The sequence below is a fragment of the Dermacentor variabilis genome, chromosome 4 (genome assembly GCF_050947875.1).
Source record: "Dermacentor variabilis isolate Ectoservices chromosome 4, ASM5094787v1, whole genome shotgun sequence".
Classification (NCBI taxonomy): Eukaryota; Metazoa; Arthropoda; class Arachnida; order Ixodida; family Ixodidae; genus Dermacentor; species Dermacentor variabilis.
The window spans coordinates 42782627-43936059 of NC_134571.1; the positions used below are offsets into that span (position 1 = coordinate 42782627).

At 46.8% G+C, this 1153433-nt stretch overlaps 22 protein-coding genes across 47 annotated transcripts; 7 read left to right on the plus strand and 15 right to left on the minus strand.

Annotated features, from left to right (window-relative positions):
• Nucleotides 1-13904: 13904 nt before the first annotated feature.
• LOC142579014 (uncharacterized) lies at nucleotides 13905-34839 on the plus strand. 2 transcript variants are annotated; one of them, XM_075688788.1, is made up of 6 exons: nucleotides 13905-14727; nucleotides 24909-25220; nucleotides 27967-28115; nucleotides 30688-30924; nucleotides 31443-32190; nucleotides 34401-34839. In XM_075688788.1, exons 1-6 carry the CDS (start codon nucleotides 14272-14274, stop codon nucleotides 34605-34607), a joined length of 2109 nt encoding a protein of 702 aa, XP_075544903.1. In that variant the 5' UTR covers nucleotides 13905-14271; the 3' UTR covers nucleotides 34608-34839. The 2 variants fall into 2 exon arrangements, with proteins under 2 accessions (XP_075544903.1, XP_075544904.1); XM_075688789.1 differs by lacking the exon at nucleotides 30688-30924.
• Nucleotides 34840-42895: 8056 nt separating this feature from the next.
• LOC142579017 (membrane-associated progesterone receptor component 1-like) lies at nucleotides 42896-54710 on the minus strand. The gene is made up of 3 exons (XM_075688794.1): nucleotides 54328-54710; nucleotides 51922-52071; nucleotides 42896-44565 (listed from the first exon to the last, which is right to left on the minus strand). The coding sequence occupies exons 1-3, from the start codon at nucleotides 54656-54658 to the stop codon at nucleotides 44405-44407; spliced, it is 642 nt and encodes a 213-aa protein (XP_075544909.1). The 5' UTR covers nucleotides 54659-54710; the 3' UTR covers nucleotides 42896-44404.
• mIF3 (mitochondrial translation initiation factor 3) lies at nucleotides 50241-61048 on the plus strand. 2 transcript variants are annotated; one of them, XM_075688793.1, is made up of 3 exons: nucleotides 50241-50340; nucleotides 58675-58963; nucleotides 60766-61048. In XM_075688793.1, the coding sequence occupies exons 1-3, from the start codon at nucleotides 50321-50323 to the stop codon at nucleotides 60925-60927; spliced, it is 471 nt and encodes a 156-aa protein (XP_075544908.1). In that variant the 5' UTR covers nucleotides 50241-50320; the 3' UTR covers nucleotides 60928-61048. The 2 variants fall into 2 exon arrangements, with proteins under 2 accessions (XP_075544908.1, XP_075544907.1); XM_075688792.1 differs by lacking the exon at nucleotides 50241-50340 and adding an exon at nucleotides 55173-55555.
• Nucleotides 61049-62167: 1119 nt separating this feature from the next.
• On the minus strand, nucleotides 62168-90845 carry LOC142579015 (uncharacterized). Of its 2 annotated transcripts, XM_075688790.1 has the most exons (9): nucleotides 90582-90845; nucleotides 89463-89578; nucleotides 89304-89394; nucleotides 89095-89177; nucleotides 87019-87092; nucleotides 86065-86151; nucleotides 80945-81168; nucleotides 66521-66577; nucleotides 62168-64028 (listed from the first exon to the last, which is right to left on the minus strand). In XM_075688790.1, exons 1-9 carry the CDS (start codon nucleotides 90711-90713, stop codon nucleotides 63402-63404), a joined length of 1491 nt encoding a protein of 496 aa, XP_075544905.1. In that variant the 5' UTR covers nucleotides 90714-90845; the 3' UTR covers nucleotides 62168-63401. The 2 variants fall into 2 exon arrangements, with proteins under 2 accessions (XP_075544905.1, XP_075544906.1); XM_075688791.1 differs by lacking the exon at nucleotides 89463-89578 and having other exon boundaries at nucleotides 90582-90703.
• An 80-nt stretch (nucleotides 90846-90925) lies between these two features.
• Nucleotides 90926-91602, plus strand: LOC142579018 (cytochrome c oxidase assembly factor 5). The gene is made up of 3 exons (XM_075688795.1): nucleotides 90926-91139; nucleotides 91266-91367; nucleotides 91472-91602. Exons 1-3 carry the CDS (start codon nucleotides 91032-91034, stop codon nucleotides 91511-91513), a joined length of 252 nt encoding a protein of 83 aa, XP_075544910.1. The 5' UTR covers nucleotides 90926-91031; the 3' UTR covers nucleotides 91514-91602.
• Nucleotides 91603-94430: 2828 nt separating this feature from the next.
• On the minus strand, nucleotides 94431-108789 carry LOC142579024 (uncharacterized). Of its 3 annotated transcripts, none has more exons than XM_075688809.1 (5): nucleotides 108635-108789; nucleotides 106281-106356; nucleotides 105040-105144; nucleotides 101623-101709; nucleotides 94431-98748 (listed from the first exon to the last, which is right to left on the minus strand). In XM_075688809.1, the coding sequence occupies exons 2-5, from the start codon at nucleotides 106354-106356 to the stop codon at nucleotides 98606-98608; spliced, it is 411 nt and encodes a 136-aa protein (XP_075544924.1). In that variant the 5' UTR covers nucleotides 108635-108789; the 3' UTR covers nucleotides 94431-98605. The 3 variants fall into 3 exon arrangements, with proteins under 3 accessions (XP_075544924.1, XP_075544923.1, XP_075544925.1); XM_075688808.1 differs by lacking the exon at nucleotides 108635-108789 and adding an exon at nucleotides 106617-106715; XM_075688810.1 differs by lacking the exon at nucleotides 108635-108789 and adding an exon at nucleotides 106448-106581.
• Nucleotides 107456-552735, plus strand: LOC142579020 (uncharacterized). Of its 3 annotated transcripts, XM_075688799.1 has the most exons (22): nucleotides 107456-107626; nucleotides 170502-170544; nucleotides 220879-220955; nucleotides 306584-306827; nucleotides 516546-516665; nucleotides 522047-522207; nucleotides 523248-523350; nucleotides 525170-525221; nucleotides 526542-526655; nucleotides 527933-528040; nucleotides 530256-530387; nucleotides 532150-532269; nucleotides 535350-535486; nucleotides 536338-536560; nucleotides 537378-537461; nucleotides 537543-537650; nucleotides 538386-538518; nucleotides 541083-541216; nucleotides 542232-542546; nucleotides 543647-544292; nucleotides 545378-546234; nucleotides 548453-552735. In XM_075688799.1, exons 4-22 carry the CDS (start codon nucleotides 306694-306696, stop codon nucleotides 549248-549250), a joined length of 4479 nt encoding a protein of 1492 aa, XP_075544914.1. In that variant the 5' UTR covers nucleotides 107456-107626; nucleotides 170502-170544; nucleotides 220879-220955; nucleotides 306584-306693; the 3' UTR covers nucleotides 549251-552735. The 3 variants fall into 3 exon arrangements, with proteins under 3 accessions (XP_075544914.1, XP_075544913.1, XP_075544915.1); XM_075688798.1 differs by lacking the exon at nucleotides 220879-220955; XM_075688800.1 differs by lacking the exons at nucleotides 107456-107626; nucleotides 170502-170544; nucleotides 220879-220955; nucleotides 306584-306827 and adding an exon at nucleotides 491584-491655.
• LOC142579019 (uncharacterized) lies at nucleotides 275073-277237 on the minus strand. The gene is made up of 3 exons (XM_075688797.1): nucleotides 276641-277237; nucleotides 275753-275915; nucleotides 275073-275393 (listed from the first exon to the last, which is right to left on the minus strand). Exons 1-3 carry the CDS (start codon nucleotides 276883-276885, stop codon nucleotides 275088-275090), a joined length of 714 nt encoding a protein of 237 aa, XP_075544912.1. The 5' UTR covers nucleotides 276886-277237; the 3' UTR covers nucleotides 275073-275087.
• LOC142577640 (uncharacterized) lies at nucleotides 367741-446345 on the minus strand. The gene is made up of 2 exons (XM_075687117.1): nucleotides 446162-446345; nucleotides 367741-368681 (listed from the first exon to the last, which is right to left on the minus strand). Exons 1-2 carry the CDS (start codon nucleotides 446343-446345, stop codon nucleotides 367741-367743), a joined length of 1125 nt encoding a protein of 374 aa, XP_075543232.1.
• On the minus strand, nucleotides 552684-562385 carry LOC142579023 (AN1-type zinc finger protein 2A-like). The gene is made up of 7 exons (XM_075688807.1): nucleotides 562069-562385; nucleotides 561829-561871; nucleotides 561193-561376; nucleotides 560358-560503; nucleotides 556004-556186; nucleotides 554492-554528; nucleotides 552684-553175 (listed from the first exon to the last, which is right to left on the minus strand). The coding sequence occupies exons 1-7, from the start codon at nucleotides 562121-562123 to the stop codon at nucleotides 553143-553145; spliced, it is 681 nt and encodes a 226-aa protein (XP_075544922.1). The 5' UTR covers nucleotides 562124-562385; the 3' UTR covers nucleotides 552684-553142.
• A 208-nt stretch (nucleotides 562386-562593) lies between these two features.
• On the plus strand, nucleotides 562594-591434 carry LOC142579022 (peptidyl-prolyl cis-trans isomerase D-like). The gene is made up of 11 exons (XM_075688806.1): nucleotides 562594-562703; nucleotides 563273-563410; nucleotides 565508-565614; nucleotides 567587-567778; nucleotides 568487-568609; nucleotides 570459-570565; nucleotides 575902-575991; nucleotides 578988-579045; nucleotides 583583-583669; nucleotides 585494-585536; nucleotides 586628-591434. The coding sequence occupies exons 1-11, from the start codon at nucleotides 562637-562639 to the stop codon at nucleotides 586714-586716; spliced, it is 1101 nt and encodes a 366-aa protein (XP_075544921.1). The 5' UTR covers nucleotides 562594-562636; the 3' UTR covers nucleotides 586717-591434.
• A 5414-nt stretch (nucleotides 591435-596848) lies between these two features.
• On the minus strand, nucleotides 596849-616406 carry HisRS (histidine--tRNA ligase). 4 transcript variants are annotated; one of them, XM_075688803.1, is made up of 14 exons: nucleotides 616211-616367; nucleotides 615025-615203; nucleotides 613397-613483; nucleotides 612292-612411; nucleotides 609791-610012; nucleotides 604521-604628; nucleotides 603735-603833; nucleotides 603382-603475; nucleotides 602573-602697; nucleotides 601793-601865; nucleotides 600824-600981; nucleotides 599188-599304; nucleotides 598953-599099; nucleotides 596849-597051 (listed from the first exon to the last, which is right to left on the minus strand). In XM_075688803.1, exons 2-14 carry the CDS (start codon nucleotides 615121-615123, stop codon nucleotides 596971-596973), a joined length of 1530 nt encoding a protein of 509 aa, XP_075544918.1. In that variant the 5' UTR covers nucleotides 615124-615203; nucleotides 616211-616367; the 3' UTR covers nucleotides 596849-596970. The 4 variants fall into 4 exon arrangements, with proteins under 4 accessions (XP_075544918.1, XP_075544916.1, XP_075544917.1 ...); XM_075688801.1 differs by having other exon boundaries at nucleotides 609779-610012; XM_075688802.1 differs by lacking the exon at nucleotides 615025-615203 and having other exon boundaries at nucleotides 609779-610012; nucleotides 616211-616406.
• Nucleotides 616407-631663: 15257 nt separating this feature from the next.
• LOC142579031 (uncharacterized) lies at nucleotides 631664-767566 on the minus strand. 3 transcript variants are annotated; one of them, XM_075688823.1, is made up of 8 exons: nucleotides 767432-767566; nucleotides 725917-725997; nucleotides 703439-703598; nucleotides 683744-683833; nucleotides 672454-672526; nucleotides 655549-655754; nucleotides 634607-634790; nucleotides 631664-631800 (listed from the first exon to the last, which is right to left on the minus strand). In XM_075688823.1, the coding sequence occupies exons 1-7, from the start codon at nucleotides 767438-767440 to the stop codon at nucleotides 634618-634620; spliced, it is 792 nt and encodes a 263-aa protein (XP_075544938.1). In that variant the 5' UTR covers nucleotides 767441-767566; the 3' UTR covers nucleotides 631664-631800; nucleotides 634607-634617. The 3 variants fall into 3 exon arrangements, with proteins under 3 accessions (XP_075544938.1, XP_075544940.1, XP_075544939.1); XM_075688825.1 differs by lacking the exon at nucleotides 683744-683833; XM_075688824.1 differs by lacking the exon at nucleotides 725917-725997 and having other exon boundaries at nucleotides 767432-767556.
• KFase (kynurenine formamidase) lies at nucleotides 767414-789733 on the plus strand. The gene is made up of 6 exons (XM_075688822.1): nucleotides 767414-767916; nucleotides 768911-768975; nucleotides 781199-781357; nucleotides 783287-783618; nucleotides 787407-787570; nucleotides 789364-789733. The coding sequence occupies exons 1-6, from the start codon at nucleotides 767644-767646 to the stop codon at nucleotides 789583-789585; spliced, it is 1215 nt and encodes a 404-aa protein (XP_075544937.1). The 5' UTR covers nucleotides 767414-767643; the 3' UTR covers nucleotides 789586-789733.
• A 28490-nt stretch (nucleotides 789734-818223) lies between these two features.
• Nucleotides 818224-879852, minus strand: LOC142579025 (TBC1 domain family member 1-like). 2 transcript variants are annotated; one of them, XM_075688811.1, is made up of 19 exons: nucleotides 878784-879852; nucleotides 874457-874723; nucleotides 866537-866777; nucleotides 862578-862954; nucleotides 860359-860503; nucleotides 858342-858433; nucleotides 857820-857927; nucleotides 853743-853838; nucleotides 849197-849256; nucleotides 845070-845221; nucleotides 843636-843775; nucleotides 839667-839804; nucleotides 836147-836308; nucleotides 831621-831776; nucleotides 830045-830196; nucleotides 828791-828883; nucleotides 827028-827187; nucleotides 825176-825513; nucleotides 818224-821951 (listed from the first exon to the last, which is right to left on the minus strand). In XM_075688811.1, the coding sequence occupies exons 1-19, from the start codon at nucleotides 879234-879236 to the stop codon at nucleotides 821637-821639; spliced, it is 3645 nt and encodes a 1214-aa protein (XP_075544926.1). In that variant the 5' UTR covers nucleotides 879237-879852; the 3' UTR covers nucleotides 818224-821636. The 2 variants fall into 2 exon arrangements, with proteins under 2 accessions (XP_075544926.1, XP_075544927.1); XM_075688812.1 differs by lacking the exon at nucleotides 849197-849256.
• An 8349-nt stretch (nucleotides 879853-888201) lies between these two features.
• On the minus strand, nucleotides 888202-899844 carry UBL3 (ubiquitin like 3). 3 transcript variants are annotated; one of them, XM_075688819.1, is made up of 6 exons: nucleotides 899493-899844; nucleotides 895643-895693; nucleotides 895461-895569; nucleotides 893180-893266; nucleotides 888920-888997; nucleotides 888202-888861 (listed from the first exon to the last, which is right to left on the minus strand). In XM_075688819.1, exons 1-6 carry the CDS (start codon nucleotides 899517-899519, stop codon nucleotides 888797-888799), a joined length of 417 nt encoding a protein of 138 aa, XP_075544934.1. In that variant the 5' UTR covers nucleotides 899520-899844; the 3' UTR covers nucleotides 888202-888796. The 3 variants fall into 3 exon arrangements, with proteins under 3 accessions (XP_075544934.1, XP_075544933.1, XP_075544935.1); XM_075688818.1 differs by lacking the exon at nucleotides 899493-899844 and adding an exon at nucleotides 898223-898743; XM_075688820.1 differs by lacking the exon at nucleotides 895643-895693 and having other exon boundaries at nucleotides 899493-899835.
• Nucleotides 899845-910209: 10365 nt separating this feature from the next.
• Nucleotides 910210-937162, minus strand: LOC142579026 (fatty acid hydroxylase domain-containing protein 2). 2 transcript variants are annotated; one of them, XM_075688815.1, is made up of 8 exons: nucleotides 936920-937162; nucleotides 932525-932636; nucleotides 927671-927774; nucleotides 926523-926644; nucleotides 923738-923943; nucleotides 922803-923075; nucleotides 919687-919860; nucleotides 910210-911008 (listed from the first exon to the last, which is right to left on the minus strand). In XM_075688815.1, exons 1-7 carry the CDS (start codon nucleotides 936936-936938, stop codon nucleotides 919701-919703), a joined length of 996 nt encoding a protein of 331 aa, XP_075544930.1. In that variant the 5' UTR covers nucleotides 936939-937162; the 3' UTR covers nucleotides 910210-911008; nucleotides 919687-919700. The 2 variants fall into 2 exon arrangements, with proteins under 2 accessions (XP_075544930.1, XP_075544929.1); XM_075688814.1 differs by having other exon boundaries at nucleotides 932525-932639; nucleotides 936920-937161.
• A 126-nt stretch (nucleotides 937163-937288) lies between these two features.
• On the plus strand, nucleotides 937289-943912 carry MCTS1 (malignant T-cell-amplified sequence 1 homolog). Its single transcript, XM_075688817.1, has 5 exons — nucleotides 937289-937462; nucleotides 937756-937908; nucleotides 939773-940007; nucleotides 943413-943480; nucleotides 943803-943912. The coding sequence occupies exons 1-5, from the start codon at nucleotides 937452-937454 to the stop codon at nucleotides 943882-943884; spliced, it is 549 nt and encodes a 182-aa protein (XP_075544932.1). The 5' UTR covers nucleotides 937289-937451; the 3' UTR covers nucleotides 943885-943912.
• On the minus strand, nucleotides 943635-944830 carry LOC142579027 (NIF3-like protein 1). The gene has a single exon (XM_075688816.1). It carries the CDS (start codon nucleotides 944814-944816, stop codon nucleotides 943899-943901), a length of 918 nt encoding a protein of 305 aa, XP_075544931.1. The 5' UTR covers nucleotides 944817-944830; the 3' UTR covers nucleotides 943635-943898.
• Nucleotides 944831-953402: 8572 nt separating this feature from the next.
• On the minus strand, nucleotides 953403-978873 carry LOC142579032 (protein Fe65 homolog). The gene is made up of 11 exons (XM_075688826.1): nucleotides 978709-978873; nucleotides 977919-977975; nucleotides 977028-977181; nucleotides 976217-976430; nucleotides 972550-972860; nucleotides 970915-970920; nucleotides 968452-968681; nucleotides 964404-964576; nucleotides 963547-963668; nucleotides 962507-962690; nucleotides 953403-956156 (listed from the first exon to the last, which is right to left on the minus strand). Exons 2-11 carry the CDS (start codon nucleotides 977965-977967, stop codon nucleotides 956082-956084), a joined length of 1518 nt encoding a protein of 505 aa, XP_075544941.1. The 5' UTR covers nucleotides 977968-977975; nucleotides 978709-978873; the 3' UTR covers nucleotides 953403-956081.
• A 9653-nt stretch (nucleotides 978874-988526) lies between these two features.
• gol (ring finger protein goliath) lies at nucleotides 988527-1000186 on the minus strand. Its single transcript, XM_075688838.1, has 4 exons — nucleotides 999167-1000186; nucleotides 992460-992713; nucleotides 990731-990970; nucleotides 988527-988671 (listed from the first exon to the last, which is right to left on the minus strand). Exons 1-4 carry the CDS (start codon nucleotides 999600-999602, stop codon nucleotides 988618-988620), a joined length of 984 nt encoding a protein of 327 aa, XP_075544953.1. The 5' UTR covers nucleotides 999603-1000186; the 3' UTR covers nucleotides 988527-988617.
• A 1138-nt stretch (nucleotides 1000187-1001324) lies between these two features.
• pds5 (cohesin associated factor B pds5) lies at nucleotides 1001325-1083469 on the minus strand. Of its 10 annotated transcripts, XM_075688833.1 has the most exons (29): nucleotides 1083245-1083469; nucleotides 1080991-1081165; nucleotides 1077259-1077456; nucleotides 1076400-1076584; nucleotides 1073465-1073591; nucleotides 1070635-1070715; nucleotides 1070415-1070555; nucleotides 1066820-1066935; nucleotides 1064487-1064581; nucleotides 1062692-1062951; nucleotides 1056794-1057216; nucleotides 1050529-1050744; nucleotides 1047542-1047702; nucleotides 1046570-1046693; nucleotides 1042278-1042433; nucleotides 1042138-1042206; nucleotides 1039621-1039754; nucleotides 1038660-1038783; nucleotides 1033791-1034110; nucleotides 1033159-1033291; nucleotides 1032963-1033085; nucleotides 1031760-1031819; nucleotides 1027471-1027655; nucleotides 1025555-1025695; nucleotides 1016019-1016075; nucleotides 1011521-1011568; nucleotides 1011369-1011453; nucleotides 1010524-1010562; nucleotides 1001325-1001594 (listed from the first exon to the last, which is right to left on the minus strand). In XM_075688833.1, exons 2-28 carry the CDS (start codon nucleotides 1081081-1081083, stop codon nucleotides 1010533-1010535), a joined length of 3885 nt encoding a protein of 1294 aa, XP_075544948.1. In that variant the 5' UTR covers nucleotides 1081084-1081165; nucleotides 1083245-1083469; the 3' UTR covers nucleotides 1001325-1001594; nucleotides 1010524-1010532. The 10 variants fall into 10 exon arrangements, with proteins under 10 accessions (XP_075544948.1, XP_075544947.1, XP_075544943.1 ...); XM_075688832.1 differs by lacking the exon at nucleotides 1001325-1001594 and having other exon boundaries at nucleotides 1010476-1010562; XM_075688828.1 differs by lacking the exon at nucleotides 1001325-1001594 and having other exon boundaries at nucleotides 1010476-1010696.
• Nucleotides 1083470-1153433: the final 69964 nt, after the last annotated feature.

Genomic DNA, 1153433 nt, shown 5'->3' on the forward strand with positions numbered 1-1153433 from the left:
CTCTGAAAGGCTTGAAAATAAGTAACGTTCTAAAAAAGGCTGTAAGTAAGCTACAGAGATGAAACGCTTAAAATTCGTCATGCACAACACGCGTCTTAGTTTTACGAAATGTAAGCTCAATACTTTGCATAGTTTACCAAGGAGACCAAGGAAAAGCAACTACATGCCACGTATAAAGCACAAAAATAGGGAGAAGAGTATTTAGTAATTATTATTAAAGTACATAATTTCCTTATACATTTCAAACCTTCGGCACACGTCAACCATAAAATGGCACTCATTTGATCGAAATATGGAATCTTTTCCATTTATAGTCTGCCCACAAAAAAGTGAAAACGTTTGAAGCGTTTCATATAATGTTTCTATATGGGCCAAAAACGAGGGTTTAACATTTTTCATTTAACCCCTAATTGACATTTCAAAATTTACCTGATTATTGTACTTAACAGTCCCCGCATTTCCTCAGAATAAGGACTTCGTGAGTGATTAAGTTTTTTTTTTTTTCGTAAAACCATGAAAACTGTCATATAACGTTTTTGAGTGGTTCTAGACGCAATAAAGAACAAATCGGTTATGGGAGACAGACCACCGAGGTTTCCGCAAAAGCTTTTTGTTGAGAAATTTTCATTCCTCATTCTTCTCGTACACAAGGCGCTTGGCGCACCGATGGGCAGCCGAGAAAAAATGACGCGTCGAATACAGGAGTCGTGATATTCTTCGATCGCATACGTTGCCATGATCTGTCTTTCAGGTGTTCCGGGGTGTTTCCGCACTACGACACAGCGTGTCTCCCAAGCAGCATACAGCGCACCAACTATACTCGGTCTAATTATATACATCTTGCCCCATTTCTTCGAGACCGGTATATATACCGTAACGGAACGACTATGTCCCAGTTTCAGTACGTTCAGCCTTTGTTGTACGTCGCCACAAGCGGCACCCCGGCTACGTTGATACAAGAACTGGGAGATCGGTCGAATAATTTTTCCCCTAATCGGTAAGAGTGGCAGTCTCGGTTTATTTTTAATCGAGTTTATTCGACTTTTCCCACCCCCTGGATCCACTGGTGGCGCAGATTCTTATGGCCTCCGTGCGTTTACAAAAAAAAAAAAAAAAATGCGATTGCTTTGAAATTCAGGCCAATAAATGCAGATAAAGCGCAATAATTTAAGCCACAAGAACGTGTGAAGCAAGCACGGAGGTTAGACAAGTCCGTGCATTGCCCATCATTCCACGGCGAATACATTGCGCATGCGCAGATGACGGCAGAGGCAACAGCAGAACGGTAACGCTATGCTGAAGTACTTTACTGACTGACTACTCTGCCACTTGCCTCTACAAGTACGTTTTTTGTGCGTTGTGCGAGTGTGCGTTTGTTTTGAGTGTATATGCGTCACTTGACGCGCCATTCCCTTCATATTAAAATACATAGCTTCCCTGACCATCCCACACTGCGGCGGCCAGATACTTACGCCGCTTATCTTCAGCTGAAACGGACTTGCAAGAAAGACGTCATTGCCTACGTAGTATCCGGTTGCCAAGGCGCACTATGGTCCGCTGCATGTAACGTCTTGACGTTGCCGTGAACAAATGTTTCATATTGTTCTCTCAGAGTGTGCCAACGCAATTGCCTTCCTATGTGCATTCCTATGTGCATTCCTATGTGCAAGGCACATGTGCAACGACATGCCTGGACTGACTCGGGTTTGAGTGTGGCTACGGACGTGGAAGGGAATGCTGGACATGTCCCTCCGTGCCATGTAAGGGAATCGCAATAATCCACAGCAACTTGTTGTTGTCGCCTTTAACATATAGCACGTAACCACGGGGAAGGACTGGTCAAGGTTCGCAGTGGAAACATTAAAGAACAGACGGTCTTTGCGTATTCTTCTTATGCTTCTTCTTCATTATTTTCTTTTATTTCTTGCGTATTGACCAAAGTTATCGTTGCTGTTGTCCATCGAACATGGTGCTCATAACCACTCGGGGGGGTTGGCCAAGATACGTTAGGATTATTTCCAAGTTGTAATCGGAAATAAATTTCCAGGACTGCTATATAGTAAGTGCTCATGAAAGCTTAGATTAGATGCTAAAGTGAAAACAATAATAATAGGAAGCATCAATAATCATTCATCGACAAGTACACAAACAAACAAACAAATAAACAAACGAACGAACGAACGAACAAAAAGGATGAGAGATATACAACTGAGTAAACCATTCGGCAGGATTCACTAAGAAATTCCTGGACAGCGGAACAAAAATCCCAGTGGCTCAATCCCAGAGGTCCCAAGCGAGAGAATAACGTTCACAGCTTACTTTCAAGACCATGGGTGACCAATGGACGGAGAGAAGAGACAATCGACACTTAACTCAGCGCTCGTGGCGTTTGTTTCTTCGTCCTAAGGTCGCCTGCGCACTATAGAAAATAGACAACCCTTCTGCATTCTCTGTTACTGCGGTAAAATTGTGCCGGAGCTTGCAGTGAACTCAAACCTCTCTACGCGTTTCACACACGTGATTTGCCACATACAGTGCACCCGCCGATGTGAGCATAGGAATCAGGATGGACCGTAAAATAATTTACGCGCTCAAACGTGAAGCGGGTTTTGTAAAAAACTTGTCTGCAACTTCATATCCTAACAACTGAAAAAGAGGGGCGTAATTGTTCGAGTTACAGACATATGTCTACTCCCCCGTTCACTTTTGAGGGTGTAAACTGTTTCGCAGTGATAGAACGGGGAGCGAGTTCCCGAATCCGCGCGCGCGACGCGGTAACACGAAACGCACTCACCGGCTGAGGACGACCACTTCCGCCGAGAGACGATCCGTGGCAAGGACTGCGGCAGCCGCGTGCTCTCCGGAGCGTCGTCGTCGACGCCAGCCGAGAGATGCCACACCCGCCAACACGTGCGCGCCACGCGCTATAGCTGGCGCCGTGCGCCTCGGCCAACTCGGCGACCGGGCCGTTGGCCGATGAAGCTACCGACGTGACGGTGCGTGTACCGGGCGTCCGAGTTAACGTGGACAAAGATTTTTAAAAAAAGAAAACCCGAAGTTCTCTAGAGAAATCGTACGGACTGCGTATAGCAGCGGCAGTCGTGTGTGTACTTAAAGCCAGCATTTTTTTTTTCATCACGAAGTAGTAATTAATTAATCGCTTTTAATTAGTGAACCTTTTAATTCTTGCTTGAATCGCAAACATGCGAATTACAAAGTTGTAGGGCACCTCCGATGCAAGCATCTATTTCCTGGTGAAGTGGCGTTCGTGTTGTCCACTTCTCTACTCTTGTGTCCTGTCTGCACGCCTCACTTCTATTTTGCATAATGAATCCTTACCAACTAGCTCAGCTTTCTGTCGTTCTAAGTGTGCCTTGTTGTTTTTCCGAGAAAAAACGAAAGCCCGCGAAACACGCGAAATATGAAATAGATACGCGCTCGCGCACCGCTACTCAAGCGCCTCCAAGCAACTTTTGAAAGTTATACCATAGAGAAAGGATATACGGCTACATTCGTTCATCGCCGCATCGTTAAAGCTTCGTCATGTAGGATGGCTCGAGGGGTTTCGCGACCTAACTAGCGTGGTGCGATAAGCGTCAGCATTCGCAGACGCAAAAACATTGTGCTCGGTCATGGGGCACTCGGGATAGCTTTAACCTTCGCGTATCGAGAAACAAAGCTACAAAAGAAGCTCAACCAAGTTTTAAAAAACAGTGCGCTGAAGAGCACGAAAAAAAAAAAAAGCAGCTCTCGGAGGAACAGAAAAGAGCTACTCAGCAGTTTACTTGAATGAAAAATAAAGCAAAAGCGCGTAAGGCGTCTCAGCCGCCCACAATGAAACAACTAAAGGCGCAACTGGTTTAGCCATTTGCCCTTTGTCTCTTGAACTTCGGAAAAGGGGCAAAACAAAGCAGTTTTTTACCTTTTATCTTTGACGCAAGCAATTTTTTTTTATGTAAGGATAGAGTGACATCATGAAGGTGCGCTATGCAGTCACGTTTTACACCAGTTTTGAGCGGCTATTTTCCACTGCCACTTATGGCACGCGCTCAAACAGGTTACCGTCTGAAGCAAACAGTATTTGCTTCTTTACGACACTTGTGCTGTTGCAGCTTTGAACAATGACGTTGGAATCTCGCGGCAGACACTGCTTATTTTTGCGTCCGGTGTGGTAGTTTCGCTGATATACACGCGATCTTTCACTTAGTCCAACAAGAAGTCCAGCGGTGTCATGTCCGGCGACCTTGCAGGCCAAGGTACAGGTCCGTGCCTGCTAATCCACTATCCAGGAAAAAGATTGCCGAGCCACGCTCGAGACTGACTATTATGCAGCAGGAGCACCATCGTGTTGAAACCAGGTGGGCAAGTGGAACGTCGCAACAGACGTCGTTCACGGAGCCCTCGAAAATGTCGTGGCGTCGTTAGTGCGTTGTCAGACAAGATGGGTCCGATGATGTCGCCATCACAAATACACCCTTAAAACAGTTGCACCCTTTGGGGTGTATATTTGTCCCACAACAACAATCGCCATCTCCTGCTTGCGTTTCCTTTCTTGAAAACGCTGCGCCGGCTACTTTCTTGTCGAAGATGCTCTGTCATGCTGACAACGCGCGTGCCGTTGATGACTGGGAAGTACCGGGCTCTCAGCGTTAACATCTCACACACTACAATAGTAGACGGACTACGAGATGTCGGGTGTGGAGAAAGAGTATTTCATTACGTTCAAGACTTCCTGAGCAGCCGCTCCGCGAAAATAGGACTGGGTTCAGCACGTTCTCCTCTGTATCGCCTACCAGATAGGGGCACTACTCAAGGATCCATATTGTCACCACTTCTCTTTAACATCGGCTTAGATAGAATGGCCCTGGACTTACAGAAGAACCAGGACTTTGGCTGCGCCATATATACAGACGACACTACACTCTGGGCCTGCAAAGGGTCCTACGGAAACCGACAGGACACGCTTCAACAGGCCATCAACACCATTTAAAGCTATACAAGACGAGCAGGCATGAGGTGCGCTCCAGCGAAATCGGAGTACATTCATATTAGACCTAGACATACCCAAGCGACCAGGGCTCCGGATCTGCAGCTCACCTTGGAGGGAGAGCTTATCAAGAGGGCATCCCACCTGCGCGTACTGGGAATGTGCACTCAAGAAACGGGCAGCGTTAGCATAGTGCTCTCCAATCTCAGACGCACTGTTCGGAGCGTAACCGGGCTTATTAGCAGAGTTGCATGCAGCCGAGAAGGCATGACCGAAGCAGACACCATGCAACTAATAAACGCCTTCGTAATTAGTCGTCTAACGTACGCCCTGCCTTTCCAAACCACGCGGCGTAACGACATCGAACATGCGGATAAGCTCGTAAGAATCGCCTGTAAAGCAGCACTCGGCCTGCCTGAAAGCACAAGCACGATCCGACTGAACGAATTGGGAATGATGAACACTTTCGAGGAATATGCAGCGGCCACACTAATGGCGCAGCGTGAACGGCTAAACACAACACCTCAGGGACGCTCGGTTTTGCAAAGACTTCACTATCCACTGACACGACAATATTGTGGCGACGAAACAATACTACTGCCATCTGAAATCCAAGAGCGGATCCACGTGGCGCCAATTCCCCGTCACATGCACCCAGTACATCATGCGGCACGGAGACGCGCGCGGGCAGCCGCCTTACTCAGGCGGCGAAGCGATCTGGATACACACTTTACAGACGCGAGTTCGTATCGCAGGAATGCAGGCACCCTCAATACATTTGCAGCAGTCGTGACTAGCCAAGGACGAACAACCGCAGCAGCATCCATACACACGAAATCAGTTGCAATGGCCGAAACTGTGGCCCTGGCCATACGCGCCGCGGAAGCTAAGGGCCAATCGGCCTATACGTGCTGACAGACTCGCAGGACGCCTGCCGCCTCTTCCTTGGGGGGGCTTTACCGGGCTGCGTCTACCGCATCCTAGGAACGGAACTCACCGTGGATCACTGCGCGTGACCTGGTGCCCGGCGCACATAGGGATGGCAGGGAACGAACGGGCGGACCGCTTGGCTCGAGGCATGACAGGCCGAGCCGCGGGCCACACCGTCAAAGAGAACACCTCGAAACCCGGTGCGCCAAGAGAAATCCTTGAATTACAACGGCTAAGTAGGCGAACCAAAGCCCTTCCTAACCCAGACCTAGACAGGAGGCAAGCACGGGACTGGCGCTGCCTGCAAACAGACACTTTCCCACATTTATACCGGCTACACTAAATGTACCCAGACAAATACAGCAACAAATGCCCGTGGTGCGAAGGAACACTGTAGGAGTTGTAGAGGTCGATTCCACCGCTGCCATCCAGTTGTAAGGGTTGAAGGTCGTAGAGAGGAACTTGGGAGGAACTAGGCGTACAGGGTTTATTTACAGTATTTACATTCTAAACAAGAGAGACATTCGACAGTCTAGCGTGACTCCCACATGGAGCACGCAAGACGAAGTATACAACATACGAGCACGAAGCTCCAAACACACTGACGAGCACGCAGCTCACGAGCACGATCACAGAGCACGATGACGAGCACACATCACAGAGCACCCCCTAGCAGCCGACAAACAGCCGCTTATAAACACTCCGTGTTCCCTAGATCCCTAGGTGAGGGAGAACGGCAGTTCAACCTGCTACACACTCGGAGCGTTGAAAGTCCTCGCAGCGGGCCCGCCTTTGAGGGAAGGGGGAGGGGGTTTACACACACACGTACGCACTGTGGATTCCCAGAACCCGAGTTGAGCGCGTCCTCGTAGCCAGGTGGTCACTCCTGACCCCAGCCGGCGCCTCTAAATTCCAGAGCTGCCTTTCTCCTGTAGTCGCCACGAGTGTCAGCAGACTGTGACGAATCCTGGGGCCCTCGTACCGCAAAGCACCCTTTAGTTAGGGAAGCTTTTCTTGCTGCAGAGTGACCATGAAGACCCGGCAAATCAACCAACAATACACGGGACGCCAAACGTGGCCAGCCCTGCAGCCGTAGTCTCCAGTTTTTCGAAGGAAGTTCATGGTTGGTTAGCGCTGTCGTCCTCGCTGGTTCTCTAAGGGCGTCACCACTGCCGATCGATCGAAGCACCTGCAGCGGGCTGAGATAGTTTTGCAGAGCACTACCCCTGCAGGCCGATCCTAACAACACCGACATTGGAACGCATAACATTCCAGTGTGCGTTACGTCCTGGGGCTGCCACCTCGCCGCTGCTTGACGACACTCTCCATAACTGGTCGTGGGAGGCGCGACTCGCGGAAGTGGAATTGGGAAGCCAACTGGCGACCCTTCACCAGGCCCGGCGAGCAGTTGTAACCAGTGGGGCCCTGGAAGGGGGGCTCCACCCACCATAACCAAACAACCTATACTACAATAAACGTTTACTCTCTCTCTCTCTCTCTCTCTCAGCGTTAACGAAAAGAAGTGCGGGCAGGACAGATGGCGATTATTGTTGTGGGACAAGATACTCCCCAAATAGTGTGAACTTTTTTAAGAGTGTACCACACCATGCATTAAGCGACCACTGATATTGGTGTCGTGTTTGCGCCAGCCAGTGGGGATTCGTATTACTCCAGTAGTGCGCGTTATGAATATTGTGTATTTCTGGAGAAATTAGCCTCATCCGTCTAAAGCACGCGAGTAAGAAAGTCCGGTTCTTCTACGCATTTTGTGAAAATCCAATGCGCAAAGACATGTCTGTTTTCAATATCTCGGTCTTCGAGTTTTTGATGAAGATGTACGTGGTACAGGTGCATATGACCTTTTTTCTTTTTTTAATCCTCCAGACTGATGACCTTGCGAGTCCGGTCCCCGCACTGTCGTGCAGCAAAGAATGACGAAACATCCGTTCCTCTTCTTGAGCTACCGTCGCAGTCTTGCGTCGCTTTCTTGTGAAGCTAATCTTCTCGCAAAGGACTTCGTACGTTTTAAGTATTATTAAGTTATAGCTCAGCGGGCCAGTGCGCATGCGCGGTACAAGATGCGCAGTGGCGTCTACGCTGGCCCGCTGCGCCCACTGGCTCGCTGAGCTATAACTCTATTGTTGACGGACTAGGGCTTCCTCCATAATGCCACGTCCGGAATAGCTTGGCTGCCTTCCTCTTGTCGCCGTGGGCCACCCACAGAGCCAGGATAATTTGAGCCTTCTGATCATCCGTGAAGGGCATGACTGTCTTCATGAAGATCAGGTCACAGGCGTGGTACCGTTGAGATCGCCCGTTAATTATCTACGCACTGGCACGTCCAACAAAAATGATTTACGTAATCGACAACAGCATATGCTGGCCGTACAGATAAGCCAAAACGCATTAGATTAACTTACGGGGTCTTACGCGCCAAAACCACTTGCTGATTATGAGGCACGCTTTAGTAGAGTACTACGTAAATTTTGACCACCTGGGGTTCTTTACGTGCACCTAAATTTAAGTACCACGGGTGTTTTCGCATTTCGCCCCCATCGAAATGCGGCCGCCGTGGCCGGGATTCGATCCCGCGACCTCGTGCTCACCAGCCCAACACCATAGCCACTGAGCAACCACGGCGGGCCACGCATTAGACGGACATAGCCTGCGCAAGGTTTGTTTCTATTGCTAAAGGGAACAAAAGGAGCATACGTTCCGGGCGCGCCTATCTACAGAACAAGATGCGTGCGTAAAATTAGTCCTAAGAGCGCCGTCATGGTTTCCCGGCTTCGAAATCCCACCCCTCTCCATCTACGGCTCCTCTACGCTTATCAATGCGTCAGCCGCATGTTCTCTATGATGCCGCGACCATCACATAGCGTGAAGATTCACTGTATCGAGTTGCCGCCGCTAGCAGAGTCGTGTATCCGTGGCTATTCACTTGGGCGCGCTCGAGTAGCGGAGCACGAGCACTTATCTATTTCGTATTTTGGATGTTTCGCGCGTTTTTGTTTTTTCTCGGAAAAACCAACGAGGCAAAGCTGAGCACGAAACAAATGCTTGATTTGGAGGTTATTTGAGGTGCCCTACAACTTTGTAATTGATATGTTTGCGATTCAAGCAATAATTAAAACGTTCAGTAATTAAAGCAATTAATTAATGCTTCATTAGGGAAAAACACTGAATGTAAGTATGCACGCCTACGGCTGCTATGCAGTTGGTACGATTTCTCTAGAGCTCTTGGTGTGTTTTTTTTTTTTTTGTTTAATTTTAGTCCAAGTTAACTGGGACACCCGCTGTATGTGTAAGCAGTAGAAAGTGCGAGGAATTGGCGGGAGTGACAACCAAACTAACTAGGGGCATGCCTACTAATATTGCAGTGAATAACCGTTCGTGTTTTGCTACCCTGCGTTTCGGTCTCGCGATGAGAGAATCTCGCATGTGCTCTTTGCACCAGGTAAAAAAAAAAAAAATGTTGACTGGTGTCGTGGTGCAGTACAGTACAGAAGATATAGATTTTCGATCTGGCCAAATGCGGCAGGTTCAAAATGTCCTCCAACGTGTTTCCGTAAGGGAGTACGGCAGTTGTATAAACTCTCTGTTAACTACATTAGGCTTTTCTTTTTTTTGCGCAATCAAGGAAACAAAATCAAGGAACAGACGCGGACAGAAGCGAGAGCTAACTTCAATTGATTTATTTCGGTAACAGAGCAAAGCAAGAAGACAACCAAATGCGCATGCGTGCAGCGCTTACGTCATCAACGCAACGTTATGTAAAAAACTGGAATTCACTACCGAAAAGATAAACTTAAGATCTTAAAGGGACTGAGAACCAATTTTAATGGTGCCTTTCTTTTATTGCAATGGAAGCTTGCCGCTCAGAGTGTTTGGTCATGAAGTGATAACGCAGAAAACATGGTGGAACATTTTTGTCGGAACTTTTTCGATCTGGAGTGAGGATGTAGTCGTTCACTGGCAGCATGCTGAAAACAGTGATAGGTGAGCACGATAGCGATTATACGCCGGTGTTGTTGGGAGGCAGACAGACAAGATATTATTTTGCTTATCAAGACGATGTTCCGGCGATTCTTGTTTCCCGAAGTGTTAAATTATTTCTACAGTGATAGCTATGCGTTTTCGTGCTTTCCTGTCCAACTGATTTGGTCATTAAACAGTCAAGGATGTTTTTTTTTAGTCAAGCCAATCCAAGTTCTCGAAAGCGAAACGACTCTTTAACGAGTGATACAAATTTCAGCATATTGCCATAGCAACGCCTGTGCTAAGACTGTAGTCATGCTGTAGTGCTGGCACTACAGCATGACTACAGTGGCAAATAGATGAGATTTTGAAACTCGCAGGTAGATCACACAAATCTGCGTACTTACCCGGAAACTACTCACGCGCGTACAAAAGCACGTGCCCATCACGTATTGTGGGATGCGTGTGCCGCTCGTTAGCGTGGACTTTCTTTACCTCGTTATGCACATAGAATAGAGCGGAAGCGTCTAATAACATACGAACTCCAGATTTACACATCAAGTATGCTTTACTTCATAACGGCTAACTTACGTACAGTAATGTCACTGCTACATCCGAAGTATCAATATTTCGCCTGCAGGCCGCGCCACTTACTGGTATTTTAGAATTTATTTGCGAATTTAAAATTATAATTCCTACTTAAACAACGAACAGTGTGCTGGATTCTATGGCTATAAACCATGGTAATTTCATTTAAATCAACGTCTCACTACACATTCTGGCCAGTTGTCAGTCTCATTAATCTCCTGAAGCCGCGGCTGAAATTTGCAAGCGTCGCAATGAGCGGGTTATATACACTACCTTTTTTCTTCGTGGACAATGTCGGAATTTGTGGAATTTTTTTCCCCCTTTTGTTACCTTGACTGCCTAAACATTTCTTACGTCGACTATAACCAACTTGCCCAACAGCCAGTTGTCGAAAGTAAAAAAAAAAAAAGAGAGAAATACTCCCGTCTCCAACCAAATGGAACACTGCAGAAAGCTACGCGACAATCCTCGCCGTTGTTGACTGATACAACTCAAATCCAGGCACGTAGAAGCGAAACGCATTGATATCTCTTATCATCGCTGAAAAAAAATGAAGTGCACATTAGTGTCACCTGGAGCATCAGCCCACTTTACCACAGAATTTGACGACGTATATTTCTCGAGCCTGATGCTTAATTGGCAGCGGATTTATTCCGAGTGGATATGTTTCTATGATTGGACAAGTCACCTATACAGTGAGTAATATGTACGCTAGTAAATAAAACTTTATTAATCATCTAACACCACGCTGTGGCTTGTCGTGCAATTGCAAACGTCCACAAGTAATCACCGCATCCGCATTGCGGTCATTATTAGCGAAGGCAATAACGTCGTTATTCATGGCAACGTATTATTGGCGGCTGCGTACAGAAGATTGAGATAATTCCGTGTTACTACGTACAAAGTTCTGGCTGAACCCTTCTCACGATGCGTTCACGCAACGCGGCGACACGCCGTATTGCCCCCGCCAAGACGCGTCATGCGTGAGCCGCGTGCTGCAGCTGGGCTCCTTTCGCGCTTCCTTCTGGACCCGCTGCGCCGTCTAGCGGCGTGCGCGCGATCCCCTTCCTTTCGCGCACGGCATCCGAAATTGCACCGGGGGTGCGCCGGTGCGTGCTATCTCTCGCTCAGCGCTGGCATTCGTGGCGCGTTCGTGCTAATCTCTGGAAAAGTAGGATGTGTGATAGACATGCAGGAACTAGGAAGGAACAGCCCCAACTAAGACGATCACGAGAGGGCGAAAGACAGGACAAGCGCCATCCTGTGGCGTCTGTACATAAATCTTATAGCTTTTGGTGAGCTACTGTATTTTTTCCAAGCAGTAAATTAAGGGGGAAAGAAAGCATCCGTGGCACCGCAATAAGCACTAAAGGTCGGAAGAACATTCACTTGGGCTAGATGGTGCATACTTGAACTAGGAAAACAACAGCGCCAACTAAGACAATCACGAGCGGGAGACCGACACAGCTAGGATGGCGCTTGTCATGTGTTGGCGCTGTTCTTTTCCTAGTTCAAGCACTAAAGCGTCGGGCTGTTGTGCTTGAGGAACCCGTGTGACACGGGTTCAATTCCGCCGTGCAGCGAGGAAATGTCAAACTTATTTCTTTATTGAAAAGTGATGTATAGAGGTGGTAGATAGATATACATAAAGTCGTCGAAACGTGGTGAGAATGCCAATCACAATTATAATCGCTTATTTTAATTATTTATACTATAGTACATGTTTCAATCACGGGAGTGAAGCTGCGCGTAGGGCTCATTTAATGCTTATTGACCTCCCACAGGAGTTTCGGTACTAGCACCAGCTTCGAGATATCCATCCCAACGTTTGTAGACAAACGCATGTCGCCGTTGCTCGTATCGTTTTTCCATAAAACCGTCCTTGCGTGCTGTGGGACGAACTGCGCGAACCATCGATGTACTTCGAGAGAGATTTTGGGTGTGGCTATGGTGTTAGCTAGGCTGCTGAGCAGGAAGTCGCGCGATCGAATCCCGGCCACGGCGGCCGCATTTCGATGGGGGCGAAATGCGAAAACACCCGTGTACTTAGATTTAGGTGCACGTTAAAGAACCCCAGGTGGTCAAAATTTCCGGAGTCTTCCACTATGGCGTGCCTCATAATCAGAAAGTGGTTTTGGCACGTAAAACCACATAATTTCATTCATACAGAGATTTTGGGGATGGTTATTTGGGAGACTGTCGTGGTGCGATAGCCAACAGTGCTTCCTGAATGCTGGCCGCATTTTACTGGGGTTAATAATTGCTCTATGACGAACTCCACTAAAAGCCGGATCGCTAAAATAGTGGCTAAACCAAACTCTTTAACCTATAAGTGTTGAGACGCACGTTTAATCTTTGTTCATAATAGGCGCGTGCCCTGCGTGCAAGCGGTGGCAACGGGAAGACGAACAATGCGCTTGCGAGCATGCGTTCGCGTGTTGCCACTGCTACATTGTACAAGTGGAGCGCACTCAGTGACGAGAAGTGATTCTAAAATGAAGATGGGCTGCGACGAGCCCAAACGATTTATTACAGCGAAGCTGTTAAGGACTACTTTCCCCAGGATTGTGTCCGTGTGTAGACACAAAACTCCCCATACGTGGGCTGATTCCGAAGATAGTGAAATGCCGGGCCGACCCGCGGCGGAGGTGCAGTTCGCCATTAACTATTTCCGCACGGCGCCCATTGGGCATCGTTAGCCAGCTAACGACGGTATATAACGTCGCTTTCGAGACCTTCCGAGTCCCCCACGGACACACTGCACTGTAGGCCGTGAACACGGGCCGTGAAGGACGATAACAAAATTTTTACTTGCTAAGCAGTTCGCTTTTTCCCCGCCAGGCGTTAATTTCTGAACGATTCCAAAGTATTGCGATCATCAAAGTAGAAATCAAAAATGGCCCCCTCCAGAACCAGCGCGCACGCTTCGAAAGATCGCAGATCTCGCGATTGTGCTGCGCCTGCGGCTGATTTTATCGATGGATCGAGCAGCAGCGAATCTGAGGATGTCACCCTTTCGTCGGACTTTCACTCGGAGAGCGACGACGACTTAAGCCAGCCTGGAATATCGGTGGCCACGTGCCTTTACAAACTTTGTTCAACTTTATCCTATAATCTTGATGTATGTATGTAAAATCTAGTGTATGTAAAAAAAAGCCCTATTATTGTCTGTACGCGCGGGACATCATGCTTATTTTAATTAGTAAGGGAATGTTTACTGTAATCTATAACACCGATAACCTTAATTTGTGTAGTTGTAATACTCTGTTATCGCTATCAATGCTTCGCCTTTCGAGTGAAACTGAGACATGTTTATATTCACGACCGAACTTCCTCCATGAGGTTCAACAGACCAGCCGATGCCAACGCGCGCTGTGCTCGCGCTGTGATTTAGCGGCGTAACGCTGAGTGAGCAAGCAACATTCACACAGCACGAAATTTACTGCTAACATGGCGGCGCTCCTAGTGCGAAGTGTTGCTCGCGTAGCTGTGTGTTCCGTTTTCATGTTCTCGTTTCGTTGAAACACAATTTCCTGCATTCATCGTGCAAACATCGAAGCTGAGACGAAGAGGGGTAGAAGTAGTTTTAATTGAACCGTTCATTACTCCGCGCATACATGTAGGCTGTGCAGGTCGGGAAAACTTCGGCTTGCTGTTGGCAGCGTCTGCGGCCAACGCGACCGACGCTTTGCAGCTAGCGATCGCAGCTTTAGGCTGGCGTCCTTACTCGCCCTCGCTGTTTTCATTGGTGCGAAAGCCTTCGCACAACACTCGCAGTTCCTGCAAGAATGTCCTCAATACAGACGTGCCGTGACACTTCGGACGCAGTGGAAATGTGCGCCCCTTTGGGACTGTACTTGAAAGCGATCGCCCGCTTAAACGTCAGCATACAGCTGCCTCAAATGAAGACGCCGGGGAGAAGCATCTCAAGCTGGGAAGTGATGGAAAAGCTACGACAAGCCATTAAACCCGACGAATTCACGACGCTTAAGATCAGCAAAACGACTCTCGAGTTTATACGTTTCGAAGGCGAAGTGGAGAACCGCAGCGCTCTTAAAGCCGTCGTCGCTCGGCTCGACAACAGTACGTTCAAGTTGAGCGGCTTCCCCGATAACCTGCGGGTGCGTGCGGCCGAAGCTAAGGTTCCGTTCCCGACGCGGCACGATTGGGATTCGTACTTCCGCGACGCCAAAGGTATGGACGAGATGAAGCCAGGCGAACGACCGGACACAATTTACGTGCAGGTGAGATGCGAAAGCGTGGAACGGGGGAAAAAATTATAATAATTATAAATTGTTGAATTGTGTGTTTGTGAAGTCTGGACGCGGTGGATTGCAGTGCACCTACTGTCCTTGTTACCCAGTTCATCTTTGTTGTGGGTCGTCATGAGTGTAAAGCCGAAGAATGGAACGCACCTGACACTTGCGTGACACACGGGCTCCACAGACGTCAGAATATTTTTTTTCAACGACCGAATATGAGCAACAAGAACTAAAGCACCGATTGTCGTCGCCTGACGAGATTTTTTCATTTCAGAAGGTTTAACATAGATCAAGTGTGGAAAAAAAATTGTTGCCCGTGGACGAGGTCACGGGCTGGATATAGTTAGAACAGTAAGGCTTTGACTGAAACTGTTTTGATTTACGCAGTAGACTGTAATAATATTGTGCTGGGCGATTCAGTACAGTGGTTATAAGTAGGGGGAAAAGAAATAATCCAACGCATGAAGCAATGCAGAAATTTTTACAGAAGCATCGCCTCTTTTTTCTGCTTACCAATTATAAGTGATTCCAGGCTCCACAACTATCACCATGCACATCTTTCAGATTGGCATTTTGGCACAACCATTGAAAAAATGCTGCCGACGCAACATGCTACCACTATGAAAATCTAATGAATGATTGGAGATAGAAGTCGCAACATGCAGAGCTCATTATTTCAGCTGGCATGTGGCCAACCACATTGCAGTTTTAAACCGAAGACAAAGCAATTGCCTAAATGTCCATGTAGGCAGTCGTGTACAAACAAGGGCCTATTAATTATTACAGGAGTACTGCCGCCCTCTCACATGATGCCTTAGCCAGGAGTGGGTCGTAGAAAAAATAGACAAAAAGAGAAAAAACAGATATGGTAATGCAACAGTAAAACTTGCACAAGGCAAGTCTACAAATGCAGCTGTTACAAAAAAATCATCACTGCATACAGTGCATCAAACTTAACATTTTGCATCTTTAGAACAATTGTAACTAAAACGCTAGTACTTATACATTTTATAAGTCTTTTGCGTATACATAAATAATAAAAAAAGGAACATCAGAATATGAACAATAACAAACATTTCTTAGTGGAGCAATATCAATAACCTTTCAAAATACAAAGCCTTGTAAATATGCAATAATGCAATGGACACCAATGAAATCTTCCAGGCTTACATGAAAGCCCAAGAAAGTGAAACATAAAATGGAGTGTAGGACGCATGTGCTATGTGATAAATCATGGAAGGAAAAAAGAATTTAAAAAAGAGGGAAATCAAGTTTATTTTTGTTGTTGCAGTTCTGCCATGAATGGTTGAACATTTGTGCAGTTTACCAGGTCTGCAGACAGAGCATTCCAATCACTGACGGTGCACGGAAAAAATGAATTTTTGAAAGCTTGTGTTTTGCAGGAATACTCCCCCAATTTTTCTGGATGCTCAGATGGTGTTAGTCAGCGATGAAATGATTCTACGTACACGTTCTTATTTATGTGCAGCTTATCATGGTACAGTAAGAACATCAATTTCAATCGATCGTGCTGTCATCTTCTCTGCGATGTATCCTAGCCAGCATTCTTTAGAAGTATATTGGGTGATGTAAAGGAACTGTAGTGATTATAAACAAATCATGTTGCTTTTCTTTGAATCATTTCAAGTGTCTTAATATTTACTTGGCTGTGGGGATCCCGTAACACCGATAAGTATTTGAGGATTGGACGCATAAAAGTTTTATATGCAATTAACTTCAATTTTCGGGTGGATCTACGCAAGGACCTTCTTAAGAATCCCAGTTTCTGCATAGCTCTCTTTTCAATGTAGGCAGCATGATCATTCCACTTAAAATCTGCCCAGAGTACAACACCTAATTATTTATAGGTATTAATGAATGATAGTTTATGGCCATTGATTGAGTATTCATACCGTAAAAGGAGTCATGTATGTGTTATACTCATAGCCACCGCTTTCGTTAAGCTTCATTTGCCTGGTTGCACACCAAGGATATATTTTCGTTAATGCTGTGTTTAAAAGAGGCTAGTCGCACAAACTACATACTTCTAGGTAAGGAATGAAGTCATCTACAAATAACCTTGTAGTAACTGGAATGTCATGGGTGATGTCACCAATAAAAATTAAGAAGAGTGGCCAAAGCACTGAAGTTTGAGGAATTCTGGACTTCAGCGGTTGTGGATAGGAGCATACATTATCGATAGTAACTATCTGATTTCGGTAAGAAAGGTAGGCCTCAACCCATGAAATTAAAGTATAATTTTTCAGTATAGCTTTAAGTTTTACAGGAAGTTTCGGATGCGATACGCCATCACATGCTTTTTCAAAGTCTAGAAATATTGTGTCAATTTGGCCTTGCTTATCTAGAGCAGCTGCAATATCATGAACAGTTTCCAGAAGTTGTGTAACATTAGAGAATTATTTACGGAACCCATGCTACCGGTCGTTGATTAAATTATGTTCCTTGAGAAAATTTAGAAAGTGCTTGAATATGTGTTCTAGTATTTTTGCGCTTGAGCACAATAGGAAAATGGGTCTCTATGAAGAAATGAGGGAAGAGTTAGATGTTTTTGTTATAGAAATAATTTTTGCAAACTTCCAATCATTTGGAAGCTCGCCCTGTGACAATGATTTCTTAAAAGTAATGCACAAGAACTTCGAGCACCATTCAGCATACCTCAGTAGAAATGTGTTTGGTATGCCATCAATAACAGACCACTATTTTGGATCAATATTGGTAGTTGGTAAAAAATGTCTTTTCTGTGACCAGTTACCTCAATTCGAGATACTGCCTTTGCTTTGTGTTGTATTTTTTTGCAAATGTAGAAAATAGAAGCTTTTTGTATTCTTAAGTTAACCCAAAAATTAGCGAAAAATTTTATGTTTTCTAATGGCAGTAAAAAATGAGGTCAGCTGAGGTAGAGGTGGCAAGACAGGCATTGGTGATTGATAAGGCAAAGTAAAAAAAATTGTCGAAAACACAGTGGCGTTATTGTAGAAAGGTTGCATGAAAAAAATGCAGCAGCCATCATTGTTGGCCTCTTTTGAAGGCTACTGCGGGACTCCAGTGTACTCCCACAGATTTCAGGACACGCCTGTTTTGCATCAAGCAAACCAAACCTTTTGTCTGCTAATTTCCTAATCTCATCAATGCACAGTTCAAATTTAGGCTTGTGACACCAATCAGAATGCTCATCACTGCATCTCATCTGCAACTCAAATGCTTTTCTTTCCACGCAAACAACTTGTCACAAATGTGCTGCTACATGTACCATTCACAAACAACTTAATTTGATCACAGGTTTCACAACCTGTCCTTAGGCCTCAAGCAACTGTCAGAGTCGGTTTGTTTGACCTAGGTGATCCCCTGAAGGTTCTGCTGACCTACGTCTTTTAAAAGTGTCCAAAGCATTTATAAAGAATCTCTGTCTCCCATTAAAGGCCGAGTGCAGTAATGTTTTGGACAGCATAAATGCCTAGTTTCAAATGGGGCAGATAGGAGCCACCGTGCATAATTTTACATTTGAAATAAGAGTGAATGCATCACGAAAAGCTGACAAAAACAGACGCTTTTGATACAGAAACTGAAAAAAAAAAAAACCATTATTACTGCTTGTAAGAAAAAACACAGATCCCGGAACGTTGAGAACCAACATAGTGTCTGGACATAACCTCCGAGATAACCTCTTAGTGAATGCAAAGAAAGAATGCTTGGGTTTTCTAATAAATATGATACAACACTGAACATCATTTATTCAAAGGTAAACATTTGGCAATGATCGTCCGGAGGTGCCTGCAGGGTGCTGAATATCTTGAAGGCAATGTGCTAGAATCTGTGTCATGTTTGCTAACTACCAGGTGACAGTGTCATATGCTAAGGTGCAGCATAGAGGCTGTTAATAAAAATTATGGAATTACCAGCTCTGAAGCTTTGCTGAGGTTGCCTTCAATAGTATTTACTGCTGATTTATAACCAATTTAGCCAAAATGAAATTCATTGCAATTTGTCTTTAGATGCCACAGTGCTGCCAGCAACAAGTCGGCTGTCATGTAAACACCAATGACATGAACCTGACAAAAGCAGCTCAAGTTGATTTGGGTTAGATGAGATTTGCTTGTTGCGCTCATGTAAACGTTAGCTGATTGGCACAGCTGCACAGGGTTGGATGAGTGAACCTCACCTGCTTGAAAGGTGCACGTAAATTATAAAGATGGGATGGGCTGGTAATTCGCCAACCAACAAATAAGAACTGGACTCTCCATCCACATGCACATTTATCTTGTACAAGTTACTGCTGCCGTTTGGCCCCCTGAGAACAAGTTCATGTAAGTGCTGCCATGTTCAAGTGTCTCAACTCAATTTCCGAATTGACTCACTTGTGTTGGATTGCTGATGAAGGCCATGTCTCCCATACCAAACTTGAGCTTGCATCCTCTGCAATAAATTATTCTCATCAGTGACACCATGGTCCCTGCAGACCTGCATGGAGCCTCTGAAAGCTGTTGGGATGCTTGCACGCTGTGGTTATAGAAGCACCGCTGTACAGTTCTTGTTGCAAGTGTCTTATTACTGAACAAAAGAAGTTACTTGCCTTTATTTTTGCGCAGGTGTACTAGGCAAACAAAAGAAATGGAATTCTAATAGCTTAACTACAGGCCACAGTGAAGCAAGGGGGGACCATGCTGAAAGTAGGGCTCAGTGTGGGTAAAAAGAAAACTTGTCGAGAAATTTAATTCTCTATGCAGCCTCAGCAAGGTAAGTATGGAAAGCTAGCCAGTGCATCAAGCGAGCTGTGTTAAACTTTGTTCTGTAGTTGGCTCATCACCAGAAATAATAATCTTTATTGTTTTCATTTATCACAAGAATCACTTAATTAGGGTGGTAAAAAAAGGAATGAAGGCATACACTTCAAGAAAGATAGCATAAAAAATTTCTTTGCACGTTTGTGATTGTCACAAGAGGTAGTTGTGGCCTACCTGACAATCCCTCATTTGTGGTCTTTAGTTGCTGAGGTGCCATTGGCAGCAACTTGTTGCCATCTGCCCTACTAATTCATTTTGCATGCTTGTTTCGTAATTCTACCCTTTGTGTGACACATACATGCTTATACAGGCAAGTATGACATTTGTTTTATGATACTTAAACTCCATGAGCACATTTTCACTATACTAACAGTGATTGCTAGGTGCCAGAATAAGTAGCACAAACGCTAGCCACATTGTGTGTTGCTAAGTCCAGATGTCACACATTACGTCACACATTACCATAAAGAGCAAAATCATTACAACCGTTCACTGAAAAGAGTGTTCCTTTCTTAGTGAACGCAAAGAAAGAATGCTTGGGTTTTCTAATAAATATGATACAACACTGGACATCATTTATTCAAAGGTAAACATTTGGCAATGATCGTCCGGGTTGGGACAGCTATAACTCAATTGAAGCGAATAAAACTCTAACCAAGATATTTATTTAACAACCCAATATTTTGGAGCCGGTCTGGCCTCTTTTCTCAGGGGTGAGATTTCGAGCGGCGCAGTGGCACTTGTAAGAGCTTGTGAAGTGTTTTGACAAAACTCTTAAAAGCACTGTTGCACCTCTCACAAATGTCACTTTGAAGGAGGAGTCAGACCATCTCCAAAATGTCAGGTTGCTAAAAAAACATGTGGGTTGAAGTTCCATTAGTTTATTATGTTCACTGCGGCAGCACTTTTTGAAGTCTTGATTTCTGTGCATGATGACTCACCTGTGAGTGACCAGGGAGTTGCGCTTTTTTGAGACTTCTTCAAAGTGGAGAGAGATGGCACTGTGATGTGCAGATTAGAAGCAGCAAGAATTTTTCCTCTCTGTTGATCTATAGCAAAGATGTTGCTTGCAAACTATGGGAAAACCCTGAACAGCCATGCAGTGAAAATGACTGTTGTGATACACCCATGACTCGTGTCGCAGTGAATGTGTGAATTCTGAACATTATTTTTTGTGGTTGTTCTTTAATGCATGCCGGTGCTCTTAATCATGCATTTTGGCACAGCACACAGTGGTGGCCAACAGTGCAAATAATCACTTTTGGCAACTACTGCAGACTGCCACAGACGCTAAGTGTCTCACTCCAGATGGTCACTTGAACTATTCTATAACAGAATAGAAGCCTACTGTAGCGTGCAGCCTTAATTTATGGACAAAACATAAAGAAGGCAATAGGAAGCATGACTGTGTCATGTTGCCTCCTTTATATCCTGTCCTTAAATTAAGGCAGTACACCGGGATAATCATGAACCAACTAGTTCAGATTAAACCATTGCTGAAGACGAGTCGTCTGCTGTGTTCCCAGGTGGTCTCCCACCAAAGACCAACTGAGCCTAACACCACTTAGCTTTAGTGATATGACAAGAACTAGCATATTTGGTGGTGGTGTGCTCGGTGAAATCACGCAAAGAACAAATTTCACCGACGATTACGATACTCCATAGTTCGAATTTTGAGTGCAGCTGTTTTGGTCTTTTGAATTCGCAATGTATTATGGCAAAGAATTCGATTCTGAAGGACAAGCTGCACTCGGCAGTGATGCTGAGCCTCCGCTCGGGCAGCTCGTTTAGCAGCAGCGGCAGGCGAAGCATTTCCACTGGTTGTGTCGCTCATTGTTCAGACAGAATGCATGAACACGGGAACGCGTGGCTTGCCCAGAGCGCATTCTCTACGGCGGCGGCGCCACAGGCAAAGTAGTGCAAGCACAGTGGGTCCAAAGCCCGCGCCAATGCTTTGTTTCCGTGCTTGCCGCATGCCTGGTCATGCCAGCACTCCGCTTTCCTCCTCATCCTTTTTGCCATACCCTCCTCCGCTTTCCTCATCCTGGTTGTGCTGCACCCTCCCCTCCACTTTATTTCTTGCCTCTTTCATTGCCCCACTGCACTCCTCGCTTTCATCTTTCACTGTGCCTGTTCGATGGGTTACGCTGACACTGAGGCCAACGTCGACGCTCGCCACAGGAATGCATGCCTAGGAGCTGCACTCTAAAAGAATGGTGAAGGCACTGATGTGCTATGCAGACTTAGCCACACCCCAAACATTTGAGCGAAAGATCCTCTTTGTAACTTGGCTTATCGGTGAGTGCTTTGCTTTCTTGATGAACCCTATTTGTTACAAATCCTGAATAATTATTATTAAAAGGTCATTATGCCTGGGTTAGCTTGCGACATTCCTGGAAGAAGACTAGCCTGGTGGCATGCATCTCAATGGAGGGCAGCCGACTGCACAACATGCGTTTGGCATCCATCTTGTGTATACGTACGAGGGTCGGTCAAATGATGACTGCAAATATTTTTTCACTTCTTGCCACCCAGGGCTTCTTTCAGTGGTCCGAAAATATGGAAGTTGCTCGTGATAAGGTCTGGTGAGTATGGTGGATGTGGAAGACACTCAAACTTAAGTCTGTTATTGTTGCCACTGTTGCACTGGCCATATAGAGCCATGAATTTCATGTTGTAACAGAACACCTGCAGACAGCAATCCATGACATTTCGATTTGATTGCAGGCCGATTCTTTTGGATTGCAGGATGATATTTTAGGAGGTCAGAGTGTCTGAGTCTCACTAGTAACAGTGGTCCCTCGCGAAATGTCCTCAATGTGTAATCATGTAATAATGCAATCAGTGACGTGTCAGCGATGCACTAGTGATACTGGTCCCTTGTGATGTGTATTGCTCCAAGGTGACGCCCTTTTCGTATCAAAAGAGTGTCAGGTGTAACCTTCCCTGGTAATGGCAGTGTTCAGAACTTCTTTGGTTTGGGTGATGAGGAATAATGCCATTCCTTACTCGCTCTCTTCATTTCTGGTTGGTGGTAGCAAACCCAAGTTTCATCCCATGTGACAGTTCTTACAAGGAAGGCATCCCCTTCTTGTTCAACTAGCTGCAGAAGTTGTTCAATTGCATCAACACATCGCTGTTTCAATTCAGGAGTCAGCTGACAGGGCACCCATCTTGCAGACACGTTGTGAAATCCGAGCACATCATGCACTGTGTGGTATGGTTCTGAACCATGACTGATGTTTACACTTGCTGCATTGTCATCTCATGTCACCCAGCAGTTTTCTATCACAATGGTTTTAATGACTGCAATGTTTTATGGAGTCACAAAGGGGTGTGCTTGACCCAAATAGGCAGCACCAGCCATGGAAGCCACACTGTTTTCGAATTTGTCTCTCCATTTATTGAGTTGCTGCTGCGACATACATGCATCACCATACTGGACTTTCATTCTGCGATGAATTTCGATCGGTTTCACACCTTCACTATGCAAAAGCCAAATAACATAATGCTTTTCCTCCCTGGTGCAAGTTGCTAGTGGGGCAGCCATTTTTACACCGTTCCTGTGCCGGTGTTCCACACCTGCACGATGCTGCCACCTAGTGAACATCCAGCACATTGTTAAGAACATGTCTTCCAACATACATGCTACTTGTGCTATCGATAACTTTTTTGTTACACATTTGCTGTTTTCATTTGATTGACCCCCATATATAGCTTTTAAATGCTAGGTTTTTTATTAGTCCTATGTAACTTTTTTACTTATCTTTATTTGATGTATCATATTTTAATGTGTTAGCATTAGAGCACTCCTGTGAACGAAAATCTGCCTGTCAAGTTTTATACAGTAAAAGAGGGGAGTGGAAGGGAAAGTAGAGGAGGCCGACACATGTGGAAAAGGAGGAGGCACCTGATGTCACAAGAGAGGAAGTGTGCCGCGGGGAGGGGAGCATAGGTGCAACATGGCTGGAGGGGAGAGGAGGAAGCCTACGCCATACATCATCTGCTCCAGACCCAGGGTAGCGCCATGCCACATGGGCTGGAGCCAATAAAAGAGAAGAGGCAGTGGCGGCGCAGCACACTGGAATGCAGTAGAATGCAGTGCTACACAGTTGATGCTCAGCCGTCAGCAGATGCACTTTGTGTTCCAATAGTTGCGTTAGTGGGAGCGTTTCTGTGCTGTATAGCTAAAGGTAACGATGGATGCCATGCCTTCTAGGAATGGTATGAGTAGTCCTGTACAAGAGCATCGATGGAAAAATACCGAAGCTATGCAATAAAGAGTCTAGCACGTCTCATCATTACATGCAAAAAGGGCAAAATGGGTGGGAAATAATCCTCACGCATTACTGTCGCATGAATCCCTTTAATTTCCCTCCTTAATTTCCGTGTTCCTCACCAGTGGAGTTCGGCATTGTTTGTGCGGACGGCTGCATGCAAGGGTCGCGCGGGGCGGTCAAAAGAGACGCGTGGTTCGACACCAAGACGGCGGCGATTTATAGCCATCGGGGGTGGGGGACCCGCGGTCAACGAAGAGCGCGTAGGCGGGGTGACTGTGTGTCGGGCTTCCGCCAGTCGGTTCGCGGAAGCAGTGCCCTGGCCTTGAAGTCAACCCCTCGTCGCTGAACCGCACTATGCCGAGACATTCGCAAACTGTCCAGATGCCCCAACAGAGTGTGGAAGTGCTTTCTTCGGGGAAGTGTGTCTGTTGCGAGGTTGTGAGACAAAAGGGGACTCGTTGCACTGCAGAGGATTTGTGGCAACGGCCTGGACGTATTGGAACTCCCGATAGTGTCACCTTGGAGCCCCGTTGTGTGCACACTGTGCACACCGCAGTGTGATTGGACGAACGATGGGGCGAGGGGGTTGCTGGGGATGCTTTTAGGTGCGTGCGGGGCCGTTGGAGAGGATTCGGTGGAGATTCGGCTAAGAAAGAAGACCAAAATTCTGACATGTTACTCGTAGTGATGTCCGTGTAAATACTTTTCTTTCTATCGCTTGCCTATTTTATGTTATTAACAGTTAACCCCATTCCAATCAGCGTCACTGGCTTGCCCACTGTAATGTGACTTCGTGACATCCATAATATCTTCCAAGTTTTCCTCACTGACATCGAGGCGAACATCAACTCTCACCATTTAGTATTGTCCTTCTTTCTTTCTTTCCTTTTTTCCTAATCACTTTTTATTTTCTTGGGCCGTGAGACAACTTGGGTGTCCTCCTATAGGTGCGGCACGAGTCCTATCCTCCTGTGTTGCTTCTCTCTAGCCAGAAAAACAAATGCAACAACAGCGTTGAACTAGAATTGATTTCACTTGTGGTTCATTGCAAGCAGATTCAACTGCACATGCTTCTATGCAGGGTTTGCCATGCAAGTGGTTTGCTGACAAACGGCGCGATGCTGACCGGCCGAACGAACAACTAGTCTGTCAGGCGTTTGGCGGGCCGGGTTTGGTGCGGCGGCTGGACATTCCCTTGCTTGACCCATACCAAAAGGATGCAGAGGCCTCCGTTGGGCGCATCTCTACCTTCTCCTTCAGCCAGGAGCTGACCTTTGATGTGTATGTCCAGTACATGGAGTACATGGGCTTTGTCAAAGCCATGGACTCTCTGCGTGGCATGAAGCTCATGCTCAAGACGCCTGAAGGACGTGCCTTCACAGCAAACATCAAAGTGCGTACTGTGCTGCATGGGCTGACAGTACCACAGGACAGTGGCTGGATTTTGGTTGTTCTTGGTGCACGAAGTAATTAACATTACAGCCTTAAGAGCGAGACACTTGCGTGCATGTGGAAAAAAAATAACTTAAATATTATTGCCTTTTGGCATCCCACTTTATTGAGTGTATGAATTGAAAGGAAAAAGACACTAGCACTTGTGTTGAAAAAATACTTGGACTTTACTGTGTGAATGGGCGCATTTTAGCGAGTTGTTGCTGCCACGCCAAGATATTCTAACCAATAACTAAACAATTTCACATTCTTTAGACATCCCATTTTAGTGAGTTAACAAACTGAAGCCATTGCTCTGAAGCCACTAACCCTACAGACAGTAGGACTTAGTTAGCAATGTTCCAATGAAGATCAGCGCATATGTCACTTCGAATCAGTAAAGGTTCAGGATTTCTATATATATACCCACTGCTACTTTGTTTTGCTTTTTTTCTCTCCATCTGCACAAAAAATGAAGGCAGAACTTATTTAAGAATTAATTTGTGCACTACGCCATTGTACACTTAGTTCTTTTAAAGGGCTGCTACAGCGCACTAAATACATTGGATTAAACTTGTTTACCTTTGCTGGCTGTGAGCATAGGCGTATCTGTGGACAAGTGGAGCGCGAAGCGGTTGGCACAGTGAACTATGACACAAACAGCAGCCATGTTTGACTTTGCTGAAATTGGAGAGCATGCCTGTTTCTGTGAAGATGCTTGTGTCACATGAGAGAAGTGTGAAGACTAGTTTTCTAGTGCATGGCGCTAGTGTTGTAAAAACACAAGATTGTGTGACATTTATTCTTGGCTTTGTAGTTTATGACAGCCTATGTTGTGGCTACAGGTAATAGAAGTCTGGCCACAAGTGCAGTTAAACTACAGCCACCCCAATGCTGTCTTTCCTTAAAAAAAAAAAGAAAAGTGCGAGCAGCCTCTTGCCATGTTATAATTCAAATAAACATATTCAATTAATGCTTAGCCAAGTACTGGAACAATCTTGCTACCTACATCACTTTGATAACTCCCTATTTCAATATTTACCCTTCAATATAATCACTGATGAGTCACCCCAGATTTAGTATATGTGCCACTTCAATGCCCACTTCTCCTTTAATGCTCTGTGAAAGGCTCTCGAAGTGTGCAGTGCACCGGCTTGTGCCCTTCAACATTTTGTGATGTCAACATTTTTTATGTTAAATAATGGAGCCAATTACCATTTCTCTACACACAGCTGGAAGTTCACAATATCACCCTGATCATAATCTGTCCTTCCCTGCAACATTTTGGACTCGTGGTTCCTTGATGTCACGGCTACATGCTGGCTGTTGGTTGGGTTGGCTGCACTTCCCCGAGTGGCAGTTCGGGTTCCCATCTTTGCTGATGACAGAGAGCATTTATATGTGTCTGAAGTTTGGCTTTCATGTGCCTTCACTACAATGTGGAGCGCATATGGCTTGTAGTAAAAAAGGGGGGGGGGAAGCGAACGAAAAGAGAAAAATATGCCAGAAATGGGGTGCACTAGGGGCTTAGCAACTTAACACCCTCTCTCTCTTCACTTACCTATGCCTTGTAACATCTACAACTGCAAATCAGATTCAACTAATGAACATTACATATAACTTGCTTTTCTTTTTTCCTTTAAATTTATTGAAATTTTGGGGTGGCTTGTACATAGACATGTGTTTTTCTCTTAAAGGGACACTAAAGGCAAATACTAAGTCAAGCTAAAATGATAGATTAGTGCTCGAGAATCTCAAAGGCTTCAATATTATTGTGAACGGAGCCTTAATAATCGAGAAATTGAGGTAAATGCAAGACATAATTAGAGACTCCCCCGAGACATTCAAGCACCTGCCCGATGACGAAAGCACTCATCAATTAAATTCTGTCACTAGTACTCAACTACTCACTTCAAAAAAACATCCTTGGGTTGTATTATAAGATGAAATAAAATGCTACTTGTCCAATTTTATTTCATTTTTAGAAAAAGAACTCATTGAAATTGCCGTTGACAATGACGCGGACAGTCGAACGGTTTCGTTTGCGCTCGACTCTGTGCCACCCAAGCTTTCGTGTTTCAGTACTTCTCTGATCACGTAGTGCTGCGCTGGTTTTGCTGGCTCACGAAACTCGCACAAACTGCAAGTAGCAGAGAATTCAACTTCCATGTGATGTTGTGGGATGCCCGAATGGTCCACTCCACTTGATCAAAAAGCAGCTGCTCTGTCTTGAGTCGGTACTGCCGTCTGTTGGGCACCGTTTTACTCACCGACGGTAAGCAGCAAAGGGAGGTACCGGTGTGTGCAACGTCACCACTCCCTTGTTTTGGTGGCGGGAGATTTGAATTTTTAAAAAGGCATTCACACCCTACATATGCAATTTCCTCGTAAACTAAGTCTTTTCTTGGTACGAAACAAGCGTTGCGAGGTTTCTGGGATGGTATTTAAACAGTCCACGTCAACTTGGTATTTGCCTTTAGTGTCCCTTTAAGATCATAGAAAAATGACTGCGCTTACTGCTGCTTTGTTCTTACTGAAGTTTTGCAGAAAGATTGTGTTATATGATCCAGATCATTCAATGCAACACTTGGCGCAGTTAACTTGCCTGTTCTTTTAAGAAAAAAAAAATGCAAGGTTGGCCTTCATCAACGGAGAAGCTAGTTGCTGCCAAGGCTTCAGTGGCTTCAGCGTAAATGATTTTCACGCAGGTAGATTTTGACCGGTCGAGGCACCTGAGCGAGGAGAGCATCCAGAGACGTCAGCAGGAGCGACTCAAAATTGAGGCCCTGGAACGGGAACGTGAGGAACGGGTGCTACGTGAACGTTTGGAAGAAGAGCAAATGCGGGAGGCTGAAAGGTGATTACAGTCACTGCTGGTGTTCAAGCGCACTCAAGTCTCCTCAACTGCAATATTTCCCAGTGCAATTCGGCTTATTGCACAAATGTGTGATCCATTGCAGGCCTTCATTTATGTCCTGTATGCATTAAATGATAGTTATATGAAAATTAACAAGTACTAACAATCAATGAACGACATATACTGGATCGACATTTGGGCGAGTTGGTACTGGTTCAACATCTTGAAGGGGCAGCGCGAAAAAACGACGACAGAAGGCAGGAACACACATCAGCGCTGTCCTGTGTGTTCCTGCCTTCTGTCGTCGTTTTTTCGCGCTGCCCCTTCAAGAAATGAACGACATGTAGCTAATAATGATAAATAATCATGTTCACAAAAGACATGAGGACTACATTTTCTCTCTGTACAGAAGGAGGAACGAAGGAGAATAACAATAACAAAACAAAAATTATGTGTTATCATAAGGTATAATAGTTATTTGCAAACTACAACCCTCTGCACAGTAGGGTCTAAAATGTGTCTGACGGTAATGTTAGCCAGACCGCTGCAACAACACTTGACAATAAACAATTTGTTGCCGGTAATGTGTGTCACAACATATAGTGGCTCTGTCTGAAACTGTCATGTGCAAGTGCCTTGGTGAACACTCGTCAAATAGTGGCAAAGCCGCATGCATGCACAGTCAGTTCTGTTCATTCAACTGCTCCTTTAATTGACCATATGCATTGACCATGTTTAATTGGCCGTGAAACATAAAGATGGTAAGGTGTGCTGAGGCTGTATCAGCTAAATTTCACCACAGTGAAGCAAAACATCTGTGCTAAAGCATTTAACATGCAACTTTATAATAATCTCTGCTATGTTGATAGGAACATTAATGCATTATTTGGCACATGCGGCGGCTGTTCAAGAAGGAGTTGGACTGTTTACTATAACTTTAGTTCAATTATTATTACTTGAACGTTTGATTTCACTATGCTCAAAAGTCACAATGACTTGGAAGGCACCTATGTTTTTGTGGTAGAAAAAGGAAGTATCTTTCAAAATTTAAGTATTATACCGAGTGTTATATTTTATTATTAATAATTTTTAAAAATCATACATGGCATGTAGCATAGCACAATTCTACTTCTTGAGCTACATTATCCTTAAAGGCACACATTATTTGCAGAAAAAACATAATTATTGTTTCGGTAATTAACATTTCACTAATTAGCTTCTTAATTAATTTATTTATAACACATATTGCAATCTACAATTTCTAGCTGGCGACCTTAAAAATAATATCCACTTGGAATTATGAGGATGACACCAGTTCTGATATTTGCCTTTGCCGAAATTTGCAAGGAAATGCATTGGTGTTCCAGTAACCTTTGAGCTTCAATGTTTAAAACAGTTTTTTTTTTTAATATAAGTGGAACGGCAGTGCATTTTTACAGCAAGTTTCACTGCATTTATCTCAAAATAGGTGCTGGCTTCAAAATTCGTTCCAAGTGAATCTGCCTTGTGACATCACTGGCTTAAATTTATGCATTGCAGTTTGTGCACTAAAGTAATTAGTTAAAAGTTGATTATGCTAAATTTGTTAATTTGCCAATTAGTATATTGAGTTACAGTGTTGGGAATGTCTGCCTCTTTGGGTAATCCAGTTCAGTGAGTAGATTTCTGTTATATGCCACAGGCAATTCTTTAATATACTGCTACTGCTAAAATGAAACACCCGGTATTTCTGATGGCTCAAAATAAAACAGGTTGTCAGCAGTATAGTACATTACAAGCACTGTCAGTCTCAAACCTGTCATTCAAAAGTGTGTGTGGCAGCAAAAGACACCATTTCGAGAAGCCTGTTGTTACCATGGAGCAAGTGCATGGAAGAGCAGTTTGTTTTAAAAAGTGCACACCGAACTGCAAAAGTTTTCAGAACATTGAAGTCGTCCAAAGTTTCTTCCATATGTTTGCCCCTCGACCTGGAATTTGCAGGTGCAATAGGGCACGCAAGCACTAACATGGCAATATATTCACTGAGCTTTTATTTTCTAGTTTGGATGCAGGGATGAATTTCTTCCTTTCCTTTCTTTTCCTCCCTTACTCTGTTAGTAATGCATGTCTGTGGTCATCTGAACATATGTCTCATAATGCCGTGCATTGTGGTGCTGCAAGTCATATAAGCCAATTAAAGGTGGGAACTGGTCTGCCATTATCCACTGCTGGTCCTAGTGTTTTCTTCGCAGTGAGCGAATCCAAGGCCATAGCCTGATTAATAGCTTTTGTCCCAGAGCATACAGCTACTTCTTATTCCTGTCATGCTGACAGGACCTGTGGCTTTCTCTTCAGTGCACCGAATTAGGCACAGCATTGGGCTAGCACAGTACAATTGTTCTCTTTGGAAATTGTAGTGTCCTATTCATTTGGCAGTGGTCGATTGTGGCAATAGTTTATGTAGAGTGCCACTTAAGCCAATAGAGAAACACGAAAAGAAATAGCATTCGTGTAGGATAATTATTACGTTACTCTAGCTTAGGGCTGGGCCTCTGTGGCTTAATCAAAGTCTATATGGTCATTTCGGTTGCAGGCGGCGTCAACGTGAGGAAGAGGATCAACGAGAACGCAAGCGGGAAGAGAGGCAGCGCCGGCGTGAAGAGCGCAAGAGGCGTGAGGAGGAGGAGGAGGCAAAAAAGAGGAAGGAGGAGGAGGAAGTAAAGAGAAAAAAGGAAGAGGTGTCCAGGAAAAAGAAGGATGAAGAAGAGGCTAAGAGGAAGAAAGATGAAGAATTCAAGAAGAGAAAGGACGAAGAAGAGGCCATGAAAAGGTGGTGCATGGTTTGTGGGTGAACAAAGAGCCGTGAAAGAATACTGCTAATTCTGGTCCATTGTAGCTGTGACAGCTGCTGCATACACAAAAATACAGAGATAATTAGTCTAAGTGCACTGGTGTTCAAGAGCCGGAGAAATATTTCGGTAGTTAAGGCCTTAAAGAGACACTGCAGAGCAACAATAGGTCAATTTAATATGGTAGGTTACTGTTTCGAAGTGTAGTTGCAATTATGTGGTGAAAAAGGTATGGTTAACAGCTGGGAAAACAAGCTTGTCTCTTTTTTTGAAGTTCACATTCGTGCTGCAATGCACATGCACCATTGTGACAACACATATTTGAAAGTGTTTTCGCATGTTTGGGTAGGTTTTGTGCAGAGAAATGTCTTGCAACTTGCTTTGTTGAATCTTTAGTTCCTTTAGAATGCAATGTAATCTATGCTTTTTGTATAATAGTTCTGGGGTGCGCAGCTCTTCCCTGGTGCGCTCTTTACATACCATTCCTTCTTATCGCTAGGTATCAAGAGGAGCTGAGAAAGAAGTGGGAAGAGGAAGAGGCAAGGCGTAAGAGGGAAGAAGAGATGAGGAAGAAAGAGGAAGAAGAAAGCCTTAGGCGGAAGAAGGTTGAAGCCGAGTGCAAGCGACACAAAGGGAGCAACCGCAAGCGCAGTGGTGAACGGAAGAAGTCCAAGCGCAAGCGAAGAAAGAAAGAGGAAAACTCTTCCCCCGGTCTGGAAGAGTCCAGGAGGCGGTCGGACGAGCAGCGGCTCCCCGAGCAGAAACGACTTGCTGAACGGCAGCGCATTGTGGAGGATCAACGACTCGCCGAAAAGCAGCGCCTTGCAGAACAACAGCACATCACTGAGCAGCAACGCCTGGCTGAGCAGAAGCGACACACAGAGCAGCAACGCATTATCGAACAGCAAAGACTCGCCGAGCAGAGGTGTCTTGCTGAACAGCAACGCATCGTGGAGCAGCAGAGGCTTGTAGAGCTGCAGCAAATAGCTGAACAAGAGCGTATCACTGAACAGGAGCGAATAGCTCAACAGCAGCTAATTTCTGAACAGGAGCGAATTGCTGAGAGGGAGTGTATTGCGGAAGAGCCATGTATCACTGACCAGGAGCGCATTACGGAGCAAGAATGTATTGCAGAACAGCATCGTCAGCAAGTAGAGTCTGAAGAAAGACAGCAGGAGTGTGCTGCTGAGGCAACACGAAAGCTCCAGGCAACTCACCTGCTTCAGGAACTTTTTGATCTTGTTCGGGTGAGTACATTCAATGTGGTTCGACGTTTATTGGAGTTGAATCTTATTTGTGGCTGAAGATGTGACAGGGCATAAATAAGTGGAGAGAAAGAGAGTGTTAAATTGCTAAGCCCCAAATATAACCCATTTGTAACAAATGTAACAAATGTAACCCAATTATTTTTTCCTGCCCCCCCCCCCCCACTTGCTTGACTACAAGCCATATTCTGAACAGAATCGAAACTCTTAGCTTACACAAGGATATTGTAAGGAGATTGTATGAGTACCCTTAGAAAGGTGTCTCTTATTAGATGAAGCAATATGAGCAAGCACTAGATATGAGTTTCTTTGGGCTACCTGCTGTAAAAGGCTCTTGATGCTATGGCAAAAGCAGTTATTTGGCTGCGTTGAGATGTGCTTTTGCATTTGTTACATAGCCCGGAAACTAGAAGCTGATCTACAATGACTGCTGTTAATTGATGGTGAGTGAGGTTTGAAAGTATAAACGCTCAAGAATTGTGGCATCGTTTCCACTATCAAATTGTTTCTTCAGCAATGACAAGCTTGGTAAAAATGTTTGCATGTTCTGGTTTCTGCTGCTGAATGCCTATTGCTTTCGTTCGTCACCATAATTACTTTCTTTTGAAATGACTGACCCAGGTGGTTGGTAAAATGTTCTTTCAAAGTCACTGTTGTAGGCATGGTTTGCAGCCATTTCGTATGTTCAGAAGGAGCCAAGTGTGTACTTTGAGCGCCCAGTAAGGACTGCTGAACGCTACAAATCAATGCCTGTGTCGAATACGTCAGTGCTTTTTCCAAACTATTGCATGTAATGAGTGCGCTGTTAGTCAGCGTTGGTGATGCTCTATTGTGATTATTCTACTAGCTTTGCTGGCAGCGTACATTTACTAATATAAGATATTGGACTAGTTGGTTCTGCATAACGCAAAATATAAGAGCGTGACTTGGGACAAAGACAAAAAATAAGGAGCAGACAAAGATAAGCGCTGACTTTCAGAATCAATAAGTTTCAAACACAAACATGCATAGAGCATGACTTCGTGCTGTGTGTGTGTGTCTCTCTTTCTCTCATTGTCGTACATTGCAAGTTATTGATCATGAGCTAATGAACCCAGAGTCCTTTATTGTGACTTAAAAAAAAGAAAACCTTTGCAGATGCATGCCAGCCCGAGCAACTTATACGTCAAAGACAGCAAAGCTGTGTAAGGGTGTTCCCACACCCTTTGGAAGTCCCAGACATCTGTTTTGCTACGGCCCAAAATCTATGCAGTACTTCGTAAATGCTTCACTTTATCTGCTGCAGTTCTTTTGCTATACCTGAGCCTTTTCAAATGCTTCACTGTATCTGGGCTTAGTACTTTTGTACTCTCTGTTATATCCTACTTATGTTCCCGTATAGTGTAATGGCTCTACTGACACCGGTGTCTGGCTGCGCATTCCAATGGCATGGCTGCATTACTGGATATTTTTTGCATAGCCAGCTGCATGTTTTCACTGACCTCCTGGTCATACGGTCACTGCAGGACTCCGACATAGGCTGCATTGCTGGCTACTGTTTAACTGACATTTGATAACAACCACGCCGTCACACATGAACTGTTGTGGAACTCCCCATGACAGCTTCGCAGCACAAGTCGCACTTGTCTAGAAAATGTAATGTTGCCCTTGTCTGCGCCTCCTGTGGTGTCCATATTGCATCCATTGTGACGGTTCCTTTAGAGTAATGGAAACCATTCTTGGAAGGCCATGCTTTGCCATACTGCTGGTGCCAAAAGTGACCAATGATGTCATGGCTGCCATTTTTTGGGCACCACTTATGGCATGGTTGTAGGTTAATCAAACATCAGATATTTTTCTCACCAGTAGTGAATGGTCCGGACCATAAAGTGTGATCTTGCTGAGAAATTCTAGCAAAAGCAGAGCAATGGTAAACGCAGTAACCTTGCTTTTTTTAAACTTTATAGATAGAATGCAGGTGCATAATTACATAAACTGTGAGCTTGGGCACCGTTAGAGTGCACTTCCCTCTTGAGGAAATGGTGCTGTAATGAAGTCTATGTTTCTATCCCAATGATGATATTGTTATGGTGAGGGTTTACTTGTACTCTTCTTTTCAAGACTAATGACTGACACTTGGGGAAAGTTATTGTGGAGTAGCGATATGATACTCGACTTGAGTGATCTTTCCGCCTCATTTATTTGTTCTGCAGACACAGAAACGTAAAGAGGAGGAGGAGAAGAATGCTGAAGCTGAAGAAGAGGAGAACAAGCTTCGCGAGCACCTTCTGCGGCAAGAGCAGCTGCTGCGAGAAAAGTTGCTGCGAAACCTGGAAGCCAAAAAGCGTCAGAAGGCGCTCGAGGCCAAAGTGCAGTCTGGCAAGAATTCCACTGTCCTCATACGGGCGAGCCAAAGCTGACAGGCCGATTTGTCTCAAGACACTGGTCTGCTTTGTAAATACATGTGCACGTGTACATGAGCCGGTGGAGCTGTTGTCAAGTACTCTGTGATCTCAGCAGTCGTGTGGTCCATGGCCTTATTTTATGATGGACGGTGTGGAACAATGTTGTGGGTCGGAAGAAAGAAGAAGGCTTGACAACACAACAAACTGACGGAATCATGCAATCCATTAAAAAAAAAGTTCATACCAAGTTGCCGACACTTCACTTCTGCTGTAGTTTGCATGCTTGATTCATCTAGAATAGCAGCTTGGGCTTGTTGGTTTTCCGTCCCGGAGTTAACAGCACAAAACGTAGAAGGGAGACGAGAAGACGACGTGACAAGCGCCGTGTCGTCTTCTCATCTCGTGTCCCTTCTACGTTTTGCGCTGTTAACACCAGGTTTGATTCATCTGCCAAGGAAAGTGTGATACATGTGATACACTGCCTGGTGATGTCGCAACATGTGAGACTGGTCGAAAGCTTGCATAACTGGCAGTTATAACTCTGGGGCCTTATGAAACAAACAGCAAACTGACAAAATCACTTCACTTTGCAATGGTCCGTGTGTTCTCCTGCTTATCTACCAAGGAAATAGCTCTAGCACTCCCAGAACATGCAAGTGAAAATACAAGTTTTAGTTGAAACTGTTCTTGTATTCCGAACAGAGCCTTGCGTTTTCACCCAACACACGCGTGCACGCACACACACACACACGATTTGACATGCTAGGTGGCAGACTCTTATCTTATTCTGTCCAGTCAATGCAACTATAGTTTGCAAATTGCATGCCTAGGCATGAAAGTATCTGCTAAAAGATGTATTGCTCAAGGTGGCAAACTGCTGGCCTGTCTTCTTTCAATTTTCGCATGAAGGTAACGGGAAACAGGTTGTTTCAGCGCATTACCTGTCCATTTGATCCAGAATGCACTGGAGGCATGCATCGTCTTACTAAGTCTTCTCACTTCATTTATCAACGGTGGCACAATCTGCAACAACAAAAAAGATGCCTGCTGCCGAGATGATGGAGCACGAGGCAGTTATGTCCTTGTAAATGCAGGTAGTGCCATCTTTCTATTCATGGATAAAATTAACCTTTCTTTTGCCATGAATCGCCACAAACTGTGGCTTGCGATTCATTCTGCACAAAAAGGGGGCAAGCTGTGCATCCATGCATGGCTTCGCAAGGCAAAAAGGCATAGAAAAATATGCCAGCTCTGTGTGAAATTTAGGTTGCAAAGAAGCGGCTGTCTAGCCAGTACAACAATTTACAGCCGTCTTCCTATGTGATAGAGCATTTGTTAAGCAGAGGGGTATCAAATGGGAGGAACGGAGAGTAAAAGATCCCGAATATGATAACTCGCTGCACAGCACAGAAAGTGCAGGGCTAAAGCAGAGGATCTGACAGTGCTGAATGTCATCCCTGCTGGTTTTGTCCCTCTTTTTTTTTTTTTTCCCACACTGGACAGTGAACAATGCTACACCGACCAGTCAACATTCTCTACAGTCGCCGAGTGTGCAGGAGCGCAACTCCTCCATTGACAAGTGCCCTGCAGATGGTCAGGTTGTTTCATACAACACCAATATCCCCCACCTAGATTTAGATTGCATGTTGCAAATATCTGTTGCTGCTTGGGCTAGTTTGTAGGTTTGTAGCACAAAACTACAGAAGTGGAAATGAGGGACAGGGCATTTCACTAATGTAGTATCTTGCCTTCAACTTCACGATACAAGCCTATGAAACCCTTGTACCATCAAGGCTGACCCTCCAGTCCAACTTTATCAAGTGCATGTTATATAAACCAGGAAATGCAAAACAGTAGGTTAAAGTGTAGACAGGAGTATCGTTCAATGGAATATTTTTGCGTAGACAGAGGACGGAGGTGGAGCAAAACAAACGCTACTCTTTAATAGTAGAGCGTTATATAAATGGTGCATCCAGGTCTTTATGTACCCAAATTCCCACGGCCTGCTTGTATTCTTTTGTATATCCAGCAGTTTGTATCCCCTAACTTTGAGTGCGCGAAACCTAAATCTCTTAACGTTGGACTGGAGAAGGACGTGCTGCACGTGCACATGGTCTTCGATAGACGAGAGGGAGTGCCCGATCTTCTGTGGAGTAAAAGTCAATATTCTTGGGCATGCATAAATCTACAGAATCGATTTTGAAGTTTCAGTCTTGCATTATTTATACTGACTGTACTTTTTACTTCTCAAGGCCGCTGTGATTCACATTTCCTAAGGTTTTATTACCATGCAGTATGCAGTTTTTTTTTTTTTTTGTGCCATCAGCTAGATATGAAAATAAATGGAAACACTGACCAGAAACCACTAAGAAGAGATGATGTCCAGCCAAAGATGTAGTCTGTAGTGCTTTTGAGACTTCAGGGGGTAATAAACAATGATCATAATGGTGCATTGTAGTTAGCGTATCCAAAGCTGTCATTAAATTGGAGATCACTCGTCTACCAATGCCTTGGAAGATGCGCATGTTGAGTATTATGAAATGCAGGACCTATACTGGACTACCCTGGACTACCCAAAGAGTACTTTCACAGGAAGCCAAAATGATGACCAATCGACAAAATTTCACTAATAAACTTTTTAACTAATTACTTTAGCGTGCATATTACAATGCACAAACTGAAGCCAGTGATTTCACAAGGCACATTCACTTTGAAACAATATTGAAACTATCATGAATTCTGAAATAGGCAGCTTGAAACTTGCATTAAATATGCACTGTTGTTCTGCTTACCTTTTTATCAAAATGCATTTTCGTACATTCAAACTCAAAAGTACATGAACACCATCGCATTTCGTTGCAAACTTTGGGAAGTCATATCTCGAATTTGGCGTCATCCTCAGAATTCGTTCCAAGTGAATATGACTTCTAAAGCCCACCGCTACAATTTGTAAATTTCAATATGTGCTGTAAAGTAATCAGTTCATATTTACCCATAACAAATTCATCAGTCAGATATTCAATTTGATTTGTAGTGAAAATAATGTCGCGTTCTCATAGTTATCTAGTTCACGATGTAGGATTATGCTACATGCCATTAGTGATACTCAAAAATTCTGTAAACAATAAAATGATACACCCCATATAATATCCTCAGACACTCATTTCAGTCAAATGATCGAAAACGGAAGGTTGTAATAGTGCCATTGTTCAATCTCCTCATAAGAATAATTACTGTCTATCATAAACTATTGTTATTTATTTTTCGTTTTTCTGTGATTCTGCAGTGTTACAAGGACAAGCAACTACTTATGCTGCATAAAATAGCAGCTGCTAGCACCATTGCTTGGCACCTAGAACGTCTGATTTTACAATCAAACTGGCAACAATGGTCACAGTGGAGTTTGCTACATCCCAAGGCTAAGCCTTGGTAATAAGGGATGTTATACTCTGGATTGATTTTGAATGTCTCAGGTTCTGTAATGTATGCAAATACCTTGGCACACAAGCATTTTACAAGAATAGGCATTTCTCGTGCATTTATAGTGTCGTTATATATTGCTGCAGAAGGTCACTGTAGCAGCTCCCTGATAGTCATTTTCTAATCATGTTAACAATGAAGGACTGAAGAAATAAAATCAACTCACTTCAGCAAACAAACTTAGAATTTTTACGAAATATTGGTGCTCTGACCAACTGCATCACAAAACAACATCCAATGAAATGCAAGTGCCATACATAAGCTGGTTAAACAGATGTTGACATATGTTGGCTCATGGAAGATTAATTCTACAAGCAACTATAAATCTTGCGAGAGCAGGGTCTCCATGCCTTGTTTAAACGTCTGCATATGCCACAGGGCAAGTTGTTCGAATAAAAATGAGGAAGGAAAAAGTGCCAAGGGCAGCTTGGCTTACGAGGCAGTGGTTGCAGAATGTGCTTCAATGCATGAAACACAATGGACCAACCAGCAACAGTGTTATGGGAGTTAATCGGCACATAGTTGAATGCAAGATAGAAAAAAAGACTAAGCAAAAACTATGGAACTCTAAAGCTTTCTGTTCATGCACCTCTTTTTGTGCACTCAATATTATGTGAAACAGTCGAAACATTGTGGTACTACATTAAATGGTGCACTAACTAAATCCATCATAGTCTGATAGACTGGTGGAGTCCTTAAACCGAAAGCGTTACGAGCCCCAAGTCGCAGAAAATCTGGCGTTGGCAGTGTTTTCCGCGAGAGAAAAATAGTCCTGTAGCATGCAGGTCCTCTGGATGGCACATAGGCATTGCAGAATTGAATTTCTCAAAGTGCGGTGTGGGGGAAGAGAGGAGAAGTGCTTGGCTCAGCATCACTCGGGGAAACAGTCGAGAGTTGTTCTACCACAGCCACACAGTCACTGCTCGCGTGCTGCCATTCCAGTACAATTTAAAAATTTTCGCGCTGCTCCTGTCAAACTCTTGAAAACGATCAATCGAACTGGTCTAATTGATAAAGTTGATTAAATGAAAGGTGGACATCAATGAAGATTATTTGTTCTGTGGGATAAATTTAATAGATTAATCACTCATCGATATTACCAACCATACCTGCCAGGAAGTGTGAGAAGCAGTCCGAGATCTTCGAATGCTATCGCATTGCACTCTTAAAGGCGAAGCTTAAGAGTCCAACTTATTTAAGGATTGGTACAGCCTTTAAGAAGGGCAAAATCTTGGCAAGCACATATACCATGAATAATGGAACAACTAAAATTGTCATTTTCCCTCTAAAACTGTTTAACAGCACAGGCCATGACCAAGATTGATGTGCTGTGTAACCATAGAGTTTCCTAAAACGAAATTCTAGCAGAACCCATCTCATGATAATGTGATTAGCATTGAAGCAACGTGGCAACACACAGTGCTGCTGCAGATGCCTTTATTTAGAATTTGCAGTGGTCATTATGACATTTTTATTGCTTTGGCTATATGCAACATACACTGTTTCCAGTATCGACCTACTTTGCTACGACACTCACTGGCCATAATCTGCCATGACCATGATGCCATCACAATGACAGCATTAGACCGATGGAATGATAAAAACGAATGATGTCAATGGAACAGCGAAGTAGGAATGACGTTGATGGCATGACAATTAGCACAGCAACAATGGCATGACTATTATGAAATGATGATTGTATAACAATGATAGCTAGACAACAATGGCACGAGGACAATGCAACAATCATTGTGACACCGATGCTTGCCAGTCACATCTTGAAGGTATCCTGGTTCTCCAAGAACAACGCCAATCTGAAGTCACAATATACCGGCACTCCCATGCATGCCACATTGCAGCAGCGCCAGATTTCCCTCTAGGTAATATAGTGAGAACCTGTATGCCTAAACCGTACAAGCAACTGCGGATTAAGAACTTGAGACCTATATCTACCACTTCTTGCATGGGGAAACTCGTAGAACACCTGGTCCTAGCGAGGGCAACCACCTACCACGAGGACTGGGATGCCCTCCCAGCCATGATGATAGGATGCAGGAGAAACCTCTCAGTGCAGGACACTATGTTACAATTAAAACATCAGATCATAGAAGATTTGGGCAGATGGACAAAAGCAATTTTCGAGTTGGACCTAAGAAAGGCCTTCGATAACGTAATGCAGGCAAAAAAAGAAGATAGAGTAGGTAAACTAGGACTGAGAAAACAGACGTATATTTACGTACGCAATTTCCTAACGGGCAGAAAGGCAACAATCACGATAGCGGACCTAGTTTCGGAGGAGGTCGAGATAGGCAGTGCAGGTACGCCACAGAGCGTGGTATTATCACCGATGATATTCAATCTGGTGCTAATCGGGCTGCCAGCCAAGCTAAAAGAAATCGAGGGACTCAATCATATCTTATATGCACACGACACCACCCTATGGGTGAGAAATTGAAGTGACAGGCAAACAGAACAAACGCTTCAAACAGTGGTAGAAACAGTCGAACGATACCTAGAGGGGAGAGGGCTAACCTGCTCGGCGAAATCTGAGTTGTTGCTGTACAGACCAACTCACAGAGGTCGCAAACCAGGCAACTACAGACATCTCACTTATAGAGAGAAGATACAGTTGAAGACGGCCGATGGGAAACCCATACCCAAGGTTGACAGGATCAGGGTTTTGGGGCTCCTCATCGAAGCAAAGGGCAACGGAGAAACCCTCAGAAGACAGGAGGGAACTGTAGCGCAAATCATGAGGCTAATCAAAAATCAAAAGGACAGCAAACAAACACAGCGAGATGAGAGAGGAAAACACTATCAGGTTAATACAGGCCTTCGTCATAAGTAGGATAGTGTACGTAACGCCGTACTTGAAATGGCAGGTTGCGTAAAAAATCAAACCAGAATGCCTCATTTGGAAAATATAGAAACTAGCCATAGGGCTACCGATGAGCACCAGCACGGACAAGATGTACAATTAGGCCTACACAACATGATAGACGAGCTCATTGAAGTGCAATGTACGGCACAATACAAACGCCTCCTGAATACTAGAGCAGGCAGACACATCCATAGAGACTAGGCTTAGGTTACCACACACAGCACGGTGTCAAGGCAGACATCCCAAGAGAGATGAAGGAAATAATGGTAATATCCTCCATACCAAAGAACATGCACCCAGAACACAATAAGGACAGATGAGAGAACAGAGCAAAGCATGTACAGAAGAAATTCGGCAGCGACAAGGACTTCAGTCTTCGTAGATGCGGCTCGGTACAATCGCAGGCGGGGGTTTACGGCAGCCGTAATCGATAACAATAAACAGTGCAAGACGTGCGCGACAATAGGCACCACAAGTAACGAGACAGTGGAAGAAGTAGCCATAGCACTTGCAGTAGTTCAGACTAACACAACTGTGACAGTCAGCGACTTCCAGACGGCAGTAAGAAGCTTTACCAGCAGCCGAATCTCCCCGGAGGCACTAAGCCTTCTTCTTGCAGGAGGTCAAGATTGCAAAAGAAAGATATACATGACATGAACCCACTCATGCCCTCATGGAGGACAGCAACAATGAGGCAGCACAGGACGCAGCTCGAGGGCTTACGGACCGAGCTGTGGTTGCAAGTGACGCCCCGGCACCCTCCGGACGTAACGGTGCAGCAGATGAGTGGGAGGACAGAATGACCAGATATAATGACATCACAAAACACTACCGGTTACAGAGGGGCATATTCTCGCAACCTCACCCAAAATTGACAAAAAAGCAGTCTGTCGCATGGCAGCAGTTACAAACTAGGACGTATCCAAATCCTGCGCTCTCGCACATCATATATCCAGATATATATCAAATGGACAAATGCAACAAATGTGAATCCAGAGCCACTCTGGAGCACATATTATGGGAATGCCAAGGGAGAAGTAACAATAACATGAATGTGGCCTCGAGCAACAGCCTTTGCACGCGTTGGGAGGCCGCACTGCTCAGCCCCGCCGCCCTCAAGGATCAACTGCGGCCCGTCCAGTGGGCCGAGGATGCCGCCAGGACCCACGAACTCCTGGCCGTCACCTAGGTGGGGCCTTTGACCCTCCCCACCAGCTCGCAGGACACACGATGAGGTTCTTTCCTCCTCCTCCCCCTAATAAAATGACGAACTGCAAGAAAAGCGTCCCCTCTGGATGAATACTACTACCTGAATCTGACTAAACTTCATCCTTCTGGCTTCAAGTGGTTTTGCAATTCTGCAAATCATTCATTTCCGAAAAAATAATGATACAAATGCAACAAGTTGAAATGATTGTGCACACGGAGAGTCCTTGTTGCATTCAGAGTTTAGAAATACAGTATTGCTAAAGCATAGCAAGTAAGGCTGCAAGAATGTCATGTACCCCACATGCATGAGGATTGTAGAAATCGATGTTACTAACAATCGTTCCTGTGCTAGTTGAACAATCGCAGTGCCAGAGTTCTCACTGCTAACTTTAGTAGGTAGCTATACCAGCCTGCCCACTAAGCTTATGCAAGATCATGATTTGCATTTTTGCTCCCCCTGCAAGTGTGTTTACGAGGCCCTGACCAAGGGCCTTAATGCAAAGTTTTACTCTCTCTGCGAGACGTAAGGCGTGCGAGCATTTGACGAACATAGGGGATGCACTTAAGGGGACCTGTTGATAATTTCTTGCAAGAGGCCTGTGAATAGTATAATTACACACGAGTTAGCAAATGCTCCAACACGCAGCGAGACACTCAAATGTACAACAGCGGTATTTTTTGTTTGTGAACATTCAGGTCAGAAGAAGCGCAAAGAAAAAGAAGTAACGCAGTCTTTTGAATATCCCACATTTCTTTTTAATCACACAGACACCCACCATGCACACAAGTAGCTTTTCTATACACACACTGCAGATAATAGCCACAGTTGCGTCCATTGTCATCTAAAATAAAGAGAAAGAATTCAGAACTGAGGACATGCCCATGAGGAAATTAATAATTATGTACAAGTCTGTGCGTGGAAATGGGAAGACAAGATACAAAAACAATCAGTTCTCACTCTTCGTATGCAAGACCAAACTGACACTTGATAAGGTACCGACGCAGGGTTAACCCAGTGCTGCGCTGGTGCAACACTGCAGAAACGGGAAAACCAAGGAAGCTGCCGTGTTGTACGGGCACTCTTGCATCAAGTGCAGCAGGGCGGCGGCAGCGTCCCAGCATTCTTGGCAAGTTTTCCCCTGCTTGTACAATAAAGCTTCAATGCGGTGGGGTGAGGGAAGAGGCAGCTCAAAAAAATAGAGATGCATTCACTTAAAACACTCGCAATGAGACCTCAAAAGGTGCCACATTGGTGCTGCTGCACTAGCAATTATCAACACAGTGGCAGGTCAGAGTGCTGCATTACCAAACTGCAAGTCCATCATGAATTTTTTGCTGGCTGTAGTGCACCCAGGAACAACAAATTATGCACTCCTGTTCACAGTGGCCTGAACATACAACTGCAGTCCATGGAGATTGTAAGGCGTAAAATATGATCCCAAGTGCTTGGTGGTAGGTAGTAGGCCATGGCGAGTGTAGAAATGTTTGCACCTATGCGTCTGTAATGATCATTAGCTTTTAAACCATTGACTAACACGTTAGTCTGCGCCTTACCGTACCACTCTGTCCTGCTCGCTGTATCAAAAATCACAGCGGCACCACATGCAAACTTCGCCAAAAGAGGCAGATGAGAGCCAACCATAAGTGGCACAGAGCTTCCTCAAGCTGTAGCTAAAGAAAGGCACAGCTGCTCAAGACGTGGAATCAACTCAACGGCTACATCCGCTTAAAATCAGCAGAGATTACGCCCTTCTGGAAGTGCCAATGGAAAGCACAGAATGACACCACAGTGCAGACGTCTGCACAAGGAAAGTGGCATATATGTACACACACCACCGATTTCAAGCAGAGCAAGAGTGCAGTGGCACCTTGCTATCGTGTTGGACCATCTTGTAAAGTCTACTCCATCTGCAACCATTATCTACATCAAATTACCAAAATATACCCGCCTTCGTTTGCACTTTAGAAATGCAGAATAGTCGAGCAAACATCAGTTCCGACAGTCCCTGCCATGGTACATCGATTCTCTCATAATTTTGCGTGATGAAGATGGGATGCCCACACAGGGCATTCAGAGTTGACAAATTCTAGCAGCATGAGCTCCTCTAGGCACGCTGTAAGAAACCTGGCCACACATATACACACATGTTGGAGAAGCAAACAAACAGTGACAAAATGAAAACATGTTCCCATGGCAGTTGGGCGACAGCAGAGGCAGCAACGTGTGTATGTATGGGGTCTCTCAGTCCGCGTGCGCCTTAGCGTCACCCCCTGAGGCAGCAGCTGACGGATCACCAGCATCTTTCTTGGCAGGGCTGTCAGCAGCAGACGACTCCTCTTCATCAGAGTAATCAGTTGGCTCTTCACCCGGTTTTAGCAGGCGTCCCACATAGTGATACTTCTCTGCAGGGAGGTCAAAGTAGAAACAGATAAGTTGCTGAAAACTTCCATCAACTGAGCACATTTTCATGGTGAGCAGTAAGTACTCCTTAAACCACTCATATCATAACCGCTTGCAGTGTAGGATCAAATATAATGTGCCGTTTTCTAAATCTAAGAGGCCATGTTCTGCTCCGACCACTTCTCGGCCAGCAAGCAGTCGATGATAAATGCCTTGTCACTCCTTGGCTTTTCAGTTTGTATGGGGAAAGTAAAAACTCTTCTTTTGCATTTCTTTCTGTGTTATTGTCTGCTTCATGCAAAGATGTCTGTAAGGGCCAGTCAGTGCTCACACGTGATAGTTTGTAGTGTATACAAATTTAAAAGGATGTAAACATCCTTGTGGTATGGTTCAATCGTTGGATACATGGCACCGCTTTATCTACATGTTCTACATGTGTGAAGGCTCTGAAAATGGTTTTTGTTCTAGTGGGGTACTACTTGCGAATTTTGCGACTCCAGCAAATTATGCTATAGGTGGTCTATGCTGCATATATCAGTTAGGTGCACAAACGGGCTTTCTCCATTCAACATCGTGTTGATGAACATGCATTTATATTAGCATAGAAATCGCTAATTGCTATGGAGCAAATTTGGGTTCACATTTTTCAAAGCAAATAAAGAAAGTTGTAGTTAGCATCATTTCAACCACTGCAATGACATTGTACACAGGCAGTGACGCTAAATTTCCTTCCGTAATTCTTGGGATGAAACTAAGTCTATTGTTTGCTACAGCCATTTGTGCAAGGCTTGCAGATCGTCCCCACGCAAGTGTGCCACATGTGCTGCAGGATGTCTGACAGCTGCATGCAACGAGAGCAGCACAGCTGCTCCAGCTGGTTTGGGAGAACAAACACGAGAGTCGGCTACCTCCCTAACATGCGAGGAGTGTTTCCATGATGGAAGTCTGCACAAAAGGTTCAGGTAATATGGCAACTTGGGCCAGTATGGAGTACTGTTTCCTTCTGCTAGTTTCTATTCCTTTATTATCATCCCCAGTTCGTGGCTGGATGATCCGAGGAATCGGGTGGGCGGTGCACCACTCGAACCACTGACGAAGTGTGAAATAAGAATCGGCTAGGAATTGTCACATTATCATGGCCTAGACTTTACACTTCTTTTTCTTGTATCAGCGAAATAAGTTTCCTTTCCTTTTTCTCTGTGCTTTTTGTTTTGCCATGTATAGGATGGCTTCTCTTATACAAAAACACAGAAATAACTTTTAACTCCACATTAAAAGTGGAACAAGATCAGACAGTGCAGAGAACAGTTTCTCAGGATTTTGCTCATGGTGACAGTGGTGACATTACAGCAGGCATGCGCCAGAAACAGGAACTCTAGTAGTGATATTTATATAGACAATGCATTCAATTACAACAAACTCTAAACAGCTAAATGTCGATGACACCATGCCTGGCATTTCAAGGCCAACATTAGTATAAATTTTTTCAATGCTTCCCAACTTTCATGCCCGCTAAGTGTTATCCTTTCACGTGCGAGAAGTGGGTAATAGAGCTTCTACAACTTAGAATATATCTTGTCAGTAATCTTATGCAAGCTGAGCAACCAGCAATTGCTTTGGTAAAGAGAGGAACACCAGTTTTATGGGCCTACATATCTGTCACACATCGGAAGTCATATCCCATAGTGAAACTGCATGTGTTGAACTTTTCTCAGCCAGTACTTTCACATAAAAAGCAATCCTTTTTTTTCTTTTTTGTCCTTCGATTTGAAAAAGCCTGATGTCGCTGCACAGGAAACAGTTTCGAAAGAAAGAACACAGGATGCACACACAGACCGCTGGCACTAGTCAGGACGGCAGTAAAGCGACTTTAGTGTGCAAGCTACAGGATATCATGTCCGGTCACTAAGCACAGTGGTTATTTGCACCATCATGAACACCCACAGCAGCCAATACAGTAGGGGTGTGCAGTGGTGGAACAAGGCCTTTAGGAGCAGGTTCTGTAGCAGGAAAAAGATCTGCATTTGTAGCAGACCTAGGTTTTGTAACCCATACATTTAGGTTGTTGCACAAGGTACAAAAACAATCTAGGGCCCCACACATTTTCAGTTGATGCTAAAACACTTCTTTCAATCAAAAGATGAAACGCCAACAGAGACAGCACACTAAGAAATAACAAAGGCAGGACAAGTCGCTACTTTCAACTGTTTATTGAGGTCAAAAGCGACTGAATATATAGCCATGGGGAGAGGGAAAAGAAAAAAGAGGGAGCACTGTAGCTATATATATTCAGCCGTTTTTGACCTCAAACAGTTACAAGTAGCACCTTGTCCTGTCTTTTTTTCTTTCTTAGTGTGCTGTCTCTGCTGGCGCTTCATTTTTTGAAAGCTATGAACCAACTAGCCCCACAACATGTTCTACTCTAAAACACTACAAAAAGCAAAATCATTCAGTCTAGGAGCTGGCAGAACTAATTTACACATACACCCTGGTAAGTTCCCAAGTGTGCCACATCAGCAGACAATAATAGCTGATGCCTTTATCAAGCTAGCGCAGCCTCAAAATTTTCGCATTTTTCCAACTGCCTCCTGGTTTTCAAGACCCTATGACAGCTTCTGTCTGTCCTGGAAGGGGGCTTCCCTCTTTATCATTTTGTTTGTGTGTCATTTACTTTACCGAGTGTAGTTGGGCATTGCTTAGCATCTTCTTGGCTGAATTAATTTCCATTTGCCATCTTTTTTTCTGCTACTAAAGTGCAAAGTTCACCAAAAACATCACATGCTAATTATTTTTGCATGTTACAACACCAAAGCCTCTTTTTCCAGGCGTTCAAGCTGTCATTTGCACAAATTCTTCACTGCTTTGTGAACATCCTAGGTAAGAGGAATTTCTAAATCTTGCCCAAACCTTTCTGAAAATGACAACAGAGCGAAGTCCATTAATGAGTGAAGTCCATTAATGCTAACTATTGAAAGGCTGGCTCGCTCTAGCATCATGCATTTATTTTCACTGAATTCCCTTTTTACATCCATATTTCCATCTGATAGGCTCATAAGAGCTTTCATAAATACGCACATGAAAGGGTACTTCCCTGCCCCATCAGGCAACCTTAGCTAAAAAGGTCATTCAGGCTTTTCCATCAGGGAGAACACTCTATACAAGTGTCCTTCCTGATGAATATTTAAGCTTCCCGATGAAGTGCGGTCACTGCCCTGGTAAAAAGCCAGAGTGACTTCTAGCAGACTTTTTAAGCTACAAGTTAGAATGACCAGAGACATTCTGCCATGTCCCCTAGTAAGGCTACCAAACTTTCATCTTGCAAAAAAGAGAAAAGGCAACTCAACAGCAGCTGACATCAAGGGAGACGAGGCTTTCCAGGTTGCATCAGTGTTACCATGTTGACACGTGTACTTGTCTATCTTTATCAGGCAACCACGTTTCATTGCCTAACATATGTTATCACACAGTGCAGGACGCGCCTGCATGCATCGGAAGTTTCTGGAATGTTATAGATGTTTCCATCTGCTGTCTGTGACTGAACATTGTGTAATCTGATTGCATGTGCGCGTGATGCAAATAATGTTGAACTTTGTGGAAGGCAGGCAGGTCCCAGCAATTACTATGGAACATTCGATGACTAATGTATAAAAGCAAACGTGCTTGACCCGCTGATCAGATTTTGGCGATCACCCATTGTGTTCGCCGTTCTTTATGTATAGCCCGTTATTGTGGGCACAGGTACGCCTAATAAAAGTTAGTTTCGTCTTTCACAGTATTGCTACTGTGTTCTTCATACGTCACTCCACGTGACAATGTGATTTGGTGTTCCATGTTAATTATTCAGGAGTGAAAAGAGGCTCCCCCAGAAGACCTTGTCTTTCTTCGATGTCAACCGATGTTGAGGCACCTTAACTTCACCTATGCCACCTTACCCAGCTTTATTACCATCTCACACCTACATATGGTCCTTACTGTATTTCCTTTTTAGACTGCACTATCTCCAAGATTGGCTCGCATTTTCTGTTGAGTAAAGCCACACGTCCTGTTCCAGTTTACCACGAGCATAACTGGGTGTCATATAGGCTTATTTTATGCTAATTAGGTATGATTACTGCTTTGCCCATAGCTCTATGCTACATTTTCTTTTTGTCTTACATGCACAGAATATCCTCAAATCGTTTAACAATACGAAAGTGGTTAGGTGCTCAGGTCCCACGAACCCCAAGTTTATCCAAACTTGCAAAAGAAGACCTTGTCTTCAAAAACATGGGCGAAGACACCGAAGGTCCGAGTACTGTGTTACCAAGCAAAAGTCTATCAGCACGTACCAAGCATCATATACATTAAACCTTGTAGTGACAAACCGAATTTCTTTTCTTAAACAAACAAACAAAGCAACAGCCCATTGTGTTTGTTTAGGCGAACCAGGACCAGCAAACATAACAGATGCCGATTCCCAACTGGATGTAGAGACGCACTGCCATACATGCTCGAACGTGGAACACAAGTTGCGATTTCGTTTTAACAATTGCTACTGCCAGACCTATATAGAGCCCTCCGGCATCTCTTCTGGAGTAGACATGGAGCAATTTTCGCCAAATTGGGCTTTTGTAGCAACATGTACCAGATATTGCAATTTGTAGCAAATTTGTAGCATTGTAACAGCAGTTCCACCACTAGGTGTGTAAGCACGAATGTAATTATGAATATCAATAGAGCACTTCTGTCTCAAATCAAGTAATTGATTGGAGAATCCAATATTCAATTTCGCTGACTATTCCATTATGGGGGAATGCAGTGTTATGATGAGTTGTTGAGCCCTGCTTGACATGGATGCAGGACCCATGCTTATTAGGCCCAGCTGCCCCCCCCCCCCCCCCCCCCACACTACGAGCCCGCCTGCAAGAAAAAAAAAAAAAAAAACCTGTAACTTAACTTTTTAGTCCAATTACAGACTGCCCATTTTAATATACCTTTGAACAGCAGTGTGCATATTAGAGGAAATAATTTAACCACCTTCCCTCTGTTTCTTTCAAAATAACAGGTTAATTATAATTGATGGCTTTAAAGGGACTGACAAGTGGCCAGAATGTGTTGCGAAATTTTGATGAAAATGAAATGACCGCCATTTATAGCGATAGAATCCAGCATGCGGTTTGCGATCTAAGTAGGAATTATAATTTTAAATTAGCAAAGAAAGCCTCAAAAGCCAGTAAGTGGCGAAGCCTGGCAGTGAAATCTTGGTACTTCAGATGTAGTCTATGAGATTACTGTATGTAAGCTGGCTGTTATCAAGTACAACATAATTACTACTTAAAGTTGTAGTCGCTATATATGCTATGATATGCGCTATGCTTTGGAAATCAAAAACGCACGCATGGCTACGGCAACACGCTGAACTGTGTATCACATGTAAAAGCGTCGTTTCATTTTAGATACAATTGCTTTCATTTTGACTGGTTAAATACCAAATCAGTTGGACAGGAAACCACAAAAGAACACTGAGCTATTATTGCAGAAATACTTTAACACTTCGGCAAACATGAATCGCAGGAACATTGACTTAATAAACAAAATAATACTTTCTCACAGTTAGGACTGCACTTGTCATCTGCCTTCCACTAATGCCAGCTATAATCGCTATTGCGCTCATCTATCACCATTTTCCGCAGGCTTCCAGTGAGTGACTGCATTCTCACTGGAGATGGAAAATTCCTGATTAAAAATTTTCCACGGTGTTTTCTGCATTACCACTTCATGATTAGACACTCAGACCGGTAAGCTTTCCATTGCATTAAATATATAGGTACCATGAAAATTGGTTGTCAGTCCCTTTAAAGAGCAACATGATAAAAGTATCCTGCAAAAGCACGATTTTCATTATCTGGCGGTCGTAACTCACTACTTTTGACTGAACAGGTTAAGAAACGATGAAACTACCCGCGCCATCAAATTCAGACAAATGTCGACAAGCAAAACAACACAATGTGTGAAGGTGGCATATTGCAACATGTTAATGTTTCGAGTGCGTGTTTCTGCACGCTTGAAGAGCTGCATTACATTGCAAGTGATAGCGACGCCAACTTTTATGGTGAGCACTGAAAAAAAGGTATTTATTGACAATGATAAACTAAAATAGAGCTGTCCCTTCTTTTCTCGTCATGCGCATATAAAATTGATTAGTAATTTTATTTTCCTTGAATTAATCTGTGTCTTGCTTAATTTTAAAAAGTGTGTCTTTCCCAATGTTTGTTCCCGCCTCATACAGCCACGCTTCAATCGTTCCCATAACCACCCTTGCTAATGTCAGTGACAATTTGTTCCGAACCGCTTTTCACCTAAACTTCACAACCTATTTGGATCGACCTTCAGAGAAGTCTCTGGTGCATTTAGAATGCAATGTAGTCGTCCTTTACTGGCCCGTGTTAGGTACTGTCAAAATCTGCATTGTCAGGGCAAGCTAGTGCTGGAATTTCAGGACGACATTGTCACCAGCCTTTCGTTTTTGGTTTCTTTTCTGGCTTAGCAAGCCTCTTTTTATTGTAAGAGTGGCTGTTTCATTATTGCAGAAACATAATTTACTATACTGCAGTTTAGCATAACACTATTTCTCATTAGTGCTCCTTTAGCATCCCAGACCATCAAAAAAGCTACGAGGAACACCATAGTGGAAAGCTTCAGGTTGGTTTTAATGACCTCAGATAACTTAATGTGCATCCAAAGTTTGTCAAGAACATAATCCATTTAGCATTCTGCCCCTGGTTTCATGTACAGGCAGATAGCCCTATACGTAGGTGCCACTGAACAGGTCACACTTGTGGCTCCAATATCACAGATGTGCACATGCTAGGGTTCTTGTTCTGGGCCATAAATGCCATCTGTGGACAGTTTCCAGGCCTTGCACATTGTTTCGAGCACATTATCTGCCCATACAATATCTCAATTCTGTTGTTGGCCATCAACCACGCCATTCTGAATAGCCCAGTTATTAACAGATCCCAGAAGCTAAGTAGCATTGTACTCACAGTGTCACTGGGAAGGAGACCATCCAGGAAAACGTAGCAACAATGGCTCGCCTACTGTTGCATAATAGTAGGTGTCTGATTTGATGTGTGGCACTCACGATGTTCCCCTTCCCCCAACCCTTAACAAGCAATTTTCGTATGCGCATTTTATCACTTGACTTGATAATTCAAACAAAATTTGTGGTCACCAGCAATTTAAATTATTTTGAGTAGACTACAATTGTGTACATCAAAGATTAACATAAACATGTTTCCAGAGCCGCTCCATATGAAAACCAGTCCAGATATCCCTTCGAAATGTCAGACCCAATGTATTATCAATGTATGGCTTGCCTGTGAACTGCATCTCCCACTCTCGCACACTCTCCATCTCCATTGGGTTCAGGTCAGAGAGGTCATCGTAGCCGTCCTTGGGTCGCTCCACAGAGAAAGTGGCCAGACCACGGGAGGCGTCATAGCCCGCAAAGGCATGGTAGGGCCCACCTGAAATGCCGCAACATTAATCAAACAAGCCGCAAGTCAAGGCGTACGATCAACATAGGATGTGCACAAACCTGCCGATGCTAGTGTAGCACAGACCTCATTCAGCTTATATTATAGTTAACATTAAAGCACCCGTGCTGTCACACTGCTAGCTTTTGTTTCACTGATAAAGGCAGTGTTGCAGGCATGAACACACAATGTAGAGAGGAAGAAGGACACAAACATTGCACTACCGACAATAGAATTGATGATGACAACTGACATGATACTTTCATATAATGGTGGATCCAGGGCCACCCCTTCCCTATGTTTGCCGAATTTTTCGGTGAGGTCACACTCCTAGAGGCTGCCCCAGATCCGTCACTGCTTCCATACCAAGAAAAGACAAGATGGGCTATAGTAGTAAACAAATGGTATTAGTCTGCTATTGGGTAACATGTCTGGAACAGCACAGTCACTAGACAGTTCAACCAGTACAACAACAGGCTGCCCAGACAATTATTTGTGGTAGTTGGTAGCAAAGGTACAATGAAATTTACTCAGCACCCATGTCATTATCTTATAATAATAACATTTATAAGTCCTCTTAGGCATTACATCGAATGTATTTACACATTACTGCCACTGTTCTTATAAGAAGTCAAATTAATAAAAGTATAGGCAAAACTAACAACAGACCAACTGCACTGTTACACTGCACTGTTACTGGTCTGCACTGTTACAAAAGATCTGGCTTGTACTTGGGACATTTACTTCTAAATTTTTTTTTTTTAGATCTGAGCCACATACACTCTCCATCCAAGGCCTTCAGTTATAGCCAAGTGCAAATTATTACTAATAGTTCGTCCTTAATGTCCGCACAACCAAAACGGGAGTTGCGTTTGAAAAAAATAAAAGGGTATCACACAGATTAACCATGGTCCTCGAATAACCATGTGTCACAAGCCATGTTTTCATGCAGTTTTTTTTTTTTTAACGCTCTGACAAAAAAACATATCATTAGACATCTTGTTGAAATGCTGCAAGTCATGTTGAACCCCCACATTAAGCAGCACGTGTTATAAATAAAAAAAAATAGGACCACTTAAAATCTGTTGGCAACGCTTCAATTTAGGCCGACCAGGAAAGAGCACACTATCAACAGGTGCAAAGAAAACTGTTTTTGATTTGTAGCGAGTTACACGGCTACCCTGCGTCAAGTTCTTGCAATTACTGTTTCGAAAGTTGCACACCAAGCACTCCATGCTTTTCTAGAGCATCATTAGCCTCTGTAATAAGGGCAATTTTATGCCCCACCCCTCACGATGTCCGATAAAAACAACCAAGCACAGGAAACCAGAAAGCTGTTTCTCTACACAACCTTAAACATGGCAAGCGGGAGTAAGAGTACGTAACCAATCTATTTCATAAAAATAGGCAGTAAACGTGTAAGACGAAAGGGAGAGTGGATATGCGCAGGAACAAGCTTTCCTTATTCAAGTTCAAGATACGAGGAAGGTTAGCTATAAGAATATATCGTCCGAAAGTATTAAAACAAGAATGGTATGACGCGCGCGTTCAATGGTCTGTTTACTTTGGTTTGTTTTAGCGATCAGAGGAAAATAACGATAGGCAAAAGGAATCGCGCTGTCAGCTTGTTTGGCAATGCGAACGCTCCATTTAGGGCTTGTAATCAGTGCTGTGAATGACAGACGTTCCGCCAAGCCTGCTCCCGATAAAGTCGCGACGGACACTTACTGCTACTGCTATTGTACAGCGCGATTAGAGTACAAACGTACTAGACATCTTATTTAATACCACACTCAGTACACTGATATGCGGGGTCAAAGATCGCGATAATGCGCGATGTGAACCAAATACAAACGAACGATCTTTCTATCCCTGCTAGGCGTCTCCTAAGCGGTGGGGACGATGTGTTATTTAATGTGACGGGCTCAGCTCCAGAGCCTAGTTTTAGCTCTGTGTTGGTTCTATTGTCAACATTCTGCGAGCTACCTTTGTCGTTTCCTTGTAGAGACAATAGCAGTTTTTAAGCGACAAAAAAGCCGGGTCTGATGGAGGAAAAAGGCGACACTGCAAAAGCGAACGTTTCGCCTTACGATTAGCGAGTCGGTCAGTAATTGTAGTAAACATGCAGAAAGAAAATACGCTGCACGCAGATAAATCCTTGAAGTCGGTACGCATCACACAAAACTACAGCCGATGAACAGCAGCAGCTGCTTACGTGTCTTAATCTGGTCGAAAACAATCGCTTACCTGGACCGTAGAAGTGCCGTCCTTTTGTGACATCGAAAACCTTTCCGTTTACGGCTACGAGGACCCTGCCGTCTTCGCTAGTGCCGTCGTATTTACGAATTTCCTCGAGAGTCATGTCCCGCTTCTTCATACGAGGAAGCTCGGGCTCACGCTTCACTTCGGAGCTCCGGCTATGTTGTCTGCTGAAGAATATCTTGTATATCAAGTAAATGCATATGGAGGCAAGGACCAAGTTCAATGGGCTCAGGAAGACCTCTGACAAAAGGCCGCTCCACGACGCCTCCTCTGCGTTTGAAGCGTCGGCCGCTTTCGCCGCCTTGTGCTCCGCCATGACTGTACGGCCTAGCCGCCGCTCCGTTCGCCGCTTTTACGCTTTTGTCAACTTTCTGCGAGGAGATGGCGAGGAGGGCAGTCGAAAGGCATCATGGGCAAGCGCTCATGCAGTCTCGGTTTCGTTTTTCAGAAAGAACCATCGAAAGAGCTTACAGCGTCGTTCGCCCGAAACGATACCATCCGAATACATATAAAGGTACAAAATTACTAAGAACAATAACTGACGCTTACTATAACACAGTATTTTATACTTAACAAGGCAGAAGTTTACTGGAAGATGGAAACTTACAGGAAAATGCTCTCTCCATGCAGTTTGCATTCCAATGTGCTCAAGCGCACCAAAATGCACAAGCCATATGAATGATTCGTGATCCGTACGTCTTGTCAAGTTGCACGCGTTCGCAAAGGCATTTCGTTTCTATAATGAAGAAAATAACTTCGAAGCACGGCGCGTGAAAAATGAAGTCGCTTTGCGATTGTACCACTGGTTGCCACGTAGGGGCGCGAAGTCGCGTTCGTCGATCTCGGAGGCCATGACCATCTCTTCCTCGGCAGTTGTGCCCGTGTTTGAATTCTGTGGTGCACCGGAATGCTTAACGTTCGTGATGTTCTTGGCAAGATGTCTAGCTCTGCGACTGCACAGTTTTACTGCTTATGCTGTGAAGACGGCAAACGTATGCGTTGTGCAGGCGGCTTTTGAATCGACGACAAATGCCCCGCATTTGACGAGAGTTGCTGCTAGTAGCCATGTGCTCGTGCGCCGTTATTGCCAAGATTCTAAAAAGCCAGATAAACAGAAACTAGAATTCGTCTTGCTGATTAACACCGATGACAAAGTGCTTGGAACAAGAACAATGGACGAAGCACTCGCGTTTGCCAAGAAACACGATTCGCAGTGAGTGTCGCCTTATTGTCGCGCTCGTGTAGCGTGCATCAAGTGCGCATCGCGAGCTCCTATTTGAGCACTCGACACGTGAATTCCGCACGCACATGGATGTGTTCTGATGATATCTCCTGTGCCCTCCGGCGACGGAGGGCAAAGCATGGCCTCACTGGTTACATAAGTTTCCTGTAAGAATGGTTGCATTAAATTAAGAGCAAATAACCCCGCCCTCACTCCCCTCGCCTATTTGTATTTACGGCCACATCAAATAGCCAAACATAAAGCAGCAGGCCAGTAATGCCAAATGACTCTAGGAATATTTAACAGCATTGACTTACAGGCTATACCGTCAATTATTCGAAATGTTCTAGCACTATGAATGCCTGTTCTTGGGCCATTTGAGCAGCTTTTAATCTTGAAAAATGCTGACCATTCTGCTAGCCACGCACCTTGAGTGCATGTAAAGATCTTTCCGTATGCATGTTGCTGTAATGAACGTTAAACTGTTGAAAATGCGTACTTAATTGCTTGATATATGCTGCAGTGCCAGCTGCCTCGTGTGCGTTTGCAAAATAGTTACATTTTCTGTGTCGGCACCAAATGTGAACAATGCTGGTTCTTACACGCTTTTGAGAAATTTTGCTGTCACTTCGTACAAAATGTCAAAATTTCATACATTGTAAAAGAAATTGATAAACTCTGGTAATGTAGACGTGCCTTGCACAAGTTAGGTTGAGAGGCAAGGAAGTGTACAAGTGAAAACACCCGGGAGGGTGCTGATGCAGTTGATTAAAAGCTCAACATTATCCATTGGAAAGTGTGGAATCTGGAAAGCATACAATATCTGCTGTTGCAGTGTTCATCCAAGTGATAAGATGATTGCATGCACAGTTAATCGAAAGTAAACGCAAAATCGAAAGTGGACACAGTTGGTGTTCAGTTATAGCCTTGTTGGTACAACACGATCTGGTAGTGCAAGAAATCTTGAGATAAGGATAAGAGAAAGGCAGACTCACAATCAGTAACTTTCAACAAGTCTTACAACTTACGTCTCCATCTTTCTTTGTCCTTGTCTCAAGAGAGAGAGAGGTAAATAATGTTTATTTGTACCTGCAAAAAGAGCCCCGAGGAGTCGAGAGTTTTCCTGTCTCTTCGGCTTGCTCCTCCCTTTTCAGCTGGCTGATGCTCCTTAGAGCTCAGCGGTGTCCTGGGCCATGCGGATGACTTCTCTTTGATCATCTTCCTTCGAGCTGGTCATTAAAGTCTCCCAGGATGTTCTATCCCTATCTGGTTTATTGTATCTAGGACATGTCCATATTATGTGAATCATGTCCGCCTGTGCCCCGCAGTGTTTGGAATTCATGTTCTCAGTGTTATCGTGCAATCTCTTCAGAATGTAGGGGTTGCAGATCACCCCCGCTTGGAGTTGCCTCCATGTTATCTCTTCTTGCTTACTTAAGTTTCTTATGCGCCTCTGGCAGTGTTTTCCTTCCCATTCTATAATAAGTGAGAATTTCGCTGTGAGTGTTTATGCCTTCTTTTCGTTGGGGCTCCCTGGCTGTAGAGGCTGCATTGGTGTACCGGTAAATAAGCTCTCGGGCCAATGCGTGCGCTTTCTCGTTGCCGGGCAAGCCTTCGTGGGCAGCAGACCATATAAGGTTTACTAATTCTTCTGGAATTGGTCCTTTCTCCAATATGTTGAGCACCTCTTTGGAGATTCTCCCTGCAGTATAATTCCTGATGGCTGTTTTTAAATCTGACACTATGATTTTGACCCCTTTTTGGGTCAAAGCTATGGCTATGGCCACCTCCTCTGCAACCTCCACTCTGTTTTGCGTGGTACTGAAGCTCTTTGAGTTCTCACCGCTAGCCTGTGTCGTCACTAAGACAAAACCTGGTCTGCTTTCATATTCTGCTGCATCCGTGTAGAACACCCCTTGCTTTTTATCTAGCGATTTTTGTAATGCTTTAACCCTGTCCTTCCTCCTATCCTGGTGGTGTCTGGGATGCATAATCTTCGGGAGTGGTGGTATGCGTATCCTGTCTCTGATTTGTGATGGAATGGCTCCCGTGTTTCTTACTTTGTTGTGGGTTTTGTATCCTAGTTTCTCTAGAATTCTCAGACCACCTCTGCTTCTCATTAGTCTCTGTTGCTGGGAGACTAGTGTGGCTTTGATCAACTCTTCTAGGGTGTTTAAAATGCCCATGTTTAGTATCCTCTGTGTAGATGTGCATGGTGGCAGGTTTAGGGCTGTTCTGACTCCTTTCCTAATGAGGATTTCTATTTTGTTTTTTCGGCCCTTATTAGTTTAAGGTACGGTGTTGCATATATGATCTTGCTGATCACGAAGGAATGTACTATCCTTAATAGGTTAGCATCCCTCATGTTTGGCTTACACTCATTTCAAGCTTTCTAATCGTTTCTGTATTTCTTTCATTGGCCTGAATGTGCAGGCCCAGCACTCGCATAGCTTTTACATTTGGAATCGCGTCCCCATTAACCATGAGTTTTATCTCGTGGTTAGGGATTTTCCTTCGCATTTTCTGTGGACTGGTGAAGAGAGCCTCCGACTTTGCAGCTGAACATTTAAGTACGGCTTTTTTTAAGGGCTCTTCAATTCTATTGATGGCCTTCTGCAGCCTTTCTTCTATGTGGGCGTCACTGCCTCTATTTATTCAGAGGGTGATGTCGCGTGCATAGATCGTACATTCTAGACCCTGTAAGTCCTTAAGTCCTTAACCATGCAACTTTTGCCAATTCTCTATAGCCTAAACAGAGCTATGTCAGAACAGGCAGTCTATCAGAAGGGTTTCAAGACTGCTGCATGTAATTGGAGTTGATGCCTCTGTCTGACCTTTATTGCTGAAAGATAGAGAAGGTGAAAGCTCCTCAGTCACTGAAGCTTGAGAGCACCAGACAAACCAAGCCCTGCTACAGGGCGTAATGGCAGTCTCATTGTTGCATATGGAGTGGCTTCAAAACTTTAGAGAAAGGCTGTACCTTGAAATGGTGTGCCTACTGCAGTGTGCCACGAACAGTCCTGAACAAATATATATATATATATATATATATATATATATATATATATATATATATATATATATTTTTTTTTTTGCACAACTACTTGTAGCTTGGTCAAGCTACAAGATGATAAACATGCTGAAGCCAAGAAAAGGAAAACATACAAGGTCATGACAACACAGCAGATGGTTGCATATGAAGAAAAGCTAGCAAATGCTGCTGGAGTAACGAGTGCTTCAGGTGCAGCAAAGCAGCGGACTGTTAAGCATGTGACTGCAACCAGCAAGATCACTGAAAATGACCTCAACACCAAGCTCAAGAGCATAGGAAAGTGGTTGGAAAAGAAATGTGAAATCCGCGTTGGCATAACTGGAACTCCAGATTCGACAAAACAGTTGGTGAGTTGGCACAATGCATTATAGACTCTTTGTACAAGCACTACATGCTTAAACCACAACTTTAGCTCATGATCAAGTCAGATATTCCGGTTAAAATACATATAAAATGTAGAATGGTCCCAGAAGAAATATTAAGCTAGTTTGTTGCATACAAAAAAATAGGTTGAAGTTTAGCTACCATTCAGAGCAGATTTGCATTTCAGGCCCTCGTGTATGTTTCAGAAATGGTCGAAAGAACAAATTAAAAAAAAAATTAAGCACACACACACACACACACAGATGACAGGCATTTCATTCTGTCTCTACTAGTGCACCTAAAAGCACACAATTTTAAGATGTACAGTTGAACCTTGAGATAATAAACACGGATATAACAAAGTAAAGGTTTCTAGATAGACCGACCGAAGTGCTCTGTACGTAGCCTATAACATATTTTGTGAGAATCGGACCGTTGGTCGCCGATAAGCAGTAAGCCCTCCATTCACTGTCTTTCCATGGTGTGCACTACCATGTCCATAAATAATGAGGCACATTGAGCAGCAAGCTCATCTACACGAACCTCCTTGTTTTATAAGGAGCAGCCAGCTTTTGTGAATTCATTTAATGCCTAGGCCCCAAGACCATAAATTTATTTTCTCATTCCTCAGTTGTCTTTCTTTTATTCATTTAGTTGTGATAAAGACATGTAATCACTCACTCCTGCTGATATTGGCATGTAATGAATACATGCTTATAATGAATATCAATGTTTTCATGTTAAATGCAACCTCATTAAAACAAGGTTCAACTGCATGGTGCCAGCTCATAAATAGTACAGCAAAGCAGAGTTGGAGGTCGGCACTTGTTTTTCTTGCCTTCTGTGTTATTCACATCTCACTGGGGTCAAGTACCAATTTGTCCTAACACCAGTATTTCTACATACTATTTCATAGTTTGAGTTATTTGCTTTTTCAGCGTGGTGAAAGGGTTCACATCATTGCTGTTGCATAGCTTTAGTAATTTTGGCATTATGCTTAATGAGTTCACTTTTACATAGTTTCATGTTAAATGCAGTTGATTGATGACGATGATCATTTGGCGCCAAGCCAATGGTATTGAGTTTTCAATAGAGCAATGAATTGCGATGGGTAGGTGTAATATGGCTGTATAGATGTCTAAACTACAGTTGCTGTAAAGTGTGTTAAATATGCCAGTAGCACATTGCAAAGTTGAGTGTCGGCCTTTGCCATTTATATAAATTATTTGCAAATTTTAGAGTGATGTATAATGTAAGAATTCTGTCTGCTTTTGGATAGATGCAGTTTACAGAATTGTGATTTAGGTTGTTGCAAAGTGAAAGCTTTCATTTTGTAAAACTAATTTGTTACTTTAATTACTTTTGTTAAAAAATCGCCAAGTGAAAAAAACATTTACTCCTAAAGGTCTCTAAAATTCACCTTTTTCTTTTAATTGCAAGGAATTTAAACCACTTCATTGGTCAGCCAAGTTATTTCTGCATTCTACATTTATTTGATTAGGACAAGAGCTAGTCCTCCACACCACATAGGTTTAATTATAGTATAGCACATAGGTTTAATTTTGGTATAGTTTTGCTACCTAAATTATACCTACAAGCAGCAAAAATCACAGTAACAAATAATGCCATGATGAAAATGTCAGTCTTTACCAACCAGCAATATACAAAGGGCCCATCTCCAACGCTGAACTTATTTTGCAAAGGAACCCTTTGGTTCAGTAATGTGCAAGAAATGTAAATTGTGTTCTTTCTACCAAACGCACTCCCACTTTCTTCTTATTTTCAGGAAAATATATACCAGAAGTTTGAGACTTTCCTCGCTGGCGAAGCAAGGTTTCTGCAGAAGAGGATTAACAACGGAGTGCTGAAATTTGTGATTATGCCACCTTCAGAGAAAAAGAACTCTCAGAAGCCTCATTCATCTGAAAAAGAAGTCTCTGAACAGTGACTGTGTGTTTCAGGTCCCCCTTTTTTCTTGCATAGTGCGCAACATTGTGCAGCCATCTTGAAGTATAAGTGGCAAGGTAAGGTGTGGTATTTACTGTTAATAAACAAACCCTTTTACTTATGGACTGATATCACAGTTTCCTCCTCCACATAAATCTAATGAAAGAACAGGACTGTTGCTACTAGTCCAGGTGCCAACTCAGTTAAAATGTTCACTGTTATTTACATGCAAGCTTGCAATTGAACAGCACTTGATTACCCATCGTGGTGGTGGTTCATTGGCTATGGCCTTGTGCTACTGAGCCCCATGTTACAGGTTCAATTTCCAGCTGTGGTGGACGCAGCCTGTTGGAGTGGAATGCAAAGAACTCTTGCATATTTAGATTTAGATGGACATGTGCTCTGCACACTCTCACTCGAGAGATTCACGCACATGTCTTAGGCCCTAAAGGAAAACATTAAGTTGAGCTAGATTGTAGCATTAGGCTTCTGGAAATTAATCACTTGTAGCGAGAACGGAGCTTTTGTAAGTGAGAAAAACGATGAAAATGAAAAATCAGTGGTGCCCCATGTCACGGAGTATGGTACCTATCTTGAGTGATGCGCGACTGCCTGCTAGCCGGAGCCGAGGTGGGAGGCGGGCGGCCTGAGCAATGCTGCCGACGCAGTCGAGAGGGGAGTGGCTGATGTGCATATAGCGGCAGAAGTGGTGATGTGGAAATTACATTATGGCCTCAGTTTTGGTGCGGGCGATTGAAATTGAGTAGCGGCAGTTGTGGCAGTTTTCTGTGCAACTAAGTTGTATATCGACACCCAAAAATGATAATAGACTCCTAGACAAGTTAAGATATCAAATTAACGCAATTTAATATTTTCCTTTAGTGGTACCTTAAGTATTGCCTGTTTGTGTTGCATTGCAGGGAAGCTATCTCATCAATTTAGAAAGAAAAAGAGCCAGAAAGAACTAAAGGTAATAAGTGCTTGCATAATGTGCATGATAAGTACATAATATAGTGGACTTATTTTAGTATGACCATCAAGAGATTTGAGAAATCTGTTGGTCTTATCAAAAGTTCAACTTATCAGAAGTGCACCAAATCTTCGAGAAGTTATGGAGAGGTCCAGAATTGCACGTATAGTTGAGTCCGCCGTTTAGCTGGAGAATGTAAAAACAACTACAAGGGTCTGATGTTCAGGGTTGATAAGCTGCACAAGTAAGCACTGCAGCAAGCATACTGAAAAAAGTGACAAAGCAATACCTAGGGATTTTATTACATTTCACACTTTCCTCGTATGCTATCAACAATAAAGAGCAGTCTGAGACTGCAACAGAGTCATCATTAAATTATTAACATACATTCCATAGCAGCATTAGAAACGAATAAAAAATGTTTACTTAGTTCTATAAACTGTTGCCTCTCTTCATGAGATATGTCGCCACCTTTGGAATGAGTTTTTTCTTTCCCCTTGAAAACAGTTTCTATTTTTTATAATTGGCATTTTAATCACCCCAAGACATTATGAAATGTACCGCAGGAAGAATTTTGTTTCCTGCTTAATTCAAATGTTGTAGGCAATTTTCAAATTGCCAGCGAATGCATCTGTATGGTGTTTGAAACACAATTTCTCAATACGTAATTTTCTGTTATTTCATGTTATTAAATAGCAATAAATTTGTTCATTTGTTTGCTCAACCTTTCCGTGCTCATTCCCTATACATTAGGCTGTGAAATGAACTAGAATAACTGAAAAAATTAACTTGCACTGTTATGGTGCTTGTTTGATCAACACCCTCCTACAGAACAGGCTACTGAACCATCCCTACATGGTAAAGCGTACTGTTTATGGTGCTAAGGGACACAAAGACCACAAGCGATGTAAAAAAGACGCGGACAAAACGAAGCATAAACGTAGTTTCAAGAGAGAAATAAAAAAATCACCTGAAAAGTGGTGGCATATCTTAAAACTAAAACCAAATCTAAGGGGAAAGTCAAAACGTTCAACGCATATTAAAGGTAATCATTGGTCAAGCAGGCTCCATCCATGTTACATGTAAGGCTCTATGGCTAGGTATTTGCATACCGCTAAGTGCGAAGCTATTGCCAACTGTAAACTTAAGGTGTGCCCACAAAAGCCGCTGACATAAAATGCTGCTGCTACCTCTTCAAAAGAGTGACCGCTCAAGAAAACTTGCAAATCTGTTTCCAATAACATCAAACCAAGCCTCATTTTGGCATGATAACAATGTTAAGCCTGGCACAAACATTAAGCATTTTTATAATGAGCATTGTGCAAGACAACTCTTAGGAGAGTTAGTAGTGAAACATATGTGGCTAAAAGAAATTCATTGCACCATGGCACAGGCAATTTGTACAAATGTTTTTGCCCCGATCTAAACACTGGTATGTCGTCTTAAAGCTGTCCTAGCTGTGCATGTAACAATTCAGTTCCAAGCACCTTTCGCCTGCTTATATGTTAAACGGTTACACGCTGCACTGTTGCTACAGGCACCATGAAACTGTTCTCATGCCCGACTTCAAATTCACCCACGATACCATTGCACTCGGAAGCCAGTTCACCATTGACAAGACCTCCTCGAGCTGAGCCTTCGTCACATATGCCCATCACCGGCAGTGTTGCCTTGATGTGCACACACAATTCTTGGCCGGACAACTGTGATCCATCTTGTGCGAGATGAGCATCTCCTGGCACTGCATGCAGCACTGCCACCTGCAACAGTTCTCTCTGTGCAGATGGCTTATCTAGTCTGTCGGGTAGGCCGTTGGCAAGTGATGGAGGCATGCAGGCATGCTGAGTGCAATCCTCGGGGAGTGACATAGCTTCAGTGACTTCGTTTATGCTGGAGGTTGGGTCTAGGCATGTTGTTAATACACCCTGGCTGGATGCAGGATTTCGAAACTGCGAAGTGCTCTGTTTGTCTTCCTGCCCTTGCACCAACTCCACTTCATCAGTCGCTGTGATGCACGGTGACAGAAGTCTCTGCTCACTTTCAGCTGGCGGCGTATGCCCTGACAAGATTGCTGCTGCACTCTTGCTAGGGAAGTTTTTTCTGCGGCATGTCATTGTTGCCTTGTTGGGCTTCTGCAATTAAACAGAACACACTTTTGTAATGGGTTGTACGACATTCTCTTTTCTTTTAGAGGAAGCTTAGTGATGGAACGTGTGTCCTCTAATATTTCAGAACAGTTATTCAAGTTCACTTTGTTTTACCAGAAATGGTCTGGATCATTGCGTAGGCTAAAAAGCTGTCATCAGACATTCCAAGAACTACAAGGAAGCTTCCAAAGAAATGTTTTTCTTTGTTTTCGGCAACAGCATACTTGCATAGCCTTAACTCTCCGTACCACGCCCGCTAACGATGGTTTGAAAAGCCGGTTTCGAGACTTTCCATGTCACCCACTGAGACACGCACTATCGGAAATGAAGGAGGAGAACTATTCTTTTGTTTCCTAAGCAGTTCGCTTTTTCCTACCAGGCAGTGACTTTTGAACGCGCTCCGATGTTCTCAAGATCGTCAAAGTAGCAAGCAAAAATGGCCGCCCACTATTGATGGTTTGAAACGCCGCTTTCGAGAACTTCCGCGCTGCTCACGGACACTCTGCGCCATAGTATGTGAAGGAGGATAACTATATTTTTGTTTTCTAAGCAGTTTGTTTTTCACCCGCAAGCTTTTAATTTTTAACGTACTCCAAAGTTTCGCGACCGTCAAAGTAGAAACAAAAATGGCTGCTTCGGGGAGCTGTGCGTGCGCTTTGAAAGATTGTAGATTTTGTGATTCTGCTGCGTTTGCGGCTGATTTTATCAGCGGATCGGGCAGCAGCGAGTCTGATGATGCTGTCTTTTCGTCGGACTTCGGCTCTGAGAGCGACCACGACACAAGCCAGCCTGGAATATCGGCGGCTGCAGCCTGGCATGCCAAACTGTAGTGCTTGCACTTCAAATTTTTCTAGTGGAAAACCTGTTGAATGAGAAATCTTGAGTTTTTAGGATATAGTGCTTATTAGACGGCAATATATTTTGTATATCTCATAATATTTGTTACATTTTTTTTTCTTAGTAGATACAAGTATGTATTTACAAACTTTGTTCAATTTTATACCACAATCTTGATTCTGGCAATTTATATCTTTTTTATTACATATACCTCGTTACTAAAGCTTCTATGCATGAAAAGTGCATTAATTCTGCTTGTTGTTTATGTATTACATTAAATATTTAGTGCAGTAGCTCCTCTAGAAAAAAATATTTGGCGTAACCTGCAAAAGACACCTATTTTCCCCATGGGTACGGAAAGAGTTAATGCCCTTGCCACCCGCCGTAAGCCTACTCATTGTGGATCTGTTATTGTGTACAGGTAGAAGACGGAAAAAAAAAAAAAAAGACCTGTAGAAACTACCCAACAGACTTAACAGCAGCAAAGAAGGTTTAGGCTGCTGTGCTTCTAACAGTCACATTGACATTTAGACTAGCTTGTAGCCAGTGACATAGACAGAAAAAGGGGGGAGGGGCGAACAGGGGCAAAATATTTCTGCCAAATGCCAAAATTGTGGCCAGACGTATGTGGCCCATAGTAAAAATTAAAAGAAAAAAAAAACATGGCATGCCACATAGTCCTCGATAGAAGTTTTCAAGTATGGAAGAACAACTGCGCAGCATTTTCTAGTTTTCCTTCTTATTTTGAGCAGTATACAGTAAAAAATCATGCAGATCCCACGCACTGTGTGAATCGCTGTAAGTGAAGATTTAATGAGCCTGTAAGGCAAAACTGCATAATGTGCAGCAGACATCGGCAAGGAATGCACTCGACAACCGTTGGCCAAGGCAGCAGAGAAATGCAAGACACTGTCAACATTGACCACATCATCTGAACCTTCAGATGCCACAAAAGTGACCACACAAAAGCATGTGCGTCTCAAAGAGCTAGCTGGTGGCGGCATGGAAGAAGTATGGCTGTCGCCTAACGCAGAAGTATGCCACATTGGGCTACAGCCTAGTGATTTGAGCATAGGGCTGTTAGATTGAGGTCCAACCCCATATTGAAAGGTGCTTCACTCGTTTTTAGCTGCACAACTCCCTACACCTAATTTTGATTGGGTGTTGCACTGTCACCGCAGTGGAGAGCATCCATTTTTTTATGAGAGATGGCTGTTGGTAGCATGCACTACCACCATCAGCTGGAGTGAAGGAACTGGGAAACTAAAACATGCCCATTCATTCATGGGACTGCATGAGACTAAAGTTGAGGGGTGTAACTTATTATGAGGGGGAAAAAAACTAATTTTGAAGAGCAAAGATGCGGTGTGTTTATTATGCGAGGGTGCTAACTGCGCAGGTAAATATAGCCTGTGTAAAGCTGCGTGACCATGTCGTCTAGGTGTGGCGCACAAGTTGTAAGACAGGTAATGTTTCATCGTAGCTTGTCAAACCAGAAATTCTTTTGAGTTCATTTTGATGTGACAGCCATACAGCCTTTCCTAGTGCCTGTGTGCACACCTGCTCACCCTGCTACCTTTCAGTTTGCCCACCCAGCAATCAAACCATGTGCATTAAACATTTTGAGCATGCACACATACCTTTTGAGGCAGAGGTTTATTTGGATCATGGCTTGCTTTGTGCTTCTTCAGTGATTGCTAGAAACAAGAACGAGAAGGTAATGGGAGACTACATAGGTAGTTAACAAAGAAAATATACAGGCTGATCCAAAAGTCACAGAAAAGTAGAAATTCAATCAATTGAAGAGCATGGACAATAAGCACAATGCACTTTGCACAGAAGACTGTCGTTTTTTTTTTTTTTTTAATGACAAAACAGTTTACTGCAAGAACATAGTTACATTCACCACCAACAGGTGCCACTTCAATTGTGCCAATAGCTTGACCACGTGTCGGTGGTACCACGTGTCGGTGGTAAATAAAGTCTATTCAGGCAACAAAAACGTTCCTTATTAAAAATAAAATTTTCCCATATCTCTGAATATTGCTGCATAAACAGCATCATGCTTATGCTTTTCAAATTACAGAATATTTATTTTTTCTGTTATGGATCACCCTGTACATGAGGCTAGAGCTTCTTAAATGACACCTACCGATTTTGCATAACATCAATTGAACTAAATGGTTACCTGTTAAATTCTAGGAAGCTTCAGTGGAGCGTTAGATGAAAGCATGAAAGTTCCAAATTTTCTGTGCACTGTACTAACATCAATGTTTGCACAAATTGAAATTGCACTTGTATTGCTTTTCTCTGGTCCAATGATTCACTTTGCAAGACAGCCGATGGGGAGTTGTTGGAGAACCATACCTTTATGATGGTCTATCCAAGCAGATGTCAAGAGCAATTGGTTAAAAATATTTGCTCAGGCACTGCTGTGCTGTGCCATTAATGCACAGTGACTACTTTCCACAAGGGTTGGCCCCGCCATCCACTTTGTTGAATCGAGGTGTAGTGTACGAGTGGTGGAATGTTATAGAATTGAAGGCAACATCATTGTCACAGATAACTGCATTGAGATGTCCAAAGCATCAATTTCACTGAGAACATAGCTTTCACAAACACAAAACAGATGTAAACGTAAGACAGGACTGATGCTACCATTGGCATAAACAGCAGTAGCTACTCTGATTCGAACCAGACAAATAGGTTGCATAGAGCTGAAAATTTGAAGTGATCCATAAAGATCAAAGGAGAGAAGCCTCAACCTGGAGCCAGCATTTTGACAAGTGGACATGTCTTCATTGGAACTACAATTTACCACTATTTAAAACAAGTCCACTTCTTTGTTTTTGCACCATGTACAGCACAAACCAATGGCGATGAAATGAGCACTGACTAGAAAGGAAAAAACAAATGGACAAGAAGAAGTGCAACTGCGTACTTCGTGTTGACGATTGTTGACGCTGGTTGCCACGCAGGGGCGCAAAGTTGTGTTAGTCAGTCTCGGAGAGTACAAAAAGGGCACACCTTGCAAAGCTGTCACAGGTCAGTGATGCCTACATGTCTCGTAGAGTCATAATCTAAAGTTATATAAAGACTGCACATATAATTCTTTCCCCTACTTTTCCTGTTCTCCTTTCTAAAGAGTTCCAATCAGTCGGCCGAAGTGAATGGACATGTCGTCGGCGTGGTCCAAAACCACCGAGACGATGCAACCTTCACTGACTGTCCTTGCTCGGGCCTCTTTCGCCAGTCATACGGGAAGCGGCCTTCTCGCTGTGTCCCACGGATCATCTTTTTCCCGCTAACCCGAACGCCATCGAGATGTTCCAGCAACGCCTGTGTCGATGGTGCGGGATCCGAGTCAGAGCTGACTACAGAAGCAACTTGAGATTTCATGAGCACCGGAACGCTACACCGGTAAGCACTGAACGACAAAGCCGGAATAGACCTCACCGGGCCCGGCACGTCGATAGGGTACCCAAACAACCACACAGAGGTGAGCAGACCTAATCTGCCTTCTGCCAACCCCCCTGATACCGATGCAGACTGGCAAACGGTGTTAACGCTACGCCAACGGAAGCAACAAGCGTTGGAACGAAAATGAGGCAAAGCACCAGCCAAAGACAAGCTGGAAACGAACATGGGCCCCAAGACACTGCCCTCTCCGAAAGGAAGGAAACAAGCCAAACTCCCCTCTACCAAAGGACGACTTCAAGATCGTTATACGACCACATCATGGCTTACCCCTACGCAACATCATCACACCAGCAATGGTAACAGCTCTCATTCAAGTTGCACCCATAAATTTTCTGGGGAACAATTTTTCCTGCGAATCAAGCCGGGCTCTAACATAGCAATCCTCTCTACTCCGCCCCAAGAAGTCGCCATGGAAGCCAAGGACTTCGCCTCCTGACCAACAACGGCACAGATCATGCTGTGAAAGCATAGCCACCGGGGAAGACGCACGAGAGGGGTGAATACCGTGATACACTCCATCAGAGATCCTGCTTGCCAACATGCAGATTCGCAAGCAAGGAGTCGATCGGCCCGCATGATCGGCAGTACCCAAAGTGTCACGTTCAGCGGGCCCATACTACCAAGAACCGTATACTGTTATGGAGAACTTTTGTGTCACCCCTTCTATGCTACTGTCCAAGGCTGCAAAATCTGCTGCGGCAAAGGACACCGCATGGACATTTGCCCAAATCCTAAGCGATGAATCTGCAAGGTGGGTGGACTCGAGAACCCAAGCGAAGGACACCCTTGTGAATCGATCTGTGCCTCGTGCTGGGGGGGGGGGGGGGGCATCTTATCGGGGACAAGAACGGCACCAAGCGCTTAAAGCAACCGGAACAGCCATGAGCATCGTGGACACCATGTCCGCAGGCCACCAGACAACTAAGCTGGTTCTCCTCCTCCGGACAGGACTGCAGGGCGGGTTGAAGCCAGAGAGGCAGAAGTGCCAGCACAGAAAGATCCTGCTCCAGATCCACGCAGCACACTGCCACCTTCATCCCGCCAACAAGTATGTAGAAATAAAGATCCCGATCCCAGAACCCAACGGGGAACAACTACCATCAGGGATCAAAGATCAAGTCAAAGAATACACCAGCACAGGTAAGCTGGGTGAGGGTCACGTTTGGTCTTCCACGACCAAACTTGTCGTGCACAGTGAGGAATACAAGCAAGCCATCTCAGTGAGCAGACAACTTAAGGCCACCTTAGACAGTAAAATGCAAGCGGTAGAAACAATCAAGCAACAGGTAACTGTGCTCCAGCACAAATGGAGACACTAAAACCCAAACCACTCACTCCGTTGCCGTAACAGCAACCACAAACTCGCGACACAATTCGAACAGCCAACACAGCAATCACTGTCACAGCACAAACACAACCCTCGCCACAAGAAACGACACCACAAGTGACACTACAGCAAGTCAAACACATGTTTATGTTGCAGCAGCAACAAATCCAACAATAATTTAAGCAAATGCATGAGCAATTGCAAGAGCAATCAGAAGTGCAAATGCAGCAGATGTTTACAGAATTCCAGGAAATAAAACGATACATAGACGATTCCGTTCAGAAGTTTCAACGACCCCGCAAACGATGACACAGCCTCTCCTCGGACAAGCTGAGCGCAAAGATCATGGTCACATGGACACCTGGGATACCACAACCTCTGGAACTCGTTATCATGGCTAACAACACAACCATTCAGCAAGCAAATCTCATTATATGGTAGTGGAACTGCCAATCGCTATGCAACAAACATGCGACAATAACACAATGTGTCAAGACGGTGCTAGTTCCTCCTGACCTCACCTGCTTGCAAGAGGTGGTGAAGCAACCAATAGCGATACTATAGGGTTACTGCCTATGCACAGACCCGGACCACCCAATGGTAGCAACGCTGGCTCAAGAGACCTTGCCATCACGGGCGCCATGGCACCGGCAATAGAAATTCAGCTCCAAATTTTAACAATCTGGCCGGTAAAGAAGGGACAACCAAAGTGCATCTTGGCTAACATCTACAGTCCACCCAGAGGCCAAAAATCTGACTTCTCACCATTACTGACCCATGTATCCACCATACTCGTGCACCATGATAGGTTAATTCTCCTCGGAGACTTAAATGCCTTGCATTCAGAGTGGGGATACAAGAGAAACACAGTGAAGGGCTCCAACCTTCTCAGGACGACACATACGTATGAACTCTTGCTGATCACGCTGCCAGGCATCCCCGCCAGTGTAGGCCACAGTGTGAATCGTGATACCACACCTGACCTGACTTTTGTCAATAACGACAGAGGAGTCGCATGGAGCAACCTGGACGACATGCCAGGCAGTGACCATTATATTATAAATGTAACCTGCGACACGGCAAAAGTACGCCAATCCTTGGGGACGACCAAACTCACTGATTGCAAAAAGTACAGAGAGAAAGTGCAGACAGCCCATTCAACACCAAACGCTGCAGAATGGCGCACTTTTCGTAAAGAAATATACAATGCCACCACCAAAGAGTATCAGACCAGACCGGAAATGCCAGCGGTGAGAAACCACTTGACACACCTCTGGGAGGCCCGCAGAAGCCTATCAAAGCATTGGAAGCAACAAAGACACAACCGTAAGCTCGAACGCAGAAGAAGCCAACACCTACGCCAGAGTACTCGATAGCAACAACTGGTGAAGTTTTGCGAGTCCCTTCAAGACACCCTGAGCACCAAGAAAACATGCACTATCTTCTGTTGCATGCTGGACCCATCTAGCATGTGTATGCGAGCGAATAACATCATGTGGAAACTCGTCGCAGAATACCCAGGCACAGAAGACGAGCTCCTCCAACTACTAAAGGACACTTACACCGTAGAAGCACAGACACCATCACCTAGCCCCAGAAACTGTCACAGCCAAGATAACAGAGATATGGATGCCCCTATCAGCTTCGCAGAACTCTACGTCACTTCTCAGGCATTTAAGAACACAGCACTGGGCCCAGATCGAATTACCAATGCGATGCTGAGAAACCTGACCGACTCGGCCATCCAACAGCTAACCGATTTCTTTAATGACATGGTATAGAAACCCCACTGTAGCAAGCATGTGACGCCCCCTCAGGCATAATGTTTGTTCGCTGCCAGGCTCGGTGGCCTGCCAAGCTCGGCAGGCAACATTGGTCACCGCATCGCAATAAACACTGACGAGCACGGCTGCTCGGCCATCAGTCATCGTTCAGCACCACCACGCTTCAGAGCGTCCGGCTAACGGAGGGTGCCTCGAGCCCTCCCTTGTTCATGAACCCGGGTGGATCGTGACACCCACGGCTGACTACACTCGGAATGGCAAACATTATTCTAATACCGAAGCCGGGGAAACCGCGCGAACTAGGCCAACTATAACCCATCTCGCTCACTTCCCGTCTTTTCGAACGTGTCGTCCTCACTATACTCAAGAGACATAAAGAGCAAAACGACCTGCTTCCGGCGTCAATGTTTAGCTTCAGGAGAAGGGTATCGGCCCAAAACGTCTTCCTACTACTGAATGACAAAGTCCTGAATGCCCTATCAGGAAGTCCAGACATGATCTAGCCCTCCCTCGACATTCAAAAAGCATTTGACACCATCTCGCACTCCACGATCCTTGAAGGGCTCGAGGCCATAAGATGTGGTGATAGAATATATTGCTACGTGAAAGACTTCTTGAGCAACCATACCGCCCATATTGAGATAAATACGACATGTTCACTCCCCCGTATGACCTACCGGGCCAAGGCACCCCTCAAGGCTCTACACTATCACCGCTCCTATTCAACATCGGCCGACGTAAACTGGCACTACAACTGGAGGAGCACCGAGGTCTTGGGTGTGCCATATATGCAGATGACATCACGCTATGGGCCAGTCGAGGCTCATACGGCAACCGGCAAGACATCCTCCACAGAGCCATTGGCATGGTCCACACCTTCACGAAACAAGCAGGCATGAAATGTGCCCCGGCCAAGTAGGCATACCTACACATTAGACCCAAGAATACACAAATTAACAGAACACCGGCCCTACAACTCTTTCTCGATGGGGAACCCATGAAAAGGACAGCAAAAATGCAGGTTCTAGGGATGCACATATAAGAAACGGGCAGCGTCTCCATCGTGCTCTCCAAACTCAAACGCATGGTAAGCAGTATAACCGGACTTATTACAGAATCGCGTACAGCAAAGAGGGAATTACAAAGGTGGAGACCTTGTGATTGGTGCAAGCCTTCGTCATTAGCCGCATCGCGCCCTTCCAAGCCATGTGCCACAGCGAGACCGGCTACGTGGACAAATTGATTCGAATTGCCTGTAAGGCGGCGCTCGGCCTTCTGGTGAGCACTAGCACAGAGCACCTCCGGGAGCTATGGCTGACTAACACACATGAAATGCTCACCGCTGCCACGATCATCGCCCAGCAAGAGTGCCTTAACAGAACGCCTCAGGGACGTTGACGATTAGGATGCCTGTACTACCCCCTGGCGTCGCAATTCTGCGGGGACGAGACTCAAGTGATGCTACTTGCGCTTCGAACACGGCTGCATGTGGATCCATTCCACGCAACATGCACCCGGCATACCACGCACGATGAAGACGAGCTAGGGCAAGAGCCCTGCTACAAAGGCAGGGCCACTCAGACACGTATTTTGCGGACGCAAGTCTGTACCCCCACACAACAACACAGACTACCACTTTCATGGCGGTCGCAACAAACAGGACATGCATGGTCGTGGCGGCGTCCTTGCACACCTCGTCCAGCGCAACGGCGGAGGCCATCGTCATTGCCCTTGCAGTACGAGCCGCCGAAGCGAACTGCCGATCAGCTCACATACTAACAGACTCTCAGGACGCATGCAGACCATACCTGCGGGGAGTTTTGCCGGCTAGCGTCATGCGCATCCTGGGACCAAGACTCGCACAAGACCATGGGATCACCTGGTGCCCCGGCACATGCCGGAGTGGACGGCAACGAAAGGGTGGGCCGCCTGGCTCAAGATATGACAGGCCGAGCCGCAGATCATTCCACCCTAACGGACCGCCCCCACACCCGGCACACCACAAGAAATGCTGCAGATGCAAAGACTCTGCCGATGCACAAAAGCTCGTCCCCATCCCAAGCTCGACAGGGCGCAGGCAGGGGACTGGCGCTGACTACAGACAAACACCTTTAATCACTTGCATAAACTATACAAGATGTACCCCAACAGAAACAAAGCCAATTATCCCTGCTGAAAAGACACACCAACACTCCAGCATATCACATACGAATGCCCAAGGTGCCTGGCACATGCCGTCTCGCTGCTAATTACGGACTCACTCGCTAACTGGTCGTGGGAGGTGTGACTCACTGAATTAGACTTAGGAAGCCAGCTAGCGACCCTCGACCAGGCCCGGCTAGCAGCAGAAGCCAGTGGGGCCCTGGAATAGGGACTCAACCCATATACACCACTCAGATTTATGACTCAATAAAGTTGTTGTTCTTCTCCTTTCTCAAATGTGAAGAATAAAATGTAACAGTTTAAAATAAAGAAAGGAATATGTTGATGAAAAATGCAGAATACCAATGTATAAATGAGTCCCCAGCTTTTAAAGGGGCCCTGAAACAAATTTTTTAACTAATCATAGAATGGCCTGAACATTAAAGGTGCCCTGAACCACTTTTTATCGAAGTGGAGAAAGGCATTTGAAGTGAAAATAGGCTATTTCAGAAATACTTTTCAGCAAAAAGTACTTCAATGCATTCAGCAGACAATCAAACACAGCCCCCACTGTGCTCCCATCCCTTCTTCAATGCCTCGCACTGCAAAGGCTACAGCGCGGTGAGGTGTGCCCACAACGTTCCGCCTTCTAAGTCACCGTGACGTGCAGTTCAAATTTCATTCTGGAGATGCTACAACTTCTGCCTTTGGTACCTACTATGCATTAAACATCAGCCAAACGTGGTTGTCTTCAGCGAGCCACAGTGCGCTTAGCGAGTGGACTTGCGGAAGCACCCAGCGGCGGCCACCTTATCTACGCCATGTAACTGACCGCAACTTGATGTCAGCCATCAGCCAATAGCAGCCATCTAAGGGAATGATGATATAGTGCGTCTAGAAAAGAGTGAGGACAGGGCCTTCTGTTGAAAAGAGAGTGTTTGGGAGAAAGATGACACCGTGCTCCACTTGCGAGCTCCACGCACTGCAGACAGCAAAACTTGGCTGAGATGTTCACAGCTGTGTATGCTACCCACGGACTATGTTATTTCACCAAGCCCAAGGGGTGATTCAGGGCCCGGTTAAAGGACATCATCTCACAAATCTCAGTGCTGCAAAATTTTTTTGAGTCCTTCAACTACTACAGATGGAGTTATCGCAGTGATACCTGGCTTTCTCTCTCTTTTCGTCTCCGCTAGTGAGCTGGAAGCTAGACAGCGAAGCAAAGAAAGCAAAGCTCCAGCCAAAAGTTGAGTGTTGTAGTGGCAAAAGGGTTCACTGCAGCACTCCGTGGTGACCATGGTAGACTACACTATGCAACATGCCAGCGCCACCTCGGGAGGCCACGCACAGCTGATGCAGCTACACACAGTGCAAAGATGAAATTACTTTTGTCGTTAGGAGATCACAGACACTTATACTTTTCATTTATTTAACTCAAAATTAGTAATTATGTATAACTGAGAATGCTCTCACTATCACGATGTCAGCCAATAGCGTTGGTCAGCCAGCTGATTTTAATGAGATGGTATCGGGGGAAGCAAGGGCAAGCGATTGTTCGCTGTGTTTGACACAAGATCATAAATTCCCTGATATATACAGTGCAGTATTATTTGGCCTGTATGTTCACAACGACTCTACAACAGATCTGCAAGATCTTACTATGTTCAAAAAGTGTTTCGGGCCCCTCAAATGTTGCTTATGCAAGGATTCGGTAGTTTGGGCAGATATTTGAGCTTAAGACAAAGCTTTAGCTTGGGCCCAACTCTGACTCTGCTTATTCAAATACACATAAAACGCAAAAACATTTTTCTAAGATAACCACTGGACCGATTTTAATGAAATTTGTTGCATTTGAGAAAGTTAAATTCTAGTGACTGTTGGAAGCAGAATTTCGATTTAGTGCTTGAATTTTGTTAAAAAGACCTTCAAAAATTCGAAAGTTCGAAAAAAAATAGAAGCAGGAAGTTTACAATTTAATAGCTCTGCATTAAGAACAGATATTACGGTTCTGTAAATGGCACCCATTAGATCATTCAAAGCAGACAAATTGGATATGTCATTTTATATCTTACGTGAATTTATCGTGTTGCGTACAAGGGTTCTGCAAAAGCTGTATTTCCCTATTACTCAATTTTTTTTAGATTCATGTGAAACATATCAATTTTGTCCGCTTTAGATGTGCTATTCGATGAAATTCACAGAATTGTGATATAATGTTTCATTGCTGAGTTACACAGCTGTAAACTCGATAGTTTCATTTCCTAAAATTTTCTATTTTTGCCAATTAAAAAAAATATTCACAACCTAAATCGAAAATTTGAAACCAACAGTCACTAGATTTTAAGTCTGTCTTTTAAATGCAACAAACCTTGTCAAATTTAGTGCAGTAGTTGCCGAGAAAAACGAATTCTCCTTTTACATGTATTTAGATAGGAGCAGCTGAGCTAAAGCTTTCTCTTAAGTAGTGGAGCAACCATCTGACAAGGGACGAAGTCAGCAAGCAGAGCGAAAGCTATGCCGGCTCCTAAATTGCAGTTAGCATGAGAACTTGACACCTTGCAGATCCGTTGGATGTCCTTTACAAGCACACTACTACTGAAGCCAGCACAGATGATGTTACGTCTTACCAAAAACGGCTCATTCTCTCTATGTCACGGGTCAAGAAGCAGTTCAGTGACAACACAGTGGGCTATTTATACAGCTCCTTTTGAGTTTATGTGATGGGATGTTTCAAGTGGCTTATCTTTACAGCCAAGCATTGTTATACAGCAGATCCTGGTGTATGTGTGCCTGCCTCGGCTTTCCGAGCCTCGCTTAAGTGCTCATAACCCAACAAGTGCTTGCAAGCCCTGCAAGATTACTTTCGTTTTAGTGCTGCAAGCTTGTCACATCTAAAGGAGCACACATGTTCACCATGTGGTGATGGAAACAACTAGCCAAGTAGAGAGTGGATCATTACTGTGCGTCCCGATCTGTTCTTGCGTGTTCCTTATTCTTAAATATTGTGCCAATATAAAAATTTTCTTTCACGCTGCACAAGGTTGGTTAAGTGTAAAAACCATTTTCTCCATTGCAAGGTTCCCCTGTGTACCAGGAATTGTAGAAGACAGCATTAAACAGGTCCCGAACCACCACTTGGTCTTGGTAAAAAAACAGTCCGCAGATACCATACGCTTTAGTGAACCTGAGCCTAATTTTGCAGTGATGCTCGACATGTGAAGCTCACAAGAGGAGTGCTAAGTCACTTTTTTCAATCGAGGTCTTCTCCTCGTTCGTTCCGTAGCTAGCTTGCATATGTTGTCACATGCAAGAATCCCATAGACGGCTGCTGTTGGCAAATAGCTGACAACAATCAAGAAGGATGTTTGGATCAGTACGCTTCTTCCAACTGTTACTGAGTATATTTATTGACGCAGTTGAATTAAGAGGCTGAAGTGAGCGAATATCTCAGTTTCGAATTAAGATAATTGTGTACTTCTGGAAGACGCCAACTATTGTCTGCTAAAGCTTGGCTGCGGCCACTCACATAGATTAAGCTTTGGCTACACGTCTTATCGCTGTAGTAGCCATTGGGTCTCGCAAATTTTGATTAGATTTGAGCACTCAGCTAGCCTCGTACCACGCGAAACATAAAGGGCCCCTTACCAGGCTGCATATAAAATTTTGGTCATACACTGGAATTTGTTAAGTGTCCTCTACGGAGTGTTCTACCACAAGAATTTTCAAATTAGTTCATTAATATCAGAAATAGAAATAGTTGAAGTGGCGCAAACCCATAATTTCAGAAGGCGAGCATCAGAATCAGAATCAGAATTTATTGTTAGAATTTGGGTCAAATTACATGTATTTAGTATGCAGGAGGAGGTCCCATAGTCAAAGACTGTATCGGGACCTCCTGTACAAGAATAGTTATGATAATTGACATCGCAAAGCAATAGTAGCATATAATAAGGTATTATATAAGCAACAGGAAATGGACGTTAATAGAGCAAAATACGGAATTCATTACAAATAATAACAAGGTTTAGCTTATCTCACAGTAACATAAAATTTGCATGTGAAAAATATACCAGTAGTTTATTTACAAGAACAAAAACAATCAAAAAAGGCAAAAAAAGTGAGAAAGAACGAAAAAAAAAAACGGTTACAGTAAATTTTCTGATTAGTTTGTCAATAATAAATGCATTTTGAGTTCCCTTTTGAATTGGTGTAAAGATCTATTTTTCATAATGAGAGGAAGAGTGTTCCATACAGATATGGAAGTGAATTCCATGGTTTGTTTGCCATAGTTAGTGCGGATTCGTGGTAAAAGAAAATTGTCATTTAACGCGAATCTGGTGGTACTATTAGTTGTCAGGTTAGATGGTGAAAATGTGATCGACGGTAGCTCATTATGTAGAAGTCTGTAGAAAAAAATACCTAGGTTGTATGTAGTGAGCCCGGAAATAGTAAGGATGTTATTCTCGTGTAGTAGGGAAGTGGCATTAGAAAACCATGAACTATATGTAATTATTCTGATGGCTCGGTTCTGAATTGTTTGTAAAGACTTAATATGAGTATTATAGGTGTTTCCCCAACATATGATCCCATAAGTAATGTGAGAGTGGACGAAAGAGTGGTAAAGTGAGAGCAACGTGGTACGTGTGAAGTAAGGGCGTGCTTTAATTAAGACATGGACACTCTCTCCACTTGCCCCACCCAGGTTCCATAAGTGAAATTCCTTCCCTGTTTTCTCCCATACCGGAGCCAGACGATCGCATGAGGGGTACGTCATGAGCACTGCCTCTTTAGCTCTCTCCCTCTCTCACGTTTTTGCTGAGCAGTGCACTTCCGATAACAACCTCGCATTTGAGCTGTTGCATTTTGCCTAGTTCTGCGCAGCAGACAATTATGTATGCTCTGCACGAGAACACCTGATTAGCAGTATAAGTCAGTGCCACAATCACGAGCACTGAAGCAGGCACAAGGGGATGAAAGGGCATGATTGTGCCGCTGGAACACGGTACAAAATGACAGTTTCATTGTCTGCGCACACGAGTGCACAACGTGGGAACAAGCAGATGAAACGGAACATCTATCTTGCTGAGGTGCAAAATAAAAGAAAAAACATGCAGGCACATGGTTTGTATGTTTCATCATTTTTCTAAACTTTAATTTGTCTATTGAAGCAACAGATTAAACAAATAACTGATGTTGCCTTGAATAATTCTCGAAGTCAAGCATGGCCATGTATGTGGGCGCACAGAACCCACGAAGAGAAGGGCAAACAGCATTTCATTGGAAATTTAAACTCTTTCCATGGCGTGTAGGGATGTAATACTTAGCAGACACAATCTATAGCATGCATTGTATGCATTGCGCTTGTCAGTTCAACATGGCCAGACATGGTGAGGGGCCCTTTAAAGGGACACTAAAGGCAAATATTAAGTCAAGCTATAGTGATAGATTAGTGCTCGAGAATCTCAAAGGTGTCAATATTATTGCGAAAGGAGCCTTAATAATTGAGAAATTGAGGTAAATGCAGGTCATGGTTAGACTTCCCCAGGACATTCAAGTACTTGCCCGATGACGAAAGCACTCCTCACTTGAATTCTGTCACTAGTACTGAACCGCTCTTTGCAAAAAAACATCCTTGTATTGCATTATAAGGCAGAATAAAATTCTACTTGTCCACTTCTATTTCATTTTTAGAAAAAAGAACTCATTGAAATTACCCTTGACAACGATGTGGGTAGTCGAAAAGTTCCATTTTCGCTCAACTATGCCCACACTTTCACATTCGAGTAGTTTCGTTATTGTGTAGTGGTGCGCTGGTTTTGCTGCCTTGCAGAACATGCACAAACTGCAAGTAGCACAGAATTCAACCTCTATGTGATGTCGCGGGATGCCCGAATGGTTTATGCCACTTGACCAAAAAGCAGCTGCTACAGCGAATCCACCGCTCTGCCTTAGCTCGGTACCGCTGTCTGTTGGGTGCTGTTTTACTAACCGATGGTAGCAAAGGGTGGTGACGGCATAAGCAATGTCACCATTCCGCCTGTTAGGCGGCGGGAGATCTAAATTTTGAAAAAGGTGTTCGGACCCTTCAGATGCAATTTTCTCGTAAACTAAGTCTTTTCTTGGCATGAAGCAAGCATTGCGAGGTTTCTGGAATGGTATTTATACATCCCACATCAACTTGGTATTTGCCTTTAGTGTCCCTTTAAGGTTAGCCCACATGTATGCTTGCCAGCACATGCTCACTGCTGGTCACTCTTGGCTATACACCTTGGCAGACATCGCTTCATATTGAGCTTCAAAATGTGCTTCAAAATGACAGTGCTTCAAAATGAGCAGCCTGGATTTGGCTACTACACGTCCATCAAGCTTGTGCAGGAAAAAGCCACTCCGTACCATATAGCACACCTAGACTGGAGCACATGAACTTGAGCTCCAGCCTGGTTGTGGACATAGCAAACACTGCACATACGCGCTACGGTTGCATGTCGCTGCATCCGCTAAGTAGCCTAGGTACCACAGTTGCTGCGGGCTGCTGCGACGATGCCGCTCACTGAGCTCGCTGCAGCTCGCTGGAAATAACTGCGTTTGGCGTGTTGTAGGTGCCAAAATAGGAACTGCAGTGGAATCTGGAGAAACGAAACTCGGTTAAATAGAAATGTTCGATAAATGGAACGAGGGTATCAACCTTGGTTGGCCACTACAGGAACGACATTAACAAACTTTGTTTACACGAAATGCTTGTTTTGTGAACTCCGGTTAAACAGAACTGGAACCGAAAGTGCACCTACCTCACTGGCCGTCATACTCGTATGAAACAGGAGTTGGTCCACAAAGCTGCTTTATACACCCGACGCTTTTGAAGTAGAACCATTTTTTTTTTTAATTTTTGAGCCCTTCCCATAAACGGAACAATTCTTTCCTGTCCCTTCGATTTTTGTTTAAACGGAGTCTACTGTAGTGGCATCTACATGAACATAGCAAATCAAATTTGTAGTGTGCGCCACAGTGACGTTTAGTAGGTGTAGTGTTGTGGGTGCGCACTGCTTCGTTGTAGCCTTTGCAGAGCAAGGCTATGACAGAAGCTGGCAGCATAGACAGAAACTGGCAGTAGAAAAGCTATTATATTAAGCTATTTATAGCACTGTGAGGCTTAAGAGTATTTCCTCTGGTAGTTTAGAGGTACCTGACCTTCATTTAAACTAAAAAGAGAAAGAAGAGGTGAAAATATTGCATCAGTATTTCCTTAATGCTTTGTATGATTCACTTGTTTCACACCTTGCACTACAAAAAGCACAAGAGGTGTGGGAGCAACTTCACGAACGCTGGCTTACCTTGGCAAAAAATGTCCTTGTGCACCCTGGAGCATCACAGGAGAACCGTTTGTTTTCGTGGGCACTGGAAATGTGTTGCCTGAGGTTTTTCTCCTGGAAGTAGAAACGGCTGCAGCCCTCATGGGGGCAGCAGAAGCTCTCGCGGCCAGTGCTGTGCGTCTCCGCGTGAGTGGTGAGGTTCCACTTGGTAAAGAACACTCGGCCACATGCGGGACAGGGAAACTCTGCACACACAAAAAGTACAGGGCAACATCATGGGACCACAGCAAGTGTTACAGATAATTGCAACACAGGGAACAGAGATGCAACCAAACACACTCAAACCACGCTCTCCATATGGCTAGCGCCTACACACAAAGCCCATGTGTATGACAAGGCTGGCTCCCACTACTCAGCTGCCACAAAATTAAGGTCCTTCGTTTCTGGGTAAAGCTTGACAATAACTGCTTTTTGCACTGCAAACAAGTTTTATGAAAATCGGGTTAAACCCAAGTTGTCCCTAGATTTTCGCCCTATTAGGTAAAAGGTAAGACGGAATGCAGGTGTCATGGAATGAATGACCACTGCCTGCCTTGTGTTAGCAAGTAGGCAAGATATATCATAATAGTATTAAAGAGGCCCTGAAACACTTTTTGAACATAGTAAGAAAACATTGCCAATCTGTACAAGAGGCTCCTGTGAACATGCGAGCCAAATATTATTGCACTGCACGCAGCAGAGAATTTAGAAACTTGTGTGAAAAGCAGTAAAAAACCCCTTGCTCTCGCTTCCGCAATGTCGTCATGCAGCGTCATCGAAAGCAGCTGACCCACAAGAGCTATTGGCTGATTTCGCGATCGCCAAACATTCTCAGTAATACAACTATTGTTCATTTGAAATGAATAAATGAAAAATATACAGGGTGCCCCAGCTTCCTTTAGCCAGAGTTTAAAGATATACAAATGCCACGTAGCTGGGCAGAACAAAGGTAATGTTTGCCATCCACTTGGAGATACTCAAACTATCTTTTTTTTTCATTTGGCTAATTAGATCATTAGTTTTCATTAATTAATAAACTTCTCAAGTATAATAGTTAGATTAAACGTTTCACCGAGAAAATTGTAGAGCGACATGAAAAACTCCCGATACAGTTTTCTGTTCCTCAATACATGCTACATAAAAGTGTTTTTCTGAACGTAAAAGAAGCCAGTGTTACACGCAGAGTGCCTCGAGCAGCCAGTCGCGTGTCAATTTTGGGTGCATTTGCGGGCTTCTTTCACAATCTGAAAAACACTTTTATGTAGCACGTATTGAGGAACAGAAAGCTGTATCGGGAGTTTTTCGTGTCGCTCTACAATTTTTCATTGACCCTTTTCATCTAATTATAATATTTGATAAGCAGATTATTTAATTAAGACACAAGCCCTTGTGTCTCGTCCTTATCTTTTGTGGATGCATGTGTTAGCGCTGTTATAATTTTCAAATCTTGCAGATGTTTACACTATTGAAAGAAACCACATAAGAAAAAGTAACAAATGGAAACATTCTTGACGATTCCATGTTTACAGTGGAATCTCGCTAAATGGAAATCGCTTAAACGGATGCATGTGTTAGCGCTGTTATAATTTTCAAATCAAGTATGCACCAACTCGCCCAGAAATAAGTTTTAATGAAACATCTGAAAGGCAGACTGTATAAATATAAACTTGTCACAAGACACGTGGGCAGCTCTCTTTGTCATTATATGCTCTTGTGAGTGATTTTGCTTCTTGAAATGAAATGTTTGTGTCCAAAAGGGGGCCTAGCAGAACAATCCTGTACTTTGGGCTACCAGATGACAAAAAAACCCGATCTCTCTCAGGTTTACCTTTCTAAGTATAACACCCAATTTTTACCTCCTGAATTTTAAAGAATTAAACCCCAAAACAAAGAATCCTACATATAAGTGGCGACCATGCGTAGCATGTATAGGTAGGGCCAATGAGCCAGCATCCCCTCCGGCCAGCACATAAGTCTCCTCGAGGATCCACAGCAACCTGGTTAGCAACAAGATTTTTTCTTGGAGAGCCTAGACCTCCTCAACATAAACAGCAACTCTCAACGAGGCAGCTACACTTCCCACACGTGCATAGGTCACCTCGATGATCCACAGCAGCAGGATCACCAACAAGATATTTTCTCGGAAAGTCTAGAGCTCCAAAATATAAACAACTTGGAATGAACCGAAATGGTCAGTGTAAATGGACACAACGTCAACTTCAAGCTAGACACTGCCTCTGGCGTAAATATAGTTCCTAAGAATCAACTCAGCACATGGCCAATGCAACCTGCATTCAAGCCAACAACTGCGCGAGTGACTATGTATACAAGACAGACACTTCCCATCGACGCTAAATAAGGGTTGCGCTGCTCAACAGAAGAAAATGAGTGCACATTAAAGTTCTTTGTCGTTAGCTAACCACTGAAACAGATTTTGGGTGCCAACCCATGCGAAGCCTTGAATCTCATCCCAAGAAGATAGCTGCGGCGAACACATGTAGCTGTGTGCACAGCAACGCAAGGACTCAGAAAACTGCCCGTGGTATATTTCACACAGCTAAAGGAAGGAGTAATTAGCATGGTGTCAGATCCACGCTGTGTACCCAGCACATTAGAGCACAAACCCAAGGCAGAACTGCTACGAATGGCACAGAATGGAATCGCCTCGGAAGCCACAGAACCTTCCGATTGGGTCCATCCAATTGTCGCCATCAATAAAAAAGATGGCAGCATCCGACTGTCTCCTGAGCTCTTCCAGCAAGCCAGTAAGAGGGTCTTCGAACGGCAACTCACCATCAAGCCGTATTCGATGACGTTCTAGTGGCATCACAAAACCTTGGACAGGCAGCAGACTTCCAAAAGGTGCTCATGGTAGCACAAGCCAACAACTTTAATTTCAATAAGGACAAGCTCCAGCTATCTTTGCCAGGAACCATGCACCTGGGTCATCAACTTGCATCATAGGAGACTGCTCCAGATCCAGAAAAAGCAAAGACCACTGAAACCACTTCCGTCAAACGAGAATGGTCAATCAGGAAGGACCACCGAAAAGCGAATTTTAATGAAGAGGAAGGCAAGGACCCCGCAGTAGTGCTACTTAATTATTGCACAATGCAACCGCAGGAGGACAACTGCCAGCTGAGCTCTCAATGGGTAGAAAGCTGCACACATTTCAACCTACCCTACCAAGAGTGCTTAAAGCCAGCTTCCCAACCGCGTCCCATCATACGTTCCACCAGCACAGGGAAAAGTAGCAGCACAAACATGGTGACTGCTACACAACAAACACTGCCGCCACTAATTCTTGGTCAGCCTGTGCGATTCCACCATAACCAAAACTTGCAAAAAGCCACAGTGGTCAACGTCGGTCCAGAACCTCACCGGTAAGCCGTAAAGACAGACACCGGAGGCATCTTCAGAAACCGCATCCATCTACGATCAATAGCTGTGGAACAGAATGTTACTGAAGCTTCACCAGAGGACCACAACACAGCTAAGCCAAGTACAACAGCAAACAGCCAAGGGTATCCACCAGTTCCAGCTCAGCAGATTCAACTGTGGCCAGGTCCACCTCAGTCTACTCATTACAGAAGAAGGATCAAGCATTCTGCGCAATAACCCAGCTTGAGAAGAGACTTCACGTAACTAGAGTAAGCATCACTTATTATTTTTCTAACTTGCAATAAGTATCAAATTGGCTTTTGTAAATGGCACATTTGTTAGCTAGAATGCCGAAAGAAAGGTGTGTTATATATGTGCACTGCTTCCTCTTCTCCTGCCATCTGTGCGACGTCTTTCAATTTAACCGACAGCTCGTACCACCTATGTAAACTATGTAACTGTGTGGCCAGTCTATATATGGCATCATGCGTTGTGGCTCTGCCAATAGCTGCGGGGCCGGTCCAATGCCTCAATATATTGCGAAATGGAAACACATACACAGTTGTGCTCAAATTTTGCGTCAGAAAGCATTATAATATCACACAAGTGAATTAATTGTGGGCACAATTCAGGGGTGACGCCCTTGATGTACCTCTAGGTTCCAGAGTGTGCGGAGCAATACGTATCATGTGACCTTCAACTGTTTCAATGCAGATGACACAGCGGTGGCCCCTTATTTCTTGATGATGCACAGACCATGCCAAAATTGTAGTCACTGTTGATGTGAGGAGTTGAGGCAGCGGCTTCAAATTTAAATTTTGAGTTAAAATGTGTATTCAGAGCCAAGTTCTTTTGTGTATAGTTTAAGCATATTGGGCCCTCTACTCTCAGGTATACTTATAAACTTGAGAATAGTCAGATGACCGTGTCAAAGTCCCTTTAGTTTTTTGGCACACCCATACAGCACTGAGGAGACATCGTGCAATCTCTATCAACTGCTCAACCTTCTTAAGGATCTCCTCGCCACACCTAATTATCTTCACCATCAGATCCCGGAACTTTGCCCTGCGCCAACATTACAGGACCAGTGTTCCAGGTAAATCCCTCTATGTGTGCTTTTCCTGTTCTGTCCTGTCCACTTTCTGGCACCCAACACTTAGTACATACTGCGATGCCGGCGCTCTCAAGTCCCCTCTCGAAGAGCTCGTTTTTTATTGGCAACCAGCAGCATATACCCGCACTTGTGCTTGCCACTGTCACAGCATGCACTCTCACCAAGTTGCGTACATCCCTGGTCAAAGCACCAAAAATGCCATAGCCGTTAGCAATGCCTTCGTAGCTGGCAACACACACGCTAGTTCCCCTTTTCCTAGTAGCATCGCCTGGCACGTTACTCATGGTATCATGCTATCATGCTATCACATGGTATACGTAACTGGTCCACCAGCAGTGACATCACCTCATCTATTTGCCACAGCAATCTCCTCCCAGTGCTGCCCTTGCCGTTTGAACCCATTCCACAATGCATGTGCTGCCTCTCAGCTTGTCTACCTCGAAGAAACTGTCTTGAAATTCACCAGAAGAGCTGTGGCCACTTGCCGTTGTGCCACCTCCTGCACAACTCTTTCACAGATGCTGCTACTATGTGCTTTGCAAGTGTCTATTAGATCTATCATAACATAATGATAAAAATTTAAGGTTAGATATTTTGAAAAACTTACGCTTCTGGTGATCTATTTTTCTGTGTTTCTGGAGAAGAGTCCACTTAGCGAACACTGCTTCGCAGCCTTCCACATCACACAGGTACCCTAGAATACAAATAAGAAGTATTGGATTGCAATAATGTCGTGGTTGTCCTTTTCTAATTTATTTAACCTACACTAACAGAAAAATGTTTCTAGGCACTGTAGTTCTTGGAACCGTAAAGTGCACATTTCAGTAAAAGATAATATATTGGTGGCATAGCATTCAACACTTATTCTTGTTCATATTTAGACAAAGAATACACAAAGCGTGTGTGGCAAGTGGAGGTATTTGAGCACTTTCCTTTTTGATGACATCAAAATCCCCATCTTTATATGTAAGAATGGCTTCTCAAGTTTTGACTACAGTATGGAGCAAATAATGAAGCTCACTTGTTTTTTCCTCTGTGCAGCTATGTGGAATGATCACATACCTTTTGCTGGAAAACTTGGCAAGATACCGTATTTACTTGCAGAATAAATGCACTCCTTTAATTGGTTATTACAAAATTACACATTCCCCCGCATGATTGCACCATCAATTCGACCCCGCAAGCTGTGGCCTGGTTTCAGTTTTGACTGATGATGATGGCTGACCAGGGATGCTGCGTGTTCCCTTAGCGCTGCCTAGGCTCAGTGGTGGCCACATACATTAGACTTAGTGGTGACATAAAAAAATTCCCTTAAAACTTTACCATGCATAAATAAATGTAGAACTTAAAATAGGACTTGTGTAAATTTGTGTAAAATAAAACTTGCGTAAACTTCATGGGAAAAAAGAAGGTGCTTATTACTGAGTAAATACAGTGAATGCTTCAGTGGCCAAAGAGGCTTCTTCAAATGAGTGTGGCATCAACAACGAAACAAGCAACAATGTGAACAATTTGAGCTCGGTAATGACATCTGTGACTACATGTGTGGCTTTCCACTCACCTTTATGTGTATTTTGATGTGCTCTGAGCTTGCTTGGCAGCAAGAAAGCTTTGTCACATCCTGGTTCTGGGCAGCTGAAAACAGTGAATTGTGTTATGTAATGTTATTAATGCCTTTACAGCAGCTTTCAAAATGTGTTACATAATACTGTTTGAAAAAAATCAGCAATAATTATTCACCGATGAAGGGAAAAGATGTCCCACTTGCTACGAAATTATGGCTCGTGGGCTCTCTTTAGGTCTGCAGTCAGTGACAATGTAAATATACAGCAGCAAATACACTATTGTCCATTAGAAGTTGTATGGATGTGCCAGCAAATTAAGCTTGCCCATTTCTGGGACATCAAGGCAGAGATGAACTTCCTTCAATATCGGCTTCTCTAGGTAACTATGTTTCAAATTACCGAGGCAGAAAGGGCAGGTGTGATTTTGTGGGTTTAGCTCGTACAGATTTTTTATTAGCTCGTGCCCAAGTATATAGTTGTGACTTGGCTGGCTACTCAGTCAAGCAGTCACCGTCAACTACATTATAAATCTGTGGAGCATTGAAATTTAAAATTTAAACTTGATTCCAATATCTGAAATGCTGAGCATCATGGTAAAAAAAAAAGCACTACACAGGCTTGAGTAGGACCTATTGTGCTAGGTCTTGATGAAGTGGGCAGTTTAGCAAACTCCAGCGCAGCTGCCATGTTCGGAAACTAAACCAGTGCCACTTATCGAAGAGAACAGCAGTCATAAGGCAGCCAATGGCATTACAGTCTGAAACTTCTGAGCTTTTCTGTGCCTTTTGAACAACACAGTGCACTCATCTTTGGTTCTTTGTCTCGCCGCAACTGCAATAAACTCAATGAAAAAGTCATTCCAACACCGTGTTGGCATTTCACTTTCATTGTTTCTCTGAGTGGATACCAGAGTAGATTTATTTTACTGAATCTGCATGGAGCATGATCTGCTGCTTCCTGCCAGTGTGCTCTCTGCAAAATAGCCAGAAGAGTGGCCTACAGGCTCTTCATAATCGCACTCCCTGGAGGCATTAAACTTTCTTTTGTGGTGTCCACAATGTGACTTAAGATCTCTGCAAACTTTGACTACCAGATGAGCCTGGCCCAATTTTACTACACCTCCACGCGCCTTCGTTTACATTAGGCATCCTTCCATTCCCAGGGAAATCTGTCTATGCCCATCGACGATTGAGATGCATAATTAACCTTTCCATGATTAATCTTTCCATTCCCTTCCTCCTGCTCTTCTTTACTGTCCTCTTTGAATTTTCCATTTATTATTTACAAACACATTGTGAACATCATGGAATGAGTGCATAACTAATCACAATTATCTCCTTTTGTGGCATTGTGCACATTGGGCCCATACATATAAATTTTTTGGCAGTGTGGGAAAACATCAAGAATAATTAAATTATGGGGTTTAACGTCTCAAAGCAACTCATAGGCTATGAGAGATGCCAAAGTGTAGGGCTGCAGAACAATTTTGACCATCAAGAGTTCTTGTAACTCGCATCTAAAGCATGGCACATGAGAATTTTTGTATTCCACCCTTATGAGAATGTTGCTAGGAATTGAACCTGCAACCTTGTACTAAGCAGCAGAACACTGTAGCCACTGTGGCTGTTAACGTGTTAAATGGAACAGCAATGTGCTTTGCCATGCAACTTGTGTAGGCATTTCCAGAAAGTGGCGATAGCCACAGCACAGAGCTTCCAGCGAATGATTATGCTTTATGTACTGGCTGACTTGGATTCTGCTATTACAATGTGTCTCTTAATGACACCACATAAGGCTATTTATTCATGAAACTAATAATTGGTAATATTGGCAGTTATTAATGAATCCTGATGCCTTACACATGTGAATCTTGGACAGCCAATAAAATTATTATGCCTCGTATCCCGGTTTTAATGACAAGATAGTCATCACTGAAATATTTGGTATGCTCATCCAACCCACATTTTACATGCGGAACTGCAGCATAATAATCAGCTCTCCAGACGAATTGTGGCTGCCAATGCATGCTTGGAACAAATGTTACAGGGATTCAAAAAGAAATTCATACTCACGGATAGGGCAACACCTTCGTGTGTTCAAAGCTGTGGACTTTCAGGTGCTGATGTTTCACAAATGCCTTTGGACAATGTTCACACTAACAGTAGAAAATAATAATAATAAAAAAAAACTTTATTAGAATTTCATTTTGCAGAAGCCCTTTCCAAATGATCATGGAAAGTGTGATCAGATAGCGACAAATGGCTTAGCTCACATCACTTACCTGGAATTTCCGCTTCTCGTGAGAATACTTCATGTGCTTGTATAGTGCGTTTTCACAAGAGAACACCTTTTCACAGTTGTCATGTACACATCTGTGCAGAAAATAACACACATTATGACTTTGCACCTTCAAAAGGGAGGATCTGGCTTGCACACTCACTTGAATGATTTTACTTTATCCTTATTGCTTTCATGTGATTTCTTCATGTGTCGGGTCAGGTGAAACTGCCTTGTGTACTTCTTGTTGCAACCTGAATATGTGCACTCATAGGGTCGCTGCATAATAATGCAAACGGAAGAAAAGTTGGGGAGCACCATTTCGGCCGCATGAAATCACAGGCATAAAATACTTCAGCTTTCCCATGGTTCTGGATTAAATAATATCCCCAGACTCCGTGGACTAGCCTGCTGCCACAACCACACCTAAGCATGAAGCAAGGTACCAAAAACATGGATTCTATTACAGAGGACGGAAGTAAAAGCTTCAGAATGCTAAATTGTTGACTTTGTAGATAACCAAACACAAAAATGTTAACTTTAAGCCTTCTGTTCAGTGCATTGGCCTCTTAAATTACCAGGAACAACCAGAGTAACTGTTCGATCACTGATTGCCCGCACATATAGGCTATGTACTATCTATGCGTGTTATATTTTAGAAGTCCTGGCACTCAGGTTAGTTGCATGCTCACAGGTGTCACGACTGTCATGAAGATGTGTTGAAAAAGCTTTGCCTCAAGTGTACACTGTGCGCTGAAGTCACGTGATGTAATGCAAACACATTTCACGTGGTCTGCTCTCCGGACGCTAAAACTGACGATCCCTTTGCCAGCTGTCCCGTTGGGTGCCCTGAAGGTACTGCGCCGCCTCATTTATTTATAATACCACGCTCTCTAGTGAGGCTTCCGTTTGCTGGTATATAGAACTCGGAGTCTAGCAAGAGTTCTGCAACACCAGTCAAAACCTTCAGTCCATTTCCCCACACACTACTCTAACTCCCCCCCCCCCTTTTTTTTTATCTTTCCTTAAACACCTTTTTTTGTTAAATCATACACGCGGTAATTTCATACTCCTCTACCACAACAGCTGCGTTTCAACGTCCCCCTCTTCGAGCCTAATGCCACTTCTACACGCTATGTGCTGTCTGTAACACCTCACACGTTTTAAAATTAAATTTATATGACAGCCTTTCAAGTTCTATGCAAACGTTCTGAGAAAACCTTGCACCAAACGCCAATAAAATGGCGCGTTTTCTTCTTGGCAAAATATGTCAGCAACTCACATCACCGTCGTGTACCCGCATGTGCCATTTCAGTTTCTTCCCGTTCGGAAAACTTGCAGAACAGCCATCAAAACAACACACGAAGATTGTTTCGTTACTCGTAGAAGGGCTCTTTCCATTAATGCTGGCCATTGCTACTGATCAGCATCAGTAACGAGATCACTGAGCTCACTGTTGACACTGTACCATCGTCTGTACGTGGCCTGAACCATAGCCACCGCAAATGTACTACCGTACTACCGTGCACACAAACGGCAGCATGGCCAGCACGGCCGGCAGCATAAACTGAACTGATGATGCTTGCGGATTACACTTCGGATTCGATTATCACTAGAAGCCAGAGCCTTGTCCAAGCCATCAGCAGCCGCATGCGAGTTTTGGTTGTGAGCAGTCGCCGCTGCATGTGGATCACTATTGTAAAGATCTAGAGTGCCTGCGAATGTAAAGAAAATGCCGGTGTACACGGAGGAAGACAGTGCACTAGCACCGCACAAATCGTGTGAAGGAGTTCGGGACGATCTGAAGCGCTGCTTACTTGCTACAGATTGTGTCCGAAAGGCAAGTTTAAACTTCAAATCAAACTTGTGGCTGGGTTATGGATTCTCCCAAATTATACCATATTTGCTGAAAAGACGTTCATTCATGTTATAAATACGTTGCTGATGCATTATTTTGCTTTAACAGGAACAACTAACGCCAAAGGAATGCTTGCGCGCAAACCATCCGTCGATTCCGACGGAGTGTCACAATTTGAAAACTCTCTTCTTTGAATGCAAGCGTTCGATGGTGAGCTTCGCTCCTGCTTTTGATAAAAGCGAATTGCTATTTTGACACTTGCGCACTTCGCTTATGGGCGACTTCACTTTCCTTCTTTTTTTTTTTTTTTTCAGCTAGACAACAGACAGAGGTTCCGAGCAAGGAAAGGCTACTGACTGTCACGGGTTCAAGTCGCAGGATAGCTGAATGATAAGCCGTTATCACAGTGTATGTATGTTATGAATAAACTGTATTTTGCTTTGCAGCCGTCTATTTTAATTGCTGATGAGTACCATAAGTGCGTTACATGGATCAAAGTGTAAATGCGATGTGGTTAAACTTTCGGTTTTGGGATTTCATATAGCAATACGGTTGTTACGCCGCACCCTTGGGATCGCAATCGAGGCCGATTGGCACCGAATTGCTAAGTTACGATTGGCTTCTTCGTGCAAGATGCGGAAAGGAGCCAATCGCGGTCGAGAATTTCGATCCGGATCTCGCTCGTTTGCGGTCTAAAGTGTCCGTGTGACAGTAGAAGCCATAAAGAGTTCTTGGTATGAGACGTGGTCTAATAAGGAAAAATATATCGAATGGGGCGTCATCTACACGGCGTGCAGTCAAATATTGATTGACTGCTGATTCAATATAAAGACTTTCTTCAGAGTCCTTTGTTGCACATCCTAAATGTGCAGCCTAAGTTTCAACTAGTCTGATACCACGTCTTGGTTGGTTGCCTGTTGCCTCTTTTAGCTGCAAGAAAGCCTCTATTTTTTTGTGTGTGTGTGTGTTGCAAAGTGCACACATTTTACTTTTTAGGTCCTTTTTAAGCCGTGAATGTATGGTGCGTTGGTCAAGTTCTCGCTTACAGTGTTGCACTTAATAACATAAACAGCACACTAAAATAAAAAAGAAAAGTTGTGGCCTAATAGTTTGAGCGTCAAGGTGCAGTGCAGCAGAGCAGGGGCTCAATCTCACTTTTGGGCATGTATTAATTTTTGTGCAAGCTTTTCGGCAGGACAGTAGCAGTAACCACCGTGGTCAGCAAAGTCCAGGGAGGCTCGCCTTAAAAGGTAGTGCAATTCTTTCACTTTGCTGCCATCCTCTTTTCCCATCTGTTCTTTCAATGCTTTTTCTTTCTTTCATGAATGGGCAGGTCGATAAAATGGTCTAAAGCACCGATTTGCTGTATTTGGAACTGTCCATGTCACTAGCCAACGCAGGTGGCAAGAATACTGGAAAAGGAAACAACCAGAAAAGGGGTTATTACACAACTCTGGAACCTTAATAGTACTGCACATAATCCACATTTGCCTTGTCGGTTTCTGCAAAATGCATTTTACCAAACAAATCTACAAGGAGAGAGATAAAGAAATTCTTTATTAAGTGCTGGAACCTCAATAGTAGTGCACATGACCTATGTTCACCGAGACACGGGGCTCATCGACACCTGGTAACACACCCCTGATCTCAACTCGGAGGAGGATCAGGCGGAACAATTGCCAGCTATGTATGCCAGGCTAACCCCGCCTGCTTCAACATCACCACCACCACCACCTATGTTCGCCTTGCGAGTTTCTACAAAATGCATTTCACTAAACTCGGATTCTAACAAGGAGAAAGACATTCTTTAAAGAGTGCTGGAACCTTAATAGTACTACACATCTTCTAGCTTTGCCTTATAGGTTTCTGCAAAATGCATTTCACCAAACTCAAATCCTAACAAGTAGAGAGACAAAGAGAGTCTTTGATGAGTGCTAGAACCTTAATAATAGTACTGCGCGTGGTCTACCTTTGCCTTGTGGATTTTCGAGAAATGCATTTTGCCAAACTAACAAGGAGAGAGAGAAACTGATTCTTTAACAAGTGCTGGAGGCATTTTCCTGGTCACTCACCTTGCATGCTACTATGTCGCTCCAGATGAGATTGGGAATGCATAAAATGACTCACTCAAACACAGACTGTACAAACTCGCACACAATGTGCACAATTAACAAGCACAAGCATGCACAGCTTACAGAAGTGTACAATGTATACTGCTTTTAATCGGGCAGAGTGTCAGATTCAAAGCAGTTGCCTAGAGATAGACCAACAGCACCTTCATTGTGCAAAAGCAGGAGCAGCACTGCTCCAAGGTCCAATATGGTGCAGCTCCAGAGAGCTGCCATGTAAATTTAAAGCAGATTTTAGGACTACTCTTGTGGCCGCAAAAGCATGTGCAGACACATACAACCTGGTGCAAGTCTTCACGCACATTGCATGGCACCGCATGCTATGTCCCGACAAGGTGTCCCCCCGCACATGTCAGAGCTGGCAGCCGTACATAGCAAATGCCTCTTCTGCCTCCAAATCTTGCGAAACTGATGCTTATCTGTTAAAGTAGCCCAAGTGCTGCGTTATTATGCTGCCAAGCACAAGGCTGTGGGTTACATTCCTGGCTGCATTTTGACGCAGACCGAATCTGCAAACACTCGTGTACCACACTCTGGGTGCCCATTAAAAAAAAAACTAGGTAGCCTGAATTCGGATCCCTCCACTATAGTGTCCCTCATTGCCTGCTGTGCAGATTTGGGACGTTAAACTCAATTCTTAAACTGAAGCCATCTTATAGACACGCTGCTATTTGTAAGCAAACAGGCACAGTAAAAATAAAAAATGAGCAGACAACTGTGTCGAGACTTCACTGATTACTGCTTCAAACAACAATCTTTGCAAGGTTACTTTTGTAAATCTTGCTTGCCAAAGGAATTCACGCCAGTAGAGTGTATGAAAACTTTCTTTGCCTGCACAGAATGTGATGGCAGCAGTGCTGAATATTCGCAACATCATGCTCAGTAGCTTCTCTAGTATAGAAAAAAAACACATCTTGTCTGGCTGCGTGGGGGAGCTGAAGGTACTCCAATATGCTCTTGTAAAAAACACCGCTCTTCCTTCCCTAGCATTACAAGATTGGCAAAAAATTTGATTCCTGGGATGCACATGCAATCTCATATTTTCCCACCTGTATTGGCCTCATTTGGTTACACATGCATGAAGGACCTAGACACTGCGCAACGAAACTGTAACAGCTGTTCATTTAAAGATTAACACAAACCATTGCAGCATGTAGTGGTTTTTATTGAGATCACACAGGCAACAATACCAAAAAATGCAGAGGTCTGCAAAATGAAGCAGTTTTTATATGACTAGAATTATGTTTTGCACAAAACACAAAGCTCACTGTTAGTTCCAGTGAAGCAGGAGTGGCATAGCCCTTGATGCCAAGCTAAAAAGATTCAGCCAATTGGGAGTCAAACCTGAAGTACATTTTCTTCATGCTTGCCAATTTGCAGTCAACAGGCACAAAAACAAAGATCTTCACGTAACACTGTGGAAAAGAACACTGCAAAGAACTGAAGACATATGCCCAACAGCGGACCTATAAAACAATTGTTGAGAACAAAACTAGAGACCATGGAAGTAGCAGTGAAACTTCACTGCTGTGCTGAAAGTGTGCTACCTGCATTCAGGACATGCACACGCACATTCTTCTTTTTAATCTAGCAGCATGCTTGTTAAGTTGGTTTACCCATGTGCAAGTGGGAATGACTGAGAGACTGCCATCAAAAGTTAAAACAAAATGCATTGCATGCCATGTTACTGTAAAGAAATGTGCAATTTGCATAATTTTATGCAACAAGCTTTGCCGTTCTCCTAGTAGGCTAAATAACCTCCAGACTAACATGGCACTGGATGAACATTTTACTGCAGGACGGTGAGTGCAGTTGTCAACAGGATGCTTTGTCACTGTAAGAATCACCCTTAAGAAGCATATCGGCAACAAAAGTTGAACTTTGAACAGCACTCTTTCATTGCGTGTTACCCTACTTGGGTTCACTTGGCCATGAATGTTTGTCCAGTAGGCTTCGATATTCATGATCAATGCTATTTGTGCACCACTTGGAACTAGGACTGGGGAACGACAGACACAAGCGCAACCAACTAGCCCAAACCTGTACCCTTCTTCGATATTCAATTGAGACACAGAACAGGCCCGTATGCCAGCCATCTGTTTTAGTTTTGTCTGTTCAAAGCATTCAACACTATCCACAATGGTTACCGCACAAAGCTGAAAGGGCAATGAAGAAGCACACATGGTTACCGCACTAAGCCGAAAGGGGAACGAAGAAGCACGCATAGTCTAGTTTGAGAAAGCACACTAACTGTGCTTGAACTCAGAAGCAAAGCATGTTAATTGGCAACACCACAAGAGACCTTTAAACAGCTGCAGGTGCCTGAATAATCAATTCATACTGGTCATAATAATGAGAAAGAGCTTCATATGAAAATTAGTAGAGAGAAATTTGGCACTAGTGTCTTAGCAAGCTGTTGGTACAGCATTGCATCCAGCATAGGAATGATAGTACATAAATTTGTGCAAATTTAGTCCCCTTGGCTTCGAGCAACCTTCCACGTCCTTGTTTTAATCTAATATTGTTGCTTCAAATTTGCCATGCAGTTACCCTCTACTTTCTTCCATTGTTTTCAGAATATTACAAATAAAAATTGCTCTTTAAAATTTTAACACTGTTACCAAAAGCGAGTGTCACTGCACCAGTAGTCCAGACCTAGTGGCGTGCGTAATGCAGAGACTTGCTTATACATTAGAAATTACATTACAGAATGGAGTTTTCAATGTGACATTGCTGTAAAAAACTGTTTTTCTACTTCAGCCAAAAACACAATGAAGGAAGCCACAGTTTGCTTAAGGTGTGTCAAATGGTAAAAAAAAAATCTGCACTACCCATCATTGCTATGGTGGTTGAATGACTGCAGCGCCTGCAGAATTGTTCACAATTATTACAATGGCAGCTATCATATTTACTGAGTATAGGTTGACCTTTCTTTTTCCTTGCAAAAATTTTACTCAAAATGAGCTATCGACCTACACTCGTGATCGCAGAATCTCGACCTATATTCATAAACAAAGCTAGCAAAAGTACCGAGATGACGAAGTTTCAGCATTGCACCTGCAGTAAAACCAGTCTGGAAATTATCCAGACTGGCTTTAAGAAATGCCACATATCCACTGTCATTTGAGGTGCTGAAGACGCCCGAGAAACACCAGGCGAGGACAATTTCTCTGCCAGTTCCAACCTGGGTTAAGCTTGCAGCATAGACTAGAGATTTAGTAGCCGAGCTTTCGGTAAATAAAGGTGTGTCATGTTGAAAGTTTTTCACCTTCCTCAAAAGGTATTGGTCGACCAGTATTAGTGTTTGACCTATCTTCTAGTAAATATAGTACTAACTTTTGTGGGATATACCATGATAGTAATCACATCTATACAACAGCCAGTGCCAGATTTCCCTCTAGTAACTTTAGTTGGACACAATGATAGTAATCACCTCAAATGGTGCACTGTCTTCACTTGCTTAGAGTTTTCTCAAGTTGTAGAACAGGATGCCTTTGAATGGCAACACTATGCTTCAGCCAGCGAGAGAGTAATGTATTAAGCAACATAACAAGAAAAACACAATAACATCTCAATAACCTCTCCAGCTGCTCAAACTATGTGGATTTCTGCAATGTAGTGAGCCTGTAGCAAGTAGACAGTTCATGTGTGCTCTGCACAACACTGACACTGCTACTCCAGTCAGATTGCAGCCTTCTTTCCTCCACCGATTGTTCTGGCCTTTAATTAAAGAATAAATATGAATTCTGCCTCTTGACCATTCTTGTCTTTGGCCCGTCACTTAAGGTGTGCCGAAGAAAAACGCCCAAACAGAACCTTCCCTCTCCACTGATTCTTGCTGGTCCTTGTAAGTTGAATCGCATCAGCAATTGTCATCCTCTGCTGGCTGCCCCCTATGCAGCATTTACCACTATCTCTTCCTCAATAATGCCTGTTAACAATGAATATGTCAATGGGGCAAGACTGCCGTTTACTCGCCATATAAAATTTGCTATAAAGTTTCAGTTATGAAGGACAATGTCAGACTTTTGCTTTGCTTCTGCAAGCCCGCATGAACAGTCTCAAGAGTATGCTAAGAACTGAAACGAGAAGTTAACAAGTCGTGCCACGAGCAAATACATAGGCACACATTCACTTCCACTGAACTTACTTGCAAGCTCCATTATTCTCAAAGGTGCAAAAATTGCCTATCTTGTGCACTGTCCACACCCTGTGTCACATGGTACATTACATCATAATAGCAGTACCTTAATTACTTTCCAATTTTCTGTGAAAGGTTGTGTAGCTATTGCACACATACTCATGCTCGCAGAGGTTCTTTTCTGAAAGTGTGCACATTTTTAGAAGATCACATTGCCCTGCATGCTCGCATAGTCTGGGATGGATAACACTGGCTACTAGAAAATGTACGTTCATAATAATAATATTTGGGGTTTTACGTGCCAAAACCACTTTCTGATTATGAGGCACGCCGTAGTGGAGGACTCCGGAAATTTTGACCACCTGGGGTTCTTTAACGTGCACCTAAATCTAAGCACACGGGTGTTTTCGCATTTCGCCCCAAAATGTACGTTCATACAACTATGGCTGTGGCTTAACAGAGCCAAGCAAGGTTCCTTTTTTTTTTACTGGAAGATGGCTTCTTTCATCTCTCTAGGTATGTTGTGCACTTTATAGGTAGATAAAACTAAACCACTCTTCCTTGAAGTTTTTGCCTCAGTTACAGGTGCAGCATTCACATGAGTCTATACAGTAATTGAAGCAAAATGCCTAGCAAGAACACTTTTTTACCTGTAACTGGCTTTCTCAGGTTTTACCCTATTAAGTAAAAATTTAATGAATGATAAGGTGGCGAACTATAGGAGACCCCCTTCATCAGTAGAAAATCCCTTTTTTAATTATCGTCCAGCAATTCAGATCTGATACATTACCAAATGTGAGGGAAACACCATTCACAATTCAGAAAGCCTTGTGGGGTATCAGGCACACCAAACATTGAACATGATTCATTTCACCAAGTCATCCTTCCTTATTTCAAGATTTCTGGAGGTCCTCAAAAATTTTTTTTCCAGGTTGCTACACATTGATGAATTGTCCACACTAATGACGCAAGACATTGTAATTGACAGCAATAACACTAGAACATTAGGACTCAAAAAGGCAACACCAAAGCATATTTCAAATGGCCACTGTGCGGAGTCAGCACTGGTTTCCCAGTGTGCACTATGTGTCCTCATTTATGCGTCAGTAAGCAGCAACAATAGCAGCAGTGCCCCCCCCCCTTTTTTTTAGCATACGCAGCAATCCTGCATACAGTGTTCACTTCTTCTTGGTCTTTGGTGAAGTGGACTGGAACACACTGGAGGCAGACATGAGGTTCTCAATGTACTGCCCCAAAACTTGGTTCTCAGACTTGAGCTTCAAATTCTCTTCCTTCACACTATCCACACGCTGGGAGAGGTCTGTGGAAAGGTATGCAACAGGTTTTTAGAATCACAAGTCAACTGGTTAACAAAACTTTCCATCCAAGCTTAGTTAAAGGGACATTGAACTAAAGTTGAGCAATGCTGGTACGTTACGCTTCTGCTGTACACAAAGCATGCCAGTCCTGCTGTGAGAGGAGGCTTGATGAGCCAGAAAAGGTGCAAAAATGAAAGACAGATGGGCACACCACCTTGCAGTTTACATGCACTGGCTCTCTGGCGAAGTCGCAGACTCTGACAGCATTGCTTTGGGGCTAGTCATTGGTTTGTCACTGAAGAAGAATTAGAAGGATTTTGAAATAAGCCAAGGGGCAACCTGGAAGCCTCGGGGTGCTTTTCTTCCACAAGAAATGTTCAAATTATTCTAAAGTACAGGATAGCCATAATGTCACGGACTACGTCGGCACCGCAGTTTGGGCATTAACTTCAATAAAGACCAACTGCAAATAAATTTTTGTTGATGCTGAAGGCCTAGCCTTGGGTAGTGTAAGTATAGAGCAACCTCTATGCAAAATTTTATGTTTGGAAAGACGAGTGGAACATTACAAGAAGCTCATTAGTATACACTATTCACATATAACCAATTCAGCATTGCAGTTTACCTAAAAGTCAAGTTTAACTTTTCGTTTTTCTAGTTGCCACACGAAAATACTATACAATTTGGAAAGCTACCCTTCCAGTCTAAGATGACTGTTTCTCCTTTATGTCCCTTTAAAGGGCAACGAATGCCAAGGCCGTCTCCAAGTAAACTTGAATGGCCATTTAATTCACGAAAGCTTCCCCTAACATCTGTGTACTGCACTGCCACTAAGGAAGCCAACATGCCCTTATTCCTTAAAATGAGGAGCATGATGGTGACCATGCAAGAATAAAGCTTGTGAAATGAAACAGTGGTGCATGCTCCCTGCACTTCCTCTGCTTCAAATGACAGGTACTGCAGCTCAGCAGACACGTAGATATACGCTAGAAAAGTGTCGGTCCATGCACAAGATCCATAAAATCCACACGTTCACTTTTTCACGCAGTTCGCAAGCTTGGCTATCGCAGAAGATTTTTTACAAAATGCACTCATCATCTGCAAACACAGTTTAAAGAAAGCATGGCACAGCGTTTTAAGTGGCAAGATGCAAGACTTGTGACATATTTGTGAAAATATGGAAGACTACTCTCTAACGACGTAACAGTAAAGTTGTGCCTCACAATAAACCGTTAGCTGAATTGCAGAAAACGAGACAATACACTAGAATGCGATACACATAGCTGCAGTGTGTCTCATATGCTTGTATTTGTCTGGTCTTCCGCAATTCAGCTGGTCTATTGTGACTGCATACGAACTGGCTGAGATGCACACTCGTGCAGCTGCAGCTCAACTTGACCAAATTTTCAACTAAACAGCTTTTCCTTTCTGTTTTGATTTCATGCATTGGTTTAAAGTTGTGCTTTTGATTGGCCTTGCAAAGTGATTTAGCAGTGCCAATCTCGAAATGAACAAAGCTCTTGCACAACACAAACACCCACTCACCAAAGGTTTTAAACATGCTGCCTACAGACCTCAGAAATGCAGCTTGCAAGGATGCTCCTTAAATAGACAACTAGTCTCACTGTCCAAGTGTTAAGCAACCTTACCACTCCTCTGGCCCTAAATCTGCTACTGCACTACCTGTAGAGAAGCATGTAGGTGTGTCCTATGTGACCCAATATATGATATAGTTTGACACATCTAGCATATGCATGCCTGTTAGCTCTGCTGAAAGCAAACGGAAATGGACAGCTATAGGCTTGATGCATTACTATACCTGCCAACCTGAGGGCACTGAAATTAAGGAGATTTGCCAAAGGCAATGCCTGAAACGGCGGTGAATGGCTGCCAGTATAGTTATTAGATGTCTTGGTGCTCCTACTATGAACAGAGATGTGTGGGCACGTGCATAATTAAGAAACAGATACTACGTCCAGTGACAGTGATTCCACTCTTAATATGCTTCACCACCGAATTAAACTTTATAACGACGAAGTTGACTCAAGGGAACTGGCCATAATGCAACACATACTGAGCCTTTTTCTCAAGCGCACTCCTCAATGCATGCCTTGATCTGAAGTGAACTGAGTTAGGCCTACACTGCCTGCACACAAATAGCTTGGATTTAAATTAGACTTCGGCTAGGTACCCAGCGCATAACATCAATTATGATGTGGATGTGCTGCATGGCGCTTTCTTCAGCACCACCCCCCCTCCCCCGGTGGGGCAGGTACAGATTTTTGGAAGATTTATGGCTGTTCATAGAGTCAGGTAGAATTAGGGAGTTTTCTAGACAAATCGGGAAAGTTGGCAGGTAAGCATTACTATTGCAAAAGTGTCGAGCAAAATGCATCTGCCGGACAGGCACATGGCAGATGTATTTCTCACAGGGATTGCCATGAAAAGCTTCAAGCTGGCCACATTGGCTGAATCTAACATACATGTCAGTTTCATTAATTTATGTAATCAATATAATGCTCACCGTCACAAAGCAATATTTAGTAAGTATGGGGCAAGTTCCTTGGAAGCAAATTTACACATATCAACGTTCACTTCCTGGATAGTGGACAGTCATTCTGCCTTCTCCAGCAATCCTTTCTTATGCATCACATCATGCTACGTGTAACCAAAGAATGATAAACAGATGAACACATAAACAAACAAGACTAGTTCATTCCCTAGTCCACGACTGCAGTCTGCTGTAAATGGCAGTGCTTGAGTGGCCACAGTTACCAGTTTTGAGGCCTCTCACAGGCCACTACCAAGGAGTCCACTGATTCATTGTCCCTTGAAACTCTGTTGAGAGAGAAAACTAACTGAAAGCTGCAACTCACCATCGAGAGTGTTCTGGAGTTCTAGTACTTGTGAAATCAGCCTAGCTTTCTCTTCAGCTTCATCAGGACTCATGTCTGGATCCAGGGCTGTAGGCAAGAGTTTTCTCAATTAGGCCATGTATAGTAGCACATAAACAATAACACAGAAATATATTATAAACAAGATCACAAAATAGGCCAGTTAAAGCATTAAGCAGGCACTTAAGGGCCATCTCAGAGTCACACTGCACTTTTTTTCAGGGCTCCCGGAGGTTGCTTGGTAGGATAATGTGACTATGCCATTTTCACACGAAGAGCTTCTGTACCGGATATGCGAACTTTGCACTCGCCTTCTGAATACAGATCTCGGTGGCCACGACTTTTGCATTTGCGGCAGATGCAATGCAAGATGTGTTTGATGAGCAGTGCTATTGCTTGACCCAATTTGAGCTGCACAAGCTATTTCAGTGAGAAATTGTACGCCACTGCACATTAAAGAATGCCACGTGTGAAGGAGTTGACAGCATATCTTTTGCATCTGCAACACTACTTGTGCAATATCACAATCAAAATCACATGTGAAATACGCTCATCTAGCAAACAAATAAAAACCACCTCTTTTTTTGCTGCAGATTGTGCCTTTCCATTCCTCATACCAGGCCATGATGCTAAATGACATCAGTGCACAACATAATTTGCAATGTTTTCTTAAATTTGAGCCATTTTTGCATGTAAAAAATCTATAAGCATTGCTGGAGTGAGTGATCACTGAATTTTAGTTGCAATCTAACTTTTCTTTATTTATCAAGAATTAACTAGCCTTTGCCAGCCATTGCCACAATTTCTCATGTCAAAGGTAATAGCTTCCAAAATTTGAACGTGGCGGTGGTAGAAATTTCAGTTTCGTGGCGTCATTAAACATACAAAACTTCACATAAGTATAGCAACAATAAGCTTTTACTGATGTACATGCTGCGTTATTAACTTATCCACCTTCATGGTTTTTGTAGATCTGCATTCCTTCTTTTGCTTATGAGTAACGTAGATAACCGTGATTTCCGATGTTCAGCTATGATACCAAGTACTGTCCTGCTTTTAGCATGTGCACATGGTAGGCACCAGCTAACGTCTACCAGGAATTTTCAAAGAAATGAGATGGAAATGCTGCCCAACCCAACTCCTCCAAGTTCCCTAAATTCCTGGAGCCATTTCATTTTGCCCCACAACAATAACCGTAATTAATCCTGTGTACTGTATGGCTAATTGTTATGTATGGCAATGCAAGTGCAGCATCTCGTCCAACTCTATCTGGAAAAAGTTACTGATATGATGTCTTGGGCAGGCCATCATGTCACATCTCGGCTGTAATCAATGGCAGGATACTAATTAGACATTTCCCCAAAGACTGGATTGTACTGCACATTTGCTTAAAGGCATAAACAGCTTAGTTTCCAGTAGTTTCATAATCATCAGCAGCATCAGCTTTTTCATGTCCACCGCAGGACGAAGGCCTCTCCCTGCGATCTCCAATTACACCTGTCCTGTGCCAACCGATTCCAACTAGCACCAGTAAATTTCCTAATTTCGTCGCCCCATCTATTCTTCTGCCGTCCTCTACTGCGCTTCCCTTCTCTTGGTACCCATTCTGTAACCTTAATGGTCCAACGGTTATCTAGTCTGCGCATTACATGACCTGCACAGTGCCATTTTTTATTCTTGATGTCTATTAGAATATTGTCTATACCTGTTTGCTCTCTGATCCAAACCACTCTCTTACTGTCCCTAAAGTTATGCCTAGCATTCTTCGTTCCATCGCTCTTTGTGCAGTCCTTAACTTGTTCTCAAGCTTCTTTGTCAGCCTCCAAGTCTCTGCGCCGTATGTCCGCACCGGTAAAATGCACTGATTGTATACTTTCCTTTTCAATGATATTAGCAGCCTTCATGTAAAACTTCAAGTTTCAAATACAAGTGGATAGGTTGTTAAAAGCTAGCAAAAATAGCTTCTGGATAACAAAACTGTAAAAAAAAGAAAAGTAAGAAAAAGAAAAGCTGCTGCCATTGTTGATCACTGGAAGTGACGCACCACCCAGAATGCGCAGCTTTGTGGCATGGCCTTAAAGACAGAGCGGCATGCTGGAATATCTCGAAGGCGACATGCTGGGACTTGCATCCCATCCTCTAAGCACCAATTGCAAGCGTCGTCTGCTTAAGGCGCTGTTTAAAGGCTGCTTCATTAGTATAGACTACTTACCTATAAACAATATAGCACAAGTGAAATCTTGTTGCAGGTGGCTTTGAATGGGTCTCAGTGTGCGTAATACTGGTCGAACGAAGGTCAATAGAGCCAATGTCTTGACAAGGGGACTTGTAACTGGCCTTGACCAAGACAAGTACCCATCTCCAGACATTGGCCCCAGCCACAAACCACTGTGGCACACACTGAGATACACATGACAGTTTTGACAGACATGTACCAGGTGTACAGTGTTAAAGAAAGAAAATGCATGCAAGATTGATGATGGCTATCATCAACTCTAAGAAAAGGTGGCACCTTTTGGGCTTATATTGTATCCAAACAATTATCATCACATACCTTGTGTGCTGTTCTTTTTCTTTTGAACGCTGTGCACTCTATACATTTAGATCATGAATGGTACAAGCGTTTTTGTGTAACAAAGCGTTTGTGACAGAAAAGCAGTGAACGCAGAGTTTTAAAGGAAACGCAAGCGAAACAGATGATGATTGTTTGCGAACAAGATAGACACCAAAGGGTGTAAAATTTCATTTCAAGAGTGCACTCGCTACATATCTTTAGAGTGCTCACTGCTTTCTTGTTGAGAATGCCGTGCCACGCTGATAACACACATGCAATTTATGACCTGAAAGTGCCAGGCGCCCAGTGTTTAAGGGAAATGCGCTCAAGATAGATTACGATTATTGTTGTGGGACAAGATAAGCCCAAAGGGGGGCAAACCTTTCTTCAGGCGTGTTGCTGTGCAAAATTGCACCCGGAACAGTTAGCTTTTAACCATGTGTTGCCCACATGAAGGAAAATCAGAACAACTTGTTCAGTCACCTTTATTTCTGGCCAAGGAGAGCACATTCGTGCAAAAAAAGAATTTTAAAAATGAAATGTAATTTCAGTATACACTTAACTAGTGCAGCAATTAATTAGCAATTGTCTTGCCTAACCTAACCTTAACTCACTCCAGCGTATGAGAAATGCTACTATAGGCTATGCATTAAGTTTCATGTGCTTACATAAGTATTTTAGCTTATGAAACCCAGCATAACAAAAATGATGTGTTTGGTATCACGGGACATTACTTTTAACCTCGCGTAAAGAGCAGCTTTGTGTGACACAGCAGTGTTAGATTTTACACTACTCATTCGGTCAGACAGATGCACTCCAGTCAAGGGTTGTCCTACACAACTTACAGGTTAGCGCAGGGCTGCTGCTGCCATTGGTGTATGTGGATGGGATAGACTCTATACTCTGAGTTCCCATTGCACTGCCAGCCGAAATAGATGTGTCGCTTTCATCTGCACAATGGAAAAGGCAACATTCTGCAGCAGATGCAACAATGTATAACTGCATACACACGGCAAGTCAACGAAGAAGCATGAGGCTAAGAAGTGGTTTAATGCCATGGCATTGAAAGGGAAATAAGCACAGTGATTTCACAGCATGACTGCATCACTTGGTCCATGGTCCTTACTGTTTTTCAGGTGGTTTAGTAACTCCAGTAACACACGACACCTTGATACATACTTGTACAATACAGCACGTGTAAAAGAAATAGGACAGGATTTTATTCGCGATGAGTCCGCATTTCTTTTCTGCAATGAATTCTAGTTACTTAAAATTTTGTTGCAATGGGTGCTGAAGAGCCGAGAGCATGCACATGTCTTTCAATGCATGTCAGATTTTCTCTTGCAAGAAGTTAGGGCCTGTCCTGTCTCATATCTGTTGTCTTTTATTGTGCTAATGTGCATCAGGTCAATTGTAAACAATTAGCCCAGCAACAACGTACGAGTCATTTTCCGAGCAAATCAGGCAATGTTATAACCTTGAGAAAAACTGCAATGGTCATTAACAACTAGCGTGGCTTATGCTGATAGATTCAACCAACTTTACATTGCTGCACCATTGTTTAAAACGCACTTTACTGCAACAATAGTTGTAAATTGCTTTCGCCTGAGTGGTAGTTGCGAGCTGTGACAGTGGCTCTGAGAACTAAAATACTACAACGCATGCGCGTTTCATAAAGCACGAGTGTAATCCAGCTAAGAAGATGAAGGTTCCGAGAATGCGCGGGTCAGTGTATAGAAGTCAATAAGTAAAGATCAAGAAGGCCATTTTAGTTAACTAAATATACGTTACAAGCCAACACATCTAGGTTTATCTATAAATTCCAAGTCATTCGCTTGTAAGTACAAATACAGGTCACCGTTATGTCTGAGTGCTTGATTGTATTTTGACGACAGAAGCATGGCAATGGTATGGCCGATGTGTCGACAACACACAGCTACCACAAACAACTGGATATGTATTTTTTTTTTTTCAAATGTGAACCATTTCTACCAGCAACATGCAAGAAAACTGGAGAAACTCCGCGTGGGCTCCACAAGGAAGCACCTGCTCAAAGAAAATGCCGTAAATCCACAACGTTTATTACCTTGAGCATCTTCGTCAGCGAGAGGGATGGTGTTCATCTCATCCTCAAACCTTGCGCTGTTCATAATGGCAGACATCTGCGTAAAACATAACGTTGAAGTGAATCAAGAACAAACTTAACGGTTACATCAAGGAGGAGTCCGCACTGCGTCTTTCAAAATCGCACACCGTGGGAGGGAGTTTCGGCGTCACCTACGTAGGCCTAGAAGCCGCACAAAGCTAAAGAAAATTTGCAATGGCGAGCTTGCTGCGAATGTCACAGAAACATCTGGTACGATGTTCAATGTGAAGATAAAATCTAGTCCTCAAGGCAAGGCAAACAGAAAAGCTAGCTTACTTCGCTATCTTGATCGCCGCCAGCAGCTCCTACAGCAGCTGATGAGAGCGTCTCAAAACGTGAAACAAGCATGCGCTAGCGCGCATGAACACGAGTGTGTCAAATGTTTTTTTCAACTTTATTTGTTCACACGTGTAAAATAATGATTAGGTTGAAATATAAAAATTTTGAAAGTACAATTAAGACGTGCAAAATAACAAGTGCGCGGCGTTTGGGTGGAACTGTATTAGCTAGCGGGGCTTCGCACGAAGCCTGCAGTAAAAAAATTACAACACATACATGCAACGTTCGATAAATTAAAAAAAATAATGTAGCGTGGAATGCTCAGCATTGAGGCGTGAACATACCGATATTTCGTTATCATTTGTTTGCGCTTTAGATTTACGGATTAAGATCGCCAACGTACGAACTTCATATTTCGCCAGACCTCCTTACCGCACGTCGATGCTGTCAGTCACTTTCAGTGCACATATTAGCATGATAAATGCCCACTCTTCATCTTAAGGAACAGTGTTACGTGAGGCAAAAGTTTGTGCAATAACTTCGCACTTAGTGCACGGTCGCCGCTAGCTGACACCAATACATTTTAATAGCGGCGTCCCATTTGACTGACCACAGGGGCATAGGTGCGTTGACATCGGCGTGCCTTTGAGGTTTGTTGCGTAGTTAGCGAAAGCTTTAACTCTGATAAACCCCTGAGGCACGATAAATGAAACGTGCAGAGCCGCTGATTCGCTGTCGAAGCTGCGCTGAGGCGCACAGCGCCGTCCGCCAAAAACGAAACTAGCACAAAAGCCGCGGGCGGACGGAATAGAGCGTCTCGGGTTTTCGCTGGCTAGCCATCCCCAGGAAACTGTTGGTTGGCCGTGCTCTCGGCTGGTTGTTCGCTAGTTCGCTGGCCATCCGTTTGTGCGTGTCCGTGTGTGTATGTGTGTGAGTGCGCGTGTGACTTGTCATGTTGAGGTGTCCATTTGCCAGCAGGAAAAAGTTTACCCCCGCGAGGCATTACGGTAAGTTACAAGATATCTTCGTATCTCTCGGCCCGCGCAAATTTCATTGGTTGCGCGACGAGTGGAAGCCTCAGACACTTTGCCGTCAGCCAGCGAGCACATTACAGCAAGCGTGCGCCACTTAAAAAGAAAAAAACAAAATAAAAATTAAGCCTCTCTACCTCTAGATTCGGGACGCCGAAAGAACTTGGCAATAGCATGAACGCTTTCCCTGATCTTCAGGAATATGTGACACCAGTGCTACGAGATGTGGGGATACCGATGCGTTCCATGTACGGGCCGCCTGGCACGGAAACAACCTGTCGATTTTCTGTCAGGTGTCGGGTGTGCGCTAGCGAGCGCCCCCCTCACTCCCCTCCTCCCTACCCCCCTTTTACTCGGGACGCTTCGACCGGGGGTTTCTGTGTGTGTGGTTCGGTCATATCTCTTAATTGCTCCGTTTATTGCACCGGCTGAAAACTGGCGGGGTCCGAGTAAGCGAACCGTCCTTCTCTGTCGAGAACGAACTCCTTCGACCACGGACGCTCGGCGACGATTGCTTCTTTTTTGCTCCCGTCTCGTATGCAGCTGCGACGTCGTCGCATTGGATGCTCGGCTTTTGTAGTGGTTAGACGCTTCGGCAAGTCCGGTAAGAATAAAAGAAACTTTCTACCGCGGACAGTGATGCACCACTGTCCAAGCAACAAGAGACATTCCGGCGGGCTGCGGCGCGCGATCTGTCGGAGCAGCGCTTGGGTTTTTTCGCCGATCGGAACCGAAGTGGGAAAAACACGCTTCAGAAACTTGTCCTATGCTTCGTGCGCAACATTTCGTGTTGTTTCTTTCTTCTCCCTCTCGATCTCCGTAGAAGCGAGTCTCTTTACGCGCGAGCTGTGGCGGAAAGCAGCGTAGACCGCAGTGTGTGTGTCGTCGCGTACGCGTAGGCACGAGCCGCTTTCATCGAGGCATGCGGCCCTGCGTAAGCTGGCTCAGCAGTCGCGAAAGGGCAAAACAACGCCGTACACTCACCGGTCATTTTTGCGGTTGCGCCAACGACTGCGTTCCCGTTGTGTGTCGTCTCGCTTTCACGCACGCCAGCAACTTCGGACAACCGGCTGACTGTGACGCCGTCGTTGGGAAGTCGAAAGCAGCGATAGGGTTTGGGAAAGCCAGCAACCGGCGACTTGGTCAACTGTTAAGTGTTCATAGAAAAACAAAAACATTTCGAATCAACGGTTGAACAACGCTGTCAATGACGTTCCTAGAGGTGGCACGCGCTTGCGCAAAGTTGAAGCCTTGTGTCAAGGCCAGTCACGCGTAAGGGGCGGGGTATCACCGATTGCATAGGTAGGACATTCGTTCGGCTGAGCAGAGGGGGCATGTTTTCAGGAAAGTCTGCCGGTTGGTTCATCAATATTCAGTCCCGAAAAAGAAAACCGCGTCGCTCGTGCTTAGTGTCAGCCAAGAAGCCTTCATGCGCACTTGTTTGGACCTGCCATTTCCGCGTGTGAACTAATCAACACTATCTGGCCAGTTCTGGGAACTCGGGTGTCAAACGGCACGACTACAGCTGGCGAGACCAAACAAACAGCTCGCCCCTACGAGATATTTATCATATGAGGGGGATGTGTAACTACTGGCACGTTATCGTTGTCTGTTTCCGACCAGTGTGACCGACAACTGGAGATGGAAGTGGAATGCCAGTGGAATGCTGAGTGTCTAATGCAAATTGGAAGCCGCTGCCTGTACGATGCGGAGCGAGTTTGACACTGTGAAGAACATCGCCGGTCTGATACCAAAATTGCGAGACACCGAGGTTTCGTATTTTTTTCCTCTGTCTTTTCTTTTAAATGAGAGGTTAGCCAAATTGGTGCGACTGTAGCATTACGTCATCATTCAGTAATCGATGTGTGGTCTCTCATAGAGAATCGAGCCTTCGACATAAATGCCACCAACGGCTTTACCACCCCGACTTGCTGCGTCAGTGTGAGCAAGGTTCTCCAGAGAGAGAGAGAGAGAGAGAGATTTTATTTACAGGAGCGGCACAGGTTAGTGAGCTGACGCGCGCTAGCATGCTGCCCTGCATTGGGATAGAGTGCAGGGGGGGGGGGGGGGAGTATAAGGATGAATTATGATGAGGAGAAGGGAAGGTAGGCTCTAGAAGGATCGACATTTGGGCGAGTTGGTACTGGTTGAACATCTTGAAGGGGCAGCGCAAAAAAACGACGACAGAAGGCAGGAACACACAGGACAGCGCTGTCCTGTGTGTTCCTGCCTTCTGTCGTCGTTTTTTTGCGCTGCCCCTTCAAGATGTTCAAGGTAGGCTCTGTAGCGTTTTGTCGTGGATACCTCCAGTAACAACACAGAAACCTATTGGCGAACGCTGCCTACTTGGGTGACGGTTGTAGTTGTTCACGTTACTGGGGCTGTAAGGCTAGTAGTGTTCCTCTCGCAATGGCCAAGCACGTGCTCCGCCCAAGTTACACTAACAAACCTGAACCAGTTATACTAGCATTATTGAAGAGGTTCGCGGAATCGTTCTTTCGAGAACATTCGTGATGTCTGTATTAATGGTATCAGTAGAGACACCTTCTTCAGAAACGTCTTCAGAGCTCGTCTTAACTGCCCTTATTTCGTAACATTCGGTGGAGATCGGCAAGAAGTCATGGTGTCTAGAGCGTGGGTTGACCCTTATAACGGTTGTTCAACCTCGCGTATGTAAGTATGTATGTATGTTGCATAAACACCGAAGATGACATCTCTTCCCTTCTTCGTTACGATATTTCCAAAGCTGGCTGTTGCCATACATAAGTGGCCTCTACGACCAATAAAATTGAATGCAGGCCTGTGTTAATTTAGACAAGCCGCCATATTTGTAAACACACATTGCACGCAAAAAGAGCACACGACTATGATACCTTCATCTTTCTTTGCTGTTGGGCGCTTTGAAAAGTAACTTTTTGAAACTGAGACACGTTTATTATAAATTTGCCTACCAAGGAAACGCGCGCCCGTAGAATTAGCGTGGACGTGCGTATCAACGCTTTCTACACACTGAATGGGACGGCAGTATACCGCGGCATTTTCGTAAAATCACGCTCCGAAGCCTTGTGATCAGCGAATACGTGGGATCTTGTATCCCGGCAGCAGTGCGTCTGTTAGCCGCCTCCCTGTGTCGTCTGTATCTTCATGGCGCACCTACAGACCCTTCTCAAAGCCGTCTCGTGGGCGCTGCCATGTTTGATCACGTGGTGACTATTGCTTGCATCAGTTGCTTCCGTTTCCTCTGTGTTTACAATGGACGTACGTGACGCCGGTGCGGCTTTTCAAACCTCATGTTCGGCGGATATCGTAGAGTGTCACTGGGTGGACGACACACAAAGCTTTGCCTATAGCTTCAAAGCACATGTAAGCGCTTTCGGAGCGCTTTACGGTTTGTCTAAATGGCGCGAGCAGTGTATATGGTGCTTGTAATAAAAGCGGTGCTTAAAATGTATCCTAAGCTATCCTAACTTTCCGCTTATGAATTCAATCATTATCAATGTGTTTGGCTCTTTGTTCTTTATTAAGCAAAATGTTTAAGCAGCGGCTTTCCACGTTTGCGACTCAGTAATTCCCGGGGTGGTGCTTTTATTTTGCCTGATCTCTCGCGCGTGTACTCCGTTGCGATAGATTTGTTCTTGCTGGGCACAAGGCTTGTATCATAGATGTTCTGGACGTTGTAACAGACTGTAGAAAAAGCGTACTATCGCTAGTCACTCGCTTACTGCTTAGACTGTTACGAAACGTTCAGCTTCTAAAGCTATGTTCACACTACGGTAACGCGCGTAACAGCTCTTTCGGCGTATCGAACGTAACGGCTCTAAAAAACGTTATACGGCAGTTAAGCCGGCACCTTTGTTCACATTTACTGCTGCGTAAATTACGGCTTTTACAACAGGCCAATCAAATTTGGAGCTGCAGAATCGACGTCACCAGCGGTCCAATATGACTCCTGTCAACATGCGAGCGCTGGCCGAGATCGAAGAAATTCACGCTCAAAACAAACTTAGTCATGTATTCAATCGCCCAAGGACGATGAAGGCGACGCAGAAGGGTTTGTGTGCGGCAAGTATTTCTCGATAGGGCCGTGGACGGCGATTTTCACAACCTTTTCCCCAAGCTCCGAGTTGGTGACGCTGCGATGTTTCATAACTTCATGCGCATGTCGCCCCGGCAGTTCCGCTTCCTTTAAAACCTAGTGAGACCACTCATCGAAGTTCGGAGCATGCACCTGCGGCCGTCGATTTCCTCGGCGGATAAACCACATGAACTGAAAACATTCTCGCAAGGCGCACTGCACAAACTTTCACGAACACAGCCAAGCTAATCGTGCGGACGGAATGGCGGAATGGCACTTCCCGCGCCCGGAGCTGTCTGCAGACGGGAGGACGGAAGTGTCGTCACCGGTTGTTGAAAACCGAAAGCTTATCGGTCATTGGCTGTGTCGCAACGGTCGTATTATCACAGTCGTAAATGTTGCCGGCCCTTTAACGCTCTCACCCACGATTTTCGCGTGAATTTCGCACGTTGGTACCTTTACGTTCGCAGTCTGAACTAGACGCATACGCTTGTTGCGCTTCCGCTTCCGCATGTTACGAAAAATCGGCGCCTTACGAACGTAGTCTGAACATAGCATAACATTATTGTGCTGTCGGTGTAGTCGCCGTCTTCAGCGCATGCTTTAGCGTATTGATTGGAGTGTGCGCCCGTTCACTTATCCTTGATAGGTTGATGATAGAATGGCCGTAAGTTTGGCCTGAGTTGGGGTGGATAAGTTTAGGTGACGTGCGAGAAACTTACTATATGCCAAGAAGCGGCGCTACTCCCTTTGTCGCCGTATAACGAGCGGTACTCGCTCGTGTAGGTCCGGGCTTGAAGTCCTTCCCTTCAAGGGTAGAACTACAAATCTGGCGGATTAGTGAGCGTTTCTTTTTATCCTCGAGAGAAGCCGTGCATCGCGAAGAGCCTACAACACAGGCAGTCCTTGTAGCAGCAGTCCCTGAACTTGGACGCACAGGTTAATTCCATTCCATAATATTTTGCAGCCGACAACTGCACACGCCTTCACTCCACCGTTCCATATTTTTGCTGTATGAATGGAGCACAGTGCGTTAGCGAAAACGCAGTTGCATTTCCGACAGCTGATCGCACAGAAGCAGGGTAGAAGAGGTAATGGTTTCGTATTCGTGCGCTTTCGCTGAGGCAACATGCGGCGCGCCGCCGAAAGCGCCATCTCGTTTCTTTAGAGCAAACTGCTTTGCGAAAAGGGTCAATATCAGATTTCTCTCAAAGTAACAGACTCATTACCGTTTAATCAAGAGTTCGACGGAATACTGTCGCTTAGTTAAAATCACTGTTAGGCATGAAGCGGCTAGGTCACTGACCATAGTAAAAACAAAGTAAGAGAGAGACACAGAGAGGATAAACTTTTATTTAGAAAACTAGCAGGAAATTCTTCCTAGATCAGCGGGGCCCTCAGTCCAAGGCCCCATTGCCATGCGCGACTTCGAGAGTCCGCTGGATCAGCTATTGCTGTTCCTCCCGACATGAGCTGAGCACCGCAGACTCCTAAGAGGAAAGGGAAGCGTTGCAAATATGAGGAACACCCAAAGGAATACTTACGTTACACCCGCCGCGGTAACTAAGTTGCTATGGCTGCTGATCGCGAAGTCCCGTGTTCGATCCCGCCGCGGCATTCGCATTCTAATGGGGGCGGAATGCATAAACGCTTGAAATGCAGGTGCACGTTAAAGCCCAGGTGGTCAAAATTAATCTGGAGTCTCCCACTACGGCGTGCCTCATAATCAGATAGTACTTCTGGCAGGTAAAATCTCGGGATTTTCTTTTTCTTTTCTCTCTTTTCTCGTTTTTTTCCCCGGTGTGACGTTTCTAACTCCGTGGTCAACCATTGTTTCAATTATTTAATCTGACTCACTCGGCTGCACCGTTCCGTCGAAGACGTTGAAGGGATGAGGCTCTACCGAGTGATCATTTTCATGTTTTCCGGAATTTTTAGAAATCGCTTATGGCAGATAGCATAATTCTCCTTGAGCTGGATTATTCGAAGAGGTGTACATTACTAGCAATAGTAATTGAAACGCATTCAAATAATTCATAAAGATCACTATTTCCTAATTGATTACATTACGGCACATTTTTCAATTTACGAATTTCAGCCGGTCAGTTTGCAAGACGGGTCCACTTGAAATGAATCTCCAAGACGATACCAGTTTCTAGATATTATTTCCTAATGTGTGGGACGAAATGTATAGACGTTCCAGTTACTTTTGTGCTGCAGTGCATAAAAGAGCGTTTTGTTAAAGCAAGTCGAACAACGGTGCAGTTTTACGGCGAGTTTGATGGCACATATCTCGAAACTGGCGTCATCCTGGAAATTCGTTCCAAGTGGATCCGCCTTGCGAACTCACCAGCTACATTTCATAAACTGAAATATGCGCCGTAAGGCAAATATTTAAGACGTTAATTAGGGATTTCTTAAGAATATTATACGAGTATGTGTTCATATGTCCCGTGCTAGTGATGTCCGCCTCTCTATATAATTAGGTTCAAGGACTAGAATTATGTTGCCTGCAACAGGCGATTTCTAAATGTACTGAAAAATTGTCACCCCGTATAGTCACATAACCGTGGTTATACGTATAAAGCAGGCGTTCAAATGAAACAACCGGGATACTATAGTACGCAGATATCGGACGCGCATTCTGGAGAGGGGGTCGTGGCCTCGTCGCGTGGACAAGCGCAGCTACCGTGCCTCAATGACAGCCCACACTTAAAAAAAGAAGAAAAAGAAAGATAAGGAAAAGTTCGTAACCGCGGCAGTTACTACCTCGGACGGACTTTTACTAACGTTTTACTGCCTATTTACTAACATAAGTGATCCATTCTAGTCCATAAAGGTCAAGTTTGTAACTCTACTACCTCGATCGCCTTGCCGTTGTCCACTATACCTTACAGCGACAGTTATTTGCAAAATATAGATAAGCTATAGTTTCTTTCACTGTGTTCGGTTAGTGTTATGTTCTGCGTCGTCGCGCACGTACATGCGGACAGTAAGCTATAAAATGTTATGTCCGTGACTTTTATTATTTATTCTTATACATAGGAGTTCACCAGTACTAGCTTTGCCCCCCCCCCCCCTAGTACCGCTATAGTGCTCCTGAAACCTTTTATAAAGTACGTGTCGCGTAGTACCTTTGTTATTCATCCATGTGTATACGTGGTTTTGTTGTTTACCGTTCTTTCACGAATTTCTGTGCATAGTTGGCAGAGTAGAGCACCGCCCGTGCCCGTCACCATATGAACGGGCCCTGTCCGGGCTTGCCGGAAAAACTTAGTCTATATATGCCTTAAAACTGTCCTTTCCTCGGCGGTGTGTTCTAAGGCATTACAATCAAACCACATGCAGTGGCAATGAAACATTGCGAACGACCTTTTCGTACAAAGCACGTGTGGAGCTAACATGAAAAGGCCGACAGAGGCGGATCCTGGGCTAAAATTTTTTTGACAAGGCATTTTGTTGTATGCACAAGTTTGCAGGACTCCCGTGTACACTTTATGCTGCAAACCTCCAATAGTTACGCACACTAGTAAATTTGTGACAGTTTCGCCAGAAGGCGAAGCATTGACAGCGGCAGCGAAGTTTAGCGTTGCGCCCGATAGCTTCCCCGCACTCTTGTAACTATACGCCGAGGCGACATGGCGATACGCTCCATGCGAGGCCACTACATGTTTGCAGAGCAGGAACAGTGACCTCCGACAGACACATGCCGTGTAGCTTGAATGTTGGCCATGGTGTTGCCTGGGCGTCGCACCTCGGTGGTGCACGAGATGAGAGAGACGGAAGACTGGTAACACTTTTAGGACTTTGGCAGCGCTCGACGTTTTTAAGCTGTTCTTTCCAGTGTGTGCACCGTGGTGCTGGTAAGCACATGCACGGCTTCCTAGTGGTAATGCTATTCTGCGAGCGCACGAGGCTAACGGCAGCTTCAGAAGGCCAGCAACGTGAAGCCTTTAAGGTTTACTAAATGATGATGATGATGATAAATGCGTGCTGCGGTGACCATAAAGCAGTTGTCATTGTTCTGCAATAAATAAAAGAGCGGCAAATTGACTTAATTGGAATAATTGTCGAGAGCGATGAAATAGTGCAATTTCAAAAAGCGGTAAGAGCTGTAGATCGTATCAGGTTGCCGTATCAAGAACGTTTGTAATATATGTATATATATATGTGTGTGTGTGTGTGTGTGTGTGTGTGTGTGTGTGTGTGTGTGTGTGTGTGTGTGTGTGTGTGTGTGTGTGTGTGTGTGTGTGTGTTTGTGTGTGTGTGTTCTAATTCGCGTGAACAAAGCTTCTTTTTAGCAACAAATAAATAAAAATATGATACTTCTCACACGAGTAAATCAAGCAAAATAAAATTAAATGTATTTGATTTTGTTTGCTAGGGTAATCAACCGCCAGTTTTTTTCGAATTTGTCACTTTAACTTTGCACAGAATACCTCGGATATATGCAGAGCGCCCGCATCAGTTCGAAAGTCCGAACCATAGGCTCATCACTGAACGGGCTCGGGCCTGGCCCCGGCCCGTGGCTTGAAGCCTGAGCCCGGCCCAGGCCCGAAGGCTTCCAAGTCCGAGCCCGGCCCGGGCCTGCCAGAAACTGCTTTACCCGGCCCTGGCCGTCCCACGGGCCGGCCTGGGCCCGTCGTGGAGTGCTCTATGCCAGAGGCTCTAACATAAGTTGCCCCTGGTAACCTTGATCAACTAGGTACCATGGCGAATGAGTGTGACGAAGAGGGTCTCCATTTGTTTTCTCTTGTTATGCTTTTACAATGGCATCGATATGATAATCGAAATGGCGCTTATAAATAATCTACCAGTAAAGAGTGCGTGGCCGCACAGGAGTTGACGAGCCGGGAGCCCAATTGTGCGAAAGCACGTGACCGCACTGCGCGCCTGAGCGCCTGCGCCGTTTATTGCTCTTTGGATGCGCGGCGAGGTCTCCTGTGAATGAGCGGGTTTCTGCTCGCGTCTCACGTGAACAACGTCGTGTGCTGTCTTTCGGAGCGCGTTCGTGGAACGGGTTAAACAGTTTCCCCTTTCTCATCGCGAGCGCGTTGAGGGACAAAGCGAGCGCAGTGTTTTACTTCAGCAACCCTCGGTGGGATACTCCGTCATCTGTCGTCAAAGCGGCATCGTGTTCGTCTGGTTGCTTTGGCTTCGGAGGTGGTCCCACGGTATACGAAGGGATTTATGCCGTACGAGAGAGAGCCATAGCGTTAGGCGCAAGTCCTGTGATGGCGGGGACGGGTGACTCAGCTCCAATTACAGTGGACGGATGGAGTGTGCGGCTGTGGATACGGATTCGCGAGAGCGCGAGGGGCATGGGATAGTGCCCTCGTGAGCTGCAGGCGTGAGGGTTTTCCTGGGCGCGATGTTCAAACGGGACGAGTAGTGGCATCGTCTGTGTAGCAGAATTGGGGCTTGCGCCCGTCAAATGCGATATGTTGCGGTACGTTGGAATCGCGCGGCAGCGGCGACGCCACAATAGCCAGCGGGAGCCGATTGATGAAGCAGGCTCCATAGCTTATGCCGGTTTCACATGGCCACTTTCCATCGCGATCAAGCCAGATGCGGATCGAAATTCCCTACCGCGATTGGCTTCGTCGCGCAGCTTGCGCAAATAAACCAATCGCGACCGAGAAATTCGATCCCGATCGGGCTTGATCGCGATCGAAAGTGTGCCCTGTGACGTCCTTATTAGGAATCGGTCGATGTTGCGCGCGGGAAAGCGCGAGTCCTGAGAAGAATTGACGCATCCGCTGAACTTGGTCCTTCTTTCGCCAAAGTGTTTCCTGCGCGCGCTCCAACTTGGTAGCCAGAAAATAGGGTCTTTTAGCGGTGCTACGGAAAGTACGGTATACGGTATGGTAAGTGCGTAATACCGTGTCGGTTGAGGACTGCGCATGCGCTAGCTTTACCGTACCGAATGACTTTCCATACGGCATACTAGACGGTAAGGAGTCGGTAAGGCTCGGCTGGCACCGTGTGGCACCGCGCTGCACCAAGAGAAAACAGTGAGAAGCTGATGTCGGCCACAGAGTCCACGTCTCGCGTGCTTTTTTTACCATGATAATACCAAGGCAATAAGTTACTTTAAATTACCTTCTGCGGAGCGACGAAGTGGCAACAAGTAAACAGTGAAAAAAAAAAAAAAAGCCAGGTAGGTGTCACCATCTAGTGATGCAGAGTTTACTTAGAGGGGACGTAGACTTTTTATTGCAGTAACTAACTATATTCTACTTATCTGCTGATGTAAAGTGTCAGCAGTGGTGCAGTTTACAAGAAACAAACCTTTTTTTATGTATTGATCAGATAAAAACACCTATGTAACAAAAAGTTTCACGTGTTGCAAGACGAAGTGTCACAAGATGTAGCTACCGGTCTTGTGACTGGTGTCTACGTTTGCCGTAGCCGGGAACTTCTGTATAATGCGTCTATGGACAAGCTAAAGCTTTCTAGTATTCGTCAAAATGAATATTTCGCGCTCAGCGCATAGTTATTGTATTCTGCAAAGCCCCAATGTTAGCCGCTATCATCATTATCACATTACCGTACGCCTCGAGCGGCACAAGCAGCTAAAACGTCTTCGGTCATCGCGGTAAATTAGTACGGAACGGTAATACCGTACCGTATACCGCACTTACCGTACCGTAATACGGCACTGCTAAAGGTCTCTAATATCTGCCCCGACGGGATACGCATTCCCGGATCCCCCCTTGTGTCTGCGCTCTTCCTGGTTATACCTGACTCCGGAAGGAGAAGTCTACCTCCGGAGGCTCACGGCTGGGGCGGCCGTTACCTCTTCCGTAACTTAGCCTAGGGGCTCAGCATCTCTAAACGCCTTGTGAAGGGCCGAAACTTCGGAGCCTGCACTGGATATCTACACAGGCTACAAGAGAGGAAATGCTTACAGGTGCCGGTATAAGGACAGACCAGCCCGCGGGCTACTGTAACAGTTCATTACGGACAAGTTCCCCTGGCTACTTGTTCAGCTTCATCACGAAGAACCGCTGCAGCGCGCATTCATATGACTGTAATGCCGTGTGACAGACCGTGTAGTCAAAGCTTTTCTTTTTTTCTTCTTCTTTCTTACGTTTAACAAGGCACGCATGCCCGTTTAATTAACTACGTTTCGGATTTGACTGCCTCTGAGAAGCGCTTTTCGCCGTGCACACGAAAAATATTTTAGCGGCACTGGTTGCGCTTTAGGCGAGCAAGCAGTGTGTTCTCGTCAGAATTGCAATTCGAGGCTAACCGGCACCACCGGCGTTGTGCGCAACTGTCGTAGTCGCGCCATTTGATGGCGACGCACGATCAGAACTACGAACAACCGAAAAAAAGAGGGCAAGTGGGTCGTCTCTCTGATTTCCTGTCCGTCGCCGATTTACCAGCGCGATAGGTATTTGACCTCGAAGCTAAAACGCGCAGAAAGACGATGACGACATCTTCTTCACGTACGAGCACGCACGAACTCAAAACTTGCCTCTCAAGTTTTGCCGCACATTTTTTTAGCACGCCCAAAACTATACGACTGCCTTGAATAGGCAGTGATACGAAACGCTAAATGAGGCTGTAATGTCAGATTCGCTTTTCGGAACTCTCAGTTGTGGCAAAAAAAAAGAAATAATAATAATAATACCAACACGCCCTAACCTACGCTCTTTCATAATAAAAAACTCGGCAGAACGAACCTTGGCGTTGACGTCTTTGTAACTTGTGCATTACGGCAAGAGACGCGCCGCATATTTCAGTGACGAACGCGTCCAGCAGCCACGGTAGTGGACCTTATGCAGAGAAAGCGGAACCTTTAGTCAGCGTTAAAAGGTGTCGAATCACAAGACACGATGTGCGTGCGTGACTTTGCAGAAAAACGCCGCAGCGGCGGAGTATACGACGAAAGACGCGCAGTGAATGTCGCAGCGAACCTCGCTTTGACACTCGTTCGGTCGCATCCCATGTGCTTGCTGCCCGTTGTGAAGGCCGATGTAGCAACACTTCAAGGCAACCGAGGGAGCCGGAGCGACTGTCGAAACGTCGCGATGTCCTGTTCCCACGTGACCACAAACTGTGTCAGGGCATGACGCCATGGCAGCGTATCCTCGTGGGTAACGGAATAGAAACTGACTGTAGAAAAGTCATTTTTAATTATTAAGAGCGCTCTGAAGCTTGTCGGTATTTTTTATAGGGTTCAGGGGAGGTCTATGACCTTCGTTCAGTTTTTTAAAAATATGAATAGTCGAGAATGTTGTGTCAGTAGTCCTTTTAAAAACATCGGGGCAGCGTGAAATCGTTATCGAATTACTTTCCTCGGATCTGTGAGGACCGATTCCGTCCCCGTGCGTCTCTTTCATTTTGTGTATACGTTTTTAGGGGTGTTCGAATAGTGGTTTTTTGAGACCTAATCGAATAGTTTTCGAATTGTTTTCGAATAATTAACTGCCGTTATCACAATTATATGAAACGATCTTTAGGTCCTAGTGTTCCTGAAGTTCACAAGCTTCTGTCATTACATAGTATATTATGAAGCGTTGTTTATTAAAAGCGCAAATAGAGCATTCGAAGCAAAAAAGCACTTTCTTCGCATGCACAGGACTCTTCAGGGAGGGCGAATGATCGTTGTGTAGCCTGTAAAGTATGGCTACCTACGCGGCATGGCCTGCTCCACTACGCAAGTTCCGATGTTTTATGTCTATAACGTTCGTGGGGGTGAACATTTACCGTAGTTTTGCTCCACTTTTATGTTTAATTGTGTGCAGTTGACGTTTCGACATATTCGAAAAGTATTCGCATTTACGAATAACGACTGTTCGATTTGACAATCCAAACGGACAGTGGACACTGTTCGATTGGTTATTCGAAAGTTTCAAATGTTCGCACACCCCTATATGTTTTAGTTCGCGCTGCTATGACCTCAAGATTGTTTTCTTGTCGTCACTTCTTTTCGCCTCTCATCTTTTCTTTCATTAATTCATTTCATCCCCCTCCCCCCTCCATTCGCGTGTAAGATGAGAGACGCCGTTTTCGCGAGCTGGCTCAAATGAACGCATCAAACTGTCGTAAAATAATCACTTGCCGAACTGTTCCGAACTGTTCTCAATGTTGAACGCAACGCCACAAAAGTCACGCTTTCTTTTGGATGTCATTTGGTAGACTGCTTTTTCGAAAGTGTCATTTGTACGATAATTGACTGCGTTTTTGGCGCTGAGTAATTGTGACCGATTCTTTCTTTTTTTTTTTTTTCGGTAACGAGTCAGAGTCTGCTTGCTCAGGGCTTGACGTCGGATGCCACGGTAGCTGTGACATTATCAAATAACATAAGTTTGGTGGTCATTGCAAGGATCATTACGCGCGGTATTGCCTCCCCATCTGCTTCTCTCAGTTTTTTTTATCTTTTCTTTTTTGCATGCTTAGGAAAGCATGCGCATGTTGCGATAATGATTTCTTGACTGTATACAAGATGGTTTCTCTGTATGCGACATTTTTGATCAAAAAACTGTCATATCTAAGCCTCTGCCGCATATGTGCTAATGGCTAGACGCACATTAGCATCAAGAAAATACTTCAGTGGTTGTTGCGCTAATTAACTAAAATATGCTAAGTAACATTTTCATACAATCGTAGTGCACGTCTTGTTATTGCAAAATTGAAGTCGAGGACTAGTGAAGTCGTGTCTTTCTAGCAGAAATTCTAAGACTATAGCACCGCTCTCGAGATATCCACCTCCCCAATATCTGCTAAAAAAAAAGAAAAAAGAAAGCCTTGGCGATCCAGTTATGACCGTCCCGAACTATAAAAGGCACGATTTTGGAATACTGTTAACTGGACCGCCAAATTATTTCGTTGCACGTTTAAAGTCGCGTATTTCGAAAGTGGTGCTACTTAGCCGATACGACTTTACTGATCTTGTTCAACATGTGTCCTAAAGTTAGTTCATAACCGTTTAATTAGCATATCTTAGTTAATTAGGAAATTATAGCTCAACATTTTCTTGCTCCTGATGTCCGCCTAGACACGATAGGGGCTCCGATATGACAGCTTCCTTAAAAAAGAAAGGTATTCCGCCTAAATAGAAACAGCTCGTATTCGAATGCGCGGACTGTGTTGGCATCGCTGCGGGCACCTCGAGTACAATGCGACACTCGCGTTTGTGCTTGCTGTTGTGCATCTAGAACTTGTGCTTGCTATTTGTGGAGTTCGACAGAGTTACTCAAGCTTGCGGTAGGGTCGATTTCGTTTTATAGTTACTTTGCCCGCACGCATGGCATGTGGCCGCGGATACCACTTCCCTCCACGCTTGGAGCAAACTTGGCGTATCTGGATTTCAGACTGAAACGTTGAGCCTACACGAGTATTTTCGCTACTTGTATTTTTTTTTCTTTTTTTCTTTTGGAAGAGCTGCGTCGCTGGTTAGCCGCCATTGCTGCATCTTGCGGCGCTCGATGGGGCTGTGCACGTCGACATGACGAGACGCTCATTTCATTGTCTGTGAGATGTGGACATTTTACGAAGAATAGCGCAGTTATGAGACTCAATGGCAGAAGTCATATCAGCGTTGTCTCCGATATACCGCAGCGTTTGACGAGCTTGGAAGCCGCGTCGATCCAGCTGGCAGGCGGGCGCGCGATTTGGAAATTCACTGCTGATTTCGTCTCCGTGACGAAACTACGTCCGACGTCGCGCGCGTGCGACGGCGATCGCTTGTCCCACGTGATCCCCACCTTTATTGTATACGATCCTGCAATCTTCTCCAGCCTTATCCTCCATAAAACTGCACGGTTTTAGTAAGATAGAACTGTGTACACTCTTGACGTGTTTGCGAGCATGCGCGATAAATTCATAGAGGACAGATAGAAAGGTAGGAAAGTACTTCCATACGAGTAGGACATATTGTGAGCCGCGCGGCGCGATGACGCAATTTCTTTGAAGCGCCTTGCTTACTCTTTAGCAACGTCATGTGTTGAGCAACATTTCAAACGAGAATGAGACGGGCTCCGCGCGCCCTTATTGAACTATAGTTGGGTTTGGCCTAGCAGTTGCGGACAGTGAAGGGCTCGTAGCTTAAGTGCTTCTCCGCGAATTCGGAAACTGTAGGGCTTAAACTTGGGTGACGCGGCACATTCCTTTGATCCCTTTACGCCGTCGAGAAGAAGTAAAAAGTAAACTCGGAGAAGCCGGACCTACATTTAGAAAGATACCCGATGGGCTAAAGGAACTTGTAAGAGAAATGGTACGGAACTTAAATAAAGAAGAAACAAAAAGAAAAAAATGGGGGGAGAAACTTCGGCGAGGGTTTGAGGTTCGAGAGAAACTAGTCAGCCGCTATAGAACAAGAGCAAGCGTAGATCAAATCGTCCCTCCAGTGGATTTCATCTTAATTGAATTGTGAGCTTTTACGTGCCATAACCGCGATCTGCATGGTCATGACACACGCCGTATTGCGGAGGGAGTCCGCATAAATTTTGGCCGCCTATGGGGGTTATTTAACGTGCACCCAATGCACGGTAAACCGGCGTTTTTGAATTTCGCTCTCATCGAAATGCGGCCGCCGAGGCCGGGATTTGGCCCCACGATCTCGTGCTTAGCAGCGCAATGCCAAAGCCACTAAGCGACCACGGCGGGTCGGAAGTGGATTGGTGACTGGTCGATATGGAGAACGTCGCAATGACGTTGCGCTGGTGAGGTCGTGGGTTCAGTCTCACTAGCGGCGACCGCGTTTCGGTGGAGACGAAATGCGAGAAACGCTCGTGTACTTAGGTTTAGGCACACTTTATTGACCCTGTTCGTGGAGCAGTTTGTTCTAGAGAAACGAGATTCTAGAGATTCGAGGTTCTAGAGAAACGTAGCCTCAGCGACAGTGCACGAATGCGAAACGATTACCGCTTCTACCTTGCTTCTGTGCGATCGGCTGTCACCCTGTCACCAAGCGTCACCACGTGATGAAACGGCAGCACCCACGGGATCGTCGCGAAAAGGGTTAGTAATGCACCTCAGGTGGTCAGAATTGATACGGAGTCTCCCACTATGGTGCGCCTCAAAATCATGTCGTTGTTCTGGCGCTTGATAACGCTCAGAATTTAAATAATATTAATTACTGGTCGATTGGGAGAGAGAGAGAGAGAGAGAGAGAGAGAGAGAGAGAGAGAGAGAGAGAGAGAGAGAGAGAGAGAGAGAGAGAGAGAGAGAGAGAGAGAGAGAGAGAGGGGAAGGGAAAACATAAACGGCAACTATATATATAGTCGGGTACAACATTAGAAAAAAAGAAAAGGCCCCGCCCAGATGACTTAAGCGCGACAGCCGACTGCCTCCGCGACTAAAATAGTCCCGCTCAAAAAAACCGTGCTTCTAAAGCGCGCAGTTCTCGGCATAAACGCGGACTTTCGTATTTTGGTGACTGGTTTGGTAGAGCTCTTGTGATTTGAATGCTACAGCACGTCGGATCGCGAGAGAAAAATAACCCCGCGTCTTCTACAACGCTGCGCGTCGTCTGCTTTTTAGATTCATTACGAGGGACAAAGGAAGAAAGAGCAGCTCTGCATGGCTTTTGCGTTGGTTTGCATGTACACGACGCATACTACTCGTTTCCCGAGCATAAAAAAGCAGTTGCTATTTAACAAGTGCTTAAAAACACCATGGAATAGACATCCAGGATGTTTGTTTGTAGCGGTATGCCGCCGCGGGATCCTGTTTTCAGACGAAGCGTAGCGCAGCGTCAGCGATGCTCGCTGCAATCTTTCGTCGCTAGATTACGGCTTAGAATAAACGCATGCAGCACGAACGGTGCATCGTAAGCTCGCGATAATATTTCCGGCTTGGTAGACCACCACGAACAGTTTGGGAATTCGCTCTGACCAGGGACAGACGCACACGACTGACGCGATTCGGCCCAGCTCGAAGCGCCGGCGGCCATCATGTCCATCGGCGGGGTCACCGGCCGTCCGGCTCATGACGTCAGTCTAGAGCGCACGCCCATTGGTGGAAGCTCGTGTGCATCCGCCTTAGAGGAGTAAACTCCCCTTTTTTCTGAATTTGTACGCGACTATAGACTATCGATATTGCAACCCCAAGAAAAGAAAGCGGGAGAGAAAACGCAGAGTGTAGCTCATTCATTGGCACGCAAGGTGTTGCGTGTCTACAGTCTCGGGCACTGGGACGTTGTCGCCTTCACGTATACTGCAGAAGAGCTCGTCTGACTTTCTGTGCTGGTGAGCTGTGAGGCCAGGCTTCCAAGACTTTTCTACTGTAAAAGGCCGATCGTACAGTCTACTCAAGGCACACTGGAAAGTCTGGCGTTGTTTGTCGAAGCGGGAACAGCGGCACATGATATGATAAATGGTCACTTCACATTGTTGGAGTTGAAGGACAATCCCAATTGCTGTCCCCCAGATATTTGGACCTTGCCGTTGGGTGCGGGAGTTGGCAGAAGTTGAGGAGGACTTTGAGATGGAAAACTGGAGGTTTATTTGCATTATTTACAGTGAGACGACCGAGAAATTAAGTCATAGCAGTCATTACGGGCCGGCAGCAACTCGGACGCTGCGGCCCGTGGCAAGAAGCTCGAAAGAGATGAATCAAGGAATGCTCTCTTGCTGCTCCCGGTCTCTAGCTTTTAAGCCCTTCCGTGTCTCGAAGTCACGTCACGTTCGGCCAATCGGCGAGCCCGCTCAAGTGACGCCATTTTCGGCCAATCGGCGAGCCCGCTCAGGTGTCGTCATTTTCGGCTAATGGTAGGCGCCCGTGCGATTGCGTCACACCCGGCGGAGAGGGTCGCTCCTTGGTCCCAAATTTTCCGAGTGCTTACTTCTCTCTGTGGTCTTGCGTTCCCGGTCTGCAACTACCATGACAAAGGCGGACGGGTGGGATTGCTGCCAGGGCTTCACGGTGCATTACACCCGTCTTGCCTCTTGGACCCACGTTACCGGGAAGAGTCAAGCAGTGAATAGCTCCAGATGCGGCGTACGAGGTGTGGGCCGCCAACTTGTTTGCGCGTGCCGCGCCTCGGGAATGTGGTATACGTGCTTCTGCGCTACTTAGTTAGCTGTGGCGCGATTCGATGTGGTCTGGTGAACTTGAAGGAGGCTCAGGAAAAAGGTCCCGTATCTAACAACATCTGTACTTAGCGCACATAGGTGAGTCAGCCATTCCAGGGCGATAACTACTGCATGAGTTAGTGTGGGCTACTCTGACCCACAGCCGACACGGCAGTGTTGCATCACGTCGTCAAAGATTTGTTTGTAATTTCAGTTGTAATGATGGATCTAGGCTGTAGAAGCGACGGTTGGAGTCTGCCGAGTATTCCACTGACACAACGTTATGTTATGCGCGAGATGGCGAAGCTCTCTTGTAGCGTCTATACTCTTGACAACGGTATGATGAGTGTCGGTGCTCCAGCGCGGGCACATCGGGCAGCGTCGTCGGCGTGGTGGTTATCAGCGAGCCTGTGAGAGTATGTCATGTCCTCTATGAGCAACGCAATGCCAAATTTCGTTTATTTGAGACACCGATGGGTGGTAATTTCCACGTCGTATTCTTCGCACGCTTTGAACGGCTGCCTTAGAGTAGCAGAATATTGCCCATTTGCAAGGTGGTTCTTTTTTCTTTTTTCAGTATATTCAACAGCGGCTCGGAGAGCGACAAGTTCAGAATCCGTAGATGTCGTGAAGCGTGGAGCCGTGAACTTGACGACGGCCGATCGACATTGAATAACAAAGGCTCCCGTCGAACTTCCCATAACCGAAACCGTCCGTGCAACATGAATTCGCGGTTCTCGCGCGAATTATGTAAAAGCTGCAATGTAATCTGCTTGAGAGCTGCAGAGCACAGGATAGTTTTCTTCGCAATTCCTGGATCTGCAGGGTACACAGGAGGAGTATAACTAGAAGCAGCACGAAGACGACGAGGACAGGAATCGAAAAACAAACACAACAGGACGAGCACTGTTGTGTTTGTTTTCGATTGCCGTCCTCGTTTTCTTCGCGCTTCTTCAAGTTATACTCAAGATCAACCAACTAGCCCAAATGAAATTGTTGCTACACGGGAGGCTCTTTTTTAGGCACCATGAAGGAGATGGAATGTCAATGACATAGAGTGCTGCATGGTTAGCCGCAACTACACTCTTGAAAACGCGGCCTTGGATCTATTCTCTGGCAAGCGAGCAAGATGGTGGTGAGCAAGTCTAGATATGTGGCGAACATAGGCGGGGAATGCGTCGGCAGCTACAGATGTCGTTAGTAGGTGATCTCCATGCCGGTGGCAATCGTTGCTGCGGTTGAAGCGCACCGAGGTGGCCTTAGACACATGTTCTAAGGGCATTACCTTAACTGCTCTGTAGGATGCGGATGTTAGTTTTGCCATCATGGAATAGCACTGGTGCCCTATATATAGCAAGTGTACTGTATAGGTTACTTGGGAAGAACGTCCCGCATTGTTGGGGCACGGCTTTTTTTTTTTTTTTCCAGCGGCCGTGGTTGAGGCATATATTTCAAGGAGTGCCCCACGTTTTGCCGGCGAGAAACCTTATAGTATGCGGGCAATAAATGCAAGCACCTCCTCTGATTATGAGATCTCGAGGGGGGGGGGGGGGGTCTCTACGAAAGTTCTCTGTCGATAGTAACGCCTAGGAATCGGTTACATTTTGCATTTAAAATCTTTTTGTGGTCAGTGTAAACGGCGCACCAAGTTGTGGGCTTGCCGGTAAAAGAAAGCGCACATTCCCGCCGATATGCTGAGGTCTTGAGCGCAGAGGTACGTCGATGTCAGGGTCGCTGCTTTTTCGAGCCATGCGCGCGACTCGGAATGTATTACAGCCGAGGCCCAGCTCTCAAGTTTCAGACCAGGGAACGCGAGAGTCGGCGCCTGAACGCTCGGACTTCGCCGAGAAAGCGATCCCGGCCTGCGACTGCTCGAAAACTCCCAGCGTCAAGCCCGCCGAGACAACAACTTAGCCCCCCCCCCCCCCCCAAATACCTAGCATAACCTCGCAAAACCTAGAAACGACTTAGCCAAGCCTACCAACAACTTAGCAAAACCTAGCATCAGCTCGCCAAACCTTCAAACACTTAGGCAAGCCACGTAAAAGCTAGGTGATCACTAGCTCCGCTGTTGACTCCAGCCTTGCACCACTAGTGCAAACTGAGCAAGATTTTTTTTCCTTTTCTTTCGTATACGAATCACAATGTCTTCCACTCTTGAGGATGGGGGAGACACTTCGTTCGTATTCAAGCGCTTATCCCAGCTTAAATTACGGACGAAGGAGCGGCCTGCATGCGGATTGATTTTTCATTAATGGTCACCCGTGTTGGACGTCACGTCGACCACTTTATTTCGCATAATGTATCCGAGAACCGTTGAAGCTACACGCTCTTGAATAATAACGAGGTGGCATCTATACTTCATCCAAAGTTTGCTAGCACCGTAGCTTTCAAAGCTGGCAAGGCACGAAAGTGATTGGATATTAATTGTGAAAATGCGAACCTGTAGGCCTCGGCTGTTCATGGGCAGTTTCAGGAATGAATGAAAGAATGAATGAATTCACGACTGAATGCAGAGTGACCGGCCACATTATTTTCCTTTAGCCGCATTCTTTTCCATCACAAGTATGTGATGGTAAAAAAAAAAAAAAACAGTGCTAAATACGGGACAAACAGGAAAACAAGATAGTACTCTGCAATTTGCAAACATGTATTCTTTTTTATAGCGCACAATGGATCTAGATTACGTTCAACGCGGTCATGTCTATGCCTAGAACTAGCGGCTTTTTTTTCTTACTTTGATCTGCAGCTTTTGTGTGTGGTCAAGAGGACAACAGCGTAGTGTGTGTCCTTGTGTTGCGTAAAAACATCTCTTGCTGGTGCATACGACTGTGACCGTGCTACTGCTGTGAGGAACGGCCTGCAGAGATGCCGACATGCAACGTTTTCTTAGCGAGCTGCGGCTGCGAGCGTGGCGAGCTTCCCCGAAGAGACCATGGAAGCCTTCAACACCCGCTGCGGTGACTCGTTTCGTAGGGACCTCGAGGTGCCGCGTCAACACCCCCTCGGCGCCGCTATGACTAAACGCGATCGGCGGACCAACTATTGTTAGTGGACTCGCCACCACCGACCCGGTCTTTCGGGAGCGAGGGAGTTCCCGAGGGAATGTATCTGGCGGCAACGTCCCACGCGCCTTTCAGGACGCAAGACAATGGAGAACCGGCGGCTACGCTGCGGGGGTCAACTCGGGGAATAAGAGGCGCCTCCTTTAGACAAGACACAGTTCTGCGAAGACCGTCTCACCTCGGTGGGGGCAGTGAAACCAGTGCGTACGTGTGTGTGAGCCCTCCTCCTCCAAAAATGCGAGTCATCTGCGATGACGTTGGACGCTACAAATTGGCGGTGAACTGCCGTTTTCCCTCACCTAGGGATCTAGGGAGGACGGAGTGTTTATAAGCGGCGGTTTGTCGGCTGCTAAGTGTGCTCTGTGATCGTGCTCGTGAGTTGTGTGCTCGTGCTCGACAAGCAGTGTGTTTGGAGCGTCGTGCCCGCATGCTGTATGCTTCGTCTTGCGTGCTCCATTTGGGAGTCACGCTAGACTGTTGAATGTATCCCTTGTTCTAATGTAAATATCTGTAGATAAATCCTGTACGCCTAGTTCCTCCCAAGTTTCTCCCTACGACCTACAACCCCTACACTGCTAAGATAGCTGGCGCGATGCTATCATCCGAACATCAACTTTGCAAAAACGCCCGTGTCCCGTGCGTTATAGGGGCTCGTTAAAGATTGCCTGCTGGTCAAAAAAAAAAAAAAACTGTGTGTCTCGTAATCAAATCGTGGTTTTGGCACCTAAAACCCCAGAATTCAATACAGTTGGCATGCCGTGTGTGTGTGTGTGTGTGTGTGTGTGTGTGTGTGCGTGTGCGTGTGTGTGTGTGCGTGCGCGCGCGTGTGTGTGTGTCTGTCTCTCGGTGTGTGTTTATAGTACCGGTGCTTCGCTTCTATAGCGTGGACATAGAACTAGATTCACCCATCGAATTATTCGTGTAGCGTTCCAGTATCAGTTCCGTAAGTATTTGGTCTCGCTGCGCCCCTTGCTCAATATGTGCACCAACAAACGCGGGGCATTTTGCCACATGTTCCGGCAGTGCCGTTTTCTTATCTTTCTTCTTTCTTCTTCCACTGCTCTTGTAGACCCCCGTGTGTTTGAATATTCCACCCGCATGTGTGACGAAACGGTCGTTTTTGTCGCATGTCCTAACAGATATACCCTTCGAAATGTAAGCATGCCTTAACGTTATAGTTTGTCCAAGTAACGTGTTTGCGCGACCATCCGAAACTCTTCTGGAACAAATTGTTATGGGGCAGTGTTATTCGGGCTATAGATTTTGTTTGAAGGATCGCTGTCCCTGTGTTTTCTCGGCTGTATCACGTTATTCGGTGGAAGCGCACGTGGGGCAAATGCCATGAATTGTCATTTCTTTTCCCTTAAAGGTGGTGATTTCGGGGAATTAATGAATTCCTCAGCGGGGATTTTCTCACGCGGGCAGTATTGCAATTGTGTCGCTTGAAGCCACCAGCTCGAGGTATCGCATTCTGCTGTCCCAGTCAGCTTCATCTCTGCTCTGCACATGCCACGACTTTGTTTGCATGCTAAAAATAATATGGACGCTGAAGTTAAAATAAATAAAGCTGTATTAGTAGGTTAGGATTCCACAATACCCTCCCCAGATAAAAAAAGAGGGAGAAAGAAAAAGCAGAGATGTGCGAATTTTTACTGTTTTGAATACCAGTCTTGATGCTTGATTCGGAGGTTATTTAAGGTGCCCTGCAACTTTGTAATTGATATATGTTTGCGATTCAAGCAATAATTAGAAAGTCCACTAATTAAAAGTAATTAAGTATTACTTCGTGATGAAAAAAATACTGGTCGAAAGTACATACGACTACGGCTACTATGCAACCGGTACGATTTTTCTAGAGCTCTTGGGTATTCTAGAAATCTTGGTCCAAGTTAGCTGGGACACCATATATATATATATACATATATATATATACATATATATATATACATATATATATATATAAGTGTGTGTGTGTGTGTGTGTGTGTGTGTGTGTGTGTGTGTGTGTGTGTAGATAACGATGAGATTGCATCGCACTCTAAAGGCGCTATGTGACAGATAACTTTTACTGCGTCACACCCGTGGTCCAAGTATATGAGAAAATACTTTGAACTCCTTGACGTCACACTGATGCAGTGGCGCTGATGCTTTCCGCGGGAAATTCGTTAAATCGAAGTTTCCCCTTCACATCCGCTACTCTAGTAATCGGCTCGTTTTCGCGAAATGAGCGAAAATAGAATTATCGGTGCAACTGATTCTTTTTCTTCCTTCCAAGTTGTTGCGTCTCCGTTGGTACTGGCACATCATTCACAGCATTATTAGTAACTTGATTTTAATGGTGTAGTTTCGCAGGTTCCGTCGCAGCACAGCACCGTTGCGGCGACGTGCGTAGCGTATCGGTAGTTGTGATTAGTAATAAAAAAAATAAGCCGGTTTCAGATGTTAGGTGACTCTTTCTTTTTAGTGCCATGGGGGCAGGCCGACTTTCACTGGTTGGAGCTCATTCCTTGCAGCGGCCACGATCCGGTCGTGCCCTAAGGGTCCCGGTGTTGACTGGAAAGTGGTTTGGATGTAACACTGATTCAGTGCCCCGGTTCGCGCTGGCCAGCAGCGGCGGGCGATGCAACCGCGAGGAATCACGTCCGAGCTGGTTGCATCCAAACACGGCACATCCGGGGCGGCGGCGTCTCAACGCCAACGAGGATTTGCAAGAAAAATCCACGGTGACACACGCGTCACGTTCGGCTCTCGTAGCAGGCTTGTTCGCCGGTGGCACGAAAGGGTGCGGTCGACTCGCTGATGGGGAGCGACGGGGGCACATCTGCGAGCGCGTGATGCGTGTAATGCGCACACAAGAGCAAGTGTAGGCCTCTTGTACCAGCAGTTCCTAACCGTATAGTGATCTGGAAGCCTGTACGCTACTGCTACTTGTTTTTGCCACCGCTGCCCATCGGGAACGAGGACGAAAAGGAAAAGAAACCCGCGGATATTGCGCTCGGGCGTAAATTCGACACCCTATATACTCTCTCCCCCAATGTTGCCCTCGTGTGACCTCAGAGTGCTGTGTATCGCTACAAACGACCACTTCGCTGTACTATGGCCGCTCGATGCAAGGGCAACACTGTGTGCCTTTTCACTGAGCGCCCATGTCACGGCCGTGTTTGACGGGGACGTTGGTCGTGTCCCTTTCCGCCGCCATGCATGCAGTGACGAAATCTTAGTTTTCCATATCTCGATCGTTATGTTGGTATATCCAATAAATGCGCGCGTGCTTTTTTTTTTTTTAACCGGTGTCGAAATATATATTTTAGGAAACGTGGCACGACTCACTGCGCAATAGGTAGGCCATCTGATTATTCCTTAGTTACGGTGACTCACGACTCGCCACGGTAGCCCCAGTGGCTATGGCGATGTGCCGCACTATGAAAATAATCACACCCTTAAAAGGCGTGTCAGCGTGTGAGTTGTAGACCGATTCGGGCAAAGTGCATTCGCTTTTCAGGGTTTAAATTATTTTACGGTGTGCCGCGTTCCAGGCCGCGAGCTCGATCCCTACCGCTGCGGCCGCGTTGCGATGGAGGTCGATATGCAGGAAAACGCTCGTGCACTTAGATTTGGTTGCACGCTAAAGAACGCCAGGTGGTTAAAATGAATCCAGTGGCCACTACGGCGTGTCTCATAATTAGACCGTTGTTAAGAACGGCCAACTGCAGTGCAAGTTTGCCAGCCATTTACGCCAGCGGTGGCAACCTCATCTTGGAATGCCGCCGCCAACCTCTAGACACGGCGTGACCAAGTCGACTTTGTGTCAGGAACAATACGAACGTCCTCCACTCTCCGTCGCTTCAGCTAGGATGCGTTTGACGAAGCAGGCTTTGTGCTGAAACCGCCACCGTTACGCTCTAGCCTCGTCGCCGTTGTGACTGAAGGACTTCGACGAAGCAGTCTTTGTGCGCAACACGACAACGCGGACCTGATCTGCTACGGGTGGGGGAATTGCCGCGGGAACGTCGTCGTGGGCTCCTTCCCACGCGCCGACCAAGACGCAAGACAATGTGCTACTCGGGCGCGCTACGCGGGACGGCTCCGAGTTCAACGAAATTCGTATGGTGTCACTTTCGGACCGCGAACACGTGTGTGTGCATGTGTGTGTGTAAACCGTCCCCCGAAGAGGCGGCTAGTTTACGAGGCCAAACGAACGTTCGCGTCACCTTGTATCGCGGGAGGACCGAGTGTTTAAAAACTGCTGTTGTGCGGATGCTCGACACACTTTCTTAAGCAGTCATGTTAGACTGAGACACTCTCTCAAGCAGTCGTGTTAGACTGACGTACTTTCTCTCGCAGTCATGCTAGACTGATGAACTGCATGTAAATGCTGTAAATAAACCCATATTCCTCGTTCTCGACGAGAAGCAGTCCTTCCCTTCATCAACGTCCTCAGCGTGGTTAAGTTGGACGACGGCATGGGCCAGCTACCTTCGAATTCATGCCAACCTCCAATCTTGACAACGGATCACGAGCGATGGGATTGAGCCCCCAATCCTGACACCGTGGTTTCGGCGCTCTTAAACCCTTCACTCCTCCCCGCCTCCTCCAAAAAAGACATTTCTTTAATCTATGCATGACTCACTAGCTAATGCACAAAGCATCCTACCGCCTTGACTTGCTTTCGAGGCAGTCTCCAGCATCTTGGGATTAAATAAATTCGACACGTTTGTCAGTTGTCCATCGTAATTCGTGACTGCTGTAGATTACGCTTGTATGCGACAGCAAAACGTCCATTTGTGTCGTAATACGAGCGTTGGCGTGCCAGGAAAGAACGCACGTAAACTATAGGACTGGGGAATTGATCGGATAGCCTTCCTATTAATCGATCTAAAGTTTCACTCGCGACTTATTCTTTTGATCGCGATTAATCGCTTCACCTCACACGACCTCTCAAAATCACCGGACATAACGCTGTTATTCTAAAGACGGTGACGCCTGCCCCGGCAACATCAACGTTAGTCGAGCACATCATATTCTGTGCAGACGGCAGGACTTAATTAATAAGCAATTAATGGAACTCTCCACTCCCAGGGCGGCTCTTTGCCTCCGATGATGGACCTGTGATTGCGTTTGACTGAGTTCGACACCGTTGCATGTCCATTTGTGCGTAGTCTTGTCGGTGTAATTAAAGACAACTGTCTGTTCAAATTGCAGTTTCCTTTTTTTTTCTTTCTTTCATTCTTCAAAGCGCATGTATCGTGACCTATCACCGGCTTTGATCTTTTTCCTCGCTCATGTAGCTAAGTTCACAAATCGGATTGATCGAATAATTAGGCGATTAAGAGCTTCCGCTTAATCGAATTCGTATTTTTTTTAATCGACGCCCAGCCCTACTATAAACGAAAGGTGGGCGGTGACGCCACCCTGATGCTCTCGCACTGGCTCGCGTCCTGACGTCATGTATTTTTGTTAGCCTCGCCTGCACGGATCTGTAACTAATTGGTCACCGGTGGAAACTAAAATTGCACTGTAATAGAACCACTAAACCTTGCATGTCTCGATAACGTTTTTTGCGCACGCACGCACGCGCACACACACATGCTCGAAGTGGGTGAAAATGATCTGAAATTCCCGACGTACTCTCTAGCGTTGAGGCGTTGGTTTCTGGCGCTTATGTTTCGATGCGAGATTAAAAGAAATAAAGAAGGAAAAAAAAATTGTGCTTTCATTTTCTCATCGTCAACCTTTTTCTCCCGCCAAATGAATGAGAATGCCGTTCCGAAGAATACATTAACAGCGTAGACTTGGGATTTAGTTTATAGCGCTTTATATTGTCTCTTTATTTGTACATTTACTCGAGTCTTTCGTAAACAGGTATACATTTGAGTTAGCCGCGTAGAGGCTTGTGAATATTGCCCAGGGAAGCTTAAAGCCAGGAATGTCTGCTGCGCTGTCCTCTTTGTCGCTACAACCCGGAGAGCAGCAGCTGTCTGTTAACGAAATCTGTACTAAAGGAGGATTTACTCTCTAAAAAAAAAGTTTGCATCATTTGGGGCTTATCTTGTCACCAAACAATAATCGTCATTTACCTTGCTTGCGTTTCACCCGCCGTGGTTGCTCAGTGGCTATGGTGTTGGGCTGCTGAGCACGAGGTCGCGGGATCGAATCCCGGCCACGGCGGCCGCATTTCGATGGGGGCGAAATGCGAAAACACCCGTGTGCTTAGATTTAGGTGCACGTTAAAGAACCCCAGGTGGTCAAAATTTCCGGAGTCCTCCACTACGGCGTGCCTCATAATCAGAAAGTGGTTTTGGCACGTAAAACCCCAAATATTATTATTATTATTGCTTGCGTTTCCTCTCTTGAAAACTCGGCGCTCGCTACTTTCTTGTCGAAAATGCTCCGTCATGCTGATGACGCGCAAACCGTTCGTGACTAGAAAGTATCGGGCTCCCACTGTTAGAGAAAGGAAACGTGGGCAAGACAGACGACGATTATTGTTTGGGGACAAAGAGCAACCCAAGGGGCGTAAACTTTTTTTCAGAGTGTACGCTCAAGCCGCGCACCGCCCGCTTCACCGCTCGCGTGCGGTCGTGCGAGAAACTGCACATGTTGTGCACACATTGGCGCACAAATTTTGGTTTACACTGTAATGCGGGCACAGTGCAAACCTGAATTCGTGCGCAAGCATTCGACACGTGCGATTTTCTTTTTTCACGCGACCGCACTCGTGCGGTATATACGTGCGGCCTGCGGCGCTCGGTGGCTCGACATTCGCGTTTGTGTGCGGGCCCCCCCTCCTCGCCTCCCCCCCCCCCCCCCGCAGTGCCATCGCGTGCAGACACTCGATTCGACGCTGACGTGCCGGGCTCCAGTCAAAAAGCGACTGCTGTCGCTTTCCTGGCATTACGCAAGCACGCGCCCTCGCACGTCGAGCCGCACCGGTTTGCCTGAAGTTTGCATCACGAGCTGCTCTTGTAGTGCCGCCCTGTTTCAGCCGAATATCGATCGAAACGAGATTGGCCAGGTCAGCGTTGCCTGCAGCGTTTTCAAATTTTACGTGATATCCGTAGGAAAATTTTATGCTCTTATGTAATTTGTGATTGTTAAAATGGGCCACTGAAGGGCCGGTTATCCAAAACATCAAAAATATACCCCTTTGTCCCTGAAATGACGATGGAGAAAAAGGAGAGATAGAAAAAGAAATAGTCTGAAAAAAGAAAGCAACGTGGGAAAGGAAAAAAAATGTCGCAGAAATAAAATCGCAGTCTTTGGCTGTTCCATCGACATAGTTAGGGTGCTATGAATCGCCAAGAAGTAAATGTTTTTATTATCTTTTTTATTCGTCAGTGGATTTTTATTCTTTTTCTTGTCTTTGTCCTCCTTGACTACTCCGCGTAGATAAACGCACTCATGCACTTTTTCAAGAGACTGACATACCATTCGCGAACTCCTCTTGACTTTCCAGGCTATTGAGCTACACTAAAGGCGGCAAGACACCAAATTTTCGAGCTTGAATTATGCACTACAAACCGCACGCGTCCCATGGCAAGTTGGCAAAATTTGAACCCGTTCGGTGCAGCAAAAAACTTCTATGAACCCGTTCGGTGCAGCAAAAAACTTCTATCTGTATTTTCTTTTAATGTTGCAGTGGAGCCGTAAAACAGTCTGCCGAGACTCAGTAGTGATGCAACAAACCCCCGGAAACGGCTCCTTCTGGTAACAGAAGCCGATCTCGAAGGCCGTGCGTTCGTGAATGGCACACACCGAAAGTGATTGCAGAAGCTGGAAATACGTCAAGGCCGCCACGCGTCGTGTTGTTTTTGCACCTGAGTCTCGGCGGTTTTTGCTGGTGCTTCTTTATCGCGCGAGTTAAGGAATTACGAGCATATTTCTACGGCGACACCTTTGCTGCGTCGCTAGGTGCCAGAGTATGTGAAGCAGGACGTCCTATGTGGCCTCGAACTGCTTCGGAACAAACTACACAGCGATGGCCTCCTCATTTCCTGGCCTCACGCAGTCCATGTAGAATTGGCGGTCGCTGTCTTCGCGAGAGGTTCTGAGGTAGCGATTTCCGATTGAAATTTCCTGTTAAAAAATGCGATTTGAGAGCTCAGTCTTCTTGTGTTGTATAATCATATTAATTGTGCCCTCTACTCTCAGTTACAAGGGTAAACTGGGAACAATCAGACGACAGTGCCATGTGGCACCTTTAAGTTTTTCAAACTGTTGTGCTTTTCACTGAAGGCGTCCCTTTCAAGTTTTATGTCGCTGGCCCTGAGGGTACATATTAAATAATTAAGAGTGCACTTCCGCTGGCGGTGCCGCGCGCGAGCTGTTGCGTGTATCTCGTTTCGCGCAGTGCACGATTTTGCGCGCTGTGCGCGAAAACACCTGTCTAGCTGTATACGTCAGTGCTGCACGAACACTGAGGCAGGCGCAAGCGGATCACAGAGCATGATCGCGCGCTGGAACACCGTAGAAAACTACATAGTTTCGGTTTCCGCGCGCGCGCGACTGTACGACGTGGGAACAAGCATACCAAGCGGGAGTACTGCGGCGCACAGTAAGACAGAAACACGCAGACATTCGGTTTGTGTGTTTTATTATTTCTGTAAACTTTAATTCGCCTATTGAAGCAACAGATTGCACAAATGATAGGCGTTGACTAGACTAGTTCTCGAAGACACTTGTCACTATGAGCGACGTCACTGCAAAGACACACGTATACATAGGCGCACTTGCACATATGTGCAAGGGTTGACGTATATAGGTTGACGTATAGTAACGGAGGGTTGACGTATATATATACGTCAACCCTCCGGCTTGGAGCGCGGCGCCCGCGAGGAGAAGGGCAAGCGGCGTTCCGTTTGAAATTTCGGGTCTTTCCGCGGCGCGTAGCGACGTAATGCTTAGCATACACGATCGTTGGCGCGCATTGTATGCACGGTGCTCGTCATCTCAAAATGGCCAGACCTGGTGAGGGGCCCTGATATGATATGAGAAGACGACGAGAAGTAGACGTGAAACACAAGAGTGCTGACTTGCAACAACGTGCTTCAAAATAAACTCTTGTAAGGTTAGCGCTCGCGAGTGCCACGCCTACTTCGCGTTCTCGTCTTGTTGTGCGCTAAACACTTCAATAGTGTCATGCCAACATGCCCAAACAGCCACGCTATATTGAGTTACTCCAGCTCTCCACGGGAACACTCCAGTTTTTTTTAATAGACAACAGGATCACTCATTTACTAGGTAGAATATATAGCCTGTACGAGATATTTCGCAGACTGTATAGGCGGTTTAAGCGAAGTAAGTGTTCCAAAGACGTGTGTGTGTGTGTGTGTGTGTGTGTGTGTGTGTGTGTGTGTGTGTGTGTGTGTGTGTGTGTGTGTGTTTGTGTGTGTGTGTGTGTGTGTGTGTGTGTGTGTGTGTGTGTGTGTGTGTGTGTGTGTGTGTGTGTGTGTGTGTGTGTGTGTGTGTGTGTGTGTGTGTGTGTGTGTGTGTGTGGCGGCGGCGGCGGCGGCGGCGGCGCAGCGTTAACTGGCGTGTCCGACGAGGAAGCTCTAGTGCGACGCAGCGTCGTCCGGGTTGTCGCAAGGCATGTCGCGCCTTCTCATTGTGGATCCCGGAAGTGGCGCAACGACGCAGCGGATGTCGCCGTAAGGACATCGCTGCAGCGGACCGCGGCGTTCGTAACTGCGTCGCACTGTTCTTGTTTTTGTTGTTGTTGCCTGCCCGACCCAGCACTCTTTGCTTTGTTCGAAGGGAAGGCACGGACTCGCAAGTCACGCTCGACTGTGAACTTTTGTGACGTGAGCCGGAGAGCACCTACATGCTCCCTGCTTGGCAACCAGGTGCTTATCGCATTCTTTTTTTGTGGCCTTCGAAGGTTTTTTTTTTTTTAAAATGCCTGCGGTAGGTTAAAGGGCAATTGTAGTCCTTGAACTGGAGTGCTCGAAGAGACAGGCACTAATTGCACAGTAAATCGAAATTAGGAACCGACTAACTGACATAATTTAACGTATTAGTTTTTACAGCCTAAGCCGTTATGCACTCGTTACAATAGCCGTTCTAATGTCAATGACGCCGCCGGTGTCCGTCGCAGCTATTGCCAGACTCCTCCTACCCGCTTTGCCGGGTTGGCCAAGAAATGGTTACATTGTCTGGAGGAAGAAATAGAAGATTAAGGAGATGTACAAAAATTGCTAGAATGAAAAACATCTATGACATACCTGAATAAATCGAGAAGGCAAGGTGAGTGTCACCGCACCGTTTCGAAGGGGATGCCAATAAATCACCATTATCATCTAGCATTGCGTCGTGCAACTTGTCACGCCGTGTGAGATGCGCGCCCCGTAGTGTAGATATGCGCGCACTTTGCATTGCAGTTGCATATTATCGCACCAGGTCGCATGCCTTATAGCAGTTGCATAGGTAGCGGTACAGGGTAGTCTGCGTTTCCTATCACGTATGTGGCTGATACCCTTTACGGGGATTGGCCAAGAAATAGGTCGATTGTCTTGAGGCAGAAAAAGAAAAAAGACTAAGGACATCTATACAAAAATGCTAGCATAATAAACGTGTATAGCACACCTGATTAGATAAAGCAGGCTAGGCGACTGTCACCTCTTTGTTTCAAAGGGAATGCCAGTAACTCGCCATTGTCATTATCGACAGCATCGTAGCGGGCCACGGGTCAATGGGTGTTAGTTACATGTGCGCCGCGCAGTCTCGATATCTATGTCTACACCTGGGTACACTTTATGGCGCCTCCTCGCAAGGTACGAACCGCTGCTGAGGAAGCGAATCGTATAGTATACGCGCAAGGCTGCAACCAGGCTACGTCGGGCTCAGCAGACCGCTGTGCAGAGAGCAACACAAGCCGTTGCTCGCCGTCGATTTCGGGTGGACAGTTCAAATCGCTTAAGTGAAAACGACGCGCATATAGACAGCCGCGGAGACCCTCTAATACGTGCTACCGAAAATGGAGCGCCAGCCGCTCGTGCACCTTACGCTGTGACTGAGCTGGATGTGCCGCGCAGGCCTGTGACTTTTTTTATCTAATTACATCGCGGCACACACTGCAATTTACATATTGTAGCCGATGAGATTGCTAGGCATGTCCAGGTGGAACGAATTCTCAGGATGGCACCGTTATCGAGAAATGAGTTGTCAAACTTGGGGCAAGAATGCTCTTTGCAGTGTTAGATACGGGACCGTTTCCTGAGCCTACTTCGAGTACACCGGACCACATCAAATCGCGCCACAGCTAATTAAGAAGTGCAGAAGCACGGATACCACATTCCCGAGGCGCGGCACGTGCAAACAAGTTGGCGGCCCCCACCTCGTGTGCCGCAGGTGGAGCTATTCACTGCTTGACTCTTCCCGAAAGTGAAGCGAGAGCCTGGCACTGTTCCAGGTAACTTGGGTCCAAGAGGCAAGACGTGTGTAATGCACCGTGAAACCCTGGCAGCGTCGCCCCCATCCGCCTATTGTGACGACGCATTGCAAGTCAGCAAGGCAAGACCGCAGGGAGAAGTAAACCCTCGGACAATTGGGGACCAAGCAGCGACCATCTCCGCCGAGTGTGACACCATCGCACGGGCGCCTACCATTGGCCGAAAATGACGACACCTGAGCGGGCTCGCCGATAGGCCGAAAATGGCGTCACCTGAGCGGGCTCTCCCATTGGCCGAACGTGACGTGTCTTCGAGACACCGAAGGGCTTAAAAAGACACAGACCGGAAGCAGCAGAAGAGCATTCCTAGAGCATTCCTTGATTCTTCGCTTTGGAGCTTCTTGCCGCGGGCCGCAGCGTCCGAGTTGCTGCCGGCCCGTAATTACTTTAAGACTGTTAATTGACTCTTGCTGTAAATAATGTAAATAAACCTTCCAAGTTTTTCATCTCGAAGTCCTCCTCAACTCTTACAGCAGTCTGTGCACTTTTTTTCTCTCTCTGCATTCAAGAATGCGCCACTCTCTCTGTCGTCTGATTAGGAACAAACAAACCAAAGAAACAAACTCTTCGTTTATCATTGACGCTATCTCCAGACTTGCCCCGTGGTTATCAGTGTTCTTTCGTGCAGCTCTGTGCCTTCTCTCGCCCGTGTAATAACGACCACTCTTACAAGTCCCGCTCATTTCGGGCTGCGGAAAGCCCCCAGCCGCCCGATGGTCTACCCGCTTGGTTCTTTTACATTACGGCAGCTTCGGCTCGCACGGTGCCCGGGTCGCGGCCGTTATACCCCCGCTCTACCTCCCTTGGTGTTTCTGCTATAGTGTATACCGTCGGAAACGTGCGACCTCTGGAACTCATTAGGGCGGCTGAAGAGATGGGTTCTCGCTTTTATCCCTCCTTTAGGAGCCGTAATCCGGCCGCTGGCAGATCGGCCTCGGGAGAAGATGAGAAGGCGTGTGTACGGTATGCCTTATCAGTTGGTCGTGATTGTATACTTATTGTTGCGCCGAGTCGAGAGAGGCACAGCCTGCCTGTCCGATATATACTGGACGTTACACCCGAGCGCGCGGCAGAGGTTGTGCGTGCTCGGATTTGGCCTAGGGGCGACTCTCGTTGCGGTTCTTCTCACGTGCATGCTTTTGGCCTTCCATGGAGAAAATGGGGGGTGAAGGGGGAGGGGGGAGGAAGCAGGCTATGGACGGCGGAACGGGCAGTGAATGGAGGAGCAACAGCAGCACCGCAATCTCAATGCCAACGTTTCGGTGCATAATTTGTGTTGCGTGCAGTGTGCGGCCGCGTTAGACAACGCGCAAAGATAAACGGCAAATATTAGGGAATTGGCAGGCTGCAATGTTCATCCAATTCTTCCAGCTCCTGGCACCTTTTATTCACGCTGAAAGCGAAACTAAGGAAGTACGTTAAGATAGGCTATATTAGTAGATTTCGCTTGTACTATGGTATACGTATCGCTCAAGGATAATGGTAAGCTTTAATAATAATAATAATAATAATAATAATAATAATAATAATTTGTAAAATGGAGGCGTTATCTTGATGTTCCCGAACCAGGTCACTCGTGCCACCATTAAGTCTGGTTAATTGTTTAGCGATAAAGAATAATTACTTTCTGTTCTAAGTGAACGAACGACTCGATAGATCCAAGTTTCGAGAACATTTCTGTGCTTGCGCTGCCCAAATACTGAAAGGTACCTCGAAATCGGCGACGTCACATTTACTTCACCGACGCTGCGTTTATGTCGCGAAATTTGAGAAACTGAAGAGCGGCCTCCTTTTTCTCTTCCGGAATCTACCACATTCCGACAGAAGAATGAAGGAAGAGGTTGAAAAGAGAGAGAGAGAGAAAACACCTCCAGTCTAAATTGATTTAGTGCTGCTGTTTAGCGTCCTCAGGTCATCGCAATACAGAAATAAAGCTAATAAGTTTCGCTGCATAATACGTAAGCAAGTGCCCATGCGTCAGCACATATAGAAGGCAACGCAATATCGCGAGCAGGTTCGCGTGTGAGCTTCACCCCCAAATTTTCAGACTGGCCTCGACTGGACGCTTTTTCTCGGCTCCATGACGATGGTGATGACGTATTTTTCCTGGCATCCCCCTTGAATTGAGGTTGCGAGAAACGGTCACCTAGCCTGTGCGAGCTGTGCCTACGTGCTCGCCCCGTCACGATCTACCACTGTGCCTGTCTGCTTTGAAAGCTACCTATGCGTATGACGATCCCGCCTTCATCCCTTGCCTGCTTTTCCACCATCAGCACTCTAACGTGTCTTACTGATCTCCACCGCTTATCGGTTAACGCTTCCGTAAGCTTTGGATTCCATCGCTTCTGCAAGGTGAACGTTCCCTAAGTGCGGTTCTTTGCTGGGTGAATATCTTGGCAGTCCATTACAAATGTGCTGAATGGAGCACCGAAAGGAGGAACGAGTGGGATGACTTGGCGACCTCTCTGCTGAGGAGAGGGAGACATCGAGGCACCCTAGCAACGCCGAGTTGAGATTCCGTATATGTAAATCCAGCACCGAGTGGGCCATAGCGCCGTGCCCCTCTAGTGAAGAACGCACGCAGCTTCAATAACGCTCCTTGCCGCGGATGCCCATGACGCGAAAAGAAGTCGCTCGGGAAACGCACCTTCACTGCAGTGCCCTAGTGTACGCACCAAGAGCCCGCCCCGGTCACAAAATTCGCTCGAGGAATCACCCTGGAAGTTCGCTGAAGCGCTGCGACAATTTCAGTCGAGGGGGCTACGCTGCCTTTCACTTTCTCGGAATGCGCATCCGAGTGTGGATAAACACGAAGTCGGTCTCCGTGAAGTCCCAAGGTTTAAAGGCAGTGGTGAGAGGGCAAATGTTGGTGCAGTTAACCTTAGCAAGACATGTTTGGACTACTTGTGGTGCATAAGCAGGGAAGAACCGGCGTCATGTCTAATAGAGATTGCTACGTCGCCTCGAGAAGTTCGCCGTTACAGTAAGCGTGTGGTTAGTCCAGGCAGCAGACGGTGGAATAAAAACACATTTCATTACGTTAAAGTTGCGTATGAACTTTAAAAAATGCATGCTTCAGCATGGTGGCACACGGCAACGCCCAGTTAAAATTAATTAAATTATGCGGTTTAACGTGCCAAAACCACTTTCTGATTATGAGGCACGCCGTAGTGGAGGACTCTGGAAATTTCGACCACCTGGGGTTCTTTAACGTGCACCTAAATCTAAGTACACGGGTGTTTTCGCATTTCGCCCCCATCGAAATGCGGCCGCCGCGGCCGGGATCTGAAACTGGCCGGCAACGCCCAGTTTCAAAAGGGAAAGGGGAGATAATAATAATAATAATAATAATAACCGTCGTACTTTCTCGAGTCTGATTAGAGTCTCGAGTAGAGAAACGTTCTAAAACAAGTGAGGACAAGTGCTTTGAAAATAAAAAAAATATTTGATCCGCCTCATCCTCACTTGCGAATCGTCATAAACCCGTGTAGACGGTGCAGTTCTCATTTCCTGTAGGGCTTCTTTCCTTCGGCGCCAAAGGGATCTCAGAGAATGAAAGAAATAAAGAAAGGAGGAAGCATGAAAGAAAGAATTTAAAGAAACACACGCACACTACACGCACGCATGCACGAAAGAAATGTGTCTTTTCGCTACGTGTTATTGGCTCTATAAGTACGGCATTTCAGTAGTTTAAACTGCGTTTTTTTTTTCTTTTTTTTTCGTTGCACCTGGCTTTGCTACTTCCGGCACCGTTAAACCCTTGAAATTAATCATCTGAAGCGTAAAATTGATTAAGTAGAAAAGCGGGTGTGACGTAACCACTGTAAAATCCTAAACAGGCTTCAGTCCGGTCGTAATGTGAATAGATTGCAGTGAGAAAAACTCTATTAGTATGTAAAAGTACGATTAGTATGTAAGAAATGTATGTATATAGAAAAGCTTGGAAGAACCAGAAGAAAGGAAATTTGGTAGGAAATAAAGCAGATTGCCACGAGGTTTGAGTTTCCCAGGAAGGACAGCCGGACCCGTTTAAATGGACAGAAGTAAAGAAAGAAAAAGGAATCGTGGATTAATGCCGGAGCATCATATATCCTTTTCTTTCAAATCGTTACTCCAGAGTCTTATTTTTTCTCGAGTTACATCGAATTTCAGTAAGCCTTGTCTTTTGAAAGCCTGATTAGGCACATGCCTGAACTAGAGAGAGAGAGAGAGAAGTTTAATGATATGAAATGCTGAGAGGTCGGCCTGAGGTATATTCCTCTAGCCAGCTACTCGGCATTGGGGGAAGGGGAAGAGGGAAAGAAAGAGGGAAGAGGTGCATGATGGGTGACGATGACGATAGAAGGAAGGAGTAGAACATATCGCAAGCAATTTGGCATGCTCAAAGTCTGCAATCCAAGCCCGTTGTTTTTAAAAAGTTCAGTAATGCCTGAATGGCCTTGAAACTCGATTGAGGATCTGGCCAAGGGCCTAAAATAACGTCCTCCGACAACGGTGCGCTGTCGAGACACGTAAGGTCGTTGTCCAACCTTTCACGCTCTTCCACGTACTTAGGGCAGTCACAAAGCACATGACCTATAGTCTCAGTCACATTGCACACCTCACAGTGTGGAGACTCGGTGCGTCGCATGAGGTGCACGTATCCGCGCGTAAACGCTACACCCAGCCTTAGTCTGTGCAGAAGACTGGCACAGCTTCGTTGAAGTTTCGGTGGTAGCCTAAAAGTCATGGCAGGGTCCAATCTCTGGAGTCGTCTGTGGCGATTATCCGGATGGTCCCAGTGCTGTGCTGTCAATTTTCGGATGACACTGGAGAGGAGACAGTTGGCGTCCGCTCTTGAAAAAGGAATTGAAAGCAGTGACTCTCGTTCTTCGAGCGCTTTCTTCGCTTCGGCGTCGGCCAGTTCGTTGCCCTGTATACCACAGTGACTGGGAATCCACTGAAATGTGATGTGGTGGCCGTTTTCTTGTGCTAAAGTGTAGAGCTCGGCAGTTTGAAGAGCCAACACTCTGTAAGCGCTTTCTTTCAACACCGCACTAAGTAGTTGAAGAGCCGATTTTGCGTCGCTGAAGACTGTCCATATTTGAGGAGGCTGTCGCGAAATATATTGAACGGCCTCTCTGATTGCCACTAGTTCCGTAGATGTTGAAGTCGTCTTGTTATGGAGACGAAACCGTCGAATGACTTGATGCGCAGGCACGACGTAAGCCGCACCAGACGCATACGATGATACCGATCCGTCTGTATACACGCTCACCGAGGAGTCATATTCTTTCGATATATATTCAAGTGTTAAATGTCTGAGGCCGACGGTAGGTATTCGCGATTTTTTAGAAATTCCCGGAATAGATAGACGCACCGGCATTTTGGACATGACCCATGGGGGCATATGTGGAAGGTCAGCCGGGGCAAAGTATGCTGGTATGGCAGATTCTTGCCATTTAACGGCTCTTGAAAAAGTGGAGTCCGGCCGTATATCGGGTAATGTCGATAAGGGATGGTGGCCATGACGACAAAGCAGCCGCAGGAATACTCGCAGAGGTTCGCATCGTAGATAGACAGGTAAAGGGGTGACGCGAGCCTCCTCAATTGTTCCGTGGTTTGAAGTGCAACGTGGAACACCGAGACATGTTTTCAGTATCTGTGCCTGGGCACTTTCCAGCGTGCGTAAACATGACGGGCTCATACCTGACAAAACTGGCAGGCTATACCTAATGTATCCGACGTAGAGAGTCTGGTACAGCCGGAGGAGTGAACGCTCAGATGGACCCCACTTCATACCGGCCAGAAAGCGAAAAACTTGAGCAAGCCCAGTTAATTTTAACTAGGCACATGCACCTTGCCTGTGCCATTACGCGTTCTAGTTTGATTTATATATTTCTTAGGAATCGTTCATTACTATAATAACTTTGCCTCTGCCTTTCATTTCGCCCTCTTATAGCCTGCTTTTTTGGTCTGTAGTTGGTAAGAAGTAGCATTAAGTGGGAGGCAGACACACGGATTATGTAACAATATATATGAACGAGAAGAAATGACACTGAGGGCCTCGATTTTTATGTCATACCGTAAGGGACCAACAAACAGACATCAAGGACAGCATAGCGGAACTTACTTGCACTTATTTATTGAACTAACGAAATAATAAATTAGTTGAAGTTAAAGTTGATGAAGAAAACAACCGGCTGCAGATGGGAAACGCACGCACGTCTTAGCATTACGCGTGCGATACATTTACCAGTTGAGCTTCCGCGGCGGCGTTTTCCCATCTTAATATTTTGTATGAAAGAAAAAAAAATATCGGACTTTTCACGTGTAATCTGTTCATTGCGCATTGGTAAAACAGCCGTTTTACATAATTCGGGCCTGCATTAAGTGCTACAGTATAGCGCGCTAATTGCGAATGTACACACACTGTTTTTTCGCCGCTGCTCGTCGAAGTAACGGTCTTGCGGCAGTATCAGAACATACTTTTTTTTAAACTTTCCTCATCGTCGCTCGTGTTTTCATTTTTTTTTTTTTTGCGCTCTTATCCACAGCGGAGTGAAAACACTGAATTTTTTTTTGCGCGCATTGGGTGCACGCAAATTACTCCCTCTTGGCTCCACGCTTCGCTGCTGTTCTTTTTTTCCTGCATATCTTGAGAGTACGCCGATGAAGCTAGCCGCACAGGAAAAGAAGAGAGTCGTGTTTGCAAACCGATCTTGTGATTAGCGCTGAGTGAAACATGCAGAGAGACGTGCATTAACTCCTCAGTGAACTATAACACTCCTAGTTAAGCATTTTTGTAACTGTTGATACGTCTGAAGCATATAGTAGAATTTCTGCCCTGCACCGCAGCCGGCGATCCAAGGCAGCTTTTGAGATTTCACCGTTCGCGTTATCGCACAAGCGCGGATTGCAGCTAATTGCTTACACAGCATTCCCATTTCATTTAGGCCGGTTGATTCTTTTTTTTTTTTCAAACGTACTGTACTTTCAACGTACGTATTCATTTTTTTCTCCTTCTCGCTCTCTCTTTTGGTCATCCATTAATTTGTCTAACCCGTGTTCGGAGATGACCATAAAAAAAGGTACTCGGATTTTCATAGTTCTTGTGGCAGAACGAAATTTTGCGACATTGTTAAAGAACAATTTTTTTTTTACCGAGACATTTGTATGCGCAACAGAAACGCACCGTGCTATCTTCCAACGATAGTTTTCAGTAACGAACATCTGGGCACTTCTGTGTTAATGAATTACTATATACTGCATTGTCGCAGTTAATCTTTGCGCCCTTCAGTCCGACCTCATTCGGCTGTGCTCTGTGTAACACTTAACTCTTGAAAGGGCATAAGAGGTAAATACAGTTATGTTAATAAATTACCATATTAAAAAAAGGCCTTTCTTACGCGGAGAATAAACTTGGATGAGCCAGAAAAAAAAAAAAAAACGTGTGAACGAGGCACGTGTGGCGACTAAATTGTATCCTAAAAGAGCCGAAGATTGAACCTGGGGAGTTTGAAGAGCATTCGGTGAGTCCACTGTAGCTCAAATACCACAATGTAAGCTTTGAAATCCGTCACGTCGCCCTGACGCGCAAGCATGCTGGGGTATCGTTGCGAAATAGAAAATGTGCAAATTTGACCTCGATCTTTTTCTTCTTCTAATAATCAGCTCATATTGCCGCGAAAGATAACGAAAATTGAGTTTTCAATGAATACTTTATCGGCTGAAAAAACTGATTTAGTGTTTCTTTAGGAAGAAATCCTTTCCGAACACTGCTGGCGCGCGAAGCGCATGAATGCACAGCAAATTAGAGAGAAATGTTCAATGCGACGGATTTTTTTTAGTTGCCCACGATACAGCTTTTTCTGCCTTCTATTTCTTCCGAAACTACAAATCTATGAGGGTGCTCGTTTAGCTAACCGAAGAAGTATATTTGGAGCAAGATTGAGGCGAGCTAGAAACACGGAGCACAAGGACGTCCGCGCCTCGTCCGTATTCTCTTCGTTGTGGTCACGTGCCTAGCGCTTCAACATTTTCTAACTACGAATTTATGCGCTTAATTACGTGCTAACAATTTTCTTTAATGGTCAAACTTCCTGAATGTGTTGAAAGGGAGAGATAGAAGCTTCGATGGCTGTAAGGGCGGTGACGTAGGAGGAAGGGGAGGGACAGTGAGGAAGTGGAGATACGTCATCGACTCGCTCCTTCACGGTCACGTGAGCTTGGTGGCCAGAGACAAAGGGATCGCATCTCCTGTGATTGCATTACCGTTCAATCAGCCGAGCTGCGAGACGCGCGCATGTGCGTTCACGCAGATTTCTCTCTCTCTCTCTCTCTCTCTCTCTCTCTCAATAACTGACGTACGCATGAAGGCACGCGCGCATTGCTTTAGGCGTGTTGCTGCCACCGACAATAAGAAATTAAAATTTATTATCTTAGAAGCCGTTCGTTAAGCTTGAGCGCTTTACTCTTGGCTACTGTATAGGTATGCATTCAAGGGGTCGCTCTGGCAACCGGACGCGCTTGATGCAGCCGATGTGCAGAGGGGGAAAAGAGCCGAGCACTTTCATTGCTTTCGATTGTCGTCGAAGGACAATCGAAGATCGTGTAGCCGACGCGTGTCCGGGCCTCCGTCGCTGTGGTTAGCTCGGAATCCGTGCGAATGCTCGCGCATTCTTCGGAACATCGAGGAACGCTTACCTGGCAGAGCACTGGCTTGGAGGCGGCCATCTTAACTCGTTTTGTTGCGATCGAAGCAGTTGCGCATACATCTGGCCCCTCGTGTCGCGTGTTGATGACAGCGGCCCCGAGCTTGGCTCTCGCGCGCTCGATCTGCACGCTGGTGCGCCGATCGAAGCCCTTCGAGCGTTTCGATGCGCGCAGCCCCGTGAATGACCGTCCTATATATCGACGGCCGTCGAGCCGCCGGTGCAACCGTAGCTTCAGACAAAATACGGCCCTCTGTAGTCAGTGTGGCCGGTGTGTTCGAAGGAATTCGTGAACGCTCGTGGCTTTGCGGGTATTGATTAAGTACAGCTTTTGTTTTCCCGCTCGAAATATGTTACAGTGGGTGCTGTTTCAACGAAGACGCAGAGATTGTTCGAGTATTGTAATCCTATAAGCCTCACTCCCGTAATTCTTAAAGACCACTACAGTAAATGTAACTGGGTTACATTTCTGGCGAAGCGCATTATCGCGCCGGCGGACGTCGCCAGTCGTTGGATAATGTTTGTTCCCTTGGATAACTAAAATCAACGAATTTTTTTTGATCATTTGCTTCTAGAAGCATGCTGTAATTGCGCAAGCAGAGCTCGTGTGTAGACGCGTCCCCATTGACGGGGTTTGACATGGCAAAGCAACGCACAGCTATGAGAGACGACGCGCTGTATTTGATGGCGCCGGATTAATTTTGGCCACCTGGGAACTAGCTAGGCCCTCAGCAAGTTCTTTTATGTTTCTTCTTATTCTATAATATCTTTTTTATTTTTAACATCATATGAAAAGGAATAGCCGTAACCGTTATAAGGTTACTACATCTTTTTTATTTTCATTTCAATAGAATCAGAAATTTGTCTTGGAAGCAACTGAAACCCCATGTTGCCATAATAATAATAATAATAATAATAATAATAATAATAATAATAATAATAATAATAATAATAATAATAATAATCTTTTATTTCGCCTTCAAATATACAAATTGTTCTTAGCGGGTCGACCCAATTAAAGAACGAAACTAGTCGGGCAGTACCCCACAGCCAGTAACAAAAGGCGCGAATAATAATACTATCCGTTTGTTCGGTTTCGACCACAATGAAAGTGCAGTTTGAGGCAGTGAACTAAAAATTCACTCGTGCTAGTTCGAAATGATCCCTATAGTACAGCGCGGACTAAACGGCGAGAGCTACTTAAAACGCAACAGGGCCTTCGCAGTTGCGCACTCGCCCTGAACTTGGTCGGGGTCGATGTCTCTACGTAGTCGGGATCGTATACATGGCGGCTCGCCTGGTTGCGGCGGTGCAGTCAAGGAAGGGCAGGGCGCGTCATCGAAGTTGCGGCGGCGTCTTCTTTGTCCACGGGCAGCGCGCGGTCGCGTTGCGCTGCTCTGCGGTCCTCCGCCGGTGGGTGCCCCGTGTGGCCTCCTGACAAAATCGCACCCTTGTTCGAGCGCCCCTTTAGCGTCCCGATGCTCAGCGTGCCCAGGGGTTAGCGATACGCGCAGAGCAGCTGCGGCGGCGAGCCCAACGCAAGCTTTCGGCCGTTATGCGTGGCTTCCCCGCTGGACTTTTGTCCGGGAAGCTCTTTTGCATAGTCACGGCTGAAGAGGCCACGTGTTCTTAGCGCTATCTCAATCTTCTCCCCTTCTCCCCCTTTTTTTTTTTTAACCGAGTCTGTACGCAGTTTAGTTGGCATTGTTTGAGGTCGTCCATTCAGCTACTGCGCTGGATGGTTAGGCATGTACGCTGTTAAGGAAGTCTTGCATTGACCCAGCAGGAGCAAGTTCTTGTCCTTATTTACCGGGAAGAAGCTGACGATGATGTCGGAGCAATAAAGATGCTCTGAAATTTGTTAAATTCTGGATCGCTCGTTGACTGATGGCGCAGCCGAACCTTTCGGTTTGGTTTGATTTCGCCCTCCGTCGTCTCTTTATTCATCTGTTGTCCTTCGCTTACTGTGCAATATAGACTGGTACGTTATCGCTAAAGAAGATAATAATACACGTGTTTCTCGAGTCGTCTTCGTTAATTGTTACCCTGACGAAGGCCAATGCCCTCGTTGAAACGTCGGCTTCTGTGACATTCTTTGTTCTGCCACTGTTAATCGATTATCTCCGTTAGCTGTTCTCGCTTACATAGAAAATGTATTCTCACATTGAGAGGGAGATAGAATAGTGGGAAAAAAAAAAAAAGCTTTCAAAGAGGAAAGAGACGCTATTTCAGCTTCCCTGCAGGAAGCACGGCTCAACGCCTGATGTCACAGTGGGCGAACGCTAGCGCCGTGGGCTGTCAGACGCGCACCTTACCTCAACATCCGCTGCCGCGCGCGGATTTTCCTTTGATGCACGCGCGACTCAAATTGACCGGGCAGCTGCGCTATTCCGGCCGCGTTCTGTGACACCGTTCGCACACCGGCTCAACGACGCGAAGGCAAGGAGTTAAGACGCCCTTTCACTTCACAGTATTCTCGCTGGATTCTACGACACACTTTTTAGTAAGAAAAGCAAAAGTGATTCAGTAATACTCTCTAGAGGGTATCTGACTAAGGTGTCTGCAAGGAGATCCGGAGATTAAAAAATTGGAGGACGCTTAAGCTTCGCCTTCAAGAGTGGAACGCGACAGCGTTCTCGTCGACCCGCCAAGGGGTGTAAGACAATGGGCTACGGCGCAGCGACTACGCGCCCCGCATCGGACGCGGTGAGCGTCGAGCAACGCAGCGTTCGGCGCGACAACGAAATGTGCGCCTGAGCAAGCGACGCACGCCTGAGCCTTAGAAACAGCTCGTTTCTAAGGCAACACCGCGTTCACTAGAGGCGCTTTTGTACCGCTTTGAAGCATCGAACTCGTGGCTCAGTGGTAACGTCTCCGTCTCACACTCCGGAGACCCTGGTTCGATTCCCACCCAGCCCATCTTGGAAGTTGCTTTTTATTTATGAAGTGCCTGCCGTGATTTATCGCTCACGGCCAACGCCGCGGACACCGACGCCGACACCGACACCGACGCCGACGACACCGGCTTTTCTGCGACACGAGCTCCTTAACGCTATCGCGTTAAAAGGGATGAACAAACTTGGGTCACTGCGTCCCGATATCGTTTGTTTGCTCCTTCGCTCTCTGTCAGACGCATTGGCCAGCAAACGTCCTCGATGTGGCCCGTCATGGTGCCCTGCTCTGTGTTCAGCTGGTTACCTTCGTACCTAATAAAGTAATAGCGGTTAAAGCTATGTTTGTCCTGTCGTCACAGTCTTTTCGCCTTTGCGCTTCAAGTTTATTAGTTGCGGAATACCAACTAGTCCTCTAACTCTGAAGGCTACCTAAGCACTGATGTTGATTTAATCAGATTGAGCGAAATTCGTACTTTTTTTTATTTGTATTACACACCGGAACTGCATGCCCGACTGCATTTCGCGCATGACATCAATGGTTATATCCCAGCACAGTCGCGTATTTATCTGCATGGCTATCTTTCTGGGGTTTGCCCAAGCGTGCCATTGCGTTCTGTCTTGGTGCTCGTTTCCTCCTTGGCGGCCTCTCAAAGATGGAATTTTGCGTTATTGTGGGGGGTTCCTCATCCATCGTAAAATACGTAAGTGCCACGTCGAGGCACTCTTATAACAGTGCTGCTGCAGTTCGGGAAGCTTCGAAGCACCCTTAGTCAGTTGGCTACTTGCTCGTCTCGGCTATGCGTCGTGCACTGGAATTCATTGATTCTGAAAGACCTAGAAAATGTGCTGTGTTCTGTGATCCAAAACTGGCATTACAGTGCACGCAGTCAGCTCTCTGACGCGGATGTCATGACCAGTTGACATACGAAATCGTGAAACTTCACCATCACGTCCAACAAAAAGGTCACGAGGTTGTTTTTCAATGCGTGCCTGGCCATTGTGGAATCAGTGACAATGATTCCGCCGATAACGCTGTTCGCGCAGCACATAAAGAAGAGCACAGCGTTCTGATTCCCCTTTCGAGGACAGACGCCGCAAGGCAGCTTCGACACCTGGCACGCAGTCTCTCACTGACCGAGTGGAACTCGCCAAACTTACACGATTGCATCGATTAAACCTTTCGCCACAACTCCGACCTTTACCCGGACTTCCTCGACGTGAAGCTACGCTTCTCTGTCGCCTTTGATTAGGAGTTGCCTTCACAAAGGCATACTCTACGTTAATTGGAGTCGCCGACAGTGCAGCATGCGAAGTCAGCGGCACCGAAGAAAATATCGACCACCTGTTGTGCCACTGTCCACGATATGCCCCAGAAAGACAACAGCTTGCGAAAGCTCTCCAAAAACTGGACAATCGACCGCTTTCTGTGCAGGTGCTACCGGAACACCGCCCCCATCGCTCGTCGGCTCATAAAGCGGTGAAGGCGCTTTTGCGCTTCTTGAGGACGACGGGCTTGTGTGAACATCTGTGACTATTCATGCAATTTCTATAAGACCACACGCGTCAGCGAACTCACCATAATTTTCTTCTTTCCTTTCCTCCTCTCTCTCCCTGTCATCTTTGTTTTTACCCCTTTCCCTGTTTTCTCATTCGCCCGGTGTAGGCTAGCCAACCGGACGTTATTCTGGTTAACCTCCCTGCCTTCTGCTTTTCTCTTTCCCTCCCTCCTACTAGTCTAGAAAATTCCTAGCATTTTTTAAAAGTATGTTGTTTTGTATATTTAGGTGTCCCCAAAACCCCTCAGCCCCTTTATGTTAGTCGTAAAGTAGCGGAGAAGCTCGCGATGCTTTTCTTCTTTATGTTGACCACTTATTACGTTTTGTAAGGTGCAGCTTTCTTATGGTCTCTCTCTCGTGGCGTTTAGTTTTCTCTACAGGCGCGTGCCTGATTCTGCTTGTTTGTTTGTCCGAGGCTAGCAGTCTGGAATGGCGTATCGACCGCTTTATGACGACAGAGAATGCAAAATATTATAGATGTATTTGCCCGCTACTGTCTGCATGCCGTCATGCTGGCTAACTACATTCATTCATTCATTCATTCATTCATTCATTCATTCATTCATTCATTCATTCATTCGTTCATTCATTCATTCAAATAACTTTATTCAGTGCCCTGGGATTTGGTGGGGTGGGCCTGGACCCGCCTAGGTTTCGGCCAAGGGTTGTTGGCCCTTGGCGGCTTCCTCGGTTCGCTGGACGGCCCAGAGTTGGTGCTGCAGGTCCGAGCTGAGCAACGCAGACTCCCAGCGCGCGCGGAGGCTGTTGCTGTTTGAGGCTGCATCATCGTTATGCTGTATTACAGCCGTACATTCCCATAGGATATGCTCCAGGGTGGCTGTAGAGTTGCAATGTCTGCACTTGTCCGTCGTGTATAAATCTGGGTGTATTAGGTGCATAATAGCTGTACTCGGATAGGATCTGGTCTGTAACTGACGCCATTGTTGCGACTGGCTGGCAAAACTTGCACCTCAGCGGGCCGTTCTTAACAACAGGCGTTCATATTGTGCTATTCGTTGTGCCTCGATTAGCTCATCCAGTGTATTGTGGAGACCTAGCTGCAGTAGTCTATCATTGCTGGTGGGCATGGAGAGTCCGATTCCTTGCTTGCAGATTTTTTTGATTAAGCAGTCTAATTTGTATTTTTCTGGCGAGTACCATCGTAGGTACGGTGCCACGTATACTGTTCTGCTTATTACGAACGCTTGGACTAGTTGAATCACATTGCCTTCTTTCGTTCTACTATGTTTGTTGGCTATTCGTTTAAGTGGTCGCATGATTTGAGATGTTATATTGTCTAGTTTGCGTATGATCTCTCCATTGTTGCCGTTACTTTCAATGATGAAGTCCAATACTCTGATCGTGTCAACCTTGGGTATGGGCGTACCTTCTGCCGTAGTTAGGTGAATTTGCGGATTGGTTCGTTCCTCGTTGTTGCGTGTTTTTCGGCCACGTCGCGATGGTACATAAATGAGGAGGCTACCTTGAAAAAAAAAATGCCTGCTGCCGTGCTTTCACAAAAGACGGGAGCGGAACTGACGCAATGCAATAGCACTTTCCTTGCAACCAAACCAATGAGTGTCAAAATCCAATTACAGAATAGACCTTCTTTTTTTTTTTTTTTTTCTCGCGACGCACTAGAAGCGCGCCATGTACACGTTTCTCCTTATGCACCAACATTTCCATTCGGCACCGCCTGAGCTCATTTCGTGGCTCCGCGTCTAAGTTGTGCGTGCCTCTGCACGCATTTCTATCTCTCTCCCTCACCTGCCGGTGATAACAGTATATGTATATGGCTCTCCTTTGGCAGCCTTTATGTCCGCAGCCGCGTTTCCGTGTTGCCGAGTGCGATCTTATTTATTCATGGATTCCCCTCCTCTACGCGTGCCTCGTGCGGTGCTCCCGGGACCGGAATTACGTAAGCACAGCCGGGGGTAACGTATCAGAAGCTATAGCTCGCCGCGCAAGACGGTAGAAACGAGGGAAGCACGTAACGGCGTACGTTTATTGGGAGTGAGAAGGAACAATTATGGGGGAGCAAGGTTGGCGGGAGAAGGAGCAATCGGCCAAGAAGGAAACGAGCTGTGTTACGCGCATTGACGCGCACTTCTGTGCAGGGTAGGGGGGGGGGTGAGTGAGAGGGGGTTGTGTTTAGAGAAGAATGGCGAACGTGCTGGCTATCGCGCTCTGCGCTTGCATTTGTCAATCGGGGAGCTCGCGTGTAATACCGGTGCATTGTTTATCTATGGACCGCGACCACGACGTCTGCTCTCGAAAACAGGTGTACGGACGACGTGTCCTATGGTATGCTATGTATATTACTGTTGTCTCGTATAGTCTGCTCTCGAAAACAGGGCGTACGATAGTACTACCTCGGCCGCGTGGTCAGCCATCGAAAACAGGAAACAGACTACGCGGACGACGTACACTAAACAGTTTACCGTTCTACCGTCGAGCGGATATTTGTAGTACGTTCCAGAAGGATCCTTCTCTTTCTTCGGTCTACTCGTGCCTCTACTTTCTTTCGCGCTTCTTTCTGGAGGAAGGAATTTACGCTTGCTGTGTGACTTGTTCCTATGAGATCATTTAGCGTGCAAAATAAAAATAATACCGGCCGATGGATAACTTCAGGGCCCGTATTCACAAAAAGTTCTTAGCTAGAAATTGTTATCGTATGAGAAAATTTCACCTAATCCTGGACATATTATTAGCGAAGGCGGCTGGCCATGGACAAACAGCACTTGAGAATGGAAAGCTTTCTGAATTCGGCCTATAGTATATAGCACCTGAGATTATAAATGGTCTTTTCTGATAGGCCGCGAGGGAAGTGATAATCTGGGCAAGTACTAAATGTAATAAACGTCATTAGTACATATACTTTGGTGCCGCCTCCAGTACACCAAGGGGGAATCGGGGACGCCAAGGTTCTCTGTGGTTCGGGGGCTCGCCGAGACCTACACGTGCAGTTGTTGTATAAGATCGGCTGACAGCGGCTCTCGTATATGCGTAAGCTCTAGCTCATAGGGCTTCGCACAATAATTTCCAGACGGAACTCTGGCGCTATAGTGCCTACGGGAAGTGCAGTTGGGGTCGGTTAATCAGCCAGCATGTGAATGATGGATAATGCATGGATTCGCCTAAACTTCGTCCTTCAAACGGCTTCTCGGCTCTGTATATAAGCTCGTCATGTTCAACGAAGTACTGTGAAATAAATAGTTAAGCAAACATCATTGAAGTTGTCCGACGGCAGGATTCGAACACAGGACCTCTAGCACAGAAGCCCAGTATTGAAAGCGTTGCGCCGCGGACGCCTGCAACGGCACGGAAAACACCTTCATAAATTTATTGCTGCCACGTGGAAAAGTATAGATTGCTCTGAAATGTAAGACAGTGAATGCAGATAAAGCGTAATAGAAAAAGACACAAGAATGTCTGAATCCACAAGCACGAAGAGCGGACAAATCCATGTACTACTCATCATTCCTATGCTGGCTAATAAAGCAGTAAGTGCCAGAGTTTCCTCTAGAAATTCTATGGCTTTAATCCCTCCGCTGCCCCTTGCATGTCTCGGAGACCCTGCGCCTCCTGCTTCGTTATAATCTCATGTGCTCCCCTGAGGCATGTTCTTCCTGCCTGCGTCATTTTTATTTTCGCATGATAAATAGTATCATAGGACCAAGTGACGCAGCATACGAAAATTCCTCACCGGAGAAAGAAGCGCGAGGGAGGAAAGAGGCGGGCCCTTAGGAAAGATATGCTGCAAATAACTGCTGCGGGAGTATACCGTGTTTCTCTGTGGTGTTTCACCGCATCGGCCACGTATACATCGCCCACTCTCGAAAACAGTGATAACAGATGAGGATGCAGGGGACAGTGGGCACGTTACGTTGCAGCGACCCGTCGTACTCCTGTCTGGACATTCAGTGGACTGCTTTCGAAAGCGCCGGTTTGTAGCTTAGTTTAACGGCTTTCTGTGATAGCCCAAGTCACCGAGGCCGCCGTCTTCCGTGGCATGCGGGAGCTTTTGCCGCGTCGGACCCGGCTGTTTCGAACATAACAGCGCTTCACACGTAGCTTTGAAGGAGTACTGACGGGACATCTTATGTTTTGGGATTGCTCTTACGCTTGCTTCAAACTGATACAAAGGGTAAACATTGCTACATGAGGCTACGAAAGCGTCATTTCGGCAAGAATTGTCACTGTCCGCTCCAAATACACGTATCTGTGTTACGATGTCACGATTATTTCCGTCACGCCAGGTCCGACGCTTCGAGGCCAATTTTAGTATATATCAAATTAACATATGCTAGTGAACGTTCGTAGTTGCTGTCATCCTTCTTACGTTCGAGAAACGTGTGGCAGAGCCTCTGCGACAACATTGAAAACATGTGTCGACGCCTCGGGCGGGTGTCGAACCTGCGACTTCACATTGTTGCAGGTTTACAAATAAGTAGAGCTAACTAGGTTTACCGACAATTAGAGCGCACGTACTTTTCTGTACGTGTGCTCTAGTTGACGGCAGCGTCGCAAGATGGCGTCAAGCGGTGCTGCGTACTTCGGTGTCTTCCGTCTTCCGACAACTGCAATGTGTTTAGGGACTGGCTAAGGCTTGTGGTTCCTCGTGAACTTCTTGCCGTTTACGGATGATCAGGCTACCGCAGCCGTAAACAGTTGTAGCGTAGCTGGTAGCGACATTTTGTGACGTTTTGTCTAGCTGCAACACGTTTGAACAGTATTGGTGTTGCAAGAGAGTTCTCGTCGAATAACATTTAAAAAGAAAGGACAGTGTACAATTATGTGTCTATACCGACGACAGCAGTTAGGCAGAATATGGTAGGCCACTTCAGTGGTAGCTCCGTGTCCGCCTTGGTTATAGTCCGCGCCACAAGATGGCGTCACTGGCGCGGCTGCTCACGTGTCTGTGGTATTTCCACAGTGTAATACGTTTACGAACAAGCCGAAGCTCTCTCTATTTTCTTAAGGAAATTGTGGAAACGCGCTGCTGCTGCTGCTGCTGCGGAGGAATGCATGCACCCTATTCAAGACTGACGGTGAACGCTGGCGAGGAGATTGGTTGCAGCTGTGGAGCACATATAGGCGCGCGCAGAGGCTTTAGGGTCCATGTATGAAAGACTGCACAGCCGCACGCACGCCCTGTTAGGCGGCGGGCGCCCATGTGATGCAGGAGTCGGCGCGATTTCTTGCACGACACCACGTTGCACGTCTACGTGCAAGCTGTACATTACAAGATCGACGAGCCCATTGGACAACGAGTGCACGCGTAGACAAAGGTACAGAAGAAACATGGAGTGCAGGATAATTCGCCGCCGCACGTGAGGAGGTGGTAGGAAGGGGGGTGAGAGCGGTGCTTGTGCGTCAGTAGCATTTTGTAGGAGCTGCTGGGTCGAGTATTTCCGCGTCTACACGACTAACGGACGACTGCTCGCATGAACATGAGCAGTCGGAGCTTGTACACTGGTCCCGTTCGATGGCTATAGGGGTTAGGAGAGGGGGAATGCATGTGATATTACTAATGGATATAGCGGAGGCTTTCGCCGGTCACGTCTTTGCAGCGGCGGCGAAAGGACGTCAACAGTCTATATAAGTCATATCTTTCTTTCTTTTCTTTCTTTCTTTCTTTCTTTCTTTCTTTCTTTCTTTCTTTCTTTCTTTCTTTCTTTCTTTGTTTTACCTCGACGGCAACATATTTTCTGGTCATCCGATCTTCGGATGCGCGGGTATACATCGGCTGAGCAGGTAATCGCTGCTGAGAAAAACAGAGAGGGAGAGAAAGAGAGATAAATACATGTTGCTCGTGCGTGTGCTCTGCAGTGCTCTCCGTGCCAACAGCAACGTAATACGTGTTAATTTTAACGCGATACCGTTAAGGGCCCCGTGTAGCAGAAAATCCGGTGTCGGCGACGGCGGCGTTGTCCGCGAGCGAAAATTGCCGTATATGCTTAGGTATACGTATATACCACGTCCTTGCAATATGGCATGCGGTATATGCGGGTTATATTACCACGCCATTCTATCACTAAAGTTGCTCATACCTTGTCTCACATTCTACAGAGTTATTCCTCGGAACTTTGAGAATGACAGCCACCAAGCAAACGTCATGAAACGAAACACCGGCAGTGCATGCCCTTAATGTTAAATCTTATCAGACTGACATATTAAACCTGCAAATGTCATTTTTCCGGCGCTGCTTCTACTACCTCCGGGATCGGCCGACGCAAGAGGCCGGGTTTCTACCTCAAAGCTTGCCTTCGTGCATAGCGTTCGCCGCCAGCGTTTCCCAGTAAACCTTACGGCTACATAAGCTGCAGTTGCCGGGAAGCGTGAGATACAGTCGGGGATCTTTGAATGCTCTCGCGTTCCACTCTTGAAGTCAAACTTAGAAGCGTCGTCCAAATTTTTTGTGTATAAGAATGGAAAGCTCAACTAGTCAAGTTGCTCTTCTGTAACTTTTTTTCTTATATCCTCCATAAACTTGCATATTTATGGAAATAAATTCATTCATTCATTCATTCATTCATTCATTCAAGTACTGATTTCGGTGTTAGCGCTTGGACTGCTCCAACCATCTCCCTATGAGTGCTTGGACGAACGTACATGTATGCCCCACCCGCCAACGATAAGCACCCAGCTATCGCTTCCGAAAACTGCGCCCTGTATTCTGTTTCCTCGCACTGCTCCCACTCTCAGCACGCCCGCTGTAGATTCCGCAGTGGTGCGCCGTATTAGCGTTGCTGTACGTGTAGGGGACTCGCCGAACGGAAAAGCTATTATCGAACCGCGATAAGAACAGACGATGCCCCATCGTCGGCAAGATAGAAATCATTAATATTCCCGCTCGCAGCTCTGGAGGCAGCTCCGACGTCGGGAAGTGAAGGCGCTCGCTGCTGCAGGCCAATAAAAATTTCTCGCATTGCCAGCATAAAAACGAAAAGCCAAAGTGGAGAGTTGGGTGCGTGTGTGGAACGGATTTGTTCGTTATTTTCTTTCCCCTACATTTATAGCCAGCCTGGCAGTTGCCGCGGTGGCGTATTTGTCACGTTTCCCCGCCCACGGAGCCCGGAGCTCTTATGTTTTAGCTTAATCGTGGCGGTGTGGTCGCTCTTATTTTTCCCGAAATTTCCCCGCCAGCCGGTTTCCGCTAGAGTTCGCGGTGTTGGAAGGAACGGTGGACACCGCTTTGGCCGCAGGAGAGCGCCACACCGTCATGATTAAACGCCCTCCCTCCTTCTTTGTTGATTTTTTTTCTTTTTCGACCATAAAAATCGTTACCCGTGCGATTTGCTGAACTGCTAAAACGGAGTTCCGAAATAAGAAAAATAAATAAGTAAAAGAAGTACTCGCATTCGCGATCAAAGTAAACGCTGAAGGTACGCGCTCGTCGATTAGAGCGTGAGCGATCTTAGGACAATCTTGGGTTGATTCGAGCGTAACCAATATGCGCTTAAAGGAGCGCGACGATGCAGATGAGTTTCAGGGGTGATCAACGATCCGTGGCTAAATTTTGTTGACGGCGAGTTGGAGGGGGGAGGAAGGGTAATGCCCGTAGCCAGCGAAACTTATTATTTTCTTTTTTCTTTTTTGCGTTGTAAGGAGACCTGAAAGACCAAGCCGCGCCAATAATGGAGCGGCGAAGACGAATCATGCTAGCAAAAGCAAGTGCATACTAAAGGGCGAGCTGTTGTTTAAGATATCGCATCGCGAGAGACGCTCTCTCGCGCGAGGAGCCACGTGCGAAAATCGGCGACAAAACGGACACCGAATCACGTCTCGAGCGCGACGAAGTGCATGCGTTGCCGCCCGCCAACTCTCACGAGACGATGCGCTAAAGCTCGCCTGGTAACTTCTCGCAGGTTTTTTTCATGATTCATGGTTAGCACAGGTATTTCTTACACCTATCCAATAAACAAGAACAACAAAAAAAAAAAACCGCCCCTTCCAGTCCGGGAAGATATGCGAACAGCGAACCTGTGTTAGTTACACCGAGTGTTATGCCATGCAAGTCAAACTCTTCTCAATCAGTCTGTATTGTAGGTCTTTTGTTTCACCAATCTTTCACCTCATTTTCGGTTTTATGTGTTCGCGTGGTGAGCATGCTTTAGGAGTGTTTTTTTTTTCTTGCGATTCTCCGAGTGCTCTTCTTTTTTTTTTTTTTTTTTTTTGAGCGTGTGGTTTCCATCTGTGTTTTGCCGTGTTTTTATTTTTTCACGTGCAAGTTCCTCCGCCCCTTTTTCTACGCGCCAGTAATGAGAGCAAGGTTTGGCGTTCTATTCCTGAGAGCATTTGCCAATTCCGGATCTCCTATAGAATATCTCCGTCTTCGGCCATGTTTGTGATGACGTCCGCCGAGCCGTCCCTGCGTAGAGCACTCCGCGGCTCTTGCTCGCCCGACTGCCCGTCGCAGACCTCGCAACTCTGTCCAAAATCTCGATCCAGGAATTCCCGCTTGAAGCGAGCAGTCGCTCCACCGTTCAGGATCGTTGCTTCACTACGTTGACGCCGTTCTAGAGCTTCTCGTTCGCGGAGCCCAGGTTCTTCGTTCCGACGCCGCCGATGTGTTTCCGCGTGTCGGGCGCGCACTTCGGCATCGTCCTCCCGGCGCTGCCTTTTAAACTCGGCATCTCTGGCGCGCAGCCCGTGGTCGCCTTTACGACGACGAGCCCGTTCACGAGCCAACTCTCGCTGATATTCCCGTGCAGGCGGCTTCTTCCCCAAGAGTACGCATTACTCGTATAGTATTCCCATAGTTGTGGCGTGGTTAGCAGCATCCGCCCGGCACTGCCGCTTGCGATTCTTCAAAATTAAATTGCTTCAAAATTGCTCATACCCCCTTGAGCAATGGACCGTACCCCCGAAAACGCAGCCTCCCCATTACGACGACAGAAGCGAAATTCTACGCTCGAATGGCGAGCGGCAACGGAGTCAGTGGTGGAAGAAGACAGCGACGACGAACCCGTTCACGAGCCAACTCTCGCTGATATTCCCGTGTAGGCGGCTTCTTCCCCAAGAGTACGCGTTACTCGTAGTCTTCCCATAGTTGTGGCGTGGTTAGCAGCATCCGCCCGGCACATGCCGCTTGCGATTCTTCAAAATTAAATTGCTTCAAAATTGCTCGTACCCCCTTGAGCAATGGACCATACCCCGGAAAAACGCAGCCTCCCCATTACGACGACAGAAGTGAAATTCTACGCTCGTATGACGAGCGGCCACGGAGTCAGTGGTGGAGGAAGACAGCGACGACGAACGCGTCAGCAGTGGCGCGTAGCGCGTTCGCGCTGTAGCGCCGAGGGGCGCCAACGAGACAGCTGTGGGAGACGACGACGACGCTCGAGCCGATCCTGATGGTGATAGTTTTCGGGAAGTCCGACAAGGACGGCACAGGTTCCGCATAAACAGCCTCGGTGTAAAAAAAAAAAAAGAAGAATGCACACGCGACAAGCGTAGACAGTATGTTAGGTGGGCAAGTGTTAGGTGGACGTGTGGGTATGCGAAAGCATTAGAGTACCTTTGCTGAAATGTATTCAAATGATGTTTTCGACATGCATTAAAGTTTTTTTTTTTCTGCTGGGCCGTGTAACGGTAAAGCTGTTCCAATCGGGGGCGCTATAACGTAAAGGTGATCCAATTTTTTTTCTATTCCAGTTCTGCAATCAGCCCTCCCCGATTGATCAAAAACTTTTTTTTTGGATCACCCCCACTTCGCCTGCCTGTCACGCGACGTCACCAAAATTACGATAGCTCGATCCCCACCTGGTATGACGTGTACACACTGATTATTCATGATTGGCCCGAACAAAGGAAAAAGTTATTTCTCATTCGACGCCTTTCCGCCATTAGCTCTCGGCTATTGGTCAAAAGTTTTCGGGCTGCAACCACTTCACCTGCCTGTCACGCGACGTGACAAAACCGCGAAAGCTCACCGCGTCGAAGTGACGTGTACCCGTTAAAGATGCATTAATATGCCGAACAAAACTGAATTTTTTTTTCTTAATATGCGCAGGTTGCCCCGTTCCGAAAGGAAAAAAAAGATCACTGCCGCCGATCGCTCAGGCACTGGCTTCGCACCTGCCGGAGAGCATGGGTTTATTTGCGTGCAATAAAACTCTGCGTGGCCGTGTAACGTTTTCTAGCGCTTTCGGCACGTTTACGACCGTGCCCTGCCGACTAATTTTTGCTGAGGATACGTTTTAGCGGCATTCTTAAGTTCCGTTGCACGCCGCCGCGATTTTAGGCCAGCCACCGCAAGGTAATGTTGAATTCCGTTGGCGGAGTCGGAGCAAGTTTTCCTCCTTGTTACGGAGCAAGTTTGTTCCAATGGCACAGTGAGGGCGGGAGTAAGGTGTTCCAGTGAGAGAGTCGGAGGGGATTCAGAGCGGGAGTCACTCCGCGGAGCAGAAAAAGATGCTCCGCCAAAATCGGCGGAGTGGACCGAAACCCTGCGTGACGTATTTCCTTCACCACGTTTGTCTGCTGGGAGGCGCTGCCGGTCACGACTCGCGAGGAAGCAAAAGCTGCTGAGAAGGGTACCGAGGATCCGGTGCTGCATGTCTGCGACCCGCCATCGTAGGCCTAGGGGACCCGGGTTCTCCGCAGAAACTGCTTTGCGGAGAGAACCCAACCAGAAGTCACCTCGTAGCGTCATGAGAACTGGAATACATAGCTGTGTGTGGGTGTAGGCCAGCTGGTGCTTCATGATTTGGGAAGTCCGCAAAGAACACGTGAGACGAAGAAAGGGACTGCACGAAGCAGAATACAGATGCGCAGATTTCGCGATGACGCCTGTTGTGTCGAAATATACCAACAAACAGGGTGAGCTAGACATCGAGTGCTCCAACTTCGCCGTTCAGCCACTCTTTTTTTGGGCACGTGTTGGACCCCGGACGGGAAGTAAATAACAGAACGGAATCACTAGACGAAGGAGAAGCTTTCTGATGTGGCTGTAGCGGACGCACTGTTTTTTTCTTTTGTCTGAGAGGAGCAGGCGACTTCCGGCTATACGGAAACAGCTGCTCCTTCCGTTTCCGATGCTCTGGAGCGCTGCCTCCGCTTTACTTATTCATCCATTCGCTCGCCGATATCTCTTCGCCCTATAGCGAGGCGCTGTCAGTTGAACGTAAGACGCATTCAAGTTTCAAAAACCGAACAAGAAAGCCGCGTGCGTGTCGGATGTTGTTCACGTGTCGAGTCTGCTCCCGGAAAGGGTTAAGAGATCAAAGCTTGTGCGAGTGCGTTTTATCTTGTTGGTCGGAGTTGCCAGCCTTCCTTCATTTCGTTTTCCTTTCTTTCATTATTTCTTTCTTTCTTATCATGTCCACTGCATGACGAAATCCTCTCGTAGCGATTTCCGATCCCCTAATCTTGTTCCTGCCAACTCCAACTGTGTTAACTCTTTTGCAGCCGTGCCTATAGAAATCGATCAATTTGATCTACTCTTTTGCTTCGCGTTGTTAAACATTTCCGCTGGAATTATTCTACTGGCAACATGAGACACCGTCTGAAATGACGACTGAACTTAAACTATTTGACCTTTTGGCAGATTGGGGAGTCTGAAAAAAATAAAACTTTGACTTGAGGTATCGTCGAAACTAGCCTCCAGTGCTCCTTGCACTTCTTTAATAAAGGGACGCGGAATTTGAGCTTAAGTTTTGTTCGGATCGTCAAAGTAACTTTTAAATGCAGAGCGCAGCAGTGAAGACAGCAGCAGCATCTCTCGGGCTGTTAACTTTCCGATGCGATGATAGGCTGTTTAATCGACGTCTCTAACAATGGTAGATGCTCATGAGTGCTTGTTATGTTTATAATAGGGTTTGACTAATATCAAGTGCTACTTCATTTTCCTCACCGTGGCTTAATTTGTTCTTACTCTCTTGCTCATTCGAGGTTCGGCAGCGTATGTACAAATTATTACGAGCAATCATTGCCGTCGTGAGGGGGGGGGGGGGGGGTTCACTCTCGCAAGAGCAAGCAGTCTATTTCAGACCGACCGTCGACCGAAGCTTGAATATCTGTCTAATTTCCTTCATCTTGAACAGCGCATGTGCAAGTGCCCTTATCGGTTACCGTTCAGTATTGTGCAGTACTCCATATTACTTTGCCGCACTGCACAGCGACTGAGCAAAGCATGTGGAGGCTCCAGCGTCAATCGTACGCCCACTAAACCAGCCTATCTGCATAGGAAAGCTGATCAAACGCAATAATCAAGTATGAGGAGTGATCTGATAAACATTGCTTCGCGAGCCTAAAGAACGGAGAGAAATATAGACTCCGTTGCTGAAATGTAGACTCTGCTGAAAGGAGTAAGAACAAGTAAGAACAACTTACCCGCTTTCACATTTGAGAAGCAACTGCTTTCCCGCATAGCTGTGGTTAGTATTGACGACAAAAAATCTGCATAATAATTTTTTTGCTTTATCTGACTTATAAATGTTGGAACTCTAATAAGCAGGTGCATATTATGTATAAGTCAGCTTTTTTTTTTTTACTTTCAGTATTCATACTAAAAATAGCAAATTATGACTTTTATTTCTGTTCCTTGAGGTGTTCCTAAACGTTTCACACAAGAATTTTGAAGAAATAGTCTGAGCAATTGTGATTTCTATACGCCCGCTCAAGATACCAGTGATGAAGGTATAACCTTATGCATCGCAGTAGACTTTCCAACTACTACGTCTTGAAATGACACGTTAAAACATAAAGGCACCGACAGTGAACACATTTCTAGCGGTAACGAAAGAGTTAAGGCTAAAAAAGAAAAAAAGCCATGAGAGCACAAGAGTTCACACTGGATACACACCGTGGCTTCTTGTGCCCTTGTGCTTTCTATTTTCGCTAACTCGCCTTCATAGGATGAGACATGCCCACATGGCAACCGTAATCCAGTTGTGTTGCCTGCCGCAAGCGACAGAGTTCATTTATGTAAAACAGAATCACCTGGTGTTCTGTCGGATGGAACATCACCACAAATAAGGACCAGTGTCTTTTTCGTGTACGGTAAACTGGGCTGGCTCAACAACCTCTAGGCTAGCTAGTCTGGAGGGTGTTGCCTGGGCCGCCGTTTCGCGGCCTTTTCGGCCATCACGTGACCAGGCAGCGAGCTTTCGCTCGGGACCGAAGCCCGGCGATGGGGGCGTGAGAGGCGTGATGACGGGTGTGTATATACCCCTCGGGTCTCGTAAACGTCGTCGCCGTCAGGCGAGAACAACAGGCACGCGTTCTTCCAGCCACGACTTCAACGACCGCTACGGTGGTCGCCGTTCCTTAGGCGCTGGTGCTCATCGCGGTGGCGCCTGGCACTGACTGTAACGTTTCGAGGATTCTTCGAGCCCGCGCGGGTGCTGTTACGTAACGGCGCCTGCGACATCACCGTTGGACGCAACCGAATGCACGTAGTAGATTTTTGCGCGGATATTTCGACGTATACAGGGAAGGAGGAGGAGAGGAACTGCGCAAGCGATATATTTTCAAGTATATTCGGTCATTCATCTGGTCTCGCTTCTCAGTTACACAGCGCTCTTTTATTGGCGATTTCAACTTGGCGAGCTGATTTCATGTTTTTTCCGAAATAATTAGCTGTCCGTGCAACCACCGGTTTCTTGGCCCATTCACCCTATATAGTAGGTACGAGCCATGTTTTGGAGGCGTCATCACCATCGGTAATCGATTTACCACAGCTTTCCTTTTATTGTGTCTTAATCTTACTTTGTACGTTATTCTTGATGATGTGTTAGCACCTGCCATCTACAGTGCTTCCTGTATGCTCCGGGGGAGAATAACTGAATAACTGAAATACTGACGCGCGTGTTGGAGAAACGTTATACCGCATGGTTCTCACACGGAAAAGGACGGAACTTTGCAAGTACTGCAGCTTGTGAAAACAATTTCAACGACCTTAATTAATTTGATCCTGAAATCGATCTGACGAACTCAGCGTCGCCGACGTTATCGGGACGTCATGGCGCATCTGACGTCGTGTAGTAATTCGTTGACTGGACTGCAGTGGAAAACTTTATTGTGGTTGTGCAGGACGCGCTTAGCGCGTAAACGTCGTGCAGCAGCTATAGGCTATAGGTACAGCGATGTTGCTTAAACAAGAATGTTGCGCGCCTTTCTCCTCACTGGGGCGCTCGCGTGTGCCACAGGATTGCAGGAACGAAGCTAGCTGAGCTGTTGTCACATGACGTCACGACGCATCCAAGAGCTGGGTGTCGAAAGTGGTCCGCTGAAACAAGAATTATCGCAAAATACTATAAAGGCCATAGCTAACGCTTCTCAGTCTTATGTATATATATAGCATTTCGGGGGTTGGGACCTTCATACAGCGCAAAAATAAAAAAAATAAATGAGTAAATTGAAGTGACGAGTCGATAATGTGACGTCAATGCTCTTGTAATACTTTGAACGGATAACCGTAGGCCGACTGCAGCTGCAGGATGGCCGCCGAAGGGAGGCCTGGGAGCCGCCGTTGAGGGCAGCGGAGGATTAGTTGGAATGATAGGATTTATGGATTTGCGGCCGTATAGATGGATTTGGTGACGCATGACGGGAGTAATTAAGGGTCTCTCGGAGAGGAGGCCGTCTACCTGCTTTTGGCCAGCTTATATCGGCAGGGGACGATGATGAGTAAAACCATAAATGCGCCATAACACACGCGAACCACGTATGCGTGCGCACGATTTCTGATATTTTTGTGTCTGTGTGTGTGGTTTTCTCTGTCTGCGCGCGCGTGCGCGCAGTCTCGTACGTGTTGCATTTCTAACATGAATGCGTACGTGTCCTGCTGATTTCAAGAGGCAATTCTAGTTTCACGTACATAGACTCTCTGCGTACGTAGAGATCTCGCGCACCGAAATGCGCATGCGCAAAGCGTAGCTGCCACTCTTGAGTATCAAATACGCACGCTAAATCTAAGTGTTGGTGGCAAGAGCAGACTCACTGAACAGCTGCAGTGTTGCGCTTCTCTCCGCCTTATCGAATGATTGCGCGCGCAATTCACATAAATTTCGAGCGTGTACACATCTCTCAGTTCGCTCAGATTGTGGTGCACTGACGAAATCACTGTATTATTATTCGTTTCGTTCTCTGTGTCCGTATGGCAGTTTTCTTTATTCCCCTTAATTCAAACACACATTTGATTTCACCCGCATCAGCTGGCAATCATCGTATTTCGTGCTCTCCCTCGTTTCATTTATTGAACTTTGAAAGACTGTTGTAATGACTCATAACGACTGCGTCGCCTGGTTCGCGGTCTGTCCCCCTTAGTAGTAGTAGTAGTAGTAGTAGTAGTAGTAGTAGTAATAATAAAATTTATCAAACGAGCAGGCGACGCCTTCACGCTAGGCGGGCGGCGTCCTGAGACCAGGACGCCACGCGCCCTGGCCGTCTGCCGCGTCCTGTCCACTATAGGCTCGCCTTGTCGTCAGGGTCGGGGATGGCCAGCCGGGATAACCATTGCTCGACGGTTGGTTCCTTGATGGGTTGTACATTTAGTGTTGTTTTAGAGAGCAGCACTTAAATGCCCGTTACTGCGGCGAACGTCGGCGCCACTTGTATCCCAGCGAACAGGCACAGCAAGAGATGAGAGCGAACGCGGAGGGAAGCGGCGATGAAAAAAGCGGCAATATTACAAGTGGCAAGAGAGGCACGAGGAGGAAAGCGGAGAGGAGGGTGCAGCGGAACCTTTAGGCCGAAAGCGAAGGAAGGTGTGGCGAAAGGGTTAAGAGGAAAGCGGAGTTGCCGGCGGCAACCAAGCATGCGGCGAGCGCGGAAACAGCGCTGGCGTAGGCTTCGGACCCACTGCGCATGCGCTACTTCGCCTGCGGCGGCGCGCCAGTATAGAGAATGCGCTCTGCACGAGCCACGCGTTCCCGTGTTCCCTTTCTTTCTGAACAATGAGCGACGCAACCGGTGAAAATGCTTCGTCTGCCGCTGCTGCTAAACGTGCTGCCCGAGCAGAGGCTCAACACCGCCACCGAGATAACCGAGTTCAGAATCAAATCCTTTGCCACAATATATCGCGAGTTCAAAACACCTAAGCACCTGCGCTCAAAACTCGCATTACGGAGTATGGTAATTGTCGGTGAAATTTTTTTAGAGCGCGGCTTTTAGGCGCTCGTTATTGCGGCGAGCGTCGGTGTCGTACCTCATAACCGAGCGAACGAGCATACAGAAAGCAGAGAGCCAACGCGGAGGGCAGCGGGCGATGAAAGACGGTGAGAGCGAAAATAGCGCGAGGAGGAAAGCGGAGGAGGAGGGCGCAGCGATACCGTGAGGCGGAAAGCGGAGGAGGGTGACTGAAGCGTGAGAACAAAAGCGTATAATGCTGCGCAAGACGGACTATGGCTGCGAAGGCTACGGGATAGCGCCAGGGCAGCGCTTGTCGTTAGGGTGCCTCGATGCGGTCGCTTGCTTCCGCTCCGTTCGCGGGGGCGCGCGTCGGGGCACTCTACGCGTCATCGGTTTACCAAAGCGCTGCATATGCGGATGTCTGTCTGCGGCGGCTGCGTTGAATCGCGTCTACGCGTCAGCCACGCGCTGCCTTTCACAATCTCCCTATTAGCTAGGCAGTCGCGCTACACTTCCCTCCGTTTGGAACATGCCGCACGAGAAATCGTTTGTATGAGCGAATATATCGCGAAATGAAAACACGTATAGAGCTGCGCTCAAATTTCGCATTAGGGAGCATCGTAATCGTTGGTGAAGTTTTCTTTTCTTTTTGTATGTGCCACAGTCTTCGAGGTCGGTGTCGTCGTCGTCGTCGTTGTCATCATCATCATCATCATCATCAAAGTTACTACGATAAGGTGCACGTTTTCATGGCGTTCCGTTGCCGCGACATGTGTCTGTAGATATTACTTCTCGATGAGCTACCCGACGAAAGGTTAGAAATAACTCGAACAGGCTCAGGGCAGGGAAGTGGGCTGACAGCGTCGGGTGCTTGTTTTCATTATTCGCCCTGCGAAAGAGCGGTCAGGGGAAAGTGGCTCCCTAATGAAACTCGCTGTGTTTTCTCGCCTCTCTCTGTGTGCGCGGGATGTCAGTGATCGAGCGTGGCGCCGTTGTTTCCTCTCCCCTGTGTGCAGGCTTCCCGATTGCGTGAAGGAACGGGTGCGCCCCCTTCTGCCGGTGAGTGGAATTTTTTTGTTTCGTTTTCTTTCGCGCATCGTACGCGCGTGTCTGCTGCTCTCGGCGGCGACTTGCGTGATCCGGGTGGAGTCTGGGGCCGCGGCTACAGGTTGCCGCAGCGAGCGAAGCCCTCGACCTGCTGGTGTTGCTTTTGTAACGACCCTCGAAACGGAACAGTCGAGGCTGGAATTCTTTTTCTACGCAAAGGTTACTGGAAATTACTGGAAGGGAACCGTTCGCATGAAAGTACAAAGGACACGACCAAGTTAGTTGTGTGTTGTTGCATTAAAGTCCTGCGCCAACAGTAGTTAAGACGCATCTAGTAGTGCGCGACCTTTCGAGTTTCTATGGTTGCTTGCAGTTTCTGTCCAGCTAACTTGGCGTAACCGTTAATAAACACGCTCCTCAAGTCTTGGAGCCCCGTGGCGTGACTATATTGTGAAGTGTGAGAGAAAAAAAATATAATAGAAAAAGCACATTGGTGAGTTGGGGACGGGAAATAACGTGGTCTGACCTCTTCACGTTTCATTCTGGCGGGCGCACGTGTACAGGCTCATATACGACGAGCTGTAGCATGACTTTGTATATTTGCGCGCGTGCTTCACGACGCACCCGCAGAGTAAACGCTGAGCGGGCCCATCAATGTCTCAGTCTGCGTTGCGCAGTTCGCTTAATTCACTGCAGATTTTTGTGAACACGCTCTTAAGAGGGCTCGTGCGCTTAATGTGCTTTGTTGGTTTATAATGAACTTCTAGTTTATAGCCGAACGTTCGTCCCATCTTGCTGTATACTGTTGTGCATGCGTGACTCAGCGAGTGCAAACGCACGTACACGGATCTGGAGGAATTTCGTTTGCTTACTGAAAGCGAGAGTCAAGCTCGACCAAAAAAAAAAAAAAAAAAAAAAGCCCTTCGCTCCTAAAAGCGCGAACAGCGGGTCCCTTGTTTTGTGTTTACAGAAAGGAGGGGTTTACGCGAGTGTGTGTAACACGGCGTTTCGGAGCCCAAGGTAAGTTTTTTTGTGCCACGGGTGGTTTGCGTCGGACGAACTTCGGGCTGAAAAAGAGAGCTCCTCCGCCTCCCGGGGGGGCCCCGCCACGCTTTGTATTCCCTGTGGCCCTCCCCTCTGGGCCCTTCCCTGACGGTGTCTTCAGTAGTAAACGGATTTATCGCCGGGAACTCGGCGCGCCTCTGGTCTTATATAGAGGGCCCTTATGTCAGTGGTGACTTTGCGCCCGCGCTCTATACTTGGTTGCCTGGGAGACGGCGAAGATAAAGAATAAAAGGTACAGAGGATGTATGTGTGCCTTATCGTTTCCCTTTGCTCAAGTATTAGCGAGCCGCTATGCCGATGGCTTCGGTTGTTACAGCCTCCCGCAGCATCTTCTCGACCAGAACAGTTATGTGGACACTGGAGGGAAGCACTTAAGTTCAGACTGATAAGGTATTCTTTCAGAACACTGCACTTTCGTCAGTTTCGCGTTAATGGGTCGAATACTAGAAGGTGTAAAATGAAGGCGAAACTTCCATTACCGTAACCCGTTGTCCGTACGTCAGTGCCACGTCACGAATTTGGAAGTATTTCATTTCATTTGAATCGTTATGGTGCCGTAAATGTTATTGAAACATGCCAGTTCCGCTTTTCGGCTTCTTTAGAATGCAGTTTAGTCCGTACTACTTTGCGATAATGTTACCTAGACCCGAGCAGACGTCATCGAAATCTGTGACGTCACGCTGTGCTGGTGCGGGAACTTCGAGATGGCGTCGCCACCCGTATTGCGTCCCCGCGTCCTTTCTTTTTTTTTTTTTTTCTTGTAAAGCATCATCTCGTGGCAAGAGTGGACGTTGAACGCTGAACCTATTTCTTTCGCGTCAGTTTCCGTTAAATGATGCTCGCAATGGGCGACAAACTGGGAGGGGGGGAGGGGGGGGGGCTTTAAAACTATAGGTACTCAGCTGTAAAATGATCGCTCGTAGGGCATCCGCATGCTTATTATATTTTTAATTTCCATATACTGTTGACCGTAAAAGGACGTACAAGAAATTTGCACACTATGTTCAATACTGAAGTAAAATTAAATAGGAAATGAATTGTCACTATGACAGTGATGATGAGCGTAACAAGGTATACATAAGCACCTCCGGATACAGTTTAGAACATTATACGAATGCCCGCATGATATTTACGAAATGCATATTTTATAAAAGTATTTCATCACACTGTCATCAAACTTGTCTATGCAACAGGAATCTAAGACAGTGGTAGACAATTCCATTCTTTGCTCATTCTCGAAAAACAAAAAAAGCGTAGTCAAGTTGTTCATTGTAGGAAGTAGCGTACCCTGGCTGAACAAAGCGGCGCACACGAACGGTATATACGGAAAGCAGGCGCACGCCGCACTGCCTGGCCATTCCCTCACAATTGTTCCAAATACTTTCACAGAAGGAGATGATAATGGCGAAGAAGAAGAAGAAGAAGAAGAAGAAGAAGAAGAAGAAAAAGAAGAAAAAGAAGAAAAAGAAGAAGAAGAAGAAGAAGAAGAAGAAGATGATGATGATGATGATGATGATGATGATGATGATGATGATGATGATGAAGTGAGCCTTCAAAACAAATGGCACGCCCCTATAGTGGGTGACGGACCAAGAATCCGGTGATTGTGCGCCTAGATAATTGCAGGAAAGTATGAAGAACTGGAAAAGGTAAAACGGAACAAACGACTAATGTGTAATTGAGAAGTCAGACCAGACGGATGGATAAATGCATCTCCGAGTGTCCGAATGAAATTATTTAAAAAGAGGCGGAAATATAATGAAAGATAGGTTCCCTGATTGCTGTAGACTCGAATGAATTTGAAGTTATAATAACGATAGTAAGGAAAACAGGGATCAGCACGGTAGAATATCTTGGTCTCTTCTTAGTCAATCGAAAGTATTGGCACAGCGTCCGTCGTCGATGCCGCCGAATGCTCGAAAAAGACCCGCCCGGCTCGCCAGCCTCATGTCTCACTGGTGCACCGTCTATACAACTGTATATAGGTGCAGTGGTTTCTCATGGATCACGCGAGTCGATCGCGTAATCTTGACATGATTATCATTGTCTGCTGGTAAATATTGTTACGGCGCGATCCGTACATGGACGAACGCGGTGCTTCGCAGAGCGACGAAGACGACGATGATGGCGCTTGCCACGTGGGCCGGTTCAGAGATCTCTTGCCGTAGCTTTCTCTATCACTGTTCTGTAAGTATATCCTTCGCCTGCATCTCGCCTCCGTCACAATATCGAACCAATGCAAGAAATGCAATGCAATGCAATGTGCGCGCACACACGCACGCACACACACACGCGCGCGCGTTCAGAAGAAAGACGGTAAAAATGAAAAAGAAAGACGAAGTGAAGAAGACAGTGAAAAGGTGTTTTGGCTTTTCCTGTCGTCATCCTTGTTTTTATGCTAACGTCTAATGTCAAATAAGTAAGAACCCGATGTAGGTGTTGTATAGCTTTCGCACTAACATGCGTGCAGAATTGTGTATTGATTCGCGAAAGCATGGTCTACGTAACAGCTGCAAGTAAATAATAGCCGGAGCATGACATAACGAGCCTCCCGTGTTGAGCTGTCTAGGTTTTTTTTCTCTCTCTCTCTCTCGCTCGATTATACCTTTCATTCCTCTCTCCTCTCTTTACAACCGCGACCTTGTGGTCGACATGTGCCGTGGTTGGCAAGCACGACCGCTGCTATAGCCGTCCCTCCCTCTTGCTGCCGCGTGCATGGGGAGTGCATATACGAGCGCGTGTTTTCTCAGGCGGCGGCCGCCGCCGTCTCTGCGCATGCCTGCGCTTTCACAGCTCCGAAGTGCTGCGCCATTCGAGTCCCATTAGGTGTCGCAAACGCTATGGACGGGCAGTTGGCGGCGCCGGAACTCTTCTCGCAGCCGTGGCTGCCTCTGCAGGAGGCGGGCGGGCAGAGCTGCGCGCATGCATGGACGCTCGCCGCCGATGCACGAGGCGCACACACCACGACCGCCACGCGTACGCGCTGCTGGCCCCCTCGTCGTCTTCATCGTTGTGTATAGGGGCGGGTAGAGGCGCCGTGTCCTTGGGACGCTGCCCGGGCCGACTTTCGCCCGATCTCGATGTGCCGCCTTCTCGCCTTTCCATTCGCGTCGGACAATCAGTGCCGCCAGACCTGACGAGGGGGACCGCGAGCTTTGGCTTTTTCAAAGCTCTGACCTTCCGGCAGCGTGTCGCGACGAGCGTTTACAATAAAGACGAATCCCGAGAGCTGTTGCGACGTTCGCGTATGCTACATATCTGCGGTGGGAGCAGGCGAGTGGGCGCAGGAGCAGTTTGCGCGTGTGCGCGCGCCGCGCGCCTCGAAAGCTTCATTTAGCCCCGTGAACGTTCGCTCAAGGGCAAGATTAGTGGCACGGTACACTTTTAACGCGAGAGCGTTAAAACTGAGATTTGGGAGACAGAAACGAAACAGAAAATCCGACGTCAGCGTCGCGCGTCCGCCGTCCAGCGTCGGACGTTGCTTCGACAAAGTAATTTCGATGCGAATTCCAGACCGCGTATACACAACCACTAGTCTACTGCACAAGTTGCTCATACCTTGTCTTTCGTTCTGTACAATGTTATTCCCCGGAATTTCGAGAACGGCAGCCCACAAACAAATGTAATGAAAAAAAAGCACCGACTGCGCATATCGTTTATGTTAAGTTATCTCAGACTGAAATATTAAAGGTGCGAAACAAAAGTGCGAAAGCTTAAGGCGAAACTATACACTGTGGTGTTCTCACTCATGCTCTTGGGCAAAGGAACGACAACACAGTAGTGCAAACAATCACAAGGTCATTTATTGCACCTTTCATAGACTGATGCCTGCTAGCCGAGTTGCTATCCACAAAATATGCCGATGGGCACGCGACAAATCGCGGAAGTTCGACTCGCCGCGACCGGATAACGAGCGAATATGTTCGCCCCATGCTGGACGCCAAAGCCTGGTCGTTCGCGCGTACGGTCACGCGAACGGTTGCGCATTCGAACGATCGTGTTCGTCCATTCCGGGGTAGGCCTCGCGAGACGGTCTCGCAGAAGCATGGATCGGCGCACGCGCAGAACGTTCGCGTCGCTTGCCGATCCAGGGACAAGAAGAGCCTGCTCCCTTTTGCGCCCAAATAACCCCGCCATTAGGTGGCGTTAGCAGAGCAGCAATCACGCCATCTCTCGCACTACCCTGCAAGCATACCGACCGCCGCAGTAAAGCCACGCGGCGAAGCCGAATTACAAGAGACGGGAACTATGCGAGAAAACAACATATCAGTGGACGCGTGAGAGTCGCGCATCCCCACAACACGTACGCGTACTGGCGCACGGAAGCGCGCCCGCACATGCCTTACGCATGCGCAGATGGTGCAAGACAGATCACGGGCATCGAAGCGCGGCGAGAGCACAGATACCTTCTTCAGACAAGTATGGGTGCTCTGGCTGGCTTACAAAAATACGAAACGATGTCTATACCAAGGCGAAAACAGCAAGCCAAGTGGGCGCGCGCTGGCGCGCATCCTGCTGGTTCAAACGGCGCATTTCTCGCGAGACACGGCAAACGCAAGGTGCGCAGGCGCGAACTTTCGCTCGCGGGTGAGCGTACTACGTGCAGTTTGGGCTTCACGAGCTCAGCGCGGCTGTCCGACAGAGCCGGTGACGCTTTACGACTATACAAACGTATTTCGATTGCTGCTCAATCGGCTATAATTTGTGGGCCTAAAAGTGACTTGAAAAGATGGTTGGCATTAAGTTTCAATATACCTTCGTCTCCATGTGTCGTTTGCGGCCGTGTCCTGGCATGAGAGTAATTCTGCCCTGTAGCAAGAATCGCATGCGACGCGGACGCTCCCTGTTGTCGAGGGGATGCACCCTGTGCGAAACGCGCGCTTTTTTTTATGCCTTAGCTATCGCCTAAGAGGCGCGAAGGTGAAAGCCTTGTAAAGCCTACTGTAATCCAACTTAATCACCCTAATCCCCCTTAGTCCTTATCAATCCGCCTTAATCCACCCAATCCACCCTGATCCGCCTTAATCATGATTAGTCCGCCTTAACCTACCCTGCCCCACCTTCATCCGCGCTAATCGACCTTAATACACCTTAATCAAATCACTAATCAATCATTAACTTTGCTAGTCATTAACCATCCTTTGTACACGGCTGGACATGCTTTGGTTCGCTTCTGGCTTTGTTGGGTCACGTGATATTTTCTATAACTCGCAAGGCGACCTTGAAACATAAGAGATTTAAAAATGCTGCAGATTGAACGAGTTGGAACCTATGTCTAGCGAAGCTTTGTGTGAGTTGATAAACAGTCGAAACACGAGTAACATACACACACGCACATACGCACACACCCAAATGGACAGACACAGTAAGCGCGGGCGCATGCAAATTATATTGGGCCTTTTGTTAAGCGGAGTTGCTGACTACTTGCGGGCACGACGAACGCCTTGAATGCCTCATGGATTCAGAGGCAGCATGCGCGTACGTACGTAGCTCAAGCGTTTGCTTCCTCATTACCACACGCGAAGGGGACCTATCTGTTTTTTTTTTTCGCATGGCCAGCGCTGCCGCGGATGGATGGATGGATGTATGTTATGAGCGTCCCCTTTGGAACGGGGCGGTGGTTTGCGCCACCAAGCTCTTACTATTATACTGCCTAATATCCTACCTAGGTTAAACAATAAAAAAGAAGAAAAAACACTGTGAACTACGATACCCAAATTTTCTGATCCCCCATTTCAAGCTGTGCTTTTGTACGTCTCCGTTTTTTGTCGTTTCCCTACTTTTCTTCCACCAATCATCCAATCGCCTCTTACTAATGCCTACTGCGGACAAGTTTACTTTTCCCCTGCTCTCGCTGAACCCAAGGGCTTCAAGGAGGCCAGTGGTGCCTAAATCGACCGCTGGGTAGACGTCTTCACATTCTAATAAAACACGCTCCATAGTCTCCTTAGCTTTACCGCAGCAAGCACATGCTTCTTCTTCCGTCTTATATCTCGCTTTATAGGTGCGTGTTCTAAGGCATTCCGATCTCGCTTCGAAAAGTAATGAGCTTCCCTTTGAGTTATCATAAATTGTTTCTTTCCTGATTTCGTTTTTTCCCGCGGATGCACGCGGCGAGCGCCATCTGGTGGTGCTGCAACGAACCAAGCGGCGCTCGTGCTCCGCTGTGATTGGTTGGCCTATTCGGCAAGGGAACAGCCAGGCCGCAGCCCCCACGGTCACGAAGCCCGGCGGCGACTTTGCAATTGCTATAGGCAGTACAGCGGTTGTAGCATTTCAGGAGTCGTCCGACGTTTGTGCGCAGGCGCGAGTAATGTGGGCTGCTAGAGAGAACATGTGGAGGCTTTTGCTCCTTGAATATCTGACTTTGCCTAGGTAACAGACGGAGGCGAAGTTTCTTTGCTCGTTTTGTATGCGTTTGCCCGTAGGCGTGCCGGCATTGCGATGAGGTCGCGCGGTGGCCATGCCCACGTGCCAGTTCTCTTGCGCTCCGACGTTAGCTGCGCCGCCGCGGTGAACCAGGTGAAGCAGTGGGCACTCACGCCCCATTTGGGGATGGCTGTCGCTAAAGGTACATCGGACAGAGAGGGAGAGAGAAATAGAAGAGAGGAAACGCAGGGAGGTTAACAGACGCACGTCCGGTTTGCTACTCTGCACTGTGGGAAGGGCTATAGGGACGAAGAGAGAGGATATAGAGAGGGCACAATTTCGCGCACATTTTGAAGGTACGCACCGAGTCTACACATGGTTGCCAAGACCTGTTGAGTTGAGGTACTTCAACGCTATCGTGGCTTTCTGTGCCATCGACGCGTACGTCGGACAGAGAATGCCAAGCGCACTATATGACAATTCCCCAGTGGGGAGTTTCTGCCTTAATTTCTTTTGTTTTTCCTTTCTGAGCACGAATTCATATTTAATACGCCCTGTTGTCGCAGTCGACCCATTGCTTCTTGCCGGTTCTGGCGCTTGCTTCTGTGGGTCCAACGCGCCCGCGTTCTAATCCGTTAGTACCCGGTGTGTACAATCCCCAGGGTTTATATGCGAGGCCTCCCTCCGTCCCTGATCTTCTCCCTTTTTTTTTTTCGATGGTGCACTTCTGTGAGCAGCCAGGTAAACAGCGCTGTAGTTTGCTCATGGGTCTATGTTCTTTATCATCCTTCTGCGGCCTTCTGCGGTCTTCCCTTGTGCCGTCTTTCTTTCTTTCTTTCTTTCTTTCTTTCTTTCTTTCTTTCTTTCTTTCTTTCTTTCTTTCTTTCTTTCTTTCTCTTTTGTTTTGTGTTTGTTTCTTTTTGTGCTGAGATGGCGGCTATGATCACGACATGGTTTTTCTTCGCCGAATATCGACCCCATTCTGCCTGGCCAACAAACTGCAGACCAGTATGCTGCAAGATGACGCCATTTTGATCTGCAGTTCGAGCGCAACTGAAGCGGCATTTGCCACCAATAAACTGCGACAACAAGGACCATTATACGCTGGGACGCGGATACCACGAGGTGTATATACGTTGTTTCTGTGGCGGAATGTGGGCTCAGATCTGACTGCCTATATAGTATGAATGGATCAGAAGAGACGCAAAGGAATCCTCATAAAATTCTTGCGTTGGGCCTTTTTGCCAACGGCCAATGTTAGATCACGGCTTCCTTGGTGAAAACACGGTTTCTGTTCGCTTCTATTACGCATGATTCTATATGGATTACAGCGCCCTTATTTGACTCATGGTAGGCCCCCGAGCTACCGACTGTCTCTATGACCTTCTGGTTAGCTCAGTTTATGTAAAAACGCTTGTACAGCGCGGCTTCCCTGCCTGGTGGTTGTCGTAATTGGATTCCAATAGCGACAGTTAAGTTTGGTAACCTATGCGAATTATTTAACCACTCTAGGCGTACGCGACCATTGCTTTGTAGCGTCATGATAACGATCAGCTGAACTGCAGCAACTCATCCTGTCAAGGTTCTATTACCTCCACCTTAGCGATTTCCGCAAAATTTGATAAAAATTTTGTTAATAGGGAGGTTTAGCTTGTCTGGTATTCCGGTAAAACGCAGGCGGAGGCGTTGGGGCGTTGGCGTAAATGTGAGCGGTCTGCATGGCGCAGCCACCTGGTGGCGGAGTGCTCAAACAGACAGAAACAGCTAATATTGCATTAACCAAGTGTGTTTTAATTTGTTGCGGGTTTAAATTTTTGGCAGCAACACGATCACGACAGTGCCGAAAATTTACACCAGCAGCGAAGAAGAATAAGCTCGGTTAACGCAATATTAGCTGTTTCTGTCTGTTTGAGCACTGCGCCACCAGGTGACTGCGCCATGCAGACCGCTCACGTTTGCACCTCCGCCCCAACGCCCACCCGTCCGCCTGCGTTTTACCGGAATACCGGACAAGCTGAACCTCTCTAATGTTTTGTCGCCACTGTGCAAGCAATTTCCGAAGGAGAACTATGCGCAGCGCGAATTGCGACGAATTAAGGCTGATGCATGTCGTTCGTTTTAACGAAATGGCGAAGTATGAAATGGGGCTCAATATGGATATATAGTCTTAGCTTCTGTCCGTATACGTAATACGGGGACACCGGAAACGTGGATGGCAACGACATTTTTTGGCGGCTTGTTCAACTACAAATAAGCGCCGGAAACACACTTCATAATCTATTTATTAGCATAAATGTAACGGTACAGTTGCAGATCTTTTTACAGACTATAGGGTCGACCCCATAGCCGGATGACTGTAGGGGGACCCATGATGAAAAACACTAGTTTAAAGATGTACAGGTTAGGGACAAGAAAGCCAAAGCAAGGCTTACGTGAAAAATTTTACTAATTAGGTTTTAATCATTACATATATTTGTTTATTTATTTTTGTAACGCGGCCAATGTTTGAGAATAATACCCGCCTGCCACAAAGGAAAAGCACCATCCCACCACCCCCACCGCCGCCGTCGCCACCTCCTCCACCGGTGGCATGGTCCACTTCTCTGACGGTGACGGTACAAGTGCATACGGGATGTTTTGCTTTTGTGTTCAGGTCATATGAATAATAAATATTTTAAAATTGTAGTCGTGGAGTTAGATTACCTCAGTCGACGCACGTTACTCGCACGAGAAATGGAGATGCTAATCGATTATTAACAAAAGTTCACTCAACGTTTTTTTTAATCATCAGTGTACGGCACATGTTGTGATTTCGGAATTATAGCCGCTTAGTTTTCAAGACATATCCACTTGGAACGGATCGTAAGGATCCAACGTTTCTCGAGATATGCGCCGTGAAACTTGTGGTAAAAATGCTGTTGTTCCACTTAATCTTTAACTAACTCCAGTTTTATGCATTGAAACACAAAAGTAACTGGAACGCCTATGTATTTCGTCGCACACTTTAGGATTGATTATGTTGAAATTGGTGTCACCCTGAACGTTCGTACCAAGTGGATACCCCTTGCAACTCACTGGCTACAATTCGTAAATTGCAATATCTACCGTAGAGTATTTAATTAAAAGTGAATTACTGAATTTTTAAACTTCGTCGATTAGGCATTTTACTTTCTCGTGCAATTAATTTCCGCCTCATTGAGCAATAATCCAGCTCAGTGACTAGAATTATGCTATCTGCCTTCTGGCACGTTTGTAAATATTACGGTTATGTGATTGTGCTTAAAAATGTAACATGGGAAATGCGTAGCTACTTCTCGCGATTCCGCGTGCACGACGTTGCCACACACACCGCGTGGCAGGATCCGCCAGTCATGTTGTTTGTCGCTGTCGCTTGAAGATAGCATGCACGTGGTTGCCTCTTAAAAGGCCCCTCACCAGGCCCCATAGTAAACTTTAGTTATACGATGGAAGTTGTTACGTGTCCTCTAGGCAGCGTTCTGCCGCAAAAATTTTTCATATCGGCTAATTAATAGCCGAGGTAGAAATATTTCAGTGCCGCGAACCCATGATTTCTGGAGGCGAGGTCCGCTGCCAAGCGAAGCCCTCTCTCTACTTGCCCCGTATAGCCTGCGCAAGCGAAATTCCTTCCCTGCGTTCTCCCATACCAAACTTTGAGGATCGCGTGACGCATATGTGACGGGCCCCGCCTTGATTTCAATTTCTCCTACCTTTTTTGCGGCGCGGCGAACTTCCGCTGACGGCGTCGCGCACGAGCTGTAGCGATTGTCTCGTTTCGCGCACCGCCCCATCTTGCTCGCTGCGTACGAGCAGACCTGACGCGGTATAAGTCAGTGCTAGAGGAATACTGAGGCAGACACAAGCGGATCACAGAGCATGATTCCGCTGTTACGTTCGACCTGTGGGGGCTGGCGATCTTCGGGGAATCGACAGGATGGATGGATGGATGGATGGATGGATGATTGAGGCTCAACCCTTTGAATCGGGCGGTGGCGGCGCGCGCCACCTAGCCTTTAGTGGTTCTATATGCATGCATACCTATGTATTTACTCCTTTACTTTTGCGTTGATATTATCCACCAATCAGATAGTCTCCGTTTAGTTATTTCTACCTGTCCAAAGTCTATTCTACTTTCACTGTCTTTAAAACCGAAAGCTTTGAATAGTTCTCCGTTAGATTCAACTGCAGGGTGAAGTTGTTTACAAGCAAGTATCAGATGTTCAGCCGTTTCCTCCTCCTCTCCACACGCCTCGCACACCAAATCTATCTCCTGGTATCTGGCTCGGTACATTTTAGTCCGCAGTACACCTGTCCTGGCTTCAAACAACAATGAGCTTCCCTTAGAGTTATCGTAAATATTTTTTTTTGCTATTTCTTGCTTAAACGTTTTGTATGTCTCCAATGCCGATTTGGTTTGCATCTCTGTACTCCACATACCCCTCTCTGTCTCCTTAACCTTTTTCTTGACAGATGATTCCTTACTTGTCCCCCCGCTACTGCCCAAGTATTTGCTTGTCAATTTTCTAGTTCGCTTCCTCCACCTCGTGTCAACATTCCTCGTGTATAAGTAACTGAAAACCTTCCTAGCCCACCGAATTTCCCCCATTTTTCTCAATCGCTCCTCAAATGCTATCTTGCTACTAGCCTCTCTGCCCTCGAAAGAAGACCATCCCAGATCCCCCTGCACTCCAAGATTTGGTGTCTTGCCATGTGCTCCCAGAGCGAGCCTACCCACACCACGTTGCCTAATTTCCAACTGTTGCCGGGTCTCTGTTCTAATACATAGAACTGCATTGGCAAAAGTCAGGCCTGGTACCATTACCCCCTTCCATATACCTCGTACTACCTCGTACCTATTGTAGTTCCACAGTGCCCTACTCTTCATAATCGCTGCACTTCTGTTACCTTTAGTCGTTAGATATTTTTCGTACTCTGTCAGATACTCAATGCCATTATTTATCCACACCCCAAGGTACTTGTATTTATCGGCTATCTCCAGCGTGGCCTCCTGTATCTTATGCTCGCCGCAAATGTTATCATTAAAAATCATGACTGCTGATTTTTCTTTGCTAAACTTCAAGCCTAATCTGTCTCCTTCTGTACCACATATGTCCATTAATTCCTGCAGATCTCCTGCATTGTCAGCCATTAATACAATATCATCCGCGTACATCAGTCCTGGTAATGACTGTTCAATCAATTTTCCTTGTTTGAAAAATGATAAGTTGAAGCCGAGTACGCTTTGCTGTATTTTGGCCTCTAAACCTTGTAGGTACAGCATAAACATCAGAGGTGACAACGGGCACCCCTGCCTAAGCCCCCGCCGAATCATTACAGGCTCCGAAACCTGCTTTTCCCATTGTATAATCACCCGGTTACCTTTATAGATATCTTTTAAGAAATTGGTTACTCCATCTTGCACTCCTAAAGTTTCCAGAATGCCCCACAAGCCCTCTTGAAGTACACTGTCATAGGCTCCCTTGATGTCCAAAAAAGCCAGCCATAGGGGTCTGTGTTCCTTTTCAGCTATTTCAATGCACTGTGTTAGCGAGAACAGATTGTCTTCTAGCCTCCTATGCTTCCGGAACCCATTTTGTAGCTCTCCAAGTACCCCCTCGTTCTCTACCCATGCCTGCAGTCTGTCCTTTATAATCTGCATAACCACCCTGTAAACCACTGACGTCACCAGGAATCGGCAAAAAGTCTGAACTGTCGTCGCCTGTCCTCAAACAACTGTCTCTGCTTCTTCTGCACGAGAGGTATGCGGACAGTGAACACATTTATACTGATGGTTCCACAAACATCCAGTGTTCGTCCGGTGCTGTGGTTGTCCCAGCAAAAGCTATTACCATCAGCTTTAGGACTGACCACCCGACAACATCGACATCTGCTGAACTAGCTGCTCTTCGCGCTGCACTCCGTTTCGTCAGTCGGGAGCCACCTCGACAATGGTCCATCTTCAGCGACTCAAAGGCAGCCCTACAATCTGTACTATCAGCTCTGCGTCGCGGGCCATTCGAACAGCTCGTATTCGATATTAGATGCCTACTCCATACATCACAGGAGAAAGGACACCACGTGACGTTTCAGTGGCTGCCAAGTCACTGCGGCGTCACTGGAAACGAAGACGCCGATAATGCAGCTCGGGCAGCTCTTGAAGACGCACAAGAAGAGGCCATACCGCTTTCACGATCCGACGCAGCTAGCAGACTTCGAGTGCTTGCACAGGAGATGACGCTCTCTTCATGGTGCACACCAAACAGCCAGACCAACCAGAGCAACCGTCAATACCACCTGCCCTCTTTGATGCATCTCTATATGCCAACTGGACTCCGCCGAAGCGAGGCGACTCTGCTTTATCGCTTATGGTTAGGGGTGGCTTTCACGAAATCTTACTCATTCCGCATTGGAATGGCCGACAACGCTCTCTGCAATGCCTGTCTTTGCGAGGAGACGCTGCAACACATTCTGTGCGACTGTCCTGAATATAATGTTCAGCGACAGTCCCTGGCATCCGTTCTCGCGCACCTTGACACTAGACCATTGTCCCTCGACACGATTTTCACATGCCGCCGACAGAAGACATCGCAGGTGAAGGCGACGAAGGGACTACTTCAGTTTTTGAAAGAGACGGGATTGGACAAGCGGCTCTGACAGTGTTATCACGTACAATGCCAGATTGATAGACTCTACCGGACGATGTTTGTGTGCTGTGCTATGTGCTCTCTCTCTCTCTCCCCCTTCCCCATCTTTCATCGCACCCATCCCTCTCCCATGTGTAGGGTAGCAAGCCGGTTACGCTAAACTGGTTAACCTCCCTGCCTTTCCTTCTCTACTTTTTCCTTCCTTCCTTCCTTCCGTTATAGGCCGGTAGTTATTTATGTCAGCTTTGTCCCCCTTTCCCTTATATATCATTCTCATCCTACTTAGCCTCCATTCGTCAGGTACTTTACCATCCACTAGCATTTTGCTCACCACCTCCCTCAATGCGTTCTTAGATTTCGGGCCCAATTTCTTTATTAACGTAATTGGGATACCATCGGGGCCTGCCGAGGTGCTACTTGTCCCCAACCGAACGGCGCCACCTTGTCTACTGCGGCGACTCTCTTTGTAGGGACTACAATACGCCGAGTCAACAGCCCGTCGGCGCCACCATGTCTAGGCGCAATCGGCGGACGAAGTATTGTTAGTGTGTTCGCCGTCACCGTCATGGTCTGTTTGATGCAGGGAGCTCCTGGAAGGTGTTTTGCGTTGCCGTCTCACGGGTCTTGGAAGTCGTCAGTCAATGGGCAGACGCGGCGGCCACTGTCTGCGGAGTCGACTCTGGGATAAAGAGGCGCCTGCTCGGGGCAGCACTGTGTCTGCGAGAACCCTCTGGCCTCGGTGTGGTTAGTAAAAACCTGTGCGGAAGTGAGTGTGTAAACGCTCCCTCGCAAAGGCGGGTCGGCGACGATGACTTTGGAAGCTCCCATTTTCCCTCACCTAGTGATCTGGGGAGGACAGTGTGTTTATAAGCAGCCGTCGTCGGCTGTTCAGTGTGCATTCTCTTTCAGTCATGCTAGACTGATGAACTGTAACGTTCTCCAGTAGATACTCTAAATAAATCCCACATTCCTCGTTCTTGATGAGAACAAGTCCCTCCTTTCAACAACGTCTTCAGCGTGGATGAGTTATACGACCATGCCCGACCACAACCCTTACACCGCGCTGGAACACGGTAGAAAATGACATAGTTTGGTATCTGCGCACGCGACGGCACGATTTGGGAACAAGCAGACCAAGTGGAAGTACATCTCTCTTGCTGCTGTGCGAAGTAAAACAAAAACGTGCAGACATTCGGTTTGTGTGTTTTATCCTTTCTCTAAAATTTAATTCGTCTATTCAAGCAACAGATTACTGAGATAAGAGATATTGCCTTCAATAATTATCGAGGTCTTGTGTTACTACGAGCGACGTCACAGCGCAACACGTGTACCTCGTACGTGTACGTCATCCTTCCGCTTGGGGCGCGGCGGCCGCGAGGAGAAGGGGAAACGGCATTCGGTTTGAAATATCATATGTTTCCGCGGCGCACAGCGATGCAATACTTAGCACACACGATCGCCATTGCGCATTGTATGCTCTCGCTTGTCAGCTCAGAATGGCCAGACCTGGTGAGGGGCCCTTTAAGAAGTATATAGGCGACTAATAGCTATTAAAACCGTGTCTCCATGAGCTTCTGGCCGATGTTGCGGCTGCTTCGAAACAGCTCAACGACCTCCGCGTTTTCTCCGCAATTTTGTCCTTCGTTCCCTCCCATCTCTCTTTTTTTTTTCTCTCTCTCTCTCTTTCTTGCCTTCTTCCCTGGCCTCTTGCTCACGCTATGCTTGCTCTCCTTGGTAAATACTCTAGAAAAGGGTGGGGTGGGGACGGCATAATTATGTGCCATGTTTCTCGTCTAAACCCTAGGAAGAAGGCCGCTTGCGATCGCACTGGTTGTCCCAACACATCCCGTTAATGGAGTCGCCCTCTTCGGTTCCGCGGGACCGCTCCCCATTCTCGCCTAGGGGTGTCGAGCGATGTGTTTGGACAAGCGACGCGTGTCCACGTGCCCTTCCTCTCACGCCGCCGCTGTTTCCCGACCAAAAAGAAAAAAAAAAAGAGAGAGAGAGATAGAGAGCAAGAAAGAAAGAAAAAAAGAAAACAGCGCCTCCTTGCCCACAACACAGCCGCCCCCTTTCGCCAGCTTCGCTTAGCGGCGGGGGGCGCGAGCCGGCCATTACCGCGCGAGCTTTCTGGGCCGCGGCAAATCGATGGCCGGAGGGATCAAGAACGCGGGACTGTTTCGGCGCCGTCAAATTGGCTTCGCGCGCTGAAAGGAAGAGGCCGTCAGGTTGTGGAGGGTTCAAACGAGCCCTATATGTTCTCCTTCGAAGAGCACCTAATGGTAGTTCATCACCGCCCGCCGCCGACGCTGGCGGCGACCCTTTATTCTTCTTAGCCTTCAGCGGTGCGGGCGCTCTGAGCTTTCACCGCGCGCACAGTCCTGCAGGCTCTGGCAAGGAATATATATATATATATATATATATATATATATATATATATATATATATATATATACATGTATGTATGTATGTATGTATATATTGCACACGCGCTTGGCCCCGACTGATGTCCATAGCGGTATCGGTAGAAGCTGGAAGAAAAAAAAAAACTGTACCGATGTATGCAAATCCGGACAGCTCATACATCAAAGCAGCGAAACTGTACAAGCGTTTCTTTTTTCACGTCGTATACGTATTGCGCGTGTTCCTGTAAGCCCCGCCTGGCTAAATGTTGCGACCGCCTGGAGTGTTGTATTCTGGACGCTGTTAGGTTCCACCATGCTGGCGTCTTAAGCCAATAAGAGAGGATGATAGATGAATAAATAAGACAGAATAAATAGATGATTTTACTAATGATATCACAAGCTGTGGTACAAATATACATACTGACGTAGTTCTTTTTTTTCCTCCGCGGCAACAAGGTGATATATAAACTTAATTGCAATATTAATTTTTGTACGACTGACGACCACGAAAGCTGGAGAAAGTCTACACTTATCGCCTCTTATCGCTGCGAAATATACCAGACTATTTGATTTCCGAACCAAAGTATACATAAGCTATCACGGAAGCTGCTCGTACGTGATTACTGCATTAATAAGGCGTTGTAGAATTTGTTTGTCCACGCTGCGTTCAGCCATACTGGGCAGTTTCTTCAAACACTGCGTTACCGTCGTCGTTGTCGTTTTAGAGTGACATATCACGCAAACCCAAAAACGCGCTATCGCGTTACCATTACTGCCTTGACCGGTGCTAAGTAGGCGTGGGCGTCGCAGAACAGTTGCGCGCGTAACTGGTACTTGGAGTGGGCAGTAACGATGACGCTAAGCTGCGGTAACGCCGCGCTTAACTTTTCGTTGTCGCAGTATTACGACGTTTCACGTCATGCAGTCTCGAAAATTCTCTGTAGTCTGTGGAGTCATCTCGGAAACGGCAAGTCGGCTTTTCTGCAAAGTTTGGTCGTCTCGAACGTGTCTGGCAGCGCTGTGAGTGCCTGTATTGCTGAAAACACAGCGGAAGAGGAATTAATCGTGTGGTGCAGCGGTTGTGTTTCGCCGGACGGAAATTCCCTTTCGGATAGGGACTTTTCTGAATGCGGTGAAACGGCATTGCTAAAACTGTTCAAATAACGAATGTTTTTAGCGGTACGCCCCCCCCCCCCCCAACCCGTTCATTTTTGTCTTCTTTTTACTCTACTTAAATATACACTATGTCCGCTTGCTTGCTTGAGCTCGACACCACTCGGCACTTAACCAATCGCAGTAGCAGTGAGCAGCGTCGCCCTGATCTTCGTGCAGAGCACTCTGCGGTAAAGTCACGTTACTGATTGTTGACGAGCGAGCAGGATTGTCGGCGGCTGTGCTGCAAGCACTCGTTTGACGCTTGATTGGCTGACCATATACCTCTGCTCTTTCAGGCAGGCTGTTGTTGTGTCTGTCTTGGAATCTTTTGTTTACGTTTACACGTAGTCGTGTTCGTGTTGGTAGCAGTAGTAGTATATTATTATTATTATTGTTATTATTATTATTATTATTATTATTATTATTAGTAGTAGTAGTAGTAGTAGTAGTAGTAGTAGTAGTAGTAGTAGTAGTAGAAGAAGCAGTAATGTTGGTAGGCGTCACGTTTCATTTGCAGTCATGGTGCGAGTCACCCCGCACCCATTTCCGCCCCGGAGAAGGCAGTACAAGGCGATGACAAACATTTGCACATAACTATGAAATTCTCGCAGCAACAACAACAACAACAACAACAGCGTAATGCGCCAACAGCGACGACGACATTTCACGTTTTTGCGCTCTCCGTTCTTATCGCGTGTCACGGCCAATATGCGAGAAAAGATTGCGGACGTTTTGTGGGCGGTATATATTTCTATATACGAAAGACGGCGAGGAAGAGATACATTTCGAGCAGGCGAAAGAATAAGCGCGGCTCCTTAATTATGAGCCACCGCCCGTGACCAGCTAGCTGTAAGCATGCACACTTTCAGCCTGTCACGCGTTCAGTGTTCCCGCCTCGCTGTTTGCATAAAAGCGAGCGAAGACGGCGTCGTGCCGCCGCCGTCTTTTATGCAACAAGTGTCAAGTCTCTACAGGTCCTTCGGGACTGGTACATCCGTGAGGCATGCATCTTTAAAGAGCCTACGCGAAAGGCGGCGAAGAGATTAGGGTGCGAGAGCCGGAGAGGCTAACGAGAAGTGAATTCGGCTGGCGCTACGTGTGCTATACTTTGGGCGCCCTATAACGCGATGAAAGTGAAGGCCGGGATAACAGCGTACATAGTGCTTTACATACGCCGCTCTGTGTGCAGAAGGCGGCCTTTGAGAGAAGCCACGTGGCGAGAATCGATTTGCGCAACCGTGCAGTGAGTGCGCGGACTGCCGAAGCTAAAGTGCCGCAGCTTGTTAGCTAACCGAAGACGGAGCGCGCGCGTGCCTTTGGAGTATACGCTTTCCGCCGTGGCCGCCGGTGAATCGAATGCGGACGGGGGTGCCTTATTCTTGCCACCGGAGGCGAGGAGCTTCATCGGAGGCGTCTTGAGAACCGGGGTGGCTAATTAGCAAGGCTAAGCCGGCTTGCAGGATTAGGCGCGATCTTCGGCGAAAGCCAATCCGTGTTGCGCTTGTCTGCGAGAAAGAGGAGCGTGACCGCTACACACTGTGCAAGCGTTGTCGGCGCCTTTGTTCGCAAATTGCTGGTCAGCGAGAATAGGCGGGAGCAGAATGTGCCTCGTTGGGAGCGTTCTGAAAGCGACCCGATCTGACCCGCCCGATATGTGTGAGCGGGAGGTGCACAGGGGCAACAGATAAGGTGACTACGTGTCTTTCTTTTATTTTCATTTCAATAAAGAAAGAAGAACGTGCCGGCTTTGAGTGCTGGTTCGTGCGGCGTGCATCGCAAATGAATGAATGAATGAATGAACATTTGTGAAAGTTGAACAGTTGACGTACGCTGTCGACACGTACACTACTGTTTCTAAGGGCATACTCTAGAAAGGCCCCGCGGAAGAACTGTCAAGAGAACGGCGCCAAAAAAAGAAAAAAGAAAAGCGACACATTGTATGTCGGCGCTTTCGTTTCCTTGCCGCTCCTTTGTAATCCTTGCGACCGAACGGCGCGGCTACTGAACTTCGAGAAGTACTGCGAGATAAAAGCAAGCGCACAAAAGTGCCTCCTCAAAAGGGTCAGGCGGTGGAACAAAAGAAACCTTGCTTCGGACGGTTTTGGTTTCTCTAGCCTCGAGAAAGGGGGTTGCCTTTCGTAAGTGGAAAGCGCACCCTAGTTTCCCTTAGTGACTCCCCTCCCTCCCCCTTTTTCTCTCACTCATTGCTGGCCGAATCTTTCAGAGCACGGTCCGGCTGACCAGCGTCTTTGTACAAGGCGCACGATATGCGGAGCAGAATGTGTGTGGTATGCGCCTCAGACTTGACCGGACTCGGTCGACCATTCCGAGAAAGATACCGAGAGAGAAAGAGAGAGAGAGGTAGTGAAAGGGGGTAACACTGAAGTGATCGGTTTTGGAGTAATCGTTTCGCCTTCAGCGCGAAAGGGACATAGTCACACGAGAATCATGCATTCCAGTGCCACTCCCTTTTTCAAGTTTCGTCAGTGGTCTGAGCGGCGCTCTGCCTACGGTATCACTGAGATAGTTTGACTGTGGACAGCACGTTCATGATGAAAAACGAAAGAGAGAAAGAAAAAGTAGAATAGAATCGAGATAAAGGAATAACTACATTATGCCGCCCGTGCTTTACTTCACATTCAGAATTTGATAGGCGGGTCTCCGAGATACGCGAGCGACCACCAGCTTTCAAGTCAGCTTGTCTGCAGCTCAGCAAGAGAGAGAGAGAGAGAGAGAGAGAGAGAGAGAGAGGCAGAAGGATAGACAGGGAGGTTAACTCAAGAAAAAAATCCCCACTGGACACGCCGTCTCGATCCGTGCAGTCAGCTCGGCAGCAGAGCCAGTACAGCATTCTCTGCCTTCCTCGGCCGGAATGAGCTCTGGGCGCACTCGCGCAAGCATTCTCAATGAGAAGTTGTCTTCAAATGGTTAGCGTTTAGCTAAATTTATCGAATATAAAAGGTCAACCTGTGGCGCATACACTCCGTCCAAGGCATGTTCTAAGCAATCAATCAATCAATCAATCAATCAATCAATCAATCAATCAATCAATCAATCAATCAATAAGCCGAGACACGCGTTTTGAATGCTTGTGCGGTGCGCGAAACGGAACGAGGCAGGACTAATGTGACCGGCTCGCATGTTGACGTCGTAATTACGATTCTAGCCTGAGGTCCACCATCGTACAGTTAGGCTAAACGAGCTGCTTGGAAAAAACACTTGAGTGTATTGCATACCGTCTAGCAAAATGTGGACATAAAGGACGTGAAAAGGGCGACGGCGGCACTAGGGACGTTTCCCGGCGACGTTCTGCACGTGGTTCTGTACTTGAAAACTTTGAACAAATAAGTCGCGAGAAACGGTCTCGTTAGGGAAACTCGTTCGAAATTCACGTTAAAAACTTCTCTTTAGCTCTACTTATACGTTCAGCCGCCGTCGTACCTAACCCGATCGATGAAGACTTCTATAGTTGATTCGCTTTTATTAAACACCAGCTCTAAGCAACATACGCCAAAATGCTTCGGAATGAAGATGCATTAAGCCAGCGAATTCGAAGCACTTCAACTAGAAATTTCCAGCATCCTTTGCGGGAGGAACAAAAAGGTTATTTAAGTATGACTGCGGTTTTACGTAGCTACAGCGGTATTACTTCTCTGCGCTGATAAGAGAGACCGCTGCCTCTGTCGTTTTGCCATCTGGTAATAAAAATTAAATGATCGTGTGTGTTTAATTGGCCAAAGCAGCTCGCGGCTTCCGAGATACGCCGTAGTGTTGGGATTCCGAATTTATTTGGCCACCCACCCGGCGTTATTTGCGTGTACCCAAAGCGGGGTGCACGAACGTGTTTACTTTTCTTTTTAAATCGGTCTCCATCGGAATGCATTGGCTGCGTCGTGGAAAACTTAGGTTAGTTGGCAATTTTACTTAACACAAGGACGTAGGACAAGCGACGAGGACAAGGGCCGACTATTTGCTACTTCGTCGCGCGACCTACAGTCGCGCTCTTACGCTGTACACGCCGTGGGAGTCGAACTCGCGACCTCGCGCACTCAGAACGCCGTAGCGCTGTCACTGAGATTCAGCTGGGGTTGGAGCAGACCTGTCGGCGCCGCGCGGTCTCCTGCGTCAGGGCGGTGCTTTTCCGCGAGGCAGCCGAGTGCGGCGGCGGAGAAGACGAGAAACTCGGTGCGGCGCGTGCCTCGCTAGCTGTTGCGGCAAGTGGGAAAAAAAAAAAAAGAACTGCGGCGGTTTGCGAGCACAACAGCAACAGCGGTGGCAGCAGCACAGCGGAACGCTAGTGGTGGAGTGCTTTTCCAAGCGCTGTTGCCGCCCAGACGGAGCGAGGCCGGGAGAGCGAAAAGTCAATTTGCCGCGGCCAGAATGTGGACAGGAAACGCTTGCGGGCTATCCGAGCCATTGACCACGGTAGCGAAGGTATGCCGTCTAAAGGGAAGGGGTGATGAAGATGAAAGAGTGGAGGGGCGGGGGTGGAGGGCGGTTGTTGCGGCGAACGCAAGTTTTTGAACCGCGGCTAAGCACCCGTTGGGCCGCAGCAGGTTTTAGATCCATACCTCTGTGAAGGCTTTGAAGGTGCCGCCTGTGGTCCTGGGGCCTTGCACTTAAAGGCAAGTACTGGAGGCATCTCAGCCGTGGCCACCTCTTAACACGAAAAGTATTGCGACTGGGTAGATCTTGGGCTCGCGTGTATCTCCAGATAGCACTAGGTGTCTAACGTATTTGATATTGCACTTCTGGGTTAGGAGTAAGCATTCTTTTGTCTATAATACGTCTACGGAGTGGCTAGAACTCTCTAATCATATTTTACGGGGAGCATTGTGGAATATCCCGAGGAATGCTGTAGGTGGTGCCGCAAGAACTTTCACCCGCCTGGAATAATTAACGGGCGAAAGAGCTTCCCGGTAATCCGCTTTAATATCAAGTTGTAAGTCGTTTTTATTGTGGGATTTTCGTTATATTAGGTGTCAGCTTAAGCCGGAAGTAAGTTTATTTTGCGTCTGTCTTTGACGAGCTACATATTCGTCCAATAAAGGGCTAAGAAAAAAAAATTGAAACGAGCCAGCTCAAAGGTCGTCGCCGCCGTGGTTGAAAAAAAAAGAAGAAAACGTGCACAAGACAGTGGGGATTATCATTCTTTTTCTTGCTGCCCTGCGCTTTAGCGGGCGCCGTTTCGGGCTTTGGCCGCACTGACCTTTCTGATTTCAACAGTAAGGATGGCAGTCTGTCCTCTCATGAAATTAATGTCTGATGGCCCTGCATTTAGCGCTCTCAACAGTCGTCCTTTTCTACCCGCCGTGGTTGCTCAGTGGCTATGGTGTTGGGCTGCTGAGCACGAGGTCGCGGGATCGAATCCCGGCCACGGCGGCCGCATCTCGATGGGGGCGAAATGCGAAAACACCCGTGTGCTTAGATTTAGGTGCACGTTAAAGAACCCCAGGTGGTCAAAATTTCCGGAGTCCTCCACTACGGCGTGCCTCATAATCAGAAAGTGGTTTTGGCACGTAAAACCCCAAATATTATTATTATTATAATCGTCCTTTTCTGCTTTGCGGAGGCGTTCGCACGTGCCCGCGTGTGACGAAGTCCTCAGCGGTCTCTAATCTTCTCATACGCGGCGGTTAGACGATAAGCCGTGCCATATTAATTTATTATAGCCCTCTCCCAGTTGTCTCGTCGTACAAATACCTTGGACTAAACGTCACCAGCAACCTTTCCTGGCACATGCATGTCGACATTATATGTAGCAATGCCAATCGCATGTTGGGCTATTTGCGCCGAAACATCTCATCCGCACCATCTTCACTGAAACTAATTCTCTGCAAAACATTAGTTCGCTCCAAACTAGAATACGCTTGCGCCATTTGGGACCCGGCTAACATTACACTCATAAACAGCATAGAAGCCATTCAAAATCGTGCAGCGCGTTTCATCTTATCAAACTACTCCCGACATGCTAGCGTTACCTCAATGAAGACAACACTTAACTTGCCAGAACTTTCTTTCCGTCGTAGATGCTTCCGCCTTTCGCTATTCCATGAAATCTACCACCACAACCCTTTGTTGAAAGAACAGCTTATCACCCAACCGTCATACATATCATCTCGCTCTGACCATAGTTTCAAAGTTGGTGTGCCGTCTTCACGTACTAAACTTTGTAGTACTGCATTCATCCCTAGCACAAGCAAAGATTGGAACCACCTTCCCGCCACCGTTGCAGCCATCCTGGATACCGACACCTTCAAAACCAGCATTCATGAAACGCCACGTTGAATCTGTCTTTGTCTATTGCACAAATGTTTTGTTATGTTCACCCACTCCTTTCTGTAATGCCTTCGGGCCCTGAAAGTATCTTAAATAAATAAATAAATATCTTCCTTCCTCGTTGGTTTATCGGCAGTGTCAACGCAGGCAAGATTTTCTGGAGGCTCGTGGTGCGAGTCTTTATGCGATACGCAAAGAAAAAAAGTTCTGTCAGCGGTCATCTCACGACGGATGTTGGCGCTAGTGCATTAAAATTGAAGCAGTGCAGCGAGACATTGTAATATGAACGCCGAAACGCGTCTTATATGAGGCATGCGTGCAGCCGAGCTCCTCCCTCATGCTTGCGAGGATGATGATGATAATTATGATGATGATGATTTATTGGCATCCACTTTGAAGCGGAGCGGTGACAATTAAATAGTCACCTAGCCTGCTTGGTTAAATCAGGTGCGCTATGAACGTTTCTTCATTTGGAATTTTTGTAAATATCTCCTTAACTTTTTTTTCTCTCTCAAAACTTCCCTACCTACCTTTTAGTCGTATCTTATGTATTCCCTGCTTATCTTCCACCAATACTCTAAACCTCTCTTGCTTGTCTCGACGGCTGACTGGTTGATGCTTCCGTCCATTTTAAATCCGAGCACTTCTGGAAGGTTTGCGTTACCTACGAATCTCACTGGGTGAATGCCTTATGCATGCCATTATGAATGTGCTGAGTGGTCTTCGGATTTTTGCTGCAGCTAATACATGCCTCATGTTGCTACGAATATTTGCTCCGATATGTTTTTCTCCTTAGGCAACCTGCTCGAGCCTCAGATAGCAAGGCACTCCCGTTTGTGTTATCTTACAGGTTCTCCCTTCTAATGTCTTCTCATTCTTGTAAACCTCCGTGGTCTCTTTTTGCTTCCATTCGTTGCATCTAATTCGCTGTCTCTGTTCCTCTCACTTTCTTTGCGGTGAATCCTGGTTGTCTATTTACGCTTTCGATTACCCTCTACTTGGTTGCCAGCTTTCTTCACTGGACGCGCTGCGCCATCTACCGTCGCCGCCGCGAAGTGCGTGCGTGGCGCATGTGTTAATATATATGCGGACAAGATATATGACACGTGTTCGATTCCGCCCAGCACATATACCCCAGTGGCACTTACGTAATGGAAAATCTGGAAGTTGGCGGAAAAGCCACTACTCGCGCTTGCGAGAGCCAGGCTAAGCGGGTGTCAAAACAACCTTCGGCGCTTTATTGTCCATCGCTACGGTTATAGCGAGGCTGGGATAAAATTACTGATTGCGCACGTGGATTTCACCTTCTTAAAGAAACCTACCAGTAAATAAATTGGCGCTACTACCGTTTGTTGTTGCGGATCAGTGGTGCTTTTTTGCTGTTGTACATACATTTACGTTGAACAGAACAAATAAACACCGTAATTAATCGTAAATGATTTAGTGGAAGCGTGCCTGCGATTGTCATCTCTGTGCTAAATTTCCATGGAAACGAGGCAGGGTGCAGTATAGAAGCATTTGTATGCGCGTCCCCGGTAGCCACGCAAAGAACTGGCACAGTTTCAATTTCGCACAACACCGACGGTGATTCTTTGTATCTAGAATGCTGCGAGCTCCAAGGCATTCAACATCATTGTGCGGCATAAGTCAATACGAGCAACAAGTGCTGGTGCTCTCATCAGCGCTGAAGCCAGCGCTTGAATGGGCAGTGCAGTTTTTGAGTTGCCTTCTCTGATGGGTATTGGAGTTCCAGGTGACAGCGCTTGGCAAACGGCTGCGCTTGCGGCGCGTGGAAAATCGACATCGTTGTATGTCGTGGCGTGTCGTTCTTTGCATAGCGTTGTCCGTATATTTGCAGATGAAGTGCATAAATTAGTAGCGCCTGTCGGCTGAGCCAGTTGAAGTCGTTAACGAGTAGCGGGAACACGAGCGTAGTTTTTTTTATTTTTCTGAATTAACACGGAAAACAGAGGCAGTGACAGATTAATTAACAACTAACGAGTTCGCATGTCGTGGTTTCGCAACATTGTAGGCGCTGCATGGAAACTGGGCCCAGTCGAGATGCGCACTGGTGACCGTTTACTGTGCGAATCTATAGAAAGTATGTACGTATTTCTTTAACTATTATACTCGCAGGAGATCTGCGGACAATTTCTTTAGACCGTCTGCAGCTCATGTAGACCTCGCGCAGGACGCCTGCAGCTTACGTTAGGTTAATAAATAGAAAAATAAAACGGATAAAGTTTGCATCGCAGCGAGGCAAACAAGTCTATATGATGTCTGCAGACCGCCTCAACCTAATTAATGTCGAAACCGCCGCGGTGGCCGGCGCGACGTTGTGGGAACTCCAGGCAACATCCGTTAATGAGGGGACTAGTTACGAATGCCTAGGCTTTTGTTGGCAGTTCGCTCTTTCTTTCGTTCCTATGACGTTTATTTTTTGTTTCCTAGGTTCTATATACATCGCTCGTTTTCCGGTGAGAGAGGGTTTATATGGGAGGAAGGAAGAAAGGGATGACTAGGCGAGGTCGGAGGGAGGGGCTGAACTGGCTCGCTGACCACAGCCTGCTACTCCTCTTGCGAAACGCACACAGACACACTGTACTTCTCCCGCGTCAAGCCGCGGCAGCGGATTGCCGTATTAGAAGCACGACCGAAAAGCTTCCCTTGCACCGACTAATGGCGCCGCCCGAATAATCGCGTGCCGTCCTCAAGCGGTATACTGCATCTTTGGAAACTCGGCTGACGCATTCTAATAGAGCATGTCGGCTCATGCATCATGCCACCGCGCGTGTCCCAGTTTTGTAGTCTGCACGCCGCATAATCCGCCCTCGCGTCCGTCTCCGAATCACGTGCCCCCTCGATCCACACCCGCGCTCGCACGAATTTAGGCCCGCGGCACTCTGTCGCCTTCCCCTAGATTCTCATCGACTGCGACGCCATCGATTTAGGCTCGTCCACGACGAAAATTTTCAGCCCAGCTGCACCGCTGCGCACTCGGCCTATCGCGATGGCAAACGGGAAGCCTCGTCTTGTTTTGTTTTGTTCCACGCGGTTTAGTCACCAGGTAAGCGCCAATGTGCTCCGATTAAGTCACAGCGTGCGCCAGCTAGTACGCTGCGTATATGTACTTCCTATTGTGCACCCGTGCTCAGGGTTGCTGTCGTATCTTTTGTGTAACGCATATGAGGCATACGCGGACGTGTGGTTGAGTGCCTGCACCAATCCGTGCGCGTTGTGACGGTTGGTCGATGCTTGTGCGCGCACTGTCTAGGAATAACCGTCCGCAGTAGAATATATGAACTTCCGGTGTATGGTTAGTCCAGAGAAAAATACAGCACGAACAAAATACGCAAGCACAAGCGCGAACACGCGCGCCCTCACTCACTCGCAGACGCCCTCAACCACACGCATCATACACACATCCTATAGTATACTATAGAAGAAAGAAATACGTACATGCAAGACGAAAGTGGTCCTGTCAGTGCCTATTCTGCGGCACTGTAGCGTATACGCGGTCAATGGGCTCGCTCTATATTGTTCCGGCACTGCGTGCGATATTTCACTGAGATTGGAAGGCTCCCTTGCAACGACCGCATGTTGGGCGTCCAATGTCTAGCGTTCAGTCTAACCTTTCTATGCGACTTCCTTGGAGGAGGCCTTGTTATCCGAGAACTATACACTAGGTCGTTCCGTGAAAGCGAATAGCTATAACTATATCTTGTGATCTTGTTTGTTTGGCGTGCAGATATCCGTTGCTAAGAGACACGTGGTTATTATGGTATAAGGATATAAAGTATGCACCAAACTTCGCGTGACTGCATTCAAATATGCCAGCTCAAGCGTATATACTATGATTGAGCCGCGGCGCGCCACGGTAAAACGGCGCTGTGTGAGCTGCCGCTATAACATGCATTGCAAGGAAGAAAAGCATTCGCTCCAAGATGGATCACCGGCGAATGCCCCAGCGCTGCGGGTATTCTGGCCATTGCAGCTTGCTTGTTTCTGTGCGTATCGGGCTTTAGAATTTCTTAGCAGAAAAAAGAAAGACATATCATTAGGGAACGCCTTTTCTTTTTTAATTGCGTATTTCCGAATGAAAGTGGCTGTGGATTACTTAGGTACTTAGCGAATTAGAGGCGGCATTGAGTGTTGGCTTCGCAATGGTTTTGAAGGAAAGAAGGAAACACCGGCTGGCTGGCTTTGTGTCGGGTGACCTTGGACGTCAACTATAGACGAAATGTTCAAAGACGACATCCTAAATTCTTTCGTGTCCTTCTCGCTGTGGCCTTGCATGGTCTTGACGCATGGGACACGATCGTGAATCGGAGCGTATATTTACTGACTCCGCATAATGCAGGAGGCAGACAAAATTGATAGACTCCATCGGTTCCGCGTGCGCTGGCATCTTTAGAGAAGCCTCATGCGTTATGCCTTTTTCACGTGTTCTCTATCTCCCTACCTTTCTTCCTTTGTAATTTCGCGTTCATCGATCCACATTACCTTCCAGTGTACTAAGTTTCTTTCGCTCACTGTGGCGAAGTTCGTTACATTCTTGCGCTAAGCTCGTTACGATACATTGCTCTACGTTGGTATCGACGGTGCAGGCGAGCGCAAGCACCGAGGCGCGTTAGACGTGATGATGCGACGCGGCGTAATTCGGCGCTGCTCGCCACGCGCTCGCATGGGGTCAGTTTCTTTTGCTCACAACTGTGCTGGGTATTCGCGGAAGAAATTCTGCGACGCTTGGTTTCATTACCACTTTGCTTTCCTGGTGGCGTATGTGTTCTTTTAGTCCACGTATACGAGGAAGTTAGTGCATTGTCGCGCAGGAGTGACGAAACCGCTCCCATAAAGAGCGGTGAAGTACATCCCATAGATCGGGCCGATCCGCGCTCAGCGACAGCCGCGGCGGTCGGGCGACCGCCTCGCTGTACATGAAGGCTGTCGTACGCTGACAGCTTTCTTTCCCAGCCACGACGCGAAGCGGCAACACCGGCCTCGTCCATCCATCAGTGAAATCGGCTGTACTCGCCAGAGCGCGCCTGACCCCCCCGCCGCCCGTTCGAGGCAGGCGGATGGGGGCAACCGGGGGAACGCGATGGTGACCGGCGTGTGTTATGCGCTTCTCCGCGGGGCGAACCTGACGTGCGTGCGTGCGTGCTTTCACGCGCTCACAGGCCGCCGTGTCGCGCGTGTGCGCACGCAGCTGCACGCAGGGCGAGATCGATGTCCGGCGGTCGCTCATTAGGTCGCGGCGCGCCCGTCCGGACGGACCCGCGCTGATTCGATCAGCCGGTCGGCGAAGACGGGCGGCGGCGTCTCCCTCCCTTCTCGCCCCGTTCGGTAATGCGCACCGGGGTCGTCCCGCGCGCGTGTAGTACTGGCGTTTCGCGCTCTCCGTGCGCTCTGATGCGCGAGAGCGCGCGCGACCCGAATGATTTCATCCGGCCGCACTCGAACCACGGTTCTCGCCCGAGGGAGAGAGAGAGAGGGTGAAGAGACGGCCTGAGCGCCGCCGCGGGTCGCACCGCTTGACGAGCGACGGTTATCCTCCCTCCGCCGCTGGCGTTCGTTGGCGCTTCTTGGAAGCGCGGGCGTCTGGTTGCGAACGAGGAGCGAATGCGAGAGATCCTGTCGTCGACGGCATTGCCCCCCGTCTGACGAATCTGTGGTAGTTGGGCGAAGGGTGAAAGCAGACCGGGGATTTGACGCAAACTGGGCCAGCGTTCTCAATCGATCACTTTCGCGGACGCTTTTGAAACCTTTGTGCGCATTTCTCGTAGCAGGTCGCTGTGACGTTGCTTATTTTGATGGCGACATATATATATATATATATAAATAATATTCAAGCAAATTGTTTATCGGTAAAAATGGCTCGCATTGCATTGCGATAACGACACACTGTGGAAACAGCGCTGGAGTTTCAGCGCTACATTAAAAAAAAAAAAGAAAATCAGTCTGCAGTCGTTTTATCTCGTAATAGTCAAGCTGTCATTGTAAAATGAACGGATATCGATTTAAGGAAGTGGTGACCGCGCACGAATTGTTTCGTTAAATCGGGAAGTTCGTAAAATCGAGAAGAGAAATTTACGGTATTTCGAAATCTAAAATTGTGACGTAGCGACATGCACAGGCTACCGCGGCATTGTATTTGCCGCTAATCCAGCCATCTGTCGCGTAAACTATGAAATAACGAACGTAACCACCGCCGCCGCTACCGAGGCGGTCCGCTGTTCCGCGCGTGGGTGCAGCGCACAGCATCGTCAAAATAAAGCTACGGCCGTGACCGTGGCGCCAGATGTCTTAACGCGATAGCTTTAAAGCGCACGCTCGAAGAAAAACCCGTCTGTGTCAAAATTAGAAAGAAATCCCCACTTTTTTCACTCAATTATTTCAGGAAGAACTTCGTTAAATCGAGTTCGGCCAAGTTAGTTTCGTTAATTCGGGTAGATGACAACATGGAAATTTCTTCTTAGATCGGGAACTTCGTAAAATCGTGTTTCGTTAGATCGAGTTTGAACTGTAATTGTTTTAAAATAATAATTGGCCAATATAAACAGATTTCCGGTTTCTCTTTAATGTCCTTTGTCGGCATAGTTATAGTCCCGTATCGGCATAGTTACGTGCCCGTATAGTTATATGCCTCAAATAAGAACAGCTACACCTTTGTTAGGTGACGCGAAAAGTAGAGGTCAAAACTGGGAAAGTTGCGGGAGAGTAGAAGTTGGTTACTTTCGCATACTCTAGGGTGCGCATGTGTCTGCCTTTGTGCTGTAACCGTCCCCAGGAGTTTTGTGACTATACAGCATCGCGTTACCTGCCGATGTGCTGTCTGGCTTTATCGTGCTTGGTATGCTGATATATATAGTTATCTATATTGCGTCATTTCTGAAAGCAATCCTTCGCGAATCCGGATAAGTATTCAGTGTAAGTAATAATCGGGAGTGGGCCTGCAAACATGCTCGTTGCACTGTATAATTGGCTCGCATGACACTGCGGACACCGCGGCATCCCTACGTTGGCATGACGACGGCTGCTGTCTGCTTTTTCACGGCCGTTTACGGGCTTGTCTTAAGTGCGCACACTTCCGCCGAGGTGGCGTGATGGCTTTGCCCTTGCGCTGCATGCTATAAGCCTGATCGGAGGCTCGGCATCAAAATACTGGCCGCGGCAGTTGCCCACCTCGATGGCGGGGACGAAATGCTGGTTCGCCAGCGCACCTTGGGTGCGGATAAAGAGCGCCAGGTGGTCAAAATTAATACGAAGTCCACCACTATACGGCGTGGCTCGTAATCAGAACGTTGTTTTTTGGCACGTGAAAACCCCAGAATTCAAATAATTTTGTTTAGGGCGCGTTCCTTTCAGCAGTGTGAATAGCTTCTCGAAACTTGTTTCGCGACACGGGTGATCATTTGCTGTTCTTCAGGGAAAACTATATAAAGTCGAAAACTCGTTGCTCGCTTTGGTACAACGCTACACGTCGCGCGGCTGTAACAAAGTCCGTCCGCAAAGCTAGTGCTGTTAATTGTGCACATCTGCGCGGCCCATCAACGGAGGTGATACTCGGGGATTTCGGCGGGCGGAACTCGTTTAGGTGCGACGACGACACTCCGGGTCTGCGCCGAGGGGTCGCCGCTGTAATTATAATGCCACTTCCGACTCTGTATACTGCTGCTTTCGTATACGTGCACGCGATAGGGGCCTGGTGATGAGACGCAAGCGAAGCGCGACTAATGAGGGCGTGTTGAGTGTGTGGCACGCGCTCTCTCTCTCCCCCCCTCCACTCCTCGTCCAGAGCCCACGCGAGGAGGTTATAGAAATTAATTGCTGCAGTTGCACTCCTAACAGCCCTGGGCCCCAGAGAAATACGCGGACCTTCTGGCTAGGGCGTGTGTATATATAATGTCTGTGTGTGTGTGCTCGCGTTGTGTGTGGAAGAGGGGAAGATAATGGCTGTCCGCAAAATTTACTTTTTGCATTATTGCGGGAACGCCGTGCTGCATTCCACCGGTCATTGAAACAATTCGCAGCGGAACGCCTGCCAGAGTGGCGTGGCCAGATGGGATGCGGCGGAGGAGGAGTGGTGAGGGAGGGTTGACATATCGGCTTTCATCTACGTAAGCCTTATTTGCGGAGCAGCCGGCAACATAGTAGTTGCCGACGTTTCCAATTTCGTCCAAATCAATCGCTCACTCGCGAGGGCCGTTTCTCACGGTGCGAGTCCGTACACGGCTGCAGATCGCTTTTCGCTCTTGCGTAAGTGTCTCCTGTGGGTTAAAGAGAATACGAATGTGGAGCTGAGTAAGCTGACGCGTGCTGTAGAAGTATAGCAGAAGGTCCCCACCGCAAGCTTCTCGCCTTTAAAAGATGGCATGTGGTATATTATCTTAAAGGGACGCTAAATGATACAGTCAGCTTACACTGACAACGTACAGTCTTTCGAAACTCTACCTTCGTTAGTTTCGAGGTAATAGATCGAATTAACGGGACGGCGGTAAGCTCGCCCCGGGTCGCATAAGACCCGGTGTCGGGGCTGGATGTCGTTTTGCGGAAAAATCATTCCGCACCACAACCACGCAGGCCCTCCGCGTGGCGCAGAGACATGACTGAACTAATTGAATTCCTCACAGTGAAGTGCGTCCGATAAATCTCAAAGCGCGACCTAAACACTACCTACAGGCACGATAGCGTGGGATTGTAATTTGGATATACCAGAAAACGTAATGCTGTTACGCGGAAACCCGAAAAGCAAACCCCTTCTCCAGCGTTCCTATTCATGGAGCGGCGCGTCCCGCTCGGTTCCTTGCAACAACACCGTCGCGCTCGATCTCCAAGAAAGCTGTGGTTACCGGGAAGCGTGACAAGCAGTAAGGGATCTTCGAATGCTGTCGCGTTACACTCTTATACGCGAAGCTTAAGCTCCCTCCAAATTTTCTGACGAGAAAAGTGGGACCAAACTTCAGTTTTCTAGAATTTCGCTCCGCAATCCCAGCGCCGGTATAGGGACATGTGAGTGTGACGTCGCGGATTTCAGTGTGTTTCCTCCTCTCATTTCAGTCGCTCTTGCGCTGTAAAAACTGGCGGAACTTGCTAAGTTCACTCTTTGACTCCTACAGAGTACAATGTTGGCCGATCTTTACCGATAGGAATTTAACTGTAGGTCCGAGCATTCCCAGTCAAAATATATGGCCTCACGGCGCGCGCAATATTCCCGGCGTTTCGGCGAGTGCGAAATTCAAAAGTGCCTGGTACTTGGATTTAGGTGCACGTTGCAGAACTCCATGGGGGCCAAATTAATCCGGATTTCCACACTACGACTAACGTCACGATGAGATTTGGCACGTAATACCGCACAAATTAGCTTAACGATTGAGTGCTAAATTTAATGATAAACATCGCGGAGAATAAGCGCTTTGGAAGAGTCACACGAATTGAAGGTTGCTTCGAATAAGCTTGTCTTTCAAGTTTCTGATATAACGATATTTCGTTATCACGAAATTTCGAAAAGCTCCGGTTTCTGTACATTGCTAAAACCGCTTCACAATAGCTTCGCTTCACTTGATTCCAACACGCGCTTTGTATATGTATAATAAATAAGTAAGTAAATAAATAAATAAATAAATAAATAAATAACTAGCACTAGGTTCCAAACTATCTAAGGAGACGCGCAAGTGGAGGCTTCCTGCGGTTGGCTGGACTCTGCGTCGGCCATCGTGAGGCCACGTGTCCTTCATGTCGGCTTGCGGGACGTCGCCATCATTTCCGGAGGCACATTTTGATAAGACCTCGTTGAGGGCGCTTGTCGTGAGGACGCCACAAAAGCGTCGCCCCCCTTGAGGCTCCGTACGAAACGTCGCCGCGCGCGTCCCGTTCTGTACTCGAGGGCTTTCATCGCGGAAGTCGGAGTGTGTTTGCGCCAGATCTTCCGGACACACGGGAAGCCGCCAGTGGACGTCGTTCCTGGCCGCTGGCGTTGCGCAGGTCTGCACACCCCCTTCCCCCGGTGCACTCAGTCACGCTCATTCGATGTCGGCTGCTCCGTAGAGAATCTGAAGAATTTACATAATTACACACAATGCGCACTTCGTGCAAACACGGACAAAGAAGGGAGACGATGCAGGAGCTGCACAATTTAAGCTGTAAAAATGAGTAATTTTGGGTTTAAATTAAATTGTCGGGTTTAACGTCCCCAAGGAAACTTGCCTGCTTGCTATACGAGAAGGCGTAATGCGCGCGCGCGCGCGCGCGTGTGTTTGTGTGTGTGTGTGTGTGTGTGTGTGTGGTTATGGAGCCTCCAGATTAGTTTCGACCACCTGGTGTGCACTCAAAGCCCGGCACCCAAGGACCCTAGTATTTCTCCAGCTTCGGAATGTGATCCTCGAATCGACTCCGCGACCTTATTCTCAGCAGCACAATGCCATAGCCACTTCGTTATATTGAGGGCGGGACTTAGGAAGTCGCAATCTACCGGAAGCGCCTCGCTTGCGTAGTATGAGGGATAAGGCGGCGCCCTCCTCATCAGTTTTGCTGTCAACGCTTAATGAAAACTCTGTGGGAACCCTACTGTACATTTCTGTATGTACTCTGGAAACGAGGGAATTTTTCACTTTCAGAATAATAATTTTGGCAAACAGAAAGCAGAGAGTGGTTTACAGACGCTATCTCTTTACTGAATATGTACAGTGAACGCTGTTACGATTGGCCTGCAGGGGTACCGGCCTGCAAAATTTTCCCGGCCCGCTGCGACGACTTGCTTTGTAACGACAACAATGCGCCGCTTCAACAGCCCGTCGGCGCCGGGATGTCTAGCCGCATTCGGCGGACCGTGTATCGTTGGTCGATTCGCCATCGCCTTCACGGTTTGCTTGTAGCGGGGGAACTCCTGGAAGGGGGTGTTCTGCGGTGCTTTCCCACGGGTCCGAGAGGTCGTCACAGTCAATGGACAGACGCAGCGGCTAGTAACTACGGGGTCAGCTCTGGGATCAAGAGGCGCCTACTCGGGTCAAGACCTCTGTCGACAAGAACCCTCTCACTTCGATGTGTTCAGTGAAACCAAAATGTGCGGAAGTGAGTGTGTGGACCCTTTCCCTCAAAGGCGGGTCGACAACGATGACTTTGGACGCTCCCATTGGTCGAAGGTTGAACGGCAGTTTTCTCTCACCTAGGGATCTAGGGAGGACAGAGTGTTTTTAAGCAGCCGGCTGTTCAGTGTGCATTCTCTTTCACTCATGCTAGACTGATAAAATGTAACTTTCTCCACCTTTCATGTAGATATTGTAAATAACTCCCATATTCCTCGTTCTCGATGAGAACAAGTCCCTCCCTTCAACAACGTCGTTAGCGTGGAGGAGTCGGACGACGGCATGGGCTAGCTACCATCCATTTCATGCCCGACCCCAACTCTTACAACGCCTATACTGCGCGCGGTCGCCGCACCGGCTTAATGGGTGAAACGTCGGCAATCGCTGAGAGCAAACTATGTGAAATGTGTGCATATGGTAAGCTGCCTCTATAACCTAATGGAGCCTAATGCAGTGATCGCACGGGTTCGCAGTGGCCGGCTGCGCTTCTCTATACATGTCCGCGCACAATGTCTTGCTTTCGCTGCCAGCCCATTTCCGAACCGTGCTGTGAGTTTAGGCCGCGGAATACGGGCATCTGATTGTACATAAGCAACCATTGTTGCGTGGGCGCTGTCAGAGCTGTTCAAAAATAATTTCGTTATAACTATAGGGACTTCAACGCCTACGGCGACTTGTGATGTGCCGTCGGGACGATTCAACCTTTTTTTTTTTTTCTTGCAAGTTCTTGGACGTTCATTGTTGTTGCGATAGCAATTATACGGGCACTCCGGGCGCATTTCTGCCGTCGGCGTCGCCGCGAGGTTCCGTATTACTGAAAGCTTGTGAGGGTGAGCCGGCGAACGCGGTTCAACCGCGCATGCGCGAACGAGGAACGCGGCCAGGATCCGTGTCCTAGCTCTCTCCTGTGGCGCTCGACGCAGGGGGGGTCAGGCGAGGCAGGAGGGTCGTTCTTCTCCCGCGGCTGCCAGAGTCCTCCTCGCGCCGCCGCTCCGTACAGAGCGGTGACATTGCGGCGTCTACTACGGCGTCTACTACGGCCACGCGAATCGCGGACGCCGTAGTAGACGCCTTTGGCGGACGCCGTAGGGACGTGTTGTCGGCGCTCGTGTGTGTTGAAAGCAATCTGCGAAATGGCCAAAGTGCGCGCCCGAGCGGGCCCGATCTTCAAAGCGATCTTTGATGCTTGCAGAGTGCGCGTAGTGCCGGTAGCTTTGTATGCGCTGTGCTTTCGGCGTTTCATTCGCGTTGAAACGACAGATGCACGAAGGTCAACTGGTTCGCGGCTGCTGCCGCGATTCCTAACTCCTACGTTTTCACAGGCAGTTTCCGCGGTTATCGAGCGAGATGTGTTCATGTTTACCTGTGCGCGCGTGACACCGTGCTGGTTAATTTACTTAAAACACGTTGACGGGCTAGTTGGTTTGAATCCATGATAGAATGGTTAAGCGCGACTGATCAATGACGTAGAAAGAAGCAGAAACGCAAAGACAGCGCTGTCTCTCTGTGTCTGTTTCTTTCTATGTCCCCGTGGAGTCGCGCTTAAATATTCTATCATTGTTAACTTAGTTACTAAGCGAATGTTTACTGGTTTACACGGCCGATAAAACTACTATCCTAACTTCGTACAGCTATATACTAAATTGCTATCGCAATCGGTGCTTCGCCTTTCGGGCGAACTACGAATTTTATCTCAAGTTGCGTCGCCCTGTATGTTTATCGGTGTTCTCGGCGTTCAATTTCCCCCTGCTTCTTCTTCTTAATCCAGTACATTCATTGTTTGGTGCTAACACAAACATGAGCATATGCCATGCCTTTTTTTAATGTGCTTCTTACCTTTCCCTTTCCATTCCAGTAAACTTTCCAGTATCTAGCATCAACAAGACCACAGACCAGAACTTTATGACACTAGCCATGCAGCGCGCGCGTGCGAGCGTCTTAGTGCACGCTTTCTGCTACTCATCGCCAATATCGCAGCCCCGACGCCGTAGCACAAATCTTAATCGTGGAAGCGCTTGCTGCACAACCGAGTTGTAACCGATGGCTACTTGCCGGTTTTAAGTTTCGCGGTCCAAGTTTCACGTAGCTTTCACCGGGCTCCGTTGTGTACGTCCGGCACTGCGGCACCGAGCAGTAGCCCACCATGTTGGTTGCCTTCAAAGACAGCCAATACATATTGTAGTGCTTTCAAGTGTTGTCAAGCAGACACCCGAAGCGGGAAAACCTACCCACTTAATCAGAACCGCAGCGCAAATGGGACTTTCAGCTTGCTTCGGCGCTTCCGAAGCAGCCGATCGACGCGGCCGCTGTGTCCACGTGATCCCTATACCAAGTCACGCCGACGGCAGGCCAGATTTTCCTGTCGTGAAGCTCTCCCACCATACCTATTGCGGTGAGTTCCAGCACAAGTTGGAGCATAGCCATGAATTCAGGACATCGGGGTTACTTCGCGTGACTCAAACATTTTTTTTTTCGTGGCGTTTGGAGTAGTCATTGTTTCTCTTTAGTATCTCCTGTGGGGAGATTGGTCTTCCATTGATTTCATTATATGCCGATAAACTGATTTCACCTTGATCGTCCGCAACTACATCTTATGTGCTGCTTTCACTGCTACGCGCAAGTGCTTTGCGGTTCGTTGGATGAGAAATTTCTGAGAAAGCGAATCTCACTCGAAAGAAGTTTTGTATCCCGTGGGGATTTCACGATATGTTTTCACGTTCCACTAATGTTAATTAACATAAAAGCGCTGCAAATTTCATCTGTTTCGGGAGTCTGATGTTGTCATAAAAAAAAAAGAAAAGTACGTGAGCTTGTGAGGTGGCTTCACTGCAGTGCCGTTTGTGAAAGTGATTTTCTGAACACGGAAGCCTTGCGGGAATAAGCCGGACTTCACGCTCATGACAAGTGAGTCATAATGATTACGTTACTGAAAGTGCTTTTCGCTGGCCTGCATGTCTAAACACATCGCTGTGGAGTATCAACCGGTACAGCAAAGTGGCCGTCGCACCCAGGAAAGTTACCGCACTAAAGCCAAACTTTACTCACTGTGAGAGGATGCTATAGATAACTAATAACTACATGTTATTTAACTTGATGGACTTGGGTGTATAAAGAAGCGTTACTCTGTAGTCAACAAGCAGCCAAGCCGAAGCAAACATGGTGAGGAAATGAAATGTTTGGCTTTATTCTTTTTGATTTCATTACAACTTCTTAGGCAGGCACTTCCTTTCCCCCATGCTTTCCTTGTATTCATAAGGTTACTACTGGAAATCGAAACCCTCGGTCAACCTGACTCTTCTCATTCATGATTCGTAGTGCGGGTATGTTCCAATTCTGGCCTATACATTTAGCCGTTCACAGCTAAGACGACAGCTTCAAGCCCGAGCAATGGAACGTCATTTGAACCGTTTGGAAGACGTTCCTGCGACGTGACGCCACCTCGCGTCGACAAAAAACAGCTATGAAAAGCACATATCATCGCTGTATTTTAACGCTTTGCGTATAAGGAAGCGTGGCGTCGCTCACATTAAGCGCATAAAAAAGCGTGACGGCATTTTCCTGGGAACAGACGACCGTCCCGTCGAGTTTGCAAGCCTTCTGCTCAGCCGTCATATATCTTGTTTGGACGGCACGGTATCGTTATTAGACTTTGGTGCTGTCTTCGCGAAACTCTTTTTTACCGGCTTCGTCAGAATTGCAACGAGACTTAAGATGGTCCGCTTGTCCGCGTAGCTATATATTTAGCCGTCTTCGGTGAGTATTGGAACACAGTTGTCTAAGTAGCGCATGATAAGCGAGGAGAAAACGAAAGACAGGGGCATACATATGGCGTGAGCGGACGCATCTGCAATCCCTTACAAATGCCCGCCACGCCTTATTATGTTAAAGTATATCATTGTGGCGGCGAACAATTGTCCCAGAAGCCATCAGAATGCATACATTTGACCCACCAGCGCTGTCGCTATGGGACCTTCTATGCGTGTCTCCGGTTGGCCGCGTATGATCGCACGGGGTCGACGTTATGGCATAGCGGTTCCCGCTGCCTTATGCATCAACCCGTCGTCGGGACACTTGAGTCTTTTCGGACATCAGCCGTCGCGGCCCAGTCGTCGACAGCGCCGACTGAAATGAACGTCCGCGCGGCTGCGGGCATATATGATCGAGCGGCTCATCCAGAGAGTGCGCCTGCGGTATTATAACACGGAGACGCCCAACTGCTGGTGTCTTTCCGACCGACGAGACGACACGGCCTCGTTCGTCATCGGCGCGAGCACTCAGAAGACGCCGACGACTTGTGCGTGTGTTTGTGTGTGTGTGGTCCGCTTTCGGCCAGTCCGTGTGCATTCGACGGTGACTGCATGGCGCTGTCCGCTTTCTGTTCTTTTGTGCCCACTCGTAAAACGACACTCAAGGGACGGAAATCGGTCCCTTTTATGCCCCTTCTGTGTGTCCATTTGTCCCGTTCATTCGGCTTATATGTTCGTTCGGCTTATACCCGTAGCAGTCAGCCAGCCGCAGGGACCTCGTATGCACGTGCTTTTGATTCCGGTTTGCACGCTTGCTTGTTTGTTTGTTTGTGTGTTGCTTGCTGTTGTCATCGTCGGTATCGTTTCTTCTTTCTTTTTGACGTATAGTATGGTGGTCGTCGCTGTTGTTGCGCATTTCTCAGTTTATGAATGCCCTGCACGCATCTCTAAGCTTCTCCGCAGCGACGCCGCGCGTGTTATATATACATCGCAACGGGCTTCCCGCGCGTCATCCAACGTGCCGGTATACCGCGAGCACCTCGTTCTCCGCAGTCGACGACGATGGGGCAATGCGATCCTCAGTCGCCCCCTTCGGTGCACACGTCTCTCGTCCTCGTGCCTCGCAGTATAGCGGCGCTCGCTGGCGCGGCGCGCGATGCATTCAGGCGCGGGACGACGCTTTAATCTGCGTCTCCTCTGCGGCTTAATTGGGGGCGCAGCGTTTCTTTTTTCCAGACGCAGCGCGCGGACGAGAGACGGGGCCAGGAGAGCGAGCGAATCGTCAAAAAAAGAGTTTTTTTTTAACGGCCTCGCGGTCGTCATTGTGGTGCGCGGGCTTGACGAACGATGCAAAATGAAAGAAAGAAAAGAAAAAAGAAAAAAAAAACGAAATTTCGTTCCTGGCTATAACGCGAACTTAACGAGGGACTGAGTGTGTTGCTGTTTCCCTTTCTATTTCTTTCCTCGTTTTATATTATTTTGAGCGCCGCTCTTCTTTCCTTCAAGATTGTTTTCCAGCTCGTTAAATTCCGCGGTGCGTCCCCGTTCTGTTTTGTATATCGCGAGGAACCGCGCACTGGTGCCGATAAGGAGCAGCCGGGCTTCTTTCTTCGGGCGTTCAAGGGGCTCGTGGTTAATGACGGCACCTCGGCTATATATCAGACACCCTCCGCGACTGTGGCGGGTTCCCGCATATTTTGTAACTATACATTTCCCCATTCACCGTATCACGTGTCGCGCCGGCTGGTCGATCGTATATATGGATAACGGCGGTTTCCAAACCACGTGCTACCGGGCCAACGTGCAAAGAATGTGGGAGGGAATGGGATCGTTAGGAAAACACGACCCCAAGGACCTTCCCCTATACGTCTCTTTTCTGTAGGCGTCGTCCAGCACCCTGCTCTCGTACGGCGGCTTCCAACCAGCCACGCTAACCTTTTCTATGCGCTATGGGCCGTGACCACAACAATTGTTGCCGCGAACTTCAGCTCGCGCGCTTCTGGAGTTCTTGAATGGTGTCACCCCTGAGTGACCGACCGCGTATTGCCTTCACGTGCGTCTTATTGCTTGCGCGAAGGGTTCACTCTCACCCTCTTTTCCGCACTCAAGCCCTTAGTAGAACCGGGCGAGTCAGATTAATGCACACGGCGCTTGTGTCGTCCCTTGTTTTAGTGTCCGTTCTCGGCGCCGCCACATGAGGATATCATTAGGTGAATGGCCAGGCGTATGGCCTCCGAAATCGGACAAGCTGCGTGAATTTTCCCGCACGCGCAGAAGGTCTCGGAGGCCATCATCCTTCGAAGCGGCGGCAATGCGGTTTAGCAACCTGGGAAATGGCGTTGCTGCAGGTGAGCAGACACTGTTAGGGGGCGCGCGTCTGGCGCGCTTTATCAACGTACCTATAGATTCGGGCGTTCGAACAACAACAACAACAACGAAGTGAGTGCTTATATCTCTAAAGCATATTCTCATTTCTCTATGAAGGCCTAAAAGAGCTAAGCGTGGTAAATTTGCTGCGAGCTTGACGTCCGTGTCGATATAGGGCACTAAACTAACGAACACGAGTTTCTTGTTTATAGAAACTGTGAAGAAGCTTTTGGTTTGCATGACACGCAAGACCTTCCTTTCGAAATGAAGGTCATAAATTCTATAGCGACACGGATGTGAAGCTTGCAGAGAATTATATACAGGGTGTCCCAGCTAAAAGGAACCAATGTTTCATATAACGACAGTGGGCTAAGCGGTTGATAACCGAAAAAGGAAAAGAAAGAAGAACGCGATTACAGCATGCGGCAAATGACACAGAACCCTGAAGGGTCAGCGAATCAACTCGATTTCTTGCCGCGCGGCTTGCTGAATATCTTGGGAGGCGATGTGCTTGTATTTGCGTTACAGCCCTTAACCAATAGGCGAATTCGTCGTTTGCGAAGGCGCTATTATTTAAACGCTGGTAATAGGAAGAATGTCAAGTACGTACGATGCCCCCTACCCCATCCTCCTGTGCAGAGTATAGCCGGACACTTAAGATGGCTAACCTCTAGCTCTGGCTAGCCTTTCACCTCTTGCTTTTCTTGCTGGTAACAGGAAAATTGTATAACTAGCAGCTTTACAGCAGCTCTTATACGATTGCATACACAATATATATATATATATATATATATATATATATATATATATATATATATATATATATATATATATATATATAGACCCTTTATTGTCTTCACACAAAAATAAAAGGACAGAGGTGGCCACAATAAGCTGCTATCATGAGCAGCTTGATGGGGCAGCTACCCCCACGACCACGATTCATAACTCATTCATGACCAATTTAATCTAAGTGAAATTTCGTTGCGCAGTCGAGCTTCTAAGCACACCTCCTCCTGCATTTCTACATCCGACATCTACATTCCTACATCTGTTTCTTTTCTCTCCGTTCTTTCCCGTCTTCCTTTTCTTTTTTTTTCTTTTCATGAGGCTAGACTATACACACGCACCAGTGTACAGTAGTGAGATTAGCGTTGCAGTTCTCCGTTTGATGAGCCTCTGTGTGGCGCTCCGAAAATGACCCAACGCCTTCCGCGTGCCCCAGTTTGTCTTGCCGTTTTCTTTTTGCAGGGAAGGGCATTTGGACACACGAGCGAGGAGAAGAATATGTGTCTGGCGTGGGCGTTGGCTCGCCGTGTACGTTGTACCGTATTCACGCGAGCGCATCCTTATCTCTCGCGCGGAGGTTCGACTCGCGCAGGCGTTTACGGACTTTCGTTTTCGCTTTCCTAATTTTTCTTTCTTTTTCTTACAATGTGTGTGCGTGTGCTTCAAGAGAGCTTGCTTTCGGGCTAGTCTGCGCATGGTATTTAGAGGTAATTAACATAGCGCAAGAAACTGGACAAGAAAGAGAGAGACAGGCACGCCTCCAAGGTGTGCGTGTGGATGTGGACTAGGAGCCACTGTCTGTTTCGTGGTTATTTAGTAATCAGCAAAAAAGCGAGCAATTCACAAGGAAGGAAAGAATGCGACGAGACAGACGCGACGTTTCGTGATGCTAACAGCTGACCCATCTCAGAATTTATTTATTTATTTATTTATTTATTTATTTATTTATTTATTTCAATGGGTAGCTTTAGTACAATCTTTCGAACTGTCGCCGTTGGTGATATCAGTTATCTTGTCCCGTACCGCGCTGCCACGATAACGGCGCGAATTTCCGCTGTGACTGACTGCGTGTACGTGTGTGTGTGTGGGGGGGGGGGGGGGGGGGGCATTTGCTTTGAACAAAAAAAAAAAAAGAATAAATGAGAGGAATGGACTTTAGTCAGGTCTGAGCCGGTTTTGCTACCATACACTGGGGGTTGGGGAAAGTTTGGGGATAACTGCACTAGTCCACGCGTGCCATTTCCCAGCTGCGTTCTTACAAACCTTTTCAAGTACAGCTGCATTTTTTTCGCGAGCCCCTTGCTATTCCCAAGAGTAACTGAATAAACTCCGAAAGACACCCGGCGTATCCTGGTGAGATCCGTACAAGAAACGTAAGAACGCATACCATCGTAAAAAACGTAAAAGTCAGCTGCAAGATAAAAAGGAGAAGTCGCAGTAAAATCCCAATGCCACTTCGTCCGGATCTTTGATGTGGGCCCCGTCGAGGGAGCTTCGGGATTCCAGATGCAGCAGCGGCGTGTGCGTGCGTGCGTACCTGTGACCGAGAGAAAAGTGTGTGGCCTCTTCCCCTTCTCTCCCTTTCGGAAGTTGTCGCGCCGTAAACGTTTTTGACTCGGTGTGCGCGCGGCGGATCGAGACCCCGAAGAAGCCTCGTGCTCTCGGTTGGCGACTGCGCGCACCGCCCGCCCGCGGTCGTTCGAGTCACGTCGCCAAGCGGCACTAACCCGATTTCAACTCGCGCGCGCACCCCGTTCTGAGTGCGCTCCCGGGGAACGGGCGGCATGCCGGATTTGCGCGCCTTTAACGCGGCGGGCACTTTCACGGTGCGACCCGCGTACAAGGGGTGCGACGAGCATAGACGCAGCGAAGGCGCTTTTTAACCTTCCTTAGAGACACTGCCCTCAGTGAGGTAATTTAGTTTGTTGCTCATTGAAGTGTGTTTTTTTGTGTGTTTATCTGTGACCTTTCGGCGTCGCCGCGTCGTTTCATTTTTTCACAGTTCCCATTCGGAGTAGCGTGCTAGGCATGCCGCCACCAAACATCTCCAAAATTCATTATAATGAGTGTCCTCTCTCTCTCTCTCTCTCTCTCTCTCTCTCTCTCTCTCTCTCTCTCTCTCTCTCTCTCTCTCTCTCTCTCTCTCTCTCTCTCTCTCTCTCTCTCTCTCTCTCTCTCTGTCACAGGGCTATGCGGCGATGAAGATTCCTAGACCGATTTCATCGCGAATTATCGGACTAATAATGGATTACTCGGCAACGTAGTTGTTGTTTTATATACCTCGCGCACAACAAATAGCAAATATTTGAAATAAGATACTGCATATCAGTAGGATGCCTATTGGCCTCCTCCCAGACAACACATCGAATGCTGTGGATGTATTCACATACGGAAAAGTGGGAACTCGCGAGTATAACCATGCAGAAAAACAGACCGAGGGCTGGAAACTATTTGCCGACAATTGCAGGCGGCGTTTTACTTCCGCACGCTGTCATCATTGGGCTGAGTGGTCCTGAACCGAATAGTCCGACTAAAATTTCTGGCCATCAATCCAGTCGTCGATTAATTAAAAGGTAAATTTATCAATGAACTCGGCTCTAGTAACTACGCGGTTGTACGTCTTCAACTCCTGCTTGTAACCATGGTTTGACATGCTTCGGAAGACGATATTGATTAGGCCCAGATAGGCACAGGAGCTTTTTGCGGCAACATCATCAAAGAGTTCCGCTGGCGCTGTAGTTATACCAACAGTGGGAATAACCCAGCGGTTCAAGGCTTCCCGTATCGCTACGTGTACAGCTGCAGAACTCGCGGCTCTCCGCGACGCGCTTCGTGTGATAAATGCTGAAAGTCCTCGAAAGCGGGCAGTCTTCTGCGATTCAGGACCGGCCTTGCAATGTGTGCAGTCGTTTCTCCGACACGAAACTCACGATCAGCTCACGTGTGAAATCGTGCAAGTTGTCCACCACTTGAACAAACAAATAAAACCTCTGCATCCCCATTTCTCTATCAAGGACCGACGCTGCGAGACAACGCATTCTAGCACACACGCTCTCCTTAGCAGAGTGGAATACCGCACATACAAGGCGCACTAGACTGCACAGACTAAACCATTCACTGCAGCTCAGACCTCCGGCCGGACTGCACCGACGCGAAGCGTCTCTTCTGTGTCGGTTGTGGCTGGGAGTTGCCTTCATGAAAGCTTGCTCAGCACTGATTGGGATGGCCGATAGTCCTGCATGTGATGTTTGCGGATGCGAGGAGAACATTGAACTTATTGTGCTACTGTCCTCAATTTCAAGCACAAAAACAATCTTCGTCCAACACATTGAGGAAACTAGATGATCGTCCTCTGAGTGAACAGGCAGTACTAGAGCACCGTCCCCACAGATCATTGGCTCAGAACCCGCCGTGGTTGCTCAGTGGCTATGGTGTTAGGCTGCTGAGCACAAGGTCGCGGGATCGAATCCCGGCCACGGCGGCCGCATTTCGATGGGGGCGAAACGCGAAAACACCCGTGTACTTAGATTTAGGTGCACGTTAAAGAACCCGAAGTGGTCGAAATTTCTGGACTCCTCCACTACGGCGTGCCTCATAATCAGAAAGGGGTTTTGGCACGTAAAACCTCATAATTTTTTTTAATTGGCTCAGAAAGCAGTGAAGGCACTTTTGTGCTTTCTGGGAACGTCTGGTTTGCACGAGCTGCTTTGACCCAATGACTGTCTGTGCACGTCTCTATACCCTCCGTCTCTCACTTCTCTCTCTTTCCATTCTACCTTCCTCCAGCGTAAGGTACGTAGCCAACCAGACTCTTGACTGGTTAACATCCCTGCCTTCGTTATATCCCTCCCTCTCTGTCTCTTTTGCTGCAATCTGCAAGGTGAAAAAGTCTCGTGAAAGAGAAGGTTTTCGAGGCGCACTTAAAAGAGAGGGACAAGGCGGTGAACCAGTCCCAACTCTCTCAGTTTGCTGTACTATTATCAGCTTCATGTTTCATTATTTACCGAAGTGCACTGTAACGTGTCCTTCTTAAGAGCCTTTGTTTCGAATTAAAACAATGCAGTTTTCCACGGTCTATCTACAGTGCGTGCGCAGCCCTTTCTCGCCGTCTCTAAGGGCTCAGGTCCCGTAGGTTAGTGCAAGCAGAGACGCCGCCGGTGTCAAACTGTCAGGGATATTGTACGTGTGAACAGGATTTCGGGAAGTATCCTGTCAGTGAGCGAGATTGGAAGCCCTCTAATCCAGTACGGTCTGTCGCCTGCCAAAGTCGTCGGCAGAAAGTTGACATGCCAAGACCACCATTTCGGCGATCTTTCTTTCTTTCTTTCTTTCTTTCTTTCTTTCTTTCTTTCTTTCTTTCTTTCTTTCTTTCTTTCTTTCTTTCTTTCTTTCTTTCTTTTGTCGCATAATTAAATTCATTATGTTCCTAAAAACGGTCGCAAATGAGATGCTTACAACACGGTTCACCGAATGTATTCATGTCGACTACATTCCGGCTTTCAGTGGTGCCAGGAGTCCTGCAGTGCCTGCCCATCGTGGCAACACTGCCACGGAGTCCGCGTTCTATGAAATGCTCGCTTAAAAAAAAAAAAAAGTCATTACGTTCAGAAGTATATCACCACGTAGCTGATAATATTGGTTTTATATCTGATGCACGAAGTAAAATTATTGTTCTGCACCGTATTCGTGGCGCCAACGTGAAAAGCAGCAGAGTGCGCTCCAAATGGCCGAATAAAGCCGACACTGCGTCGGTGTATACGCGCAGTTACGGTACCGTGACTTGGAAACGCCGAGGGCGTCCGCGTTGCCGGCGCTTTTTGCGCGCTCGGTCGGCGGCGCAAAGTGGCGGAGCTGCACAGCGTCGCTCGCGAGCTGCGGCCGACGGGCACGATGCTGAGAAGTCGGCGGAAGCCGTGCGCTGCACGATCCTGTGAGATTCATTCGCCGCTTACTGAACGGCAGCCCGGCGCAAGGCACGTAACTTTTTGCAAGTATTGTCAGAGGGAACTTTGGCGCTGCACGGGAGCTGCATGCGGATGCGGTGAATCGGCCATCGTGGAAATGGTTATGGTACGTGGGTTTGGCTCACTTCGTCTTTTTTGGCCTCGAACGGCGCGGCATGGAGACTTTCAAATTGATTATTTTCGACGAAGTAGTGACTTGTAAAGGCCTCGTTTCGCATTGGTTATACACGTGCACAGAGACTTCCAAACTATGAGTGCTCGGAAATTTAGAAGGATAACGCGTTATCAAAAAAAAAGTCGCAGTTTCACCCGAAAGGCGTAGCTTCGATGGCGGTAGCAAACTAGTAGACATCCATGCGAAGTAAGGATATTAGCTTTATTGGCCCTATAAACTTGGAAACATTCGCTTTCCAACTGAATTAGCAAGCATTAGTTTCAACCGCATTAGTCGCGTTCGAGTACCCCCTCGCGGAGCATTTCATTGAGCGTGTTGTGCAGATTCCGTATAGCTGCATCTGCGGCTAATGAGGGGCACTGTTCCTTCGATGCTACCCGACGCTCCAGCTGAAGAAACCTGCCGCAGGAAGAACGAGCGAGACTTGGACGGGATGCCGGTTGCTAAACATAATCGAGAGTGAGCCAAGCTTGCATACTTGCACGGTGCAATCATAATATGATGCGAATGAAAATGAAGTGCGTGTTTAACAAGTGAATCACTATCTCGTGCGCATTCATTACGGCGGGGACCTTCTGTTGCACCTTTTGTCCATTACGCGTGTACGATAAATCAAGTCCTGATTGACTGTTTTTTCAGTTGTCTTTCATGCCCTTAGCATAAAGCGTGAACAACAGTGGAGACAGAGGGCATCCTTGCTTCAGTACTTGGTGAATTTCCACCACTTCATTACAATTTCGGCATTCCCGTACAATTTTTACTTGGTTGTCTCTATATATCCCCCTCGACAGCTCCATCCGATCGTTATCTGTGCTTTCTGGCTCGAGAATATCCCATATAACAGCTCCCTGTCTACGTTTTCGTAGGCTTCCTTAATATACGGAAATGCTATCCATAAATGTCTATTCTGAGCAGCTATTCTATGCACTGACTCGGAACAAACATATTATCCTGTAAACAGTGGCCTAGTCTGAACCCACTGTGTAGTTCCCCCAGTACATCTTGTTCTTTTTGACCCACTTCGACAGTTCAAATTTTATGGCTTGCATTGCCATTCTATATATCACCGACGTTACTGCAACTGGCCTGTACGAGCTCGTCCTATCTTTATCACCTTAGCCTTTGTAGATGAGGTTCATCTTGCTTTCACGCAACCCTACCGGAATTTTCCTCGCTTTGATCACTTGCTCAATGGCATTAGTCAGCAGGGCTTTGCTCTTCGGGCCGTGATTTTTGATTAGCTCTATTGGGATTTCATCGGGTCTTGCGGCGGTGTTACTAGGCGCATTTTGTTCTGTGTTCTTTTTTTTTTCAGTAAAAGATTTCTATGCTAAAATTTGATCTCTCAGGCTTCTCTGTTGTTGCTGGATCTGTTTGGTTGTGAACTACCGTGAATCAGTGAAATACTGTGAATCTTTTATGCCGAAGTTATCCCTAATAACGCCTCTGATGTACCGCAGCGCATCTTCTCCTTCGAAGATGTTACCTTCTTCATCCCTTATAGCCGTTTGCGAATCATAAGTTGAAACTCTTAGTGCTCCTACGTGGCTCAAGAATTTTTTTCGAATCGTTTTGTTTAAACTTCTCTCGCCGGCGCCGCTCCGCTGGTGGTGCAGTTGTGAATGTAGGTGGCGTATAGGGAGCCCAAACTGTCTGTCTGCGGACAGATACATGCAGGCGCAAATAGGGGAATATTCGCTACAGGGTGGTGATGTGTTTATTCTACATGCAGAAGAAGTCTGAAAATGGTTCGGCACGATGCGAATGCGCATATATTCACCGAGCCAGAACTGTAGACATCGTTGACCTCTCTCGAAACGTCGGCTTTTACAGCTCATGGGAGTGTAAACTGACGAAAGCTGGAGATCAGATTACTGCAGTCTTAGTACTCATAAAAAAAGGGGGGGCGGGAGGGAGTGGGGTTAGAGAGCATTGGACCTTGATCGTCACACACATAAGGAGCTTTACAAGATAAAGCAGCGATAGGCAGCATGCTAGATTACAGCAGATGTGTCAATAACCAATCAGCTCACGCAGGCCGCGCCTGACTATTGGTCGCCACCTCAACTCAAAGGGGGTGCCATTAGCAATAATCTTCACGGTTAACCCCGGTTACGATCGGCCAGCGGGGGTAGTAACCTTCTGGCCTCTCCGGCTCCACTGCAATGAATCGCTTCTTGAAGCCAACAATGCGCCCCCTTCGGACAGCCCTACGGCGCCAGTAAGGCTACACACGTTTCGCGGACCGAGTAAATTTAGCTGGTTCGCTGTCGCTTTCTCGGGCCAATTGGAGCAAGCAAACGCCTGGAAAAGAGTGTTCTACGGCGTTCCCCCATGGACTCCGGTAATCGTCATGGTCGTTGGACGGACGTGGCGGTTAACTGCGGAGTCAGCTCAGGAACCAGGACGTGCCAGCGTATTAAGTCAAGCGTGACAACCCCTGCCTACGAGGCCCCCTTCCTTTTGTCTGTCTGTTCAGTGAAACAAAAGTGCGGGAGTGAGTGTGTAATCCCTCGCACTCAAAGGCGGATCCTTCGACTGCTTTGGGCGCTCCGATTGGACAAAGCTTGAACGGAAGTTTCCCTGGCCTAGGGATATATGGAGGACATAGGGTGTTTCAACCAGCCGTTTTCGGCTCTTCAGTGTGCTTCGTTTTCAGTCATGCTAAACTGATGAAATGTAAAGTTCTCCACGTCTTTCATACGTAGATATTGTAAATAAAAAATCCCGTACGCCTCGTTCTCGAAGAGAACAAGTTTCTCCCTTCAACAGCGTCCTTAGCGTAGATGAGTCGGATGACGGCACGGGCCAGCCACCTCCTTTGACATTCCCGTCCCCAACTCTTATACACCCCATATGAAGATATCTAGGAGTCCTTCCTACAAAAAATTACTGGAGGGTTACCGCGGCGGCATTGTCCGCGGAACTGCAAGTGTGGTATAGTTCAGGGAGCACGGGGAACGATTGGTTGTACACGGTTTCACCTCAGCATTGTCCTTCTGACTTCAAAAGACTCTTCGCGACATTGCCAATCGATAATTTTCAGCAAAATATTGCGCTGCAGTGAGTACCACAATTCGCAAGGGCAGGTTGTGCGTGTGCGCAGAGGCGTATTTTCCTCTTGCGTTTAGAAAGACGCGATTGCTTGGAAAATTGAAAAGATCAAGCTTAATAACTAAACATACAAAAGAGCAAAAGAGCGCACTAAGCCGCAAGTACGAAGATTAGATGAAACCAGTGTTATCCGAACGATTCTCAGCGCCAAATTTCCCTTTTGTTGTTTTAGTGGGAAAACCTGCGGCACCCAGGGCATGCCTGGAATCTGAAAAGGACTTTCGGAACTGCTTCGATTACAGAACTCTGGTATGCAAACGTCCCTGTGCCGAACGCGTCGTTTCCGTGTTCACGCAGCGCGTCGCCTGCTCAGTTTCTGGCGCCCTTCGTAGGCACGCCTTGATCTTTGAATTCTCTGGGATCTTGCGTGCCAGAACCGCGATTGTATTATGATCCCAGGCACGCCGATATAGTGGAGAACTCCGGATTAATTTTGACTACCGCGGGATCTTTAAGGTGCCCCCCGTGCGCAGGACACGGGCGTGTTTTTGCATTTGTTCCCATCGAAATGCGGCTTCCGTAGCCGGGACCTCATCGCGCGACCTCGTGCTTAGCTGCGCAACAGCAGAGCCGCTAAGCCCACCGCGGCACCGCTGCCTTGTTCTTTTCATTGCGGCTGCGGCGTTATTTTCAAAACCCCTCGACCGCCTCGTTTTGTTTCGTTTAAAACTTTCGTCTCCTCTCGCTCTCGCGATGGCTCGTGAATTCCCTTCGTCTTAAGTTCCTTCTCCCAGAGAAAAAAAAAAGTAAAAAAAAAATGTCCCGCATGTAGCGCACACGCCTCGAGAATCGCTGTATATTACAGCGCGGCCGCTGCGACCGTGGCACGGGAATCAATAACCTGGATATGTTTGTTCAAGCCGCGCTTATATTAAACGGAATTTATTCGATTCACTTCGTATTTGCGCAATGCTTTCTTGCCGCTTACGTTCCATCCCTTCCCTTGCCTTATTTCTGTATTTTTTTTTCTTTCTTTTAATGGCATGCAGCGAATAAATGGCCTTCGTTCCCTATAGGCGCCGACAAATGACTATGCTGTCATTATACCTTTTCTTTTTCTTTTTTTTCAAACTCACGAACGCGCTCGCGCACGTAGCGTCCGACGGCATGAAGCTGTTTTGCCGCCAGAGTGTGTACGGGCAAAAAAGTCAGAGGCCCTCTGGAACATTTGTTTATGTTTGCGCTTTTCAATGTTGTGAATAACCTTGACCGTTTCTTGTATATAGGTGCCCGTTATTTTCCTTTTTCGTGATCTCTTAGGTTTCCGTGCTGTTGTAATTGTCGTTGTTCCTCAGTCACCTGGCGCAACCCAATCTTGATGATCGGCCGTGAATCGTGAGTTGCAAGAGTTACAAAAAAGAAACGATACTGATTTTCAAGAATATGACTTCGATAAAGAAAACTGGTAATTTGAACTTTTGTGAATTTAAATTTATGTGATAGAGATGTAAGCTCTGTCGTGTCTTCACATTACACAATTCAAAATTTGGATTGCAGATAAAAAAAGTATGACGCGGAAAAAATTTTAGCATTGTTTTTTTTGTCTGGCAGCACAGAAAATTGCAGAGGGCATCACCCAGTTCGGTAAATACTAAAGAAAAGAACCACCGACATAGGCAACGTCAAGTGAAGTTTACGTAACGGTTTTTCCAACAATCTTTTTCTTTGAACCTTAAAATGGCGACACGCTTAAAAAAAAGAACTAGATGTTCATTGCAGAAATGATACAATTATGATATCGCGTGACCATGCAGATCAGTGAAGGTATTGGTATTACTCGACAACGAAGTTTCGTAAGCGATGCTTCAGCCGTTCTAGTGGAGCGACATCTATTGCTCCAAGAATAATTGTGAAAATTCAGAGGTGGACGATGCATTCTCGGGGGTGAATTTTCTAAATCGAGCCACTGTTACAAACTCATATGATGGTAAAATAGGGATTACTTTGCCACCATGTTAATGCGAGTTGATCAGCAGATTCATTTAGTATTATGCCTTTGTGTCCTGGCACCCACACCAAACGGACGAGCCGTAAATGTAGTGAGACGAAGGAAATGAAGGCTTCTAATGCGTTTGACAAAGTAGTAGTGCTTAGGCAAGAACAAACAGAGAGACAACCTGTTAAAATTACGGCCGCTGTCAAAGATGAAGGTAACTTACGTAAAGCTTAAAACAATTACCAATAATTAAGGCCGAAAAATAAGTGTGAAGTCGAGTAGTCGGATTAAAAAGACCAATTAAAAGAGGACGATATACAGTTCCCACACCCGCCTTCTCTTCACCGACGGAAGCGTCACCCGCTGTCAGTTTGTATTTCTACTTGTGCAAGATGATTTTCTAAAATACCATTTAGGAGTGGATAGGGCAAATATTTAGCATTATTTGGAAAAGTGTCATCGAACTCAATCTAGCTATCGGAGCTGCTTAATAAGTATATCTCGCAAAGGTGAACTTGTAATGGATCTAATAGAGTTTGCACAAAAACAACTTGATTGCACCGTAAATGAGGACACTGATGGTTTGAAAAATGAGTCCGGCTCGTTAATGAAAGCGTGCTGTCTCCTCTGTGGGGATGCATTGATCTGTAGAAATGTTTGCAGTAATGGGATATGAAACCGAATGAGAAGAGAAGGCAAGCGTGATGCTTGATATGATATATTAGTCGTGATAAATTTAGGGAGACCAAGACATACAGGCAGTGCTTCTGAACGTGAATGACCTCAGAATATTGAAAGGAAACTCCGCATCGGCACTATGCTGCGCACACACTATGCATTCCCTGTGTATTCTCTTTTGAGAGTTTCGCTAAGCGATTGCAGTCGTGCATGTCCTCAGCCAGTGACGACAGGCTTGCTTAAATCGTCATTACCATCGCGGCGCTATCGACGAAGCCAGATTAAGCGACCAAGCAGTACCACCATTTTTTATTGTTTTTTGCTAGTTCATTGACATTGCAGTCATCATGGAAAATAAGCTTTAGCTCTGTGGCTTTAACGTGATGAGTATTTTTGGGTGAAGCCGGACACTGGTAAACCCTCATTGATCGGAGCGTGACGTACCACGAGGTGATTAACATCGTTAACAGTTGCAAAGTTAATCTTGAAAACCCGCCTGAAGAGCTAAAACCATGTGTGCACTTCAGTGATTGCTTAGCTGTAGAGCATTGCAGCTAAGAAGCAGGAAATATGAAAATTTGCTGGGTAATGTGTATGACTGAAGTTGGTTGCAACCTCCTTGAATTTTGCCATTAACAACCTGGAAATTCTTGAAATTTGGAATTTTTTGTCGGATGCTCTGTACGAATCCTCAGTGGAATGCCGTGGCCATAAGTTACCGCAGCAGCTCGACATGCTGCTGGGGTGGCTTATGGGTTAATTAGCTCAAGGTGCATCCGATTCATTCTGCACTTCGTGAACTTGTTCCCACCAGTTCAGTGCCATTTCTTGATTGTGCGGCGGACCAGCATGGAATCACCTACACGCTGACGCTGACAAGTGCAAGCAATGCAGTGAACTCGTCCTGCACCAAGGCTGCTGGAGTGAAACGAATGGCGACGTGCAGACGCCGCCATGTTGAACTGCTGGTAAAACGGATAGTGAATTACAAACTAGTTCTGAAAGTGCAGGCTAATCGAATGGGATCTTCAATTGGCTGAGGCTGCGTGTCGGTTCTGTGACGTTCCATTGCCTCCAGGACCGACTTGCATTACAAACCACGTTGATACCCCTGCGGATACGCATATCGTGCTCGAGTAACAGTATCAGCCCACTGTTACGATCGGCCAGCGGCGGTAGTGACCTTCTAGCCTCTCCTGCCCCACTGCGACGTATCGCTTCGTGAAGCTAACAGTGGGTCACCCTCGTACAGGCCTGCGGCGCCTGCTAGGCGAGACGCGTTTGGCGGACCGAGTAGTGTTTGTTGGTTCACTGTCGCCAATGGGAGCAACGGATGTTTTAAGGCGTCCCCTCACGGACTCCGGTAACGGCCACGGTCGTCTGACAGACGTTCCAGCTAACTGCTGGGTCATCCCAGGAACCAAGACGCGCCAGCTTCTGTCGAGCGTGGTAATCCCCGTCTACGAAGCTTCCCTCCTTTCTGTGTCTTCAGTGAAAAAAAGGTGCGGGAGTGAGTATGTGAGCCCTCGCCCTCAACGCGGGTCCTTCGACGAATTTCAACGCTCCGACTGGACGAAGCGGAACGGTAGTTTTCCCTGGCCTAGGGATCTAGGGAAGACAGAGGGGGTTTAAGCGAACTTTTTTCGGCTCCTCGGTGTGTTTCACTTCAGTTATGCTAGAGTGATAAGATGTAATATTATCCGCTCTTCATGTAGATGTCGTAAATAAACCCAGTACTCCGCGTTCTCGTTGAGAACACGTTCCTCCCTTCAACAACGTCCTTAGCGTGGATGAGTCGGACGACGGCATGGGTCAGCTGCCCCTTTTGACATGCCCGACCCCAACTCTTACACCACCTAGTAACCTCACTTGAATGTGCGGTCTCTCCTGGACAGGCCCAATTTACTCGGGGAGCCAGTCCTCATTGCTGAGTAGGAAAGAAATCCAAAGAAAGCTTCGCGATCAGGCCCGCAAATTTTAGCAGAATACAGACAACGTCGCCATATTGAGCTGTCGATAAGAAAGTAGTTCGATCATATATCGCCTAACCGTTGAGCGTTGTGGCAGCTTTTCCAGTTCAAGGCGTGGTCGCGGAAGCGCGTTAAGCTCTCCATAAGTTTAGTGCTTTAAATTGCACGCCGTAGTCCGCACAGGCGTCGCCTGAAAGTAAAGTGGTGTATGTATATATTTGGGCCGTCTGCTTCCAGAACATAAGCAGACGGCGTTGCAGAAACGCTCCATCGCGCACAGGGAGCGGGTATAGGGGTAAGGATACGATTAAGTTCGGAAGTGGTTGCCCTAATTACTGTAATGGCATAAATGTGAGGAAGAGGTGGGGGGAGGGGGGGTAAGCCATCGTGGCTGTTAGCGCATCCATTTTCAGACCATAATGACCAGTGCATGCGGTATATAGTAGCGCGTATTTTTAACTCTCCAGCTAATGGAAATTTAAGGAAACGCGATGTTTTGTCATGACGCCCGGAGAAGTACCTTTTATTATAGGCTTCTCGTGGCGGCTATCCGTGTGCGAAAAGTAATTTGCTCTACGGAATGTTGCGGCGACGAGGGAGCGTTTGTAAAGCCTTCTAAACGGCTGGTTTGTTTGGTGTTAAAGATTTCCTGCACACTTGGTTGGCATTCTGTCGTGAATTTTGTTTGCGACTAGCGTGTCTATGTGCGGTCCTGCCAATTTTCGGCGAGTTGCATCGCCCGCAAGGGTGACGGTCGGATAATGTAGATTTACTTAATGAAAGTTACAGTCGCGTCGTCTTTCACTGGAGGGCGAAGTACAGTTCTTTCCATTCTGCCTTGGGCCGTCCAGCAGGTCCGCGCAGCGGCCGCCAGGTGCTCCTGGTCGGTCCCTGCGTGGGAGACGCCCACTGCACGCTGACGTGCGTCCTGCAGGACATTTACTAAAGTTTATCCAATCCAGTCTGCAATCCAGTTTTGTATGGAGGGTGTTTCGCCGCCATTCGGTACAGAGTGCGCTATGCCGTTCCTTTCACCGAGGAAATTGCCTTATCGCGTCGGCGTCGCTGCAGGAGACTTGTTCTTATCTGTATATCCTTGACTAAACAGACAAGGGCCGCGTTTAAACAAGGTGTTCAGCAAAATGCACCGGAAAAATTACACCGCACCTTACGAAAATTTGTGCGCAGGCGAGTAAGCGGTTTAGCCAGTAGATCCATTTATGTAACGGGGCGCCCTTATAGGCACAACATTCGGCGGGAGGGAGCCCTCGATGGAGCTGGCAATCTAGTACGCTGCCTCTAGGAAGTGGCGGCCCGCAAGCTGGAAAAGGGCTTCAAGGGATACTAAACAGTAGCACTAAATCGGCGTGTATTGATAACGATTTCCTCCATAGCTTCCATTCTCGTTAATCTAACTGTAATGGGTTGATTATTAGAACTGCATTAATAATTATTATTATTAGAATTGATTTCGTGCCGACACCTCTCGGCGGTATTCAATGTGTGATGTCACATTAAACAGTTGTGAGTAGCGCTTGTCCCTGTCTGTCTTCCTTGTGTCCGTGGTTTTACTCGCGCTAAGCTACTACTTCAAATATGTGACGTCACACACGCCTTTTTTTTTTTTCCCCCTCTTTGTGTTTCGGCTGTTGTGGCTCGGTAAAAGTTCTTGTTACTTGTCATGTTCCGTCTTGTGGTCATTTAGAATTCAATGTAGTCCATCCTACGTGATAAAGAATTAACTATGTCCGACTAGGAGGCGCCCTCGAAGTCCATCACGTTACGTCGACGTTCTGATGTGGGAACTTCAAGATGGGTTGCCACCGGCACTGTTTCTGCACCTTTTCTGCCTCGCTACCAAGTCTCGTCTTACTTTAAGACTAGATTTCTTTTTTTTTTTTTTTTGCTATTGCAGCAGTGTAATTTACAAATACAGCTCAAATAGCTTTTTTTTTCTTTAGGGTCCTTTTAACAAACAAAGAGAAATGGAACAGATACATCCGACTTCCTTCGCAGCTATTATCGCAGGCGAAAGGCATGCACAGCCGAGTTGAAATATAGGGGAACTGGCAGTTAACTTTCGCGTAGCTATTCTAGCATTTCCTATATAGTATAAAGATATCTCCAAAATCGCAGAAACGAGGAAGGACGCAGGACGGGCGCTAATTTCCAGCAGACGTTTATTTCACGCCTTTTCGTGGACAGTTCAAATAAATATTTGTCGGCACCTTGCCTAGCGCTAACCGTCCTATAGCCGTTGTTGGTTAGTCACTTCCGTATAACGGTGCACTGATGTACGGCATCTTCAGAGAGACTCCGTACAAGTCTTGTGCGGCGGGCGCAGATCGAACGCCTTCATCTTGCCTAGTGTTTCGATCGTTGCTTTGCAGATATCTTTCTTTTGTTCGCGGGCGCTTCGAAACTAAGGTACTTTCCGTAATGTCCTCTGACTTCTGCTGTCGTCTTTCTTGCGTCAACGGTGAAGTAGAGAAAGAAAGACAAGAACGGGGATCCGTACGTTGTTGTTCGAAAGCGAGGCGGATATTGTTCGGTGCGCCTGGCTCGGCGTTATACTGCTCGAGAACAAGCTCAGAGCCGCGGTCCCTCCGGGCAAGCTTTCTTTGCTTTCTCTCTTTATTTACATCGCTGTTCTTCTTTCTCTTTTCTTTCCCTCTTTTCGTTTTCTTCTTAACGAGTTTGCAGGGCATGTGCATTTCACGCAAATGCCGCAAGTTTTTTTTTATTATTTTCCGCTTTCCTTTGTATGACGGGAAAGCTTGAATGTCGCGGCGTGGAGAATGTCGAAACGCTGCTTGTTGCTTCGAAGCCTTTCCGACTGGGAAGTCCTCGGTGCGTTCGGCGCAGTCCTGCTTTGCTGCCTATGGTATCTCCCGGCGTTCGTCCCCAAGCACGCGACTTGCACTGCGAGTGGCGGACGGAACGAGGGCTCGGAGTTTTGTTGCTTCCGTGTTCGCGGCACTACTTTCACGGCGCTATACTGTATTGCGGAGAGCAGGAGGGATTGTACTGTGTGTTGAGAGCTCGACACCAACGGAACCATATCTTTTTGAAGCAGCGCACACGTAATGAGGACAGTGTGGCTCCCGCTCAGGCACACTTTACATAAGAAGCAAAGGTTGCTTCATTTAAAATTGTAATTGATTACAGTGAATCCGCTAAAGTAGTAAACTAATTACTAAAAAAAAAGATCGATTTCATTTGCGTTACTTTCCTTCCAGCTATTATTGTTAACATTGCGCAAACGCAGTAAGTAGAACAAGCTGACCTGGCTCTTACGGAGCGATCTTGTCAGCGCTTTACATGTTGTTTACCTTCATTAACGATTGCTGTCTAAAATTTTCGTCGGTCATCTTTCGTAATTTTCTTATGGGAGACATCTTAAAGCTCGGAGGAGCATTGGAATTTGAACTGGTGCATTACGACGACATTTGGGAAAAGCGCGAAGTCTTTTCTACTACAGTTCCCGCCAAATTCGAGCGCTCAAGAGTGCCGATCGCCTGTCACTACGGCTTGTGTGGTCAATAAGGTAACTGGTTACTTGTAGTTGGTTACTCAAAAAAGAGTAATTGAATTACAGGGAACGTTACCGAGTAAAAAATTATTGAACTACAAGGCTACAAAAATGTAATTGATTGCAAACAATAATTACAGGTGATTCGCCACGTACAACTCTGGTTCGGCTCCCACCTTCGGGAAGTCCAAATATCAGGTTGATTTGTAATGACATTCTTTGAACCGCGGCGACAGCCATTTAACCTTTGTGACAGCTTCGCTTGTGCGATGCAATGATGATGATGATGATGACATCTAATGGCATTCCTTTTAAACGGGGCAGGCACAATTAGTCGCCCTGCCTACTCGAGATAATGAGCTTTTACATCTATTGGAATCTAGCGTTGTGCCTGCATCTAACTTATTTTTCACCCTCTTTCTCTACATTCTACAGTTACCTTTACCTATGTCTGCAACGACCCCGACTCCACTCCTTCCTGATTTTTTTCACCAATACTTTAAACGCCCCTTGCTGCAAGGTGGACGTTCCCTACGGTGCTGCCTGGGCGAATATCTTGGAATTACGCATTACAATTTGCTGAATCGTCTCCGAACTTTTGCTGCAGCAGACACATCTAGTTGCGAATGTTTTCTTCGGTAGATTTTTGTCCTCAGGGAGTCAGTTCGGGCCTCAAATAGCGAAGCACAGCCCTTTTTGTTATCGTATTTTTTTGTCCTGATTTATTGCTTGTCGTCTGGGTAAATCTGCACGTTTTTTTTTTATTTCCCTCCTTTTCACCTGACATACCGTCTCGGTTTCCTCATTTTCTTTATAATTACGTCCGGATTGTATAAATTTGCAAGCGGTTACGACGACGATGACGATGATGATGATGGTGATGATGAGGGTGGTGGTGGTGGTGGTGTGATGATGATGATGATCGATGCCTTTCTATTTGTAGCTGGGCGTCACGCGGGAAAAAATCCGGATCTAGTAAAAGGTAATTCTCTCTAAGTCACTGGGGCGAGGTATTTATACTTCCAATTACCCTGTACTCGGCTCCCTGTCCGAGCTTTTGAGGTACCGATACTTTTTATCCAGTCAACTACTGATGACTGAAGCGCCACCTGTTAGTGTCAAATGTGACTATTGTTATTGTTTTCAAATCCAGGCTATGGTATGAAACGCACGCACGCACAAGATGTCTACGTGTTCTTGTCTGTGGTTTTAGAATTGTTCACTTTTGCTTCACTTTTTTATGTTATTCTTGGATCACCAGGTACGTGTGCCGGTGAGGCACGCCTCGCATAGATTTCACAATGGTGCCCAGCTGTATTTGTGATTCTGTGCATATACCCGCGACGGCGCGCGCCTTTCTGTTGGCGCTGTGCTCTGGCTCACGTCGTCGTGCCCAGGTGCTGCCGTTTCCAGCTATACCCCTGGGGAGTCCTCTGCACGTCACGTCTATACGAGGCGGAAACCTCTCAACGGCGTCGCTATACAGCGGCTCGCTCCGCTCTCGTGCTGCCATTGTCGCGCGTGTCTTTGGGGTCTCGCGTTACGCGGAAGGCACTCTCGCTCCGGCGGCGAGGCTTCGATTGCCCAGAGGGATCGGCTCGTGTTAGAAGACGCCGTTGGCGTGGAATGCATTCTATTGGTCTCACAATCGCGCCGTGGCAGCGAACGGCGAGGCCCTTCGCACCTAAAGCTTGTCCGCGATAGGCTGCATTCCGTGCGTGATTAGCGACAACTTCATCCGCGATTGAATAAACTAAACGGGGCACAGCGCGGACGAAAAAGGCAGGAAGGTATTCGCTATGATATTGACTGGATGCTTTTTTTTTAACAGTGGACCTCGCCGTACACTGAAAGGCTCGGCGGAACCGCAGGCGAGCTCGGCGTTTTGACGGATGGGCGGAGGCGTGGAGCCCCTCCATGCTACTATTGCTGTGATGAAGGAACTCTAGCGGTAGGCGTACGCAAGCGGCCTGATCAGTCTGCAGTGCATGGTCCAACTACCTGGTGGCGCAGAGCTTAATAAACAAAACAGAGCTAGTATTGATCTAATAGAGTGTAAAACATTTTAAACATTTAGCAAAAGAATTTGATCGCGATTGCGCTCCTGCCAAAAATTTACACCAGTAGCAAAGTAGAATGCACTTCGTTACTGCTATATTATATACTTATGCGTTTGGTTGGGCTCTGTAAGGAAGAACCGTGAGGAAGAACGCTATCACCGAGAGGCTGTGAGCAACTATATAGTTTCCAAGGGCTTGGATTTCCCCTGAGTGTGTCGAGAAAGACGGCTGCCATATACTAAAACCTTTCCAGGCCACATATAAAATTTTGCTTATACGCTGGAAATTGTTACGTGCCATCTAGGGAGCGTTCTACCGCAAGGATTTTTTAAAATGGTTCATTTTTAGCAGAGGTAGAAACATTTGAAGTGTCGCGAACCCGTGATTTCAAGAGGCGAGCTTCACTGCTAACATCGATACTCTTGCCACTTGCTCCGTCTAGCTTCTGCAGGCAAAATTTATTCCCTGCGTTTCCCGTGACGGAGCCGGAAGATCGCGTAACGTATACGTCACGGTCCCCGTCCTCTTCTACTTATTTTTCTTTTCGCGTTTTTCCTGAGCGACGCACTTCCTGTGACAGTCTCGCGCGCGAGCTGTTGCGTTTGTTTCACTCTTTTTCACTATCTTGGGAGCTGTGCGCGAGAACCACTTGCATTGTTCTCTGGCTGCTTCTGCGAAATGGATCCCTCCCTACTAAGCGCACGTTCGGAGAGGCTGGTCGGGCTCATGGATCCACACCGCGTCAGTCTCGTTGTGCCGCTGGCGCCAGATTAGCGGCGGTGTCACATGAACACTGAGGTAGTCTCGAGTGGGTCAAAGAACATGGTCGTGGCGCAGGAACACGGTTGAAAATGACATAGTTTCGTTCAACAAGCAGACGGAGCGGAAGTGCATCTCTCTTGCTATGGTACTAAGTAAAACAGAAACGCGCAGACATTCGGTTTGTATGTTTTATCATTTCTCTAAACTTTCATTCTCCTATTGAAGTAACAGATTAAACGGCTAACTATTGTCTCGAATAATTCTAAAAGTCAGGTGCCACTTTGAGTGACGTCGCAGCACTGCAAAGTGCGTAGGCGCACTTGTGCAACTGACGTCTGCTCCGGCAGGGAGCGTGGCGCCCGCGAGCAGGCGCGGCGTTTGGTTTGAAATTTCTTTAGCGCGCATTGTATGCACTGCTCTTGTCAGCTCAAAATGGACAGATCTGGTGAGTGGCCCCTCAATAGAAAAGGGTTTGAGGCTCATCATATCGTCTATCCAGTCGCGACAGCAAGTTCTAAAGGTTTGTGATTTTGAGTAATGCCGCATTTTTCTTGCCTTTGTTTACTTTACAATGTGTGTCGTCACTTGTAATATTAAAAATTATGTTGTAGTTTATAAGTGCGCTTTCTTCCTCCTGAGAAACAAATGATCGCGTACCCGGCGAGAAAAGTTATTCAACCGAAATACAGCGTTCCCCACGATAGAAACAGCGTATGACTGGTCAAGGCGAGTATAAGGTGATGCAGGCACTGCGTTGCCGAGCACCACCGCAACCGACCACAACACCCAAGCTCCTTCGGACGCCACAAAGAAAGCTTCGATTTAGTAGTCACCCCAGCAGTAGCGCCAGTGGTGTGGAAAGTAACCTCCTCCTCAAATCAGTCCTAACCGCCGACCACAGCATCAAAGCCCATCCGACTACACAAAGATGGCTTTGCTTTCAAGTCGGTGGCAGTTGGAGAAAGTTTGGGCGCGGAACTTCCGCAGTGAGGATTGAAAACGCATTACCTTCCCCGGCAAACTTCGCTCTTTTAAAGATAAGCGGCTGCAAAAGTTTTTTCGCGTCGCAGACTCACCGATTCCAGTGCGCGGGCTTAAAGGGTCTAAAGCAGGGCAGTTTGTCGAGATTTCTCAAGGGAACTCGCTGCAGCAGTTCTCATAAGAGCTCGTCTTATGTGGTCTCTCTCTCTCTCTATCTCCTTAGGGTCTCGGGAACGAGAAACAGCGGTGTAGTCTCTCGCGTGTAGCGTCTGCTTCGTGCGGGCACTGTGCTTCATCCTAATTCTTTCCAGGCTGGTCGTGAGAAAGGCGCACGCCATCGGTATACGCCTCGCTGCCCGGGCGGCCGTGAAATACGCGTACGATACTACACAGCGTCGCGTTCGGTTCGGCGCGGGTCTGGGCGAGCGTCTTTCGGATACGCACGCTTGCTTTTGGTTGCAGCGGTTGCGCGCGAACGCGAGGTTGACGACGCTTTTCCGCTCTGCATGCACGCCGTGAAACGCGCCGGAATTTGGGAGCGCGTTGCATAAGGCGCTTCCGCGTGCATTCAGCGGATCGAATCGCCGATTCTTAGTTCCGCGGTCAGCAGAGCAGTGCGCCACGTTATATGTCAGGCGGCGCGGAGTCACGCCGTGCGCATATAGGACGATCGACGCCATATAAACGCTGTGTACGGCTCTGTCTTTTCGGGGGCGCAATGTCCTTAGGCGCCGCTGTGTTACGTGACGTCCTGGCCATTGTCTCGGCGATTCGATCCGTCGTGTGAAAGCGCCGACGCGGGAACGTTCGACGTTGTGCTTTGGTTGGGTTGTGGTTTCATTACGAGGTCAATTATAAGGGCGCTCGAGGCGCGTTCACGTGGTCGGAGCCGTCGCCGTCGTTCTGTCCCTCTAACGACGCATGCGTGACTCGCGCGGGGAGATGGGGAGGCGGGTTTAGAGGGTTTTCAGACACGCGGAGTGCGTTTGGTTGCAACAACGACGAATTAAGCGATGATGATGTACCGTGCATACGTTCAATCGCCTCGGTGGCGGCCCTGCTGGTATGAGTATTTTGCGCACGCGCACAATGAGCACATTAGCGTTTCTGCATGCCGACGCTGTGGTGGTTATGGACCACTCCTGAGTAGAAAGCGTAGCAGACGTCAAGCCAACGTGATCTAACATTTCACAGGGCGCTGACTAACCCAATGGTTTCCGCCCGTCGGTCTCGTCTTGTGCGCACCATCGAGTTGCCAATGGCTGCAACGCTACTGGCGACGCTCTTCATCGCGCCTGCGTTGTGAGACGCCTGGTAGCTGCCAGGACGACGTTGTTCCTTCTATACCCACCTAGAGGAGCCTTGCGTGAGGTTTGCGTCGTGCCGTATCGTGCCCGCGTACAATTAGAACATTGTCAGAGGAGTTCAAGCCCAGCGCTAAAGCTTGCTATCGCTGTCAATGCTACGCCCTGCGGGGGAAACTGCCAAGATTATTATTTTTTTGTGTGTGACGAAACGCTTGTAACGAAATTCAGCGCTTTTTTGTCGTTCCTCTTGTTACTCTTGTTTAGCTCCCCCCTACTCCTTCTCCCCCTCCTTTCTTCTTCTTGCTAAGTTATTTGGCTTTCTTTTTTCGAAGCCGTCTTTGCGCCCCGGTAAAGTTTGCCGCGCGGCAAAGCGTGATGTCACGTTGACGGTCGTGGAGCTGAGTGACTATCGAGCCGAGAGAAATGAGGACGGTGCATTGGGACCGAAACAGCTGTAGTCTTTAAAGAAGTAAATGTAACGATCTCTACAGTTATGAACGAACGGTGCTGTGTCAGTGCAACAACGTTCCACTATATGTCGTGTCAATAAAGAATGCAAAAAATGGCTGCAAAGGGATATTTATATAGGAGAGTAGCAATGTCTGAAGATTTGGCTTAATTAGCTAAACCGTTCAATGTTTGCAAATATTTTATGTACGAGTGGCTATTTACGTTTAACTACACTTTTGAGAGTAAACGTGCATTTATGGGGGATTGGGTGAGGGAACAAACGCGAGTTAATGACATCTTAGTTGCAATCAAGAAAATGAAATGGGGGGCATGGACAGGACATGTAATGAGGAGGGAAGATAACCGATGCTCATTAAGGGTTACGGACTGGATTCCAAGGTAAGGGAAGCGTAGCAGGGGGCGTCAGAAAGTTAGATGGGCGGATGAGATTAAGAAGTTTGCAGGGACGACATGGCCACAATTAGTACATGACCGGGGTAGTTGGAGAAGTATGGGAGAGGCCTTTGCCCTGCAGTGGGCGTAACCAGGCTGATGATGATGATGGAAAATTACCGGAAAGGTAGCTAAATATGACTCTAAGAGTTATTGTGCGAGACATGTTAGAGGAGACGCTGTTCTTTTAGGATGTGGTGGACGTACTGATGTAGCTTAATTCGATATCATTGTCTGATGCGCTTATATTTGAAGAAGGTAGGATATAGCGCCACTGCTGTTTAATAAACTAGAAAAATTGCTTTGTTTGTTCTTCATTGCTCTTTCTCTCTCTCTTGATACGTGTGTGTGCGCATGTGCGTGCGTGGGTTTCAGCACATGGAAGGACTTGCACCTCGTCCTCACGATCAATCATTACGTATTAGTTATATCACCGCCAAGGCTTAGCCGTCTTCATGAGCATAGACAAGAAATCAAACAGTTAGCTACATACGCATGGGTTTCGTGGTGCAACCGGACGCTGTATGTAGAGCCAACTACACAGACGTTCCAATGTGTCCTTATGACGCGCTACGTGCACATGCATGTAAAGTTCCAATCTCAAATTCCAGTATTTCATCATGTTTTCGGCCTAAACGTTTGCGAGGAATCCCCGTGACTTTCTCGAGCCGCAGATTGGTATGTTAAGCAAAATCAGTACAGTTACTTCTGTAAATTCTGTAAATCTGTACATGATTGTCCAAAATAATCATTCTTCTTCTTCTTCCTCTTTTTCTTCTTCGACTCCCGAGACCGGAACCCGACAGTGCAAGCACCGTGAGCCTTTGTATGTAGGCTGGTCTTCGGTCAGTTGCAAATTGCTGCCCCCGTGCCGCGAACTCTTCGCGCAGATGGCGAAATATCTCTCGTCGCTGCGAGACGATCGCCGGGGCGCTAACGACTCCCAGACCTGCTCGAAACTCCCGGTATCCGTTATGTGCACGCGCGTAGGGACGGCGACCGCCTTCGCTGCAACTTCGGCCCCGCGCTCTCCCCGTCGCTTCGGGATGCACGGCTCGAGCACGGCTGGCCGGGCGGGCATCTCAGCGTCGCCACATACCCCGGGGCTATCGAGCGAGCGCCGAGTCGACGGCTATGGACGGCACGAAACGACATGCATTTCGTTTTATTTCTTCTTCTTTCTTCTTTTTTTTTTATTAACGCTTGCTTAAGCCCTTTTGCGGTCCCGGAATTCCTCGTTTGGACGACGACATTGCCACTTTGCACCGGATAACGCCGATGTCGATGCGTAAAATGGAAAACCCGGGTCGTTTGTGGGAGGAAAGACGCCATGGTCGAGCGGTAAATTTTACTCCCCTTCCCTCCTCCCATTCCCGCTCCCCTTTTCTAGGTCTTTTCTGGAGCGTCTTTACGCGGCAAGACGGCCGTATAGTGTACGCGTAGGCACTGCTGAAAGTGACGCCTCGACTTCGCTGCTCGTGTTGGACAGCGGTAAGACCTAAGGTGGCGGCCATCCTTGTATCATTGCTGCACGAGTGGGGTTGCAGGCGCAATTAGTGGAATCACGACTAGCTCCACTTTTGTGATTGGCGTATAAAAGTTACGTGCAATGAAATGCTGGTGTTCTTTAATATTAATGTCATAGGAGGCTCAAGAGATGTCGCCTTTAGTAATAAAGTCCACAGACATCAAAAACGACATCTAAGCCACTAAAACTGAAAGTCAACTGCTGAGCGCATTAACACAAAGTCCGGCCACATACGTACACTATAGCCTCACTAAATCTGGAAGTCAGCTCAGAAACGCAGCAACACAAAGTCGAGTAACATAATCACTCTAAAGTCAACACGACGCCCGGTCATAAACTACACTGAATGAAGTCAGGGCACATAAGAAAACGCGGGATAGATTCACACGAAGGCACGTGAATGCAGGCATTGAACGAAACAAAGTCGTGTCCAATTAAGAACATAGAGTGACCTTACCATGGATGAATACTCTACTGAGTAGTTTCCGAGAATATCTCTAGCTTCTTTGAAGAGCCACTAACGCTCGTATTTATAATGAATATGTTGACTATACTCCTAAGATCTTCCTGAGGCTGACGGGCCGGTGGTCCAATGCGATTAGATACCGTGTTAAACGTTACCTCTGTGTTGTAACGATCGGCCAGCGGGGGGTAGTGACCTTCTAGCCTCTCCTAGCCCGCTGCGACGAATCACTTCGTGAAGCCAACAATGCGTCTCCCTCGGACAGACAACCGGCACCGCTAGGCGAGGCACGTTTGGCGGACTGCGTATTGTTAGCTGGTTCTCTGTCGCTTGACGAACCAATTGGAGCAAGAAAACTCCTGTAGAAGGGTGTTCTACGGCTTTCGCCCACGGACTGCGGTAATCGTCATGGTCGTTTGACAGATGCGGCGGCTAACTGCGGAGTCAGCTCTGGAATCAAGACGCGCCAGCTTGAGTCAAGCGTGACAACCCTTGTCTACGAGGCCCCCTCTCCTTTCTGTGTGTTCAGGGAAACAAAAGTGCGGGAGTGAGTGTGTGAACCCTCTCCCTCAAAGGCGGGTCGACGACTTTGGACGCTCCCATTGGACAAAGCTCGAACGGCAGTTTCCCTGGCCTAGGGATATAGGGAGGACATAAGGTGTTTCAACCAGCCGTTTTCGGCTCTTCGGTGTGCTTCGTTTTCAGTTATGCAAGGCTGATGAAATGTAAAGTTCTCCACCCTTCAGGTAGACATTATGAATAAATCCCTTGCCCCTGGTTCTCGACGAGAACAAGTTCCTCCCTTCAACAACGTCCTTAGCGTGAATGAATCGGACGACGGCATGGGCCAGCTACCCCTTATTACATGCCCGACCCCAACTCTTACATTGTGTACGTCGTGTCGCGGGCATTCTTGCTGAAGACGTTGTATATCATTATCCACGCAGCCACAAGTGCATTGCGGACTATCAGCTCTTGATTTTTTTTTTTTTCAGACAGTGTTAAGCATAAGTGGTACCATGCCGGAAGACGGCGAACCAGTATTTCAAACGGTTCAGCTTGTATCCATTATAGGATGGAGAGTCGCAGCTGCGCTGGTCGTGTCACAAAAGGCTGCCTTTTAAGTAACAGAGGGCTTCGAGGAATTTGGTCGAGTGATTATATAAAGAAATCTGCTCGCATGTGGGCTGAGTTCCGTTGATGCAGCACAGAGGTAATCGGAGATATCTGGGGCTGGTCTTTGTCCTCCAACAGACTTCATTAGGCTAATGATTATGACCATATATAGCGAAAGCCAGATGACTCGCCTCCTACATGCGCGTCCTAATGTCTGGTTGCTGACGCGTAATGCGCTCGTAGTGGTGTGGCGTAGGAGCATTCGTGCTAGCGGCGCGATAGTTCCCTGACGCCGCTAGGATCCTTTTACACGATGTCCCGGTTTGAGCGAAAACATAACCTCCCAGGTCAGCAGCGCGTACTACAGATCTCGGAGGCGATGACGACAGCCACACATAGCGTATTTGTGACGAATTTCCTGCGCCACTTCGCTCGATGGGGACGCGTCCGTTTCGAGCCGAGCGATAACCGTGATAATTCTGAGGTAAAGCGAAGCTTGTTATGTGTGTATGGGCTGTAATCGATCTCTCTAATCGGTTGAAATTGCTGAATAGCTAGGGGGACATTCTTGGCCAAAAAGAGCAGGTTAAGCGTTGAAGATCGTCCACACTTTCGTCCAACCCGCTGGGGTGGCGATCTGTCTATGGCTTGTGCAGCGAACGCGAGGTCGTCGGTTGATCTGCGCGTGCGCCAACCACGCAATCCGGTGGAGGTGCATTGCAGAAACGCTCGTGTATAGTGTGTTGGGTGTGTGCTGAAGATCATGGTAAAAAAATATAGCCCGAATGTGTCCGACACGTTGTGTCTGATAGCCCATTCGCTGATCTTGGACGAATTAACAAATCAATAACTTACTCATTTGATTCATCACTCTGTCAGCCAATTAAGTAATGCTATTATATTAGTGGAATGTGTAAGTTCAGTTATCCAATCAACAAATCAGTCAGTCATTGATTCGGTAACGGCCAATTCCTGAGGGACAACAAAGGGCAACTGAACGAACAAACAAACGCAAAGTGGAACCTCTGGGAAAGGAATCCAGAAGACTTGCATGGCAAGTAAGGAAAACTCTTCACGTGCTGTGAGATGATGAGCAAGGTTTCGCCTCACTAGGCCCGCATACGCCAACAAAACCATGGCGAAAACAGCGCGGCGCGCAAACAGAGCGGTGCACACCGGTCTGTTTGCACCGGTCTCGCCGAGTGCCAAGAAAGAACGCGGCTCTCCCGTTTCGTACGGCTGTCGCCAGGTGCAGCAGCGCCCTGCTTGCCGGCTGGCAGTGGATCCGGGCTGCGAGGCCTATGGCTCGCCGAAGCGCACAGAAAAGCTACAGAAGTGAGCGGCTTGTTTTCTTCAGGCTTCAAAAGGAACATCAGAAAAACCGCGAGTAGCATTAGCCGCACCGCGTGAAACTCGATACTGTATGCGTCGTGTAATTCGGTTGTCACGTGGTGCGTTTTACATCGCGATCAAGCCCGATCGGGATCGAATTTCTCTACGGGGATTTCTCCCATTTCGCAGCTTGCGCTGGAAAGCCAATCGCAATCGAAAACATTCGCTCTCGATTGGGCTCGATCGCGATCGAAAATGCACCGTGTGACATCCACAAAACAAATGTAAGAAGGAAAAATGCTCATGCACTCGTTTAATCTTGCGGGAATCGTCTAGGCTCTTCCTTTCTTTTCTGCTTGGCGAACTTTCTTTTCTGCTTTTCTGCTTGGCATGTATCGCGACAGCCCACCAAAACAGTTGATTTATGAACGCTAGTTATACACTTACGCATTCATAATACCCTCAGGACGTTCAGCATTTTAGGGGTTCGGCTGCGCACCAACGCACTATCGCGGGAAAGCTTCCATCTGGGAACGTGAAGGAAATGAATGGGAAAATAACGTGAACTGGAAAGAGACCTTACACTAGAAAGCAGCTACCCACAGGAAAGTGATGCAGCTGGTGCAAGATTTATTATAGTGTCAGGCTCCGAACAGTTAAGGAATGGAGTGGTTCAGAAAGCAGCTAACAAAAAGAAAACAAGAAAAAGCAGCATACAGTGGAACTCGGTTTCGGGCTGACCACATCAAATGAAGCAGCTGGCATCGTTTGCGTACCTAGTGTGGGACGATGCTGCGCATGCAACGACATGCTTATAATTTATTAATACAATTTTGGCTGAAGCCTTATCTGGCTTTAATATTACGGGTGAAGCGAACCCCCCCCCCCCCCGTGAAAACGACATTCCGAAGGGACTTCTCGGGAAAACTAAGTTGGTGCTTAGATTTCCTTGGTACACCTAAATGTGTCGCGAAATTCATTTCGTGGAAAGGGAAAATAGATTTCACTGTACTTTTTTTTCCGTCCCTTGTCACGAAATGTATTTCGCGCCAAATTCGAGTATGCCTAGGAAAATGACATTGTTTCACATGAATCGATTCGCCTACCTTGCAGGCAGAAAAAGCGAAATTTTCTTCGGAGTGAAAAAAATACAAATAAAACAAATAATAATACAAGAAAAATGACACTTTTAGCCAGTTTAGCGAGCATTGAGTTTACCTTGCTTACCTTGCAGGCAGAAAAAGCGAAATTTTCTTCGGAGTAAAAAATAAATAAATAAAACGAATAATAATAGAAGAAAAATGACACTTTTAGCCAGTTTAGCGAGCATTGAGTTTACCTTGCTTACCTTGCAGGCAGAAAAAGCGAAATTTTCTTCGGAGTAAAAAATAAAACAATAAAACAAATAATAATAGAAGAAAAATGACACTTTTAGCCAGTTTAGCGAGCATTCAGTTTTAACGCATGCGCAGTTATGGAGAACGCGCGTTCATGTAGCTCAGATACATTCGTTGAGGCCACACGCCCTTTATTTTATACGCGCATCGCGGGTCAAAATACTTATGAATCCACTACGACTGTTTGCTCGACTGTGCGCAGTAAACCTTCACGTTTACTTAATGCCTAATCCATACGAAAGGCGCCTTCATTACTCTGCCGTCTGAATAAGTGCGAGTAGATGTAGTTGTATGACCTGCTGTTACGATTATTCAATAAAGTTACCATGCACCAAGATGCAGAGAGCGGGTCAGGGGCCAAGTAGGAGCAAAAATACGCCATTTAAATGTATTTATTCTTATTTATTTATTTATTTATTTATTTATTTATTTATTTATTTATTTATTTATTTATACATACTGCAACCATAAGAGGGTTATCGCATGAGTGGGTTACAAAATTAAAGGAAATTATTGGCGCACGGGCGGGTAAAAATAGAGTAAAAGGGTCACGAACAAATGTATATCGAGGACTATACATATATAAAAGACTACAAGACCTGGAGTAAAAATGAAGGACTGAATAGTGCGTCATATTTGGTCTTCACGTTCTTCAATTATTGAAACTGTGGCTCTTTGAAAGCCTTTGCGCTACTTTGCATCAATCTAACGTGGCTTATCCTCTCTTTTTAGTGTCCCTGTAATCATAGTTTTTTACAGCTATGACTGGAGAGAAACTGTACACTTCGATCAACTAGCTGCTACAGGAATGATGGACGTTGCGTAGATCTTTGTATATTCTTTGTGATTTTGGCTTCAGGTGTTCCTGTGGCATTAGTTATTGCATATTATCTGCCTAGATTTCCAAGCAATCATAGTTCTCTCAACGCATGAATTAAGGCAATAAGTTTCTTCGCGCTAGCGTTACCTTTGCTAATTGTTTTATTTATAAAACAAGATTTAATGAGAGTGATCACATTGTACAGTGACAAAGCCGTTTGAAGCCAGAAGGATGATGTGTGGGCAAAGCTGAGCACTGTACCCATTATTCCCAAACTGACCGAACACCGATACTTGCACCTACCGTAGGCATGCAGCAGCGCCAGAGTTCTCTCCGTATATTTTTTTTTTTCTTAGGAAATCCTCTGCTTTTTGTCGAAAAACTGTATCTTGCGCAATTTAAATCCGGAGTCCGATGCGCTTCCGAACCATGATTTAATTATGAGGCACCCCGCAGTGGGCGACTACATATTAATTTTGAACACCGGGACTTCTTCTCAACGTGCGCCCAATGCACTATGCAGGGTGCGTTTCTGCACCCCGCCCCCGTCGGAACGCGGCCGCGAGCGAAACCGGGACATCGTGCTCGGCAGCACAACGCCGTAGCCGCTGGGCTACAGCGGCGGGTACGTCCGTCGGCTACGATCGCTCGGTGCTGCTATAGCTTCCTAGGCCCCGTTCCCTCGTAGACAGCGTACGCGCTGAGGTGGCAGGGGCCACCACCACCTGGTCCTCTCGATCGACTTCGCTCCTCTTGGGTGGCCCCTTCAATTAATGACGCGCTCGTGCGTTCCCGCCAGCACAGAACGATGCAGCTTTGCCGTGGCGGCCACTCTAGCGTGAGGGAGTCGGTTAGCCGCGCGTTGCTGCGCAGTTGGCGACCTTGATCGCGTGGCGATTCGACCTTGGGGTCTGCTTCCTTGATGTGCGGCAGCCGCCTTCTGTCTGCTGCGCGCTTCGGCCAAGCGGAGCTGCCCTGTTCGTCCGGGGCTTGCGGTCTCGCGCTGTTGACTCCCCCCCCCCCCTCCTCCTCCCGCCAATTCCCCCTCCGATTCCGTTGTTAAGTGTGCATTCTCAGAGTGCGAGGTGTACTGCAAGCTATAACAACACTTTTTTTACAGCCAACGGGAGAATATCTGGGACCGCTGAATTTGTGTACCCGTACTGCGTGCCGTTACCCGTTAAGCGCCCAACGTGTGTGCACACGCGCCAACTTTAACACGGTTTTACTGTAATTGTTGATTTCATCAACTGACGTCACAGAGGCCGCCATGTTTTTGCACCGCTAGCACGGTTAAAAGCTACGCGTTATCTCGATTCGCTTGCACCCTGCAGCACAGTTGGAAGCCGGGAATATAGGACAACAATATGGCGTGAGTGACATAGCGTGCTAATACACCCTATACTGAGACGCGGCTGCATTATGACGCGCGTACTGGCATATTATTCCGCGAAGCTTTCGCGTTGGCGCCATGTCTCGGGTCTTCTCGCATCGCGCTTGCTTTACCAACGGAGGTGAGCTAGCGGACGAAACTGTATTCAGCATCAGCCAACTCCGTGCATTGCTGCGTAGGCTACGGCTCGGGTGATTCAATAAGTAACGAACGTTGGCTTCGTGTTCCAGACGAAGTTCGCGTGTCAGTAGCTTGCGCTAGACAGTCACAGTGCTGTTAGCAGTAAATTTCGTTTCCTTGCTTCCCTGTGTATTTAGTTGTTTAGTATTTATATCTACGTTAAGTAAACAACCAAAGACTGCTATTCTACTTCCTGACATAGCAAGTGAAGGGCTCGGCAATTGTACGCTTCTAATCCTTCCATGAAGCTTCGATTCAGTCACTGTCACGCGAAGGGATACGAGTGACGTACAATGGAGGGGCCCTTCTTCTGTTTCCCTATTCTGGCTGGCTGACGCTACCCGTGGGTTTCGATGCGCTGCACGGAATCGTACGGAATCGGAAGTGCGTGGGTGTATACGTTTTTCGAAGTGTAACAACAAGATTCTCGGTCCGAGCAAAATAAAATTGTTGTCGACCAGATGAATGGACGTTCGTTGTTGACGGCGAGGAAGCAGGTACGCTCGGAGGTATTTTCTCTTTCCCGCAGCCGTCGCCAACGGCGACGAAAACTTCCACTTGAGTGCCGGCACTAAAATCGTGCGCCGCCGTTTCGGTAACCGTAGATTGGGTAATGTCTCAGCTATTCTCAGCTTCCGAATTCACGCAGGCGTTCGTCGCACTTGCAACAACCTCCCCTGCCCTAATGGCCGGCTATAGTATAATAGTGCATCACACGAAACATTAGTCAGTGACGTGCAGTTCCTATACGAGCGATAATATTTGTGAATATTTGGCAGGAAATTGATCTCACCCTCTCTCATTTCCTTGTAATACATTGTCTGGCGAAATTAAGTCTATAGCGTAGCTGCGACCGTAAAGGCTCCAGTAATTTGACAAATTGAGCATAGGCATATAGCCCGCTCTTCAAATTATTGTGGAGTTACATCAGCGGGCTACGTCGCTAATGCTCCCTCCTCCCCCCGCCTTTACACACACACGCACGGAGACCAGTGTAGTAGACTTGCCTTCCTCTCCCTTCTCCAACTAACTGTACGGATTTGGAATTGTTGACCATGTCGTGAACTTGAAGGTGGTGATTGGTGTCCTTCGTAATTTTCCCGCGTTTTCTCTCTCTCTTCAATATATATATTGTTAATATAGTGTTAATATATAATATATAGGTTAATATATTAACATTTATGTTTATTTGTGTGCGATATATATGGTTTTACTTGATATCGAAATGAGTAAATCAGTCTGCGACGATTAGTTGGCGCCGTCGCGTTGCTCCCACAGTGCTCAGCGCATTCGCCGAGACGGGAGTGCAGCCTTGAAAGTGGGCGCCATAATGCGCGCCGCCGTTCAGCCTTTTCAAACGATGGCTGAGCTACTTATCGCCTCGCGCGAGTGGCTTTGTCTGTGCGAAGGCAGCCTTGTCCGCGGGGAGTTCCTGTGCCGGCCTCTCTTCGCCATTTTGACGACGGTGCGCTGCTGCCTGCGCTTTGTCGCGGGACTCGCGCTCACGACACCCCGACGCCCTCACGACACTGCTTTGCGACAGTGTATTCGCTCCGTGGCCTCTGCTTTCTTCCTGTAGAAGGCAGAAATAAGCAACACCGTGCTTTCATGCCTTCCTGGAAGCACTGTACAACGGCCAGCTTGTATTGCTTGTCAATAGCCAGCTTGTATTGCTTGTCGTTGTAAGATTCGTCGGACGATCTCGCCGCTGCCACCATTTGTTAGAGTTGTCGGACGATCTGCGAGCTGTAGGCCGATCTCACCGCTGCCATTCAGATGTAAGATTTGGCAGTCGTAGCTGTAGGAAGGAGCTTGACTCTTCGTCGGTACTTGGGAGAGCAGGATTTATTTACATGTTATTTACAGTTGAACATGAGATGCATCGACAGTCTAGCGGGACTCCCAAATGCAGCCCGCAAGACGAGCATACAGCAAACAGCTTACGAGCACACAGCTCAAGAGTACATTGACGAGCACGACAACAAGCACCCACTAGCAGCCGACAATCGCTGCTTATATGCACTCCGCTCGACGTCATAGTTCGACGTCATTGTAGATGACCCGCCCTTTTGGAGGAGGCGGGCTCTCGACTTGGAGGAGGATGAGGGCTCACACACACGCACACACACACACATGTTCACGGTCCGAAATCGACACCACACGAATTTCGTAGAACTCGGAGCCGTTCCGGGTAGCGCGTCCGGGTAGCACATTGTCTTGCGTCTTGGTCGGCGCGTGGGAAGGAGCCTTCGTCGGCTTTCCTGCGGTAACTCCCCCACCCGCAGCAGATCAAGTCCGCGTTGTCGTGTTGCGCACAAAGCCTGCTTCGTCGAACTCCTTCAGTCACAACGGCTACGAGGCCAGAGCGTAATGGTGGTGGTTTCAGCACAAAGCCTGCTTCGTCAAACGTATCCTAGTTGAAGCGACGGAGAGTGGAGGATGCGCGCATTGTTCCCGACACAAAGTCGACTTAGTCACGCCGTGGCTAGAGGTTGGCGGCGGCGTTCCAAGATGAGGTTGCCACCGCTGGCGTAAATGGCTGGCAAACTTGCACTGCATCTGGCCGTTCTTAACATCGTCCTTATGCCAACGAGCACGATGCCTGTTGACTGACTGTGTTGGCTTGGTTTGGGTTTTCTGGCTGGCTGGCTGGCTGATCTGGTCTAGTATGCTCTATTGATTTATTGTCTGACTGAACTTTTGATTAACTGGCTGACTGACCTCCTGATGGACTATATAGATTGACTATCTGACTGACTGACGCGCATATTGATTGGTTGGCAGATTGATTGATTGATTTTCAAAATGTTCGTTATTCATAGTCCTGCCTATCTAGAGTTTCTTGCGCGACGTCAACAAATACATTTACTTCTGTTTATAAAACGCGATGGGGACGCGTATTTTGGCAGAAAATATATTTGGTGCAAATGTGCTCTGCATGCGTCAACATTGATCCATGCCACTTCTCCCCTTCCTTACGCTTATTCTGCAGCCGGCGAGTCCATATCGGTGCCGTTTAAAAGCGCAGTATAAGCTGTCTGATGGCGCTGGAAGGAATCACCATGGCGAATAATAATTCAATATTCGATCTAAGCTAAAATCTCGTGAACTTTGAGGAAGTTCCGTTCCTGCATATTGCGTGCATGGTTTCTTGCCATCACAACGTGGTATCTAAATGTGTCACTGTTTGGCCTTAACTACAAAAACGAAATACAATAAATAAGGAAAAGAACGTCGTTTTCTATCTCAGAGATCACGGTGTACGAATACACTGAGGTGTTGACACTGCGCCCGCCGGCGCGTCCATAGTATGTTCGGCCGCGGCGGGGCGCACCCTGTAGTTCTACTGCGCGACGACAGATGGCGCCGCGACCAGCGGGCTCAGATCAGTGGTCTGGCGCCTCGAGATTCTATTGCCCACGCTCGATTTTCGCGTTTAGTAGCGTGAGTACAACTGAAAGCGCTAAGAAAATGGTTTACATGTAATAAAATCATGCGTGTGTCAGGCCTAATGCTTTACTGATACGAAAGTATCTGCTGTACAGCAGTTAATGATGTCATGCGGATCGCGAAGCACTTGATGTCCATTTCCCAAGACGCGGTGTCGCTTGTTGCCTGTGTCAGGCCGTGGGAACGGGCGAAGAAGCACAGCGATTTCGCATCTAAGTTCTGTAGCGCAGCAGCGTGGCAGCAGCTGAAGTGCACGGGGTTTTGGTCTCTTCGAAAACACTTTGGGCATGTCCGGCGCCGAGGGCACCGGCTGCACACAGCGGCACCCCTCGCTACTATTGAATTGGCTCTTAACGGACAGCTGCAAGAAAGTAGGCATTGACGGGTGGTCATTCTGGCTTCCAGCCAGTCTTACCTTACCAAAGAAACGTTCAATTGGATCTTTATTCATCTTGCTTGTCAAGACATATTTAAATTTGTAGTCGTGCAGGAGAGCATTGCAAAGTTCTTTTGTGGATTTTGATGAGACTCGAAGGTCTTCATTTTTGCTCTTGGTGAGGAACATGTCTTTTGATATCAAGCCACACTGAAGTTCCTTCTTCCAGCATATTGAAGATGATGTCGCTTAGCTGCTGGCATCAAGGCTATTTCCGAGTCCACAGGTGTCGCAGCGGGCAAAGAAGCTTGCAGATGCTGCGTCGCACACTTCTCGTCGACTTTCGGCCGACGTCGCTTGGGTGCTCGCCCAGGAGGTTCCCTCTTAAAAGGCTGCTTTCGAGGTCTGTTTGGCCGTGTGAGGTACTTTGGGCTATTTGGAAATAAGGTGGGAACTGCGTCTTTCGACAGTACATACCTTTTTTCGGCGTTAAGCAGCACTTTTCCATTGAGCTTCGCGTGATACATCCGGGATACCACGTCCTCCGAAAAACGCTTGGCGCAGACATGGTCGGTGGGTGTCAAAGCACACGCTCGTGCAAGTCCGGTAGCGCGAATTGCAGTTCGGGACGGAACACTTTCTTCCCATTGCAAACACGTCTCAAAAAAAAAAAAGCGCTGCTACTTTCGTCTGCGTAATGCCCACCATCGCTACTCTCTGGCGATGAAAGCTAAGCACAAGGCCATCAAACACGGGAATAAAAAAACGTGTTCAAAACACCGAGGAAGTGCAGCCGCACCAGCAAAACTGCGAGGTAGCGCAGCACGCGCGTGGCAACTCGCCACGATTTGAAACCGCATTTCACAGCACCATCTACGTTGGTTGTGACCACGCCCCCTCTCCTGGCTCGCTACCCCCGAACATACTGTGGCCGCGAGCGGGCAGCGCTCTGGCACGCTGCGAGGGGAGAGTGTCAACACCTGTCTGTATACTTCTTACACCGCGCTCAGAGATAGAAAAGAACCTCTCCCCCTCTCCCTCTCTCTCTCTCTCTCTCTCTCTCTCTCTCTGCACGTGTGTGTGTGTTTTCGGCTGCGTCATATGGCTTAAAAAAAAAGAATTGATGTGATCATTTCGTGGTGGTTTGTTTTGCTTGCTCCTTCTCTCGTCGAGCGCGTGGATATCGTTGCGCGAAGCAGGGCGAAAGAGGAATCGACCGCCCCGTTGTGGCCGGCATATTTCGCTAAACTCTTGGTCGTATCGACGTCGTCGCGCATATCGATAAGGTTCACCGGAAGCGTTTCGCCGGAAGTGCTTTGTGCGCTGAGTGGTGCTGTCTGTGCTGGCTTTTGTTATCAGCGGATGGTGTGGTGAACTCTGTGCGTGCAAAGGTGGGAGGGGGGAGGGGGGAGACAGACAGAGCTGTTGAATTTTGTATGCTTGCTCTTCCGCGCGCGTCACCCCTTCATCCAAAAACGCCCGACTTACGTTTTTTCTTTTGTTCTTTTTTTCTCGAATGCGTTACTCTACACTTCAGGCTTTGGCACTGACAGCTATTTTTTTCCCTCTTTCTTTCTCTGCTTTTAGCGTGGGCTGCGAGCGTCTATATTGGCATCGATTATCGATACCTGACTATGCAGCGGGCTACCGCGCGTCGCATACTGAAGTAGAGAGAGCCGGGAGTGGGGGGGGGGGGGGGGGGGGGGGGGGGGGGGGAGATATGAGCTTGGGTAAGTAGCGGTCATGGTGGGAGGTATATAATATTGGCTCTCAAGCTCCGTCTTTTCATCATACTGGTTGCGGTCGCCTGAAGTGCGTAGGAGATTTCTTCCAGCCACAGCTGTTTTGAAACTCTTCTATAGGCTCTTCACGCTTCTTGCTTGTGAAAAAAAAAAAAAAAAAGAAAAGATGAAGACGAAGTTCAAAGCGTTGATGTCTGCGCAGCGCCCAGGGTGCACCCGATTTCCTATTCATCGCTTGCCCGGTTTTCCTCAATTCTATTTCGTGGTTGTCGCTGGAGTGGAGGTTATCGTCTACTCGTCTTAACATTGTGACTCGGTCGGTTATTTCTTGTTTAATAAAAGGTGGGTGGGACTCGGGGGTGGCGATAAGAGGAGTCGGGAAGGAAAAACATTTATGGGGCGTCGCTTGTACTTTGTGCTTTAGTAAGGAGTTTTAGAAATAGTGCACCCAGGTCCCCATAGTCGTCCCGAAAATTTTGCTTAACCTTGGCTTGGGTTCTTTTGTGTATTCCCGGCCGATAGCGGAGCCTATATCTTGGCTTCGACTGCTTCTGAAACTTTTTTGTGCATCTCGAGCTCGAATGACAGCACGACGAAGTAAATGGGGTGGCATTTCCGCCTTTGATTATTTCCCTGTTATCGGGTGGCTTAGTTTCCGCACGATACCCGCCCTCTTCTTTCCTGAATCCGGGTTTTTCCAGAACAGCTGTGTCTTGTGCTGCTCGCGGAGTTGGACCTCCGGCATCTTTGCTTTCAAGTTTCGTGAGTCGGTACCGGAGTGCGCCAAGAAAGCTTTTGAGGTGGTGTTGAAGCACGAAAACTGTTCTTTGAGCGTTTTCCTTTCTTCTTCTTTTTTTTTACCCGTACTAACTTCAGTCTTTGTTTTCTCGCAGAGTTTCTTGAGTGTGATGTTAGAGTTCTCGAGATCGCTCGACGGGACTTCCTTTTAATTGCGTAATGTAACTTCGATGCTGACCTGAGGAAGAGTGTTACACCCTCGAAATTGCTGGCATAATAATTTTAAGTTTTCATTTACGACAACGCTTTCATTGTTCCCTGATATATAACACGTTCCTTACTATCCAAATTTTAGGCCGGTGAGCCAGGTTTCATCAGTGACCACTACTATATATATATATATATATATATATATATATATATATATATATATACACACGCGAGAAGAAAGGGGGTTAACCGAGGGGCCTGATTTTTATTAGTCCTATCATAAGAAGCCAGCAAACACTGACACCAAGGACAACATAGGGGAAATTACTTGTGCTTAATAAATGATATAAATAAACGATAAATTAATGGAACTGAAAGTGGGTGAGAAAACAGCTTGCCGCGAGTGGGGACGATCCCACAACCTTCGCATTTCCCCTATTTCCCCTATGTCTTCCTTGGTATCAGTGTTGGTTGACTTCGTATTATATATATATATATATATATATATATATATATATATATATATATATATATATATATAATGCTGCTTTGCTGATTATCTAGAGCACAAAAGCCTTAAGTAGAGACGGAAGGTAGTGAGCCTCCTCTGTTTCTACTATGTCTGCCGAGTCGCTGCATTGATGGGAACCAGTGCTCCACTGCAGCATATTATTCCCGTTGTTGCTGGAGCATAAGACAGCTCTGGCACTGCGCTGCTGCAGCCCATTTGCTTTCACCTGACACGCGACGAGAGAGAGCCGACGAAACTATGACCAACTGCTTCGAATGTTTGGATGCTTGGAACCCGCTTTTGGCGTCACTGTGCGGACATGAAAGAAAAAGGAAACAGTGCTGTGGTGGAGCACAAATACTGCAGGCTTCTTTATGTGCGCCATGTTACATATGACACGCGTGTGTGTGTGTGTGTGTGTGTGTGTGTGTGTGTGTGTGTGTGTGTGTGTGTGTGTGTGTGTGTGTGTGTGTGTGTGTGTGTGTGTGTGTGTGTGTGTGTGTGTGTGTGTGTGTGTGTGTGTGTGCGCGTAGCTGAAGCTCCATTCAAGAATAATTCGGTAAGTGTCAGTCCTGTGCCCTCGTCTCGTCCTTGTTTTTTTTTTCTTCGCGCTTCAGTTTTCCTTCTCCACGCAACTGTTGTGTGTTTGCTAACACGCTCGTACACAAGAGCGTACGCGCGGAGAAATAACGAACGAAAAAGCTCAAAAAGGTTCACGCTGTATAATCAGACAAAACTGAGACGTATAGACGTGTGCGGAGTCTTCTTGACGATCGCCGCTGTCCATTGATTGTGTTAGACGGGAAAGAGAAAAGTCAACCGAAGAAGCGAATAACGAGCTCGCCTGCTGTCCCCCGGGGGCGTTGCCGGAAGGACGAAGTTCTGAGATGGGGAGCAGCACTCCGCGTCGTCTATTTGATTTCCTCGACGGTTGTTTCCGTAGGAGAAACACGCGACACACGGTGCGCGCTCGCCTCGCCACGTATATACAGCCGCGGCATTTCGGGCTTGCAGTGTGAGTGCAGTAAAAACGGAGGCAGCACGAGAGCGGAGTTGACATATAGGCGCGGCCTCTTGGGGTGCTCCATCTATGGAGAGAGTCTGAAATCGCGAGTCACCGTAGGAATGTTTTGTGTGAACTGCAGTTCGACGGGACACCGTCTTGAGAGGTGAAAGCGTCATTAACGGAGGTCGAAATTGCAAAGGTTTTCGTTCGTAAGTGATCTTGGTCATTGGTCAACCACGTCTGCTAATATGTTCAGTGTCGGGATTGTACGGCTCAAATTTTTTTTTCTTGCGAACAACGCTAGCGTAAAACCTTCTCTTTCTGTCATCTCTTTTTATGGTATGATATTATATGGTATGATGTGGTATGATGAGATATGGTAGCACACTAAGGTTAAAAAAAGAAAAGAAAGAAAGAAATTTACTCGCCATCTCGACCCAGCGAAAGTCGATGGCCAGCGAAGCTGTCAGAAAAGTACTCAAATGCGGTCGATAGGGATATGAAATGTTTTATTGTTCTGTCTAGTCTTAGAACAACACCGTTGAGCATTACGGTTTTGCACCCTTCGACGCTCATCGTATTCACGCTGCTCTTCGAGAGTCCCAACTTTGCGTGGACTTCCCATGGCGTCTTGCAATGAATTAACTGAATGAGTTGCTAAGCAGGTCTCCCTTTTATATATGAAGTTTGGTGACATCTCTCTCTGATTCGTGTGCTCGTGTTACCCTTTTCCCACCGGAGCAGCTTATTCAACCGTAATTTTTACCGGGCAACACACGCGGGGAGAAGGAACGTGCCTCGCATTGTTCACTGGCGCCTTATCATCCATCATGCGGTTTCGACGCTTTTGTTCTTTTCTTTATTGAAATGGATACTGAGCTGTGTGTTGTATGCCTGGTTCATTCCAAAGGAGATATGCACTTTTCTTACGGTTCTTTCTTTTTTATGCTTACGGACGCAAAAAATCCCGACCAACCAGAAGCTAACAACTTCCTGTAAAAAGAAGTTTGACGTTTCGGAATGTTTGCAGATTCCTCCTTCACAATCAATTGAATACATACTATATGGTTTGTACACTATCGTCTACGCAACTGATTACGTCAGCATATGACATCACCGTGTTTTACGAGGTTCGGTGCGGGTCCCGAAACGTCAAGTGTTTCTTCTGTTTTTCCCTCTCTCTTTTCGTCATCAGTCAGTGACTTCCTCTTCCAATCATGCTATTACACGGTGTTCCGTCAAATTATTGTTTACCCCAGCATGCGAAATAAACAGGGGGATCGACTGTGAACTGGGGTTGTTTTTTTACATATCCCAGAACGTAAAGTTTAGTTGTTGTTTTTTTACATCGGTCGGTGACTTATCCGGTAATGAAGGGCGTCTTCGGCATCCGTGTCTCTTATGCCACTGTATGAAACAGTTGCCAAAGTCGTGAGAAATCTGGCGGTGCTGTCAGAAGCATTATAGGTTTCGCCACGTACTGCTAAAGTTTTGTTCAGAAGTTTCCCTGGAAACAGCATAATGAATAGATAGGTTGGTTAAGCAAGGGTTAGTTTCGTTTTATTTTATTTCGTTTTCTTTTATTTATTTTGTTACCTTAGGAAAAAGGGGTGGGTATTACAAAAGGGGTGGGTCACAGAAATATGAAAAAAAAAATCATCACATGGTTTTGTCGTGAAAGATGAATAGCTACATTTGCTTTGAAGGTCAAAGAGCAGGTGATAAAAACGATGTCGGAAGGGCTGTTCCTGTCTCTGGCTGTTACGTGAAAGATGCAGCGAATGGTTTTAGTGCGGGCACGTGGACCATGAATCTGTAATGCTTGGCGAGTGCTACATGATGTGTAAACACGGCAAGGATGATGTAAGGCACGCGATTAAGTCTAGAATTAAAGAACTAATGGAAAAGGGCGAGGGTGGCAACGCGGCTGCGGAAAGAGAGAGAGAGAGAGCTCACATTGTGATATCAATGCAGGGAAGCTGACATAGGATTTTAAAAAGTTAATTAACCTTTCGGCGTGGTTTTGAATTGATTCAAGATGGTGAGTGAGACCAACTTCAGGGGGATTCCAGATGGGTGATGCGTATTCTAGGTTTGATCGGACTTATTATTTATACGCAAAAAGTTTTACATGTGGTGCGCTGCGCAGATGACAAAGAAACCCGATGTTTTGTGTACCTCTTTAGATGACATTAATCGCAGTTAGTTGCGTTCCACAACCGACCATCAGATAAGGTATCCTCAAGGTATGTGCAAGTAGATACCGATTCAAGTTGTGGGTTGGTGTTGTCTTAGTTGAAATAGAATATGTTACAGCGGTGTTTGAAGGATAAATTTACGCTTAGTAGTGTTCAGTTAGGTTATTAGGTAGCCATCGCACCTTCGGATGCGGTCGCGATTAAGTACAATTTGATCTGATGAGCTAGTAATTTGGTCCCGTGAACCACAAAACCGTCAGCGAACATGCAATATAGGTCCTTAATACATAGTGATTATAAGAGGGGACCGAGCTCAAAACCTTGAGGTGCACCAGAAGTTACTGAAATGGGCGTAGATAAATTGTTGCATAAAAGTTCGGATTAGAAATGATTATATAATAATTCCTTGATCCACGCTAGTATGTTAGGGTGTAAGCTTAAACAGGATAACTTTAACATTAGGCCTTTAACGGCTTAGCGGAACATTGAATCAAGCTGAAATAGAGTGAAGGGATTATCATTTGTATTATTCAATGTTAAAACTTGTATTCAGTTGACAGAGATGAGAGGGGCAGAAGCCGGCTGGCAACTGCCACCGGAAGATGCACAACCGATGTCTACTCTTAAAAAAGTATAGGGCGATAGAAACATAGAAAATTGAAGATCGGGAGGATTGAAGAGCAAAGAAAGAGCAAGGCGGCAGATCACAAATATTAAAGTGCAATCAATGCAAGAGATGCAAAAAAACAACAAAAAAACAAATCGTCACAAATTGCACTAACTAGGAAAGGATGCTTTACAAGAAAATGAAGTCCGAGGTTTCATCACTCGTAAAAGAAAAGTTCGCTACACGCGAGAAGTAGCTAATTTCTTTTTCTATAGAAAAGTAAAGAAGGCGCGGTGAGCCTGGTCACGTGAGGGTGCCTTGATGACAACGCAGCCTCGGCATCGTGCGGCATCAAGGCACCCTAGGTCACGTCGAGGCGCAAGCTCAATCGCGCTCAACCTGCTGAAGCTGGCTGACTTTAACCACAGTAGAACACTTCTAGCTATATGCGTATGCATTCAACATGCGGAACTACGGTCCTGAGTGGATTTTCTCCAAGCGGTACTTTTTTGATGAGCTTGGGGGAAAAAGCCTTTCAATGTCGCAGTAGCGACATTCTAGTAAGAGGTTGGCTTGCGGCGTCCGTGGAGCCACGAGAATTTTAGTCTGCGCTTACCCTCCCCCCTCCCCCTCCTCACTCGACAAGAAATACCGGACAGTTAGTAAATGCATACAGACATGTAATCAGTGTTGAGCAATGCCGTTTTCACGAGAAAAAGCGAACTTCTGTCTCATCAAAGGTATAATGAACACGCAGCATATGAAGGACTTTCAATACTTTTGCAAACCGCTTGCATTACAAACGCACGCTGTTTCTGCTCGGCATGATCATGCCATTGATTCCGATAGGGCATGCTTAGTACATATACTATGCTGTACATATCGTGCTGTCTTTCTTTCGATACCAGAATGTTGTCTTTGCATTCTGCTTTGAGCCAGCGTATCGACAGAGCGTTCACGGCAATAATTGGAAACGCTGATTCGACCGTTTCCCGCGCGAAAGGCGACCCAGGTCCCTGCGTCACTTTCTTACAGGCAACTGGCCTCTGCGGGAGACTTTGAGTGCCAGGGGAAGACCGTGGTAATTGTGTGCGCGCACATAGCTTGTTATTCCTTTGCTTCTCTGTTTTCTATCCCTTTTATTCGTGCTTCCCTTTCTCTAATGTAGGATAGCAAATCAGGCTCAACTTTGTAACGTTCTTTTTTTATTCTCTCTCTCTCTCTCTCTCTCTCTCTCTCTCTCTCTCTCTCTCTCTCTCTCTCTCTCTCTCTCTCTCTCTCTCTCTCTCTCAACAGTCAATATCGCTAAAGTCCGAGAACCCCTAGAGTGTAAAGTTTCTGTGAGGGGGTCCAATGTGTCGCTTCCCCCGTTGGGGGGCGAAGGCGTCGGCAACGACGTGCTCTGACTATAGATCCTTGTGTCCTCCTTGTCCCCAGGAGGGCGGACCAACGCTTTTAACTCAGTTTAGTTGAGCACAACCTCACCAGTCTGTCGCGTCCCAGAGGTCCGCTTTCCGGCTCCCGGCAGCGTCGTGACGGTGGCGTATCGGTAAAGCGTTCGCGTCACACCAACACACTCCGAGTAGGAAGCCTTGAATTGAAAAGAGCAAAAAAGAAAGAAAGAAAGAAAGAAAGAAAGAAAGAAAGAAAGAAACTGATTGATTCGCGCTGGTCGTATAGAGACCCGTAGAGGCCCGGCCGGGAAGCTCCTCCGAGAGATCGAAGGGGACGAAGACACCCGCCTGCCCTTCCGGGCAAGAGATCGCATTGCGCCTTCCTCTGATCGCGACGTGTAGACCTTCGGTCGCGGAAACCGATTTGCACCGAACGGCCATTCTCGTGACCGGAGTTAAATCCCCGGCTAGCACTGCTGCGGGGTCCGTGGCTGCGCGCATTCAGCGTTGATTCAGAGCACGCCGGCGAACGTCGGCCGCTCTCTTGGGACACAGCCTGGAGGGCTCGCAGAAAGGCGCCTCCTATATAAGCCGCGTGTTCCACGGGTGCTGGTGAAAAGCGAAGACAGCGGATGCGCCCCCTCCCCCCAGTCCACCATACCCCTTGTGAAAGTATTTTGTGGTGCCATCTCTATCAAACTTTGCTGTTGGAGATTTAAGTTTTCCTTTTTGTCTCTCTTAACTTGCCTCTGGTCTTGAAAGTATGGACGGGGTTCCTTTTGGTGGCGGTTGCTGAGTGGCTTTGGTTTTCTGTCGGAGAGCACGACGTTGTTGGTTCCATTCGCGCCTGCTGCAGCCGCCTTTCGCGGAATGCAGAAACGCCCGTATTGTATAAATAATGTGTTGCACCTCGGTATTAGAGAGCGTTAGAATAGGGGCCCCGAAGAAATAGTGTCGAAGCCACTGCAAACCCAAACGCAAATTGCACGTTTGGGTTTTGCGTCAGGCACGCTATTTCACTGATTTAGCGGGAGCCCCAAAAGTTGCCTCAAGAGATTTGCGTAAACAAACATGGCGGCACCCATCGAAGCGACGGCTCTAACCTAGCGCCACACTGGGCTCGATTCGTGGTAACGCGTGGAGTTCACAAGCTAGGAGCAGTGACTGCCGATATCGCTTTCTCTCAACTAGCGTGGGTAACGAAGGTTGATTCATTACACGCCGCTGATTGCGAATTGGTTTGTGGATTTCGTGGCTCGTAGACTTAACACGGCTTAGCTTGGCTTGTGAAGGCAGGTAAAGTTGTTTACTCAAAACTAGGCGCAACTAATTGTTTGCTGCTTGCAGGATAACATGTAAATTGTAACTAAACGCGAAAACACGAAAGTCGAAATTACTGTTCTTATTATAATATGGTACATTTAATTTAATTATTTCTAACAGCTTTTCTTTGACGCGTAGTGGCTCTTTCAGCGCAAGACGCTATCCGCAAACGCAAAGCCCTATTCTAAACCTCTTTACTCCTGCGTGCTCCAACGCTAACACCCGCAAAGCTTTTTGGGGCCCCAAACTATTGAGGCCCCTATTCTTAAACTCTATATTAGCGCGATAGCGTTAAGCGTCCCGCGTCGCAGAAAATCCGGTGTCGACGTCCGGCGTCGGAAACGCCGGCCCTCCGTGTAATTTAAGGCGGAAAGCTGGGCTAGTTGGTGGTCATTCGTATAAGGAGACCATTGCACTATAGCGCGTAAAAAGTACACGGACAGGAACATGAAAAAGACACACCGAACGCTAGTGTGTCTTTTCGTTCGATGCGTCATTGTGTAAGGTGTCCCTCCCACACGTACTCAGTACTTACTCTCTCCCCTTCTTCCTCTTTCTATTCCCCTTTCTCCCACCCCTAGTGTAGGGTAGCAAACCGGATGCTGTTCTGGTTGACCTCCCTGCCTTTCCTACCCTTGTTTTCTCTCTCTCTCTCTCTCGTTCGGTGCGTCTTTTTTCATGTTCCTGTCCGTCTCCTTTTTTAACGCGCTAGTGCAATGTCCCGTCCGTGTAATGCAAAGAAGTTACTGAACTAATTGAATTTCTTACAGTAAAATGCGTCAGAAAAAAGTGTGTGCAGCTGGCAAGCTTGCACTAGTGTTGCAAGGCATGATGTCAACAGCGGAGCTAGTCATCGCCTAGCTTTTACGTGGCTTGCCTAAGTTGTTTGCAGGTTTGGGGCCTCAATCCCATCGCTCGTAACCCGTGGTCAAGATTCGAGTCCGGCATGAATTAGAAGGTAGCTGGCCCATGCCGTCGTCCAACTTATCCACGCTGAGGACGTTGATGAAGGGAAGGACTGCTTCTCATCGAGAAAGAGGAATAAGGGTTTATTTACATTATTTACATGCAGTTCATCAGTCTAGCATGACTGCGAGAGAAAGTACGTCAGTCTAACATGACTGCTTGAGAGAGTGTATCAGTCTAACATGACTGCTAGAGAGAGTGTGTATCAGTCTAACATGACTGCTAGAGAGAGTGTCGAGCATCCGCACAACAGCGTTTTATAAACACTCGGTCCCCCCCCCTCGATTCCAAGGTGGCGGAAACGTTCGTCCAGTCATCGTAAACACGCCGCCTCTCCGCGGGACGACTTACACACACACACACACACACACACACACACACACACACACACACACACACACACACACACACACACACACACACACACACACACACACACACACACACACACACACACACACACACACACACACACACACACACACGGGTTCATAGTCCGGAACCGACGTCACACGGACTTCGTAGAACTCGGGGCTTACCCCCGCAGCGCGGCCGGTGTTAGGATCGGCCTGCAGCTATTTCAGCCCTTTGCAGGTGTGTCGGCCGATCCGGGGTGGTGGCGCCCTTCAGAAAACCAGTGAGGACAGCGCTAACCAACCATGAACCTACTTCAGAGCACTGTGGACAACCGGCAGCCACGCGGCGGCGGTCAGCTCAGGAGAGTTCTCGAGGGGAGGTAATTGGCGGAACCTCCCCATGCGCTTTTAGAGACACCAGACAATGTGCAGCGGCGGAGGCTGCTGTGCGAGGTTCGCCCTGGAATTTAGAGACGCCGACTGGGGTCGGGCGTGACCACCTGCCTACGGGGACGCGGGACAATGGATACCACGACGACCGCGCTGCAAACGTCGTCTGCCCTCGGAGAGAGCACTGGAACCCGTGCGGCATGTGTGTGGGTAAAATCCCTACCCCCATCTCCCAAAGGCGACCACGGGGACTTTCTACGATGACGTCGAACGCTGACGTCGAACGCTGACGTCGAACGCTGACGTCGAACGATGACTTCGAATGGAGTGGTTATAAGTGGCGGTTGTCGGCTGCTAGTGTGTGCTCGTTGTCGTGCTCGAAATGTACTCGTGAGCTGTGTGCTCGATTGCTGTATGCTTCGTCTTGCGGGCTCCATTTGGGAGTCACGCTAGACTGTGTAAATGTATCCATGTTCAACTGTAAATACTGTAAATAAATCCTGCTCGCCTAGTCCTGTAGCCCCAAGTTCCTCTGATCGTCCTACAAGCCCGACTTCCAAATCTTACAAATGGCGGCAGCGGCGAGATCGTCCGAGGAATCTAATACCGGGTAGCCATTGTCTTGCGTATTTGTCGGCGCGTGGGAAGGGGCCTCCGTCCACGTTCCCGCGGCAAGTCACCCACTCATAGCAGAACAGGGCGGCGTTGGTGGGTTCGGTAACAATAGTTGGCCCGCCGAACGCATTCAGTCACAACAGCGATGAGGCTAGAGCGTAACGGTGGCGTTCCTTCAAAGTTGACGCCGCCGTCGTCGCAACTGGCTGGCAACACTTGCACTTCAGCTGGGCCGTTCTTAACAGTGCAGAGCGTTCACCGCCAGTGTTTCCCGGTAAACATTACGGTCACATAAGCTGCAGTTGCCGGGAAACGTGAGAAGCACGCAGGGATCTTTGAATGCTGTCGCGTTCCACCTTTACAGGTGAAGCTTAAGTGTCCTCCCCCCCTTTTTTTTTCTTCATAGGACAAGTTTATTTGCAGCTTGTGTGCGGCATCTGAAGGTAAATTGTCTTCAATACACAACGTATGTGTCCCTGAACAAGGTGCGTTTTTAGGGCAAATAAACGAAATCAAAAGGATGAGTGCCAACACGTCGTCACGCTACTGGTGAGCAAAATGTCGACACAGCAACCAGACGGACGCTACGCAGTACACAGGAAACGAAGACTGAAACATTGAATCACATCCATGCATTGTGCGGCCGAATGCGTCGCATTAACATATACTCCTGGATGGCTTGGGATCTGCATTGTCTTTCTTTTTTTTGTTCGCGCGCGCAAGGTATTAAGATACAGCGATTGATCGTCACCGTATTTTTTTTTTTCACTTTTTTTCTTTCCTTTTTTCGTTTTTAGGCAAGTTTTATTCACGCGAGACAGTGCCAAATAACAGATATACCTTCCGTTTTCGTTCCACGCTGTACTCAGATTCTGACGCTGTTCTCGTAGCCGTCAAAGTAGACTGGTTTCAGTGCTGGCGAGAATTGAAACACACCCCTACTGTGTTTCGGTCTTTCTATTACTGCGCCAGTGCGCAAACTCGGTGGAAACGTAAAACGCACTCCGTGTATATGCATGGAGAAAAGTTCGGTAGTGAAAGGTTCGGCTTGAACTGAGTAATTTCCACTGAATAAGCTCAAAGAAAAAAAAAAGGGGGGGGAGGAGAAAACAAACAAAAGATCTGCAATAAAGATGGAAATGGAAAGGGGGAATTGCGCTGAATCTTTGTCCCGCCAGTAACGCCACCCTGCACGTTCCCTATTTACCCCCAGCGAGAATTCTGTGCCGCATAACGTTTTATATTCAGCAGTGGGAACCTGGAGCGAGAATATTTCGGTGGTCGTGTGATGGGAGTGAGGTCGCGGTCGTCTCGGATTTTGCGTGCCTGGCCTCCGGCGTCCTCAGCCAGCGAGCATGCGTGCGCGCGTGCGTATAGTTTGGGCTGTACATACTGTATGTACTGTACAGAAAATATTTGGGCCCTGTTTCAGGCGGTGAGCACGCGCTCTTTCAGAATAAACTCAGCTAGAGCGAAGCTTTGGCCTAATTTCTGACTGTTTTTTTAATGCTTTCACTTTTTTTTAACACACACACACACACACACACACACCATATATATATATATATATATATATATATATATATATATATATATATATATATATATATATATATGTATATGTATTACAGTTCTTGTGCTCTCCGCTCGTATATTTTGATGATTTACAAGAGGGGCACCCCTTGCACGACAGTTTTGCTTTTGGATCTCCTTTGTTAACACTTGCATTCTTTTTTTCTTGCGCTAATGTATTCGAACATCGGGAAACCACTCAATAACTCCGTACTTTATCGCTTTTGCTCTCTAGTTTTGCTCAAATGTAGTGTTTGACTGCGCACAGTTGAAGACACGGAAACGTCCGAAAACATTTCCGAAAGTATTCGTACTTACGAATGGTGGCTGTTTCGTTCGTTATATTTCGAAAGTTACGAACACTCGTGCAGCCCTAACGAATTCGCGAGCGCATGCACGCATTTCGCTGCCGTTAATTCGCTCACGGAAACCGCACTCTTGGACGGTGGCGCGGAGACGAGTCTTTTGTGACCTCAGCGGGGCGCCGGTCGGACGGCGGCCATCGTGGCCCGTGGACTCGTCCCCCCCCCCTTCCGCTAACACGCCCCCCCCCCCTTCCTGCGCCAAGAGTTCTCGCGTTGGTTGCGCAAACCCGGCGGCGTTGGGCCAGCTCGCCAGTACGGCCCGATGCCTTTTTCTTCCTCATGTTCGGCCCGGGGATAAACAAGTTGCGCGTGCGCTCCACGCGGCCGGCCTCTCTCTGGCCGAGGTGCGATAAGCCGGCCAGCGAGGCGGCCTCTTGGTCAGGTTTACTTGTATGGTTGTTGCGCTCGTACGTGTGCACAGTACTCGCGCGGAAGATCTCTGCTGCGCCTCGCCAACTGTATACCGAGCAGCGTGCCGAAGGCCGCAGGGCTTGTGCCACTACAGCCCGTCTGGTGAAACGGAAATTCGGGCTGGTTGGCCTGGCTTAATTGTAGTTGCATTACGGTGTACTCGAAGAGGGACACCGCAAAAAAAGTAAGAATCTAGGTCGCAGAACTCTTACGCACCGTCTGCCACGAAAGGTTGCGGACCACGGTATCTGAAAAAAAAAAAAAAGAAAGAAGAAAGCTGCATGTCTCCGCAGCCTCACAGCGCAGCCTCGTATTTGCAGCCTCTTCCAGTGCTTGCGAACGACTTTGCGCTGAGTGGTTTTACTGGCTACTGTTACAGGCTGCCCGAAAATTGAAACGTTTTCTCAGATCCCGTGGTTCCTAAAGTTTTGTGGCTGACTGTATACGCTCGTACTTTGCGTGCATGTGTGCGTGCGTGCGTGCGTGGGTTGTTTCTGCGGGCGTCCCTTGTTTAACGAACTGTGAAATTCACCTACATTAGCGAATCAGCACCGAGAGCTGACTGCTGGTTTCGGGGAAAAGAAGCGAAAGGCTCTCGCGATTGGGCGCTGCACATTAAGTACTTTTTTAGAGTGTTCGGTTCGTTCCCATGGCTAACACCCTTACAGTTAAAGTGGTAAGATGCAATCGATGATGGGGACAAATGAAGTTTTCTCTCTTGGCGACATAGTGTGATGGAGCAAAACAAGAAGGACTACGTGAAAACGGCGTGAAATAAACTTTACTAACGTATAGCTGCCCAAATTTCGTGACGAATACTTCGGTGCGCACCACGTGGTATTAAGAACAGCCAGCTGTAGTGCAAGTTTTGCCAACCAGTTGCGACTGTGGAGGCAACATTCCGGGAGCGTCGCCGCGCACCTCTAGCCACGGCGTGACTAAGTCGACTATGTGTGAACAACAAGTGCGTCCTCGACTCTCCGTCACTGGAGCCGAGTTTGACGAAATCGCCATTGTAACTAAACGGGCTCGGCGGACCAACTATTGTTAGTGAGCCGCGGGAACGTCTACTGACACCCCTTCCCACGCGCCGACCAAGACGCCAGACAATGGGCGGCCGGCGGGCTCGCTGCAGTTCGGGGAATAAATCCCCCTACGGTGCCGGGTCGTCTCCCCTACGGTGCTTCGTCTCCCCTACGGTGCCTGGTCAACTCGCCTATGGTGTTTGGACGGCCGTTTCCGTCACCTGGATATCGGGGGAGGACCGAGTGTTTAAAAACCGCTGTTGTGCGGCTGCTCAGGACACTCTCTCTCAAGCAGTCATGTTAGACTGATGTACTTTCTGAAACAGTCATGTTAGACTGATATAAATAGTGTAAATAAACCCATATTCCTCGTTCTCGATGAGAAGCAGTCCTTCCCTTCATCAACGTCCTCAGCGTGGATAATTTGGACGACGGCATGGGCCAGCTACTTTCTAATTTATGCCCGACTCCAATCTTGACAACGGATCACGAGCGATGGGATTGAACCCCCAATCATAACAGTGGTCAGAATTAATACGCATATTTGAACCATGAGGCTTCTTCTCTATTAGCTCTACTTCGAGCTCGTTGTTGCGTACAATAAGAATTTCATCATTATTTGTTTATTTATTTATTGCAGCCGAGAGAGTGAAAGCGTTAGCCGTGGGGCAACGGCAACATAAACGTTTGTTATTTTTGTGCTGAATATCTCCGAGTACTGTGCTGGGGTGTGCTTAGAAGATAAGAGTGGAATCGGGCACACTAAGACACATGCTAACAAGGTGTGCCCTACTCTGTCCTTGTCTTCTTAAGCGCATCTGAGCACAGTGTGAATTACCATCTCGCCCAAGTAGCGGCAATCTTAGAAGGCAGAGAAAGAATAAGTTTAGCTGTAATAATAACTAACCCTTGTACGATACCAAGAAGAAAATGTCACCTTTGCGTCGGGTGTCGTTCTTTGTTCTTAAGTCCAAAGAGATTCTAGAACAAAAGACTCTTGGCGACGCCGCCTTCAAGTTCCCGCACCAGTGTCGCCGTCGCGCCGTGGATTTTGTTAAAACGCGGTCTGCTCAAGCCTAGGTAACTCTTTATCGGCAAAGGTGGGCTACATTGTGTTCTAAGGGAGCTAGAAGCTGAACTCACGATAGGCAGCGAATGCCGTCAGCACCAGCCTTCTGCAGGAAAAAAAAGGGGAAAGAAAAGACAGGCGACTTAAAGCCATTCTGGAGACAGTCCCGCAAGGACTTTTCGTATGCCTGCAGCCCCGCCCCCCTCCTCTTTCGCAGGTCCGACCCCTTTGCTGACCGCAGGCGTTTTTCTCTGCTTCGAACCCCGTGTTTTGCGACATTGTGTACTGTGTTCAGTCAGAGTAAAAGTGTAATAAAACTGCGTTTCGAAAAGCGCGCTTGTCTCTCTCTCTGCTTCCTGGAGTTCACGAGGCGCCCTTTGCGTGGGAGCCGCCTGGGGTGACCGTGCACGCGTGTCATCTGAGTGTCTGAGTACGCGCGTCAGAACTGAGTCATCGGTCGGGGTAGTTTTACACTTGGCAACTTTCGAGAATATTTACTTAGCCACAAGGGCTCAACCACGCACACGCGCACTAGCTTGAAGTCCGCGACATGGTATTTACGTAAAGGGCGGGGATTCCGGCGCTAACCTGTTACCGGTAAATTAACGAAAATATGAAACTATATTTTATTAGTCCACACTAAATGAGTGTTCGTCTCTAGTGCCCATTTGAAGTATATCTGTGAGGCTTGCACTCAGTCGGCGTCGTGCATGCGGTGATCAGGAGAGGGCCGTTAAGAAGCCCCCTCTCCCCCTTCCCCCCTCCCCCTTCCTGTTTTGTACCATTTTAGTTTGGTGGCTGATGCGCGTCCCGTGTGTTTTTCTGCGCGGCACGGCGTTGGTGCGGGGAAGCATCCGTTAGCGGCGGGAGAGTTATGGCGGGATTGCGAGGTCGGCGTAATTTCGTGCTCCGTTCCTCTGCCCCGGAGCGGTTTCCGTCGGCTTGTTTGTTCGGAAGCGGTATGGCCTGGCTTGGGCACATTTGCCAGGAGTGGCGGAAAGTTCCGGCCTGTCTAGCTTCGCGTCGGCCCTGTTCTCTCGCCACCGCGCCGCTGTTGTTCCTGGAGAGAGAGAGAAAGAGACTAATGAGAGCTAGAGAAGTTAGCCCAAGCCTAACGCCCGGCAAGCTATAGCTCTGGTTATTAGCGTCAAAGGCGAAAGCAATGAAAAAAAGGGGAACACCAGGGAGCAACGAGGAATATTCGGCAAAAGCTGTATGGTTCAAGGAGAATGAACCTTACACAGGCAGGTGCACTATGTCGGCAGAAAGAAAGACGAGGAAGAAAGATCGCGTAAACAAAGCAGTGCGCGTATGACCTAGTGGCTAACAAGAACTTCTCCAACAACAACGACAACTTTGTGCCACGATAACGTTTCGAAATACTTTGGCTCTCAGTGTGTTACACGTTCCTATGGTTAAAGATTACCTACTGCAAGAATTTGTACTTTATTTTTTATAGCATGTTATGGATCAAACTAAAGTGAGTAACCACCGCCAGCAGACGGCGACTACTCTTCCGTAAATTTTTATCTCTATGAAACAACAACGGCAAACTTCTTAGTGCGTGTTTCCTTCTTTAATTATTGTTATTCTTGTTTCAGTAACGTATTTCACATTCTTTGGACAGCCGGCCGTATACAGATGCCTTCCTGTCCATATTTTGTACGTTTTATGAAAGAAAAAAAAAACATGAGTCGACTGCTTTGTGCCGTCTATAAAACCACCATTCGAGGCCTCTCGGTGCTTCTCAGCCACTTTCGCCGAGGCTGCATTTTTTTTTTTTTTTACCCTCCGCGTGTCTCGTGCCGCCGCTTAGACATACGAGTGTCGCGGTCGAGGCCCTGCGACCCACGCGTTCAGTAGCCCCGGTCCTCCTCCTCCTCCTCCTCTTCCACTTGTGCGCCGCAACAGGCCGCGATGATGTGGTGAACCGCCTTGGTGCAGCACGGTGGCTTCTCGTCCGTGTCCCCCCCCCCCCCCCCTTTTCTTTTTTCTCGCTGTGGTGGGGGCGGCCGCGGCTCCGGTCCGGCGGTTGTCGGCCTCTATGGCGCACGTGACCCGAATGCGGCGATCTCTGCGCACAGCGCCCGTGCACGCTAATACCGCGCAGCGTGTGTGAGCGCTTGCGAGGCTGTCGGCCGCCTTAAACCTTGGCCCCCGAGAGCGCAGCAGTGCACCTTTGCTCGGTTCGATATTGGAGGCTACGCTTTGCCTAAAAAAAAAAAATTACTAGAGGGAACTTCGGCGCTTCAATTGTTCAGCTACCATGGGAATGATGGCTAGGACATGGATTTGTCTAATCTTCGTTCTTGTGGCTTGATACTTTTTTTTTATATTTCTCTAGTACTCTTTATCGTTCCGATTTTTTAAGCAATAGATTATTTGTGAAATACAGCGGTCATGACATGTTTCCCGCTCCGCAATGACTTTCGGCCCGTGAACTTCGCGAAATGATAGCCTTCGGCATTTGTTTTTTTACCCGGAGGCAGCCGTCACTGGGGCGTGGATTTGGACACTGTTACGTCTGACCTGCGGGGGCTGGCAATTTTCGGGGAAGCGACCGTCGAACTCTGCCCGGCCCGCTGCGATGACTCGCTTTGTAAAAACAAGAATGCGCCTTGTCAACAACCCAATGGCGCCGGCATGTCTGCTGCGGCGACTCGCTTTGTAAGGACGACACTACGTCGCGTCCCCAAGCGAGCGGCGCCGGGATGTCTAGACGCAGTCGGTGGACCAAGTATTGTTAGTGGGTTCGCCGTCACCGTCACGGTTTGTTTGGAGCAGGGGAACTCCTCGAAGGAGGTGTTTTGCGGCGCCGTCTCACGGGTCTTTGAAGTCGTCAGTCAATGGACAGACGTGGCGGCCACTGTCTGCGGGTCAACTCTGCGACCAAGAGGCGCCTGCTCAGGGCAAGAGCCGTGTCTGCGAAGACCCTCTCATCTTGGTGTGGTCAGTGAAACCTGTGCGGAATCGAGTGTGTAAAACCTCCCCCTCAAAGGCCGGTCGGCTACGATGACTTTGGACGCTCCGAATCGGTCGGCGGTTCAACGGCCTTTTCCCTGACCTAGGGATCTAGGGAGGACAGAGTGTTTATAAGCAACCGTGGCGTGGCTGCTGGGTGTGCATTCTCTTTCAGTCATGCTAGGCTGATGAACTGCAACGTTCTCATATAGATAATGTAAATACCGTATTCCTCGTTCTCGATGAGAACAAGTCCTTCCCTTCAACAACGTCATCAGCGTGGATGAGTTGGACGATGGCATGGGCCAGCTGCTAGCTATTTCATGCCCGACCCCCAACCCTTACAACAAATCTCTATAAGCACAATAACAGCACGATGGCAATGCGTTTCTGCTTACATGCGTAATCCGTTCGGACTTTTGCATTTATAACGCATTACTTCTCATAGTCTTTGTACTAAACCTGAAGCTTTTAACATGTCTTGTGCAGAATTTACGAATCACCTTTATAGCGACAGTCGGTAAGGGCGTACTTGAGCCACATTTCGTGCAAGAATTCGCAATAGCCATTATTATCATGTTGCTTTCGTAGAAGTAATTGAAAAAAAATATTTTAGACCCACGACTGATTTGAACCGGGGTCTGCTGCGACTGTGATGCTCCGTGACGAAGGCGCGCATAAATGAGGTCTCTTGGAATACATTTTTCTTCCTGCACCTTAGTTTCAATACGTTCTTGTCGGAAGTAAAGTCGGGTAGGTTTTACCCAGTGTATGATGGGAAGAGAAGCTGCAATTAATTTCACTTGACGGTTTCAGGAAAGTAAGGGAGTAATCATGTAGACTTTGAACGCGAAGGAACGAATGAACAGTGTGAGGAACGAACGCTATCGTGAATGAATCAAATGAATGAACTGTCAGGGAGGCACGATTCACGATACAATATAAGTTGAACCCAAGTCATCCGAACCGAAATTGAACACTACACGGGTCTGCCGCTGTCGTCCTCGAACCGTCCTCAAGACCGCGCCGAGTGTTTCCCTGATTTGACTTCTGCTACTGAGCCGAAGCTATAGCTGTAACTCTTCCGAGGGTCTGCAAGGTTTTTCGCTGACGACGAGAGAATAACAGGGAGCGCTGTCTCCACCTGGCTGCTGTCACTGGAGAAGGATAATTGCAGGCGGGGTTCAGAACGCTGCCGCCTGCCAGCAAATAAAGCTCGGCAGCGGTGTGTAGCCTCGCGCAATGCAGTGCACGCGAGGGGGGGGGGGCGATTGCCGACGTGACGACGTCGCCAATAACGGGCTCAGCCAGCGCAGCGTTAGCCGGCGTGGAAGAGCGGCTGGAGCGGCGCGCGGCATCAGCGGCGGTGCGGATATGTGGCTGGATAAACAGCGCCCCATGCCCTCTCCCCGGCCTCGTCCGTCTGCTCTCCGCCTGACATATTTGCGGAGAGGCGCGCGCCGCTATTCGTCGTCTCCGCGGGCCGCCGACGAGAGTGTGTTTGTGCTCGGGCTGCCGCGCGACCGTGCGAGACCACCGGTGAGCCCGGGTGCTCGCTCCTCTTCGTGTTCTCGGGAGTGCGCCCGGTACCCGCGCTATCGCCGCTCTCTCGGGTGGCGTCCGTAAGCTTTTGCGCAAAGCTACACTGCACCGAGATTTGCCGCGCCGCCGGCCTCCGGATTGTGCGTCCCTCCCCCACCCCCGCCCCCCGCCTTTGGCGGTCGCAGTGTTAGTCCAGTGAGGCATTTTTTGTGCGGTTCTGCACGCCAGAGTTGCACTCGTTTCCCTCTCCCACCCCCTCTCTATCTCTGTCTCTCTTTCCTCTCTGCACGCGTGCTAGAGTGCGCGCACGTGTTTTGTTCGTGTGGCGCTGTCGCTGGCGGTGGATAAATGAAAAAAAAAGAAAGCAAAGAAAAATGAGATAGGCGAGCGGTTTTGCTGTAATTTACGTGCGCTGGAGCGCGGCGTCATAGAGAAGCTACTCGAGCAGAACCGCGACACCGGCGTGCTCGAGCGTGGGCGCAGCGCGGTCGCGCTTAAACTTCGAATCGGGTGGCTGAGCAAATTGCCCCGAAAGCGGTGTTACGTACGAATTACGTGCGAAGGCTGTGCACGTGCCATCACGGTATTCAATTTCTCGTTTTCTATTTCTCTCGCCCAACTCTCTCTTTTTATTGGGAATGGCATTCTGGGCATACTTTAACCACGTTGGGTGTATCTATATAGCCTCCTAACGCCGCTCTTTAGTAGAAAAAGAAAAACATTTCCAATTCGTCAGGTTCTGGGCGAAATCGCGTCACCGTAACACGGTTTCCTCAAGAGGAGCAGCAGCCCGGCGTTTCAGCGCTGCGCCGCGAGGGATTGGTTGAATCGAATAAACGAATATGAATCGAAAAATATGAATCGAATTTATTCGATTCATAAATAAGCTTATTAGGTTTGTTCGATGCAGCCCAGTTTCTCTGCACCTTCGGCACATACTATTAACGGTGCGCTGCACCTAGACCTTCGATTCCCCGAGGTGCAACGGTGCACCCTGCAGCCCCGTGCTCCATTGAACAAGGCAGGGTGGACACCGCGGGAAATTGCGCACTTGAACCTTGCAGTGAGTGGGTGCGGCCCGGCACCCCGAACTGGCACCACCTACATCTTTTCGTCTGTAGTGCCGTGCACCTTTTCTGTATCTAACAGGCCCATTTAAACCTCAGGATAACGACGCAAAGGCCGGTCACGCATCTCGAAGGCCACGAAAGAGTAGACAAGACTTTGCGCGGTTTCGCTCGCGCCACTACGTGGTGCAGCGTGTCCTGAGGGAAAAAAAAAAGAGTGAGAGAGGAGTCCGACTGCGGTACACTGCTCAGGCGCAACGGCCTGCCACGAATGCACTCTCGAAGGTCATGCAAAAAGAGGCAGACCTCGCGCGCGCGCCACCGGATGGCGTTGCATGTCCAGCGGCTGGATCCGTTACAGGCTAAAGCCCCTGCAAACCCTGCAAACCCGGTTAGCGGAAACGTGTATGGAGGGGCTTTATTACAGGCATGGGTAACGAGTACGGGGTAGCGGTACAAGGTAGATAGAAAAGCTTTGAGGCAGAAAGAAAAGATTAAGGAGATGTATAGAAAAATGCTAGAATGAAAAGCATGTTTAGCATATGGGATTAAATCAAGCAGGCTAGGTGACTGTCACCGCCCCGTGTTAAAGGGGATTCCAATAAATCAGCATCATCATCAAGCTCGAGAGAGAGAAAAAAGCCCGGCTGCGGGACACGGCACATAACGTGTCACGTTTTGGCGACTGCAATACCTTGTGTCGCTATATTGCTCGAATGCTAGTCGCGTTAACGTCGACAGTCATTGCGAGAGGGATTCTGACCGAATTTTTCATCTCTCTCGCTATCTTGTAAGGACGTAGGCTATATATGTCGTGGTCAAAATGTGGAGGTTTGCGAGAACGGACCCGGCCTCACTGTTCCTGTGCGCGGTCCCTGACTTGTGCCCCGAAAGCACCGGCGTTGCAGGTCTGCGCTGTTTTAGGTGGAGCTGTGGCGTGTTGCCCCGGTACCTCACGACGGGATGCGCCCGTTTGCTCGTGTGCCTTGCTGGATGTGTTCTGGCTCAGAAAGGCACAATTTGCTCTGACGTGGACGGGCGTGACGGACAGCACGCACCGGCAGGGCGCGAGTAAAATATTTGACGGGCTCAGGCTGCCCTTGCTTTATGTGAAAGCGAGGACGACGCCCGCCCTTTAAACACGGAAGGCGGATGCTTGCGCGCAAGATCACGTTATCTATACCCGAAGGACAGTTTTCTTCGGATATATATATATATATATATATATATATATATATATATATATATATTCCTTTATTTATATGATTACTCTCCTTCAGTAATGTGAAAAGTTGGGCTAGTTGCTGATTAACCATCATACCTTGCTGGTGAAGCAGCGCACTGACACGGACACAGTGAAAACACACAAGAAAGACGAAAGTGTCGTCTTTTCTTGTGTGTCGTCACTGTGTCCCTGTCAGTGCGCTGCTTCACCAGCAAGGTGTGATGATTACTCTCCTGTCTCGTCCCATTCTTCATTTGCTTTCTTCATTTATTTGTTGCTTTCTGTTTCGTTTTCTGATTTAATTAGGGAGTGTGCCGTTGACAATCGGTGAATGTCAGCTTGAGGGTAGGTGCATGCAGGTCTTAGGAATGGAAGTGGTTCTGGGTTTTCTTGGAATATTTGCGCCACTGTAGCCGCCGTCATAGGTGACTATAATATAATACGGTGTTGTTGCGTAAGCTAGATAGAACTGTCTCGAATAAATGTCATAGGCGGGCTCTTCCTTTTACGAACGAACTCTAGGGCCGACTAGGAGCCAATGCTGGGCCGTAACTTTTGTTAACGCACGCGAGAGAAATACTACAAATTCGTGTATGCGTGCGCTCCAGTATATATAGTGGTGAGAGAGTGATTGCGCGTTCCTGTCATCCCATTTTCTCGAGCTGCATGTCGATATAGCCAGAGGCCCCATTCCGAGGTCGTTGGTGGTGTTCGCTGACGTCACCTTCAGCGTGCGCCGATGATTGAAACCACCGGTTATAGCGACCGCTTCGAACAAATCTTCTGAGCTTCTCAGTCTTTTCTGGTGGCGATGTATCGACGCCGCGTTTCCACGGGCTCCTTCGGCCGGATGGTCAGCTGGGACCTCGTGACGTCATCTGTCGTCGGTGCATTTCGTCTTCGAGCTGTGAATTGCGACACGCCAAAGTATTACTCGAAGAAGACACTCTTGAACGTCAAGAATGTACATCAGTTTAGACTGGTCAAGTATACTTTGAACCAATATTTTAATTCAGTTATCTCCGTGGCGCACATTTATCATTTAGTTTCCCGTAATTGCCGCGAGATATTCCGACAGAGACATAATCAGGAGCGCACGGATATTTACGTGCCCCGTGTATATCAGCCCGAAAACCTTGCTTCATCCTTGTCATGCCTTCATTCGCAGTCACTTAACCTATACTGCATTGTGTCATTGCGTCATATCCAACCCATTCAGCTGTACTGTAATACGTTCAACTCCAGCCGGTCCGCGTTATTACATTCTGTTCGCCTGCAGATACAGCGCGTTGTCACTCTTGCGAAAACGTCGCGTTCTCACAATTCGTATGCTATTTAAAGTAAATATAGCGATCTTTGCTTCGAAATCCTTTCAGTGAAACGTTCCTTCAGTAATTTTTATTCGACAACTATGTTTTTTTTAAATTACAGTGCAACTCTGCATCTGCGAATAATTTCCTCTTGCTGGTTACGGAACTTCTAATTACGGAAAATTCATTTATTCCTTCTCGACGCTCCTGGAGCTCCGTATCGGCTAACGTAAGATTGTTGCTTAGTATGTGGGCAGTTTAAAAAATAAAGTATTTCCATTGTTGCCTTACTCGGAATTATTACGGCAATGTCACTTTATGTGCTCTGCATGTTTATCACATTTACGATCTGTTCCATATCAAGTTATATTTTCTTACTGCATCTGTTTTTCGTTTTAGTTATGTTAGTTCTTGATACTAGCCTTACTTTTTAGCTTCATTTTCTTTAACGTGTTACTTCATTAAATTTGAATAGGAGGTCCCTGTTCCGCGTATATACTAGAGGTCCTCCAGTGTGTATATATATATATATATATATATATATATATATATATATATATATATATATATATATATATTACTATGTTTATTCCGCGTGAACAATAAACGAATAGGATGCTCATAATTTTGATATCAAATATTTATTTATTTATGCGGCAGCTGCTGTCATGCTTATCGCCTGGGTGACCCCCAACTGTTATGCCGGAAATAAAACCATTTTATTGATTGATTGATTGATTGATTGATTGATTGATTGATTGATTGATTGATTGATTGATTGATTGATTGATTGATTGATTGATTGATTGATGCGCCCACTTTACTCAGTTGCAGAGAGCGCGGTAACGTAAAAGACGTCGCTTTGCCTACATGAGTTTGCTCGCACACAACTCGTGACGCCGTATCGCTGCAGCGAAGCCGCTGCTGTGTCGTCGCGAATCGCGTTCGGACGAGCTCTGCAAAAAAGGCGTGCACGATGCAAGCGCAGCACGCTTCGGTGCTCGCTAATTATCTTAGAGCAATCGAATTAAGAGGCAGGTCACGATTCAAGGGCGTTAAGTCGGCGCAGTTTAATGAGACCGCTCAGCCAGGCGCCACCTTGCCGCTGTCGGCATCCGTGCGCGGGCCGGAATGGACTATAGAGAAACGAAAGAAGTCGAGACAGGACGAGCTCGTAGCCGGATAGGCCGAGCAGCTTCGCCGGTAGTGAGGCCGCTGAAGTTCACTGTTTGCATTGCATGCGTAGGAATCTTTAATCATTAGCTTCAAAGCTCACTGATCCACGTCTTCGCTATTTTTATTTTTTTTACAGTTAGCCAAGAGTCCTACGCTACGTCACAGCACGGAAATTAATTAGCTGTCGGGATTCTTCCTATCGCACCTAGACGGTTACGATAATATGATTACGATTTTTCAATGCGAGGGTTACGATAATATGATTACGATTTTTCAATGCGATTATTCGTTTCTCCACTTCTGAAGAAATAGAATGTAGGTTTATACCTCTGTCACACAAGCACGCAAAAACTCTTTTACCTAAGCGGTCCTTTACCGAGTTGAAAGACCTCTAATTAAAAGGAGTTGCGCTGCAGACACACGGCGCGGGCGATCTCCTTTTATCGTTTCCTTCCGAACACGCTATGGAAAGCATGGCGCTAGATTCTGAAACAAAACCAGTTAGAATAAACCAACGTATTTCAATATAGAAATTAGAAACGTACTATAATATGCTTGTTTTAGTGAATTTAGATACAGTTTATTCGAAAAGGTTAAATTAAAGAAGATTTAATAAGGTAGCTTCAAGAGTCTTCGCAGAAGTAGCAAATTTTACATGTTCGTCTAGCAACCTTGGGCCACTGTTTACATCGGAGTCAACATGGAGGTCGAGAATATGGGGGACTGCACGGACACGAAGGAAAAAGTCGAAATAGCATGCATTTTGGCAAGGATTCTTGCTGCAGAGAGCGAAGCAGACGCCGCAAAGGCAGTCAAAGACCGTATTAAGCGGCAGTTGCTACTCAACGGGTGTACATTTTATGCCTTGGCGCTTCCCACGAGAGTCTGCAACCGATCGACGTGGGCTTTCATCCGCCACGAAAAGTGGTTCGAGGAGACTGTGCCTCACCTCGGTGGCCACAACTTCAAGCAGTCGTTTCGAGTGAACCCCTCAACGTTCCGGTTTCTCGTGGAAAGTCTGCGCCATGTGCTCGAAAAACAAGTTACCAACATGCGTGACCCGATCACTGCGGAAAAGCGTGTCGCCATTGGCCTCTACAAATTGTGCTCTTCTGCCGAAGATAGAACTGTGGCAAACCTCTTCGGCGTTGGGCGCTCATCCGTCAACGTCATTTACAGAGAGTTTTGCGCAGCTGTTGTCTCTGTGCTCGAAAGTGACTGGATCAGAATGATTACTGAAGAGGAAATGCCTAGGCACATCCAAGAGTTCGAAGCCGTGTGCGATTTCCCTCAAGCTGTCGGTGCCCTTGATGGCTGCCATTTCCCTATTTCGCCTCCAAAGAAGTACGCCACCGACTACTACAACTACAAGGGTTGGTAAGTGGCCACGATTTAACTTATTTCATGTAAGTGTTCTGTTTGGGCCCATTTTTATAGTAGTAAAAAAAAGTAACTGACTGACCCATATTTTATTGCTAAGTAAAATGTTATTCAATTTTACCAGCAGCTCTTAAGAAAACGCGTAATTTGGTTCGCAGTCTTGCAGTGTTTAGCAGCGACAATTTTAATGCGACGACGAAAAGAGTTCTCCGCAGGACTGCAACTCCTATACGATGTAGAGTACGCTAACAGCGACCGGTTGTGGCATTATGTGAAATAATGTAATCCGAGCTGCACTCACAGCTATTAATAAAAGCAAACTGTAAAATCGCATCACAGTAACTAAAGGCAGTGAACTCAGCAGTGCCATGCTGCACTAACCTTTATTCACTTTGCACTTTGTTTTTTCTTGCAGGCACAGTATTATCCTACTAGCATTGGTCGACCACAAGTATCGATTCAGATACTGCAATGTCGGTGCCCCAGGACGCTGCCACGACGCACATGTGTTTGGTGTTTCACGGCTGTCGAAGATTGTCAACAGTCCCCTTTTCAAAGCACCTGTTGCCGCAGTGGGTACCACAGCAGTCCCACCGATAATATTATGCGATCAAGCATTTCCACTAACCCCAAACCTCATGAAGCCATTTGGACACCGAACTGTCATCAGTGAAGCTGAAAGGAATTTCAACTGTCATTTATCTGGAGCAAGGAGGATAGTTGAAAACGCATTCGGAAGGCTAAAGGCCCGGTTCCGTTTCATTGCGAAAAGAATGGAGTGTTCTGTTGGCAATGCCCGTTTGGCTATACGAGCATGCTGCGTGCTCAATAACATTTGCGAGCACTTCAACGACAGTGTCCACCCACAGTGGTTAAGTGAGGTGCAGCAGTCCAATGCTACATTTCCACAGCCATCACGCAGAACAGAAGCTGAAATTGGAAATGCATCCGCCATCAGGACAGCACTTGTGGAATATTACAAGCGAAGGAACTGAACGCAAGAGTCCCAAGAATCAGCAACAATTGTGGAACACCATGTCAGTTTTTACTAAAAAACTTCAACATTGCATCTACAAGTTTCTCTTGCAACTTGAGCCCCTCTTTACGGAGATCCATTTCCATTTTGTGCGCATCAGCAAACTGCTCTCTCTGCCGTCGCTGCTCCTCAAGCATCCTTTCTTGAAAGTCGCCAGCCGGTTGCCTTCTCTTCCTGCGGGCACATTCGGAACTGCCACTTGCGAGGTTCCTGGATTCAACCTGTTGTACTGGCGACTCGGAAGGTGAACAATCTTCGGCGACGTCTTCACAAGAAGCAGAGCCGGAATCAAGCATGTCGAAGATCAGCTGCGTTTGAAGAAGGGATCCGAAATACATTGACCACATTAGTTGATGTGTGAAGCGGTAAACAATTAGTTCAGGGTTTTTACTTGCAAGAGAGCTGCCTCTCCTTGCGTGTATGTATTCACGTTTTTTTATTTTAGAGTCTGCATTTTTTTTATTCTCCAAACAGCGCACTGCCAAGCTTGCAAAATGAACAGCGCGTGAGCACAAGCAGAAATGAACCACAGTATTAACAAGAGCAGTCCGCTACACTGCAGGGTTGTGCAGATTATGGGCTTGGCAGCACAGCTGATGCTACATTATGTCTTGAAATTTAGTTGACTGTAATAAAGCATATATAGTCTCCACTATGCATTTCTTACTTCTTCGACGGAGGCAGTGCTGCTTGTTGTGCTCTCGCTGCACCCAGCCTCTTCCATTAAAGATGTATCGTGAACAGGCAGGGATCCTAGAAACCTATGGACTTCGGAGAAGAATGGCCAGCTCGGCGGTGATGACCCTGTTGTCATGTGTTTCAGGCAGCTCCTGGATAAGAAAACGAAAGAACTAAAATTTTATATACTCAAAATGTAAAGATATACACAGAGCAAAACGTTTGCCGATAGATACAAACGCGACTTGATGGTACAGAAAGCCTGAGAAGCGAAGGTAACCCTTTTTACTCGAAAAAATTTAAAGTTTCTCATGTTTTCTTGTCTGAGAACAACGCTTGCGCATGGTCCGAGAAAAATGCAAACCGTAGTCACATCTGCAGAAATGAAAACATGCAGACGACTTCCTGCTTCGTATTATATGTTGCCGTGAGAAGGCGTACAATATAATGTGAAATGCGCCTGTCCATAAGTTAAGGTTCCCGTTATCTTGTGACGAACGAAATCATGCTATTGACGACCTGCGCGGGTTGTCATTCTTCGCCGCATGTGAAGGCGAATTTGCGTTTACTCAGACCGACTCGCACTGTAAAGGAATTGCAGAAACAGCCTTTAGCGCGTCGTCGACTTTCGTGTGTGCAGGGCGCAGTTCAGCCCTGCAAAATTCGACGCTAGCTGAAATGAAGGGTCTCTGCCTTAAAACCTTCGTTACTACGGCTCCGTCCGCTAGATTAGGGTTCCGTCGCTGCCTACTACGGAAACAACGTTCGATGCTGAGGTCGCGACACCACAAACGAGAGCTTGCAGCTTGCGACCACAGCCTGAAGCCGCTTCAAGGTAAATTTAGCGCTCACAGCTTACTGCTGTGCTTTGTCTTACCTGTAGGTCTGTCCCAGGTTCTCTATCTTGCTGTGCACTTGCGCCTTTGTGCGAGGTACACCCATGCTCGTCAATGCTTGTGCAATGCCATCGTAAACGCCTCCGTTGTGCTTCTGCGCACGCAGCGAGGGCAGGTTGTCTTCCCATAACTTGATTAACGCCCAGGTGTCTCTCTCCGACCACTGTACCCGCGGTTTTCTTTGGCGTGCCGGAGGCTGTTCGTCGGTACCGCTCGCCGTAGCCATGGTCGCAGAAAATGGCGCGAATTTGCATCGTCTGTTAGCGTCACGTGATATTTTCGAACTGCTTACGAGAGTGCCGTGCAAAAAGTGCAAAACTGCGCCTACTTAAGGTTCAACGAAAGACAAAACCCTTTTTTGTGATGTGTACACTTGAAATAAAAATGCACTTTTGCTTCGTTTCTTTATTGCATGATAATTACTGGTGCCCACTGCGTTGGAGGCTACGCCTTTCCAGCCGTAAAAGAGATCGGTGATCTCCGGTTTCGGAAAAGACCGCTTCTGAAAAAGAGATTAAACTTTGGCGTGTGTCTGCGGATGCAACTCCTTTGTGTGAGATGTCTTTTTCTTCAAATGCCTTTAAAGTGCTCGTGTGACAGGGGTATTAGCGTAACTAAGTAGGTAGAACCTTTTTTGTTCAGTTACTTAACCAACCGTAAAGCAATATTTAGTTTATTTTGAGAACCCTTAACGCCTCGTATATATGTATATATATCTGTATATACATGTAGTCTAGAGTGATCATTTGTTTTTCGCAAGAAGAGGTGTTCGGAATGTCCTTGTTTTCCCATTTTTTAAAGATCTACATCAATCCCCTCGGCGTTCATTTTGGACAAAGCTATAATATGCCCTGGTGATACTGCGCTTGCTTTCGTTGGGTAATCTTTTCGTAAAAGTGAACGCGCTGTGAATACTGAACTTTAGGGAATACCGTCTCTTGGTTTCAGAGCAAAGATATTAACTATTGAATAGAGCTGAAACAGAAGACTAGCTTGTTTCATATCAGAGACAGACGTGTTAGACTATACAGCGCCGCCTGTCTATCTTGGCGGCGGTGCTGTATAGAAAGACTAGATGCAATTCACTAGCTGGGCGTGAATTTTGATAACTTGGAACCAGAGACCGCACATCCCGAATATATCTTCTGATCATCTGCTTCTGTACGACTGAATGATACTTATTGTATGGGCTGGCTCACAAGCCTATACGTGGGGAAGATATTCAGATTTTTCTTTTCCCTTTTTCTCCCGTTCTCGCCCTGCTCACAAGTTACTATTTTGCCTGTTGCCTGACATATAATGTAAGCGCGAAGTACTGGAATATAGAGTGTAGAGTTACTGCGCGAAGGAAGTTTCTCTTTGGTGCGTGTGTGTGTGTGTGTGTGTGTGTGTGTGTGCACGCGCGCGCGCTGAAGTATCTTTAGTTGATAGGCTGACAGTAAGCGCTTCTCGTCTTTTCTTCACTCGTCTGTGTACGTTCGAGCTTTCCAAACCATGCTGTTCCGCATCATTTCCCCCAATTCACCATTCTGTCGCCTGCAAGGCCCACGGGCTTTGCGAGCTCCCAGCCGATGTCAGCATTGGCGTTCATGCGTGTTGGCGGCCAGATACGGGACCCGTTGGGTGACTCGACCTGCGTATGCTTATGTTTCCGACGCTGTCCCTTCAAGGCCCGGCCCGTCCTACATGAGATGGCTTATGTCCGGCATTGGTCCTTTATCGAAGAAGCGGGGCGCGTTCTTCTCCGCTCTAATCGTGCCCGCTTCCTGTCTCATTTTTATTCCGCCAACATTCCAGGATGTCTGCCGTTACCGCAGCCACGCAGCTTGCGTTCTAGCGATGAGAATTTGGGCTCCTCTGGGGGTTCGCCTTCGGGTTCTGGTACTGAGTAATCTGGACCGTAGCACCTTATTTTGTTGTCTTGTTTCGCTTCTGCATGCTCTGTACTCTAGAAAAGCAAGAAAATATGTTTTTTTTTCTATCTTTCGGCTCTGTGAATGACCTGTTCACCTTTCAGTGACCTGTAGCTTACTGACGTCAGCCATTCGCGTTTATGTTTAGGAACTCATACTGTAATCTCCTCCCAGAAACCGACTTAGCGAATAGTTGCATTCTAAATTCTCTTTTGCTTTAGTAAATCTTTTTTACCACCCAACCCATCTTGTTTTACTTTAGGTTAGCGAACGTTGATCTCTACTTTAAAGAAAAATATGCTTCTAGTCAATACAGCTGTTTATCTGTCGATGTGCTTGACTTACCAACTCGTAATACTCTGGAAACACACCACATAAGAGAAAGCATTTATGGTTCATTTACCCGGAAATCGCCGCACGAGTCTTCCATTTGTATTTTCTTGCTTTTTAAAAGCTTCCACCTACGGTAAGGCGGGCTTTCTCTCTCTCTTTCTCGCTTTCTCTCTTTTTGGAGTCCCTTTAATGTGCGTCATGCCTCACTAGCGGCTGAAACTGCGGCAGTTCGGGCTGCATTTTTAAGCAGCGCGCCAGGACGGAGTGCTTAAGGAAACTTTCAATGCTCCTACCGTAATTGCAACTTCGCGGCAATCACTCGAAAGAGTACGGGTCCACTCCTTAACGATTCCAGGACAGATTGCTGTATGCGCGCCGATTTTCTAGATGAACCGGGCCTTCGTAGCGTCACTTACCATAAGTAGCATAAAGCACGGCTCTAAGCTGCTGCCGTCTGAAGCGTCCCCGCAGCATTTAAGGTGTGAGTTTAAGGGGGCGCGATTAATGCTTTTGTGATCAAGAATGTTTGTGTTTGCTTTGTTAACAGGATTATGAGCTTTTCTTTCTTTTCTTTTTTTTCTTCTGATGATTTATTCTCTCGTAGACCTTTGTCGTGTCCAGCGTAAGGTTATGCAAATCTTTCTGTACTTCTTTTTCGTGCGCGCATTTGTAATAGGAGCACATTTAAACTAGTCAGTCGCCTCATTAATCAGAAGGTTTTTGCCTTACGAAGTATCCGTAATGATCCCGGACCTCGTTCGCACGCTCTGTACTCCCGTCATTTCGCGAACAGAAGCAGATGCCGTGATTACAAAGATCAGAAGGGCTAAATAAGTAGCCGAATACAGTTTATAAACTAATGAATGAATGAATGAATGAATGAATGAATGAATGAATGAATGAATGAATGAATGAATGAATGAATGAATTACTTTTTTCATTCCTCGTGAAGGTCGGGAGGCGAGGAAGCGATACATAGTTGAGAAAAATGAAGTAAGGAGGTTTATTGCAGCAGGTTCCATTAGTCATGTGGTTTCAAAGGTCCTGGGTTGGATCCCTAGATGCGGTGCTGGTCGCATCGCGATCAGAGCGGAATCCATGAATGGGTGGTCCTGTAGTCAGCGTAGAGTGTATGTATACACAGGGTCGGACACTTTTAGGTCAAACGCTTCGTTGGTATTCATGAGCTCATAGCCGCTTATGTTTGCCATAAAATCGAGAAAACTATTATTACGGACATCAGCATTAGGCGAATAAGGGAAATCTTCTCGTGAAGTAGAACAAATGTCGAAGTTATGCCGGCTATATGAATCGCGGCGCTTCCCATAAAAGTGGGCGATCTGTGTAGTCAAAATAAATTGAAAAGATCTGTAAGAGTGTAAAATTATCTCAGAGACCTTCGTTGTGGTGTCTCCCATATCCAGATCTAGTGTTGATTATTTACGTTGGCTGCTATATCAATAAAAAATATTAATTTTTATAGTTATTTCATCACTCAGTCAGCCAAGCGTACTAGATCCGTCAAACGTACTCTTGTATTGATGTGCCCTTATGCAACCCTAGGAGCGGTATTTTGTAACGATCCATTCGAATTTTTTTCATTGTTCGTGACGATGATAAAGATGATATTTTGGCATCTCCTTTGAAAGGGGGCTTTTCATTCTAGCATTTTCGTAAGCATTTCCTTAAACTTCTTTCTCTTCCTCAAAACTTCTTTATCTTGTACCGCTAGCTATGCCTGTAACGGATCCGGTCGTATCAATCATTTCCCCTGATTTTTTAAAATATTTTTTTCTACCAATGCTCTAAGCATCTCTTGCTCATCTCGACTGTTGACCGGTTGGTGCTTCCTTCCACTTTAAATCCAATCGCTTCTGGAAAGTGTACGTTACCTATGGGTTTCACTGGGTGGGATACCTTCGCCATTCAATTAGGATGTGTTGAGCGCTCTCCGGAATTCTGCTGCATCGTGCACACGCCTCATCTTGTTGCGAGTATTTGCTCCGGTACGTGTTTGTCCTTCGGAAACCGGTTCGAGTCCCAAATAGCGAGGCACTGCCCTTTGCGTTAACGCACAGGAATTTCCCTTCTAATCTCTTTCTTGCCATTCTGGTAAATCTCCATCGTCTTTTGTATGAACTGGATGGTGGAAATCGTAAATCTCCATTGCTGTCATCCGTCGCGCCGCCAAGCGGCCAGTCGCGGCGATAAACGGATAACGCCCGCGCAGCGGTTTCCGCGGTCAGATAGAGCGCGCGAAGTATCATAAACGAAACTGATTGCCGCGTTAAGGTGCGGCACCGGTGGTGGTCAAGTGTTATAACCTCCGTCCCGGCTCCACAAACGCCGTTTCTCAAAACCCGCAGTGCAGCTGCCGTGTGTTTGAGCCCCAGTTTCAATAATTATACGCCTTAATTAGGAGGATTAAGGAACGGAACACCGAAGCGCACAGGAGAGAGAGAGAGAAAAAAAAAGGGAATGACACGGGGAAGCATGCAACAATCGTCGCTGCCGTTTCCCGCCTCTTATTCTGCTGTACATTCCTCGACAGAAATCAGAGTCTTGAGGTGAAAGCCGTCTCGTTTGCAGCCGCATCCGCGCAGCCGCAGTGCAGCCGGCGCTGCGTATGCGGCCATCGCCGGCGAGCTGGGCTTTCTTCTCTGCGAGCCGCGGCCCGTGTGCCGCATGGCCGCGGCGGACTGCCGCGTATAACCCGGCCGGCCTCGCAACACTGGAGAGGCGGGCGGTCGGCTGCAGTAAAGAAGGCGCGGGTGAATTCTAGCGGACGGACCTCGCGCGTCCGAGCGCGAAAGGACGGGGACGCGAAGGCGACGGGTCGTGAACGCTCGTCGCTGCAGCAGATGAGAAACGGAAAGAAGCGTCGCGCCAGCGTGCGTTTCGGCGGCCCGGCGCTGCAGCACGTTCGCACGCCGTGTACGCCTCGTCGTGTCACGTTCACCGTTCCGCCTAATTCGTACGGATAAAAAAAAATATTCCCGAAATAAAGAAAGAAGCACAATTTCTTCTCTATTTCTTTAAAAAAGAAGCAAAGATGCTAAACCCCTAGAACTGAGCGGAGCTGCCGGTCGACAATGTCCCGAGCGCGGCTGCAGCTTGTACTCGGGGTTCTCTAGCTCCGAGCGGGCCCGTTCGCGCGCTCTGGCGACTGCTCGGGGCGCGGCTAATTGGAAAAGAGCCGCGCTCTGACGACGCTAACCGAATTAGCCCGTCTCTGCCGTCCAGCGGCCCTTTGATCGCGTGCTCCTACGCTTGCCGACTGCGTGGGAAAGAGACGGGGGCAGGGGACCAACGGGAGGAGGGGGCGGGGGGAAGGAAGGCTCCCATGGCTTCGCGAGCTGCAGGGTGCGCGGGGCTTCTGCAGCTGCTGATACTTAGCGTGGTTGACCCGGGTCACTGGCGCGTGTAAAAAAATTGTCTCGCAGCACGCGGGCGAGCCGGTAGAGGTAGCTACTACGTACGGGGTATAGCAGACGGTGCCAGAGACGTTATAACAGCATCCGCGGCTCCAACTCGCCAACGCAATAAGCACTACCGCGAAATTCACGGGTCGCGTCAGCGAACCATGAAAGAAAACCAGAAAACCTGTGATCGCCCTCCGGGCGACGCCGATGCGGAAGGACTAGTCGCTCATAGCGGTTGAGCCTTTCTCAATTTTATTTATCATATGGACACTGTGGGCGAATTTTAGTGGTCGCCGTCGCCGTACTGTTCCGTATATATTTAAGTGTATGTATGCTATATGTTCGCCTATATAGTCATATATATGCAAGTTAAATGCTGTAATATTCAACCACGAATGTTGCTCGGAGCAGGTATTACCTTCCTGATTGAATTACTCCTGATATATATATATATATATATATTCGTACGCACGCGCTGCCAGGGGGCTCTCGTTCTTTGAATGGCCCGCACGAACGCTAACCTTCGCTGTAATGTGCGGAGTCGGTTTCTTCGAAGGCTCCGAGGCTTCGGCTTGTTTCTGTTGTCACGAGTTCTTATCTGGGCTCCCAGCCGCGATGATTGCACGAGGGGCGAGTGCTAAAACACTGTTGTAACTTGCTGGGATGGCGGATGAGCTTGTGCGGTCAAAGCCTCTCCGGAGGGTGCCGTATACGGCGTCACTCGCCGTTCGAGTCAATAAATAAATAAATAATCAATCAATCAATCAATCAATCAATTAGGATTTTTCGATACGGTAGTGAGGAACAGACCTCGTAGATGACCTACTGTAAGAGAGGAGGGCACGGGAGTTGATGCTGATGGCCCATGCCGCATCGATGTGGCATCATATGGAATACACTTTTCCTGCGTTGTTTCGTTAAACAGAAAGCAGGCGCTGCGCAACAGCGGAGCGACACCTTTCCGCGACCACAGCGCTCGCGGACAACACACATTTAGTGCGGGACACACTGGGAGCACAGAGATGCACAAATGAAGCGTGATTTGACGTAGCCCTGCTTGTACAAATTGTATTTTTACTGCGTTAAGTGGTTATTCCACATAGAAAGCATCGCTGAACATAAAAAAAAAAAAGTAACTGCACGGCGAAAAGCGCGGAAGTGTTTTTCCTATGACCGCGTACTCCACTGTACGTGCATACTTGCGCAGCTTCTGCTGTACTGCCGGATGAGTATGAAACGTAGCGTAGTTCAAGTGAGGACACTAAAATTCCACCCCCGTTTTTTTTTTTCTGTTTCCGCAAATGCACCTTAAGTAGAGAAAGAACCCTCGCTCGACTCGATTTAATTGACGCCTGTCGTGAACGCACCGGAGGAAACGCAACGAGCGTCTTGCGCACGATCGTGCCAGGCGTCGTACAAATCGAGTCAAGCGTGCACGCTTCAAGTTAAGATGCATTTGTGAATACAGAAACCCCGCATTCTAGGACGTCCCCTTCGCTCGATGCTCTCCGCCTCGACTCGAGAGTGTTTGTGAAAGCGCCGCTGCTTCGACAGCTGGCAGTATCGCTACTCTTCATTGCGCGCTTCGTTGAATACCGGGGAGTTGTATGGCGTACACTTGGATTTACTTTTATCATCTGCGATAGAGAAAATGAACGACGATATGGCGCTTACGTGAAGGACGAGAACATTACCGTCTAGATATTTCACATTCTGTATACTGCTACTTCATATGCGCCGGATTCATTCTTATATGTGGCGTGCCACTGCCAGTGGACTATAGCATTAGTTCGTTTTTATCGCTCTCTGGTGTAGCGTTTGCTATGCTTTGAACGTTCGCCCGCTCAAGAACCTAGCCAAAGTTCGTCCTCTGCTCTTTTTTTTCTTCTTCTTCTTGTAGAGTTCAATATCGCCGAAAAACAAATTAAAAAGAAACGTCAACAGCAGCAACAGCAGAAACCGAACGTACTCATGTAGCTGTGCTTGCGTTATAAATTTTCGGTCACGTACTATATGGAAACGGATATCTGCACTTCCTCGCTCTTATTTCTCGCTCGTGAAACTTGTCGTTTCCAGTGATCAGCAAGCAGTGTGCTGTATACGCTCCGCGCGGTATTCCGACCTCTTCCAAGCCGTGTCGGACAGCGAGCGCAATTTGTCTCGTTTTCGCAAATTTGTCGTATAATTTGGCTCGTTTCCTCGAGCCGCCGCACAGGCGCCGACAGCCTGCCGGATCTTGCTAATTCAAGTAATATATATATAGTGTATGTGAGTGTGTGTACTGTACTCGGAAAGGTTCGCTTCACGTGTCTTTTTTTTTTCCTTTTCTTTCTTTTACCACTTTGCCCTGCGAACGCTAACAGCTGCGAATATTATTCCTAATATTTATGCACTTATTTACTATGATGTCTTTTTCTGTACGGCCGGGCAGAGGACGACCTCGTCTGAAGTGAAAGACGCCCGATATTTAATAAACGTCCGTCGAAGCGGTAATTTATACAAGGAACCTAGTTTTTCGTGTGCTTTCCGATCTTTTTCAGCCCTTCGTTTCTAGCGCTGGGAGGACAGCTTTTCCCATAATTGCTCGGCATAACCGATTCGAACCGATGTTCTGGAGAAGCGCAGAAAGAAAAAAAGAATGAGAGTATGTGTAGGAGAGAGAGAGAGCGAGAAAGACTGTGCGCACGAAATTGAAAAGAAGAAAAAAAAAGAAGAAGAAAAGAAAAAGTGCGAAGGCAAGTCCCGTTTGTGTGTATCTACGTTCGTCGAGGAAAATTCATTGGACCCGATGTCCCGAAGTTCCGCATTATAATGCCTCGCGCCGCGCTCCGAACGCCAGCGGGAAGCGCGCGCTGGGAGAGGGTGCGTCCACCTCGCTTCGCGTGGCCAGCGCACTGGCGAAGCTTCGTGTTGCTGCTGCCGCTGCCGGGGATCCTAATGGAAATTTATGGACGGTGCGCAGGGAGGCGGCCGCCGGGCGGCTCGGTTGTCCGAGGTCTGCGGCCGTGGCAAATAAGGAACTGTGTGCATCGGTGGTCTCTCCCGCGCGTCGCGAGGATGGTGCTGCTGAGTTTTGCCTCGGTATAGGGCTCCGATGACCTACACTTCCGCTAGCGCTTGCATTGTTTCAGTTTACTCGATTTATATTCCTCTTTTTATCGAGTGATCGCGTTAGGCAAGTGCAGGCTACAATGTTCCATAAGCGCTACGCACGCTCTGTTATGCCTCAGCTGCAAGCAACGCTGAACCACCTGTTCACCATGCCATGGGCTATATAGACGGAAAGCACAAGTGCATTTGTCGCTTCAATAACTTCTCCACTTGAACTCGGCTCGCGCTGTGTTCTGTTCTAAATTTCTTGTCCGGTCCTTTATGGTGTTTTTGTGTCATGGATGCCGCTTGACTCGCTTGATCGACGCTCGCTCACTCGCTCACTCCTCGGCCATGATGTCAGCTTTGAAACTGCGCGACGCAGAATATACCCAGGGCGTCGCACACCTTTTTGTTTTATGCGGATGTAGGTGTTAAGCCGGTGAGTTCGCCCCCTGCTTTCCCAAAGCAAAGGAGAAAAAAAATTTAAAAAATATGCAGGACGCTGTGCTCCTCTTTGGCGGTGCGTTCCGACGCTGTAGTCGGGATTTTTCCTAGTGCCGGCAGTCCGGCTCAGTGATTTTTTCATCAGCCCGTCCGCATCGTCTCATCCTGAGAAGCCCGACACCGCGTGGAAGCGGTGTCGGGGCGCCCCGTATTTTGGGAGCTTTTAACGCTCCAGGGAATCCCGGGGCCGACCGTCCAGGTTAATCCCTCGGCTGAGACCACGCTCGTAAATACTGCCGTGCCTTGGAAATGGGATCGCGCATGTTCTTGCGTGTTCGCTTACCTATAGAGGCGTCTTGCAAAACTATGGCTTAGCTAGCGGGGATGCGCGGCGGTTTTTGTAGGAACGCGACGCCAGTTTATTGCAACGACAGTTATGGCTCCAGAAGTCTAGACGTCGGTTACCAGAATACTGCGGCTTGAAGGCTTTGCAGATCGCTCGTGCGCTGTAAGCGGCGCTCATGGTATGTTGTTCAGGTTCTTAAGCATGTAAAATTTAGCTATTGCGCAACATCCTGCCCTAGCATGTTTGCGTTTTTGTCCTCCTTCTCTCAGGCGTGAGTGTGCGTGTGCGTCCGTAAGCGATGGCGGCATCAACGCGACGGCGTCAAGGAGCCCGCATAGAGTTTCTCACTATAACACCTACAGGGAAATATGGCGCCACCTTCTATGCGAGTTTCCTAAGGGGCACTGTGCCGTCATGGGAATGACGGTATACATGTGTCTGCGAGGCTTGTGTTGGCTGGTGTTGTAAGAGGCTTCGTCTAAAACGTGGATATGGCTACACAAATAACGCGTTTGGAAAGTAAAGTCTTCATAAAATGGTTCCATTCACGCGTATCACATCTTTACTCACAATGCATGACCAAGCGAAGGAAAGCAAGAACAGACGACAAACTGTTTCAAAGCGAGCGCGAATCTTGTCGTCTGTCCTCCAACTTTAGCGGCCCGCTGATACTTCTTATGTATCATGTAATTGTACATGCGATAGCAAGTTCTCATAGTTAAACAAAACATGTTTTTGTGTAATAATAAAGCTAAAACAGCCTTTTACGTGCTGTTTTAGTAGAAAATGAATCATTGTGACAGACGGAATGGTACTTGCCAGGCGCATATTGAAGGTGTTCTGGCTCTCCGAGAACGATGCCAATCCGAAGTCGCATTATACCGGCAGTTGCGTGCACACCACAGCGCAGCAGCGCGAGATTTCCCTCTAGGTAATATGGTGAGAAACTCTATGGGAGCCCTTGTCGCAGAAAATCCGGTGACGGCGTCCCGCGTCGGCGTAGTACGTCGCTTCGACAAAAAGAATTTCGTAGAAATTCTGAACCACGCATACCCAACCACTTCTCTACCATCAAAGTTGCCCATACTTTGTTTGTCATTCTTTACAAAGTTATTCTTTGGAATTTTGAGAACGGCAGCCCACAGACAAATGTAATGTAAAAGAACACCGACAGCGCATGTCCTCTATGTTAGCTCTTCTGAGACTGAAATATTAAAGTGCCAAACAATAACAGGAGATCGACCCATGCAAGAGGCCGCGTTTGTACCAGAAATCACGCCTTCGTGCATAGCGCTCGCAGCCAGCGTTTCCCGGTAAACGTTACGGTTACATAAGCTGCAGCTGCCGGGAAGCATGAAAAGGAGTAAGGGGTCTTTGAACTCTATCGCTTTCCACTCTTAAAGGCGCATCTTAAGCGTCCTCCAATTTTTTCGTATTCTCTGATTCCGTGCATGTACCTGCCTTCCAGTGGTGGGGAATTAGGTAGCTGGGCGAGGAGTGAAATTGCTTGCTCTATGAGAAACCTGTTACAAACTGTGAATGCCTTATTCTAAGGATCCCCCTAACCGGGATGGGGCATTGCAAGCTATCGCGATGCATGGATCACTCTCACGCTGACAACGGCGTCTGCAAAGTACCCTCCCACCGTCCTTCCCATATGTAACGTCGATAAAGCAGCTGCCGTCCTCATTCGTCACGGAGGTACTTCTTGCGACCAGTGCTACCTGCTTTTCGTAATTACAACTGATAAACTGAATTGAATCACTCCTAGCCTCAACATATGTTTCCGACGATACCTGCCCGTCGGCGACCACACAGATCAATAAACTCGACGGGGCGCGCTTTGCCATGGCTGTGGCCTGATCGCTGTTTGCTGGGCTCACGTCTGGTCACTGTCGAAAAGAACCAGGTGACTCCAATACGACGAACTTGCGCAAAAACCGCAGTAGCGGCTGTAGCCGTTGCTGGTACCTTCGTGCATAAAGTCGGGTGGATGACAATATATTTCTAATCGCAAACCTTGCTCCGCCATGCGGAGCTTCCGCAGATCTCCTTTGCCACGTTCAGTGTCCCCGTGCTTCTAGTTGTCGATTGATTCGGAGTCGATCTGCCGTAGCCTTTCGATTAGCTCGGAGGGTATAGAGCGACCGCCCCGGCAAGCGAGGCGTTGGTCCCTGGTTCGAGTGCCGGACCAGGACGGACTTTAGCTTCGAAGTTTGCCTTCTGTCTGAGAAACCCGTACGGGTTTCCTTTGCATAGCGTTCGTGCTATGCGGCCGAGTGGATGAGTTCTCCCCTTCTTTACGTAATGCTAAACAGCCAGTCTCAGCGTGCTTCGCCGTTTTCTTTCGACTGCTTTATTTATTCGTACAACCAATCTTCTATTGATCTCGTGCTCCTGTTCGCAAGAAGCGTGTACTCGCCCACGTGCAGCAAGTCGCCCGGTTTCTCTCGCATTGGGCGTCCTTTCGTCTGGAGTTTCTCGTAACTGACTGCGCAAGATATCTTCCCATACACAGCTTACGCCGCAAACAAAAAAAAGGGACCGAGGAGTACCGCCCCCATAGAAGAACTTTGAGGTTCGTGGAAGAAAAAAAAAAAACTTTTTTTTTCGTGCTGAAATGGCCGTTTTTACAGTGACGTAGTGAACTCATGTCGAAACGCGGGTTCCTAGAGCGCGGCTCCAACGTTCGTTCGCTTCTTACGGCTCCACTGGCCTGGAAGATGTTCAACCTTGGGCCACCGTTTCGCGTCCGAGTGCACAAATGGCGCGATAAGGCAACGTACGAGCTCTGTATTTTGTTCCTTGCCGTTTAGGGTGCAGGCAAGCCTTGTGGCTCCTTTTACGACCGCCGTTGTGGACGAAGCATTCAGGCCCGTTTATCGCGCAACGAACGGGCTTCCGAGGAAGCAAAAAGAAAGCGAAAATATAACGAAGTGTGTCCGGCGTTGGGTGGAACTTGCCTGCCCTGTGAGGACCCGTTTTCATGTGCCCCCCTGCGTCGAGGTCGTCACAAACCACTGTTGACACTGTAGTGGGTTTCGTTTCTCATATGGTCGCCATTTCGTGAGAGGCCGTCTTGCTTCTCTCGCGCCGTGGTTGCATGCCGCGCGTTCGCGCTCGTTTTTTTGTTTTTCCTACCTCTTTGTACACTTGTTCGCTTTCGTTCGTTATCTTGTACGAGCGAGGTCTGTCCTGTCTGATTAGTTTTTCGAAGCAGCTTTCGGCGGCCCAGGGGCAGCAAACTCATTTTCCCCGCGACGACGGCGCGTTAATGGTGATTCCGCTCTTTCGGAGAAACAAAAGACGCAGTTTGCATGGTAGCGCTGCAAGCGCTTCGGCAGTAATGAACGTACGGCCCTATAAAGTGGAATGTTAAGGGAGTGTTTGCTTACGCGTAAATTGAGCGCTTCCCCGGCCGCGCCTCTACCGACTGAAAGTGGTGGTCACGAGGCAATCAAAGAAGGACCTCAAGCAGACCCGGGACAGCGCCGCGGGACACGCATGCCGTCTGTGAGGGCTGTTCGATCTTTGCGTTAGCGCGACTCTTTTAAGTAGTGTGCAGTGCGTGCACTTACAGCCACGGGGCGATGACGAGAGAGAAGCCTGTCTGTACACGTACTGAAGTACGTTTACGGAATAGCGGAACGCCAGAGACGCTAGCAGCAACAGCATTAACAACAGCGGCGCTCACATATCGACGTATTGTGGCGGTTGCTTCAACAACGAAGTGTCAGAAACGTTATTTATCGTTTGTTCGTTTGTTTCGGATTCTTTTTTCTTCCTTTCATGTTGTTCTCGTAGAAGGAAAACGCTAATAAAGAACCGCTACACATTCATGATTATGCTGATTTCAGCGCTTTTGCACCAGTATCTGAGAAGCACATCGCCCGCCTTTTGTAATAAGTTGCTTTGTTTGACCTCGGCGCCGCCAGATGCCGCCTCCACTGCTCCTGACATATCCTGCCACACATCTACGTCCCTTGAATTGCGATATTCCGTAACGGCCGTTTACGGAGACGCCAATTTTACGGGCAGACGTTTATGTAATACGTTTACAGAGAACCTGAACTATCTCGCAAAAAAAGTAGTCACGCGTCTTTGTGCTTCATCGCCCGCGGATGCATCGCCACATAACGCATGGCTCGCGTGTAGCACGCTCTCGCTATCCTTGATAAATTATATTAGCCCTGGTGCATTTGTTTTAGAAGCATTGCATTTTAGATATGAATTAACTATGATGATCTAAATACGATACGTTATGCAGCTTGCATGCTTGCGCGAAGCCTGTTGCCAGTGAAAACCCAGTTTCCTAACTGACAAGCACTGGCGCGTTACTCCTCAGCCTGTAGTTTTTTCTGTGCTGCAAGATGTTGGTGGATGCGATTTGCCTCGTCGACTCTGCGCAATGCACCGGGAAGGTATACGGTTACCGTCAATAACCACACGTTTCTCTCTCTCTCTCTCTCTCTCTCTCTCAGCGGGGGTCGGGGAGAGTTTGCCCCTCAAAGAACCTTCCGTGGCGCTTTTGTTAAACCGGACGTCTCGGGAGGATTTGTGCCAGACAGCCGGAGGAGTCCCTCTTTTGTTCTCGTTCTATACGAGCGTCTATGGACCTGTAACACCAGCTGCAGTGCGCGGATACGACTTGCATAGATTGTTGTGGCTTCGACTCGGTTTATTCTTTCTTTTTTTTTTTTCCTTTCCCCAACTTGCGGGGATCTTCAGCGTCCTAAGATGTAGACATGGCCTCCGAGGTCGCGCTGGCGCGCCTTTCGCTTAGGTGCGCTCCTGTGATCTCGGAAGCTGTGGTGCAGCCACGGCCACCTCCGTGCGCGCGTGATTGAGGCGGCCGTGGTGCAGCAAACGTTTTTCTTAGTCCGGTCGCCATGCGGCGCCGTCCGCATGGCGACCGGACTTGGAGCCGGCAGCCATCTTTTGCCAGGGCCTGCGGGTAAAGATGCAACTAACTGCCTCGATAGTGACCAGCTTGTTCTTACCGCGTGCTTGCAGCCAATGTTCGGTCACAACCAGCTGCGCGTCACCACACCCGCAGTTCTTGCGGGAGCGGCTCCTACTGACGGTGACTGTGACAGGTTGTTTACGCTCGCTGTAAGCGGGTTTGTAACAGTAAATAAAAAAAAAAGATCCACCAAAGTGAAGTATGGCGCTAGTGTCTACTGGAGCTGCAAGTCTGACAGTTTAGCCACCACGTGAATCATGGGTAGTCTGTGGATTTGCCTATGAACTTCGTGCATCTGGCGTCAGAGGGCTTATAACTGGGTCATATTTCACCAACATATTCCTTGCCAAGCGAAGTCATTCGAAACTTACTGCCCTCGCGCGGTTAGAAAAATGATTGGTTAGAACTTTGGAAAGATGAAAGCGTAATAAATAACGCCAGAAGAACGTCCGCGGCCGCATGCATGAAGACCAGACAAACACATTTAGTGCCCGTCGTTCCCACTGTATAGCTGAACGATTGCAACGCCATGTTTCCCTTCTAGTAGTTTTTGTGGGAGAAACTCTCTCGTGCGCGGATCTCGCGTTCTGCCCTAATCTGCTTTGCGAAAGAGCCCTGAAAGCGGTGAGGGGGGGAGGAGGGGGGTTCTTCGAGTGTTTACGTTGTAGGCTGCGCGGCGAGAGTCTAGCACATTTCCCTTGTTCGTAACTGTCCGCTAATTGCAGCGATGGGAACGACAGCTGGCGGGATAACGATCCTAGGAGGATATTAATGTGCCGAGTTTCACTTCCTCGAGGGAAAGACAAAGGAAAGAAAAATCGAAAAGTCGAGTGTGTTTCCATCTGCGACATTTCAGCTAACTCGCGAGGGGAAGCGTTCTTTCTTTTTCTTTTTGTCTTCTTTCGTTATTTTTGGTTACGTCATATTAAGTTAGTGAGGACATGGCCGCTCGCTGTGCAACTATCCTGTCCATGCATTAGTTTGAGGTGTTCGCAGTGGGATCACTTATCCCCTTCGTAATTCGACCGTAAGGATGAGTTTCGCGTAGTGTCACACCCATATGTTAATACGGGAATAAATTTTCCACGCCTTCGTTCTCGGTGGGGGTAGAATATTTTCAAGAATATATGCTGAACTTCACGTTTATGTATACGAATAAATCCTACATCTGGCCTTTGTCTTTCTGAATGCTGCGATTGTTGTTGTTGTTGCTGTTGTTGCGGTGCTGGTGGTGGTGCTGGTCGCCGCCCTCCTCGTGTTCGTATTTTGCGGTTGTAACTTTTATTAGGCATCGTTCTGACTACCGTTCTTGGCGTAGGAACGTCCGCGCAGAAAGCGGGGCGGAAGCAGGCGGAGCTGATTTTGATTCATTTCCCCGGCACAAGTGTGAGTCTAGGAGCGACACAAGAATAACAGCGGCACAGTTCAGCGCTTCTCTTTTTCCTGTTGTAACGCCGATGTCAGTTTACGCTTGCGGCGGGTACTGCGCGTCTCCGCTTCGCTAGATTTCTTTGTATTTCTGAACCAGTCTGCCGCTGCATCGTTCTCTTGTCAACGCTCAGCTGTTCTCTGTAAAATTAGTTTAAATATGCTTGAAGCCCGAGAGAAAGCAGTGAAGATGTAGATGCTTAAACATTGGTTTAAAGAATATTGTGGTTTCGCCAGAAAGGCGAAGCATCGATTGCGATAGCAAATTAGTAGACGGCAGGAGTTACGCCGCCTGGGGCTCCCATTTTCACAACAGGAAGATATCCTCTTCCCCTGTCGTAATCAGCTACCAGCCTTCCTAAGTGTCGTCGAGTGCCTCGACTCGTCGAGGCTGTCGGCGAGACTATAGGAAATTTCTACAAAAATTTCTAACGGCCATCCCACCACCTCGGGCTTCCTGATCCGCCACAACTTCGCTTCTGCTGGGCCACCTCCTACACGGTCTATCACCAGCCTATTCTTCCGGTCGAACCCACTGGGCCCTGCCGGCCGGGCTGCTCTGATGCTGCTAGGACGACCCCTGCTGCTAGGATCTACCTTTCCCCCTCCTACCCTCTATCTCATTTACTCCCAACTCCCCACCCTGCTGGCGCTGAGCCGTGCTTCCGCATAGGTTGCAGAAGATAGTGCCAGCCTTTCCACCTTTCCCCACAAAGAACCACTTCTCTCTCTCTGTACGAAGTAAGGATAGTAGTTTTATCGGCTGTATACACTTGTAAACATTCGCTTACTAACTAAATTAACAAGCATGGTGTCGTGCAGCCTTTCGCTTCTGCGCGAATAAAGCGGCGAAAAGACACAGCACACGAAGCTATCAGCACTCGGCGCACTCTGGCCCCATCGCAGATCACTTTCAAGATGGGGCCCGCGCGGCCGCGCCATACGCAGCAGTCGCCGGAGTAGAACAACCCCTGCCTCCTCGCCACACGGTGCCTTGCGCGCGATGGAAGAGTGCGCGCTAGCTTCCCGCTTTCCTCCCTTGCGCGCGCGAGATTGAGCCACCATCATCGACTCGCCCCCGCTCGCTTTCGCTCGCACATAAAGGATACGGCGCGCGGTGACGATGTTATCGCACTTGGTCTTTATACGGAACATCGCGGCGACGCCGACGGTGGTAATGCTCCTGGGGTGTTCATATAATTGCTATCGCAAAAAAATTGAACCGTGCATCAGTGCTAACACGTGACCGCCGCACTTCTCTGGATGCCTGCTTTCTCGCATCACTTATTGGTCATGCGGGAAATCCCGCCTCTTTATGTACGGTCGTCCGTCTTTCTTTCTTTCTTTCTTTCTTTCTTCCTTTCTTTCTTTCTTTCTTTCTTTCTTTCTTTCTTTCTTTCTAGTTATGAACTGCAGCCTGTTTATTCTGTACTGCGCAGCTCAGAATTGCTTGCTATGTTTGCTGGAACACCCCACTCGAGGGACGACATTGCGCGACAATTTATCGGTGGGCATGTGGCGAAAAGATCCTTCCAGACATTTACGTTCATTCATCGGTGTCCCGATGCAACATAGCGCTTTTTTCCTGTCATCTGCATAATGCTAAAGCAAACCCTTCCTGGCCGCAGCGACGCGGTAATAATACGCACCTTGGCAGACCGAAAACAGCTTGTATGCGCTATTTGAACGAGCGTTGCTAGCGCCAAATGGCACTCCACATTGGAGAGCGGTATTCAGAGGACACAATAGCAAACAGTGCGCTTGATCTGCTGTCGCATTTTGTAGCGCTCTGCAGTATTTACTTTTTTCCTATTTCTTACTCCTGAGTGAGTGAGTGAGTGAGTGAGTGAGTGAGTGAGTGAGTGTTCTTAATTCTTAAACGTGCTCCTAAATGTAAAGGTTCCGCATACGGGCGCTTTTGAATTCTTGCTCCATCGGTATGCAGCATTTCTTATTTCCTAGTTGACAAAGACTGGAAGTGCCCAGTAATGCAACGATATGTCCTGTCCAAAGCTTGTCGCGACGAGAAAGCTCTCAGTCGTCACCACAAAAAACTGCTGTCTTTACAGAATCATCTCTCTAGCTGCGATGGCAGAATGGCACACATTTCTACAAAGGCCTCTGTCGTTAGAGCAGGAATTTCTGTTCCGATTGTGACGCGTTAGCTGTACTGTGTGCGTCCCGAAAGAAACATGACAGAAATATGCGCCGTTATGCGACAACGAATCTCCCGTTGCGCTGTTCGACATTGATGGCGCCGCATTGTTTGCTAATGAAAGCGCTCTCTCGCAAACCAGGCTGCTAGACTCAGCAGCAGTTATCATTTTTGTGCGGGCGCTATATAATCATGAGGTCCGCCTTCCTTCCTTCCGATGCTTTCGCATGCGTGCTGAGCAAAGACGGCGCCGATTCGTTGGATTATGTTTAACTTCTGCTCGAAATGAGCTGATCAGCGCATTCGTAATGTACCGTTCTGAACGACAATCTTCTGGTAGAAAACTTATACTGGCGTGCTCACCTTTTCTACAAAACTCATTCGAATGTGGGCCGTCGCAATTCGTTTGTTTGCTTCTAGAGCCGTTCTTGTATTTCTGAAAGGAGTGGGAGACTGCGAGCAAAGTGAAAAATGACACACGCTAACAGCGTATTATAACGCAAAAGGTTCTATGTTGATGGTTTTGTGATTATGATCACCAAATTTGATTTAAAAGAGGTGAGTTGCCGGGGTTGAGGGGGGAGGAAGTTAGGATGGCTCATTTGCAGACTTGAACATGCATGTTTACATACCGAATGGAGATGATGGAGGTGAGCAGGTGGTTGCAGTCATTGTTATCGTAACTAAAGAAATGTTCAAAATATATTGACACACACATAGAGAGAGAGTGGTGTATGAGACCGTCAGTCCTAAAACACTAGCGTTTTCTTTTTAATTCTTTCGTTAACACCGATCGAGCTCCCAGAACTTAGCTCGGCATCTCACGTGCGATGGTTTCGTCTATATTTTCCCCCTTTATCGGAAAAGCACAAACATGTGCATTTCAAATCGGTATTTCATGAAGTCTCTTGCTTAGCAAACACAAATAAGCACGTGTCTCGGAGGTGAATATAGAGCTCTGAGCTCGCTGTAAGTTATGAGATGCTCTAAAGACGGGAAGGGCGGGAGGCGTTTGCATAAGAGGAGAGGGGGGGATTAGGACGCCAATTTATGCCGCTTAGCTCAGCGCACTTCTTATGCGCATACAAATTGCCTGAATCACTTGCCATTCGAGCTCTTGCAGACCGTGCTTTCTGTTTAAGTTCGAGCAGTGGAGAAGAAGCGAACACGTAAATCGAGCAGGCGGCCGAGCAGGAAACGCGAAATGATGTCGACTAGCTCGATTAGCGTTCATTATTGATAACTATCAACACTGGCGGAGGACACTCTAGAAAATGGCCGAAATAGACTCTCCCGAGTTCCTTATCGGATTGCGCCGTTCAAGTGCTATTTATACATTCATTTATTTACTTTCGGCACGTGATGCATAATTCGGTCTCGAAACAAGATAGTGTTTTATGAACGAAACAATTCGCAGGGATTATGCATGCGCACATTATCAACCTGTAGCCTTTATAAAAGTAAATTATTGCTTCGCAATTTGCGCGAGTAAAGGCTCAGCAAGAAAAGCAACAAGTGGAACGTCTGAAGCCACAAGCAATCAGCCGAATTTATCTACTATAGCAATCATATACGCACGGTATGCCGGAGCCTCCGAGATAGGACGCCGCCGCCCGATAGATTTGTACATATGCCAACAATTTCTTCAGTGAAGTTTCTTTTTTTCTTTCTTTTTTTCCCCGTTAAGCATAATTTTGCAGGTGTTTCAAACTGCCCGCAGTTTGAAATTCAAGCAATTTGTATGGAGCGCATGTACTTTAATAATGAGGCGGGGGGGGGGGGGAATATCTGCAAGACTGCAGTTTCCTTTAAACTTCTTGTGCCTCATTACAGTTCTCTCTAGCTTTCCGCGCAGTGTGACTTCCTGTAACGCTCCCTGGCTCCTTATATTTATATTATGACGTCTCTGTTGGAGCGACGTTTATTTGGCCCGAGTGCTCGGCATCGAACCAGCAAAGGCACACACACCCGATGATGATGATCACACGGAACTGAAGATGAGGATCGATCAACGCAGGACGGTGATGATAATATGCAGATAAAGACGACGAGCGTAATAAACGCCCACAATACATAATTTCTGTTTTCACCTTTCAATTGCGGTAACTACCGGAAGCATTTGAAGTGGCGCTGTGCAAGCAGCTTTTGAAAGAAAGTTATCTAATGTTGAACTTACTGCCGCATTGGAAGGCAGTAGGAAAAGCTCGACTTGTGTCGAAAAAAAAATGTAAGTGCGATGCGGCGCCGCATAGCCGAGGTAATCGCGGAACCAAAAAAAGAAAATCACGTTTGGTTATTGTATAAGCGACGCGGTAGACGCCGACGTTCCGCGGCTGTTCTGTGCTCCCACCTAAAAGCGATTCCGTGCACTACAGCCAAAGCTACGGCCAACCAGAAGAGAGACATGGAAGAAGTGCTCCCCCGTTGTCCGCCTGTGATCGCATTCCGCGCAACGCCGACTGCGTGCAAGGTTCACGGGAGGATTAGGAGCAGCAGGCAGTGGGCCAGCCTAATTACTCTCTTAACTGGAATTGCGTAACCAAATCTCGTTCCCGATTGGCTAAGACGGGCTCTCGCGTTACCTGCGCTGCACGGACCTGACGGCGACGCTTCTGTCAAGGCGATATCCGTGGGTCGATTTGAAACCGATTTTGGCATATCTCTCTGTATATCGCTCTTCTTGGTTGTCGAGGTGGCGGGTATACGCACGTACTTTTGCTATTCGTGCGCTGCGCCGTGCTTTCGCTCGAGCCGCAGAGCATAGTTCCACTTTCGTCCAATAGAATGTCTTTCTGTTTCGCTGCTTGACGCTGTGCAGGATTGCGGGCACGCGTGGCTGGCGCGCGGCTCGCGTTCGCAGCCGCTTGCACCGAATCTACCGGCGAGCTCTGGAATCTCTCACTGAAGCACGTGCACTGAACTGACCAAATTATGGTGCGCTCCAAACCGAAAGCCTAAAAAAAAAAAAAAAAAAAAAAGCTGGAAACATGAAACGAAAGCAAAGCCTGCGGCGAATTGGACCGACCGGATCTGCCATTAGGTTTCACCCTCCTCCCCACCCCGTAATTTAATAATTTTGTTTTAATAAGAGGAACCTGTTCTGAGTGGCTCCCGGTGCACACATGCTTCTTCTGTTTCTGCCGTGTGAAATTTTATTCACCGCTATTTCGACCTCTTAGCTACCGCTAGAAACCAAATTAGTTCTGTGGAAGCCCAAAAGGTGGGCGTTCGCGCAGAGAGGAAATTATGGTCTCCCCTGGGTGCAGCGCGAAAGTATCGAAAATGTCCATGCGTGCTTCTTGTGATAAAGGCTTCGCAGTAGAAGAGAAAGAAAAATCGTCCTGGTGTGGGGTTCGAACTGCAAGGCAGTCGGTCTAGACCCGTTGCGCGGCCAGGCTGGTGATGTGTTGCTCGGGCGTGTAAGCTTATTCTGCGATTTCTGCGCAAGAACGGTCATTGAATCAGGTTTATAGCGGGTAGAATACAAAGCTTCTGGAATACGCCTTGTCCAAGTCCACGCCCCAGCTACGGCTCCCGCCGAGTAAGAGAAACCAATCTCTGAGGGTATGCGTTTGCTGACTGCGTGCTCCGGAAGCCATCCCAGAGCTGGAAACAAGTCATGAACGCCCTGTTGTGGACGTCACTTATGGACTATCACCATCGTCATGACAATCAATGTTAAGGTTCAGCATGGTTTCATTTCCCTTTGACGCCCATTCCTTTAAGCTAAGAGAGCATCGACCGGCTGTCTGTCCTATGCTTTATATGACCTGCCCAAATCAACTTCTACGGGTGTCCACGTGACGTCATGGCTCCTGACTAGTTTTACCGGGGGCTATATAAGTAAAAGTTTAAAGAAATATTGCATTCTTTACTTTCTTGCTTCCGTGGTGTATCTCGTCCTCTTTGGTTTTCAATCATTTCAGGGTAGTTTAGCTGAGATGTGGGGGGATATAGCCGGCTCTTGAAAAGCCTACCTTCACCCATTTCTTTTTTTTTATCGTCATATGGTATAATAACGTAGGACGCGATGTAGTGCAATGCAACTAACTCATAATTGAAGATTAATCTGCGAGCATTCGGCACAGATGTAATCTCATTTTAGGAATTGTATACTGGTCGAGCGCTTCTCCTAAAAGCGGTCAGCCCCTCTATACGAGCATCGTCAGCCAGTTCTTTTCAGCGGCGTCTTTCTCTTTCTTCCTGTTTGCCAACCTTTTCATCCCGCGTGCTCGTCCCCGTAAAACCAGGCTACTGCGGCCTCATTAGGGAGAGCCCTGCTATACATCGTTCATTCATTATAGCGAAGTAACCAGAAATGTTGGCATGGACGTCAAGTCCTTTCAGCCGCTTCATTGAAAGCGGATGCTGCGCGATCATGTTTGCTTCGTATGCTGCGTTGCTCTTTTCTTTTTCTTCTTCTTCTCCTTTCAGATTGGTGTCTTGTTCTTCTTATCGTTAATCTTTGTGCGCTTCTGACGGTCGTTTGTCTTGTTCCTGGGCCCATATACGGTCAAGATCGGCCGCTAATGAGAGCACTCCGCTGCCTCTTCGCTAAAGACCGGGCAGGCAGTAACCCACGATGCAGATGCCAAGCGATTGCGACCCCCTTGCTTCTGAGTGCAACGCTCTCCGACAGGAGGTGCCGTACATCGTGTGTCTGTATATGCTACATACGTACCCCTTCAAAGAGATGTCAGCGTACGTGTGGGGGTCAAAAGTTGTCGGAGGCCTTGTAAAAATCCACAGCGCAGCTTTAGGGCGTGGTAAGATCGTTGTTATGTCGTCGTCTTCTTCTCCAACAGCGGAGAAAAAGGACCCTCCTTAGGGCTGTCTTTATCTAATCTGAATCACTACCCGTGAGAGGAAAAAACAAAAACGGAGAAACAAGCCAGAAATAAACACAATGCACGCATAATTAGGCATGTCACAATTACACAAGTATACAGATGCTTCAGCGAAAACTTTCAGAAATTCTTAAGCGTTGTCCGTGGCAGATAGCTCAGTTCTGGTTCATGAGGTGGTCTACTCGAAGAGGCGAACATGACTTGCGTAAAAAATTACAATGCATAATCGACTAATTAACAGAAACAATAATTAACTTTTTAACTAATTACCTGGTGGCCCATATTGCAACTTAGAAATTCTAGCCGTAGAGTCCGCAAGGCGAATAGATCCACTTGGAACGAATTCTTAGGATGTCACCAGTTTCGAGATATTAATTCCCCAGCTTTGCTGAGAAATGCATTGCCGTTCCAGTTACTTTTGTGCTTGAATGCATAAAGAACGACGCTTGTTTGAGAAAGTAACTGGAACGCCAATGCATTTCTCCGCAAAGCTAGTGAATTAATATCTCGAAACTGGTGGCATCCTGAAAATATGCTCCAAGTGGATTCATCCCCCTTGCGAATTCCACGGCTAGAATTTGTAAATTCCAATACAGGCCACAACGCAATTAGTTAAGAACTTAATAAACGAAGTTGTGCTAATTTGTCGATGGTGCATTTAAATTTTACGTGCAACTAGTGTACACCGCTTCGAGTAGAGACCACCTCGTGAACCATAATTGCGCTATCTGCCACAGACAATCTTTAAGAATTTCTGAAAGTGTTCGCTGAAACACCCGGTATAGGGTCAACACTGGCACCCTCCGCGGTAGCTTAGGGATTACGATGTCGCGGTTTCGATTCCGGCCGCGGCGCCCTAATTTCGATGAGGCCGGATACAGCAAGAACACTCGTGTATTCTTGTCGGCACATTTGCTCAAAATATTGAACCGGAGTCCACCATTACAGCGTCTGCCGTAGCCCCAGAGTTGCTTTGGCACGTTGAACCTCACGATTCAATCATACGGCGAATATCTATGCTACTCATATGCGACCCTCACACTGTGGGCGTCTATATGCATTGATATGTCTCTGTGAAAGCGCAGCCCCCGCAGGTAGTTATATATTGTTCACCCTTACCTTCTCGTTCTTGCTTATTTTCTTTCGTCTTTCGTGCCCCTTTTCCCCTTCCCTAGTGCAGGGTGTTTTTCCCCGCAGAGTTCCGATGCACTCCGCCAGGTTTCGCGGAGCAGCCTCGACTGCTGTGCTTGAAATTGAAGTGTAGACCAGCGCCACTCAGAGCCATGACGGGTTGGTCTGGGCAGAACCTGCCAGCCACGGCACACACGCGAAAGCTTTATTGTTCTTGTAGCCTTGAAAGCAAGCACAAAATGTAATGAGTTCGCAAGAATCTACAAATCAAAGCAAAGAGCCCTTAATGCTGGACAGTTGCAAGGCTTCCAACGGCGATTTCCTCTTTTCTCTATTTCCGCTTTCAACGAAGCAACTCCTCCAATTCTTGAGGAGGGTAGCAGCTTCACTTGCCCTGTCACTACGGATATTATAGCCTACCATACTATACTATCTGGGCCATCATTCCGTTGTCGCCGTTGCCCGCTTCGTTAAGACGTCCGCCTTTTCGTTGTCATCATCGTTGTCAAGCCAGATATCTGTCTTGGGCGGCATTTAACGTTCTCCCTTGTGTCTGCGGGGGGTCTATACGCTTTCTCTGTTTTATTATTTTTTTTTACAGACTTTCCATTTCGGCGTGCCTTCTCGTTTCATTGTTCTCTTTCTATTTCCATTCTATCACCATTAATACTTTTTTTTTTCTTTTTCGGGTTATTGTAGACCCGTATGTTTTCCGGTTGACCAATTTATAATCTTTTTTTCCATATTGTCCTTCCCCATCCTAAGTTTCCGTCGCGTACGCAGCGTAGTCTTGGTCGCTTTCGCTTCTTAAAACAAACGAACAAACAAGCAAGCAAACATTGTAATATGCGTATTTCGTTGCAAATTAGAGGACTATAACTGTCGCTGGAGCTCTTGTCTCGAGGGCGCTCTGCAAGTATAATGCGGTCTGGGCGCAATGAATCCGCAATCGATCACCGCCGTGTGCGCATTCCGTCTTGTCCCCTGCCCACCGTGTTGCCCCTCTCTCCCTCAAGCTTCGGGAGTAACTTCCATTCCTTCTCTCTCTCTCTCTCTCTCTCTCTCTCTCTCTCTCTCTCTCTCTGTCTCTATCTCTCTCTCAATTATCCTCACCAGCTTCTTCCCTTCCCTCGAGTATAGTGATGTTCCTTGCGCCGAGTAATATCCTGCACTGCTGCAGTTCTTGCACGATGCAGAGTTGGAAGCTTTTACTTTATTTTATTTTTTATGCCTTGCGGCAAATACCCCTCGAATCACAAAAGAATAACGTTCGAGGGCCCAATCAGGAGCTCCCGGCCAAATTTCGCTTCCCTCTCAAGAGAGCGTCGTACTTCCCAGCAAGTTGTCCGGCACATCGCCGATGGTCTAACGCTAGCGAGTCGGCTACCCGGAAGGCCTCTCGGATCTCCACTAGTTCCGGATCGCCATGCAGTGTCCCACTCGCCGTCTCCATGGTGACCAAAGGGGGCTCGAGCTTCGGAAACTCTGACCGTGCGCGCTAGCGCGTGCCTCGCGTAGGTACGCTTTGCACTCCCCGCCTCTCCGCAGAGCGGACAAGAATGCGCGACATGCTTATGCCATTAGCGCGCGATCGGGCTGCCCGTGCTCCAACGGCCGTCTCTGCCTATGAAGTCCGATCGCTGGTACACGGGGGAGCAAACGGCGCGACGAGCAGCGGTGCGGTTGCAAGTGCTCGCTTGTTTGCGCGCAGGCTGCCTCTCTTTCCGTGTTCTTTTTAAAGGGAAGAATATCTGCCTTACAATTCACCTGGCGCATTATTTCAACGAGCGCGCGCCCGCGTGTGCGAGCGTAGATGTAATGATATTCCTCATTTCTTTTCTGTAGCTAATAGCCCTATTGGGTCTCTCTCTCTCTCTCTCTCTCTCTCTCTCTCTCTCTCTCTCTCTCTCTCTCTCATTTTACTTAAAGTTGCATGAACACGACAATGGCCGAGTCGAGTTGGCTTGCCGATCCGAAATCTGGTCGTCGCGTTCGGACCAAGCATTTAGCGTCGAAGCGAGTTTTGTCAATCCGCCTGCGAGGGGTCGGTAGACTCGCCCAGTCCGCTTTGTCGGGTGTATGTAAACGCGACCGGGTCGGGTTGGGTCAGCTCGATTTCCGAATCGACCCGCTCGCGTGGCGTTCATGTAGGCGAAGCTTGTGACAGCACTTCAAAGATCGAAACTGGTGCGTTGTATGCAGGGTGTTTCACGTGACTTTAACTGGGGATTTAAAGAAAGTGGTTCGCCGCAGCTGAATGAAACCGACGGCATATCGTTAGCCATCAGGCATGTGGCGATCCTTATAGTATTTTTTTATGTTCCGCTTAATTAGTTAATGAGCTAAGATGAATTATGCAAAAATTTTAATGTTCACTTCAGGGCCAAGTGTGTTGCGTTTTGTAGAGGGGATTCAGAAACGACCGATCCAATTATTTGTGCAACGTACGTGCTGCGCGGTGATTTTTTTCGGTGTGGAGAGAAAGCCCGCGAAATATGAAATAAGACCACGTGACTGCGCTTCGGCGCAATCGTATTGCAGCGTTCTCAGTCATGCGTCGAGCCTATCGCTTGTCAGGGACGACGGCGCCTCCTTTCCGTGTGCCACCGCCAAAGATGCTGACGCGGTGTGCAGCCGATGCCTAGAGCCGCGGCCTCTCACTTCGCCACGGTCTGCGCGCACACGGTCCTTTCGCACGAAGCGCGGTTGAGAGCGCTGCAATACTGTAGCGCATGAGCGCAGTCACGATGTTTTATTTCATATTTCGCGGGCTTTCTTTAAATGTCCCCCTCAAAATTACCACGTCGCATGTACATTGCCACACACACACAAAAAAAAAATGGATCAGTCGTTTCTGAATCCCCTGTACAACGAAACGAAACGCACTAAAGTATATAAAGTATATAGACGAGCCTAAAGGCGACCCTAATGTATATAGACGAGCCAAGCCGACTCATCGAAAAGGCGAAGGCAGAGCCACTTTTCTGCTCACATGCATACGGAGGCCTATCTGTGCATTAAAAGTTACAAAAAGTTATAACAGAAAACGTGTACTGCATTTCAATAATAATAAAAAGACCAAGAACCGGCCTTGTACACTGATAGGTCACGTGATGGACCTCTTAGGCATCTTTATGTTTTTGCTGCGTGGGGCGCCAAAGGTCATTTGTCGCGACTTTTAGTAAATAATTAAAACTATATATCCACGTTTGGTGAAAGAAGCATGGCTCGTTTTAGCCAATATGATAGGCAATTTTTGCATCAGCGGGATTATCTCGATTCATGTCATAAGCGGTTGTTTGTCGCTTTACACAGTATAATACAGAAGCCGAACATGACGGGCCCTCCGGCTAAATTACTAAAGTCCCAGTTACTGCACAACTTGGGATAGAATGCACACGTCTTTTATGTCCGTTCACCGTAATTTAGAGTATTATTGCGATCAGGGTAGAAAACCGGAAGTTTTAACTCTGGTTAACTTTCCTGCCTTTCTCTCATTTGCATCTATCTCTATTATTGCGATAGAAATTATATAAGCGCTCCAGGCGCAGTTCTGCCGTCGCCGTCGCCGTGAGGTTCCGTATAAGTCCAAGGGCGATAAAATCGTCGCCTCGCCGTATGCTGTATGTGCGAGTTAAGCCGTTAGACGTTGATCCGGCGATCGCGGCCACATCTCGCGCACGCAACGGAGGGACGCGGGGAGGAATCGCGCCGTCTTATAAGCAGTGGTTGTCGGCTGCTGGCGTGCTCGTCGTCGTGCTGGTGGCCGTCGTCGTGCTCTGTGCTCGAAATGTACTCGTGAGCTGTGTGCTCGTTTGCTGTAGGCTTCGTCTTTCGGGCTCCATTTGGGAGTCACGCTAGACTGTGTAAATGTATCCCATGTTCAAATGTAAATAATGTAAATAAATCCTACTCGCCTAGTCCTGTCGCCCCAAGTTCCTCTCTACGACCTTCAACCCTTACAAATGGTGGCAGCGGCGAGATCGTCCGACAACTCCTACAACTGGTAACAGCGATGGGATCGTCCGACGAATCTAATAACCTATACTGAGTTCATCTGGCACGCCAACGTTTATATCGCTAGAAATGTTTTCTGTTCTAAGGGCTGTAATCGTGTTTTGTGTGTCACGCGCGATCGTTTAGCGCATGCATGTTGCCGTCTATAGGTGCGCTTCTTCTCTAGCGAAAAATTGTAGTAGTCTTAGTGGATGTCCGGACGTTTTGTCCGGACATCCACTCATCCCGTTTTGTCCGTTTTGTCCGGTTTTTTCCGGACGGGAGTAAATGCCTGTGCATTTTACCCTCATCCATATGCAGCCGGAATGCAATCTCGTGCTTAGCAGCGCAACATGATAGCCGCCAGGCCACCACGATGGGTTAAAATGGCAGTTTTGCTTATCGCTATCGCAGTCTTAGGTACAGGACGTCCGCCTTTTCCATTAGTACCGCAAGGAAACGCGCCTTGAGCAGAAACAGGGTTGTGTGGACGACAAACATCGACGACGTTCGACATGCACTTAACGGTGCGTGTTGTCCAAGCCAGTGATCCAGCTACCGTGCGTCTTGCGTTTCCGCTTAGCGCGCTATCTGTTTGTCGTGCACTTTCCGTGCTCGTGTTGGAGTGACGAATGACTGGTGGCGTGCTTTATATGACACTTGTTGTGGTCGGACTCGCTGGTACGAGTTGTTGGGAACTCGGCGCTGACGCCCGTGGTTGCACCTGGGTCGCAAGCCCCAAGGGTAGCGTTGGCCTGGCGGCCTGGGGTACAACTGGAAGCATCCGAAGGTCCCGGCAAAGCATGAGTCGACTGGTAACAACAAAACAACTTGTTTATTCTAACATCGCAAAGAGTTGGCGGTCAGGTTGACCGAAGTAGAGAGACGGGAGTGCACTTTACTCAACAGAAGAAATCGGAGCCCTCCCTTTGGCGTCCGGGGGCAGCTGTTTTTATACTCTCGCAGTTGAGGGCAAGAAGGAACCCCTCTATAGACGAGCACGTGACTGTACAATGGGATAAGGTGACGCATACTGTCGTGTCGCCGCCGGTCGGGCACAATGGGGAGGAGAAGGTGGCTCACACTGTCGTGTCGCCGCCGGTCGGGCACAATGGGGAGGAGCAGGTGGCTCACACTGTCGTGTCGCCGCCGGTCGGGCACAATGGGGAGGAGAAGGTGACTCCTACTGTCGTGTCGCCGCCGGTCGGGCACAATGGCACATACACTCACACACGCACATGAAGACACGTGGCATCGGAACATGCCTGGACGCGCTTGGCGGGGAGGCGTAGCGGCGACGCCGAACGGGCCAAAATGTCTGCCGCTTTGTTGCAGTCGCGCCGGCTAAACCGCGCGTCGTAGGCGAAACGTAACACACTGGATTGGCTCGCTGTCGTATCCATGAATCGCGAATGAATGATTTATTCGGGCGTAGTCGGGAATATTGGCAACGGTTGTGTGTAATTTTATGTGTAATGTGTCGAATGTTACCTGTTTGCCATATGCCGTGCGAATGCTCCTGCGCGTGCCGTCTCCCACTGACGGTTGGAGTACAGCGGCTTCTTCTTCTCTCTCTTTCTTTTTTTTTTTTTTGTCCAGGAGTAACGCCAGTATTTGCGCGTACCAGTAGTTCGCGCTAATACTATGTTCCCAGACCCTCCATGATTGGAGATTTTTTTTTCATTTCTGAGTCTATATATGGCGCTGGCATCTACCAATGGCGATGGTGGTTTCTTACTAGATGCGTATGTAAATGTTCTGGCAAACCGAGTGTGGTTAACATTCTACCGACATTTGACAACGTCTCCTGTCCTTGCACTGCGAATGACGGCGGCTCCCTCTTCTCTTTCCAGATGGCGCGCGCGAGGTCTTGTCGGTGAGCAGCGTTCGTCGAGTATGAAGGGTCCCTTGGTGCCGCGTTGATGGTGCGACGGGGCATCTGCTCCGGTGCGGCGGTGACGTCATGAATGACGCCGCGGACGACGAAGGGGGCGCCGCCGTTGACGCCATCGCCCTCTACCTGGCCCAGCTGAACCAGCGCATCCGGCGAGGATGCACGGCCCACGTGGACCCGGCGGGACGCATTTACTACATGAAGTGAGTACCCGTCACCGCGTTACCGCGTCATCGATCAATTTGATCGACGGTGCGTCGTTGATGCATGAAACAGAGGCACTCGTATGCGTCGCGAAAGTGCGGTCGCGAATGTGCCGCTCTACATTGACGAAGATGATCCTCCAGACTTCTCCGTCGCTGATGGATTCGAGCCCACGTCACAAGGATTCTTCAAGCACAGCAGCCCGACGCTTTAGCAGGCTGCGCCGCGAATGCACTTGGGTCTACGTGCGGCTTTTCAACAAACTCCTGTTTCGCGCCAACGTTTTAGCCGGCTTTGCTATGAATGCACCGGATATGTGCCGCTCTTCGGTAAACTTCTCGCCAACTTGGGTCTCTGAGTTCGCGTCGCTTAGTGTGCGGCAAGCGAGGGAACAATTTTCAGCGTTCGCAGGCACCGGCGAGCCACGCATTTCATTTAAGAGGCCACGTGTGGACGTCATCCGGCAACGCCACTAGATGGCGCAGTGTGTCCTGAAAGAACCGTGAGAGAGGAGCCCGGCTGCCGCATTAAGGCTGTTCCACATGTAGCGACTGGAGCGAAAAAAATTAGTCGCTGCCGCTACACGTGGTTAAACGATTTCGCTGCCAGCTTTCACACGCGTCAGCGACGACGCGATTTCCATCAGAGCGACACTTAAGATTGAACCTTGCTCTCAATGTGTTCACGCATCTATTCTTACAATAAAAGAACACAGAAACAGGTAATACGTTTGAATGTTGTTTCTCACTTAAATATAGAGTAAGTAGTATGTTTTGTGGTCGTTAATAGTTCTACATTTACGATTGCGTTCTACTCAGCTGCGGAGACGCCGGCACAACGCGTCGTGGCGTAGACGTCAGCTCAGCAAAAAGCCCAATTTCGATGGCGCTTGCTTTCGGTCCATCCAAAATCGCGCCGATCGGTGTGACTCCGAGAAGGCGCGACCAATCTGGCGGAACCCAGTCGTAGAAGGCTGCGACTATCGCGGCAGTCGCGGAGCGACGCAAATCGCGGTGTCGCTGGGTCAAAGCCGCGCCATGTGAAACAGCCTTTACGCGTTCGTCAGCGTTCGCACGCACCGGCGCGCCATACATTTCGAAGGCCACACGCAGGCTTTGTGGCGGCCCCCTTAGATGGCGCTGAGTGTTCTTAGGGAAGCGCACAAGACAGGTCCCACTGCAGCACACGCCTCATAGATAAGTTGTTTCGACATTGGCAATACGTCGCGTCGCTAAATATAGCCAATGCTAAACGCTTTACCGTTGGCAGTCGTCGTGAGATGGATTGTGCCGGTCTTTTTCCTGCATACGAGGGGTGGTTGGGGAGCAGTCGTGCTTTTTCTCGTTTGCTGCAACGATATAGTTGCAGGAATGCTTTAGCTGTCACTAGCCACCATTCGCCGAACTGCGTCGACATGCTTTACGGTAAGGATAGGCAGCAATGTTGCTGGTTTCCTCGTCCCTGCGTTTCTTATGAAGAGCTTTGTTCGGAGGAGGATCAGTTGTCGCGACGTTGTTCAAGCCGCATCTACCGCATTACACGCCTACTGGCTGTCACTTGGTACTGACGTACAATCTTCCAGTGCTAGGAGGCAGAAAAATCTTGGAATAGGCTAGTTGGTTCATAATGAACCGAAGCAGAAGGTCACGCTAAGCGCTGGTCCTGTTTTATGTGTGGTTCGTTCTGTGCTCCTCTTGTTAGCGCTGAGAAACAAAAACCTTCATTCCCGGAAGCACGTTGCTCGCGCTAGGTCCGCGGCTCACGAAGCCCCGATGTGCGACCGAGTAACGCTATCCAGCAACATCTCTCCGCTCTACGTTTGCCCCGTTGGGGAGCTCTTACACTGTTTGCAACTATTCCAGTAGTGCAGTGACCCGCCATTCAAGCTGCCAACCGCCGCGCTAAACGCGGGGTAACTCGCCTCGGTGAAAGCCTCGACGAACGAACGGCTTCGGGCGCGTGCATACGATAAGTGGTTGCGAGGTCAAGATAGCGCCATTCATCGCCGCCGGACCCCCCCCCCCTCCCCCCTCCCCGTGTGTGTGTATGTGTGTGCACCTCGTGAGACGCGGCGCGTGTCGTGGGAGGAGGGGCGGCTACGGACGCCCGCTTCAGGCGCGCGCGGGCCTGTGGTGCCTCTGCGCAGCCCTTTGACGCAGTGCAGGACGACGACGAGCAACTCGCTCGCGCTGTTGTACGCCGCGGCCGGTACGTGTATCGATCCTGCCTGTTGGAAGGCCCGAGCCATGCCGGCGCGCGAGCCGAACCTGACCGCGCGCGGGTTCGCTCACGGAGTCGAGCGCGTGGGCAGCGGCCGGGTTCCGCCGCTTGTAAATGCGTGCAGCGCCTCCGCAACTTGGGCGAGCCGCGCTCGAGCGGGCTCGAACGGTGCTTCGTGGCAGAGCTCGCTGCGAGCGGCACTGATGGACCCTGGCTTACGTAACACGGCGGACGTAAGGAACGCACAGAAAACTTTAGCTTCGCGTGCGCAGGAGGCTTGCGCATAAACGTAAAGATCTTGCGTGATATAGATGTTCTTGCTCAAAAGGTATAGAATACGTTATCGCATCTCACGTATGCGCATGCTAACTCTGTGCGCGATTTCGTTCCACGCCCTATATATACATGCGTGAAGGCCTTTAAGAACTTCTAACATTCCACGTTTCCTTTATGTCGTAAACAGTGAACACATTACATCTTTGTCCGTCCAAGTGCGCGATCTCCCATGTGAGTGGTGATCATGTAATCCTCGGTGCCCAATTAAACCAGCGCGCTTTGCTATTAACTATCACCGCTTAGTCTTGCTATATAGGTGTCCGAACTGGACGACGTAGCGGTTGTCAAAACTATTCCTGCGGTAAATTTCATGGGATTGCGCATGGACGACACACGACATGCTTCCACAAAATGACCCGGCACTAACTCGCCCAGCCTCTTCGTTTTGCTTTTTAGGAAGAAGTTCAGTACACATTTGTTGGCCAATCCCCAAGTGTGGGTATGAGCCATAATATGAAGCCGTCATCATCAGAGAAGACTACATTTGTCTGTAACGATGCTAGGATACGCGGAGCGTGTTTATATATATATATATATATATATATATATATATATATATATATATATATATATATATATATATATATATATATATATATATATATATATATATAATGTGCGTTTGTGCCTATACATGCTTGCCTTGCGGAAACTTGCGAGCAAAGAGACGTTGTCTCGACCCCATTTGAGAAACGGCTGCGGTGGCAGACGTCGCAGCCCACAATGGATCGGTCACGCAACGATTATACATCGGCGCAGAGGCGATGAATGTTAAACTTGGAAGTAGAGAGAGGCGATAAGTCCTATTTATGCCGCAGTAAAGAAAATGTGATGAGACACCTGGTTCAATCGATCACCTCTAAAGCCAAGAAGTAAGGGCACTTCTAGTCGATGATTAATTCAGTGAATATACATGCGCTCATAGCGTAGCACTTATGTGTGTATTTATTTTTATTGTTGTGGCTATGCCAGCTCTTGTGGCGGACATTGGAGCGTATTTCGTTCAGAGTCCTCGGCGCCGGCAGACGACGCGAATGCCGATGCGGCCGGTGCGTCGGAGCCCCAGGCACATGAGCGCCCGCGTCGACTTCGTTTTGCTGGCGCCCCACTGTGGCTCGGAAAACAGCGCGTAGTTTACTGCAGTGAGAAAAGGTACACAATAGTGCGTGCGTGCCTGCGTGCGTGTGTGCGCGCGCGCATATGTATGTCGACTCGGTGATGAAAACCCTCGCTGACGCGGGACGTTCAGAAACCGAGCGTCTTGCCCACCGGGCTAAACACCTACGCTTGCATAAGGCGAGTATATCTCAACGATATGAATGTGTTGTACCGCGTTGTCTATGTTGTCACGCAACACAGACAGATAAGCAGTTAATAGTTTCAGAAGGAGTTCTATGGGTCTTATCGCAGTTGATAAAGGTTCGACGCGGATGGATAAGGCGCTAACGAGCGATAAGGGATTGTAATGGGCGAAACAACTCTGATAAAGTTGATAAGGGTCGGATCGTGTCCGATAAGGGTTGATAAGGGTCTAATGATGTCCGATGAGGTTGATAAGGGCCAGAGCGATTCCGATAAGGTTGATAACGACCGATAAGTGTTGGTGGTCGATAAGGGTTGAATCGACTCCTATCAGGTTGATAACGACCGATAAGGACTGAGAAGTGTTTATACTGGTCGGATCAAGAGCCAAAAAAGATAAGGCGGTCGATAAAGCATACGTTTAACTAACCGTCTACTGCTACGTCAATCGCGTTAAACAACATACGATACGTCGTATGCGTAGAGAAGAGCAAGTGGCACGATGCTTACGCATTCTTAGACGGCTCCAGTAAGTTTCTGCATAATTTTGCTCATTGTGCTGAATCCCCAATCTTTAATTATTGTTTTGACCTACAGCCCGTTCACTTACGCCGGAACAGTAATTTCGACGAGTTTACACGGTAACTGCATAGCTTGATCACGAGTGCGTCGAGGATGTTCCATGTGTACACATGCTTTCGTCATATAGTCCTTTGAATTGAAAACAGCTTTCTCGCGTCTTTGTTTGTTCTCTTTCTCTCTCTGAGCTTGTGGTGCCGTTGTTTTCCGAGCTGCATGGGCCGGGCGTTCTACCTGTCTTTTATGGTATCATTCTGTAATAATAAAAAAAAAACGAAATAATGAGAAATCTCGCTTGCGCAGCTTCTGTTGCACCGTTGTGTGTTACAGCTACTTGTTTTTCGGGTGTCTCGTGTATCCAACGTGCGACCTATGTAGTATATTGAAAGCTTGGCTTACATAATTTTCTTTGAGATACATATATATAATGTTTACGTGAGCAGCTTGGAAGAACGTAAATCTTTGAAAATAGAAGAAATAAAAAGAAAGCGACACGTGTTTGTTCTCTCACGTCAAAGCACTTGAATACTGAGGCGACTACGCATCACCACCGAGTATGAACAAACGGTTTACTGGCGCACGTGTATAGCTTAGTTCTTTAAGTGTCGTCTCTGGATGCTTTATATAGCATGTGGAAGTTCTTTTCTCTCGCCACGCGCGCGCTTTCTTGTATGCGTTCTTGTATGCGCGCTTGTGTGTGTGTGTGTGTGTGTGTGTGTGTGTGTGTGTGTGTGTGTGTGTGTGTGTGTGTGTGCGTGTGTGCGTGTGCGTGCGTGCGTGCGTGTGCGTGCGTGCGTGCGTGCGTGCGTGCGTGCGTGTGTGATCACTACATGACGCCTCAACGGAATCGTTTCTTGTCGCTGCAGTTTAATATATAACAGCACGTGCGATCTGGACGACAGGCGAACCCTGCGTTGCCATAGCGGTGTGTCGTGCGCTGATGTAAGCAGCCCACTGCTTTCAATTTTTCGTACGGTAGGATTCGCGGGGTTCTGTTCTCGCCATCCGGCGTCACACCGAGGGTTGCTCTCTATAGCCTCCGCCGCCTGTGCGTTTCGAAACGGGCAGGTGGTCTACGCTACTGGGCCGCCCCGTCATGCGGAGGACGGGAGGGCCCACGCCGTCGTCCGAACTTTCACGACGAGAGTTGCCAACTTGGTGATGAAATCGAGGTCGGCAAGCTGAAGGATTGCGACAGGGGGTTTATGCACATGAGGGGGGGGGGGAGGAGAGGAGGAAGGGAAGGGCAAACTTATTTACAGGAGAAGGCATACTCGTTCTGGTCGGAGCGTGGAGCGCAGTACAGTACGCCTATGACTGGGACACCACCAACTCCCCCGTTGATCACGACCACCTTAACGTTTCAGTAAGGCAGTTCTGCGCGTGGTGCGGTTCATGCAGACGGAGATTAACTTTAGCAAAACCGTTTTCATGACGTGTTCTAATCGAGCTTCACCTTCCATGTTTATTTACTCCTCTAACAGAGTATATTGCAATAACACCGGTTGAATACAAGTTCGTGGGTGTTACTGTCACCAATAATGATCAGAGCACATTGATTCAATCTGCAATAAAGCACTGAGGGAGCTCGGTTACTTACGGCGAACATTTAAGGGAACACCCGGTCACATTACGTTGTTATTATTTAAGACTCTGATACAGCCACTGTCGGAGTATGCTTTTGTTGTTTGATGTCCTCGCAAGCATCACAAAATTAACCTTTTCTGACCAATTGACACGAAGGCAACGCGCTTTATCTCTCACCACACCGACCGCGACTTTTCTCCTTCCACAGTGTCGCTGAATCTAACCCTTTCTCTCAGCATCGGGATAACGAGACCTTAAAGAAACATTATACTGCGTCGTCAAGTCTTCCTGCCGCCTGTCAAACACCTCTAAGACGTTCGCCAACGAATCGTCAACTCGTAGGGACCATGAACTAAACATTACACCTACATAACATTTGCACCAACTAAAATCTTCCAATTCAGCTCCTTTCCCTGCACAATTGTCTGCCGCAAGATAAGTCTGTCTTCACACATAGTGAGATGTAGCCACATTTTAGAAAATATTTATTGCAGTTCCTTCAACCTTGCTTGATTTGTTTGCGATTGCATCGCTCTTTTCATTTTTGCCCATCGTTTATCACCACTCCCACTCTCGCGATAGCCCTGGCTCTACTGCAGTACGCAAAAATAAAATAAAAACAAATAAACCATAGCAAACATTAGCTCCCGTCCCAGCGGGCCTGTGTTGTATATGCATACATAACGCTGTTACATGTTGTAGCAACGCTTCCTCCTCTTGCTCGCGTTCTGAGCGCCGCTTGTGCGTACAGCGTTGCCGGCGCGTAGACGGTGGCGGCTTTCCGTGCCCTCGCTCTGCCGCACGCGCACTCAGGAAGCGAGCGGTCGGCGCGTCGTACACGTATAGACGCGCGACACGTTTCCTGCATTACAGCCGGCGTCGGCTGCAGGGTCTCCGTCGCTTCGCGCTCGTTGCGAAAGCCAGGCGCGTGCGCGGCTGCAGTGCGGCGGCGATTCGAACAGGCCACGAGCCGCCGAGGCGACCGAGTTTGCGCCGGAAAACCGGCCTGTCTATCGTCTATGGCTCTGTGCACGCTGCTCAATTACTAAGAGAATCTGGCTTCTCCGCACTGCGCGCATTCTCCGTCGATGTGTGCTATGTCGCGGGGATACTGGGCACGTGTGCTCACGTCTTTTCCTTCTCGCTCTGTCCGTCGAGTAGGTCCTATAGATGCGTGGTTTGCGATCGCCCTCTTTCAACACTGCACCTTACTCTGCTGCCTCCGCTCTTATACCCTTGCAAGTCTTATTTCACTGTATAACTGTATTTCAGGAGTAGCCGGTGGCCTTTCTTTCTTTTGGCGATGCTTACCTCCGTCATGCTCTTTCTGCGATTATTTATATGGTGTAGGGTTCGTCGGACGATCTCGCCGCTGCCACCATTTGTTAGAGTTGTCGGATGATCTACGAGCTGTAGGCCGATCTCACCGCTGCCATTCATATGTAAGATTTGGCAGTCGTAGCTGTAGGAAGGAGCTTGACTCTTCGTCGGGACTTAGGAGAGCAGGATTTATTTACATGTTATTTACAGTTGAACATGAGATATATCGACAGTCTAGCGTGACTCCCAAATGGAGCCCGCAAGACGAGCATACAGCAAACAGCTTACGAGCACACAGCTCACGAGTACATTTCGAGCACGATGACGAGCACACTCTAGCAGCCGACAATCGCTGCTTATAAACACTCCGCTCGACGTCATAGTTCGACGTCATTGACGATGACCCGCCCTTTTGGAGGAGGAGGGCTCACATACATGTGCCGCACACACACACAGGTGTAATGGTCCGGAGCCGACGTCAGAGGGGCTTCGTAGAACTCTGAGCCGGCCCGGGTAGCTCGACCGGGTAGCCCATTGTCTTGTATCTTGGTCGGCGCATGGGAAGGAGCCTTCGTCGGTGTTCCCGCGGCAACTCCCCCACTCATAGCAGAACAGGGCGGCGTTGTCGTGTTGCGCACAAAGCCTGCTTCGTCGAACTCGGAGCCGTCCCGGGTGGCGTGGCCGGGTAGCATATTGTCTGGTGTCTCGAAAAGCGCATGGGGAGGTTCCGCCAATTACTTCCCCTCGAGAACTCCCCTGAGCTGACCCCTCGCCACGTGGCTGCCGGTTATCCGCAGTTCTCTGAAGTGCGCCACCGTCCCGGTTAGATCGGAACACGTGCAGCGGGCTGAAATAGCCGCAGGCCGATCCGAACAATGGGATCCAAGAAAGAGAGAGAGAGAAATATGGCTGCCGCTGATCGCTCAGGCACTGGGCTCGCACCTGCCGGAGAGCACGGGTTTATTTGCGTGTAATAAAGGTTTTAGCGTATCCGTGTAACGTTTTCGAGCACTTTCGGCACGTTTACGACCTTGTTCTGCCTACTATTCTTTGCTGACGATCCGTTTTAGCGTCATTGTTAGGCATCCGTTGCATGCCGCCGCTATTGTCGACGAGCCACCGCAAGCTAAGTAAGGGAAAGCGGAGCAATCGCAGATGTCGGCACCACCCTCTTCTCCGGTTATCAATTTTAAGTGCAGTGGCTCGGCCCTATCGAATCCCTCTCCACTTGAGCGTGCTCCTCGCCTCTTGTGAGCCAATTAGATAAGTCAACCTGCTCGATGTAGGCAATGTTATTCGTTTTTCCAACAAAGAAAAGTGACCTCCTATGAACGAAGAGAGTGTTTGATTGGTCTGTTCTGACGACCCTGTAGGTGACTGCCCGATGCTTGCGTCGACGGTTACGCAAATTTGACGTCAGGAAATTGGAATAAAAACATTACAAGGCCCTCGTCATAAACATATGACGCCAAAGGTGCATTGACTTTTCTAAAGTCGTACATCGGACTATACAACGAGACAAGCGAAATCAGCACACTATCAGACAAGCTGACGAAGCACTGTAAGGTTTGGAGGACAATCCCAATTGCTGTCCCCCAGATTTTGGACCTTGCCGTTGAGTGCGGGAGTTGGCCGAGGTTGAGGAGGACGTTGAGATGAAAACTGGAGGTTTATTTACATTAGTTACAGTGAGAGTACCAAGAAATTAACAGTCATAAAGTCATTACGGGCCGACAGCAACTAGGACGCTGCGGCCCGTGGCAAGAAGCTCGAAAGAGATGAATGAAGGAATGCTCTGTTTCTGCTCCCGGTCTCTGGCTTTTAACCCTTTCGGTGTCTCGAAGCCAATCGGCGAGCCCGCTCAGGTGGCGTCATTTTTGGCCAATGGTAGGCGCCCGTGCGATTGTGTCACACCCGGCGCACAGGGTCGCTCCTTGGGCCCCAATTGTCCGAAGGCTCACTTCTCTCTGCGGTATTGCCTTCCCGGTCTGCAACTGCCTTCACAAAGGCAGATGGGGGGATTGCTGCCAGGGCTTCACGGAGCATTACAGCCGTCTTGCCTAGGGACCCACGTTACCTGGAACAGTGCCAGGCTCTCGCTACACTTTCGGGAAGAGTCAATCAGTGAATAGCTCCACCTGCGGCGCACGAGGTGGGGGCCGCCAACTTGTTTGCACGTGCCGCGCCTCGGAAACGGGGTAGATCTGCTTCTGCGTTCCTTACTTAGGCGTGGCGCGATTCGATGTGGTCTGGTGAACTCGAAGGAGGCTCAGGGAAAGGTCCCGTATCAACAGTACTGGGCGAGGTCCGATGAGATGAAGCGTTGTGGTGGTTAGCTTGTGCGGTCATGCCACAGAAAAGACTGCCAACATTTCTTTTCATATGCGCCAAAGCATCCATGTCAAGACACTAAAGCCAGCAAAGGTAACTACGTTCGTACTTATTTTTCTGCCTGGACTTTTATTCGCGAGGATACACTACGCTTCTTCAATTTTCTTGTTCTCGCTACGCGCGTGCTGCCAGAGCCAGCCAGAGCGCATGCGTTTTTCTTGTGTTACCCCGACCACCAGCAACATGTGTATTTGCCTTGTTTGACGCTTCATACATAGTGACTTTTTCTTAGATACGTATATTTATTTGAGCCTTATACGTATATTTGAATATCTTGTTGAGAGGTTTTGTGTATATGTGCAGTGAACTTTGTTTACAGTGACATTTTTTCCCTTTATCAAGCTGTTACTTCGCATTTGTATATTCCATTGTATCTTCGCATTTCTAATGTACGAAGGCGAGCCAAATGAAAGTGAGCCCACCCACCCTGCGCAATAATGGCGCGGTTCATTATCTGCGAGGCATGCACGTGGCACAGAGGAATCTCTTATTTACAAAAGGGACACGCAGGTGTGAGGATCAAGGTTCTTTAATGCTCTCGTACACTGGGTTGAACATGTTTGTGTGACAAAATGGACACTCCAAAAGTTGAACAGCGTGGTGTCATGAGGTTTTTGACAGACGATGTTTCTCAAAAAGAAATTAGTCGCCATATGGCTGCAGTGTACTCTGAACATTGCATTTCATTGGCCACTGTGAAGCATTGGAGCAAACAGTTCAAAGAAGGACGTGAAAGTTGAAAAGGTGATCCAAGACCATGCAGGTCATCGCCACCGTGCAACCACCCGCAACACAATTGCAAAAGCTGGCTAGACAAGAACGGAGGATAAGCATCGATGAATTGGTAGGGCTTGTGAACATCATTCACGATTCGGGTCAAACCATAATTCATGAACATCTCGGTTATCGGCTCTCGTGTGCGCAATGGATTCCCAAGACTTTGAACTGCCGCCAGAAGGCGGAGAGATTCGGCGCTCTTGACTCATCCAATCCGGTACCACTTTGAGGGTGAGCACTTTTTGTCTGCGATTGTGACCGGAGACGAATCATGGTGCCACTACTACGAGCCTAAAACACGACATCAAAGCTGTCGTGTTTAAATTTCAAAGTAATGAATTCACCGTTTTTATTAAGGGCGCCGCCATTTTGAGATAACAGCGCCGTCTGTCGTCCGGCGTCATGCTGGTTTGTGGGATCGCGCTGGAGAGTTCACGGCGCACGTGCTGTTGACGACAAGGGGCAAGTTTTCATGGTTTCCCGAGAGGTGTCAACAAGTTGTTTGGATTGAGAAACTTCATAGCGTGTCGTCACTGAGCTTTCAGCTTCGATATAGCCGCAATATCAAACGGCGACAGGCTTAGAGGCGCTCCCGCGCCTTTAGTAATACTTAATTTTAGTAACACTTAATTTCTGATAGCGCGGCACCTTGTTAAAAATGATCAGCTGGCAAATTCACGAAGCCGCTCAAAGCCAGAAGGACGAAGTTTAGCCAAATCCGTATACTACCCTACTGTAACTACCCATCATTCCCGGACCACGCATGATGGCAGAATCGTCCTGCTTGCTGCTCTCGTAGTTTCTATAGCGCCACAGTTCCCTCTGGTAATGGCGTGAAACTCGGTGCTCTGTCGTAGATCTATGTGCCTGCCGAGAGGGAGCACTAAAACGTACCGCGCGCTCTGACGTGACGATCGTGTGTTGGGCATATTCGTTTGGCCTCAGTTGTGTTGCGCCAGTGCTCCCTATATAGTTATCTCTGTCCACTATGCCTCTTCCACATGTTCTTATGAGAAAGCCTAGAAAGCCTAATTGGCGTTGTTCACCCCCCCCCCCCTTGGTTTTATTGTTGTTGTTGCTGTCTGTTGTCGCTATTCTATTTGCACGAGAGATTACCCGCGTTCCGCATTGAATATTTGCATAGCTCGTTGGCGTATAGTTCCCGTTATTATATACTTAACACAGCGTTATGTGACGACTGATTCGGCAGTTAGTTCTCGCCCTGCTCATAAAAGTGTACACAAAGCATCGTCTTGGGGGTTGCACCGTCATTACGATTTATATGTTCCAGAGCCCGCCCCGCTTACGAAACCACGTTCATGTGACTTATAGTGCCTTGCGATAAGTGTGGCGAGGGGTTAAGCAGATGCTAAAAAAAAAAAAAAAAGAAAGCAATCTCGGTGCTTTTAGTAGACGCGTGAAAATAACATTTGACCACGAGTGCTACAGGTGCGACCGGCAGGTTTTTTGAGTGGGAAGTAAATTACTTTCATTTAATTTTCGCCCTCACCGGAAATGTTATTCTGAGAAAAACCATCGCGAGTGCTGTTTCCATTCTTTAGTCATTGACGATTACCGTCAAGCCTGCGCCAATTCTACGGCGCTTAAGCGCTATAAAACGTCTAATTTACGTAATTTCTGTGGGAACTGACTTTATGCTTCGATATTATTTTTCCTGGTGCGTGGCGTTCCAAGCTGCCTTCAAATACTAGACTATGTTATAGGAAGAAACCCAATTTCGCCAAGTAGGTTAGGAGCGCGCCTATTTTTCTCTTACATATCTGTCTCTTTTTTTCTTTTCTCTCTCTCTCTGTCTCTCTCCTTGCAATGCTTGCCGGAAACGCTGGACCCTCTCACGTAATTTGCGTACGGTGGACGCAGCGCGTTGCTGGGGCCTCTGTACGAAGGAACGGACTCAGCTCCCGCACGCGTGGCTTCTGAATGATGTAGAGGATGCATATAGACCATTTTCTTCGGAAAGAAGGATCTCCGCCATGTTTCGACGTCGAGCCACTCTCGTTGAGCCACGTCGGCCCATTAATGTTGCAAGTTCAATTACTCGGAGTGGCGGCTTTAAATTTGCTCTGGTTTGGGCGTCAGAGAGAGAGAGAGAGAGAGAGAGAGAGACGGCAAGGAAGTTTCGAAGCGCCGAGCAAAACATTTAGTAAAGTGGCCAGCACGATATTTCCTCGAAGGGGGCGCTGGAGCTTGAAAAATAATAAGGGAAGAAAACGAAACTTTTTTTTCTTTTTCAGCAGCACTTGGCCGGCAGCTTTCGTTACCTCAGCCGTCCCTGTTCCTTGTTCTTACTGTTTTCGTTTCGGGAGTGTTTTAATTTCCGATGGCGTAGCTTCTGTCGAGCGGGACACGTGAGGTACCACTGCGTATGCAAAGCCGACATTCCCGATTCCTCCCCTTCCCCCTTCCCCCTGTTTTTATTTTCCGTTCTCGTTTCTTTCCTTAACTTAAAGCACCAGAGCGCTCTCGGAATGTCGGAAGGAACCAAATGCGCGCAGGATCACGGGCTTAAAAAAGAAATGAAAGAGTAAGAACGAGGCAATACAACAAAATCTTTGCGCTGGTCGCGCAAGTTCGTCAGCAACGCGTACAACATGCCTCGGAATTCCAAATCAATCAGAGCTCGGGAGAGCTTTGGAACTCCGTACTTTTGCATTGTTTCGCCCTGAATAACATTTTCTCTGATTTCTTCTTACATTTCTTTTGTCTTTACTGTTTTTCTCCGCTGGACAGTATTTCACAGCTTGCTTTGTTCAGGCGGTAAATGCTGGAGAGAAGTTAGGGAAAGGGAGAGGGGGAAAGTAAAGCACGAGGGGGGAGGGCGGAGGGGTTCGGTTAGTGGCTGTGGGCGATGGTCACGCCATTACGGAACCGCCGCTGAATACGCGGGCACCGACAGACGCCAGGGCGGCAGTGGCAGCTTGCAACTTAATCGACGCTTTTCTGGTGCATTAATTAGTTGCCTCCGCCGGTATTTTCGGAGGAAACGTGGCAGAGGGCGCTCGGTTTTGCCTCACTGGCCCTCATTGTCCCTCATTGTCTTGTGTTTGCTCGTTTCGCGTTGTAATACTTGTTGCTGTACGCTATCTCCCGGCCTTCTAATTTTGCGCTCCGCATTGCATCGTGTAGCGCGCCCATAACTCGCCGTGCAGTTCATCCAGGGGGGCTGCGAGAAAGACAATGGCGCCGGATGACGCTATTTATTTTGCTGTCTCCCTCTCTCTCTCTTCCTTCAACTGCTTGCGCGAGTGCCACGGTCTGCATCTTTTTGTTTATTCAATGATTTCTGTTTTCGTTTGCAAATTGGCTGCTTGAATCTCGACTCTAGAGAACGTGCAGAACGTCGATGAACGTTCCGTGCTTTTCTGGCGTTCGATGAGAGCGTGCTGCTGCATCTCCTGAGGCTGAAGATTCCTTTCCTTCTGACAAAAGTATCGAAGGACATTTCAGTGGCATGCCGCGCCTGATTACCATTTTCCCTTCTTAACAAAAAAGAAATAATAATTTTAAAAAATACGCAAGAAAAAAGAAAAGAAGAAAAGGAAACGTGGCCTGACGCGCTCAGCGCTGCTGAGGCAGAAGTCGACTTACAGGGCGAGACGCCCAATTTGCGTCGACGTTTCGCCCCCCCTCACCGTGCTTGTTTTACAGCGACGCTGTGAACCTCTAGTTGGTCGGGATGTTTCGTGTCCCGCGGGCGCGGGGCTCACGCAAAAACAAACGGCAGCTCGAAGCGGTTGCGTTTGATTTGACATGTGACAGAATTATGTTTTCTGGTACTTTGGGAATTTTTCTGACGCGTTTTATCTTGGGGAAATTCGTTTAGCTCAGCGTCGCACTTGCGCTTAGGTGGAGGGCCTACAAGAGTCGGAATGTACGCTGTGCTAACGGTACCGCCACCTAACGAATGCGGCCACAAAGGCGGACCCGAGACGACGGCTGAAACGGCAGGCGAAAAAAAGGGCTTTGTCTTTCGGTTGCCGCGTAACAGATATACGTTTTCTCGAACATTCGAATAGCACTCCGAAGCTATTGTGTCTGCATGCTTGTGTGTTAAGTAGGACTTTATACGATCTTTTTTTTCTGCCGGAATTTACTTTTAAACATTTACTTAGTTTAGTAATGCAGTTACGCTTGGCGGGGGGCCTGGAAGATGCATGCTGCACTTTCGCACCCGTGCGTGCGCTCCAGACGTGCGTCGCTTGGGGTGCTTACGTGACGTCGGCAACAACTTCGCTGCGGAACATCCACTATCACAGGGTAGAATGGAGGCGGGTTTTTCTTTTTTGCAAGTGCCGTAGCGCGACACGCGTAAAATGCTTACGCACTTCTCGTGCCGTGTGCGAAATAAAGTAAGTGTCGCTAGTGCCTTTCCAGGAGCGCCTTAGTACTGTGTAGTGTTGTCGTTAGGACGCTCGATGGCGACATGAAACGGATTGTCTTCGAGTGCTGATGTAGGAGCATGCGGACCGCAGAACACGGTACACGGTCGAGAGTAATTAATCTTGCTTTATAGATAAGGTGCCGGCGAGGTGGAGCTCGATCGAGGATGGCGAAGAAGCTTGATAAGTATATAGGCAAGGAGCGCGCATGGGGGGCGATTCAACGAGAAACGATATGAATAACGTGGGAGATAGGAAGCGTGTATATAGAGGGAATGGTTGTGCAGCCGATATTTCAGTTATTAAAATAAGAAATTTGGACTTGGGCATGTCTTGTAGTGCGTCGAGCAGATAACCCGTAGTTTATACGAGAGAAACACGGCGGAGGCCAAAGGAGACGCAACGCAGCATGCCGCAGATTTACGAAATTACAGGCATACGATGGAGTCAGCTTACGCTAAGCAGGAGTAACGCAGTATTGTTACGCTCCTGCGGCGGGCAGGAATATTGTGAGTACGCAGTGCGGGTACTTTAGGCTAGATATATATATGCCCTTGCTTAGGCGGCGAACATCGTATTCCCAACCGCGCGAAGGCTTTCAGCGCACAGAAGTCTACAGGAGAGAAAAGCAATGATAACAACGTCGCATGGGGGCAACACATCCGTACTTGAATCGATAGGCGCAAGGGGTACTACCACGCACGACCAACCCCACCTTCCGTACCAATTCTGGTGTTGGCAAGTGTGGCGTGGTCGCCCAAGACATACAAAACTTTCGCCAGCTTCCGAGCGCCAAAAAGCTTTTCTGTACACGTTGCACACGTTGCTAACGTGCTGCTTGCTAACTACAATGGCACGCTGCGACGAAAGCCCGCACTGCACCGCGACGTCGCAATCACGTCTCTCAAAGACCAGCGCGCAGAATAAGTTCGTGCGTCTGATTGGGCGTATACGTCTTTTTCCTTTGGCAATCTGTGCGCGCCGCTGTGTGAACCGCGGGTCGCACGCGGCTGCGCGGGACGTTCATTGGCGGCCCCGCGGGAGCTGCTGCACATTGCTGCAGAGAGAAGCGTGCCGTGTGAACCGCGCTCAGGGCTCGCGTCACGATCAGGCCTTCGACTCTCTCTCTCTCTCTCTCTCTCTCTCTCTCTCTCTCTCTCCGAACTCGCGCTTTGTACGTCGGCGTCATCCGCACGCGCCCGAGGGCGCAGGCGGTGCCGGAAGTGGAGTGTGCGGGCGACTGGCGCGTCGTTGTTGCGATTCAAACACTGCAGAAAGCTGTCGTGTTGGAGCGCTGAAAGGAAACGCTTGCTGGCTCTAGAATGATCAGCGGCGATTGTTGTTTTGGTCTTGCAGTCATGGGGGTACTTCGCCGATTTCAAACGGCCTACTTGGCCGCAAAAGCTTTCCGGAACGCAGTGGCTTCGTGATTCTGTCGGAGAAGAATACAGTCTGTTAGAAATCTTGCGTCACTTCATAAGTTTGGAATGTGTGCTGTGAAACGGTAAAATTAAGACTTTTCTTTGGCCTAAGATTATATGCATCCAGCAGATGTGGTCATTATTAAATATAAGCTCGTGATTTAGAAATTGCGTTTTATTCCCTGTGTGGAGTATATGCGACTGGTAAACTGAAGGCCTTTTTTTTCTTTCAAAATTTGAAGAATTGTTCTACAGCCCCGTCAAAACATGGGAACGGAACGACCAGAGTGTTTTAAGAGTACCAGATAATAATCTACATATCTGTACACCTTCGTGACATTCGTCTCGGATAGGCTGCTTTCTATCTCTCTGTCCACTTGGGAAATGACTGTCACAAAGCGCTGGCGCTACCGTAGAGCCAATATATATGTATATGTACCAGATTTTCGGACAAAGAAGTCTCCATTATGCACGTGCTTTATGGCAGTTAATTGAACCGAAAATTTTTGTATTTTACTAGTCATTCCGCCTAAGTATCGCGAGTCGCGCATTGGTAAAGTCTTCGACAATGGATCTCTCTTATTAAAACTTCAATCTCTGTCGGCTTCTTCTAAGAGTAGGAATTGAACCCGTCATCCTTAATGTTTCGCCGTCGCCTTCTCCTATACCGTCTTGCCACCGGCGTCTTTGCTTCCTTGCTAGCCACACGCGCATGGCGGGACAGCCGCCAAGTTCTTCAGTCCCGGACAGCATCGGCCTCAGCGCGAGCGGAAAGACGTTAGAAAACGGTCCTAAGCGTCCACCGTGCATCCCCGACCGGGGTACGACGTGCCTTTCTGCGCCCACACCGCGTGCTGTAATACGGAAAAAATGCCCCAGCCGCAAACAGTCGGAACGCTGTTGTGCCCGCTATCATCGACGGTAGCGGTCGCTGGCTTGCCCGCGGACCGAGCGCGTCCCGCACCATTGTGCCAAACCCCGAGCTTCATCGATCGAGGTCGGGATGTCACACGGCGGAGCGATTTTCGGGAGTTCTAGGAGCTCGCGTCCCGGAGAGTGTTGTGTTGTGACTGCGCGACCACGAAGCTGGCTCGCGCGCGCGCGCGATCGAGCGTCTTGCTGTCGTTTTTTTTTTCCTCTGCCTGGCGCCGGTTCCCGTGCGCGAGCAGCTGATGAATGGGCGCATCCTCTTCGCTGTCGTTCCCAGCGGCCGCCGCCGGTTGTTCCCGCCCCTTTCCTGCTTCGCTCGATGTCGCCCCCCCCCCCCCCCCAACCCCCTATCACTTCTATACGGTTTTGCCTTCCCCGAGAGATGCGCCAGCCCCGGGACGGCGCTAGCTGGAGCAGAAGTGTAGATCGTTGGGCGTGTGCAGGGTTGCGTTGCTAGCAGTATTTGACATATAGATGAAAGGAAGGGGAAAGAAATTGTTTCTTGTTTTACTGTCGGTTCTTCTTCGTCCTTTCTTCGTGTTCTTCTGTTTTTATTATTGTTATTTTGCTTTACGTCAGTTGCTCTGTTAAGTTTGTAGCGCGGCGCAGTTCACTGGGCTGGCCCACTGGTATTGTCTGTTCAAGTCGGCGTGAGCGCAGACAGTCTCCCAAAAGGAAGGCCGGGATGCGGAGAGGACGGGACGACGCAGATGAAAATATGGGGAGCGTGTGGATGGCGTTTCTCCTGGTTGACTCTCGCTCGACGTAGAAAAACCGCTGTACGGTGGCGTCGCGTGTTTCTTGTTCGTGTCTTTCTTTCTTTCTTGTTCGTGTCTTTCTTTCTTTCTTTCTTTCTTTCTTTCTTTCTTTCTTTCTCCCAGATGTAGTCATCACGTGTAGTATATCGCTATTGTGTGAGATCTTTCTTAACAGGTTAGAATGCACGCTAGGCCAGAGAGGCCTTTAAAGAAGGCCAAGGAAAGGACAGTAGTCGACGAAGCATGTAAAAAGTACGGGCACTGTGCGGGTGACGTTGTTGTAAGCCGTAATTTCAGTTATTCAGGAGCTTTGCATATCTACATGCTGTGTGGCTTGGTGTGTTGGGCTCGTTGAGAGGAAGGTGTTGCGCGCGTACAATGTTGGAAAATCACTTAGTGCCGATAAGAAAGTTAGTTACTAGAAACCTCGCTACTTTTTTGTCAGTTACTCATTTTAACTCATCAGAAAAGGGGAGTGGGGCTATTCTGTCCATATGTCCACATGTCCGTATCTTCTGCTGCTGGAGCGCTGATTGGCTGGGGGCGCCCGGATTCCTGCTGACGCGCACCTGAGCCCAGCCAATCGCAACTTCAACAGCAGACGAAATGAGCGACGTTTAAAGCATACCTCCCCAGTTGTGTTTCGGAGTCTTTTTTTTCTTTTTCCCAGAGTGTAGATCGGTGCAGTATTGTTTCGATTAAACTTCGCTGTTAGAATGGACATTAACATGGACGGCGCGAACGATCAGGGCGGCTCACATGATGTGTTCGCCATACTACTTCAATTTCTGTTCGTATGCAGTCCGTACGCTCCGTTATGCGTTGTAACGTTTACACGAGCCGCGAGCGTTTAGTGCGGTTTGCTTTTCGAAAAGCCTTATCCCATCTCGTTTCATTTCTTGGGGAGAAGTGCTACTAAGGTTGGCACGCGTACGTTATACGAACTCGCATATCGGAGCAGTGGACCTGTGAGGTTGTCCGCCCGTGCAGCCATTAGAAGAACCAGGTGGGTCGCGAGTAGCGCTCATTTACAGCAAAAGGCGAGAATTCGGACGGCGCCGAGTCATTTGCACCTGATGGCTGCGCGCATGTTTATGTAACAGGTTCACCTTTCCATGAGAGTTCTGAAGGGTAGATTTACCCTAGAAACGAGCGCGTCAGGTGGCCGTCTCTGACGTGCAGGCTAACTTCAGATTTCCATGTTTCAACGAATCCTGCTGTGAGATTTCAATGAATTTGCCATTTGCTTTCTATATTCCTGCCGTGGCAGCGAGTTCCCTTCTCGCCTATTTCATGTCGCGCACTCATATATGCGCCTTTGGCGACGAGAAACACCTTGGGGCGTATGGATATCTTATCGATCGCCTGTTGTCTCGGCCGTTAGCAGTTCGTTTTTTTTTATTTTTATTAATTTTTTTAAAACAGCATGCAGCAAAGGATATAGCCCTCTGCTGACATTTTACTCGCTGTTTGATAAAAAAGAAATTGTAATAGAGAAGTGTTTCTTCGCACGCATTGCCCCTTCATTTTCGCGAAGCCTCCGAGGTGTTAAATCTTCTCACAGAGCGAGGCGATAACGAGCCATCATATCGCTGTCGGGTTGTAACACCTCGATCCACGCGCCGTCGAGGCGATTCGGCGGCACCGTTCGGAGCGGGAGTCATGAATGACCGACCCAGCCGTTAATGGGCGCGTGCTCATCGGAGGTCGGGAGGCGAGACTCTGTAATCGTTAATCAATGGCCGTTCGGCGCCCTGATGCTCCATTATAGCGCGTCGCGTATGCCCTGGCGCCGAGCAGGCCAGCCGTCGTCGTCTGCTTCGCGAGCTCGTTTTGTGAGCGACAGACGGCGACGTTTCGGGTGAAGTCTGCTCATCTCTGTGCGGGCTGACGAGCATTGCTCGTCTGTACGTCTGTGTACGGGCAGTCGAGTTGTGCTCTTATGGTCATCTGGGGACGTGTTCTCGGACGATCACTTTCGGCGATACTATCGCTTCCGCGTGACGTAGTGCCCAACCAGCCAATCGGCGCATTCGGTTTTGCTAAACGAGCCAATACGCGCGCACTGAAAGCGATATCGCCGAACGCGACCGTTCGAGAGTCCGTCCCCTGCGCAAGGGCAGACGAGTGCGTGTCCGTGTGCACGTCTGCACGTGGTAAGACGAGTTGTGTTTTCATTTTTTTAGATTTGATTTTGCCAGTGGCACGTACCCATTTTTAAGGGATTTGCAAATGACTAGTCGGTGCAAAAAATAAACACATGACTAAATAAGTAAATTACGTCAGTTTGTTCACGAAAGAGGCACAATTTGAATGTAGGCAGGCGGATATCAAAAGGAAAGGAATTGGCTAATGTAAAGCACTGAGTTAGCGAAGTGACCGTTTGAGCCATGACGGAACCCTTAGACGTAGCTCAACAATTGTTACTGCGGTTGCGCTCTTGAGCTGAGTTACCCAGGGAGAGGAGAACACGCACATTCACATCGAAGAAGAGCTCGCAAAGCTGTGTTTGCGAATTGCTTCTCCGTAGTTTTCTTCAGTAGGCAATTGTCCTGGAATGCGCACTGATTGTGCGCATTGCAAGGAATGTCTTTTTTTTTTTTTTTTTGCGTGTCCGCTACATTAGCCTTCGATTCAGGCACGTCGGCGCTAGATGCTCGTCAATTGTTTTTTTTTCTTCTTTTTCATTTCTCTCAATTTCTCATGTCATTTCTGCCGTCTGTTCATTGAGGATAGAGAAATAAATGTTATGAAGAAGCTCGTCACGAAAGCCTCCGACATTTCAATTTTCTTGGACTAAATAAATAAATAAATAAATAAATAAATATTTTCCTTAAAGAAGAAAAAGACATCGCCGATAATAAAAGGGGTACAGAGAAAGCGGGAGTGTCAAATGTGTGGCTCCCTCTTCGCCGCCAAGATTAGCATAGCGGAAAGGGCTCCACTACGGTTCTTCGCGCGTAAGACATTATCCCGGTGTGTGTACCCCCCTTTTTTTTTTTGTCTTTTCTGGTTTACATATACACTAGACGACTGTTCATCTCTTCCTTCGGCCTCGCCTCGTCTATTTCCTGCTGTCTCCTTTGTGTATTCGCGCAGCAGGATGACCGTCACACATCCATTCGGGCACTCTTCGCTCCACTGGTGTTGAGGAAGGAATTCATTTGGAGCAGACGAAAAAAAGCAAAAGCGCCATGCGGGATTCGTTTCGTGTTCCGTCCGTTTCGCGCGACGTTCACTGTGCCCGTCCGATAATGAAAGGCCAGCCATCCACCCTTGGCTATCGACATAAATCTCAACTCTTTTCGGTCTACTCCTCCCGTTTTAGTTACATTCTCGAACTTTTTTAAAAGCGGAGTTTCGACAGATTGATTAGATTCCACCATCTCTTGGTGCGAATAGACCTATAGTTTTATTGTCCTTCACTCTCTCGTTGTCGCTCAGTCTGCTCTTCTTTCTTTTCTTTTATCTTGTGCAAGAAAGAAAGACAGGAGCTGTTTGTGGCCTATTGCACATTTATTTTGTCAATGTTTCTTTTTTTTTTTCCTCTTTCTTTAGAAGCGGGGAAACAATGGGAGAACTGCAGTTTTTTGTGTTGGTTCCCAACAGGGCAATAAGTTCCTCTCCGATCGGATTCCGAACTGCACTGAAATACTTTCCGCGAAGAATATGCTCTACGGGAAGTCTAGGACCGCGATGCCTTTGTCCAGGAGCGTCTAGACAGCGGCGCTCCGTCGTGAAAAAGACATCGGCTGCCAATAGCGCATGCAAAAAGCTCGGCCCTAATTTCCTCTAATTGCGGAAGCAGTACGCGTAGCAAAAAGGGACTGCATGACTGAGACGATGTGGGCAGATTAAACTGGGCGCTTGACAGGGAAAGGATGTAAGAGCGGCTGCTTTACCGCTGCTTGGACGCAGACTATAGGCTCTTCCGCGCGCTATATATATATATATATATATATATATATATATATATATATATATATATCCTTGCATCAAACAATATTTCGTGTTTGTAGTGCTTCTTGAAGCTTCTTGTTTTCAGCCTTTTGTCTGACGCAGGTGCCTCCGAGATGCTTAGTCAGGCAGAGTTTTGCTCGCGGTAGCAAGTTATACTGCACTTGTTCATGCTGTTTTGTTTCAAGCCTCTTGTATGTCATATACCTAAGCATGCAAAAAAAAAAAATCGCGAACGCGCTCGCCGCAACCTCGGAGGCAACAGCTGTCATTCGTCGAGCTCATGATAGATGATGCCGCAGTGCCGCTCCGTATCCAACACAGATCAGATGTTTTACCAATGCGTGTGGTCTATGCGCCTTTATGTAGCTACGTGTCGCGCGATCTGTGAGCCCCTTGTGGCGGCGATTCGGTTAGTGAACAAAAGCGTGCAACTCTGCGGCGTCTTGTGATAGAATTAACGCGTCGTCGTAGTTCCTTTCGATTATGTGGAGCCTTTCGTTACCCGTCGCGGTGGCGTGTGTTTAGACTGAACTGCTCGTTCAAGAACCTAAACCAGTAGAAATTACGTAGCTTTAGGTTAAAAGACGCAATTGAGCGTTCGCGTGCCTTATAATTGAAGGCTGTATTTTAATCCGGAGCCTTATAACTTGTGTTGCTTTGGGACGTTAAATGAAACCAAGTCAGTGAATCAGTGATTATCCATTCGTGGTTCTTTATTATAACTTGTGTTGCTTTAGGACGTTAGATCAAACCAAGTCAGTCAATCAGTGATTATCCATGCGTGGTTCTTTATTTTTTCCCTCTTTCTGCTTTTTTATCGAGAACATCCAGTGGTTCGGAAAGGGAGATAGATAGAGAGAGGGAGAGAGCGAAGAAATCGTTGAAGGCAGTGAAAATGGAATCCACATGTAAGTTTCGGTTTAAAATGAGTTAAGCCGAACCACAATTTCGCTTGAGTGAGTGAGTGAGTGAGTTAGGAATGGCACAAAGGTTGGTCCTGATATGAATCTCCTACCCTGCTACTCAACGGAATGCGAATATTAAGGTATTGTTTTTTTAAAAAGATTATTCCTCGGGTGTTAATTGTCTGCAGCGGGCATTCTCTCTTTCCCGCTGGACATGCGTGCAAACACACACACACTGAGTGAAACGCGTCTCGTTCGCGCTCACTTGCACGAAGCTGTCCCGGGTGGTCACACCCATAGCTTTCCGTGGACTCGACCCAAGAAGAGAACTGCGAAAGCACGAACCAGTCCTACTGCGCATGTTCCGGCACCCTTTGTGCGGTTTATCGGGAGGCCGTCAGCGTTCCCAAATGCACTTCGTGCTATGACACCTCGCGATTTTCACTCCTCTTTGATCTTGGTGCGTCCTCCTCGTGCTCTTCTTTGTCGCCGAGGCAACATCAAAAGACGCTCAGAAACGACGCTCCTCTACGCTGCCTCGCGATCCCAGTTGAGCGACGGCTCTCGTCGCTTCTGTGCTTATCTTTCCGCAGTCTCCTTCGCTTGATGAAGACAAAGCGTATCATGCCAGAAAAAGATGCGCTCGAAGCACCGCCAGCGCGCCGTCTGTGTTTCAAGCTATTCGTACCCAGAACGAAGCAGCTTCCGCTCCTTTCTTTGTTTTATGTATTTCTTTATTGCCGTTTTCTTGCTCTATGTATTCCCGTGTCCGTTTTATCGCGCTGGCTGCTCGAATGCGTCGTGTGAAAAGCATTCCGTCTTCGTCCGAGCCTATATGCCAATTTTTTTCCCCCTCCCCTTTTTGTTTCTTTTTCTTTCTCTGTCTCTTTAGCCGACAGGCTTCGCGTGGCCCGCGCGCGCGCGGAATTGCGTCCGGGCGCAAAGGTAGAAAGCGAATCGTGAGATGCGCCCGGGTGCAGTCATATTCAAAAATGCACACAGACGACCGAATAGCCCGGGAAAGTGTGCTATCGATTGAGTACAGCGCGTTGGCATTCCGCGATATATATATATATATATATATATATATATATATATATATATATATATAATTTCTGCAGAGCTCTCGAAAGAGAGCTAGCCGCAGGGTGTCTCATTGGATGAAGCTTCCAGTTTCGGTATGTTTCCGCGTGCATTGTTTTTTGCACTCGATTCCTCCTCTGCGAACGAGCGACGCTCGCTCGGAAGTTTCGTCGCAGTGGGAATCGCGCTGCACGGTGTTGTCTGTTGCCAGCCGCTGTACCCACGTTTTGTAATCGGCGTCCTGCTGCCGTGATAGGATCACCCGCACCTGTCGGCTAGTTTCGGAGCTGCGTGCCGACCCCATCGGCGCAGATTGAAAACGCTGATGTCCCGCTACATGTCACGGCGAGACCAGGCGCGCGCGTCATCCGCAGTCCCGAAACGCGGTGACACCGGTATAACGTGTGTGTGTGTGTGTGTGTGTGTGTGTGTGTGTGTGTGTGTGTGTTTGTGTGTGTTTCAATCTGTGTGAGCTTAGATTGAAACGCGAACGCGAAGGAAAAGGAAAGGCTGATAGGAATGCCTTCTTTTTCCTCTTTTTTTTTGCAATAAGTGCGACTGACAGTCGGTGTGTACCCGGTTTCGGAGCATGGTGTAGATTGCGGGGTATCTGTGTTGTAGCTTAAATTTATGTACTGTTACAAGTGCATACATGAAGACGCAGCAACGCATTCTGTGGTTTTTGTTGAAATGTTTTCATTTATTTCGGTAGTTGTCTCCCCTAGTCGTTTTCGCGTCTAGGTATGTTGCAGCTATACGCGCGGTGATGTTTGCGTATGTTTAATTGTGCCTGGGTGCGGCGCTTGCTTGGCGGTATAGTGCCGAAACCAGTGCACCTATGTAACAAGGTGGGAAACTACGCGACATGGTCAGTGTTTACATTTTAGTTGAGAAGGTGGTACAAAACACAGCAGTGAAAGAACTGTAGAAGTAGTGCCGTCAAACGGAGCTGCAATTGTTTGCGAGATTCTCGATTCATGTTACGCCAGTGCGATTGAAACGGGACACAAGTAGGAATCGCAGAGACCAGAAGCGCTGAACTACAACCGATATTTACGCAGCACAAGGGTACCCCAAGCAAATAGCCGTAAAACGCACCGCATTATTATTTCGCATGCTTGCCACTCATCTTCTGATTGAGATGCACCTCGCAGTTCTTTCTTAATGTCACCAGAAGGGGTGCTAGTGCTGCTATCGCATTCTTTTTCGATGCTACAGATGCCTTTTGTTAGGTGACACGTGTGCGACCAAAATGTGGGCAGCGCTGACTTGCTCTCTCTCTCTCTTTCCCTCACTCACTCACTCACTCACTCACTCACTCACTCACTCACTCACCCACCCACCCACCCACACACACACACACACACTGCCTTTTCTTTCTCTTTGTATCCGTCTATCATGTCTGCAGCTTTCTGATTGCCGCTTCGTGCAGAAAACAAAAAAAATGTAAGATTTTGAACAATCCCAGGTCCACTGACGAAACAATTTGAGGAGCGTGGGGCCGGGCTCTTGCGCAACTTCTCACGGGGATGTCGCGGCGCCCGGGAGTATTTTCGCAACAGCCACGTGGTGTCTACCTCGACGTGCCTTTCGACGTGCTAGCCGTGTGGGCGCTTCGCCGGCATGCATCCGTCCGTGCTTCTCAATCCGCGCTCCTCTTCGGACTTCCGCAGGGATTTCTTGCAAAACTGTAAAGTCGGCTTTTCGGCCCATCCGGCGGGCGTGATGTGTGACGGTGAAGCCGAAACTATAATATTATTGCGTGTCTGCCTTGTGATCCTCGCGTTCGTTACGTCGTTGGCCGTGGGTGTTGTCCACTTCCATGTCCCAGCGACGGCTTCTTCAGAGCTACGAACGCAGATCTCGAAGGCTATGTTTTCGCTGACTGAATGCGCCGGAAGCGATTGTTGGAAAAGGAAACACGTTCGGATACTATGTGTTGACGCCACCTAACGCCATAGTGCGTATGCTCCGGCCAGAATGCTGGGTTCTCGCAGTCTTCTGTGTTCGTGCAGAGCGTTGCACCGGTTACTGGCTTTTAAAGGAGCACTGACGGGACAATTTTTACTTGCTATGCTTTGTAGTGAAATGAAGGTCGGAAGTGTTGCGGCTCGGCCAGGAATCCTTCATGCACAGTGATAAGTATGTCCGGGAGTAGGGAGTGAAAGTTAAAGGGCTTATTTTACATTATTTACACTGGCTTCATATATGGAAGCCCACTCCATGTAGGACTTCAAATGTCTGTGCTCGCTACATGTCTGAGCACACGTCACGGCACGTCAGGATACGTCAGGGGACGCTTACTGCACCAGAGGTGTCCGCTTTTAAAGCAGTTCATTTCCCTAGATGACTATACTAGAGAATCCGATGACGGCGTCCCGATCAATAATAATCGTCGAACCGTACGCAGAATCCCACCCATGACGTCGCACCGTTGCGCCGGAGTCTGCCTCCTGTGTTACGAGGTTGCCCCCGCATACGAGGCGACCACAGGAGAGGAGAGTGGGCGCGATATACTCCGGGCGTCCAGGGCGGCCGCGCGCACCCCTCCGGGCCGCGGTATCTTGAAAGCTATTTGCGACGGGTACAGAGTCCGTGCTGCGCTGTGCTTTCGCGACTTACTTCGCATTGATGCTATAGCGGCTGCACGAAAGTTGATTCGCTCGCTGCTGCTGCCGCGTTATCTCACTGCAGCGTTTTGACAGCGAGTTTGCGCGGTCATCGAGTGAGTTATGTTCACGCTTGCTTGTGCGCACGGGACACCATGTTTATTAATTTACTTAGTATACCTATGTTTAGAAGTTTATACGGCCGAAAGAACTACTATCCTTCCTTCGTACTTCCTTCCTATACTTCCTTCCTTCCTTCACCAGCTGTCTGCCTGGTGAGGGGCCTTTTGAAAGGAGCACCTCGTTATTTGTCGACTGTACACTGTCTTCGATATTTCATTTCCAGTTTATAATTTCCTTAATATACATTCAGTTAGATACCGATGATATACAGACAAGCGTCCTAAATTAATATAGGTAAAACTAGCTGGGGTGGTCTGTTTTCGTTTTGACTGGTTGGTCTTCGTCTCCGAGTACTCTTCACACTTGCCTCCATCACCAAAAGGAAAAAAAAATAAGAGAAAGGAATGAGAGAGAGAGAGAGAGAGAGAGAGAGGTCAGAAGCTCCCTAGTGCGCATGCGTCGTGCTGTGTATATGCAGCTTTCTGACAACGCATTCAGTTTGCCGTATCTGTCACGCAGCCACTCTTTCCTTTTTACTGGAGCGTCAAGCAGCTCCTCCCTCGCCTCCCACGGGGCCAGAATCCATTTGGCAAACTGCGGAAAGCAAATCTCGCCGCTGTTCCGTGGCCCGCGCGGAAGCAGCGTATACATACGTACACACGTACACAGCGGAGGGGTTGTAGACACGCGTTCTCGTGCTTTTGCGCGGAGCTCAGCAGAGCGGCATGCATGTTCGCGCGGCGCAGATGGATGGCGCGCCGCTACACGTTAGCCCCGCGTCGCATAGCTTTCGCCGACCGTGCTTTTCGCACGGAGGACAGCGCGGGCACGGGCGTATGTGTACACCGTCCATAATATATGGTCGCATACCGTGGCGGTGGCGGCGGCTGTTGGGCTCATGTATTTATATACGCGAAACGGCCGTGGCCCCGCGTGTTTAGCGGGGCGCGTCGAGGAGACGATGATGGCGAGCAGTTCGCCCTGTGTTTGGAGCCGCGTCGTGCCTTTGATTTTGAATGGCCAGGCCGCGGCGATTCGACGGCGTGAATGAGTGAATAAATTTTATTGAATTTGGGGTGGGGGGTTCACGGGTAATGTATACGGCCATGGCTGCAGGGTGTTCAGGTGGGACGTACAGTGTAACCGCCGCCCCTCTCTCTCTCTCTCTCTCTCTCTCTCTCTCTCTCTCTCTCTCTCTCTCTCTCTCTCTCTCTCTCTCTCTCTCTCTCTCTCTCATGAGTGAAATGAGAGGCTGTAGAAGTCCCCCGTTAACGAAGAAAAGGGCGCTTTAAGGCAGCTTTTTCGCATTAGGGACCTCGTGAGATAGTGCTTGCCGCGGCCCAACACTGTTTGCGGTTTAATGAAGCGTTCTAGTCTTATAAAGCGCTCTCGCAACTATACTCAAACTCGGGTAACGAATCGTTCTCTATGTGGAACACATCGAACGACCTCGGATAAATCAAGTTATTCTCTATATCTAACGTGCTACTTACTGACCGATATGTATGTAAAATAATTCCCTCCTAATTAACTGGGCATCAGATATATCAAACTGGGCGCGTTCTCTGCCAGCGCTACAATGTCGCTTGCATGTAGGAGCGCAGAGTTCAGGAAAATTATTTTTCCGGTGACCGATAGGTGGCAACAGCATCGAGAATGGCTTTCTACAGCGAATCTGAGCAACAGTCCCATGACCCAAGACAGCGTTATTGCATGGGTAAGGAAAAAGGCAATAACTGTTGCCTATATACCAGTACTAGGCCTAGTTTAGTTTTCAATAAATAAATTATCTTGCTTCCTTTCGCAAATGGTGATAAATCTGTATACATCGAACACATCACAAAACTTCGTTTAAGCTCGTTGTATTCGTTCTAGTTGTTCATTTGGTATTTCGAATTATTTGATGTATCGGAACTATATTAGCGCATATAAACGTGTTCTGTGTCACCGGTTTGGGTTGTATTGAGACCGTATGGTAAATTCGATGACCGTATGGGGATGATTCTGACGCAGCTGCTTCCTGTACTAGGACCAAAAATGTGTTCAAATTTGGACTGGCCATTCTTCGCTCCTTGCTCTCTTTCCCAAGCACACATCCTATTTTCAAAATTATAAGCGTTTATGGTGACTCCCTATGTTGCTGTCCCCTTTCCTCGTTAATGACCATTGCTCTCAACTTATCAAAAATATTAGTAGCTGGGTCGATGGCGCCAACTAGTGGCGCAGAGTTTAACCAGAGAGGAAACCGAGCTGTTATTGCCGTAACGAAGCATGGTTACTCAGCTACTGGTCAGGGCGACAGCTTCGTAGTCGTCCACATACCGGCTTTTGCTTAATTTTTTTATTCGACAAGAACGCCCTTGCAACACGCTAACTTGACTAACGCGCTTTTGGTTGAACAGAGCGTCAGAAGATTGGGCTACTAGCGTTGTTGCTGCCATCCACATATCCAGTGCTAATACGTTTCTTGTCAAGCTGAAACTCTCCCGATGTTAAAGGGAAAGGAGTTAGGTCGTAATTTTGCTATTCTCGCGTCTATCGAAATCGGAGCTGAACGAACCGACATGTTGTACGCGGGGGACTACTAGAATGAAATTCTTAGGTCCGACCAAGCGGCTGTTCTTGCCGTTATGCGCCTAATTTGCCCAACTTCTGAGCGCCGAGGCACGTAAAAAATGCCGGAATACAGGCGCTGAAGCGCTTGTGTTTTGTTTGCGTTGTCGTCTTGTTTTTTACTCACGTAGCGCGTTGCGGCTCACGGCGCAGTCACATAGTTTTCTTGTGACGAAGCAGATCGAAAAGGAACCGCCGAGGATTGCGCGCTTGCAGAAAAGCGGCAAGAAAAGAAAACACGCACGACTGAAAGGGAAGCGACGCATTGCGGTACATTGCGCTTGCATTCGCGCGTCGCCCTGGCGAGACGTGAGCGCGCATCTAAGTGACGTCTTAAGTGACGTCGTGGCGTTGCGCGCACCTGGAGGAAATTGCGCAACGTGATCGGCGTCGCTGACGTCGCCGGCGTGGTCCAGAGCCGGCGGCCTTGCCTTCGCACCTCGGCGAAAAATGCCCCAAGTGAAATGGTGTGTGTGGCGTTTATTTCTTCGCCGCCTTTGCGGCGCGTGGTGTTGCATCGCGAGGAGGAGGCTCCCGAGCCACCCACTGTGGCTCGCCCCGTGGTGTGACGTCACGTTGCTTGCCAGCCAATCGCGGAAACCGTGGGTCGGACTTTTCTGCGCGCTGGTTATACGCCGTGTCACGCCTGTCGATTCCATAATCTCGAGGTAGGTTGGAACATAACAGTTTCTTACAATTGCTAGAGGGAGCTCGATCTGGCACTGCGATCGTTCAGGCACCATGGGAACGATGGCTAGTATACATGGATTTGTCTGGTCTTCGTGCTTGAGGCTTTAGACGTTCTTGTGACGTCGTTTGTTACGCTTTATCTGGGCCTATCTTGGCCTAAATTTCAAAGCACTTTATACTTTTATAAAGTAGTTAGTAACTAGACTGCTCAAGCACGCACAATCGCTCCAAACTGCAGTTACAGTGGTTACGCTTGTTCATGCGTCCGTGGCGTGATGGCTTTAATATCGGCATTCTGTGCGCTAGTGGACCTGTGTTCGAATCCTGCCGTCGGACAAGTTCAATACTGTTTATTTAATTATATATAATGCAGGTACCTAAACATGATCACTTTGCAAGGTCACGAAGCCACTTAAAGCCAGAAGGACGAAATTTAGACATATCCATGTACTGTACCCATCATTCCCATGCTGATAGAACTGCCTGCTTGCAGCTCCCGCGGTCACTAGCGCCACAGTTCTCTCTAGTGATTGTATGAAACCATATGCACTGGAACACGTCAGGTAGACTCACGTAGGCAACTGCGAAAGCCAACTGGTAGGGCGACCTGTGAATGAGATCAAACAACGGAATTGTGATCCCTAAGCTAGTATGCTCAAATACGCGGCATGGCTTAGCCAGAGATAAACCAAAACGAAGATATGTTTCAGCGAGAGAACCTAAGTGTACCGCTTCATCGAGTTGAAATTGAGTTAGCGCGCTGCGTTCCATAAATTGGCCTAAAGAAAGGGCCTTGCGCTTCAAGAACGTTCGGTTGCGAAGCAGCGAACCGCCGATCTTTAAGATCGATGAGAACGCTATCATTGACTTTTAAGTCGTGAGCGATGAGAAATCCAATGTAAGCTATAAGCCGTCAGGATCATAGTTTTTCGGTTGCTCCACTCTGTTTGGACTAGAGTTAACGCAAATGACCCAGTCCAGGCCGCGTGGAAGTTTCACTTAGCAAAAGAGCTGATGAATGTGATGTGTACGCTATATTTGCATGAATAAACGCTTGAACGTCTTTAGCAAGGCCAAGAATCGATGAAATGATATCCTCAAACTTTGCAAGCGACTTGGCGAAAGAAACTATTGCCCAAGTCTGCCACAAGTGTCCTGGAAGGCGCTTGTCGTCAGCGCGGTGGAAATTCTTCATCTCAACATCGAGGAAGTTGGGCTTTCATAAGATTACTTCCTCGAGGTACAATGTGGAGGTGTTCTCATTGTGATCAACACATTTAGTAGACACCGGGGGCGCTAGTCGCATCTTGTAGCGAGCTTACCCGTAACCGTTTTACCGTTTACGTAACACCGCATTCGTAGACGTGAGCCGCGTAGTGTTCCTGTATATGCTAGAGCCGCGGTGACGTTAGCGCCATCTGGTGACGTTTAATGCAGTCAGAGCGCACAAAGCATTTTTTTTTTCTTATGGTCCGCCATGTTCTGTTTGTTGATTTCCTGCTGTAATCGCGTCCGTAGCAGCATAATAGTGAATGCGTTTAGTGGCTTTTATGTTTTCTGTTGGTTCTTTGGAGGAGAACACAATGAAATAAATATTTAAAAAAAGGCTTCCGCTAGTTCTGTGGTTGAACACACCCCCCACCCCCATCCCCCCCACCCCCACCCCGAGATGTCGCTAGCAGCGCTGTCTCTTCTGCGGCTTTGTGGTAGCCCCCTAAAATGCAGTGCACGTAGAGGTGCAGGCTAAAACCGTTTTCGCTTCTACGCATTTAATTTAACATAAGACCGGTGCCCTCCCCCCGCTCCCCCCCTTTTTTTTCTTCTTCATCCTTGAACCCGTCCTTGGAAAAAATACAAAAATTTGTTTTATTTATTATACACAGCTGACGCCCACGCTCAACTGTAACCGCTAGGGAGGAAATCTAGAGTTGACCCGTCAACATTGCGAATAGAGAGGTCGTGTTCGTGCGATTTTTCATTGCACTTTGGGAGACGAGTGACTTCGGTCGTACCATACACGCGAGGAAAGCTATTGGGGCGCCTATCCTGCAGTGTAGATTTTGCTGCGTAAGTGATCGGCGCGCTGTACTGTATTTTATCTAAGCAAGCCGAGGTGCACTTGTGCAAGCCGTTTTTCTTCCTGTGCCCGTGCCACACGTGCGAGGTTATTGCCGTGAAATGTGTAGGACGTCATGTTTCTTTAACCTATACCCGAAGTAGCTGCACGCGCACACACATTTAATGACACGTAATGTTGCGACAATAATAGCTGCGGTGAATGTAGTAACTGTTCGATAATCTTAATATAGAACAGACATTAAGGAAAATATTCATCTATTAGGAGTTCAAGAAGAAACTAAATACATTAATATGCTTATTTTCTGTAGCTTTATTTCAGTTTATTTCAGAAATGTATCTTTAGTGTGCAGACGCTACTACTAACATTGGGAGTGAGATTACGTATTTTACTCTCGAATGGGTTGGAAGGACGCACTACGCCTTAGGTGGCGTTAAGTATGTTGCCATTAATTACGTCCGTGTGGCACCCGCGTGAATGGCGCTAAAATTTGAGGCATTCAGCAGCTGATGTAAGTTTTATGTGCCCGTATTACGACATGGTTACTATGCTGTGAGATGCTCACCACTCACTCATTACACAATGCCTCCTTGACTGCTGGTATCACTACGGAATCAAATGCCTTTTCGTAATCTATGAAAGCCATATAAAGAGGTTCATTGTGCTCCGCAAATTTCTCTATTACCTGATTGATGACATGGAAGTGATCCAGTGTAGGATATATCTTTGTGAAGCCAGCCTGTTCTATCGGTTGATTGAAGTCATGTCTGGCCCTGATTTTATTGGAGATTGTCTTGGTCAAGAACTTATACAACACTGAAAGCACTAATGGGCCTATACTTCTTCACTCCTTTAATGTGTCCCTTCTTATGGACACAATGTTGGCATTGTTCGAGTTCTCTGGCGCACATTAAGTCGGGAGGCATTGCGTACAAAGGGTTGTTAGCGTTTCAAGCATAATATATCCACCCGCTTTGATTAAACCGACCGTTATTCCGTTTTCTCTTGCCGCTTTTCCCCGGAACACGTCTTGCAAGGGCCCTTTTTACTTGATCGCTGGGTATATAAGGAGTCTTTGTATCCCATTAATCACTACTTCGAATGAAGGTAGCGTGGCTGCTCTGCGTACTGTGCAGCTCATTGTAGAAATATTCTGCTGTCTTTACTATATCACCAGAATCGCCGATCACATTACCATGCTTATCTTTCACTGCACAAATATTGCCGTGTCCAATGCCAAGTTTTCCTCTCACTGATTTCATGCTGCGGCTATTTTTCACTGCTTCTTGAATCTTTCCGACGTTGTAACTTCGAGTATATATCTTAGTTTATTTGTGTTTATCAGCTATGACAGTTCATTGAAATCTGTCTTATTTCTTGAATTAGACACACTCATGCTTTGTCGTTTCTTGATCAGGTCATGTGTTACTTGACATTGCGTAATGAAGGAGTACAGGAGGCATGCGTGAAATCTTAGGAAATATCTACAAAGATTTCACAGCTACCTTGCTTCTCTACAGGTAGAGTATAAAATTACCTATCAAGAAAGAAGTCCGGCAAAGAGACAAAGTCTCTCTAGTGCTATGGACCGCATGCTTAGAAGTATCCAAGCTAATATACTGTGAAGGCTTACGAGTGAGAAACAACGGTGAATAATTCAGCAACCTTCGGTTTGCTGGTAACTTTGTCCACTTAAGCAGCACTGGGGACGAATTGCAACAAATGATTGAGGACCTTAACAAAGAAAGTGCAAGAGCGGGGTTGACGATTAATATGCAGAAGACAAAGATAATGCTCAATAGCCTGGCAAGGGAACAAGAGTTCAAGATCGCCAGTCAATAACTGGAGTCTATACAGGAGTACGTCTATCTAGGTCAATTACTCACAGAGGGCCCTGATCATGAGAAGGAAACTTACAGAATAATTAAAATAGGCTGGAGTGCGTACGGCAGGTATTACCAAAATCTGACTGGAAGCGTACCACTGTCGCTGAAAAGAACAGTGTACAATCATTGCATTGTACCGGTGCTAACATATGGGACAGAAGCGTGGAGGTTAACAAAGAAGCTTCAGAGCCATTTAAGGATTGCGCAAAGAGCGATGGAACGAAAATTTTCAAGCGCAACATGAAGAGATAGCAAGAAAGCGGTGTGGAACGGAAAGCAAACGGGGATAGCCGATGTTCTAGTTCACATTAGGAGGAAGAAAGTGGAGCTTGGCTGGCCATGTAATGGGTAGGACAGCTAACCGGCGGTGTTAGATATGGAGCTGTTTCCTGAGCCTACTTCAAATTCCCCAGACCGCTTCGAATCGCGCCACTTCTAAGTAAGGGATGCAGAAACACGGATGACACATTCCAGAGGATCGCTCGAGCCAACAAGTTCACGTGCCAACAAGTTCGTACGCCGCGGTAGCTATTCAATGCTTGAGTTTTCCAGAAAACGAAGGGATCGCCCGGCATTGTTGCAAGGAAAGTGGGTCCCGAAACAAGACGGCTGCGATGTTCCGGGAAGGCCTGGCGGCGTCGCACCGGTCACCTTTGAAGAAGGCATTTGCCACCTCGGCGGGGCTGTACCACCGGGAGCAGGTGAGCCTCGGACAATGGGGCCCAATCATGCCCCTTCTCCGCCTTTGAAGAGAGCATTGCACCAGAGCAAGGCAAGACTGCGGGGAGCCGCCGGGTGTGACATCACCGCACGGGTGCCTACCATTGGCCGAAGGTGGCGTCATCTGAGCGGGCTCTCCCATTGGCCGAACTTGACGCGACTTCCAGTCCTCGAAGGGTTTAAAAGAAGCATTCCAGAGAGACCAGAGGATTCCCTGATTCCCTGATTAACCTCTCTCGAACTTCTTGCCGCGGGCCGCAGCGTCCGAGTTGCTGCCGGCCCGTAATGACTGTACAACTGTTACTTGACTCTCACCTCTCTGTATATAATGTAAAATAAATCCTCCAAGTTTGTTTTTTCATCCCGAAGTCCGTCCTCCAACCCCTACAACTGGTAGGCAGCGGTGAGATCGCCTCCGAATGCATCAGCTGGTGGCAGCGCTACAGATCAACCTTCGTCGAGAGAGATCCTAAGGAACCGGGAAGAGCGAAGAAGAGAGAGCCTTCGTTTAAAGAGGTCCGAAGAAACTGGGAGTAGCGAAGAAGAGCGAGCCTTCGACCCAGGGAGTCCGGAGGAACCGGGAGCAGCGGACAAATGAACCGGATGGCAGGGTGCTGCAACCGTAAGTGAGCGCGTGGTTTTTTTCCTTTTGATTCGCCAGACTCGAATGTTGTGTGTTCATTTTGATAGTTCTGGGAATCGGGAGTTTGTTGCATTGTGTGTTTGCACAAATTAAGGAAAACAGTTCTAACCACCAGTCGGGGCAGCTGCCATGGATCTTAGAAGGTTGACGAGGTTAGACTTGTTGTTGGTGTGCGACGATTTGGGAGTTGAGGCGGACGAACGGATGAAAACGCCAGCTATCATAAAGGCGATTAACGATAGTGGCAATGAGGACAAAAGCATTGAGCTTGCTTGGGAGGTGATACAGGAACCACGGGAGCGTGAGCGTCGTGAACGTGTGCGTGAGCGTCGTGAACGTAAGAGTGAGCGTAAGCGTGAAGAACGCGAGAATGAACGGAAGCGTGAACTTCAAGAACTTACTCTTAGGCGTGAGCGTCAAGAACGCGAGAATGAACGCGAACGTGAGCGTGAGCAAAAGTATGAGAGAGAGAAGGCAGCACTGATCAAAGAGATACAGTATTGTGATCAGTTATTGGCACAGAGACAACGGCTGTCTGAGAATTCTGTAGGTAGTACAGAGCGAAAGAATGAGGAAGTGTCTAGCGGATTTTCGCCAAAAGCCGACGAGAAGAGTAGTGCCTGTGAGATTGGCTGCCGATTGATAAGTGAAGGGAAAATGCTAGCCGCTAACGATGCCTTAGTGGCAACAGAGGCCGTTAAAGGCCAGAGTGAGAGCGACGAGGTGCTGTGCCAACAGATGACTGTAGAGACAGCTAGGCCAGCTGCGAACAAATTGGCACAGTTACCGAGCGTGTGCGTCGCTGGTAATGTTAGCGAGGTTGCTAGCGAAGAAAAGGGTACTGTTGACGCGACAGACGCGAGCACCCATGTCAGGTCAGATCTGCGTGCAGAAGTGAAGTGCGAACTGAGCGATGCAGTTGAGACTAGTTCTCGGGATGGCGAGCTCCGTAGTCCACGAGAGAACAACTGCATTGTTCAGGGATCGGTGCGGCTCTCCGCCAGTCTAGATGGCCTAGATAGGGATGATTCAGTTGTTAATCATTCGGACTGTGCGCGTGAGACAGCGATCGATACCGACGGGCTGTGTGCCGATGCACAGCGTGAGCTGGGCAATGTAGTAGAGGGCAGTTCGCAAGAGTGCGAGTTGTCTAACTCGAGTAAAGCCTGCTGCATTGTTCCAGAGTCGGTTGGTCTGTCCACCAGTCGAGGCAAAGTGAGAGTAGATTTAAATGTAAATCACTCAGACTGTGCGGGTAAGAGACCGATCCGGGCCGACGAAATGTGTACCGGCCAGCATGAGGCACGAGGCGACATGAAAGCGAGTGCAAAGAGAAAGCGCCGTAAAAAGGAGCGCGGTAAAGACCGAAAGTCGGTAACTAATGTAGCGCCGCCAAAGATGGCGAGAAACCCAAATGGGCAGGGCGCGAGGAGAAGAAAGGTGCGGTCGTCATTGACGATGTTGACGCACCCAAAATGTTCAAACCACCGGTCCAAGTGGGACCGCGAAGCATGTTCTGCACGGACGCGGACAAAGGGCACGAGGTTGTTAAACTCCTCGTCGTTCCGTAGTTCTTTTCAAAGCTCAGCGTGCAGTTCGAAGAAACGCAAGGTGGCAGGACGAGACCAGGTGGGGAGTAGCGACGCGGTCAATCGAGTTTGTGAGGAAAGCGGGGCGCGAGGACGCAAATTGGCAGGAGACCGTAACGTCTTGGGGGAGCTGATAGTTAGTCAGCCCTTTTGTTGTTCCCCGGTAGCCAGAGTAGCTTTCAAACCGCGCCCACCTCGAGTCCGACTGAAGGTATGAGTCAGTCGAAAACGTTTGGAAAGGGAGGCCAAGAGCGCTTCCGTAGAAATGAAGTGTTTTGTTTTATTTTTGAACATCGGAAAGTTTTCGCGAATTGAGACTAGGATTTCTTTCAATGTGTAAGGTTTGAGCTTTGTTTGTTTTCGTTTGAGAAGCTCCGAAATTTGAAAGATGCGTTTTATGTAAACCTGTAGTCTCGCGAGATGTTCATTAATAAGTATATAGGCTTTCTTTGTGTGTATGTGTGTGAGTAACCTGAAGGTCAAGGTTATCGTCGAAAGGCCTATGGTAAAGCGCGTGTGTTATTTAACCTTCTTTCTTTTTAAGTGTTGTTGAATTTTCTAAGGTTAAGCGCGTAGATTTTCAGTGAGTGCATGATTTGCACTGAGAAGCGTTCTTAGTTCCATTAGCGCATGTCCTGTGTGGACAGAAGGAAGCAGATTTATGACTGGGTTGCTCGTGTGTGTTGAGGGCAGCCGTATTCTGACTTCTCTGATAAGTATGCGTGGAACAAGTTATTAAAAGACGCATTATTTTAAGGGTTCTGCGGAGTGTGTAGGTCCCGCAAGTTTAATTGTTCGCTTAAATCACGTGTCCTGTAGGACTTTCAGGGAAGAAACGTGAGTAAGCGTAAATGAAAAGTTTGCCTACAAGACAAGTACGCATTCTGTTTAGTGACCACAAGGCTAGTGCGCTTGTGATTACGTACTTGTGAGGTTGACCAGATTGTTCAGTGGCACCAATACGTGCGATAAGTACGCCACTGCGATAGATTGGAAACAGGCTGTTCGTGTAGTTAGGCCACTTAAGTTATGTTCGGCTGTTTTCATTTGTTGTTTGCATCGTCAACGACCCTTTTGTTTTGCAACAACAATAGTACTCTGGTCTTGTCGGCAATCGAGGAGAAATGGATAGCTGTTTGGAAGGGTGGTTGGAACTGTTTTGTCAAAATTGGGGAAATAAAAGATCAGGGTTCATTTTGACTCAGTAATAGCCTGGCGAGTCAGGGGTGAAGAGCCTGCGCTTACACGTGGGGCAGCGCTGTGTTGTTTTGTTTGTTTGACGTATGTTCTCCAGGGCCCAGGATCCCGAAGTTCGTCAAACGAGGCTCGACACCAATACCCTGCAGGTTCTTTCAGCATTCCTCATGGCCAGCGAATTGAGTTCACCGGCCATTCAGAACAACCGGGGCGAGGACGAGCTGTTAGATATGGAGCTGTTTCCTGAGCCTACTTCAAATTCCCCAGACCGCTTCGAATCGCGCCACTTCTAAGTAAGGGATGCAGAAACACGGATGACACATTCCAGAGGATCGCTCGAGCCAACAAGTTCACGTGCCAACAAGTTCGTACGCCGCGGTAGCTATTCAATGCTTGAGTTTTCCAGAAAACGAAGGGATCGCCCGGCATTGTTGCAAGGAAAGTGGGTCCCGAAACAAGACGGCTGCGATGTTCCGGGAAGGCCTGGCGGCGTCGCACCGGTCACCTTTGAAGAAGGCATTTGCCACCTCGGCGGGGCTGTACCACCGGGAGCAGGTGAGCCTCGGACAATGGGGCCCAATCATGCCCCTTCTCCGCCTATGAAGAGAGCATTGCACCAGAGCAAGGCAAGACTGCGGGGAGCCGCCGGGTGTGACATCACCGCACGGGTGCCTACCATTGGCCGAAGGTGGCGTCATCTGAGCGGGCTCTCCCATTGGCCGAACTTGACGCGACTTCCAGTCCTCGAAGGGTTTAAAAGAAGCATTCCAGAGAGACCAGAGGATTCCCTGATTCCCTGATTAACCTCTCTCGAACTTCTTGCCGCGGGCCGCAGCGTCCGAGTTGCTGCCGGCCCGTAATGACTGTACAACTGTTACTTGACTCTCACCTCTCTGTATATAATGTAAAATAAATCCTCCAAGTTTGTTTTTTCATCCCGAAGTCCGTCCTCCAACCCCTACAGCGGACCGTTATACTTAGCGAATGGGTGCCAAGGGAAGGGAGGCGCAGTCGAGGACGGCAGAAAATTAGCTGGCGTTATGAAATTAAGAAACTTGTAGGCACTAGTCGTAATCAGCGAGCGCAAGACGGGGGTAATTGAAGATCGCTGATAACAACTGAAGATAGCGGACGCGGAGAACAAAAATGCACAGAACCCTAGCCACATACAGCTTAGCTGTATATGCGACGGCGCAATTTGTGTCGCCGCCTGCCGTCAGCTGCAGAAAGCAGCGTTTCAGGGAGTGCTCTCGCCTTTTCCAGGAGCGGGCAACACGCCGCAGCCTTACCTGAAAAGCTGGTTTCTTTCGCTGACGGCAGGCGGCGACACAAGCTTATGCTTGCGCCGGCGTGGGAGCAGCTCGCATCTCCATAAAGGGAAGCTGAAGAGTCTGTCGAATTCAATAAGACGTTCATATACGGATGCGGGAACCTTATAAACCATGCAGGTAAAATTTGGGGGGGGGGGATTTTTCACTTAGGAGCGACGCAATCGTCGGTTAAAATTGCGCTGTAGCTCCGCCCCCCGTCGAGCGCCGCGCGCTGCTGCTGACGATGCGAGTGGAGACCGGAAACCGCGGCCTAGTGACGTCAGCACTGGTGTTCCGTTCCTTCGCAGTCTCCGCGACCGTGCCTGACCGGGCTTATTTCTGCGTGCGTGCCGTCCTAATCTGCTTCGCTCGACCCTACATTCCTTTGTTTGTGTGTATATAGGAGTGGTAGTGGCGTGCGCAGCATCAATTGAATTGAACTTGTAGGCTCATCATGCCGGCGTTCTGTGCAGCCTACGCTTGCACGAACACCAGAGGCCGCGACGATGTTCCGATGTTCCATTAGTCCCTGCAAGACAAGAAGCTTTCAGCTTAGTGGGAGGCTGCTGTGAAGCGAAGCAACTTCAAGCGCTCAAGAACAACAGTGTTGTGCTCTAACCACTTCCGTGACGATTACTACCACAGTTTATCAATAATGCGTGCTTTGGGTTCTCCTTCGTGTTAGCACGCTGAACGGAACGTGCATGTTTATCTCCCATCCTTGACGCAGGTTTCATCGCCAAGCGCCGCGAATTTTCTATTCGCACGTGTGTTGTGAAACAGCCTGCATGCAGCTACCATAACGCAGTGCAAGCGTAAAGTTTGCATGTAGTGGAAAGCCTGCTCACGCCAGGACGCTGCGCTACCCCTTCTCTCGCACACATAGAGAAACCGACCGTCTCACGTAGCCGACGGAATTCGCCGGTTACGAGTAGCGTGCGGATGGCGCGCTGATGAAGGTTCTATACTACACGTGCTACAACAGCCCGTAAACTTTCCCGCGTTTAAACCGTCTGTGTAGATTGCCGACAGCTTTGGGGCAGCGCACAAATGCCGAAGATCGCATCACCGCTTACGTTCTACGAGGAGGCATGCAGGAACATAACACTACAGTTGTTTGCCCGGAAACGTACTCACTGGAACGCTGAATGCAGCTTAGCAAAAAACATACTCGCGAAAGAACATGTCCAACACAAGGAGATGCTAACACTTTGCCTTCGCTCGCGTGGAAAGCAGTGCTTGCACCAGCATTTTTTGCTTCTTGGAGAGGCCGACTCTTCGCAATCGGCTCGTACTTGTAGGGAGTAAAGTATAAACCCCTTACAAGTGATCTTGCACGCGACAGCGACAGCGCGACAAGCGAGGCGAAGCCTGTCGCGTTCACTCGTCGCCTGCAAGCCGAACTCCACGCGAGCGACGGCTTTGAGCGACGACTTCCCGGTATGAGGGCAGCAATATAGGCGCCGAAACTAGCGTGACGCATGCTTTATCAATTTAAGTTGATGTATTTTACTGAAAAAGGAGCATAAAATATTTCTGAAGGTCTTGCACTAGGTTCTTAGTCTTGCACGTGTAAAATTCAATAGTTTGCTCGTTCCGTGCGACAAACAGTAGTATTTGAGTTATGTACATCGAGTTCCGGCTTCGCGCTATTGGCTAGTCGCTCATAGCACTTCCGGGCGACAAGCGATGAGTTCTTGATTTCTAGAAACGAGCGATCGAGCGACAACACCGAGCGATCTGTTCAAGCGACGGCCCGTTTTGTCGCTCGAAGCCGTCGCCCGTCACCGTCGCGCGCAAGATCGCTCTCGTGGAGTTTGGACTTAACACCGAACTTCTCAGAGAAATGCAAGCTCTCGAAAATTTTCCATGACCGTCTCAGCAAAAACAGCAACAAACTACCTTGCACCGTGCTTCATGCGTAGCGGCAGCAGTCGGTCCGGACGAACACCATTGTTTACGTCACGAGGCGCCCGACCAATCACAGGCGGAAACGAGGCGCGCGAGTTGGCGTGTCTGCTGCTGCACTTTTCGTCGAAATAAAAATATGTTTGCGCTTTCTTTCGCTCAATTTCCATGCGATATTCGAATTCAGAGGGTTGAAAACCACGACGTATTGCTCTTCACTCATTTTTTCAATTTCGATGCGATATTCGAATTCAGAGGGTTGAAAACCACGACGTATTGCTCTTCACTCATTTTTTCTAGAAAAGCTTTCAGCTTCCCTATAAGCGCCGGCAAATGCGCGCTTTTTTTCTTAAGAAACCACGTAGTTAACTGTGCCAAGTGTTATACTAAACGAAGTCGACGCCAAAATGCGACCGTTCTGCAAAATTTGAGCAAGAACAGTGCAGCGGTGAGCGCAGAACCTTTTTTTTTTTTCGAACTCGCGCTGCGATATATTCGGGACCCTGTGGTTGAAACGCAGGCGAGAGCTTGCGCGGGCAAGGAACGCGCAGAAAAAGAACTTAGCAGCAGGACTCTGGTGCGAGTTAGTTGGTTCATGATCTTGTAGCAAACTTTGACCTGCTCGAAGAAAACAAGACGAGAGGCGAGAAAGACGAAGAAATACAAACGAGCGCTCGACACAGCGCTCGTCTGTTTCTTCGTGTTCCTCGTCTTTCGTCTCGTTTTCTTTACGCGCTGCTCAAATTTGCTTCAAGAAAAAAAAAACATTTCACCAGGACTATAGTGCTTTCGTATTCCTACACGTAAGCATGCACTCTTGAGTGTTTCTGCTGGATTATTATTATTATTATTATTATTATTATTATTATTATTATTTGAGCAACGTCATCACAGCTACCATCATTGCTACAAAACGTCGGCAAAATTTTGCTCTGTGTGGCAATCATGACGCCACTATAATGGCGGCGTCAGGTGTGGCATTTCCAGATCAAGTTAAATGTCTAAATCTCAACGTGATCATTATTTAATTATAGCATGTACGTCTCCCAGCCTTCGTACTTACTAAGCGCCATCATTTTACGTGCCTGATCCTTGTGGTAGAGCTTCTACAAGTTGAAAAATATGCGTTGGGTCGCCGTTAGGACAATTTGCGTGCGCTCAAATCCTTCCCCCCCCCCTTACTCTCTCTCTCTCGCTCTCTCTGCGCATGTGCGCGTATCCACGCAGTCAGTGATTAAATGGTTGTTCCATACCGAGCGAACTCGCCGTTTGCGGTATCCTCATGTATACCTCTCTAGTATAGTCTTTGTACGCCCACGAGCATACCACAAAGAAGACCGGGGGATTGCAAACGTTGACGCGGGTGGCCGGTAATAAGCTGAAGTCTCGAGGTAGGTGAACTCCGCCGTTACAATAAGGGGGGTAGGGGGGATTCGTTTGGCGGGGGACCGCGGTAATTACGTATCTCTGATAGAAGCACCTTTGCCGGCGGCGAACTTTACTAGGCTGGCGATGACGACTGCGTGCGGCTCTCGAAGAAATATTACGCTATAGAACAACTCTGTTGAGTCGACTCGGCGCGTTGCTCAGCTAATGCCATAGCCCTACACCGTCAACGCAAATGCCGTCAAACTCTTTGATTGTGTCATCTTAATTTGCGGGCATGACGGTAATAATAAGATTAAAACAGCCAAGTATTTCGAATACAGCGTATGGAGCCCGCATATACAGTATTGTTGTTATTGTTTTTGTTTTCGACCGCAATAGCCAAACATAAGGTTGGGATTAATACACGTAATGAACCGCTTGACAGCGACATCATTGTATAAGAAAGACCATTGATTTCGATTAGTAATCTATTAAATGTCACTAACGCAACTGTGAGTGGCTAAAAGGAGCTCACGCTAAAGCCTGCTTGACTCCTGCGACAACGTCAAATGCTCGACACCTGCTTTCGGTGTGTCCTGGAGCGCGGGCGATCAGAATTCAGAACTTAAGAAAGGCTGGACTGAAGCTCGACGTACCTGAAAACTGTGATCGTTGGGTGCTGGACAACAATTTACAAAAACACTGGTGCAGTTCTTGCACGATGCAGAATTGGTCGCCTTCATCTAATCTTTTTTCTTTTATTCTTTGTGCCTCGCTGCAAAACCTACCGAATAAAAAAAAAATGTGTACTTGAAATTGCGCGGCAAGAACAGCCGGGTTCAGTATGGGAAATAACGCTGTAAGATTTGCGTAGGTACACTGAGAACTCACGATAACGTGATAGCGAATTTGTCGGTCCTCTCTCCTTCACCCCGTTTGTTTCTAGTGTACTGAGTGTTGCATAAGTAGTAGCGCCAGGTGCGCACGAGTCTTCCAGCCAAACAGCTTGCCCATTGGCGCTCAGGTGGCGCACGCCGATAAGAAATTTGCTGTCGGCGCACATTAATACCACGTTTGCGAGAATTGCCTGTTTCGTTCGCAACAAAGGCGAAGTGCGCGTCTGCGGCGGCGCCACTGATAGAAATGACAAAGTCGATTTTGCTGCAGTGGAGCGGTGGCGCCATCTGTCAGTGCTATGGTAGGACGCGCCTTTTACGGTAGCAGTTACAGATGGCGGTGTCGTTTAAAACTCTTACAATGCGTCGTGTATATCGACAGCGAACTTTCTCTTTCTCTTCTAATATTTCCCTTCCTTTTCCCCAGTGTAGGGTAGCCAACAGTGCACAGTCAAGATCCCTCCCTTAATTTCATTTATCAATTTTCCCTCTCTCTCCCTCTCTCGATTTATTTTTCATTCATTCATTTATTCATGTGTTTAGTTATATGGCAATACTTCTAGCTACTCTTTGGCAGCCAAAGCAAGGGTGCTACATAAAATAAAGGACTCTTTGACAAAGCAAATTATTGTAAATGTTAAATTCCACGCAGCAAGAATGATAACAATATTAATATAAAAGGAAAGGAAGATCCGAGCAATAAGGGCATGTAAGATATAATAAGATCACCGGTACATATCTTACAATCAGTACACACGCACGAAAAGTAAAGAAAACGAAAGTTAAAGCAGCAGACTTCGCTGCAATATCGGCATTTCTTTAAACTCCACGGTGTTGTCGCAGACGACACGCTCTTCGGCATTGTTGTGAGCCAAATAGGCAAGCACTGCCCGTAAACACGGTATTAAACTGACTCCATTAAGAAACTCTGCTGCGTCGCAAAACTTTAGCGCATATCAGCCAGCGGCTTTAGAGTCTCGCACATACCTGGCACGCACGCTATTCATGCAACACTTTGAACAGCTTGAACATCGAACTGCCAGGTTTTTCTCGCCCAATTCGAGCACTATATATATACAGCGTACCGTGAACGTGCCAGACTTTGTTCGGCGAACGTGCCGGCATAAGCCACAAATCGCCCTACACGGCCGTGTGCGTCTATATAAGCCATGCCTGGTGCGTTGGTGTTGACCGCCGCGTACCTTAATTGGCGATACGGTCGGACTTGCACTCCAGCTCGGAGAAGACACGGTATACAGCGCGCGACTGCGATTCCTCGCCGATATGCGCTGGCCGTGGGTTTCGGCGCAACCTTTGTACCCCCTTTCTTTCTTTCACTTCGTAAACGTGCTGCCGGTCGAGATTTAAAATAAAGGCGCTGCGGCGCTTATTTTCGACGTCGCGTAGTGTGCATGCTCGTTTCCGTTGCTGTGGAACGCGCGCGGGTCCCGCTGTCGTGGAAGGAAACCGGGAAACAAACAATAAAAAAAGAAGCGGTGGGATTGAGAAAGAAGTTTCCGCGCGCAGTTTCCACATAAATTTGCATAAACTTGCGCACCGTTGCTTCGCTTCTTCTTTGTTGTGCTGTTATAAGCCCGAGGTCGGGAGAGCAAATCCCGACCGCGGCGACCATGTTTCGATGGGGGCGAAACGAAAAAAGAAGGGAAGAAACCGTGTACTGTGCATAGGTGCACGCTTAAAGAATCCCAGGTGGAAAAGATTATTCCGGAGTGCCCCCTAACGGCGGGCCTCACAATCGTATTGTGGTTTTGGCACGTAAAACGCCAGAATTTGATTAATTTTTTCGTTCTAGGGCTACCTTTCTATTTCTTTTCACTCGAAGGATTCAAACTCGGGACTTATAAGCTTTGTAAGCATTCTCAGGACACGTCGCGGTAAATCGAACTGTGCGTAACCGTAAAAAAGTAAAACGATCAATTACGTACCAGCGTTGACGTTGGCTATATGCTGCTCCTTTTGAGTTTCCTTTGAGCGATTTCTTTTGAGGTTTCGAGCGAAAGCCGTTGTGAACTCTTTAACTTACAATGGTATATGCCACCAATTTATGTCACCATTTGTCTACGTCACTACGAATGTCAGCCAATGCCAGCCGACAAGCGTGCAGGACTATCTCGTCGGTGCGTGTTCTTCACCGGCAGTTTCAAGCACGCGTTAACGCGAAACCGTTCTGAAGACTTGCGCCGTAACTCACCGTTGTAAGATTTGGCGGACGATCTCGCCGCTGCCACCATTTGTAAGATTCGGAGTCGGGCTTGTAGGACGATCGGAGGAACTTGGGGGACAGGACTAGGCGAGCAGGGTTTATTTACATATTAACATATTGAACAAGAGATACATTTACACAGTCTATGCGTGACTCCCAAATGGAGCCCGCAAGACGACCATACAACATACACCTTACGAGCACACAGCTGATGAGTACATTTCGAGCACAGAGCACGACGACGAGCACACTCTAGCAGCCGACAATCGCTGCTTATAAGCACTCCGTTCGACGTCATCGATCGACGTCATCGTTCGACGTCACCGTAGAAAGTCCTCGTGGTCGCCTTTGTGAGAAGATGGTAGGGGTTTTACACACACACACATGCCGCACAGGTTTCAGTGCTCTCTCCGAGGGCCGGCGACCTTTGCAGCGCGGTCGTCGTGCTATCCATTGTCCCGCGTCCCCGTAGGCAGGTGGCCACGCCCGACCCCAGTCGGTGTCTCTAATGTTGAATTCCAATGGCGCAGTCGGAGCAAGTTTTTCTGGTCGTTTCGGAGCAAGTTTGTTCCAATGAAAGAGTGAGAGCGGGAGTAAGGTGTTCCAATGAGAGAGTCGGAGGTGATTCAGAGCGGGAGTCACTCTGTGGAGCAGAAAAAGATGCTCCGCCAAAATCGGCGGAGTGGACCGTAACTCTGCGTGACGTATTTCCTTTACCACGTTTGTCTGCTGGCAGGCGCCACCGGTCATGATTCGCGAGGAAGCAAAAGCTGCTGCACGCTTGGCGAGATAACCATTCCGTACTTTAAACAAAAAAACAACAGGTGAACGGCGCTGAAGAGACAAGTGACCGGTGCGGCGGTGCTGGGAGCAGACAGCGGAAGGAAATGACAAGACGCAAGGTATCCTGGGTAACTCGGTGGTAGAACTTCCGCTTCCGCCTTGCTCCGGCGGCGCAGGTTGTGTTCCACTCGCGGATCTGGAGGCGTTGCTCTATGCCAGAGTCGAGTGCTCGCTCGCGGAGTCCGTCGGCTGCTCCGACTCCGCCATTGGAATTCAACATAAATTCCAGAGCGGACCTCGCACATTGTCTGGTGTCTCGAAAAGCGCATGGGGAGGTTTCGCGAATTACCTCCCCTCGAGAAGTCCTTTGAGCTGAACCCTTGCCGCGTGGCTGCCGGTTATCTGCAGTTCTCTGAAGTGCGCCACCACCCCGTTTGAATCGAAACACGTGCAGAGGGCTGAAGTAACTTGCACTTTGCCACTCTAGCAGGCCATTCCTAACACCGTGTCCCAAAATTTTGCGCGTCTCCTAGTGCGCAGAAGTGTATACCAGAACGTGGCTTCAGAGATTCGCGCGCGATCTCGGAGGTCATGAGCGTGTGACACATTGTTCGTGTTGACGTGCGAGCGGTACGTCTCGCCGTTTTTCTGAAGCATGACGGTGGAGGGCGAACTGTAATAGAAATATTGCAAGGAAGAACGGATAAAAAAATTTAGAAGCAGTAAAGCCAGTGTATGTCATCGAAAAACAGAAAATACGTGAGAGAGAAAGAAATAAGTAAATGACGCACAGTCAAGGGAGGGAGGAGTTGGAAAAGAAGAAACACGGCGACCTGCCGACTTGTTTTCTTAACGCTAATCTTGAATGAACGTGAAAGATGGATTTTTGTAGTTGATTTCTCGGTCATCGAAATACCCTGTGCTTGTGCCCTTTGATTGAAAGTGACGTCTTTTTCTTTATTTTTCCTCTCTCTCTGCCGAAATGTCCTTTGGAATCAAATTCAACTTCCACTGAGTGCACTCTTGTAACGAACCCCACGTCTTCTCGGTCGGACCTCTGGCTGATGCTTTCTCGGTGGGTACGCCGTGTGGACGACTGTTGTTTGTGATGTTTAACTGCGTTTCTCGTTAGCTTGACAGAACCCCCGGAGGACCGCCAAAGATACGTTCTTGTCGGAAACTTTGCACATTGAGCGCAACACGCCTATATCGTAAAACAGCTTATCCATTGCTTCCTATACAACGTGATATACTTCTTTTTCCTGCACGAATGTCCAATTTCTTTGCATCTTACTTTCCGTGAGCTTTCCACAATTCCCCGTTGCTTGCTTGGTCTGCCATTTTATATAGGCGACAAATACGCACTGCGCGGTATTGGGTAAACGATGGAAAGAAAGTCTCAACAATTTCGCGTATATACCTGCGCCGCAGTGCTGAATACTTTAATGGCGAGGGTGTCCCGTGTCCGCAAGTGCTGCAAGGTGGGCCTGGGTGTTCTAGCGCGCATTTCTATTTGGATTCTCACCGCCCAGCATCCTTAGAAATAGTACAGAAACAAGAGCGTGCTCACGGGGTGATTAATCACGGTCGCGGTGCTCCTCCGGCAATTCTCTGCGCCGACCCTCTTTGTCGTGTTACCTTGTCGGATTCGCAAATCGACGAAGACTTCGTTGCCTTGGGTGCGGCGGACCGATAATGGAGCGCGCGTCTCGGATAGGAGTGCCAGCAATTTAAATGGCTCATCGCACACGAGTTCGCAAACTACCTTTCTCGAGTTTTGTGCTGTGCAACTAATATGTGAGCTGGTTGCAAAACACTGCAACTAAGTGAAGATTACCCCCCCCCCTCTCTCTCTCTCTCTCAGGCACGTAGCTACACTGCAGCTTTCCTGTAGTTCGGCGTCTTGGAACCGTGCAACTGTCCGCTATGCAAATTAGCAATCGTTGGAAACCGTTCGCTAAATCTAAACGTGGTGATTGGCCTTCCCTGCGCGCTGTCGCAGTACCAGACTTCAGTCGTGCAGTTTGGCTGTTGTCAGTTTTCTAAGCATATTTTTGTTGGTGTACGCACTCGCTCGAAGGGTCACTAAATTTGCCCGTCTCACTGGTATATAAGACGAAAAAAAAATTAATACAGGGGCATGGGAAGGAAAACTCACTACACCCAATTGACACACGATGCGGTTTCTCCGAATACTCGTAAGTATTGGGAGGTCAATCCCACCATTCGTAACCAGTTGTCGAGATTGGAGTCGGGCATGAATTAGATGGCAGCTGGCCCATGCCGTCGTTTAACTTCTCCACGCTGATGACGTTGTTGAAGGGAAGGACTGCTTATCATCGAGAACGAGGAATATGGGTTTATTTACAGTATCTGCATAAGGACGTTGCAGTTCATCAGTCTAGCATGACTGCGAGAGAAAGCACACTGAGCAGCCGCACAACAGCAGTTTATAAACACTGGGTCCTCCCTCGATCCCATGGTGAGGGAAACGTTCGACCAGGCACCGTAGACGAGGGCTTACACACACACCTCTTTGCGCGAGGTTCACGGTCCCTAACCGAGGTCAGACGGCCTTCGCAGAACTCGATCGGAGCTGACGTCTTCGAGCTGACCCGCGAAGCGCGGCCGCCGTTTGTCCATTGTCTTGCGTCTTGAACGGCGCGTGAAAAAGGGCCTCCGGAGACGTTCCCTCGGCAACTGCCCCGCTCATAGAAGATCAGGTCGGCGGTGGCAGGTTCAGTAACAATAGTTGGTCCGCCGATCGCGTTTAGTCACAATGGCGCCGAGGCTAGAGCGTAACGGTGGCTTTCCAAGAAAAGTTGACGCCGCTGTCGCAACTGGCTGGGAAAACTTGCACCTCCGCGGGCTGTTCTTAACAATGCGTAGACGCATATATACACCAGAAGGCGAGGCACCTGTCGTAAGATCTCTGAACGTGGAGAAATAGAGCAAAATAAAAAGCGGTACAAGAGGGCGGTAGTAAAATGGGTACGTGTCGCATATTTCGATAGCAGTGTGAAAATTTTCGTTTATTTTTATTTTCGTCATTTCGTCCTTCATTGCTTTCTTCTTTTCGTTCTTTCATTCCTCCCTTTAATCTCTACTTGGTTCTTCTCTCTTTGTTATCGCTCCTTCCTTCCTTCCTTTCTTTCTTCGTTTCTTCCTTTCTTTCTTTCCTTCTTTCTTTCTTTCTTTAGTAGGTGTTTTATATTCGCTGTTCTCATTTCCACGTGTTCTGCAGACAACGGGCTCATTCATGTGTACGCCCCTGGCAGTCTCGCTGAGAATTTCCCATTCCATGACGACAGCGCTGTTCTTTCCGTATTCCGTTTGACACGAGGAAGATCCGGAGCGTTCTTCGCGAAGAAATACGATCACTTTCAGCCCGGGCCGCTCGCATAAATGTGATCAGAATATAAACAACTCGAGAAAGAGAGCAGAATCCTATGATGGTTGATCCCCGAGTCTGTACATAGGGCGCGCTCGGGGGGGGGGGGGGGGGGGATTTGAGACCCGCTGTGTCTGCTCGCCGAGCTTAGTAAAGGGAGTCTCTTTCGAGTGTTGTACCTCATCTCTCTCTCTCTCTCTCTCTCTCTCTCTCTCTCTCTCTCTCTCTCTCTCTCTCTCTCTCTCTCTCTTGATGTATAGTCCGAATCACACTTGTCCACAGTCTTCGAGCGGCCGCCGGCGGGCTGCGCCAGCGTCCGTAGCCGCTACCTCGCGGTAGAGCTGCTAGGTTCCGCATCTGTTTGACCTATATCGAATGAACCTGTCATACGGCATTATCGTGCGTGGAATGCGGAACGCAGAAGCGCGATCAGTACGAGTAAATGGAACTTTCAAACTTCTTATTGTGCTAACCTTGTTATGATTGGGGGCTCAATTCCATCGCTCGTAACCCGTTGTCAAGATTGGAGTCCGGCATGAATTAGAAGGTAGCTGGCCCATGCCGTTGTCCAACTTATGCACGCTGAGGACGTTGATGAAGGGAAGGACTGCTTCTCATCGAGAACGAGGAATAGGGGTTTATTTACAGTATTTATATCAGTCTAACATGACTGCTTGAGAAAGTACATCAGTCTAACACGACTGCTTGAGAGAGTGTCAGTCTAACATGACTGCTAGAGAGAGTGTATCAGTCTAACATGACTGCTAGAGGGAGTACCTCAGCCTAGCATGACTGCTTGAGAGAGAGTGCCAGTCTAACATGACTGCTTGAGAGAGAGTGTGTATCGAGCATCCGCACAACAGTGGTTTATTAACACTCGGTCCTCCCTTGAGTCCAAGGGGACGCAAACGTTCGCCCAGTCATTCTAAACACGCCTTCTCTCCCCGTTACGGCTTACACACACACACACACACACACACACACACACACACACACACACACACACACACACACACACACACACACACACACACACACACACACACACACACACACACACACTTCTTTGCGCGAGATTCACGATACGGAGCCGACGGCAGCCGGACTTCGTAAAACTCGGGGCTGACCCGCGCAGCGCGGCTGGGTGCCCCTTTGTCTTGCGTCTCGGACGACGCGTGGGAAGGGGCATCAGTAGACGATCCCGCGGCATCTTCCCCGCCCGCGGCCGACCCGGGTAGGCGGTGTCGTGTTGCGCACAAAGCCTGATTCGTCGAACTCATTCAGTCACAACGGCGACGAGGCTGGAGTGTAACGCCAAGGAAAGTTGCCGCCCCTGTAGCAAGTGGCTGGGAAAACTTGCACTTCACCTGGCGGTTCTTAACAACGTTTACTCACAATGCAAAGCAACGTTTAACCTACCGTTGTCTTTCTTTCTTTCTTTCTTTTCACTGCGGCGTCGGCCTATGCTTCGTTCTTTTTTTTTTTTTTTCGCTACAGATGCCGGCCAAATTTGACGCTTGACCACTGTAAACAAGTGTGACCCCGACTGTACATCAGAGGAATGTTTTCTGGCGTAAGATATCGCTGGTTGTATGCGTACACGGGCAGTGTGTATTACAGAACCCTTGGAGTGTGTTTGTGACCCGAAGCGAGTTCCGATATCGCCTTTTATAGGCTGCGAGGTTTCACAGAGAAAAAAAAAAAAATCTGTTCCGTACTCAACTCACGATGCCCACATTTGCGGACGCGATTTATTTTTGCCAATTCTGTCCAGTACTGGCAGCAACAACAACAACAACAAAAAAGGCCTCCGAAACTGAGGTGGGAGTCATTTGATCCTTTTGCTTAACCAACGTTACTGCAGTTCGCGTCAGACTGCAGGCAGCTGGTACGCGTGACTACTGTACTAAGGGCACTACCACGGATTGTTTGACGTGACGTTTTCCATCAGCAGTGGTGAAGTAGTGTAACTTTTTTGGTTTGTTCGTGGTCGTGCCTGCAGCCAATAATTGAATTGTACGCGTGCTTTGGACCGGTGTTTCAAATAATTTATTTGTGCACACACACACACACGAGAAAAAGCCACATAATGACTGCACACTAAGTAGAAATTTTATTACTCTGTAATTACGACTACTCCATCACCATATAAAATGCATAAAGGTTCTTCCTACCATCTTTTTTTATTTCAAGAGAATCTGGAAATATTGTGACTGTGACACATTGTTGACAGTGCGCCGTAATCTCTGACTGAAGGGGGCTGGCACATATTCTTTATACATTATAAAAGTAAGAGACACGCCTTGTGTGTCAAGTTCATGTATAGGTTCTTTGCTTGTGCATCTCACAGTAAAATTGATTTATCATTGAACATTCTTTCCCCAACTCCGTAGCCACCTGACGTAGACACGGTAACCCGTACGTTTGGGTCTGCGGACGCGCAGTAGCGTCGCCCCTAGTTCTTGCTTACGCAAGCCGCTTGCGTCCCTTAAACTAAATCTCTCTAATGTCCCGCGTTTTTTAGGGGGTCGGAAGGGCTCCCCCATGTCGCGTTCTTCGTTTTCCATTCCCGCCCCGCTTCCTTTCTGCATTGCGGAATAGTAACTTGCATACTCGTTCGGTATCTACCGAGTGAACACTGTGCAATTTATAACCGGTTCAGGTATACTTGAGTTAGGACACCGCGTAACGCTGCATGCGTCATATTGAAGGTCCTGAAAAAAAAAAAAACTTACAAGGCGTACGTAAGCAAATTAATGAGTAGGCGCCGTACGCCCACTCCCAAAAATTCGAGAAGCTGCACCGTTTCATGGCAGAACAGTTGAGCTTTGGGTGGGTCATGATTAGGGAGTTTTAGAAATCGGGAACCCGCAGTTAGGGGCCGCAAACCTCCGCGCATACAAAATAAATAAATAAATAAATAAGATCGCAAGAAAGGTGTACCACCTGGGGTTCTCCAACGTACACCCAAAGCGTTGCCAAAGCACATTATACGCGAGCGTTTCTTGCATTCCGCCTCCATCAGAATGCAGCCGTCATGGCCCCAAATCGAACCCGCTGCCTCGCGCTCGGCGGCGCAACACCATGTCCACTGAGCCACCGCTGCGTTTAAAACTTATAACGGACGAGAAGTGGTGGAGTTGTCTTCATCCTTAAGGGGCCCTGAAACGCTTTTTTGTATAATCATAGAACGGCCTCGCTACTATGAGGATGTTGTCTCGCGAGTCTCATGCTTCAAGAAGTTTTCGAATCCTTCAACTGTAAGTGGAGTCATCTCACCGATACCCGGCTTTCTCTCTCTCTCTCTCTCTCTTCGTCTCCGCTAACGCGCTGGAAGCTACAGAGGGCAAGGCCCCGGCCAAAAGTCGATGGTTGTGGCGGGGTTGCCTTTCACCAGATCACTCCTACCGGACTGCCCAGGCGCTGCCATGGCGACACTTTAACCCTCTACTCTCCTATCTCATTTGATCCCACTATCCCCCCTCCCCCACCCCTGTTGACGCTGAGCCGTGCTCCCGCAAAGGCTGCAGAAAACAGCGTCAACCTTTCCTTATCCCTTCAAGAACCACTTCTCTCTCGTGGCGGGGAAAAAGGGCTCGTTGCGGCTCCCCATGGCGGCCCTGGTATACGCAGCAGGCCGCTGCCGTCTCGGGAGGTCACGTGCAGCTGACTCAGCTATATATACGCGCAGTCCAAAGCTGAAATGATTTTTACATCTTTTTTCAGGTCGCAGACGTGTGCATTTTTATTTATTCAACTCAAAATTAGCAATTTTCTGTTGCTGAGCGTGCCCTCGCGATCACAAATCCAACTAATGAAAGTTGGTGGGTCCAGCTGCTTTCGCTGACGCGGCATGACGGCGTTGCGGAAGCGATCTTTCGCCGTGTTTGCCACGAGATTGTAATTTTCTCGCTGCATGCGGTGCAGCAGTATTTGGTTCACATATTCACATTAGCCTCTGCAACACATCGACAATGCTTTCTTACTGTGTTCAAAACGTGTTTGAAGGCCCCTTCAATACCGCTGTGAGTCACTCTATGGCATCATGTCTTGGTCGCCATGTGTTTTTTTTTTAAATTATTAATATTATTTACGGAGACGATGGTAAGCAATGGAGCCAATGTCACCGTATGCTGACGACGTCTGCTCCCTTTTTTGGTCACCTTACTACGAGCTACTTAACGTCTGCTGTTGAAAGACCGGAACGTTCTTTTCTCGGCCTTACAGTAGCAAGTCTCGAATCCAAATCGTTGGTGTCAATGTTGCTAATCGAAATAACCTTGACTGAAGTTTTCTCCCGATACGCCGCAGTGCGAGCCAATATTTGTCATGGCTGTAAAGTAACCAGGGCACGTCAAACGAAAGCATCGTTTCGAATGCGCTACCGGCTGTCTCCGGTCATTCTATAGAAACGCACGCGTGTTCGACTCAGTTAGACGCCGCGCAAATAGCGTTGTCTGGCAGGTATACATTCAGTGGTTGTGCGCCTTTATCTGCTCCAAAGTAATCCTACGCTCCCGCCGCCTTTTTTTTCTTTCGTGCGTTTGACGCCGCCAACTGTTTTGTAATATGTATCGTCTTTGAAGCGAAAACAGTGGTCTCTCCCATCATATATGGCCGCGCTATGATTGGAGCAACAGAACACGGTGAAAATTCTTGAGCACCATGGTTTAAACTCGGCCACGGGCTGCTGTGAGTCTGCTCCCGTTTCCCATTGGGTGACGCTGCCTCCGTTTTATTAACGAACGTCCTGGAAGCAGCCTCGCCCTTCCCCTTTTGCAATAATACCCCCTCCCTTTCCACCGCAGCGCCCTCGGCGCATTCTAATGTCTAATAAGCGTGGTTTCATTCATTCATTCGTTTCCCATGCTGCAGCTTGACTGTAAGCACAGGATTTTACATTGTTCCCGAGGGCTGTCGGCACGCATATTTAACTGGCTTACAGTGGTAGAAGGGAACAGTGTATTCAACCTTTAAACGGAACTGACTGTTAATGAGGCCTAACTGGAACATTTTGTTGTCGTAAAACGGAGGCTCATCTGACCGCCTATCGAAATACACTTAAAACACTTTTCTCAAATAACCCCTGGTCCGATTCTAATGAAATTTGTAGCATTTGAGAGAGAAGTTTAAACTCTAGTGACTGTTGGAAGCGGAATTTTGATTTAGGGTCTGAATGGTTTGAAAGGAATTTTGAAGATATTGTAAGGTAAAAGAAAGAAAAATAGAAGTTTACAAATTCGTAGTTCAGCACCAAGAATAGATATCGCATTTCTGTAAACTGCATCCGGATATTTGAGCATCCAAGGTGGTCAAATTTGATATGTCAATTTAAATTTTACGTGAATTTGTTACAGTGTTTACAAGTGTTTTGCGAAAGGTCTATTCACTTATTACTCATTTTTTAGCCATGTGTAAGATATGGGTTTTGTCCGCTTTAGAACTATTAGATGCAATTAATAGAACTGTGATATCGTCTTTTATTGCTGAGTTACAAAGTTGTAAACATTATAATTTCGTTTTCTGAGAATTTGCAATTTTTGCCCATTTTTATTAATAAGTTGCTTTCAGGACATAAATAAAACATTCGCAACGAACAGACGCTAGGTTTTAACTTTTTCTTTTAGTGCAACAAGCCTCATCAAATTTGCTCATAAAAGTACGAGAAATACGATTTCGCCTTTCCCACGTATTTAGATAGGAGTCCCCGAACTAAAGCTTCCTCTTAAAATTTTCGACGCGAAGCTGTCGTCAAAATTTGATCGTATTGCAATGATTTGGTTTATTCCACGTCTGAGAAGTACAACTTCGAAGAACAATAACCTACAGGAACGACATGCGGTGGCATATTATTTCAGTTAACTCGTTGAAGTGAAATCCGTGCGGGCTTTCCACCGATCGCATAGTTGTTGCGAGAATACTCCTTCTTGTAGCCATGAATCGGTCACCTACTAATCGGCGCGGTGAAGCTAAGCAGGTTGAACGACGTGTCTGAAAGGACGCTTCACCTCTCGGTACTTCAAATGCCGCGCCATACGAAGCGGGACGCTAGGAAGACGGGGCGTACTCCCTCTTGCCCGCTGAGGGAGCTGGCGCCACCTGTGATCAGCAGACGCCACCAACCTACCTCCTTCTCTTCCAGCTTTTATTATTATTTTTTTCCCCAGTCTGAATTGCCTTCACGTCTCCACAGATGGCGCCTCATACCCTGCATTGGCGAGAAAAAGAAGGTCGATCGTAGAATATTTTGAAACCACAATAACTTATTAGGAAGGAAGTCTGGATCAATACAACATATCCTAGACGAAGATGGAAACAAACTGGATGGGGACGCAGCATTAAATTACATCCGAAAAATCACTGCCGAATAAAAGTATTGGCGAGGTGGTTTCTGAGGGGAAAAAAAAAAAAAATACTAGAGAGCATGAAGAGAACCAAATGGAAAAGGAGCTGGTGCTGACAAATTTCAACTGGAAGAAAGCCAAAGGGCACATTCGTAAGCGCACATCGACGGGGTTAGACGGGGTTCCCGTTAGGCTGACTAATGAACTACGACCAAAACGTAAGCAAGCTCTGTTGAAATCAGTAGAAGAAAGCTTACAAGATAGGTGAGTACCAAGCAGTTGGCGATAACATAGAATTAGGTAAGGGGAAAACATGGAATTCAGAGATATAGACTGTTGACCATTGCGTTGGTAATGCATAGGTCAACAAAGCAGGCGATTAAATTAAAGCTACAAGCGTGGGCAGAACACAATGGTATATTGGGAAAATTCAATGGTTGCTTGAACGAACATTTCACAAAGAAAATAACAACGAATTTAACGAGATTCTATTAAACGTTCCCTAGAATACTCGAACTTAGTACCTAGGCTAGAGGGATCGAGGGAGCCTCCAACTGCACGCAGCTGTCTCTAGCTTAGCGGCCACTTGTATGTAGACCGGTGGTGCGACATCTCGATCAAAATGCAGGTGGAATGCTCCGTGTGCATATCTCTTCTGACTAAGCCGCTGGCTTGTTCGCAGTCATATTTCGCAGTGAACACGTTCTATTACCGCAGTCGAGTGCGTTATTTGCCGGTAGGCGACCGCTTACTGCAGCGCCCATGTAGCACAACGTTTAGAATTTGCTGTAACAGAACAGTGACGCCTTCTGACACTGTGAAGGGGAAACAAGACAGGTGCCGTGTTTTGCCATTGTAACGACAGAGGGCACTGTGGTTCCGTCGCCGCAGTTCCTGCACTTTCTATTTGACGAACGAGGCGACTTGTATTCCGATTTAATGCGAACAAGACAAGCAAAAGAGCATACAAATGTGGCTTTAAAATGCATGCACAAAAAACAAATGCTTTCTTTCTTTGTCATTTGACCGCTAACGAGCAATTCAGCAGAAAGACCAGGCGCACGTTTAAGCAACATAGTGCGTCATCTCCGCAGTGCCACCTTGATTTCGCAGCAAACGACGCAGGCAGGCATGCCGGGAACAAACGTTTTTATTTAGAGCAATACATGCGGTCTAATTACGCTTAGGCATTCTTTTACACGAACATTACGAACGTAAACGTAAATGGTCCGAATCGTTAGAAAACGTTCTACGTTTCCGACATCAAACACTTATGCAATAGACTACGCGGGTACATGTACTTACGTGCACCGTGCTTGCGTGAAAGTGATGGTTTCGGCAACACGAGTTTCCGGGACTGAGCGGCAGCGCATCGACGCTCACCACATCACAATGTCCGGTAATCAACAATTAGCGCATTGCTGCTGCTCGTGCAGGCAACTACGTCACATGCAATTTATCCACAGCCGGCACGGTCGTTCTGAACCAATCGGCTGCTTTAGGCGCAAGTTGGCCTATCGCTATCCACTGAAACGTTGGGCCGTTTCATCGGTGCTCTTCAACCCAAACACGCTTCACGCCGCGGTCAGAGCAGTGCGACAAGCGTATGAACACACCACTGCGATTTTCGTACTCGCAGGCCATGACACAACGGCATAACGAGGCTTGGAATCGCGCACAGAGAATCCATGTCTAGCTCGCGTCAACACTGTTTACATTCGGCGACCGCGACGATTGTGCTGGATGGATTAGCTCCTTCGCTCCTGAATATTTTTTGTGAAGGAGAAGATGGCGTACGAAATCATCCCGACGTCCTTGCTAATGCAAAGAAGAAAAAAAAAACGTCTAGTTGGCGTGAGTTTGGAGAACGGACACAGAGGCACGGAACAGATTTCAATTTTCAACGATTGACTGCCATGTTCACGAGGCCAGTTGTTCCCCAGCATCCCTATCCTCGGCAAGAACCTTACTGTTTGATTAGTCGAAAGATGTCGCACAAACTCATAGCAGCCTAAACAACTTCGCTTCTTTAATTGAACAATTAGAACGCACCATGTGTCTACACCTCTTGCTAAAACGAGTTAACAAAACCTTGCTAAAATATTCTTTCTGTCTTTTTATTTTTGAAGTCCGAAAATATGCCTTATTTCTTAATTCCGACACGGCGATATCGCTGGTTCATTCTAAGAAACTTGTCCCCCGAATTACGCAATAAAATATTGCCTAACTCAGACGACAAACTTATTAAGAGGCACTAAGAGGCGGCCTTCTCGAGTGAAATTTCGTGACCAGTATTTTTAATATCTAGGGTGATCTAGGGAGCGTTTAATGAGGCGTTATTGAAGTCGTTAAATAATTGTTCAATGCCTGCGCAAGCTACACCAGAATGGCTTCAGAATCGGCAGGAATCTGACTGATAACTGATTTGTTCTTACTCAGTGTTCAGTATTGAAATATCCAGAGGAGAAAGGAGTCAGTTATATGCGGCTGTTTTAGACATTGTTGGAGGGTGTGACAACGTAGATGGAAGGGGAAGCCTCGGGTAACGACTCTATACAGCTTCTGAGGGATATTTACCTAGAAAATGTACCGTTTCCTTTGAATGGGAAGGGATGAGGAGTGAGGAGGAAGTTGATATCACCAAAGGACTGAGACAGGGCCGTTAATCCCCGCTGCTGTTTATGGTGTACACGGTAAGGATGGTAAGGGCGCTAGAGGGAACCAATATCAGGCTTAATCCCTCATACAAATAGACGGGCATGATAGTAGACCAACAGCTCCCAGGCTTGTTTTGTGCGGACGACGTTCTATTGCTGCTTAACAGGCAAAGTGATGTGCAACGTCTGGCTAATGTCTGTGGACAGGAAGGTGAAAATTTAGGATTGAAATTTTGCGTTAAAACATCGGATATTACAGTATTCAATGAAAACAATGAACAGAAAGTGTCAATATTGGTGCAAGGAAATACCTCCGATAAAAGAACAGAAACACTTTGGGGTATGGATAAACGAAGGCATTAGATATATGGAAACAGGAAAGAACAATAATAGGAAAGGGGAACAGAAATCCGGCTTTAATGAAACTCGGAGCGCCATGGCGATACATGATGTGCTCCGGGGTATGTGGAAAAGTGTAATTGTATACCGGACCGGTATACCATTTGCAAATGCGGTTGTTTGCTTAAGTTTGGGGTACAATAAGAGCTCGATGGCAACCAAAGGTCAGTGGGACGCCTCGCATTGTACGCTCATGGGAAGACTACAAATGAAGGTGTGTAGGTCGTTATGGGCTGGACAAGTTTTGAAGGGAGGGAACCTGAAAGTAAAATTGACTTCGAAGAACGACTGAGTGTGTTTAGGTATTGGTGCAGGATGAAGATAGATTCACAGTGAAGGAAAAGAACTAGGAAGCTTACCAGCTAGTGTGCGACCGGTCTAGAGCGAGTAACATGCAACAAAGTGTCAAACGCAAACTAATTGAGGCGGAGACAATCTCGTGGTTGGCGGCATTGGAAGAGAAACCTGCTATGAGTATGCACCTAAGAGGAGAACACGAAATTGCGAAAGAAAGAGTTTAGGATAACTCAAAGGGAAGCTCCTTACTTTTTGAAGCAAGATCTGGATGCTTTAGAACGCCCGGTTTTAAAGCGAGGTACACCAATGAAGAAACATGTGTCTGCTGGGGTAATGCTAGGGAAGCGATGGAACATGTTTGTTTAGAATGTGAAGGCCCCTCGCTTTGGTCTCTATTTTGGTCTTCTCCGCCGGAGATCCTGTGAAAGACTTCAGAACAGTGAGAATACCATTACCCGTCTCGGAGACCGCAGAGATATTGGCGGTAAACAGATTTGACTGTGGTTCTCTTGGCTTAGTCATGAACTTGAGTGGGCGTGCATGCATGCCGTACTGGTAGGTGCCTTTAGAGAGATCGAGAACGATTCCTGCTTTGGCTATGAAGTTACGGCCCAAAATCACAAGACAAGAAAGTCCTGGAAGGTGTAGGAAGCGTTGCCGGAATTTTTTATCATTAATGGTAACCGTTAACCGGGCTGCTGACGTAGCGGACGCAACGTGAGCGGATGCCATGCGAAGGGTCATGTTTACACTTCGTAACTGTAGACGTTGCGTCTCGCAGGCGCTTTTGACACGATCGCCGAAAACGGAAACAGCAGAGCCGGTCTCTAAAATAGCAGGTACTTCTATTCCGGCCATTCTGACCACCACCGATGGTGCTTTCTCAAGGTGGGCGTCAAGAAGACTGAACGTGGACGGCAAAGCCCTCACCATTTGTCAGAGATCCTGGGCTCTCGATCTGGGGGGGGGTGACACCTTTCCGGTTCAGCTACTACCGTTGATGCCGGTGGCGATTCGAGTGCGGGGAGCAGTTTCTTTCCCCCTCTACGGTGCCGAGGTTGTCCGTGGCTCAGCGCCGTGGCAGCAGGATGGTGAGACGACCAAAACACCCGGCTTTTCGTAGTCTTGGAAATGCCTGCCCCCGCTCGGTGCTTGTAGTCTGCATGTTCCGAGGGGACGTCGGGGCGTGGTAGGTCGTTGGCCGGCGACTGGGAGCTGCTCACCACCGCCGGCCCTCGTCGTTTCCCTGCTGGCGGGAGCCAGGGGGGCTTGGGTACTGGCTCTTGTAGTGGCCTCGTCCTCCACACTGGAAGCAGACTGGAATGCTCCTGCGTGTATCTGCTGCGCCTGATTGGGCGGCAGCCACTACAGGCCTGCTGCGGCCCCGAGTGTCTGGCAACGTTGTGGCAGGTTCCGGGACCGGAGGCCGGAAAGGTGCCTGGGTGGCAAAGGTGCGGTGAGTGAATGGGTCAAGCGCCCTTGGAGGCGGTACCATATTCCCCGGGCTTGCAGTTTGAGAACAGTGCCACGCGCAAGACGGCTCGAGGGAGGCTTGAGGCGGGGGTGGAGGCTGGTAAGTGAGCTCTGCCAACATCGCCGCCTGAATATCCGACGCCGCTTTAGCGAGATCGTCAAGCGAAGAGAAGGTGCGGCCCCTTAGATAAGCCTGGAAGCGTGGGTGAGATTGCCGGATCGCCCGGGTGACTCTTTCTGTTTCGGGTGCTGAAGGGTCTGCGCGCTCGTAAAGCTCCTGAAAGGACCATATGTATTCTTGGAGGCTTTCCTCCTCCGCCTGACTACGGGCGCGAAGCTCGTCTTTCATGCGGACAGCGTAGTCGGGGGGGAGGAATTCTGCTCGCAGTAGCTGCTCAAAGTGCGCCCAACTTTGGAATGACTGGCGACGACGCCAGCGGGCGGCGGACCCAGTCAGGGCGACGGGCAAGACGCGCTGAAGAAAGTCATCCGTAATGGCTTCCGCATCGCGGTAATCTTGCATTTCCTGAAGGAAGTCTGCCACCGATTTCTTATCTGTGTGGCCTTCATATGTAGGCACAGAGAGCTGCAAACGGAAACTGGCTGCTGGAGTTATGTTTGATGCTCGAGCAGCGCGGTCAGCCGGGCAATAATGCTGGACATGTCTTGGGCTGGCGCGCCCTAGTCCTTTTTATCAGGCATGGTACTAGTGGTATCGCGAGTATGATTTTCAACCTCGCCCTGCTTTACTTTACCCGAACGTAGGTGCATTAAAATGCCGGCGGTGCATCTTTCGTGTTGAAATTGGATGGGCAAAGCGGTCCGACGGAATGGTCAAGCGGTTCTGCGGAGGCAGGATGGCGCCGAATAGCGGGGCGCAAGGAGAGCGAGAGATAGTATAAAAACGTTCAGTGAGCTTACGCGGGTCAGAGGGGTTGGGTACAGATGCGTGAGCTGTGGGACCCGATGTCGGAGCGAAACAAGTAGGCCTAGGGGGGATTGCCAGCTGCCTCGAGATGGGGGCGGTTCCCTTGTTCCCGTGCTCGTGGTCCCTGTGGTGCTGAAGCGTACTCCAGAACAAACAGAAAAACAACGAGAAAGAAGAAAACCACGTTGGGCGCCAGATGAAGGCCCCTCGCCTTCGCTCAGGGGGTCCGCGAGCCGCGACCAGCACGACAAAGGACCAAAGGGGCAAGGAACAAAAACCGCTTTAATTTACGATAGAATATAACGCTCAAAATTACCGCAGCCTCGCGGCCAATAGCAGAAAAGACCAAGGCAAAGAAGCAAGTAGCAAAGAAGCAAAGCAGCAAAAAGCAGCAAAAGCAAAGAAGCAAGCAGCAGAACAGCGGGGCAACAAAATATACAGGCCAAAGGGAGCGACGAAAGAACGGCCGCTACAAACCATCAACCAACACAATCTTTCGGGCGATAACAGAATGCATAAAGCGCAGAAAGCAAGCAAGCACTGAACCAGGCGCGCAGATAGTACCAAAAGCGAACAACAAGAGCACTCTTTCATGCAGACACAATACAAAGACGCTTTTCCCCTGCCCTGCAGCACGCTCGGAAAGAAGCCTAGACGGGCCACGCCCCACCAGCGCCTCCCCAGGCCCGCGCCCCGCAAAAAGCCCCGAGTGCCGTCTTCGCTGCCTTCTTATCGGGCAGCTCCCTTCCCGGCAGTCCCCGCGCGAGTTCTTACGATAACGCGATCGGTGCACATGCTCCATGCGACGAGTGCCGTTGTGGCGCGCGTTTCAAAGGCTTCCCCCGTGCGCGTTACAGAGAGGACCTAAGGGCCCGACAAATGTGAAGATGTCTATCAGCTGTGAGTTTAGGCTCCTCCGGCCTCCTTGCAGAGGGACAGCAGGGGGAAAGTAAACATGACCGAAATAGAGATTAGTGAAAAGCGATTGGAGTTTTGGTGGCAGAAAAGGAGGGAGACCACGAACTGAACTACGCAGAAGTACAAGAACAAAGTTCCCCATAGTGGCTCGGAAAGTTTGATGCTAGAAATGCGGTGTGTGTGTGTGTGTGTGTGTGTGTGTGTGTGTGTGTGTGTGTGTGTGTGTGTGTGTGTGTGTGTGTGTGTGTGTGTGTGTGTGTGTGTGTGTGTGTGTGTGTGTTCTAGAAGAATAGGTAGGACACTAGGAAAAATTAGAACAAGAACTTGGTGGCGCAACCTACCACCCCGTTTCAAAGGGGAGCTGCAGCGTCCCTTCGTGGCCTGCGGGCACACAATAACGTGAAGGCAGGGAACAAACGACGAAACAACGTTAGTCTTTATGACAACAAATTTCTTTGAGGTTAAATGTTGGTAAATAATACCATCTGTGGTAACCTGCTTGCTGGGCGAGTTCTTATTTCTTAATGACAGCCTGAAAGGCGCGAACACATGCACGTGCAATTTATACCGTTAGACAGGCTGGTTGCCTGTCTCCCATTTTTCTTCGCTGTACACGGTGTGTGCAAGTGTTTGTGCCTTTCACGCTGTCATGATTTATGGAATGGATCATAAAGGCCGCTAATACTCGCAGCATAAAAGTCTAAACAATGAGCTTAGACACGTCAACGACCACCTCGTTAATATATATATATATATATATATATATATATATATATATATATATATATTCTAATGAAGAAGAGCACAAGAACAAGGCCAGCCAGATCGTCTCTTCCATGCCTGCTGTGCAACCAGTGGGCCAGCCGAATCGCCAGTGCTTGGCACTGTCGATATATATATATATATATATATATATATATATATATATATATATATATATATATATATATATATATATATATATGATGTGCTTGCTAATATTCTTTTAAGCGAATTGAGAAGTATATCGTGAATAAGAGGTGTAGAGCGAAGTCCTTTCAACCGAGGTTGCAATTTTTTGTTTATTTAGCCTCGAACTTTGCTTATTGTATCTATATCTCAATGCACTGCGATTTCGTGTCTGATTTACCCTTTTTAGAGCTCTTTGAAGCTGCCAGGAGAAAGGCTGTTTTATTGGATTTTATTAACTGTCGTGTTTTACATGTACCCTTCACCGAACGTCCATATGCTGCTCGGTTTGTCAGGTAGCCAGGGCTCAAGCTGTCCTAAACTATCTTCCTGGTCACACGCAGCACTGCTATTGTTGCTATTTGCTCCAAATGAAGTAAAAGTTCAAAAATTCAGAAATGGATGTTTCTCGAACCCGTTCGTTCCTCTGTCCATCCTTTTCTGGGCACACGCATCGAAAGTTGCTTCCGTTCTCGTAGCGAAAGTTGTTGCTGGGACTGTGGTTAGCGTGACTTAGAAACGCAACAACGTGTTACCATCACGGCAATAACGAGATAGCCTCATCAAGCTTCGTCCTGATATTATCGCGAGCTTTTTTTTTTTTTTTGCAAGTTTTGCTTGGTATTGAGATTTACGAATAACCTTGAACTCCCTAATCTCGTCGGGATTATTGTCTGGTTTCGGGGATGCTTTCTTTTGGGACATCTAGTGAAGCTCTGTAATGTCGTCTCGACTAGCGTGTGGTTTCGGGGCTGCTTTAATTTAGGGACATCTGGAAATAAAGCGAATACATGTACTTGACGCCTGTCCAGTATAGCTTCTGTAAACGCAGCACGCTTTTTGATGAGAGTCGGCCGTTCCTCGCGATTCAGGCGCGCAAGGCAACATGCGCGCGTGTCTATGCAAATGAAGGCCCGCTCCCTCCTTGTTCGTTTCGTTTCGCACCGACAGTTCGTGTTTTGTTCCTTCCGTTGCAACAGCGTCCCTTCGGGGCCTGCGGGGATACTTTTTGCGAATTAGTGATGTTTCGTAGACACGGTCCATAGCACTTTTCGTACTTTTTATTCTTTTCCTACTTCTTCCCTTCTCTTTAAAACAAAACAAAGTGGTCCTGATGTAATTTTTCTAAAGAAGTGTCGGAAACGCGTAGGGGTGTGATTTACATAAACAATGACAGTGTGCATTTAATCAAAGCGCGAACTCCGCTGTACACATTCGGATGACAAAAGAGGGAAAAATAAATAAAATAAATTTGCAACGATGTTGTGACGCCTCGTGCCCGAGACTCGAAAAGAAAAAGGAAGGAACCATGAACTCCTCGGGAACTTTTTCACCAAACATTTATATGCGTGCGCATAAGCAATGCAGCGATTTGTCGTTATTATTGTGCGTGTGTGTGTGTGTGTGTGTGTGTGTGTGTGTGTGTGTGTGTGTGTGTGTGTGTGTGTGTGTGTGTGTGTGTGTGTGTGTGTGTGTGTGTGTGTTTCGCGCGTCGCGGAAATGTTTTTTATAGCTTAAATTATGAAGCTCGCGCGTTCACTTTCTTCGCGCCCTGAGTTTGTAGTGGCTCGTCACTGAGGATTGAGTTCCGGTGTGCTTACACGGTTGCGCTGCGTGTTTCCTTTTCCGCACTGTTGTTTGAAAGCGGTTTCACAAAATAACATATTTCGTATTTTTTTGCGCTGACGTAGGTGCTCGTTGCCGCAAAAGAAGCAGAAGTTTGTTGGAGACATTGTATTTTTTATTTTTTTCATGGTCAGTTGAAAAAGCGCCTATGTCACCACAAAAATTTTTACAAGAGAGATACTTCGGTCTCGAAGGCAATGGATGGCGGGCTTGCACTGATTTCGCCGTGGACCGGCATGGAAAGGACCAGGACAACAACGCCCTCCCGACTGTCAACGCGCTGCCTCACCCATTTTTCTTTTTTCTGTCCCACACGCAAAGCTTGGCGAATAGTTAAAATCACTTACGCGCACCAAGCGTGTGAAACTTAAAGCGTGATTGTATAGCCTCCCGCACGTAAACTACGTTATCACGCTATACTAAAACTCGCTTTCTGCAAAGTTCGTTTGCGGAAGGGTAACGCTCTTTTCTTTAACCCCGCTTTTACGCTGAAGTTAAACGAAAACTGTCTATTACTACTCTGTTTCTTTGCGTACAGAGAGCACCCCTTGCGATAAAGAAGGAAACAAAAACCAGGTTTACTTCGTACCGATGTGCTGCAGCACGCTTGGCTACAATTCGCAAAACTGGGGGGAAAAAAGAAAGAAAAGGGAAGAGTCGTGGCGGGGCCACCTTAGTATAGAATTCCCAAACCGTTCTTTCTGGCGTCAAAACGTAAACTGTCGCGCAACCACTGGCAGGAGCTGTTGTTGATTGGTACGTGCGGAGAAAGTTTCCTGGTGTCGCGGTCACGTGCGAAAGCAGCTGTGCAGGCACCATGTGCACACGTGATCGCGTGAGGTCACGATGTCCTCATCATTCTTGTCACGTGGCGGTTAGCCAAAGAAGAAAAAAAATTAGGCGCAAATGAGTAGTTGGCTAATAAGTGGATTTTTTTTTTCCACTCGAACAAACTGTGATAATGAGAGAGCCTAGACTTCCTTTCTTCTTTCTTCCTTTCTTTCTTTCTTTATTTGTATCGCTGTAATTTGTAGCTTTGACGTCAGCGTTTCTAAATTGTTGTTCGCTTTTCTCGATCTTTCTTTTCACGCATGCGTGCTCAGGGAATAACTGCTCATTTTTACCTCGCTGTAGCTGTTCACGTTATATCGTATGCTGCGCATGACAGGCCGTCCTGCGCCTCACTTCTCGTCTTTTCCACCTGCAGGCTCTATGAGTTGTGCGCTGAGGGTATATATATATATATATATATATATATATATATATATATATATATATATATATATGCGGCTACGCGCACTTTCTTCCCGTCGCGTCTGTTCACGCGTCGTGGCGCATCAGGCTCGCGTGTCGCATAGCGCATGTCTTCCTTTCATTTCTTTGTTGTTGTTTTTTTTCATGCGATATTGAAGCCTTAATCGCGCCTTTCTATGGCGCAGTGGTTAAACCGCTTAACCGGGCTGCGCTTTCGAGCGAAGTGCAGTTTATGTGACTTATCTACGCGTGGAGCACAACCAAAAACATTACGGCGCAGTTGATCCCTGTATCCCCAAAATAATAGTGATACAAAAAGAAAACCGCCAAAGCTCACATTTCGTGGGCAGGCGTGTAAAATGAGCGCACTGATATACCAAAGTTAATGAACGACCATCGGGAAAATTCGCTTTTTTTAGGAGCCCCGGTGAAGCGGCTTATTCTGACTTTCTGCTACTTTAGGACGCACTCGCTGTATTAGAGAACGTGAGCAAAGCGTCGATACGACCTCGTCATATATCCTGCAGAGCCCTAGCATCAGTGTGGAGAAAAAGAAATGAAACGTATAGTTAGAGAAAGTGTCAGCTGTTATTGGCGGCCACAACAGCAACAGATTTACCTGGCGGATCGCGAAAAAAAAAATGATCAAGACGACTGCGAAGGTCTTAACGCAATGTATGGAAAATGTGGAGACGTCAAAAATGTTAAATGTTTTTGGAGTTCACCTCTAAAAAAGAAAGGTTGCACCTTTTGCACCTTGTCCAGAAACAATGATCGTCATCTACGTTTACTGCCTTTCCTTTCTTTAACCCTTTGCATCCGGCATACTTCCACTTGCGAACGGTATGCGCGTTATCAGCGTGTCTCAGCATTTTTGACAGGAAAGTAGCGAATGCGCAGTTTTTAAGAAAGTGAATTCACAATCCAGCCAGATGGCAAGTATTCGTTTGTAGGCAATATCGGGCCTAAAGGGTGTAAATTTCCTTTCTTATCATTATTTTTTATAATGTTCTAATATCGGTGTATTCGCTAAATTTCCGGTTTCAACCTGAGACGTACATACGTGTATACGTATTGGCAGGATGTCTACCGACCGGGAACACCAGGAATTCCCAGGCATCTTGAATAGTCTGAACATACTTGGGGAAAACGTCGGGAATTTGTTCCTCTATCAGGGAAAATGAACAGTAGTTTTGTTAAAAAGGGAACGAAAGTCGCGGTAATGCTGGCTCGAATAAAAGAGAGCAATCGTAACGAATCGTCTTTGACGCCCTGTCGTCGGCTGGAGGACTTGACAGTGTACCGTCCACGACCGACTTTCCGTACGCCCGATAATTCGGACGGCATCGCGGCACTACCACGTACTCCATATGGTCACTGTATAAGAACGTTTGAAATTTCGGACGCGAGAACCCTTCGCCGTCCGATTTTCGGGACTCTTTGCCGTGACTCCAGGTCCGAAACGGCATCAATCAAAGCCACCACCGCCGCCTCCATTTTGATTACCTTGCCGCCTAGCTCGAACCGGCCCTCTCGCACGCAAATCCGCTGGCAGCCGTAGCCACCACCGCGGCAACGCTGGGCCTAGCTGCTTCGACGTCCGCTATTAAGCTTCTTGCCGTTCTATGCCGTGTTTTTCATTGAAAGATATCGCCGCTGTCAGCAATGGCACCGACTCAGCCTTTGTGGTCCTCGCTATTGGGTTCGAGGCTTGAAAAGCACGGCGCGTTGCATAATGCTGGTTTTCGAAAGTCAGCTTCGCCTCATTACGGCAACGTTGCGCGGTGAAGCGCAACAAGCGTGGGAAGGCGCAATTGTCACTGCACATAGTGTGCATTCCTTAATTATACACGCATGCACTCGCCATCTCCTGTCACAGTACGAGCATCTATATGCCTAATACGTGTACTGGCAGACCTTCAGAGCTTTTCCGGGTGTTCGTGTGGCGATTTGAGCCTTTAAAAGCAGTAAGAGACGTGGATGCATTTTTTTTTCGAACTGCCCTATTTTTCGGACGTTTTCGCGGCCCCTAGGGAGTTCGAAAAATTAAACGTTGACTGTTCAAGTGAATAAGAGGATGCTTCAAACGGTCAGTGGGGCGAAGGTGCGGCAGGAGGAGTACGAGAATACAAACGACTTACGCATTCAGGAAAGATCGGGAAAGTAAGCTTGCTTCCGCTGAAATAGCTTGAGCTCAAAAAGCAAAGTGTTGGCTGACGCCGAGATGTAAGTGTCCCTCATCCAAACTAAAATAAACTCTCTAAAGCAGTGAAACATAACACTGAGTCGTTCTGCGCGGGCTAGGAGTATGTCAGGACTGTTGAGATTGACTTACCAAATCTTGAGAGAGAATCTCACTTGTGGCAAAGTTCAGGCCTCATACCAATGAGCTTGCTATCAGTTGATTGAAATAGCTCATATTCGAAAAATATTTGCTTCTATATGCATCTTCTTTTTATTCGTATTTGAGAATGTTCGACTCGATTTGCAATGGGTTTTACCATTTTTTTTTCGAATATATTTTTATTCGTCGTGCATTTTACTAAGTCCGCCTTTTCTTTTTTGAATAAAACACTACTCCTTACTATTCAAACTGGGTTAAGTCGCCTTTTCTTATTTTTTTAAACATGTTTACTAGAGCGTGACAGCATCGGGCAACATGGTGTGAACCTGCCTTGACATAAAACGAAGTTCTGTGTCACTAAGGGAATTTCAAAAATGCACTCACGGAAAAGCTGGGAAACTCGGGGAATTTGGAAATGTCAACTTTGGTAGACACCCTGATCAGGAATTCAGTAATGAAAAACCGCAAATTGCAAACGAGTTTTCTAGAATTTCGCCTGTTTGCGACAATTTTTGCGTAGAATAATTTCTTTTTCTACGGCGCGATCATGAAAGTTGTGGCAGGTAATTTACGAGGTATCAATCGTCACGCAGCTCTGCTCCTTCTGTTATGCCGTTGAGAGACCCCAGGTGGACGCCTGACTGTGTTTAACTGTCAAACTTTTAACAGCACACATATAACTGACTGAACCACTTCCTCGGTGAGTTCCGCAGCAGCTGAACAAGGGAAGATTCAACCTGGAGCTAACGTTGCGACTAGGGAGACTTGTCTTTCGCAGGACAACAGCTGGTCATACTCGCTGAAAAACATTTAACAACACTGCAATGAACGCAAATCTTTATGGCCAAACAAACGAAGTGCTGAAGGAACAGGTTTGAGTAGTGCTTGACGCATTACAGCCTATATTAAAAAGCGATACTTTTTAGGGTCCTTACGCCACAGTCAAAACGCCGTCCGGGTCGTTTTGACTGTGGCGTCAATAAATTCAAACTGTCGTTGTCATCATTATAATTATCAGTTCGATTCTCGATCTGCCTGTGATCATTTTTTCTTGCTTTGATTCCTCAATGTGTTGGTTGCACTCTCGAAATTTGAATAGTTGGTATTGCATGCAAACGCTGTTGAAGCAGCGAACCTGCGGTCTAAGAAACTTTCCGTCCTGTGTCCTGTCAGTCGTCTGTAAAAAAAAAGTAATAAAGAAGACGTGCATGTGCAACTTCCTTCAATTATCATTGTCCCCCAAAACCGCCTGTATTCTCAGATTTTAATCGAACTCCAAAGAACACCAGGCCTGCGGACCCAAATTGAGGCTGCGTATCAGGATGCATATTGTGATTGAGACGTAGTTTGGACTGCGCCGTCTCGCCCATCGAAGACCTAACCTTGAGACGTCAAAATTCGATCACATTATCGCCAATAAAAACGGCATCGCGTGTTTGCAACGGACGTTTATTTCCTGGTGATCGAAGTGCATCGCCTTTGTTTTCGGTTCCAGCGTGGTGAATGCCAATAAGACTGTTTGTCATAAAGTTACATCGACCCGCGCATCCGCGCTGGCCCAGTGGCTGTGTGACTTTCGGCATCTGAACCCGATATTAGCGAGTTGGATAACCATCGCCGCAGCTGCGGCCGCAGTCGCACGGGGGCGGAATGCGAGGGCATATTGTGCGCTCAGATTTGTGCGCGCGTTGAGGAAGCGTTGGAGGTCGACATTAGCATCTCATTTTGCTCTGTCATTCGACACTAATCTGTGTCTAAAGCAATGTTGCAAATAAGTAAATAAATAAAATAATTAATTAATCCGAACTACTCCATACTACTGCGTGTCAGCCCTTGTGTGTTTCATATCAGAGTGTGGGTGTAGGCCAGTTGGTGATTCATGATTTTGGGAAGTTATTGCAAGCAATACACGAGACTTGAAACGTGTGTATGATCTATAGAAGCTTGGAGTTCGTTTTATTAAATCATCAGTTGTCAGCACCGCTCCGTGTTGTCCCTTTCTTCAAGTCTCGTGTTCTGCTTGCGGCAACTTCCCAAAATCAAAAACCTTGTGTGGTGCTTTCGGAGGTGGCGCTAAAACAAGGTGCCACGTGTCATCATTGGACACTTCGAGCCAGCTGGTTGCGAATTAGCATCGCTGCGCGTGACAAATGTCGTCAATCGAATTATTGTATTGTTACGGGCCATATTTACGAATGGCGACTGTATACTTGGTTACAACAGCCAGAAGCGGCCGTGACCGACGCAAGGCTCTCGCGTGCCTCAGTCCTCTTCGTCACTATCGTCGTCGTCTGACTGACAGTACCAGCCCCCCTCAGTCTCGTGTCAATACATATCACTAAAAGGGCGAGGTTATAAGAAGGCAAAGCAGTGTATATGAAGACTTTGGACTGTCTGCGAACTGCCTGTGAACTAAATTTCGAGTCATGCGATATCGCCATTAGTGTAACGCTGTTTCTGTCTGTCTGAACACTATCTATCTATCTATCTATCTATCTATCTATCTATCTATCTATCTATCTATCTATCTATCTATCTATCTATCTATCTATCTATCTATCTATCTATCTATCTATCTATCTATCTATCTAATCTGTCTATCTAATCTATCTATCTATCTATCTATCTATCTATCTATCTATCTATCTATCTATCTATCTATCTATCTAATCTGTCTATCTAATCTAATCTGTCTATCTAATCTATCTATCTAATCTATCTATCTATATGTTCTTGGTAAAGAACCGCTTTTTAAGACCAAAGCATTCCTCGCTTTCTTGAATGATGTTGTCCTACATGTTATAAGCCGATTCAATTGGTAGCGTATCCTCTTTCCAAAGGAGGCCGCTGTGATAGTTGTTTTGTATAGCACATGCCTTCAGGCCCTTGTGTTTCAAGGGCTCTGGTCAGACAGTACTTCTCTAGCCAATTTTAGCATCTGACACGTTTTGTATATCGCATCATTGTTTCGCAATGCATCTTAATGCTCATGGTACACGACATTAGTCATTGCCACAATCTAATTTCACGTAGATTTGACGTAATCTACAGCGACTATCTTAGGCCCCGTTACAGTCACGTCACATCAACTTCATAAACTCCACTGCGAGCTCATTGACACTGGCATGGCGCTCTTTGACCATACCTGGCTCTTGCGCCACTAAACACCACACATTCATTAATATATCTATCTAAACTAACTAACTAACTAACTAACTAACTAACTAACTAACTAACTAACTAACTAACTAACTAACTAACTAACTAACTAACTAACCCTTAATTTGAGGGGAAGTGGCAGCAGGGGAACTACAGTTGTGTGCGCATTTCGACAGCGCCTCAGCGCGTCCCGTACAGTTCTAGCTTGGCTGCGCGGTCTCCCCGAGACGAAGTGTTGAGTAGACGTATACTTTTCGATCCCGCCCGCACTGGACGTGCCAGGAATGCGGTAGAGCCTCTCGACGCTCGCTTCATTTTCTATTCTACCTCTTCCTCCCCCTCCTCTTTAGTCCACGCGAAAAATAAAGGTGCGAGAGCGATCTCCTCCCGGGCGCGATCTTCGATACTTTCAGCTGAAGCCGCCTCCTTCCTCCCGCGCCGGCGCCCGTCTCGTATGGGTGGCCAATTTCTCATTTCGCACGAGGCTGCGTTTTGATAAGTACGCACCACCGGGTTTCTGTTGCTACTGTGTACGCAACCCCTTCCCCACCGCGCACTCACCGCCCCACCCCTTCGTGTTCTGCGCTCTCTCGAAGTCTTTTGTTCGCTCACACTGCTTCCTCTGGCCCAGCCGCGCGCGCCAATGTCTCGCTCTCTTTCTCAGGTCTCTCCGTTTCCATTATTCCTATTCGACTGGCACGTTCATTAGGTCTGGAGCCCCCAGCGCAGCGCACAAAGGGAAATCCAATTCATTACATCATTGCCCTTCTATGGCGCCTTCTACGTAAGCGAGCCGGGCCCCTCGCTATATTCGGGTTCACGAACGATGAGTTCCCTTCCTAAAGAGAGGGGGAGATAAATAAATAAATAAAAGACCCCGAACGACGCCTATGCCAATGTTTTTTCTTTCTCCGCGGGATAATATTGTGTTCGATTTTACACAGTCCTTTCTTCCTTGTTTCTTCGCCTCCATCCCCCCCCCCTTCCTTTTTCGCCCACGTACAAAAGCAAAGGTCGAGTAAAGTCTTTTTCGCGCCGCCTCTGTGATACTGTTCGAGAAACAAGCCTGCGATAAAGAAATATTAACGACGCAAGACGTTTGCGCAGACGATAGGACAGGGACCTCAGCTTTTTCTTTTGTCCCTGCTCTCTGTGCTTGTCCTTAAAACGAGGGCCGCTAATGCGCTCAGTTTACTCTCTCTTTCCCTCTACAACGTTTGAGCTTGCTTCTCTTTCCAGAAGGGCAGCCGCCGAGACTCTGTTCTTGCTTTTTTATTATTTGCGTAGCGATATGTTTTCGTCGCCTCTTCGTTTCTTGTGTTGAGTTTTCTTCGGGAGAGTGCAAGTCTGTCTGCTGCTGCTCTTGGGAGGCTTGGGGCCGCGGGGTTTCTGTCCACTAAAGCAGCACTTAGGGGCGCTTTCCTGCAATGATCCGCGTGTGCTATCCTCGCCGTTTGGGGTCCTTTCTTGGATGTTGTTGAAATAGAGAGAGAGAGAGAGAGAGGTAGAAGAGAACCCAGTCACTTTCAAAGCGAAATCGCAATGAACGTTGTCGTGCGAAGCGGAGGAGGACCGTGGAACTTCTTTAAGATCTCAGGAGAACTGGCGATGATGGTTTTGGTCAGCTCTCTCTCTCTCTCTCTCTCTCCACACACACACACACACACACACACACACACACACACACATATATATATATTTATATATATATGAACAGCATGATGGTAGCGATGATGGCTGCGGGCCCTCTGTTGTTCTGGCGTCGTGGCGTTTGTTCAAGCGCAATGAAATATATACGAGCCCGCGTCTCCTCTGCTCGGTAGTTTCCGCTTGTTTGTTTGACGCGTGTCTCTACTCATATACACGGCAAGGAAACCGTACAAGGACGAACTTTAAAGCCGCGACTGATCGACAGTTATTACTATCTTTTTCTTTTCTTTTTCCCAGGAAATTCCGCCGCGCCTTGCGTGGCGTTATAGTTGTGTGGCCAAGACCGTTGCGTCCAGACGGCCGCAGATTTGTTCGAGAAAAAAAAAAGAAATTGTAATCAGAAAACGGAGAAGCCTTCTCATCTTGCGCTACAAGAGCGGGCTGATTGCGTTTTGCAATGTCGTATGTGTCTCTGTATTGGGTACCGTACGATCCGCGGGAGCTTGCGCTGCTCCGCAAACATTGTCGGCCGGCCAGCGATATGTGGGAATGAATGATTGCGTGCGTCGACCTTCTGTAATTCAAGCCTTTCTTTCTTTCTTTCTTTCTTTCTTTCTTTCTTTCTTTCTTTCTTTCTTTCTTTCTTTCTTTCTTTCTTTCTTTCTTTCTTTCTTTCACGAGTGGGGTCGGATGTGGCAGCGAAATGCGCAGGCAATGTTTTGCCTGATAAAGTCATCAATAATCTTACTTGTGTAGTGATCAAAGCGGCAACTCTGAAAAAGAAGTAACTAAAAGAGATAAGGTTTTTTGAGGGCGAAAGGTTAGTTTTCTCCTTTGTAAGGCACACATTCTGTATACACTTATAAGTACGCTAACTTTAGTAAAAGTCAAATTTTTTTAGTTGTCGGCCTTCTTCGCCTGAAATCATGATTATAAGCTGGGTGATGGTATAGTTGAATGTTTTTGAAGTTAACCGACAGAGCTTACGCTTCAAGCGCCAAGCGTTGTATTACACCTATGCTTAACCAAGGAAGCTTTAAAGTAAATTTTGCTTTAGAACTAACTCTTTGGTTGTGACATGACACCTGGCGGCACAGATACCTTTATTATTCGCTCCTACGTATAATACTAGCATTGATGTCAACGTTAAGCCCCCCATAAAACAAATTTTCCATAAATCCAGAATATTTCGGACGTTATTGTTTCTGAAGGTAAACAGAGAGCTCCGAATACCTTTTTACATGTGTTAATGAGCACCTTTATAAAAGCTGCCGCGTTTAACCTTCGACTGCCACAGAAGTTTATAGAGCAGGGGTTCTGTGAGAAATACTGTTATCGCATAGCGTTTCTAATTTGCGAAAATTACTGCAGATCCAAAATATGAATTCTAGGCTATATGACCAGACTTCGCTGGAATTGAGCTTTCGTGCAAACCATGCGTCCCCTAAACTTCTGTGGCCGACTACACGATTCCGAGAACACAGCGCACACGAAGCCATCAGCTATATCCGGTCGGCTAGCCTTCGAACCCAGCGCAGATTGCCCGCAAGCTAGGAAGCTCGCGGCACGCGTTCAACCACTGCAGCTGGAGTTAGAAGAGGAGATGCGCACAAACCAGCCCTCTCCTCCCTCGCCCTCTCTTAACGCGCGCATCTTCGCACTCCTGCCCTTGCGAGTGCGAGAAGCCGCCGACGCATCAAGTCACCATACTTCTCGGCTCGCCCTTGCAAGAAAGATTTCGCTCGCACCTACGGCATACGGCGCGCGACCGCGATGTTATTGTACTTGGACTTTGTACATTAAATCACGGCGACGGCGGAAATTCGCCTGGAGTTTTCATATAACCGCTATCGCGATAAAATGGGCGGGAGATGACGTGACGCAAACTTCATAAAGACGCGCTCTCGCTGCAGGAGAGGAAGGACACGAGCAAATACTAGGGAACTGTGTCGAGTCATATCTCCATTCTTAAATAAAAAAAAAAAGATGAAATAAAATTATAGGGTTTTACGTGCCATACTACTTTCTGATTACGAGGCACGCCGTAGTGGAGGACTCCGGAAATTTCGACCACGTGGTTTTTTTTTTTTTTACGAGATTTCTCTTAAAAGCACCAAAAGCTCCTCCGTCGGATACAACTCAGAGGCAGAGTTCTGTCCTTGAATCGAATTTTTTTTTTTTGTCTTGAAAGGGTTACAGCGACCAAAAAAGAACTAGCATGAGAAATAGCGATGTTACAGCGCTCTTTTGACTCCTCCGTTTTTTTAAAATAATATTTGGGGTTTTACGTGCCAAAACCCCTTTCTGATTATGAGGCACGCCGTAGTGGAGGACTCCGGAAATTTTGACCACCTGGGGTTCTTTAACGTGCACCTAAATCTAAGCACACGGGTGTTTTCGCATTTCGCCTCCATCGAAATGCGGCCGCCGTGGCCGGGATTCGATCCCGCGTCCTCGTGCTCAGCAGCTCAACACCATAGCCACTGAGCAACCACGGCGGGTCCTTTTTTTTTTTTTTTTCCCTCGTTTTCTTATAGGTCGGTGCGATTTTTGTTCTTTTCCCGCTGACCGTCTTTGTCCATCCATGTACAGCCAAGTCGCGCAACTTTTGTCGTTCTTGTTTATCTTGCTTGGCATGGTCCCTCATTTTCTAACACGTCCCCCCTCCTCCTCAAGGAAAGAAGAAAAAAAGGAAAAGACGGCAAGAAAAAAAAAACCCTCGAAGCGTGTCGGCTGCATCCAGCATTGTAGTAAACACATGCCGTGTGAGCACCGGCACCCCCACGTCCCTTTATAGCCGATCGGGCATCACCGAACTCAGTAAACGCGCTCGGAGTCGGCTGCATGCAATGTTCCCTTCCGTGTACAACGACGCTTCCGCCGCCGCTACCGCGTGCTTACTTCGCAAAGATTGAATCCTCCCTGCCAGTCAGTACAGGGACAGGTGTTGCCCCAACGACTCGCTCTGGAGGCTGTTCTCGTTCCCGTAGATTGGGGCGCAATAAAGCGCGCTCTCTTCACTTCCCATTTTCGCACGCGTGCCGCCTGTTTACGATGTGCGCCCAGTCGACCAGCCGCCCATACCGCCGCGTTTTTGGCCTGCCGACGCGCGCTTATCGCTTCTTCGGCGTGATCGAAGTTTCCCCCACCGCGGAAGCCTTTCATGCCGCCGAACGCCGGTGTCTGACGGCGCAGCGAGTGATTCTCTCCGGATAGTGCGGCTTGCCATGTGCGGCGGGAAATTTCCCCTTCCGCGTGGCCGTCACGTTGCTGGCTAAGGCGGGAGGGGAAGCGAATGAGATTTCACTCCCGTATGCTTTATTTACTATCGCTCTCTGTTTCGCGCGGTGATTTTGTTGTTCCCCGGTCCGTACATCGTTACATCCCTTATCACACGCGTTTCGATCCCTCTCGTACCTAATGCCCGTTGGGCTTTCACCGCATCCAAGATTAAATAGAAGTGAAAAACTTCTTTTTTTTTTCTTTTTTTTTTTGCCTCGTGATTGCTGTTGCCGGCTTTCCCGGAAGTCGAACTTTGCGGATTCGCGCGCGGAAAGGAGTTTGTATCTCGTGTTGCGCGGGTTAAGCCGCCGCTCCTCAACTGCTGTCAAAGCGGAGGCGAGAGTGCCACGTGACAGAGAACGTGAAAGGGAAGGGAGCGGTTGGACTCTATACGAGTGCCGGAAGGAGAGGGACTTTGTTTTAATCATGCGGAAGGTGACGTGTCGCCGGGCCCTGTTTATACAGCGAGCGATCGCTGACAAGTCGCCGAGAAATATGCCCCGCCTTTATGCTTTATACACTCTCTCTTTTCTTCTTCTTCTTCTTCTCTCCTGTTTTTTTTTATTTTGCTCTCTCGTTGTCCTTTCGTACGTGCTAGTGCAACTCCAAAGGGAAAGCGCGAGGCTTCTCTCTTTTTTTACTTTTTTTAAATGGCCGTTGTCAACGGCAGCCGTATTCGCATAATTTTTCAAGAACCAGTCGCGTGCTGGCCGCGCCGCTGTGCGACGATTCTGTTACCGCGCCGATCGTTGTTACGAGTCGCGGGCGCATCAATCCCGACGGGATACAGGATCGAAGAAATCCTTTTTCACAGCAACCACAGCACCGATATCGGTGTGGATTGTTGAAATTAAAAGGAAAAAAAAGTTATAATCTAATGAGCATAGGAAATGAATTTTCAATTTGTGCCTTAATTTCGTCAGAATTTTTGGAAATTGCTAACTTTTAGTTAAACTCGAATATGAATTCTAGGACTCCCAACTCAGCAGTAACAAATAGTGGTAAGTGTTTCAAAAACAACTTAAGCGGACAAATATGATACCATATGCTACAACCCTCTGAAAACTATAACAGTAATATGTAAGTAGGACTTTTGCGAAACCCGCCTAAATGTACTGTATCAATGTCAAGCAAGCTGCAAATTAATAGAGGACATTTCTCCGCCTTCAGAGGCTCTGACGTGTGCAGTTTACAGGATTGTGGTATCTGATGTTGGCGCAGACTTACGAGTTGGTAAAGCTCGTGCTTCTGTTTTATTGAAGCGTACGGTCTTTCGGTAATCTTTTAAAAATAATCGATGTCCTATATCAATTAGGCTTCCAAAGGTCGTTAGAATTTACCTTTCTTCTCTCTCTAATTCAGCAAACTTAATTCATATGCGTCCAACAGTTGTCCCGTAAAATCATTTCTGAGTTTTACATGCATTTGAGTAGCAAAATCGTAGTTGATCCCCAGCTAAGAGAGAGAGGCAAAAGGGAAGGAAAGGCGGGGAGTTTAGGCAGTGTAAATACCGGCTGGCTACCCTGTGCTGGGGAAAGGGGTAAAGGGAATAAAAGGAGAAGGAGGAGAGAAAAAACAAGAAAAATGCACACAGTAACGCGATGTTACGCGCAACAATAGTCAAAGGCGTTCGCACAATTCACATGTCCTTACGAACTTCAGCAAAGCCCTTGAGAGCTTGAGTGCCGAAACCCGTCTGGACTAGTGTCCTAGAACTTTCTCTTCTGTGAAGGGGCGATTGTCCAGTTTTTCGAGAACCTTCTTCTTACACCTGCCATGTACTAAGAATGTGGGCACTTACTTTAAAATAGTCAACTTATACAATTGGCGCCGTCCGTGATTGGCCATCGTCTCGGCGATCGATCACTTCGTCAAGCCAATCGCTATCCTCTGTGCCGAGCGCCAGAGCGGCGGCCAACGAGAAGACGTTCTTGCGTAAGGGTACTTCAGCGAACTCGCGTCTTGCGGTTTTGCGCGAATTGGTACGACGGCAAATAATTTTAAAACGAATATGAAAAGTGCTCGGGGATGTATTGGAAGAAATTGACAAACCATAACAGCCGTTCGTATATGCGGGTTCTGGGGAGAGGGGGGGGGGGGGGGGGCTGGGGGAGGATTTTTCATTTCTAAAGATGGGGTAACACTTTGCGCAAGCGTTCATATCTCGCGTTTTTATATCCGCTGAGAGAACTTCAGGAAGGCGCGCGCACACCCACATACACCGCCGTGGTTTTGAATCGAGCGCTCTACCTCCTGCTCAGCTGAAAGGTGCATCATACACTAAGCCGTTGCAGCGGGTTGCTTGTGGCAATGAAGATGCATAACGCGCACGCTATACTTATAACTTGCTTTAGTTATGCTTTCCTGCTTTTATGTGGCGTCCCCTTTCGCACATTTCTGTTTTAGATGCCCCCCCCCCCCCCCCTTTGCAAATTTTAGGTTGCAACGATGTTCCTTCTCCCTGCGTCGCGAACTTAAAAGCCATATATATTGACGCCGTAGCGTTGACGCATGCGCCTGTTCCGGCGACATCGGAATTCTGCATGCGTTCGTTCATCTGAAGCTTCTTCTGGTTTAAAGTTTTTTTTTTTTTTTTCGTTATGTCCTTCCCCCTGCTGGTCGCACATAGCGTGTTTTTTGCTCTTCGTTCCTCATTAGGCAACTTGGCATTGCTAATTGAGAGAAACGGCGATTCGGGCAATCGGAGACGCTCTTCTCCTGGCTTTTATCAAAGGAAGCAGCCATCTCTGCACTTCTTATATTCTTCTTTGGTCGGTGCTTTTTGAATTTTTTCGTGTGGGTGATGACCAGACCAAGAATGGAGAGATTTTCGGAATCGCGACAGGCTTGCCTCTTCTCATCGTGCTCCAGCATGAGCGCCTTTGAAGCGAAGCTCTCTTTTCCCAGCTCGACAGGATTCGTCTTGACTCGCATGTATAATCAATCTCGCGGACGTGCCTGCGTATGGACAGCGCCGCGCCGACGGGCAACGGCCGCACAACGCGGCGATGCTTCGGCAAGACTAAAGAAGTGAACGCAAGGACAAGTGCGGTGTGGTTCTAAACAGCACAAGTTTCGTTTACCTTTACAGGCTGCACAAGATTTTATTGCTTCCATTAAAGGAAGGAAAACCTGGAACTTGTATAGGCCACTGTGTAGTGTTGATTGCCCAAACTCGGTCCTAATTAGTGAACAATTTATGTGGTTATGATGACTCATCCGCCCAAATGGGGAAGGAGCTTTAGAGAAAGAGAAAAAAAAACGGGAGAAAAAGGACTCGAGGGACGGCCCTGCGCCCGAGCCTGTGCCTAGTGTTTTTTTTTTTTTTAAGGCCTTACAGATTTTTTGTATGTATACGTATATATGAAGATTATGACCACAGCGAGTGCGACGTTTCAATAGAGGAGTTCTCAGGGGAAGTGGGCATACTCTGCCGCTAATACCGTGAGCTTCAGAAGACTAATTAACGAGTATTATTTAACTTTTTTATTACTGCCTTGGGGGAAGTAAGTTGTCTAAGTTGTCTAAGTGGCCTATTTGGTATTGGTTTCTCAGACAGCTTATCGACTTTTGATAAAGAAATCTGGTGCGCAGCTGCGTCCTTGGGAAAGCTCGTGCCCACGGCTTCGGAACTAATGCATGCGCTCGCACTCCCCTTCTCTGGACTGACCGGAAAAGCACATTCGCGTGCCCCCCCCCCCCTCCCCCTTCTCTCTCTCATCATTATCATCATCATAATTTTCAGTAACACGCGGCACGCCGCGGGAGGCCTGCTTTCAAAGGTCAAGTTTGTTGCGAAGGTTCGGCTCCCGCAGCGATACCCCCCCCCGCAGCGTCCTTGTCCCGGGACCCTGATATTTTATTCCATCTAGATGCTAACACACCACCGCACGGCCTCCCCACGCCCGCGGCGCCCGTCACTGTCGCCCGCTGGCCGCCGGGCGAGCCTGGAGAAGCGCGGAGCTTATACGGAACCTTGGCGGCGACGAGGCTGCAGGCTTGTCGCCTCTGATTACCGCGCGGCGTCCAAGCGACGTCGACGGGCCATTGTGCCGGGCGCGGCCCTCTGTGTACGCACGCCGAAGAGCGTTTCCCGCCTCCCCCCCCCCCCCTCCTCTCCTCGTCCCCTCTTGCAGTGGGCTCCCAGAGGAGCCCATCTACTCCAATTTTAAGGGGCAGGAGCAGCGCCGCTGTTCCCGTTGGTTTGTCGCGGGAAACGCACTTTTCTCGACACTTCGGAAGAATGTAGGGGGTGGCGGGAGGGCGACAAAAAAATACCCCTGGAAGTTTGTCGGGACATAATTTATTGCTGTGCCCGTCGTTTATAAGCGCTTGCTTTTGGTCCGTTTCGTTACTGCGAAAATGATGTAGGCAACGTAACCGAGTGCGACGTTTATTATTAGCCGTATTCCCTAGCGTCGAAGAGACGGGATTTCTCTCTCTCTCTCTCTCTATCTCGCTTCTTTTGTCGCTGTGGCTCAGCGAAGAGTTAAGTATCCGCCGCCAAACCTTTACTGTTTGATGCCCGCCGCTCGCACTTGGAGAAGTCGCTGTCCTCAGTTCTTTCGTGACTGCTTTATTTGTTTTGTTTTTTTTTCGTTTTCCATTACCTCCTAGAAATAATAGATGAGCTACGCATCGCCTCATTGCGGCGTTTGGCGCCGTACGGTTGATATTGCAGCTCGAATTACCGATATAGCAGTGTGGGACCGTGCTTCCTTGTGTCCCCTGGAGAATAACATCAGTCGCAAAAGGTTTTGCTGCAGTCGTGTAAGGTCTTTTGTTAAGCGTTAAGTGATATATATATATATATATATATATATATATATATATATATATATATATATATATATATATATATATATATGAGAGAGCGCACTTCTAGCCTAAAACTAGCTGATTCATCGAGACGTGTAGAGAGGGCGACAGATTCTTACGTGAATCAGCTTGTTTTACCGAATAGATAACGGAACAGTCGCGAGACCAACGAATCTGCTTAAATGCTAAGCTATTGGTACTTACTGGCCCATACAGGTCTGTCGTGGTGACAGGCGTTGTTCTCTGCGGAATTACGCAAGAACGAAGAAGCGGAACCTATATTGCCTCATTGCAACAGTTATCCGGCTTCAAGCGCACAACTTTTCTTTATTTTGTAATAAACCTGGAATGGGGGGGGGGGGGGCAGTTTGCTGGATTGCGTGTGCAGTTGCAGACGGAGAATACGCATGTACCAGCGAAAGATATTATGAATGCAATGAGAATGTAATGTGAAGGCAACAGAATCCTAAATATATTTAGCGGTTAAAATGGGGCGGCTCGCCATAGCGTCGGTTATTTTTGTCAATGCTCGATAAGGAGCGCGGAAACATAATCAAGATAATTGCTTTGTCGTGCCGTGAGCCGCATTTTTGTATACCGCCTCATTTTGTAAAACGGTGGCTCAATTAGAGTTTTTTCTTGTTACTTTGTTGATTGTGCGTGTGGGGGAATGTGATTGGGATATACATATGTGTGTGTCTTTTCCTCAACCAGTTCAGCTGCAGACGGCACCAGAAGTTGAAACGTACGCACGTGATGTCTATTGCTGTCGTTTCAATGCACTTAACGCTTCTGTGGCGCTGGACTTGAGTGCGGCAGACTTTTTCCACTTCGCTGCGCTATCTTCTTCCTCTTCGACTGGGAAGATCAAACTCACGAAGTAAATCTGTTCGACGTATCTCCGGCGATTTTCGTTCGAACGGACCTGCGGCAGCGGATGCGATCGCATCTTCTCCGTATCAGTATGAATGCAGGAGGCCCTCACACGGCGTCCCTTACAAATCGGTGGAAAGTTTCGCGACGGTGAACCCGACAGTTTTGACGCGCCTGCGTTGTCTGCCGCTTGCATCGCATTTCGAACTTGTTTGCATCGATTCAGACGAGCAGAGAGCGGCGGGCCTTTCCCACTAGTGTGCTGCCTCTGTGTAGCGCCACTTTTTTCGTGCCACGCAAGAGTAACGGACTGTAACTGACGATTTGTGGGCTGTGTTATGTGCTTGCTCTCCCTCTCCTCCCCCTCTCTCGTGTGTAGGGTAGCAAACCGGTTGAGCAAAACTGGTTAACATCCCTGCCTTTCCTTCTCCACTTTTTCCTTCCTTCCTTCGTGACCAGCTTGGGCGCTCGAGCGAGCGAGCACCGAAGCAGCCTATAGACTGTTCGAACTTTCCCGCGCTCGCCGGCAGAACACAGAAGCGCGCGCGCCGGGTCACGTGGGGCGGGGTGCGAGCAGGGGAGCAGGGCGATCGGCGTCGCGAGCGCCGAGTTGAAGCTCCGGCGTTCCGGTCGCCGGCGCCCAACGCTGCTGTGCGTGCGCGCTCGCGAGGGAGCGCCGTCACGTTCTACACCGTCCCGCTGACGTTCCGCAACAGCAACCGCTTCGTGTCGTGTGACCGTGCGTCGCGGGTCGCCGCGTCGTGCTTCTAGGACTCCGCGGCCCGGAGTTTGCAGTGACACACGGTGCGAGTCTGCGAGTGCGTTCCGGAGTGCAGTCCGGAGCCCGTCACCGGGAGCGCGCCCTGGATGTCCTCCGTCCGCTCCGGCCCGAAAGGCTAGGCGAACTTTGCCCGTCGAGGGCTGTCGACTTGTGACCTCTAGGCGGTGGAAGTCACACCTGGGAAGCTGACGGAGAGAGTACGGCCGCTTCGCTTCGTCGGGGCCCGGGCTTAACCGTCCCTGCACTCGTCGTTGCGAACACCTTAGTGTCGTTTTAGATCGGCCTTCTAGGCACCTCGGCTGCAATTGTCGACGAGTCGTCACTCGGCGCAGCGTCATCGCGCAGCAGTTTCTGTGCTCTGATGACCCAGCGGAATTGTGTTTCGCTCGCCGAGACTCTCAGTCCACGCCGCAGAAACTTCCTGTGAACGTCCCCCAGACTTCCGGACGTGTGGCAAGACGCAGAAAGGCGACAGTGCCTCGTTTGCGAAAAGGAACCTGGTCTCTCTCAAATTGAAAGGCGACGTTTTCCCCCCTTTGGATTGTCAAAACCCGCTCTGTTTCTCGAGAGCAGAATATATATCGCAATGTAAAAGGCATCGATCTGGCTTATTCTCTCTCGGCTTTCATCAGAGGCAGCAGGAGACAGCCGAACAGTGGCGTAGAAGGATTCTTGTATCGCCATCTCGGCATATCTTTAATGCCAAACTCATTATCTGCCTGCTCCTTTTTCTCCCGAGCAGCCGAAAATTCTTGACGGCGCTTCCTCTAACAGCCTAAAAGGCGGCCCTCGCCGTCGCACGAATGGAATTTTCTTTCCGTCGCGGCGCGCCGTCTGCTTTCGGTGCAACATTTCTACACTGTCGAGCCGCCGCATCTCCCGCCGCGATATTTCTTTTGCCCCACATCTCGAGATTCGTTCAGTTCTTCTCCAGAAGGGTTTTTCGACATCGGGGATTCGTTTATTCCCATTGAGACAGCTTGACAAATAGTTTAAAACGGCGGGGAGGGGCACGACCTCGGCCGACTTCTGGGTAGCGCGCGACTCCAATCAGGTCGGTGTCGTCGTCGTTACCTCCTGAGATTCCTTCTCAAGCGCCGTGGATGCAACGAGTAATTGTCGCTAGCCAGCGAGCCATTCTTCTTCGTTTTCGAAATCGGTGACGCTCCGTGTTCGCAGAGGCGGCGACGGCCTCTGCCATTTCCCGAATGAAAGGGTCCCGTTCCTCCTCGGGCATGCTGTCGGATAGGTCCTTTTGATCCATGAATACCTCGGGTTGCCGCCTTTCTTCTTCTTTCCTGTCTCTCGGTATCGATCTTTCTAGTATGCTCGGAAGGCTCGATTTCACGCGCGCGACAGCTGATGTCTCATGCGTTTTGTTCGTACTCGCGGCACTGGTTGGCTGATCGCCAGTCGGGAGTTCGTGAGAATAAAACTGTCACCTGTCACCAACACAGTGCTTTCAATACCCCCTTGTTCGAACCTTTAACGACATTGTTATTCACCCGTTTCCTTTTAGCCGTGGGTTTCTGCCAAATGACACAGAGGGCTGTCCGCCGTCATTACAATATAGGAGGGGAAAGAGTGAGTTTCTCCATGTGTGTGTTGCAAGGCACTTTGTTGCAAAGTCGTTAGCAACAAGTGTGTTAAAGCAGAAGGCGACAGGCCGTAGTGTTTTGGAAGCGCGCGATTCTTGCGGCAGAATTGTTGTGGCTTCTTGAAACGCGGCGCTACCAGAATGGTCCTCTGGCATTTCGGTTGAGGAAAAGTCTACGCACTTTTTTATTTATTGCATACGGCTGTTTCGGCGTTTGACGTACGACTTCGCCAATGCTACTGAAAAAGTAAGATGGCCGTGTGTTCAGGGCGCGTGGCATAAACTATTTGTCGGGCGAAAATGTCTTGCTCTGTCAGAGACAACCGTTCGACATTTGCGTTTCCTCAGTGTTCCGCGCGTATGCTCGATTATGGTTTCTACAGCACCTCAGCTTCTCTCGAATTTCATTCCTCGTGCGTGTGAGAAAGTCGTCGCAAACTTCGGTCGAGCTTATAACGAATGCCTTGCGGAAACTTTTCCAAGCATGTCCATTTCAAAGTGATTCAAGGAGGTTCCCTGCTGGACATTTGGTTCCACTCGGGCCATAACTGCGATATCGGAGACTTCGGTGCACCCTCGGCCTACTCAATAGCGTCTTGTGCGTCGTCGTATTTTCTGCATTCGCTTGCCCTTAAATAGATTCCATCAGATAGTCGGCAGCTGTCTGTGCGCGCGCGTTTTCGTCCGCATCTCGGCACTGATACGGCCGATTAATCGCAAAACAGGCAACTGACCTCTGTTGTCCATCGCAGACCTTCGTCCGCCGCCATTCATCTCCCATCCACGTTTCACTGCGTATGCCTCGTTCCTGTCACGGGGCGTTAGCGCTGTTTTATCGCCGAGCATTTTGATCACTGACGCTGGACAACCGTTCTCAGTCGTTTTACTGCGGTACACGAACAGGCTGCACGTTTGTTTGCCGGCAGCGTCAAGAAAAGGCTTTTGTTGGTTCCTTCGACTTCCAACAACCGCCATTGCGCGCAAGATACTGTGCGCCGGTGGCGACGTAAGCGTGTCAAGTCTAGCCCGTTTCGGGAAATGAACAGGGAACCGTGTTTGGGATTCTCGGGCGGGAGCCCGCCGCCCTTTTGTGTACGGGGGACAGCACTTCGCTCCTGGAGCAACTGAGTGAGGCGCCCTCGTGATCATCGGTGCCGACGGTCACCGCCGAGCGAGACTCCCGACCAAGTGCAAGGCCGAGCGCGAGGCCGAGTGCGGCTCTCGTGCGGCCCGCGTTTGTCGTACCCGCGCCAGACCGCCGTACCCGGTACGGAGAGGAGGGGCCCGTCCGAGCGCATGGGCAACGTAAGGTCCCGCTGGAGGTCCTGCTTCGGCGGCCGCCGGTCGAAGGCCTACCCGGCGCCTGGGTAAGTGCACGTTGTGTTTGCCGATCAATAGCACGCCGGCTGATCCCAACCCCCCGGCGAGAACACTTGCGCAGCTCCTGCTGATGCTGCTGTTGCTTCCTGCCGGCTCCAGAATCCGCCCGAGCGTCTTCTGTTTTCTCAGCGTCGTGCTTCGCCGATCTTCGTAAACTTACTTCGGCGAGGCGAAAATGGGTGCAACCCTTTCCCCGCTTTCTATAGGGACCGGCTTACCAGCGCGAGCACTCCCTTTGTCCCCCCTTCAGACTCCCCAGCGTCCTTACACGCTTGATTGGAACGTTCTTCTTATTGTAGAAGCTTGTTGTACTTGCCTTACGCCGCGCGAAACTATTTTCGTTTGTGTTACTCTTATAGTACTCGCAATGCTCGGCTATCGAAAGATTGAGTGGTCGCGCTCCTCTGGATGGCGTTAATGGGAACACGATGTGATTGGCCTCGGGTCTTTGCCTGCCGCCCGCTACTTCGATCGCCGCATAACCTGCGATCCTCGCGCGGTGAGTAGTTCGCGCCCGTTAACTAGACCGAGGGTCCCGTCTCACTTGTATCGTAACTCATCGTGCGTATGCACATATGCAGCCCACCGTTGAGCAGATTTGTAGCAGCGTCTTCGTCGCTTCTTGAGAAAGACAAAGAAAGAGAGAAAGAAAGAAAGCTTTTTAATGAAACGAAGGTAGTTCAACCGCCCTATATGTAAACGCCTACACACTCTATTATGCATAGGAAAGCGAATGGAGGGCAGAAAATCCTTAAGAGGAGGGAAAGGGTGAAAAAAAATGAAAAGTCAAAATAATCTGTTGTCATTGTGTGCAAAGATCAGACTTAGGTGACAGTATCGACGTAAATAGATTGGAGCTTGTTAATTAAGCCAATGTCTTGAAGGAATTAAAAAAAAAGAAGAAAATGTATTGCTTGATGTTGCTTTTAAGGGAGAAGGCATGGGAACTGGTATATTTCATAGGTCTAGTGAGCCCAAATTAACTCGTGAACTAATTCACTTGCATCTTGCGTTGGGTGTTTCCCGGAGCCCCCAACTAAGCCATAGCCCTACATGTATTATTTTGAGACTTCAGGTACTATGGATGTTCTCCTTTGTGTACAGATAGACCTCCATCGACGCTTAGCACTCAGACCACGAATGCGTTATGTCACGCGCATTGACTATAGCGCACGTGTTTTATACAGATCGTAAGCACAGATTATTATTTAGGGCGCAAAAAGTATTTGTAAGGCATAGACTGTTTTCTGGTGCTTCTTACCGGGAGACACTAAATATACTGGTTCGAGCTTGTATGTAAACATGCGTAAACGTACCTACGTACGTAGATGTACGTTCGAACTTTGTCCCAAAATGTCGTGAAGCTATGCGTTAAAAAAAAAGAAAGAAACATTCATTTCACAAGGTAAGGTTTCAGATACATCAATGTGGTCACCCTCAACATACTCCCCATAAAATGCAGTACAATGATTCTACTTCTTCTTCCATTTCTGGAAGCACCCTTTGAAGTCTTCTATTTGGCGCTTCAGCAACGATGCCGTTTCTTTATGAATTGTCACATCCCCAAAATGCCGCCCCCGGCAATTCTGTGGCAGTCAGAGAACACGATCAACAAATGACTTAGATGTTTGCTTCGTTCTTCCGCGCTTTTTGTTATTTTGTCACTGTCTAACATCATTCATTCATTCATTCATTTCACCTGTGGCTCTGCCACTCCAGCTGTCGACACGAATTTGTAATAATTCATCGGCTGTCGCCTGAGGTTTTCTTATCAGTGCAACCTTCTTTTCGTCCCAACGTTTTCTCAGCGAGCCAGCAGTTCCGGCACCATAGTGGCGCTATCGTTTTCTTTCTTTTTTCGTTAAGAGCGACTTTTCCATACCAGTTGAGAAAGTGTTACCGCTATAATTCTAACAGTCATTAGGTGATGACCAAGCAGAAAAGAGCGCTCACTATCGATGTTGTTTATCTTCGCGCAAGGCTGAGAGGCGTCCTGATCCTGTGTCGTCCTCAGGATCTTCATGGCGTTCCCGAAAACACTGTGCCCCACTTGAACAAAATTCGTTCCTTGCAGGCATCCTTTCCATGGGCCTTTTTGCAACATTTGATGAAAATTTGCAACCATTATTGCCGGATACCCCCCCCCCCCCCCTTGTGGAAATGGTGTTGCGCTGCTGAGCTCAAGGTAACTGGTTCGATCCTGACCGCCGCGGCCGTATTTCGATGGGGGCGAATTTTTAGAACACCCATGCGCTTAGATTTGGGCGCACGTTAAAGAAAAGCCCCCAGGGGGTTCAGAATTAATCCGGAATTCACCACTACGATGCGCCTCGCAATCAGATCGTGATTTTTGGCACTAAGACCCCTAAATTTAAGTAAATTGAAACATTTAATTTGGTCAAATTTCCGAAAATAATAAGTAGTGATCCTTTGTTTCGTCGGTATCGTCGATCGCGATTTCGACAAGGTAAATAGTTTGCGCGAAAAGTGCACACACAAAATTTTCAGTGACGTACAGCAGTCCGGCTCGTACTAGAGGTCAACCGGCTCCTTTATTGAGGAGAGAGCGAGAGAGCGAGAGAGCGGCGCCAATACACCATCCCCTCCTTTTTTTTTTTTTTTTTTGCGGCTCAATGTACGACCTTTCGGGATGTACTTCCTAGATGGTCTGTCATAGTGAGCCGTTCTCGAAGCCTGCGATTCGAGGCTTCGACGGACGAGGCTTCGTCGGGTTAAGCGGCGTTAACTATTCGCCGTAAAATGTGCGCCATATTGCCGGATCCGCTAACGGCGTGACTTTACTACTTCCTTGGGAGGTCACAGAGATAACCTGTTTCTCAGAGTGGATCGCGCGTGGATGCCGGTGTAGTGGTTTTCTCTTAACGTACGCAGCCCCAAGCGACTGGTCGCCTTGGCGGTGATGGGTTCGGCGCCTTAGTAACGTTAATTGCCTCGCGGATGCTGGAGGTCTGCTTCCCCCTCCCTGTCTCGGTCGCTTTCCCATGTCCAACAACGCAATCGATACGCGGTCCTCGACAGGGCCCTGCGGTCCATTAGTCGCTCCTCCGAGAAAGCCGGACGTTGGTCCGAGACAACATCATCCCCCCCCCCCCCTCTCCTCTCCTTTTCACCCTAATCTCACACCAATCTTACACCGCTGGATATAGGCTCCGCGGCTTCCAGCGCGTTTAAAAGCTTTTTCGCTGGCGCGCATCCGTGTGAAAGCGTTGGAGAAAGGCGGGAGGGGGGAAGGGGTAAACTTTCGGCAAAGTTGCGTAGGCTGTTTGATGTCGCCAGTGCCGCTACTTGGTGCCGCGTTGTGTGCGAAGTGTCAACATTTCAAGCTGCCAGACCCTTCTCGTTTCGCCACAAAATGCGCCAAGTTTGCGTTTTTTTTTTTCTTCTTCTTTTGACTGTGCCTCTGCCTGTCCGTAGTTTGCCGAGCTTGCATTCGCGTTATGTGCGCAACAAACTTTCGATAGTATATCGCTTAGTCCACATGAGATGCAGCTCTATGCATGCTTTTATGACGCTCTTAGGTGCAGCAGCCTGCTTAAACGGCGCCCTTATAGAACTTCAGTTTGCTCTTGCCTAGCTGTGTTACTGCCTTCAACGAGGAACTTTTGTCTGATACAGTGTGTGTGTGTGTGTGTGTGTGTGTGTGTGTGTGTGTGTGTGTGTTTGAGTAAGAGAGAGTGAATGTATGCTTTGAGTTTTACTTCCCTATGGTTTTAATGCCTCCCGCGCTTTTGCAGCGTGTATTTGTACGGTATCTTTAACCGTCTGCATCGCAGCTACCTACTAAGCACGGAGCCGAGTGTCTATAATGTGCATTAGTAAATACGCTTCAAGTGCATCGACATTTGAACATTAAACATGGAGAGGATATTTTTTTAAGTTCGGCTTTCTGGTATGGATGAGTTTAAAAATATATTGGCATATGCGCTCTGGTTTGTCTACGACGAGGCTATATTGTTCGGATCGACCTGCAGCTATTTCATCCCCATGATCAAAAATAACGTACAGCGCGAAGGATAAGGACAGCGACAGACGACATACACAGCGCCGACCAAAACACTAGGACTTGCTGTGGAACAGGGGAAAGACGAAGGGAAAGGCTTTGCCCATTGTACTAGAAATGAAGTGAACTAGGGTGGTTGCTTCGGCTAGTTGGTAATTCATGATCAAAAATAACGTACAGCGCGAAGGATAAGGACAGCGACAGACGACATACACAGCGCTGACCAAAACACTAGGACTTGCTGAGGAACAGGGGAAAGACGAAGGGAAAGGGCCCATTGTACTAGAAATGAAGTGAACTAGGGTGGTTGCTTGGGCTACTTGGTAATTCATGATCAAAAATAACGTACAGCGCGAAGGTTCCTTATCCTTCGCGCTGTAACCAAGCAACCCACTAACCCAAGCAACCACCCTAGTTATTTCATCCCGCTGCGCGTGTTCCGATCCAACCGGGACGGTGGCGCACTTCAGAGAACTGCAGATAACCGGCAGCCACGTGGCGAGGGGTCAGCTCGGGGGAGTTCTCGAGGGGAGGTAATTGGCAGAACCTTCCCATGGGCTTTTCGATACACCAGACAATGTGCTACCCGGTCGCGCCACCCGAGACGGCTCTGAGTTCGACGAAGCAGGCTTTGTGCGCAACACGACAACGCCGCCTTGTTCTGCTATGAGTGGGGGAGTTGCCACGGGAACGCCAACGAGGGCTCCTTGCCACGAGCCGACCAAGACGCAAGACAATGTGCTACCCGGCGCGCTACCCGGTTCGGCTCGGAGTTCTACGAAGCTCCTCTGACGTCGGCTCCGGACCATTACACCTGTGTGTGTGTGTGTGTGTGTGTGTGTGTGTGTGTGTGTGTGTGTGTGTGTGTGTGTGTGTGTGTGTGTGTGTGTGTGTGTGTGTGTGTGTGTGTGTGTGTGTGTGTGTGTGTGTGTGTGTGTGTGTGTGTGAGAGCCCTCCTCCTCCACCAGGTCGAGAGCCCGCCTCCTCCAAAAAGGCGGGTCATCTACAATGACGTCGAACTATGACGTCGAGCGGAGTGCTTATAAGCAGCGATTGTCGGCTGCTAGAGTGTGCTCGTTTTCGTGCTCGTTGTCGTGCTCGAAATGTACTCGTAAGCTGTTTACTGTATGCTCGTCTTGGCGGGCTCCATTTGGGAGTCACGCTAGACTGTCGATGTATCTCATGTTCAACTGTAAATAACATGTAAATAAATCCTGCTCTCCTAAGTCCCTACGAAGAGTCAAGCTCCTTCCTACAGCTACGACTGCCAAATCTTACATCTGAATGGCAGTGGTGAGATCGGCCTACAGCTCGTAGATCGTCCGACAACCCTAACAAATCGTGGCAGCGGCGAGATCGTCCGATGAATCTTACAATATTCGCACTACGCAAATATATCGTTCCGTTTTCGTTTCTTCTATTTCGATTTCCTTTTTTTTTTCGTCTGGACGTTGTAGCCCAATTAGGCATATTAAAGTGTAGATTACTTGAAGAGGCAGGCGTTACTTCGCAACAAATCGCAATGTTCATGTCGCTAATAGAAAAATACGCTTATTAATTTTTTTAATTATTTACATTAAGTTAAGTTTTCCAATTGAGACTTGAAGTCTAGAAGAATTGGATTTCCGTCTGCTTAGCAGAAATCCTAAGAGCAGTATAATTTTCAAGATATCCGCCTCGAAAACCTGCTAAAGAGCTGCCTTGGTGTTGCAAGCAAGGTATAACCTTGGACTGCTTGACACATGCTTTTTGTTAAACTGCCAGCTGGAGCGTCCATGTATTTCGTAGAACACTGTAAAGCCGTATATTTCGAAAGCGGTACTTATGATCTCTGTATAGGAAGCACGATTTCACCGTTGTTTGACTTAAATTTCCCATCTGCAACGTGTGCCCTAAATTGATAAATAGATGAGGCGTTATAACATCACGCTTTTTTTTATTATTCAAATGAAAGAGATGTGTTCGCCCAATAATGGCGACGGGTACTCCTTCTGTCATAACAGAAATAACAATATATATAAAAATATGTAGTAGGAAAACGAAAAGAAACAGTCGCGCGGCACTTTTGTGTGTATTCGCGGGGTTCTTTCGCGCTCGGAAAAGCACTTTTATGTAGCTCGTATTGAGTAGCATAAAACCCCCTGGGGAAATTATATGTTGCTGTACAATTTTCTCATTGACACACAGTGTATAATACCTGTCACCGTAGGTGAAACGATTCGAAGGGTTTTAGACCAAACTAAGGTCGCCTCCTAAAAAAATACGAGGAGAGCGTTTGATTGAGCTCCTAAAACATATTTGCCGGTTGCCTCCAGTTCCCGTGTTAGTGTCTATGTAAATTTGACATCAGTAGATTGGGATAAACTAAGAATTCACTAACTTTATTTTATAGCGCCCATGATATACGTTACTCCGCACATGCGTTTTTAGTCCATCAGTGCGTGCCCTGTAAAGCGTGCTCTGCCTCATGCGTAGTCAATATGCGGGAAAGCAATCTTGCTGCTGCGAAAACAAGTTACTGTTCCCGAGGCACCGCGCTCCTAAATTCACACTTTTGTAAGCCATTAAAATTAAAAAAAACAGAAAGCTCGATTATTGTGTTGTCGATAAAGCTTAACGATTACTTAATGCTAACAAATATTGTTTAGCGTAAGCTTGTAGCAGTAAAAGAAACATGACCTGCAGACTTTCCGTCCAACGCTTGCCGCTACGAATATTGCAGAGGCAGCCCTATCTTTCAACTTACTGAACTCAGTGTGCTTCTGAATTTCAGGCTCCATGCCCATAGAAGTAAATAGTAAAATATGTTGCATGCTTTGCTTGCCTCGAAAATAATTTCACGAGACGTCTTGCAGGGCTTTTGTGCAGCGTTTTTGCAGGCTGTAGCGTGCTGCGTGGGTTCCGGGTTCTTCGGTGCACGGACTCTTACTTTCTAAGGTCACGAAAACAATTTGCTCAGCCACCGGTCGTCTCTACAACTCGAGATCTTGTTGTCCTTCTTCAGACACTCCTTTCCTGCGAAAAACAAAAAAAAAAGAGCAAAAGTAACGCAGGAAAACAGCGCTTCGATCCATTCCACGAGCCACTGCTGACAAGTGTCTCGTTCCGCGTTCTTCACGGAGGGAAATGAAAATGAGTAAGGCGGGATATCAAAAGCGCGCGACTTGTTGAGAGACGCTGCGTGCGTGCAGCCGGCCAACACGGCCCGCCTCTTGAGAAAGCAGCGGCTGACACTGACGTGCACGCAAGGTTTGCACGCGTCCCCTCTTTCGTGACCCGAGACGGCCGCCCGGCCGCGGTGCGGGCGGCTTAGCTGTGCTGGGAACGTTTCCATCGCGTGTGCCACACTCCTGTCTGCACGGCCTGCGTGCGCTGATAGAAGGAGGAGCCCGCAAAGGAAATCGCGGTTCCTTCACTGAGACGGCCTTCTCCCGGCACCTCCTCCCTCGTCGCGTTATTTCTGCCCCCCCCCCCCCCCCCCGAGAGCGACCTTCTAAATGAAAGCGTGGGGCGGCGCAGAATCTTGCAGGTTGCTCCCGGTTCTCAGTGGTCCGATCCCGCGAAAGTTCTTCGCACCTGTATACCGAATGCTGGGCAAATGATCGCGAGAGATCATGCTCCCCAGGCGGGAAGATCTTAGTGACGGATTTTCGGGGATATAGTCCGCACTCCATGTAGAGACCGCAACAAAACATAGATTATGGGGTTTGCGTGCCAAAACGACGATATGATTATGAGGCACGCCGTGGTGGGGGACTCAGGAAATTTGGGTCACCTGGGGTTCTTTAACGTGCACCTAAATCTAAGTACACTAGTGTTTTCGCATTTTGCCTCCATCGAAATGCTGCCGCCGTGGCCGGGATTCGATCCCGCGACCTCCTGCTTAATAGCCCGCTACACACAAACTGTTTTATTAAGAAGTTAATCATTAAAAGACCGTTGTTGAAGTGTTCCTTTGTTTAATATGTTGATTATATTTATTTCTTTTTATTCCCCGATCGTTCAGAAGATACAGGGAGAGTTGCGACATGAAAAAAAAAAAATAACGTCTTATCTAGTTTTGAATATTTACTGCGGAAGTAGAGTTGGAGCAAGACTTGCTGGTGCGTGCCATACAGCGCCCGGGGTTATAAAAATTTGCGACGCGGTGCTCTTAATGATTTCGCTGAAAAAAGCAAAGGCGTTATAAATAATGTGGAACGCCGAATGAGGCATCCCTTGATATTTTATTTTCGTACTGTTCCATGGCGCATTTTCTTGTCGTACGTATTGTCGGTTATTCTACACATATCATCTGCTCTTTTCAGGCGGATCATCGCGACCGTGCCGCTAATGTGCGATGGCTTAGTAGTAATTTCCAGGCACATCTTGCTGTACAAGCGTAATTTTGGAACCTTAAGCACAGCAGTTCTTTCAGAAGCGCGCAGCTTCATTATCTGACTCGCCCTCACAGTCCGGCTTTTCTGCTCTCGCGTTCAGATTACTGATGGCGAATAAATGATTGTTACTATAAAAATCGTGCTTAAGTAAAAGGTGGCAGAAAATTTAAGTCCTTCATATTATACGAACCCAATAAGGACCAGTGCCGGGTCCTATATATATATATATATATATATATATATATATATATATATATATATATATATATATATATATATATATATAATATGTGTGTGTGTGTGTGTGTGTGTGTGTGTGTGCGCCCTAATTTAGTTGGAACGTTTGGTACCATGGAAAGAAGAAAAGTCCTCCAAGAACTTTGTAACCCGTGAGCATTATGTGAAATAAAAATTTGACATTCCAGAACACGAAAGGAGGGGGAGTTGAGAGTTAGCGGGGAAGAAGCAAGTACTTACAGGGCCGAATCAGAAAGTCCTTGCCTCCCCCCCCCCAATTTATCTTCCCCCCCCCCCTTTTTTTTAGCCAAATTACGGCTGTATATGCGAAGTCAACATGTCCATTCCCAGCAGTGGATCTTTCTTGGACCGGGCCGGCCTTATCTGCCGGTTGCTCCGCTGCACGGCGCTGCTGTCAGTTGTTGAAGATGCCGGTTGTGCTTCGCACGATCACGGCGTAGGAGCAACAAAGTGTGATTCGTTTTCTATGGAGCAAGGGACGAACACCAATCGAAATCCACAAGGAAATTCGGCCCACGTATTGGGAAAGGTGTCTCGCTTTGAGAAGTGTGAGGTGGTGGTGTTGTGAGTTCGTAAAAGGCCATGAAGTCTTGCTTGACAATGAGCGCTTCGGGGTTCCACAGTCAACTGGACGAATTCTACCACAGGGGTCTATCAAATGTAGTGCTGCGATGGAACAAATGTCGGAACCGCTGTGGGCACTATGTGGAAAAATAGTGTAAGGTACGTAGAATAGTACATATATTTGTAATTACCCATGTGTACGTCATTTTGGCCAAAAAAAGGGGGATTTGCCCTCGTATTATGCGCTCGATGTTATAGTGCTTCTTTTGGCTATCTCGAAGCACTATTTAAAAAAAACTTACGGCAGCAGTCTGCATTGAGAGAAACGAAGGGGGAAAGGTAGGGAGGTTAACCAAAGACGTGCCCGATTGGTTACCCTACACTTCGGGAGGGGAAAAGGGAAGAACAGATAAGGAGAGAAAAGAAAAATAAGTCACTCATTCACAGTCAGTCGCAGAGAAATCTCCCCTGTCACAACCGTTCATACGGTCCAGTGTCCCTCAAGAAACGCAGAAGGGCTTTTGTGGCCTTTCGCATGCAAGAACGCATAGGCCATGGCCCTAGAATATTTTCTTCCGAGAGCGCTCTGTTGTCTAGTAGGTTGAGTTTCGCTTGTAAAGTACGTCGTTGAGTGTCAGAGGTTGGGCAGTGACACAGAAGGTGGTGCTCTAGAGTGTCATCGCATCCGCACAATTTGCACGCCGCACTGTTAGCCATTCCTATCAGGAATGAATAGGAATTTGTAAATGCGACTCCCAACCACATGCGACACAGCAAAGTGTTTTCGCGACGGAAGAGGCCAGGTGGCAGGCGAAGTCGCAAGTTAGGGTCGAGAGAGTGCAAGCGTGAGTTGATGAAACCCGGTGAATTCCATCGTAGAAGTGTGATGTACCGAGCAAGTGATTGAAGTTGTCGCGCAGCATCAGTTCTTGAAAGTGGTATAGGAACCCGCTGATGTTTTGGTGATCCGAACGCGCAGCTTCATCTGCACTGTCCTTACCGACAATTCCCCAATGGCTCGGCAGCCATTGAAATACAATGCCGTGGCCTTTCTTGAGCGCGTGATTATGAGCGTGCCTTATTTCGTACACTAGCTGCGCGTGTAACCCATGGCGTAGGGTAAACTGCAGAGTTTGTAGGGCTGCTTTGGAATCGCAGAAAAATTCCCAACGATTTGGTTGCTGCTGGAGCAGGTACTTGAGAGCACCTTGAAATCCGCTAGTTCTGCTGCTGTCGACGTTGTATTGCGCGAGTATTTAAACTGCAAGAAGACGGCGTCTGATAGAGCGACTACTGCTCCGGTAGAGCTGTTTGAATTGGTGGAACCGTCCGTGTATATCTGTGTGCGGTCAAAATAAGACTCGTTGAGGAGAAGCTGAGACAACTGCCTCAAGGCTAGCGGTGAAAAGTCTGCCTTGTTAGCAATCCCTGGAATGGCACATGTGAATTTGCCGGAGACACCTTAATACCGATGTTGCGCGTGTCGCCGGCTTGAAGCAAGATGGTATCGAGTCATGGTGTCTCGCCTCAGTACCACAGATTGTAGCCTGTGGTCTTCGCACCGGCAAATCGGCTAAATGGTGGCATGGTAGCCGAGAAAGGTGTCGAATGTGCGCTCTTAGCGTCGCAGGAAATATTTCCGCAACCTCAAGCTTCTGACGACATTGATGTAGAGCCAGCGCTGTGAAGGGACGACGTTGTTGTGGAGGTGAGCGACAACCTTGAAGAGTTCTCCACACGGGAGATAACGGCTTGCGAGGGTACAACGATTCGCAGAGGTCTTCCATCCTTGGTCCTGAAGTTTGTTCATCTGACGCTGAACTTTCTTCTGAGTGCGTCGGGCTTCCCTCGGGTCATAAATAGACTTACTACGCCTAGGTCGTCTCTCGGCCCGCCGGTGGATCACCCGCAGCCTCTCGAATTCTTGGTCGAAATCTGTGCGTCTTGCAGATGTTGTAAACGTCCACGTAGAAGCCTACAGAGCTTGTATGATCATGTCTTCGAGGAGCTCGGGATGATCATGTCTGCACTTTTCCGCGATCGAAATTTGGTACGCTTGCCAGTCTATCTGCCTTGAGAGCACCGGGTAAAAAGAACTCTCAAGGCCTCTGATAGTCATGCACGTAGGAATATGATCGCTGCCATGAGTTTCAATGTCTGCGAACCATTGAATTTTGGAGCTTAAGCTATGCGACACTAATGTCAAGTCCAAGCGGCTGCTGTAAGTCACTCCTCGGAGATAACTCGGGATGCCATCGTTAGAAACTATTAGTTCATGCTCGGCAACGAGATCAACAAGACTCGTGCCTCGTTGATTTGTCCTGAGGCTTCCCCAGAGTGGATGGTGGGCTTTAATGTCACTCATTATTACGGGCCCGGAGTTTTTGTGAGTATGTCGTTTAGTCCCTGTCGATCAAGTCGACGTCATGGGGACATATATAGGCGCTTATCATTGTGAATGGAACTTCGTTCTTTTTAACACGGCAGCAGTCTGCATTTGAAACACGCACGATTGGTGCTCTTTACCCCACGGCCAGGATCCGTTTACCAAGTTGCGGTACTACGCATAGGCCAGCAGGGTAAAGCTTCCGAAGCATCCACTGCTCGGCTGCCCATTGCGGCCATATATTATGGGTACACGCCGAGCTGAGCAGCGCGCGTGTTGGCGTGTACGTACTTAAGCGACCCGCCGCGTAGACACACATTGTGCTTCGGGGGAAACGTTCAGCTGCAGCCACGAGCGCAACCTCTACGCGAACGAGGCTACGGAGGAGGAAGGGGTCGCCACTCTTGTTTGCTCACGTCAGTCATTTGCGGCTGACAAGGAAAGAGAGCAGGCTGGAGAACGACAAAAGACGTAGAAAAAATACGAATAAATATAAGTCAATAAGATTTTATTTCACGCTCGCGCATTGTCCCTTCTAATTGATCCTTTCCTTCATTGAAAAAGAACAAAAAAAAAACAATATGGCCGTTTTTTGTTGGTCGATTTCATGCTCCGTATTCTCGAGATCAATAAGTCGCTATAATTGCCGGTTGCTATATTGGACATGGGGAGAGGGGAGCGCAGGCTTTGTTTTCGAGAACGGTGGCCGCGGGCACTTCGATTTTTCTGAAGCGCAATCGATTGTGACGCGGTGTTTTTAGCCGGCGGTAATCTGTTTCTGGATAACGTCAGCGGTGGTCACATGCCCGCCTCCTCCCTTCTTTCCCGTCCCCTTAAACGACGTGGATTCGTCAGTAAGCGGCGTTGACCTTCGTCTTCGCCTGTTGACATGTGGCGCTTGCCGGACTTTCAAAGCTACAGGTTCTCCCGACGAGACGGATCGCTGACTGACTGCGTTCACGAGCATAACGCAACGCCGTGCATCCGAATCACGTGGCACAGCAAGACGCCGCAGACGTGCTGCTGGCGGAGCGATGTTTACTGCAGCGATTCACCCACATCCGAGGACTGAACCAGCGATCCGTCCCGCTGTAACGGAAACGCGACTGAACACGGGAAAGCTAACTAGAAAGCCGATTTTAAAACGCTTTGTGCACCTTTTAATTTTATTTTTCTTACCTCCCTGATGTTTGGCGTGTCGGCGGTCGTCTCGCCAAATCAACTAGACTGATCCCGGAGACAGTGTAATCTAACGGGGTGACTTGATGACATGCGATACTGACTAAAGAAATTGAATGGTGGGCTTTTGCGTGCCAAAAACACAATCTGATCATAAAGCACGACGTTAAGGGAGGGGGGGGGGGGGAGGTGCTCCGGAAGTTCGGACCACCTGGGGTTCTTTAACGTGCGCGAAAACCTCTTTCTCTGGGTTTAGCGTCGGTGTCTCGCCGATTAGACGCAGAAAGGTGTATTTCGCACTGTGCTGATTCTCAAAGATGGAAAGCGCGAATAGCCGGTCGTAGCGTTAGCGTACGTGACGGAGTTTGTAGAAGAAGCGCTTGTGTAGGCGGCACTGATTTAGATTTCATAAATGTTGTTCGCATAATAGTTCCCTACGACGCTGAGGGGACATCTGTACGAACTTTTCTATAGGGAAACGGATCGATGATGTTTTTCAAGGGGATTACACGTGTTAAATGTCAAGCGTTACGTTTATTACTTATCGGCACATGGACGCGTGCTTGAAATTATGCCTAATTGCGTGGCGTGACCAACACAGTCTCGGCATTTGAGAGCGTGATAAAAGCCGTCGAGAAGCATTTTTTGACTACAGCACATGCGGCGCCCTGTTTGAAATTTCAAGTAACTATAAGCCTACGGTCTGTTCTTCTTTGGTTCTGTTATCACTCGTGTTTCATTCTGGCGCGATGTACGACAACTGTGGTAGCGCGATGCGGCGTGCCTCGGCCCTGTAATTTAGTCTTTGTCGCGTTGGCTTCGAATTACGTTCCCGACATTCTTCTTACAAAAGTTTCGGCGGAATGTATGTAAGCGTAAGGGAACCGAAATGAATTCGTAGCTTACTAGCGCACGGCCGTCCCTCGAGCCATCTCGCGTTCTTTCCGCCACAATTACATTGAAGGGATACTGCACAAAGCTTTTGCCGCCGAGATTTTTAGCCCAAATGAAAACTCGGGTGCTGAAATTGGTCGACACAGCCTTGTTCTCAGGCAGACACTAGCGGAAAATAATGAATTTAACTCGTTCTCCGCAAAATACCGCGTCTAGTGGCCGCGCCGTGAACTAGAGGAAGTGACCTTTCATGTGACGCTGTGTCTGCCGGATACTGGCGTGCCAGCCATCGCCCGCGTTGCTCCACCCGCATGGACGGCGCCGGACGGCAGCGAACGACGTCGCAACTGCGCTGTTGCTCGCGGCCGCATACTTGTTTTCGCGAGCGGAGCTTGGGATCCATTCTTCAAAATCGCCGTTTGTGTTGTGTACTGCATTGTAATGTGATCAGTGAGGCACCAGGCACAACGCAGGAGAATGCCTCTACGCTGCTGCGCGCAAGGGTGTGAGAAAAATATCGGCGGGTGAGACAAGCCGTGTCATACCTTTCCGGTAGAGCCGAAGCTTCGAAGCATATGGAATCGCGCTTGTTATGATTGGGGGTTCAATCCCATCGCTCGTGATCCGTTGTCTAGATTGGAGTCGGGCATGAATTAGAAGGTAGCTGGCCCATGCCGTCGTCCAACTTATTCACGCTGAGGACGTTGATGAAGTGAAGGACTGCTTCTCATCAAGAACGAGGAATTTGGGTATATTTACAGTATTTATATCAGTCTAACATGACTGTTTGAGAAAGTACATCAGTCTAACATGACTGCTTGAGAGAGTGTGTCTTGAGCAGCCGCACAAAAGCGGTTTTTAAACACTCTGACCTCCCCCGATACCCAAGTGACGGAAACGGCCGTCCGAGCACCGTAGGCGAGTTGACCAGGCACCGTAGGGGAGACGACCCGGCACCGTAGGGGCATTTATTCCCCTAACTGCAGCGCGCCCGCCGGCCGCCCATTGTCTGGCGTCTTGGTCGGCGCGTGGAAAGAGGTGTCAGTAGACGTTTCCGCGGCTCAGTAACAATAGTTGGTCCGCCGAGCCCGTTTGGTTACAATGGCGGCTTCGTCAAACTCGGCTCCAGCGAGGGAGAGTCGAGGACGCACGTATTGTTGTTCACACACAGTCGACTTAGTCACGCCGTGGCTAGAGGTGTGCGGCGACGCTCCCGGAATGTTGCCTCCGCAGTCGCAACTGGTTGGCAAAACTTCCACTGCAGCTGGCCGTTCTTAACACGCTGTGCGCCTATCGCAGGCAACATGGGTGCGAGGAGAAAAGCGCGCGGAGGTCAGGCAAGCGCCGGCTGCCCACCTCCGTTGCTGCGAGAAAGTTTCGTGCAATAATTACTTGAGGGAGCTCCGGCGCTAGTGTCGGCGGCAGCTGCAATGGAGGCGGTTTATCAGCAAGCATGGTAATTTTGGGGAGTGCGTGAATTATAGCCTGAACCTCGTCCTTCTGGCTTCAAGCGCCTTCGTGACGGTGTAAACTAGCCCTATTTAACGAAGCACTGCGCAATAAATAATTACATAAACAATATTAAAATAGTGCAACGGGAGCACTCCAACACAGGGTCTCTAGCACAGAGGCCAGGTATTGAAACCATTACGCCAAAAATGCATGCGTCGACGAACGAATTATAACGCCCTTACGAATTCATCTCGGGTAAGCCAATGCCTTGAGACGTTTGGCGCGTTTCGATCTGGCCATTTCGATAAGCCGAATCGTCGCAATTAGTAGCGATTGTGCATGTTCGCAGCGCCTTCTGAACATCGAAAACTGCAGATTGCTCTGAAATTTACGACGGTGAAGGCATAAAGTGCGTGGTAAACAATGCCTCAAGAGCGTCTGAAACCACCAGCACGGATATCAGACAAATCCATGTACTTCTCGTAATTCCCATGGTGGCTGAACGATTGCAGCGCCAGATGTTCGCTCTAGTAGTTATTGTAGGAAACACTCTGAGTAGACAAGTGACGTCATGGCGGTGGATGTGCAGCCGCGCGCTCACAATCCTCCAAAAATGCAGCCATCCCTTTAAAAGTATGTGAAATGAACACTGCGTATCAGAACAGTTGCGTCTTCCGAGTCTAATTTCGATGCTTCCCTCATTTTGTTTTCTTATCTATACTTTCACAGTCCCTTTAAGAATTAGCCTTGTGCTCGGAAGCTTTTATGATATGCGCAGAAATGCCAACTGAGTAAGCGTGTCATGAATTGCCTCGCGGGGTTGGGACCGTTATAACGGTTGTTAGAAAAAAAAAAAGTGCTTGCTTATTTGCTACCCGCCGCGGTTGCTCAGTGGCTATGGTTTTGGGCTGCTGAGCACGAGGTCGCGGGATCGAATCCCGGCCACGGTGGCCGCATTTCGATGGGGGCGAAATGCGAAAACACCCGTGTGCTTAGATTTAGGTGCACGTTAAAGAACCCCAGGTGGTCAAAATTTCCGGAGTCCTCCACTACGGCGTGCCTCATAATCAGAAAGTGGTTTTGGCACGTAAAACCCCAAATATTATTATTGCTTATTTGCTGTCGTGCTGGCTTCGTTCGTTTATTTGTTTGTTTGTTTGTTTGTTTGTTTGCTTGTTTGTTTGTTTGTTACTCCCTGTCGTGGCCCAGTGACTATGCATTCTACAGCAGAACGTGAACTTCGATAAGGTAGAAGCTTTGTCCGGTTGGTGCATAAGCATGGTCGAGATTGTCTAGCGCCAGCGCTCAAACGAAGCACGAGCAAAAAAAAAAAGAAAAAAGAAACGAAACACGCACATTGCGCATTGCGCTTTCGTCTAAGCGCTGCTCCTGCGACATCTAACATGCGGTCGCGGGTTTGATTACCGTCTCCAGCGGTACAACTATGGGGGAGGAATGCAAATGAATTCGTCTATACTTATGCCTTTACGTCGTATTTGGAAAGCACCGGCAGGTCAAAACTTAAACGAAGCCGATCGACACGGTGCATGCCCATCACAACCTCTGGCCTTATTTTCGTGTGTTAAACCCCGTTCAACTTTTCTGCAGGGTTTATTTCTTTGTTTGCCCCAAAGTGTTTCACATTCTCTCGGTGCATTTAAACCGCTTAAGTTGTAAGCGTCGCACTCTGATTGGTTGTGGGACGACTTAGTACCTCGAACCGCGCCTGTCTGTTGCTCGTCGATCAGAGACCGCATTGCATGTAGCGCGCCTTTGGGGAATTCAAGGTTTCGTGTGTAGTTTCAGGCTGTGCACATTCCTCGGACTCGTTGTTGAAAACTCAAAGCGTTAGTAGTACAGTCGTGTCTCGACTTTCCTCGTCGTTGTGCAAGCAGCTTGGAAAGTTCGTTCTCCCGAATTGCGCAAGTTTTTTTCTCGTAGCATTCCGAGCCCAGTGCAAGCGCCTGTAGCGTAAATATTGTTCAACACTAAAATGAACGGCTTTTAGCGGCGAATCTACTCGGCGAATATACCCGCTGTTTATGAGATTTGCTTTTCCCGTATATGGGTGCTTAGCTACGTATTTTCTGTATTTCTTTGGGGGGGGGGGGGTATATTGCAGGCGTCTTTCAGTACACGCGAAGGCTGGTTTGCGGCTTTTGAAGGTTGCTAGAATCCATTACTCTCGCAGTTACGACGTGCACGCGGATTTATCGCCCTCTGTGTTAGCGTTTGTGAAAGTTCGTTCGCTGCGTCAGCGCTTTTATTGCCCCTTCGTCTGAAATATATTCCTTCCGAGTGCGCGCATTGTGTTGCGAAAATTATCAAAGCTGCCAGGGAATGAACGCCATATAGCGTAGACGACAATGTGCTTAATGTTGTGAGCCGGGGTTTCCCCTTCCCCCCCCCCTTTTTTTTTTTCTCAGGCAGTTGTTCTACGGTACAGAGACTGAAGAGTGGTCGAGACTGAGCAGGAAAAATGAGAGTGCAGTTTCTCTCAGGTTCCGTGCCGCTCCTTAGCAGCGCAGATTTTCGGTCCGCTCCGTCGGTCTCATTTATTTGGAATGGACGCGACGGGCGGGCGGGCGGGCGCCCTTTCGAAAGAAAAGAACGTGTCTTCGGAATAAAGATATTGAGATTACTTTGAATTTTTTGAAGTGTGTGGCTTCATTAAGACGTCTTTGCAGAGGAGATGAAAGCCCTGCTCTCGAGAGCCTGAACAGATTTCTAAGCCGTGCAACCGCGTACTCGAGACGTTTTAATCATACAGATACACGTTTCGTCGAGATACAGAGTGAGTCTTTTGATCAGGACGACGATGGTAGATGAGCTTCAATGCTAGAAACAACTGCGTTTCAATCTTCCAAGTTGTACTCTTCTGTTGCTGTGCTGTTCGTGGGGGAGAATTTTTCCTGAACTTTTCCTTCTCCCTTGTCGCATCGTATTTTGTACTCGTGTCTTCGTTTTGCGGTGAATCGTGAAACAATGTTTCTTCTTTTTCCTTTTTTTCTTTTTTTAACGAGGCTGCAGAGCCTGACGTCATGAAGATAAAGCGGCTGCGGCGCCATCCCGTTCATATATAGTATAGTCATTGCTCTGTACTATAACTCTGTAGTGCCCCTTTGTCAAGCGCAAGAAATCTACTCATTACCTTGTACCTACGTACTACCTGCTATACCATGTCCGAAATGAGCTGTGCCACATGTAAGAACCGCAAAAAAAATCCTTTTACGACAATATTATCTGGAAAACCAGTGGGACAACATCTAGCTGTCCCGCAGATAACTTGGGGTCATGAGCGAAGATGGGACACACGTTGTCCCTCTGCACACCTTGGGGTCCATCCTTTCAGGCACTGAGGTGATTACGTCTTCTTATGAAAGGGTTCAAAGCACGCAATGCAAAGTGGCGCTTGGCAGGCTCTACACACAAGCTTTGTGCGTGCTTCCTGCAAAGTTGTTCAGCACCATATGCACCTTTTGTGCGCGTAGTGGTGGTGCGCGGGTAGGGCCCTTGCAAATTCAACCGAACGTCTGTTGGCACCACTCTCATATATATATATATATATATATATATATATATATATATATATATATATATATATATATATATATATATATATATATATATATATATATATATATATATTCGTACTTAACTGTGCTAACCCTTGCGAAAGCTCCTCCCATTGATGCTGTCTGCCCAGTATGACCCGAAAGAACACGTATTTCATGCTGTTTCTCTAACAGTGCTGGGCGTCTTCAACCACAACGTTCAGCACATGTGCAGGTAGCTGAAAACAATGGCTCAGTCTCACGCCAAACGTATCTGCAGTTCATCTAAACGTATTACTGGAGTGTGCAAGAAGTAATTTTGACATTTACCGCACAACTATTTGTTGGCGAAAGAGAAATCAAATTCACGCGCTTGAAGAGCGACGACAGCCAAAGACAGCAACAAGAGGAGGGAAAAAAACTTTATATTAAAACGAAATGGGAGCGGGAATGAAGAAGCCAGGCTAGGTTGGGAACCACGGGGCCGCAACTCCAGCAAGCCAGCCCGCGAGCCTGGTCTGTTTATTCAAGTGTGTGCTCCTTAATGGCCTCTGCAAGAGCTCATCGGGGGGAGAGGGGGGGGGATGCTGTTGGGGCACCCCCATAATATGTGGTCTTGTCCTGTCCGTGCTAGGCCACAGTTAATACATTTATGCAACTTCTCGTTTTTCATAATTACGGCCAGCCTTCTCGGGATGACTGTGCAATGTGTTTGAGCCCTTCTCAGCGTCGTCCCCTGGGCCCGGGTTAATGACTCGTCTGGCGGCGGTGCGCAGAGCCGTCTTTGTACCCTGAGCCGGCTGAGCCGGTCTCCGTAGCTAAGCGCCAGGTCACTCGGGGTTGTTTCCTGGGGCCGCACCACCTCCCGGTTTATGTTTCCTGGGGCTGACTTGTGGGCGACCTCATTTCTCGGGTTATCGTTGTGCAGTTTTATTGCGGATTCGCTAACTGGGCCCGCAATAAAATATAGGAACAATGAAAACCAATTCGAACTACTAGTTCCACCTACCAATTTAAATAAAGACTTAAAATTATAGTTGCTTTATCTTCTAAGAGATAGCGCTACCTGTTTCTGTGGGGCTACGTATGTCCCTCTGCGCACTTGAGGCAGCTTTCGCTTGTGGTTGCTGGTGGGACATATGTGTCCCAGTGACCATCAAAGGGATAGTGCAAAAACGGAAAATGGAAAGGAAAAGGAAATGTTTTGTTCCTTCTTGTCAGGCGCCATATTCCTTTTCCGAGTGTCAAGATGCCCTCCCCGGCCCTTTCTCTCCTTCCTTCCCGCCCTTGAGCTGTGTCAACTGAGTTTGTCAACTACCTGAGGCCCGCTTTGATGTCGCAGTGTCGCCATCGCGATATAGGACCGTACCACTCGCGCCTAGCGCAAACTGGACGATGTCTGTCGGAAGAGGTCCCGGCTTCAACTGGAAGGCACTCGGCACGGTTCCAGAATGCCGGCCCCGGGTTCAATGGCCGCGTACGTGCGGCGACCCGAAAAGCACTGGACCTAAAACGTAGCCATCTTTCGAACGTTCCGTGCGGTCGCGAAACGATCCGCCTCTGGAAATCATGACTGCGGAATAGGGGCCGGGTCAGCACGCGTCTAAAAAATCGGCGCCGCATGTTCATGCACGCCGAGCGTATGTTTAAAGGAGAGGTCAAGGAGAAACAACACACGCAAATAAATGATTTTGCGCCTTAGCCACAAATCCGCGACGAATTAGGTTTTTGACGAAGTGTATTTGGGCTACAATATGACTGTAAAATAGCTATATTGGGAAGTGATCGCGGCCTTGCCCTGAATCATTCTCGCTCGTCCGGATGCTAGTTAAGCTAGCAAAACGCAGCCTTATTTCTTTATTATTTATATATTCTATTATTGCTTGCCTTGAGTTCGCTGAACACCTTATGCTGCAGTGCCCTTTTCGCTATAGTCAGGTTGTGGTATCAACACATCTTTCATAAAGGCATCGAAGCAATTTTCAGTCGCCATACGGTTCGACGTCTCATATGTGCTGATGTTCCTACCAAGTGTTGTTCATAGCGCGATGGTCGGAATTTTTTCCCCTGTCTTCTGGCATTTGTTCCGCAGTCTTGAACACAATCTTGAACATTCGCTATCGGACGAGTTTCTTTTAGGTCCTTGGCCTAATGCAACCAGCGCAGCCCTGGTAACAAGAGCCGCTGTAGCTTTTCTCCAAGCCACTGGGCTGGACGCACGCCTTTAGAGATACCACAACTCTGTGAATTTGTATATACGCATCTCTTCCTTATACCATCATCATTCATCAGCCCTTTCCCTCCCCGTCCCTTTTCACCAGAGTAGAGTAGCAGGCCAGAGCAAGTTATAGCTCAGGCCGACCTCTCTGCCTTTCTGTAAATAAATTTCTCTCTCTCTCTCTCTGAACATTCGTGTGCCCCGGACCGACGCGGCAAGTTTCCCGCTGCTTTCTTAGCATTTGATTTGTAGCGGCGGTGCGTTCTCACTTTTCCCCTGCCAGGTGGCAAAGCCTAACTGGACAGGTAACCCCCCAAAAAAAGGGGTGATTTCGTTCCTCAAGGGACTAAGTGCGGGAGTGTCGTGTGCAGATTTCGGAGATTAAATGTTTAATAAGTGAAGAGAATAAGTTTAGCGCATTGCCTGATTCGAAAGATAGCAACGCGAAGACGAATATATATATATATTCCAGTGCCGATTGAAGCGACGGAACCGCTACTGCCTGTCTAAATCGTAAATAACTTGAAGTTTGTGCACTGCTAATTGAACTACGCGCAGGACAGTACTTTGCCTCTACGCGAGAAAATTAAATGAAAATTGAAAGGTAGAATATGAAGAATCATCAGCTGCATGTGTACACTATAAATGAACGAGACACGGTTAAATGCGCAAGTCATGGATGAACTTCTTGTTGGTACCTTTCCAGGAAGATTAGAAACGGAAGTGAAGCGATGTGTAGCTCAAACGGAACATGCTAAGCGAGTAAAACTCTTACTTGGGCTAGTTGGTTCATGCTTGAATTAGTAACGAGCAAGGTGCAAAGCAAGACGGCAGTCCTGTCGTTTGTGTTCCTTTGTCCTGGTCTTTTGCGCCTTGCTCTTTAATCATTCATGCTAAGCGACTCTGTCGTCTTGTGCGACCCATTTGCGCTACACGTACATCGCGTAATGTGAATCATGCCAAACCGTCCTAAGAATAATCGGGCGGCTTTCTTTTTGCAGTCGCGTATGTTTACAAGTGCGCACAACGGTAGAATATCTCCGCGTAGCATACACGAAATGCCAAGTCTTTGTTGTATTGCCGCACCTCAGTTGACGCGGTTAACATGCTCTCGGTATTCTGTCTAGTCAGCCGAGCGCTCTTGGAGTAGTGGTTACGGTAACCAGCTTGTGAACGTGAAAACATTAATATTAATCTTACTTTGGGGCGCTCCCTTTCGTCAGTTCCTTTTGTCTCAATAATGATTTTATCCGCACATAATTGGCTAATGTCGTTAATTGCTCATTTGAGGAGCAGTGGAAGGAATGATCGGTACTCCCTTGAGGAGCATCGGTAAAGAGCAGCTATTAGTCCATGAAGGAGTAATCGCTGGGGAGTAACAGTTCATCCTCACGCTGTTACACCCCAAATGGTCCAATGGTTGTGGCGTGTCAGTTACGCCTCAAAAGAAGTAAAATAAACACCCCTTCTCGTCATTTCTTTCTTAGAGTGTGTAGCGCTGCATGCCGCTCCATAAACGGCGGTCTAATGACATTAAGAAGTGTTTAAGAGGAAGCTTTAGTTCGGGTGCTCCTATGTAAATACATGTAAAAGGAGAATTCGTTTTCCTCGGCAACCACGGCACCAAATTTAACGAGGTTTGTTGCATTTAAAAGAAAACCTTAAAATCTAGTGACCGTTGTCTTCGAATTTTTGAGGTAGGTCGTCAATTTTTTATTAAAATTTGGCAAACATCGGAAATTTTCAAAAGACGAAACTATCAAGTTTAGAACTCTGTAACTCAACAACGAAAAATGATAATACAATTCTGTGAATTGCATCTAACAGTACATCTAAAGCGGGCAAAATTGATATGTTACAATTGAATATAAAAAAGAAATAGTAATACGCAAATACACCTTTTGCAGAACCCTTGTAACCAAAGTAACAAATTTATGTAAAATGTAAAATGACACATAGAATTTGTCCGCTTTGAATGCTCCAATGAATACCGTTTACACAACCGCGATATCTGTTTTTGGCGCAGAGCTATGAATTTGCAAACTTCGTGCTTCAATTTTTTTCAAACGGTCGAATATTTTAAAATCTTTTTAACAATATTCAAGCCCTAGATCGAAATTCCGCTTCCAACAGTTTCTAGAATTTAACTTTCTCTCTCATATGCAACAAATTTCATTAAAATCCCAGAAAATCGTTTTTGCGTTTTACATGTATTTTAATAGGCCGCATCGGAGGTGGGCCGGAGCTAAAGCTTCCTCTCAAGATGTGAACGGCGAAAGCCTACTCTCCCTCCACTTATCATGCGCCTCTTTCTCTTTGCCTCTTCTCTTTCTCTTCTTACTTTTAGTCATTACTCCCCACTACTAAGCACTTTTAGTCATTTGTAATCAATTGTGGTCAATACAAGCCGTCGTTAGACACGTTGGCCATATCATAGTCATTAGTAGTCATTACAAGTAATTTCAGTCATTATTAGTCATTACAAGTCATTTCAGTCATTATTAGTCATTACCGGTCATTAATAAGCATCTTTAGTCACCTTAATGAATTTTAGTCGTTACAAGTTGTAATTAGACGTATTGGTCATTTCATAGTCATTACTACTAATTACAAGTCATTTCAGTCATTATTAGTCATTATTGCTCACTTGTAAGGGTCTTTAGTCATTTCTAATCAATTGTGGTTATTACAAGCCATCGTTAGACATATTGGTCATTTCGTATTCATTAGTAGTCATTAGAAGTCATTCGGAGTCATTTTAGTCGTTACTAATTACTATACATTTCTAGTCATTTCTAATCAATTGTGGTCACTACAAGCCCCCTCGTTAGACATATCGGTTATTTCGGAGTCATTAGTACTTTTTACAAGTCATTCGTAGTCATTATTAGTCATTACTAGTCATTATTAACCTCTACCGATCTCTATTATAACGTTATCATTCACTAACTGTCACTATCAATCAATTTTCATTCTTTAATCTGTCTTTAATTTGTCTTCATATGGTGTGGTGACGCTTCGGCGAACACTCCGGCGGTCAGTTCTGCTGACAAACTTCACCATGAGCCTAGAAAAGACGCTTTAGCTCGGGTGCTGCTATCTAAATACACGTAAAAGAGAATTCCTTTTTCTCGGCAACCACTGCACCAAATTTGAAGAGGTTTTTTTTTTTGCATTTAAAAGAAAAACTGTAAATCTAGTGACTGTTGGTTTCGAATTTCTGATTTATGTCGTCCATTTTCTATAAAAAGTTGGCAAAAATAGAAAATTTTCAGAAAACGAAACTATCAAGTTTACAACTCTCTGAGCAAGAAAAAATGATATCACAATTCTGTGAATTGCATCTCATAATACATCTAAAGCGGACAGGAATGATATGTTACACCTGAATTTTAAAAAATTTGGTAATGTGTAAATGCGGCTTTTGCAGAAGCTTTCGCAGCTTTTCCTCTTGAGGAAGCTTTAGCTCGTGCCCAACTCCGACGCGGCCTATTTGAATACATGTAAAACGCAAAAGCGCTTTTCTGAGATAACCCCTGGACCGATTTTAATGAAATTTGTTGCGCTGGGGAGAGAAAGTTAAATCTTATTCACTGCTGGAAACGGAATTTCTATTTAAGGCTAAAAATTTTTTAAAAGAATTTTCGAAAATTCGAAAGTGCGAAAGAATAGAAGCACGAAGTTTACAAATTAATAGCTGTGCATAAAGGACAGATATCGCCGTTCTGTAAACGGCATCCATTAGACCATTCAAAGCGGACAAATTAATATGTTAATTTATATCTTACGAGAATTTGTTACGTTCTGTACAAGGGTTCTGCAAAGGCTGAGTTTACAGATTACTAAATTATCTTTAGATTATAATATCAATTTTGTCCGCTTTATATATACTTTGAGATGCAATTCACAAAATTGTGATATCGTTTTTCCTTGCTGAGTTAGAGTTGTAAACTTGGTAATCTCGTTTTCCGTAAAATTCCTAACCAGCAGTCACTAGATTTTAAGAATTTCTTTTAAATGCAACAAACCTCGTCCAATTTGTTGCAGTGGTCGCCGAGAAAAACGAATTCTCCTTTTCATCATCATCAGCCTGGCTACACCCACTGCAGGGCAAAGGCCTCTCCCATACTTCTCCAACTACCCCGGTCATGTTCTAATTATGATCATGTTGTCCCTGCAAACTTCTTAATCGCATCCGCCCACCTAACTTTCTGCCGCCCCCTGCTACGCTTCCCTTCTCTTGGAATCCAGTCCGTAACCCTTAATATCCACCGGTTATCTTCCCTCCTCATTAGACGTCCTGCCAATGCCCCATTTCTTTTTGTTGATTTCAACTAAGATGTCATTAACTCGCGTTTGTTCCCTCACCCAATCTGCTCTTTTCTTATCCCTTAACGTTACACCTATCATTCTTCTTTCCACAGCTCGTTAGGTCGTCCTCAATTTAAGTCGAACCCTTTTCGTAAGCCTCCAGGTTTCTGCCCCGTAGGTGAGTACTGGTAAGACACAGCTGTTATACACTTTTCTCTTGAGGTATAATGGCAACCTGCTGTTCGTGATGTGAGAATGCCTGCCAAGCGCACCCCAGCCCATTCTTATTATTCTGATTATTTCAGTATCATGATCCGGATCCGCGGTCACTACCTGCCCTAAGTAGATGTATTCCCTTGCCGCTTCCAGTGCCTAGCTGTCTATCGTAAACTGCTGTTCTCTTCCGAGACTGTTAAACATTACTTTAGTTTTCTGCAGATTAATTTTTAGACCCACTCATCTTCTTTGCCTCTCCAGGTCAGTGAGCATCCATTGCAGTTGGTCCCCTGAGTTACTAAGCAAGGCAATATCATCAGCGAATCGCAAGTTACTAAGGTATTCTCCATTAACTCTTATCCCCAATTCTTCCCAATCCAGGTCTCTGAATACCTCCTGTAAACACGCTGTGAATAGCATTGGAGAGATCGTATCTCCCTGCCTGACGCCTTTCTTTATTGGGATTTTGTTGCTTTCTTTATGGAAGACTATGGTCCCTGTGGAGCCGCTATATATGTCTTTCAGTATTTTTACGTATGGCTCGTCTACACCCTGATTCCGTAATGTCTCCATGACTGCTGAGGTTTCGACTGAATGAAACGCTTTCTCGTAATCAATGAAAGCTATATATAAGCGTTGGTTATATTCTGAACATTTCTCTATCACCTGATTGATAGTGTGAATATGGTCTTTTGTTGAGTAGCCTTTACGAAATCCTGTCTGGTTCTTTGGTTGACAGAAGTCTAAGGTCTTCCTGATTCTATTTGCGATTACCTTAGTAAATATTTTGTAGGCAATGGACAGTAAGCTGATCGGTCTATAATTTTTCAAGTCTTTGGCGTCCCCTTTCTTATGGATTAAGATTGTGTTGATTATCCTTTTACGTGTATTTAGATAGGAGCACCCGAGCTAAAGCTTCCTCTTAAAACCAGACTAAGCTTTTACATTCGTATAATGCTTCGTCTTTAAGTTCCGCACTCACTAACTTTGTCTCGACGGCCCCGTAACGTGTTCGTTATGATTGGTTTTAGTCAGGGGATCACTTGTCCAATACTGGAGTAATATCGCACGGAGCGCGGCTGACTTTATCTATCTATCTAATCTAGTCTAATCTCCAGCTACTTTATTCTTTTTTTTTCTTTCGTTGAAAAATTCAGGCCTGAGAAACTGGGGCATTGTTTTGTTACTGTTCGGCTCTTGCTCCGTCCTTACGAGAGACGCTCTACGTAAAAAAACGATTACGACATTAAACTCGTCTCCCTTTGTTACCTCATCTGTTCTTGCTCTATTTTTTCCTTTCAAACTGTGCGGCCACCGAGGAAATCATCGTATACGCCCCCCGCCCCCTCACCCGCACACACACTCTCTCTCTCTCCGCTCAGTCTGCATGGCCTCCAGAGAACCCGCCTGGATTGATCGATTGCAGCGCCAGACCGACGCGTTCTTCTAAAAGCCTCTCAAAAGCGAACTGCTGAAGCGCTAGCGCGTGAACGTTCCTTTAAAATTGGTGAGGGAGAAGGGGGGGCGATGGGGCGAAGCAAGCGTCTCCGGGTTTGAGTTTGGGCTTGTTAGTGTCCGTATTTACGTTGACGAATTCATATTCGTTAGGGATTTGTGTGTGCTTGCGCGTGAGCACACCCTACTTGTTCGATGCTTCGAAAAAAAAAGAAAGTAGGTGGGGGGGGGGGGGGGGGTCGGGTGTAGTAGTATCTGTGCCTACGTGTCATGTCCTCTGCAACGTAGCCGCCCGCGTTGGTGTGGCGTTTCCTCGATGCTCGTCTTCCAACTTGAAATTTCCATATCAGCCACCCATTGCATTGCCTGCGTTAGCGTAATACCGTCCTATCTCCCACAGCTCCGCTTTTCTTTCTCCCCCGTTGTTTCTTTCCTGATATACCAATGCTGGCGCGCTTCTGTACAACAACAACAACAACAACAACAACAACAACAACAACAACAACAACAACAACAACAATGATAATAATAATAATAATAATAATAATAATAATAAACACAGTGTATGAGAGCTCCACGCTCAGCGTCGCCTGAAGGAACGTTTATCATCAACAGTTTAATGGTTATTTTTAGGTGCAATTAGCTTGCGAATTGTAATTCTTTGGTGAGATATGTTTTGTACATGCCCAGCGCTAAAGTTCGTCCACGTATGGTAAGGCGCGCGCATTATACTGGCTCCATTGTATATAGGGCTGAGCATGTATAGTGCGCCTTTGCCGTCTCATGGCGTTCCATCGCGAACAATTACGTATTACCCGTCATCTCAAAGTAGGGTGCACCCGCCGCCCGGAGTATGTACGCATAACGGTGGTCCTTTGTGCGACGTCCTCATTGAAAGCGCTTGCGGCGAGCTATGTAGCAGCAGAAACGTATTGCTCCCGCGGCCTAGCTCGTGAATAGAATGACGGACTACTTTCGTTTCTCTTTCTTTCGTTCTTTTTTCTCTTTCCTTTTATGTAAACGATGGCAGCCCAACATTGTTACGAAAGTATAGGCGCACCCGGAAGCATTCTTTTATACCGAGCGTCCACGCGCTTCTTCCTGAAGTACACCGTCTTTGCGATATGTTTAGTGTACATACACTATATGGCGTTGGTATTCCGTAGGCAGTGGAAGAACGTCAACGTGCGGTGTCGCTTCTCGTTTTGTGTGTCGTTTGTCTCCGTCTCTCGACTGCAGCCGTTCTCGATCAGCGCGCAGTTATTCTGCTTAGTCATTGTTGCTTTGGTTGCTGTTTGTACGGACTCAGTTTTTGGAAGGGAAGCGGGTGAACGACGAGGCAGGCGAAGGGCAGGCACGCGTGCTTTACTGTTTGTCCCTGGCAACCTTTCTGAAAGGGAAAGGGGGGAGGGGTGAACGAGAAGCCGTTTAGAATGTGGTTCGATTCTCAAAGCTTAGGTAAATGATAGCCCGTCCTAGAAAGCTTTTTGCGGTGCCTCTTTTTTCATTTCTTCTCGTAACCAGCAAAAAAAACAAACAGCACTTCTCTCTTCAGAAGAGTAGGCAGGCGTTGTGCCCCTTCCGGTGGCAGTTGCCCGCCTGCTCGTCGCTTTCCCTTTCCTGTAAACTTTGTATATGTGTTCAAAACAAACAACAACAACAACCAGCAACAACTGGTGCGGCGGGCCCGGGGGACAGTAAGAGCCGCAGGAGCCCTGTACTGAGGGCGCCTCCCCGCACAAGCAGAAAGACACCTGCTTGTTCATTTTTTGTTCTTTTGTATTTTTTCAAGAAATGTTTTTCCTCTTCCTTCTTCATTTTCCTGCTTATTCTTGTTTCTTTTTTACGTTGAAGTGCGATAGCGCTTCGCAGTTTCTCGGCGGCTGATATAAATATAAAGAAAAGGCTGGGGGGCACGGGATCGGAGCCTTTTGTGCAAATCATTGCAGCACTTCGGGAACGGACGTCGCGTTACAGATGGCGTCATGTTGACGCTTGCGCTCGTCGCACTTTTCCAGTGCGCCGATTCCTTGCATAAGCTCATTGGGTCGCGTTACTTCTAATGCTAGCCGTGCGGTAGTTGTATATTCAATGTGCATACAACCGAATTGCGATCGCGCGCGCGCGCGGCACATTAATGACCGCGATATTCTGCGAACCCGTGCCGCGTCGTGGGCTACGTAAACCGTCGGGAGCAGCGGAGGAAGACCGTTTGCGAGGGTAATTACGGATTCCCCGGGACGGTTATTCGACCCCCTTGGCGCTGCGCACCCCGCAATTAGAACTGGCGTGAACGCGTGTCTCTTAACTTTTTCTTGTTTTCTAACTTCGTGTCGCGGTTGGCGGCCAGTACTTGTATAACACTGTCGGAGAAAAGCGCCGCGGCGTTTATGCTTTATTCTTTTTTCTTTTTTTGCGCGTGCTTCATCGAGCAAGGCCTCGCAGGTTGCGCGCCAGAAGTTTGGCAGTTGCCGGTACTCCATAGGTGCCGAGGGCTTACCGCATCATTAGTTACACCGTCCGACTGCGGACGCGTAGCGCCGACGGGTTTTGGGCCATCGCTCGACCGAAGTTTGCCTCATCTTGGGGGCGTGCGAGATGCGTTCCGGTAACCTTTCTTTCTTTCTTTCTTTCTTTCTTTCTTTCTTTCTTTCTTTCCAGCGAAGGGGGCGCTTCACTTGCACCTTAACAACATGTCTTGCAGCAATCCTTTCATCTTAGATAGAGGGAAACGGGAGGCTAGAAGAAGCTAGGCGAGCGTTGGGCGATAGACCTGCTATTATACGCTTACGCGCGACGATTTCAACGGGCAGCGTTCTTATGACCGAGAGTTTTGCACCTTTGCCGCTTTTTGAAAACGCACTGTTGCGCGATTCGTGGTGGAAGCTCGGTTTTCGAGGCGTTTCACGCTGTGTCTTCTTCTGTACGCAGGCAGTTTGGAAATGCGAGAAGCGGGGCCGGAAGTGCGTGCCTTTTTTTTTTTTTTTTTTGCCTGCGACGTCGCGAACGCGAAATCTCTATTTGCGGTTGCCTTAAAACGGCCCGTGTGGTCAACGCCACCTGGTATGGCTCATAGCTTGGACGGCAGGCGCGGAATATAAAGCAGTCGACACGAGGACATGCATAACTAGGACGTGCAGACGATCGCCCCTGGTCTGCGCTTTGATTCCCTCCCGTGTCCTCCGTCCAAGTTACCGCGCGCTGGTTTGCGTTCAGAACTGCAGCTGGGTGATAGCTGTACGGTGCATATACACTTTTGAGAAATTCCTAATTGTACTTCGCAGCAGGTCCTCCTGCACCCAATCCGCTGCAGTGTTAATTTCATAATACCCCACGATAAGCCACAGTCAGCCGTATAATATACTACCTTTAGCGCCCACTCCAGTTTTATGCTCTCTCGCGCGTTTCAAACTTGCTGCGCCGTTTGGACACGGCGCGGCGGCTTCCTTGGCTGACGCGGGAACCGACTAATCGGATGATCCGCAACCAGTGGACCCATGCTCCGGCGTTCGTTCCTTCCGCGCTCTGCCAAACTTCACGTTCCCGCATTCGCCGAACATGTACACACTCGGACGAATAGTCCTAATTTCACCGGCTCGCAGACGGCGCGGAATTTCCGTAACGATCTTCCTCCTCCAGAAACGCGTGTAGGCGGCTACGGCCGTTTCGTGCGCTCCGACCGTTTGTCGGACCTCCGTACGCGGGGTGCTCGCTCATCAGTGCGGCGGCACGCTCTTGGCTAATGAGGCCGACCCGTGTGCGATCGAAACCCTGGCCCGGTGGATCGGGGCGGAAACGGAATCGTTTCGCCTGTAGCTCTGCCGCGCGCCTCCCGTCAAAGCGCCGCCGGATCTTCCTCCTTGGCATGTGTCCGTTGTGTCTCGCTTGATTGTTGACGTTCAAAAAAGTGCGGACGACGTGTGATATAGAAGAGCGCGTACGCGTTCGGTATGTTTCTTTATTTTTTCTCGGCGATTTTTCGCGACTCTCGCTGCTGCCGAAATTGAAGGTGGACTTTCGAGTGCGTAAGCGCTAGCTTCTTAGCTCGTTTGTAGCACGAGCGATAGTCATGGCTGCTTATTGTTGATGGTTACGAGGGTGGCTTTAAAATTAAGCGAGCCTTAATTATGGTGACAGTGTAAGCTTCACAAATATAAGTTTCGTTCCACTGTAGGGCTAGAAATTAAAAGGAAAAATACCGACAAACATAACGAACTATTGAAGAGGGTGGAACACCGCACTGTTGCAGATAGTTGTTTTGGCAACTTCACTTGCGATTCGCTCACGATCTTCAAATCGACAGCATGGATTCAAAACCGACGCCAACCGTTCGTGCTGTAGTGGTGCTCACCTAGATATAGTGCTGCATACAGATAGAAGCGATCGTTGTTCCGTGCGTTTAAATTCGCTCCAGCACCGAATTATGCGCCTTCCATGTCCCAGGTTAGATTCCCGTCCGAGGCTGTCGCATTCCGATGGAGGAGCAATGCGAACTCGTGCGTGTTCCAAGATGAGGCGAAACCGCCGATGGCCGATAATTAATCTGAACCTCTTCAGTATCTAGCTTTCACATAGCGCATGCGTTGCCAGGTTATGTAACCCCATCGCATAGTCAATTTCGGCGCCTTTGTCGTCAAATGTCGGAGTGCGCTTTGCACTAGCACTGTCATGATCTACAAATCCTCTCGCTTTCAGTTTTTCTGCGCTATGCTTGGAGACGCAGAAAACCCGCGATGTTTAAGTCGTCAGTTGGCTTAACCTGTCTGTCAAAAAGAAACCCTGGAGAAGATGGAAAACTCCGGCTTTCCGCTTCGACCTTCCGATCAGGGCGTACTCTTTTCACGATGTTATTTCGTATGTTTCATTTCTGGTGTTTGGACGTTTGCAATAGTTTCACGAAGCCAGTGCGTTTCTTCTTTTCTTTCTTTCTTTCTTTCTTCGATTGCCACAGCCCTCCTTTTCCTTTTATGTTATTGACTTAAGCGTCTTGGTTTAGAGCGAAGGCAAAACTGACGAGCATTTAACTTTTGAAATGCATTTCCTCTCAATATAAGTTGCGTTCAGACTTCCTTGCGTTCGGCAGCTCTCAAGCACAGCAGTCATGCGCACCGTAAGTTTGAAGAGATAGTAATCCTCTCTCTCTCTCTCTCTCTCTCTTGTTCTATAGCACGTGGCAAACTGTTACTTTTCTTTCTGAGCACAAATACGGCCAATAAATTATTAACTGTCTTTCATTTGTTATTTCTGCAAGCATTTATGTCACTGTGCTATAATAGGGTACATGCGAAATACTGTAAGTAGGCTCTCCCTCACTATTTAGTCGCACTACGCTAGATGGCCGACCTGCTGCTCACCTCCATGTCCGTGAGTGTTTCTCGCGGACTTCGATGTTTCCTGACCACGATTGTTGTATAGCAGAACAGCTCGTGCGCTCCTGCTTTCATAGGACGACGTCCGCCCTCGTGTGTAGGTTGTGAGGGTTGGGATCGGGCATGGCAACAGAGCTAGCTGGCCCATGCCGTCGTCCGACTCATCCACGCTAAGGACGTTGTTGAAGAAAGGAACTTGTTCTCATCGAGAACCAGGAATACGGGATTTATTTACAATACGATACAACGAACGCTACATTTCATCCGTCTAGCATGACTGAAAACGAAGCACACCGAAGAGCCGAAAACGGCTGCTTAAAACCCCCTCTGTCCTCCCTGCCGTCCAACCTTCGTCCAGTCGTAACGTTCAAAGTCGTCGAAGGAACCATCTTTGAGGGCGAAGGTGCACACACTCACTCCCGCACTTCTGTTTCACTGAAGACACCGAACGGAGTGAAGCTTTGTAGTCAAGGGTCTTCACGCTTGACTCGAGCTGGCACGTCCTGGTTCGCGAGCTGACTCCGCAGTTAGCCGCTACGACTGTGAAACGACAGTGAGGATTGCTGGAGTCCGTGGGGGAACGCCTAAGAACACCCTTTTTGCAGGAATTTGCTTGCTCCAATTGGTCTGTGAAGGCGACAGCGAACCAGCTAACAATACTCGGCCCGCCAGAACTGTCCCGCTTGGCGGCGCCAGTAGTCTGTCCGAGGGAGACGCATTGTTGGCTTCACGAAGCGATTCGTCGGCCTAGGAGAGGCTAGAAGGTCACTACTCCCGCTGGCCGATCGTAACAAGGTCAAACGAGATGTGTGAGGGAACGCACTTGCAGGATTTCTCGTATTCATATATAGCACTGCTTTGACAGATGCGCCTTGCGGTTGTTTTGCTGTCTCGAGGCCTTTGCCTTTGGTGTTCTCAGGCGGCACCGTTTTCTAGCCGTAATGATGTCGCCCGACTTCCCGCGACGCCGTTTTTCGCTAAGTATATATCCGCCAGATCAGTTATTAGAATTTTTTGTAAGGCTTCAATAGGGGCTGCTTGGTATGATATCGTTGCGTTTGCTGCGCTGCACTTTTAGCACAAAAGATGAAATGAAGTAAGCAGGCACACATTGCACACGTGTTTGTCCGGTTCATTTATTTTGTCCTTTGTGTGAAAAGTCCAGTTCAGCAAACACAGTGCCCTTAGATTTTGTTCTTTCGGTAGGAAGTGGGGCTAGGAAATCGCTGGCGCGGAAAGGCAGGCGTACGTACAGGGCGCGCACACAAGAAGGACCTGATGTTTCCCTGTTTTTCTTTCGTTCCTGCTTTGTACTACTCCCTTTCCGTACCATGAATCCTTATAGACACTTGCTCTGCTCTTTGTCGTTCAAACAGATCGTCGGTTTATATATTTATACATTGGCGCTCGACTTTGTTTATGCTCTAAGGCCCAATCGCTCAACTTCCAAAGTACATTGCAGCACCTGCGAGGCGAGGCTTCTCAGATGGCAGAGCGGATGGACGGACGACACAGCGGGAGAAAAAAAAATGGAGGGGATTTGTAAGGATTGGGAGGGAGGGGTAAAGACGGGAAGAAACGTAATTTCACAGAAACAGCATTTGCTCCAGCAATGCCCTCCCCTTCGTTTTCACTTACCTTTCCTCGTTAGGCCTCGAGGAAATTTTTTTCTCGCGCGGTGCCTCCGCGTCCTCCTTGCTCATCGCTTCGAGACACCCTATATACTTTCTCGGCCCTCACCCCGAAGGCGCCGGCCGTTGCGCTGGCCTCCTCGTAGCTCGGCCTGCAGCACGTTTGCTTTGCACCGGGGGGTCTTAGCTGCGCTCTCTATGGGTGTACAGTATGGGTGTGCGCCGCTTCGCTCGCTTCAAATTCTTTCCATCCGTTCCTCGGACGGAGCGAACGCGCGCGGATAAGAGATTTGAATTTAGATAGCAGCGGCGCCAGTGCCCGATGCGCTCGGCTGCAGCCGGGCATCGCCAGCGCCAAGAATGATCCGCACCGGGCGCCACTTGTATGTGCATTTGAGGCAGACATCGACATGGCTGTTCTTTAGCATTCGTGTTTCACTCTGTTTTGGATGTTCGCTGGACTGAAACGTGTACGCGCCTTATATATATACACTCCGGGGACTTTCGGGGTTTTGTGCTTGCCGCTCGGGCGGCGTTTTCTCTTCGTGGCAAATAGGGGTATATAGAGAGCGACGGCGGTATAGGTACCGGGCTGAGTACGGGACGTAGTGCAGTCGTGTGCAGTATAAGTTGGAACGTCGAAATTGTTTTCGAGCGAAGATTACTGCCGATGGCTAGATACGAACGGGGTACATTCGTATGGTAGCATGCAACTTTCTCTTTGAGCGCGCAGTCTCATCCAACGCTTTTGTGCGCGACGTGTGCGTTCAGCCACTGCAGCCTGTTGCGAAAGTGATTGGGGCCTTCACAGAGGTGATGTTTGGGCTGGCTGTCCTCCTGTTTTCCGTGTCTTCCTTCCGCCCCGTGTGTTTCGCGCTGTATACATAGTTTAACCCTTTTTGTGGGTATTCAGACCGGCATACCTATATATTCTAATAAACCGACTCGCTAATCGCGAGTAGATTGAATCGCTCCACATTCACATCGCAAGCGTTCGATATACGTTATGTAGTACGTGATGAAGGGTTTGGGTTGACGTGAGTATAGGTGGCACTGAGTTGCGGCGAATTTGAGTAGACGTGAGTCCGAAGAGAAGCGAGTGCTGTACTGATTAACGTCAGTAGGAAAGAGATGGTGACGGTGCGCCTAAGTGGGCGCGTATAGCGTCAGCTTGAGTGACTCGGCGATTGTGAGTGGACTTGAGTGTATGTGTGAGTGAGTGACGGTGAATGGGAGCTGACGCGGCTATATGTGAGCGAGAGTGGCCGCCGTGAAGTGTGAATGGAAGCGACTGTGTCGACGCCGGTGAGCGGTTGCGAGCATGAGTAGCAATACATACACGGTAAAATTTTAATAAAGAGTGGTGAAAGAACATCAACAGATGTTCCTATAAAGTATATAGTATAGACTGTCTATAGACATGTAGTGTCGTGCTTCATCACGTCTACAGACTCTGTTTTAGTGAACCGCCCGGAATTTTATGGACTGCAATGGAACTAAGGATTCTTTTTAACAGCTCTTCCGCGTAGACTGTATGTAGTGTTTATAGTTGAGGACACGCACGTAAGAAAGCGAGAAAAACAAAGTGGTCTAGAACATTTTCTTTTTTATAAAGGTATAACTTGGATCGCCTCATGTACATCCGTACGATTGCTTCCGGAAGGCTGACAGAATGAGAGGGATGGGATAGGGTGTTAGGGGCGGAGAAGGTTACGCAACCGTAACATCTCCTCTGTACAAATTGCTCGGCCACGTGCCACGAGACTCGTTTTTCTCTGATATCACCATGTACAGCCGCCCTGTCGGGCAAACGTGCCGAGACTTATCCTAAATCGTTTCTGGAGGTTCGATTTATGGCTGCCAGGCTGACTTCTTTAGGGCAAGACCGCTTTGTGCCGAGTGCACCCATCCCGTCTTATGCACATACGTCGAAACGTACCGCCGTTGGAGTAAATGACCACAATATTTGCATATTATTCTCTCGTCTTTGGTCTCATTCATTTTGTCTTTTTTCCTACATATCCTTTTGAAGGAAGCGTTGCGCGATTTAGCGCACGCCCCCCGCACCCATTATGTTCAGTTTTTCATTTCTTCTTATTTCGTTTCCGGCATGCGTTAGACGCTCGTGATCATCCAGAGATGGAGGAAAGTTTAATGGAATTCGAATGCCGGAAGTCGTTCGCAGGAACATGCCTCTTCTATGGCCTCCTCGTCAATGTGCGGTTCAAAGGGGATAGCGATAGACCGGGAAGTGCAGATCTGAGCGTGAGATGCCGAGTTCGGATAACACGATGAGTTTAAGTGTAGCCGAAGTTTAACGGATAGTTTCCGCTGTCTGTATGCGGTGCACTGATGACTCGCGCGAAATGCGGGCGTGCTAAAACGCCATATGTGTGATCCGTGCACATTGCGTGCGCGGCATCTGTTCCACCCTGCAGCCGTTGCAGGCACGCACGCCTGTCGTGACGTGAGCGGCTTCTGTAGGGCATTCGATGTCATCTTTACGCAACACAGCGGCCGTGTCGACCTCTGTGCGTCTGTGGAAGAGGTTAACTGCGTGCACCCGGCCGTCCGTGCATGCTCGCCCGCGCACCGGTGGACCTCTCGTTTGGAAATCCCGGCTGTTGCCGTCCCCCCTATAGCTTTGCCTTTCCGACAAAGTCTCGAGATATCGGCGCCCTCGGGTCCCGTATATTCACGAGAAAGTCGTTACGCTATAGAACTGTTTCGCAAGCGCACCTGTAAGCCATTCGTGACGGGAGGCATGTTATTAGTGAAGGCGGCCGGCCAATGGCAAACGACGCTTACGAACGAAAAGCCCCGCGAATTGGGCCCCTGGTTGCTCTGCATCTACGTGCTTTCGTGCTGCTGCTGCGTGGTGGATCGTCTTTCCTTGTCAAATTTCGTCGCGATCGACAGATCTTTTCTTGGAAATACCGCGCCTGCAGTCGATCGGGGAGTCTGTGTACAATATTATTTGTTATTGCCCTCTCTTTGACATTGTGTGGGCTGGCGAGTGAATTATTATGGGTCACTATACACCTGTACTGCCTCGTGCTTTCATGCTTGCGTAAATGCCCCAGCGACCTCGTTGGATGTAGTTCGCTGCGCTTCATATTTCGTCCTCCCCCTACGGAAATCGTCGTTCCTCTTTTTCTGCATTCTTCTAAAATCCCAGCGCTTGAATTTGTTGCTGCGTGCCCTGCGTGCCGTGCGTTTCCGGCTTTATCATTTTTCTTCTTTTTTTTTTCATTCATTCATCGTATCCGTATCGTTCGTGCGTTCAAATCTCCATAGTATGCGCCCCTCAGAAATCAGGCGGAACAGAGCCGTTCCGATTCCGATTCGAAACACTTGCGCAATGCACGCGCGTATGCATCTAAAATGAGCGAAGAGCGCACACGTTTCGAGAAGCTTGTTCTCTGAAAAGCAGCCGGGCGCGCGACAAACGACATCAATGCGTATTTATACCCCGCGCTCCCGGGCGGGCCGCCGGCCGTAAAACCGTTTTCATGAGCCGTCATCCAGCACACCCACCCACCGCCCCTCACCGCCCCTCTTTTTGGGCTTTCGTTTTGGCGCCGCTCGTTCGATGTTTTTGTGTCGTTTTCCTTCACAAAAAAAAAAAAAGTAAAGAAAAGGAAGAGCACGACGAAGAGAGCGAAGCCGATGAGCGAGCCTGGGTTCCTGCTGGAACTTCGTCGTGCGCTGGCGTCGTCATTGATCGCCCGCCTTGGTATAGGCTGCCGTCGGTGCGGCAACGGTGCCGAGCTGTACCGTTGCTGCTTTTCGTGTGGGTGCCGTGTGCGTCCCACACGCGCGCCCTCCTCCGCCTCGCACATACGTGGTAGGGCCTGCGTGCGATGGGTCATTTGCGCGCTGTCCCGCCTTTACATGGACGTGTCCCCTGTTAACATCCGCAGCATTGAAATTTCTAACTCCTGCGCTTGGCTCCTCTCTCCTGTCCGTTCTCTTTTCTTTGCCTGTTCGCCCACTGTCGCTTCCGACGGCGTCGTTATCATTTGGGTCAGCACGGTGTTCCGCGGTTTGATGTCTATCCCTCTCAGTCTTTTTTTTTTGTGTGTGTATGTGTGTGTGCAGAATGGTGTTGCCTAAGTCTGTCTCCCTCCGTTCCATTTTGGAAGCTGTTTGGTCGTGGTGATATTTGTCGACTGTTCCTCCGCTGCTGTATGTGGTGAGTTGGGCCGATGTGTGCTGTACAACGCTGTACTGGCTATCTCATTTCCCTTGCCGTGTGAAAATTTTCCTTTCCCTTTATTTTCTTCGTTCTGTCATTTCCTTTTTCTTTCTTTACTTATTTTGTCTATTTTCTTTTCACTTTGTCACTGAGTGTTGAGCTGTGGTTTTCTGGTAACCTCACTTGTAACCAATATCTCGAGTTGGTCACTGATCGGTGGACTACAAAACTTCTAACAACTTCCTTTTGTTACACTGTAGCTGTATCCGCAGAATTTCAGTGTGAAATGGCACTGGAATCATTTCCTTCGTCATTTGAACGCCCCACCTGGCTGCATTGCAGGATAATTAAAAGTGCGCTTTCGGGCTGCTGGGATTGTGAAAGGTCCGGGAAGGAGCAGACGGAATGAGCGATCGAGGAACAAACATCATTGCAGTTTTAATGAGAAATTAATTTAGGGGTGTGCGAATATCAAAATTTTCGAATACGAATGGAACACGGATACTTTGCATCGAATACCTTCTAAGCTATGTAACCCACCTCTGCTATGTCTCTAAATGAGATAGCAGTATTTGTAAATAAATAAATAAAATAAATAATATAGCGAATAATGATATGCACACGTATTTATTAGTGAGTTGGTTTATTTTAACATGTTCAAACATTGCGACTACATTTTCATTGGTAAAAAAAATGGAACTGTAAGATGTTATACTAAAAGATTGTGTATTTCGCTCATGTTAGCTTTGGAAAATTGAATTATTTCTGCTAGGTGTCCGTTCTCGCCAACCGGTGCCTTATTATACCGCATATATTTTCCGTAAACTCGGAAGTATTTGACCCTGTACGAGTCGTCACCCATCGCATTCGCTGTCAAGCAATAAGCTCAGGACTCGGGGTGGAACCTGCAAGAAAGTGCACCCTCGCCTTTCGCAAACCCGTGGCCCTTGAGAGGCTGGCTTTGCTGCATGGCTTTGTCATCCAGTGGGTAAGCATGCTTCACAGGCAAATTTCACCCGCACCATGAAATTATCGCAAAATTCTGCACAAAATCAGACACACTTTCTTAGGTTAGATAGAAATAAACGCTAAAAACCATTTATTGCAGGCATAACAGCAGCGCCAAAAACACTAATGTGTGTTTGTGTGTATTTTTTACTCTGCTGTTATGCCTGCAATAAGTGACCAACTCGCCAAAAAACTCGTATTACTGAAGTATACTTCTTGTACAGTGGGCCCTTCTTTTTGGGTTACTGTGTGTGTTTTTTGGCGCTGCTGTTATGCCTGCAATAAGTGACCAACTCGCTTAAGAACTCGTATTGCTAAAAACTCTGTTTGCTCCCGCACAGCCAGCAATATGCTCGGTTTGTTTCGAATATTTGTATCCAATCGAATATTCGAAAGTTATTTCGAATTCCTAGTTTTCGAATTGAATACAAATATTAAGAGATATAATATTCGATAATATTCGCGATAATATTCGAACTTTTCGAATATTCGCACGCCTCTAGAAACGATGAAAATGTGGCAACTACAATGAGAGCGCGAGGAAGGATTTTCAGCGGGATGACTACATTTTCGACGAAAATCTCCGTGGGAGCTGTCGTATTGGACGCTATAGGTACCGGGGCTGGCAAACTCCAGTTGTTCTGAAATAAGCTGAATTGAAGATGCACGCAAGGCTCCCTCACGAAGCTGCCGCAGACCAAAAATCACGTACCGGTTATGCCAAAATAGCACATACTCTACTTCTTCATTGATTCAAATAACTTAATTGAGTGCCCTGCGATCTGATACTTGACAAGAAAAAAAAAATGGAAAAAGAGAAGCACGAATAAAGTGTAAGCAAGCGCTAAGCACGCGAACACAAGTCACAATCACAAGCTGTGTATAATATAAACACCGAGTACGTTTGCGGACCGGTGCTCGATATATGTTTTGGGCCCTCCTGGTCTGGGCAGGTTTGGTCGTTTTGCGAGAGGTACGCAGGCGCAGAACAAAGGGAGGCCTCGGAAATTATTTCACGGTTATACCGCATGGTTGCCTCATTACTCGAAAATGTTCGAGAGTCATATAAGTTCCCGATTGACGCTTGTTCTGCTTGCGCTCACAGGTGTTTTAAACATGCGCCAACAACAAAACTCGGAAAAAAGAAAGAAAGAAATGTAATTTAGACGAGCAATATACTCCTCCAAAAATGAGCCTCCTCCTCTCTCGTTGCCCTCGCGAAACGGAAGGTATAGGCACCTCATTCCCGGCCCACTAGGTAAATTAGGTGAATACAGTTTCACCGCACTTACTACAGGCACATGGTATTGCCGCGTTGATTACCGATATCTGAAGCACAGTGCTGTGTGTGTGTGTGTGTGTGTGTGTGTGTGTGTGTGTCCGGACATCGTACGGAGTGCTGCGAAAAAGTTCCCTCACCACTCTTCGTCGAAGTCGCTGCTATATAGCTAAACGAACAACGGCTCGCGCCAGTGTTGCTTTGAAGCTAAACGTGAAAGCTATTGTCGCCCTGATTACACTATAGGCTGCACAAGCAGAAGTCTCGCTTCGCACTGAAGAGCAGCAGCAGCAGCCTGGCGAGCAAGCACGTCATTGCGCGCTCTGTGTTGACATTTCGCCCGAAGCGATTCCTGCGTCTTCTCCGTGGGGAACACATCGACGGCTCTATGGGATACGTTATGACGGCGTTGCGTTCTCCTATCTGCCCTGCTGTCTGCAGACGCTGGTGTATGTGTTCGCACTGCAGCGCTTTCCCCGAGGGAGTGGCGCGTGTGCGAAAACGCGTTATTGGCGCCGGAAAGCTTAGAAGCGCTACTGCTTCGTCTTTCATTTCATTTCGCCCTGTTTATTTCGCAATTTCCGCGGGCCGGAGATCGGCTGCGGTTTCTGAAGAGCGGGCGTCTCGCCATTCGATTTCCGGCTTCCCGAAACGGGACTGGGGCTTCGGGAAAGGCGTCCTTTCCGGCCGGATGTTTAGTCCCGGCGAGAATGGGCTGGAGTACGGCTTCCACCCTTTCCCCGGCAGTTTACGCTTACTGCACTCGGGGACGCCGGTGCCTCCTCCTTGGTCGCTGCAAATATGTCGTGGTGCGACGACGTCGGTATGCCGGGAGACGTCGTCCTTTCACCTGCCGTCGTGTCACGTCGCTCCTTTGTCGATCATTCTGCCCCCTCCTCCGCCTCCTTCTTCCCCTCAATCGCCCGCCTTCTCCTGCACTGGCTTTGTGTACGTAGTTCCTTGTTCCCTATCTCCGCCTGTTCTGCGCATATGAAAATGACGTTTGTGACCTTTTCTTGGTGTCGTACAAGTGTGACACAAGTGTTCGTGCGCGATGTGTTTGTTGTATTCTTCGTTCTTCTGTAGTTCGACGTCCTTGCCTGTCCTTCTAAACCTTTTGTTGGTTTCTCTTGTTGTGTTTCTCCTGTCGCAGATCGTTGTATAATTGGGCCAATAATTATAAAGAAAGAAGATTGTCGGAAGAAAGAAACACTTTATTTTATTATAAGGTGTTGGAATAAAACGAGCACTCGCCTGAGCCAGGGATACTTCTACTACCGTCGTTCTGTTAAGCCGTTGCTGCGTGATGTGCGTATGGAAGAAGATAGCACACGCAAGCCGTTATTATTTTCTGTCTCATTTTTTTTAATCAATTCCCTTCTAACAGCGAAAGCGTGACATCAAAAAAAAAGAAAAGGAGTTGGGGGGGGGGGGGCGGTAAGAGCGGCTCCGTGTAATTACGGAAGCCGCAAACAGCTGAACGTGACTCGTAGACTATGAGCATTATTCTGAGCAACTTTCCAAGAACTGGAACGCACGTTCATTTAATCCCACGCTATTGTCGACGACGGGAGCTTGCGGAAGTGTTCGACATGGAGGAATGGAAAACTCGGTGGCCTTTCGATGAGTTTTATTGTGTTTAAACAGCGAGAAACTGTAAGTGCAGATGTTCAGAGTGTGTAAACGCGACGAAAAAACTTAGAAAAATGTGAGGTAATTCCCAGCCGGGTTCCCGCACCACGGAGAAATTAAGTTTTTTTTTTTCCTTCAGCGTGTAAAAAGTTTTTTCCTGTGGTGGTCTTTCTTTTGGTCTTTGTTAAAAGCAAACGAATATTCGTCACAGAGGGGAGGAAAATGAAAGAGTGTATGATGTTTCTGGACCCGTACTTGTTCCTTGTTCACAAAGCCGAATGAAGTTCGTTCGTGCCTTATATAAGCAAATAGATGGCGCTATGGTCTGAGGTAAATTAGGATGCCTGAATAACACCTCTGCACTGCGCTGGCATCGAGGCACGGGATTGTAAGTTTCGGGCAGATTTCCACGCGTCCAATAAATCGTATTCGAATTAATTAAAAAGGATGGCAGGGATTTTCCTGCGGCGATGACAACCTTAGAATGCCAGTCAGTATTGTAACCTGTGCTAAGATGTTCAGCTAGCGCGTTAGTGACCGTGTGTCCCCTGGCTACGTCATTTCGGCGCTGTGTGATACACGGCAGGGGCTGTGGAGAGGGACGTACAAAACCTGCCCAACGAGCGCTCCCTCGGAGTCCCCACAACGCCTCCTGGACGGCTGTAATAACGAGTGAGCCAACCCCTGCTCCCCCCCCCCTCTCCACAATGGCATTGCATTGCAGAAGCTGTAACACTTACCTTTGTATTCACACGCAACAGCCCACAGAACGAATGGATGGAATGTTAGGGAGGAACTAAAGAGAGAAGAGAGAGAAAAAGGCTATAGGCCAGTGCTGCCACGAAACGGGTGAATTTTAAACAGCGTCCGTCGCCGTTCTTCGCTCGTGGTAGCCTGTATACATGGGAGGAAAACGACGCAGTCAGAAACCGCGAGAAATTTGGGGTCTCGTAATGAAGAAAACGCTACCGCGACACATGGCTATAGGGCTGTGGAAAAACAGGAAAAATTATGATTCAAGGTGCGATACGGCACGTTTCTGGTATTTCTAATAATAATAATAATAATAATAATGACACATGGCTATAGGGCTGTGGAAAAACAGGAAAAATTATGATTCAAGGTGCGATACGGCACGTTTCTGGTATTTCTAATAATAATAATAATAATAATAATAATAATAATAATAATAATAATAATAATAATAATAATAATAATAAACACAGCGCAAATCTGTCCGTGCGGACAACTGACGCATTGTCTATGAGGTGTTGATTAAAGCACCGCAACGTCAGGACGAAAATACGCAATTAAACCAACACTTCAGCCACGATGCGTTGCGCCGTGTGGGTCAATGACAGTGTTAACCTTCTCGGAGGGCTTCGAACAATGATGCACCACAGCGCCTCGAGCTATCGCGTCTCGCGGTGTGTCCTTTGTACTGCGTACGCAGACGGGAAGTTGGGCACGCAAGGTTTCATTCAACAACACCTCACGACTTTCATATGCCGTCGAAACCACGGTCAAATGTTGCCAATCAAAGTGAACAGCGCAGAAAGCTTCGCTTACATTGATTCCCACAGTGCGTAGGATCTGTGTAATTTTTTGTTCCACGTGGTCCTTCACGCGAAACAGGTGGCTTCTTAATGGCTACGTTAGTACACGGCAATAGAAGCCTTTATGTGCGACATTCGTGGTTCACTCTAAATGTCAGTGGCCTCCCCTCTTACAAATTGGCGATATGTTCAAGCACTTCCCCCTGTCTATGCGTGTTCCACACGGAGCCTTGACCTGTGTATGTCGCGCAGTATCATGATTCCTATTGCCCAGTCCCTAATTCCCTTCACCCGTGTATAGAGCAGCGAACCTCCCTTCACTCGTGTTTTGCAGGTGTCGTACTGTTTGTCTTCACATACGGTAGGATGTGCTTTACTTATGCGATAGTTTAACTGTATTTTCTGTCGCTTTTCCTTTCTGCCTTTGTTACCTGATTGCTGTCCTTCTTTTTTTAATGTGTGTAGGATACGTCACCCTTTGGTAGCATATTCGTAGGCTTGCCTCCGGCTCTGGTGGAGGACACACCAATACATAAGTGCAAGCGACTGCGCGGAGTCTCTTCCTAACTTATCAGCCTCTTTTTCGCGAGTTGTCGTTGCTTTTTCGGCTAGGTCACAGAGTGCCGCGGTGGTCCGATTCAAAAGGCAGTGGCTACTTCGACATCGAGTGTATGCGTTCTGCCTTCGAGGGAGTGCGTTCTGATGAGGAACGTTAAAGAACACGGGATCGGTTAGGCGAGACCTGACGCCAGGTGGAGAGTCGGGCGAATCGGTTGACATTCACTTGGTTTGCACATCGGGAGACACTGAACAGAAACATGAGCGCGCACAGCAGGATGCCACATTAAGCAGGAAAAAGTACGCAAGAAATACACAAAAACTAGGCAGTTTTAAAATTGGGAACCGAAAATTTTGGGTCCCTGAGCTGCGTTGGCTTGGCCGCTTTTGGTGCGAAGGATGAAGCCGTAGTGTTTGGTTGTTCGTTTCGTGCGCCGCCGTGATGAAAACGGAAGTTCTGTGAAGACAAAAGTACGAAATGCCGATTTTGAGGACTTAAACTAAAAAAAAAAAAAGAAAATAGAGAACAGATAAGAAAGGATAAACGTATAATTTCAAGAAAAAATATGTCCTAAAACTGCATTACTCGTTTATGTCAACTTCATTTAATAACGCGCAGCTGCATCACTCGTCATCCCTTATAGAACGCATCCATCTTGGTATGTCAGGATGCGGCCAGACACCGGATCGCTCGGCGCACTATAGGGAGCCTATGGATACGGTCGTATAAACTGGCAGTCGAAAGCAACTTGTATATGGATGAGCTGGTGAATGAAGGCGCGAGTATTTGGGTTCTGTCCACGAGATTCTTTAAAACCAGGGTCCACCACGCAGCTTACTCGACCGCGTTTGTGGCGTACCCTAACGCCGCTCTTTATGGTCGATCCCCCGCATACATAGCAAGCCTTTTTTGACATGGGCGCTTCGGCTTGCATTAGCCGTCATCAGTCAGACAAACGATGTTATAGGATATACTCCAGCCGAAATGTTCCTCCAAGCCTACGAACTCTCTTTCGACAACCGAGCTCAACAATGCCGGTGAGTTATCGCTCAAACTTTGTCATTTAAAGGCGATACGTGAATACGACAGCCTGAATCGTCAGCTATTTTTTGATAACCTAACGACGTATACCCAGAAATCGGGTCAGATTTGTTGCTACACAGGAGCCGTCGCTTCGATGGCTGCCACAATGTTTGCTTACGTTAAGTTTCTCGGGTAACCTATACAGAGCTGTCCTGAGGCACCACGCTTTTTGTCAGTTTCTGGGTCTTGGGTAGACTGGAACAAAAAAAAAAATAATAACACCCAAATACTACCCCGGATTCTGCGCATGCGCACTGTTAGCCCGCTATTTTCCGGGGTCCCCAAGGCGCTTGTGTCCACAATTGTAAAGCTCCCTTGTTCGAATGACCTTCTTCAGAAGCGTTGCTGATGTTCTTTTTTTTTTCGAGGAGCATAATTGTCCTTGAACTATATAACGGGCATGAAAGACAGCCGTAGTGTTTTGGATACGAACCGGTGATAACGGTAGAGCAACCGTATGGTCACAAAGCACCTCGCGACTATTTGCGTCTCGCTCTCGGAAAGCGCAATAAAACGTTCACCACGTTTATACGGCCCCTCTGCCACTCAGTACGCGCCCCACCGGCCCTGCAGTGGCCGGAAGCTACTCTCCAATCGTGCCTTTTTTTTTTTTTTTTTCTCCTCCGAAGGCCGTTGCGCCCTCATCACGTATAGATAATCCATTCCTTATAGCGCTGAGCACCCATTCTGTCATTTCAGTTACTGTGCGCGACCTTTTTTGCGTCTTGGGCTTTACTCAGGGGGGGGGGGGGGGGGGGGGGGACTTGGGGGGCTCATGACGCCCGTTGTCGATCCGTGCGAGTCTTCAGCGACGCGCAGGCCCACTTGCATGTGTGTTATTGATTCCCATTCCACAAAGAAACGCTTCTCATGCATCCTACTTATAAGTGGAACAAAGCGTCGGTGATGCTCCACATTCCTTTTACGGTGCAAAAACTCTCCTAACTTATTCGTTTCAGTTTATATTTCCGCTCCCCCTCGCCATCGTCTTGAGAAAACTGGCGCACGTCGCTTTTTTCCTGTTGCATAACCCGCTACTTGAATGCTGTGTGTTGCTCCATACTGCGGCTCTCTCTCCTCTCTTCTGTCTTGAGCGCTGCAAACTGATGGTTCTATTCCATCAAGAAATGACGCAGGCTCCATAGCGGCCCGCTCTCAATACGCTGTTTCCGTCTCCGCAAAGAATGAGGGCCCAGCAGCGGCTCCACTCGCTTTTACATAGCAGCAGTAGCGGCGGCCAGTCTAGCGCTGGTACGGTATGGGTCGAGACAGACAGCGGGGGAGAGGATGAAGAAAAATGGGGAGCGAGCCTATGAAATGGTGCGCGGCCACGACGGGTACGGAAAGGGTTTTGCGCCTGGCGCCTAGAGACCCGCGCCGCTGCTCCTGCTGCTGAGAAAGGAACGCACTTTCGATCGAGCTGGCCTGGGCTCCGGCAAGCGATGCGTCCTGTACGCCTGCTTTCGCCGCCAAACGTCATGCGGAGGTGCGAGATGCGCTAGGCAAAGCCGCCCCTATGCCCCGGCCGCCGACTGTCGGGGGCCCGAGCTATATGGGAGGGCTTCATTAGGTTTCGCGGAATACGGAGCCCGCGGCGACCGGGAGCCACTATTCGGCGTGCCGCTTATATGGCCGCGCGACGTAATTGTCCTCGGACGAGTCTATCCGACTGTTCCGCTGTGCGGAGCAAGCTCCGCTTTCTTTTTTTATTTATTTCGCCGCACTTATACCCACGGACAAATCGTCGGTCCCGTTCCTCTTTGACTCCGCGTACGCGTGGACCGACTGCACGATGGGGGCTGCTAGCGAAATTTAACGGGCGGGTGAGCATGAAGTGTGGAAGCGCGGGCGAACTTTCGTGGGCCTGCTGGGCATTAATAAACCCGGCTTCGTTAATGACCTTCGCTTTGTGAGCTGACTGCAAGCGGGATTAGATACCGCCACGAGTGCGGTTATGCGAAGCCGAGCTCGTCGCGTATACTAGCACCATATAGTGAGTTGTGTGCTATTGTTAACGCACGCGTATACCGCAGCACTCTGGTAACGGCACGAAAGACAGGAGCGCGAAATGGGACGAGCTGCTTCTGTTGCATTTGCGTTCACCGGGGTTACTCCGCTCGGTATGCAGTGTGGTTCCTAACGTAACCTAACCTAACCTACCGAAACGAAATCATGTCAGCGCCGTAACGTTGCACCGTGCACTTTTACAGCCACGAAAGGAAGCGGATACCGTCTTCCTTTTTCGATTCTCTCTCTCTTTCTTCTCTTTCTGTGTGGGCTTTTTCTACCCACTAGCCGTATATGGAAGTAAAAATTATCCTATACGCAAGTGTTGCACCAAACTATACGAAGGAAACCCGTAAGGGTTCCCGCAGGACTGTTTTGACGCACTGGAGGTTTAGTGTCGCACAGTGCATAAGCAGCACTGCAGTTGGCCTCCGCTCTCGCGCGGATTTTCGGTGTCGTGTATCTGCGCATTCTGCGCAGTATAGTGAACTACTTCAGGACGATGTTTCTGTTCTTCGCTTCGCTTTCTCGACTTGTAGCGTGCGTATGCTAATTCTCGTTGTTAATTTTTTTTTCGATACCTTTGTTATTCTTTGTCATCACTTCCAACTTCCCTCCGCGCCTGTGCGAGGACGCCTCAGGAAGTGGCCGGCCACTTTTGCCGGCTTCACGCGCGCAGTCGGCTGCAGCCACAGCCGCCGCCGCTATCACCGTCTTGTCCTGCCTGCATGTACCGCGTTGAATGCGGGAAGTTTGCCGCGGAGCGAAGCCGCACGAATTCGCGAGTCCTTCGTGCTGTCACGAAATTAAAATTACCTCGTACACTTCGTAAGCGCTCGAAAAGATATTCAGCGGGGCCTTTCTCAGCTCTCGCGCTGGCGCGCACTGCACGCGCTGTCGTTTTACATTCGCGGCGGCGTGCTTGGAGGAGGCACGCTTTGACGCAGCGCAGTGGCCGCCGCTAGACGGCGCGTATCGCTGCGTGCCCACTGTCTCCGAGCGAAGAGTCGCACTCGATCCGACACACGGTGTCACAGAAAATGTTGGCTTGACGTTTTTTCCACACTGAACGAATGTAAGCAAACGATTTGGTCTTTCTTCCTTTCTTACTTTCTTTTTTTCTTTCTTTCTTTCTTTCTTTCTTTCTTTCTTTCTTTCTTTCTTCATACCAAGGCCAGATTACGCGGATACTTTGAGACTGCATTGAACAACTTATCCCCATGTTGAAGTTTTATGCTGATACGCCATACTGCGCATTCGATCTTGTTTTTCTCATTTTCTTTTTCCTTTCTTTTCAGCGACGTCTTCTGTTACTAGGCGTTATGCTTTTGGCAAAACTGTTATGAATGAATGAATGAATGAATGAATGAATGAATGAATGAATGAATGAATGAATGAATGAATGAATGAATGAATGTGGGGTGTTTAGTGGCGCAAGGGCCAGGTATGGATAAAAGAGCACCAAGCCAGCGTTAACTGTTAGTTTGACGTCTATATATTGGAAGCAGGCTTTCTTCTTTCTCCGTGAATAACCCTATGCGCATTGTACTATATTTATCGCGATGTTGTTGCACATTTAACTCGAGACCTTTCAGAGGCTCCTTCACGCGCCTGGAACATATTTCTGTCTCGGAAAGCGTCCACTCTCTCTCTCTCTCTCTCTCTCTCTCTCTCTCTCTCTCTCTCTCTCTCTCTCTCTCTCTCAATTTTGTTTGCGTTTCATTTTTGTTTTGTTTTTCTCTTTTTGGTGAATGTAATGCTTGCAATCTGATTCAGGCGAGCAATTAACTTGGAGTGTAAAACTTGCAATCCCACTCTGACCATGTCACTTTGACTGTTAGCATGCCGGGGTATGTGATTGTAGACGGCGAAATCGTCCATAGCATGATAACTTCTTGGTGGCTGTCACGCATACGTTAACGCCTGGTACGCTTGCTTGAGCGGGCGGAAGGAACACACGAACGCAAGATGCAATACACACGTAACATTCATTCAATAGGCTATTTTAGCAACAGGAACACACGGTAAGATTCAACACATTGCACACGGCATGCGTCCTCCCTTACTAAGCTTTCCGCTTACACTACCGCGTTTACAAACGTCTGTGCGGCGATTGTCTATTCGCTGTAGTAGGAGCGCTTACAGTACCGGTACTGTTCGACGCGAGTATCGGCGTCCCCCGGTCTGTGGTCTGTCGATGCGGTCTGGTCGTCGTCAGTCGTTGTTAGTGTCCGGCGTCACCGATGCCCCAGCCGACCTGACGACGGCACGGTCGCTGCGGGTCTGTCGCGCTCCGGCAGAGCGCGGCTCGTGCCGGCTGGCGCTCCCGGTGCTCGCCGGCCCAGCGTAGTTCTCCGGACGGGACAGTGACTGGCTGTAGCCAGCCTCCGCGCGTCCACGGTCAGCGGCAGCAACGCTGACGTGTCCTAGCAGGTAGGTCCGGGCCAGCGGTCGTTCCAGGGACGTCGGACATCTGCTCGCCGAGCCTGGTACTCGGGCGGGACGTCGATGTGTCGCCTAAGATCTGGGGCAGGACCCAGACAGGCGATCTCCGGCCGTCTTCTCTTGGAACGCTGCGCCCGGTCACCACGTCCTTTCCTGCGCGCGCCCCTTCTCCAAGATGGCGGCTCCACGCGCCCGCTCCACTCCTTCTTCCTCGTCCTCTTTCTTCGTTAACGCTTGTCACTCCTGACAATGGCCCCCTTGTTTTCCGAGTTTTCGCTCCGCGAAAACTTCCTTCACTGCTCGTCACCACTTGGGTTTAAGACACTGCACTTCCACTTCACCACACCACATATAACTTCACTGCGCCACTTCTTCACCCATCACTGCATTTCACCGCGCTTCACTGTACTACACCACATGTAACTTCGCTTCGTCGTTTCTTCATTCACACATCACTACACTTCACCGCACTCCCCTACACCCACGCGCACATCACGTACATTTCTGTCAAATCTTAACGATACGTCAGTGTCAATGACAGCACCATTCACAATGCATTCTCTTCCACGAGTGTTTTTAGGAAGACTTCTCAGAAGCTCTAAACACTATATGCATGCGCCGCAAGGTGTTCCCGAGTATACGAACATATTCACACAGTACACACGTAAACGAACATATTCCGAAAAGTCAGTGATGTCCTTCGTGTCACGTTTACTCACTAAATCCGCGTACTCCTGCCTACCGGTTGTTGTTTGACATCGATAGAGCCAGACAGGAAGCTGTGCACTAGTCCTGACTCTCGACGCTGGCGTCTCATCGCGACATTGCCTCGAGTAGAATGATTTAGATGAAACCAGGAGTTTGGGCGGGACCCAGCCCTGCATGCCCGGGGCTTGTCAAAGTGGTCGGACACAGCGATGATGCGTCCATTGCTCTTCAATTCTTGAGTCCGTCTTTTCTCAAATACGCTCTGTTTAGACATCATGCTTGTTATCTTCGCTTTCTGAGGCGTAATTTCTGTTGCTGGGATGTCTGCTTGGTAGGGGCTTTCAGCAACCAACTCTGTCATGACCATTCCGGCGTCCTTTTGAAATGGTTGCTCAATAATAGGCGTAGTCCCTAGAGGTACCTTTGATATCAACCTTTTTGGTGTGTTTCTCTGACATATCTCGCAAGATCTCACAAACCGTTTCGTGTCACTTTGCATGCACGGCCAAAAGAATTGTTCTGATACTCGGCTGGTCGTCTTTCTTACTCCTTGATGGCCAGCCATTATAGTGTCATGCGCTAACTCGAGGACTGCTCTTCGTAAACTCGCTGGCACTACTAGCTGTCGTGTTTCTCTTCCCTCGTGGGTTCTGGCTATTCGATACAGTAATTCTCCAACCTTCTCAAACTTATGTACGACCCGGCTCTTCTTATTCTGAATCCATTTCCCTAAAATTTCAAAATAATGTCGAAGCGTACTGTCTGCTTCTTGCCTTTTCTTCATTTCTGTCGCGGTTATATCGATGCCGGTGCCTGAAGTCTTCTTTATACCGACATCTTTCCTATCCTGGTTCCTTGTGCTTTTCTCTACTGACAAAATGTTAGCTTCTCCGGTATATGGATCCGAGCTTCTTTCGTTATCTCTGCCCCCGGCTTTGGTGGATTCATGCTCCGTCCTACTTGTAATCTGGATACTGGGAAAACTCCAGAGGGGATCTGGATCATCCACTCTTCTAACTCCTGGCACATTCCCAAGAATGACGTCGTAAAGCGGTTCTTTGACGCACCGGGCTTCTATCCAACCGCAATAATAAGGCGTCAAAAGCAACACACGAGCCATAGGCATTCGCCTTACTGTACCATCCGCCAATCTAACTGGTGCTTCTGTACCGGTGATATCTCTGTCCGACACCATGGATCGCCTTACCATAACAATGTTGGACCCGGTGTCTCTGAGTACTGACACTTTTCGTCCTTGCAGCACTCCCACTACTACTGGCATCGAGGTTTCCGGGTCTTCTGACCTCGGAACTGTCACGACAGCGCCTGCCTTGTCGCTGTACTCCGGCTCCATTTGTGTCCTGTCACCTTCGATGTGACTTTTGCTCGCAACAACACAGGCAGTCTTATTTTCTGAATTACCTCGGCAGGTTTGTATTGTATGTCCATGCCGTCCGCATCCCTCGCACTTCAACGTCGAACTGCGAGTCCGACCCAAGGGACAATTCACAGCCCGATGCCCTATCCTGTCACACATAAAACATTTGATTGTACTTCGAGTCTGTTCTCTCTCATCTGGCGTCTTTTTATCTTCCTTCCCCTTTCCCAAATTCTTTTGGCCTTGGGCTTCTAAATAGCGGTCGGCGTGTTCAGATAGTTCCGCCACCGTCCTCAAGTTGCGTTCTTTCAGGAATATTGCCACGCCCTGATGACATGATCCTAGGAACTGTTCTGCAATCATCTTGTCCCTCAAGTCTTCAAACGTCTTCTCTATGTTAGCCATCTCCAACCAACGATCAAAGTAGTTGGAGATTCGTGCGGCGAATTGCTGACCCGTTTCATTTTCTTGTGGCTTGGAGTTTCGGAATTTATCCCTGAAACCTTCGGCCGTTAGTCTGAAGCGTTGTAGGAGAGCCTTCTTCACCTTGTCATAATCTAGTGCGTCAGTCGCTGCCATCCGACTGTACACGGCCAACGCTTCCCCCACGAGACACATACTCAACCCCGTCGCCCAGTCACTCCTCTGCCAGCCTTGTCCAGTTGCTATTCGCTCGAAACGTTGTATATAGGCATCTAGATCATCTCGCCTTTCGTCAAAGGGGGCGATAAGCTTTTGGGGACACACTGTCGCCATTCTCTGAGGTAGCACGTATGAGCTATTTCCCACCTCTTCTCCACTATTACTCATGCGCAGCTGCAATTTCTTTTCTGTAAGCTCTTTTTCCAAAATCAAATTCCTATACGCACGCTCGTCCGCATCTTTCGCTCTCTCCTCAGCGGCCTTGGCTCTCTCCTCAGCGGCCTTGGCTCTCTCCTCAGCGGCCTTGGCTCTCTCCTCATCTTCCTTCGCAGCCTCTCGCGCCTCTGCGCGTTCTTCTCTTAATCGCTTCTGTTCCTCGTGATACAGTGCTATTATGGCCTCAGCCGACATGCCCGCGGCACTCCCTGCCGTCATCAAACGTTCAAGGTCCATTCCGCTGCTCAAGACACACCGAGGCACGTGACAAAGTTAAAGGGATCCTGGCAGGCTCGCCAATGTTGTCACGCATACGTTAACGCCTGGTACGCTTGCTTGAGCGGGCGGAAGGAACACACGAACGCAAGATGCAATACACACGTAACATTCATTCAATAGGCTATTTTAGCAACAGGAACACACGGTAAGATTCAACACATTGCACACGGCATGCGTCCTCCCTTACTAAGCTTTCCGCTCACACTACCGCGTTTACAAACGTCTGTGCGGCGATTGTCTATTCGCTGTAGTAGGAGCGCTTACAGTACCGGTACTGTTCGACGCGAGTATCGGCGTCCCCCGGTCTGTGGTCTGTCGATGCGGTCTGGTCGTCGTCAGTCGTTGTTAGTGTCCGGCGTCACCGATGCCCCAGCCGACCTGACGACGGCACGGTCGCTGCGGGTCTGTCGCGCTCCGGCAGAGCGCGGCTCGTGCCGGCTGGCGCTCCCGGTGCTCGCCGGCCCAGCGTAGTTCTCCGGACGGGACAGTGACTGGCTGTAGCCAGCCTCCGCGCGTCCACGGTCAGCGGCAGCAACGCTGACGTGTCCTAGCAGGTAGGTCCGGGCCAGCGGTCGTTCCAGGGACGTCGGACATCTGCTCGCCGAGCCTGGTACTCGGGCGGGACGTCGATGTGTCGCCTAAGATCTGGGGCAGGACCCAGACAGGCGATCTCCGGCCGTCTTCTCTTGGAACGCTGCGCCCGGTCACCACGTCCTTTCCTGCGCGCGCCCCTTCTCCAAGATGGCGGCTCCACGCGCCCGCTCCACTCCTTCTTCCTCGTCCTCTTTCTTCGTTAACGCTTGTCACTCCTGACAGTGGCCTATTTAGTACTCGTTCGGTCCTGAGATTTGGCCCTAAACAACGGACGCAACAAACGCAAGCTTTGTCCTGATGGCATCGTCCCTTGCGTCTCTTGCTTTCTTTTTGCGCAGAATCTCGAGATAGACATGAGTAGGGTGCTATGGTGCCGAACTCGCCTTGAATCCTAAAGCTCTGCTGGTAAACTGGGCTTGAAAATCGGCTAGCTTGACCGCGGCATTCCCCTTTTCGTGCGCTTCGTCACCAATGGCCCGACATGCACCGCTGCCTTCTCATCTGGGCCAACAACGCAGGTGACGGTCGCATTTTCAAAAACCAAATAAACCGGAGAGAGAAATAGAGACAGAGAGAGACCACGACCAAAACACTCAGAAATGTGTGGCGACGTTCATTCGACAGACATGCGAGTGATGTCTGATTGCCGGGCATGTCGTCAGCACGCGGTTTAATACCGAGCGGCTGACAAATGTGAGTTCGCGTTGCTATTCAGCCGGTCTACTGTCATCTGACATAGCTTACTATGTTTCTTTAATTTCTTTTTCTTCTTCTTTTGGTTGCTTTCATTGTGCCGCCAGCTGATGGTATTGGGTCCGGCCCTTCAATGGGCCGTGTTCCGTTCACCGAGTACTGTGCTCGATGCTGGAGAGCGAATAGGTCAGCGCAAGGAGGCGGCGACGCAGCACGTGTCTATATATATATATATATATATATATATAGACACACACACACACACGGGACTTTATTGGTGTTTCCAGTGGAGTGCTCCGCGCTCGCAACAACGCCGCGGCCCGGCACACAAGCGGGAGGAGAGAGCGAAAGCGGGTCGTCCTCGTACGGTGGCGCGAGGAGGTCGTTGCTCTACAGCAGTGTGTATGTAGTGCTGCCTCATGGGCGCGCAATTTGGGCGCCATATACTTTGCCGGTGACTTACGCGGGCCGCTCGGCTTGGCTTGACTTGGCATGGCTATCCCGTCTTGTATGGCGCGCCTTCTTGCCTTTGGGGCGCTTTTTGTTCTTGGGAGGAAAGTGGGGGGAAGAGGGGGGGGGGGGTTCCTTCTGGCTATATGTCTCGGCCTCATCTGGAAGGATGGATGGTATGGCCCATATAGCGCGGAAGGGCTTGCGAAAAAAGGCGCAGGGAGGGTGGATTGGGGGGCGGGGAGGGGGATGCACTTTGTCCTCTCGCGAAGGGGCTCGATTTATGGCGGCAGTGACTCTCCCAGCGTCACACACAAAGCCGGCCATGCTTTTTGCGCTAGACGACGCACTTTCGTTCTGCAGCGCGGTATACCCTGTTCGCCGAGGCACCGATGGCGGCAGCGGGGGAGATTGGAATTAAGAGAAGCGAAGAATTTAAAGGGGAATGCGTTCTTTTTCGAAGCGTTTGACTGCATCAAAAAAAGAAAACGGGAAAGTTCTGTCGTCCATTCCACTGAGAGAAACCTGCGCGAAAAGGCAGTTTGAGGAATGCCGATCGGACAGTTCGGCAGTTTTCTCGGAGGTCTGCGCACGCGCTCTCTTATCTGCAAAAGTTCGTGTTGAAAGATAAACTAATATAACTAACATTAAGAGAGGAAAGGCGAAAATTCCACTTCCATACTTGCGCCCTTTGAATGTCTTGTCTCAAGGTTGGTTCGATTATAGCCGCGCGCTCTCTTACTTCAGAATATGCTAGACCTCGCTCTTTCTTTCCCCAGTACAATACATGGGGTTGGTACACTTGTTTTCTTTGTTCTTTTTTTTTCCCTCTCGGCTAAGCAGGACCGCATTTCATTTTAAACGAGTCAAGGAATCTGTGTAGAAACTTTCAAGCGTACTTATTCCGGCGCCACAATAATTCAAATACGAGATAGTATACTTGGAAATTCGTGAAATCACACTGACGTTACTGAAGCTCGGGCTTGGGCGTGAAATTCAGAAAGGGTATGTTTGACCTTCCTTTTCTCCGGTAATAAAAAAAAACATTTTCCCGCCATATTAAAATTACAGTAACGTTTAGAAACCAACAGTTTACCAGCCGTTATGTATTCAGTGTCGCTCTTTAGTGTGCACTTCTGCACTTGCGTCATCGCGACGCCAGTATTCGCTCTGTTTTTCTTTTTTTTTTTTAACGCTCTCTCTCGCCCTCTCATTCGTCCTTGTTTACGCATGTCACTTTGCACGCCAGAGACGCACCGTCGCAATCGCGCACCGTTGAGCGCCTGCAAGCCGCGCTTCGCCACAATGCCGCTTCGCTGCATCTGCAAAAAAAAGCGATGACTGTGAACACTGGCTTCGAAAAGCGCGGTCGTGGCGACCTCCGGGGAGCTGCCCGCGTGCCCTTCTAATGAGAAGTAATCGGCCACTAAACTATACGCGCTTGGTATTTGCTATACGCAGTCGCGTCTGGCCACCGTCACGCTTCCCGAGCGACGCGCGTTGTTTCTGCGAGGACCCCGAAGGGAGGCTCCGTTTCGGCTCATCGCGCGACAGTGCCCGAAGAAACGACGGTGCTGTGAAAACTCGTTTGACGAAAATGCCGCCTGCATGCGTACGCCGCCTCGACCAGGGATGCGAGCGACGTTAGGCCGCGCGCGCGTGGAAGGGCTTTCGAGGCAGTGTCTCGAGGGCCGCACCGTGGTCCCTTTTCGCGCGGGCGCACAGATTAGGCGTTTCCGCGCACGCGCGCGCTCGGGTTACGCTAACGGCGGCAATAAGGAGCAATTCCCCGCTACCCTGAACTCCCTGGGTCCCTCGGTTCGCCGTTGTGCGTGATCTGCATGCGACGAGTGAACCGAGCACACAAGGTATCGTGCTCCCCAGTGCGGCGGAAAAGGACAACAGCAGGAGCCGAAGGGAGGCAGAGTGTATGCGAAAGAATAAAAAAAATTGTGAGAGCGTGACCTAAGAGAAGCCAGCTGCCAGTTTGTTTGGTTCCTTCGTTATCTCTCTCTCTTTCTCTCTCTCTCTCTCTCCACACACACACACACACACACACACACACACACACACACACACACACACACACACACACACACACACACACACACACTTTTAACAAATGTTAAGTAGCGAACATGCAGATTGTGTTCACACACGGTGTGGGGGCATGGGGTTGCTTCGATTTCGTAGCATTTTAGATATAGCCGGCTCAAATGTAGCCTGCCTTCCCGTTGTTAAACAGTCGTTAAACAGAGACAACAATAATAAGACGAGACACGTAAATAAGAAACTGACTGATAAATTGTTTGTAACGGCACGGCAACGATGTCGACGCGATTGCTGCACTTCTTTCGTTCATCCGACAGTCTTTTGTTCACTCATCTAAGGCTGCGAGCACGTACAGTTTTCAAGATGCCGCACGGATCTTCAAAAGTATATAGAGACGTCGGGTGCTCAGTCAAAAGAGTTTTTCCGTTTCTTTCATTTTTTTCTTTTCTTAAGATTAAATAATGGGCAATTCCGACTGCTTTCCCGCGGTATGTCGTTGCCCCCTTGCCGCTTTCCCTACATATTAGGACAAAAAAAAATTATGGGGTTTTACGTGCCAAAACCACTTTCTGATTATGAGGCACGCCGTAGTGGAGGACTCCGGAAATTTCGACCACCTGGGGTTCTTTAACGTGCACCTAAATCTAAGCACACGGGCGTTTTCGCATTTCGCCCCCATCGAAATGCGGCCGCCGTGGCCGGGATTCGATACCGCGACCTCGTGTTCAGGACCCCAACACCATAGCCACTGAGCAACCACGGCGGGTTATATTAGGACAGGGTCGAAGCTGGAGAAGCGGAAAGAGCGCTGCCAGCACGTGAGCGCCTTGGCCGGGTCGCGCAGTGGGAAGCAACGAAAGAAGATTGGTTGTGGATTCACAAGCGCCATCAGGGAGGCTGTGTAGTCTCGCCTTGGCATCGTCGAAAAGTGTACGTCGCTCATCCGGAACCGCCTGCCCCGTGCGCAAAGATATCGCTCCTATTAGGCCTGAAAGCCGGAAAATATACGCGTGTGAAGGGATAACGGCAAAAAAAGAAAAACATGTCACTGATGCAGTTGCCTTATTTAAGCTGTTAAGATTTCTTTTTCTTTTCGTAGCATGGTGGACGGTACTGTACCTGATGAAAGTATGCGCCTGATTTTAATACGAAACCTTCCTGCCTCTTACAAGGCACCTTGCGATAGGTAGCTTCCTGTCTATAGCCTCACTTAGGGCCCCTTCAATAAATATTACCAATGCTATAGTAACATTGGTTATAACCGAAGTGACTCGATTTGTTGTAACGTTTCTTCGCTGTAGTGGAATAAATCAGTCTTCAAGCCTTCGTCGTCGCGCCATCGCCTTGCCGTTGTCGTCTCGCATGCAGACCTGCTCGCCCTACGCGGACATGTTGCGTGCACCATCTGATAACACTCCGGAATCACGCCGATGCTGTGGATAGTCAGATGCGTACCGGAAAACGTTTTAACCTAACCGTGTATGGTAGTGATCTGTGGCGCCTGCAGGTGGCGAAATCGCACTTAATATCGTTGATTTTTTTACACGTTTCTGCGTCCCGATTTAATAATTTTAAAAAGAGAGAAAAAAAAAAGAAAAATCGTCTGGATGTTTATGTGCGGCGTAGTCCACCGCTTGTATGTTCCTGTGGCCGCCTTGTCGATTTTTCTTTTTCCTTCGTGTCTACTGAACTCGCACAAACTAATGCTTTGCGGTCATTCTTCGCTTGAACATTACGCTTTAATATTCGAACAGTAATTGTTGATAGTTGAATTATTAATAATTTCTTTAATAATTACTGTCCTCCCACTTTGCAGGGCACTGCAAACAAATAGCGTCATTGGGGGTTCACATTTGCGACGGCGTTTGCCCGGTTCTCTTCAGTGCCCGAAAAACGAAAAACGATCACTTACGATTCACGTGTTCTCTGGTCACGCATCAAAATCGTCTCAAACGTAGTTTATCTGGACGTACTCATGCGGCTTCTCGCTTCGCAAAAACACACTCTCGCCGAAGTTGACAAGGCACCGCGTCTGCTGGTGGCGGGTTCTATCCGCCCTATATAGAATACTAGTTTGCGACCGAGCGGTGAAATTTGCTGGAGCGCTGACAGAGAGGGGTGGGGGGAAGGGTGAGGAGTGCGGATGCGGCGGGCTTTCGCAGAAAGCACGATGGGGGAGCAAGAGAAACGAAAGCGAGATGTAGATGGACCATCCCATTCGTGGTGTAGCGCTGCACTTAGGCGGCCAAGTTCTTCCTGATTTTTTTTTTTCCTCTCTTCTCTCGTCTCGCAACAGTAGCACGCTCTTCGCGGTTAGAATTTGTCATGACCGACCAAAGAGGACGATAACGGACCGTGTATGATCGCGCGAGGGGGCGAGTTTTGTCTGCGGTCGCGCGTAAGTCTCTTTCTTGTTAAAAACGCGACGGAGAGTCGGATCTGATGCCGCGATAGGGTGGCTAGCCGCGATGCAACAAGACGCGCACTGTTGTCAGCGGATGGCGGTTGTTCAACACTGCGGCTTCACTCCCTATAGATATAAACTTATTTTATGTTGTGTTTATTGTTATATTAGGCTTGATTTCACTGAGAGCCTTCTGTTTCGCAAATTGCATGTTTCATGAAAGGACCCCGGTACCTTGCCGACTCCGTGCAGCACAGCAAATGCTACGCGTAGTTTCAGCCAGTCATAAAAAGATAACCAAAAGAAGGGCTCCGCCGTTGTCCGCCACTGATCTCCCGACTGAATGGAGGCTTCGCGAAAGGATCAGCAGCGCGCAATGGGCGAGCCGTCTTCCCATCTCGGTGAACACACCGCCGACTGTCCTTATACACTGATTGGCTGACATGAGCCGTACGATCATCGCTGCACTCTCATGGAGTTTGATGAGGCGGAGTATACACACTGCCCTGAAAGTCGTTTCTCTGCGCTCTCCCCACACCGTGTCGCAACCGAGACGACCACTCACTCTTGAAGATATATTGCGGTTCCGTTGTTGCCTTTGACTTATTTTTCGAGTCGCTGGTCCGCACTTCGGTGATGAGATGGTTTGTGTGTGTGTGTGTGTGTGTGTGTGTGTGTGTGTGTGTGTGTGTGTGTGTGTGTGTGTGTGTGTGTGTGTGTGTGTGTGTGTGTGTGTGTGTGTGTGTGTGCGTGCGCGCGAGCGCGCGCGCGCCTTTCGTCTTCGTACGACTGACACAATAGCAGTAGACGGCCGCGATGGCTTTTCTTCGTATGGTTCATTTTTTCTTGTTCGTTCTCTTCTTGCCCTAACCCTCGCCTTAGTTAGCGCACTATATAGTTAGCGCACGCTTAGCACGCCCGCTCCCTTTCCCGTTGAACATGATAACTATATTTAACTCGAGCTTCTGGATTGTACGTCAAAGACACGCACGGCGGATGTTTGCAGTCTTGATGCATTTTGCCCTCGTAGCTCTCCTCTGTCCCTTACTTTGTTTTCAGGAGCGCTTTATTTTGCCGTCGCGGTGTCCTACGCACACACTCAAAGACCACGCGGTGCCTCGGGGTCTCTCGCGGATAGATGAAATTAAGCTCGCCGCGTACTTTACACGCGGCCGGCCAAATTCTCTCGGCCTCTCATCTTTTCTGTGTGATCTGTGCGCGTTCGCGAAGCATTTCTTAATATATTGGCTAAGCCGACAGCGTAAGTCCCGGCTAACGTCTTAGCTAACGAGAGGCCGCGGGCATAATCGGCTCCTTCCTTCTCGCCGAGTAATCGCGCGCGATTTGGTAAGAGCAAAAGTGGTCATTAGACGCGGATTATCCGCTTCCGGGCGAATAGTGCGGAGCCCATCGCACCGCCACCCTGCAGCATGCCCCCCTTCTCCCCCTTTAGTTGGCCGACCGGATTGGCTTGACTTGGCTTGTGGCTGCCTCGTGCCTCCTTTGACCGAGCAGTGCATCGTTCGAGGAGTAAACGGGGCCGACCTGAGAGACTGCCGCGGTGATCGCAGAGCTTCTTGTCAATTTTGAGGATAATTTTGCCCGTGTTGTCCGCCCGATAACATCAAGCTAAGTGGAAACGAAAGGTCATTGTCGAGCGAAATTGCCCTTTCCTCCACTATAATTTGCACTTCTCTTTATTAATGATGAGAAATAACGATAAAAGGGAATGGTTGACGGCGATGAATGAAGTCATCTTTCTTTGTGACTTTTTCGTGGCAGGTACGCTTGGCGATAGCCGCGCGGCACGCGATGCGAAAACCGCATGAAATACTTTTTACCAGCCATCGCTTCCAGATATTTCGACGCCCACCCAGGTGATCAGAATCAGTAGACATTCTTCAACCACTGCATCGCTCATCGTCGGTATAGATTTTGAGCTCACTGTTATGTGCAGAAATCTTTAAGGACAATCCTGTTAGCTATGAGACAAACCATCACTCTTAAAAGTGCAAATGTCGTTACTGTGTAAGCGAAAAGCTAAAAGGGTAAATGATCCTTTGTATTTGTTGGCTTCGTTATATTTATGATTCACGTTCTCGTTAAAAACTGAGCCGCTTCGGTTCGTCTTATTCTTCTGGCTATGTTTAGAATAGCTATGAAGCGAGCTAGTCGGTGTGTCTTCATTTTTCTCGCGCAGAATACTGTAAGAGGGTCGAAACAGACAGTGGAAATAGAGCAGACACGAAGTAACGCAGAGGAATGCTCCGCTGCGTCACCTCGTGTCGATCTGCTCCATTTCCAGTGTCCGTTTCGTCCCCGTTGCGTCTTACAGCACTTAGCTCGAGAAAAATGAATCGCTGTGTTTACGCCGTTTTTCTTCTTTGTGGCCAATGTTGAAAAAACTTCGAAACCGTCCGGTCCTCTTGTAATTTAATGGACATTTCGAAGATGCTGTCATTGCGAGGGTCAGATGCCGTACGCGTGGCGAGCGCTTGGCTCGTCCGCCGCCTCTGAACCCACACTTCCCAGAGTGCACTGTTCTCTGCCTGTCACGTCTTTTCTTTTTTTTTTTCTTCCTTTTGTATTGCGACAGCGTGCCTTTTGGCAAAAAGAAAATCCAAGTGTAGATTACGCACTGGATTCTCGGACGAAGACCAGCGGGGTCCGGTGGTGCTCTTCAGGACGTGTCATCTTGTTCTTCCTTTTCTCTTCACCTCCATGCTTCGTGTCTTCAATTTTCTATCTCCGACGTATCTCCACAGAGTCATTCCGTTCCTTAATACGACAGTCGCTGTTTTTCCTGCCAACCACTGCACACGCCTTCCCTCCAGCGTTCCACATTTTTTTGCAGAGGAAGGCGCCATCTCGTTTCTCCGGAACGAACTGCTCCGCGAAAAGGTTCTGTACGGTCACGGGAGAACGCTCTGCCGAAGACCAGCGTTCTCGTTCCGAGGTGGCAGCGAATTAACGCATAACCGCTCCTCGGGCTTGTGTTTTGCTCGTGCACTGAATGTGATACTTGGAAGTAGAAGCCGTGTGCAATATCAGCGCAGAGAAAAAAAGTAAAAAGTGCGATGGTTATTAAGCTTTATTTATTTTACTTTCTTTATAAGTTCGATGTTTATATGGTTCGAAGGCGCCGTTTCGAGAAAGAAGCCGCCGCACTCTGATTGGGAAGAAACATTTTTGAAAGCCTGCTATTCGCATATATGCTTTGTTTGATTAAACTGGATTCGATTATAATTTGGTTCTACTTCATCCATTGGTTCTACCGCGGCACATCTTGTGATGGCCAGGCCTAAAATTGATTAGATTGGCTCGACTTCAAGCATTCGTTCTAACACTGCCGATCTTGTGATGGCCAGGCCTCGCTGACCGAAAATAATGGAAATCGAATTTTCTTTCTTCTTCTTCTTATTTTTTTTTTGTCGGTAAGACGCACGGGTTCGCAGACGGCGCAACGTTCTTTCTAGCCCTCTCGTAGAGACAACCAGCGGATTGATAGCGGTCCGGCCTCGGCGTGGCAGCAGCGCCAGCAGTGGCAGTTGCGTCTGCGAAGCTTCTATAGCGTCGGTTTGGTGTATAGCGATCGGCACGGCGAGGGCTCCGATTTCGCATCTGCGCTCTTCTTTTAGGTGGTTGCGAAAGTTGTGATACAAAGCAGTCGCTGCTCTGAATCGATGAGCCGGACAGCGAGCTTTATCTCTCGAGCGAGCTTCTTCCGAACCGCGGTAGAGGCTTGCGAAGGTAACCGATCCCCCTGACGTCGATGTGGCTCTGGGACGGATATAATACCTGTATGCGCTTCTTCCGTTTTTGTCCTTTTTACGGTGATGGCTCTCGAAGGCTCAAATCCCTAGTCGTTTCAATGTCCGTCGGGTTCGCCGGCGCCGCATGTTACCATCGCAGAAGAGAGAGAGAGAGAGAGAGAGAAGGCAGATATGTTGCGCGCGCACACATACACACACACGTAGACATATATATATATATATATATATATATATATATATATATATATATATATATATATGTATATATATATATATATATATGTATATATATATATATATATATATATATATATATATATATATATATATATATATATATATGTATATATATATATATATATATGTATATATATATATATATATATATATATATATATATATATATATATATATATATATATATATATATATATAATGTCTAATTATGCTATGAAACTGACGGTTCCGTCCGGAAAAACTTTTACGTACCACGTATTCAGCAACAAAAAGCTATATCGGGAGTTTTTACTGTTGCTGTACTATTTTCTCATTGACACTCGTGATCTAATAATAATGTTGGAGGAGTTGATTACTCAAGATTAATTATACAATCAGGCGGAATGCAAAAAATAATCTGAGTATCCCCAAGCGTAGGCAAACAACCAATACCTTGGTTCTGTCCATCTGCGTGGCATTTGCATATCTTTAAATCTTGGTGCGCGATAGTAGCAACACCCTGTATACAAGCGTCTCAGTTTACCGGACGTCCAGTTGTAATCGGCATTACATGTATCAAGTAATTTAAGTGAACTTTTTTTTATCTGAACGACGACATCTTTGTGCCGGTTTTTCTGCATGTGAAGATGTATTCGGTAGTTGATTCGAAATTTGTTTTTCTCGCATATTTGTTTTCGAGTCAATTCGAAAATGTTATTCTAAAACCTGTACTTACGATTTCTTTTCTCTTTCGTATTTTCTTTTTTCTATTATCGCTAGTTGTCCGTTTTCGGCAGCTATGTGCATGTACAGTCGACCAAAAATGTTTACGGACCAAGAGACCTGACAAAAAGCGGAATATCTCCGCAGCCTCCAAATGCAGCCTCGTATTCCCATTTCCAGCCTTTATGGTATATGCGAACAACATTATATGATGTACGGTTTTACTGGCTACTTTTAAAGGCTGCTTGTATATTTAGCATTTTCTGAGACCCCGTGGTCCGTAAACTTTTTTGGTCGACTGTACAATAATGTGCGAGCCGCGCACCGGCCCACGCGGATAATGCCGCATTGCTTTCGTGCGTATGTGGCCGCGAGGATAAGTGGGCAGGCACCGCAGAGCAATAACCAACACGCCCCCAGGTGTGAATCTATTTATTTATTTATTTATTTATTTATTTATTTATTTATTTATTTATTTCACAATACTGCAGGCCAGATTGGCCCGAGCAGGAGGGGCATGAGAACAGAAATCATAACAGCACGTACATGCATCGCATGTGACATACAACAGAATAAAAGAGTTGACCGAGCAGAAACGAAAAGCAGTGAATATTGAAATTCCTCATAAGAAAATTGTTTCCTTAGTGCTGAAGAAACAAAGTTTGAAGGGCATGTTCCACGTCAGGAGAGCGAAAAACCGATTCAGGGATCGCGTTACAATCAGCTATTGTTTGAGGGAACTGTGCTTAAATGAGTTTGTTTTAGCAAAAAAATAGGCTGCAATGAGTGTTCCCTATTATGACGGGTCCTTCGAGTAGTGGAGTGCCTGAGAATGAGGGGGGAGCAGTCCTAAGCTTTCCTGCCAAAATTTTATGAAAGAAAGAAATTAGGTTCAGTTTTCTACGTGTACTAAGCAACGTTCTGCTACTCAGGTCTGTGGCATGCAGGGGTACTACATTAGAAAATGCTTGTGATCATATCGGATAATAGAGTACACGGTTTATCGTTCGTAGGATTGTTGTAAGGTAGTGTCGTTGTCGAAACAGTTTACCGAAATTTGGCGAGAATTTAGATGCACTGTTCTACATGCATGCATTTTCAGGTCACTTCGAGTGTGGCGACGTTCCTATTCATTCAATTACTTTATTTTTATTCTTTGTTTTCAAAGGTAGGGTGGTGTGGAGGGGGTGTCCTAGTGGATGCGCAATGCTAAAGAAATGTGCGTGTCTCTTCGCCCTTTCGCGGAATTCCTCGAACGAGCAACCAACGTCTCACTGCACCAGTAGCGCCGATAGCGTTGCTATAGAAGAGTACCTACTATGGATCAAATTCGTGCGCTTTGTGTTTGGGCGCCACGGGCCCCACATTCGGCGCCACGGACGCTGACCAAAAAACGACACCGTCCTCTTGCGCGGTATACTCGGACCGGCCGGTCGTCTGGTCATTCGCGAAGGACTAACGGGCGCGGGCGGGCCGGGCCGTCCGTTGTGTGAGGCACGCGATTTCCAACCCCCCCCCCTCCCCCTCGGGGACAGTGCGGCTTTCGGCGCGCGTATAGGTGCATCGAGGCACCGTTCTCCAAACGCCGAATTTCCTTGGTAGTTTGATTAGCGCTGCATTGAGTCGCGCGCCGGTTTGGCCGTATACCGCGACCGAAAAAGGTCAGGCCCGGGCGAGGCGTGCAGCGGGCTGGCTTCCTTTACACGAGATGGGTTCCCTTTGGAGCATAAGGATTCCGCGGCGGCGGCTATGCAGAGCTGACCTTTGGTTCCTTTGTAACTGTGGGAGCACTTACGGAGCTTCCGTTTTAACCTCGCCCGAACGTATACGCGAGACGCAATGCACCGTCTCAGAGGCAAGTCGAGTCGTGTCTGACTTGTGCCCGCTTTTATCGATGGTCTTCTTTCTTTTTTTTTTTCTTGTTCTTTTTCCTCCGAAAGTAGGGCCGTTTGATTTTAGTTTCGTTATTAGTAGTGTTCAGAAAAATCAGGGTTAGGGTTAACGTCGGTCCGCAACCGCTTTTTACTGCGAAAGTGAGCGTATATATATATGAGCTTTCGGAATAAATGTGCGCCCGGTGTTCAAATGTGGGTGCGCCGTAAAGCTTCCAGGGACGTAAAGGTTGGTCCCGTGAGAATTGGGCGGGATTTGCGGGGAGTGCACGTCTGACCGCGTGGCAATTCTTGATGTAGAGGATTGGTACGGCAGCGAAACGTTGTGGAAAAGGCACAAGATGGGGAACGAGGAAACGTCTTATGCTGCTTTCATAGACAGTAGTACAGACGCCGGCCGAGATTTATGCGTTGTCTTATTTATTTATTTATTTATTTATTTATTTATTTATATAGGAAGGTAGGAAGGAAGTGAATCTGGTTGCCCACGTTCACTGTGAATAATAGAAAAGAGGATGCGAGAGCAGGGGGGGGGGGGGGGGGGAGGGGCCTTTGCGCGCAAGAACGTGAGGATGGAGCGTTCCTCAAGGAAAAACCAAGCGAAGGGATATTAAGTCCCCTGTATACGTGTAGACATGTCGGTCGTTGTAAGAGCTTGTCTCTTTCTCTCTCTTCTAGCACTTTGGTAACAAGCACTTAAAGAGAACCAGCCTTAGGTCTTGCGCCAGAACTATAGTGGCTGTATACAACTTCCTAAAAGAAATACGGGAAGTGGCTCTCGATAAGCTACCATGCGCATTTCCTATAGGTCCACAAACTGAATCTAGCGATATGTGGTTTTTATTTCTTACAGACGACGTTCACGAAATGTGACATTATCAATGACGTAACGGAATGGACGAAAGAGGCCAGAGCGCGATGCAGAGTCGGCCTCGCTTAACATGTGAATACCAGTTCTTTAGAATTTGATTTTCCTTGCGGGCACATTGCCTTGTCGCTGTCCGTTGATTTTTCCTTGGCCGTGTCCTGGCGCGGATGCCCATATATTAAGCACGCTCCTACCGCGTGTTTCCTGTGTAGCTTTCGACGCGGCGCGTGGTCGTTTCTCCGTGATGCGACAAGCGTCCTGGTGGTGGTGTGTTTGCTTAGCGCTATCGATCGTGCTATGGCATGAGCTTTTTCTGTTCATCATTCGCGAGGGATTAGAAAGGCAAGCCTCATATAAGATAGTGGTGCATAATCATGCCCGCAACATCCGCGCGCGCGCGATCAGGGCAGATGCTGTTGTTATACAGGATGTTTCTTTTTTTTAGCTGCACCAAATTTTTAAAATTATAAAAGTATAAATCACGGTAACGTTATGTTTACCACTCGAGTGTACGCATAGGCAGCCTCTAGATACAGAGCAATTTCCGCAATTACGTGCGTAATTAGCGAAGTTACGGTAATTAACTTTCTAATTAATGCCCTCTCCTGGAGGGCCTTTAGGGGTAACGTGAATAAATAAATAAATAAATAAATAAATTACCAACAGTAAGTGGCTACAGCAAATGAGTACCTTGGGGCCCGTCCTCGACATTACCTATCCCAGCGATTAAATTTTGAATAGCGAATTTCATGTGGGAGCTACGCGAACAATTAGTTCCGCTTGGCAGGCTCCTTGAAACCGAAAGTGGCTGGAAAAAGAGCGTCTGTGTCGTCGATGTCTGCGCTCGTCTTTTCTGCGCTCGTCTGCGCGTCGTGCCAAAGCTGCAACCCGGACATAATAACAGGCTCGTGCAGCCGAGCGCAAGCAGCAACTGCGTACCGAGGATCCGGCAGCTTATACCAATCCGTCGCTTAACGAACCGTCGGGATTAACCCAGTGATAGACACCAGAGCCGCACGTTTCAGCTTCGCTGGTTACCATTTGTACGGAGCGCTTGGGCGGTTATGTATACATTTTTTCATTTGTGTCTGCTTTCACTCATTCACAAACATGAAACATTTTGCCGAGATGATGGTGTGTGCTATAACTCATGCTCTTACGACGCATACAGCGCTGACATTATGCATTAGTTAAAAATATATGTGCTATTTCTATGTTTTTTAGAGCCCAGCTCTTAGGCGCCCGTTCCTGCGGCTAGCGTCGGCGTCGTCCCTCGGCGTCCCTCGTTACCGAGCGAACGGGCACAGCGAAGGTTGAAAGCGAACGCCGAGCGCAGCGGGAGATGAAAGATGGCGATAGCGAAGGGAGCGCGAGGGGGAAAGGGTAGACGGGCGGTACGGCGAAAGCGCGATAAGAAACGCGTATATATCTGCCACGCAAGACGGCCTCTGCAGCAACGCTGGCTATGGACGACCGCACGCCAAGTTTCGTCCTAGACGTCAGCGCTCGTTTCTCCCCTGGCGGAACGATTTCATCTCCAACGGGTGTAGGTTTCCGCCGCCGCTCCTCTTAAAGAATGGAAAACACTTCTGTTGTATGCGCTAGCAGTGGCCGAAGTTCACGCGTGCCGAGAAATTGAATATGTGCACGATGCATTGAACATGACCGGCGTTCATTCCCGCTTCACCACTGCACCGATCGATCGAGTTACTGGACGATACACGCCCGCGTCTTGGTCGCGCTGGCATTGCTGAAGCAGGAATGATTACTAAGACTTTCAGCTTCCGTCTTTTGAGCACTGTTAAAAAAATGGCCAAGCTGTCTACATTGCTGCCTCTATTCCATATTGTAGGGGACGTACTAGTTAAAGTTGATGTCGTACTTGTGCTATGCAGCGATATATTTTATTTCCGCACAGTGTCGATGGAAGTCCGTTGTCGCCATCAGAGACAACACGGATTTGTAGCAAACATATTGTGAAAAACTGAAAAAAATGATTTTAGCTCGTATGTGCCGCATCGTATGTGCTTACAATTTTTCCGGCGGCACATACGATGTCGTTTCCAATTACCTGCTCAACCTCACTTACATGGTCAAACAGACGCTGCGCTTTCGCCGCATTGCAGCCATAAAAATAATTGTCAAGTGTACCGATCTTCTTAAAGGCAAATAGAAGCGTGTACAGTCTGTTTCACACTTAGGGGAAAACTCGGAACGTATTGCATCGCGATGCGGCAAGCAATGGAGTCGTGCGGCGGCAGCAGCTCGAGGAGGCGCAGACGCTCGAGGGGCGGGATCTTGAACGGCGTCGTCTGATACGGCGGCGCGCGCTGGCCGCATTGTCGGGAAACCTTCTACTGTCAGTTGCAGGGCGTCGATCTCATCGTTACTGCGTGAAATGAGCCGGTATTCTTTACTAAGCGTTGTGCAACGCCCACTGATACGCCTCGAAGGTAAGTAAGAGCTGGTGCCGCCGGCTGACTCAAGCGCTCGCCGTATCGCGATGCAATGCGCTCCGAGTTTTCCCCTAAATGTGTAACAGACTGTACATCGCCCATCGATTGAAATGTCCACGCGCACACACGTACGCACACACCGCGCGCGGCACGAAACGTGCCCAAACACGCGCAGTGCAGGAGGCAATCAAGGCGGTGCGAACGAGAGGTGGGAGAGGGGTACCACCCGCTAATAGAATTTTGCTTCGCATGCGGCGCTCTCAACGCCGGCGCAGCAGCGCCGCTCTCGGTGCCGTACTTGTCCATACGCGGGGTGACTAGCGTCATCTGTATGGGAACAAAGCGCTGCATGAGTGGAGGTCTGTCGGCGGCGGAGGCTGCTGCAAATCGCGCCCACCCGCCACCCACGCGCTGCCTCTCGCGTTCTGCCGATTAGCGAGGCGGTAGCGCCACACTTCGCTCCGTTTGCGGCGTGCCGCACGAGTCAGATTGTCGGCGCCAGCCAATATATCCCAAAATGAAAACGCGTATATTGGAGAGTATCGTAATCGTCCTTGAGTTTTTTTTTTTTTTTTTTGGTCTGTTCAGTGAAAGCCATGTGCGCCAAAATTATGCCTAGCGTACTCACGATGATCAAAAGGCGCATACGCAACGGCGTCTGGCGCACGTTGTTAATAAGCGAAATGTGCGCGTCTGTGAAATTCGGTAGGTGGCGTGACAACGCGTTTTGATGCGGAAACCGTGTTCGCGCTTACTTTTGATCCCTGCGCAGCCGCTCGTGGCTTTAATAAAGCCCGAGTGAAAGCAGAGCCTCCTCCGGCCAGAAAAAAAAAAAGAAAGAAAGTCTCGTACGCGCAATTACTTGAAAGCACGGCACGGCTTCGCCGCTCGGCCGATCGGCACGCATAGGGCAGACCCCCCCCCCCCCCAAAAAAAAAAAATAGAAACCTCAACAAAAGTAAGCCTGTTGGCGTCACGCATATTAATGACATATAATTAATTAATTTGCTTATAAGCTTCCTAGGGGGGGCAATTTCAGGAGATTGGTAAGATACAGTCCGCCGAGGCAAAAACACAGCAGCATAATTAAACCAGAGCGGTCCAAACAGAAAACAAAATGCTGAAGGTGAACAGGCGGATGCTACAAGCAAGCCGACCGTCTCTCGACAGGCAATCACGGTGCGTGGCATGAAAGCCCGTTCAAGCTGGCTTGCAAGAAATACGGCTTGACTTTGTGAACGTGCACTCCGAAGCGCACCCGGCTAATCATTGGCTATACTTGAAACTATAAACTCGTGTTCTCTTGGCACGGCACTGATCAACGGAACACATCTGTGGACACATTTCTCCTGCTGCCTTCACCATTGCGATAAAGCGTATGTGCGGTCTTCGATCTATTTTGCAGTCTTCTTGTCTTTCACTTACTCCCTGTGAATGACCGGCGGATTGACCTGTTTGTACAGATTGAACTGATATTAAAAACAAGAAAATTTTGTCGTTTTACGCGCCAGAACCACGACCTGCAGCTTATGAGGCACGCCGTAGTGTGGGACTCCGCAATAATTTGCACCGCCACCTCGGTGTTCTTTAACGTGCGCCTAATGCATGACACTCTGGTGTTTTTCGCATTTGGCGCCCGTCGGGATGCGGTGGCAGCCGCCGGGATTCGATCCCGCGACATCGGGCTTAGCAGCGCAACACAAAAGCCACTACGCTGCCACGACGGGTCGTTGAATTGATGTCGGCAGGCGGAGTCGTGTTCTGTTTGAGGTGTTTTGTAACATGTATAAGGAAGCCGTACGCACGTACAAAAGAAATGCGCTTGCCGGTACATTCGTTCGCTTGTTATGCGGAGGAATTCATAGCTTGCTTCTTGTTTAGTTTCGATGGGGGCGAAATGCGAAAACACCTGTGTGCTTAGATTTAGGTGCACGTTAAAGAACCCCAGGTGGTCAAAATTTCCGGAGTCCTCCACTACGGCGTGCCTCATAATCAGAAAGTGGTTTTGGCACGTAAAACCCCAAATATTTTCTTGTTTAGTGTTGTGCGTTTCGTTCGGGTTCAATTTCCTTTTCTGTATCGCGCAAAAAAACGACGGAAGGACGTAAAAAAAAAAATCTAGCGTAACTTTTTTTAATGGGTGAATCTGTGGAACATTTCTTCTTGAACGTTTGCCAAAGGGGTTTTTGATTTCCTTCAGCGAGATAAGAATTTAGCGCTAAATTTTCATGTTCATCGATTTTTTTCAGTAGCATCTATTTAGCTACTATTATTATCTAATTTATTAACTAGCTCTTAATTGCAAAATTTACAGTAATTAGTTTCGATTCAATTTACCATTGCTCAAAACTTTGTATATTCTTGACCGCTTCCGTGACGCCCGATTCTTTGATTGCGCCACTGAGAGTATATATAGGCTGCACCATTGCACTGTGGAATATACGTCAACGAACACATACTGCGCGCTGCCGCAGAAGTGATGATGACGCATCTCAGCTGTACAGTGTGTCCCTGCTTACGTTAGCCAAGCTGTTCAACAATAAAAGAAAGGGGGAGGGGGTTGCAAGATACAATTATAAAGCCTACAGTGTCCGATCGTTAGAGGGTTGACAACCGAACACCATATGCCTTAAAATCTATCTTATCCCGTGTTTTTTTTATTATTTCTTTTCGTTTTCGTTGAACAGCTTCGCTAAATTTAGCCAAAACACTCTATATATGGCACGTACAAATGGGAATGCGTGAAGGATCGAATAGCGCGGGAAAGCTTAAAACTAATAATTTAAAGAGAGAAGAAAAAAACAAATAGCCGCATTTTCTCCCGAAAGGCGAAGCATCGATTGCGATAGCAAATAGTGGACAGCTATACGAAGTAAGGATAGTAGTTTTATCAGCCGTATAAACTTGCTAACATAGGCATACTAACTAAATTAACAAGCATTGCGTCGCGCGCGCACAAGCAAACACGAACACATCTCGCTCGATGACCGCGGAAGCTCGCTGTCGAAACGCCGCAGTGAGGAAACGCGGCAGCAGCAGCGAGCGAATTGACCTTCGTACTGCGTCTCGCACCAACGTGTACTAAGTCCCGAAAACACAGCGCAGCGCGGACTCTGTACCCGTCGCAGATGGCTTTCTACATGCAGCGTCCCGGCTGGGCGCGCCCGACTGCCCTGGCCGCCGGAGTAGAACGCGGCCCCCCGAAGCCGTGCGCGCGACCGAAGGCGGCGCGCTTCTGCCCCGCTTTCGTCCGTTGTGTGCTCGAGATTGAGGGCCGATCGCCGGCTCAACCTCGCACGCTTTCACTCGCACATGCACCGCGCTGCGCGCGGCGACGAATCGCCCTTGGACTTTATACGGAACCTCACAGCGACGTCGACGCCAGCGGCAGAAATGCGCCTGGAGTATCCATATAATTGCTATCGCATTAAAACACGAAAAGAGAGATGCTATAAACCGAGGCTATATGGTCCATTTCTGCAGAAGTGTGTGACTGGGAACGCGTACAAAGGCGCGTACTTTTATCGTCGTCGTCGCTGTTCACGTTTGATCTTCGGAGCATTCTCTTTTCTGGGCGTTCCTTTCCGTTGCTCCCTTCCTGCATTCCCTGATGCATCGATACGCGTGGCCATGGCCCAGCACTGGGCGGGCAAACCGGGCGAAGGAGGCGGCATGAGTGGCATCGGCACTGACCGACTGGCGGGCTGTTCGGTTTCCTTCATCTACGCTTCGTTCGTTCGGAGCACTTCGCGAACAATGCGGAAAAGGGGGCGTACATTGAGCAGCTGCGCGGCGGCTCCCTGTCGCAAGCACTGGACTCCCCCGTAGGGCGTGTACGCGCAGCTCCGTCGTGCGCTCGGTGCTTTCTCTGACACACACACTCACACACTGCAGAGTGCAGAGTTCTTTCGGCGCTCGGCGTGTTGCAGCTGCTCTTTTTGTGTCTCCTATTAGTGCTTCATGGATAATGCCTTCTAACAAGACCGTTACAGACCTCATCTGCAGCTGGTCGTGTCTCCGGATAGTCCGGTGTTTTGTTCCTTAAATGAACAAAATCCGGTTCGCTTTTGTTAAGTACAATTCCTTTCTTTTTTTTTTCTTTCTTTCTTTCTTTCTTTCTTTCTTTCTTTCTTTCTTTCTTTCTTTCTTTCTTTCTCTCGGTTGCATTCAGAGCTGGAGGATTTAGCGCTTAGCTCTGAAAACGGGGCAATTTGAGCCTGACGTTCGTATGCTTTTCGGCTGCTTGCGACGAATTGCAGCGCCGGTAATTGCTGCAGCGACAGGGGCAGCTTAAGTTATGCGTTTGAGTTGTCGTCCAATTATCGTGCCACGCCGTTTTCGAGGTCGCGGTGCGTGCGACTACAAAATATCATCGGCACGACGTATATTGCAACGTCCCTGTAGTTTTCCTCACTTTGAAACTGCAGCAAGGGATAGTGCTTTTCACTGCCCCCCGATTCGTAGCGACAGCCCTGCTTCGGCAGCCCTGCAACAGGTTCCGGCATAGGATGTCGTGGCTCGCAAAGTTGCTTTTTGACGAGAGAGAGAGAGAGAGAGAGAGATAAAATGAATGCAGGGATGTTAACCAGTCATAATTCCGGTTGGCGACCCTGCGCAGGGGCAAAGTTTTTGACAAAATACCGCAAACTTCTACAGGACTAGCGTTGGCGATGACAGCGCCTCAGACGCCACTCGATGGCTTCACCGCGCAGCCAGCGTGACTGGCGGCATTCGGCGCGCTTCGGCGCGTCTAGAGTGTTCTATAGCGTGGTCGTCGCGCTGAAATAGAACATGTCTTATCTGGCGCCGCTAGATCAGAGTGCACCGCGCGTTAGCTTGGCTGGCCGGCCTACAGTTCTGGTGCAATGAAAAGATTGCGCTGAGTTTGCACCTTCGCTAATCGAAAAAGTGCTCGCTCGCCTCGGCCGTGTGCGCATGCGCTGCGGCACCAGCTTATCGCCGCGCTGCTGCGGCCCACGTGTAACGCGTTGAGCTATACAGGGGCCAAATTTCCGGCAATCCCGGCGTCACCGGCGTGACGTATCCGACTTTGCTGACCGCTGCATGCCACGCTAAACACTGCCGACTATATGCTATTCTTCGTAGTCATGTATAATCTTTCGAGTGGTATTTAAGCGCGCGCGTTTGGCGCTTAACAACGACCGGCGAGCAAGGAGAGCAGCAAAAGTGTGGAGGTTAACCAGGACGATTAACCGTACGGTGATTTTCAATCCGGTTTGCTACCTTACACCATGGGGAGGGGGAAATGTAGGGATGATAAGTAAAGCGTACAATGGACACGCAGGTCATGTGCGACTTGATTATTTATCCACACATGTCGACACCTTAAGCGACGTGAGTTTCGCTTTCGTTGTGAGCCTCCTTCCACTTTTTTGAAGAGGAAAATGATCTTATCCTCCTCCTCCTCCTCCTCTTTCTCCTCACAGCGCAGTGCAGTTCTCCGCAGAGTGCGTGCGGAGTGCGCGATAATCACACCACGCGGGCACCGGCAGGGCGTTGGTTATTGTATCGACTCCAGCGCTGCTGCTGAAAGGACCGCATTTTCGAGAGAGAAACCAGTGAACATTTATTTGGACATACATTTCGAACTGGCCGTGCTCAGAGACTAGGCGTGGTGTGGTGAAAATGTAGTGCTAATGTGCGTCTGGGGTTAATACCCAAACCCACCGTGGTTGCTCAGTGGCTATGGTGTTGGCCTGCTGAGCACGAGGTCGCGGGATCGAATCCCGGCCACGGCGGCCGCATTTCGATGGGGGCGAAATGCGAAAACACCCGTGTCCTTAGATTTAGGTGTACGTTAAAGAACCCCAGGTGGTCAAAATTTCCGGAGTCCTCCACTACGGCGTGCCTCATAATCAGAAAGGGGTTTTGGCACGTAAAACCCCAAATATTATTATTATTAATAATACCGAACGAAATTCGTGGGTGACCGTGCCCACGTTGTTTGTGCTTACGTTGTCTGTGCTTTTTTCATTCCCTTGGTGTTCACGTAGAGAGAGAGAGAGAGAGAGAGAGAGCTGTCATAGAGTGCCGATAGTTATACTTCTCTGATGCCTTCGCGCCCACAGTCTCGCTTCGACGTCGCCTTGTAGCCTGCCAAGTTTGCGTTCTCAACGAAACTGACTTGTTTACTATTCCAATACAGTAATCTGTCAGCAGAGCCGAACTTCATAGTTTCATATTTGGACATGAGAGAGTCAAGGCAGCTGGGTGAGGACGAGCGAAACGAAAAACGCAAGTGCCTTGCGTTAACAAAAAAAAATAAAGCGCACCAACGTGTGCCGCCGTCATGTCCTTTCATTTTCAATTCGGCCCTCGCACATTAGTAACAGATCTCCGTTGATAAAAAGAAGCTCACTTCTTAGGACTTTCTTGATTTCGTGAAACGGAAAGTTTGTCATCCAGCCTAGAGTAGCACGCGAAGCTAGAAAGGAAACTCATACGAGTCTCTCGGGAAGAAAGTTTCGCAGTCCAAGAAGAAAAATTACTACTTGTCCGGTTATCGAAACCGGGGCATAGTCGCCGTGCCATTTGAGCTAAACAGGATGCCGGCATGTTGCATGCGTGAGGACGATCTACTCGACGACTCGAAGCTTGTGGAAACTCTTACGAATTTCCTTTGTAACTTTGTGTTACGCTCTGGTAGATTACAGCTTTTTTTTTCTTTTTTCATTTCATGAAACTTCCTAGACATTGTGTATTTCCGCAGAACTGTATCCTTCAACAGCAAGCACAGTGCTGTTTTTAATGAGATTCTGGCGCTTCATTTCATGTCGGTCTCCCCCATACTGCAACTTCAGCGCCACCTTGTAAGAGTGCTTTACCATAATTCGCGATGGTCATTTAATTTCAGCGCAGGGAATTGCATTCCAGTCATCGTGTTGCTGCTACATTTGCGTCTTCTTTCTTTCAAGTTTTTCGCCCATTTTTCCGTACATGGAGGATGAGATCTCGGCAGCCGCACCTTCCGGTTGTCATGCTTCTTTGAATGTGTCGTGCAAAAGATAAGAGAGAGGGGGGGAAGGGGGGAAAGAAAAGTGCGCCTCACTTAAGGCTGTCCGCGAGCGAACGTGCCCGTATTTGCACACTCGCGCAGGCATGGCGCATTGCTTCGGTGGGACTACGTCGGAATATGGAGAGAGTGTGTGCGAGTGAGACCTGGCCTCGCGGAGATGGGGCCAATGGGTAGGGCCGGCGGTGGACGATTCGAGAATTAGGCTGCTCGTCTCTCGAGAGAACAGCGCGCCACGCACCCACTGATGCAATCGCGCCGCCTAGCTGCGCGCTCATCTGCCAGGCAAATGAGCACCGACGCGCGCGAGCACGCGACGACCCCTTGTCGCTTGCTGTGGGGTGAAGCGGGCTTCGCAGGAAGCTCCTCTCCCGAGTGCTCGACCTCGGGCCATGGTGCTTCTCATTTCACGTCGCCTAGTCAGGTTATCATTCAGTCGTTGTTGTGCTTCACTCATCGTGTTGCTGAAATTTAGGCTTCTCTCTTATTTCTTTTTTTTTTCTTGTCAATGCGTAGCATTGAGACACCATGGTTCCGCGGCTGCGGAGCATTCTGATTAGGCAACGAGTCGCACTTGTTTCGTCGAGATTCGGGATTCGTATGCACCACTGTGAGGCATTATACTTTGTTGCAGCGGAGAACTCGTGTGCGCTTTGCGGTGCGGGTCATTCGATAAATTGGTGTAGAAGGGCGAATGGGCGTCTCCCTTTGCATTGTTAAGTAGCCACCAGTATGTAAATGATGTGTTAAGCAAGAGAGCAAGCGATACGCGGAGCTCTCGAAGAATCGGCAAGCACAATAGTGTTGCGACATGAAGTTTCTTTCGTTCACTAATGAGCGCCTTCGTGAAGAATTTTTCACGCTTCCACAGGGGCGTTTGTTCGAGGCGGGTTTTCACGGTGCTCGTCATTGGCCAGACGAATAGAGGCCGGTAACTGTTATTCGAACTATATGTAAACTCACAGATTACCCTGTCAAGACCCTTTCTCGCTGTCTCCTTTCTCTCTCTGCATTTCCTCGTCAGCAAAAGGGGAGAAAACGAAATTAGAAACTTTGTTCTTCAGGATGGTATGTCTGTGGCTTGGTCAGAGCATCTTGCTTCCTCTTGTCCAGACGTAACCCACAGAAAGGTGACGTTTCACTTATTTGTCAGTAAGATGCTTATGTAATAATGATAACGCTTGCCTCTATTCTTTGCTAGACCTTGCCGAAATCTCTGACGGGGGAAAAATTAGTGCAGAGATTTCAAGTTGTCTTCGATCGTCACTGACATTTCGTTATTCTGTTGTGTTTCATGAAGCCCCTTCCCGCTGACTTTCTTCTTGTTTTTTTATTTATTTTTACACTCTACCGTGAGTCTTCAAGGGTCCAAGCAAGGAAACGGCTTTCAACAACGAGAAAGCCGGGTCATATCATTTTCGTGCAGAAGGAACATGGCGATTGGTGCGAAATAAGCACGTCTGTCTTACTCGAAACGCTCTGTGTACCGCTGTTCCGTCGAAGCTACAACTTGCTTTCAGTGGTGCCGGTTCAGGCGATGCCGGCCAGGCACAGCGAAGTATCGCCAAAGCCTGCGTTCCTCTCGGCCATTAGCAAGCCTTCTCCCGCGCATCTGGCGCGGAGAGATCGTGGCCTTCGCGTGCCTCCGCCGACGACCAGAATTTGAAGATGAAGCGCCGCGTGACCACATGCAGCTGCGAACACGACCACTCGGAACCCGTCTGTGTTTGTGACCTGCTCAAAGAGGGCGCCTTGCTTGATCGAGTGTATTCGAGGCCTCGGCGTGAATGCGTCCCTCGACCATGCAGCAGGACCCCTGCGGCGCGCTTTAGCGTTGCAGGCGGTGCCGAGGCTTTTTCAAGCAGTCAATTAGCGAACACTGGTGCATGACAGGACAGGACACGCCCCGCGCCATCGCGGAGCTCGGCGCATGTGATCGGTCATCTCGCGGCCGCCGCAGTTCTGTGTTCTTCCTTTACTTCTATATTTTCCACGCTGCGCACTTTTGTGTATGCGCCTTTATATATATATATATATATATATATATATATATGCGTATTTGTTTTGGAAATTAAGCTTTCCTCACAACTGCAGTTAATAGCTGAGCAAAAGTAAGTTTTCTAAACAAATAGTTATTTCAACGTTTCCGCCCTGGACCAGCCTGACTCGTGGGTTTTATTCGTCATAGGGGTCTTTTGCCGGTCGACTTTTGAACATACTATAAATAAATAATTTAAATTAGGATATAATAATTAATTTAAATATATATATATATATATATATATATATATATATATATATATATATATATATATATAGAGAGAGAGAGAGAGAGAGAGAGAGAGTGTGTGTGTGTGTGTGTGTGTGTGTGTGTGTGTGTGTGTGTGTGTGTGTGTGTGTGTGTGTGTGTGTGTGTGTGTGTGTGTGTGTGTGTGTGTGTGTGTGTGTGTCTGCGTGCGCGCGCTAATGTTCGGGTGTCAAACTCAAGGTCGAACAGTTGCTACGGTGCGGTCAACAGTCCTTTCCTCTCTCCCTGCTCCTTCAGCTAACACTTCCCGTCATTACCAGTGCCATCAAACACTATAACGCGCCGTACTACACTGTAACGGTAAGGAAGCAATTTGTAACGCCTTCATAAGCAATATCTTTATCAAGAGAGAAGTGTGAATGAAATGCAAAAGTATCCGAGGTTAGCCTCCACAGAACGTACGCGGTTTCTTGTATACACGCAAGACGGCGTGTCAGTTGAACCCGCGCGCGTCAGTGTTAACCCCACAAAACACAATTCCGCATTAAGGAAAATTGAAACGACTTGATAGCCTTTATATCTGGCGCTGGAGAGTCCACATTTCCACAAAAGGTATTAATTAACAAACTCTTGAATAAATTGTTAGGATATGGTAAATAATTAGTGATTGGTATCCTGGCGTGTCCGCAACCTAAAAAGAGTGCTCCAGCGTTTCAAGGAAAGAAAAAAAAAACGCTATGCTATTCGTCTTACTGTACCTAAATCAGGGTTTGTAGGTGTTGTCAAATCGAGCGTATAAAAAAAATAATGCTGTGGGCTAATGTCACGTGCGCTTAAACATCAATGGCGCATCGATGGCGCCCCGTCGTATCCTCCCGCTCCCTCGTCCAAACACTCCTCCCGTATATCGTTGAAATGGCAGCCGACTTGCGTGCCGGGTCAGCGGGACCGACGTGTGTGCCCTGAATGCGGCTCACGTTCCAACCGTTCGTCTCGAGCAGCGGGAACAGCCGTTGACGCTGTCCTCTCCGCGCAAGTTCCCAAGGCTGTCCCTGGTAAAGCGTCACAAACTTCTTCTCAACACAGCCAATGAAACGGTGCCAACAACTGGGGAGAAAACACGACGACAAAACTGACCGCCAGCTTCTTTTTTCTTATTTTCCCGTCTATTTGCGCCTCCAGTTCCTATACCGTTGGTTCCTTCATGGCCCGAATAGTGTATGCCCTGATATCTACACCTTATCGGCTGTGCAGAAAGTCTGTACTGAGAGAAGTGTGATATGCCTGAGACTACGGGAAACGTGTCGTGCATCTGTCCTCGGTGTGATTTACAAAGGCAAACGCTGGCAGAGCTTGTGTCAAAGTTGAGCAGTCAACTTTGTCAAGAGAAATGTCTTTTTTTCTTTTCTTTCTTTTTAACCTTGGCCAGATTCTTGTCGAAGGCGTGACGTCTTACAGCTCGTCAACTTCCTGCGCGAGGGCGATGTGGATTTGTCACTTTAAAAGAGACTTCGCCGTTCACGTTTGTTCACAACGCGATTTAAATCCTCATCATCGCCATCGTCACTTTTTCTGTTTCATTTTATTGCCACTCCCCTTCTTTGATTCAAGGCGACCGCTCAGCTTTTCCATCACAACAGATAGTCTTTCTGAATTAGCCTGTTGTTGAACTGGTTCACGCGCATCGAAAAAGTAAGCCACGCAGTTCTCAAACACGCACATATCTGTGATTATGAGTCATATACGCTTCTACTCTGTGCGGAAGCATATTGACGTGTGATGCGATTCCTTTACTCTGTTTTCTTATCGCCGCCGATGCGACCGCTCTGTCGTTTTGTGTTACGAAACGCCAATCGTTCGTTGCACGTCGGTGCGCCAGGTCTGCGTTCTCGGACGTGCGCTGTCATCGATGGCCTACAAGTGTACTTTCAAGGCAACGCTTCCAGCTTCTTCGCGCGGACATTTGTATGTGCAGGTTATCGGGAACATTTTGCGTCATTGCTAGCTTTACAGGTATATATGAATTGCGGGCGTCGCCGCTTATGGTTGTTTTTCTAATAGGTTTGTATTTTGCAAGAGTTGTCATTTAAGCCAGTTCGTGGAGCGCATTTGACAACGGTGGAGCGCAGTACACGGGACCAAGGGAAGACGGAGGAGGAGGAGTAAATAGAGAGAGAAGGCAAAGATGTTAACCAGAAGAAATGCATCGATACGGACGGCACAGAGGAGGAGGAAGGAGTGTTGCTTCTTGCTGCGTGCAGGCCTGACCTATAGCCTTGCTTTTAAAGGTTGCCGGCGATTTGCTCCGCCTGAACGCCGCCTATCAACCGCGATATGAGGTGTGCAGCACGTCGGAGTACAACGACGACATTAGGTTCTAAAACCAAGTTGACTCGCAGCTCAATACTTTGCGCGATTTCGGAACCACGACTACCCGTGCGGCTTACCGTTCACTTCCCAACTCTGCATCGCGGAGGAACATTAGGAGGAGCCGAAGCACTTCCCTCCTAAATATCCAGTGTCCTCGCGGGAACAAGATGACGCTTGCACTTGAGTGGGGTGACGACTTGCGCTTGAGTCCATCTGTTAATATCTTACGTTCAGCTTGAGGGCACATTTAGTATATATTGTTCAGTGTCACCAAAACCTTGACAATGCACGCACGACACTGGGACAGACTGCTCATCTACCAACTGTTGTTAGTGTACCGCTTGATCCGCCCGTGTCGTATTTCCTTGATTCCGTGTATTGCGCTCCACCGTTGTCAGACTGAGTGCGTATATGTGTACAAGATTAGCCCCTGGGAGCGTTAGCCATTCATGGCCAGGGCGGCGCGCGGACGTGGACTGTGGCTTTTAAAAAAACTGCCGGCGTAATTATTTACGAATAATAGTTTCGACTCGTTAATAATTATTTCTGATGCTTTTCCGGCTTAATCGGCATCACTACACGACGCGACAGTATACGCAGCCGCGGAGTCGAACGAACGACCTCCGCGAGCCGACAGGCTGCAGTAACGCCGTTACTGCCGTAGCCACTTCATTTGTCACTTTTACCGCCTGTTCTCTTTGTTTTACGACCTCCTCGGAATGATTAACGTTTCTTCTCGAACTTCAGTTTCTCGCGGGACGGCCAACTCCCTTTTTCCCAACATTATTCTTCCCCTGCCGCCTTGCATGCAACCGGCCGCATTGGCAGCCAGCCAGCTGGGCCTCCCTCTCGTTCCCTATTTGTTCCGTCGTCACGTCGTAACTGCCACAACCACGCGCCGTTCTCGCAAGCTCGAGTGTTTCTCTTTATTTGTTTTCTTTTCTCTATCTGATATTCGGACCCTGTATACATATTATGCCTGTTTGCCGAAAAGTTGAAGAGCGGTATGGCCTCGCTACCATGACGTTCCCATGGAAACTGGCGAAGTGATTTACTTGTCTAAGCTGACCGCTTGCATCTTACAGCGATATTTCTAGCTTTCTTCTTTTTTTTTTTCGCCTTTCACCGTCCTCGCCGGGAAACCAATTTTACGGCTCACCGAGACCAGTGCAGCGTCGAATCCCTCAACGCAGCCGCGCCGTCCTGTATCTATCTTTCAAACTTTCTTTTCTGTTCTTTTTGAATGCTTCTCGCGTGCCGTTTAGCACAATCCACCCCTCTCCTCGGCAGCGGTCCTGTCCTATGCCTCGAATGGCGTGCGTTGGTCGGAAAAACGTCGTCGCGCTGCGTGCGAGTTTGTCCACACCGGACCGCTTTCCTTGGCTAGGTGCCCGGACGCGGTTTTCCGACTGCGCTCGACATCCGTGGTTGTGCGGCTCCACGTTTTTTGCATAAGACCGTGCCGCTCTTCTTCTGTTTATTCTATATTTAATTTATTATTATTAGGTGCAACCGCTTTCAAGAGACGGCACCACCTTGCAGCAGCACGTGTTGCCATTTTGCTGATTTTCACGCCAGTTTGCTGCCGCTATCTATCTATCTATCTATCTATCTATCTATCTATCTATCTATCTATCTATCTATCTATCTATCTGTCTGTCTGTCTGTCTGTCTGTCTGTCTGTCTGTCTGCCTGTCTGTCTGTCTGTCTGTCTGTCTGTCTGTCTGTCTGTCTGTCTGTCTGTCTGTCTCTCTCTCTCTCTCTCTCTCTCTCTCTCTCTGTGTGTGTGTGTGTGTGTGTGTGTGTGTGTGTGTGTGTGTGTGTGTGTGTGTGTGTGTGTGTGTGTGTGTGTGTGTGTGTGTGTGTGTGTGTGTGTGTGTGTGTGTGTGTTTGTGTGTGCATGTATGCATGTCGTTTAGCGACATTTGGTAAAGTTTACTGGCAACTGCTTTCATTTATTAAAACCGTTACTAAAGACCAGTCTAGCAGCCGATGACAGTAAGATCAGAATGAGTAAATAACACGGCATTGTCTGCAGTAACAAAAACGCGAACGCGATACGCTAAATATTTTACGAAGCCATGTGATGAGTTGTATTAGTTAGTTAGTTAGTTAGTTAGTTAGTTAGTTAGTTAGTTAGTTAGTTAGTTAGTTAGTTAGTTAGTTAGTTAGTTAGTTAGTTAGTTAGTTAGTTAGTTAGTTTAGATAGTATTTTTTAGAGAATCGTTCGTGACTCAGTATCTGGAGTAGCCACTCTGAACACGGCGAAATTCCCCCACGTTGCCAAATTCTGTAATGGCGGCATTTCGAGGCAATCACAGAGGCCATAGCAGCTCTTTGGGTCAATGAGAGCCGACAAGATGCCGAATTCGATACTAATTTGGCGGAATTTGACAGCGGTCAGAATAGCACTTCGGGTTCAAAGCGATCGGTGTCGAGACAGCAAGGATTGGGACGGGCTCTCTGCTATAGCTCTTCGGTTTCACCGTGAAAATCGTCGAGCACGGCCGTTGACCGTCTTTCTTTTTGCACCTGTCTGATTCTTTGTGCCTCAGCAGTTCAGTCGGGATCCGCGATCTCTCTGTGGTGGCCTCGATATTCTCGCCGCGTTGCACGCAATTGGCCGCACCTTTGTATTAATTTTGTTCGGCGCAACCAATATGACACACGAGGCATAGAAGAGCTCTCGACTAAAGGTTCCGGCGCAACCGCAACGAGTGATCCCCGCCAGAGCGAATTCTACTTTCGTGTTGCGCTCCCGTACAGCGCGGAGCCCCTACCTCCCCCCCCCCCCCCAATCCCTTTCTCTCTGTCTGTCTACTTGCATTCATCACCGAATTCCTTTCTCGTCTTTTGAAGTACGGTGTACCTCCGGCGAGGAAATCTGATGTGGGCGATTCATTCGTAACGATCTTGAACAAATGGAAGGAATGAATTATAAAACGGCTGCGCACCGTTTTGGCATTGAACTTTAAATTGGTCGCGAGGGGCGGATAAAGAATGTGGCTTCTCGAGGCGATCGACCGCACGGTCCCCTGTGCGCATTGAGCTTGCTACGCCACAAAAGCGGACCGATGTTTCTGCATTGATGTTTCTGCAATGAGCATTGATGGGATGTGCGGGTAGGATTGCGTATACAGAGCATATGCCCTACACTATGTGCGTCTCTCTCTCTCTCTCTCTCTCTCTCTCTCTCTCTCTCTCTCTCTCTCTCTCTGTTTGGCACAGCGTGTTGTGGAGAGCGTCAGAAAAATCAGTGTAATCAAACCCATCAAAGACAGGGAGAAAGATTTTCACTGAAAGGTAAAATAATTAACCGAAGTAGGGACCTTTACATGCTGCCCTGCAGTGAATGAGACCACGCAAAACAAAATCCTTGAAGGTGGGCAGAAGAATAGAAAAGTGCAGTTCTGGTGATTTTATCGGCAGGGTAAGTTTCCGCGGAGGCAAAGGCAAGTAAACTTATAAATCATGATAACTAATGCAAATAAATAAATAAATAAATAACGTTAGATGAAATGGGAGGGTCAGGGTTCAGGGAGCAAGCCCCCCATATTGAGTCAATAAGTAAATACAAGTAGTTCAGGGCATTGCATTCTTTCGGTGGGTAATGAGTAATTACACAAGTAGCCCCCTCAAGAACAACCCACGACAGACATTTAGAAAATTGAATTTTATATTAATTATGGGGGTTTGTACGGGAAGGGTTTGCACCTTTCGCACGTGAAGCAGCTGGAAGCAGCAGTGTGTGTGCGTAGGGGGGGGGGGGGGCGTGCGTGCGTTTGGTAAAGCGAAGCTTTCTTTGCCTTTTCCTTTGACTTTTCCACTGCTACTGCTGTTGCTTTTAACTGCGCGAGAAAACCGAAGACACGCGAAAGGAACACGCACCACACCACGAGCGCAGTGTTGCGCTATTTCGTGCGTTTCTTTCGCGTGTCTTCGTTTTTTTTTTCCCGCAGTTAAAAGAGACGTCTGAAGCTGTGAACTAACTAGCCCGCCTGAACGTCCTACTACTGCTGTTGCCGCGTCGAGGGGTGGTTCAGAGCTCACGGCGAGGGTGCGGGAGACGAGATAGGCAACGTCAAAGATGTTTCGGTGCAGCGGGGCCTCAGTATCATCTGACGCGCCCTGGGGGACGCAACGTTGCACTCTGGACGCCGTAATTAGGCGTGACCTCCCTCGAAAGCACTGCTTTAGCTGCCGCGCTTGCCTCTGTGCTACCGCGCAACAGCAACGAACGTCCAGGGAGTAGGTATTGATAATGTTTGAAAGCGAGTAGAGAGAGGGGTGGCAGGGAATGGGTACAACCGGATCCCGTGCCAACGCAGTCCGGAACAGGGTGATTAACCTCACCCCTCTGCACTCGTGGCAGTTTACCTAACAGCGCAGAAAGCTTCGTTTACATCGATTCCTACAGTTCGTGGGATCTCCTTTCCCTGTTTTTTTTTTCTTTTTTTTTCTCGTGGCCTGTACGGGTGATACTGGGCCAACCCAGCGTGCATGGACGAGCATTTGGGGCGCACAGCGAGTCTATACCGTACCGTGCGCAGCTGCGCCAAGGCTGTTGGACACGCTCGCTTGCACGCCTGTCCCGCCATATATCTCCCTATAGTCCTGCGCACCCTCCTGTCTTCTTTGTTTCCTGCGTCGCTTCTTTTCCCGCGCGCGAAGCTCCAATCAAAGATCCATTGAACGCCGTTCACCGGTGCACCCACTACTGAATAATGAAGTCCTGCGCGTGAATGGAAGAGGCTCCGCTCGGGAGGAGGAGGGGTCCGGCCGCGTTCGGCGCCGTAGAGGAACGGCGTCCCTAATTTGGTCCGAGACCGCCCCTCGCGCCCCATCGGCTTCGTAATTTTGTGCACTAACCCCCTCCGCTCCCACCCCCTCCTTCCGACTGGGCTTAAAACGACGCGGAATAGCGTGCTCGCGGACAAAGAGCAAATTCCAGGCCATACATCACGCTTCGATCGAGCCCCGAGACTAAATAACCGGCGGTGCAAACAGGTGCACTCTTCGGCGACAATGAAGCGGCCCAACAGGCCTTCGGGCATGCCAGCGACGAGCGTTTAGGCAGGCCTTCGTCGGTGAGGCACGCACTCGCGTTCGTCCGCTCGCGCGCATGAGCTGTTGCGCCACCCGCTCGAGGTGTTCGCGCGCATCTCGCTAGACGCGATCTTGTTCCCTCGTTTTCGTTCGACAGAATCTGCGCCATAAATGCAGGCATGCTTCTGCGCCGTGACACGCCAGGTTGTCAAGCTGCGTCGGTACCACGGGGATGAGACGCACGCCGCGTGAGAAAACTGTGCCCCTATGTCTGTCGCTGGATGATATTTATTTATTTATTGTCATACTGTTGGGGCGTCTCTCAAAAGCGCCGTCTGATCACTTAGTGCTGTTCTGCTGCTCCGAGAGTCGTTGCAACCACCATACGGCGTCTTGACGTAAACGGTCTAGAAGAAAGGGGCATGCTGACCTTGTAAGCTTCGTTTGCACGGCGCGGGTCGAGTCAGAAGTCGAGCTGACCGAACCTGACCCGACCGCGTTTACATGCGTCTTGCGTAGTGAGTTAGCCGGGCAAGTCTGTCCGCGTTTTTAATTGCGGGTTTGACTTGAGTCGCCTCAACGCTCGCTCGGCCCGACTTAGTCTGGCTCACGTAAACGTGTCTACAAGCAAAATGCCTGGTGTGCTGATATCTATGTGTGCGGGGGGAAATGTAAAATGACGAGCATTATAAACACGCACGCACGCAAGCACTCACTCACTCACTCACTCACTCACTCACTCAATCAATCAATCAATCAATCAATCGCGCATGAACGCGCGAACACGCACGTCTCTCTTCGTTCCATACATAGCTGTCAACGCTGTGAAGGCTAGAGAGACTTCTTGCAGTTGCTTAATCGTTCGCACTTGGATGTAGTTGCGCTTGGTATAGACGTTCGCACTTGGTATAGACGTGTTTTTTATTTGCCACCGGTCGCGAGGAGCCTCGAGTGCATGCTCGCGCGAGCGAACGCTTCTGGCACGCAGCGAAGCATGGATGGAACGCCGCGGAGCGATAACTTTTCGTCACCGAATTTCTTGCGTAGCTTCCGCAGCGTTGGCTGCTATGTATGGGAAGCAGTGTAGTTTTCCTGGCGTTCAAAACCCGGTCTTGTTCATGTTGTTGCTGCTTCGGTGCGCCACTGAAAGTCCCATTTAGTGCAATTAGGCTCGACTGAGCTGCATGTCTCGACTTCCCTGCACGTCTATGTACTCTAACCCAGTAAACAGCGCAGCCTCCCTCCTGCGTCTGTTTGTTCCGACGGATTAAATATGTTTATAGTTCGCTAAGCACATTCGATCTGTGCATATAATGCCCGTGTTTGTTCTGAGGGATTAAGTATGTGTAAAGTTCGCTAAGCAAATTTAATCCGTGCATACAATGTCCGTACCTTAATCCATCTGTTTGTCGTATTGCTACTAGAGTGTCAGAACTCGCAAACTTTTTGAACACCATCTCTCTCTCTCTCTCTCTCTCTCTCTCTCTCTCTCTCTCTCTCTCTCTCTCTCTCTCTCTCTCTCTCTCTCTCTCTCTCTCTCTCTCTCTCTCTCTTTTTTTTTTTTCTTTCTCTTTCTCTCTCTCTTTCTCTCTCTCTCTCTTTCTCTCTCTCTCAGTGCAAGCTAAACAGAAGCACTAAATCTACCTATACTTATGCTAGATTAATGTTCCACGCAGGCACGTACCCAGTGTTCATTTCTTTCGGCAGGGGGGGGCGGGGGCAAACTAAGGTACCTTATCTGTGCAAAAGAGGAGGGCGGGTACCTTTACTAGTACAAATGTGAATAATGCCCACCGTTCGCCATGAAGACGCGTAAGCCCGCAAAAGAGAAATGAAATAAGGTGTACCTCACAGGTACACGCGTGTGAGATACACCTCTTATTTGCTTGACAAACAAGGAACCACATCAAATGGACTCGCGCAGGAAAGAAGCGCAGGAAGAACACTACCAAGAACAAGTAAACACGCGGAAGTGTAAAATCATGTTTTCCAGTAGCGCTTTTCTTTAATTACATCTGGAAGAAATACTAAGAAATATATTTTTGTGGTGCAATGACAGTTCTTTTGGATCCCTCGTTTACTGCTCTACCAAGCGCCAAAACTTAGTTTCGGAGCAGGGGCCCGTACCCCCCCCCCCCCCCCGGCCCTCCTCCCTTCCTCCTGGGTACGCGTGTGCCTGCTTCCACGGGAGAAAGGGACAGACAGACAGACAAAGAACTTTATTAATGGTCCTGAGGAACCGGCGTTAGGGTACCTCCCTTTTCAGGGAGTCCCCGTAGCCGTCGCGGGCCGCACCCACGTCGGGGTCGGAAGATCGTGGTCCTCCGCCCTGTCACAGGCCCTCTGGACAGCCCGTAGTTGCTCTGAGGGGTCGTTTATCAGTTGAGCAAAAGCTCATTCCAGCGTTTTCATTTCGCCCACCAGTGAATGAATTTCTCGCATATCTCGAACTTGGCTGCCATTCTATGTTAAAACTATACAAAAGACGTGTGCGCGTTAATGTAGCGGCCGCTGTGCACCGTGTAATTCCTTTTTTACTTGACGTGCGTTATTACGACCCTGAAAACGGGGCAACTCTGCGTTCGGCACTTGTGCACAGTGCATCGCGTCACGCGTTGAGTGTTCACGCACTGAAACTATTGACAGCGCGAAACGGCACGAACTAGACATGAAACATGCACGGACGAGCGCTGACTATCAACAGGCTGCTTCATTGAAAGCACACATATAAAAAGCGATGATGCACGCGACAACAACAGAAAATGACGCAGTAAATTTAAGGCGCGCTTGGCATGAAATGACAATATCAACAACTCTCTAAAGAAAGTTATCAAGGTAATTTATCTCTGACTCCTGGAGCGGAACAGACGGACGCGCCTCCAGCCTTATCTCCAGCCTTATCAAAGAAGTAAGCGTCCACTATTTCTCCGGTCTGATCTATCCCCGTATAAAACTCGATGGTACTTTGGTTTTCGAAGGCGCTGCAGGAGCGCAGCCGCTCCCGTATTTCTTGCAGTCCATACCAAGATTTGAAGAGGGCTGTCCCCTCAAGGAAGCCGTATGTTCCCTAAGGCGTATTCACGTCACGTAGTAGGAAAAGGCCGAGAGCCCGTATGTATTTCAGTGGCGGAGCGCAGGCGACGCATAACGCGATCGCAGCTTGCAGACGTGCAGGCGTGTGTCTTCCTGAGTGACGTTACCGTGCAGAGTGCCACGAGGGTCTATTCTTTCCTATCCCGCATGGTGTTGTATGTACATGTCGAGAAACTGCGTGTTTGTAAATGAGGAGGCGTGACGATGCACACTGTAGGCAACGAGCGCAAACGACTACACTGTCATTCGATCCGCTTGCTCCTCGCCAGTTGTCGCTGGAACAACAATGATCTTCGCCATTCAGCAAATTTCCAAATCCCAAACCTGTCTGTATTTCTTTCTGTCTGTCTAGTCTAGTGTGGTCTCCAAATAGTCTAGTGTGGTCTCACCTTTCGTAATCCTGTACGCTGAAGATGACCACAACTGCGCCAAGTCTTCGTGACATGAGCGTGTCTATACCAGTATACTCCGCGCTCACAAGTCACCGCGGCCGTGCGATTTCATCCGCACGCTTCCCGCTTGCTTTTAGAAAGTCGTGCCGTATTGCCTCGAACAGGCGTCATCAGCCAAATTAAGTCCGCTGCTTTCCAATTAGCGTATTCGCGCACAATAAGCCTCGCGCACAATAAGCGCCGCCCATCTTATTATACCTGCTGGAGACCGTTCTGACTTCGTCGCTATATACATCCGATCCTACGTTCTTTATTTATTAAGGCCCTCGTCCCTGCCCTTCAGTCGACTCCCTTTGTACTCTGATAAGCTAACCGATGAGCGTCTTCTTCTCGGTCAGCTTCCACTCGGAGCAGGAATCTCGACGCTGGCTGGTTGCGTGGGCTCTCGCTCTGAGCTCTTCGTGCGGAACGAGAAAAGCGTAGACGGCGGCTCTTCGCAGCGCGAAGCTGCATGACGGACGACGGGCTCGGATTTCGGGCAGTGACGCATCCGTCCCGTCTCCATCGGAGCCGGCTTGCCTGATTACGTAATTGGATGCGTCTCCCTGTCGTATATAAAACTGGCTGCGAAATACAGCCCTGCTTTTTTCACAGGACTATATTATAATCTCGCCGCTCTTGAAGCTTTCGCGTGCGCTTTGAACGCTGCCTTCCTGTGCCCGTTACCTGATTGGCACTGGGCCATTTGACGTCCGACGTATGTTTTAACGCGAGGCTTTTCTAGGCGAACCTTTCCTGGTTTGCCTGACCTTTCTTGACAGCTGGCTTTCTCCGTACACTACCACCTCTTCGTATCTTTGGCCCTTGAAGGGTGTAGGGAGGTTGAAATTCACTCAAGTATCCTTACGTGATTTGAACACGAAAGCATGAGGACTTGTCTAAGTTACCACCTTAAATTAGAACTCCACCTTAATCCACTTTGCTCTAATTTGTACGAGCCTTAATCCACCTCAATCCAATCTTGGGACGAGGCCAGGTCGTTTCCTTTTTCTTTCCTTTCTTCTTTTTTCTTTTTTAATGAACGGCCATGGCGTCCGTCCAATTAACGCCGTGGCCGCTCACCGTGGCGTTTCGCAGTGCGAACCGCAGCAGGTCCACGTAACGTAAAGTCATCACTTGGTCACGTGGGTTTGGGTACCATCGAATGACACCACCAGACGCGGGATTTTCAGCTTCATGAGGCATATAATGATTTCGCAGTAAAATTCGAATCTCTGCTTGTGCTTCGACCAATTCTCCCGAGGGACCCTGCCATTTTGTCTTTTGATACCGTAGCGGTGTTTCGTGGCGCTATATACTAGACAAATTTCATATTCCGCTAAAACTATAAACACGTGATCGTTTTGATGCCAATTGTGTACGCCTGTTGCAAATCTATGGCATCGGTAATGCGAACTTTTCATAATGAACGCCCCCTCGTATTCCTGATGTTTGATACAGCTACCAACTTAGCTACATACACTGCGCAGCATAGAAATGGTAGTTATTCTAGGCCACTCTGGCTGTGCGGCTATATACGCGCGTCCGCGGGACACCCGCGCAGTGGTGGTCCAACTGCGCCATTTGCGCCATTCTGCTACAATTCGACTTGCCTGCTCCTGGCTGCGCCCACTCAAGTGCCATTTGCGCCAACTGCGCAAAAGCGCTGTATTTTCTCGTTTTTGCGGCAATGCAGTGTTTTCAGTGGGGTTTGCAACTACAGTCAACGAACGATTTTCCGGACGCCCGACATTTCGGACATGCCCAATGATCGGACGCCTTCGCGCCACTGCCATGGTACCGCATAGTCAATGTATAAGAATGTCTGAAATTTCTGATGCAAAAACTCTTCGCCGTCCCATTTTCCGGACCTTTTTCCATGATCGCAGATCCGAAACGGCATTAATCGAAGCCACCTCCGCCGCCATTTTTATTATTTCGCCGTTTAGAACAGGCGCTCTCGCACGCAGATCCACTGGCCGCCGCCCACTGCCGCGGCAACGCTGCGCTAGGCCACCGCAGCTAGGCCTACAGCTACTTCGACGTCCGCAACCAAGCTTTTTGCTTTTCGGTGCCTTGTTTTTCATTAAAGCAACTCGTCGCTGTTAGCAATCGCGCCGACTCCGTCTTTGTAATCCTCCCCCATGGCTTCGAAGCTCGGAAAGCACGACGCGTTTAAATAATGCCGGATTCTGAAAGTCAGCTTCTCCTTAATACAGCAGTGTTATGCGGTGAAGCGTACGCGAAGCAATGGTGCGGTGAAGCATTGCAAAAGTAGAAGGGGCAATTATCACGGGACACAGTATGTACTGTATTCCTTAATTACACATCCGTGCACTCGCTTCCCTGTCACAGTGCGAGCACCGATAAGCCTAGTAAGCGTACTTGCAGGCCTTCAGAGCTATTTCGAACGTTTATGTGGCGATTTGAGCCCTTGGGGGCAGTAAAAGGCATAGATTCGTTTTTTCGGACGTTTTCGCGGCCTCTAGAGAGTGCGAAAATCGGACGTTATGAATCAACTATACGAATAAATTTAACATTCAAATAATTCATTTCGCGACTCGATTATTTGCTACTCTGTTTTTGCATATTAAATGAAATATTCGGCTGAGGCCGATGCATTGCCCGTAGCCTAACCGGGGCACTCAGATGGTTTCGGGACAGGAACGTCCGCAACAGAAACAGTTACGTGGCTGAACCACAATCTGATTATGAGGCACGCCTGTATTGGTACAAGGGTCGTCCTGGTCATCAACTCTAATCGAAACAATTCTTATACCCGACGCCGACAAACGGAACGGCAACGAAAGCAGCGCTTATGTGCGAAGGTATAGGGCCAATTAGCCACTGGAAGGCACGGAGATCGTATCATATACGTACGTGTTCATGCATGCGGATTCATGTGTTTGCACATGCAGTTCAGAACCTTCTGCCAATCTGCAAGCGTCTATGCACGACTGCAGTAGCTGCCGGCTTCGACAGTTGTCAAAAACACGTATACATGAGCTCGGAACCGATCGCCGGTTAGCCACTCATACGAACATATTAGCGGCAAGCTTTCCATGATGACTTGTAGAAAGCTTGCCAGTCAAATCGGCTAACAGCCAATTTTCGCCATGGCACACTGCCTCGGCCTAGTTGGGTCTAATCGGTAGGGCTACGAATGGTCAGTCGGGTATAGGTGAGGAAAATTACGGTTTTACGCCGAATCGACTGGTACCTATTTGCGGATGCCACACGACACATGGGAAGGCGACAATCTGCCTCGCAACGAAAGCGAGTGTACCATCTTTGCGACATAGCGTACAACAGTACTCATTTCGGCACTGCTCATAGACGCATAGTCTTGTCAAGCTTCTAGCATTGCTTTAGGCATACTAATACACATTTTGTCCGGTGCGTTAAAGTCAATCAAAGCACATCGGTCATTTGGAATGCACATAAGACATTTGCCATCACTTTTTGTCTTGTGCACGCCTAACGGCGCAAATTGTTCTGGCGCATTCGTAATTTTATGCTGCCGTTGGCTTTGTGTCTTGCGTCACTCTTCATTTACTGATTGCACAGTAATAACAAGCTTTGCCAAATGGCTACAGATTACTGTACTACTCCAAATGCTCCAAAAAGACAAATTTTTCTGCTCCATAACTGCTCCAGAATGACATTTTTCCTGCTCCAAAAATTGCTCCAAATCCTAAACTGGCTGGACCACCACTGCCCGCGCAATCTTCGGCACTGACCACGTGATGAGGGTGGCGCTAGAAGTTCGCTCTACTATAAAAGCGTGCATGAATCGTTGCGCTTCTCTGCGACCGGTGTGTCCCTCTCCCTGACACAATTCTGAATGCATACCTCCCCTCTCCACCGCCGCGGACACACTACACCGCAAATTACGGAGCAGTCGCACCGCCCTATCGTTGCTAGAACTCGCGGATGAGTGATTGCGCAGGGAAACTCGAGCTGCCGAGTTGGGCACAGAAAAAGAAGAAGAAAAGAAATGGAAAGTGTGGGAGCTCGTGTCATCCTATAAGGAAGCGCGGGTAACCCACCCCCTTACCCCATCTCCTCCTCCTGATCACTCTTTATTGCGACGTGTTTCGCGATGCCACGCTGGGCGCGTATGTGTGCGGGCTGCAGCTCTAAAAGCTTGCAGTGTTGCTGAAAGTCTATAGAAAGCGCGAAGTTGTTTACGCACTGGTTCCGGGCTTTCTCATTCCTTTCGAAATGTGGCGGCGACAAATAGTCACTTAGCTTGCTTGAGCTAATAAGTATTATATAAATGCATAGCAGTCCAGCATGTGGCTCTCTCTCTTTGATTTTCTATCTCTTCGTTAAAAAATATATTTCTATATTATACGGTTACCTACGCTGGTAATGATCCTGGCTTTGCCAATCTCTAATTTCCTGCTTTTTATTGCGATAGCAATTATATGGACACTTCAGGCGCATTTCTGCCATCGCCATATGTGCGAGTGAAAGCATGTGAGGGGGAGCCGGCCATGGCGGCTCAGTTTCGCGCACGCAAGAGAGGAAAGCTGGGAGGAAACGCGCTGTCTTCCGTCGCGTTCAAAGCTCCTGGGGAAGAGCAGGAAGTGGGAGGGGGAAGGGGCGTTCTACTCCGGGTGGCCGCGCGCGTCCGCCCGGGCCGCTATATCTTGGAAGCCATCTGCGATGATGACAGAGACCGGCGCGTGCTGTGTTTTCGCGGCTTAGTCCGCGTAGGGGGGGGTGGTGCGAGACGCAGCACGAAGGACAATTCGCTCGCTGCTGCTGCCGCGCTTCCTCACTCCAGCGTTCTGACAGCGAGTTTCCGCGGTCATCGAGTGAGATGTGTTCATGTTTTATGGTGCACGCGTGACACCATGCTTGTTAATTTAGTTCGTATACCTGTCTTTACTAGTTTATGCGGTCGATGAAACTATCCTTACTTCGTATAGTTGTGCACTAATTTGCTACCGTAATTGATGTATAGCCTTTCGGGCGAAATTGCGACTTTCGTTTTTTTTTTTCACCAATACTTTGAACGCCTCTTGGTGATCTCTGCTGCGGACCAGTTAATATTCTAAAGAACAGCGCTAACTACAGGGCCACACGTAGACAAACACAGACCTGTGTATATATCAATTAACAAGATTTGAGGTATTCAAAGTGGATATTTGTTACCCTCCCTGGATGTTAACATGTCCTCAAATAGAATTATCGGTTGAAGGGATTATATCTAAGAGAGACATGTTCATAGTAGCCGCACAACAACTGGCACTCTTCCAAATTTACTCCTTATATCCCCAGTACATGCACGTTTACACAGATGGTTCGTGTCATAAAAATTCCTCGGCTTCAGCATTCTTCATTCCACATTTAGCGCTAGAGCAAACATTTAAATTATCCCAAGAGACATCTTCCTCCGTGGCAGAACTGTTTGCGATCCTGTGTGCTTTGTGTTTCATAACATCAGAAAAACATTCGCAAAAATGGGTTATCTTCAGCGATTCGCCAGCTGCTCTCACATTACTACAGAGCAATAAGAAAAATTCTTTGAACACTTCGCTATTGTATGAGACACTTAAAGAACTTACAAAAGCAAATACAATGAACCACGTAATTGCATTCCAGTGGATACCTGGGCACTGCAATATTCATGGTAATACTGCAGCGGACGCAGCTGCGAATCGAGCGCACAATAACGCGGAGACAACCAATCTTCCTCTGTTGCGTAGTGAAGTCCGTCTGCTCCTGAGACAGATATCTTGTCGCCTCAGCAAAACTACCTGGTTTGATCAGCAAACTAAAAACTCAGAGTTATACTTTATAGACCCATGCATAAACTTATCAATGCCGAAAAATCTAAGAGACAACAGAAAATTTGAAACATTGGTACACCGCCTGCGTCTTGGTACTGCATTTACAAAACACTTCTTGTACAGGATAAAACGTGTCTCTAATCCGCAATGTTCTTGTGGCCATCCAGACGAAGATGTGAATCATCTTCTTCCCGAGTGTACGAAATACGATCCACAAAGAAGGGTACTGCAAGCAAATTTGTTGATGTTAGGCAGAAAACCATTCACTCTAAAAAAGGTACTTAGCCCATGGCCAGCTGCGGGCCTTCAAAAAATAGCGCTTCTTGCTCTGAAAAAGTTTTTAGAGGACACCAACATTTTGGGAAAATATTAGGTATCAGATGATCCAAATACGCTAAATGAGCAACACAAGCGTTGTCCGTGGTTCATAATTGGTTTATGTGGTGATCGCAACTTTTACGCAATATGTATAATTCTGTTCTGTACTTGCAGTGCATTACATGTGTGTTTTGGCTGTACAAAATATCTGACTTTATATATTCGTACGTGGACTGAACTAATGCACAGAACTTTGCGACTGATGTACTATTGGACTGTATATTTTTTTATTCATCCAGTGTTCTACTGAGTGCCATATTTCGTGTAGCTATTCTCCCTTTTTACGCAAATTTGTTTCCTTTGCCAAGCGACAAGGAGTAGCCGGTGCCACCATAAAGGCGCCAACCTCTCCTAATATTCACTTCAATAAAAAAAAATATCTATTACGTGCGCTCTTTTAGAATGATGCCTTATCCGGTTTTCGCTGTTGCGTTTCCCCGCGGAGCGCTCGAGCGGCTATGCGCGGTTTTAGTGAGACAGCAGGTGGCTGCATTTACGTATATATACGCAGGATTGAAGAGGTCTGGGAAGGAAGCAGGTTCGAGGGGCGCGGGTACGGCTCCCTAAGGCTCTTCGCTATGGAGCTCCACAGATTGCCGCTAGCTGAGCGCGTCGCCTGCCCGCACGATCTCATTCCCCGCGTGCCACTCTGAAATTCCAATTGCGCGTCTCGACAGCGGACAGGGTGGGCGGAACGCGATGAATAAGAACAAGGTATACTTCGCACGCTTTCGCTTCGGTAGCGTCCTCCTCCTCCGCCCCCCTCCCCCCCCCCCCTCCTACTCCGTATGGAATAATTTTTCGCTTGTTAGGAGCAGTCCGCCGGTGAGGGAGCGACAAAAAAAAAAGGGGGAAGGAAAGAAAGCGAAAGAAGCAGAGGCGTGAATTGATAATCGCGAAGCAGCGCTAGCTCCCGTTGCACGGTGGTGTTCTTGTTTTGGTATTTTGCTGCGTTGTTCTTTGTGGCCCTTGCGTTATTTTTGTCCGCACGCGTGTCGCAAAACAGTCACATGTGTGTGTAGGGGCTGTGTGTATAGCGCGTTCTACAAGCTGTTCCAAGCTGCGGGTTCCGTGATTCTGAAACTAACTGGAACCCGTATCATACATTCTCTGCCTCCCCCGCTTCTATCGAGATACTTGTCTGCAGCGTATGCCTCGTTTCGTTTCCATTTGAAAGTTTTGAAAGCAGGCGAACCAAAGTTTGCGGACGGCTATATCGCCCTTGCTCATGAAAGAACCGAACCACTGCAGTGAATTCATGCGCACGTGCTTTGCCAGCGGTGTGGAATTTTTCATTTTTGGTTGGGAGACGCCATATACCGCGCGAGAAACGCGGATAACATATACCCTAACATTTAGCATACGCTGTTGGGATTGCCCGTATACCGATGAAACCATGGAGAAAGGAGAAAGTAAACGCGAAATTCAATCACGAATTCTCGAGCTCGTCGGCAAATAACGTTGCGGATTATCGAACTTGTCACGCAGAAGGCAGCAGACTACAGACAACACAGATGACAGACCGACGCAGTAGGACATATTCTAAGACCTAGAATATATCTTGATGCGGATCGTTCAAGGGTGTCGAAGTTGATGGTTATTTTTCTAGCGCGCACAAGGGCAGTTCGCGTCCTTTGTTTTTAAAATTCTGTAATAGGGTGTTGCTGAAACCGCTGGCCGAATGTTTTTGGACGTTATCGGTCCAGCGTATTAGCGGCGAGAATTAGGAGTGGCGCCCTCTCGCGAGTGACGTCACGGCCAGGACGCCGCTCGCTCCGGCTCGCTCAAATGCCGCGCGCGCTCGTTCCCTTTGTGTATGCTCGTGGTATGGGTGGCTCGAGCCGTACGTATTGAAGGATACGTCGGCTTCTTTCAACTGCCGTGCCTTAAACAGTTTCTTCTTCAAAAGCGTGTGAGTCGAGAAACTTTGCGGCTTGGATAAAGCAAGCTATGTAGCGTTAAAGGGGTCTACTGGTTTTGCAATACATATATGCGCCGTGTCTATCGGTAAATTTTGCGTAAAAAGAATGTCTGCAAATTCAACACGCGAAGTTGTGTATGATGCCTCGCTAAACACTTAACATTCCCTTAGTATTTAGCTATGAGAGGCATTGCATTTTACACGAAAGAAAAATCTTGGTAATTGGCGTCAGCATGTTATCCGATGTTAGAAAGACACTGCCCAGCGAAGCTGTCATCATGATTCTTATTACTCTGGTGTGTTGTTCTATTCAAATATGACCATTCATTAATGCGTAAAAAAATAGGCGCGAATTTCTCATGAAAAGGTTTGCTTCTACTTTCATCCGTATCTGAAACAGGCCTCCAGAAAACGAATTGCTCATGGCTGCTACCACGACGGCGCGTCATGTAGAGTATTTACATAGTTAATTCACAAACACCATAGTAGCAATCAGCTGAGAGATGCGAGATCTTCAGGCGAGGTCAGACGACAGCGGCGTGCGCGCTGCGGCCGGCGGATGCGTCCACTTCCGCTGCCTCGGGTTTTTCTCTTTCTTTTGGCTGATTTCTGAAACGGTGGCGAGGCGAGCCCGAACCTCAACTCCCTCACTCCGGGGTCCCATCTGGAGACGCAGTCACGTGGACGGGCGTATATTTTTGGCGCACCGCGGCCCGCGAGTTGGCTGAGTGCGACCGCCCCCCGGCGGCCGCGCGGCCATGGCGACCGGATGGGTCTTCGGCCGGTGAGTCTGGCGTCACCTGCGCTTGTTCGCAGGCCGCATTTTCTTGCTTCGGTCCAATCTTTTTTTCAACAGCCTTGTTGCCCCCGCGCGGCTCCTATGTTCTCTTCTTCCTCGAGATGTGGTGGAGGCAGCCTTCGTCGTGCTCCACGTTCTATTCTCCCGTCGCCTGTAGTTCCTTGCTCTAAGCTGTGGATCGTGCCCGCTCGAAGGCTCGCGAGGCTTCGCCGTGCAGGGGAGCCAGCTCGACGCGTGCGCCGCAGCCGCTACCTGCGGCCGTTCCAGCTGCGGCTAGACCTCGAGTGTACACGGAAGACGAGCCACGTCTGAAGCACGGTGCGGTATATACGCCTGTTCGCGCACGCACGCGTGAAAGTGGCCCCTCGCGAGAAGACGCCTTTTATCCGTGGCGACGCAGCGTGGGCCGAACAGGAGCCCGCATCTTTCTGGCGATCGCTTTCTCGACCACCTTCACGTGTGTGCCGCGCAGTACACGTTTAGACTTCTCTTTTGCAAACTGGACTTACAGCGCGTGCATAGACAAAAAAAAAAACGAGAGAAAGAACGAATACAAGCGCCTTTTGTGCTTTTGAATGTGTATATACTCACTGTAGGTCGAGTTTGCATTGGAACATCATCTAGCCGGAACCCAGATCCTGCTTCACTATATAGACTTCTCACACTGAAGCTACGGGCGTCCTGTCACTTCTCTGTCGATTCCTATGCAACGCTCACTAAAGTGATATCCCCGAAATTGATCCCTCGAGTGTGCCGCCGCGGATGCTGTCTCGTTGGGTGTCCCTTACTGAGCGCGGTCGATGCACGTCTCTTCTCAGGTTGACTGTATAAGTAGACGCAGCAATGCGTCGCGCGTCATGTCCGCGCATCGTCGAACTTGTTTTGCATTTTGCTTCTACAGGTAGTAAAGTCAAGCGCGGCAATATCCACGGTGCAGGTATGCACCCGATGACCGGTGCATGCCATGCTGGCGTTGTTCTTATTCTTTCTTTTTTGTCGCGCTATATACATGTCGCCACGTGGCTTGTGCGTGGGCTGTGGCACGTGGCCAACCCACGCCTTGCGAGTGGGTGTCACACAGCCAGAAAAATAAGCAGCCGTCTTTCCACGCCGAAGGTTATTTTTCGTCTGATGGCGACCGCCAGTGAGCCGCTCTTTGCGTGGGACATTTAACGTTCACAAAAGAGCTAATTTTTATTAGCTGTGCAGTGTGCTAGGTGATGGCTATCTGTATAGTTCTTGCTATACGTGCGAGGATAGTTCTCGTACACCAGTCCTTTTTGTGTAGCCCGCAGGCGTTGCCAGACGGACTATACAGGTCTTGCGCTACCATATCGCGCGAGAAACTGCCATGTCATTCACGTGTTGGTGTGTACGTGCAGACTGATGCAGCGCAATCGGGACACGCAAGACGATGACACGGCGCTGCTATGCAATTGATGACTTATTGTACGTGATGAATGCGTATCGTACAACAGGAAGCGAAGAATTAGGAAAGACAACGTAACATGAATTGCATATCCCAGCAAAAAGAACAAAAAAAAAACATGTCGCAGGCCGATACGGAGAAAGGAAGGTGAGAGTCTTTTTCTCGAACAAAGGATAATCATGACTTAATGCGACACCGACTATACCGTCAGCGTCTCCTTTCTATATTTCCCTCCAGTGATTGTCGTAGGAAAACTGCATGGCCATGCTGCGATGACTGTTACGTGCTAGCACCGCGCGAAGCAGCAGTATACCGACGCAAAAACTACCGGGAGCGTCTTTGAACACACGTTCTCCAAGTTTTCGCCGACTGGCGTAGTATGCGTCTCGATCGCACTGTGCCCGATTTGAGTGCACTGCCGCGCCAGCTAGGGTGAACTAACGTGCGCGCCGCGCTCTCAGCGTGACATAGTGCCGTGGTCCCGCGTGAGCGCCGCAGCGGCTTCACATTCCCTCCAGCTCCGCGCCCTGATCGCAAAACCGTGTTCCGCTTACTTTTGCTGTGCGTGCTGACGTGCACGGTGAAGACCAGTCAGCACTGACGCTGCTTACCGGAAGAGACACGTCTCTGGTGCGAGCCAGTGTTGTCTGACAAGGAAGGATGCACGTACCTGAAGACCAAACGTACAACAGACAAACAAACACGCAAGCCAGAAAACGAAGGACATGGCGGGAATGCGAGTGCGCGGCCGCATTAAGCCCGAAGACGGTGAGTGCTCGTCTGTACTGCGCAGCGCACAAGCCCTTCGCTACGTGAGCTTAAAGGGACACTAAAGGTTAATGTTAAGTCAACGTGGACTGTTCAAATACCATCCCAGAAACCTCGAAACGCTTGTTTCGTGCGAAGAAGAGACTTATTTTAAGAGAAAATGCGCTCTGAAGCGTCCGCGTACCTCTAGCGCAGTTCAAATATCACCCGCCCTCCTATCGAGGAGTATTGACGTCATGGTCTCATAGTGACATTGCGCCGTCGGTGAGTAAAACGGCTCCCGCAGACGGCGCTACGGCTTTTCTGCACAAAACGCAAACGCGCGGCCAGAAAGAGCCAAGACAGAGCCGACAGCAGCGCGAAAGCGGAACTATGGTGGCTAGCGGAAGGGAAAGCGCACTACGATAAGCTGGTTCTTTATTTTATGACGCCAACTTCGACGCTCGTTGCAATGGATGACCCTGACAACGACACATTAGCTTGCGATGCTGGGCTCGCGTTCAGTGATTTAAGCACTGATGAACGTGACCTGCTGTTGAGGGCTCGCGCTGCCGGCGTCGTTGCGTACTACTACGACGACGGCCTGCTTTGAAGGGCACTTCACGCGACTTCAGTAAGTCGGCGTTGAACTCGTAATCCTCTGGACGAAAGTGCAGCGAGCACACTACGTGATTTTTCGGCTCTTGGCCAGCGCGCTGTGGCAGAGGTACGGCACTTAACCTCTTCGAACGGAGAGGTTCACTCGTTGGCACACAGTGATACGTAACGTTGGATTCGCCGCTGCAACTGCCCTTGGCCAAGTTCCGCGGACCGTTCGCGCATCCCGCTACATCACATGGACGTGGAATTCTCACTGCTTGTTCCAAATGCAAGTTTCGCGAGCCAGCAGGACAACCGCAGCACGACGCGATAAGAAACAACTGAAACTCGAAAGCACGCGCGGCGCGAAGTCGAGCGAAAACGAAACCTTTCGATCACCCATACTACTCAAGGGTAACGTCAAAATGTTGTTTTCTTAAAATCGAAGTAGACAAGTAGCATTTTCTTCCGTCTTATAATCTAATGAAAGGATCTTTTTAGTACGAGTAGTTTAGTACTAGTGGCATAAATTATGATGAGGAGTGCTTTCGTCATCGGGCTAGTACCGGAATATCGCTGGGGGGTCTCAAATCGTGTCATGCATTTACCTCAATTTCTCGGTTACTAAAGCTCTGTTCGCGGTTATATTGACGCCTTAGACGTTCTAGAGCATTGCTTTATCACTTTAACTTGACTTTCCGGTAACCTTTAGTGTCCTTTTAATTACCTGCCCCCTCAGCTCTGCGGCTTTGCATGCCGGTCCCCTTCGTGTACGGGACTGAGACGGCATGCAGGAAAGCCCAAGCTCTTATAGGCCCATTCCCCAGATTCGGTCCGAGTTCGCGTAACTAAATTTCGCGATATAATAGCGTGGGCTGCATATATATATATATATATATATATATATATATATATATATATATATATATATATATATATATATATATATATATATATATATATAGTGTGCGCCTCCCTTGAAGCATAGCTTGGTTATTGTCGCGTCTAACTTTCCGTCCCTCGTAACCAACTCGCAGTTGGTTACGCAGTTGGCCAGTAAATATACCTAACTACACGAGCGTTTTTCTTTTCTTATTTCTTTCGTTTCGTTCCCACGAAAACTGCTGCGGTCGCGGCCGGGAATCGAACCTGCGACCTCCGTGCTCAGCAGCAGAACGTCGTGCACTGAACCGCTGCGGCAGGTAGGCACGGGTTGACCGGCATAAGCAAAAACACACTCACTCACTCACTCACTCACTCACTCACTCACTCACTCACTCACTCACACACACACACACACACACACACACACACACACACACACACACACACACACACACACACACACACACACACACAGTGGGGGGGGGGCTGTAATGCTAGAAAGGCGTAGAGGTCGGCCTGAATGACGTGAATGTAACTTGCTACTGCTCCACACTGGGGACGACATGCAGAGACAGGGTATGCAAATGCGGTGGTATATGGCGTAGAACATGATGGCTGCTGCGCAGGCTACTGTCCTTGTGCAACGCGGGCGTGCATGCTTTACGGCGTGTTCATCTTGACAGAGAGGGGTCCACGCTACGTGGCCAGGAGACCGTTTATGGCAAGGATGATTTGCCGCAGCCGTTCTCTCGTCGCAGGCGCATTTGATCCAAATAGCATGCCGCTGCGGCGCGTCAGTTATTTGTTCGCAGCATAACCGCCATTCGGCGCCGCCATTCACCGCTGCTATACTCGTGTCTATACTGCACGATGTGGATCTGTCGGCCTCCCGCGAGATGACATCCATATGTTTGGTCATTGAAACTTATACCGCACCGCGGAGACTGGATCTGATGTCTCTAGAACTGTCGACACTGCGTTTCGTTCATTTCGTGGCGTCGCCTATGCTCGGGAGAGTCCGAGCTTCGCCCAGACAATGGCTTTTCTCCATTGAACTAAACTGTTATTTCCTTTTCCTTTTCTTTCGCCTTCTTCTTCGGGTGCCTAATATATGCATTTCTGCTACCAAAATCACTAGAATAGGTTAATGGCTAATTTGAATTACCATAGAAAAATTATCGTTAATTTCTCTCGATCATTTGCTTTACGAGCGCCTCGTCTGCTGACCCTCGCCCGGATTGCACAAGCATAGCGCACACGAGTAATATTGCGCTCGACGAAGCGCGGAGCGAGAGAGCGAAAATGGCACTATCATTATAACTATACTTTACGCAACCGTTCTGCGAGTAGCTGAGCTCACGACCTAGGCGATTTTACGCTAATGGGCTTGCAAGGAGCAGCGTCTATTGTAATGTCATGGCCGCCAGATAGCGATCGTGTCATTTCATCGAGAGGCCGTTGTGCTGCTCTCATTTAACTAATTAACAGCTGCGCGCCCCGACAAATGAACCAGAAACATACAAGAAGATTGCAGAAGCATGGACCACGAGTGCGTTCATCACTGGCTTCCAAAATATTCACTTTCTTTCAGGTTTCGTCATAGTTGTTATACTTCATTCTAAAGCTCTACTTTAGGGTTGTATGGCGGTATTTAACAGAGAAAAGGACGCACAGAAAGGCAGGGAGGTTAACCAGAGGTACGTCCGGTTGGCTACTCTGCAAGGAGGGAAGGAGTAGGGAGAGAAAAAGAAGAGTGGAAGGGGGAGATAAAGACAGGCAGATTTACGCAATACCCTTGAACTGTTATACAAATCAGGCGTTAAGGGCTGCTATTAATGGTTTGCGAATACGTTGACTGTCATAAAATAAGTGTTCAATGTTCTCCTCGCATCCGCAAACATCACATGCAGGACTATCAGCCATTCCAATTAGTGCTGATTAGGCATTCGTGAAAGCAACTCCAAGCCATAACCGACAGAGAAGAGACTCTTCACGTCGGTGTAGACCGGCTGGAGGTCTGAGTTGAAGTGACGGGTTTAGTCTGTGCAGTCTTGTGCGCCTTGTATGTGCGGTTTTCCACTCTGCTAAGGAGATCGTGCGTGCTAAAATGCCAAGTTGCCTCGCAGCGTCGGTCCTTGAGAGAGGAACGGGGACGCAGCGGTCTTCTTGGTTTGATGTCCGAGCTGCCTTGTCGGCGTCATCATTTCCTATGATACCGCAATGACCGCAACACTTAGTGTGCCATTGTCCTAAATTTCAAGCACAAAGACAATCTTTGTCCAACACATTGAGGAAATTAGATGATCGTCCTCTGAGTGAACAGACGTTACTATATATAGATCACCGTCCCGACCAAACAGGGCGTCGCCGTTGCGAGTGAAGGAGTTCGACGAAGCAGGCTTTGTGCGCGGCACGGCAGCGCCGCCCTGTTCTGCTGTGAGTGGGGGAGTTGCCGCGGGAACGTCGACAGGGGCTCCTTCCCGCGTTCCGATCAAGGCGCAAGACAATGTTCTACCCGGAACGGCTCAGAGTTCTACGAAGCCCCTTTGACGTCGGCTCCGGACCATTACACCTGTGTGTATGTGCGGCACGTGTATGTGAGTCCTCATCCTCCTCCAAGTCGACAGCCCTCATCCTCCTCCAAAAGGGCTGGTCTACGGTGACGTCGAACGGTGACGTCGAACGATGACTGGACGAACGTTTCCGTTCGCTTGGAATCAAGGGGGACCAAGTGCTTATAAGCAGCGATTGCCGGCTGCAAGGGTGTGCTCGTTAGTGTGCTCGAAATGTACTAATGAGCTGCGTGCTCGTCGTCGTGCTCGAAATGTAATAGTGAGCTGTGTGCTCGTAAGCTGTTTGCTGTATGCGTCGTCTTGCGTGTTCCATTTGGGAGTCACGCTAGACTGTCAATGTATGTCTTGTCTAAGATGTAAATAATGTAAATAAATCCTGTTCACCGAGTTCCTCTCTACGACCGTCAACTCCTTCAAATGGTGGCCGCGGCGAGATCGTCCGACGACTCCTACATCTGGTTGACAGCGGTGGGATCGTCCGACAACTCTGACAACGGACGTTAACCTCAGACGGCCTATAAATCAATCGTGTCGAAAAAAGATGAGGGCTTTTTCTTGCGTTCTGTATGGATAGCTTCAGCAGGACCGCCATTTGCATGACCTTTTGTTCAACCTTTTGCATGACGTAACCTTCGGCGGCGGGTACCCTTTCAGTGCACTAGAAAACTACGTCTCTCTTTAAGAACATGCATGCACATGCACTTTTTTTTCTTTTTTAAATCGCATTTGGCAGATTGCACAGTTCTAGTCCTTGAGCTGGATTACTCGAAGACGCGAACGGGATGGTTCGAAAATACCGTGGGACGGTATTCGCAAAACCCATCTTGCGTAAGTGCTGCTTGAGATTGGTCGTTGCTATACCGGAGTGTTCTCGTTATTGCTCAAATCACTGCATCGTGACTGCAGCCGGCTCCCGAACGATGGCCAATGAGAAAACACGCTCTCTCCTGTATAGGAGAGGCGAGCCTTGAGTGAATCAAGCTACTGCATGGAACTCTGGCCGCTACGGTCGTTCCGCTACACCCGCCACGGTAACTTAGTGGCGGTGGCGTTGCAGTGCTAAGCCAGAGGACGCGGCATCAAATCGCGGCCACATTTCGATGGGGCCGAAATGTAAAAGCGCCCGTGTATGCGGTGCATTGGGTGCACGTTATATAAGGACCCCATCTATAGGTGGTCGCTATTGATCCGAAGACCTGCACTAAGGCTTGCCTGGTAATCAATTCGTGGTTTTGGAACGCAAGACATAATCATTCAGCTACTGCTGGATTGATGGGTCACAGCGTCGTACATGTTTTTGGCTACGCGCTTGCGGTTTCCGAAGTTCTTGTGGCGTGTTATTTTTCCCGCTTTACCTTAGTGAATTTCCGAGAAAGGGAATTTTTTCGAGTCCCATCAAGTCAATATAAGTTTCCGAGTACATGCGTAACCATTGCGAATCGTTGCATTTGTAACGCAATGTATATTGGTGGAAGCCACAAAGCCGTTTGAATACCGAGGAACGTAGTTTAGGCAAACGGCGCCTGCCTAAATTCATTTTTCATGCTGGAGTGCTATTCCATATGGACGACCTCAAATTCCGCCATATATTGTCGAATCCTTCAATGGCGGCATTTTGAGCCAATCGGAGACGCCGTAGCGACTTTCTGGGCCAATCAGAGTCGACAAGGTGGTCAGTTCCACAACTTGACAGTGTCCATAACAGTACCCCTAGCGGCCGAACGGCCACGCTTGCAGCTCCCGTATAGACGCTAGCGTCTTGCAATATTTTGGGGTAAGTACTCTTGTAATGAGCCTACAATTTTTGTCGCTGTGTTACAAGCTTTATTTCTTTAATTTCTTTCCAATTGCCGAATTCCTATAGCCTCCTCGAGCGCCATTCCCGAAAGGGAGCTTGCGCCCTCGTTACCCTCTCTTGACTATAATATACAAGCCAGCTTGATATCAGCCATTAAGGCTATATCGTGGGTGATATAGTTTTACAAGGTTCAACTTTTGATGACATCGTGCAGGCGAGGACGGGAGAATTTTTATGCCGTGTGTGAATAGCTTGCGGTCGATTCTGCATGCGTAACGGACCGCGGTGATTTGAAATAAAGTTTGGAAGGTCGTAAACGCCACGTTGAAGTTCCGTTTTGCTGCTTTTGTTTTCTTTTTTTTTTTTTGCGTATTTGGGCTGCGCGCTTCGCTTTTTCTTTTCTTCGTTTTTTTTTAACGCCGATGCGCCGGGACGCATAGTGTGCATACATAATTGGCTATGCGGAAGGGTCGTAAAAAGGAGTCTTATCTCTTCGTGTTGTTGTTTCGCGCTCTATTTATACTCGGTATACACCACTTGGTTAAGGCTGGTATCGAAAATTTGGTCTCAACGTGCTTGACCGTGGCCATCAACCACAAAATGTTTTTTTCTTATGTGTGTGTGGGTGTCTGTGTGTGTGTGTGGGGGGGGGGGGATAGCGAGAGACACAGAGAGAGAGCGCATTTGTGAGCGCGATATAGAGCTTTGTCCGGTGTAAATAATGAACGGGTGCACTTTACGACTTGAAGTATATAGGCCGGACCACAAACACGGTAATGTTCTTTCACAGAAGGAGTGTGTTTGCTTACTTTAAACCTTGCGGTATAGCATAAATTATGTCAAAATTTTTTTTGTAGAGTGTTGCCTCAACGTTTTATAAACCGCGTGAGCAGACGATAAAATGTAACTGTCTAACAGTGTTATGCGATTTTGCACAGTTTATTCCCTCTCACAGTCGCATGTTCTTAGACTTTTCTTTACTTCTTTGTTTTTTCTTTCTTTCTTTCTTTTTTGCTTTTCTTACGCATGGGATATTGATTTGGCACCCGTGTGCTTGGATCTAGTCACGCGAGGTCTCAGCAGCTACAGCGGGAAATAAAAACTGACAGGAGGGGGAAAAAAAAAGAAGTGGAGCGCGCGTGGGACATGGCCGAAGCTTCGGTTCTGACAGCCGTATTTCTGAAGAGCAAAGTCTTGCATGTGCTGGTCGACCTGTCAAGTCCACTCGCCAAGCATACGTGACTTGGAAGCTTTGACCAACCTCCATTGTTGCCGTCGTCAGTAGAGACCGCGTCTGTTTCTGCTGTGTAACTGTCAGACTGTACAAGGTGTATCGCGTGACTTGTGACAAAATTCAAAGATATGCGAGTGCCACGTAGCTGGACAGAACCGATCGAGGTAATGTTGTTTTCTGTCGCTTAGAGCAAGTCAGGCTGTCTTGCGCGTGTGCGTGCGTGTGTGTGTTTGCGTAATTGTATGATTAGTTATATTGATTAACTTCTCAAATATTATAATAATCACAGCGAAATTGTCGGTTAGGAAATTGTAGGCCATCCCGATCCATCTTTCTGTTACTCTGCATACGTGCTACACAAAAGTGGTTCTTTTTTTCCAAGCCTAAATGAAGTCCGCAAAAGCAAGCGGAAAGTGCCGCGTGACTTTTTAGTGTTTTGCGGGCTTTCTTTACCATTTGGAAAAAGAAATCGATGTAGCACGTATTCAGCAACACAAAGATTGATCGGGAAATGAGACTCAATGTAGCTGCGTATGACGTCACTTGCACCGCGTGGCGTGGCGTGCGAGTGCAAAAAAAACTTGATGGAGACTACAGCTTCAGCAGGCAGCGGTAATATGTACAGTCGAGTGCACAAGTTTATCTAAGTACACGGATGTTTTCGCATTTCGCCCCCATCGAAATGCGGACGCCGTGGCCAGGATTCGATCCCGCGACCTCGTGCTGAGCTATGGTGTTAGGCTGCTGAGCACGAGGTCGCGGGATCGAATCCCGGCCACGGCGGCGGCCGCATTTCGATGGGGGCGAAATGCGAAAACATCCGTGTACTTAGATTTAGGTGCACGTTTAAGAACCCCAGGTGGTCGAAATTTCCGGAGTCCCCTCCTACGGCGTGCCTCATAATCAGAAAGTGGTTTTGGCACGTAAAACCCCATAACTTAAGTTTAGAGACCACGTCATCAGCAGCAAATAAAAACAAAAACAACGTAAATAATAATAATAATATTAATAATAATAATAATAATAATAATAATAATTTATTCTAGCACAGCCGAGCAACGTGAAATTGTATTAATGCATGACGCTGGTCAAACAGGCGTCCCCGGATAGGCACTACCACTGGTCCTGAAACTTTGGCACTCGACTGTACGTGAACGAGGGCAACCGCGGAAGCAGAATGAACATAAGCGCTGTCGAAGCGCAATGGTGACGGACCTCGCCTTGCGCGACTTTTGCTCGCTTGCACTTGGCGCAGGACGAGTGCGCGTACTCTCTAAACTCCTGTAAATATGAATGTGAACCGGCTATAGCTTGTGTGCAGAACTCCGGCGACCGTTTCACCTTCTTACGTGCTTGTACTTCCGGTTTTATAAAGCCTCTCTTTTGTCTACAGGCAAAAATCGCCATCAAGCAAGACTGTTACCTTTACTCTGTTGTAATCTATTAGGAAATTCGCAGGCCGAGTTGAAATCAGTTGGCGCAGGACATGGGCAATTGGAGATCGCAAGGGAGAGGCCTCCGTCCCGGCAGTGGACATAAAATGATGATGATGATGGTTTGATGATGATGATGATGATTATGATGATGATGATGATGGTTGTGGTGGTGGTGGTGATTATGGTGATGATGATGATTATGATTATGATGATCCAAGGACGTCCGAGTAGGTTGTTTGCAAAGCCTCCAGGCATTAGACGACGACATGTACGACTTCATAATTCCTTCATGAACTTGAAAAGGGGGTACCAGTGAAACACAAAGGAGGTGCACACAAAGGCGTTAGACACGGAAGGACGCTGGACTTTGAACTGTGCTTTACTGGAATTCACATCGCCTCACATAACCTCCGACGCATGCGCAATTTCTATTCCTCCCAAGACCCGTGCATCAATGTCAGTTCTTCTACTCCTTCCAAGACCCGTGCATCAATGTCAGTTTTTAATCACATTTTACCTACCCGACAGGTACGCACATTCCTTGTTCATAACAAAGACATATCACTGACACAATTTTCTTTCTCATTTCAAGTGTAAGCGGCTTCCAAGATTTCCCGCTCGTATCTGGTCTTACCCCTCCCTAAAATGGTCACACGACCAAACTCTGTAACTTTTTTTGCACTCCTTGCAGCCGCGGCAATGAACTGTCAGACTGCTTCCCTTGTCCCCGCTTAAGGATGTGTTCTTTTCTTGCAGGCGCTTTTTAACACGCCTACCTGTCTGGCCCATGTAGACTTTACCACAAGCCAACGGAACGCGGCAAACAACACCAGTATTTCACTCGATGAAGGTGTCACGTATTCAATTTTACAGGTCCCTCTCTTTGTCCCCTCGTTTCCAATCCTCGCGAACGGGCTAGCCAGTTTGCAAGGTACGGAAAATACGCAAGGTGCGGTTATGCAAGGTATGGTTATGCAAGGTGCGGTTATGTAAGATGCGGCAATGTGAATTTCAATAAAGCACTGTTGAAAGCCCAGCGTCCGTCCGTGTCTAACGCCTTTTCCTTGTGTGCCCGTCCTTTGCGTTTCGCTGGTACCCAATTTTTCATGTTCTTCATGCACCAAGTGGCCCAAGAGCTTGCGCTAATGCATAATTCCTTAGACTGTGTTTATGGACGATATTTACAAAAATGCGTCCCGTAGACTTTTTCTAAATTGTCTAAATTTAACCTTCGTGTGCGTTTTCTGTTTAACTGATTGCTACTCCGCGCTTTACTGCGAGCTGTGATCGAGTTTAACGGAGCAGCGGATTGTTTCACAACATCAGCGCGCGAAATCGGTCGCGCGGCGAGCCATGGATGGATGGATGTTATGAGCGTCCCCTTTGGAACGGGGCGGTGGGTTGCGCCACCAAGCTCTTGCTATCATACTGCCTAATGTCCTACCTAGGTTAAACAAGAACAAAATGAAAAAGAGAACACCATGAACTCCCACAAGCAAATTTTTCTGATCACCTATTGCGAACTTTGCTTTTTTGCCATGTTATAGGCGAAGGGAGCGCCGACTGCAGGCACCCGGCCAGATGAAGAGGCGGCGATTAAACGACTGAATTCCGCGGAAATGCGGAATCTAGAGAAATTTTCATCAAAGCGTGTGCAGGAATAATGATAGATTCGATTCCCACACCGCATATAGTTTTTCGTCCCAACAACATAGCTTTCTTTCTGAAAAAAATCCCGAGTGGATTTCCTATAGAGCTTTTGTACCAAGTTTATCTTTCAAAAGTACAACGAGTAAACTTTAGAACCTGCTGCCTGGCCCTCCACGATTCTTATATTCTCCTTACGAAAACAAAGAAATAATTAGAAGAAAGAAAGGAGTGGGCGCGGCCGTAGTTTGGTTGAGACGCGGTACAACCGGAACCCGAGGTGATGAAGGACGTTGGGCTCACTGCGCGCCAGTTTTTGGCTCTCCGTGACGCCGCGCCTAGCTTTCAGCTTTGCGAGAACAAAGTTTGGACTTTCGTTGTGTGTGCAAGCAGGATCCCTTGGGGGGATTTAGACGAGGAGGGAAAAAAAAGAAAGGAAAGTTGCCTCGGTTTCTTGCGACGCCTCCTCATCTCGATACCCAATGCTCAACGACTTTTTTCTGTTCTCATTCTTTCTTTGTGCCTTTAATTCTCACTTTCTCATTTTCGCTCTTTTTTATTCCCCATTCGTGCATCTATATCCACGCAGCAGAGTTTGTATTCCCAGTGACGCTTGCCGCTTTCTTTTTGAGTGTGTGTGTGTGTGTATTTTGTGCCTCGACGTCAGGGTGGCATCTCTCTGTATTCCATACTCTCCAGTTCCGTGCACTGCGGCGAGGCATACGGATCCCGTCAGCCAACGCAAGAGGAGCTACGACCGCAGGGAACGCTCGTCCATTATCCGCCTCCATTATCTGTATCCATTATCTTCTGTGGGCCCGCGCCTGTTGGACGGAAGGACGGATTTATCGGTGCACAATGGGCGATACGGTTTTCTTTTTATCCTATCAGACCTACGGTGGGTTCGCGAGCGCTATAAATGAAATTTCGCGTGAGTAATAATTACCAGCGAAAGACTTTCCGCGAGACAGTTTTGCTCACCGCAGCACGGTATTGCGTTGGCGAGACCAGTTTCCGATTCGCTAACGCGTCTCGCCTACGCTTTTCTGCATTGCACGCAACTGATGAGACGGCGGTTGTAGTATGGTCGGGCGCAGCTGGCGAAGTGTCGGAGGCGCGAAGGCGTCGCCACACTGTTCGGTGCATTTCGATTTTTCTGTTTTCTCCACTGATGCTGTTCTTTGAAAGAGAGAGATATAGTGTGTGTTTGTGTGTGTGTGTGTGTGTGTGTGTGTGTGTGTGTGTGTGTGTGTGTGTGTGTGTGTGTGTGTGTGTGTGTGTGTGTGTGTGTGTGTGTGTGTGTGTGTGTGTGTGTGTGTGTGTGTGTGTGTGTGTGTGTGTGTGTGTGTGTGTGTGTGTTTCGCGCGTCGCCGCTGCTATTTGCCAGCCTATGCATCGCGTTCGGATATCTTGGCAAGCCTGTGCTTGTGATTCGCATCAATAGTCGAGTCCAGCTTGTGCGCATATAGCTGCTATGCCTGAAGCGCCCTGTTACGTAAGTTCTCTGGGAACTCGCAGTGTCGAAAACTTTCTCTTTTATACCGGTTATTGTCCTTTTTGCGCCCGCTTCGTTGGTTCGGTGCTCATTTTATAAACGTCTCCAGCTCTATGCTCATTTTTGTTGGTCTCGATCCCGCTCCCTTGATTCTTGTTCGTTCATAGCGACCACGCCTTCGCGAATGGATCTTTCCTTGTGGTCTATTGTCCGCGTAATTATATTATTCTTCCTATACTGGAGCGCGAATCGTTTTCCAGTTCACTTCTAACGTGAGTTGCACGTATGGCAGTCTTCTCCCGCCTTCTTATTTTTGTCTCTTTTTTCTCTCTATAGCGCTGAGTTCAGAAGATGCACCCTTGCTTCTGTATCTGCATTATACAAACCATGTTCCTTTCTTTTCTGTTTTTTTTTTTTACAAGTCTAGTTTAGTAATTGTTCTTGCTGTAACTTATACAAATTGAACGTCTAAAATCGCAAGCGACTTCAGTCGGCACTATACTGCTATTATTCCTGTCCTCATGGCTCATCAGTTGCTAGGCTACTGTTTGCGATTGATTATTAGTGTCGAGTAGCGGCGGTTAGCCATAATTATAGCTGTGCACTACTTGCTGCAGCTTGGAAGAGATGCAGTCGATTGCAACTTGCCGTGCTACGGTTCTTCTTTTTTTTTTTTAATATAGTTGTGTCTTGGGGACCTTCGCTTCGGTTAGCAGTGACAACCCGGTGCTCAAATTTCACTACAATATCGAAGTAAGCACAATGTTTTTTCGACCTCTCGAAATTCGGGCAGTCAGCGTTATCGGCTTTATCTGGGACTTTTGCTGCTGAGTCAGCTATACAGCGTCGTCATTGAAGTTGAAAGAGGGATAGCTTCCTAATATGGTGAGGATTTAAGCAGTGCGATGTCTATAAAGTGAAGAAAAAAGAAAGATAGGTAAAATTCAACTTCAGTAAGATTACATAAATTTAGTTAACTCTGAAGGGATCTGCCATTCATGTAAAAATGAAAATTCTGAGTTAAGGTATATGCGATAATAGTAGGATAAACAAAGTAATCTGTGAATATCCCCTCCTATTGTCCTACCCACACACACTCGTGCGCAAGTAGAAAAGCTCGCAAATATGAAAAAAAATGGAGTACGAAGAGAAGAGTAGTAATGCTAGTAGTAGTAGTAGTAGCAGTAGTAGTAGTAGTAGTAGTAGTAGTAGTAGTAGTAGTAGTAGTAGTAGTAGTAGTAGTAGTATGCGTTAATTAGAACGCCAAAGAACAGCCTTCGGGCCGGGGCGTCGGGGTTGGACATTCGCCGTGAAGCGACCACAAAATACATCTACTCAGAGAGGCGTCTAAGAAGTAAAGGTATGAAAATGCACAGGTCAGAACACGTGGCAAGAAAAGAGGAAAACGTTTCCGTGCGCGTACGTAAACCACTTATCGCTGAACTTCACCAGTTAGTGATTTATTGGCGACGCGAACTTTTAATTATGCTGATAGGTTTCACTTCAGCTGTGATCACCCTTCATCATTAATTGCTCAATTTAGCGTGTGGAGAAGCCGGCGACGTGCTGTAATTGCTGCCAGCATTTCATATGCACGATCATAAGCCGATCTGTCAAGCAGCACAACGATTGGTCATTACGCTGAGCTGGGGTATTGTATAGTTCCATCGACACAGGGCTATAATAATAATAATAATAATAATAATAATAATAATAATAATAATAATAATAATAATAATAATAATAATAATAATAATAATAATAATAATAAACATTGGTGGTGATGCCCGCCTCCAGCCATTGACACTCGCCTTGGCGTCGCACTTTCTATACCTCGCTGCGTCCACTCGAAGACCAGGAGCGTCGGCCGGCGTGCGTCTTTGTTATCCCGCACGTCGGTATGCGCGGCACGCAACAACTTCATCGCGCTGCGGGTCCGATACGCCTACTTTCGCCTTTTGTCCCATCTTTTTTTTTCGTTTTCTCCCAGTTGCCTGCAAGATGGGCTTCGCTCCGCAGTTCGTAAACGCACCGTTTGGGTGTCCCCCTTTCGCAAATTTTTCGTTTTAGCCATCTTGACTTTATTTCGCTGTCAATCGTATACGTGCGCTTAACCGTAGCGTTTCTGGCTTTCTCGCACTTAATCGGTGCTGAACGCACGCGCCGCCGACGCACAGGTGGCGCTGGCGATGGACAGTGATGAAGGGAAGACTACAAATGAAGCTGTGCAGGGTGATGTGGGCTGGACTAGTTTTGAAGTGAGGGAAGCTCGCAGTAAAATTGAGTATGAAGAACGGCTGAGGAACATGGAAGGAAGTAAATGGGCTGGAAGAGTGTTCAGGTATCTGTACAAGAAAAACATTGATTCACAGTGGAGGAAAAGAACTAGGAAGCTTACCAGCAAGTATGCGGCCTGTAGGGGGGGGGGGGGGGGGGCAACACAGCAACAAAGAAGGTCAAGCGGAAAGTCGGAGAGGCTGAAATAATCTCATGGGTAGCGGCAATCGAAAGGAAACCTGCCATGAATAACTACTTAAGAGGAAAAAACGAAATCAGGAAAGAAACCATTTATGATAACCCAAAGGGAAGCTCATTACTTTTCGAAGCGAGATCGGGATGCCTTAGAACACGCACCTATAAAGTGAGATATAAGAAGGAACAAGAAGCATGTGCTTGCTGCGGTAAAGCTAGGGAAACTATGGAGCATGTTTATTAGAATGTGAAGACGTCTACCCAGCGGTCGATTTAGGCACCACTGGCACCTTGAAGCTCTTGGGTTCAGCGGGAGCAGTGGTAAAGCAAACATGTCCGCAATAGGCATTAGTAATTGGCGATTGGAGAATTGGGGGAAGAATCGTAGGGAAACGACAAAAGACGGAGACGTACAAAAGCACAGTTCGCAATAGGGGAACAGAAATTTTGGGCGTGGTAGTTCATAGTGTCTTTTTTTTTTCATTGTTTAACCTAGGTAGGACATTAGGCAGTATAATAGCAGGAGCTTGGTGGCGCAACCCACCACCCCGTTCCAAAGGGGACGCTCATAACATCCATCCATCCATCCATCCATCCATCCATCCATCCATCCATCCATCCATCCATCCATCCATCCATGAGGCGACTGGAAGATTGGTGGAAGAAAAGTAGCGAAACGACAAAAAACGGAGACGTACAAAAGCAAAGTTCACAATAGGGGGTCAGAAAATTTAGTTGTGGGAGTTTATCGTGTTTCTTTTCTTTTTATTTTTTTTTTATTTTTTTAACCTGGGTAGGGCATTAGGCAGTATAATAGCGAAGGCTTGGTGACGCCGCCCCGTTCCACAGGAGACGCTCATAACATCCATCCATCCATCCATCCATCCATCCATCCATCCATCCACCCATCCATCCACCATTCCTGTGGGAAAGAATCCGTTATTTCAGAGGACACCGGACAACATGGCGAACAGCGCGGACAACGGGACAGGTGACGCGGACGGGACAGACGCTCAGTCCTGTTCGTATCACCTTCCTGTTCGTATCACCTTCCTGTTCGTATCACCTGTCCCGTTCTCTGCTCTGTTCACTATTTTGAACCTTGACCAAGCGGTCCCGCTCAGGAAGTCTAACAGTGCAAAGTTTAGCAGTGATAAGGTCGGGCTATTTGGGTATTTGTTGTTTCGCCTTCTGCACGGGGGGAGGAGAGGGGCACTGTAGCGTAAACACACATACGCAAGGCGTGAGACAAGCGCCTGGCGCCTAACTGAACTCCAACTAACTTTTATTACGTAGTACATGCTTTCTCTGCAGTCGCAGAATCTCGGGAAGCGACGCCAAAGCCGTAACAAACGATAGGTGACAGCCGCGTTAAATGTAATGTAACGGGCTGCACGAAGCCCAGAAAACGCAGTTCTTCGCTCAACATCGAAGAGAAACGCTGAGCTAGTGTAGGCTGATGAAGTTTTCTTTCAAAACTGTTTTCATTCCTGCGACGGGAGAAGTAAAATGTTGATTACTAGCGGATAAAATGAAGGCCAAACTTTTTTTCTCTTTTTGAATTTCGCGAATACCGCGCAGCACCAGTGCTTTGATGCGACGTCGCGGATAGCAAATCACTTTCTTTTTTTTTTGCATTTGGGCCGTATTTTCGCTGAAGAAAACGGTTCTCCAAACTTCTTGCGTTGAGTATTGAGTTCATGCATTTTAATAATTATTTTTCAATGAACAATTAACAACGAGACGGGAGCAGACGCTCCGTCACGTCATGGAAAGCTGTCGTGTGAGCCCGACGGAGAGGCCGCCACCAATATTTCGTTTCCGCGTGTTTCCTGGCTTATCAGCCTCCCTCTATTTACTCCAAGAATGAGCCGCAGTCTAGAAAAATAAGGTACTAATGCAGTTTACTATTCCTCTTTATTTGTCCGTCTAAGGCCAGCCGAGTGTTTTACCCGCCAAACAGGCCTGCGCTGCGTCTTAATTTTTTTTTTTTTTGCTTTCTTCTTTTCAGTGTGCATTAAGCAATGTCCTTCTCTCTGACATCTCTTCCTGCGACAAGTTACTCAGCTTGCTGCTGCTCCATAACTCGAGCGACCAAACTCGAGTCATGTCTCACACGTCGACCAACCTGTAAACAGAACTAAGGGCGCCTCGCACACACTTTGACTTGATCGCGTTTCAATTGATGTCGATACAGAGAAAATGGAGAAAGCGTGTCTGCTCCGGCCGTCGTTCTGGAGTCTGGAACTTCAACAGGCCGCCTACATGTTACGATCGGGAGGCTCTTCCGCTACGGCCTTAGGGCGACAAGCTCCTGTCATCTAGTTGTCAAAACAGCGAACTTCGCTCACTCTTTTTTTTTTCTCTCAATCTCTTTCTTCGTTTCTAATACTGTGTAGCCTTTTATTCACGAACTTTTAAAAACTAAGATTGTCCGGGCAGACAATTCTGATATACACGAGGTGAGGAAAACGTCGGCGACATTGTTACGTCTCCGTCGAGCACCTTATCGGAAACCGCTGTTAACGAACGGTGAAGGAAAGTCGTGCTGAAGAGGTGCTGACATGTATAGATTGGAGTGCCTGGCAAAGGAAGTAACCTCTGGGAAGCGTTAAGACGTGGGTTTTACCTTTTTGTGCGCCGATTGAAGTCCACCTTCGCGACTTCCTTCTCTGCTCCGACTTCTGTCGCGTGTTCCGTCGTTATTTCTCCTGGGAACCTGTTCCAGACTCGAGAGGCGCACATTGGTCGCTGTGTTGAAGAAGGCGGCAGGCAGTAATGAAACGCGTCGATACTGTATAGAGATGCGAACTCAGCTGTGGTCGAAAGTTTGATTTCTGAAGACTCTTTGCACACGTGACCTTTAAGAGATGGCTTACTTTCGTGTGAGTATATTTGTGTACAGCTGTCTTCTTGGGGCTCACGGCCTAGTCGGGCTGTTGATTCAGCTTTTAGCGCATACTTCTTGCCGTAGCGTAATTTTCTTTTTAATGCATTATAGCGGGTCTTCACCCGCATTGGAGGTACCTAACAGAAAACGGGGTCCGATCCTGGAGATAGTGCGATAATAAACTGGACCGCTGTCATGCTACGCTGTTCCCAGTAATCGCTGTGTTGGGAAATGTAGTGCAGAATGTGAATGATCTTATAGCATTTAAATAACCGCGCCTCGAAACCTTCGCTTCATATCGATTCCAGCACGTGTGCTGGATCTGACGTCATCGTACTTGTATAAACATATGTACTTCTCGAACTTATAAGATAGTGCGATAATAAACTGGACCGCTGTCATGCTATGCTGTTCCCAGTAATCGTTGTGTTGGGAAATGTAGTGCAGAATGTGAATGATTTTATAGCATTTAAATAACCGCGCCTCGAAACCTTCGCTTCATATCGATCCCAGCACGTGTGCTGGATCTGACGTCATCGTACCTACATAAACATATGTACTTCTCGGACTTATAAGAATGGTGCCGCATACTTTAAAAGTTATCGGTCGATAAATTCTGCCGAAAGTATCCTTTTTTTTTATTTCTTTAGCGTATAAGCATGACTTGGAATAAATTGCAAGGAAAAGAAAATGAAAACGATTAATTAACATACCTACCCGTCTTGCCCTCTGGTTACTATTTCGTGTACGTGCATTGGAATAATGTCTTAAGAATAAGCCTTAGCTCGGAATCAAATTCGATGCCTGCGTTTCAGATGCACGTAAAACGCAAAAATGTACTTGTGAAACAACCCCTGGACCGATTTGAATGAAATTTGCTGAATTTGGGAGAAAAAGAAAAATTCCAATGACAGTAGCAAGTAAAATTTCGATTTAATACCTGACCTTTCTTAGCGAGATTGGCGAAAATAAGCAACTTTTGAAAACCTATAACCACGAAGTTTACGAATTCGTAAACTCAGCACCAAAAGCAGATATCACAGTTATGTGAACTGCAGCTGTTAGAGCGTGTAAATAAAACAAATTTATATGTATTAATTTGCAGCTTACGTGAATTTGTTACCACGTTTACGAGGGTTTTGTAGAAGTCCTACTTACATATCAATAGCATATTTGAGATCGGTGTATAATACATCAATTTTGTCCGCTTTAGATCCATTATTAGGCTCAGTTTACGGAACGTTGATGTCATTTTTTTATTGCTGAGTTGCACAATTGTGAACATGATAGTTTCGTTATTTAATTCTGCGGTATTCAACAACCTTAATTTTAAAAAACGGGTTGGCCTAAATAATTCTGCTTCCTTCAATCACTGGATTTTAAATTTTTATCTTAAGTTAAACCTGAAGACTTTCTTAATTAGCGAATTCTTCGGGAAATTGTAAAATAAAACTTCGATGTAAGCATTCTTGAGGTGAAACCCGAGTTGTCACAAGTGTGTTTTGTAGTTTACTGAACCGTAAAGGGCCACAACTGAAATAGTTCTGTGAACACAGCGATTTCTTCGCAATTCTATATTCGTCAAGGTTGAGATTCTCTGTAAAACAAGCACGACGCGTCCTACTTTTCTGAACTGCAGAAAGCAAAGCGTCTGTGCGCGTGGCTTCTCTTAGACGTCACAGCGACGTCATCATTAGTGGCCTTGCCCTTCCCTCTCTCCCGTATATCGGGCCGGTCCTGGGCCATTTCTGCCGCCCCCATGAGTTCATATTAAGAGCATTTCACTCGGAAGCACTGAAATAGCACCGGACCCCGTCGCGTCACTTTTTCTCTTGCTTAGCTGCAACTTGCTCTGCCGCACTACTCGTAAGCGAAGCCGAAAAGTGCCCTTTGCAGGAGGGCGGATTCGAGGTCTGAGTCGTGGTGGGTGGGGGGGGGGGGGGGGGGGGGGCGGTGACGGTTCTTTTTCTGTCGATGACTAGTCGACAGAAGAACGAAAGAAAGAAAGAAACACGAGTAAGGCAAAAAACGAGAAAGCCGGATAAATGGCCCGAGGCGTCCCTGGCAACTGCATCACTAGTAAAACCGGTGAGAGCTAACTAGCAGCCATTGCCATTCACGGAACCAGTTCGCGCGCCAGCGCTGCCAGTGGGCCACAGCACATGTGCCGCGCTGCGTGGAGCTTAGCAGTCGCCTCTTTTTAGCAGCGCCTGTAACGGAAGGCTTTGAATGGACTTGCGCGCGGCTTCCTGCGCGGTTCCCGGAAGGCGGTAGCTCTTCATTTCCTTCTTCGGTGCGTTCGCTAAGTCCGATGTGAAACTAGTGCGGTGATAAATTATAGAGTTAGTCGGGCATCGGGTTCTCGCAGTGTACATTACAGAGCAAAAGAAAAATATAATATAAATCGGGAAGAGCGCGGGAACGTTCGGAAGTCTTCGTGTTTTCGTTGTGTTGAAAAACTGTTGTTTAACCGAACGAGCTGGGCGAAAATTCACGAGAAGTAGGAAGTTTCATGGAAGGGAAGGTTTTCTTTCTTTGTAAAAAGAAGGGGGAGGGAAAGGGGGTGGTAGGTGAACTTCCTTTTTACATTTTATAGTACGCTTGTAAAGCAAGACATCTTTAAAATCTCTTTCGTGCATTGTAACCGGGGCACATTTGTCCCATTGAACCTTTTTTTTTTTTTTTTTGTAAACACTGAACGTAAACGCTATGGTAGTGTTTTTCATTCCTCGTTGATTGTTAACACTTTTCGACTACGATTGCGGTGTGTCTGCTGTGTGTCGCAATGTTTTCCGCTGAAGATCTTTCACTTGGCGATTTAGGAGTTATGATTGAACGTTACCATCTCTCTCTCGTTTGCTATTTCTTTTTGCGCATGTTTCGGCGTATATTCTGAACTCGAACAAGGGTCGGCATTTTCCTTTTGTCTAATATAACAGCATTTCGTTTTATGCTTCCTCTTTGTATTTTTCTATACTGCGGTGGCGATCCACAGGCAGCGACGGCTTGGATTGTTTGCATGTTTCCATTGTTTACAATTGTGTGTGTGTGTGTGTGTGTGTGTGTGTGTGTGTGTGTGTGTGTGTGTGTGTGTGTGTGTGTGTGTGTGTGTGTGTGTGTGTGTGTGTGTGTGTGTGTGTGAAAATGAATGAGAAGGAGAGGTGGGGGGAGTTCGTGCTCTCCATTTTTTGCAAACACCAGGAGGTACAGCTAGTGTTCTTTTTCGAGCAGGTGCTCGCGGCCGCTCGAAACTGTCCAGCGCGGATTTTATGGGCCTGGGAGCTCTCGTTGGAAAATAGGTCCGTACACTGCGTTGCATGCATATATACTCCACTCGTTCTTATTGATAGGCTTTGTCTTTTGTTGCTTGGAAGCCAACGAGGAAGATATCGTGTCGTAACAGCGCCCACGCGGCCCAGCTCGGTGGAGCGGGCTTTCCCACCCATGTATATTGGGCTGCCCGACTCCCGGTCGTGGCGACTCCATTTGTTTCGGTCTGCGCGAAACACCGAGGCCGTCGCTGCCGTTGCGGCGCTCGTTGGGGTGGGCCTCAGGTGTCGGCTGCTATTTGCATGCGCACCATCGAACGACTCGGGCGCTGCCGCAGCGGTGCGCGTCGTAGCCTCTGCCGTACACCCTTCTATGTTGCCTGCCCAGCCATTCGAGATGCAGCGAAGCCACGTTACCACGTAACAACAACCCTGTGTACGCGAGAGCATGAACAATTCTTGAACTTCGGTCGCAGCCTCTGATTCGCCGTCCACGTTCTTCATAAGTGCAGCGGCAGCACGGTCAGAAGAATGGAAATTGGCGCCGTATGCGCCGCGTAAACAGTGGCCAACATTTGAAAATATGGCGCCCCCTGAGTGTACTTAAAGATTCGACGCGATTCAGGGGAGGCTGTGCTGCGAGAGTGCGACATTGTTCTTGATGGTATAAAATGGACCAGCGTAACTTGCCTGAACTCTAGCGCAAGTGTTGTTGTGGAGTCTTCCGCAACGTAAATGCGTTGTTTTGGTCCCAGGTGGACATGGCGTTCTAAGTACTGTGGGTAACAGTCGCTTTAGAAAAGTGGTGCCAGAGTCCTTCAAAAGCATTGAAAGACTCTGGTAGTACTTACCCCAAATCATGCGGTGCTGCGTGAGCCCACGTTGGCGACGAGCGTGAGCGCGTCCACCTTCCCGGAACTCAAATAACCACCACGCAATTAAAGCTGTGTACGTATGCTATATGCTTATGTACGTGTACGCGTAACCTACTATTTGGGTTCTGAGCTAGCGCTGCTATATAATTAGGCACCCGAGAAAGTGGGGTGTATACCAGCCGCCGCCATAATAGCTCAATTGAGCATCGTGTACGCCCCGTGTGGGTTCGGGGCGTTAACGTTGCTTAACGTTGCTTCCACTTTCTTTTTCTTCATTGTGATAATGAGGTTACACGCAAATTTTAATGCTGTACTGTTATCGGACCCATCTTGAATGCTCAAGAAAGAAAACACGAAGAGAAAGGTTTCTTCCCCTGTGATCGTCCTAGCTTTGGCATCTTGTGTGTCGGCTTTACATAGGCCTTCTCAAAACGCACCGTTTCGTGCGGGTAGGGAATGTCTCATTCCGTAGCATCCAACATCGCTCTCTTCCTCAATTCCTTCGATAATTCCTCTCGTGATGTTTCTGGCAACCTTTAGATCGCTAAGTGCAGAGGCATGTTACAGAGGTAACGAAGCAAAGTGCCCGTGTCACGGGCAAGTATAGATCGATTATTCTTACCCGCCGAGAAGGTCGCGTATAATGGCTTTGCCGTTGCCCGCGGGTGCGGGATCGAATCCCGGCCGCGGCAGCCGCATTTCGATGGGGGCGAAATGTTAAAACGACCGTTTACCGTGCGTTGGGTGTAAGTCAAAGAACTCGAAACGGTCAAAACTAATCCGGAGTCTCCCACTACGGCGTGCCCCATAATCGTATCGTCGTTTTGGCGCGTAAAACCCCGTAACTTAATTTCTTTTTAAAATCGATTACTCTTCATATCCACCCTGTATTGACCCGTCGCAATTGGCCGCGCGCGGTCGCACTGCTTAGCAGCTTGGTCACACGTGGCGGCGCTCGTTGAGGTGGGCCACAGGTATAGTGTACTAGTCTATTACACCATAGCCTAGGTGTTGGCTGTTATTTGCATGCGCACCATCGAACATTCTGGAGCGCACTGGCAACACGAGGCGGTCGAATACCGCACTTAGGCGCATCTTTTCAAACTTCGTGGCCGACTGAGTGCGAGATGGCGGATTCATTCGTGAACCCTCCCCTCGGCTACAACTGGGTGACCGCGGAGTGAGCGAAACGAGTAATTGAACGCTCGTTGCGTGTCTTACGTTCCCGGCTTCCTTTCGCGCTTCGACTCCACGCATTATGGTGTATGATAGTCACTGTGTCCCCACGAGCGTCTTACCAAGCTGAGGAGCAGGGGTCTAAACTAATGCAGAAGACAGCCCCGGCCTTGCTCTCCTGGGAACAGGGCCCGGCGCTGCTCTGGCTTGCACTTATGTCTAAATATGCTACAGTTACAGCCGGCGGTGGCGAATCTTGATAAATAAGTTAGTTTCATCACCACCGCCGTCATATGGCCTCGTGACGGTGCACTAACCTGTGTTCCCCCAATGTTTTCTGTCGCTGCAGCCACGAGACGCGGACGTCATCATGGCTGCCCCCCGTGGACTCGTGGAGCTCGGCGTGTACGGGGCTGCCCTACGGCTGGGAGGCGGCCGTCGACAAGAGCGGCAGGACGTACTTCATCAAGTGAGTGCTGCTGCTGCTGCTGCGCCCGTCATTTCTCGCGAGTGCCGTGAATTTCGGGCTCTGCGCGGCGAACCTCTTCGCCTCGTCACTGTATAGAACACATTTGTGAGCTCCACAGGTATGGTGGCTACCATAGGCGCGTATACGTGCGCAGAGCGTCAGCTGCCGAGTGAGCCAATGTCGCGCCCAATGGGCACTGGGTCCAACATACTGCGCTGTTTAAGAAGCTCACATCGGCGCGTAGTCCAACATGGCGGACAGTGCAGACTGCAGGAAGATACGCTGTCTTGTCCCGACTTCTGCGCTGTGCGCAATGTCGAACGTAAGCCAACTAAATTGCCTATCTTAGAACTCTCGCGCAGTTCTTCAACACGGGCGCCAAGCCATCCATTACAGTAATCATTGTGGACATTATAAAGAATTCCCGTTGAGTTTTTATCACCTTAAAGAAGTTTCCTTTACAAAAGCTGCTGCATTTCAGTAAACATTTTGCGATGGCCGACGATCGCCCACTAGACAAGAGAAAATTGCAGGTAAGCATACTTAAGGGATGCTATTGGCCTTGCGTACAAAATCTAAAGCAGTATTTATGTTTTGTGCATGTACAGAACTCAGTGTGATTTTAATCTAGTGGTGCGCATTACGCCGCTTGCCGGTTCCAGAACTCCCAAGATAGGCCTACGTGCTTTGAGTGGTGGCATCACTCGGTAGGGCTCAAATCCCATACATTTGAGAGCGGTACTGCGTGGGGCAAGACTTAACGCCATACTTCCATTCTTTCTTTTCTTGTTGTTCTTTTTAGTCAGAAGATTACTTTCAACGGGGCCGTCGGCCTTCCTAAATGGCGATGTACACTCCAAGCGCACCGCCTTGCAGGCCTTGTTATCAAGTAGATAGATGGCGCTACCAATGCCCAAAGTCGCTCGCCCCGGTGCAAGGGTGCGTTCGCGTCCATCTTCCACACCGAGCCGCGGGAGGTTAAGTGAGACCGAATGCAGGCTCGCGCTGATTAACACGTTGCCAGCCCGCTTCGACGCCCCTCTTCCCCCTGACTCGCTCTACATCCTTCCCTCCTCCTTTCCCCTACGGACACCACCATGGCGCCACCCCGTCGAGAGCAGGGTAAGCGTGCCCACTTTCGGTGATCCCGAGGCACGTCATTCAGTCAACCGGTCTTTGCTCGCCCAATAAGCCTAAGCGTGTCTCGGCTTGTTCCTGCGGTACGACCTTCTAATACTGTTTCTCTCTACCTATCGCTCCCCCTTTCTCGTGCCGATACTCATTACGGCGCTCCCCGCTGCTTTCATTACTCGGGCGACCGCGCTGCCACCGAGTTGGTCGCATAATCCTATTCGCGCCCCACCCCCTTTTGCCGCGTCCTCCCGTCCGTCGGCGAATGTTTACGCTCGCGCTGGACATCCATCACTGCCCTGTCGCTCTCCAAGATCCGCCACGGGAAAACAGCGAGATCCTCCTCCTCTCTCCATCTTGCTCTCCACCTCTACCCTTTCAACCCATGCGCGACACAATCGCGCCGATCGAGTCGAGGAGGCCCGGGAAAATAGGCTCCGCAGGCTCCGCCGCACATCTTTTGCCTGGGGGGCCACAAAGCGCCTTCACCTACTTCGATGCCGCCGAGATGCCAAAACGAAAGTGCCAAGCCTGATTATAGGACGGCCCCTTAACTTTGTTATTGCCGACGTATCGACCGGTCGTCACCAAGTGCAGCTGCCCTCTCGGAACTTTTCTCGACAGGGCATGCGCGCCGGCCACAGAAATCGAGCACTTTCTGTTACTTTCACCGTGCTCTATAGCCACACGGAGATTTTTTTTTTTTTCGCCACTTCTGTTTCGACAGCTCATCCCATCATCCGTAAATGTAGGTTGTTACAAGAGTTGTGGAAGCTGATAGTAGGGAAGCTAATTAGTGTTCTCATCGAGGCGTGGGCGTAATTATTATTTCAACAAGAAATGCGCTCTACCGCTAATAGGCTATAGTCGCGCAGTTTGTATGCACCTTTACTGCTTTGTTGCGACGAAATGCAATAGCCACTCGAATATTGGACAACGTACTAAAACATTTCTTGTGGGGAAAAGCATTTGATGGTAGGAAACGTTCGTTTTCATATAAAGCCAGCGTAGGCCGTGTCGACTGTAGCGAAAAAATATATTAAACTTATGCGGCTCAGCATGCGCTGCTCATAATTTGTCATTCACGTGAGGTATTTTTCATGATAGTTCGCTCAATTCTTTGTTTCTCGCTTGTGTTGCCCAATGGAAGTTCATTCTGCCGCGTAGTGATTTTTGTGTAGTTTTTCTTTGGCACTGGAGTAGTCACTTTTCGTAATGCGCAAAGAATATCCATCGGAACTAGCATTGTAGTGGCCTTGCTTATCCACACTGCTGAAAGGTAATGCGGTTAAGAAACAGTCCGTGATTTCTGGTATACTTTTCTGGTCTGAATAATGTCCCATGCTACCTAACTGGCTCTAACAGAATTCCAAGGCTGTCATAAAGCAATCCAGCATCATCTACGTTTGACTCTGTTTTATCATTTAACTGGCAATAATAATTATGATCTGGTATGAATAGAAAGGTTGCTGACTACTATTGGGATCTTGCGATTTTTTTCTATTAAAAAAAAGCAATATGCAGTTTTCTTTTTGCAAATAAATGAATATAGATTGATTGGTTGAGAACAGTCATCCTTATGGGAACACACTGCAAGCTAAACAAAACACAGTGCTGCAGGATTTCAATAAACAACAAGGAAGCCAACAAACAAGGACAACAAAGGGGAAATTTCTTGTTCTTATTAATTGAATTAAAGAAATTATAAATAAATGCAAATAAAAGTGAATGAAAGAACAACTGGCCGCTGGTGTGTTACGAACCCACGTCTTTGCATTACGCGTGCGATGCTGTTACAGGGTGTCTACCAACCGGGAAAACCGGGAATTCTCAGGGATTTTGAATAGTCTGCAAATACTCAGGGAATTTGTGCCTCTATCAGGGAAAATTAGCTGTAATTTTATTGCAAACGAACGAAAGTCGCGGTAATGCTGGCTCGAGTAACAGAGAGGGATCGTAACGAATTGTCTTTTGACGCCGTGTCGTCGGCTAGAGAAGTTGCCAGTGTACAGTCAATGACGGACTTTCCGGACGCCCGATAATTCTGACGGCTCCGCTGCACCATTACCCATAAAGTCAATGTATAAGAAAGTCTGAAATTTCGTATGGAAGAGCCTTCGCCGTCCGATTTTCCGGATTTCTAGCCGTGGCCGCAGGTCCGAAACGGCATTAATCAAAGCCACCATTGCCGCTGTTTTGATACCTCTCTCCCGTGGTAAACGCTAGGCCCAGCTGCTTCAGCGTTCGCTATTAAGCTTCTTGCCGTTCAGCGCCGTGTTTTTCATTGAAAGAATTCGCCGCTGTAAGCAATGGCACTGACTCCGTCCTTGTGGTACTCGTGATTGGCTTCGAAGCTCGAAAAAAACGGCGCGTTGCATAATTTCGGTTTTCGAAAGTAATCTTCGCCTCAATACAGAAGTGCTAAGCGGTGAAGCATACGCGAAAGTCTTGAGTTGAAGCATAACAAGCGTAGGAAGGGGCAATTGTCACGGGACACAATATCTATTCCTTAATTATACACGCGTCCATCGGCCATCTCCTATCACAGTTCGAGCACCGATATGCCAAATAAGTGTACTCGTAGGCCTTTTCGGATCTGCCAGTGGCGATTTGAGTCCTTAATGGCAGTAAAGGACACGCATTCATTTTTTTTTTTTCGAACTGCCCGATTTTACGGGCGTTCTTGCGGCCCCTAGGAAGTCCGAAAAATCGGACGTTGACTGTACAGTTGAAGAAGAGGATGCTTAAAATGGTCCGTGGGGAGAACGTGCTGTGGGAGGAGAACGAGAAAAGAAAGGACCTACGTATCGAGGAGTGAACGGGAAAGGAAGCCTGCCGCCGCTTCTTTCAAGAAGCTTGAGCTCAAAAAACAGTGTTGGCTGACGCCGAGATACAGGTGTCCCTCATCCAAAATAAACTCTTTAAAGCGGTGAAACGCAACACTGAGGTGTGTGAGAGTATGTCAGGACAGTTGAGATTGACACACCAGTTGTTGAGAATCTCACTTGTGACAAAGTTCGGGCCTCATACCAATGAGCTTGCTATCAGTTGATAAAAATAGCTCATATCCCCTGCAGTCAAGCCCACATTTGTGGACGCGACCTATATTTGCCGTTTCTGTGAAGTGGTAGCAAGGAATAGAGCACAAACATTAAGCTTAGGGTAAATGGAACATTCTGATAACCTAAATTACTTCCATTTTGCTTCTGAGTGATATGCAATGTTACAGAGTGTCGCTTTGGTGAAGGCACTACCATGTTTTACATGACGCTTGATGTGGGGCATGTCGATAGCAACCTTGAAAAATATATGTAATTTTTTCTTTTGAAATGCTTGAGGCCTAGTGAATAGCTTGTGCATGTATTCGAGTGGGGGATTTAATCCTTTTTATGAAGAAACGTAGCATGACTGACTTTACAATATTCAAATGTTTAGTTACTCTGTAATGATAATGACTCATCATAATATGCTCACAGTCATTCTATCGCCTTGATTATCTTTCAGTGGAGTCTCAATCACCACCTATGTTTCACAGAAATGCATCGACAGTCGATCATAATTAGTGACTGAAGTGGATATTTGAAAACATTTGTTTCTGTATGCATCTCCTTTTTATTCGTTTTTGAAAATGTTCGACTTGATTTGCAAAACTAAAATATTTGTTACAAGTAGTTGTTACACAATTGTTACAACTATGTTATTATAGAGTTGAGGGCCTTCTGATGCAAGAAAGAATGTCAGTTAACAGCAGTGGTACATTGAAACACGGGGAACTTCTCGCCGAACCTGGTAGCGCGCCTCTTAAATTACCTTAATTTATTTTCGATTATCATGTGTACTAAAATGACTGATGTCATTTATTGCAGCTAGTAGAGAGTTGCGCTTACATTCAGCGTCATGTTCACGATTTTTTATTGTAATCATTAGTCAGAACATTCAGAAGTATATTGCCCCTCCATGTATAGACACGGTGAATGAAATTATCGTTCTATGTGTTGATTTCGTTCGTGTGTTGAAGTCTGCATTATCACTGCTGCTTTCCAGCTGAAGATTGTGACTGCTCTCGTCGCATCATGGAATTTTCTTAGAAACCAGCCTGGAAAATAACAGTCATGTCGCCGTTTCTTTTTTTTTTTTTTTTTGCTTTCTTTGCCGTCTAAAACCAAATTTCATGCATGTCAACTCAGGATGTTCGACTTTGGCCAAAGTGTTGTAAAAACCTCAGTAACACCTTTAATGCTTCCCGGCAGTCACGTGAGCAAGACGACCACCTACGAGGATCCTCGAAAGGACTACGAGGAAGAGCCGCCCCCGTCTCCTAGAGAAGTGGAGCTCTTCCGGGACCCGCAGCTTGGCTTTGGCTTTGTGGCCGGCAGTGAGAAGCCGGTCATTGTACGCTTCGTGACGGAAGGTGTGTGTTCGACACGCTTTGTCAAATGAACGACGCGCTCGGCGGCGTACATTTGTTGTGCGGTGAAGCTACGTAGGTAGCGCGTGCTGTTTCGTTGCGTATAATCTTGTTGCGAAAAGCACCGTTATGACTAGCGCGTCTTCCACGGTAGCATGTAGGTGGCTTTACGCACAAACCGGTTCGTGTTTGCCTCCAGCGGCGCGAGTGCCGGCGCGAAAGCCGCTGGAGCCCTCTCCCGCAGCTTCCCAAAAGGGAGAGGGCGGCGAGAGAGAAGGGGAAGGCTGTCCTTCCCGAAGTGTGCGCCACGAGCGAGTTGCGAGGGGTGTTCTGCGGCGAACGCGCCCCTCTGAAAAACGTCCTAACCTTTTTGTATGCGGCTACTTGTTCAGGATACATGCGTGTTTATATTTATATTTCCTAGTGGGAGGTTTCAAACGAAAAACGCGTTTTGAGCGAATATATATCTCTCTTAGCTCAAGGTTACCCAATTGTACCCTAAGAATCTTTATTTTGTCGCAAGCTATGCGGTGGTGAAAATAAGAAAGGGCAGTTAAAATGGTGTATGAAGCGTCATAAGTCTATACTTTTGACATTGTTTTACATGGGAATGGTGATTTAAGAAACAAATATTTTTTTTTTCTTTCCACTCATGACCGCTTTGGTTTGCAAGGTTTTGGTTAGAACAGTGGCAGCAGCCGTCATTGCGAGTATTATAGAGCACCGCTTATTATCTCCGAACGAGCTTGGACCAGCATGCACTGTGGCATCTCCTCATTATCATTATTTAGTAAGTTAGTGAAATAAGAATTCGCGCCATTTCGTTCATTTGTTTGCATGAAATATTTGTACGTTCTGTAGATACTCTGTTTTGGAAGTGGGAACAGAATAATGTTTTGGCTGCTTTTTCCTTGCAGCCTTTGAAACTTCTGATGAGGTTTTCAAATGCTATATCTGCAATGGCGTTGGTAATTAGTATAGAACACGTTTTACATTTAGCGTGCAACTTTGAACAATGAAGTTTGCCCTGTCTTATCCTGAAGGTGGTCCTAGCGAACACAAGCTCCAGCCTGGGGACCAGATCCTCGGCATCAATGGCGAAGATGTCAAGAATGCACCCCGGGAGCACGTGATTGAGTTGGTTAAGTAAGTGCCAGTTCGATATAGAATGGTTCGCTGGAGATTGATATTTCTATTAATGTTGATATCAGACTGATTAGATCCCATAGCTTCAGGTAGTGCTGCAAAGAAGGACACACCACTGCGCGTCTTCGTTTCTAATTCATTCCTTCTCTGAAGAACACCTTGAATTGTTGAGTTGAAGCCAAGGTCACTAAACTCGCTTTTTTTTTCTTTTGTCAAGAACAAAAAAAAAATTTAAACTCATTCATTGGCTTGCCCTTACCACGGAAACCACAGTTTCAATCTGATTTTTTTTCTTTTTTACACATTGAAGCCAAGGCATGTTGTGGACAGGATATCGTTTTTGCGTGTTTGTACTGTAAACATTTACTATAGGGGTAAAGTACTTACGACACAAAGACGCTCAAAAACGTCCAAACTTCTGCCTAAAAGGTAACATGACGAACCCTCTTGTGAACACGCATGGCGTTACCTTCCGTTTCTTCCTTTTATTTCGACAGCAATTACATGGACATTCTAGATTAATTTTAGCCGTCGCCGTCGCTGTTATGTTCTGTCTAGAGTCCGAGTGCGATAAGATTGTGCCCTGAACGCTGAGAGTGTGAGGGAAAGCTTGCGATTGTGAGCCGAGGAGGACGCATGGTGGCTTGATGCGCGCGGTCTTCCTTTGCACTGTGTGTTGGAGGTCACGTGATCAAGCACGCGTCTATTCCTCTACCCCGACCGCGGCGCTGCACATGGCTGTCCGTGTGGCTGAGCGCATAAGCGGCCCGTGAACCGTATCTAGGAGTAATCTGCGGCGGGTTCAGTGTTTGAGGCGAGCCGAGATGGCTGGTGGCTTCACGCGCGTTGTATTCCCGCCACCTAATATTGGAGGTCGTGTAATCTGAAGTTTCCGAGATGCGGCTAAGCGAGAGGCAGCAAGCGTTCGTTCCCCGCTGCCGGCGCTCTTCATCAAGGCAGCGTTGTGACATCGAGTGTTCGTGGCCATCATGTTTGCTTTTGCGCGTGTGACACTATGCTTGTTAATTTAATCAGTAAGCAAATGTTTATTTTGCTAGGAAGAGATTTTAAGGAGGGGTGGTTGGAGCCCCCCCAGTCCAGGGCCCTACTGTCCTCTGCAGCCTGCCTTACCTGGCAAATAAATTCTCTCTATATATATTATTGCAATTTATACGGCCGAATAAATCTACGTTGCTATCGCTATCAGTTCGTCGCTTTTCGGGCAAAACTGCGAGTTGGTTCGTTGTTGTTTTTTTATCTGCGACACACTGGCGTTTTGTGTTTTGATAGCGTGCCAAGCCCATGTAGCAATATTGGCGCGTTAGAGAAATTCGCCCTATAATCGCAACCACGCCGTGAATATGACGCGATACCGCTTTATCCCCTCCCCATTTCATGCAGCACGCTCAACCACCAGACAACCTAGCTATACAGAAAAGCCAGATTTCCGGCGCCACACTGAAAATACAGACGCGCGTGAGTAGTCGGGCTAGAGCGCGTCTCCAAGAGACCGTGAGCAGATACGAAGCGGAAAGTAGAGGTTTGTTTAGGGGGCTTAGTCGGAACGCCCATTCCGCTGTAAGAACGTTTTAGCATAATGCGAGCTTGACTATCTGTGTCCGCGATACACGCCCACAGTGTATATGTGGGTGGTCCCGTGGGAGCACGCGCGATAATGCTGCACGTGGCACGCCAGGATATGCAAAAAAAACATCCAACCTTTAAGCCCATGCCTGTGGTTATATTCGTGCAAATTCAGTGTGTCGGTTAGCTTTCCGATTGAGTGTTCATTTATTTATTTATTTCTGTACCTTTTCAGATCATGCAAGCTCTCTGTTAAGTTGGTCGTCTGTCAGCCTCATGTGAACAATGTAAGTCTGCTTTTCATTCTCAATACTTTCAATATTGAAGAAAACAAGGTATTAATATCATGAACCTATCATTTTTGCTTCACTCATAACTTATTACCCAGTGCATCAATGCATCAATCCGCTTGCAATTGTTTATTGCACTAAAGGAATGACATCTGTTACAGTTGTGCCCTTGTGCGATCAAATTCAATAGGATTTCGTGTAGATGCCATGCCTTTCAGCATAGTTTCTTGAATTTGTGCAGCACTGTATGGCTTTTCTTGTTTATTGTAATATCTAAGTAAGAATAAGCAGCCGTTGCTTCCATAATGTGTCACAATCTTCTGTGTTTAACTTGATTGCAATTAAAGAGAACACATAAACACAAGAAGACATCACAAGTGTGTTCATCTTATCAGAAAGAGAACTTAAATGAAGTGCATGGGAATCTCTATGGGATTAAACATTATTGAAGTCAATTATTAAACATAATTGAAGTTAACAAAGCCTATTTAAAAATAATTAGTTATCTAAAAGAAAGAATGAAAGTAACAAAGGCCTAGATTGGCTTGTCAAGTATTTACAACCAGCGCTATCTCCCAGGAGCTTTGGTGAGGAAACTTGTGGGAGGAATCCTTCTACAAGGTTAAAAAATGTGCCTGTAGCCTATGCTTAACGTACAGGGTGTCCTTTCTTTTTTTTAGCTTCAGCAAAATTTTTAAAATCACCTGTGGCAGTGGCACAGTTATAACCCTCGAACTCAATTACTTGGTGAAGCGGACATTACTTCCACGAGTAATCAAATGTGTAATTGACTAATCAACATAATTTGCACTAATCAGCCTTAATAATTAAATTACAACACATATTGCAGTTTACTAATTGTAGCTAGCAAATTTGCAAGGCATATATGGGACAAATTCTGAGGATGCCACTGGTTTTGAGAAATGCGCCGTCAAACTTGCAGTAAAAATGCAGTGTTGTTCCACTCATTTCTATTATGAAAATGCTGTTTTATGCATTGAAGCACAATAGTAACTGGAACGAATAAACTTCATCGCGCACTTTGAAAATTATTATCTTGAAACTCGCCTTATCCTGTTAATTTGTTCTTATAGCAGTACTGCCTACTCGTTGAGTAATCTAGTTCAAAAGTTAAAATTGTGCTATCTGCCATAGCCCACTTTTAAAAATTCAGTGCAGTTAAAAAAACACCTGGTAGATTCAGGGAATTCAACAAGCTTCACACGAAGCATTCTCACCAATATAATTATGCTTGTGACCTGCACTTCCTGTGTGAGTAATCTCACAGTGCTCATGCTGTGTTCTTTTCTTTTGCAGGCAACACGAAAGTCAGCCCTCCTAACTGCAGCAAAGAAAGCAAAGTTAAAGACGAATCCATCTAGGGTTCGTTTTGCAGAAGGTGTTGTCATCAATGGTTCACCTCTTTATTGTGTAAGTTGTTCATTCTTTTAATGTTCAGGAGGCTTTACTTGGTTAGACCTCTGAGAACATCGTATGTAAAAAGTTTCTGCATTAAAGCAATACCAGGAATATTGTCATTATTTCTTAATCTAAGAACCATGATAATGACAGTAAACATGCAATAATGTAACAGTATTTACTTCAGACAAAATGTTACAAAAGTTTCACAGCATTCAAAATTCTCATTACAATTTTTCTACCAAGCAATTGAGGTTAAAGGCGATATGTCGCCTGATGAGACCTTGTTCCTGTGTGTTGCAAACAGCAGCTCACAGTGGTTTAGCAAATAAAACAAAACATGACAAGAGTTTTAGATTACATTGATGCTGCGATGCATGCTGTGATGAGACTGATATTGTAGCGGCATGACCATCGCCTCCAAAGCAAGCGTAGAAGATGGGCTCACATGCAGGTAGCGCGAGAATAGAACACGTTGGCGCGCTTGACTTGAGTGGCCGCAGTGTTGGCCGCTCCAGAGACCTCGCTGCACCATGGCTGGCCAGTCTGAATAAACCGGGGCCACGGCGGCTACCTCTTCGAGCTGCCTCCCACAATATTTATTTAGTGTAATGTAGAAATGGCCGTCAGTTGCTTGTACTTACACTGTACCGACTTGACTTTGCATTTTGTGACACATATGCTTTGCTCAAAGCAGAGCACATCTTCACCGATCAATAAACTGAAACATCTTGAAATTCTTGAGTGACATCAGTTTACTTCATCAGTAAACTTAAAACTTGCCGATAAGCAAGCATGTCGCAAATGATTTGTGTTTTTCTCTGTTAAAGGCACATTGCGCATACATATATTCAAGGACATTACGTCATTGCATTGCAGTAAACCATTTATGTGCAACATGTATGTATGTATAGCTATGTATAGCTATGTATTGCTCAGTATCCTTAGCAGCCAGTGTTGCTGCTCATTGCAATTTCAGCTCGCTGCTTTGCCCACGTCATGGAGGCGAGCTGATTTTGGTTTTGACTAGTTAAACTACAGAAGTTAGGTCAGCTACGTTCGTGTTTCAGGTTATGATTCTTATCACAATCTTATGAGGTGTTAATAATGTTAATACCATGACATGGGATAAGTAGGCAAATGGTTGATCCTCTCTCAGCCCTCATAAATTGACACACATATCTTTTCCAGCGTATTAGAGTGTTACTATAAGTGGCTATTCTTTGACCAATAACAAACATGGTGTGTAATGCACTTGCACATCTGGTTTTTCACTTTCCTCACCACAGCCATCTACGTTCGAGTCCTGCGTTCCCTTTCTGCCCAATGTTATGAAAGTGTTTCTTGAAAATGGTCAAACCAAGTCTTTCAAGTATGACAGCTCGACTACTGTGCAGGTAAGCCAGCCTTTCATGTATTTCTATGCTTTCTGAATTTTCGATACTATGTGGCACAATTCAGCAAGTCTGCGATGACAGACCTTGTTTCAAGTTTACTTTCTATCTTTAGTACAAGCTTGGAGTGTTACGTAATTTGTAATACTTTGTTCCAATGCATATAAAGGTGCAACACAACAAAGTTCGGTAATTGGGAAATGAAAGTGAACTGGCATCGTCTTGTTTACTCATTCCTGTCTCAATATTTCAAATTCATGCTCATCAACCTTCATTGTGCAGCATAAACCGACTAGCTCACACATGAGTGATCTCAATTTCAGTACATACCGTGGCATTCATGACACTTTTCTCCTGACTAGATGTACAGTCGGAGCTCGATATATCGAACAGTGCGGTGATCACGAAATAGTTCGATATAGCCAGAATTCAATATATAAAGTCACGTAAAAAATGCTTCAAAAACTTCTGCAAATCAATCAGCGAACCAAGGGCGCGATCGGGATCGTTGTTCGGAGCGCGCGTTCGGTTGCACACGCGATTGGCCTAGACCGCACCAACTTAGTCAGCCATGCAAAGTCAGCGCGGTCTAGGCCAATCGCATGCAGCGCAACCAAACACGCACTCCGAACAACGATCCCCGATCATGCCCCAATCGTGGCGCAGTAAATACTCACTTGAAGCTCCACAGAAATTATTTATTTATTTGGCTGAAAGTACTGCAGCAGTGTAGTCTGCTTCTTATTGGCAGCCGCATGCTGAAACAAGGAGACCTCAACATGGTCTAAACCACGTCTAAACGATCCAGAAGGGATAGGCTGGTGCCGGTGTAGAATGGCCAAAGCAGCTACAGCCTCAGTTGAATACGGGAGCAGGGCAACATCAGCGCTTGCAGGATGAACCTCGGCAGCATCTTCGTTTGGCTGCTACTTTTGCTGCGGTCTCCATGTCCGTCAATCGAATCATTTTGAAACACAGTCAATAACAAGGTATTAGGTGGCGTCTTCCAAGGCGTCTATGAGCAAGCCCAATGAGCGCGCGCTGAGGTGCGTCTTTGCGAATGCAAACCGCCAGTTCTTGTGAGGCGCCGCAGGCGCAGATTGCAGCAAATTCAATGCGTCCTTGACGTTGTCGAACTAGCCAAGCTGCCGCGTGTGTACGCCGCTACGTTCAAATGGCACCCTAGGCGTGATTGATGTGTGCGCAGCATTTAGTAAAGCAATGAAGGGGGCTAGTTAGTGAACGTTCATGGTTATATTGCGCTCATTTTTACAAACACGATATTAAGGAAGGACAGGACGTGGACGGACGCAGCGCAAACTACCAACTCTACCACCAACCAGTTGGTAGTTTGAGCAAACTACCAGTTGGTAGTTTGCGCTGTGTCCGTCCACGTCCTGTCCTTCCTTAATATCGTGTTTGTAAAACTGAGCGCAATATAACCATGAACGTGTGCGCAGCAGTTGGGAATGCCCATCGCGCCACCGCTATCTTCGTGGGTGTTGCGGGAAAGCTCGCCGCATGTCAACAGAGCGCATGTGGTCTGGGGTGGCAGAGTTCGATATATCCATTTTACGTCTGACCCCACTCAAAATAAAAAATAAAAAATGCATGCGATTTTACAGATGATATAGAAAGTGTTCGATATACGCAATAATTTGATATATTCGTGTTCAATATATCGAGGTTTGTCTATATCTTGCATTTGGTGTGAACAGAGGTCACACTATAAACTGCAATTTCGCCACATTGTGATTAGAGCTATGAACAACAAAAGTTTTCAAACTCAAGATCATCGATTCACGTGCTCTGAATATTGTATCAGATTGATTTGTGTTGATGAATTCTTGGGCACGAAGGATCATCTTTTTTATGATAGAAATTTTAATTATATGAAATTAAATTAAGCAGTATAGTGAAAGATAAAGCCATGATTTAGCACACACACTAGCAAGGAGTAGACAAGCTTCTCAAAAAATGTTCATTACAGTGTTGTTTTGGTTGGAGCTTGACTCCTTTCAAGGCAAGGTCCAGTTATGACTGAAGTGTTTACATTATACAGAGTACTGAATAAGCATATGGGCTCCTTATGTATAGCCTTGTGGCAATAAAGACCTTCATTTTTCAAGAAGGTTGTCTACTTTGTAGGGTACTCCCATAGGTCAGTCCACGGACTGCAGTTTGAGCTCAGTGAGGTAACCTTAGATTTATTTTTCAGGATGTCCTCAACTCTCTCCAAGAGAAACTCTCTGTGAAAGCTATGGAGCATTTTGGCCTTGTAGTGGAACACATCAAGTCAGTTCGTCGGAACAAGCTCACTCTCCTCGATCCAAAGGACTCTTTGGCAAAGGTATGCTTCCGCCATGCTTGTGTGCCATAAAATACAAGGAATAACCACATGAAGCCAAGGAAACCACAGGGGAAATCAACTATATTATTGAATTGAAATACGTATTGTCATGTGGTAGTGATGGTGAAGAAAGCAGCAGAACTGTGAGTAGCAAAACTAGTGTTTTATTGGTCAAACCTGTGCCCTTAAAAACAGGCTACACTCGAAAGTACAGCGATAGCTGCGAGCACAGTCGGCGATCGGTGAAAATTTGGTCAGCGGGTCAAGCGCGTTGGCTTTTATGCATGGGCAATCGTACGTTCCAGAATAATCGCTGGTGCCCACGTGTCTTCCAGAAAGTTCTACACCATTCGTGTTGCGCATATATGCAATCAGAATACATAAGGTTTGGTGACAACTGCGGATAGAACGATCGCCAAGATTCCAGAAACTTCTGATATGTGCAGGCGCGTCCTGCGCTGAGTGGTAACATTTGTTAGATGATGAAACGTAGTCATTCAATAAACAAGTACACGTGTCGGTATATAAATAATAATAAACCCGACGTTCCTGGTATTATTTGCTTTAGACTGTGCAATGAGCGATGGAACGAAAAATGTTAGGCATAACTTTAAGACAGGAAGACAGCCGTGTGAATTGGAGAGTATATGGGTGCAGCAGATATTCCAGTTGGCATTAAGAGGGGAACATTTGAGCTAGGCAAGGCATGTAATGCGTGGGACAGATAACCAGTGGACCATTAGAGCTACAGAATGGATGCCAAGGGAAGGGAAGAGCAGTCAAGGACGGCAGAGAATTAGGTAGTGTGATGAAATTAGGAAATTTGCAGGCCATGGGGCCAGCTGGCACAAGACAGGGGTAATTGGAGATAGCTACGAGAAGCCTTCATCCTGCGGTGGCCATAAACAGGATAATGATGCCGATGATAAATAATAATGAAAAGGGAAAATAAAGTGGGGAAAGACAACTTGCTGCTGGTGGGGACCGAACCCACAACCTTTGCATTGCATGTGCCATTACGTGTGCTATTACGTGTGTCTACCATCGAGCTGTGGCAGCAGCCGTCTTCCCATCCACTGTCTTGTGTGTTTGTGTATGTCTAGTAAACCTAGTCCTGGAAATGTTAATCGGCACAAGTTTGGCAATTGGCAATGAATATGTAACATCCTGCAAACTGAAGACGTCACATAGTATGTGAACTTAAAGGCAAGCAACTGGCCAATAAACCCTTGTATGCTATGTCAAGGCTTCGTGGCTGCCATTTTCAAGACCCTGACTGTGGAAGGAGTTCTTTATTATTGTTATTATTTAATTATTTCACAGAGAATGACCACTAAAATGTTGAGATCACTGTTGTTAGGTTTGCCATGTGTGTGTCACCATTATAGCCATTTTTGAAGTAAGCACGTTCAGCATGGGCACACTTGTTCAAAACCTTTGGCATGGAGATATTATTACCATTAATATCAGCGCAAAACCTTTCATGCATTCAAAGAAATGTTTTAAATCATTCAACATTTTACAACTGCACTGCCTTTAACACTTAAATGGCTTCTTAGATTTTACCTTTTCCGGGTTCCTGGATTATTTCTTTGCAATTATGTAAAAGCATATCAACAGAATTTTGCTGCTGCTTTTTTTTTTTTTTTTCATTCCTGGCCATCTGATGTATTGCTTGTCTGGTTCATTTTGCACAGGGTTCTCATATTTCCATGAAAAACGAAGTCATCCCAGTATCTTCATTTTTTTCTCTGTTATGCAGATTGCAGCAAGGCCTGGTGCTCACCACTTGCGGTGCTTGTTTCGAGTTGCCTTCGTGCCGCTGGATGCTTACGACTTGCTGCAAAAGGATCCTGTTGCCTTTGAGTACCTCTTCATGCAGGTGAGCATAGCCTCTTGTGATGTTGCCAATCTGTTCTGTTTCCTCACTTGCCATTAATAATGCATGTTTCTTAGCTCGCTCCCATTTCTTTATCATATGAGGCTTTGAAATGTGTTAGTGTATGGATATCTAGCAGGTCACTCTAGGGAAATGCTTAAGGTGCCATTTAGTCGAGCTGGAATATACTAAACGCGGTATTGTTTTATTGCTCACTCCTTGCATATCTTGAGAGGATCTCATGTGCTGCATCGAGCGCTGGCTGGTGTCGTCTGGTTATGTGTGCCATCTGGTTACAGCTGATGCTGGTCTTGGCACAAGCCTTCTATCGTGTTTAAAAATGGCTGTTTAAAAGCCAGCCTTTGCTTTGATAGAAAAAAAATGGCAGTCAGTCCCTGGTTCTAGTTCCAAATAGAACCAACAACAGTTCATAATGTTTCAATGTGATAGACATTTGTATGTTTGACCAGGACATCGTGATGTGGTCAGTCTGATACATTTACTGTGATACATAGTAAATATGGATGCAGAAACTTGATTCATTCAATTAAACCTGCCCTTTATAGGCTAGTCCAAGAGGCTGTTCACTTCATTGTTTGTTTCACCTGTGCAGCCTTTAAATACGTCATTATTTCTTGACATTGTGAGAGCATATTGAAATGGCATGCCAAAGTTGAAAGCACCAGCCATGATATGTGACATAGTGCATCAGTAATAAAATATCACAGCTGGTGCACACTGTGTACTTGGGTACCTATTACCTGCCACAAACATGTTGCGTAGAGCAGCCTCAATGTTCCCCTTGGAGTTGTCATTGTTGCCAAAATCGACTGTATTCCTACGGCAAATGCCTGTCAGCAGCAGTATGTTGTTCCGAGCCTTTTCAAAGCCTTCAGTGCGCATGTAATACGCATGTGTTGCACGACACCTGCCTTCTGCTAAGCCAGTGTAGGAACCAGTGTTGAGCTTCGCAATGGCAGAGTCCACAAATGCATTTTGCCCCATGCGGCTTGGATACTAAATTCAACCAATGCTCATGTATGAAATGTTTCACAGAGGATGGGACTTCAGTCGAGCACTAAAAATTTTCTCCTACAATTTTGTTTTGCAATGGACATCTTTCCAGTAAGCGAGCCCTCTAGCGGCCACCACGTCAACTAAATTTGACGGGCAAGACGCGCACTCCCGCTGCTTCTCGCCTTTATGCAGTGGCATAGCATTTCCCCAAGCAGGCTCTCACAACAGCCGTCTCTGTATTTTCTTTCTTTTTTTTTCGCTCGTGTTGTTGAAGTAGCTTCTCATTGTCCTGCTCTAGCTCGTGCATATTTGCTTACGTGTAGCAATAACACAGTTTCCCATTTACTGATGCGAAGGAAACATGCCGATGCGACGAGCAGGTCGTATGTAACCAAGATTTGAGAGATGCACCAGCCTTTATTCTTCAACAGGTTGGCCAGTACTTTGACAATTAGTGAAGACATGTATGAGCGTCAAATGCGTTGCGGCAGGACTTTCTTCAGGATAAACTCGACTGTCGTTTGGAGTGGCTCGACGTGAATGAGGCAGTCAACATGTGCATGCATGCGCGTGCTTGCCTAGAGCGGATAGTACAAACAGCTCATCATGATGAACAAACAACATGCAAAAGTTCTGCACACGTACTGCAAGTGTACTGCAGGGCAATTCTTGCTTTTATCTCGAGATATATGTATCGTACGGCATGGAACGGATGGGGGGAGCAATAGGTGAGTGGATGCAACAGATGGTTTTGTCAAGCACGTAAAATTTCATTTGCCTGCAAGAAACTGAGACTCGCGAGTTGTGCATAATGCGGCACCGCGAGTGTGTCGCTTTGGTCTCGTACGATGCACTCCGATGGGCTGTGTGGCGACATTCCTCTTATTGGTTGACCCCACGTAACCGTACAGCTAGTCCCGCCTGCAAGTGCTAATGCATTCTTCAGCCAATGCTAAAAGCCCTGCATTATACATCCAGTGGATTAAAACATTGCCAAGATTTTCTAATCAGTCGTAGGGTGGCAAGTGCAGTTCGAATGTTCAAAGTGCTGGTGTCGTGCTTTTACCAGAATGCCGGCTTGCCTCACTCAGCAAGAAAGACGGGATGACTCTCTGGTAACGTGGCGTAGTTTTTGCTTTTTTTTTAGTAAATTGACCATGCGCACCATACCAGTACCAGTACAAGGTGTTCAACATTCCATGCTGGTTTGTGCAAACGTCAGGCATGAGACTCGTCGCAGACGCTGAGCTTATTGCTCGCTTTCGTCGAAAAAACCACTTGCAATATTTTCCACGAACTGCTGAAGTGTTTCCTTTAACTAATATTCTCGCCCCGAACACGATAAAAAACATTGTATAGTCGCTCAAGCTGAGGAAATTGCTGCGGATCATGCAAGGGATGACGCACTCGCTTCGCACACCTGCCCTGCGGTAATGGTGGCACAGCTTGGAATGTAGCTAGGGTGGGGGTACGTGCATGCACATAGCAGAATTGGAAAAAGGTCCATTATAAAAATTGTAAAACAGTCCTGTTTTGTTCTGCTTCCCACTACAAAATGTTTGTGGCGATTTGAATTTGCAAACGTTTCACTGAATGCTTGTCTATTTTCTGTTGTCTTTGTTGAAAAGGAAGACAGTAGACAGTTTTATCTTGTCCCTGTACATATTACTCTTTAACGGAATACCAGGTTATGTGGAAAGTGAATGGCATTAACAATGCTGGTAGCGACATTTTATGATGCTTTGTCTAACAACAATGCGCGAAATGTTTTTTCGTTACATGGCTATTCTTGTTGAAGTGATATAAAACAAGAGGGACTGCAGGTTTATTGCTTCGCTGCTGACGCTTTGCACCAGCAGATAAGTAGAATTTGATTAGTTACTGCAACAATAGTTTTGTGTATTCTGTGGTTAAACTCTGTCCCACAACATGGCACGCCTATCCAGCTGCTCACGTTTGCGCCAACTCTCGAGTGAAGACAGTACGATTATAGTGGCATGTTGTTAAAACATGGTCTATAGGTGAAGTCTTTATGGTTTTTCTGTACCCTCTATCTTTGCATACAGTGCTGCAATGACATGGTTCAGGAGAGGTTTGCTCCCGAACTCAAATACGATGTGGCCCTCAAGCTTGCCGCCTTGCACATCCACCTGCATGCCCTCAGCAGTGGCATCCAGGGCAAGGTCACCATCAAGTCAGTCGAGTAAGCAACTCCTCCTCCTTATTCTTCTGTAACCATCTCTCTCTCTGCATGACATAATTAGTGCAACGCAGATAGTATTGCTGCTTGTTGTCTGTCTGTTCTTGTTCTTGCCTGTACCTGCCAAATGTACAAGGTCATGGTTATGCTTAAGCCTGTGTAGTGGCTTTTCCTAATAAAGTTTGATTGATTTGATCTGTTCTCATTTGGTGCTTCCTTTGTTATAGCCATGCACACATGCACTTTCAACAACCATTGAAACCTGCAAGCTCAAATGTGGCCCCGCTGTGAAAATTCATGCAATGAAACCTGTGAGGCTTGCAGATTTCAATGGTCATTTAGTACAGTGTACATTAAAGGTACAGCCAACCGCAAAAGTTTTCCGAGTACAGAAGTCGCTAAAAAGTTAAATGTCTTCGCGAATTCACCATTCATCCTGAAATGGGGGTTTAAAATGTGGTACCTAGTCATATGAAGAAAAAGTATCAACGAAACTTTCCGAGTTGGTGAAACAAACAGAATTTCACTTTTTTGCATGTTCCATGCTCCTGAAACATTCTCGGTTGTGGTTATAGGTATGACAGGCACTCTTACCTAGAGATGTACAATAAACCAATAGGCGATCGTTAGGAGCACTAACTGGCATTACTATTGTTTGCTTCTTGTTCAAAATGTAGTCTCTATTTGTGCGTAAAATTGACAGTGACAGTTGCAGGCACTTTCAGACCATGTGGGATTGTAGGAACATGTAGTATGACCATGTCTGAGTACCCCGTAGAGCGGCAGAGCAGAGAGCATGCTTGTCAAGTCTCTGTGCGGTGGGCTCACATTGCAAGATCCCTTGTTTTGTGCAGGCGGGAGAGTGGACTCAAGCGGTTTGTGCCTGGCTCGCTGCTGGAGACAATGAAGCGTAAGGAGCTGCGCAAGCTGCTGAGTCACTTCCTCAAGCAGAACCAGGCAGCACTGTGTGCCCCTGGACAGAAGCAGCTCACACCCCTGCAGGCCAAACTGCACTACCTCAAGGTCATCAGCGAGCTCTCCAGCTATGGTGCCAAGGTGTTTGCCACAAGCACCAAGGTATAGTGCACTTGCTGGGCAGTGACACTGACGGTTTATAATGAATACTTTCATAGATCTCTAAAGAAATTCCAACATTTCTCTGCATAAGCCATGCATGAAGGAAACACCGAAACTCATTTATCATAATTGAAATATGTAATAAACAAAATGAATATTTATAATCTTATTTATTGAATTTATATTTAGCAAGTCCCTAGCATGTTTGCGAATAGCCTGCAGCAGCTTTGTACTATATTGTTGCTGGCTTTCTCTTAAATGGGAAAAAAGAGGTACATTGATGGTACCACATTGCACAGAACTGAAATGAAGGCTTTCATATCTGCTATAAAAACCCTGTATTAGCATTTTGGACATTCAATTGATCATCAGAGAGATATTTAATCGCTACAAATTATTCAATTAAGCTGAAGACAAAAAAATACTCACGACTTCTTTAGGTGGCTGTTAACATAGAGTGGGTGTCGTGCACATTGAAAGATGTTTTTTTTTTTTTTTTTTTTACCCGGTACATGCTAGCTAGATCACCCTGTATGTATTACATTCCTGCCAAGTTTCTTCAAATTGGGCCCACTATGTATCAATTTATGCTGCTGCCTCCCTTTTCATTATCTTCCTTATTTTTGCTTTTTGCTTAAGGGAATGCTACTGACTTGCTTACAGCTAAATGGGGCATCATCTAACACAATACTTAGCTTCAAGGAACCATGTACCAGTCCAAATAAAGATAAATAAAAGCATTTAGCCATAAATTTTCCTTGTTAATGTACCTTGGTTATAATCGGTGATTGACAGGTGCTTGTTTCATGCTGTACAGGACTCAAACACGGAGACAGGGATAATGATAAGCCCAAAGTTCGGAATCAGCCAGATCAACAATGCACGTGGAACAGTGCCTATTGTGAGTGTTGAGACCTTCCTCTCGTTCTGAGCGGTCAAGAAACACCGTGAGAATCTCACCTGCTGCTTTCCTTTCTTTTAGCAACCTGTAACGTTGGCTCAAATAGAAGAGGTGTCCTCTGTCACAGTCACAAGGGATGACGACCTTGTCTGCAATATTGAAATCAACATCAAAGACCCAGACAAAGAGGTCAGTGCTTTTACCTCATCATTTGTTGAGAAAATTTTAGTGTTTTTGATGTGCACCAGATGGGAATTTCATTTTTATTGTCACCTGTAATTGTTTGACTTTTTGCTAATGACTGCTTTGCCGAACTGTCACTTTAATCAGTATATAGCCCTCGTGCATGATGCATTTTTTGTGTATAGAGCTTTGTAAATGTTGTTATGAATTCTATGATGAGGAAGGTCTTCAATTGAACTGCATGTATGACACGAACATTGTACATTCATGAATCTGCATGAGGACTAGCAATCGCTCTGGAATGTGCGATGATGCATGTATATATACCAGTCTGACATAAGCTGTGAGATTTGTGTTCTCACCGCTATCATTGGCATTTATGTGTTCTTTTACTTTCTGGGCATGAGTTCACCCAATAAAGTGTTAGATGCATTGCTCATTATTTCGAGTAATGTTATTTTCTTCTTCTGCACCATCATTATAACAGGACAATAGGTGTTGCAGGAGAAAGCAAGTGGTATTTTTATGAGACTCAGCAGAAGTTTTCAAGGCAGCTCTGCCTATTTTTCGACAGCCATCTCAAGAGGCCTTTCTTTCTTTTTATTGCTTGTTTGATTGCTTGTTTTCATGCTTTTCCGCATGCTGGCAGCAGCAGTCAAAGCTGTCCACTCTTTTCATTGCGCCGCACCTCCTACACAAGAATGATACCACTGCTAAATAATTCCTTTTGCTGTTTAACAGAATCTCAAGTTTGGACTTGATGACCACGAGACAGCTGAGCTGGTGTTCATCCTCAAGGGTTACCACAAGCTGTTGGCATCACGAGACCTTCCTGTTCACTGGGAGACCGAGGATCCTTGGAAAGTCGAGACAGGTGAGTCAGTGCGGACTGGTTTGAACAAAAATTGTGTGCGCTCGCATTTGTCAGATGTCAATACCTCGATTTCACAATGCCAACAAGCTTCTGCATGCATTTCATCCTTGGTTAATTCATTTCATCCTTTCATCCCTTATTGGATTGCATCTGAGCTTTCACCACTAATATTAGCTATTAAAACATCCAATTCATCCAACATGATTTGTCTTTCAGTGGTGGTCCAGCTGTGCCATTTGCGCCATTTTCTTTACAATTCGGCTTGCCTGCTCCTGGCTACGCCCACTCGAGTGCCATTTGCACCAACTGCACAAAAGTGCGGTATTTTTGCGTTTTCTCGACGATGCAATGTTTTCATTAAGGTTATGCAACTACAATCAACGACCGATTTTCCCGATCTTCCAGACGCCTTCACTGCACCACCACGGTACCTAATAGAACCACCGTATAAGAACGTCTGAAATTGCGGATGCAAAAACCATTTGCTGTCCCATTTTCCGGGCTTTTTGCCATGACCGCAGGTCCGAAATGGCCTTAATCGAAGCCACCACCACCGTCATTTTGATTATCAAGCCGCCTCGCACAGGTACTCTCACACGCAGATCCGCTGGCAGCCATAGCCACTGCCGCGGCAACGCTAAGCCTAGCTTTTTGCTGTTTGGTGCCGTGTTTTTCATCAAAAAAATTCGCCGCAGTTAGCAATGGCGCCGATTCCGCCTTTGTGCTCCTCACCGATGGCCTCGAAGCTTGGAAAGCACGACGCATTGAATATACTGGTTTCCGAAAGTCGGCTTCTTCCCAATACAGAAGTGTTACGCGGTGAAGCACGCCAAAAGTGGGAAGGGGCACTTGTAACGGGGGACAGTATGCCCGCATGCACTGTGCCTGCATGCACTCGCCCTATCACGCGTGCACCCGCCCTCTCCTGTCACAGTACGAGCACTGATACGCTTAATAAGTGTACTGGCAGACGTTTAGAGCTATTTTGGGCATGCCTGTGGCGATTTGAGCCCTTGGGGGCAGTAAAAGGCATGGATATGTTTCTTTTAAAGTTTTTGAGGCCCCTAGGGATTCAAAAACACCGAATGTTGACTGTACTCAACTATACGAACAGATTTGTGGACATTCAAATAATTCATATTGCAACTTGGTTATCTACTACTATATTTTTCGCATATTTGATGAAATACTTGGCTGGATTTGATGCATTGGACACAGCGTTACCAGAGTGTTCAACTGGTTTCGGAACAAAAAAAAATTTAATTCTGGAGTTTTTACGTGACGAAACAACACTCTGATTATGATGCATGCCTGTCTTGGTACAAGTGTCGTCCGGTTCATCAACTCCACTCGAAACACTTGCTATACCCGACGCTGACAAAGGGACTGGCGACGAAAACAGAGCCTGTGGCCTGTGTGCAAAGGTATAGGACCGATTAGCCACTGGAAGGCACACAAATCGTATTGCATATGTATGTTCATGCACACAGATTTGCACGTTTACACATGCAGTTTGGAACTTTTTATTAATCTGCAAACTTCTGTGCACGATTGCAGTAGTTGCTTGCTTCAACGGTTGTCGAAAACACCTATGCATGATCTTGGAACCAATCGCCGGTTAGCCACTCATACGAACATATTAGTGGCAAGCTTTCCGGTCGCATCAGCCAACAGCCAATTTTCGTTATTTCACACTGCGTTGGCCGTTAGGCCTAATCGGTGATGCTTTGAAAGGTCATTCAGGTATAGCTGACAAAAGTAACAGGTTTTACCGTGAATCGACTAGTATCTATTCAAGGAGGCCACATGACACACAGGAAGCCGACAAACCGCCTCACAACGAAAGTGAGTGTACGGAATGGTATGAACGTTGTTCTCCACTGCTATCACCATCTTTGCGACACACCGTACAGAGGCATCTCATCTTGGCGTCATTCATAGATGCATAGTCTCTAGCATTGTTATTGGGCGTAATGCACATCTTGTCTAGTGCGGTAAAGCATATAAAAGCATATCGGTCATTTGGAATGCACATAAGACATTTGCCATCATTTTTTGTCTTGTGCCTGACGACGCGAATTGTTCTGGCACATTTGTAATTTTATGTCGCTGTTGGCTTTGTACCTTGCTTGAGCAGCACTCACTGATTGCACATTAATAACAAGCTTTACCAAATGGCTGCAGATTACTGCCGTAGTACTCGAAGTGTTCCAAAAAGACCATCTTTTCTGCTCTGAAACTGCTCCAAAATGCTGGTGTAGCTGCTCCTAAATTGTTCCAGAACAACATTTTCTCTGCTGTAAAAATTGCTCCAAATCTTAAAGTGGCTGGATCATCACTGGCCTTTGAAAACTGATTCTTACAAGAAATCACCTGCCATCTCGAGCACTAGTACTGACTTTTTCAGCTGAATGCTTATAGGCAGTGATATATATGGCAGCTTGTTGCATTTGTGCTCAGATATTTATTTGGTTACATGCTTTGGGCACTTGCTGTAGTCAAGTGAAATAAGTGCCCTGTTGGTGAAAAGCAATCCTTGCACAATGTGTTTTGCAATCTTTCAGCTCCCTGCTTCCATGGAGCTCATATTGTGTGCCCAACACCCTGGAGCTATGCGCCTTCGGAGGAGACTCCAAATGGCCCAGTGGTGAAGAGCGTGGACCTTGCCCTGCCCCCCCCAGCTTATGTTCCCTGTGAGGTAAGCTTGTAAGGCTTCGCAGTAGCTGCTACTCTGCTGCATTGTCATTGTGGTGCTACCAGGTGGGGAGGACGGGGGGGTGACAAAGAGATGCAATCATTGCAATGTACAGGAATCCACAATTTACATTCGGCTAAAGGTGAGCACCGGGGTAATAAAGGTTGAGTAGTTAACGTGAAGAACACAAGTTGATAGTTCTGTATTACGCTGCAAATGTTAGGCTGACTTGTTCTATTCTGCACTATCACTCGCCTTTACCCACGGAGCAAGAAATATTTAGGAGTGGAAACTCCGCTGTTTGCGGCGACCAGTAAAGGTCACAAGCCCGCGGATATATTTTCATGCTGGCGGCACCTGGCGGCATGGGAAGAAATTACCGCCGTTTTGGTTGCCAGGGCAACCGGTTGAGTGTGTTGCTCCTGTTCGGCCGCGCGCGCCTGACTTCTACCAGGGAGTGGCCGGAGCTGCCGGAGCCGCCGAGCCGCCTGCCGGGCGCTGCTTTTTTTTTTTTTTTTTCCACTGCGGCTTCTACGACGCGCCGCATGGTGCCGCCACTGCATACGGTAGCGTCGGTGCATGCAACAATTGTCACTTTATCTGGTCGCCCGCGCTCGCTCGCGCTGACGGGAGTTTCACCTCCTATATGTCTTACTCCGTGCCTTTACCTAAGTTTCACACCAACAAAGCACAGCAATTTACTATTAACAAGTTTTCATTACCACATGATTCAGTGATGTGACATCAGCTCATAAATAGTTGATTTGCCAGCAATGGCCACCGGAACTTGTGAAAGAGCATGAACCTTTGCGATAAATCCAACAGTGGCCTATAAATTGTGCACAGAATGTGACTGATTGCACAATTGCAGAATGTGACTGCGCTTTTGATTGCATTTCATTTTTCTTTGATAGCACACACTTTCTAGCAGGAAAAGAAAAAAAAAAGTGGGTTAAGAAAGTGTGTGGTATGTAGAACATCATACCCACACATTTCTTCAAACTAATTTCTCCTGCAGCTTCCTGACCGCGGCATGTCGCGAAGCAGCTCGCGGGAGCAGTGCTCTCTGGTGGCCCTGTCCAACTCGGTGGACCACAACATGAACGAGACAAGTCCTTTGCAGCCACTCAGCCCGAGCCGGGTTCTTCGTTCACCTGTTCTCGGTGCCAGCAAGATGGAACAACGTTCCCTGCTGCTCACATCCAATGGCCACCAGCAAGCATCGGACTCTGCGTCTTCCACAGCAGACGATGACTCGGAGGAACGATCAGTCAAGTTCGACATCATGGACGATGATGATGAAGAGGAGGAGGAAGAGCCTGTTGTACTTGAAGTAAGTGTGGGCTTGCTTTCACCATGACAGTGCAAGGCAGTTAGCTTCCACATGTTCCTATGACACATTAAGGTGTGCACAAAGTGCAGTGTTCAAAGCTGTGTTACATAAAGAGTATTGTTTGCTTTAGTGTGAAAGTGTTAAGGGATAGCATATAGCCTTAACATACATAGCTTTTCAACGTTGCAACCAACAGACAATGAAGCCAACAGACAATGATAGCAAGGAAAGCATAGCGGGAATCACCTGTTTATTTCTTTGAAATGTAGAAATTATAAACAAATGAAATTCAAAGTGGATGAAAAAACAACTGCCCGTAGGTGGGATATGAACCCACGTCTTCGTACATACAATGCTAAAAACTATATAACAGATGAGTTTAGCGCCCTAAAGAAAACTCTAATGCATGCAGTGTGAGCAAGCAGGTTTAGGGCTAGGCAGGGCGGTCACAGGCTTCATAAATTTGGATCAAGAGCTTCTTCTAGGTCTGGCAACGACAATCCAAAAACTGGATTGCATGGGATGGCTTTGAGTCAGTCTTTCAGGTTACTCAGTTTGATTCCATTGCATAATCTTATGGTACTGTCTGCTGTTGTGCTTATTAAGATGTTAATGTGCTCGTGGTTTTACATGGCTACATGATATTGTACGTTGTGCCTTCAGTTTTAAAGTGTAACTGGTGTCATGTGCGCACAAAGCAGTTAGTTGCAAAGGGTGCATCTGTTAACAACAGGCAGCTGCAGCATCGAGCACACACACATATTAACTGTTGGAGTTTGCTGTTTTCAGATAATATATGCAGGCAACAGTACACTTTGCAAACCATTTATGAAGGGTGGCATGTCATCATTTTCTAGTCTGATAAGCAGAAAGGCAATGATACAGCATGCTTGAAAGTCTGACTCTGACATGTAAACACTGCAGTTGTGGTTCAAGGTCAAACCTAAAATTCCATTACACTCTAGTTACTTTGCCAGTCAGAAACTTTACAATCTGTGTATAATAGCAGCCACAACAAATCTAAGAGTGGAAAGAACACTGTGACATGCACATAAACATGTCCGCAAGTGCAGGATTTGACTTATGTCCTGTCGTTCCAGGTAAAGAATGAGGAGGTGCTGCGTCGGGTGTCAGAGATGCGGCGTATGGTAGCAGATGCTGAGAGCTATCTGTCTGACAGCAACCGGCCAGCAAATCGGCCACCACTTCCAGCCAATGAGTCAACCAGCAGTGACGAGCGTGAGACGGCCGGCCCCACAATCCGTGCAGCCGACTCCCTGTTGCTGCTCACGCAGCTGGATGACGTGTCAGAAGCGCTTAACGAAGTTGCAGCTATGGCTCCAGATGAAGCAGCAAGTGAGTCAGACACTGACAGCTTCAGCACACCAACGCAGAGCCCTCTCCACCGGACCTCGAGACTTACTGCAGCAACCGAGCCGTCTGCTCCAAACAAGCGTGGACGCAGTGGCTCCAGTTTCGGCCTTCACAGTCCAGACATGTTGCCAGGAATAGGATCCGGAGATCGTGACCTCCTTGAGTTGCTCAAGCAGCTGCAGTCAAACCCTGACATCCAGCTTCCGTTTGATGAGGGAACGCTGTACTTGGACCCAGACATTATTGATTTGACCATGATTCCGCCTCCGATGACGCCTGATGCAGATGCCATGGGGGATGTCCCAGGCACGCTGGACGTGCCTCCAATGCCTTTTTCAGACCGTGGTCTCCAGGGCCATGCTGCCTTGACAAGTGCGTTTCACTATTCCTTTTCTTCTGTAGTCTGCTCCCGTTTCAGTTTCATGAACACTGGGAAGTGTTGTGGCACAGCTAAGGAAAACAAAGCTTGTTTCTTACACAGTTAATGTCTTGTGGGGATGATAAAAAAGAATGCATGCAGATTCAGGAATGGAATTCATGAACTGTGCATGCCATGGAGAATCTTCTTTATTTCTGCACATCCTGAATCTGCAGCTCGACGCTGAAAAATACAGACCATACTTGTGCACACAAACACCACAGCATGCCTGTCATTCTTAGCCAGGCCATATGAAAATTATTTGTTGCGCGCACTGTCACTGTAGGACAGCCACTGGTTAAGTCAAAAGGTCTTTGAAAATTTAGTTGCCAGTGACTGTACCGCCAATCTTTAACACCCTGCTACCAGACTGAATAAGTGTAACTTGTCTTTGAACTTTTACGCATCACTTGCAGATATGCATTTGCTACTGTCACAAACAGTCACACATGTTCTCAGTGCAGCTGATGCAGCTTTCACATTACAAAAAACCGTATTTGAGTTTTTGTCAACATTTCTTTAGCTGCAAACTGTAAAAAACATGTTGAGGAAAGACTAAATGGATTCACCTAAGGTAAATATGTAATTTGCTTTTGTTGATAATAAGGATGACGGAAACAGTACAATGCACTTTGAAGAATGGGCACTCAACCACATAAGCATACATTCCGTTTTCGTTTTTTCCTATCACAGGTGTTGCAGCATGTTGGCCAATTTGTAACAGTATTTACACCTACAACTCAATGAAAAAATTTCCTCAGGTATCTCTAACTACAGACAAAAATTTTCCTGCAGTAGTCATGAGCAATTTCTTTCCTGTGGGTTTTTTTTTAATTTACGGGAGAAACTGACTACATCTGCCGTCTTGTCTGCACTAACTTTCATACACATGGTGAAAACGAATGCTGCATGAGCTAAGGACTGCAAAGGTGGAAACAATAGTTTGTTGTCAAATAGACAATGCTCTTCACAGCACTAATTTGGCTGAAGCATTGCACAGTGTCTGATTTGGTCTCTGTCTCTTCTGTTCCTTGCACAGACTGCACACTGCAGGCTGCCGACACTGACCAGGTCGACTCGGCACGGGTAGTGGCCGAATTGGACGACCTCTGTGATGTGCTAACAGAGATGCGTGCGTCGGGCAACGAGCTGGGCTGTGACGCTATTTTTCAGCAGCTGGGCTGCCAAGATCTGGAGAGTTTCATTGCGAGTGTGACCGTGCCCCCGCCCCCAACGTTATCGGACGACATGCCCCCAATGCTGCTGCCAGATGGCGATGATGACATCGCCTCGTACATTATTCCACCGCCACCTCCGAGCTGTGATGAAGAGCAGAACGAAGTGCTGGCCCGCTTCGAGCGCGCCTCCGAGGACATGCGCCGCATAATAGGTAGTGGCAGTACGGCAGCCAACAGTCCCGCCGTGGAGCCACCTGCGTTTGAGAGCCTCAAGGTGCTGTCATACGGCAGCCTGCTTGAGCCTGCCAACCCACCAAATCCCACAGTGAGAGAGCGGCGAGGCTCTGACGACAGCCACACATACGAGAACTGTGAGCTTTCTAGAGGGCTGCAGGAAACACACTCAGCACCTCAGTCACTTCAGAATGGGCTTCACGAGTACGAAGATGTGGCCTTTGGCAAACCACGGGTGCCACCAAGACTGCGGAGGGTGGCAGGCGGTGGCGGTAGCTTTGATTTGGCAGCAGCTGGGACAGCACCAAAGCGAGACCGTACAGGGAGCTGCGACAACATCCAGGTTTCTGGAAGTTCGCTAGGCCAGCGGCAAGTGGCTCGGTCACATTCGTGGACGAATCTCCAGGGTCCCACAAGCCCAGGTTTGAATAGAAAAGGAACAGCAGGGAAGCCTCCACTGCCTCCGGGTCTGTCCCTTTTACAGGTGAGTAGCCAGTAATGTTCCCAACAGACGTCTCTAAATCTAGTCGCACCTGACTAAAATAAGTTCAGTTAGACAATTATATTGCTGCTTACCAACAAGTGTCAAGTCTACAAGAGTAATGCAGAAAAACTAAAGCCCAGTCTGCCATTCTCTCCACCCAAGTTGTTGAATTTGCTTTGGTAATAGGTGAAGAGGTACTACTCAAAATTTGCAGTATAAACCTACCTGTCCTCATAATTTGGAATAGTAGCTCAGCATGCATGTAGTTGGTTGGTCACCATGTAGCAGATGTAGCAGATGACATTGTCCTGTTCAGCAGCACTGGAGACGACTTACAACGAATGATTGAGATCCTTAACAGAGAGAGTGTAAGAGTGGGGTTGAAAATGAATATGCAGAAGACAAAGATAATGATGAATAGCCGGGCAAGGGAACAAGAGTTCAGGATCACCAGTCAGCCTCTAGAGTTTGTGAAGGAGTACGTTCATTTAGGTCAATTAATCACAGGGAACCCTGATCATGAGAAGGAAATTCACAGAAGAATAAAAATGGGTTGGATCGCGTATGGCAGACATCGAGAGTTTCTGACTGGAAGCTTACCGTTATCATTGAAAAGGAAGGTACACAATTGGTGCATTTCACCGGTGCTGACATATGGAGCAGAGACCTGGAGACCGACAAAGAAGCTTGAGAATAAGTTAAGGACCACACAAACAGCAATAGAACCAAGAATGCTAGGCATAACGTTAAGAGACAGAAAGAGAGCAGTTTGGGTCAGAGAGCAAATGAGTATAGTTGATATTCTAATTGACATAAAGAGAAAAAAATGAAGCTGGGCAGGTCGTGTAATGTGTAGGTTAGGTAACTGGTGGACCATTGGGTTACAGAATGAGTTCCAAGAGGAGGGAAGTGCACTCGAGGACGGCAGAAGACTAGGTGGGGCGATGAAATTAGGAAATTTACGGGCACTAGTTGGAATCGGTTGGTGCAGGACAGGGGTGATTGGAGAACACAGGGAGAGAGGCCTTCGTCCTGCAGTGGACATAAAAGAGGATGATGGTAATGATGATGATGATGATGATGATGATGATGATGAGTTGGTTTGCCATCTTGGAAGATAACAGCTAAGCAGCCAATAAGGTATCGTAGGGATAGAATCATGGCCTGTTTGTACAGCTGGTAAATGTGCTAAGAAACAGGCCCCTAGTTCTTCATCGTAGGTCTGTGCTTGTGTCATTGTCATTTTAAAGTGAAGCTTTCTTTGCCTCTTCCTTTGACTTTTTCACTGCAGCTGCTGCTGCTGCTGCCTTGCACGCCATGTTTGGGGGTGCTTCAGAGCATTGATATAGATGGAAGGAGCATGGCAGAGAGAAAAGGCAATGTGAGAAACTCGTCTGCACCCTTCCATCGCATCACATGTGCACAATACCCTCTGGAGCTGCCTCAGCATCATCACATTAGCCTCTTGACAGCTGTAATTATCCGTCACCGCCCAGCAAAATAATTTCAGAAACTGCACTACTTACCCTTCTGGTAATATGCAAGTCCTGAGGAGAGGTAGATATAATGGTAGAGAGCGGGCAGAAAAAAGGAGGCAGAGAATGGGTAGAACTGGCGCAGTCACAAAACAAGTGAATAACAGCCTTGCCACTCTTCGCATATAGATGCAACACTATAGATGCGACAGAAGTTGTGGGCAAACTGAAGGTGCGGTACTGTACGTTTCTGCTATTTCTGCTAGGTGCACATTAAAGAACACCACGGTGTCAAAATTAATCCAGAGTTTTCCACTACGGTGTGCCTCACAATCCAATTGTGGTTTTGGCACGTACGGCCGCATAATTCTGCTGACACTTCTGCCACGATGAAATGTGCCATGTGAGACATTGATATTGCTCAATACTCTCGTAGGTTATGAACAATGGCACACAACACCTCAAGCAAACACTTCTCCCTCTGTATTCTGTGCACTACACAGACAAACAACAGTGGTGCATGCAAGGTAACGTTTAACATCAACTCACCACTCTCGTAGTGGACTAAACATTGAAGAAATTAAACATTTACCATCTACATCATTGCCAATTATTGTTAATCAAGGCAAACAGCACAGAAAGCTTCGCTTACATCAATTTCCACAGCACGTGGGATCCACATAATCTTTTTTTTTCATTGTAGATCAACAGCACTATTGTTGGTACCTTTTTTGTTTCTCCAGGATCAGCCAAAGCAGCCACTGCCAGGCAGTTTGGACCAGGCTGGCTTTGCACGCTCTGGATCGGCCAGCCCCCACCCTTCTTCGAGTCCACTGGCCACACGGAGGGCAGGGTCACTGCGCACTGGATCCGTTGGCCGGGCCGGTGGCCGCCATTTAAGCAGCAGCTCACATGGGCGCTATCACCAGCGCAGCAGCTCTCTCCACTCAGAATCTAGCAGTGCTGCCTGTCTCCTGAATGGAATCAACGGCTGCACCTGCTCTCCGCTTGGTTCAGGCAGCCCGTCGGTAGCCTGCCCCAGATGTCAGGCTGCAGACGATGCCGGCAGCTCAAAGCAGCCTGCAGCAGACTCTCTTTTCAAGCGCGCACAGGAGGAGGTTTGCGGAATGGTGCTACGGCTCGAAAACGCTCTCAAGGCCGGGGACGCTCGAGGCGACGTTGCTACCTCAGCTAGTGACAGGCACGCTAGGGAGGCCCTGCTTGCCAAGTCGCGTCAGTTTGTGACTGCTTCCAAGGTGTTTGTGCGCAGTGCAAGCGAGAACTCTGAGCAAGTGACCGCGCAGCTGGCCGCGTGTATGTCGCTACTGGATAGCATGTGTGCAGCTGCTGAGCAGCTGGCCCTCTCCGGCCCAGCCTGGGCGTCCCTGGTCGAACAAGTCAAAGCAGTGGCGGTGGCATACGCACGTGCCACCGGGGCGGTCGATGGTGCCACCGTGGGTTCACTCATGCACCAAGCAACAGACCTGGCCTCAACACTGACAGCACTCATGCGGACTCTTCGCTCACTGGACAGCTCCTAATGTGGCCTCCCTCTTTGTTGTTGCCCTTTCTTTCCCTTGCCTGAGGCTGCTTCCTTTCTCCGCTATCAGCCCACTTGAATGGCCTAGAGCCGTTTTCACATTGGGGCGCTTTCTCACAACTGCATTTACGATAGCCACAGAATAAGCTGGAAGAAAACGAAAGGTTGAAGAGCAAGAGCTCTAAACCTGCTAACACGTCTGCATTGGCCAACGCTGCCCTGACGTTTTCCTTTCGTGGTGAGGAAACGTTGCAACAGTGGTGCTAGCACATCCTGCTTTAAGCTTTCTTTTTCCCTCACATGGCCCATAGGGACCAAAATATAGTCCATCAATCAGCTCATTTTGGTCTTCTGGTGCAAGCAGATCTCGCTTGGGCAGATAAAGTGTGCCTCCATACAAGGTGCGCCGTGTTTCATAAAAAATACAGTCAGTGGGCTTTACAGGAACAAGGTGCAACTGTGGGTCGCAGTGCTCAGGAATGTCATACAGGACGCTGTGCACTTTTGTGAGCCCAATGATTGGCGTTGTTGGGGAGCACACAGATTGTATATGGCTTGTTCCCAACACCAAGTTGTTCTTATTTTGGCAGCCATCATGTATTTTTTAATGAAGAGTGAGCGCAAATTCCTCACCAAGCTTTTGCGGTACTGTTGTAAGCATTCTCTAAACGGAAGTGGGTTGGTGTTCAGCTTAGACTGAAGCCATCAAGGAGTCCCACACTTCACAACTTGCAAAATAAGTAGTTTCTTCAATGCTGTGAGATTGGTAAGCATTCAAATCCATGGGTCAAATTCTGTGCCTGATGCAGTTTTAACAGAGCTATGCAGTAGCGTTCGGGTGATATCAGCATGCGTAAATTCTTGAGGCTGTACTAAAAGACATCTTCAAGGGCAAGATATTCCCTATTGGTTGGAGCTGTGGAATTGGGTGTAAGCTTCGTAATCATTCAGCAGGCAGGTAACCATCTGCTTAGTTTTTATATCATATAATTAACGTAGGGAAATACAGTACAAGCTAACACCTCGCACACCGTTAGTGTAAAACATAAGCTTCATGCAATATCCATTCACATTACCACTTAATACAGTACTTGAGAGCTTTTCCACTTTTCAATATGCCGTAATGTATTTGTTGAGTGCATCAGGAATAAAAGAGGTGTCGTCTTCATGTTAAGGATGCTAAGCATTTACCATCTCGTAAACCCCAAATGCTTCCGTGTTGGTTTATTAACAGTTACTTTTGTAGACCACTGCACACACATTCCAACAGGACTTTCAATGCCCTAAATTGGAATCTGGTGCATTCATTCCAGCTGACACGTTGTGCAAGCACCACCAGAAGCATTTAAACATCAACGAATGTTCTGCTTTGCAGTCAGGCACAATGCTTGATGTTGCACAATGCAAGTGTGAAATTACTGTTGAAAACTGCATAGTATACAGCCCACAGACATCTTCCGATCGCTGCTGCAGCTCTAAAATCTGTGCACTCTAAAGCCTGTACGCTTTCCATTTGTCAGCAAGGTAACACGACAATTGTTGGCCGGCGTGTGCTGCTGTCTGTTGCACATGCTGTTATTCTTTTTCCTTTTTAGTGGCTGTAAATTTGTAGGATTCAGCACAGGACTACAACATAGGGAGATCATAAAAGGGAACCATAAATGATACTCACGCTTCTTTATTTTTTTTTATTTTTCACGAGTATATTAAGACTGGGATGTCCAAGCTTTTTTTGTTTGACTGTCCACTATCTCACAGAGTTGCCTTGAAAAACGTGTCAGCCGACACACATTCATACACGTGTACGATATGTATCTCTTGAGTGTTGCAGATTTAGAAAATAGGGCTGTCAACGTCGTACAAAGTTTTTCCAACATGTCTGCAGCCATGGTGGTCACAAGATGAAAGAAAAAGCGTCTCAGCAATGCGATTTCTTGAGATAGCTTTTATAGAAAAAGGAAATGCATGCAGGTGGACAATTTCAGTTCTGACGGCCTGCATCTCAGTTGATTTCATTAAGCAATCAAAGCTTCCGCTCTGCTGCCGATATGTCAGTTAAGCACTAGCTTGTTCAGTTCTTTCAAATCTGTGGAGGCATGTACATTCAAAAGAGCGAAATAATGAACCAGTGTTCTAAGTAGCCAAGAGTTGAATATTACTGCAAGTTGAATGGCTGACCACACACCCTTGGTGAATGTTCAATCACTTAATTCTGGAACTGCTGGAATAGGCTTACAAGGTTGGGCTCAAGGCAAGAACTGTTGTCGAGCAGTAAAGGAAAAATGGCAATTTGGTGAAACATGTGGGCAAAGAGCTCGTATGAGCGTGCACATTTTCTTCCAACATATTTCACAAATTTTCTATTTTTTGCTCAAGCCCTTGCTCCCAATCATGGAGCTTGCAATGCCACTATTCTTATGGCTGTATGAATGTGGTCCAATATTATCTGACAATATTAAAGAAACTAAAGTTCTGTAATGTATAACAAAATCACACAAACTTTTGGTTGAGGCACAGAAAACATCATAGGTACTAACAAACCCTCAAGCAGCATCCTGGGCACTTTTTACTGCTCATCTCGTGTGCATCATGGCTGATATTGAAAAAAAAAAAAAAGACCTTACTAGATGTTTTCTCTTCTTTTCACAAAAAGAGTGCTCGCAAGAAACAAATAGTTCTGCTGATATACCTTCTCAGTGGAATGTATTGTTGAATGCCCAAGTTTTACGTTTGTGCCAGAATTTCTAGATATATTTGTTGTTACTGTAGTTCAGCTGGCTCATTTTCAAGAAAATGTTATAACAGAGCATTTAAACGGCATATTGCACGTCGAATGGAAGAGTTCTTCCTGCGTGTTATACACTCTTCTTGTTTCTTTTGTTGTGGTGCAATTTTTCTGACGTGCAATTTTAAATGTGGACCGATGCTCGTGCTTTTAAGGGGCGTTTTCGTGCAAGGCCAGCAATACACGACACCATCACAGAATCTCAACAGTTGGGAAAAAAAAAAAAAGACTATAGGAGCATCGATAATTCCACATTCTCATTAAGCTCGGTTGGTGTGGGGAGTTGTAGCAATAAAGCACATTACCAAGAGCTGGCTGGTCATTGCAGTGCTGCATTGAGAATGATTCACAGTATATCTCACAAATACAAAGAGAGAGAGACGTTGCTGTTGTAATAAGATGTATTTTTCTCTTGTGTAGTTATATGTTTGTTAAAAAGCTGTCATTTGCATGTACCAGATAAGATGAACAAAATAAGCCCAGGGCCCTTGCATCGTTACATGCAAGGACCATGACACCAGCATTTTTTTAACAATGTTGTTGAATGGAAGTTGCTCATGTCAATCCCACATGTACAATAACAAAAAAAAACGAAAAATAGGAGCTGGGACAAACACACACACATACAAAAAAAAATGTGACACACATGGAAGATACATTCAGCTTTTTATTTCAATAATAAAGACTTTTAAAAACAAAGATGGCTCTCTTGGAGTGTGGTAACTTATGCCATGTTCGACTGGTAATTTCGGACCCACCTGGCAAAGCTCTAATGGCTGTGTATGATGGCAAACAAGTGGCTTGACACGGTGATAATGAAGCCCAATTACATGGTATTCAACCTACTTGTTCTCAATTAAGGCTGTCTTACTCAACCTTATCAGTACTGCCAGGGTGCTCTCAAAATGACCAGTCAAATATGCCATTAATATATAGCAAAGATAAATGGGAATGTCCAGCAATCTGCTGAGGAAAGAAAAGCAATAAAAATAAGAGTGGCGAAAGGCACACAATTTTTCAGAGCCCAACAAGTGCAGAATATTGAGGCCACTGGACGGAGGGTGCAGCGGTGGCCACACTGCATGTCGACGAGGCATGTGCATGTCGACTAGGAGACGAAGCAGCTCTTGTCAGACTTTTGCTGTGAAAGAGTGGATAAAAAGAGAGGGAGTAAAATTTAATTTGGGTGCATTGTACAATCAAATGGTCAGCTTGTTAGTTTTAGGCCAATAATAAGGCATATTTACGCGAGTGTGACAGCTGTGCATCATGTAATCTTTCAAGCATAGCCCATCAATACCCCAGGCATGGGTCACTATTGAGAAATGATGTCCATTCATGAATTAACGTCGCCTATTTGCAAGATGGCGCTTGATGTGACAATGCAGCAAAAGAGGTCACCTACAACAAACAAGGTCTAAAACTAGAGTCTGGGGTTTCGGTTGTGGGGGACACCGGATTGCAGGCTACGGATTTCAACCACAGCCGGGAATCAAGCCTGCGACCGCTTGCTCGGCAGCACACAGCCACCGCAACGGCGTAAAAACAAGGCACTGAATTTAATACAATATTTACTTAAAGCTTTTTAAAGGGCCCCTCACACTGTCACACTGCGAACACAACTACATAGACGGCGGGGCACGACTACATCACCGTCCGGCTTGGAGTGCGGCGGCCGCGAGGAGAAGGAAAAACGGCAATTGGTTTGAAAATTTCAGATCTTTCTGGGGCACGTAGCGATGTAATACTTTGCAGACACGATCGTCAGCGCGCATTGTATACTCTGCGCTTGTCAGCTCAGTATGGCCAGACCTCATGAGGAGCCCTTTAACAAGGCCCTGGAACACCCCTGAGAAAAGGCTGTTGGGCAGCACCAATAGCAGCATCACGATGCGGCGATTATGTGCATTTCACGCGACGGACGTGTCATCAATGAGTGCACTATTAATTGTTGGTTCAAGGCGTAATGTGCAATTTACGTTCGCATGATGTTGCAAACACTGCGAAAAAAAAAAAAACAATATCCAAGTTCAAGTTAACAAGAGTTTACTGTACGTCGGAAGTTTCTGTGACCTATGACCGTGGTTTGAATGCATTAATTGCCATAATTCACTTTGCCATTAGTTTTTTTTACATGCTAGGAAAATGCCTAGAGTAAAAGTGGTGGCCTTAAAAAATGTTACAGGGCCCTCTTTTACAACAAACATAGTATAGAATACGCAAAAAAAATCTAAAACGAAAACCAAGACAGGCAACATGACTACTTCTGTTATGGTTGTCCTGCTATTTGTTTTTTGTTTTTTCCTTTGTATATATTGTTACCCTTTCAGAGAGGCTTTTAATAAATATCTGCTGGAAGTAGGCACCTTATTTGCTGTACTTGTAATTCTCAAAAACTAAAATTTTTAGCATTAAATTTTACCCTTAAGCAAGACAGCTTATTTCTGACATGCTTACCCTTGATGTCCTTCTCCGCCGTCCATGTTCGTCAGTGCTGCAACAAAGCACACAGTGATAAATTAGAATAAATTACAAATGTAACACTGTTCAAAACACTTCCTGCCAAAAATTATATGCTTTGGATTGCATTTCTGGCACTAAAATAAACTATTACTGGTAGATATGCTCACAAGAACATGAAAACATCTTTATTGGAAGAAAAATGCCACACGCAGAATTAAGGGTACATGCCTGACTAGAAGGTCCACGAAAAAAATATATATTAAAGGTAGAAGTGGCACAGAAACATTATGCCCCAATTGTATAATTGAATTTTGCCACAAGGCATTTTGTCAAGTCAGTCGTGGCATACCAAATTAAAATTTGGGCATGTATGTAAATACTGCATTCCATAAGCTGGAGGATTAACTGATGCTGCCCCACGATGAAATTACAACAGCTAAGTCCAAGCTTGCATGCCTCTTTCATTAACAATTCCATCTTCTGCAGTTAGGTGCAAAAGAAAGTAACAGGGAGCAACCCACTTACAGATGGCACGCACACAAGAAAACTACCATTTGTGCCTTTTCCTTGCCTTCAAGCCCCATGCGAGGAAAAAATTTTTCCTCTACGGTGTAATCGGCCATGTCACTGGTGTCTAGCATCACAATCACGTGAACCCAACAGGCAACAAAAGCAAGGAAAGCATAGAGTGAATTACTCGTTCTTAATTGAAATGTAAAAATAACAAGGTATAAGGAAATGAAAGTAGAGAAAAAGGCTACTTGCTGCAGGTGGGATTTGAACCCATGTCTTCACATTACACATTCGTTGCTCTTACTGATTACCTACTGCGACGCTAATTTTGCATCCACTTTCTTGCGTGCTGTATCAGCACTATATCTAGACCTGGGAGCGTTGGTCAGCACCACAACTCGTGGCCATGGCACCAGATGTGAAACATCCCTTCTACCGAAGGCGTCACATTGAACTATCTTTTCTGCAGTTCCAGTAAAACAAGTACTTTGCCGTATGCTTTCCTTGGTTTCACGTGGTAGCAAAACAGGCCCCTCAGTTCCTCTTTCCGTTCATTAAATAGCAAGGGTCTCAACTACAGCAGCTTTGATGCTGTTAGGTTTCATTCACGTTCATTAGCTAGTTGCCTTCTCCTAAGTTCACATACATGATGCCTGCTGTAGAAAGGATTGTCTGTATCTGCCGCCATAACTGAATTGTGGCACTGACTAACACTACCAGGTCTAGTGTAGCACACATATAATACACAAGAAATGCATCACATGCGTAATGCAAAGATGTGGGTTGAGATCCCACCTGCAGCAAGTTGTTTTCCATACACTTTCTTTCCATTTATTTATGATTTCCACATTTCAATGAAAACAAGTAATTTGCCCTAGTCTTGCCTTGTTTTCTTTGTCTGTTGGCTTCTTAAGATTGTGACAAGCAAAAATCGGGCCTCTTGGTTCCCCGGCTTCTCATTCATGGCTTCCGGGATGAAACACCCGGGCTCACCTGTGGCCCTGAAGTTCCGCTTCATATAGAGACTGCTGCAGAGCCCATGCCAAGGCTTCATCTTCTGTCTGCAGGTGAGACACACTAGCTCGCTGGCTTTGTGCTCCGCACGTAGATGCTGCGGCCACTCGTTTGACCACAGGGCTGGAGGCTTTCTGCTGAAGTCTGGCCACTGCGGCAGCACTATGGGGCACAAGAAAAGCATGCGGTTTTGGGGATGGTCATCCGAGCAGTACTCTACCTGAAGCAGAGTTGCCTTGAGCTGGACGAAAGGCATGGGAGGGCTGCTCATTAGTGGCACACCAGACAAAAATGCTAAATCAGTTATGACTGGTGAAGTATTTGCTTTAAACTCACTCATCTGACAGGAAAGGGGCAATTGCTAGTGGAGAAAACAAAGGTCAAACTTTCCTTTTTTGAAATGTGCAAGAACCTTGGTGCCAGTATGCTAGTGTTACATCATGGGTCTCGAAAGTATTGCAACAGCTTTGCTACTACGAAAGCACAGCTAATACAGCTTAGCTTAATTTTCTTTGGTGTCCATTTAAAGGGCCCTAAATAGAAATTTAAGCTTACACTAAAATGCACATTACCATTCAGGGATACCAATTTCTGCCAATGGAGACTTGGCAAGCTAGAAACAATGCAAAAACATAAGCATGGCGATTCCGCCTCAAAGTTCCTATGCCTGCCTTTCGTGATGTCACAGATTTTTATATTCTGCTTGGCTTTGGTTATTTGCTTGGCAATAAAAATTACATTGAAATGTATGCAAGGCTGAAGTTGGTGGCCTTCGGAAACATTTACTGCATGAAAATGGTCAAGATGTTAAAGCGTGGTGAAATCCATGTCATGCTGACATCAAAAACATCGCAGGCATCAAAGTTGGAGTACCAAATTCAAAAATGAAAGTTTGTCGCTCATGTCATCTTAATTGCCTTTCATGCCAATTCAAGCCAAGTAATTAACCCTTTCTGCCAAACAAGAACAAACTTAGGAGACTTTATCTGCCTAATCTGGTTCTCAGTTTCTTCTTTAGTGTCCACTTACTAGTGAAAATACCTGACTAGTCAAGGTGGTTTATTGTCCAATTCCCAGTTTGTGCAGCTGGTTTTTAATGCTGGTTTCAAATCATTTCAACCTATTAAAGATAGTGATTGGACAGTAAACCAGCGTAACACAACCATGTGGGAGCACACCTGTGGCAGCCCAGATCACTGAAGCAGTGAAGACAAAAATGTCACCAAAAGAGCGATGGCCACTACAACATTTCTCATTTATTTGAGTTGGCAACACGTTGGATACTCATGTGAGACTAGAGGCAAGGGCTGACCATATCTAGACTGTTACACTGTCCTCACAGAAACATTGCAACATTTCTTTTACCTCTCTGAATTAAGTGAATTAGTTGGGAAGAAAAATGTGAATGAAGGAGCCACCTTGCACCAGTTATCTCATAGGTTCTGCTTTGCAAGGGAATTACTAGCTGCTGAAAGTTAAAAAGCCACAGAGGATGTACCACACTCCACAGAAAAATCCAACAGAACCAAGCAATTTGTGTACAGGTGGTGCTCAAAACATGACTATCACATTTTTCCAGCGCCTGTAGTACAAAAGAAGCATGGCCTTCAAAGTTTGTTTCCATTGCCATCACACAACACAGACATCACCTATTCTTTTATGCTGAAATTCAAATTAACCAATACTTTGATCACAATAAGGACATGTTATGTAACGAGAGCTGACCACACACTCACTGGCTGCGCCAATCCTGCCCTATGTTTACGTTTTTTATTCTTTTCGCTTTCGAATGCAACTATTCTTGGCAATCGACCTTGACTAGCCAAAGTCACGTGCCAGCCTTTCACACTGATTAGTTGATCATTTCAGTGAAACAAGGGAACAAGGAAATGGAATTACTCTACCACAACTCTGCAGGCCATCTTAGAAGAAAATTATTAAAACTGCGAGCCTGTCAACCTTAAAATTCAGTAAGAGATCCTGCAGATGTGAGAAAGAAATAGCACGCACTTCTTTTTGTCTATTTGCTCTTCTTGCGAGATACGTACATGCTTTATTAAAGATAATTAGCATCCCTGTATATGGGGTGAGCCATGCACAGGAATGCTAACGATAACCTCTAATACCCATCATGAATGTCTTGGAGTGTTAGGCAGAGGCAGAGGAGGAAAAGAAAGGAGGTTAGACAGCCGTTCTGGGGCCATGACGCAGGCATTGAAAAGCACCCTGCACATTCACAAGAGGGCTGGCATAGGCATATCATATTGACCGCAAATAAAGACAGGGACAGAGGGAAAGAACACAAACATTTGCGGTCAATATGATATGCAGTAAACACAAACTAGGCCAGAGTGAAGTTCTTCTGGCATAGGCACTATCCCAATTTCTTTTTGGGATAAATTTTTTTTCGGCAAACTTGCATCGCCTCATCTTTCAACACGTTGAAAACTATATTGTAGAACTGATTTTATAGCATAGAAAAGAACTGACAACAACCAAGATAAAGAATTCTAAAACATTTAGGCCTCACACCGGCATTTTGTTCACAATCTCCAGTGTTCTCTTCAAAATTGTGACGTTTCTTTAAGATAACTTATTCACTTTTGTCGGCATCTGCTCTGTTTCCTTCATGATACTTCCCAACCAGACGAGATTTTATCAGACTCAACTCCATCAACAGATTTTATCTTTCGTATAACTTGACATAACATTCGTAAAATCACAAAATGAGACCAAATTATAAGCTCTACAGGAAATTCGGATAGGTTGGCAGATATGCTAAGGAGATCAAAAGCAAAGCTTTGGTGCCACCTTTAACAATTGAAGCTGTTTCCAAGTCTGGATTTGAGATATGCAAAAAGTAATCGTGCGAAAAGTCACAGAGACAAGCCATAAAATAAGTAGCTGCTGTGACAAATGGGCTGCCACATCTCCCCCACCCCTTAAGCTGAAGTGAAGTTGTGGCCGAGTCAGGTATGAGTGAATAACGGCAGACCCAATAATCCTTACGCGATGGCAACAGATTCTTCGGAAAGTCAGCATCCAAGAAGAAAGCAAGGAGCGAGCTCTGTCAATTCTGAAACAAAGGCATAGTGCAGCCAACCTTTCACTGTGAGAGAAAATAAAGAAAAGTGGACAGGCATATCATAAGTTGTCCTGGCATGTTAGTTGCTCTTCTAAGCTGTTCAGAGCGAACAATAACCATTGTTTTGTTGATTTGGAGACACACTGTCTCACTGCCCACTCCTGCTTAGGGCCTTGAAGTAAAGCCCATGGAGAAGACCTTGTAAAATAAAGATTACACGAGGGAAAGTATTTACGCAAGTATATGTTGATGCATTCTGTAGCTGTTCTTATTTTCTACCGTGGAATAGGAATAATTATTAAAACAGCGCCACATGCAAACAACTTTACCAAATCAACATTCAGTGTTCGTTCAAATACAGGCAGGGGGCATAGTTAAATTTACTTCCCAAAAAACAGGTGCGCTCATAACTGTAACCAAACATTACTAGAGTACTAAAGCATAATGCACACTAGTTCAGTGCGCAAGACAGACAGACTTACACAGTACCATGTATGAATGCTACATTTTCTCTCCACAGCCTATTATTGTGTGCACTGCATTGTACTGTAGCAAGACATAGCAACAAGCCCACCTTGCAACGCCAATGACCAAAGACCTATCGTAGCCAACTATATGTAAGGTCAGCCAGTATCTAGGATGAAAACACGTGTTCATGTTTAGCTTGCACCCAACAAAAGAACTCGCAGGGAAGGGTTAAGTGGCAAGAAGGAAATGTCACTACACCACATCTCCGGCCTTGGAATTGGGCAATCGGGAGAGGCAGAGAAAGGAACAGCAGGATGACAGGAAACAAAGCAATACACAATGAGTGCGACTGCTGTGTCCAAATCAAATTAGTCGGCTGCCTTGCCATATACGGGTACCAACTTTAAATGTCACCGCATTAGGTCCTGCCAAAGGTGGATCTCTTGTCCCATAGTTCTGCCTAGTAGAATGCTGATTTAGGCACACAACACCTATTTGCTGTGGCCAGAGACATCTTCAGGTAGTGAAATAAATACAGAATAAAATGCCACAAAACATGGCATTTGTCTCCATGTTGAAAAGGAAAGTGCATGCATAGTACAGCGGGCAGGTCACAGAAAAAAAAAAAAAAAAAGGTTTTTTCTCTTACCAGCTGCTGTTTAACTGTAAAATGTAGTGTGAAAAAAAAAAAGAAACATTGGCCTAGGTGGCCCATTTTACACACAATGTTAGCGAAGTTTACGCAGCTGACACAATTCTCACAGTATAACGCTTACTTACCCTGAGGGGGACATTCCCTTTCCTGTGCAGTTATGGTCATCTGGAAATCTGTGCTTCAAACAGTGGTTGAGGCTGCAATGTGTGCACTTCAGAGGAATCAGTTCTTTCTGCTTGCAACCCTTCATGGAGCAACGATTGACATATGCCTGCAAGGCAAATGGTCAAGAAAGCCTTTGATTACAAAAAGAAAAAAAAAACAGTAGCAAAGTAATGTGTAAGAAGTTCTAGCAGTAACTGAGTTCCTTCATGCTGTCAGTCACATACTGTGTGGTATAGGAACGGTTTGAACATTTGTCACATTGTCAATTTCAAAGTATTTTGTCACCGCTCAGTGGTACCTTTCAGCAAAGGATATCAGGAAGCGACGTCAGACATCGCAATTCTTTAACAATCCTAGATCAGTTCATAGAATGCTGAAGTATGTCTCGTTCATTCCTTTTTAGCCTGTGGAAATTCTTGCATGTGCATGGAAGGAAACGCTACAACGAACTGTTACACGCGCACCACTTAAAGTAGGCTGGCTGGCTTTTGCAGTTATTTTTTCTCTATTTGTGAGGAGCAACTCTTAACTATGAAAATTGCTCATGGCTAAGAGATGTCACACTTGTGGTTGAAGTTTCCGAGAGAAATGATGTGTGGTGCCTACACAAAAGGACAGCAAGCAAGTAAAGGTGAAATTTAATGTCAACACTGACATGTCCATTTCTCAGACCATAAAAGCACCAAGAACACTTGGTCAGGGGTCACTAACCCAGGAACCACAGCTCAAGCAAATACATATTGGCCTCAGCCCTTTGACTCTATAAACAGGAGCATGTGTGTTTGAAATACGTACCTTGCGCTTTGCTTGTGCCGGATCAGACTGACAGTCACGGTCAATATGGCTGCTTACAGCTACATCAGGTAGGTCACCTCGCTTGCTCGGTACTGGGCTATTACAGAGCGGACACACAGGCACCTGGACATCTTTGCTAAGGCCAACGGTACAGCTGTGATTTTGGTACTGGAAGTGGTCCTTGCTGCAAACGAATTAATCCCAAAAGGCAACGTCAGACATTGCCCAAAAAAATAAGCTACTGTTCAATTTTAGCACTGTTCTGTAACAAAAGCCTGGTGTAAAGCCCCTGCAGCACCGCGATGCCAAAAAGCAAGTAACGGTAGAGCCGAATCCTACTGTGTGTGTTTATTTTATTTTTGTATTTTTGGCCATATGCCACAATGAACTAGGCAGAAAAGCAGTGACGCAAGAAAACATCATGCTGACGTTTTAACGAATGCTCTAGAAACCGAGAGAGCAGAACACTTCATGACAACTGCGAACTGTCAAGAACATAATGGTCCAACCAACGCTTGACTACGCACGCGGAATGGCAGCAACGAGCTTCGGTAGGCCTTCGCGCTTAGAACTGCAGCGCACCTGAGGTCACCCAGCGAGCACTAATACCGCTTATTGTTTTTGCTCGAAACTTACCAGTAAATCTGTCTGCAGGCGTCGCACTTCACTGGCAGAAAATCTGAAAGAAAAAAAATACGACAGCTACTCAACTAGACTGCGACGAGCTCGCGATAGGGTAAATGCGCAACCTTAGAAACGAAAGCTTGGATACAATACAAAAACAACTTGGCATCGCATCGAAAGTTCGTGCAACTCACGTCCAGCTTGCGACCCCTATTCGCGCACAAACATCAGCTGAGGAACATATTCACTTACCTAGCCTCTTGCAGGAGCTCTCAGAGCAATGCTGTCCTAACTCTGGAAACTCCATCCTCAATCGTAATGTTTGACACTCGCTGATGTACAAGCACTTTAGCAGACCTTAATGCCACCACTGATCTTCACTCTTGAGAGCGAAAGCCTAGTTGCACCACACTACCTGCGGATCGTACAGCTCTCTGCTGTCTCATCGCCCCTCTCCAAGGAAGTTATCGTTCGCCTCGCAAAACTTATCAATGAGTCATACTAGTCATACTGCGAAACTGCACACATCGCTGCCATTGCGGAAGCGTCCGCAACGCTGGCAGCGTCATGATTGAGCGATTGCAGCGCTGCTATTTAGCGATTTAATCACTGGCCACCAATATGTTCACAATTAGATCACCACAGTCATTTACAAAAGCATCTAAGTTGAAATAACTTTGTAATGTTATAGATATATCACAGAACGAATTGCTCAAATAAAATCTTAGTGAGAAAGTTTATTGTTAGTGCTGCCATCACGTCACTTTTAAAGTCGAATGTTATCGCGATCGCTCCTGTGAACTCCATCGCCCCATTAAAAATGTCGGACTCTCCGATGTTACCGAATCCACACGTGTTTCTCGACGTGCGAATTGGTGAAGAATTCGGTACGAAAGCTCCCATTTTTCTGTGGCATGAAATTTCTACAGCGCCATGATTGTGTACTCAAGAACCCCTGTCGCAGGCTGTGAATAGGCTGCAAAAATCAACTTCATGCAAGCATCGTCTGCGGTGTATTTATGTGGGCTTGCCTTCGCGATCTTGACATTGGTGTTATCTCGAACATTGTTCATCGACGCCTACGCACCCCTCACCAGCGGTAGCTCAGCTGTTCACTTCGCTATCTTAGCCAGCGCACGATTGTGATCACGTTGGTTTGTTTACAGCTAGTAGGTGATCGGTAAGAAATGCTGTGTGTAGGTACTACGTTGACTTTTCCGTTTTGTCATTTCAAACTAACGGCTTTTTGCCCAAGTCGAGTTCTTAGTTATGTCAGAAATTAATATGCCTTCGCTGGAACAGAATGATCGCTCTTCACTTCACGCGCATTGCAAGTTTGCTACCTTGAACATTCTCAAATCCGTGCGCCAGCCACTGTATTGGCGGCGTAATGCTTATAAAAAGGTTCATCTCATGCTGTGTGTGCTAACATTCGTTTCTATTTCTTTTCACACAGTTGGGCGCATAGTGATTGAACTTTTCCGGCAAATTCAACCACAGACTACGGAGAACTTTCGAGCCCTGTGCACTGGAGAGAAAGGAGTGGGAGTCAGCAAAGTGCCTCTTTACTACAAGGGATGCAAGTTTCACAAAAGTTAGTGCCAGGCGTGATCGTAATGCATGGGCCTGTGACCTGCGATATATTGAAGTGCCTTTCACCTATTGCTTTCGTCTGCTCTGTGCATGTAATGAGGCTGAAGACACGAACGTAAAATTATCTGCTTTCTTGCGGCTGTTTGCAAAGTACTTGCTTATTTTCAATTCTTTTCCAAGTTAATTTGTGTCACTTCTGTTCACTTTTTAAAGAGCGCTACCTTGTTTGCATACTCTCAGTATTGGGGAATAATCATCTGTCTAAAAGCTGCGTACTGTGCAGTAATGTTCATTGTAGCAACTGCACACCAAAGAAATTTAACCATGTCAACAAGATTAATCTTAAAGTGAATTCAACTATATTCATAATTGTGTACCAACACAACACTAATGGGGGAAACAGACATTGGGGCAAGAACAAGTTAGGTTTATGCCTGTATATTATCACAAATTACCATCTCCCAATTCTGCTCATTGTTGGTCAACCATATTCATGTAATTCAGCTGGTGTGGGGCTAGTTGTGGTGTGCTCCGAACCCGCCTCATAGGAGCCAAGTACACTGCTGACGAAAATATGGCTTGCCATCATTGCAACATTGGAGTGGAATCAACACAACATATGATCCTAGAATGCACATTCATTCAACCTTACATGACCATCCAGGCACATAAAAGCAATGTGCTGACAATGGCACTTGGGTGATTTCGAAGATTGGAAAGGCATTGAAACTATGAAACGGCAGCCCAAGCATAAGTGGTGCACTTGGAACCAGTTAATTTGAGCAGAATAAAATGAAGAAGCGCGCCAAAAGAAGCAGGACATTTTCGACAACAAAATTTTTATTTCCTATTTCATAGGCCAGATCCAACATTCCCCCCTCCCCCCTTTTTTTTTTCCGTAGATCTCCCGTTGATGTAACCATGGTGTAACCCTGATGTAACCATGATGATAACTGTCCCATTATAAAAGCAAAGGCCACAGCTGTCATCATGGTTACATTATCACAGCCATTGCTCCCATACCTCCTAAGAGATGCATAAAAATTGCAGTATAGCCCCCCTCCCCCCCCCGTCTATCTCTCTCTCCATCCCTCCCTTGGAATTCAAGGCAGTCATCCTAATAACAGAAATATGTTTAGAAAATTATTGAACACAATCTAGATTGAGTCTAGAATACAGTGGTCGCATGTTTGCCACATGTATTCTGCTGAAAAGCTTAGAAAGGAATGATTGGTGCATGGTGGCCCTGCATATTGAAACAGTTGTGCCAGGCTATTCTCAATTTTTTTACTTGTTTTGTCTTTTCAAGGGACGCTTGTGCTGCGCTGGGTGAGCAGTGGGGCCTCACACTTATACACCAAAAATTATTGAGGACTTTTCAGAATCATGGCGAAGAAAAAGGTCTTCTCATTGCATTTGAAAGTTGAATGAATTGGCATGAAATCCATAATATACGAAATCATTAAAAAGCTAATGTCGGTGAGTCAACAGCTGGCATCATAGTTCACCAAATGCTGTATTTTTGCTATCAGTGCTAGAAAATATGCTTGCTGGAGTACGATGAAAAGGAACATAATGTGGCATTGTATGAGTTCCTTTGTTCCTGTTTAGAAAACCGCACAAACATGAAACACAATTTAAAGGCATGGGGGGGGGGGGGGGGACCTAGCGTGAGTGCTAACTAATAATTGAAGGTAGATAAAAGGCACACGAAAAAGTTGTGTTGGCGATGAGTTGATTTGTGCACTGAGACAACTTGCCACTTGGTGTCAACTGAGTTCATCAGTGCTGCCACCAGAGAGAGAGCACAGGCGTTTGCTTGTATTTCCTGACTCACTATGAAAAGGTTAACAGAAAAAATGTTACTCAGCTGGCTGTGACTGGCTGCTCAAAACATACATGGTTGTACGAAAGATGCTTGAAGGTAACTTCCATAACACAGTTCCGAAACATTTGACAGAATATGTTGAGCATGAAAGATGTGCCAGTGTTTAAAGGGAACGTGAATTGGTATCAGTGTTCATAAAAGGAAATGTCACTCATTTGCTCCAGCGTGTGTCTGTCCAGTGAGTAAGCCATGTAATTTGTTATCATGCAGTTATGCCAAAATTCATGGTACAAGGTGGGGACATCACACATGGAGATGGAAGCGGAGGAGAAAGCATCTACGGCCGCTTTTTCCCCGATGAGGACCTTTCACTAAAAGTAAAGACTTGTTTTTACAAGCCCCTTAAGTCTATGTAATTATTCATTACCGCTGCTTACAGTGTTAGACATATGCACAGTCTTTTGCTGCACTTACATAGCCCTTGTTTCTAAGAAATCTTTCTCGGTTCTTTCACCTTTTGAGTACAGTCAATCTCAGTACAAGAAAGTCATACTTGCATCGAAAAGCTACGAACTTGTGAATTTAGTTAAGTTGAAGTTTCTATGTTACATCATTAAGAATTACCTCACATGTTTTTAGAAGAGTCCTTGTCAAGAGTATGTTGTCGAGAAGGGCTCATGTTGAAAAGCCTGCAAGTGAATCAAGCTGCAAGTCAAGTGATTCATGATTCAAGCTGCAGCCCTAGACATCCCTTATTCGACCACTCGTGATCAGAAGCAGTAATTATAGTATCATATGTGTCTGGTTGATATATTGATAGAAAGCAAAGCTTCAGTGGGGATTGCATGCAGTGCTAGCAGCTACCATTAGATGACATGATGTGTACACATCTGCTTTCATCATGATGGCAAGCTTGCCAACACTTGGCCGCCATTTTGTTTGTTTGCACTTGTGTTGGATTGTGGGGCCAAAATCTCTTAACACCAACAATGCCACTTGCTGGCAACACCTATGCACACAAAAGGATAAGTGCAAATTATGAATTCTATGTTGAATTGTATCCTTGCTTCCGTTTACTGCTTGTCACATGGACACCAGGCGCATGCATGCAGTGTGCATTAGCTTAACGAAATTAAAACTGCAAAACAATATTACTTGGCTGAACTGTTAAATCACTGAAAAAAAATACACATTTCTTTCAGTGGAATTAAGGTTATGAAATGAAAAGAATCGATTGCATTGTGGATTTTGCTAAATGACAGTTCATCTTATTAATTGTATCATGAGGAGCCAACAGAGACACCAAAGGACACCAAATTACTTGTACCTACTAACTTAATTAAAGAAAGGGTAAATTAATGGCAATGAAAGTGGATGAAAAAACAACTTGCCGCAGGTGGGGAATGATCCCACTTCTTCGCATTACGCGTGTGATGCTCTACTACAGTTAATAAAAATCGGGCCCCTCGGTTAACCCCCTTTCTTCTAGTTCATCGTATTGAAGTTCTGTGTGTGTCAGCTGCAGTGGGAAGGTCTTCAGGCAGACAGAGCTGCACTTTTTGCCTCTTGTCTGCACTATGTCGCCAAAGGGTGCTAAAGATAGGCAGATGCAAAACGGCTATAAGATATTGAATCCCTTGAGGAGATGGGCACACAACACTGTGGCCGTGCCATATTGACAGAAGCTGAGGCGTGACGTAGAACCGCACTGCACAGAAAACAAGCAATCTACATTCTTATTCTGCATTGTGGCAGAATAACAATGAGAAACGAGTGAATGAACAAATACATGGTGTACAGCCTACAAATCAGGCTCATTGTCATTGTAACCAGAAGTAACCCTGCAGTTGCTTCTTAACATAAATACAATATGTTAATTAGCTCACCCGCGTGCTAGACACATAATCGTTGAGGCAGGATTTAACCTGTGAGGTAAACAAATCATTTCTCTACATTAATTATTACTGATTGGCATTAAAAAGATGCTGTTTAAGCAAATATGTACAAGGTTCGTACCACACAGTGTGTTTGGTTGTAATAACATGTGCTTTCTAGGCCAGCTGGCTCATATTGAAATGATAAAGCAGCATAAGCCTTCTGTATCAATGCAAAGCGTAACACTACTTTTTATCTTAATAATAGCTGTGGCAGTGTTTCGAAGTGCATGTTTGGTTTTGTTTGTCCAGCGTTTGGCACATTCGGCTCTTGTTTGTCCACTTCTGCAATCCTTGTCGCATATTCTGTGTTTTGAATTTCGAGCCAGAGTTGTGAGCCAGCCACAGTCATCCCATTCTTGTGTACTTGTTCATTCTTTTTCTGACGAATCACTGCCTTGTGTCTCTGATGCAGCATGACCGTCCAGGACTAGTGGGCATGGCAAACAGTGGGCCGAACACGAACGGCTCGCAGTTTTATATTGTGACAGTGCCCACCCCCCATCTTGATGGCAAGCACATCATCTTTGGTCAGGTTGTCAAAGGCATGGGTGTGGTCTCTGTGCTGGAGTATGTTCGCACCAACGAAAGTGACGTACCTGCTGAGGCAAGTACACCTTTGGTATATATAGTATGTTATAATTCTGCTTATGGTCACATAACAGGCTGGATTATTTTTGCAACTATCTTAATATGTTTTCCATGCAGAGATGAAAAAGGCATCTCATGAGTACCTTTAACCTGCGCCAAGGCTTTTTTTCTCTTAAAGCGAACAATTTTTCACAATGTTTCTAAGCAACTTCCCGCACAAAAGAAACTGTAGCCTGGCCGTGCACTAGGGCCACTGTTGAGCTTTAGATGCCCCAATGTTTAGGTGCCATAAAGCTGCAAAGACAAAAGGATGAGAACTGTCTCTTTTGATGGGAGGGTAATCTGTCATCGGTCATCATTTCATCGCCGGCTTGTTCGTGATAGCCATAGTTGTTGATAATGGCTCCTGAACATGCAACACCACCACATTCTTTAATATTTGTTTTGATTACAAAACTGTGGCTGTGCTAGTGGCTGAAAATGTGCTCTAGCAAGTCAGCTTGCTCTGCCTTGTTATCTTCCTCTGTCAGCTTGACATCATTTGTCTAGCTGTCGATATTATAGCAGAGTAAATTGCCACTCTAGGTTGGCTGGTGAATAAATAATTTTCTTCTGAGGAGTACTCGCTGTTATTGCCTTGGCCTATCGGCCTCTGGTGGGTGCCTCTGCCTCTTTCACGCTTTGCAGCTGTTTACATTTCAGACATATACTCAATCTCTTGCAGGAATGTGTCATAGAGAACTGTGGTGAGATACCCCCTGGTGGTGACTTTGGCATTTGTGAGCAGGACAACACTGAAGATGTTTTTCCTCCTTTCCCTGATGACTCAGACCTTGACTTCAGCAATGTGAGTGGCTGAAGCTAGTGCCTCGCTTGGTACTCATCCTCCACTTCTGTCTACATTGCACACAAAATTTTAGCCAGTGTCCAAAAACTTAATTGTGTTTTGCTAGTTGTGTGTCGGTTATTAGCATACTTCCAACTGATACCCCAACCTTGCCACGTTTCCATTTCATATATACTGTTTTTTCAAGTGCATAATCAGCAGCAAAAATGTGAGCTGTATTAGCCATGCATTTACTATCCAAAACACTGTATTTCAACGGTGGTCTAACCATTTTTACTGACCTGCAATATTGGGGTAATGTACCGTCACGAAGCAAGGTTTTCTCTTTCAGATCCCAATGGGATTATGACACCATGATGCTTTGTATTAATACCTCTGACCTACAGAACTTTCTTTATTGGCAAGACTTCAAGCATAGCTAAAAGCTCTCATCACCTCATGGGCCACATGTTTTTGCATCTGGAATGGTCTGGTGCTAAGCTTTCCAGTGACCACAAATGTCAGAGACCTGTGAAAAACGTTCTCGTAGCACTGTGGTAGTCACCATTAAAAAAAGGAACTTTAAAAAAAAATTAACTCTGGGGTTTTGCGCGCCAAAGCCACGATCTGGGGGACTCTGGATGAATTTTCATGGGGTTCTTTAATGTGCTCCTAAATCTAAGTACACAAGCATTTTTCATTCCGTCCCCATCGAAATTGTGCTGCCGTGGCCTGGATCGAACCCACAACTTTAGCTCAGCAGTGCAGCGCCATGTCTACTAAGCTACAGCGGCAAGTGTGACAGTCATCATCTGCAGTCGTATCCCTGCTCTGCATCAAGTGCTAACGCAGGCTGAAAATGCCAAGTGTAAAATTGTCGTCATTGAGTATGGGCATAAAAACGGCACCTACTGTCACTTTGTGAGTCTGCATGAGAATTCGCAAAATTTTCATTTGCAGAACACACACATAAAATTACGTACCCCTTCTATCATATTTTTACCAGGCTACTTTTAACCCTTTACATCCCGTTGACGAGTGTAGTCATCATGAAATTTTGTACCAATTATACCAATGACGACTATAGTCATAAACAAAAATTTGTCACGCAGTACATCTATGATGGCTATACTCATCTTATTGCATCTAATTGTGATTCCTGACACTAGATAGCTACACTTGTCCATGTTGGGCCATTTATGTCCCGCCTTTCATTATATTGCCGCCTCTGACACCCCCGCACAAAGCCTGGCTGCCTCCTTGAAGCAAGGCAGTGAAAGCGTGCACAAAAAGAAGGTGCATTTTGATGACTTCTGATTAGACCACAGCTCTGTAGAGTTTTGCTCAGAAACGGAGAAAGATGTGCTTTGATCTGAGGAGTATGATGACGACTATTCTATGGATGGCCTGGAGTACCTTGCGGCTGCTTATGAGTCTGCCATACGAAGGCGGCCTACTAACTGCTTTACGAGCCGCGTAGAAGTAGCCACTGTTGATGTGAATGTTTTTGCAACACTTAGGTTATTTTTTCTTCATATTCACTTTTTTCCTAGTGTATCGAGCCATGCAAAGAAGCCTTGTTGAGCCTATCTTCTTACGCAATTTTCGAAATAAAGGAACCCCATTGAATTGAAATAATGGTGCCACTTTATTCATGAAAAGAAAGCTCTACAAACTAAGCAGAAATAATTTCTGGTAAATTTGGTACAATCTTCTTCTCTTTTTCTTTTGGTTAACAGCATTCTCTGTATACTTAATTCAGCAGCATTATTGTTGTTTCTTGAGAGATGATTCCTTATGTCACTTCATTGAAAAGGTGCTACCCTACTTTATAGTTATGGTGATTACCCTGTTGATTTTCTTTTCTCAGATTGAGCACATAATGTGTGTGGCTGAAAAAATCCGGCAGTCGGGTAACCACTACTTCCGGAAAGAAGACTATGTGTCAGCAAATGCCAAGTACAAGAAAGCTTTGAGGTTTGTAAGGATTTTTTCTGCAACTCAAACATTGCAGCTCACCTCTGTATACCTGCTGCTGCTGATCTGTAAAGACGTAGATGAGGCTGGTTGCTAGAAAATGTAGAGCTTATGCATGTCTAGCTAAATTTTATATGGATATCATTGACACTCTAACTCCCATGCTCTTTCATAAAAAAGTGTTCAGAATTCCGCTAAATTTTTGTTTCAACAAATTTTTGCACATTATATCCAGATTTGGAGATATACTTATTACATGTGCAGTTTCCCTCTTATATTCGCCCAGGCTATTAACGAAAAACAACTGCTCTAAAAAAAAAAAAAAACTTTCCTTCAGAACATGTGTAAAACTCAAACATAATTATCTGAACCGGTGATGACAAAAGGAATCAAAAGTATTGAAGAATGCCTTCAAAGTGCCCAGACTCAAATGCACAATGTGAACTGGTTTGATGAGTGTGATCAGCAATACAATGAAATTAATATATAGTTTGGTTGGCCATTCTTTATTGTGGTCACTGTTCTACTGCTGTAGTGAAACTAAAAATGCAAGATTCAATGAGGTATCCAAAGACAAATATGTTTGCATGTGGTTAAAAATATTCAAACGAGCATCAAAAAGTCCGAACAGACACAAAATAACTAGATGTGCACCTCTCAGGGATGGAAGTACCAAAACACTAAGGGTATGCATGTTCAGTGGCAAACACACATTCGTTGGTTAGCGCTTTGCCCTACAATTCATGCTTAGGTAGTGTGTTTCAGCGTCGGCGTTTCTGGAGTGTGTGTGTGTTCTTTGGTGTAATTGTAACTAGGCTGCAAGAAAATAAAAACCGTTTTGTGCCATACAGTGCATTACAAAACATTTGATATAAGTGTTATGCATTTGCGCATACGCAGACCAGCTAAAGATGGTTTGAACTGGCGTTCATTTCATGAGGCAGTCGGGAAGGAAAGCCGCGCTGAATGAATAAGGTCGTAGGGTCTGCTCAGCGTGTAGCCCATCAGTTTCGTTTTACATTTTAGCACTCGCTTTACGTACTCTATCAGTAAGTACATCTGCATTGATTAATGGGCTGATGCTGTGCGTGTGACGTTCTACATCTATTTCGCACGTGCACCACGTCTCCGGTCACCCGGATAATAGTGCGGCATGCCGGCAAACAACTTGTTTGCTTTCACGAAACATCTTAGTCACAAATATCCAATGGCAACCCCAATCGTCACTCGAATTTGCACTCGGGCTACGCTACTTTCTACATGGCCACACCACACAAAGTCAGGCTTTTACTGGCGTGGAAAGCAAGCCAAGCATGTGAAGTTTTGTAATTAGTCAACCTTATCTGCCAAATGGTAGCCGTAATTAAATGTTTGGCAAAAGCGTGAACCTCCAATATTTGTATAAACAATGTTTATGACACGACTTGCGTAGGTCGAGTCCGAAAATTTTAATAAACGATCATTCAGTGCACAAAGTACAGGCTGCCGTTTTACATTAGCTTTATGGCACCTGTGGTGAAGCCATGAATAAGCCCAAATAATCTAACGTATTCAAAATATTGGCCGTTGAGGCAGATCGGAAGGCCAGTGAAGGTTTTTATCCCTTTATTGTTCTAATAATTATCTTACAGTACTCTGTTTTTCTCTGCAAGCGATCTGAAATACCGGCCAACATGCAATGACCGGTATGTCACTTTACATTTACATACTGCGGTATTTTGCTATCTTAACTGAACATCTCACAGAATTAAAAATTACCAGAGGGTACTATGTGAACGGTGTTCACTTTACCGTGATGGGTGTTTATTGTGAATACTGTGAATAGTTCTCGTTTGTTGTGCGCAAATATGTTTAATTAGCTAAATTTATTAATTCACCTAGTCAGTGAGATGTCAATGAAAAAGTTGTGGATGGTGTTGAGAAATGACCGATAATATAATTTAAAGCATTCTAGGGTTCGTGAAGACCCCCCATTTAAAAAAGGAAAGAAAAAAAGAAAGCATGTGGAATAGAGAAACTACCGCCCAAGCACACCGTACAGGTGGTTAACCAGCGAAGCTGAAACGTACGGCCGCAGTGTTATCACTGGGTTAATCCTGACGGTTCATTAAACAACAGCTTGATAGGCTGCCGGATCCTTGGTACACAGCTGCTGCTTACGCTCGGCTGCATGAGCGTGTTCTTGTGCCCAGGCTGCAGCACCAGCACAGCCTAGACAAGCTCGTTTCTTGTTCTGCTCGCGGCGTTGCTGATTGAAAGCTGCCTGCTCTTCAGCAGTACGTACGACGCATGGCCTACGCATTACGGAGCCAGAGAGAAACTGCTGCATGCGCTCAGCCGTGACAGAGAGCAACAGCGTCACTACTGGCACAGCCAATCACGCACCTGTTTCTATTTTTGTTTTCGCACTTGCGCATGGGGTTGCGCCAGAGGAGTTTTCGGCGTAAAGGCGACAGAGGGACGGATGGAGGGAAGAATCGGCTAGCCATATACAGCTTCTCCGTAAAATTAGAAGACACTGATGTGACCTTGCCGACACCTCTTCACACCAAAGGTCGTATCAATCCTTACGCAAGCCTCGTCAAATAGGGACACTGGGAACGAGCATTTGCCATTTTTGCTCGACGCATCAGCAGTTTTTGGCACATATCTTCGGTCCTTATTAAGTCCATATCAAATGCAAGGAGGTAGCGCAATCTTGTAACGTCTCGCTTTCAGGACTGTCGTAAGACCACGGCCCAGGTTTGCATATTCATAATATACACAATGTACTAAAGGACGTTTACCTCTGAAATTGCTTTCATTACTGGTGCAGAGACACATCGCCTTGTGAATTTTTGGAAATCTCGCAGGCTTCTTTTCTTCTTTCTTTTCTTTCTTCTTATTTTAGAAAGAAAAGGACCGCACAAGACCTAGGTTGCTATATACGCTGTTATCGATCATTTCTCGACGTATTGCACAGCCTTTGCATTGGCACCTTATTGAATAAGTGAGGTAATAAATGTTACCTCATTAAACTTAAATATTTGTTGCTTATTCACAAGGAAAAAATAAAAGAAAAACTCAGCTAGCATTGATATAAGCCCATCAACATAGGCATTGTTCACAGAAAGCCCACAGTCATTTCTTTCTTTGCCACATTTAGTTATCACATCTGGTATGTAACCTATTATGGGTTTCTGAGAAACGCCTATAGGCTTCCTTTGTAGTTTCATGCTACAGTTGGTTGTATGACATTTCTTTCTTATCATGAATTTTTCTTGCTTAGCAGGCTTCCGAAGAACCAATTTATTGTAACCTAATAATGTTCTGCAAAGTCAAATAAAGCACACCTTTTCTTTATCTGCCTACATTTCACTTATTGACCTTTACCAAGCTGCGCCAAGGTGCGTATTTACTGCTCCAAAACGGACATTTCAAGCTCCATAGCTGCTCCAAAGTGCCAAATTCGCTGCCTCAAGAGTTGCTCCAAAGCTTCCTTGGCCACTTGCATCCCTGTCTCCTGTATGTTGAAGTCATTAGGCACAAAAGATATGTGTTTGTCCACTGGTGCCATCAATGAACAGTAAACAGAGCTCATCTCAAGGGAAAGCTTGGCCTGTCCTATCTTGATTTGCAGTACATTGGTGGTAGGACTTTTGCTATTGCACGTTTTTATATCTTAGCATTGCTTGCATTTATGATTGTGTTGTACAACCCCTACAGTGGATTTGTTGGCACACCGATTTCCATATAGTCTTTTATAACGTATATTAAATGTACCCTATTTTACCTGCATATAACCAGCACCCCCGTTTACAACAGCCCAGGAAGAAAGAAAAAGAATCCACACGTATAACCAGCAGAAATAACTGCATACAACACTCAAATCTTTGCAAAAACAGTCTCAATTCACGGATACATGATTCGTCCATGTTGTATCTTCGGCCAGCTGCTCGGTGCACCCCCCCCTCCCCCCGTTTTTTGGTGGTGCTGATAAAGCCAGATTCACAGGACAGACATGGTTGCGGACGAATCACTCACAAGACGTGGCATGAATTGAACCACTTTGCAGTCAGCATTCACGACAGAGGTTGACAGCATGGATTGCGCAGCCCTCGCATGGGCAACGGGGACGGAGTAAATGCGACCAAGCCGAAAATCCCAATGGTGATTTGGCTCTTTGCCATATTGCAAAGCGCTTCACACAGACCGAGGGAGCACCCGCCGTGGTTGCTCAGTGGCTATGGTGTTGGGCTGCTGAGCACGAGGTCGCGGGATCGAATCTCGGCCACGGCGGCCGCATTTCGATGGGGGCGAAATGCGAAAACACCCGTGTGCTTAGATTTAGGTGCACGTTAAAGAACCCCAGGTGGTCAAAATTTCCGGAGTCCTCCACTACGGCGTGCCTCATAATCAGAAAGTGGTTTTGGCACGTAAAACCCCAAATATTAAATTAGACCGAGGGAGCACAACAAGAACGGGTGGCATATGAGATTTTCCAGCACCGCATGCGCTATTCGCCAACTATTAAATGCAAAATTTACGACCCGTAAAAAGCAGAAGAATGGGTGACCGTGAAGGAGGGGAGCAGGGAGGTTACATTATCCCTACGAGATAATGTAACGTTGAACAGTGGAGAACTTGCATTCAGGTGTGGTTTAACGGCAGCCTGCACTGCACTGCTTTGAAGCTATACCTGAAGGTGAAATTTACATGTAACCTGCGCCCCAATGTTGCTGTTGAATACAAAGAAATGTTGGTGTGAGTTATGTACACAAACACGTGGTAATGAACAAAAAATATTGGTTTGAATGTGACTTTGTTATAACCATGATTAACTGTAGGTAGTTAGTGTCATGTTGACATTTCGGCCATGTGACTACAAGCCAGAGAAAAATTGGGCTTGATGGCTGCAGAAATCACGCCACTCAGACAAAAGCAAATGGGGTTAAAAAGAACGTGGGGAAGCAGCTTATTTGATGCTTTGTATATAATTGGAACGGTGTATACTTTTCTTATGTACTGATGTATGCTAATAGACTGATGAGTGATGATCATGAGTTTTGAAACTGACTGCACCACACTGCAGTTACGCCTACAAAAAACTGTCTTTGCTTACTGTAGCATGGAGTACTGGTATTTCACAGTGGACTGTTAGTAATTCTGGTTTACAGAAGGTGCTTTGGTTGTCACGATGGTTCCACTCTTTTTCCAAAAGCTCCTTGTGAAATTTCCTCCTTGTTACAAATGAAGCTGCTGTGGAACAAACTTTCTACAGTTGATTCACTTTTGGGGGGATTTCTGCGATACTTGATTGGGCAAACCATCATGCGGGGGCGTTGCTGTTATTTCAGGTACCTCAACAGGCTACATGAGGTGAACGAGCTTTCCAAAGAGCAGGAGAGCAAGATTGCCAGTGTGGTACTGCCTTGCATTCTTAACAGGCAAGTTGGTGCGGAATTGTCTTGCATTCCCAACTGTGGAACCACAGCTTGTTGCAACTTTTTCACAGCAGAACACTGCGTGAAGAAGTTCAGGGTGGAGAAAGACAAACACTTTTCTTACATTCTTGGTGTGATTGTATAGCAGTGGTCAAGATGAGGGCTTGAATTTAAGGGGAGACACCCCTCAAATCTTTTTTTTTACTATTTATATTTTACAATTTGTACCCAAAGTTCACTAATTAAGTGAATTATACAGTTTCTTATGCAGATTTAAAATATGTCATTAGTTTTTGTGTAACTGCTACAGGACTTGCATTATGTCATATACAAAATTGCAAAGGATAGTTATCAAATAAATATATCCTCATCATCATAAGCCTATTTTATGTCCACTGCAAGACGAAGGCCTCTCCCTGCGATCTCCAATTACCCCTGTCCTGCGCCAACCGATACCAACTAGCGCCCGCAAATTTCCTAATTTCGTCGCACCACCTAGTCTTCTGTCGTCCTCTACGCACTTCCCTTCTCTTGGTACCCATTCTGTAACCCTAATAGTCCTGCGGTTATCTAATCTGTGCATTACATGACCTGCCCAGCGCCATTTTTTTCTCTTAATGTCAATTAGAATATTGTCTACTCCCGTTTGCTCTCTGATCCAAACCGCTCTCTCTCTGTCTCTTAAAGTTACACCTAGCATTCTTCGTTCCATCACTCTTTACGCGGTCCTCAACTTGTTCTCAAGTTTCTTTGTCAGTCTTCAAGCCACTGCGCCATATGTCAGCACCGGTAAAATGCACTGATTGTACACCTTCCTTTTCAATGATAACGGTAAGCTCCCCGTCAAGAGCTCACGATGCCTGCCATATGTGATCCAACCCATTTTTATTCTTCTGTGAATTTCCTTCTGATGGTCAGGGCTCCCTGTGATTAGTTGACCAAGGTAAACATACTCCTTCACAGACTCTAAAGGCTGACTTGCGATCCTGAACTCTTGTTACCTTGCCCGGCTATTCATCATTATCTTTGTCTTCTGCATATTAATCTTCAACCCCACTTTTACGTTCTCCCTGTTAAGGTCCTCAAGCATTTGTTGTAACTCGTCTGCAGTGTTGCTGAATAGAGCAGTGTCATCAGCAAACCGAAGGTTGCCGAGGCATTCACCGTCAATCCTTGCTCCTAAACGTTCCCAGTTTAATAGATTGAATACTTCTTCCAAGGACGCAGTGAATAGCATTGGAGAGATTGTGTCTTCTTGTCGGACCCCTTTCTTTATTGCTATCTTACTACTTTTCTTTTGTAGAATTAAGGTGACTGTGGAATCTGTGAATATTTGCCAAGGTATTTACGTAAGCGGTCTGTACTCCTTGATTACGCAATGCCTCTATGACTGCAGGTATCTCTACTGAATCCAATGCTTTTTTGTAATCTATTAAAGCCATGTAGAGAAGCTTATTGTACTCTGCAAATTTCTCGATAACCTGATTAATGACATGAATGTGATCCATTGTACAGTATCCCTTCCTGAAGCCAGCCTGTTCCCCTGGTTGACTAAAGTCCAGTGTTGCCCTTATTCTATTGGAGATTATTTTGGTAAATATTTTATATAATACTGGGAATAAGCTAATGGGCCTATAATTTTTCAGTTCTTTAACGTCTCCCTTTTTGTAGATTAGTATAACATTTGCATTCTTCCAGTTTTCTGGGACCCTTGCAGTCGATAAACACTTCGTATAGAGAGCCGCCAGTTTTTCTAGCATTATGTCTCCTCCATCTTTGATTAAATCGACTGTTATTCCATCTTCTCCTGCCGCTTCTCCCCATTTCATGTCTTGCAAGTCCCTTCTGTCCTCATCTCTAGTTATTGGAGGAGCTTCTGTATCCTGTTCATTATTGTTTCAAATGGAGTACTTCCGAGTCCTAGGGCTTGAGTTATGTCATATACAAAATTGCAAAGGATAGTCATCAAATAAATATAGGGTAATTGCTTATTATGCATGCAATTTTTACAAAAAGCATCGTGCTGTAGATTATTTAGTTCTCTATAGACTGCAGTGTGCCATTATCTAGCCAAACAATCTGTAGAATTTCTTAAACTGTGCAAAAAAAAAATTAGAACATTCCAACTATTTTTTTAAACAATTCCCTGATAAGTAATCTTTACTTTTGCAACTGCTAAGAGATATTACATTTTCAAGTAGATGTATCAACATTCTGCGTATATTCAACAGTATGTAGGCCAAATTTCGTTAGTTATAAGAAAATTATAAGTACAAGGTTATTTTCATGGAATTGTGAAAAAAAGAGTTGTTGAACTGTCATGAATTTTTTGCATAGTTCTCGCAATTTTACATGCTGTTTGGATAGATATCGGCACTTTGCACTCTACAAATAGGTAGATAAGCTACAGCATAGTGCTTTTTGTGAAAATTTATTACCGAGGAAAGTGCCTGCAAAGATCACAATTTTTTTTCCATTGTGTTGGACATATCTCAAGAAATATAACAGCTATATGCAAAAACCAATGACATACTTGGAATCTCCTAGAAAAAAGTCTATGATTTCCTGAATTTTTAAACCTCTAGTAGAAATATTAAGAACAAGTTTTTTTCGCGGAGTGTCTCCCTTAACAGCGAGAAAAAGGAGAGGAGTTATTTTAGAAAGTTTGGCACATTTTGTTATTACAGCATTAAATAGACCGGAAAATGATTGTGTCAGTTTTGTTCAAATGCATTTAACCTGCAGGGAAGAATCTTGCAGGCATAAAATGCAAATTCTAAGTGCCGACATAAGCTCTGCACTTTATGAATGGGTAAAAAATATTTCACATATATAAAAGGAAACGCTGATGGGTTACGTCTGTCAGCAATCGCAAGTGCAGTGCAAATGATGCTGATCATTACAGCATGCAATACAAAATTTTATGCAAGGCTTGGAAGGATTGTACCAATTACTGTGCATTTAATGAGGCATATTTCGCTGCTATGCTTTTATTACAGTGCTGCATCCAAGCTGAAGTTGAAGAGGTACCACCAAGCATTGGATGACTGTGATGAGGTGATCAAATGTGCATGCTCCTGGCAACTTGCAAAAAAGCATACACATTCCTATACTGTGCTGTTTCCATGCTCCTTGAAGTTACTTTAAATGCTTATCGTATTCGCAAAAATACATAATAAACTTTCCTTCTTTCTTTCTTATTGAAAAACACATCTGAGAAAACACCTGTCCTTTATGTCCAACATGTTGCACCAAATATTGCTTGTGATTTTTTTTCTAAATTTCGAATTTCAGCATGCTGCAAGCTGGGCCACAAAGTGACTAAGATTTGCAGAGAACTAACCTTTCGATCAAGGCGATCAAGGCAGTCAAGGGCGGGAGCTCAATTTAAAAGCAACAAAGGTAATGGGAGTAATGGGGGCAAGAGCTCAGAAAGGGCCAACTTATATTCATTATCATCACAAGAAAAGGAGAGTTTCCTGACTTTAAGTCATTGGCTTAGTCACCTAAAGTGACCCATATCCATAATGGTGTCACTGTGCAAATAGCCCAGTAAATATGAATTGGCAGTATGTACCTGCGCAGACAGTCCTGCACGAATGCTCGTTGCACTAAAGGATTGTACTCGAGACCTTTAAGCACCGTGTATAGAACTGTGTTACACATTGTTATTTCTTGTATTAATCATGACACCTTTTTATCTTTTTTCACTTCCAATTCATCAAGATATCGTATACTTTAGATTCACAGTCCTGTTGCATTCATAAAAATGCAATAAACCTTCCAACGTCCATACTGTACTGTAGTGTTGTAGCCAGTTTCTATGCCAACCTCAAAACCTTCTATGTGATTCATAGCATTGCAGTTAAACCTCAACATAACAAAGTCAGTAAAATTGGCAATTTGCTCTGATATGTTGAAATTTTGCTGCATTGAAATTCGACATATGCAAATAAGCACAGTCAGTGATGGATTTTTCTTGCAGGGAAGGGGCTCCAAAACTTTCTAATTTGGAAAACACGCTTTTGAATCGAAAAGAAATTTGTGTTATTGAATTTGAGGGTCAGCGATGAAAGGCACTTCCATGCCATGTCGAAATCTTCACATCAGCGGTACGAAACACAGCCAGCTACACTTTCGCGTCAACTCCTCCTCCTCCATTGCTGATAATGTCACCAGCAGTGGGACAATGCTGTCATGAAATACGCCAACAGCCGGCAGCAAATGCTTCGTCTGGCTCTCGCTTCGACGCCTCTACGAAACTCGAGATTCCACAACATTCAGTTCTAAATGCGCGGGAAGACAGCGCAGGAAGATGCAATGCCATCTCGGCATGGCCAATCTTTACGCATGCGGCATATTACCACTAGAACAGGGCTTGCAGTCTGTGTATGTGCTCAGCCATGTGCAGCCACGGCAGCGCTAAGAAAGAAGGCACACACCAATCTGCCCCGATGGCTTCAAGGCTCACAGGCCCAGGACACCAAATTTCTGCGGCTATGCCCGTTTTCCAGGCCTAGTCCTTGAAGCCGCCGACTGTGCACCTGCTATCTTCTGTGCCTTCGTCAGGACAGCCACTCCAAGGTTCGCAAGGTTGGGATGTTGAGGTCTCCTAACACTAGTCATCCTGGTGTGTCCTTACTCTTATAGTACCGAGTGCGATGTCAGCAGAATCATCAAATGCACGAGCCACTAGCAACACAGACAATGACCAGAGAAATTAGCAGAACGCCCATTGCTCTGACCTTGCATGCGATCAAAGAATGGAACAAGTTGAAGACGAGGATGTAGAGCATCTACGAGTTACGCGGAATGCCGTGCTCTTGGATATTCAAAATGTTATGAAAAGCATTGAGCTTGTTTTGAAGATGCAAAGCGCAAAGTAAATGACCACTGCTTTCTTCTAAAATCAAAAAGGCAGAACCTGAAAAGCGTAGACGCATAACCTTATCGAAATGGACAGAATAGAGAGCGATGTCTATGCATGCAAAACCTTCGACTTCGAAATCTGCCTCACAAAAGCAAAGCTCCACATCAAGACTAAGTAATTAGAAAGAAGGCCAGAAAACAGCACTGAAGCCAGAGGGAGCAGTATTGCTACAGAAATCATAAGAAGTGTGTTAAATAAGGTGACTACTTCGATGCGCGCAAACAAAAATGGTGCGACTTTGCTCAAGCTAATGCAATCGAAGACATCTGCAAGATATTAAATTTTTTAATGCACCTTGAGCTCCAACTACTATAAGTTCCTTGAAGGTGTCCTCAGTCATTATGTCAACAAGGAGCAGTGTAGTCCTGTCAATTTTTCACTAAGTGTGTCTCAAAAAAAAGGGGGGGTGGGAAGGAAGAAATCTAAGGAAAATAAGAAGCCTCTGGAAGAACAAGCGGACCAGAATAATTAAACGAATATAGGTTCCTGCAATGTCAAGCAAAGTGTCAATTGAAGTTTATGGCAGCAAGCACAAGATTGTCGCCAAGAGAGGAACAAAAACCCGGATTCATGTAACAAGAAAGCATGCATACACATGTGAAGAAAAAGTGCGAGTTAATTGGACGCTGGAGAGTACTTATAAAAACAAGAGAGACCAGTGAACTGAAAAGAAAAGAAAACCTTGCTAGAAGTATCAATGCAGGATGTATCAGAACACACGCAGCACATGAATTTTTATTCTACGTTGTGTAAAATAAAATTAAAATGGAGATCACACCTCGGATGGCAAACCACTTGCATTGCGTAAAGCAAACAAAACTAACTGCCTCAAGCATGCTATTTTGCAGGGCCTGCATCGGTGAAAATCTCTTTCATCACATGACATGCCGTATGGTCGCTTTAAAAAGTTGTGCCACTAGGTTACAACTTCACATTCGGGGAAAGCGTCCGCTTTGTGGTAGGTGCAAAGGGCAGCAGCCTTGCGCGAAGCCTGTTCAACAGCCCTGCGGCAGAGTTTTTTGTTCCACTCACAATCAAGATTTCGAGATATCCGCAATTTGGCCCATAAATACTTCAAAATAAAGGGCAATAAATACATGGCACGTGTGGGAAATAGTTCAGTGCCGTGGAAAATTTCGACTTAGCCGATTTTTTTAGATATGTGAGTTAACTGTACGTTGAATATAGAAGGCGGCAGTGGCCATATCTCGCACACACACGATCATCATAGATGTTGGGGTTCCATTAAAGGAAGAAGATCAGGGCAGCCATTGTGTCAGTCTTAGTTTTTCTACAATGCATAAGGCATAAGCACTGGAAAAATGTTTGTTTGATATTTGGGATGCTATCTACCTTTACCAAATGGCACCACTGGCCTGGTCTAAACAAAACTTGTTGCATATAGGTATTCATATTTGTAATAACCCATAATTATGTCTTGCATTATATTTCATTCAGCTTCAGATAACTAACCATTCTATAAACCAAATGAAATTTATTAGTTCCAAGGAATTTGAGATACTGCAAGCTGACCATGTTTGTTTTGATCCACATAGTGAAGTCAGGAGCGCAGTTTCACTCGACGGCTGTGTGCCTGGTACTGTGCTGGAATGATTTTTAATGGTGCAAGGTAACATACCGTATTTACTCACATAATGATCGCACTCGCGTAATGATTGCACCACTGAATTTTGTTGTCGTCAAAATTGGATTTTCTTTTATTTCCTGTGTAATGATCGCACCCCGAACTTGCCACAGCGATATATCATGTGCCAAGTCTAGCTAATAATGATCACACTTACCATCTGTCGAATGCTACGCGAACAACTCTTCAAGACAAACCAAGTGGTCTGCACGCACCAAACATTCTTATGCAGATGCCCCATTTCATTCCTTTCAAAACTTTCTGCACTTCCATGACAAGAAAAAGCTACAACTAAACTTCCCTTTATAATGGTTGTGGTCAACAACAACAACAAAAAAGGCGCCTTTTGATTCTTCTCGTCTGCACTCGTGGGCACGCAACAAATCGCGAGTGGCAACGATAGTAGCCACGTTTACACTGATATGTTAGAAGTGTACCCTGTTCATACGCCGACGCTTGTAACACAGCTAAGATATTCACCCACCCTTAGCGGAAACCTGCCGTATTAGGATAGTAGTGAAGACAAATGCCGCAGTTTCCACAGCATGCCCGCCATGTGTTTCGATGTCATTGGCAGCTAAGCATACCTATCTGCTTCTGTCCCCTCAAAGTAGACATGGCTGCGTTATTGTCGCAGACTTGCCGATATTAAAGATATTATTCATTACTTATACAGTGGAAACTGTTTCAATGCACCTAATGTGCCTCACGAGAAGAAAAAAACATCACGTTCGGCTTGCTCTGCTGGCCACCATTTTCGTTTTTGTGTCCCGCACCAGATACAGCGGCAGCCGCCTATTTGTTGACCTGTTGTCATCCCGCAGCAAACGCGGGATGAAAAAAAAAAATTTTGTTTCTTTTTGCAGGAAATTTAACCTGCGTAATGATCGCACCCCTGAATTTACGCCAATTTTTTTTTACAAAAAAGTGCACTCGTTATGCAAGTGAATACGGTAATCAAATTAGAAAACTGCAGCATTACTTGTTTTTAAGCACAGCATAACTTCACATATTTGCAGGCCCTTGACCTTGAACCGAGACACCCCAAGGCACTCTTCCGAAGAGGCCAGGCTTTCCACGGCATGCGGGACTATGACAAAAGCATGGTGTGCTTCCTTTATTGCTGGTGTTTTCTGACCTGTGTCTTGTGAAAACCCAGCATGTTCTCTACTTTGTGTATGTCGAGTGTAGTTGCTGTCTCACTGTTCGTGTTAACCTTTTTTCATAAGGGGCATCCCCACTTCAGAGGGATTACCCCTTTCAGTAGTGGCGACATTGATTCTTCGTCAGACAGTGCAGTAGCAGAGCACATTGCTGCGAAACTGGACATTTAAAGGCAAACTACACATTTAACCTGCAGCATGACAAGTTGTAGCGTGGTAGATAAACAGAAAGAGACAGGCGAGCATTATTCATCGGTCATCTGTTTGTCTAACCATCTGTCTGTTTCTGCACTTTGATTTGTCATAGTATCATACTGCAAGCTCAGACATCCACAATTCTTAACCCTTTGACGGTCAATATACGGCACCGCGAACAAGTCCGAAAATGGTCAATGCCGTAAATTTATGGCGCCGTCTGTACGTCTAAAAAGCACGCCAATTTCCTAAATTTTTCTTTTCTGTCATGTGCTGCCACTATGTGGGGATACAGGGAATCTTTTTTTTTTTTTTTTTCGCGCCTCCCTCTCTCGGTTTTCTTTGCATGGTTTGTTTTAGCTCTAGTTTGCTCCCACGCGTCTATATACCACCGCTCGTGCATTGGCATGCGTGCGGGTGGGCGGCCGTTTGTATTTTGTTTCGCGGGCGGTTTCGGCTTTTTTCGCTTGCGAAACTGATGGCTATCTCGTTCCTAATCGCTCAAAGGGCGACCGCTTGTTTCTCGCTCGTTTAGTGCTCACAGGGGTGCGCATAGGAAGGATGCCGCCGTGCATGCATTTCCTTTTCTTTTCTCTTTTTTTAAGAGTGGCGAAAACTAATTGCCCTTGCTGGTTGGCGATAAGATGAAGATTAGCGGAAGTTTGTCACATGTGTTGCTTTTCTTATGGGCACACAGCCAAACAATTTTATTGAGTGCGCGCACCTACGCAGTTCGATTACGCTATGGATGTACATATTAGTGTAAAAGCAGGAACATTTGAGACTTGCGAAATATTCTCGTGTGCTGATTTTCAAAGCCTTGAACTATGTGCATAAAAGTGCATTAGATTTTTTTTTCTGATAAGCTTATTCCCTTTTTTATTGTTCTTATTAATGAATGAAGGTTGCTTGTATACCAACTCAAAATATTTTTTTCTCACTTTACGGTCACCCTAGAAAAATTACGGCAATTTTTTTTCGAAATAAGTCTTTAAGAAGAATTAGAATGTGCAATAAAAAAAATCGACCCTCAAAGGGTTAACTGAAGCCCAACGTTGTGCTTGAAAATCTCTTGTTGTTGTTGTTGTAGGTGGTGCAGGAGCTTATACATGTGAAAACAGAGCATGTCAGCTGCAAAGTAATGTGGGGAATAATATGGAGGTTATTCCATTCATTGCGGAAGCATGTGGGGTAAACAGAGGGCAAGAAAACAATGACAAGGATTCAGACAAACATTTCATGTGCCATGTTTTCTAGCAATATGTGTTTTTGCAGATTTTCCACCCTTTTTCATTGGCTTGAACATGATTCATGCACTGCCATGTTACTGTTATCGATGGGATCAGCCACTCAGCATGATGCATGATAAGAAACGAAGAATGGAAAATGAAATGGAACATAGTAATAAAATACCAGCCCTGTTACTTATTCAACAACCTGTTAAGTTACAGTTTTCGTCTTTTGCAGGGTAAACCTGTACAAAATAAGGAATTTTGAAACTTTTTGAGAAAGTAAATTCCTCAGTGTAGTAAGGAACACCGCTAATTAAAGTGTTGCTTACTTTTTTTGCAGGCAAACCTACAGCAAGCACTCTCCCTTTCCCCCAACAATAAAGGTGGGTATCACTTGCTACCAAGCCCTCGTGAAAGAGTAGTGGGAGCCGACATCTTACCCGCAATGTTGGCGTAATGAATTTGGCATTGCACTGCTAAGTCCCGGGCGAGGGACTTAGCAGTGCAAAGGGATCGAACCCTGGCCACAGCGGCTGCATTTTGATGGGGGCAGAACACAAGAGCGCCTGCGTACAGCGTTCGGTGCACGTTAAAGAACCCCAGGTGGTCAAAATAAATCCAGAGTCCTCCACTATAGCATGCCTCATAATCAAACTGTGGTTTTGGCATGTAAAACCCCAAAGATGTAAAGCAGACTCATTATCATTATCATCAAACAAAATCTTGTAGAATCTTTTCTTTCGATATGAGGTATTTGTGTTGTTTTTCTGCCATAATTTTGGAAAATAAAAGCTTTTATATAACATAAACCAGGCTACACGTAAAGACACATAGTTTACAGATTTATTCATTTCAAACAGCTATTGGGACGTAAAAGTGTCATCGCCAAGCAGACGCTGCCAATTGGCATCGAGCATTCCGTCGTAGTACACAGGGACACACATGTCCCAATGCTTCTTTCTCAATAAAAAAGTAGTTTGTACTCTTTTAAGTTCAAGAATCTTGGTTTAATAAAAATCCTTGATCACTGCCCTTTTTATTAAACACATTATCTTTCTTCATGGATTAGAAAAAAAACTGCAAAACAAACACTTAATTCGGTGACGGAAAAGCACCCCTTTGTTCCGTGTCACCATCAACGTTTTGTCAACATTTTGTCGTAGAGTCGTTAACCGAAATAAGATCTTTTGATAATGGAAGCTCACAGATTCTGTAAACTGGCCTCATTGTAAGTGCAAATCGTATTTATCAATTATCAAGATATGTTTCAAACTTGGGGACACACATGTCACATGTATGTTAAGAGGTTAAGGGATATTTGGCTGCCAGCTTAATTTCTTTTATCATTTCCAAACGAATGAGCATTGTGTGGGCTTAAGCATGTGTCAGTAAGTATGCGTGACCGCAACTGAAGTTTCTTGTGACCTTCCCCATACGATCGCTGTTCACTGACTGTGGAATTTATTTTTCACAGCAATACTTTCAGAGATTGCAGCTGTAAAAGGTGAAATGCAAGCCTACAAGGCAAAGGAGCGCAAGGCCTATGCAAAACTTTTCAACTGAGCTCAGGCATGGCATTCTTCATCCACATAGTCCACTGATTTCGCCACCACGCTGCTGTTCCCTCCAGAGCTTGGACAGCTCTTCCGCATCAGAAGTGGTGGTGCGCACCTTAACAAGTTCCACGCATTCTTCACCTGAAGGCAACACCAGTGTGCGAGGGCCACTTGCTCTGATCAGCTCAAACCCACAAGTGTTCAAGCAACTAGCTTGAATCGACAGGACACTGTCACCGTCCCTCCTTGTTTGTCGAGAAGCTTTTACAATAGACAGTTTTAGTATAGCGTATAGCAGCAAACACAAAGAGTGTCGCATGCTCCACACTGCGCCTGCGTTGTACGTTAACGGTGCTGGATCCCTTACGTATGTATGCTATTTTGGGGATTTAGTGTTGAATGCTAACGCATGCAAGGGGAGCCTTATGTATGGCAACATGAAGGCACCAGTCGAAGCAAGAGCTGCCCGCTTCGGATCTATCAGGTCGTCGGCCTGCACTGTTTGTCTTAGTCATTCCTCACTAATGCTCATATTTGTTTTGATTTGCGTGATGATTCTTCAACAATGTTGTACAGGTTACAAATGGGTGTTGTTTTCGAGAAAAGTTCTTTATTAGCGGCGCATTAGGCTTAACAAGAGAGGTTGCTTATGTTTGCTCGTGCTTGCCGTAGCTGCGTTGAGATGGCGCGTTTATGTTCGCGTTAGCATCTTGCTCCATTCTGCTATTCTAAAAGACTAGATTGTGCTGCGCAGAGCAACCTTACTTGGCGTTGGAGTTGCGTCGCATGCTAAGCAAGCATTTTACGCTATACTAAAACTGTCTAGTGACAGCCATTTTCCTTTTATGCCAATTAGAGTGCAGAAATTGTAGCTCACCTTGTATAGAGGACCGTTAAAGGGACACTAAATGCAAATACTAGTCGATGTGGACTGCTTAAGTACCACGCCAGAAACCTCGCAATGCTTGTTTCATGCCAAGAAAAGACTTACTTTACGAGAAAATTGCGTCTGAAGGGCCCGAAGACCTTTTTGGAAATTCAAATGATCTGCCACCCAACAAGGGGAGTGGTGACGTTGCATGTGCCATCACCACCCTTGCTACCATAGGTGATTAAAATGGCACCCGACAGACTACGGTACCGAGCCATGACAGAGCGGTGATTCACCCCTGCAGCTGCTTTTTGGTCAAGTGGCATAGATTGTTCGTGCATCCCGCAACATCACATGGAAGTTGAATTCTCTGCTACTTGCAGTTTGTCCGAGTTTTGCGAGCCAGCAAAACCAGCGCAGTACTACACGGTAACGAAACTGTTGAAACGCGAAAGCATGGGCGGCACAGAGTTGAGCGAAGCGAAACTTTTTGACCGCCCGCGTCGTCGTGAAGGGTAATTTCAATGAGTTATTTTTTCTAAATATGATATCGAACTTGAGAAGTAGCATTTTATTTCGTCTTAAAATAGAATACAAGGCTGTTTTTTGCAACGAGCGGTTGAGTACTAGTGACAGAATTTAACTGAGGAATGCTTGCGTCATCGGGCAAGTACTTGAATGTCCCGGGGGAACCTCTAATCATGTCCAGCATTTACCTCAATTTCTCTATTATTAAGGCTCTGTTCGTGATAATATTGATGCCTTAGAGATTCTCGAGCACTAATCTATCACTTTAGCTTGAATTAATATTTGCCTTTAGTGTCCCTTTAACTGTTTCCCTGCCATGGGGAAAATAGAGGTTTGCTGTAAGTTACGGCAATTTTTTTTTTTTCTGGAGGAACTACTGCACTTAATATTTTATGTAATACATAAACAAAAAGCAGAATGAATGCACCTTTCACACATTAAACTTTCATTAACGAGATATATGTTGTAAAATGGATATACATTGCCAAATTCAAGATTGTGAAATAAAATTGAACAAAGTTTGTGAAGACATGCTTGTGTACTCTAAGAAAAAAGTGTAACGATAATTTTGAGATATCTTCAAAAAAATCAAGTTTTCATTGAACAGGTATTCCAGTACAAAAATTTAAGTGCTAGCGCTACAGCTTGGTGCGCCTGGCTGTGGCCGCCGATGTTCTAGGCTACCGTGCATCGCCGTCACTCTCAGAGTCAGTCCGACAAAAAGGCAGTGTCCTCAGACTCACCGCTGCTCAATCCATTGATAAAATCTGCCACAGACGCAGTGGAATCGAGAGATCTACAATCTATCAAAGTGCGCGTGCCGCTCCCAGAAGCGGCCATTTTTGCTTTCTGCTTTGACGATCTCAAAACTTCGGTGTTAGTTTGAAAGTTAATGCTTGGCGGGGAAAGTAGCTAACTGCTTAGAAAACAAGAATATAGTTCTCCTCCTTCACCTCTTATGGTGCAAAGTGTCCGTAAGCAGCACAGAAGGCCTCGAAAGCAGCGTTTGAAACCATCGATAGCAGGCAGCCATTTTTGCTTTCTACTTAGACGATCGCGAAAACTTCGGAGTGCATTCAAAAATCACTTCCTGGGGGGGAAAAGCGAACTGCTTGGAAAACAAAAATAAGTTATCTTCCTTCACATCCCATAGACCAGTGTGCCTGTGAGCAGCGTGAAAAGTCTCAAAAGCGATGTTTCAAACCATCGTTAGCAGGTTAATGATGCCTAATAGGTGCGGTACGGAAAGAGTTAAGCAACTTTCTGAGAACATGTCACAGATAGGTAAAAGATTGTAAAACATTGCCATATTGTGTCGTAACACGCAAAACATGACTGCCGTATTATCTGAACTTTGTGCCGGCTGCACCTAAAGCTGATGAATTTCATGAAATGCTGGCATTCAGTGAAGCCTACATACTTAACTGTACAGCTACACTCTTTGTAGTCTTTAGCAGAAAAGGCTAACAATTTCAGCAAATCTGTCTAACACAAGATGCAGCACATCTAGGTTTGAGGCATTTCTGTACATATAAATAGCAGCTGTGTAGTCGATACGAATACAGCTTAATTCTATTGCAGGAACAGTTATGTTCGCCAAATGCAAATTGAGCATTAGTGTATAGCATTGTCAACGTTGCCGGTGCAAGTCTATTGTCCCATAGAAGTCTGGGAAGTAACTTGAGTCTGTGCCCACCGCATTTAAGAATAATATAGTACTGGAAAGCCAGCTAGCAATAGAAATACTGTCTTCATATAACAACTGATATCGCTTGATGTTGTTGCTTGCTGCCTACAAAGCATGCAGGGTCGGTACTTTGTGTATCTTCTGTGCGGCAGTTGTATTGGCAATACTACTACAATAGACTTCCGTTAATTCGATCCCAACTGAAGGTCCCTGCCAGCTCCCATGCATTTCTTATGGGCCCAAGCTTTCGTTATGTTGAACCTAATATTGGCCTTCGCCGGATAATTCGAGCTTGTTCAATCAGCACGCACTTGCCCGACTCCTATGGTGATCCCAGTAGCAACCCTTTAGTGACAGCGTCGATCTCAGCAGAGCTTAGGTAAGAGTGAATGCACTGAGCGCACTGAGCACACTTCACCTTCCGTCAAAAATGCTTATTTTCGGCCTGCCCTAGGAATATTTTCAAGCAATAACCGTATATAACACTGGCTGATTACTGTACTTACCGAATTCAATGCATATTTTTTTCCCCAATAAGAAATGGGCCGAAAATTTCCTGCCTGGTGCAATTGGATACCAAACCAAAAACGCCTTCATGGCATTTGTATGCCCATCCGCATAACACAAATTTATAGAGGCGAAGCCTACTTTAAGAAACCGGCCGTCATTGTGCAACACATGTGTTGCTTGCAAAAAAAAAAAAATCGGGTGTGCGTTAGGTTTTTGCTTTGCTTAGCAGCTTTAATGTCATTTCTATATTAGTTTTCCCACTTTGAACAAATAGAATGTGCCGCCCATTTGATTCGGGGCCATGTTTAATTTTGCAGATACTGGCAAATTAATCAGTAGTGTGCTTATGGCATTTTTTCTGCATCTTGTTTAATTCGACCCGCTAGAAAATTCGATCAATTTCATCAGTCCCGTCATGGTCAAATTCATGGAAGTCGACTGTATATATAAGCAGGTTTGTATTTTTTCGCACAAGTTTGGCACACACCAGAGACATTGCAGTGGGGAACATATGTTCTAACATAAGCTGAATGGCGAGTGCTTCGCTGATGATGTTAAAATATAACTGACTTAGCTGCAATTCCCAACTTCAGAACAGCATAAGGAGTTGTCAAACATTTCAGAAACACCCATCTCTTTATTAAGTATCATGGCCAGCCACCTTGTCATACATTTATTGCATAGTGTATTGTAAGGCATTGCCCATGTATTTCTTTTTTAATTATGAGAGGGTTCATTACTTGCATCATCACTGAGTACAGAAAAGAGCCCTTATGTATAGTAGTTTCACATGGTGGCAAACTTTGCAGAGCAACGTGGCAACGTGTGATGGCCATATGTTAAAGCTAAAGAAAGTTGTCTGGCCACTTACGTCTTTTCTTTTTCAGTTATTTGCTTTACAGTGTTTTTTTTTTTTTCTTTTCTGACACATTACATAGCTTCCTATAAACTGCACAAAAACATGTACATACTTGTCAGGGGTGCCATGGATGCTTGTTGACCCGTTCCTGTATATAATATAGTGTGTGGAAACATTTGGTACTTGTATTGAAGAGGTGTCTGGAGGATTGTCTTTCTTGGTGTTGACTGTATGAATGAGTCTTGTAAAAATATATGGCAGTGAATTAGTTGTCTCGTTTGCCTCAGTTACTGCAGGTATACCACAAGAGGACTTACAAAGGTAAATTAATGAAATAATTGTGCAAACATTTAAAGACTGATATGGTTGTTGCAGCTGATCCTTGCCATCTGTGCCGTCTCTTAAGCTTTGGCTCATTAGCTTAAGCTTTGGCTCATTAGCAGAGTAAAAAGAGAAAAACCAATTTTAGGGCAAGACAATTTATCAGGAAGTTACAACAGGTCACAAAGCCTTTAAAGGCACACTAAGGGCAAATGTTAAGTCAAGCTAAATTGATATTGAACCTCAAGAACACCTAAGGCATTAGTAGTTTCGTGAATAAAGCTTTAATAATCGAGAAATTGAGGTAAATGCAACAAACGATTTGCAACCCGCCCGGGACATTCAAGTATTAGCCTGAGGATATAGGCACTACTCATAATTCTATCACTAGTGCTCAACCTTTTCTAATAAAAAAATTATCGCATTGCACTGTAAGACGAAAGAAAATGAGAAAATTCTACTTGTCCAGTTCTGTTCAATGTTTCGAAATAGAACTCGACAACGATGCGGGCGATCAAAAAGTCTTGTTCGCTTGACTCTGCGCCGCTCGCGTTTCAGCAGTTTCGTTATCGTATAGTGCTGCGCTAGTTTTGCTGGCTCCTGAAACTCGCACAAACTGCACATAACAGAGAATGCTGGATTTCCTCCATGGCTTCACGTGTGCGTTTCGTGCAAAAAGAAAAACCGTAGCGCCTGAGGGGCTGGAGCTTTCCGAACCCTACCCATCTATATATATATATTGAAATGGGCAGATATATGTGTATATATAGGGAAGAAGAGTACGGCTGGTCCGCCAGCCGAAACGTTCGTAAAATATATTGTGAAAATCCAACATATGTCGTACTCTATTATACTACTGGGTATGGTGGCTAGAGGGAGAGGTGTCGGCATCGGCTGGGCTGCGCCGCGTGTGGCGGTGCAGCATTTTTTCATGGCAACGACAGGTGGTGCGCTTGTCGTCTCCGAGATGCCTAGCGCGAGGTTGTGTTTGAGCAATCCCTCCGCTCGCGTCGTGAAGTTAGCTTCGCCTGCCCCGCTTTTGTTTGCTTGTCACAAGGAGTTCTGGGTAGGCTTCTTGACCCACGCCACTGCAAAAATTTGTTCGGTATGCAGAGTAAGCCGGATGATCTCCTGGATGTGGGCCCCCTGAATGAAGATCACGAGATGGTCAAGCATTGTGATGCGATGCCAGATCATCGTGAAATGGTGGGATCAAATAGTGAATTCTCGCATAACCTACTACCTTAGCAGGTATGTGACCTGGAAAATGTTAATGAGAACAAAGTGCGAAGAGTGTTCTCTAGCTGTTGCTTCAAGCAAAAGACTAGCGCTTGCTTGCGGAAGAGTCGTGCCTTACCAGCCACATGCATACAGGTGGCCTACTTTACCCATCTCAGGCACTAAAAGACTTGGTTGCTGCAATGGAAGATGCCTTCACACATTGTTTCAGCTTTAACAAGTTGAAGGCTGACAGCATCATGGACCTTATTTCCTGCCTGTCAACAAATAAACTGGATATGGTTGGCTGTGCGCAACATAGCATAGAAATCACCAACCAAGTGATAGGGTTTTTTGTCATCACGAGGTTGCACGTCCTTGTCGCAGGAGAGAACGCATCAAAGCAAGGGAAGCGAGAAAAATTGAAGTACCTCAAGCTGAGACGCACAACATAACTGCATAATAGCAAAGTTTATGTTAGTAAGACCAACATAAAGCGTTTATATATGCATGTAAAACAGGAATTGTTCACATCACATTGTATGCCCGGAAATATCTGCATATCTGAACAGAACTTCCCACCCGACAAATTGTTATTGTTTGCACTGCACGTTGTTCACCGTTTCTGGGTATATACCTCCATTACATATTGGATTTGTGCTCCGTTTCATGTCGTATTGTTTGTTTGAGAGCTAACAACCATGTATATAGAGTCGTGCGTATTATTTTATTAACAATAAATATTCCTTTTTTTTGTAAGGAATTCTTGGCATTATCTGAGCGGTACTAAATACGCGAACTTAGTTCTTTGCACGTTTCTAATATTGGAAACCAAATTTCCCTTAGCGCTCTCATTATGCTGAGTTTTGACCATTGGTGCCAACAGTTCTACCTTTCATTGCAAAATTAAATAAACTTGAAGTAATCATGGTTCACTCGAGCGGCTCGTTTCAACTGCTGAGGCATGCACCATCCAGTAGACGATTAGGCCAAGCGCCTGTAGCTCAAGACACTAATAAAGCCACGCCAGAAAGAACTGCATACGGCACCCCATAATAGTCCCTTAAGATGTAAAAGCGGTACTGGCAAACCACAAACAACCGCCTACTGCGGAAGCTTTCTCTATTCGGTGCAATTATGAGTTTCACATGTTGCGCTGAGCGCGAAGCTAAAGCACGGCGATAAAATGACCAAAATTTAGTACATAGTACGTTAGGCCAGCTGCAGTGATAAAGTCGCCTAGCCTTTAAGATGATTTTCCGATACGCGTATTGCGCCCCAAGAAGCCGCGGAGCGAGAAAGCACTTCACAGCGGAATAATCCGCAGCAGACCTTAGCCAGCGTACGGGAGGCATCTCGGAGCCGACAGCAGTGCCGCCACATCGTCCTGAACAAATGCTGCCTCTCGGGTGCTCCGATGTCGACGCCTCCCCTTCTAGCCACCATATACTGGGGCCAGCGTGATTTCTTTAGCCACCATTATATATATATATAGCGTGAAAGAAGCCTGTGAATACATGCAAAGTGCCTCGAGCGGCCAGTTGCGCGGCAATTTTGCATGCATTTGCGGGATTCTTTCGTGCCCGGAAAAAGTTTTGCAACACATATTGAGCAAAACAAAGCTGTATTGGGAGTTTTCCGTCGCTTTGCAATTTCTCATTGACACTTTTCATCTAACTAATATTTGAGAAGTTGATTGAGACATTTTCTAATTAGGCAGAATGAAAAAAAATAATTTGAGTATCTCCAAGCAACAACAAATACCTTGGTTCTGCCCAGCTACGTGGCATTCACATATTTTTAAACTATGGCCAAAGTCAGCTGGGACACCCTGTGTATATTATCTTTAATAACAGGTTCACTTGAAGAAACCTCAATGAGTTGGTCACTTGGAAGAATTGTCTTATACTTCACCATTAGTAATGCTGCTTCGCCTTTCCAGCAAAACTACGTTCTAGTTTTTTTTTTTTTTTTTAACTAAGTCTGTGTGAATCTGGCTTGGTTTCATTTCGGGGAGGGGAGGGGGGGAGGCAGAGGACTTCCCCCCATTCTGGGAAGCTCCGGAGGGGCTTGGGCCTCGGAGCCCGCCCCCGTAGTCGAAGCCCATGTCGGACAATGTAAGAAGCTTCGTTTTTCAGATAGCGCATAAAGCAAGCCTCAGTGCAAAATTTTGCTTGTGAAATACAAGTGGATGCGTTGTGAGAAACTGGCAAAATCACATTTCTAATACTGGAACACTGGGGAAAAAAATATTACCATTATCTCGCCGGAAATTATGCAGAACTGGAACGTTGAGAATTATCATTGTACCTGGACACCGACCTTCACGGTCACAGTGCTGTCTAGCTGTGGCACACAGAATGCATCAGTGGTCATCTTACACAATTAAACCTCGATATAAAAAACTTCAATATAAAGATTTCTTGATATAACAAGGTATTCAGCTTTTTATAACTTGTCCATGTATTTAAAACTCTAATAACAAACTGTGTTCATACACGATTGCAAATAACACTTTCACTGTCACCACAAAGGAATACCAAGACAATACAGAACTCTGGACGCAGATGGACAGATAGCTAGTAGATTTAAAGCAGTTGCTTGCGAACGCACCTCTCAAATCGCGTGTCCGCCAGCGCTTTATGGCATCGGTGTACGTGCTTGCCACTTGCCTAGTCACCGCCGTTAAGCACGTCTCGTGCAGCTTTTTCCTCCACCCTTTCACAATACTCTCCTCTGCTTTCCTCTTCACGCTCTCCGCTATCACAGTCGTTCATCTCCCGCTGCGCTCTGCATTCACCTTTTTCGCTGTGCTCGTTTGCTCGGTTACGCCGAGGGACGCCAACACTCAACGCAGGGACAGGCGCCAAAGAGCTGCGCTCTAAAATGGTAGGGGATACTTAAGTGCGCTTCTGAACATAACATGATGTGATTGCTCAAATTGACCAACATACACAGACCAAGAAACGTCCCTGACATTGGCTAGGTTTTAAAGGAATGTTGCGGGCCACATGTTGCAAATGGGCCTGGAAGGCCTGTGTGCAGCTTGCAAGCCCCAGTATAGTTTTTTTTTTTACAGCGAAGCTGCTGTGGGCTAGTTCCCCTACGATTGGGTCCGTATGTAGACACAAAATCCCAAAGATGGTGCGATGCCAGGCCAACCTGTGGCAGAGATGAAACAGGCGTTAAGAGGAAGCTTTAGCTCAGGCCCAACTCCGCCACGGCCTATTCAAATACATGTAAAACGCAAAAATATTTTTCTGACATAGCCACTGGACCAATATTAATGAAATTTGTTGCATTTGAAAGAGAAAGCTAAATTCTATTGACTGTTGGAAGGGGAATCTCGATTTAGGGCCTAAATTTTGTTAAAAATATTTTCAAAAATTTGAAAGTTTGGAATAAATAGAAGCACAAGCTTTATAAATTAATAGCTCTGCTTCAAGAACAGATACCGCAGTTTTGTAAACGGGATCCACTAGATCATTGAAAGCAGACAAATTTGATATGTCATTTGATATCTTAGTCAAATGATTACATTGTGTACAAGGGTTCTGCAAAAGCTGTATTTATATATTACTAAATCTTTCGAGATTCATGTGTCACATATCAATTTTGTCCGCTTTAGATGTACTATTACATGCAATTAACAGAATTGTGGTATCGTTTTTCATTGCTCAGTTAGAGTTGTAAACTAGAGTTTCGTTTTCTGAAAATTTTCTATTTTTGTAAATTTTTAATAAAAAATTGATGACCTAAATAAAAAACTCAAAACAACAGTCACTAGATTTTACGTTTTCCATTTAAATGCAACAAACCTTGCCAAATTCGGTGCAATGGTTGCCAAGAAAAACGAATTCTCCTTTTACATGTATTTAGATAGGAGCACCCGAGCTAAAGCTTCTTAAACACTCCCCATACGTGGCCCGATCCCAAAGATAGTGCAATACTGGGCCGAGTCGCGGTGGCGGTGCAGTTCACCATTAAGGGGCCCACATACACAGCTTTGCTAGTCGTCCATCTTCACAGATTGGAAAGGCACAGTTAAAATTTTATTTAGTTCACTGACAAACTTCCTCCTGTAGGTAGTAAAACTTCATGTTGATGAACAAGAGACATGGTATGGCAAAAAAACAACATCAGTATTTACAAACAATAAGAGGGTATGTTTATTTTGAAGCTACTGCGAACCGTTGTCTGGCTTTCGACAGCCAGACTTTAACAATAAATAACTTCCTTGAAGTACGCCGTAACAAGGCAATTCTTATCATGCCCTATCCTGCTGGCTGCTCATGTTTTTCAGGTAGTTCCTGATCTCGGTGGTCAGCTTGTCACGGGGAACTTCAAACTGAAAAGAGAGTGCCAACCTTTTAAAACAGAGCTTGCGCAAGCAAATACTTGCTAGAGTGAAGACTCTTCAATCATACAATCATAAAGTCTGGTGTTCTATGCACGTCAGCAAGTGAACACTAGCAATTTGTCTACACGCTTCCATTGCAGCGTCAAAGTGCAGCTGCTTACAAGAACTTTGAACAGTCCATCTTGCATTATGGCAACACCTGAGAAGCACTAGGAAACATCTTTAACAGATGCCATGCTTTTTCCACCTAAATTAGCCCAGCAGTAATTTTTCAGTGCTAGTAATGTTGTTCCAGCTGTTCCAGCATCACGAAACATCTGGCATTTCTAAATACAGTCACCGACCGATTTCCGGATGCCCGATTTTTCAGGCATGCCGATAATTCGTATGCCTTCGCGGCACCGCCGTGTACCCCCATAGAGCCAATGTATAAGAATGTGTGAAATTTTGTATGCAAAACCCTTTGCCATCTGATTTTCTGGACTTTTTGCCGTGACTGCAGGTCCGAAACAGCATTAACTGAAGCCACCACCGCCGCCAGTTCGATAAAGCCTAGAACCGGCACTTTCGCACGCCTACCGTTGGCAGCCGTAGTCGCGCTAGGCGTAGCTGCTCTTGACGTTCGCTGCCAAGCTTCCTGCTGTTCGGTGCCGTGCTTTTATTTTAAATAATTTGCCGCTGTCAGCAATGTCGCCGACTCCGCCTTTGTAATCCTGGTCGATGACTTCGAAGAATGCAAAGCTCGACACATTGCATTATGCCGGTTTCCAAAAGTCAGCTTCACTGCAGTACAGCAAAATTACGCGGTGAAGCATGCGCAATGTATTGCGGTGAAGCTTACTATCAGTGGAAAGGGGCGATTGTCACGGGGCACATATTTCTTAATTATGCACGCGTGTACCTTCCGTCTCCTGTCACAGTAAGAGCACCGATATGCCTAACAAGTGTACTCGCAGGCCTTCTGAGCAGCCTGAAACGTGTCTGTGGCAGTTTGAGTTCTTGGGAGCAGTAAAAGGCATGGATTTATTATTTCAGACTGCCTGAGTTTTCGGACTTTTCTTCAGCCTCTACGGGTTCGAAAAATCGGACGTTGACTGTTGTAAACTCTTTACCAGCAGTAATTTCTACTGCTAGTACTTTCTGTAAAGAATTGACCTACTATTACTTTATTCATTTAGCAATAGAATGCTCATTGAAACAAGGCATGGCCAACCATATTTTAGATTTATGTTGTTATATATAATTTGTCACACTTCATTTTCGTTATGTAGACAGGTTTCGCACAGATCCTTCAAAATCCTTGAAATTGGAAAGTACGTTTCCAAGGCCCTTGAAAGCCCTGGAATTTCTTGAGTAGAGTCTAAGATTGGTCGTATGTGACCGCTTTCTATCAGCATTGACCCAGCAAACTTGTCATTTTATAAACAATAATACTGCGTAAAAACCCACACCAGCGTGCACACGTTCCTCTTCATGTGATGACTTGCGCAGAACTAGAAAACCCCACCAGTCGGCGAGAGCGAGCAACACCGGTGCTTGGTGCTTGCTGGTTGCCCTCCCATATTTACCCTACTTTATTCACGCTACGTCAGGAACTTAAAATTAGAAACTTAAAGTGAACAAGTATGGACATTTTCAATATGATTTTTGCACCTCTTGAGCAATAAAGCTATCTGTAGTGTTTTGGGAACATTATAGTAAGTTATTGATACGTGGGATGCTACACTGCGCCCTTGAAAAAGCTTTGATAGAGCCTTGAAAGTCTTTGAGCAGCCTTGAATTTTTGTTTCTAAAACCTGTATGAACCCTGATAGAGGTTAAACTGTAACAGAGAATATGGCCCCAGCATCCATTAATCAACCATGCACATTCCTTTTCCATACACCCACCTCCTCCCTGGTGGCCACTTTGCGCAGTTTGACTACGCCTTTCTGCAATTCCGATTCGCCAATGATGATTGCCAGTGGGATCGACCGCTCTTCACAGTACTGAAGTTGTGCCAGCAGTTTGGGGTTCTGCTTGTATGAGTGTTCCACCTGCGTAGGCCATTCATAACACGATGACACCTCTCAGCATCTTACCCTTGGCTGCAAGCTTAGTGAGGTCAGCACACACAAAGCCTACCTTTAGCCCATGGTCCCAAAGCTCAGAGCAGATCTTCATCCTCTCCCGAACCAGCTGCTTCTGTGCCGATGCCACAAAGACCTCCGTTTCATTTGTTCGTAGCTTGGCCTGCTCAGTCTAACCAACCCATGCAAAAAAAAGACAAAAAAAAGCGTGTTTGACTCCTGAAATGCACAGTGGTCACCTGTTTCTACACTTGTTACTGTGCACTCATTCATCCATTCTTCTACTGTATAGCCGCTGTGGTTGCTTAGTGGCTTTGGTGTTGTGCTGTTAAGCCCAAGGTTGCCGGATCAAATCCCGGCAGCATTTCAATGAGGGTGAAATGAAAAAGCACCTGTGTGCATAGATTTAGGTGCACATTAAAGAACCCCTCGTAGTCAAAATGAATCCAGAGTCCTCCATTACAACATGCCTTATAATCAGATCGTGGTTTTGGCACGTAAAACCCCATATTTATTTGTTCATTAAATTCATTTATCAGTACTTCAGTGGAGCTTTCTCTCGTAGCCGACTCAGCCGCTGACTGGGCGGCTGAAGCGGGCTTCGCCAGCCACGCTATTCAAGTGGACTGTGGACGCATGGGCCAGCACACCAGAGGACCTTGGGCGTCTTACATTCAAGAAGTGTGGCATCTCGAACACGCCCGATGGCACAGAGGATGAGTACCTTTGGGAAGATATGTCCGACAAAGAACTATCCAAAGAGAGAGCAGCTGAGGAAGACAGTGATTGAATTGCGGAGTGCAATTTAAATAAATGTTTTCCTTGAGTTTTCCTAACTCGTATTATACGTGGATAAATTTTTCTTTTCCCATTTCGCGTCCCAAAAATTTCACCTCTTACTATATGCGGGTTCGTATGATATATGTGCTGTAAGGTAATTCATTGAAACATTCATTAGCATAACTGTGTTAATTATCCAATTAATAATTTTGATTTACCATAGAAGTAATGGCTGCCTCACTGAGTAATTTAGATCAAGGGTTAGAATTGTGCTAACTGCCACAGGCAATCTTTAAAAATTTGGTGCAGCTAAAAGAAGACACCCCACATAGTTGTAATATAATGCACCAATATCTTTAAAATATCACAATTTTTCGCAACTTTTCAAAAAAGTGATTTTAGTGCTTAAAAGTCTGCACATACCAGTCAGTAGAAAAGCCTTTTCCTTAAAATGTGATAAGTTTCATTCAAGCTAGATCAACAGTCACCTTAATGTAAGCATTTGTGCGTTTCATGCAACTTCTTCACCAGCAGCAACTACTGGTGGTCTTGAGCAAGAATTTAAAAAAAAAGATTTAAGTTTCCATTGCTAAAAAGAGTGCTCATTTATATTAGTCATGCACTGCAACACATTCAGAAGACATAATTCTGAGTGACAGATACAATCTGCAGTTGCAGAATAAACACCTGCAACGCCTACAGATGTGCTAGTCTGCCACAGTAATGAAAGGGTAAACATCAAGTTTGGCATCTGTCAGCACTCCCTGTGAGATCTTAAGATTTTACAATATCCTGAAAGTTTCATGTCAAGGGAAAAAATACTAATGGATTAAAATGTAATTGAGCACAGCATTATATCCCTTGAGTGTTGTCACAAGGTCTTGCACAACAGGAAAGTAAACAGCACTCACCAGCGCTCTAGCTTCTAGAAGAGTGAAGATTCGCTCAACTCCAACACTAATACCGACGCACGGCACAGCTCGGCCTTTGGCGTCAAACATTCCCACAAGGTTGTCGTAGCGGCCTCCTGCCGCGACGCTTCCCACAGTCTCACCTGGCTGACCGTCATCTGCATAAGATGGAGCCATAATAAACCATATGCAAAATTTTGTAAGGAGGCATTCCCATGCATCTATTTAGCTTTAACCAAGATGGCTGCCAAACTCCCGCTATACAGTGAAATCTCTATATAACGAAATTCAGGGGACTGCAGCAAATTGTTATTCTGAAAAGTCACTATAGTGAAAGCCCCAAGGCATCGTGAGTTACGGTTATTGCTTCCACATCCTCCTGGGGCAGGCCGAAAATAGGCGTCTTCAACGTGAGATTATCTGTGTTCAACACATTCATTCTCCCTGTCACCTTTGTTTTCCCCTTTCACACTCCCCCAGTGTAGAGTAGCCAACCGGACATTATTCTAGTTAACCTCCTTGCCTTTTTGTTTTATCTTTCCTCCTCCTCCTTCACTGTACCCTAAGCTCCACCAGGACAAGCGCTGTCACTTAAGGGGTCACTATCGGCGTCACTATAGGGGTCAGATGCGTGTGTGCTGACTAGTCAAGATCAAGTTATCCAGCAAAGGCCAATTTTAGTATTGAAATAACTAAGTAACGAAAGTTTGAGCCCATAAAAATTCATGGGTGCCAGCTGGAACCTTTGGTCAGTATTGAATTAACTGAAAAATCAAACTAACCAGAGTCGAATTAACAAAAGACTATTGTACTTTGAAAGTACTCTGCATGAGGCTCATTCACTGAGGCCTGTCAGACTTAACACAGCAGCTCGTTTTTAAACAGATGCTATGACAGCCTTGTGAGCAGCACGCTCAATGTACCATGCCTGAAATATCCAGCATGAAGCATACAGACAAAAAATCTCACTGGTTAGCACTGCTTCAAAGATGATTCCCGTGTAGTAGTCCAGCCCTCGAGCAAGGCTCAGATCAAAGGATACCTGCATTGTAAGCATACATTAGTTAAAAGAGTTACCGAGAAAAATCAATTTTTTTCTTATGGTTTTAACCAACATACAATGCGACCGTCGTTATAAAGTTGAACGCCCTTATAACAAAGTGCCTGGGGCCTCCAAAATAATTCGTTATAGAGTCAACTTCGCTGCAATGCACAGCTTGCAGAACGAGCCTTCATAAGAACAAATTGAACAGTGCAATTCTTTAAGCTGCATACAGCAATTTAAAGCAAAAAAAGAATGCAGTTTACCTGAAACAGCTACTTCAGTTATGTGAATTTTGAAAAAGAAATACTCATAAAATAGCAGTAAGCACTATATGTCAGCTCTTTAGGCAATCTAGCAGTTGCTACTTGCAAAACTTTAATTCTTGTTTTTCAAAATCTTGTAAACCTTGTCACAACTTATTGAAATCTTATGCTTTCCGAAATCTTTGTCTAAACTGTAACTGAGGAATGAAGTGGGAGAATCTGTTCCTAACAATAGCTCGAATTTCCATGTCACTTTTAAATGCAACACATTTCACTTAAGTCTGTTGGGCAATTGACAAAAGAGGGTATAATGATATGCTGCGAGACTGCAGTCAACCAGACATGTTCAGCTCCCCCCACTTTTTCTTTCTTCACTATACTGTCATGGGAAAGGTGCTTCAGGAAGACAACATAGGACATGGAAGTGGAATGGGGCCTGACCTTGTTAGCGATTCCATAGAGGTCACAGTAATCAAAGAATAGCCGCAACTCCTCTAGGCCTTGCTTGGCAGCAACATTAGTAGCCAGATCGTCAGACATCAAAGCTGTCACAAGTTCTGGGCCACCTGCAGAACAGACAACAAAAACACCTCCACAATCTTTACTCAGCTAAAGGTTGTACATCAGGAGCATAAAATACAAATCAAATATTTACCAAGTTAAAACAAAAATTTTCATACACCCAAGGCTTTCTTTGAATGGCCATTTGAATTTCTACAGCAAGGAAAGAGTAACATAGTCAAGGGTGGCAGAGGATTAGGTGGCATGTTGAGATGAATTTGCAGGCACAGGGTAGAGTTAGATTACATGAGTAATTGGATATCAATTGGTGAGGCCTTCATCCTGCAGTGGATAGCATCATACGTGCAATCACTGGAACCACCTTCCCGCATTGGTCGCCACTATTACAGACACATCGAGGTTCAAGACTGCTGTTCTCAATGCCATCTAATTAATTCCTTTATTGTTTGTTCTGCATTCCTTTTCTGTGTATGTACCACTCCTTTCTGTAGCGCCTATGTGTCTTGAAAGTATGTAAAGTAAATACATAAGTAAATAAGGCAACGATGACAGTTACGACAATGACAAATGCAGTTGATGACAAATATGCCAGATGCTAGAGGAAGCTGAAAAATCCCTTAACAGCAACTGCACTCAAAAGCCTGTAGTCTACACTTGTTTGCGTTATGCTCATTAGCTGTACCATTTACATTAGGAACAAAATTTGGCCAATATGGAAGACACCATGCCTTTTTTGACGACAAACTGACTAATCTTGTCAGCAACTTCTTCTGCTAATCCCTTTTCGGAAATCATTTCCTTGCGGACGTCCTCCCAAGGCAACTGAAAAGCAAAAGAGGAATACAATGACTTGCAAGGTCTGTATGGAAAGTCGTGGCTCGCTCACACAAGAAAGAAGTTTCAGCAAGAAAGTTGCAATTTAGTCTCAAAGAGGGCTTTGACACATCACTGGCTCTAAAAAATTAAAATACATCAAAAGCATGCACTTATGATCTCTTCATTTACAGCTACCTTTACCAGAGATTTTTGTTCACCTAGCATACTTGTTGCATTACAAACTATCTCGTTAAAGTTCACTCACCTTATCAAGCTTGTCAACAGCAGAGCAGATAGTCTTGAAACTGTCTGCTGGTACACCACAAAACTCAAACATTCCATTGAGGATCTCTCGATGGTTGACCTGCAGGAAAGTTTTCATCACTTATTTAATTTAGTGAACGTCATCTGGCTGCCTGGAACCGCAGTGGACCTCACACATTTTTGTTTTCGATAAGGTAGAAATTGCCACAGTGCCGAAGCAAGCCAGCCTGTATGGACATGTGCCACGCCATCATCAGCATATCTGTACTGCGAACAGCACATGAATGTGGCTCACGTGTCCGTTACAATATGCCCTTTAACATTCAGTTGTCTTATGTCGGCAACAAGTCAGCCAGGCAGACACTACTAGATTAAAAAGGCGCTCTCAGCTTGCACAGAACATCAGAGCCCATCTCTGCTCATGTGTTGCACACCAACACACAAGCCAGAATAAACTGTGTTCAGTGCCATGCGGGCACTGTCATCAGGCAAAATAAACACAGCTATCAGTGTTTTGCAAAGCTGCCACGATTTTCCTCAAGGACTACAGAAGTGCAGATGTGGAACGGTGTGGTTTTGTTAAATACAAACTGTTATGTTAAATATCCGTCACAAGGTGGGGGAGATCGCACTTGTTCTGGCAATTCGTAAAGCCCAGTCAGGAAACCCCTGAACAAGAAAGCTGACATATCCAGTCCGGCATCCCAAGACTGGAACCGCTCAATGAAAACACTCCATGTCATCCGCACATTCTTGTGAAATGCATATCAAGTATGTAGGTACTTGCCTTTATCACAAAACCATTAAAGCCAAGGTCTTTCAGTATTTCAGCCAGAATCCTTACGCACTCAACGTCAGGCAACATAAGGTCGTACTGTCCAGCAATGTCAAAATCCTGTCAGAATAGAAAGAAAATCAATTTATAGAAATACAGTCAATCCTGGATATAACGAACTCAAAGGGGATCACGAAATAGCAAAATTTATATTGACACAGTAGACTTCCATTTATTCGACTCCGGTTAATTCAATTTTTGGGTTAATTCAATCACAACCGAAGGTCCCAGCTGCTGCCCATACATTATGCCCGAACTTCCATTATTTCGATCTTAAAATTGGCCTTCGTCAAATAATTGGAACTTCACTAGTCTGCTTCGCCGCAATGTAGCTGCATTATGCTGTTAAGCATACTAAAAATGTAAAGGGGCTACTGTCACGGGACATAGTACGCATTTCTTAATTATACAGGGCAGGCATGTGCAGTTTCCAGTCACGGTACGAGCACGTAGTCAATTAATAAGCACACTGGCAGCCGTTCAGAGCCGTTTCTGACGTTCCTGTGGCCATGCGAGCCCTCATTTAACACGCCATGCATGTCTCGTATACGACTATTAACAGGGATCAGAATGGGTTAGTTAATTATGCGTGCGCGCACACACGTGAACTGAGAAGAGAAAAACCATCTGTGTTTTGGGAAGCTAGCAAGAAGGAACACAATAAAATGAAAAAACTCTGAAAGTCGAGGCGACGTTTAAAGCCAACAAAATAGTGAGGGTCTGTCTAATGTTTAAAGGCCTGCTAGTAAACTTAGGGATCTCTGTGCTCATAGTGTGACCGGAGATGGCGCATGTGTGTGCGTAAATTAAGGAACAGGCGCTATGTCTGATAACAATGGCACCTTTCCACCGCTCAGCACGCTTCCCCACATAGCACAGCTGTATTGCAGCATTTTTTCTGCTTTTCTGTTTAATTTGACCGGCCAGATAATTCGATCAGTTTTGTTGGTCCCGTCAAGATCGAATTAATGGGAGTCGACTGTAATTGTATAAAATACGCCTATCTGCAGCTTATCTAAAAATGTAAGTCAACATAACGTCATACTCCCAAGCAATGTTAAAACCCTGTCAGAATAAAAGAAAAGAAACACAATTCATGGAAATACAGTTTTACAAAATACAATTTATGGAAATAGTCACATGGCTTGTAGAGAACATTTGATGCAAAATTCAAGGCCAATTAAGAAATTTCTAGGATGCCGTAGGCCAAAATTTAGTTAATGAGGGACAAATAAACCTTATTCGTACTTAGAATGAAAAATACTAAAATCTCATTCTTAGCTGCAATTTCTTGCAGCTAAGCAGCAGGTGAGTTGGACACATGCCTCAAGCTCTTTAGGGAGCTTTTCAAAGATTAGTTTTTGTCAGCAGCCTTTTAGCAAGATGGTGTCCAGCTTCAGCGAAAGATACTCATTGCACTTAAGCCAAATGGGTGAAACTTACTTTCTACCAGGCATTTCTAGAACCTAAGGCTCGAAAATAGAGCCATAATGGCTGTGGTGTGAACTAGTAAACCAACAAAGAGTAGTATGGCTTGGTCACATCATCTGGCTTCGTCTAGCTCTCGTAGAATGTGGACACGCCACATTGCATCGCTCAGCAACAATGAAAATAAAATGCCTAGGATGGTTTCCCAATAGGCGGTGTTCATGGCACAGCCCTGATGCTATGTTTGTTGCCCTGAAAGTTCGAAAGTCGTCGCCCACTACCCCAGTTTTCAAGGAATTCAACGCTGCCCTCGGACTGGAAGATAGGGAAGGTGGTGCACATTCTCCCGATAATTACTGTCCCATTTCATTAACATGCATTCCTGTCAAAATATTAGAGCACATAATGTACTCGCACCTTATAGATTTCCTTGAGTCCAATAGTTTTTCCAGTAATTCCCAACATGGGTACCGCAAAACGTTTTCGTGGGAAATGCAACTGCTATATTTCACTAATGCAGACTTGAGATTTGAAACACAGTGTACATTCATTGATCTCACAAAGGCTTTTTATTCGGTTTTGCATGATTTACTTATCTTCAAACTTAGTCAGCTTAATATAGATCGCGATGTCTTAGCTTGGATAAAAGGATTTCTATCTAACCGCACCCAGTATGTGACAGCGAAAAACTTCTGTCTCTACCGCAGTAACATCTCAAGCCCCGCACGGGTCAGTTCTCAGTCCTTTGCTTTTTAATTTACGTTAACGATCTTCCTTCCTGCATTTCAACTAAAACTATCCCACCCTTCGCAGATGACTGTATAATCTACCAAAAAATTGCTAACAATATGGATTCCCTTAAACTTCATTGTGACTTCAACAGTATTTTTGATTGGTGCACTAACTGGCTCATGATACTTAACCCAAGTAAATGTAAACGCATGTGTATGTCTAAACATTCTTGTACTCAAAGAATGCCTACTTACTTCCTTAACAATGTTACTTTACTCCCTGGTGATTGTTATAAATATCTTGACATTCACATCATGTCTAATCTGTCCTAGAACATTCATATATGACTAGAAACGTGAACCGCATGCTTGGCTATATGCACCGAAATTTTTCCACTGTACCATGTCCCATCAAGTTAATGCTTTACAACACAGTCATCCACTCAAAATTAGAGTACGCATGTGCCATATGGAACCCCAGTCAAGCATCTCTCATCCCTGCCCTTGAAGCAGTTCAAAATCACGCCATGTGTTTCATCTTAACTATTCCCGTCATTTTAGCGTCATGTCCATGAAGAGAACATTAAACCTACCGGACCTTTCCTTCCACTGCAAATGCTCCCGCCTAACTCCTTTCCATAAAATCTACCACTACAATCAAGTATTGAAAGTTGCTCTTTTTTAAGCACCTACAGCTAGAACCAATCACCTTTTCAAAGTAAGCTTGTCATCGTGTCGCACTAACTTATATCATGATTCTTTCATCCCAAGAACAACCACCAAATAGAACCACCTTAACTCCTCCATTGCTGCCATTGCAGATACAGGACAATTCAAGATCGCCTTGAAAAATGCCTTGTAAAGTTTTTTCTGTTATTTCACTGCACATGTTTGTGTCCATACCACTCCTTCCTGTAGTGCCTTCGGGCCCTGAAAGTATTCACAACAAATAAATAAATAAACAAACACATTTATTTTCAAGCAGTTTTAAGGGCTGTTGAACCTTCTGTTTTAACAGCGAAGCTGTTCTAAATCGAGCGTTCGCTACCCGATGTCACGCAGGGAGCAGGTTTCGGAGCTCACCGCCAGAGTGCGTGACGAAGGTAGGAGCGGGGCCCCACCGGGATGGGAGCGGACCAATCAGAAGGCAAGCGGGGAGGGGTGGGGTGGAGAAGGGTATAGGAGCAGGTGTTTTGCCGGCGCAAACCCTTTCGACCCGTGGATTCTGCTCAACGCGAGCGGCAGCAGCAGCTCGCAGGATAGTGGCAACATCGACGTCACACAAATCCCAAGCTTCGAGAGTGAGAACTGCAAGCAAAGCGTCAGCAGAGGGAAGCTGCTACTGCCGAGGATCGAGAATGGGAAGCGCAAACCAAGCACTGGTGGAGGCAAGCCAACCCCCACTTTCAAGAGAAGGCAACCCAAGCCAAGTGCGAGCAAAGCCAAGTTAACCTCCAACTTCAAGAGTAGGAGACCGAGCAGAGACTTTGACCCAGAGAGATTGCTCCCATGGAGGGTGCCGATTGATGGTTCGAGAGAGAATTCCTCGACCAGGAGTGCGGCCACAGCCGTAAGGTGTGAGATAGACTGCGGTTTGATCACAACCTCACACAAATGAAGAATGTGCGCAATATAGAACCGAAGCTCGAATATAGTAAAACGACGACGAGACTAAAGTCTTTCATGAAAATCGCACTAAACACGAGTGCAAACTTGAGAAAACGACCACCAGCTTCACTGTTTTGACAACTTGCACTGCGTGGAACTGGCTTTACATTTGTTTCCCTTTTTTTCCAAAATCAAGGATTTTCTTGGATTTCAAGGAGGTGTACAAACCCTGCAGTCAACCTCAAATATATCAAACTCAAAGGAGATCGCTAAGTCGCTTGAGTTATATTTTTAATTTGAAATATAAAATATGCCTATCTGTAGCCGATCTGAAAACTCTGCACATGAGCAATGTTGAAATCCTGTCAATATAGAAAACAAGATCAAACACGGCGTTAACTGGGGCAGCTTTACAAAACAATTGGTCTAAGATTACAAGCACAAACCAGACTATATGTGGCTACTGTCTACACAAACCAGAATAACATAATAGACAAGGTCCTCACTTAACAGGAAGCTTTAGCTCGGGGCCAGCTCCAATACTGCCTATTCAAATACATGTGAAATGTAGAAACTCTGTTATGAAACCAATCCCTCTGCCAATGTTAATGATATTTGTTGCATTTGCGAGAAAAAGTTAAATTACAGTGACTGCTGGAAGCACAATTCTGGTCGAGGGTCCTTAAGTCTATAAAAGAATTGCCAAAAATTGGTATGTTTAACAAAAATTCAACAAGTCTGCACCAAACACAGATATTGCATTTCTGTAAACTGCATCCGTTAGAGTGTCTAGAGCAGACAAATTTCACGTATTAATTTACAGGTCATGTTAATTTGTTACAGTGTTTATAAGGCTTTCACAAAAGTCCTGCTCACATATTAATTGTAAATTTCATAGCAGTGTATCATACATCAATTTTGTCTGCTTTAGTTTTATTATCAAGTACAAACTACACAATTGTGATATAAATTTTCCATGTGGAGTTATAGAATTGTAAATGTGATAGCTTTGCTTTTCTAAATTTTGCAATTTTCAACAATATTTATAAAGATATTGACCGCTCAAATTAAAATTCCACTTTCTAGAGTCACTAGATTTTACCTTTTTCTTTTAAATGCAACAACCTTCTTTGGAGGTGGCACAGTGGTTGCCGAGAAAAATGTCATTCCCCTGCAGTCAGAAGACAGCCAGCTAAAGCTTCGTTTTAAATCTGCCAGTTAGAGAATGGCAACTTGAAGCTGGGCTGGCCAACAATTTTCCACAAGGTACTCGAAAATTTCAGTTATGTACATGTACTTAGACAAGTGCACACACTCGCAAGGTTAACTACACTCATTGCTCTTTGGCTGTGTTTATAGTTTCCACGACGCAAGAGTTGCGTCTTAGAATGCAAGTCTCACTGAGCAATAGCCAGATGACACCAGCCTGCGTGCTGGAGGCACCTGTACACTTACACACTGGTAAAACTCTCGGTAGCGTCCTCGTGTCATGGCGGGGTTGTCACGTCGGTACACTTTGCCAATCTGGTATCGTTTGATGTTGGTGATTTTGTTCATGGCCAGGAACCGGGCAAAGGGAACCGTCAAGTCGTAGCGCAGAGACAGGATCTCCCCCCCTTGGTCAGCCAAATCGTAGATGAGCTTGCTGTCCTCCCCATATTTGCCCGTGAGCGTGTCCTACGCAGGGAACAGTTCAGAAAGCACAAAACTAAAGTTGCACTGCTGTCAGTAACTAGACTCGAACTTTTTCTTTTTTAATGTAACAAGTTTCATTCAAATCTTATCAGCAGTTACCCAATCAGAGCTCCTACATGTTTCACAAGTATATGCGCTAAAACACTGCAGCTGGCCCAGAGTGCCAAGATAATGTTCGCACGTAAGCTCTCTATTCAGATATGTGTGAAAGTAAAAAAAAAATGTCCTAATAAGGCAACACCTAAATTAAACTGAATGGCATTCAAAACACTTAAATTGATACAAACAGAAACACTAAATCAGTTTAGATCGATAAAGTATTTTTGAAGAGCCCTATTTTTGTTGACTTTGTGGTAATAGATTGATTATTAAAAGAAAAAAAGAAGGTCAAAATTTCATTTTTGAATTACACATCAAAACCCTAGGGCCAGTACATCTGTGCGATGACACGGATTGCAAAGTATTTTTTTGATTTTCAGCCGCTGCAATTCTGCAAATATTCTTGAACCTTCTTAAATTCAGTCTCCAGTTCCTATAAAATGCAATGTAGTCTGCTTTTTACCAATAAAAATTTTACCAGAACCGATAAAGAGGCATCAAAATCCATGACATCCTGCCAAGCTGGTGCAGGCATTTCAGGCTGGTGTTGACACTCATTTTTCGCTCTTGCCTCTTTTCTGGCTTACCAAGCACCTTCTTGCAGTAAGAGTGGCTTTTTTTTTACTATTGTGGAAGGGTAATTTACTAACAGAGCTAGAACCATTTTTATATTTAGCGTCCCTTTCTTTTTAGTGTCCCAGACTTATTAGGCATTAATGTTTTCTTTAACAAAAGTTACTAAAAACCTGACAATATTAGAAAACAAAGTGTTTTTCATTTTGCATACGCAAACAGGTTTGGGTACCCAAAGGTACTATTGTGCACACAAAGCACCACACCCGGCCTGCATTCTTTTGTATCCCTTTGCTTTGTTTTTGTTTTTTTGTAAGCCAATCGATCTGTCTCCCCTAACTTTGCATATACAAAATTTAATAATCCATATTCAAGCTTAAAGCTTACGCTATGTACCCAATAAATACATATATTACAAACCTGTTAGCTAGCATTAGTAAGGCAGCCAAAGCAGACAAGTGACATGGATATGTATTGAAAAACGACATGACATGAAAAATATGTCAACGATTTATAAACAAGATCTCTGCAAAGAACTGAATGCTCATAATGGTTGCACATAAACTGCGAAGTAACATATTAGACTTCTCTGCTTTCAACCCTCTAACAGCTGCAGCTTGCAGAATGGCCATACTTGTTTTTTTCTTGCAAAGAAGTTGTAAACATTCTGCTTCAATTTTATAAAATTCATTTCATTTTTGTTAATTCTTGCAAAATATCTGACAGCCAAAATAAAAAAATTCACTCTTAAGAGTTAGAAGAATTCAATTATTTCATTCAAATTGGTTCAGCAGCTGCCTGATAGGAATTTTTTCATGTTTTATATGTCTGTGCAAATAGGAAAATCAAAACATGGCCTGAACCAGAGCTTTTTATACCAAAACAAATTGCTGTTGCTATGAAAGCTTGAAAAGCAGGAAAGGCAGAGAGCATCCTTCTTCCTCCTGTTCAACACCTGCATTTTCACTTGTTCACACTTCGGTTGCATAGCTAATTTGTGTTGTGTGAATGCTACCATCTACAAACAAGTACAACTCTTCAGTACAAGTTAATTTACTGTCTCTGGTAGCTAGCACGTCTTCAGAGGGGGAACAGCACAGCAACTTTAGCCAACATTTTGACAGGCTTCATGATAGCTCTGCTTTGGTCACTGCAGTGACATAATGAGTGGGGACAACCGGCAATAATTACCAGCAGTTTACGCAAATACTTTTTAACAAAAATCATGTGAACATGAACAATGGTTGCTGACTTACCACCTGTCTGGCCTGTACAGACATTGTTACAAGAAAGTTCATAAAGTGTGGCTTTCACCAAATCTGATATCACTGAAAACAGCAGCAAATTAAAACAGAAATACAAACATAAAGGCTCCTATTGCTCCATTTATAGTTGGGTTCATTGCTTTTGTTGTGTTTTTTCTACTTAAGCTGTGCTTCAGAAACCAACACTTGATGCAATAGGATCAACAATGTCAGGTTCAGCAGACAACATAACCCAACAGGAAATTTACAACTGATGACACTAGTAGTACCACTACTGCAGTAGAATGTCACAATGCACAGCTGAGTTCCAGTGCCCAATATTACCTTGAGCTCGAAGACAGGTGTGTCAATGGCCTCTCCTCCGTGCCTCTTGAAGCATGAGATGATGGTGGAGAACACCTTCTCTCGCAAGGCCATTTGGGCCGGCATGTGGTCCCTTGTGCCCTATATAGCACAAACTGTCAGGAGAAGAGCCATATCCCAAAGAAGACGCAAACAAATAAAAACAGAAAAACCAAAATTCATGGGTGAACCAGAGGCACAATCATTCTAATGTGATAATCCAGCTTATGTTATAATAACAAAAATTTCGAACAGCTATAAAATATGGAGGTAATAAAAATATTTGGAGGCAACTATTAACTATTCAACCTCATTCATATCGGACGTGGGTTGATATCATTAAAACATTTATTAGTTGTGTTGATGTGTTTTATGCTCCATCTTCTGTTATAAGTTTTCTGCTCTTTCTTGAAGGCGCAAGTCATGCCACAATTCATAGTTCTGAAATGATGCAGTATGCAAGTTTTCTGATATGTCCAGCCTCACAAATTTATTGCTAAAGTTGCACTCAAGGAGTTTACCTTGACTTTGAAAAAAACCTGACAAGATCTTTTTCTTGACAGCCAAGAGAATAAGGTTGCGAACAATAAAGTAGCCCGATATAAGCAAATAGATGCACTAGTCACTTACCCCACATTCTGCCTGACCCTATACTATATCTCAAAAGTCGTTTGCGGCACTGTGAAAACTGCAGGACTCCTTAGCCAACAGGAAGGCTGAATGCCCCTTGACATGTGTTCATCCACACAGCGTCGTCTGCTCACCGACACAGTAAATCACTGTATACAATGTGTATGCAAAAAGGTCCTAACATGTTGTATATGCCTGTAAATATCCTGTACCAAGCAAAAATTAAACTCTCTAATCCAGATAATAACCAATTGGTTATGGCCGGAACTATATTCCGCTGCACAAGGGTATTTACCTGTGTATGCCTCGTACCTTCGGCAGTGCTGAAAACGACTTGTGAGCTGGAGTATAGGTTAAACTGACATGAATAAGTGCACAGGAGGCTGACGTGCAAATAAAGAGAGGTGTTTTTGTTTTATTGCAGTGAAAGAATGATTTGCAGCAAAAATATACATGCCTTGGCCGTCTTGAGGACAAACTTGTGAGGCTCATCTTCAGCCAGCTGGGACTTCAGCTGCAGCAGCTTTGCGACTTCCTCATCAATCTAAACAAAGCAGAAGGAGATGTCACTTTTTTTCAACATCATAACTGTGCGTCGACATAATACAGTGTATGCCAAAAAAGTAACGAGACAGATAGTTTTTTTATTTTATTTGGGGGGGGGGGGGCGATGCAAGGAGGCTAAGAAACAGTCTCTGGTCTTGATAGTTTGCTGGAAATGTCAGGCTAATGGTTGGATGGAGCTGTTTGGTGAGGACCTTCACTGCGCGCAGATCATTTGCCAACTGGACAGCTGTTTGCATGTAGCAGCACATGTCAAAATGCAGTGCCAATAAGCAATATGCAATGCAGTGTTTGGCAGAACAGACCCTGGAACAGAACCCAACCTCTCTACAGCTCAGATTTGGCTTCGGCTGACTTCTTCTGGTTTCCTCACTTCATATCCAAGTTGAAAGGACACCATTTCAAGACTGTTGCAAACACACAGGATGCCTTGGTGAGTACTTTGGAAGGTATCTCAGTTCAACGCTTCCAGACACATTACAATGCGAGGCAAAACCACTGACATCAGTGTATCAATGCTCAAGGATGTTATTTTGACGCATATTTTGGGTGTGTAAATGACTTCAATTAAACAAATTTTCTATAAAAAGTCTCCTTATGTTGCATACCTGTCATACAGGGTGTCCCAACTATCATGCACCAAGATTTATAGATCCAAGGTAATGTTGTTGGCCATCGCTTGGAGATACCTAGATTATGTTTTAAATTTTGACTAATTACATAATTAGTATTAATTAATTAATCGACTTCTCAAATTTAATAATTAGATGAAAAATGTGACTTACAAAATTGTTGAGCAACATGAAATGCTCCCGATGTAGCTTTCTGTTGCTCAATATGTGCTACATAAAAGTGTTTCGCCAAGCCTGAAAGAAGCCCGCAAATACAAGTACCTCAAGCGGCCAGTTGCGCAGCAATTTTGCATGTACTCGGGGGGCTTCTTTCACGCTCGGAAAAACACATTTATATAGCACATATTGAGCAACAGAAAGCTGCATTGGGAGTTTTTCAGTTGCTCTACAATTTTCTCATTGACACTTTTATCTAATTATAACATTTGAGAAGTTGATTGATTAATAACTAATCATGTCATTAGGCATAACGCTAAAGATAATCTGAGTATCTCCAAGTGACGGCCAACAACATTACCTTGGATCTGTCCAGCTACGTGGCATTTGCATATTTTTTAACTTTTGGCACATGATGGTTAGGATACCCTGTATATTACCTTGCCAATGCCTAGTAGACAGGGTGAACGAAGATGGCCACTGCATTTTCACTACCTTTTTATTCTATGAACACACTTACACCAAATAGAAGATCGTCATTTTCATGTACAGATGTACTATTTGTTATTCTTTGAACCAACCTGCATCAAATGAGCTGGCTAGTCTCTGTTATCCCAAAAGTAACAGGCACTCATGTCGCCCAAAACATGTCCATGCTTCAAATGGTATGTCCAAAGTAAACACCAACATTTCGAATAGAACACACTCAGTTTCACTGCAATGCAGCTCTCACCTGTGCAATTGAGTGTGCCGCCGTCGACAACACACGAAGAGTCACATGACGCATGGAGTGCAATGGTCGGAACCGCAGGCATTGCAGTAGAGTGGCCATTGGTGGTTATGCAAAGACAGGTATAAGGGAGGGGATGGAAAGGAAGAGAGGAGAAGATGCCCTCAGAACATCCAGCTAAACTGGGAGGGCGGAGAGGATGAAACAAGAGCAATACATGTTTGCTTGCAGCTAATTGGATGTGTTTGGCGAGCCTTACAAAACAATTACTTGTATTATAGATCATGCAAATGTTTTGTTTCTAGAAGATTCCCGTCATTAACGTTGTTGTGATCACAAGCCACACCACTGTGCTAAAACCAGGGGTCGCATTCTCGGTCGATCACTTTCGATGAAATATCGCGAACGTGATCGTTTCCCCAAAAGCGATCCTCCGAGAACACCGCTCCAACTGAATGCTGCAGGACTGCTCGAACTGGTTGGGCAAATGTCCGCGGGGGTTAGAATTTACGAGAACCGAGAATGACGACAGTAACGTTGCAAACAGGTTGTACGTTATGGTAAGCTTGTAATCTATGGTTAAGAATACCTGCAGCACACGACAAGTACTGAGATGACAAGCGCTTTTGTGTCTGGTCGTTGTCTCAGTCTTCACCGTGCGCCGTACATATAACATGACGGTACTGGGAAAAAGCACCACCTAAGAAACATGACTAGGGTGCAGTGCTCCTGCGATGCAGTTTTCATCTCAAATGTAGTCAACATCGTAGCGCGCTGTTTCAATTTCCACTTTACGAGAAGCAATTCTGTTTGGTACTTTCTACTGCCAGCAATCTGCATAGCCAGTGCTGCAAAGTGCACCTTATCAATGCTCTTTATGGTTTCTCATTAAGAAATAAGAGCTGTCAGAATAAAAGCGCGAGTGGTTCAAATGACGCAATACCGGTTCGACAATATTCGGTGTCCCATGCCCATTCATTCACTTTGGGGGGAAAATGCGAGCGGGCATAATCACTCAAGTTGTGCACCTAAAAATTACTACATCTTTCATCAAGCGTTACTTACAGGAGGAATCGTGTCAGCTCTGTTAAACAGAAAAGTGATTTTTTTTTTTTTTTTTTACTAAAAAAAAATTTTAACGAGTTGCCTGACATGCACATGTGCAGCGAAAGCAAAACTGTGCTAGTACCTTTTCTTTCGGCGCTTTTTCGGCTTTCAGCGATCGCACAATATCGCCTTGCTGCTTGATGAGGTCATTTAGCGCTTCTTTTTCAACGACAGACATGTTAAAAGCTTAGCATATGCGTCTACAATCCACAGAGTACAGAAAGTTGGAGTTGGCACTTGGCAATTATCCCGATGTTGAGAGCCGAAAACGAACTGTAGTGCTAAAAATACTAGTATACACACTTAGCCTGTGACATCGGAAGACCCCATGCGCATAGGTAACGCTAGCGTCGGATTCTCGTTATTTGAAGTACCTGATGCTTTCATACATTTCATATTATCAAAAAAAAATCCTTTCATAACGTTATTCACTTCACAGCTTGATTTAATTACCGTAAACAAATTATTGTGAATTGACTTGAAGCACCACTGATTAAGATAATCGACAGTGATCATTGTTCAGAATGGTTTTCCACATGAAACAGATATCAACAGTGGTTCAGAGGAGGGTCCGCTGGTCTAGTAACCGCAGGAACTATGAAAATTTGCCCATCGAATAATGCAGCGGTGTTCGTGCATTCACCTAAACGTTGCCGCGACATGCGACACTAGCGCTACTAGCGCAACATCTATTCGCTGGTCTTTGTGGTCAATGTTAAAAGAAACACCATAGGTTTTATAACTTAATGTACCATAGTTGCCCGACTGCTGCAATGAAATCGCCAAAAGCAGCAAGTATATTTTTTTTAAATTATGGCAGTAGTGAGGTCACTTGCGCCTCCTGCAGTACGAAAATGCATGACCTTAAATATAAGTTTCTGTTATTCTGAATGTGTACCACGTCCAAAGACTTCATAAGTTCAGTGTATATAGATGGTGAGCAAAACTTAATGTATATGACGTGTTTCGACTGTCAAAAACGCTTCCACTGCTTGCAACCAGAAAAAGCATAGCCTTCAAGATGTGCATCCAGTAATCAGAGGGCGCCATCACTGGAGCGTTGTTTGTACTGCAACTACACACAAAAAAATAGAGATTTTATCAAACTAAGTTGTAAGAATTAAAATCACAAAACATTTACAAGTAATTGTTGTTTCACCACATACGTTCCACCCTATGGTGTACTGTAATAGGGTAGTGTGTCATCCGGCGGCGAAAACAAGCCTCTTTTGCGATGACGACCGGGGTGCTGAAGCACGCCTTTCTACCGCAGCGCCACCTGTAGTTGAAGCTTGGAGTCATGGCTGGCAAAAGAGAAAATAATGGTGCCTCCGGGATTGGCCTCCGGGATTGGCAGTTATGGTGGTCGCGGAGGTCATGCATGTTACGCACAGAGTTCGCTGATGGCTTGTTGTGGTTTTTCCTCCCGCGTTTGCACATTCTTTATGTGCACGGGGAGCGCTGCATTTCTAAATATCTCTGTGTGTGTATGTGTGTTTCTTCAGTGAAACCTGGCAACCGCCTTTCTGGCTGATGCAACATGAAAGGAATGCCGTACAACCCACCAGGGACAGTGCAGGTGCTCCTTCCGGGCTTCTTATCGTCGTGTGATCCGAAATATTAAAAGCGTATGCGTGCTTACCTAACGGAACGATTAGACGAGTATTTGTTTGTCTTCTGCAACCAAAACACTGAGCATACATACACTCAGGAACACTGCATAATCAGTGGTTGGAAACGAGCAAGCTTAGATGCCATTTTGATATATCGTAACAGGTTGTAATGTTTATTTTTTGTGAATTATGTTAATTTCAATTGTTTTGAGAGCATTTTAGTTGATAAATGCAGAAAGTTTTGCACAACATGTTTAAATTTCGCGCGTTAGGCACGCCGGTCGATCGCAGCGCCCTGCTGGTGGCGTCATCGCAGAAGCGTCCCCGGTTCCGCCATTGTTTTGCTGTACGGACGATACACTGCCCCGTTCCAGTACACCATATCCACGCTCCTGGGTCACACAACTGATTTGCCATCACACATATATATTTTTTTTTTCTTAAATCATACGCCATACGCCTAGTAGCTAGATCTGATAAAACAGCAAAGGTTTTGCAATATAACGATGGCGACAACCACGTCAACTGATAGTACTGATATTAAACTCCGTGCACGGTGACTCTGTGTCCTCCGAGATTTCCGCAACCTACCGCGGATTTTGAATTGCTTGATTGATGTGTATGATGAAACCGACCAGAACTAATGACACGTACTACATGTCGCGAAAAACACGCTTCCTGCCCGATTCTAAAAGCCTCCGCAATTTCGGGATCATAAAAGTTGTTTAAAACATACGGCTGCGAAGCTGCGCTTATAGAGGTCTAGAATACTAGAATACGTATGGCAAGACAAACCGGGGTACTGTAGTTTAAACGTAGTCAGTACACACCAGCTCCGTTCAATAAATAAAATACATCTTTCCTGTTTTTTTTTTTTTTTTTTTTTTTTTTTTTTTTTTTTTTTGTCTGGGTAAATAATGGAGCCGATAAATTCACACTACTGCGCATATGCTGAGAGCAGCAGACATTATAGGCTTCTCCGAGGGAATCAGGCGCAACTTCAAACTCCTTTGAAATCAAAAATAAATATCTTCAGATAAGAGTAAAGACTATAGAGTAAAGATACATTCCTGTAAGGTCAGTTCAACTGAAGTAGCCATAAATGACATTTGCGATCAGCAATAACTCCCTACGATAAGCAACGGCATAGCTTCTCAAGCCTAAGTAAAGCGCACCATCAACAAATAACTAAGTATGTTTGGATTTCACTTAAACATAGCAGCAGTCGAAACTGCCAGTACCACTGTCCACCTCGAGCAGGCTCCATCCAGTTACCTTCCTACATGAAATATGAGCTCATATTGAATACATTAGTATACTGAATATCATATTCGCGAATCTAATACTAATTTAAAAGCAAGCACTATTCTATCCATGTTCGAAATCTCACATATGTAATCGAACGGCACGCCGACATGGTAGAGGCATCACGGTAAACGCGAAACATGCACTGCCGTACGACGCTCGTGCCGGCAGTTGTACCGGCCGTACGACATACCCGTCTTTTTGCCTTCTCGAGGGGGGCGCTCCTGTTACGTGCAACCGGAAATACGATGCAATCCGAATCACCGAGCTGCAGCCACTGCAGCGGCCCGCCCCGCTTTCCCTTGTTACCGATGCACCGTATACGAAGCTCACTGCAGCGCGTCGCTTCTTCACTGCTTCTGCGTCGAGGTCCAAGGTCCGGTTTTCGGCCGCAGCAGTCGTGTTCCGATGAGCGAAATTTTCATGGCCTCGCACTGTGCGGTGTTATCGAAGCAAACGGGGAGATTCTTTGGTGGATTGTTCCGACTCCTCGAAACACTCCGCGGACCTCGACAATTAAGCAGTTGAGCGAAACGAGCGTACATCCTGCGCTTGCTTGCGCGCTCGCTTACCTCTCTCGCTGAAGAAGACGCACTCAAACGGGAACATCGGCGCTCTGAGCAGAACCGTTTAAATATTCAAGTGTTCACTAATGAGCAGCGGCGGCGTCGCTTCGAAGCCGCCCAAAGATAGTGAAAATGTAACTGGGAGGCGGTGCGAAGTCTCGAGCGAAAGCGGCAGAACAATAGGCGCCCGTAGTTCCGCCCCTTGAGGATGTCATGACCTAGCTCCACACTATGGTGTTAGCTACTTAACAAGACCCAGGTATACTTTGCCTAAATCCATGACGGGACAAAGAATTGGTAGGGTGGCGTCGCAATCCGTCCTTTATTGCGTCTTTTGTCGCTTAACAAGCATCCACTCATGGTACGAGTGACCATTTTACCACTGCAAAAGCGTAGTTTGCTAATATTTGTTAATATAGCTTTTTTCTCGTCATCAATCCGTGATCGTGCGAAGTAACATGCGTGCAATGAAGCCATAGAAAGCATAAGGAAAGTTAATTGTAATGTCTAAATGACATGTAGAAATAATAAATTGAAGGGAAATGAAAAGCGGACGAAAACATAACTTGCCTTGTAGATTTCAGCTTGCCGCAGGTGGGAGCCGAACCCCCATGTGTTGCGCATTACGAGTGCCGTGCTATGCCAATTAAGCTTACCGGGGCGGCCATCCTCCCGCCCACGTTCTTAGGTGTTTATGTGTGTGTACATGATTAGCACTGGGAATGTTAGCCAGCGCCTCTCGCGGCCGAGGCGGCGGACGCGAGAGTATGTGCTATTCTGGACATCATCAAATTGCGCCATATTGTAGAATTGTAATGGCGCCATATTGAGCTAATCGGACAGGCCGTAGCAGCTCTTAGGGCCAATCAGAGCGTACAAGATGGCAAATTTAACAACATGGTGGAATTTGACAATGTGGAATAGCATCCAATAAACCGTTGCCTGGGTACTCAAGCATTAAGAACTGGAGTATCAGGTTTGCAACTCTGTAACTCACCAACAATGCGCCTAATTAGACATATAAAGCAGGCAAAAAGTGATGTGTTATGCACAGCTCTGAAATATAACATTTATTTCTGAGCAGGACCTTGGCGAAAACCCTCGTAAAGGTAACAATTTCACGTGAGACGTAATCTCATGCATCACATTTCTCCTCGTGATGCTCTAGTAGATGCTGTTAGGAGCGGCCTGCAGCTATTTCAGCCCGCTGCACGTGTTCCGACCCAACCGGGACGGTGGCACACTTTAGAACTGCGGATAACCGGCAGCCACGTGGCGAGGGGTCAGCTCAGGCGAGTTCTCGAGGGGAGGTAATTGGCGGCACCTCCCCATGCGCTTTTCGAGACACCAGACAATGTGCTACGCGAGTGCGCCACCCGGGACGGCTCCGAGTTCGACGAAGCAGGCTTTGTGCGCAACACGACAACGCCGCCCTGTTCTGCTATGAGTGGGGGAGTTGCCGCGGGAACGCCGACGAAGGCTCCTTCCCACGCGCCTGGCCTAGACGCAAGACAATGTGCTACCCGGACGCGCTACCCGGTTCGGCTCGGAGTTCTACGAAGCCCCTCTGACGTCGGCTCCGGACCATTACACCTGTGTGTGTGTGCGGCACGTGTATGTGAACACTCCTCCTCCTCCAAAAGGGCGGGTGATATTCAATGACGTCGAACTATGACGTCGAGCAGAGTGCTTATAAGCAGCGATTGTCGGCTGCTAGTGCGTGCTCGTTGTCGTGCTCGAAATGTACTCGTGAGCTGTGTGCTCGTAAGCTGTTTGCTGTATGCTCGTCTTGCTTGCTCCATTTGGGAGTCACGCTAGACTGTCGATGTATCTCATGTTCAACTGTAAATAACATGTATATAAATCCTGCTCTCCTAAGTCCCGACGAAGAGTCAAGTTCATCCCTACGACTACGACTGCCAAATCCTACAATGCGCAGTTTGCAGATCTGCGGTATCTATTTGTGTGTGTGTGTGTGTGTGTGTGTGTGTGTGTGTGTGTGTGTGTGTGTGTGTGTGTGTGTGTGTGTGTGTGTGTGTGTGTGTGTGTGTGTGTGTGTGTGTCTGTGTGTGTGTGTGTGCCTGTGTTTGCGTGTGTGTGTGTTTGTGTGCGCGCGGTTACGATTTTGTAGACTTAATTTTATGTTTCAATTGTTTTTATAACTTACATATTTTCGGCAATCTTTTTAGAGTCTACAAGACCCTAAATGAATATTCCGCTTCCTACGGTCGGTATGCAATTCAGCTTCTCTCGCAAATGCAACAAATGTCATTCGAGTCGATCAAATAGCTGTCTAATGTGAGAATTTCTACATTTTGCAAGTGTTTCTGTAAGTACCTCTGCGTTTTCCCACACGCAACCAAACAGAATTGTGCTAACCGCCGATTCCGTCTGTTTCTGCACGTCCTTAATCGTACCTACTTTTTCAGGGTAAACTAGCCAACTGCACAGCTGTCCATGGTTATACCTCTCTGCATTTCATATCTTATTCCATGCACTCTTTCTTGGTAACTGTCTTCCATTTTTCTACTCACAGGTTTTTCTTCTATTTTTTTTCTTGCGTTTTCTTGCTGCCATGTCAACGCAAAAGCTTTTCTTGCCTGGGTTACAGATATTCGCCGACTGTGAATATCTGTAACTTAAAGGTACGTTCCATTCGCCTGCACCCCCTGAACCTGTTCACGAGGTGCTGCTGCACCCTGCCATTCGTTTCAGCGGTGCAGCAATGGCGCCCGCTGAACCACGACGTTCGTTTCAAAAGGTGCAGGAAAGTTGCAAGGCTGGTTCATGATTTTGCTGCGCCCACTCCACTGTCGGTGCCGACTTGGTGCAGGCGAACAGGTGCGAAGTAACGGCGCAGCCGACGACGCAGCACATGGGCGTGAGCACCGTTATAACTCCGCTACGCAAATGTGTTGTGTATTTACACCCTAGAAGCCGATCATACCTGCAGTTCAGGACCTCTCAAACTTACACACTCCCTGTACATTAGTCTGACTTAACATAACGCCTGCACCATGTCTGCACCTTCGCATTCGTTTCGAGTGTCTATACTTTCGACCACTGGCTGCAGTGCCCGAGGGAGACGGGAAAACAGATTCAAACATAATGGTGCACATCCCGTGGCGTAGCCAGGAATCGTCTTCGAGGAGGGAGGGAGGGGCAGGCAGACATACTGGTACACCTAAATTTCGGGGCAACGGAGCAGGTGCCCGGTTCACGCACGCGCTTGTGTGTGTGCGTGTGTACGCTTGGGTGTGTGCGTGTGCTCGTGTTTCGACTCTTAATGTACACTGACACGAAGCTTCCTGTACATACATACATTCCTGCTGATCGGATCTAACGCATTTCTTTGGGCGAGACTTCTTTGGCTCTGTTGACCGTTTTCGTGGTCGCAGGTAGGTTGTGGTTGGACTTTCACCGCTGATTTAAAGCGCGCGTGGTCTCGCGCAACCGAGTTGCGGGCGCGTTGATCGATCGACGAACGCCAACTATTAATGCGTTAGCATTCTTAAGGCTAATTTATGCACTTGCCGGTGGCTAACTGTCTATGTATGTTTGTCTCGAACCATTTTCCGACCTACCTGGGTCGCTGGGTAGTCCATGGTCGATTGGGTAGCGCATCGTGCTGCTGTGCTGAGGAAACAAGGATCAACCATCATCGGACCAACTTGAGTCTCTGGGTAGATGGCAACGTGTACATAAGTGCCGCTCTTCAACGAACCTCTTTCACGCCGACATGGGTCTCTGAATACGGGACTGGGTAGGTAGCACTGTTCAGTGAAACTAAGCGATGAAACTCTTTGACGCCGACTTGTAGGCACTGAACATGTGCCACTCGGTCTGTGTAATGAACCTCTTTGATGTCAACCTGGGTCACAAAGTGTCAGTAGGTGTGTGCCGCTCTTCAAAGAACGTCTTTGACGTCCGCTTGGGTAACTAAGTGTGTGCCACTGGGAATGTGCGGCTCTACAATGACGAAAAATAACCATTAGGTTTCCCTGATGCTGGGCGGAATCGAACCCACGTCACAAGGGTTCCTCAAGGACAGCAACCCAACGCTTTAATTAGCAGGCTGCATCACAAATGCACTGGGTATTAGCCGCTCTTCAGTGAACCTCTCGCCAAATAGATGGCGCAGCGTGTCCAGAAAGAAGCGCCACAGAGGATCCCGGTTGCCACGTGACTCGTTTCTCGGCGTTCGCCGCGAACCGGCGCGCCGTGCATCCCGGAGGCCACACGCAGGTTTTGCGGCGGAGCTGCCAGATGGCGCCGTGTCCACACACTTTCTAACACTTTCCGGGGCCCTTTTAAAGGGACACTACAAAGACAAGTATTAAGTCAAGCTAAATTGATAGATTAGTGCTCGAGAATCTCTAAAGCATCAATATTATCGGGGAACAGAGCCTTAATAACCGAGAAATTGAGGTAAATGCAGGACATTATTTATTAGAGACTCCCCAGGGACATCAAAGTACTCGCCCGACGACGAAAGCACTCCTCAGTTAAATTCTGTCACTCGTACTCAACCACTCGTTGCAAAAAACACCCTTGTACTGTATTATAAAACGAAATAAAATGCTACCTGTCCAGTTGTATTTTACTTTTAGAAAAAAGAAATCAATGAAATTACCCTTGGCGACGACGCGGGTGGTAGAAAGGTTTCGTTTTCGCTCGACTCCGTGCCGCCCACGCTTTCGCGTTTCAGTAGTTCCGTTATCGCGTTGTGCTGCGCTGGTTTTGCTGGCTCACGAAACTCGCACACACTGCAAGTGGCAGAAAATTCAGCTTCCATTTGGTGTCGCGGGATGCCCGTACGGTCTACACCACTTGACCAAAAAGCAGCTGCAGCGGCAAGTAAACCGCTCTGTCTTGGCTCGTTGTCGCCGTCTATCGGGGCCGTTTTACTCACCGACGGCAGCAAAGGGTGGTGATGTAAAACCCCTCAAAAATTGGGGGCTTTATGGTGATGTAAAGTGGTGACGGCGTATGCAATGCCACCACTACCGCAGTTGGGTGGCGGAAGATTTGAATTTGAAGAAAGGTATTCCGACCCTTCAGATGCAATTTTCTCGTAAACTATGTCTCTTTCTTGACACGAAACGAGCGTTGCAAGGTTCCTGGAACGGTATTTAGACAGTTCACGTCGACTTAGTATTTACCTTTAGTGTCCCTTTAATGCGTTGGCACTCTCAGCAACGAGGTATGGCTATAGTATAACGCTTTGTCTTGTGTGTCCTTTATTTCTCATGCACTTGCGCTAAACAAACCTTTTTCTAAAAATGTCCTACCAAAAGGCCAAACTGTCACAATTGTCTATATCTCTATTCTATATACATGTTAATTAGCTTTCTTTGTAGCCTTTGTATGTACTGTCATTTACCCCTGTAATAATGGCACGGTGTTCACGGTTTTGTGTTGGAAGAAAAAGATAGTTTGTACAAGAACACAAGCGCAACGCCGTCTTTCAAAACGGGCATTGTGTCCTTCAGGGAAGGTGACGTCAGTCGTGGTGGCGCCAGACAGACGTTCTTGCAGTTCAGCGACCAGCACTAAAGGCAGCGCAACAGGTGCGACGTCACCCGCCACGGTGGCGCAGTGGCTTTGGAATTGCGTTGCTAAGCCCGAGGGGGGCGCGAGATCAAATCCCGGTCACGGCGGCCGCACGTCGACGGGGGCGAAATGCGATAACGCCCGTGTACCGTGCCTCGGGTGCACTTCAAAGAATACAAGGTGGTCAAAATTAATCCGTGGTCCCCCATCACGGCGTGCCTAATAACGATATCGTGGTTTCGGCACTCGAAGCCCCAGATTTTAATTAACAGGTGCCCCGTTGCGACTGTAAACAGGGCAGACAAAGAGGGGATGACACTCTTTCTTTGCACAATTTTTATTGTAGGAAAAATAATATCCGCGTCGAGTTTTGCTCGAGGAATCACAGTGTGAGCAGAACCCTCAGGTGACGGCTTCCCTTTTCCATAGGCGAGGCACGCGATACAAGCCGCGGCGCGCTCTTGAACGGCGAGCGCCCTGATAGCGCGCGCAAGGAACAACGGCCAAGGCACCCATTCCACGTAACCGGGGCGGCGACATCAGAGAGCGTTAGCGGGTCCGAAAACTTATTACCCGTTACGGAATACCTTCGACAGTTGTGGCAACGCTAGTAGCGACATCTTGTGACGCCATTTCCAAGCACAACGCGTTAGAAGCAAGTTTGTGTCGTGTGAGCGTTCTCGTTGAAGGAATAACTTTAATAAGAGTACGTGTTAACGAAATAATACGTTTACGGAAGAGAAAAGGGTCTGTTAGAGAATTTTAGATTGTAAAACGTCTTATAATTTACGGAATAGCTAAACCCAAGCGACGTCCGTCGCTTGGGTTTAGCTCCAGAAATGGTGTAGCAGAAACTCCAGAAATGGTGTAGCAGAAATTTTAGCCGTAGCAGAAATGGTGGCGCCATCTTCCGACGCTAACGTCAACGACGTCGTACAAAACTATAATCTCAAATATAGCATTACTATGGTACAAAGGCGTCAGCAGCAACAGTCATTAGGCTATAACAGGTTTGCTTTCCCTTCTGCGAGAACAATGACGCAGCGCAAACACGTTTCTCACGTGAAGAAAGCGTTACAAGATGGCGCTACCAGCGCTACAGATGCCGTATACGTACTTCGACACGCCGTAAACTGCAATACCGTTACAAACAGGCTAAAGCTGTGTTATAAAGTCCTAGCGTGTCCGTGAACGTATTACTGCTTGAGGAATACTGGTTTACGGGAGCTATGGACGGCAGTGGCAACACTGGTAACGACATCTTGCGATGCTTCATCCAACCACAACGCGTTAGAAGTGTTTCTGTTACACAGTTGCTCTTGTCCAAGAATAAAAAAAAGAGAGACTGACGATTACCTCGCTGCAGACGCTTTGTGCAAACAGTTCAGTAGAATATGGTTCATCAATGCAATAGCTGTGTCCTTTAGTTTTAAACTCAGCGCCACAAAATGGCCCTACTAACGCGACCGCTGACGCAAGCACCCCTGGTAACCCGGTATTCCGTAAACTGCAATACATTTACGGAGAGGTTAGAACTCTTCATTATAATACCTTTAGCCTGTTTCAATTGCGGAATACTGGAACTTCGGATCGCTGGTAGCGCCACCTCGTGATGCTTTCTTCAGCCATAAAGCGTTTTATTTTATTTTTTTAATGGGTGCCCTCGCTGAAGGGGGCTACCGACGCCTTCACAGCAGCAGCGAAATAGAACGTGGTTGCTGCAATCTTACTTTTGTGAGCGCTATAGTTGAGCTTACCGTCGAAACATGGCGTCACCAGCGCTCCGCGTCTCCGTTATTCCGTAAACGGCAATAGTTGACGGACGCGCTAAAACTCCATTAGTAGCCGCGGTGGCAAGAAAAAAAATACATACAACCCAGCCATCGGAGGGGGAAAAACACTGCGAGGCCACCAAACAACGTCCCAAGAGTGTTAAGCAAGGCTGGCCGCCTTCTAAAACGATCACGTGATTGAGCCAACAAGTTGTTTCTGCCTCCGACAAGAAGACACTTGCCTTTTTGTTTTGTTCGGTATCGCGTATCAAGTTGAAAAGAACAGCTATAGGCTCCCGAAGAAGGACGCATCCACACCGGAAGTATCGCTGGGCGTCTTCGCCGGTCACTATCGTCTTGATTTTCGAGATTACACGTATATATTACGCGCTCGTCAGCTCAGAACACGTTTACAACATGTGTATGCGGTATGTATACATATATATTACGACCTCGGATTGTATCTACACTTTCGTGCCGTTTAGGCGGCATATCTCTGCGACGACAAGAGTTCATTGTGGGTGAGCACGTAGATGGAAAGCAACAGAGGACTCGACGCTACAGAAGACCTTGAAGAAACGCCCCGGCGATAACAACCAGTATTACACCAACAGCGAACCAACAGTATTAAAGCCATTCACATTCTCGAGTACGCCTAAGCGTGCACCCACACCGCACAAAACAATCTGCGCAAAAGCGGCCACAGAGTGTAACGAAGGGGCGACGGTGTGACCGCCCACTGGGCCAGCAAAATGGTAACAACCGCAGGAACCGGCAGCGTGTACAATGAAACGAGGTAGGTACACACGCTTGGGCCAAAGAAAGGACTTCGCTCATGTCTCGAAATCACTCCAGCCAAGTGCCCCATGTACAAAGGTACTACTTAAGCCTTGCCGCCATTTTGAATGGAATTTTAGCTTGAGCGCGTGTCAGCACTTCCGTTCCAATACCGGAACCGGAAAGCGAGCAGCAGCGCTAGTTGCACCACCTTGAGACTCTGCGACGTCGCACAGAAAAGAACACAGACGCACAATGCGATAAGATTGCAAAATAATTTGGTTCAATACAGTGTCACAAGATGGTGCCGCAAGTGTGGCTGCTCTGTCTAGGGGTGCTTTTTGGACATTGTTGAATGCCGCCATATAGTCGAAATCGCCATGTCGAAATCGCCTGCACTGGCTGAAGCGAATGGAGACATGCAAACGACGCCACGTTGTACTTGTGAAACATAGCAAGGTGCAGCATCTCTTGATACTATAGTTGAGGAAATGAAGGTGAATCGAATTAACCATTGACCTAGCTCGCAAAGCGATGTCCAGTCTGCATCTTGGTGGGGTCAAACGAGAAGTGTGGACAAGCGCACTTGAGCAATTTTAAAGCGAAAGATTTTCTTTCATGCCTTTGTCCTTCACCACCGATGGCTGACGAATAAACCACCTTAGAGAAAAACTTGGATTGCCTTTAAGCAACTTTATCAATTCCAATTCCATGTAAAGAACTGAAGCTGACCAGCTAGGTTCCGTTTAGCATGACCGCCGCTTCGTAGCTTACAACGTTTACAAGCTGCATCGCATATTTCAGCACAACAGAAAAAATTCTCTAGAAAGGTTGCCTTCGGCCTGGAGAACGATGTTTATTTCGCATGGAAATGGGGAACGCAGCAGTACGACGATTCGCGTTCGGGAGTCAGCAAGAGAGGCCAGAGGGAACTCTGTTTTCAACATAACTAGATCGTTCTTTGTTATGCGCTTTTGAGTCAATAGGCAGACGCCTCACAATAAATCTACTCGACCGTGACCCCCCCCCCTCCCCTGACAAAGCTTGACATGAGCGATAGCCAGAATTCAAAAACCTCCTACCGAAACGCGGAGACATCCTCGTTTCTTAACCGCGTTGATTCCCTCAAGCCATTTATGACACTTTCTTCCTGATCATTTCTAAGTTACTTCCGTTTATCAGTTGTTGCCCTTTCCGTAATTTTCTTTTACCAACAGCTTACGTAAAAGGGAAGTGCAAGTTAAAGAAGAGAAAAAATCCGGACTTCGTTCTCTGTTCGACCTTCGGCGCGTTCAGAATGGAATGTTGTGTATTATGGAGCTGTCATCACGAACAAGCATGCGGCTCTAATCGGATTAGAAATGTGACTGCGAGACATGATGAGTGGCGAGAAAACACTTTCGAAGAATGAAGTTATAATGGCGGTCACTGACGCTAACACCATACGCTGCTGCTTCTTTCACGCGTATAGCTCGACTCTGCAGACATCTGACGACGCGACTGAACTTTTCGTTATACTTCAGACGGCAACCATCGATCACTGGATGTGCCCAAGGCAGCAAACGTCCAGGAGCCTAGCGAGGCTAGAAGCAACTGAGTAGGTCGGGTTAGAAAAATAAAGATGACATTGCCAGATTCACTTTCTCGATCACACCACGTGCGAAAGTGGCATGATCCAGGCTACTTCCGCGACCACGTTGTGGAAGGTGGGAGACGTATGCACCGACGTGCCGCCAAAGCGCGCTCTCGCATCGCAGTGGCAAGTGGACTCAACAAATTTCTATCAGTGCCCGTACGCGCGCCAAACAATCTACGGGAGCCAAGTTGAGAGCCAATGTGCAGCTGTTGTCTTTGAAGATGCCACCATGTCGTTCGCGCCGGCACTGCGTGTCGGCAGGCATCACCTCAGAGATACCTAGCGCGCGCTGAGGACTTCGGAGGCCACGGGGCAGGTTTCGAGGCGTCTAGTGTGTCAGCTGGTCCCGGTGCTACTACTATAGGGTTCGGCACGCGAGACGCCTTGGTACGATTTTGTGGTAGCGCAAGCAAGCTGGAAAAAGGAAGCTTGCACAACGTAAAATGATTTCCTATACTGTCTCAACAACTGCCCTTCAGCTGTCTTCAAATGGCATTAACGAGAACATTAAGAACAATTTTATTTCCTCTTTCCGCAGCACCTTCAATAGCCACAACAGCTTCCGGATTCAATGTAGCCACTCACACTGTCTCTAAGGTACGGAGCAGCAGATGCCCTAAATTAGCACGGCTGCGGTCGTTTCGTGCGGCCACAGCAAAGTGGCGCTATCGATGCGGGATGCACGCTCTTTTTCAAGCACCAAACAGCTATACAGCGAACAAGAAAAGGTCGCGGTCAGGTAAACGTCAGGTAGCCGCTTCCACCAAAAGCGAAAGGTGTACATTTAACAGCTCGTCGCGAGCTTGCAAAGGTCCAGGCTCTACCCACAGGGGAACAATGGGGAACGCGAAGGCAAGCGAGTTTCGTCGCTGTACTAACTCGCAAGCCAGGCGACAGCCACTGGTTCCTCAGCGACCCCAGTTTGAACAGTTTGAACAGAGAGAGGGCTAGAGCAGGCTGCGTTGGTCGAATACTGGCGGACATTAACGTCAAGCTGAAGCCTGCGCAGCGGACGTGGCGAGTACAGCAAGCACTGAAGGCTGCGCCTTGATTGGACGGACGCTTGCTGGCGGGACCGGGTGAACCGCAGGGCCGCAGAGGGTGCATCACAGAGACTAAGTACTGCCGCTACTATAGGCGAGCACGAGGCTTTGATTACGCATTCAGTCGCCTTCAACGCAGCTCGCCGGCGTAGGGCGGCTTCCTTGCACACGGCAGTGACACGAAGAATGCCTGCAATTGCCAGCTGCACGGGCCGGCACTAAACAAAACAAACGCGAACAGGCGCCGACAACAAGAATACTCAACAGAAAATGACGGCGCTCACCAGGGTGTCTTGCTGCACCCTTTTAAAGGTTGCAGCAAGACAGCGGTGCAATCTTTAAATGTTTCGTAACAATAGGAAGCTTTAGCATACCGCAGCTCACCTAGGCCGCCTGTCAGCTTTGCACCTGCTAATTAAGCCACGCCGCAAACACACACGGCGTGGCTTACCTAGCACGTGCGAAGCTGGCAGGTGGCGCAGACGGTAGCAGTAACGGTAGTGCAGCAGCAGCGGCATGCTAAAGCACCCTGTAGTGTTTGAAGGGGAAATGGACGAGGACCTAAAGACTCCGAGGAGCGCTATGCGGCCGCCGTCACATATTTTCGTCGTACGCTGCAGCTCTGCTACTATCTGGCATTCACCGTCGACGAGCACGAATCAAGGCCATATTTTAGCACACCGCAGCGGTACAACCGTTCCACAAACAGTGGGCGCCTCCGCTTGGTCACAGCGCGAATGCAAACGGACAGGTACCAAAACGACGTTCGCGTCACTGCGAGCAAGGCCAGCCTTACAGAACCGCTCGATTTCACCACGCGGAATACCTCGGTCAGCGTCACACACATCCACCCGACAAAGAACAAAGGGGAGCGAACGAAAACCGTGACTGTACGAAAAGAAGGCTGCGTGTCAGCACCGGGCGGTTTTGTCAAGCCGGCAACGCAGGCGTAAGAAGTGTATGTGTGTGTACAGAAAAGTGTGTGTGTATATGTGTGCGTGCGCATGCATCGCTCGATGATGGCCGAGGCGGTTCACGCGCACAGCAGAGTTCAGTTGGCGGGCACACACACACGCGCGCACTGTCTGGGCACCGGGGCGTCCCTTTGAGCACACTGACCACAGGCGTGGGGGCATAAACATCCGTTAAAAAAAGAAGTAGAGGTCCGTCAAACGTCCGCGGAGGCGGTCTCCGCCGCCCACTGAGGCCGCGCTCAACGGCGTCTTCTTCTATTTCTCCTATCATGTGTAATATACATATGCTTGTGTGTCTGGTGTGGACATATATATTAGGAACGGCTCTCTTCTCTCGGCTGCGGAGGTAGGGGGCGCTGCCGGCAGCAGCGGGTCGGGGCGCCAGGGAAGTTGAGCAAGTGGCGACAACGGCCTCCGCTGGAGCCGGCGAGTTCTGCGGCCAACAGAGAGAGAAAAAGAGAGAGGACGCTCGCGTTACACAGTGCACATAGTGGAAACATCAATAACGCCAATCTGCTCCACGAAGCGACTCGGGCCGTCTCGGCAGACGCAGCGCGCAGGCGCCAAAAGAGGCCGTCACGCTCCGCCTACGCCTTTACCTACGCCGTTCTTTTTAGCCGTGCCGATTGCGTAACGGCAGACTCCGTAACTCTGCCAAACGGACGTCCCCACCGTCCGTGTTTCGGCGCAAGGAGAGATTATGCGGCAAGGCAAGCGTCCGCAAGGTTCACAAGTTGCTGCAGCCCGCTATGCTCGGCTTCGGCGTCTAAAGGCGACGCCGTAGCATACCGCTGACCTCCGAGTGACCAACAACAAGGGCGCTGTATTTTTAAACATGAGGGGGTTTCCCAATCGGAATGATTAAGGAGCTCTCCAGAAGGCAGGCCTATATAGGGAAATCGCAGGCACACCTCTTTCCTGCCCGAAATGAGAAAATGAAATATAAACAGGCAAAACGGCTACGACGCAAGCACGTATAGCAGTGAATCTACACTTAAAAGAACACTGGCAACATCTTTAGCGAGAGCCCCAGAAATAACTCCATTTTCGATGGTGAACGGGAAACGTTTACTACGGTTTGGCACAAGCAAATGGCAGCACTGCAGTTGTAGCTTGTCTCGTCCGCGTTTAACTCTACCCTAACGATTATGACGCACCAACTTGCCAAATTAACCACTCTGCAAAGTCTTACCGTAGCAAACTACATAGTTCACCAGGAAATATGGGCACATTCCAGAAGGGAGTAAACAAGCTCTCCTACTATATATATATATATATATATATATATATATATATATATATATATATATATATATATATATATATATATATATATATCAGTGCTAACTGGTAAATCAGGCAAACACGCCCTCTATATAAGAACGAACCTTATTCACGCGCGACAAGCAGTTGACCAACACTTGTCCCCAACTGCACGAAAAACAAGTGGCGCCCTGCCACAGTTGACGAACAACAAATGTTGCAATGAGAAACGTGCTGTCAACGAGCACCGCTGAGAGGCTCTTTATAGATCTATATCATACTTCGATTCTGATCAATACTTCGATCAATTTGTATTTATTTATTTATTTATTTATTTATTTATTTATTTATTTATTTGATACATCAAGTTACCTGCTTATAAGCGGTACGAATAGCATGAGGGCTTGAGTTCTACAGCTTGATGTGCTCGAAGTGAGCGGGATTGGTGAGTAGCTCGAATCCGGGCGTTCCTCTATCATTGCAATTATAAATTTTTCCTTCTCAGTTGAAGAAGTAGACATCTTTAGGACAATCGCAAATGCAGCGTTGGCACAGCTGGCTACCCTACGCGTACGAGTATATGTAGAGTATTGTGAGGGCATTTTAGCTGGCGACCATCCTCACCAGCGTTTGTGACTTCACAGGACTTCAAGTATATCAGGCGATTATTTTCTTACTTTTTTTTTGTCTGCGGAAACAGGCTATTAGAAAGCGTTTGCGTCAGACATCGCAATTCTACCACCCCCATCAGCTGCATTACAATTGTCTTCCGGCGGTATGGTTTACGATCTCTACTTGCACCCGCTATATTTACTCTATTTACATTACTCTCATGACAAACCATGCCATGATAACAATAAACAAAGTTTCAGTAATTTGCAGTAATTAATTAGGGCACATGTGCCCTAACTGCGGAACAGAATCCGAATGATAGACCCTGTGCTTGTGTCGAGAACTTCATGACGGCAGTGCAAAGGGAACGACGACACCCAGAAAAGAAGCACATAGGACAAGCACTGAACTAACATAAACGGAAATCAACTGGCCCCATTTTACACCTTATGAGCTCGAGAAATACGCACTCAAAATCTGCGGCGAAATGCATTGATGTTCCAGTTGAATTCACGCATTTATGTTACAACTACAGCGCCTTTTATTACGTGTTATTTCTCGCAATGGATTTCTTACTTATCTGTACCCGGCATGACAACTTCGATACTTTCCTTGCTTAAATCCTTGCATGATCACGACAGATCTTATCGTTAACGGCAGTGCCTATATATTTCAATTTTGGTTCACGGGCTTCACCATTTTGGGCTACATGAACAATTCTAATTTTGGGATACACTAACAATTTATCCATGTTGAGCGAGCTGACGTCAAATATAACAAGCTCGTGAAACACCTGTTTCTTACAAACTCTTTACTGTATAGGAATCGGCCACAGTAACGTGCACCGGTCGTTATACTATAGGACAACGACCGCCAAAGATGGCTAGACCTCAACGCTTCTGTAAGATGTAGATGTTGGTGTAGATCAACTTACCGCATTTTATCACGTAGTTTGATTTTACGTTTCGGCGTTACTTAGTTCTCTGCAGCGAGTTACTGTCTTTTTATTAGTGTCATCCCGACAGATGGTGATCGTGACCAACAGACAGACAGAAGTGCGACAGACGGTCACGCTTTCTGTACTGTCTGTACACCCATTTCCTCACCCCTGTGCACCTCGCAGTGTACCTTGAACGACATTCATGCACGAGCTCACGTCTAGCCACGACGGGCTAAGGGCCTATAGGCGGTAAACATCGTATTTCGAGTGTCGAGAAAAAAAAGAATTTCCACCGACTGGTTGAACACCACAACAAAGCGCTCATCGGCACTTTCAACCCCACATCTCTCTCCCTCTCTCCCCACTAAGCTACAGGACGCAGCACAACGGACGGTCGTGTGCGCACACATCCGCGGAGGCTCACCTGATGGAGGGTCAGTGCCGCTTCATGTGCAGCGACAGGTGGTCGGAGCGCGAGAAGGAGCGCTGGCACAGCTGGCACTTGAACGGCTTCTGGCCCGTGTGCTTGCGGAAGTGGCGCGTCAGCTCGTCCGACCGCGCGAACTTCCACGTGCAGCCCTCCCACGTGCACGTGTACGGCTTCTCGCCTGCAATAAGGGCGGCATGAGAACGCTCGTCAACATCCGCACGCGTGAAAGAAAAAGTTGCGGCTACAGGGACGACTGAAGTACTAAAGCGCCAAACAGACGACACAAGAAGAGACGCGTGTCGTCTGTTTGGCGGTTTGGTACTTCAGCATCATGCACCAACAACAAAAGGTTCTGCTCGAATACAGGGACGACGTTGCGATGGCACGCGCGCTCCTGCGCCGTATACGTGTGTCCCTTAAAGGGACGGACAACCATTGAGATAACGAATCGAGATAACCCCGTGGATGGAATGGTTTCCGATCGTAGTGGCTAAAACAAGCCATGTTTTTTTTCTCATTAAACGTGGATTTATAGTTTTAATTCATCACTAAATGTCGCGAAAAATGACCTTCGGCGCCCCAAGCGGCAAAAACGTGAAGCTGCATAAGAGGTCCACCACGTGACCTTCTACTACAGTGTACGCGGTTCCTGGTCTTCTTTTTAGTATTGAAATGCAGTATACTTTTTATTATTGTAAGTTTTTCCTCACTTACAATGTGCAGATAAGCCTTCGTTTGTAGTGAGCAGAAAAGTGGCGCTGCCTTCGCCTTCGTGTTCGACGAGTTGGCTTGGCTCGTCTATTGACAGAATAACGACGACGGGGGCCAGCTAGCCATGACGTAGGCGTGTACTTGGGAAAAGAAAACGCAGTAAAAAATATAAGAAATGTCTGTACAACAACGCGAACTTATTTTACCAGCTGTTTTTTTATTTTCAGAAGTTGTTGAAAAGGTCAAAATGTAGGTGGTTAACCACAGTTACACTCACTCCTGTGAAAGCAGAACGATGGGCGGCTTTCACAATTTGGGAGGCGGGATATCGACGTCGCTCACACTTCTCAGCGTTGCTGGAGGAGGGACTCTTACTTTTTTTGAGAGGCTGCTCAGATCGGAAAATTCTGCTTACGAAACACTCAAGCGCTTTTGTAAGTAACCGCTGCAGACGTAAGCACTATATACCGAGGGGGAGCTTTGCGCTGCGCCATAAAAGACGAAGTCCTTAAAAATAGGTTGTCCGTCCCTTTAAGGTTTCCTAAAAAAATCACTAGAGGGAACTCTGGCGCTGCGGTCGTTCAGGTATCAAGGGAATGATGGGTAGTACATGGATTGTCCAATCTTCGTGCTTGCGGCTTAGGACGTTTTCTTGTATGCAGCGTCGTTTATCACGATTTGTTTTCTAAATTTTCAAGCAATTTTATAAGCGCAGGAAGGCAATAAGTTTCTGTCCACACGCGTAATAATAGCGATTTCCAGCATCTATAATGCCATTTGTTGAAAATTATCAATTTGCAAAGTCAAAAAAGCCGTTCGAAGCCAAAGGGACGAGGGTCAGGCAAATGCATGTGCCACACGTCGTACTTGCAGCTTCCTGTAGACACTATAGCGTCAGGGTTCTTAGCTTCTAGTAAGTTTTGTAGGAAACTCTATCGTGTGTCCCCCCCTCTTCCCCTATGGGTAAGAGTGGTGCGCCTTCTCCGAGTCCCACCAGCGATCAAGCGCCGCGCGTTTTGGAGGGCCCAGATGCCGAGCAACCACAATAGTGCGCAAGATCCGTATGCGTCGCAACACCGCACTAACCCCCCCTCCTCCTCCTCTTCCTCCTCCATATCCCCCTGCCGCGCACATCGAGGGAATTGGCTCAGCTCCATGTTTTTCTCTTTTTTTTTCTTCCTGCAGAAAGTTTTCAGTGCCACTGCTTCACAACAAAAATGAAAGACGATGACAGACGAATTTTTTTAAAAAGAACAATTGTTAGCGCTGATAAGCAATGTATGAAGGGTAGCAGAGGACGCACTGCAGGTGGCAGGACGATGGGGGAGAAAAAAAAAAAAACGCGTGTGTACCACATGCACTGGGTGTACGTTAAAGAAACTCAAGTGGTCAAGATTAATGCGGAGTCCCCCACTAGTCGTGCCTCATTATCATGTGGTCGTTCCGGCACGTAAAATCCAAGCATTTAATTTAAAGTACGAGGCCAGCTCGTCCTGCTCACTAGTTAGTATCTATGCAATGTTAGTAAATGTTCCGGAGAAAGTAACGTAGCAGTAAACGTTACTGCTACGTTACTATTGTGTGACTCCTCAACCATTTTCGTTGGGCAGCAATTGGTAACTGTAACCAATTGCATTTTTGATGAAGTAATCGTAGTTGTATTCGGTTAAACTGTTTTCCTGTAAGCAGTACAAAAGCATGGTTATCATTGTGATCGCACTATCTGCTCAAGCCATGCATATTTTGTCTGCTATCGAAATTGTCGCTAACACGCCGGGGAATCGAGCCTTGCGTTTAGTAGCTGCTGGAAGCAGCAGCCTATGCCTCATGCGGCCACCAACCACATGTAGGCGTCTGCGCGCACTTCAACGTGCCTCCGAGATGCCGAGCGCCAGGATAATACTTCTCAGAAGTCCAAAAAGCCATGCGCAACACACCCCCCCCCGCCGAAAACACACACACACACACACACACACACACACACACACACACGCACACACACACACACACACACACACACACACACACACACACACACACACACACACACACACACACACACACACACACACACTTTATTCATTCAATTTTTCTGCGTCCTTAGACGTCGTAGCGTCGTCTGATGGGTTCCCGTCCACGCGCATCTCTGGTGCACGCCACCTGCGACACGTGCGCGTGGCCACCGAGCACGGTGTTAAGAAGCGGTTTTGCATTGCGCTCGTGCAATGAGATGAGGCGCCCCGGGGTGTGACCGCGTCGCGGCAAACGCCCGGGGCCGGTGCGCACCATCCCCGTCACGAGCACGCACGACGGCGTCCTGCCGGTGCTAACGGCGGCGAGCAAGCACCCAGCCGTCGACAGGACGCGGGAAGGGTGCGAGGTGCACCACTGCAGCCTCCGGGCAGTGCCATGAGGCACGGCCGATTACGAAGACGCGCGGGGCCGCTCAGCGCGAGCCGAAGAACTGCTCGCGCGTGCGTGCGTGCGGTTGCGTTTCGCGCCCATCGAAAAAAAAAAAAAAGTGCCGGGGAGGGGAAACGCCAGCGGCGGCGGCTCGGATGCGCAGTGCATGGATCGCCGTCCTTGGTGCGCGCGGAAGCCTGCGGCGACCCACATCTGCGCGCGCGCGCGCGCGCAAACGAGCAGCGATGAGCGCTTTCCTCGTTTCCGAAAGCAGTCTCCTCTCTCTCTCTCCCCCGCCCCCTCCAACCACAAACCCCCCGCGCGCGCAGGAGTCTCGGCCAGCGCCAGGCCTCGCACACACGAGATTGGCGGCGGCCGGCTATCGAGCGCCCCGGGGTCGGCGCGGCATCGCACCGAGCCGGGACCGCTGCAGTCGTGTGTTTCGTGCGCGCCGATTCTATTTCGGTGCGCGGCGTATTCGATTTGCGAAACACGCCGACGCGCCACGAGAACGCCGCCGCTGCTGTGCCGCGCGCGAGCGCTCGGCCAGCGTCCCATTTAGCCGGCTGACCACGCGAGGTCAGCACGACGGGCCCCCTCCGAGGCTGGCTGGCCCCGTGCGCGCGTGGTGCGCACGCCGCGCCTGCACTTCCGGACGCTCGACCTGCGCCCTCCCTCCGCTCCCACCCCGCTTTTATTCCATCGACCCCAATCTCGAGCAGCACGCGCACTCTTGGTATACTGACCGCAAGCGCGGATCGCCGACGCCGCATTAGCGGTTTTCGTGCCGTTTTTAGAGGGCCACGCGTATATGTATACTCCTCGGTTGCACTCTGCATCTGGAGCGATTGCAGATTCATTCCTCTGATTACGGAGTCGTCCTTTTTTTTTTTTTTTCAGGCTGCCCGGTTACTTCTTCGTCTCTTCCCTCCCCCCACGCTGCCCTCACGAGTGTGCAGGTAAAGCACGGGGCACGAGTTCGTGCCCCGCCCCGCTTTCCGCTTTTCTCCGCGGGCCGGCTTTAATGACGACAACGAACTGCAACAACGAAGCTTGGAGAACGAATTGCTTGGGAGCCGGATGAATGCGTAATGCGGATGAAAAATGCAACGCGCGCCGAAGCCAGTTCCTGTCTCGGTGCGCGATGCGGGTCCCGGAAACAAATTTTGGGCCAGTGATTATACGAGGGACGATTCGCCACTGTTTCCCCGTACTTTATTTTTTTAAATGTTAACTCGCGTTCTTCCATAGTCAGTGGCACGACGCACACATGATCGAAGTCCATGCGCCCATGGGCACGACCGCGACAGATGACTTCCAACGCTCGCAATTGCATCGATCCTGTTTGTTGCAAGCGGAGACGTGTTCGTTCTGGCGGTATACGATATTGTTCGCGTGGCCACCAGACCTCGGTGCCCTGGGGTAGAAGAATCATTATTTGCTGTGGAAATGACGCTTCCAGCGACAGTCGTTGCTTCCAGCCACAAGCGTGATAGATCGTACGCAATTTGACACGATATGTCACACGACACAAGCATCGACAAGTTGTGCAAACCCTACCGTATACACGCTTCTCGCACGTATATAAGGATGACGCTTAGCAAGTATGAAGGTTGGGAAGCAATTAAAATATATGCTCCAGACATAGCGTCATCGACGTGAATTGCCGACGCTTGTCTCGTGTGACTGCTTGTGACGAATTGCGTACATGTCGCTTGAAGCAACGGCCGTCGCTGGAAGCGTAAAGTCATGACAAGAGAGCAAGATTTCAGACGTCGTATATATACAAGGACGAATACAGCGCGCAAGGAACTGGTCGCGCATTTTTGTCCCATTCATGCGAGATGCTGGACTGGTTGACTCTCGGCGACATATTTGACTCGGAAAGAGACGCTCAGGCGGTGCCGTCACTGGCCACGTCTGCCAGACTAATACGTGCCTGTAAGCAACACAAACTGCGACTGCTGACTCGGCCTCTACGTGGTCACTCGAAGGATTGCACCGCGCCGTTGCCACGCAGGTATAGACGAACGCAGTGTATACACGCAGTAACGCCATGCAGCATTCACGGGGCTTTTTCGTTCGTAAGTGCCGTTTGTCATTGGCTGGTCGCCTTCGATAATGATGTGTCCGATATCATGCTTGGCTGCCACCCGCAGTTACCGAACAGTTTCGTAGCGTAACAAATTTTTTCTTTTTGAATAAGAGCCAGGTGTGACGAGCAAATAAATAGCTCGTCAATGAGATTTCGCACCGTAGACACGTATACGCGGTCGTCAAAGATTGAGTGTAGGCCCCAGGACAGCTGGGTCCCGCTTACTTTCGCAGCTGCTAAATTACATTTCGAAACATTGCCCGATTCCCCGTTTCTAAAAACTCAAAGTACGCGTATGCGCGCTACCAAAATAGTTCTTGCGCTAAGAGCAAATGCCAGCCAATCATGACGATCAATGTATCAACGAAGCCGGCCGACCGATGGCGAAGAGCACTTAAGACTGAAAAGCTTTGTGTGTTCTGCTCAAGAAGAATCAGAACAGAAACGCGTCGTTATAAAAACGCGTCCTATGGAGCACACGCGCTTGAACGCAAACGCTTTTCGCAGGCGTCAAACCCGAGACCCTGCTTTAGCATACGCGCCGCCAGAGTTTACAAATGGGCTGCACGAAAAGTCGGGCGCACGCACGACACCAATGACAGCAACACGCCGATCATCATTTGCATTTCCAGTAGTTTGCCCTACGCAACGTCGAGGCGCGGAGGCTATCAGATGCCCCGCGCCGGGAGCTCCGTGAACTCGGCGGACGGCCTTCGCCTCGCTCCAACAAGTCGTCGAAACCAGCTGCAGGCCGAGGAAAAGCACCGCAGCACACTGGGGCATCATCAACTGCAGCAGTAGGGTCAGCGGCGGTGCAGGGGTAACGGTCCATAACTAACCGAAGCCACGGTTCTCGCTGCAGTATATACAGTCGATCATTTTGTCTACTATACCATTATCGTTCGCCCGTCCTCGTATATATCGTGTAACGTCGGAAGAAAGCGCTGTTCTACCGTGGGAGTGTACAACGTATAGGACAAGCGTGGAGGTTCGGCTATCTTCGCGTGACGTTTTCCTACGTCTTCAGCGCAAAATCGCAGGGACGGACGGGAAGGACGCTTGCCTTTCGCCTTCCTTATGCGTCTCCGTGGTTCTGCGTTACAAACATATATGCATATATAAAACAGTCAGTGCCCTTCTACTCTGTGAAGGATGACGAAGCTGTGTATGTGGGCACCTTAATGGCGAACTGCACCTCCGCCGCGAGCCGGCCGGGAATTCCACTATCTTCAGGATAAGATCACGTTTACCGCCTGCTTCTATCACCTCCGCTACGGGTTGGCCCGGCATTGCAATATCTTCGCGATCGGCCCACGTGTGGGGAGTGTTTACCAGCTGCTTCACTTCCGCCGTGGATCAGCCCGGTATTTCACAACTTCGAGATCGGCCCACGTATGGGGAGTGTTTACCGCCTGCTTCGATCACCTCTGCCACGGGTCGGCCCGGCATTGCAATATCTTCGGGATCGGCCCACGTATGGGGAGTGTTCATCACCTGCTTCACTTCTGCCGTGGATCAGCCCGGTATTTCACAACTTCGAGATCGGTCCACGTATGGGAAGCGTTTACAGCCTGCTTCGATCACCTCCGCCACGGGTCGGCCCGGCATTGCTGCAATATCTTCGGGATCGGCCCCCGTATGGGGAGTGTTTACCAGCTGCTTCACTTCTGCCGTGGATCGGCCCGGTATTTCACAACTTCGAGATCGGCCCACGTATGGGGAGGGGAGTGTTTACCGCCTGCTTCACCTCCGCCGCGGGTCGGCCCGGCATTGCTATATCTTCGCGATTTTTTTACTACACGCAGACACGATAGTGGGGAAAGTAGGCCTGAACAGCCTTGCTGTGAAAAAAAAAAAAAAAATGAGACGGAACGATTTTCCGACAAAAAATGACACGGCGAATGAGGAGCATATGCGTTTGTCAAACAGCATCGTCCACACGCACACCTGGCCGACAACTTTCCAAAGCCAGCCAGTCTGTTTCCAGTATACCTATAGGTATACTGGCAGAAAAACAGCGGCGGGGCGCGGCTCGTTCAGACGAAGTGAAGGAAGAAGAATGCCGCTTGACGTTGCGACGACAACGAAGGGCTCGCGTGGCACGCGCGCGCGCGATGCCGCGAGCAGCACCGAGGTCCGGCACGCCCGGTATATATCGCAGGTCCGCCCCTGCAAGCGCGGCGTTGCCCGCCAGTCACACCGAGAAGCGACGACGACGACGACGATCTGTCGTAGCTCAACGTGCGTTCTCGCACTGAGGGCGACGGTCGCTCTTTCGCGTTCTCGGCTGGGCGTTTTCGAGAGGAGAAGCGGCCTAGCCGGCTCATTCGGGAGGCCCGGCCCAGCGCCGGCGCTCCGAAAGACAGTTGGGACTATCCGCTGCTACCCAGCTCGCGCCGGCATGCTCTCCGCTCTACTGATAATATCGTGCAGTGCAGCGGCAGCTACAGAGGTGGCGTCGGCCAATCACGGAGCCGAATCGGCCACGCTGTCATCAACACGCAATAGCGAACCGCTGGGGCTGGCCAACTACAACAGCCAACGGATTACGTACGGCAGCCACACCGGGCATCCAATCACGAAAGGCGGCAATACCACGGTTGCTGAAGTACAAGCCTAACGAAGATGCGCGGACAGATGGTCAGCTAGTCGGCAACCGATTGGACGACAACATCATATATATATATATATATATATATATATATATATATATATACAGCCGGCGAAACCGAAACCGCAGCCAAAGCACGCCCAGAGAGAGCTCGCGCGCGCGTGGACTGATTCAGCGGCCGTCTGGAAGGCCGACGCCGCGCGCTCCCACTTCCAACAACGCTGCACCGCCAACGACGAGTCCTCGCCGTGGCAGCAGCGGCTCAGCCCGGGGCGGCGTGTGGGGTGGGGGGTGCGCGCACCGTATACTTTCCCCGCAGCGCAAAGCAGAAGAGCCACTTCCGGCCAGGGGAGGGCGGCTGCCGCCGCCGCCGCCGCCGCCGCCGCGGCATTTGCATGGGCACGCGCTCCGTGCAAGAAGAAGCACGCCCCCGGCAAACCGGTCCCCCCGCCAGACCTCCGTGACCCAGTGGTGCCCCCTCCACCCGCCGCCGCATCTCTTTTTCGTGCCGGCGAGCGGACTCGGTCGCCCACCGCGGGCGCGTACAACGCACGGCTTCGCTCACGTGCCGCATTTATTTACCATCCCGCGCGGCTCCGCTGCTCGGGCGCGCGCTACGAGGCCACCACGTTCGCGATGGGCAGCAGTAAAGAAATCGCCGGCTGCGTGCAGCGGGCGGCTCGCAAGCCTCGCACGCGCGCCGATTTAATCCGGTTTTCATGTAATCGTCCCGGCCGCCTCGCCGCGTCTTGCCGAATGAGGATCGAGCGGCTCTAAATTAGCCCGCCGACGCATTGCTAGCCGGGACACGTTCATTCGTACACTCGAGCAAATCTCAGTGCCCGTCCGGACCGCCACGCAAGAAGGGATTGAAGCGTGCGAGGAGGGAAAAGCCGGTCAACTGTGGTCCTGACACAAGTGCATCTCCCCCCTCGAGCGCCATCTATTATTTACCCTTTTTCATTTTTCTTTCTTTTCCTCGCCGTGACGTTACTTTCTCCGCTTGTTCAACTTCCCTCCTCTCACTCTACAGCTGTATGCATTCATTTCATTTATCTCTTCCTGCGTGATACGTCTTCTAATTCGTTTACCTATACAGTGCACGCCGCGGTAATTCCTCCCGAAGGCCACATTCATGTACACCTCATAAACGGGAACGAAAAAGAAGAATAAATTAAACACGAGGCAGCATGCATATACGCAGGCTTTAGGCACTGCACTTCCGTGCCTGTCAAGAATATGTGCTGGCTGCAGCATAACCAGTTCACCGAATGTTGGACTATCCCCCCCCTCCCTCTCTCTTTTTCTTCCAGCATTTAATTCTGGTCGAATTCATCGTCGCACGCGGGGCTCACACCAGGAAGAAATTAGTCTAACCACACGTGAACAGTGCGTGCTGTCATGCCGGAGTTACCGGATATACATACAGACCATTCTCTGCATTGCGCGCGTTGTATCGCACGTATACTTGACGCGTGTCTACACGCTTTCTGACGCGCGACAGTGTTGGCAATCGCGCTGTAGCACGAGCAGACGAATTAGTCGCCGCGTACGACGCTGAGCTTATAACCGCCTCTGTAGATTTCTTGTCAGAAGATTCGTATAAACAAAGAGGGAAGGAAACGCCGCAAAGTGAGCAAGGGCAATAGCACCCACTACTATTACCGCTCTCAGGTCCACGCGGATGGTAACTTTAGCGTAACTGTCTCTGTTAAGTCCTTGGCACAGTGTCCTATGCGAGCTTGCATCCTTCCTGGTTGATGCGAGGCGGAGTGTCATATGTTGGCTTACCTCATAAAAAAAGCGTTCTGGACCTTGAACATAACTCAATATATATATATATATATATATATATATATATATATATATATATATATATATCCACGGTGGTCCGCGCGGCGCGCTCCACTTGGATCAATATAAGCCTTGTTACCAGTACGGCGCGCCGCCGTGTGCCTGCGAGCTGCCTGGCGCCCTCTGATTGAGCCAAGAGCCCAATTACTCGTCCGAGAGGCGCCTCCGTGTCTCTTTGGCAGTGGCCGCTGCGAAGCGAGAAATTCGCGCCCCGATCCAAACCTGTCGACGACTTCATCCATAGGCGCTCACCCTTTTCCTCGTCAGTATATATACGCCGGTCTGCACGAAGCAAGACAATTTTGGGCTCGGTCCAAGCATTGTGGGACACGAGACCTCGCAGGGCCGCGCCCGCCGTACCGTTCGTACGCGCGGAGCCGGTTAAGGTGGATCTTGCGAGTGCCTCGTGCATATTCGCAGGAGAGAGGGACAGCGTGGGCCGCGGGCGCAGCTTTGAGGTATACCGGCCTGGAGGGATCTGAAACCGGCGACCTCCAATTGTCTTGACGCTGTATCTTCGTTTCAAAGACCATCCTTTCGTTTGATTCCCTACCAGTTATCGCCTGTGGCGAGAAGCGCCGCAGGCCGTATACCGTTATAACGACCTCTCGTCGTCTCCTACGGATCTCGTATCGGCCGCCTTATAACAACTCGTCGAACAAAAGCGATGCAGCGTCGTGGAAGGTGCGCTTTGGCAAACCCAATGGAGCATGGAAGAAAACGGTGCATCACTCGTGGTATACCGCCCGCCACGGACTCCAAGATCTGCGGGCGCCTGCGCGCGACGCCCAAACTCGGAGGTCCGCGCACCCGAATAATAAACTCTACGCTATATATCACCCGAGTGAATTCGTGCGACACCCAAGCGCCACGCAGCAATCTTGTAAGACATTTCGGCGAGAGTTCTCGAGAGCGCACTACACATGTTGGCCGCGTGGATATCTCATCCGTGCATCACGGTCATCTGTGTACCTTTACATCCATGACCACATCGCCGCCACATATGCCTCTATCCGCTCTTTGGGACTCGGTGTGTAGGGTATTGTGTTGCCTATGGTCGCCTTTAATATCTATCTATATGCTGATGCTATAATAAATGACCATACGGCACCGCGTTCGCTCGTATTAGCTCACTTCGCTATTGATTTTCGGAACTTTTGACGTTTCTTCTTACCCAATTTATCGGCATTCATTTATTGTCGCTATCAGGAAATTGACTCGCTAGTGTAAGGAGTTTGGATCTCCGTCGTTTGCTTTAACTGCATGCAGTGGGTCTGCGACGAGCTATACACCTTGCCTATATCAGAGGTCGACCGACGAGGAGTCTCCGCGGACGCGCTGCACAGATTTCAGCGAGACGAAAAAAAAAAACCGTGTAGTTAACCTCGTTTCCACCTCGCTACGACAACACTAGCACGTGGCGACCCGGCGGTGGTGTCCCTCCCGCGAGGGGCGACGGTGGTCGGGTGAGGCATCGCCCGAACGGGCTCCGGTGAAGCCCGACGAGGGCGTAGCGGCGGCGCGCCGAGAAGAGACGCGGGCGAGACACGCACGCACACAACACAAACACGCCCGCGGGCCTGTGTCGGGCGGGCCCGTGTTTTCTCAAAGGAAAGGCAAGGCCCCGGGCGGGCACCGCCAGGCGGGCGTGTGGGGCTGGGTGGGGAAGGGGCGCACGGCCAGCGACAGCGGCGCGCTGTTCCGCCCGCGCCGAGCGACTCACGGCGAAACGCGCGCGCGGAGGTGCGTGAACCGAGGAACCTACGTAGGAAGCGCAAGCGAACGGTTTTCGGCACGAAACTCTCTCGGTCGCGTGACACACGCGGGAGGAACCGACACCACCTATGGGACGCACGCTCAGCATGGGGTCGAAAATTCGCTGCAATATACGCCGCCGTTGCCCTATTACGAAACGTCGCCCCCGTGTCCTAATTTCACTCTCGCTGGGGTCGTTAACTCTGTTACGCTGCGATTCCGTTCCAGGGGAGACGAGACACGCGTGCCGACTTACGGCCCCACAAATGACGAGGTCTTCTCCGGATCGAGGAATATTGAGAAATGGACGCGGAAGGACTGAAACAAACAGGAGCCCACCCGGGCAGGCATGCTAATAACAATACTACGGTACACTGCCCGTTTTATTATTATTTCCTCGCGGTTGGCATGACGCACGGAAAGGAACTGTTGCTTAACACGTAGCGGCACCAACGTATCAACCCTTTGTCGACGACTGAAAAAAAACGTTGCCAGGAAGAATTCACGGCAGGAGGCCCTAAATATCCCAAACAGAAATGTGTACCTGACAGCCCAAGCGGAGAGGGGTTATCTACTTTCAGCTCCAAAGGATTACGGGGCGAAGGTGCCGCAACAAAGCTGTATTCTTGTTCAGTTGGCGTGTCCGGCTTCTACGCCGTGCGCAGTGCAGCATGCACTGCATGCGTCGGTTGCCACTTAGTACTGCGGACTAAGGTGCGTGCTAGGGTTCCACGGAAATTAAGCGTTGTCTTGGATGCCACACCACAGAGAGTTTCAACCATATGAAACCAATGGACAATGAAGCAAAATAAGGCACAGAGTAAATTAACTCTGTCTCTTATGTATATAGAAGCAATTATAAATAAGAGGTAATGTTGTGATAAGCTTCATATTCGTACACATTAAAGAAAACGGGAAATTAAAATTGAAGAAAAGCCAACTATCCGCCGGTAGCAGCCGAACGCACAATCTCCGCGTGAGTATACCATAGACGGCTCTTCGCTCCGTAACCTTCGTGGGTATCTATACATATACGTACAGTCGCGCGCAATGTGAACAGCAACACGGTTCCCGCGAGGTCAGAGGCGCCACACGGCGGCGCCGACATACGAAAAATTGGGTTCATCGATACACGCAATGGAAGTGGTCTTTACTTCTCCAGTTCTTCGCATGTTCTCCAGTCTTGAGTCCCCTTCAACCACGGGCACCGTACGCTTGGCAGCTCAAATTGCGCGCGACGTGTATACATGCGTTAAGCCTATATAGTTCGGGAGTGTTAGCCAGCGCCACACACACGGCCACGGCCGAGGCGACATCCTTTTCTCACCACAGGCGCCTGTAGTACGTGAACTTGGGAGAAGGCAAGTGACCCAATAAGCGATCGCACGCTACGGCACCGCAGGCACTATAGCCAGATGGCGTGGCTGTTTCAACACCCTGTAGAAGATCTGCCGACGCCAGCCGCTCGATTACGACGGAAACGAAACCCTTAACAGCAACAACATACGCGCGTCCCTTTCAAGGCTTGCTTGAGCTTGTTATAAGCACCCGTCGCAGTAGCCTATGCAGGGCTATGGCAATGCGCTGCTAAGCTGGAGGTCGCGGGCTCGATCCCGGCCGCGGCGGCAGCATATATATATGTGTGTGTGTGTGTGTGTGTGTGTGTGTGTGTGTGTGTGTGTGTGTGTGTGTGTGTGTGTGTGTGTGTGTGTGTGTGTGTGTGTGTGTGTATGATGGGGACGGAACGCAAAAACACCCGTGCACCGTGCACTGGGTGCACGTTAAAGAACCCCGGGTGGTCGAAATTATTCCGGAGCCCCGCACTATGCATGGCGTGCTTCATAATCATATCGTCGTTTCGGCTGATTGATCGATTGAATTTGATAAGCGAAGCTTATCACGCATACGGTGCTTAAGCTTGTACTATGAAGAACGTAGGGACGCTTCCCTCGAGTTTAACGATGGTTATAGAGGGCATCGTGAACGCGCGCAACGCCTCCTACAAGATAGCGATTCCTCCGATCATATATATATATATATATATATATATATATATATATATATATATATATATATATATATATATATATATATATATATATATATATATATATATATATAGGCCAGGTGATCTGGCGCTGCTGTAGGTATAGCAAATTTGAGCGCCCCGCTGAATGTAAAGTTAAGATGAATGTAAAGCTAGAGATGCCAGAGCCGAGACTATCGTCATACAATGAGGGAGAAGAAGGACACCCTAACTGTCTCGCACAAGAAAGACGTCGTTAATACGCCGCGGCGCAGAAGCATTCGGCGACACCATGCATGCATGGTAACGCGCAGGCGGTGTCAATGCCAAAGAATGACCAAACCCAATGTTGCTTCTGCGGTCCGAGGATAAACCAGTACACTGAGCATCTCATGATGACATCCCTCGTGGCCGCGCGTGTACATGCATGGGCGCGACGTATCGGCGAGGTGTGTGTACTCGAGTGCATTTGCTCGCCGAAAGAAGGAAAAAAAAAAAAAATCCCGTAGCGCGGGCGCGCACCACGCCCCGGCTCGTCGTGTCGCGAGGCGGCGCTCCCACAGAATCTCGCAGGAAAATCGCCGCAATAAAATTCCATTAGCCTGCAGTTTCCCTGTACTCCGCGCGCGCGTGTCCGGGAGTCGTCTACACTATATATACTGCGCACTCGGACGTCTGATTCGTGTGTACACCACTGGCTGATGCGGGCTGGGTTTTGCGTCTCGCGTGTTGCTCCCGCGGCGACGGCCACTGATAAAGTGGTTGGCGGCCAACGAAGTGATCGCAGAAAGAAAGAAAGAAAGAAAGAAAGAAAGAAAGAAAGAAAGAAAGAAAGAAAGAAAGAAAGAAAGGAAGCGTAAGTGCACATGGCTGTTTCTTCCACAAGAGCGGGGTTCCCATGAAGCTTTTCCTCTGAAAGATTATTAGCTTCTCGGTGCCATTGTTGTTATATCGTTTCTATCACGAATTTGTAACTGTGGTCGGCACCCGTCCTTCAAGAACGCGTCCCACGCGTAGAAAGCCTCTCCATCAGTGGGAGAAAATGCGGCTCTCTGGACTGTTGTGCTTTAGTACAAAGCGCACCGATGCCAATTCTGCAGTGCTTCTGAGCGGTGGCTCACGCGGATTCACAACACCCTGCAGAGGGCGTCATGGCGACGCCCCTGGGAGCGCGTGTTGGAAGAAAAACGAACGTAGACCCAACGTTGGACCGCACTGGACAGTGGACCCGCATCGGATAAGGTTGGTCCGAAATTGCCCCCGCTAACAGTGCTACTTGTGACACGACCGCATTTGTGAACCAAAAGCCGCAATCTTTACAGCCGGATGCACATCGCTCGGATTCACTCCAGAACATCTACGGCGATGGATGTCTCCGCGAAGACACGCTGTGACGTATATACCTTACAAAACATGCGGCCACAACAGATTTCATCGGGATTTCGCTTTCGGCGTTCTTACTCGAGCAATCGAAGCACCAAATGGAGAGATGACGTCCGCGTGCCGGGAATCAGTGAACGCGCTTCCACACAAGTCACCCCGCAGCCCTACATACACCGCACGGAATCCTCCTCCCGGGATGCAAAGCTCGCGCGAACGTGCGTTATAGGTGTACACGTATATGGTACCATTCCGCATATTACGTGCCCGGACTGCAGGCCTCGCTAGATGACTCGGTACCACGCAAAAAGGAAAAAAAAAAAAAGAAGTCGAAGGTGGTGGGAGATGGTAAGAGGAGACTTCCGCGCCCCACGGTATGCGTCCCTCGCGTTTTGTCCTTATTATTTCTTTTTCACCCTCCAGCTCGCCGGGCCCGCTGCGGCGCTAATAAGCGAGAGACCTCCGAAGACCCGAGGAACGCAGCGCGCGCGCGCGATGGAAGAGCGGAAATTGTTTAGCGCGGGATGCTGCGCCGGCGTCGCTTCGAGAAGACAATGGCCGGGCGCGCCTTCGCACACAGCCAGCGGCCGGCCGGCTCGCCCCAGCAAGCGCGGGGCGCGGCTGACGCCCACGCAAGCGCCGTCGTTTCCTGGGCTCGCCCCGCGCGCGCCGCACGCGTTGCATGCATGCGGCCCGCCGCGTCGCATCAATTACGCGCACAAGTGCCCGCTGCTCGCAATTACACCCGCCGCCGCCACCGCCGCCGCGCGCGCGCGCGCAGCTGTATATGTACTCGATTAGAGGCGCTATGCATGCAGCGAGGGAGGGAGGGAGGGGGCCATTGGAGCTCGTTGGCGGGCGCAGCCCCGCCAGTTTTTGGCCGAGTAATGGCTCCCTAACAGGGCGAAGAGCTGACAGGGTTCTGGGTAAACAGCGACGGCGATTCGTTAGGCGAAGCAGCAGCAGCAGCCGCGATGTATAGCCACCGCCACTAATAACAATGATCAATCGATCAGGCAAGTGTTGCGTTGCGTCCGCCTGCAGCAGTCCGCGGACTGGTGCTCTGCTAGGCGTGCGAGAGTTTTGTGAGAAGAAAGAAGGGGAATGAACAATAACGGGTGTCGTTATAGAACTGCACGATCAGTGGTGGCTGGTTGCGGCCGCATTATGTATACGTATACACTCGTCCAGGTGGTGATCGACAAGAGCGCCTGGGAGGATGACCCGGAACGTGCAATTTTCTGTGATGGCCGTTTGCGGAAACTGACGAGATGCGGATGCCAGCATCAGGTCGAACGAACCACTGATGATTCACAGGATGCCAACCAACAAGTTGTTGTTCTGCGAGGTCGATAGAATGGCCTCCTAATGGTCCAAACCCAAACCTGGGGCTATGACTGGCGTCGCCACACGGAAGAGGCCTCCGGATTAGTTTTCAGTATACCGGAGTTAATCCAGTATCCAGGGTTAGCTGAAGTCTCGCTGAAACGGAGGCTCTCGCATTACACATTCATCAGAATGCTATACCTCCGTGGCCAGAAATCAAAAGCGCAACCTCGCACTTATATAGCAACGGAGCGCCATTACACCACTTAGCCATTTTTTTCCATCCAAAGAGCTTTCTCTCTTGTGCGCCTTTCGGTAAGCTGCAACATTCCGCTCTTGAAGACTTACGCGCGATGCAACCTACTTCGCAGTATAGTTGGCGCAGAAAAATGAGTTAGGCCCGCCTGCAGTTAACTCACTCGCCCGCTAAAGATGACGCGGAGGAGGAGTGCATCACGCAGGTTCCAAAACAATGCAGCCCTTAATATAGCTTCATGCTGCGGGGTATACTTGCAGTGCAAATGGGGTTATTGCATGCAAATCATCTCACATTATTATATATACTACACACTGCGCATACGGGCTGCGGCCACAGTGCAATCACCGTCACCTCAGGCTGGAACCAGAAGAGGGTCACAGTGCACCGCAGAAAGCAAGTACACACGCCATCCGCGCGGATGCGCGCGGTTGATTCAGCACATCACAAGTAACGCACCCGTGTGCGGCTCAGCTCCAATTCTGGCTTCGTGCGTGCGTTACTAGCGCGATTAAATACTGCTCGCCCAGAGGTCACAAGCCGTGTGCGCTGGCCGGTGCCGGAGGTGCGCGACCGTCAACTCTTCCGCGTTTGCCACAGCTATCATCATGGGCCAAGGCATTTTGGCTAATACATGTGGCCATCGCGGCACCTGAAAAGAAACGCACGCTTACGCCTCGCTTATTGAGATGAAATACCCGAAGCGGCTTCCTTGCTTCCTCTGAAACGTGCTATATACGCGGAGAATGGATCACCACCAATCTCATACTGCAATTAGCATCCCCATCTTGTATACACTCGCCTGGATTTCGTCTCTTCTATACCTGCGTCCATAACGAGGGTTAATGAAGAGCGCATAAGGAAAGAATCCGGCGTGATTTATTGCTGCTACAGCAAGTGCAGCCTCATCTCTCATGGCGCGGCTAAGCCACAACAAGCCAGTCGGCCAGTCGATGGACCGATCAATGAAAGCTGTGCCCTCGTGGACAGCTCGTAATAGCGATTTCTATTACGCAGAATCTAAACAAAATAAAAGGACAAAGATTAGCCCAACCATGGCGATTGATGATTGCGAAGTCGGTAGCGCGGCGCCAGTCCCATTTCCGTGTAGGAGAGAAGAAAGAAAAGCAATGACAAAGATATTGGCAACTCCAGAATCCGTTATAACCTGTGCTCGCAACGCTCTCCCAAGTAAGCAAAGGTGGCTACAACATACAGGTTTTACGGCGGCTCTTTCGCTTAATACCTTGCTCACGTTTCTCGTTTGCGGCGTCGCATCGAAGTGTTTCGTCGAAACGGAAAGGGTCCTGGTTGTCGATCACCTCATTTAGACTGGTCTCAAGGATTTCAGCGACGCATCCGCGGAAATAGTTGTGCTGTACGTGCAAACGTCCGGCCTTCCCAGCGAGCAGATTTGTTTGAAGACAAAGTGCTTTTCAAGAGAGCCGGAGGTTAAAAAGGGGAAATGTTAATGCGTAGCGAGCATCTTCGAAAGGTGCGAGCACCTGTTCGCGGCCTTGCTCCACTGGTACAGGTACGATACATGACTGTTTTCGACCTTCATAACTCCGCACTGCAACTCCTGCTGTCGTATACCACATACATCTCACAACATATTATTGTATGTCGTGCTTTCAGAAGTTAAATACGCATATTCTTCACTGATATAACAAGGCTAAAAACTGCTAAGTTACCTACAGCCAGTCTGTCTTGGGATAAAAACAAATGAAAGTTTCATTTGTGAGTCGGGGTGCAGCTTTCTTTTTTATAGTAAGCTCATGCGTGTGATAAGGTCGTCTGCGTTCGATGAGTGGCGCTTGTTCTCTTGGGAACAAAGCACACACCGCCGCCTACGGGATTTCTCAAAGCCCGATGAAGCGTGAGAAGTGAACCACCAATACGACCAAGTGAGGTTTCCTTAAGCAGGTTTCCAAAATTTAGCGAGGGCTTTCTTTTGGGCAAAGTCACTTGTATCAGTGTAAATGCATGACTTGGAAACTAACTGAACCAGTTGTAACTGAATTCAGCTGTGTGTTCAGTGTTGGAAAGCAAACTAGCGGAGCTGTGCGCGTATACGCTCCAAAGCCGGAACGAGCGCGGTTTGCAGTTGGTTCTAACTTCCTTGCCAGCAAATAAACTGACAGCTCATGCATCTCGTTGAATGAGAAAACAACACCTGCTTGCACCGCTAAACTAAAGTAGGCTATGAAAACGATATATAGCCTCACGGCATAACATGTGCCGTGATTAACTTCAGGTCTTCCGAGGCAGGTATCATTCCTGCTACCATGTCTGCAGACAGAAGTACATTAGCGAGAATATTCCTGCTGCTTAAAACATTGTTAGCAATAATTCTGGGCAGAAAGCTACAAGCTAACAAAAGCAAATGGAACTTAAGTGTAAACCATTATCAAAGGGCCTGTCTAAACAGAGTACAACCCGCGATTTGAAACGCCAGTCGGATATTTAAAATAAATAAAAAGAAAGCAATGGTCTATACCTGCCGGGAAGTAAGAAGTCGTCCCAAGTGAAGTGTTTCGAACAAAGCAGCATAGTGTTAGTCATCTTTTCCTAATTCGGGAGTTTATTATCCGCTCTCCGAGGCACGTCGTCTGCTTCTTTCAGGCAAAGATGAAATCGTACATCGCTGTCTTGCCAATGCGATCACACGCAGAATGGTACACGACAGAAGTCTTTCTACGTCCGTAGTTTATTTATTTATTTATTTATTTATTTATTTATTTTTCAGGATTTTGCGCGGCGGCGTCAGGGCGGTTTTCGAACTACGTGCGGGACATTGAGCGCATCTGCCGCCATAGTAGAGCCCCTTTGGCTTCAAGCCTGAACCTGGATCGGCTGTTTCTCGGCGCGGCCGCTAAGTGGCGAGCGTTTACTTGGAATCGCGAATAGGCCGCCGGCATTTATGTCAACGGAAAGCCATACAACACAGGTCACCGTTGCTTCGGCTGCCTCCGAAACGGCCATTAATAAGCTTATGCTTTAGCATAGACACATCGAAATGCTATATGCACGTCGGCGCACACTCACTGCCGAAAAGCGCGCTGATCCCGCGGCTTCTCGCAGAAACAAAAAGCCAGCGAACGATGTCCTGCACGAAACCTATGCTGGTTATCTATGTACTACTGCACACGTTGCCCTCTCAAAGTGTCAGCGCCGCAATGAAGCCATTGAGCAAAGTCCGGGAACATTGGGAAGGGAAACGCGCAGGCAGCTTGTGACCGTGACCGAGCATATCGCTAACGGCCAGCTCCCAGAGAGCTAACAAGGACTGCGTGCTTTGAGCCGTGACGTCATGTGCGCATGTCAACAGCCCATATTATTCAGTGGAGGACGCGAGCGACGTTTAGTCTGATCATTTTCCTCGAAAGTACGTTTTGCAATTGGAACATCAATTGACCGACTAATGTGACTGGCGTGAATGTGACGTGACTTCAGTGGCTGATGTGGCTGCCAGATGGTCTGACTGATGGGACTGGCATGACTGACTGACTATCGGCTAGCCGATCGACCGACCGACTAGTATAACCGACTGGCCGACCGACTAGTACGACTGACCGACGAACAGCCTGATTGATTGAGTAATGTGGCTGGCGTGACATGACTGATGCGACTGGTGCTACTGGCTACAGTGACTGACTGATTGATGCGACCGACCGACCGACGACCGATTAATGTGTTGGATTACTGCAAGTTGGGCAAGTCTGATGTGTATGCTGTGATGGGATTGATGTGACTGCCGTGACAGATTGACGTCACGTGACCGACTGATATGACTGGCATGACTGAGTGGCCAAACGACCGACCGAATACCGTGACTGACAGATCGACCAATCGATTGATCGACTGATGTGACTGCCGTGACTTACGTGATTGACAATGAGATCGACCGACTGACTGATTGATTGATTGAGTGAGTGATTGAGTGAGTGAGTGAGTGAGTGATTGAGTGAGTGAGTGAGTGAGTGAGTGATTGAGTGATTGAGTGATTGAGTGAGTGAGTGAGTGAGTGATTGAGTGATTGAGTGAGTGAGTGAGTGATTGAGTGAGTGAGTGAGTGAGTGATTGAGTGAGTGAGTGAGTGAGTGAGTGAGTGAGTGAGTGAGTGAGTGAGTGAGTGAGTGAGTGAGTGAGTGAGTGAGTGAGTGAGTGAGTGAGTGAGTGAGTGATAATGTGCTTTTATTCGGCGTCTCAGTGCAACGCCTGTGCTCCACTGCATAGTTATGATGGGGACGACTATAGCGCTAACTTAATTTTGACGACCCGAGGTCCAAAAAAGGTAAGCACGCGGGCGCTTCTGCCTTCCTTCGCGCCGAGGCCCAGAATCGGTCTCGGCAACGGAACCGACCGGAATATATACCGACCTTCCATAATGACGACGACAACACACTCGGCGCGCGCAAGCCTTCAACTGCATAGCAGAGTGCAATACACGTAGGAGAGCAGCGGGCAGACAGAGGCAGCGAACTCACGTGTACGTCATCCCGGGCGTATTACATACCTGTGTGCGTGCGCTTGTGCGCCTTGAGGTGGGAGCTCTTGGTGTAGACCTTCTGGCAGCCCTCGAAGTCGCACTTGTGCACCTTGCGGCGCCGCAGCGAGTCCGAGTCCGCGGAAACCGCGGCGGACGACGGCGGCCAGCACAGCCTCGACGACACCGCGCCATTGCTCAGCGCCTGCGACGGCGGCTGCTGCTGCTGCAGCGCTCTGCGACCGAACAGAAAATTATGACGTTCAGCGTTGCGCACTTTGGAAAGATTCCTTCCGAACGCACCCAGAGCACAGATAAGCAAACAGTCCACGAGAAAGCAGGATTGAGACGATTCCTAGAGACCTCGCGCCACAAAGGACTTCGAAACGACTTGCCCCAGTTTCGCCACAATGGCACATCGAGCAGAATTTTCAAAATGGAATGCGACAAATGGCGCCTAATCACCCGCTTTTACTTTTAAATTTCTGGCAGAGATGGGAATAAACTTCATGAGAAATCTCTATGTTCTGGTAGCTCATTAGGAAGAGTCACTAACTTACTTTCTTTAATTATTCATTTTAGGGCTCATATTCCAATTGCGAGATTGAAGCCGAACAGCAGCGACGCCACGTCTGCTTAACCGGGTATTTCTGCGATGACTGAGTATAACTTTTAAAAAAAATCATCTGTGACAGATAGCGCAGTTATAATTTTTGAGCTGGACTGCCCAAACATGCCAATACCTGTTTGCAATATGCGATGCGAGATAATTAGTTAGAACTTAACTAGCAAATTTTCGTCAATCAGTAGTTTAGGCACCTCAATTTCTTGAGCAGGTAATATCCGCCTCTTCGAGCGGACCAGCTCAAGCACTATAATTGCGCTATATCTGCCACAGATTATTTTTTAAAGTTATTAAAACTCTCCGCAGAAACACCCGGCTATCCTCAGGCCACGACTTCTGACCTATCCGTTCCCGAAGTCTGCTAAAGAATGAATTGTCATTTCAGTTAAGATACCAAACTGGCAGCTGGTAGATTAACTGGTAGTAACTGGTAGATTATTTCTTTAAAGTTATTAAAACTCTCCGCAGAAACACCCGGCTATCCTCAGGCCACGACTTCTGACCTATCCGTTCCCGAAGTCTGTTAAAGAATGAATTGTCATTTCAGTTAAGATACCAAACTGGTAGCTGTATTCATCGTAGCACATTTTCTTTAAAAGCGGCGCTATAGTCTTGGGATTTCTTCTAAGCAAGCGTGACTTTACCACTGATCGCCTTCAATTTCGCAATTCCCACGTGTGCCCTAATACTAAAATTAGCAAGTTAATTAGCGAATCGTTTCAATCACCTACCTGGGCTTGTCAATTTGTCGTGTAAGTTATGTCCGCCAACCTAGATTATTTGGCTGAACACGCCAAATTGTATTGTGTGCCCTGCGCGATTTTTTAAAGTTCTGCTCGAATTTAAACACACACACACACATATCAGGGTTGTATACACATACGTTCTGTATAGGTCGTGCGACAGCGCCGACAAGGAAACCAAGTTAGCACACTCCCAAAGGCACACAGCAGTTCCAACTTTCACTCTAGTACTACAACATCGTGGTAGCGACTCAGCAACTGAATTCAGCGCCACGTGCCGGCAAAGCTGTCCGAGCAAGTTCCATACGTCGAGCTGATCCTGAATACGCTATACCGTGGGGCACTATACAGAGATCAAGAGTAGCCACGTATTCTGCATCAAGGTGCGAAACGTGTAAGCCGTCTAAAAACCGGAAAAATAGGAGTGAGCATGATACGCAGCGGCGAAGATGTGCCTGTGTCCCAGCTAACGTTAGCCAAAGTGTTCAAAGAAAGAAAGAAAGAAAATCATGGTGCAAGATACGATTACAAGACCTACGGTGTTCGGTCGCCAGAGGACGACCGAATACCGTCGGTATTAAAATTGTATTTTGCACCGTGTTTTTTCAATTTTTTCTTTTTTCTTTGAACGCAGTGGCTAACTTTGACTAGTACAGAACAAAAGGAATGATTCAATGCAAGTGTAACGTGAGATGGGAAAGAAACGTCGAAGCAGGATCACGGCACGTTCCGTGATTCGTGACGCCTCAACAGAACGCGTGCGCGAACTAAGGCGGGACAAAGTACAGGTCGCGTGAAGTATGCAATGTAAAATGTGTTGTGAACACCGCTTTTGGCCGTGCAACAGCGGTCTAGCCGCTCCCCACGGACGACAGCGCCCTTAGGTGGCCGCTGCAGGCTTCGCCTGCGTAACGGTGGTGCAGTGACGTTATGCAGCTATGCTCGTACAGGGTAGGTGTTGAAGGACACCTATACCTAACAAAGTGCTGTCGCCTGCCACACTCCTCGCTTGACGGCCCGTCAAAATGTTCGAAACGTCTGCCTTTTCTAGTTTTGAATTCTTACCTCGAGAGAGACAGAGAGAGAGAACCCACAACTCCTGTATCGAAACAGCTTGCCACACCTTTGAACCTTGGACTTGACAAAGAGAATAGGTTTAAACGCCACATCGGTACCTACGTGGTAACTCGCAGACATCGTTCGCTCACCCGGTCCACATGGAGCCAGAACAGAGGCCACGCACTAAATTTAAGCCCGAGACAGCGTCATTCGTGCCTGCCCAATTACGCACAGTCGTCTTTCCTGTAGCCGTCTGTCCTTTACACAAAGTTGATATATTCATTCGCTAGCTATAGAAGGTTAACGTTGAGCTAGCTTTCTATAGCACAATAACCATTTGCTGTCTGCGTGTATGTCAGCAGCGGCGGGTTTTCGAACACGATACTCCATCGAGCTAATCAGTGGCCAACTCAGCAAAAGTTGTCAAACTCTGTTGGTCGATTTGTCGATGGGGTTGAGCGGTAAATCCCTCCGAGGCTCCGGCCCGCACATCCCGATGCAGGTCGGCACCTCGAGCAGTATTCACCGCAGAGCCGAGCTGGTACGAGCAACACTTCTTCAAAGACTCGCGCGCCTCTTCTTTTTCCTTTTTTCTTTTTAATCTTTCACAACGGGCTCGAACAAAAGCTGTTCCACCGCTCCAGCGCGCGCATGCCTGCAGCTCTTCTCTTGGCAGGTTACCCATCACTATTTCCTTTTTTTTTTTTCTTATTCTCCCCAAGCGAGTACGCGTGGATGCGTGGAGAAAAAGAGACGAGGCGACCGCTGAAGCAAGCAGCGCAAATGGAGCTGGCATGGCCGAGCACCCACCTCGGCCGCAGCGGACCGAATCAGTGAGAAAAAAAAAAACGAAAAACAAGCTGAAAGAAAAGAACGAAAGACAGAAAACTCACGAGACGAGGGCGGTGCGCCTGTCACTGCGATGATTTCGCAGAGTCGGCGCCCGGTCCTTACGCACTCCCACTTCGAGCTACTTTTTCGCCCGCGAATCCCAGAGCCATATCAGTTTCAATTTCCCCTGCTCCGCTCCAGGACAACTCTTTGGGAGGCACGGCAAGTCGTTCGCATTGCTTGCACTTCAGGGATTAAGTACGACAGACAACAGAAAAATCGCGGAAATCGGGCATTCATGTCATAAGCGCTGTCATGCACACTGGCGAGACCTAGTGAAAGTGTAGCGCTCGGAAGTCTGCGTTATACGACAACATGGCGCACGTGGTCCACGAGATGAGAGTAGTTAGGCTACCCACGCGGCATCTCACGCAAAGGAGCGGGGATGGGTGGAGGCGGAAGTCGGCATGAGCGGGCGCAGACCCCCCCCCTTATTTCTAGAGGGGCCAATCACTGAATCTGCTGTTAGTGAAAGTATTGGGGAGCCGGCATTTTCTTTGGGCTACAGCTGGCCCCTTCCAAAGATACCGCACCAGTGTTGCGAAGATAACCCCGTTCGCTCGTTTATTACTACGTGGTCACCTGCGCTCCCCATTTACGCAGCGCGAGCGGCGCAAACGCGGTCGTCGAGGGCCGCGCGCACACGCCACCGCAAATGGCGATGCTCTCCGCAGGCGTGTTTCCGCGCGCGCTCTCGGCAGAAGCGGAGGCGCGGTGACAAGAGAATCCCGGCAAACGCAGGCTCGGCCGCGACGGCGCGCTCGCCCGCCGCCGGATGAGGCGCCGCGCCCCGCCAAGGGCGGCTGGCCGGGGCACGCCCCCTCCGCCCTACCAGCGCGCGCGCGCGCGCGGAGACGCCCGTTGCCGTAGCTTGCCTGCCACGCCGGGCGGATACCTTCCACCCTCCCCCTTTCCTTCACCGCCACCACCAACCTCCACAGCAAGGAGCGCGACAGCACACGGCCGCAGCTGCCACGGGCACGTGGCCAGCGTGACGCCAATAGGCGCGAGCCGTGAACGTTTTGGCGAGATATACACGATATACCGTTCGGCCTCATCCCACATCCGCATTTCCAACCAAGTTTTCTACAGCTCGCGTAAGGTTCAGTCAGGTTCCGAAAGTCGATGCAGCTCAATTTTTCAAGGCGCGTCGCGGATTTGCAGGTCGCATATCGGACGCCGCATCGTGTAGTCACGCGTCTCTCGATGGCCAACTCCGCGCACCACACCGTGCGTCTCCTGCTTTGGTACGATTGCGCGTTGCCAACTGACACATATACTACCTGTTGCACATATAACCGCATCCGACGCATTCAACAAGTTTCCAACAGGTTCGTATCAGTTTCCGACAGGTTCCAAGACTCGTGGAACAGCCATATTCCCGATGCGTAGCACGTCGTATAAGACGCCTCATTGTATAACCGTGGCGACTGTATGGAGCGGATTCCCGACGTATTCTTCCGCGTCGCTGCGCACATTTTATGCAGCGCGGTGACCGCGCACTATAATGCTGGTTGAAATGTGTTTCACGCAGCGATCGATTCAAACAGAAACCCCGTGGAACGAAATACGGCCTATTTATGTCCGAAGAGGGGCGTATTTCCAACGCCACGCGATGCGGCGTCGGAGCATCTATGGGATCATTTACATAGTACGATCTGTTCGGCGCAACACTAAGGCATCGCTGCTATCAAGGCCAAAATGCGCATTTGAGCAGGCATCCGTTTTCTTCAGTAGCGCAGTAGTAAATACTGACAGCACTGGGCGACAGCTCGGATGCCGCGCAAACAAGCTTGACGACGTCTAGAGGCGACACGACGCTATAGAAATACGCCTACGCCTTAAGTACGGTCTTTGTGGTAGCCGCTTAGCTACGGAGCTCGACACAGGCGAAAAAGACGGCGCCAGCTGATTTGAAACCAAGAGCGCTCTGTCGAGAGCCTCAATCGCTGCATCTCGGAACTGAGGGGAGAAAAAAGATATGGCATAGTCTGTGCCACCACTCCGTACAATGAAAAGGCTAACTCTAAGTCGAAGAGTCCGATTCCTGGCTTCTTCGGCAGTGAGCTTGCGTTGCACTGGATCTAATTTGCACCCTCCCCCCTATTCCTTTCACAGGGAGCTCGAGTGCTCTTCGCGCAAATAATCAGTAAAATTATTTCTACTCTCGGGCAATGCATACTTAACCTCCGCCTCAGTACATGTAGGGACGAATGCTGTTCCATACACACGCCTACCAGGTCTAATAGATACATAGGCTAAGAAACCGCTCTCCCTGCCTCCTGTTCCAAGATCAATTCTGTCGATGCGCTAGGAAGAAAACAGAAAAAAAAAGAAATGTAACACCTGTTTGTTTTGATTCTATCGACGTGTGTCGTACAGTACGTTCAGTGGGAGCCGCAAGAGCGCTCTCTCGATTGCGCCCCGATTAAGTGCGACGGGCGCGTGCACCCTCAGCAGCGCAGAGGACGAAGCAGAGCGGTTCCTCCTCCTCCTCCTCTTCATCCTCGCTAGGATGTTGCGAAGTGAGAGAGAGGTGAGGGGAGCGCACAGCGGCGGCAGCGAAAGCGGCGGCGGCGGAGAAAGAAGCGCGCGCGAGGATCCGCCGAGGGCGACCCCGATTCTTGCCACGCCGAGGTTGCGCTCTCAGAGGGTCGCGTGCGAGGGGGGGAGGGAGGGAGAAGACCAGTCCGGCGCCGAGATAGTTGCGTGCAGCGTAGGCCCGAGTGAGCGCGGCTTCGTCGATACAATCAAGGGGCGGGACGCCGCTTGCACGAACGAAACCTCTGGAATAAGAAAGCACAGCGGTGCGATGCGCCGAAGGCGCCCGGGGACCGATTGGTGCACCGCGAAATTGGTGGAACAAGTGCACACTTGGCTCGTGTGAAGAATAACAATCCTGCCAAGTGGCGGCAAAGGGGATCCCGAAAGCAACAACGACAACGATGGCAACGGTTGAACCAATCGCTGACGACGCAGTACCCCCCTCCCCCCCTCCCCTTAGTTGCAACATACAAGGAAAAGAACCGATGTTTTCGGCGGACAGAGTTGTCGGGGCGCACTACAACAGCCACGCGACAGAACGGGGAGGGAAAAAAAGGAAACAATACAGTATGATCTGCTGTTATCTGTCACCATAACACAGAAGCAGAACGCGTCAGCAAAGCTAGCGGCGGCGAGAATCCGCGAGAGTCGACACAGAGGGAAGTCACTGGCGGCTAAATCCGTCAACGAGGTGCGAACAGGCTGTCGAGTCGATCCAGTGCGAACGTCGATAGTGCTCGCAAACCGGAAGAAAGAGGTTACAGGGGGGCATGGACCCAACTGCGCAGAACGGTACGCGGCGCTTTCCGTTTTGTGCGAGGTTGACTATATGGCGGCGCAATTCCCCCGCGACACCCGAGACTTTTCCCAAGCTCAGTACTTAACACTCTCCGCTACAGTAGAAGGATGAACGCATGTTTCTGCATGCTGCGTTGGCTCCGACCTGGGAAATGCCATTGCCTGTGCATCCTACATACCCACATAGACGCCTCACAATGCTGCCACGGCACGAAAAAAGAAAAAAGAAAAAGAAAGGGGAAAAAGTGCAGCGGAGGCGATCACACCCAGCAACGTAAGCCCCTCCCCCCGGTGCAGAAAGGTCCACACGCCCCGGAACCTGCTCAAGCCCGGGGCTTGCCGACTAGTCTTCGGAAACAGAATTCGTGACGGGGCTTGCCGGCGGGGCTCCGCAGCCGGTCTAACCTGGCGAAAGCGGGCCGGCACGTGAACACACACGCCGTTCCGCCCGAGCGTCTCTCGCTCGCTGGCGTATAATGGTAGGTCACCACCGTGCGCCCAACGATCCGGTGTCGTGTCACGCCGCGAGAAGAGAGGACGAGACGCGAGAACCGCCGACGCCGCCTCGCTATTCTAGGCGTTTGTAGCGGGGAGCGATATGACCGGTGGTGTAGTTGTGGTGCACGCCTGCACGCGGAAGGCCGGGACTCATCGCTGGCGCGGCACATAGTACTGCGAAGAAGTGCACGCAGATTGCATTCATATCAGATGCGCCTGGTAACGTCGACAGCGCCGAATGGGTCGTATCCGGAGCATGAAATAGCATTGCAAAAAATGAAGAACGAGAGGCATAAACACGTCGGCGGATGACTATCAAAAGTCGAATGGAAGCTTCCCGGTAGGCCTGCTCAGATATACTCTGCTGGATTACTCGCTATATAGCTATATACTGGCTAATTATGCAAGGCGCTTAGGTGCTGCGACGTCGCACTGCCTCCGTGACCGGCCCGCGTTACAAATCAGATTAAAAACTTGGCGAGGTCACACAAACCGTGTACATGATATGCAGATCGGCCCTCCAAGTCCCTTAATCGCACTGCCTTTGAGATCAGCCCACTTTACTGGGCGAGACAGCCGTACACGCAAAGTAGGGAAGACGAGCCAAAGAAAGCTTCAAAATCTCTTTTCGCATGAAAGGTCTCGCGCATAGACATAAAGGTCCCCCTGGCTCAAAGGGCACAAACGCTGCATGCATTGGGTGGAATAACTTTAACCAAGTGCAGACTATCTGGCACATCCCGAGCAATATCGCAGCAGCTCGCTTAGCGCTAAATACAAGGACGGATGCTCAAAGTTAGCTAGAACGTAGAACGGGCCTGAGCAAATAGGTATTAGTGTACTGCTATGCGCGATTCACTAGGGCAATGCAGGGCCAGGTTATCGATCCACGTACTGTGCTGATTTAGTTACACTGCCAGTCAGCATAACCTGGGCATGTTCTTTCCCTGCTCAGCTCACATATAGTATGTGTGAAGCAGCGTCCACGGTGACGGGAGCCGTCAAACGTTTCCGCAGTGCTGCCCCCTCTTCTCGCAGCTTTATCGGCCGCGAGGGCAGCTCCGCAGCAAGTGTTCGATGGTCCACGCAACTTCCAACGCCTCGCTCTCAGATTTTCTGAGCAAAACACTGGGTCTTATAGACGTCCGCCGCTGAGTCAAGAAGCCGTCCGCGCACTGGCGCAGTTTTTGAAGAGCACCGGCCCGAGTGATTGACCGTTTTTAGTTGACCTGTGCTGCGTCCTCCTGCGTAAACGTAGTGATCACTCTCTTCCTCTTTTTCCGTATCCCCCTTTTCGTTACCCCCAGTGCAGCTAGGGTAACTTATTGGATGCTCGTCTATGCCATCGGCCATACCATGCTGAATACGCCGGTTCTCGTCCGATCCCCGAAGCTAAGCAGCATTGGGCTCGGTCAGTACTTGGGAGGGATGCTCGTCTAGTCCCCACCTCGCTGCCCTTTCTAGTCTTTCTTCCACTTCATGGTCTCTTGCGTACTATATAGCTGCACAGCCGTCACACACCCCGACGAGTCACTATAAGTCACCAAATCATAACATTAAGGAAAGCGAAGCCTGTGTAACTATTCGGCGCTGTTATACATTCACCAAGGCCCGTATGAAGCTTTTCCAAATTACTTGTCTTTCACAGAGCTATTTGTACTCCACGGTATGTGGGACGACGGACGGACGGACGGACGGACGGACGGACGGACGGACGGACGGACGGACGGACGGACGGACGGACGGATGGATGGATGGATGGATGGATGGATGCATGGATGGATGGATGGATGGATGGATGGATGGATGCTATGAGCGTCCCCTTTGGAATGGGGTGTTGGGTTGCTCTTGCTCTAGGCTCTTGCCTAATGCCCAACCTATGTCAAAAAGAAAAACAAGAAAAGATAAAAATCCACAAAGAATTCCCATAACCAAACTTTCTAAACACTATTGGGAACTTTGTTTTTGTAAGCCTCCGTAGTTTCTCGTTTCCCTACTTTTCTTCCACCAATCTTCCAATCGCCTGTTACTAGTCTCTACTGCGGACACGTTTACTTTCCCCCCTGCTCACACTGAACCCAAGGGCTTCAAGAAGGCGAGAGGTGCCTAAGTCGGCCGCTGGTCAGATACCTTCACATTCTAATAAAACGTGCTCCATCGTTTCCCTATAGCTGGACGAAAGCGCCCCCACTTGGCGTGCTTCAGGGAAAAGGGTGGAGGTAGGACGTACGACGCCCCTTTGATAAATCATGCGCGCGCCCACAACTAAGGAAGGTCAAGTGGTCAATTAAAATGCGAGAATTTATTTATTTATTTATTTATTTATTTATTTATTGTGTGTAGATCTCGCTATTATACATGCTTACCGATGACTTGAGCACTTTACTTTCGACAATCCGTAGTCCACGAAGGTTAGCTGTTGAGCCCACTTAACCATCGGTAGCGCCTACCGAACATACATCACGTCTCTATATATTCATCCCTTACGGTCGGAGAACAACAACAACAACAACAAGAACAACAACGACGACGACGACGACGAGGCAACAGAGACGACGAGTGCGGCTCCAAAAGACTGCTGGCGAACAATAAAACAAGTAAATATACATGAGCCTACCCGTTCTGTGTAGCTGACCACAGTGCGGGGACAACGTCGGTACTCGTGGCATGACTGGGAGCGACTTCTATAGATACGCCGTCGAGGTTCCAGCGGATATAGCAGCGCCACAAAGTACACTGCGGTTCTGACGGCGCTTCGCGGGGAGCGCCGTCTGTTTTAGAAAGCGCGCTACCTTTATTTTTCTTGGTGAACAGCAGCTTGTCTTTAATTGCACTCTCCATGGTACCCATGCTCGAGCGCGCTGACGGGGTAAAGATGTGCACCAGATTAATGCCCTCTGCTCAATCCGTATATAGACGTATAGCTGCGGCCTCGCCTGGGTTGAGGCTTACGCGAAAAGAACGCCCACTCGCATTAGGGCGAGGCAAATCAGATCTAATCTGTAGCGATCGAGGTACGTACGCCTGCTAGTTTGCAGAAGGTATCAACAATGTGGGCACAAGAACCGCTTACACCGCGAGATTAGGTTACGCTGGCGCGTTTATAGTTATTCATGACACGATTAGAGTGCTCTTGCTTATAGAGTGCCTTTTCAGACGCTACGATGTATGAGCTATCTCGGCATGGCGAGCAGACGTGGCGCAGTGTCCAAACCAACGTTTTCGATACTGTTTTGACCGCTTGCGACAATTTATATTATTTAGAAGGGCTTCTTCCGGTGACCTCTCTGACGGCTCCAGACAGAGCAGTATTTTGTGAAGTTTCGAAATAGATCGTCGCCTCACCGAGCAGCTCGCGTCGAGATTCTTCCGGCATTCCGTAGCACCTGAAAGGGACTATCATCCTCACCCTTTTGATCCTCGCAGTGCCAGCAAGTGCTACAGAACAAAACGATCGGTCAGAGAGATCGACGGGAGGGGAGGGAGGGGGGGGGCAGTCATAGCCCGCAGCAAATTAAGGTCCGTCGGATACGGACGATTCTCTCGACCCGATTCACAACATAAAACACAAATCACGGAATTACTGACCCTCGCGGCTACTGCCACCGTCTCGTTATCACGTCGATTCGTCGTCTCGAGTTGTGCCGTAGTGCTTTTATCGATTTACCTTTGGACCACAAGCCTCGACAACTGTCTCGTGTGATGTAAAGGGCAGGGTTTGAAAAGCGGAAAGCCCTTCTTACTGATATAACCAGAAAGTTTCGTGAAATTCCAGCCCCGACTGCCTCGAAGCATGAGCGTCATGGTGCTACCATCACCGGCGTCAAGGTGCCAACGGGGGCGCACGGGCCACTTCCGCCCGCCAAGCAAAGTGACGAGCCCCGTCGCCCTGGCAAGGCCGCTGCACGCAACTGTCGCGGCGCGGCGGCCGCTAGCGGGGCTCAGTGCCCCGCGGCGCTCAGAGTCCGGCGCACGCTATGGCAAGAGCGCGCAGCCCGGCCAGGCGGCGACACGCCGCTGGTCACGAGCGCGTCAGCGCCCATTAGGTGCCCTGTCAGCCGCCCCAAGCGCGTGCAGTCGTACACCCCCCTCCACCCCCCTCCTCCTCCTCCAGTGCCGCGGCGCATCGGGCGCAGCAGCTCCTCTTCCTGCTTTCGTTGTTTCTGTTGCCGCTGCTCCTCTTTCCCTGCCCAGTTCTTCTTCGTCATCTTGTTCTTTTTGCGCGTGTCGCGGCGCTTTCGAATTCCGCGCGGAAAACGTCCGTCAGAATACACGCCAGAATATACCTCCCTGCCCCCCTCCCCCCCCCTCCCTTCCCTTGTACCTCCAACTACCGCTCCGCGGCCTCTCTCACTCTTTCGAGACCACCATCTCCGGCCGCTAGCAACCTGTTGGAACCCTGCATGCAGTGACCGTGCTGCTGCTGCTGCTGCTGCAGACGCCGCGGAGAGCGTGCGGTTTCTTTTTTTTATTATTATTATTATTTTTTTTAATATTTAGCGCGCGCGCAGCCGGGTGGCCCCGCGAGGCCCCGCCCCCTTTCTCAGTTTCCTCACGTCCCCCCTCCAGTTGAACCTTCGAAAGACACTTTCTGAAAGCTTTTTTTTTTAAAGAAAAAAAAATAAGGAAGAGAATAGCAGCTGCGAGATACATATTCTTTCTTTCCTTTTCTTTTCATTAGCTGTACTTAGAAGGTGATGCTGCCTGTAGATGGCACCGGCTACCTCTCCTCTCTGAAGTGATCATTGCGCTCAGAAGGATTAAGGTGATGGAAAGAAGCAACGAAGCAACGATTAGAAAAAAATACAGTAGTGTCAGTATTACCAGAAATGCTCGTCTACTTAGATTTATTCAGGTGCACGTTAATGAACCCCAGGCGGTCAAAATTAATCCGGAGTCCACAAAGCCGCAGCGTGCATCATAATCAGATCGTGGTATCGGCATGTAAAACTTCCAAATCCAATTAATTAAGAACAGTAATATCAGCCATTGGGTCGGAAGTGCACGTATACGGAACAAACGTACCTCGGAGTTCACAAAACAGAAATGTTCCTTGGCACGTACAAACGTCATGCAAATCAAATACTTCTGCACAGAGTATTTGATTCAAGCATTTGACATTCGATTTCTTCGAATATTCAGTTCATAGTTGACTGTATGGGGCCTAATACGACGCTTCCCTGCCGTAGTAAAAGGTCTACGCATATGGTCCGTCGGCCCATACGAGTGCATGCTACGAGTGAACCGGGAACTGCGGTGACGCTTTCTTCCTTTTATGGTTGCCCAGTTGCACGAACGGCCAACGGAATTGCCTGTAGTGAAAAAAAACGTGTCAGACTGCCTCCCCTCACCCTCCTTTTTTTCTCTTTAGCTACTACATTTTGTCTGTGTTTCTTTATATACTTTTACAAGAAAAAAGAAATGTTCGTCACCCCACGCGGTATTCGAAATCCACATTTTTGGAACATTCGTATTAGATCCTAGCACCAATATGATATCACGCGAGAACCACCCTGGTATATATATATATATATATATATATATATATATATGCTACTACGGTATATCATGGTATACCATGGTGTATACACTACCATGGTATATCATGGCTGAAGCGCGTGTGATGGGGCCCCCGCAACAATAGACAATCTGCAGGTTTATAAATAAATGGGCATAGTAGATGCAAAAATAGCGCAAGCGACAGTTATTTGTTGATAATATCTCCATGCTACAAACAGATCACTCAACCAAGCAGACGAGATACGACGCGCTGAGGCTTCTCTTGTTCACTGTTCACCGCTTCGCACAATATTTGCAAACTAACTTTTGCAAACTGGACCTAGATCATTAACGTACTTTTCGGGAAATGTTACGTAGATAAAGTTAAACAACAAAATCTCTCTCTCTCTCTCTCTGCACTGAATGTGACGGTAGCGCCAACGCATCCTCGCGACGCCACGTTACGACTTTACGGCCATCTTAACAGTGCTGTCACTGCACGGCATGAGATCGACCCGCCGAAAATGTATCGGAAATGTATTAGATCCGGTCGTCATTTTACGTCGCCACATCACCGGACAAGTTTAACAACATTCCAGACTAGACAAGTTCCTCATCGAATTCTGAGCATGCGTGAGTGGTTTTAGCGACTATATATATATATATATATATATATATATATATATATATATATATATATATATATATATATATATATATATATATATATAGGCAATAACGATGTCTCGGAAAGGTGCGTGAAACGCGCGCAACACAGCGATAGCGATTACCGCTTCACACAGCAGAGTCCTTGGGGCAACTGCGACGACAACTACATCGCACGCTCTACTATCGAGTGCCGACATCCCGCCACATGCTTGCATGCTGCGGACAGCATTTAAATGAAACAGTTCGAGAAGGGGAGAGTGATAAGCAGAAGAGGATTACACGAGCAACAGAGCGGTCAACGCTTCTAACGGAGTATACCCCTCATGTACGTATCGGCTAGACAAACCCGACGTGCAATTTGCATACTTATCGTCGGCTGCCGTGTTAACAGAGCGAGGGCTACGGGAAAGGCCTATGGAGAGAGAGAGAGAGAGAGAGAGAGAGAGAGAGAGAGAGAGAGAGAGAGAGAGAGAGCACGAAGGCTCTGCGGATGGAGACGGTCGAACGCGCCTATTCGAGAACGCGTTTCAGTTGCGGCGTGGACTTAGCACCGTGGAAAGGTGAGCGCCCACCGAGGCTGTTGCCGCAGCGGCCGTGCGCTGCCGCGAGCGCTATCCAGGACGTCGGTCGCCTCCACGGTTCCAGTTCCTCTCATCAGCTACCACATAGATGTGCCGTTCGAGAGAAAGGACGCAGTGGCTGTAGTGTACACGTAAAGGCCGGTGGGTTTCCTTTTTTTTTTTTTTTTAAGCGAAGCTTTCTTTGCTTACTTTCCCGGGTTTGGCGCAGCTGCGTGAATTCTGTTTGGGTCGGTCGCTATATGCGTGTAAACAATAATGATCGACAATACGCGTTTTAATGAGCTCGACGAGCGTTTTCATTTCGCGATGTATCGAGTCAAATAATTTGAGACAGAAATCACCGCGCCGACTGGCAATGGGTCAGTGCCGTCAACGCCTTTGCAGAGTGAGGGGCGCTATGGGAACGCTGGCATGATGAGCGGCATCGGAGCCAAGAGGCGTGAACGAACGCGCGAGAAGTGGCACACCGGCGTTCGCGCGCTTACGGCGAGGAGCGTTGACGCTCGACCCAGGAGCGGGCGCCTAAGAGCTGCGCTCTAAAATTTAGTTCAACGAATGACGATATGAACACTTCATGGTGATGACACATCATCACTATCGCTATCTCGACGGATATATTTCTGGATATATATATACTAAGCTTATATGTGAGCAGAATGAAAGTGCCAGCGAACTGGCTTATAAAGGGTATCTCAGCTAACTTAAGGCAAGCTCTTGAGAGAGAGAGAGAGAGAGAGAGAGAGAGAGAGAGAGAGAGAGACGGTGCAAGAAAAAGAAGTACGGTGTACAGTCGCCATATACCTCTGACGACCGGAACATCGCAGGTCGCATAATTGTATCTTACACTGTGTTTTCTAAATCGTTTCTTTCGTCTCCTCGCCCGCCCCCCCCCCCCCCCCGCGGAACAGCTTGGCTAAGGTTATCTGGCATACCCTGTATAATCCTTGCATGCTGACCGAGTACGCGCATATGCGCGCCTCTATTCTGCGCAACAAACAAACAAACAAACAAACAAACACACTTCCTATGTAGAACCTTAACGTTCTCGTGCTCTCCAACCTTAACGTCATTGAAACCTGGTGTAATAATCGGCTAATGTCTCTCAATATCAAGAAAACATCGCTACTTACTTTCCACCGTCGCCAATAATTTATTGAAGCTAATTACGTCCTCGCTGGCTCTGAAATATGCGCTGTGACTTATAAGTACTTGGGTATTCACTTGTCCGGTAACCTCGGTTGGTCCTCACATATTTGCAGGATTAGCAATAATGTTAATCGTGTTCTATGCTACCTGCTCCATAATCTACGTCTTGTTCCCCCTTCCGTAAAACTATTAGCATATTTAACACTTGTTCGACCTAAACTGGAATACGCGTGCTCAGTGTAGGACCCATACCAATCTAACCTGGAAACAGCACTGGCATGTATACAGAATCGTGCAGCAATGTTCATACACTCTGACTAATCTTACCACACTAGCGTCAATAAACTTAAGTCGTCTGTGAGCCTTCCAACCCTCGATCACCGCCGCAAAACATCAAGACGGTGTCCCTTTTACAAATTTTATTAGTCGCTGCTTCACCAGACCGACATCAAGCCTGCGCATCCCACTTCATCCCGTCATAACCATTCAAAGGATGTTTACACCCCTCCAGCTCGCACCGCCGCTCATATCAACCCTTTCTTCGTCCAAACAGCGAAAGACTGGAATCATCTACATGCTGAAGCGGTGCACCACTCCAGTCATTCATCGTTCAAGGCATTCATTGAAAATATAACCTACATATGCCCACCCCTCATGTAAAGCCCCAAATGGAGCATTTGCGGTATAAATAAATAAATAAATAAATAAATAAATAAATAAATAAATAAATAAATAAATAAATAAATAAATAAATAAATAAATAAATAAACATAATGTCAGCTCCTAGGCATATCTAAAGCACACCGATCTATTAATTGAATGGTACGCGAATTTTGATTCACTTCATTTGCTTTCATTTAGCCATTCCGATCGGCATGTGCCAGTGGGGGCGTCCCCCTTCTTGGCCAATCCTCCAGAATAGTCATGTCCCACTGTGACACAAGAGGTAGAGAATCTCTAAATGTTGCTTGACACGTTTCTGTGCATACACCTATCATCACCGTTATTCCCTCGACAAGAATCATACATAGGCTGCGTCGTTGTGACATCGCTGTTTATGCGTCTCACACTGTGCATACACCAGATTCGGGGTTTGCATTTCGGCACAGCTTGTGGTGGATTAACATACGAATTCCATGAGATTACACGTTGCATAGTATGAAAGTAAACAAAATTGTACGCGTTGCGGTTAGTCGTAAAGCATCTAATTAACCGCTTTACTAAATCTTCGCTTCACATACAGGCTCCTACATGTGCACTGAACCTACTTTATCTTTTTTAGCCGCACCAAATCGTTGAAGTTAAGTCACTACAGATCACGGTGACGTTACTGACACCATGCGAGTGTCTTGAATGGCAGCCTCTGAATGGAGGAGTATTTTGCCAAATCATGTAATTATTTAAAAATAAAGTTGAGGTAATTAAACCTTCAGTGATGGATCGTAGATGGTTAAATAAATTAGTAGTTTGGAGCCCGTCCTCGAGACTGAGCGAAAAAATACAATCATTGCAGACGGCGCGCATTTATTATTTGATCGCGAAGGTGTACGCAGTTACTGTATGGCCACCAAAACTGCCTATCCAAATTTTGTACGATAATGCATGACCGCGTATGCATCCGCGCATGCACCGAAGAGCCACGAGTTTGCAAACGAACTGCTTAGTCGTTTCGAATGCGCCCAGCGTCACATCCGCACGGAGAGAGTGCGAATGCAGCTGCCCGCAGGGCCCAGCTGAGCTGATCAAGACTGCGCACGTAACCACCCAAGCAAGCGCGTTCGCATCAAGCGCAGCGACCCAGTTCGCCCACCACGCTGTTTCTCAACTTTCCGTAGCGCGCAAGATTGCAGCAATCGCAACGTAATAACGTGGTCTAACTCACAGGGATGCCTCCTTGATGCTTTGCAGGATGGCGCCCGTCGTCCGGCAAGCCAGGATCTCCTCCGGTAGACTGCCTGCTCAAAAGAGAGACGAAACGCGTCAGCACCGTGTGTGTGTGTGTGTGTGTGTGTGTGTGTGTGTGTGTGTGTGTGTGTGTGTGTGTGTGTGTGTGTGTGTGTGTGTGTGTGTGTGTGTGTGTGTGTGTGTGTGTGTGTGTGTGTGTGTGTGTGTGTGTGTATGTATGTATGTATTTATGTATGTATGTATGTATGTATGTATGTATAATCATGCATTCGCCATTTCCCAATGGCATGCAGATAAATAGGTAAATACCCCGAATTACATTACGGCGCACTCGCCATTTGCTTAAAAAGAAAGAAAGGAAGAAAGAAAAAATGCGTTGCTAAGTGGAACCCGCGTCGTTTACAGCGTAACGAAGGCACAAGCTTTACGGAAAGTCATTATCAAATGACTTTCCGTCATATATATATATATATATATATATATATATATATATATATATATATATATATATATATATATATATATATATATATATATATATATATATATGAATCTACGCAGAAACCGTTAACAATGATTGTCAAAAGCGAATAGTAGAAACCGTCTAAAGAATGCCGTTCTCTTTATTAAAGGGATGATGCGCTTGACGGCGTATATTTGTTCCGGCGAGTATATTTATACAGATTTCATTGTTTCATTGCGCAATTCTGTAGCGGATAGAGCCGTTAGCCAGTATATTTGTAGCACGTACGCCTCACAGAGCTACATTTAAAGACGCCGAACGCGACCCGCGACTGGGTCGCGCGAAGGCGTCCTTATGAATCGGCGGCTTTGTATATCGGCCGTGAAAGCTGTGAAAGTTCGACTTCCGACAACCAACCACTAACCCCGAAGACGGCCGAGAGAACCACAGAAAGCCATTCGATTCCATAAAAACGAGGGGAAAGCATTCGACAGATGCTATAGGTGCATCATGTTACAGTGTGTACACGTGTCATGACGGCTGGCGCTGAATTGTTAAGCGTGTATTGCCTCAGTAAACTTCAGTAACACCAAAGCTGCCCATCAGGCTTGATTACAAAAATGACCAATACACCCAAGCCTGCGCGGCTCTTGCCGCGGCCGTCTGGTGGGAGCAATGGGTGGCGCTCATGCATACTATATAAAAAATGTGAGAATGCGCACCTTTGTAAACGTTACCGTGTTTAGAGCGTATAGAGGCGAGGACGTTGCACAGATAGAAAGGAAACGTGGCGAGGTCAACCGGGACATGCACGTGCGGTCCGCTACCTCCCACAGAGGGAAGGGCGCAGCGGACGAGAAAAAAAAAAGAAAAAAAAAGCGACAGAAGCGACACAGCACGCGTTGCAAGCACGCACGACTGCGCGCAGCACGACTATATTCAGGCGCCGAGGCTTTTTGCCGGCTTTCTAAATTGTAGCAACAGTCGAGTTACTTTCTGTTTCTGCGAGAAGTGCGTGCTTGGGTAGCGCCTAAGAATATTCTTCTTCTTCTTCTTCTTCTTCTATGAAGGCTCAACGCGTTTAAAGGGGGAGAAAAAGTTCGGGTGTAGTGCCCAAAAATATTCTTCTTCTTATTGATATATAGGCTCAAGGCGTATAAAGCAGGAGAAAAGGTTCGGGTAGACTAAGCTGCACGTGACGGCTGAAGCGAGATTAGTACGTAGAACGTTCTAGGAAAGGCCTTACCGCGCCAACGTGTCACCATTAGCCCTTTCCGTCGGGTTCAAACTGCGCATGCGCGCTGTTCGAACTATTGTTTGGTTCTCGCTTGCAGTGACTGATCGTGTTGCGCATATCTGTACTGCTTAGCTGAATTCTGCGCAATGCCTACTGTTGCTGAGCTGAACAAAAACGTTCTTGAGCATGAAGCCAGACTCGTGTCCTGATGATTTGGTTGACGCTATCTTTAACGAGTTCATCGTCAAAGCTATCTGGTGAGAACTTCTCTGACATAAAAAAAAAAAAAATCAGATGAACGAGCTGGTAGTTAGCACCGAGCACATGAATGACCTCGTCGAAAGCTTGCGACAGGATAACCCCTCTCTGATTGCGGAGAGAACAAGGCATTAAAAGCGCAAAATGCGGCGCTATCTCATAAAGTGGCGCAAATGGAGCAATACTCACCGATTAACAACGTCGAGATCAAGGGAATCCCGGTAACGGAAGAGGAAGACTGCGCAGCAGTCATGCAAACAATATAGGTGTTAGGATTGATTGCAGTCTAGCACCCTCTGATCTTGACGTTGTTCGCCGTGTTGCGACCGTGAAAGCTGGTACAAAAAATCTGCTTGCTCGCTTCTGCGCCCGGAGTAAAAAAAGGCGATTTCGTGAGCAAGGCTCGGAAGGCTAAACTGTATCTAGAAGACATCGGATTGTCTGGATCCGCCAATAGCCCTGTCTACATTAACGACCACTTCACACCCGAAAACAAGGCACTTTTTTTCTCGGGCACTCTCCCTAAAAAGACGAACAACTGGAAGTTATTATGGACTGACAACTGTCAAATCAAAGCCAGAAGGACTACAGAGACCAAGGTGCTCCGCATCATTTGTGAAGGTGACCCATTCACGTTCAATTTGAAATTCTCCCTCTGTTGTAATAAAGTCCACCCCCTTATGGCTACCTACTTCTCAATAGACCAACTCAACAGCTTTCTTTCGCCTGTCTCCCGCTCCGCTATTCATATTAATGCAAGAAGCATCCGTAAACATTTTAACGACATACAGCATCTTCTTTTCTCGGCTCTTGACAATCCTTTTTCACTTATCAGTATCTCCGAAATATGGCTTTGCGACGACGACAAAAATCTGCTTTGTCTCCCTTCATACAAGTCTGACTACTCGCATAGAGCAAGCAGGAATCATGGAGGTGTAGCTATTTTTATCAATTCTAACACGTACTATAAGTGATGACATGACAGTGAGTTAAACGTAAATGACTGCGAAAGTGTCTGGGTACAATTGAACCATGCACGATTTTCTAAAACTGGACAACAAGAGCTTCATCTTTGCATGCATTTATCGTTCCCCATCCTCGTCGGGCATTAATTTCTGCGAAGCTTTCCACGAAGTATTACATTAGCTCTTGATCATGCAAATTCTGGGTGATTTCAACATTAATTTACTTGACCTGTCTTCCCCTACTTCTTTGAATTATTCCAGTGTCTTTCAGTGTTTTGAATACGAATGTTTAATCTCCCTTCCCACTCGCTGCATTAATGATGGAAGCACCCTGACTGATCATGCACTTTCTAATCTATCACCAGCACCGCATACAGGGGTTCTTAATGTCGACACCACTGATCATTACCCGATTTTTCTGCGCTTGCTTTAACGCTACTCCAACCTGCAAATCCTTCACCAGGCATGTTGTAGACAAGGAATCGTTCACTGACGCTGTTATGCGCACTGACTGGTCCTCAGCAATACCCTTATGTGATCCACAAATTGCCTATTCGGAGTTTTCATCCATCTTCTTGTCCCCCATTCAGTCATACGCAGGTTTGTAAATGTAAAGAAGTATACGCTGAAGTCCTCACAACCCTTGGTTTACTGAAAAATTATTGAAAGAGCTGAGAGCCAAAGAAAACCTTTATAGAAACACAAAACGGAAGCCTTTTAATTTAAAACTACTTGCGCGTTACAAAAAATTTTGCAACACTCTTACATTACGACTGAAAAACTGCAAGAATTATCTATTATGAGCGAATAATCGAAGATGCTAGCTCAAATGTTAAGAAAAAATGAGCAATCGTTAACTCATTCCTGAACAGGAACGAAAGGCAGTCTAGCATAACTACTATTCAGTGTAACAACGATACGTATGACAGCCCGTTAGAGATTGATAAGGCCTTCAGTAACTAATTTTTTCTTACTTATCTCATGCCCAGTGCTGACTATCACCTTCCCCTTTTTCGTTTGCCACAATCTTTCCTCTTATTTCCGACAACATGTCATGAAATTCATGACGTTATTCGCAACCTGAAAACAAGTGCTGGTCTTGATGGTATTCACCACACCCACATAAAAATGATTGCGCATGCTGTTTTTGATATTCTGGCAACCATGATCAACCTAGCTTTCGAATCTGACATCTTTCCTGCAGAACCGAAAAGTGGTAAAGTCGTTCCCGTCTTTTTTTTTTTTTTTTCAACCGGTGACTACAGACCAATATCCAACTATCGACCCATTTGCATATTACGTTTTTTCAGTAAGATATTCGAAAAATTACTTGAAATTCGCCTTACTAAATACATCAATAAATTTCAGATTCCATGACCTTCCCAATTTGGTTCTCGTGAAGCATTTTCCACTGACATCGCTTTGTTATCTTTAACCGAAAAGCTGAAGAGAGCAATTGATGGTTTTGTATTTGTATTTGTAGATTTCACCAAAGCATTCGACACTATCAACCACCACATTCTTTTTATGAAGCTCGACGTCATAGCTAGTCGCACATACTCCTTAATAAGAGTTACTTACTCACAAGAAGTCAGGTTGTTAATCTGTTAGGCTATAAATCTAGACCGAAAGTAACAAATATAGGAGTACCCCCAAGGCTTTATTCTCGGCTCACTTCTTTTCATAATTTATATAAATGACCTGCCAACTTCTCTTACTACTTCAGAATGCTTACTTTATGCAGATGACACAACAATTGTTAACACTGATAAATGCCTCCAATCTCTGACACATAAACCTGGCAAGCTTGGCGGCTTGGTGCTTCCATAATAAATTTCAAATTATTCCCACTAAAACGAGGTTCGTTGTCTTTCACTCTCACCAACGTGTAAATAATTATATCCCACCAGTATTTTAAAATCATTTTGCAATTGAAGCAGAAGAAATGGCTACGTTTATGGGAATTCAACTGGACCGTCACTTGAAATTTAACTCGCATGTTGCTTACCTGCGAAGAAAAATGGCTTATGGCATACGTGTTTTCATTAAATCCTGTTACGTACTTCTTCAGCCTACATTACTTTCGTTATACTACGCTTTCATTCATTCCCATATTAATTACTGCATCACATCTTGGGGCAATGCCTACCGCAGCCACCTTGCCTCCCTTAAAACTTTACAAAATCAGTCCATTAGAATACTTACCCATAGTCCCTATCGCAGGGACGCGAAAGCACCCTTACATGCCAACAATATTCTAACAGTTGATAACACTTTCAAATACAAGCTAGGTATATTATTATTCAAGCAAATCAACAATCAGCTTCCTCTGTTCATCATCCCTCAATCCAACCTAGTGAATACGAACTTGACAAGGTTTGCACGTGATCACAATTTTATTTTGCCTTCAGTTCATACCAACTGTGGCAAAGAAACGGCATACTTCACCGGAATCCGTCTCTGGAATATCATACCACCGGCAATCAAAATCTCTCAATAAACTGGCAAATTAAAAAAAAAGAAGTGAAAACTTTCCTCACACCCATGCTATATTCTGCATAATTGTGGTTACTTTCTTTTACTCCTTCTTGTTGTCCCGCTCCCTATCATACCTACCTGTCCACAAGCTTTTGTTGATGAAGCATCTCATCAGGGGGCGTTTTAGATTGCCGACAATAGATGTGACTTCTTTATGTTTTCTTTTTTCATTTATTTTTATTATTTTCACACTGCAACCATCCGCCAACTGCTTAGGAGTGTTGAATTACCTTTGTTTCTTACCCTGTCTAATTGTGGCTTTTTGTGCCTTTGTTTGCTGTTCATTGTTTCTTTTTTTTTGCCTGCGATGTATTTTATTGTTTGATTTCGCCACTGCTGCTTTTTTTCCCTTGCTTTGCCTGCGATGTATTTTATTGTCTGTGTTCACTACTGCTGTTTGCTGCTTTAATTAATTTTTCTTCAATCACTACCATAGCACGTCCCGATTCAGTCTCTGATTGTGGGACCTCCTTCTGTATGCACAAATTTTGTAATTAATTTAACGCCTAAATAAAACCGCTTCTGACTCTGTTGCCAACTGTTTCGGGTGACATAACGGTGTAGCAGGTAACGCTGCGCCGCACAACATTCCGATGAGCGCAACCGTACGCGAGGGCCGCGTACACTGAAATGAACATCTGAAAATTAAAATGTTAGCAGCAACTGACCTCCTTCCGGTGCTCCGGATAACTCTGAACAACAGCAGCGGCGCCGGTTACTCAACGTTCGAGGCGGCTTCACTGAGGATGCGCGGAGGGGGGCGAGGAGGGAAGAAGAAAAGGGGGCGGTCTCGGGGACGATCTTACATTTCGTTCATCGAAATGCGGCAGTTGTGGCAGCGCTCGTGGAAGTAGATGCGAGCTTCACGACCCGGGAAGGAGGATCGGTAGCGCCGAAGAAGAGAAGTGGGTCCGCGCCGCAGGGCCGTTGCCCCCCCGCCGCCCACGCACCCCCCCCCCCCCTTCATGCTTCCAACCCAGGCGGTCGCACCGAGGAAGGACGAGAGCAGCAGCAGCAGCACTGCGCGCGAGAAGCGCGCCAATTTGCCGCGGCCCATATCGCACAGTCACGACCCCCACCGGGTGCGTGACTGGGAGGGGAGGACGGGGTGGCCCCGCCGGGCACAAGATGAGCGCCCCCTCCACCGCACTCGCTCACGCACGAACACCTGCTCGGCCGCCCCGCTCCGCCTCTCGAAGCGCGTCGTGGTCGGCCCGAAACCCTGCCCGCACGCGGCTCTCGCCGCTCTTCGTGGCCAGGGCACTGAAAGCGGGAAGAGCGAGAGGTCGCACCCCGCCGCACACTCGCTCGGCTACAGCGTGCGTTCGACAGGATGCCGAGCGGCACTGTCCGCAGGCGGGGCGAGGGCCCTTTCCTACAATGTTCTTTTTCTCGTGCTTTGGTTTCTTTCTCGTCTCTCTCTCTCTCTTGCTTTTTTGAGAGAGCGCTCTGCGCACTGAAGGGGAATAAGGGCTTGCGAAGCATAGCAGCAAGTGAAAGAGCAGCGATGAGCGCGTCGTTAACGAATGATATCATCATCATCGCCATCAGGCCATCGCAAAGTCGACCAATGTCTCTCCCAGCCCACTCTGGAGTTAACCAAGTCCCGTGTCGGCGAATTCACTAAATTTTTCGTGCGCGAAGGCTGTATAAGAACGAACTCCGACCTATCGCTGAAACAAAACTGTTACGAGCGAGAGGATCTGCACTGGGTTCTCGCTAGATCTGTTTTCGCCAGACAACCGAATGTAAGCAGCTCTCACTGGGATCGGTCAGTACGTTTGGGCGGGACCACATGAAAAACGTAGAGGGTTCACTCCTACTGGCGCGGAAGAGCACAGGTGTCAGCGCAGAGAAAGACAGTTGCGGATCCCACGCTCGCGCTGGTTTCAAGCGGTATATGAAACTGCAGACTCAGGCCGCGGACTGATGGTGACATGACATATCTTATGGCGTTTTTCACTGGTCGATTCGGAGCAGGATTTCTTGCTCCACGGCAACCAATCCGAATTTCACTGGTCGATCTGGGGCGGGTTCGCGCGTTCCACTGGTCGTTTCGGATCAACTCGCTCCGCTCAGGATCGCTCTCACTTGCTCCGCCGCCGAGGCGCGGATTCGGGCGGAAATAGCACGCGTCACTTCCGTCTTCAAGCGAAATCGGTACCCAGTTGGTACGCACAACATAGTGTTGCTTCGCAAAATTGTTGCGTTCGGTGCTGCTGCGGAGCTCGCGTTTAGCGATGAGAGTTCGGATGACAGCGATTACCAGGTGACGCAGGTGCTGTACGAAGCCTTCTATGCACGTTGTCCATGCGCAATCCTTGCGGGCGCGACATGGAAATGACGGACTCCGCGACTACTGCGGTCAAATTACGCACGGGGTACGGCGAGTTTGGTTGCCGTGGAAACGAACACAGCGGAAGTCGGGCATGGTTTCCGGAACCGGTTTGTGCAACGTGTACGCGGACTTCCTGTGTGATCCGCCGCGGAGCGTTTTTGCGCTCCGCTTTCCGATTCGGATTTGTGAAACCCGAGCGCTCGCTCGAGGATTTCGGCGGCCGCTCCAGATCGACCAGTGAAAAACGCCATTAGTGAGACCAAACCGCGCCGCGGGCAGCTAACTTGTCGGCGGCACACCATTCCGTTCGTTGTGATTCGGTGCCGAAAAGCTACGCCACCTCACCCGCATAACGAAACAGCGATTTGTTCCACTTTGTTAACCTACGTTCAGCAGACGCCTTTCAGCGGACCAGGGCACATTTGAAAGGGAAGAGGACAGAGCAACGCACAGGAAAGGAACGCTGCGCCCTTCTCTATCGCTCTCTCTCTTCACTGATGAGGGAAAAGGGCACCGAGGGGAAAAGTGCTTCTCCCGCAGCGTACTTACATCACCTTCCTCCCACCTCCTCCTCCCTGGGCCACGCTCCCGCTTCTCTCCCCAATTCGGGAGAGGCTGTCGAGTCGCTGGCCACGATGGGCTGCCCTTCCGCGCGGCAGTGCAAGGCCGGCCGGAGGCGCGCAGCATGTGGCGAACGGCCAAGGAGAGCGAGGCGCATCGCACACTGCTGCCCGCTGGCACAACAACGCGCGCCGCGCTCCTTCTCCGCGGAAGAAGGCGACAGCGGCCCGCCGTGCTCGTACGCGCGCGCGCACTCGTTGGCCGACCCACTTCACAGCCTGCGCCGTCTCATTACGCGCCCCGACAATTCCGCGCGCGAGAGAGACCCAAAGCGGCGGCGATCCGGCAGCGACGAGACGCCTGCACGCCTATTACGGCGCCCGGTGCTTCGTGGGAGAAGAGAGGCCACTTTAGCTTCGCTTGATGGCCGCCGCCGTGTCGAAAACGCCGAGCAGTTTATATGAACGCGCTCTCATCGCTGAAAGCGGCGAAGCCAAACTGGCCCGCTCGTGCCGTGCCCAAACACGTCTGCGGGAATGGTCCGCCGCTTGCATATTAGCAGCGATGGGTGCGTAGTGGTATGTAGCAGAGAGCTCTTACTTTAGCAAGCCAAGAAGGCGGTACCCAGGTCTTAATCAAGATTCACGAGGTCCCGAGATAGTCCCAAACATGCACCTGGGCTGTGAGCACCAGAACGCTTCAACGCGAAAGGTTTCGGGTTAATGAAATAATTTTCAATGATCATAAGAGGATTTATGCGGGTTTTACATGCGGTCCCCCCAACAGATCATATTGGATCGTTTGTCGTGGAGGTTAAGATAAATTGGGTATGAATTTTTTCTTAATAGCACTTGGAGAACACATTGTTCCACTCCACTATATGTACCCAAAAGTAAGTAAAGAAAGGGGCAAATACGGCGCAGGGTCGCCGCGCTTAATGTGAAGCGATGCAATTATGCATTGGTGGGAAAGCGTAACTAAAACATCAGTTAAACAAAAGTTAAAATACCGAGCGTCAACGCCAGTTCAATAATATTTGGTTTAGTTTGATCATATACCCTCAAGTGGTGAATTGGACGGCACAATTCGAGCCCCGTTTGGCGTTTGTTACCCTATGAGAACAGCTACAAACTACCGATGTAGTCTATGGGGAATGGATACGTTCGAAAGCTTCAGGTCCGAAGGAGGAAGCGATACGAGTGAATTATTTTTCTTTCTTTTTATATGAGATCGAACAGTGCAGTTGTGGCGGTTTCCTGGCGACAGCTACTTACTTTCACTAATTAGATTAAGAGTATATTGATTTTTGCATTAGATAATATTTAAATAAAACAGGAGAAAATGTTGTGACACTAAGGTTGGAAGTCCCCGTCTAAAAGTTTCAGCAGAAACAAAGTCAATGGATGCGTAAACATACACGTGCCTCACGCCGACGCATGAATAGGACCCTCGCGATTATGCACAGTGATCTGAAGCCAATATTCGAGACATACGCCAGCGCTTTCAAGGAAGCATTGAAGAGCTCTGATTGCTTCGTGATGCAGTTCTTTTGAAGCACATGCACCTAATTAACACTTTGACATGTAAAAAAAAAAGAAAAAAAAAAAAGCCGATGTGGGTAAAGTATGAGGCCGGTGTTCTTATTCGAGGCGTTGTCTATGTGTAATGTGCTTGGGGTAGTCGACGAGTAGGCGGCATAAGTCACGTCGTCGCGGCCGCACGAACACGAGGTTACACACGCTTAGAATGAGTGACCTATGTTTGAATCATGTCAGAGCGACTCGAAAGAGGGAAGGTGAAGGAAGGGGGAGACAGAGAGGGGGGGAATCTAAATATCAAAGGGTAGAGAGGTCCTGCCCCGAGAAAAGTGTGCCTTCGACTCGCCACCGGCGTTCCCAGAGAATTAAGTGTGGGAGCGACAAGGAGGAGAGGTGATGGATGCTGATGATGATGGAAGCGCTATAGTACAACCAGTTAGACACACAGCGTTATATGCGCGCGCACAGCCCACGGCGATGCCGCGAATGTGCTCTCGCAGGGCGAGATCCACCACCGTGCGATGGCGATGAGAACAATTGTCGACAGTGATCCAAGGGATGCAGCACGCTGCGTGGTTGCACATTTCATCGCGAGCCGGTGCTCTTGTGCGGGCAAACAAAAATTCACTGAGAGTCGAAACTGCGCTACAGAACATTTTAATCCGGTGCCGTCAACTACGACGCCCGGCTTCGTCGCGTGAGTTGTATGCCGTGTTTTAGAGCGGAACGGGAAGCGCTCAACGTGGTCTCTCGAAGGCGTGTCTGCTAGAGACGACGACGTCTAAGATTGAACTTGACGAATGCTGTGCGATATTGACGTTACGATTTCAAAGCGATTTAAACGCAGAAACCAGGGCGCCTGAGAGACGCGCAAATTCCCACTAGAAGTGTATGTCAACATGAGTTCGGATGCTCAGAAAGTAGAAGCGAGAAAAAGAAAGAAGCAGGATCTCTCGAGGTCCGAGCGCGCAGCACAGAAATTTCGACATATACATCACTGCGTAGACCTGACAACACAAACAGCGCAGTACATCTTCGTGCGCGCGCGCGCGCGCGTGCGTGCGTGCGTGCGTGCGTGCGTGCGTGCGTGCGTGCGTGCGTGCGTGCGTGCGTGCGTGCGTGTGCGTGTGTTTGCGGTTAGGTTGCGACGCAATTCGTTATCCCGACTGTTTATAGAGGCAAATATAATGGGTCATATACCGCCTCGCTCGCAGCCATCCGTGAAACCTGCAGGCGCGTTATCGATATTGTGAGCGCAATATCTAAACTTCATTCGCGCGTGCCTCATCCTACGGTCACGTCATCGCATCATCATCATCCTAACGTCTGCTGACCTGAGCGCCGCCCTGCGTATCCTACACACACTCACCGGCCAACGTAGGTGACGTCCGGGGCAGGTCGCTGGGGGCCTCCAACCTCCGCGCCGCCGCCGCCGAGGTGTACAGGGCCAGCGCCAGATCTGCGTGAACGGGATGCGCAGGATAGGAATCAGCGAGGAGACGGAAAGCTCGGACATTACTCCGCACGAGTGGGTCACAACGCGTCACGCCACGCTCCGACCGTGCAGAGGCCACAGACGCGCACTTCCTTGGTGTACGAACGATTAAACGTTGGAGAATCTGCTGGCTATACGGAGGAAGTGCTCGGAAACAAGAGAGTGGCAATGGAGTTTATACAAGGAACTCCCCGTTATTGCTGCCTTGCGGCTGCTGCATTTTGCCTAAAGGAAAGATTTGCCGTGTGTGCTTTTCCGTGCGGTAATACGCCGTGGTTATAAATCCAAGAAAAGTAATACGTACACGATCATGCAGGCTGCTGCTCCTCGGTGAGGATGCAGCGTGCACTGACTGGTTGAAGAGGAGTAGGTTGGTCGGTCCGCCTTTGGGTTTCTCACGACCGCTCAAATAAACCCGCGTATTATATAACTGTGTCTGGTAGCCAACGACTTATCTGTGCTATAAGATAGAAGCTATTTAATAAAAACTGCATGCAGAGGTTTGCCTGCCGGCACGCCTATAATATGATAAAAGCTCCAGACGAAAACGATGGGAAATTAGATGATACGCACAGTGCATACCATCGAGATGCTACACACACACACACACACACACACACACACACACACACACACACACACACACACACACACGAGAAAAACAGCACGCGACACGGAAAACAAAGTATACCCTGTTCCTAGCGTCTCGCAGACAAGCCAACAAAAGAGCGCCTTTGGACGCACAGACGGCCCTAGTCCATGGTCCAAGTTTGCAGCTCAAGATATGACCCCTGAAGTTATTCGATGAGGACACTGCCGTGGTCCTTTGGAATGCGAAGAGATTGCACGCAGAGAGGAGTGCTGTCCATGGATCCTATATCCTTCGGCGCACGTCTGCATAGGGCAAGGAGTCGAACTCGCGACCTCGAGAGGCGAACACAATGGTCCCCTCGCCTCTCCAGCCAGTCCGAAGGAGCGCGCTTCGAGGAAGGAAGGGGGCCACGAGGAGCGCGTCTCTCTTGCGCGCCCATCGGAGCCGGCCGCGTTGCAGCGAGCAGCGGGCGGGCGAGCGAGCGGCGGCGGCCCTAATCAAATCTCGCCCCTCGTGCCCTCCCCTCCCAGATCCTGTTCTAATCCTGGGGCTCCGAACAAAACGGGTCAGGGGTCAGCGCTGACCTCTGACGTGAGAGCCGCCGCGGCATGACCTCCTTTCCGCGCGTCCGACGCTAGCGCTCGAGGAAGAATGGCTCCCGCGTGAGCGGGGCACACCGGCCGCCGCCGTCTGTGCGTGCGTGCGCGCGAGCGCGCTCACTTCGCTGCTGCACCGCATTGCGCGAGGACGCGCCTCTTCCGATACGGGGCCCCGCGCGGCGGCTCCGTGCGCTGCCGCGGAGCGGTTCGCACGCCCGGAGGAACCCCTTCTCTCCACTCAGCTGCACGGTCCGGCCATCGCGCCGATTGTGCACGCTGCGCCACACTAAAAGCGTGCAGCGCTGGATGTTGGTGCACTACAACTCGCCGCCGTGTATCGAGTCTCGCTATCCGGCTGTTCTGCAGGCAACAGACTATATACAATGACACGGCGTGGCGGAGCCTCGCGACCAACACCGAGCGATATGTGACCCGGTAGGCGAATTATACGGGTGAAATGTTGACCTATAGTCGCTACTTGTAAATAAGTGCGTGTGGTTTCCTACAACTACCATAGCCTATATGGATGCTATTCTCTCTCCCTCTCTTTTACTCCCATTCCCATCTGCTGGTCGCCGTTCCCGTGACGGCTGCCTAAGGTAGATAGCTACAGTGCGACCAGCACTCTCTCTCTCTCTGACTTTGTACGATTATTACTGAACCAATTATTGCGCGGCGGTGCTTACAAAAGAACGTGCTTCGCTTTTACTAAGAACGAAGACGCGCGTTTGCCTTCAGCACGCTGTAAGGGGCGCATTCATATGTCATGATAGGACGTTAAAGATAAGATTAATCAATCGATCAGCCAATCGAGGCCAAACATGCTAGAGTAGGCATCCGTCGCTAAGAGGTCGAATTCGTAAGGATTAGAGGCTGAAGCGATAATCGTTTCAATTGTGACAACCATGTCAGATAGCAGGCGCCTTCAGTAAACATGCCCCCAACGACTGGCCGCGCTCCGTTCCTGCGAATCGTTATTAGGTATCGAGTGCGTATTGCGTAATACCGGGCGTAAGAATAAAATTTCTTGTGCGACTTCTTTATAGGGGGATGTGACTGCAGCTTATCAATATGTTACGCCATGAGTGCATAAAGTATTCGTATGTAATCTACGAACCACAGCGTTTCCAGATGCTGCGTTTCCAGATACCGTTTCCAGATAGAAACGGACAAGCAGCTGTGAGGAACGAGTCCATGACGTGTTGGTGCCGGTTAGTGAACTTCGGCGTATTCCACTCCTCAACGAGATAATGCCCCGTCTTACTCGACGTGAATAAACCTTACAGGAATAAACCGAGTAAAAAAAAATTATGGTGTTTTGCGTGCCAAAACCACTTTCTGATTATGAGGCACGCCGTAGTTGGGGACTCCGGAAATTTCGACCCCCTGGGGTTCTTTAACGTGCACCTAAAACTAAGTACACGGGTGTTTTCGCATTTCGCCCCATCGAAATGCGGCCGCCGTGGCCGGGATACGATCCCGCGACCTCGTGCTCAGCATGCATAAACTGAGTAGGCGTTTCTACATATACGAAAGCCTTTTCGATCATTGCTGGTATGGCGGGCAGTGCCGATAGTAACATGTGTGGCACAGAAGAAACTTTAAAGCACTTATTGTGCGACTGCCTGTCTTATGAACATCAAAGGCTTGCACTTCGGAACGCTTTAGGGAACTCAGGTGACAGGCCTTCTACAGAAGATCCTGGGGCCGTGGTCTCGTGCGTCTGCGATGCACAAAGCCGCATAGAAAAGCGCTGCTGTGTTTTTTAAGATCCACCAACCGGTGTGAGCACAAACTCCGCCTCTAAGCAGCCCTATACATCAGGTCAGTAAAGCGTTTCACTTGAGACAGTTGGTTACGATCCATATTCCGTAACAATAGCGCTACATATAATGCAAAACAAACAAGACAAAGATGCGACAGGAAGACGGATGCGTGTCTTCCTCATGGTGTTGGGCTCCATTCGCCCTGACGAAAGTCTCACAAGACTCCTTGTCGAAACGCTGGCCCCTTGCTGAGGCTTTTCTTGTTCACCCACCGCTTATCTATATAATATTGCAAATAGCACTCTGCGCACAAGATCTTGAACGGTCTTGTTTCACGGTGACGCCGCCCCCAGGCCTGCACTCGCAAAGCCGTTTTCTATTAATAACGGTCGCAACAATTAGCACCGGCCAATTAAAGGCCGCTTCTCACGGACACCGCGCGGCCTCTGAAATCGGGTCCCAGCGTTCGTAGCGGTGCACCGTACTAGACACTCGGCTCAGGCACGCGTCTCGCTGCGTTCTCTGCCACAGAGCGAGCAGCACCCATCCCGGCCTTGCTCCAGAACCCGGCTCGATTAGTCCCTCCAAAGTGGCACCCCCACGCTCTTTCGGCCTCTTTGTGTCGTGCGTGCGCGCGCCCTTTCGCGCAGCAGTTCTTCACTCCTTGACGTCCAGCAGCGCTGTCGTCCGGGCGAACACGACAGCGTAAAGTGCCGCGCGCTGCGCTTAAAGCTCGCCGCGGCCAGCAGCCGGCCGTCCTCGCGGCAGCCTGAATCAACCGGACGATTACGTGGTAGCCCGTATCGTTTGGAGTGGAGGGCCTAGCTGCCACTGGGCGCTTCGGTGTGCCACTATATGGACACGCTGTTTAAGAACCTGCGCTTACTTGCACACTTGTTCCCCTCATGCGCCTTGTAAGTTAAAAAAAAAAAAAGAAAGTCAGACCTACTTAGTAAGCACTTCGAAAACTTAAACATGCGTGCACGTATGTTTTTGCTGGTGTATGAAGAATCTGTTTCGCGATACCACATAGACGTACACATGCAGGAAAGGGACTACACAGCGAGACAAATATATGTTTACAGGTGGATATGATGGAGGGATCTCATGATAATCGTCTCCTCCGACACGGGCCGTGGCTTGGCGCCGGCAAAAGTGTGGAGTTGGTGTATATACACTCTAAGAAAAAAAGGACTAAAAGGGGTAGGGAGGTTAGTCCTTTTGGGGACTAACTGATTTGCCACAACCATTAGTCCTTTTGGGGACGAACTGACATGGGATGAACTGTTACTCCCCATGCGCTTACTCCTTCGGGGACTAACAGTTGCCCCTGCCCGATGGTCCTCAAGGGAGTAACTGTAATTCGTTCCGATGCTCCGCAAAGGTGTAATTAATTAAAATAGGCATTTATACCCTAATAAAAAAATTAATGAGCTGAAAAAAAAAACATGCCCCACAGCAGGATTCGAACTCACGTCGTCTCGCTCACAAGTCAGGTACTCTAACCACTTCACCACGCCGCTTTTTTTTTTTTTTCCTTTATTTCCTCGTTACAGAAATGCCATGCGAATACATTGTGAAAAGAGAATCAGCTTAGCTTATGCTGACTCTCTAAAATTAAAATCGCTTGAATTTAGCCAACTCATCGAACAGCGGCAACCAATCGGGCGGTTCTTTCTGGGCTTTGAACACTTCACGCATGTAGACGACACTTTCAATAAAGTTTTCTCGCACAGAATGGGCATTCACATCAGCATGACATACCGACATTCTTGTGGACCATATACTATGGAGGCTCAGCAGCATAATAAGGTCATATGGAATATCGTTATTGCCTGTGTCTAAGTATCTGATACCACGTGGGGTTATTGGTAATGCTTTCTTTAATGTTCGTTGTAAGATGTCCCAATGAAAAAAGGGATCCCAACAGTCAATCAAGACGTGATCGACAGTCTCTGGTTTTTTACACAATATACAATCGGTGGTCCACGGCACATATATTCCCTTGTCGGCCAGCCAAGTCTTTACAGGCAAGGTATTTGTGTGGAGTTTGAAGAAGAATGATTTTACCGATGGTTTCACAGGCATTCTTTTGACCCTTTTGAGGACATCATCGCCTGAACCTCCATAGTATGCTAACCTATACATTGGAACTGGCATTAATGAGACTATCATATCATGATACAATTTCTTTCTTTTGACGGAACTTAAATATTCTAGCGAGAATCGAACACTAAGCATACGGAAAGATAACACTACTTCCTGAAGGAAACCTTTCACTGGAGGGGATTCAACATTGGAACACGAAACAATGAAGTCAGGTAACAGATTACCTAATCGCACTTGTGTCATGGTGCGCAAAAATGGATCACTGTGGTTCCGCAAGAACATAAACCGCGATACAATCTGGCGCACAAATAGGTGTGACAGTCCAAGACCACCGCTGCGAACTGATCTGAACAGATTAGAGCGGCTGCAGCGTTCCCAAGTTGAGTTCCAAATGAACACAGCGAACACTCGATGCAGTTTCTGTACATTCACTCGCGACATGAATAGCGCTTGTAGTATGTACCATATTTTTGCAACCAGAAAAATGTTGCACACAGTGGAGCGCGCGAACATTGAGAGATTGCGCCCTTGCCATGTCAGCGCTTTTTCCTTCGCCGTCTGTGTTTCCTGTTCCCAGAACTGCTTACTGTCTTTGTAATGTTCAAGCGGCACGCCAAGATATTTCACAGGCATGGTCACCCACTGTATGTTTGCGAAACTGCATGGTTTGCTTTGCCACGCGCCATGCCAAAACCCGATGCACTTATCCCAGTTTATGGCACTACCTGTTTTTTCACAATAAGTTTTCGCCAGAGTTACCACTTCGCTGACACTGTCATAGTCATCGCAAAACACTGCTAGATCGTCTGCGTAGGAAAGCACTTTCACCTCACTTTGCTGTAATTTGAAACCTCTTATTTTCTCGTTCTCTTTAATGGCTAAGCAAAAAGGCTGATTATTAACTTCACCACGCCGCTTGCTTGGCAAGACGGGCTATTTCCACAAGGTTAAGCATGGGAACGCAAGTGCGGCAATATAAATGTGACTATTTTGTGCAAGCTATGCAGTCAGTCTAACGTTGAGTGTACTTGCAACCATAAGCGACTGCGAAGAGAAATCAGCCCGAGTATTTTTAGGGTGATTTAAACTGAGGCACTACGCCATGTATACGTGTAGCGAGCTCAAACGGGGCACCGAAGACGACAGAAAAAAGCAATTTCTCTGTCGCTTAGCGCGTGCCGTTTGAGCTACACATCGCTTCAGTTCGCAACCTCCTTGGAACGGAAGGAACTTGGTACTATAGACCAAGAAAATCTAGCCGTCTATCAGTGACTTGCGCGTTTAATGTGTATCGCTCACTTATGGGGTGCGCACGAAGGGCATGCCTCTTCACATTCCAGTTTTAAGTTTCACGTAATTTTCTCACGAAGAGGCAAGGTGCTGCTTTGCATGTAGTTCAATAGACAATGCACGAACTTCGAACCATTCACGATTTATAGACAATACCGTTTTCGCCGCATCGCTCCATGACACGGACGAAAACAGCGAAGTGCCTGGGGAGTAACTGTTGCCGTTCGTCCTCCCATTGCTCTCTTTCCGAGCAGGGACTAAACACTTACTCTCCGAAATTTGCACACGGCCCGCACATTCATGCAGTTAGTCCTTTGAGGGACGAAAGCGCCCTTTTTAGGACTAACGGCGCAGTTACTCCCGTTTTCCCCGGGATTTTTCTTAGAGTGTACTCCCTAAGGGAAGCATATACATGCAGTTACTCTAGCAAAGTGTTGCGCGCGGCGCCCTTTGGCGGCCACCGCGTGAACAAGCGATGGACAAGGCGAGATGAGATGCACGTGGAAGTATTAATAAGCCTAGGTTATTCACTTTGAGGTCTTTGGCGTCTTCGAGGACCACGGGCACAGTCATGCAAACGACGCCCCAACGACGGTGCCGAACGTTGCTAGAGAGGAGCGATTTACATGTCGCTCTCGCAAAGTACGTCTATAGTAGGAGTTGTCAATAGTTCAGTTGTTTCTCAGCGCTTGTACTGCGTGCTTCAATCGCTTGCGCTTTCGTCTCGCTTGTCATATAAACGCGCCCACAGGAGGCATACGTTCCAAATACCTATAGCGCGACATGAATAGCCCAAAACGAGTAGACGGTCGCCTTCTTAGGCATGGATGTTGGATTCGCCTGAGTTACACTAATCATTCGCAGCGGAGTCGATTATCGCGCGGTACTCCACGGCGAGCCGCAGCAGCCTCTCTTTGTTCGCGGTTTCCCCATTGTCGTAAATGGCCGATCGCCGATCCTGCGCCTTATCAGTCGCGCAACGGCACAGCGTCGAATACTTTCCATCGCCAGCGCGTTGTCCAGCTGAGCACGGCGCAGCCGTGGCGCGACCCCTCCCCCCTGTGCATGCGTACGCGGATATCAGTTCCGGAAGCTCGCGATAGCGGCCGTTTTTCCTGCTCCAAGGGCGCGGGACTGTCGTCACTTTCGCTTTCGTTGCTGCACGAACACGTGAAAACGCCTCCGCATCCCGCGCATACTACCGTGTACTCTTGACGCCTCTTCCCTCGGTGACAGCGCTTTGCGCAATAAAGATATGCCTGACAATAGGAGACGTAGTAGCGGAGGAGTTCTAAGCTCATTTCGCCGGCCTGGGAACATTGGAATTCCAAAGCGGAATGCCGCGGCATTCTCTCTGTACGATTCTGTTCTACCTCCATCGCTCTTACGGTGCTTTATCATACACCGCAGTAGCGCCACGCCTGCATTACAGCCCTAATGCAGGCCGTAATGTATAGGTCGGAAGGGGTGCACTGCATGACACGGGTCTAATAGCGTCGAATTACGAATAAATCGTTCCACTGCATCAGCCGTATACCTGGGACTGATCGAATATGTGATTATGTGTAGCACATGGAAACCGCCCCAGCGAAGACGCACTATAAAGGTTTCAAAGCAATTAGAATAGTCACCTCTAGTACATATAATACTAGCGCTCTTCCATTGCTACACTCTAATATACTTTCTGCCTGTCAAAGAAACTGTGTTGTGTAATCTGGGTATGTTTATTTTTAAGTTATTGAATAATGAAGTTCCTGCATGTTTAATTCCTAAAACATGCCTGATAAACGCTAATGTCACTAGATTTGCTTTACACAATATATTGTGTAAAGGAGATTATAATCTCCTTCTACCTCAGGTGCGCACCATCTATGGCAAACAATCGGTTCGTTTTGCAACTTTTTCACTCTGGAATTCCATACCACTTTGCGTCAAAACTTCGCGTTCAACATCCATATTTAAAAAACATCTGAAGAATTCTCTTCTAACAGAAAATATTTAACGTTAACTTCTTTTCTTTTCTTTCTTTTCTCTTTTTTTTTTTCGTCACCCTTATTACTTCAAATATTCCGCTGTTCTGATACCTTTCTTTTTTATTAATAGTCATGTGTATTTCGAAGTTTTTTTTTGTTGTTGTTTCTATTGTTGCATTTATGGTCATGTATATTTGAAATTCTTTTTTTTTTGCATGTTTGGGTAAAATGTTTTGTCTGCTACTGTTAAATTCGCTTAGTTCATTTAGTTCTGCTGCATTTGCTCCTTGCAATTGTATAATTTCCTTCGCTAGATTTCTTGCAACTAACTCCTAATCTTGTTTTGCCTTCCCCAGTACTTACTTTTTTCCATGTTTGCTTATATATGATTTTAATGCAGTTCTATTCGTTGCATTAGAAAACGCATATTTATAAATAACAGGAGGTCCCGATACAGCCATTGACTATGGGACCTCCTTCTGTATATTATCTTATTTTATAACCTGTAATCTATAACGAATGAAATCAATTTCAAATTTCAAAATTTCAAATGTAACACAAAGTCGCGCTTCTTCAACTCATTCTCGCTTTTCGCCAAGAACTCGAACGGCGACTCGTCCATACTTTATATATGCAATTGTGGCAGGGTTATACAGTCTGGTTATGCAGTCCAAGAATTGGCCCATACGCAGTATTAATACGCACACCGCTACCGCGGTCTTATAAAGTTCCAGATGTGCGCCATCTGTCAGACGAAACGAAGCCACTGGAAATCTCAGTCGCCCGATCGAGGATCAAGGTGCGAGTTCGCCATACTGGGCCAGCGAATTCGAGCACGGTGCCGGCGCAATAGATCTACACTTAGAGTAGACATCCCGGAATCAGCTGCGGCGGGTGATGCGCGCAGTGAATACTATCAGTTCGGTTGAAAAAACGCTATCAGGGTGGTGATTTGGGCGAACTGTTCACACATGGTGACGTTGGAGTGCGTTTTGGCTCTCTATAACAGACAAGTATACAGCGGAAAATGGCGCACGACCCATGAAGCGCTTCGTGCATCCCGCGTCTTTTTTTCTCCTGCAAGCTTTGTTTGCTATAACGCCGAGAGCCGTTCCGACATGACAAATGTTCTCTGCGAGCACCTAGATAGCTGCCCGCCAAACAGGAGCGGCCACGTTTGTGCAGCGCGGATAATCAGAGCCAAATGGACCCCCCCCCCCTTAAAAAAAAAAAAGAAGAAGAATGCATGAAGTCAGCCGATATGTATAAGACAAAGACGGACATGCGCTCACGAAAGCTTTGCAGAGCTGAACGCCCTGGGCGCGTCGCCACGCTATAGTCAGCTTCGAATGAATGCTGACGCAGGCGCAATGCCGCATGCATTGCAGCAAAGTATGATATAGTCACAACACTGACGCAACGACAAATACTAGGTATATTATGATGATGCACAGCGGCAGCGTAAGAGCACGTTTTGCCGCTAAAGCCTTTGTATACAGGCGCAACTGTTATAAGTGTTAGTGCGTCTTGCTATATATTCAGCGCGCATATCGCAAATGCGTTGGTATCTGTTGGAGCAGAAAGCGTACAACTTTTCTTTTTATTCAAGCAAAGCGACAGGTCCTGGCCAATAACGACCAAAAGTTTTCCAAGACATCTCTGTGCTAAAGAAAGGCGGAGTTCGAATGTCCAGACTGGCCATTGACCATGCAGTTCACATCGGTCCAGCTATACTCGGAGTGCTCGCAAAATCATTCGAGAGCTGCGCAGTCCGGCACTAAACGGAGCCGGATCGTTGGCTGGGCTCGTCGGCTTCACCACTCGCTCTGGACGAAGCGAGGAGATAGTAGTTCCGGGCACGTGCCTTACGCCTGAAAAAGAAAAGACGACGAAAGAGACTCAAGGTGCGCTACTTTTTCTAGCATCCATAATGCCCCACCTGTGGGGCTCCCTTTTAATCTTGCACAAGGCGAGCACCCAGTGCGTGCCAGCAGCAGTAAAGATCCACCCAACCGCACCACACCTATCCGCCGCGACTGCCATCTACTCGGGCCCGAGAGGGTGGCGTCCTCCGAACGGGTGCCCAGGCAGAGGCAACTCTTATCGCGCGCAGATCGCGGCGAAGAGCAGCGCTGCCACCGTCGCGCGTCGCGGCGTCGTCGGCCGGTCGCGCGCGGAGGAGCATTGCCGATGCCGAGCAGGAGTGGGCCCGCGCGCGGGCGTCCTTCAGGCCCGGGCCAGCGGGAAACGCCTCGGCTTGTGGAAAGCGGCGTGCGTGCGTGCGCAAGTGGAGCGCGCGCGTCTTCCTGCTTGCTTCGCACCTTTTCTCGGAGCCTTGGAAACGGATGATGCCGCAGCGGCCACTCGCGGCCCTCGGGGAAAGAGAAGGCGGCCCTCGCCTCCAACCCCCCCTTGCGCGCGCGATAACCCCGGCGGCCGGATTAAGCGCCGGCGGCGGCGACGCCGGCTAATCCGGAAGCGCTTTCTCGGCCGCACACCACTGATCGAGGCCGGCCGCGCGCGCTTCGCCGCAACCCGTGCAGCAATGAGGGGGAGGGGGGTGGGGGGAATCTGCAGGAACGGGCGATGGTGTCGTTCGGCTCTTCCCCCAAGCTGGCCAGAGGCCAGGCCGCCTTGGAAAGATCTTCAGGCCCACCAGCTCGACCGCCCGCAGCGGTTGCAGTGCCTCGCAGTTAACCTGAGATGTCTTTCAATGTTCTTTCACCGGAACAGATCGCGCAGACTTTCGTGCGGGTGCTCTGCTCCGACGGTGCCCCGCCATTAAATGCGAATGGAACTACGGTATTGAGATCGCGTTGAAGAAGTTGCGGTCACTGAACAAGTAGAGAGGTGGAACAAAGAAAACGTTTCGGATAATATATGACGGTTTTTACGGCCACATTAAGGCTGACAAGAGTGTCGTTCGGGTAGGTACTCGTTTGCTTCTGTGTGAACATGGCTCATGCTTCGATTTATGGTGCACAAATGATAAGGGAAGCTCCGAAACGCTTCTTGTCTCTCGACCGTTTGATTTGATCGGAGACAGCGTCGCTTCTCCAGCGGGACACCCAACAAGAAACACTTCGGTCAAATTCTTGACTTTGGCATCGTGTGCGTGTGTGTGTCCCCACCTCCGAGATTTTATTAATAAAGGTCGCACCAAATCGTGGTACCCGGCGTCAGGACGACTCGGTGGGAGCGCGCGTCGTCCGAGCTCCGTCATCCCTCGCGTCGTGCGGGCGGCGCGGTACGCCCGGCGTCGTCTCCTATCCAGGAAGTTATCCGTCCTCGTGCGAGCGGGCCCAGGTGTCCGGCCGGCGACTCGGAAGCCATCGGCGCGCGAGGGAGCGACGGCCGAGGCGGCGGCGGCGACAATCAGGGACCGCCCCCGCGGTGCTGCCCCATTAACGAGGCGTGACGACGTCCTTACGGCGTCCATTAGCGCAATCCACGCCGCCTCGAATGAAACGAGCGAGCGACCCCCATCTTCTCGCAGGGGTCACGCCGTGGCCCCTGCTCTTCTTTTTCCTCCGCCGCCATTGTGCGCGAGCAGGCGGACGCGGGAGTCGAACTTGCGAACCTCTCCAGTGGAAGCCGGGTGCCGTGATGGAAGGCCGCCGTAATGACGGTCGCTGCCCGAGCTTGCGCCGCTCGTCGTGAAGCACGCGGCGAAAGAGCAGCGGGCTGGCTGCAGCAGGGCCAACCCCCCCTCCTCCCCCCCCCCCTCCCGTGTACGCGCCACAACGGAAACGCGCCCGGAATGCCAGCGCCTGCTTTCTGCGTGCCGCCGACGGGACGACATGCCGCCGAGGCCGTCGTCTCTGGCTCCGTGCAGCGCGCTGCGGCATTCATTAAGCGGCCACGCGAGGTGACGCCGCGGTGACGCCTTTTGAGGTGACCGCAGAACCTCCCCGTCTAGCCGGAGGCACCGATCATCCGCGTGCAAGCTGCTCTTCGTGGTACCCACATCAGTCCGACACCGCTAACAACTTCTAAGGGCCGCAGCTCCGGTGAGAAGCGAGGTCGGTAGTGGTGGTGTGGTGACAAAGGCCGAAATGGGGGGGGGGGGGGGGTGACTTAAAGTGTCGTGAAAGCCGCCGATATTTTGCCGATATTGATGAGACACTCTTCCTACGGAAAAGAAACAGACCGAGGTTCGGCAGCCTACCACTTCCAACAGAGACGACCGCCGTAGCAATGGCCAATCGGGGACGCCATTTACCAATGAGAAGGTTCGCAAACACGGGTTGTGGCTGAAAACACCCAAGAGAATAATAAAGTTCTGGCCGCGTTAGCACGTGATATCTGCCAACTGCGGTCGACAAAGGGCGTCCTTGCGCCACTTCACGGAAGTGGTGCTCTGGATCGGCTGTATACAGCAGAGTCTTTTCGCATTGACAGACTCTGGCTGTAGTCATTCTGCTTTCAATAGAGAGTCTCATATACCGGTAACCGGGGGGACCTGCCATGAATGTCCGGCATCAAAGTAGCGAGCTCAAGGAACGCAGCGCGACGCACGTGTGTTAGACAAAGCGATCGAAGCCGTGATTCCTGTCTACGAAGAAAGCGCCTTCTGCTATAACCCGTTTCGCATCATTTAATTACACGTCGCTCTTGGGCTTACGGTAAGCAGTGCGGGAACGCGCGTCGTACAAGGAAAGTCTGCACATGATTGTCCGAAATAAACAAACTTTAAAAAGAAAAACATAGAAATGAACGAAGCGTCCGCCCTGCCGCCGACCCAATTGCCGCACTTTTGAGTGCCGCAAGTAGGAACTGTTGCGACACTTCGGAAGCTGATATTTCACCTGCTTTCTCCCTTTCTTATGTGTATTAAGTCGACTCGATAGCTAGAGCTTTGGCGAGTTCAGAGGGCACTGCGGAGCGACTCGCCAGAGCGAGCGTCGGGTACAACTCAGTGGCCGGCACCAGCGGCCCGAGTCGCAGCATACGATGTGAGCGACCTGGCTTGGATATTCTTGAGAATATACACTCGCAGCGAGACCTTTCACCGTGGCCAATACGCAGCCCGAGAATTCGTTTTCATAAATCATTACTCTGACAGGTAAAATATATGGGGTGTGCCTTCAGTACGCGTCTGAAAGGTCTTCCTCGACCAGGGAAACGGCACGTGACACACGAAGTGTCGCCTTTGCGTTATCCGAATGGATCAGGCCCAAAGTTTCCAATAATGGCACGCACGTAACCAAGGATACGCGGTGAAAGCAGCTTCGTGCGGACCAACTCGGGGACAAACCGTTCTTCGTAATGTCAACATTTGGGAACACGAGAGTTGTTTTCTTCCTCAGCATGTATCAACATTGCGAGCCGATCAGGGACCACCGATAGCCTCGACGAGCTGGGTATATATCAGTCTTGGTACCCACAGCGCACCAACGAAACAGTGTACGTGGGCCACGCGCCTACGTATAGTGGGGTCGATCGCATGCGGCTCATCGATTGAGTGACCCTCTTTTTATGCCCCAAACCTGTACATCTCGGCTATGAAGAACGCAGTATATAGTGGAAGGAGCAAAATTAATTGGCCGCCTGCGGTTACTTAACGTGCACCGAAAGTTAAATTCTAACCCAGGCTTTTGAACAGGAAAGCGCGTGCTCCGCGGCAGGGCATCGAACTGGCGACCACGAACAGAGAGCCTCGTGATACGCGTCACCACCGCAAAATAAGACTGGACGCAAGGAGAAGACACAGACACCCCAGACGCCGGACTGTACAACTGAAGTTTGTTTAACACAGGGCTTACACACTAAGGACAGGAACAATAACACCGTCGGTTCGAGGAGAGAGTCACAAACTACAGTCTGAGAGCGCAACAGCCGCCGACCGAATCTCGCCACGCATAGTTGCGCGACATGCGCGGCGTCGCGTCTTCGTTCGTTCGCGTCCGCGACGACGCGCGCTGCCGCGCTGCACGGAAGCGCGTCCGAAGCGCGGGATGAGCGCGCGCGCGCGGGCACGCCAGGGTCAGGCGGCCGCTCGCCTTGGACGACGCTCCTCGGCATCCCGATAAGAGGGCGGCAGATTTATGGCGCGCACCGTCGCACCCCCCCCCCCCCCTCTCCGAGGTGGCCCCCTTTTATTGGCCCATAGCGCCCCGTTCGTCCTTGCGCTTCCGCTTGGCAGTCCAGCGCCGACGCCGCGGTCATTAATTGCGCTCCAAATCCCGGGACCGGCCCGAGGTGAGCGCGTCCCCCCCCCCACCCCGTCGTGGGGGGAGATGGGGGTCAGAAAAACGTCGAAACGCCACCAAACGTTCGAAGGCGAAGCAGCGGCGCTTTAAATAAAGCAGAAAGAAGGATCGGGGCTCGGACGCGGCGCAGCCTCGCCGAGCTGCCGCCGCAGCGACCCTGCCGCCAGCGGGTCCGCCGACGCCGCCCGCTGTGCGCCGCCAAGCCAACGCCAGGCAGCGCGGTAGCGGCCACGGCGGTCCGCACTCCCTTATCGGCCCGCGTCATCGACACAGATGCTCGTTCGTGTCAAATGGCTCGGTCGGGAGCCGCGCGCTCGGTGTGCGTGCTCCGACCTGGACGTCGGGCCGCCGCGGGAGCGCGCGGCGCCCGTTATGCTCCCGCCGTTCGCGTCGAATTCCGTGCAGCGCAACCGAAGCTACGCGGATCGCGTCGGCCGAAAAGCAACGATAACGGGGAGAACGGCTGCACCACGTGCTGTCCACCGATAATCTTTCCGTTCGTGACACCCCTTGATCGGGGATGGACTATCGGTACACACAGCCATGATAATGCATGAGAGAGCCCTTGTGGAGGGGATGATAAGGAAGAGAACGATGAGACCAGTGTCTGCCGTTAATGATTCCGTTCGCGACACCGGTTGATTACGGATTGATTAGTAGTGCACTGTGGGCACAGTGAGATAGTGAAAGAACGCCCTTTACCTATAGGTTATCGCTCCTCATCAACGCGACGTGCCGCTTTGACTGTGCTGCACGGATTTAACGAGGCGGAGCACAGATCGCACCCCTGCTGCGAGGGGCTCAACCAAGCCAATCGATTACTTTCCTTTGAACCTTTCAGACGGCTTACAGCGCAAAGCACGCCGCTTGGAACTGGACGTGTTCTCGCGTTCGGTTACAGTTTACGCGCGGCTGTCTTCTGCTCTGCTGACGAGCCCGAGGTCGCGGGTCTGATTCCCGACAGCGGTGGCCGCATTAAGATTGGGGCATGAGCAAACGCTCATTGCTTTCGGCGCACGTTAAACCTTCAGCCCTGGATTCCTTTAATATTAGCGTAAGCAAGACACCAGAATTTAATTTAATTTAACTTAATTTAGAATTTAATTTAATTTAATTTAGCGTAAGCAAGACACCAGAAACCCGTTACAAGAAAAAAAACCAAGAAAAGAACAAGAGGAAAGTTTCACCGCATATTTAGTAGATGTGACGGATATGGCTTCGAATGACGTCGTCAGGTTATCCACGGTTATGAACAGACACCTAACTGCTCCTTGAAAACAATGGCGCTCTTGTTTATGTTCAAGAGACTGCGCGAAAGCGGGATGGGATTTTCGTCTGACGTAATGCTAGAATATAGTAAAAGCTCGCACGCCGCATAAGCTCCTGCGCCTCGTACGCTCAACTATATAGATATTCTTCGAAAAAGCTACTCGAACGGATCTTCAGCGTCTATTTAATCAGGCAAGTGGGCTACGGTCACAAGCTATATGTTAGGTTAGGTTAACCACGTTCATTTTATCATTTTTCCATCTTATCTAAGAAGAATCTCTACAAATGGATATCCAATGTAGAACTTCGCAATTTATAGAGGATATAATGGTTCGAACACAGTACAGTTCGACAATGTTCAACTTAAAAACCACTTAAGTGCATGCAATGCTTTCAAAACGCCCTTTAGAAAGCAAGGAGAAAAGGCGACTATATCGAATAAGAAATTTTGAAACATAATTAATGCACTACATACACATTAAGATTTTCGATTCGATACAGTAGGGTGACCTTTTCACTATATGAACACTGTGCAATAATCACTCGTCTTTTTAAGGTATTTATCTTCTGAACTTACTTTACTCATTTTTGCGCAAGCCGCGTACAGTTCTTGGCTCCGGAACCAGACAGAGACGCCGTGTTCTAATGAACGATGAGGACCGAAAAGTACGAAAACATTTCGGTAATATTTTTTCCCTTTATTTATTTATTGAGGTTTTACGTGCCAAAACCACGATCTGATTACGAGAGACGCTGTAGCGGGGGGTCTCCGGATAAATTTTGACCACCAGGGGATCATTAACGTGCTCCCAATGCACGGGACATGGACGTTTTTGCATTTCGCGCCCATCGAAATGCGGCAGCCGCGTCCGGGATTTGATCCCGCGACCTCGTGCTTAGCAGCGCAACACCAGAGCCGATACCGCGGCGGGCAACATGTAGCTGAAGCGAGAAGAAAACAACGCCAGGCGCTTAATCTTCATTTAAAGTTGTTTAGAACAACACCGGTGGCTGTGCAGTGTGATCCCGCTGTCAAGAAGACGCCCCCAAAGTGCGGGCTCTCAAATTTCGCCGGCGCTAAGCTGCGAGAGAGCCGGCAGAAGTCACGTCAATGCACTGGACTGAGGTGGCAGCGCCGCGACAAGCGCGAGTGATCTGCTGCAAAGCCGGGCGATCGCGCAACTGCCAGAGGGCAAAATCTGCACCTGCTGCACACTCGTGTGCTCCCTTTAACAGTGGACCGCCCTGTACACGTGCTCTACGTGTTACATAGAGTGATCGCGAAGTATAGTCCCGAAACTCGCGTCGCCTCGTCCGTGGAGAGACGGCAACTGCGACCGCCCCGCAAAGTACTGGGCCTTTTTTTTTTTTTTCCGCACTTGTTTCCAGTCCTACTCATGCCACGTGCGCCAAACTGATCAAAATCGCAAAAAAAAAAAGTTGGCCATAAAGATATCCTCCGCGCGCTCGCGCATACATACGCTCCCGTTTCCAGCACGTTTCGGCCGCGATCCGCCCCTATGTTTCGCGAACAGAACATCGCGTATGTACGCGATCGGCAACGACGCTTCGCGGCACATAAGCAGGAAGACAGTCGTAGGCCGAGACACGACCGCTGCGCGCACCGATATTCAGGCCGAAATACGAGGAACTGCGCGGCCTCGCTGGGGGGAAAACGAGCGGTCAGCATAGACCACCGCCAGCAGGGCCCCGGACTCGAAGAAATTAATTCGAGTTCGCCGTCACTGCGGCGACGACGACGACCCGAACTGGTTCCCGGTCTAACAACCGGGTGCAGTATCGACGCCGCGGGTGGGGAAGCGCGCGGGTGTTTATGCTTCATTGCGTGTTCTATACTGCGCGGTCGCGGTAGCGGGGTTGTAAATTTTGCGCAGGAAAAGGACACTAAATAAAAAAAAATAAGACAGAGAGATGTGCGGTCGACGATTGCAAGAGGTAGAGCAACGGCGTTTCCGTAACGCCCATACTCCGTTTCGCGAGAATAAAAATAAAAATGTGGCACTGGAGTGAGGAGTTACGGTGTGCCCACGGCACTCGAGACGGTGCTCAAGACTGAACTGAACAGCGGCCACTCTGGCTGAGAGAATCGGGCGGTGTGGAAGCAAGTGATCCATTAACTCACTAAGACTGGCTGATTTCCGACAACAACAAAAACATCAATGTGTTCTTCGCGTAAAACTGCGGCTCAAAGGAACTGTGACGTTGGGTTCGGGTTCTCTCTTGCACATTGGTTGTCTCGCAGTATGTTTTCTTTCTAATAAACCACCTCCTCAAGCGCACGTTCACGTTCGCGAGCTAGCAAGCGGCAGGTAGTACGCGTCTTGGCAAGCCTCTGAGCTGCCTTATTGTGTGCACCAAGATTTTGGTGCACACTTCTTAAATTTCTTTCCGCACTTTTTGCATCGTTATTTGCGCGATCAGACATACGACACGCAGGAGCTTCAAACGAGACACAAACCAGCGCAAACACTATGTACAAGTACACTCATGTATGGCTAGTAAAAATTTGCGTGGTTGACATCTCGGAGGCACATATGACACATAGGAGGCCTCAGACAAGAGACTTCACGAACCAGTGCAAACTATAAGCATAGCTAGCTATCGCAATAAAATACCAATGCCGGGAGAAATGAAAGCACCGAGCACGGTAACTCCATCGCTGCATTGCGCGTACCTTAGCAATCCAGCGGCCGTAAACTAAATGTACTACAGTTAGATGCATAGGCGTAAAAGTGCGAGAGAAGGAGAGAACGAATGGCAACGTTATTCGTGGGCGGGCCACAAATTCAGGCATCCGGCTCGGAGCAGACACCAGGCGACGCGCTTGCCACAGTTCGCGAGCCGCTGTGGATCGTGACTGCTTGAATACTGAGGTGTTTTTCTTTAGGGCGGACGAAACTTTAAATTCAGAACTTCGCCGACAGATCGCAGGACTACACTCGCCGGACGCCTTTCTGTAGCAAAAAAAGAATAAAGAAAGAAAGAAACAAAGCCACAGGAGCTTATCTTCTGCACATGTATTACCGCGCCAAGTCTTTCGGCAGCACTTTCTTTTTGGGCGTTATTTGGCGCAGATACTGCCCTAGCGGCAGTTTGCTATACTCACGGCGGTTTTGCATTTGCCAAAACGCGAAAGAGTAAAGTTGAAAAGATAAAAAGCTAAGCTGTGACACTGAGTAGACTGAGTAGCGATTTCTCTCTCTCATTTCACCATAAGTGCTGTAGTATATGACGTTTGAGTTTTCAGTTCACGCTGCTTAAGCAAAAGCGACTTAGACTTTGAGACTACTTTCAGCAGTACTGTCACGCATGCGCTTCGTCTCTCTCTCTCTCTCTCTCTCTCTCTCTCTCTCTCTCTCTCTCTCTCTCTCTCTCTCTCTCTCTCTCTCTCTCTCTCTCTCTCTCTCTCTCTCTCTCTCTCTCTCTCTCTCTCTCTCTCTCTCTCTCTCACACACACACACACACACACACACACACACACACACAACAAGGCGCAGCGCTGCCACTTATACAGTGCTTTTTGAGTGGAGTCCACGCATGGTCCCAACAGTCCAGAGGGCATTGTGGCGATGGCCAGGCAGCTCGCGTACGGCGTAGAGATTAGATTCTTTTTTTTTTTTTTTTTTTTTCAGAAAGGGCACCAGGCTATGCGTTTGGTCCAGGGCGCCAATGCGAGGACGTCCACACTGCTCGCGGCGTCGGTGGTGGAGCGACAGAAGTTGTGCAACTCGCACTCACCATTGTTGAGGTCCGGCGACGGTGGCGAGGAAGGCGGCGACGAAGGCGGCGTTGGCTGCTCGTCCAGCGGCAGCCCCCGGCCGGAGGAGGCCGCCGACGACCTGCTCCGGCTGTTCAGCGAGAGGTCCACCGGCTCCAGCTGGATCGGAGCGCACGCCGCCTGCGACGAGAAGCACAAGCGCGATCGGAACACGGCCATGCAGCTCGCGACTCGCTCAGCGCGTCATTCGCGCGAGCCCTCGTTTCTCATGGAATAAAAAAGAAAGAGAGAGACAGAAACTATCCGAGGGATGATTGAACAGGGTCGAGCGATAGGTTTCTGGTAGACCTGTGAAATAAGCTGATGGGCATAGTTATTGGTTATCTCCCTTGGTTGATTGCTATAAGGCGCATGGATGCTCTGGCATTGCACGCCTCCAAGAACGGCCCGCGCTACAAGCCACGTTAAAGCCCTTGCGAGGACACGCACAGTACACTGGTATCAGGAACGGCCCACCAAGTCCCCACATTTGCTTACACGGCCTCCGAGATCGGCCCAGCTTTGAGTGCATTGGCTCTAGATTAGCGCCAGTGTACTGGTCCGGAAAGACCTCCACGCAAAATGCGAGAGCGAGAGACAGCGCTTTCGCGCGAACCGCATTGCAAATTTCGAGGAGTTCTTTTCACATGTCAGCGATTACGCTGATGCTAAGCTTGTTCTTGCTTGCTGCGAGAACAAATGACACATGTAAAAGCTTTTCCAGCGTAATGTCATTGGCTTCAAATTGACTGGTGTATATACCCAGTGTTCATAAAGCGCAGAGTAAGACAAGATTGAAATATTTTTTTTGAAAGTTCAAGATATTTGCAGCGGCGGACGTTGTATAAATCAATCACGAATTGATGACATAATTAACTGAGATATGCTAATTACCCATTTCACATACAACTTGAAGGAAACGTCGTAATTTCAATACAGAAGCTAGCCAGATAATAAAGCCCATCCACAGACATAATCTGCTTAGCACCAACTTCGACAAATACGTCGTCAAAATCAGTGGCAAAATTCATTGCTGTTCTAGTCAACACTTATCAGCAATGTACCTTCTTCGTAGAACTAATAAGAAAGTAAGAATACCTCAATCTGTCCCATCGATCAATGCGCCCCATCTAAAGCAGTCAATATAATAAAAGACGCCACTTCTACAAAAAAAAAAAAAAAGTTATGCGTTGAAATGTATCTACAAGTCCTCTCGCCGCGGGAAGTGGCGGCGAGAAGCTACAAGTCCAGAGCCATATGCGGGCGAGTGATAAGCGCAATTCAATTCGTACGAGCCAAAGCAAATGCCACTGGTCGTCTTCCGCATAATTCGACAAAAGAGGCCTGACTGGCTGTCTCGTCGTCCTTACGGAAAAGGGTTATTGCCCGTTCTACAATTCTCTCTCTCTCTCTATCTATCTATCTATCTATCTATCTATCTATCTATCTATCTATCTATCTATCTATCTATCTATCTATCTATCTATCTATCTATCTATCTATCTATCTATCTCGACTTGCACTAAGGGCGATGCTAGCTCACCCCTTTATAAAGAAGGATTCCTTCCATCTATCGGCTTATTCATTCCCATCACAGACAGCGCGCCAAAAAGCTGCACGACCAGTGAAAGCCAGTCTCTCCTTTCCGTAGTTTAAGTTACGTTGGCGCCAACTCGATCTTCGCTCATTAAAATCGGCGGCCGCGCGAAGAGGCGTCGGCAGCTCGAGTCGAGATAGTTTCTCCGCGACGGCGTCCCCGCGCGACAGCCCAGGCGAACTGCCGACTGTATATACGTATCCCACACACGCACCGGCGGCGGAGGGGACCCGACCTCACGCGCCATCTGGCAAAGGTACACTACCACAAGGTGAGCTGCGTGCTGTATGTACCGGCGCAGGCGTGGCGCGCCTCGGCGGGGCGGGGTGGCTCGGGCGATACGGGCGCGACCGCAGCCGAGGGAAGAAGAAGAGGAGGCGGCAGAGCAACCGCGGCGAGCAGCCGCCTCGGCGGAGAAAGGCCGCCGAGCAGAACCTGAAGCGAGAGGAGAGCGCCCGCGGGATGGTGCCGCCAAAGGTCGTGGCCCGAAGACGTGCCCGGAATGGCGACGCCAGCGACGACGCCGCAAGCCCCGAAGGACGCCTAATCCGCGTATTTATTCCGCAGGCCCGCTTATCGGCCACGTAGGCCCCCCGCGCACGGGGGGACCGCGCCTCTTGTCACCGCGCCACCGCTGCAGAGCCATGCCCGGGCCACCCTACCGCTGCACTGTGCAGCCGCCTCCCCTCGGGGCGCAGCAAGGCGCAATGCTGTGACGCAACGGACACACAGGGCTGTGCGAACGCGTATACTCCTGCTCCGTCTCTCTCTCTCGTACAGCACATCGTGCAGAGCCATTGCGAATGAACAGATGCCGATAAAGAGTGAAGCGGTTTCTTTTTAAGGTCGCCATCAACGACGGCCAGTACTGCGCGGCCTTAGCCGCACAGGGACGAAACCGCTACTTCCTTGTGCACCCCGCGTGCGCGATGCGCGCGCAGGCGGAGGACCCGCGCGCCGACGCGCAGGAAAACCCGCTCCGCGCTCGCGGCGCCATCGCGTGCCTTGGGCGCCGCCGGGCATTTCCATACACTGTCGCCGAGCGTACGCGCGAAAGCGTCAAGCGCCGCTCCCGGCCCGGTGTGCGGAGAGCAGGTGCGCGCACACTTCGCGTGCCTTCGGTCACACGCCGTCGGTCCGGAAGCTCACGCGTTGTTGCTGCAAGCCCTTCTTCCGCGATATGAAATTACAAATGTCGGGGCACACTTCAAACGGCGCAGCGAGAAGTACCGTTACCGTAGCTGGGCGATCAATAAAAAGTCGCAGTTTCGCCCGAGAGTCGAAGCATCGATTGCGATAGGAAATTAGAAGACAGCTTACGAAGTAAGGATAGTAGTTTTTCTAGGCAGTATAAACGTGCAAACATTCGCTTACTAACTAAATTAACAAGGATGGTGCCACGCGCGCTCAAGCAAACATGAACGCATCTCACTCGATGGCCACGGAAACACGCTGTCAAAACGCTGGAGTGAGGAAGCGCGGCAGCAGCAGCGAGCGAATTGACCTTCGTGCTGTCTCTCGCTTCAACGCGAACTAAGCGGTGAAAAGAGCGCGCACGAAGCTATCAGCACTCGGCGTACTCTGTACCCATCGCAGATCGCTTTCAAGATAGGGCCCGCGCCATACGCAGCAGCCGACGGAGTAAAATGCACCCTCTCCCTCACTTCCCCCGGTGCCTTGCGCGCGACGGAAGACGGCGCGCTTCCTCCCCGCTTTCCTTCCGGCGTGCGCGAGATTGAGCCAACATCGTCGGCTCACCCTCGCACGCTTTCACTCGCACATATAGCGTACGGCGCATCGGCGACGACGTTATCTCCCTTGGACTTTACACGGAGCATCACGGCGACGGCGACGGCATAAATGCGCCTAAGGGGTCGATATAATTACTATCGCAATAAAGCAAGAGAAATGAACTAGAGGGCTCCCGCTACACGGAGCGTTTCCAAGAGCGTGAAGCCACTGGCGTCGCGTCAAGAGGTCTGACGTTAGCTGAGATAATTGCTGGTACTCAGAGCGATGCAAGGTTATACAAGCTCGGCTGCTCTTAGAGAAAAAACGAAGCAGAAGTAAGAGGGAGGAGCGCGAGAGCACGCTCAAGGGTGGCGGTGACTCAAGTCGTGAGTTAATTAACCTGCATCGCGTCGCGATAATTAACTAAACGTGACGCCTGGCTCATGCCAGAGAAAACGCTCTATCTGGTCCGGAGTCGACTGCGGCAGAAAAAACTCAGCAATAAGGCGATAATAAAGAACAATGGTCAAATGGTACAAGAATTAGCAGCGCTTCCATTTTCCCATGATGTGTGTTTTCCTTTAAGCGTTACGTAATGTTTCTTCGCGAGCATGTTGAGATGATTCAAAACATCAACGACTGTTTCAAAATGACAAAAAGAAATTAAACATGCTAAATGGGGGTATTTCACATCTCGAAGCTTTATAAATGGTATTTCAGCGAACCCTTTCTTTTCTTTTTTTATTTGCCTGCGGCAGACAGCACAATTCTAGTTCATTCTAGTTCTAGTTCTAATTCTAGTTCGAAGATACGGACATTACTTGTGCAAAAAATTGATATGTATAACCGGCTAATTAAGCAAAATCACTAGTTAGCTTTCTAACTAACTACCTTATGGCACATATTGAAATTTACAAATTTTAGCGGGTGAGACTGCCAGGCATATCCAATCGAAAATAATTGTGTGGATGACACCATTTACGAGATAAGCGCCGTCAAACTTGCGGTAGCATGCACACTTGCTGAATGCGCGTGTGCACGGTAAAAACGTCGTTTTATGCATTGAAGCGCGAAAGTACTGTTGAAACTCGAATTAACGAAGTGACTACCACGACCGAATTATTTCTTTAAATTGGGAAGTTAGTAAAATCGAGAAAGGAATTTTTCGGTCCTTGGAAATCTAAAGCTGTAACGGTAGCAACGCGCGAAGAGTACCGCTGCATGTATTTGCCGCTAATCCACCTATCTGTCGGATAAGCCATGAAATAACGAAAGCAACCACCGCCGCCCCTATACTGATGCGGTGTTGAGTCGGCTGTTCCGCGCATGGGCGCAGCGTGCAGCCTCGTCAAAGTAAAGCTAAGGCCGTGACATAGGGCACCCAGATGTTTTAACGCGACAGCTTTAGAGCGCACGCTCGAAGATGAACCCGTCTGCATCAAAATTAGGAAGAAATCACCGCTTTTTTTTACTCATTCATTTCACGAAAAACTTCGTTAAATCGAGTTCGGCCAAGTTTGTTTCGTTAATTCGGGTTGTGGATAACATTGAACCTTATGGGTATCTGCCGGGGAATGTAAATTCCTTCGTTAGACCGGGAACTTCGTAAATTAGGGTTTCGTTAGATCGAGTTGTAACTGCCATGGAACTGAAACGCCAATGCATTTCTCCGCAAAGTTCGGGCGTTAATATCTCGAAACTATTGTCGTCCTGACAATTCGTTCCAAGTGGATCCGAACTCCCCGGCTAGAATTTGTAAATTGCAATACGTGCCATAAGGTAACAATATCAAAAAAAACTTTTTCGAAAGTGTTTGCTGAAACACCCCGTATATACCGGGTCATGAGACACGCCGCAGTCTACAAACCGAAGGTTCAAGTCTTCGAACATCTGGTACTCTTCGACGCGCATCTAAACTTCAGTATAAACGAGCACGTACACTGTAAAACAATTGACACCCTAAAAAGTGAAAAAAGGTGTAAATATGTCTATAACTTACACCCTTAGGGTGTTATCTATATAATGGACACCCTAAGGGTGCGAGTTATAGACACATTTACACCCTTTTTATCATTTAGGGTGTAAATTATTTTACAGTGTAGGCGTTCCTTTCGGCCGCGGTAGCCAAGCACCAAAGGCGCGACCTTACGATCTGGCGCAGAACGGCACAGCCACCCAGCCATAAAGGAGAGAGTAGCATTTAATGCATACAAGCAGTTGCGTTTGCCAGAAAGCCTCGCTTGCGTCAGTATCGCTCATCCGGTGTGAGAGCGCACTTCGCGTTGCCAGAACGCAGAAGCGACACACGCGGAAGTCGTGGGTTTATCCCTTTGCCTACGCGGTGCTGTCTTTGCGCTGCTTTCGTTCCAAGGTTATCAACATACATAATTTCCGCCATGGGTATAGTCACACCCAACGGCGAGAAGGACTGGATGCTCTGTATTACACAGATGGCATCTTTTTCTTAAAAAAAGAAACAGAAAAAATAAAACCATTCGATAAAAGCAGAAAATATTCTGTGCCATTCACACTGCATCCAGGAGTGCTATACTTCTTATCATCGTCAAATTCCGCAATACTGGTAAATGTACGGCCCCGTTGAGACATTGAGCCAATTAGAGAGGGCGCTGTCGCCCCGCGAGCCAGTCAGATACTACAAAAACGGCGAATTCCAGAATATGGTGGAATGATCTCAGTGTTCAGAAATGCACCCCTGTTGGTGTGCCGATGATGACGATGACGACGACGACGTACGCGCATTTATGGCCATATGCGGGAAGGGGAGAGACCTAGCAATCTCGTGCTTTCCACATCACTCCTCCTGACCCCGCTGTTGATACATGAAAGTAGAGCAATGTACAAAAACCCATGCAGAACTCACATTTTGAAAACCATGAACACGCAAAACATTGTTCGAAAACTCCGGGCGACTATTCGGTGCTTCTGTGACATCGCGCGCGGGTCCCGTGATCTTCTCACGGACGGACGGACATATATATATATATATATATGCTTGTGCGGACTCTTTATTGACAAGAGTAGCACTCTGGGTTAATATGGGGGGCCAGGGGAAACCGGGACCGCGGTATAATGCAGTGATCGCTTCCGCTCGATTTCATGCCGCTCTTACCGTCAACAGTTCACGGTCGGCTGTTCCCGTTGATAACGCGGGCGGAGCGCGGCTCTGACCACTGACGGAGAACGAAATGTTCCGCGGTCCAGGCGTGGGAGTCGATGGAAAGGGAGTAAGCAATGTCACGTCGAGGTGGAAGCAGAACAGCTCCGAACCGCAAGTCAGATCGAAAGTACAGCGGAACCGACCGAACACAACCGAACAGCTAGGTGTAGGGGTTCGCTATCTGCCGAGCCGAGCAACCCCCTCGACGCTGTCGTAAAGCCGCGAAGTCATGGGCTCGCGCCACTTGGGCCGCGCGGAGCCAGCCAGATGCGGGAAGAGCAAGATCGCCCTCCGCGAGCCACCACCGGGCGGCCGGCGACCGAACCGCGCCCAGGCGAGCGGGCGATGCTCGGCGGGGGCGGAAGCGCCGAGCCGCGCCTTCGCGAGACTGCGCTCCGCCTGGCTCCCACGTGAGGACGACGAACGCAGCGCCCACTCTCTCTCTCGCGGGCAGCGAGCGAGTTGGCACGCGCGTCGTGCACGAGATGAGGACGTGGCGAGATCGACCGCAGAACGGCAGCTGTTGCAACACAACTGTTTTTTTTTTTTTTTTTTTTTTTGCCTCGCGTGACAACTGTGCGAGTGCGCCGTTACACATCGCAAAAGCGCGTTGGCAGAACTGAAAATGTTTGCTCCGGCCGGAGAAATCTACCGCTGAGTAGATATCAACGCACTATACAGCAGAGATGGAATCGGAAAGCTCACTATAAAGGTCGTTGCTTTCGCGGTACCCAGTCATACATTGATTAAGTAGAAAAGGAGCGTAAGTTCCCCTGCCACCCGATGAGTGTCGACTGTGGCGCTGTAACCACATGGTCTCTGCGTTACGATACGAGGGACCGAGATTAGATAGATAGATAGATAGATAGATAGATAGATAGATAGATAGATAGATAGATAGATAGATAGATAGATAGATAGATAGATAGATAGATAGATAGATAGATAGATAGTGTCTTTGGGTTCGTATTATATGTGAAGTTTTGCTGTAGACGGTTCACGTGCCTGTGCATATCTATTGAAATAATACAGGGGCTGTCTACTGGCACGTTGTCGATCGCTTTAGCAGCTAAAATATTCTATGCATTCTTCCTTTCGTCTACAGGTAATATTTAGGAACCCGCGAAAAGTAGTTCACTAAGAGTGGGAAGCCGCAACATTACGAACCGATCAGCAGACACCTTATTCTCATATATTACAGATGAGCTTCTAAAGACGTCTCTAAACAATCGCAAATTAAGTTATTTGCGTAAGCCAATTACCGCGTGTAACGAATTGCCTCAAGTCCTACATAACGTAGGTACACACAGCAGCAGAAGCAGCGCCGAGGTACATAGTATCGCGAGAAGTGCATCGCCTTCATCAATCAAGGCCCGAACGGCCCGGGACGGCGTCGTTTGTCTCACGCAGCGCGTACGAGTGTGGCCTGCGCTGAATCGCGGGACGCTCCCGATTACGCGCGCTCGCCTATTACCTCGCGCGCGGTCGGAGACGGAGCGCGCGAACCGCCCAGTTATCTTCCAACGTTCCGCTTCGCGAGAACCGTGCAATACCTGCGAAGGCTGCGCATGGCTAGGCGTCGGCCAGCGTCACGGCTTAGAGGTGTTACTCGCACGTGCACGGCCGATTCGGCGATGCCTCCAGCTCTGAACTCACTTAGGCGGCATTCGCACCAGTCAGATCGAAGGAGGTCGCGTGACCGACCGCGAGTGGCGACAAAGGTGCGAATAATGGCGACCGATGTTCACACCGGCAAACGCGAGCCGTTGGTCGTCGCAACTGAATTGTCTCGCCATCATGTGCGCGCCATTCACGTCCGCTCGCACCGCCGTGGATAGCTGCGTAAAATAGACGTACGCCAGCGCGTATATACCGACGCCCCCCTCTCCTTCGCCGTTGATTGGTCCAGCAGCTCAGCGACTGCAGTCGCGGAGCTGCAAAATCGGTCGGTGAGCGACTACACGAAATTAGTCGATTTTTCGACCAAAGCGGCTGTTCGCGACCATCGCTTAGCGAGAAACTTGGTCGCGCGACGTCTGCGCGACTCGCGGGTGTGAGCGCCGCCGCCACCTTCACGACGACGACGTGATGGCGGCGGCGTTGTGTTTTTCGTGCCGTCCACGGCACGAAAAACACAACGACGACCACGGACACACAGTTAACCTCGCTAACCTCGCCATCTGCGCCTAACTCGACGGGAGGCAGGGGCAGCGGTATACTGACGGGGCAGACGGATGGAGCGAACCCGCTTTCAAGCTCAACCCTGTAACGCCCGCTACGTTGTCGGAGGCCTCAAAATTCCAATTTAATATCGGCAGGAGAAGTCGGCCAAAACAGCGCGTCTCTAGCCTGCAAGTACTCCTCACTGGCATAGGGGCAGAGACAGGGAGAAAGGTAAATAGCAAATGATCATGCTATATCATGCTATAATGGTAGAAACACTGGAAAAGGGGTTTGTGGTAGTTTACGCGTAACAGAATTATATTTCTTGGTGCGTTAAAATTACAATCCGACGCTATCATGTCTGTAGCTTGTGTTTAGGTCGCACATTACGATTATTCTGACGCATTTTAGTTTGAGGAATTGAATTCGTTCAGTAACGCCTCTGCGCCCCACGGAGAGTCTGCGTGGTTGTAGTTCGGAATGATTTTTCGCGATACGACGTCGACGCCGGATTTTCTGCGACACCGGGCCCTTTATTATGCCGCGTTAAAACCGGAAGTGGCGTGTGCTTCTTTCAGCGTGAACTGTGAAGAAGCCGCCCATCACTGAGGGCGAGCAAATAGATCGAAAAAGCCCTATACACGTCACTCTAGGGCAGCACTCATTAAACATTATGTTGCGGACGTAACGTTCTTGAAGCGATCGGCTCTGGTTAGTTGGCGGTCGCAAACAAAAAAGGCTTAAAAATTTAAAGGAACATAGACTCAATCTATAGGATGCCTTTTGCCAACATTTACGTTACCAACATGACCTAACCATGCAAAGGTGCATTAAAATCTGCGACGATCCGCTACGGCGGCTATGGCGTTGCGATACTGAGCACACGGTCTCGGGTTCGATTCACGGTAGCCGAGGCCTCATTCTGATGGGGGCAGAATGCAAAAGCCCTCGTGAACCGTGCTTCGGGCGCACGTTAAGAACACTCCACATTTTTATTTTATCTTTTTTTTGTCTGTGACGTTCCACTGAGTGGGAAATATATACGCTTCACACTCCGCAGCAGGATTCTATCTGTAAGAATGCAACTGGACGAGGCACTATGTATGGGCTTTACGCTGCTAGCGTACAAATACTTTCTGATGTACTTAGAGACATGAAAAAAGAAACAGACGATACGATGCTGTGGTTTGTTCACCGAATTGATCACGCACTAAAACCGCACAGCCAGTGAGTTCTGCGGCTAAGGTCAGGCTTTGCGCCCCAATTCTGGTTGCCTTCAGGGCGTTCTCTGCAGCAGCAGCATGCAGCAAACTGGCCGCGACGACGAGGGCTGCAGTCCGTCCTTATCACGACTTTCGTTTCCTGTCGCACGATGCGCCTCATGCAGGCCGGACTTCTTCTTCACACGCGCCAAAAGGACGAGTTCCGCACGGTCGGACCAGCACGAGACGCCGGCGGGCAACACGAAAAACGGGTTTTTCCTCGCGTTATCACGCCGTTCGTGTCCCAGAGTGTCGCTACGTGCATCTCAACCACATCACTACCAGATAGAAACCTGTCGAAACTCTCGTGCATTTAGTCGACAGAGTTTCCCTAAATACCTGCCGCACCGCATCAGCTCGGTATTAATGCTGACTTCGCGTGCAACGCTGGCGCATATTCAGAATCCACAGTTACGAAGTTTGTTTCCTTAGATTCTGGCAAGTGGAGCAGAACTGACTGGCTCTGCATCTGTCCTCGCTACTACGACCGGCGACTGCTACTCCGCGCCGCGCTATATGTAGATCATCAGAATTCCAAAATTATTCACGGTGACAAACGGCACTTGAACCATGGCCCACAAGTAAGTCTCAAGGCCAACGGCGATGCGTTCATTTATGCAGTTATTGTAATCGACAGACCTCCTCAATGAGCGACTGTAGTTTCGATGTACGCGTGCGAACGCAGCGACCGCCTTTTCCCAAGCGTAGGGTAGCAAACCGAAGGTGCTTCTCGTCGACCACCTTACATTTGCTTCCCCCTTTCTTCTTCCCTCTCTCCTTCAATTGTCGCGAATGTTTCAGCGCAGATAATTGTGGAAGCGAGTCACGAGAAACCGCGATCTTATTGGTGCAGACGTGGTTGCTGAAGAGTTCTAAGCTGGCTGGTGGGCTACATTTCGCCCAATTAAAAAAAGAGATAAAATACAGTAAAGAAAGAAAAAGTTCAGCAAACCTACGCAAACTCTTAGTTTGCATGCATCAAGAACAGCATCACACCGCTGAGAGCAAATCCCTAAAGGCACCCAGCGACTTCCAAATGAAACAATTTTAGCTACGCTGAATTCTTCAAAGAAACCATTCCAGTCTACAAAAGCTTGAGGAACGTTTGAAACGTCTGGAAGGCTCTCCGTTCGTTTTCCACACACATGTACAGCCTTCGTCAAAAGAAACGAAGCTATTGCGCGCATGACCATACAGTTGAATCCGGGGTGCCGAGTCGTCTCCGGAGCTCAGTTGAGCGCAGATACATGCCTCATCGAGTTGCGAACATTTGCTCCTGTATGCTTTTCTTCCTCAGGCTGCCAGCTAGGGCCTCAGAAAGCAAGGCACTGTTCTTCGTGCTATCGTAATAACTTTCTTTCCTGTTTTCTGCCTTGCCGTTCTTGCAAATCTCCGCAGACTTTTCTGTTTCTCCGTCTTTTGCATCCAATTTACCGTCTCTTTCTCTCCCTTTTTTGCTGACATGGTGGCTGGCTCAAGCAACCACCACCGACGGCCAAGAACACCTGGCTGATTCCCCAGGGCTCGATAGCACTACGGAACTCATCCAGCGAGGCTGTGCGGACGACTCCCGTGTTTTAGACTACGGCGAGCAAACGGGTTCGCGTTTCTCTTGCGCGTGTAGTGTAAGGCGCGCTTGAGTCCCAGCAAAACGCACGCAAAGTTTAGGTTCTCGCGTACATACGCAAGCTGCCTGCTACCCCTTCCTTGCCTTCTCCGAGCATTCCGTCGACATGTTCCAGCTTCTGCCTTTCAAAAATGGCTCCCTGACTGTCGGTAGACGCCCGTCCCGTTCCTGCAGGAACATCAGCGGAGGGGGATACGCCAGGGAGAGAGGCACGCGTGGTCATCGGTCCCCGCGCTCATTTCTGTTCGGCCGCCGCGCCGGATGCGGCGGGGTCCGCGCGGGGTCAGAAAACGCGCCGCAAAAAAAAAAAAAAAAAAAAAAAAAAAAGAGGTCGTCGTTGTCCCGGGAGCGGTCGCATGCACGCAGGGCCCCGAAGGGGTGGCGAGGTCCAACAAAAGGGCGCCCCCGACCCGAGGGCCCCCATCTGGCGACCCCGAAGAATGGTCGCCTTCCACCCTCGGCGCCGGCAGCCATGCAGCCTTGACGGTGCACGTGCACAGGCACAAGGTAAAGGAGGGGGGGGGGGGACGTCAAGCTCCGTGCAAAACGAAAGCAAGGGGAGGCGGAGTTCGGAAAGGTGAAGGGGGGGGGGGGATGTCGGGGGGGTCTGTACCAGATGGGGCGCTGAGAGCCCTTGGGGCTACGTTAGGCCAAGGCACGCGCCTCTGTGGCTCGCACGCGCACGGAGCCCTGCAGTATGCGCAGCCGTCTGCTCAGTTTTTCACGAGGTTGCAGAATCACTCACCACCGCACACAGGTTCGCCAGGTGCACAGGCGCTCGGCTATACGGAAAGCCTGCTGTCGCTGCTTTTTAATAGCGAGGAAAAAAGAATGGGATGCTCGGCATGGGCCCACTGAAGCGCGCTCTATCGCCAAATTAAAGCCAGAAGCAAGAAAAACCGCAGGGTTTCTCTAAACACGAGAAAAGACGCAGACAGAAATAAGAACGAAAACCTTACGAAAATACTGGCCTGGGCTCGGCCGGGGACGATCAGGTGCGCTCCCCTGCGCGCGAGAATTTTTCGAAATCACGACGACGTCGGCAAGGCGGCGGTAATCGGTGGAGGCTTCCGTGCACGGGCAAGCCGACGCGTGACCCTTCGGCTGTTAAAGTAAACACAGCCATCAACGCACTCGCGAGCTCGCAGGGACCTAACTACCACGTTTGAGAGCGTCTGCGTCAGCCACCCTTCGTTCGCAACGACAGAAGAAGGGATCGTATTCGTGAACTGACACCTAGACCTGAGCAGTAGGGGCGCGCGAATAGTGATTTTTGAGAACGAATCGAATGTGAATCGAATAGTGCCAGAAGCGAATCGAATAGTTTTCTAATATTTTTCGGATAACGAACAGCCGTTACCACAATTAAAACGATTTTCACATCCTAGCATTCTTAAAGTTAGCAAGTTTCTGTTATTACATAGTACGTTATGAAGCATTGTTTATTAAGGGCGAAAATGGAGCATTAGGAGCAAACAAGTAGTTTGTTCGCGTGCATGGGTCTCTTCAGAGAGTGCAAATGATCGCTGCATAGCCTGTAAAGTATGGCTACTTAAGCGACGTAGCCTTCTCCCCTACACATGTTCTCGTCTTATGTCTATACTAAGCCCGCGGGGGTAAAAATTTACCGCATTTTTCCTCCAATTTTATGTTTATTTGGGCATAGTTGACGTTTTAAAATGTTCGGAAAGTATTCGAAAGATACTCGCATTAACGAATAGTGACTATTCGATTCGAAAACCTAGCCGAATAGGAAACTATTCGATTCGTTATTCGAAAATTTCGAATATTCGCACACTCCTACTGAGCAGACAACTTTAAAAGGCGTGTGGAGGGGGTTGTACTGGTTGATGAGCTGAGTTAAAAAAAAAAGAAAGGTTTTATGCTCACTTGCGTCCCTTATAGAATTTGTAGGGTAGCCAGCTGGGCGAGACCTTGGTTAATCTACCTGTCTTTCCCTCTCTCTCTTTCTCTCTCTCTCTCGTGAAATATCTACCTTTTTTTTTTTTTCAAATAAGACCTTGAAAACGGGCATATAACTTTTTTGAGCGCTTCTAGTCGCACTAACAGCTTCCCTTTAAAAGGCGGGTTCCTTCCCTCAAAAAGAGAGGAAAGAGGGATCTACGGATCAAGCGGGGACTTGCTAGTTGTGAGGATTGACTCGAACGTGGCGATGGCTTGGCGCCCGCTCTAAATTGAACGCCGTCCCGTTTTCTGTGCGACCGTGCCGTAAAGAAAAAAGAGGACTCCAAGCCCTTGTCTTCTCCTTGGACAGTATTGGGGCGCCTGCCGCTAATGATGGCGATTGTAGTGACATCGAGACAAACGCCACGGCAATGGCCGACAGCGAAGGTCACTTAAGTTAGTAAACTTTTGAGAATATGGGCCCTTGTCTGTAAATGACTTCTCTCAACTTTCTCGAAAAGCATATAAAATACGCCACATATATAGATACATAGCTAATTACCATTCCCATTCCTCGCTGAAAGAGTCCGGTCTTGCTAGCCTTGATAAAAGCCGCGATATGTGTGTTAGTGCGCCATCCATTTCTTTTCTTGATTGTAAAGTGGCTTTTCTAACAAAAACTTATTTTACAGTACCTGCTGCGCATGGCTGCGTAGTGGCGTGCTTTAGCGCTCAGGGGTTGGGTCTCGCTTCACGTTCGCGTTAACTTCGAAAAAATCGCAGAGTTCTTAGCTCAGCGCGGCCATCTTATAGTTATGCGCATTACGTTCTCCGGGCTTTGTCAACCAACTCAACCAATTCGCCCAACTCATCACGAAGTTGCCATAAAATTTCCACACACGTCGGAAATGGCACAGCAGTCGCGTGGTGCAGACACCTTTGTCAGCACTGGTGCAGACGCAGGACCTTCAATTTCTTCGCCTGCGTGACGAGATCGAGAGCGAAATAACCAATGGAGTTTTCTGCTAAATTTACTACAGAAAACTCAGGCCCTGCGATTCGTGCGGCTATAGTGTGGGAATAACGGTTAGTACATGGATTTGCCTAGTACACGTGCTTGTGGCTTCAGACGTTCTTGTGGCTTTCCTTACCACGCTCTGTCTGTCTTCATTAGCGTAAATTTCGAAGCCACCCAATTCTTTCAAACGCACAAAGCAATATTTGAGAACCTACTCACATGCAAAACCACTGAGAACAGTTGCATTGATAACGCCATATTCTGTGTCGGAAATGGTCAATTTGCGAAGTCGCAGAGACGTTTGAAGCCAGAAGGACGAAGTTTAGGCAAATCCATGCACTGAACATAGTTTCCACGCTGGCTCAACCGCCATGCTTGCAGCTCCTTTAGACACTGTAGCGCAAGGAATTCAGTCGAGTACGTCTTGTAGGAAACGCTATGGAAATACCAGTGGTGCGTATACAGTGGTGCGTATACGCGGGTAAATTATTGGAAAAATCACGCTCACGCTTCCTGCGCGTCTAACCTGACGGCGCCATTGTGTCGGTAGTCATCGCTGCTTTTCCGCTGTATACATTTTGAGCGGGATACTAAAGCTACGTAGCTGCATTGTGCGATTTGCCAGCAGACTATGGTAAAAGGGGAGAAAGGGGGACATTGCTCAGCCTTGCTCCTACCGCTGAACTTCTTATTTCTTTTATATTCGCTTTTCCACACTTTAATCACAATGACTAAGCTGGTTTGTCAATACAAGATGTTAAAGAAAAGCAGGTGCTTGGGATCGCCATTGCCCTTTAGTCCGCTAAGGAGTACCCCTTCAGGCTTGCTGCGCTGAAGCGGTAGTTTATACTGATAGTAGTCGCGAGATGGGTCCATTGAAAGCGCTGGCCACTGCTGGTCTGTGCCCCTGAGAGTTAGGTGTCAGCTTGATTGCTTCAAATATGGAGTTCAGTGCTATGTCGCTTCCTGATTTCGAGAATTCTCGATACAGGCAGTGGCCACGGAGACTTCCTCTATATTTCGCAGTACATGTCAGCAGCGGCGGCTCTAACGGGGACAATCGGTGGCGCGGTCGACGCTGACTCTCCCCCAACGACGCAATATCGACAAATTAACAAATGTTACTTTGCAAAAGATTGTTCTTTCAAACAGAGAACAGCGCAGAAGAAAAGTGCCACCGTACTCAACTGTTAATTTTTTGCCTGTACTGAATGCCTGTTTGTTCACAAACATGCAGACTGTCTACAGAACTGCTCAAGCCATAGCTGTGAAGCCGAATGAAAGAAAGAAGCAGCGCTTTACAACAGGGGATGCAGCAGACGACACACACACAGGCGCTGTCGTCTACGTCCTCTGCTGTGTGATCCGCTGCGAGCCGTGTTCTAAAACACTGCTTCTCTCTTCACTCAAGCATGCGCCGACGGGCCAAATTGAGCAGTTCGCTGCCGAATGTATGCAGTGCACGGCGAGCAACTCTAACAACTGAGTGTCATGCTGCTAGTCATCATAGTGAACGTAAACCTACATGTTCTGTGTTCATCTCTACGTTGAGATAAGCACGCATAATGGGGTTGGAGGAGTGTTCCAAATACGTGTGTCAAAGGCTATCCATCTGGTTACTCCATGGCCTCGAGCTGCTGGGCCCAGTGCCAAATGCGGGCGTTCCAGATGTCCCAAAAGTCGCAGAAAACTAGTAGAAGGGAGACTGCAGGCGTTCGCAGCCATATATAAGAGCTTGCGGTAAAGGCCTGGTTAACCGTGACCTATAGCGCTTCGCGTCCTCTCCCGCATCAAAGAGTTCGGCTTATAATACAGCGGGGGTTCGGTCGGGGAGGAACCGCAGTGGCCGCGCCCGCCACATCTCGACGGGCGAGGTCGTAAAGCAGGCTTCCCAGCATTCCGTCGCTTCCCAGAAATGCGCCTTTCGGCAGCAGGACCGGTAACCGGCGCGGAGACAACCAGCCAACCCTCAACGAACGAGCGGATCGACTTCGGTGAAGGACGAAGCGGAGCGATCCGGCTGCTCCGACCTTACCTCACGTGAACGGCGCAGTTGTTTGTCAACGGCTGTTCGAGAACCCCTCCCCCACCTCGAGCGACGGTCCCCGCGGCGTCGCGTTTGTGCACGTGCTGCTCGCGCGACAGCCCGGCTCTCCGCCGAGGCGCGTGCGCTGCGCGGCAGCACGGGGGAGCCAGGTGGCGCGGCACGACGCGAGGTCGTCGCGCGCATCATGCACCCCGCAATCGGGTCAACCTTTGTGCGCGCGCTCGCGCGCGACAGCTGCGGGCGGGATCCCCCCCACCCCCGCCCCCTTCTTCGAGCCCCGGCTGGACCCGCGGTGGGGGCCGCAAAAGCCTCGGAGGCGGCAGCAAACAACAACGATGCCGCTCTGCCAGGAGGAGGCGTCCGGCGGAAATGGAATCTCGGTTAAGGCCACGGACTCGCGTGCGCGTGTGGAAAGGGAACATATGCGGGCGCGCGCGCGCGCGCCCTGAACCCCGGCCGCAGTTCTTGTGCGTCGTTGCATCGTTATTTATGAGGGCCAGCCGAAAAGCTGCCGGTGAGACGCGCGCACGACGACGCCGCCGGTGTAGTGCGCAGCCATAAGCTTTTTCGTCGGTCTTTCGACCCTGGAGGATGCGCGCCACGCGTCAGGGATGGGAGGGCTCGTCGAGGTGAAGGAGCGCGGGGTACGGCGCGCAGGTTTTTCGATCGCGATCTCGTATAATAAATCCCATGAGCTTACGTGCGGCAAAACCTAGCTGCAAGTTCCAGGTCCGTAGGGCCGGACGTCCTTGTCCCCTCTCGTCCATCTTTACTACAGATTTCGACAGCAGCAGAGAGAGAGCTTGGATCTGGGTTTGCGCTTCCCGTCGGTCCCATCCTTTTCGCAGTAAATGCGTTCAGAGGCGAAAAATACCTCGTCTGCTGATTACTTATTATGTTTTACCGTAACACCACATAAAGACCGCATATCCAGGATAAGCCACTCACGGAAGCTGGCGTTGCGCGCAAGGCTGCCGATGTATGTGGCCTCGTGTGTTTAGATGCAGCGGCGGCCAGCGCAAGGACCATGGCCAATGATTGGCGACCTCGAGTTCTAAAAAGCACTCCAAAAATTGTTAACGAAAATTCCGCTTCAAGAATTCTTCTATCTATACACATATACCGGCTCCATGGGCACTGCCGCAGCGACTAAACTTCCGTGGTTGAAACTACTTTCAAGGCATAGCGAGTTGTTCACACGCCGCAATACTACACGATGGGTCACTGCTGCCCACGTACGTGAATTCTCCCTGGCTTGTTTTTTTTTTTTTTTCTTTTTGTCTCACGGGTCCAGCGGCCAGAGTGTGCCGTGGTGAGTCCCGTCGCATTGCAGTAATCAATGTGCAAGTCCGATGGTAGCCCGCTAAGGTTTACAAATTGCGAGGCCAGCTAGCACGGCTGTCCTTGGGGCGGATGCGACAGCGAGCGTATCCCTGCGCCACCATGACTGTCGCAGCTTATAACCGCCTCTTCACATAAGTAATAGACTCGAGGACGTGCTGGATCAGCTCAAATCCTGCTGGGAATTCGAAGGTTGCGCGACAATGTCATAACCTCGGCCACTGGTGAACCTGCTATCCCAAAGTCTGTATGTATAAAGAGCTTAAATAAATAAATAAATAAATAAATAAATAAAGAGTATATCGTGAGGCTTTTGCTGTGAAAGGTATCAGCCGTCTCTTTCTCCCCCCCCCCCCCCCCCCCTGTCTACGTTGGAAGGCGAGTGTGACCCAGAGTACGGTTTTGTTGTTTCTATTAACCGATGTTGGCGCATTATCAAGATGCAGCTTCTGAGAACGGAAGCGCCGTATAAAACCAGCAATTGCACTTTCTTCTTTTTTAAGACTCAAAGCTTATACTGCAAAGGTGTTGGAGACGGTGCCCATACACCTGAGGAAACCTGCTGAGCGCGAACTGCCCGCAAAAGTGCAGCGCGACTGGCCGTTGGAGACACTGCGTGTACTTGCGGGCTTCTTTCACGCTAGGAAAAAAACACTTTTATGTAGCACGTACTGAGCAACAGAAAGCTGTATCGGTAGTTTTCCATGTCGTTCTACAATTTCCTACTTGACACTTTTCATCGAACTATAATATTTGAGAAGTTGATTAATTAATTGGGCCTAATTATCTAATTAGGCGGAATTAAGAAAAACATAATTTGCGTATCTCCGAGAGACGGCAAACAACGTTACCTTGGTTCTGTCCAGCTGCGCGGCATTCGCATATTTTTAAGCTCTGGCTAAAGTTAGCTGGGAGACCCTGTATACATTTTCTCCTCGCGAGCGATGGCGTCCAAATCAACCGCTTGACCCCTCTGTATATAGACAAGTCTGATTCCCGCTTTACTGAACTACCTTCGGAACTGATTCCACTGGGGCTATTTCGTACGGCGCGACTGTACGGTGTCTGAGGTACGTGGTGTTACTTAGGTGGTACACACTGGGACACCCACACGCGGCGACACCAACGCGTACACACCTAACGGACGCGGACCTTTCGTTCTATGGCGACTGTTTATTCAATAGCGCGTACAGGCGCACAGAAGTGCCGCTGTAAAATACGTAACAATCGGGCGTGAAACCACATACGACAGCATGCAAGACACACGGAGCATGTGCCGTATAAAGACATCGCGCGAGCTGTCGTACTGCGCAAAGCGCATTTCATTAGAATGTGACATGTCTTCATCTCAAGCTACGGAGGGTGCACTGACATGCGTGCAGCCAAGCTTTTCAGTCGCGATACATGCTTCAGTTATCTCTCTCTTTCTGTCCTTTGCACCGTAAGCTAACTTCTTTGCACTGTCAAACATCGACCGACACCGGCATCTTCGAACAGTGCGCAGTTAAACTGCCCGATGTCGGTATCTTGCTCGTCGTATTCTCACGCTGTCCAAGTCTTTCATTTAAAATCACTGACCCGTTTGGACTACGTATGCTTTATCACCGGCGAGAGCAGGAAGTGGAAGCGCAGTGTCCGTTACACGTTTAACGTGTTAGTGTACCCGTGTGTGCACGCCCCTTCAGCATGCAGCGCCACCGTACGCTTATCCACTAACCTATAAGTCTATAACTTGAAGGACGACAAAGAGGTTTGGGAGCAAGCTAAGAGCTTTCACTGGGCGACTCTATATGCAACGAACTTCACCGCAAGGCAAATATGAGGCAACTACCTTGCAAGGCTTGGACAAAGGGTCGCTCAAAATTATTCGAAGATCGCTAATTATGAAAAAGGAGACATCGAACAGGAGTTGCCTACGATAAGAAGAGTCAGCCGCGGATAACGGCGTCAACTGCGACGTGGGAACGGGGTCGTCGTTTATCGTTGCTAATCCGATACCGCGGGAACGACGCCTCAAGCGGCAGCGTCCTGTTGGGAGGACTGCGCGCCGAAGGAAAGGTGAGCGCTCGTGGGTGCATCTGTGCCATGAACAAAAGAAATGCAATTAAGTGTCTGCTCCATAGCCTAGGGAAGTGGCGAGGTGAGAAGTCTTCAAATACGTAATGTGCGACGCACTCTCACTAAACTTACGAAGATGTGGGTACTGCAACGCTTGTATTCTCAGCGATGAATATGTGCCCTTGTAGACTGTCGTCCACGATTCCTTGTGGGGACCCGGCCTCAGTACAAAGACCCGTAGGTCCCGACAGGCCGCGCAAAGACCGATGGAATGCACGATGGCAGGCATGCCGCTGAGATTAATTAAGAGAGAAAACGTGAGTAGCCGTACAGCGAAAGCTACGGGTCGCGTCAGTCAACTAGACGAGAGAACCACAAGACGGGTTCCCGCATCGTCCGCCTCTGATCAACCTCCGTGCGACGCCGACTGAACGGGAGCTTCACGGAAGGGTCACTAATGCGCTATGGGCGAGCCCCCCCCCCCCTCCTTTCCCCGCCCCCCCCCCTTTTTTTTTTTTGGAACGTGCAACGGCCTTTCTTTACTGACCGGACGATCCCTATAGCTTACGTTGCAGCGCATGGAATCGGTGAGACGGAGTACAGTTGAGACTGCGAGCTAGGAAGACGTGTGGAGCTGACGCCGGGTAATGTAATGCGTGCAGCGGTGGTGTATAAGACCAAAAGAACAGGTGCTCACGCAAGTGGAAGCCACGTTGAAAGCGGCGGATAATTATGTGGTGAGCTTATGAGATCTGCGGGGATATAACGGAGTCGGCTCACGCGAGATAGTGACAACTGGAGATAGATGGAACAGGGCTTGGCCCTGCAATTGACGCAAACGGGCTGATGATGAATGAATGAAACACATTGGCAGTTCTTCTGGTTGAATCGCACATTCGCGTGACAATCCATCTTCGACAGTGCTGACAAGTGTAATTGGAACATCAATGCATTTCGCCGCGTGATTTCGAAGACTTATTTCTCGAAGGCGGCACTTAGTGCGCGATTTCTGCCAAATAGGTATGCTTCATTAATGACCGGCTTCAACTCCGCAACTTGGGACATATGTTCTAACATGACTCATTACCAAGTGAATTACCATTTATTTTTGCGAATTATTAACACAGCTCTGAAATGGTCTGGCAAGATAGCTTCGGGCTTCAGGAAATCCAGGTGATGTGATTGAATTGCGAGGATATCTTAAACATGTTTCCATTAAAAACATAATCCAGTTTATTGATACGAATTTAAAGGCGACAGGCGCGTTTAGTGAAAGAAAGAAAGAAAGAAAGAAAGAAAGAAAGAAAGAAAGAAAGAAAGAAAGAAAGAAAGACTGAAAAGCAGCGAAAGCCTTTTTTAGAGCCCGTTTAAGCGAAGTTGCGCGCACGTGTAAAGGAAGGCACGGAAGGGAATAAAAGAACGCGCACAAGATACCTATTCGCGACAAACAAGCAACCGCCTCACTCCCTCGTGTCTGAAGCTGCAAACCCGACAGGTCGCGGTGTTTCTCTCAAACTTGCGCGCCAAGTCTACGCGCCGAATTCTGAATCGTCCGTGCTTCACGGAGCGTCACAGACATGACCGAGCAGCCGAGACGAGAGTTGCCCAAACGGGGCGCTGAATTTTGCATCGTATTTTACCGGCTCCACGGTGGAGGTCAGCTAGGAGTCAGTACAGCGGTGAATGCTGACGGGCGTCGTCAGTATATCAACTGTCAATTAAAGAGCAGCCAGGAATGCAGCCTGCCTGGTAGAGCCCCGAAGCAGCCGTACGACCGGGGCGACAGTGGCAGCGAGCAGGCGGCGGCGTTGATGAAATCATGGCAAGAACCAGCTGCAGCAAACCCCTAGGACTTCTGAAGGGTACGAGAATGAAGCTTCGACGTCCTTGACGTATCATTTGCTCAGATTGGCGTAAATCTGCGAATGGATCTTTCTTTATTGCAATGGCAATCATAAAGGCACACCAGCCACAACCACGGCGTCATGTCCCAGGCAGTATGTAGATGCTGTCAGCATCACCTGCGGCCCGCTTCTGCACGACGTACGAAAGAGAACGCATTTCTGGCGCGCCGCGTACATATATACACCACAGGCCTCGTTGTTCCGTCGAGCACCGCGGGAACGCGAAATACACTTTGCAGCGGGGACAACGCTCCAGGAGACGCTGGCCACAGCACAAATAGGTAACCACGGGTGCAAGCAAAATGAACACATCGGAGTGTCTCTCGCATCGGTCGCATGGCGAGGCTGAATGCTATATGCCTGCTGGGTGCACTCCGACGTACCTGTACGGCGTACCCATAGCATTAACCAATAGGGCTAACTAATACGTGCCTCAACAGCAAATTTCAACGGATATATCGGGAAGCTACCGCTTAGCGTTAACAATCGTCCTCCTACAGTTTCCCATCCATATTTTATTGCTGTTAACAGTTTCACACCAGCAGGCCCTATCGAACCAGCGCGTGTACCGACTGCGTCTCGCGCGCGGGCAAAGCGTGTAAGCGTGTATGCGGGTTGCGAGACTGACCTCCTTGGAGCTCATGGCGAACGCTGACTCGGGCGCCAGGCCGGGGGTCCCTGCTCGACCAGGCAGCGTGGGGGAGTCCCGCTGCAAAAGACCCCGCCCCAGAGTCACACACACAAAACGCAGTGTACGTACACAGCTGCTCCGACAGAACGGTCAGGCCCCGAGGCACGAGTAAAAGAGAGTAAATGTGACACCACCCTCAGAACGCACTGAACACAATTCGTTCGACATTTGCACTGCGAACAGTCTTTAGCACGTTACTGCACTGCTTGGCGTTACCACCACAGCTGCGAGGCCACGTGGCAGCTTTAGCCCGTGCTGGTGCGTCTGCACCGGGTGCATAAAAGGGACGCGGAATGAGCACCGCGGGCGCTCAGGATTACACACAGAGGCGCTGGAACGCGAGCGCTCGCGTGCCTGCGCAGCCGTGGCTTTCCCGTTCATCTACGTTGTGACAGAAGTGTGTTCGCGAGCCCGGAAAACTTTCGGTCACGAATTTTTTGGGAGTCAAGTTAGCTAAGGAAAAATAAGTATCTAGTGGCACAGTATACCGCAAGCACATGTTATTGATGCGTTCAAATATAAGGAACGTTCGTGGCCCATGTGTCGAGCTAATGTATGCAGCTTCCTTGTCGTACGTACTTAGAAGTCAAATTCATTTCTCAAACATTCGAACTATACACCGAACTAATGTCAGCTGAAGAGTTATATATATATATATATATATATATATATATATATATATATATATACGTGTGTGTAAGATTATTATTATTATTATTATTATTATTATTATTATTATTACAATAGCCTACTGTAACACTAATGATGCTCCAGGGGGCTTAACCGGAAGTCTTTGCAATCATATCATACCAAGCTTGCCCAGCTTACCACTTTTTTGTTTTGTGTTGCTGTGCGAAGCTGGGGTCGAAATCAGAAGGCTGCTCATACGGAAGCGGTGTTTGCCATTGACCGCTCTTCGTTAATAATATGTCCACCCCCCACCCCGACCGGCTGGTATATGCACTCACAACAGTTGCAGCGTAAGTGCTTTTTCTATCCTCCACTTTCCCAATTTCCAGAAATGTGCTTCGTTCTGTGAAAGTCCTTTACATCCGCGATGCTGTTAAGTGGCAGCCAAAAGCGCCATATCAGTGCGGACAAGACAGACGCGACAAACATGGCAAACGTTTCGGTTTCTATTTTTCCCATCGCGAGCTACTATAAGGTAGCGCAGAGGATGTATACGGTGGGGGCGGAACTCTGTACGAACCGAGCACTATGCGTGGTCCCCTCTTCTTTGGCGGCTGAGTTCAGTATTAGATTATACACCTGCAGAGCAGTTTAGCATGGAGATCTAGGCCCTTAATTGCTCCGCCTTGCAGCGTCACTCTCGTATGTTAACTTATGTCCAGCACGCAAGTGTCCCTCTTAGAAATGAAAGACGAAGACGTGATGCTTATCTGCGGGTTATAACGTACTCTTCTGAAAACAAGGCATTGCATGCACGCGAGCATTTCTCTTTTTCCTTTTTTTTTCAGATTTTCAGAAAGAGCGTCCCTTTCATCACGGTATGTAGTATAATTTATGCACGACCACAGAAAGTGTTCGATGTCTCCTGTTCTGAGGTACAAAGCCGAGAATGGGTAATACCCGTCCCAAATAAACCACGTGTGGACAAATCGCGCCCTTTGATGCAGTATATATCGCGAGGCTTCGAGCACCAGGTCACGCAGAGATAATCTGGTGGAACCCAGTCACCGAAAGTGAGCACGCATGTCTGCACTCCTAGCCTTGATTACGCTTTGGTACGTTGGCTTTTCTTTCTATCTCCCCCTTCTACTCTGTTTCTCTTTTTATCCCTCTTAACCCTTCCCCCTGCTCAGGGTAGCCAACCGGAACTACGTCTGGTTAACCTCCCTGCCTTTCTCTGCATTATTTCTCTCTCTCTCTCTCTCTCTCTCTCTCTCTCTCTCTCTCTCTCTCTCTCGAAAATGTGCGAGTGCACATGATATACGCAAAAGGCATCAGCTAAAAGCAACCCAACAGTCGTGAGCTTGAACCCCGCCGGAAACAATAATTGCACTTGTAGAGAAATTTTCCTTCCAACATCGGACTTGTATATAGCTACGCGACCGGCCGCGAGTGCATCGTATACAATGTATATCGCTATCTAAACGGCGATACAACACTGGCACTGCAGGCAGCGAAGAGTATATACGAGTCGGTGGGACGTTCCGAAACCTCATGGGAGCAGCGCAGCCCAGCCCAGCCAGTCGTCTCTTCCTAGCCCGCCCTCGTTGTTCAATCAAGCATGCAGGGAGAGAATCGCCACAGTTCCCACTCTTTTAACGATACCATCTGACGATTTCCGAGCAAACGCACTCACTCGTATAGAACACGAACGATAGATATAGCCTGCTTTACGGACTCGGAGGGAGTGACATCCCGATAGCGCATAATTGAGACGCGATCAATCATCTGTACAGTCGAAAACTATGGGGCTACTTCGAGATCACCATCGCGCGACGGGCTTCGTTGTCTTAGCGAGCCCGCGCCGACGACCAACGAGAACTGGACGAGCACGTGACACACAGACAGCGAGCCCGCGTGGCAAGTGACAGTGTTCGCTCATCAATCCAAGCCGAGTGGCTAAATTAGAGCCGCCGCGCCGAATCGTGAGAGCGAAATTACAAAATGATGGCGGCGCGTTTCTAAGAAGGAAGAGGCTGGCACGCAAACACACGTGGATCGTGTCGCGCAAGTGAGGCGATTCCCTTCATCGAATGGTATCTGGATACTGATGGGCGACTTCAATGCCAAGGTGGGCAAGAAGCAGGCTGGAGACAAGGCAGTGGGGGAATATGGCATAGGCACTAGGAAGAGCAGGGGAGAGTTATTAGTACACTCTAAGAAGAAAAGGAGGAAATGGGGTATTGAGGTTACTCCTTTAGGGGAGCAACTGATCTGCCACAACCATTCCTCCCTTTAGGGGGTAAGTGCGAGGGGATAAACTGTTACTCCCCATGCCGTTACTCCTCCGAGGACCAACAGTTGCTCTTTTCCGATGCTCCTCAAAGGAGTAACGGTCATTACTTCCGATGCTCCGCAAAGGTGGAATTAATGAAATTAGGCATTTATACGCTAATAAAAAAGATTACTGAGCTCAAAAAAAAAAGAAAAAAAGGGGCCCGAAAGCAGGATTCGAACTCACGTCCTCGCGCTCCCATGTTAGCTACTCTAACCACTGCACTAGGGCAGATTGCTTGACGATCGAGACTAGGAAATTGAGACAAGTTAAGCATCCGAACGCAGGTGCGGCAATGTAAAAGCGACTCGGCATATTGTGTATGTTGTGCGGGGAGAGTGTAACGTTGAGTGTACTTGCAACCATCAGTGAGTGCGAAAAGAAATATGCCCGAGTATTCTTAGGGTGCTTTAAACTGAGGCACTACACGATGTAAACGTGTAGCGAGCTCAAACGGGGCACCTAAGACGACAGAGACGGACAATTGCTCTGTGGCTTAGTGTGTCCCGTTTGAGCTACACATCGCTTCATTCAAGTTCGTAATCTCCGTGGAACGGAAGGAACGTAGGTACTATTGACCAGCAAAATCTGGCAGTCTATCAATGACTTGCGCGTTTAATTTCTATCGCTCACTTATGGGGTGCGCACGAAGGGCATGGCTCTTCACATTCCAACTTTAAATTTCACGCAATTTTCTCACGAAGAGGCAAAGTGCTGCTTTGCATATAGTTCAATGGACAGTGCACGAACTTCGAACTATTCACGATTTATAGACAATACAGTTTTTGCCGCATCACTGCACGACACGGACGAAAACAGCGGAGCGCATGGGGAGTAACTGTTGCCGTTCGTCCTCCCGTTCCTCTCTTTCCGACCAGGGACTAAACACTTACTCTCCAAAATTTGCACACGGCACGCACATCCATGCAGTTACTCCCTTGAGGGACGAAAGCGCCCTTTTTGGGACGAACTGCGCAGTTACTCCAGTTTTCCCCGGAATTCTTCTTAGAGTGTAGAGTTTCCGGCACAGAATAATATGCGGATAATGAATACCTTCTTCCGCAAGCGGGATAGCCGAAAGTGGACGTGGAGGAGCCCGAACGGCGAGACTAGAAATGAAATAGACTTTATACTCTGCGCTAACCCTGGCATCATACAAGATGTGCACGTGCTCAGCAAGGTGCGCTGAAGTGACCATAGGATGGTAAGAACTCGAGTTAGCCTAGACCTGAGGAGGCAACGGAAGAAACTGGTACATAAGAAGCCAATCAATGAGTTAGCGGTAAGAGGGAAACTAGAAGAATTCCAGATCAAGCTAAAGAACAGGTATTCGGCTTTAACTCAGGAAGAGGACCTTAGTGTTGAAGCAATGAACCACAATCTTGTGGGCATCATTAAGGAGTGTGCAATAGAAGTCGGTGGTAACTCCGTTAGACAGGATACCAGTAAGCTATCGCAAGAGACGAAAGATCCGATCAAGAAACGCCAATGTATGAAAGCCTCTGACCCTACAGCTAGAATAGAACTGGCAGAACTTTCGAAGTTAATCAACAAGCGTAAGACAGCTGACACAAGGAAGTATAATATGGATAGAATTGAACGTGCTGTCAGGAACGGAGGAAGCCTAAAAGCAGTGAAGAAGAAACTAGGAATTGGCAAGAATCAGATGTATGCGTTAAGAGACAAAGCCGGCAATATCATTACTAATATGGATGAGATAGTTCAAGTGGCTGAGGAGTTCTAAGAGATTTATATAGTACCAGTGGCACCCACGACGATAGTGGAAGAGAGAATAGTCTAGAGGAATTCGAAATCCCACGGGTAACGTCGGAAGAAGTAAAGAAAGCCTTGGAAGCTATGCAAAGGGGGAAGGCAGCTGGGGAGGATCAGGTAACAGCAGATTTGTTGAAGGATGGTGGGCAGATTGTTCTAGAGAAACTGGCCACACTGTATACGCAATGCCTCATGACTTCGAGCGTACCGGAATCTTGGAAAAACGCTAACATAATCCTAATCCATAACGAAGGGGACGCCAAAGACTTGAAAAATTATAGACCGATCAGCTTACTGTCCGTTGCCTACAAAGTATTTACTAAGGTAATGGCAAATAGAATCAGGTACACCTTAGACTTCCGTCAACCAAAGGGCCAGGCAGGATTCCGTAAAGGCTACTCAACAATAGACCATATTCACACTATCAATCAGGTGATAGAAAAATGTGCGAAAATTGGGGTGTGCTTATGCTCCTGCACGGGCAACGTCAGCAGCAGCAGCAGCAGCGGGCGTGCGTGCGCGCTACAAGCCTGCATGACGCGCGGATCACTTTCACTGCATTCAAGCGTATGAAGTCGCGATTTTGCAAGCAACGGCAACCGCGGAACTATAGACTATTTGGGTGCCTTTCGCCAACGCTCATTTGCATATTTGTGTAACGGCACGGGCGCCTCTTACTTGCAATATTGCGGCTGTATTATTTATTCGCAGAACTTCAGCGCCGCGCCTATACACAGAGGTTCGCGTGTGCTTCAGAGAAAACGCATTCTCGTTTTCTTTTCTTGAATAAGTTCGCGCCGGCAATGAGGAGGTAGTTAGCTGTTCGTGAAGAAGCGAATCGCCAGCCGACAGTCGTGTGAAACCACGTCGCCAATAGCATGTTCCATGTGCCTATAGCTATATAGACAGCATGCTGCTGTATACCACTCTGCATGTATGCTGAGTGACGAGTCACATTATTTAAATGTTTTCAATTCCCAGGTCCATACCCTTGCGAGTAACTGTACGCGCGAAGCAGTGGTCCCACAACGTGATTCCCTGAGAATGGGGTTCGGTCTATAGCCGACCAAGGGCCGTATACGAAAAGAGGGTCTTATTCGCTCGTAAAGCAAGAGGCGGATGTATGAAAGTTGGTGGTACATAGATTTGGTTCCTTCGCAGTCACAATGCGTTGTAATCGGTATGACAACCAGTGACACTGTCCGCGTCACCAGACTCAAGCACTACGACTCTCCACGCAACTTAGATATTTAACGGCACCGGGACAGCGCTTTTGCCACCGGGGGGTGGTATTACGATACCATCGACTGACGCTCGAGAGACAAGCCGCCGCGGGAAAGACGATGCAGTGTCTGGGCTCTTGGCGCGAGCGAGTGTATGCCTGGCGGTCTGACTCCAGTGTAAGTACAGTGCAAATAGTCCCTTTTGTCTGTGTCTTTCCGCACGTAACAATATTTATAAATGGTTGCTGGTGTTGCTAGTACAGTTTGAGTGAAGACAGTGATAGAATGCTTTGCATTCGGACGGACGTTCGCTATCGAAAAGCCGACCTGACGCCCCACGCGCCAGCGCTGGGGCAACACGACGCCGAGTAGACGCCAGAGATGCCCTTCATGTGGTTGGGCCCTCGTACGTCTAGTTTCATACTCCCGACTACCTCCACCCATAGTTGCAAAACTGTTCACTTTCAATGCAGTGAGTCTCGTTCCAAACGAAATAAAGAAACAGAACGAAAGAAAAATGTAAGACAACCAGCGAAGATGATAGACAAAGCAAGCGAAGCTGCTTATACCGGTTTTACCACTGTGTCCTTGCCCGCGTGTTACTTTCTCGTCAAGTCAAACCATCGTTTTCTGCGGCTGTGACACTTCTGCATCTCGTAGTCAGATGCAGGCGTGACAGTGAGACGCACGCGATGTGCGTCGTTTTTTGTCACGTTCAGCTTTCTGCCGCCGATCTGTGCCGATCGTGAAGGCGGTGCGATATCGCATAGCGTCTCAAGGCAGTATACAGCTTCCTCGAGGAAGGGAGTGGTCCTGCCACGTACGCCTATACTTGCGGCCCAGTGGCTAATGTATGTTGAACCGCTGCACTTGACGGACCCTGGTTCAAACCTCACCATCGCACGCGCAATTTCTCATTGAGCGGTAGCTGGTGTCAAAGGTGTGTTCTGACGTCAATGTGACGCAGAAACGCGACGCACCAATACTCTCTCTCTCTCTCTCTCTCTTTCGTCGTACTCTCGTTACACTCCCTCGGCCCATGCCAACCCACGGAGATATGGGCAAAGCAAGGAAGCTTAAAAAAGAAAAAAAGAAGGAAACCTGTAAAGCGTTCGATCGTGGTGAAATATGCGTCATTGTTGAATTGGTCAGCATCGCGGCGAGCGCGGTTGGTATGGTGCGTAGTTGCGCCGTGGGCTCTTCCACAACACAGCGACAGGGAGGTGGGGGAGGTGAGCCGAAGGAAGGGCGCCGCGAGTGCGCCGTCCGTGGTGTTGCTTCGATTTTCCTCCCGCGGGAAAAGTTTAAAAAAAAAGAAGAAGAAGAAGAAGGCGTTGCGCAAAGAGAGCCTCGGGCGGCGCGACGTCTCTCTTTCATACGGCTGCCCGACGGGAGGCCCGATCGAAAGAAATATTTTAAATTTTAATGACCTTGCGGCAACGCCTACGACTCACGGGCAGCTCGATCCGCGAATCGCATTCTCGGAACGGGGGAAGAAGTCACGTGCGAGAGATCATTGCAAGAGCAAGCACGCAGGAGTTCGACAGACCACGGTGAAACAAACAAACAAACAAACAAACAAACAAACAAACAAACACAGCATCTGCTACGTTGTTAGCAGACAAGGAAGCGAACGATGCTACAGTCAGGCGGTGTAACGGTTCTATCAGGGCGCCGAGGAAATCCGAAAGTCCTTAAACGTATACGGGTAAACAAGGAATCACAGCGCATTAAAGCATAAAGCACAAGGAAGTTGTTGGACGCGCTGCAGACTAAGGCTCTTCAAAAAGCCGCCACATGTTACTCTAAAGGACCAGTAACACTCTGTCGACCAGAGTGCACACTGTATATCGCGAGCAACGCACTATATTCGTAAGTGGGCCTCCATGATAGCGATATGTTAGAACGACGCCGTCCAACGTCATTTGGAACGACGTAGTCTAACGCAGGACACGTCGGGCTTACATTGGCCCATATTTCAGCGCTGCTAAAGAACCTGTTTTTCTTATTTGCAAGCAGCCATGTTTTTTTTCTTTCTCTCTCTTTCTCATGCGAACATTCATTCTAAGTTTCTAGTCCTTGTTGCGTCTACGACATTTCATCATATGTGTCCTTTGTGCCGTTCTCTGGGACTTGTGATGCATTTGTGCTTTTCTAGTGCGACTAGTAGTCGGCCATCACCTCCTGGTGCTAACATATCGTTATTTATTCGTGTCGCAATGATAACAATGATATAAAAGCACGCACGTAAAATCATTGGAAGCGGTTCAAGTGAAGCAGAATTTCTCAGCGAGGCGAGAAGCGGCGTCTTTCACGCGCACTTAACCAGTCGCCTCGTTCAGAGAGAGAGAGAGAGAGAGGAGGCTCTGTCATGGTTGGAAATGCGCCAATATTGCACCGATAGACAAACAAGGCTCGAACGCATAATGGCGATGACGTAGAGAAGACTCGTACGGTTCACACGACGCACTGCCCCCCCCCCCCCCCTCCCGAAACGCGACGGCGTCAAGTAGTAGCCAGGTACGATGAGGCATTCGCCAACGGCGGTGTGGTCACTGTGAATTGCCTAAGTATACTCGTACTGTACGCGATAGACAAGTCTCGATAGACAACTGCTGCGCCGATTTCAATGAAAACTGAAGCATTCATGTGGAAAGTTAAATTCTACCAACTGTCGCAAGCAAATTTTGATTAAGGGCATCACATGTTTTTACAAGAATCGCAGACAAAAAGAGTTAAACAAAATAAAAAAGCACAATGCTTACAAAGTTGTAACTCTGCATCGAAAACATATCGCAGTTCTGTAAACGTAACTTATGAAATCATCTAAAGCAGAGAAATATGACGTGAAATCATGACAACGCTTGCGAGGGTTTTGTTAGGTGCACTTAATTAACCCCTGGCGGCGAAAATTAATCCAGACTCCACACTATACGGCGCACCTCATAATCATATGTCGTGGTTTTGAGACGTAATACCCTGGAATTTATTTTAATTACGAATGTTCTGCCAAAGTCCTAGTCACAGATTAGTGCATTCTACATTTGAGAGCAGTGAATAATACATCAATTTTGTCTGCTTTAGATGCCTTAACTGCTACAGTTCCTAGAATTGTGATATTAATTTCTTTCCTTTCTTGAGTTACGGAGTTGAAAACTTGCCATTCGAAAATTCTTTCCTCAATTTTTAAATTTTTATAATTTTTGTAAATAGTATAGATGGCGTACGTGAAAAAATCTGCTTGCTACAGTGCCTCTCTCTCTCTCTCTCTCTCTCTCTCTCTCTCTCTCTCTCTCTCTCTCTCTCTCTCTCTCTCTCTCTCTCTCTCTCTCTCTCTCTCTCCTATTCTTCTTTCTCTCTTTCTTTCTTTCTTAGAAACTGCAACCGTGGTTTAGTGGGTTTTACACCCGGCTCGGTTGTGGGAGGTGCGTGGTTCGATCCCCACTGCCGGACACCCACCGGCTTATCAGACGGGCACCAACGCGGCGTCCGGCTTTCCAGGAGTGCGTAGCTTGGAAGAGGTTCGCACTGACTGCTATGCTTGTTGAGCAAGAATCGAGGCAAACAATACCCCACAAAAAAATTTCGAAAACAATCTGGCGGAGAACAACGATTCCTCCATTCGCATTTATATGTACATGTAGATAGAAGCTTCGGGGGATATTGCCCGATCATGACTGGAACTATCATGACTTACCACTATCACTGAAAAGAAAGCTGTACAATCAATGCATTCTACCGTTGCTAACATATGGGGCAGAAACTTGGAGATTGACAAAGAAGCTCGAGAACAAGTTAAGGACCGCGCAAAGAGCGATGGAACGAAGAATGTTAGACGTAACGTTAAGAGACAGGAAGAGAGCGGTGCGTATCAGAGAACAAACGGGGATAGCCGATATAAAAAATATGGAACTAAGCAGTCCATGTAATGCGTAGGTTAGATAACCGGTGGACCATTAGGGTAACAGAACGGGTGCCAAGACAAAAGTAGCGCAGTCGAGGACGGCAGAAAACTAGGTGGAGTGATGAAATTAGGAAATTCGTGGGCGCTGGTTGGAATCGGTTGGCGCAGAACAGGGGTTATTGGAGGTCGCAAGGAGAGGCCTTGGTCCTGCAGTAGACATAAAAGATGATGATGATGATGATGATGATGATGATGATGATGATGATGATCAACCGAGCCATAGCTTCCTCTTACCTGCATTTCGGGGGATATCTCATCAGCTGCGAAAGACGATCGAGGTCTTTCCTGTTACATTGCATGTATCCGCGAAATCGGAGCCGAGTGGGAGAAGCCATATTTACAAGCCGCTTGCAAGGAGACGTCAAGCCTTATAACGGCGGCGGTGATGGCACAGCGTATCGCTGATGTTTATGCATTTGAATGTGAACATTGCCGTTATATATAGATATGCCACAGATATTTTCTCATAGTTTGTAATAAATATTCATAAAACGGTTACAAAATCGAAAACCTAACAAATGATGTCGATCAATGAAGAATGGACAAAACGACGACGGAATTGTGGTTTAATGAGAGCGCTCACGTTATCGGCTCACACATATATGTATCGTGACAGCTGCTGCGCGTCAGCCCAGCACCTGCGGAGCTGGTCCCTTCAAATGCTTTTTTTAGCGACATCTTCAATCGTTGAGGCTATAGACCGTCGAATGCGTTTCCAGGAGATGGACGTTTGAGAAGGCACTGTCATAAACGAAGGCGACACTGCACAGGAAGCGGATATAACGTAAAGTGAGAGATTATTTGGATGTAAAGACAGAACTCTCGGCCTCGCAGGCCCCATATATTTGCGGCATACGTGCTAGCCATACTGTAAAATAATTTACACCTTTAAAAGTGAGAAAAGGTGTAAATGTGTCCACAGCTCACACCCTTAGGGTGTCAGTTATATCAATCACACCCTCATTAAGGGTGTAGTTATAAACACACTTGCACCCTTTTTCACTTTTAAGGGTGTAAATTATTTTACAGTGCACCGCGTGTATTCGTCGTCTGTTCAGGTGCTACTTAAACAGCGTTAATAGAAGAGTTAGGCCATTGCCAGTCCAGCAGCTTCGCCAGATTGCTTCGATAGTATAGGCTACTCATTTATGATCAAATTAGTCAAAGAGAAATGTCTTCTTGCAGTTGGACTTTAAAGGGACATAGGGACATAGACTTTAAAGGGCCGTAGTGGGGGAAGTGGGATTAATTTTTGACCACCTGGGGTACTTCAATGCGCACCAAGAAAGGTTCACTGGCTTTGCCATTAAGAACCGCGGCCTTCTTCCGCAAACTAATATACTCTGTACCAGATTGAAATAATTCAGCGATTCCCTTAACTGTCCTTAGCGCCTCTCTAAGCCTAAACAGGCCGCCGCTTGAGTAACTAAACGAAATAAAATTATAGGGATTAACGCCCCCAAATCCGGATAGCTTCGGATTCAATTACGACTGCCAGCGCTAGTACGGTCGCACGGCAGCGTTCGAGCCAGTGAAGGTCGCAAATAATGGGGTTCTTTACCGTTCGCTTTATAAGTATATAGTAAGTATAGTATATAGTATAGTTATAAGTATAACGAGCATTTTTCGCGCTTCGAAGTCATCGAAATGCACAGTGATACTTGTTTTCGCCCCGACAGACACGGACAAAAAAAGAAAAGAAGGACACAGGTATGCGTGTCCGTTGCCCCCTTTTTGTGCCAGTAGCCGTCAACGCTAAGACAAACTCACCACGAAAAAAAAAAGAAAAAATCAACTCGCCCAAATTACAACTGCGACGCCGCAAAGCGGCCGCCGTACAGTCCGGAATCGAACCCGCGCCCTCGTGCTTAGCAGCGGGAGGCCACACCACTGTAAGAACTGCCGCGGCGGGTGTGCCACTCAGCATGACGTATACACTATTAGCGTGCAGCCACCCCCATTATGAGGTTTGCGAAGCCACCGTAAATCACGATACGCGGAAGGGCAGGAGGCAGATCAGCGAACGCGAAACACGCGCCAGCAGCTTCGCGCCGATAAGCGGCCGCCGCCTCCGCGCGCACACACACCGGGCGCTGAAATCAACGAGCTTATCGGCGACTATATCTCTGCCGGCACTCCACCCTCCTCTTCCCAGTTATGAGCCTCTCGACGAGCTAAGTCCGCGCTCGCACAAGGACTCGCAGAATAGGCGACTTCTCAGCGCGTTTATCGCGCGTATAACGCTGCGCTGCCTCTTTCTCTTGTCGTTTATTTCCGTAATTGCGTCATGCACACTATCGCCCGAAGAGAAGCTGACGTTCACGCCTGAATCTATCATCAGGCGTACGCATACATCAGCGCTTCGAACCCGGCACCGGAAGATCGAGCCCCCCCCCCCCCCCCCCTAAAAAAATTTTTTTTTTTTTGAATAGATTGACTGATGGGGTTTTATGTGCCAAAAGTATGATTTGATTATGAGGCGCCCCGTATGGCGACGGACTCCGCATTAATTTTGACCACCAGGAGACCTTTAACGTGCCCTCGTACCGATGCACGAGACACGGGCGTTCTTGCATTTGGCTCCCATCGCCCCACAAAATCCGGGAAGATGTTGTCAGGATTGGGGGCTCAATCACATCGCTCGTAACCTGTTGTCAAAATTGGAGTCCGGCATGAATTCGGCCCATGCCGTCGTCCAACTTATCCACGCTGAGGACGTTGATGAAGGGAAGGACTGCTTCTCATTGAGAACGAGGAATACGGCTTTATTTACAGTGTTTACATGCAGTTCATCAGTCTAGCATGACTGCGAGAGAAAGTACGTCAGTCTAACACGACTTCTTGAGAGAGTGTCTCAGTCCAACATGACTGCTTAAGAAAAGTGTGTCGAGCATCCGCACAACAGCGGTTTATATCCACTCGGTCCCCCCTTGATTCCAAGGGGACGGAAACGTTCGTCCAGTCATTGTAAACACGCCGCCTCTCCCCGGGACTGTTTACACATACACACGCACACACACACACACAGGTTCACGGTCCGAAACCGACATAACACGAATTTCGTAGAACTCGGAGCCGAAGCGGGTAGCGTGCCCGGGTAGCCATTGTCCTGCGTCTTGGTCGGCGCGTGGGAAGGGGCCTTCGTCGACGTTCCCGCGGCAACTCCCCACTCATAGCAGAACAGGACGGCGTTGCTGGGTTCGGTAACAATACTTGGCCCGCCGAACGCATTCAGTCACAATGGCGACTTAGTGACGCCGTGGCTAGAGGTTTGCGGCGGCGCTCCAGGAAGCGTTGACGCCCGTTGTCGCAACTGGCTGGCAACAGTTGCACATCAGCTGGGCCGTTCTTAACAATGTGTAGTGGTAGCAGTAATGTGGAATAAAGGGTGAGAAAAAAGGGGGAGGGGGGAGGCTTCGCAAGAAGGCCTACGTGTGTTGCAGCTGACAGAACGCAAATAACTGAAAAGGTTTTTGTTCTTCGTCGTCGTCTTCTTCTCTTGCATGGTACACCCACGATTGAATGATATAGATACTCACAAATCAGAGTGGTTCCATGGTGCATATATTACGCATTTATAACACATTTTGCCAAAGTGAAATCTAGTTGCAGTATAGCACTTAAGTGAAAAGGATCTGTGGAGATGAATATTCAAGAGAAGGAAAATTTTAGACTCGGAAAAATATTCTTTTGACGAAATTAGCCATATCTTGGTGGGGCTTCCCACAGCAAGGATATCAATCCGAGCAGCAAAATTTTTGAGTTGGGTGAGTAAGAGCAGTGTGTGAAGAACAAGGGTACTGCTAGCAGAGCTCCTAGCTATATAGAGGTGTTCCGAAAATTGCGTAACCTTATTTTATCGCGCAAAGAGCGATGGACCAAAAATGTTACGCGTAACGTTTTCTTTTCTTTTGTTTTTTTAATGCGTCTTTATTTCTGCTTAAAGATAGACTTAATAAAGCCTTGCTGCAGACGTTTAAGAGATAGGAAGATAGCGGAGTGAATCAGAGAGCAAACGGGGGTAACTGATATTCTAGTTGACATAAAGAAGGAGGGGGGTGAATGGAGCGGAGCGGGCTGTTTAATGCATAGGGCAGATAACCGGTGGACTATTAGAGTTACAGAATGGGTGCCAAGGAAAGAGAAGCGATGTCGAGGACTGCAGAAAATTAGGTGGGATGATGAAATTAGCAAATTTGCAGGTGCAAGCTGGAATCAAATATATAGCGCAAGACTTCAACTAGATCGCTGGCATAATTGAATGATCGAATAGATCACTGGGAGAGACAGTCGTTCTGCAGTGGACATAAAAATGATGATGATCTGCGTGAGTGTGCGTCTGATATATATATATATATATATATATATATATATATATATAGAGAGAGAGAGAGAGAGAGAGAGAGAGAGAGAAGGATAGCCTAACATTCGGGGAACTGGTTGTGCTGGCTAGAATATGCCTCATAGGCGCGGTAGTGCACATTGTTAAGAACGGCCAGCTGCAGTGGAAGTTTTGCCAACCAGTTGCGACAGTGGCCGCAACCTTCCTGGAGCGCCGCCGCCAACCTCCAGCCACGGCGTGACTAAGTCGACTTTGTGTCGGGAACAATACGCGCGTCCTCCACTCTCCGTCGCTTCAGCTAGGATGCGTTTGACGGAGCAGGCTTTGTGCTGAAACCGCCACCGTTACGCTCTAGCCTCGTAGCCGTTGTGACTGAATGAGTTCGGCGGGCCAACTATTGTTACCGAGCCCACCAACGCGGACCTGATCTGCTCTGAGTGGGGGAGTTGCCGCGGGAACGTCGTCGGAGACCTCTTCCCACGCGCCGACCAAGACGCAAGACAATGGCTACCCGGACACGCTGCGAGGGTCCGCTCCGAGTTCTACGAAATTCGTGTGATGTCGGTTTCGGACCGAGAACCTGTGTGTGTGTGTGTGTGTGTGTGTGTGCGTGTGTGTGTGTGTGTGTGTGTGTGTGTGTGTGTGTGTGTGTGTGTGTGTGTGTGTGTGTGTGTGTGTGCGCGTGCGTAAACCGTCCTGCGGAGAGCCGGCGTGTTTACGATGACTGGACGAACGTTTCCGCCACCTTGGAATCGGGGGAGGACCGAGTGTGCGCATGCTCGACACACTTTCTTAAGCAGTCATGTTAGACTGAGACACTCTCTCAAGCAGTCATGTTAGGCTGATGTACTTTTCTAAGCAGTCATGCTAGACTGATGAACTGCATGTAAATACTGTAAATAAAGCCGTATTCCTCGTTCTCGATGAGAAGCAATCCTTCCCTTCATCAACGTCCTCAGCGTGCATATGTTGGACGACGGCATGGGCCAGCTACCTTCGAATTCATGCCGGACTCCAATCTTGACAACGGACCACGAGCGATGGGAATGAGCCCCCAATCCTAACAACATGCCTAAAGAAGGCCCGCTGCATATATGCTGCCTCGAGTTTAATGTATTTTTTTCTTTCTTTTTCGCACAAGTACGAAGATGAGATCAATTCACGCACTAACCATCATCCTCACGGTAGCTGCATGAACGATCACATGCGACAGGTTTCCCACTAGTAAATTTAGCAGGAAATTGTGAGAATCACGTGAACGCTTGTATTTAGCTAATTCTGGTACCTCTGGCTCCAAACGGCTTTGTTACTTTGCAAATTCCTCATTTTTAATAAAACATCGCGTTACAAATGCAATAATTCGCAATGATTATGTATGTGGACAGACACCTAGGCCCTTGCATGTGTTTGGTCAACTATGATTGCTCGGAAACTTAGAGAAATAAAATAGACCGTAATAAATAAGGCGACCAGAACGTCCGAACCCACAAGCACGATGATTAGACATATCCACGTATGGCGCATTATTCTCATGACAGCTCGAAGGCAGCAGCACCAGAGTTCGCCCTAGCGATTATTTGCGGCAAAATATGGGTCGGATGCTTTTCGAACTTCGGTCAAAACTGTGCGATGTCGCGGAAGCCTATAACCATAGGCTGCTATGTAGAGATAGAGTTGTGTCCGCCATCCTTTGTCATAATTATCTACTATAAGCCGGTCAGTACACATAGTCTGAATTGTGGCCTTATCTCAGTAGCTCCTCTCCGAGGCGCTATTAAAAGCCTGCACCGATGTTGCGTCGTTATCGAGAGAGATTAGTGATGATTGTGCCAATGTATTTTATTAACGCTGACGATTCTCTCGCGTCGATTGAATGAGATTCGCTGTTTGTGAAAACTCCCGATTGAAGGCTAGTCATGCTTGTTACTGCAGTCGTACATGAGATGGTTATGCACTGCGTGTGATGCGTATTTATTTGTATTTTTTTTGTTTCGTTATTAAGGTCTGCTACTTTTAAATAGTTACTTGCATAACTCAATTCAAATTGTCAGCGTTTCTGATGCTGTCTCCGATAAGAAAACTGCTAATTTAGGTGCACCTCAAGGGTCTATTCATGGGCCTCTTCTCCTAGTTTTTTTTCATAACTGATATGTCTGTCTTAAATAATCCAAACGTATGCTATATGCCAATGACTCTATGATACTAAACTCTGCCAATTGCAATTCGACGCTGACAAATAAACTGAACTCTGACACTGCAAACGCTCATGAATGGTGTAACAAAAATAAACTGCAAATAAACCCTCTAAAATCGAAATTCGTTGTTTTCAGCTCTGGCCAACGTCTCATAAATAGCATACCATCTATATTAATTGGGCAGCATCAAATTACCGCGAGTGATCATACCACATACTTGGGGTTTAAATTAGAGTGCAATTTTAAATTCCATCATCATATAGCATGCGTAAAAAAATGGCTTAGGGCATCTGAGTCCTCATTACAGCACACTCCAATTTCAACCCTAACACACTATTGTCGCTCTATGACGCATTCATTTATGCACATATCAACCATGCTCGGGCGTCTGGGGGAAAAACATAGTATAATACTCATATCAGCTCGTTGCAAGTCATTCAAAATCAAGCCATCAGGGCACGAACTTGTAACTCTTACAATGCTAATACAAGTGAACTGCTCAGAAGTAATAAAATGCTCACCGTGTCTGAGATAATTAACTATAATTTGGGCATGTTGTTTTACAAGCTGATGAGCAATCAGCTCGCAGTTGACCCACCTTTAGAATCATCTTTACTGAATGCTAACGTTAGGTTATTTGCATCTAACAAACATTTTATCTTGCCCAAAGTGCACACTAAATATGGTAAATTCCCAGTTCATTTCTTTCTTGCATTTCATTGTGGAACTCCTTACCTTTAGTTATAAAACAGTGTAAGGCCACATACATATTTAAAAATTATCCTAAATTTTTTTATTAATTTAATATCATTGCTGTGCGTCTTTTTTATAGTTTCTGCTCACTGTGTATAATATTGTTTTTGAGACTTTTTCTGGGGTTGGTACCCTAGCTTATTTTCACGTATATTGCTCACACTTCTTTCTTTTTTTTTTTCTTCCTTGCGATTGAAGTGTCTTTGTATTGCAATACATCTATGTGATTTTTCTCGTTATTCTTTTTACCTGCGTGTAGTTCACATTTGATATACATATGCAAATACTCACCCACTTGTCCTTCTTTTTTACTTTCTTGCTGTCTTTTTTGAGTATTTCCGCTCAACTTGTTCGCTTATATTCTACTGTTCTACTGTTCCACTAACGTTGTACCTTTTTACCTGTATGTTAATGACATGACATTGCATTATTCTGCTACCATACAGTAATTCCTCTCGCCCCCTAACCTTGACCGGAAGTCCCAAACAGTCTTTGACTATGGGACATCTCTCTCCTTTTGTATTTCATATCTGTTAAAACTTGTAACTACCTTGAAGCAATAAACTTGTAAACTTGTAAACGTATAGTTCTGTTCTTGGATATGTGTTTCCTTTTTTCTTTCCCCCGGTGTGAAATATTTCCGTTATTTCATTCCATTTACATTTCTCTCTTGTTTGCAGCTTTGTTTTCAGCTACGACTTTGGGATCCCAAGCTGTTTGGTACAGTTTTGTTGAATAGACGACAACGACGTTAGAACTTGCCAGTACTCTTGAAGAAAAGTGCGAACTCGATGTTGTGACATCACCGTCACCTTGTCGGGACAGTCGCGCCTCAACGTACACGTAGCCATGCCTACAGGCTTGTACGCAGGTCGCCACGGCCCCGGTTCACGTGTATGCGTAGGACGAGTGCCAAATATATAGCCAGCGGCTGTACTCTGTGCGCGACCTCGGACACGTGGGTGTAGTTCCAGACTTTACTGTCGGCGTGAGCTCTCCTTGCGTTTATTATTTTTTTCCCGCTGGAGCAAACTTAGTGTTCCATATTCGCTATATCTAGCCAAGTTTGTACGGCCAGTTGGCAACCACGTGTTGAAAAACAATGGCGGATTAAAGCACCAGTGTGACGTCAATCATAGCACGTCACCGCTGCCGCAAAGCGAGCCAGTCCAGCAGCACTCCTTAGCAGGGTGAAGGGCAACTATGGTGAAAAGCGTGCTGCGTTCGTGCACAGTGAGCATTACGTCACGCCAGCCAGCCTTCGCAATGTAACTCTCTGTGAAGCCGTCCCGTTTGACTTTTCTCCTTCAAAAAGTCGGCCCAACACACTCCTCCCTGCTCGAAGGGCTCGGCCCAGTGTGCTTGGTTCACGGCTTAGTATATTGACGCGTACTTGTTCGGGTCCTTCGCGAATCGCTTCAGTGTACGTTTTCTCCCAATGTGCGTGCGCAACTTCAGTCATTCATATTGCAACGCACACACTTATCGTCTCCGTTGCAACACGCAAGCGTGGCAGCTGCATGTTGCGATCACACCCGTCGTCTTTCCGGAAGCTCGTGCGCTGCATGGTGGCAGCGGTTTGCAGTGGACACTTAACGCGACGCGATCACGCGTGTGGGCCGACTCTGCTGGCTTCGAATGCGTTGTGCAATGCTCCCTCCTAGTCCTTTTCCTCATCCGCCTGTTTTACAACGAAGCTGTCAATCGCTAGTTGGTCGGGATTTTTCGCGGCGCCGTCCTAAAAGAACAAAACAAAAATACCTTCAGCGATTGAAGCAAAAAGTGCGGACATTCTTTGGTACATAAAGCACAGCATTCGTTCCAATAAAGAACGAACACAAAACAAGCATCCAAACGCTCCTGCTAACAATGTGAAGCACGTATGGCCGCTCTCAGCATACGTTTCCCGGTAAAGATTACTGCTGCGCAAGTTGTCGCGGCGACTCCAGCTTGCGACGTGGGGAGTGACGTCACTAGCCTTTCATATATAAACGAACCAGCCTTGCCACTGGTTTCTTCATTGTTGCAACACCGCTATGGGTAGGCAACGCACAGTTAGGACTCCCGCGGAACAGCGTGAATACGAGGAGAGGCAAAGGGAAAAGAAACGGCAATACGACCAGCGGCGGCGTGCTGCCAAAATTATCATTACTCCCATTACTCTAAAGCAATAAAGCATTGCATGCCCCTCTCAGCAGTTGTAGCGGCGCTTTTCAACAACTTCGCTGGACCGGGATGGCGAGTCAATTTTTTTTTACCGATGGCAAGCCAACTTATAGCCCACTTATAGCCAGGGAGATGACAATTCTGCAACAGAGTACGGTTGTAAGAGACTCCCTCCCCAAACTCACTCTAATATTATCTGGAAACATCCGCAATATAGCAATGTCCTCAAGATTCCCGTCAATGTGGCCTCGAATTCAACTTCAGCGAGGACTACACTGTCATCATGGCGGTGCGCATGCTCTCGGAAAGCACGGTGAAATCGGTGCATAACGAGTCGTCGTAATCCAGTCAATCCGCTCTTCGCTAGGCAGGACAGTAACGTCTCTATGCTTTTGTATAACAGTACAATTCAGCTGACACTCATCGCCGCTCGCGCTCACGTGCACTGACGGCCGATCGAACAGATTCAAGCGAGCGAACTCCCGAAGCGAGTGCGCCGACCGGACGGCGGGGACAACGCGCCGACATCGTAAAAACGAGGCCGCCGACGCTCTGGTCAACGCAGCGCGTGTATACGAAAGCGCGACTTATCGGCTACGGTCGACGGGCGTCGGCGATACAGATGCGCGCGCGCGCACTGCAAGATACGACGGCGTGCGAGCCTGCGGCGCGGCCTCCAAAGCATGTCGCCCTTTCGCAATGTGCCAAAGGTCCGAGCCGCGTTGAAACAATGCGGGACGTAATAGCGGAGCCCGTATCTCTCTGTTCGCGGAGCGAAGTTCTTTCGTCAGGCTGCGGGCCGCTGCTATACACGTACCGAAGGGACGGACGTCCTCGGCCGCTCGCTGCAGCGCAGCCGCTATCTCAAAAGTCACCGCTACGTTTATAACCCCTTCCGCCACTGTGTACACATTTGTTGTGCACGCGACTTTTTGCTATAGTGCCTGTCTAGTAGCGGCGAAGAAAAAGAACCACGGACATTAAGCTTATGTTGAACCCCCTGCTTAAACAATGTGGTGACGCGGTGATGATGATGATGATGTATAAGGTTTACTGGCGCAAGGGCCAGGTATATGGTCAAAGAGCAGGTGACCATGTGTTTTCAATGGAACAACGAGTTACAGAGGGTGGACGTGATATGGATGTAATAGAGACCTACAAAACCCCTCCCCTACCGGGAACAGAGGTGCGAGCGAAGCTCGGGGTACGCGGCTCTTCGTTGCCGTAACGCCTCGGCTTCGGGCTCCCTCAAGGCGAGGTCGGTATGTTGACGACGAGTCCGTTCTTGAGTAATTCTCGATGGCGTTCACGATACGCCGCCTGTTCTTCGGCCGAACGCACGACGAGCGGCCCGCTCCCGCTGCCGTTCCTTCAACGCAGCCTGCTCTTTGGCCGAACGAACCGAACGCAGCCTCCACATCTGACTACCGGGCCTCAACTGGCGGGGAACGGCAGGCGCGAGGCGATCGAACACGAGATTAAACCCTTTCTCTGCTCCGGAGGGAGGGGACGCCTGTGATCGGCTCGCGCCTTGCGCTGCATCTACTTCTTTACGCATGTAACCCCCCCTCCCCCCCCCCTCTTTAAAGGGTGCGTATGATGAACCGACAGTGGCTGAATCGGTTAGCGTGGTGGTCTCGCAACGCGGAGGTCGGTGGTTCGAATTCGCATCTTGACAATCAATTTTTATTTTCGCGCGCTTGAGTACACGAGTGAGGCAATACAAGCTTCGCTTGAAAAAAGGAGTTCATACAAACTCCAGAGCCATACCTTTACCCATGGAAGCTTACTGCATCATTTCCACCCGACGCTATACAGCTACACCTGTCCACACCGCAACGTGCCAGACAGCCTGGCGCACATCATACTGCAATGCAAGAAAACCCGAGAAACCATCACAGCGGCACAACTAGTAGCAGCAGACGCAGACCCAAACCTCCTCGCTGAAACGTGGGAGGCTTGCGATCTCCAAGCCGGACCTGGTCGACCAGCGCGAACTCGTCGCCCGGGCCCGTAGGGCGATCCAAGCCAGAGGGTTCCTGGAATAAGGGACCCTCCCACCTCGACTGACAAGCCACTGCTTCAAATAAAGGTTTCTTTCTCTCTCACACACAAAATCCCCTGGGAGTTGTTTAAGTATGCGTAAGCGTTGGCCACGTGCTCATCTCTACACAGCCAGGTGTGATTATCAATGTTACGAAACTTGATCGGACCAGTATAAACCCTTATCGGTAGTTATCAACTTTATGTGACTAGATCCGACCGTCATCAGTATTATCAACCTTACCGGACATGATCTGACCAATAGCAACTCTTATCGGTCCTTATCAACTTTGTAGAACTTGATCCGACCATTATCGGTACTAATTAACATTATCAGAATTGCAATTGACATTTATAAGGCATTATCGATATTTAGCACCTTATCCATCCACGTCGAACCTTTATCAACCGTTACGAGACCCATACAACCCCTCATCATCATGATCAGCCTGGCTACGCCCACTGCAGGTCAAAGGCCTCTCCCACACTTCTTTATCAACCATGACGAGACCCACACAACCCCTCATCATCATGATCAGCCTGGCTACGCCCACTGCAGGGCAAAGGCCTCTCCCACACTTCTTTATCAACCGTGACGAGACCCATACAACCCCTCACCATCATGATCAGCCTGGCTACGCCCACTGCAGGGCAAAGGCCTCTCCCACACTTCTCCAACTACCCCGGTCATGTGTGAATTGTGGCCATGTTGTCCCTGCAAACTAAGGTATTCTCCGTTACCTCTTATCCCCAATTTTTCCTAATCCGGGTCTCTGAATACCTCCTGTAAACACGCTGTGAACAGCATAGGAGAGATCGTATCACCCTGCCTGACGCCCTTCATTATTGGGATTTTGTTGCTTTCTTTATGGAGGACTACGGTGGCTGTGGAGCAGCTATAGATATCTTTCAGTATTTCTACATACGGCTCGTATAAACCCTGATTCCGTAATGCCTGCTTGACTGCTGAGGTTTCGACTCAATGTATACACGTACAAGCTAAACAGGTTAGTGTGCACTGATGCAGAGCTGCGCAGTTGAACTTGCACAGTGTTCTCTAGAACGACCGACATTTGTGTAGGTATGCGGCAACCTTGCGACGCGATAAGCAATCGAATGTGCGACGCGTATGCGAATCGCGTCCTTAAAATTTTCCTCTCGTCCTACTAGTTGCGTGTTGTGGCGCTGCTGTCAATGCGAAAAACTTCAGCGCAAGGTAAACATGTACCGCGTCGAATTCATCACGCATAAGCGGGCAAATTGCGACAGGAAGGCGCATCGCCACACGTCGTATATAGTTACGGGGCATAGTGAAGATTAATGGTTACCGGGTTTCAGGTTAGCGAAACAACACCGCGACGATGAGAGGCGCCCGTATACGTATACGGCGGAGCGCTGCCTCAGGTTCTTTAACAAGTACCTAAATCTTAAAAGAAACGGAAAAGGTACACGAGCGTTTTTGCATCCAGGGCTAGAAATTGTGCCTTAATTACAGTAAATAACTAAATAAAATTGGCCAATGGTAAGAGCATCGGGCTATTGCGCTCGGAGAGTCCGGTTCCATCCCACCATCGGCCATGTTTCTTTTTTGTTTCTTTCTTTTTTTCCGAACTAATTGGCAGGTTAACAGCAGCCACGGGTCACCGGACTCCGGGAGGATTCGCCTTTAGATCATTACGCCGCACCCGCAAAGTGTCGCAAGGCGGGAAATCGGCCATTCCGACGCAGAAGAGACGCTATATACTCCAAGTCACACAGGCGGGCTATATAGAGGTAGCCAGTCACGTCGTAATACAGGCCAGACGGAAGATGAAGCTTTAAGTTAGCATACAGGGAATGGAAGCTTGCCTCAAATTCGGAGCGTTTGCGAGCGCCTAAAATAAGCTGAAATGCGCCGCCTACGCGAACTAACCAGGAGACGGTGTAACGAGAACTCGCCGTTCGAGAGGCGGAATGCAAAAATCGCGCCGCGAGAGTCAGTGTTCGTTCTCCAGAACCTGCAGTCAGTCGAAATGTTGGCATGAATAAAGCTTCGTACAACGAATACGGCAGCACCCATGTTTAAACAGAGATGATAAACGGGAAAAGAACGTCTCACTTACACTTAATTTAGTTGGACGTGCGGGCACCCGTGCCAGCAGGCCAATTTCTCCGCCTTTCATCCTCTCCTTTTCTTTTTCTCGCCCTTCGCAATGCCACAGTCTCACAACCAGTTTCCGGAATCTATTGACTCTTGTATCGCTGCCCGAATAATTAACGATGTCGTCAATTATAAACGACTAAAAATCAACGTGACCCTAATCGGTGGAGCAAAACGTTAACGAGACTCACTGCCGGCACAATCGCCCGCAACCGCGGGATGCCCCGTGGTTAGAGCTAATGAATCCTGCAACTGCCCAATGTTCTATCGATATCTTGCTGACGCCCTTTCTCGTGCTACGGTACCAAGGGACTTCCGCCCACCGAGCTCCAGGCAGGCAGGCTACTTTGCTTACGGCAATATATACCTGCGTGATTTTTAACGCAGTCGCCGTTGAGCATAGAGGCAACTTCTTTTTACGGCGCGACACATCAGATGGCCTTCGTGCAGCCATCGTCCAAACGTCTGCCAAAAAAAATTAACGAAATAATAATAATAAAAACGAGTCACCGGACTTCAGCGACTGAGCTGTGAGCTCGGTATGCCTGCGACACCAGCAGACACTCTCACGGGGGACTAGCAGTTGTCGCTACCGCCTTCAATATCTGGCACGCGCACCCATGTGGGACTGCCGCTTTCTCAGGAACAACGTTGTCGTTGTTGTCGTGATTGTAGTACATAGTCGCAGTAGGGGCATATAGGCCGTGAATCGGGCGGTGCGGAGAAAGGGACAAGAAGAAGATAATTGGAAATTGCCATTTGGAAATAAACATTTTAGTGTGAGGGAAGAAGAAGGAGACAAAAAAAAATGAAATCGACACAAAACACTGAATGAAAGAAAAGAACGGAAGTTATTTGCGATGCACACAACGGTCGTCTATGTCCGCTACAGCCCTGCCTGTTGTGGCATCCGAAATTCCCTATACGTGCACAGGCGTCCTCCCTCTGCGAGTCAGCTCAGCTATGGCACGCAAAACACCGTATAAATTACGAAGAGGCGAAGCTGCCTTTCATTTATTTTAGTGCTTCGTTTCATATATATATATATATATATATATATATATATATATATATATATATATATATATATATATATATATATATATAGCGTGACCATATAAAGCCAAGAGACAATGAAGACAAGGAAAGAATCGGGGGGGGGGGGAGGAGGGATTAGCTGTAGTATAAATGAAAATGTAGAAAATGATAAAGGAAAGGGAAATGAAAGTGGACGAAACGATAACCTAATTTTCGCCGATGAGAGCCGAACCCACAACCTCCGCATTACGCGTGCTCTGCACTAGCAGTTGTTCTACGGCGACGGCCATAGAGACAGGCCGCCTATGAATCCGTCCACTCACTTGGGCATTTATGTTTACTGGATCTAGCCCTGGGGGTGTTAGACAGCGCCACTCAAAGCCATGGTGGGCGGATGTGGAACATCTTTTGCCCGATGGCGTCCCGTGACACGTGAACTTAGGAGAGCGGGCACCTGGCTGCACTCCTAAGCTCACGTGTTATTTACCGAATGTCTTACCTGTTTCATAATTTTTCATTCTGTGCGGGTGTTTTGCACCTTCTGGTGGCAGTTCCGTTTGTGATTCTTGTTTTAAGAAGAGTACGAGGGTTTTGTGCGAAGCTTATAGCTACTCTCACTGATGATGAAACCTCAACAGCGTCGCGCTATGGGGGACGTCATAAATAAGAGGGTGACAGTGGAGAGGCGATGGCAGTCATGTTTTACGAAGAAGTAGTAGACGGTGGTGGTGGTGACGACGACGACGACGACGACGATGATGATGATGATGAAAATAATTTGAGCTGGCACGCCGACGTACGCGAGAGGGTTATTTTCTCTCGTGAGAGAGAGGAAAAGAAAAGGAAAGGCGGCGAGGTTAACCAGGACTGAACCCGCGGCTGGCTACCCTACAGTGGGAGAGAACAAAGGGGGTACATAAGCATGCGAAATGGAACAACTTGCTCTTCATGCCATACGTGGAAGGTACGTGAACACATCTGCAGAGAGAAAAAAAGCTACCCTAGTCTTCAGGACACTCCTGAACTACTTGCACTGGCAGTCCCGGAATGCGCTATGCAAGTCCATGTACAGAGATCTCCAACTATATGAAATGCTGCGAAAGTATACGCAATGCCGCACATTCACTGCCACGCGACAGACAACAACTCGCGATGAAGTGTTGAAGTGTGGGAGCCCCCCGCAGTCCCAGTAAGCGCTCTGCTTTTGTTCCCTTCCGCTGCCTCTCCCGCGCCTTCTACACACGCCAAATCAAAGCGGGACGCGCCTCCTGCACACGACGGAAAACGGCCACCCGCAGCTTTCAAGTAAGCCGCTTCGAGACCCAGGAGCACGGGCCTATCCCGGAGTCGGTGCAATATTGAGCCGACTCCAGGCACTAGTAACAATGTTTGGTAACGTTTTACTGCGCTTAGAACAATCCACTGAATTACCTATATTAACAGCTATCTTCGCAATAAATTTGACTGTTCGTAGGTACAAAGCGTTTTGTGATGCCTTAGAAGGCGTTTGACCATTTACGGTGCCTCTGCGTGCGCATCTGCCACTGAAACAGCCTCTCATTTGTGCAGAATTTTTGTGTTAGTATGCACCCAAACCGCGATCCTCCGCCATGAAGGTCGCCTATATTAGCTCCGTCATTAGAAACTATAGCGGTATGCTCAAGGCGCATGTGTGGCGAGTGCAAGATTCGTTGAAGCTCGTAAATGCTTTATGAGCTCTCGGGGAGACAACGCACGATGCCATACGTGTGTCGATGTAAAGACATTTATATACACTCTTTCCTGAGGGGCGCTGACATCCATGCAGCCTCCGCTCTCTGCGAAGGTCCGGCCTTCAAACGCGAGCGAAAGCAGTTCGGCGTTGAGAAACAAAGGGATGGCGACAGCGGAGGCGGTCCGATGCGGTACAATAAGACGAACAGGGAAGTCAGCGCGCGCTCGGAGCTGACGTCGCCAGCGGGTCACCGTGTGACGGAAAACGCGCGACGGAAGATAAAAAAAAAGGGGGGGGGGGACTTCCCTCCTCTCTCGCGCGCGCTGCGTGTGGCAAGGTGCGTGCACCACCTTCCGCGAACTGCGGCAAGGCGTGGTCGAACGCGCATATCGGCCGCAGGACGCACGGGTGAGTTCCTGAAAGCGCATCCCGTACATCGCTCAGGCAGAGTCCTGAGGTCTCTGGCTCAGGACTGAGCGTGGATGCCGCGGCCTGAGAGAGGCCCCCGTCACCTTTCTGGTGGACATACGAGCAAGAATTCGGCACGAGTAGCACGTGCAAGCTGCGATTAAGAGAAAAAAGGAAAGACTGAAAAGAAGAAGGGTGGGAACTAATCGCCGCTCGCCGCGCGAGTGTAAGCTGGTCTCTCTCTCTCTCTCACTCTCTCTCTCTCTCTCTCTCCGCAGCACATGCAGTTTCTGCGTCCCTGTCCCCGATGGAGTGTCTTCCGTGCAATCAACAACACAGGAGGTGTCAGTGACACCGCAGCGTTTATTGGAAGTCTTCATTTCGTTGAAACGGTGCCACAGAACAAAAACAAGAACATGTAATGGCACTATACTATACGAACACAGGCGCCGCGTGAGAGCATACGTTTACTCACTCTTTACATCTCGTCTCACCCCTCGGATGCATAAACATGCGCCTGTGGGCACGCCCGCACTGATAGATGTTACACGAACGGCGATTCTCATCGTGAGTGCGAAGACGTGGTTCTCGTCACATCGCCGAAACTATAAGCCGCAATGGGTGCGGTCAGCCGCCAGGAGTCCAGCTGCGGCACATCGCGCGCAGTATTTGCTCAGGTGTCCATCCTAAGAGAGAAGGACACTTTACGGTGTCTGCGGCAATGGGTGTCGACATCTTTACCCACCCGCTTCTCCCTTCCTCCGCGCCTTCGGCAAACACCAAAAAACTACGGAGGACTCCAACGAGGTCCTCTTCCTTCCCCGAATGACCGCCCTCTACGGTGGAACACTCGCGCTACCCCGAGCCGGTCGCGTTCGACCACTGGGCGTCGGGCAAGAAGAGGTTCGCGAGAACGCGCGCTTGCTAAGAGATCCATCGCGGTGTTTCGGTATGGTGGTTTCGGGAACCCCTTCGCGAACACAAGAGTGCCCCCAGCGAAGCGATGGGCGCCCGAATAATGGCGGCGGTGGCACTAACGGCGACGCCAATCCCCGCGCGCGCGCGCACGCGAGCAGCGTGTCGCAACTTGCTACCGTTGGCCGGCTCGGTCCCTCAACCGGCCGGCCGGATCCTCGCACTGCTTCTTGCCAAGGCGGCCAGCGAGGGCACGACCCCGACGCCCCCCGCGCTGCAGCTTGCTGGCTTCTTCTCCTTACGACCCATTGTTGTTTGTCGGAGGCGGCATCGCGGAAAGCGCGCGGGGGCACCACGACGACGACGACAACTCTTCTTTCTTCCTCCACCGACCAGATATGCGGGCGGCCGTGCCATCCTCAGCGGTGTGTGTGCCCCGCGGTGAGCGCCAGCTGCGGCCTCCACGCCCTCTGCTTTCTTGACTACGCACATGCACGCACGGCTGCTGCTGCCTCTGCTAGCTGCCTCCTCCTGCACGTGCTGCCTTCGTCCGCCGAACAGTCGGGCCGCTTGCGGTGGCCCTGTTACGAGGGATGCGAGCACTTTCGGGCCGCGTTTATGACATGGCCCAAGCGTATACTTGAGCCACGCGCAGGTCTTCGGAGCTGTTCAGTTTGGATCGCGTTCTGAATACGCTCGTGGGGCTGACTCGTCCTTATAACAATTCATCCTATGCGACGTTCCGCAATAATCTGGTGCTTTAGTGGAGGCTTACGAGGCGTGCTGTGGCGCTTCGGATTGCGGTCGGAATTGACAACGCCCTGACGGGAAGGGGGGAGGGGGAGGACTGTAAGAAGCTGGGGGAAAGTGGCCGCTGAGAGTGAGTGAGTGAGTGAGTGAGTGAGTGAGTGAATGCGCGTGCGCGCGCGTTCCGAGGTGGCGGAGGGATCGATCCCCTGCCGCGTGTCTTGCTCAAGGCGAGCACCTGAACTGTCCCGCAGTTGGCAAAGGACACGCATTTTCGCACGATCGCGCTTTTTATTTATTCACGCAAGCTGTATAGCTTCCGCTCAATAGCATGATCATAGCGAAACGGAGTACGGAAGCCGCTGATGGACGCTGACGGCGAGTAAGAGCGCGAACTTTAGTCGGACAAAACACACTTACACACACACACACACACACACACACACACACACACACACACACACACACACACACACACACACACACACACACACACACACACACACACACACACACACACACACACACACACACACACACACACACGCACGCACGCACGCACGCACGCACGCGCACACATCTTAAGTAATACACTGTCTTATATGCTCTTGCACGGTGCGGCCTCAACAATTACAATGGCCTAGAACAAACAACCTAACTCGAACTGGAAGAAAGACAGAGAGCAGCGTGACCGTCACTAACGGTAATGGAGGTAGCGTCTCGAGGTAACGCTTTCAACAAATACGAGATTTCGCTGAGCCCCGATGGCACGAACATTTACGAAATGGATCACAGTTAAAACGCGATCTAACGAAACCCGGTTTTACGAAGTTCCTGATCTAACGAAGCAATTTCCATTCCCCGGCAGGAACCCATATGGTTCAATGTTGTCAACAACCCGAATTAACGAAACTAACTTGGCCAACTCGATTTAACGAAATTTTTCCTGAAGTAAATGAGTAAAAAAAACGGCAATTTCTCATTTGGACACAGACGGGTTTCTCTTCGAGCGTGCGCTCTAAAGCTATAGCGTTCAGTCAAGGTGCCCTATGTCACGGCCTTCAGTTTACTTTGACGGGGCTGTACACGCTGCGCGCATGCGCGGAACAGCCGACTCAACACCGCCTCGGCAGGGGCGGCGGTGGTTGCTTTCGTTATTTCATAGTTTATGCGACAGATGGCTGGATCAGTGGCTAATAAAATGCCGCGCGGTAGCTTTTGCGGGTCGCTACGCTACCATTTTAGAATTCGAGGGAGTGAAAAATTCCTTTCTCGATTTTACGAACTTTCCGATTTAACGAAATAATTCGAGTGTCGTCATCACTTCGTTATATATAGTTTAAACTGTATATTCAAGTTTAAAACTACACTACCTTTGTCAATTTTGTTTATTCCCCGGTTCTCACGTTGTCCCCGTTCTTGCGTCTCTTTTATTTTCCTTTCCCGCGGCCTTGCGAAAAGCGTATCAGCCAGACGTAAGCACGTACAAATTTAGGACGACGGCAAGACGTAGCTCCTTGAGCCTATAAGTGTGTTCTCTGTTATAGTCAGTTACTGCAAAAGTAGCAGCGATTCGCGGCCTCGGTGGTAGGACATGTTCCAAGAAACAGCGAAAACAAACACACGGAACGGAGTGCGCATATGTGTCGTGTCTAACTGCCACCCGTGCGGTGGCTATTTACGCTATTCCCTGGAATTTGCTGTTGCAAGTCGCAACAGCTCGGATTACAGAAACACGACACGTTCCACACATATACAAAATTTATCTCCGCGCCTTTCAAACAAACTTGCCCTGCCAAGCCACTGTGCAATCAAACGAAGAACTTCTGTTTCCTTTTTTTTTTTGCGTTTTTTTTTCTAAGGCTGAAGCGACTCGCGCGGATCATGACCTCGTCGTTCATTCACCTAAAGCAGTTGCTTAACGCCCGACACCGGATACATCCAAACTGACGGAGGTCTGATGCGAAGACCTCCACCTCACTCCGTTTTATCGAATGTCAAGCTGTTCTCTTCACACGACCACTTGCACAGAACCGCCTTATCGCGACACGCCGCCTAAACGACGCTTACAGCTGTGCGCCGCAGTTACTGTGGCGCGCTGTCTTTTCCATTCTTTCATCGTGCCTTAGTCCCTCTCAAACTTTCTCAATTCCTCATTATTGCGTGCTATGCCAGTGATTTCAACATAATGCACAGACGAAAAAAAAAATAGACCTCCATTCCACCTCGTGAAAGTGGATGTACAGAGAAGCTGTTGCCGACGTGAGACAAACACAAGCGATGTGAGACAAGCATCACCACCCCGAGTGACGTCAGACGACGTTACACCAGCACCACCACCACAAGCGACGTAGGTCACGCGTGCGGAGCGCAGCATACACCCTCATTATTCTAGGCCCTCCGCCAAGCGCAAGTGCCTCACTGAACTAAATGTTTAAAAGTAAACTGCGCCAGAAAAAAAAAAAAAATGCGTAAAGTACGACTTACACGCTAGCCGCAGACATGATAGCTTAGGATAGTAATATGAATATACACGAAGTGATAGTTCTGTTACGCGGAAACTCAAAGGCAAAGCCCTTTTCCAGCTGCGCCGTTTGAGGCAACGTTACCAGACTAGGTTAGCGTTAGTTTGAGGTGTGTCTGAGTGGCCGCGGCCGCTAGGTGGCGGTACCGTCCTTGGACAGTGTTTGCCATTGAGTCGATTACGGTCGCAGCCCACCCTGTGCGACGAGGCAATGGCTAGATGGCCCACGCATGAAGGGCAGATACATTGTGTGCAAGGCTCCGTATGAAATCGAGTCGAGCCGGTGTTGGTGACAATCAATTACTGCACCTGTGGTACGAATCGAGAGCCAGCCACTTTCTGAAAACGCTCACTTGGCTCCATCGCCAAAGTATTCCGCCTGTCGGGCAATGAAAGTGAACTGGATATGCGACTGTATAATAAGTGTTTCCAGTTTGTTTCTGTATTATTTTTTGCTTATACTCACGCGCATATACTTTTAAACCCTTATCACTCAATTTACTTACTCCCTCTCTTCTTATTTCCCTTCCCCTACGCCCCAGCTGCAGCTCAGACAGACCTCTCAGCTACCCGTTTCCGTTATAACGAATCTGTCTTTCTTTCTCCTGTTATCATCGGGTAAGTGCTGAAAAGTTCACTTTCGTGAAACGCAGAAGTACAACACGTTAAGCAGAAAGCTATAGGCTAACCACTCCAGCTTCTCAATCTCTTTTTCTCTCTCTCTCTCTCTGGTGGCGCACTGTCTGCTTGACGGTGCCTAGAGGCACCGGCTTCCATGTCGGTCGTGAACGACAACCACATCGACCCAGCTGGTAATGACACCGTTCGCCCGCACGCCACTAGCCAGCAGCCGCTGTCGCCACACCACACTGCAGCTGATCAATGTGCAGACAGCGAACAAGGGTGGAAAACGAGAGAACAAAGCCCATTCCGGGTACGGACACGACTGTTTCGTGCGAAAGCGAGAGCAAACAATGAGACCATCCTGTCGACCACAAAACGACCCACGAGTGACTGTCAAGCCGGTCTCTTGTGAAGCACGTTTTCGTCCGAGACTTTAGAAAAGATGGCTCCGTGGACCAACCCATACGTACGTGACGGGGATCACTTAGGAAATTTTTGCGAGGGAATTTCGACGGGCTCTGCGCGGTCATTGGAGGTGCACATGAGTTTATAACCTTTGGGGAGCTTTAATTAACTATCCCGAAAAGGTCGACAAACATACGATAAAAAAAAAAAAAGAAACAACTGGGGTCTTACGTGGCAAAACCACGATATGATTATGGACGATGCCGCAGTGGGGGACTCCGGATGAAATTCAAACTGGGGTTCTTTAACGTGCACGCAATGCACGGCATACGGACGTTTTGCATTTCGCGCCCATCGAAATGCAGCCGCTGCTGTCGGGATTGGATCCCGCGCACTCACGCTTATTAGCTGTGCAACGCCAAAGCCGCTATTCCACACGGCGGGTAAATTTACAAAAAACTCAACACTACTTTTCTTTTTCTTTTCGAGTCAACAGTACATATTTATTTATTTATTTATTTATTTATTTATTTATTTAATGCTGAAATTAAGATGCTTAATACTGGAATCGAGCACGCGGGCTTTGGTTACTGCACGGAAGCATTCTTATTTTCTTTTCTCTTTTTTTTTAAGTCTATTACGATACAAACAGCATCGAGAACGCATCGAGCTCTCTAATATACTATCTCCTTTTCTTGCGCAGCCTGCAGCAAGAGTGGCTGGGAAACGTTTTGCAGTGTTTGTAACTTAACGACAATGTCGCTAAATTTAGCGAGGTTTGAGTCACCTTATCGAGAACACTGATTTTTGGATGGAGCCTTAGAGACATTTCAGTGAAATAGCCACTCCATTGCCCTAGTGAAATCCGACAGGAGACTTTGGCTACGTTGTATGCCTCGCCACCGTTTCATCCCAAGGGTGACATGTGCACCTCCACTTGTCGCGACCTCTGAAGACAAATCGATCAGTTTGTTAATGAGCGATCCTAAGTGCGTTCAGGTTGGTTTTCTAAGCGGAGCGAAATCTTCCGATCGGATGCATGTTTAGGAGCTCAGGGCTTGTTTTACGTTATCACGTTCCGAGCTACAGTCGACCCGCTACCGCAGCGGGTAGTTCAAAGCTACAGTTTTAAAAATAATAAGCAAGACGCCTAGGAACAATTAAAACACAAGAAAAACAAAATTCCGGGCAATTCATCAACATCACTTGGCGACTTTTTGTAACAGTCTGAGTGTTTTGGGCCATAACCTGGAGCCATTGGCTACAGAAGGAAATACGAACGCTTACGTCATTTGACTCGTTCTACCGCGGGACTGGTGGCTGGAGAGCCACGTCACAAAATAGGCAAAACGGAATGCGTGCCTCACTGCGCGCAGTGTTAGATCCGACTACTAAAGTTCTTCAGGTAGAACAGCTTTGGAACAGGAATTTTGCCGGAGCAATTCTACCTATTCATATGTCACTATGAAGTCGCTAAAATGCCGGGAATACACTAAAAAGGCAAAGTTGTCGCTGAGGGGACCGAAAACTCGCTAAATTTAGCGACTTGCTCGCTAGGTTACCAACACTCGAGGACGCTTTCCCGCCACTGTTGCTGCAGATTGACAAAGAAAGGTGGAGACCATACTTAGTTGTTCGACACCTGCCGGGTACTGCTTGTATATAAAGATTTAAAAAAAAAGAATTTTTTTTTTTCCGCGAAGAAACTAATGTTCACATACCTGAGTCACGGAATAGCTGTCCTTATTTCAACACAAATGAGATAGAAACAAATGTACAGCCATCTCATTGGAGAAAAAGAAAGAGAAAGATAAAGTGTTGACACTTCGTAAACTTCACACTCATTAAAGCTTCTGAATTGACATAAATTCTTGTGCACCAGCGACCATAGGAAACTATGCTTTCTCGAGTTGTCTCGTATATGTCCTGCTGTAAGGTGGTCGAAATAACAAAACCGGATAAAGAAAGATACTGATCGGAAATTCGTTTACTCGGTTTTGCCGGCCTACTGCTATACATAACTTTCTTCTTTATTTTTCTTGTTACACAATTAGCCTTTAGTAGTACTGTAGGTAGCATTCAGGTAGTGCTGGTCAATCCGCGGAAGTAGTTCGAACAGCGGGCGAGGCTCGCCTAAGAATGTGCATAAACGTTACCGCACTGGAAAGCACTGCAGCGAAATCTTGCATTGCCCAAAAAAACATGTAGCGACAGCGCAGCTACAGAAAAGGCTCAGTGCACAACTTTGCATGCGAAATGCGAACGGGTGCTACATGAACAACTCCCAAGAAGTACTATTTTTTCAATACCGAAACTATACAAGAAGTGACGCAGGACCTAAACTCGTTCTCACCCGAACCGACGTGTCACGCTCGCTGTTTCGCATGCAAATAAAAACAAATGAGCACGAAAGTATCAACTTCTCAAATGAATTTTCGCGCTTTCTGTGGTTAAAGCAGCACCGATAAAGAATACTAAGCTGAATTCTAAGTCTCGAACTTATGGAACATAGAAAAGGCCGGCCTTATGCAAGCCAGAAAACGCGCGAAAGACGGATCGCCACGCCACCTTCGCCTTCCCGCAAGGGCTACCGGTGACGTCATCTATGTTAAGAGATGTCTGCTCGAGACTATAGTTGGCAATTTACCGATGACCGAGGACTACTTTGCATTTTACACGAACAAACGAGGACCGGCCCAACCGAGCAAGTTTTGAAAACTTTTTTTTTTCTGCGACCAAAACGACCAAACGCGCGAAAATGCAATTTGTGACGTCACACTGCCGAAGACGCACTATAATACAACTGGACGCGAAATTCGAAAACGGGAACGTTCGCCTTCATTTCGCCTGCGACTAAATGACTTTTTACCGACCAATAAATTCGCACAGAGCCTAGCAAAGATATTGTTACGATGAGGCGAAGAAGAGAACGACGACAGTCCTGAAGACGACGTGTCGTCCCCAATCTTGGCCAATCCCCCACAGTGGGTGTGCGCCATCGCATAAGGAATACCATACCATACCATACCAGGAGGCATTGTCACAAGCTGGATTTGACGACTGCTGCGGAGCTCCGTTGCGAAGAAGACGGGTACAGTGGCTTAGCTAGGCCGTCTGGCGCCCGGGGGCCCACAGGTCTTCAGTCACTCCCCGGGTTTGTCAGGAAGGCGAGGATATCCGAGAAAAGTTTCCGGGGAGGGGGGGCTGATGTTTCAGCGCTAGCACAGGTGTATTGGATACTGCGCAAGCCCCCCTCCCCCAACTTCGCTTTCGTTCCCAGAGATCGCGAATGCAGCCCTGCTGTTTTATTTTCTGCACCACATAATACAAAGTGCTGCACTGATGACTTGAGACAAGTGCATTAGCGCATCTTCTGTCAGGCTGTAAGGTTTGGCGGCCAATACAGATGCGGCATCGTGGAAAATATAGCCCACAAGAAACAAAAATATTTTGATAAAGTTTTAATTGGCGATTTTAGAGGCAATATTGCATTTGCAAGATTGAAGCCCGACAGTCACCTGTTGCCCAACAACAACTTCACAAAAATCGTTGTAGGTACTACGGCGTGCAGTATTTTGGCTGTGGGCTGCCTTGAACTCAAAAGAAAATTAAGCAGCATGTTAGTGACGCCGATCTCCCCACCCTATAAGAAAACGCCACCTGCTTCCTTACTGCGCGGACGCCAGTGCTATGACAATTACGAGTAGTCTTCATTCTGGTCCATAAAGCCTTTTTTTTTGTTTGCTGCTATTGGCAAACGCGATTATCCGAGCTGCGCTACCGCCACAAGGTTGGGAAAGGAACAGAGCACGCTCCGCGTCGATTCCTGGCGTCACCACGCAAATAAAAAGGAAAAAAAAAAGAGAAGGCCACCATGACACCCGTGCCAACGAAAGCTTGAGCTACTGCCGGTCTGCACTTGTAATAGACAGGACAGAGGGATCGATGTCACTGGTGCGCTACTTCATATTTCTTTCGGTACTGCCATACTGGGCCACCCGCAGTGCCAAAGTACAGCAGGCTCTAGCACCAAAGACGATTTTGTTTAGAGAAGTTCTTGCTGAGTTAATATGACTTTGCGTCCTCAATTCCCGAATTGCGAAGCTTCCTCTATCATGACTAATTAAACAGTTATGCCCCCCCCTTTACTACGCCACTGGACGGAAACCCAGCACTTCCAATAAATGTTACGAGTATAAAACTATTTACAACATATTTACAACATATTTACAAAGAGCGAACGTTCGCAGAGACGTAAGAGAGAGCCCAGTCCGGCTGTGTCCACTTTTCGTTGTTGTTGTTGTTGTTGTAGCCTGTGGCACGTGTGGCTCCTACACACGATGGGGGATTGGCCAAGAAATGGGTGGATTATACCAAAATAATAAAGAGCATAAATTTCCTAATATCTATGGGAATAGCATTGAATAGGGTTGAAATACCGGTAAAATGTAATCAGGAAGGTGCTGTTGAATGATTAATAATTCGTCTTCAAGACAGTCGTCGTTTTCTTCTTCGCCTCATCCCCAACTCGCGAACTAATTTAGTGTCGCTCTCGAGTCTCCTATTAATGTTATACGCTCGCTGGTTGCGCTAACATCATCTCGTGTCGGTGGCAGACAAAGACTTGACGTGAAAACATTGTTCTGCATTCTTGGCGCAGCTTCGATAGGAGCAGACTCGCGATGATAGGGTCTCCGCCGGCGATGCACAGCTCGTTACGTTCCACTGAAAAAGCCAACACATTACACGCGAGAAGACACTGAGGCGCCTCACGCACGAGTGTCCCTCACGATCGAGAAAAATGGCGTCACGAGAAAGACAATCCGAACAAAGAACAGCAAAGAAAATAACAGACTCGATTCTCCAGAAACGACCGCAAGGGGCACGCCCCTCTTACCACGCGGTCACATATGACCGTGCCTTTTCCGCGTATACATTCCCGCAAAAGCGCACGCTCGTCGCCGATCGCTTTCTTCCTATAGCGGCGTATACGATGCAAGCAAGCTCTGCGGCGTTTCGACATGATGTGCGCGTACGCAACCTGCGCCCTTGGGAACTGCCCATGGCACGGCGTCCCCGCTGTAGCGTCACAGAAGCGGCAGGTAACGATTTCGCGAGTGTACGTATCGCCATTCCTGCCTCGATTCTACAGGGCCGCGCGGAGCGTCCCTCCCGAGTGCTTGGCTATTTCGGAGCGTTCGGTGAGCACACCGAGTCCCGAAATCGGTTGGTGGCAGCCCCGCAGCGAGATACGCATAACATCTGCTAATTACTATAATACGCAAGCCAATAATTCAACCGTCCAAGTGACGCGGCGGATGTGGCGCTCTGCTGCCGAGCACGAGGTCCCGGGTTCGATTCCCGGCCACGCGGTCGCATTCTGACGGCTCGAACGATCACCACCGAGGGCACTATCCACGACCAGTTAAATCAACAAGATACAATGCATTGCACTGTCACTATATAAGCGCTTTAGCTGCCCTCGCTGGACACCAAGCTTATACGGCGCCCACACCTCGTTTTTCCGATATATATTGGTGTCTTCCTACACAATTTCGCGCTTTGGGTTTCCTTATATACCAACCCCTATTTCAGCAGCAATGTTCGTTTGCTGCTTCTGAAACGCCATACTAAACTTGTGAAGCCTGCCACAAAGTGAAGCCTGCTCAGAAGTCTCACTCAAAGAAAAGAGAGCCACGGTCGAAAACGTACACGCAGAGTAGTTCCGCATCCCTGACATAGGTTGCGCGCGGTTACACACTGGATATCAGATGGCGTATATGGCGTCGCACGCCGCCACTCGCAACACGATAAGCCGCGACCCTGCGTGTGCTACGCCAACCAGCACGAAACTTATAGACAATCTGTTCGGAACGACAGCGGAAAAGCGAATTGGCAACAAACAGCTACAACTATGGAGGACTCGATGATATCTACAAGTTACTTTTGTTTACCAACCGTTAGAACAGAACAAAAACGCGAACGCAGTTCATTCAACGGCAGTGACAAAACACGTTGTTTTCGGCTTGTGAAATGACTCACGTATCGCAAGTGCTGTAGCACACGTAAAAATAAAGAAGGTACAATGGCTAAAGTCAAAGCATCTGACAAGGACCGCCGGGCCCGACTCTGTAATGATGATGTTCCTTATCACTACTCGTTGCTGCGTCAGTCGGATCATGCTGGGATTAGAGGCGAAATAAAGTGAATACATTGATGGGAAAGATGGTCTTTCGTGTCGTGTTCTTACTTACTTTTTTTTTTAATTTCGCGTCCCATTACTCCTCAATATGATGATTTTGCATTTTGCTTGCAAGCTGTGCGCTATGCGAAGATTGGAGGGCTACGAACATCGCATCGGCAACTCTATATGTCTACGCTCTGTTTTATATATAATGTTTTATATATAATGTGTGACGATTGTTACAAAACGGACCTCGAAAAGCAGCAACCGTCAGCCCACACAGCTCTCCTCCGTTATATGGCGAAGTGACACCACGGATCACGCAGCATGTAGTCCTTGTAAACGTAATTCCGGAAGAGAACTTTCGGCGGCCTCGGTGCTGTCCAGACAGGTAGGGCGTTAATGGGCCATGGTCCCTATCATAACTGGGCTTCGGAGTCAGCGGCCACATTATCCAGAATACGTTCAGGCATCTTGGAAATCGAGCAGACCGACATCAACAGTCGTGGAGCAAAGACGCCTCAATTCGATGTCCTGATGTTTAGGCAATCATATGCCCTAGGAACTTACGTGGTCCCGCGGTCATAACCTTGCTTATTATCATTATTTATTTATTTATTTACCTGAAAGATATTCCTGAAGAAGGAAACACCTGTGCCATCCATCAAACATCCTGTCATGCACTTGTGTAATCGATCTAACTAAACGTAAAGGATGAAAAGTAGGGACACAGGCACATCTTAACACGATCATCGGTGGACAGTCAGTTACAGAAACAGCTCGGCTATATCGATGCTCCCATAAGAGGGTACGCCAAGTTGACTGACGCCTGCTGCGAAAGGAGGCAGAAAAAAAAAACAGTGCAAATGCAACACATGGACTGTCCTGTGCGTTGGCGGAGTGCAGTGACTCTGCCCGTCAGGACAGCTAACACACCGCAGCTGCGACTGACAGAATCGTGTCTGCCCACTGGTTGTGATTGCGGTTACATTTCAGTTGACGAATGCAGTCTCTCTCTCTCTTCATATATATATATATATATATATATATATATATATATATATATATATATATATATATATATATATATATATATCGACGTTCATGGTTTGACGTGCCAAAACCGTGATCTTATTATGACGCAAGCCGTAGTGAGGGATTCCGGAATAATTTTTACCACATGGGGTTCTATAACGTACCCCCAATTGCACGGTACGGGGTCGTTTTTGCATTTCGCCTCCATCGAAATTCGGCCGCCGTGGCCGAGATTTGATCCCGCGACCTCGTGCTTACAGTAGCGCAACGCCAACGCCACCATAAGCAACCACGGAGGGCAACAAGGAACTGTAATAATACCTGTTATCAGCCCATAGTATCTGCACTCAAAATTAACGGGTAACGTTAGATCCTGCGACGCCGATGCGTTGTTTACCACTGTGCTGACAAATGCAGCAAAATAAAAAGAAGAAAGCCGGCAGGCCGTTCACCCGGTGAAGTGGAGTAAGCGTAAACAACGAAACGTCAACCGAGCGAGCACATAAACGTCAGCGCGAAACGAAACTAATGTTACAGCGGCCAATGCGGCTATAAGCTACTGCAGGCCGGAAACACTGGTCACAAATCTGCAAACACAACTGTACTGCGTTGTTCGAGAAGTCGTAGCAAAAGGGAGGGTCAAGACGAGTCAGTTTCCAGTATGAAGGGATTGTGCAATCGGGCGGAAGGTAGCACGACATATCGGGAGGGTTCGTTGGTCGGGGTGTCGATACGCACCCTCTCGGAACAGAACAGGCCGATACGCATCCGCCGGCTAAATGCCCACGGCCGCAGTTGGGAAACAACCTCCCGGTACGCGACCAATCATGATCGGGAAGACCTTCCGCGGTATAAGCGAAATCATATCCACTAACGCAGTAGAACGACCACGTGGGGACAAACCTCTGTTACGACGAAGTGTAGTCGCGCGACCCAGCTGCCATCATTGCGCACGTGAAAACAACACACTTGCCGAGAAAACCGGCAGACGACGGTGGCTTCCGTTGTGCTGCTAAATCGCGCCGTACTGCAGCAAGGCCTTGTGTCGCGAAGCTGATGGACCGACGGGATCGCTCCTCCAGTTAATGAAAGTGTTATCACTGAGTGCCCATTTGTCTATTTAACTTGCGTCATTAAGTTATAAAGAGAGGGAGTGCATGTGTCCACTGATTAGTGAAGATACTAATGGTGATGCCTTAAGTCATCGCTTAAGGACAGCTGCTCCTCTTTTTTTTTTCTTCTGTTTTATGTCGGTTGTCAAAGCTAGTTGGCTGTTAATAATGTGTCAGGAGACGCAATGAGCCATGTTTTGTTGGCATATCCGGACAGGCCTTCTGAAACCGTGCAGAAGTGAGAACATTCACTGTTACAACTCATTTAATACTACAAAGTGGGTATCACTGTCTTCCACATTGGCGCGTTTACACACAAGTTCTACGCACTTCGACCACACTGGCAGTTTCGTACACACGGACGTATATACATCGACTCCATTACGAGGTAAGCTACAGGTGCGTTCTAACACAGGAAATCCGTCACTCGTTGGGCATCACAATGCAGCTATCGACATCCGCTGTGGTCCTGTCACCGAGGACGGCGAACGAGCAACAAATAGCTTGTATGACGTTTCGTGAGAATCTGCTGCGCGATCCAAGCGAGAGGGCGGTGCAGGGTTTCGCATCCGCGAGCTAGGTTGGCTTCAACTTCAAGTAGCGCGACGGCTAGAAAAATTCGACGCTGCTGAAGGCCGGTGTCGCGCAACCGTTGCAGTGGCGACGTAACAAGTGTGCACCGTTGTCCAGAGTCAGCGAATAAATAGCTCAGACAGTGCGCGCACGTCATCTCCAGCCATGGATAAAGCTCATGATCACACGTGCGGCCGGTAGCGAGGAATGCAGCGCACAGGGGGGTGCGCGAGAAAAAAAGCAAAGAGAGGAAGCCGTCGGTTCTCCTCCATCGGGCATCGGACTGATCTTACGCGCGGGGGACTGGACGAGCGAAGCGGCAAGCAGCGCGATACGGTTCAGTGGGAAATGTCAGCCGCCCGATCCTGACAGTTCCGTGCGATTCGCAACGCACTGGCCAGACCTCGCGAAGCAGGCGTCGTCGTTCGCGCGTGAGATCGTTGCCCCCCGTGAATGCGAGAGAAGGCAGGCAGGTGACGCAGCTCGGGCTGCGTATACGTCAACGGCCGCCGCCGTGGCTGCAGCCTTCCTACGAAGGGGGGCTGCAGGCGGCGAGCACCTGACGTGCGTGTACAGGGGCACGCCGATGCGAAGAAGGGAGCCACTCACCCGAACCATACAGAGGCGCCGATCAGCGCGCGCAGAACCGCACGGGCACGGTCGGCGCGGGCAGCGTAATCCAAGGCACTCACACACGCACCACCACGACGACGAGCACAGGCGACGACGACCTTCGCCGGCCCTTCAGGCACATCGTATTCCCGCATCCGGCGCCCTGCTGCCGCCGCTGGCTGGGCCGCGACGCCGCCGCCGCAGCCGCCATGCTGGGAGGGTTCGCCGGCCGATGGCTGCTGCTGTGCTGCTCGCCACTACTGAGAGCGGCGGACGTCGCCGCCGCCGCCGCCGCGAGATGCCCCTCCCTCCCTCCGCCGAGGCAGCAGCAAGCAACCCCCGGCGGCGCAGCCATGCAGGTGGCCGGCGCCTTCCCGCCCGCCGCGCCCTCCGTCGGTGCGCGGCGAAAGCGCTCGCGGCACGTCTCGCGTTCCCGTGGCCGGCAGCACCGAACAGCTGTTCCGTCTCAATGGATCCGGACGGTGAGTCGCAGGCCGACCTTCGGGGGTCGCTGGCACCGTGGGCTTTAGGCACACGCCGCTGGGTCGGCACCAGGGCGCTGTCGTCGCGAACCCGACGGTTCCATGCGCCGACAACCACCCGGATGTGTGGCGAGGGAATGTCGCGTGGCGCGAAAGTGCCGCCGTTTCGGTTGTTTATAGGCTGCGGTTCCCGTTGCTTCCTCTGCCGTTAACTTCGCAGGTTGGAGAATTCTGGGCAGCTGTGCAATATGTGTACTCCTTCAAATAACAGGAGGAGAATCGCACCACCGCGTTTTGTCCCACTCAGAACTGCGTGCGCCCTTGGGAGGACACCTCCGCAACTGCATTCTTGGCGGTCTCAGGGGCTAAGTAGCGCTCCGCGCAGGTAGCACTTTTGCTCATCTGTGCCAATACGTCGCTTGAAACATCCTTCCTCGCCAGTCTTTTCTGCTTCTTCTTCCCTTTCAAATTTGCGATCACGCAGATTTCTCACGCGCTCGCGTCCGTAGAGAATACCAACGAGGAAGTGCGGAAATGCAGCGCTATGGCCACTCGTAGTTAGGCAACTTGATGTTAAAACCAGCATTTGATAAAGGACCCGAAATTAGTCGGCGGCGTGAGAGGCATTAACGGTCACTCTAGACATTTAAACAAAGATCCGGTAATGTCCTCACGCACCGAGGAAACCGGTCTTTCTGAAGAGATCCATCCGGAGATAGTTATTTCCTGTTCTTCTATTTCATTTCGTTTCCCGGCTTTTCCTTGCCAGCGCTTTCCTTTTTCTTTTTTTCATTCTTCGGCGTTGCGGCAGACATGTTACATTCCCACTGTTAAAGGGAACATAAAAAAATGGCAGAACACGTCCCTGATGTTTGTCCATGTAAGTGAAGCCTTCTTTTTTTTCGTTTTAGACAACGGTACGCTGAAGCGCAACACATGAAGTGCACCGTGCGCAGCTCTCTTTATGTGACAGATTACTTTTCTTGTTCCGCAGCTGTCTGGATCTTCTGAGGGGACGCCATTCACAACTGAGAAAGTGTCTTCTGCAGTCTCATATAAGTACGTGTGATGCCTCTTTCAGACTGGTTAGTAGTCCTGAGTACCTTTTCCAGTTATTTGCGAAACGCATATGCTCTTGCTACTGCCGAGAGACCCCGTACTGAAGATTTCCGCTTGTTTAAACAGCTTGCTACTGTGCACATGCGTCATAAATCACGTGAGTGAACTAAGACATGTATTTAGCGCGCAACCTTTAATCGAACGCTACAGTGCACCAGAGCTGAGACAGCGGAAAGGGTGCAGGATACGTTTTCCGCATGGAGTGCGCTCGCAGCATAGATGTTAGAAAGGTACACCAAGGTTGAGGGGAGAAGCCAGGAAAGCTTCACTTTGAAAGAACAAAACTAAATCGGTTCAGATTACTAAAGTGCACTTTCAGAACCAAACTTTCATTCATTTCAAGGGGAAAATGTTCATGACTAGTTGAGAACGTAAGCTGTCCTTTCTTGAGTTTCGCGCCGGAACCGCATATATATATATATATATATATATATAATCCATTCGGGTCGTTAGGGCGCAGCGTAAATTTTTCGAAATTTCCTAGGTTGAGCCCTTGTTCCTTTTTTGAATGCAATGTGGTTTGGACCCGAATACACGATTCCGAAATGCATGACGTCATAGCACGATTTATCTTAACAACTTTTATAGCTCTATTACTGGAAAGCTAATGGTTATCTGTTTAAATGATGTCATTCAGACACTTCATTTTTTCCCCCTTATTCGTACGTTCAGTCAATAAGTTATTCTTCAGCATGCCTGAAACTGATAACAGGCGTTTTTATTTCTATAGCGTCCGCGGCCAAGATTCCACTTTCAATTTTATAGTGTTTATGCCGTCACATTAAAGAGACATTCCGCCGATTTCAGGGAGAGACGAACTGTAACAGCTGCGCCCTTTTGCAACCGTTTCGAACAGCTGCGTCTACCACCACAAGTGTTAATTGAGGGATGCAGTCGACACGACGAAGAGCGTTGGTTGTCTTCGATGGTCGCGTGCAAGCGTTGTCAACATGGCATGCAGTGTACGTGTGTGTGTGTGTATATACGGCTGAATGCGGTCGACGTTGCCGCTCTTACGTGCCTATCCCAGCAAAGCAGCTGTATAGAGTCTTTGGGAACGGACGTTACAGGGTCAGATCGAAGCTCGTGAACGATGTGGAGACGACAGTGTGCCCGACTGCACGTTACACGCTGCCGTCGTGTGACACAGGCTCGACCATTTACGAGCATGTTTCTTGTCTGGTCGTGATGCGACACGCCTTGATAGCGCACAGCCTCAGGCGTTGTGCTTCTGGCGAGCTCGAGGACACGCCTTTAATGCATGTCTCGGCGGCTGTGTTATGATCAAGGCGAAACCGCTAAGGCGAGCGAGTGCCAGGCATTTAGGCGCACATTAGACGAAGCCATGCGTAGCGCGACTAAATCCAGAGGCTCCTCACGACTATACATGCTCTCGCCCTGGGATGTCGGAAGGAAAGAAAAAAATTATATGGCGTCTTTGATCGTTTCAGAGACGCATTCTGTCCTGTACTGTGCAGGCGCATACGGGAGTGTGGCTTCCTCCCTCAAAAAGAATGACACATATGCCACAATTCTCCCACAAGTAGGCGAGTATAGTCGGTGACAACGAGACCTCCTCGGTGACAGCCGAAGAATACAATGGCAGATACACCGCTTTCCAAAGAATTTGTATAGATGCGCGCCGGCGAATTGCGTTCGCTCATATTCCTGACATCAAGGCTGAGGTGGACGGTGTCTCTCAGCTATATAGGTACTACGTTTTGGAGGGCGGAGGCAGACGCTGCACTGTGGCTTTGTGGGCGGAGCTTGTACTGAATCCTCATATCGTCGCCACGCATTGAACTGCACGCAGCAAAGGACCAAAGTAAACCGCGCTGCAACTGAATGCATGTACGAGTAGCTAACCTAGAGTGTATAGTTAGTGGTAAAGAGCGCCTGTACCATGGAACGCCATTTTCTTACCCTCTCACTCACTCTCACACGTTCGCGCGCCCGCACACAGATTATAGCGCTGCATTATAGCGTTACAGCCTATCGCAACTATGCTCTACCCATCTGCTGATGCAAAGGTGCTGACAGGAACAATCGTCTGCGTATAATGGATTTATTACTGTGTTTCCCCCGTCTTCGAGAATCAAGACGCAACTCAAAAACGTTTCTAACGCGTTGTGGTTGACGAAACCGTCGCAAGGAGGCGCTACCAGCGCTGCCGCCGCCGTCAACGTCGGTTACAGTATTCCGTAAACTGTAATACATTTACAGACCGGCTGAAACATGCTAAATTTATGGGATTGAAGTTGCGCCTGTTTTCACGCTATTTGCAGATCAAACTGTAACAGACTAGTGTGGGAAGTAATTAACTACTTATAACTAATTGAATGACCGTCAGCTTACCTATCAGAAAGGCAGTCGCCGAATGAAAAAAATTACGAAAACATTTGTTTACAATAGCGAACTGATCAGTTGCACTGCGTTATATACCGTAATTTTCGCATCTACTGTACGCAAGCCGTACGTCTGTAAATCTTTAATTCCTTTGCTGCGGAGACTACATATGCAGCTTTCTTTTGTTTTATGCTTTCTTATGATTTTGTTTGGTCTTGACAAGGATACCGCTCGCAGATATTGCGTGATAATCGATACATGAATGCCGCAACACATCCGCGCAGCCTTTCTCGCAGCAGCCTGCAGTGAGAGAGAAAAAAAGAGTTTAATGGAAGCTAGAGATGTCAGCCCTGCTATATGCACGGCTTGCTACTTCAGACGAGGTGTTTGAGATGACACAAAGAAGAAAAGAATACCGGAGAAGGAGAAGACAAAACTAAAGAAAAAGTCGCAGTTTCGCCCGAAAGGCGAAGCATTGATAGCGATACCAAGGTATTAGACAACTACACTAAGTAAGGGTCGTAGTTTTACCGGCCGTATAAATTGCAGTAAACATTCACTTATTAAATAAATTAACAAAGATGGTGTGCATAGCAAACACAAACAGATCTCCCTTGACCACTGCGAACATTCACTGTCACAATGATGGCGTGAGGAAGCATCGGAAGCGAACGCTTCTGATGCCTGTTGTTTTAACGCGCCTGAAAAAAAACTTGAGATTACGCCACCTCCGAGCACTGGAGGTGCACGGAAAGACAGCTCACATGCAGCCACCTGCCATCTCAGTTCTCCCACGTTTACACCCGCCGGTTATTACCTCCGAGAGAGGGCGCGGCCGGTGTACGCGATCAGCCGCGCGAACAGCCATGCGCAGCCACGGCCGGGCAGCACAGGATATAGGCTCACCTGCCCCCCTCCCCCTTAGCGCGCGTTTGACCGCGGTATCCTCGCGCTCGCCACCCCACCCCCACACCCACCGCCTTGCGCATGATTTATCGCGGGACCTCCAACATGACCCCCGCATCAAGCCACCATTATTCTTCGACTCACTCTCGCACGCCTTCACATGCTTTCACTCGCACCCAGAGCATACGATACGCACGACGCGATAGGATCTTATCGCACTTGTACTTTCTACAGAACTTCACGGCGACGGCGAAGATTCGCTTGGAGTGTCCATATAATTGCTATCGCAGTATGAATAAACGAAAGCTGCAGTTTCGCCCGAAAGACCAAGCATCGATTGCGATAGCAAATTAGTGGACAGCTATACGAAGTAATGATAGTAGTTTCATTGGTCGTATAAACTTGTAAACATAGACATACCAACTAAATTAACAAGCATATTGTCACGCGCGCATAAGCAAACATAACACATCTTACTCTCGCTGTAAAAACGCTGGAGTGAGGAAGCGCGGCAGCAGCAGCGAGCGAATTGACCTTCGCACTGCGTCTCACATGAACGCGAAGAAAGCCGCGAAAATACTGCGCGCGGTGGACTCTCCCCGTCGCAGATGGCTTTCAAGATACAGTGGCCCGGGCGTGGAGTAGAATGCGCTCCCCCCCCCTCTCTACCCTCTCCTTGGGACCCTTGCGCGCGACGGAAGACGGCGCGCTTCCTCTCAGCTTTCCTCTCTAGCGTGTGCGAAACTGAGCCGCGATCGCCGGCTCACGTACCCTCATACGCTTTCACTCGCATATACAGCATACGGCGCGCGGCGACGATTTTATTGCCCTTGGACTTGCTCTGCGGAGACCTACTGGAATTTCACCAGAATGCCCCAGTAGTGCTCTAGTATGTATAGGCGCGATTAGTTTTCGAAAACTAATTTTGTTCCACAGATATACTTCTTTTCGTATTTTCACCATTCTGTTACGATGAGGCGTACGGCTGCCGCCGAAAGATGGCGCTATCTCACATGTCCTCAAATGTTGGCCATGTTAAGCTGCTACTGTTCTTAAGCGTCCCTTTACTGCCACAAAATAATAAGAAAGAAATTAAAACAATGTCCACGAACCTGTAAATGTTAATTATGGCAAAGTACTAGAAATCCAAAGTAAAGGATCTGCAGGAATATGGGCGTCTTCAACAAACGGTGCAGTCAGTGCCGCAATACAACATTCGAAACTTTAGACCGTGATTCTGTAAAAAGCCACTGTGATGTCTTTTTCTTTTTAATTTGACAGGATTAGCCGCAAGGAATAAAGAAAAGGCGATGTGCTCTACGGCACTATAGCACTTATCATTGGGCGCTTACCTGCGTTAACCTTCGTCGGGTAACGTTGCTTACACTCCGCTGACATTCAAACAGTTAACCTGCAATAACGGCGCGCTGCGCCTCGTTCATAACGATGTGTGGAAGAGTCAGCAGGAGATCGAAATCATTATGGATGGCAGAGCACACAATAAACTTTGTGCGGCTCTTAATCCGCGGGTTGCATCCGCAACCGCGTTATCTCCGTACTCTGTAGAGTTCTGTTTGGCGTCGGGGTCGTGGTCATGGTCGCCAACAATAGACTAGCTCACATAGAAAAGATAAACCGCGGCCTCTTGTTAATAAATGATGCTCTGAGCCGCATTCAAGTTTGTCGGCGAGGATAGTACCTGGTTCCCTCTTTATCACTGCCAAAGGTATGTTCTAAGCCACCGTTTCCTTTTCTGCTGTTTAGTTATTACCCTTACGAAAATAGATTTAGACCGTCTATAGAACATGTATGAACCATTCTGTAGAGTTTTTCTGTCGACATTCTGTAAACAGTAGTCAATAAAGAGTGTGAGAATACGTCTATAAAGAATATATAGAGATTCTATAGATATTTGCATATGAACATCTAATAGACGATGGTTGATAAAATTGTAAGACAATAAGTCATTACGCTGCCTATAACCACTCTATATAATTTGTCTACGCGTATTCTATAGCCAATACTCGTTGTAAAAGTGTAAGGCCATAAGTACGTCCATAGACTCGCCTATACAATGTGTCTAAATTTTGTCCATATAATTTGTTTAAAGACAGGCTTTATAGACAAATTTATAGCCAAATGTCATTGGACCTTCTCTAAACTGTCTAAATGGATTTTGTTTTTGTTTTTGTATTTGGTGCAAAAAACCTGAGACAAGGACAGACAGAAAGCAAAACACACAAGCGCAAACTTTTAACAGTGGTTCATTCGGAGCCGGATCACAGGTTTACAAGCCCAAAACCATCATATACAAGGCATGCGCGAACTATAGGTTACAGGAAACAACAACAACAAAAAAAGAGTTCTTTTCTTGTCAATGAAAGGTAAGTAGCGCTAACGTATTCCAGGGCAAACTTTTCGATTCGTGAGGCTTCATTAATTACTCGACTAGTCATTTCATCTTTGTGCCGGTGCACAATATCGTAATTATACGCGTATGTCTCAGCACCTCATAAAATGCTGTTGTCGGTAAGATAAATTAGTTTACATTTAGCAGTTAGCTGCACCTAAAAATAAATCTGAGCGGGCAAAATTCAATCTATTGTGCACTCTAAGATATAACACTATTTCGTGCGTAGGAACTTGGTAAACCCTCGTAAACATTGTGACTATTTCGTGTAAACAGTAAATTCTAGTATCAAATTTGTCCCCTTTAAATTTTATAAAAAGTTCGCTAGTTTTACGGAACGCAAAACTAATCAGTACTATGATTAGTAAGTTTTAAAAAGACCGATAAATAGAACTATGCAGTCAAACGTCGCAATTTGGTAGTACCATATCATATCTTCGAAAACTATCTTAACTTGGAACCTCATTTGCCGTGAGGTACGAATAACTGGCAGCGCGGAGCGCCATGATGTTCCTGGGATAAACTAAACAGAAAAGATAACGGGAAAAAAGCAAACGCAAGAAACTGAAAGGGGTGCATCCATTATATTTTTGATTATTCATGTTATTGCGTTAAATGTGAGTCCCAGACATCTAAACTACAGAAAAAATAGTGACAAGCCGTAGAGCACTGTATATCATCATGATCATCATCAGACTATTTTATGTTAACTGCAGGACGAAGGCTTCTCCCTACGATGTCCAATTACCCTTGTCCTGCGCCAACCGATTCCAACTAGCGCCTGCGAATTTCTTAATTTCATCACCCGACCTAGTTTTCTGCCGTACTCCACTGGGCTTCCTTTCTCTTGGCACCCATTGTGTAACTCTAATGATCCTTCGATTATCTGTCCGACGCATTACATGGCCTGCCCAGCTCCACTTTTTCTCCTAATGTCAATAAGAATATCGGCCATCCCCGTTTGCTCTCTGATGCACACCGCTCTCTTCCTGTCTCTTAACGTTACACCTAACATTCTTCGTTCCATCGCTCTCTTCGCGGTCCTTAACTTATTCTCGAGCTTCTTTGTCAACCTCCAAGTTTCTTCGCCGCATGTTAGCACCGGCAGAATGCATTGATTCCAATAATCTAATATAACAGTTTTTCTATAGCCAGTTTCGGTTGGTTTCCCAGGAGGATGCTGCGTCCTGATGTCATGGCGCAGTATGTGGTCACGCGGGAGCAGGAAATTACGACGTTTTCGCACTCGTTCCGGCTCGCTCAGTCGCCTTGTATACTGCTGCTCGCAAATAAGCGGATACGCACATCTCAGTTAATAGCTGTGGTTAAAACACTAATTTACGTTTTTAAAACAGCCGGGCAGAAACTATCCCAGGATGACTGTCGACATTAATTCGACTTGCATTGAAGCAATGCGACAAACGCGTCATGCATGAGGCGTGCGCTGCAGCCGGGTTCCTCTCGCGCTTATGATGAAGATAATGACAATTTATTGGCATCCCCTTTGAAACGGGGCGGTGACGAATAGTCACCTAGCCTGCTTAGAATTAATCGGGTGCCATACAAGCTTATCTCTGGACACCCTGCGCCATCTGGTGGCACCGCCGCGAAGTCCGCGCATAGCGCGTGTTTGATATATATGACGCGGGTTCAATTCCGCTCAGCACTGGATGACAAAAAAGATCTTTTTTGTCGTTGAACAGCGGCATTTACTCAGTGACACAGACCCAGCGACATATACCCTCACAAAAATTTTTATAGAAAGTCTATAGACTGTCTATAGACTTTCTATAAAATATTTTGTAAGGGTATACCCTGAGGCACACACCCAGTGACCCAAGCTGGAGTGAAAGGAAAACGGTTAGATACCTGCACACACCCCGGAACGTCCGTGAAGTGCACCCTAAGAATGCTAATCTAATTAAAAGAATTGGTCCGAGAATGTTTCCCTTAGTAAAACCGGATGAGACAGGTAACCAGCTGAAAGAGCAGCCGCCAACTTCAACGAGCTGTTGTATGCGCGATAAATAAATTTTATCCGACAAACCATGATAGCAGAAAGTCCGAAAGATTCGAGTTTATTTAAAGATTTGCTGTGTGGCATGCGATCGAAAGCCTTACTGAAACCGAGAAAAATTGGATCTATCTGACCGGCCGCGCCGGGAGTTAAGGTAATTTCATAATGGTATACACAAGCTGGGTGACGGTAGACAAACACTTGCGAAATTCATGTTGAAACTCTGATAGCAAATTATTAGATTCAAGAAAATGCGTAATAAAGCTCACAGTGACTTGTTCTAACAATTTGCAACAGGTGAAAGTTAATTGGTCGATAGTTTTCTTTTGAGTAGCCGGTCTCCAAGCTTCTCAGGAATAGTAACACAAGCCAGTAACCAGTCACATGGTAAAGTTGACAGCTTTAAAGAAAAAAAAAACACAGGTATTAGCATAAAAGTTAAGAACTCAGCATACCGATGGCGGATGTAGGGAAGGCAAGTGCCGGCCATACCAATATAGCCAACGGTAGCCAGTTCATGGATCACCCGAACGCCCCCTGGTCCTCGGAGTTAAACGTGTTTCTCAACATGCACCCATGGCCTACAAACATTGTCCACGTCATTTAGTGAAAAAGCAAAGTATTTGCGTCAGAGCACTGCACATAATATCGCACTCCAGTCATAATTAGCAATTTTAATGTTACTAAATCTGTGGCTAGTACAACTCAATCTAGATAGCCAACATCTCGCCCGAGCACGCTTCTGAGACAAACTGGCGAAACCACTCAAATCCAATATGGCGACGGGCGAATGGCGCGCAGCGGTGCTCTGGGGCCACGTTCGCTACGCTGCGCAGTGATTTGCCATTGTTTGCATCTTTAAATAATATCGTGTGAACCGAGAACACACACAGCGCAAGCAATTTCTTGGCAAAGTGGGTTTCTCATTTAGGAGCCGAGGTCGCTGCTGTGTTCACCGGGCAAACAAGAAATTGAATACGGAATCACATGAGCGCAGAGTGCAGACGAAAGATCAATTTCACTGCTACAAAATTTTAGAAAAGAAGCACAGAAGTGCCCACATAAAAAGAAGGTGCTCTTTTTGCGTTTCAGGTAAACTTCAGTACTTCATGAAAAAAAAAAAATTTTTTTACCTGCTGTCTGTTGGCACTCGCAAGGTACCATTTTATTCCCTTTTAGCCGCAGTTACTGCACCACCTTGTATAGTAATACGAGTGGTTACCCTTGGATGGTCTTTGATTTGATTCGATTTCCATTTACACACACACATACAAAGAAGTGGTAAATGGAGGTGGATGAGGGGAAAAAGCCGCACAGACGCGGCTTGAGAATACCTCACCCCTTTAGGTGTACACTTCTAGGTCTATATATATTTATCATATACACCTAATTTAATTAACCGTTGTGTCCATCAAGACTATAGGTGTACACATTTAGGTGTATATATATTTATCATATACACCTAAATTAATTGACCGTTGTGTCCATCAAGAAAAAGTCATTAGAATGCTTCGCTCTAACCAGCGCGCCAGCTTGTCCTGACGTGCAGTTAAAACTTCATCATGAAGTAAATAAACATTCCAATATCTACTCGAATGCTTTTTTTTTGTAGTTCACATCAACTATTGGTCGTTTCGCAGCTCGCGCGCGGCCCGCTTTTGTGCCACGATGAGTCGGCGGACAAGTGATTGCGATAACAGAAGCGTGTAACCGCGAGCAGCCTTGCTGAGCTTCCGTCTGACTTTCGTGGTTGAATTACATTGCCGGCCACGTAAATTTGAACATAATAATATCTTGCGTTTACTGCCAACGCTAGGGCAACGCCACCGTCGCTCAGTAGAAGCGGCGCCGACCGCGTTGATGGGAAACTCGCGTGTTGCCCGGGGCCTGGAGAAGCATTACGTACAATATCACGGTTGCCTGGCAACTTCGTATCAACTTTCAGGAGCGATAACACACAGCCTTGGGAAATAAAAGTGTAAATAGCTATGCAGAAACCATCGATGTCTATGGTCGATGTAAGCGAATAGCCTGAACCGACGAACGATCAAGCGACAGTTTCCTGCTCCTTCATCTGGCAACTTGATTGCTCGAGAGCACGTGCACCTTTCCTCACCTGCTCGCGAAGAACGAGCGAGTGACAGCCTCCCCTCATCCTCCCTGCATTCACTCCCAGCAAATCGCGTGCCCCAGAGCAAGCGCTCTTTTCCTCGCCTTCTCGCAGAGAACGAACGAGCGACAGACAGCCTCCCCACCTCGTTCCTCCGGTCACTCCCGGCAAATCGCTTGCCCGAGAGGAAGCACTCTTTTCCTCGCTTTCTCGCGGAGAACGAACGAGCGACAGCCTCCCCTCCTCTTTCCTCCAGTCAGTGCCGGAATTTCGCTTTCCCGAGAGCACGCGCTCTTTTCCTCGCCTTCTTGCGAAGAACGAAAGAGCGACAGACAGCCTCCCCTCCTCCTTCTTCCGGTCACTCGCGGGAAATCGCTTGCCCGAGAGCAGGTGCTCTTTCCCTCGCTTTCTCGCGAAGAACGAACGAGCGACAGACAGCCTCCCCTCTTTCCTCCGGTCGCTCCCGGAAAATCGCTTGCCCGAGAGCATGCGCCTTTTTTCTCGCCTTATAGCGAAGAACAAACGAGCGACAGCCTCCCCTCCTCCTTCCTCCGGTCACTCCCGGCAAATCGCTTGCCCTTGAGCACGCGCTTACTTCCTCACCACTTTCAACAGGTGAAACGACAGAATGAAGATGCTCATTTTATTTGCAACCTTATCATCATCATCATCATCATCATCATCATCATCATCACCATCACCTACGCCCACTGCAGGGCAAAGGCCTCTCCTATACTTCTACAACTATCCCGGTCATGTGCTAATTGTGTCCATGTTGTCCCTGCAAACTTAATCTCATCCGTCCACCTAACTTTCTGCCGCCCCCTGCTATGCTTCCACTCTCTTGGAATCCAATCCGGAACCCTTAATGACCACCGGTTATCTTCCCTCCTCATTACCTGTCCCGCCCATGCTACCTTATAAGGATCCGTAATTTCAACTGCATTATGCTTTACTATCTATAAATCTGATCGTTCGGTTCCCACGTAGCGCTAGAATGTCTCCGGACTCGAATTTACGAATTTGTGTAAACTTACTGTAAAGTATTTTGATATCACAGGACCGAACATACCGGAGGTGGTCGTTCTGAAGATTCCTTAATAAGCTTGTAATTTTTAATCGTTTTCTTTATCGCATTCCCTAATATCTGGTTTAACTATGAATTATACGTCTGCTAAACTGTGCGCATTCGCTGCGTGTTTTGACTTTTCTGGACAACGCAAAGCTATCACTGCAATCTATCACTGCAAGCTATCACTGCAAAGCTATCACACGCACTTTTCCATGGTTCCACATGATAGAAGGACCATCATCCGGCATGCTATCATCAAGACTCCAGCGCTCATCAAGTATGGCGCGATCATTAGCATGACTTAAATCTTTCTCATATTTAACAACTGGCTTATTCAGCGCTCATTCAGTAATCACGGTATCATAAAATTATGCTCAGATATATCGAGCTCAATAGAAATATCAAATTGAGACCGACACAATATCCTAAACCGAGCTGCCCTCACCCGGCTCGCGATCGAGTTATCTAGTGTACTACTAGGACAAACCCAAATGGGAGCATACTGTTGGCCTGGTCATAACGCAAATCACGCGTGGGAGCACACGACAATTCTTTAGAAGGAAGATTGAAATCACCTGCCATTAATATTTTCCCATGAATTTGCGTCGACTTGTAATTATGTAAATTCAATAAAAAGTCAGGGGAGGATGATGGTGGTCTGTGTACACAGCACACAAGGTGGACAAACTCACCGTAAAGTTCCGATTCAAGTATAAAACTTTATGATTTTTCATTTGTGGGACTTCAGTAGGTGAAATCGATTTTTTTTAAAACCACTGCAACGCCACCTCCCGGGACGATCACGGCAAAAAAAAAATAATGCAATTCATCGATCTAAAGATCACTGGAAATGTCATCATGGAGTCGCGTTCCTGTTACGATAGTTAAATGCGGGTCATATTTGAGGAAGACATTCCAATTCTATTTTATTGACTATACTATACGTGCATTAACGTTAAGCACTCATCTGAGCTCTTTTGCAAAGAGTTGCCCCGGGGTGGCCGACCTCCTAACGTTCCTCCTATAACGTACACAAATCCCACCTCATAAATTTCGACCAGATAGCCGTAATCAACATGCTGCTGTTCATGCTTCAAAAAGTCTAAAAAGAAAAGAAAATATGAAGTACCATAAAGGCGCCTCCTGACGAGCTATCCCCACCGACGCGGCCGGCCGACGGGCCTGGCTTGTTATCGGCAACGGCAGGCAGATACGAAGGCTACATAGAGCGGGACGCATAGATTAGGGCGCCATATAAAAGTCGGCCACAACGTCACCGCCCGCCTCTGTGCGCGGTCGCAGCGTAGCAGAAGCGACGTCGGTCATGGAAGACAGCGAGTTCCTGCCCAGCTGCTGGGGCCATCGGCTATGCGGACAGGCGCTGGTGGACCACTTCTTCAGGGAGACGGCGCGTTTGAGCGAGGAGACCAGAAGCCGCGTAGCTGCACAAAAGGACATCAGGTGAGACGCGCTGCGGCTAGCGCCTCCTGCAGTATAAACTATACCCGCTCCAATACCTCGATGTCAGCACCCTATACCGCACAATTCTTTAGGGCAGCAGGTGGTGTTCGAACCCAGTAAGCCGCGCTTCAACGGCCGCTTGCCCCGTAGCGATAAGCACGGTGATATTTAAAGCAAAGCTTGCTTTGCCAACCGGTCATCGGTTTCTCGCCGGATGTACTTGTGGATATGTACAGTGTTTCAGCTAGCACTTTCAAATTTTTAAAAAGTTGCCTGTGCCAGATAGCTCAATTCTAATTTATAAGCCGGTCTACTCGAAGCGGGGGACACTACTTGCACAAGAAATTGAAATGCAAAATTGAATAATTAACAAGAATTAACTTATTAACTGTTTAGCTAATTATCTTGTGACTTATATTGCAATGTACAAATTCTAGCAGTGGACTTCGCAAGGCGGATCCACTTGGAACGAATTCTCAGGACGACACCAGTTTCGAGATATAGATTCCTTAACTTTGCGGAGAAATGCATTGGTATTCCAGTTGCTTGTGGCTTCAGTGCATGAAACGACGTTTTCTTAGCAAATTAACTGGAACCCCAATGCATTTCTCCGCAAGGTTCGGGAACTTATACTTCGAAACTGGTGTCATCTTGAAAATTCGGTCCAAGTGGATCCGCCTTGCGAACTCCACGGCTATCATTTGTCAAGTGCAATATGCGCCATGATGCAATTAGTTACAAACTTAATTAGCTAATTTTTATGAATTAGTCGATTTTGCAGGTCAATTTTTTGTGCAAGTATTGTCCGCCGCTTCGAGTAGACTAGCTCATGAACTAGAATTGTGATATTTGCCACAGGCAACTTTTAAAGATTTTTGAAAGTGTTCGCTGAAACACCCTGTATACTACAGCAACGTTAGCCAGCTCTATAGTAAGCATACGAGGTTTATACAGTATGGGCTCCGAATGCAATTACGTATATACCAGCAAACTGGCTTTATAAAACCTGTATGCGCACTGCCAAAGTAGTGAGAGTTAACTCGAGAGAATAGAGACATCTGTAGCATCCGTTACTGCAACTAGTATATCCGTCGCCTGTAAATCTCGCGCGTCATATAGCCAACCTGCGACAAGAGTACGCGCGGCGCACAGCTTGTGTAGCACGTGCAAAGAAGTTTGCCTATAGGCTGTCGTGGTTGCGGGGCCAGCTGTACCGATATTCTAAAACTGTGAAATATTATAATATATTTAGCATAGCGTTACTGTCATATTGTTACTGCTACCGTTTACGCCCGACGGCGCATGTTCTGTAACGATCGGTAACACCATGCTACAAGTAGGAATAAGTATATACAGAATGTCCCAGCTGACGTTAGCCAAGCTCTTAAAAATAAAATATAGAATGTACGAGCACGCAACCAGTGGCATTCTATCGGCAGTGACGTGCCGCACCACGATGATCTCTTTTTCATAATAGAACTATCGATAATTTTCGATATCAAAGTTCTCGCGTAACTTTCCCACCCTTGCGTCGCTGCATTTTCATGTGTTTTAGGGCATTAACCAGTGCAATAACTCATGCTCTTTTTTCCTTATAGTTATTTATAACCTATAGTGGGGGAATGAGTTGTCGCCAGCCACGGCCGGGTTAGGTGGCTCGCGCGCGTGCGTCTCCCCATCTAGCCCGGTCGTGCGCCAGCATATACGGCAACTATAAGACTGCTATATTCATTTTATGACAATAAAGATAGCATGTATACGTGAACCGCTGCGCAAGGACCCTGCATAGTATATACTCACAGTGTGCCATGCTTTTCACCTTGTGCCGGTGCTATATAGTTGTCCGCGCACTCACGCCGTCTTCGCCCACGTGGAATGTGACTCCAAGTGTTTCTGGTTCCGTGCTCTGTGCGGGGTCGCGCGCTGCAGGTTTGGCGAGCACCCTCGCGAGTGCCTGGACCTGTATCACGGCGGCCGGTCGGCGGGCGAGTGCCGCTCGACGCTGCTCTTCTGGCACGGCGGCTACTGGGTCGCAGGGGACCGGCAGTCGCACGCCTTCGTCGCCGATGCCTTCGTGGCGGCCGGGGTAGCCGTGGCCGTGGCCGGGTACCCGCTGGCGCCCGGCGCCACGCTCGACCAGATGGTCGACTCGGCCGCGCGCTGCGCCCGACACGTGCTCGCGCTCAGGTCCGGACCGCTGGTGCTGGCCGGCCACTCTGCGGGCGCCCACCTGGCCGCCATGGTCGCCACGCGGCTACAGGGTGAGTACTACTCGTTAGAACTTGTCAGTCAAGTTGGCTAAACAGAGAGACACAGAGAGAGAGGTCAGAAGGGAATGGCAGGGAGGGGTTGACCAGGCTGAGCGCGGCAGGCTATATTCCGCACTGAGGAAAGGGGACTGAAAGACGAGAAGGGAGAGAGAAGTTCACGCTTTGCACTGTGCACACGCAGTCAAGCGTTCATAGTCAATCACAAGCGGTCACAGAGTGTGGCGTTTTTCGGGAACCGTAGCGTGGCGATTTCTCGGCTTTATACATCGCAGACGCACGAGGCCACGGTTCCAAGATCTTCTCTTTCGTGAAAGGGCTGCCGTCTAAGTGCCCTGAAGCTGTGCGAAGGGCAATACTCTCATCTCCGTATGTTAGGCAGTCACGCTGATTCAGCGATGATGCAGCGCAATAAAAGCGTGGGCGCAAGCACAGCGAGGCAGAGGAAAAAAATGTATGTATGCGCGCAAGCATTGTTGCACTTGCTCATCTCCACGCAGCCCGGTGTCGTTATCAATATTATGAAACTTTATCCGACCAGTACAAACGACAGCGCTGCGGCGACGCGAACGCAAGGTAAATTGATGACGTAAGCGAACGCACGTCCAGGTGCGCTGATTAAGTTCCGATCATTATAAGCCGTTATCGCTATGACCATTATGAACCGTGATCAAGCGCACTCCGGCGGCGGCTGCGTCTGGCGCGGCCGCGAGGACCGTTTTACGTGACCGTATCTTGAAAGCGATCTGCGATGGGGGCTTAGTGCGGCGAGTGCTGACAGCCTCGTGTGCTCTGTGTTGAAGCGCGCGTTGAAGCGAGAGGCAGCACGAAGGTGAATTCGCTCGTTGCTGCGGGCGCTGTCTGAAAGCGATCGTCTTACGGGACGGACGGACAGACGGTTTTTCTCGTTGGGTAAGAATAGAAATGCAGGGAAGGTAGGCATATGGCACGTGAAGTTGGATCGAGATCAGCCATATGTACCCTAATCTATCCCCCTCCCCCCCCCCCCCCCCGTCAACAAATTTGATATTTACCGTGCTATTGAAACAAATGAACCTCCATACAAGCAAGAGAGCTGTTCGCGACCAAGCGTTATGACCTGCATTTTTTGAAAAATTGTGTCATGCTAAACTTCCGCTGTTTCTTTTTTTTCCTTTTCCCTCCATGCCTTCACTCTGTTCGGGCTCTGTGTGCCAAAGACTAAAAGAACGCAGAGTATTGACTGCTATAGCGAAAGCAGTGACGTGTGCAGCACCTGCACGTAGCTGTTTTATTTGTTGTATTGTCAATTATATAATATATTGCTTGCTGCATTCTCTGTTACTTCTCGTGAAATGTTTATGTCGCATTTTTTTTTTTTACTGAGGGCATTAAGCAGTTGATCTCATTTGTTTGGAGTTCTGAAATGCATAAGTTGCGCTGTATTACTACATTCTTTTGTATTAGCTGCGCAGAATACAAATTGGATAGTCTTTGCTATTCCATTCATGTTCAGTTCGACAATTCACTCGAATACAAGGGATAACAACACTTGCAGTGTCGAGGAAAAGAGGCCGATGCAAGTTAGGGCTGTTCTGAATGATTCTGCTGCAGAAGAGTTGCTGTTGCTTCGCGACTCTCCTGCTGCCCGCCTTGTTCTATAGCATTTTTTTTTAAGGGGCCCCTCGCTAGTTCTGGCCATTTTGAGCTGACAAGCATAGTGCATACAATGCGCCCTAACGATCGTTTCCGCAAAGTATTATATCCCTGCGTGCCTCGCAAAGAGCTTAAATTTCAAGCCAAACACAGTTTGCCTTTCTTCTCGCGGGCCCCGCGCTCCCAGCCAGAGAGGACGTATATCGCGCAAATACGCTGCATACGTAGAAGTGCTGTGACGTCGCTCATAGTGACATATGACTTCGAAAATTATTCAAGGAAACATCAGTCATTCGTTTAATCTGTTCCTTCAATAGACGAATTAAAGTTTAGTGAAATAATAAAACATACGAACAGAATGTGTACGTGTTCTTGTTTTACTTCGTATACTGTATAGCAAAAGAGATGTACTGCTTCGTCTGCTTATTCCCACGTCGTGCAGTCGCGCGCGCAGAGGTCGAAACTGTGCCATTTTCTACCGTGTTCCAGAGATGCAATCATGCTCTTTCATCCTCCTACGCCTGCTTCATTGCTCGTGATTATGGCACTTAACAGATGTTTTCGTGCGGAGCGCGCAAAATCGTCTGCTGCACGAAGCGGGACAAACGCAACAGCTCGCGCGCGGGACCGCGTCAACTGAAGTGCGTCACCCAGCAAAAACACGCGCGCGCGCGAGAGAGAGAGAGAGAGAGAGAGAGAGGGATATTTAGAAAATTTCAGCGACGATTGCGATACGCCCTAATGCAAAATTTAGGCGCACCCCTATCCGTGTTTTCATTTCGCGATATATTGACTGGCGCGGACAACCTGTATAGTGCGGCACATTGCATGCAAACGGGGCAGTGTGTGGCGCGACTGCTTCGCTAATCGTAAGATCGGGAGAGACAGCGCGTGGATGATGCGTGGGCGCGATTCACAGCAGCAGTCGCAGACAGACCTCCGGTCATGCAGCGCTTTGTTTATATATGGTATCGGTGGATGCGATCGCCGCATACCATCGGTGAACAGACGTCGGCGCGCTACTCTGGCGCCATCTCATAGCGGTTGTCGCCGCGGAGCTCGTCTTGCCCGGCACTACGCTGCAGTGTGCAAGAATTACGATTGTCTTCTCACGCTTTCGCCATACCTTCCTCCTCCGCTTTCCGCCTCGCGCTCTCTTCTCTATCGCGGTCTTTGAACCCCCGCTGCGCTCTGCGTTCGCTCTTTCATTCTTCGCTGCGCTCGTTCGCTCGGTTACGCCGAGAGCTGACGCCGATGGACGCCGACGCTAGACGCAGGGACGGGCGTAATGCGCTCCAAAAGAAGACGGGGCCCCTGATGTATTCGTCACGCGATCTTCCGTCTCCCGTACAGAGTAATTACGCTTGCGAAGGCTATACGGGGAAACGTGGAGAGAGTGTATATGTTAGCTGTGAAGCTCGCTTCCTGAAATCGTAGGTTCGCGCCACATCAAGTATTTCCATCTCTGCTATTAATGAACTAATTTCTAAAATTGTTGCAGCAGAACATTTCTTAGAGCGCACGTGAACACTTCCAGCTTATAACCAAAATTTGTTATGTGGCCTGGTAAGGAGCCCTTTAAGTACATCAAACGGACCACTGTCAAATTAAAATTATGGGGTTTTTTTTACGTGCCAAAACCACTTTCTGATTATGAGGCACGCCGTAGTTGAGGACTCCGGAAATTTTGACCACCTGGGGTTCTTTCACGTGCACCCAAATATAAGTACACGGTTGTTATCGCATTTCGCCCCTATCGAAATGCGGCCGCCGTGGCCGGGATTCGATCCCGCAACCTCGTGCTCAGCAGTCCAACACCATAGCCACTGAGCAACCATGGCGGCTGTCAAATTTTCCATCACCAAAACCATTTTTGAGACGTATTCTTTGAACGCATTCTGATATTCTCTTCTGACATTTGTGTCGATTTTCTGTGTTCAGGACTTCTTTCGTCAACCTATGCCCCCCATACCATCCTCTTCCTTTTCTCAATATAGGCAAAGTGTTTCACCAGAGGTGCAGCGTTTTCACTATATTACATATTCCTGTATATAAATATCATGTCGGGCACTGATTCAATATACGCGAGTTATAAACTTCAAGTTTCAACAGCAGTGAAATTTGTCGTACAATGTTGACGTTCGCAGGGGAACCCCGCTTACGAGGCCTTCTCCTCCTGTCGCCCGTGTTGGACGTGGTTGCGCTGCTGGGCAGCTCTGTGGCACGAGACGCAGCCATCGGTACCGACCAGGCGGTGCGCAACAGCCCGCTGCAGCTGGTCGACAAGCTGCCGACGCACCTGCACGTCGTGGTACGAATTTGGGCGCGCTGCTGTTGAACCTGCACAAAGCTGTATGGCCGAACTGTCACCATTGCTACTATAACTGTCGTCGTTCTCTGTACCGGTGAAATTGGGAAGCTCCAAAGGAGGCCATTTCCTAACTTCTTTTGAAGCGAATAGCGTTATTTGGCTATCATTTTGCATGGTTGCATGCCGGCGTGGCCGGATGTCTTGCCGGAGGGAAAGGGCAACGCGCAAGCGCCGCAGGTCGGAAGAGAAGAGCGTTCGCTGATTGGTCCTTGCCGTGCTTGCGATTGGCCCGCGGCAGCTCTCCGTCACGCGTGACGTCACTCTCAGAAAAAGTTGGCGCCACTACGGCGTCCTTCAAAGCCAACTGTGCAGTTTCAGAACGTTAAACTTCACAATTTAAAAGTTTAATATTTATGACAGCAGCTTCGCAATTCAACAGACGCAGTGTTCGACCTTCGCGTTCATGCAATATGTGCATAGTGCGCCTGAGAAAGCGCAAATGTGGTGCTTCTGTGGTGTTCTCGTGCCCTTTACTTCGAGCATGGGAAAGCTCCCAGCAATGACTTCCTTCGCAAGGCGCTGCACCCTGTCTTAGCTTTCACGCTTACCGCTCTCAACAGAAGACAATGTATGGATGGACGGTGTTTAGAAAAGCTAACTTATGAATAATTCCCAATTAACTATTTCTTCTCAGTGAAAACAACACCATCCCTTAACAGATTATTATTTTTTTTTAATCTCGCGATTGACTTTTTTTTCTTGTGCAGAATAGGAAAAGGAGCAGGCGAAGCCACCTGTGTTATATATCAGCCTGTAATGAATGTTTCAACAGCTACAACAACTATTATGTCGTGGGTGCCGAACCAGTTTAGCGTGAAACGTAACGCTCAATTTATAAGTGTTTACAATTGTAAGAGCGTTGACTTTGCGTTATCTTAGTACCAAAGGTGGTGGTTATATGGTGCTACAGGTAGGTTTTCCCCAGTCCCAGAGCTACACAGTTTAGTATGTTGCACTGTAATGACTGTTTGAACAGCTATAACAACTATTATGTCGTGGGTGCCGAACCAGTTTAGCGTGAAACGTAACGCTCAATTTATAAGTGTTTACAACTGTAAGAGCGTTGACTTTGCGTTATCTTAGTACCAAAGGTGGTGGTTATATGGTGCTACAGGTAGGTTTTCCCCAGTCCCAGAGCTACACAGTTCAGTATGTTGCACTGTCAACAGTTCGGCTATCGATTTGTCATCCGAGGTCGTATTAACGTTCGTTCACTTTAGTGAATAGCTCAGTTTCAATGAGCTCCAATTGGTTGAAGAACTAGGAGCGGAAATAACGGAAATTTTCGACAAGCGTGCAGCCGTCGCGTCCTTTCTTTTATTAAAATTTTTTCTCGCGTTTCTTGGCTCTTAACTGTGCCGACCACGGAGACTATATTTCGTTAGTGTTGGTTAGTGTAGCGTTAGTTCGTAGTTTCATACAGAGATGTGCGTGTCATACCTGTCCACGCTTTTAATCTCTTCTTCATTGCGAAAACGTCTATGTCAAACAATAAGCCAACCGGACCAGATTAAGCTACTTATGTGAATTGGGCTGTTCGGCTCTATACGTGACAGAGGGTAAGCAACTGGCCGAAAGTGCGACCCCACCCTCCCCCTCCGTTTCAGTTCGGCTGCATCTCGTCCGGGAACTTGACACTCGCAGGGCCACAGGCCTCCGAGCGGGTTCTCCGGAAGGAGCCCCGTCCGAACGTCACGGTAACGACGACGTCCTTTCATCTCCCGCTTGCGCAGGTGACGTACGCCGAGCACGACCCCCCGTGGTTCGGGCGCACTGCTCGGGCCTACCGCGAGGCCCTCGGGCGTCGGCGCATCTCCTGCGAGCTGCTGGAGTACGCGGACGAGGACCACTTCAGCTTCCTGCTGGGCGCGCTGCGAGACAGCGCGCACGGAGTCACCGCGAGGCTCGTCCGTGCTTCTCTGGCGGCGACCGCGCCCTCTCCGACGCCGCAGTGAGGCACCGAGGTCGGCCATCGGGGGCAAGGACGAACCGGTCCCCGCCGCCATCCTCGTCACGAACACTGAGCGACGGCGGCAGCGAAGAAGAAGCCCTCGCGGGGCCCGATCGAGTTTATCCGCCTCTGTTTATTATTGGGGAGGCCGGCGCGTACCATATACTTCCCGGCTGCTCGAGCGCCGCCGCGGTCTGTCTCGCTAAATCCGTACAGCGTGCCGGAAGCTACAGGGGGGCCGTCCTAGCGGTCACTGGCGAACAGAAGGACATAGCGCTAGCTCTGGGAGCGCGGACCTTGCGTATTTGTCACTGCTCAGAGGGCGCACGCTCATCGGATTACCATACGAGCCAGCCGCGCAGTTCTTGCGGCAGCGTTTTTCTTTTCTTTTTTTCTTCAAGTTCAAGATTTGTTGCTAAGGCATAAATCGATTTTCATTTAGACGTGCACTCTGTGTCGAGGCTGTCTCAGTGTGCTTGAAAAAAAAATTCACGCTGTACGCAATAAGTTTTTATGTCATCGGGAATAAAAGACGCCTGGTATACTCGCCATCCAAGGGTCTAGAGTGTCCGGATCACCAGGGAACCTCGCCACCTCTGACACAGCCGGACGATATACTTGGGGAAGGCGCGGGTTAGCCCGTATACGTTAGACAAAGGCTGAAAAGGTTTTTGTCAAGGAAGAAGAAAGTGAGAAGAGCAAAAGGAAAAACGCAAGCATGATAACTAGAGAGGGAACATGGTTTGCTGCCGTATATGGGGAAAAAATTGTGGCTATAGAAATGAAACTGCAAGGAATGAACCCAAGGGGGGAGTCCATCACGCCAGTCACACTCTGTCACAAGCGTAAGTCTGTCTAGGAATACGTGGGAAGTGATGTGCCCATCTAGAACATGACCACGTTTCGTATTCTTGCGATTGCGAGGCATCATCTCAGCATGTTTGGTTCATTATGACACATGCAGCTGCTGAAAGTATATGTATAAATATGTAAACACAAACCAGCCCGGTCTTATACCATATATACTTCAAGCATAAACCCGTCTTAAAAATCGCAACAGGTCTTTTGAACACCGCTGTCTAAGCGTCCGTTGAGGCGAGAAAACTGCAATCAGATGCAACACGTTTGTCAGGCTTACCGAGAGCGCCGAAGATGATGTATAGATGATGTATAAGAAGGGCAAAGAGTATAGTCACAGGCGTTCAAAGAAATAAGGACAACGGGAGCATCAGCATTGCCGAATCCCCCCACCCGCCCCCAAGAGTAGCCAGCCGAATAAGCCCCCCTTCTTTCTCCTGCGCAGAACGTATTTCCACAAGCCGGATGGGTGGTGACAGACATAAGGACAGATTTTTTGCAGACTCGAACTGTAGTTGAGGTCAACGTAATATGAAGCATATAAGATAGTGTAACTGTCGTGAAGCGAACGGTTATGTGGAGATCATATGTTGTAGTGTTTATATTTATGCAAACTTAGGTAAAATGTTTCTAGCAGTAATATATATATGAAATTGAAAGCAAACTAAAACCCAGTGCCATTATACAACGAGAAAAAAAGCAGTTAGTAGCCATTTCGGTGCACATTGTAAGAAGTGCAGTTGCCGGCCTGAATGCGAAAAAAAAAAAAAAAGTAACGTGTTAGCAAATAACAGCGACCAAATGACCGGGGAAATAATCGAAGCCCATAGAGCACCAATATTTAAAGAGAAATGTGTCCCTGCACCATCTATTTTGCTAGTGGAAAAAAATAATTCCCATATTTATCTACTGACGTATGACCAGACCACACGCGTGCACTATATATTGTGTAAAAGGATGGCCGACCCCTTTTTATGTTTTGCATGTTTTTCTTTAATGCATTTCACGACTCACTATAGCGTACTTTTAAAGGTTTGTCTGTTGCAATAATAAATCAGTTGATAAACAGCGCAACGTGTCGTTTTTCATGTGCTTTCACCTGTGTTCGTATCTTTGAGCGATGTGTCCGCCTAAAAATGAATAACCAACTAGCCGATGCTCGGCGAAGAGGCAGCACAGCCCACGATGATGATGATCACTCACACACTCTGGATTAAGAGGAAAGACACAGCGGGCGACAACAGATGCGGAAGAAGTGCGTAATAAACTTTCTCTCCGAAGTTTCTCCGAAGTGTGTGTGTGTGTGTGTGTGTGTGTGTGTGTGTGTGTGTGTGTGTGTGTGTGTGTGTGTGTGTGTGTGTGTGTGTGTGTGTGTGTGTGTGTGTGTGTGTGTGTGTGTGTGTGTGTGTGTGTGTGTGTGTGTGTGTGTGTTTGTGTGTGTGTGTGTGTGTGCGTGTGTGTGTGTGTGTGTGTGTGTGTGTGTGTGTGTGTGTTTGTGAGAGAGAGAGAGAGAGAGAGAGACACGAGGAGGCGGTTTTGCATATGCATGCAATGTATTAGTTTCTTTCGACAAAGACTGTATATAAAGGGTGTTTCGAAAGTCTCTTGAAGGGGTCTGGGGTGCGGGCCGCTTACCTGGGGACAGCACACTGAGACACGGTTTGGACGCGGGTGTTTGGACGCGGTTCGACAAGAAATATACTTGCAGATACGTGCAAGAAATACGTGCACATCTGCGGCTGCGAATTGCCCTAGTGCGAAGAGAACCGCTAAGGCCGCAAATACTCCGCAGCTGTTGCATCGCCCCGCTTGGTATATGAGATAGTTTTCTTTTAGCTTCGGGAAGGCTGTCCTTAGGCTTCCGAAGTAATCTAGAGATGGTTCGCTCTCTAAGTGGCCGAATTTAGCTCCGTAGCTTCCGTAACTATGCTCGGTGCTAGTAAAGTAGCATACGATGAAAGCATCATGTGTTGAATACAAACGCATCCAAAGGTATCAAAATAGCATTCAGAAAGCGCGGCGGTGAAAATATACGAAAATTAACTCATGCAGGAAAAGTTAAAATGTTGTTGTTGTTGTTGTTGTTGTTGTTGTTGTTGTTGTTGTTGTTGTTGTTGTTGTTGTTGTTGTTGTTGTTGTTGTTGTTGTTGTTGTTGTTGTTGTTGTTGTTGTTGTTGTTGTTGTTAAATACGGGTTCGCTTTCCCGCTCTTTGCTGTGTCAATCGTTTGTTGTCGCACATGTTGGTTCCGAATACCTTCCACCACGCCACGAAAGAAAAAACAAAAAGGGGTCGGGGGAGGGGGGGGGGGGGAGGGCAGCGGCTTTTCTTGCTGAAGCTGTACAGACGTGGACTGCAAAAGCCTCGATCTGTTCCGTGAATCACGGCGATTTCTGCGTTCGGCGTCTCTGACGCTCCGCAACGCATGCACTCGAGTGGACCTCAGGCTGTTGTGCTTCCGACTTTCCTTGCTCCGAGACTGACCATTGGTTGCGTGGGAGATGCGTATTGGTCGAAGCAAGCAGTTCCTTCGAAGGACAGAACGTACTGTAGCCACAAGCTCAAAAGAAAGAAAAGAAAGAAAGAAAAGGGAGGAAAAATAAGCACGCATATATGCAAAGCAATTCTTGCAAAGGAAGTTGTAGGAGTGTGCCAGCCGGTCAATATCCCCTTATTTTCTCTCTTCAGCGCGCACGCGTGCGTGTGCGTTAACCCGCTTGCCGCTTCGATATTTTTGTATCCAGCGCATGCGCGTTTGCATAACGTGCTGTCTCGTGGAAACCCGCGCCATTTCCGATATACATGCACGCACCACGTGCACTTGTCGGTGCACAGCGCTGGCTTGGCTTCATTTTGAGCGATCGCGGTCTTTCGCATACGACCTGTTCTGTCGCAACGCGCATCTGTCTGCGTGCATTCGCGGACTGTGTACTGAATTCCCTCTACGCCGAAATCATCCGCACTGTACGTGCGTTTCTGCATTTAGTTCTTTCCGCGTCAACCATTTATGTACGTCGGTTTCTTGCTGGTGTACGTGTTGTTATTGTGTTTGTTTATTGTTAAACTGCGCAGCGTCGCCTTCACTTCGCACATGCACGAGTGGTGCGGGAATCTTTTACATAACATGATGATGATGATGATTTACTGGCGTCCCTTTCGAAACGGGGCGGCGATAATAGTTATCTAGCCTGTTTGGTTTACTCAGGTATACTGTCATGTTTTTTCAATTCAGCATTTTTGTAGCCATTTCCATAATCTATCTTTCTGCCTCAAAACTTCGCGATCTACCTTGTGTCGCTACCTAAATGCCTGCAACGGATCCGGTCGTACCAATTTCTTCCCTGCTTCTTTTCAGGACGAATACTCTAAACGTCCTTTACTTATCTCGACAGCTCACCGACTGATGCTTCCGTCCACTTTAAATCCAAGCGCTTCTGGAAGGTGTACGTTACCTCCGGGCCTCACTATATATACGTGAATCCATTCGCAATCTATTAGGATGTGCTGAGTGGTCTCCAGGTTTTTTCTGCAGCACAAACATGCCTCAGCTTGTTGCGAATATTTTCTCCGGTATGTTTTTGCCCTTAGGCAACCATGTCGAGCCTCAAATAGCAAGGCACGGCCCTTTGTGCTAAAGTACATATTTTCATTCTAATTTCTTTCTTCCCGTTCTTGTAAATCTCCATGGTCATTTTTGTTTCCATTCTTTTCACCCAATTCGCTTATGAAGTAAAATTAACGACCGACCAGGAATTGCACGTGAAGCGCTGGTGCAGCAGTGAAAGATTAGCGCAGGATTGGCGCGACCAGTGGCAGTGATTGTCAATGTAAGCGAACAGCCGAACGCATTACGAAAAATATTCGCGTTATTAAAGGAATCATGCGTTCGAAGGCGTATGTTTTTCGCAGTGAGGACAGTTACGTAGCGCTTGCTGTTTCATTGCATAATTCCGTAGAGAACAAAGCCGTTAACCAGTACTTCTGTGGCGGCAGCGGAGCCCTCTCCTGCCGCAGCCACAGAGGAAAAGGGCGACAGGAGAAAATGAAGGCTGTTCTTACCCCGAGTGCTTTCACCACAACATCTAAACTTTTAGACGCCACGACGCTCTCGAGAGTGACCGCGAGTGCCGGCAAACCCGTCTGCTCGCTTACACGCACAACTATAAGTTACGTTAAGCAGACTATCATGATGATAAGAAGGCATGTTTTCCAATGAAGCAGAGTTGTATACCGTCGCGTTGTCGAACATTGCCTATATATCTTCACAACTTCCGGCCATTTACGGAAGCGAAGATCTTGGGAGCCTGGCCTCACAGTTCATTGGCCCAGAAAGCAGTTCGAGCGCTTTTTCGCTACCTGAGGGCAACAGACTTGAGTGCCCGACTATAGACATCCTACACCTAAGTTCTCTCTCTCCCTTTTTCACTCCCCATTCCCCTCCCCACGTGTAGGGTAGCAAACTGGACTCACTCTGGTTAACCTCCCTGCCTTTCCGTCTTCCCTTCTCTCTCTCTCTTCCGCAGTAGCCCTGGGTGCGTAATTCAATTTGACAAAATATTTATTTTTTACAGTCGCAAATGACACATCTGGAACTCGCAAGTTTGTGAGCAGTGTCGCATCGAAGGTTTCGAATCAGGAAGCTGGAATTTTGTGTCTGTCGATAGCATCGAAGCTATATAGGTGCACTCACGCGCATTTCGGGGCCACTTTTTTCTGACACGACACTGTTCCGCCATTTCTTCAAGTCGTGCGGTTTCAAGTTCACGATAAAGCCGCGTGCATTATTAAGTGTTGTCATTGCGCTGGCTTCAGCACTGCCAAAGAAATTTTGTGACTAGTACAACACAGGGAGAAGCTCTTCAAATATGTGCAGAGTCATTGTATTAACTCTACGAAAATAGTCGATAATTCCAACGGAAGCGCGCTGATTCAGCGTGGGGACATTAATAAAAATGTCCGGGAACTCTCCAGTATAGAAAATAGCGACGAATTCAGCATAGGCGAAGTGATTTGCCCTCGCACGAGTGTTTCTGTCCACAATTCTGTTTTATTATATCCGCTATAGTGTTACGCTTCACGCTCTGTTAATCACGTCTTTGTCATGTACTTACGTAATGCTTTGGTTGTTGTTGTTTTAGCTCTGCTATAGCATTTAGCATTTCGGGCTTTATATTTGACGTCTGTACTTTCAGTTTAGTGTTTTAACATGGTATAAGTTGCAAGCGCAATGTATGCTGATGTTCATGTTCAGGGTATAGCGCATCAGTTCTGCACTAATGAGTCGACTGCTGGTGGAAGTTGGCTGGTGATTCAACTGTATACGTGCCACAGAATTTGAGTCGCTTGCTTGATCTGTGCGTTTCGAACATTTCTCCTGTTGGCTTGCACTTCGTTAAGGACGGGGCAGCTGATCTTCGATGAAGGTCAGCAAAATTCAAATCCAGATTACTTCAACGCTAACAGGTGATGCCTATATGCTGTTTATTTCCGATGTGCAGATTTTTGGACTAGGTCGTTCGTTGCATCAACTGAAGTCATAGGGCTGGATTGACACGGACAAGAAAGGCGACAAAACGTGCGGGCGTCCTGTCGTCTTTGTTGTCCGTGTCAATCCGGCGCTATGACTTCAGTTTATTTCAGATGATTGGGCTTCACCCAAATTCAAGCAGTCCGGCTGGAGCAAAATTTATTTTTGTCAAAACAAGTCGCCGAGGTTCCCTTAAATGTATTGTGCTTACGTAAGTTTTCTTTTGCATCTCTTTCTCCTCCATGACGACAAACTAAATGTCACTAACTATGCTTCTACTCTGCTGAAACCACATTCATGCACCTTCTTTGGAACGACGCGAAAGAGGGATTTACAAGATGAATACACACACATACGCACACAAGGTGTATGTACGTTTCTTCTCTTGTGCTCCTTCTCTTTCGTGTCTTACGAAGAATGCGTAGGAAACCGTGCCGACTTGACCAGGAATTTGTTTTCAGCAAAATCATACGTTACCCTGCCGGTCCTGCATATTGTAAAGGTAATAAACGACAAGGCCCATCATTTGTTCTAAATTTATGAAGTGCGAATTCAAAAAGATTTATTCCTGTCAAAACACGTCTCCGAAACCTGCCCCTATATAATAGGCTCATGCAAGATGTACTTATTCTTTCATTTTATCTTTCCGCGCGAACCGTAAAACACTGCGGGCTTTCTTCACTCCTAACGGTAACAAGCCGGTGATTAGTATGGTCTGCGCTGAAAGCTGCAGGAGGAGCACTTGGGGGCGAGCCCACGTAGTGTTGTCGCTTATGGGAATCCGGCTGCCTGCCGCGGGCTCGCCAAGAACGCGGATCCTCACCCCCCCCCCCCCCCCCCTTCTGCGTGAGCTAACTGGACCGAGCATCGTGAGCCGCCCAAGGCAACGCACCCGCGCGCCAGTGGAGAAGACAAACCGCGCGGACCCCCGGCATCGGTGGTACATACGAGGCCCCCTGCGACAAGGACACCGCCTATGTTTGTGCGTGCGTGCGAGCGCGGTGCTGCGAAGGCCGCCGGCCAAGCCAAGGAGGAGCTGCTCCGTCCTTGAACCGCGCCGAGCAGCGCTGGGAAGAAAAAACGCCGGCCATCGCGCTTCGTCCGCGTCTCTCTTTCGCTCGGGAGGAGGCGTCCGGCGCATCGCGCAACCGGGCAGGTTACTTGCTGCGGCGGCAGCGGCGCCGCTTCCGGTGCGCTATACGCGCTCGCGCGCGCGCTGTGCTAGAAGCCGTGCGAGCGGTAGAAGGTCCACCGGCCCGCTCGGCCCACATAGTTCACGCAGTGCATGCTGAAGGGCTCCGGGGCTGTGGCCTTCGGTCGCGGAACTTTCCTCCGCGGGTCGATCGCTCTCGCGCGCGCGGCGGAGCACGGATTGAGTCGCCATCTAATTAGTCGAGAAGCGAACGATCGCTGGAGCATACGCTGGAGCAATGAATTACGCGTGGTATTTACGCATATACGTTATGCTGCCTCCCTGCAGAAACAGGGATTGCAGACACGTCAAGCTGGTGAATGATGGCTTTTTATCTACAGTCGCGCCATCTGTAAATGTACAGGATGGCAAATAAACAATATTAATTTCAATTTCGCAGAATGCCCTCTCTCTCTCTCTCTCTCTCTCTCTCTCTCTGTCTGTCTGTCTGTCCGCGCGCGACTGTAGTACTGAGCGGCTACTCACCGCGTCTCTCCACCGTTTCATTTTTAACGAAAAGGCGCGGGTCTTATTGGTAACGTTGTCATGCTGAGCAAAAGCCTGTTGGGGCTCAGAAAGCAGCATAGGCATTGCTACGATTTCTGAAACCGACTGGCCTCAGTGACCGCATGTAGGCGTGATGGGCAGCCCAGCAGTGCGGACTGACGAACCCGCCGCGGGAGCTTCGACGTGGCCGCGGTAGCACGATGTCGCGGGTTCGATCCCGTTACCGAACTCCAGATGGTTAAAATTAAGCCGGAGTCCCCCACACGGCTTGCCTCATAAGCACATCGACGGCAACGACGATAAGAACGACGACGTGACGACGGCAACAGGGATGACGACGGCACGACGACGCGACGCAACGAAGAGAAACGGAAAACGACGAAAGCCGCCTCACACATTACGAAACCGGAAGCGGAGCCGCGGGTGAAAATCTAATTTTATTTTCTGGTGGCGTCTTCAGCAAACGAAAAGGTTACTGATGGTGCTATTTGCTACAGAGCGTCTGTCGCAAGTGTCATCTTCAAATGATTCGCCATTTGATGATTATCACATCGTACACTCTTAAAAAAGGTCGTAGTAGTTACTAACTAGTTTCACATCATTTGCTACCTTGGTATAACTACAGTTCGCAACGATAGAGTCAGTAACATTACAGACTAAGCAACGTAGTCGCCATTTCTAATCGGTCTCAGCTACCGATTCCGAAGATAAACGGCACAGCTGAATACAGAGTTCTTATTCTATAACACATACACCGAGCCCTCGCTGGAATACGCCACAGATGGTCCGATATACGCAGCAGAGGCGATAACATTTGTGTCAACGCACCGTGGTTGCTTAGTGGCTATGTTGTTGGGCTGCTAAGCACGAGGTCGCGGGATCGAATACCGGCCACGGCGGCCGCATTTCGATGAGGGCGAAATACGAAAATGCCCGTGTACATGGATTTAGGAGCACATTAAAGAACCCCAGGTGGTCCAAATTTCCTGAGCCCCTCACTACGGTGTGCCTCATAATCAGATCTTGGTTATGGCACGTAAAACCCGATGATTTAATGTTTGTGTTAGGTGGTGCTAACGGCGTTTGGAATCGGGAGCTGAGATCTCTTAGGTAACAGTGGCTACCATGTTTAGTAAGTATTGTTACTAACTATATAGTTACCAACTGCAGTTATACTAAAGTAGCAAATGGTGTGACACTTTGGCAAATGGTGCGGCACACTGTATGATAGTAACTACCACGACTTTTCTGTTTTTCTTTTTTAAGAATGTATAGCTAGCCCACAGCGCTCTGCACAAGCGAAGCACGCACGAGCGGAGTGGATGGAGTGGACGCTTGTGGGGGCAGTTGACGCCGCATATACACCAAACTGCGCACCAAATTAGAAAGCTTATTGTATGCCGCTTTTGGGCACACAAATAAAGTTTCAATTCAATAAGCACGAATAAATAGAACGAAAAGAAGGGGTTGCTGACCATAAGAAGGTGAAAGGTATACTGCAGCTGTCGGCTTCAGCTTAGCTGCGGTATGATAACACAAACAAGTAAAACATGCTTGAATATGTTAGTTGCCGCAATGATGCACAAGTATCACATCTAAATTAAGTTTACAGCTATATTACAGCTATCGCTGCATAAAGAAAGAAAGAAAGAAAGAAAGAAAGAAAGAAAGAAAAAGAAGATGCACATCATGATGCATCGACGTCTTTCAGTGTGGCGTGACATATCTCGTGTAGAAAACGCAGCTTTGTACTATAGAGTCGGGAGGTAGGAAAGTGGAGATGGAGGGGGGGCACAAGGCATTTCTTCTCGGTCGCCAACAGGTGGAACGGATTCGTACGGGTAAGCTTACACCCCTGCCTGCATCCCCGCGGACCCATAATGGTCTTGCGCTCCACGGGAACGCCGCTTTCTGCAGCACCCGCCGGACGTTCCGAGCATTCCTGGAGCAGCGGGTGCCCGCCTGTCGACGCTGCTTTCCTGCGGTGCACCTTGCGCAGTCGCTCGCCCACTCCAATGCACTAGAGGCTGTACAATCCTGACGCGCACTGTTTGGCTTCGCGTGCCAGTTACTGATAGACGCAGGTGTAATCTTCGACGCAAATATGCCGCGCCCACACGACATACGGCTCGATAGGATGTAAGTATCTCGTCTCCGGCAAAAAATTACAAGACGGAAGGGTACCATGGCGCTGCGATCGTTCAGCTTCCATGGGAACGATAGTTAGTACATGGATTTGTCTGATCTTTGTGTTTGTGGCTTCAGACGTTCTTGTGGCTTTATTTACTGCGCTTCATCTGCCTTCATCGGCATAAATTATCAAACAATCTAATTTTTCTAAACGAGGAAGCCAGTGAAGTCCTTTCGCAAATGCACAATCGTTGCTATAGCTGTACGCATTCATAAAGCAATATTTTGTTGAAGACGATCAATTTGCAAAGTCGCAAGGTTATTTGACGCCAGAAGGACGAAGTATAGGCATGTACCATAGAGTTTCATATTAGTAGAAACTCTATGGCATGTACTAACCATCGTTCCCATGCAGGCTCAAGTACGACGCCTGCAGCTACCATACACTAGGGCCGGAGTTTCATCTATAGTAGGATACAACTTAAACAAAGAACAGCAGTTGGCAACCAAGGCGTAGTGTTACTCCTCTAACCAATCACAGAAGCAAACAAAGTCGTCGTCATGCGACGTTTACAAAAGTGGCGTCGTACTTGGTACCTCCACAGCGTCTGCTGTTCTTGAAGAGTCTTTTCATCGGCAGAAGCGATGAGGTGTGCAACAGACATGGATAAAGTGTATGTAGTCTGAGAATTTCACGCTTCAAAAGTCCTTGGTACAGTTCATTTCATTGCTGAGCCCGTTCTACTCGTGAAACTTCACTGCCATCTGAAGTGAAACTTGAAAATAAATAGTTGCAGCGAAGCAAGCGTTCTATTTGAGTTCAACAAACAATTAGGCTTTCGCCGTTCCACTATAATAGACGAGTGAAAACATAAAATTACGCGCTTATAACTTTATTTTTTTTTGTTATACCGACTTATTTAGGTAACAGGAAAAATTTGAAGTACGAACTATTTGCAGCCTCGCGGAGGAACAGTGGCTGTCATTTATGAGGGCGTGGGCAGGGCTTCCCTGCAGGCTTGAGTTGTATCCGACTATAGCATTTTTTTGACAGAAACTCCATGGAAAGCCGTCGGCAGTCGACACGCTCAATACTGTAAGCCGGGATGTCTCGGGGGTAAAGGTTACTTCGCGAGTACTCGTGCTCCTTTTGTTCTCCTCCTATGTCTGAGCAGCGTAGTAGGCTATAGATGAGCGTAACGTCAGGCCGACCTCCTTATTTTTTCCTGAAATAATTTCTCTTCTCTCTATATCTCTCTACATTGCTGCAGGTGCATGGGTTCGAATCCCAGAGGCTCTAGTGGGCAAAGCTTTTGTTTTACTTCTCCATAGGGTGAAGGTGAGGGGGAGGAGCTTACTTAACGACGACTTGACCAACGACGACAGCGTGATGGAAAGGACGGACTATACAGCAAACCATTCCCGAGCTGTAGCAATGAAATGTGGCCAGAGTCCTTCTGCTCATTTTATTTTGAGGGTTCCAAAGCGTATCGCTGTTCTCCCTGCTTATCCTCCGACTCTTCTCAGCCAGATTTATACGGCGGCCGAGAGAATTGACCTCATTCGTTCAAGAAAATAAATTTGCATACTTTCCCCACCACCTCCACGACCTGTCACGTCGCCTTCGCTGCGCTGCTCCCGTGCGTATATAGACGATCTTAATTAACGTAATAGTTCTGCGGAAACTCGCAAGGTGACCCTCAAGACAACCACCTTTGTAGCACTTAGCTACGTTTGGGTGGATGTCTCATTTTCCCTTTATTAACAATTTAGGTTAGAGTCGTCGACGTCTTAATGAAACGCAGCGGCCTTACGGGCGGTCCGCAATCAGCAAAGTAATTATCCACGCCGACCTGTGTGATCCAGCGCATCAAATCATAGAGCCCGCGAGCACACGGAAGAGACTCGCCGCGGATAGCTCAGCGAGCGACTACGGCGCATGCGCGGCAGAGCTCGAGGTCGCGGGTTGGATCCCGACCGCGGCGGCGAAATGCGAGAACGCTCGTGCACCGTGAATTCGGTGCACGTTGAAGAACCCGTGGTGGTCAAAATCAATCCAGAGTTACACTCTGCGGCGTACTTTGTAACCGGATCGTGGTTGTGCCACGTAAAACCCCGTAACTACATTTTAAATGAGAAAGTGCTCTTGATTAATTGTAATAGTTATTATAGCCAGATTAATAGCACGCGGTTGACGATAATGTACCGATGGATTATTTTCGTGCATAAAAGCAAGTGATTACGTTGACATCGGCACTCATGAGTCTTATAACTGACATAACTAAATGATTAGGGTAAATAACCGGTAGGACTATTGCAGCTACAGAATGAACACCGAGTCCGGCTAGGGATTGGGTAAAGCGACGAGGTCAGTAAATTTTCAGTACCCTCTCACATGCCCCCTAAGTCCCACATCCAATAATCCAATGCGATTAATGGGTACGAGGTTGTTATACAGGGTGTTTCACGTAACTTGTGCCAAGGATTTTAAAAAAAGTGGTTAGCCGCAGCTGAATGAAACCAACGACATATGGGTTGCCGTCATGTGACGCTCCTTAGAGTATTTATTTAAATTCTGCTTATTTAGTTAATTAAGTAAGATCAATTATGCAACATTTTTAGTATTAACTTAAGGGCCAAGGGCGTTTTGTTGTCCCCTAGAGGGGGTTCAGAAACGACCGATCCAATTTTTTGTGCAACGTACATGCTGCGTGGCGTTTTTTGTTTGTTTTTTTCGGCGTTTAAAGGCAGCCAGCGAGATATGAAATAAAACCACGTGACTGCGCTCGTGCGCTATCTTATTGCAGCGCTCTCAACCGTGCGTCGAGCCTATCGCTTATCAGAGACGGCGGCGCATCCTTTCCGTGTGCCAACGCCAAAGATGATGACGCATTGCAGTGAAGCCGATGCCTATAGAGCCTATATGTATGTATGTATGTATGTATGTATGTATGTATGTATGTATGTATGTATGTATGTATGTATGTATGTATGTATGTATGTATGTATGTATGTATGATACATACATACATACATACATATATATGTATATATATATACATACATACATATGTATGTACATATATATATATGTACATATGTACATATATATACATATATATGTATATATATATACATACATACATATGTATGTATGATACATACATACATACATACATACATACATAGCGCTCGACGTATGAGTCGTCAGGACTGCCGCGTCAGTGGCGCGCCGTCGCAGTTTCTGGACGTAACAACCGGGTAGAATAAACGTAACAATTGGGAAGCTATACCATACAACTCTATGGAAATTAAACGGGCCCAAGACTTCGGAGCGTAAGAATCGCGAAAACCTAGTAAACAGGAACGCATCAACGAGATCCTGTACTGTATTCGGTGTAGATGCGACATTCGAATCCCGCGATTTACGAAATTCTTGCATTCTATTAAAAAAAAAAATATTTTTTTTCATTCGTCCAGCGCTGTAGTTCAGTGGCTACAAGGCGCTGCGCTACTGCGAGCTCGAGCCTCTCGAATTTGATCCCGGCCGCATTCCGAAGCGGGAGGAATGCAAAAACGCTCGCGTACCACCCAGGAGGTCAAAACTAAATCCGGAGTCCCCACTAACGCAGCGTGCCTCATAATCGGATCGCGGTTTCGGCACGTAAAAACGCCAGAATTTAATTCGTAACTACACATTGTCATTATTCGGAGCCATCTCTCCTGCATGAAATAGTCCACAGACAATAATAAGGAGGGAGCAGCCGTACGGCTGTGCGCGCGTGCGCACACATGTCACACGTCTTGCAGCGCGCGGTCCGAGCAGGGCGGTTCCTGCTCGGGTGGCAGCCGCCCAGAGGCGCAGCAGGCAACACTCGACGTCGACGCCAGCCGGCTTTGCTCGCTGTCAGTGATCCCCGCTGGCGGACCCGCCTGTACGGCGTCATCCGAATCGGTCCGCGCACAAGACGATACGCCCAGACGCCGCGACCACAAATGGGGCAGCGTGATAACAGCCCGTTCGAAGTCTCTTGCAATACACTATGCGACAGCACGTTACACGTACACCCAGGGGCGGATCCAGGGCAGCCTCCAGGGGTGGGGGTGCTCTCCTTTGAGGGATCGCATACACGCTGGCAAACAACACGGCGAAGCCTACCGGCTTTGCTGTCAGCGATTCAACCCGGAAGCGCGAAATACAGTCCGGCACGACGTTTAACTATAGTCGTGTACCACCAAGGAATGCAGCCAACTGCCAAAATGTTTCCACAAGGTTCCCAACAGGTTGCAAAAGGCATCTACGCGTCATCTGGATACGTCATCTTCCTACGCGTCATCTGACGTATCCAGCGGTTTCGACGCGCACACGTGTTTCAAATCATGGAGACACGCGGTAAGACATCGCGTGCCAACCGACGTATAGCACCAGCTGTCGTACCAACAAGTTCAACAGGTACGGACAGGTTTCAAAGGTGCATGGGAGGCCGGGCATTTTCGAGGCGCGTTTTCACCGTCGCCGCCGTGCTGACCCGGTATCGACGCAGTATGTGCGCGGCCCCCGTATACCTGCTGCGGTGTGCGTACCACACAGTTGTGCATACACCGGCCTCAGCAGAATGGACAGCGAAAATCAGCCTAAAACTATTTATCTAATCCTTTCGTTTGGCGCTGACAAACACCGATAATTTTGCGCACGTCTCGAACACCATCGAAGCGCGACGTCTGCAACACCGCATCTCGTCAGGCCAGCGTTGCGAGACGCACAGGCGCGATGAACCGAAACTTTTTCGCGTTCGGTTCGGGTTCACTCTTTTCCGTTCGGTTCAGGTTCAGCTCCGGAGTGAAAATTACAAGAGTTCGAACCATTTGAGCTTTGTAAACCGGTTCATTCGGGTTCGATCCAACATGTTCGAATAAAAAAAAAAAAAAAAGGAAGTGCATTCGCGGGTCTCCGGTTTCGGCAAAAAAAAAAAAAAAAAAAGCGCGGTACATTTAAAGAGAGACGTTCGCTTCGGTTAAATCTATAGATACTGCGAACCGCACTTTAAAGAAATAACAAAAAAAAAAGAGCGAGGCGCCGTGCACTGTTGTGCATATAGGCGTGCCGGATTTGTTGATTCGTGGCGCCCTGCGAGGCTATCAAATGCGTTTTCTCACTGCGATTTTCGCGACATGTATAGAGAAGCCCCTGTTAATGAACAATACGCGAAGAAGCCACTTTCCATTTAGTGCGAGTTTTGAGCAGGTCCCTTTAAAGGAGTGTGTAATTAGTGACTTGCGCGTTTTAGGAATTCTGGCACCATGTATAGTTGCGGGGTCGGCAGCTATCTAAAGAGAAAGATAAGCAGTTCACGAGAACGTTGTGTCAGTACATTCCACTAAAGCTGCTCGCGCCCGTTGTCCACATTTTCCTGCAAAAAAAAAAAGAATATACCTAATCTAACATTTAATAACTGGCCATACGTTACGTGCTAATCTTTTAACAAATGAAGGCAGGCGACTGGTTCTAAAAGCACACGTAATATTATTTCGCAAAAGTGAGCAGTCGCAACTAACACAACTTTACAAATAATTTCTGAATGTATAAATTTATATCTACGATACTTAGAGGAGCCAAATAAGTAACGCAGTGAAATCGCTCAACAAATGTGTAACATTTTAGCTATGGTGCGTATACCGATATCAAGAATACAAAGAATAAAAGAAATATATTTGCGTTAGCGTTTAAAGTTCTTAATGCCGACAAAAACAAAGAAATAAACACTGTGCGACCTTGGAGAACGACAGCTCGATTTCCAGCGAAACTGTTCGCTTGAGAATAATCTCGCAAAGGCCGTATTTCACACGCACACCTTTGGCTTCGCATGCGCATCAGCAATAACGTTCGTCCATTCTCGCCAAGTTTTACCTCGGCCTCTTTTATCCTTCCATGTTACAGCTAGCTTATTCCTACACCGATTCTTAAAACGCTCTTGTAAGGTTCTGGAGTAATTTACTAAAAGGGCATTAACCTGCGCACTTTTAAATTTGCCTACACGTCACCCATAGCATTCCCTGCATTTCCACGAAATACTCCATTAGTTCACAGAGGAAACAGCGGGCGCCTCGAGTAACGCATTCAAATAGGAAGAGAGCGGGGGCTCAGTACTTATTTGTAGAACTCACAAGTAAGACAGAAACGCTAAAGTTTCGTCAAAGATTACATGCCTCCCCCGGCACTTTTCGAGAAACTTAAACGCAGTGTAACGTAGAGGTCTCTCGGTACGCAGCGACACAGCGTTTAACGGCCGTATATTATAACGCTTTCGAGCGCTTGCTCAAATAATTTTTGCAAGAACCATAGCTCACACACACACATTTACCTTGGCATGCCTATAGGCCATAATGTTTCCCACGTTTCCACCAAATTTGATTTCGGTGGCAGCTGTAAGTCTCACATGGCAGCGAGCTAAATTCTGCACCGATTCCTGAAAAAACACTAAATGGAATACTAAGTACCTATCTAGCGGGAATGGGGGCAAACCACAAACCATCGGACTATCTATCTATCTATCTATCTATCTATCTATCTATCTATCTATCTATCTATCTATCTATCTATCTATCTATCTATCTATCTATCTATCTATCTATCTATCTATCTATCTATCTATCTATCTATCTATCTATCTATCTATCTATTGCGTCAAGAGAAAGAACCTGGAAAAGTGTCTGCCCCTTAATTTTATAGTTACTGGCCATATACGTGATTATCAATCACACATGGTGGACCAAAAATCGTTTGAATATATTCCCTGAAGTTATATATAATCTCAAGATGATACAGTCACAAAAGGCATTGAGTGCCTGAAAGAAGTCCCTGACCCTGAACAGTAGCAACAGTACAGTGCAGATAAAAAATTGGCATTTGCTACCACTTCATTAATTAAACATAATTGATGTATAAGTCTAGAGCACAAGTTTATGAAGGCATTAATATTGTCGAGGTCATACACAACTAAGTACAGTCAACATAAAATATTTGCAATATTCACAAGAAAAAAAGAAATAAAACGTGAGCAGATGTTTCTGACCTTGCAGTATTGCAAACCAGCTTCCAGGTAAACCTTCTTTCGAGCAGCTGAAGTAAGGTTTTCAGTTTCCTATAATTACACTTTTAAAAGTTGCCTGTGTATCATGGTTCCGTATAAAACCTTGCGCGCATGTAACAGTTTCAATCGAGCACTTATTAGGAGTTTTTAAAAGCCAGTAATTTATCAACACATTTTACTTCGCCAGAACATTAGCCTTAGCCTCCTCCCCTATTTTTGCTAGATTTCGTCTCGGTTTAGTTTTCAGTTCTCCCAGAGCAGCGGGATAAATTCTTCTTTGTATATAAAACACACTGATAAAGCTCCGGATAGCTTGCATGCGTAATTTACTGCAAATATCGTAATTTTCCCCCTCCTTTTGAACTTAGCCTACACGGTCCCCATAACGGGCCCCTTATTTTCGCCAAATAAAACTAAAGTACCTTGATTAGATCACCGAAGACCTTGGAGAAAACGACTACGAATGTATTGTTATGCCAAAAAGTAGGGGGTGGGGTCAGCAATTATTTTCGACACTTCTATCAAAAATTTTCTCTCAGATAGCACTTACCATGAGCACCTCTCCCAAGTTCCACGAAATATAAACATGCTGTAACAGACAGCTATGTCAGGACAATGGGAAGCATAGCTGATAGCGGCCGTATCACACGTTCCAAATCTTGATTAGGAATTTTTTTATTTTTTTTTTTCAATACCTGTGTTTGATCCAACTCTACTAACTTCGCACAGAGATATTTAATGGCGTTCCACCAATTTTCGCTAAATTTAATCTCGGTGGCATTGGCAAATCTGTCAGGGCAACGGGCTAAATTCTGCCCCGTTCGTTAGACACACTCATAACGCTCTGGAGCGCTTGTGTACGTAATTTATGACCAAAGCCCCAAACAGCCACCTACTTTGAGCTTTGCCTACACATAACCCATTACCTCGTCCTTACTGTCACCAAACTTAAAGACGCTGTGTTGCTTAGTTCACAGAGGACAGCAGGCGAACTTAATATACCTACGATGCATACTCCCCCCCCCGTTTCCCCAAAAAGAAAAAAAGAAAAGTAAATATTTATTCGTAACGCCCCTAATAATCCAGAAACGTTAGAACTTTGCAACACATTATATTTAAGCGGCGCCCATTCCCTCTAAGCACACAGTTTGTGAAATGCAGAGTTCTCTGGGACTTTGGGAACCTATAGCTGCAGTGATAACGGCAGCTTGACACTTTTAAACTCTACCTCAAGGTTATTTTTGCATCAGTTGTATTTCTTCAGCACGTATTTAACATTGCACAGCAACTTGGCACAGCGTTCCCGCTAAGTTTACAAAATTTGACCTCAAATTATGCCAGGGCAGCGGTATACGTTTCACGCCACTCGTAAAACACAACAATGACGCTCCCGACCACTTGCAAACGCAATGTATAGTAGAAACGCGCATTTCACCCACCTGTTCGGAACGTTGCATCCACATTACCCATACCGTGCCACTAATTTTGCCCAAATAAGAACAAGAGAGAGAGAGAGAGAGAGAGAAAAGGGAAGGAAAGACAGGGAGGTTAGCCAGTGAAAATACCGGCTGGCTACCCTGTGCTGGGGAAAGGGGTAAAGAGAATAAAAGGAGAAAGAAGAGAGAAAGAAAAAACGAGAAAAACTCACGCAGTAACGCGATGCTACGCGCAACAACAGCCAAAGGCGGTCGCACAATTCACAGGCCCTTAAAAACTTCAGCAAAGCCCTTAAGGTCTTGATTGCCGAAACCCGTCTGGACCAGTGTCCTGGAACTTTCTCTTCTGTGGAGGGGCGATTGTCAAGTTTTTCGAGCGCGGTCACGAGCACTTTTCTTGGCACATTGTAACGCGGACAGTCACAGAGGAGGTGTCTGTCTGGAGACGATTGTTTCCTCGCAGCCGCAGGTGTCGCAAGCAGGGCTGTCGGCCATTCCAATGCGGAAGGAATAGGAGTGTGAATGCCACGCCGAGTCATAGGCGGCACAGAAGTGTTGCTTCCACTCGTGGCAACCGTGGTGGAAGATTGAGTTGCAAACTTGGATCCAATCTGTGAAGACGTTCTTTCGTGAATTCACTGGTGTTCCACAGAGTTTGCGTAAGCTCGCGCGCGAGTGTGCGATGACTTGTGGCTGCATCTGTTCTTGACAGCGGTATGGGTTTTATCTGGCCACCATAGTGGGCCGACCGGGCAGCGTCATCCGCACTGTGATTTCCCGAAATTCCGCAGTGACCCGGTATCCACTGTTAGATGATGTTGTGTCCCTTGTCGATTGCGTATTGGTGGAATAGTCGGATGTCTGCGACTAATTGCACATTAGGTCCGTGGTTGAAAGGGGACAGCAGACACTGGAGAGCTGTCTTTGAATCACAAAAGATGGACCATGAATGTGGTGACTCGGGACCAATAAACTCCAGAGAAGCACGGATAGCTGCGAGTTCTGCAGCCGTCGATTATGTAACGTAAGACGTCTTGAATTTGATGGTGACAGATTGAGTGGGAAGTACCACTGCTCCAGCTGAACATTTAGAGGAGACAGAACCGTCCGTGTAAACATGGGTGCGTTCGTTGTGTTTGTCATGTAGGAATGAAAGCACGGTTTGTTTGAGGGCTAAAGATGACATCTCCGTGTTATTTTTATGCCGGGAATGACAAGAGCTTGGAGTGGATGGAGGCACCACAGCGGTAGAGATGGTCGTACTGCAGGTGTGAAGTTTGACGGTAAACCTCCATGGTTGGCGGCCATAATTCTGCTAAACGCTGAACGAGGTCAAGCGGCAGGAAGGGAGGCGAGATGATGCGATGGAAGTCCGGCGAAGTGCCTGATGTGCATCCTTAAAGAGTCGACATGAATGTACGTATTGATGGTGTGGTCATGCGCGATAGTTATTGTTGCTGCCGTGGATGCACACCTGGGAAGGCCTAGACCAATTCGCAGAGCTTGAGCTTGTAGAGACTGGAGGGCTCGGAGGTTGGTTTTACCGGTCCCACCTAGTACAGGTAAGCTGTAGCGTAGGAGACCCAGGAACAGTGTGTTATAGAGTTGGAGCATCGCACTCACAGACGCACCCCATGACTTTCCTGCAAGAAATTTGAGCACGTCTGTTATCATCACTAGTTTCCTTTTTCGGTAAGAGACGTGAGGACACCAGGAGAGATCTCGATCTATTATCATTCCTAGAAAACGGTGCGTCTTCTCGTAGGCAATATGCTGTCCATTAATTATAACAACGTATGGTCGCATTGCTTTGCGCATGAAAGCGACCATAGAGCACTTCTCGGAGGACGCCTTCAAACCTCGCACTCGAAGATAGCTTGATGTTAGTGTGGCCGCTTTTTGGAGTCTGGTGCGCACCTGTGGACGTTCACTCCTGATGACCAAATGTATATATCGTCTGCATATATCGACACATGGACGGATTGTGGAAGGGTATGAACCAGGTTGATGAGCACGAGGTTAAATAGAGTGGGGCTCAGGACTCCGCCTTGTACTCCACGGTAGGTGTGTTGTGATGATGGACCATCCTGTTTGCACAAAGAATGACGTGTCCTTCAAGTAGTTGAATATCCATCGAAACATAAAACATAAACATAAAATATAAACGGTCTGCTTAAGAGACCGTTTATAGTGTCCCTCTGTATAGCGTCCCTCCCACACGCATTCATTGCTCTCTCCCTTTTTTTCCTTTTTGTATTCCGCTTTCCCCCACCCCCAGTGTAGGGTAGCAAACCGGGTGCTCTTCTGATTGACCTCCCTGCCTTTCCTGTCCTTGCTTTCTCTCTCTCTTCTATCGAAACACAAGGCCACCTTGGCCGACATCGCTCAAGGCGTCCAGGATGGCTCGATGTGTTACGTTGTCATAAGCGCCTTTAACGTCCAGGAACATCACCGCTGACGGTCTCGTTAGGCCTTCTTCGTGCTGAACAGACGAGACAAGATCTCTGACGTTGTCTGCAGAAGAGCGTGCGCGTCGTAATCCTGTCATAGCGTCAGGGTATATCTTGTAGTGTTCTAGATACCACTCTAGACGCATAAGCACCATCATCTCCATCACCTTTCCTAGACAACTGGCCAGAGCAATGGGACGATAAGACGCCACGTCTAGGGGTGATTTACCTGGTTTGAGCAGAGGCACAAGGCGGCTGGACTTCCATGCAGCTGGAACCACTCCTTCACGCCATGAATTGTTGTGCACCTCTAGAAGAGCATGCCTAGCTGGCTGTTTGACCGAGGTTGCGAAGAGCTGCGTATGTCACTCCTTTAGGCACAGGCGATGAGGAACGTCTGCACGCTGCCAACGCCGCCTGCAACTCCTCGATGGAAAACAGATTGTCCATACGAGAATCCCGCGAGACTGGAACGTCAAGGGGGTCATGTACGGGGAACGAGGACGGTAGACCAGCAACCCTTAAAGATAAATCCTCCGCTACGTCGGTCTCTCGGCGACCTTGACAGAGAACCAGGCATTTGAAGGGGTGGCGTTGTTGTGGTGGTGTTCGAAGACCACGCACCATTCTTCATATATGTGATAGGAGTTTATGTGGATCAAGGGAATCACAAAAAGTCTTCCATCTTAGAGACTGCAGGGAGTTGGTCCGACGCTGGATCTTCTTCTGTATGCGTCTCGCCTCCCTTAGGTCGTAGATGGACTTGGTGCGCCTGTACCTTCGTTCCGCGCGACAGCGAATTGCTCGAAGCCGCTCCAATTCTGCTTCGAATTCAGAAAATTTAGGAATAGGCCTAAAAGCTCTAGTGGCTTCTCGAGCACCGTCGTTAATAAGCTCCTCGATGTTGCCAGGTGGACAGTGCTAAATCTTTTGGCACTTCTCCACGAGAAATGTGTACTTAGGCCAGTCGATGCGTTGAATAACTGTGGTAGAGTGCGACTTGCGTATGCCATCGATTTTAACATATGTTGGAACGTGGTCACTACCATGTGTTTCGTTGTCCGGAAACCATTTCATACTGGCACTGAGGCATCTTGAAACAAAAGTTAAGTCCAGGCAGCTGCTATATATGTCAATCCCCGCAGAAAAGTGGGACTGCCATCATTTAGGCAGCAGAGTTCATGGTCCGATGCGAAGGATAGTACACGTCTTCCTCGACAATCCACCTTCAAGCTTCCCCATAGCGGGTGATGCGCATTGAAATCGCCGGTAAGAATTCATGGTCCAGCTGTCGTTGTTAAAATTGTACTTGGTCTTGCGTTGTCAAATCCACTCGAATGTGAAATGTAGGCACCTACCAGCGTGAGTAAAATGTTCTTGCATTTTATAGTCAAAAATACGTATTGATTGTCGTCATCAGGTACCACTGGGTGTAAAAGATAAGTGAAATCACATCTGACGTAAACGATGACTTTGCTGCGGTCGCTACAGGTGGCAGACATGAAAGCTTCATATGCTGATAGGCGACTGGCGCTCTCAATGTTTGGCTCACAAATGACAATGATTGGAAATGTGCGCTTGAAAACAAACGGACGAAAGTCCGAAATACGGGATTTAAGGCCTCTGGCATTCCACTGGAAGATGACCGCTTCCTCGACATCTTTAAGGAACGACTGCTGAGGAGCAGCCATGGTGCTTCTCAAGACCGGACAGTACCGGATTCAGAGCATTCTGTATTTGAAGTGCTCCTCGAGCCGCCGGAATGTGCATGGCAGTCAGTAGTACTCGTAGCGCGTTCATAATGGCCCGTATCATGGTGACGACTTGTTTGTCGTCGTCTGGGCTGCTGCCAGAAGGTGAAGCATAATTCGGCGAGCGTGCTACATCTTGCTGCTCCGCTGGTTGGTCTAGCCGTGGCAACGGCGGCCACTCCTCGCATGAGGCAATGATGTTGGAGGCTGTCTGCTTTGGAAGCTCGTTGACGTATTGCTAGTTGTCTGTGGAAGTTTGTGGACTGTCAGTGGACGCGGTGCATTCTTAGCAATAGCAGTGGGTTTCCTAGAGCTCCGGCGACGTGAATGCCGACGTCGCACCTTAGCGGCAGCCTCCCTGTGCGACGAACCATCCCTGTCCATTTGCCTCAAAACTTGTTTCACACGTGGGCAATTCTTTGAAGATGCATGTTGAGAGCCTTAAAAATTTGCGCACTTTTGGTTTTCTGCACAACATGCGCCGGAGCTGTTGCGACCCAGAGCATCGTGAGCACACGGCGCCATTTGTGCAAACCGCACTAACGTTCCCTATCCTTTGACACTTCCCGGCACTGAAGCGGCTTTGGCACAAAAGGCCGTAATACGTGTCGGAAGTGCCCGACCTTGACATGTGACGGTACGCTGTCTCCTTTAAATGTTAGCTTCACACAGTGCGAATTCCACAGGCGACGGGCTTGCAAAATGGCAATTCCCTCGATCTGTCGCTGGTTTGATGAGTATATGCAGGTCAGCATCGCTTATGGAATTGTCTACGTCATACACCACAACGGCCATAGAGTCATGATCGTCTTGTTTATAGCAGCGTACGTTGACGCTGTCTAGCACCTTAACATTACTGAGAACGTCTAGTTTGCTGCGGTTTGTGACATCTATAGCGAGAATGTTCTTTCGGGCGTTGATCCTTACATCTTTGATCTGACCCGGAACAAGGGCCCCGAGCGACACAGATGTAGCTTGGCGGTTGAGCCGGTTTAGATTGTCGCTAGCATCCCCAGGCACGAATAAAATTGTGTGGTCCGATGACTTTCGCCTCTGGACCACAGTTGTCTTACTTGTGGAAGGAGATGTCCTGACGAGTCTTCTCTTTGCTTTGTGCTTTGCTACGGGCACGAAGTCACTGTCATCCGATGTTTCATCACTGGTCGTTGAATAGATCACAGTGTCCTCGCTGTCGGTGTCACTCGGGCGACTAAACCGCTTTTTCGGAACGGCCGCTGTTGACGTGGAAGGACCCGGCACCCCTCCAGGTGACTCCACGTCCATCGGAGTAGTTAAGGGACCGGTGTCTCCAGAACGTAGCTTGAAATTCGCAGAGACAAAAAAGCAGCGTTCCACACAACACACACTTCGTCGACTTCGCAGTCATGAAGGAATAAGAACAAGGTGCCCTCTTTAGTTCACCGAAGGCAGCGGAGAAACAAACTGTGAGCCTAGTATGACGAATTAAAATAGGAAATAAATAAATAAATAAGACGAAAGCTCTGTAAATATTTACGTTATATTTCAAGCAACTACGTGAAAGCTTCGCAACGCGTTACACTAAAATTTCTCCCCGTTTTCACGAAATTTGAAGATCGCACATCTTGCAGTTGCTTTAGCAGTCTGAGAAACATTTTGAATACCAATAGATATATGACACATTGGAACGTTTGAATAAGTAGAGAGAGGGGGGGATATAAGGAAGGCAGGGATGATAACCAGTCAAGAGTCTGGTTGGCTACCCTACGCTGGGGGAAGGGAGAAGGAGAAGAGAGAGAAGGGAGAGAGAGAGAAAGTATAGAGACGTGCACAGACAGTTATTGAGTCAAAGCTCCTCGTGCAAACCAGACGTTCTCAGTAAGCCCAAAAGTGCCTTCGCTACCTTCTGAGCCGATGATCGGTGGTGACGGTGCTCTAGTACTGTCTGTCCACTCAGAGGACGATCATCTAGTTTCCTCAATGCGTTGGACAAAGATTGTCTTTGTGCTTGAAATTGAGGACAGTGGTACAATAAGTGGTCAATGTTCTCCGCGCATCCGGAAACATCACATGCAGAGCTATCAGCCATTCCAATTAGTGCTGAGTAAGCTTTCATGAAGGCAACTCCCAGCCACAACCGACACAGAAGAGACGCTTCGCGTCGGCGCAGTCCGGCCGGAGGTCTGAGTTGCAGTGAACGGTTTAGTTTGTGCAGCCTGGTGCGCCTTGTATGTGCGGTATTCCACTCTGCTAAGGAGAGCGTGTGTGCTAAAATTCGTTGTCTCGCAGCGTCGGTTCTTGAAAGAGAAATGGGGACGCAGCGTTCTTTGTTCGACGTAAGAGCTGCCTTATCTGGGTCATCATTTCCAATGATACCGCAAGGACCTGGTACCATTGAAATAAGATATCATGGCTTTTTTTTCTCTCAGGTGGTGGACAATTTCCACGATTTCACACGTGAGCTGATCGTGAGTTCCATGTCGGAGAAACGACTGCACACATTGCAAGGTCGGCCTTGAATCGCAGAAGACTGCCCATTTTCGAGGACTTTCAGCATTTAATTATCACGTGGAGCGCGTCGCGGAGAGCCGCGAGCTCTGCAGCTGTAGACATGGTGATATGGGAAGTCTCGAACCGTTGGGTTATTCCCATTTTTGGTATAGCTGCAGCGCCACCGGAACTGGTTGATGTAGTTGAGCCATCAGTATAGACCTGAGTGCAGTCGCAGTATTTATCGTACAAGAAGAGTAAAGTAAGTTGCTTGAGTGCTGATGCTGGCAAGTCCGACTTTTTCTGAAGTCCTGGGATTGTAAGGTTTACTTGAGTACGGCTCACACACCATAGAGGAATCGAAGGTCTTGCCGCAGGTGCGCAACCTGACCCGAGAGAAGCGTGGTGCGCGAAGAGTTGCACTGAATGTCGCGCGTAAAGCCCCTCCATCCACGCGCCACCGCCGCTTTCCTGGTCGGTGGAAACGTGTACGGGGGGGGGGGGGGGGTCTTTAATCGCGCGGGGTCTTTCTACTGGAAGATTTGCGAGGTGGTGGGTAAGAGTCAGGGCGAAGTGTCTTATGTGCACACGCATTGTTTAAATGGTAATGTGCGTTCGAATTGTGTAATAGCGGCTGCAATAACTCCAGTCGTTCACGCACTACGCGGTAGACCAAGGCATATCTTGAGAGCTTGGGCTTGGATTGTATTCAGGCTAGTTCTGCAGGTGTTGGAGATGACTGGTAGGCTGTACCGCAGGAATCCAATAAAGAGGACCCTGTACTAGTTGCAGCATAGATTGTATTGACATTCCCGTGTCTTTCCTGCTAGAAACTTGAACATCTGGCAAATTCCTGCCAGGCGTTTTCTCACATAATTCACATGAGGGGCCCAGGAGAGATTTCTGTCAATGACCACCCCCAAATATCTACGACTTGTGCTGTACGAAATCGGCTGTCCGTCGACAAATATGACGTATGGATACATTGGTTTTCTGGTAAATGCCACCACTGCACAATTTTCACATGATAATTGAAGTCCTTGTTCTCGAAGGTAGGATAGTGTTAAGTGGCTGCCTTCTGAAGCCGCGCGCGAAGCTGCAGTCGCGTCACATCCAACATCCAAATACAAATGTCTTCGGCATAGATGGAGAACCTAACGGTGCATGGAAGGGTGTCGGCGAGCCCTATGAGTTAGATTGAAGAGTGCTGGGCTCAGTACTCCTCCCTGAGGCACCCCACGGTTACTATAATGCTGGGAGGTTGGGCCATCCTCAGTAAGAATGAAAAAAAAAAGCCTTAGTGCCCTTCCACTCTGTGAAGAAGGATGACCAGCGAAGCTGTGTATGCTGTGTACGTAAGCTGTGTACTGTACCTCCGCCGCAGGTGGGCCCGGCAATTCACTATCTTCGGGATCGGCCCACGGTATGGGGAGTGCTTAACGCCTGCTTCACCCCCGCCGCGGGTCGGCCCGGCATTGCACTATCTTCGGGATCGGCCTACTTATACGGAGTGCTTAACGCCTGCTTCACCTCCGCCGCGGGTCGGCCCGGCATTGCACTAACTTCGGGATCGGCCCGCGTATGGCGAGAGTAATATTGAGATTCGTGTTTCTGCATTTAACTACAATTTCGAGGTTTTCTATTAGCAGCAAGCAATTATTTGCGTTTAGTTTTGAGTAACCAACCTTACGTGCCTTCACCAGCCAAGCTAAGCCGCATTAAGCCTATGAGCCATGAAATCGACAATCGAATTCGGAATCAGCGACGTCTAAAGAATGAATCTTCATAACACACACAAGTTGAGAGAAAGCGATAACCGGTCACTTCTTCTTTGCGAACTTCGCGCGTTAACACGAATCCAGCCCAATTTGAGGCAAGGTTACAGCCGCCGTTTCATTGGGTGCCGCCATGTCTGCTGACACAAAGCTTTTAGGGCAGCTTTTGGGGCTCCCGCCAAATCAGCAAAACAGCGTACCCGACGCAAAGCTCAAACACAGTTTGCGTCTCGCGCATGCGCAGTGGCTTCGACGCTATTTCTTTGGGGCCCTAAACGTTTAGGGTCCCTATTCTAGAACTCTCTATGAAGATTATATGTGTCACAAACCCGAATATAACGCAAAGCACATTCTCTGGCTGGAAAATTCGAAAAAGTACTCCCCTTATACAGTTGAAACTCGTTTTAACGAAGTGACGACCACGCTTGAATTATTTCGTTAAATCGGGAAGTTCGGAAAAACGAGTAAGGGATTTTTCAGTCCCCCGAAATCTAAAATTGTAATGTAGCGACACCCAAAAGGTACTGTGGCATTGTATTTGCCGCTAACCCACGCCTGCGTGTGTAAAAAGTCTGTTAGGAGGGCCCAACTACCGCTGCCCCTATCGTCATCTGGTACGTATGAATGCTAGTGATTGCCGAGTCCGTTATTCCGTGCCTGGGCGCAGCGTGCAGCATCGTCAAAATAAAGCTAGGGCTGCGACTAGAGTGCTTAAATGTTTTAACGCAACAGCGTTAGAGTGCCCGCTCAAAGAAAAATCCGTCTGTGTCAAAATTCGAAAGAAATCACAGCTTTTTTTTTACTCAGTATTTCTGGGAGAGCTTCGTTAAAACTGATTTAATGCAAGCTACCGTAGTTTCATTGATTCAAATTGACAACATTGAACCTTATGGGTACTTGGAGAATGAAAATTTCTTCGTTAGATTGGGAATTTCTTAAAATCGGATTTTGTTAGATTGAGTTTTAACTGTATTCGTGCAAATACGGTAACTGCAGTTGCAATAACACTTAGCCATTACTGCAACCACTGCTTTAAAGGATTACATATGCTTCAGGGGTCAATTTTCTGTGCAAAAGCACAAGTTTCTGACTTTATGTTTGTATCAGCAAACTGCCTTTGCAGGATATACTATGGAACTATCTCACTATCTAATCAGAAATATTTCCTCATTAGGCTGCCTGCACATTTAATAATGCAATTTTGTGCAGCAGGTGGACTTTACATTTTATCGCTAAATTGATGTATTCTTTTTCATTTCTTCGGTGTGGTGGGACGTTGAAAACCAGTCTCTCTCGAATATTTGTATTCAATTCGGTAAGAAAATTTCACCTTTCAAACACCCACATATTAATGCAGTGCAATGTCAACGCACGCTAATTCTGATTATGCACTCTGTGAGAAAAGATGCGTCCGAGGTAAATGTGACAGAAGCACACTAATGGAAGAATGAAGCCAGTTTCTTATTTTGTGTTTTTTTAATACAATGACGAACATGATTTTTGTAACCAGCAACTGATAGCCTGTATCAACAGCAACAACAAAGACAACACATAACAGCCTCAAAAGCACCACAATACAAGAATCGAGATTACGCCCCCGGTCTGCTGTAAAGCCTGCCTATACCACTGCTGCATGCAAAGTGAAGGGAACTGCCCGGCATTGGCCTTGGATTTTGCAACACAACCGTTGGCAAAACTAAGGCACCACTCCGAGCAGGCTGCAAGTGCCAGATGGCACAGTGCACACTCTACTCTAAGTCAGGCCTTGCGTGCGAAGTCCCAAATGAACGATTGCCCTTAGCGTGAAATGTGGCACTAGTTCACAGAATTTAAAGAAGCCTTTGAAGCAAGCAAGCACGCACTTTGCATAAAATGCTTTATCACTACTAGCTACCTGTTTGCCAGCTTGCAGCACTTCGAAAGTATGCAGCAGGACTGGACGAGGAACGTGCACTACAGTAATACATATATAACAGTAGCAGCCATTCAAATCGGCTGCAAGTAATGATTCTTCTGTATGATACAAATGGGAGACATGCCGTTCTTTTTTTTTTAGCAAACTGGCTACCTTGTAGATAAGCATCCATATATGAGATGCTCTGAGGTGAAGTCCACATAAGCCACTCAGATTACTATACTATTGCTGTGCCTCTCCAAGTTGTCGTATGTATACATAGATGGCATATGTTTTCCTTCAAAAACAAAGAGCTTAACTTGCAACAAAACAGCAATAAAAAAACTACAGTTCACAAGTCAATTTGACAAACATAAACGAGAACATTCAAAGTTTTCAATGACAGCTGCTAACTTGCTGTGTAGCTTTCTGCTGTAAATAAAAAGCAACAAACAAATCCAACAGGCCTTAGCCCCCACTCTGTGTTAGCACATATCTATTTGTATCACCGAATTCAGTGTTACATTGCTTTCTGCCAGAGCTAAAACTCAATGGAGAGATTTAGACTGAAAAGGTAAAGGAAGAGAATAGAAATGGCCCTTCCCTTGGCTCATTACTCCGATTTCCCATTTCGCAAGACTGCCCATAGAAAACAGAAATAGTCTCGTTAGTTGGTACTTGCGTTTAACTAATGCAGAATGCTAACAGGCCTGCAAGCTTGTCTGAAACTGAGGTTTTACTTTACAAGAACCTATTATAATAGGTACACACAGTACCTGCTTCCAAAGTCACAACTCTGAACTGATTGCCGAGCAGAAGATAATTAGTAAAAAGTCAGTTTAAAAAAAGGTAGTTCAGAGGTGCGCAATGTGCAATGATATTGACATAAGATGCTTTTTCTTCTTTTTTTGATTTAAGATTATGTGCTTGTCCATATTCTTTATGACACAACTGCTATACCTCTAACGTATGACTATGAGAGTGCAAGTTTGGTACCAGGGTAGGAAGACAAATGTGATAAGCCCCCTTTCCTAATAGTGACTAGCACCAGAGGGCATGCCAGAATGTGGCAAAACAAACCCAAAGGGATATATTGTGAGACATGTACAAGACCGCGGGATATATTGTCAGTCAGACAACACAATGCTAGCTGCCCTTTCCTGCTGGCTCTAAAACATAAAAGAGCTGCCCATGAAAACATACACAGCACAAAAGCAATCGGGTGCCGTTGATTAGTGCCAGCACAAGCCATCACTCTGATAATAGAACTGAGAAAGACTAAAATAAGCAGTAACCTGTATGTGCTTCACACAAACCACAGCGCCCTCCTGCAGCTCTGACTAGGGGACTTCCTGACAGTGGCTGTCATATAGCAGTGACAACAAGCTTCTGCCAGTGCCCTTACCCACGTTACTGCTTTGCTTCCTGAAGAACAACAAATACAGAGCAAAATTATGCTCAATCTCCAGCAGCTACACCCCATCTTTTTCCCTTTTTTTAAACACCGATTCTAAATCTCATTAAAAATACAATTAACATGAGCTTTTACTGGAATTCCCACTCAAGCTGACAAATTATAAGCCCTAACTATAGAAGCCATCTCAACTTCACAGAGGAATCTTTGCTCCAGCAGAACTGTTGTCTTGAAGCCTCTGTGCTAATTGAACTTGGGGCATGCAGTTGTTCATAAATCAAGACCTAAAGTCACATCATCTAGTCATCTTACATTGGTTGCCTCTACATCATTTCAGTCACTGAAGCTCTTCTTTCTAAGAGCCTGTGCTGACAGCAGTTGCGCTGTATTCGGCAGCTGATCCATCACAGACATGGCTGCCAAACTTTACAGATAACTTCTCTTAAACCCAGCCCGTATCAATGTACAGCCATTCTGCATTTTATACGGTGCAATGGCACAACATGTGTTGCATGAGGTTGATTTGTAAACTGATGTACTGTGAACTTCTGTACTTTGAGGCACTCCTATCACAGTGAGACCAGCTCCCGTGTTGCCCATGCCACTCGAAAATGACATTACTGTCCCTTTCTGTTGCATGCTGGCTGCAGTAACTACCCATTTAGCACAAAATGCTTTCCTTTATTTTAAAAAAAAAAGCTCACTAAATTTAGGCCTGATGTGGCTCATCTTGCAGTCTTACTAATGGGAGCCACAAAGAGAAATCTTGTGATACATTACTTCAACACTGATTTAGACTCACTTATTATTGTTCATAACTCATACGAGCTTAGCAGAAAAAGGAGAGGAAGGTGAGGACTGTAAGGTAGCAGCTGACATTTTTTTCATTGCACTTTCACTTCAATAACAATTTTTTTAAAGATTTCACCACATAAAAATATAAAGTTTGACAAACATAATCTGGAAACATATTTCCAATCATAATCGAAGCACATGACTTTATGTCTGCCTATTAGGAGTCAACATTACTGTGACCTAAAACACAACCAAGATACCCAAACAAACAGCACAGCCCTCATGCACCCTTCTGTTTAACACGCTTGCTTTATGCTTACGAGTGAGATCGTATAGGGGCCCTTTGCGCGTGCCAGTCGCTGAAAAATCTCGCACTTGTAGTCATGACTCATAGTACACAAATCAACAAGGATGAGCTAGAAATGAAGGAAAGAAAGCTTGGGCATGCGCTTTCGTAATGTTCTTAGCCTGGTTGCAAGAACTTTGTACAAGCTACTTCCCGAGTTGTCCGAACTATCACTCTATAATGATGCTTTGTAACCTCCCATGCATCACTGTAACAGCTAAAGCTAACACCAAACAAAGAAACTGTGAGAGTAGTCTTTTGCACAGAGAAATATGGTGAAAGCTTGCCTTTCTGGATAGCATATCCTCTGTCACAATTTAGATCATAAATCAACAATCTACATACACCGGTCACCCATCAATGGCTTAACCGCTTCACATGCAGTCCAAAGCACTGGTGGTCTCAGCATAGCCGCTGCCACTCAGAGGCCGTCACAGCCATCGGCGCGAGGCGGGCACCACTCTTCGTCCTCTGGCAATGGGCCCTGGTCACCAAGCCGGCGCACGAGCTGCGCGATGTCATCGTGCGCTTCCCCTGAAGATCCGAAGCTGAGCGATCGCGCATTGCGCTCGTCTGCAGACTCTAGTCGATCTAGCCGGTGGCGCAGCGCTGCATTGCTGTGCAGCAGTACATCCCGCTCGTCTTCCAGGTGGCGGATGCGCTTCTCCAAGTGTTGCACCGTACCTTGATAAGAGCTCACTGAGGCCTCGAGGCGGCTCACATTGTTGTTTGCCACCTGGGAGTGAAGCGATACGCAGTGCAATGAAATAACACCTACTTCAGCAAAGTCTTTAATAGGGTTAGTCCATGCTTCATCTCGATGAATCAACACGAACAGGCAGCAACACAACAGATGGAAGCACAGGAGATACACAGTGCTGTGCATGTCCTTGCGTCCCTTTAGTTGAGAGTGACCATCTGCTTGTAACCTATACGTAACCTAGTTTTTAGCCCTGCTCCAAGTGGTCACAGCGAAAAACAGCATGGGCTAACATAACACTCTCAGGGTCAGGTTAAACATACATGTATATAAGTACACAAAAAAGTAGACAGAAGTACAGCTGTTACCATAGCTAACTGGTAGAAAACTGGATGCATCACCTGGAGGTTGTGGTTTCACCAGCCCAAAGAGGGAAAGTTGTAAATTTAACTGACCTACAATTACAGTTAAACCTCGACTTAACAAAGTCGGTGAAATTGGCAATTTGCGTCATTATATCGAAATTTCGTTCAATTGAAATTCGACTTTTTATGCAAATAAGTACAGTCACCGATAAATTTTTCTTACATGGAAAGGAGCTGCAGAATTTTCCGAGTTATTGGGCAATTGAAGAAAACAAATTTGAATGAAAAAAACAATTCATTTTGATAAGTTTGGGAGTCGGCGACGAATGATACGGTTTCATGCCACGTACGTCAATGATATCTTCTCGGCGGTACGAATTAAGCGAGGCCAGCCACGCTCTCACGTGCACTCCGCCCCCGCAGCTGATAGCATTGCCCGCACTGGGACGACGCTATCAGGAAAAGCGTCGGCAGCGGGGAGCGAATTCTTCGTCCGCCTCTTGCTCTAACGAGTCATCGAAACTCAAGAGTATGCAACCTCCAATACTAAACGCGCGGTAAGTCAGCTTACATGATGCCACGCCATCTCGGTACACCCACTCTTTGCACATGTGGCAGGTTACCTCTAGAGCAGGGTGCGCGGCTGCGTATGCGCTCAGCTGCGCTTACAGTCATGAGCAGCTATGGCCGAGACACGTGCCAACTTACCCCCCCCGTCTCCTCGCGCACGCTTGATCGTGTTACCACGAGCTCGCTCCCTTCCCCCTCTTTCCCTTTGCTCCCGCGGGAAGGTGGCACTCGTGAAGCCACCGTATTTCAATTGTCACCCTTGCACATTTCCCTCTCACCTAAAAGTACAAAGTGCACGGGGCGTGATAGGATCTTATTGCACTTGGAATTTATATGGAACATGATGCGGCTCCACTTCGGCGGTCGCTCTTGTCGCGCGACTCACGATTTGAGAGGCGCGTTTGCAAACGGCCCCTGGTAATTCAATCATTTGACCATCTGCGTCCACAGAAGTTTCCATTTATTGTCTCGGAATTCCTCTGCGGCAGCAGTGAAATTTCGTTATAATGAAATGACATACAAGCACACTTCATTATATTGAAGTTTGTTATATCGAAGTTTAAATTTACACAATACAATAACGAATATAATAAAGTAATAATGATTCCCCTTTGAAGTTCCCACAGAAACCAATGCATATTAAGAGCCTTGTTGAACAAAGAAAGGTGTTCCTATAAATCGATATAAGGAAGCCTTTGTTAGTTCATAATGAAGATTCACTGACCATATTGTGCCAATTAGGCCGAAGTCTCGTGGTGCAAGATGACACTAATCACTCATCTGATGGAGCAGTTCTAAACTCCTGCAAGCTGTCAGTTACCCGGCAGCATGCCAAACTAGCCATGCTGCCAAGTTGGCAGCCATGTCCACCGTCTACGACTGCTACAGTGCTCTACCAACGCCGTGCCACGTCTCCTGAGCTCGTGTGCATTTCGTGTAAACAACATGCCACACAATTAAAAATTAATTAAATTATGGGGTTTTACGTGCCAAAACCACGATCTGATTATGAGGCACGCTCGCTACACAATCGTTAAGGGCCGTGGTTGTGCACTATTATGCTGGAATGAAATGTGAACAATGGAACATGTGGCTTGAGGTAATTGGATAAAGGATGCTTTGGTGCATGCTGCAGACTGTGGCCATGATAAAATGCATGCACAGTTATGCATGCACAGTCAAGGGGTTTGTTCCATCCTGAGACCGTATTGTGGAACAATTCATTTCGTTTTCCATTCTTTTTGCCTTTTGTCATTGGTTAAGTGGAAGCTGTGCTGCAGTTATCGACAGGACCAGCCAGTGTGCACAACAAATGATAAAAATAATGGAAAATGAAATTAATTGTTACAAAATATGACCTCTACTCTCACGTTCTCAGTCAGCACCTGTCTTATCAGCATCTCGTGAGTGTGCTGACCGAGAGTTGCAGGCCTCTTATCTTTTGCACAGATGAGATCGAATGCTTTGCGAAAGTTTGCGAAACCGTCTAAGTATACGGCTGACAGAGCTTGGCACAGCACCATAAATAATGCCGGCCATACACATAGACACATTCGGCCCTTGAAAGCGAAACGATTTTATTCTCCCCTCTCTCGCAGCCCCGCAGCTGCCACAATCCTGCTGTGTGAGCATGCCGGCTTGGCTTGGCCGGTTCAGGGAGGTTTCGCACAATCTCAGAGGTCACGCCTAGCTGTGTCAGCCAGTGCAGCATGCTTCAATGAGAGAGAGAAGTGCAGGCACTGGTATTTAGCGTGTAATGCATAAGCATCATCATTTGATATGTAGATTGGTGCAGCTAGGCATGGTCTCCAAGATTGCGATCTCTGAGGGTGCTCCTAGCCAGCTGCATGCCTCAGTGAGAAAAGAGGTGCAATAAGATAAGAGAGAAGTGCTGCTTTTGCACGGCTACTCACAGCATTGAAAAAAGACCAGTGTTGCTCGACAGCACATTCGATGCAGGAATGTTGAATTGCCGCGCCAAAAAGGTGTGGAATTGGGCGGAAAGCAATCTGCTTAGTGTGCAACGATCAGTATTCTTTCGTTTCACAGATAAACCTAGTTCATTATATTCATTGCTAGAACAAATTTACTTAGCTAAAACGAGGTTTTATGTATATGGATCTCTATGGGGATTTCAAAAGGAAATACATTTATTTCGTTATATTCATTACATCACTATATCACGTCTCGTTATAACAACGAGGTTCAAGTATATTGTGTCAAACCATGCCCAAGTATAAAACTATCAGTTTTGTAGCAAGCATACCTGAAGCTGTGTCAAACCATGCCCAAGTATAGAAACTATCAGTTTTGTAGCAAGCATACCTGAAGCTGCTCCAGGAGCTCCATATTCTGGCGTCGCAGAGCACGGTTCTCTTCGAGGTCAGCTGATGAGACGCCAGGCCTCTTGGGTGTGTAGACCATCTCCTCTTGCAAGAGGTGGTACTCAACCTGGTAGGACACCAGCTCCTCGCCCAGGTCCAAGGAGAAGATGCCCGACACTATGCTCTCCATGGTGGGTGCATCCAGTGCAGGCAGGGTGTTCTTGAAGCACTCCATGATGGACTCAAAGCTATTGCAGCTCATTAGTGCATCCGCAAAGTGTGACAGAAGAGACAGGGCTGCCTTGAACACGGCCTCCATACCCTGCAGAAACACAGCATCTGCCCGGCCCCCAAAGAGCAGGTGTTTACAGGGACATTTAAAAATCTCACCATAAAAGGCCAACTGCCGTGAAATTTTAGACCACGTATAAAGCCCCTCTTTTTATTGTGTAGATATGGAGCAGACTCAGTGCAAAATTTTAGGTTTAAAGTAAGAGTGTATGCATCATGAAAAGCTTGCATAAATAGACATTTTTGATAACTAAACTGATAAAATATGCCGCCATTACCACTTGCCAGAAATGGTGCAGAACCTGAAATGTTGAGAACCAGCGTAGTGCCTAGGCATGATGTCCAAGATTGGGCACACTGAAAATCTCGGAGGCCATGTCCTGAAATTCGCATTATGTCCGCTAACCACCATGCACCCATGTCAACTGCTAAGGTGCTATTTGGTGGCTGTCAATAAAACTTTTAGACAATTATCAGCCCTGCAACTTTGCTGAGATTGCTTTAATAGTACTTTATATAATACTCAATTACAACCAATTCAGCCAAAGTTAAATGTTGCAGTTCGTTTTTAGAAGGCCAGGAAAAGTATGCACAATATATGCATGAATTCACAAAACAGCCACAGTGATTCCTATGGTATCTTGCAAGATCCTTATGCAATTTGTACCAAACCTGTAATGGCCTTGGAATGACCTTACAGTTCATGCGTATGAGCTTTCTGACACCACTGCACTGGTTCACCAGCCTGAGTGCCACTTTGATCACACTGAATGCTCAGCGTGTCTACAGCAGCACTATGAGCCAGAAAAAGAGTGATATTTTGTTTTTGCAACCTCAATCAATCCTTGCCTTTCAATACAGTGCGTGCCAGTAGGAAGTAATATTGAAAAGCTATAGAAAGCACACACTGAGGCTCTCCAGCTCCTATCTCTTGGTGACAGGGGGACAATTCAGAATGGCTGCACATTTTGCAGATGAATTCTCTTGCACAGCAGAACATGAGTCTGCTTAGCATTATCGTAGTCTTCATGTTTCCAGATGTCAAGTAAGGCAAAGTACTAGTAAATGAAGCCTAACTGGCACATTTCACTTACTATACTGTGAAGTACCATATTACATTCATTTTGACAACTGTCAACATTTCAGGAATTGCTCCATGAATGCACATATTCCAGAAATAAAGAAAATATCAGTGATTCTGTCATTGTGTTGCATTCGCTTACTGCTCTGTGCTCAAGCTACTAATGCCACAGAACCTAAAATATTTCAGAGGAACTCAGCTATTTCTACATGGCTGAATACCTTGCCGCAATGCATTATGTTCCCAAAGATTGAGGGCTCCACTCCCAACAAAGGTTGTGGGTTCGAGTGCCTTATTTAACTACCTTAATTCAATGTGCCTTAATTAACTTTGCCTTTACTAACACCAAAGGCCATGGGTTCAATGACTTTTTGGGCCATCAGGTGTCGCACCAGCGCTGACAACTATGCCAGATTTTCCGCCTCATGAGCCAGACAATGCTTTCACATTAAAACTTGTTCACTCGTGCTGAAGCCCATACCGAAGAGCCTAGAGACGAATCCCAGAGGAAACTGAGAGGCAAACAGCGTGAGGAACCAGGGCGCAGCATAGAGAGCCGGAGCAATGTCAAAGTGGTCCAGGTGCTGGTACAGCTCTCGATGACGACTGTACAGCAGTCGGCACAACTGGTAGAGCTGCACCTGTAAAAGCCACAGACATATACATGTGACTGCATATCCTTCATCATATGTCATTACAAGGAAATCCACATGTAACAACACTGTCATGCCACAAGCAAAACATAGCCCCCCCCCCCCCGTATGAGTGTACTAACAAAATACTGAAAAGGTGCAAGCCCTATATTTGGCAAACACATGCTCAAAGAACGAGAGAAGGGCTCAGAGGATGCAAGATACTGTAAAGTTGCAGTGTAAAGCAGCCACTATATACTAGCTGTGCGATGTATCTGAGAACACAGCTTTAGACTGTAATGTCAAATTAAACCAACAATCCGATTATAGTGGTCTAGGTGCTCAACTTCACCTTCATCAACCCTTCTGTCACTTATCAAGCACATTTGTTCCAGGTAGAAGCCTCCAACCTGACACAGAAGATCAAAATGCATACAATACTAGTTGCCTTAGCACATGTGAAGAGGCATCGTGTTATATGTGGCACTGCCAGAAGGGAAGTGCTGTTTTAGGCAGCTGAGTTTGTCCAGCATGCCAACATGACACACAACCATGGAAATTCAATGATCATCACTGCCAAGCAGCTCCAGGTGGCAAAGCCAATAGTCAGACTCTCAGTGCACGAGGACATTATGCCTACATGATGACTTTATGTCCTCTTACACAACCTGCGCAGTCAAAGAGTGGCTAGCTGTGAACTTGTATGACCGTGTCACAGCTGTAATGGCTTCCTCCTCATAAGTGCACTCTGACTGCTTGCTGAACGGCATTTCCTCCCGTGCATGCAAATCTCCAATTTCCCTCGGACATTGAGAAGCTAGCTTTTCTGCCATGCTGAGTTGCCTGGTGGCTGAGCTCACAAAATTTTGACATGCAAATTGTTGGGGGGAAAATTCTTTCATTATATTCGAAAGCTGGTTCCAAATATGTTATAAAGTGACATGCTTGCTCAAACAGGTAATCAAACAAAAACTTGCATTACATTCCAGCAAAAATAATATCACGAAGGGAGCGCCACAAACAATACAGCCATTATGTTGCCAAAACTGACTAGAAAGAAACCACAATTTTGAGTAGACAAATGCAACCACATACAGATGAAAACTGCAGTCTTTCTGCAGAATATATAACCATGAGAGGAAAAAGTTGTTTGCACTATCAGCTAAGTCTACTACTAAAAAACATTTTCTAGAGGTTAGATGCATTCTCAGTAATATGTGCAGGTGCAGCCTTTACCTCGAAAATAAACAGAAAAGAAAGAAAGAAAGAAAGAAAGAAAGAAAGAAAGAAAGAAAGAAAGAAAGAAAGAAAGTTAAAATCTGCCCATTTGCAGAAATAGAACCAAATCAATATTGTATCCGAAATTTCCAGAATGACTTCTACAAATCCAATCCGAGCCATTGGTAACATGGTGACATTCTCCTTTGTCAAATTTGTTATTCACAACTGCGTCATATAGAAGCCCAGAGTTAGACTCCTGGCTTAGCTTTGTTGTATTACCTCAGTACAAGCGATAGGGCACATTAGAGAAGATGCTGTGAGACATTGCAAGCGCTGCAGCTGCAACCTAACTGTCATGCCCAAAACATTTCAGACTTATGAGCAAAGATACCTGTAATGCGCCCATATCTTGCTTGTATTGTCGCCGCAGCCCCAAGTGGAACAGAAGATGCTTCATCATGCCAAAGGCTTGCTCCTCAGTCATCTGGAACGTAAACATTCCCATATGCATTATTAGCCATGCATGCAACACTGCAATCATTCGACCTCTAACAAGACATAGGGACGGTCAAATAGCAGCTGTACATTGTTGCAATGCAACTATCACAATCAAGTGCACTGATTGCTTGTGGTCCCTTTAAGATATTTTAGACAGTGATAAGCAGCAGCAGCTGTGGGTAGCGACAGTTCCTGAGCACCATGCTCCTTTGCACTTATTTGCAAGTACTATTGGGCACGAGGACCTACTACAGCACCATCTACTGCTAGCACCTGAGTGACGTGGCGAGTTGGATTACGTGTGTGTCTGTTTTGGCAGTGGCAGGTACTACGTTTTATGTCGTATACGGGTGTGAAATTTCAGCCTGCTGTAGTAATTATTTTTACACAAGAGGGTATCTTGTTTGAATTCGGTTGTTTTAAGCACAGTTTGACAAAAATCTTGTTTTTTCCCGTGCTCTTGCATCAAACTTTGCTTTGTATACTGCCTACACTGCAGGTATACTCTGTGAAAATGGACGGATGTGATAGCTTCTCCAAAATGTGAGTACTTGTCAGAAAACCCGGTAGATGGCTTTTAAAGCAAACAATCTATATGCATAAAATCACGGGACTTATCCCTCAACAGTGACACATGCAAATGCGAAAAGGGGCGCACACTTGTAATTAGAGTGAAAAACGACAGTAACACAGGGACATAGGATGGGCACTGTGGTAACAACAAAGTGCTCATTATGTGTCCTATTTTGTGTAGCCATTGTTTCCTGAATTGACTTTAGGTATGCATATATTCTAACCAGCATGGCTTTCTACTCTACGGGAAAGAGTCACGCATCTGTCATGTGAGGCTAGTGTGGGTGGTATCAACATACAATCAAAGCTCGATAATTCAATCTCGACGGTGACCAAAGATATGTTTGAATTAAGTGAAGTTCAAATTAATGGAAGCTCACTGAATGGAAGACTTACGTGCAGAGCTGAGTTAGGCAGCACATGTGCGCCGAGCTAACACACGAGTAACAGGTTTCAAAAAGTTAGCTTCACGGCAGCATGCGCATGCTGCCATAAAGCCACACTTTTAGGAAAAATTTTCACTGCTGCAAAGCTACACTAAACTCGCATTAAAAAAAAAGGCATCCCAACTCACATGGAGCAGAAGCACACCCGAAACGAAGCTGAGTCCTTGGCAGTAGCCCACTTGTGGGTCAAGCAGTGAGTATGCTTTGAGCAGGTTATACAGTGATAGCTGGCCGGCTCCCAGGCTGTCACGGTAGAATGGGTGGCTGGGGAATGTCCGCCCTGCACAACATGTGAACAATCAACGACTGCGCAGCTTCTGTGCCTTTGTCATCTGCTTCAGCCCTCGCACATCATACCAGTCACGTGGCCACCCTATAATGCCTAGGAATAATGGTCTGCTCAGCTCAAGTTTAGTGGTCACCCTTGGTGACTGAAGGGAGCACTTTAATTCCTACTGTAATCATGCTGTCAGTGAGAAAATACATGAAGTTAGTAATAAATTTACTTTTACTAGCTGTCGAAATGCATTATGTTTCATAATATGCCATGCATAATTAATATAATAACATATAACATAATAATTCATAATACAATAATTCGTAATAATATGTACGTCTGGTTCAAGCACCACTTAAACTATTTCAAGTTCGTCCCTGCAATACTGTCTGCTCAAGTACCTGACACAGCCATTGCTCGGGCAAACTGGTATTTTTCCAGTGACATATTGATTTGGCTGCTTGTAGCTCATGAAGATCACTGCACACTCATTTCTCTCCGATTTTACATGTTACATTGCCAGTTTCTAGCAAGTTGCTGTGTAGGATGTGTAAAGTGACTGATACTATCACAGTGCTGAACCGCATAAACGAAACTGATGTAGCTTGGGTTTAAGGTTTTCACATTTGTCCACTGTTATAGCAAAGTCTCCGACTTCTGATGACTAAAACAATGCACGTGTTTTTGTGTTGCATCTGAGGTGGCATAAAATAGGGTGTCCCGACTGTCACGCACCAAGATTTAAATATACGCAAATGTCAGGTAGTAGACAGAACCAAGGTAATGTTGCTTGCTGCCGCTTGGAGGTATTCAGATTGTTGTTTTGCATTCTGTCTAACTATATATTTAGTCTTAATTAATTAATTAATCAACTTTTCAAACATTATAATTCGATGAAAAGTGTCAATGGGAAAATTGGAGAGCGACATGAAAAACTCCCGATACAGATTTTGTTGCCCTGTACGCACTACATAAAAGTGTTTTTCTGAGTGTGAAAGAAGCCCGCAAATACACACAAAGTGCCTCGAGAGGCCAGCCGCACAGCAATTTTGCATGTATTCGTGGCCTTCCTTCACACTCGGGAAAACACTTTTATGTAGCATGTATTGAGCAACAGAAAGCTGTGTCGGCAGTTTTTCATGTCGTTCTACAATTTTCTCGTTGACACTTTTCATGTAATTATAATATTGGAGAAGTTGATTAATTAAGATTATGTAGTTAGGCAGAATGCAAAAAAAAAATAATCTGAGTATCTCAAAGCGACGGGATACAACATTACCTTGGTTCTGTCCAGGTACAAGGCATTTGCATATTTTTAAATCTTGGTGCATGATAGTTTGGACACCCTGTATATTTCGGCAGCTGTAGTACGGTGCACCAGGTACTGCTCTGTCCATTACAAAAATGTAAGGTGTAAGTGTAATTACCAAGGTCAATGAGGATGGCATGCTGGTGAGTTGTCAGCTGGTTCAGTAGCTGCTCGTAAGTCGTCGAGGAATCGATCTCAGTAACAGGCGACGATCGCAGCTGGTACTGTTCAGCCAAAAGGAGCCAGATCTCACCACGTCGATGCCTCGGTACACCTGTAAGGCAAGACACTGAGAACTGTGAACAGTGCTCCTGCTAAGCAACTCAAGATGTAGTGCCTTCCCAAGCGCCGTGCTGCCAATGCTAAGCAACAAAGGAGCACTGCAGAACAGTCACAGAGCATGTGGCAAGCAAAGTATGCACAATGATGCAGAATTTCTGTGTAATAAAAAAAAATTGAATTAGAGTATTCTTATAAACCCAACAAATGGATCAAGTCATCTTGGCTGGCTGAAACCTCCCAGTGGCTTGGGATGAGCAAGAGGGTGATTCAGCTGGCTCAACGTACATGTGTAGGGTAGGCTGTCTTAACCTAACCTGCCAGGAAAGATAGACAAAAGCACTGCCAAGTATAGTCAGCAGTATGTAATGAGCACACAGCAACTGGAAACTCAGCTTGTATGTTCTGTTGTCCTGTCTCCACGTTGGCCGTTGCTATGTCATCAGCCCACCGAAAAAAAGAGTGCATAAACACAATTCGTTCGAGGTATCCCAGCCAATAATTGTGACTTGATTCCCTTACATTGTGTTCATGTAAATGGAACTGATAACTAACACCTACATGACACAATTAGTTTATCTCGCTGTTACGATATTTGCAGAAGCATGATGCTCTTTCTTGTGCACCAGCTTCATAAAGTACATCATACTGAATTTGCAACCATGCTGTGAATATAACATTAAAATTATTATAGCTATTATAATAATTATGTATGTATGTGTGTGTGTGTGTGTGTGTGTGTGTGTGTGTGTGTGTGTGTGTGTGTGTGTGTGTGTGTGTGTGTGTGTGTGTGTGTGTGTGTGTGTGTGTGTGTGTGTGTGTGTGTGTGTGTGTGTGTGTGTGTGTGTGTGTGTGTATTTCACACTTCACAATGCTGCAGGCTTGACCACCAGGCAATTGGACCTTGCAGAAAAGCCACTCACTCGACTACACACTAGTGGAATACAGACGCACATGTGCACAAGGGAGGGCAGTTGTGTGATAAAGCAAAAGCGAAATGAATGTAATAAACATAACACCATAGCAAAGGTGTCCAATGACTTCCTTCACTACTACAACTCGCGCAATGCTCAGCCCTACCACCACAAATGCAGCAACTCCAGCCTGCATGCATCTGGTTCCTCGGCGAACTGTACCGCAGTCCTGTCGACTGTTCAAACATTTCAGCAAGCTGCAATGGGCAACCCATTGCTGCAACATAAATCGCTAGTGCACATGCACAATGCTGTAGCATGGTGTAGCATTGTTGCAGCACTGCTATAGCACTGAGTAATGCTAAACCACTGAGTTTGAAGCCCACAGCTATGGATGCATAAGGAATCATTGGTTAGCATTAGAAGTACAAGACATTACTTTTTCTTTCTTTCACTCCTTCGTTATTCGTGCAAATATGGTATGTTTCACTCAGCCTCAAGCCACATCACCCTGCATGTTGCAATACACTGCTCCTCAATGTTGCTAGCAAGCAGGCAATAATACTCCAGCTAAACAAAATTGGGCGAGCTGGTGAAGGCTGGGCAGTGTTTAATTTTACCGACAACCACCCAGGGTGTGCCATGAGATTTTGCAACACTCCCCTGAGAAAATAACCATCAGTACGTAATGTTTCCTGCCATGCCAAGATGTGTATTACAGCAAAGATGCAATGCTGGTCAATGGTGCTGCATGGAGTAGGGACCAATCTTCAAAAGTGTTTCTATTGGCTAAACCAAAAATTACTCCAGTTAAACTCTCTGAAGCAAAGTGTTAGGTGACCTTCCATGGAATATGCAACCTTTCATATTTTTAGGTGGACCACCTCAGTTCTGAAATTTATAGCGGGAAATGTTAGAAAAATGAAATTTTTGCAACTTCGCAATCTAACATTTTGTAGTTGTTGCATGACAAAATATTATAGCTAATTATTTGGTCACAAGACTGCCAGAAACAGGTAACAAGAACCTCTGGATAAACCTAAGGATTCTATACACTCTAAAAAAGTTCACACCCTTTGAGGTGTATATACAACAATAATCGTCATCTGCCTTGCTTGCGTTTCCTTTCTTGAAAACGCCGTGCCCGCTACTTTCCTGTCGACAATGCTATGTCATGCTGATAACGTGCACGCCGTCCGTTACTGGGAAGTGCTGCGCTCGCAGCGTTAAAGAAAGGAAATGCAGACAAGACAGATGACATTTATTGCTGTGTGGCAAGATGCGACTCAAAGGGTGTAAACTTTTCTTAGAGTGTATAAGAAAATCTAACAAAAATGGACAAAGGAGAGCGCATAGTAAAGCGCAATCTTTCTAATGTATAGAGACAAAATTTCCACTTTCTCTGAAATAGGCTTCACCTTTTTGTGATTTCTTTTTCATGTACACCATGCCTTGCTCACATTAAGGATAGAATTCAAATAGCGCTCAGGCAGACAAATATCTTTTTGCACAAATGTTTGGGAATTAATTTTTTTAGACCAAAAAAATGTCCACAATTTTAAAAAAGAAATTGGAGAGGTTTGAGTTTCCAGCTGGTGTGTTTGGCATGGAATGACTGAGCATTGTTTGTAGTGGGAGTCCATAGCAGAGACAGTGAACACCTAGGACTTGCCATTCACAAAGGAGCCTCACTGGGCAGCCAAATGCAGAAGAGGGTATATGGAAAACAGAGGTCTGGTGTTGCCCCTGTGGGCTACAGAACAGCAAGCCAAATAAGCTGTGAACAGGTGATAGAAATTATGTGAAGGTACACCCATCCAATACCAGGAAAATTAATGGAACATCTGGACATGTGAGAATATGCAAAATAATAGGGCACTCAACATAAATTTGAGACAACTTGCGACAGTAAAGATTACGAAAACCATCCGGAAATTGCTTGGCAGATGTCTATGAGCAGCTGACGCTATCTGTCGAGACATCTTACAAAACTGAGGCATGTCACAATCGATCTCGGGTCTAGTCACAATGGAGGTAGTGCAGTGCTCTTGCAAAATCACAAAGTATAAAAAATTGACGGCTCTTTGATTTTTGAACCAAACTTGGCGACCGCAGAAGCTCAGTCTGGCGAGGGCTACAGGAAAAGTGAAAGTAGACACAAAAAGGTGTACAAGCAGAATGCGAATGGCACAATGGCTCCAGTCAGTGCAACACTGGAAGACTAGCAAGGTGACAGTGTTTCTTGCCTGCTTTGATAGCCCTTAAAGACTTCCTGCCTAACACTTCCTCCGGTGGGAAACCTAACTCTGTCCACTGAGCTCTTTGCTGCCAATGCTGCATTTTTCCATGACAGGTTCATGCCAGGCTGTTGTAAAACAGCAGTAAATCTCAGCCGGGTAATTCTCCCTTGCTTTCACCCGTCCTAGCAGTTGATTATCTGAGAAAGATTAGTAGAAGTGTTGCAACACATTCAATGACAAAGCACAAAAAAAGAATAGAACTAAAATGAAAGGGCCACATTATTCTGGCCCATAGAGTAAAAGCTTGTTCATTCGGTTTTCACGGGAAGCAAGAAAGTATCACAATGAACCAAATACCCAATTAATGAGGGTATCACGAAAACAAATAAATGCTTACTACATCAACAAGCTTTTATTTACTTAATGAATCCCCAAATCATGTTTCTATTTTGCACAAAAGCAGTGCAGAAACTGCAATTCTCGTCATCTCGTGACTGATAAGTGCTCGCAGCAGCGAAGGCCTCGGGACTTCCTTGCAGCGCAGCTGTGGCGAGTGATGTGAGACACACATTTCACTAACGAGCGCACGTCCTGATTATTTTTTCGCCAGTGAGCTGGTCACCAACAGATTGTCCATCACGATGTAGCCGGTGCTTTTCATCCTCGACAGCTTTGCACTGAGTGAAAATGCCGCAACTACTGCAGAGAAAGCCACGGTCGGTATGGACATGATCATGGAAGGTGACTAGACAGTTATAAAGGCATGCGGGCGACGCAGTGTTATGTGTGGCGGTAAACACAAGAATAAAGGCTTTAAAGGCAGAAACAGGGAAAAAGCGTTCCGGTGATGCTGTCATTCATGTACGATTTCCGCTGATGACTATGGTGATGCAGACTCTGCCTGTTCATTTCAGTTGGACGCTAGCACCATTTTTGTTATTTTACGGCACACATTTGTGGCGCTCCGTGCTCGCCAAGCTCTGAGAGTTGTCTGAATTAACCGATGTGTGGCCAAATATGTCTGAATTAACGAGTTTCATTGCATTAAATAATTCATACGTCTCCTGAAACCAGAGGATGGGTCCGAATTATCTGATTTTCTGAATTAACAAGGCTGCTGGGATTAACGAGGCTTTACTGTATAAGGCAGTGTCCTGCAGAGGACTTGCTTTCACAGTAATAATGACAACAATGGCGTGAGCAACACACACCTGCTTGGACCAGTTCTTGCAAGGTGTCTGGGTTAATGCGGCCCCCTGGGGGCCGTGCCAGGAGCTCATCCCAGCGTTCGGCTGACTCAGAATCACAGGGGCCACCTCCTACCTCCTCATAGTCGAGTCGTAAGCGCTTGCTGCTTGCTTCATCCTGGCTCGCTGCGAGGCAAGACACTTTTCACAACAATGCACCGAGATACGTGCATAATTTTTGCTGATATTGGTCAAGTTGTGCTTGCTAATGTGTGCTAAATGCACGCACCACAGTCCAATATGTGCACAAGGGAAACATACAGTATGGTCCATTGTTCCATTTGGAACAGGTGTTCATTTAGATTTCAGCAGTAATAATGTCACATCATAGTGACGGTGAAGAACCAAACAAAGCCGAAAGTGTGTTAAGAATCCAACTCTTTATTAGGCAAACTTGTGGCCAGAAAAACAAGCAACATTCAAATAACAACGTTGGCGAAACACAGTTGTCAGTCGTCGAACGTGATCTCATGGCTCAAATCACTCCGGTATTTACACCCCTGCCATCGTACATTCCAGAGTTCGAGAATGCGTAACACAGCTCGCGTCACATGTGCAATAACTCAATATAACAGTGACAGTTTGGTGAAGTAGTCACCAGCGAAAATTAAAGCAATGTGTGGAAATTTTAACAGCTCAGGTTTAGAACAAAGATCTTATTTTTCAAACCCACTTCACTAAGTTATAATTCGTCTGACAAGAGTCTCTGTCAGGATACCCGATATTAAAGTTGCCATTCAAAATGTTGATTAATGCATTCTGAAAAAGCGAAGACCACATTGATGTCCCTTCTCAACTATACAAACAAATATGGTTGCTATTATCCCTGTAACTGCCCTGTAACAGTCCAGTCGATGAACCACTGTAAGTCTCTGCGCCCAAAGGTAAAAAGCAGCAAGCTTACTATAGACAGTTTTAACCAGTCCGTATACATAATACCATTTGTGGAATACTGGAGACGCACACATCAACAGCAGCTCTGGCAGGGCCACCTTGCGATGATGAGTTTCAACCAGCGCATATAAAACTCTTACTTGCAATGACAGGCTCTACTTAGCTGGTAGAATGGCCGCAACATAATCATGAATGTATAATGGCCTTTTCATTTTCCTTTAATGAGAACTGCATGAAATATAAGAATGTTTCTGACACTTTGCGGTTGAAAGAAATCATCACAAGATGTTGTTAACAGCTTTGCTGTTGCTGTTCATGTTTCAGGTGTTCTGGTATTCCACAATCTGTGATATACAGTCGAACCTCGATATATCGAACAGCGCGGTGATCGCGAAATAGTTCGATATAGCCAGAATTAGATATATAAAATCATGCAAAAAACGCATAAAAACTTCTGCAAATTAATCGAAGAACCAAGGGTGCGATCGGAGATCGTTGTTCGGAGCACGCATTCGGTTGCGCCGCGCACAATTGGCCCAGGCTGCACCGACTTCGTCCGCTGGGAACGTACGGTCGATTGCGCTGCACGCAATTAGCGTAGGCCGTGCCTATTTTGTCAGCCACATGAAGTCAGTGCGGTCTAGGCCAATTGCGCGCGGCGCAACCGAACACGCGCTCCGAACAACGATCCCCGATCGTGCCCATATCGTGGCGCAGTAAATACTCACTTAAAGCTTCACACAAAGTATTTATTTATTTGGCTGAAAGCACTGCAACAGTGTGGCCTGCTTCTTATTGGCAGCCGCGTGCTTAAACACGGAGATCCACAAGCGATAGGTCGGTAACGGTATAGAAGAGTCAAAGCAGCTACAGCCTCAGTTGAAGTCGGGAGCGGGGCAACATCAGCGCTTGCGGAATCAACCTCGGCAGCGCCTTCGTTTGGCTGCTATTTCTGCTGCGATCTCCACGTCCGTCAATCGAAACATTTTGAAACACCGTCAATAACAAAGTATGAAGTGGCGTCTGCCAAGGCGTCTATGAGTGAGCCTAGTGAGTGCTTGCTGTGGCACGTCTTTGCGGATGCAAATCACCATTCCTCGCGAGGTGCAGCAGGCACAGAGCTCGGCACCGAGGAGGAGTCAGTGCGGCAAATGCAATGCGTCGTTGACGTTGTCAAACTAGCCAAGCTGCCTCGTGTGTATGCCTCTATGTTCAAATGGCACCCTCAGCGCTATCAATGTGTGCAGCTATAGTGCGCAGCAGTCGGGAACGCCCATCGCGCCACCGCTATATTTGAGAGTGTTGCAGGAAAGCTCACCGCCTGTCAACAGAGCGCACGTGGTCTATGGTGGCGGAGTTCGATATATCCATTTTACATCCGACCCCGTTCGAAATAAAAGATTAAAAATACATGCAATTTTTCAGGTGATATAGAAAGTGTTCAATATACGCAATAATTCGATATATCCGTGTCCGATATATCGAGGTCTGACTGTATATACATTTACATGCTAAAGTTCTCTATTGCCACACCAACCACCTGTGAAGGTGTGCAAACGCATTGGTCTTTGAAATGGAGCTGATGGACTGCAACGTTTGGCAACTTATAGCTTTTAACAAAAAGCTTTGAGTGCAGTAAACCTCTGTTAACACGAAGTCTCAAAATCTGGCAAAATTTTTTGGTTAGACGGAGTTTCAAGACAAGTGAAATTGCAGTATAAACCTACAGGCCATGTACAGACTACATAAAGCCTTTCCAAAATGGCACCAGCAACTGCTAATACCAGAAGCTCGGTATACCAAGAACAGCATTTTCTGATCACTTTCAGGGATACGATCATTTTCCCGACATTTCACATGAACTGGGCACCATACACGTCGGCATGTATGGCCAACAGCACTTCTGGCACTCTGCCAAGACAGCATGCTTGGCCCTTAAAACGCCGGCTGATTTATCCCAAAGCAAGACTTGAAGCCCACCCTCCAAGGAGTTCAGAACCGATTCCAGAGAGGGAAAGAAGCTGATGCTGCCAATTTTTGCATCGTAATGAATTCCAGATAATTTCACTTCGAAAACAGAAAGTCAGTTGCGGAAGAGCGCAACTGCCGTGCCTCCAGCAGACATCCATGAATGGAGTGGCTTTTTACACCGCACAAGCACGAAGTAAGTGTCCTGTCAAGCTGCACTTGAATCAACACTATCGGCTCGCATGGATTAAGGGAAAGCCACTGTAGCCATAAAATTGTTTTAACTTTTTAATAATAGCGCAGCTGTACTGTACACAATGCATGGAAACATTTGGGTAGCCACTATCCCCTGATATTTTTGCAGTTCAGATTTCGATACACACCGAGTATGGCGCAAAAGTTTTTCGATATAAGAGGAGAAAAACACATGGAGTTGACATTGCGGGGGGAGAAAATTCCAACTTGACCGTTACTTTTTAAATATCAGGGTTTCTGTTTATGAGCGTTTACTGTACATCCTATAATTTAAACATTGTGTAGTTCGAACTAATTAGCAAGCTGCAAGAAGCCGGCCATACTACAAAAGGCCTACTTGATGGGTATGGAACAAGATGCACCCCACCTTGCAGCTGCCTATTCTCCTTCTCCATGCGGATAAGCAGCACCTGCTCTTGAATGGCCTTGCGCCACAGAGAGCGAAGCTCCTCCCGTGTTCGGCGCACAGCAAAACCATGGGTCAACGGCGGCTCCCCTGGATTATCTGCAGACCAAACATCCACAAGTTACTGCCAAATTTCAGGCCAGTAAAGATTGCCTGCAAACTACAAATGTTCGAAGAGCAAAATTTAAATATGTAATCTGGCTTTTAAAAAGAATACTGGCTTCCTTCAACATTGAATAGAATACCAAGTTTATTTTTCTGCTTCTATGAGTAGAGAAAGAAACATAAAATAAAAAAAATTATGGGGTTTTACGTGCCAAAACCACTTTCTGATTATGAGGCACGCCGTAGTGGAGGACTCCGGAAATTTCGACCACCTGGGGTTCTTTAATGTGCACCTAAATCTAAGTACACGGGTGTTTTCGCATTTCGCCCCCATCAAAATGCGGCTGCCGTGGCCGGGATTCGATCCTGCGACCTCGTGCTCAGCAGCCCAACACCATAGCCACTGAGCAACCACAGCGGGTGAAACATGAAATAAATGTTGGTAAAAAACAATCTGACTAATTTCCTTTAATACACTATGCTATTGACCATTTTCATGGAGCAGTTTGTTCTAGAGAAACGAGGTGGAGCTTTCAGCAGCATGCTGCACGTTGCCTCAGCAACAGCGCACGAGTACGAAACCATTACTGCTTCCACCTTGCTTCTGTGCGGTCCACTGTCGGAAATGCAACTGAGTTTTCGCTAACGCACTGTGCTCCAATCATGGCGGATTGAATCATGTGCATTGAAGACGTGTGCAGCAGTTGGCTGCAAAATAATGACTGGCATATTAAGGAATGTAATGAATCTGTGTAGCCAAATTCACGGACCGTTGTTGCAACTGTCCACATGTGTTACTGGCACTTTGAGATGTACAGAAATTTGCTCATCCGTCAGCGTAGTATTGATAACCTTAAAAGAAAGTGCTTCAGCCCCAGAATGTTGGCAAGAGTGAGTACCACTTGTTAAACAATGACAAAGGCAGTAGCACCGCTTCCTGTCATAGTATGTTTTGCGCAGTTTCTACACACATCTACCCCAACTGGCACAGAATCTTATGCCCACCCTACCACCAACATGTCAATAAGTGAATGGGCACACACTTGAATATGTGCGCACCATATGCACACAATAAATTACGGCCTACACTGATAGCGCACGAATGGTCAAACCTGAATGTTTCGTCTTGCTCCACAAGAGTAAGTGAGATACTAGCGATAATACATCTTTGCTACAAGATATTACAATGTACAAAACAGCTACGTTTCAAGCCTTGCGCAGAGCAAGAGCAAATCTATCGGAATTGAGCACACCTGCAAGCGATAAGGCAGAAATAATCAGATAGAAGGAAATTTGTTGAGTCAGAAATGTGACAAGCCGCTGCTTCAAAATATTTGCCAAATAAAGAACAAAGAGCAAAACACACTAATTCTGATTCAATTAATGAGAGGAAAGTTTGGATAGCTTAGAATACACATTTAGCTTCGCTTTTAAAACAAGCACCATATATGTTGCTCGTGCCGTTTGGCCATAGCTTAATCAGCTTCCAAAGAGCTTTTGCGTGTTCTCTGAAGCTGTGGCCAAAGCTTCCTGTTGTTCAACCAATCACAGTCAATGATATCTCCCAAGACAGAGGTTTGCTAAGCCGCACCGGTGTCATACACACCCATTGTAAACACGCAGGCAACAGAGGCAGTCAAGACAAGCAATGGGCACATCACCATGTGATCAAACATGGCAGCGCCCACGGGATCGCCACGAAAAGGGTCAATATTCTGAAGTTTGTTAGACCGGGCAGGCAAAGCTCCCATTCCAGCGTGACATAACAAGTGTACGGCATTCTCTACTAAAATTTTCTAAAAGGATATTTTTTTACAAAATTCAGCATACTTTATTGGTTGTTATTGTCACAATATTTTTTTCATAACTACATCAGCTGGTCTCTCTCTTTCTTTTCTTTTTTTGCAAGCATCTGGCAAACAATACTTTTTTACACTGATAAGTGCTTGATAATTGCAGGTGCACCATGCACTGACGTAGCAGATGCATCCAACAGACAGTATAAAAAATGTTTCAGAGAAGCCATCTAGCAGGAACATTATACCATTTGGATAAGTGACTAAAAAGGAATGAAAAGTTAACGGGTTCAACGTTCAAGCAGAAATAGAATGAAAATTTGCTGCCAAGATTACATTCCAACAAAGCTCCAACGAATCAATACCACAAGATATGCCGACTATGTCAAGGTGACTGGGCTGTAGCACAAAAGACAATCAAATTTTGAACTTTAAAGAGCCCAAAAGGAACCAATCCACGAAATCTTCTCAATGTTTTACCATCTGGACCCTGACTAGCAGTAGTAAATGCATATTTTTCCAAGTCCTTTTTGCTTATGCATGCCCATTCTTTTTTGTTTACAACTCTAAATTTTGGGAAGGTATACTCGCTGTTGACAATGGAAATTTGCAAGCTGATGAGGACAAGAGTAGCGGAGGAAAGAGTTGGCCAGAAGTCTAGAAGTGAGCAGCAAAAAGCAAATGGTGAAATTTTTTGAAGTGCTTCACAGTCTTTGTACTTTAAAAAGGCAACTTCAATACTACAATTTCGTCATCGTTGATGTTGACTACCAGTATGAGAAGCTGCTCATAAATTCGAAGAAGTGGCGTAGCATTTTGGGCTTCATGTTTAGATTAAGGATGCACATGCTAAGCCAGCTAAGCTAGACGAACTAGCTATGAAAGTTTCCGTTGCCAACCCCCCAGACCTTTTAAGTGGCTCACACTGGGTTGTTTGGCATACTGGATGCTCCAGTTATATGGCACGAAATTTTGATTGACAAAGTAGTGTGAGCAAGTGCACTTCTTTTCTGTGTAATCAAACAATAAATCACAACATAAAACCTGCACATATGTCGGCTTGTAGATAGCTCTAAAGCAAACAGACCTCTAAACAGAATAGCGCATTTTGAGACTTGAGCTACCTCATTCTCGGAACGCTGGGCACGTGCCCATTCTTGGCCAATACCCCAGAATGTGTATGTGCCATTGTGACATACAGAGTATGTATCTAGATATGTGTCGTACTTCTCTGTGCATACACCTCACCTCACCACTATGCCCTCAAGAAGTATCAAACGTCGCCTTCGTTTTGATGACATCTCTGCACTGACTCCTTACAGTTTGCGAACACTTGAAACGGAGTCCCGACAAGGAAAAGATTCTTGCAGTAACTTCTCTGGAAGTTGTCTAAGTATGCGTAAGTATTGTGCCAATTGCTCATCTCCACGCAGCCCGGTGTCATTATCAATGTTATGAAACCTTATCCGACTAGTATAAACTATTATCAACCCTTATCAGTCGTTATCAATCTTATTGGACTAGATCTGACCCTTATCAACCCATATCGGTTATTATCAATATTATTGGTCGGTATCAACCTTATTGCAATTGATCCAATTCTTATCAACCTTTATGTTTCCTTACCGACCTTATCTGGCATGATCCGACCTTTATCAACTCTCACAGGTCCTATCAACCTTATCAGACTTGATCTGACCCTTATCAACTCTTATCAGTGCTTATTAATCTTATCAGAATTGTTCCAACCATTATATGCCCTGCCCTTACTGCTCTTTAGCACCTTATCCATCCATGTCGAACTATTATCAACCATGATAATATTCGTCAAAAACCCTCATCACTCCTTATCATCTTTATGAACTCACTGACTGCGCACTGACCAATGCCAATGTTTTTCCTTTCAAATTTATTGTTTCATACATTAATTTCTTTTTAGCGATTCATCTTACATGACAGAAGGACAAATGGAAGAACGGGTTTTCTCGTTGGCTAGGCATACAAGTGCTTATGTATTAGAAGAACTCGCCTCCGCTGTGGTTGCCGCCTCGTACGGGCGTATTGACACGCTGGAAGATAGACTGCCTGCATGCGGTTTCCTCGGTGGCTGCCTCGGTTGGCTCCTCATCACTTGAAGAATGGCGCCGCACAGCTCCCACCTTCATGAATCTACATAGAAGCAAGAAAAATGATGTCTGTCACCAAATAGCTTTTATTGCCAAACATCACAGACTTCCCAATCATTTAAGAAAGCCCTTCACCTGTTGCACAAGAAACATACTATGTACTCAATATTCAATGTGCTCACCATGTGAACTATATGGTCACCTTCATGTAATATGTACTGTGCAAAGTTAGCTTACAAATCGTCACTATTGTTTTCCTCTTTGATTTCCCCCATCTGGCATGTTTCTTTTTCTTACAAAGCAACATCTGAAATGTCTGCATCATCAATAAAGGAGTTAGTCAAGTTGAATTAAAACCAAACACCATTACATTCTACAAAAGGAAGTGACTCCATGCTAAAGTGGAAGAAAGGAAGAGGAGGGTGTAAGAGGGAAGTGGTGTCTTAAAACAGCCCTGGAGGTTTTATCATTAAAGTTTTAAGATATCATCGATACAAAACATGCCAAAATTGCCTCCCACAAGAATTCGTTCAAAGCATTTCTGTACCAGTGGGGTCACAAGGAGCCACATACTGCCGTCTACTCCAAGGTTCTTCTAATACACCCCTTAGTTCAAATCAATTTATCCTACCACATTTTTATTCCCACCTTGCATGCCCATTCACTTTATTTCACTGTTATAATAGTTATATACAGAGAACCATGCTAAAGGTGTTAAGCTCATAAGAACACTAAAAATAAGTAAGCAAGCAACATCAGCAACTACCACCTCCTGACAAACAATGACGAGAACTCCTAAATTCAGCAAGGTAAGACCTCAAGTGGCAACAGCAGCCACAAAAACATAGATCAGAAACTACTGAAGAACAGCTGTCAAAGTCAAGCAATCGATTCCCAATATATCGGCTGAGGTACTGCCTTGGTTCATTGGCTAACGCTATGAGGCAGGCAGGTGCTGTAATATATTTACATGTCTGAGTGCACTCCGCAGGTAGTCTTCAGCCTCACCATGCGACATACCATCGGATACACTGGGGCCAGCATCTCATGAAGCATTGCCTGTGTTGCAAAATGCTTGCTTTACATTGTTTGTCTACATGCCAGTGCTCGAGCACCGTACATTGAGTTCAACAGGGGAACACTGAGTGTGGCATGTGCAGAATGCCAGTCTGCATTCTCTTTTACCGCTCAAAACGAGCTGCAGCTGGGCAGGTGGCCAGAAGCACATATACATACACATATATACAACTGGGATTCCAGGATGTGACGCCAATGGTGCAACTTCAGCTGAAGTGTCTGTGTGATTGCGATTGCATCAATAAGATGATATAGCTTACATGTTCACCAGTGGACTGCGCTTGGGCGTCTCTGGAGTGCTGACAGTAGAGCTGCGTGGCCGCAGCAGCTGTGGTGACGAGCTCCGTACTGGAGTGGTGGGGTCGCAGCTGCCTTCTCGGGAACCCGTAGGTGACGCATCACTCAGAGTAAGCTGTGCATATTACCAGTACACTATCTGAGTCAGCAGCACTTCTCATAGTGGACTCTAGCAGTCATCTCTTCTTCGAAATTGCATTAAAACTGTTGATGCAAGTGTCAAGACAGGAAGAAAGAGAGGGGACAAAACAAAAAGACAAGGAGGCTTACCAGGACAGCAGCCAGTTTGCTACCATACTGTGGGTGATGGTTAAAATAAAGAATGGGGGACGAAACAAAGAGTGCAAATGGACACACAGACACACACATACATGTGAGTGTTAAACACATCACACAGTGTATTTTTCTATTTTGCAATCAGGAATTACAAGTGATGGGAAATGACTGTGCAAGAAAGTGTGGAAGACCAGTCACAATAAGAGAGAGGGACAGAAAAAGAGCAGCACCAATACAATTTAAAGACAAAAAGAAGACAGCAAACAATAAAGAGTGCCAGAGCAAACAAGAAAATAAAAGTGTGCATAACAATGGATGTAGCATTGTTTGAGAATGCAGAGACATGGCACGAGAAGCAAATGAGACGGGCAGGAAAGAATGCAGGAAGTGGTCAAGACAAGGCTGCAGTGACCTCCACGGGACCTTGTATTAAAAGGAAATTAGACACTTCAGAGAGAGACTGGTCACATGACACTAAATAAAGATCTGTTTAACGGTACTGTCAATTTCTTTGTCCTGTGGTTGCTAATCATATCTGTACGTAATGAGACTAATGTTACCATAGAAGTCTGCTGATATGGGGAAATAAAGTTTGCTGAAACTCAGTACTGCATTTCCCATACCTTCTCAAATCTTTTACGAGGTCTGTTAGAAAAGTATCCGACCTTTCTTTTTTTTTTTTGCGAACACCTGATAGATATGAAACAAGCACGCTTGAATCAGCTGACCTTGAACCTTTTTTTCCTGCCTGCCGATAGCGTCAGTCGCTGGGATGCAGCGTATCAGTGAGCTAGTGCGCGGTTTTTATTGTTTTTTATTGCAAGGAAAATTGCGGAGTGACTGGAGCAGTGCTACTGCATCAAGCTTTACCAGAAACTGGGCGACAGCCAAGTGGAAACCATTCGGAAGATTCTGACGGCTTTCGGTGACGATGCTATGAGTAGCACAGTGGTACAACCGGTTTAAAGACGGCCACACATCGGTGGAGAGCGAGCCACACTCCAGTCAGCCATCAACATGCCAAAATGACCAGGTCATTGCCGAAGTGAACGCTGTGGTGATGCGGGACCTTTGTGTGACTATCTGAGAAATTGCGGGAGAGGTGGGCATCAGCACTCTTTCTGCACATTCCATTATGACCGAAGATTTGGCCATGAAGAGAGTTGCGGCGAAATTCGTACTGAAGCTGCTCATGGTGGAGCAAAAGCAACTTCGCGTTCAAGTCTCACAGGACGTGCTGGATTCCACAAACAGTGACCCCGACTTCATGAACACCATAATCACTAGTGATGAGTCTTGGGTGTATGGGTACAACCCGGAAACCAAGTCCCAGTCGTCACAGTGGAAGCATTCCACGTCACCAAGACCAAAGAAGGCCTGCCAAGTGTGCAGCAATGTCAAAGTGATGCTGACTGCTTTCTTTGGACTCCCACGGTGTGGTACACCACGAGTATGCAACACAGGGTCAAACAATCACCAAAGAGTACCACAGGGATGTCCTCCGTCGCCTACGTGATGCTGTGTGGCACAAGAGAACAGAGTTGTGGTCAACAGAAAATTGGCGCATCCATCACGACAATGCTCCTGTGTATTCCTTGCACTTGATTCAGACTGTTTTGGAGAAAAACCAGACTCCTGTAGTTAAAAAGGCTCCTTAATCTCCTGATATGGCCCCCTGATACTTCTGGCTGTTTCCCAAAATCAAAAGGCCATTGAAAGGAGCGCGATTTCAGAGAAGAGAGGACATTCTGGCTGCAACGACAGCTGAGCTAAACTCCATTCCGAAAGAGGCCTTCTCGGAATGCTTCCAACAATGGCAGCACCACTGAGAGAAGTGTGTGGAGTCCCAAGGAGACTACTTTGATGGTGATTAGATTTCCAACACTCCAGTTATGGCAGTTTTTTTTTTCTTTGGCCAAAGGTCGGATACTTTTCTAACAGACCTCGTATTTCTTTCAATGGCAACAATAACTACAATACTAGTAATGCACTGCACATCAGGATTCCATTGACATCTGTACACAAGACAATACTGAGACAGTCATGTAAGTAGGAGCCTTACAAAAACGGCCATGCTCGCACGCATTTTTAAGAATTCAACTGAGACTAACATTTAGCATTGCACACATAACGTAGAAGACATGACACGATAAGCATTGCTCACTCATATGTAATTGATGTCAGATATTTACTTAACTAGCTCATGGTGTTACGATTGGCCTGCACGGGTACTGACCTGCAAACATTTCCCAGCCCTCTGCAGCTTTTTCGATCGACCTGCGGGGGTAGTGACCTTCAAACCCTTCCCGGCCCGCTGCGACGAGTAGCTTTGGAAAGCCAACAATGCACCTCCTTCGCACCCCCAATGGCGCCAGCAAGGCTAGCCACGTTTGGCAGACCGAGTATTATTAGTTGGTTCGCTGTCACCTTCATGGTCTATTTGGAGCAAGAGAACTCCTGGAAAAGGGTGTTTTACGTCGCTTTCTCACGGGCCCCAGTAACCATCACAGTCATTTGACAGACACCGCGGTTAACTGCGGAGTCAGCTCTGGAATCAAGAGGTGCCAGTTTGAGTCAAGCGTGATAACCCGTCTACGAGGACCCTCTCCACTCAGTGTGTTCAGTGAAACAAAAGTGCGGACGTGAGTGTGTGAACCCTCCCCCTCCAAATGCGGGTCGACTACGACGACTTTGGACAGTCCAATTGGACGGAGGTTGGATGGCAGTTTTCCGTCCCCTAGGGATCTAGGGAGGACAAAGGGCTGCTCAATGTGCTTCGTGCTGGGTGCTTGGTGCTTCGTCTTTCGTGCTCCATTTGGCAGTCATGCTAGACTGTTGAAATGTATCTCCTGTTTTAATGTATATTTTGTAAATAAATCCCATACTCCTAGTTCTCAATGAGAGCAAGTCCCTTCAACAACGTCCTTAGCGTGGATGAGTCGGACGACTGCATGGGCCAGCTACCACATTTTTACATGCCCAACTCCAAGTCCTACAATGGTCACTTCAACATTAGGTAGCTCAGGCAGATGTCAAAACTGAAAACATGAAACACTCGTGCAAACACTGCAGAGAACTTAATGTTGAACTGTCACCAAATACATAACCTGTGGCATGAATGAAGCCTTGCCACACAAACAACAACATGCCACAGCGCACACAAGTTTCGGCAGAAGGCAGAAATTACTATGACAAGTGAAGGATGGCGCATTTTAGCTCAGATTATGCACATACAAATTAGACGGGTTTGTTATTCTGTGGGCTTGCAGTAGACAGACAACTGAGTATAGATGTAACATCAGAACATTATCACAGCTTCTCACTCTACTTATTGTGCGTGAGTACACTGACTACATCGGCAATGAACACTGAAGTCGCGAACAAGTTAAAATTGCGTATGTCCTGCTTACTTAGGGGCCTCACATTGCCTACTGGTTTTGTCCTGCAGAGGTGGAAGAAAAAGCACAGGCTTCGTTGGCAATAAAGAGCTCACGAGTAGCAGCACTCATTTCACAACCAGCTGCCATGGCACGTGAGGTTACTGCATCATTTCAGCATGCGTTCTGCACTCCAAACTCAAACAAGAGAAGAGCCACATGACAAATTCAACTACTGCTAAACCTTATCCCTCGTAATTACGCCTTAGAACCATTTGTTCTCCTTTAATATCTGTCAAACTTGCACGACACCAAAACTCTCCAGGAGATCCTGAGACATGAAAGGCTAGTGCTTTTAAAGCATCGTCAGCATCTTTCCTTAATACAGGAATAAAGTGGAAGCTATTAAAAAAAAAAAGAAGACTTATATCCCTTACTTTAAATGCTTCCTCAGACGGAAGCGTGGCTGATCTTCCACGCCCTTCTCTGCCTTTTCTCTGAAAATGCGCGGGCAAAACAAAACCGTAAGGAAATGTGCACTCCGTCCACGAAATGGTGCGGCAAGCAACAAGACTTCTCCTGTCCCTGCACAAATAAAAGGAAAGAAGAAAAATAAAAGAATTTCCCCACCGGCATTACAATTTTAGTGCATTTTTCAGTAGACCTGACCTATCTTTGGCGGCTTGTTCTAATGGGAAAAGTCAAAGTCTACTACGAGAATTTACTAGAAGAAAGTCTGGCAGTAGTATTTAAGGAAATTGTACGTACGGTGGTTCATCCACCATAGGAATGATGGCTCAACCTTGCAACTTTGCAAATGGATTATTCTTAAAAAGATACAATGTTACAAATGCAAAAATTTGTATTGTTTTTTTCATGTGAGCAGGGATTTAGTGCAATTGTGTGTGCAGAAAAATATTATTCCTCGAAAATTCAGAAGGATGAAGTGTACTAAACGAAGACACAAAGATTATACAAGTCAATGTACTGCCCTTTATGACGAAGTGTTGGGGCCTTCGAAATCTTTCGTTATCAAGGTCGTGCTCATGGAGCGCATCGCTCACAATAAAACCAGGCCCAATCATCCCTTCATTATACAGGTGCTTTCGTTGTAGAGGTGTTTCTTGTACAGGCCCTCGATGTTAGTTACATTCCCAGATATACTTCGTCATTTCTTGCAGGGAACTCAATGGCAAAAGTGCACGTTTAATAGTAAGCAGATACTTTTGGCCACTTTGCATGAAACATTTCTTGGCACATTTTCGAAATACTTACTGAAAGTACACAAATATTCTGGAAAAATTTCAATGTTTTAGCTGTAACCTTGCGAGAAAAATGGCAACACGAACTTGCAGTGCTTAATTTTGAAATATTTATCTTCAGACAACATTTCTCTCAATACAACCTCTCTGGGAAGTTTTATATTGTTAAACAAATAGAGCTTTCAAAGAATATCTAATAAGCAACATAAGCAAACACCTCACCATAAAATATTTACACATCACAAATGTGGCCTTTCTGGTACTATTTATGCCATTGCCATCAAAAAAGATTGACACCTGCAGTCTTGAATAATGCATTTTACTGTGAACAGCAGCTATGAGCTAGGGAATGAGCTGATTGTCCTTTTTTATTGGTTCATCATACTTTGAAGTAGGGGTGGCATGACATAAATAAAAGATGTCTGAACAGGTATACATAGCATCACCTGGTTTCAAGCCATGCGTTCTGAAGAACCACAACACTACAGCTGCGCTGAGCAAAGCGGACATATTTGTTCCGTGCATGTTTGTGTGAAGTGACGAGTGTGTACTGGATAAAATGAAGAATCCTGCTCAGCTGCAGTGAAGCACTACATCAGAAATAGCACGTAGGTTTGAAGAACCCTCCAACAAATGAAACACAGAAGGGCTTGACTGTTTGCGCCGTGTCAGTTGCTTGACTGACAGCACAATAGGACAGTGCACATTTTGCTCTGGCTGGACAGCACACTCAACGTCAATGGCGTGCGTGACCTAACAAGTGTTGTTTACGATAACTGAGTTAAAAAGAAGCCAAAGAGTCACAAGAGTGTGTTTCCTTTTTTGCCCTATCTGCTCTTCTTTCTAGCTGAAAGTTTTCACAGGGGCGTTTTAGCAGGTTCACAACGAAAAAATTTTGCAGATTCTAGCAAATCTTGAATGTCATTATATCGAAATCCTTGCTACAAAAATATGGCAGCAGAATTCCCTACCGCCTACAATGTCGACTACAATAAAGTTGGCATGGCGCTGGCAGAAAATGACACAATGCACCTTCAAGTGGCAGTGACAACCGCAAATTTAATTCGAACTTCAAGTCAATGCCTTATTCTATTTCTTGATTCCATGCAGCTCTTGTGCATTACAGGCATGATGGATGACAAAGCTACAGAAGGTCAGTGTCAGCAGATACTTTTCATGCATGCTTTCCTTCAAAATATTAAACACACAAATTTTCCTGACTTCAGGGGCTGTAAAACAATGTTTCATTGTAACTTGGACTCTTGGTGAAAGTATCCCAGAACAGCCAGTGCAAAGAGTAGCAAGCCAGGGCAATATGCAAGCTAAAAGCGCAGCTTCGTCCATATATGAACGCGGAACTGAAATCATCCACTTAAGGTGCTAAGCTTGCTTTTGTCCTTTTGTGGTCACAAACAGTAAAACTTGCAGTGTTTTCAAGAGATCGTTTGATGTGTTTGGCTACATTGTGCTTCAAAAGGACTTCAATTAGCATGAGAAAAGAGGAAGTGGCAGTAACTATACATATAGACAGTTATACAGCTTCACAAAGCCTGGTTAGGCTCCAATGAAATATTAAAAACTAAAGCAGTGGGCTACAGTAATAACAATAATAACACAGTATCAAAGAGAATGTCAATAGGTTACCTGCGCTTAACATTTGGTTGATTTGGAAGGGCACTGCAAGCTCTGGCTATGCAGTCATCATCTACATTTGCGTGAATAAAAAGAAATGTTTTTTATACCTGAAACAAGGTGGCTCTAGCAGATGGCATAACCATAAATAAAGCTACACAAAAGACCTAAGTTTGCTGGACAGCTAAGCAAAATGGAAGGAAAGTGCATTCAAGAGAAATAACAGTTAATGCAACAGGAAATTTACCAAGCACCGAGAGTGACCAAACCACTACAACCTTCAAGCAATGTAAAGAAAGTGATGGCGGCATTCTTAAAAGATTACCAACGAAGCCCGTCACCTAATCCACCACCAGAGTGAGTGTTAGGACCACCTACACTAACTAATGCTGGGAGGAGACTTCTTCTGCCCATCAGTTCATCAGTGGGCATGTGAGCTGTTCTACAGAGCCATGCTAGCATTTTCCTATTACTGGCTAAGACAACCCAACATGACAACTATTACTGCTTGGCATTTTATAAACTAGAATGACAAAAGTACTGAGAAGTAAGAGACTTATATAAGACATAATTAACAAAAAGGAAAAGAATGCATTCTTGATAAACCCATGCATAAAGCACTGCATTTATAAGCCTGCCCTTCAATGTCACAATTTTTCGTATCTTACAATGGAGCTTCTCTCCTATTTTCAGGTTCTTAAACAGATCAGGACTTCTAGACACACTTTGAAATTATAGCCTTTACAGGCAATCAGTGCAAAAGGTGGCAAGCCACCAACACTATCATAACATGTCGACCAACCCATGTACTATTAGTACTCAAAGAAACAAGTGTGTTATAAATGTTGAGTCTACTGGCGCCTCAAGAAAGACCTGTCAGTAGTTTCAGACACGAGAAAGCATCACCGGCTTGTAATAATGATAAGTTTACAGTAAGGCTGAATGATCCTTCGAGGTCAAGTATCCTAACGGAAACAGACTGCGTGGTGCTGCCTCATTAAATCACAACATCTCCCAAGCAGCTACTACTCACAATTTCCCAACTGTAACAGCTTCCATTTAAGATAAGCAGCAAACGTAATCTTGCAGGACCACAAACTGACTTGCTTCACTAGTGCAACTTTATTGATGCTAGACCATAAAAGCACTTCCTTTCATATTGTTCATCAGCACTACAGTTCACTTCCTTCGACCAAGAACTGTGCCACAGTAGCTTAACTTTTCCTCAACATTTTTAAAGTTTTATCAAGCAGTAAACTACTTTCAAAAGGCACAGTACAGCAATAGCACATAAGAAGGCAGAGCGAGTTGTACTCCGTATAAAAAAAAATTAAGACAGTGTCTTCTGGCAAGTCAAGTCTGCCAACACTTAGTGAAAGCTCCAGTGACAGGATCTATAAGCAAAACTTTCAAAAGGTGAGCACACTTTTCCAAGTCTAAGCCACACCTCCGAGTCTTATTTATCGTCTGTGACATAGAATTCAACTTCCCTGAAAGGCAAACAAAAAATGCAAATGCCCGAGCTCGACAGGGCAGTCATGGTAATTTGTTCTCCATCTGACTTGCCCAGCTTTCATGCAGTCTCTGATGCAGCTTAAGTTCCATCAATGAGAGTTGTAGCATTCCGCCTCTAACCTCAATGCCTCAATCTTTACTGCAAAAACATTTGAGTAGTAATATCGGTCTGTTAATAGCAATTCCATAGCTCTGCACAGAAACAGCTCCTTGCTAGCAGCCAGAAGTAAAGAAAACAGCTCACTTGCAAAAGCAGATTACAAGACTGCGCCAAGCAATTTGTAACAGAAAATATAAGTCTACGACAATAGTCTATGACAAATAGGACAGCAAGAACTTTGAATGTGAACATGTTAGGACATACAATCATAAACAAAAAGAGAAAAAAAAAAAACCTGATGTCGCCAGTCGCCATGGCTAGCAGAAAGCTTTACAGCTCCTGTTATGCATCACGTGAAAAGCCACAGCATGCAGTTGTCTGGCAATACACACATGCATAGCTCATGCAACCCATGCATGACACAAAAACGTGCCCATTAAAGCTCTAGGAAGCATCTGTCAACATGCGTCCCACCTTCAAAATGGTGTCGAATGAGTTTGTGATGGACTTCTTCGCCTTTTCCTTGAAACTGTCGAACACAAATGATGGCGTCTTCAGGTCTAGGAGTCCCTACAAAGCAAAGAGGAGAAAACAGAGGTCCGTACAACACACACCCTCATCTTTTCCATACATTGATGAATAAGATCACTTTACTGTCTATAAACCAAAGCTTGATCCGAATGTATGTTTATGCATTCAATACATTCATGTGATATTTAAGCAGGAAATGCAACGAAGATGTCCACCAGAAATATACTCGATAAAAGCCTTATAGCCAGATAAGTGAAATCTATCTATGTACTACATTTGTCCTACTACAACCAAATCTCTATGTAATGAACACACATATAATGAATTATTAGATGTAATGAAGTAAATGTAAGATGTGGTTGGCAATCCTTTATTTCCGTGAGAATTCCAGTGCTATAACGAAAGCAGAAATGCAAGATTCAAGATAATGGTTACAGCAAAGGGATTATTTGTTTACTCGGCATTTCAGAGTAACATGTACTCTGGTGGAAAGAATGTCAAATACTTTTCAAATGTCAAATACTTGAAATGGCACATTCTGGACAAGCATGTATTTGTCAACGGCTTGGTTGGCCTGCAGCTAGCAAGCCAACATGCTGATCGTATGTTATCATACCGATTACAAGGATGCATATAAATGATGATGCAAAGTGCATTAGTAATACAGCATTGCTCACATGCCATGTATTGGCATGGCAAGCCATGGATGGTCATCAAAATCAATATGTCATAGTGAGAGACCTTAACTGGCCCATCCGAGGCATCACAGTCAAATTTTTTTCATTTGCAAATTGCTTTTTTTTTTCAATATCAGCATGGACGCTTATGATGAACATCAAATATAGTGCAGGTATCATCATGTCAGATATGACTTCGTTATAATGACATTCGATCGTGTATCTGCTACTCAGTGGTGATAGCTGGCAATCAAAAGAATAGGAAAGCTGCAGTATGATGCAATACACATTCATGGACTTCATGTGCCAAATAAATTATGAATTCTAAGATGTTGCCATAAAGTCATATCAGAATCAAATCCACCATTTGACTTGACATTAATATTGGGCCTGAGGACATACAGTGGTGCCGTCTTCCAGGAGCATGGCAATGACATTGTGTGAGGGATAACATTGTGCACTCCTCATAGTTTGACTGCTGGCATGGAAATAAAGCACTACGTGGGCACCCTCCTGAACGTTTCTGCAAGTGAGCTTTCAAAACAAGGAAAGTTAGAAGCTACCAAATGACAGATTCTGGGCAAACTACAAACAGAACATTTTACACGCACTATATGTTGTAAAATTACAATGTGAGGCCATTGCATGCTATCGTTCCAATAATGTCCCCCGAGCCACTTTTTTCTTGGGGGGGGGGGGGAGGCATTTCACTGCAAGTGGTACCGTAGGCCGTCTGTTTTGATTTTTCTCTCTCTTCTTTTCTTTCATTCTTTTTTATTTGGATGGAACATATTTTTTTCAACGTTGCTCAAGAAAACTAATGTAATTCAGTCTGCGAGCTGGATTATGTGAAGAGGTGCACATTGCTTTCACAACAAACTAACATGTTCATGTAGCCAATTAGCCCTTTCAGATACTACGTACACAATTTTGTATGCCAAGATAGTGCATCAACAGTAAAAGCATGGGTGAAAGTAATTACGCATACTTAAAATATGTCACATACATCTTACAACACTTCTGATTCGTACTGAGCTGAAAGTTTGAATGACGTGTGCAAAATGTTTTAGTAGAACGAACGGGAAAGTACATGAATGTGTATTTTTCTCAGTGTGAGTATGTTGTTGCATGCACAGGGTTGACTTGTTTAGTTGTTTTTCAGTGTGCTGCACCAGCCATAATTTTCAAGTGGCTGCATAGGTGCTTTTTCGGCCTGCTAGATGTGAAATAGTTGATTTCTCAAATATGATGCTTCTGTAGAGAGTTATCACATCCAAGTCTTCATTCTGTAAACTTGACAAAACTTACGAAAGAATTGAAAACTCTTAATATATTCTGCAGCTGTACACTTTTATTATGGTTCTGAAGAAGTAAGAAATGTGGTGAAAGTAAATTTTCAATCAACAGAATTGGCACCTAAAGCGGTTAAAATTGTGCACCAAGAAACTTTTTTCAATTATTGGCATGCTTAATTACAAAATTGAAACCGAGACATAGTGGTGTCACATCTACCTAGCAGAAAACATGAAACTAGCATCACTTTTGCAATCATCATCCGCAGCAGCCTATTTTTATGTCCACTGCAGGATGAAGGCCTCTGCCAGTGGTCTCCAATTAGCACTGTCTTGGCGATTCCAACTTGCACCTGCAAACTTCCTCCTTTCATCACCCCACCTCATTTTCCCCCATCCTCGACTGCGCTTCCATTCCTTTGGCACCCTCTGCCCAATGCGTTACATGGGATGCCCAGCTGCATTTTATCAATTATATGGACACTGCAGGCACATTTCTGTCATTGGCATCGCCGTGATGTTCCATATAAAGTGCAAGAGCAACAATATTGTGGCCACACACCGTACACTGTGGGTGTGAGTGAAAGCGTGCAAGGTTGCGCCAAGGATGTTGGCTTAATTTTGCACGTGGGCCCTATCTTGAAAGATAGGGCCCTATCCACGTGGGCCCTATCTTGAAAGCGATGTGTGATGTGTGATGTGTGCAGAGTGTAGGTGTGCCGACATAGTTTCATGCGCATTGTGTTCTCACTGCTTAGTTCGTGTTGAAGCGAGAGGCAGCCCGAAGAAGGTCGATTCGCTCGCTGCTGCTGCAGCTCTTACTCACGCCAGCATTTTGACGAGTGTTCATGGTCATTGAGTGAAATGCATTTATGTTTGCCTGTGCACCAAGCTTCTTAATTTAGATAGTAAGCGAATATTTACAAGTTTATACACCCAATAAAACTATTATTCTTACTTCGTACAGCCGTCTAGTAACTTGCTATCGCAATCAATGCTTCGTCTGAAAGGAGAAACTGCGACTTTCTTTCTCTTAATGTCAACTAGAATATTGGCTATTCCCTTTTGTTCTCTTATCCACACCGCTCTCTTCCAGTCTCTTAACGTTACATATTAAATATTGTTCGCTCCATCCCTCTTTGCATGGTCCTTAACTAGTTCTTGAGCTTCTTTGTGAACCTCCAAGTATCTGCCTCGTATGTTAGCACAGGTAGAATGCAATGATTGTATACTTTTCTTTTCGACAACAACGGTAAGCTCCCATTCAGGGTTTGGTAATGCCTGCCATATGCACTCCAACCCATTTTTATAATTCTGTAAGTTTCCTTCTCATAATCGTGATCCCCTGTGAGTAATTGACCCAGATAAGCATACTCCTGCACAGAATCTAGAGGTTGACTGGCGATTATGAATTCTTGTTCCCTTCCCAGGCTATTGCACATTACCTTCGTCTTCTACATATTAATCATCAACCCTATTCTTACACTTTCTCGGTTAAGGTACTCAATGATTGTTGCAGTTCATCCCCGGTGTTGCTGAACAGGACAATGTCACCTGCAAATTGAAGGTTAATTGTTGAGATATTTTCCATTGATCCTCATTCCTAAGCCACTGCACTGGCATTGGAGTTATCGTTCAAAACACATAAACCTCACAATTTCAACATGTAATAGACAGACAGACATGTAATATAAAGTAAGCAATTAAAGAAGTTGGCGAATCTTTTCAATTACAGCTACCTGGGCATCGCGATTTGCCATGCAAGTGATGTCTGCCTCCTTAAATAACTCATCTGAAGAGGCCGCACTGTGCTTTCAAGGTGATATTGAATAATATCTTCACTAACGAAAAATAAATAAATAAATAAACATGGTATATTGCAACCAGGCCTGAATTTCGGCTTATCATACGTTTTCACGCCCCAATATCTTTATGGGAAAAACGGAACAACAAAGAGCAGACAAGTGAAGGCTGTGTTTTGTCCACTCTTGTACAGTTTCCCATGAACACAGGGCGATAAGTTGTATGGAGCCAAGTTCAATCACACCCACCTCAGATTTCTGTGCATGGCAATGCTTGGTCTGCTTCTGCTCATACAGGTTCCGCAGCAGCATCATGTAAAGCTCATTCTTGTCCTGCACCGTCCTGCAGTCACCCAGCTGCACAACAATGCACACAGCCAAATTTCAATGCCACAAATGCGCACTTTTTTCCCCGCAGAGTTATGCATCAGATCTCAGCTTCTATATGCTACTTCCATAAGGGCCGTCGTTCACTGCCTTGAGATAATGAGACATAATGAGACGTCACGCCTCAGAGACCCTGACACATTTCTAACCTGTTCAAAAAAAAATACTATGACTTTCGAATCTTGGCCTAAGAAGAAAGACTGCTGCCATTCTCTTAGTTTTCTAGTGCATAATTTTAGGACAACACTGAAGCACACAAAACAACATATTTCAGTGTTCTAAAATTCTGAGCTAACAAGACGTGGCTAAACAAGTAAAATTCCTCCGCAATAAAACTAGTTTTATAAGCATACCATAACCTGTTCGGAGACACTTGTTACTCACCTGATATCTGCCGGCAATGATCTGTTTATCCGAGTCAGACAAGCCTTGGATATACTTCTGGATGAAGGTACAGCAGCTCTCTGGGGATAACCCTGGTGAAAGCAGTTAAGAGAGAGAGTTTCACATCTTACTTGACCTTTTAATAAAGGAGCATGCCACACAGAAAACTAGCACACAATGTTTAAGCTGACAATAAAGTGTCAAGCAGATCATAATTGCAACAAATTAAGTAAAAGAGTTAACAGCAGCCCTAACGAATTGATAGTTAAAGTACATCCCTCACAACAGCAAAAGCACTTTGGTCATAGAAATATTCAAATTAATTTCAGCACTTTTAAATGGCTTACCTGATCAACTGATCAAAAGTCATCATCTCTTAGTCTAGCTTCCTACAGCGGGCGTCTCAAAAACATGGCAAACAGATCTTTTGAGTGTGGCTGAGCGAATAGTCTTTTACTATTGCTAACTTTAGCTGTGTAAGTTGAGGCAAGCCTTCCCTTTGCTCTGAATAAGCTGCAATGTGACTCAAGGCTAGTTATTTTCACATAATTAGAAAAATATTGTAATAATAATTAATTTCTATGTGTGCAACCTGATGATAGCTAACCCGAGTTTGGAACCACAGTCTTACACAAGAAACTTCAAGGCAAGACTTCACTACACAGTGGACTTGTTCAGAGAGACAAGGGCAAAGGTCACGCATGCAACAATTATGAATGCAATAACTAGATATGACAGCTTTATGCACAAAATGGGGCTGCTTTCTTGCCTGTGACACTCTGCCTGTGTCTGTGACTGGTTAGTTTTTCTTAACGTTCCTCCACCATCGATAGGCGACCAGCGAAAGTGACAGACACTGAACGCTTCTAGTGTTTATCAAATGTGTCGCATTGCGAAATGCAGCTGTGTGTGGCTTACATTGGGCACATCATGAACAGAAATCATACTGCGCAATAGCCATCTTTGCGGACAAAGTTATGAGGGCTGAAAAAGGGAAATTGGTAAAAGCAAAACAATGGTGTCATACGGAGCTTCAGTAGGGAATCAATGCAAGAGACACTGCTGCATATCAGCTGCAACAGTCTAGACCATTTCTAGGTAGGCACATTGTCTTCTCTTGACATGTCAGTTAGCATCTGACTTCAACAATGAAAACCTGCGGAAGCAAAAACTAGTTGCGGCTACAGAAGGTGATGATAAACTGAGAAAGGAAAGGAAACAACCCCATATAATTATTGTAGCAAAATTAAACCATTAGCGCCACATATAAAGCTCTGCTGCAGAAAAAAAAAGTTTAAATCAATGAAATTCAACAATCCCTCCAGGTTCTGAACTCATTGAATGTGACAACAGAAAGTTCTCATAATGGACACTGCCATTTACTCGAGAACAACTGCTTTGCAAGCACATGTCGTTGTCCTCAATGGCTACAGTATTGTCTCTTGTAGCCTCTAAATAGTACATGCAAGAACTCTCAGGATACATTTTGACTAGTTCCTGCCATGCTATGGCATGGTTGACAACAACACGGAGGCGTGGAACTAAAGAAAGCATATGCAAGCCAAACGTTCAGCTGCTCCCAGGGCAATCGGAGAAACAGCGCTTCAGAATTTTGTCAGGCCTCGGTCATGCTCCCAGCTCGAAGATGCGAGTGCCTATGAGCTCTCTGAGCTGGAGCGAGGCATTCTGAATGAACCAGTCAAACATGTTCCAAGTGCTCGATTTTGACCAGCTGAATGTAAACCACCCTGCGAGAGCACCCGAAATCAACCAGTTCAATGTACCATCGGAGTCTGTAAGGCACACAAAGCACAAAAGTTATCAAGTGCCATGACTATGGTAGCACAGTGGTCAGCATAACTGAAAGGACCCAGGTTTGAGCTTCTAACTGCTGTAGCATCAAGAAAAAATGGCAGGTCGTTGCTCTTGCCAAAATGGCCAAATTTAAATCACAACATGAGCAGCATGTCCAAACAACCACCAATACTCAGGCACTGCATCGCATTACCACACATACCTTCCAGCTCGAGGCAAAGTTTGTGGAATCGATGCATGGGACAGGAATCGCACAATGACTGCACTGTGGAACCACCTTCCTTTTGTGCGTGGTTCTGGTGCGCACTGCGAAAGGCTTGCTTCAGCGTCTGCATTATCTCGTTCGCCTGCAGCCAACGCCATTTCATTTAAACAAGGTGAACATCTTGCTGTGGTGCGAAGTAAAACAAAAACATGGAGACATTCAGTTTGTGTGTTTTATTATATCTCTAAACTTTAATTCGTCAATTGAAGCAACAGACTACACAAGATAACAGAAATTGCCTTGAATAATTCTCAAAGTGTCACGTGTCACTATGAGCAATGTCACAGCATAAACATGTACAGTCGCAAGCAAAAGTTTGGAGTCCATGGCATCAGAAAAAAATTTAAATACAGTATTTTCTGGAGCAGCTCCGCGGCCTGGAATTGGTCTAATACATTGCATTGGTCAAACACGCACGTACGTGCGCTCTTGATTTCATCCGAAATGCCCAGACTAAAAAAAAAAGAAGAACAAAAACAAACAGCGGCACCTTTGGTTCCTAAACTTTTGCTCACAACTGTACGTAGGCACAATTGCTGATATGCGTTATCCCCTTGTCTTGTAGCGCAGCACCCACGAGGAGGAGGGCAAATGGCGTTTGGTTTGAAATTTCAGCTCTTTCCGTGGCGTGTAACGATGCAATTCTTAGCAGACACGATCGTGAGCATGCATTGTATGTACTACGCTTGTAAGCTGAAAATGGCCAGGCCTAGTGAGGGGCCCATTAAGGGAAGGCCAAAAGAGAATATTGAGTATAGTCAGAACAAACAGCAAACTACACTCATGAAGTTGCAGATAGGTCACTCCTAAAGTGACTTTTGTTTTCATTCAAACAAATACAAAAGAATTTGCAGGTGCTAATGCTTTATTTACACTCAGATTTTGTTACACGGTTAACTGCATTGTTCAGTAAAACTTCGGCATTACTATTTGCACCATTTGTCTTGGTGACGATTGCCTTCAAATAACTGAAGTTGTGCCTTCAGATGGCAGAGATAGCAACAAAAATTCAAAGCTTGTTAATTTTTTTTATTATCATCAGAAAAAGATTATTATGCTGCAGACAACAACAAGGGGATATTGCACACATTGACCTCAATTGGATATTTTGCAGAAAAGAAACTAAAATCCATAAAAGGCATTGGTGAAATTTATAGTGTCACAAATTAAAGTAATCATAACTGTTCTTTCATTGCAGGGATAACTTCGTTTGCAATCTTCTCCACTTATAGTTTCTTTTTCTGGGAGTTCCAGGATGGTAATCTACTAATATAATGGGACTTGAAGTATTTCCTTCCAATGTCCCTTTAAGCAAAAGCCACCTAAAGTAGTAACAAAGAAAATGCTACAGTAGCGTCAGTAAGGTTCTTAAATCCCTGTGAAAACCAATGCTGGTTTTAAATAAAAGGTGCCACAGACCAACTTACAAGAATGCATCCTGATTAGAATGACCAGATGAATTCATGGCAACGAGTGTATACGTGTCTCAAAACAAGCATCAATATGTGGTATGACCTGTCCATAAACAGCCTCCAAATACGCAGAATATTTTTGACAAACAATCTACTCAAAGATAATGCTTCATGAAAGTTGCAATGGTCACTATAGCTAAAATATTCACAATGCATTATTATGGAGCTTTAGTTTATCCGCAACCTTCTTGCAGTTTACAGATTACAGGGTTACCGGAGCAGTGGACAGCTGTAGCAAAGCTGATAGCGGCATTTTGAGATGTTTGTCCAACAATGCATTTGAATTATTTTTGTGTTGTGCAAGTGTTCTCACAGAATGAAAATCACAAAAGGACTGCACATTAACAATTACGTTGCTATGAACGCTTTACACCAGCAGTTAAGTAGAATATGGTAGGTCACTGCAGTTCTCTGGTTAAACTGCATCACAAGCTGTCGTAACCGGCGTCATTGCCATTCACCTCTACGGCAACCCAGTATTCCGCAAGCAGTAATATGTTCACGAACAAGCTAAATTTCCCTAATACAAAATTCCTACACTCGTTCAGATCATCCCTGAAAAATAATAAAGGAGAGAAGTCTGCCTGTCAAAAACAACAAATCAAAATATGCTCTTATTAAACATAAACTGGGCACTCTGATACTGAGTCACTGAGTCAACCCATCAACAAATGGCGCACTCACCACTTGGACAGAGGAGCACTTGAAGATGTAAGCAATATACTTGTCAGCCGAAGACAGCGAGGAATCACGGCAGTTGAAGCCGAAGTGGTCATTGTATTTGTTGCCCTGGTAGCAGCGTGAGATGTCGGTGAAAGGTCGACTCACTAGGGTCTGCTTGCGATCGGTGCTGAGCAATCGCAGCTCCCGCTGCAGCACCAGCAGCAACATGGTGCGATTGCTGCGCCGCTCAGACTGCAGAAGCCGACGGAGATCCACGGCACCCCCACTGCTCACACGCGGCCGAAATGTTGGCAACGACGTCTGCTTCGTAGGTCGTGGCTGGTCGCCACTTACCGAGCGAACTCGGGCTGATGAGCCTCGGGTCCCAGATCCTGCAGCTAAGATGGACAACAGGAAGACGACACATAGAATGCACCCGAAGGCTTTCTATCAAAAGAAAGCACATTTCATAGACAGTGAGCATACGAGGCAAGCATGTCACCAATATGACTTAACGCTTAAAGCATATTTCAGCATGAACAACACGTCTTCTTGACTACGACACAAAACTACTTGCAGCAACTCACCACACATAAACACATAGGTGAGTATACTAAGCAGGCGGCAGAGGTAGCGTTAGGCAGGAGCTGGGAGGAGTCCCTGAAATATTCTCATTTGCCGTTATGTTAAAGGTGAACTGCAACGAAATCTCACTTTAGCTCAATATCTCAATAATAAATGGTGAATATGACCAAAGTAATCATGTAATGGCTTTAAAAAGGATGTGAACCACTTTTTTATTGAAATTGAGAAATGCATTCAAAGTTAGAATAGACTATTTCAGAAATAGTTTGCCACAAAAAGTACTTCAATGCGTTCAACAGAAGCGGAGTTATTGGCGATCAAACACCGACTTCCCGGTGCTTCCGCTCCTTCTACAATGACTTGCACTGTGAAGGCTACGGCGGAGTGGGTTGTGCCCACAATGCTCCGCCTGTTGAACATCACCGGGGCGTGCAGTTCAAATTTGATTTTGGGTGTTCACGTAGACACCACTTCTTTCAATTTTGGCACCTACAACACGCTAAATACAGTTGTCCTCAGTAAGCTGCAGTGAGATCAGCCGGCAGACTCATCGCGGCACCTCACGGTGGCCATGGTATCTATGCAACATAACAGACCTCAACTACATGCAAACGTAATGCATGCGCACAGCCTATGCTTTGTCCATGACAGGGCTTGAGTGCACGCTCATGCTAATATGCTCCAGTATGGCTGGGCTACGTGGTGTGGGCTAGCTTTGTCCTGCACCAACTTGATCGATGGATGATAGCCACATCCAATTTGCGCACCTTGAAGCACTATCAATAGCTCAACACGAAGCGAAGTCTGCCAAGGTGTCTAACCAGGAGTGGCCAGGAATGAGTATGGTCTGACCTGAACTTTTGTGTGGTTCGAGGCTAGTTTAGTGTTCAAAATTAGTCGAAATTAGTGAGACCGGACAGCTACAACACCAACAAGCAGGGTGGCCAAAGTTTAATTTCGACGCCGATGGCTGCGGCCGAGCGTGGGCGCAGCTTCTTCTGGAAGCAAGTAATTCTTATCGAAATTTGAAAGCAGGTTTTCCCTTACTTAAGCCTGTTTATTAAAGTGCATTAATAAATATACACAGTAACGGAACGAAGATGTGCACTGGTCCAGACACTTCTTGATTGATGGCAGCTATTGGCCAATAGCAGCTGCATATAGGAATCCACTATATATTGAAATAAAGCGTCCAGAAAAAAAGTGAGGAGAAGCCTTCTGTTGAAAAGAAAGCATTTGAGAAAAAGGTGATTTCGCAATCTGCTTGCAAGCTCCACGCACCGCACACGACTGAAAAATTTGGCTAAGATGTTCACAGCGGCGTGTGCTATCCATGGACAGTTTTTTCACCAAGCTGGAAGGGTGATTTAGGGCCCCTTTAGGGCTAGCTCCAAAGATAGAGAGTGAGAGAGAGGGAGAAAATTATGAGTAAAAGGCAGGGAGACTGACTAGGACTGAGCCCAATCTGCTGCCCTGCACTGGGGAAAGACAAACTATGGTAAACACCAATGCAAACGATAGTGAGTTAAATCAGATATGTGTCACTTGCGTAATGTCATATCATGCACTAGCTTGCTTAGCTGCTAGGCTGCATCAGTTCTTGATACAGGTTATCAAAATGAATTTCTTCCCTTGTGTGCTTTTCGAGCACCAAACAAATTTCTAATTAACATTGTTCAGCTAAATAGAGTAACAGTGCATGGGAGAGGACAAATAAAACTAGCAGACGAAGCGCTGACTGTCAGCCAAATTTTATTGCACACAAGGCAATATACTGTTACGGAGCAATCGATAACTGCATAAACGCAAGGTTTGGCAGAGCGAGGAAGATAACGATGACGATGCTTGCCCGTGGGCCCGATCAGACATCTTCTCTTGCCCTAGCTTTCTTTGTAAATATCTTGTAAATATATCCTTCGCCTAGATCTCACCTTCGTCACACTTTGGTGGAGGTGCTGGAAAGAAGCTGCTGGAAAGGAGACAAAGAGAAGTAGATAAGCTGAACAAGCAAAAAGACACCTGTTTGTCCTTTCTTTTTTCAATAAATGTTTTTTCTCCTCCTCTCAAATACAAAGCTTGACCTGTTCCTTTCGTATGTCCTGTCTCATGGTATGCTGTTACTATATTTAGCTCAATTTAGCACTCTTTAACAGTGTTCAGATTGCCCTAGACAGCATAGGCAGTATAGGCAGTGTGGCACACAACACATGGATGGTATAACGTCGAATCTAATCCCACAGAGCAGCACTGGGAGCTGCCTAACAGAGTTTGTTGCTCTTATGATAGTGAAAACAACTTGTAAGTGTGGTTGCATACAGCATATGCTATGCTAGTAGAGCAGTAAGCCAGTACGTCAGTTTGGGTCCGGCCAAGTTTGAATTCTGCATCACTTCTGGTAAGCTGTAACAGCAGCACCTCTGCAGTTTCGGTATAGAAAACATGGATTTTTCCAAGCTGTTTCTAATGCACCCATTTGTATTTTATAAGCAAAATTTTGTATGAGCCTTCTTTGTAGCTACACTATCACTACAATTATATTTATACAATGCAAAATTTTGCTACTGAAGCAGATTGTGCATTATAGCTGAAATTTGTCGGCACCATTATTACAACTAGACATAGAGGTTTAGGGGGGGCAGATGGCAGAATTCTTTGAACTTGATACACAATGCCAGCTTCATGTATCTGGCTGCATCGAAGAGCGATTACCGATGGTACCTTTTCCACGAGGTAGTTTGCCAAGCTAACAGCAGTGTAGTCATGATCGCAACCAACACTTACTAGCACAGTCTGCTTGTATATTAAGACAGTTTTAGCAGAGCCCTCACGGTACGCTCCGCCATGCTCAGACCGGCATATCATAACGATTTGCACACAGTCGCCCACCAGAATGCTACTGAGAACACTGATGCACGTGTGCACAACGCTCATAGTGGCAGTGGAATGTAGACCGCTGCCCACGTTCCGGAAGGAACCAGATTTAGCGGAGAGCCAGGGCGCATCTAGTTGCTTTCTTTATCATTTTACAGCCAAGCTGAAAGCAAGTCACTGACGACTCTGGGAGTCGCGCTTGTTAGATAAGTGAAATGAATGCATTCTATGCAGCCACCGGTGTGCGTGAAATGTGTGCGGAGCGGAGCGTAAGCAACGCTCTGCTAATACTGTTTGTTGCAACACAAAAATTGTAGATGTGGCTGTCGTGGTGAGAACATACAGCAAAGAGAATTTCTAACATGTGCAGCTAGCACTTCATTTGAACCATGACCGGTGCCGCCATTGTTTGGGCGAATGTGTGCAATGCAGGGAAGCAGACCTGCAACTTGGGAAGAAAGGTCCATACTACATGTGAATAACACAACTAGGCCGCAAATGCAGCTCACGAGGGCATCACTCACCATTCTGCAGCTCTTGGCAGAGTGCCTGGCGAGACTGGACATCCAGGCTGTGTGTGTGCGTGATCAGTGTGTGCGGCGGTGGTGCAAGCAGTGATGCTCCTTCTCCGGAGCTGCCACTGTTGCCACCACCACAGCAGCGTAGGTCCTCAAGCAGCGCTTCCCGAGCATCCACTGGGTTGCCCTCGCTGATGTTCTCCAGTGAGCTGCTCACACTCTCTACACTTGCGGCGCTTGACACAATCTGCAACGTCATTCGGTTTACTACACTGCTTTCTGCATGAAAGACAAACAAGGACAAGGATGAACAAATGCATACGATGTTGCATTGCGACAAGCAGGCACTGCCAGAGCAAAGAATGAGCCTGGCTGCTCACTTCTGACCCCTCGCTCACCGCAGAATGTGGTTGCGTTCCTCCAACTGGTCACCTCATCATGTAAATCATTGTTAACCCACTTTGTGCTTAACTGTGTCCATTGTGCATTTGGTCAGTTTTTATACACATAAGAAGCAGGTTATAAAATTGTCAGTGTTTTGACCTAGATTTCTGCCCCCTCCTACCACCTTTCAGCACTTGTGTGACAATCTGTGATAGTTTCATCTCCAATCTTTCACAGTTCAGTAAAAGGCAACACAGTTAAAGCAAGCCATGGCAGCTCACACTAGAGGTGAGACAACTCTGCTGCTTTTCATTTTCTTCTTATTTCTTCTTCTTCTTAAGTTCTGCACTGCATATGTCAGGTGTAATAAACATTTTCTCATTTCTCGAGGATAGACTACAGCAGCAACAATGAAAGAAAGGATTGTATGTGCTCCACAATTTAACTAGAGCTGCTCCGGTGACGTGTGTGCTATACGAGTAAAAGTTTCAACATTACCAGGGCAATGAAAATATCAAATTGGCTTTTAAAATGGCCATGCAACTGAGACATGCACTGCATTGGTTGGACACACGCATGCACACTGTGGAGTTCTTTTTTTTTTTTGTGTGTGTGTGTCCATGATCTTCAAATTCTTGTATTCTGTGGCACATTTTTGCTCATGTTCAGTTAAAATTAAAATTTATGGTATTGTGTAGAAATTTACCATATTTTGCAAACTATAATCTGCAGATTTTACTACCTTAAATGTTGGAACTTCACGGGGTGTAGACTATCCATGGGTTCAGACTACACATGATTTTATTTCTTAAAGGGCCCTTGACCAGGTCTGGCCATATTGAACTGACAAGCGCAGTGCATACAACGCACGCTAACGATAGTGTCTGTTAAGTATTACATCACTACGCGCTGCAGAAAGAGCTAAAATTTTCAAACCAAATGCCATTTGCCTTTCTCCTCACAGGCACTGTGCTCCCAGCTCATAATGGCAGCTCATGATATGCAAGCAAATGCCGCTCACGATACCTAATGTGCCTGCTTTTCAGTGCTAGGATTTGTGAGCACACACATTAATATGCAACTTCATATATGCACAAAATACAAGAACAGTTGTGATAGCACCGAAGAGACAAAGAGCCTTCATGGTTCAAGCTCAGTGTAGTCTAGCATTTGCAAGAACTTAAGATTCTGAAGGAGATGAGAACATCGAGGAACCATTTGTTGAATCCACTTATTTTATGCTGGCAACCCCAACAAGAGTGATATTTACGGCTTTCAGAACTGACCTCTCCTATATGCAGTATACCCCGGCTTTTACTCATTCACAAACTTTTGCTCACCAACTATTTATTGCATGCTGACAAGACCTACCATTTAGTGGGTGCAGAAAAGTTGAAAGACCTATAACCAAACAAGCGTGAAATTTTCACAACATATTGCACATTTGTAGGCATTATAACTCCTGATCAACACCAGCATGAGTTTTATAAATTATGCCTACTATGGCACAGTAAGCTGTCTCAAACACGACCATTCCTGCTTGGATGCACTAACGCACTGCCAAGCTATTCCTCTCTGAACACCACGTGCGAGGCTACATTTAGATCCAATTGCATCATGCGTGGCATGACACAAAAACTGTGATGCAACACATGCCTGGTCAAGTAATGGCTGCTTTCCTATACAAAACGATTCCAAAGTAAGGTGTATGGGTAGTATGGTTGCAAAGATTTAAGCAATAATGCTATATTGTCACATAGTAGTAACGGTAAAGAACACAGTAGCAATACTGTGAATGACGAAACTAACTCTTTTTGGGCGAATCTGTGCCCACCAGGAACAGGCGACACTTAAAGTACAACGATAGCAGCGAACACAGTCGGCGATTAGCGAAATCTAATCTGCCGGTCAGGCACGTCAGCTTTTATACATGAGCCATCGAATGTTCCAGAGTAATCGCTGGTGCCCATGTGTCTCCCACAAAGTTCTACATCATCTGTGTCGCACGATGTCACACAAGGTTTGGTGACAACAGACAGTGGATAGAACCATCTATAACATTCCAGAAACTTCCGATACATGTAGGCGCGTCCCACGTTGAGCGATAACATTTGTTAGGCGGTGAAAAGCGCTCACCCGAAAAAAGGAAACAAGTCCACGTGTCAATGCCCCCTCTCAAAAAGCATCCCAATGCTACAAATACAACAGGAGAGCGAAACACAAAAGGACACTTATCAAAGAAATAAAGTGCGAAGTAACACAGTCCAAAAAAAGAAAGTCCGGAGGTCCAGCTTCACAAAGTCCCAAAGTTCATTAGCACTGGTAGAACGACTTAAGTCGCACAACATGGACTATTTCAGGTTGTGAGCGGCACTGCTTTGATAGCAAAATGCCGTCTGGTACGACCTCATAGTCGAGTGCACCAATGCGTCGGATGATCTTGTAGGGTCCAAAATAGCAGTGTAAAAGCTTCTCACGAAGTCCTCATCAGTGTATTGTGGTCCAAACCCAAACATGGTCACTGGGCTGGTACACGACGTAGCATCATTGAAGGTTGTAGTGTCTGCTGTCGGTCCCCTGCTGGTTCTTGATGCGCAGGCTGGCGAGCTGTCAGGCTTCTTCGGCACACTAGAGATAGGCGGCGATTGCAACATTTTCTTCATCGGTGACATGCGGCAACATAGCGTCAAAACTAGTTGTAGGGTTCCTGCCGTAAACCAGCTTGAACGGCGTAATCTGTGTTGTTTCTTCCACTGCCGTGTTGTAAGCGAAGGTTACGTATCGCAGGACCGCATCCCCTGTCCTGTGCTCGACATCAACATACATTGCTAGCTTATCGGCGAGAGTCTTATTCAGGCCACAGGTAAGACCACTCGTCTGTGAGTGGTAGGCAGTTGTCCTCCTGTGGCTTGTCTGACTGTATTGCAGAATTGCTTGGGTGAGCTCCGCTGTAAAGACCGTCCCTCTGTTGATGATGAGGACTTCTGGGGTGCCATGTCGCAGCAGGATGTTCTCAACAAAGAATTTCGCCACTTCGGCTTCGCTACCTTTCGGCAGAGCTTTCTTTTCAGTGAAGCGGGTGAAGTAATTCGTCACCATGACGATCCATTTATTTCCAAATGTTGACATCGGAAAGGGTCCCAACAAATCCATCCTGATCTGCACAAATGGTCAGCAAGGAGACTCGATTGGCTGTAGTAATCCTGCTGGCCTTGTCAGTGGTGTCTTCCATCGCTGATACTATCGGTATGTCTTGACGTAACAGGCAACATCGGCGGTCAGGCGCGGCCAGTAATACCTTTCATGTATCCTCGATAGCATCCTGGAAAATCCAAGATGTCCAGCGGTTGGATCGTCATGTAGGGCGTGCAGCACTTCTGGACACAGCGCTGAAGGAACAACAAGGTAGTTGGCGTGGACTGGTGAAGAGCTCTTTACAAGTAGGTTGTTTTGAAGCGAGAACGAAAACAATCCTCGCTTAAACGCCCTAGGGACAATGTCGGTGTTCCCTTCCAAATACTCGACGAGGCTTTTTAGCTTTGGATCTGCTCGCTGATGTTCAGCGAACTGTTCCGCGCTTATTATTGCAAGGAAGGCATCGTCATCCTCGCAATCTTGCGGCAGTGGGTCAATGGGGGCGCGTGAGATGCAATCGGCATCACAGTGTTTTCGTTCGGACTTGTAGGTTACAGTGATGTCATATTCTTACAGTCTGAGGTTCCACCGAGCCAGGCGCCCTGAAGGGTCCTTTAATTTCCCTAGCCAACACAATGCGTGATGGCCACTGACGACTTTGAACAGCCTGCCATATAGGTAAGGGCGGGATTTCGCTGTAGCCCAAATGATGGTGAGGCATTCTTTTTCAGTCATAGAATAATTGCCTTCCGCTTTTTACAGTGACCGGCTAGCGTAAATTATCACCCGTTCAAGTCCATCTTTCCTTTGGACTAGGACGGCACCGAGGCCTAGGCTACTGTATCAGTGTGGATTTCGGTATCGGTGTCCTCGTCGAAGTGCGCAAGTACCGGTTGGGACTGCATGCATCGTTTGAGTTCTTGAAATGTGTCGGCATGCCACGTTTCCCCCTTGAACTAGACATCATATTTATTTAGATGTGTCAGTGGCTCTGTGATGCGTGGAAAGCCTTTGCCAAAGCGTCTGTAGTACGCACACATGCCAAGAAATCTATGCACTGCCTTCTTGTCGATCGGCTGCTGGAACTTTGCGATGGCAGCTGTCTTCTGCGGGTCAGGGCAGACTCCAGATTTGCTGATGACGTGGCCCAGGAACAGACACTCATCGTAAGTGAAGCATCACTTTTCCGGCTTCAGAGTGAGCCCTGATAACTTGATGGCCTCTAGTACTGTTGCAAGCCACCTAAGGTGATCGACGAAATTTCCGGCGAATACGATGACGTCATCAAAGTAAACAAGACAGCTCTGCCACTTCAATCCTGCTAACACCACGTCCATGAGGCACTGGAACGTTGTAGGCGCCGAGCACAGTTCAAATGGCATGAATGTTTGTCAAATCCTCGATGACATCGAAAAGCAGTCTTTGTATTGTCGAAGAAGACTTCTGAGCTGTTGCTGCTTACTCTTGGGGAGACTTGAATTTATGTCGAAGTCTGGTTCAGGAAATATCGTCGTCAGGGTAGATGCGGCAGAATCCAAGAGGACAAACACATTGCTGGTTTTCACAATTTCCTCGATGTATACGATTGTCGTGCCCTTTCTGATGCGCTTGAACTCCTGACTAAAGTTCGTTAGCATCACTGGCGCTTTCACTCCATGCAGGTGAGCGATCCCTCTTGCGACACAAATTTCATGGTTGAGCAGTAGACGTTGGTCGCCCTCGATGACGCCTTCTACATCTGCGTGTGGGTCAGTGCCGACAGAAATAACAATGCTGGAGCAAGGTGGGACGCTTACTTGATCTTCAAGCACACTCAAGGCATGGTGACTATGAGAGCTCTTCAGTAGTATCGCTTGATCCTCCAACAGTGTTATCAACTTCGACTTCAGGTCGATGATTGCACCATGGTTCAGAAAGTCCATGTCAAGAATCATATCTCATGAAAACTATTGGAGGATAAAGAAGGTGGCAGGGTAAGTCCGGTCATGAACAGTCATTCTTACCGTGCAGATTCCAGTTGGAGTTATGAGGTGTCCTCCAGCGATGCGAATTTGAGGGCCTTCCCACGCAGTCTTAACTTTCTTCAACTGGGCAGCGATGGGTCCACTCAAGACGGAGCAATCGGCTCCTGTGTCCACTAAGGTTGTGACTGCGTGGCCATCGAGAAGCACGTCAAGGTAGGTGGTTTTTTGTCTTGCATTGCAGTTAGGTCTTGGGGTCGGATCACGGCTGCATCGTGCTGACCTGTGGCTGGTACGTGGCATCATCGGGTCGTCTCTCGTCGGTGTATTCTTTGATTCCAGACTTCGTCGGGATGGTGGCATCTCGTTGATATGTCGTCAAGACAGGATTTTTTGCATCTTCGGCGGCGGGGTACGATCTTCGTCAGTTTGACAAACAATAACCACACCTCCATAGGTTGCTGCTTTTAGACTTCTAGATATGGGCTCGTAGACCAGCCCCGGGCTGGGTCAGTGTATGGTCGGCGTTGCGGCGACAGGTAGTGACCTAGTGAGGGCGAATGGGACGGTTGTCGAGAACTCCACTGAGTGGCGATGAGGTAGTCAGCGATGTCATATGGGCGCTCCCCAAGCTGTGGACGCGGTGCATCAACAATGAACCCTCTTAGTCCAAAGTCGCAGCATGGGCATAGGCAGTACTCATGGCCGGCTTCTCCACAGTGATAGCAGAACGGGTGGTGGACGGGTGCTCGCAAATGTCCCTCTTCCTTGCGTAGCTGTGCTGGGTGACGGGTGGGCGTGCTGGCGGTGGTGGTGAACAATGGGATTGTGGCGTTATAGCACCCTGGCGCGGTCACGGAGGGGGACCTTCACAGCGGGCATTGACGGCGTAGGTTATCGCTTCCGGCTGGGGCTGCGGTGATTGTGGTTGCACCTCAGGAACTCCCAAGCGATCGCTGAACCTCTTCTTTGACAATGTTGGCGATTGGGGCCGCTTGAGGCTGCAACCTTGGAAACAGCTTCTGCAATTCCTCGCGAATGAACGCACTGATGGTCTCTTGCAGGACCCTGCTGCCGAGTGCTTGAATGTCGGTGTAGTTTGTGGTCAGCGGTCAGCAGTTATATTGCCTTCTCCGCATATTGAGCATCTTCTCAATAGTTGTGGCCTCGGAAATAAATTCGGCAGCAGTCTTAGGTGGAATGCGTATCGATTCGGCGAAAAGCTCTTGCTGAAGAAGCAAACTTTTTTGTCTTCCGACATGTCTGTGTCAGCGTGTCGGAAGAGGCTAGTCCCCTCCTCCGTAAAGATTGCGATGTTCTCATTCGGCAGCTGCGTGCGGGTTTCCAGTAAAGCTTGGCAAGAATGAAAACACGAACATCCTGCTCTTTGCAGGACGCTCGTGCTCTTTGCGCAGGATGCTCGTGAAGGTCTGCAGGAGGCCGTTGCGGAACAGCAAGTCCCATGTAGTCAGGGTTGATTCTCGGTTCTGGCGGCGTCTTCTAAGGCGAAGTACACATGCCGGAGCTTGTCGTCGGAGTTCCAGTTGTTGAATGCAGCGACCCTTTTATATGTTTCCAGCCAGTTATCCGAGTCTTCAAATGATGATCCAGGGAAGGTCGGTGGCTCCCTGGTCTGTTTCAGCACGATGGGAGATGCTGGGGCTTCCATTGTGGTTGACTTGGCAACGATCTTCCTTGTCATCTCAGGCAAAAGTCCATGTTCCGGGGGTAGTCCTTGCAGCCTGCAGCTACCTTGCTGGTTCTTGGAGACATTGGTGTTGTCTTCCGCGTTTGGGCTTGGGCCACGGCCTTGTCTGGTACATGAACACAAAGCACCTCTACCAGATGTCACGTAGTAGTGATGGTAAAGAACATAGTAGCAATACTGTGAATGACAAAACTAACTTTTACTGGGCGAACCTGTGCCCACAATAACAGGCTACACTTAAAGTACAACAATAGCAGCGAACACAGTCGGCGATCGTCGAAGTCTGATCTGCCGGTCAAGCGCATTGGCTTTTATACACGAGCCATCGAGCGTTACAGAGTAATCGCTGGTACCCATGTGTCTTCCAGAAAATCCTACACCATTCACATTGCACATACATGCAATCAGATTACACAAGGTTCAATGACAACAGACAGTAGATAGAACCATCAATAACATTCCAGAAACTTCCGATACATGCAGGCGCGCCGCGCGCTGAGCGATAACATTTGTTAGATGGTGAAAAAGGCTCACCCGGAAAAAAGTCCACATGTCAATATTATGTTTTTAATACATCAGTTCCAGCAAGCTACCCACTTTGACTGTATTTAAAGACGTTTCACGTGAAAAGCACCAAAAGAAAAAGAAAGCAATGGGTATAAATGTGTGTTTGTGGAACGCAGGTCATGTGGATCTTGGATGTTTAACTGTCGCACTCTTCACAGTGGTCTGACTCACCATGGGACCTTCGGTGGTGGCCGGTTGAAGGTTGGCCTCTACAGCTTGGCGTGCCCGGGCTCTCTCAACAGCATCATCTAGAAAGTTGTGCATGCTCTGCTTGGACGAGCCCTTGATCTTGCCCACGTACAGCACCTCAAACTGGTGCACTCCACTGGCACCTCCTAGGTCAGTGCAGCTGCCCGCTCTTGCAAGTGGGGCACCAGCACTGTGGTGCAGCGACAGTTCTTTGCTCACCTCTCGAACCGTCATGAACAGCTCGACCACCTGTACAGCCCATGCAGGTGTATCATACCACACATAGCAGGTCACTGCAGCTGAAGCACCAATGACATTTCAAGAGGTTCTACGACACCTTTCATCGAAGCAAGTTCTTCAAGAGACTCTACTGAGAAATATGTAAGTTCTGCTAGATTGATGGATCAAACTCGGAGGGACGAAGATCGTCTGTGAAAATACACTCGGGGCTGTTAAGAACTGACTAACCTCACAACTACGAGCAATGGCTAATGGTCAGTGCATTCCAAAAATTGCTTTTGCAATGTATGCATAAAATGAGACTCCATAAATTTTGTGTAGTTTCATTTCCACATAATGGCATATGGCCACACATGTGGAAAAACAAAAAGAAATCACACTCCTGGAATTCCACATGATGAGTGCAAAAGTGAGCAGAGGTTTAGTAAGCGAGAAAGAACATAAGAACAAAGGAGTGGCAGCAACATTACCTTAAAACTCGTCACCTAATCACTGCTAGCTACTTGTTTGTCAATAAAGCAGGATTACATTGTATTTAAAATCTCATGCAAATATTCAGCATGGCAACTTGCGGGAACTTACACTGCACAAAAGTGGCCAAAATTGGCATAAGTACAATAAAATCTGTGACATCACACCAATGTCGTCGGTGGCACAGTTTAGGCATAAAGTTAGAGAAGTCTGCGGCTGCGTTTCTGATGATCCCTTTCAATTTTTATTCTTACTGGCCTTCATCACTGGCTCAAATGCTGCCATAATACTGTTATTGCTGAGATCAGCCAATCAGTTTGACAAATTATAAGGTAAAAAAAATTGCAGAGCCATTCCACTCTGTGAAAGTAGATGACCAGCAAAGCTGTAGCACATCACACAGGGTTAGACAAGAGCACATGCATTTATTTTCATCATTTGATAATGGTAGTGACGATACCTTTGCAATTACTATGATATACACTGATTGGTTCGGTCACAACCTTAGAGAGAATCTTGGCCAAAGTTAAATCCACGCACTACCCTTGTTGAGTGACTTGGATTGGTGTGGCACTTGAAATCAAACTCTTCTAGCACAAACGTGAACCATTTCTTGTCTAGTTCTGAAATTTCCACACTGAAGTCTTCTACGATGACCACAGTAGTATATCATCACTGCTAACCCATGAAAAGCGTGCGGTCATGAACTTCTCGATATTGCACTTGGGTGTGTCTATAGATACATACACAGTAGATATCACAATTCAGTCTTTCGTTTGTATGGCACAGACATCCTCACAGCAGGTGGCATTGTCCTCTTGCGAGTCAAGGGTGTATGGTTGCACATACATTTCATCCTTTGCATATATGGCAATGCCCCTGCTCGTGAGAGTCCATGTGCTGTTCCCAAACGATTCCAGTATACCCACTGACTTTAAACAATGCATCTTTATTTATTTATTTCGTTTATTGTTATTGTTATTGTTATTATTATTATGGGTGGAGTGCCTGAAATCTGCTTCATCTCCGCTGTGGGTCAGCCCGGTATTACACTACCTCCAGGATCGGCCCACATTTTTGCTCACGTATGCTACAAATGCATTGGAGGGTAGAGCTATACAGCTTCTCTGTAAAATGGAAAACTATAGGCATCATTACAAAATGGAGCCCAAAGCCTTTCTTTTATCCGTTTTTTTTCCACAAAAATTCAACACTTTTTTAGCCAAAGAAACACATAAATGCAGTGTATGGCTGCAGCGCTACTGGGACAGGGCCTGAAGGAAGTAGAAACAGGACATGCACTTCTACTTTCTTCAGTCCTCATCCCAGTAGTGCTGCCTCCATGCATTGAATGTTCACCAACTCACCCAGTTTTCCCTCCTGAAACATAAATGCACCTCTGAAGGTACAGCTATATTACCTGTCTAAACTGGCTAATAATCTGTAGTTTCTGTTCTCCTCCAGAGATCACTGCAAGCAAGTTGAATGAGGCCTAGTACATCCTTGCAATGCCTGCAGTGCTCATCTAGTCTTGCACATCCAAGCAGCACCTCTTATATCAATTTCTTTTTAATCCTGCAGCTGTGAATGTAACGTGCTGTCCAGCCTGTGGTGACTTCCATCTTGAATGCCACACAAGCAGGTCAGCTCAATATGAGTGTGCCAAGGACAAAAGATACCGATTAAGATCTGCTGTTACAGGTTTCATTATTATGTTATTTATTGTGGATGGCTGAGCTAGGCAAATGCTCACATGATACGTAATTATTTATACTTTCATTCAAGAACATTTGATCAAACATGTTCTTTTGCATCTTATCACTCAACTACTGCTTAAATAATATGCAACATTAAGTCTCTCAGGCAGCTATGCTGCAAACACAAACAGAACATGTCCAATCCATGCAAACAATCAAGTGCATTACATTTCCTCCTAACATCTGTATCACTTTCAACAGTGCATAGGGAATACCCTATTTTTCCTATTTTATTTATTTTACTTTTATTGAAAACCCCTGTTGCGGTGGTACAACCTATTCAGGCATATTTGAGATGATTTAGGTCATTCTAAATCTACAATGCAAAGATAAACAAGTATACATCAGCAAAGAACCTCAATTATATTCAGCTTTGTGAAAGCTCTGTGAAAGCTTGGCATGTGGTGCCAAAACTGTTCTAGGCTGCAGAAGAGTACGTATCCTCCAACATGTATGGAAAACCTCAATATGTTTCTATTTCATGCTAAGTGGCCATAAATCTTATGGTCTGAAATTGTTCAGTATGAACCGACTAGCCCAGCAACGCATACTACTGATGTATGGAGAAGCTGATAGTGTAGCTGATTCCAAGTAGACACACAATTGTGCACTAGTGTATATAACTGTACAGCTACCATGGCCTACCCCAGCTAGAGCAAATAATCAATGTGTTCCAGATTGCAGTGGTAATGTCTACAAGTGACCAAGGGATCAAAAACAGCTCCTTACAGAACACATGCTGCCTCCTGAATAGTGCACCTCCCTAAACATAAAAAGCCAGGGCTATTCTGAGCCCAGCTAAAACTAGTAAATGTCAATGACACACTATGCAGCCAATCATTCAAGTGCTCCATACAAAATTCATTATAGCTTTGCCTAATTTGTTGTAAAAAAGCGCCACCGATGAGCGCTTAAAACATGTTGAGGGAGTATTAAAGAAACCTTCTACACCTCTCTGCTACATATGATTGATAACATAAATGTCGACAAAACAGTGCCGACTACACACCATGACTTTGGAAGGCCTGCCAACATTCCAAGTAGCTGCTGATCCCAGTGACATTCATGCTTTTCACTGCCCACATACAATTCCGGTGACAAGCCCCAATTCATTTTACATCATTGAAAGTGTCTGCATCGCTCTACTGTCTGTCCAAACAAGTTAACTAAAATGTTCATTCAAGGCACCTGCACAACATGGCATTTGTGCTCAAACTTTATAATTTCTAGTGCATATTAGCATTGTCACTTGTGGAGCAAACAATGCTTTGTCAACTAGCCGTACTAGTGTCTCCCAACGCCATTGTTTTATGGCTGTGTAGCGGCACGTTCTAGCGGCAAGTACTTGCACCCATACTCTAGAAATCGCTTTTATATACTGTATTTTGTACAAGCTCCTCCAGCGTAAGCTTATTTTTTCAAAGGTAGCGAGGACGGATCGAAGGGAGCAAGATGAGACGCGAACACCTCAGTGCCTCTCACTTCATGCTTACTTGTTCGTGTTTCATTTATCACATGAAGCGACAAAAATTTTCCCCGATTTTGGCGCTTTCCTGTGCCACCGGACAACAATAACCAATCAGAACAATAACTCTTATCACCTGCCTGAGCTGCCTGAGCCGGTATAGGCGCAATGAAATAAAGATACACGGTTATCCGAACACCTCTGCTGTTATCTCCTGCAAATGCTATTTGAGGCGAACAAGATAGCATATTTAATCGTTTCACACACTTCACTGTTACACTCTCACTCGTGCGCACAACGCGCTGAACAGCGCACACAGCTGATCGGCTTAAAGACATGGAACGAAAGAGTGCAAAATAAGGGAGTGACCACTGACCGTGTCCTTGTCGCTAGCCTGGAAGACGTGACAGTAGGGCAGCTCGTCGGGAGCGTTTCTCTGCAGGTACGTGAAGCAGGTGCGATCAGCGCTCGAATGGGAGAACTTGGATATAGACTGAAGCGGATGGTCGAACACGAGTTGCTCGTCATGGTAGGACCGCGCCTTGAGAGACGAGTCGCGTACTTCAAGAAGCACGTCCAAGGGTTTGCGCAGACCTTCGCGCCGTAGATCTGCCACGATCCAAGGCAACATCGGCATAGTGTAACGCCGATCTAAACACATGGAGCCAAGGTACTTGACGCAGAAGTTGCGGGCCAGGGGTCCAACGAGCGTGGTGGGCCGCTCGCTGGCATTCTCCTGGGCCGCCACAGCCGGCGGGCCGCGTCCCTCCATGCCGGGGATGTTAAGCTTCTTGTAGAAGCGATTGCGCAGCACTGTCGAGTCTAGCATCAAGGAGCTCGGCGGAAAGGCTATCCGCCGTTAACCCTTCTCACAACACACGGACAGGCATTGCGCACACCGCGGATGAAAGGGCCGGTACCGCTGCCGCGGTCACCGATGTGGCGCGGCGCGCGTCGGAAGCCCCATCTGCGTAGACTTCCCCGCAACTTCCCCGTACGTGAACGCACCAGCAACCTAGCAACAAATAACACGGCGAGGACGCTGGCCACGGACGCTGACTCCTTCCCGTGCTGCGGTACTGGGACAACTCCGCTAGGGCGGCAGCGCACAGCTGTTTCACGATCCAAAATAGACGTGCGAAGAAAGTGCAGCAACTCGCACGGGTCAATAGCGTCCTGCCAAAATCACAGTAGAGGGAACGACTTTCCTTTTTCTTTTGTGCATTTGGGTACAAGTTCAACACTTTAATCGGTTTGCCGAGGTGTGTCGATTGCAGAAGCGCCCAGTCAACGACATAAATACGCGCGCAGAGGTGGAAGAATTCTCGCAACGCTTGCGCGGTGGCGCAGCAGCAGCACCCTCGTCAGACCTCGTCGCAATCCCGACCTTCCATAGCTTCCACTAAGGACGACGGCCGCAGTGAATGCGCCTGCGCGAGTGGAGAACGCGCCCGCAGGCTGAGCAGCTTTCTTTGCTCGTACTGTTCACAGGTAGCAACCATGTGCGTAATACCTAGACGCGCGAATTATTCCCTAGCCGTTCCGTGCGGCGCTCGGCAGCGCAGACCGTTGTGTTTGTTATTTTATGATCCTGGGCGTTCCTATGAAGTGCGAGAAAAATTACCCCCGGAGCACCGACGTGAGCTGAGTGTTTCTTGCCGGACCAAAGCAGCTCATTGAGTAGCTGAAAGCGCATGACTTGCAATTATCTTTTTTGGCGCGCATTTCGTTTTCGCCGTACGTTTACGAAGGCTCGTTTGCATTCTAAAGACCTTATTAGGTATATAAACGCCAAATGTTGACCCCATGTGTGAAAGCAGAGTAAACGCATATAGTGACGCACGTACAGCATGCGAGTTTGAGCAGCTGAACGGAAAAAAATAAATTAGCACTTTTAAAAAGTTTGCACCGGCCTTTCGGGGCTTATCATGTCCCAAAGCAATAATCGTCATATATCTTCTACGCCTCTGCTATCACGCTGCGCGCTCGGTACTTCCAGGCCATCATCATGGCCATCATGAAGGACGTGAAAAAAAAAATAGGAGAGAGTATTACGTCACGAAGCCAGCTGCAGCCTTGGCAAGTGAACGCTCCGGTACGCCAGTCCCTAAATTTGCTCTGTGCATTACTCACGTCACACTCTTAAGACAGTTGCACCCTTTGGGGTGTATATTTGTCCCACAACGATAATCATCTGCCTTGTTTGCGTTTCCTTTGTTGAAAACTCGGCGCTCGCTACTTTCCTGTTGAGTAGCTCTGTCATGCTGATAACGCGCATGCCGTTCGTGACTTGGAAGTGCCGGGCTCGCAGCGTTAAAGAAAGGAAATCAAAATTTCCTTTGTTGAAAACTCGGCGCTCGCTACTTTCCTGTTGAGTAGCTGTGTCACGCTGATAGCGCGCAAGCCGTTCGTGACTTGTAAGTGCCGGGCTCACAGCGTTAAACAAATGCGGGCAAGACAGATGACGATTATCGGTGTGAGACAAGATAAGCCCCAGATGGGGGGGGGGGGGGTGCAATTTGTTGAGAGAGTGTTGTGGGACAAATATATACCCCAAAGGGTGCAACTGCTTTAAGAGTGTACACTCTATAAGAAAATTACGCCATTTGGCTCTTATCTTGTTCCACAACAATATTCGTCATTTGTCTTGCCCGTATGTCCTTGCTTTAACGCTGCGAGCCTGGTACTTTCAAGTCATGAACGGCTTGCGTGTTACCAGCGTGACACAGCATTCTCGACAGGAAAGTAACGAGCGCGGAGTTTTCAAGGAATCGCAAGCAAGGCAGGTGACCGATTACACTCTGAAAATAGTTGCAACCTTTGGGGTGTATATTTGCCACACACTCTTAAAACGGTTGCACCCTTTGCGGTGTATATTTGTCCCACAACAATAATCGTCAACTGCCATGCTTGAGTTTCATTTCTTGAAAACTCGGCGCTCTCTATTCTCCTGTCGAAAATGCTGCGTCACACTGATAACGCGCATGCCGTTCGTGACTGAGAAGTACCGGGCTCGCAGCGTTAAAGAAAGGAAACGCGGGCAAGACAGATGACGATTATTGTTGTAGGACAAGATAAGCCCCAAAGGGTGCAAATCTTTCTAAGAGTGCACTCCTATAGAAAAATTTACACCCTTTGGGGTTATCTTGTCCCACAACGATAATCGTCATCTGTCTTTCTCGCGTTTCCTTTCCTAAACGCTGCGAGCCCGGTACTTCCCAGTCACGAATGGCGTGTGCGTTATCAGTGTGACGCAGCATTCTCGACAGAAAAGTAGCGAGCGCCGAGTTTTCGAGAAAGGAAACGTAAGCAAGGCAGATGGCGATTATTGTTGTGGGACAAATATACGCCCCAAAGGGTGCAACCGTTTGAAGAGTGCTGTGGGACAAGATACGCCCCAGCAGGGTGTAAATTTTCTTATACACTCTGAAACAACGTTACACCCTTTGGGTTGTATCTTTTCACACAACAGTAAACGTCATCTGTCTTGTCCGCATTTACTTTCTTTAACCCTGCGAGCCCGGTACTTCCCAGTAACAAACGGCTGTTAGGATCGGTCTGCAGCTATTTCAGCCCGCTGCACGTATTCAGATCCAACCGGAACGGTCACGCACTTCAGAGAACGGCGGATAACCGGCAGCCACGTGGCGAGGGATCAGCTCAGGGGAGTTCTCGAGGGGAGGTAATCGGCGGAGCCTCCCTATGCGCTTTTCGAGACGCAAGACAATGTGCTACGCGGACGCGCTACCCGGGGCGGCTCCGAGTTCTACGAAGCCCCTCTGACGTCGGCTCCGGACCATTACACCTGTGTGTGTGTGCGGCACGTGTATGTGAGCCCTCCTCCTTCAAAAGGGCGGGTCATCTTCAATGACGTCGAGCGGAGTGCTTATAAGCAGCGATTGTCGGCTGCTAGTGTGTGCTCGTTGTCGTGCTCGAAATGTACTGGTGAGCTCTGTGCTCGTAAGCTGTTTGCTGTATGCTCGTCTTGCGGGCTCCATTTGGGAGTCACGCTAGACTGTCGATGTATCTCTTGTTCAACTGTAAATAACATGTAAATAAATCCTGCTCTCCTAAGTCCCGACGAAGAGTCAAGCTCCTTCCTACAGCTACGACTGCCAAATCTTACATCTGAATGGCAGCGGTGAGATCGGCCTACAGCTCGTAGATCGTCCGACAACTCTAACAAATGGTGGCAGCGGCGAGATCGTCCGACGAACCTTACACGGCATGCGCGTCGTCAGCATGAAATAGCATTCCCGACAGGAAAGTAGCGGGTGCCGCGTTTTCAAGCAAGAAAACGCAAGCAAGGAAGATGATTATTGTGTGGCAGATATACACCCCAAAGCGTGTACCGTTGTCTAACACTCTAAGAAGAGTTTACACTCTTTGGAGTGCCCCTTCTGCCACACAACCATAATCGTCATCTGCCTTGATGCGTTTCCTTTCTTTAACGCTTCGAGCCCGGTACTTTCCAGTAACGAACGGCATGCGCGTTATCAGCATGATAGCATTGCCGACAGGAAAGTAACGGGCGCGGCGTTTTCAAGAAAGGAAACGCATCAAGGCAGATGACGATTATCGTCTTGGCAGAAGGGGCACGCCAAAGGGTGTGAACTGTTCTTATAGAGTGAAGAGTGTACCCTTCGGGACTATAATCTTGTCCCACAACCATAATCTGTCTTGCCCGCATTTCCTTTCTTTAACGCTGCGAACCCGGTACTTCCGAGTCACGAACGGCATGCGCGTTATACTGTATCAGAGTAACATAGCATTCACGACAGAAAAGTAGCGAGCGCAGCGTTTTGAAGAAAGGAAACGCAATGAAGGCAGACGATTATCGTTGCACAACAAATATACACACCAAAGGGTGCAACTGTTTTACGACTGTTACTTGCGTTTCCTTTCTTGAAAACTCGGCGCTTGTTACTTAATTTTCCTGTTGAGAATGCTGTATCAGTCTGATAACGCGCAAGCCGTTCGCGACTTGGAAGTTGCGGATGTTTCCGAGCTCGCAGCGTTAAAGAAAGAGCGTCCTCATGAAAGTAACTGATGACCCTAACAGCTAGTGAACGTTTGGAAAGGAACTACGTCATTGATTCACTGCTGTGTATATTCCACTTCTATACCCACTGCATCCGCGACAAATGTGCTCGAGTCAAAGACCTGGGGGAAGGGGGTGTGATGTATGAGACAGGTGGAATAAAAAAGCCGCGCAGGTTACGAACGTCATACAGTTTTGTTACAAGTTCTATTAAAGTACCGGTCTATTTTTTTTTTTTTTTGGCTCACAGGCGTCTCACAATGTATGTACATCCACCTGAATCAGTGTTTGTACTTTAGTACATAGCTTCACAGCTTCTGAAGGGTGTAGCGTATGAACATTAAACGATTAGTTTGCACGTTGCTTGGGATGAAAAAAAAAATAATAATAATTGCACGCATCGCGTTGTATAGCATTTCACCGCTTCAAGTACGTCCCATCAAGAACGTTGCATTTCTATGTTTATTCCTTGCTTTTCTAGGGAGCTGTCGATTTTGTAATTACGGTATGCCACCTAAAAACGCGCCCCAACTGTGCAACGCGGCTTCACACGTGGTGCCACGAGAGCACCGCCACCAGTTTACATCACTTAACCCGCCGCATTGATTGGCGCGCGTGTTCAAATGGTACGGCGCGTTAAAATGTACTGCAATTACCTCTTGCACTTCTGTCGAAGCTTCGTACCACAATTACAGGGTCGATAGTTTAAACAGATAACTTTTCTCGATATCACGATCGAAAGTGCTCTCCGGAATTGAAGAAGGGTGTGTTTGAAACGTTATTCTTTGGGCAGCACAGGAAAATCCCCCTCCTAATTGAGTCTTTTCCGCTTGCTCTGCGGCACTTAAGACACCAACCCACTTTCTTTCTTAAGGGGGTTTAGGAGCCATTCCTGCATTCTGAACTCGTCACGGACAGTGACCACTTCGTGCAAACTGCATGCAAATGCCAAGCACAAACAACTTGCCTCTAGGTCTCGACACTTGCCGTTATATCGACGGGCGTGCTGTGGCTCGCCGATCGAGCTTTCGACGCATACTGTCCCTCCGGAGGCTAAAATTCCGCAACGCGCCACCCAGCAGCCGTTGTATGTTAAATGCGAAGCAGTTTACTGGCAAACGTTTCTCAAACAGCCTGGTCTTGGTCACACCATCAAGGTCGCTCCGCGGCTTGCGCATGATCGCACCGTGGGAACAGGCGCCAACAGGTGTACCGTGTTCCTCGGTCAGCAAGTGGTAAACCCCTTTCTCTTTGATTTCCTATTTCAAGGAAAGCAAAAACGCCTGCGCCACCTAAAGCTTACACAGTGACTTAAAGCTAAACCCATTTCAATACTAAATGAGATCGTAAATGTATTAAAAAAGAAAAAAAAAGAGAGCTAGCGAGACTTCAAACAGCAATACTCGAGCCGCACTAAAGACCAAATGAAACACGGATATACGTTGCACGTGACAGCGGTGCGATTCATGCCGACAGTGTTTGCCAAACAAGTGTGTTAATGTGATTATCATTCTCAGATATTTTACACACTTTCCAGTGTCTGTCTGTAACCATTTTCCCGCCAGTTTGGAACACTGAATCGTCTATGGTCTAACGGGTAGAGCAACAGGGATGCTGTGCTGAGGAAACTGGGTTAGAAAGCAACCGACAGACCAACTTTGTATCACTGGCTACGTGCCGATCTCTAATGTACACCAGGCGACAAAAGTTTACGGACCACGGGATCTCCGAAAACGTTCAATACCCGAGCAGCCTGTAGCAGTAAATCTGCATATGACAATGTTAGCATATTCTAGTCGAGGCCCGAAATGTAAATACCAGACTGCATTGCGAGGTTGCGGAGATATTCAGCTTTTTCCCAGATCTCGTGCCCCACAATATTTTGTCGCCGGATGCACCTTTTCGACGCAAACTTCAGCCACCAGATACGTGCCACTGGGATATGTGCTGCTCTTCAATGAAGAATAAGTACGGGGGAGGGAGGAGTTTTCTGCACAGCGTCAACCTTTCCTTATCCCTTCATGAACCACTTCTCTCTGATTGTGTTGACTGGTTTAACTCTGCTTCCTGTGCGCTTAGATCGCGTAATAAGCCGCGGCTGGCGGTCGGCGTTCAAGAATGGCACTGCTATAACAACTGCAAAGAAGGATCACGGGCAGCAAGTGACATACGAGCTCCGCGCCGAGACATCGCTTCGGTGACTCCAAAAGGCGCCTTTTATAAAATTCTGGGAGGTTGCTGCGGCAGCATCTCGGCTTGAGAAATCCAGAAGAAACGCTGGAGCGAGGTCGCCACAGGCATCTCGCCACGTACTTCCCACAGGCTTGCACGAGAAAACCGCATGTCCGTCAGCCTTGCTTGCTTTACGCGAAGCTTTCAGACATCCTTCTCAAGGCACCCAGGTGCTCCGCGTTGTGAAGCGCAAGGCCCCTCGCGACAACAAACCCGTGATGGACTGAATTATCTACAGGACGTCCCGCGGTGACAATGTTGAGGCGGCCTGCCTTACCGCATCAGCACTGCCGTCGTGGCCGTCACTGTCGCTATCCGATGCAAGCACGTTCGCGACGACCGCCTCATTGGTTAGAAGCTTCGTTTCCAAATCTATAGCAGTGCGCTTTCTTTTCTGCGGCAACATCGTGCCATCTTCCGTTTCGGCGGCAAGTCAAACGAGGCTGAGAAACAGCGTGGCCAGGAACGACTTCTACGTAATAAAGGCTAGCACGAGCGACTTAATCCGTTCGCAGAATCGCGCAGAATGAGGGCCATAGCATAGATTGCCACAGAATAAAGCACCAACTGCGAGGGCCGAGCGAACAATCTGGGAGCAGCGTTGTCAGCGCAAAGCTATGGGCGCAGCCCATTCGTGTTCGTAGGGGCGGGAGGGCGACGGGAGATGCGCGAGGCTGCGTGCATTACATAGGGAAGCGCGCGGCGGCAGTTTGGGTGGCGAGCGATCGTGCAGCGGCTCGCATTTCGCTTTCTTTTTAAGGATTTCGCATTCCATTACCTTTAGGCACGGACACCCAGCAGCCAGACATACTCGTCATAACCGATAATACAGCATGGGGACATTGTAGTAAGCGGGTTATTTCCCCACAGAAAACATACAAAAGTTGATGGTGCAGCAGCATTTCATTGTTACAACCGATATATTGTTAAAACCGGTATCGTCATAAATGGGTTTGACTGTATTCACACATGCACCATTTGCAAAAGTGGTGGAGAGCCTTCTGGGTGGCGAGTGTCCAGCGGGAAGCATGAGAGAGCAGCCTGGCTGCCATACACGCAGGCCTCATAACATGTTTCAATGTCAACCTCCATTCCGAGATGGGTTCTGACAGAATTTTTCAGTCAACACATACACAGGGATATTTTAAACAAGCACAAGATCGTTGACTTTGCTTGATGAACTGAATATGCCCATCGAGATCAGGATCAGAGCATGCTGCGTTGGGATGAGTCAACTTGTGAAGGGTATGCAGACTTGTCCTACATGCTTGGAAAAGTACTTATAGACATCAGGTTGGAAGTTCGCAGCTAACCATGTAGAAAAAGGAATTTTTGTTTGCACACAAATCCAACTTGCTGCCCAAGATGTGGGCCTACCAGAAACAAGTTCGTGTAAACACCCTCCGGTCAGGTTACCCCGGCTTTTCCATCTGTGTTCGTGAACCTCTCCAAATGAGTTACCATTGCAAGCTTTCTTAAATAGAAATTAGCACACCTGCAGGTGCAGAAGCAATGAAAGATGCAATGTAACTGCACAAGAACAAGTTCCAGCAATAACATTTGTTACACTAGACAGTGCAACACCACGCACAATGACAAGGGTTGAAAGAGAGCTTCAAACATTGCAACAGCTGCTTCAATAACCAGTGGTGCAGGTCCTCTACTGCTGGAACCAATTGCACAGTTGCAGAGACTGCTGCATCCCCACTTTTCTTTTCTCTGAGGTTCAGTGTGCTGTTTGAATGGAACATTCAGAAATTGCTGCAACCTCTGATGCCCTTGATATAGAACTTCTGCTGAACGAGATTACGAGAGAAGAACCTCGTACTCTAATCAGAAAGGTGGGCAATGGCAAATTTTAGCAGCAATTTCAGTAACGAATACTGCATTAAAAAGCACTACTATTAATGCTACAAGGTAACAATTAACAGTGACAAAAATTCACATAACACTAAGAATAGACAAGGCAAAGCAATGCCTCCTTTACTATAGATGCCTGCCGCGTGGTGTGATAAACCTGGTTCCGTGCTCTCTCCGTTTTCTCGTCTCCGTAAAAAGGCAACGAGCGCTGCTTACGGCGCACACCTACAACCTAGATCACATGCTGCTGCCTCCAAGATTACTATGGCATTTGTTACTGTCTCGGAGGCCCACGAGTATGCTCGCTAGCAGACACCCAACATATTGGTGTTACTGATTGACGCTTCAGCCGCCTGAAGTTGAAAAGGCAACGAGTGCCAACTAACCGAATTTATGCAGACCTAAGGGAACCGCCGCTACAATGGGAAAGCTAGCGACGCGGAAGGAGTCTAGTAAAGGAGGCATTGGACAAAGGTGCTGTTTGTTTTAAAAAAATTGTTGGTGAAAAGAAACAAACATGAGGCTAGAGTGAATGCAGAACTGCACTCATGCAAAAGTCTGTTTTCTGAATTACGACTGCTGAAAGGTTGAAGTAACCACAACATTCGCCGCACTACATTCTCACATGCAATTTGTCATGGAAAACAGAACAATGCACAGATTTCAGGGTGTGTCCAGACTTTACTTTCAGAGCACCACCGCGGCTATGACACCCGTGTGCAACACTGAGTGAATTTATGACGGGCACAGACAGACCACCAGCCTTGATCGAAAGAACAGGTCCGCTCGGCACTTTAACAGACATGGGCTTCTGCACCAGCTTTGCTCGAAGATGCTGCTGGTTCTGGCCTCTGGGATAATGAGTGGGCAACTTCCACACCGCAGCAGTCCTAGAAATTGGAACCAACGCTGGCGCTAGACGAACACCACAAGAACAGTCAGTGGCTGCTTCAGGAGCACCTCTTCATTGCAGTCACTTGCTGTGCTAGCTGCTTCCCGTTTGAGACGAACATTGTGGAAGAGACTAGCCTGGTGGTACACCTTGGGAGGAACAGCCTACCAAGTTGGGGATCGTTACCACGCCACACATTTCCACTGGTTGCACTCGGGGTGGAAGTAGGGGGGTGGGGGTGGGGGGGCATGCGTGTTGTTCAGCGAACGCGCACACGCACGCACGCACGGTAGTCGCCGCACAGAGCGTCCGTTTTTATTCTTTGTTCAGGCTATGTACAGGGCCGACGATGGTCCAGGGGAGTTCACAGTATGGAGCAGCTGGCGCTACAGCAGCCACTGCTTCGTTCTTTGCTCTTCTGGCGCTGGTCTGCGTGGACGAGCGAGGATTAGGCCGGGACAAGGGTGGCATCAATGACACAGCTCACCTTGAGAGTTGGGCTCTGGCAGGTTCTCCCTGGGTACAAGATGCATCACAGTGGTCTTGCCCAGGGGCAGCTGCAGTGCTGTTAAAACATAGACGCTGCTCACTATTTAACTCTCGTAATGGTGTTAACATAGTAGGCTAATGTCAAAAGGTAATCAATTTAACCACTCACTGGAGCAAGTGGTCAATTAACAATCTGTTAGCAATGCAATGGGCACTTGCTGGAACAGCATGTTTTTTAAAAAGGGAGAAAAAAAATGAACTAAGACTTTAGGTGAAAGTTTGGTTGGGTGAAGATAATAGCAAAAAAATTTCGCTGGATGCGAAACAGATATAAGCTTTAGTTCAGGGAGACTAGAAGATAAAAAACCTTTAGATCATGAGGCAAGAATTGTGGTTTGCTGCACATATTTTGTATTGGTACAGACATGAGCAAATCAAGGGTTCACAGACTAGTAACTGTGGTTACCAACATACAGACGTCAACAAAAAGATATACTATTTTGCACTTTAGGTTCTTTCAGAAACACGGCGCTACATTATGTCAGGCCACTAGCCTGTGGCAATAGACGATATGCAAAATTTTTTAAGCAGGCTTTTCAAGGCACCTGACTTGCCCCAAACAATATGGCTGACCTTAAGGTAATAAGCACTGCCGAAGCAACAATATGTATTTTGAAAGCTTGAGTAGCGTGAGGAATGAAAAACAACAGGAATGAGAGCGCCAATCCACACACTGACACATTACCTCTAATTCTAGCCCAAGGTCCTCTCTCTATCTTTGTTAGGGCGAGGTATGTGGAGATGCACACTTGCAGCTTTTGCATACTGCCTACAGCCTCTTTAACACTCCTGGCATGTTGCATGTTATTTGTGTCGCACAGCTCACTCATCACGCACACAATGTGCCTATGCCAAGGCTTTATCACAAAGAAACTGAATACATAAACCAGTATTTGGATATGTGCATGCTGGTGAAAGGAATTTTAATGATAACTGGAAAGTTTAGCCAGAGTTCATCAAGATTCAAGGAGGGGAAAACAAACCTTGCTCGTACACATAACTAAAAAATAGGGATATCTTTTGTCTTTGCTGCAATTGTTTGCAGCTGAGTTGGACATATGCTTCAAGCTTTTCAGGTCACTTAGTTCTAAGTTGACCTACATATTGTAAAGATATAAATCACCTTCTGGCATGATGGTTAATAGCGCCAGACTTCAGACAATGATGCTCATCATGTTAAAGCCAAATGGCTGGAACTTACTTTCCACTAGGCATTTCTAGAGCTTGGAAATGGAGCCGCAATGGCTGCGGTGTGAATGAACTAGCAAAACAACAAAATGGTGGTAGGGCTCGGTCACTTGCTCTGGCTTTGACTAGCTTCATGATGGCAACAGTGATTTAACGAGCCTGTCCTAGGTGGCTGTGGATACAGCAATCGTTTAGCAATACACAAAAAAATATTTAGGATTTCTTGTCGATAGACTTTGCCCATGGCACAGTGCCTATGCAGAGTTTGTCGTTCTGAATTTTCAAAAGTGTCTCGTTTTGCCCAGCGGGCAATTTTACGCGCTCTGCACGATAACACCTGATTAGTGGTATAAGCCAGTACCACAATCATGAGCACTGAGGCAGATGTGAGAGCATGAAAGAGCATGATTGTGGTGCTGGAACACAAGTTTCGTTCCCTGCGCGAGCGACTGCACAACGTGAGAATAGGCAGACGAAACAAAGTACAACTCTCTTGTTACGTTATGCAGTAAAACAAAAACATGCAGAGATTCTGTTTTAATTTGACTTTAATTCATCTGCTAGAGCAACAGATTACACAAACAACTGATGTTGCCTTGAGTCATTCTTGAAGTCTCATGTCATTGCAAGAGACGTCACAGCATGGCTATGTACATGTGCGCACTTTGCGATTGACGTCCCGACGCTCCGACTGGGTGCGTGGCACCCGTGAGGAGAAGGGTAAATGGCATTTAGTTTGAAATTTAAGCTCTTTCTGCGGCGCGTAGGATCCAATACTTAGCAGACATGGTCGTTAGCACGCATTTTATATTTTATGCACTGCACGTGTCAGCCCAATATGGCCAGACCTGGTGAGGGGCCTCTTAAAGGGGCCATGAAAAGGTCGTCCAACAGTTCTCAGTTTATATTTGTAACTGAGAGTAGAGGTCCCAATATGGTTATACACACAAAATACTGAGCTCTCAGCGCATATTTTAACCCAAAATTTCAATTTGAAATCACTGCCTCTCAACTCCCACTGACACCAACAGCCATTTTGGCACTACTGTGTGAAGTCAAGAACTGAGGGCCCACCTCTTCGTTATCTGCTTTGAAACAGTTCGAGACCACATCAGACATCTTTCTCTGTGCAGTCTAGCACCTAGCAGCATAGGAATGACATCGCCCCTGAACTGTGCCTGCAATTCGTTCACTTGTGCGATAAAGAGCATTAGCAAACCACAGAGAAACCGCTGAGGCACACATGACCCCTCCCCTCCCCCACCTCCAGGGGGGGGGGGAAGAAAAAAAAAAGAAAACTGATGGCACAGTGGCTGTGACGTATTTCAAACTCATGCAATTACTTCTAGTGTTTGCAATACACAAAAGCATGGCTTTCAAGACTGGCTTCTGTTACCTGAGGGAGCCATTTCCTGGGGGATTTTATTCATTTCGTCACCACTCAGTATTGCCAGACTGCTTTACGGTTCAACTACGACATAAAAAAAAAAAAAGAAAATAAATACAATTTTTTTTACTGCACTGAATGAACTAAAATTTTGCCATCTTGCTATGGGACGTGTAATGTTTAACATACATACATATATTAAGCTCGAAAATTTGGTGTCATGGCCCCTTTAAGGGCCCTTGAATCTCTTCAAATTCAAGGGTTTTCAAGGAGGTGAACAAACCCTGTTGGCCAAGTGAAAGGCTTGGCATGCTAATGCAGGTTTAATGTATCACAAAAGATCAAATGAGGGAAGAAATGAGAAAAATATAAAAGAAAGAAAAAAAAATGTGCCCACATCCACTCACACACAACTCTAAAATGTAGGCAACAGTGAGAACAATCAATTGAACAATCAATTGAACAAAGTGGAGCTTTTTACTTTGTAACAAAATGTTATCAGTATGCCTTTGGCTGCAACACTACTACACACTCTGACATTACAAGGAGAAAATAAAAAAATCAGCACCTAATAGCTTAGAAATGCAGGCAATTAATTTTCCACAGGAAGCAACAATATCATGTTGTTTTTTTTTGTTCACAACTATATATGGCAAGGTGTGCCACAATGTCTTGGTATGCATGACCTAGGACAGCATAAAAAATTACTACATCAGATTGCTTACTACCACAGCGACCAATTAAGGCACATCATATATTCAGTGAATCTGCGGTTTAGAATAGACTGAAGAAAGAATAATGCAGGCAAGAATCTGGTTTAGATTACATATTTGTAAAAAAAAAAAGGCGAATGCTAAGACAGGCACACAGAAAAAGGCTGATCGACTTCATAATATCCACGCAATGTCAATGTTAGTGTTGATATGAAGTTGGGTGATCACTTGCTCATAGACATCTCGGCTGCAACAAACCAGGCCAGCAAAGTCTGTCCCAACTTGACATTGATTACTACGACACACAATATTCTACACCAGAGAGCATGTGCCAGAAGCCTTGGAAGATTGAAGGAACATCTTTTGTCTAGTCATAAATAGCCAACAACTTTTGGAAGTAGAGCAGCGCCATTAAAGAAATCAATTTTCTAATATTCATTCATAACATGTAGTTTTGCTTTCTATGATTGTAAGACTATTAACACAGACATACCATGTGTCACAGTATAGTAGAGCTACATGCCAAGCACTTTGTTAGCACTTAATGGCACACTTTATAACAGCACCTACAAACATTCATGAATTCACATGCAAGTATTACTTTGAAATCTTGAACTGAAGCTGAAGAAGTCATGATGAAACTTAATTTCGCAGCCCCCTTCCAGGGTCTTGTCCTACTTTGTCCCCACACCTGCTCATCTTGGCTGCTCATTCAGTGCTACAGAACCAATGAAGCATGTGCAGCTTCACTGCTGTGGGGAAAGGCACTCCTGAATTCCTAGGCTGTGACTCAGTGTATAATGAGAAGTGGCTGCTCCAGAATAATAGGAATACCACTAGATTGAACTGCACTTTTTCCAGAGTGAGGAACCCAGACAAACAGCATATATGCAATGCAACATCAGCTTACCGCCCAAAGTCACATTGCCGTGTAGAAAGCGCCCTTGATAGATGAGGCGCAGGATCTCTGCCTTGGACACGGCCTCGTCAGACCACTCTGCACAGCAACATGAGACATCCATGTTGATAAGTGTGTACTTATCACAATGAGTGTGTTGGGCAAATGTTTAGCAATGTAGCTGGATAAAAAATTTTGGACATCACCGTTTGCTGGGAGACACAGAAGAAAGTGTGAAACGTGTATCCAATGAACAAAGAAGCAATAAACGAGAAAAAATGAGCAATTCAGATGGAAGGGAGCCACTGCAACAGTGCAATGAATAAAAGAAACCACCCCAAGGGTCGTATTCTCTCAAGCGTTCTCACGGAAGCAACAAAACGAACTGCTTATACTTTAGCCATTAGGCCAAAACTTGAGTACACACACTTGAACAGTATGGATGCTTATACTAAAGACAAATCAGCATACTAGAAATTATTCAACCAAATTCACTTTGCCTTTTCAAAGTACCACAACATTGGATTGGAAAATATACAGGAGCACACCCTCTGACATCGAAAAGAGTAACATAGAGATTGAAGTTTGTCACCTGTTAACAATATGCTATCATAAGGTCCCCCAATCCTTCCATAATATCACTAGACATGCGACTGGCCTAGGCACCATCACATGCTCTCATTGCCGCCTTACTGTTTAAAAACACAACAAATATTCCTCATTTTTCCCAAACAGCAACAGAACGAAAATTATTACGACTAATCTTCCAATCGGTGCACTGAGGGTGTACAACTTTTAAGCGTCAGATAGAATGTGGTCACATTATGCATTTTCTATATCTAGGGATAAGCGTTTCCGGTTTAAACTGGAGAGAGAGAGGAAAAAAAGTTTTAACAAAGGGTGAAAAGGAGGAGTCAACGATCGCAAATTTACCAGACAGCTAAGATGGTGACTGGTGTGCAGCTGCAAGCCTGTGTGCGATTTGATGCAGGAAGCCTGGCAAGGTCAATGTCACATGTCAGCTGATGCCAAAGCAATTTTTTACATTTTTTTTTTGTTATTTGCATCCGTTTTGCTCCTGTCACCAAGATGAAACAGAGACATGGGAAACTGGTTACACTGAGTAGAAGGGAAGCCCTGGCCCAAGTTCTTGCACTGCAGCCACTGCAGTGGATGAATAAGTCCGCTAATGGTAACACAAAGTCATGTGTACATAGACATATCATTTTTTTTTAATTCGTTGGAGATCTGCACCCACATTTGTATTCAAGTTTTAAGTACGCTCACTCTTAAGCTGTTGACGTGCTTTTGCTAGGCTGCTTCTCAAAAATTGTTACTTTATTCAATGGTGACAGCTACAGTACTGACTGGAATATGCAATCATATCGCGCCTTTCAGAGTAATGACCCACATACTATGCAATGGAGGAAGGGGCGGGGGGGGGGGGGGGGGGGGGGTGTAAGTTTGATGAGGAAAATTATGCACTAAAAGAAGCCGGTGAAAAGTGATCTGGGAAAACATATTCACAGAAAAAAGCTTAATTTCTTGAGGGAAATAAAAATCAAAAAAGGTACATTAAATTTTGTGAACATGAAAACAAAACACCTGGATAATATTTACATCTTAGCCTGGACACGTTCTTCACAAGTGCTAATGATTTACGTAAGTCAAACATTCATAAATTCCCAGCCACAAGCACCTTTATACCTAAAACGTTTTTCCGGACACAATTACAATGACACAAAATGTGCCAAAAGCTGTAGGCCAGAAACATCACATTTCATTTTTTGGGGACTGCACATTGCCAGCAACAACACCTTTCATAGACAATATTGTGCGAATGGATGGATGGATGGATGGATGGATGGCGGCTATACCCTTTGTAACGGGCGGCGGCTGGCGCCACCTAGCCTTTTGCTCCCCCTCCTATTTTATTTTTTTTTCCTTTCTTTATATCCTCTTTTCCTTAAGCTAGTTTTTACTCCCCTCCTCCCACCAAAATAACTATCTAAAAAAGTACAGGAAACATTATCTCCCCGATTTATGGTATTATCTCTCCCTTGACTTCCTCCACCAATCCTCTAGCCTCCCCTTCGTTACTGCCACTCTTTTCTCGTCTATTTGCCCTCGTTCCCCGGGAAAACCCAATGCCCCTTCCATATCTGCCACTGTTCCCTCTGCCAGAGTCGGGCGAAGGTCTGTGCATCTCAGCACTATATGCTCAGTGGTCTCCATTTCGGCTCCGCAAGCTGTGCACCAAAGGTTACTCGCATGGGGATGTTGCATTTCTCACCTTGGGGCCAGTTGTCAAACACGTGCTGGGCAATCTCTGCGGCCGAGTCATTTGGGCTGAAGGCAAACTCCTTGGTCTTGCCACTGACCAAGATCAGCCGCAGGTTCACCTGCGAGAGCGTGCCACGTGTTCAGGTCACGTCACCACAATCCTCAGCCCCACTTGTAGACTCATATACTGACGCGATCACCGGTGCCTTCTCCTGATGAGCAGAAGCCCATTGTGCTGTCCACCTGGCAAAAGCAATTCATAGATCACATCCAGCACTGACAAACCCCCAACTAAGTGCACAATGACACTAATGAAGCATGATTGTTATTCTAAATCTCGAAAGACTGAGAAAAAACAAGTGTTCCCTACCACCACTTGATCCTGCCTAGCTGGAACAAAGCTCAGCTCAGAGTCAACATGCACAGTGCAGCTAAAAATGTTGGTACTCAATATTTACTGCTAGTTAAAAGTTTTCTACCACATAATTAAGCAATGCTTTCTTTTTCTTTTGACGTCCATGTACCATTATTACATAGAGGCCTTGTTTTTGGCGAGTTCTCACTTTTCTTCCTGAGGTTCCTAATATTTATGTGATCCTCAAAGATGTCCTATATCCGCTGTGGTGGCCACATTTCGACAGTGGTGAAATGTATAAGCATGAGTGCAGTGTACTGGGTGCACATTAAAGAACTCCAGGTGGTTAAAATCAATCTGTAGTACCCCACTACGGCGTGCCTCATAATCATATTACGCAAAACCACCGATATTAATTGTTATTTTAAGATGTCCTGCCATGCCTTCTATGAAACTTGGTCTTTACATACTGAGGGACGTTTCACCAGCAGAGTGTACCCTCGACAACTTTGGTGGCAACCTATTGTTATTGCTCATTGTCACCACAATGCCCATTCATTGGCATTTCGGGTACGGAACAAAGAGAGATGTACAGCAGTACCACTTAAGAATGCTCAGCATTACCAGCACTACTAAGCAAGCCAAAAACATGATCTGTACTTGGATGGTACAGTAGAGAAAAAGCTGGAACCAGGCTTTACTGCCTGGATTGGTAATGGGCCATATCTCTCAGCGGCATGGCCCAAACATTGTATTCAGTGCCTTGGCAGCTGAACTGCAGAAAGTGTATCTTTGCTTCTAGCATTTTAGCCTGCACAACTTTCCTATAAAGAAAATTCACTGTATTTATTTCTGACATTTAGCTTCATTCCTGCAAAATGTTGCAAAAACAGCACATTATGACCTCAGCCTTAGCTGCCTTTGCATGGCTAAAACATGTGCAGCGATTAAATAAACCGTGCTAAAGGCATGTAAGTCCTGCATGACATTTTTCCCCAAAAGATTCAGTACACTAAAAAGTTGCCTTGGGTATATATTCTTCACATTCTTATGAAACGCGATCATTTACAAACTTAAAGAAGTGCCATGTCCAGGGCACAATTTGATCAACAAGACAAACATCGCATTTTGATTCCCTCGTGTCTACAACATCCTCCATTAATGAAATTCCATTTGATGTCCCTTCCACAGGTCATCACCTGCACCATGTAATTAAATGTTAGGCCTTTCACATTGTTTCTTCCACACGACCACCACAATACAGCCAATGAATTAGATCACACTTATAGCTATGTAATTTCCTAGCAGAATGAGCTCAAGCTATTTAAGAGTCCTTCCATAGCCAGCCATGCTTCTTCGGTAGTTCTGTACACTGCACAAGCTTAAATGCTACTTTCCGCATGGCTGTTTTGGTCTTCAGTGTCTCAATCCTGCATAGGTGCAATCCACCTTTAGTGTCAGTCATCAAAGCTACCTCTGCTTTTCTATGGCACTGTAGTTGTGGTTAGAAAAAATAGTTGGAAGACATAGGCACTTTCAGACACTTGGTAAGCTACAGCTGATGACAATTATTTATGTGAGATATGATGGCAACCAGAAAAAGTTTTTGGTGTGTGAAAGTTTATGACATATCTTTTAACCCTTTTTGGTCGAACAATTCCTGTAGGAATTATAATAATGTAGAAATATAATATTATAATTATAATAGAAATTATACTTCACAACGGAATATCCGTCATGGTGTATGTGTGCGTGTGAGAGAGAGCAGACAGCACAAGAAAAAAAGTGCTAATCAAGAAAACTAGAGTGCCAGCAACTCAAATTACATAATGTGTTTGCTTGGTGTCATAGATAAAAATGATTCTCAATTGAACTTTACAAACTACATTTTATGAGCCCTCTATGCTGCATCAGTGGCAGCTGTACCAATGTACACCACAAGTTGCATAAAGATAATCTTAGAATAGTCGGTGGCAATTACGTAATTACTACTGTGAATTTGAGGAATAATAAAAACTGTCTGCAGTGCAACGAATTGGTGAAATTCAAGATACAATGTTATACTCCAAAAATCTCCACAGCAAATGTGTTAAATAGCGGAAAATACAACTGTCCCTCGGAAAACATAAAATAAAGTGTAACTAAATGCAATCGGGTCTTCAAATGAAGTACAGAAATGGCAGTTAAAGTGCACAAAACATCACTGGAAACATTAAACAGTAACAGGTAATGCTTATCTCTACAGGTACACTCATAAACTACACAATAATTATTATAGCATCATGTAGGTCTTTTCACTGAGCTCAAGTATTTGGCAAAGACAACTTTGTGAAGTCATACGATCTGAAAACCCAGAGAGCATGTGCATTCTTACCCCCCCCCCCCCCCCCATCGATACCCTGCCCAAGCCTGCTCACCAAGAAAAACGCTGGTACTGGTTGGGACAATACATTGGGTTCGCAGAATATGCAACGCGTCGGTTCTGTCATCCCTTCTTCGCATGTCCGTGTCTAGCACAACGTTGGCGCTCACCTTCGAAAAATATTTCATTTGCCAAGCCACAGCAGTTTTCGATTTGATATTTATTATCAGTGTATATTACGATTGCAAGAATACCATGTCCAGCAGATGCCAAGTTGGTGCTTAAGTTATTAGGTGATAGGCTCAGTGAATCGAAAGTTGGCACTATACATATGATCAGGCGAAGTTGGTTGAAACTGCTAGTCCGATCATGCACGCGAAAGTTGACACGAACTTCTTGTGTGAAGTTTGGTGACTTTTTCGGGCTAAGGTAAAGTGAACAACGTACTCAATAGAAACGCTACCACTTCAGTGTAAAAAAAACAATGAATAAAGGCGTGGCGTCATGTCGTACACACATTAAGCAGGACAGAGCGCCTCGTTCTTTCGCTTTTACGTTTGAATACACGCAGTTTTATCACACATCACTTCCGCAAAAGCTGTGATCAATAAATGAAGACCGTACTTGAGTTTATCTTGCACAAGGGATCGGCACTTCCAAATGAAGCACCTTCTTGCCACGGAGCACCCAGTTCACATGGGAAGGTCTATAAGCTTGATCTACCCATGCCACCTAAAAGATACCCAAAGTGACTAAGTATGCTCCTATAAACGCCTCCGTCAGCAACACGGGTCATCATGGCCAAGTGAACGAAGCGAACCACCATCACGAGCATTGAACGCAGTGAACGACGTTTAGCCAGTGCTCTATTGGAAAGGGACGGAACGATTGCGTGGACGTGCTAAACAACGTTCACTCAATGTACGAGCACTGGCGCTCATTTAACATACTGTACACGTTACGAGAGGTATGGTAATGGCAAGACAGCTTTCACGACGCGCGCATAGGTGCGTACCGATTGTGATCGACAATGTCGGAATGCGAGCTTTCGCATGCAAGGACAGGCAATGAGACGCAAGTCTCCTCACAAAGTCAATTGTCTACGGACCGATGCGGGTGGGGCGGGCGGCTCAGAGGCTCGCATCTCGTTTTGACCCCTCTCACGAGCTCCAGGACGAACCGCTCTGGCGGCCGCGTTCCCGTACTTAGTGGACTGACTGGCTTCTGCAAAATCCAGGGCCGACATGCGCGGATCGATGCCACTAGCGACAGGCAGCAGCCGAGTCAGCCATGCGTGCGCCGACCTGGTCTGGACCTCGGCTCACCTTGTCAGACGGAATCCGACTGCTCATTGCTGCGGGAGTTGAGCACAAGGCTGGAATCCGCGACACAGCAGAGACGTTTCCGCAGGACGGTGCCTAATGGTGGACGGCTGGGCTATGCCTGACGACGACCACGGCAGAGATCACGTAATGAGCATCACTTCGATGAAGGGATTTTCGCGACGCTCACGCCGCTCGCAAACAAAGGCGAGCATCAGAATTTACGAGGAGCTCCGCGGACACATCACTCGGCGACAAAGTAGGCGAACAAGCTAGTTCCGATACAGCTTCTGAAAATGGCGTTCCTCTCCCCATGAGCCCCGGTGCTTGCTGGGAAATGTTGACCTCGCGCGCTGCTCAGCGGTAGACGATGGCACTCGGCCGGAGGCCGATCGATTGCTGCTGCTTGGGGCTTGGCCTGCATTCGCGTTCGCTTTGTAGATTGTAGGTATTCTGTTGTTCATTCGGGAAGCTCAGCTCGGTGGCAAGCACCGTAGGGCCGCTAGCGACAATGTAGCCGTGCGTCCACAGTCGCGCTTCTCAAGTACGCCGCCGTCCGTGCCCGTGAACATTTGTTAATCGATCATCGTAGTTATATCCGTTTATGTTAACTCCTAATCTTTAGATCGTGCTGAAACATGTGGTGCGCATTTATTGCCCGCATTGAAGGTCGATTACCACTTATATTTTTGTTCATGTGTGTGAGTGGGAGGGAGGGTACATATATCAGTCACGTTTGCGTCAGCTGACTTATCACACTAGGCGATGACTGACTAGCGATTGACGTTTAATTAGAACAATGCCAATGAAAGTTTGATTTTTTATTTCTAACTTAAGGGCGAGTCGGCATGCTAGACACTATTATATGATGCTCAAAAAAAGAACATAGGCTCACGAGGGTGCTTCAATTTAGAAACTTTGTAGAAAGTTTTCAAAAAATCCGTAAGAGCTATACAACACGAAATGCAATGCCATAACGGGCCCATTTCGGCAAAGACCGAAATTATCTTCACAATCGTAGGGTCACTTACTCAAATACATCGGTCCGAAGATAAATGGAGTGGGCAGCATGAACATGTAGGTGACAAGAGGATACCAACCAATTAAGTTTAGTTCAGTTTACAGGTCACTGCTAGCACCAGCACTAGTATGTTGCACAAAACTGACGTGCTTCCAACAGAACATGTGGCTTGAATGAGGAAATTGGGAGAGGTGCGTCTTAAGTACGACAAGCAAATAGATGCAAAGAATGGTTGGAAGATGTGGGGAAAGCAGAAGGTTTTGGTCCGTAACGAGAACAACTCTGCCCAAGAAGAGATAGTGTGTCTATTATCAAGGAACTACGACATCAGCACCAAGAAATTGAGGAAGCTGTAGGCAAGTGCCAGTGCAAAATGGAAGAAACACGTTAAGCGCGGTAAACCTATGCAAAAATAAATATTGCGAACAGAATGATTTCGGCGAGAGAGTAAACATTTATTGATGCCAGCAATTGTGGGGGCAGATGGCCGAGATCCCCTGGGTCTTGCCAGCTGCCTTGGCTAGCTGGATGGCCCAGGCCTGGTCTCGCTGGTCTGAGCCGAGCAGCAGCTATGGGAAGTGCATTTTTCAGTGGAAGATGCCCATACATCCGGATTGAAGCTGTTGCAACTGAATCGCCCAATATTTCAGGGATGTCAGCAGTTTGCCACCTTCAAAGTTGTTTGCTCTTATAGTGACATTTCAGCAGTATATATTAACCTTGCGACATGAAATGTTCGAAACATGTCATGTACACGATGGGAAAATTTAGAAACACCAAAAAGAAGCAACTTGTATGCGCAGAAGCTTATGTGAAATATGCCACTGGTGGCACTGTGCACACAGACATACAACCTAACACTTCTGTACACAAGGCCAATGGCATTTACCAAGTTAGGGTCCGCACTTTCCAAGACGCTCTTTTGTTAAAATCAAGGACACTTTTATGCTACATTTGTATTATTTTGGTTTATTCTATTGCATATTGGGTGTCCAGCAGAATTGGCAGACTTTCTGAAGAGTCAACAAAGAGCAACATGAAATCTAGTTATGCCACAAAAAATGCAACTCTGTTCAGTTTTTTCTGCTTCCACAAATGTGTAAAGGGGATATATATCTTGCATTCCACCTACCCAGGACAAGCACAGAGGTTCCAGCATACAATTGTTAAGCAAGACCATATAGGGATGAAAGCTTGACATTTATAAATATATTGCTGTAGGACAAAAGATATTAAAAGAGTGCTGGTGGTAAGTCATATCAGCTGTCATTATATCCTAAAGCATATGACACAAACATCTCTTCTGTATTCAAAATGCAACAATTTATTCACCATGTGTCTCCACTTTTACCGTGGTATATGCATACACAACACAGGGTTATGCAGTGGCCGTTTATTTTAAAACATACACTCATAACATACGATTATAATGTAAAAATAACATAACAAAATAAAAAATACAACCAGGCTAACACAACTGGCTCAACACTGTCTCCAGCACCCTGTAGTGTTCAGATAACAAGGGAAGCAGGAATAAACACAGGAATGGAGACCTTTGCATTCAAATGTTGGTCACTTGGCAAATAAACAGTGGTCAGTCAAGGTCACCAACATGCACTGCAATAAATTTCCATTCCTATCCTTCTATTGTCACCGGCATAAATGGTATATTGAACTCAAGATCTTAAAATCATATGAGGAGTAGCATAAAAGCTGTTTCTCTTAGAATTAATGCTGTTTATATGCACAGAAATTAAAAAAGAGAGAAAAAAAAAAGAAACAGCGCTGTAGAGAATAAACTGCTTATAGTCATGGTGCGGTCAGAATTTTTAGAAAAAGGGATGTGGGGAGAGCATGTGCTTAACCTAACTATGCCCATGGCCAAGGAAAAACAGTGTGGCTGCTCAATTAAGAAACCTGCAGCACACTTATCAACATAGCAAACTGCTCATTTCATCAGCCGGCAGTTGTGCTTGAGACTACATTTGCCTTAAATAATACTATGACTGCACTTAACACGGCCAGCGGCTTCCTTAGGCACTTGCACACTGAACACTAATCACTGTACACACCCTAGAGACCTTGTGGTTCACCATAAGATAACGGGTCTGCTGTATGTCTACAGAAGCAATGGCAAGACAAATGAAAGACATGCTAATCGTGCTCATGAGAGAAAAATTTTAACCTTGCAGATGCCTACACGAGACACTACTTCAGCAGCTTCGGTGCAGAAGCTAGAGTGTCTAAATACGGGCACAAATTTCTCAATTAAAATTTCATCTAATACCACACTGCTTTTTTATTGTACAGCGTAGTATACTGTTAAAGGGAATGTGGAGTTCTCTAGCTGAAAGTGACTGCCGAAGCTACGTCAATGCACCGAAAGGGTATAAAATGGTGCCATCCCCACCCACCACAAGTCACAGGCTGCACAGCCGGGCAATTGTACACTTGCAGAGGGAAAAATTCGCATGCGCTTTAAGCTCATGTGTTCCCTTTAACCGTACTGTGGACCACACTGTATATGTCTACATTCTATGCAAGGTACAGCGACTAGTACTTTCCAATTTCTTCCATCCCCATTGCCTCTGATCAATCTTTGCTCCTTACTTTTCATTTATCATTTGCTCTCTCTCTCTCTCTTTTGCTTCTACTAATTGCTTTCACCGGTTGTTGTCTGCTCCAACGTTTCTCTAGAGCTTTACTTCCAATCACATGCAGGGACTTTATTATCAATCAATTGCTTTTAATTATAGTTTCACTTTTATATGACTTGATATTTTAGAGTAATGAGTGATGTTACATTTTAAGCTTTCAGATTCTTACATCAGAGACTGCGTCTGCAGCATAAAAGGTGAGGTGGGGAGCAGTGCCTTACTGCAAAAACTGCATTTTCCGACATCGTGAAGTTAAACCGTGCAGAAAATTCAATTGAAAACGACAACACATGAAGGCCTGCACACCAGCAAGCTTTTTTTCATCACACGTGGTTCTGGCTGTTCTTAGCCAATCGGTATTGTGTCAAAGTGACACCCACGAGGAGTGATTGATTGACAATACAGCCTCAGGTATTGTAACAAGTTCTGCAAGAATGAGTAATTGCAGACAATGCAATTGCATGAGATGTACAATTCGTGGTAGACTGGAACGAAAAGTACATGATTGGTGGCAGGCAATGTGCCAAGCACTCATTCAGAATACACACACAAGAAAAAGGAGACAATTACAAAGACATGCAATGTGCCTTTTGTAGCAGTGAGTAGCATTCGTGCATCATGGAGAAGCATTATGTCTTAATAGTGGCAACAGGGCATAACACCTTTCTCCTTGGTATAAGAGCTGAAGTGTTCCAGTGAACAGGCAACAGTTGAGTGACAAAGATGCTGGCAACAGGTTGTCGACGTGATAAATTTTGGCTACACAGTAGAGTGCTTCCTTTATAACCCCAGAAAATTCGAGTTTTACAGAGACCATTTCAGATAGCGATTTGAACAGACTGTCAATATAGGGCAGAGAAAAAAACAACAAACAAACAAACTTGGATTTAAATGTGCTCTACTCATTGCTCCACCTCGGCTCCTAAAGCTGGAGGGCAGCGACACAACTGTCAACAGGTCACCCTGCTTCAGCAATTTCAGAGTCTAAACTCTATAACCATGCATACTACCAGTGCAAACTCAAGGGTTGGCACTGCATACACTCAGTGCCAAGATAGAGCTTAGAGTCGAAGAACATTCGTGAGTACGGTGGAAAAGTCTAAAAGACACTGACATAGATGTTTCCAATGGTAGCTCCTTGTATGCTACTAGAACCCAAGCTGGGCTTGCCTGAAAGCACATGGTCAGTGGCACCGCCTACGGATGCTTGCAGCACTCCAAAAAGCAGCACGCACATTCTTTCACACAGTACTAAAGTAGTGCATGTGTGTGTGTGCAGCTGCAATGTCACCACCTGCAAGATGCTTGCAGGGCCACTGCATTATTTTACCTAAATGTAAACAGATCACAAGGTGTCCAGTTTGCAGCTGCGAGAACATGCGCAACAGCACATTCCTCAAGAGATTAAAAAGGGGGAGGGGGACTAACCTTGGCATTGCAACAGCGAGCCTGTGTTATATGCACCTGTTTCTGGCATGCTGCCTCCAGATCTTGGGACACAATGCATATATCACACAAAGCCTTGCAGTTGTTTTGCCAGTAGTGTCTTCCTGGATATCACTTAGATACACGTAGGAACTTCTAATGTATTGTGATCACATTATTAGCACTAAAGTGGCCTTTACGTTGCATATTACATACACAGCATCAAACAAGCATACATGCAATTGTTCTTGCGTGAAGTACAAAATGCCCAAAATGTACAAGGGGCCCAATCTCAAGACAAGAAAGTTTCAGCGATAGCCTAATCTAACACTAATGAAAGCATGAGATTTCTGGTTGGCAACTTCCTACACAGCTGATGACCACTTTCATATTCGATAGGATAACTGGCGTTTAACACTCCAAAGCTGCTTTGTTGGCAACAATGGCTCCAGATTAATTTTTTCAACTCCTGTGGTTCTTTATCATGTTCCTAGTATCAAAGAGCTATTTTATTAATGCAAATTTTGCTTGTACTCTTTATTGCATACATTTTGGTATGAATAAATGAATATCCTTTTTTTCTTTACCCTAGTGTGTACTGGCTACAGTTTTGTATAGCATGTCTCGATCATGAAGCTTGACAGCCCACCTGTATGGATATACAATTGAACTTTGATATAAGGAAGTCGCATCAGGCACAAAAATATCTCCCTTACATTCAATACTTCTTACACCCATGTGTTTGTTACATGCTTGTATTGGAAAGAAACATTTAGATCTGCTTCGTTACATCTGATGATTTGTTATATCAAGGTTCAATTTACTGCATTCAGTTGAGAATCTATATAACGCCTGTTCATGTGTTTATACTGCCTTCAGTTGTCTGTAAAGGCAGTACACTAATTTTTGGTTTATACATATCGTGAAATGTAAAGTTGTGACACCAACCACAGTGCAGCAGTTATGACATCAGGAAGCATAGGCGTTCTCGCTCATTCCATAACAACAGAGTAAACGAGCTTAATCCGTGACATGCAAAAACTCTGCAATCTGGCTTTGCCACCCAACTTGATTGCCGCCAGTAAAACTGCAGTGCTTATGCTTCTCAGCATGCCAGCTGCTACCTTTCCTGAATGTGAGACCTTAGTGGAGGCATTTTAGTTGCTTGCCTGCTTGCCCAGTTTTGCACACTTTAACAGAATATTTTAGATTTCTGGAAACAATGTTGTCAACTGGTTCACTTACCAATGGCTGATTAAAAACTGGTGTCTCCTACAAATCACCAAGTAGGTTCCACCAACAAGAAACCTTCCACCTTCAATCGCATAAAATCATAGACATACACATGGGCCCCTTGTAAATACATAAATTATGCCACTCATATGAAATAATCACAAGTGGGTGTAAATAAAATGGCCTTTTACAAAGATACATTAGCATAGCCACTACACCCTTTCAAAAAAAAAACTTTCACTCGGAATGTCAAACTTGCAAGCTGGGCGCTGCTTCTTGCTAGGTTGCATTGATATGCCCGCATGTCCATGTCTAGTAGTTATCTCTGATGTGCCACTTGATGGCAGACCTATAGGAAAACATTTTTCTTGGTACAAGCAAGTAATGCAGTGAAGGTACACATAAGTTTGCACTGCAGCAACACATTGTCTTACACTCTGCATAAGCTACTTGTTGAGCGCAAATGGATGATGTGTTCTAAAGTGCTATGGTAGCACCTATGGGCATCTCTGCACTAGGACTTTAATTTTGATAATCTGGGGTTCTTTAAGCCAATGCATGGTGCACAAGTGCTTTTGCTTTCCACCGCCATCGAAATGTGGCCACTGCGACTGGAATTGAACTCGCACAGCACCATGCAATTCAAGGATGGGGGCAATCTACGTTGAGTTAAGTATGCTGTTAAAGCTTAGCAACTGCTGCACTTGCCTCCAGAGGTTGGACAGCATGTAGCTTAGTGTGGTGGGATCAACCGCCATAATCTTTTATACTCAAGGTTCAGAATGCGAGGAGTGAACCACGTAGCCGCAAACATTCAATATAATTTGAGCACAAAGGAGCCCACTGGTGCCACCATTGTACTCCGGAGCTCCACCTTCGCTTGTGAAGTGCAACACAAGCTGTACGGAAAAAGCAACACTGCTCTTGCCATTTCCTCACAGTGCAATAGTTACGTTGTGTATTTCCGAGTACCGGGTGAGGCGTGTCTACTGTATGGCGCTTGCAGAACTTTGTGAAAGTTAAGGCTGCCAAGAGAATGCATAATGTAAAAGTAAGACAAAAAAGACTGGATAAGTGACAAGAAGAAAGAGGCAGATACCAGCATTGACTCAAAGTGACCGCTTGTCCCTGCCTATTTCTTGCACTTGTTTTCATGCCATTCCACTTTATGTGTTTCATAACTGGACACAAGTTGCAAAGCAGTGTTATGACTTAAACAGGTTAAAGCAGAAGTGGACATGCCTTTGGAAACTTCAGCAGTATTGTAAGCCTCACTAAAAAATGGGAAAACATCACTAAAGCATAAGAAACAGCAGCTTCATGTTACACTTTTGTATCTTTATTGCAGGTCTTCACCTTATTAATTCCTGCTATTATTCGCTGTTGATATTTGGTAAGATGAGCTAACATGTGGTGGGGCAATTTTCTTCCCTTTCTCTTGTCTTGTATACTACACTATATATTTTATTTTGACTTCAAAAATGCAATGCGAGATTTCTTTTATTCAAGTTGGCAGCTTCAGAAAGCACCTGGCATTATGTTTACGACCATGTCCTGGCTATTAGATAGAATTCATTCTTTCCCACCCCTAATTTCGCACTTCAATGAGAGCCTGGCTCAGCCACTAGACAACTAAATGTTGCAGAAAAGCCAACCTCCCAAGAGCAGGAAGCACAGGTTGGTAAGTGGTGAGAGCATAACTCAGTACAATGAAGTAGGGGATGATAGAATAAAGGGGCCAAATTATGGCAAAGAAGCTCACCTAGGTACATCATCTGGGGCCACAGGCTACTAAATTTGCCTTTCTCCACTTTCCCCACACTGCTGACCAATGTTCAGGAGTCAGCCGTTATACAGTTACTGTGCAGTCAGCAGGTTTTCCTCTTTTCTGTCAACCAATTCCTCTTTCTCAGCAGAGGATCAAGAAATGGTGGAAGAGATGAGCGAACAAAAGAAATGAAAAGAATTGTGGTTTCAAGAAACTATGGTGACTTCCACTAACCTTAATTCTCCACGACAGAAAGTCTGTTTTCCACTGGATCATTTGAAGCAGGCTCAGTTTTTTAGTTGTCATTTTAAATCAACTTACTCTGCAGCATATATATATATATATATATATATATATATATATATATATATATATATATATATATATATATATATATATATATATATATATATATATATCTGTCTCTCCAGCTCTGTTGTCAAAGGCCCGACTAGAAACGTCAAAACTTCACTTCAGCATGCTGAGAGGGCAATTATGTCTGGTTGCAGTGGTTCGTGCAAACATCAGAGCATAACTTAGATTTTTCATGTGATGGCCAAGTTTGTAGCAGTTGCGGCACTCACTTTTTGGGACAAGCATCGTTTGTTCAAGTGACACGGATAACAGTAGTAACATTAAAATTAACATACATTTTTGGTAACCGTATCAATGTGAACTAATGCGGCAATGTAGAAGCACAAATTAGATGCCATGCATAGTATCAACTGCACTGAGTGGCCTCCACTGAGATTCGGTATGAAGCACTTAGTTTCCCTGTGGCAGATTTGGATTTGCTAAAAAAAATGTGCAGATCCCACACACTGTGGGAATCAATATAAGCGAAGCTTTCTGTGCTGTTTGCACTCATTGATGGTATGTGGCGGTGATGTTGACAGCACATGACAGCCGTGATGCGATGTTAAATGTTACTTTACCCGCACCACTTGTGTTCGTCCACGTAGTATACAGAAAGACCTGTCATTCATTTACTCATGCCTTTACTAAAGAGAACCCAAATAAGCAATGCTTTCTGACGGTGCATTTTCTTTCTCTCGTGTCATGTTAGGTAAAGTGCCACGAGCGTAGAGGAGTATAGTTAATCACCCGCTTCCCGACTACGTGGGTGCAGCATCCAGTTGTACCCATTCCCTGCCTCCTCTCATTCTGCTCCCTCTCTAACAGTCTCCCTACCTCCTCCCTGGACTGTCATTACTGTTGCATGTGAGCATGAAGGCAAATGAGAAGTGTGGCAGCTCCTGCAATGCTTTTGCGGGGGGTCACGCCTAATTACGGCGCCCCTAAGGGCGTGTCAGAGGGCACTGTGGCCCAGCGTTACCAGTTCTACCGAAACATTGTTGACATCACCTATCTCATCTCTTGCACCCTTGCCGTGAGCTTTCAACCACTCCCCAAGGTGGCATGCAGGGCGGCAGCAGTAGCAGTGGAAAAGTCAAAGGAAGCAGCAAAGAAAGTTTCGCTTTAAAACACAAGTGCTCACTCAGGTAGTACACCCAGACCAGCTACTAAAATTCCCAAATTAGAGATTCTACTAATTTATTTTTTTTTGCTAGAGATTTGATAATACTGCTATTCACAGATTTTTTAATGTAGATTTTAAATATGTCATTAGTTCTTGTGTAGCTACTATACTTTTTAGTTATGTCCTACAAAACTGCAAAATATAGCGATCTTTGGAGGCACTTCCTTGTGCGTTAAATTTTCATGAAAAGCACCGTGCCGTAGCTTATTTAGCTCTCTGTAGTCGGCAAAGTGCCAATATCCATCCAGACTGCACATATAATTAGTGAAACTATGCAAGAAAAGATGAATAAACTTCAACAAATATTTTTTCGCAATCCCATGAGAATGACCTTGTGCACTTATAATTGTTCTATACTAACGAAATTTGGCATACATATGCTTCAAGATATGTAGGATGCTGATATCTACTTAAAAATGAAATATCTCTCGGCTGTGGCTGCAAAAGTACAAGGTAATATTTCATGGGATTGAGAAAAAATTAGTTATAGTGTCCTAATTTTTTTTTGCATAGTTCCAGTAACTGTACATGCTGTTACGATAGATATCGGCACGTTGCGGTCTACAACGAGTTAAATAAGCTACAGCACAATGCTTTTTGTGAATATTTTATACACAAGAAAGTGCCTACAAAGTACACTATATTTTGCACTTGTGTAGGACGTAACTAAAAAATATAGCAGTTATATAAAAACTAATGACATATTTGACATCTAGATAAAAAACTCTATGAATGGCAGTATCGTCAAATCTCTAGTACAAATAATTTTTTTCTCTCTTCTTAGTCTTTTTTTTTTTTCCGAGTGGCCTCTCCACTTAAAATTAAATTGTGGGATTTAATGTCCTGAAACTACACCGTAGGTTAAGAGGGATGCCATAGTGGGAGGCTACAGGTTAATTTTGACCACCTGGGGTTCTTTAACTTGCAACTAAGTCACAGTACATAAATGCTTTTGCATTTCACCCCCACCAAAATGTGGCCGCCATAGCCAGGAACTGAGCCTGCAACCTCATTGTTGGCATCAGAATGCCATAGCCAATAAGCCTGTGTTGAAGTTCCCTATAGTACTGCCTATAGTACTGCCTGACCTCAAGCACAACCTTTGGTGCTGTCTTGATGTTTCACAGTGTGGCGCAGCAGTGAATGAGCACCACTTTCCAAAACATAAAGCAGGAACATTGTAACCTGTGTGGGAGCTCCCATCCAGAGTGCGCCTGAAGACAGAGTATGGGGTGTACATAAGCTAAATTTGAAATGTTTAATTGAAGCACGTTGATCTCCCAAAGGTACACTAATGCCGGGACAGATTGTATTTCCAATATTTCCCCTCTTATCATCTCGTCTCTTGTCCAAGTGGCATGCCACCTATGTTATCAACAGGATGTGCCAGTCATGAGCGATGGGTGATGAAAAGGAAATAGAGTGAAGCAGAAAGAATCCTTAAGTTATACTGGCCTAGGACTACAAGGCGTGCCCTGACGGAAAGTTCCACATTAATTGTGGTAACCTAGCATTCTTTCAAAACATGCTGAGATCTCAGCTCATGGGAATTTTCATGTCCAGTCCTGAGCAGCCAGAAATCAAGCCTGCGACGTCTTGCTCAGCAAAAAAAACGTCTTGGCTGCTGAGCCACAGTGGCGGCTACTGGATCCAATAAGCTACTGAATGTTTCCAAAGGCATAACTGGACCTGGGTGTGTAAGGTGGTGTTGCAGTCTAGATTATCACAGGTTTTGAGCCACAAAAGGGGCTCAGACAGAGCATCACGCTCATGCACAAGACTCATCATGAAGCAACGACACAGGCCAAGCAGGAAACATCAGACGAAAGGCAGCCCCAGTCACCAAGGCCATGTGGAAGGAAGCCTTGACAGGGCCTACAGTAAAAGAAGTTGAAATAACTTTTACTTCCCACAAGTTCCACAAAGGGATTTGGGTCCACAGCCAAATAGGATAGTGCTGGACCCACTAAAGTAACACTATACAATCAGAAGAAAATAAAAGACAGCTTTTCATCACAAAAATACAGCATTGCAGGGCTACAGGCAAGCCCTAATAAGAAGCATTGCACTGTATTACAGTAGAGCATTACATTAGAGTAATGTTGCACTCAACAACAGAAACCTAACACTGTTCATAGAATGCCCAGGCTATTAAATCTAAAGTCAAGAGCACATATGATGTAATTATAGTGTTAATTTCATTTAATAGTGAAATAAGTTATGCTTCGCTGCTGAAAGAGTATGCAGTAAAACCTTGTTAATTTGGATTTCACGGGTCTGAGAAAGATGTCTGAATTAACCGAATGTCAAATTATCGAAAGTACCAAGAAAACAAATAAATGCTTACTAACGTCAACACGCTTTTAATTACTCAATTAATCAGCAAATCCTATCTCTATTTTGTACAAAAGCAGTGAAACAACTGCAATTCTCGAATCTCGTGACTGATTAGCGCTCGCAGCAGCGAAGGACACGTGACTTCTTTGCAGCGTGGCCGCAGCGTGTTTCACTACTGCACATACACGTTTCACTACTGCACGCACATCAGGATTATTTTCTCACCAGTGAGCTTGTAGCCAACAGATCGTCTATCCATCGCTATATGTAACCGGTGCTCTTTATCTTGACAGCTTTACACTGAGTCAAAATGAAACACGTGTTTGCCACAACCGTTGCAGATGAAACTGCAGCCCCTATCGATGTGACCATGAATGGCGACTATGGAGTTATAAAGGTATGTGGCTGATTCGGTCTTATGCACAGTGGTAAATGCAAGAAATGGCTTTAAAGACACAAATAGGGACGAAGTGTTTCCGTGTTGCTGTCATTCAAGTACGATTTTCACTGACGACTATGATAATGCGGACTCTGCCCCTTTGTTTCGGTTGCATCTAGCACCTTTATTGCTCTTTTGCGTCACATATTTGTGGTGACCCGCGCTTGCAAAGCTCCAAGAGTTGTCCGAATTAACCGACGTGCGACCAAATATGTCCGAATGAATAAGGGTTTGATTGCATTAAATAATGCATACACTACATTAAATGATACATACATTAAATAATGCATACACAGTACAAATTATCCAATTTTCTGAATTAACAAGGGTCAAATTAATGAGGTTTTACTGCACTAAGTTCATAGCTGGCTCATAGTAAACAAAGACCAGCATGTGAATGCTGCAGAAAATAATCAAATGAGACAAGAAAGTTCCATGGCAGTGCCAAAGCCTACCCCCCTTCCACACACACACACCTAAAATGTAATTACCGGAGTTTTGTCACCCACATCATTTGAGGTTTCTGTTGACTTTGCCTCGACCTCTCACTTAAAATTTTGTTGTGGCTAATAGCTTACTGCATCATTGATGACGCAGACATGGTCACCTTTTAATTTATACTTTCGCTTTACTTCTGCAAATTCTAACAATACGAGGACAAGCACATTAGAAGCACTAGAGGTGGCTGCCTCATCTATATTTTGTCACTTCAACATCGTTTTAAATTTCCACTGTAAACACCACGCACATAGACAATATATCTAAATATAGACACAGGACAAAGTTTATTATATATTTGAAAGAGAAGGAGGTAGCCAATTAAAAATTATTTCTAAAGGTATGGATATATGCATAGAGAATGAATATGTAGCTGTATGTTCACCTCGATTCAAATTGCTTTGCGTGCGTTTTTGTCCCTGAAAAAAACTTGCAGACTTCAGTGACCCCTTCAGCAGAGTCTTTTATCAGTGCCGTGCGAAATGCAGGTAAATGATATGTGTCTCAGTGTTGCTTCTCTTTACAGTAAACATGAAAAAAAAAGCTCTTCTAATAATTTACAACATTTATTAGGGATGGAAACATTGTCACTTCTACGCAGAGGTCATACAAATATATAGGGCGTCCCAATTAACTCTCATAAACCCAGACTTAAAAAAGAAAAATTGCGTCACTCGAAGAAAAAGTACATTTTGTCTCCGGTACAGTGGAGTAGCAGCCAGTAATTTTTTTGAATACTGAGATTTAATTAGGTAACTGTAATTAATTATCTAACTCGAGACATACTATCCTAATTATCAAAATGCCAATGAGGCCTTTGTAGGCACAGCCAAGGGACACCTAATTGCGATATTTTCAGTGATGTACTAATGGTGTGCAATTTGTTCCGACTGATAAATAAAACCCGCGAAATATGATAAATTCCGCGGGACTGCATGCCTACCCGCATCATAAAGCAGTGCCCTAGAACAAGCTCCCTCTGAGTTAGCCAGAACGAAATAAAGGAAATAAAGAAAAACATTATGATTGAGCTAGTGCCTTATCTGCCATGCCCCGGCCGAAGCAACACGTCATGGTTGGTGTTAGTTGGAAACAAGCTGCGATAGCTGTTGTCTTAGTGTAGATGAAGTGAACAGTTTTTTTTTTTTTCCACAATATCTATCGCCACAAAAGCAAATTGACAACGTCAGTGCAATGGTTTGAAGCTACGCTTTGTTTCATCCCTGTACCAGTGGTCGTTTAATGTGGTTATGAATTAACGCCGTTGCTATAATCAGTCCCATCTTCTTCGATCACACACTGACTGGGCAGGGTTACGTGGACAAAATCCTTGAAGGAGTGGTGGGTGAGTTTCTCAGCGAAGTCCCGCTGTCATGTTTTCCACTTCTGTTGTATCAGCAAGATGGGGTGCCAGCACACAGCAGTAGCCGAGCGCGAAACTGGCTAGATGCGATTTTTCATACGCAATAGATTGGAAGGCACGAGTCTGTAAATTGACCAGCTAGGTCACCTGAACTCTCTCCACTCGATTTCTTTCTTTGGAGTTATAAGAAAGATCGTGTTTACATGATCGAGACAGACGTCAGATGAGCTCAAGGTAAGGATAATGGATGTCTGCCGTAGAATTCCAGCGTCGGTCATCAAGAAAGCCACAGAAGATGTGTTAAAGCGGACTCATTACTGCGTAGCTGCAGAAGGGCACCTATCTGAACATGTCGTCTAAGCAGCAGCTGGTGTCCAACAGCGTTTGCGAACTCATAGATAAAAAGGACACAGTGACATGTGATCGTTTTAAATGCGCTAGCATTTTTATCCTTACCCAATGGAAAAACCAGCGATAAGCTCCAGCGAGGAAAAGAATTCTGCTCACTGTAGACTGTCCAAGGCATCGTCAATGCGCGGCAGAGGATCGACACCTTTGCGTGTTATTCGGTTAAGGCAGCGATTGTCGACGCAGAAAAGTAAGGAGCCATCTTTATTTTTAACGAGGACAACTGGAGATGCCCAAGGACTGTTAGAGGGCTGAATGATGCCACGCTCCAGCATGTTGTCAACCTGCGGGTTGATGATCTGGCGTTCAGCGGCTGACGCACAATATAGATGCCGGTGCAATGGTGTTTGTTGGCCGGTGTCGATACGGTGAACAACTGTGGACGCTCTGCCCAATGATGGTTGGTCAATGTCAAGTGAGGCATGAAAACGCTGGAGGAACTTGATAATTTCTGTGTGCTACGCAGGTGTGAGTTCTGCATCAACGGCATGAGCGGAAACATATACAGGGGCATAGATCCCAGTGGGTGGACTGACCGCACAATTCAAAGTGATGCCTTATCACGAAACATGGTAGCCAGGAGAACCCAATTAAAAGCTTCAGAGGTACCCGGGCACTCGCCGCGGAGTAGGGATGATGGGCAGGTGGACGTATTGTACACATAAAGGGCAGCAGAACCATCGCAAAGAGTGATGACAGCAAATGGAAGCAGGAAGTTCCGGCGGCACGCACAAGTGGCCGACGGCATAAACAGAACAGATGAGTTTGTAGCAGACTTACATGACACAGGGACCAGAGCGGCAGAGAAAGGTGCGACGTCGATGTCAGGGGCGGTAACAACTTTAGAAGAATAGTGGTCATCAGGGTCAAAGCATGGCACTGATAACGTAAGCTCGGCACGAGCGCAGTCAACAACAGCTTGATTGACTGATAGAAAATTTCATCCAAGGATAACATTGTGCAAGGAACGAGCTAGGACAACAGATTCGACAACATGCATAATGCTTTGAATGACGACCTGGGTTGTGCACAAAGCTGAAGGCTGAATGCGATGTGAGGTTGCCGTACGCAGAGAAAGAGAGGTAAGGGGAGTGGTCACTCTATTCAAATTGCGGCAAAGCTTCTCACTAATAATAGAAATGGCGGCTCCAGTGTCAATAAGTGTGTGCATGGTGACACCGTCTACGGGCAGTTCAATTTCTTTCACCAGGGAAGAATAAGGCCTTCAAATGTTCGATGTAAACACAGTTCCTGCCTCTGGAACTGCTACTATTTGGTTTCCTCTTGGGCTGCAGAGCTGGGTTGGTGAACCATTGGGGAAATGGATCGGTGATGTGGGGAAGGCGACCGGCGTGAATAGAAGGGGTGGTGACTGTAAGATGAGTCCGAAGGAAGATTAGATGGGTGAGGATGCAGAAGTCGAGCAGGCCTGTGACTTGAGGCATCCCCACTGCCAGGTAAACGGAGGCTGCGACGGTGGCAGAATCGTGCTATGTGGCCTGGAAAATGGCAGAAATAGCATATTGGCCGGTTATCAGGTGTTCGTTACGGGATGACGACAGGGGCTCCAGCAGCTGAGTAAGGGACGAAAATCCAACGTGAAGGTGGCGGCAGCACATGGAAGGTGCCGGTGGCCTGGTAGGCGTCAGGAGCCGGATGAGCGTAAGGCCGAGTAACAGCATCAGCATAAGTTAGCGGTCCAGCAGCAGGCTAGGAAGGAGGGGCAGGTGGCAGCGTCGTGGCAACTTGCATCTAAATGACGTGACGAAGTGAAGGAGCCAAGGTTGTCGACGGCTCGGGTGTGCTAGTCGCCACAGAGAGTTGGCGTGTGGCTTCCTGGCGGAGGAATTGCTTTATCTCCGGCATTAAAGCAGAGATGTCGGCAGTGTCGCGGCCGAAATCCAAGGGAGATGGATCTGCAGCATTCTGCTGAGTAGCGCGTGTTGAGGCACGCTGCTTTCGCAGCTCGTCATATTGCTGACAGAGCTGTATGACCTTGGCAATCATCCGGGGACTCTTTTGCGATGAGCATCTGGAAGGCATGGTCATCGACACCTTTCATGATGTGCTTTATCTTATCAGCTTCGTCCATAGATGAGTTGACGGGCTTGCAGACCAAAATCACGTCTTCAATGTAACTGGTGAAGTTCTTGTCCTGGCGCTGAGCTAGACTATGCAAGTGCTGCTCAGCACGAAGTCGGCAAACAGCGGGACGGCCGAAGACCTCTGCCAAAGTTTTTGTAAAAGCGGACCAGGTGGTAAGATTGCATTCATGATTGCGGAACCATAGGTTTGCCACGTCAGTCAAGTAAAAGATCACGTTAGCCGTCTCTTATTAGCCGTCACGTTAGCCGTCACGTTAGCCGTCTCACTTATTATAGGCGCTTACACGGTCATATTCGGCGAGCCAGTCTTCCACGTCTTGGTCGTCTGTGCTGCTAAATATAGCAGGATCGCACTGCCGCCAGAGTAGACGATGCCTGGGGGCCCGGGAGCAGCAGCCTGGCACGGTCCCGGATCATCAATTTCAATAGCTGGTGGTAGCGTCCGACTGCGGAGTTCCAGGATGTCGAGGAGAAACCCTGCACCTCCATCAAATACAACAGGGGGGTGTTCGCCTAACAGCATTAGTTCTTGGTTTGCAGTGGTAGGCTGAAACAAATCAGTGCTATAGCAAAACGGGCAAGCAAGCGCTTCTCGTCGTCGTCCTCTTTTCACCAGCGCCATGCCCAATGCCTTCAGTACAATATATATATATATATTATTACGATATCATTGAGCGATGCTCAAGGGACGAGCCGCCGCGAGAACGACGACGAAGTGGGTCGGTGCCTTCGGCGCGAGCGAATGTCGGCCTGGCGCTCTGGCTCCAGTCCAGTGTAAATAGCCTGTAAATAGCCTCTTTCGTCTGTGTCTTTCTACATATAACATTTCTACACGTACACACACACACACACACACACACACACAGACACACACACACACACACACACAGACAGACAAGTTCTTTGATATGGATGTGCCAAACTTCCTAAAAAATAACCCAAAGAAATTTTGGAAGATGATATCCCCTGAGCCTTCGAAGGAATTACTCCAGCTATGTTCATCGGATGGCTCTCCCTTGAACTCAACTGATTTGTCTCATGCTTTTAATTCATATTTTTGCAGCATTTTTGTGAAAGAAAAGCCCCTTAATATTGACGGGATGAGCAATAATAGTGCACCTGACTGTGATTCCTCTCCAATGCTTCGTATAATTATAATCTCCAATGGAGTTCAAAAAGCCATCGAACGTTTGCCATCATACTCAAGTCCTGGTCTCGATGGTATTAGCATGAAATTACTGAAACTTACTAAGCATTACTCGGCACTTACACTTGCACTTATTTTCCAACAATTGTTAGATACAACTCAAATCCCTCATGAATGGAAACTTGCTCATATGGTTCTGATATTTAAAATGGGTGATAAGAATGAAATGACAAATTATCATCCAATATCCTTCATATCTATCACTTGCAAGCTGTTAGAACACATTTTGTCATTTGAAATTATGGAATATATGGTCGACAACAAAATTTTATTTTCAAACCAACATGGCTTTCGATGGGGACGCTCTTGTGAGACACAGCTTTTTGAGTTGACTACTGAAATTCACACCAACCTGCATGAACTTTCACAAACTGATTCTGTCTTCATTGATTTTGAAAAAGCCTTCGACAGGGTGGGCCATAAACGTTTGATATATAAAATGAGCCTTCTTCAAATGAGCCTGTTTTTATTCATCGATTGGGTTCAAGAGTATGTGATAGGTGCCAAGCAGTATTGGTTAAAGCTTTGGGTCCTACTTCAAGCCTGTCACGCCTGGTGTACCCCATGGCTCAGTACTGGGGCCAATGTTGTTCTTAATTTTTATTAGCAATATTCACATTGGTATAAACTAAAAAATTTGTCTATTTGCTGACGATTGCCTTATTTATCATGTTGTTACTGACCATAGCGATTGCAAATAATTAGATAATGACTTGCAGAAATTAAATGAGTGGTGCCATTATTGGCAGATGAATATTAATATTAAGAAAACAATATTAATGGGTTTCACTACTTGTAATAACTTTGTGTCACACACTTATACAATAAATAGTGAGGTAGTTGAAGTAGTTGAGTCATTTAAATATTTAGGTGTTCGTTTAACTTCTGACTTGGCACACACATATTGACTGGCTATAAAATCAAATCGGACTATTGGCTTACTCTGACGCACACTTCGTCAAGCTAATAAGGACACAAAATTTCTCTCGCCTACAACTCAATAGTTCAATCCAAACTTGAACACTGTTTTATTATTTGGAACCCTCATCAAGCACACATCAAGAGGCTTGAATCATTAAAAAACAAAGCTGCTAGGTTCATCGCGTCGGATTACTCTTCCTTTTCAAGTGTATCTAAAATCAAAGACAGCCTTGACTTTGCAACACTAGAGAGAAGAACGAAGGCGTCTCATGCAATATTTTTTTCGCAATATATATCACAACCCTACACTTTAAACTACCTAAATAATAACGATACCAGCTAGTGGGGACCGCATAGCGAGCGAATATGTTTGCCCCATGCTGGATCCCAACGCCTGGTCGTTCGCGTGTACGGTCACGCCAACGGTGGCGCGTTCAAAGGCGGCCACGCGAGACAGTCTCGCAGAAGCATGGGTCGGCGCACGCGCAGCACGGCAGATGTCCGTCCCGCTTGCTTCCCAAACCCAAAGAGGAAGCGCCTTGTCTCTCGGCGCCCGAGTAACCCCACCACGGCGCGACACTCGCGCCATCTCTTGCACCGCGCTTGTACCACTCCGACCGCCGTGGGCGCCAGGCCACGCGAGCCGTGCGGGAAAACAGCATATCAGGGGATGCGTGAGAGTCGCGCATCCCCACAAGCTGCAACATTTCCACGCTTGGACCACTCTATTAAAGTTCGTCAACTAATTGCCTGCACCGACCTACTTCGTTTTTCATTTCTGCATTTGGCAATCCAGGAGTGGAACTAGTTGCCGAGATCAGTAGCGAAGGAAATGCTGATAAATTTTCAGAAGCACTAAATCAATTCTTATGGCTTACCAAAAGCCACTGACGTAACCACAAAGATGTTCGGTAGTTGTGACACCTGCAAATGGCATGGTCTTTAATTTTCATTACAGTACTCTTCAGTTCTTTTGTTATGATGTATCATATAAATCATCCCAAGCTTCAGTATCTGCACGTCCAAATTGCTGTACAGCTTTCTGTAAATAATTTTTGGAATAATAGGTTGTTCCACATCATAAGCAGAAAGTTTTATTTTTTCCGGAGGGGAGAGGGGGGGGCCCAAACAGCTTTCCGAATCCCATATATATACTATACATGGGGTTCAGAAAGTTGCCCTCCCCCACGGAAAATTAAAGCTTTCCGCCTATGACGTGGGACAACCTATATTTCAAAGCTAGCCTACCACTAGTTATGAGCTAAGGGTACTTACACATGCAGAGGTTGCTACTGGGAGCTCTTCTTTCCTTCAGCAGGCCACAGCTCCTTCAGAGGCACCAGGCTGAGCAACATGACATGACGGCGATAGGCATCTGTCTGTCGAAATTGCTGGTCCGTGCCATGCAGTCTGTCAAGTACACCCAGCACGCCATAGTTGTTGTTGAACCTGCGAAGTCATAACATATAAATTTCTATCCAGGTGACAAATATTCACAGGACATCACAGACACAGGCAGGTATGTTATGTGAGTACGACAAACATGAATGAATATCATACGGTCCACTTGACGTACACAATAGATGCAATTTAAAGAAGCATCAATCAACAAATTAAGAAAACATATAAGCTTCTCATGCACTACCAGGCCTGCATAAGTATTTATGATGTTTTAAGACAATGAAGCTGCAAAACTAGAGAAGCATAAGAGAATACCTGTGAAGAGTGAAAGATTGAAAGTGAAGCTGTGAAGAGTGAAAGAGTGGAAGACCTGTGGGACGTCAAATGGAGGCCAAGCAAGAGCTAGCGTCTCGCGCCCAGACATCAACTGAATCGTATGTCACATATATTCAGCACGTTCTGGCTCTCTGCTGTAAAGCTAACGCAGACATGCTGAAGGCTGATAAGGTTGGACACATCTTGAAGGGCATCATGGACGATGCGTTCAACCTTCTGCTTTACAGGAACTGCTGAATGGTTGAGTCCATCATTAAGGAATGTCGAAATTTTGAGCAAGCGAAGAGCAAACGCATCATACAATGCATTGACCGACTTCCAAATACAGCTGCCACTTCCTTTTGCAACAACCCTCCGGCGTCCCATCTGCCTACAACGTCAAGCTTGACAAAGGGTCATCCATCGCAAACTTGAGGCTATGGCTCTAAGTTTTCACTGTCCCCATACACATGACAACATGACCATCTCGCTCATTCAAGCTATTGTTCGCCAAGAAATTGCAAACGTGGACATCCACTCTGCTGTCCGCCCAAGTTCTAACCCTACCGCTCCTGTCATTGCCTCTGCTGCACCCCGACAGTCGTTCCCAAATCGATATCGGAACCCCTCTGAGTGGCAAACACTGGATGACAGGCCAATCTGCTTTGCTTGCTCCCAGGTCGGTCACATCTCCCGCCACTGCCGTAGTAGCTGCTGGTACTCCTCGCCTTGACCATATGCTGATCACCGCTTCGACCGAGACCCTCAGCCACTGTTACCCCTCTCTGTACCATACCATGCCGGCCTTTCCTCTCAGGGAAACACCACCAGCCACTCACCCTCACCGCACCACAACTCAGACTGCAAAACCTCTAATGAATACATTGTTGCGGCAAAAAAGGAAAATAAAGACTTGGGAAGGAAGAGTACGAAATGACAGATTGAGCGCTCAAACTCGTTCAGTCGCTCAATCTGTCGTTTTGTACTCCTCCTTCCAAAGTCTTTATTTTCCTTTTTTGGCGCGACGATGTATTCATTAGATCCCAACCAACTCGCCCAGCAATAAGTTCTAATGCAAAATCTCTGGTGACTCCTGAAGAAATGCAGCCCCCGGCAGTGAGGCTGCATTTGACAACTTGGACTGCAAAACCGCCGCTGAACCCTGCTGCTTGCCCGAACCTTGTTAAAATTTTCGTTGATGATGCACCCGTTCAAGCCCTCATCGATACTGGTGCTCAGGTGTTGATTTTGCGATCAGGTCTTCGTAGCCATCTCCGTAAAGTCCCGACACCTGCCGAGTCGCCTGCCGTCCGAGTAGCTAATGGCAGTAAAACAGCCGTGATGGGAATGTGAACCGGCTGTGTTACCATTGCCGGCTGTCCAGTGTTAGTCCTGTTCACTGTACTGGCCGAGTGTTCCCATGAAGTGATTCTTGGAATTGACTTTCTGACTGCCCATTCAGCACTTATTGACTGTGCAACCGGCACCCTTCACCTTGAACTGCCCCATTACTCTGCCGACCCGACCGACGACCACAAGCCCCGACTTCGTTCTACTGAATTTGTTCGACTGCAACCTGATGCTGCGACTTACGTCCTCATGTCAGCTTCTCCACCACTTTGTGATGGTACTTACATGGTGCCCCCACTCCTTATGTGGTGTCCCCACTCACAAAGTACATTTATTTCCTTGCAGTATGAACCAACTCGCCCAACAGCAATCCTTGTTCAACACAGGTGTTTGAAGACGCTTGTTAGCCTTATACTTTTGAACAAGTATGTGAATAAATGTTAGTTGCAATGGACATTTCTGGCTCGTTTATTCGTGCCCCTATGCCGTGGTACACTCTAATCTGGCTTGTTGTAAGACATTCTGTGCGCTTTGCTTGAATGTCGCAATGACCTCAGCATCCTGAAAATGCACAGTGAATAACCAACAAAGCCTCAATACATCAAAGCCTCATAACAATTCCAAGTTTCGCCAGCAGAACAAGCAGGTGAAAAAATATGGTATTGCAGTAACGTCTCAAAGGTACAAATCTCTCGGGACATTAAAAGATATTCATGCTTGAAATTTGCGCGATCTGTTACAAACCACAATCACAGCGCCAAAACGAAGGTAAGACATTCTTGTTTATTTATGGTAATTACTTCCAGGTGAGAAACTCCTTTATGCCTTTCTGGATATTTATTCCTTCAATGTTGTTGAGCAGGCACTTCCATAATAATAATAATAATAATAAAAAAACTTTGTACTTGCTCTTTCAACTATGTTACCAGTGCCCATTGCATGCCACAGCAAGTGCACAGGGACAGTATTCTCAGGCAATCGCTTTCAGGGATACTCTTTTTTTTTCTAACTTTGTGAAGGTGAAAGTATCATAGAATGTGATTGCCCTATAATACTGCGTCAGATCATAGAAGACAAAGATCTCATACACAATTTTTGCAACTGCATGTCACAGCCCACGGTGAAGTAGTTGTGGCGGCTCAGAAATTTGTGTAATTCATTTCGGTCTAGTAGAGTATTTGAGTTATCCTAAAAGACCACACACTGCACCGAATGCATTTGGTTGTGATTTTAAAAAAAATCATATTGCCCTCCAATTTCGATCAACCAATATTATCATCGATTGTATTCAATCGTATAATTGAGAATTGACAGTATACACTAACTTGAGGTGGTGGTAGTCGTGCGCCTCTGGCGACGGAAAGAATGGCAGGTGGAAGCCCGAGTGGGCATTGAGGGTGGAAAGCAAGGCCACACTAAACCAAAGCCAAGCTGTCGCAGGGTGAGAGCCGAGCAGCAGCACGCCTAGCAATGGTGGCAGAAGGTTTGAGCAGAGGTGCTCCAGTGGGTGGCAGTAGACAGCTGTGATGGCGATTGGAGAGGTCCACTCGTGGTGCTGCTTGTGTATGTGCCGGTACAGGCGGGGATGGTGCAGCAGCCTGCACCATACAACCAGGGCCGAAAAAATAACAATAATAATAATTCTCACCATTCCTGCAGTACATGTACAGTCATAGCTGCAACCTTAATGACTTCACTGCCTTATAGCCTTAATGGTATGTAGCCTTGATGGCACAATGGCCTGTAACCTTAATGGCTCTCGCTTTTACTTAAAAGGCGTACTAATGACATGACATATTAGACTTTTAGTTTTTTGCCTTAAATGAAGGAGGCCCTCAACCTTCAAACAAAAAAAATACTGGTGGGCCTTGGAGCACCCTAAATGATTAACAACTTTTCTAGGAACCAATTTCAGTCTCGTATCACAAGAGGCACTGTATCAACCATGATGCAGAAGATGGTCACATGGGAACAGAACATTGTGACACTGTGGCACTACTCACACTGGCTCACTCGGACATCTGCTATATGCTGCTAGAGTAGCAGCATAGCAGATGACCAAGTGAGTGAGCTAGAACAAGTGCCAGAAATATTGTAAATGAGACGCGTAATTTAAGGGACCAGCTCCTGCCATTCAGGCATGTACATAAGACAAACACAAAATGCAATGAGCAGTGGCCATGGTAAAACATGGCACCAGCTTGCCTTTGCGAAACAACTAAATGGCAAAAGCGAGCATGCCACCAACATGTGAACAAACCTGTGTGAGTAGTAGAAGCCTGCCTCTTCCACCAGGACGCAAACTGCCAGTTCAAAGAGGACCCAGTGGAATGTGGGCAGCTGGGGGCTTCGATCATAGCCACGCCAAACCAGCAGCTGGTGGGCCACAAGACCAAAAGGCAGTCCCACCACCAGCTGGTTGAACAGCACCTGACGCACCACTCGCCACACCTGGCCAAAGGTGACCTGTGGGAGGAGTTCAACACCAGGCTTAGTGGTACTGGCCACAGCATTGCCTAGTTGTGCGTCCCGAGATTGTGTAAACTTAGGCAAAGAGGCAGCCATTGGCCGGGTAACCAGCATCTCCACTGGCAGAGCAAGAAAAAATAGTATGGGATTATTGAGGAATCAAATACAGAAAATACCAGCAAGCAATTCTCAAAGGGATATTGAAGATAAGTGTCAAGCTAGTCTGGTAAGCCACATTCTCAGAACACTACCTCGCTTAATCTTAATGTGATTGGAAGCTCGGCAAGCTAGGAAAGATGCAAAACCGAAAGGTGAGTGCCATCTTGAAACTCCCGAACCAGCTCCCAGCATTCTCAAAGGCTTGAGAAATATTTCCATGAGGATAATTATGAGTTTATGCATAAGGGAAGGTTACATGGCCATTCGGAGGTGAGTGCAGACTCAAATTAGCAACTTTCAAAAGCTCCCTCCTACAAAACAAGTATGTCTGAATCCCACAAAAATGCCATGAAAGTTGCAGCATCATGCTTTTCATCAGGCATCACCAAAACTGGTTTGTTGAAACAAATATTACAGTAATTTAGTGTGTACTCTTCCGCAGCCGGTATTCTTCTAGCACTTAGAGAATTTGACTTTCATGTAATTAAAAGAAAACAACAAGTTGAAAATATCAATGTCAGTACTCCTTCAATCTTAGTCATGCAAGCATGATGCCTGTTAAATATGTGAAACTAGAAGCTTTTATTAAGGGTGAGATTGCTGAATCATTGGTAGCTTTACTTTATCCTCATTGTCTACTGTGGGTCAAAGATCCAGCTTTTTGTCCAGCCTGTGATATCACATTTAAACATAGAGCATGTTCCTATAATCTCCTTTTCTCTCTTTGGTGGCTCTTGACCCCCCTTCTAATTTCACGTGGAAACTAAAGAAACTTCAAAATGAACAACGTGGGAAGTCGTAGTTTGGAGGCACAAAAGATGGCTCAGTGCACTTAAACTCTGTAAATTTGGAGGCTTAGACACTCTTAGCTTTCACTGAAAAAGACATAACACTGTGTTGCATGGCACATCCAATACATGTCAGTGGTGTGCAAAATTGTGTAATCACCAGATGTGCTTACCAGAAAGTGTGCGCCACCACGGCACTTCTGGATGCTCTTTGCAATGTAAATCTTGACTAACAGCAATAAAATAGTATGCAATTAATTATTAATCATGCACTGGAGAAAGTGAAGCTCCATGCTATGATTAATAAGCTCCTACCCAAAGATATCAGCCAAAAAGCTGTGCTTTAAGCTTGTGTCTCATCTCTCCTTTAAGGGTTGTCTCTGTAATTCTGAAACAATATGGCCTGCTCTTTTGGACTATGCAGTGAGCAGCAAGGAGACAAAACTAGGATCATGCAAATATGAAATAGTAGATTTTGAATCCACTATTAAATCGAATCAAGAAAAAGAAAGCCGAATATCAAATATAATATCGCATTTAATGCTTACAAATCTTGGGCAAGAAAATATTTTGCTTTACATAATTGGGAGTCTCCTATCATTGTATAACAAGAATGTAGCAAGTTATCAGTAGCTTAAGTACATAGAAATCAAGATATGCAGTACAGCCTGCTGTCACTAAAGGGAACACAAAATTAGTATGCCAGCACTGATTACAGCTCAGTTCTAGTGTATGAAGGTCTGTAAAATATTTTTTTTATCAATAGATGTTGAATAGAATCAAGTGCTCTTTTTCCTCTGAAACTAATTAATTAGTGATGTTCTGTTGTACTGAATATCAATGAGGTTGTCAGTTTAATAGTAGACCTGTGTTCTGTCGCAATCTTTTATTTATTGCATATAATGTTTTGCTTTTCAGTCTTTCTTCAAAATACACAAGAGGTATTTCAACTTTACGGCAAGTGGGTTATCGTAAGGCCAATTTGCACGACTGACGAAAAGAGTGCACATCACCTTACTCAATCACTGCTTTGCATGTCCCCGGCACCAACAGTAAAGAGCAGGTGCCGTTTCTGCCGTTTCAGTGTCAGGTTTAGCGTGATTTTCCACATGTCAAAGATTCAAATCTGGAGGGTCACGACAAGTTTGCAGGACACTACCCCCACTTCCCCGCATCGCAGCTGCTGCGAACAGGCCTGCATTGATTTGGCACCAAACCACAACTTTAGTCAAAGATGCCCGATGAAGCAGCGCTGATTAAGGCTAATTCACACCATCTGCATATCAGGGAATGTTCGCAGTGACGAAGTCCACTACCGTGTCAGCTGAGACGGCCCATCTGCAGTGCATTCGGCATTTTTCTGGCACCAAATACAAAGTGAAACACTCACTCGGCATTGAGCACAAGGCCTTCCGTGACACAGACCTGGCAACATGTGGCACTGTGTAGGTCTAGATATATCAATATAATTATATCAATATAATGAATATTTGAAAAATCGAATAGTAGATATCTGATTTGCAAATAGAATAAGTCAAATGTTCACTATTTTTATTCGATTCGAGTTGGTGATATTCAAGCAATCTTGCACCCTTAGTCAAAATCGGAAGGAAGGGGTCAGAGACTCACTGGGTATGCAGCTGTGTCCTGGATTTTGTACCGCAGCAGAAATGCGGGACGCCCAGTGAGGTCCATCATTGTGTAAAGACCACCAACCAGCCAGTAGACCGCAAAAGTCACAGCAAATGTACCTGCAAGGTCACTCACATTGCCTCTTCCACTACACGAAGCATACCCTAATGCAGCATGCTACAGTGACTGCCGATTTGCTCGGCAAGAAAAGCAGCAGGCGAAGTCAGAATGGGAAAACATTAATAATTCAAACGGCAAACTGGGTGTTAATGACTGATGGGCTTTAACAGCCAAAAGCAACATGGGGGTTATAGGAGATGCCATATGGAAGGCTCCCGACTAATTTTAGCCACCTGAAGCTTTCTAACGTGGACCGAATACATGGTACACAAGTACAGGTTGCTTCAGTACATGAAGTGTGGTCTATGGGTACAGGGAACACTCAAATATGTGGCTTGCACTTCGCTGGTGTCCTAGCTGCAAGTGCACACAGAAACAATGTCAGTGCACCGCGTGTAGAAAGGGGTGAGGGTTACCAACCACAAGTTATCTGCTGCAGATCTAGGCAATTACACACATGCCAGAGGGGAAAATCTGAATGTGCTCTCTACTCATGTTTTCCCTATAACAGTGTACATAGTGCAACCAAGCAAACAAAGCAGATGTTCACTACCTGAAAATCAATATAGTCACATAAATCAGCGTCACTCAAAAGGTATTTCAAAACAATTGCTACTAAATGTCATGTAAAGTCATTATGGGAATGACGGCAGGACCAAAATCACGTGCATGAGCAGTCATGCCTTTGCCAACAGTCAGCTGTTGCCATCGCTGCTGTGTGCTGCACCACTTTGCATCTCTAGTGCGTGGGGAAGCCTGCTTCCAAGCCATAATGTGTGGCATAGGTCTCAACAGATGACTTAGATGGTAGCACCACCAAATTAAATTGCGCACCTTAAAAAGAAAAAGAACGAAAGAAAAGCACATCAGAAAGGAATACCAAATATGACAACAGACCATTGTTAAAGACATGGTGATGCAAGACATTACATAGTAAAATCCAAGATGTACAAAGAAAGTTTCAAACAGTGATGCTTATTAGTGCATGCAAGTTGAATAGTAACATGAAGACAAGAGCGACTGACCCCACACACTCTTGGAGAACTCGTCTCCATCAAAGAAAGCCTCGACAGCATCCCACTGGCCTTGCCAGAAGTTGCCAGATGCCCCCCAGAAGCGCTGCAAGTGCCTAGAGAAGGAAATTAATGGTAAAATTTAGAGTTGATGAACAAGGAAAGGAAGACACAGAAAACTGATACTTTCAGATTAGAAAATGCAATGAATATTGCACCAGCAAAATTCATAACCAACAAGAGCAAGCCAAGAAGACATACATTAGTGAGTTAGTCACACGTTTCCTGAATTTGAACACAAGCTACATTAAAAAGAAACACTAAAGAGGAAAGTAAGCTGAGCTAATTAATAAGTTACATATAATTACAGTAATAAGAACTACACAATAAGCTACACTAATAACCAACACGCTAACTAAGGAATGTTCTAGTCATTGTATAAGATAAGTTGCCATAAATTGCGGTAGTGCTGCAGAAGTCGCGGGGCACCTTTTTTATTGAGGGGTGCTGCTCTCGTCACGACGATTGCATTCAGGATTGCATTCACATAACGTGTAGCTTCTACCCTTGTCAGGCCTGAATTGCCCCTGCTGTTGCTTTCCGTGTTGTCCTCATCAGTATCGCTAGTCGACACTTTGGCAACAATAGAGGCCAACGATGGCAAAAAGTTGAACCTCGTAGCCGACATCTTTTCGCGGTCGCAGCAGCGCTGCCGAGCTACATCTTCGCATTCCAAATGCCACACACCGTAGTCAACAGATCCCTGTCGCATGCCAGCACCGACTTCGTGTCACGTTCAACAGAATGAACAATGTCTAATTTTCCTTCTATGCTGAGCACCCGGTGTCTTTTTTATTCGAGCTTCGGCACGACGCGAGTCCTTGATTGCACGACGCCACAATGCTCTCTGGCACAGCGCAGAAATGATGTTTATGTGGCTTCACACGCAAACGGGCAAGTCCCTTGGAGGCCATTGTTCCAATTTCTGAGGCTTCTTGTTCTGCTGGGCCACCCGATGGAGACGACAACCGCCATGTTTGCGCAACAAAAAGTGGAAACACTATGTTTTAACAGATACGTACACAATAAGCTGGTACGGTTTATGCGGATACAAAACACATTATGTTAAATGGCCACTGAATTGGGGATTTGACTTTACTACTTTTTAAACAATACTGTTTAAGCGGGTACGGTTTAACGAGGTTTTACTGTATCACTGCTGTGCCCAACCCCTATGTACCGGATAGTGACTATGTCCTTACACCCCGACTGAATGCCTTACTTTCATGCGACATGTTTTCTCACACCATTGTGACCATAATGGCTAACAAAGCTTATCTTCCACTCTTGAATTTCGGATTCTGCCCTCAGATACAACCCAAAGACATCTCTCTCACCACACTGTCATCGCACGAGTATGAACTTTCTTCTCTTTCGCCTCATCCGTCTTCCACCAACTCTTCCGCCGCCTGCAATGCTCATTCCGCAATGTTGCCTCCAGCGCATGACGACATTACCAAGATGATAGCCCTGGACCTTTCAGCCACACAAACCGACAATCTTTGTCATCTGCTCGCATCTAATTCCGACATTTTTGGCCTTTGGGACAAACCTCCCTTGTGTAGCATCGCACATGTACCGGCGATGCACCACCTAGTCACAGGCGGCCCTATTACGTGTCACATGTTGAGAGATACAACAGGAGATTGATAAGATGTTTACCAAGGGCATTACTGAACCATCGTCGAGCCTGTGGGCTTCTCCTGTTGTCTTGGTAAAAAAACAACACCAGGAGATTCTGTACAGATTACCGACATCTAAACAAGATAACAAAGAAAGACGTCTATCTATTCTATCCACTGCCACTCATAGATGACACATTGCATTGCCTACATGGTGCGACATATTTTTCATCAATAGACCTGCGCTCCGGTTACTGGCAGATTGTCGTCGACGAGATGGACTGTCAGAAGACTGCATTTGTTATGCCAGATGGTTTTTATCAATTTTGTGTCATGCCGTTCGGCATGTGCAATGCTCCAGCCACCTTCAAGTGCATGATGGACACGTTCTTGCACAGCTTTAAGTGGTCTATATGCCTTCGTCACCTCACTCAATGTAATTGTGTTCTCGCCATCCTTCACAACACACCTTGACTGCCTTTCGTCTATCTTTTGTTTTCCATGCCACTGGGCTACAACTGAATTATCTGAAGTGCCACTTTGGTCGCCGCTAAATCCCTATCCTTGCTCATCTTTTCAACTCCTCTGGCGTCCACCCCATTCCTGCAAAACTTCGAGCTGTTCTCGATTTTCCTGTAGTGAACTGTGCCTAAGACACCCACAGCTTTGTAGGCTTGTGCTCTTATTTCCATCAATTTGTCAGAAATTTTGCATGCATTACTCGGCCTCTGAGTGACCTTCTCGAGAAAGGCGCCCTTTCTTCATGGGACCCTGACCAAGCTGCTGCCTTCAAATGCCTTATCACTCTACTCCCTACTCCGCCAATTCTCATTTACTTGAACCCATCTGCCACAACAGAGGTCCATACAGATGCTAGTGCCTATGAAATTGGCACTGTTTTAGCTCAGTGTCAACGTGGCCATGAATGAGTTATTACATACGCAAGTCACCTGCTTTCACATAAACACAATTACTCCATTACAGAGTGCGAGTGCCTTACATTCGAATGGAGAGTGAGTAAATTCCAGCCGTACTTATACAGCCGACCTTTCACTGTCACTACGAACCATTGCACTTTCTGTTGGCTCTTGACACTTAAAGATCCCATGGGTCTTCTAGATCGTTGAGCACTACGTCTTCAAGAATTCACCTGCACAGCAGTGCACAAGTCCTGCACGCTCCACCAGGATGAGGATTGCTTGTCTCGGCACCCCGCTGACGCCCCAGACACCCATGATGCACCTTCTGGAATATTCACGCTCTCCACCTTTCACAACACCAGCGAGGAGCAAGAATGTGATACACCCTTGTGCGACCTCATCAGCTGCCTCAGTTCTGACCAGTCAGACACTTCACTTCGCATGTTCCTCATTCTGGATGGCATCTTATACCGCCAAAATATGTGACTAGAAGGACATAAACTGCAGACAGTCGTTCCCTCTCACGTCAGGGCGACTGTACTCGTGCAACTCCATGATGTCCTCACAGTGGGCCACCTGGATGTTTCCAGGATGTACGACCGTGTGCAGCATTAATTTTTCTGGCCTGAACTCTGCCATACTATGCAACGTTATGCCCCCGCTTGCGAACTGTTCCAACATTGTAAGAAGCCTGCTTTGCTTCCGGCTGGAACCCTCCACCCAATTGATATACCCACCAAACTGTTTTATTGTGTTGGCCTCTTCCTCTTGGGCCCTTTCCCTACCTTGAGACCTGGAAATAACTGGATTGACATTGCAACGAATTGCTCAACCCATTATGCCATCATACAAGCTATCCAGACCAGTTGAGATACCGATGTCACAGACTTCATGCTGCAAGACGTTATCTTACATCACAGGGCTCCTTACAGACAGGGTACGCTACTTTTTATCTAGGGTTATCGACAATCCACTTTGTTCTTGCAAGACAAAACACAAAGTTAATGACAGCATACCACCCTCAAACAAACAGCCTCACTGTATGTCTGAACCGAACGCTTACAAATACGCTCTCTGTGTATGTCTCCTCAGATTATCATTACTGGGACGCTGCCCTCCCATTTGACATTCATGTACACCTCTTAATGTCACGACACCACTCTCTACTTACTCTTCTATCTCCTCTTTGGACATCATCCGACATTGCCATTCGACACGCTCCTGCCAACTTTTCTCGAGTCCCCATCCGACTATGCTTGTGACGTCATAGCAACAGACACCAAGGAATGCCCGATTGCCCACCGTCGCCTTTCTGATTCGCAGTCAACGCAAAAGTATCTTTATGAAAACTGTCATCATGATGACCAGTTCACTGCCAACAACCTTGTCCTCCTTTGGACTCAACTGGAAAAAGTGCTCTCCTGGTACTCTGGCCCTTACTGTGTTACCCGACAACTCAGTGATGTCACTTATGAAATAACTCCAGCCAATGCTTCCCCGTTGTCCATGTGGGTAACCCATACTATGCAGTCGCCATCTAGCAGGCGCCGGGTCAGTGCTTTCACTGCCGAGGGTTATGTCACAGTACCACGAGCGCAACAAAGATGACTATCGCCAACAAGATGAAAGAGCCGACCTAGTGGAGTGAGCCTAACATTCCTCCATACTGGGTATAACGGCAATATCTTTTTAATAGTAAACATGGTCCCATTTACCCTTGTATCTCTGCCCGTTTCATCATCTTTATGAAGTTTAGATTGCATAGTTATGTGCTTAGATCATGTCAGTAGTTAAAGTGAAACAAATTAATTGGCACGACAGGCTTGTTCAAAATTTTGTTTTTCTACAAACGAAGAGAGAATAAAATAGGCTACCTCATGTTGCTGCGAGTTCTTTGTCTGGTAATTTATTTGTGTAATTTCTGTAAATGCTGTTTTGGTTGTGCGTATTTGCTAATGTGTAATATTTTTTTTTAATACTTTCCAGTTGATAATGCCAACTTGTACATTTTCTAAACCAATCCTTCTCCACCACTATGATGCTATCATTTGGTGCTGTGGGTATGTGATAAATAATTCAGTGTTATTGTGCATGTAGCATACTTATGCCAGCATCTTAAAAATTTGAACACCTTCACCCAATCCACAGGTACAAATCAACAGGACTTTAGAATACCAAGGCATTCTGGTTTGACTTCAATTCTGGGTAGAAATTGACTACTGCCTTCTTTTATCGAACAAAGCCTTTCATGGCTCTGTACTTGCCAGGTCAGAGTGTTGCTTCCAGCAACTAGCACCACGAATGCTGTGCCCAGGATAAACACGGAGCTCTTGAGTGAGGAGAGCAGCTGGCCCCGAGGCTCCTCTGCCACTCTCACTGCTGGTATGGAAACAACAAAAAACATTAATCTGGCAACGTGATCGGAATGGTTACCATAATTCTTTGGAATGGTGTGAAGAAGTCATGCACAAGAGAAGACAAGGGCTCTTCTGTATGTGCTTCCTTTACACCATTCTGGCATAGAAAAATGCACAGGAAGCCCTACCAACTTACTCAAGTGGAAGTTCTTTTGCCCAGCATGTGCCAAGTTCATGAACTTTAAGAAAGCTGGCACATTTCGTTGCACTGTTACGTAACATCATAGTGTAAAATCAGAGCACAGAGTAATTACATGAGATGACAATATGGTGCTGGTTAGTGATGTGTTGTATGTTTTATTTGTCATATAGGCCATCTCTGCACTGCACTGTACATGATAAATCACCAATCGACAGCCTGTGGTTTTGGACTGCAATGTGTGTTGCCAGCAGGTTAAGGCATATTAATCACAGGGTTTACCATCCCAAAACTGCGCAGTGAGTTATGAGAGATGTCACTGTGTAGGGGTTTGGAACAATTTTGGGGGTTCTTTAACCTGCACACAATGGATGGCACACAAGTGATTTCCATGGCCAGAAACTGAACCCACAATCTTGTGTACAGCAGCCCAATGCCATAGCCACTGCCCCATCATGGCAGGTAAGATATGACACTCCCACGTCATGCAGATACAAGAATAAAAAAGCCCAAGAGATAAGTGACACTAACACAATTGATGAGCAAGCTTTTATTCTGACGCACACTTCTGGATAAAGAGGGAGAAAACATTGTCGAGATAAAGTGATGAAAAACACTGATAGTGATATCTACCTGTACTTTATCTTGATGTTGCTTTATCTATCCATGAGCACATCACAATAAAGCCTCAGATAATACTTAAGCAGTGTGTTAGGACGTCCTTTGTCATTACTCTAACAGTGTAAAAACAATTATGTAAAAGCACAAGAAAATTGAAAGTAATTTCTCATATTGATGGAGGTTTCGAGGCTGTGGGAGAAAAAAAAATGAATTTGCAGTCACGAAGAAATTTTACTCACTCTTTGTTAGTGAGATTTTGAGCACTCTCATCAGAAATGCTATATAAGCCATGCAATGTTGCATACATATGAGCCTGCTCATTCAACATAAATATAAAATTTAAAGTAACTAGAAATAGGATGCAGCTTTCCTTTTTCATGACCATTACCTATTGAACCTCAACTAATTATTGAGAATTTATCAAAGGTTAATCACTGTCATGGCAAGCCTGGCCACTTTTAGCATTCCTTCTTTTTTTTCCCTCCTCTTTCACCCTTCCTTGGCCGCGGGGCAGTTCAGGTGTCTGCAGACCAATATCTTACAACAACAATAACAACAACAACATATAGCATTGATAAAGAGATGAGATGACCATAGTAAAAGAGAGAGTGAAGGCATAAAGGAAGGGCCTTCTGCTGGGTGAGATTGGAAAAGGTGTGGCAGCAAAAATGTGTATGAGCAGGCATAGAGATAACACAGCACGAAATAACAAAACCTTTGTGCTTTGTCAGTTAAGCTACTGACACAACTGTCCCCTTGCTGAGCAAATGGAACCCCCACATGTCTTGTGGTGAGGACAGCAGTTTGGGTAGCATGTCATCAGCTGCTCACAGAGTTTGCCATTTCTGCGCTGAGCTTATCTCCCAGGGATATTGTTCCAGACCCTTGTCGTACTGATCATTGAATGCTGAGCATGTGGTGCTTGCCAGCCTTATCATTTCAGAGGACCTGCGGTTGAGACCTTTAGTTTCCTGCAGGATGTTTAATGGCAGTGAAAAAGCTGTGTTATTACAAGTGATAAGCCCCGTGTCTACATTTCATCAAAAAAAAAAAAGCCGGCTCCTTTTATTCAGTCAATCAGCTGAAGTGGCAGCCTGCAATGGTGCATCAAACGGCAAGTGCGCAATTGAGACTAAACTTGTACGTTGGAGCAATAGTGATTAGATTAGATAGCATTTGTGATCGCCACTGCAATAATTATATTAAGATACTCTATGCCTTTTCACTGTCTTCTAGTTCAAACTCTTTGATAATGTTGCACATATTCGAGCTCAATTTAGCAAGAAAAAAAATATCCCAGGACACCTAAGCACTTCTTATGAGTTGTGAATGTGAAAGCATTGATGTCCAATTGAACACTGCTGAGCGGTCATTCTGAGTTATGAACTCCTCGTAGACAAGTGAGTGCATTGAAACACTTGGCGCGTTTTGATTTGGCCTTACCGAGGCGCAGTTAGAACGCAGGCGAGAGCTTGCGCAGATAACACAGGCTTCTGAAAGCAGCCTGTGTGACGCCTACATCAAAGGGGCTCTGAACACTTTTTGAACGTAGCAAAGTAATGTTGCCGATCTGTGGCTCCTGTGAACATGTGAGCCAAATATTATTGCACTGCATGCTGCAGGGAATTTACAACTTGTGTCAAAAGCAGTGAATAGACACTTGCTCTCACATCCGTGTCATCATTTTTGCAACGAGCCCTTCTGCCACCGCGATGCTAAACTTTTGGCCAGGGCTTTGCCCTTTTAGCTTCTCCACTATGTAGCTTCCAGTGTGCTAGTGGAGATGAAAAGACAGAAATTTAAGAAGAGTATTAGTGCAATAACTCCACTTATAGTTAAAGGATTCGAAAATTTTTTGCGGCATGAGATTTGTCGGGCGACATACTTTAATAGTGAGGCCATTCCATGACTAGTTGGAAAAGTGTTTTATTATTACTATTACTCATTCACCAAGTGAAAGTAGTGGCCATAGGTTTTATTTGCTACAGAAAATTTAACAGCCAATGTTTGTACAACAATGCCCATTAAAAGATGGTGTGTCAATACAGGTTCACCCTGACCTTTTTTTCTCTCTCGCATTTTCCTTGGAAGCAGCATAAGTACACTTCATACATATGTAGGCTTACGAATCAGCAAAACTTATAACATATAACAGTCATTTGCCTTGAGCCTAACAGCAACAGAAGTTTGCATTAAAATTGTGGTCTATTCACCAAACATGTCTGGAGCACAAGGCACTGAAGGTAGCAGCAGGCTGTAACTGAGACAGCTTCTCAGCCAGTGAGTGCATGGGTAATGGAAGAGCAGAATGCTAGACGGACATAAAAAAGATTGTCTTCGTTTTCTGTCAGCCTTGTACGATAAATAACCCTTTATTGTGATGTTCGCCAAACAATATGCACTGCTCTTCTACCCAAGGCAATACAGGCTGTCTCACTATAAAGTACAAAGATATTTTCTTATTTTTTTAATCCAGAAGCATATGACAATTAAGAAAAACGGCTTTCCTCAAGAGAAGTGTGTGCATAAATCCATGGCTATGAGCAAAGAACTTTGGTCATTTCACTTACTGCTGAATAATGTTTTATTGAATTTTTGTTTGTTTTGTAAGGTTTACAAGCAGCCCCTGATTATTCTATACTTCATTCAGCATTTCAATTACATTAATGCTTTCATCACTGAACTAAGCAAAAAAACGTTGCCTAGCAGCCAAACTGCGCACATGTAGAAGGCAGTGGTAAGAGCAACCGCACTTCATTAAAGTATAGCGAAATTTTGCCCCCCAAACTGACGCGCACGATCTGAAACGGGGCATAGAAACAATTACCTCATTCTTTGATCGTCATCGGAATCTTTCGGTGACGCACCAGCAACGCGCACCGTCGCCGTTGCGAAACGTACAAATAAAACTTGCTTTTATCTCCAATTACGCAAGTTCGTGCTTGCGCAAACAAGATTTCCGAGTACTTTCCTCTTACGGTGCTATAACATGCATGCAGCAAGTGTCGACAACTCCTACTCGAGCTCTGAATACGCCAGCACTGGTCCCAAAAATTTAGAACCTTTAGTAAAATGTCTCCTTCCAGCAAGCGTGTAGATGCTTCTTAGAAACACCTACAGACGCTGCCAGTGAATACCGTACAGATGCTTCGATCGTCATCACATGCTCTAAATCCGCGCATACACTAGGCCGAATTCGATTCTTAACTTTTAGCGATTAGTTAGTGCAGATTGTAATTTTTGTTGAAAGTTCTTCTTTATGCGAGCGCCGAGGCGCTTTTTAACAGCACCTTCAGTCACTGCGCATTGCGCAAATAAATGGACAATCACAAAAACCCAGCTATGTTGTGTTTCGATGCGCCCTAAGCAACAGCTTTGCCCCATCCATTGTGTAAAACAAAGGGGGCGCATAGCACAAATCCTTCGTGCCCTCTCAGACTCGTCAGGCAAGCAATGCGAAGACGACTAACGCGCGCACTTACTTTGTTGTTGCTCCAGCATGGTGAAGGACAACTGTCAGTCCGCGCAACGCGTCGACTCCTGTGGAAAGGCTGGTGGTATATCAGAGATGTTCTTTTTTTTTTTCCTATGGCGAGTTGGAAATAGTAGAGGTAGCGCGCAGGTGCTTGCAACTTCCGCGCGCGCGCGTGCCCGAGTCTAGCAGCCGAGTGCAATGAGAACGCGAGCCAGTCTGCCTTGAGTCAAGTACAGCTGACCGGAGTGTTCGCATCGAAAACCAAAAAAAGCGAACAAAAAAAAAAGCATGTTTTGAATTGGCCTGGCTTGGCTACTATTGTGACTTTGAAGAAAAGAAGCGAGACAGAGAGGCCATGAGAGGCCAACTGGAGTCGAGCCCGGCCGAGCCGATTCCGACCGGTGTTGGTGGTGGCGGCGGTGCTGGCGGTGCGCTGTAGCGTTGTACTGCATATTCAAGCAACCGAGCGTTTCTAAGATCGCTCGTACTGACCATTTGAAAGAGAGGCTTGGAAGCCTTCGATCAAAGATACAAGCAACATGTTTAAAAAGTAAGGCGTGCTACGTAGAACTTGCATCGGCTGTCTTTCATGTCATCCCGGTTCATGCTTGAGCAGTACTGTAGGCCAAATGTGCCAACTTTTCACATCGCAAAAGTAGCTCAACGTGTGGCTAGCTGACTTGCACCTCTTTCGTGGATGCATCCTGACTGCTATTACATATTGTAATAAAAAAAGAAAACAAAACTCTCAGCCGTAAAGGGCTGTTCATGGTCGCGTAACCCTTTTGCGTGCTGTACCGGATGTGCTCAGACTTCGCGTCTTAACACCTTTCTGAATTCCAGGTTTGATGAAAAGGAGCACGTGTCCGGCATAACGCAGCTCAAGTCGTCCGTACAGAAGGCCATAAAAGGCAGAATCCTGGAACAATTCCCTTCGTCTGAAAACTACATCAACCAGATACTTCCGAAAAAGGACCTTCTCCGGACCGTCAAGTGGCAAGTTGCTTTTACACTTGTTCGTTGGCTTATGTGGTGGGTTCACGGTGTTCGAAGCGTTATGTCTCTGCTGGGTTGCTGGGATTCAGTCAGACCTTCAGGGCCCAGCTGTTTGCAACACTTCGAGGCGCGACGGTTGTCATTGCATGTCTACAATTTGTACTAACTTCAGTTCAGCGCTTCTCTCGCGACTGGCGATCTCCACCTTCCGTCTTATCGCCTTTCATTTCTTTTATTTTTTTCTCTCTCTCTATCTGCCTCTCTTGTGAAAAGTCTGCAAGACAGACTTGTAAACTAGGCGAGTTTGTACTCCATTCCTCATATGTCCACCAAAATTTCGCCGTGGTCCAATTTGCCCTTCCTACTTTTTGTGTAACAGTACATGACCTTGTGGCAGATTTGGGAATGGTAATGATTTTCCATTGTAAATTCTGTGCTAAACTTTTCAACGATCATTTCAGGATGCTACATGCAAGTAATGTATATAAAGTCGTGCAGGGCTTGCTGGTTAAGTTTTATTTCACACTGCTAGTTATACTCCTTTTGTTCTGCGGTGTAGGCATTACAGTCGAGTGCCTCTACAAAGAATGTCTGTACAACACAATGACCTCTGTAATGAAGGAATAATAATGTCCTGGTTCCATTGTGAGCTGTGCAATGCATGACCTTTACAGCGAAGCGACCTGTAAAACAAGTTATTTCAGAGGCCCCTAGCACTTAGACGTTTGACTGTATTATTTTCTATTGAGGACATGGCAGTGTACTTCAGGATGAATAAGAAACATGAGCTTTTAGCGGGTGTTTGCATTCCTTCACTTCCACTGACTGTACCATTTCTGCTTGACCTGGTGGGTAGTTGTCATTTCTTGACGGGCTGATGGTACTTTATTTTCTGGAAGTGTTGCAAACTATGTGCCTCATTGGAAATAGCACGTGGACAGCATTATGAAACTGGTTGACAGCTTGCTTCAGATTCTTGTTTGAGATTACGTGTGTTCAGGGACACACGTTCCCAGTTAAACATTTTAACAATCATAAATTCTCATTCAAGCACAGTTTGCAACTCCAACATCCAAAGTGCTAATTCCTAAGCACGGGCATATATGATTTTACATATTGATTGACGGTTAGTTTCAGCATGCTTGGCTATGTTTGAAGAAGAGTAATTTGCACAAACAACCCAAATGAGATGCAACTCGCTGCCCTTAGCTTTTCTTGCAGGGGTAGAGAACTGGACCGCTGCTAGCTACAAGACAGTGATGAAATCTGTGCTGAAAGTTTGTTGAATTCCTGTGCAACAGACACTTTTTGGGTCATAAATTTAAGCTTGTAAAAATAAAACATTTGCACTTGGCACGTCTTGATTCTCCTTTTTTTTTCTCCTGCCTGTTCCTGATAAATCAAGCTACAACATATGTACTGCAGCCAAAAAATCTAAGGTGTTTCTCCATGGTATAGAACTTGCTTGAATTGGTTACCTTAAACACTTCCAAGCTTAAAGAGTTCAAGGCAGAGGTCTTGAATAAGTTAAAGGGTACACGTCTTGGCAGTGATCTCTCTTCCCGCCTGCATGTAGCACATCACTTGAATAATAATTTGCTGGTCTTATTTTTGCCTTGTTTTGTGGTCTGAACTTTGACTGAAGCTTCTCTCTCTATTCCTTTTTTTTATGGTACGCGTTACCCATTTCACTTTGGAATGCACTAAAATTTTTGATGTAATGGTGCCATTACAAAAACTTACAAAAATGCTTGTATAATGTATCTACCAATCGACATAGCAGTCTCTGCAAAAAACCCAACTGCTATTCTGTGCCAGGAGAAAGCCCTCATTCGCAGCACTCTGTGTGTGACCTCTGTTGCAGCCATGACCACGTGGAGATTCTCATCAATGGGGCCGGAGAGCTGCTGTTCTTCAGACAACGTGAGGGCCCATACTTCCCCACACTGCGGCTGCTGCACAAGTACCCGTTCCTGTGCCCCTGGCTACAGGTGGACAAAGGAGCCATCCGGTTTGTGCTCAGTGGTGCGAACATTATGTGCCCAGGTCTCACATCACCTGGTGCCAAGATGACCTGTGTCCCCAAGGGAACAGTTGTCGTATCCTTTCTTACCTCTTCAGCAAGTATAAGAATAGGGGAAGGGTGTGTGAGAGTGCATGTCCAACACTTGTTTTAACTACATTCACTGGCACCATTTGTGTGTCCTGTCCTGTCACCCATCTGTGGTAGAGAGAGCAGTACGTTAACCACTATCATCATCAGCAGCCTGGTTAAGCCCACTGCAGGGCAAAGGCCTCTCCCATACTTCTCCAACTACCCCGGTCATGTACTAATTGTGGCCATGTTGTCCCTGCAAACTCCTTAATCTCATCCGCCCACCTAACTTTCTGCCGCCCTCTGCTACGCTTCCCTTCCCTTGGAATCCATTCCGTAACTCTCAATGACCGTCGGTTATCTTCCCTCCTCATTACGTGTCCTGCCCATGCCCATTTCTTTTTCTTGATTTCAACTAAGATATCATAAACTCGCGTTTGTTCCCTTACCCAATCTGCTCTTTTCTTATCCCTTAATGTTACACCTATTATTCTTCTTTCCATAGCTCGTGTTGTGGCGTCCTCAATTTAAGTAGAAGTTGATTGTTGTGTTCATATAGGAGGTTGTGGCCAAGTACTGCACCAGGGTGGCCAATCCTACTCTGGTGAGGCAGTGCGTTACCGGTTCTGGTCACCGGGATCAGGCCACACTCCAGGCCTGTTTATGCAATTTTATCAACACGCGGATTTTTTTTTAAAACATCCGGTGGAAAATTGCACGGCACCTGGATTCGAACTACGGACCTCTTGCACGCGAGGCGGGTGTTCTACCTCTACGCCACCGCTGCACCTATGCCATGTTAACCACGTTAACCACTATGCCACTGGCCAAATGTGTCAAGCCAGTTCCAGCTTGGTGTTGTGTGTGTGTGACAAAGCCTAAGAGCTCTGCATCCAGTGCACACATTGCTAGAGTTTCATGCTAAATCTACTAGAGTGAAATCTGGCACTAGTGTATATGCGCCAATGGTACAGAGCCTAATTCAGCATGGCGATGATGGTTAATACATAGACTTATCTAAAGTAGGGCTTCAAACAACCTCTGGTCACTTGATTAACCTAGCCTTTGTCATCTCATGTTTGCTGTATGGCAGTGGGCAGCCTTATTTCCCCTCTAATTTCTGCATTCATATTGTCTCCAGAACATTAAATAAGATGAAGTCTTCAAAATATCTAAAATAGTCTCCCATGATGAGTGTCATTGGCCAAAAGCCATCTTCTATTGAGATGCTTACTTAGAAGAGTTGACTTAATTATGCATTGTAAGGTGTCCTAATAGCGCGAGCAGAAACACAGATGCGCACACTCGGTGCTGTTTTTGTGTTTTCGTGTGTTTGTGTTCCTGCTTGCACTACCAGAATATACTTTAGTAGGACATTCTTGAGGGCGAGTTAGTGGACACTTGATGAGAAGTTAAAACTGTGCGTAAAAACGAGGACAAGCACTCATGATTTCGCTCATGTGTTTCTTTCGCTTGTTCTCGTTTTTTCACGCAGTTTTAACCCCCCTTCAACTACCAGAATACCTTACAATTTCACACCCACATGCTTACATAGCAAATCTTGTCCACTTATTTGCTGTCCAGAATTTGCTGTAGTAACTTTAGTAGGAAACTCTATAGCTTGTGCCACTTGCATATGGGGGAATGCCTGCACATTTCTGCAGTTGTGACTTGCCATTCATCTCATTAACTCATTATGTCTGTGCAGTTACGTTCTGCTCCCAGTAATGCTACCAGTACGACAATTAAGCCGAACTGCGCCGAGAGGCAAACTCTGCTACATTTAAGCAAAATATGAGAAATCTGCTCCCACTCTGGGGGGGAGGTGCCGAAAGGGTTACTCGAGCTTTTAAAAATAGAAATATGCCCTTAAGCACCATTTTACTGCATCATCCAAAGTGGCATGGCGTGGACCAACAGTTGCATTGGTTCCATGGTAAACCGAGTCAAGGGATTGTAGCGCTGTTTCTTCGGTGGGTTGCTGTCTATATTCAATAAGTTCACATGCCATAGTAGTGCAGGCGCACGAGGCCGCTCACACAGTCTGCTCACGCGCCTTCTACTTGCTTGTGTGTGTTGTAACCCCAACACGTTCGGGTTGCTTAGGCAACAGGACAGGACAGTGTCGCTCATGCCGAGCCAGACCCCGTACTCCTCTATAACCAATGTAAAGCAGTGACTGAACACTGTATGGTGTCTCGTTCGATTTTTCGAATGTAACGCGCACATTGGCACAGACACTGCGGCCATGAATTCCACTATTCAATTTGTTGCCTATCCCCCACTTTTTATGGCATGACAATTTCACGGCGTAAGAATGGCATATGGCCACTATCAAGATTTTGGTGGACTCAGCATCAAACAGCAACTTTCGGCGCTGGACACCGATGAAGCACTGCTGGTTAAGCCTTGCTGTATCATACAGCTGTGACAAAAAATTTGCTGCCAGCTGACGTGGTGGCGGGCACATCATCACGGCAAGATGGCCTCCAATATGTTCGGACCAGTAAACCGCTTTGGTGATTGCGTGTGAGATCACGAGCTAGACTGGTGGCTTGGAAGCCAAGGGGAGGGGTGGTGGTGGTCATTTTTAGTGTGGATTAAATTTGTGATCCGGTGACCACTTACTGCTTTCACGTGCATTGCCCACTGTAAAAGCCCCATGTAGCTTGCAATGCTTTCATAAATCTGCTCCGAAATTAGATGGGCCAGTAGCACCATTGTGCTCCCTTAAATTTGGTTCTGAAGTTTAAACTAACAAATACATATTTTGGATTAACAGGAAAGTGATAGTACATATACTGAAAGACACGACAGCAGGGCTAAAATTGTGATGTTTGTAGATCCTTGCCTGGGGGGCTATGTTTATACGAGATGTCATCTATGCTTCATTTCATACTTAGCAGATAACACTGCATAAGCTACGCAAGTAGCAGTGTGGTCGTAGCAGTGTCACCCCATGTGTCTTGCACTGCAGTTTTTTTTTTATCTGTGATGCTTTGTGAAAAATAGCTACTTCATATATTACCGCTACAACTTGTGGACATAAGGCTACTAAAATTATGTAATATTTGTGCACTTCTGTGTGTCAAGTATGCAACATGCTTTGTTTTAGTCGCGTTATGATTGCTGGTAGTAGAAACATGTCACTCCGTTCTACGTCGCCTTCATAGGCATAGCATTACCTCCTATGTGTGAAGCTCACTGTAGTTTTTGTAAGTGTACTTATAAATTCTAGGATATGTTGCCTTAGCCCTTATCGGGCACTAAATAGAGTAATATTTCTAGAAATGCAAAGAAAACAGTAATAATTCGCTTAACTGCAAAGAGGAAACTGGCGAGAAATTATGTTGGGACTTAAATTATCAGCTATGTGGTATTGTCACTGTATTCCTTGACTGTTTATTAGGCGATCATGGCCGAAGGCAAGGAGCACTCACTGGCTGTTGGTTTTACAGTCATGTCTACAGATGACATGTAAGTCTTTCACTGTTTCTGAATCCGCTAGCAACACTTTGAATGTGTCATTGTGTCTAAAAGTGAAAAAAATATCACTGGTGGGTTTCTACATGGAACAGCACCTTCTCTTGCATTAAGATGTGTACCTCTTAGGGCACAAGATTCTGCACAATCACATGGTAGCACTGGCTAGTATTTTTTGAGGTTGAACAGGAACAACTCTTATACACACTCCTCGATAATGGTAGTAGCCAACTGCTGCACTGTTTTTGGCATGGTGAAGTGCAATACTTTACAGTCAGACTGGTACAAACATTATTTTGTGTACTGTTGCTCGCAGAGCCAGCATCAACAAAGGCATCGGAGTGGAGAACGTGCACTACCTCAATGACGGCCTCTGGCACATGAAACCGGTCAAGTAGCGACAATAAAGAAATTAGACGAGTTGAAGGGGTCCAATGTCTGCTTGCGAAACTACCACGGAGAGCACGGGCGCCTCTCGACTCAGCCGCTCGGCCAATCGGCCCAGAGACCCGCGCTCGGATACTGCATGCTCGCACAGAAACACGGACGCGCCCCGCTGTGTGGCGTCCAGTATGTCGTGGTGCGACATCTCTCCAGTTACCACCAGCTCGGCCTCGTCGAAGGCCTCGCGCAGCACGGAAACGCCCGATCCGGCGCACAGGACGACGTGCGAGATTGCAGAGCTGGTGGTGTGGCGCGCGGCCAGGGCCAGCCGCACTTTTGGTGCGCCCACGTGCTTTCCGAGCCGCGCTGCGAGCTCTTCTATGACCACGGGTGGCTCGAGCCGCAGCCGCCGCCCCGCGCCATCAGTCGCCAGCGGCTCTGTAGTTGAAGATCCGAGGCACGACGCCAGCCAGTCGTTGGCCCCGCCGTCAGCCGCGTCCCAGGCTGTGTGCGGCGAGTAGACAGCGATGCCCCTCTCGAGACAGCGGATCACGAGCCGCTCCTTCCACTGAGATTGACGAAGCGCGCGCAGAGGCGTGAAGATGGGTGGGTGATAGGACACGATGAGCTGGGCGTTTCGCTGCTCAGCTTCGTCCATCACTTGTAGAGTAAGGTCGTTCGTTAGGAGCACGTTCTTCACTACCGGCAAACCGCTGGGCTCGACCAGCAGACCGACGTTGTCCCACGACGCTGCCGTCGAGGGCGGGGCTATACGTTCTAGTATTTCGACCACCTTCGACAAATCCATTATTGTGCAGCTTTTGCGGTCGTGATGGACGCACTTGTGCACCAATGCGCGATTTATACGCAAAAGCAGAAAGGCTGTTGCGGCCAAAGAGCGCCCATAGAATAAAGAACCAATCAAGCGCCTGGAACGCCTAAACATGCTTAGTAGCAATACTCCTTGTAATAAAGTGGAACGCGTGGAGTGTCACCTGGTGAGCTCTCAAAGGTTATATCTATGTCTATGAGCTCGTTTATATGCATAACAACGCACTAAGTACAGTATTTATTTCAAAAACAAATGAAGGACCCTGCTCAACTACGAAGAAGTCAAAATAGGACTCCGGGGGGAGGGGGGGTGCAAAGCGCTTCTTGACGACGCAACGTGTGGCGCTGCATGCGATTCCCCGGTCCACGGCTGGCCGCTGGCCAAAGGAAGTGCAAAGGTGACTGGCGCACGAAAACGAACTTACGAGGCTGCATTAACCGGCGTGATTCTTTATTCTATGCCGACGTGCCCTACAGTACAGGTTTCTAAACAGTGTCATTCACAGCTTGACGTTTTATTTCTAAGAGGGGAGAGCTAGAGATTGCTCTGCTCGGTCGTGTGCAATCCCAGTGGGGTTCACGTAGACCAAATCAGCAATATAGTGAAGTATTTTACAACACAAATGCTCAACTAAATGCTCATAGTTCAGAAAAACCACTGCAAGGGTACAAATCTGTCGTAAAGAATCGGCCGTTTCGCACGTGCAGAGATTTATAAGCATATTTGAGAACAATCGTGTAAGACAATTAATAAAAATGTTTTATTATTTCACATATCTATATATATAGGTCGTAGTTCCCAGGCGGCGTACGGTATGTCGCTTTATTATTATTATTATTATTATTATTATTATTATTATTATTATTATTATTATTATTATTATTATTATTATTATTATTATTATTATTATTGAAGTCGTCTGCTCAAGCCAGCGCCTCCCTCAAGCAGACGAATTCAAGCAGACATGTATATGCATGGTACGTGTAAATTACACGTACCTCTTGCATGGCCTGCAGCCATGTAACTTCTTGATCGCGTTCTTTTGCGATATAATGATGCATCGTACATCTCGATTAGTGCAAATTTCACGGCTCTTCTTTTCTTCTGCATATAAGTATATAGCTGGCGCTTCGCAGCGTGCCTATGGTGCGCAGTATGACATCGAGGATCTCCACAACTTCCAAGGAGACAAGAATTATGTATTTAGGACATTTATTCGCACAGAATAATATGCATGGAAAATGGAGCGATGCTGAACGAGGACGGCAACACGTGCTAGAGCTGCCACCTACGTGGGGATTGCTCATACTATAGTTGCGTGGCGAAGCAAGCGATTAGAGGCATAGAATTAATCAAGTATGTCTGAATAGCCACTCGGCGTAATATTTTATTTGTTTTTGTTTCTTTTATGAACGAAAATTCTGTATATATATCAGAGGTGCGGCAGCACGCATTATGTCCCAGCGCGGCCTTGGGTCTTTGCCATTCAGATTTGAAATGGAAGAGTTCCTCTGACCTCCGCTCACTCTGCGCGAGAGTAAGTAGCGTCATCTTTGCGACCTCGGCAACTGCTTTTCTAGGAGTACTGATTACGCGAATAGCTTTATTTTTTTGCGACACCGGCAGTGACGTCGACGAAAGTATAAAGCATGGCAACATTGGAAGGAGCAGCAGGCGAAAAAAAAAAAAAAGAACGTGAAGGAAGAGAGGAGCAGGAGAGCAGCACGTTTGCCCTTGATCACTGTACAGGAAGAAAATAAAATCGTTGGCGAGGGAAAATTGTCGGCTGTAAAAACGGCCCGAAACTTAATTTATATTACGCGCAATAGGGCGAACAAACGGAATATTTCAACAAACCGCCCAGATGCTATTTTTGGAAGCGGTTCACAGGAAGCGTGATTCATGGAACTTCATACAAAAATGAATCTCTATGGCATCATGCTTGGTCCTGAAGCGTTCCTAATTTTAGAAACTTCATACGCATGGCGACTGAACTGTCCATGCCCACCGTTGTTTATTCGTCCTTTCCCTCCCCCTCCCCCACTTATTAAAAAAAATTTTAGAGCGGCTTACCTTCCAGAAAAAAAAAATATATATATATATATATATATATATATATATATATATATATATATATATATATACTGCACAATAAAATAACCCAGTTTAGTTACATGCCAAAAAAATATATATATAAGCCACACGAAGAAGTGAAACTCGAATTATCGAATAGCAAGAGCCACGCATTGTCTAAGGTCGGTTGACCTGGAAAGTTGCCCAACCTGCCCACTCCCATCAACGCGCGCGCGCATAGTACTGCCTGTGGACGCTAGGTGCCCCGACCCGACATGTGTCCGATGCGCCCGCGCCACCCGCGCCACCGGCGTGCAGAGGCCAACGGAAAAGCCGATCAGTAGGACACGGTCGCGCGGGCTCTGTGTGCGCAACTTTCTGCCGCCTCGGACAGTTCCGGTCTTCATTGAAGATAACGACGGCCGTCTGGCAAGAAAACTGCGGTTCTTGCACTCCAGGTACTCGTTGCCACTTCCCAGAGATATACAGGGCATTCAAAACCACGTTGCGTGCACGCATGCGCTTGTATATAAAGAAAACTATTGTATTCGTTGTCGTGTAGGAAGCGCGCTCAGACAAATTTATGCTCATGTGAGGAAACGTTGAAGAAAAAGAAATTCGGTTGGAAGCATTGACTTTGTGCTCTGCACTTTCCGTATCAATGGGATAGCGCTAAATAGAAAGCCTGGTAGTGGACTTCTCGCTTCGCCACATAACACGTGCATGTCCAATTCATTTCTTCGCTGCAAATAAACCAGGGAGAAAAAAAAAGAGAGTGCGCCTTCCACTCCCCATTTATTACTGCCCTAGTCTCCGGTCTTTTCGCCTTCTTTCTCGCAAGAGAGCGAAAGCGAGCGCGGAAAGAAAGTGGCAGATACTCCCGACTCGCCGGCCGTGGAAAATTCCGCGGCGACCGCGCGCCGCTTCGCTTGCGCTTTGATTCGGCGTCGCGCCCTCTACTGGCTGCCGCCAAAAAGCGCGCGCGCGTGTGGACCGTTGTGTCGTCTGCTACAAATCTGCTGCGTCGTCTGCTCCGTCGGCAGCGGCTTTCTTTTTTTGTAACCTTGAGGCGCGTATTCTTCTTTTGGCCGGACGTATGCGAACATTTTCGTTCGTGACCATGTCGTAAACTGCGGTGACGTACCGCTTCCTTTCTTTTCCAGGGGAACAGTCCAACTGCGCCAAAATAGAGAGGCCTTGTCGAATCGCTCAGATACACGTGAGCATCTGTCTTGTGCACAAAGCGTCGGCCTCCAGGTTCGAACTACGACACAGCCATGGACGCTATGGACGCCGACTGGTTCGAACGCGACCTTCTGCAGAGGCCAGTAAGCACTCCGGGAAGCGATAACAGGCAAGTCTACTCCTCTTTCCCCACTATTTAATGCACAGACCTTAAAGTCGAATCGGCAAAAATGTTAAGTCGTTACGACTGTCGCGTTATCCATACAATAACACATTTTCGTCCACGGAAGCTGCAGATATTTAGAAAAGTGCCGGCTCTCGTTAGCACATAACATTTCTAAATAGAAAATTCGAAGGCAACTTTTTTTTTTATCACGTTACGGACCAATTTACGCAAGGTATGCAAGTCAAACAGAAATTTCAGGCCTTGCTGCTGTTGAGTCATGCACTTAGCTAAGTTACAGATATTTAACGAACTTTAGAGTATTTATGCATACATTTGCAAATAAGAAAACCGCGTTTTCTTTTCTTTCTTTTTTTTTTGTATATGCACATACTTGCGATCTGTAGGCCTGCTACGTCTCACATGTGCAATCGGTCAATGTGCCATATGCAAAAATTTACCAATTTTCATTTTTCAAATTTAGTTATTCATTCATTTATCTTTCCTTTTCCTGAGCGCAGAGAAAGCTGTGTCACCCATTCGCCTGCGTGTCTATATGCTCCCCTTGGGGAGCAGAGTTGCGCCTCTGATTGAACGCGACGCTCGCGCCCCTATTCACCAAATCTGGTCACATGCGCAAAAAGGCTCAAGTATAAAAAAACCACATGCAAGCGATCTTGTGTGCGACAAACGACGCGATGGATGTGGATGTCGCGTTCGCTCGTTGCCTGCAAGTTGTACCCCATGCGAGCGACGACTTCGAGCGACTTCTCCCCGGTGTTGCCGGTATGAGGGCAGCAAATACACGTCGTAACTGGCGTGACGCGTGCTGTACTAAGTTAAGTTGATGTGTTTTGCTGTAAAATGTAGCATAAAATATTTCTGAACGTCTTGCAGTAGGTTCTTGTTCTTGCAGGCATAAAAATTCGAATTGTTTGCTCATTCCCTGCGACAATCGGTAGTACTTGACCAGCTTCGCGCTATTGGCTAGTAGCTCATAGCACTTCTGGGCGACGAATTCTGGATTTCCAGAACCGAGCGACCGAGCGACAAGACCGAGCGATCTGTTCAAGCGACGGCCCGTTTTGTGCTCGTCGCCGTCGCGCACAAAATTGCTCTCTCTCCTTTTGAGGGAAAGCCAACTTCACGGCTGCGCCTGCACTGCCGCCCGCCGCCTTCGCGAAACGCCACTGCGGATATTATTGTATTACATGGGGCAATGTGTAAATGTCGGGATGCTAAAATCACTCCTTGGATACAGAACATCCATTCTATAACAACTGGCAGCAGAATTTTGTAATTGGGTGTTTTGTCTAATTGCCAAAATAAGCTCTCTCTTGTCAAACATGTGCCCTGAAAAACAAGTGGCACTCGAAGCAAAAACGGTCGTCGCACGTCGAAATCGGTACTGTGGGTCAAGTGCGGTATGTGACTCTTTATTCCAGCGTAGCGGTGCATTCCAGAATGCACAAACTTATTTGCGTCACACACGAAATCTGATCAATATATAGTGAGCATGAATCTCAGTAGCAATATTTTTTTCGATGAGAATAGGCGATAACATTCAGGACATGTATGACTCCCGTCGTGCTAACAGCTGGTTGGCCGGTGAAATAACTGTACAGGAAAAAGGTACAAATGTGCTCGTGTGTATATGTATATAAGATATTCATCCTACAGATGTAGTAGCGCAGCATTATACAGTCTATATAGTCCGTCGAAGTCCATCTAGCTGCGAAGTATAAACGTTTGAAGCCGTATCCAGCGTCTGTTACGCCAGACCTACCTCGATCTGCGCAAAATTCTACTTGGCTTGCGTAGCACGAAGCACATATAATTTGTAGCACTTGTTTTATCCGCAATCGCTGTTTGCTCAAGTTGCCTATTTTATTCCTACAAGCACTGCGTCAAAAACGGCGTGCAACGAGCGATTTGTAGAACTTACTTTATGTATAGAATAGTGTCTGTTCGAGTTTTCTTATGTTAAAAAAAAAGGGGGGGGGGGGCTTCTGCCGATAATGACTTGTAGCATCAATTTTATCCGAATTCGTTCTTTCTTCGAATTTCCCTTTTCCCTTTGATGTGAAAGTCTCCTTGCCGCCGACGCGGAATGAACGAGCAAGCACACTAGGCCGCTGGGCCGCGCAGTCTCTTGCAATCAAGAGGAGTCGCTTTCCTGCTTAACATGGACCCGTTGGCGGGCAAGATGGCGGACCTACGCGCAACTCTATTCTAGTGTCTACCATGCAAGTGGCTGCGGAGATTCCAGTAGTCCGTATCCCCCCCTTTTCTCTCTCTCTCTCTTTCGCGTAACGAATTACGTATCCACTTTCCCCTCGCTTAACGCGGACACCTCCCATTAAACTTTACGCTTTGCGACTGCCGAATCGCACATGCAGCTGAGCTTGACATGGCGCCTGCCGATGAGATTCGAACGAATTTCCTGCTTCTCGTGACGATTAAAAGCACACACACACACACACACACACACAAAAAAAAAACATCCCAGCAATTTAGACAGGTAGATGTATTTTCACATAAAAGGAAATGATTCGACTTCTCGAATATCGCGCTGAAATCGCGGTGCTGATGACGTCAATATAGCTTCACGTATTTCACACCAATTTTTTTTACGCAAATTCCACAAAATTTACAGAGCTTTGCTTTCGCTCGCTTTACGGTGAAATGTAATCCCACCAGCCTTTTTTTATCATTTGTAAAGAAATAGCTGGCCCCCAGCAGGTGATGCAGATTTAAATCTATGATGTCACAGGGAGCTGTTGCGGGAATTTTAAGGCGTTAATTGCACTTCTAAAGATTATGATGCTGTCTGTTCTAGTCACCGATACCCTCCCTTACTTTTTTTTAATGCGATAGCATTATATGGCTCACGAGGTGGAAAATATGGCTTTGTCGGTGTGACCACTTGATAGTCCAAAAAGGCTACAAATCCTCGACCTTTGGTGTTAAGGCACAGTTAACCAAGATAGAATTAAGGTACTCGAACCCACATCGTTTGGAAGGTACCTAACCCTCTACCTTTGGTGAGAGTCGAAACAGTGACCAATACTGCTAATTAAGGTGAAGTTAATCGACTCAGTTACGACAGTGTTTATTAAGGCACTCAAACCGTCGACATTTGGTGGGAGTCGAAGCCACGACCTTTGGTGTTATTTAAGGTACAGTTAATTATGACACAAAGTACTCGAACCCATGACCTTTGTGGGGAGTCGAACCCTCGACCTTTGATGGGAGTTGAACCCATGTTCTGTGTTGTGTGCGTCTTGTGATGAACACCGTTGGTCACATGACAGCCGCAGCTCTTCTGCTGACTTGGCCGCTCAAGTCGCATGACTCTGCCAGAGGCGCCACCGGATGTTGCCGCACTTCTGCGGCGTGGCCACAATGTTTTCGCATTCATCCATGTAGAGATAACTAAGTGCCCCTTGAATTTTTTATTTTTTTTTAACATCTGACTGCGCTTTTCAATTGACATCCCATAGCAATCTGTGCAGGTTGTTCCGCTGTGGACTCAAGCGCGCCCTACCTGTGGCACCTCCGTCACCCAGCAATGCCAAACGCTTCCGGCCTGCCGAACAGCAGCAGTTGTGGCCGCAGCAATGGCCACAGCAGCAGCAACAGCAACAGATGATCCAAACGCCTACTCAGCGCACGGACTTTGACAGCTGGCTCGCCGAGGTTCACGGCTGCTAAGCTATGCTGCTTTCAAAGTACGTTGGCAGCCCAAGAGAAGCACGCTCTCTTCGGTTGTGCAGGCTGCCTACGAGGGCGGTGAACACTGTGATGAACTGCATTGTTACAGTGCTGCTTCTTAAGGCAGAGGACATTTACAAACCGTTTTTTTTAAAGCCCCGCGCACATTTGAGAGAAGCTCATCACCTGCCAAAGATAAAGGCATCAGCCACTCCGTGCAGACAATAATGGCTCGCAGGACACCAGATTGCACGACAGAGAGTGCCACCTGTGATTGGAGCATAGTGGCCATTTGTTTTCCTCAATAAAGATGTTCTATCCTATTGTTAATTACGCCTTCAGATCAACACTGTTCGTGCACTGCACTAGATGTCACATGCTCAGCACATATTTTGCAAGACACTGCTAGCGTACTAGTAGCACTCTTCTAGCAGATGATGCACAAGCACCACAAGAACCTTTTTGTAGCAATCACACCAGCAGACAGTGCCACCTACAGGGGAGAACACTGAAAATGCACTGTATGAAACAGAGTGGAGTGCAAGTTAGCTATAATGGCACATCTGTCCTTTGGCTAGACTCGCATAGTATGGCTCCCCGATGAGGTTTTCTGTGCTGGCAGATTCCCAAGCTTCCCTTAAAAATGTCTGCTGTGGATCTTTTTTTTCTTTTGCACTTAAGAGGAAGCTTTAGCTTAAGAGCTCCTATATAAATATATGGAAATGTAGAAATTGTCTTTCTTGGCAACCTCAATACCGATTTCAATGAGGTTGCTGCATTTAAAAGATAAGCTAAAATCAAGTAATTGGAGGAAGTGGATTTTCAATTTTGGCCTTTATTTTTCAAAAGAATTGCAAAAACTTTAACGAACTTCAACTTGATACTTGAAACTCGGTAACAAAAGAATAACATTACAATTTTCTTATCTGCACCTAATATTACATCTAAGCTAATGTATTATGCACCACTCTCAAATATACTACAACTTTTGCAAAACCCTCGTAAACATTGTAACAATCTTACATAAGCTGCCAATTCATATATCACACTTGTTCATTTGTATTGCTCTAACAGGTGCATTTCTACAGAATCGCAATATCTGTTCTTGACACTGATTTACAAATTTTTACACTTCGTGCTTCTATGTTTTTCTTTAATTTGACCATTTTCAACAATTTTGTAAATGCTCTTGAGATCCTAGGTAAAAAATTTTCTTCTTTAATTACTAGAATTTAACTTTCTCTATCAAATTCAACAAATTTAATTCAGGTCGGTACAGTAGTTGTCTCAGAAAGGCATTTCTGCATTTTTACGTGTATTTGAATATGGGAATATGAGGTGGCCCCGAGCTAAAGCTTCTTGCCAATACGTAATGCTATTTCTATTGTTTTATGTTTGCATCTATAGTCACAAATGTGCATCATGCCTAAGGCCAGTTTGACCTATTGTGTCGTGGTACTTGCAAGTAGGTAGCAGCAACAGTTTTGTGTGCTAGATGGTGAGGCAAAGCACAGGTAATGAACCTGCAACTTTCGTGGCCAAAGACATAGAATTAGTTGAGAATACACACTTGTAAAGAAACTTTTATTTCCTTCTCACTCTCTCACTCTCTCTTTTTTTTTTTTGCCAGACAACAAGGACTTTTTTGAAAAGACAAAAAATAAATGAAAAAAAAACTCGTAAAATAAAAGTTAGGCTTCTAAAGAAGTGTCTGTAGCACTTACGTACACCAATTTGTGACCAAGGAATAAATAGATTCTTGTTCGTCTGCAGTGAGTTAGCTACCGTGCAGACACATTTGCTCAAGCAAACACACACAAGCTCCAGCCCCTAGTGAGCAAACAAGGAGACTGCTGGGAGCGGACGCAGTATTTCTGAACGGACAACGACATGGTACAAGATCCTCATGGTACATGCAATGAGTACAGTGCATCATCAGCAACAATCACTTAAACAAACTGACAACGAAGACACTTGTGTAATGCATCATAGGACGATTTCTCGCCACGATGGTGTCGAGCTTAGAGACATTTTTTACAAACTAAGCAACAGCTTATCAGTAACTTTAGTGCAAAGTAAGGCTGGCATATTTAATGCATGAAAATCCTCTAAAGTGATAGTAAAGGCAAATATTAAGTCAAGCTGGAGTGGTAAGTCATGCTCGGAAAATTACTTGACCTTTCACTGACTGAAACATGCTACCAAAGGACAAAGCATGCCAATCAAGTAGCCCCAAACTAAGTACTTCTAGCACTCAACATTTGTACTAAGTCTAGACACAACTTTGTTGTGAAGAAAACTGCAAATAAAGGCAACACATGTCTACGTTAATTTTAATCACTCACGGATGCAGATGGGGGTTAACTGCGTATCAGTTGTGGCCACTACATTGTTGTAAAAGTGCAGAAATCCCGCTTTGTGCTGCCAATCTCTCTGACGCTGACGAGGCTGCATCAGAGAGATTCCCTGTTAGACACTTCAATAACAGTTGACATGTTACATTTTCTTTGCACTTTTTTTTACAACTGTTGACTGCATGCGACTAATTGCTACCAGGTCAGGGTACATCACCGTGCAAGTTACATAATCCTTCATTTTGAAATTCAACATAATTCGCTTTTTGTTTTACAATTGTCAACGGGTTTCAACAACTTGCTACCTGGACCGGATACATCACTGGGAGCTGGTTCTACATTTCCAATATGGCTGCACTGCTTGTCACATTTACGTTCTTATTATTATTTTTTTTTCACTTAATGGACCTCTGTTCTCAGCAACAGTGGTGCATTTGTTTTTTCGGAATGTCACCTCACCAATTCAGCTTGTCTTTGTTTCTGCCTTTAGCATCCCTTTAGCATTCACATCATCAAACAGCACTGTGTAACAGGCATGCACAGTATTACCAAGTCGGTGAGTTTAGCCAAACCAAGGACACGATGCTCATTGAACACACAAGGCTATACTTTGCCTCAGCAGACCCTTGTGGTGCTGTAGAAGCGGTTCTTACACCTGGTTCACTCAAGAGATGGGACACATGCTTTACAGACCATTTTAACTTGGATATACAAAGGCTACCATTCTAAGAAATGCCACTTATGTAATGTAATCGTGTTCCGAGTGTTGCAAGCATAGATGCTGTTTGCACACCTCTGAGATATTCATCTGCCTGCCCAAAGGTTTTGCTGTTTGAAGATTGGTCATACACCATGAAGTGGGCTGTGCGGTTGAACAGCTGTGTGGTCGAAGAGTAGGTTATGTTGGTATACCAAAGCTCATGCGACATCCAGCTGCTCCATGTGGAAGTTCGGCCCTACATGGCTTTTCTATCTCACATACGTGTAGCAATGGTGGTATCGCGACAGGCAGCTTACCATACACTGCGCAGGTAACACTCAACACGAGTTTTGAATGCAAAGCAACTTTACCACACAGGAAAAAAAAGCAAAAAAGAAAGGGGAGCAAGGGTACCAAATCACACTCAACAGTTTCCACAGTACTGCGTGGAAGTTGAGAGACAGGGTACAGTATTGCTTACTGCCAGGAAGCAAGCTAACAGTTAGCTGGTCCCAATGGCACCAAGACATGAGAAAAAAACATAAAGGTCTAAATCACATATCTGCAGTGTCACATGTGTTGATGCTTTGTGAAGAAGGAGAAGAGACAATAAGCCCGCGCCTGACATGTAGCTCTCGCTAAAAGCTGTGGCATCCCGCAGCTATGGATGTTCAGGCAGCGCGTTAGCTTCTATTCTAGATTTCCATGGCTGTCTGGCCTCGATGTGAGAGCCAAATAATCTGGAATGCTTGTGTTTTGCATCGTATACCGTTGTACAGCCAAACGTCGGGGGGCAAGGTAGTGCACGTTGAGAGTTCAACATCTGATAAAGCGTCTAAAACTACGAGAGACACCACAGTATACGCCAGCTGTGCAATATCTCTATTGCCATCTGCCCTGGTCAACTCTCACCTTCTCGCCAACACCATCTCGCCATGGCAGCTGCACGAAGCGTGACACAGCAGCTGTGGTGTGTCTAGCTGCTTTATCTCTGACGCCACATTGAAGAATTCCAAACAGTTGGCTTTACAAACAGCCAACTCAGCAGCCTCGACCAGCGACAGAGACCTTGTCACACCAAAGCAAGCACACATGTACTAGGAGGCATGCCTGCTCAGGCACTGGGTCAAAACAAACAGTGAAAGCTCAACTCAGAGCTAAACAAAAGTGGTCTCCGGTACAGCCAGGCTTCAAGAGACTTGTTGCACGACACCCATGGCCCGGCCCACGATGCTGCCCAGGACTCCCTTGAGTGATGACAGCGCCTGCAGTGGATGCCCACACCAAAGTCAGTGCTTGTTTGTGCACTTATAACTGGTGTCTTAACTTGCTCTGGGGTTTTGAGCGAGTTTCAACAGAGTTGTTTGTTGGTCCAGTCGGTGCTTGCTGAAAAACTTTTTTTGCCGTAAATTAAACAAGCTGCCACCTGTGTGTCTTCCTTCTGTGTGTGTTTTAATTTGAGACAAATAACACGCCTTTTGGACAAGCTCAGATCATACTCAGTATTTTGGTAACAATGATTTGGTCTGCCATGTTTGTGGAATACCCCGGCCAGTAAAGGCAAAATTAGAAAGTACACCGAGTGCCATTTTGGCAGCTAGGTGCTACACGGAAAAAAACAAAGTGTCACTCGGAATTGATGGCAGTGATAACAGGGTGCCACAAAAAGCGCTTGAAATAATTATTAATATTTAAAGACAAATCATTAATAATGCCTTTCTGTTATCAAAGGCAGGTGGTTCACTGAAGGTGCTTAGACAGCAATACCACCCTGCACTTGAGCGACTTTCTAATGTGCTATAACATGTGCACGGCAAAGCACAACTGCATGTTAGATGCAACAGCAGTGGCTGTTGAAATTGAGCAATGAAAGCTGGAAGCAGTGAGTATTGGCTGGCGATAACCGACTCTATCAATGCTTGTTCGTGAAACAAAGTTGAAAAAATTGTTTTGGTCTATCACGCCACGAAGTACACCAAGAAGGTTGCTGTATAGTTGTGTGGATAACAGGGCTCAATATGGATACAGGTACTGCGAATAGTTAGAGGACTTTTAACAGAACTAGAACTACAGCGCTTATGTTTATGACAATGCAGTAGAACACAAAAAGAATAATGTCAAAACGGGCGGTTTGGCATTATAAAAAGTAGGGCTGTGCAAATATCGAATACAGGCGACTCTTGTTACAAAGGACCTTGATAATCTGACAAAAAATGTCCGTTTTATCCGAAGTCTGTAATATCTGAATCACCTCACTTCTGAAACTTTCATCACGTCTAACAACTTTACTGCAAAGTGAGTGACGAATGTCCAAAGTAAAAAACAAACAAAAAGTTGCAGTTTCACCTGAAAGGCAAAGCATCGATTGCAATAGCAAATTAAACAAGATGAGCGTGGCAGCAGCAGCGAGTGAATTGACCTTCGTGCTGTCTCTCACTTCAAGGTGAACTAAACGTTGAAAGCACAGCACATACGAAGCTACCAGCACTAGGCGCACTTTGTCCTCATCGCAGATCGCTTTGAAGAAAAGGCCCGAGCAGAAGCGCACTTTGTTCACATCGCAGATTGCTTTCAAGATATGGCTGCCACGCCGTTAACAGCAGCCACCACAGTAGAACTCCCTCCCTCGCGCACAAGATATTCAGCCGCAATCGTCAGCTGACCCTCGCAAGTCAGTTGCCAGCCCGTGTCAACATGGTAAAAGTCCGTTTTATGCGCCCGATTTCGAAAAAAAATTGCCGCTAATTTTGTCCGCTGTAGCCAATAGTCCGTTGTAGCGTGGTCCATTAAAAGCGAACTTCGTTGCATTAATAAAATGGGTAGAACAAACTAAGGCTGAAATATGGTCTGCTATATCCAAAAGTCTGTTGTACGTGGGTCCGTTGTAACGAGCGTAGACTATAGCATATTTCGAATCACATGTTGAACTGAATCAAGAAAAAAAAGAGCCAAACATTGAACTGAATAAAGAATACCAGAAAATTTTCAAAAACCCAATGCTTACAAATTTTAAGCAAGAAAACATGGTGCTGCACATGCCCAGGAGTCTATCCTAGCATTGCATAACAAGAGTCTAGCAAGCTATCAGTAACTTAAGTACGTTGAAATCAAAATGTGCAGTACGGTCTGCTCTTATTAAACGGAAATTAGTATGTCAGCACTAATTACAGCTCAGTTCTAGTACAGTAAAACCTTGTTAATTTGACCCTCATTAATTTGTAGAAATAAAATAACGCAGACTCGTCCTTTGGTCCTGGCAGGCCCATTCTTTAATGGCATCAAACTCGTTAATTCTGACGTATTTGGCCACACACCGGTTAAATCGTCAACCCTAGGAGAGCATGGTGAGTGCAGAGTTCCGCAAATTACTATGCAAAAGCAGCACTGGTGGCCAATCGAAAAAAAAAAAGAGGCTAATTCCGCAACACCATAGTCATCAGCAGAAATTGTACGGTAAGGACAGAAAAACCGAACACTCCGTGTATATTTCGGAGTTTAAGCATTTACTGCTGCACATGACACCGCGTTGACTGCATGTGCCTTCAGAACTGTGTACATAGTCACCATCCCCGATTGCGGCGATTACGATCACGGTTTTGCCTGCAGTGGTTGTGGCAAACAGTAGTTTAGTTTGATTCAGTGTGCACGTTAGTTGCGTGCCTTCCTGATGTGGCTGTTTGGGCTTGTTGGTACAACACATTGGTGAACTGCAGCACAGATATCCACAATGACGGAAGAAATGAGATGACAGACGAGTGCCAACTCATAACTGTGTAGTCACCATGTGTCATTGTGTCGATGATGACTAAGGTTTCACGCGTAACGTTTGCAGCAAGAAGTAGTTCCATTTGCACGTTGGCAAGCCCCGTTGGCCATTCAATGCACATTGGCCGCATGCCTTCAGAACTATGTGGTTGCCATTTATTACCATGTTGATGGGACCACGGTTTTGTTGGCAGCAGTTGTTGCGAGCAGTCGTTTCGTTTTGACTCAGCGCAATACGCACACAGTGTCGGAGACATGGCAGAAGCTGTCGAGCATGAAGACCGATTCTACCACGGCCCGCACGATGGCATCAAACTTGCGGCTACATTGCGATGGGTGAACGATCTGTTGCCGACCAGCTCATAGGCGAAAAAATAATTGGCATGTGCACATGGTACTGAAAAGCATGTCTACTTGGATGAACACCAGGTCTTGCACCACAGCCACAAGGGCAGTATGCAATGGCAGTCGCGGTAACCTCGCCACTGAGAGTGCTAATCAGTCCCGAGATGACGAGCATTTGCGCTTCTGCTTTGATTTTGTTTGAAACAGAAGCAAAAGTTGCAAACTTATTCAGTAAATGAAGACGGATTTGCATAGCAAACATTTATTTTTGTTTTCTTGATACTTTCGATAATTCAACATTTGGTTCATTTGGTCGTTTTTTCGATACCATAAAAGCCAAATGAATTATGTTTTACTATATGAGGATCTGGGCAATATTTTTAATCGATAGAATGTCTGTTGAAAATAATCAAGTACTGTTTTTCTTCTAAAGCTAAATAGTTAGCGATGTTATGTTGTTATACTACTAGGGATGTGCAAATAATCGAATATTCTATTTGAATAGTTGAATAATCGAATAGTGAACGTTTGAATAATTCAATTGTCGAATCGATTATCTAGTATTCCATTCCTTGAATATTTGATTTTTCGAATGCTCGATACCTTCTGATCAACCCGGCCATGGTCGGTACCCTGATGCATGCAATCTCTATCGGTACAAGGTTCGACCAGGATGACCAGACTGATCGAAACAACTTATGCTACACGAGCAGAGGCAACAACAAAAGCTGCGTGTTTGCAAAGCACAGAAGCATGCGTGAACATAGGGCTAATTATCTACAGGAAGACACGCTGATCGTACCGAATATGCAAGTTCAGTGTTAATGCAAGCAGATTCACGCAGTTTGGAGCTTTCTACCCACATGCCAGAACACAGATGAACTTGGCATGCATGCTCGCAGTAGTTGCCAGCTGGTCAACTGCGGACCTGTGCATTGCTTCAACAGCTGTCAATGTAACCCATATGCGTGATCTCCTGGCTGACCACTGATGCGCCAACCATAGGAACATACAAGGGACAAACTTTATTCAACAGTTGCGGGCCCATTATCACGTCAGTTGATGGCAAATTTCATACAGCTTCATACCGAATCAAAGCACATCTATTCACAGAGGTCGCAAGGCACTCAGAAAGCCGACAAAGTGCCTCACCAATGAAACAAGCACACAGGACGACCGCTGCTCCTGACCTTCATTTTTACGAAATACCGTACGTCGGCCTCTTGTTTTGAATGCTATGCGTAAGCACACAACGGTCTTTTTTCGTAGCTTTGAGTAACCCGTCACGAGACTAGCATTGAATTTACACGACTGGCTTGAAAATATCATGTGACAGCTCAATGACCACCAGCTTAAGACGCATTTACACTGACAGCAGATGGACGTGTATAAGAAAAAAAGAGGAAGTGAGGGGGGGGAACAAACTTCACGCAAACTTGCCATGAGCCTCCCGATCTGAGAACTCTTTACTGTCAGTAAACTCTTTACGCCAATGACTACGTGGAGTAGTGACAAGTGACGTAACGGGCATTCCCCGCTTTTGTCTGTTGCGCAGATTGGCCATAATGAGCTGACAATAACCCACAGAAACCACCTGTCATAAAGATGAAAATACCCACCTTCATTCGGGAAGAAAACTGGAAAGCAAATCTTTCTAAGCAATAGAAGAGTGCCATTAAGCACAGCATGACCCTTTGGTATTTCTATTGGTATTTAGGACAACTTTGCTATTTCTTCAGTTTCAGAGAGAAAAAAAGCACTTGATTCAATTTGATAGACAGCTGGTAGACAATTTGGGCCACTGGTTCGGCGTAAGAGGCTAGATAGATAGGCTCAAGAGGCCTGAAGTAGGCAAAGAATGCTAAGTGCATTAAAATAGCAGTGGATCCGCTCATAGTTTCTGAATGGTAGGTGCTCGGAACCGAGCGGGCGCCATTTCAAAGGAGCTACAATGCAGCATTGTTCTTTAGGTAACATTTTTAGTGGAAACTTACAGTTAGATGCAGAAAAGTGGTGGTAACAAAAATGAAGGTACTGAGAATCCTATTTTCAGACCAAAGTGGTGTCAAATTGTGAATGCTGCCGCCAGCTACAGCGTCATTAATTTTCGTGCGTTTTCTAGCGCATGTCCACATACCCATTTAGTCGCATCCAGCGCACACTTTTTTGTGATAAAACGGGTCCAAAAATTGCATGCACGTTAGAATCAAGTACGGCCCGAAATCTGCATTACCACATCACTATTGGCATATCAAAATGGCCGCCTCGTACACACTTCACGAGCCTAGCTGGCGTAGATTCCTCCATGTGCTGAGGATAGTCCACCATCCATCTTCCCGTTTTCTGCGTTTGCTCTATCAGCATGGAAGTGCCGACTGAGAAGACACGTCGAGTTCATCACGATGCCGCAACAAAAAGGAAAGTGATCACGTATGCGGAGACAGATGGAAATCGGGCTGCGTCATGGGCATTCGGAGTTCCGGAAAGTTGCATGTAGGACGGGCGCAAACAGGAGAGGCGTTCTATTCCAGTGGCTGTTGCATATGGCATGACCGCGATGTCCCTGTCCTAAAAGCGATCGGCGGTGGAGGCAGAGTCTACGTGCCTAGGCGCACTGTGTTGTGTTCTTGTCAGTTCGCATTGAAGGTCAATTCACTCGCTCTTGCTACCGTACTTCCTCACTCCAGCGTTTTGATAACGAGTTTCCACGGTCACTTAGTGAGACGTGTCCATGTTTGCTTGTGCATGCTTGACACCATGCTTGTTAGCTTAGTAAGCAAATGTTTCCAAGTTTATATGGCTGACAAAACTATCCTTACTTTGTATAGCTGTCTACTAATTTGATACTGCAATCAATGCTTTGCCTTTCAGGCGAAATTGTGACTTTTTTTATTTATCACAACTTTAGTGCATTGGGAGTAAATCTTAGTTTTTCCAAATTAGAGAAAGATGTAGGTATTTCTGCATGAAAGAATGAGGTGCACGGTACTGTAAAGGACGTTTTTTTTTAGGTCATGGCAAATAGGTGTGCGTTAAAATATAGAGGCCGTTTATTCTTTTTTTGGTCACGGAAAATGGGTGTGCGTTACAGTTGAGGGCACGCTGGAATCGAGTAGATACGGTATAACGAGCTACTGATACAATGAGTTTATATATCGAGTTCGATATAAACTGGTTCGACTATAGTAGGTATTTAATTCGCAAATCAAATGATTCGAACGTTCACTATTCAATTCAGTGATATTCTATCATTCGGACACCCCTAGTAAAATGATACTCTGGTCTGTTTATTGTTAATTAGTAGAGAAAAACAAAAAACAAAACAGAAGTCAGAACTGTCCCACTAAACTTGGGAACGATGGCAACCCTAGGCGCAGGGCATAGGGATGTAGAGTATATGAAACAAAAAGGCAAAGCACGCAACTTAGCAGCCTGTCAAAACTACAGATCCATCTGGGCGAGAAGCCTTTATGGCTACTGCCACTGACTATCACAAGATACACACCTTGGTGGGCTGCTGCTGCGGAGGCGGAGAGTTGTTGGCTTGTCGGTGCGCATCGAGGCACTTCTGGTAGCGCAGTTTGCATGCAGCCTCAATGGTCTTGCAGAGCGCACCCGCAGATGGATCGCAATGAAGCACGTGCGCCTCAAATTGGTCCTGGGCTGTGTGCATGATGAACCCACAATTCCTGCAAACCGAGAGCGGCATGAACTCGCTGTCACCGAAGCCTCTCAAAACAACCTGCTTCTAGATACAAGCCTGTGCCAGGGTAGAGAATCGTGAATGTTGCTGCTTTTCTCCTGTACGTTCTGCAGAATGTGTTGTGCATGGGAATTTGCATGGGAATTTGCCAAGTTTGTGTTTAGTATGAATGCAGGCAGCACGTTTCCAAGACCATTTCTCGACCCACCTGCTGTGGATATTACCCTGGAAATGGTGTCTAGGGACTGAACTATGAATGGGAGCGTTTTGTTTGTTTCAATCATGGACTGAACTTGTCTTGCTTCATACAAAATCAACAAAATGAGATGTCCCACTGAAAAGCTGGAAGAGTGTAGCTGTGTTAATGCATGAATTGGCTATATAGCACGTTCACTGCAGATGTACTTTTTAAACTTGTTGCACGCCTTCCAATAAGCAACCTAATGTGCCTACTTAAAAGCATGTACTGTGTTGCAGAAATAAAGGTTGTCTTGCAAGAGATGCAAGAGCTCTATTGTCTATGGAGTTCTATTTTAACTCCCGCTTTTAAAAAAAAATAAATCCCATCAAAAGCCCTATCAGTCAACACATAGCAAGACAATGTCTCCCTCTATTCCTCTGTATTTAGTTGCAGGTTTAACATTCACACACTTTAGAAAAGGACAAAAGAAAGTAGACGCAGGATAAGCACTAACTCGCAATATAATGTTTGTCTTGTGCCTATCTTTCTTTCCCCCTCTGATGTGTGCACTTGTAAAACCTGCAAGCATGAACCAACTAGCCCAGCAGCACATTCTATTAAGCAGTGTATTTAGATAGGAGCTCTTGATGCGAAGACTCACGTGACTTCCTTGCCAATTCCAAGGAACGAGAGGAACCGAACACGGCACTCAGCCAGCACCTGGCCACGCCCGCCGCCCGCCGGATCCAGTGTCACCGTCACTGTCGAAGGGGCCACTGCCACCTGCCAAGGTAAATATACCACATTGCTCTCGGTGAATGCCTGTTGACTTTGCGCCTTGTTTAGAAAAGTTTCATGCTACTTTGTACCTCAAATTCAATGAGGGTGTGCAAGCTTTTGCCATATAAAGCTTAAAGTGGTCGAAGTGCAAACTCCCCACCCTCAATCCCTTCCCCCCAAAAAGTTGTATATGCAAAAATCAGACAACATGTTAGAAACAGATGTTACCTGCCAAAGAAAAGAACATTTAAAATGGCAGCATAAAGATACCAAAAAACAGCAAGTGCTGCTGAAGTAAAAGCACTGCATATTTAAAATTTGTTGTAGCTATACTGCTTTTATGCATAGAAGTATCTAGATCAAAACCTTTGTGCATGAAGCCTTGAAAGGCCAGCGCTAAGCATGAGTTCCACAGCTACAAGCTTTCCTTGTGCTATATTCTACTGCCTTTGAAAGATTACTTGTACTGCCACCAACACCTTAAAATTTCAAGTGCCTTAATGCTTTTAAGGGGTATAGAAAAGTGACACTTGCTTCAACAGTTTTATTGTAAAGCCTGGGAAACAAGCTCCTTGTATGAGAAGCCAGCAGACTTCAGCCATTGCACCGGCTCTGACCTCATTTACTGCAACGACGGTTAGACGACACATAATGTGGGGGAGTGAAACGCAAAAGTGCGAAACAGGTCCTGCCGTGACTGCCTTGGCAGGCACCGCCTGACACACCCCGGCAGCCTACCTGTACGGGCAGCCAATGTGCGCGAGGTACGCGGTCGAGCAGGGTGTCAATGGCCCCGTTGAGCAGGTCGATGCCAGCGGCTGCCGCCACAGGCATGCTGCCCAGGTACAGGGCCCGCAGCACCTTGCGCGGCTCCTCCATGGGCCGCAGCAGGCCCCCTTCCACACCCTCCTCTGCATCGTCAAATGTGGTAGAGGATGTCACACAAAACGCAAGACCACAAAGAACATTGAAAACTGCATTAAGACAGCCCTTGCGGTACAATAAAAGATCAAATTAACAAACAAGAAGGGACTTTAAAGAAACTGACCATTCCTCACCCTATATACAGTTTAGGTGTAGCAATTAGGCTATTGTGTTGTGTTTTGACAATACTGTATGTTTATTGACACATATTACTCTGTGCCAGATATACCACTGAGTGGCAGCATACTTCTGCAAGACTAATGCTGTATCTATTATCTTGTAGCAATATGCGTGCCACTAGATGTTCTTATTCAACGATGCGCAGCAGTCTGTGATGGTCGGTGAAGTACACATAAAACAAATTGCACCGAACTATGATGAGAAGGTTTTGCTGAAAATTGTGTTTACACAAGAGCGAATTCTCATTGCTGATCAAGTTCTGTCGAAGGGTAGATGCAGTCCAAATTTTGTGAGTGCAGATTCGACGAATTGCATTGCACAAGAGTATGTTTCTCGCAGGAATACTATGATGACCACTCTCAAAGACAGTGTACTCGAATCCAATCTCTCTTATAGCCAGTCTCAACACAAATGCAACAATTCATACTACTAACAACGAGCAGCATTTCTGCTCCAACTGACCACCTTACTGGCTATTACCAGTAATGTTTGGTCAAGTCAGAGCTTGTTCAAGTGAAAATAACATATAGAAGTTTAATATTAAAATTATGGGGTTTTACGTGCCAAAACCACTTTCTGATTATGAGGCACGCCGTAGTGGAGGACTCCGGAAATTTCGACCACCTGGGGTTCTTTAACGTGCACCTAAATCTAAGTACATGGGTGTTTTCGCATTTCGATCCCGCGACGTCGTGCTCAGCAGCCCAACACCATAGCCACTGAGCAACCATGGCGGGTGAAGTTTAATATTGGCAGGTGACCTTGCAAGGGTTTGTTGACTTGAAAAGTACAGTACTGAAATGATGTCTGATGAAGTCGAATTTCAGTGTAATGTCACCAAATATAAGCAAGCTAATTTCACCTTGCTCAGAGAAGATGCATTCAGTTTCTGCCAGCACCGTGGTGCCAAGAGTCGCTCACACCTTGTTGATATGCTCAGATACCAAAAATCATCAAGCTGTGTACTGAGGCTAGCAATACCACAGAAATCAAAAGCCGTAACAGTGCATCTCAGGATATCATTTAGCAATTTTATGATTGTGTAAGTCCTGGATTTCTGTTGACATTGGAACACACATGCGCTGCTTGCCGGGCACCTAGCAAATCTAAATGAGTTAAAGGGAAGCTGAAGAGTCTGTCGAATTCAATAAGACGCTCATATACGGACGCGGGAACCTTATAAACCAAGTACGTAAAATTTCGGGTGGGATTTTTCACTTAGGAACAATGTAATCGCCGGTTAAAATTGCGCTGTCGCTCTGCCCCCCGTTGAGCGCCGCGTACTGCTGCCGACGCTGCCGATGCGAGCGGAGACCGGAATTAAACCGCGACGTGGTGACGTCAGCACTGGTGTTCCGCTCCTTCGCAGTCTTCGCAACCGCGCCTGACCGCGCTTGTTTCTGCGTGCATGCCGTCATAATCTGCCTCGCTCGAGCCTCCATTCCTTTGTTTGTGTATGTAGAGTGGTAGTTGACGTGCGCAGCATCAATTGAAGTGGTGGGCCGATCACACTGGCGTTCTGTGCAGCCTACGGTCGCACGAACACCAGCGGCCGTGACGATGTTCCGTTACTTCCCGCAAGACAAGAAGCTTGCAGCTAAGTGGGAGGTTGCTGTGAATCGAAAGAATTTCAAGCACTCAACAACAACAGTGCTAAGCTCTAACCACTTCCGTGACGACGATTAGTACCAGAGTTTATCAATAATGCGTGAATGAGTGAGAGTATATGGCTTTCTGCTAGCAGGCTTTCTAAACGCAGCGCGAAAAGGTCGGGGCAACGAACGCACAAAGGCGGGACGGGTGCGGGCGGACGGATGGTAACTGGCTTGGAAGACCTTATGAATACACGAACTCGTCCAAACCTGGATTTTGATTTATTGCTAGCTCCTTCGTGTTAGCACGCTGAACGGAAGGTACATGTTCATCTCCCACCCTTGACGCAGGTTACGTCACAAACCGCCGTTAATTTTCTATTCGCACGTGTGTTGTGAAACAGCCAACATGCAGCTACCATAATGCAGTGCAAGTGTAAAGTTTTCATGTGTTTGAAAGCCGGTGTACGCCAGGACGCTGCACTCCCCCTCGCACACAGAGAGAAACCGGCTGTCTCACGTAGCCAACGGAATTCGTCGCCTTTCCCGCATGTAAACTGTCTGTGTAGATTGCCGACAGCTTTGGGGCAGTGCACAAATGCCGACGATCGCATCCCTCCTTATGTTCCACGAGGAGGCATGCAGGAACATAACAGTACAGTTGTTTGCCCGGAAACAAACTCACTGGATCGCTGAATACAGCTTTGCAAAAAACATACTCACCAAAGAACATTTCTAACACGAGGAGAGGCTAACACTTCGCTTTCGTTCGCGTCGAAAGTACTGCTTGCTACCAGCATCTTTTGCTTCTTGGAGAGGCCAGCTACGTATACATGTAGGGAGCAACACCGAATTCCTCAGAGAAACACAAGCTCTCGAAATTTACCATTACTATCTCACCAAACCACAGCGCCAAACCACCTTGCACCGTGCTTCATGTGTGGCGGCGGCAGCCGGTCCGGACGAACACCAATGTTGACGTCACGAGGTGCCCAACCAATTACAGGCGGAAACGAGGCGCGCGAGCTGCCAGAGTCTGCTGCTGCACTTTTCGTCGAAATAAAATCTGTTTGCGCTTTCTTTCGCTCAATTTCAATGCGATATTCGAATTCGGAGGGTTGAAAACTATTACGTAGAGCTCTTCACTCATTTTTTCTGGAGAACCCTTCAGTTTCCCTTTAAGAGTGACAAAAAGACCCATCTGCTATCCACGTAGCCTATTTGCAGAAGTCTGAGGGTACCAACTTCCAGCCACAAAAGTAGAAATGCTTAGAGCACACTACAATGACCATTGAACTATATGCTCCTATATCTGAGACAACCAAAATGTTTACTCTTTTCTTGCCAGGCCCTGATTGACCACCCAGAACTTTCACAATGTTTCATGGTTCTTGTGAGGCCACTCTCAAACACAACTACTACTCCAACGCAAGTTGTTTTCTCATGTAAAAATGAAATCAAAATATGGAAAATCAATGTCGCAAAGATGCACACAGGCTATAAGAGATGTCGCAGTGGAGGGATCAGGATTAATTTTGATAACCTGGAGTTGTTTTTAATGTGCAGCTAAATATAAGTACACAAGCGTTTACGTATTCCTCCCTCATCAGAATTTGGTTGCCATAACTGGGAATCAAAGCCGTGACTTGATATTCAGGAATAGAATGCCATGACCATTGAGCCATCACGGCAAGCCTTATGCAAACACTTCCTCCAGCATTTTTGAGAATTAAACCAGTCAAAAGACGAAGAGCATAGGAGAGATGTGGTACACACAACAACTGGACTCACAACTGTCCTTTATTGAAAAAAAAAAACGTTTTTTTTTTCCAATAAAGCACAGTTGTGTGTGTGTAAGTCATTGTGTGTGCAATGTCTCTCCTCTGTTCTTTGTCTTTTGACTGGTTTAATTCTCAAGAATATGTACCAACTGGCCCAGATTGCAACTTTCCTCTAGCACCTGCTCCCGCAATCAAGCACAGCCATTTTAATGTCACGTGCGATGGGAGCTGCACTCAGTCGGTTGCTATTTAATGAAAACATATATCTCAATGCCTAGCGGCTATCGCTGTTGGAAAACAAAAGCTCACCCATTGAGAGGCTGGCAAGGCGGTCCAGGGCAGAGCCTACACGTCGAGCTGGAGGCTCCGCAGGTGCTGCCCGCTTGTCACCAGATGGATCGGAGAGGCTCCGCTCCAGCACCATCTTCTTGCAGACGTCTCGCAGGGCATTGGCAATAATGCGTGCTGGCATGTCGCAACGGAAGACATGGCACATGAAGCGCCTTGTGCCACTGTCACGTGCTACATAAGCAAAGTCCCTGCAAGATATTAAACGCCAGAGGTGTGAACATAATCTTTGTAATCTTCAGATTTTCGCATCACATATTTTAGAAGTATTTTTTGGAATCGATCAGTCCGCCATAAAGATAAATATCTGCAGTCACCAACTTACTTGTAAAAAATGCTACGACCACCCTTTCAAGATAAAATGAATTTTTGCACACGCAACTATATACCAGCAATTTTTTTTTTCTGCGCGCTATCACACTGTGGAATCCGCTGCCCACTGACATTGTACAGGCAGTATCAGACCACAAGTTTTAAGATCTTCTGATTCACCATTTTGGTCAAGTGACTTTTTTTTTCACCTGCTTTTTATGCAAATGTTATCACTGATATTTTGCCATGCCATGCCATATGACATGCCATTTGCCATGCCATCCCATTATGACATGCCATAATCAAGTGTATTTTATCTTAGCAGCTTACTGGTGCTCTCATTATGCTCCAATTTTCTTTGGCTGGGCACCTATAGGCTAGGTTTCACATTCCCCTCACTTGTCTTTACCCTTCACTGAATTCTATAGCTTCCGTTTTCCTTGACATGCTGATTGTGTCGACTGTGCTAATTGTATACCTAATTTTTTAAATTTATTTTTCTTCTCTAATGCTCATTCATGTATCTGGTGCCTACTTTCTGTCGCTTCATTATGTAATTACCCCCCTACTGTAATGCCCATATGGGCAAAATGTAAGTACTATTCTAATAAATAAAAAAATAAAAATAAAGGAGGCATGGTAATAGCTTGCACACACCAAGGTTTCCTGAAGTTATTAAGAATATCTCCGATGTTATTTACTATAATACTCAGTGTCTGCTAACAATCTAACTGAGCATCTAGAAAACTCAGGTCTGTGACAAAAACCTAGATGCTCTATGCTAGGAGTGTGAAGTTATGCAAGATGGAATGCACTTCTAAAATGTTTTTGATGCGGCAGCTGCTGATGTGAACACATTCATTTCATGCTGCAAAACAACCAAGTTGTTATCATGCCTAAAATGCACAGCATGAGCTGTCTCCCATGGTAAGCGCACGGAATGTATTTCTGTTGGGATAACAGCACGGTCATTATGGAAAGCTAAATGAATATAAATGTGCTGTGTGACGCCATTGTGAACATATGATCAAAATGTATTCCATCTAACTGCCAATTTAGCACCATTGCAAGGTGTTGAATTAGCTGTGTGGTGATGGAATGTGTCATGTGTGTACACATCAAGCTCCACAACTGATGATATGGAGAGTGACATGCCGTGGCCAGTGGCCGTACCAGCTGGGCAATATAAAAGACATGCAAGCTCACATGCCCACACACAATATGCATTACCGAATTGCAATCAAATTGAGTAACCTCACTACCATAAGCCACTCTGTGCTACATGCAAATGCACTGGATCCAGTGCTCCAATTCAACAAGATAAGAAGGTTGTTGACTGGCTCAGTTGATAAGTTCTATACGAGCCAGTATAACTGTTAAACGATTGAAAGTATGTGCGTATGCTCAGATTGCATAGCAACATAGTAAGTTTCGTCTACAGAAACCAAAATGCACTCCCAAATAATCCACCAACTAGTGAAAAATGGTACAATTATGTTCATACGAGGCTGGTTGGTACATGACTAAGAAAAAAAGAAACAGCAGATAAATTAGAGAAGGAAAAGACAGATGAACGATGCATGCTGTAGTGTTCATGTTTGTTTTCTGTGTCCTGCTTACATCAATTTTCCACACACACACACACACACACACACACACACACACACACACACACACACACACACACACACACACACACAAACAAACAAACAAAAACAAATTGGCACCCATTAGCAGAGACTGTAAACAAGAACAAAGCCAAATTCATTGTGGTTTGCCAAGCTCACAACATGGTTTATGCCAGCTGTCAGCGGCTGCGTGCAAACCCTTTCCGTGTTTCTGCTTGGGTGCAGATGGGGATGACAGACCACTCAAGATAACAGTCTCGTCAATTACAACTGCATCGCAAAGAGTTGAGTCCGTGCATGCCTTTCGGTACTTGCATCACAATGCTCTGCCACGCAAAACAGACTGATCAGATTGGCTGGTAAATTCTTGCATTATCCGTGATAAACCCAACTGGAGCTTGGCACAAATCATCACAGCAATGCCACAATTATAGAAAAAGGGGCAAGCACCAAAAGCAATCTCGTAAGAGAAATGTCCACTCACCGCTCCCTGTATGCAGCAGCGGGCAGCCAGGGCAGCATAAAGAAAGAGAAACAGGAGCGTCAAGTCTCACAAGAGAGTGAAGTCCACTGCTCCTCCTCACCAAAGGCAAACACTTTTTGTCTCAAGCCTTCTGTGACTTTTATTCCATTGTGCGACAGAAGTTACGCAATGGACTACCAACTGGCCCAATCTTACCTGTTATTAAAGGGCAATTGCAACAAAGATTTTAACTCCGTAAGAAGCCTACTTTCAGATACTGTAGCTACAGGGGAGCTTCCATGCAAAATTTTAAGTTTTCAATATGAGTCAACGCACTGCAAGAAGCTTGCACAAATAGCTGTCTTTGATACTGAAATTGGGAAGGAAAAGAAAAAAAGAAAAGAAAAGAAAAACCCACGGTCATTACCGGTTGCCAGAAGTGGTGCGTGACGTAGAATGCAGGGCTCTTCCGCATGACCAGCAAAATCATGCCCTGCTGCTTTGCCAAGATAGCTTCATTTGTGTATACAACTCATTTGTAACTAATTTAGCCAATGTAAAATTTTGTTGCTGTAGGCCTTTAAGTTGTGCTAGCCTATATCACTGATATGCACAAAGTCACCCTTTGAACATGCTATTACATACAATGTGGTTTATCTGCTCTTCCATCATGCAAATGAAAAGACAATGCTGTTGCCATACATACTTAATTTTCCAACCAGTAATGCACAGTGAATAGCACATTCATTTGCATACATGTATTTGCTAACAGTCTGGCAAGAATGTTCCTAGTTAAATTGCTTTGCTCTTTTACACAAATTTAGCTTTCAGATCAATAAGAACCATGTCAACGTACTAAATAAATGAAAAAATTATGAAATTGTAATGAATAATCTTATATATTAAAAGGTCCCATGAGCCAGTGCGAAGGGTATCAATGTAGTATGCATGGATGTAAAAGTCTACTTTAGCAGATTGTCCCAGTCAGCATGACACTGAATGCAGTGTTTCATAAAAGCATTCACAGACATTGCAAGCAACTCATGTTTGAGATGTAAAGGCAACTTCACAAGTCTTGCTTCCCTCTGTTGCTAAATGGGAATGTAATTGAAAATCTTGAGAGCTGTGAGCTGGAAGAGAGCCGGAGGAACAAAAGTGCTCAGTGCTAGCCAACCAAGATTGCAATTACTGTACTGTTTCACTGTAAAATCATTTTGTTATAGCTAGGTTGTAGACTATATCTTAGGAGGAGCAAGAACAGCGATTCTTCAGTACTTGTAACCTGGCAAACTATCCCGAAGTGAAAAAATTGGGGAACCCTTCAACGAAGTAAAGAAAGCACAGGTTCCATTTTTCATTAGATTGTCCTCTCCGAATAAAAACGAAAATGCAAGATCAACATCCCCCTGGAACATAACGTTTCCTTGTGGTTTCAATAATCTCGGGTAAATGACTTTGATAACTTTTCAGACCCATTTGTAAGTTCGGCACTACACCTCCTGGCTTTTCCACATACACACAAAAAAAAAAAAAACGTTAGTTGCTTGTTCTAATAACTTTCAGACTCTTATGTCAGAGCAGAAAAACATACTAAGGGCTGCCTTCCCGCTTTTTTTCATGCGCACATTTTTAAAAAGGCAACAAATGTGACTGTACCGGCCATTGTCCCTGCCAACGCCCCAAACACGAATGGCGTGCAGGGGCTGACAGTGAAGCACTGTGCCATCCTGGGGCCGCAGCAGGCGCAGTTGGAAACCATCCAGCTCAAGCAGCAGGGATCGCCCTTCGCCCCATCGACCCACGCCGTCAAGCCCTCGGCCAAGCGACAGGTCCACAATGCAGCGGTTCAGTGCCCGGCTTGACCGCTCTGGTGTCAGCTCACTCTCAGGAATCTCCGACCAGCCCAGAGAACGCACGGCAAAGCGCATTGCCTCCCCACTGCTGCTGCCACCAGCTATACAGTCCTCCTGCATGCAGTTGAAGTACACTCCAGTTAGAACGATGCAAAAGAACAACATTGTGCTGCCCTCATAAAGCAGGAGACATAGGAGAGGTGGTTCCTCTCTACGACAGATCATTTTTACAAGAACTACAAAATTTCTGATGAATGAACAAACGTTAGGAACAAATGCTTCAGATGTGGCACTAGCTTATCATATCTCAATAAAACAAAATGCTCCATGCACTTAAGGAGCATTTTCCCCAGTGATTGCTATAAACAGGACACACTTCATATCTGAACACCTAAGAGTTTGTTCAGTCGTACATCTTCCAACAAGCTGCAGCTTTGCATTCTATGCCATCAGGTGCCACAGATACATGCTTCCAATCTATACCCTTTCTTTAAGCCTAATGCCTTTCTCCAAAAAAGTGTTAAATGGTAATCCACATGCTGTGATCAGTCAAAAGTTTTGCTAAATTTGTATGAAACCTGTAAAATATCTAGCTATGAACATAAACCCATGTATTCACTAATATGGAACTAAAAACTGTTTCTGAACACTGAACGACAGTGCTAAGCCTCGAACAATGTAGGCACTCTGCTAAAATAATGCTCCTCTGCCATTTCTCTAAAGAGGAGCCGCTTGCAAGACATGACTCCACTCCAGCGCTTTCCAGAAGCAGCTGACAACCTGGTTATGACCACAAGAGTTCGACACAAAAATGACTAGAGGTAAATCTGGCACTAGAATCCACGCACACTTTAAGTACAGCGCTTCATCCAGTGTGGAAATAAGGGATAGTACACTCACTGACAAAATATTGTGGGGTGCATGAATTGCACTCCGTGGAGTGCCAGTGCAGCTGCCGTGACTACACAGTGAAGCAAATATGAGTGCAAAGTAGAAAATTAACGTAGAGATAACATTAAAGCTCCTAAAGAATGCAAAAATCTAACGTGCCCTCGATTTTTTTTTTTTTTTGCAAGAAAAATGAACAAGAGTCTAATATATGTAGCACAGTGGCGGCTGGTTTTCTAAAGTCAGCTCTGCCACAGTACAGCTGTGCTTATGCAGAAAAGCATATCAATGCCGTGAAGGTCGTTTTTTGCTCCGTGTTCTTGAGGGAGGGGCGGGGGGGGGGGGGGGGAGCAGCATGATATAATAGAACAAATACCGTAATCAGGCATTGTGAGTTACCACTACTGATTGAAAATACTCCTAAGGGCAAGCCACAATAGGTGTTTTTGACAGACGATGTGTGTTCAATGCATTCACAATCCCCTTAGCTCTGCCGAGACAGCTGCGGCCAGTAAAGGGGTCACCAGTGGGGACACCATACGGGTCAGGAGTGTGCATGGTAATTGGTCAAGTTCCAATTATCTGGCGAAGGCCAATTTTAGGATCAGAATAATGAAAGGGCCCATAGAATTGCATGGATGCCAACCGGGACCTTTGGTCGGTATTGAATTAACCAATCGTATTACCTATAATTCCCATTGTGGTCGAACAACAGCAGCTGCAGATTCCCCTCTAATAACTTTAGTGGGAAACTCTGTTGTTACAAAATCAGGTTGTTTCAGAAAACGTGATTGAAATTCCTTAAAACGAAGGAACAACAATAATTTTGATTTCCTCAGTATTGCTTTTATCACAGAGGGGTACATTTAAAAATTTACTCATGGTATTACTTAGATAAGTAATTCGAAAATTAGACTAATTTGCTTTTTTAACTAAATAAGCCGACAATTGATCTTAATGGGGGACTTATAACTCATAATCCGAAGTGTACATAGGCGACTACAGAAATGCAAAAGGTTGATGCTGCAAATTTCTGCAGCTTAGTGGATTCCGCCTAATTTCATACAGAAAACAGAAACTGAACTGTAGGAGAGCACAACTGTCTCACCCTTAGCAGACACCCCTGAGTGATGTGACTGTGTATGCTTCACTGTCAAGTGAGCATGAAGCGAGTACGAAGTGGGTAAATCACCCAATTACCACACCTTTCCTATATTTTAAGGAATTCAGAAAGCATTTCCTGATGCACCCTGTATTAAGTATGGCATAACTGACTAGCATTACTAATCTACAGGGATGGCTCTTGGTCACCTTCTGAGGGTCAATTTCTTTCGTCAAATGCGACCCCCCAGGGTCGATTTTTTTTTATTGCAGATTTCAAAGTGACCTGTTACAAAAGCAATTTACCACAATTTTTTTTAGAGTGACCATAATGTGACAAAAGATATTTTTCATGGTAAACATGCATTGTTTATTCGTGAATACAGATGGGCTTGCATAGATACTTATAATATGAATTAAAAAGTAGATACACTGGCATAGATGTACTCTGATTTGGTACTCAGGCAGTAGTCTTCATTGAAGGAATAGCTGCTCGACTCACTCGCAGAAGAGCAACCGGTGTGCACATCAATTGCGTAATTGAACTGTATATGTGAGCACATGCAAGCAAGCTCAATGGTTGTGCAACCATCACAAAAACCAAGAGTCAGAAACTTGCAGTAATCCGTCATCCTGTCATCAACAAGAGGGAGTTTTCATGAGTATCAAGAAAGGAAATGCACGCATTGCAGCATCATTCATATACAGCGACATCCATTATATTTACCAGCACCCACCTGTGAATTGATGTAATTGCACCACTGTGAACAATAAACGAGCGAGCATCTAGCGGTGACCGTTTGAGAGATTATAAACCATAGAGACACCAGTTTTCACGAGCACAACAAATAGAAACAGCGTGTGAGACGAAACCAAAACTAATTGCCGTACATCTGCGAGCAGTCACCGACACTCCGGCGCAAACAAGTCGTGGAATAAAAACCAAAAGACTATGGAGTGAGAAAGAAAAATGCATTGTATCCACAGAGGGTGGCAGCACTTGCTGGGCAAGAAGGAGTTGAAAAATTGGTGCAGTTTTCAAACATGCAGATGGCGTCGTAAATATACGGCATTAACCATTCGAGACTTGTTCACAGCAACGTATATTCACGATTTTGACCCTCAAAAGGTTAAATCAAGGGGGAAGCGCTAAGCTGTACTTTCTGGACTCTAGGTAGGGTGCCAAGTGGAGGAAGTGGAGGAGCCTTCAATCCTTTCAGTATCACTGATTTATCAGTACATTTTCGCGTTTCTGTCCCGCCATGTCACTGACATCAGATAGGAATATGAGGACCATACCAAGAGAGCATTTGCCATTATCCATGTCATTTTTGCTTCTGCATGACCAAAGATAGACTGTTATGTTCATTTTATAATATCCAAGAAAAAAACATGACGCTGGAGGTGTATAACATTAAAAAAACCTACAGTGGTAGGGTTAACGAACACGAGGGTAATCACTGCATTGTTGTGAGCCTTGCCTGTGGCTGAGCAGCCGGTGGCTCGGGTGGCTGTGGGAGCAGCGGCCGGCTTTCGGGTGTTGGGAGAGATCGACTGGTACCTTCCCGTGGTCGCTCACGTTGGATGGTCCCAGTGCGGATGTGCCAGTAGTAGGGCCCGTCGTCATCTAGGTGTCGCTCCCAGCCCTCAGGCAGGTCCTGTTGTTCTGCCTCATCCACCTCCTTCTCTGAAAGCCTGCTTGCACATGCAAACACATCCTTCAATGAGGTAGGAAAAATAATACACTCACACACTCTTCTTAAAGCTATTGCACTTGCACCATCCTAATGTGTTCCTTTAAGAAAACATCTACCAAAAGGGAAGTCAAAATTAAGTGTGAAGTAAAAATTACCAAAGCTACACTTTACCATTTTTAGCAACACAATGTGACGGTTAGGTTTTCTTCAGGGCACTAGCAATACAGTTTTCTTCCTTTTTTTCTATTGCATTTCTCTAAACAAAGTCTCCAGGTAAGGGCAGCAAGGTTCCTACTTGAATGCGTTAAGCTTACACTAAAACAGCAGCTTCTCCAAGAGCCCCATTAGTTCTCGTATAGATAAACAAGGGCCTGTGCTCGTTCCTGTAACATCATACGACTAATGAGGAGCCCAGGACTGCAGCCTCCCTTAGCCCTCACGGATTCATTCATTCAGCACTGTTGCAATCATGTCTAGAGTGCAGGTAATAATGATTGCATTATAATAACAAGACAGCATCATATGTGAAGTTATGCAGAAAAGAAGCACAAAGACCAAATGGTTAAAAAGGAATAATAAGAAGCAGGGGACTTACAAGTTGTTGTCACCATCTGGCTGCTCAAGCATCGGCTGGCTGGTCAGGTCGATGCCCATGGATTGAACATGTAGCTGTGCATAGCTCCAGCGACTTTTAACCCGAACGGGTCCATTCAAGTTCACATCCAGGTCGCCAGAGTCTTCATCCCGCTCTGCATTGATCGGACATGGGGATTGCTTCACTAATCCACTTAAGGACAGTGTAAACCAAAGAAAGAAAGAACTCGCTCTCGCAAACTATTTTGTTACAGCACTTTCTTAATGACCAAGCTTTTCCGAGCGTTGGGTGCGTAAAATTATCCACTGCAAGACACGCAAAAAGCAACAAGTACTGACTGCAACACAGGGAAGCAGTGAAGGCATTGCAAACTGCTGTCACATGGACAAAAGACTGCACTGGAGCGACATCTGACAAGCAATGCCTTACACGCACTTTTGCTTCTGACAACATTCCAGGTGCGATCACTACATTCATGCAATTTTATCTGACTTGTATAATAAAGCTATGCATTTTACAACGACTGACCAACTGCAACGGGGCACAACACCTGGGGACATATTCTCGGACGGTCACTTTTGGAGATATCACTTCAGTGCACGCTGATTGACTGGTTTCGCAAAACCGTTCGAACCAGCCAACGCGCCGTGAATTACGTCACCAGAAAGTAACAGTATCGCCGAAAGTGATCGTCCCATGCCTGCCCGACCATCAATCGACACGTGGTGACGCACAATCCGGTCTGAGGTGGGCTTTAATGACTAGTTTAGTAACACGCCAAGCATGTTCTGTACCATAGGGTATCTACGACTAGCTGATAGAGGCTCGCCGCGGTCCATTCTATTACAAAGTGTAGGCGTACGCGTAGTTTTAGAATCAAAACAAACTTACCCAAGCAAAAAGCGTGGTTGGTGCTTAGCGAGTTCATTCCGGTCAGCATTCGGCCATCTGCGCCAGATTAAAGCATGTCACAGAATGCCATTTGTCTATAAACATCGAAATTCCTGTGGAAAATGAAAGCACAAACTTATTTTTTTTCTTATGACAGCTGTGTGTCGCAATTGGGTGGCAATGTTTTGAGTCGGCATGTACGAGTTTACAAGCAGATGAAATTAAAATGAAATGTACAGCGATCGAATCGCAATACTTGGAGACGCGAATCTGCATGAGCTATGCCGATTTTCGCGTAATTTTCGCGATTATCGGTGGTGAACCTACCTAACCGGTTGCCGCGCGTCGCGTGGGTTGCTCGAACGGTTGTCTGAACAGTTAAAAAAGAAGAGGGGGAGTCATGTGGTTCTGATAATGTGTCGGCAAAAAATTTTCTGGACACATATAAAGCAACGTCTACAGCGTAGCATTCAAAAGGTTCCGCATTGCGAGCATTGTGCAGCTGAGAAACATCAATATAAACTTGTAGCGCACACACAGGCAGCACTCCTTTATTAAATCACTAACACAATTGAGATACCGTCAAAACGCCAATTTTACTGTACATAATCATAGTCTGTTAAGCAATAATAACCTTAAAAAGGGCAAGGGTACAGTGAAGCCGCATGAGTTCATTTCATGCTCCACATACACCCAACCGTATCGATTTAGGGCTAGTGGACCGTCTTTCCACGGCGTCAGCCGTAGCAGGGGAATTCAAGGCACACGGGGCGACCCCCAGGAGACTCACCGCCCTTGCTCGATGTACGCAGATGTCACATCCGAACGCGATCAGAGAGATAAAAGGTCACTCCGTTATCAGCTGCTGCGAGCGATCTCAACGCAACGCCTCACAGCTCGCTGGCACCCGCCGGCTTCGCCCGACGGGCACTGCTGCGACTGCGCAGGCTGGCGCAGGCGCGCACGGCCCGCCGCACCCCTCCGTACCAACAACCGCACGCGCGCGACCATAAACACACCGGTCTCACATGGCAACCGCTGGTGCTGGTCTAACCAACTGTTACGTTGCCCAGCTGTTTGCTGAGGTCTTATTTGACAGATTTCTACCACGCTGATTAACAACAACAACAACAACAACAACAACAACAACAACAACAACAACAACAATAATAATAATAATAATAATAATAATAATAATAATAATAATAATACAGTCTAAAGAATGTTTACACTCTTTGCACTCTTAAAACGGTTGCACCCTTTGGGGTGTATATATTTCCCGCAACAATAACCGTTTCCTTTCCTGAAAACTCGGCGCTCGCTACTTCCCTGTCGAGAATGCTGCGTCACACTGATAACGCGCGTGCCGTTCGTGACTGGGAAGTACCGGGCTCGAAGCGTTTAAAGAAAGGAAACGCGGGCAAGACAGATGACGGTTATCGTTGTGGGACAAGGTACACACTTACACTCTTAAAACGGTTGCACGCTTTGGGGTGTATATTTGTCCCACAACGATAATCGTCATCTGCCTAGCTTGCGTTTCCTTTCTTGAAAACTCGGCGCTCGCTACTTTCCTGTCGACAATGCTGCGTCACACTGATAACGCGCGTGCCGTTCGTGACTGGGAAGTGCCGGGCTCGCAGCGTTAAAGAAAGGAAACGCGGGCAAGACAGATGACGATTATCGTTGTGGGACAAATATACACCCCAAAGGTTGCAACTGTTTTTAGAGTGCAATCTTAGAAAACTGTACACCCTTTGAGGCGTATCTTGTCCCACAACAATAATCGTCATCTGTCTTGCCCGCGTTTCCTTGAGCCCGGTACTTCCCAGTCACGAACGGCATGCGCGTTATCAGTGTGACGCAGCATTCTCGACAGGAAAGTAGCCAGAGCCGAGTTTTCAAGAAAGGAAACGCCAGCAAGGCAGATGACGATTATCGTTGTGGGACAAATACACACCCCAAAGGGTGCAACCATTTTAAGAGTGTGTATGCAAAATTACACCCTTTTGCCACAACAATAATCGTCATGTCTTGTCCGCATTTCTTTTTTTTAACGCGGCGACCCCGGTTCTTCCCAGTAACGAACGGCATGCGTGTTATCAGCATGACATATCTTCCCCGACAGGAAAGTAGCGGGCGCGGCGTTTTCAAGAAAGGAAACGCAAGCAAGGCATATGACGATTATCGTTGTGTTGCAGATATACACCCCAAAGGGTGTACCTTTTGTCTAAGAGTGTACACTCTTAGGCAAAGTTACACCCTTTGGCTTACCCCTTCTGCCACACAACAATAATCGTTATCTGCCTTGATGCGTTTCCTTTCTTTAACGCTGCGAGCCCGGTACTTTCCAGTAACGAACGGCACGCGCGTTATCAGCATAGAACAGTTTACACCCTTTGGAGTGCCCGTTCTTATAACGCGCGTGCCGTTCGTTACTGGAAAGTTCCGGGCTCGCAGCATTAAAGAAAGGAAGCGCATCAAGGCAGATAATGATTATTGTTGTGTGGCAGAAGGGGAAAGCCAAAGGGTGTAACTTTGCTTAAGAGTGTAGAGTTTAATAACAATAATAACGACAACAACAATAATAATACGTTACAATTGATGATTTCCTGCCTTTGTGAAACGTCAAAATGGAAGAGCCTGGTAAAATGGCCAAGGATCAAAGATTCACGTAACGATCTCCACAGATCCGTCACATTGCCCAGTTTGCTCCTGGCAGATGCTGTAAGGTAATTTATTGCAGTCTTCTTCAACGACCATTGCAGAGAGATACAGCCGAGAACTACTCATAAAGCCCGTTTCACATGGTGCGAATTTGACTGCGTTTTCGCTCTTGCGAATTTCCTATTGCGGAAAATGGGCTGTCGGGCGTGCGATTTTTTGATGTTCGGAGTGCTGAACTTACCTGCGAAAACGCACACGCGGCATGGACGGGGAACCCATCACAACGTGGATCGCAGGCACGTCACTGACCTTCCTACAACACTCAAGAAAAGTTCGCACCCTTTGAGTCGTATCTTGCCACACAATGATAATCGTCATCTGTCCTGTCCGCATTTCCTTTCTTTAACGTGGCGAACCCGGCCGGTACTTTCCAGTAAAGAACGGCATGCGCGTTATCAGCATGATATAGCATTCCCGACAAAAAAGTAGCGGGCGCGGTGCTTTCAAGAAAGGAAACGCAAGCAAGGCAGGTGATTATTGTTGTGTAGCAGAGATACACCCCAAAGGGTGTAACTTTGCCTAAGAGTGTGTAGGATTTAACGCGCCAAAACCACTTTCTGATTATAAGGCACGCCGTAGTGGAAGACTCCGGAAATTTCGGCCACTTGGGGTTCTTCAACGTGCACCTAAATCTAAGTACACGGGTGTTTTCGCCCCTAATGAAATGCGGCCACCGCGGCCGGGATTCGATTCCGCGGCGTCGTGCTCAGCAGCCCAACACCATACCCACTGAGCAACCACGGCTGGTCCGGAACCAAAGAAGTCCTCCAACAACGGTTGCTGTCGATGTGCGCATACCGCTTTCGATTGTAGGGCAGATGACAAATGCTTTAACGCTTTAGGCGTCTGCGATATATGTCGTAGCGACAAGTATATAGGCTCAAGTGAAAGCGCTGTGTGGTGTTTCGTGTGCCCGCTGTCCGTGTCATACGGTGCAGGCACTTCGACAGATTAGAAGAGGACATCCTGAGATGTATATATTTGGTGACAATTATGAATTGCACAACCTTGCGCGACACGTGAGTCTTGCTAGCAGAAGCATTCTCAAGATTTAAAAAAAAAGTGTGTTCTCTTTGCATCAAATGGAGGCCTAGTTATAAAATTTTTGTGTGACACCGCGTGCGTATATACTTCAAGCGCGCGAGACAGTCACGTGCGTCTGCGTTATATCTGTGCCAAAAGGCGATGACCAACTAATACTCCACTCAGTTATGTCTATAATGTCATGAAGACGCCACGTATGCTAAGCCTAATTTCTGCGTGGAGGACAGGCACGAGCGCGCCACGGTCACGGGTCATGGTACGGGAGATTGCAATGCAGAGAAGCCATCTTACGAGGCTTCGTGGGCTACCAACCGGTTATCGATTATGAAAACTAAAGGCTTAATTTTCGCATAAAACAACGGCTGAAATAACATATCCGATAGCAAGTTCGGTCTCGCTTCTACGCGGAGCCGTATTGGTGGCGAGGACTTGCGGAGTCGCCATCATGTCGGAAGCGCCTCGCTTGTGTAGTTTGAGGGAACGTAGCGCGCTCCTCATATAGAAGGGCAGCGGATTGGGCGAGTTGGTGTTCCGTGGTAACAATAAAATTCAAACAGCGCTAGACGACAGGACCAGAAAGAGGAGGAGAGATCAGCGCCGTGTTTGTCTCCTCCTCTTTCTGGTCCTGTCGTCTAGCGCTGTTTGAATTTTATTGTCCTCATATAGCTTTGGTTGTCGGCGCTCAATCAAAGGAACACGCGGGAGCCTTCCTGGACATGTATATAAGTACTCTCAAAACGACAGATGTTTTTTTTTTTTTTTTGTACTGTCAACACAACAATCTTGGGCAAACAGAAAGCACAGAATGGTTTACAGACGCTATATCTCTTTACCGAATACGTACAGCGAACGCCCACTGAGCGCGGTCGCCGCGATGGAGTCCTCCGAACCGGTTTCTTACGTGAAAGGTAGGCACTCGCGGAGAGCAAACCATGTGAAATATGTGCTTATGGTGGGCAGTCTGCATAACCAAATGGAGCATAAAAGACGGAAGCCTCAATGCAGCGATCGTACGCGTTCGCAGCGACCGAGTGCGTGTCTGCATCCATGTCCGCGCACACTGTTTCGCTTTCGCTGCGGACGCGTTTTCGCACCGTGCCGTGAGCTTACCGCAGCATATGAGGATTTGAGTGTACACAAGCAACCATTGTCGCGTGGATGCTATCAGAGCTGTTCAAAAATAATTTCGTTATGTCTATTAGGACGTCGACGCCTACGGCGACTTTTCATGTGCCGTCGCGACGATTTAACCTTTTTTTTCTTCTAAATTCTTGGATGTTTCAATATCATTATTTATCAAGTTGCATCGCAATGCATGCTTATCGGTCTTAGCGAGCAATTTCCCGCTGCTTGTTTTTCTTAATCCAGTACATTCACTGTTTGGTGCTAACACAAACTTGAGCATACGTCATACTATTAATGAGAAAGCTTTACTGGCCGCGAACTTGCGATTTCGCCGTGGCTATGCTCCGAGGAGGCACATGACGTCACATCACGTTCCTCGTCGTTGCGTTCGCCTCCGCTCGCTTCGCCAGCTGCGTCGCATGCCTGATGAAATGTCGGATGATTGAAAAGGAGAGCTCGCGTGCGCCGCAACCACAGTTGAGGCGGCAGTATGGACGGCGACAATTCTGATAAGCAGGAAGAGGCCTGGAATCGACATCGGAACGAGATGAAGAGGAAACGAATCGCTGCAGGAAACAGACCACCAACGCGCCGAACGACTGGCTAAACGCCGAACGTGCATAGCCAGACAACCAGACTAACCTGGACTTGCAATCAAGGCTAACCATGCTATGCCTTAGCTTTCGCTACGTATATCCTGGCATAGCCGAGCTAAGCCACTGCAATTTTTTTTAATGCGCTTCTTACCGTTCCCTTTCTATCCAAGCGAACTTGCCAGTATCTAGCATCAACAAATTCGTAGATCAAACTTCATGACATTTAGCCGGGCAGCGCACGCGGGTGTGCGTCTGAGTGCATGCTTTCTGCTACTCACTGAACATCGCTGCCCCGACGCCGTAACCGAAATCTTCCTCGCGGAAGTGCCTGCTGCACACCCAAGTTGTAGAAGATGGCTGGCTGCTTGCCGACCCGCCGTGGTTGCTCAGTGGCTATGGTGTTGGGCTGCTGAGCACGAGGTCGCGGGATCGAATCCCGGCCACGGCGGCCGCATTTCGATGGGGGCGAAATGCGAAAACACCCGTGTGCTTAGATTTAGGTGCACGTTAAAGAACCCCAGGTGGTCAAAATTTCCGGAGTCCTCCACTACGGCGTGCCTCATAATCAGAAAGTGGTTTTGGCACGTAAAACCCCAAATATTATTATTATTGGCTGCTTGCCGGTTCTAAGTTTCGCGATCCAAGCTTCACGCAGCTTCTTGTCTTGCGGCTATGTGTGAAGGGTGGCAACGGGCTTCGTTGCGTTTTGCGGCATCGAGCGGTAGCCTACCATGTTGGACACCTTCAAAGGCAGCCACTACCTATTATAGTGCGTTCAAGTGTTGTAAAGTAGAAACCCGAAGCGGGAAAATGTCTTAATCCGAATCGCAACGCAGGTGGGTCTTTAAACTTCCGTTTTCAGCTTGCTTCGGCACTATCGAAGCAGCTGAGGCGGCCGCTGTGTCCACGTGATACCTCATACAACGTCATGCCGACGGCGGCACCAGCTTTTCCAGTGGTGGAGCTCGCCCCAATGTCGTACGGGCTCTTCGCCCCTTCAAGTGCACGCTATGAGCTTGCGCAAGCAATATACAGATCTACCCAGGCACCTTCACGTACTATACACTCTTAGGCAAATGTACACCATTTGGGGTGCATCTCTGCCACCCTCTAAAAACAGTTGCACCCTTTGGGGTGTATATTTGTCCCACAACAATAATCGCCATCTGTCTTGCTCGCGTTTCCTTTCTTTAACGCTGCGAGCCCGGTACTTCCCGGTCATGAACGGCATGCGCGTTATCAGTGTGACGCAGCATTCTCGACAGGAAAGTAGCGAGCGACGAGTTTTCAAGAAAGGAAACGTAAGCAAGGCAGATGACGATTATTGTTGTGGGACAAATATACACCCCAAAGGGTGCAAATTGTTTTTACACTCTTAGAAGATTTTACACCCATTGGGGCGTATCTTGTCCCACAACAATAATCGTCATCTGTCTGGCCCGCGTTTCCTTTCTTTAACGCTGCGAGCCCGGTACTTCCCAGTCACGTACGGCATGCGCGTTATTAGTGTGACGCAGCATTCTCGACACAAAAGTAGCGAGCGCCGAGTTTTCAAGAAAGGATAAACTTAAGCAAGGCAGATAACGATTATTGTTGTGGGACAAATATACACCCCAAAGCGTGCAAGCGTTTTAAGAGTGAAGCCCCAAAGGGTGTAAACATATTTAACAGTGCACTCTTAAAGAAAATTACACCCTTTGGGTCGTATCTTGCCACAGAACAATTAGTCATCTGTCTTGTCTGCATTTCCTTTCTTTAACGCTGCGAGCCCCGTACTCCCAAAACACGAACTGCATGCGCGTTATCAGAGTGACATGGCATTCTCGAAAGCATAGTGAGCGCAGCGTTTTCAAGAACGGAAACGCAAGCAAGTCAGATGTCGATTACTGTTGTGTGGCAAATATATACCTCATTGGGTATACATTTAAGTTTGTGTACGTATAAAGCGTGTTTCTACAAAAACTTTAAGCAATATTTAAAAGTACCCTCTTAAAACAGTTGCACCCTTTGGAGTGTATATTTGTCCCACAACGATAGTCGTCATCTGCCCTGCTTGCGTTTCCTTCCTTGAAAATGCTGCGCTCGCTACTTTCCAGTCGAGAATGCTACGTCACGCTGATAACGCGCATGCCGTTCATGGCTGGGAAGTACCGGGATCGCAGCGTTAAAGAAAGGAAATGCGGCCAAGACAGATGGCGGTTATCGTTGTGGGACAAGATACGCCCCAAAGGGTGTTAACTTTTTCAGCACTCTTAGAAAAATTTACACCCTTTGGGGCGTATCTTGTCCCACAACAATAATCGTCATCCGTGCTGCCCGCGTTTCCTTTCTTTAACGCTGCAAGCCCGGTACTTTCCAGTCACGAACGGCATGCGCCTTATCAGCGCGACGCAGCATTCTCGACAGCGCCGAGTTTTCAGGAAAGGAAACGCAAGCAAGACAAATGACGATTATTGTTGTGGGACAAATATACACCCCTAAAGGTGCAACCGTTTTAAAAGTGAAGAGTGAGGAGTGCACGCTCTTTAAAAAGTCAACACCCTTTGGAGCGTATCTTATCCCACAACAATAATCGCCATCTGTCTTGCCCGCATTTCCTTTCTTTAATGCTGCGAGCCCGGTACTTCCCAGTCATGAACGGCATGCGCGTTATCAGCGTGACGTATACTATAGCATTCTCGACAGGAAAGCAGCGAGCGTAGCATTTTCAAGAAAGGAAACGCAAGCAAGGCAGAGGACGATTATTGTTGAGCGACAAACATACACACCAAAGGGTGCAACTGTTTTAAGACACTCTTAAAACGGTTGCACCCGTTGGGGTGTACATTTGTCCCACAACAATAATCGTCATCTGCAGATGACGATTATTGTTGTATTATTATTGTATTGGTTATGTTGTTATTATTATTGTAACGCGAGCAAGGCAGCCTTGCTCGCGTTTCCTTTCTTGAAAACTCGGCGCTCACTACTTTCCTGTCGAGAATGCTGCGTCACACTGATAACGCGCATGCTGTTCGTGACTGGGAAGTACCGGGATCGCAGCGTTAAAGAAAGGAAACGCGGGCAAGACAGATGACGATTATTGTTGTGGGACAAGATAAGCCCCAAAGGGTGTAAATATTTCTAAGAGTGGAGTGTTATACAAATGTACACCCATTGGGGTGTATATTTGCCACACAACGATAATCGTCATGTGCCTTGCTTGAGTTTCCTTCCTTGAAAACGCTGCGCTCGCTACTTTCCTGCCGAGAATGCTCTGTCATGCTGATAACGGGCATGCCGTTCGTTAAGAAAGGAAATGCGGACAAGACAGACGACTATTATCGTTGCGTGGCTGGCAGAAGGGTGTAATTTTGCTTAAAAGTGTAGCCGTTTTGAAATAACAAGAGGGTTCCTTTGGAGACATGCCGTCAGTGGTGGGCTGGTGGCGAGCAAGAGGTGACGCGCGTGTCCCAGCAGCGGGCAGCCAGCGCGCTGGCTGCATGGTGCAAGGACTGGCTGGCTGCCCGCGGATGGCGCACACGGCGAACGTGTAGCGTATCAAAAATTCACAGAGCGTTTGACGCATATAGCGCGGCAGAGATGGGAATTAGACGATAGTAGGCCAAGAAAATATCGTTGCACTGGCGAGCATGGCGTACGCTATCCGCTGCTCGCCGCCCACGAGGCTTGACGCGAGCCAACTTATTTGCGTGCGCTGGCAGGAAAAGTATAGGCACTACGATCGAAATCTAGAAAATCACCTTGTACTTCGTGTGCTTCATTTTTTAGCTGTACTACAGTTCTGTGCGCATTATATGTCCGCAGAACTCTGCACACATTCAGAACGTGCACGCCTCCTTAAATACGGAATAGAAAACCGCAAAACAAACGTGGCACGACTTTTTTTTTTCTTTTCAAGTTGTTCGTACACATACAGGCCAGTGCAGACAATTTCCTTCCCTAGTGAAGCTGCCTAGCTAACCCTTATCTCGACATTCTGAGCTATACTGAGGATGTTATACCACAATTTTGCACCAATGACACAACTGTCGCGCAAATTGCGTGTTTTTGAAACCAACTCTGAGGTGGTACGTGACTAATACGGGTGTCGCAGGTACTATAGAGGCTAGAAAGGAGCCTTCTAGCCTCTATACAGGTACGGCGCACTTTCGATCACGATCGAATTTCTCGGTCGCGTTAATTCCGATCCGGATGGGGCTCAATCACCGTCAAACACGCACGGTGTGAAACCGGCATAAAATTTGCAAATCGTAAATAACGGTCGCCTGGTGGCTATCAGTCGTCGGATGGTTCCAAATCGATTCTATTCCAGCGCTTGCAGCACACGCGACATTGCCTGGGGGCGCGTCGCCCGCGCGTCAGCATAAGGATACGCTGACCTTTCGTAGTATCGACCAGTGCTGTTGCGGCCCATCGCCAATCCGGAAATGGAAACGGTCTCCCATATAACTGTTGCCTCCACCGCACTTCGCGGCCGCGCACCATAACAGCACGACAAGAAAGGCTGTAGCGGAGCGAGACTCAGGTGTTCAGTTCGCCGGTCAAAGAGCGCCTTGAAAGCAGCAGCTATAGCATATTTTCTGCCTAGCCAAGGGGCAATGTCACGTTCGTTAGGTGTGCAACGGGCACAGCTGTCTGCCGCCGATCGCGGTTATGATACTCTGCAGACGCTGCTGCGATTCTTGTGGAGACGGAACGCGCGACACTTTCTGCCCTACCACCACTTGAGAGCAAATTTGAAAAAGTGAATTTGGTAAAGGGTTCTTCCTTTGTTAAAAAGAAGAGTAAGCCAAACTGAAAAAAAACAAAACAAAATTGTTGAAGGACATGGCTACGTACTCTATTTCATTTGTATGACCAAGATATTGACATGGCAAAAAACTGCCATGTTACACCAATCACCTGAATAGAGTTGTAATAGAGACCTTTCAGTGATTTTTGGATATAGCGAAGTGAAGCTGTGTTTTGCGTCAGTGAAGAGTCAGTCTTTGTCTCCAAAGAGACAAATGCACAAAAGTACTGCTGATCCAGATGCGCTGCCACTGCAGTGTCAGGAGTAATCCATTTAAGATGCACCACGAGGAGCTTTCAAAGGATTCAAGGGAAGCCACGGTGGGTGATGAAGGTGAGGTTTATTGGTGAGGCAAATAGACACACACACACAATTGCACAGTGGAGAAGGTAGGAGGCGCATTGAGTAGATTTCAGTGGGCTTCTGGATCGTCTTCTAGCACACTCTCCTGGCTGCCAGCTGCATACTGTGAATGAGTGAGAGAAAAATGAAAATGAATCAGAAGTTGGCTACTCTACTCAAATCTTAAGATATCTCAGCTGTTCAACACTGACTGGCAATTTTGTCACAGTACTTTGTGTGCTATAAAAACAATGATATATGCTTTTTATGAAATACTGTAGTAGGCAGTAGTATTTGCTTTCTCATGCCCTAATGCCACCATAATTTTACCTGCCACAACAATAGTACACTGCTGGTGCCAATGTTCAACCAACATTTTACAATCTGGGGCCAATGATGCCCAATGCATATGCTGGCCCTGCTTGCTGCACGGCTAGGGAAGCTGCTGCATGTAGCTATACCCATGGTGTCAAAATGAAGGAACTAGAATAATGTGCCATCTTACTGGAACATATTGCCAAATTATGCATGTAAACATCACAAAACCAGCTTTTTGTTCCCGTTTATATTGTGTTCACATACAGGCCTGCTTCCTCCGGCGTCACAATAACCAGACCCTTGGGGTTTTATGTGCTAAAACCATGATACAACTATGTGGCACACCGTAGTGGGGGACTCCATGCCAATTTTGTCCACCTAGGGTTTTTTAATGTGTACCCAATGCACGGTACATTGGTGTTTTTGCATTTTGCTCCTATTGAAATGTGACTGTGGTGGCTGGGATATTATCATGTGACCTCTGGCTTAGCAGTGCAAGGACCTCTTTAAATATACATGCCAAATGCCAAGTTGGAAGGTAAAGCCTATGACATCTACTGCCAGCTTTTACATGGTGACTGCTATTTTGACTGGCTCACCTTGTCGCCATAGACGGCCGCCTTTACTGATCTACGATGAGCACACCTTGCTGCCCACCATTGGTGCCCTTTGCACAGTTTATGAAGTTGGCTGAACAAAGGTGCCATTTTCTTTTTACGCAAGTGGCTCTAGTTGTACAAGCAAAATGCAGTAACATGGCCAGAAACTGCAGAAAAAAAGTCCCATTAAGACGGTATGCTATGCCGAGTAAAATTCTGAGAAGTTAACGCCACGCAAGTGTTTCATTTTCTTTCAAAAGTGAAGATAGTTGCAATCAACTTTTATATTTGACAATGCACTCAATGTCAGCTTTATTCCAAGACAGTTTATGTATCCTGAAAGCATCCAACAAAACAGCTGTTCCAACCGCACGTTCAGCTAACTGGTTAATGTTGTCTATAATAGTGGCACCACAATGCAGCAATGCTACCATTTTTTTCCACAGAGTGAAACAATGTTAACTGAACACAAACATATCTTGCTGTGTATTCTGATTATATATTTGCTGAAACTGGTATTAGGCACAGGGTCCCTGCAAGTGGGTATGTTATGCATACTAGCTGCCTTCAATTTTACAGAAAACATACACCACAAATTTTGTAATTACAATGAATTACTGATTATCATACATCATCCTGCTACCTGCAGTCAAAACAGATTATCATCTACTCTGTCTATTTCATGCTATTTCGTGCTCTTTCATGACTACAGCCACCCCTGAAATACAAGATTACTGACATTTTCATTTGTCTATGTTATTAAGGGCTAATTGTTAAAACATATAGCCTAGCTTGCACCATGCCTTCAGTCACTAAACCCATGTTATTGTTACTGTTAAATTTTTTTTTTGTTTCAGGCTCACAGAGGCAGGAACATGACGAAAAAAAAAACAAAAAAAACTTTTTATGAGTGGGAGCCTAAGCCAGTGATCAGATAACCTCAGAGATAATACACAGAAAAAGCTGCAGAGGAAGGTGAATTTATAGGAAGCATTTAGTGGCAATCAACACATGTGTCCATGATTGTTGTGTAACTACAGCAAAAGCATTCTCAAAGGCTCCCCTGCCCTTCCCACTACCGTGGGATGCCAACATGCAGTTGGCTCTGGTTTGCCTGGCATGTTTGCGATATCATCCGGCGCACCAGAGGACAGTGCAAGAATGCTTCTTGCTTCATTGTCGTCATGCCCAGTCACTGACTCTAGGGACAAGAGAGTGACACCACTGCAAGCTCAACATGCAGGAATTGCATGGCCAAGCACACACCACAAGTCCATAATGCTTGAGGATGTCCATCTTGCACATGGGGCACGAGCGCTGCTCGAGTAGCCACGGGTCCACACATGGCTTGTGAAATGAGTGGCGGCAGGGCAGCAAGCGGACCAGTTCTCCCGGCCGCAGGGGCTCGATGCAGACGGCACAGCACTCGGACTCTTGCTCGCCTGGCCGCAGCGTCTGCACTGGAATGCGGTCCAGCGCCTTCTGTGCAGCACTGCATAGCCGCCTCTGCGATTACCCACCGACTTGGAGTTAGTGAATGGCAGTGTCGCTAATCTACGACAATGATTACCGACCAAAACCCTGCACGTTAAAAAAGAAGCGAGAGATAAACATGCACAGCAGGACAGCCAGTGACTGCTGAATAAATTTTGTTGAAAGACACCAGACTTCTGTAGTCATTGTCAAGAATTAACAGCATAACTGTGTATAGCCATGACAAGTTTGCTTAAAGCTATTACAGAATAAAGATGATTTCCAGCTACTGCTGTTTTGTTAGCCAGCTCCATCTTATGCCGGCTAATTTCTCATCACACTATCTAATTCCTCGACTGGATGCACATGAAGGCGTAAAATCTATGATCAGACTTGCTTATTCAGCATTCAGACACAGTATTCCTTTATCAGGAAACACAATGGAAGAGACAATGGCATGCTCATCCTTTGCTTTTCTTACGAAGCACATCTGTGATGCAGAGTAATCCCGAGAATTATTTTCTAAGAAACTAATTTGTATCCCTAATTCATAGCTTTATATTTGAGCTCTTTTTGAGATGTCCACTCTAAGAATCTCACACTTTGCTATACTACTACTGTATTCAGTTCATGCTCACAGCGACTGTAACAAGAGAAAAATGCTATCTATATGTTCATGCGTGACATAAAATGTGTAACTTGCATGTAATCTTGATACATGCAGTTGAGAGAATGTTTTGTTGCATGTCTTGCAATGCTCCAATAGCAAATTTGTTCTATTATGAAGATAAATCAATGGTTCTCGCATCCTAAAACAAATTAAAGTCTGTGCTGGTGGTGAATAAGCTCGAAGATCATGTTTCTAATTAGAGGTGCGCTTGCATACAAATGCACCAAATGCGGCTTGTGCATGGCGAGTGTGCATCCAATATTTTTAGGAGAGGGATTTCACTCCTGGTGTATCCAGTATCCCCAAAACAATGTTTCAAGCACTGGCTAAGCAAGGTTATCTTGGTCTTCAGTGCATTTCCTAGAGCACCAGTACTTACAGATGAGCAAACTGTGACTACCACAGATTCATTGATAAAAACGTCTATGCAACATTACTTACTGCGCTGGCCACTGACTACAATGTGTCGCAATTTAGCGCCGAGACACTCTGTGGCTTTGCACAGAAAAGTGATCAACAGTGGCTGAGCAAGACAATTAAGTTCCCAGCCTGGAGCTGGTTCAGCAAGAATACAAGTACCCTTGTGGAAATATTGGCTCTAGGTTGAAGTTACAGCTGTTAGCTGTGAACCTCCCAGTGAACCTCTGTCTTGGTTGGATTTGTGTAGTAAAGTGTTACACGTAGCTATTGGCCTCCATGAGCAGCTGGCTGTATACCTCAACGTCTGTTTAGAATAGAGCTGTTAATTAGAAGCATGCAGCTGGCTTTTTCTGTTCCTCTGAGTATTTCTTGCATCAGCTGTGTTTAATCTATCAGCCCGAACACAGGCGCAGTTAGGAGGAGAGCACTGACCGCAAGCAGGTCCTTGGCATGGATGTACCGAAATCGCTGTACATAGTAGAAGACGAGCCAGGCGAGGGAGATGATCATGAGGATGATGAAGGAGACAGAGACGAAGAGCACTGAGGTACGGTTGATGCTTGGGTAGGGGAAGGGTCGGTGGCTGCCCACTGACATTTGCATCACCACACGTGTACCATTGTCCACCAGGCCTGCTATTTGCTGCCCCTTCTCCCGGCCAATCAGCACCGAGATCAGCTGGGACACTGCACAGGCAGCATTGTGTTCAGCAAGTCAGTCAACCTGTCATTCTGGAGGTTGCCTGAGCGAATAACTACAGCAACGCAAGGCACTGACATATCCGTCATGACGTTTCACTCATATCTATTGCCTTTAGGAAGCAAAGGCTCAGCTTTACATGCTCGCTGTGTTTGTCAGCCTAGAAAGCAAATATGTAATTGTAACCGTATATGCCAACACTGAAGTTGGTGCAGTGCTTAAATGATGCACTGCTTTTGTCCATTAAGGCTGGCAAACACCACAATTCACAGGTGCTTTGTACAACACAGCCATTGTGTGTCAAAATAGCTCGGAAAAGACGAAGCCCCACCAGTGCGTAAAACATGGCTATATCTTTGTGCAATGATGCAGCATTAAACTGATTGGAAACAAGTATTTTGTAATAATAGTTTCTCAAGGATCACCTGCGGCCTTTCTTTTTTTTGCAAAAGAAAAAGCAAAGGCCCCTACACCGCAAACAACTGGAGTTTCATAAGATGCATGGTTTAAATAAATCTGACACTCATTTAATGATTGGTCAAGACAGTCTATAAAGGTGCAGACAGCTTGCTATGATGTCATTGCGGCCATCATAATGGAGGACCACTTGCATTGCAAAATTATGTGCCTTAATACAATTTGCTTATTCGCAGCTTATGTGCAGAAGTACCAAGATAGCTGTGAAAAGGGTTCCAATATGGGATCTGTGACGTCACATACCAGCCGCACATAGTCAAATGAGATCTTTATGGAGTTCTCAAGTAGGCTATGCAAGGGGCCTAACAACGTATACACACTGGTTCGGCGAGTGTGCAGCAGCTATGCCAAACGGTGCGGCCGCAGAAACGTAGCAATTGTTCCATGTTTTGTTAGCCTCTTCAGCACCGGTAAATCTAGAGCTCCACCCCCAAAGCTACCGTGGACCCACCCCTCATACTCAGCAACACAGCGTACACGATTCTGCTGGGTGCACAAGCATTAATTCTTACACCTGCAGCCTTCAATGTTTTGTAAGCAACCCTAAATAAAGCAAAATGGCAAAATTCTGATACAAAGCAAGCAGTATTACCGCAAAGCCGGATATCATTAAAAGTCAGAGTTACAAATAGGGTAATGTTCCTTTGCGTTATAACACCTTAATTCCTGTTCTAAAATTTGAATACAAAATTACAGGACACAACAGAAACTTAAAAAGGCCCACATTTTATGACAAAAATTTGCGGAGCATGCCTACTTAATCATAAAATAAGAGAATGTTCCAAAGCTTTGGAACATGTCACTGCTGATGGAAACACAAGACGTTGAGACTCCAGATACTACAGTAGCCAGCCAACAAATTGCTCTGAAATGTTAAAAATAAAAACGACTAAAACATCTAGCAAGAGTTTGAGCTGTCTTGTTAATTTCGTGCACCCATCAGACGTACTAGACTCCTAATAAACAAACTGATGAAAGGCACAGGCACTGTGCAGAGGTGTCCGAGGTAGAAGAATAAATAAAAACACACACACACACACACACACACACACACACACACACACACACACACACACACACACACACACACACACACACACACACACACACACACACACACACACACACACACACACACAGAGAGAGAGAGAGAGAGAGAGAGCTTCGATGCTCCAGCAAGTGAATTGATACATGGCTCTTGCTTTCCATGTTGTGGTTATGAGAATTGGGCTTGTATTTTTGGTTGATCCCTTTCGGGCATTATTTTCCTTTTGTGCAATGTCATGCCCTGTGCAACGTCTCACTGGAGTAACGAGCATGCAATCAATGGCTCAGCAAATCACTGTGCACCGAAAGTGATCAGTCAAGAATATGGTCTATGTTTATTGTCAGTAACTTGACACAAGGGATTCACTACTGTGCAATATGTTAAAGATGTCCCGATTTTTCTGAGGAAGAAATAGAAAGAAAATATTAAAAAAAAAGAGGCTCCTAAAATTTTCTTTTACAAAGTTCCAAGAAAGTGTATATGCTACTTGGGCTACAATCTGAGCTGCATGTTATTATGACCTCATGCCACTGGAATAAACATGCCACCAAAAATTACTACAAGACTGGAGATGGTTCCTGGATGTCTAGGTTTCGCAACAACAGTGCATTCAACATTCAACTGCTTTACTACAACCTGGACGCCAACAAGAACAAGAACCTCTGGCCAGCTTTTCAATCCTGCTCTTGTAACGTGTTAACCTGCAATACATATAAGATACAAAGGCTCTTTTTCAGACATCTAATGCTAAGATGTGTGTCAGCACTAGAAAAGCAAATGTGCATTCAAAGATTATAGCTGCAATGCACACTGATAGTTCTCTGTAGTGAAGACAATATATATGCCATGTACCTTTGGGACACACTAAATGAAGTATCCACCTTGAACAGCAAACGTTCATATTTACATGCTCACTTGACGATCCTGCATGTGAACATTTTCAGCACTGAGAGTACTGCTTGTTTACGCAAACAAGTCCGTTAACCATCTGCAAAGCAAAAGAACAAGAGGATATATCCAAAGGCGTTACATTCTCATGATACATTATAACAAATACCTGCGCCACACAGTTAAATGCTATTAAGAGTCTATAGGACCTTAAGGAAGGGAACCGAGGGACCCGATTGTTATTAATCACATCATAAGAAGCCAACAAACAAAGGTACCGAAGACAACATAGGGGAAATTACTTGTACTTGCTAACTGAATTAAAGAAAGGATTTATAACAAATAAATGGAAATTAAAGTGGATAAAAAAACAACTGGTCACAGGTCGGATAGGAACCTATGTCTTTGCATTACATGTGCATCACACTGCGGTAGCTCAAATGGCAAGAGCATCGCACACATAATGCGAAGACGCGGGTTTGTATCCCACCTGCGGCCAGTTGCTTTTTCATCGACTTTCATTTCCACTTATTTATTATTTGTTTCTTTAATTCAATTAGGAATCACAAGTAATTTCCTCTATGTTGTCCTTGGTCTCTTTGTTTGTTGGCTTCTTATAGGACCTGGAGTTTCTTAGTATCGTTATATCTAAAGTAGCTACAAACGTGGACATTGAATTACCTTAATTGTTGCAATTGCGATACCTGCAGTGAGTGCAGGAAGTTTGTTTCCCAATCGTAATATCACGAAAAGAAATTATTTGGCAGGCAAAAGTTCAGGAAGTGCTGCTAAAAACATTGACTGGCATATTTCATGAAGAAATATATCAAATTACTTCAGAAATGTATTTATTATGTGCAGCTGTAACTGTTAACGGGACAGACAACCATACAGAACATGAATCGAGGTAGCCCCACTGATGGAATGATTTCCTATCGTAGTGGCCAAAATTAGCCATGTTTTTGTCATTAAACGTGGATTCATATTTTTAATCCATCACTGAAAGTCGCGAAAAATTACCTTTGGCACCTCACAAAGCAAAAACATGAAGCTGCATAAGAGGTCCAGCCTGTGACCGTCTATTAGTGTACACGGTTACTGGTATGTTTATTAGTATTGGAATGCAGTATACTTTTTATTATTATAAGTTTTTCCTGACTTACAATATGCAGATAAGCCTTTGTTTGTAGTGAGCAGAAAAGTCGTGCTGCTTTTTTGCCTTCGTTTCCGCTGAGTTGGCTTGGCTCATCTATTGACAGAACAACGATGACGGGGGCCAGCCAGCCATGATGTAGGGGTGTACTTGGGGAAAAACGTGGTATAAATATGAGAAATGTCTGTACAACCACGCGAACTTATAGCACCAGCTTTTTTATTTTCCAAAGTGATCGAAAAAGGTCAAAATGTAGGTGGTTAGTCACAGTCACACTCACTCCCGTGAAAGCACAATGGTGGGCGGCTTTCACAATTTGTGAGGCGGGCTATTGACATCGGTCTCACTTCTCCGCGTTGCTGGATGTCGGACTCTTACTTTTTAGAGGCTGCTCAGATCGAAAAATGCTGCTTACTAAATATCCATGCGCTTTTGGAAGTAACTGCTGCAGATGTAAACACTACCGAGGGTGAGCTTTGCATTGCGCCATAAAAACTAGGACCTTAAAGAGCAGTTGTCAGTCCCTTCAACTTGGGAGCGAGAGCATGCATTTGATAGCTGAATGCATTACATTGCAAGTGGCATTAACTTTTAATGCCATAAAGCATGTCTGTGTAGCACTGCATGAACATTAATCGGTGTATTGTATGTAGTTTACTGCAGGCATGTCATTGTTGCACCCAGCCGTAACTTTTAAGGTATGAAACAGTTAATGTTATTTTATGTGTCTATGTGGCATGGGCATTAACGCGACAAGCCTACTCTGTGTTCAATTATGAATTTGTATGCCAGGGTAAAACAATGCACTTTGTTATATGGTAAAGCTGCCTTTTCCAGTGACTTTATATCTGTGCCACACGGGCGAGGTTAATGCCATTAAAAGTTTAAGACAAGTTTATTAATGCCATTATATTTCGATCACTGCTACACGCGCATACTTAATGGCATTAAGCACTGCAATAGCAATAGCTGCAGTGAAACGGTTAAGTTTGCTTGCCAATCCTAATACAATAAAAAACAGTTATCTAGGGAGCAGATGTTTAAGAAATGGCATCAGAAACATTAATCGGCGTATTGTATGTAGTTTACTTCAGGAATGTCATGGTTGCAACCAGCCGTAAACTGTCTGAAGCCAAAGCTAGCTCGACGGCCAATCCATAGTGTAGCCAAAGCATTGAAATTGGAAAAATAGCACTCACAGTTCCAAAGCTCTCAAGCAGCGATCCTGAAGAATTTGACCATGTGCTCCAGTTTGTTCTGGCATGCATCGAGAAATTTGAAGGCTTCAGTATGAGGCCAACAAGGCAAGGAGCCGCCGCTGTGAAATTGAACAGCTTCTGCTGGCTAACGCACTCACGATTAGTGCTGTAGCCGTGAGTAGTCGCAAGATCGCCTGCTGATTTCTACGAAAATAAAGAGCTCCTTTTAAAAAAGTTAAGACTATATTAGTTGCTTTTATCTACAAGTTTGCTTAATATCGTGAGAATATGGTCACTACAGCCACGGCGGGGACATTGTAAACGAGAGTACACATTCGACAGCCAAGTAAGTTGTAATAATTGTAAGAACGCACTACGCTGCGAGAAATAGCAATTGTTTAAAGAAAGTGAAAAATATATTAACTGTTATTCGGTAAGAATCCATTTAGTCTCGTCAGTATGTGGAGACTTTGGAACGAGAGTACGCATTTGATGGCCAAAAGTGAGTTACGAGAACGCACTACGTCGCGAATGGCATTAAGCTTTAACACCATTAAGCGTGTCCATGTGGCACCCCGTGAATGACATTAAAGTTTAAGGCACTAGCCAGTTAATGTCATTTTCTGTGCCCTGCTTCCTTGGGCAAAGTAATGCATAAATAGTGTGACTCTTTACTGAACACAGCTAAAGGACGTCTGCTGAGTGCTCACTTTATGTGGATCTATATAGCTAAAACATAAGTCTTTTGAAAGAAAAAATATTTCTGCAATGCACTTTGTGGTGTGTTGTATCTGCAGAACTTCATAAAAGAGACATGTAAGCTTGGTCATATCCAATATTCAATTCCAGGAAATTCATAACTCTTGACCATACCAACACGAGACGACTGTCCTGTGTAAATTGTCTCCATGTAGTAAAGAGAGCATAAAATGTAGGTATCAAAGGGCAGCAAAAGTTTACCAAAGGTTTAAGCTGTGCTCACTGAAGTTGCTGTTAACATGAACATGTTGGAAATAGCACAACAGCGTCTATCGTTATGATGACCACATTAAATTGTCCCCACAGCTCTGCTATAACCCTGCCGAAATATCGATCATGAAAGAATAGTTAAAATGTGCCAGATAACCGTAACATCCCGCGTACACTAGACAGGTTCGTTCAGACGACAGCACCGCGGCTTTAAAATGCCACACTGAGTACGTAAAATGAAAATCGCGGATAGCAGCTGTACAGCGCGGGGACCCCTCGAGATAGGCATTTCCGCTGGTCGTTTCCGGAGGATGTTTTACGCTCATCCCTGCCCATCTCGTTTACTGCCAGAATCTTGAGGGCGAGTGAAACGGGTGAAAATGGGAATTAAGCCAACATACCACAGTATATAGGAGGAAACCTTTCATTTCCTTGTACTACATCAAGAATCACTACCTTCGAACCTTCCGTCGGCGCATGCCTTTTCCTGATCACACTATTCTCTGTCCCGGGACCGTATTCGTGCCAAACCAAAAAAACATTGCTGCTGCAATGAAAGCGTGCAGTGCTAGGCAGGAAAGCCGATTCTCGGGTGCTAACCGCTTGCGCGCGAGTGGCGAGCAGAAAGTCTTTCGTTGGAAGAGCGGCCGCAACCAAGGCCTCGGGTGGGCCGACGCGCAGAGAAGCGATCGATGGCGGCTCCCACCTTTGTGGCGCATCTTGAGCAGTCGGCCGCTGACGCCTGGCCCAGGTCCCGCCGCACCGCTGTAAAGCACGGCTCCGGACGCGTTGGTGTTGGCTGCGTGGCGCATCTTGACCGACTCGACGCAGTTGCCGTGCTGTATGAGCGCGATCCAGGGCTCCTGCGGGATGGAGGCTGCGTCCAGCGGCGAGCAGGCGTCGTGCGCCGTGAAGTTCCCACTCGTCACGTGCACCACTACCCCGCTCACGGAGCCCAGCTTGCCCGCGCTGTAGTAGCGGCCCAGTTCCTCGCGCTCAGAGACGAGCTGACCCGTGGCTGGGTGCACGTACGTCAGATTGATCACAGCCGTATAGTACTCGTCCACATCCTGCGTCAAGTCCGCACGAACCCAGGGAAGCAGTAGAACAGTCACTAGAACTCCGCACGGCCGACCGCCCATGCTCGGACGACGACGCGGATGGCGGTGGCCGCGAGCGACGCCGCCTGACGACGACAACGGGGCGTTCTGCTGTGCAGCTTGTTTATTTGCTGCACGGAGCGTTGGGCAAGATGCCCTGGCAAGGAATACCCACGGCTCGCTAAGGTAGTAGCGGCGCGCTAAACTGATTTCGTGTTTACGTCGAGATTCATGCGTAGGTTCTTAACGAGTTCTGGCCGCTCGGTCCCCCACCGCGATGTACGCGTACTGCGACTTTGCTTTGGTTCGACGGCTCGAGAAGAACGCTGCAGTGTCACAGTTTTCATCGTAGCGAACTTGAGTCTAGCTCGCCAGCTTCGATCATGCAGCACTTACACGTGAAAAATCCCGCGTCGCGTAGCATTATTCAGTACTGCGGCTGCCGTACACGCCCGGAAATAGCTGCAGTGCGGCACGGACACACCTTCATGCAGTGTCACATTGTTCACGTAAGGCACCAGTGCTACATATGGCCTAAATTCACTTCCAGCAGGCAAATGAACCGCGTAGCTTTTGAAGAACTTAACAGGGGCGGAACAAAGAACAGCAGACGACGTTCGCAACTCAACCCGACAACGCAAACCACCCGACTGGCGGTCATTTCAACGCTAGTAGCGCTAGTGGCGCAAGTGACGAATACAGAAACGCTACTTTTGCCCGTTTGAGGGCGCCAGCATCGTTAAAGTTAACTGCAAATGCATACACACAAATTAGAGCTCACTAGATTTCACTTTTGTATTTCCTTACTGTATTCATAGCATATAATTCGAACTAACAAACAGCATGCGCGTCCAAAGTTCGCGCAGCCTATTCTCGTGTTCGCAGCGTGTTTAGCAGCACCAAAGCGGGACAGAAAAATTTCTAGGTGGCTTTGGCAGCACGCGCTCTCAAGAGAAAGCGTTCTATCCCTCCTATGGACATAACGTTTCAAGGAGCAACTTGGTATCACTCCAAAATAATGTATGTCCAGCCATTTGCAACGAGCGCAAGGTTAAAAAGTATATTTGCACACACTGTGTCATGTGCTTCCATGGGAATGCCGAACAAGGGAGCTGCTAACTGCCGGAAGCTGCATCATGAATTTCAGCTACGCGATCAAGCAGATTAACGGATGCACACCGTGCATAAATCGGGCCTGCCTACGGCTCGCGCGCTCCCTTGCTCCATGTCAGGGCGTCTACCTATACTAGATTGACGAGTCGGGCTACGTATTCTAGGGATTCACAAACTCGTAGCCATGACTTTTTTTTTTCAGGGAACGGGGAAAGGAGGGGGGTAGCCGGCAGCCCCCCCCCCCCCCCCCCCCCTTTTCCGGCTACGCCACTGCTCGGGAACGGGGAAAGGCGATTATTCAATTCCTCTGAGTGACGAAGTAGATTGCTTTTCATCCCTCCACATCCACAAAAGCTGGCGGCTTGTAGGTCTAACAGGCCGCCAGCTAAAGTTTTAGCCGCGAGAGCTAGGCTAGAGGGGCAAGAAGTTTCTTGGAGAAGCTGTGTGTACACAACAGCTGGCAGGTCATGCGACACTTGTGATGGATACCAAGCAGAGCTGAATTATTTTGGGACAGGGGCTGATGGGTTATACGTTAAGGAACTTTATGAGCTAAAGTTAGTACATTTTGCAGGCGGAATCTGGCGAAGAGGTTTGGCAATCACTTTTGATGATAGACAAATGGAAGTGTGCCGATTCAATAACGAGGTGTGGTAGGGCGAAACTGAATCAATTTATTGGTAGTAATAATAATAAATGTCAAAATCCGAACTCGGGTTTTAAAGCTGTCTCGTTTCTGTATGCTAAGGTTAAAAAGCACCAGCAGCAGCCTTTCAGTTTTGCCTCAGCAGATATGTAGTCCCTAGTAGACAATCAAGTGCTGCATTTTTCCGTGGAATGGTGGGTAGGTGTACGATAAACAGCATCCAAAAGTAAGCACCAGTTAAGAAAGTTACTTTATTCCTGCTTCATTCCGTGTCCCTGGAAAGCAAATGATTCCAAAATCTTCAACATTTGGACACCAACTTTGCAACCCTGGTTCTATATGCTGCTAAAACTTCAAAAAAGAAAAAGGCAATTTTCTTTATAATTTCATTACTTACATTAGTGTATTTAGCTCATCATCATTTTGCACAAGTACAAACCAGAAACCTATCAGCAGCAGTACCAATGTGTTTCCATTGCCACGCAATGCGACTGTTTTATTTCAAAACTCCTTAAATTTTGTGCTTTGAAAATATTGCAGTAGTTAAGGCGACTAATAAGCTCTCCAGCAAATATGACACACCTCAGATCAGGAAACGTGCAAATTTAGTGGCAGTGAGCTTGTACAATGCCTGTGTTTTGCGTAATACTAGAGCAGCAAAACTATAAAACTGCAGTAGAGATTAGAATAGTGGGCTTGGACAAACGGCATTAGGTATCATGCAACCCATAAAAATAATGCTAATGCAGACAGCGAGAGATTATTCAAACAGAACAGAAAGCTGTGCAAATTGGCAGGAATTGTGGTAAGAAATGAAGGCATCCAGAACAATGATGCAAGAACAACAAAGGGCAGTAGCCACTTATTGTCCCTATCATTCTGTTTAGTTTTGTACTAGCTTTTCGATACCACGAGTAGTTCAAGCAGACTGGCTTCTTGCCTTTATTAACTATTACTCTACACATTCACTCTAAGTTGCATGTGTTCAATGTGGATGAAATTCACACTGGTGAGTGACAGAGCTTGTGCGATCAATGTTCACACCGACTAGCATGACCTGCCTGTCACTACACCAACATGTCTTGCAATTAGTGCCGTTCACATTTGATCATATCGCCATCACCATGTAAAATAAGTGTCAGCATATACAGACATATGGCTCTTGTGCCACTGATTGGTTCAGCTGCTTTAGGACTCGAGTCATGCAACTCCAAACAGTTGCTTATTGTGTAGGACATAAGCCAAAAGAGGCAGCTTTATCTTGGAAACTCCTGCATAAATGCATGGGTATTTGGAACGGATCATAGGGCTCACACTTCACTGAAGTGACATTTTAATTTTGTGCGGCAAGGTTTGTTGCAAGAGGGGAAAAAAAGTTAACTATGTCGTTGATTTGCTCTTAACAGATGTGCATTGACTGTTGGAGCAAATCTTTTAAGTAGGCCATCAATTTTTTTTATTACAGGAGTTGTCAGAAAATTGCAACAATAATAATGATAATAATAATAAAAATATTTCAATAACTTTTTTTTTGAACACGGTAAGAAAACATTTGTGATCCATAAACAATGCTGCCATGAACATTAGCCAAATATTATTCTACTGATGATATTCTCTGGACAGGCCGCCATTGGAATCTGAACCTGGCAACATTTAATGTTAGAACGTTATCTAGTGAGGCGAGTCTAGCAGTGTTATAGGAGGAATTTGAGGGTAGTAAATGGGATATAATAGGGGTCAGTGAGGTTAGGAGGACAAAAGAAGCATATACAGTGCTAAAAAGCGGGCACGTCCTGTGCTACCGGGGCTTAGCGGAGACGAGAACTAGGAGTTGGATTCCTGATTAATAAGGATATAGCTGGTAACGTCCAGGAATTCTATAGCATTAACGAGAGAGTGGCAGGTCTTCTTGTAAAACTTAACAATAGGTACAAATTGAAGGTCATATAGGTCTACACCCCTACATCCAGTCATGACGACCAGGAAGTCGAAAGCTTCTATGAGGACGTGGAATCAGCGATGGGTAAAGTCAAAACAAAATACACTATACTGATGGGCGACTTCAATGCCAAGGTAGGCAAAAAGCAAGCTGGAGACAAGTCAGTGGGGGCATATGGCATAGGCTCTAGGAATAGCAGGGGAGAATTATTAGTAGAGTTTGCGGAACAGAATAATATGCGGATAATGAATACCTTCTTCCGCAAGCAAGATAGCCGAAAGCGGACGTGGAGGAGCCCGAATGGCGAGACTAGAAATGAAATAGACTTTATACTCTGCGCTAACCCTGGCATCATACAAGATGTGGACGTGCTCGGCAAGGTGCGCCGCAGTGACCATAGGATGGTAAGAACTCGCATTAGCCTAGACTTGAGGAGGCAACGGAACAAACTGGTACATAAGCCAATCAATGAGTTAGCGGTAACAGGGGAACTATAGGAATTCCGGATCATACTACAGAAAAGGTATTCAGCTTTAACTCAGGAAGAGGACCTTAGTGTTGAAGCAATGACTGAGAATCTTATGGGCATCATTAAGGAGTGTGCAATAGAAGTCGGTGGTAACTCCGTTATACAGGATACCAGTAATTTATCGCAGAAGACTAAAGATCTGATCAAGAAACGCCAATGTATGAAAGCCTCTAACCCTACAGCTAGAATAGAACTGGCAGAACTTTCTAAGTTAATCAACAAGCATAAGACAGCTGACATAAGGAACTATAATATGGATAGAATCGAACATGCTCTCAGGAACGGAGGAAGCCTAAAAGCAGTGAAGAAGAAGCTAGGAATAGGCAAGAATCAGATGTATGCGTTAAGAGACAAAGCCGGCAATATCGTTACTAATATGGATGAGATAGTTCAAGTGGCTGAGGAGTTCTATAGAGATTTGTACAGTACCAGTGGCACCCACGAAGATACCGTGAGAGAGAATAGTCTAGAGGAATTTAAAATCCCACAAGTAATGCCGGAAGAAGTAAAGAAAGCCTTGGGAGCTATGCAAAGGGGGAAGGCAGCTGGGGAGGATCAGGTAACAGCAGATTTGTTGAAGGATGGTGGGCACATTGTTCTAGAAAAACTGGCCACCCTGTATACACAATGCCTAATGACCTCGAGCGTACCGGAATCTTGGAAGAACGCTAACATAATCCTAATGCATAAGAAAGGGGACGCCAAAGACCTGAAAAATTATAGACCGATCAGCTTACTGTCCGTTGCCTACAAAGTATTTACTAAGGTAATCGCAAATAGAATCAGGAACACCTTAGACTTCTATCAACCAAAGGACCAGGCAGGATTCCGTAAAGGCTACTCAACAATAGACCATATTCACACTATCAATCGGGTGATAGAGAAATGTGCGGAATATAACCAACCCTTATATATAGCTTTCATTGATTACGAAAAAACGTTTGATTCAGTAGAAACCTCAGAAGTCATGGAGGCATTAGGGAATCAGGGGGTAGACGAGCCATATGTAAAAATACTGAAAGATATCTATAGTGGCTCCACAGCCACCGTAGTCCTCCATAAAGAAAGCAACAAAATCCCAATAAAGAAAGGCGTTAGGCAGGGAGATACGATCTCTCCAATGCTATTCACAGTGTGTTTACAGGAGGTATTCAGAGACCTGGAGTGGGAAGAATTGGGGATAAGAGTTAATGGAGAATACCTTAGTAACTTGCGATTCGCTGACAATATTGCCTTGCTTAGTAACTCAGGGGACCAATTGCAATGCATGCTCACTGACCTGGAGAGGCAAAGCAGAAGGGTGGGCCTAAAGATTAATCTGCAGAAAACTAAAGTAATGTTTAACAGCCTCCGAAGAGAACAGCAGTTCATGATAGGTAGCGAGGCACTGGAAGTGGTAAGGGTATACATCTACTTAGGGCAGGTGGTGACCGTGGATCCGGATCATGAGACTGAAATAATCAGAATAAGAATGGGCTGGGGTGCACTTGACAGGCATTCTCAGATCATGAACAGCAGGTTGCCATTATCCCTCAAGAGAAAAGTGTATAACAGCTGTGTCTTACCAGTACTCACGTACAGGGCAGAAACCTGGAGGCTTACGAAAAGGGTTCTACTTAAATTGAGGACGACGCAACGAGCTATGGAAAGAAGAATGATAGGTGTAACGTTAAGGGATAAGAAAAGAGCAGATTGGGTAAGGGAACAAACGTGAGTTAATGATATCTTAGTTGAAATCAAGAAAAAGAAATGGGCATGGGCAGGACACGTAATGAGGAGGGAAGATAATCGATGGTCATTGAGAGTTACGGAATGGATTCCAAGGGAAGGGAAGCGCAGCAGGGGGCGGCAGAAAGTTAGGTGGGCGTATGAGATTAAGAAGTTTGCAAGGACAACATGGCCACAATTAGTACATGACAGGGGTAGTTGGAGAAGTATGGGAGAGGCCTTTGCCCTGCAGTGGGCGTAACCAGGCTGATGATGTGATGATGATGATTCTACTGCATGCAGAGAGCTCACAAACTCATAAAAGATAGCTTGCTCTTTCCCAAGGTTTTTGAGGCCCCCACTACTAATGTAAAGCTTTCTTAGCGAGCTCTCCCAGATTTTCCCACCCATGGCTGTGGCAGCCTTGCTGAGTAGGCGCAAGCCTCACTTCGTGTAGCACATGACAGTTTTCATTAGGGTCATGAATGCAGAAATAAAACAGGAAAAATAATCACATTAAATATGTGACTAGTCTTGCGCATAAATATTGCTTGCGATTACATGTTGCATAGATGGAAATAAAAACTGTTGGCATCACATTACAATTTGTAGTATTAAGTAGCTGCTTAACGAAAGCTTTGCTTCCCAGACTCCAACATGTGCATTGGATCTACATAATTTTTATGTCCCTCTGATTTCTTGGCAAACAGTCTTTTATCACCTGCCATAGTGGCTGTGGTGTTGCACTGCTAAGCCTGAGGTACCAGTCTACTATGCGATGGGTGCATGTTAAAGAATCCCAGGTGGTCAAAATTAATCCGGAGTACTCCACTACGACGTGCCCCATAATCATGTCTTGGTGTGGGCACATAAAACCTCAGAATTACTTTTTTTTCAGCTTTTTGTCACTCTTTGCCAACCATGAAGGAATACTGCAAGTTAACCGTGGTAAGAAAAGCAAGAAATAGGTGAGGCATTAGAACTGGAGCTGCTCCAGCAAAGATGAAATCTGCAGAGGGGGATGGGGGAAAGTTAGCATTGCACGCTTTATGCCTGTTAAAAGTATTTCTGTAGAAATATACTGTAAAACCCTATTATTTCGGGCCCCAATTGTGACTCAAGGTCTTATATACTCATGGCCACTAAACTTCACAATTTCAGGTTTTTGATGTATGGCTCAATTGGGATGTGAAAACTCTCTTCATATTTTTAATGTACTAGCATTAGGAGTGCCAAAGTGGAAAAAGTGTATGTGTGTGAAGTGTGCGAAGCTGGTCATGTAGTTGAGAGGGGATGGGAGAGCACAGAAGAGCTTGTATGCGTGTGTGCGCACACACCCACACACTGCAACTGGCAGTTCCTCAAAGAGGCAGGATATGTGTGAAGTGAGCTCCTGAACAATACTTTGTAATGTGGTGATCACAGTTTAAAGGGCCCCTCACCAGGTCTGGCCACTTTGAGCTGACAAGCGCAGAGCATACAATTCACAATAATGATCGTGTCTGCAAAGTATTACATTGCTACGTGCCGTGGAAAGATCTCAAATCTCAAACAGAATACCGTTTTCCCTTCTCGCGGCCGCCGCACTCAAAGCCAGATGATGACGCACACATGCTAGTGCACCTGCGTACTGTGATGTCGCTCGTGGCGACACGAGACTTCAAGAATTATTCAAGGCAACATCTGCTATTTGTGTAATATGTTGCTTGAATAGACGAATTAAAGCTTAGAGAAATAATAAAACATACAAATTGAATGTCTGCATGTATTTGTTTTACTCTGCATAGCAGCAAGAGAGATTTACTTCCATTTCGTCTGCTTGTTCCCACGTCGCGCAGTTTTGTGTGCAGACACCGAAACTATGCCATTTTTTACCATGTTCCAGCATGGGATCATACTCTGTGATCCGCTTGTGTCTGCCTCGGCATTCGTGTAGCAATGACTTATACTGTTAGTCACGTGTCCTCGTGCACAGCGCGCAAAATTGTGCGCCCCGGGAAACGAGACAATCACAACAGCTTGTGAGCGACGTTGTCAGCAGAAGTGCGCCATGCCGCAAGAAAGTGAGGGGAAAGAAGAAGAAGAAGAAGAAGAGGGATGCGTCACGCGATCCTCGAGGTAGAGAGTGTCTTGTTTGCCAGTGAAGCTCACCTCCTGAAATCATAGGTTTACGGCACTGAAATATTTCCACCTCGGCTATTATTGAGCTGATTTGAAAAATTTTTGTGGCAGAACGCTGCCTAGAGGACATGTGACAACTTCCAATGTATAACCACAGTTTGCTGTGTGGCCTGGTGAGGGGCCCTTTAAATCACGGATGCAGGCCCTCAAAGACGAGCGACTCAATGCTCCCCTTCCCCCCCCCCCCCCAACACATTTTTGATGCATTTACTGCTATACTGCTAAATTTCCACCGATCAAAAAATGAATAAAAACAGTTTCTGCCGTTTTGAAGCAACCTTCTACGTGGCACTTCACTTGCATGTGTTTTTAATGTGTGGCTTCTTCTGCATCACTTAGCGTCCAAGGGATGAATTGGCTTGTGTGTGCAAAATCAATTGACGTGCCTGCTTTTACAGTCGTTTCTTCTGAGCTACCATTGTTTAGTGGCTGTATTTTTCTGCACCTTCTAAACAGCACTGTTTGTTTACAGGGCACCATGTTTTAGTGGGTGCAGCCAGCAGGACTAGCAGACAAAATACATTTTTGGTTTTCAGCATGGTGCTGACAGTTCTCCAAACTTGTCTTGGTGCTCTCGCAGGTGGCTGCTAGGCAACATGAGGCGGCGCACAGCTGGGCCGAGTTTTCTGATACATATTTGCAACGCTCCACGACGGAACTAAACCTTAAACAGCTCTGCTGTTAAAAATGTTATGTGCCCTTAAATTTTCCTACATTTTCCCATAGTGATATTTACCAAAATTAAGCATGTGCAAAAATAAAGTATTTTACAATATTAACTGAAAAGCATTGCACTCATTTCACTTTGTTAAAGCAGAAGTTTTGCAGGGCCCCTTTAAGAACACACACTAATGTCTGTGGGATATAGGTGCGAAGATGCACATATGCCGGGTTGCTCATCAACAATGACGCTTCTCCAGTGGACACTGCATATACACATTCTACTTATCCCAGTGGCTAAGTGAGCACAAAGCTGTCTGTTTGATTAGCAATTGCAACAAAAGCATTCCAATGGGAGCGGAATGCAAATATGCTTGTGTACTTAAATTTACATGCCCCTTGAAGAACCTTGGGTTGTTGAAATTAAACCGGAGCCACTACTATGGAGCTTTTCATGACTAGTGTGTAACTGTGGTCCGTTAACCCTGTCTCTAGTGATTACGAGTATAGTCGTAACAGAAATTCGTACCAATATAGTCTATGACAAGCAAACATGGCAAAATACACCTCATAATGTGAACCGATGACAAGTACAGTAGAACCTCGTTCATATGTTTTGCAAAAAAAAAAAAGAAGAAAAAAAGAAAAAAGAAAGCATGCAGAACGGACTAACCAGGAAAACGGACAACCTAAAGTAACTAAAAATTTCACAGACTCAACTATTGTTGACATCTGCGTAATGCGAAGCGTCGTGTGGACCATTGCGGCACGAGACGCTGACATGCGTCTAGCTGGTGATGCTCTGGCGGCTGGAGACGCGTTTTGTTGTTTTCCTATTCCGTGGTTTTTTTAAAGAGGGCAACGGAAAACAAAAACGAAATCGAACTGGTGGGCGAGGCTGAGTGGTGCCAAAGTAAAATGTGATGCCCACATCACGCCGCCTGCAGCAGAGAGCGGCGGCCACGTTTGGTTTATCGCCCACTAAAAGCATGCGGTACGCTACAAATGACACTATGCACCCCGCGCTGTCGTGAGGTGATGTTTATCGCAATAAGTTTGGCGGCGAGAGCTATGGAATGCAGTGTGCGACGACTCGGGAGGAGATTTGCTGGTACCAGAATAAGAAACTGTGCGCGCCGTCATTTTCACGTGAAATGGGTGGCTATGTACTGTTCTCGATCGCGTGCACCCCGCGCCTTTTCCTGTTCACGTGGGATCTAACGGCCGGAAAACGTACACAATCGCAGTCTGCAGCAGGCAACGGCGGCGTTTTGGTTATCGCCCATTAAATTGTGTGCTGCACTTCCGACTGCACCGAGTCGCCATGAAACAGATAGGTGAAGATGCTTATCGCAATAGGATTTGCGATGGTAGCTGTGAACGCCGTGTGTGACGATGCCAGAGATTTGCTGGTACCGAAATGAGAAATTGAGCGCGTGCCGGCATTTTCACATGAGACGGGCTGGCGAGTATTGCGGTAAAGCTGCCGCGACAGGCAGCTCTATACTATTCCCTATAGTGTGCGCCTTGCGCATATTTTTTTTTTTGTTTACATGGGATCTAGCGGCCGGAAAACATATAACACGATCGCAGTTTAACGATGTACTGAACATTGGTGCCAAAAAATCTTGTTTTCTGGGAACATATGAAATGGTAAAAGTTGAGCATAACTCTATCGGGTCATTTTTTGTGTTCTCGATTGCGAACGTTGGCACTAGGAAAATGTACGTAACGGGAACGTATCAACAAGCTCCTACTGTATATCCGTAAGATCGCTTCTACTTGCTGTTTTCGATGCTATATGGCGGCACATATCAATGTTGATATCATTCTGTATCATCTTACCCTTTATTATGCTTGCATTGAAAACATGCTTGCATGCACGCTGCATTTATAAGAAATTTGGTACAATTTTTGTGACTTCCTCTACAACAAAAAGGCTTAAGCATAATAATTTGATTTGGTTTGTACACACGAACTTGGGCTGCGTCCAAGTGAATCAACGTCCAATAATGGCTGTAGCTGTAAGAGAGCAAAGCAACCTGGGTACCAGGTGTGTTTCCATTAGTTCACACAAACACTGAAAGAGCGGCAGTGGTTGTGGTGAAGAAGCCTTCCCAGTGGCCAACAGCTGACGATGTTCCTGCCAAAAAAAAAGCCTTTATTTTACACTGCATTGAACTTTTACCTCAGCTGCTCATTGCTTGAGACGTGTGCTCCTTGTTCCCTGCGCAAAAGACGGCAAAACAGAATGAGAACACGTACAAGTTGGTGAGCAAAGTTGTAACACTTCTCTCATTCCTAAAGTGAAATTTTGTTTACTTTACCAAATGTCCTAGTCTTGATTCTGCGGTTGAAATTCTGCACATGAAGATCAAACTCAGATACTGACACCTGGAAAGCTTAACCGTGTGTAAATAGCAAATATCTAAGAAGAAAGTGTGATGTAGTGCCAAGAAGTGCACACTTATACAAAGTCCATTGCAGGCAGCTGTTGTCATAGCATAAGCAAATTACCATGTGTTGTTTATAAATTTCTTTACAGCGGGAGATATGATGCAAGTCCCTCTACAACATGATGACAATCCTTTCCCCTTATGTATGCACCGAAAAATGAGTGTTTGGAGGACCCAGAAGTCAATGAACAAGGTCAAAAAATAAATAAATAAAAAAAGGAACACTGCGACACTGATGGTGTAAGGAACTCTGCTTCATTACTCCTTTAAATCAGACGAGCAACATCATTGGTGATGAGTAAAAAAACTGAAAAATATTGTAGACCATAAGGAAGTAGCAAGACTGAGAGTACTGTTTGAGAAACTAAGCGACAACACTACTTCACTACAGTCACGAAGCTCAATCGGTAATGTGGCCCAGTTCTAATCACTGTAATGTGAACCTGTGTCGTGGATGTCAGAGCAAAGATTCACAGGTTCTGCAGGTCTTAAAAAGTTCTGTAAGCATTCTTAACAGGCCTGCATTAATAGAAGGAGCTCCACTCAATGGCTAACAACACAACTATGCTTGGCGTACCATATTGTTATTCTCTGGGGGCTGCTGGCTGTTGTTGGGGCTGGTGTTCTCGTTGCCGTTGGCCACTGGTCCGGTGGTTCCCCGCCTGCGTCAAGAGAGGAGCCCCGCCCCAGTGGTGGTCCCCGTGCACACAAGCTCACGATGACACTCACGGCTCAGACCTCTGCGCCTCTTCCTCCGTTGCGTTCCCCGCCTGCGCACTGTACAACAACCGTGCTCTGTTCAGGCCAGTGTGTTTTCCCTTTAATTAAATGCAGTAATGTTCACTTGTTACATTGGACAAGCTTTGCCTGCAACATGAACATGCAAGAAAGCATGAACTATATCCACTACCAATAGACGATACCCAAAGCCTGAAAGCACACTTCCTAAACATCATCTGATCTAACCAAGATGGCAGATTAGAATCATAAATAAAGTGCCAGCATGCGGACTGGTACCACCATTCCTGCTGTCCTTCGTTCCTCGTGCCATTCAAGCTTTCAAGATGCATTTCTTAGCTTCAAGAGTGTTAATTAGCTTGAGGTCAGCCATGGCAAGAGCCAGTTAGGTGTGTCCAAAATTTTGCATATAATCTTCTGCATTTGCAAGCAGCGACACCTGTTTCTGAAACAACGGCTCAGTACAGCATGAGTGCTGAGTATCTTTTTTTTTTCGCGACACGTCACCTGTTACTAATGAAACAAATCCAAGCGAGCTTTATCAGTTGGTTTTACTATAACTGTGCAAGGAACACAGCATTCATGGGTCGGAAATGTGCTAGGCTTTGCTTGCATTTGAATGCAACAGCTTGGTCCTGAATCAAAGCAAGAGCTCTTCGATAACAGCCTTAGCTGCCAAGGAACATGTGCCAACGAAAGAGATGGTATGAACTAAACTAGTGGGCTTTTCTGGGAATATGATGTCCTGGCCATGTCCACGCTAAATAATTATCGATTACTCTTAAATTATCAGTCATACTTAAAGTAGAACTAGAGAGTGATATTCTCATTATCTAAGCTTTATTAAAACACTAACATCCAAGAAACGAGGCACAATGAAAAGTGGTTCACACCAACACTTTAACTTTACACAGTGCCGTCTCTCCTAAATAAACCTGATTCTGAAAATTTCTAAGTCTCCTGCAATTAAAACTCTCAAATTAGGCTGCATTGCCAGTAGGAATTCATGTATGCATAGATAGGAACATAAACATTTATATATCTGTTAGTACGTATTTGTGCAGGAATGTGCATAACTGAGCTGGTTAACTTTTAATGCACATGTATGTGCACTGTAGAACCTCGTTGATACGATCCCATTTCGTGCGATTTCCCGGTGCCAATGTTCGTAATCTAAAATACAAAAACTGATCCAATACAGTTACGCCTCTCTTTCATCGGCTGATATTGATATTAGAAAACTCAATCTTTCAGCCCCAACGTTCATAAAATCGTGAAACTGCAATCATACCATACGTTTTCCGGTTGCTAGATCTCGCGCAAACAACAAAAGGCGTGAGGCACGTGTGATTGAAAACAATAGCCTCCCGCTGCATCACCTTCCCCACAGTACTCGCCAGCCCGTGCCACGTGGAGACACCAGCACGCACTCAGTTTCCTATTCCAGTAGCAGTAAAACAACAATGCACATCTCGTCTCGGGCTGTTAGGGTACCACCAGCTCAGAGCATGTCAATTACTCGTGCTGCAACTATTGGCGCAACGTGTTGCATTACGTAGACGTCAAATGGTTTAGTCTGCCAAATATTTTAGTGGCTTTGGATCCTTTGTTCGTGGGTATAGTGCATTTTTTCTGGCTTTTTCTTTCCCCAAGATGTATGAACAAGGTTTTACTATTCATAACAGGCACATATGTGAATATATATGCGTATTTATATTTGTTTATAAATGTGTATGTTTGTATTATTGTATGTATGCATTCTTTTAGGCTGTATGTATATTTTTTTAAGCCTGCTGTCATATCACAGGGGTCGGGTCCCCTGTCAAGCTTGTCAGAGCTTCCTGTCCTGGCTCCTTCTCACAAGGAAATAAATTTGAACAGCATGAACTGCAACAGCTTTGTCCAAAACCGGCAGCTTTGTCCAAGGCCACAACATTTGTTGCACATGCAGATTATGATTGGAAACTCAAATGAGAAATAATGTGGCATCTGAAATTTTGGTTACCGTCAGCTGTACACTGGTTCTATGGGGCATGTAAGGGTGCTGTTGTCAAGTCTATAAAGTCCAGAAAATCAGTCAGAGACTAACGAGTTAAACAATTGAAACAACAACACGGAACAATAATTGCTTTCACCTGCAAAGACTTTCTTTCTGGTACCACATCTGCGGATGTCAATTTTCAGCAACAGTCGAGCACGTGCAAAGTGTCACACAGCTATCAGGAATCAAGGCACAGTACCTAAGTATACATGCACTAAAGTATTCAACATTTCACGTTTCATACAACAATACGATAGCATTAAAAAAAAAATAATTTGCCTGTTACTGCATTCAACACCAGCTGATAAACCAACCAACAAATAGACAAGACTAAGATAAGCACTTTGTCCACTTATTTCTCTGCTCTTTGTCTTGGTGCATTAGTGCATTGCATGGAGGAAGGAAAAGAACAGAGGAGAGGCCTTATCCCCTCTGCACGCTAGGAGAAAAGTGTAGAGGAAGTCACATGGTATTTTCTCCTTTTCTTCTTTTTTTTGTTGTAGTGGCCATGTTTTCGGGCCACAGTGATGGCTTTGTTATGGTTGTGTGCGCTCACACAATTGCTCTGTGGGTTTAGTACCGTGGCAAAGGCGTAGAGTGCGCAGGATTGCATTAGTCTCTGTGTTTTGCTCCACTATGTTACCTGGACCGTGCTCTCCCAGTTGTTGTGGCCAGGTGGGACACGAAGTAAAAAGCGTGAAACGAGCGCGCATGCAACGCCGTACACCACATACCCCGCCTCAGATGAAGGAAGACGTGCGGATATGTTTCTTGTCTTCAGCGGATTCATGCTAACATGTCATCACAGACCCAAACTGCTGTGCTTCAGATTCTGCACGATAAACACCTTGCACATCAGTGACAGCTGTGCAGTGTTCCTGCTTTCGACAGCAGGTGACGCAATTGTGTCACGTAAAACAGCCACGTGAAAGGATGGGAAAGAAGTGGCTGCTGTGAGTAATAAAGGGACGAACACCCTTTACTGCAGTAATCTTATCTGTGTGCTCAAGGGGCGCAGGGAAGTGAAGATTGGCAGATGCAGTACAAGAGTGAACAAGGCTCAACTGAAGAATGTACGCCTGCACGCACATCAAATGGCTGATGGCACATACGTAGTCTATGCTTGTTACAATGGACCTGCGTACAACAGACTTTTGGATATAACGGACCATATTTCAACCTTAGTTGCTCCGCCTATTTTATAAATGCAATGAAGTTTGCTTTTAATGGACCGTGCTAAAACAGACTATCGGCTACAGCGGACAAAATTAGCGAGAATTTGTGTCAACATCGGGCGTATAAAACGGACCTTTGCCGTGTCGACATGAGCTGGCAACTGACTTGTGGGGTCAGCAAATGATCGCGGCTCAATATCTTGTGTGCGAGGGTGGGAGGAAAGCGGGGGGGGGGGAGCGCACCGTCTTTCACACACGAGGCACGGAGGGGGGTCTCTACTCCGGTAGTTGCTGTTAACGGCGCGGCTGCGTGGGCTGATCGGCGATGTGGACAATGTGCGCCCAGTGCAGGTAGCTTTGTATGTGCTGAGCTTTCGACGTTTAGTTTACGTTGAAACAAGAGACAGCATGAAGGTCAATTCACTCACTGCTTCACCTTTCGGGCGAAACTGCGACTTTTGTTTATTTACTTTAGACGTTCGTCACTCACTCTTTGCAACAAAGTTTAGATATTGCGACGAAAGTTTCAGAAGTGAGGTGTCTTGGATATTACGAACTTCAGATTAAATGGATGTATTTTGTTGGATTACCATGGTCCGTTGCAACGAGAGTCGACTGCACTTACGTGCTTACTATTTGGCAGCGCAGAGATTTCTTTCCGTGAAGCTTCACTTACCGTGAGAAGAATATACCTCAGTTAATGTATTTAAGCGCGTAACCATGTTCTTCTCTGTTGGAATGTTCGTTGGCATGCTGTGGCTCTTCACACCTCCAGTGTCAGCAGCCCGAAGCATGTTCAATTTAACAAAACGATTCTGATGAAGCCATGACCAGCCTAAGTGTTTGTTCTCATAAACTGCAGATGGGCTTATCATAGGTCGTATCACGATGGAATACGCTACGGTTGCACCGTCGGTCAGATTGCTACCTGGGCTGTGCGCTGGAGGCGAGAAATGTAAACAAGAGAGGAGAATCTGGCCTGACACGATGGCAGAGTAATGCCGACTTCCAGCGTCACTAAGCTTTATAAAGAGTGACCTCAGGGCCCCTCCTCAGATTTTCCTTCCGCCATAGTGCAGTGGATCTACTACCACACTTAAAAGCTCACATTACACTGATTTACGAAGTTTATCCTGTACAGTGAGGAGATGCACAGTCGCATGTCTAGTAATAACTAGAGGGAGAGACGGAAAGACACGAAATGAAAATAAAAGCAACAATTTTAATAAGGCAGCTGTGCACGCTATTTGGTTAAACAAGAAATATCGCTTACCTGAGCTGGTCAGATGAGTTCTCAACTTCATCGTCTGCACCAGGCTCCAAGCGTGACCTGTGCCCACAGAAATAATATATTGCACTTTGGGTGCACCCTGGCCCAGTAGCACAACAATTGTAATTTTACTCCAGGTAACCTTACAAGTCACCTTACAGCCACAGCCTTCTGTAGATCAAAAGCAAAAGTAGGTGATGTCCAAATCTGTGCTCCATCGACGGCTCTCTCAGAGTTGGAAACACATTGTAGATGCCATGTCTTGGACATCAGCTTATCTTACATAATATTGCAGTTGGCAAGTTAGCAGGGTAAAGGCCAAACTACACATACACTTGCCAGCGTGCGAAAGCTTGCACCCGCGTGCCTTGCGTTTACTGCGCCTCGCGAGGAATGGCAGTTTGAAACTACAAGACGCGCGCCAGTGCATGCTCACTTAGCTCACCATTTTTGCATTGGTAGACACCATGTTGTATTTTTGTTTGGAGATATTTGTCTGGAGACAATATCTGTGCTTTCACCGTGCTTCGACGTGTAAAATCTGTCCTGCACTATCTGTGCATGCATAGGCGCATGGGCACGAGCTTTCGCACACTGACAAGTGTCCGTGTAGTGCATGCTCCTCTGCACTATTTGGTATCAAAGTGCCTATGCTTTGGGGCATTGAAGTGGCTCTTTGGCAACCAGCTTCATTGCTCAGATTAATGACAGCCAAGGCAGTGGAAGTAGGTACAAATGCAGCCCCATCAGGATAGCAGGATGTTGTCTCAGGCCACTTCACGCCTGTATGAGAGTATGCCCCTTGTATGAGACAGCGTCATCTAAGGCCTAGTTAATTCTTTAGCGGTAAATATAGACTAGATTGTGTTCTAAAGGAGCCAAAGATTGAACATGGTGAGTTTCAGGAACTTTTGCTGAGCCAATGGGGCCTTAATATGAAATAAATAAATAAATAAATAAATAAAAAATACTATGAAATTCGTGACGTCGCAGTGCCACGGCAGGGATTTGGCACGAAGTTCAACAGCTGAACTTTCGACATTCATTTTCTGTTCTGATAATCAACCTATTACTTCAAAATTAACAACAGTGTTTTCTAAGAACATTTTATCTGTCTAAACTAATTTAATGTTTTGCTTTAGTGTTCCTTTAATATGGCTGCTTCATGCAAAGACTGTCTGTAAAGGCCAGTCACCGGGCATTAAACTTCGAATGTTTGCGAATTCAAAAGAAAGTAAACATCCCAGTTGCATGCTTCAATTGCCAGATACGTGCAGCAGCTTGGTCTACATGTTTCGCACGTGTGAAAGGATTTAAAATTGTTGTTTTGATTATAGCGCGGTACCAATTACAGTGTGGATACTTGCGACTCTAACGAAATTGTTATAAGCGATCTATGTTGTATAAGAAATATGCCCTCCCTCTTTTTACTATATAATGAAATCATGATAATTCAAAGTCTCTTTAATTCGAATTGACGGATAATTCGAACTGTTGAGTTGGTCCCGGCCAGGTACTATGTACAGTAGAACCTTGTTTATATAGTCTTGTTACGTATGATTTCCCCATGCCAACACTCACGATTAAGAACACAAAATTATCCAATACATTCCTGCTTCTTTTTTTACCAGTTCATACATTTCCAGAGAACACAATCTTCCAGCACCAACATTCAGTACACTGCCAAACTGTGATCGTATGATGTGCTTTCTGGCTGCTAGATGCCATGTACACAAGAAAAGGCAAGAGGCATGTGCACGATCGAGGACAGTAGCTGCCCACGGCTGCAGTTTCCCCACAGTACTTGCCCACCTGTCTCATTGGTAAAATGCCAGCACACACTCAGTTCTTTATTCTGGTAACAGCAAATCTCCTCCTGGGTCGTCGCATGCCACATTCACAACTATTGTCGCTAATCTATTGCGACCCGCCGTGGTTGCTCAGTGGCTGTGGTGTTAGGCTGCTGAGCACGAGGCCGCGGGATTGAATCCCGGCCACGACGGCCGCATTTCGATGGGGGCGAAATGCGAAAACACCCGTTCACTTAGATTTAGGTGCACGTTAAAGAACCCCAGGTGGTCGAAATTTCCGGAGTCCTCCACTACGGCGTGCCTCATAATCAGAAAGTGGTTTTGGCACGTAAAACCCCATAATTTAATTTTTAATCTATTGCGATAAAGCATCTCCAACTACATGTTCCACAGCACGTGTGTGTGAAAACATTTATTGTAATGAGGTCCAGAAGCTTGGCTTCTTCAGCCAAGGCGGGCCGCTCCCACGTTGGCACTGTCAGGCCAAGCCTTTCGTCGACATCATGGGCCCTCTGGACAGCCCTTAGTTGGTCCTGAAACAATGGGCTTTGAATCCTTTTCTCCCACTGTGTCCATTCTTCAACGAGGTTGGGGAGAGTCGCGGGACACCCCGACAGCATATGTCTGATTCCAATGATGCCATTACAATCGTTGCAGTACATCTTAATCTCCCTCTCCGGACATATTTTGTTGATGGTGTACGGTGTGGGATATGTACCTGTTTGCAATAAGCGCAGTGAGACTGCTTGAGCCCTGTTCAGTTTTGAATGTGGCAATGGGAATTGCCTGCGTCCTAAATAGTAGTGTTTGGTAATGACATTGTATGTTATTAAATGATCTCTAGATTCCCTGGCTTGATGGTGAAGAGCTCGGTTGTGACTGTCACGGTTAGCAAGTCCTCGTGCCAAGTCATAAGCAACCTCATTGAGGTTTATCCGAGTCTCGTCCACTTTCCCCATATGCGCAGGAAACCATCGGATTTCAGTTCTCATAATCCCAATGTTTTCAAAAGGTTTAGCTGCAACACCAGCTACGTAGCCTTTATTAAACCACTTTATAGCGGATTTCGAATCACTGTAAACGCAGGCCCACTTATTACACCTGATGGCTAGAGCAATTGCCACTTGTTCCACCACCATGGGGTCCTTGGTAAAAATAGTGATAGCATCTTGCACCTTCCCTTGATAATTTGAGACAATTGCCGTATATGCTTCTTTACCTTTCACCCAGGCTGCATCAACTATAGCTGCCAATTGGTTCTGCTGTTCTATTTCCTGCAAGAGTGCTTTAGCTCTTGCCTTTCTCCTTTCGACATTATATTCTGGATGCATGTTTCTGGGCAGAGGGTTGGTTCTGATCTTGTTCCTAATGTCAGTCCTTAATTCTACTTCAGCCTCTATTGGGCTCCTTGATGTATTCAGTTCTGCACCTATTGCCTGTAATATGTTCCTGCCAGCTCGTGATTTTGTCAATCTTTCGTGTTGCGCTAGCTGCTGGGCCTGCGCGATTTCTTCCATTGTGTTGTGCACCCCTAGACTCATGAGTTTGTCAGTTGCAGCGTTACTGGGTATCCCTAGGGCTACTTTAACGAGTTTCCTGAGCATCACATTAAGTTTGTTAAGTTCTGCCTGCTTCCATTTGAATAATCCAGCCACATAAGTGAAGTGACAGAGAGCAAAGGCGTGTATTAGCCTCAAAGCGCTGTCTTCTCCTAAGCCTCTGTGTCTCTTGGTAATTCTCCTTAGTAACCTAATGACTTCATCTGTTTTATTCGAGATATGTTGTATTGTTCTATAGTTAGCATTGTTTCCGTCTATGTGATACCCAAGAACCTTGATTGTTTCAACTAGCCTGACTGCGCATCCTTCATGAGTGTATAAGCACACTCTTGGCTCATCTTCCGGAATGTAACCTCTTGGTTTGTGACCTTTTCTGCGATGTTTAATGACCAAGAGTTCTGATTTGGTTGCCGAGCATTTCAACGCCATGTCTTTCAGTGTGTTCTCTACAACATATAAACTTTCCTGTAATCTGGTCCCTGTCTGTCCTACATTACCTTTGGCACTCCATATGGTTATGTCGTCGGCATATACCACATAATGTATACCCTCAATTTTCTCCAGATTTCTTGCAAGCTTGGACATTGCTAAATTAAATAGCATGGGTGAGAGCACAGCACCTTGTGGAGTGCCCTTATTTCCCAAATTCTTAGGTTCTGATTTAAGCTCACCCAGCATGAGTTGCGCAGTTCGATTTCTAAGAAAGTCCTTAATCATGTTAAAGAGTCTCTTACCTAACCCCATCTCTGAGAGCACACCAAGTATTGCCTTATGCTTTATACGATCAAAAGCTTTTTCCACATCCAATCCCAAAAGAGCTTTCGTATGCGCTGGGCTGGCCTGTATAAGTTGGTGTTTGATTAGCAGCATAGCATCCCGAGTTGACAGCCCGGGACGAAAGCCGATCAATTTGTATGGGAGGATGTCGTTCTGCTCAACGTATTTAGTGAGTCGATTTAGGATGACATGTTCCATAGCTTTGCCTAGACATGGCGTTAAGGAAATAGGACGGAGGTTGTCCAGAGTGAGTTGTTTTCTTGGCTTTGGTATGAGGCGAGCATTGTTTAACTGCGCGAACAAACGAACCACAAAGACAGCGAGGGACAAGGACGGGCGCCAAACTCGCCCAACAACAAGTTCTTCTAAACTTGGTATGAGGATAGTATTGGCCACCCTTCATTCCTCTGAGTATACCCCTTTTTCCAACATTCATTGAAATGTTCAGTTAGATAAGAAATTGATTCATCATCCAGATTTCTTAATATCTTGTTAGTTATTCCGTCAGGTCCAGCCGCCAATCTACTATTAAGACTGTGAAGAGCCGCCCTCACTTCACTCTCAGTGAAGTCACGGTCAAGTTCTTCACATATGCCTCCCGTATAGTCGGGGCTCTAGTCTGCTTCGTTTGGTTGTTTAAGTGGGAGATATTTGGCTGCGAGACTATCCATGATATCCTTCTGTGTTTTATCTTGGCTTTCCTGATGAACCAACTTAGATATAGCTGTTCTCTTGCTTGTCCTTGTTTCATTCTCGTTGAGCAAGTGCTTGAGGAGGTTCTAGCTACCTCTGTGTTTGAGTCTACCATCAGCCGAATTACAGATCTCATCCCACTGTTGCTTCACGAGGGTCTTCGAGTGATCATCAATTTCTCTGTTTAATTGCGCTATTTTTTGCTTAGCCTTCTGTCTCTGCGTTTTCCATCTCTGTAATATAGACTGTTTGGCCTCAATCAGATGCGCCAGCCTGCTGTCCATAGCCTCAATATTTTCGTCTGTCCTGATTTCTTTAGTGGCCTCTTTCACGTCCTCTCTGAGCTGGATGACCCATGTCTGAAGGGGATCCTGCTCGGCATCTAGAGGCCCCATTTTCCTTCTGTTCGCCCGGATTTTTCTGAATTGATCCCAATCAGTGAATTTGAAGATTCTAGTTTCTTGTCTCGGTATGCATATGGTTATGTGTATGATATAATGATCACTCCCGAGATCCATGTTTGAATTTTCCCAATTCGCTCCTCTTGAGTTGTTTACAAAAGTAAGATCTGGCATGGAGTCCCTGCTTGTGGACGTGCTACAACGGGTGGGATACGCCGGATCAGTAATCAAGCATAACCCCAGATCCATGGCAAGACTCCATAGTTCCTCTCCCTTCTTTGTGTTCCAAGTGTATCCCCATGTGTGATAGGGAGCATTAAAGTCCCCTCCAATAATGAGCGGGGAGTTTTTGGCAACCGAAAGCACCTTGTTGAAGAGTGCTCTAAACCTCTGTCTCATGTCGTTAGGACTGCTGTAAATATTCAAACAGAAAATGCTGTGCGTCTTACCTCTGTTCCTTTTAAGTATTATCTCAACTAGAATAAATTCAAACCTGGAATGTCTAAGATGAATATCATGCTCAATGTATGGCAACCTTTTGTCAATGAGGGTCGCCAACCCCCTCCCCATTTTTTTGTCTCTACATATAACTTTGTACCCAGTAAGCATAATTTCGTCCGCTAAGGTTTCCTGCAGCATAATTACTTTTGGCCTGGCCTCAGATGACCTGATCACCTGTCGCAGTGCTGCCTTTTGTGTTGGAACCCACGACAATTTCATTGCCACACATTAAATCCATGATTACTGTCGATTGTTATTAGGTAAGGCTGCCTTTCTATTACCCGCTACTTTCCTCTTTGTGATGGCCCCCGACAATCCAGGAATGGACTTATACTATCCGCCTCCGATGGCAGATACTCATCGTTGTCATCCCCTCGCGTCTCAATTTCCCCAAGTCTTTTCTCCGCCGTTAGCCTCCATTTCCACAATTTGTCCACTTTAAAGTTGGTTGCTTCCACTGTCTCTCTTATCGCTTTAATTGCATCTTTTATTTCACTGAGGGCTGAGAAGACTGACTCATCCTTGGAACTCACCACCCTCTCTTTAGGGGCAGGAGAGCTGGATTCTCCTGGATCGCTGGTTTTGCTTACAGGTATATCTATCTCTACTCTAGCAGGTGTCGACTGCTCTTTTTTACGAAGCTCTGCTACCTGCCTGGTCAATTCTTCATTAGCTTTTCTTAAAGAAGTTACTTCTTTAATTAATTTCTCTATTCTGGCATCATTGTCATCACCTACAGCAGCCGAGGCGCCCCCAGCAACTCTCGCCATACCTTTTACGTTGTCAGCCCAAGTGGTTCCTGGTGTCTTCTTCTCGCCAGGTATTGAGTCCCTTTGCACGAAGCACACCTGCGCTTCCCTTGACTTGGAGTGTTTTCTGTTCCTGGATAGTGAACGATGGCTGGATCTGGTGCGACTCCTGGAGCGTGAGTGCTCCCTGTCCTCGGGGCGATGGTTGGGCGCCAGCTGTTGCGCTTCCGACTGCACTCCTGTTGACGACCGAGTCCTGTTGCGCTCTCTTCGACGAAGTCGTACAACATAAGGGATTTGAAATCTTTGCTTACAAAACTTGTCGCCGGTAGGGTGATCACCTTCACAAAATTTACACTTAGGTACACACACATGTTCATCTCCTGGGTTGCGAGTTCCACATCTCCTGCACTGAACAAAGTCAGGTGTTGGACACACATCAGAGCGGTGCCCGACCCTTCCGCAGGTGAAGCAGACGTCGAATTTCTTCCTGTAGAGGTAGCATCTCACTAGTGTGGATCCGTACCTGACAAAATTGGGCACTTTGAGTCCATCGAAAAGTACAATGACCGATCCCGATGTCTTGATGCGCTTCGCAGCCAGCGCAAGCGGCTTCAAGTCATGCATGATGTTTCTTGTTATCATAGCTTGCGAGTCTCTGATGTCCACTCTTTGGATGACGCCTTTGCATGTGGCATGTGGTGCCGCTTCGTATCCATTTGCCTCGTATTCCGCTTCCATAATCTTGAATGACTTGATTCTAACGTACTTCGCAGCATGTTCGGGCTTAGGTATGCTGACTACGATGATATTTTGAGTGAAGTTCGGGGAGACAACATCTTCACGGGCCTCCTCTTCCGTTAGGCCGGACGCCTCGATGACTGAGGAACCAATCGTGGTGGTGCTCACCTTGTTCAAATTGAGCCCTCCTCGAGGTCGTATAATAATCTTTCTGTGCTCCTCCGGCAGTTGAGGCATCCTCGAAGCTTTTATAATCTGATTCTTGACCATTCCACCGATGGCGGTTCCCTTGACTCCATGCTCTCGCTGATTATGTGGCAATGTGCTCTCCTCATCCACAGCCTTTGTGCTAGCTTGTGATCTTCGGCCAGCCACTACTTGCCAGCCGTAATCGTCCTGATCATTGTTTCCTTAATTTCCAGCAAAATCTTCATCTTCCATGTTTGTATCTGCTATGGCTGCGGTCAGGTGGGCTTACTAGCTCCAACAAAGGCCCTACTCCTCACTAAGGAGCAGAAAACGTTCCGTAAAATTGTGAAGAAACAAGCCCCACCTCGAATCTTGGTGTCAGTAGATTCGCCGTCGCTTCGCGGATCCAGTGGTATGCTTCTTTTCGTTGCACTCTCAAAATTGGCGAGCGGAGCATGGAAAAAGAAACCGAGCCGATGCTTCCACGTCTGCACTGCTCGGCGCTTCTTCTTCTTCTTCCACAGCGTGTGTGACATAGTGACACGGTGCCACCTGTTAAGAGCATGCAGTGCGCTTCCAACAGCGTGTGTGACATAGTGCCGTTGGAAGCGCACTGCATGCTCTTAACAGGTGGCACCGTGGGCATCGTTTTCCAGCGTCACCCACCTGGTCGATATTGCTTCGGTTTCGTAGAGAAAAACAATGTGTGTCTCGGGTCGCTTGGGGGCCACCAACTCCACATGCACATCTGAGCTTTCATCTAACATCATATAACACGCTTTCTCTCCGCTACCACAAAAATAAGAAAACGTCGTAGTTTCACCCGCAAGGCAAAGCATTGGTTGCGATAGCATATTATTAGACAGGTACATGAAGTAAGGATAGTATATTTATTGGCTGTATAAAATTGTAAACATTTGCTTATTAACTAGATTAACAAGTGTGGCATCAAGAGTGCACAGCCAAACATGAAAACATTTTATTTGATGACTGCGGACACTCGCTGTCAAAGTAATGGCATGAGGAAAAGCGGCAGCAGCAGCGAGCGAATTGCCTTTCATGCTGCGTTTTGCTTCAACGTGAACTAAGTGCCAAGAACACAGTGCACACAAAACCATCGGCCCTCAGCAAGCCTAGACTCTGCACCCACTGCAGACAGCTTTCAAGGTGGGGCCCATGTGGCCGTGCTCAGTTACACCATGTGCCGCCGGTGATGGAGTAGCTGACCCAGGCTGGAATGCTTTGGTATGCTTTGAAAGCATGCCGAAGCCCGCAACAACGACAATGCGGGTTTCAGGTCACTCAACCCCTTTTCAACTCGGTGCGTGTTGACGTCTTTTGCTGTAACGATTTGTGCAATGGTCAAGTTAAGCAATTAAGTCTGTTAATTCACTTCGTGACTTGTGATTGTAAAATTATCTGGTTAGCATTTGTTTCCCCCAAAATGCTTTAACGAGATTCTACTGTATTCGATTAGAGCAAAACTACTGTGAATTTGAACCCCAATACCTTGCACGGTTATTTCATAAACGTTTTCTCACTCCCAGGCACCGCTTTTTTGGACAAACCGTCACCTTTGGCTCAGGTTTGATGTGTCACTAACTACTGTAATGTTGCGTGCTGTAAAAATGACGAGGAAAGAGGCCTGGGAAGCAGAGACCGAACCGGAGTGTGTGTGCTTGCCTTAGTTTGCCGAGTGCACTTAGCTTATTGTAGCTCTCCTTAGTTTGAACTCCATTTTATTTGATTGAATTTCCGATCCCCTTGGGAGATTAAATTAATGAGATTCTACTGTTCTTTTTACCAGAAGAGAAGATGACCCATGAGAGCTCATCACATCAAAGTGGGTTGCCATGTGTTGCACTAATACATATCTTCATTTCTTCTCCTTTAACCAGCCGTGAATGTAACCATTTTCTCCCTTTCATTGCTGCCATCAATGGCACTGCCACTTTCATAAATGCTGTCCCTAATGTTTCTCCACTCCTCTCTGAAACACTTTCAGACCGCGAGACTATGAACATGAATGAATGAATGAATGAATGAACAAGTAAACAAACAAACAAATAAATGCACAGAGCAAGAGTTGCAGAAGGAAGGAGAGAATTCGAGACTGACCGTTTGGATTGGCTGGGATCTGACTGCTGCTGCTCAGACAAGGCTGCACGATCCCGGCGGGTAGGCCGCAAGGCCCGGAGGTTGACAACTGCTGCTGATGAAGGGCTGTTGCTGCTCTCCTCTGCACTGCTGACTTCCATCCTGCATGTGCAGTGTCAGAATTAACCTCTTATTGCACGAAGAAGAACACTAGATTTGCGCTCACATTGGCTTCACACCATTTGCTACCCGAAGGAGGAACTAGTGGGTCCGTGATGAAAAATTGCAATAGGCAACTACATAGCAATGCCTTTATATCTGCTTGCCTGACAAGCTGCTTCACATCAGAAATAGCAAATGAAAATTGTGCACTTGAATGGATGCAGATATGCAAGTTTCAAGGAGTGTTCAGCCCCACAGGAAACCCTGCATGCATGGCACTGTTTTCAAAGTGAGAAATGGAGACCAGCTGAAATGTTTTGCTGGACAACTATGCATGACATTAGAATTTGGCCTTCTCGTGCTTTCGGAGTCCTATTCCAAGTGCTCTGGATCGGTAACGTGTGACAGCGAGCTAGAAGTGCCCAAGTGGGTTCTCTTCGTCACGGTAACCTCTACATTCTCTTGCATGCGAACAGCTGTTCCTTTTCAAGGCTGCATTTCATGGCCATATTTAGGACCCCACATGTTGAAGTGCAGTGGTTCCTTGCCCCTGAACAGAGTCTGCCACATTCCTAGTGCATGCACAACTGTCATGCCTGAGCCGTAATGCCAATACAGCCTGCCGATTTCCCACAGTAATTAGACTCCACCATACCTTGCATTCAAGACAAGCGACAGTGAAATGTAAGGGCCAGCGACATTGAAGAAAACGCATGGAAGTTCGAAATTTTACGTGCATAAAGCGCAATCTGATCATGAGTGGTGAGTAGTAGTATTATGAGTAGTGAGGATTCTTTGGATAAATTTTGACTACCTGAGGCTCTTCAACGTGCACCTAAATCTAACTACAGAAGTGTTTTTGCATTTTGGCCCCATTAAGATACGGTCGCAGTGGCTGGGATCGAACCCGTGAACTCGAGTTGAGCAGCACTACTACGCCATTACCACTGGCAGGGTTACTGCGGCAGTTCCAGTGACGCTGAAGTTTCCCTGATGGTCAAAACTGGCAAAATCCTTCATATACCTAGTTCTATACAAGGGTAAAGTGTACTTTTGTAGCAGCACTTCAAGATTTTGGAGAAAGCTACAGACCTGCAGCAGTGATTTTAGCATTTCCAGCAACTGAAGTCACTGGCTTTTTTCACGAGATTTAATTGAAAACCGGAGCAAATGCACAATAATCTGACGGCATAACAAAAATGCATAACCAAAACACTTGACCCTGCATAAAATATTTGCCGCACCAGCTTGCGGAGTAGGGGATTGATGCCATTGGACACTACTGCAATTCACTGCAAATTACATTTCTTCTAGACTAAATTAATTCCAGCCAAATGCCTTGGCAAGAGACTTCTTTCCCGTGTTCAAGCTTTGTGCTTCTTGATGATGAAAACTATGAACCTTCTGGTATGATCAAAGGACTCGCAGATCAACGAGGAAGGGAATGCATGCTGGAGGCATTACAACAAGATCTAGAATATAGGTGCTGCAATAACAATTACCCACAGAAACTACTGCAGCTATAAAACACTCTTGAAATTGCTTTGCTTATATGTCACACAAATGCACACACTGTGCTTCTGGCTTTCTCTAGAATAATCATGCACGTGTAAAAAGAGCAGGCTTTACTAAGAAGGATGAGCTTGCAGATCCAAGAAGTGTCTCCCTGATCCTCAAAGAACCCGGGTGCCTGTTTCAGTACCACTGACTGCTCGTCTTGCTATGCACAGAACAGAAAGGTACTGCAATGACTTAGTGCAGCGGTGCTGACTGACCCGAGGGGAACCTCCTCTTCAACAGCCATGACCTCGTCGACTGCTTCCTCTTCAGCTGATGTAACCTCGGTTGCATGCACCAGCTGTATATTTCCGCTGGCCACAGGCCGAGGCCTCCGCGATACTCGCCGCAGAGCTCCTCGTGGACGTGTCCGTCCAAACGCTGCCAGGTCCACGCCTGTGTTCTGCACAGGCATGCACAGTTAATGTGAATAGCCAAAAGACCAACATGCTGTTAATAACATGACAATACTTTTCAATACCCTTGTGTTAGTACAATTTGTCACAGAAGCCCTCATAGTGCACCTATGGCCATAGTGGGAATAACACCATGCAACAGTAAAGTTAAACATCTATTAACGAAGTATATAAAATTGGCAATTTGCTTCATTACATCTAAACTTCATTGTATAGAAATTTGACCTTTTATGCAAATAAGTACAGTTGCCGATGAATTTTTCTTACATAGCAAGGGACCGCAGAACTTGCCAAACTGTCAGGCAATCGAGAAAAGCAAATTTAAGTGAGAAAAGAATTCATTTTGATAAATTTGGGAGTCAGCGATCAATGATACAGTTTCATGCCACAAACGTTGGTGATATCTTCACATCGGAGGTACGAATTAAACAAAGCTAGGCATGCTTTCGCATGCACTCCGGCCCCTACGGCTGATAGTGTCGCCTGCACTGTGACGACGTTATCAGGAAAAGTGCCGGCAGTGGGAAGTGAATGCTTTGCCTGCCTCTCACTCCAACAGGGTCGTCACCGAAACTCCAGATTATGCAAATTCCAATAGTAAATGCGTGGAAGGATGCCTTAAAAATGGTGCCACACCATCTTGGCACGCCCACTCCTCGCACACACGGCAGATAATCTCTAAAGCAGGGTGCGCAGCTGCGTAAGCACTCAGCCGCGCGCAGCCATGGCCAAGACGTGCGCCAACTTACCCCCCCACTCCGCCCCCTCCCCACACCCTCGTACAAGCTTGATCGCGTTACCGCAAGCTTGCTCCCCTCCCTCACTTTCCCTTTGCTTGTGTGGGAAGGCGTCACTCGTGAAGTCACCATCTTTATTTTGTCACTCACACACACTTTAACTCGCACCTAAAGCACACAGTGCACCGGGTGCACTTTGACTATGTATGGAACATGCTGTGGCACCACTTCAGCAGTCTCTTTTGTCGTGCCATGCACGATTTGAGAGGTACGTTTGTAAGCCGCCGCTTGTAACTCTATCATTTGACCATCTGCGTCCGCGGAAGTTTCTATTTACTGTCTCAATATTCCTCTGCGGTGGCAGTTATACTGAAATCGCATACAAACACACTTCATTATATTGAGGTTCTAAATACATGGTGTTCTATGGCCAAGAGGTTATGAAAAGTTAAATACTTCGTTATATCGAGAATTTCGTTACATTGAAGTTCATTACATAGAAGTCCAACTGTATATAAAATTGATGCTGGCATGCTTTACGAGCACAGAGGCTTCTAGATGACTCTTAACTTTCTGTGTACAGCAGAAGCTGGTTGAAACCTATTACGAAAAAATGCGAGAAAAAACATACTAATTGGGAAAATATACAAGCCAAAGTCCCTAAAGAATATGACAGACTCAACTGCAGTCTACATCTATGAATTGTGAAGCATTGCAGCATGAGATTCCAATGCATGCTGAGCAAGTGGAGCCCACGCGGCCCAAGGTGCATGGTTGTCTTCTTTTGCGGCTTCCACAAGTTTATATTTGCACTCCTTGAGTACAGCCTAGGTTTACAGTCTTATTAAAAGGGCATTTTGGAAAGACGCTTTCACGTGCCCACTCTGTGCGATATGCCAATGCACGTCAAACAGGAGGGAACCGAGCTGCCTGAGGCGCGCTTTGTCATTTTCTTATTGTGTAGTGTTTTTAAGATGACAATGGCAAACCAAAGAAAAAGTCGAGCTGGTGAGAAATGCTAGAATAAGATGCCACTAAAGCAAAACAAAAAGCTCATTTTGTGCTGCCTGCTACAGGGAACGGTGGCATGTTTGCGTTATTGCATTTTAAAAGCTTGTAGTACGCTTCCAATGGCACTAAGCCACAGGTGCCATCAAACAGCTAGATAAATGAAGATGCTTATCATGATAACGTTCGTGGCAATGGCTGTGGACACAGCGTGTGCCAACGTGGGAGATTTCCAAGTACCGGTAGAAGAAACTGACTGTGTGTCGGCATTTTCACATGCCACGGGCGAGCACCTACTGCTCTTTTTCTTGTTTATAGAGATCTAGCAGTCACAAAACATATAATACGATTGCAGTTTGGCAATGTACTGAACGTGATGAAAAGTTATCGCTTGAGAACACCTCAGAAACAAGAATGGGGCTGGTGGCAATTAGCAGCGCGACATGAACCACAAATGTTTCTCTAATAAGTACTTCCAGGAACAGGTGTGTTCCAAAACTGTTTGTGTGGGCACGCAACTTTTGCTTGTCAAGGACGAGCGTGGGTCACAATTATCCAATGTGCGTCGAGAGCAGTTCCTCCCTCATCAACAATGAACAAAAATTAAGTCAGCTTTTGCAGAATCACTTCTTTTAGCTTTACATGGCCACTTTTGTCTCCCTTACTGATAGCCCAAACAGTTGAGAGAAAAGAGCACCAGATGACGTGTTCTCTTGCCACCCAAATGCTTTTGAGACAGCTGTGTTGCTTAAGTGGCAGATAGATTACGAGACAGAGAAAATATTTTATTCTAGTAAAGGGGGACGGTTGCAATGCAGTTTGAGAATCATTTTTACAGCCAGTGTTACTACGTAACTGCAACGAGGGCTTTCCGATGCCCAATAAAGTGCAGACCCTTACGTAGATCTTGTGCAAGCGTCGTGTTTGAGACCGCAGTTTGGTAAAGAAGAAAATTTTTGGTGACAAAAAAAGTCAATGTACAGAAGCCTCTTGTTGTTATTGAATGGGCTACCCTACTCCCGCTTGTTCAATCAATCATACTGTTCCTGGAGATTATTTAAGGGGATGGAAAATCACAATATGGCCCCTCTTACTCGACGTGAAGTAAGGGGAAAAGGGAAAGACAAGGCAGGGAAGAGGAAAATGAGGGGTGATGGCGCAGCCACACAATAAGCTAAGCAGGTGAAGTCTAAATATAGAGTCAGTTAATTCATGCAGGTTGTGCGTAAGGTATGGATGTTCAGCTTATATGAAGTGCATTCATTGTGGAGGTCACTGTGTAATCATTGCAGCTAAGGCAATGAATTCATTTGCGCAGACTGTGCATGCACACTACTTCGCTCTCAGACCTCCACCTGTGTTAACGTTTGCCCACTGGAAGACTCCATTAGTGGTCTTAATGATCAGCTGAATAATGCAGAGGTGCCTGCCTTCATCATCATCATCAGTCTATTTTATGCCATGCCCACTGCAGGACGACCGCCTTTCCCTGCGATCTCCAAATAACCCTGTCCTGCACCAACTGATTCCAATTAGCACCTGGAAGTTTCTTAATTTCATCACCACACCTAGTCTTCAGCCATCCTTGACTGCATTCAGACTAGGATACATAGCGAAAAAATTTTGACACAGGGACAAGCAGAACACAGGACGAGCGCTAATCCTGCTTGTCCCTGTGTCAAAATTTTTGCGCTATGTATCCTAGTCTGAATGTATCTCACCAACACGCCCAAACTTCTTCCCTGCTAAAGAACATCCTTGACTGCATTTCCCTTCTCTTGGCACTCATTCTGTAACCCTAATGGTCCACCCGCTATCCAACATAGCCATTACATGACCTGCCCAGCTCCATTTCTTTCTATTAATGTGAATTAGAATATCGGCTATCCCCGTTTGCACTCTGATCCTTCCTGTCTCTTAATGTTACACACAACATTTTTTGTTCCATTGCTCTTTGCACGGACCTTAACTTGTTCTCGAGCTTCTTTGTCAGACTCCATGTTTCTGCCCCATATGTTAACACTGGTAGAATGCACTGATTGTACACCTTTTATTTTTTCAATGATAATGGTAAGCTTCCTGTCAGGATCTGGCTATGTCTGTCGTATGCACTCCAACCCATTTTTATTCTTCTGTAAGTTTCTTTCTCGGGATCAGGGTCCCCTGCGAGTAATTGACCTAGGTGAACATACTACTACACACACTCTAGAGGCTGAGTGGTGATCCTGAACTCTTGTTCCCTTGCCAGGTTACTTTGACCTTGCCAGGTCAAAGTAACACAGGGCATGACAACTGGAAAGCACTCCCAAGTAAATAAAGCAAACATACAATGGGCTATGTACATACCTTTGGAGCTGAAAAAGCCAGCTCAGGGGGCAAGTAGCTTTTCACATTCGGCACCTGCACCTGCATAAATATTTTTCACACAATAAAGAAGCCTTATTTAGCAAGTATCATAAGCTAATTGCTTCGGAAAGAAGCAACCCCAGTCAAATGCTCAACAAGAATCCTGTCATTCAACAGAACACTACGAGGCTTACTGACTGTCGCACAATGAAGCAGTTTGTGATGTGAAAAAGCTTCTCATTGCTCTGCCTTGACTTTCCTAAACGCTGTAAAAATGAATAAGCGACTGCCAGGTCAACCACAGGTACAGTCGACTACCATTAATTCAATTCTGATGGGACCAATAAAATGGGTTAAAGTAAACAAGATGCATAGCAAATGCCAAAACACACCAAATGCCTAATAAAATGCACACTCACTTTCAATGTGTCCAAAGTAGAAAACTAACATGGAAATTATATTAAAGCTCATAAAAAAAGTAAAAATCAAATGTGCACCCAATTTTTTAGCAAGAAAACTATATGTGTTGCACATCGGTAGCCGGTTCCTTTAAGTCATCTTCGCTGCAGTACACTTGTGTTATGCGGAAAGGCACACGAACGCCGCAAAGGCAGTTTTGATTTTGTATTCGAATGCACCGTATACCCAATTTTTGGTCCAATTTTCATATTACATATACAAATATATTAAAGTAATGACAACAGCAACAACAAAAAGACGCACATTAGAAACGGGTAAATGCCATAATAGGACATTGTGATCTACATTTACAACTTGAAAATCTTCCTAGGGCTGGCTGAAAATAGGCATTTTCGGTGGGTGGTGAAGTGTGTTCAATGCATTCACTGTCGCCTAAGCTCCATTGAGACATGCACTGCCACTAAAGGGTCCCTATTGGCATCACTACAGGGGTCAGGTGCGTGCGCGCCAACTGACCAAGTTAGAATTATCTGGTGAAGGCCTACTTTAGGATTGAAACAACGAAACTTTGGGCCCCTGCATAGGCACTAGCCGGGACCTTTGGTTGATCGTACTAAACGAAAAATCGAATTAATCGAGTTGAATTAATGGAAGTCTACTGTACCATGTGCTTGAGATAACACAAACTTTTAAACGTTTAGGCTAAAATGCAAATAAAGCTTTACTACTTAATTGACAAAGACAACTTCAGTGCTGAGTATGCTGCTGCGGCACCGTCCTTACCTTGTCTGGCAAAGTGTACCACTTGGACGGCAACACTGGCTCTTGCGGGAAGTCCTTCAGCACAAAGCTGGTGGTCTTGGTCATTACCAGCCCAAGGGCCAGGTCACACACTGCATACAGTTTCTGCAAGCACACATGCAAACAGACAAGAGATTACCTAAGTCTCGGCCTTGGGACTAACAAATCCAGCACCTACCAGCTGTGCCTGCTTGTCGTCGGGGCACTGGTTGTCGCGGGTCTGCTTGATGTTCTCGATGAGCCTCTTGAAGAAACTGAAGCTGTAGCCTTCATTCTTGGTAATTAGTGGCTCCATTAAAAACCAGAGACACCTGCACACACAAACACCACCATGCTCTCAGCTGAAATGAAAAGAAGCTATTTCGCGAGTGGTGGACTCAAAAGCAGGCCTGCAGCACTTTACAAATGCTGCAAATTGACTAACCAGCACTGTCATTAACACTTGATCCAAACACTAATCTTCTTAAAGCAGAAGGGAACTTACAATGTTGCCCAAGAAACCCTATGGCCCCTCTTGCATGCTGTCTTTAAATGGAACGCACAGATTCACCTCAGCGTTTGTGCGTTGAAGGGCCACATATGGCTAGAACATGTTTAGCGTGCTGATCTTTAAGTCTATTCTTGTTATCAACAGCCCAGTTCTAATAACCAGAAGGTTAAATAACTAAACGTTCACCACATATCTGCTCTGCAGGCAACATTGTCAACAGGCACATTAGAAGACAAAGCACCAGGGCTTTTTTTCATATCCGCCTGCAAGAAGAAAGCAAGGGTGCACCCCAAAACAGGCATCACAGAAGTTGCACTCACTCCTTGATCTGCACCAGTCCTGGAACGTCGTCATACTTTGGCAGGCAAGGGTCATGGGCAAGCAGGTGGATGGCATAGGGGATCACATAGTCGGGCAGGATGGTGATCAGCTTCATGGAATTGATGGTGTGCTGCTTGAGGAAATCGCGTCGCTTGTTGATGCATGACAGGAGCCACTGGCGTAGCTGGTTGCGCAGGGGTCGCCGCTTCTCAACACCACCCAGTGCGAAGATGGCCAGGAACTGAAGTGGCAGCCGCATAGCCAGTAGGTGCTTGTGCAACTTCAGGCCAAACTGCTCCCGAACCTCTGGACACTCATCCTGGACAGCAATGAACCTTGCTCATTAAAGGGCAACAGGCTTGGGAAGTTAAAGCGAACAAGAACAGTGTTCAGAGCAGCTGGCTGTGATTGCGTAAGTCGATGGCTCCCCAAAGTGGTTTGGGTAGCGTACAACTTTTGTGTCTCCATTCTAGTGTTGGCTCTATACACAAAGAGTTGTACAATGTACTGATAATGGACTACAGTGACACAGGCCACGCACTGCTTAATTCGGATAAGGCCTGTGGCGTGGTAAGTGTCGCATGCACACAGGTGGTGCTAGCATCTGACTGAAATCAAGGGGCAAGGCAGGAGGAACTAAGGTGCAAGAGCCAAATGGATGCAAGCCACATTTTTCCGCACATTACGTCACGTATAATGTCGAGTTATGTCAAACTCCAAGATTTCATGGCCGCTATACGTCACCACAACAGCAGTTATGGCAAACAGTAGTTTTGTTACATTCAGTATGAGGTATACAATGCGACAAACAGAATAAAAACTGCCTCGGATGAAAAGTGCTCGCTCCTTTTCTTTTTTGTGGCCCATTGTGCTGGCATAAAAGTAGCCGACTAAATTGCCATAGACAATTAGCTATTGGTAGGCTCACTGGTGATGAAATAATTGAGATGTGTGTTGTAGTTAAATGCACACCTATTGATGAAGATGCGCATGTTGCCCTGCTGCTACTATACCGTGAACAGAGTCACAAAGCCCTTGCTGTTGTTAGTGGTTATAGCCCACAAATATTTCAGAGGCAAGATGATAAAAACTGCAGTTTCTGTGCAGATTTTATAATGAATTCCCTCAATGAAAAGATGGTGATGCAGTAATCATTTGTCTCATGCTTTCTTAATCTGTTTGATAATTCAATATTTGGATAACCTGTCCATCTTTCGCAATACCACAAAATAGCATGAATCAAGATTTTACTGTACAGTTGACCCCGGATATATAGATCTTGGATATATCAAATTATTGTCTATATATAACGATAGTGAAATCCCCTTGAAAATCCCATGCAAAAGTATAGCGACGTAATACGCATATATCGAACTTTCTTTCACCGCCACATTCAATATATCGAACACTGCTGCACTACGCCCCTACAAGTATGCTTCTCCAAACAGAAATGCAATCACTTCTCGTGTCAGAAGTCTTTAATGTAATTAAATTTGAAACTGCTTGTTTTGGCAGAAGGGCAGTACACGCCACGGAGGAAAACTGAGCAGGGTGCTCTCAGTTTCACTCACTGCGCATATGGATGGCTCGTGCAAACTGTGGCCGTTCGTTATTTGCAAGCGCAGATAGCCACTCTGCTTCAAGAACGCGAAAGGCCTCTCAGTCCAATACGCATTTTACAAAAAGGCGTGGATGACACTCCATCTTTTCCCCGTATGTGACCGGGCATGGGATGCCGAAGCGGAGATGTTACACTGTTGGGCCTGCCTTTTTGCAGGCAAAAGGTTTCTGCAAACGGTATTCTAGGATTCTGCGATAGGCCAAAATGAATCCCACTCCAGCCTCCCCTTGGACGGATCTTTACATTACAGTTTGAATTTGGCTCATCACTGCGCAATTCGCGGGTGGGAATGGGTGTTCTGCAAACTGAAAGCCACTTTCGAAACTAATGAGTGCAAAGTGTCGGCAGTCACCACTGCCGGGGCCGGAGGAGAAGAGCTGAGAACGAAGGCATGCAACGGCCGCGAGGCATCGGAATGCTGAGCGGCACCCAAAAAGAAGATTAATGAACCTTTTAGGGCGGTTTAGAAGCGAGGATGACTGGTTCCGACTGGAATTCAATTCCGAAACCTGACACAACAGTCTGACTGGCTTGTCGCCACTGTAGACAATTATGGACATGCAGCCGGGCACAGCATGCATCTATACAGATTAGTTTGCTTCTGTGGTGCATCCATTTCTACTTTATCTTGAATAAAAACACACAAGTACATTAAAGCAAGAGAGGCACACCACGGTCTTGCTTCTGGGTGAAAAGGACTTTGCACCGCCGCCAATCGATCGCGCTGAAACTAAATGCATTCTCCAAACAATGATCTCCAATCGCATTTCTATTCCACCTTACTGGGCGACTTGCAACGTTCACGGGCTAAAAATAAGTCAGCTTTTGCGTGTTGCCTCGAAGAGGCTAATTGGTAAGTCCCCGCTTTTCATGACTGCAAAACTGCCCGAAACATGCGGAAATCTAAGATAGTTTTCAGCTAGGCACATTTTATATTTTGAATTATTGACACATTGAACTATTTCATGATTCTCTTCAAGTTCAATATATCTGGAGTCGACTATATTCAAGTAATCAAAGAGTGCTGTTCATCCCTTGGGTAATGCTTCCAAATGCATTTACATTCATTTTGGCTTTCCTGTAGATTCTTCTTTGCACTTCTTGTTGGGGCACAAATTTCCGCTTACTGTATTTACTAGAATCTAGCACACACTTTTTCCAATAAAATGGGTCAAAAAATTGCGTGCGCTTTAGAATTTAGCTTGACCATAAATGTGCATTACCATATCGCCATCGGCATTTCAAAATGGCCGCCTTGTGCGGGCTTCGAGCCTAGCTACCATAGGTTCCTTTATGTGCTGTAGTACATAAGCTCAGGCAATGCTTCCTTTGGCTTAGTTTAGTGCACCGTACGTGTTCCCGGTCTTCCCGTTTTCTTCGTTTGCTCTATCAGCATAGAAGTGCCAACTGCAAAGACATGGCGAGTTCATCACGATGTCGCAATTAAAAGGAAAGCGTTCACGTGTGCGGAGACAGACAGAAATCGGGCTGCATCACGGGCGTTCAGAGTCCCCGAAAATTGCGTGCGAGACTGGCACAAACAAGAGAGGCGTTCTACACTGGTGGCTGCTACGTACGGCGCGGCCTCTATCTTGAAAGCGATCTGCGATGAAGACAGAGTCTACTCATCGAGGCGCACCGCACTGTGTTCTTGTCGCTTAGTTCACGTTGAAGCGAGAGGCTACACAAACACAAGGGTCGATTCCCTCGCTCCTGCTACAGCACTTCCTTACTCCAGCCTATTGATGAAGAGTTTCCGTGGTCATTGAGTGAGACGTGTTCATGTTTGCTTGAGCGCGCGTGACACCATGCTCATTAATTTAATTAGTAAGCGAATGGTTAACAGTTCATACAGGCGATAAAACTACTATCTTTACTTTTCGTATAGCTGTCTACTGATTTGCTATCGTAATCGATGCTTGGCCTTTCAGGTGAAACTGCAACTTATTTATTTATTGCAAATTTAGTTCATTGGGAGTAAATCTTTGTTTTTTCCAAATGAGAGAAAGTTGTATTTCTGTATGAAAGAATGAGGTGCGTGGTATTGTAAAGTACTTTTCCTTTTTTTTAGGTCAGGGCAAACGGGTGCATGTTAAAATCGAGGGCGCGTTAGACTCATGTAAATACAGTATATATTTTTTTCTCTCACAGTCTATGTGATGATTAATGTTACTGAATCGACAAATGGGTCTCTCAGGTTGAGAGCACCACCTCAATGCAACCAGCTCAATGCGACCAGCAAACCAGGTCATGCATGCACATTCGCAACCAACCATGTTGGCAAATGGTTCTAGATACAGTAGTCTTTAGAGGGCCCCTCACCAGGTCTGGTGATTTTTAGCTGACAAGCGCAGAGCATACAATGCGCGTTAACGATCATGCCTGCAAAGTATTATATTGCTACGCACCGCAGAAAGGTCTAAAATTTCAGACCAAACGCCATATTGTTTACTACGCACGGCTGCCGCCCGCCAAGCCGGAGGATGACGTACACGTGCTAGTGCGCATATATACACGTGTTCGTGTTGTGACGTCGCTTGTGGTGACATGTGACTTCGAAAATTATTCAAGCGAATATCTGCTATTTTTGTAATATGTTGCTAGGATAGATGAATTAAAGGTTAGAGAAATAATAAAACACACAAACCGAATGTCTGCACATTTTTGTTTTACTTCGCACCGCAGCAAGAGAGATGTACTTCAATTTCGTCTGCTTGTTCCCATGCTGTGCAGTTGCACACGCAGCCATCGCAACTATGTCATTTTCTACTGTGTTCAAGCGTGGGATCATGCTCTGTGATCCGCTTGTGTCTGTTTCAGTATTTGTGTAGCACTTACTTATACCACTAGTCAGGTGTCCTCGTGCATGGCGCGCAAAATCGTGTGCAGCGCAAAATGAGACAATCGCAACAGGTCGCATGCGACACCGTCAGCGGAAGTGCGCTGCGCTGCAAAAAAGTGAGGGGAAGAAAAGAAGAAAAGAAAAAAAGAAGGCAGGACCTGTGACACATGCGTCACGCGATCCTTGAGGTCCTGTATGGGAGAACGTCTATGTTTGCGGTGAAGCTCACCTCCTAAAACCATGGGTTCATGATACTGAAATATCATTATCTTGGCTATTAACGAGCCGATTTGAAAAATTTTTGCGCCAGAACGCTCCCTAGAGGACAGGAAACAACTTTCAGCTTATAACCAAAATTTGCTATGGGGCCTGGTGAGGGGCCCTTTAAGCAATACAAGCACTCACCTGAAGCACAAGGGCAAGCTTCTGGAACTGCTCATGGCTGAGCACGTCTGCATATGCTGGACAGCAGCATATCTTGAGCATGCATGCTGCTGCCATGTACCGCAGCCAGGAACGTTCCATTGCCCTGCAGTCACATTAGATAGCGCTAGAAGTCAATAACGCAGTCTAAATGAGAAAGAAAAGGAAGAGAGAGGGGAAAAGGGGGAGGGGCAAGTGCTTTTTGATACAGTGCACTTCGGCCTACATTACTGCACTACAAGACTGACGAAAAGCATAAAAAAGGCCACAGTAAAATGCATATGCACGGCATGACTCCTCTTAGAAATTTGAGTTCAAGGGCTAAAGTATGTCTAGCAGCCATCTATGTAGTGAAACCACTCTGCGTCTTATGCAATTGATTATGCCAAAAGCGCATTCTGGTAAGCTTTCCCCCCACACTTCTGATGCTGCCCTGATACTACTGTCCTACCTCTATATTAGAAATACAGCCCGTCATAAACAAGTAATTTGTGAAGAAACATTAATGTTAATACAGTAAAACCTCGTTAGACCGTACTCGCTTAAACAGTAGTTTCGTGTTAAACGTAGTAAAGCCACATCCCCGAGTCAGCGGCCATTGAACATAATGTGTTTTGTATCTGCAGAGCTCGTACCAGCTTATTGCGTACGTATCAGTTACCACGCGGTGTTTCCACTTTTCATAGCGCAAACACGGCGGTGCTGTGAATAAATTGTGAGGAGAGGGGGGGGGGGGGGGGGCTGCAAATTTGAGATTTGGGCACATTAACATGTGCCCAAAGCCTGGTACACTAGAGTTATTGCATTCCACATTTCCCATAGGGTTGAAACAGCTGAAAAATCAAACCTGCAACCTGATGGTTCCCACAAAATGCCATAGCCACTGTGCTATCACGGTGGGTCTGACAACGATTGTTAGTCATAGGGATAGACGACGACGTACGAAACATGCTCCTTCTCCATCAGGTCTCCCCCGTGGCTGATGACTGTGACCAGGAGGCGAAGTGTGGAGCTGGCTGAAGCTGAAGCTGTCCGCAGGCCCACCAGCCAGCGGACCATCATCTTCATGCCTTCAACCTGCACATGAGAGGACAGCTCTGTGACCACTTGTCATTTTTCCGCCCTCTCAGAGGTACACAAAATAGAAAAATAATGTGAGATGTACTAGCAAATTATCGTTTTACAATACCAAAACGCAAACTTAAACTATGAGAGGAGGACTGGTAAACCAGAAAAGACACAAAAACAAAAGACGGGCAGCGATGTTGCCTTAAAGTTTCCGAACCAGCTGGCTGTGATGTCATGGATATTGATGGCTTATCTTTTTTAGATTTTTCATTAAAGTTGAGGTACTACATTGTATTCTCGTAGAGCTTAATAATGAACTTATCAAGTCTAAAGAACTTTTATTGAACCACAATAGGTAAGATACAAAAAAAGTACTTTGAAATCCAAGGTGTCACACTGACGTACCGTCGTTCATGTTTTGGTGTGAAATTCAGGAAATGCAACTTTGACCTTCAATTTCTCTTGTACTAATACTCAACCTATAACTGCGAAATGAAAGGTAATAAAGTTTTGAAAGAATACTTAGTCACTATAGACTAACTCTGTGTTTCTCTTTAGCATTCCTTTTAAGGGACACTAAAGAAAAGCTAATAAACCAGCTTCGGCTGGTATTCCTTCAAAACTCCGAAAGCTCTAGTAATGCAGGAAATAAAATGAAGCTGGAACATAACCACTACAGCAGCAGAAGACACAGACATTAATATGACATACTGATGTATCACAATGTGCTGTATGACAAAGGCAAGCTCTCAAATCACTGGCACACAATGTTGAAATCGCAAATCAGGATTTGTATTCCGATTTGAATTCCCCACATGGACATTGTCCACTGATGACGCCTCGAGACCATGCATTGAGTGGATGGAGCTGCGGTAGCATATGGATTGGATTTGTTGTGAAGAGAAGTGTTGATGCATTAGATGCAATAGCCATTAAATACAGCAATGCATTTCGTTGCTTTTGTAGTTGGCCAATGAGTGATGGTTTTGCACAGTGACACTTCAACTGTATAGAGCTACAACCGTTAAAAGAAAAAGGGTAGAGTGCATGTTTTATTTTTTTATTTAGCAATTTTATTCAGCAACTATTTCTTTCCTGCATTCTTACTGCCATAGGATGGCGACATATGCAATCTAAATTGGTCCACTCACTTATAATGGAGAACTGTTCTTGCATGGACTAAAACTGAAATATTTGGTAGAGGTGTGTGAATATCAAAATTTTATAATACGAATTGAATACGAATACATTGCTTCACATATTGAATAATGATATGCACATGCCTTTATTAGCAAGTTGGGTTAATTTGTTACATTGGAACATTGCAATTACATTGTCAATATTAAAAACTAGACTAGTAATCCATTATACTAAAGCACTGTATATTTGGCTCATGTTAACTTGGAAAGTTTAGTAATTGCCAGTAGCTATCCTCACCAGCCTGTGCTTTATTATACCGTATCAAATGTCTGTAAAATTGGAGGTGTTTGACCCTGTGCCAGTCGTTACTCATCACACTTACTGTCAATAAACTCTGAATTGGAGACGGCACTGAAAAGAATTTTTAAAAAAGAAAAAAAAGGAAAAAAAGGAAAAAGAAGGGAGAGAGAGAGAGGGAGTGCACCCTCTCGCAAACCCGCGCCCCTGGCTACTGAGAGGCTGGCTTTTCTGCAGTATAGGCGTTTGGTGGCTAAGTGTGCTTTACAGGAAAATTTCACTAGCAGCATCAAATCATTGCAAAATTAAGCGCAATATCTCCCCAATACTCTTAGATTAGATAGAAACAAATACTTAGAATCATCTTTGTTCCCACACAGCCAGCAATATATTCGATTTGATTTGAATATTCGTATCCAACCGAATATTAAAACAATAAAATTATAATTAAATTATAGGGTTTTACGTGCCAAAACCGCGATCTGATTATAAGGTACGCCATAGTGGAAGACAACCTGGGGTTCTTTAATGTGCACCTAAACCTAAGTAATGGATGTTTTTGCATTTTGCCCTCATCGAAATGCGGCCGCCGTGACCGGGATTCGATCCCGTGACCTTGTGCTGAATAATAATAAAAAAATATATATAACATTAGAACTTTTCGAATATTTGCACGCCGCTAATATTTACCTACTGTTGTTAATTGTTAGACCTTGTGTGTCGGTGGTTTGTGAACTTAATCACTAACTGTGACATTCTAGATTAGGCCACCCTCGATGTGATGAGCGGCATGTTCATGGCTATCATAGCCAAGTGGGTGCAAGAAACATCATACTACAAGAACATGAGGCTGCTGAAACAATAGCAGTGGGTGTTCAAACCATGATCACCCGGTTGACAGTAACCTATTAAGGTGAGACAAAGTGGAAAAGGGGAGGCCAAGGCAACGGCTTACCTTGACCTTGGTCTCCTCGGGAAGGGCTTCAAATTCGCACCACGATGTTTCTGAGATCCGTGGCTCCTCCTGCACAGATCCCAGTCACTCAGTCATATGTACGTAGCTCACAGGCAAGCAAGCACAAACGATGAACTCACCCGGTCGGCCATAAGCAGGTCCTTGACAACCACCTTGGAGACGATGCTCTTCACCTGGCTGCCGAACATGTCTGGGCAGAGCAACGCTATGTGCCCGATGGACACCAGTGCCGTGCGGAAGTACGCCGACTCCAGCGTAAAGTGTTGCTTCAGGTGCTGCAATCAATTGCCAGTCTTGGAGCATGCTCGCTTAAGCACTTCACCAAGGGTCCACACTGTTCAATTGATACTAATGACACATACTAGGCAAGATTGACTACATTTTCAGTTTTATAAGGTCTCAAGTTCATTAGCCCAGCAAGCCGTGAAGTGTTAGCTGTCATGGACTCATTGGTCCACTCACGGGCCACCGGCATGTACAAAAAAATAAGACATCTAGCTAGGGCAATAGGAAATAAAATACATCATATTATCAACTGTCAAATTGCCGTTACAGACATCCTGTAGGTTATATGTGGCTCATCATCTAGAATCCTGAGCAGGCGAAGTTGCACGAAGAAGATTGCAGTGTTGATGTGAGGCATAGCTGAAGAAAGCTTATTTTAGAAGTACAGTCGAACCCGGCTATATCGAACACGCAAAAAAACGCCTATCAGTTCGATATAGAGCATAATTCGATATAAGCCTGCTAAATAATTGGATGTCATAAAAGCACATACCATTTATAAAATCACTTTATTGATTAAACTAGCTTAGTTTCGCACGAAACAGTTCTGCATTTTCTTCTGCTTTGGCAATTTCGCTGCCTGCGACGCACGCACTTTTCCACATTGAGGAGTCGGAGCAGCTGAGGCCGCAACTTTCCGCATTCGCGCAGAAGCACCGGACTAGTGCGAGCGTACCAATCACTTCGGAGGATGTGGGCCAAGGACCGTCGTTGCTTTCCTCATTGTGCCCACTTTCACTTGTGCTCGGTACGATGTTGGCAATGTAGTCTTCGTTTTCGGGCTCTCCCGTGGTCGCGACACATCATTTGCGCTCACAAACTCATCCACCGTTCATTCGTCAACAGCTTCCGAAAATTCTGACAGTTCGCTCCAAACTTCGGCAACACTGGCGACGGCTTCGTCGCATTCATCAGAATTTACGGTCATCACCGAGCACACGGAAGTCGGCACGGCTGAAGCAATTTCAGATTAACCACTCGTACACGGCCGTGCGTACGGGTCGCGAGTTTGGACGCTTTAGCCCTAATCTCCCCCTTATTCTTCAAGATCGTGCCGAGAGTGCTCTTCGGAATCTTGTGCTCTGCGGGGACATCCGACTTCTCACCGCGTTCGACACGATTTATGATTGCGAGCTTCACGACGAAAGGCAAATTCTTCCGCTTCATCACGGCAACACTGCGAGGGAAGGCCTACAAGGCGCACACAACGACAGCGAGACAAGTCGCACTTTCGCCATCTTGCATGACGAGGGCACGAGAGCATCTGATTGGCTGTCTGAGCAAGCGCTGTGGGCGGGCCAGGATCATTTTTTGCAGAGGGGGTGCCGATGGCTCGTCCGAAGCAGCACGGTCGGGCGCGGTCACGGTAGGGAGAGCGGTTGGATGGAGCCGCGCAGCCGGGTTTTCTCCGCCACCGCGAGGGAAAGCCAACTTCCGGGGGCACTTTCCACCGCTTGACGTTCGATATATCGGTTGTCGCTGCTATTTTTGTTGGATGTAAGCGTAATTTTTGCGATATATACTCATTGTAACTATATCGTGTCCAGAAATTGTTCGATATATAGAATAATTCGATGTAAACGGGTTCGATATAGTCGGGTTCGACTGTAGTTAAACATAAAGCTCTCATTCCTTGTGCTTCATTTCATTTAGGTCAATATGCATAACACAGGTGGCCTTCACATTTATAAGGAAGGGCACTATGACTCATCAGTGAATTGTGTACAGGTATAGGCAGAGCAAGAGATTTGAATGAATGGCTAAATTTGAAGTGTTGCTGGCAGGACCCTAAACTTCAGGGAGGACTTCGGTCTTGAAACTACTTTATGTTGTTTGTGAATATAAACTGATGAAACTCGTCCTGCTTATGCATATTCACGTGCCAAATTCAAGCACACAACATTTTCACTTCAGAAAAGTCATTAGGACTCCCTTACCAGGCCACAGGAGATATTGGTTATATGCTGGAAGTTGTGCGCCCTCCAAGGAGTGTTCTACCGCAAGAATATTTTAAATCGGTTCATTAATAGCAGAGATAGAAATAGTTGAAGTGCTGCGAACCCATGATTTCAGGAGGTGAGTGTCACTGTCAACATAGATACTCTCTCCACTTGCCCAGTCTTTGCCTCTACAAGCAAAATTCCTTCCCAGTGTTCTCCCACAACGGAGCAGGAGGATTGTGTGACGAATGCGTCATGGGCCTCGGCGCCTTCGTTTCTTTCCCCCTTCTCTTTCGCATTATTGCTAACTGGCACACTTCTGGTGATGGCCTCGCGTGCGAGCTGTTGTGTTTGTCTCGTTTCGCGCAGTGAACAATTTTGTCCACTCTGCACAAGCCCACCTTTTTAGCAGTATACGTCAGTGCTAGTCACAAGCACTGAGACAGACGAAAGCGGATCACCGAGCATGATCGCGGCACTAGCACACGGTAGAAAATGACATAGTTTCGTTCTCTGCACGCGCGACTGCACAACATAGGGACAAGAAGACGCAATGGAAGTACATCTCTCTTGCTGCAGTACAAAGTAAAACAAAAAACAGAGTCGTTTGGTTTGTATGCCTTATTATTTCTCTAAACGTCGATTCATCCATTGAAGCAACAGACCAAACAAATAACTGATGTCGCCTTGAATAATTCTCGAAGTCATGCTTTACTATGAGTGCTGTCGCAGCACTGCCAGGCGCACTTGTGCAACTGACGTCGACTGTCCGGCTGGGAGCGCAATGCCCACAAGGAGAAGGACAAACAGTGTTTGGTTTGAAATTTAAGCTCTTTCACCGGCGCGTAGAATGTAATACTTGGCAGGCACAATCGTTAGCGTGTCGTGTGCCCTGCGCCTGTCAGCTCAAAATGGCCAGACCTGTTGAGGAGCCCTTTAAGAAACACTCTGTAGATGTAACTGCAAACAACTCTGTCTTCGTGCACAGTACAAGAGTATCTAACAAAATAATAATTGCGTCAGCAAAGATCCAGTGATGTCAATCTTTTGAAATCAAGAAGTCGCCAGTACAGGTGCTACAAGTGAAAAGCTACATTTACACATATATCCGTCCAGAACGTTGAATCAAATGTTGTTCATTTTTTATGTGTGCTTGCACTCCATCTGACATACTTACGTATGCAAACAATCTTGATATGCATGTTAATTTTTACTGCAGTATTTACTTCAGTTTAATGTGCCCTGTATTCTACTCCATACACGAGCATTTTTTTGTGCGCAAGTTTCTACTACAACTTTATCTCCGCCTTTTCACTTGCATGTGTAAATTCACTTGTTCTGCTTTCACTAGTCATACTCAAGCATAATGTGCCTCTGCACATGCTGGCGTTTGTTCAGTTAGGCAATGTTCTTCATGCAGGCCTGCACGTTTTCACATTAGCAGCACCTAGAAGAAGCCACAATAGCATGATAAAATGTATGACACAAGTGTCACAACTTGCTTATTAAGTATCTTCTAAGCTGCGCATGGGCGATTTAAATCCACCAAACTGATGCAGGCTTGCCACAGTTGGGCTATGAGCTGGTGGTGAGTAATTGTCCACAGCTCATAAATTTAATAATAACCAGATTTGCAGGTTTGTGTGGAAAACAAATAATTTTTACCAGGTACGTATATAATATCAACGTGCCACTCCTGGCGAGCATGCAGTGGTGCACACCTTGTTTTTTTTTTTTTTTCCTTCTTCTGCTAAATCACGTTGCGCGTACCTTTGATGGACGCGGAGGCTGCAGATGGCAATGGTGCAGTGTGCACACCGTGCAGCACCTGAATGGTTTGCAGGCTTAATGCCTGTGACGATAGGGTGCAGCTAGCAAAAGCTCATTTTTGTACTCAAAGTAAGCGTTACGTTACTTACTTCACAGATGATAGGAGTGCATGCACCAAACCAAGGTAAACAATGCAATACGTTGAGTGCACAATTCCCTCTTAGCACAAGGTCACCTACTGCCAATCACACTCGTAAGGGCTACCAGCATCACCACACTTGCATAGAGGGCGTTCATGCACTGTGGACAGAACACGACAGGACAGTTTTCAAGACTGCATGCGCAACCACACCAAGAACCCCTTGGCGTGGTTTCTTACATGCAAATGCATGTAAATGTGTGGTGCGACTGCTTACATCAATGACCTGCCCGAAGACGCGCTCCTTGTTTCCAACAATGACATTGAGGCAAGCCACGGCGTACTTTGCTTGCTTCACTGTGCCGTTTTCAACGAAGTTCTGCACCACAGGCAGCAGCCGCCTGCACAAGTGGCAACGTTTGAGTCCAGCATTAGCCTAGAGCACAATTAAAATAATAATTGAAGAAGACAAAGGTATTTAGGCATCTTATGGACCCTTCGTATGGTTTCTTACATTAACTTACTATGCAATGTAATTAACTCGGTATAATTGTAACTCGCTTACTTCATTCAAATGCAAGTGAAGGAACATGCCACATTTTATGGGTGCAGTGTGCATTTGTTCCTGAATAAAGGCACTGCGATGACAATGACGACGGCAGCACAATGATGATGGCATGATAATGACAATATGATGGTGATGGCTCAGCAATAACAATGCTAGTGGCATGGCAGCAGCATGGTGACAATGGCGTGAGGTGATAAGAGGGAATGGCCTGATAATAATGGTGATGACAGTACAACGATGATGAAAGTGTGATAGAGACAAACAATAAAAAGAGTTTGTTGACTGCAATGGAGCACTCATTTATCCTCTTTACACTGCAGCATTACATCAACAGCATTATGCTTAAACTATGTTCAATAAGTGGTTACTGTTTTGTGCAGTAAAAGCTGCAACCATCAGAGACCTAGCAACATTTAAATACTGCAGCCCAATAAATGAAAACACTGTTGATGCAACCGCTCTGTGTACAGCAGTGTGACATGACCTGGAACTACACATCCGATGCAGAGGTGGCTCCTATTTAAGCTTCTTCTTGTCAGAGGTCAGGTGATGACAATGAGGCCATCTTTCTTTAATGTGCATTTTACTTTGCACACACTCTCTCTGAGTTGAAAGTGTGTGCCGACACTCCTACATGGCTCCCGGTTCTTTTACGAGTGGAGCCAGAGAGGCAAGACTTACTGAGCAACGTGTGGGAAGCGCTGGTCAATGTCAGCGCCTACAAAGGTGAAGATCTGTAACGTCATCTCAGATGCGGCGCTGTCGTCTGCGCTTAGGAAGGACAGTAGCTGGCTGTACACTTCTTCACCAACAAAGGCTGCAGGGAATGCAGATGCCAGCACCTGCATGACAGTTCCGAGACCGCAGCTTAGCAGCCGAGCAGACAGGGTGAATCAAACAACACTGTCATCGGCTATTCGAGCCACCTTTACATGATATACATGCAGTGTGCTACCGAGACCCAAATGGTTGAAGTGATCACGTTGAAGAAAACAGTCAAGGCTGCAAGAGCAAAAGCCACGATTCAAGAGGAAGAAATATCTTTTGGCTGTGTAAAGAGAAAAGACAGGAGTGGAAACAGAAAGTTCATCAAAGACATAGAGGTGATAAGAGGGAATGAAGTGGCATACTCAAGCCAACAAAGAAATGCAGGGTTCATACAGCACATTTCAAGGACCATTAAATGATTTCAAGGATGCCGAAGGCCTAAATTCTAGGAGGGGTAAACGAACTTTATTTGTGCATACAATGGAAAATAGTAAAATCTCCTTGGATGAAATTTTTTGAAGCTGAGTAGCTGCTGAGTTGGACACTTGCCGGAAGCTCCTTAGGGGGCTTCTTAAAGTTGAGTTTTCCATTGTAATGATGTCAGTTGCCTTCCAGCATGACAGTAGTATCCAGCTTCAGTCAAACATACTTGTTGCGTTAAAGCCAAATGGCTGCAACATCCTTTGCGCCAGGCATTTCGAGAGCCTAGTGCTAAAAAATGGAGCCATGATGGTTGCAGTCTAAACCAACTAGCAAAACAACAATAATACAGTCGAATCTCGTTAATCTGAACATGCTTAATTTGAGCTTTCGGTTTATTCGAACTGATGCTGTGGTCCCGTCTAATACTATATGTGTATTCCAATGGGCGAAAACGCGCGGCAATTCGAACCCGCAAGCATTTGCGACGGTTAATTCAAACATACTGCGCTCTGACAATGCTCTCAGTAGTGTGCCAAATCACGAGGCGGCGCCTCTGACTAGCATTCCTCTGACCTCGCCTAGCTACCTCGACGTTCGCTACCAAGCTTCTTGCAGTTCGGTGCCGTGTTTTTCATTGAAAAAACTCGCCGCTGTTAACAATGGCACTAACTCCGCCTTTGTAATCCTTGCCAATGTCTCGGAGTGCGGAAAGCACAGCGGCGTTGCATAATGCCGGTTCCCGAAAGTCAACTTCGCCCCGATACAGTGATTTTACGCGGTGAAGCATACCAAAAGTTTGAAGGGGCAATTGTCACAGGATTTTATTTATACATTTTTAATACTTTTATTATACACACGTGCACCTCCCGCCTCCTATCACAGTACGAGCATGAATACGCCTAATAAATGACTAATTTATAAATACGTGTGAATAAACCTTGTGCAACTTTTATCTCATTTGTTAGCTCAGTGCACATGCAGGTAAGTCCTTCATTCAATTAGCTTCCTTTAATTCAAACTTCTTTTAATTCGAACAAATTTTTGGGCCCCTTCGAATTTTAATTATCTAAATTCGGCTGTAGTAGTACAGCTTGGCCGCTTCATCTGGCTTTGTCTAACTCCATGACAGCAATGGAAATTTAAACAAATGCCTGTCGTACGATGTGGACATGCCACATTTCAACGCTAAAGCAACACTGAAAAAAAAATATCTAGGATCGTTTCCCATTAAGCAGCATCCATGGCACAGCCCTGATACAGAGTTTGTTGCTTTGAAGATTGAAAGTCATCCACCACCCCAGTTTTCAAGGAATTCAAAGAGGTGTACGAACCCTGGGAATGGGGAACAGGCAAGGTCAAGTGAAGAAAACCATCAGAAGCTGTGACACAATATTAATAAGGGGACAAAAAAGTTTCATGAAAATGAGAAAGGAAAACCATGCTAAAGAGGTGACACCAGCAACAAACAAAACAACAGACAAAATCATGATTAACTTGTGTCAGACATACCCAAAGTGTGAGACTTAAAGTTGCATGGAATTACATGACCACACATGACCAGGTGCTTTCTTTTAACGTTAACAGAATTTTAAAAAAAATTACCTGCGACATTTAGCACAATTCTACTTATTGAACTAGGGTACCTGAAGAGGTGTACACTACTTACACTGCAAGATTAATATACATGATTGACTAATTATCGAAATTCCTCTAAATTTATTACCTTTTCAGCTAATTACTTTAGCCCACATATTGCAATACATGAATTGAAGCCAGTGATTTCACAAGGCACATGCACTTCGAAAAAAATTGAGACTAGCACCAGTTTTGAGATAAGTGCAGTCAAACTTAGTGTAACAATGCACTGTTGTTCCAGCTACCTTTCTTTTTAAACAAAATGCCTTTTTATGCACTGAAGCTCAACAGTTACTGGAACACTAATGCATTTTGTCAAAAACTTTGGGAAAGCATATCTCGAAACTGGCGTCATCCTCCGAATTCGTTCCAAGTGGATACGACTTCAAAGGTCACTGGCTACAATTTGTAAATTGCAATATGTTGTTTAAGGCAATTAGTTTAGAAGTTAATTTGCAAAACCGGTTAATTTGTAAAATATTCACTTTCATTTTTTGTGCAAATAATGTATCCCTCGGAGAGTAATCTAGGTCACCAAGTATATGTGTGCTACATGTCGCGAATGATTTCATATGTGATGCACCATGTTTCTGTTGCTGATGCGAGCTGTGAGAGAAGTCTGTCTAGCCTTTGAAGCATTGCTTGCTGTGAATGAAATGGAGCATAGTTGGTAAAAAGCATCTGCTATGCAGCCATACTCATATCTTCATAATGACAGTTCTATTGGTCATTTTAACGAAATTATGCAAATCTGAATCAGCTGCTAGTCGATCACACTTTAGCACAGTCGACAAGAAGACATGCAGAGAGAGAAAAATGCCAGCATGGCAGCAAATGCACACATGAAGCAGCTGCAGGCCGCGCAATGCCGAGTTGGTGACGCCCATATGGATGTCGATGTCGCCTTGGCCGAGGAGCGAGTCACGCACGTAGGCCAGGATCTGCTTGACGCCAGCACTGTCCACCATTACCGGTGCCACCCGCTCCAGCAACTGCTTGATGATCACATAGAAGCTGTTGGTCTGTACGGGGTAGCCCAGACTCTTCAGGACTTCTTTCTGAAGAAATATGAAAGAAAAAATAAAATAAAATGAGCTCTTTGCACTTGTCCCAAAGCTTCTCCACATCATTTTCCATCAAAGTTAAAGAACTGCCCCTTCCCTGGCGCAACCTTGCCAGTTATGCTCCGAGCATCCAGTGAAGAACACAAGCCCTGCCAAGTTCCTCCTGCTGAACTACGAGGCAAGGGAGGCATGCATACAACTTGTGTGAAGTTGTGGAACAGTTACAAAACACTAAATCAGAAGGTGGTGGCCGAAGTGAAAGAATGTCACTAACTTAAGAAAGTCAATCAAAACAGCATTGATAGAGGTGTTTCACACATGCCCATCTTTGGCTTTGAACTATTGCCGACCTAGATCATCATTATACAGGTAGGATCATTTTTTAAATAACAACATCAAATTTTGTAAGCACAAAGCTTTACACTGCATATCCATTCTGTTTCCAGCTTCATTGTTGCTATCTGAAATAATGCCAACAATTTTCCCAAAGCTTGAAGCTATTGCCCCAAAGAAACGCAGAGGTTTTAGAAGGTGCAAGAGATCCTTATTGAAACATACCAGTTTTTGGTAATTCTCATCAAAACTTCCAGGTCCTAAACAAAATTTCTGCTTTCTAGACTTACTGCAACTTAACACTGTCTCTCAAATGCAGCAAATTTCATTCAAATCGGTCAAGCGGTTGTCTAACAAAAGCATTTCTACATTTTACATGTATGCGATTAGAAAAATCGGAGCTGGCTCCTGAGCTGAAGCTTCCTTTTCTGTTTTCCTAAATCTTCATCTCTAACACACTGCACAGGATGCATTTGCACCTTAATAATGCAACACAGACACCCCAACACAGATGCCCCAAAGTGCAGTGCACAGCATCTTGGGGGCATGTGCTTTACAAGGCTTTATGGCTTACCACTGCACTTGCTGATGATGTATGGACAGTTTGATAGTTTGCTATCATCCATGACAGCCTAAAAATACAATGGCAGATACACCACTGTCCAACACAGAAAGAAAGAAAGAAAGAAAGAATTTGTACAGAGGAGCTAGCCAATTACTTTCAGTTTATTTGATGACATCAGGGTGGAGTAAAAATTATCTCAATATCGGCATCTCTCAGGAACCGTTTCAGAGCGTGAAGGCATAAAGGCCAGATGTGGTGTGCTTTTGTGGGCAGAGTTTCTAATAAATTCTTAGGTTGTCACCAGGGTTCTCCCCACAGTAGGTGGTGGTGGAAATGCCGCCCACCACTTCGGTTCACTGGTAAAAATGTCAAATTCTTCTCTTTGTTCACAATCCTCTGATGTTCTTTTATCCCATGGGGAAATAGCATACTTACTCACATAACAAATGCACTTCTTTTCCCGAAAAACTTGCGCAAAGTTGGGGGGTGGTGTGTTCATTATGTGGGATAAAAATTTGAGTGACTTTTTTTTCTTCGCCACCTTTAAAAAGTAGGAGACACGGTACACTTTGGCATCCAATACGGCTTCGGACGTGCCTAAATAGCAGCCAGTTCCAAGGCTATGTTTAGTTTATTCGCAGGGCTTAGGCACGAAAGGTGCTGAGCACATTGTGAACGTGCACCCACTTGACATTGACATGCGGGCGCACAGCATGGAGGAAAAGGCTGCGCAGGCAACGAGGACGGTTGCTTGCTCACCCAGCATGCAATGCTTTGCTCAGCATGAAACGCGCTGAGTGCCACCGTACTCTAGTGTGTATGCGCCATTGGACAGTTTGCACAAGCAGAGAAGCTTGTTGGTGTGCTTTGAGTACAATGCAGTGCTTCGAGTACAATGCAGTCAACTTATAATGATATCAAGAAGAACGAGAAGCCTGATTGTTATAATTGATCATCGCTATATCTGGACTGCCTTAAAAAAAATTGCTGCCGAGCATACCTTTGTAGCTCTGAAACCAAATTAGCCACTTGCAATAAAAGAGCGACATTGTAGAAAGTAGGCTGTGAAAAATAAAATGTTTATACCTCTAAACAGGATGTCAAGCATTAGGCATGCTGAAATTGAGAAGTTTGCACTTGCTTTTGTGGAAGCTTAAGGTTCACAACTGCAGTGTGCATCATGTCCAGCTGCTGCCCAAACACTGGCAGCTATAATTTAGCATGCGTGAAATCAATTAGAGACTCCATTGACGACAGAGCACTTTGAGTGAACATCGGGGTTGGTGTCAAACAAGGGCCTCTGGCAATCTTGCAGTCACTCTGCTGTCGTTGCCTTCGTCGCACAACGCTGCCGTCTGTCGCGACAACAATCGCCCTATCGGAGATTTCTTCACAGCACGAGGCAGCACTATCTCCACTCAGAAACTCCTCCATCAAAGCACCACCTGTTTCATAATCAGCAGCGACATGCTCCCAGAGTTCGGTAATGTCACTGGCTTCTACCGTGTTGTTCACCCGTGGGTGATTTCGTCGTTGTACACAAAGCCAACCTTTTCCATTGATTGGCATGGCCACTGCTTCTAGCCTTCATGATCGTGGCGCTCCCAGTTTTCAGAATTGTCTATATAATCGACTGTGCGAGCTTGTACTTTGAGTCCGTCAAAATTTGCATCTTTGGCTCAAGCGACACAGCTTCAAGCTTTGACGGTGCACCTACCACTGCTTCCGTGGCACGTTTCTGCGCTCGCTGAGTAAGAAAGGGAGATCATAGAAAGGGAGCGCAGGCGCAGCTTGCTCCTCTAAATTTTTTATTTTTTGCGTTCTCTGGACGCTTGCATGATTGCTGGTGATGCAGATGCAAAGCAGCTGGCACCATCTTGTGTCACGCTGCGCCAACTTGCGATGCTCTTCGTGGCTTTCGCAATCAGTGCACGGGCGGTACACGCTGTGCGGTAATAGCGGCAACTATGAACTCACATAAGCAAACTTTTCGCCCTATCTCCGAAATGCAGATTTCATGATTACAGTGAAACCTCGTTACAACGAACACCACATTAACAAACTTTTCAGAAATACCCTGCTGACTTCTGACTTCTTATAGTTTTAATGTAACTATATTTCAGTGCTACGAACTTCAGAATAACGAGCTTTTCAGAATAACGATCACTATTCAGTTTCTGTGTGATGTTAACAACGCCTCAGTACTACAAACTAATATTCCAAAACCTGGGGATTCTTATATTTCCGAGTATCCTTCATGGCAACCAAAACAGCAGGCTAAGAGATGACAAGGTGCAGGGAGCAGACGTCGCGGTGCAGGGGTTCAAAAAACCAGAGACGGCGCTTGAGAAAAAAATAATGCGGACGAGTGGAGGTGACAGCGCATCAGGTTTTGCGAGCGCATGCTTTGCCTAGAAAAGTGTCACCTAGCAATGGAGGCACGTCTCTTCCTTCTTTCACCCTTCTTTCTGCACAGGTCTCTTCCTTTCGCACTTCTTTTGCGGCCGTACTAGCTATGCGTGCGATGACATGTAACCTCCATACTCGCAGGGATGCCACACGGTCACTTTTTGTGCTTTCCAGACTGTGTTGTTTACGCATGCTTGCGCTTTGACATAGTTCAGGTGTCCGCCTTGAGCGAGGCAGTTGCGGTGTCCATGGCAAGAAAAGAAATGTGAAAAACAATAAAAAAAACAAGAAACATTGCGGTTTGTAGGCAATGAGGATCTATCTTTTTGTTGGTGGTTTTCTCCACGTCAGTGTCTGTTTTGCACACATCACTCTTATTATATGGTACTTCTATGGCGCAGGGCGGTGGAATCTATGGAAAATAGCAACAGCATGTGCCGAGAGCCAACAGCGATGTTTTTGTGGATAGCTCATATGGTGACAACGTATGAACTGATGGGTTGATGGGCGGAATGGTTCATTTTTGCAGCTTTCACTATAACAACGTTTCAGAATAACTAACAATTTACCGCGATCCCCTGAAGTTCTTTATATAGAGATTTCACTGTATTTTGCACGGAAAATGCCGCCCGAAAGGAAAATTTTCGATCGTGATGTCCGGTAAATGGTGAATAACACATCATTATATACCATATTTACTTGAATCTAACAGGCACTTTTTTTCCGATAAAACGGGTCCAAAAATTGCGTGTGCGTTCGAATCAAGTACAATATGCATTACCATATCACCATCGACATTTCAAAATGGCTGCCTCGTACGTGCTTCGAGCCTAGCTGCCGTAGCTTCCTCCACGTGCTGTAGTACGTGTGCTTAGGCAAAGCTTCCTTTGGCTTAGGTTAGCGCAACGTCATCTTCCCGTTTTCTGCATTTGCTCTATCAGTATGGAAGTGCCAACTGCAAAGACATGCTGAGTTCATCACGATGCCGTAATTAAAAGGAAAGCGATCACGTGTGCGGAGACGGATGGAAATCGGGTCGCATCACGGGTGTTTGGAGTTCCCGAAACTTGCACGCGGGAGTGGCGTAAACAAGAGAGGCTTTCTACATTAGCAGCTGCTACGTATGGCGCAGCTGCACGGCCCCTCTCTTGAAAGTGATATGCAGCAGAGACAAGAGTCTACGCATCTAGGCGCACCACGCTGTGTTCTCGTCTTAGTTCGCGTTGAAGCGAAAGGCAGCACAAAGGTAAATTCCCTCACTCCTGCTACCACACTTCCTCACTCCAGTGTTCAAAGAGTTTCCGCGGTCATTGAGTTAGATGTGTTCATGCTTGTGTGCGTGTGACACCATGCTTGGTAATTTAGTTAGTAAGCAAATGTTTAAAAGTTTATATGGCCGATAAAACTACTATCCTTACTTTTCGTATAGCTGTCTACTAATTTACTATCGTAATCTATGCTTCACCTTTTGCACGAAACTGCTACTTTCTTTATTTATCACAACATTAGTGCATTGGGAGTAAATCTTTCCGAATGAGAGAAAGTTGTATTTCTGTATGAAATAATGAGGGCCGCGGTACTGTAAAGGACTTTTCTTTCTTTAGGTCACAGCAAACGGTTGCATGTTACAATCGAGAGTGCGTTAGAATCGAGTACATACAACATTTCTTTTTTTCTCGTAGCTCAAATCCATAAGTTGATACTCTAAAGTCGACTCATCGTTATAAGCATATGTCGTTATATGTGGTGGTATCGTTACAAATTGACTGCACTGTAATCCAGTTTAAAATGCATGCGTTTTGGTCGGAACTGGGAGAAATTTCGAACAAAAGCGATAATTTGAGTAAATCAGCCTTGTTATAACGAGGGTTTGCTGTATTTATATCAGGTAAGCTTTTGAATTGGCTGGGTACTTTTTAGATAAAATGCAAGTCAGGAAGTACATTTTTCCACATATGAAACAGCTCTCGAAAATCTTTTGTTCACACTTGTGGACATGAAGGTATCACGGAAAAGAATAATATTTTCTGAGATTGCTTTTAATGATTCTGAAGATGCAAAAAAAATGTGGTGAAACTGCATTTTCAGCTGCCAGAATTACAATTTTCTGAAAAGGTTAAAGGAGCATGGGCATGACATATTTTACTTATAAATTCTTGTGCATCACATAAAGCCCACAAGCACTTTAAAATCTATAATATACAGGCAAGCGTCAGAGCGCCTTAAATAATGATCTATAATACTTGTTTCTGCAAACCAGTTTCAGTATCCAAGAGGTGGATGAGTCAGTCATGAAAACATGAAATACTGGCTCGATCTGTTCTCCGGTTCACTCAAATGCAGCAGCTGCACGTGAGCACGTCCTGAAGAAATGCATGCAGCACTCTTATTTTTTCATGAGGAGCGTCACCATAGTTATCCTTACTGCTACACAATGCCAAAGAACTTTTGCTCTTTGCCACGACAATGCTGATGGCACGGGTCTAGCATTTCAAGACTAAATTTAAGTATTAAATATAAAATATCTTAGGAGTGTTTCCTAACCTTCATTAATTTTTTTATGTAATTTTTAAAGTAATTTTTTTACGTGCAAGAAGCGCCTAATAGAGTTTCTGCAACTTTAGAACTACCACTGCTGAAGAAAACGCCTTTTCAATGCCACACCTCGATTCATCAGCATGCCATAAAGCAAATAGGAACATGCTCACATCCAGAAGTGAGGGAAAACAAACACACCACACTGCGCTCAGCTTCGACGCAGGAGGCGCCACCGTGGAGCACATTGTTCATGTGGATACGCAGGCGTTGGTTGCCCTCCAGCAGGGTGCAGAACTTCATAAGGTATTCCTGGGCCTTGACCGAGTCGGGCAAGTTACGCGAGAGCAGGGCTACACGTGCCAGCAGTTGCCGCTCGCGCTCCTCGCCAGCAGGAAGCAGGAGGGCCTCAAGGACGGCTCGCATCTGCTGCCGCACTGCACACTGGCACTTGAGCAGTTCGTTGAACGCCTTTACGGCGTGGTCGTCCACTGTGGCAAACAGCTGGTACAGCTTGTGCATGCGCTCCTCCACGGGCAGCTGGTAGGGCACCAGGCACGTGTGGAGGATGCGCTCGACCAGGAGCCGATCTTCCAGGGCCGTTTGGTAGTACACGTGCAGCACCTGCCAAACGAATCACACCCCCGTGAGAAGGAAACCAAAGTCAAGGCAGTTTCATGGCAACCCAGACTGACTGACTGACTTATTGATAGGGTTTGCAATGTGCGATGGCTTCATTTAATCTAAGCAGCAATGTAAAATGACTTTAGTAAATCGGAGATGTCCCAAAACAAAACAGTGACTATTGGACGCTGGAGTGGAGAGCTCAGGATTATTGCATCCACATAGGGTTGTTTAATATGCATACGAAGAAGCATGGTCCACCAGTATTTTTTCATCCTGTCCCCATTGAAACATTGCTACCGCAACTGGTAATCACACCTGTGACATAGTGCTCAGCAGCGGAATACCAAAGCTGCTGAGCCGTCACTGCTAAACAGGAAAGAAAGATGGTCAACGATGAAATGGGTGCTTATTCTGTTCCCATCGCATACGCAACAGCATTATATGCATCAGTGCAACGCTCTGTCATAAAGGACAGTGGTGAAGGCAGCATGTGTATCTGGGGCTAGTTGATGATATGAGCTTTTCCAAGGTGCACGAGAATGGAAATGTGTCTGCATGTTCTCTAGTTCCATTTCCGTCCTTGCATGCTGCACAAGAGAGGAACAGCGGGGAAAAGGGAACAGCTGGCCTCCTGCAGCCATGTCTGATAGGCTTCAACACCTCAAAGATACTTTGAGGTATGCTGCCTGTAGACTGTTTTATCAGGGAGGAGGAGGAATGTAGCCTCAAACCAGCATGCTGCACCGTTCTCCTCCTTGCACTAGTATGTGTGGATCGGTTTCTATCAGCAGCAGCTTGAAATGATAGCAGTGTCATTGCAAATTAGTGCGATTCTAATTTGTTCCATTTGTGATTGTTGCGATTTCAGAGAACTTGAAGTCAACGGACTACCACTATGCTATAATCAGCTGCAAAAATAACTTTCGGAAGTGAACGAGAAGCGCATATCAGCCATGGCGACTCCATGGACTCTGTTTCTGCGTTTGCAGACAATTAAGCATGTGCTTTGAATTGCCAGCATAAGTAGAAAGGACTTGATGCCATCAGCTTCGTCGCATGTATGTAGAGAAGACTGTTTCCAGTGAGAGTACGGCGACGATATCGGAACCCATGATCTAATTGGGATACGAACAAAATGTGCATATTTGAGTGAGTCAACTATTGCAAATGCATGAAGTCAACTATTTCCTTGTACGGGCACATTAAAGTTATTCTGTTCAAATGTGTTCCAAGATTACCATGCTTGGCTACCAACATTCTGGTGGATATTGATTGAGGACGCATTATAAAAACAGTCCGTGTCGACTAAGAAAATCAAGGAGTGTTCTTTTTTTTATACTGTAACCAAAGCAATGCCTGTGTGCCAGCTGCCCCTAGCTCCCGTGCTTCCGACTCTGGTCGGCAAGCTGTCTGGCTGATGCTGTGCATTGAGTGCTGTATTCAGAAAATAAAGTTGCTGTCGCAAAGAGTCGGCAAGGTGCCCTTGCACAGGCATCACTGGAGACCTAAGAGCACACACATTCTTTCAATGTGTTGCGTGCATCTGGTTGATTGTGGCATATTTGCAGCCAATGTCATTAGGTCATTTTATTCATGTTAATGGCCCTTCCGGTCAAGTTATTTCACAGCTTATTTTGTAAAGCTTGATGCCTAGGTGCCTAATAAACTAAGCTTAGAAAATCGTACCACAAAAATTTTAGGAGTGCGAAACTAGCAAACTGTGCTTCCTCAGAGCTTTGCAGTTATTTGAATTGAGATCTACACTGCTACAACACACCGCATAGCACACACAGACACCCCTGATTGTTGTCACTTAAGTGGCAGATTAATAAATTTCAAGGCTAGAAGTACAATAATGACATGCTGCACATATGTCACATATTGACAATGTTCAGACTTGACTCACCTATTTCGATTGTGGGCAGAACTGGGGCAGTGCCTCTATGCCTGTAGCCATTCAAAATTGCAGCTATATCGAAGCTCAAAGCTTAGTAACGACATGTGAAGAAGTTTCCCAATACCCAAAACTTGCTGACACCTCTCGCGAAAATGCGAAACCTTGTCACTCATCGTCAACAGCATGTTCACCGTGCACCCTCCAGTGTGGTCCCACATACAGTGAAATCTCGATATAGCGAACTTCAGGGGACCGCGGTAAATTGTTCATTATTATGAAAGATCATTATAGCGAAAGCCCTGAAATTAACCATTCCACCTATCAACCCATCAGTTCATGAGCTGTCGTCATATGAGCTATCCACGAAAACGTTGCTGTTGGCTCTTGGCACGCGCTATTGCTATTTTCCCTAGAATCTGCCACCATGCCCCACTGAAGCACCATATAATAAGAGTGACGCCTGCAAAACATACACTGACGTGGAGAAAACTACCAACAAAAAGGTAGCTCCATGCTGCCTACAAAGCGCAATGTTTCCTGCTTTTTGTTTGTTTTTCACATTTCTGGCTGTGGATACCACAACTGTCTCGCTTGAGGCAGACAACTGAACTACGTCAAAGTACAAGCGCACATACCGTATTTACTCGCATATAACCCGCACCAAAAATTGAAAAAATGTGTTTAAAAAGTGGGGGTGCGGGTAATACGCGAATATTCCGGAGAAGGGGGGCTCGGCGGGTCGGCTTCACGGCAACGCGCGGCCTGCCGTGCAGAGTCCGCATCCCCATCGACATCAACGTGTGTTGCAGTGCATATTAATATTGCACCAACCTTTTGACCACCGAAGGCCAGTATGGACTGAAAGAAGACCACGTGGAAGCGGAGACCATGGAGCATATCGTTTTGCGGTGCAGAACACTTCGTCCGGACATTGCCGAAGACGCGGCGATAGATATAGAGGGTGCCCTGGGATTTGCAGGGGAGGACGGACGTGTGGATGAGAGAAGGGTAGTGGTGACAAAGAGTAGGTTGGAAGATTGGTGCAAAAGGGGCTAGGGACGAGTGAGTCTATAAAAGAGGGACAAATTACAGTTCACAATACGAACAAGATTACGGGGGAAAAAAAGGGGGGGAATCCTAGGCTAGGGGGCGCAAGCCACCACCGTTACAAAGGGCTAAGCCACTATGATCCATCCATCCAGCCAACAAGAGGCCAACGCAGGTCACAGCCAGATCCACATCCATAGTCTGTTTAGTCCCACGCCAGCCACGCGTTTCGCATGCTTTGCATACGCTTTGTTCAGACGTTGATGGGCCTTGAGTAAGGTGCCGTTTCTTGTACGCCCAGTTTGCACAGTTCGCCAGCCTTGTCTAGGCATCATGAGTGTGTCTCGGCGGCAATCATTCACGGCGAAGGAGAAACTCAGGATCGTCGCCGCTGCTGAACAAATCGGCAACAGAGCTGCTGCGAGAAAGAACGATGTCGACGAATCTTGCATTCGCGACTGGCGGAAGAAAAAAGACTCTCTCGAAGCTGCGAACAAGGACAGGCGAGCGTTTCGCGGCCCGAAGACTGGCGCGTACCCTCACCTCGAGACGCAGCTTGCAAAATTCATCGAGGAGCAGAGGAGTCGTGGCCACGCTGTGTCTACAGAGATGGCGCAGATGCAAGCCCTGAAGCTGGCCCGGGAAATGCACATTCCACGCGAGTTTCATGCGAGCCGCGGATGGCTGCAGCGCTTTATGGCCAGGCATGGATTTTCGATGCGGCGGCGAACTACCATGTGCCAGCGGCTTCCCGACGCTTACGAGGAGAAGCTGCTCAACTTTCAACGTTACGTCATCGGACTGAGGAAAGAGCGCAACTACTTGCTATCTCAGCTGGGAAATGCTGACCAAACGCCAGTATATTTCGAGATGCCTATGGACACGACCCTGGAAAAAAAGGGCGCAAAATCTGTTAGTGTGCTGACTGGCGGCAACACCAAGCTGCGCTGCACAGTGATGTTGTGTGCTTTGGCCGACGGCACCAAACTGCGCCCGTATGTAATATTCAAGCGCAAGACTCTACCGAGTACACCACTTCCCCCAGGAATTGTTGTGCGAGTGGAAGATAACTCGTGGATGAACAGTGACCTCGTCATTGACTGGATTCAAGCAATCTGGGAAAAAAGACCAGGTGCCTTGTTGGCACGCCGTTCGATGCTGGTGCTGGATTCGTTCCGAGGCCACTGCACTGACGCGGTGAAAGCTCGCCTCGCTGACAACGGCACAGACCTTGTCGTAATACCTGGCGGCATGACTTCCATGCTCCAACCACTCGACGTGTGCATCAATAAGCCTTTCAAGGCTCACGTGAAGCGGCTATATGCCCAGTGGATGGCCGATGGCCTTTACGCCCTTACGCCGACGGGACGCGTGCGAAGGCCAGATATTGCACTGCTGTGCCAGTGGATCGTAGATGCATGGGGGATGATCCCGGCCGACATGGTACGCAAGAGTTTCAAGAAGTGTGCCATAAGCAACAGCCTAGATGGTACCGAAGATGATTACGTCTTTGAGAGCGGCGATGAAGCCTCAGACGGCAGCAGTGAGAGTGGCGACGATTGACAATTGAACGACAGCACTGACAACGTTGCGGCAGTCGTTTTCAAATATATTTGTTTTGAAAACTAAAATGGTGACTGTTTGCTCAGTTGTAACTTCCTAGTCCTCATTTTTTCAGGTAAGTGTGCGGGTTATACGCGAGGATATTTTTTTTTATTTCATGGGGTTCAAAGTTAGGGGTGCGGGTTATATGCAAGGGCGGGTTATACGCGAGTAAATACGGTAGGTGACACTGTCTGGAAAGTGCAAAGCGGGACTGTGTGGCATCCCTGCGAGTACTGCTGCAGATAGAAGCGTGAATGAAAGAGGCGTGTGCAGAAAGAAGGGCGAAAGAAGGAATACACACACCTCCGTTGCTAGGCAACACTTCTGTGGGTGGAGCACGCACTCGCAAAACCTGATGTGTTGTCGCCTCCACTCGCCTGTGTTCTTTTTTTCTCGGGCGCTATCTCAGGGTTCCCGAACCCATTCGCCGCGACGTCCGCTCTCTGTGCCTTGTCGTCTGCTAGCCTAATGTTTTGGTTGTCATCAGGGATACACGGATATCTAAGGAACCCCTGGTTTATGAATATTAGTTTGTAGTACTGAGGCGTTAACACCACAGGGAAAGTGAATAATAACCGTTATTCTGAAAAGTTTGGTATTCTGAAGTTCGCAGTACTTGAATATTTTTACACTGAAACTATAAGAAGTCAGTGGGGGATTTCTGAAAATTTTGTTAATCTGAAAAGTTCGTTTATAAGGTGTTTATAGTAACAAGGTTTCACCGTACCAGCATGGTGCCAGAAGCGCTATGATCAGAAAATGGTGGCACCCTCAATAAACGGTCTATAGCATTCGAGGTTAATTTCAACCACTTGAAGTTCCTTGACATGCAACATGGCCATGATGGCAAGTAGACAAACCTACGACCATATGCTGAGCAGTGGGATGCCACAGCTGCTGTGCCAGGATCCTATTCTACTGACCTTGTTCTTGATCCAGGAGATGCACTCCAACGTAGAAGCTGGAAGGTCGGGGCTACTCATGTGTTGCTTGTAGAGGTGGGCCAGCCCCATTAAGGCCTCCTTGCGGATCTTGAACTTCTTATCCAGTGTGCGCTCCTTGACAAAATTGAGCAGCTCCTCAGTGACTGAGCCGAAGTCCTTCTTGGCTGCGCTGATGATAGCCATCACCACCTCATATCGCACGGACTCCGCAGGGTCGTGCTGCCGCTGCCGCAGTGACTCTGCAACACAGTGCATGCACTATAACAGGACCCTATAAAGGGCAAGGACAAATAAATAAATAAATTATAGCTAAAGTGCTCAGATGCCCCTGCTTTAATAGGCACACTATCACTCTCGCAATCGTGACGTGCTTTGTCCTTCACAAGATGGAAATAGAAGAGCAGAATACTCCACCAAGCACACACACAGTTGTCACATGTGCATGTGCAAAGAACTACAGTCAACTTCCATTATTTCAACCCTGATGGGACCAACAAAACTGATCGAATTATTCCGCAGGTTAAGTTAAACAAGATGCAAGAAAAACATTAAAACACACCACTGATTCATTTGGCAGTATTTGCCATTCTAACATGCCCCTTAACCAAATGCACACCCCCTTTCTGTGTGCCTAAAGTAGAACTTATGTAGAAATTACATTAAGGCTCCTAAACAAAGTAGAAATCTAACGTGCACCTGAATTCTTGACTGGAAAATGGGGCAAGCGTCTAATATGTGTTGTGTAATGATGAATTCTTTCCTAAAGTCTCCTTCGCCTCACCATTCTTAAAGTCAGCTTTGCTACAATACAAATGTGCTATGTTTCAAGGCACACAAATGACAAGAAGGCGGATTATGGCAATTTTTTTTCTCTCACAAAATAACAAACGGAAGAAAGAAAGGCGGCCATTAGAATCGGGTAAATACTGTAGTCAGACATTGCGAGCTACACTTGAAAATCTTCCTCAGGCAGGACAAAAATAGGCATTTTCAGAGGGAGATGACATGTTTTCAATGCATTCACTGTCCCCTAAGCTTTGCTGAGACATGCTGCCGCTAAAGAGGTCGTTATTAGTCATATGCAGCCATGGCAGCGCTAGAAAAGGAGATGCTCACCAACCAGGCCCCCACTTCCTCCCCTCACGCATGTTTAATTTCGTTACCGCGAGCTTGCTCCCCACCTTTCCTCTTGCTCGCGTGGGAAGACAGCACTTATCAAGCCAACCCTTGGCTTACCCTCAAACCCAAAGCAGACAGCGTGCGGGGCGCGATAGGATCTTATCACACTTGGACTTTATATTGAACATGACATTGCTCCACTTTGGTTGTTGCTCTCGATTGTGCGTTGTGAAATTTGAGAGTTGCAGCCCCTGAGAGAGCAGCCACTTGAAACTCATCCGTTTGACCATCAGCATCCACAGAAGTTTCCATTTATTGTCTTAGTACATCTTCACGGCGGCAGTGAAATTTCATTATATTGAACTCGCATATATGCAAAGTTCATTAACTGAAGTTCTAAAGACATGATGTTCTACGGTTCTATGGACAAGAAGTTATAAACAGCTAAATACTTTGTTACATCCAGAATTTCGTTATATCAAGATTTAAATGTATATTATTTCACTATTTCAGTACGCCTAGCTACAAGGCATGCATTTCGGGCAACGTTTTGGTTGAGCACTGATCTAGATCGTAAGCTTTGGCGTAAATGTTGTGAAGGAGAGTTATCCTAAGCTTTCTCCTGGGTCTGGTTAAAAAGAGGAGCCCCACCCACCTGTGATGTCGTTCCGCAGCTTGGGATGGTTCAGCAGGAAATGCATGGAATACTGGACGCATCGCATTCGCACATGCTCGCTAATGTCATTGAACCTGAGAAAGAGAAAGGAAAAAAAAAAGAAACATGTAATGTTAGGTGGCCTTGAAAGAATGCTTGAAAGGCATTTAAGGTAAAGTCAGCATTATAATTTTATAAAACACAAATTCTGCTAAAAATGATGATTTCTGCCTAGTTTGCACTTGGAATCATGAAAAATTCTGACTTCTAAAAAGCAAGTGGAGATATTTTTGGTACAGCCGCTTGCCCCATACACTTAGTATAATGAGATTTGATGTTTTAGATGCTGTACAGTGCGCTACTCTATTTTGCGGAATGTGCCTGCACAATGGTGAGTATCGAGTGAGCAGTCACAATGAGCAAGATGAGAAATATTTTTGTTTACATCGGCTGCTAGTGTCTTTGTGGTATTGATAGGAGGGAAGGGATGCACTGAATATGTTTGGAGTGTCTGTGCTAGCCTACTCAATCCAGTAGCTACCAGCTGTGGACAAACAGGACAAACAGCCAAGACAAGAAGCTTTATCCTAGCAAGCCTGCCTCTTCGTAATTTTAATCTTGTCATTCACCATATAAATGCCCATTTGTTGCCTAAAATGCTAATATAGCAGCATTATCTCAGACAACTTTCAAATATGCCTGCTGCCATCGAGCTTTGCTGTTCGGAATCATTGAACTCAATATGGTACAAATAGCTTTCTCTATGTTCGTGATGACATATGTTGTGATAATGCGAGGGAAGTACTTGACAAAAGCTATGGTGAAAAAGGTAGTGATCATTTGGCTAGTGGCCACCAAAGAATGTTCGAAATTACCAAGCACTGCATATTTTCCTCAGGCACCGACTGCGTTTATACTGTGGACATGACACTGGTTGACGTCATGATTCACCTAATCCCAACCAGGCATAGAGGTTTGTACGGACCCAAATGCCTACCAGCCACTTTCGCAATAACTCTACTGAAGCCCGCAGCCAAATCTGAATAACAGGTCAGGGTTCGTGCCGGTCACTGAGACAGAAATTCAAGGATATTCAAGGTCTTTCACAGCCCTATCATAGCTCTTTAAAGGGTGCAGAGCGGCATCCCAAGTCGCAACTTTTCACTATAACATTTTCAAAACACTATAGCTAAGCTTGGATACAGCGAAGTCGGTGAAATCGGCACTTTACTTCGTCATATTGAAATAGGACCTTTTATGCAAATAAGTACAGTGGCTGACATTTTTTTGCATGGAAGGGGCCGTAAAGCTTTTTGCATTATCTCGCAATGGGCATAAAGAGCAGAATTTTATGATGAAAAAGTCATTTCTAAAAAAAAAATTTTGAGTCTGCAACCAAAGATACGCTTTCATGCTGCGTTGGCAATGTCTTTACACTGACAGTATGACACAAAGCCTGCAAAGCTTTCGTGTCCACTTTGCTGCGGCGGCTGATAGCATCGCCCGTAGTGGGATGTTCTTGCGCTTGTCGTAGATTAACTTCAAAGATAAAGCATGAGGGCCATGTATTTACATGTATATATAAATGTGTGAGCCACCACATGCACTTTTGTGCCGCGCACCCAATGCGGCAGGATTTTGCCGAATCGCCAGCCTCGTGTGCCTTTCTCCAGTCTCCCTTCCACTATTCTGAAACACGAGTCCGACAGTGCCGATGGAGAAGGGATGGAAGGGAGGTGGGAGAAAGCGTGAGAGGGTGTGACAGCGACGAAGTCGTGCTACGTGGGTTCAAGAAATTCAAGGGTTTTCAAGGGAAAAAAAATTACAGGACTTCCAAGGGCCTTGAAAACATACTTTTTTAATTTCAAGGGTTTTCAAGGACCTGCGTGCACTCTGATAGGTTGGCAACTGAAGTGAACCTTGTGTTGGTTGCACATACCATTGCAGACTGCAATTCTGAATTCCAGGCTGTGAACACATGCCAGGTGGAAATCAAGCTTTCCTCATAGATCTCGCACCCCTTAAACGTTTGGATATGAGAGTACATCAATGTTTTGTTCAATGCCAAGGTACAACTATGTGACACAGCAAGGCAAACCTGTGCGAGGGTCATAACAGTCTACTCAAGCACAGCAATACTACTATACACTACATTATCATGCATAAGAGAATGCTTATAAGACAGCTGTCTTCTGCAGCATTAAAATCTCATTCAAGTACGTTAGCCAGGCAAACACAACCTTAACAGAAACGTTGCGACTTTTGAGCATGCAGCCCGAATTTAGGTGCTCGGTCTACAAGTTAAACCCAACATTTTGTTCAGGAGTACTCACCTGCCAAGAAAGCAGTTCCATAGAGGCGGGTTGTGCGAAGCCAGGTCCGAGTTTTTGTCTGAGAACATGCGGGCGAGGAGCTTTGTCACGCTCAGCCGCTCCTTCTCATCGTTGCACTGCATAAAGGACAAACCCAAAAGTCCACCATCTAGTAGTTGAAATGCCAACAGAGTGCAGCAGAAGTATGTAGTCGTCCAGCTCACTAGGGCTATTGGCTATTTGTGCCTTAAAGTTGCGAAAATAACGAGCCTAGATAGTTATTTTTCTGGACAATTTCAGGCTCATACAAGCATTTTCTACTGTTTCCCGATGGCTTCGCGGTGTCCGTCGCTTGCTCACAGCTACAGCATTCGCCAAGCTGGCAATAAGGTGGCATGAGCATGCTGGGTAAGACCCTTGAACACTAACTGATGAAAGCTAGCTTCTTTTGCCTTGGCTAATAATTTAACCATTTCAGGATCAATGACGTAAATATACGGCGCCACAAACAATTCCAAAATGGTCACTGCCGCATATTTATGGCTTCGTCTGTATGTTTAAAAAGTGCACCAATTTCCTAACTTTTTCTTGCCTGGAATGTTCCACCACTATTCGGGAATAGAGAGAATTATTTTATCGCACCTCTTTCTTTAGGTTTTCATTGCATGGTTTGTTTGCTCCAGTGCGTCTACTACTGCTCACGCATTGGCGCGCACACGGTGGCTAGTTTGCATTTTGTTTCACAGGCGGTTTGAGCTCCTTGCGCCCGCAAACCTGATGGCTATCTCGTTACTAATCGCTCAAGGGGTGACTGCCTGTTACTCACTCATTTATTGCTCACAGGGGTGCGCATACGAAGGATGCTGCCGTGCATGCGTTTCCTTGTTTGGAGACTCGCGAAAACTAACCGCCTCTGGTTGACGATAAGATAAAGGATTAGCGCAAGTTTGTCAAACGTTTTGCTTTTCTGACGGGCGCACAACCACAGCTTTCTTCAGTGTGCTCACCTACACAGTTCGATTAGGCTATGGACGTAAATATTAGTGTAACAGGAGGAACATTTGAGACTTGCGAAATATTGTCATGTGTGCATTTTTCTAAGCCTTTGAACTATGTGTATAACAATGCATAAATTTTTAAATTCTTCCAAGTTAATTTCCTATTTTTATTGTTGTTATTCATGAATAAGCAGTACACATATACCAATGCAAAATATTTTTTTTTGAATTAGGTCTTTCTGAAGAATTTAAATCTGCAATGAAAAAATATCGACCGCGGGCGGTCACATATGGCGAAAAAAATCAACCCTGAAAGGGTTAAGGAATGGACATCATTTGTCTAAATTGTATGCATGTGTGTGGATGTGAGGGGGGCTAAAGCTTGAAATTATCAACTTCCCAGGGAACCACAAGTGCAAAAGTTAAGCACAAGGTGTCTAGATAGCAACACAGATTTTCCTCACAAGATAATGTGGGCAAATGCAAAACTTAGTACAGCCCAAGTGTATCTTTGCATATATTGATGAGCTGAGACACAGAGCTGAAAGCATGAAGAGGCACAACTTTTGCACAAAGCTTACAACGTGGGGCAGCATATGCTAGTGCTTACAGCCATACACAATAAATACAGTCGAATCTCTATAATTTGAACTCGAAGGGGCCTGAAAATTTGTTCTAATTAAAAGATGGATTTGTTCTTGAAGTATTTGTGCACCATAGCACGATGCACGAATGGACCGAGTCATGAAATATTGCAGTGCGCAAGCACACAGCGAGTGAGGACCACGAAGCTGCCCACGCCGGCTAACGCTCGCTTCCCGATAACGGCAGAAAACAAAACTTCAAGGAGCAAGCTGGTGCCGCCAGCGCAGAGGCACGCGCACAGAGATCGTCGAAGGCGAGCGAGTTGAGAGGGAGGGCGAGGGGAGTGCAGTTGCAAGGAAGGGCGGGAGGGAAGCGGATTTGCTTTTCTGCCACCTAAGACTGCCACCAAAGCAGCGGCGTTGCTGAGGCTGAACTGAGCCTCTGCCGCTGCTTTCCTCTGTGTACTCGTGTGCTTTTTCTTTCGTCTGCTGACAGATGGGCGCTGCGTTTAAGTTCTTCGTCCTGCGTTCTTAACATGACTAACATCTTATCAAGATGATGAAGTCGTTTCCACTGATCATAATCAAGTTGGTGCGCTCCCTTCTGTTGTGGCGTCGTTACATTCAAAAGACAAGGAGAATGAGGTACTGGGTGTCGCCTTCACGTTCTTGTATTCAGGGTCTGTCTTGACATACATAATCAGATATGGTGCACTGTCTCCAACAACCTTTTCATCGGGACGTCTCGGTTAGGCACGTCATTGTAAAAGAACAAGCGCGAAAGACACCAACCAACCCAACCAAAACAAGCGAGAGTTGATGCGAGCAGATGATCGTGCGTAACAAACAGGCCGGCTGAACCAGACGCGAGTACGAATAGAGCGGTCGGGTGGGTCCGCATGATACAGTTTCCCGCGCATACGTCACTGTGGTCTCCTCCGCTCGTGGCTCGTTTGCCGCAGTGGCGAGACACAAGAAATCTGCCCAGGACCGATCCCTCTCGCGGCACACGTTTTGCCACTAATGTGGCTAGGGCATTACGGCGCAACATAGAAACGGCGACCTTTATATGAAAGAGGGTGAATTTTCCGCTACGTTTTTTTTTTCCAAGCACAGCATTGAGGGGTTTCTCCTAAGCCTTTCCTCTATAGCAGGGTCAGAGCAATGCTGGTCGGAGGCGCTGCCGCATGATTTGGCGTGCTGCTGAGAGCATTGTCGGAGCATGGTATGTTCAAATTAACTGTTGCAAATGCTTGTGCGTTCAAATTACCGGGCATTTTTGCCCCTTGGAATATACGTAACTTTGACGTGACCACAGTGTCAGTTCTAATAAACAGGAAGTTCGAATTAAGCGAGTTTCAATTAACAAGATTCGACTGTAGTTTTTTCAGCACACGTACAATTATGTGCTATAGAAGTTACTCAATCCATGCAATTTTAAGAGGGGACCTAAAGGTACAGTGCTCCAGTCTGCTGCAAAACAAACCCACTGTTGTTCTGCTTTCCTCCATACCCTTCTGAGCAGCACCCCGGAATCTCTCTGTGCACACTAGCCAATCGCAAGGAGGTGATATTAGCTACACATGCACAGAGAACCCAAAATCCGTAAAACTGTTATCAGTTATTCACCGTAAAAACAGTTGGCCTGTCCTGCATCTAAAAGCAGAAAACGCATTGTTTAAATATAACATATGTAAACATTTCCTTGCACATTTCCTTGCACATTATATGACAATCTTGTTAATATGTACCCACTAAGATGTAGTTGCGACAAGTACCCGACCCAGTCTCCACCGAGTCTATTATACTGGCTGACCATTTAATCAAGCCGTAGCTGGTCATCAAATGTGTGCTACTGTTTAGTGTATACTTAAGCTGCATTCCCACCAGGTACATACTAATGAGCTTCCAGTGTATTTCCTGTAAGACTGTGCATGAAGATCTCAGCAGAATTCTGCTCTATTATTGTTTTTTTATGAATGTAATCTATTTAAAAGCAACACACGGACTGGGAAGAGTGGCCATAATACTTACCTTGAGCTTGAACTCCAACTGCGGTAAGACAGCAATGAGCATACTGGGGCAGAGAATGTTGAGCTCGTAGATGAGCTCATACAGCTGAGGAGCCACAGAGCTGTTGGACGTCCGGCCGAGCACCAATGCGTTGTTGAAGAACTGCAGCCACAAAATGAACATGCGCATACTTAATCGGCTGAACTGCAGCACCCAAACTAATGAGGGCATGCAAACCTACCGACTGGATGTACGGCTCGATGGTGTTAAGTGTCCGCTTCAGCACGTCCTTCGCCAGGTTGTACGCATTCTTGTTTTGTGTCTGCGTGCGTCACAGAAAAAACAAAGACATTCCGAAATCACAATGAGAAGGAAAATAAGGCAAGAGCACTACTGTTGTCATCAAGTGGTTTGTCGGACCTGTGGGGAATTGCAAAGACATCCTTCAAAAAAAAAAAAGGGGGGGGGGGAGATGAGAGAGCGGGGAGGGAGGGAACGGGGGAGAGCATGCAGTCTGAGAAAAAGAAAACAAGTGTGAAAAAGTGTGAAACAAGTGTAGCGCAGAATTCTCGGTCAACTGCTTTAGGAGATGCGATCATTTGCCGAGATTTTGCGTAACTTGGCACCGGACGCAGAGCAACAGCACATGCAGCAGCGCATGCTGTTGCCCATAGGCACCGACATGTCCGGTGCCGATCGCAAAAGTTATCATATCTCGTGTACGCGAAGGAAAACGATCGAGATAACGGCCCTTTTGCGTAAATCTACGTCCGGTGTAGAATCCGCACACGAGGCCTGTCAGGTGGCACCAAAACCAGCGTTCTTGAAGCAAGGGATCCGTATTCCCAGACGATCGGCCAATCATGGCCCCATGCGTGACACTCCATATGCCGCAACCGCCATCTCAAGCGCCATAAACAATTCCACGTAGGTGGGACGTGGATTTCTTTGTTTCTGCTGCATTTTTCTCACCGAGGCGCACATTACACAGTACATTGCCGCGATCGGGGATTGTTCGAAACGCGCATCCAGTTTGCATTCAGTCTCACCTCATGCGATTGGCCTAGGCCTCGCCGAGTCGTCAGCTGCGGGGACGCAAAATGAACGTGTGCTCTGAACAACGATCTTGCCTGGTAGGCGTGCAAACACCGCCGTCACACGTTGGTTGCAACGTGCGTGCCGCTCATGGTGCCGCTTCAAACGGGTGATCAACAAAGAAGATGGCTGCCATGACGTGTTTCCAGCACACTGATCGCTTCCGGCATTTGGTTGTTCTTGTGAACAAAACTGGCAGCGCCCACACAGGTGTAATGTGGTGGTATTTTACGCAATTTTAATGCAAAACAATCGCATTTAAGCACATTTTGGAGCCTGCTAGCCTTACGCTACGTTCATTAGTTACGTTCCGGCAAATTTCGTTGATGCGGGATTGCAGTACAGCTACATTTCGTTGCCGAGAGGTACAAAATGCATTGAATCCTATGGCCGTTCGCCGGGGATACGAAAATATTTCGTTGTTGTGAGAATTTCGTTGTTGCAGTATTTCGTTATCGCGGGTTCCGACTGTAAAACGTATAATACCAGGAATGCCTACAACATATGTACTGGTCCTTTTGAAAAATATTGCAAAAATTGTGTATCATTTATCTGTCAAAATTAAAAGAAACTGCACACATACACATGTGCGGAAAGTTACAGAGACGTTTCACTTCGTGAATGCAGGTGATGCTTAAATGTATAGGTGCTATAGCGTACCCGATGCTATCAGCCCTCAGTGCGCCTAGATGCCTACACTGCCTGCATCGCTTATCATATTCAAGATAGGGCTCGTGCGGTCACGCCATACGTAGCAGGCGTCAGAGTAGAAGGCCCCATTGGAAACATTTGCTTACTATATAAATTATGTAGTGTGGTGTTAGCGTGCACAGGCAAACATTAACACTTCACACTTGATGACCGCAGACAGTCGCTGTCAGAATGCTGGCGTAAGGAATCACGGTAGCAGCAGCAAGTGAAGTGACTTTCGTGCTATCTATCACTTCAACACAAACTGAGCGGTGAGAACACAGCACGCATGCAATGCTACGAGCCATTGGTTCACTTAGACTGTGCCCCCAAAGCAGATTGCTTTCAAGACAAAAGTCTGCACGACCACTTGCAACTGCGCTGTGGGACAGTATGGTGGTACCGCTGGCAGGGTAGTACCGTTCAGTACCGCATGGTAGCACAGTGGTAAGGGGAGCATTCTCGCATTCTTCCCTCGTCACAGCTAGCACTTTGAGGCACTGTTGTTGAGATGCTGTGCCCTGAGGTGCAGCATCTGTGATCAGAAGGGGTGGCAGGCGCTGCATGGGATTCCAAACACGCTGTGTGAGGAAATGGCGCTCGAAGTTGTCTTTCGTGAACAGGTAAGGCACAGTGGTAAGGGCACCGCCATAACAGAGTGCAATACAGTGCTGCAATGAATGCTCAACATATTCTTGAATAATAAGTGCGGTTAGTTCTTCATAAATTTGTTCTTTGTCCATTAAGGGTAAACATCTATGCAGTGCAATTTCTGGCATATGTGTGTCAGATTTTGTGTTCAAAGTGTTAGCTTAAACAGTATAAAGGACGCTTAGCGATTTTTATCCTCAAATTTTTTAGGTGTCGTTGCCCATAGTGCATGTGCAGACAAAATTTGAAAACAAACCGAGGCCAGCACGGAGGCCCAGGTGCCTTCCTCGTTCGCTTGCTTGGTGGCTTCAAAAAAACACTGCCAATTTCACGAGCTGGCCAGTTATGCTTGCGTGTAAAACTGTGGAAAGTTCACGAGTTAACTCGTCCTTGGTACCAGAGGACGCTCATCATGATGACGAGTTACCGCATAGTCGTCAGCTAAGGGGTTAATGTGCACATAAATTTAATTTTGCACACAAGCATATTTACAATCTGCCCTCACTCAAATGTAGCTGCCATGGCCAGGAATTGGACCAGCAACCTCACTAACGGCAGCAGAATGCCATAGCAACTGAGTAACTGCGACAGGCTGATTGCACTGATGCGGGTAACCTGTGTAGGCAAAGTCTCACCTTGCAGGGCTCGATGATCTGCTTGAGCACAATGTCGAGTAGGCCTTGGGAGACCGTGTCAGCCTCAGTGATCAGAGGACACATCATGTCCAGCATGAAGTTTTTCACCTTGTTTGAGTGGTTGTCGCTGTGCACGCAAATATCAGAAATTGATCACTCAATGGTTCAAGACTTCAGGAAAACAGCTGGTCTATTTGTCAAATGAATGCCACACCACTTTCACAGAGACTTTGCTTTCTGCATTGGTGCAATGATTCGTGATGACTGAGCACAGTCACATTGTCACAATATGGATGAGATTTGAGGGAACCCCAAGGATTAGATGAAAAAAAAAAAAAAGATTGAAAAAGAAAAGAAATGACGTGGACGGTGTCTGCTCTTTACCGTCGACGCCGACTACGTGCTGACTACATGCGTCGTAAAGTTGAGATAGCCTTTCTGCATTTTAGAGAAAAACTAGAATGCAAAACTCTTCTATGCAATAAATAAAAGATTGCTGCAAAGCACAGGTCCACTATTAAACTGAGAACCTCACTGGTACTCAGTACAACAGATTGTCACTAATTCCTTAGTTGCAGAGAAATGAAAGCATCCGATTCAATTCAACAGATATTCTAGTGGAAAAAAAGAAGAGGCCTTTGCATATTACAACTGAGCTGCAATCAGTGCTGGAATACTAATTCGGTGTTTCTTTTAAATAGAGTAGGCTGAACTATATAGTATTTTGATTTATATGTACTTAAGCTACTGATAGCATGCTATATTCTTGTTATGAAATGCTACAAGACTCCTGAACATGTGCAGCACCATACATTTTCGCCAAAAATTTGCAAGCATTAAATTTAAATTTTTTTATATTCGACATTCGATTCAATATTCAATTCTCTTTTCGTGATTCAATACGATATTTGACTCTAAATATACTATTCAGTATTTGCACACCCCTAATAATAAATTATGGGACGTACAATCTAAGAAAAAGCTGAATATTTCACAAACCTGGGCACGCAGTCTCAAATTTTGGTTTGCTACAACACCAGTGCAGGCACAGTGCAGTAGTTTTACTGATTGCAGGCAAAAACTGGGCTGAAATTGACCTTTTCCACTGAGCCTGCATTCCACAAACTTTCAATGGTGACTGTACAACTGTACATGGATGCTCATAATGTGGCCTCAGCTGTAACATGAACCTGTAGCCGTGCTTATGAAAATGAATTTACTGTATATACACCATTTGCAGCAGAAAAACTTTGAGAACACCCAAGGAAGGTACATGCAGCTAAATCGCTACTAGGTCTGTCAAAAGAGTAGGGGCCCTTAAAAAAAAAGAGAGAGTGAGAGTGAGAGTTGCACCATAAATCTTTATTTCTGAATGTTACAAGTGTTGAATAAAAATTAAGACAACCCCAATGCATATAACTATGGACACTGCAGCATAGCTGGTTCTGAGGCATGACCTTTGGATGGCTCACGGACGTATCAAGAGCTCAAAGAATACATAACTTTGTCAGAAATTTGGCTGCTCATCAGCATATTTCATGCGGCTCGTTGCACCACAACTTATGCCGGAATATTTTGGCAATGGTGGCCCAGCTCAACATCACACGTCAGATCAATGTTTATGAAATGGCCCTTCCTGTGATCCTCCTCATGTGATATTCTTTCAGCCAATCGACAAGCTGACATCAATAAGCTGGTGGATATTTTGGACTGCCATCACATATTCGTGAAATTGCAGATGCATTGCAGAAGCTTCTGCACACGACCATCCATTCCTTACTGAAGTGCTAGCTTAGCTATATAGCTGCTAAGAACCAGAAAAAAGTATTATTCTAGAAGTCTGAAGCTTCCCATCACATTTTGTCATCTTGATGAAAACTATTTACAAAACTCCCGCTTACTGGTGCGAACTTCAAAACATGTGACCTCTCAACAGCCAATCAGAGGGTCAACATGGCAAATAATGGTGGCCGTGCAGCCGCCATGCGTGTCAAGAATTGAGCCTAATAAAAGGGCGACAGAAAGAGTTCTTGCATAGCAGGGCGACGACGTGCTGCTTTTCGTCCGACTACAAAAGCACATTTGACAGACAAGTTATATGTTAAGCTAGTGGCCACAAGTCGTGTTTTGTCTTTTAGGCGTACTAACAACTGCATGCATTGCAGGACAAACTAGATAAGCGATTATTTAAGGCGTGGTCTCCCATTTCATATGCAATTGTTGCAGAGTTGTTTGAATGAATGCTGAACATCAAATGCGCTACGGCCTGTATGGGCAACAACACGTTGTGGTTCTTCATAGACAGTCATAAAGTTCTGTCCGAGAATGATGACGATGGACATTAGGCATTTTTTTTATGAATGTTGCCTACAGGCAACACAACAGAATTTTAGTTAGCTCTTTCTTTGCGAAGTTTCGGTATGGAGTATAAAGTTTCTGGCTAAAAGTCTTCCGCCAACACTGAGTGACAGGAAACAAGCATCATTTGTTGGTTTAGAGCAGGAACACAGGACAACGTAGAGAAATTTCGGCACGTGACTCTTATTTTTTTGAAAGCACAATCAGTGGAGACAGAATTGAGTGGGGGCAAATATTGCCAAATGAATCAGTGGTGTATTTTGGCGTATTTCTTGCTTTTTGTGCAATCTAACTCGCCTGACAATTTGATAAATTTTGTCGATCCTGTCAAGGTCAAATTAAATGAAATTGACTGAATTTACACTGCCTGGGGCAGTATTCTCAACCATTCACTTTTGGGTATACAATCACTCTTGCGAGATTTATGACTAGCACCGCACACATTGACATCTATTGTTGACAGCGCTCCTGGCAGCGTGCTATGCAAAAATTCTGTGAAAATGACTGTATCTCTGAAAGCGAACACCCAAGAATACCTCACCTCCCTACCAGTGGACAGTGAAAAGGGGATACTCACTTAACAATGGTGAAGATGAGTGAGAACAGTTGACAGAAGATGGTTTGGTTATCTTCGAGCTCGATGCATATGTTGAATGACTTGACCCATGCCAAGTTCTCCAGCAGATAAAAATAGCGTTTAAAAGTTGGATCCTTGGGGTCTTCCAAGCCCCTCAGCTGTTCGATGAAGAATAAAAAGATGGTCTGCGTCCCCCCCCACCACAGCTTCCGTCAATCAAGGGGTTGCTGGTCACGACACGCATTCAATGGCAAGACACAATACAGTGAAAGTGTCTTCATATGAGACTTCAATGCATCAGAAATGTGTACATCATACTTTTTGGGGCTCCATTTATTACCAGAACGTTTCAAAAGATATGCCATATTTGCTCGATTATAAGGCACAATTTTTAGAGAAAATCTGTCTGAAATTTACCCATGCGTTACAGTTTGATACAAAACTGAAACTGCATTTGCAGAGCTGGCATGGCAACAACCTACCATCAGAGCCAGCTTTATTGGCACTAGCATTGCAAGATAGTCCCAGAACAGTTTTGCACAGGTTGGCAACAATGACGTGCCGCTTTCATTATAAAAGCTTCTTAAAAAAATTCAGCATTTTTCCTGCTAAGGTAGTGGCAACCAAGCTGCATCACGTAATTTTGACAACCCAGACACACGTGCATTGCAGGACAAAATTTTGAAGTAGTTAGTCGACGTGTGGGCCACCATTCTGTTTGCGAATGTTGCGGAATTGTTGAATACACAACCAATAAGCTTTACAGCTGCTGTTTCAATCTATTAATTACTTAATTACAGCAATTACCGTTACCAACGTTACACTGCATCTCATGCACCAGGAAAAGAAAGCAGCATACCTTGAGTTGCTCAGGATCCTTGTAGGGGGCCTCGGGTGCAAATACACGAAACACATCTGCAATACAGCATGCTACAAGCAGACGCACGTCCTTGGAGTGGTGGTTCAAGAAGCCTTCACCCGCCAGGTGCAAGGCCAACTGCACATAGGCATTGTTGTCCTCATCTTGACTCAGGTTCTGGAATGTTTGGGCGCACTCCTGCAAACAACAGCATTCCACCAGAGACGTCATTCAAGTGCTTGTGGGAAAGGGAAAAGCATACACTGGGGGAGGGGTGTAAAACAGCAGAATAGTGTGATGTAGTGCATTGATCTTAAACAAACATTTAAATGCACTAAAGGGCACGAAAGAAGCAAGTGGATAAATATATCTGTATCTTCTACTGCACTCTAACATACATATTTTAAACATGGCACCTGACACCCCTCAATCTCGGCACTCGTGAGAATAGAGTTACAGTATATGTTCTCAAAGGGGTGGAGTTACATGTTTGTCACCTAAGCACTGCTTGCACTTCCCTTTGCTGAGCATGGTCACATGGTTTAAAAGCAACCATGCTCTGTGCCAATGCCACCACTGAGGCACAAATAAACGACGACAGCAACAGCAACAGCTGCGTCATCACAGTTTGGCACCTTCTCTGAAAAACCAACGCCCAGACAACTGCTTCTGAAATCGGCCTGTCTTTTCACAGTCAAACCTTGACATAATAAACATAGATACAGCTGAACCCTGTTATATCAAACTCGCAAAACACACATATCAGTTTAAATAAAGAGAAAATCAGACATCTACCCGTTTGCAGCAATTGCTGCAAAGGAAACCCATACGGGTTCCTCGAAAGAAAAACCTCGCAGTTGAAGAAAAATTCATCCTGGTCCGGGACTCGTAGCAATTGCTAAGAACGGGTGGATGTCTGATTTTCTCTTTATTTAATTACTTCTCTCTACCTTGCGCGTTTCCGCAGAACTATTACGCCAAAACTCTTGCCTGTGCTTTGAATTGTCAACAAATTCGACTTTGCCCTACTATCTGCTGGCCGCCTGGTTAGCTCAGATGGTAGAGCGGCTGCCCCAGAAAGGTGGTGGCCCCGGGTTCTAGTCCCGGACCAGGACGAATTTTTCTTCAACTGCGAGGCTTTTCTTTTAAGGAACCCATATGGGTTTCCTTTGTAGCAATTGCTACGAACAGGTGGATTTCTGATTTTCTCTTTATTTAATTACTTCTCTCCACCTTGCGGGTTTCCGCAGAACTATTACATCAAAAAACACCAGTTTGATATAGAGCATAATTCGATATAAGCCTGCTAAAGAATTGGATGTCATAAAAGCACATACCATTTATAAAAGCACTTTACTTGGCCAAGTTTCACATGAAACAGTTCTGTATCTTCTTTTGCTTAGCCAACTTCGCTGCATGGGACAACACACATTTCTCCATGTTGTCTAAGGAGTCGGAGTAGCTGAACCGGCAACCTTCCACATTTGAGTAGAAGTGTCCAGCTAGTGCAAGTGCACCAATCACCTCCGAGTATGTGGGCAAAAAATCCTCACTGCTTTCCTCATTGCGCCCGCTTTCACTTGTTTTCGGTACAATGTCAGCAATGTCGTCCTCAAGGCGCAAACACAATGAGCAAGAAAAGCAGTGAGACAACTTGCACTTGCACAACAAGAGCAAAAGAACCTCTGATTGGCTGTCTGAGCAAGCTCTGGGGGTGGATCAGGATCATTTTTTTGCAGGGATGTCGACAGCCCGCCTGATGCGGCATGGCCACGGTAGGCAGAGTGGGTGGATATAGCTGCTCATGTGCCGCCAAGCTAAACCACTTTTGAGGTGTGTTAGTTGAATTCCCCGCTCCTGCAAGGGAAAGCCAACTTCTGGGGGCACTTTTACGCCACTTGACGTCCTATATACCTAGAGTCCATGCTGTTTTTGTACAATGTAACCGTAATTTTTGTTACACATTCTTATTGTTACTATACAATGTTCAGAAATTGTTTGATATACAGTATAACTCTATGTAACTGGGTTCAATATAGTTGGGTTTGACTTTATAACAAAGTAAATCTAAGGATTGTGAATTTTCTTACACCAATATCAGAGTGTGCTTATAACGAATACCAAACAGAAAATAATATTTTTGTGTCGAAAGTGATTTTGTAATGATGTGGTCCGACTGTATTTTGTTCTGTGTGAAATCCAGATAATTAAGCATCTTTTTCTTAGTTCCCCCTCCCTCGCTAAACTTTGCTGACTGGCATGTTTTTCGAAAGATGGCGCCACTATGCTGTGCACAGTGAACAATCTTACGCTAGGATAGGCCTCAGCATATGCAAAAGGATATTCCTATTTGTTGCGAAGAAATTGAACAACTACCGCTGCTCAGATGTGTTCAATTTGGGATCAGCTGTCTGCAAGAGCTACAAAGAAAGAAGGATGAAAGTACGCTCGCTGCTGGTGTTGCACTAAGTGGAGTTTTTGCCATTTTGCCATCTCCATTGAAGGAAGCCTTCAGCACTTCATTGGTTAATGTGGGAAAGAAAAAGGTTCGGTGCTTTTTGAACACACCTCATACTTAGTATCATACTACCTTCTAGTGAACTTGAAATGTGTGAAAACAATGCCAGTGGCTGATGCAAATATTCTACAATTGGCACTTAGATGTTTTGAAGGCTGTACACGAGTACTCTTATGTTCCACTTACCACGCCACGCAATCAGATAGTAAGAAAGTTTTTCTGATGCTGGCAATCTACAGAAGCTGCTGCTCTTGTTGAGTGGAAACTGATACAGGCAAAATGGTTTTTACAACACATGTACACACTGAGGCCAGCAATGCATGTCACATTTTTGCTCAGAAAAGAGAAATTTCTACATACTGTAATTACTGCTGCACCCAGAGGGTACACAGTGGTTCCCCGATGATCTTGTATGAATTGACATCCCAAATTTTTTGTAGAACAAACTAAAGCATTTCCAAAATCGTTCCACAGCATGTGATTCACATGCTGTGGAAGCAGGACTGCGCCACACATTCAAGCAGGACTGCGCCGATTAGCGCAAGCCAGAGAGAAGGAAAGGCTTGCTGCGTGTTGGTTGGAAGCCCTTTTTTGCTCACCAGATGAAAAGATCTAGTCTGGAGCCATACACTATAGTTTGTTGAAGTCCCTGTGTTTCTTCGGGGCGCAAAAGTCAATTGGAACGAAATTTTGCTTTGGCTAAATTGGTTATAGATGAGTAGTACGTCATATTGAAGCAATCTTGGCAAAGCTGCAATACTGCTAATGGTGCAATTTCATTATTAATAAGCTTCAAATAGCATCTAAGCAGGCAACGTGGGCACCTGGTAGTTATTGGATGTGATGCAAATTTTAGATTATGACTTCAGAGATTTTCAACCTGCCAAGAGTTGAAAATTGCCCACTTGATCTTCTTCAAGGTACCACGCTGTTTCTCGATATTTTGGGGGTCTGTATCATTTCTGGCGTGTGATAACATTTTTTTTTTCATCGTTGGTATCAAAAACACTTATTTTTGTAGGCTTTTCATGACACATACACTCGTATTTCAACCGTAAAACTTTGCATGGAGTCTGCTCTCTATCAACATTACCTGAAACTTGATTCACTATGCAGTCCGAAATTTCCTTGCCATTGGCCAATAAGGTCAATAATGAATGAGCACACACATGGCAGTGAAGACGTGCAGTCAGAACACCAAGGTGACCACATACCTTCAGCCTTCGCACGAGGTCATCTGTGCTCAAGTCATCAGAGATGGCTTTGATACCTGGCGGGTAGGTGACCTTGGGAGGGTTGGCCGCCATTTTGTCACGGTTGTTTGTCCATACCCAGGGCAACCACGGGTGCTTCGCAAACGGGTAGAACCAGTGCCAACAGGGTCACACACTGCAACATGGAAACAACAATGGGACGAGAACTAAGGAACTGAGCACACTCCGAAGCTTATTTCCAAAAGACACCCCAAATGTGTATGAAGGCCAACAACTGAATAGAAAGCTTGAATAGGTAGAAAATGCTTTAAAGGGCAGATGCTTGACATCCGTGGAAATGAAGCATGTACTCGACAGTGAGCAATACATGCTAGATTAAACTACAGCGCTTCCGCTGTGCCTTTCCTGTACCTGATATTTTATTTGCTGTCATAATATTGTGAAACTAAATGTAATTATTCCTCTGCTAACAAAAACAACAACAAAAAACTCTGGCACTATATGCTATAGTGAAATATTTCAGCATGCCAAAAAGAAACAAAAGGCACTAGCCCCCGCCCCACATCATGACAACTTGCATCACAAGCATTTCTAGTGCAATGAAAGAAATGATGGTTTTATGCAGCATACGAAGATTTCAATTACTGCAGGATGAAATGAAAGAAAAAGAGAAGGAAGTGAATGTTTATCCTCATGCATATGGTCTAGGTCTATTTTTGAAATCCCTGAATGTATAAGTGTAAAGTGAAAAATGAAAACATACAGACACATTTTGGCAATATCTGATGTTTCCAACTAGATTATCCTAGCTTTAGTTGATCCAAGTTGCAGATGTGCTTCAACGACAGGTTTCTACGACACCTGCTTTTTACGTACACGTAACACAGTCGATTCGAACAAATGCCACACACCACATACGCAATACAGTAGAGGTCTTAGAACAATGCAAAAAGAAAAAGTGATTTGCTATGTCGACTGTCAAGTGGCGTCTTTTTGCATCAGGTGACTTTCCTTTCACTTCTGACCTTATGTGAATATTTCGGGCCGTTACGCAGCTTTCACATAAACGTGCATTTAATGTATGATAAAAGACTTGTTTTCAACTATGCTTGCTGAACACTTTGACATTCAATTGCAACTCAATCTGCAATAAAACAAGGCGAACTAATGCTTTGCTTGGTGAATCAACTGTGCACTTTTTTAATGTAAACTATTACAACTGCTTTGCTTGTTTGCGGAAAAAAAAGAAGGTTGGGGGAGTTGCACTGCCTTACATCGTATAGAAAAAGGATGGTTGTCTGTTGCTAAAACGCGCACATGAGGTACCTGAATCTTGAGTTTTCCTTTACTAACCACACAAACATTGCAAAAGAGCACACAGCGGTGTTTTTCGTCCTGAAAAACTAACAAGCGTGAGCTAAAAAAAAAAAAGAAAAAGAATGATCCCATTTGCGCGAGACTAGTTATGTTGAGTAAGTAGTTTCAGTTCAGGATCAACGTTACAGAGCTACGGAGGTTGCACTGCGTCCAACGACTGGTGCTGACGGGTAACCCTTCGCGTGTTTCAGCAGCAGCTAAACGAAAGCACGATACTGAGCACGGGAGGTTCAGTGCCAACGCCTACATTTGCAATAATAAAAATGTTACAAGCGATCATGTCAAAACGGGGCCGAACCTCCGGGAGGCGCGGTAAGCACTAGCCGATACACGCCGAAACTACCACGCAAAACCAGCAACGTGCCAATCAGGAAGGCTGATCACGCATTTCAATGTTGCACTGAAAGCGTCGAAGGTGTGAGGCAAACGCAATGCGAACCCCGATTGTGCAGCAGCTGCCGCTAAGCTCGACCGATTGTGCTCCGCTGAAGATGGGTGCTATCGCAGGGCTTCCGATGGAGGGCTATAGACAGCGGCGGTCGTCTCGCCAGCACCAATCATATTGTGCGCCTCATGGAAAGTGGCCACCGGCAACATTCACTCCGATCCACAGCAATGGATACAATGCGTGTCCGTCATTACGCAAGATAATGCGGATACACAAAATGAAGCGTAGGGAACTACCGCGCTTTCAGAAACAGAAAGGGAGCGAGTTCGATGTTGGCAGACGAGTTGAACGCGCACGCCGTGTACACTGCAACAATGGCATACACTCTGATCATCTCGCTTTTCTTTGCACTATCGTTGTCGACAAGCCACGGTTTTTGTTTGTTGATGCTCGGAGTTGCCCCATTAGGCTTAAACTACTGCCGCTCACCAAGTAGGCCAATGGCCGCTGCTGACGCGCTCTCAGCCGATCAGCCTACCGACGTCAGGTTGCTGGAAGGCTCTCGATCGTCCTCTCAAAGTTCGCTGTTCGTCGAGAAGGTCACTGGGGAAGCACAAATATGCATATAAAATTATATTTGTCAATAACACATTAATGGCGCCAAACGGTACTGAACCATGGTTGCCTCTCAGTGCTAGCGATGAAGAGCGGCAGATGGCAGCTCTGCAGAAAATGTCATGGGGCGGCTCGACGTATCGATGCAAGCGCCTCCCAGTTTCCAATAGAGGCGTACAATTGAACGCCTACAGCCTCCATGATTCGAGACATAAAAATGGCGCATGTCTCGGAATCTATATTTACCGCAGCGCCAGGCGCCAAATGAATCTTTTGTTTAAGGAACGTTCTTGGTTAATGTACTGCGTTTACATAACCCTGTAACGGCGTCAGCACGGTGTACGTGGACATTGTGGTTGCCAGCATGAAGATAGGCATGTCTGGTCGCGCAAAACTTCAAGGCACTGCTGGGCGGGAGAATTTAAAAGCGCAGTACCCATGCATGCGTATCAAGCGAAAGAAACCGTATTCGTATAAAAGTGCTGTTAAGACACAGGCCTCCCATCTAGCGATGTTTACTTCAAGAAAATGAAAATTGACAGACGTCCTCCTGTGCAATTATCGAGTAGGAAAGCCATATAGTTGCATGTCCCGCGACCGCCTTCGATGGTTGCTTTTGCTTTTGGTAGAGCAGCCATGGGCATTCGCTGTTTGCGAGGTGCTTCGACCAGTCAGTATTGGCCAAAATAATGAACGCTTTTGTTTTCAATAGGGTGAAAACTGGCTGTGAATGTAAGCTGTAGAAGCCTACTGAGATTATCCGTGTTTGTCAGCAAGTTGCTACGCTGAAAATCACAATGCAAGATTTCTTAAGGAGGTCGTTCCTCAGTGAAAACACTTCATCTGTAGGACGTTCAGTTTCGTATCTTCACCACGGACGTCCCGAGGATATCGCACATCCCAGTAAAAAACCATTCAGCCCAGATGTATTTTTCATTGGGACCCAACAGGTTCCAATTGGGTATCATCGGAGGCCAACGTTCCAATTGGGCTTCACGAGAGGTCCAGTTGGTTCCAATTAAACATCAATAGAGCTTGGTATGCTGATTGGTCCCAATTGGACTCAACTGGAACTCACTAGATGAGTAATCTCTTGAAACAACAAAATAGTTGATAATAATAACAACACAATTATAATGTTCGGTTTCAAGCAAAAGATCTTTGTATATATTTTGGTGTGATCAGTGCCGACAAGCATTTTGCTTTCTGTCAGGTTAAAAATCTGTCTTGAATTTCACAATTTTTCTCATGAACCACAGCAAGTACTTGGTCAACCAGATTTTGCTTACATATATAGCACCTGACATGTAAATCTCATAACTAGTGAATTGGTGAATGCTGGCTATGTCAATGAAACTATCAAATTACCATAGTGTGTTCATGCATGAGTATATGCTTCTCGAAAAGAGTCTCAAGCAAGTCCGTTTTTTCCCCTTTCCATTGTTTTTCACGTTGGTTTCAACGAGTCCAATTCAGAGACCAATTGTGTCAAAAACCAAATTGGTCCTATTTACCCGTTGGATTTTTCTGGGTGTCCCAAAAAACAATTGTAAATATGCCTCAAATATAAACTCTCCTTGCCCTTGCGAAACAACAATAATTCTGTATACAGAATTATGTTTTTTTTTTCTATATGTTCTAATTACAATCCGAAGCTACCATGTCCGCAGCTTGCACACGCCGTAATTTCCAAATTTTCTGAAGCAATTTACTTTGAAAATTTCAGTTAGTTCAATGAGCCCCCGGTGCTCGGTGCAAGGTCTAGAAGAATGAGAAGTGTACTGAACTTTCGTACGCGTAACGTGTGTGCACAATGTTCTGTTAGTCGGTTCTTGATGCTTCCCTTGCATCTTTCACACAAACCGTAATGCGATCGTAGCAGACGTTGTAGCACGTACTGTGCAAAAGGACCTTGCATATATGCGTAAAAGGCACGCAGCATATATAGTCCCATGATGTTCCTCGCAGACGTACATGCAAGGGATGTATGCAGGACACGGAAAGTGCGGCCAAGCAATTGTGTGAGGGACGTCCTCGATGCATCTCTGGGATATCCATATCCTGGCAGTAGACGGGAAGATGATATCCACTGGGCGTCATTCTTGTCAATGGGTTTCTCATTTCTAGAAAGATGCAACTCATCAAGAGTCTTCGTTTAAGTAAAGGAGAGTTCTGAAGAGAAGCCTGCATATTTATGACTGCGCGACAAAAAACACCTTGTGATTTTTCTTGTACGAAAAAAAAAATAAAGAAAGAATGACGTTACTGTTGTTTATTTGCATCAATTTGTGGTTCACTGTATATTTGCATTATAATGCCTTGCGCATGGTTGCAGGTCGTGTAAAATAAGCTATGTACAAAATACACATTGCCCAAGAGCCTATAGCGCTTCAGTTCTCGTTGACCGTTTGCGAAATGTCCCAGAGTGGATAGCATGAGAAAAAGAAATGATATATTGAGGTGAACGGGGGGGGGGGGGGTGCGCTGCGAGATAGTTTGACCTGGTTTGACCTAACTTGTTTATCTAGGCTCCACATCCTCCTTTATAAGGTTGTGGTTCGGCCTAGAGTGCCTCAATGCGTTCCTTCTCCGGAGTGCGTTGCGGCACCCTAGTTCTAACCCCACCAAACTTCCTATGCACGCTTATGCATGAAGCCGTCACTCGCTGCAACGGTTGATAAGAAAGGGCTAGAATCAAAACAGAAGAATCCTTACATATTGTACTGCCCCTATGTATCGAGCTTATGCAGATCGAGTGCGCACAAGAGATAGGTTTACATCACAGCAAGGTGTGAGACCGGCCTAATTGGCAATCCGTAATGTGTACAGCGCGACAGCAGGCAAAGGACGGAAAGGCGCCACGGAGACTATAGCGCTGTGTCAAGTATTGCCCTTGTCTCCATCGTGCCTTTCCGTCCTTTGCCTGCTGTCACACTGTGCACATTATGCTTTATTTACCTTATAGTCACGGGCACGATGATTATTAACGCGATAGCGTTAAGGAGCTCGTGTCGCAGAAAAGCCGGTGTCGTCGGCGTCGGTGTCGGCGTCGGCGTCCGCGGCGTTGGCCGTGAGCGATAAATCACGGCAGGCACTTCATAAATAAAAAGCAACTTCCAAGATGGGCTGGGTGGGAATCGAACCAGGGTCTCCGGAGTGTGAGACGGAGACGTTACCACTGAGCCACGAGTTCGATGCTTCAATGCGGTACAAAAGCGCCTCTAGAGAACGCGGTGTTACCTTAGAAGGCTCAGGCGTGCGTCGCTTGCTGAGGCGCGCATTTCGTTGTCGCGCCGAACGCTGCGTTGCTTGACGCTCACCGCGTCCGATGCGGGGCGCGTTGTCGCTGCGCCGTAGCCCAATACCCCTTGGCGGGTCGACGGGAACGCTGTCGCGTTCCACTCTTGAAGGCGAAGCTTAAGCGTCCTCCAATTTTTATATACTGCCCCACGGACAATTATGACTAGCAAGGATATATGTTTCTGTTTCTTTTTATTTGTAATTCCTTTAGTCCTTTCATTTTTGGCACTCATCAGATCCGACTTCCCTCAGTAATCTTCTTATTTTCCCGAACATATCTTCTTTCACTAATTATACCACCTCATCTCATTGATTGATCCCTTCATTTCGACATTTTTGCTAGTGTGGCACAAAGATAAGAAACAGCAGTATTTGAATATGGAAACTGACATGAAACAAACAAATAATACATAATCCATCAAATTGGAGACGGGAGTGCCTGGTTATGTTCAGATACTGGTTCGTAAAGGCTCCAATATATAATATTTTTGCAGGTAAGGTTGGATATTTACAACACTGCACAAAGCAGACTCTTCGGTCGCTTTAATCTCCCTCTGAAGAAGGGACCGAACCGGTCCCGAAATGGCGGGACTTTTTACCTTATGGCTGGAGAAGTTTTCATAAATAATATCAACATCCAACGATCATGGGAAAAGGGCACAGTTAATGTATCAGTAGCTGATACTATGGGACCATGAACGGGATAATACTGGTGATCTTCTGACTTGAAGAATGGTCTTCCTTTCATGTTTCGGTATTTTGTCGACATGACAGGTTCATTTTTAAATGCCACCGCTCGTGACAATGAGGTTCTGATGTACTGCCAGCAAGCTAGATGGCGCCACAAATCTGCCCACCAGACCAGAGCGCCGAGCAAAATTGATTTTGAGGAAAAACTCGGGAACACATGGATGATGAGTGCGCAAATATATGCACCTCATGACGTATACATATGATGGAGTCATCAAAGAAGTGAGAGATGCTTGAGCTGGCTGCCTAAGAACAAAATAAATACGGTGACGCCATGGAGAAAAAAAATTAGGGTGACGTTTCACTTCGTGAACGCGGTGACGCGCAAGCGTATAGGTGCTATAGCGTACACGACGCTATCGGCCCTCGGTGCGCCTAAACGCCTACACTGTCCGCATCGCTGATCGTATTCAAGACGGGGCTCGCGCGGCCGCGCCATAGGCAACAGCCGCCGGAGTAGAACGCCCTCTTGTAAACAATCGCTTGCTAACTAAATTTACTAGCATGGTGTCAGCGCGCACAGGCAAATATGAACACTACACACTCAATGACCGCGAACACTCGATGTCAAAACGCTGGCGTGAGGTATGGCGGCAGCAGCAGCGAGCGAAGTGACGCTCCAATACAGACTCAATACATGGTGGTACCACTGCGCACGCGAAAAGCTACGAACCGTTGTCCTACCTAAACCGTGTTCTCAAATCAGATTGCGTTCAAGATAAAGGCCGTGGGACCGCGCGCGGCCTAAGTTCAACGTCCCGTCTCCCACGGCGGCATGCGCGCGACGGAATACAGCGCGCTTCCTCCCGTGTGCACGTGAGATTGAGCCGCCATCGTCGGCTCACCGTCACCCGCTTTCACCCGCACACACAGCGCGCGGTGCGAGAGGACGTTGTCGTCCCACTACGTCCGTATCGCAAACAATACCTGTAGCAACTGCCAGAGAAAGTAAACCCGGCATGCTTCTGCCTACCTTCGTCCACCGCGACGCTTCGCTTCGTTTGTCTTTCCCGCCTTCGCTCAACGTTACCTACACTTTCCTCTAGGTGGCGTTACTTTGCCACGCACTCGTGGCAAAGTAATACACTTCAACGAATTTGCAACATTTGGGTCGTATCTTGCCAAACAACGATAATCGTCATCTGCCTTGTCCGTCTGCAAGCCCGGTACTTCCAAGTCACGAACTGCATACGCGTTATCAGCATGACAGAGCATTCTCGACAGGAAAGTAGCGAGCGCAGCGTTTTCAAGAAAGGAAACGCTAGCACGACAGATGACGATTATCGTTTTGTGGCAAATATACACCTCAAAGGGTGTATATTTGTTTAAGAGTGTATAGCAATATATATATATATATATATATATATATATATATATATATATATATATATGTGTACGGCTTTCTAGTGGTGGTTGTTTAATCTTCACGTTCAGCTAAAGCAACAAAGATATTTTTATGATGCTTAAATGTTATTACTTAGAACTGTATTAGTCATTCAAACTCTTGTTTTTTTATGCTAATCTGGTGCATAAAGTTATGTATTTTGTTTTTACTATTTCTGCACGAATTCATACTAACATGATTCTCCAGATTCAGATGCTTCTCAATATATATATATATATATAGTATTAGGGGTACAATCAGGACTCGATGGCAATCGAACGTCAGCGGGACTTCTAGCATTGGGAGGTGGACGCTCACGGGAAGAATACAAACGAAGCTGTGCAGGGTGATATGGGCTGGACAAGTTTTGAAGTGAGAAAAGGTCACAGTAAAATTGATTTGGAAGAACGACTGAGCAATATGGGGGAAAAATGGACTGGGAGAGTATACATGTATTTTTACAGGAGAAAACATTTATTCACAGTGGAGGTAAAAAACTAGGATGCTTAACAGCAAGTATGCGGCCTGCATGGTGAGCAACATGACAACTAAGAATGCAAAGCGGAAAATGAGAGAGGTTGAGATACTCTCATGGGTGGCAGCAATGGAAAAGAAACCTGCTATGAGTAACTAATCAAGAGGAAAAAAACGAAATCAGAAAACCAACAATTTATGATAACTAGAAAGGAAGCTCATTACAATTTTCGAAGCGAGATCAGAATACCTTAGATCACGCACTTATAAAGCGAGACATAAGAAGGACGACGAAGCATGCGCTTGCTGCGGTAAAGCTAGAGATACGATGCAGCATGTTTTATTAGAATGTGAATTTATGATAACTAGAAAGGAAGCTCATTACAATTTTCGAAGCGAGATCAGAATACCTTAGATCACGCACTTATAAAGCGAGACATAAGAAGGACGACGAAGCATGCGCTTGCTGCGGTAAAGCTAGAGATACGATGCAGCATGTTTTATTAGAATGTGAAGATATCTTCCCAGCATTCTTGATATTTTGCCGGCTTCCTTTGCAGCCCGGAAAGAAGGACTGCATGAGACATATCATAAAGGGAACAACTCGATCGGTGGTTTCTGAAGGTGCTCTACAAATCTGCGTATCATACTTGGACTCTTCAGTCAATAATTAAAAAGTTGGGTAATTAAACTTAATTAGTGAGTTATGGTGAAAACAAAGAAATGTCTGTGTTACTATAGGCTATTGCGAATAGTATGCGTTCGGTTCAATTCGCTCCCGATGCGCCTTTCATTTTTAAATTTAACATATATATAACACGATCTTTTCACGCGGAAATTGAAAGAACCCACCGTGGTGGCCGAGCAGCTCATAGCGCGGAGATAATCCCTAGGTCGCGGGATCAAATATCCCGCCCGCGGCAGCCGCATTTCGATGGAGGTGAAATGCGAAAACGCTCATGCACCGTGAATTGGATGCACGATAAAAGTAACCCCGCGGCATTCATAATTACTCCGCGGAGCCCCTCACTACAGCATGCCTCTTAATCAGATCGTGGTTCTGACACGTAAAACCCCAGAATTAGAAAAAAAAAAAAAACGAAAAAGAAAAGAAGAAAACTGAAAGTCGGGTGGACCGAACAAAGTCCAGAGGTACTACAATTGGGACGTCCTTGGTAGGTATATCCGAAATTACACGTCCAGTGCATGTCCCATGTCACTGAAACGGGTCACGGATATTGGGAAATGATTTGGATGTCCTGCGAACGAAGTGCTTTTACTGAGATATGTGTCTCTTCTGCAGAAAAACTTCGGAGACGACTTAGTACATTGTAATGAATTGAGAAAATCTTTATCCACCGAGAAACGTATGGAGCGTCACTCATCCAGAAGTGCTGTAATTCAAAGCCGATGAAAGCGTTAATTGGTGAGCGTTAACCGGTCAGCGAAATAAGCAATGATGAAAAAGAAAAAGAGATAAAGAAAGCAAAGAAGAGATGGGGAAGAGCTAGCAATGTCACTCAGCCAATCAGTCAGTCAATCGTTCATTCATTTGTATTCAAATACACGGATATTTTTTGGATTTTTCTCATTTGAATTTTTATTAGGCAATATAAGGTGGTACAAGAAACACATTGAGAAGCATCTGAATCTGGAGAATCATGCTAGTATGAATACGCGCAGAAATAGTAAAAACAAAATACATAACTTTATACATCAGATTAGCAGCCTATCAGATTAAGCATACAAAACACAAGAGTTTGAATGATTAATACAGTTCTAAGTAATAACATTTAAGCATCACAAAAAAATCTTTGTTGCTTTAGCTGAACGTGAAGATTGAAGAACCACCACTAGAAAGCCGTCTTTCTTCCGTACACATATTTTACTAGTGACGTCAAGAAGTTACAACATTCATAGCCTCTTGTTTTGAAATGGGAAGGCATAAAAATTGAATGGTGGAGTGGGACTTTGCTAGTTAAAGAGTTATACACCATCACTATAGTTTTGTAATTTATTATCAGGTGTAGGTGCATGCTTTAGTATTGAAAAAAAAAGTTTAGTCGAGGTTGCGTTATTTGAGTTTGACATTTACGATCTGATAGGCTTTGTCGGTGGTGCTTCCACAACTGCGAACCGCAGGACGACGAACAAGAAAATAATATACCACCTCAGAGATGTAGAGTAATTATGAGCAACAAGCCATTAGTATACCCCGTGTAATCTCTATATGGTAACGTAACGTTAATAACAAAATTAACACGGCAAGCTGGACGAGTTGGTGATTGAACATGTTCCTATGGGTGGGCAGCGCAACCCGGACGAAAGACGAGAGGAAGTACACAATACGACTAACACAGAGTTGTTAGTCTGCGCTAGTATTGTGTACTTCATCTCGTCTTTCATCCGGGTTGCGCTGCCCACCCACAGGAACATGGTGAATAACAAGCAAACTTTTTCTTTCTTCAGGTAGCTTGCCCTGCGCAATATATTGAAATTGAAATAGTGGTCATTGATATAGAAGAAATTGAAATAGTGGTCTAGCGAAGTTATCTTCAATGAGTCAACCCCTAGAACTGTCTGTTTGATCCGTTATTGCTTGACAGCTCAAAAACATTTCTCGAGTAGCCCTCGTTTCCGGTGAATGGTCCGCTTTCGACAGTTCACTGGGTCTTCGAGTGTTGGGCAGCAGGCTCACGGGTCGGCAGGTGCAAGGGTGAGCCCGCTGTCTCCGAAGCGAGACTTGCTACAACCGAGAAATATTACAGGGACTGACTGAGAGACGAAGGCGCCTGTGTCTCACGGGGAAGTGATTTTTGGTCTAAATAAAGGTAGAGCGGAGGTCTTAAAGGAGGGTACAAGGTACGGTGCGGAGTCATAACGCGTATTTGTGTCTGCTAGGTCGTTGTATACTGGTTCTATGTCTCTGCACTCCGCAAAGTATACATTGACGACGAATGGGAAAACCCTGTGAAGATTGTGAACGTCTTCACTAACTCGTGTCGTCGCGCAAACTTTTTTTTTTTTTTTTTTGAGCGGTGTATATACAACCGGTGGCGTCGGCGTCAGCTCGCGTCTGATTGTGAAAAAAAAAAAGCGACTATTACTTGTGCTTTGTGGAAGAAAGAAAGGAAGAGGAGAATTCTCATTGCCGCACCGGCGGTGACCGACAGCTGAACAGCCAGAAGGCAGCGCAACAAAAAGGAAAAATAATGATATGGGAAATTAAATTGCCCGAAGAAGAAAAGAAGGTCTGTTTGGTGTACAGTCGAACGCCTTTATAATGAAGTACTTGGGGCCTTCGGAATAATTCGTTATACATGTCGCTTCGTTGTAAAAGTTGCGCACCGCACCGCTGGCAATAGAACCGGGCAGAGTGGTTGCTTCGCTATACAGGTCATTTCGTTGTAGTGGCGTTCGTGGTAGAGGCGCTCGACTGTATTTGCAGTATAGGGAATAGATTAGCGCAATTTATTAGGAACATTTCGCCTCGCCTGCACGGTACATCATGAGTGCATGCCAGCTGGCCGGCAGCTATAGGTCCGTTCAGTCGTTGTGCCCACGGGTCATCGTGGACAGAGAGATTTCAGAAATTTGCAGAATCTCTGGCCACTCTTGTTCACGCGACAGCGTGGAGGCGTTTTTGAAGGGGACAAAGAACTCGCCCTCGCCTTGCGCGGCTTCTTAGAGGAGCACGCCGACATATGGCAGACATAGATTTGGGCGCCATTCACGCGTCTCCCTTGGCGAGTCGCGTCGGCTGAGGTACGAACTTAAGACATTACGGTACGAACTTGTTCAGTGCTATAGAAGCTCTTCGTCCAGGAGTTATAGTCGCTTTCTCTGACGGAAATCGTCTCTGGTCCACAAGCGGCAATAGTTTCTGGTGCTTTGGGCGGCTCATCGCGTCGCCGAAGCTTTCTCGCTTTATTATAGCAGTAATATCAGTGTAGCACCACGGCGGAAGATCGTCCAACGTGAGCGCTTTTCCTTGAGTGGTAAAATTCGAGGTCACAGTTCGAATGATCGTGTATTAGAATATGCTCAAATGAGCGCAGAACGGCATTCCTGCAAAGACAACAAACAATACCATTTCGAACGGGACTCGTCCTTTCTTATTTTTTCCCCCCTGATTCTACGCAATATTGGTTACTGCGAAAGACAGTGGTGGGTTAATTTGACAAATGATTTTACGCGGGAAGATGACGCGCCTTGAAAATGTGAAAATAGTGAGGGAGCGATAGCTTGTTGTACGAGGGATTGAGAAGTCCGAGGCCCAGAAAAGAAACGCAGAAAAATATATTTTCGACTAATTGGAGATGCGGTATGTCGACTGATAAACTACACACAAACATATATGTGTATATCGCCTATGCTAGAACATTGCAACGATGCCATTCAACACATTTAACAAAAGACTGAAAAAGGAAAAGGAACAAACCCAAAAGCGGAGCTCTTCCAGTGATTCCGTGCGGAGACGTGATGGAGCAACTCACCTGTAAACGGTGTCACTTGAATACACGAACCGCAAAAACGGCGGGCTCTCTCTTGAGCATCGTGGAATGAAGCTGTTGAGTGCCATGCAACGTCAGGACAATATACGGTCACAACGACTGAATTTTTGGAAACTGCAAACATTGTCATGAGTGAATCGATCGCATTGCTTGAAATCTGATGATATCATCGCTACTAGAAAACAGTACCTCCGCATAGCAAATACAGAAAGAACAGAGAGAGGCCGGACGGAATTTATAAGAAAAGAAATTATTGCTAAAAACGGCGATACAAATCTTGCGAACCACTATGACGACACAATAATACCAGGACGCGATACAATACCAGCCACTATGAGCTATATGCGCACGGGCAGTATCCACACAAATTTTCATCTACACGTGCTCTTTGTACATCGCTACTTATAGATAAACGGCAGAAAACACGAATACAGTAACCGTAAATGAACTGGTACACAGACACATGACTGTGAATGCATATAAACACATGAAGATCATGGGAAATCTATGTTCTGGTGAGACAAGAGGGATAAAGCTGTTTAATGAACCGCAGACAGTTCTACCGGCGTGTGTAGAGTCACCTATAAATGTCACTATGCATAAAGGAAGGGGCTGAGGGATTGAAATCCATTAAGTGAGAGAGTGCGGAAAGTTGAGAAAAAGGAGTGGGAAAAGCTGGACTTGGTATTTACATGTAAAATGATGTTCGGCGGGTTACACTAAAAATGAAGGCTATGTGAAAATGACGTTCGGTCGTTCTAATGTGTACAGATTGCATTTTCTGAAGCTTGTCGATCAATTTGTTTGTTAATGCAGTGATAGCATGAGATGGCGTGTCTGTAAGCTCACGGAATAGCTTGCTGGTTCTTTCCGTAAGCCTGTAAACTAAGGAGCCGCGCCATTTTCGAGGGATGATGTAACTGTATAAAGCGCTTCATAAATAAGAGCGGCACTTATATGTGAATGTTTCAGCTGTACCACTGGCTGATTCTCCTAATGTTTTCAGCGGGTCTTAATTTGTTACTACGTTTGCCAAGATCACTATAGGTTGTTTCGTTCAGAATAAAGTCGAAGTGCGCGTCGTTTGCTGCGACACCACTTAGAGAAAGAAAGAAATGGACTAAGGAACAAGAACAAGAAAAACAACGACAACAAAAAAGAAGGAAAAACGAAAATTAGGTTACCACAGAAGCTATGACGCGTTTCCGGCTTCGCACCTGCTTCCAGCGCATGCAGTCAGCAAAAGCACTGCCTTCTGTGTTAACTTCGGTCATCCAGAAAAAAGACGTCGCGGGGGCATGGATTTGGACACCACCTATTTATGAAAAAGTCAGTATGTTTTATTGAATAAGCTGACATTTCATGCGCATCGAATGCTGCAGTGTACTTCTTTCACCGCCTTGGCATTGTAGGATAATCTAAGTTGCCTGAACCTCGCCGAAGGATGAGTGAGCAAGTTGCAGCCTGGTCGGCACTTTAAGATGGTGCCGGAAAAGACTGCGAGGTAACCGTTCTGAACGGTGACGCGAAACATGGAAACGGGAAGCCCAAGGAGCACGCGTAAACGCAGAAGGGGCAGCAAGCGCTCGCCTTCTCACTGCATACCTGCGGATTTTCCGTCGAGCTTTCGATCAAACTCAATGCAAATAGGACGCTGCCACACACCATGTTCATGCATGCTTCGGTCTTCGAATCGGATGTACACTCGATCATGCCTCGTCCTTCCATTGCGCTCAGAAAGTTTGATGCAGATTTACTTCAGTCAGGATCACACTGTCCTCGTGATTGTTCAGTTCTTTTAGCGCAGTTCATCGCCATTCCTATGATCAACCGAATATTCCACCACACGCGTTGTGTCGAGCCAGTGTTACCATGTAGTGCGCAGACGGTGCAGGCTCGCAAGCAACGTGCGCGTTAGTTTGATGTTCACTTCGCGACACAGAAAGCTGCCTACAACGCTTTACAGGTGTGTAGTGAGGCGTCATACGTACATACGCAATTCGCACAAAAGTCTTCGCGTCGCAATGTATCTCGAATTTCGCTTCAGGTATATAACTGCTTTCTCTTGTTATGGATAACGGCGTTGCCTATGGACGACGTTGATGGTAACTTTGAAACTTTGACTGCGCAAAACGACATGCTATGCGATCGGGAAGGAAGAAATAGATGATATTCCACCGTATACTGCCAGGATGGGCTTGAACTCCTCCCGCCCTTGTCCGGTTCCGCAATCGCAATCACTGTTACTCTCTTCTTCACGCGATGATTATTTACCGAAGCCAACAAAGTACCATCACATATAGATAAGCACGTTATTAATGATACTATATAAACCCTTTGTTCCACTGAGACAGTTTTCCCAAAGGTCGTACTCGACGTAATTTCGACGTCACACGCCCTCGTGGCTATGCGTACTAATATCGCGCCTTGATCGCGTGAACGGCGACAACAAACGCGGCGTTTCTCGTAAGCTTCTCGGCGGCAAGAAGAGGGGAAAACAAGCCTGTAGTTTGAGCGAACACCTCCCGCTGGGGCGGGACTATACCAAACAGACCTCAACTAAGGAGCGAACAAAAACGAGAAGAACTCCGGCCACGAAAGGGGTCCAAAGGTGCGTGAACACCTGTGAACGCCAGGAAAGTGAAATAAAAAAAAAAAGAAAGAAAATGAACGTACTATGGCAGGTGCCCTCTGTGCGAACACAGTGTATCGGTAGGCGGCGCTGTCTTCCTTGCTCTGTCTTCGCGCGCCTCCCAAGTCAATTAACAGCGCCCGCGACTGCACCCAGACCTCTTCGTTCCCGCTATAGTAAGCTCTGTGACCTCGCTCTTCTTTCTTGAACACTTCCTTCTTTCGGGCCTCCCTCACTGATCGAGTGACTCGTTCGCTCGCTCACTCACTCCTTTCGCCCCTTATTTCCTTGCTGACCCGATTACATCCGCCTTTCCTTCCTCACTAATTACATCCCTTTCTCATTATTTCACTTCAGTCTTTCCTCGATCGCCCACTAACGTGCTTATTTGCGTTTGCACTCATTCACTTACTAACTCACCCCCCGCACTCTTTCATATTATTCCTTCTTCACTAACTCACGCAACTGAGATATTTTATTCTTTCCCCATTTACTTCCTTTCCCTGCTCCACTCGTTTGCTTCTTTTTTTCTAACCTTCTTTTGCTTCCTTGATTGTTCACTCACGTCTTTCCTTTAAGACTCGCACACTTCCTTTCGTTCCATCCACTCCATTCCCACATTTTTCTTTCTTTCTTTCTTTCTTTCTTTCTTTCTTTCTTCCTTTCTTTCTTTCTTTCTTTCTTTCTTTCTTTCTTTCTTTCTTTCTTTCTTTCTTTCTTTCTTTCTTTCTTTCTTTAGTGCTCACAAACAGGAAGGCCATGGGAAAAGGGTACCACGAAAGTTCCATTTCACAAGGGAGGCAGGGCAGGAACGTAAAGGAGCGTAACAGGCACTTACGCTTGTTTATGTGTTCAGCGCGCGCATATGGAACTGAGACAAATAAAATTCGCACGTCAGACTGGCAGCGTCTCGTTTTGTAGCACGCCTCACCAGTGCGCGTAAAAAAAAAAATATGTCAGAGGGAAAGAAAAAAAAAGAAAGGCGAAAGATGAAGAAAACGGGGCGCGCGCACCAAGGAAATAGAAGCACGGCCAACCGCAATTTATGGTGGCCATCAAGCTCGGCCACGTAAACGGCCCCCGGACAGAAGCCACGCACGGTGCTCGTTCGGAGCCGCCCTTAAATTGACCACCAAATGCGGGCCATGGCAGGCCCGAGAGAGCGGCTCTCCGCTAACGGGCGAGAAGTGTAAGTGACCGCGGTTTCACAGCCGTGACGAATATACGACGGCGGTGGTCAAGGTGATTAAGATGATGATGGCGATGATGAGAAGGACGACAATGCGGGTGATTACCATCGTTTGCCACACACACACACACACACACACACACACACACACACACACACACACACACACACACACACACACACACACACACACACACACACACACACACACACACACACACACACACACACACACACACACACACACACACACACACACACACACACACACACACACACACACACACACACACACACACACACACACACACACACACACACACACACACACACACACACACACACACACACACACACACACACACACACACACACACACACACACACACACACACACACACACACACACACACACACACACACACAAACACACGCACACACGCACGCACGCACGCACGCACGCACGCACGCACACGCACACGCACACACGTGCGCGCGCGCGCGCGTTCTAGAGGGAACTCTGGCACTTCGGTCGTTTAGCTGCCATGCGTCATCATCATCATCGGCCTAGTTACGCCCACTGCAGGGCAAAGGCCTCTCCCATACTTCTCCAACTACCCCGGTCATGTACTAATTGTGGCCATGTTGTCCCTGCAAACGTCTTAATGTCATCCGCCCACCTAACTTTCTGCCGCCCCCTGCTACGCATCCCTTCCCTTGGAATCCAGTCCGTAACCCTTAGTGACCATCGGTTATCTTCCCTCCTCATTACATGTCCGGCCCATGCCCATTTCTTTTTCTTGATTTCAACTAAGATGTCGTTTACCCGCGTTTGTTGCCTCACCCAATCTGCTCTTTTCTTATCCCTTAATGTCACACCCATCATTCTTCTTTCCATAGCTCGTTGCGTCGTCCTCAATTTCAGCAGAACCCTTTTCGTAAGTCTCCAGGTTTCTGCCCCATATGTGAGTACTGGTAACACACAGCTGTTATACACTTTCCTTTTGAGGGATAGTGGCATCCTGCTGTTCATGATTTGAGAATGCCTGCCAAACGCACCCCAGCCCATTCTTATTCTTCTGGTTATTTCAGTCTCATGATCCGGATCCGTGGTCACTACCTGCCCTAAGTAGATGTAGTCCCTTACCCCTTCCAGTGCTTCGCTACCTATCGTAAACTGCTGTTCTCTTCCGAGCCTGTTAAACATTACTTTAGTTTTCTGCAGATTAATTTTCAGACCCACCCTTCTGCTTTGCCTCTCCAGGTCAGTGAGCATGCATTGCAATTGGTCTCCTGAGTTACTAAGCAAGGCAATATCATCAGCGAATCGCAAGTTGCTAAGGTATTCTCCATCAACTTTTATCCCCAATTCTTCCCACTCCAGGCCTCTGAATACCTCCTGTAAACATGCTGTGAATAGCATTGGAGATATCGTATCTCCCTGTCTGACGCCTTTCTTTATAGGGATTTTGTTGCTTTCTTTGTGGAGGACTACGGTGGCTGTGGAGCCGCTATAGATATCTTCCAGTATCTTTACATATGGCTCATCTACACCCTGATTCCGTAATGCCTCCATGACTGCTGAGGTTTCGACTGAATCAAACGCTTTCTCGTAATCAATGAAAGCTATATATAACGGTTGGTTATATTCTGCACATTTCTCTATCACTTGATTGATAGTGTGAATATGGTCTATTGTTGAGTAGCCTTTACGGAATCCTGCCTGGTCCTTTGGTTGACAGAAGTCTAAGGTGTTCCTGATTCTATTTGCGATTACCTTAGTAAATACTTTGTAGGCAACGGACAGTAAGCTGATCGGTCTATAATTTTTCAAGTCTTTGGCGTCCCCTTTCTTATGGATTAGGATTATGTTAGCGTTCTTCCAACATTCCGGTACGCTCGAGGTTATGAGGCATTGCGTATACAGGGTGGTCAGTTTCTCTAGAACAATCTGACCACCATCCTTCAACAAATCTGCTGTTACCTGATCCTCCCCAGCTGCCTTCCCCCTTTGCATAGCTCCTAAGGCTTTCTTTACTTCTTCTGGCGTTACCTGTGGGATTTCGAATTCCTCTAGGCTATTCTCTCTTCCACTATCGTCGTGGGTGCCACTGGTACTGTATAAATCTCTATAGAACTCCTCAGCCACTTGAACTATCTCATCCATATTAGTAACGATATTGCCGGCTTTGTCTCTTAACGCACACATCTGATTCTTGCCTATTCCTAGTTTCTTCTTCACTGTTTTTAGGCTTCCTCCGTTCCTGAGAGCCTGTTCAATTCTATCCATATTATAGTTCCTGATGTCCGCTGTCTTACGCTTGTTGATTAACTTAGAAAGTTCTGCCAGTTCTATTCTAGCTGTAGGGTTAGAGGCTTTCATACATTGGCGTTTCTTGATCAGATCTTTCGTCTCCTGCGATAGCTTACTGGTTTCCTGTCTAACGGAGTTACCACCGACTTCTATTGCGCACTCCTTAATGGTTCCCATGAGATAGTCGTTCATTGCTTCAACACTAAGGTCCTCTTCCTGAGTTAAAGCCGAATACCTGTTCTGTAGCTTGATCCGGAATTCCTCTAGTTTCCCTCTTACCGCTAACTCATTGATTGGCTTCTTGTGTACCAGTTTCTTCCGTTCCCTCCTCAAGTCTAGGCTAATTCGAGTTCTTACCATCCTATGGTCACTGCAGCGTACCTTGCCGAGTACGTCTACATCTTGTATGATGCCAGGGTTCGCGCAGAGTATGAAGTCGATTTCATTTCTAGTCTCACCATTCGGGCTCCTCCACGTCCACTTTCGACTAACCCGCTTGCGGAAAAAGGTGTTCATTATCCGCATATTATTCTGTTCTGCAAACTCTACTAATAATTCTCCTCTGCTATTCCTAGAGCCTATGCCATATTCCCCCACTGACTTGTCTCCAGCCTGCTTCTTGCCTACCCTGGCATTGAAGTCGCCCATCAGTATAGTGTATTTTGTTTTGACTTTACCCATCGCCGATTCCACGTCTTCATAAAAGCTTTCGACTTCCTGGTCATCATGACTGCATGTAGGGGCATAGACTTGTACCACCTTCAATTTGTACCTCTTATTAAGTTTCACAACAAGACCTGCCACCCTCTCGTTAATGCTATAGAATTCCTGTATGTTACCAGCTATTTCCTTATTAATCAGGAATCCGACTCCTAGTTCTCGTCTCTCCGCTAAGCCCCTGTAACACAGTACATGCCCGCTTTTTAGCACTGTATATGCTTCTTTTGTCCTCCTAACCTCACTGAGCCCTATTATATCCCATTTACTACCCTCTAATTCCTCCAATAACACTGCTAGACTCGCCTCACTAGATAGCGTTCTAACGTTAAACGTTGCCAGGTTCAGATTCCAATGGCGGCCTGTCCGGAGCCAGGTATTCTTAGCACCCTCTGCAGCGTTACAGATCTGACCGCCGCCGTGGTCAGTTGCTTCGCGGCTGCTGGGGACTGAGGGCCGGGGTTTGATTGTTGTATTCATATAGGAGGTTGTGGCCAAGTACTGCACCAGGGTGGCCAATCCTGCTCTGGTGAGAGAGTGCGTTACCGGTTCTGGTCACCGGGATCAGGCCGCACTCCAGGCCTGTTTGTGCAATTTTCTCAACACACGGTTTTTTTTTTTGTATTTCCCGGTGGAGAATTGCGCGGCACCGGGATTTGAATCACGGTCCTCTTGCACTGGAGACGGATACTCTACCGTCCCCGCAGGAGTTAAATTAAAAATTGAATTATGGTGTTTTGCGTGACAAAACCACTTTCTGATTATGCACGCCGTAGTGGAGGACTCCGAAAATTTCGACCACCTGGGGTTCTTTAACGTGCACCTAATTCTAAGTACACGGGTGTTTTCACATTTCGCCCCCATCGAAATGCGGCCGCCGTGGCCGGGGTCCGATCCCGCGACCTCGTGCTCAGCAGTCTAACACCATGACCACTGAGCAACCACGGCGGGTCCCGCAGGAGTTGTACGCCTCATTTAACCTACAGTGGTGCCCTATTTGATCAGTCAAGGTGGACCAATCTGAGCTCGGTTATACCGCATGGATGGCACTCGGCTAGAGAACCTGGTATTTATGACCTGCACATGTGTGGCCACACATAATTGAGGATATATAAATTTTTTTTTTAGGAGGGTTTCCGTACAGTGATAAAAGGAAGGAAAATACATTAAAAAAAAAAAGGAACATAACATGCGATTTGAACTCGTGATCCTTCAATGTTGCCCGGAAAGGTAGCTCAGTCGGTTGGTTCGTCAAGCCAACGGTTACTTTCAAGCGCCAAAGCTCCTGCTCCGAGCCTCATACTTATGTGGAAAGGGACTGATGATGTCCGCGGCAGTCGATTTTTGCTCGAGCGGCTTTATAGACTAGGAAAACTGCCTTAAAATATTTAGACTTGAGGGGAAGCTTCGTTAACAAACTATAACACGGCAATCAGCACTCGTATACGACGAGAGAAATTATTGAGACGTGGGAAATTCCCTTGAAATAAATCTGGTTTGCGAGACAAATGCTTGTATGTATTGAATCTCTTAAAAGATGAGGGGGGGGGGGGAAATATGCGCTCACCGAGAGGGCATCTTCAGCACGAGACCACCGCGAGGCACCTTACTGAGATGTAGAGAGCTTCGCGGCCGGAACGAAATCTCCCCTCTCCGCCGGCCCAGGGTGGAAAACGCGCTTTCCGATCGCTCAAGGTTGCGCGGATATTGTATAGCTCTAGCGTCTAGGAAAAAGCTTAAACAGGTGCGGGGGCGGCACGCATAGCGTGGGAAGCTAGCCGCCGGAATAGCTATCTCAAGTACTGCTGCTGGCGAGGGCGAAATACCTTCGTGTAATTATAATAACCCTAATAGGACTTCTTTCAAAGAAAAAAAAAGAGAAGAAAAAGAAAAGGGAAACGGCTCAGAAGGCTATACTACGAGAGCTATGACTGATACTTTTCTATATATATGTATTCATCTCATCTATGGGATCGCATGAGCGCGCTGTTGGTTTTAAAGCGCAACCGTGGTAGGGAAACGGAAGGCGATATAAGCATGCGTGTCCATGATACGCACACGACAAACTGCCTTACAATATTTAGAATTGATATATATATACACACACAAAAGCCAATATAGGCTGCTCGACACTATCTCGCGCGTTTTTATAGCGAAGTACATCAGAACCGACTCGTCGTTCCACAACAACCATTTCCTGAGTGATCGCCAGATATATGCCGAATAACTTCCTGTCATTCAATAAGAATGTCTCTCTTTCATGCAGCCTACCAATTCGCGCTGTTTCGGTTTAGACAAAACAATTTATCATTCGAGGCGCACTTGCCAAGTTTGCCTCCAATTAAAACTGCCTGCGATGCCTATAGTGCAGCTCTTATCTCGCTCAACATACACAGTTCTATATACGTGCATCCGGTGCAATGCTTTCCGTTGTATCAGCAATTTCAATGTCATGGCCGATCATGTAAGCAAAAGTAGCTGTTTACTATTTACAATATCCAGAATTGATCAAACGTGAAGTTGTCACCGGCATTCTGAGTGGTTGGAAGGCATAATTTCTTTGAAAAATGGCCGCCAGAGGAGCAGCGTGAACTCGAGCGGCTTTATAGACTAGGAAAACTGCCTTAAAATATTTAGACTTGAGGGGAAGCTTCGTTAACAAACTATAACACGGCAATCAGCACTCGTATACGACGAGAGAAATTATTGAGACGTGGGAAATTCCCTTGAAATAAATCTGGTTTGCGAGACAAATGCTTGTATGTATTGAATCTCTTAAAAGATGAGGGGGGGGAGGAAATATGCGCTCACCGAGAGGGCATCTTCAGCACGAGACCACCGCGAGGCACCTTACTGAGATGTAGAGAGCTTCGCGGCCGGAACGAAATCTCCCCTCTCCGCCGGCCCAGGGTGGAAAACGCGCTTTCCGATCGCTCAAGGTTGCGCGGATATTGTATAGCTCTAGCGTCTAGGAAAAAGCGTAGGAATCATGTGTAGGAATCATGTAAACGATGGGTAGTACACGGATCTGTCTTAATCTTCCGGCATGTGAGTTCAGGCGATTAGGTTCAGACCTACCTTTCGCGTTATTTCATCATCATCACCATCCTTCTATTTACATGTTGACTGCAGGACGAAGGCGTCTCCTTGCGAGCTACAATCACCCCTGTCTTGCACTAGCCGATTCCAACGCGTTATTGATGCGAAAGCGTCAAATGGCCCATCGAGCGAAAAAGCCGGTGGCCTCTGTAGCAGCGAAGCTTTCCATTGGCATGCGACGCCACGTCTACACTCTAAGAACAGTTTACACCCTTTGGCGTGCCCCTTCTGCCACACAACGATAATCGTCATCTGCCTTGATGCGTTTCCTTTCTTTAACGCTGCGAGCCCGGAACTTTCCAGTAACGAACGGCACGCGCGTTATCAGAAGTGGCACTCCAAAGGGTGTAAACCGTTCTATGCTGATAACGCGCGCGCCGTTCGTTACTGGAAAGTTCCGGGCTCGCAGCGTTAAAGAAAGGAAACGCATCAAGGCAGATGACGATTATCGTTGTGTGGCAGAAGAGGCACGCCAAAGGGTGAAAACTGTTCTTAGAGTGTAGAGCGCCCCTCGCGCGCTCGTGATGCTGGCTCGCGCTTGCTGGCTCGGGCCTCGACGGAGCAGAGCGGGCGAAAGGAAAACACCTGCTGCGGCGGTATTGCGTGAGGGGAGAGGGCAACGCCACGACGCCACGTCAGACTCGCTCTCGGAAGCTTGTGTTATCCGCGCAAGCTCTCGCCTGAGTTCTAAACACTGCCTCGGTACGGCGAAATCAAATGGCTCCAAGCGTCTCAAGGCACTCACTCGCCGGCGAGGAGTTCATAACTCAAGGCACCGATCTGCAGCAGTCAATTGGACGTCAATACTTTCGAATTTACTACTCATAAGAAGTGCTTAGGTGCCCTCGGGTGTTTTTATGACACTTTTATTTTTATGACCTTGTTATAAATTGTTCTAACTAGATCTTATTCTTCTGTGCTCGTGAAGACGGTAAGTCCCCTGCACGCACGAATAATTGTTGCAAATAATCGAACATTTAGTGCAACATTTAGTTTGACTATGGTCAACCTGTAAGGCCGCAATGCAGCTTCCAGCCAGGAGGACCAATCAAAGTCCTAGGCTACTCACCGTTCCTATGCTGCCGTACTTGCAGCTAGCCGACTAGCTCCACATGTCGCTCTAGTAATTTTTAAAAGAAAGCTCTATGATAAAGACGTCGCAGTCACCGCCGTCATGATTATCACCATCGTCACAATCAAAATCCCCTAAGAGCATGGCGGAAGGGAATAACTAGGAGGGAGCACTGTACAACACGACTGAAGCCAAACAAGTCGGCCCAACACGTTATCAGAACGCGCGTGAGGTTTCAGCACTCCCGCTCTACAGGCAGAGCCATGGCGAGCAGTGTAAAAAGCACGCATCGATTATCAAAAACTACCGAGAACCAAACATTTTCGGTCAATATCCTGAGTTCGAGAGGTCGTGTGCTTGGCAGACTTTTAGCGCAATGAAGCGATGAGAATGGCCTCAAAGAGAATTGGCTTGCGAAGTCTGGATCTGTGACGTAATGCTCCCTCCTAGCTTATTCATTACTCCATATGCCTAAAAGACAGCACGCCCGTTAAGAAAGGCAGATCGACTGTCAGAGAGGTGGGCGAACCTTTGTTGTGATCGACAAAACAGCGAATAGAAAACGCCACGCTAAGGGGCCATATAACGTAAGACTATTCCATTTTGTTTATTTCAATTTCCTGGCGTCAGATATACATAACCGCCGACGCAAGCATCGGGTGGTGACCCGCAGCGTTGTTTGAACAGGCAAATGAGACGCTCTCCTTGCTTAAAGCAGATCACCTTGGTTTGCTTTGAGAGCGAACAGCATTGCCTAGCTTGACAGGTTTTTCTTACGTAATAGGCTGAGAGGAGAGGAGGAACACGCAGAAGTGGAGAAGGTTTCCGCAGGCCTTGGCTAGCGCAGCGAAAGTAGAAAACAGGGTGAGGAGAGCGGTGCCGTAATCGGCGATTGGTCCGCTTCCCCTTGCTTCTTTCGCAGCTTGTAAATATGCCGCTAAAACGGATCCTCAGCGAAGAAAATTAACAAGCGATGTCGTACACGTGCCGAAAGGGCTCGGCAACGCTATACTTGCCGCCACGCAAGAATTTGTATTATACGCAAATAAATCTATTCTGCCCGGCAGCTCTGAGAGCACAGTGCCAGAGCGGTCGGCGGGCAGCCATCCTCTATTCATTTCGGAACGAGGCAGCCTCCGACTATTCTGGAAAAAAAAAGAATCAGTTTTGTTTGCTATATTAATGCATTTTTAATGCGTACGCGTCACTTTATCGTGTTGGATTTCGCAGTTTTGTGACGTCGTGTGACAGATAGGCGAAGTAGGCGCCGCCCGAAATCTTTTGACCAATAGCGGAGGGCTGATGACGCAAGAGGGCGTAGAATCATAAACAAATCACTTTCATTTGTTCAGCCTAATCTTGCATAATCAGTGTGCACCCGTCATATGAGATTAGGAGTTTTCGCGGGTCTCCTGACGTCACGTGACAGAAAGGTGAGTTGGGGTGGCACGAAAAATGTTTGACCAATCTTGGAAGGGTGATTGCAGAAATGGAATAGAAACGTTTGGAATAACTATGTGTTGTAGCTCCATAGGTTCATAAATTTAGTGAAAGACAGGTGAAAATAAATTTATTGTACAATTTTGCAGTCAATAAACGTTGACAATAAACCAGAAGTACATGTTGCTGGGCTAGTCGGTTCTATTGCTCAGTAGACCCTAAATATTTATGGTCGTTTAGCGCAAACAAAGAAGGACGGAAAGGGACAAGAGGAGCGCCAACGTTCGACTGTTTATTCTATTTTGAATTACATCCAATATATATACGCAAACGACTGCGCAGCATACCGAAAATTCAAACACGCAACAAACCAATCACAGCCGGCTATCAAAAAACCTCCTGTCTTCATGCAAGAGTAAAACTGATGTGTCGCTAATACAAGATGAACCTCGCTCTTTAATGTGAAAAGCCTCTAACAATTCAGGTGCCGTGGTGCCCATGCTTTCTTCAAGAAACCGTATCGTGACCAGTCGTGGCTTACACTGATGTGAATTGCAGTGCACAGGCAAATGTGCTCTGTCTTTAGCTTTTAGTGACAGCTTGTGTTCCCGCGCACGCTCATTTACGAATCGCTCTGTCTGACAGATCTTGCCGCGAGACAGCAGAATATCATATGCAACTGCGGTGGAACATCTTGTGCATATGGCTTGGCGTGCATTTTACTGCAACCACGTTTATTGCTTCTATCAGAAAGTATGCGTGGGCACAGCTGGGCGAGCTTGCGTGGTGCAGAGAATACGATTGACACCCCATGTCTGTGTGCAGCCTTCTTTAAGTTGTGGGTAACGCGGTGCATATGAGGTAAGGCCTCCGCCCTCACCGTTCTCTGCGCTTGCTCAGCCCTTCTCCTGTGTTCGTCGCTATTGAATTTCTGGAGCAGTGACTAGGCAACGGCAGTAATGAGCACGCAGGGAAACCCACTTGAAGACAGTCGATGCAAATCATTCTGAAAGCTTGTCTGCATTGCGTGAGGGCACGACTGTACAAGAGCTATGGCTCTATCAACAGTCTTAGAATGTGCGGCCTCACATGGTGGCAATTCCTTTGTTCTCCGAGGCGAATCAAGCCAGAAGGTGTGACCTCTCTACGAGGGGATGTTGAAATCTAAAAAAAATGGAGAGTATTGCGGGAAGGTAACTCGTGAGCAAAAACCATTCCCTTCCAGACACGCCAAAAGGGCGCTAAACCTTTGTCAACAATGGGCTGATATGAGGAAATGGATTGTTGCTTTAAAACAATTAAAAAATCATCAACATATCTAAAAACCTTCATAACTCCCCACCACCCTCCCCCAAATTCATGGCGCGTGATATATTAGAGGCGTTTCTCATTAAAAAGCGATATCCATCGTGTATTAGCGAAACATCAGTTTTACTTTTGCAAGCAGAAATAATGTTTTTTGATAGCCGGCTGTGATAAGGGTGCAGCGCGATTGAAGCTGGTCGGTATGTTGCGTATTTGTTTGCGAATATATATTGGATGTAATTCAAAATAGAATAAACAGTCGAAAGTTGGCGTTCCCCTTGTCCCCTTCCGTCCTTCCTTGTTTGCGCTAAGCGACTATAAATATTCATTGCCTACTGAGTAGACAATAAATCAGGCATACTTAAATGACTGGCTTGTTGACTGGCGTTTGTGACAAATTCGAAGGTAAGGACTGGGATGTGATGTCGGGCATGGGCTGAAATCCAGGATTCGGTCGTCGTCCAGCCATCGGCAATGTGCAAGGATGGTCGCAAAGCTATTTTGCTTCCGTGATTCCCCCCCCCCCCCCCCTCTTTTTTTTTTTAGCCATGAAGGTGGTCAATTGTTTCTTTCTTGTTCCGTAATTTGCTGAGCTCATCCAGCTTAAGTTTACGGGAAGGGGGCTTGCGTCACCGGTCGGCGTTTTCACAAAAATAAAAACTTATGCCCTCACCCTTCTCTTTAGAATGAAAAATAAAGTGAGCTGGTTACCTTTCGGGGGGTAGGACCATATCCTCGAGATTTTACTGCATACTTCCTTTTAAAAGAGGTTGCGGCGGAGCTTTTGAATGCTTGCTGTTAGCGTAGGAGCGAAAGGGCACACTCTGGAAGATTTTTTGACAGTTACAGCGGAGGACAATGGAGTCAGCAGCCGACAGGGGACGAATAACTGCAGCGTCGCAATGGAGGGCTTCCCGTACTTTCCGGGTTGCTCGTCGTGGGAATTTCCGGAGATGAGTGTGTGGCACGTTACTCTACAGTCTTTCACTAAGTATGAAGCGCTTACTGCAAAGAATGAAGTCTCCCTCGTGGGGTAACCTAGTTGTGTGAACGATGGTACTCTCCGAGCGGAGACGTTCTGCACGATTTAGTTTCTCTTCCTGTTTTTGTTGGATTGTTCTACAATTATGCTGAGTTTCTGCTAGGGGTGTGGGAATACTCGAAATCTTAAGTACGGATACGAGAGTTCACTATTATGAGCTATGGAATATTTGTTTCTGTTCAGATGTAATATGTAACAACACTTTCTTGTGTATAGAAAGACCGGTGTTAGGGGCCTTAGGGGAGCCGTGATTGTCGCGATGAAGCACCAATTTATGGGCGAATACATATCATTGCTAGCTTCTGCTAAATTGTTTACAGTCATCGAAAAGGATACCTCACCTTTGGGCAGATTACGAACCTGTCTTGATATAAGCACAACAGTAGATTATTTCGCTAATCTCACCGGGCTTGCACCTTTAGAATGATGTGCGATGCTACTACGCCCATCTCTTTAAGCGAACACGACACTCTTAGTGCATCGATTTAGCTATGTTTTGTTTGTTCTATTACTTTCATTATGACTGTGCACCAGGTATGGTCATCACTCCAGTTGTGTCACTCCTGCAGTGCACACCCGACCAGGCGCCAAATCGAGAATGCGAACGAACGAACGAACGAACGAACGAACGAACGAACGAACGAACGAACGAACGAACGAACGAACGAACGAACGAAACGAAACGAAACGAAACGAACGAACGAACGAACGAACGAAACGAACGAACGAACGAACGAACGAACGAACGAACGAACGAACGAACGAACGAACGAACGAACGAACGAACGAACGAACGAACGAACGAACGAACGAACGAACGAACGAACGAACGAACGAACGAACGAACGAACGAACGAACGAACGAACACGTCAAGCGGATCGCAGAGAACGTCTCCAAACTGTGACGTCACTAGTGCCTACCGACGCCCATATTATAACTGCCAACGTGTAATCCGGCGGGTACCGCTAAAAGGTATGCCCTTTCTATAGTGAGAAGCATTTTCTAATGCAGATACTTTTCAAAAGTAATTTTCTTATGAGTGAAACGAGTCTCTTTAGAACCCGCCGCGGTACCCATGTGACGTTGCGCTGCTGAGCCCGAGGTCGCGGGTTTGATCCCCGCCACGGCGGCCGCATTTCGATGGGGGCGAAATGCAAAAAAAAAAAAAAAAAAAGAAAAAAAAAGAAAGAAACACTCGTGTACTCTGATTTAGGTGCACGTTAAATATAATATTTGGGGTTTTACGTGCCAAAACCACTTTCTGATTATGAGGCACGCCGTAGTGGAAATTTTGACCACCTGGGGTTCTTTAACGTGCACCTAAATCTAAGCACACGGGTGTTTTCGCCTTTCGCCCCCATCGAAATGCGGCCGCCGTGGCCGGGATTCGATCCCGCGACCTCGTGCTCAGCAGCCCAACACTATAGCCACTGAGCAACCACGGCGGGTATGCACGTTAAAGAACCCCAGGTGGTTAAAATTAATTCGGTGTCCTCTACTACGGCACGCTTCATAATCAGGTCGTGGTTCTAGTACGTAAAGCCACAGATTGTTTTTTTTAAATATTATTATTTTTACTACAAGGTATACGTGCTTTGAGCGCATGCAGTAAATGAGTTTCGTAAACAGCCATGGTTATTGGAGCTATGCAACTGAAGTGACCTCAGCAGAAAGATTCGGGCTTTTTCTTACAAAATAGCAGTGCATTTAGTGACGTCACACATTCTTGCTTGTAAAAAAAAAAAATTTAGAGGACGCTTAAGATTCGCCTTTAAGAGTGCAGCTCGACAGCACTCAAAAATCCCTGACAGTTTCTCACACTTCCCGGCAAATGAAGTTTATGTAACGCTGGCGGTGAACGCTATGCACGAAGGTGATCTTTCTGGTAGAAACGGTGTCTCTTGCAAGGGCAGACTCCGGAGGTTTTGCACAACCGCACCAAGAAATTATATAAATTTCAGGTTTCTTTCATTGTTTCGCACTTCTAATATTTCAGCTCTGTATACGTATATGCAGCTCTGAATATGTGATTGATTGCAGGCCCTGATTCAAGTTGGGGAATAAGAAATTAGGAGAAGACACTTTCGTAAGACGGAGAACTGGACGTGGGACAGTGTGCAAAAGCCGCAAGCGCGCTTTTCTACACATCTTGTCCCACCTAATTAAGATGGCAGACTTCAGGCCAAAGTCAGAAATAATGCGTCAAGCGGTGCCAACTTCAGCGGCTACCCCTACCCTAATTCCAGCACTACAAGTCTCACTCACTCACTCACTCACTCACTCACTCACTCACTCACTCACTCACTCACTCACTCACTCACTCACTCACTCACTCACTCACTCACTCACTCACTCACTCACTCACTCACTCACTCACTCACTCACTCACTCACTCACTCACTCACTCACTCACTCACTCACTCACTCACTCACTCACTCACTCACTCACTCACTCACTCACGCCGTAATTGTTGTTGGTTTGCCTATAGCATATCTCATTACTGCATAAATTTGGATTGTTGTATTGCTTTCTCTTATTGGTGATTGAGCCACTTGAGAAAGAATGTCGTGGTCTAGCAAATCTCTCTTATCATTTGTTCCTAATAATATTATGATTCGGCTTTATTGCGTTTTTTTCAGTCTCTTTGTATTAATAACCAAGCGTTGTACGTGTTGTGCCTATAAGCAATCCTTGTCCATTTAGTGCTGTGTGAAAGTCGATAGCCGCCGTATATGTTTCATATTAATTCCTGTCATAGCCCAACAAAACTGGCATTATTAATAAAAGAAACAAAAAGGAAACCGATCAATCGATCAATCAACCAATCAATAGTTATTCCCTCCGCCATCCGAGGTCGGCTAATGTTCAGACCCTCAGTCTTCTGTATGAATTTACTTGATTTGCTTTGTAAACTGCATTGAGGATTCCCCAGACGCACTGGGAATTCGTAACAGGGAGGCTGCTATAGCTATACACTGCACGCAAATGAGGCGGTGCTGTGCGAGAAGCCGCGATCACTGCAATCGTCGCCGCCGCGGAACAACGGCGGCGCATGCGCGTAACGAACTCTCCGCCAGGTATGCGGGCGGCGTTGGCGCCCACGCTGCGAGCAATTACTGTCGGGAACATCAATTATTCGTCGCGCGGACATCCGCAGTTCGGGTCGGATTGCGCGTCCCTGAATCAGCAGAGCGGACCGGAGGAGACGCGTTGCTAAGCAGCGCCCGCCGAGGTTCTATGCAGCAAGGCCCCACTCGCGACTCGCTCCTGCAAAAAAGAAGTGAGTCGTGCAGACAGGACACAAGAGAAGAGAAGTGGACAACACGAAGTCCACTTCTCTACTCTTGTGTCCTGTCTGCACGCCTCACTTCTTTTTTGCATAATGAATCCTTGCCAACTAGCTCAGCTTTCTGTCGTTCCTCGCTCCTGCAGTCCACTAGCTGATGAGATGAGGCGCACCACCGAAGCATATAGGCGAACGAATATTTAATGATTCGATGGCACGCGCTGCTCTTGATTCGCGAAAGACGATCGATGGGAAAATATTTGGGGTGCGAGAATATTCGAAAATTTCGAATACGAATGGAATAGTATTTTCTACTCGATTCGCGTTTAATTAGAGAATTCGCTATTCAGAAATGTCGAATAATCGTTTCTTCCGAATATGAGCACTTGTTGGAGCGTCAGGAGAGAGAGAGAGAGAGAGAGAGAGAGAGAGAGAGAGAGAGAGAGAGAGCGATGCAAGTGAGAAGTGTTCCGTTATACGCACGATTCTGCTGCTGAGGAGCTGCGGCTCCTGCTCAGGGGCATCGGTTCTTGAACGAACGCACGGAGCAGACAACTTTTGCAATCGTTCGTTAAGAAAGCCTCACTTTTAGGCCGCCTGCATTTGTTGTCTCGATTTTGGGAAAGAAATTTGTGATTTAGCCTTTCTCATCATGTTTCCATCCTTTAAGGACAGTGTGCCGTTCTGGAGTATCACACTTCTCTCCTTGAACGAACTCAACACTCTCTCTGCCTTATTGTCATGGTCAATATAAATTTCAAGCCGCGTTTTCGAGCGGTGTGTTTAACACACGGGGACCCTGGCAGCTGACAAATAGGCATACCGGACTTGTACGAGCTCCGGCGCCAGCGCCAGCGCCCAGAGCCTCCTGTACATTGTACTTGGCGCACGCACAATTACCCATTGTAAAACCCTTAGGCCTATCAAGCGCACGAGCGCTTGATAGGCCTAACGGTTGCTATATCGGTTGCTATACGGGTGCTATATCGTCTACGGCAGATGTCAGTATGGCGGTTCGGTCAGCAATGATGGGATGGGTACAATACACGGGTTTGCCTAAAACCTCGCGATTTTATGGCTGCGAACGGCTTCGTGGCTTTGCGAGTTGAGTATCCGCAACAAAAATAGTGCGTTACAAGTGCAGTAATGTGCAACGATTGTGCATATGCGTAAGGACCTATTGCCTTGCTGCGGTTAGAAAACCACGAGCTCTTGGGACCCTAGAAAGATAAAGCGTAGTAAATAACGCCACAGAATCGCGTGGGAGCCGCAACACGAACATTAAGAGAAATTCATGAGCTACACGTCATCGAGCCTGAAAATGACATGCGTTGGGCACCCGGGCCTGCCCTGGGTGGTGTTAAAACTGGCCCGTGAATGGCTCGATTCGAGCAGTTAGCCTTCGAATCTGCGTAAACAAAGTTTGGTCCAGTTCCATGCAAATGCGAATATTTAAGCTGCACACATGTTATTTGCAAGAGACAGATTTTATTGCGTTAAGCTTTTCTCTGTAGTTGCGGCTGGACAAACGAACGAAACAAGTAAAATAACAGACTCTGTTCATTCTGCTCGCGCGTTACAGTACAGTGGGATACGGAAGCCCGTACTACGTTTGCCAAATAGCTGTAGGGCACTAACTAAATTTTATCTCACTTTTGAATTTCGAAGAACCTTTGCAACGTACAATGCTAGAAGCCAAACCAATAGACTTGGCGTGGACTGCCGGAATACGTTGGTCTAGTGTCTTTCAGAAAGCCACGATACGCGCTACTAGAAACTATAGCTAGATTGATTATAAATTGATTACACGCATGGGCAATGCCCATTTGCAACCAAATTATCACGTGGATCCAGATTTTCTTCGGGCTTTTTGCGGCGTCATATTAATTGCATAATTTTTTCAGTCAACACTGTAAGTATCGCAGTAAAATATCGCAGTAAATAGCGCCCGTGGTGTCCGGTGCTCTTTGTGCGTGTTTCTTTTTTTTTGCGCTACAATGGCTTCAATGAAATTAGGTATCACTGTTTCGTAATATGAGTGAATTTAGGTTTTCTCTACTTTTGTATGACACTATCTAGACAACACAGTGTCTTCTCTTTTCTTTTCTCCACCATGTTGAGATGTGATGTTCTGTTCATGCAAATATCCGTATCCCTCGTAACTGGCCCCTGAACGACGATTTAAATATTGCACTGAGCGTGATGCTCAAATCTGTATCCATGCAGTGCGCTACTTTTTTGCATGGTACAACGGCTCGTTTGCGATTGCATGTTAGCGGACAGAAAATTTATTTTCTTACGAGATTTAGTCACCCTAAGCTGAAGGTGATTTCGATGAATCGTTGGCGCGCAGGCGACACGCATGGACAGCTTAAACGGTCATTTTCGAAAAGATGTAATGACCAGCGGTTGGTATTGCGACTGACGAAGACGCGTACGGTGTCGCGAGTAAGATTTTGTAAATGTTCGTATTACAGCATGGTGGTGGAGCCCATTACCGCAATCTGAAATAGTTTTATATACAGACAATGGGTACCGGAAACACGCACAAACACAGGCGCACACACATACACACAAAGGAAAGTCTGGTGTAAGTCGTTTCCAATGTTGCCGTGAGTTTTCAGCCATTTCTGCAGGAGACGACCATTGGTGGGTGATCACTTTAATGTTCGTTATTTTTTATTCCCTTCAAGAAAATCAATGAAAAAACACTTCTTTTTAAGAACCAGACGTTCCTCGCCCCACTCTCCCTCTCTCACTGACAAACTCCCTTCACTGGTCAGTTTCCAACCCCAGAAAGAGGAAGATGCTGATGAGAAGACGAAAAAGAAGCAGAAGTGGTGCTGAAGAAGAAGAAAATGGCGATATAAATCAGGCAGAAGCTGAAGCAGAAGATGGAGCCGAAGAAATAATGATGAGGCAGAAACCAAACGGAAGAAAATGATGATAATGCGGCAAAAGTCGAATCGTAAAGCGATCATGAAACAGGAGGCGAAGCAGGAGAAGAAGATGACGAAGCAGTAGACGAAGCAGAAAAAAACAACGATGAAGCAATAGAAGCAGAAGCGAAGAAGACGGAACAGAAACAGAGAAGCACAAGAAAAAATTGAACCAAAAGCTGAAGCAGCAGAAGGGGATGATGAAGCAGAATATGTAGCAGAACTATAGTGCCTAGTGCCTATAGTGCCAGTATATTCTAGGCACTATAGCAGAACGTGAAGCGGAAGAAAAAGATGATGAGGCATAAGGCAAAGAAGAAGAAGAAGGCGATGGTAAAGGAGAAGATGAAGCAGACGAAGAAAAGCAGAAGAATACAGAATGCAAGGAATTGACGTCGTGCGCCAAATGATGCCTGCCTTCTGAAAGATAAGAAGAAGTAGCGAGAAAAGACCACCGTTAAATGTAATTTTATGGCTTTGTAATTCAAACAGGAATCCACAGATGGCCAGCAGCTTGTTTAACGAAGCTGAACGAGCAAATACAAATGCGCATCGCGTCTGCAAATCTCGTTTCTGTGAACTGCTTAGAGGCTCCGAGGGAGCCATGGTTTGCCCCAAGGTCCCATTTACGCGAAACAAATGCGCGTCGACTCGGAATGCGGCCATGTCAAGATGACGTCTGCTCCTTAAAATGGCGCATTGCCTCCGGGCAGACGTTTCTTCAGCAAAATACGAAAGGCGTTTCTTGACATTCAATGCGCCGCCGGTCGGCTGCTGTGCGGTGCCTCGCACGCTTTAACGAAGCTCGCGTTTGAAATTGGCACAACCGTTGAAAGTGTACAAATTGACCCTAACCAGCAAAGCTAAATCAATTTATAGTGGTAAACTCAGCCTTTCAAAACTATATTTTCATTCATTTGGCGTAAGAGTCACGGTTGATTACTAGTCAGGAAAGTAAAGGTCAAACTCCCCTTTCTTGAAGTCATCTCCTCAACCGCTGTGCCGGTGCGCCAGTGTAACGTCATGTATTTAAATTATGTTCTTGTACTGCATGCAGTCACATTTCGGTGCGGTCAAATGTCGTCGAAGCTCGCTAGGTGTAATCCTCCGTTAATTTTTTTCTTTGACTACACTTTTCTTTGAAGGTAAGCGATCAACTCCGTGTAGATGCTCCATGGGTGCTATTCTGCACATGGCAAATTCAGCCACTTATACTCGAATTCGCCATCTTGGCAGATTCGATTGGCCCGGGGAGCTTCTACAGCCTATCTGATTGGCTCAAAACGCTGCCGTCACTGAATTTGACCCTATGGCAGAATTGTAGAGTGTCCAGTATAGTGCCCCAGCTGTCTAAATCCGTGACGTCACAGCGAGATTCCGCGGGAACTACATATATGACAGCGTCGCCAATCGCCTTTCTTTATTAGCGCTTTTTCTGGCTTACAGATGTTCGTGTCGCGGAAGGAATAAATGCTTTGCTATTGAAGAAACGTAATTTACTTAATTGCTTTATTTATTATTCCACTTTTTATGTCCCTTCAAGCCTGTGGTGGTCCTGTTTTTTTCTTTTGTCTGCGCGCTTCCCCTCTGCAAAATTGGCGCACAGAAGTAGTAGTAGTTAAAAATATTTTATTTATAATAAATGGGTATGAACATTCCTGTTTGAGATGACCACCCGGTTATGTAAAACGCTATCGGATAGAACGTCATTACAAGGAGCACTTAACAAACAGTGACTAAACTATTGCTTGATTTGTCTTGTCTACGGCGTTGTCATACTACCAACAAAAGCGTTCCATGAAGAGCTGGAAACCGTGCTTTGGAATGCTGCCAAAAGGATGCGGACCATATGAGCATCGAGCCTGGAATTCAACCACGCATACTTCGGTGACGAGACGCCTAACGACGCGACGCTCAGCAGAAGAGTCTGCTCGAAGCGGTGGCCCGTCGGCGTGCGCTTTCTATGCTATATATTCCATCACTGCTTCGTGCGTAAACTACTTGAAGGCGCCTCGGCCATTGACTAAATCGCATTCGGGCTTTCAATCTCATGGCAAGCTCTGATGATATTCAAGATGTGAAAGGTGCACTACATGAAAAAAAAAAAAAGCAAACCTGGCACTCGTCACGTTGAATTCGTTACACGCAAGATCGGCAGCACAGTGATGTTCCAGGTTCTTCGCTTTCCACCGCCTCGCCTGCCCGTTTCACATAATAATAATAATAATATTTGGGGTTTTACGTGCCAAAACCACTTTCTGATTATGAGGCACGCCGTAGTGGAGGACTCCGGAAATTTTGACCACCTGGGGTTCTTTAACGTGCACCTAAATCTAAGCACACGGGTGTTTTCGCATTTCGCCCCCATCGAAATGCGGCCGCCGTGGCCGGGATCCCGTTTCACATCAATAGCTGTAACCGCAGTAATTGAGACCGTATGTCACCGCCCTCTCTCTCGAGAGAGCGAATTGCGTCATTCTGGGAGGCGAGCTATCTTTTTATAAAGTTCTCGAGCCTGCAAAAGCCGCGCATCGCGCCGGCTCAAGATGCAACGCTCTGCGATTGAGAGCGCACTCCATCCCAACGTCTCTCGAATCACGTGGAGCGCTCCGAGGCTAGCGAGGTGTAGAGGTTGCGAATAGAGCAGAAGGAAATTTTTCAGGGCTTCCCTCGGTTTGATGCGCTGGTATCTCGCGTCAAAGATAATGAAAAAAGGGGAACGAAAACTGATATACCGACTATTAGCGCCGATTGGAGCCTTATTGAACGTTCTTGGCTAAACGCTGTGTTCCATTTCACCAGCTCCGTGCAGTTCCGTAGAAGGTTCGGGCCGTTTCAGTCAACCAGAAGAGGGACTACCATTTGTGCTATGGATGCGGTGTGTGACATCGTCACATGCATCGAACATGAACGCATGTGTGGTAATGTAACAATCGCAGTATTCTTATCCATTCAGACAGCATTCGGTACTGGTAAGTCACATACATGTAGTATGTAGCATGTACATACATGTAGTATGCGTTCTAACATACAAAGTATGTTAGAACGCAAGACCGTTCTCCGAGTCAAAGATACTCGGACCATGGCCACAACCGTCACTGGCACGAAAAGTGGTTCGTGCACTGGTACACTGCTTAAAGTGCACCGGCTTAAGAGGCCGTTTATAGTGTCCCTGTGCATCCTACCACACGCACTCAGTGCTCCCTCTTTTCCTCTTTCTATTCCCCTTTCCGCCACACACAGTGTAAGGTAGCAAACCTGGTACTCGTCTGGTTGACCTCCTTGCCTTTCCTGTCCTTGCTTTTCCTCTCTCTCTCTCTCTCTCTCTCTCTCTCTCTCTCTAGAACTCGATCTCTGTGACCGATGACTGCGATGGATTTCACAGTGTTTGGCTGAAAGGAAAATATTTATGCAAACAAAGGAAGCACAGAGCTATTACCCCAGCGTCGCGCAAGGCGTCCCGCAGGACAGTGGTTTTAGTCGTTTTCGTTTTATTTGTGTGATGACAGCATTATCACAAAAGCTACTGTTTGGCCAGCAGTATTCAATGTACGTAATTGAGGTCTGCGTGTGGAGTGTGGTTGATTCCAGAGACAGTCCATGTCGCTTATAGCCGAAGCAATGGAAATCTCAGGATGACCCATACCGATTCTAAATAAAGGCGGCTTCAGCAATATGGTGTGTCGCTGCATTGCTTGAACGTTAATCGCATTAACGTCGACAGTCATCGCGAAATGGTCCTGTCGGATTTTCTTTCTTTTTTTCAGTAAGGAGTCCTTGCAGTTGAAAAAATCCGTATGGGCTCCCTTTGTAGCTTCGTGCTACTGTCGGGTGAACGACAATCTCTTTCTTTTCATTAAACTTTCTCCCCCTTGAGCATTTACACAGAACTTATTTGCGATAAATGGGATGCCAATTTTCCCTTTGATGAACCATCATGCAAGTTGGAGATCTTCGAACAACATATTTGGTTAGATAAGGAAGTATTCCGGCTTGCACTTACGCTGATTGCAGGGTCCTAGGTTCATTGTCAGTAAAGGTTAACTTTAGTTTTTGCGTGCGTTAAAATTCGAATGCGTCTGCCTGCTGCCCATTTGGCAGACGACGTGACAGACGATGCGACAAGCGCTGTCGATTGCGCCGTCTGCCGGTTCACCAGGGAGCTTTCGGTACTGAGCAGAAAATTCCCGACTCTGATTAGAGGAAGGAATAAAAGAACCATTAGGCGGCGTATACGCTCGGAACAAAAACAAAGCGCGAGCCGTCTGCGCTGTTTCCGATAGACTAAGCAGCAACAGAAAAAAGAAAGAGGTCGTTGTTCATTCAAAGGCCGTTAGGGGGAACATTTAGGCTGCAGTACGGTTGGCCGGTCGGAAAACAATTGAAAGTCTCGCTTCGTCCAAGGCGTATGCGCTGTCCGTACATCTACGCTGTCGTCGCCTGTTAGCGGCCTCAAACCGATTTTGCTGAATTTTCTTTCGAGCAATTGACTTAATGTTTTGCCTTTTCTGTCTATGCGCGAGCTTCGCAAAACTATTAGGCACTGCAGAGTGAATTCAAATCCGCTTTTGTTCGCTGGCTTTCGGATGACGTCTCGCTTCCTCCTAATGCCCAAAGCCTGTAGGAGTGTCCGTTTCCGATTTCGGACCTTGCTCGCTTCACAAGTGGCGTTAAATGTCACTGAATGGCGTCTAAATTTACCAGCTTTGAAATAACGGCTGCAGCTTGCTCACAGTAGGTTTGAAAGATATTGCTTCCGAAAGTAGAGTCGTTCGAAATTAGTAGTTAAACGATAAAAATGTGCTTTTTTTGGACGGAAACAAGAGATACAGCTAGACCAGACTTGTGCACGTTACAGAAGAAAAGAAAGCTAACCGATTACAATTGCAGTGAATTCATACAAAAATGTAATTGATTACATTTACCAATTACTGCCCCGCGAAAGTAACCGAGGAATTACATAATAATATAATCGATTACGTCTATTTCCTCCGAACTTTTATTAACATTGCATAGATGCAGTAAACAGCATGAGCTGGCCTGGCACTTCAGTGAGTCCTGTGCAGCCATTCATACATAGTTTATTTGCACTAACAACTGCTCCTAAAGAATTTAGGCGGTCATCGCCCCTCTTATTTGTAGTGAAGACATCGGCGGCGACGCTGAAAGCTCGCTCGAAGAGGAAAAAAGAGAGGGAAAGAAAGGCACGTTAGCCAGTTCACTCGATGTGCGTGTGGCTGGGGGTGGGGGAGGGGGTAGGACGATGTTGTAAAGTATACGAATCCTGAGCCCAAGATTGTGGTTGCTCGGTATCTGGGTCCTCTATGACGCGCCGTGCTTCATTGTTGCTGGGACTTAAAGAAGATGCTCCTGGCGGGGCCAATGAGAAGCTGAAAAAAAAAATTGTCAGCGTGTGATTTCCTGGCTATAACGTCCTAAGTGGCGTTCGCTATCGAGACATACCAGCACTTGGTCAATTCGTCGGCCAACATCTGGCGGAGCGTTAAGATGAGCAAACAAACACTAGATAACCCCAGGTTTGGCTGCCTGAAGATGGCCATTTGCGAGCCTGCTGCACGGCACGATCTCAGGTGTTCTACTGTAGTTTTCGCCACATCCAGGTTCTCAAAGCTGCATTCCTTGTCACAGCCTGTCTCGTCAATATGGTAATTGGTTACATGTAATCGGTTACTGAAACAAGTAATTGAATTACAGTTAGCGCTATCGAGTAAACAAATTAATCATTAAGTTACAAAATTACCAAAAATTATTTGGTTACAACTAATTAATTACAGGCAATTCGTTAAGTACAAGCATGATCTAAGTGAATTAACTTAATAAAGGGGAAGGAAACGTCTGCACGGGGTCAAAAATACAACAACAACAACAACAACAACAACAACAACAACAACAACAACAACAACAACAACAACAACAACAACAACAACAACAACAACAACAACAACAACAACAACAACAACAACAACAACAACAACAACAACAACAACAACAACAACAACAACAACAACAACAACAACAACAACAACAACAACAACAACAACAACAACAACAGCAGCAGCAGCACAGCCACTCGGTTTACAGACGACGTCTGTAAACCAAACGCCCCGTCGACTACTGCGAACAACCTTATTATTCATTTCGCCTTACCAGGGGGCTGTTTAAACAAACGTCCCTAACTACATTTTAATGTGCGTGCAGTATGAAAATAGCGAACTTTGTCTGTCGCGGTCGCGTTTGAAATGGTCATGTGCGTGTCTGTGTGAAGCGACGGCTCGAAAATCGATGTCAACGAAATGAGCGCCGTCTGCTTACTTTGAGCTATGGCAATACATTATGCCGTCTCATTTTGAACTCCCCTAATAAACACATGACTACCGGCGTGGACTACGTGAATAATTACTAGGCCTTGTCAGCTCAAGTTAGCGATTAACGCACCGCGCTCTGTGGTTAACGTATCTCTATCCACATCTAACGAGAGGATTTGTAGACGATCGCCGAACGAGGCTTTGATGAGCTTGCATGCCGCTTAGACGTCCGTCTTCCTAGATGAATTAAATTAGTTTTACTTCAACTTCAAAAAACAAAAACAGAAAACAAGTAAAGGACGACCTCCAGTATACATTAAGAATCATGCAAGCGAGGCAAACAGTGCCCCAACGTGATTATTCTGGAATTCTGTCGTCTACCCAGCGCTACACACGTTACAGTGACTTCAAGTGACCGATCATAGAGCTCAGGCGTGTGTTCACAAGCAGGAACATTTCGGTGTAGCGATGCTTTAGCGCTGCGCTCCATGTGCACCAGTGTAGATGAAGCAATGGCTATCGCCCCATTTGCTCTCGGCCTTGTCCGCACGCAGTGTCGCATAACCTCATACATATTTTACGCGCCCACAGGGTTGACTCAGTGGCTTCGGTGCTCTGCTGCTGAGAACGGGATCAGGGGCTCGATTCCAGGTCGGGCCGGCGGAACTCACGCGGGGGCGCGAAAACGCTTGCGTACTTAGACGCGCGTTATTGAAGAACCCCCGGTGTCATGAGAACACCCCCCGCTGCGGCGTCTACATAATGCAGATGTCGCGTTAGAAGAAATAAATAAATAAATAAATAAATAAATAAATAAATAAATAAATAAATAAATAAATAAATAAATAATACCATCAAATCGTCATTGAGGGCAGCTGGTGGTGTTAAGACATGTACAATCCTCTTTTAAATCGATTTTTAACTTCTTGTACACACCAGAAGACACTATTTCTTTTAGTACAATCTATCGGCGTCAAGCAGGGCGTGCAATACACACCCGTTAAGTGAGCCTTCTGCGTGATGGAGCGAATACATGCTTTAGATTAAATTCCAGATCCGATATTTATAGACCCTGGACTGAAGTTTTTGACGGACTTACTGCGATGGAAAAAATATGGATATATATCTCTCTATGCGGACAAAGTTCTGCTGTGCCTGCAACCTGTAAAGGACTGCGTATCCTTTCGGACAACTCGCGAAACTCAATCTAATGAAAAGGGTGCAGTGAAAACTATATATGTTAACCCCGTCTATCAACGGCGGGACTTTCTGCATGTCCCAGCGCCGATCAACATTTCGGCCCGGATTGTACGGGATGAAACCCGGCCTTCACATCTTTCTCTATAGAATGCGGGGTGCAAGTACTTCATTTCGAACACAATAAACAATCACGATAGACATCTGGCACGTATAGCTTGTTTCTGAAGCTACGTGCGAGTGACGTTAAGAAATCACGAGTGCGATTATCCCAGTGAAAAAACTCCGTCCGTATGTCATCCGGATCGCGTCGCAACATCTGTGCACCGTCTTGGATACAAAAGGGACATCCCCTGGACGTCCGGTATTGGATATCCTACTGCGGACGTCCCAAGGACATTGCACATGGAGATGTTTCGGATATTATACCACGAAATTCCCAAGGATATCGCAGACGTAGTTTTTTTTTGGCATGCACGTGAATATTTGTCCTCCAAGAGGCTTTGAGTTTCCTAGTAACAGGATGACGCATGTTCGAATTGCAATTCGAAGCTATCATGTCTGTGGCTTGTGTGTACATCGTACTTTGCGAATTTTTCGAACGCAGTTTACTTCGAAAAGTTCAGTTCAATGAACCACTTGCGCTTGGCGGAAGGACTAGAAGAATGAGGATATATATATATATATATATATATATATATATATATATATATATATATATATATATATATATATATATATATATATATATATATATATATATATATATATATATTATGATAGAGAAGCTGAGAGGTCGGCCTGAATCAATGTTCTGACCTGCAACTCGGCGTTGGGGGAAAGGAAAAGGGTGTAGACAGAAAGAATAGAGAAGACGCTGATTACGAGGATGAAGATGGTGGGAAAAACGTTGCACGCTCCAAGACTCTTCAAAATTTCTTGTCCAGTCCGTTCTCATACAAACATTTGTTGAGAGCCTTCAGACTATCAGGCTGATGACGAGGATCAGGTGAACGTCCCAATGAAAACTTTTTAGTGAATGGTTCAACGACAAATTTGCACAATATGTCTGTCAGCGATTTTCTCTGTAGATCAAATCACGGGCAGATGCACAATAGCTGTTCTGTCGTCTGAGGAATACCGCATTCCTCACAATTTGGACTGTCCGCCCAGACGATGTGATGTAGGTAGCGTCGGGTGAAGGCCACACCTACTCGTAACCTGTGCAGCAAGCTTGCATAACACCATATTATGTTCGGTGGTATACGCATTTCCATCTCTGGGTCGAGTTCATGAAGGCGGTGATGACGATGACCTGGCGAGGCCTAATACACTGCGGTATTATCACGCACAAGTCTGTACACCAGGGCATTAGTGTCTGGTCGTGAAAATTGGATGGACACTGGCGTGACATTAATGTGGGCCATCTCTGCCTCCGCGTCGCCGGGCTCATTTCCATGTAAGCCACAGTGTCCCGGAATCCACTGAAACCTTATGCAATGGCCAGCTCTTAGGGCGACATCGTATGATTCGATCACCTTTTGAGCAAGGACAGTAGGGTCCTCGTCTAAGGGCAGAATCGATCACCTGAAGTGCCGCATTGGAATCGCAAAATATAGTCCAAGTCTGATGTGGCTCCATCGATATATAACGAATTGCCTCCCGAATGACAACAATCTTTGCGGCCGTTGAGGTAGTTTTGTGGTCGAGATGGAAGCGCTTTCTAACCCTCATATTCGGTATTACGAATGCCGCGGTTGAAGTGGTTGTTGACACCAACCTGTCCGTAAATATATGTATTGAAGTGGCATATTCTTCAGATATATGGGCTGATGTAAGTTGTTTAAGTTTACATGAAGGTATACGTGATTTTTTTCTGACTCCGCGAATTGATAGATTCCCCACAGGTCTTGACAAAGCCCATGCTGGTACGGCCGCTGCTTTTGCGGCATAGTAAAGCCTGAGGGAAGGACGGTCTCATGACGCAAAAGAGGTTCCGAGAAAGCGCTGTCTGGACGTCGAATGCGAATAGTCGATAGAGGGTGACGTTCATGGCGCGTCAATAGTCAAAGATATTCCCTTAAAGATACGCATGAGAGATAAGCATCTATAGGAGGTACACGTGCTTCCGCAATCACGCCCTTTATCGAAGTGCAGCGTGTGAGACCAAGACACGTTCTCAGTGCCTGAGCTTGTAAGCCCTCCAGTGTACGTAGGCAGGAGTGGCGAATGTTTGTAATAATTGGTAAATTCCACTTCCGCTCCAGTGTGGGCTTGCGTCACGTACGCGCGCGATGTATCTGTTCTTGATAGGTGCACGGGTGCTTTGCCCGTTGAATCTGTCACACAGCATGTGCTGCGAACGCAGTACACATTATATCAAATACTGTGTGAAAGGCCCTGGCACAGGTCTGTAAAATGTGCGCAGCGTGTTCTCACGAGGTCCTTCACGAACATGCAATGAATGTCCTCAGGACGCGGAAAGTGCGGCCAAGCGATCGTGCCAAGGACGTCCGCAAGACGTATTCGACACATTCCTTGGATATCCATGTTCTGACCGTGGATGTCCACAGTATATCCGTAGGACGTCATTGTTGTCACTGGCACGTGAATACTGCAATTGTCCTTCCCTGGCTGCACTTTCTTTTATGTCAGGGCTGCCCGCTTCAACTCTTGACTGCTACATTAGATATTTCCTACGACGGTTCCCTCAGTCCACTATAACACGCGCAGTGCCAGCACGAGCCTACGCGAGTGACCACACGTTGGAACCACTCGGAGAGCTTCAGCACGTGCTTTCTGCATCTCCTTTGCTTTGCAATGCAAACATAGGAAAAGTCTTAAAGATGTAAAAACCCTATAGTCTCCATGAACCACGAAGTCCTCAAATTCCTATGTAGGTTATGGATCACCACCGTTCGAGGTTGCCACACAGTTACAGAGCACCTAGCAGATCTCGTACAAATTTGGTTGCGCAGGCTACTGTGCGTCGTTGAGATTGCTGTCTTGTTTGCATGCGCGCAGGTGGCGTATCAAGCTGCAGGATTCGCTCGCATTGCCGCCATTCGGTATGCAGGCCCCGGAAGATCGATGTGCCGCCCGGCATCTATATCAACGCCACTGGGGATCACATGCGCACGTAGCTGCAGCGGCTGTGTACTTTGTGGAAAGGTCGGAAACTGGATGCTCGAATATCGTATCGAGCGACGATGACCTCGTAAACAATGGAAAAGGAAGCGAAGAAACGGCAGCTTGACCACTATAGGCTGCCGCAAAGCGCGACCCTCGAAATCCCAGAAAGGGCTGCAGCCAAAGAGGCTCATAAAGAGTCTAAGACTCGTAAGGCTATAGGCGCAAGTTCAGCACTCATTAGAGCCAAAGATACTCGTAAGAATACTTCCCAGTACTCAATACTCGTAAGAGCACTCCCAGTATGGTGCGGAACGCGCGACAACGCCAGTTTAGTGCTCGTCGCACTCCCGCCAAGCAAATGCAAATGGGAGCATTCAAAAGAATATTGCACGTGCATGAAGTTATTTAGTTCTTCTACAGTCTACTTTTAGTCTTTACCTGTGCCAGTGCTAGAGAGAGTAATGTACGCGTAATTAGCGAAGAAATGAATTTCAAGGCGCGGAGGGCAGCGAACAATTCCAACTTTTCACAAAAAAGAAATCGGTTGAGTGCTTCTTTTTCTTCGTTTAATTATATACCGCGCGTGAGTACAGCACGACAACTTTCACTCCTTGCAAATAAGGAGAGCTCGGCGCAATCTTGTCCTTCCTTTGCTCTTCCTTCGCCGTGTGAGTTTACCCAACGCTTTCTCGGCCTCTGAGGGCATAAAACTAACTGAAGGCGTCGTTCATTTGAGTTCGCGGGCTCTCTCTGTTTGCATTCCCTGCTGGGGCGGCTGTAAAAGTCTGCAAACAGAGCTTAGCCTTCGTTATCTGGCTGCGTCTAAACGGACCTTCCCTGTTCCCATCTTGCTCCGCAAGAAGGAATATCTGCTCTCGTCTTGGGATATTCTTCATCCGAAGGAACTGTCGAACTAAAGTGCCAGCGAAAAAACGCCCGTCATGTAACCATGTGTCCTATTGTAATTAGGTGGAATGAAAAAAAAAAAAAACATGCTTTGAGTATCTCCAAGCAACGGCAAACAACATTGCCATGGTTCTGTCCAGCTACGTGGCATTTGCATATTTTTAAACCCTGGCTAAGTTTCGCTGGGACACCCTGCATACGCTGAAGCTTATTTTACGTGGCGATGACGTGGCATGCGCAAGCGTGGACGACACCAATCGCGAGGCCTTTTGGCGCGGTGGAGAACAGGTGGCGTCAGCCGGTGTGAACATCTAGAGTTACTGTATATGCTATACCTTTGCTACCATATACAGGAACATCGGTCATCATGAGTCGCTCCTTGGTCGCCCGGGGCGGTCGGTCGCGCGACCTCTCTCAGTCGCCAGTGTGAATGAGTCCTTAATTCATCCACTGTTAATGGCTTCAAGACTCCGTATATTTGTGACCCATGTTTCTTGTTTGCTTGGACTCCCTCATCGTAGCTTATGTACGGCACCGGCGGATATCTAAGGGTCGCGCCCTTGCACCAACGGACATCACGAAAGTACTCCGCAGGTCAAGCGTTGGTGTTGAAAGGAAGGAATGAAATGAAATGAAAAGTGTCGCGCAAGGAACGAAGGAGCCGTTTTGGAGAACTATGGAGTCCTGCTGCTGGGAATCTTGCTGGTTTCCGTGGCTTCGTTTTGAGTCCGAATACTGCTTAGCCTCTAAAAGGACTCTATGTTATACGGTGCCGCACACAACCTGCGTCGCAAGCCGCGTTTGTCAGTGATTACGCCACTTACGCAATTTTTTTTTGCTTGATACTGTGACTAAGACATTGATGGGAGAGAAAGAGATTGGTTGATAGAGAAGAGGACATTCTGCTGACCGCACCGTAACTGCCCAGAGCGCGGCTGATGCCTGAACGTCGATCAGCAGTGTGGGGCAGGAGGAAAAGGGAAGGGAAGCCTCTTACAGTCGGTTCACTTATTGCTTAGCGCCGACTATTGATTCCTGCTCAGTCACTGCTGAAGTCCATACTGAGCTTAATTTGCTCAGCCCGTGCCATGGATTGAGCAGCCAAATGAAGCCAATGGCAATTTAATTTTTACTTGCAATAAACCAGGCCCTTCGGTTCCCCCGATGCTTTTCGTTTGCTGACTGAGCCGCGTTATTGATTTTGAACGAAAGTTGGACAAGAGGCTGGCAGTCGAAGAATTGACTAAGCTTACAAATAGAAATTATAACGCGCGGTTGATACGGTAATTTGGAAACGTGAAGTGCATTACTGTTGAACTGTACTCCATTGTGCGGTCGTCCATTCAACACTGTTCTTAATCCGCCTTTCCCTTCGATATATTTGCTTTCCTTACAAGCGCTAGAGCTAAATGCCTACTATCAGTATTGTCAATATTGGTCGTCCTTGTCTCACACACTGCACAGCTCCCCAACCATCATATTATCTGCTGCTTCAGAAGCTCGCAGCAGAAGCACTGGGTGCAAGCTCGGAACGCAGCCTGTCTAGACAGCGTCGCGTCGGTACACAAAGACACCTGCCTGATCCGGAAGTAGGGGAGCGCTGCAGGTAGCGCTCACTCATTAAGCTCCACGTGAAGCAGTGAACTCAAAATTCAATATCTTGTTCGGCTCACTTTTCCGCAATATGTTATTACGTCGCATCGCTTTATTTCGATGGCGCGTCTCATAAACTTTCCACGGGTTATATATATATATATATATATATATATATATATATATATATATATATATATATATATATATATAAACAGACGTTGTTTACTACTTCGAACCTCAACTTTATTAAGTCTCAATCAGCTTTCACCGTGAGTCAATATCGTCGACACATTGCTTTGAGCGTTGCACCAAATTAAAGGATGAGAGCGAAAAAAAAAAAGGAAAGGCAATTTGTGTGAGTTATTAAAAACGGGCTCTGATAGGGGCAGCGCTTCTCGCTGAACCTCTGCCTGCCTATTTGGAACGCCGCACCCATATATATGTTAGTAAGAAAAATTCAATTGAATTCTGGGGTTTTACGTGCGATAACCACGATTTGATTATGAGGCACGCCGTAGAAGAGGGGGACTTCGGATTAATTTTGACCACCAGGGTTGGGGGGGGGGATCTTTAACGTGTCCCCAATGCACTGGAGAAGGGCGTTCTTGTATTTCGCTGCCCACGAAAATTCGGCCGCCGCGGCCGGGATTTGATCCCTCGACCTCGTGGTTAGCAGCGCAACAACGCAGCCACTAAGCCACCACAGCGAGTAGTAATGATATTGCGCTGCTCAGCATGCGGCCGTGTCGGGTACGCAATAAACATTGAGATGCGTGCTTCCGCAGCGTTGCACTTCGGCTCAACATAAAAGCAAGCTTTGTGCTTGTCTAGACTTAAAGCGCTTTATACTTACAACGTGTAGTTTCTGTTTCGCAATTTTCTTAGTACAGCGAAGCGCAAGATATAATTTAACGAAATCGGAGAGACTGACATAACGATGTGAGAATGATCAAGTCGTTGAGGCGAATGATGACATCACTCTTTGTGAACTTCGGCCTAACGTGTGCTATACCTACGACACGAAAGCTTGCCGTTGGAACGGCGCCAATGCATCTTCTGTTTCATGTAGAGCTTGTGGCCAGAGAAAGATAGATAGAGATACATAGACGTAACAGAAGGAGATGTGTATGTTAGCCTTTGGCTATTTTGCATGAACTGGGTAAGTGAAAAAGAAACCTTGAAATCAAAAAGGTCGCATCATATCTGTAAGCCTGTTTGCTTGCAATATTTTTTTGACGGCAGGGACAACTTCCCGGGGCTACTGTCTGAACAAGATGAGGCTATGACATAGCTCAATAGGCAACTATACTAAAGTGTGTTCTTCTAAAAGTACCAGCTGATGCGACTCAAGGACTCCCGGGGCGTTGTCGCATCAGAGAAGTGGTCGTCCTTTCAACATGCTCAATGAGGACAAATTTGGTAACCCTATGACTGACAATAGCAGGCCTACAATTGCTTGCTTGAAATAGCCCATGCGTTCATGCAGAAAGTTGTTGTTATTGTCTATTAACTGCTGTGACATTGTTGTGCCGAGATACCACCAATAAATATCGTCTCAATATGCAACACAAGTCACCCCACATTAGCGATGATTCTACGATGTTTTTAGTGAATCCTCCACATATCACTTTTCCTCAGGCAAAAAAAGGTCACTGTGCCTACCTCTGTTACTTCCATTTGTCCCTCTGTGTAGCAATAGCGTGTCCCCTACAATGCATCCTCATCATCATCTTGTTTTATGTACACTACAAGGACGAACGTTTCTCCCCAGCCATCTCAAACCACCGCTCTCTTGCTACAGCCGACCCAAATGTATACTGTACAGAAAAGCCTGCGAATTTCCTAATTGAGTTGAGTTGTTGAGTTGAGTGGTTGTAGGCTACTGGTGGGATTAGCCTTGCAGTAGCTGCTGGCAATTGCCCCACCGTAGCGACACTTAAAATACATAAATCATATAAATCATACACAGACCTCACAACTACACATAGTCACTCCTAAGGACACCATGTGGAGGCCAAATCCGTGTCCTGCAGGTAAATTAAAAGAAGGCGAGAAACCTCCTTCCTATCTAACTGGTTCCCGCGCGGGAAAACAATGTCCTGAAGAGAACTGTGGGGAATTCCTGTCTTCTTGAGGGACCCCTCATGACAGCATCTATTGCTTTGCCATTCTCGAATGCGTTTCCCTTCATTTGGTCATGCTTCAACATACCTCACCTATTCAACGTATTGCTCCTAATACTGACGGTGATTGGACAGTGATGTGCTAAATATGCGCGAATTAATGTCCCGGTAACGTAATGGGCGCTTCAGGCTTTCTTTCTCTATTATGAAAGCCTTCGCGAACACATAGGAAAATGGGCAGGTGACCACTGATCGCGTAATTAGTGACTTCAGATACTTGCCCATCGGTACGAAAATGTCTAAGAGTTTCTCTGAGCTCACAGCCTTGTTGTGTATTGGAGGCGTTGTCACATTATGCCAACAATGAGCATTCACTAACGTTTCTAATTCTGTCCCTATTCCCCTTTCAGCGAGCAAGTGCATATTTAGATCACCGCCTAAGATAACGTGGTACTTATGTTCATTTACGAGGGGAGAGAGAGATAAGAGAGAAAGAGAGAAGCTAAAAGAGAATCAGAAAGAAGGAGACTACATCAATACCTGGTGTGCGGTAGCAAGCACAAAGGACATTTGCAAAGGATGCAAGAGGCAGTACCTCATAATGTGACGTTACGCGTCAAAAATGAGTGAGAAGTTCACATTGCATGTTGATTGAAGCTAAAGCTACACCACTGCACCAAAGTACACCAATATTCGCTGAACATTGCAATATCAACTTTATTTTTTAACTTGGGTTAAAGAGACATTCCAAGGCATGACATGGCAAGAACTTTATTTTAGTCCAGAGAAACTAGGGTCCGAGGGCACAAGCCCCCAGGCTAAGTCGGTGGCTCCGCCCGCGTAGGCACCGGTAGGCCAAAGGCTTTCCCGATGTCGTGAGCTCTCCGGATGGCCAGGAGTTGATCTTGGAGGACTTTGCTGGATATGCGCCGACTCCAGTCCTCCTCACTGTTGAGATCCGAAGCCCTTTGGTTGGGGCACAGCCAGAACGTATGATCAAATAAACACGGAGTGTGTCCACAACTTTTACATTCCGCGGGAAAATCCTGGTCAATTTTGTTAAGCACAAAAGGTGTGAGATAAGATTCAGTTTGAATCATTCTTAATGTGACTGCCTGAGCTCGGTTGAGCTTCTGATGGGAAGGAGGGGGAGGAAAAAACCCCCTGCCGTCCCAATAGTGTGAGGTGATCTCGTGAAAAATAGTAAGTGGGTCTTTGTAGGAGCCGCAGTCATCCTGGAGCAGTTCCTGATCTGATGCGCGGCATGTGAGATCTCGCACAGCAGAGTGAGCTTGCTCGTTAGGATTGCAGCCCTTAGGGCTGACCGAGTGGCCCTGATGAGCCGGAAACCAGACTAGGTGTGAGCTATCCAGTTGGTCGTAATTATGAGTATTAATACTGTGTATAAGTAACTTGTGTGCTTCCACTGAGACGAAGCCGGCTGCGTATTTCCTAATAGCTGTACGGGAATCGGAGAAAATCGTGGAGCCTCTCCTCATTGTAATGGCAAGTGCTATGCTTGCTTCGGCGGCATGAATGGAGCTCGTTCTTAGTGACGCCGCGCTTATTAATTTAGCGCTCTCATCGACAACGGCAATAGCGTAGCGGTTGCCCGATCCATAACTAGTTGCATCGATAAAAAGAGCTGAACTGTGTTGTTGGTGCAGTTTACCCAGAATGCATTTGGCCCTGGCGTCCCTTCTGCCCTTGTTGTGGACAGGATGAATATTTCTAGGTATGGGGTCTACAACTAATTGTGTCTCCACCTCCTTGGGTATTTTGAACTTGGAGACGTCTCCTCCTCGAGGCAGTATTCCGACTTCATCTAGAATTTTGCACTCCGGCTTTGTGTTGGAGAGTCTTGCAATTTGTGACATCGAATATGCCTCAATGAGCTCATCTATAGTGTTATGAAGTCCTAACTTGTCGAGGAGTTCGGTACTCGTTCCGTGCGGGAGTCCCAGAGCCCTTTTGAGTCCGGAGCGTATATGTGCGTTTAGCTTAGCCTTCTCTCCTTTCCCCCAGTTCAGGTATGATGCAATGTACGTCACATGACTGATGAAAAATGCATGATATGCTCTGATGAGATTGTCCTCCTTGAAGCCTGCACTTCGATTTGAGACCCTGCCCAGGAGCTTTAAAGTACTGTTGGCCTGACCTGTGAGACGGTTCAGGGCCGTAGCGTTACAGCTCCTTGCGTCAATGAGAAGACCCAGAATTTTAATTTTCTCTACTTTGGGTATGACCCGTCCTGTGTTGTCCGTGATTTTAATTGGCAGAGTTTCTAAAGGCGCAAGGTTTCTAACACCTTGTCTTCCCTGCCTAAAGAGCAGCAGCTCAGATTTACTAGGTGATAGCCTGAGTCCGGTGCCCTCAAGGAAGGATTCTGTGGTGTCTACCGCTGCCTGTAGTGTCTGCTCTAGTGCTGCGAGTGACCCCTTTGGGACCCACACTGTGATATCGTCAGCGTTAATGACGTGCCCCAAGCTCGGGATTTTGGACAATTCCTCCGAGAGTCTGTGCATGGCAATGTTAAAGAGGAGTGGGGACAATACTGAACCTTGTGGTGTGCCGTTGCTGCCTAAATTGTATGGACCGCCTGTGACTATTCCGAGTTTGACCCGAGCTCTCCGATTAGCTAGAAAGGACCTCACATAATTGTAAAAATTGCTTCCCAGGTTCAAGGTTGAGATTTCATGTAGGATATGTTTATGTGCAACCGTATCAAATGCTTTGATAAGATCCAGACCCAGGAGGCCCTTTACGTCCCTGCTAGGGTCGTCAATAATAGCCCGTTTGATCATGAGCATGGCGTCCTGTGTGGATAATGCCTTCCGAAAGCCTATGAGATTGTGCCTGAAAAGCTCCTGGTTTTCTATGTGTTCTATTACCCCGTTATGAATCGCATGTTCGGCTATTTTGCCAATACAGGATGTAAGTGATATGGGCCTGAGGTTCTCCTTTGTTAGTGGTTTGCCGGGTTTCGGTATAAACGTCACCTTGGCCTCCCTCCATTCCGGTGGGACAGTGCCGAATCTCCAGTGACTATTAATTTTGACCGTGATTATGTCTATGGCATCATCGTCCAGGTTTCGCAAAAGTTTATTTGTGATGCCATCCGGACCCGGGGCAGATCTCCCATTTAAATTAAAAAGTGCATGCCTTATCTCAGCTGCAGTGAAGTCACTGTCCAAGTCCGGTTGCGATATTCCGGAGTAAGGTTCGCTTATTTCTTCTTCGTTTTCACATTCATTTTTAAGTGGCAGGTACATGTGTGCGAGGTCGTTTGCGACCTCTCTTGTGGTCCACCCTATAGTTATCTGTTTATTCACGAGTCTGTTTATGGCGAGGTTTGTAGTACCTCTGGAGAGCTTGTCATTAAGTACGCTCTTCAATAGACTCCATTTGCCTCCTCTGCGCAATCTGCCGTCTGTTTCTGAGTAAGTTTCGTCCCATTGTTGACGTGACTCTTCCATCTGGTTAGAAGGGAATTTTTCGCTTCCAGCATGTGAGCTAGCTTGGAGTCCATTTTTGGGACTTCGATTTGTGTTGAGACTGCTTTAGTAGCTTTCTTAATCGTTGCCTTTAGTTGATCTTAAATCTCCTCATAAGATTCGTCATCTATGCTGGTTTCCTTACGCAACTTACGAAAGAGATCCCAGTCCACGTACTCATATTTCCTTAGTGGTGATGGTTGCGTCTGTAAGATGACTTCAATTATGTAATGACCACTTCCTAAATCCTCCTGCAGATTGTCCCATGAGCCTTCAATTCCGCGAAGGAATGTTAGATCCGTGGTTGTATCTCTGGTAGTGGAGGTATCAGTTCTCGTGGAGAAGTTAGCATCTGTAATAAGAGCAAATTTTAATTCACTTGCCGTGGTTGCTAAATTAGTACTCTTGACGCTCTGATAACCATAGCCCCATTCTTTGTTGGGAGCGTTGAAGTCCCCAGCCACTACAAGTGGGGCTGTATCTGCCTTACTGGAAATGCGGCCCAAGAGGGTCTTAAAATCCCTTTTCCTATCTTGCGGAGAGCTATAAACGTTAGCTATATACACGTTAGCTGCTTTTTGTTCTTCAGGATGAGTCCGATCATTTTTGCTTCTAGACCAACCTTGTACTTGGGAACCGCGTGAGTTTCATAGGAGGTACCCTTTCGAACCAAAGTTGCTATTCCCCGACCCCCTGGAATGGTCAAGGTTTCGGAGTGGTAACCCGGTAGAGAGATATCCTCCTTAGCTAGTGTTTCCTGTAAGAGAATAACGTGCGGCTTAACTTTTGCCGATCTAATGAGCTGCTGCAGGGGAGCCTTGCGCCTTCGGAAACTCGCACAATTCCACTGCCATATTTTAATGTTATTGTTGTGATATGATATTATGATATCATATCATTATGATATCATTGGCTGACTACCCGAACCCCTAGAGTCCGCGCTCGGGCTACCGTTTGCCGATGCAGCCGCTGCCCTTGCCTTTGCCTTAACTTTGGGCCTTTCTAGTTGACCCACTCGAGCATCTAGATTAGTGATGAGCTCCATGATTTTCGCCAGAGTCCTGTCTATCGTGGCTAAACTTGGGGCTATTCTGACTTTATTGTGTTTGGGGGGTGCCTCACTCTCTCCCATCTCCTCTGCCTCAGAGGTTTCTAAATCTTCCTCCTCTGTTTCGCTAATGGGAACAGGGTGGGGGGCTTTACGTTTAGGTTTGCCGGCCAAGGGTTTTGGAGCCGTTGTCTCCATCTGACTACGGGGTGTTTCGGACGTTTATTTAAAGGATTTGAAAGCCTCCCTGAGCTCAGACAGTTCTTGCCTTAATTTCCGATTTTCTGATTCTAATACCAATATTCGGGGATTTGACTCACGTTCCGGCTGTGCCCTACCATTAGTACTCCTAGACCTTGCCCTTGTCGGTTGTCCTGGTTTCCCAAGGCCTCCGTTATTGACTCGATCGGCCCAGGTTGCTCTTGGGGTCGACTGTGAACGGGACCTCGATCTTGCCCCAGGTCCTCGGGGTTGCGGGTCGACACCAGAAGATTTTCCAGAGCTGGGTTGTCCTCTGGATCGAGAACGCCCCCTGGAGCGGGAGCGCCCTCGTGAGCTGGAGTGTCCTCTCGTCCGAGAGCGCAAGTTGGCGTCATTTTCTTGCATGACCCCTTTGCACTGGGAATTGTCGCTGTCTTCAATGTCGTCGGCCACCTGTGTATAGCGTGCTTGCTGTCGTTGGCGCCTTCGACGCCTTTGCCTCACAATATAAGGCATCTGGAATCTTCGACTGCATTTTCGGCCCCAGTTGGGTGTGCGCCACCGCAAATAGCGCACTTGGGATCACAATGATGATCTTCAGGTGGGGAAGTGATTCCACAGCCCCTACAATTTCTAACACTTGCCGGATTGGGACACACGTCGGATCTATGTCCGCTTTCACCACAGTCGTAGCACACATCTACACTTTCTAACACTTGCCGGGTTGGGACACACGTCGGATCTATGTCCGATTTCACCACAGTCGTAGCACACATCTATCTGTCGTCGGTAGAGATAACAGGGCATGAGTACGTTACCACAAATAACGTGGTTTGACACTCTTTGTCCTTCAAAAAGTACCACCACCGTTGTAGTTTGCTTGATCCGACGTAGCTCGACGAGGCCCGGATTTCGGTGATTGACGAAAAGGGTTTTTCAGTTCCGCGTCGCTAACGTCCACGTCGACACCGCGAACAACATCCTTGCATGTATCTTCTCCTGGTGCGGCGTAGGCCGCCACTTCGAAGGGTCCATCCCTCGTATGGATCTTGCGTACCTTGGCGTAAGCTCTCGCGCTTTCTTCCCGCGGAGTCGATACCACTAAAATGTTTTGACAGCCGTTCGGACAGTACGTGTCCTCTGTCGTGTCTTCCGGCGCTAAGGCTGCCGCCATGGCCAGCGCTCTGGAGAGATGTACCAGTGCAGGCTGAACTTTTTAACGTCGAGACCGCCACGGGGGCGGACAATTATCTTGATGTGATCCCTCGGTAGCATCGGGATCCTAGAGGCGGTAGCGACGCGCTTAAGCATGCTCTTCGAGGTGGCCGTGCGGCGACTATACCTTTCCCGCCATGGTTGGTATCCTTTATAGCCACGGATTTCCCGCCGCGTCTCCTCCGGCGAGTGATGGCTGTCATCCATCCGATATCTTCCTCCGAGGTGATCTCCATGCCTTCAACAGCTAAGCCGGAGGCCATGCCTACACTCCGTCGGGCGCGTGAGGCCTAGGCCTACAGCGCGAGTTAGGGGCTGGCATCTTTCCTACGTGGCACGCAAAAAACAGTTTGCAAAGAGGCCAAAAATGGACCCACCGGCAAATGGGCATCCACGTAATCCTTGTGATACGACGCGTCGATCGACACGAGGTTTTCAGGGGTGGCACAAAAATTCGGCGCAAAAACATTGATCGAAGCGGGAGCCGATGTTTGCACGACCGCACTATAGTCGGCTTCTTCTTCCACATTCCAAGTGATAATTTTTTTTTTTTCATGACCTCAAGTTAAAATGAACACACCTGTGATTCTGCATTATTAGAAAGAATACAGGTCTCTAAGTCTGAAATAACAAGAGCGTCGCGAAACAATCACATGTAGAAAAATAATAAAAGATGGAAAGTTCACGTGCTAATCTGCGTACAATTTCTCAAGATCGTTCCGAGTATGAATGGCAACAACTCGATCACCTTCCCCCTTCGAACAAAGCTCATGTTGTTGGCATGCCATGAAAAGCGATAGCTGTTATCAGCCATTCATTGACGTGTGCGTCAAAAAAGGTTCCTGTTTTTTTTGTCATGTTTTCTCAAATTGTGACGCATGACTTATTCGCTCTCAAAACTTTGCGCTTAAATAACCAACCATGCGTCGCGAAACATTACTGGGAAGATCTGACGATAATTTTTGGATCATGGCCGGATCTAGAGGGACGTCTGTGAAGTGCGTCATAATCATGTGGGGAGGAGGGGGGGGGGGGAGGGTCACATAGCAGCTTTTGCCACGTCATTTAGCCTGGTCATTAAATCTTGATGCTCTGATGTCGGGATACCATGAATTTCGATATTTCCTGCTGTGAGGTTCGAGGTCACCGAGTAACTGCTTGATGCATTAGACGTCTACGACGTCAAGGTGAACGACGCGCTCCTTCAGGCAACCAATTTCCTTTTGTTGCTTGGCCTGTGTGCTGAAAATATCAGCGTACTTCTTTGACATCGTTTCAATACAGCTTTTCCTCTCGTCAACATGAGCCAGAAAAGGCATCAAGCTGCCTCTTTGTGCCGGCAAGATAAACACGTCATTCCCATGTTTTGTGCACTGCTTCGCTTTATATGTAGATTCGGACTAGCTATAGCAAGCACCAAGATGATCAAAGCACTCACAATCACTACACTGCAAGGAACGACCGCCGGGCGGCAGATGGTCGTTACCATGAACCAAACGATGCTTTAAAGGCCCAGTAACCTTGGGGGACCTACCTCCCAAAAGCCAACGCGCAGCTAGGTCCCGAAGGGCCTATCTTCCTAAGTGAGTGGCCGCATGCCATGCTCCCTCCTAGTATTTTCCCTTCTCCCGTGGGGACAAAGTCGTGGTCAGGCAGCACAACGCATTCGAAGTCGAGAAAGAAGCCGAAGCCTTTGTGTCGAACTCTTGACACAATTCTGGCCAGCATCGGAGACGGCCTACGTAGACAGCTAAGGAGACAGCCGAGACAGCTTCGAGGCCACGTAATGGAACGTGTTTCTAGCCGTCTGGAAGACGCACGGAAAACGCTTCTGCGACGTGACGCCAGCTCGCGGCGACAAGAAAAAGGGGAGAAAAGGACACATTATTTCTGCATTTTAAGTATTTTCACCAGCAAACCTATGAAAAACGTAATGTTGCGTGCATGAAGGGCGCAGGACGGCGTGTCTACGTTTTCTTGTGCGCAGACAACTTTCCTGTCGGCTTTCCGAGCGTCTTGCTCAGCCGCCATGTTGTTTGAACAGGAAAGTAGCCTGCATCGTTTTTGACTTCGATGCTGTCTTTGCAAAGCTGTCTAGTTTGACGTCTTCGTGAGAATTGGAACGAGATTTAAGATGACCGCTGTCCTCTTAATAGCCTGCTCTGCCGTCTACGGCGAGTACTGGAACACAGCCTTGGGCACAGCGGGACCGGGAGGCTGTTCTTGACTCCGTCAAATTCCGCCATATTGTCCAGTTCACCGTTTTGTCAGCTCTGATTGGCTCGCAGAGAGGCTACGACCTCTCTTATTGGCTCGAAATGCAAACACCGTGAAGTTTGACAGAATATAGAATCCAGGATAGCCCACCTCGGTCTCGCAGGTTAAGTCGAATGCAGCCCGTAGGGAACCAAATTCCTTCACCGACAGCTAAGTTGCGGCTGCAGACTGTGGATTTTATTTGTTCGCATCAATTATTCTTTTGTGATGAAGAAAATGGTTTGAGTCCCGCCACGTTCCAGACAATGAAGCACAGTCCTACAGAAGACAGAGGGCCCTTGAAGCCATTTCCTTGCTTTTCCTTTTTTTTTCTTACAGCCCTGTTTTACAGCACGAGCCATTGCGGCGGAGCGGTGTGCCTGGTCTCCAGGAGAATTTTTTACGGTGAACTGCATTGCCTTGTATTGCTTCCCCGCTCCCGTAAAACTCGCGTCAAAACCACACTCACAACACAAAAAAATCCGGTTCAATATCGTTCCTGTCATATAAAAACCTGGAAGGTTATAATAATAGTTCGAGGCAATGCATAAACGAGATTAAGCCTGGCTCGGTGCGGAAGCAGACGGTTTTTATTCGCCGCTTTTCACTTCTCGTCTTTACGTCTGTTGCAAACAGGAAGTCACTATAAAGCGTATACGCCTGGTCGCAAAGAAGGCTGCGATGGAGGCCGGCTCGGAGCCTCTTCACTCAAATATTTAAGCTTCAGACAGGAATAGAAGATGGCGGACAATTTGTCGCACGGTGGCTGGTGTGTAACTCCGCTTTACACTTGGACTCCTGCCACCGTCTTCTCTCGCGTTTAGCACCAGAAGCAGCTGCGGCGGTGGCGCGGTGGCGGTAGCGGCGGCAACAGCAGCAGCCGCTGCCGCCGTTGTTGCCACTGCCGCTGCTGGAATTGAGTGTTGGCTTGAAGGCTTATGCAGTTCAATAAGTGTGTGCGAATAGCGATTTTTCGAAGTCGAATCGAATAGCGCCAGCACGTTCTAGTTCCCTGTAGCAGCGGCAGCGAGCGCCGTGAGAAAGGTTAAACTACATTTCACAGGAATGTGAAGAAAAAGAAAATATGATAGAAGCAAAAAGGAGATACAAGAATATAATTCGGAGAGTATAAATTTAAACGTACGAAAAAAACGAGAGAGATGTTACGGGGTGGTCTCAGTGGCCATGGTGGCCGCGCGATGGCCTCTCTTTATGGATGTGAAATGCAAAAAAAGAAAGAAAATATATGAAACACACAATACACAAGAATGCTGGCGTGTTTGGATCCATGTGTACATTAAATGGGGGGAGGGTAGGGGGGAGGTGATTTCGGTTGGTCAAAATTGGAATACAACGTTGAAAGCATCGACAACGTCAATGCGACAACGATACGACGACAGCACAGCGACAACGCTACGTAGTTTGCACTGCAGCTCGTAAGATTCACAGCCCCAAGTGCCCCACGTAGCAGCACTGCAAATGTACAGGGAAAAAATGAAATAGATAAAATGTCGCAGGTGGCACTGCGTCATTTCGCTCGTGACATCAGTTGCATAGTAGATGTTCTAGCCTCGGAGTTCAATGATCCGCAGGCGGGGTTTTCAAAAGGAGTCATCAAGCCTGAAAAGCAAGAGGCATTTAACCCAGCAATTAACTCAGCTTTAAAAAATCCAGCAAACCGCGCAGTGGATGAAAGCAATTATTTGAGGAAAGAGCAAGCAAGCGGTAATCAGATTGTGGTCTTCTCTGTGGGACAATGGTGCTGTCACAGTAAAATGAGCGCAGATCGAGCCAAAGAAATCGCTGAAGTCGACTGCTTTATAAAAGCTTTTTTTCCTTCTCCCTACTGGTTAGCGCATTAGCGCATAGCTGGACCGAAGACAAAAACAAGCAAAAGCGCAAACCACTGTCTGTCTGTCTTGCACAGTTTCACGCAGTTACACACAAAAGCCGATGGATCATGAACAACCAACTGAAGCAGTTATACATTACTGTTCCTCTCGGCGGGCGTGATAAACCCCCAGCCTTCTTTGAACCTTTGCTTCACGCTTTTTTGAAAGCTGTTCTGCGGAACGTCTCTTGAGCTTTGGATGCAACGGCCAATGGGTACGTTTCTCTCAGTTTCCTACCAGTCTACTCACTTTTCTCCATGCCCAGAGTTTCAAAGGTGCGAGATGAACGCTCTGTACCGATTTGAGCACCGACTTGCAGGCGCGTCTGCAGAATACAGCGCTCTCCGTTTTCCCTATTGGCACCGTCTCTTCATCGAAAGAAAACAATGATAAAAAGAACAGATGTGTTTTCAGACTCTTTCTTCGTGTATCGAGCGTCGTGCTTTGTTTGACGGCCTAGGCTTTAGCAGTTTAATGACGCTGATAACATGTTTTTATTAAGGGATGGCTTGGAGGCTTATGCAGTTCAATAAGGGCGCTCGAATAGTGATTTTTGAAACCGAATCGAATACGAATCAAATAGTGCCAGAAGTGAACCGAATCGAATCCAATATGAAATAGTTTTCGAATAGTGAACAGCCGTTATCACAATTAAAATGAAATGATGTTCCTATCCTAGTATTCTTAAAGTTAGCAAGTTTCTGTCATTACATAGCACGTTATGAAGCGTTGTTTATTAAAAGCGCAAATGAAGCATTAGGAGCAAACAGGAGTTCCTTCGCATGCACAGGACACCTCAGAGAGTGCAAATGATCGCTGCATAACCTCTAAAGTATGGCTAGCTAAGCGACGTAGCCTGCTCCATTAGGCAAGTTGTCATGTTTTATGCCAGTGCTATGTGGGCTCGGGTGAAAATATACTACAATTTTGCTTCAATTCTATGTTTAATTGGGCGTAGTTGACGTTTTCAAATATTAATAAAGTATTCGAAAAATATTAGCCTTTACGAAGGGCGACTATTTGACTCGTAGCTTGAATCGAATAGGACACTATGCGATTCGTTATTCGAAACTTTCGAATATTCGCACGCCCCTACAGTTTAATAGAGAGTTTTAGTTTAAGGGACGCAAGCGGCTTGCGTAACCAAGAACCAGAGGCGACGGTATTGCGCAGACGCAGGCCGATACGTCTGCCCGCGTCCTTAGGTTGTTGGGGCGGCCGAAAACATCGCTGCAGCTAAGAGGTCACGTTACCCACTTGACTCTCGCGGTGTACGAGAACTTACGAGAAGCGAGACCAGCCGAGACAAGCCGCCCATCCCGCCGCACAGAAAGAGGTCTACGATAGATCAAGGTAAAGAAGCTGGTCGCAGAGCACACCGGCACACTGTGGCCGCAATGGCGGCATGTAAATATTTGCAGGAGGCTCTAAATAGACAAAACACAGACGACAGTGGGTTATGCTGCACGAGACGCCTAACTATGGTTTACCTGTAGTTAGGCGTCTGTTTGGATTGCTTCGGCTCGGCCTAAGTCGTAACATATATGCGCGTAGATAATCTTATAAATCGTTTGGCTAGTGTCAACAGACATCGTTTTCATATATATTAGCTGCTTTTCATAAGAATAGTTTAATGTACTTTACGTCATATGCTAGATTTCACATTTTAAAGAATGATAACGCAGCAACGATCAGACCGTGGTCGTGCTGCGAGCGCATGCGATCTCAGTGCGGCTAGCGTTTGGGGCCGCTAACATATAACGTGTTTTTGCTTGCGTATACGCAAACCCAAACGCACCCAAGCGGTATAGGGGCCCGAACGACTTGCGTCCCCTAAACTAAACCTCTCTAATAAAGCCGGCATACTCCGCCAGACGTACTTCCCCAGACGATAACGCCCTGCCCTTTCGTACGAGAGAGAGAGAGAGAGAGAGAGAGAGAGAGAGAGAGAGAGGGAGAGAGAGAGAGAGAGGGAGAGAGAACAAAGAACTCAGTATGTGGAGGTGACCTTTTAAACAACAAGCTTTCCGAGCCGGATGAAAGCACGTGTCGACGCCCAGTTCTCGGGTATTCGTAACCAGAGCGTCTGAGCTCGCCTGAATTATTCTGCGGCACGTGCGGAGTTGCCCGCATGCTGGCCAGGCAGGGAGACAGCTCGGTTGCCCGCCCTCATAATTGTGTCGTACCTAGGCGACCCGTGTGCACCCATCCGGACAGCATGTAGCTGCCGCTCCGGTAATGAGGCTGCTAACGAGGTTCGGATATATGGATGCCCACTTCTCTCCGTACGCGAGGGCGGTGGACGGCGTTCCGGAGGTTCTTCCGTGAAATCGATGTTCTATTTGAAAGCGAGGCGGAAACATCTGAGCACGCCGCTGCGTCTTGTAGCACCGCGTTAGATAACGCATTGGTAGCTCGAAGTGAAGCGTTTGTGAAGTTTTCTCGACTACATTTTATAATTGTTTGAAAGGAGAGAACAACGTGAGCAGTCATCGTAGTTTCTTCAAAGCCATTGCAACGCCCCGAAAGGTGAAATGGACGAGACAAGCGCTCCATTTGTGGCCCTGCAAAGAAGTGTTAGGAGCTTGTAGTGAAGAATTTGTTATATTTTATTGACTGGCGACTTGTAATGGAGGAGGATTGTTGCCAAACTGCAAGCGCCTAGAAGCATGCCTGCCGCTGCTTCTCCCGGGTACCGCACTTATCCAAGTGCGGTAGTCAGAAAATCGTCACAACACGCGCCTCCCCCCCCCCCCCCCCCTCCTCAAAAGAAAAGATAGACTAACGGTGACAAGATACGCCACAGAGCGCACTGCATCCATTGCACCTCGCCTTGCAAGCCCGCCCACACGGCTCACCATACATATCACAGATCTGTGTCACGAGCCATGTTGAGCAGTAACTGAGCCACACTTTTCTCAACTATTCAGTGTCCACGCGGAAAGGAGGAAGCGAGCTATAATAGGCATTGGGTAAGTTAAATTTTGGCCACTGCCAGCATACAAGTAAATTAGACAAGCAGTTCAACCTGTAGCCTGGCAAAGTGTGGCGTTGGAAACTTGAAATAAAACTTGCTAGACGTACTCGCGGTGTTCACCGTCAATGTTGGCCACCACCGCCGTCTTGTTCGGGAAAGTATGCGCCCCCGTAGGTATGCCAGATTCCATTGTGTGGCCATGGTGGTGCAAACGCCTTTGATGAAATAAATGGTCTCAGGGCTTTTTTTAGGCTCAATCTCCTGCAACAACGAATCCGGGATATATAGTAGTCCATGATCTATGCTTCATGGTAAGTGAGGAGCACGTTATGGCGAGGACCAATTAATCCCACGAACGGAGGTCATTCGAATCATTAGGCAAAATCTACTTTCCAGCTGGGTGTCACTTTCGGACGCATATTCCTCTCCGTTGTATTTGCACTGTAGGTGCGCTGCGTCGACAGGTTATTCTGCGCCATTGCACGTTAAACGGGAACGCCCTCTTTGCGGGTCTCTCGGCGTTTGGGAGAGGTCGTTATACGCAATCTTTTGCCAGCGTAAGATGCGTGCTCTGCTCTTTTTCTCCTTTCTCTCTTTTATATCATGCGTCCGTTCTACACTGCGGTTACATATTTATTTAGCGCTCGCTTACTAGGTTTCCTTGAATCCGGTAAAGTCGGGTACAGAATCAGTTTGTCGCGCAGAAAACCGGTCGTCGGGTTCATGCGAACGGGTCGGGCCGCGCGCGTGCGAGCGTCGAGGCGAGCTCGGTCAACCTGCAATGCAAGCGGTGGTTTCACTCGACCCAACCCGTTGAGCGAAAAATGCACGTAAGCGCGATCGAGTCGAGCTGGGTCAGCTCGACTTCTGACTCGACCTGATCGCGCCCAGTTCGTGCGCAAATGTAGCTAATCTCAAATCTCGAGTTACTGCACCGCAAAGCAAGCGAGTCTGCCTCTCGCATCCCTGCCCGCTTGTTCTCTTCTTGTTTGTTCATTTCCTGCCACTCTAAAGGTCTATAGCTTTAAAGGAGCAATCCTTTTTAAATAAATGATGTGTTCATTCTTTATTTTCCCAAAAGAAATCAAAGATATTTTGAGTGCTTAGATTGCCGCGCGGTATTAGATTAGTATGAAACTAAATATAAGCATGCAGGTCCGCTTCTATAGAGATACTGTCATCGTGACTTATAAAATGTGTTGTCCATAATCCATTGTTCATATTCTTCAGCTTCATCACTGTTCAGTTTAACAGCTTTACGTATGCACTTTAGCGAATTGTATTTGTCTTAGGGCACGTCCAAAGTATAGATGCGGACAACCGCTGCAGACGCAAGAGAAGAGCACTTTGGACACTGGACAATGTCTTCGTACGGTTGACCCCAGGCACAAGTGGCGGCTGGTGTAAGGGCCGCCCCGACCCGAAGTCTCCGGAGAGAGATCTCCTCCACCCGAGAAAGATTGGGATGGGGAAGGGAGCAGAAACGCGGTAGGGGGGGGGGGGGGGTGATGGTGGCACGCGTGTGTCACGCTGGAGGATGTATTTTCGAGCAAACAGAGCAGGGGTCTTGAGGGAAGGGAAGAAGGAGGAGTGGCGGGGGTCGAGAAAGAGTGAGCAGCGCGGTCCACAAGGTCACTGTTGCGGCCACGAACATGTGCCTGCGCCCAGCAGACAGTAATGTTGACACGCGTAGAATTGTAAGCTTAATTTATTTGCTTAATAAAGCGCGAATCGAACATGCATTAGGCGAGACAAAGATGCCTTACTTTCAACATGCTAAGACCGCAGCTGACACAGCCAACCCATACCTATGTTGCCAGGAAAGGTAACAGATGCCCATTCCTTTGAGACTTTGAAGCTGAGACTTGGACGAATTCTTATTTTGTTTTGTTTTGAGCATAATGTTTCCTGCTAATACTAATATACAGAGGGAACTATGGCGCTGTGATTGTTCAGGTACCATAAGAATTGCATAGCTGGCGGAGTTCATTTAATATTGGCGCTTGTGGCTTTGAATGGTCTGGTGGCTTTGTTTATTATTATTTATTATTTATTAACGTTACACCTGTCTTTATTGGCGTAAACGTCTAAGCACTCATACTTTCATAAACGCACGAAGCAGATAAGGCTGTCCACATACGCATAATTATTGCGAACTGTTGCATTTATAACGCAATATTTTTGTTGTACGTTACCGATTTGTAACATCGCAAAAGTCGTTTGAAGCCAGAAGGAATGAAACTCGGGCAAATACATGTACATACCCATCCCTTTCTTTTAGCTTGCAAGTGGAACCACCACACTTGCAGCTCACGTAGACGCTAGCGGCAGATTTTCTTCTAGGAGCATTTGTCAGCGGTTCTGGGAGCGTCCATTCCGGCTTGCGGAGGGACGGAAGAGACTTCTCGTGGCGCAAATTGTACCGGTCGAAAAATCGAGCGCGGCTTCATCGAGCGTGCGTGTGCATGGGCGCTATAACGTAAAACTATTCCAAACTTTTCTATTCCAATTCTGCTATCAGCCCTCCACGATTGGTCAAAAACTTTTTCGACCACCTCCACTGCAGCTGTCTGTCACGCGACGTCACGAAAGCCGCGCTACCTCCCCATCTGATATGATGTGTACACACTGAGTATGCATGAATTCACAGAAAAAGGAAAAACAGATATTTCTGATTCGACCCCTTTTCGCCATTATACCTCGGCTATTGGTAAAGAGTTTTCGGGCTGCACCCACTTCACCTGCCTGTCACGCGACGTCACAAAACCGCAAGAACTCACCGCGTCAAAGTGACGTGTACGCGATAAAGATGCATTAATATGCCGAACAAAACTGCATTTTCTTCGGAATAGCCGCAGGCTGCCCCGTTCCGAAAGGAATGAAAGATGGCTGCCGCCGATCGCTCAGACGCTGGGTACTCGCACCTGCCGGAGAGCATGGGTGTATTTGCGTATAATAAAATTTCTTGCGTTGCTGTTTAACGTTTTCGAGCACTTTCGGCACGTTTACCCCCTCATTCTGCCAACTCTTCTTTGCTGAGGGTCCATTTTAGCGTCATTCTTTAGCTTCCGTTGCATGCCGCCGCGATTTTCGACCAACCACCACAAGCTAAGTAAGGGAAAGCCGACCAATCGTAGACGCCGGCACCACCCTCCTCCTCCGGTGATCGACTTTCAGTGCAGTGGCTCGGCCCCATCGAATCCCTCTCCACTTCAGCGTTGTCCTCGCCTCTTGCAAGCCAATTAGATACGACAAGCCGCTCAGCGTAGGGAATGTTATTCGTTTTTCAAGCAAACAAAAGTGACCTCCTATGAACGAGGAGAGCGTTTGATTGGTCTGTTCAGACAACCCTGCGGTTGACCGCCCGGTGCTTGCGTTGGTGGTTACGCAAATTTGACGTCAGGAGATTGGAATAGAAAAATATAGGAATAGTTTTACGTTATAGGGCCCCATGTTTCTCGACTTCCACGAAAAATGAATTGCAAGAGGGCGCGACATTGAACCTGTTGGAATATTGCGCCTCGGGTGTAGAAACAGCGGGAGAAAAGAAGATCGAGACGCGCACAAGATTGCGATTGCGTTGCGTGTGTCTCGGTCCGCCTTTCTCGCGCTGCTGCGAGAAGAAAACGACGCTACTTCCGTCGTACTTTCGTAATGTGCCGCGCGAATAACAAGTATCTACTTGTTGAGCCAAGCTTATCGTTTTCTCTGTAACGTCACCGCATGACGCAAACAATTTCAAAAGCGAGAAAGGCCGTGCGTCTGGCCGCTCGAGGCACTTTGCATGCATTTGCGGGTTTCTGTCACGCTCGGAAACACCTGTTTTCGTAGCACGTACTGAGCAACAGAAAGCTGTATCGGGAGTTCTTGATGTCGCTCTGCAATTGTCTCATTGAAACTTTTAATCTAATTACAATATTTGAGAAGTTGATTAATAATTTAACACTGATTATAAAGTTAGACGGAATTAAAAATAATTTGAGTATCCCCAAACGACGGAAAACAACATTACCTTGGTTCTGTCCAGCTACGGGGCATTCGCATATATTTAAACTCTAGCTAAAGTTAGCTGGGACACCCTGGATATAAGAGCTCGAAAAAGTAAGCTGACACGCGCAATAGTAAACGAAAGACGTCTAAAAACTAACGCGTGTGCAGAGACGCATAAGCGCCAACCCGAACCAGTATGAAGGACCAAATTTGGCAGCGAGCTGGAAATTGTAGGCAATCAGGGAGTGATAAAGGCTAATATGGGGAAAAGTTACAAGTGTATGTTGAATTACTTGCTTCTTTGAGAAATTTCGTCGGTTTCGGTAATTGCAAACTTGCTCAAAACAATTTCGAGGATTCACAGAACTGTCGAGAGAGAGCAACTATAGGTTTGAAAGACAAAAAGTTCCTACGAATAGAACGCGTACCTTCGATAACGTGCTGCCGAAATTAGAATTGTGTAGGGCAATGCCACCAAATCTAGATATTTTACAACTCCACTTAGAACTAACGTGAAACTAACTAACGGGTTTCATAATCTTGAAGGAATAAGGTGTGTTTGTAAATGAAAAAGGGGATTTGCAAGTGTCTATCCGCGCTAACAGCACCGCTGAAACTTGGGTTTGTTTCCGCAAGGTTGCACAAGTCCGAGGATATCTTGCAATGTCGCATTGTCCACACGCGCACTAGCAGACTGTAAATTTTACTGTACGTACACTGCTCACCTGATTTTCAGTTAGTGATTACAAACAAGTTAAAACAAGCAGAACATAGCGTGTTCACACTGCACACGCACGGGGCGTTCGCAGGCTGCCCCTTGTCCCGTTTAATTTTCGCAGTCCATAGAAGCCTTCTTTTTCGATCTCTTGGAAATGAGAGGTCCAGTGATTCTACATCCCCACGTACGGTGGTTTGCTACCCCACACTGGGGTTGGGAGACAGGGGTTAGAAAGAGGACAGAGAGGAAAGGGTGATAGGGTGATTGAAACTTCGCATTACCGGGAGGGGCATCACCTGACGCTCCAGGACAAAGCTACGTGACCGTGATTCGGCGCAGCAAGGAGGGGCTCATCTTTCCGACCGAGGAATTGTCGTCGTCTTCGGAATCTTGTCACCGTCAGCAGGGTAAGGTTAGGTACAAAGAAACCTACTAGCCACCAAGCGCTGCCTTTGCCAAGCTTTCTGCTATGCCACTAAGTGCTGGTCCACAATCTACAGGTATCTACAAAAAATTAATTTATTTAACATGCAGTATAATGGAGAAGTGTGAGTCGTCTCACACTTTTGGAGTCTCTTGGAGTCTCTTGGAGTGTTCGACCCATAAGGCGTGTGTCTCATGTCCCGCATGCAAATACATGCCCTGCGAACAGCGAATGCCACGAGGTCGCAGTATTATATCATCCCACGTGACCTCCTCCTGCGTCATGACGTCATCACACACGCATCCCCTGAAAACTGAAACAGAAAGAGCGGTTCGCATAAAAAAGCTAATATAGTAAATTATTCAGGGCACTCCGAGGCTTGCCATTACTTCATTTTTTTTTATTTTTCTTGGTGTTTAGAGGTCGAAGACCTTCACCGAGGCAGAGTCACTGGAGTGTGGCGATCTTGTAAGTTTACACAGGATGGACAATGTGCGCGTCATAATGTTTGCTAATGTGACATACTTGTTTGAACGTCTGGCGTATGGCCGTCAAACTGACACGGGAGGGCAGCGCCGTCGTACAATTGCCGGGCTGACAGGGACAGAGAAGTCGACGATCACACGCGTGTGTGCTGCCGGCTAACAAGCAGAGTGGGCGTTTGCACGGCAGCAACAAAGGGCCTGAGTCCAGGAGTAGTAACGAGGCATGGCTGGGAGCGTCAAACGAGCCCGGGCGCATAAGACAAGAGCAAGTCGACTGCACTACGCCAGTTTCTCCGGGGGCGACAGCCGCGGTGAGAGTCCCGGCGTAGCCGACGTCGACGCGCACGATTGCATTCGCAGAGACACGTTCGCGCGTGAGGGTGTATCGGGAGAGTGCACGGCCCACGCAAAAGCCGCGTCAGGTAGTGCGACGCATAATGCCTCGAACTCTTTCGACGATAGTTGCGTGCAGTGCAGTACGACGCCGCATTGTAGGCAGGCACGGTTGGCTTTGAGCTGCTGTTGGGGACGCAGTAGCTTGCCGGCGACCGTTGATAATCGCTGGCGTTGGCCGTGTTCGCTTAGCTCGGGGTGACGCAGCGACGGTGACACGTCTTCGGCCAGCCGCATAAGCTGTGTGACGTCACTTGGCCAAGTTGCAGCTGTTTTACGCTATACCGATCCGGAGAAAAAGAAAAATATTGATGCCCATTAATTTAGTGGCGGCGATGCCTCGCTTGTGTTGCAGTGCGGTTTTTTTCGCTGTACTTGGTCGCAAGGTTGAAAATTTTTGAAGAAGAAGCTTCTACGTTATCAATTATGACCGCTGACTATAATCTCTGTTTTACATTTTGCGACTAGGGCCGCAATGTGGTAATAGAAAGCGAAAATAAAAGGAGGAGGCCACAAGTGAACAAAACAATCGCTCTTTCGGCTTCATAGCACGGATTAACATAAAACGATGCGCATGCGTGTCGATATGCAGCAAGCCCGAACGACCGGGAAACAGTTTTAGCTAGGCTTCAGCGCTCACTACATGTAATTACGGCCACTAAGCGGTAAACACACAGCGTGAACCTAGGAGCGTTAACGACTGACCGCTCACGGGCCGCTTATTCTGCGAACGACGCCGAAGCTAAGCTCATCAACCAAACCATCCAAATGTAATGTATTACGAGCGGCGGATTGGTTTAAAAAGAACAAAAGAAGGGTTGGGGAAAAGGGGCAGGTTAAAAAAAAAGTGGTAACGCCAGTTCACAGTTCACACACTCACGCCCCTTGACGTCATTGCTTTTAACATTATATGGCCGGCTTACCAAATTAGAGAAATGTTAAAACACATATTAATATTGATAACCCCAGTGGTTATCTTTGTTTGCTTATTTTCGAATGCGCATCGACGTTAGTCGACGTTGATCGACAGATTCAACGATGCATTTTGCGCGCTATGTTCGAGAAATAAAAAAGCTTGCCTCATTTTCGTTCTTTTTTTCTTTTGATTATGAGCCGCATGTGCTTTTTCTTGCTCGGGACAAATTCAAAGAGCGCTTTATGGGTGACACCTACGAGTTTTATTTCACTCAGCATTTATCCTGACTATCTCCTTAAGGCACACGAGCAGGCTCGCCGTCCCACTAACCGCAATCCCCTTTTCACTAAGTCGCGGCGGTTACCGGGCCTCTGCGGGAGAGCATCGCTTCGCCTTTGCTGCACACAACTGAAAGCGACGACGCAGAGAAAGCAGAGCTGCTTGTTCTCTGCGGCACGGACACTGGCGGGCTTAACGAAGCGTTGCCAGCGCCGTGCGCTTATAACCTCACCGCAGCAGGCAATTACTGCGATGTTTCCAATTAGTGTCCGCGCGGAGTGTGCTATTCTGCCGCTCGGATTGCGCACCCTTGCGTCAGCGAGGGACAGCCTGTGTGTCCAAGAGGACCGAGAGATAAGCATATCGTGTGGACACATTCGTCATCAGCAATAACGGCCCAGTCACTGACGTCACAGGTATTACTGTCCGACTTGCTATTAATCGCAAAGATACACAACGACGTGTGACGTACGCCTCACTATTTCTTTGTCACGCGCGTTTAGGTGAGAGAGAGAGAGAGAGAGAGAGAGAGAGAGAGAGAGAGAGAGAGATTGAAATATATAAAAACTATTTAACAGACAGACAGTGAAACAGGAAGATAGATAGATAGATAGATAGATAGATAGATAGATAGATAGATAAATAGATAGATAGATAGATAGATAGATAGATAGATAGATAGATAGATAGATAGATAGATAGATAGATAGATAGATAGATAGATAGATAGATAGATAGATGCTGTGGAGCTGAAGAGGCGCTATTTTTGGCAGCCCTTTATAGGGAGAACGGCAGAGTACTTAGGTAACAGCTCTGCGGAGGCCAAAATTGACGGGAGGGATAATTATTCGTGTTAATGACAGGCACGTGTGTAAATGCCTCTCTCGACATACGCGGGAGACAAATATTGGAAGCCTGCTCCCAGTGTGCCGTGCAGAGCATGACGGAATGTTCTGTTATGCTACCCAGCTATGCAGAGAACGCCAACTTACTATGCCGGTCACATGGGGTACTTCCAATCGCGATCGAGCCAAATCAGGATCTCGAAAGTGCCAGCGTGACACCGGCATAATAGTTCCAAAAAGGGACTTTGTTGTCTCCATTGATCCAGCCGGTCAAGATAAACGTCAGCCAAGAAATGAGGGAAAAATTCCCGACTGTACGAGGAAGCTTGTCGTCGTCATCATCATCAGTATCATAATCAAAACCATTATGATAACCACCACGACCACCACCACCACCACCACCACCACCATCACCACCATAATCATCATGTTCGTCATCATATCTTTATGTCCACTGCAGGACGGAGGCCCCTCCCAGCGATCTCCAATTACCCTTGTATTGCGCTAGCCGTTTCCAACTCGCGCCATCAAATTTCCAATTTCATCATCCCGCCTAATTTTCTGCCGTCCTCGACTGCGCTTCCCTTCCCTCGGCACCCATTCTGTAACTCTAATGGCCCACTGGTTTTGTACCCTACACATAACATGAACTGGCCAGTTTCATTTTTTTTTCTCTTAATGTCAACTACAATACCGGCCATCCCCGTTTGCTCTATGATCCAGACCGCAGTCATCATGTCCCTTAATGTTACGCCTGAATTTTTTTTGTTCCGTCGCTTTTTGCACGATCCTGGGCTTGTTCTCGAACTTTGTTAACCTTCAAGTTTCTGCTTCATATTCTAGCACCGATAGAACGCAATGATTGCATACCTTTCTCTTCAATGACAGGAGTAAGCTCCCATGTCAGAATTTGGTAATGCCGGCCGTATGCACTCCAACCCACTTTTATTCTTCTGTAAATTTCCTTCTCGTGATCAGGGTCTCCTGTGAATAAATGACCTAAATAAACGTATTCCTGCACATACTCTAGAGGCTGATTGGCGATCATGAATTCTTGTTCCCTTGTCAGACTATTGGACGCTTGTCTTTTGCATAGTAATCTTTAACCCTGCTCTTACACTTTCTCGGTTAAAGTCCTCAATCATTTGTTGCAATTCCTCCCCAGTGTCGCTGAACAGGACAATATCCTCTGCAAACCGAAATTTCTTTATATATTCGTCATCGATCCCCACCCCTAAGCCTTCCCAGTTCAATAGCTTGAGTACGTCGTCTAGGAATGCAGTGAATAGCATTGGAGACATTGTCTTCTTGCCTGACCACTTTCTTGATAGGTAGTTTTCCACTTTTCTTCTGGAGAAATATCTTAACGGTGGAATCTTTGTAGATATTTCCCAAGATATTCACGAACGCCCCCTGCACTGCTTGATTACGCAATGCCCCCATGAGTGCTGGTATCTTTACTGAATCAAATACATTTTCATAATCTACGAACGCTATATAGAGAGTTCGATGGTACTCCGCAGATTGCTCAATTACCTGACTGATGACGTGGACGTGATCCATCGTAGAATATCTCTTCCTGAAGCCAGCCTGTTCTCTTGGTTGATTAAACTGTCGCCCAGATTCAAGTGAAAATTGGTGAATATTTCATACAATAATGAAAGTAAGCTAATGGGCCAATAATTTTTCACATGACCAAGAATTAGGATGGATGGATGGATGGATATTATGAGCGTCCCCTTTGGAACGGGGCGGTGGGTTGCGCCACCAAGCTCTTGCTACTATACTGCCTAATATCCTACCTAGGTTAAACAATGAAAAAAGAAAAAAAACGCTATGAACTACCACGCCCAAATTTTCTGATCCCCTATTGCGAACTGTGCTTTTGTACGTCTCTGTCTTTTGTCGTTTCCCTGCTTTTCTTCCACCAATCCTCCAGTCGCCTCTTACAAATGTCTATTGCGGACATGTTTGCTTTACCACTGCTCCCTCTCAACCCAAGGGCTTCAAGGAGGCCAGTGGTGCCTAAATCGACCGCCGGGTTGAGGTCTTCACATTCTAACAAAACATGCTCCGTAGTTTCCCTAGCTTTACCGCAGCAAGCACATGCTTCTTCCTTCTTATATCTCGCTTTATAGGTGCGTGTTCTAAGGCATCCCGATCTCGCTTCGAAAAGCAATGAGCTTCCCTA

Bases quoted from the DNA above. Each gene is read 5' to 3' on its own strand.
- LOC142579014 (XM_075688788.1), top strand. From the start codon at position 14,272: ATGTCCTCAATACAGACGTGCCGTGACACTTCGGACGCAGTGGAAATG. The intron at 28,116-30,687 runs GTGATTACAGTC...TTTCGGTTGCAG, and splicing joins CAAATGCGGGAGGCTGAAAG to GCGGCGTCAACGTGAGGAAG. The intron at 32,191-34,400 runs GTGAGTACATTC...TTTGTTCTGCAG, and splicing joins AACTTTTTGATCTTGTTCGG to ACACAGAAACGTAAAGAGGA.
- LOC142579017 (XM_075688794.1), bottom strand. From the start codon at position 54,658: ATGGCGGAGCACAAGGCGGCGAAAGCGGCCGACGCTTCAAACGCAGAG. The intron at 52,072-54,327 runs GTAAGCGATTGT...GCGGCATTTCAG, and splicing joins ACGGCACTTCTACGGTCCAG to GTGGGCCCTACCATGCCTTT. The intron at 44,566-51,921 runs GCAAGCCATACA...ACCTCCCTGCAG, and splicing joins GTGGGAGATGCAGTTCACAG to AGAAGTATCACTATGTGGGA.
- mIF3 (XM_075688792.1), top strand. From the start codon at position 55,194: ATGACCATCTCTTCCTCGGCAGTTGTGCCCGTGTTTGAATTCTGTGGT. The intron at 55,556-58,674 runs GTGAGTGTCGCC...AACTACTTGTAG, and splicing joins GCCAAGAAACACGATTCGCA to CTTGGTCAAGCTACAAGATG. The intron at 58,964-60,765 runs GTGAGTTGGCAC...TCTTATTTTCAG, and splicing joins CAGATTCGACAAAACAGTTG to GAAAATATATACCAGAAGTT.
- LOC142579015 (XM_075688790.1), bottom strand. From the start codon at position 90,713: ATGGCCAGCATTAATGGAAAGAGCCCTTCTACGAGTAACGAAACAATC. The intron at 87,093-89,094 runs GTGAGTATGAAT...CACTGTTTTCAG, and splicing joins ACGAAGGTGTTGCCCTATCC to CTGCCCAGAACCAGGATGTG. The intron at 64,029-66,520 runs GTATGTGTGCAT...GTTTAATTGCAG, and splicing joins ATAAACCTCTGCCTCAAAAG to AAGCCCAACAAGGCAACAAT.
- LOC142579018 (XM_075688795.1), top strand. From the start codon at position 91,032: ATGCCGGTGTACACGGAGGAAGACAGTGCACTAGCACCGCACAAATCG. The intron at 91,140-91,265 runs GCAAGTTTAAAC...TTGCTTTAACAG, and splicing joins CTACAGATTGTGTCCGAAAG to GAACAACTAACGCCAAAGGA. The intron at 91,368-91,471 runs GTGAGCTTCGCT...TTTTTTTTTCAG, and splicing joins TTGAATGCAAGCGTTCGATG to CTAGACAACAGACAGAGGTT.
- LOC142579024 (XM_075688808.1), bottom strand. From the start codon at position 106,688: ATGCTTGTTTCACGTTTTGAGACGCTCTCATCAGCTGCTGTAGGAGCT. The intron at 105,145-106,280 runs GTAATAAACGTT...TCCATTGTGCAG, and splicing joins CGCTGACGAAGATGCTCAAG to ATGAAAGCGACACATCTATT. The intron at 101,710-105,039 runs GTAAGTTGTGTA...TCTTGCCTACAG, and splicing joins CAGCAGCCCTGCGCTAACCT to CCCTGGATCCAGACATGAGT.
- LOC142579019 (XM_075688797.1), bottom strand. From the start codon at position 276,885: ATGGCTACGGCGAGCGGTACCGACGAACAGCCTCCGGCACGCCAAAGA. The intron at 275,916-276,640 runs GTAAGACAAAGC...TTTCTTATCCAG, and splicing joins AACCTGGGACAGACCTACAG to GAGCTGCCTGAAACACATGA. The intron at 275,394-275,752 runs GTAAGAAATGCA...CTTCAAACGCAG, and splicing joins GCACTGCCTCCGTCGAAGAA to CTGATCTTCGACATGCTTGA.
- LOC142579020 (XM_075688799.1), top strand. From the start codon at position 306,694: ATGAATGACGCCGCGGACGACGAAGGGGGCGCCGCCGTTGACGCCATC. The intron at 532,270-535,349 runs GTGAGCATAGCC...CTTTGCATACAG, and splicing joins TTGAGTACCTCTTCATGCAG to TGCTGCAATGACATGGTTCA. The intron at 546,235-548,452 runs GTGAGTAGCCAG...TTGTTTCTCCAG, and splicing joins CGGGTCTGTCCCTTTTACAG to GATCAGCCAAAGCAGCCACT.
- LOC142577640 (XM_075687117.1), bottom strand. From the start codon at position 446,345: ATGTCGGCTGAGGCCATAATAGCACTGTATCACGAGGAACAGAAGCGA. The intron at 368,682-446,161 runs GTGCGTATAGGA...CCTGATAAAAAG, and splicing joins AGCGAAAGATGCGGACGAGC to GACTAGGGCGCGCCAGCCCA.
- LOC142579023 (XM_075688807.1), bottom strand. From the start codon at position 562,123: ATGGAGTTTCCAGAGTTAGGACAGCATTGCTCTGAGAGCTCCTGCAAG. The intron at 561,872-562,068 runs GTAAGTGAATAT...TTTTTCTTTCAG, and splicing joins GAGCTCCTGCAAGAGGCTAG to ATTTTCTGCCAGTGAAGTGC. The intron at 553,176-554,491 runs GTAAGCATGTCA...ACTCTTTCACAG, and splicing joins GGCGGAGAAGGACATCAAGG to CAAAAGTCTGACAAGAGCTG.
- LOC142579022 (XM_075688806.1), top strand. From the start codon at position 562,637: ATGTCGGACTCTCCGATGTTACCGAATCCACACGTGTTTCTCGACGTG. The intron at 565,615-567,586 runs GTAAAGACTTGT...TCTCTGATGCAG, and splicing joins ATGAGGACCTTTCACTAAAA to CATGACCGTCCAGGACTAGT. The intron at 568,610-570,458 runs GTGAGTGGCTGA...TTCTTTTCTCAG, and splicing joins CAGACCTTGACTTCAGCAAT to ATTGAGCACATAATGTGTGT.
- HisRS (XM_075688801.1), bottom strand. From the start codon at position 615,123: ATGGCCACTCTACTGCAATGCCTGCGGTTCCGACCATTGCACTCCATG. The intron at 604,629-609,778 runs GTGCCTCCAGCA...CTATTCTGACAG, and splicing joins ACCAGTGTGTAAGTGTACAG to GATTTTGACATTGCTGGACA. The intron at 601,866-602,572 runs GTCAGGCCCCAT...CTTACAATGCAG, and splicing joins TCTATGGAATCGCTAACAAG to GTATCCTTTGATCTGAGCCT.
- LOC142579031 (XM_075688823.1), bottom strand. The intron at 683,834-703,438 runs GTGAGTGCGAGT...CCGTTCACGCAG, and splicing joins GTCGCCGGACCTCAACAATG to ATCTGGCGCTGGCCCTGTAC. The intron at 634,791-655,548 runs GTATGTAATACG...CCCTTATTGCAG, and splicing joins GCACAAGCGCACGCACACAG to GCGAGAAGCCGTACACGTGC.
- KFase (XM_075688822.1), top strand. From the start codon at position 767,644: ATGCTGGGAGGGTTCGCCGGCCGATGGCTGCTGCTGTGCTGCTCGCCA. The intron at 783,619-787,406 runs GTGAGTACTACT...TGACGTTCGCAG, and splicing joins GGTCGCCACGCGGCTACAGG to GGGAACCCCGCTTACGAGGC. The intron at 787,571-789,363 runs GTACGAATTTGG...CCGCTTGCGCAG, and splicing joins CGACGCACCTGCACGTCGTG to GTGACGTACGCCGAGCACGA.
- LOC142579025 (XM_075688811.1), bottom strand. From the start codon at position 879,236: ATGCTAGACTCGACAGTGCTGCGCAATCGCTTCTACAAGAAGCTTAAC. The intron at 839,805-843,635 runs GCGAGTTCTTCT...TTTGGTCTGCAG, and splicing joins AGGCGGCAACCACAGCGGAG to ATAATCCAGGGGAGCCGCCG. The intron at 830,197-831,620 runs GTAATTACACTT...CATGTTGTGCAG, and splicing joins TGCCATCCTCATTGACCTTG to GGCGGACATTCCCCAGCCAC.
- UBL3 (XM_075688818.1), bottom strand. From the start codon at position 898,294: ATGACAGAACCGACGCGTTGCATATTCTGCGAACCCAATGTATTGTCC. The intron at 895,694-898,222 runs GTGAGCAGGCTT...TGCTTTTGCCAG, and splicing joins CAGTACCAGCGTTTTTCTTG to GTGGACAGCACAATGGGCTT. The intron at 893,267-895,460 runs GTGAGAAATGCA...GTTGCTGTGCAG, and splicing joins GTTTGACAACTGGCCCCAAG to AGTGGTCTGACGAGGCCGTG.
- LOC142579026 (XM_075688814.1), bottom strand. The intron at 923,944-926,522 runs GTGAGTCTCTGA...CTCCTCCCACAG, and splicing joins AGGACACAGCTGCATACCCA to GTCACCTTTGGCCAGGTGTG. The intron at 919,861-922,802 runs GTTAGTGTATAC...ATGACTTCGCAG, and splicing joins CACGACTACCACCACCTCAA to GTTCAACAACAACTATGGCG.
- MCTS1 (XM_075688817.1), top strand. The intron at 937,909-939,772 runs GCAAGTTGCTTT...CCTCTGTTGCAG, and splicing joins CTTCTCCGGACCGTCAAGTG to CCATGACCACGTGGAGATTC. The intron at 940,008-943,412 runs GTATCCTTTCTT...ACTGTTTATTAG, and splicing joins TCCCCAAGGGAACAGTTGTC to GCGATCATGGCCGAAGGCAA.
- LOC142579027 (XM_075688816.1), bottom strand. From the start codon at position 944,816: ATGTTTAGGCGTTCCAGGCGCTTGATTGGTTCTTTATTCTATGGGCGC.
- LOC142579032 (XM_075688826.1), bottom strand. From the start codon at position 977,967: ATGCTGACCGGAATGAACTCGCTAAGCACCAACCACGCTTTTTGCTTG. The intron at 977,182-977,918 runs GTAAGTTTGTTT...CGATCAATGCAG, and splicing joins CAACCACGCTTTTTGCTTGG to AGCGGGATGAAGACTCTGGC. The intron at 956,157-962,506 runs GTGTGTATCTTG...CATCCACTGCAG, and splicing joins CGCAGCAGCAGCCCACCAAG to GCGCTGTCATCACTCAAGGG.
- gol (XM_075688838.1), bottom strand. From the start codon at position 999,602: ATGGGCGGTCGGCCGTGCGGAGTTCTAGTGACTGTTCTACTGCTTCCC. The intron at 992,714-999,166 runs GTGGGAGCCGCC...CTGCCTGTGCAG, and splicing joins GCTCAAGATGCGCCACAAAG to TGTCCCAGCTGATCTCGGTG. The intron at 988,672-990,730 runs GTGTGTGCTTGG...ACTCATTCACAG, and splicing joins TCAAGCATTATGGACTTGTG to TATGCAGCTGGCAGCCAGGA.
- pds5 (XM_075688828.1), bottom strand. From the start codon at position 1,081,083: ATGGCGGCCAACCCTCCCAAGGTCACCTACCCGCCAGGTATCAAAGCC. The intron at 1,062,952-1,064,486 runs GTGGGTGGGGCT...ACTGTGTTGCAG, and splicing joins GCTGCGGAACGACATCACAG to AGTCACTGCGGCAGCGGCAG. The intron at 1,031,820-1,032,962 runs GTAAGGACGGTG...ATATTTATGCAG, and splicing joins GGTACACTTTGCCAGACAAG to GTGCAGGTGCCGAATGTGAA.